General features: G+C 40.1%; 5 protein-coding genes and 2 pseudogenes across 6 annotated transcripts in view; 5 read left to right on the top strand and 2 right to left on the bottom strand.

The window, feature by feature from the left end:
- Nucleotides 1-16,886, top strand: part of LOC136875991 (toll-like receptor 6) — an 86,307-nt gene extending 69,421 nt beyond the window's left edge. The window contains exons 4-5 of the mRNA XM_067149605.2: nt 22-187; nt 15,753-16,886. Coding sequence (XP_067005706.2) covers nt 22-187; nt 15,753-16,010 — 424 coding nt within the window. The 3' untranslated portion in view covers nt 16,011-16,886. The remainder of the gene's footprint in view (nt 1-21; nt 188-15,752) is intronic.
- A 9,680-nt stretch (nt 16,887-26,566) lies between these two features.
- Nucleotides 26,567-27,909, top strand: LOC137501300 (uncharacterized). The gene is made up of 2 exons (XM_068228294.1): nt 26,567-27,349; nt 27,443-27,909. The coding sequence occupies exons 1-2, from the start codon at nt 26,567-26,569 to the stop codon at nt 27,842-27,844; spliced, it is 1,185 nt and encodes a 394-aa protein (XP_068084395.1). The 3' UTR covers nt 27,845-27,909.
- Nucleotides 27,910-187,737: 159,828 nt separating this feature from the next.
- Dhc93AB (Dynein heavy chain at 93AB) lies at nt 187,738-967,741 on the top strand. Its single transcript, XM_068228295.1, has 82 exons — nt 187,738-187,747; nt 206,173-206,327; nt 225,716-225,910; nt 352,248-352,444; nt 354,693-354,832; nt 379,742-379,894; nt 407,027-407,238; nt 413,341-413,438; nt 417,558-417,690; nt 421,264-421,548; nt 435,073-435,183; nt 439,338-439,492; nt 440,858-441,053; nt 527,516-527,652; nt 540,614-540,732; nt 544,555-544,750; nt 560,108-560,272; nt 563,916-564,138; nt 571,354-571,431; nt 573,421-573,606; nt 575,062-575,231; nt 582,052-582,274; nt 598,234-598,400; nt 611,185-611,350; nt 617,346-617,469; nt 621,144-621,292; nt 630,407-630,436; nt 639,052-639,148; nt 644,468-644,616; nt 647,277-647,501; nt 651,556-651,782; nt 662,274-662,418; nt 670,407-670,640; nt 673,078-673,256; nt 683,542-683,677; nt 692,405-692,539; nt 696,278-696,397; nt 704,768-704,910; nt 713,277-713,478; nt 714,543-714,767; nt 719,651-719,861; nt 719,951-720,078; nt 723,426-723,574; nt 723,659-723,861; nt 731,240-731,319; nt 748,846-749,019; nt 752,184-752,376; nt 758,233-758,345; nt 764,471-764,664; nt 767,358-767,577; nt 770,548-770,709; nt 778,834-779,033; nt 780,193-780,349; nt 789,812-790,000; nt 793,238-793,477; nt 807,635-807,868; nt 812,180-812,306; nt 820,510-820,643; nt 829,402-829,530; nt 832,599-832,752; nt 835,728-835,870; nt 842,855-843,024; nt 846,381-846,519; nt 846,607-846,771; nt 849,912-850,105; nt 858,295-858,499; nt 867,338-867,643; nt 875,937-876,107; nt 891,209-891,357; nt 891,440-891,607; nt 894,055-894,187; nt 901,474-901,617; nt 906,551-906,688; nt 910,354-910,579; nt 916,369-916,544; nt 921,620-921,698; nt 939,227-939,390; nt 950,538-950,720; nt 955,225-955,398; nt 956,778-956,926; nt 960,472-960,604; nt 967,580-967,741. The coding sequence occupies exons 1-82, from the start codon at nt 187,738-187,740 to the stop codon at nt 967,739-967,741; spliced, it is 13,452 nt and encodes a 4,483-aa protein (XP_068084396.1).
- LOC137501361 (5S ribosomal RNA) lies at nt 228,326-228,444 on the bottom strand (annotated as a pseudogene).
- LOC137501190 (myb/SANT-like DNA-binding domain-containing protein 3) lies at nt 472,334-475,631 on the top strand. Its single transcript, XM_068228052.1, has 3 exons — nt 472,334-472,854; nt 474,749-474,884; nt 475,018-475,631. Exons 1-3 carry the CDS (start codon nt 472,600-472,602, stop codon nt 475,629-475,631), a joined length of 1,005 nt encoding a protein of 334 aa, XP_068084153.1. The 5' UTR covers nt 472,334-472,599.
- Nucleotides 967,742-991,621: 23,880 nt separating the features above from the next.
- Nucleotides 991,622-1,098,773, top strand: LOC136876484 (uncharacterized). 2 transcript variants are annotated; one of them, XM_067150482.2, is made up of 2 exons: nt 991,622-991,912; nt 1,097,511-1,098,773. In XM_067150482.2, the coding sequence occupies exon 2, from the start codon at nt 1,097,511-1,097,513 to the stop codon at nt 1,098,732-1,098,734; it is 1,224 nt and encodes a 407-aa protein (XP_067006583.2). In that variant the 5' UTR covers nt 991,622-991,912; the 3' UTR covers nt 1,098,735-1,098,773. The 2 variants fall into 2 exon arrangements, with proteins under 2 accessions (XP_067006583.2, XP_067006582.2); XM_067150481.2 differs by lacking the exon at nt 991,622-991,912 and adding an exon at nt 1,085,183-1,085,340.
- Nucleotides 1,098,774-1,130,944: 32,171 nt separating this feature from the next.
- On the bottom strand, nt 1,130,945-1,138,876 carry LOC136876485 (tubulin beta-1 chain-like; annotated as a pseudogene).
- Nucleotides 1,138,877-1,153,433: the final 14,557 nt, after the last annotated feature.

A 1,153,433-nucleotide genomic window follows, 5' to 3' on the forward strand; every position in this document is an offset into this window, starting at 1 on the left:
TAAGCATCTGACTTGTTTCAGCCTGGAGGATACTGAGTGGGTCAATACTGTCCTACTTCCACGCCTGCAAAACTACAGGGTGCTAGTTGCCGACCCCAATGGCAATGATGAGGAAAGAATCAGTAATGACATCCAAAACAGCCGACATCTACTCTTTGTGGTAACTGACAAGTTCCCTCAATCTGAGGTAAGCTGTGCTATTCCTATATGATATCTCAATTTGAAAAAGATGTTTGGTCCCAAGAAAGCATAACGACAATGCATGCACCTTAACGATTTAGATAAAGGATATACCGGACGGATCGAATATCCCTATTTTTCTTGAACATATGCAACCTGCTAGAAATGAAAGGCCTTAGTCGAAGGAATCTTAAGCGATGTGTTAAAGCAGATTTGTGTACAATATGAGCTTCATAGTATAATACAAAAACCGTACAAGATTCAAAGAGTGAGCTTCATAGTAGTATAATAAGCGGGTTCTGCGGCACCTCCGCCGCCGCACGCCTCCGCCCGCCTCCTCCTCCGCCGCCGCCTCCGCCTCCGCCGCCGCCCGCGGGAAATTTGAATTTTGGCGGGAAATTTGAATTTTGGCGCGAGATTTGAATTTGTAAACAAAGCCACGTGCTTTTTGACAGCTGTCATCGACAACAACGCAACGCTAACCTCACTGCTGCCATCTTGACGGGCCTAAACCTCACTAGTGCCAACTTAACCTAACTAGCATGAGGTAAACAAAGCCACGTGTTTTTTGACAGCCACGTGCTTTTTGACAGACAACAACGCATCGCTAACCTCAGTACTGCCATCTTGACGGGCCTAACCTTAGTGGTACCAACTTAACCTCACTAGCATGAGGTAAACAAAGCCACGTGCTTTTTGACAGCCACGTGCTTTTCGACAGATTTGTAAACAAAGCCACGTGCTTTTTGACAGACAACAACGCATCGCTAACCTCAGTACTGCCATCTTGACGGGCCTAAACCGCAGTAGTACCAACTTAACCTAACTAGCGCGAGATAAACAAAGCCACGTGCTTTTTGACAGCCACGTGCTTTTTTGACAGCTGTCATCCGCCATCTTTAAACTACAGAGCACCGTGCTGCCCTCTTTCGTCACCTGTCATCGGCAGTGCTGCCATCTTGACGGGCCTAAACCTTAGTGCTACCAACTTAACCTCACTAGCTCGAGATAAACAAATCCACGTGCTTTTTGACAGCCACGTGCTTTTTTGATAGCTGTCATCCGCCATCTTTAATCTATAGAGCACAGTGCTGCCCTCTTTAGCTACTTACCTTTGAAATGTGGTGGCGGATAATTTGAAAAATGCTTTTCGACAAGCAGCCATCTTTAATCCAGAGAGAACAGTGCTGCCCTCTACGTGGTGGCGGTAAATTGAAAAATTCCACGTGCTCTTGTTTGAAAACAAACTCACGTGCTTTTTTCACAGCTGTCATCTGCCATCTTTAATCTATAGAGCACAGTGCTGCCCTCTTTAGTTTGAAATGTGGTGGTGGTAAATTCCACGTGCTCTTGTTTGGAAACAAAGCCATGTGCTTTTTTGACAGCTGTCATCCGCCATCTTTAATCAACAGAGCACTGTGCTACTATCATGCGGGCAATTTCATCACCTGTCATCCGCCATCTTTAATCCACAGAACACCATGCTGCCCTCTTTGTGGCTACTACCTTAAGCACGTAGTAGCGGGCAATTTGAAAAGTTCTGTTAGCTATCATCCGCCATCTTTAATCAAGAGAGCACTGTGCTGCCATCTTTAGCTAGATACCTTTGAAATGTGGTGGCGGCAAATTGAAAAATTCCACGTGCTCTTGTTTGGAAACAAACTCACGTGCTTTTTCGACAGCTACCATCCGCCATCTTTAATCAACAGAGCATAGTGCTACCCTCTTTAGTTTGAAATGTGATGGCGGCAAATTCCACGTGCTCTTGTTTGGTAAACATAGCCATGTGCTTTTTTGACAGCTGTCATCCGCCATCTTTAATACAGAGAGCACCGTGCTGCCCTCTTTATCGTAGTAGATGTAAATTCGTCACCTGTCATCCGCAGTGCTGCCATCTTTAGCTAGATACCTTTGAAAAGGGGTGGCGGATAATTTAAAAAGAAAAATTCTACAGCAGCCCTCTCTCGACGCTAATTGCATAAGATGGCGGCTATACATGACTCCTTAAGGGTGCTTACGCAAGATGGCTGCTATACACAGGTTCTTATGAGACGCCCTTGGGATGCTTGCGCAAGATGGCAGTTATACATGGCTCCTTATGAGATGCCCTAGGGATGCTTGCGCAAGATAGCGGCTGCTCTTATGGGACGGCTTAAGGGTCCTTGCACAAGATAGCTTGAGACGCCCTAAGGATGCTTGCGCAAGATGGCGGACACAAGATGGCGGCTATACACAACTCCTTATGAGACGCTTTAAGGGTGCTTGCGCAAGATGGTTGCTACTCTTAGCTTAGAGGCTAACGTGTCGTGATAGTTCGATTCATTAAATTTAGGGCTTAAATGCAAAATGTTAAATATATCGAAAACGGTGCACCGTAGAGCAAAACGGACAAAATTTTTCTGCCTAATACCTAGGTTCGCAGTATGAGGAACAAGAAAATCATAGTCTAATGATGGGATCAACGGTTCGGTTCCTACTTAGGCCCTTTGGCATTTGCTCTGTTTTAGCTTGTATTGAAGCGAGTCTTCGTAACATGATCAGGTCTAGCTATGGTAGAGAGTATAACGTACCGTGCAGGTTCGATTCATTAAATTTGGAGGCTTAAATGCAAAATGTTAAATATCTCGAAAACGATGCATCGTAGAGCAAAACGGACAAAATTTTCCCGCCTAATACGTAGGTTCGTAGTACCAGGAACAAGAAAAAACATAGTCTAATGATGAGATCAACGGTTCGATTCCTACTTAAGCCCTTTGCCATTCGCAGCTATCTATTTCTACAAGATGGTGGCTGCTCTTATGAGAAACAAGATGCCTTGAGACGTCCTAGGGATGCTTACGCAAGATGGCAGACACAAAATGGTGACTATACATAGCTCCTTATGAGACGGCCTAGGGGTGCTCGCACAAGATGGCGGCTACTCTTATGAAGAAAGCTAGCTTAGAGGCTACTGCGCAAGATAACAGCTGCTGTTATGCATGTGGTGGAGGGCAATTTGAAATTCTATGTGCTTAATCAACAGAGCACCCTGCTGCCCTCTTTAGCTGAAATGTGGTGGTGGATAATTTGAAAAATTCTTTTGACAGCTATCATCTTTAAACAAAGGCGACTATACATAGGCTGTTAAGGCCTTATCATTCTCCTCCCCCTCCTCCTCCTCCTCCTCCTCCTCCTCCCCTCCTCCTCCTCCTCCTTCTCTACCTCCTCCTCCGCCTCTTATGTCAAGGCATAGCTTTATATCGAACAAGTTTAAACCTGCATCGCGAAGGCAAGCGTGTGCAGCGATAACATTATTGTGCATGTTTAGACTTTCGAAACATAAGAAGAGTAGAATCAAACGCTGTACTCGATACGACATATGATCAGAACATTGATTGATGCGTTCAGAAAACAAAATAAGTGATCAAGACTAGAATCGAACAATGTACTCAATACATCATGTGTTTAGAATATGTCAGGGGATACGCTTGTTCTAAGAAGATCAGATTGAAACATAACAAGACTAGAATAGAACACTGTAATCGATGTTGTTAACTTCAACATGTGATCAGAACATTGATTGATGTGTTCAGAACACAAAATAAGTGATCATGACTAGAATCGAACACTGTACTCGATACAACATGTGATCAGAACATTGATCGATGTGTTCAGAACACGAAATAAGTGATCAAGACTAGAATCGAACACTGTACTCAATACAACATGTGTTTAGAACATGTTAGGGGGTACCCTTGTTCTAAGAAGATCAGAATGAAACATAACAAGACTAGAATCGAACACTGTAATCGATGTTGTTAACCTCAACATATGATCAGAACATTGTTTGATGTGTTCAGAGCAAAAGTACAATTTTGATGATTTGCGCAGCTAACTCGCTCGGTAAACGATATAGCCAAAGTATATCTTCAAATTATTTACCTTCCATCATTCGTCTTGTGTGTAAAAATCAGTCGAACAAGTTATCGCATAAACATGGCTGAAAAAAAAATCGTGATAGTGTATGGAACCCAGGGGTTACATCTTATCAGAAGGGCAAAAAGGATGAAAGGACTCTTCCTCCTCCTTACCGCACATTCCTTGGCTAAAGGGCTAATAGGCTAAAGGGCTAATGAGCTAAAGGGCTAAAGGGTTAAAGGGCTAAAGGGCTAAAGGTGCAACAACCTCATCGATCGCTATCAGCAAGAACGCTTGTACTTTGTTAAGTGTAGAAAATTAATCTTTATTGGTAAATGGTTTTATGTTCAGAACAAGGAATGGAACCTAGGGGTTACGTCTTACCTAATAAAATCCCCGAGGTGCGATGAGTTACGTTTTTCGAACTAGTGTTTGGAACACTGAACTTTTCAAGATGGCAAGAGTGAGGTTAGCAATGTTCTGTTGTTGGATTTTAAATTCCGCGCTACAACATGCATAAGGTGGCAGCCCTTGAGGTTTACTCCCGTAAAGATGGCAAGAGTGAGGTTAGCAATGTTCCGTTGTTGGATTTTTAAAATTCCCCGCTATAACATGCAAAAGGTGACAGCCTTGAGGTTTACCGCCGTAAAGATGGCAGCAGTGAGGTTAGCGACGCTCCATTGTCCTTCAAAGTGAGGTTAGGGTTCGTCAAGAAGACAGCTGTCAAAAAACACGTGGCTATGTTTACCAAACAAGAGCACGTGGTCGTGACGCCACGGTCACGTAGTATGCTGCCTCAGCATGCAAAGTTCAATGTCTACACCTACGTAGTTAACACTCTGCTATGTTCACAAGATTTTTATACATCACTATTCTTTATGCTTTAAGTTCATTCACATAGGCTATGCTAAGATAGCAGCACAAACACATGCGAACTTTGTACATTCTAATGGAATAAGTTTAGTACTGTGTGCGTCATGGATACATGATGTGTGCACGCATTTAATCTTGACTATACGTAATGCTGCTGCTTTGTTTACAAGATTTTTATACATTGCTATTCTTTATGCTTTAAGTTCGTGCACGCACAAGCGATACTCGTACGCTCTAGCAGGAGAAGTTTAGTACGATATTCGATACATACATTATCGATAGGTGATGTGTACACGCTTTAGAACATAGCTCATCTTTATGCTTTAAGTTCGTGCACATGGGTTAGGGATACACAAAAGCGATTGCTACATGCTCTAGCGGAAGAAGTCTAGTACGATAGTAGATGCATGTAAAATCGATAGGTTATGCTAAGATAGCAGCACACTTACATGATTTTAGCACAATCTAGTGGGAAAAGTTTAGTATGATAGTCGTTTCGTGCAAAATCATTAGGTAATGTGTAAACGCTTCGAAACAAGGCTATTCTTTGTACTTTAAGTTCATGCGTACAGGTTATGCTAAGATAGCGGCACAATCTAGCGCAAGAAGTTTAGTACGAGAGTCGATGTATGTAAAATCGATAAGTAATGAGTACACGCTTTAAAACATGGTTATTCTTCGTACTTTCAGTTCATGCATCTTAGTTATGCTAAGATAGCAGCACAATCTAGCGGAAGAAGTTTAGTACGATATTTGTTGCATGCAAATCGATAGGTGATGTGTACACACTTTGAAACATGGCTATTCTTTTTACTTTAAGGTCATGCGTATAGGTTATGCTAGGATAGCAGCACAATCTAGCGGGAGGAGATTAGTACGAGAGTCAATGCATGCAAAATCCATAGGTAATGTGTACATGCTTTGAAACATGGCTATTCTTTGTACTTTTAAGTTCATGTGTATAAGTTATGCTAAGATGCCAGCACAATCTAGCGGAAGAAGTTTAGTACGAGAGTCAATGCATGCAAAATCGATAGGTAATGTGTACACGCTTTGAAACATGGCTATTCTTTGTACCTTAAGGCCATGCGTATAGGTTATGCTAAGATACCAGCACAATCTAGCGGAAGAAGTTTAGTACGAGAGTCGATGCTTGTAAAATCGATAGGTAATGTGTACACACTTTGAAACATGGCTATTCTTTTTACTTTAAGGTCATGCGTATTGGTTATGCTAAGATAGCAGTACAATCTAGAGGAAGAAGTTTAATACGATATTTCTTGCATGCAAAATCAATAAGTAATGTGTACACGCTTTGAGACATAGCTATTCTCTGTACTTTAAGTTCATGCGTATAAGTTATGCTAAGATAGCAGCACAATCTACCTGCAGAAGTTTAGTACGAGAGTCGATACATGCAAAGTCGATAGGTAATGTGTACACGCTTTAAAACATGGTTATTCTTCGTACTTTCAGTTCATGCATCTTAGTCATGCTAAGATAGCAGCACAATCTAGCGGAAGAAGTTTAGTACGAGAGTCGATGCGTGCCAAATCGATAGGTAATGTGTACACGCTTTGAAACATGGCTATTCATTGTACTTTAAAGTCATGCTAAGATAGCAGCACGATCTAGCGGATGAAGTTTAGTTCGATGGTCGATGTATGTAAAATCGATAGGTGATGTGTACACGCTTTGAAACATAGCAATTCATACTGCTGCTCTGTTCCCAAGACTTTTAAGAATAGCTAATCCTAATGCTGCTCTTAGCGACGTCGAGCTAAGGATTGATTACGTGACCGTGACGTCACGATCACGTGCTCTTGTTTGGTAAACATAGCCACGTGCTTTTTCGACAGCTGTCTTCTTGACGAACCCTAACCTCACTTTGAAGGACAATGGAGCGTCGCTAACCTCACTGCTGCCATCTTTACGGCGGTAAACCTCAAGGCTGTCACCTTTTGCATGTTATAGCGGGGAATTTTAAAAATCCAACAACGGAACATTGCTAACCTCACTCTTGCCATCTTTACGGGAGTAAACCTCAAGGGCTGCCACCTTATGCATGTTGTAGCGCGGAATTTAAAATCCAACAACAGAACATTGCTAACCTCACTCTTGCCATCTTGAAAAGTTCAGAGTTCCAAACACTAGTTCGAAAAACGTAACTCATCGCACCTCGGGGATTTTATTAGGTAAGACGTAACCCCTAGGTTCCATTCCTTGTTCTGAACATAAAACCATTTACCAATAAAGATTAATTTTCTACACTTAACAAAGTACAAGCGTTCTTGCTGATAGCGATCGATGAGGTTGTTGCACCTTTAGCCCTTTAGCCCTTTAACCCTTTAGCCCTTTAGCTCATTAGCCCTTTAGCCTATTAGCCCTTTAGCCAAGGAATGTGCGGTAAGGAGGAGGAAGAGTCCTTTCATCCTTTTTGCCCTTCTGATAAGATGTAACCCCTGGGTTCCATACCCTATCACGATTTTTTTTTCAGCCATGTTTATGCGATAACTTGTTCGACTGATTTTTACACACAAGACGAATGATGGAAGGTAAATAATTTGAAGATATACTTTGGCTATATCGTTTACCGAGCGAGTTAGCTGCGCAAATCATCAAAATTGTACTTTTGCTCTGAACACATCAAACAATGTTCTGATCATATGTTGAGGTTAACAACATCGATTACAGTGTTCGATTCTAGTCTTGTTATGTTTCATTCTGATCTTCTTAGAACAAGGGTACCCCTAACATGTTCTAAACACATGTTGTATTGAGTACAGTGTTCGATTCTAGTCTTGATCACTTATTTCGTGTTCTGAACACATCGATCAATGTTCTGATCACATGTTGTATCGAGTACAGTGTTCGATTCTAGTCATGATCACTTATTTTGTGTTCTGAACACATCAATCAATGTTCTGATCACATGTTGAAGTTAACAACATCGATTACAGTGTTCTATTCTAGTCTTGTTATGTTTCAATCTGATCTTCTTAGAACAAGCGTATCCCCTGACATATTCTAAACACATGATGTATTGAGTACATTGTTCGATTCTAGTCTTGATCACTTATTTTGTTTTCTGAACGCATCAATCAATGTTCTGATCATATGTCGTATCGAGTACAGCGTTTGATTCTACTCTTCTTATGTTTCGAAAGTCTAAACATGCACAATAATGTTATCGCTGCACACGCTTGCCTTCGCGATGCAGGTTTAAACTTGTTCGATATAAAGCTATGCCTTGACATAAGAGGCGGAGGAGGAGGTAGAGAAGGAGGAGGAGGAGGAGGGGAGGAGGAGGAGGAGGAGGAGGAGGAGGGGGAGGAGAATGATAAGGCCTTAACAGCCTATGTATAGTCGCCTTTGTTTAAAGATGATAGCTGTCAAAAGAATTTTTCAAATTATCCACCACCACATTTCAGCTAAAGAGGGCAGCAGGGTGCTCTGTTGATTAAGCACATAGAATTTCAAATTGCCCTCCACCACATGCATAACAGCAGCTGTTATCTTGCGCAGTAGCCTCTAAGCTAGCTTTCTTCATAAGAGTAGCCGCCATCTTGTGCGAGCACCCCTAGGCCGTCTCATAAGGAGCTATGTATAGTCACCATTTTGTGTCTGCCATCTTGCGTAAGCATCCCTAGGACGTCTCAAGGCATCTTGTTTCTCATAAGAGCAGCCACCATCTTGTAGAAATAGATAGCTGCGAATGGCAAAGGGCTTAAGTAGGAATCGAACCGTTGATCTCATCATTAGACTATGTTTTTTCTTGTTCCTGGTACTACGAACCTACGTATTAGGCGGGAAAATTTTGTCCGTTTTGCTCTACGATGCATCGTTTTCGAGATATTTAACATTTTGCATTTAAGCCTCCAAATTTAATGAATCGAACCTGCACGGTACGTTATACTCTCTACCATAGCTAGACCTGATCATGTTACGAAGACTCGCTTCAATACAAGCTAAAACAGAGCAAATGCCAAAGGGCCTAAGTAGGAACCGAACCGTTGATCCCATCATTAGACTATGATTTTCTTGTTCCTCATACTGCGAACCTAGGTATTAGGCAGAAAAATTTTGTCCGTTTTGCTCTACGGTGCACCGTTTTCGATATATTTAACATTTTGCATTTAAGCCCTAAATTTAATGAATCGAACTATCACGACACGTTAGCCTCTAAGCTAAGAGTAGCAACCATCTTGCGCAAGCACCCTTAAAGCGTCTCATAAGGAGTTGTGTATAGCCGCCATCTTGTGTCCGCCATCTTGCGCAAGCATCCTTAGGGCGTCTCAAGCTATCTTGTGCAAGGACCCTTAAGCCGTCCCATAAGAGCAGCCGCTATCTTGCGCAAGCATCCCTAGGGCATCTCATAAGGAGCCATGTATAACTGCCATCTTGCGCAAGCATCCCAAGGGCGTCTCATAAGAACCTGTGTATAGCAGCCATCTTGCGTAAGCACCCTTAAGGAGTCATGTATAGCCGCCATCTTATGCAATTAGCGTCGAGAGAGGGCTGCTGTAGAATTTTTCTTTTTAAATTATCCGCCACCCCTTTTCAAAGGTATCTAGCTAAAGATGGCAGCACTGCGGATGACAGGTGACGAATTTACATCTACTACGATAAAGAGGGCAGCACGGTGCTCTCTGTATTAAAGATGGCGGATGACAGCTGTCAAAAAAGCACATGGCTATGTTTACCAAACAAGAGCACGTGGAATTTGCCGCCATCACATTTCAAACTAAAGAGGGTAGCACTATGCTCTGTTGATTAAAGATGGCGGATGGTAGCTGTCGAAAAAGCACGTGAGTTTGTTTCCAAACAAGAGCACGTGGAATTTTTCAATTTGCCGCCACCACATTTCAAAGGTATCTAGCTAAAGATGGCAGCACAGTGCTCTCTTGATTAAAGATGGCGGATGATAGCTAACAGAACTTTTCAAATTGCCCGCTACTACGTGCTTAAGGTAGTAGCCACAAAGAGGGCAGCATGGTGTTCTGTGGATTAAAGATGGCGGATGACAGGTGATGAAATTGCCCGCATGATAGTAGCACAGTGCTCTGTTGATTAAAGATGGCGGATGACAGCTGTCAAAAAAGCACATGGCTTTGTTTCCAAACAAGAGCACGTGGAATTTACCACCACCACATTTCAAACTAAAGAGGGCAGCACTGTGCTCTATAGATTAAAGATGGCAGATGACAGCTGTGAAAAAAGCACGTGAGTTTGTTTTCAAACAAGAGCACGTGGAATTTTTCAATTTACCGCCACCACGTAGAGGGCAGCACTGTTCTCTCTGGATTAAAGATGGCTGCTTGTCGAAAAGCATTTTTCAAATTATCCGCCACCACATTTCAAAGGTAAGTAGCTAAAGAGGGCAGCACTGTGCTCTATAGATTAAAGATGGCGGATGACAGCTATCAAAAAAGCACGTGGCTGTCAAAAAGCACGTGGATTTGTTTATCTCGAGCTAGTGAGGTTAAGTTGGTAGCACTAAGGTTTAGGCCCGTCAAGATGGCAGCACTGCCGATGACAGGTGACGAAAGAGGGCAGCACGGTGCTCTGTAGTTTAAAGATGGCGGATGACAGCTGTCAAAAAAGCACGTGGCTGTCAAAAAGCACGTGGCTTTGTTTCTCTCGCGCTAGTTAGGTTAAGTTGGTACTACTGCGGTTTAGGCCCGTCAAGATGGCAGTACTGAGGTTAGCGATGCGTTGTTGTCTGTCAAAAAGCACGTGGCTTTGTTTACAAATCTGTCGAAAAGCACGTGGCTGTCAAAAAGCACGTGGCTTTGTTTACCTCATGCTAGTGAGGTTAAGTTGGTACCACTAAGGTTAGGCCCGTCAAGATGGCAGTACTGAGGTTAGCGATGCGTTGTTGTCTGTCAAAAAGCACGCGGCTGTCAAAAAACACGTGGCTTTGTTTACCTCATGCTAGTTAGGTTAAGTTGGCACTAGTGAGGTTTAGGCCCGTCAAGATGGCAGCAGTGAGGTTAGCGTTGCGTTGTTGTCGATGACAGCTGTCAAAAAGCACGTGGCTTTGTTTACAAATTCAAATCTCGCGCCAAAATTCAAATTTCCCGCCAAAATTCAAATTTCCCGCGGGCGGCGGCGGCGGAGGCGGAGGCGGCGGCGGAGGAGGAGGCGGGCGGAGGCGTGCGGCGGCGGAGGTGCCGCAGAACCCGCTTATTATACTACTCTTCATCTTTATACATTGTACCCTTTTAGGTTAAAAAGGACCATCTAATCATGTTTATTAAATGTTACTGTACTGTACAAACTGTATCAACCCGGATAACTGTTGCTGAAGAATTGTGCATCTGATTGGTTTAAAGATGCTATTTTCGTTTCAGAGAAAATGGTGGATGTGGTGGTGGTGGTGGTGGTGGTGATGATTATTGTTTTAAGAGGAAGTACAACTAGGCAATTATCCTCTATATAACACTAATCAGAAAGAAAAAAAATGGAAGGGATCCGACACTTCGAAAAATGAAGGTATCGGCCACGAAGCACGAAAATGAAAGACTCCCTACGCCTCCATACGTAATACCGTCCGGGTCGGAAAAGAACAAGAGTTGACCAAGGAAGGTCGGATAGTATAGATGAAAGCGAGGAGCCTGGCACTCAGCTAAGGGCTCTGTGGTCGACAACCCACGCTCCAAAGTTCAGAGCCCCTGGGGCCCCCTTTAGTCGCCTCTTACGACAGAAAATAGTGTAGTGGTGACATAAAAGACGTGGTGACTTTTCATTATTTCTTAATCCGTTTATCTCGAGAATTGGTTTTTCCTGCGACTCAGCGAGAGATCACACCTCTACCGCCTCAATGGCGGTGTTGTGGAGCGTGAGGCGTTGGGTCGGGGATACAACTGTGGAGAAGGACCAGTAGCTCGCCCAGAGGGGCCCCCACCTGCGATGCTGAACAGGGGCCTTGGAGATAAATGGGAAGATTAGACGGGATAGACAAGGAAGAGGAACGTAAGCCGTGGCCATAAGTTAGGTACCATCCCGGCATTTGCCTGGAGGTGAAGTGGGAAAGAACGGAAAAACACTTCAAGGATGGCTGAAGTGGGAAACGAAACCCCCTTTACCCAGTTGACCTCCCGAAGCTGAATGGGCCCCGTTCCTATCCTCGTACCACTTTTAAATCTCGTGGCAGAGTCTGGAATCGAACCCGGGCTGCCGGGGCTGGCAGCTAATCACACTAACCACTACACTACAGTGGCGGATACGTGGTAACTTACGCCATGTAAATAGTACTGTCCTCTTAGCTTGCATTCGGGAGATAATGGGTTCGAACCCTGCTGTCGGCAGCCCTGAAATGGTATTCCGTGGTTTCACACCAGGCAAATGCTGGGACTGTAGTTTAATTAAGCCCAGTGCCGCTGCCTTCCCACTCCTAGCCCTATCCTATCGTCGCCATAAGACCTATCTGTGTCGGGGTGACGTAATGCCAGTTGTAAATAAATAAAGAGAGGAAAGTCAAGAACAGAAAAAAAGAAAGAAATACTGAGGAAACGTTCAGTAAAAGCTTCAAACGCACAAGCAAATTTTCAAAGTGATAACTTCAGTCTGCTAGTGAATACAGAGGTATAATGCGCCATCCTGTACGCTGCAAGTAGCTCTGTGGAATTGCGTAGCAATAGATACACAGCTTCTGAGAAAAGGAAGGGTTCATATTCTACTTCTGTCATGGCTTTCATTTAGGTATTATTTATGAAGCCATGACGTTGAATATATTAAATAAAGTATAGAAATAAAAATCACCACATAAACACCTGCTACGGATAAACGTGTTGTCTCTATACTGTATACGCATGCACAGAAATGGCGTCCCGACATAAACAATCAACACTGCCCCACTCCAGTACTGCAAGGAGGGGAGAGAGTGAAGGGGTAGTGTTGAAGGCCACTCTAGCACAGAAAAGGAGGGGAAGGGAGTGACCTGGTAGTGCTGAAGGCACAGGGTGTGTATTGCTATACTGTATATCCACCACTGTGCCCATTTTAGTCACAACAATCTTGTAGCGGGTTGTCTACCGGCAGCAATGCGTTAAGCGAGGAGGTGGGGGAAGCGCCATGCTTTGTTTACATTGGGACACCAGTTGTATGCATGCGTGCACCATTGCCAGCATTATGCCGGATCCATTCAGTCAAGTAATAGATACATACTCCTCTCATTGGAAATGGTTACAACTACCAGGGCTTAGGAGAGGAATGATTCAACACACTGTGGTCTTCTCCGTATGACCATTTATTATGCAGTCGAGTGGCGTCATTATTACCACTTCCCACATTTGACGTCGGCTGCGTGTGACCATGAAGAACGGTAACATGTTATAGCTGGTGCGGTGGGTGTATATAAGGTGTACAATAAGCCAAAAACGCGAATCAACCAAGGACCCTTAAACAAGCGGCATATAACAGTAGCGTAGCGAGAATCGACTGATTGTGGGGGGGTGGGGGTTATAGTTACAAAAATATGATAGAATATAATGAAGGTGCTTGTGAGTGTGTGGTGTGCGCATGCGTCTTTATAAGGACGCTGATACAACTGAATTATGTTGATATTCAAATTGCAGTACACTACTAAATCTAAAATATAGAACGAGGACGACATGATCAAGTGAACGGTTTTACGGAGAATGGTATGTTCAGTTTAGAATCTGAAATCCAACTTTCGAGGCTTCGTAGAAAAAACATTCAAGAGATTGTTGGTTTTACAATTGTGTTTCTGTGAATTTTCAAAAGAGCCAACCCACTGAGTCGACTTTCGCTTGTTTATTGCAAGTTTCCGTTTATTTTCTTTTGTAAACACTTTGGGGGGAGGGGGTCTCTAACTCACGTTGGCTACGCCTCTGGCATATAATAGCTACATTAATAGAATGCTAAGAATCCTCATGAGCAAAGAAAATAAATTGAAGAAAATCAAAATATGTTATAATTTTTAAAAATGCAAAATTTAATGGACACAGTCCAGGCATGGTAGACAGTATTATCTTCTTTCTTCTTCTTTCTTAATCTGTTTACTCTCCAGGGTTGGGTTTTCCGTCGGACTCAGCGAGGGATCCCACCTCTACCGCCTCAAGGGCAGTTTCCTGGAGCGTGAGACATTGGGTCTGGGGATACAACTGGGGAGAATGACTAGCACCTCGCCCAGGTGGCCTCACATGCTATGCTGAACAGGGGCCTTGTCGGGGGATGGGAAGATTAGAAGGAATAGACAATGAAGAGGGAAGGAAGCGGCCGTGGCCTTAAGTTAGATACCATCCCTGCATTTGCCAGGAGGAGAAGTGGGAAACCACGGAAAACCACTTCGAGGATGGCTGAGGTGGGAATCGAATCCCCTCTACTCAGTTGACCTCCTGAGGCTGAGTGGACCCCGTTCCAGTCCTCGTACCACTTTTCAAATTTCGTGGCAGAGCCGGCAATCGAACCCGGGCCTCCGGGGGTGGCAACTAATCACACTAACCACTACACCACAGAGGCGGACAGACAGTATTTTACGTAAAAGGGAAAAAGAAGTAAGGAAAAATAATGAAAACAAGACAGATTTTAGTACTGAGGCACTCTACAAATCATTCATTTCCGTCTATAACTGAGAACGTGAGTGAAAACACCGGAATTTTCGTTCCGCTTATGTGAAAACTGTTGGTAATTATATTATACTGTATATACCACCACAATGTTGAATAGGGGCTGCCTGGCCGAAGTGGTAAAGGCGTGCTCGGTTCACCCGGAAGGATGTGGGTTCGATTCCCCGTCAGAAAGTCGAAAAATTTAAGAAACTGGATTTTCACTTCCGGAGGAACACATAGCCCTGAGGTTCACTCAGCCTACAACAAATGATGAGTACCAGGTTAATTCATGGGGGCAAAACGGCCGGGCGTGGAGCTAACCACTCTACTCCATGAAGTGCCGAGTTTACGGATAGTGCAAGCCTTTACCTTACACCCCTCCAAAGGGCTTCGCGGCCTGTACGGAGATGACTTTGCTTTTACCACAATGTTGAAACACAGCCCCCTTGGTTCTGCGTACGGGTATCAAGACTTCGGGCCACCTAAAGACGACAGCGTGGTGTTTGCTTTTTCTCTCTCTCTCTCTCTCTCTTTTTTTTTTTTTGTTTTTTGCTATTTGCTTTACGTCGCACCGACACAGATATGTCTTATGGCGACGATGGGATGGGGAAGGCCTAGGAATTGGAAGGAAGCGGCCGTGGCCTTAATTAAGGTACAGCCCCGGCATTTGCCTGGTGTGAAAATGGGAAACCACGGAAAACCATCTTCAGGGCTGCCAGCAGTGGGGCTCGAACCCACTATCTCCCGATTACTGGATACTGGCCGCACTTAAGCGACTGCAGCTATCGAGCTCGGTTCTTGATGGTGGAGACGAGTTATTGCTTAGTTGGAGTTATGGTTTAACAGGAATTGCGTTTTTAACCTCGTGTTGTGTTTAGGCAGACATGCTTCTAAGCAGTCAACTGTTCAAGGTTGCAATCTCCATGTGCTTAGTGATAGGCAGTTGTTAAAAATGGTGGTTTGTTGATGTGCGTGTTTTGTTGTGACGACAGTTAATTAGGTTATATGCGTGTTTAATGTGTAATGTGTGAAAATAAGTTCCAAACAAATAAGTGTACCAAATGACAGCATTTTGTGTGCGTCTTTGTGGCTATATAAACTTAAAGTAACATTTATATAGTTGTTAAAATTTCACTTTCACTCACTGTATGAGGTTTTGGCTTCCGTCCTGTTCATAAAGACATCACAGTTACTCACCATTACAGTACTTTTTTTGTATTGTTTCAGTACTGCAAGCATCGACTAGGATTGTGTAACTTCGCCATTCTTAACGAAGAGGAGCATAACCTAATATTCCTGATGATTCATGGAGTAAACCGCCAGGCCTTCCCCACCAATCTGAAGTTTCTCTCCTCCACTTACGACTCCATCGACTGGCCAAAGGAAGGCAAGCCAGACGCGAAGGCCTTCAGGAAACTCATCTCTTACCTCGGGACCAGCACGAACCAGATGTGGAAGATAAACTTCAAAAAATTAAAGAATTAAGACTTAACCTTGACGTAACTTTATTATGGTTTTTATTATTATTATCGTATGGCATTTACAAGCATGATGTACAAAGATATTCAATGAACATATAAGTTAAAATAGAGAACGTCCAGCTTCGACAACCAGTCCACTGCATTTGGTGTCAATTCATGCAGAGCCCGTAAACCGTCCTTAAATGCTGACAGTGGACAGCTCTCAACAACATGAAGCAATGTCTGCTTCTCAGCACCACACTCACACGCACCACTTTCACAATATTCTCACTTTTTCATCATATATCGGCACCTGCCGTGGTTTGTTTCTAAACTGTTGAGTTTTGACCACTCGTGTTGAGGAAGATCGAAACCTGGCACTTTCTTTGTTGGGTCTTTAATCAGAAAGGCGTTGGTGGGTGGATTGTTCCCATCGCTGTCTGCATTCTGCTGTTACACTGAATTTTTCATGGGAGTTTAGATCAGTCCAGAGTGGTTTCCGGGATTTTAACCTCATCACAGGTGGATATCGTAAGGTACTGAACAAGAGCGAATTCCTGTGTGCTATGGTCTTCTTGAGCAACTGAACTTTCGCTGCTTTTCTCCACAAATCTGGAGGAGCAATGCTTGCTAAAACAGGCAGCCACTGAGCAGGAGTGGACTTCGCTGTACAAGTAACAACTCTCATGGTTTCATTGAGCTGTACATCAATCTTGCACGAATGAACGCTATTTTCCCACACATGAGAAAATAATACTAATCACTAGGGCTCGGATTCCTATGCAATTACATATGCTATTCCTTTACTTCTCGACAACTGAGAATGAAGAATTTCGGCGAATTGTGGTTCTGATATGGTCATTTTACATATTATTAATAATGTTACATATTTATACATATTTTATGTATAGAATATAGAATTTTTGTACATTTTAGGTAATTATTAAAAATGTAAAAATTGTGTCAGCTTCTTTACTTTTAACTAGTGGACCCGCAGCATTTCTTATACATAGATCAGGTAACTCGTCTTGATATGCCTGTCGCATATCAATATTTTTTAAAAGAATGAATACCGGTGATTAGTTTATAACAAGTCTTTCCATATAATATTAGCTGTGCTTCGACCATTCAGCCGTATCTTAATATTTTCCGAGGGAGTGCAACATACAATTGGGCGTGGCTGAATACTAGTTCGGGTAAGTGGACACCCACTTTTTCAAGAGTTTGTCCTTGCTCTTTATTACTGGTCCTACAGAAGACTTGATACCTTTCCGTCTGTGCGTACGTCGACTCTTTTCTCTTTGCAACATGTAAGTTATTAGAAATGTTCTGCCATCTGTTGGGTATATTCAGAAGCTGGAGAAAGTCAGAGAATCAAAGAGTATCTAGCAGAGAACAGTAATCTTCCATGATCAGAGGAAGTGTATACTCCCTGGCTTCACAGGTAGTAATCAAACAAGGCTGCATGCAATTACATTACTAAAGATGAAAATCACATATATCAGTCACTTAGCAACCTGCTGAGTACAGAATGTGTTGCGGGCTAGGGTAAATCCTTTGCCTGCAATTATTTGTTGATTATTTAATGATTTGATTTTATGATTACTTAAAGTTGGCTGAACTTAGAGACTTATCAATGTCTCATGATTCACCGGCAGATAATTCCGGAGGAAAAAAATGAAGCAGATTGGTCCAATAGAACGGGCGGACGAATTTACCAAGGCTGTTTATAGTAAACTATTTTAATCTATAGATTATGCCTTTAATTTTATTATTTATCACTGTCAAAATTAGACAACAGTAGACTATATTTTCATTTTACACAAATCTCTACTGAAAACTTGACGCAAGTGCAATAGACTAATATAACTTGCAAACAATATTCTTTTAACTCATGGGTAAATAATACAAATATTGATTATTATTATTATTATTATTGTTATTATGACTTGTGAGGTGTTATGACTTATGAAGTGTTTACATCCATTTATTAATATTAGTATTATTATTATTTACGTAGTTGTGTACGGACGATCTATTACTTGTGAGGTTATGTCATGAAACACCTACAGTATATATGTTAATATGAGTTTATTTAATGCAAGAACACATAATTAATAGTACATAATTTATTAATACCTGTATATTTGATGTATAATCCAATGTAACATTGTGCAACACACTGTAATATCCAGAATAACGTATCATTGGCACTAGATAATTGTAGACACTTCTTTACATTGTAATTTGGCAATTGGAGACTCTCAAATTTACGAGGAAAACATGTTATGTCATATCCTTCTAGAAGCCTGGCCAGGCAATATATATATATATATATAAAGAGGCAGTCTTGTGAGTGAGAGTTGGAGTTGTTTTGATGAGACTTGTGTTGAAGTCGTGTTAGCGGAGTATTTGAAGTCAAGTATGTGAATTGGTTTTGTTGTGTTGGTAGTTGACATGCAACTGTTGCAGTCTCTCGCTATCCACAGCATTTTGTGTGCGTCTTTGTGGGAACATCAAACTTCACAAGCCAAATGGTCAGGAGGGTTGACAGTTTCCTCCGTCGTTGGTGCGTAAAAGTAAGTGTTGGTGGTGATTATTGTTTTAAGAGGAATAACAGATTAGTAACCATCCTCTACTAACACTAATCAGAAGAAAAATGGAAGAGGTCCGATACTTCGAAACGTAATGGTATGGGCAAAAAAGGAAGGGAAAGACAACTAAGAGCGTGAAAATGAAAGACTCTCTAGGCCTCGCAAATCTGATACAGTCATTGCCATTATATTGCCACTGTTCATGTATGGATGTGAGACCTGGACGCTGAAACAGGCAGAAAAAAGGGAGATCGACGCTTTTGAACTCTGGTGTTGGCGAAGACTCTTACGAATAGCATGGACTGCAAGAATCACCAATAAGGCAATACGTTAACGTATCCACAAAGACGCACAAGAGATGCTGTCAGTTGGTACGATTATTCTGTTCACATCTATTATAAATTAAACACACCCATAACCTTAATCACTTCTGTCACAATCAAAACACTCACATCACAAAGACACCATTTAAAAAATGCCAATCGCTGCGCATGGAGATTGCAACCTTAACGCACAGTTGACACCTATTCTCTTTGGTTGAAACAGTTGACTGCTTAAAAGCATGTCGCAACACGTGGTCACAACTTTAACCTTGCTACATCATAACTCTACTAAACAACAACTCGTCGTAACCAATAACTCGTCAACCAATAACTCCCTGTCATCGTCAAGATCGTCTCCTTATATATGTCCTGGCCAGGCTTCCAGGAAGATACATTACAAAAAGATATCTTCGTGAAAATTCTAGAGTGCCTAATACATAGATTACAATGTACAGAATATTCTCCCCCGTTCTCGTCACCTATTACAATTCTGGAAGTTACAGTGTGTTACACAGTTATAGATTACAAATTATATATACAGGTAAGAATAAATTATATAATATTAATTTACAGGTATTACCGGGCGAGTTTGTCGTGCTGTGAGCTTGCATCCGGGAGATGGTGGGTTCGAATCCCACTATCGGCAGCCCTGAAGATGGTTTGCCGTGGTTTCCAGTTATCACACCAGGCAAATGCAGGGGCTGTACTTTAATTAAGGCCACGGCCGCTTCCTTCCAACTCCTAGCCTTTTCCTATCCAATCGTCGCCATAAGACCTATCCGTGTTGGTGCGACGTAAAGCCACTACCAAGAAAAAGGTTACAGTTATTTACATTAACTGAACTCATATGAATATTTATTACAGCACATGTATCATGACCTAACCTCACAAACAACGCGATTGTATCATAATAACAATACAAATACTAACTGGATGTAACACTTCAGAGCCATACATACAAATAATAATAATAATAATAATAATAATAATAATAATAATAATAATAATAATAATAATAATAATAATAATAATAATAATAATAATAATAATTCGAGCTTGATATTTTCACTAGTTACCCAGGGGTGAGAGAATATTGTTTACAAGTTAAATCTGTTTGTCGCAATTGCGTCAAAGTTTTGGAGCACATCAAGCCGGGCACGCCATTAGTTGGTATGATTATGAAGCTGAGACTAGCATACTTTCGCCACGATATGCGAACAGATGGATTGGTCAAAGCAATTATGCTAGGAATGATCAGCTGTACAAGAAGACCAGGTCGCCAGAGGACTCGTTAGTTAGACACCATTAAAACAGATACCACCCTCACCCTGGAACAGCTAAAGGAGACAGTGTGGAACAGGACGACTTGGAGAGTGCTAATTCATAGAATCGTCGGTGTTCATATTCGTCTGAACGGATGACTTCATCAGACTATACAAATTTACTATACTATTTAAAGCAATGGCGATGAATTTGTCATAAAATATGGAGGTATTTAAAACAATTGTTTGTCTCATATCATAATCATAATACAGAGAAGGAAAATAAAAATGAAAATCCACAGCCTGTTTTCAGTCATTCGACCGGGTCAGGAATGGAATGAATGAAGCGCCATCTAGCGGCGAGGATAGGAACTATGCCGGCTGCCGAAGCCTGTCGCACTCCTCTGGGGCAATGATTAATAATGACTGACAGATGAAATGAAATGATATTGGAGAGTGTTGCTGGAATGAAAGATGGCAGGGAAAACCGGAATACCCCGAGAAAAACCTGTCCCGCCTCCGCTTTGTCCAGCACAAGTCTCACATGGAGTGAGCGGGATTTGAACCACGGAACCCAGCTTAGGGAGGCCGGCGCGCTGCCGCCTGAGCCACCGAGGCTTCTAATACAGAGAATATACAATTAATTTTTGTAAATTTAATACATTAATATTATTACATATTTTATAGATATAACATATTTAATTATATATTTCACTAATATTTACCACATTTTAAGTATATATTTCGCACTTTAATATTAGATAAAAATCCGTGCTCTACTCATCACTATAGCATATTCACAAATACTGACATCGTGAAGAATGTCCTTCTTTAACCCATTGGCATCTGAATGCGAAGGCGAATCAAATATAAACGGGAATTTGAATATACCGCAGCTGTTAATAATAATAATCCTGAGGCGGGGCTCTGCCAGGATGTTGGTGGGGGTGTCTGGAGGTAGGGTTTTTGCGCGCGAACGACGGTGGACAGCTGCGCTGCTTTAGTACGCCATGGGTGAGCAAGAGGTGCAAATGTCTGTTGCGCAACGCATCATTATCAAATTACTCGCGCAAAGAGCATCAAACCTTCCGAAGTTTAGAGACGGCTCCGCGCACAGTTTGGGGAAGAAACATTTTCGCAGACTCGAGTGTATTCGTGGGCTAAAACATTAATTTGTGGCACGATGAGAAGCTGTGGAAAATGAACCTCATGAAAGGAAGCCGTGGAAAAGCATCACTCCAGACAGCATTGTTGTCAAGCGTGGCATTATTGGTGAAGATTGGCGAATAAACATTTCGCAAATTTTTTTAGCCGTAGGAATAAGTTACGGAAGTGTTGAAACCATCATCCGAGATGAACTCCACTTCAGAAAATTGTCTGCTAGGTGGGTTCCTCGTCTCCTTAACCAGGAACAAAAAACTTTACACTAGGAAGTTTATCAGAGACTCCTGCGTCACGACAAGGAGGAAGGAGAGGATTTCTTGCGTCGTATTGTGACTTGTAATGAAACTTACGTGCATCATTAAACGTCAGGGTCAAAGCAAGCATGGAGAAGAAGCAGGTACGGTCAAGGCCAAAACACGCCCATCCACTGGAAAGATGCTTGCGAACGTTTTCTGGGACTCCGCGGGTGTTCTGCTTTTCTTTATAATCAAAGCACAATTAATGCAACGTATTACTGTCACCTTTTGTATGAAGCAAAAACCTGTGTATCACAACAATCGACTCCGGCAAACGATCCGAAACGTCATTCTTCTCCATGACAATGCAAGGTTGGATACTGCAGTTTTAACGCGGGAAAAACTGGAGGAAATTCACAGTACACCTCTGGAACACTCTCCGTACAGTCCAGATTTATCGCCCTGCGACTACAATTTCATTTCATGATCAAAGTCACTCACAAGCCGCTCCAAAATATTTTTCTCCCTACCTCGAATGTTTATTTCCAAATTGAAGTACGTCACCAAACAATGCTGCATGGAACTTTCAGCAATATTTCCAGAACAAAGAAAAAATTCCTTTCTTGCATATGTGTTAACTGTAAACTTTAAAATATGTGAATGCAATCACCAGAAGCCGGAAGCTAGGCAAAATGCTTTTTTAAGTCTGGATTGATATATCGAAGCGTAACATAGAGACGAACATGTTTTAGAACGTTTAGGAAACGTAACACCGGTTATTATTTTGCGTTTTTTTTTGCCTATTTTACCTTCCGTAGCCTATATAAGATTGTAATGCCTTTTATTGGCTTTTGAAGTTGTTGTGGATGTTTTCTGCTGTTATTAATGTATTAAAATTAATCAATGGAAAGAAAAGCTGTGTAATTCCTATGTACTGTATTAATAATAAAGCAAAAAATCATTGTAACCTAATAGATAAAAAATAACAATTACACAAACGATATTTCAATTTTACGCAAATCTCTACTGAAATCTCCACAAGCCTAAAGGTCGAGAAGGTTGCCAGGTCCCGCTCTTGTTACGTAAAATTAAGTGCTGGTGAGGAAGTACAACTTGGTACTAACACTAACCAGAAAAAAATGGAAGAAATCCGATACTCCAAAAGGAAAGGAAGTACCAAGAAGAGCGTTTAAATGAAAGACTCTCTAGTCCTAACCCCTTCTCTTACCATTCCTTCGTTCATAGCGCGTTCTCCTTCACTTCACTAATCTGCATTTTCTGCAGTTAGAAAACGAATCACAGCGCGTTCTTCACACTCGGTGGGACCGTTAATTGTCAGAGGCATTTTCAATACTCACAGACAAACGTGAATACCGACGAATGCTTCCGTAATGGCGTTTATGTGGCTAGCCTACAGATGTACGTACTGAGCGCGCATGCTCTGAACGACGACCGAAGCGCTGCAGCGGCCATGTTTAGAAACGGTACTTACTTAAAACATGCCTCGTGTTTATTCGTTATGCAAATCTACTTGCCTCCACTGATCAGCACCAAAATTTGCACAAAGTGTGGCAGCACTTCCAATGAAGAAGGAATGCAATGCCAAGGAGTATAAAGACACATTCCACAGTGACAATTGGAGATCATTAGTGATTTTATTTTTGAATTTTCTTTTGTTTCTTCCTTGTCAGTTATTACAAAAGGAGTTTCTTTTTGCTAGAGGCTTTACGTCGCACCGACACAGATAGGTCTTATGGCTACGATGGGATAGGAAAGGCCTAGGAGTTGGAAGGAAACGACCGTGGCCTTAATTAATGTACAGCCCCAGCATTTGCCTGGTGTGAAAATGGGAAACCACAGAAAACCATTTTCAGGGCTGTCGATAGTGGGATTCGAACCTACTATCTCCCGGATGCAAGCTCACAGCCGCGCGCCTCTACGCGCACGGCCAACTCGCCCGGTACAAACGGAGTAAAGTACTGTACCTTGTCATCTCATATGAAGTTATTTACTAATAATAAAACCCAGATTATTCTAGTGTAGCCAAAGTGGTGACCCCCACATGATTTGAACAATACCACATACTTTTTCAGTAGTGATAGGCTAATAATTAAGCAATGTCGCAACCAGAAGTTCAACGCAAAGAAAAACAAGTTGCCAGGGTGACTGTTATAATTCCACCTTTCTGGAAAGTACTGTCCGCGAAACTTTAAGTGATACTTCGGCTCCCTAGTGCTGAATCGGTAGACCTCGAGTATCTTAGAGATTCTTATTGGCAACCTCTGATACAAAAAAATATGAATCGATTATGCATCGCCATGAGACATCTTGTGGTATAATTTCATCACTTTAAATACTGTTGTTATTTACACAACAATGTCAAAATGTAGGTTAAGCTTGAACATGAGTGAGTAAAATCAAAGTACATCACAGGAACAACCTAGACTCCTACACGGAGACGACAGTTTAGAAAATTCATATTGATCGATCATACTATCGATTCAATCCAGATTTCTTTCCATTCAGTTGGCAGTATTACCGAAACCATTGTAGCTCCCTCCTTACTCCTCACCCCCGTAAAACGAAGTGTCACTAAACGTTTCGCTGATAGTAGACTCAGCATAATGGTTCGCATAAATCGAATCACAATTTATAACTGCTAGAATTACTGCCAATTCTACCAAATATCATTAAGTTGTCGGCGTAATCGAAAGCGATGTACTCAGTGCAATCAGTGATGTTATTTTAAATCCACCAAGGTCAGAGATGTATGCTATACTAAACCATCGGTTGTTAAAATAATTTTCTGAAACTGAAGAGCAACGATTAAAGGAACTATTTATTGAAATGAACTTGGGTGATAAACGACCATCGCACTTCCTTCGCGAGATGAAGGCTTGACGGTGCGATGTTACGATCACTGTGGCTCCAATGCTTGTCATCACAAATGCAAGCAATATTGTCAGCGGCAGGAGATGATTTATCTACGCTGGTCATTACGGCAGACAAAATTCAACAAGTGCATTTAACCTCAAATACATACTCAGTGGCATCAGCCTAATCCAAGGATTCAAGCAAAACTACTTCTCAATTAGAACATCAGATAGCCAAGCTGACGGAACAGGTAAAAGCATTAAGAAAATCACTAATGATCTCCAATTGTCACTGTGTAATGTATCTTCATACTCCTTGACATTGCATTCTTTCTTCATTGGAAGTGCCGCCACAAGGGCTCACGAGGCACTCAGACGGATCGTAGAGGTAGAAAACACACTATAAACAACACTGGACACTTCCGTTTTCTCCCGTACTAAACTGAGAGACATATTGACAGTGGCGCACCTGGCGATCCGACCTTAAACATCAGGTGGCAAGATTGAAAGTACAAAAGTTGTATGTTAAAATTGATAGAATTAGTGAAACTAAATAATGACGTTTGCTTTGTTCTACTACGAAAGTTAAATGTTAATACTGATAGAAACAAGAAACTCAATAATTTCGTTTTGTTCGAATCCTTGGCTGAATGGTCAGCGTTGTGGCCTTCCACTCAGAAGGTTCTGGATTAGATTCCTGGATGGATCGGGAATTTTAATCTCGTCTAATTAATTCTTCTGGCTTGGGACTGTTTTCGTGTTTGTTCCAACACGTTTCTCTTCATATTCAAACAACACACTACACTTCCAACCGCCACAGCAAAATGCAGTAGTGATTACAGTACTCGACCTCGGACTTTTAGGGGTTTAAATGATTTTTGGCTGCTTAAAATAGGCTCTCAAGTAAATTCTGAAGTTTTTAGGCAGCTTCAATTTTACGTACCGTAATTTCCCCTAACTATGGTCCTTAAGCACAACTATGGTCCATTGTGGTTATAAATTCTCCACGTACTACCATTTATGGACAGCAGTGCTTTATCATCGTTTCTGAAGTGCTAAACTACTCTGCCATCTACTGGCATGGTCAGGAACTGCATGTTTCCGCATGGCAGTGCATAGTGAGAGCTGATTCATAACCACGAGGGTGAATACTTTGTTCTTTGGTGTTCTACTTTCCATCGTACTGAAAGGAAGGTAAGTGTTACCTCAAGTGTGTTTTCTTTATTTACATTGCTGCATATTAGGCACGCATTATCACATGTTTGAAGTAGATTTGTCGATTTAGTTTATGAGAAACGTGCAATATAATAAATTACTGTAACCTTGAACACAACTATGGTCCATTTCTGGGTGGACCATAGTTGTGTTCAGTGTGCTTGTCTGATGGTGCAAGCTTCTTCACGCGTATTTTTGCCATAAACGCAAACTAACAAGCCGCATGGATTTCTTGTTTACTTTTTTAGGCCTAGGCAGCAATGAGTGACAGCAAAGAAAAGAGACGGAAAATAGGAGGTCGCCCGTACAAACCTTATTCGGAGGACGTAATGCAACAGTGTTTGAAAGATGTAAAAGAGAAAAGATTATCATCCCGTAAGGCTGCTGAGACTTATAGAATTCCCCGTAGTTCTATAATACTTAAGATGAAGGCTGTAAGGGAAAATAACGAGGCATTGCCTGGGCGTTGCTGTGTCTTTACTTCTGAAGAGGAGGAATCATTTCTACAACATGCCATCAAACTGAGTGAATTCGGTTTTCCTATTTCAACATTTGACCTTCGCTGCATTGTAAAAATGTATTTGGACGCTTGCGGCCGCGAGGAACTGAGGTTTTCTGCAAATTTTCCTGGAAAACGTTGGGCTGAATCATTTGTTCAACGCCATCATGCTGCCTTATCACAAAGATTTGCCAGTAATATTAAGAGGAGTAGAGCTGCTGTGAATAAGGCCATAATAAATTCATACTTTGATAACATTCAGAAGGAACTGGAAGGTATTCCTCCTGAAAATCTGTATAATTACGACGAGACTAACCTGGTTGATGATCCCGGGAAGAAAAAGGTGTTAACAAAACGGGGATGTAAGTATCCTGAAGCCATAAAGAATTAATCCAAAGCATCAGTGTCTGTCATGATGTGTGGAAATGCAGCTGGCGAGATTTTACCCCCTTATGTTAATTATAAGGCGGAGAAAATGTGGGACACTTGGACTGAGGGTGGCCCTACGGGTGCCAGATATAACCGTACAAAAAGCGGATGGTTCGATGGAACTACTTTCGAAGATTGGTTTAACACTTTACTTTTACCTGAGCTAAAGAAAAAGGATGGGAGAAAGGTTATAATAGGGGACAATTTAAGTAGCCATATTAGCCCTAGAGTTATTGAGACGTGTGAACGCAATGATATTGCATTTGTTTGTTTACCTCCAAATGCTACACACCTGAGACAACCTCTGGATTTGTCTTATTTCCGCCCCATGAAGATCTACTGGCGGCAGATACTAGATGACTGGAAACGAACATCTTTCGGAAGGAAATACCCAACAATCCCAAAGGACACATTTCCTTCACTATTAAAGAAGTTGGTGGACAAATTAGCCAACAATGGACCATCAATTTTGAAGGCTGGGTTCGGAAAATCTGGACTGTATCCTATCAACAGGAAGGAAGTATTAGCCAGGCTCCCGAATGCTGAACTAGATTCGTCATTGCCATTAGTGAGTTCGTCCTTTATAACGCATCTAGAATCAGTCAGGGCACAGGAGACACTTGCCGGTACAAACAGAAGGAAAAGAAAACTCAATGCTGAACCAGGAAAGAGTGTACATGCTACAGATATCCCAGCTCTCTCAATCAACAGTGATCAACAAGATAAACAAGGATCTTCAGGAATTTCCCAAAAGAAAAAGAAATCTATGGTAAGTTTGGGTTACATTTACCTTCTTTAGATTACCTTGTACTGTTGAGATTAGAGCCATGATTTATTGATTTGATTCAACTTTCTTTTTCAGAATCCTAAGAAGATAGAAACTATCCGTAGTGATGACGACACTGTGTCATACAAATCTGACACAGATAATGACTTTGACCTGAGTCTATCAGAAAGTGAGGATGGACTGACACATCCTCTGGAAGAGACTGAAGCATATGTCCCTGAAGTAGATGATAATGTGATAGTTAAATATGAAGAAGAATACTGGCCTGGTGTTATAACAAAAGTGCACAAATCAGGCATCACAGTGAGTTGTATGGCAAGAAGTGGAAATTTTTGGAAATGGCCTTCTCAGGAGGATATATTAAGTTACAGTTTATCAGATATTCTTTGTAAAATCAAGCCACCTACAAAGGTATCATCTAAGAGGGAGCTATATAACGTCCCTGAACTGAAAGACAAATGGGGTATTGTGGAGTAGACTGTCAATTTTCTTTAACATTCGGCCACAATTAATGGTGTGCCCTGGTAAATGTTCAAAACCTATCGCCGTTTCAGTTGATTGTCAAAAAATACTTCTATGTTAATTATAAGTGTAACAAGTGTAAAATATATGGTTTAAAGTACTTACAACTATGGTCTAATATACAAAAACCTCAGTGGACTATAGTTGGGCACTTCAGCATACAACAATGTACCACTTTTTGCACATTTTTACACTTGCAGATAGAAATTTCTATGGTCAACTGTTATAGTAATCGACCTTCTTATATCCTATTCTACACATCTAAAATTATTCATCTGATTCGTGAATTATAGAACCAAGTTATGCACAGAAACATGTAAAAAGTGGTACATAGTTGTAGGAAATTACGGTATTTTAATGGGCATCAATTAAAATACCATGTTTATGTTGCTAAATTGATAATAACTCGTTAGGGAGAAATATAAAACAAGTTTCACTTACCTCTTTCTTGAAAACATCACAGAATATGATTTTACCATCCGATGTAAAATGGGGAAACTCCTGTAACTACATTTCAATTAAAGACGATTTGGAACCTGACACTTTCGGCATAATTCATAGTGTGTAGCGTACTGTTACACTCATTTTGAAGGCCGTCCCGCTAAGTGCGCTGGCAATAAAATAATGTTTTGCGATATCTCGCAAAGTGACACTTATTCTCTATAGTATATTTGGAGGTAGTTACATCGTCAATGATTTAATGAAATGAAATTGTTCATAGTATGTGATATACGAGGAGAAGAGTGTATGTGTTGACGCCGTTTTTAATATCAAAGCTCTTAATGAATAGACATGGAACTTAGAATACTAAGAAATAACAGGCTGAGCACACGAAAAGTATGGAACTTAAAATAACAAGGAACATGGTCAAACTTTATACAGTGGTACAGGAGTAAAATCTTTGTTGGCACTCTCCTGCATTTTGCTCTGTGACAAAATCTAGCGATTTATTCACTGTAAAATTAACCTGAATTCCATAAATGAGTACCGATATCAAATGACTGTTTATGTTCATCATATTTTCGTAATTTATGTCATCTATAAATTAACCGATTGCAACCAGATTACCTTCAAAATTGAATTCTGAACAGATGTAAGTAACTGTAGAAGCAATTCTACAATTATTTCTTCTTTACAATACACCATATTTTCCAGTGTCGACTTAGTGAAATGTAACTTAAAAACTTGCCAGTCTGTCAAACACACAATTTCAATATAAATTATAACATACTTGTAAGAAAATGCACACTATTAAACAAAGAATTACATGTTTCGTTCTACATGAACATCCTCAGATTCTATCAGATCACTTAAATCATGCGTACACGTGTACAGTATTGTTTACATAGCGTAATCTTGTCAATTACTAAACAGAATCTGAGAATGTTCAAAAGCAAAGCAAAGTCATCTCTGTTCAGGCCATGAAGGCCCTTGGACAACGCCTCCTACAATAGATATAAGGCGTCACAACCGCTCTGGGAATATACTGTAACGTCAGCATCGGGAGGCAAGTGGTGGTGGTGATTATTGTTTTAAGAGGAAGTACAACTGGGCAACCATCCTCTATATAACACTAATCAGAAGGAAAAAATGGAAGGGATCCGACACTTCGAAAAATGAAGATATCGGCCAAAGGAAGACAAGGGCCACGAAGGGCGTGAAAATGAAAGACTCCCTAGCCCTCGTAAACATAACAGCGTCAGGGTCGGAAAAAACAAGAGTTGACCAAGGGAGGTCGGATAGGATAGATGAAAGTGAGGAGCCTGGCACAAGTAAGTGGAAACAATGCCAGGACTCAGCTAAGGGCCCCGTGGTCGCCAACCCACTCTCCAAAGTTCAGAGCCCCTGGGGCCCCTTTTAGTCGCCTCTTACGACAGGCAGGGGATACCGTGGGTGTTATTCTACCGCCCCCACCCACAGGGGGATCGGGAGGCAAGCTTGCACATTTTCAGTTATAACACAGCAATGGGTTTGGCCATGTAACGCTGAAATTAGAAGAGTTTTAATTCGTTTAATGGTGCAAACTGCTAATACCGTTGTACATAATGGTACTGATGTGTTGCGTACTCAACTGTAAGGAGAAATGCGACAGTGATAACGAAGTGCAGGCATTAAGTTTCCGAAAGACGAGGTTATGCGGCAGATTTGTTTACGTGCAATTCCAAGACAAGACTACAGATTTACTAATAACTCTATGGTGACTAACTATTATTATTACATTTTCATACAATCATAATGAGCATGGGCCTATGACGTATTTAACTACACGCAACAGCTGGTGATATGTAGGCATATTTACTATTCAGTGATATAAGGTTATGTTAGCTCACAATCATGGAATACATTATTTCAACGGTATTATTTTTTTATTATTATTATACGCATTAAAACATACCACCTACAAGAGTTGCTGGTGTAGGCCGATTCACTCTGTAAATGCACGAATTTCACTCACGGTGATACATTATTTTACAGGTATGCCACAGACACTTCAAAATCGGTGATATTTATGGGAAGTAACTGGTACTGATCCTCAAGAAAAACTTTTAACTACTCCTCTTCCAAGACCATGACTGTCAAAGATTGCAGTGCCTTATATCTTTCTCAACTGCCCATCATATTTATCGTCACATTCTGGCAAGTGAAGAGAAGAACCAGGCAAAAATGTAGAATAGAAAGAGGAGCAATAAACAGAGCCATTGAAGATAGTACATATCTCATACACATAATTTCAATCCACAATCTCTCACAGCTGAAAAGTACAATAAACATGTTAACTGATGGTTGTTGTACTGTGATGAAGGGAACGTAAGTAATTTTTCTGTGTGTCGATTCATCAAGGCAACCATACTGCATAGCATATGCAATCATCTAATAGGACATGGCCTTTATTCTAAACGGGTTTTATTAAAGTATTTCTAATGTATATGTGGACAAAATTACTAATACAAATGCGGTATATTCTTTCGTTACAAAACATCAAAGCTGCATTACAAGGAATGAGTGTAACAATGTGTAGAAAGATTCAAGAAATAAGTTAATTCTAGTACTAGTTGGTGAGTTGAACACCGAGTATGATGTTCCCACAGTTAATTTAATAGTCACAGTTAAAACATTTCTTAGTTCTTAAAGGAACATGTGTATGATTTTCTTGTTATTTGTTCAACTTTCTGTCTGATATCTCCTCATGTTTACAAATTTATTGCCGACCCCGTGATGAAGGGATATAATGCCTGCCTCTTATCCGGAGGCGCCGGGTTCGATTCCCGCCCAAGTCAGGGATTTTTACCTAGATCTGAGGGCTGAATCGAGGTCCACTCAGCCTCAGCCTAAGTGATTACATGTGCAAGCTATCTGACGGTGAGATAGCGGTCCCGGTCTAGAAAGTCAAGAATAACGGCCGAGAGGATTCGTCGTGCCGAACACAAGACATCTCGTAATCTGCAGGCATTCGGGCTGAGCACGGCCAAGGCCAAGCCCTTCAGGGCTGTTACGCCGTACGATTTTTACAAATTTATGAGACATAGTAGCAATTTAATGTTGCCACATGTCAGTACTTTTGAAAGAGTAGGCTCCAGTCTGAACATTGTAGGCTCATGTGCAAATACTGCTAGTGATGCTACATCAGCTACGATGTTAGGCCATTGCTAATATTATACGTGCTAGTTTTCTTTCAAGATCATGTAATGCCTATTTAAATTGAAATATGTTTGCATCATCATGTTGTGCTGTTAGCAATTCGGCCTAAGTAAGTTAACATTGCAAAATGCTGTCGTGTTTTACAACTGTTTGCTGTTTATCTTTAAAGGCAGAGTCACTAAAATACGGTAATAACGACAGTATAATTCAATATCCTTTAAAATTTAAACGCTATTTGTTAGTAAATAAATTATTCCATTGGCAAAAATATTAAAATCATATCTATGTTTAACCATGTTCCGCGTTTCTCTGAATTGCCATCGCCTTCTCAGAGTGACGTCACCACGCTGTTGTTAGGTCTTATTATCTAGGAGGTGTTGCCTTGGAGGGGTGGAAGGTAAAGGCTTCCACCATTCGGAACCTCGGCACGCGATGGGGTAGAGTGGCCGTCTTTGCCCCCAGGAATTAACTTGGTACTCATTTTTGGTGTAGGCTAAGTGAACCTCAGGGCCATATGCACCTCCGGAAGTGGATATCTCGTTTCTTAAATTTTACGACGTCCTTCTGGGCGAACCGAGTACCCCTTTACCCCCTCGGCCAGGCAGCCCCTTCTGAGAATGTACACTTAGAACGAAACGTCATCCTTTGTTTAATAGTGTGTAATTTTTTACAGGTATGTTATAGTGTTATAATTGATATTGAAATTGTGTGTTTGATAGACTGCAAGCTTTTAAGTTACGTGTTGCCAATATCTTTACCACAGCCGTACATAGCAGCAATTGAAAAATCTGCTCTGAATCTATCGCCTTACGTCCATCAGGGGAAGTTATAGCTGGGATTAATTTGGAAACTCCGTGTTTTTCTAATAGTCAATTATATGCAGCTCGTTCCACCGTTAGGACTGCGAAGAATTTATACCTTTGCGTTCCCAATAGTGCGACACATGATGTTCTTTATCCTATGGCACTAGATTCATGATTTCAAATTTTTAAAAAAGGTATAAAATTACGGTCCGCTTCTGTGGTGTAGTGGTTAGTGTGATGAGCTGCCATCCCCGGAGGTCCAGGTTCGATTCTTGGCTCTGCTAGAAATTTGAAGAGTGGTACGAGGGCTGATACGGGGTCCACTAAGCCTCGGGAGGCCAACTGAGTAGAGGAGAGATGTGTAGGTTTCCTCCTCGAAGTGGTTTTCCGTTTTTTCCCACTTCGCTTCCAGGCAAATGCCGGGATGATACCTAATTTAAGGCCACGGCCGCGTTCTTTCCCGTTCCTTGTTTATCCCTTCTAACCTTCCAATCCCCCATAAGGCCCCTGTTCAGCATTGTAGGTGAAGCTGTCTGGGTGAGGTACTGGTCCTCCTCCCAAGTTGTATCTCCCGACCCACAGTCTCACTCTCCAAGACACTGCCCTTGAGGCGGTAGAGGTTGGATCCCTCGCTGAGTCCGAGGGAAAAAAACAACCTTGGAAGGGAAACAGTTTAAGAAAGGAAGAAAGAATGTTACTTCTACATTATGAAAAAAATACTGAGAGTCCGCCCAGTTTTCACTCCCGTACATAAAAGCCGGTCGAAAAATGGGGGAATGTAAGGATAGTTTCATTCTAGAAATCACTTCTTCCCTATCACTTTGATTCAGTTTCACTTACTACCCATCCTAAGTAGGCCTATTTTAAATAATCCACCTGTTCCAGTTTTGTGTACCCGACCTGACATTCGATCATCTTAGGTTTCTTCCCTCCTGTCATCACTTTCGTCTTGGAGAATGCTAATTTTCTTATCATACTCGACTGATCGTTTTTTTTTTGTTTTTTTTTCTAAAGCTATTGCAAGCTTTCAGCACAGTCTGCCATTCAGACCAAGTCATCGGTACAGACCAAATTGAGGACCAAAGATGGAAAAAGTTGAAAGTGCCAGAAACATATTTTTGAGTAAACGCCAATAATGTAGTTCCCGAGCATAACGGAGACCAGGAAATAATGATTACCTACGGCCTTTTTTGAAGTGTAAGTATTCTGCACCCAATGCATTTAATGTCCGACTCCATAGCTAAATGGTTAGCGTGCTGGAGTTTGGTTCAGGAGATCCCGGGTTTGATTCCCGGTCGGAGCGGAGATTTTAACCTTCATTGGTTAACTCCAATGGCTCGGGGGCTGGGTGAGTGTGTTCCTTCTTCATAGGTAATGTCCCATCCTCGCAGGCGCGCAGGTCACCCATGAGGCCACACGCCGTTAATTAATGAATACATTTTATTTAATTACATAATAGTAATTAGCTTCTATAAATTTCATTTCTTTAATTAAGTCGCTCAGAAATTAAACAGTACACGAGTGATAGCACACAGACAGAATGGACAGTGATGGTGGTGGTGATTATTGTTTAAGAGAAGTACAACTAGAGAGAAAAAATTGAAGGGATCTGACACTTTGAAAAATGTCGGTAACGGCCAAAGGCAGACAAGGGCCACAAAGGGCGTGAAAACGAAAGACTTCCTAGGCCTCGAGTGCTCTAATAACTTTGGGGTCGGAAAAGAACAAGACTTGACCAAGGGAGGTCGGATAGGATAGATGAAAGTGAGGAGCCTGGCACAAGTAAGTGGAAGCAATGCCAGGATTCAGCTAAGGGCCCTGTGGTCGCCAACCCACGCTCCAAAGTTGAGAGTCCCTGTGGACTCTTTAGTCCCCTCTTACGAGAGACAGGGGATACCGTGAGAGTTATTCTACCGCCTCCATCCACAGAGGGAACACAATGGACAGTACAGAAGTATTGCAACGCAGGACGCTGCCACATTCACCCTTCCCCACCAAACTCAGCTGTGCACATTGGACTGTGGCTCTACCTGTTGAACTTTCTACCAACTAAACTAATGACCTCAGGCACACGCACAAGTTACCGCCATATGCAGCATGGCTAACACATCCCCTTATTAAAAAAAGCGGGCGAGTTGGCCGTGCGGTTAGGACACGCAGCTGTGAGCTTACATTCGAGAGATAGCTGGTTCGAACCCGACTCGGCAGCCCTGAAGATTGTTTTCCGTGGTTTCCCATTTTCACACCAGACAAATGCTGGGACAGTACCATAATTAAGGCCACGGCCACTTCCTTCCCACTCCTAGTCTTTTCCTATCCTATCGTTACCATAATACCTACCTGTATCAGTGAGATGAAAAACAAATTGCAAAAAAAGAAGAATTATTACAAAAAACCCAAATTTTTCATATTTAGGCACTTTCAGCCTTTTCCATCTTTGGTCCTCAATTAATTTCATTTCTATCAGACCGAACCCCTCCCTCCCATTTTGTACCTTTGAGTAATTGATCCATGTATACTATGAACAACGAAGCCTCCGTGGCTCAGGCAGCAGCGCGCCGGCCTCTCACCGCTGGATACCGTGGTTCAAATCGCGGTTACTCCATGTGAAATTTGTGCTGGACAAATCGGAGGCAGGTCAGCTTTTTCTCCGGGTACTCCGGTTTGCCCTGTCATCTTTCATTCCAGCAACACTCTCCATTAACATTTAATTTCATCTGTCAGTCATTTATCATTGCCCCAGAGGAATGCGACAGGCTTCGGCAGTCGGCACATTTCCTATTCTCGCCGCTAGATCGGGGCTTCATTCATTACATTCCTGACCCGGTCGAATGACTGGAAACAGGCTGTGGATTATCATTTCTTACCGTGAACAACAAAGGTGACACTACAGTGTACGAGAAAATAGATTTAGAATTACAGTAGTTCGTCAGAACTTACTGTTGACGCCTCAGCAGTTCTCTTTTACGATTTTGGTACTGATAGTGGCAATTGCTTTACTTAAATTAATTCTTGTTTTGTTATCCAACACTTGTCCTATTTCTCTACGGGGTCGGATATGAAGTGAGATGAATCTTTGTAGCAAACTTTAACGACCGGATGCCCCTCCTGACGTCAACCTCATCAGAGGAGTTAATAAGATTTAATAAATGACGTGATGTATCCCTTTCAGACCTGAAAAAACTGGCGGTGGGAATTTTTGTTTATACGTCAAAAACTGACTAAAGTGCTCTTAAATACAAGTATTTTTAGTTTATTCCACAAAATAAAAGTTAACATCTGGAAAAAAGCACCCACACAATTGTGCGTGTCAGGACTTAATTCACTACTTACAATAAATAAAAACATTCAGCTCAGTACATGTGAATATACACATGCACATGATCAAATGTTCTATTTTACAATGTGGAACGATTTTAAACAATTAAAATCTTATACATTACATTTCTCACGTAGAGTACGATTTCTGCTTTCACAGTCCTTTTGGTGGCAGCACCCAACACTCCCGCATGCATTGCCTGTAAGGGAAACCTAGCCCGCACAGTTGTGCGTATCAACATTCGAAACCTCATGGTATTACGTACGATGTTGTAAGTTCACAATTTACTTTCGTTAAACAATTTACACACTTAATTGTTTATATTCTGATATTCAATAGTAGGAAGGGAGAGGGTGAAACCAGGTGCCGGTGCATAGCCTGCTCGTATTCAATAGCCCTAACCGGTCTCCTCAAGGCTTAACGTCCCCGTCTGACGGACGAATGAACAACAACGTCTTACGCCTTCACTCCATATGAATACTGCGGAGAGGTTTGGAATTGATTCAAGGATTTTGACACGCATTCTAGTGACTACAACACCAGCTCTCCTAGCCTGCAGGTCAAAATTTTGATGGTGAAAATTTCCTTCCACCAACGGGACTCACTCCGGCTAACCACGGTGCTAGACTTGGTCGTTTAACCATCATGGCTACCAGGCGGGCTACATTAATTCCTATTCACAATAGTTAAATCATCTGGCTCGCTGTAAGATTATTTCTTCTCTCATTTACCTCGTTAATTTTGACGTTATGATCTAGTTTCTTTGATAGAAGTGGACATTCGTGACGGTGAGGTGTGCTAAACCTTTCATGAGTGAGTTGGCCGTGCGGTTAGGGGCGCGCAGCTATGAGCTTGCATTCGGGAGATGACGGGTTCGAATCCCACTGTCGGCAGCCCTGAAGATGGTTTTCCGTGGTTTCCCATTTTCACACCAGACAAATGCTGCGGATGTACCTTAATTGAGGCCACAGCCGCTTCCTTCCCCTTCCTAGGCCTTTCCTATCCCATTGTCACCGTAAGACCTATTTGTGTCGGTGCGACGTAAGGCCAATTGTAAAAAAACAAAACAAGAAGACTTGCCAACTTTCCAACACACCCTTTACCGATCCGAGTATTGAAATCTTTTAAAAGGCTGTCTTCTTTAAGGTCATCACCTGGTGCTAATGTTGGAGCATATGTGCTGATTACAGTAGCACCTTCAAATATTACCGGTCTGAGCAAGGATCGAACCCGCTAACTTGAACTCAGAAGGCCAGAACTTTACTGTCTGAACTACTCAGCTCTGCTGATCTCACCATCTTGGTATCCAGAGGTTGGGACTCTTATCACCGATACACAAAGGAAGCTCTTTAACATAAAAAAAAAAAAAAGGCTTATGGCTTGAGTGTCCAAGTATATGTTCGGCTCAGCAGGTGCAGGTCTTTTTATTTGACGCCCGTAGGTGATCTGCGCGTTACAATGAGGATGGAGACGACACATAGTCCTAGCCCAAGAGCGAGCGAAATGAAGCAATGATGGTTAACATTCCCGACCCTGCCGGGAATCGAACCTGGGAGCCCTGTGACCAAAGGCCAGCACGCTAACGATTTACCCATGGAGCCGGACTGTTGAACATGTAAATATCTGTTATTGTTCTTCTACTGCTTTTCCCACACTGTGGGTCGCGCGTGCGAACTGTGTCGCGTATCACATGTGCATTTGCTCCTAATTTACGACCAACCCTATGAGGAGGGATGTAATCCCCATTGTGTTTCTTGGGTGGCTTGTAGTGTGGTGCGTTGAGTGAATATGAAAAGGAAAGTGTTGGGACAAGCACACACACCCAGTCTCCGAGCCAGAATAATTAATCACCGGGCGAGTTGACCGTGCGCGTAGAGGCGCGCGGCTGTGAGCTTGCATCCGGGAGATAGTAGGTTCGAATCCCACTATCGGCAGCCCTGAAAATGGTTTTCCGTGGTTTCCCATTTTCACACCAGGCAAATGCTGGGGCTGTACCTTAATTAAGGCCACGGCCGCTTCCTTCCAACTCCTAGGCCTTTCCTATCCCATCGTCGCCATAAGACCTATCTGTGTCGGCGCGACGTAAAGCCCCTAACAAAAAAAGAATAATTATCCAACTCGATTAAAATTTTAGACCCGGCCGAGAATCGATCCCGCGACCCTCTGAACCAAAGGCTTCAATGCTGACCATTCAGCCAAGGAGTCGGACGAGCTTCAACGTCTATTACACTACAATTTTTGCTTCACTTCTATTTCTGCCGGGCTGGGTGTCTCAGAGGTTTGAGGCTAGGGTTGGGCAGACTGGAACAGTCAGTTGTTCCGGAATATCAGGACCTTGAGGTGGAGTGTTTCGGTACAGTATGCCGGCACACGGCACACGGTACTGTAACTGCGCAGTAGAGAGAGTGAGGCAACATGACCGTGCTGCTGTACTGGACGTGCTGTGCATGAAGCTGCACGGAACGTGAAGGAACAGTCGGAATTCTGAAATTCGCGCCCAGTAATCACATTAAAGGTTGCTTTTAGGTTAATATTTTTCGGTCAATATGAAATACACATAACACGGTTACAATGGCAGTGCAAGTGTTTAAAAGTATCTAATCCAAGGATATTTTCACCAGTTGAATGTATCGGCCTGTATTGTGAGAAAATATGGCCAGGATAAAACTTCACGGTACTTGAAAAAGCAGTAGGAACTCTGAATGAAATACGCACCCAAAAATCATATCTACATGTTTTTAAGATAAGAATATTTTCATACATTCTGAAATACACCTGTCACAATTACACTGGCAGTACATGTGTTTAGAAATGTCACAGTGTTATTTTCACCAATTAATAAATATACTCCAACAGTCGAAGAAGCATTCGTTAGTACTCTATTTACGTATACAATATACAAGCGGAACACGAAAATAAAAATTAACCCATAGAAGCAAAACACGAAGATAAAATTTAAACACTATATACAAGCAGGACGGGAGATTAAAAATAAAACTATACAAGCGGAACACGAAAATAGAAACTGTGGGATGTTTAAATTTGAAATGTCTTGTCATTGTGCCGGTCGAAGATGCCTTTGCACACAAAATAGAAGAACATAAATTGCATTTCACTGTGTCCGGTTTTATTCTAGCAAAAATGTCCTGAACAAGATTCCGATGCGACTTTATGAAAAGATTACCGTCTTTCGTACGGTTATATTACTATGTTCCAATGAAAACACTCTTACAAAACAGAACACATTACGTTATTCGCATGTACCGAAGGCCAGTTGCCGGTGCAACGGAACTCACAGAACAAAGAGGATGTGACCATGTGACGGAACACTCCAGCACAGGGCGGCACACAGCCGGTATCAACAGTCAGCTAGTAGGCGAAGGGCAGTGCATAGTGGCGCTTCTGACGGGACAGCGAGTTTCGGTCTCGCGTGAGAATGTTTCGGAACAATTGACACTCATTGTTCCGGAACAGCGGAACATAACTGTGCACTGGCACATTGTGCCGAAAAAGGGGCATAGTGCCCAACCCTAGTTGAGGCGCTGGCCCACTGACCCCAACTTAGCAGGTTCGATCCTGGCTCAGTCCGGTGGTATTTGAAGGTGCTCAAATACGTCAGCCTCGTGTCGGTAGATTTGCTGGCACGTAAAAAGAACTCCCGTGGGACTAAATTCCGGCACCTCGGCGTCGCCTAAAACCGTAAAAGTAGTTAGTAAGACGTAAAGCAAATAACATGTTATTAACCAGTTCTATTTTCATGAATTTGTCATGCACGGATTTAGTTTTTCGTGGGACGACTCAGTTTATCAGAAGAGGAAGCGACGAGTGACTTCCACACTACAGCGGGGATTAACCTCCTCTCGTGTTGCGGTAAGAAAGTCGAGAATAGCGAGCTATAACACGTACTTCCGTCGAGGATGATGGTGGGGACTCCCTCGGCCGCAATCCTATCAGAGGATGTCCTTTGACCATAGGAAAGCGGAAAACAATGTATAAGGAACTTATAACACTTGTTTTTGAAATACTGCGTATGATAATTCCTCTTCGAAGAATGGCCTTGGGGCCGAAGACCTAAATGTTAGGCCCCTTTAAACAACAAGCATCAGGAATCGCAGTATTCTTTGGCAGATGGGTCAGTTCACGTCCTGATGTTCTACCACCAGAGGCGTATTTAGGCCCAGGCAGACAGGGCAGCTGCCTAGGATAGCGGTTTTTAAACACTTAATGTTTATTTCTTATTTTGATTTTTAACATTTTATTCAAAACTCTTGAAAAGAGAACGAGAACTTAACTAGGAATGAAATGGATATGAAGAACATTGGCAACAATCAGGTAGGGTTGTCAAATCCCCGGTTCGGCCGGGTGTCACCCAGTTTTCAATGCCCCTACTTTACTTCCCGGTTAAATATTTAGAAAATCTCTGGTTTATATGTATTTATAACCGTCATAGTCCGCTTCTGTGGTGTAGTGGTTAGTGTAATTAGCTGCCACCCCCGGAGGCCCGGGTTCGATTCCCGGCTCTGCCACGAAATTTGAAAAGTGGTACGAGGTCTGGAACGGGGTCCACTCAGCCTCGGGAGGTCAACTGAGTAGAGGTGGGTTTGATTCCCACCTCAGCCATCCTGGAAATGGTTTTCCATGGTTTCCCACTTCTCTTCCAGGCAAATGCCGGGATGGTACCAAACTTATGGCCACGGCCGCTTCCTTCCCTCTTCCTTGTCTATCCCTTCCAATCTTCCGATCCCCCACCCAGGCCCCTGTTCAGCATAGCAAGTGAAGCCGCCTGGGCGAGGTACTGGTCATCTTCCCCAGTTGTATCCCCGACCCAGAGTCTCAAGCTCCAGGTCACTGCCCTTGAGGCGGAAGACGTGGGATCCCTCGCAGAGTCCGAGGGAAAAACCGACCCTGGAGGGTAAACAGATTACGACACGATATAACCGTCATCTAACGCACAGAACTTTGGACTCGACTGTTTGGACTGGTGGCGATACAATAATCGATTTCAGAGTATATGATCGATACACGATCGATTACAACTTAGTCTTATTGGCGTGTTTGTTATTTTTATATTTATTTATTTATTGTTTGTTCTGTTGTGGTTTTAGTGATAACGCTGGAAGGTACACAAGGATAATTTTAAGAGTAAATGTAAAGAGAGTTACAAAACTCCGCCTCTGTGGTGTAGTGGTTAGTGTGATTAGTCGCTACTCCTGGAGGTCCGGGTTCGATTCGCGGCTCTGCCAGATTCTCTCCTCAGACATCATCGAAGTGCTTTTCCGTGGTTTCCCCACTTTTCCTCCAGGCAAATGTTGGGATGGTACCTAATCGAAGGCCACGGCCGCTTCCATCCCTCTTCCTTACCTATCCCTTCCAACCTTCCCCTCCCCGCACAAGCCCTTGTTCTGCATAGCAGGTGAGGCCACTTGTACGAGGTACTGGTCCCATTGCCCAGTTGTATTCCCGACCTAAAGTCTCACGCTCGAGGACACTGCCTTTGAGGCGCAGAGAAGGGATCCCTCTCTGTGTCGGAGGGAAAAATCAACCCTGAAGGGTGAAAACATTAAGAAAGGGAAAGAAAGGATTCTGTAATATCCTACGATTCAAAAACTGATAGAAAATTTCTAAGTCAGTAGTACCTCCAGCCAAGTTTGGGTGTCCTTTTTGCCTCGAAAGAGCCACAATATTGTGAGAGGTATGGTGGCGTGCTTGCTGGTCATTGTAGAGACATCTGCTGGGAACTTGTCATCTGCTTCACATTTAGCAAGAAGTTTTTAAAAAAAGAAATAAAGAGAGCAAATATTAGAGGAAATCATACATGCTCTCTGTAGATAAGTAATAATATTTACTCAGTACGAGCTGTTGCCAGAATAACATCACAAGATTGAAGGGATCCTCAACTTGATATCTATCCTGTAGCTCAGGATGGTTCCATCCTAAGGAGAACCCAGGTCCATGTCTGGTAATATTAAAGTTAAGTGTTTGTTAGATCGCTTCACAGGCAAAGAATAAATAGAATCGGGAGTAGAACGCTTAATGGACCAGTTGACGATGTACCAACTGATGATAAATCGCGAATGGATGCACTAGCTAAAATTACCAGCTGGTGAAATTAAATGCCGTATGGCTTTTAGTGCCGGGAGATCCCAGGACGGATTCGGCTCGCCAGGTGCAGGTCTTTTGATTTGATGCCCGTAGGCGACCTGCGCGTCGTGATGAGGATGAAATGATGATGACGAGAACACATGCATCCAGCCCCCGTGCCAGGGAAATTAACCAATTATGGTTAAAATTCCCGACCCTGCCGGGAATCGAACCCGGTACCCCTGTGACCAAAGGCCAGCACTCTAATAATTTAGCCATGGAGCCGGACAGCTGGTGATATTTCGTAAATATAATAAATCTAAACTGTGATTTGAAATTGATCTCTATTTTTTTTTCCATTTCCCGCGACAAAAGGGTAGATTTCTCAAATCATATCGATATGTTAGTCACAACTTAAAATACGCACTGTTCTTTTCCACTGTACCAACTGGACGACACATAATTTACTAATGTTGAAAATATTTCTTTAGCGGACAATATAGGGATCCCTATACTAAGAGAAACGTAAAATTAAGCTATTTCCTCAATTGCTGAAGAGCTAAAGGGTCCGGATAAATTTCAAATTGTGAGTCTTGGATTGCTCAATCAAACTTTAAAAAATTCGAAAATCACTTCCGGCCTAAGTGCAGTTCCGGAAAAATAGCCTAAAACCGCTGGTTTCTTTACTGCTTTTCTTTATGACTCAAATCCTAGCCATATTAAATTATTTACATAATTCTTTCTGTAATGTGTTCCATGGTTCAATACCCTCAGGCATATTTTAATTTTTTGAAATATTTCTACCCATTCATGCCCGGCCCAACTTTCACCTCTCTGCTCCAAAACATTTCCGTAACAAAAATGATGGGATAGGTTTGTAGTATCGTTTAGGCCCTCCTCTAGCTCGGCAATGAGCAGCAACTCATCGTAGCATAGATTCGACAAGTGGAAGAAATACCTGTGGACAGATTCTGGCTCATGTCATTTGGATAGGTACCCACAGTTTCCTGCTATTTGTAGGTACAAGCTATTTAATTTAAATGGAACTCACCACCTCGTCCCATAAATGCTCGACAGGGTTCATATCAGGTGTACGTGGTGGCTACAGCAGTCGTTGAAGCTCTCCAGAACGCTCCACCAACAATTCTGGACAGCTTGGCCTTGATGACACGATGCATTATCCTGTTGGAATATCTCATCGTTGTACGGGTACATGAAATATGTAAAGGGTTGTAGTGGTCACCAAGCAGTTCAACGTAGCAGTCACTGGTCAACGACCTGTTCAGCGGATCCAACCAATGCCACGTGAACACAACTTTCACCATTATGGAGCTGCCACCAGGCTGTATCCTTGTTGACAACTGAGCTCCATGTCTTCATGGGGCCTGTGCCATATCTGATCTCTACCATCAGCTGGAACACCTGGAACAGTGACTCATCGGACCAAGGTACATGTTGCCAGTCCTCCACGATCAAATTAGCAACGTTACGCCCCCTGGTGAGACGCTGTACCCGGTGTCGTGGTGTTAACAAGGACACTCTGGTAGATCTTCTGCTCCCATAATCCACTGACATTAAAAATGCTGCAATGACCTGCTCGATATGCATCTGGTACCTCTTGCACTGAACTTTGATGTGACTAGAGCCAGCGAGGCTTGTCATTTACGACGGACAATTCTAGTCAGACGCCTCTAATCGAGGTCATTAAAAATCCGTGGTTGGCCACTGAGCTGTTCACGGAGGGTGGTAATGCCTTGCGTGAGGTATTCCTGATTCACATGTGACACGATCGATTGAGGAATGTTAAATATCCACACAACTTTGACAAATGGAATGTTCCATCTGTTTGGCCCTCACTACCATGGCCAATTCAAAAGACGACAATTCATGTCGCCTTGCCACGACCAACACAGGTGGTGTTTACGTTCACTCTTAAGATGTCAGATAACCAAAACTTCACGGTACGGTGGTGCCACCGGCTATTACCATGTAATTACTGCTATCCCATAACTTTTGGCAGGTCAGTACATTTCTAACGCGCAACAGCCACGTGACGTAGCCTACTCTACGCCCCTGAAACCTGCAGTCGTGGCTCCGATACAACATCTGGTTATTTTTCATTCGATCATTGACTGTTGACTGTTCAAATTAATTAGGTGAATTGTCACTGAATGAAAGACTGGGGATACAAAGCTGAAACAGGTGGATAATTTCAAGTTCTTAGGATGTGAGTTCTCCCAGGATGGTAATATAGTAAGTGAGATTGAATATAGGCGCAGCATAGCTAATGCAGTGAGCTCGCAGTTGCGAACAACAGTATTCTGTAAGAGGGAAGTCAGCTCCCAGACGAAACTGTCTCTATTTTTGGTCTGTTTTCAAACCAACTTTGCTCTACGAGAGTGAAATCCATGTGGACTCAAGATATTCGTAAGTTAGAAGTAACAGACATGAAAGTAGCGAGAATAATTGCGGGGAAAACAAATGGGAACAATGGCAGGAGGTACTCGAAATGAGGAGACAAAGGATAAGTTAGTAATGAACTCGATGGATGAAGCTATACGCATAAACCGGCTTCGGTGGTGGAGTCATGTGAAGCGAATGGAGGGGGATAGGTTACCTAGGGGAAAATTGGACTCTCTTATGGAGGGTAAGAGAAGTGGAGGGAGACGAAGGCCACGATGTTTAGACTCAGTTTCTGACGATTTAAAGATAAGAGGTATAGAGCTGAACGAGACCACAAAACTAGTTATAAATAGAGGTTTGTGGCGGTGGTTAGCAACGCTGGGAGACACAAAGTCCATAACGAAGATGTATATATAAGACCTTCCTTTGGAAATCCTCCAGGTAACAGCGTAAGCCGCATAAAAATCCGTCCAGAGGTTCTCAAGTTATAACCGGACACAAATACATACGTGTATACAGAGTGTAACAATAAAGTACGTCGAACTTTTCAGAACACATTCCTCACACGTAGAAGAAGAAAATACCTTATACGGATATGAGTCCTGAAACGCTTTATTCTCATGTTAGAACATTTTAGAATTGACTCGAAATGATGAAATAGTGTGGAAAGGCAGTGTTGACATAGCTTTACACAATAATAGGATTAGCGTACAATAACAGTAGTAAATCTTCTGATTGGAGGAAGTGAGTAAATCTAACTATCTCTAAACAAGGAAACAGAAAGTATTAGATACAACTAGCGAGGTATTTCATTGATCAGTTATTTTTACAACTTGCTTTACGTCGCACCGACACACATAGGTCTTATGGCGACGATGGGATAGGAAAGGCCTAGGAGTGGGAAGGAACAGCCCCAGCATTTGCCTGGTGTGAAAATGGGAAACCACGGAAAACTATCTACAGGGCTGCCGACAGTGGGGCTCGAACCCACTATCTTAAAGGGAGATCAAGACAACGACGTTCAGACTCAGTGTTTGAAGATTTAATGACATGTATGTATGTATGTATGTATGTATGTATGTATGTATGTATGTATGTATGTATGTATGTATGTATGTATGTATGTATGTATGTATGTATGTATGTATGTATGTATGTATGTATGTATGTATGTTCAGTCTTCAGCCCTAGGCTGGTTGGATCTTCAACAGGTCTGCCATCAGCTGTCATAGGTGGCCTAGGCATCAGTGAAGTGGCGTACTAGGGAAATGAGGAGTGAGGTAGTTTCCCGTTGTTTTCCCCACCGAGCCATAACTTGCTATTACATATCAGTATGCCAAGCTCACTGAAATGCATGCACCGACCGACCCTATGAGCAATATTTCCATTCCATTCATAGCAGGGACTGGCTGCACAAGGAATGGCATTACTAGCATCGCTCATACCTCAGTCACTTTCATATTGTCAAAGCCAAGCATAAGACAGAGACAGATCAATGTAAGTAACAAAATTGCTCTAGCCCATACCAGAAGACATAGCGCACTGTAAACACTAGGTCCTGTCAGCAAACAAGAGTTGCAGAACTATACGAGGCCGCACATTTAGTTGCAAGTAATGGAATATGGAGAAGCTAAGCTAATTCACAGAGGCTTGCAGACTGAACGCTGGAAGACATAACATCTATATAATGGAGTTGAATGTATGTGTCGCTTCTGAGGTGCAATGATTAGCGTGATTAGCTGCCATCCCTGGAGGCTCAGGTTCGATTCCTGGCTCTGCCACGAAATTTGAAAAGTGGTACGAGGGCTGTATAACCGGGTCCACTCAGCCTCGGCAATTCAACTGAGTAGATGGATTTCGATTCCCACATCAGCCATCCTCGAAGTGGTTTTCCGTGGTTTCCCATTTCTCCTCCAGACAAGGGCTGGGATGTTACCTAACTTAAGGCCACGACCGCTTCCTTCCCTCTACTTTGTTTATCCCCTCCAATATTTCCATCCCACCACAAGGCCCCTGTTCAGCATAGCAGATCAGTCAGCCATGTCGGGGTGTTGATCCTCCTGCTCAATTGTATCCCCCGATCCGAAGTCTTACGCTCCAAGACACTGCCTTGGAGGTGGTAGTGGTGGGATCCCTCGCTGAGTCCGAGGGAAAATCTTACCCTGAAAGGTAAATGGATTAAGAAAGAAAGAAAGAAAGAAAGAAAGAATGTATGAAGACATGGAAGTTATAAATTGTGTGTACGTGTGCAATTTATTTATTTCGTAATTTTAGTTGAAATTAAAATTTATAATGCCATACGCAAAGAAAAGCAAAATCATCTCCGTACAGGCGATGGAGGCCCTTGGAGGGGTGGAAAGTAAAAGCTTCCCTTATCCGTAACCTCCGCACTTAATAGGTAGAGTGGTTAGCTGTACCACGGCCAACTTTGCTCGCAGGAATTGGGGCCGATTCCATCAAACTCCGTTAAGGATTTAATGTCCAGTTAAATTGCTTTAACGGAATCGTTAACAGAATGGTTGTTTCATCAACGTCCGTTAACGTTAACGCGCCGTTACTCTCGTCCCGTTAAGCTGCTTGACGTCGTGTTAAAATAGAGAAGGCTAGAAGAGATTTTGTGTTTCATGCTCAGTTGTTTTATTTATTAGGCTATTTTCACAATACTGGGAGACAAGAAGTTTACGGAGTGATAGGCGTATAGGATTTCGAAGTATGTCGTGAGAAAGGCATTTGAAGGGAAAAAAGAGAGGTTAGGGTACCTGCGGGAAGAAATTCATCTCTATCTCCAATGCAGCAATTGTTGATTGGACTGAGATATTATGTAACGGGGTCATTCGGATCATTATGGGAGATATTATTTATTTATTTATTTATTTATTTATTTATTTATTTATTTATTTATTAGTGCCTTGTTCAGTGGTGAAGTTAGGGCTCTAGGCTCTCTCTTACATTTGACCACATTTTAATTACAATCATCATCATCATCATCATCATCATCATCATCCTTTCATGTATTAGTCCTATAGAAGAACTGTCGCGGTCTATACAAAAGATTTGCGTTTTCACGCCATCTCTTCCTGGGGCGTCCCAGAGATCCCTTTCCACCGCGGTAGTAGTTTACGACTGCTTTGGGGATCCTGCTTCTGTCCATCCTGTTTAGGTGTTCTAGCCAATTTCTCTGGTATTCATAGATGTATTCCAATATAGGTCTGCTTTTAAGATCACTAAGCACTTCTTTATTCCTTTTGTGTTCCCACTTAGTTGTTCGCCGTACATATTTCATTTCAGCTGTAGTCATTTTTCTCTCATCGCATTTCCTCAGGGTCCACGCTTCACTTCCATAGCAAAGTACTGGTCTTGCCAAGGTTTTGTAGATTCTTGTACGGATGTGTTTTTGAACTAATAATGGTCTACAAACTTCATTCATGATTCCCAAACAACTGTTGATTTAGAGATTTTCTCACGTATGTCCAGTTCTTCAAAGAAAGACAGTTTGTAGCCGGGGTATTTAAAATCGTTTACTCTTTCCAAAATGTCATTTAAGCAAATCTTGCTTAAATAGTTTTCTCAGGGGATATTTCCATTGAGTACTTTTCTGAGACTAGGTTTAGGTTATACACTGAACGCTGTAAATCATATTCTGAGGTGGCGACCAACATTAAGTCATCTGCAAATAATATTGCATCCAGCTGCAGATTTCTGTCAATGTGGTTGGAATTATGTCTTGTTTCTCGAAATTCTCGCATGAGAGCATTCATATAGATTATGAACAGGAGATTACAATCTAAAATAAAATTAAATGTTCTAAATTGTAGTAGAGAGATAGGTTCATATACTGATATTCCATTAACTTGTTAACATGTAACAAACATTATATTTCGTATTTTGAAACATACATTGAAAGGAAGGGAGATTATAATCACATGTATCCTACACCATGTATAACACGGTAGGCCTAAATTCTAATATGAATGTGCTACTGTAGTTATTAATGATCTGTAAAATTAACAAAATTCAGCTTAAAAACCTCCGAATGGTAATACGGAAAAAATATCTCACAAAATAACAAGAATGCTTTAAAACTAGAGCATCGTTTCATATTACGTCATGTCTCATGATAAAGAAATAATGTTGGCTTGCCGTGATATTCCGCATCACAGACGACGTCATTACGAAGAGGCACAACTTCGTTGCCGATTAATGCAATAATCTACTTAACGGCTGGAATAAATGTACCACCTCCCGTCCTGAACCACTTCAACTTGTCCTTCTATTTTATTTATATTTTGCGCTTTTAATGTTGTCGTACGTGTATTTTGCTTTGCTGACCGCGCGGTCATTGATAATTGATAATCCACGAGCATATCTCAACAATGTTACTCAAAGAATACGGGTTATTAATTCTATTTAATGTTGAGGAAGGACGTCGGTTCGACTCCCCGTTAAGAAGTCTAAAATTTTAAAAAACAAGATTTCCACATCCGGAAGTGCACAAGGCCCTGAGATTCACTCAGTCTACACTAAAAATGAGTTAGCAGATTAAAGGCCAGTTCCACCAAGCACTGTTATAATTTCGAAAGGAAATTGACAAACTTTTTCTCCAATGAAGTAATTTTACTGCCCCGAAGACTTTTTCTGTCACCTTACATTATAATTATTTTTCTTCTGTGTATAGTCTTACTATCTCTTCCTATCATCAAGTAAATTCAATTATAAATGGAACCTCTTATCCTGCGCAAAAAGCGTATAGGCGAAAGGTGACAAATGAATAACATTATGATCGTCACCATTCAGAAGAGTGAAATAATGTTAATGCTACACACGGATGACTTAATCGTTAACACCACGTCAGTTAACGAGTTTGTTAAAGTGTTCGGTGAAATGCGATTTCAATAACGCCACGTTAAAATCTTGACAAGGTGTTAACTAACGCACCGTTAGAGAAATTTTAACAGTGGCTGATGGAGCTGGCCTTTAATCTGCTAACTCATTTTTAGTGTAGACTGAGTGCATCTCAGGGTCTTGGGCACTTCCGGAAGTGGAAATCTCGCTTTTTAAAATTTTAGACTTCTTAACGGGGAATCGAACCGACGTCCTTCCTCAACATTAAATATAATTAATAACCCATATTCTTTGAGTAACATTGTTGAGATATGCTTGTGGATTATCAAGGCTTTCCTTCATTTTGTAGAGCGTACTACAAGCAGGCTGCTTTTAGCGCCGCCTGATCGAGCATCTCTTGGGCATGTCGTGCAGCCGTGAGACAAATAACAAAGTTTACGTTTCGAAGCGCACGTAAAACATGTTATTTAATATCCACTGTCAGCGCGGAGTTCCACCCCTCCAGGCCTAGCTCGCCACATCAGCGAACCTGGTGAGCGAGTGGTCACAGTGCCTTCCCGACTTCTGCCGCCACAGCCACCTGGATTCGTGAGTACACTCCTAACAATGACGTGCACTTTTTCTTTGTGTCACAACTTGCAAAAATAGGAACTCATTGATAAATCGTGACATTCTTGGCGATAATAAGATTCAACAAGTATTTCCTTAAAAACTAAATATCGTAGGCAGTAAAGCGCAAATGTGTCTAATTCCTTGTTGTTCTGATTTATATTTCAAGAAGTTCAGAGCAGTTAGTCATCTCTACTGAAAAATATGTCGAAATTTAACATGAAGCAAATCATCAGAATTTAATGTAAGCATAACAATTATCCGCGTCATGGTATTTTTTGGATGTAGTATTTTTCATCGTCCGCCTCTGTGGCGTAGTGATTGGTGTGATTAGTTGCCACCTCCAGGTGCCCGGGTTCGATTCCCGGCTCTGCCACGAAATTCGAAAAGTGCTACGAGGGCTAGAACGGGGTCCACTCAGCCTCGGGAGGTCAACTGATAAGAGGTAAGTTCGATTCCCACCTCAGCCATCCTGGAAGTGGTTTTCCATGGTTTATCACTTCTCCTCCAAGCAAATGTTGGGATGGTACTTAACTTATGGCTACGGCCGCTTCCTGCCCTCTTCATTGTCTATCCCTTCCAAACTTCCCATCCCCCCACAAGGCCCCTGTTCAGCATAGAAGTTGAGGTTGTCTGGGCGAAGTACTGGCCATCCTCCACAGTTGTATCCCCCGAGCCAGAGTCCGAAGCTCCAGGACACTGCCTTTGAGGCGGTAGAGGTAGGATCCCTCGCTGAGTCCGAGGAAAACACCGACCCCAGAGGATAAACAGATAAAGAAGTATTTTTTATCTGTCTCTTGATACAGGCCAGAAAAATATAGCTTCTACTGAAGTCTGAGCGTCAGTTATAGCTGTGATAACATGGAAGCCGTTCAGGTGTGGGTCGTGCGGATTAATGGCATTTAAAAAACAGCAAGTGCGTTTGAATGTTATGAACGGCGTTACTCATAGCGTCAATCACCCTACAGTACTACTTTCTAGCCCACCTCGTGGCCATGGTCGTTAAGTCGTTAGTGATATAACACCGTGGTTAGCGGGTTCGAATTCCCTTGGTTGAAAACATTTTCACCATCAGAATGTTGGCCGTCAGGGTAGGAGAGATGGTGGTGTACAATTTCTCATCACTAGATTCAGTGCCAAAAGTTTGGATTCCAGACCTAGTCGCAGTGCCGTACTGATATGAAGTGAGGACATATAAGTCTTTTGTTGGTGATTCGTCCGTCGGATGGAGACGTGAAGCCATGAACAGAAGTCTTCGTATTATTCAGCAGGTGTAGGCTACGTGCCTCCCCCTACCTCCTTGTCAACTTCATCTCACGTCTGTGTGGAAGTGGCAACTTGCTTTACGTCGCACCGACACAGATAGGTCTTATGGCGACAATGGGAGAGGAAAGTTCCAGGAATGGGAAAGAAGCGGCCTTGGCTTTAATTGAAGTACAGCCCCAGCATTTGCCTGGTGTGAAAACAGGAAACCACCGAAAACCTTCAGGGCTGCCGAGAGTGGGGTTCGAACCCACTATCTCCCGAATACCACCTCACATCTAGTCGAGCAGGTAGCCCATGGGCATCAAATAGTATAGACCTTCACCAAGTAAGCTGAACATGTCTTCGGACACTCGCGGCACTCAAAGTAACACGTTAAATAGCCAATGATCACTTTCCAAACGGTAAAGAAAGGAATGGGAAACCACCTACCTCATTACGTCTAGAATGCCTCCTTCTGACGCAGCCTCCGGTTTTTGCAGTTTGTCTATGACCACAATATTTTCAGTTGTGCTATTTGAGGATCCAGCCAGCCTTCAGGCTGATAACCTAACATAAATAATAATAATAATAATAATAATAATAATAATAATAATAATAATAATAATAATAATAATAATAATCAAACCTCCTGGCTGCATACCCAGAATGTCAGCATGCCTTCTGTTCACAAGGTCCCAACTTTTATCCGGACCTATTTAATTCCTCATGCAGTCAATACGGTTGGCATCAGGAAAGAAATCGGGCTGTAAAAAGTGGACTTAATACACAGGCTATGAGGACCCCAACTAGCTGGAATATTGATTCAGGAAGTGGAAAAAATCCAAAGAAAAGATGCTCGATTTGTTCTGGGTGATTTTCGACAGAAGAGTTACAAAAATGTTGCAAAGTTTGGGCTGGGAAGACTTGGAAGAAAGGAGACGAGCTGCTCGACTAAGTGGTACGTTCCGAGCTGTCAGTGGAGAGATGGCGTGGAATGACATCAGTATACGAATAAGTTTGAGTGGTGTTTTTAAAAATAGGAAAGATCACAATATGAAGATAAAGTTGGAATTCAAGAGGACAAATTGGGGCAAATATTCGTATGTAGGAAGGGGAGTTAGGGAATATCTTACCAAGGGAGATGTTCAATAAATCACAAATTTCTTTGAAATCATTTAAGAAAAGGCTAGGAAAACAACAGGTAGGGAATCTGCCACCTGGGCGACTGCCCTAAATGTAGATCAGTAGTGACTGATTGTAATAATAATAATAATAATAATAATAATAATAATAATAATAATAATAATAATTCGATCGATTCAAGAAAGGAATGAATGAAGCCCCATTTAGTGGTGAGGATATGATCTGTGCTCGCTGCCGAAGCTTGTCGCACTTTCCTGGGGCAATGATTAATGACTGACAGATGAAATGAAAATAATTATATTGGAGAGTGTTGCTGGAACGAAAGATGACGGAGAAAACTGCCGTGCATGGAGAAAAACTTGTGCCGTCTTCGCTTTGTCCAGCACAAATTTCACATGGAGTGACCGGGATTTGAACCACGGAACCCTGCGATGAAAGGCTGACTCCTTGGCTGAAACATCAGCATACTAGGCTTCGGTTCAAGCAGTCCTGCGTTCAATTCCTGGCAGAGTCGGTGTTTTTAAACGTATGTGGCTAGTTTCTGTAATCTTAATACAAACTACACATATACAACCAACCAACCACCACAGAAACACAATAGTAAATGTATCTCTATATGTGGTTCGCATCAGGAGATTCATCAGGGCCTAAAATAGGGTTAAGCCAACATGTCCGAGACAGTTCGAACCCGCGACACCACGGCAGTGTGTAAAAATGACAGAAAACTTGATCGCTAAACCGGCAGTTTGTTGGGCAGCATGGAAGTAAATCGACGGTGTTTTTCTGACAGTTGTGTAATAGTCTGGTATGGACGTCGTTTCCTTTGCGTTACCCACCACCATTTTCCTAGGTCCCCTGCGAGGTATTCTTCCATCCACATACCCGTGTAGCAAGGTGCTGCACCTACTGTACTCTGAAGTGTCTGATAAAGTGGCTTACGATTTGGTTTCTTCTCTCCGCTATGTATTCCACAAGATGATAGTTTCTAGAATATTGCACAGGTCAATAAAATAATAATAATAATAATAATAATAATAATAATAATAATAATAATAATAATAATAATAATAATAATAATAATAATAATAATAATAATAATAATACACTGACTGACAGAGCAAATGCAACACCAAGAAGGAGTGGTTCGAAACAGAGACGGCACGGACGAATAATTGATGTTTATTTCAAACCGATATGCAGGTTACACAATGCGCACGTCATCGACTCAGTAGGATGTAGGACCACCGCGAGCGGCGATGCACGCAGAAACACGTCGAGGTACAGAGTCATTAAGAGTGCGGATGGTGTCCTGAGGGATGGTTCTCCATTCTCTGTCAACCATTTGCCACAGTTGGTCGTCCGTACGAGGCTGGGGCAGAGTTTGCAAACGGCGTCCAATGAGATCCCACACGTGTTCGATTGGTGAGAGATCCGGAGAGTACGCTGGCCACGGAAGCATCTGTACACCTCGTAGAGCCTGTTGGGAGATGCGAGCAGTGTGTGGGCGGGCATTATCCTGCTGAAACAGAGCATTGGGCAGCCCCTGAAGGTACGGGAGTGCCACCGGCCGCAGCACATGCTGCACGTAGCGGTGGGCATTTAACGTGCCTTGAATACGCACTAGAGGTGACGTGGAATCATACGCAATAGCGCCCCAAACCATGATGCCGCGTTGTCTAGCGGTAGGGCGCTCCACAGTTACTGGCGGATTTGACCTTTCTCCACGCCGACGCCACACTCGTCTGCGGTGACTATCACTGATAGAACAGAAGCGTGACTCATCGGAGAACACGACGTTCCGCCATTCCCTCATCCAAGTCGCTCTAGCCCGGCACCATGCCAGGCGTGCACGTCTATGCTGTGGAGTCAATGGTAGTCTTCTGAGCGGACGCCGGGACGGGAGTGCAGGCCTCCTTCAACCAATCGACGGGAAATTGTTCTGGTCGATATTGGAACAGCCAGGGTGTCTTGCACATGCTGAAGAATGGCGGTTGACGTGGCGTGCGGGGCTGCCACCGCTTGGCAGCGGATGCGCCGATCCTCGCGTCCTGACGTCACTCGGGCTGCGCCTGGACCCCTCGCACGTGCCACATGTCCCTGCGCGAACCATCTTCGCCACAGGCGCTGCACCGTGGACACATCCCTATGGGTATCGGCTGCGATTTGACGAAGCGACCAAGCTGCCCTTCTCAGCCCGATCACCATACCCCTCGTAAAGTCGTCTGTCTGCTGGAAATGCCTCCGTTGACGGCGGCCTGGCATTCTTAGCTATACACGTGTCCTGTGGTACACGACAACACGTTCTACAATGACTGTCGGCTGAGAAATCACGGTACGAAGTGGGCCATTCGCCAACGCCGTGTCCCATTTATCGTTCGCTACGTGCGCAGCACAGCGGCGCATTTCACATCATGAGCATACCTCAGTGACGTCAGTCTACCCTGCAATTGGCATAAAGTTCTGACCACTCCTTCTTGGTGTTGCATTTGCTCTGTCAGTCAGTGTAATAATAATAATAAAAGAATACAGGATCACTTGGAACAGGTATAATAAAAATTCAATATCTCGGAATTCAAAATTTAGACACTATAATACACGGATCAAACCTGAAGCGTTATATGCCTCAGACACCTTAATTATTGGTGGCGGATCTTTAACCAAAGGCATTGAGAAACAAGAAAGGAAAATTTTACGAAAATTTTTTGGTCCAGTTTGTATAGATGGAATATGGAGAAAGAATCATCCCAGGAGATATATTGTCATTCTGAAAAAATTCCCCACACTTTTAGGAAAAGACGATTGAAATTTTATAGACACATTATCAGAATAAACAGTAACAGGCTAACTAAAAAAATTCTCAACCTGGCCCTTTCATTAAAAACCAAGAACAGCTGGCTTCGTGAAATTGAAACAGATCTCCAGGAAATCAACATCTCAGAAGACGATGTACAGGACAGATGTAAATTCAGAACCAAAATCGACAATCACCACTTTGAAGACAAACCCAACACCAGAGCTACTATAACCTGGACAGAAGAACGAAGGAAGAAGCTCAGCGAGAGGATGAAGAAATATTGGGAGGAAAAGAAGGCCAACACATCAGCTAAGCAAGTTCAACCATGCTCCTGAGTAGGGCATAACGATGTAAAATAATAATAATAATAATAATAATAATAATAATAATAATAATAATAATAATAATAATAATAATACAGAACTGAGTGGCTCAGGTGTTAGAAAATCTGGCATTATGAGCCCAATTTTGTGGATTCCATCACGGCTCAGTCCGGTTATTCTCTATTTGAAGGTGCTCAATATGCCAGCCTCGTGTCGCTGGATCTACCGGCACGTACAACTATTGTGGGACAAATTTGCGGCACATTGGTGTCTTCGAAAACTGTTAAAGTTGCTAGTGAGACATGATTAATCACGATGCTAATATGTTTGTCTGGATATTACTTTCTACCAAAAAAAAAAATTGGAAAAACGAATGAGTGACGTTGTCCTACCAGTGTACTCAAATGAAACTCATTCTTGGACTTCAAGAACGTTCCAACGTCAAGGGAGTGAATTTTTATGCAACCCAAACAATCCTAATTATTCATAAAGTAACTGATAAAGGGCACTTACTTTTCTTGTGATATATATTACCTGACAGTAATTTACAGCAAAACACGTTTGAAATATGTTATTATATGCCTTAACTATGTTTAAAATTATTTGGTGGAGTCAGAACGTTCTTCAAATAGATGGGAGGAATATTTGAATAATTGATCGTTTGTTCAGAAGGCGCTGGCGATTTACATTTAAAATATAGATTCTCCCAAGTGTAAATGTACAGTTAGCCTTCATAGATCATTTATTGATTCGAAAGTAACAAAGAAAAATATGGTATTCTCTTCTTAAGTTGCTTTATATCAAACTTAATCAATGTCACTGTGCCCATCGATCCGTTTCTCATCCGTTATTAAGTTTCTTAGGTACTCTACAGTGTCAGGTGCTAATTATTTACATAGCTTAAATGTATGCTACTTTTTCAACTCTAACGGGGATCTGTCATAATAGCACCTTTGTGTATGTGATGGTAGAGTTGTAAGACATTGTATTTCGACAGAGAATACATGCTTAAAATTCCAAGATGAGACATGAACCTCCAGACATTGACTTCACACTTTTGATTCTCTGAATACTGAAAAGTGTTATGTTTACTGACGTTGAATATCTTCTTATTCTTTGTCACAGACTCTTTGAAGTAAAAGCGACTTTTCATGTTAAGAATTAAATCTATCATACCTATGTACTTCTATAAGCCCACAAATAAGATTCTTGTCTGGTTTTGTGCTAAGTATACCCATTAACCGATTAGCTGGCTGTAGTAATTCATTCGTTGTCTCAGCAATCCGCACCTGAAATTACCTACGTGCCGAAGTCAGGAGCCTGTAGAAAGTATAACACTTTAGAAACAATGCATGTTCAAAAATACAAAGCCTGCAGTATGATATACAGGGTGGTTGGAAATAACGTGAGCCGTGCACATGAGCGTTAGATGATTGGTCATACTGATGAGTGAGCTAACGTAAGGGTGTATTCTACCCGAAGCCAGGTCCGAACCTCCGCAGAAGTGTGCCTGAGCCGGAGTTTACGTACGGTACGGTGGCCAGTTCCTTTCCGCTCCTCCATTCCCTTACCCCCTCCCTCCAACAGCGCGTGGCAACCCATCCAAATCTTGACCACGCCCAATGTTGCTTAACTTCGGAGATCTCAAGGGATCTGGTGTTTCAACACGGCTATGGCCGTTGGCTACTAATGAATAATTTGGAAAAAATGTACGGCGATATCTCGCACCGCTGTCATTTTTATCACCTGCTGAAGTTAGCCAATCAGATCACTTCGCGGGCGAATTCAGATGGGCTTTGCGAGGCAGTGTTGCTAAATCTACACGTGCCTTACGACCGGCTTGAGAGCACCAATATAAGGAATACGAGGGCTGATCAACAAAGACTGAGACTGTTTTCCTTTTCACAGATGTTTATTACTCCATTTCAATGTCTACATGATCTCTTCCAAAGTAGTCCCCTCCTACTTCAATGCACTTTTTATAGCGTCTCTGCCAGTCCTTGAACACATGCTGCAGACCATTCTTTGTCAGGTCCTTGAGAATCGCCTCACCTTTCTTGAGCAGTGATTCAAAGTTCTCAAATCGAAAGCCCCTAAGCTTTGCTATTATTAGACGCAAGCGCGATAAACGGATATAACTTGAAAACAATATTCTCTCATCTGTGTGTAAATAATGCAAGAACGAATTCAAATTATTATTATTATTATTATTATTATTATTATTATTATTATTATTATTATTATTATTATTATTATTATTATTATTATTATTATTATTTATAGCTATGAAGTATTACATCCATTTAGTATTATTAATATTTACGTAGTCGAATGATCGTATTGTGTGTGAGGTTATATCATGAAACATGTGCTGTATATAAACATTTATATCAGTTCGATTAATGTAAGAATCTGTATATATAATTGGTAATACATAACTGTGAACTTCCAGAATGGTATAGGTAGACGAGAACGATGGAGAATATTCTGTAGGTACATTATAATCTATGTATTAGGCACTCTAGAATTTTCAGGAATTTAGTTTTTCTTCTAACGTATCTTTCTGGGAGTCTGGCTAGAATATATATAAGGAGACGATCTTGAGTGATGAGAGAGTCATTGGACAGAGAGTTATTGGTTAGAGAGTTATTGTTTAATAAAGTTATGGTGTAGCAAGGTTATACTTGTGACCACGTGTTTTGGCATGCTTTTGACCAGTCAACTGTGTGTTAAGGTTGCAATCTCCATGTGTAGCGATTGACATTTTTTAAATGGCGGCTTTGTCATGTGAGTGTTTTGTTTGTGACACCAGTGGTTAAGGCTATGTGCGTGTTTAATTTGTAAATAGATGTGAATAAATAATTATGCCAACTGACAGCATCTCGTGTGCGTCTTTGTGGAGACGTTATAGTGATGGGAGTAAGAAAATCACAGTTTGCAAGATCAGGGCTATAAGGTGGATGTGGTACACAGGTAATGTTGAATCGAGCCAGAAACTGCATGACTTGATTTACAACGTGAGGCCGTGCATTGTCATGACGAAGTCGCCACTCAGTCCGAGAAAGCTCAGGTGGTTTCTTTGCAATGTTCTCCCTGAGTGTAGCCAATACTGACGTGTAGTAACAGTAGTGTGAGGGGGAACTGCATGCTGGTAAATCATTCCACCTCCATTGTCCGGTATGCGAAATACACGTAGCGTCTACAAAATAGAGCATTACTACCAACTTAGCGATACGAGAGTGCTGCCTCCAACGGACATTATACATAAAAACCCGTTCGTTTCAAATATTTAGGTTACAGATAGGAAACTATCACGGAAGCTACAGGAAAGTGTCAGTCTTTGTTGATCAGCCTTCGTAAACTTCTCCAGGGGAGGGACTTGAACAAGGATAGGCTCTCCCCACAGCAAGCACGCTACGGTGGCATTTGCAGAAACCCACAGTGTGTTAGTATTTGGTGCTCATTTCTTGGAATGACTCTCAAGCCCGACCAAGCCACGCGCAGATTTAACAATACCGCCTTGTAAAGCCCATTTGAAGTCGTCCGCGAAGCGATCTGATTTGCTAACTTCACCAGCTGATGAAATGTAAACGGCGCAAGATATCGACGTATTTTTTCAAATTACTCATCAGTATGACCAACGCTCTAACGCTCATGTTGTTTTCGAACATCCTGTATAATACGTATAACAACTAACCAGTACATTAATATAAAACAGTTTTTAAACCTAATTTATATATTAAGATAAAATAGTTATGAAGATCATTGTGGTTATAGAACCTATTTGTACCGGGCGAGTTGGCCGTGCGTGTAGAGGCGCGCGGCTGTGAGCTTGCATCCGGGAGATAGTAGGTTCGAATCCCACTATCGGCAGCCCTGAAAATGGTTTTCGGTGGTTTCCCATTTTCACACCAGAAAAATGCTGGGGCTGTACCTTAATTAAGGCCACGGCCGCTTCCTTCCAACTCCTAGGCCTTTCCTATCCCATCGTCGCCATAAGACCTATCTGTGTCGGTGCGACGTAAAGCCCCTAGAAAAAAAAAGAACCTATTTCTAAGTAAAATAAATTATAATATGTCAAGTTTAGGTGAATGTATGGTCGGACAGAACATAGACTGAGTCCCGCCATGTAAAATAAATAAATAAATAAATAAATAAATAAATAAATAAATAAATAAATAAATAAATAAATAAAAGCAACTGCACAATGTCATCAACTAGGACCACAACTTAAAGGTATTGACATACAATGTCTACCGTTTGCTGATGATATGACTCTAATTGCCAAGTATATATCTGATGTACGGAAACAGATTGCTACATTGGAAGATCAAGCAGAAAAAATGGGACTTAAAATCTTATATCTAAAATCAAAATTTATGCTATTTGCTTTACGTCGCACCGACACAGATAGGTCTAATGGTGACGATGGGATAGGAAAGGCCTCGGAGCGGGAAGGAAGCTGCCGTGGCCTTAATTAAGGTACAGCTCCTGTATTTGCCTTGTGTGAAAATGGGAAACCACGGAAGAGCGTTTTCAGGACTACCGACAGTCGGGTTCGAACCCACTATCCCCCGGACGCAAGTTCACAGTTGCGCGACCCTAACCGCAGGCCAACTCGCCCGGTAAAAAAATGACAAATATCAAAAATGTTCCACCTCAACTTACCACTGGCATGGATAAAATTGCAATAAAAAAATATAAATTTAAGTACTTAGGTGAATGGATAATTAAACATGGCAATGAAAATAAATCAGTAGATTCAAGAATTCAGAGAATATAAATTGCTTTTCAACACATAAAGAATGTTTATAACAAAAACGCTTGTTCTGGAACAGTACAATTCGTCATTACTTAACAATGATCAAAACTGAAGCTCTTTATGCTTCAGAAACGCTCAACTTACATCATAAAAATTTAAAGGAACACTTAGAGTTTAAAGGAAGGTAAATCATTCGAAAAATCTTAGGTTCCAGAATTAAAAATTGATACAATACCCCAAACCCAACTTGGAAATACATTTCAAAATATCTAAACTTAGTGATACAATGAGACTGTGACGAATTCAATTTTTAAGCCATTTTGAAAGAATGAATAACATCAGACTTAATTATCGAACGCACAAATTGCTGAAAATCAGACATGCGAGATCAAAATTGTATAAGCCAGCGGAGAAAGAGCTCACTCGATTAGGATCATCAAATCTGCAGGATAGAAATGTAATCAGGAAATTTTTTCACGCATGGGAATTTGAGGAAGATGAGAAGAAACCAACACGACGCACCTGGTCAGAGGAACAGAAATTACAACAATTGATGAAAATGAAGAACTATTGGGCAAGGAGAAAAGTTCAACAAATATTGATTCCGCGTGGTCCTAAGTGACCCATTCGAGCAGAACACGACTAATAAATAAATAAATAAATAAATAAATAAATAAATAAATAAATAAATAAATAAATAAATAAATAAATAAATATCCACAGCCAGTTTAACTATTGTAAATTATCTTTCTGCTAACTGGATCTAGCCTTCTAATATTTAAATTTCCTCTACGTTACGCTTCATCGTTTCGAAGACAGCAAGTTTTTGACATAAGTTGTCAAAAAGTATCACGTCCATACGTGTGAAGACCTACAACTCCAGAGGTTGGCGTTCTTCGACTGTATATAATGTTCAGAGTACCATATCACATATAATTAAACGGAGTTGGATCATTATTTTTCAACAGTAGATGCACCTCAGCTAAACTTACAAATCTGAATATGGGCCTACAACACACTTTGACCAAAACGGAGCGTTGGGAAAGTTTTCAAGTTAGTGGTTCATCTACACTCGCTTAATTCTAAAACGTAAACGATAAAAATATGTTTTGGAACACGGACAATGAAGGAATTCATATTTTGTCACGCAGTGTACTGATTAGAAATTGCATTCCATCACCTCTCATACGCTGCCGGCCAGCATGTTGATGGAAATTTTTTTCGACCAATGGGACTCAAATCGGCTAACCACGGCGTCAGACAAGTAATACTTGACGCTTTCACGAACATGGCCACCAGGTAGACTTAAGAACTATTGCATATACATTAGTATCGAGCACCGAGCATCGGCGCCTTTTGACAGCAGAGTAGGCTACCTGTTAAACACAGTGGCCGAGAATAACGTCGAAAGACTGTGACATAGGCCACCAGCCACACAGATTGGCCCACATCGTTTGTACTCTTGAATGTATGAGCATTAGGAAGTGGATTTCTTACACAGTAACAAGTTACACTCCAGAAGCCGCCAACATTTCTATTTACAGAATTGCATAAATATTAAGGCCACTATTTTTTAATGTTGAGAACATATCTTACACACATAGTAGGGGTCCCCGTACTACGAAAACCATAAAAATAAGCAATTTCCTCAATTTTTCAGAAAGTTGTCAGGCTAATGGACCAGGAAAGGTTTCAAATGGCGAGTCTTGAATAGCTCTATCAAACTAAAAAGACAAATTTCGAAAATCACTTCCGGCCAAAATGCAGTTCCTGAAAAACATCCAAAATCGCTTGTTTATTTACTCGTTTTCTTTTCGATTCACATCCTAGTCAAATTAACATATTTGCGTAATTCTTTCTGTAATGTGTTCCTTGGTTCAATACCCTCAGCCAATTTTTTATTTTTTGAAAAATGTTCACCGAATGTATTTATAAGGGCTTAAGTTGAACTCTGCATTGACTCACTTTAGGGCATGTAGTGGTAGTAAAAGGCAAACCGCTAATCTAATAGACCGGATAACGATGATTGAGAAAAGGATTGTTTTTCCTGAAGCGGAACACGCTGCTCCTGAATATCTTTAGGAGAAATTTCCATTATTCGCAGATCTTTCTCAATTTCTGTGAACCATGCCCCTTTGGTTTTCTTATCTTGAAAGTACGTTAATATCCTGATTGGACTCGAATCGTGTCACTTATCTTTTCCACGTGCTTGTATAATTCGTGGTTGTGACGACTTCTGTACTCGCTGTTTTCTTTGATGGGACCCAGGATTTTTCTCAAATTCCTTCTTTTTTTAGCCTCTAGTTTCTCCATTAGGTCTTTCTTGTTCATTGTAAGAGTTTCTGCCGCATCCAGAGCCTCTGGTCGAAGAACAGAGCAATAATGTCTAATTTTGGTATTTAAAGATATCGATCTCTTATTGTAGATGTCTTTAGTTATTATTACTATTATGTCCGACTCGTTGGCTGAACGGTCAGCGTACTGGCCTTTGGTTCAGAGAGTTCCGCGTTCGATTCCTGGCCAGGTCGGGGATTTTAACCTTAATTGGTTAATTCCAGTTGTCTTCATCATCATTTCATCCCCATCATGACGCGCAGGTCACCTACGGGAGTCAAATAGAAAGACCTGCACCTGGCGAGCCGAACCTGTCCTGGGATATCCCGGCACTAAGAGCCCTACAACATTTCGTTACTATTATTATTAGAGACCGGAACTTCAGGCATTTGTTTTTCGTAAAATAGGCAGGGAAATAAACTGTGAAATAATTAAAATAGGTGTTAATAATGACAAAATTGGGCACTGAAACGATAAAGATGGTATAATGTAAGCTAAGTAACACACATCTACATCACGTTTTAGTACTGAAGCTTACATTCCGCTGGGGGGGGGGTATGATAGAATAACGTCAACGGTATCCCCTGTCTGTTGTGTGAGAAGGCGACTAGAAAGGGGACCAGGGCCTCTCAACTTGGGAGTGTGGGTTGGCGACTACGGTTCCCCTAGCTGAGTCTGGCGTTGTTTCCACTTACTTGTGTCAGGCTCCTCGCTCTTACGTTTCCTGTCTGACCTCTCTTGGTCAACTCTTGTCCTTTTACGACCCCGATGGTATTAGATTTGCGAGGCCTAGCGCTCTTCGTGCTCCCTCCCTTTCGTTTGCCGATACCTTTATTTTCGAAGTATCGGACCTCTTCTAGTAGAGGATAGTTACCAAGATGTTCTTCCTCTCAAAACAATAATCACCACCAGCAATTAATCTGACGTAGTAAGGACGGGATCTGGCAACCCTATCGACCATTTGGCTTGTGGAGTTTTCGGTAGAGATTTGTGTAATATGAAAATATCGTTTGCGTAAATATTATTTATCTGCCTCTGTGCTGTAGTGGTTAGTGTGATTAGCTGCCACCCCCGGAGGCCCGGGTTCGATTCCCGGCTCTGCCACGAAATTTGAAAAGTGCTACGAGGGCTGGAACGGGGTCCACTCAGCCTCGGGAGGTCAAGTGAGTGGAGGTAGGTTCGATTCAAACCTCAGCCATTCTGGAAGTGGTTTTCCATGGTTTCCCACTTCTCCTCCAGGCAAATGCCGGGATGGTACCTAACTTAAGGCCACGGCCGCTTCCTTCCCTCTTTCTTGTCTATCCCTTCCAATCTTCCCATCCCCCGCCAAGGCTCCTGTCCAGCATAGCAGGTGGGGCCGCCTGGGCTCGGTACTCGTCATCCTCCCCAATTGTATCCCCTGACCCAATGTCTCACATTCCAGGACACTGCCCTTGAGGTGGTAGAGGTGGGATCCCTCGCTGAGTCCGAGGAAAAACCAACCCTGGAGGGTAAGCAGGTTAAGAATATTAAGAATTTAATCATTTTTTCTTTATTATTAATGCAGTAGCCTCCGTGGCTCAGACGGCAGCGCGTCGGCCTCTCACCGCTGGATACCGTGGTTCAAATCCCGGTCACTCCATGTGAGATTTGTGCTGGACAAAGCGGAGGCGGGACAGGTTTTTCTCCGGGTACTGCGGTTTTCCCTGTCATCATTCATTCCAGCAACACTCTCCATTCTCATTTCATTGCATCTATCAGTCATTAATAAATCACTTTGGGAGTGGCGACCCCATTGTACTAATAGCCTATATCTGCTTCATTCATTCCATCCCTGACCCGGTCAATGACTGGAAAACAGGTTGTAGGTTTTCATTTTCATTTATTAATGCAGTACATTGGAATGATATTTTTCTATTTCCATTTATTAATTTTAATACGAGAGGTGGGTTCGATTCCCACCTCAGCCATCCTGGAAGTGGTTTTCCGTGGTTTCCCACTTCTCCTCCAGGCGAATGCCGGGATGGTACCTAACATAAGGCCACGGCCGCTTCCTTCCCTCTTCCTTGCCTATCCCTTCCACTCTTCCCATCCCTCCACAAGGCCCCTGTTCAGCATAGCAGGTGAGGCCGCCTGGGCGAGGTACTGGTCATTCTCCCCAGTTGTATCCCCGACCGAGAGTCTGAAGCTCCAGGACACTGCCCTTGAGGCGGTAGAGGTGGGATCCCTCGCTGTGTCCGAGGGAAAAGCCGACCCTGGAGGGTAAACAGATGATGATGATGATGATGAATTTTAATACGTAAATAACAGCAGAAAATTAATGAACGTAGGTTTTCGTGGCTCATTGTATTAAAATAAAGAAATTAATGAACTGGATTAAAGCCACTATATACATATATTTAATAATAAAGCCAAGCTTTCAGCCAAATTGCATTGGCCTTCATCAGGGCATGTGAAGTTTTGCCTCCGACAGTGAGCAAAGAAATTATCCGAAGGAACGTGTAAGTTATGCTCGTACTATCCACGGCCTACCCCACTAACTGGACTCAAGGATCGTGGCGCTGTTCTGTGGTGGTTGGGAGGAAAGTTACTGACTCACCGCCCTCTGTCGACAGTTTGAGTGCGTCCCGCTGTGCCATGGTGGTGTAATGCATGTATTTCTGCAGTACAGGTCTCCATGTATTTGATAACTTGAAGACGTCTTCCCTATTGATGTTATTTGGGCGCAGCTCTATCTCTATAGCTTCCCTCATAAGACGAACATAGAAGTCTTTTACAGGTGCGATGACCTTCGCCTGGTCAAAGAGGATTTCATGGTCTGTACTGTAGAAATGTTCTGCTATGGCAGACTTGCTTATAGCGTTCTTCGTGGAGGATAAAAGAGCCACATTCTTTACCGACCTGATGTGCTCTTTCACCCTGGTGCTAACAAGCCTTTTTGTCATGCCAACATATGAACAACCACAACCACATGGAGTTTCATATACGCCCGGTGTTTCAAGATGTGGTTTTTCTTTGACTGGTCTAAACAGGGATATGAGCTTCCGGTCTGCAGCGAAAACTGAAATTATATTGTACTTCTTAAGAATGCGCCCTATTCTGTCAGTTATACCTGCCACGTATGAAAGGAATACATTTTTCTTTTTGCTGTAGTTCTGGTTAGTAATATCCAAATTAGGCTCCTTGATCTTCATAGCTCGTGTTATGTCTCCTGATGCATAGTCGTTCTTCTTCATGGATGTTGTCAGTTCTCTCAATGCACTCGAGCGGTTATCGTCGTCTGCAACATTATTCATCCTAATATATAACGATCGAAGGAGAGCTGCGTTTTGGGAGGGGTGGTGATGTGAAGACTTATGAAGGTGTCTTTCAGAATGTGTAGGTTTCTTGTACATTGCATGGCCTAGTGTACCATCGTTCTTCTCGTATACTAACACATCAAGAAAAGGTAATTTACCTTCATTTTCTACTTCTAATGTGAACTTGATCTTACTGTTAATGGAGTTTAGGTGCTCTAAAAATTCATTTAATGTTTCCCTTCCATGTGCCCAGACCGAAAATATGTCATCCACGTAACGATAGAAGTAGGTTTCAATGGCGCTGTTGTTAATGCAGTAGACTCAAAGTGTTCCATAAAAATATTAGCAGCCACTGGTGACAAAGGTGAACCAATTGCTGCTCCTTCTGTCTGTTCGTAATAATCCCTTTTTGTAGCAGAAGTAAGTGGATTTTAAACAAACTGATTGGTCAAGTACTCAGACAGGTATTCTCCGATGTAAGCAAGTTTTTCTTCTACAGGTATATTAGTGAAAAGTGACGTAACATCAAAGCTTACCAGGATGTCACCTTCGTCTACCCGTAGTTCACGTAACTTCTGCAAGAAATATTTCGAATCTTTAATGTAATATGTTGTATGTCTGTCGCTCCCTTCTCGATCCGCCAGCCAGCTACACGCGTGCCAGTGTGTTATTCTTCGAGCCTCGACGCGCAGCTCTCAGTGCGCGTGCCTGGAACGTCGTGTGTGCTATAAAAAGGAGTTCCTAGTCTGTCCAGACGCCCACTGACCCCGGTGTCCAGCTCCAGAATACACCCTACGTCGAGCACGGAGGCTACTCCTCTTGAAAATGTGCTTCGGCCAGGTGGACTGAATTTCTGGCAGTAAGAGGTCTCACCTCGGGTCACCACTCCTCTTGCCTATTCCGCTGTCCATGCCCAGTCTTACCATTATATGCCAATATCATTCCCTAGCTAATGCGAGCTCCCATTATCAACTTAGTTTTGCTAAGTAGGAACTCTTCAGTCATTGAACTTACGTTAATGAACTCAGACACTTCAACAAGGAAGGACTCTCTGAGATATTTACGTCAGTGCTTCTGCTAGTTTTCTACTATCAAGAACTTTTCATGTCACAAGGACTATCTTTCCGAAATAGTAGTGAACGTGAATACTGCAACGTGTATATAGTGTACAAAGACAGTCTCTTTTTCCAAATTCATAGTTCATTTTGCTTCGAGATAACTTTCAGTTTTGTTAGTATAAATATTGTAATTTTACATGTGAAGTAAATAAAGAAGTTGTGTTTTTGTAAACCCAACCTTGTTTACAACACAATATCCTGTCTTCCCTGTTTCTGGCTGTAGCAGTGATGAAATATAGCGGGCTAACTCATGGGTCGCAGAACCAATGGCACTCACGATTGGTCTTAGTGGCACGTCATCCTTTTGTACTTTTGGGAGGCCATAAATGACTGGAGGTACCGGGTCTGAATTTAGTAAGGACTTCTGCAAGTATTCTGGAAGTGTTGAGCTCTTCACTAGTCGAGTGACTTGTATATTAATTTTCTTAGTGGGATTCCTAACTTTCTTATACGTTTCTTCTTCTAGTAGGTTGTTTATTTTTGCTTCGTAATCAGTTGTATTCATGATGACTGAAACATTACCTTTGTCAGCTGGAATTGCAATTATACTCTCGTCTTTCCGAAACACACTAGCTTCTTTAAGTTCACCTTTGGTCAGGTTTTGACGTGGTGGCTTCGCTTTTCTTTGCACGTAAGATATACCTTGACGAATTTCTTCCGCCTTATTTAACGGTAAATCTCTGATGGCACACTCTACCTCACAGACAATCTTCTCTACTGGGATTCTTCTCGGCGCCACAGCGAAGTTAAAACCTTTCTTTAGCGCTGATATTGAGTTCTGGTTCAGTACTTTATCAGAGAGATTTACTATGACCTTGTTATAATCTAATTCCGGTGGTTTGCGTTGGACCATTTTCTGAAATTTCCTTTCTTGATTGTCTCTACTATACTCTTTTACACGTTCGGCCTGCTCTTACGTTTTTTAAATTGACGGTTACTGTATCTTTGCATTACAAAAGGCTTTATGGATGCCTAACCTGGCCATTAACTTCAAAACAGAGAAGAACGTTGCAAATATGTCAACGCAGGATGGAACGTAAAATCCTCGACGTCACACTGAAAGGCGGACTAAGAAACGAGGAGATACGTGGAAGAACCGATATACGAGACACAGTCTACACAACGCACAGACGAATACTGTAGGACTCCAGTATTAGTAGAAGAAATGTAGGAATACAGAGTACCTGATGGGCTGTCTCGTTCAAGAAAATGGCTGGATCACAGTGAACAAGAATGGATCACCCTAGAAGAACTGTTTTTTTAAATGTAGAATTTTGGAAGTGCTTAGACATAAGAACAAGAGTACATAACATGGAAAGGTTGGAAATGTACGTATCACTAGTTATGTTTTTTATGTATCTTCAGACTCCTTACAACTGCTCACCAAACGAGTATAACGGAGCAAAGTCCCTGCCTAGGCAGGAGGCCATTGCCCTTGAGGGATTTTGAAGACAAGATTTAGATTTAGATTTAAGTTACAAAATTAAAACCTGTATAATTTTTATAAGGACACGCCTTATTTTACAATTTGTTTTTGGGCTGATGACCTTCGATGCTAGACCGCTTTAAACAACAAGCAAGTACAATGATTTGTTTTCATGTGGCATGAGAAGTGAAGTATCTGGACATATTGATTCACTGAATGAAGACGAATTACCTCTTTTAACATTATTTTCCAGTTCCTCAACATTCGTGCACGGACCTCGCCTCTACTGAATCATGCGTATCAGAATTTTTATCTTAATAGTTCGGCTGTATTGTATATTTCTTTTGACATAAATATGCCTTGTGCCCTGGGGTAATCTGAAAATTTCCGTGACGGAAGTGACACCGTAGCAATCGTTCAAGCTGTGATGTAAGGTACGGATGGATGGCCAGACAGTGTTATCTAGCAACCATGCAGGCTATGCCTTGTGGCTGGAGGTCGTCTAAAATTGGCAAACATTATTATTATTATTATTACTCTTATTATTATTATTATTGTTACCGTGTTTTTGTGGTAGGTAGAGGTAAAAGAAGGTGCGGGTGTGAACGGGTCTCAAACTACGAAATTGAAGTTAATGTAAAATTTAACAAGGTTATATTTTCTTAGCAAAAAACAAGAAATAACAGTAATGGCAGGTACAGAGTAGCAAAACCACGAATCGAGAATGTACAATTACAGGATTTGGGCTCCGAGAGCCAGACACACAATTCTGAGCAATTAGCCCAACTTTACGATATACAGAATTCAACAAAGGGGCAGAAGACCCCAATTAAGCCCAGGAGCACTTGCTCCAAATTACACAGTAAAGCCTCCTCGAGGCATACAACACTCAGTTTTCAAAAAAGAGCCACTCGCTCTCAACTTTAAGCCTATCAAAGGCCACACCAAACTCCACCTTCAAGTTGTCCTCTAAGGACATATACACAGCGGTAACATACCCAACCTACTGAGGTCTATTAAGTGAGAAAAGGTTAATTACTTGACCTCTAAAATAACAATTGAGAGGAGGCGATCTGCACTCCTAATACACTTGTTTAAAACCCTAATCTGGCACTAGGCCGCTAATGCAAAGGGCTAATCCCATACTAAAGAGGTGACTTAAGAAAGAAACAATTTACATTACTGTTACGGAAGAATCGGTTGAGAAAAATAAGTTCACCTCAGAACAATATGAGTGGGAGATCGAGAGGGTTAAGCACTCTCTATCCCAATATGTAGTTTTGAAAAAGAATAGAGGCTAAGAGTCTTTACATTTTAGGGAAAGTTACATGGTAGAGACGCTTCGGACCCGCCCCGAGAGTTAAACTGCTGAGCTAGCAAGAAAAGAAGTTATTAAAAGGCCATTACCTTGGTGTTGAACTGCTCCCCGAAGAAAGAGGCGCTTCCCGCCCCCTGCTATGTACTTTACACACTGAAAGATGGTACTGAAGTGGCCCCGAGACCCGAAAATCAGCAGTTTATATACTCTCGCGGAAAGTTCGAGGCGTTTTTGGAATGAGAACATCCTCCCACAAGGATTTTATTGGTTCACCAAGAAACCCCCTACACAATACGAAGAAGAAACATATTATTGGTTGAAAATTAATTCGAGAAATTCGGGATTGGCTAAATTCAAAACAAGGGGAAAGAAAGGGTTAATATTGCCAACTTAAACAATGACTGAAAGAAATTTAGCAAAGAACAAACTTTTGAAATTAAATTTTCTCAACAAAAACAGTTCTTTCACTTCGCACTAGGGTGCACCGTTGTAGTTCTTCAGTAGTGTCCTCTAGAAGAGAATGTTCACACTTCTTACTACAAGCAAAACAAAAATACATCGAAAACAACACAGTTCAGAAACTTCAAAATTTCCAAGTAGTGGCATCTTCAGGGTAACTTGAAAATTAACACATAAGACCAAGTTCAGACTTCTCCCAGTAGGGGAGTTTCAACTGGCGCAAGGTTTAAATAAGCGGCGTGGAGGTGTACCGCCCGGTACAGACCTCCCCCCCCCAAAAGTTCCTCCAAGGGGGTAACACAGGAGAACATAAACATTTGTTTGAAAACAAGGTCCAAGTTATGATGTTGCTATGGAGATTAATTGCAGAAGCATTTATCAAAATAGTGAAAATTTGATTTGATCCAGTTTCAAAAATTCTCGTAGTAACTGCTGAAGTAATGTCTTTATATTTGTAGAAGTTGAATTCAGAAGAAAAACTTTTAATACTTGAAAGTGAAGAAAAATTTTCAAAGTCCACCAAATATTGCTGTTGAATTCCCAAGTGTAGTAATTGCTGATAGTAAATGTCCATGTAGTTGATTAAATATTTCGATGTTGATTAAGTTGGGTGGCCAGACCGGCCGTTGCAGCTTGCGCCCAAAGGCGGCCGCTCGGACCCCTCAAGTACCCTGAGATACCGCTCGCCCGCACTATGAGGGGAGCAGTGGTGTTGAAGCACGCCGCGCCCGCGGTGAACATATACAGGCTGCGGGCAAGTAGCAGGTCGTGCGCCGCACATCAGCCTTGGCCGGGAGGAGGGCTCCGGCTCGCCGTACACCTGTCGTCCTCGCTGGAGTAGAGGGGGCCCTTCCTCTATCCCAGTCGCGGCACGGCGCCGCGCGGCTGCGGGGGCACTGAAACATTAAAGCTAGGCGGCAGAATTTTGTTGGACCATCATCTTTTTTTGAGGGCACAGGCTTTGTGGAGAGGTTGAGGGGCCAGCGGCGTGCAGATATCCATGGCATTTTATATAAGCAAGCCACAGTGTGTGGGGAGCAGGAGACGGGAGCGTGGTAATGGCCGTGGCAAGGACAGAATGGTAGTTTAACGGTTCGGGGAAGGTTTTACAAAAATGCTTACATATAAAACAAAATATTATAGAAGGGGCAGAAAGCCTTAAAGGAGAAAACCTCAAAAAAATATAACCTTCATATTTCTTTCAAAATAATATGAAGCAAGTTAACACAGAAATTACACCGGTTTCACCTGTGACAGGTGAACCCTAAATATCCTCTCGGTAGCTGGATTACTTAATAGCAACGTAACCGGCGTCAGGAAATCGACAATGACACACGGCCCATGAAATCTGGGGGCAAGCTTGCCCGCGGGAACAAAATTCTTGACCATCACCTGGTCACCTACCTTCAAATTGGTGGGTCTCCGTCCACGATCATATCTTTCCCTAACCTTTTCATGAGACACTTTAAGATTGGCTTTAGCCTTCTTCCAAAGATCTTTAATATTGTCCGGGTATATTGTCTCGGGTAGAATGTCACTCAGAGACCAGAGGTTAGAGAGCGGCGTGTTGGGAACAAACTTGAACATCAAAGACGCTGGAGTAAATTTATGTGATTCATGAACCGCCGAATTCAAAGCAAAAGCTAACCAATGCAGGGACGTGTCCCATCTAGAATGATCTTCATGATGATAGGCAATAAGCGCGGACCTGAGATTACGATTAACCCGTTCAGCCAGAGATGGTTGAGGGTAATACGCAGAAGTCGTCACATGAGATATGGATAGGTCAAAGCAGAATTTACGAAATAAATTAGATGTGAAAGCCTTAGCATTATCAGATACAATATATTGACACGGACCAAAAGAAGCAAAGATAGAATTTAGACAAGTAATGGTGGACTGAGCGGTAGCCAGCTTAGTCGGAAATAACCAGGAAAATCTTGTAAAACCATCTACGCATACAAAGATGAACTTGTTGGCATTTCCCTTCGACTGGGGGAAGGGTCCTACATAATCAATATACAGGCGTTCCATGGGGCGCGACGCTTGATGAGAAGACAAAAGGCCTACCTTGGTGGACGTGGTTGGTTTACTAAGCAAACAGGATTTACAAGCCTTTACTAGTTCACGGATTTCACCGTCCATACCCTTCCAGATGAACATTTCACGAATCTTCTCACGAGTTTTAAAGATGCCTAGATGCCCCCCTAATGGGGTCTCATGATAGTACTTGAAAATCATAGGTACAAGAACAGCTGGAACGACAACTTTCATCATCTTATCATGCCTCGATGGGCAACATAAAACACCATTCCTCAAAACATAAGGGACGACATGTTCCCCAGAAGAAAGGGTTTCCATTATCGGAGCCAGCGTCGGATATTCACGTTGGTATTTCTCGATATCCCTAAAGAGCATGGGAGTATCTGTTAAGATGGCATTAACATCAGATAGCATGGACTCGGGAGGAGATGAACTATCGACCGGTTCATGGTTCTCAACGTCGTTGGAAAACATACGGCTGAGTCCATCAGCGACAACATTTTCGGTACCTCTGATATGCCTGACATCGAATTGGAAGGCAGAGATTCGGATGGCCCAACGGGCTATACGGCCAGTACGACGCGGCCTACCTAAGACCCAGCTTAAGGCTTGATTATCTGTCTCCAGGTCGAATTTGACATGTTCCAGATAGAGACGGAACTTTTCTAAGGCAAATAAGGCTGCCAAACCTTCGAGCTCATATATGGAGTACTTTGCTTCTTGAGCCGATAGAGTCCTAGATGCATAGGCGATGGGTCGCCTCCCTAGTTCAGTCTCTTGAAGAAGGACTGCAGCTACTGCTGACGACGACGCGTCAGTTTGGACGATGAATTTCTTTGAGAAATCAGGCATAGCAAGGACAGGGGCATTACAGAGAGCTAATCTAAGATCTTCAAAAGCGGCTTGTTGAGAAGGTCCCCACTAGAATTTGATGCCTTTCCTACGAAGAAGGTTTAAGGGCGCCGCTCTATTAGCGAAGTTAGGAATAAACTTCCTGAAGAAATTCACCATACCAATGAACCTGGCGATACCTTTAATGTCCTTGGGAGGTTTAAAATCACGGATGGCCTGTGTTCTAGAATGATCGACGGCAACACCATCAGGTGACACAATATGCCCCAGGAATGACATAGAGGGCTTAGCAAATGCAACCTTGGACAACTTGACAGTTAACCCAGCCTTACGAAGGCGATTGAGAACTTCTCGCAGATGATCTAGATGTTCTTCAAAGGTCTCCGAAAATACGACGACATCATCCAAGTAGTGATACAAGTACTCAAATTTGATGTCGGAGAAGACCCTATCTAGCAGCCTAGTGAGTACAGCTGCTCCCGTGGGGAGCCCGAAAGGCACGCGGTTGTATTCATACAAATTCCAATCCGTGGCAAACGCTGTAAGATGTTTAGACTCTTCGGCCAGGGGAATTTGATTGTAGGCCTGATTCAAATCCAAGATGGTGAAGAATTTAGCTTTACGAAACCACGAAAAGCAAGAATGAAGGTCAGGAAGGGGCACAGATTGTAACACCACCTTCCCATTGAGAGCCCTATAATCAATGACAGGCCTGAAGCCACCTTGGGGTTTCGGGACTAGAAAAATAGGCGAAGAATACGCCGACTTAGAGGGCCTAATAATACCATCCTTCAACATCTGATCGATGATTTCCTTCAGAGCCTTCATTTTAGGTGGAGATAGCCTATAAGGTGGAAAACGGACCGGAATCGAATCCGTGACCTCAATTTTGTATTCAATAAGGTCAGTAACACCAAGAGTATCAGAGAACACCTCTGGAAACGACTGACACAATTTACGAATACTATCAGCCTGCTCCTCAGGTAGATGTCTAAGGTCTAATAACATCTCATCCTGGGTCGGCGAAATAGAGGAACATGATACAGAATTTTAACAAGGGGATTTTACAATTGGAAGCAAATTTGAATGTGCACGACTTACTCTGAAGATCGAGCACAAGACCCGTGTGAGAAATAAAGTCGGCTCCCAATATGATGGGGCAAGACAAGTGCTTAGCCACAAACAATTTGATTTTCCATGTAAATTTAAAAATACGAATTTTGACATTTACAGAACCGAGAATTTCTAATGGAGATGAATTAGCCGAAACATATTGATCAGGAGATGAACCATAGTCAGGTAGTTTACAAACCGATTTCAATTTTGAATACCATTGATCCGAAATAATTGAACAAACACTGCCTGAATCTAATAGAGCTGTTATAGGCTCATTATTTAACTCAATTTTAAGAAAAGGAACAGGTGCGGGGGTATCCGCCGCAATCCTAAGACACTCTTTGGGGCATTCAAAAGATGGATTTGCAGATTGAACGTTCCCTGAATTTTCGACCTGTTTACCAGGGGCTGAGCCTCGGGAAGAGGGATTAGTCGACTCAGCCGAAGCCGCTAGTCACTTATTATTAGTGACATTGGTGGAAGTTGCACCAGAAGTTGAGCAGGAGGGGGTGCTATTTGAATTTGGGCAATTTTTGGCGATATGTGAGAAAGCCCCACATTTAAAGCAGCCTTGTGATGAGCCAGCTCCATTATTTGCCCTACTAGATTTGATCAATGGACACTTGTTCCGAAGATGGTCAGGCGACCCGCAAGCGTAACATTTACGAGGTGTGACTGATCGGCGAGGTGCAGGCCGAGTATTACTAAAAGAAGGCGGGGGTTCTTTCGCGACACGCAAAGAATCGGCGTATCTAACTCCTTCCGCTGAGACGGCCAATGCTTCAAGTTTAGAGAAGGTTTGCGGGCACGCCGCGAAGCACAAATATGACCTATAGGATGGTGAAATTCCTTCTACAATAGCCTGTACAATCTGATCTTCAGGAAAATGAAGAGCAAAAACCCTAGTATAAAACTTAATGTCTTGTATGAAATCAGCCAGATTTTCATCCAATCTCTGTACTCGATAATAGTACTTCTGAATCAGAGATGACCTCGCGCGAGCAGGAATAAAATTTGCAAGCAAGTGTGCGTGAAAATCTTCAATAGATGACTGTTCAGCTATGGCTCTTACTATTTCGTCTGAGAGAATACCTATTGCATAGGGATAGATGATTTGCAAAATCTGACATGGAGAAAGAGAAAAAACAAGGGCATGATCCTGAAATTCAACTAAAAACCTTAAGAAAGAAATAACTTCATTGGTAGTGTTAACCGAAAACTTCGAGATACTTCTGAGCAACATTGCCAATGGATGAGGCAAGCTGCTGAACCCAGGTGACATAGTAGGTAAAGGTTTCAGTGGCAAAGAAGTTAATTCAGAACGTACATTATTCAACGATGCACGGCGTTCAGACTCGTTGCCCAATGGGGCAGAGATCGTTTGAGCTCCAACGGTTATCCTATTAACTTCTCCCTTAGGAGGCTCTTCCCCGCTACCTACATTCACCGTAGCGGGTAGATCAGTTTTGGGAGGAACTTCCCCAGTTAACAATTGAGTGACCTTACTAGATAATTCAGAAATATTTTCAAGCACCGTACTACCTTCCTTCCTCTGAACGTCATTCAACTTTAGAGACAACAGATCGTTAACTCTATTTGAAAAATGAAATAGCCTGGCTTGCACACGCTTAATCTGATTAGGAGAAGGATCATTTTCGTCAAAAAAACTAACTACAGATGCTAGCCCAGTAATATTCTCGATGATCGTGGAAAGAGAGTCGTCAATTTCTTTGTCTCCCAAAGTGGGGATGGAAATGGTAAAATCAAGGGACTCTCTAAGCTTGTTTGTGTCTACTGCAACCGTGCCTCCAGATTGCACATTTCTAATAGTTAATTCATAGATCAACTCCTCCTTGCGCAAATAGTTAAGATGGAGAACATCGCGAGGGCCGTGCATGATGACAGAACAATTTTGAAACAGAAAAACTCAAAAAATTCCAGCAACAGAGAAAATTGTTAGAGTTCGAATCAAAACAATGTTTAGCCGTCAAAAGGGGCTAAATTGAGACCCATTCAACCACGCTCTGCTACCACTTGTTACCGTGTTTTTGTGGTAGGTAGAGGTAAAAGAAGGTGCGGGTGTGAACGGGTCTCAAACTACGAAATTGAAGTTAATGTAAAATTTAACAAGGTTATATTTTCTTAGCAAAAAACAAGAAATAACAGTAATGGCAGGTACAGAGTAGCAAAACCACTAATCGAGAATGTACAATTACAGGATTTGGGCTCCGAGAGCCAGACACACAATTCTGAGCAATTAGCCCAACTTTACGATATACAGAATTCAACAAAGGGGCAGAAGACCCCAATTAAGCCCAGGAGCACTTGCTCCAAATTACACAGTAAAGCCTCCTCGAGGCATACAACACTCAGTTTTCAAAAAAGAGCCACTCGCTCTCAACTATAAGCCTATCAAAGGCCACACCAAACTCCACCTTCAAGTTGTCCTCTAAGGACATATACACAGGGGTAACATACCCAACCTACTGAGGTCTATTAAGTGAGAAAAGGTTAATTACTTGACCTCTAAAATAACAATTGAGAAGAGGCGATCTGCACTCCTAATACACTTGTTTAAAACCCTAATCTGGCACTAGGCCGCTAATGCAAGGGCTAATCCCATACTAAAGAGGTGACTTAAGAAAGAAACAATTTACATTACTGTTACGGAAGAATCGGTTGAGAAAAATAAGTTCACCTCAGAACAATATGAGTGGGAGATCGAGAGGGTTAAGCACTCTCTATCCCAATATGTAGTTTTGAAAAAGAATAGAGGCTAAGAGTCTTTACATTTTAGGGAAAGTTACATGGTAGAGACGCTTCGGACCCGCCCCGAGAGTTAAACTGCTGAGCTAGCAAGAAAAGAAGTTATTAAAAGGCCATTACCTTGGTGTTGAACTGCTCCCCGAAGAAAGAGGCGCTTCCCGCCCCCTGCTATGTACTTTACACACTGAAAGATGGTACTGAAGTGGCCCCGAGACCCGAAAATCAGCAGTTTATATACTCTCGCGGAAAGTTCGAGGCGTTTTTGGAATGAGAACATCCTCCCACAAGGATTTTATTGGTTCACCAAGAAACCCCCTACACAATACGAAGAAGAAACATATTATTGGTTGAAAATTAATTCGAGAAATTCGGGATTGGCTAAATTCAAAACAAGGGGAAAGAAAGGGTTAATATTGCCAACTTAAACAATGACTGAAAGAAATTTAGCAAAGAACAAACTTTTGAAATTAAATTTTCTCAACAAAAACAGTTCTTTCACTTCGCACTAGGGTGCACCGTTGTAGTTCTTCAGTAGTGTCCTCTAGAAGAGAATGTTCACACTTCTTACTACAAGCAAAACAAAAATACATCGAAAACAACACAGTTCAGAAACTTCAAAATTTCCAAGTAGTGGCATCTTCAGGGTAACTTGAAAATTAACACATAAGACCAAGTTCAGACTTCTCCCAGTAGGGGAGTTTCAACTGGCGCAAGGTTTAAATAAGCGGCGTGGAGGTGTACTGCCCGGTACAATTATTATTATTTATTGACTTGTTTTATATGGCGTGGCTCAGGCTATGAAGCCTGCTGTTATGCCAAACCATCTCAAATGTACTACATTGAACAAACTACAGAGTATTAAGATTTCTAGTTACATATAATTAATTATAAAATTAAACTTAAATAATAGTTATAAACAAAAGGTAAATTTCTGAGAGTCACTATTTAAAAAACATTAAATACTAATTTCTTAAGTCTATGTACCATTTATAACATATTTTTAAAAATACATTTCTACTATGTATGCCTCTAATTACAGCCGGAAGGGAATTCCAAGAGCGTATGGTTGCAGGTATGAATGAGTTGCCGTACCCGGTCGTGCGGTAAATTGGGAGCTCAGCAAGGAAGAGGTTTCTGACCTTGTAGGTATACTGTTTGGAGATGACAAGTATTTAAGATCCATTCTCAGATAACTTGGTGTGTCTGTACGGAGGATGTTGTGAACAAGCGAAACAGAGTGAAGGTTTCTTCTCTCCGCCAAATATAACCACGACAGCTGTTCATGACAAGGTGATATATGACAATACCTTGGCATATTTAATACAAAACGGATGCATGTATTATAAGCCCGCTGAAGTTTAGCCTTGAGCGTGGTGTTTAGGTTGTTGTATATTACGTCACCATAATCGAAGATGGGTAGAATTAAGCTTTGAACAAGCAACTTTCTCGTATTTAGTGGAAGGAGGTCCCGTAAACGTTTAAGAGAGTGCAAAGAAAAGAATACTCGTTGGCATATTTTCGTGGTGTGCTCCGTCCAGTTTAAGTACTTATCAAAAATGAGGCCAAGGTTTTTTACAGTTTCGTTTATTTGTATTGGTGTTGCGTGGAATAGGATTGGGGGAATTTTAACACTTTTCAGTTTGGTATGATTACTTTTGGATCCAATTATGATTGCTTGCGATTTGAATGGATTGACTTTAAGAGAATTATTTTTGGTCCAGTCTTTTATATTTTCCAGGTCATCGTTTAGTTTGTTAATGTCTAGTTGGATGTCGTTCGGGCTTGTTTGTATATAAAGTTGAATATCGTCTGCGTAGAAATGGTATTTACACGTTTTATATGTTCTGGTAGGTCATTTAAGTACAGTGAAAATAGCAGTGGCGCTAGAACACTGCCCTGAACTACGCCAACCTCAGTTTGTTGCCGGTGTGATACTTTCGTACCTGGTGAAACGCACTGCTGCCGCCCAATTAAATAAGAGTGCAGCCACGTCAGTGCGCTTGAAGAAACTTTTTGTGCTTGTATCTTAGCTAATAATATCTCCCTGTCCACACAGTCAAATGCTTTACTTAGGTCTAAAAGTACAAGGATAGTCATTTGTCCGTTGTCCATGCCTGCTTGAATGTCATTTGTAACTTTTAGTAGTGCTGTGGTTGTGCTGTGGTTAGGTCTAAATCCTGACTGGTATTTGTCGAGTAAATTGTGTTTGTTAAGGTAATTTGTTATCTGCTTGTGAACGACCTTTTCTAATATTTTACTAAGACAAGGAAGTATGCAAATTGGTCGAAAGTCTTCGGGTTTTGTTGGATTATCGATTTTTCTTATCGGTCGTATTATGTCACTTTTCCATATATTGGGAACGATTCCTGTCATGAGTGAGGTATTTATTATGTGTGTAATTGTTGGGAGAACAATTTCAGTGAGTCTTTTAATTAATGTCAAATTTATTCCGTCACATCCTGTAGCCTCTGACTTTATTTCATGAATTGGTTCTCTGGCGTCATTAAGAGTTACATGTGAAAAATAAAATTCTTCTCCATCGTGTTTTGTTTTCGTATGTAGTCTGTCGATTGTTTCCCTTTTAGTTCGTTCGTCTGTATGTGAAATTTGTGAGCAGAAAAATTTATTTAATTCGTCTAATGGCAAATCAGTGTTGTTTCGGTCGGTTTTATTTTTTGTCAAACCAATGTTCCGAAGAATTTTCCAAACATTGCCAGAATGTCTGATGGTCTGAGTTGTTGTGTTACGCAATCTTTTGTACTTTTCGAAATTGTCTGCGGTTGGATTTTTTCTATAATATTTGTAAGCTGCATTTCTTTCCTCCATTTTTAACCGTATGTCTTGCGTCAGCCAAGGTGATGGTTTTCGTTTCACTCGTGCTGTCCGTATGGGGGCGTGTTTGTCATACAGTCCTAAAAGTAGTTTGTTAAACAAGGTTATTTTGTCGTTAATGTCATGTACTAGCTGTATGTTGTGCCACGGTGTTTTGAGTGCGTCCTCAATGAACGCCTCTTCGTTTAGGCTTTTGAAGTCTCGATAGGAAATTAATTTAGGCTCATATTTGGGACATTTCAGTGAGTAAGTTGCGTAAATAAAGTCATGTTGGGAAAGTCCGGGAGCTGGCTGTTGTCCGTAAGTCTGCATTCTATCAGTATTGTTTGTAATAATTAAATCCAGTAGTGTATGGGAAGGAGCTGTGTGGTGTGTAGGATTTAGGGGAAGGATCGTCATATTGAGTGAGGTAAGCATGCTTTTGAGTTGTCTAGATTCAGCAGAGTCACATTTTATCATGTCAGGATTAAAGTCGCCCATTAAAATAGCAAGCTCATACCTGGGTAATAGGTCCTGTAGTGCTTCCTCCAGGTCTTCGATATATCTCGTCGTCGGTGCACGATACACAACACCCAGTAAACACTTAACACTGCGAATTTGTAATTCAATAAATAGGAACTCCGGCCCGTTGTGAAATTCACTTGGTGTTTTGCGTAATTCTTTGAATTTCATATCCTTGCGCAGATATATCCCTACGCCTCCCCCACCATTTCCTACTCTATCGTTTCTTATCAGCGTGTAACCCTCCATATGTACTAGTGAAGACGGGATACTTGGTTTCAACCACTACTCGGATATTAATATGGCATGGAAGTTGGAAGTTGTTGTTAGAGAATATGTCTGAGAATTCAGTGAAATGGGAAAGAAGGCTCTGTGTGTTCACGTGGCCCACCTACAGAGAGCTTGGAGGTACAGGAGGAATGTCGCTGGGGCAGCCAGCAGTGGTTTGGGAAGGGGTGGTTTTAGTTTGACCGGTCTGCGTTTGGGCAGGGGAAGTTTGCAGGCTGTAATTAGAGACATTTGTTTCCTTTAACCTAAGAAAAGCCAACTTGACAGTTTCTAAATGCTAACTGAACTAGTTTCCTGGAATTTAGTTAAGCCTAATCTAAGTTATCAATTAAATTTAACATATATTTACAAATCTAGGTATTTTCCTATTCAATTACAGCTATCGCTTAGTTTTAGCTTAGGCTCATGATTAACTAATGTTGTTTAGTTCTTGGCGATTTGTGACCCGAATTTTCCTATCACCTCGTTTCACTATCACTGTCCCGTCCTTCGACCACGTATTTTTTACACCGTACTTTGAAATTGCCTCCTGGAGAAGCTGTAGTCTCAGGGGAGTGAGATCTTCTCGGATAGTTTTGTTTGTGCCCTTCAGTTTTTTCTTATTTGTGAACACTGCATTCCTTTTCCGATAGGACACAAACTTCACTATTATTGGTCTCGGACGACCGCCTTCTCTTTTCCCTACCCTGTGTGACCTATCAATGTCTTCTAGACTGAGATCGACCCCAGTTTCCTCAGCGATATTTAAAATTATGTTGTCCGTGTTCTCATTTGCGGACTCTGCTACACCGAACACTCGCAAGCACTGGCGCCTCGTGTACTGTTCCAGATCGTCGGTCTTCTCCTGTAACTGGGACTCTAGTCTCTTTATGATTTTGTCCCTATCTTCGAGAGCACTCCGCAAGTCTTCAATTACCTTAGTATTGAAGTCTATAGACTCCTGCAATTGTTCTACCACTACCTATGTCACTTGCTCCTGTATTAGGTTGGCAAGCGTGCTCAAGATGTCCTTGCTATACAGCGCGTCCTGGACGGCTTGCTTCACCAAGTTCTCCATCGGCACTTGCTTTGCTTTACGCGGCATGATATTTTTGTCTGCTGGTAGATGTTGATCACACGTATCACGTCACTAATACTTCTGTATACGCACAACAATGGTAGGAAAAAGTATTAGCGTCACAAATCGTTTACACTGCGAAAGTACACCTTCAAACTTAACGTTAATCAGGAGCCTTGCCTTGTCCGACTATGCACTGTCCGTCATGTTCAGCATTATGGCCATGCCAGAGAGACATGTTTATTATAACTTCATTTTCGCAAAGGAAAAGTTGGTTTCATTATTTTTTTTCTTTTTTGCGATGGCAGTACCATACACCAATCTCAATCTTTTGCCCGTTTGTTGAGAGAGACATTTTTTCCAATCTATTTTAGGTGTTAAACTTCCTGTGCCTTTTCTTTTGCATCTGCTGGCTGTATCCATGTCCATATTGAAAAATTAAAAGTACTTGAAATCATAATTTAGTTCAGGTCAATCTTCGCAATGTCACGAAACTCAGCTGTGTAGCCGCAGCAGTATGCCCTTGGTACAAGTTGCCCTCTAAGGGCACGGATGTACTACAGCACTACCATTCACTGTATTCATACTTAAGGCTATTATAGTGTGTTGATAAAAGCTTGTCTTCGACAGCCGAAATCTACACCAATGTATAGAGACTGTGAGTTGGTTTGTATGTAAGGGGTAATATCCAAAATTACTGGATCAATTTTGGGATTTCTTCCACCATTTGAAAGATAATATCATTCGGGTGAACATAGGCTGTGATTGGAGGAAAAAATGGCAGCACTAATAAATTTAAATGTTAGTGTGATTGCCTGTCTGTGTTCTTTTCACGCAAAGCTACGTGACTGTTGAAGCTCAACCTTTGCAGTCTTATATCTGGTACTTTCGGTTAACGTATAGGCTACTCTACCACACTATCTTTTACGTGGGCCAAGTAGGAAAAGATAATTGGAAGCAATTCAGAGGAAAACGTACGCCTGGGACCCTTAAAATTAAACACGCTGCCCAAACGGTTAGTACTATCCAACAATAGAGCGCAAAAAGTTTATTTAACATTCTATTTCCCAGAAACGTTTTTTATACGAATTACCTTCGCATCTCTAATAGTTTTCGTGAAAAACATGTTTTTTTGTGTTTTGGTGTGAATGCTTTGTCCTTTCTCTCTTTGTTTTAGTTTCTTTCAAGTAAAAACCACTTTTGGTTAATATAGCATATATGCTACTTTTTGCAAGTTGCTTTACGCCGCACCGACACAGATAGGTCTTATGGCGACGATGGGATAGGAAAGGGCTAGGAATGGGAAGGGAGCGTCCGTGGCCTTAATTAAGGTACAGCCCCAGCATTTGCCTGGTGTGAAAATGGGAAACCACAGAAAACCATCTTTAGAGCTGCCGACAGTGGGGCTACTTACTATTACACTGGATGTTAAGGGAGTCGTTCAGCGAAATAAACTATGAAAGAAGTCGTAGGGAAATGTACGTCTGGGACCAATAAAAGAGAATATCCTGCCTAAACAATTAGTCATATTAAAAATGGAGTCAGCGAGTGCACTTTCGTGACTAGCAATAGACAAAGGCGCCTGCCATTGTAAAGAAAACTCCCCAAGTCGATTGTGACCGGCAGTCGGCAAGGGTCTCTGCGATTACAAAGAAAACTCCCCAACTCACGTGAGAAACGACGTATCACAACCTCCCCGGCGTCGTTTCTCGGATGATGCTAAGAGTCATGCAGTCGTTGCCAACGCCAGAAATGTGGAGATAATTCATTAACTTCACTGACAGAAGTTATGTCTTAGTAAGCAGTTGAAATGTGATGGACATCATATACCTGGTGCCAATTGCAGCTTTCCAAACCTTCCCAATTTTAAATTGTCACTTTGGAAAGGTACAGAACTCAGAATGCGTTGATGCCGAATGCCGAAGATGATACAATCACTTCGCTAAAAGAAACGTATCTTTCGTTAAAAAGTACAAACGTTGTGATCGCGAGAGTTCCATTGCGTTTGTTTTATAAAAGTGAAAGAACATCCTATATATAGCGCCATTTTCAGTTGTTGAAACGTTTTGGTAATCTCAATGTCGCTGTGAAAGACGAACGATCATAGGGTCTGTATAATTATATAGATATCCGGCACATTTTATTAATGAAATTATGGTCTTCCCTACAAAGAAGGTAACCCTCATTGTAATCAAGAACAAAATATTCAGGAATGATCTGATGTGATTCATTTTTACTGCATTTTATGTATATCTAATTTAATTTTACAATTTGCATTTAATATATTTCGGAACCTTTCTTTCTGATTCCTAATATTTATTTCAAATACTTCTTTGGTCTCCATCGGGTGGTGATTACTCCTAGATTCCAAGAAAGTGTTTTCTTCTCATTCTAACAATGCCGGCTCTGCGTGGATTCCATTCTAAGACCTGCCTGGTTGGGCACGCACAAGGCCAACGTTGATAGTCGTATTAATAGTATATTTCCGTTTGCTTTTTGTTTGTCGGCTGATCTGACAGCTTCCGTTCACCAGGCGTGTGTGTGCGGCTCACAGAGAACATTTCTATTCTTTAAGAAACCAAAGAGCGGTGCAATATGAACACTTTATGTCAAAGATACTAGGTGGTACAGTTATCTATACTTACATCATCAGCGCGTTAACAAGAGCACCATCTCTTTCCGGAATTTCTCTGTTTTACAGTTCAAAGGCTACTAAATATGTACAACTATTTACTTGAAGGCGGATATTGACTCAAGTCTCGACTCCAACAGGTAATGTAGCCATTACTAAAATGTCTCCCAAGCAGGAAGAAATCGGTTTTATTTTTTACTTTTTGCTTTACGTCCCACCGACACGGATAGGTATTATGACGACAATGGGATAGGTAAAGGCTAGGAGTAGAAAGGAAGCGAGCATTTTGTGAAAATGGGAAACTAAGGAAAACCATCTTCGGGGATTACGAAAGTAGGATTCGAACCCACTATCTCCCGAATAATTATTCATTTATTAGAGCCTATTTTCAGTGGCTAAGTTACGGCTTGAGGTTTTCTCTTACACTTAACCACTCGCTAATTAAAATCTAAAATAAAACGCTAAAGTAGTTAAAGTAGTAAAAACTATGTAAATTAATAGAATCCAAAATGAATTTAAATAAATTACTAACTACATCAATATTGAAACCAATTAATATTAAAAACTCTTAAAACTAGATAATCCTCGGGCACGCACACATTTATACTTCAGTTATTCAGTGAGCTGTCCTCAACAGGTAGTCTCGGCGGGCAACCTTAGATCTGACCTGAGCTGGCAGGGAATTCCATAATCTGGCGCCGGTCACCACAAATGATTTATTAATTTTGTGAGTGCCCTAGAATAGGAAAAATGAGGATCTCGAACGGGTATTGAGGTCATGAAATGATAAAATGGCGAATTTCGAAGAAATATGCAGCAGCTGATTTTCAGCTAATAATCTAAAGGCTTCACATTTTCTGAAGTGCCTTGCCTTATAAATTAGCACATATCTTGTCAAATTATATTGTACAGACTTCAAAGCTGTATGTCACAGGACCATGTGGGAGTAATTCTACTAGGAATTATCTAAGAGAGGGAAGAAGATACAAACAAGCTGAGGCTAGAAGTGGGAGAACACACAATAAAGCTCCTATTAATACATTAATGTGTATGACGAAGGAAAGTTAGTTAAATGAGCAGCATGAAGCTTAGATAGAACGCAGAAACACACTTGATAGTATTGCTGTAAACGAGACAGCTGCTGGCTTCTTCTACAAAGGCAATGAACTGCAACAACACACAATAAAGCTCCTGTATACAGGCTGGTTAAGCCTCCATGGCTCAGGCGGCAGCACGTCGGCCTCTCACCGCTGGGTTCGTGGCTCAAATCTCGGTCACTCCATGTCAGATTTGTGCTGGACAAAGCGGAGGCGGGACAGGTTTTTCTCCGGGTACTTCGGTTTTCCCTATCATCTTTCATTCCATCAACACTCTCCACTATAATTTCATTTCATCTGCCGATCATTAATCATTGCCCCCAGAGAAGTGCGACAGGCTTCGGCAGCCGGCACCATTCCTATCCCCGCCGCAAGATGGGGGCTTCATTCATTCCACCCCTAACCCAGTCCCTGACTGAAAAACAGGTTGTAGGTTTTCATTTCATCATATACAGGGTGACTGGAAACAACATGAACTGGGTATATGATTGTTAGAGGATTTGTTATACTGACAAATATTTTGAATAAAACAATACGATATCTCGCACCGTTGTCATTTTATCAGCTGCTGAAGTTAGCCAATCAGAGCGGTTCGCGGGCGAATTCAAATGGACTTTGAGCGGCGGTGTTGCTAAATCTGCACGCGGCTTAAAACCGGCTTGAGAGCCATGCCGATAAATCAGCATCAAACACAAATAGACCCTGGGTTTCAGCCAGTGTCACGGTAGCGTACTTGCTGTGGCGCGATCCTGTAAGCTCGGAATCCTTTCCCCGGCGAAGTTCTTTTCTTCGATTGACGCTTTCAAGCCGGTCTTAAGCCACGTGCAGATTTAGTAACACCGCCTTGCATAGCCCATTTGAATTCGCCCGTGAACTGGTCTTATTGCCTAACTTTAGCAGCTGATAGCCGATGGAGTTCTGCCCACTCTAGTACTGCATCTCCATTTGAATCATCTTGAGAATAGCCCCAAACAGTGCTATGACTATTGAAATTACCACATTGCAGGATGGGTGACGCCTACCGAAAGACTTCCTTCAGGCCACGAGGAAAGCTGGTCAACATGGAAGAAGTTCAACAGGTTGCGTTCAGGAGTTGGAAGAACAAGGACCAGCATGAGAAAGTGGGGTTTTGTCTGTGACTCCACTCTAAGCGAATGTGGTGAAGAACAGACAATGAGCCATCTTCTTGTTTGTAACTTGTATCCAACTACTTGCTCTCTCCAGAATGTGATCGATGCTACCAAGGAAGCATGTGAATTAGCCGCATATTGGTCACACAATATTTAATTAAATTTGTGTTTATGTAGAGCCTAATCACATCGTTACCTGCCATCATCAGAAATGATTAATGGTTATGGTACCAGATTTGTTATTGTTTTGATATTATTGTAATGCATATTTCTGACACTATTAAATAAATAAAGTAGCTGATAAAATGACTACGGTGCGAGATATCGAATTTTCTTTTCTAAATTATTTATCAGTATGACCAACCCTCTAACGCTTATATTCCTGATTCATGTTGTTTCCGAAGACTCTGTATACATTAATGAGCATTACTTCTACAGAAAGGAGGAATTTATACATTCTGTTGAAGTTTCTTTGGCTGCGATGATGTTTGATATAGCATGCTATTAGATATTACATGATGTTGACCATGGCCTAGGCTAAGATCAGGTTTTGTTGAGGATATTCCTTCTATTTCTCAGCCTTGTAAATAGTGAATTAAATACTTTGATGCTATTCAAAATCATTGAGCTAATACAAGTATGGAAATGTAGACCAAGAAACAATAAGAATCTTGGCAGACTAACGCTGTCTATGAGTCCTTCATATTTGGGCCTAAACAGAATCTCTTGCAAATAGCGAAAGCAACTATCATGATAAGAGTATGGAAATGTGGATCCAATAACCATAAGAATATCTCGGCAGATCACCTCCGTCTGTGAGTTTTAAAATACACTGCCGGACAAAAAAGTGGATCGATCACTTTGTAAAAACCTAATTCGCAATTGTTAAAAACCAATTATTAGATGGAATTCTTCCATTAATTATATCGTTACATTAAGGCAGTTTCTAATGTGTATTCTGCAGTTCTGGAGAAGGATATGAGGTTTAGAGATCATAAACAAACTTAAGGAGGCGCCTTCCACCTCTAAGTGCTAGGTCCTACTCAATTTTATTGCATCGACTAGCAATAAAACCTTAAGTTTCACGATACCGAGGATCATCAGTGTGTGGCACGATATCTGTCATAAAGGAACATTTTCCTTCAGTTTCTCTTTCACATTTGACAAGTTAAGATGCCTCTTAGCCCAGAAGACTTTGTAGGAGCAGTGGCGTTGGTGGACTCAGGATTTATTATGCGGCTGGTGACAGTGGTGCGTCATATGGAAGCGTCCAGCTTGTTCTAAGATGATTTAGTGAAACGAAATGTGGGCAGCACTACTCAACCACCAGGAAACGATCAAGGACCTTCTAGCTAGCGTGCCGCGAAGGATGGAGGCCGTAATCATCGCTAGGGGTGGTAAAACGCGATACGAAAGCATGATAAGTGTAGTGTGTCATCAATAAAACTTTCAGTGGTATGTTCATAAGTTTGCTCAGTGTAATGCAATGTTAATTTAAGGTGATGACATTTCCCTAAATTTTAGTATCTAAGAACAAACAATCAGTATGATGTATGCAGTGCACTGGTTAACTTCATTTTATAATAATATGCAACAGGAATGAAGAAAAATGAAAGGCTTAACATAAATAAATAAAGTGATCCACCTTTTTCTGTCCGCCAGTGTATTTAAACAGAATCTCTTGAAAATAGTCAAACAAAAAGTTGGTGCTTTTCAAAAATAATTAAACTGATAAGAGTATGGAAATGTGGATCCAGAAGCAATAAGTATCTTGCAGATTAACATTAGCTATTCGTTTAAAATGTTTAAACAGAATCTCTCCTTTGCCTTGCATATAGTCACGGACGTGCCTACTTGGAACACCAGGCCTTTATTCTAGAGTCCTTGAGCTGACGTTGCCTGGATTTCGTCTTCCAGGTTCTACAGCGGGGGAGTGTGGTGTCTATATCTCTAAACGGTTGGTTTTAGGGGCTTAAAAAGTGGTCTCGTCCGTCTCTGTGGTACAGTTGTTAGTGTTATTAGCTGCCACCCTATGGAGGCTCTGGTTCGATTCCCGGTCCTGCCACGAATTATGAAACGTGCTACGAGGATTGGAACTGGGTCCACTCAGCCTCGGGAGGTCAGCTGAGTAGACGTGAGTTCGATTCCCACCTCAGCCATCCTAGAAGTGGTTTCCCACTTCTCCTCCAAGAAAATATCGGGATGGTACCTGATTTGAGGCCACGTCCACTTCCTTCCCTCTTCCTTGTCTATCACTTCTAATCTTCCCATACCTCACAAGGTTCCTGTCCAGCATAGCAAGTGAGGCCGCCTGAGCCAGGTACTTGTCCTCCTCCCCATTTGTATCCCCGAACCAAAAGTCTCACGCTCCAGGTCACTGCCCTTGAGGCGGTAAAGATGGAATACCTCGCTGGGTCCGAGGGAAAAACCAACCCTTTAAGGGAAACGGACTAAGAAAGGAAGAAAACATGGTTCTGTAGGGACTTACGGGGTTTTGTAGCTCGCTTCGTGGGGCTAAACGTGAGATTTGGCTCATCCTTGGACGACTAATTCTATCCTTTGTCTTATTAGCCTATGATAATGTGCCAAAGGGCCCAAATCATGGTTCTCACGGGAAGCCTTTTATATTCTGCGATGATAACTTACATAGCCTATGTTACCCGGAATGATGATATCTTTCAAATGGTGAAAGAAGTTTCAAAATCGGTTTCTGAGATTACTTGTTATATAGACACTGACTCACGGTCCCTATATATTAGTATAGATGTAGATTATGGCCAGTCTTCTCGTTAGTACCCAGATGTCCTGGTCTCCTCTGCCTAAAGGTGTGGTTCTATCACCGCCGTGTGGATGACAGCGATCCTACGGACACATTCTCTTTAAGATATGAAGTTTATGCTGTGGTAACGAGTTGTAGGGGGAAGAAGAGAAGCAGCACGCGATTTGTGAACATCGTCGACTGAACACAAGCATTCCTGAATAAAATTACATCCATGTTTAACATGCCATTCGTATGAGAAACGCAAATGTGTAGCAAGTTAAAGCCATTTTAACTTTTGTTTGACGAGAACAGTGTTCCCACGGCAACGACGTTCTGGTTACTTTTCTTCGAGAGCATGCCTTTATTTAATGGCGTCTTTTTATCTCTAATTATTGAATTCTTACTCAATATTTCATATTTATCTCGGCCCGGCTCCTTGGTTGAATGGTCAGCATAATACTAGCCTTTGGTGTAAAGAGTCCCGGGTTCGATTCCCAGCCGGGCCGCGGATTTGAACTGCGTTAGGTTAACTTCTATGGCTTGGGTTCTGAGTGTTTTGTTAGTCTTAGCAGACTTATTTCATCTACACAAAACACACAACACTAATGCTATTTGCTGCTTTACGTCGCACCGACACGGATATGTCTTATGGCGACAATGGGATAGGAAGGGCTTAGGAATGGGAAGGAAGCGGCCGTGGCCTTAATTAAGGTACAGCCCCAGCATTTGCCTGGTGTGAAAGTGGGAAACCACGGAAAACCATCTTCAGGGCTGCCGACAGTGGGGTTCGAACCCACTATCTTCCGATTACTGGATACACACAACACTACCAACAACCACAGAAACACTCAGTAGTGAATACATCCCTCCACAGAGTGTTGGCGTTAGGAAGAGCACCCAGACGGAAAACTGGGACAAGTCCAAATCAAGCGGGGACCCCAGTAAAATGGGAAGAAAAAGGTCAAGAAGAATAAAGAAAGTCTGTGTATTTATCTCTGATTGGTCACAGCAAATCTGAGCACTTTCTTTCTTTCTTCCTTTATTTATTTCTTTCTTTCCTAACACTTTTATACTCCAGGGTTGGTTTTTCCCTCGGACTCAGCGAGGGATCCCACCTCCACCGCCTCAAAGGCAGTGTCCTGGAGCGTGAGACTTTGGGTTGGGGATCAAACTGCGAAGGAGGACCAGTACCTCGCCCAGGCGGCCTCACCTGCTATGATAAACAGGGGCCTTGTGGGAGAGGGATGGGAAGATCAGAAGGGATAGACAAGAAAAAGGGAAGGAAGCGGCCGTAACCTTACGTTAGGTACAATCCCGGCATTTGCCTGGAGGGGAAACCACTTCTAGGATGGCTGAGGTGGGAATCGAAACTCTATCTAGTCAGTTGACCTCCCGAGGCTCAGTGGATCCCATTCCAGCCCTCGTACCACTTCTGAAATTCCGTAGCAGAGGTGGGAATCTAACCAGGGCTTCCGGGGGTGGCAGCTAATCACAGTAACCCTTAAACCACAGAGGCGGAGAAATTTGAACACAATGATCAATTAATTACATTTTTGGCTGTTCTTCATGCATAGCATGGTAGATTTCAGACACAACTTTTCGAAACTACGTATTTATGTGGAGAAAAAAAAAGTGCACAGTTGTGTTCGGGTATATCGGAACTTATAAAATGCTGTAAGCAAGGATAGTCCTAAGATCTATGAATGGAATAGTTTGGAGTCGACGTATGTATGGAATGTACTCATTCGCACTACATACTGTACGATCCGAAACTCGGATATTGAATAATAGACAAAGGATGAATATTGAGTGAGTAGAAACTGATGGTTTGCGGCGTGGTGTGAGAGCTACGAACTTAGATCAACTCAAGAACTATTTGGGGTAAGAGGAGAAATAGATGCTGAGCAATCTATAAACAATATCGGTCAATCAATCAGCCATCAATGATCTGTCACCAGGTCGCAGATTCCCTATTAGTTGTTTACCTATTTCGAAGAACTTGGTAATTTACCGAACATTTCCCTTGATAAATTATTCCAATTCCAAATTCCTCTTCCTATAAATTAATATTTGCCCCAGTCTGTCGTTTTGAATTCTAAATTTAGTCTCATATTATGTCCTTTCCTACCTTAACCCTCGACTGGCGTTGTGAAAAATTAGGTAGGTAAATGGCGTTGTTGGGTCGAAAATGATACCATAGAAGGGATGACCTCAAACACCCTTTATTTAAGTTTCAAAAATAAATACATGTCAATTATATTTCCTTATACCTTTTGCATTACCTAAAACGAGAAATTAAGATATTTACTGTTTATAGATTATGAGATAATGCACAATTGTTTTACTGTTATTGATTTTAAAAGAAAATCGCACTCCCGTGAATTAAACTTAAATGAAAACAAATTTTAAATGTCCATTGCTCCAAAGCAAATTCAAAGGTACATTTAAATAGTATAATATACAAAACTCATAAAAGTATAATATACAAAACTCATAAAACTTTTGAATTTCACAGTCATTTACGTCATTTTCACAACAACTTAAGGGTTGGAAGTTTGACAATAATATTCTGACTTTGACATCTCACTTGCTTGTTCGGTTTGGCAGCTGACCACTTCTATCTGTTCCTACCAGAGAAAGATGACGGCTGGTTATGGACGTCTAGGTTGTCCGTAAAACTTCCCTCTTCGTCTTCCTCACCTTCTTCTTGTTCCGAATCCGTGTCGTGCTCGAAATTGTAATCTGGATCATTTTCATCTGAGAGATCGCTGTCATCACTTCCTTTGGGCATCTTCCTCTAAAACACTGCGATCCTAGGATCACACACTGACATGTCAGGGCAAGATGTGGAAGCCATAGCAAGGCTTACACGAAGAAAAAGTACCAAACACGCACTTCGAATGAAATATGAACACTTACAAAATTTTAAGTCATGACAAGCCTCGTAACACAAACGCCGTTGTGGGGTCGTAAACGGCACCACACAATATTTAAATCAAGTTCCTGCGAAAAGCAATATTTATTAAACGCTACAACTCCAGATAGCAGATACAGTGTAACAGCTACAGTGAACGTCGAGAGCCAGAACAGAATACGGAGGGAGCGCCAGGGTTGTACAAATTCCCTTGGTGTTTGTGTAGCTTCGAGTCTCCCATCGTACACTATGGTGGTTGCGTTTCTGTAGCTGTGTTGGTGTGGGAGATGTGTGGTTTGAAAGTGGCTGAATTCGTCATTGAATATATCAAAATGAATGAGGTTATACTGGAAGGATCTGAATGAGAATGTACTGTAGAAGACTGTGATGTGTACTTCTTGGTTTTACATACTACAGTATGTTTGATTCATCTGGCAGGAGTATGGTGATCTCAGAGGCATAACAGTTTGCTGCTTAAGTACATCTGACTATTTTCTGTCATTCTTATATATAAGCAGATACTTACTGAAACAGATTTTTAACACTATAATTGAAGCAGTAATCCTAACCTACAAAGAAAATGGAAAATCGATTTTCATATCAAGAATTCCACTGATCTCAAATGATTTATCATTTTGTTTCAAACGATTACATTTGCAGTGAGATTAGCTTGCAGTGTGACTATCAATAAAGCTCAGGGTCAATCGTTCCACAATTGCGGAGTTAATTTGAAGAATTCGTGCTTTTTACATGGTCAGCTCTACGTTGCTTTCTCACTTGTCGGATAAGCAGAAAATCTGTTTCTGATGCGCGAGACAACAAGACATCAAATGTAGTGTATAGGAATGTATTTTTATGAAATCACTTAGTATGTAAGATATGTACCCGGAAAAATAAGAGGAAACAGAAAAATGTGGTCTTTGAATGCACGCCTTCAGTAGTGTGTATAGAAAATCGCACGGATGTTCAGAAAACTCAGCGAAGCTGGTTGTCTCCAGATAGTCTATGGTGATAAAAGGAAGTGTTTGTCCGTGTGTGCGCGTTGCCCAGCCAAATGTACGGCACGCAGTGTTCTGATATTTTAACATAGATAGATGGAACGGGGTCCAAATGCACCTTTGAGGCTGGATTAGTCACTTTTACGTTCGTTGATGCGTTATGAACGTAAAACCGGCGGAAAACGTGCGTTGCGACGTGACCAGGATTAAACGCATAGATTCACCGTCGCTTGGCAACGTACATAAGATACTGTAGGTAATACAAGTCAAGGAGCCATTTTAAGTCCATGGTGTAGGAAGCCATTTTCGGTCCCCGATACGGGGAGCCACATTCAGTCCGTAATGTCCAGAAATGTTTGTCTATATGTATGTGTGCGATGCCCGGCCAAATTTACGGCGAAGCCAGCCATTTTCGTTCAGTCCGTGATATCCGGAAGTTTTTGTCTGTATGTATTTGTGCGATGCCCAACTAAATCTACGTCACGCAGAGGTCTGAAATTTACGGAACGCAGAGATCTGAAATGTTGTCATAGGTGGGCACAACATTACACCGACCATGCATGGCAGGGTCAAAGAGTAATTCTTGCTCCAAGAAAAATGAAGCTGTCAACGTCATCAACAAGCGACACATGTAATACAGACGACGCTGTCATCTACACGACAGACCTTTTGAACAATTTGGATCAGACGATTGAAACACCGATTATCCTTATCAGGAATATTGATCCTCCTTCCCTCTGCAACAGGACACGACTCTCTGTTAAGAAACTGATACCTGTAATATTATTGAAGTCACCATCATAACTGGACATGAGGCAGGCCAGTTTTCATTTCTTGGATTCAAATCATCCATTCGGATATACCGCTTCAGTTTAGACGACTGCAGTTCTCCGTTCGTTAGAGTTTCTCTATGAGCATCACCAAGGCAGAAGGGCAATCACTTTAAGATGTAGGACTCGATCTTCGCAAACCGTGCTTCTCCCATGGTTAACTGTACGTGGGTTATTCAAGAGTCGGAAATGCAAACACACTACATATCTTAGTTCCAAAAGGAGGGTCACTTAATATAGTTTATCCGGAAGCTCTGTAAGGAAAAAGTATTTTTTTTCTATATAATATGGTCCTTTATATTTTTTGATATTACTTCTCCCATTCACCAACCTGGACCTATCTTAGGCATTGAAGGAAACAACATACGAATAATTAAACATCAAATAATGTAATTCATGAAATTTATATAAAAAGCGATTAGTGTTAATAAAATGTTTTTTATTTTGCTTTTAAATAAATGGCTTAAAACACTTCTAACGGCAGAATTAATAAACGCGGGTACATGCTAGTTGGAAATATAATGTTTCTCTAGACTTTTCTTCTTAGAATTTGCTTTGCGCCGCAACGTTACAGATAGGTCTTATGACGACGATGGGATAGGAAAGGACTAGGAGTGGCGTTAATTAATGTAGAACCTGTTTGCCTGATCTGAAAATGGGAAATCACGGAAATCATTTTCAGGGCTGCCGACAGTGGGGTTCGAACCCACTCTCTCCCGGATGCAAGCTCACAGCTGCGCTCCCTTAACCGCACGGCCAACTCGCCCGGTATAGACTTTGGTAGCCTAATACCGTTAACATTGAGAAAATAAGAATTATCCAAAAGCGACCAGGTAGGAAAGATGAAAATGACTGGAAGAGCACAAAATTAGAAGATAGGGTCCTGCCATTGCCTCTCCACGCTGCCAGGTTCAGATCTCTATGGAGATTATTCGCTGAAGTCACCTCTAAGTCATAAAGCGGATACTATAGGTATGTTTTATGCTCCTCCCCAAGATTTGACTGGGTGTTCCCAAACGGTCACCCGTCCAAGTACTGACCACTCCCAATATTGCTTAACTGCGGTGATCGGACGCGAACCGATGTATTCAACATGGTATGGCCGTTGGTATTGACTGGATGAGACGAGCTTGTGAGATATTCATATACCACACCAATGACAAAAGGAGAGCGTAACTGAATGTTTCGGAAGAGGCTATTCCTTTTTGGGAAATTCCCATGGCGCTTGTTCTGAAGAGCTGGCTGGTGTGATGTTTACCGGAAGGAGAAAGTTATGTGCGATTCCTCAGCCATTTCAGTATTCAGTTAGGAAGTTACGTGTGGTAATTTCGCTGTAAACTTTAGTGATTAATTACGGTGAGAATGTTTACATACTTGTTGGGAAGAATACAGTGTCAGAGGCTCTTTCGCCTGCACGATGTACATTTCAGGAAGTATTGCATAAGCAGCGGTGGTATAGCTCTTTTGAACTTCAGAATATCGTTCATGTCAGTACTGTATTACAGAACGGTGGTGAAGGTTAAGAGGTACTAAGAGTGCTTTCAAGTTTATTATGAAGGGGAAGTCTAACTAAATTGCCATCCCGTACTTAGTCCTATTCAAAAGAGGAAACGGAAGAGCTCTGACACTTTTAAGAACCAAAATACCGGCAAAGGGGAGGGAAGACAAACAGCACGCTAAGGAAAATCTTCCTTTTCGCAAGGAAGTGACTACAAGGGATGGCCCTCAAGTAATCTCAATTTGGGAGCATTGGTTGACGACAACTGGGACTCTAGCTGAGCCTGGCATTGATTCCATTTATTTTTGACTGGCTGCTCACTACTATCATTCATCATATTTCTCCTTGACTACGGAGGCCTTAGAATGAACTCTGAGAGAGTCTTCCTGTTTCGAGTCTAGTTGTATTCTATTCCTGTTCATTAGATTCAGTGTTCCTAGCTCATGAAACGATTCTGGGGGCACGATGGAAATACATCAACTAATACCATTAAAACGAGACCCAATATCCACAACGTAATTATTACGTAAAATATTCATTTATTTACTTATTTACCTATTTAATATTATTGTTATTATGCGTGAATGGCCCCTTTCTGAACACACGAAGCTTTATTTATGATTTCATTTGCGGAGTATCCAGGATGCTTTCATCTGTTGACTAAAGATCCTCTTCCTTTCTTCCGTCCACTTGGTACCTGTTCTTTTTGGTACTTCATTCTCTGGAGTAACTTCCCACTTGTCAATTTTCTTTCTATTTATCTGTTTAATTGTTCATATATTTATTTATTTACTTACTTCATACAGACTACAACAGAGAAATGCTACAACTACAGTAAACTAATTAAAGAATACATTGAGTAAAAATTACAAAGTGACAAAATAAAAAGATAAAGAAAAAACTAATAGTAAAGATTAATTGTAGAGGCTGTTATACACACCAAATATATTAAGTCATAAGCTATATAATCTTGTGGTAACATGCACAATCATTTATACAGGATTATTAAATTAAGATCCAGTACTACATATATTTTCTTTAGCCCGCCTGGTGGCCATGATCGTTAAGGCGCTGAAGTCTAAAACGGTCTAACACCGAGGTTAGCCGGTTCGAGTCCCGTTGGTCGAAAAAATTTTCACCATCAGAATGTTGGCCGGCAGGGTAGGGGAGGTGGTGGTATACAATTTCTAATCACTAGATTGCGTGCCAAAAGCCTGGATTAAATTCCAAACCTCTCCGCAGTGCTCATATGGAGTGAGGGCATATGACGCTGTTGATGGTGATTCGTCCGTCGGATGGGGACGTTAAGCCTTGAGCAGACCCCTTGGTGCTATTCGACAGGAGTAGGCTATGTGCTGGCACCGGGTTTCACCCTCTCCCTACTATTATATATCACGTCATTCATTTCATCTCCCATTAACTCCTCTGATGAGGTTGACGTCATAAAAAACCGCCACGACAAATTCATCTCACCTCATACCCGACCCCGTAGGGAAACGGGACAAGGGTTGGACAAAACTACATATATTTTCTTTACAGCAATGACCAAAAGTAGAAACATCACTCTTGTGAATACAGTTACATACATGAAATGAAATAAATTCTACATATTGTGACATTCGGCTTTTCTACTCTGAACAGTTCTTTGATCAAAGCAAGAAATTTTGAAAATGTAATATTCAAGTCAATGTCAATGAATAATATAACCTACTTAAGTTTCTTCAAAGTGCTGACCATTCTTCACCTAGATATTAGAGAAAATATTGCCATACATTCTCAGCTAAGTTGATGTGGACGGACTCTAAAGACTTCATTTAAACGAAGAATATCTCTTTCATTTCATTAGTGAACTGAACCCCGCGTAGAATTTCGAGCTTCAAAAGCGAGTGTGTAGGAAGTTGAGCTTCATTGCTTTGTTTCCTTAGTATTTGCTTTACGTCGCACCGACACAGATAGGTCTTATGGCGACGATGGAACAGGATAGTTCTAGGAATGGGAAGGAAGCGGCCGTGGCCTTAATTAAGGTTCAGTCCCAGCATTTGCCTGGTATGAAAATGGGAAACGACGGAAAACCATCTTCAGGGTTGCCGATAGTGAGGCTCGAACCCACTATCTCCCAGATGCAAGATCACGACTGCGCGCCCCTAACCGCACGGCCAACTCACCCAGTCATCACTTTGCAACTAGAAATGATATATGAATAGCCACGGGAAGTGATCATTTACGTTACGAGTAAGATGTTAGCAATGTCGAATCGAGTTACTATGGGGCGCATGTTGTTGACCTAAAAATCACTGAAAATCACTTATTATTAGGGGGCGCATGTTATTGACCTAAAAATCACTGAAAATCACTTATTATTAGGGGGCGCATGTTGTTGACCTAAAACACACTGAAAATCACTTATTATTAGGGGGCGCGTGTTGTTGACCTAAAAATCACTGAAAATCACTTATTATTAGGGGGCGCATGTTGTTGACCTAAAAATCACTGAAAATCATTTATTACTAGGGGCGCATGTTGTTGACCTAAAAATCATTGAAAATCACTTATTATTAGGGGGCGAATGTTGTTGACCTAAAAATCACTGAAAATCACTTATTATTAGGGGGCGCATGTTGTTGACCTAAAAATCACTGAAAATCACTTATTATTAGGGGGCGCGTGTTGTTGACCTAAAAATCACTGAAAATCATTTATTACTAGGGGCGCATGTTGTTGACCTAAAAATCACTGAAAATCACTTATTATTAGGAGGCGCATGTTGTTGACCTAAAAATCACTGAAAATCACTTATTATTAGGGGGCACGTGTTGTTGACCTAAAAATCACTGAAAATCATTTATTACTAGGGGCGCATCTTGTTGACCTAAAAATCACTGAAAATCACTTATTATTAGGGGCGCATGTTGTTGACCTAAAAAGTCACTGACCGAGCTCGATAGCTGCAGTCGCTTAAGTGCGGCCAGTATCCAGTATTCGGGAGATAGTAGGTTCGAATCCCACTGTCGGCAGCTCTGAAAATGGTTTTCCGTGGTTTCCCATTTTCACACCAGGCGAATGCTGGGGCTGTACCTTAATTAAGGCCACGGCCGTTTCCTTCCCACTCCTAGCCATTTCTTGGCCCATCGTCGCCATAAGACCTATCTGTGTCGGTGCGACGTAAAGCAAGTAGCAAAAAAAAAAGGTCACTGAAAATCATTTATCACTTGGGGCGCATGTTGTTGACCAATAAGTCACCGAAAATGATCAATAAAATGCTCATAAATTTAGGGAAAAATGCTACGAAGTACTGAACTCTGGTGACTCTGTAACAAAGATTTTACAAGTGACACGCCCCTGTTCCACAATCACCGCTCAGCTCTTGCTCGATGTAGCATTTTGCCCCATCCCCGAAGAACGTAGGAACTCTTGATCTTCTCACTCGTTACAGCTTTCAGATGGTCTTTTCTTTTTTCGTTTAATGTGCTGTTGTACAACAAACTTCCTTTCCACACTCACTTTAACACCGCACAATTTACAAAATAAAACATACCCATCTCTTGTTGTAAACATGTCTTTTCCAAATTAATTCACTAGCTTAATTAAAAATACACTTTATGAAATGAAATGGCGTATGGCTTTTAGTGCCGGGAGTGTCCGAGGACAAGTTCGGCTCGCCAGGTGCAGGTCTTTTGAGTTGATGTCCGTAGGAAACCTGCGCGTCGTGATGAGGATGAAATGATGATGAAGACGACACATACACCCAGCCCTCATGCCCGCGAAATTAACCAATGATGGTTAAAATTCCCGACCCTACTGGAAATCGAACCCGGAACCCCTGTATTCAAAGGCCAGCACGCTAACCATTTAGCCATGGAACCGGGCTACACTTTATGATACCGAACAAGTAGCTGCGCGGTTTGCGTCACGTAGCTATCAGCTTGTATTCGGGAGGTAGTGGATTCGAACCCCACTATCGGCAGCCCTGAGTATAGTTTTCTGTGGTTTCCCATTTTCACACCATCTTAGTTAAGGCCACGGTCAATTTCTTCCCATTCCTAACCTTTTCCTATCCCATCGTCACCGTAAGGCCTCTCTGTGTCGGCAGGACACAAAGCAAATTTAAAAAATAATTAAAACACTTTGTGGTTTCACTTTTGGCATTCTTTTTTGCACAGAACTACTTGGAAGGATAATTCTGTACTGAAACATATGTAACTGTTGTTTCCAATCCCGTATCCATTTGTTCTTGGCTCGCGGGGGTGAACAACTGACTTCAGAGGCGGAGGCTTGAGACAAGTTACGTAAGAAATACTTTCTCCTAATTTTCATAGCTCTGTATTTCGTTCCTACACATATCTTGAGACCGCAAAACTCGCAAGAATCATTTTCTTACCCTTTCTTGGTCACCAAGAATTACTATCAGTTTGCTTGGTCATAAAGGATATTTAGCAAATTTAATCATTTGTAAGAAAAAATGTATGATTTTTAACCTCGTCATTTGTGTACTTTTATCATACACGCATACATTTAAAAACCATTTTAAAGTGATGCAAAGTATGGTACACATATACGAGGGCATCAGAAAATAAGTTGCACTTCCCAGTTATGGCCATTTATTACACCACCTGTACAACAGCAACACGACTATAACGACATACATTGTAACGTCACTTTTCCACATAGTTTCCAAGAGACTCCAAACATTTCTGCGGACGCACAACCAACTTGTCGATGCCGAATGCATAGAAATTTCCTCCAGCGTTCTGCAACCATTCGGAGACAGCGGCCTTCACCTCCTCATCGGTCTGGAAACGTCGACCACCAAGCTCCGTTTTGAGCTTACCGAACAGATAAAAGTCACATGGCGCTAGGTCGGGACTGTAGGGTGGATGTTGCCAGACCTCCCACTTGAAACGCTGCAGCAGTTCTCTCGTCTGCCGGGCCTTTGAGGTGTTGCGTTATCGTGCAACAAAATCACATCGGCGCTCAATTTCACCCGGCGCTTCTCTTTAATCGCTTTACGAAACCGGTGCAACGTTTGACAATACGACGCCGCGTTGATCGTCGTTCCTTTCGGCATGAATTCCACGTGCTGCGAACCCTCCATATCAAAGAACACTGTCGCCATAAGCTTACCGGCTGAAGGTTGAACCTTGCTCTTCTTTCGTTGTGGTGATGAGCGGTGCACCCATTCCATTGATGTTCGCTTCGTTTCGGGGGTGAAGTGGTGGACTCACGTTTCGTCACCTGTGACGATGCGGCATAACGTTGCAAAAATGCAAAGGAGGATTGGAAACGTTGTCCCTTGTGCTCATCGGTGAGAAGACGTGGGACCCATCTTTGTCACAGCTTACGATATCCAAGGTCCTCGTGAACAATGGCGAACACAGTGGCCATACGACACGTTCAGCTGCGTCGCGATTTCTCTCAGTTTAATGCGCCGGTTCTGTCTAATGATTGCATTCACACTGTTGATCTTTGCACGGGTCCTGGACGTTGCGGGCATGCCTTCGCGATGGTTGTCCGTGATATCCGTGCGTCCGGCTTCGAATTGCTGACACCACTTTACGATACTTGCCGGGAAATGGCCCGCTCCCCATACACAGCACTAATTTCACGATGAATGTCCGTGCAATTCTTCCTTTTGGCCCATAGGAATCGGATTGTCGCACGCACCTCATATTTGGAGTGAACGTCCAGTTGACGCGCCATTGCATTTAGCCGCTATTCACACAATTCTAGACGAGACACCACAGCGACCTGCCGAACAGACGTGTGGGCAGTGTCTGTCCCTTTCTCCGCTGTGCCCACGTTTGCGACACACAGCGCGCTGCTGCGGCGCGCTAGTGCAACTAACCTTTTGATCCACCTACGTACCATTTCCTACAGGTAAATATCGCATATATCACAGTATATCGTAAATTTCGTATTACCTTCATTAATCCAGGATCAAAGGATACTGGTAGCTTAGTGGACTGCTCACAGCTTCAAATAACATTAACTTTTATGGTATATATTGATTTAAAACTTTCTAGAAAGTCGAAATAGTGACGGTTAATCCCAAATCAGCAAAGAATGCGAAATAATGCAAAATAAACACGTGCTTGTTATATCGTAGAACGAACTTCTATACTACTGAGCAACGTCCTAATACAAAGGGAGAAAAGATGATATTTGAACAGCATCGTCACCTACTCATCACTATAGTGGCTGTTTCGTACAATATTTTATTTCATACGATGGTGAATTGTCCGCCTCTGTGGTGTAGTGGTTAGCGTGATTAGCTGCCACCCCCGGAGGCCCGGGTTCGATTCCCGGCTCTGCCACGAAATTTGAAAAGTGGTACGAGGGCTGGAACGGGGTTCACTCAGCCTAGGGAGGTCAACTGAGTAGAGGTGGGTTCGATTCCCACATCAACCATCCTGGAAGTGGTTTTCCGTGGTTTCCCACTTCTCCAGGCAAATGCCGGGATGGTACTTAAGGCCACGGCCGCTTCCTTCCCTCTCCCTTGTCTATCCCTTCCAGTCTTCCCATCCCCTCACAAGGCCCCTGTTCAGCATAGCAGGTGAGGCTGCCCGGGCGAGGTATTGGTCCACCTCCCCAGTTGTATCCCCCGATCGAATGTCTCACGCTCCAGGATACTGCCCTTGAGGCGGTAGAGGTGGGATCCCTCGCTGAGTCCGAGGGAAAAGCCAACCCTGGAGGGTAAACTGACTACGATACGATACGATGGTGAATTTATTTGTTTTAAATTAAATGAATTTAATTATACATAATTTTAATTTATGGCAACGCAAATCCTTCGTATCCATACCATTGATGTGTTCTTGTTTTTTCCTCGTGTCTTGTTTTTGAAGATATACGTAAGAGGTATGAATAAGGGGTTATGTGCTAATAAAACTTAAAATTACCGGGCGAGATGGCCGTGTGCGTAGAGGCGCGCGGCTGTGAGCTTGCATCCGGGAGATAGTAGGTTCGAATCCCACTATCGGCAGCCCTGAAGATAGTTTTCCGTGGTTTCCCATTTTCACACCAGGCAAATGCTGGGGCTGTACCTTAATTAAGGCCACGGCCGCTTCCTTCCAACTCCTAGGCCTTTCCTATCCCATCGTCCCCATAAGACCTATCTGTGTCGGTGGGACGTAAAGGCCCTAGCAAAAAAAAAACTTAAAATTAATTTATTTGAATCCGCGTACATGCCACTAAGCTACCAGCGTCCTTTGATCCTGGATTTAGGAAGGGAATACGAACTTTATGATATAGTGTGATACATGCGATATTTATCAGTTGGAAATGGATTAACATATATATTAGTCAATATAGTGATGACGACAGGTTACTTGAACTGGGAATGCAGAGACGCCATTTTATGTGCAGATGAGTACGAAGCCACGGTGCTGCAATCAGGCGGAGAAACGATTCAACAAAGTTAAGTATGGTGTTCGCTGAGTTATAATCTCTCTGACTATCCCTGTTTACATTATTGTGAAGTGAAGTTCAATCAATTGGGGATGATTTTTACTAACACCGTGTGCAAAGTAACTATTGTACGGTAAGGTGTAATTTTCCGTACTCTTTTTTGAGTACAGGAAGGAGGCAATTACGTCATAGTATGTCCTTTGTTATTCTATTGTATACTTCGTACAGTGCAAGCCTTAATCGAGTTGCCTTGTATGTGAGAGTGGATGACGCAACTGCCGCCTGAACTGTACAGCTCGTCTGCGATAAGCTTCCGTACGACGTGATTGCTTCTTTTACTGTAGTAACAGGTCAGTTCAGTGCATTTCATGACTTCTGAATTATATGTCGAACAGCGTATTTTCGTCACTGCCATTTTTTCGGAAGTGATCTCTGTCAAAGCCGTTTTTGGGTTAATTGTAGCATTTGAAGGTCTTATTTGGTGTTTCTAGCTAGTTGCTTTACGTCGCACCGACACAGATAGGTCTTATGGCGACGATGGTTCAGGAAAGGGCAAGGTGTGGGAAGGAAACGGCCGTGGCCTTAATTGGGGTAGAGCCCCAGAATTTGCCTGGTGTAAAAGTGGGGAAACCACGGAAAACCATTTTCAGGGCTGCCGACAGTGGGGTTCGAACCTACTTTCTCCCGAATACTGGATACTGGCCGCACTTAAGCGACTACAGCTATCGATCTCGGTATTTGGTGTTTCTAAAGAAAGACATCGTGGTTTAAAAATTTGAAAAAAAAGTGAAAGATCTTTTTTTGCTCAACCTGTTTAATGGTATTATTTTTAATATTGCTATGGAATAAAAGGGCAATAGAAGAGAAGAAGCGGCGGGTCCTAGACGACTGAACGAAAGACTACAAAAACTCTTCATATTTTCAATATATTCTCAAAATTATATTCTTTCCCTTTTTGTTTGTTTTAGTGATCAAACAACAACAGAAATTACTGAGTAATAACAATGAGAATAAATATATAGAAGGGATATTACAAAAGCTTTAGTGGTTGAACATTTAGGGTGGAGAATGAGGTCTAATTTTACAAGTCTTGCTACTCTTAAAAAACATCTGTGGTTTAGTCAGTGAATAAGAAGCTAGAGCTTCCAATAATGAATGTATTCCTAGAGAAATATACTTGACTTTCAACTTTGTTTTACAATGGCCTCTAAGGCCTAGAGTTCACATCCAGGTACCTTTACATTAAAAGCTTTTTAGCCTTTACACCACTTGACATTTGCTGCCCTTAATTCATAGGATAGTAACACACAACATATGGATGAAAAGAATCCAGAAAAACTGGAGCCGAAGCTTATACTAGACGACCAAGAAAGGAAAAAATAAAAGTTTTATAGAAAGGCCGAGAAAAAATAGAATGGGATGATGAACCCACTCAAGGAATCCCGTGACATGACTTGACATAAAAATTAGGACAGAAGGCCCGGTGACGCAGAGAATAAAACATACTAATTTGTTGACTAAGGCAGGGAAGAAATTATTTGTAAGTGCTGAATGTACCAGGTGTTTGGATAAGTTTTGCCGTTTTTTATGGTAAAGAAAGCACGTAATTTTCAAGGAAAATTAATTTTTTTTTACGTTCAAAATATTGGCCATCGGCTTATACACACTTCGCCCATCTGTCAGGTAATTTATGAATACCATGCCACAAAATTGCTTGTTTTTTGCGGCAAACCATTCGTCGAGCCATTTTCCAACTTCCCCGAAATTTCTGAAGTGCTGCTCTGCTAGTGCGTGCCCCATTGATGCGAAGAGGTGATAGTCAGATGGTGCCAGGTCGGGGCAGTACGGCTGGTGCGGAAGAATGTCCCATCCAAGCGATTTCAAGGTGTCTTTTACTGGTTTTGCTGTGTGGAACGGCGCATTGTCGTGTAACAAAATCACTGTGCCATGTCTTCTGGCCCATTCCGGTCGTCTTTTGATCAATGCGTGATTTAAATTAATCATTTGTTGGCGATAGCGTTGTGCATTAACGGTTTTGCCGGGATTGCTCGTCTTCGCACTTTTGTGGTCTACCAGAGCGCACTGTCTTTCACATTGAAATCACCACGTTTAAACTGTCGAAACCATGTCTCACATGTTCTAATCGTTGGAGCTTGTTCACCAGCAAACGATGGCTTTCCATAGCTTTTCCATGTTCTTTTTCAGGCACAAACGTCGACATGATCACTGAACGATACAACACAGACGCTAGTGTTTGGCGGACTCAACTTGTGTATGTGGGTAGGTTAATGTCAGACGAACAAACTGACGTATATAGCAAATTCATACGCTGCGTACTGTTCGTTGGCGCCATCTGTTAGCGAAACCGTAAAAGACTTATGTGTATACATGGTATGAAGATAAATTTAGAAAATTAGAAAATCTTAGTGGTCAAAAAGCAAAGAAAACAAGAGAAACGAGGGTCCACACTCGTACAACCTTAAGAATTAGATGACACCCGCTCGGGTGGTTACACTCTGTCCGCAGACAGCCTTGAAACCTAAAAATTACAAAACTAGCTGAATTTAAGAAAGCATGCATTTAAAATCGAGGTAAATGTGACTCACCTTAACCATCACATGCTAGGAGAAAACTCTGGTACCTCCTATTCGCCACACATAAGTAAGTTCACATGTTGGAGGAAAATTCTTGTCGCCTACTTTACATGCTGCTCCAGCTCGTCCGTAGCCTCGTGTGACGATAACCTGACTTGTCGCTGCACTCAGCATAATCCAGATAGCTCCATAAGTTCCAAGATTACCAGTATCTATAGGGACGAGCTGGGCGATGATAGGTTGCTTTAATTTGAATTAACAGTAGTGGCAACTTAGAAACAAAAGACGAAAGCTTTCCTGCGGCAAACCCTAAACAGTAGCAATTCTTTACGAAGACGTACAAAAATCAAGTCCCTTGATGGCGCTTCAAAATCGAAAGTAGTGACATCTGTCAAAACACTTGCAAATCAAGTAGTCTTCAAATAGTTCAGCAAATTTCCGTAAGAGTTAACCGCGCTCAGGCGTTTAAGGTGTTGCCTATTATTAGGGAGAGGCCATACTAATGGTACAACTGTTGTTATTATTATTGTTACTAATAGCAAATGCACCCGTGCTTCGCTACGGTATTTTACCTTGTAAACGGATTTCTACACAAATGACTGTACACGCAGTTAGTAAGATTAAACTGCATGTCTCTTGGCGCAATCTGAGATAAAAAACGAGGAGGACCCCACACGTTGTTCCCAATGTAAGGTGCGTGGATGGTTGTTTTGATGATATAATGGCAGGCCACATTTCCTACTGCCGTTAACAGACGAGTTCGGGAGTTTGTACTATAACGGGAGGCTCATTTGCCAGCTGCCATTCCTAATGCAATTCACAATCGAATTAGGGATTTGAATATAATCGAGCAATGCAGCTCTATCTAACGTGTAAAGAATCGAGATACGACAAAAGGTTATAGGACCAAAGTTGAAGATCTCTCCGAATTAAGCGCCGATTGTGTAATCTGTTTTGTTGTATGACTTACCGTCCAGCCAGCAGTTACTCTGAAACGAAAGTCTGCACCATAATTAAAATTGCCTCCATATTTCGATACAGCTGGGGCCAAAAGTTACACATTTGAACAGCGTGGACGTTTTCGTCAAAGGAAGAGTGTGCCAGATTTCGAGATTAGCACTCGCATACATACGGAGAAATTAAAGAAGGAAGTAATACAGTTAAGAAAGTTATCATTAATAGAAAATAGGATTATATCTGAGGACAGCCGGATAGCACAAATATGTAAATACTAAGTGGATGTGTTGAAAGATGAAATGTCCCTCACTAAATTGTGATGATATTAGTTACGGATTTAAGAAGGCGCTAACAGAAGAGATATTTAGGCGCAGGGAATCTTAGGTAAACAGATAAGAAGATGACTTATGGTGTTGTTACTTAAGATAAAGAGGAGAGCCAAAGGCAAGAAATTAAAACATAAAACGGAAGCAGAAGAGAAATTCATTAAAATTATAGCAAATACCAGAAATAACTTACGGTGTAAAATAAAGGGTTACAGTACTGGTCAAATATGAACAACCCCCTTTAGTGCAATTCAAAGACGATCGTAACCTCCAACAGCATTCCGCAAATATCCTGCAGAATGGCAGCTTGACGTCTCTCTCACTTTCGACCAAGGAACAACCACAAAATTACAGGAATCATGAAGAAAATGGCATTAAGTTCCTTCCCCGCTGGCAAGCAGCCAAAGACGTTGCCATGGCAACCGTGATGGTGAAAAAGACAAACAGACAAGGAAAGGTAAAAACCACTAATACGGTCATGAGTTGACCTAAAACAGACAAATATCTGAAAATTTGGAAAAAAACAACGAAATTACAGACAGCGGACCCCTATAAATTTATTTATACATATAAGCATGGGCATAAGTGCAGATCTTCATTTCGAGAGTTGCTGCTTTTAAACGGTACGACATATCAACAAACGCATTCCGCCATCAGATGTCTTCTTTAGTGTTCTACATGTGTGGACCTATGACATTTTCTTTTATCTCCTATATTTATGGGTTATATTGTGTTGAAAACATTGAATAGGGTGGAATTTGGGTACAGTTTTCACGTATTATTTTATTTTACGCGTATTAATTTGGCGGCTGGAATAATAAAATTTGGCTAATATATGGCCACTGGTCCTGTCAATGTGTGTGCCGAATTTAACGATTATATATCTTTCCTATATGTGTGCCAAACGATAACATATACCGGTACGTCTAGAAAGTACAAAATTAATTTAAAATCGAGAAAATCACCTCTATTTGACATATAAGGGACCGAGATACGACAAAAAGTCATCCGACCAAAGTTGTATATCTCACCAAATTGAACTGCGATGGTGCTATCTGTTTTATGATACGACTTACCGTTTAGCCACCAGTTACCTTCATTAAAATTGCCTCCATATTCCGACATTTTTTGAAGCCAATAAGTTATACATTTGAGAAGCTTGGAATTTTTCCTCAAAGGAAAGAGTGTTCAGGTTTCGGGATTAGCACTCACATACATTCGGAAAAGTTACGGAAGAAAATAATATAATTAAGAAAGTCAATACTAATTGAAAATAGAATAATAACTCAGGTCAGCCGGACAGGACAAATATATACCAAGTGAATGTATTGTAAAATGAAATGTCCTTCACTGTACTGGGATAATATGAGTTATGGATTTAAGAAAGCGCTAACAGAGGAGAAATTTAGGCGCAGGGATTCTTAGCTAAACAGATAAGAAGACGGCTTATGGTGTCATTACTTAAGCCTGAAGAGGCAAGGCATAGGGAGGGAAATAAAGCAAAAAACAGAAGTAGAAGAGAAATGCAGTAAAAATTAGAGCAAATGCCAGAAAACACCTTACGGTGTGAAATAATGGGCTAGACGCCACGGTACTTTTCAAATATTAACAGCCCCACTTAGTGCTATTCGAGGACGATTCTAACCTCAAACGGTAATCCGCAAATATCCCGCAGAATGGCAGCTTGACGTCTCTCCCGCCTTCTAGCCACGGGACAAAAACGAGTTTAGGAGAATCATGACGAAAATTGCCTTTGCGTTACTTCCCTGCTGGCAAGCAGGCAGAGACGTTGCCATGGTAACCGGTAGGTTCATTGTCGGTCTGTCGTTCACTCAGTGCAGAGCATGAAACCCTAGAAAATAGTAATTTTCTCCGTCATTTGAAGAGTAAGCGAAATTATATACGTAACACAAGTTGTTCAAAATGAAGGGACGTTTCACATGCAGTCCACGGATTTTATAGAAATCAATAGTATAAGAGAAAATTGAAGAAAACTCTTCTGGTTTTTCTATAAACGCCCAGTCTATTCAGTCAATTTTAAATCATATCCATGTTTAAACCTTACCCTGGATGAGTATACTCTAAATATGAAGTATGGCCTAGAGATACGCTGTTGTTTCGCTATGATGGTGGAACAGACGGACAAACAGGTACGAAAGCAAGAAACCTCTGATAAGGTCTTGAGTTGACCTAAAACGGATAAATATCTGAAAAATTGGCAAAATAAAACGAAATTAAAGAGAGCGGACCCCCTAAAATTCTATTTCTTTAGATTATTATTACTGTCGTTGTTATTATTATTTACAAAAGTCATTTAAAGAAAATTTTTGCGTACCTGACACTCATTAGGCATCCTGCAAATGCCGGGCTGGTACTTAACTTTTTAGGCCACGACCGCTTTCTTTCCTCATGAAACTATGTTTTATTTCTTATAAACCATTTGCGGAAAAATTAATTATTTGCAGCCAAATGGGACTTGGAGTATTTAGTTTGTGATGAAAATTATCTAAATAATTAAAATAATGAAATTAATCTTTTTCTGAACGGTTTTACTACTTAACGTGAAAACATGCCTCAGAAATCAAGATTTCTTCCTGTGCGGAGTAGTGGTTAGCGTGATAAGCTGCCACCCCCAGATGCACGGGTTCGATTCTCGGCTCTGCCACGAAGTTTGAAATGTGGTACGAGGATTGAAACGGGATCCACTCAGCATCGGGAGGTTAACTGAGTAGGAGGGTGTTCGATTCCTACCTCAGCCATCCTAAAAGTGGTCTCCCACTTCTCCTCCAGGCAAATGCCGGGATGGTACCTAACTTAAGGCCATGGCCGCTTTGTTCTCTCTTCCGTGACTATCCCTTCCAATCTTCTCATCCTCCCACAAGGCCCCAGTTCAGCGTAGCAGGTGAGACGCCTGGGCGAGGTACTGTTGCTCCTTCCCAGTTATATCTCCCGACTCAAAGTCTCACGCTCCAGGACAGCGCCCTTGAGGCGGTAGAGGTGGGATCCTCCGCTGAGTCCAAGAATAAAACAGACCCTGGAGGGAAAACAAATTTAGAAGGAAGAAGAACAAATTAGAATTCAAGATAGTCCTTTTACCGTTCCGATCTTTGATCAGAGATTTTTAAGAAACGAAGTATGTTGCAAAAATTTCAAGTGTACAAAGAAAATTATAATTTTATTTATAATTATACGAGGGTTGATTCGGAGGTCGTGGTAACTATTTTTCCTCTGTTTTAATTTTTTGAATTTCGTGTGGCTATTTCTAGCCGAGTGCAGCCCTTGTAAGGCAGACCCACCAATGAGGGTGGGCGGCATCTGCCACGTGTAGGTAACTGCGTGTTATTGTGGTGGAGGATGGTGTTATGTGTGATGTGTGAGTTGCAGGGATGTTAGGGACAGCACAAACACCCATCCCCCGAGTCACTGGAATTAACCAATTAAGGTTAAAATTCCCGACTCGGCAGGGAATCGAACTCGGGACCCTCTGAACCGAAGGCCAGTACGCTGACCATTCAGCCAAAAGCTCCAGTCCGCCTCTGTGGTGTAGTGGTTAGCGTGATTAGTTGCCACGGGTAGAGGCCAGGGTTCGTTCGATTCCCGGCTCTGACGCGAAATAAGAAAAGTGATACGAGGGCTGGAACGGGGTCCACTCAGCCTCGGGAGGTCAACTGAGTGTTCGATTCCCACGTCAGCCATCCTAAAAGTGGTTTTCCGTGGTTTCCCAATTCTCCAGGCAAATAACGGGATGGTACCTAACTTAAGGCCATGGCCGCTTCCTTCCCTCTTCCTTCTCTGTCCCTTTGAACTTTCCCATCCCCTCTCAAGGCTCCTGTTCAGAATAGCAGGTGAGGCCACATGGGCGTGTTATTGGTCCTCCTCCCCAGTTGTATCGCCTGACCGAAATTCTCACGCTCCAGGACACTGCCCTTGAGGCAGTAGAGGTGGGAGCCCCCACTCACACCGAGGGAAAAACCAACCCTGGAGGGTGAACAGATTAAGAAAAAAGAAAGAAAGTAAAAGCTCCAACACAGGAAAAGTACTAACTACATAGGAAATTGTACGACAATTAAATTTTAAAGGTGACACCACATAGGATAGTGCCGCAGGAATCTCTGGTAAGGTAAAAGGACAAACATAGTAGTTTGAAACCATTTATCCTGGTACAACCAGTATTTGTACGTATTGTACAAGCAGTTTAATATCCTTCAAAGTATCTCCTAGGTTGTATGTGGTACGTTACGGTTGATGAGGAAGTCGGGATGTACCATCGACAGTATGAAATTCGTTAATGTGTGCTACCTCACGTCAAAATACTCGTACGATGTTCTGTTTGTTGCCAAGCAATGACTTCTTCAATTTGGGAATAATATCGAAGTCACATGGACTAACAAGGAGAGGCCAGACCCTGCGTCCAACGATTTCAACGAGCTTCAATGTACCTCCTGTCCGATTCGTTGGCTGAATGGTCAGCGTACTGGCCTTCGGTTCAGAGGGTCCCGGTTTCTATTCCCGGCCGGGTCGGGGATTTTAACCTTCATTGGTTAATTCCAATGGCCCGGGGACAGGGTGTATGTGCCGTTTCCAACATCCATGCAACTCACACACCACACATAACTTTATCCTCCACCACAATAACACGCAGTTACCTGCACATGGCAGATGCCGCCCACCCTCATCGGAGGGTCTGCCTTACAAGGGCTGCACTCGGCTAGAAATAGCCACACGAAATTATTATTATTAATGTACCTCCTGGAGGAAACTCAGCAGTAAATCGTGTTGAAGGGTTTAGATATACGTAGATACGCTTTCTTTTTCGAATAAAATGAAGTCAAATGTCATAACGCAGGATCAGGAGGTGATAAAACACTAAAAGGCGAACGAATTTTACTTACACATGTCAAGTCCGCACCCTAATAATTTCCGAAAAATTGATGAATCCCCGATTTCAATGCAACGGATATATACACGGACGCTAACCAGAGTGGTGGCCGATTGGTCACAGAATTTGTCTACGGACTTCGAGTCTAATGTTGAATGTTCCCCAATAGGTAAATCAAAGCTCATTGAAATCGGTTGGACGCAGGGTCTGGCCTCTCCTAGTAAGATGTACGAACGCTGTTCGACTTCAGTAACTTCCATTACGTACCGTTGTCATGAGATATCGGAAATATGAAGCGTGATAACGACCAGACTGATGCATCCATACCCCATCTGCCGGCAGCATTACGAAGTACATGTAATGAACCTTCAAATGCATGTATTACACGTTTGGTGTTGCAACATTTTCGGGAAATTAAAAAAAAAAAAGAGTTGCCATGACTTCTAAATCAACCCTCGTATATTCTGTACTAAAAATGAAAAATATAGTAAAATAATGTGGGATTCGTCCGCCTCTGTGGTGTAGTGGTTAGCGTGATTAGCTTCCAACCCCGGAGGCTCGGGTTCGATTCGCACCTCAGCCATCCTCGAAGTGGTTTTCCGTGGTTTCCAACTCCTCCTCCAGGCAAATGTAGGGATGGTGTCTAACTTAAGGCTACGGGAGCTTGCTTCCTTCTTCCTTGTCTATCCTTTGCAATCTTCCTATCCCCCCCCCCTACAAGGTCGCTGGTCAGAATAGCAGGTGGGGCCGCTTGGGCGAGCTACTGATCCTCCTTCCCAGTTGTACACCCAGACCCAAAGTCCCACAATCCAGGACATTGCCCTTGAGGTGGTAGAGGTTGGATCCCTCACCGAGTCCGTGGTAAAAACCAAACCTGGAGGGTAAACAGATTAAGAAAGAAAGAAAGAAAGAAAGAAAGAAAGAAAGAAATTTGGGATGTAATGGGTTAATAAGATGAGAATAATATTTTGCTCACGCTTGGGTTAAAAGTACAATCCTCAAGGGAGAGAAGCTCCGTGTCGTGCTTATTTCTACTCGAAACACTCAATATAAAGGGGAAATTCCGTATCAACGACTAATCTAAATTGTATCCCTCCAACAACAATAACATATATTTCCATGTTTCAAATAAGATTGCTTGTAAGTACCTCTGATGATGTCGTTAGTTCGGCAGCACGCAACGACTACTTTAATGAGATTTCTGTGTAATTTCAAGGAATAATCGCAGTAATTCCATTTTCTGTAACGTTCAGACGATAGTTTGTGGTTAGTGAAAGTTCGCGACTCATGGAGTGCAGTTATCAAGACTGTCACATATAATGAGTTCCTACTCGGGATATAAGGCAATCAGGCGCCCAACCTGCTGCATAACCACAAAATAATCGTACAAAACTGATCAGAAACTGAAGACCACTATATAAAGTGACATAAATTCTATTTTTGTTCGTTTATACTATAAAAGACTAATTACATCCAACGTAATTGTGACATCAGTGAAAGTACTATTTTTTACAATTCGCTTTATGTCATACCGACACACAGGGGACTTACGGCAACGATGGGGTAGGAAAGGGCTAGGAATGGGAAGGAAACATCCGTGGCCTTAATTAAGGTACAGCCCCAGCTGGTGGGAAAATGGGAAAACACGGAAAACTATCTTCAGGGCTGCCGACAGTGGGGTTCGAACCCACTATCTGCCGGATGCAAGGTCACAGCCGCGCGCTCCTAACCGCACGGCGTGACCTTAATTTAAGTACCTAGTGTGAAAATAGAAAATCACCAAAAACCGGGAAATAGGGGTTTGGAGGCCCATTGTTGGCAGCCCTGAAGATGGTTTTCCGTTGTTACCCATTTTCACAGCAGGCAAATGCTGGGGCTGTACCTTAACTAAGGCAACGGCCACTTCCTTCACTATGAGACCTATCTGTGTCGGTGACACGTAAAGCAACTTGAAAAAATGAAACCACTACGAAGGCGGATAGCATCAAATGTAAGACACGCCAACCTACGTATTAGGAAACATCTGCCGAATTGTTGCTTTCTACATGTCTACCTACCGTGGCTGACGATGTCTGTACTCAATATGACCTAATATGCTGAAGGTTTCTTCCAAGTACAATTCAGTCGTGAAAATTAATTATTTATTTGTATAACTGTTTCTTCATTTATCATTTAGCCACGTCTAACGATGCGATGTACTTACCACTCGCTAAGCATCCTTCTTAAAATACTAAACACTTCACAACCCACCTACCTGAGCAACTCTTTCAGTCACCTCTCTTCACACCATGAAATGAAATGTCGTATGGCTTTTAGTGCCGGGATGTCCCAGAACGGGTTCGGCTCGCCAGGTGCAGGTCTTTCTATTTGACTCCCGTAGACAACCTGCGCGTCATGATGACGATGCAATGATGATGAAGACAACACACACACCCAGACCCAGTGCCATTGGAATTAACCAATTAAGGTTAAAATCCCCGACCCGGCCGGGAATCGAACCCGGGACCCTCTGAACCGAAGGCCAGTACGCTGATCGTTCAGCCAACCAGTCGGACTTCACACCATGATAGATACTGTACATCCGAGCACGTTACACCACCCTTCTGACACTGCCGACCCTCAGAACTACCACGTTTACCAACTCCTTCACAGTTTTCACATCTCATGAATGGGGCAAAATTCCTAAGAATATCAGGGCTATGTCCGCCTCTGTGGTGTAGTGGTTAGCGTGATTAGCTGCCACCCCCGGAGGCCCGGGTTCGATTCCCGGCTCTGCCACGAAATTTGAAAAGTGGTATGAGGGCTGGAACGGGGTCCACTCAGCCTCGGGAGGTCAACTGAGTAGAGGTGGGTTCGATTCCCACCTTAGCCATCCTGGAAGTGGTTTTCCGTGGTTTCCCACTTCTCCTCCAGGCGAATGCCGGGATGGTACCTAACATAAGGCCACGGCCGCTTCCTTCCCTCTTCCTTGCCTATCCCTTCCAATCTTCCCATCCCTCCACAAGGCCCCTGTTCAGCATAGCAGGTGAGGCCGCCTGGGCGAGGTACTAGTCATTCTCCCCAGTTGTATCCCCGACCAAGAGTCTGAAGCTCCAGGACACTGCCCTTGAGGTGGTAGAGGCTGGATCCCCCGCTAAGTCCGAGGGAAAAACCGAACCTGGAGGGTAAACAGATGATGATGATGATGATATCAGGGCTATAAAAAGTGGAAAAGCATTCAGAGCAGCTGTTTGGGAGTTCTTGTGTAACTGAGTGACTAATTATTAAACCATACTAATCAAAGTATTTCTCTTTTATATCCTCCTAACGTAACTCACCGACTCTTGTTAAATTCATGTATAATCAGTATTCAGATAAGTGTGTTTCTTTGTGTTATTCTTTTACTTCAGTAAGTTAAAAATAATTTAGTTGGTTGCTTACTTAATTGATTATTAATTATTACCATTCCTTCTTTACACCTATGCATATATATCTTTATAACTGTCAAATTAACCTCAAATAGCTTTATTTATTTTTTGTTACTTTCTTGTTTAGTTAGGAATAAATAATTTAATTATTAATTACTTCTTATCTTAATCTGTTTACCCTCCAGGGTTGGCTTTTCCCTCGGACCTCTACCGCCTCAAGGGCAGTATCCTGGAGTTTCAGACTTTGGGTCGGGGATACAACTGGGGAGAATGACCAGTACCTCGCCCAGGCGGCCTCACCTGCTATGCTGAACAGGGGCCTTGCGGAGGGATTGGAAGATTGGAAGGGATAGACAAGGAAGAGGGAAGGAAGCGGCCGTGGCCTTAAGTGAGGTACCATCCCGGCATTTGCCTGGAGGAGAAGTGGGAAACCACGGAAAACCACTTCCAGGATGGCTGAGGTGGGAATCGAGCCCACCTCTACTCAGTTGACCTCCCGAGGCTGAGTGGACCCCGTTCCAGCCCTCGTACCACATTTCAAATTTCGTGGCAGAGCCCGGAATCGAACCCGGACCTCCGGGGATGGCAGCTAATCACGCTAACCACTACACCACAGAGGCGGACATTAATTACTTACTCACCACAGAGGCGGACATTAATTACTTACTCAATAATTTCTTCCTTCCTTTCTTTCTTTCGTTCCTTCCTTCTTTCTTTCTTTCTTTCCTAGTCGGTTTACCATCAAGGGTTGGTTTTTCCCGTCGGAATCAGCGAGGGATTCCACCTCTACCGCATCAAGCTTGAGACTTTATTTCGAGGGGATACAACTGGAGAAGAGGACCAGTACCTCACCCACGTGGCCTCTCCTGCTATGCTGAACAAGGACCTTATGTGGGATTGGGGTATTGGAAGGGATAGACAAGGAACAGCGAAGGAAGCTTCCGTGGCCTTAAGTTATGCAGCATCCCGGCTTTCACCTGGAGGAGAAGTGGGAAACCACGAGAAACCACTTCGAGAATGGCTGAAGTGGGGATAGAACCACCCTCAATTCAGCTGACCTCCCGAGGCTGAGTGGACCCCGTTCCAGCCCTCGTACAAATTTTCACATTTCGTGTTAGAGCCGGGAATCGAACTCGAACCTCCGGAAGTGGCAGCTAATCACGCTAACCACTACACCATAGAGGCGGACTACTTACTTAATTGCTTATTAATGGGAAAACTGTTAAATTCATACTCAATTATAACTCAAACAGCTTTATTTTTTGTAACTTCTTTAGTTAGGTCGTGAAAATTCAATATTCATTGACTTGGCCCTCAACGGGCAACCTAAATGCACTCTACAGTGTGATGGTAGTAGTACCAGACCTGTAGCTCAGATCCTTTCCAACAGAACAAAGATGGTCTAGGCCACCATAGCTCAATTGGTAGAGCAACCGACGCGAAATCGGGAGGTTGTGGGCTCGGATCCCACTGGTGTCTGGTTGGCCATTTTTGTTCTGTACTTAACATCTCTTCAACACGTACTAAATGTACGTAACACGACCTAATAGGTTGAAAGTCGTTTTCGATTACAAATAATTTAGTTATTAATTACTTATTCGATATTGTAAATTACTATTTTGTTATGCATAATCATTTTAAATTGTTTAGCAAGTAAGACACGACATTCATGTCTATTTAAATATAAATCTTCTTTTAATAATTTCAGTTAACACATAATTTTTATGCAGGGATATGGTCGATAACATCTTGGCGTAAATTGTGCATTAAAATGGCAGATATGTCGCCTCTGTGGTGTAGTGATTAGCGTGATTAGCTGCCACCCCCGGAGGTCCGGGTTTGATTCCCGGCTCTGCCACGAAATTTGAAAAGTGGTATGAGGGCTGGAACGGGGTCCACTCAGCCTCGGGAGGTCAACTGAGTAGAGGTGGGTTCGATTCCCACCTCAGCCATCCTGGAAGTGGTTTTCCGTGGTTTCCCACTTCTCCTCCAGGCAAATGCCGGGATGGTACCTCACTTAAGGCCACGGCCGCTTCCTTCCCTCTTCCTTGCCTGTCCCATCCAATCTCCCCATCCCTCTACAAGGCCCCTGTTCAGCATAGCAGGTGAGGCCGCCTGGGCGAGGTACTGGTCATTCTCCCCAGTTGTATCCCCGACCCAAAGTCTGAATCTCCAGGACACTGCCCTTGAGGCGGTAGAGGTGGGATCCCTCGCTGAGTCCGAGGGAAATGCCAACCCTGGAGGGTACACAGATTAAGATAAGAAGAAGAAAATGGCAGATGCACGAGGCGGCGGGTAAATAAATAAATAAATAAATAAATAAATAAATAAATAAATAAATAAATAAATAAATCCGTCAGTCAATCATATCTTATAATTTATTTATTTTGCAACAGATGAAATATGAATGCCTCTCCCTGAATATAACATGTTCTTCTTGACCAGGACTCTAGAGAAAGTAGCGCTATATACTCGTGCAGCTGTTGACAGTGTAACCAACTTTCACCGCGATCAATACAAGTCGTGACTTGAGATGAGCAATTGCCTCTTGGAATATGTTATTTGCAATTTATGATATCTCTTCTCGACAGCCGAACGAAGAGGAATAAGTCATTGAAATACACAGCAGTTCATATTCCGTACCGCTCTCCGCCAGCTCTGCTGCAAGTCTCGTGGCTCTGCCTCGTCTTGCTGGATGGGGATTCCCCTCTTGACCTCTACACTGTTCGTGAGATTCCAAGACCATCGGGTTCTGTAGGAAAATATTGGAAGTATTAATATGGTCTCTGAAGAAATATCAGAAATATGTCCGCCTCCATGGTTAAATGGTTAGCGTGCTGGCGTTTGGCCACAGGTGGCCCGGGTTCGATTCCTGACAGGGTCGGGAATTTTAACGATGATTGGTTAATTCCGCTGGCATGGGGGCTGGGTGTATGTGTCGTCTTCATCATCCTTTCATCCTCATCACGACGCGCAGGTCTCCTAAGGGAGTCAAATCAAAATACCTGCACTTGGCGAGCCGAAGTCCTCGGACACATCCCGGCATTAAAAGCCATACGACATTTCATCAGAAAAATAAATTACAAAGCACAGAAATGAACATTATTTGAATATTTTAGGTGGGCGTAACTCATGTTTTCGGCCATTTTAATTTTCCCCCTCATTTCATATTTTATTTACGTCGGCTATGGAATGGTTTTAAAGGGGCATTCGTCATACTTCTTTGCGGATACGTAATACACTTTTGTTTGTTCTTTAATGGTCCCAATGAGATTTGTGTACATATATGTGTAGTTGTAGCAATGAAACTTAGCCTCTGTAATGTAATGGTTAGTGTGATTAGCCACCCCCGCTCATGCCCGGAGTTCCGGGTTCGATTCTCGGCTCTGCCACGAAATTTGAAAAGTGGTACGAGGGATGGAACGGGGTTTACTCAGCCTCGAGAGGTCAACTGAGTAGAGGCGGGTTCGATTCTCACCTCAGCTATCCTCGAAGTGGTTTTCTGTGGTTTTCCCATTCTCTTCCAGGCAAATGCCAGGATGGTACATAACTTAAAGCCACGGCCACTTCCTTCCCTTTTCCTAGCCTATCCCTTCCAATCTTCCCATCTCCACACAAGGCCCCTGTTCAGCATAGCAGACGAGGCCGCCTGGGCGAGGTACTGCATTTGCACCCCAGTTGTATCCCCCGACCCAATGTGTCACAGTCCTGTACACTGCTCTGGAGGCGGTAGAGGTGGGATCCATCGCTGAGTCCGAAGAAGAAACCAACCCTGGAGGGTAAACGGATTATGGAAGTAGTAAGCTTACCGGCCCAAAAATTAGTCACTCCTGGACAAATCATTACAAGCATCATTAATACCGTGTAACTCCGCTTCTGTACTTGATAACCGCCTGAATTCGGTTAGGGAGTTAGTCCACAAGGTTGTGCAGGTACATCGCATCCAGGTTAAGCCACTCGCTGAGGATTTGATTCCACCGAATTGAAGTGATGCTGACGTTGGCACTTTACCCGCTTTTCCAACATGTGCCACGATTTTCAATGGGGTTCAAGTCAGGTGATTTTGCAGGCCAATCGAGATGTACTGTGTGGAGATGAGAAGAATGCAAGCATGAGGAATGTGGCCTGCAAGCACTAACTTCCTGTTCTGTCCAGACAGATTGGCTCTTATCTGCTCTTATCTGCTGCACGAAAACATTGACTCACACTTTGCAGTTTGCTGGATTACAACTGACAAGAGCGAACAGCTGCCAGTAGAAAATAATATAAAGTCGCCTGGGTAGTAGTGGAGTTGCTATGGTAACCATTGCATCACTGACTCTGCTGGTGAAAATCCCTTCGCCCCGTGCCTCACCAGGCATGTGCATTCTTCTGGTCTCCCAACAATAATAAGGTGGGGTAGCGTTCATAAAACCAGCCACATATGCGTCCAGCCCGATGAACTTTTCTGTTGTTATCTTGAAAGTATGGGGTATCAATAGTTGACTCATCATGCAAATGTTATCTGAACCGCAACACCTGATCATCCAGAATGTTTAAATAAGCATGCTGGTTCATGTTAGTGGTCACCTCAGTGAGAGAGCATAAGCCAAGATACGAGAAACACCCCCAAAACATCACAAACCCACCACCGGCTTGAACCTGACCTTGCACACATCCGGGATGAAATGCTTCATATGGCCTTCGGTGCATTCCACGAATACATTGGAATACAGGGAAGAAGGTGATTCGTCAGACCACATTACGTTCCGTCAGTCAGCTACTGTCCACGTTCGGTGATTTCTAGCCCCATTTAAAACGCGCAGCAATGGTCTCTTGCGAGGTGACCGACTCCAAATGTTCACTGCATGTAGTTCCCATCGCAACGTTCTCTCGCTGACAGTTGGGACTGACCTTCATTCACTGACCCCACCAATTACTGTCGGGTTTGGGAGCGATTTTGATTCACAAGCTGTGAAACGCGTCTCCGGTCCCTCTCAGTCAGGATCTTACTCCGACCACAATTTTGATGTCGCGCTCCGTGGCCACGTGTAGTGTACCACTCCTTGTGGATACGTTGAACAGTCCTCTGCGAAACATCAACAAATCCAGCAGCTGCACGCAACGTATGGCCATGGGCACGGTCAAACACGACTGCAACTCTGTCAGATCCTTACATCTACCCATGTTGACGTACACGCATGCACATTAATGGTGTCCCGACATAAACAATCAACACTGCCCCACTCCAGTACTGAAAAGGAGGGGAAGGGAGTAAACAGGTAGTGCTGAATACACAGTGTGTGTATTCCGGCGTTATACTGCAACATTGTAATAAGATGGCTCCTATCCTATCACAGGTAAATCGAGGCCGTATTATTGGCATGTGGGAGGCTCACATGGTCCCAAGCAATAGCACAAGCAATACCATGCAGTCTTAAGACAGTTTGGAGATGGATAGAAATATGGCAAGAACGAGGTGAAGAAGGATTGGTAGACCCGATATAACGCAGCTCCAAAATATTCCTAACTAGCATAAAATACTTTCCGGTTAAAAACCGCTTTTACCTCTTAATACTGTAATTAACAGAGTAGGTTACTTTTTAATATTTTATGTTAAAATGCTATTTGTTCGGGGCGTCGAACTATAGAGTTCTTTTGCCCCTGCTTGCACAATATATGAACCTGCATGTAATTGGAATTGGGGAAGTGTTGAGTGTTGAATGTAAATGAAATGGCGTATGGCTTTTAGTGCCGGGAGTGTCCGAGGACATGTTCGGCTCGCCAGGTGCAGGTCTTTCGATTTGACATCCGTAGGTGACCTGCGCGTCGTGATGAGGATGAAATTATGATGAAGACGACACATACACCCAGCCCCAGTGCCAGTGAAATTAACCAATGATGGTTAAAATTCCCGGCCCTGCCGGGAATCGAACCCGGGACCCCTGTGACCAAAGGCCAGCACGCTAACCATTTAGCCATGGAGAGTGTTGAATGTGAGAAACGTTAACGACGACACAAATACGCAGTCCCCAGGCCAGGGATATAATCATTTACAATTAAATTCCCCTCACCCGACCGGGAATCGAACCCGGGGGGCCGGACGAGTAGGTAACCTAATGCTGTACTCTAATACATCCGCCATTGTGCCCATTTCGATTACAACGAAGTCTTGTAGCGGGCTGTCTGCATGCAGTCCATGCAGCAATGCGTTAAGCGAGAAGGTGAGTCATTGTGCCTTCGACACTACCCCTTCACTCCCTTCCCCCATGTTTTGTACTGGATTGGCCTTCAACACTACCCCTTCACTCTCTCCTCTTCTTTTCAGTACTGGAGTGGGGCAGTGTTGATTGTTTATGTCGGGACACCATTAATGTGCACGTCCGTACACCGTCCGCTTGAGACATCAATGTCGCACTGATCGCTACTGCCTTATGCTCACGTAGAAGCAGTGCGCGTGCGGTTGCGCACGCGACTTGTTCGCTGCACCGTCTGTACAGGCTTAATGATCCATCTCTAAGTGCTCACTAGGGTGACTAATTTCTTTTTGTCCGATGAACTTAGATACCTGTCCGCCTCGGTGCTGTAATGGTTAGTGTGATTAGTTGCCACCCCCGGGGATCCAGTTTCGATTCCCGGCTCTACCATAAAATTTGAAAAGTGGTACGAGGGCTGGAACGGGGTCCACTCAGTCTCGGAAGATCAACTGAGTAGAGGTGGGTTTGATTCCCCCCTCAGCCATCCTGGAAGTAGTTTTCCGTGGTTTCTCACTTCTCCTCCAGGCACATTACTCGATGGTCCCTAACTTAAGGCCAGGGCCGCTTCCTTCCCTCTTCCATGTCTATCCCTTCCAATCTTCCCATCCCCCACAAGGCCCCTGTTCAGCATACCAGGTGAGGCCGCCTGGGCGAGGTACTGGTCATTCTCCCCAGTTGTATCCTCCGACCCAATATTTCACACTCCAGGACACTGCCCGTGATGAGGTAGAGGTGGGATCCCTCGCTGAGTCTGAGGGGAAAACCAACCCTGGAGGGTAATCGGATTAAGAAGGAAAACTTAGATACATCTTTTAAAAATTATTCAATTACTGGGAAACTGGTGCAGTAACCCTCGCGGACAAAATAACGACCATTTTGGTCAGGGGGACCCCTTCAAGTTAGATCCCTACCAGACTAGCCGTAAGAGAACCGAATGCTTTGGATTGACATGTCATAAAGAGGCAGGACAGTGGTTCAAATCCCGGTCACTCCATATGAGATTTATGCTGAACAAAGCGGAGGCGGGACAGGTCTTTCTCCGGGTACTCCGGTTTTCCCTGTCATATTTCATTCCTGCTACACTCTCCGTTAACATTTCATCTATCAGTCATTTATCATTAACCCAGAGGAGTGCGACAGGCTTCGGCAGCCGGCACATTTCCTATCCTCGCCGCTAGATGGGAGCTTCATTTGTTTTATTCCTGACCCGGTCAAATGACTGGAAACATGCTGTGGATTTTAATTTTCAAAGCGGCAGGACAATATGTTTGGTTTTCATAGAGTAACATCTGGAAGAGGTAACGCCCTGATCACGTGGTCAGGAGTGATAAAAAGACTAAGGAAGACGCCCAAAGTGACCCAACTAGGACGAAGGGCTAGAGGCTGTGGACTAGGAGAGCCGATCCCGAGGCTAGGAAAATAATGATGGTGATGATTATGAATAAGTTATGCATTGCTTCAAGGTACCTGTACGTTATACTCTGAAAGTATACATTTTCCTAGATTTTGTCGGACACACTGGGGTGTTTAGGTCTACAAGAAATGATAGACGCGCTGTTTAGGGGAGACATGGCCGCAAGTTGTATGGTGTACAATACTTCCTTCTAACATAAATGATGACTTTTGTGTCATGAATATCTCTTATGGCTGGGGCCATCCGAGTGTAACTTGACGGAATAAACTGTGTAGCGAAAGTGAGGTCACATTGGTCGTTACCGAAGGCCTTGGTCGCCAAAGATGCTGGTGCTACAAGTTAAATTCCATCTCTGTGAAATGATGCAATTAAATCGTTCGTTATTAATATTTGAGTTTCATTTATTGAATGACATATTCATGATTATTGCTTTTCGCAAAGGGGAAAGTTTATTTTTCTTATAAAACACACTTCAGGAGCTCAGCACTTCAAAACAGGCATTCATTGGCGGACATAGTCAGATTTACCACCATCGTCTACCTTAATAAAAAACACTATAATCCTTCATGAAACTAGCTACTTGTTCCGAGGTCATCAGATGTAAAAATAAAATCTTGTTTTAAGTTAAGGGGGTGTTTTTACCCCCAAAGTAGTTTTTTAATCGCTCTTGACCACGTGATTAGAAGTCTATAGCTTCCAGATGCTACAATATTGATTGAATACCATTTTATTAGGAGCTTATATTGACCCCAGGAAATTGGGAAAACGTATGACGTATCCACAAAGACACACACGAGGTGCTGTCAGTTCACTATTATTTTATTTACATTTATCTACAAATTAACACACACACATAACCTTAATTAGAGTATCACAACACAAACACTTCACTTCGAGAATATCAACAAAGCCGCCATTATTAAAAACAACTGCCAACACTTCAATATGGAGGTTACAATTTTGAAACACGGTTGAAACAGATTATTACCGACTGCCTACCTCGGCATGTCAGCTAACACGTGGTCACAAGTATATTCTTGCTACACCATAACACGTCAGCCAATAACTTCCAACCAACAACTAACTTTTACCGTCAATATCGTCCCCTTATATATGTGCCTGGCCAGGCGTCTAGAAAGTTACTTTACAAAAATATATCGTCTCGAAAACTCGAGAGTGCATAATACACAGATTATAATGTACGGAATATTCTCAATCGTTCTCGTGTCTATACCATTCTGGAAGTTACAGCGTGTTTCAAAATTATGGATTAAAATTATATATACAGGTAAGAATAAATTATAATATTAATTCACAGGTATTTGCATTAATGGAACTGATATACAGTGATGGTCAAAATAATAGAGCCGCCTGGCAATGGTTTGGAATAAAGTGCAAATTTATTACTTTTTTTTTGCTATGGGTTTTACGTCGCACCGACACAGATAGGTCTTATGGCGACGATGGGATAGGAAAGGCCTAGGAGTTGGAAGGAAGCGGCCGTGGCCTTAATTAAGGTACAGCCCCAGCATTTGCCTAGTGTGAAAATGGGAAACCACGGAAAACCATTTTCAGGGCTGCCGACAGTGGGATTCGAACCTACTATCTCCCAGATGCAAGCTCACAGCCGCGCGCCTCTACGCGCACGGCCAACTCGCCCGGTAAATTTATTACTAGACATGTTTGTACTATGATGGAAACAAAATGTTACGTTGTACAGGAACCATTACAACAGAGTCACATTGTACCACAGTCAGTTATATAGATAACACAACTCAAACTAATCAATAATATTCAAAAGAATACCAGATCACAGGGTCAAAAAAATAGGGCCAATTGACACAAATGTTTTGTACTTGATCTCAGTCTTATGAAATTTACAGGAACAGTAGTTTTTCCATAAGAGTGCATTAGTACTTCGTGGGGTATCCCTTATTTTTGAGGATTGCCCTGCACCTCTTACCCATAGAGTCGACTAAACGCCTGCATTCGTCGCTACTGATCGCATACCAGGCTCTCTGGATTTCTTCCCAAGGTTTATCTGAAGATATAGCTTTTGAGCGGTCAATTCTCTTGTCTACGATCTCCCATAAGTTCTCAATGGGTGATGCGTCAGGGGATTGAGGTGGCCACTCTACTACTTCGATATGGTGATCTTGAAAAAACTGCCTGATGATCCTTACAGTATGCTTTGGATCTTTATCGTGCAGAAATGTCCACTTCAGCGGCATTTCCTCTTCAGCAAAAGGCAGCATCACATTTGCCAAGATGTCTTTGTACATTTCTGCGTTCATTATGCCGTTGATTCGGTGTATTGGACCAATGCCGTACCATGAAAAACTTCCCCATACCGTAACACTTCCGCCATCGTATTTCACAATTTTTAAAGTGTACTTGGAATTAAATTCCTGGTTTGGTGGACGGCGCACATAGACTTTTCCCTCTGAGGCAAACCTATTATACTTGGGTTCATCGGACCGAAGGATATTCCCCCACCAAATATTAGGTTTTTGTTCATTTCTCCAGGCGAAGGCCAACCTTTTCCGAACATTACCTTTTGAAAGATGTGGCATCTGTCTCACAATGCGCCCATTCAATTTTGCGGATCTCAGTCGTCTTTGAATCGTTGAGGTTGATGGTTGAACATCATTTTTGTCGCTAAAAAAATGGCTTTCAGTCGTGGTATTGACAAAAGTGGATCTTTCTTTACTTCCGTAGTGATGAGTGTCTACGCGAGGAGTAGTTACACGAGGTGGCCCCCTGTTCTCCACCAGCGGCTTTGTTTGTTTTGCCAGTCTAATGGCGTTCTGGACTCGTTTACGCGAAACATGTAAATCTTTGGCTATTTTATTCATGGACATCCCACTTTTGAACATCCGGAACATTACTATACGCTCATCATCACTTGTATCCTTTGCTCTGCCCATCTAGAAGAATGTAAAAAAAAACTAAACGTCAATTTACATACAAAATAATATTGAGTGGAGGTTTGTTGACAAATAATATCGCTAGCTCCCAAAACAACTGCAAAACATCTATTTGAACGGGACTTCTGTAAAACGGCTGTATTATTTTGACCCTAGTGCTGAATCGGTCGACCTCGGCAATCTTCGAGATTCGTACTGGCAACCTTTGAAACACAAACTATGAACCGCTTAAGCATCGTTGTGTGACATCTGGCGTACACTTTACGTACTAGTACTGTTGTTGTTTACACAGCAAAGCCAAACTATAGAATTTTGCTAGGAACAAGATTCGCATCGAGAAATGTTATATAATGTTATATAATGTGTATGTGACACAGTTATTGGCTTAAGATAATAACGGTTTAGAAACTTCATTTCGATTCAATTCAGATTTCATTTTCATTCACTTGGCAGCACTATCGAAACTGGGACAGCTCCCTCCTTACTCCTCACACCTGTACACAAATGCACCAAGATAAAGTGTGCCGATAATACCTTTATGCCTCTTTTCGCACGTCTAGCTAAAACGCTTCCTTTCGCACGACTACAGATAGCAGCGACGTCTTCCCTGATGTTGTCTAAAAGGGACAGACAACACGGCACTCGTGGAGATTTTGCGAACTAACAGATATCCTAGTTCTTAATCCCGTCAATAGAGGTGGCTCTATTATTGTGACCGCCACTCTACATGTTTATGTACATGACATAACCACACACACAATACGATCATTCAACTACGTAAATAATAATAATACTAATACTAAATGGATGTACATCACTTCATAGTCATACATACAAGTAATAATAATAATAATAATTCGAGATCGATATATGCATTAGTTACCCATGGGTGAGAAAATATTGTTTTCAAGTTATACTTGTTATCGCACTTCTGTTATCGCACTTGCGTCAAGGAAGGCAGAAAAATTAGAAGTATAAGAAGAAGAAATATACACTGACTGACAGAGCAAATGCAACACCAAGAAGGAGTGGTTCGAAAGGGATGAAAGTTGGGGAAAAAACAGAGACGGCACGGGCGAATAATTGATGTTTATTTCAAACCGATATGCAGGTTACACAATGCGCACGGCATCGACTCAGTAGGATGTAGGACCACCGCGAGCGGCGATGCACGCATAAACACGTCGAGGTACAGAGTCAATAAGTGTGCGGATGGTGTCCTGAGGTATGGTTCTCCATTCTCTGTCAACCATTTGCCACAGTTGGTCGTCCGTACGAGGCTGGGGCAGAGTTTGCAAACGGCGTCCAATGAGATCCCACACGTGTTCGATTGGTGAGAGATCCGGAGAGTACGCTGGCCACGGAAGCATCTGTACACCTCGTAGAGCCTGTTGGGAGATGCGAGCAGTGTGTGGGCGGGCATTATCCTGCTGAAACAGAGCATTGGGCAGCCCCTGAAGGTACGGGAGTGCCACCGGCCGCAGCACATGCTGCACGTAGCGGTGGGCATTTAACGTGCCTTGAATACGCACTAGAGGTGACGTGGAATCATACGCAATAGCGCCCCAAACCATGATGCCGCGTTGTCTAGCGGTAGGGCGCTCCACAGTTACTGCCGGATTTGAGCTTTCTCCACGCCGACGCCACACTCGTCTGCGGTGACTATCACTGACAGAACAGAAGCGTGACTCATCGGAGAACACGACGTTGCGCCATTCCCTCATCCAAGTCGCTCTAGCCCGGCACCATGCCAGGCGTGCACGTCTATGCTGTGGAGTCAATGGTAGTCTTCTGAGCGGACACCGGGAGTGCAGGCCTCCTTCAACCAATCGACGGGAAATTGTTCTGGTCGATATTGGAACAGCCAGGGTGTCTTGCACATGCTGAAGAATGGCGGTTGACGTGGCGTGCGGGGCTGCCACCGCTTGGCGGCGGATGCACCGATCCTCGCGTGCTGACGTCACTCGGGCTGCGCCTGGACCCCTCGCACGTGCCACATGTCCCTGCGCCAACCATCTTCGCCACAGGCGCTGCACCGTGGACACATCCCTATGGGTATCGGCTGCGATTTGACGAAGCGACCAACCTGCCCTTCTCAGCCCGATCACCATACCCCTCGTAAAGTCGTCTGTCTGCTGGAAATGCCTCCGTTGACGGCGGCCTGGCGTTCTTAGCTATACACGTGTCCTGTGGCACACGACAACACGTTCTACAATGACTGTCGGCTGAGAAATCACGGTACGAAGTGGGCCATTCGCCAACGCCGTGTCCCATTTATCGTTCACTACGTGCGCAGCACAGCGGCGCATTTCACATCATGAGCATACCTCAGTGACGTCAGTCTACCCTGCAATTGGCATAAAGTTCTGACCACTCCTTCTTGGTGTTGCATTTGCTCTGTCAGTCAGTGTATATTAATGGCAGCTTGTCAAATCCTGCCACACTCGGCCGTCCAAGGGCCTCTCCCACTCGGGCCTGGTCATCCTCCATGAGGAGCTGGTGGTCAGAGATGGTCTGCGAGAGGTCCCCAGTAATTATTTGGTCATCTACAGTGGACTCCCACTCCACAGCTTCCTCAGGCGTGATAGAAGTGATGGACAGCACGGAGGCATAGTTTCCGATTCATTCGCACCAAAGATATTTACCGGTAGATATTTTTGCAAAGCTCATTTCAACTTTTATTACTAAAACGTTTTCTTTCCGTCCCTGACGGGGACGGCGGGCCTCCTAGACGGGGACGGGGTGAGGGGCTTGGCGGCCGTGGACTGTACTATGATCTGTCCCCGCATTCGTCTTATTGTAGAACACTGGAGAACCACGCGAAACCACTCTCAGGACAGCCGACGGTGGGGGCCAGCTTCTCTCCGTCTCCCGAATGCAGAGACGTAAAGCCACGGCAGAGCGGCGGCCATCCGTCCTCTGCTCGGTTGGTCGGTCAATGTGCAGAGCCATCGAACCACGAACCAGCCGTGGCCACCGGTAGGCCTAAGCCCACCCTGCATCCTGATATTCCAACCAACCTAGTGATGGTGATCAGTTGCAGCTGGTTCTGCGAGAGTTCTGAGAGACAAATGTAACGATACCACTCACAGCACTCTGGCACCACGGAGTTCCCAGCTATACTAATGTTACAGCGTCGTGACAATCACAACTTCAATACGAAACGGCGGACGCCACCACAAGACATCATGGCGTTTTCAATAACCGAAATTAATTTCAAAGACTATTTCATCCTTCGCCTTTTTACCATATATTAATAATTTAGATTTCCGACTTCTTGGCTGAATGATCATCATTGCGGCCTTCGATTGAGAGGGTCCCGGGTTCGATTCCCGGTCGGGACAGGGATTATCCTTCGCGTCTGATTAATTCTTCTGGCTCGGACGATGAGTGTTTGTGTTTGTCCCAACACTCTCCTCTTCATATTCAGACAACGTATCACAATACCAACCACCATTGTGATTACATCCCTCGATAGGGTTGGCGTCAGGAAGGGCATATGACCGCAAAATAGGGCCAAATACACACATTTCGCACCCGCAACCCCACAGGTGTCGAAAAATCGGTAGAAGAAGAAGAAGAAGAAGAAGAAGAAGAAGCAAAAATTTTGATATAATTTATAGTTGTAAAGTTATGAAGCCGAATTTGCTATACATTCCCGTGTGATGCTCAAAATTCTTCGCGGAGGACAGCCCACGAATGAAACGAAAAATATATTCTACGTCCAAAGTAGAGTCATTCCACTTTTTTCAAGAGATGTAGATTAATTACCATACATACGTTTTCATTATAGATGCTTTCCAGAATTCAGTCTGCAAGCCTCAGTTCATTAACTGTCCGACTCGTTGGCTGAACGGTCAACGTACTGGCCTTCGGTTCAGAGGGTCCCGGGTTCGATTCCCGGCCGGGTCGGGGATTTTAACCTTAATTGGTTAATTCCAATGGCACGGGGGCTGGGTGTATGTGTTGTCTTCATCATCGTTTCATCCTCATCACGACGCGCAGGTCGCCTACGGGAGTCAAATATAAAGACCTGCACCTGGCGAGCCGAACCCGTCCTGGGATATCCCGGCACTAAAAACCATACGACATTTCATTTCATTTCTTTTCAGTTCATTAACTAATTTCCTCTAAAATCCCGTGGACTCGTTTAGTTCTAAATTTCCTATAATAATCTAAATAATAATTATAATGTAATAGAATACCCGTCCTCTAGTAGCGGATCACCTGAAGTTGGGGAAAGAGCGTTCCTTTATTGCAATTCATTTTTTATGCATCCATTTGATTTTGTCGGCCCCGTGATTTGGGGGTAGCGTGCTTGCCTCTTACCCGTAGGCCACAGGTTCGATTCCCGGCCAGGTCAGAGATTTTTACCTGGACCTGGGGGCTGGTTCGTGGTCCACTCAGCCTACGTGATTAGAATTGAGGAGCTATCTGACGGTGAGGTAGCGGCCCCGGTGTAGAAAGCCAAGAGTAACAGCCGAGAGGATGCTCATCACAGGACACCTCGTAATCAGCAGGCCTTCGGGCTGAACAGCGGTCGCTTGGTAGGCCAATGCCCTTCAAGGGCTGTAGTGCCATGGTTTTATTTGTGCATTTATGTTGCTTGTTACATATATGTTGTCTATAACAATAATTATTATTATTATTATTTAATCAGTTTAAACTCCAGGGTAATTTTTCCCTCAGACTCAACGAGGAATCCTACCTTTACCGGCGCAAGGGCATTGTCCTGGAGCGTGAGACATTTGGTCACGGATACTACTGGAGAGAAGGACCAGTACCTCGTCCAGGCGGCCTCAGCTGCTATGGTGAACAGGGACTAAAGACAGGGAGAGGCAAGAATGAGGGAAGAAAGCAGCCGCGGCCTTAAGTTAGGTACTATCCCGGCATTTGCCAGGAGGAGAAGTGGGAAACCACGGAAAACCACTTCGAGGATGGCTGAGGCGGGAACCGAACCCCTCTACTCAGTTGATCTCCTAAGGCTAAGTGCACACCGTTCCAGTCATCGTATCACTTTTCACATTTCGTGGCAGAGCCGGGAATCGTACCCCAGCCTGGGTTGACAGCTAATCACACTAACCACTACACCACGGAGATGGACAATAGGTGGCGGTGATTACTGTTTTAAGAGGATGTACCACTGGGTAATCTTCCTCTATATAACACTAATTAGAGAGAAAAAATGGCAGAGATCCGACACTTCGAAAAATGAGGGTATCGGACAAAGAAAGACGAGGGCCCCGAAGGGCGTGAAAATGAAAGACTCCCTAGACCTCGCAAACCTAATAACGTCGGAGTCAGAAAAGAACAAGGGTTGACCAAGGAAGGTCAGATAGTATAGATGAAAGTGAGGAGCCTGGCACAAGTAAGTGGAAGCAATGCCAGGACTCAGCTGACGGCCCCGTGGTTGCCAACCCACGCTCCAAAGTTCAGAGCCCATGGGGCCCCTTTTGGTCGCCTCTTACGGCAGGCAGGGAATACCGCGGGTGCTATTCTACCGCTCCCACCCACAGGGGGAAGGTGGACTATACTTAAATCTAATAGTTTATTACCTGAAGCCCCCGTGGCTCAGACGGCAGCGCGTCGGCCTCTCACCGCTGGGTTCCGTGGTTCAAATCCCCGTCATTCCATGTGAGACTTGTGCTGGAAAACGCGGAAGCGGGACAGGTTTTTCTCCGGGTACTCCGGTTTTCCCTGTCATCTTTCATTCCAGCAACACTCTCCAATATCATTTCATCTGTCAGTCATTAATCATTGCCCCAGAGGAAAGCGACAAGCCTCGGCAGCCGGCACAATTCTTATCCTCGCCGCAAGATGGGGCTTCATTCATTCCATCACTACCGAGCTCGATAGCTGCAGTCGCTTAAGTGCGGCCAGTATCCAGTATTCGGGAGATAGTAGGTTCGAACCCCACTGTCGGCAGCCCTGAAGATGGTTTTCCGTGGTTTCTAATTTTCACACCAGGCAAATGCTGGGGCTGTACCTTAATTAAGGCCACGGCCGCTTCATTCCCACTCCTAGTCCTCCCCTGTCCCGTCGTCGCCATAAGACCTATCTGTGTCTGTGCGACGTAAAGCAACTATCAAAAAAAAAAAAAAAAAAAAAAAAAATTCATTCCATCACTGACCCGGTCACTGACTGAAAAACAGGTTGTAGGTTTTCATTTCAGTATTTATTACCCGTTCTACAAATTATCACTATTTTTGTCTGTTATTTTATTTTGTCACATATTATTTTAAATACAGATAAAAAAATACTTTTTTTCTGGTGTAATTCATTCTTTACTTAACAACTGTGTGAAAATATTTCTCTTTTTTTTTTTTTTGCTTTATATTCGCTACCCAGATACGTACTATTAATGGAATTTCCCTGGATTTTAAGTCTGGAACAACGGCCGATTTCGAAAAGTTACAATTATTTGTTTATTTACTCAACGGTTTTGCAAAGTTGCCTCGAACTGTTTTTCAGGACGAAACAGTTCAGAATTTGATTGGGAATTTTATTCAGGTGGTAAGTCCTAGCGGTCTATTTTTAACACAGTAACTGACCTCGCGAATATAAGTGCTGAACAGCTGAAGCATGGCTCGACTCAGTGACTTCTTGTAGCAGGCACGAGTTCAATCAACGAGCATCCAATCTGGCTTGCAAATAATCATAATTTTGATGATAGAAGAAGGAATAGTATTTTCTGAAATAATCTGAGTAGAACACGCAAACTTTTTATATCAGCCACTGGAGTATGCATGACTAATAGCATTGTTTCTTGAACAGGTTCACGTCAACGACTTGCCTTATAGTGTGGTGGGTAGAGAGTAAAGTTAACCAGTTAACCAGGGGTTTGACTCCAAGTTTAGATGAAAATAAAGCTTCCTCCGTGGATCCGTGGCAGAGTGTCGGGAAAAAGCCCGTTCGATAGTCCTTGCCCGATAATGTTGGCAAATAAACGATCCTCGGTGATACGTTTGGTGTCTACCCGACAAAATTAGCTCAATATACATCCGGTAAACGCTGTCATCTGGTGGAGTAAAATAGAATGTCGAAATTGACGCAGAGGCATCCTAAATGGCGTTTATTTACAATACCTGCTCATGGCAGTTGAAAGCATTTCCTTTTCTTATAAGTTTTTTACGCCGCATCGACACAGATAGGTCTTACGGCGACGATGGGATAGGAAATGGCTAGGAGTGGGAAGGAAGCGGCCGTGGCGTTAATTAAGGTCCAGCCCCAGCATTTGTCTGGGGAAAAATCATATTTAGGGCTGCCGACGTGGGGTTCGAACCCACTATCTCCAGAATACTGGATACTGGCTGTACTTAAGCGACTACAGCTACCGAGCTCGGTATAGTTGAAGTTGAGGTCATACAGTGATTATTATTATTATTATTATTATTATTATTATTATTATTATTATTATTATTATTATTATTATTATTATTATTATTATTATTATTATTGTTGTTGTTGTTGTTGTTGTACCGCGAGGTACACCCGCCCCGTTCATTCCAATGAAGCGCCTTGAAGAATGCCCTCTGATATATGAAAGTCGCAACAACTAGCGCAAGAAGTTTGGACTTTTCTCTGCAGGTGCCTCTATCAGAAAAAAAGCTATGTTATGCCCTCTAGTGTGAAGAGGAACTACTAAAATTCTAAAGTTTTTTATTTTATTTTAAGGTTTACTGCACTGAGTTGATTATTCTTTGCTCTTGGTACGTTAAAGTTGTCAATACTTCGATCTCTTTCCCCAATAGGAAATTTTGTATGTGTATTTTTCCACTAATAACATACATTGTGTACCTATTTTATTACCCAATGGAAATTAGGGGTGTGTCGGGACTTAGCCAAGAGTTTTCTGGATCTTTCCTCCCGATTATAAAAGCTGGCACATTTTTCGACCAGGTTGGCTGATTCATCCCTCCAGTCTAGTGTGTGCTTGTGAGGGGAGGAGGGGGTTGCCACTTTCGTCGTCGAGATGTTCATCAGATCGAGGTAATGGCGGTGCACAGTTTTTGACAGCTAGCTCGAGAGGAATGTTTCAAAACTTAATAATGCAACTTCAATTTTCCTAAAATGTAAATTTCAAACACGCCTAAGAAACTTAACCGAAATTCGAGAATAGAGAGTGTGACACCCTCTCGCGTTCCTTATCAACTAGATTTTGAGCTGACTATGACTTTGTAACCGTTTTCTGTCCAAAACTTTTGAATCTTAAATTTTCTCCATCTAGTCAGCTCAGTAGTATAGTCTGAGCTTCTGTAACTTCGGGCCAGAAGCCCAAATAGGGTTTGAATCTTTTAATTGCAAATTTCAAGAAGTTCAAGTGTCCGCCTCCACATCATTTTGATTTTTGGGCCAGTAACTTTAACCTGTTTTCTTTACAACGGCCCGATAGATTGAGTATTCGATACCCCTGTGAAATACTATTTTGTGTAAACATGTTAGACGATGGTGCATCTAAGACAGTAAATACTATTGGAATTGTAAAATGTAGAATGTGCCTTTGAAAGGCCTGGACATTTTCTTGCAAATTTTATAGAACGAAGACGCTCTGGGTATTAATGTAAATGTTGAAGGATGCCTTTGGAAGGCTGTGATGGTGTGCGGAGAATAGACTCCTAGATTCCTAGATTATTTTGTGGAGCAGAAGGGTGCTCTTGAAACACTGTATATTTTGAAAAAACCCTGTAGAAGAAATTGGGAGTTTCGTCTCCTTGACTGATTTTTTTGAAGGAGCTGCAGCGCTCAGGGTGAATGTATAATTAGGGAGCTTCAAGCTTAAAGTTGCTGTTATTCGATATTCTAACATTGTTATGCTATCTTATGAACTTTTGTACCTGAATTATAAAGTATGTATTAGGAAAGAAAAGATAACCGAGAAAAAAAATATAACACTAATTTGAAAATTTTAGTTAATCTTTTAACTGTCTTAGATAGACCCATTCATGCCCTAGCCTTCTTTTACCTCTGTCCACCACGGTATTCCCGTAACTATTATAATTATTTCTCCGTCAGGCTCAACAAAGGAGCGCGACTAAACTTATTTAGCTCATGTCATTGCCTTTTTCTTCTCCTAAAATCTCTTCATCTTCTCGCTGTGGCTTTTCTTGCGATCTTCTGACCAGGTTTTGTCGCTGGTAGTACACGTGTGGTGTGTAAAGCGGTGATTGTCGACTAATTTCCTGAACTAATATAATATCATCAGTGATGCCTATTTCCTGAAGATCTTCTCCAACTTGGAGCAGCCAATTCCTTTTTATGTTTTTTTTTTTTAACTTTCATTGACAGGGTGAGGTTCATAATTATTTTGGTTAATCTCTAATTACTCATTCTGAGAATACGATCGTAAAATTTTAAACGTATTTTCCTAAATGTATCTGAGATTTTCTCTGAGTGTTGATACAGGTCATGAGATTTCCTTATCATCCAGATTACCCCTGTCCAGACTGATACCAAGAGTGTCCTTATTATATTTTATTATTATTATTATTATTATTATTATTATTATTATTATTATTATTATCATCATTATTATTATTATTATAAACCAAAATGTGTCATTCTTCGATCTCAAGTATAGAACGACATTCTTTCTTTCTTTCTTTCTTTCTTTCTTTCTTTCGTTTTTCTTTCTTTCTTAATCCGTTTACCGCGCACGGTTGAGCGAGGAATCCCACCTTTAGCGCCTCAGAGAAAAGAAGGACAGTGTCCAAGAGCTTGAGACATTGGATCGGGGAATACAACTGAGGAGGAAGACCAGTACCTCGCCCAGGCTTACTCACCTGCTATGCTGAACAGGGGCCTTGTGGGGGGGATGGGGATACTGGAAGGGATAGACAAGGAAGAGAAGAGGAAGAAGTTAGGTGGGGAAGTGGGAAAGCGCGAGAAACCACTTCCAGGATGGATGAGGTGGGAATCGAACCCGAGCCTCTGGAACTGGCAGCTAATCACCTAACCACTAAACCACAGCGGAGGACGGAATTACATTCTACTATTTAAAATTAAACACTTTTCTGCCATCAAACAGGTTGCTCTGTTCGGATATAATTTTCCTGTCCAGGTAACTTCATCTATGAAAAAAATGGGATCAGTGTTTAAACATCAGTCCACTTGAAGGAGTTTCCTTGTGTTAGGATGAACACTTGGTTCACTTCGGTGCAGCTAACTGCCAGTTAAACATAATGTTCTTGTTGTAAGGGGCAAGTAGTAGGCTGTATAACTGTGGAAATGTTATACATACAGTGACTTGACTGGTGGGAGCAGTTAATACCGAGACAGCAAGTGAACTGCATGCGAACTTCTTCCAATTAATTATAATAAACTCTGGAAGTAATGAATCAGTAAATATCCAGCCAGACACGCATGCCACATGTGTGTTGCGTGTTGCCTTATGGCAGGGGTGGTACTGTGCGAGTTCTCGGACGAACTACTGTTAATGAGTGACATTCTTCTGGCTTAAATAGAGAACATGTAACTACGAATGAGAATCAGGAGTTAGTGGATCTTTTCTAGGAGGAAAATAATGAGAGAAACTGTCCCTAAGAGAAGTGAAAAGTAATCTGTAAAATTATACTTACATAATGATAGTCTGAAGGAAATCACCGATTTGTTCTATTTCTTATATAAAAAATAAAAGAAACTTATTTGCATAGTTTACATTCCGCCTCATATTCACTTCTACCTCGTTTTATTGAAGGTAAATCTTTGGTGTATTCATCTTCAAATTTCGTTTTCCGTTTCTATACCATGCTTAAAAATGTTAAATATTCACTCAGTCAGAAAGACGCACTGAATTTAATCGATTCCTATAGAATCTTCTCCGAACATAGAATAAGATTCTTTCCAGTATTCTAATTGAAAACAATCTGTAACACCGGAAGTACATAGAAAGAAGCGATAATTCGATAGTTTACTTTGACTACTTCATGGACAAGATCGATACTTCTTGAGTCTCAACCATCCAATTTACTCAAGTTTGAAGAGATTGGGCAGGCGTTTAAATTGTATTTCCTCTGGGAGTAAAGGGATTACTTTTGAAAAATCCGGGACTTTAGATCAGCCGGACGGAACATTAGTTATATCACTCTAATCCGGAGCAATCCCGGTTTTCCGGGACGTATGGCAACACTAGTTTCACATAAACTATCTCAGTTTTTCATTTCAACAGGAATAAGGTCAAGATCAATGACATGATAGGATTTATTGGTTGATTGACTGATTTATTGATTCACTTATTTATTGATTGGCTTGTTTATAGATAGATAGATAGATAGATAGATAGATAGATAGATAGATAGATTGATTGATTGATTGATTGATTGATTGATTGGTTGGTTGGTTGATTGATTGATTGATTGATTGATTGATTGATTGATTGATTGATTGATTGATTGATTGATTGATTGATTGATTGATTGATTGATTGATTGATTGATTGATTGATTGATTGATTGATTGATTGATTGATTGATTGATTGATTGATTGATTGATTGATTGATTGGTAGGGGAGAAAGTGTAAGCTTGTTCCCTTAGTGTATTCGCTTACGTACCGAGTAATGTATACGCCGTGTGGTGCTGTAAACCTGCGCAACCGTCCTCTATTAACTCTAATCAGGGAGAAAATCAAAGAAGACCAACATTTCGAAGAAGAAAATGGAAAGGAAGTACCTTGAAGTGCGTGAAAACAAGACACCCCAGGTGTTGCAAAGCAATTAACGCCGATGTCAGCTACTGGGCCGTGGTCTCCAACCCACGCTTCCAAGTTCAGGGCCCCAGGATTCCCTTTCAGCCACCTCTACAACAGACAAGGATACTGTGAATGTGTAACTCTCACAGGGTGTACGTATACAATGCCGCTGGCTTTCCGAATCCAAGCTGGCAGGTTCGATCATGTCTCAGTAGATTTACAAGCACATAAAAGAACTCATGTGAGACGAAACTCCGACACCTCCGTGTCTTCGAAAACCGTAAAATTAGTTACATACTGGGATGTAAAACTAACTGGCCTGGATTGACACAACCATTGTTCTGGATTGTTATACCATTCGTGTGGATATAACCATTGGTATGGATTGATCAGACCACTGGTCTTGACGCAACCATTGTTCTGGATTGTTATACCATTAGCGTGGATAAAACCATTGGTATGGATTGATTAGACCACTGGTCTTGATACAACCATTGTTCTAGATTGTTATACCATTAGTGTGGATAAAACCATTGGTATGGATTGATCATACCACTGGTCTTGACAACCACTGTTCTGGATTGTTATACCATTAGTGTGGATAAAACCATTGGTATGGATTGATTAGACCACTGGTCTTGACACAACCATTGTTCTGGATTGTTATACCATTAGTGTGGATAAAACCATTGGTATGGATTGATTAGACCACTGGTCTTGACACAATCATTGTTCTAGATTGTTATACCACTAGTGTGGATAAAACCATTGGTATGGATTGATCATACCACTGGTCTTGACAACCACTGTTCTGGATTGTTATACCATTAGTGTGGATAAAACCATTGGTATGGATTGATTAGACCACTGGTCTTGACACAACCATTGTTCTGGATTGTTATACCATTAGTGTGGATAAAACCATTGGTATGGATTGATTAGACCACTGGTCTTGACACAATCATTGTTCTAGATTGTTATACCACTAGTGTGGATAAAACCATTGGTATGGATTGATCATACCACTGGTCTTGACAACCACTGTTCTGGATTGTTATACCATTAGTGTGGATAAAACCATTGGTATGGATTGATTAGACCACTGGTCTTGACACAACCATTGTTCTGGATTGTTATACCATTAGTGTGGATAAAACCATTGGTATGAATTGATTAGACCACTGATCTTGACAACCATTGTTCTGGATTGTTATACCATTAGTGTGGATAAAACCATTGGTATGGATTGATTAAACCACTGGTCTTGACACAACCATTGTTCTGGATTGTTATACCACTAGTGTGGATAAAACCATTGGTATGGATTGATTAGACCAATGGTCTTGACAAAACCATTTGTTCTGGATTGTTGAACCATTAATGTAGTAAAACCATTGGTATGGATTGACTGGTCTTGATAAAACCATTGTTCTATATTGGTTAGACAATTAGTGTGGAAAAAGCACATTTGGCGTGGATAAAACCATTGGTCTGGATTGATTAGACTATTAGTCTGGATAAAACCATTGATCTGGTTTGATTAGACCATTGGTCTGAATAAAAACATTCGTCTTGATTCGTTAGAGTATTGGTGTAAACAAAACTATTGGCCTTGTTTTGTTTAAACCATTGGTCTGGACAAAGGTGTATTTGTTGTATTTTATGTTTTATTGAATCATCTTTAATTTGGAAAATAACCTGTTGATGATAAATAAATCTATTCTATTCTATAAAGCCATTGATCTGGTTTCGTTAGACCATCGTTGAGGGCAAATCCACTGGTCTGGATTTAATTAGACCATAGTTCTGGAAAAACCATTTGTGTGGACAAAACCATTAGTCTAGACAAAAGCATTGGTCTGGATTGGTTGGACTAATAGTGTGGACAAAACCATTGCTCTGGATTTATTAGACCACTGGTCGTGATAAAACCATTGTTCTGGATTCGTTAGACCATTAGTGTGGACAAAACCACAGTTGGTGTGGATAAAACCATTGGTCTGAATAAAAACATTGGTCTGGATTTGATTAGACGATAGTTCTGGAAATACCATTGGTCTGGATTGATTAGATCATTCGTGTGGACAAAACCATTCATCTAGACAAAACCATTGGTCTGGGCAGACCACATTTCCACTACAAGCAAAGGGGGTCTGGGGCCATAAGTCCCACGGTTAGGCAACGAAGCGGCATACAGTGCTTTAGTATCTCCTGGAAGTAAACCTGTAACACAATTCGTTTAGGAGTTTTATTGTGCTCTGTTTGGCAATGGCATGCACCTGCGTAAGTATCTATACTAAATTATGTGAAAGACACCATAATGAACAATTTAGACAATAGCAGCATTCATCCGTTCGCCTTCTTTCCAAATGTTGTACTTTTTAAAGTAAAGTAACTATTTAGGGCTAGGTGGATGATCCCCAGCAGTGATAATGAACACTTCTACCTCTCCTACATGCTATACGACGTAATATGTATAAGATTAAATATCATACCTTTCAAAATAAGGGTCGGTAGATGCAGAGTGGGTCTCTGTTCTTAAGTGGCCCCGGCTGGTCCGTGGTCCGAGAGCTCTGCACTCTGACCGGCCAACCAAGCAGAGGAGGGATGGCCACGGCTCTACCGTGGCTCTACGCCTCAACATTCGGGAGACGGAACCGGGCTGGACCTCACGGCTGACCCCAACTGTCGGCTGTCCTGAGAATGGTTTTCCGTGGTTTTTTCATTCTCCTGCACTGCCGGGACAGTTCCTAGTATAGGCCACGGCCGCCAACCCTCTCATCTTCTCCGAAAATCTCTTTCACCGAACAAATTTACCGGCCTGAGAGACGGCGTCATCGTCTAAGGGGCCCGCCTACCCCTTCAGGGGAGGAATGAAAACATTTCAGTAGTAGTAGTTTCAAGACAAAGTGTTGGGATAGTGTTCCAGTTCTATCAGCGAACGCACCTACGGTAGGGCAAACATCCTTATCGTCCTTCAGAAGAGCTGAGATGAAGTTATAAGCAGTGGAAGCGTTTAGCTTCGGCTCCTCCAAGGAACTCCATGGCCTGTAAGAAGAAGGGCTTGCTTTTTTATTTACTTGTGCAGAGATCAAAAACATTCAGATGACCAGGCATTCAAAAGTACATGTTGATGATGATCGTGGTGTTTCAAGCAGTGGTTATAACTTTTCCATTTTATTTTTATAATTTGTTTTACGTCGCAACGACGCAGATAGGTCTTATGACGACGATGGGACAGGAAGGCACTAGGAGTGGGAAGGAAGCGGCTAAGGTACAGCCCGAGCATTTATCTGGTGTGAAAATGGGAAACCAACGAAAACCATTTTCAGGGCTGCCGGCTATGGAGTTTGAACCCGCCATCTCCCGACTGCTGGATACTGGCCGCACTTAAGTGACTACAGCTATCGAGCTCGGTTATACTTTTTCTCTCCCCTGTAGCTTGTTATTATCCATTCCCTCAGCTCATAGCCTGCTGCACACGAAGTTGTTTAGGAGTCATTAACATTTTGCTCATACACATACATATGCAATACTTTCCCAACGTAGAAATTGAGGCACAGTTGAGAACAACCACCTGACGCGAGAATCCGTATCATAGCAAATTCTAACAATGCATTCAAGATCTCTTACAGACCAGGCATAATATTCTCATCCAGCCGTGCAAGGTTTCAGTCACTAAATAAACAGTCACGTAAATATCTGCGTCTTCTTTATGCAGTAATTACAATAACCATCAAATATTCAATCCACCATCATAGTTAGGGATGTGTGGGATCTGGTAAATGCAGCACGGGTGAAGTTTAAGGAAGCGGAGATTGTTATCAGTGGAATACCGTTTACGAGGGATGCTGACTGGAAGGGGATTGGGGATTTAAATGAAACTATGGAGTGGGTATGTGGGAAGCTGGGAGTGAGATTTCAAGATCCTAATGGGTGGATAGCAGATAGGGATCTGCGCTCAGATGGCCTTCACTTAAACCGTAGTGGTACGTGTAAGATAGGAAATTTGTTTGGAAGGGTAATAGGGAGGTACATTCAGGGAAACGGGGTGACCTAGGGAGCGGTGATAAGGGAACAGGGAATTGGAAGTCAGGTAGGGATGACATAAAAATGTTAGTGTTTAACCGTGAAGTATTGTAACGGAAGGATTAGAATGGAGTAATATAATAGATATACATACTGTACTACCAGATATTGTAATAGGAGTTGAGACATGGCTGAGAAATGATATAATGGATGCAGAAATTTTCTCACGGAACTGGAGTGTGTATCGTAGAGATAGGATAGGAATGATAGCAGAGGGAGTATTCATTCTGGTGAAAGATAATTTGTAAGCTACGAATAAGTTAAAGATGACAAACATGAAATTCTAGGTGTAAGGTTCATCTCAAAAGATAATAGGAAACTTGATGTCTTTGGAGTGTACAGACCGGAAAAGGGTAGCGCTGACGCTGACTCGGAATCATTTGATAAGATAATTAAATATGTTGGAAACGATGTGGAAAGGAACGTAATTGTATCGGGTGATCTCAATTTACCAAATGCCAATTGGGAAGGTAATACGAATGACAGGAAGCATGACCAACAAATGGCAAATAAGTTTGTATGGGAAGGACAACTGATTCAGAAAGTGATGGAACCAACTAGAGGGAATAATATTCTGGACGTGGTGCTGGTGAAACCAGACGAGCTCTATACAGAAACCGAACTAATAGATGGTATTAGTGATCACGAAGCTGTTTTTGCCTTAAAAGTAGGACTATTAGGCAGTACCATACGGCTGATAAAACAGGCATCAGGGAGTTTTTAAAAAGTAACTATAATCGGTGGAAAACGGTAAATAAAATGTAAACAGACTCTGGGATGGGTTTTTAGGTAATTGTTGAAGATTGTGGAAAACAGGTTTGTACCTTTAAAGGTACTAACGAATGGTAAAAATACACTATATTATAAGAAGTAAAGAGACTAAGAAGGAGGTGTCGGTTGGAAATAAACAGAGCAAGGAATGGCTGTGGAAGTAAGGAAAAATTGAAGGAACTTACTAGGAAATTGAATCTAGCAAATAAGTCAGCTAAGGATAAAGTGATGACAAGCATAATTGGCAGTCAGACAAATTTTAGTGAAAAATGGAACGGTATGTATAGGTAGGCTACATTAATGCAGAAACGGGTTCCAAGGAGCATATTCAAGAAATCATTGATGAACAAGGGGTGTGTGTATGCGAGGATCTTCAAAAGGCAGAAGTATTCAGTTAGCAGTTTGTAAATATTGTTGGTTACAAGGATAATGTCCAGATAGAGGAAGTGACTAACGCTAAAGAAGTATTAAAATTTACCTACGGTAACAATGACATTTACAGTAAGTTACAAAATTTGAAAACTACAAAAGCAGCCGGATTTGAAAAGATTTCGGGGGATATACTAAAGACAATGGGTTGGGCCATATCTGAAGTACAGTACATATTTGATTATTGTTTGCATGAAGGAGCTATACCAAATGAATGGAGACTTGCTAGAAACAGTGTATAAAGGCAAGGAAGGTAGACATAAAGCTGAGAATTTCAGGCCAGCCAGTTTGACGTGAGTTGCATGTAAGCTTTGGGAAAGCATTCCTTCTGATTATATTACACATGTTTGCGAAATTAATAACTGGTTTGACAGCAGGCAGTTCCAGTTAACATCAACTGGTAGGATATCAGCAAGATATAGCAGATATCTTGGATTCAGGACGTCAAATGGTCTGTATCGCGACTGGCCTATCTAAGGCATTTGATAGGGTAGATCATGGGAGACTATTGGAAAACATGAGTGCAGTTGGACTAGACATAAGACTGACGGAATGGCTGGCTACTTTTTAGAAAATAGATACAGAGAATTAGGGTAGGCGAGGCTTTATCTGACCCTGTAATAATTAAGAGGGGAATTCCTCAAGGCAGTATTATTGGACCTTTATGTTTTCTTATATACAATATTATAAATGATATTAGTAAAGAACTGGAATCATAGATAAAGCTTTTTGTGGATGATGTTATTCTGCATAGAGTAATAAATAACTTACGAGATTGTGAGAAACTGCAAAATGAGATCGATAATGTTGTGAGATGGAGAACAGGCAATGATATAATGATAAATGAGGTTAAAAGTCAGATTGAGTGTTTCACACATTGGAAAAGTCCTCTCTGTTTTAATTACTGCGTTGATGGAGTGGAAGTTCCTTTTGGGGATCATTGTAAGTACCTATGAGTTAATATAAGGAAAGATATTTATTGAGGTAATCACATAAAACGGATTGTAAATAAAAGGTGCAGGTCTTTGCACATGATTATGAGGGCATTTAGGAGTTGTAGTAAGGATGTAAAGGAGAGCGAATGTAATTTTATGGTAAGACCCCAACTAGAGTATGGTTCCAGTGAATGGGACCCTCACCAGGATTACTTGATTCCAGAACTGGAAAAAATCCAAAGGAAAGCAGCTTGATATGTTCTGGGTGATTTCCGACAAAAGAGTAGTGTTACAAAAATGTTTCAAAGTTTGGGCTGGGAAGACTTGGGAGAAAGAAGACGAGCTGCTCGACTAAGTGGTATGTTCTGAGCTGTCAGTGGAGAGATGGTGTGGGAGGACATCAGTAGACGAATAAATTTGAGTGGTGTCTTTAAATGTAAGAAAGATCACAATATGAAGATAAAGTTGGAATTCAAGAAGACAAATTGGGGCATATACTCTTGTAGGAAGGGGTGTTAGGGATTGGAATAACTTACCATGGAAGATGTTCAATAAATTTCCAATTTCTTTGCAATCATTTAAGAAAAGGGTAGGAAAACAACGGATAGGGTATCTGGCACCTGGGAGACTGCCCCAAATGCAGATCAGTAATGATTGATTGACCAATCAGTTAATGAATCACCCCAAATATTCATTTGGGGCAGTCGCCCAGGTGCTCAAAGAAATTAATCCTGATAATTGTCCTATACACTGGAACCATGCTCTAATTGGGATTCTTTACATCCATACTACAACCGCTAAATACCCTCATAACCATATGAAGACATTTACAATCTCATTAATGTGTTTACCTCAGACGGTTGAGGCGCTGGCCTTCTGATCCCAACTTCCTAGGTTCGATCCTGACTCATTCCGGTGGTACTTGAAAGTGCTCAAATTGACCAGCCTTGTGTAGATTTACGGGCACGTAAAAGAACACCTGTAGGGCAAAATTCCGGCAGCTGGGAGTCTCCGAAAACCTAAAATGCAGTTCGTGGGACGTAAAAACAATAACATTATAATTATTTGATAATGTTTCGACAAGATCTCTTAATTCCCACTTGCACAGATAAACGGCGTTGAGATTTCGTCGGACTTCGTTACAGGCTTTCCTGTTTTCTGTTGATTGAACTCTCTTCGGATAGTTACGGTTTTTTTCGCTACAGATCCTGTTTCGCGCCACTTTGCCACTAAATTTTGCATTGCATAATTTTCTGAGTCCACCTCTGTGGTGTAGTGGTTAGTGTGATTAGCTGCCACCCCCAGAGGCCCAGGTTCGATTCCCGACTCTGCCACGAAATTTGAAGTAATGGTACGAGGGCTGGAACGGGGTCCACTCAGCCTCGGGAGGTCAACTGAGTAGAGATGGGTTCGATTCCCACCTCAGCCATCCTGGAAGTGGTTTTCCGCGGTTTCCCACTTCTCCTCCAGGCAAATGCCAGGATGGTCCGTAACTTAAGGCCACGGCCGCTTCCTTCCCTCTCCCTTGTCTATCCCTTCCAATCTTCCCATATTCCCCGCAAGGCCCCTGTTCAGTATAGCAGGTGAGGCCGCCTGCAGGAGGTACTGGTCGTCCTTCCCAGTTGTATCCCCCGACCCAGAGTCTGAAGTTCCAGGACACTGCCCTTGAGGCGGTAGAGGTGGGATCCCTCGCTGAGTCCGAGGGAAAAACCGACCCTGGACCGTAAGCAGAAGAAGAAGAAGAAGAATTTTCTGCAGGTTTTGCCAAACCACTTCTAATCTTAAACGTTTGCGAAAACAGTTCCGCACAGGTTTTCCACGAATTGTGCTTCGCATAACATTCGACAATGAACAAGCGCTGTTTTATCGTGAGCACCATTTTGTGTTGCATTCATCTGGTCACTAGGGAAGCCTCCGTGGCTCAGGCCGCAGCGCGGTCGGTCTCTCACCGCTGGGTTCCGTGGTTCAAATCCCGGTCACTCCATGAGAGATTTGTGCTGGACAAAGTGGAGGCGTGACAGGTTTTTGTCCGGGTACTCCGTTTTTCTCTGTCCTTCTCTCATTCCAGAGACCCTCTCCATTATCACTTCATTTCATCTGTCAGTTATTAATCATTGCCCCAGAGGAGTGCGACAGGCCTCAGTAGCAGGCACAATTCATTTTCTTGCCGGAAGATGGGGGCTTCATTGATTCCATCCCTGAGCGTTCAATGACTTGAAAACAGGTTGTAGGTTTTTTCAACTGACCACTAAACACGTCCGCTCTACTCACTCGCTCACACGTAATGTCACAGTGACGTACTGGAGAGATGCGCACGCGCAGACATCTGACAGTAACCGACTGATGCATCGAAATCACGGTTTCCAGCATTTCCTGTGTTGGGCAGTTCTCCTTTTCATTAACAAGAGTCAATTCCGCGTGAGACTTATAAATATTTTCCAGGCCAGTCTTATTTTGTCCACCCTGTACTTTCAAGTTTTCCTTCTTCTCCTTCTGATTCTTCTTCTCCTCCTCATTCTTCTTCTTCTTCTCCTTCTTTATTTGTTTACCCTCCAGGGTCGGTTTTTCACTCGGAGTCAGCGAAGGATTCCACCTCTACTGCCTCAAGGGCAGTGACCTGGAACTTCAGACTCTGGGTCGGGGATACAACTGGGGAGGATGACCAGTACCTCGCCCAGGCGGCCTCATCTGCTATGCTGAACAGGGGCCTTACGGGGAGATGCGAAGATTGGAAGGGATAGACAAGGGAGAAGGAAGGAAGAGGCCGTGACTTCAAGTTAGGGACCATCCCGGCATTTGCCTGGAGGAGAACTGGGAAACCACGGAAAACCACTTCAGGATGGCTGAGGTGGGAATCGAACCCACCTCTACTCACTTGACCTCACGAGGCTGAGTGAACCCCGTTCCAGCCCTCGTACCACTACTTCAAATTTCGTGGCAGAGCCGGGAATCGAACCCGGGCCTCCGGGGGTGGCAGCTAATCACACTAACCACTACCCCACAGAGGCGGACAATTAATTAGTTTACTTATTTAAATCTTAACATTAGCAGTCCCTAAAATTTATTTGTGTATTCCTTCTAATTTGAGACTGTCCGCCTCCACAGTGTATCGATTAACGCTATTAGCTCCTGTCCTCGGAGAACTAGGTTCGATTCCTGGTGCTACCTGTGATTTAAGATTGGTAGGAGCTCTGATGTCGGCCCCGTGGTGTAGGGGTAGCGTGCCTGCCTGTTACCCGAAGGCCCCGGGTTTGATTCCCGGCCAGGTGGACCCTGTCCAGACCTCGTACTCTTTACCTACCACTTTTTCCCATAGCTGTGGGGTCACGAGTGCGAACTGCGTCGCACATGTGGATATGGTCCTGTTTTACGGCCAGATGCCCTTCCTGATGCTAACCCTATATGGGGGGACGTAATCACTATTGCGTGTTTCAGTGGTGTCTGGTAGTGTGGCCCGGTCAGGATCTGAGGGCTGGTTCGAGGTCCACTCAGTCCACGTGATTAAAATTGAGGAGCTAACTCAGGGTGAAATAGGGTCCCGGTCTAAAAAGCTAAGAATAACGGCCGAGGAGATTCATCGTGCTGACCACACGACACCTCGTAATCTGCAGCACTTCAGGGCTTTAGTGCCATGGGGTTAGGTTATGCTGGGAGTTCTGGTATGTGGTTAGAACTGTACATGCAGCTCACCTCGATTCGGGGTGTGCCTGGAGAGGGCTTCACCCCCTCGAGGAATAAGAGGAACATTTATTTTTTATTTTAGATTATTACAATTATAGTACTATTATTAGTATTATGTTTTGAGCTTCAGTATCGCCTATATGAAGTAAGTGCCTTGAGACAAACTTTTTGCATGAGCTGTACTTTTTAATGTCCACTCGGCGGAGACTTACGTGCTCTGGTACGGCCTAATGCGGTTTTGTAGACATTTCCCTTAATATTTATGTTTTGTTCGAAGTTCTTTGGGAGTTTCTTCTTTCTGCGCGCGTGTGTCACAACATAATCGATCGCGATGTTGCCAGATCGCGTCACGCCATCTTCTTATAATGGGACATTAGCGTACCTAATCTCTTTCGAGCATGAAACACCAACAAACCCACTGTCTACGACTCTCATTACACACGCCTACAAATGCACAAAATTACATCTCATATTACTCATTATGAGAATCACATTCCAGGAATTAGTTTTCTCAGTTCCTAAACTACATGTTTTATTCCAATACTAGTTGTACCTGAAGTTCAGCCCGCTCCGAATTATATTTCGGATTTGAAAACAGTAGTGAAGTCCATTAATGACTCTAATCAACATCTCCGTCATATTTCATCCACCTCCTCAGCCTCTGCATCAATGGGCGTATGAATTTCCGTAGCCAGGGAACGGTACTCGCACTGCTAGGAGATAAGCAATGTATTTTCCTTTAATGGAAGTAAGGGTTGAAATTTTGAACTTCTACAATTTAACGACTTATCAAAACCAAATTTAAAACACAAACACGTATTAAGTATATACAGTCTCACACATGGTCGTAACAAGGGGGTAGATTAGGAGGGACCGAACCCCCACCGAAATAAAAGTAAATTTGAGAAATTTAAACAGCATATAGAGGTTTTGAAATAGTCTACAATAAATTAAAAATATTATAAAAAAGCATTTGCAAAATAAACAAGTGATTTTTAACCTACAAAATCTGCGCCGTCTTGAAATATCCTCCATGAGTTAAAATTAAAACCTACAACCTGTTTTCCAGTCAGGGATGGGACGAATGAAGCCCTGAAGTTGCGGCGAAGATAGGAATTGTGCCGGCTACCGAGGCCTGTCGCACTCCCCTGGGGCAATGATTAACGACTGACAGATGAAATGAAATGATAGTAGGGAGTGTTGCTGGAGTGAAAGATGACAGGCAGAAAACCGGAGTATCCGGAGAAAAGTCCGTCATTAGCTTGCAAATACATCGTAACCTTTCTCTTCTTCGAACGTCGTTCTATGATCACATAATCTTCCTTAATACGAGAACGGATTTCTTAAATGTGTTTTGAATCACATTGCCTTCAATTATTAAATCGATCTCTAGTGAAATCACTCGCGAGAATATCTAACACTAGTTATTTTTCTGACGACTTAAGCGGCACAACACCTAACCTCCAATTACATTAAGTCAAAATAATTATTATCTACTAAATATATGTGTTTTTATTAGAATCTTATCTTATTCCTGATGCTTGGGGACTGGCTCAGGTCTGCTCCTTCCGCTTCATCTCTCAGCGACGTCCGTGGTTGGTATCTGGCCCTGCTGTCATTAACGGGATGGGATCATCTTGGTTTGGCTCGGGTCATCTCGTGAAATCCGGTCTCTCATCCTTTTACTTACTCGCCATGATGCAGTATTTGGTCATAGAATCACAATGGGAATCAGCTGATATATCGAAAAACATCTTCAAAGCCTTCTAAGTGGATAATTCAATTTATTAATTAAATGCTTGGTTTGGTATCTATTCCATTGTTTGATTCTGCATGTATCTACTGTATTTACGGATCTTGTGATGGAAATTCTTTCATTTTAAAAGCTTTTGGCTATATTAATTGCAATTTGTGATCTATTTCTTCTCTTTAACCGTCTTGAATGTGGTGGCGTTTCGTGGCTAGTTGGTATTCCGATCTTTTTATTGATTTGCGTTAATGTTACACGCTTCTTAAATATCTTTCACGATATCTCGTGTGAAATTACTAATTCAACTCTGCTAACGTATTTTTTTAAGATCCTTCTTTTCTTGACGTTATTTTTATATTCGCTTGCTGCTTCCCTTCTGAACTTCCGTATCTCAAAATTTTTAGTCGATATTCCTAGTTTTTTGTGATAGCCCTCTCCAACAATTCGAATCTCTTACTTTTTTCATACACCGCCTTCATGATAACGTCTATTTCCGTACGGTATTAGCCTAGATTTATGAAGTTACTATGACATTTCAATCTGCTTAATTTCGTCGCGGATAATTTCTTTTACTCTCACTCGGCCGAAATATTATTTTTATGAATACTGCAATGGTACAATATAGTTGACAAATTTACTAAAAACAACAATGGAAATTTTGATGTTGGTGTGTTATACGGATTGTTTACTTTTTATGTTCTTAATACACTTTGAACCATAAAAATCTATTTCAATAAACATATAGAAATTTTTTCATGTTATCGAACCGCTAGAAGATTTTTAAAAAAGTTAATCAAGCCTCTAAATATTCTAATACTTAGAGTGAAATTTATTGTTACCTCCATTTTAAACAAATATTTGTGCCGAACTGCACTCACGTGTTAAAAACGTGTTCGGTCCTCCAGACCGCTATGAATTTACCTTTCTACATCACCCGTTGAGTTGTAAAAGGAACTGATCTAAAAATCAAACTTTTCTCTATGTAAAATCTACTTGAAAGTAAAAAATATTTGTTACTATAAGTTTTGTTTCCAGACCGCTCCCCTCAAATCCTAACCCCTCCGAAAAATATTCCCGGGTACGGCCTTTGTCCCACACAAAATTTGTAGTTGATCTGTTAATTGGTTGCAAAGTTATTGACAAATATTTTGTTTTATATGTTGAATGAAAAATGTTCCATGATCCACAGTCTTCATTTCATTGGGCAATAAATCGGTAGAATTGTAGAAAATACTCATATATTTAAGAACAACTATACATTTTCCCTCTTTTCCATTATTCATTCAATAGCCAAATATCTAGTGTCGTGCTATTTCAGGAGTTAAAATATGAAGGTAATATTCTACTGATATGGAAGTGCGGAAGTACTTTTAATTCCCGTACATAGAGGCGCGCGGCTGTGAGCTTGCATCCGGGAGATAGTAGGTTCGGATTCCACTATCGGCAGCCCTGAAAATGGTTTTCCGTGGTTTCCCATTTTCACACCAGGCAAATGCTGGGGCTGTACCTTAATTAAGGCCACGGCCACTTCCTTCCAACTCCTAGGTCTTTCCTATCCCATCGTCGCCATAAGACCTATCTGTGTCGGTGCGACGTAAAGCCCCTAGCAAAAAAAAAAAAAAAATTCCCGTACATATTCAAACATTCTCTGAAAATTTCAAATGAATCTGGTTACAACTTTGTCGCAAGGAGCATTTTATGCATGGCAAAGAGCTGAACAATTGTAAGATACAAAAAGTGCAATTGAAAGTTTTAAGAAACATACTTGCTTTAAAAATGGGCTGGACTGTAAATTACAACGTCAAATTGCTTTCTCCTCTTGGTTCGGTAGATGCAAAGTGGGTCTCGGCTCATAAGTGGCCACGGCTGATCCGTGGTCCAACAGCTCTACACCCTGACCGGTCAACCGAGCAGAGGAGGGGTGGCCACTGCTCTAGTGTGGCTCTACGCTTCTGCACTCGGGAGACGGGAATGGACTAGACTTTACGGCTGGCCCCAACCGTCGGCTATCCTGATACTGGTTTTCCGCAGTTTTCCATTCTCCTGCCTAAGGCGAATGCCGGGATAGTTCTTAGTATAGACCACGGCCACCAACCCCCTTACCTTCTCCGAACATCTCTTTGACCATAACAAATCTCCCGGCCTGTGAGACGGCGTCAGCGTCTAAAAGGCCCGCCTCCCCCTTCAGGGGAGCAATGAAATCATTTTAGTAGTAATAGTAGTTCTCCTCCTGCGCACGGCGTAGGCCTACTACATAGATGAATATATTTCTGCAGCGTTATTGAAATGGTAGTCCGAGAGAACTTATTTGAAGCTAATGATGTCTGACAGTGTGAGAGGAAGGGGAGTGTGCTCGCTCTATATACGTCGTGCCGCTGCCCTTTAAATCCGGCATTTAGAGCTTTTAAAAATGGTGGTAAGGAAAAACTGATAATGGATTGCGGGTTTTTAAGGCTAAAATTGAAAATTCGATTGTTTACTCAAAAATCGCAACGTTTTAATCACGACTACCCTTAAGGGTATCAGATGTATTCACCCTCCCATGGCACAACAGTGCTGAAGGGCCTTGGCCTACTAAGCGACCACTGCTCAGCCTGAAGGCCTCCAGGTTAATACGTGAGGCAGGGTCATTGCGACGAATCCTCCCGGTTATTATTCCTGGTTTTCTAGACCGGGGTTGTCCTCTCACCATCAATTGTAATCACATACGCTGAGTGGACCTCGAACCAACCCTCAGGTCGAGGTAAAAATATCCTTGAGCTGGCCTGGAATCGAATCCGGCACTTCAGGGTGAGAGGCAGGCACGCCACCCCCAGACCGCGGGGACGGGCACGGACGTATATTTGCTTTAGAAAACCTTCCCGCGAGTAAATTTTCTCCCCTACACGAAAAACCATACATTCATGGACATGTTTTTGAATTTATTAGATGAGGGAGCGTTCCCCTCCTAGTAGCCTCTTACGACATCCATCCTTTGACTCCTCTCACAAGGAAGATAAAGAGTTCTAATAAATCCAAAGAAAAAAGTGTGTATCGATAACAGAATAGTAAGGCTCTTTAATAGTGAGAAAATGAAATACATTCTACAGCCCCAGCATTTGCCTGGTGTGAAAATGGGAAACCATGGAAAACCATCTTCAGGGCTGCCGATAGTGGGATTCGAACCTACTATCTCCCGGATGCAAGCTCACAGCCGCGCGCCTCTACGCGCACGGCCAACTCACCCGGTTTATTATTATTATTATTATTATTATTATTATTATTATTATTATTATTATTATTATTATCCCCAGCCAACGGCCGTATCCGTGTTTAAACATCGGATCCCGTGAGATCTTCAAAGTTAAGCAACATTGGGCATGGTCAAGATTTGGATGGGTTGCCACGCGCTGTTGGTGGGTGGTAAGGGAATGGAGGAGCGGAAAGGAACTGGCAACCCTACCTTATGTAAACTCCGGCTCAGGCACACCTCTACGGAGGCTCGGACCTGCCTTCGGGCAGAATACACCCTCCCTTATTATCCCTAGCGACCGGGGGAGCTGGCCGTGCGCTTAGAGGCGCCTAGCGTTGCGCTTGTATCCGGGATATAGTGGGTTCGAACTCCACTGTCAGCAGCCCTGGAGATGGAATGGTTTTCCGTGGTTTTCCATTTACACACCAGACAAATTCTGGGACTGCACCTTAATCAAGGCTACGGCCGCTTCCTTCCCACTCATAGCCCTTTCCTGTCCCATCGTCGTCATAAGACCTACCTGTGTCGGTGTGACTTAAAGCCAATTGTATAAAATATATATATATAGGGTAAACCAACCTAACTTCGTGATATTAAGGATTGTAAGTAATATATCAGGGCAAATACTCGATCTAGGAATTTTATATTTTACATGCTGAGTACCAATACATTATTCTACAAACACATGATAAAGAACGTTCAAAAAATGCAAAACATTTGGAGTTATAACATGTAATAAGCGAAGTGGGCGTGCTACTTAATTTCGTGATAGCATACCTAATTCCGTGACACAGTATACTTAACTCCGTGATAACTTTTCTGAGCATTGTTACAGTTCACTTCACGCACTTTTCACTCATTTTTAGTATCGGTATCGTTGTCACTGACATATTCACAAATACTACACATAAATACAATAGCATCAGATGAACCACTTTAAGAAAAGTTCACTGTTAAACCATTCACTCTGTGACAGGACTACTGAGGCGTTAGGAAGGCACCATTCGTCAATGAATCTGACATTCTCACTCGTTTAAAAATGATTAGAAGTGGACCGAATTTACCTGCAGCATTTCCAGCTTGCACAATTTTTCACTTCACTGAATGGGAACTTTGTCATTGTTTGCATTCTGTTTTTTGTTTTTGTTTTTTTTGCCATAGCATACGCAACATGTCTTATTCGGTAAACGTTCAGACCGATCCCTATTTCCTGCATTTTAACTATGAAATTAACGAACTTAATCTCCAGTTCACTCGTAAGGGCAAACGGTCTACCCATTTTTCCAATAGTCATATTTTCTTTTAGAGTACTCCACGGAACGGTGAAATGTTTAGCAGCTTTGTGTATAGACCACCTTTCCTCCAAAACTTTCTGAAGCGCTTCCCGAAGGTCAACTGATGAATAGGTTTGTCTTCTTAGGTCACAAGACCCGTTTTTTTTTTTTAGCTTGTTGCTGTTTTCCTTCTTCACACATTTGCTTAACGCTGGAGCCATTATGTCTGAAATGGACACAAAACGTAAGAGTCGTAGTCATTTTCTTAAGCAATTATATCATTAATAACGCACTTAAATCCAACTCTGGCTACTGATATTATAAGTGTGTTCCTTAGAGAATATAAGTGCATATACTTGTCTGAATAATTACTTGACCAACTAACCTTAATAGCGTTTTACTACAGGTACAGACCAACAAGTAGCGTGTTTCCATCCACACAACATACAATCAACTGCCTGTCCTTCACCCAGCTGAAATTCCCGCTCAAAATAGTTTCCCGGTGTAAAAACACTCCTGCTATGTACTGAGGACTGTTGGAACTAAGTGTAAAACGCCTACCTTACTTCAGGATCAATAATATGTCGCGTATCACGAAATAAAGTATGTCACGAAATAAGGTAGGTTTACCCTATATCCTTAGGATGTTTTCAAGATTGAGTTGAGTGGATTTTTATTTTCTGTGCTCTGTCACGTGCCTTCTTTAGATCTACCAAACATAAGAGTAACTGCCTATTCATCTGGTGGTTTTCTTTCTTCTTCTCTTCCAGCCTATTTCAATCCACTGCTGGATATATGTCTCTTCCATATGCTTCCATCGTCTTCGGTCTTGAGCCACTTGAAACCAGTGTGTTTCAGCCAACAGCTTCATGTCATCGAGCCATCTCAATTTTTTTTTCTATTTGCTTTACGTCGCACCGACACAGGTAGGCCTTATGGCGACGATGGGACAGGAAAGGCCTAGGAATGGGAAGGCAGCGGCCGTGGCCTTAATTAAGGTACAGCCCGAGGATTTGCCTGGTGTGAAAATGGGGCACTATGGAAAACCATCTTCAGGGCTGCCAACACTGGGGTTCGAACCCACTATCTCTCGGATGCGAGCTCACAGCTGCGCGCTCCTAACCGCACGACCAAATCTCTTCTGGGGGTCTTCCAATGCCTCTCTTGTGTTTCTATGGTCTCCAATGAACAATCCCATTCTCCCACTCTAAGGCGAATACCGGGATAGTTCCTAGTATAGGCCACGGCCGCCAACCCCCTCACCTTCTTCGAGCATCTCCGTCACCATCACAAATTTCCCGCCCTGAGAGAGATGGCGTCACCGTCTAAGAAGACCCCTGCCCCTTCAGGGAAGCAATGAAGACATATTAGTCGATTAGATTAGCAGTTTGCCTTTTTTTCTACCACTACAAGTGCTAATGTGAGTCAAAGCAGAGTTTCACTTATGCCCTTATAACTACATTCGGTGTGGACATCTTGGAAGTGATTTCCGAAATTTGTTCTTAAGTTTGATAGAGCTACCAAAGACTCGCAGTTTGAAATATTTCCGCTCGTAGTATTTCCATAAAATAAAATACAATAACATAAAATAAACCTTGTTCCACACGCAAGCGAAGTACTGTGATGTCTGTAACAGAAAAGCATTCTAATCCTAAATAAGAATTCTACCCCTTTTCTACCTAATAGCTAAACCACGCACGGTTTGTAGACGGTACACTCCTGGGCACATGTTAGTACGGAATTTGTGTTGTTGTTGTTGTTGTTGTTGTTGTTGTTAGGGGGTGTACTATTCATTCCTCAAGTACTTCCCACATGCTTGTGAACATCCTGTATAATGGAAGTTGTAGAAAACTCCACAGGCAAACAACTCAATGTTGAAAACATCCTAGAGATATGAGCTATGAATTTTAGGTAAATAAAATATAATAAAGTATGAGAGATCCTCCGTGGCACAGACGACAGCGCGTCGGCCTCTCACCGCTGGATACCGTCGTTCAAATCCCGGTCACTCCATGTGAGATTTGTGCTGGACAAAGCGGAGGCGGGACAGGTTTATCTCCGGGTACTCCTGTCATCTTTCATTCCAGCAACACTCTCCATTCTCATTTCATAGCATCTATCAGTCATTAATAAAATCACAATGGGAGTGGCGAACCCATCGTACTAATAGCCTATATATGATTCATTCATTTCATTCCTGACCCGGCCAATGATTGGAAAACAGGTTGTAGGTTTTCATTTTCAAAATATGAGCAAATATTATCTATTTCTAAAAATTACAATTTTTTTAAATCTTCGATATCCGGTTGATTAGATTAGCAGTTTTCCTTTTTCTACCACTACAAATGCTAATGTGAGTCAAAGCAGAGTTTCACTCAAGCACCAATACGATCGCTAATGTGAGTCAAAACAGAGCTTCACTTAAGCACCACTACGATCGCTAATGTGAGTCAATGCATTGTTTCACTTAAGCACCACTACGATCGCTAATGTGAGTCAAAGCAGAGTTTCATCATCGCCCTCTACTATGACTGCGCTAATACGCCTTCCCAATACCACGGCCGACTTGATGCGTCGCTCTAGCTAGCTCCTTACCGGCCTTGACAATCGGGTCCACGCACTGTAATCGGAGTAGTTACACAGCTCGACACATGGCGCTGGCGGCCGACCTATTTGCGGTAGAAATGCATACTTCTTTATGGAAAAAATATTGACTTTGATTGCCGATTTATCGTAATTTAGGGAATAAAATAGTATGTTACATTGACTAATATTGTTAAATGATGAATCCTAAAGGCTAATTTCATTGATATGTGCCAAAATAACGTGAAATGAAACTGCGGACGATGGAGTAGTCCAACTGACGTTCCTTAATTGTGAGGAATAATAGTAATCGTTTTTATTATCATGGCATTTAGATACATAGCAGAACTTACCACAGTACTTTTATCTTCTGATGTTAATATTGAGATTAAGAGTCATTGTTCAACTAGAGTTTAACAATTCTTCATGCGCTGCTCTCAGGAAGGGGGCTGGACAAAACATAAACGTCTTACTTTTTCCATATTCGTTGTATGCATAAGATAAATATTTTGACTCAAACGTGTTTAAATTTTAATTTCAATATATATAGTTTCAGATTACATTTCATTCATACCTTTCACTAGAATATTAAATACCGCGTAAGTTGGCCGTATTAAATTCAGACAATAATTTTTACTTGAAATGCAGTAGGGTGGAACAAGTTGGCCACGCGGCGTGCAGCTGTGAGCTTGCATCCGGGAGATAGTGGGTTCGAACCCCACTGTCGGCAGCCCTGGAGATGGTTTTCCGTGGTTTCCCATTTTCACATCAGGCCGTACCTTAATTAAGGCCACGGCCGGTTCCTTCCCACTGCTAGCCCTTTCCTATTCCACTGGCGTCATAAGAACTATCATTTTCGGTGCGACGAAAAAAATAGCGAAAAAAGAAGAAGAATTTAAATAAAAATTCACTGAGAGAAAAGTATTTTGAGTAAATAAATTGTAAACTGTTCTCTGCTCAATGATGATGCTTGTTGTCTAAAGGGGCCTAACATGTAGGTCAATGGCCTAATTGCAAAGGTAACAACACTTCATACGTAGGCCTTACCGTCATAGCAGTAGTGATTCTTACTTGTCAATGTTTAAATGTTAAAGTTCAGATTATTTTGGATAAAAATGTGTTGTGTTGCTGTCATATGGCAAATACAACACCGCCTAAAGGATTATTCTATGAAAGAAAATTCATCGGTAAATATACCTGATTAGCGGGATTAGCTGCCACTCCCGGAGGCCCGGGTTCGATTCCTGGCCCTGCCATGAAATTTCAAAAGTGGTACGAAGGCTGGAACGGGGTCCACTCAGCCTTTGGAGGTCAACTGTTTGGAGGAGGGTATCGATTCCCACCTCAGACATCCTCGAAGTGGTTTTCCATAGTTTCCCACTTCTCCTCCAAGCAAATGCCGGGATGGTAACTAACTTAAGGCCACGGCTGCTTCGTTCACTCTTCCTTGTCTATGCCTTCCAATCTTCCCATCCCCAACACAAGGCCCCTGTTCAGCATATAAGTTGCGGCCGCCTGGGCGAGGTACTGGTAATCCTTCCCAGTTGTATCCCCCGACCCGCAGTCTCACGCTCCAGGACACTACCCTTGAGGTGGTAGAGGTGGGATCCCTCACTGAGTCCGAGAGAAAAGCCAATCCGAAGAGTAAACAGAGTAAGAAAGAAAGAACGAAGATAAGTACCCGAAATAGAAACGGAAAACTAAGATGAGAGTGCTATCTGCTTTTAGCCACTCCGTAGTTTTGTCCTGGTCTACAGAGTATTCGTGAAGTGATGGTGTCCCTTTGCTCTTTTTTTTCCCGTTCGGAATACAAAAAAGGCACACAGCAATATATATTCGAATATTTCCTAACACAGTTAAAGAAAAGCAAATCACCACACCATTAAAAAACGAATTAGCGCATAAATTAAAATCCTTGTTCAGGACGAAGGTACAGCGAGAAATCACTGTTCTTGTTTCCATAACATTTCTGCCTGAAGTGCCGTACGGAAAGGTGCACAAGAAGGTCACAAATTCCAAGATTTGTAAACAATTTAAAAAATATAATTACCACACTAGACTATAGAAAATAAACTCACTAGCACTTAACTATCAGATCTCAATATCAAGCCCACAAATACCTCATTACGAACACACCGCCAACATTTACGACAGCAAAACCATATAAATAAAAATGGAAATGCGGCAATTTGCGGTATACAGCTTCCTGTCAGTGGGTAGTAGGCCAGCGCTCCAGCGGCATTACGGTGAAACTTTCCAATTACAGCTTTATGCTGGGCTTCACAAGCGATTGTCAAGGCCGGTATAAGGAGCGCAGCGAGGGATCCAGTCGGCCGTGCCAATACAGCAATATGAGCGATATCATGGCCGACTGGATCTCTCGCTGCGCTAGCTAGAGCGACGCATCAAGTCGGCCGTGGCCATATGGGTCTAGTTCCCATTTCTACCACCGAGCGCTGCATGGCTGGCATTGAAACACGGTTGTTTATTACAGCACACGTTAAGTGTTTAGTATATTTCTGTTCTAATATATAGACAATCACTCAAGACACATATTTGAATCACACCTTACACCTTAATAAAGAAATTCAATGAAGAACGTACCCCTTCCGCAGCGGAAAAACTGTACAAAATAATGTTAACGGCAGGTAGTAAACACTGTACAAAATTATATTCGCATATCTGCCTGGGAGACTGATTACCTCGGATCGAGTAGGGCTATCTCAGTCGCCTTGACAAAGAATACTGCAATGTATTCGAAACGTCGGCAAACTGTACGTGATATGCGTACAAGCACAGCACGGTTCAACCCGGAAAATAAATTAAATAATTATATTCGCATACTTTTCTATTTAAGTGTTTCGCGTTCTCGCGTTCAAATCTTTCATAGATCTCTGTTATTTATGTGGCTATGTTATTTAAGAATACAGGAATAGCACACTCGCAAATAACTTCACTCAATAACAATGAATGTCCGATTTCAGGACAACTGAAGCGAAGAAAATTACGCAACACAGGCACTAAATAGTCACTCATAGATGCAACAGGACTTTTATGCACAAATGGTTGTGCTTTCAATACAAAATCATGAACGACTTTCAAAATACACAGTGGCAAATCTGATGGGTACTGCAGCCTCCTGTTTTAATCTCTTTTATAAATCAAGTCCGTTAGCACTGTTGAACCACCTTGGTCTTGTCAAAAGAATCAAGCATCTTGTCCGGCTGCAATATTGCTACATTCGTGCTACTGACACGTATTTTGAATCATTTTTTTTTATCGATAACTTGTATTTAACAGTGGTACCTGCATTAAAAATCGTGCATATCTGTATACGAAAGGTCTTTTAAATATTATAGGGTTGTTATTACTTCAGTCGCGAAAATATCTATCGCACGTAGCACATTCATTTTCTTAAACTTAGACGGCTCGATGTATTTGCATGTAAGAAAAATGAACCTTTTTCACAGTTTTATTTGATTGCATCTTATACAGTTTCTTGATAAAATCATCCTTTATTACCTGGGAACCATCAAACACAGATTCTTTTAGTAAGGAATTTCTTACTTTTAAGAATGTGCCATTTGTCGAAACAAGAAGAGGCATTTCACTATCAATAGGATAACATATCTTCGGTTTAACGTGTTTTGAAGAAAACATTCTTCTTATCCTGCTAACATTAGTCTTATGTTTGTCACTCACAATGCGCAACCGCAAGCTTCGAATTCCTTTATTGTTTAGAGTGTTCAAGTATGTAGGTAGCTCTGAACCTAAAAGCCTCTTAAACAAGAAAAATGCTGCTGTAACCTTTATTTTGTAGTCACAGCAGAAATTATAAAACAGAAAAGGTTAAGGTTATTGACTAGGGTAATTCGATTTCTACTTTCGCTTGTATGACAGTCATCTTGAGTAGTTTTTATTCGCTCAACATGAAATGAAGCGTCTTACTGTTGAAAGAAGGTGTCGAGTTTCTTGTCATATAACATCTGTTGTTCGATGGACTACCAAGAATCATGATCTCTGTTCTTCATTTAGGCACTGACTTTCTGCTAAGAGGCGCTCCTTTACTAAGAGTGTTATTCCAGTCTCGCAGTTTATATCTCCTACGTAGCGTGAAAGTGTGGATTTATTCGGTGAGGCAAACATATCATTTCGATGATTTTGAATTGAAATTCGATGAGAAATTCTGTTTTGAAGTAACATTTAGCTATTTATTACATTGTTACTCGTTGAAAGTAAATTCATGAAACGAAATCCCACTTGCCGATCTGCTTTTCATCTTACATGAAGGCACACAGTAGTAAACAATATTATGTACATAAACATTAAAACGGTTCACGACCAACGGCACAAGCCAAATAAGGTAAACACAGGCTCAAATTACACCAGCACTATTAGCAATGATCACTGAGCGTGTCTCGTCAAGCAGACTAATGCCAGCTTCTCAGCGCTCCAAGCGCCTAAACTGGTAACTACGCCGTGTTCGCTCGTTTACATGTGTGACTGCGCCAATGAGAAGGCGTATTAGCGCAGTCACAGTAGAGGCACGGCCGACTGGATACCTCGCTGCGCTCCTTATACCGGCCTTGACAATCGCTTGTGAAGCCCAGCATAAAGCTGTAATTGGAAAGTTTCACCATAATGCCGCTGGAGCGCTGGCCTACTACCCATTGACAGGATGCTGTATACCGCAAATTGCCGCATTTCCAGTTTTATTTTTTGGTTTTGCTGTCGTAAATGTTAGCAATGTGTTCGCAATGAGGTGCTTGTTGGCTTGATAATGAAATCTGATAGTTATGCGCTAGTGAGTTTATTTTTTATTGTGTAGTGTGGTGATTATATTTTTTAAAATTGTGTTTACAAATCTTGGAATTTGAGACATTCTTGTGCACCTTTTCGTACTTCGAGCAGAAATTTTATGGAAACAAGAACAAAGTGATTTCTCGCTGTAACTTCGTCCTGAACAAGGATTTTAATTTATGTGCTAATTCGTTTTTTAATGGTGTGTTGATTTGCTTTTCTTTAACTGTGTTAGGAAATATTCGAATATATATTGCTGTGTGCCTTTTTTGTATTCCGAACAGGAAAAAAAAAGCAAAGGGACACTATCATTTTACGAATTCTCTGTAGACCAGGACAAAACTACGTCTTAGTTTTCCTTTTCTATGTCGGGTATTTACCTTCGTTCTTTCTTTCTCTTTTCTTACTCTGTTTACCCCTCCAGCGTTGGCTTTTCTCTCGGACTCAGTGAGGGATCCCACCTCTACCACCTCAAGGGTAGTATCGTGGAGCGTGAGACTGCGGGTCGGGGGATACAACTGGGAAGGATGACCAGTACCTCGCCCAGGCGGCCGCAACTTCTATGCTGAACAGGGGCCTTGTGTCGGGGATGGGAAGATTGGAAGGCATATCCAAGGAAGAGGGAAGGCATCAGCCGTGGCCTTAAGTTAGTTACCATCCCGGCATTTGCTTGGAGGAGAAGTGGGAAACTATGGGAAACCACTTCGAGGATGTCTGAGGTGGGAATCGATACCATCCTCTACACAGTTGACCTCCCAAGGTTGAGTGGACCCCGTTCCAGCCTTCGTACCACTTTTGAAATTTCGTGGCAGGGCCAGGAATCGAACCCGGGCCTCCGTGAGTAGCCGCTAATCATTTTTACCCATGAATTTTCTTTCATAGAATAATCCTTTAGGCGGTGTCGTATTTGCCATATGACAGCAACACAACACATTTTTGTTCAAGATAATCTGAACTTTAACATTTAAACATTGACAAGTAAGAATCACTACTGCTATGACGGTAAGGCCAGCGTATGAAGTGTTGTTACCTGAGCAATGGGGCCGATGACCTAGATGTTAAGCCCTTTTAGACAACAAGCATCATCATCATCATCGTCGAGCAGAGAACAATTTACATTTTATTTACTCAAAATACTTTTCTCTCACTGAATTTTTATTTAAAATTCTTCTTCTTTCGCTATTTGTTTTACGTCGCACCGACACAGATAGGTCTTATGACGCCGGTGGAATAGGAAAGGGCTAGCAGTGGGAAGGAATCGGTCGTGGCCTTAATTGAGGTACAGCCTGATGTGAAAATGGGAAACCACGGAAAACCGTCTCCAGAGCTGCCGACAGTGGGGTTCGAACCCACTATCTCCCGGATGCAAGCTCACAGCTCCACGCCGCGCGGCCAACTTGTTCCAACCTACTGCATTTCAAGTAAAATTTATTTTCTGAATTTAGCATGGCCAGCTTGCCCGGTATTTAATATTCTAGTGAAAGGTATGAATGAAATATAATCTGAAACTATATATATTGAAATTAACATTTAAACATGTTTGAGTCAAAATATTTATGTTCTGCATACAACGAATATGGAAAAAGTAAGACTCTTATGTTTTGTCCAGCCCCCTTCCTGAGAGCAGCGCTTGAAGAATTTTAAAACTCTAATTGAACAATGACTCTTAATCTCGATATTAACATCAGAAGACAAAAGCATTGTGGTAAGTTCTGCTATGTATCTAAATGCCATGATAATAAAAACGATTACTATTATTCCTCACAATTAAGGAACGTCAGTTGGACTACTCCATCCTCCGCAGTTTCATTTCACGACGTTGTTTTGGCATATCAATGAAAGTAGCCTTTAGGATTAATCATTTTAACAATATTAGTCAATGTAACATACTATTTTATTCCCTAAATTAAGATACATCGGCAATCAGAGTCAATATCAGAACGTCAGCTGGACTAAGTCATCTCCCCGCAGTTTCATTTCACGACATCATTTTGGCAAATATCAACGAAAGTAACCTTTAAGATTAATCATTTTAACAGTATTAACCCATGTAATATTCTCCATAGCTCTAAATTACGATAAATCGGCAACCAAAGTCAATATATTTTCCATAAAGAAGTATGCATTTCTACCGCAAATAGGTCGGCCGCCAGCGCCACGTGTCGAGTTGTGTAACTACCCCGATTACAGTACGTGGACCCGATTGTCAAGGCCGGTAAGGAGCTAGCTAGAGCGACGCATCAAGTCGGCCGTGGTAGAGGGCGATGATTTCACTGAAGCACCACTACGATCGCTAATGTGAGTCAACGCATTGTTTCACTTAAGCACCACTACGAGCGCTAATGTGAGTCAACGCAGTGTTTCATTTAAGCAGCACTACGAGCGCTAATGTGAGTCAACGCAGTGTTTCACTTAAGCACCACTACGATCGCTAATGTGAGTCAACGCATTGTTTCACTTAAGCACCACTACGAGCGCTAATGTGAGTCAACGCACTGTTTCACTTAAGCACCACTACGATCGCTAGAGTCAAAGCAGAGTTTCACTTAAGCCCTTATAACTACATTCGGTGTGGACATCTTTCAAAAATCAAAAAATGCCTGAGGGTATTGAACCAAGGAACACATTACAGAAATAATTATGTAGACTAAATAAGTTAATTTGGCTAGGATTTGAATCCAAAAGAAAACTAATGAAGAGACAAGATATTTTTGGATGTGTTCCAAGAACTGCATTTAGCAGGAAGTGATTTTCGAAATTTGGTTTTTAGATTGATAGAGCTACCAAAGACTCGCAATATGAAATATTTCCGGGTCCTTTAGCCCTTCAACTTTCGGCACAATTGAGGAAATTGCTTAATTTTACATTTTTCGTGGTATGGGGACCCCTACTTTGACAAGAAATGTGTTCAACATTAATAAAATATCCCAGATTATTCAATAAAATTGATCTTACGACGAATAATAAGGGAATTATGTAAGATTTTTAAATTTTGTATTTTTTCCCGTGTTCTACCGAAGAATCCTTTGCAACAGAGGAGCAGTAAATTCTGATCAGCAATGCCTCGTATTACGTACGTTCCCGGTGTGTCCCAAAGTGGGTCATGTGTGGAAGCCAGCATGATGCGGAATCTAGGGGAGTTATCTCTCCGAGTGACACAACTTTTTCGAATATAGGCAGCGAGAAGCTGAAGAGTTAGACCACATTCTTTGTTAGCTTACCATTCCTCTGGTCCATACATGTTGTGATAGGTACAGTATTTGACACGCTGTTCTAATACAGTATTTGAGCTATTAAATCCGTACTATGGTGACACTGTTAGAAATGGGGACTTTATCCACTGAACAGAACACGGCTTTACCGCCGTCTCGCGCCAGCTCATTCCTGAACTGGAACAAGCGTAGAGAGTACTGCTCGTGAGTTGTTAGAATCTGTGTCGCTTTACATTTCAACGAACATTTCACATGAGAGCATTTCTTTTAAACGACAAACTCCGACTTAGTTATTTTCATCCTGATGGGGCACTTGTCTTTTATTTAATGTGACTCAGGACATTCCAGTTTTGCCAAATGACAGAGAATAGCACACAGTAAAATATTTGAGGAAATATGATTAATTTTTGAACAAATAAACCGGACCAATGCTAAAAATAATTCATGTTACAATTCACCATATTAAATGTTATTAATTGTTATTTCTTTACCATGTGTCGTGTAACTGCGAGTCGGTTGCAATAATACTAAAACTTATATTGCATGGAATTCGGACACCTTTAAGACAAACAAACTCACCAGACGAAAATTCGTCGAGAAATAAACAAATGAACATCAGGTTGATCAACTTGACAACTAAAAGGAAGGATGTGGAGCAGGCACGGGAACCCTTCCAGAGCCATGGGGCGATGTGGGTTGCGGATTTTAAAAGAAACCAACGGTGATCCCTTGATCCATTGATAAGTTTTTCATAACAAACATTACAAACTAAAATTCATCATTTTTTTTCTATTTGTTTAACGTCACACTAACACATCGAAGGTTTTCGGCGACGGAAGGGTGAAAGATTGGGAAGGTAGCGGCCGTGGCCTTCACTAAGGTACAGCTCCAGCATTTGCCTGGTGTGAAAATGGGAAACCACGGGAAACCATATTCAGGGCTGCCGACAGTGGAGTTCGAACCCACTATCTACCGAATGTAAGCTCACAGCTGCGCGACCCTAACCGCACGGCCACTTGCTCGGTGTTCATCAATTCAAAAATCAGGTTATCATACCTCAAAACCAAGGACCATTCCCTTGAGTCAAAGAGGCTAAGGGAAAGATGTACCTTAACATAATTCAACCTCCAGAATACAATGATTAAAGTAAATGTAACCACGTTATATTAAAAATACAATATTGAGTGAAATTTAGCTGCGCTTTCAAATAATCGCGCTACATATTGGAAACAAGAGGGAAATCAGAAATTATAATACTTGACGCAGAGGCCAGTTTAACTTACTCCCACACCAAAAACATTTCTGGTGCGGCGTAGAGGAAAAACTAGCGTACATCAAGCGACACATAGTGACTGGAGGCAAAGCCTGAGGGAAATAAAATTAATCTACTAATTACACCGTTCACAAAACCAAAAGAAAAGGGGAATTGCCTCCAAAATCAAACAGTGAGGCCCAGCTGAGAAGCTGAGGCATCATAATAATTCAGTGGCGAGTCTAGACGAAAAGAAAACCAAACATTGAATTAAAATTAAGTTGGCAATGAAACCAACAGCGCTTACCCCAAGGCAGGCCATCCCGGGAGGGAGGACCCCCGAAGTGCATCCGACTCGCTGGACAGGTGAGAAGCGAAAGACGTCGAAGGTTTTCCTCGCTCTCTCGAGGAGGGCGAAGCTGGCCTTGGACAGATCACCAGGTAACCAATCGGGCCACAGAAGCTTACCTCTCGCCTCCCATATTCACCAATCAAAACTCCTGTTATTTTCCCGAACGTTAATGTTTATCGAGAACCTTCCATCTTACGAAACTCGTAAACCACTAGAATATGCTTCTAGAATCGACAGGGCAGACACCCCCTGTCCTGAAAGTGCAAGTTACAAAGGTTTCACAATATTACAAAATATCACCCAACAATAACAACCCTTTACAATTTTCAATGTAATAAAATATCACCCAACAATAATGAAAACAACTCTTTACAACTTAGCCATATTCAATAATAGTTACATTTCCAAATGATTGTCTTCTTATAAGTCCACATGTTTTTCTTTTTCTTTCTCTACCAAACGGTCCAAATACAACATATTTTTCTCTTTTCTTTCCCTACAGAACCTGTCACATATTTAATTGAGCTAAATTAAACACAGTAACGAAAAACGTACTTGTAAAATACGTATTTCTAAGTCTGTAATATTACAAAAATTTTGTTTCTTTCAAAATATTGCGGCGAAAATTGCCACCCCCGAATTACGCCGATGTTTGATAGGGTAGATCATGAGAGACTACTGACAAAAATGAGGGCTATTGGACTAGACGAAGGAGTGATCGAATGGTAGCTAAATTTATAGAAGACAGGCCTCGGAGCAGGTAAAGCATTATGATTACGGTCGGAGCTGTAGGGATGATAGTGTAGATCAGAGGTGCCCAGTGCGGCCGAGCAGGCGTGACGTAGATGCGGGCATCATACGTCACAGTGAAGCGGGAGAGCGAACGCAATTTGCGGAAAGGGGACAGTGACGTTCGATTGTCATTAGGGAGCTCTCCTCCACTACTCGGCGAAATGCTAAATGGGGCACAGCATTTAAGAAGAAAACCGTAAGAAAACCGGCCTTTTCAATATATTCCGATTTGATTTATACTGCGCTCGTTGCAAATTGTCAGTTTCATTTTCTTATATTATACGTTCAGTGAAAACTAACACGTTACAATTTAAAGCGTACAAACTACGATTTACAATTCCTTGGATGGGAATGACAATATTTCCATTTCTTAAAAAGTAAAATTCCTCTTATTCATTCAGCAAAAAGTGGTATATTTACATAATTCAACTACTTTACTGCTTGATTTTGCACAGTGTTGTTGTGTTCTTTTTTTGCTAGTTGTTTTACGTCGCACCGACACAGATAGGTCTTACGGCGACGATGGGACAGGAAAGGGCTAGGAATGGGAAGGAAGTGGCCGTGGCCTTAATTAAGGTACAGCCCCAGCATTTGCCTGGTGTGAAAATGGGAAACCACGGAAAACCATTGTCAGGGCTGCCGACAGTAAGGTTCGAACCTATTATCTCCCGAATACTGGATACTGGCCGCACTTAAGCGACTGCAGCTATCGAGCTCGGTTGTTGTTGTGTTGTTTGAATTTCCCCGTTCACTGTATTTGAAAAATAGTATTTAACATTTATCAGGCGTCCGATGATAATAGCTAGCCTCTAAATGGCGAGGGAGTTTCATATCGAGTGTTCACATAGATATTTACTATACTTCTTCATCATCATCATCATCATCTTCATCTTTATCTGTTTACCCTCCAGGGTCGGTTTTTCCCTCGGACTCAGCGAGGGATCCCACCTCTACCGCATCAAGGGCAGTGTCCTGGAGCTTCAGACTCTGGGTCGGGGGATACAACTGGGGAGGATGACCAATGCCTCGCCCAGGCGGCTACACCTGCTATGCTGAACGGGGGCCTTGCGGGGAAATGGGAAGACTGGAAGGGATCGACAAGGAAGAGGGAAGGAATCGGCCGTGGCCTTAAGCCAGGTACCATCCCGGCATTTGCCTGGAGGAGAAACGGAAAACCACTTCCAGGATGGCTGAGGTGGGAATCGAACCCACTCTATTCAGTTGACCTCCCGAGGCTGAGTTGGACCCCGTTCCATCCCTCGTACCACTTTTCAAATTTCGTGGCAGAGCCTGGAATCGAACCCGGGCCTTCGGGGATGGCAGCTAATCACACTAACCACTACACCACAGAGACGGACTATTTACTATCCAAGATTTAAGAAAAACAGCAGTGTAAATGTATCTACCAAATAGATGTACTGTATGCCTTCAAATACATAACCTAACTGATGTTATTCCCGGTAAGCATGACTGGATTGTTGGTGAGTGGCAAGCAGAAGCCATAGCTTATCCACCTTAACTATGTTATATTAGAAATGCTTCTAAAGCACTTCTTAAAATATCTTCTTCTTAATATGGTTATCCTCCAGGTTCGGCTTTTCCCTCGGACTCGGCGAGGGATCCCACCTCCACCGCCTCAAGGGCAGTGTCCTGGAGCTTCAGACTCTGGGTCGGGATACAACTGGGGAGGATGACCAGTATCTCGCCAATGCGGCCTCACCTGCTATGCTGAACAGGGGCCTTGCGGGGGAATGGGAAGACTGGAAGGGATAGACAAGGAAGAGGCAAGGAATCGGCCGTGGCCTTAAGCTAGGTACCATCCCGGCATTTGCCTGGAGGAGAAGTGGGAAACCACGGAAAACCACTTCCAGGATGGCTTAGATGGGAATCGAACCCACCTCTACTCAGTTGACCTCCCGAGGCTGAGTTGGACCTCGTTCCAGCCCTCGTACCACTTTTCAAATTTCGTGGCAGAGCCGGGAATCGAACCCGCGTAATCACACTAACCACTGCACCACTGAGGCGAATTATTTACTATCCAAGATTTAAGAAAAACAACGGTGTAAATGTATCTACCAAATAGATGTACTGTATGCCTTCAAATACATAACCTAACTGATATTATTCCCGGTAAGCATGACTGGATTGTTGGTGATTGGCAAGCAGAAGCCATAGCTTATCCACCTTAACTGTGTTATATTAGAAATGCTTCTAAAGCACTTCTTAAAATATAACATTGAAAATTGTAATTCATTTCGTACATTACAAAAATATTTCAGGTTGTAGGCCTCTTTACTGTTGGGCTACTGTTCAGGAATACATTACATTTTAATTTTTTTTATAAATTCTTCCTCTGCCTAGCGGCTGCAGGAAGACAAAGAATACACAATACAGTGAATATCGATTTTAAAAATAAATAATTTGTAAATAACTCGCAAATTAAGAACGATTGTGAAACTGGATCAACAATTTTGAACAATTCTAAAAAATAAGTAGTGGAGTTAAAAGCTAAAAAAAAATTAACAATGCTATAAGAACAACTTGAGAAATAATTCGTACAAAACTTAAAACGCAGTATGATTCGGACTTGAGACCAGTTGATCCTATTCCTATGAGATGTCTCAAATTGAGGATAGACCCCTGAGAGGTTTTAGCTCTTCAGTCCACGAGATTATCAGTACTGATCCAGAAGACTCCCACAATGAACGACGAGCCAACTGCAAGTTTGTACTGCGTAAACATGCTATACTCAGCCAGGTGAAATGCTGTTACTTTGCCTGCGCCTTCACTTCACATATCGCCATCTAGTCTTCACAGCACGAACTATTAGAAGTCAGCTGCTCTAGGCTCCGCCCGCGCTCATGCTGTTAGCTCAAGAAGCAGGGCTCCCTCATTACCTACCTATGATCTAGATCAGAGGTTCTCAACCCATTATGGAATTGTACCCCTCACTCATGGCTAAAAGTTCAAAAATCGCTAAATGATAGGTTTAAAAATATGAGTACCTGGCTAATTATTAAGGCATTTTAATTGATTATAAGCCACTTTTAAATACACATCGTAAATAAGACGAGATTGTGAAATGAAATATATATTTTTATAACACATCACAAAAAATTTATGAGTTCGTGTCTGTATCACGTATAATACACTGACTGACAGAGCAAATGCAACACCAAGAAGGAGTGGTCAGAACTTTATGCCAATTGCAGGGTAGACTGACGTCACTGAGGTATGCTCATGATGTGAAATGCGCCGCTGTGCTGCGCACGTAGCGAACGATAAATGGGACACGGCGTTGGCGAATGGCCCACTTCGTACCGTGATTTCTCAGCCGACAGTCATTGTAGAACGTGTTGTCGTGTGCCACAGGACACGTGTATAGCTAAGAATGCCAGGCCGCCGTCAACGGAGGCATTTCCAGCAGACAGACGACTTTACGAGGGGTATGGTGATCGGGCTGAGAAGGGCAGGTTGGTCGCTTCGTCAAATCGCAGCCGATACCCATAGGGATGTGTCCACGGTGCAGCGCCTGTGGCGAAGATGGTTGGCGCAGGGACATGTGGCACGTGCGAGGGGTCCAGGCGCAGCCCGAGTGACGTCAGCACGCGAGGATCGGCGCATCCGCCGCCAAGCGGTGGCAGCCCCGCACGCCACGTCAACCGCCATTCTTCAGCATATGCAAGACACTCTGGCTGTTCCAATATCGACCAGAACAATTTCCCGTCGATTGGTTGAAGGAGGCCTGCACTCCCGGCGTCCGCTCAGAAGACTACCATTGACTCCACAGCATAGACGTGCACGCCTGGCATGGTGCCGGGCTAGAGCGACTTGGATGAGGGAATGGCGGAACGTCGTGTTCTCCGATTAGTCACGCTTCTGTTCTGTCAGTGATAGTCACCGCAGACGCGTGTGGCGTCGACGTGGAGAAAGGTCAAATCCGGCAGTAACTGTGGAGCGCCCTACCGCTAGACAACGCGGCATCATGGTTTGGGGCGCTATTGCGTATGATTCCACGTCACCTCTAGTGCGTATTCAAGGCACGTTAAATGCCCACCGCTACGTGCAGCATGTGCTGCGGCCGGTGGCACTCCCGTACCTTCAGGGGCTGCCCAATGCTCTGTTTCAGCAGGATAATGCCCGCCCACACACTGCTCGCATCTCCCAACAGGCTCTACGAGGTGTACAGATGCTTCCGTGGCCAGCGTACTCTCCGGATCTCTCACCAATCGAACACGTGTGGGATCTCATTGGACGCCGTTTGCAAACTCCGCCCCAGCCTCGTACGGACGACCAACTGTGGCAAATGGTTGACAGAGAATGGAGAACCATCCCTCAGGACACCATCCGCACTCTTATTGACTCTGTACCTCGACGTGTTTCTGCGTGCATCGCCGCTCGCGGTGGTCCTACATCCTACTGAGTCGATGCCGTGCGCATTGTGTAACCTGCATATCGGTTTGAAATAAACATCAATTATTCTTCCGTGCCGACTCTGTTTTTTTCCCCAACTTTCATCCCTTTCGAACCACTCCTCCTTGGTGTTGCATTTGCTCTGTCAGTGTATGATGACAATAAAGCAACATTTATTTGTATTAAAGTTTCATAAAACGGTAGATTTTAGCTTCAATATCAAATTAATAACGCCAGATCCGCGGTGTAGTGGTAGCGTGCTTGCCTCCTACCCGGAGGTCCCGGGTTCGATTCCCGGCCAGGTCAGGAATTTTTACCTGGATCTGAGGGCTGGTTTAGTATTCGGGAGATAGTAGGTTCGAACCCCACTGTTGGGAGCCCTGAAGATGGTTTTCCGTGGTTCCCCATTTTCACACCAGGCAAATGATGGGGCTGTACCTTAATTAAGGCCACGGCCGCTTCCTTCCCACCCCTAGCCCTTCCCTGTCCCATTGTCGCCATAAGACCTATCTGTGTCGGTGCGACGTAAAGCAACTAGCAACTAGAGGGCTGGTTCGAGGTCCACTCAGCCTACGTGATTACAATTGAGGAGCTATCTGACGGTGAGATGGTGGCCTCGGTCTAGAGAGCCAAGAATGCCGGCCGTGAGGATTCGTCGTGCTGACCACACGACACCTCGTAATCTGCAGGCCTTCAGGCTGAGCAGCGGTCGTTTGGTAGTCCAAGGCCCTTCAGGGCTGTTGCACCATGAAGTTTGGTTTGGTTTGGTTTGATCAAGTTAATAAATAAGGATGAAAATGCTCGACCTTAATTTTGGAATTCAAACATTGCGAACCATCAAAATTACAATGGAATGTGTGTGCCTGCATGGCATAACAAAGTTTTCTGTTGTGTTGTAATCCAGATGACACTTTCAAGCGCGAAGCGTGGCACATATATTTAATTTTATTCTTATTTATTTCCATATTTCAATTTTCCTTATCTTTCCCGTCAAGGCTGCAAGTGTACTCCACTAAAAGTCTAGTCTCAGACGCACCCGGACGGGTACTCATACCACTGTTTGAGAATCACTGGTCTAAATGGTTGGCTTCCTCACCATGGTGGCGCCAGTAACAGTCACCTCCGTCTCTTTCAATCGTTGAAGAAGCACATGCCGGGATGAGTGGCTCAGACGGTTGTATTCGCTGGCCTTCTGATTCCAACTTGGCAGGTTCGATCCTGACTCAGCCTGGTGGTATTTGAAGGTGCTCAAATACGACAGCCTCATGTCAGTATATTTATTTGCACGTAAAAGAACTCCTGCGGAACTAAATTCCGGCACCTCGGTGTCTGCGAAAACCGTAAAAGAAGTTAGCGGGACGTAAAGCCAAAAACATTATTATTGAAGAAGCACATGGGTAGTAAGCAATCAATTGACTATAAGACTGTTCAGCATGCTGTCATGACTATCCTCAGGAATTGGATGCAGCTTTCTTTCATACTGGCATTTGATGCACCGGCGGAACAAGTGCTTGGACAAGAATGGTGACTGTGTTGAAGCGTAATGCGGATCAGTGCCCCTGTTACTGTCTGTAAATAATGAAGTTTCTCCGTGAGAGCTTTTATCTTATGGCTAGGGATCACCCGAAATTTCGTGTAATGTTTCGCGATAACATTTGTGACGGAAGTGTAACCATAGCAACCGTGCAGGCAGTGACGTAAGGTATGGATGGATGGTCAGACAATGTTACCTAGCAACCGTGCAGGCAATAACGTAAGGTATGGATAGATGGTCAGACAATGTTACCTAGCAACCATGCAGGCAGTGATGTAAGGTATGGATGGATGGTCAGACAATGTTACCTAGCAACCGTGCAGGCAGTGATGTAAGGTATGGATGGATGGTCAGACAATGTTACTTAGCAACCGTGCAGGCAATAACGTAAGGTATGGATAGATGGTCAGACAATGTTACCTAGCAACCATGCAGGCAGTGATGTACGGTATGGATGGATGGTCAGACAATGTTACCTAGCAACCGTGCAGGCAGTGATGTACGGTATGGATGGATGGTCAGACAATGTTACCCAGCAACCGTGCAGGCAGTGATGTACGGTATGGATGGATGGTCAGACAATATTACGTAGCAACCGTGCAGGCAGTGATGTACGGTATGGATGGATAGTCAGACAATGTTACCTAGCAACCGTGCAGGCAGTGATGTAAGGTATGGATGGATGGTCAGACAATGTTACCTAGCAACCGTGCAGGCAGTGATGTACGGTATGGATGGATAGTCAGACAATGTTACCTAGCAACCGTGCTGACAGTCATGTAAGGTGTAGATGGGTGGTCAGACAATGTTACCTAGCAACCGTGCAGGCAGTGATGTACGGTATGGATGGATGGTCAGACAGTGTTACCTAGCAACCATGCAGGCAGTGATGTACGGTATGGATGGATGGTCAGACAATATTACCCAGCAACCGTGCTGGCAGTGATGTAAGATATGGATGGATGGTCAGACAATGTTACCCAGCAACCGTGCTGGCAGTGATGTAAGATATGGATGGATGGCCAGACAATGTTACCTAGCAACCGTGCTGGCAGTGATGTAAGATATGGATGGATGGCCAGACAATGTTACCTAGCAACCGTGCAGGCAGTGATGTACGGTATGGATGACTGGTCAGACAATGTTACCTAGCAACCGTGCTGGCAGTGATGTAAGATATGGATGGATGGCCAGACAATGTTACCTAGCAACCGTGCAGGCAGTGATGTACGGTATGGATGACTGGTCAGACAATGTTACCTAGCAACCGTGCAGGCTACGTCTGATAGCTTGTTGCCATCCGAAGTTAGCAGCCTTTGATGGATGGCCATGACCGGAAGACATACAGTATTTATGATCATTTGATTTTCACAAAAGAGAAAGTGGTTCCTTTTCTTGAAGTTACCTTGTACATTGCTGTAATGGTAGCTAACCTCACATTCCTTGCTCGGCTGATATCATGGAGAGTAGTGCAGCCAAACAAAAACAACCCCTTCTTCCTATAAAACTTTGAAGTCCGAGAACAGTCTGTCATAATGGAATATACAACCCAAGCTCTAGCTCTATATTTCTTTCTCGTTTAAAATATAAAAAGCACATGAAGTTTGGTTTACGACTTAAGTTTAAATAAGTCTGGTTATCGCTGGGTAGCATGCTATCGAGGAATATGTTTAAACCACCGATTGTGACAGCAGGATACTAACTTAGCAGTACTTAAATTTTGAATACATATTCACTTTGCTAATTAATTGGAGGTACAGTGTTTGATTCCGGGATCTACAACAAATTTATGTATAGTTGGAAAGTAAGATAATCAAAATCAGTTTTGGAGCTATGCGGCACTAAGTACCACACGATGGGTGAGAATGGGTAGACAGATGGCAGAGAACATGTCAGAGGAGATTTAAACGCTGCATTAGTTCAATGTGGTAAAATGTCAACTGGTTGCATTAATTTTTCCATCGATCAGAGTATGTCTCAAATCGAGATACGAAAACCATAGGCATTTTACAAAAGAGTTAACATACATACAGCCGGGCTGAGTGGCTCAGACGGTTGAGGCGCTGGCATTCTGACCCCAACTTGGCAGGTTCGATCCTGGCTCAATCCGGTGGTATTTGAAGGTGCTCAAATACGTCAGTCTCGTGTCGGTACATTTACTGGCACGAAAAAGAACTCCCGCGGGACTAAATTCCGGCACCATAAAAAGTAGTTAGTGGATCGTAAAGCAAATAACATTATTATTAAACATACATACACGGTCCATACGCGAGAACTATTATTCAATCAGAGAGTATTGGGTGAGGAATTCGATGTTTGTTAAGGGATAAAAAGAAAGAATCAATGAAAATACAAGGCTGGTTAAAATTGGCGTACGGAGACGTCAATATTTAAAATAATGGTTTAATTTCATAACAAAGAAAAAATTCTATCTGACCGATGATCACAAAATAAAGGTGGCCAAAGCTAGTACAGGATAACGTCGCAAACTAATGGGATGAGTTACGAAAATATTCGTAACTGTCCTAACTAATACATTTCATTTGAATACAACATTCGTTTACAATAACTATGTAATTGATTCTCATATTAATCCGGATTTGTTGAAGCGAGTTAAGTCCAGCGTAAAACATAAAATAAAAACAGTTAATTACTTGGCAAAAGCAATATAAAAGAAACCACTTTCCCTTTGCAAAAATCAAATGATCACAAATATCTCCCATCTAAATATCTTCCAATATTCAAACAATCACTAAGCAATAATACATCAACTGCACATCATTGTATCCATGATATATCAATTAATACTGTAGTACTGCTTTTAATAATTATTTCCAAAGTTTGGAATCAAAGTCCAACAGAAAGCTTAGGTCATCTGTCGGATGTCACATATGAGGATAAATTACACAATGTACCTGAACCGAAGAGCAGATTTAAACATTTTTCATTATTAGACTCAAATAAAAGAATTTGTATATTACACATATGTAGCCTCAGGAAAAAAGATAAAAACCTTGATTTTTCACAGTTCATCTATTATACCCCTATGATACTATATTCATATAATGGTAGAACTTCGGCTTCATAGAAGAATGCTTAGAGTCTCGTGGATTGGCCATGCCACCATTGAACAAGTACTACAGAGGGCAAAATGCCAAAAAGAACTGGTAACCACCTTCAAATGCAGAAAAATTTCAAGCCTAGTGCATGTTTTGCGTGGTGAAAAATGCGCAGTTTTACATGTAGTTTTGAAAGGCAAAATTGAAGGGCGCCGAGCAGTAGGCAAAAGGAGAATAACATGCCTTAAGTTTATTAAAGACTGGACAGGCATAAAAAGTACAGAAGAACTGTACCGTGATGCTGAAGATAGAAAAGCACTCTCCAGATTGATCGCCAACGTCCGGGAGACTGGGCAGGGCACATAGAGGAAGAAGAAGAAGAGATAGATTGTAAATTTGCACTAAAATGGACAAAATATTAAGAAAAACTAAAAAAAACAGAAAATATTCTGTCCTAACTCCTAACTTTAATCAAACTGGAGTAGTAAGTGCATGAAGCATATATAAGTAACCTTGAAAAGTTTCACTAAGGTGTATTAAGTTGTTCTTGAGAAAATGGGTCATGAAGTTAGCAGATATAACATTAGCGAGATAGGCCATTTATACTCCCCTTAGTGTCCATGTCCCTTTCATCCTTGAACCTACGGAGAATGCATAACAACCAGGCGTTGAATACCCCTTGAGAAATGAAAGTTAGAGCATCCCTCTATCTACAAGCTACAGGTTGTATAACTCAGTTTTATAGTCGGTGGCTGCTCTTCAAGGCGACTCCAGTTCAAATCCTGCCCAAAACATTTGGGATTTTAGAAATGGAAACGCTTTTCCCTATGGCTAGGATTCGACGTAAAACTAGAGGCGCCGGGCTGAGTGGCTCAGACGGTTGAGGCGCTGGCCTTCTGACCCCAACATGGCAGGTTCGATCCTGGCTCAGTCCGGTGGTATTTGAAGGGGCTCAAATACGTCAGTCTCGTGTCGGTAGATTTATTGGCACGAAAAAGAACTCCCGCGGGCATAAATTCCGGCACCTCGGCGTCTCCGAAAACCGTAATACAGTAGTTAGTGGGATGTAAAGCAAATAACATAATTATTAAAACTAGAGGCGTGCGGCAGTGAGCACCATCTCAACATTTCCATGGAAATTATAGACTTACTTGTTTTGCTATGATTATTTGAACCTTCTTAAAGGACCGTAGTAGTGGTTTTGGTGATGATTATGAGAGTGATGGTAACACTGATTTACAAGGGGTATATATATCCGACATGTAGTACGTTTACATGCAGGATTCAGATCGATCTGAGTACACTTCCCGTATTGAAAACGCCATGTAAACGGGGACTCAGTTCGAATTGAGTTCCATGTAAACGCGGATCGTACTGAGATCGTATTGAAAACGACTGCGCACACACTCCATGTTTGTTCTGACGAAATAACAAATATAATAAGCCAGTAAATATATTTACCTGTATAAATGTTAAGCAACTGCAATCATATCATAAGACGGCCAGCCCTTGCGATTAACAAAATCACAATAACTTCCTGTTGGGGGTAAAATTGGAATGTGCGTTCCATCTATTGCACCAATTACGTTTAGAATACCACATATACTTCCAAAACTGAAAGTTATCTTCTGGGTTTCTACTGCATTTGGCGTTTTTAAATTCTAAGAGGTGATAATGATTTTACTACAATTCTGCATCGTTCGTTTACGTCGATGTTGCCTGGCGCATTCAATACGATACTTAAACAGCCTACTGCATGTAAACGGGGATCGTATTCAATACGATAAGTGTACTCAAATCGGTCTCAATCCCCGTGTAAACGTACTACTTATGTTTACTGCTTCCGATGCTGTTCGACTCTGAAAACAGCTTTGCTCTATCATGTCAGATTTTGAATATGCCGGCAAAGTTTTATTTTTCATGGAACAGCGTTCATCGAGAATGTTTGCGAAGGTTTTAGTTATTGTTCATGCAAAGCTGAATATTTTCATTTGCTACTTTATTTCCAGTGACAGTGGGTATTATGGAGTCCAGAGGTTGTATATATGTCATGTAGTGCATTTGCTCTAATCTTAGATAAAGCCATGTTCATTAGTATTCCAAGTAGCAACTTCTGTCTGCGAGTTGGTTTCCTTGATAGAATGTTAATCAACATGTAAATGGTTGGTGTCATATATCTAAAGAACGGTGGTAGACAGAGGCAAATGGTTTGCATATTTTTAATCAACATGTAAATGGTTGGTGTCATATATCTAAAGAACGGTGGGCGACAAATGGTTTGCATATTTTTAATCAACATGTAAATGGTTGGTGTCATATATCTAAAGAACGGTGGGCGACAAATGGTTTGCATATTTTTAATCACATGTAAATGGTTGGTGTCATATATCTAAAGAACAGGGGTAGACAGAGACAAATGGTTTGCATATTTTTAATCAACATGTAAATGGCTGGTGTCATATATCTAAAGAACGGTGGGAGACAAATGGTTTGCATATTTTTAATCAACATGTAAATGGCTGGTGTCATATATCTAAAGAACGGTGGGAGACAAATGGTTTGCATATTTTTAATCAACATGTAAATGGCTGGTGTCATATATCTAAAGAACGGTGGGAGACAAATGGTTTGCATATTTTTAATCAACATGTAAATGGCTGGTGTCATATATCTAAAGAACGGTGGGAGACAAATGGTTTGCATATTTTTAATCAACATGTAAATGGCTGGTGTCATATATCTAAAGAACGGTGGGAGACAAATGGTTTGCATATTTTTAATCAACATGTAAATGGCTGGTGTCATATATCTAAAGAACGGTGGGAGACAAATGGTTTGCATATTTTTAATCAACATGTAAATGGCTGGTGTCATATATCTAAAGAACGGTGGGAGACAAATGGTTTGCATATTTTTTTTAATCAACATGTAAATGGCTGGTGTCATATATCTAAAGAACGGTGGGAGACAAATGGTTTGCATATTTTTTTTAATCAACATGTAAATGGCTGGTGTCATATATCTAAAGAACGGTGGGAGACAAATGGTTTGCATATTTTTAATCAACATGTAAATGGCTGGTGTCATATATCTAAAGAACGGTGGGAGACAAATGGTTTGCATATTTTTAATCAACATGTAAATGGCTGGTGTCATATATCTAAAGAACGGTGGGAGACAAATGGTTTGCATATTTTTAATCAACATGTAAATGGCTGGTGTCATATATCTAAAGAACGGTGGGAGACTGTGACAAACATTCTCGATGAACGCTGTTCCATGAAAAATAAAACTTTGCCGGCATATTCAAAATCTGACATGATAGAGCAAAACTATTTTCAGAGTTGAACTGCACCGGAAGCAGTAAACATAAGTAGTACGTTTACATGGGGATTGAGATCGATTTGAGTACACTTACCGCATTGAATACGATCCCCATTTACATGCAGTAGGCTCTAACTGCTACTACTAACAATGCCACTAATCCCAAAGAGTTGTTACGTGTGCTTGAAAGTGACTTCCGTGACTTTCGAGAATCGATTTCAGCGGAAATATCCGATTTGAAGAGAAGTATAAGTGAAATTGAACAGCGTCTTGAGATACAAGAAGCATTGTCAGATGAAGCGGCCCAATACAGCAGACGCAATTGTCTCCTGTTGCATGGTGTTATTGAGACTGCTGATGAAGATGTGTACAGCAAGGCCTTGGATACCATCAGAGATAAACTGCAGATTGACCTGAATATTGAGTGCATTGATCGATGTCACAGATTAGGGCGACAACAGAGATCGACTGCTGATGTGGTGACTTCAGGAAACAGGCCAATTATCATAAAATTTCTTAGATATCAGCAACGAGATAGAGTGTGGCGCGCTAAGCGGCTGCTAAAAGGCACTAAAGTTCTTATTACTGAATCTCTGACAGCTACAAGGAAGGAGATGTTCCGCAAGGCACGTGATATATTTGGAATGCGTAACACCTATACGCAAAATGGCACGATTATCGTTCTCACAGCCGATGGAAAGAAGATGCACTTAAACACTCCTGCAGAATTAAATTCTTTGATTAGACGGTTAGGCGAAATTAGCACTAGGAAATAATTATGATTGTGTTCTTGTTATTGCTAATGTGTCCGGCTCCATGGCTAAATGGTTAGCGTGCTGGCCTTTGGTCACAGGGGTCCTGGGTTCGATTGCCGGCAGGGTCGGGAATTTTAACCATAATTGGTTAATTTCGCTGGCACTGGGGCTGGGTGTATGTGTCGTCTTCATCATCATGTCATCCTCATCACCACGCGCAGGCCACCTACGGGTGTCAAATGAAAAGACCTGCACCTGGCGAGCCGAACATGTCCTCGGACACTCCCGGCACTAAAAGCCATACGCCATTTCATTTCATTGCTAATGTATACTAGGCCAATTCTATGTTTTAGGTTAGTTATGGTTAGTAAGTGTGTGTGTTTGTGTGAATCAGCTGGAAGTTATATTTTATGCGATGTCGAGGTAAGCCGCTATCTGTTTATTCTCAACTTCTGCCTGAGGATTTAAGTATAACAATGTCATTCACTTCTATTTCCAGCATAGACTTGGACACAGACACTACTCCTCCTTTCTCTTTGGCACCGATTTCTAGTTTTACTCCTCTTACCTCTCTCTCTTCCCAGATTCTCTCTTCAGATCTATCTGTTCGTAGTATTTTAGAAACGGAAGTGAAAGCATTTCCACGCGCTTTGTTGTGTGCTCATGTTAACAGCCAATCTATTGTAGCTCACCATGATGAACTGAAAGCTATATTTGAAAACAGTTTATTTCATATAATTGCTGTAAGTGAGAGTTGGCTATGTAGTTCAATTCCTTCCAGTAGGGTTGAAATACAAGGGTATCGTATTCATCGATTTGATAGGATGAGCAGGCGTGGAGGTGGTGTTGCATTGTTTTGTAAGCTTAATCTCAGGAGTACAGTGGTAAAAACTTCTACCACTACTACAAATCCTGTTCCTGAATTTATGTTTGTTGAAATTATTATAGACACTGTTAAAGTACTCATTGGGGTTGTATATAGGCCTCCAAATGCAGGGGGCATTGGTGAGTTAGAGGACGATTTAATGAGACTTTTACCATCTTATGAACACGTGATTATACTTGGCGACTTTAATACAAATTTGTTAACTCGGACTAGTGAAACAATACGTTTTCGAAATATTTTTCTCTTCTGCGACATGACAATATTGCCCTCGGAACCAACTAACCACGTTCATACTTCCACCGTCTCTTCCGATACACTGATAGATCTCATGATAACCAATAATCCACACAAGGTTCTTAAACACGGTCAAATACCCGTTCTTGAAATATCAACTCATGACCTTATATGCTTAGCGTATTCGCTAAGAGTTCCTAAATGTAGGTCGAAATACGTGACTTTTAGAGACTTTAAAAATATAGATTTCAATCACCTAAAAGAAGATGCATGCAAATGTCCTTGGCGTGACATAATACTAATGAATGACATAGATGAAAAACTGGAAAATATTAATTCTCATATTCATGGACTTTACAATAAGCATGCTCCTAAGCGCTGTGTGAAAGTAACACGGCCGCCCTGTCCGTGGCTGACAACTGAAATTAAATCTTTGATGGCTCAGCGTGATTCGTTATATAGACGTTACAAACGAAATTTATCAGCTGACACATTTGAACAATACCGTGTACTGCGAAATCGAATTAAACAAATTATCCGCAATAAGAAATTCGATTACTTCCGGCGTCTATCCAATAATATAAACGCTGGTAGTACTTGGCGACAACTTCGTTCATTAGGTATTGGAAGGCCTCCTGTGAACCATGCTAAACCAGAAATACCGGTTGACGAGATTAATAGACACTTTTCACCACATGTTTTTACTCCTGAACACGATATAGTGCAGGCCACCATAATACTATAATACCATAATACTATAATACAACAACAATCATCTGATCGCCCATATTTCTAATTTCGAACTGTTTCAGAGTCTGAAGTGAGACGAGTACTGATTTCAATTAAATCTCATGCAACAGGGGCTGATGAAATCCCTATTTTCTTTATTACTAACATTATGGATATAATATTGCCGGTTAATACTGACTTATTTAATGCATGCCTCTCCCGTAGTTATTTTTCGACAAAGTGGAAAGATGCACAAGTTGTCCCAGTTCCAAAAAGGTCGCCAGCTAATGTAGCATCCGAGTTTCGTCCTGTATGCATTCTTTCAGCACTGTCTAAAGCTCTAGAAAAAATTATCTATAGCCAACTTGAACAATATCTGGAAAAATATTCTCTGCGTGACCCCTTCCAATCTGGTTTCAAGAAAGGACATAGCACAGGGACGGCACTACTAAGAATTACAGACGACATTAGACGAGCTATAAATGAGCGGAAAGTGACTATACTTATTTTACTTGACTTCAGTAGTGCGTTTGACACAGTAAATATTGACATATTATTAGCGAAACTACAAAGATTTAATCTGAGTCCCTCTGCTATTCAGCTCTTTGCTTCGTACCTCTCCAATCGGCGACAACGTGTTGTCATAAACGGCATTACCACAGACTGGAAGACGAAGCAAACAGGTGTCCCACAGGGATCCGTGCATGGACCTCTTCTGTTTACTCTATATATCAATGATATATCTTCTCAGTTCAGTAACTGTAAGTATCATTTATATGCAGATGATCTACAAATATATTATCACTGTAAAGCTATTGATATTGAGTTTGGAATTCATCAGATGAATTCCATTTTAAATCTGATTAGCTCCTATTCTAATAAGAATTGTTTATTAATTAATCCTAAAAAGACACAAGCTATTATAATAGGGCAACAAAGGCAGTTAAATATCCTTAATAAGAAATTATTGCCTTCACTTTTGCTTTGTGGTGTAGCTATACCATTTCAGAAGTCGGTAAAAATCTTGGAATTATCATAAGTGACACACTAGATTGGAGTGAGCACATAACAAGCATCTGTAGGAAAATTCACTCGTCACTTCACCCTCTCAAAACTCGTCAATCACTTCTTCCACTAAGCTTGAAAATTAAACTTATCCAGACCCTCATATTTCCCATACTTAATTATTGTGATATTGTAATGATAGATGCCACCATGGAACAGACACTAAAATTACAGAGGGCAATGAACTCATGCATTAGGTTTATATTTTCAATTACATTTTCAACTCATATCTCCCCCTATTTTGAACTTCTCTCCTGGTTAAAAATCGATGAACTACGACATCTTCACGTTGCTACTCTCGTATTTCGTCTGCTGAATGAATCTAAACCCCAGTATTTATCCTCAAAGTTTAATTTACTCTCCTCCTCTCATGAACACAACACACGATCGACTACGACACTCTCAATTCCTGTGCATCGCTCATCTTCATTTAACCGCTCCTTTCAAGTGTCTGGTGCAAGGCTATGGAATTCCCTTCCAGTTAGTGTTAGGAATTGCACTTCCTTAGCTTCTTTCAAGCGGTCTTGCCGGGATTACCTATTAAATGTATAACCATCTTGTATGAATGGCAGTATGAATGGAAGAATGAATGAGGTTAGTATTTATATTTTGTTAAATTATTTCATTATTCTGTTTTATAAAGTTTATTAGATATGTGGTTAAGTGTAAGAGAGGGCCGTGAGCCTTAACTTCGCCACAAATGAAGGCATGAAATAAATAAATAAATAAATAAATAAATAAATAAATAAATAAATAAATAAATAAATAAATAAATAAATAAATAAATAAATGGTTGGTGTCATATATCTAAAGAACGGTGGGAGACAGAGACAAATGGTTTGCATATTTTTAATCAACATGTAAATGGTTGATGTCATATATCTAAAGAACGGTGGTAGACAGAGGCAAATGGTTTGCATATTTTTAATCAACATGTAAATGGTTGGTGTCATATATCTAAAGAACGGTGGGAGACAAATGGTTTGCATATTTTTAATCAACATGTAAATGGTTGATGTCATATATCTAAAGAACGGTGGTAGACAGAGGCAAATGGTTTGCATATTTTTAATCAACATGTAAATGGTTGATGTCATATATCTAAAGAACGGTGGTAGACAGAGGCAAATGGTTTGCATATTTTTAATCAACATGTAAATGGTTGGTGTCATATATCTAAAGAACGGTGGGAGACAAATGGTTTGCATATTTTTAATCAACATGTAAATGGTTGGTGTAATTTATCTAAAGAACGGTGGGAGACAGAGACAAATGGTTTGCATATTTTTAATCAACATGTAAATGGTTGATGTCATATATCTAAAGAACGGTGGGAGACAAATGGTTTGCATATTTTTAATCAACATGTAAATGGTTGGTGTAATTTATCTAAAGAACGGTGGTAGACAGAGGCAAATGGTTTGCATATTTTTAATCAACATGTAAATGGTTGGTGTCATATATCTAAAGAACGGTGGGAGACAAATGGTTTGCATATTTTTAATCATCATGTTTCATTTGTCTTAGAACACGTGTTGGATACCAAGATGTCCACCGAAAGTCATTTTTGTTGATGAGTGTAATCGGCGAAAGTGGAGGAGATTTGAACTCTTCAAGCAATGGAAGTATCGGAGAAAGGGAAACAAGATCTTCTTTGACTTCTCAAACCTAACACCGCTGGAGTCGGAAGGAATAAGAGTTGATAAAGTGAGATTCCAAAGTTAAGATGCTGTATGATAAAACTCAGTGCAAGTGTGCAAGTTGGTTGTGGCCTGCCCAAATGGTTTGAATCCAAGAGAGGAGTACAGCAAGGCAGTGCTTTGTCACCTGTCCTGTTTATCACCGTGATGGATGTTATAATAAAAGCACTAAACGGAAAGGAGCAGCAGGACTAGCAGACTTAACATGCTTACAGACGGTGACGTGGCGATCTGGGGTTAAACTGAAAATGATGTGGAGTAACGGCAAGACATAGAGTCGAGAGTTTAAGAGGCGTGATGTAAATATCAAGAAGGCTAAGACGGTGGTGATGAAGTTACAGAGAGGAGATGACCCACAAATCAGACTAAATGACACCAAACTGGTCAGTGTCCCAAAGTTTAGTACTTGGGTAGTATAATACCAAAAGACAACCTTGCAAAATTTAAGGTGGAGAATCGAATTAGCAAGGCAATTCCATTTTACTACCATGTAAGACAACTGCTTTGGGATAAAGTACCATTGAAAGCTAAGATGATATTATATAAATCCTATTATAGACCCATTCGCACGTATGGCTTGGAAACTACCACGTTAATGAGATAAGACAACCCAAAACTCCAAGCTGCAGAAATGAAGGTTCTACGCACCATGATACAGGAGACCAGGAAGGACAAGGTCAGGAACAAAGAAGTCCGAGAAAAGGTGGGAATAGGAGACTCCCTACTACAGAGAATCCAGAAAGCGAAACTGAAGTGGTTTGGCCATGTAAAAAGGACGAGTGCAAGCAGGACTGCAAGAAGGGAATATGAAAGGAAAGTAAAAGGAAAAAACCAGTGGGCAGACCCAGAGTAAAAATGGACCGATCTGGTGAAGAAAGATGTCGAGGAGAGAGGACGAGATTGCGAGAAGATTACGAGAGAACTGGTTCATGGACAGAAAAAGATAGAAAATACTCGTACACCACACCCGGCCAACTTGAGATGGTCAATGATGATGATGATGAAAGAAGCCTTGAAGAGGAAAGAAGCAAGTGAGGACTCAGGCAAAGTGGCTGTCATCCACTGCCTTCCATCGAGAGCCATTTCAGGGTCACCACGTTTTCCCCGTGAAAATCATTTATCTCCTCCCCCCCCCCCCCCAAATGAAAGTGAACATTGATATAGTGTGTGTGTTAATGGTAGGTGCCTGGACAGCATTGACTCGACTGTCTCAAAATGGAGTAGTAGTTCATAGTTCTTCTTCGGAGCCGGGGAAAATGGTGGACAACCCGGGTGATTTTAAATTGATTTACGGGAACATTATAGAACTTCATATTACGGCAAGATTTCCACGAATTTGCGAATCATTACCTCGATTGAAATTATTATTATTATTATTATTATTATTATTATTATTATTATTATTATTATTATTATTATTATTATTACAGCACGACGAATCTTCACGGTCGTTATTCTTGGCTCTCTAGACCGGGGACGCTATCTCACCGTCAGATAGCTCCTTAATTGTAATCACGTAGGCGGAGTGGACGCCGTACCAGCCCTCAGATACAGGTAAAAAGCTCTGATACGGCCGAGAATCGAATACAGTGCCTCCGGCTAAGAGGCAAGCGCACTGCCCCTACACCGTGTGGACAGCGTGATGATGATAATAATAGTAATAGTAATAGTATTAACAATACCGGGCGAGTTGGCCGTGCGGTTAGGGGCACGCGGCTGTGAGCTTGCATCCGGGAGATAGTGGGTTCGAATCCCACTGTCGGCAGCCCTGAAGATGGTTTTCCGTGGTTTCCCATTTTCACACCAGGCAAATGCTGGGACTGTACCTTAATTAAGGCCACGGCCGCTTCCTTCCAATTCCTAGGTCTTTCCTATCCCATCGTCGCCAGAAGACCTAACTGTGTTGGTGCGACGTAAAACCACAAGCAAAAAAAGTATTAACAATAATTTTTTTGGTTTTACGCCCCACCAGCTCCTTTTACTGCTTCTATAGATTCCGAGGTGACGGAATTTAGTCCCGCATGAAATCTTTTACGTCCCTGTATATCTATCGACGCGAGGCTGTCGTACTTGAGCACCTTCAAATACCATTGAACTAAGACTATGTTGGTGAGCCCGGCCTGGGCGAGGTACTGGTCATCCTTCTCAGTTCCATCCCCCCGACCCAATGTCTCACGCTCCAGGACACTGCCTTTGAGGCGGTGGAGGTGGGAACTCTCGCTGAGTCCCAGAGAATAAACAACCTTGGAGATTAAACGGATGAAGAAGGAAAATGTGTAATTTGCTTCAAATATCCTCATTCGTTAAATTATTATTATTATTATTATTATTATTATTATTATTATTATTATTATTATTTTGCATAGTTATGCCCTACTTAGGAGCTCGATTGAACCAGCTTAGCTGATGTGTTGGCCTTTTTCTCCTCCTAAAATCTCTTCATCCTCTCGCTGAGCTTCTTCCTTCGTTCTTCTGTCCAAGTTATAGTAGCTCTGGTGTTGGGTTTGTCTTCAAACTGGTGATTGTTGATTTTGGTTCTGAATATGCATCTGTCCTGTACAATGTCTTCCGAGATGTTGATTTCCTGGAGATCTGTTTCATTTACACGAAGACAGCAGTTATTCGTTTAAATAATAATAATAATAATAATAATAATAATAATAATAATAATAATAATAATAATAATAATAATAATAATAATAATAATAATAATAATAATAATAATAATAATAGAACAAATCCTTAATCTTAAAACTATCATACAAATACGCAAAACCAGACAAACTGTCATCATTTGTCCATTTAATATCGTGAAGCTCCATCCATGTATTGAGCTTTCTCATACGAGATTTGAAGTCACGTTTGGTGGCAATTTCATGAAATTTTTCAGTGGAATGAATTACTGCTTGCCTGTTATTGGAAAGGATTGCTATGTCATCCGCAAAGGCCAGCCAGTGCAAGTGAATTCTACCTTTAAGTAGTCTGCCAAGGGTTATTCCTTCAATTTACTTTTCCCAGGTCCTGATTACTTTCTCAAGTACGAGATTGAACAGTAACGGAGATATTCCGTCTCCTTGACGGACCTCGATGTTAAATAGTAAAAGGCTCAGATATTTCACCTAGGAATTTAACTTTTGAAGTAGTGTCAGTTAATTTTTGTGTGATTAATGCCCTTTTTATTGTTATCCCCTTGAAATTCTTCTAGAGTATTGAAAAGTGTTTGACGATCCATAGGGTCATATGCTTTTTTCTAATCTACAAAAGTAATGACAGTTTGTCTGGTTTTGCGTATTTGTATGATAGTTTTAAGATTAAGGATTTGTTCTGTTATTATTATTATTAGTATTATTAGTATTCTTATCCTTATTCTTATTATTTGATACGTAGATGGCGTGTGGTAAATTTATGTATATTACTACCTTCCTTAAGAAAGTAACAGCTTATGTGTTTCTTCTGAGGAGGAGAAGCAGTTAATCTCGTCGCACATGACACAAAAGCAATGAAAGAAGTTTCAAACATGTGAAATTGTCTTTTCATCAGCATTATCTTCCTGAATGTACACCAGATCGTCGTCAAAGATATCTGGGTTAATATGGAAGAATATTTTCTATTTATAGAAATCTGAAATGCAGACACGCAAACAGGTCCGTCAGGTACACAAACAATATTTTATCTTTTTAAAGTAATTGAATGAAGGTAAAATGTGGATGATGATAAGAATTACACTGAAAATCAATAACAGGGCCATGCTATGCTCGAGTTAGCTTCAAATGAAATTAAAAAGCGGTATTCTTTCAGATTATGTTCTGTCGAGCGCATCGACTGCACTGTGTCATTCGAGCCTTGCCTAAGGCAACCATTAGGTCGTGAGGTCTGCCTCATCCTCGACGTGCCATATATAGAGAGTTCTTGTTGTTCATGAAGTTGTGCATCGTGTTAATAGTTTGTTTTGGATACCATGTCTCGAGGTGAGTGCGAGGAAATGCGACTGTATTCAATGTTCTCTTCCACTAGATGTGAACTTTAAATGACAATTTATTGCAAACGTCTGGGTGACAAGTACAATTTCAGTTCACACCGTTATCATCACTATCATTTTTAATGGCGCGTGGCCTACGGAAATGTTTGGTGCAGATCTTCCGAGTTGACGCCTGATAGGGGGCTGACGCCTCTGTGAGAATGGGGCCCTACCTCTGCTGAATTCTAATGCTGAAGACCAACCAGTCACTCCTGATCTGCATTTAGCGCAATCACCCAGGTGGCGGAATTATATATTTCTTAAATAATTGCAAAGAATTTGGACATTTTTGAATAGCCTATCTTCTTTCTTTCTTTCTGTCTTTCTTTTTTCTTTCTTAATCCATTATCTCCCCCGAGGTGATTTTCCCCGCGGACTCAACGAGGGATCCCACCTCTACCGCCTAAAGGACAGTGTCCTGGAGCGTGAGAATTTGGGTCCGGGGATAAAACTGGGGAGGAGGACCAGTACTTCGCTAAGGAAGCATTACCTGCGCTACGCTGAACAAGGGCCTTGTAGGAGGATAGGAATATGGGAAGGGATGTACAAGAAAGAGGGAATGAAGCGGCCGTGGCCTTAAGTTAGGTACCACCCCAGCATTTACCTGGAGGAGAAATGGAAAACCACACCTAGGATGGCAGCTGAGGAGGGAATCGAATCCCGCTCTATTCAGTTGACCTCCCGATTCTGAATGGCATCGGTTCCAGCCCTCGTATCAATTTTCAACTTTCATGGGAGAGCCAGAAATTGAACCCGGGACTTCAGGAGTGGGAGCTAATCACACTAACCACTGCACCACAGAGGGGGACTATTGAATATCTCCTTTGTTAAATTATTCCAATCCTTAACTCCTCTTCCTATAAACGAATATTTGCCCCAATTTATCTTCTTGAATTCCAACCTTATCTTCATACTGTCATCTCTTCTACATTTAAAAACACCACTCAAACGTACTCGTCTACTAATGTCATTCCATGCCATCTCTCCACTGATAGATCGGAACACACCACTTAGTCGAGCAGCTCGTATCCTTTCTCTCATGTCTTTCTAGCCCAATCTTTGCAACATTTTCACAATGCTACTACAGTATTTTGACGGAAATCACCCAGATCAGATCGAACTTATTTGGATTTTTTCCAGTTCTCGAATCAAGTAATTCTGGGGAGGGTCCCATACACCGGAACCATACTCTAGCTGTGGCCTTACCAGAGACTTATACACCCTCTCCTTTTCACCCCTAAATAGCCTCATAACCATGCGGAGAGATGTGTACCTTTTATTTACAATCCCGCTTATGTGATTACCCCAATCAAGATCTCTTCTTACATTAACACTTACGTAATTACAATGATTTCCATAAGGAAATTTAACCCATCAACACAGTAATTAAACCTGTCAGGACTTTTCGTATTTGACTTTATATGACTTTTAACTCCGTTTATCATCATACCACTACCTGCTGTCCATCTCACAACATTTTCGATATCTTTTCTTTGCAGTTGCTCGGCACATACGCCCAGATCAATGAGGGCGGAAATCCCCGACCCGACTTGGAATCGAACCCGCGACTCCATGGACGAAGGGCCAGTACGCTAACCACTTAGCCATGGAGCCGAAAATAATTATCCCCCTTATACAGATACAATCGATTCTGGGCAACTATGGTTCCTCCCCATTTTTTAAATGTCATTTGTACGGGGCGTCGACCTAGAAAGATATTTTGCCCCTACTTGCACCATGTGTTATGAACCTGCATGTATTTGGAAATTGTGGAAGTGTAAAGTGTTGAATGTAAGGAAAGGAACGTAAAGGACAACACAAAAACCCAGTCCCCAGGCCAGGAATATTAATCATTTACAATTAAGAACCCCTGACTCGGCTGGGAATCGAACCCGGGGCAGCCGGGTGACAGGCGGACGCGTTGCCCCCTACACCGCGGGGCCGGACTTCTCCCTATTTTAACTCCACTTCTGATTCTTTATCCTTCTCCTGCTCCGATGTGTTATTCTGTTATCAGATCCATCAATGATAAATCGAATCCAATAGTCTTATCTGATACTAGCGAATGTACCGGTGCTTCGCTACGGTATTCTACATTGTATTCGAATATCGAAGTAAATAGTGTACATGCAGTAAATAAGATTGTTTTAAAATTGCATGTCTCTTAGCGTTATCCGAGAAAGAGCATGGGGAGGTCCCCGTACGTTGTTTCCAATGTAAAGTGTTTGTTATGGATTTGTGATATAACGGCAGGCTCACTTGCCTACTGCCATTCACAATCGAGTTGGGAAGTTTACATTATAATTGCAGGCCCCATTGCCTATTACGCGGACAGAATCGATTTGGGGAGTTTTCGTTAAAATGGCAGCCCCGTTTCCTACTTCCAGACAGATTACAGTTGAGGCGTTTTATTATAATGGCAGGCAATTACCCTACTATCACTCGAAATTGAGTTGTGCAGTTATCATTACAATGCCAGGCCCATTTTCCTACTTCCAGCCAGCTTACTGCCAGTCACACCAAGTTGGTGAGTTTCCATCGAAATAGCAGGCCACTATGCCTAATGCTAGTCACATTTTAGATGAGGACATTTCTTTATAATGGCGGGCGCCCTTGCCTACTGCCAAACACAATCGGGTAGGGGAATTTTAAACAAAACTGCATGCTCACTTGCCTTCTGCAAGTCAAATCGAGAAGAGAACTATTCATTACAATTGTAGGCCTTCCTTACTAATGACAGTTACACAGGAGTTGGAGAAGGAACCCTTTCATACTGCCAGTCAAAGTCGGTGTGGGGAGTACTGATTGCAATAGTAGACCCACCCTTTCTCGATCGCTACAAATCGACATCAGTGAATAAATATAGATCGACATACGAAAGTATATGCGTGTTTACAATATTGAAGACCTTCATTTACAGATTAACTGCTACTAAACGTACGTCATATCGACAAAGGATTATACCTAAGACACGCCGGATTTAGTGGCCTAAATGGCTCGTCCTATGATATCTCATCTATTCTTGCATCAGATTGAGTTAGAAACGTGGAACAGCGTAAAGTTTTTGTAAGATTATCTCACATTGCATTACTTTTCGGATAATTATGTGACAGCTACATGCATAGCATTTGGCTCACATATGGGTACTGGGTGGGCCAATTTTCGTGAAGAGTTTGATGATTCTGTATTTCATATAAGTAATCGAAAGTATGAATTATGCATGTGAAAATTCCAAATTGACTTATCATCGAGAAATAGAGAAAAATCAAACGTAAAAGGGATACAGATACGGCAAAAAGTCATAAGACCAAGGTTGTAGATCATTCCTAATGGAACGGAGATTGTGCAATGTTATCTGATAGGAATTTCCGAAGGTCTGCACCATAATTAAAATTGCATGCATATTTCGATATTCTTCGGGGATAAAAAGTGAAAAATTTAATGATCTTGGATGTTTTCCGTTCGTTACAGGCTAAAGCGTATAATTTTGTCAAATTTCAATTATCTTCTTTTCCTTCTGGCAGATTATGCCGCAATCTGGATTTTGGGCGAAGCGGGTAAAAATTAGGACTTTCAGGGAACTAAACCAAAAATTATGTAGATGTTCATTATTACCCCTTAAACGGAAAGCTGTACGAAAATTTCGCCAATTATTTAGAAATGCATTTATTTCTGCTTCCTCCATTCAGAGGCTGCCAAAAAGACAAAGCTTACATAAAAATTTTGATTAGTAATTGCAAGGGCCGTTTAAAATGTGTCTATAAATAGGTATACTACAGTAAAGCCTAAATAATAAAAATTGTATCAGTCAATAGTTATGAAATCAATGATAAATTCCTCATAGGACAAAGATATAGCTAGGAGTATAAATGATTTTTTACTATTGATAACGATCCTTTCAGGGCTGCTAACCCAATGTCCTTAATGAATTGGTTATGCAAATTAAATTTCTTGCAAAAGTTGTGAAATGTGTGAGTAATGGTGCCTCTTGCTCCTATCATCAATCCTAAAACATCTATGGAGTCCAGATGATATTTCTCGGCATAGTATGGAATTGTGGGTTCATATATATCACATTTCTCCTTGTGTACATCATGTGGTTGAGTGGATGATGCTTCGGTTCTAATTGTGGGGTCTATTATGAACCCTTTACTTGAGCCCGGTGATATAGCTATCATGTCAATCCGCCGGTTTGACCCTGTCTGAGACAATCCATGTACCTCCTCGTGCACTGTATAGTGCTTTTCTCTCAGGGCTTCAGCAATCATAGATCTTATTCGATGATGTCGTGAATTCCTCAGGGCGTCACTAAATGGACAGGAACCCAAGACGTGACCAAGTGTTTCAATCTCACTGTGGCAACGCCGACAGTGGTTATTGTCTTGGGACCTGCCAGGTAATGCACGAACTGGAACTACATTTGCTGTCAGTTTTATGGCATTTCTCCAGTCGCTGCTGGTTAGACCTTCGGGCTTTCTTACCCACTGATTTGCTGGAGTGTATTCCTTATACAGTATAACACCCTTACCTTTTTGTGGTAAGGCACACCAGGCATCGAATTCTTTTTCACGGAGTTGTTGTCGCAGGAGCGAGACTTTGACTGATTCGCGTTCAGTATTCAGGAGTAGGCCAAGTTTTTCGAAGCACTTCTTTGTTTCTGTATGGAGGTCTCTGGTATGATTGATGTGTATATTGTTGGATCGATGGAGAACTTGGCATGCATTTATGTGCTGTAGATAAGCCTCCCAACCACACTTGAAAAGACCGAGTCCTTTATACTTTTTGTCGGAGTATAACATGCTGTCTGGTGTATCTATTGGAAGTTGAAGAACTTCTTTCAAAGTGCTTTTGATAAGTTTGTCAGTATCAATTAGGAAACTTGCAGGTATACGATGTAAAGGTGTAGTGTGGAATTTGTAGATCAAAGATGGGCATATGTAGGTTGATAGCACATTAAATTTCTGGTGTGGTTGCAATAGTGGAGTTGATGCCAATGCGTCTAGTTTAGTCTTAAGTTTTTCCATCGTTAATTTAGCATCAAATATGGTAGCACTGTGATAGTTTACTCCAAGGTAGCGGATTGTCTCTGCAGGAGTTATAGATGCAATTTCATTGTAACCATCCAATGTTAGAGATTTGTAGTTAGGACTTCCTTTTACTATGGAAATGGATTTAGATTTGTTGACATTGATCGTTAGGCCAATTTCTTCGAATCTCTTGATAGCCATTTCGGTGATCTTTCTAGCTGAAGTCTCGTTTTTTGCTACAATCAACGTATCATCAGCGAAGCCTAGAATAGTTACGTTAGGAAGGCCCGGCATTATACAATATCCATGTTCTTCCTGGAACTCTGTTGATGAAAGTTCTTCTAAAATGTGGTCAGTTGCAATGTTGTAAAGTGCTGGCGATAAGGGAGAACCCAGTCAGTGTAGAGGCACACAGTCGTTACGATTTGATTTATATAGATAAGGAATCTGCTCCATGTAAAACACCTTTTGGGCTATGTCCGCTGGACTTAACCTGCAAAACTGACCATTCATGATATCTCCCTTATTAATCCTCCTGACGAAAAAATGCACATGAAAAAAAAAGGTTTAGAGGTGGAATTCCATCACGTTTGGTCGATTTCCAGTCAGGTTGGTCTTGTTCTGTTTATACTGTGAAAGAGTAAAATCACCATTTCGGTTCCCTATAAACCGCCAGTCCATTCCGGAACATGAAATGTTATTTACGTTTAAAACCTACCTTTGGACAGGTGGATGCTAAATATAAATTTTGGTTCGAATGTCTTCAGTAGTTTTCAAGTTGTAAGGAATACGCTTTACACGCACCCGCTCGTGAGTTAAGTCCGATGGGACTTGTACAGAAAAACGGTCCGTTAATGATATCTCCCTTATAAATCCTCGTATCGAAATGATGCACATGAGAAAAAAGGTTTAGAAATTAATTTCTACCAAGGCAGGTAGATTTAAATTAACGTTGGTTGTGTATATTTTGTGGAAGTGCAAAATCAGTGTTTCGGTTTCGTATAAACCCCCAGTCAGTCCACGGATTTAGAAACAATATTTGCCCTAAAACCTATCAAGGACAGGTGTATTCTAAATATGAGTCTTGGTAGAAATACATCCAGTAGTTTGTAGCACTCGCGTACATACGGCGTAATTATGGAAGAAAATAATACAGTTAAGAAAGTTGAAAGTAATAGAAAATGGATTATAACTGAGGACAGCCGGATAACGACAAATATGTAAATGCCAAGTTAATGTATTGGAAAATCAAATGCCCCTCAACAAATTATGCTAGTGTGAGTTATGGACATAATAAAGCGGTAACATAGGAGAAATTTAGGTCCAGTGATTCCTAGGTAAACAAATAATAAGAATATGATTAATGGTGTTATTACTTAATCTATTCGAGGGCGGTTATAACATCCAACGATATTCCGCCAATATCCCGCAGATAGGCCGATTGACGCCTCTCTTGCCTTCTACCTAAGGAACAACCACGAATTTAAAAGCATGATGAGGAAAATGGCAATACGTTACTTCCCTGCTGGCATGCAGTCAGAGACGTTGCCATGGTAACCTGTAAGTTCGTTGTCGGTCTGTCAGTCACTCAATGCAGAGCATGATACCAGCGGAAAATGGTAAATTTCTCCGTTATGTGAAGAGTAAGGTAAATTATGAACATAACGAAAGTTGTTTATAATGAAGAGACATTTTACGTACGGTAAACGAAGTTTACAGAAAATCAATAGTATAAGAGAAAATGGAGGAAAACCATTCTGGTTTTCCTATAAACCCCCGTCTGTTCAAATATTTTAAAATGATATGCATATTAAAACCTTCCCCAGGATGAGTATACTCTAAATATGAAGTTTGGTTGAGATCTATCCAGCCGTTTCGACGTGATGGTGAAAAAACCATTCTGGTTTTCCTATAAATCCCCGTGTATTCAAATATTTTATAATAATATGCATATCGAAACCTTCCCCGGGATGAGTATACTCTAAATATGAAGTTTGGTTGAGATCTATCCAGCCGTTTCGATATAATGGTGGAAAAACCATTCTGGTTTTCCTATAAACCCCCCGTGTATTCAAAGATTTTAAAATGATATGCATAACGAAATCTTCCCCGGGATGAGTATACTCTAAATATGAAGTTTGGTTGAGATCTATCCAGCCGTTTCGACGTGATGGTGGAACACACAAACAGACAGACAGACAGACAGACAGACAGACAGACAGACAGACAGACAGACAGACAGACAGACAAACAAACAAACAGACACGAAACGTAAAAACCATCGATTCGGTCTTGAGTTGACCTAAAACGGATAAATATCTGAAAAATTGGCAAAACAAAAGAAATTACAGACAGCGGACCCCCTACAATTTTATTTATATAGATTCTGTTGGACTTCTTTCTTTGCTGGTGGTTTAACGTCACACTGACACACTGTAGGTTTTCGGCGACGGAAGAATGGGAAAGGGTCAGGATTGAGAAGGCAGTGGCCATGGCCCTAATTAAGTTACCTCATGTGAAAATTGGAAACCGTGAAAAATCACTTTCAGGGCTGCCAATGGTGGTATTCCAACCCACCATCTCCCGAATGCAAGCTCACAACTAAGCACGGCCAACTCGATAGGTATTCACTGGTTCGTTCAATGCATTTGAAGAGTTTTATTACATAAACTAGCAAGACACCCGTGCTTCGCTACGGTATTATACTGAAATTTATAATTGAATGCTTATTGTTTTATATATATAATACGCCAAAATTCGCGATCTAATTGGTTTTTTTGAGAGAATCCGCCAAAATTCACGATCTGACTCGTTTTCTCATAGATTACGGCAAGTTTCCTCCCTTTCCAGCAATCGATTTCGTACTTCCCGGGCTAGGTCCAGGTATTCCACCCGGTCAGTTGGATCCCTACATTTTTGCCAGTTTTCCTATAAGCATTTTTAATATGGATCAAATCCTTAAGGAGATCCGGCGTGGTGTCGTCTTGGGTGCCTTGGCGGTACTGAACCCGCGGCCGGACTGCATTCTTAGTCATTTCCCATCCAGGACCCGTTTCCAGTGCGGTCCGCACATTTGACGACGGTCCAGAACATTATTATTATTATTATTATTATTATTATTATTATTATTATTATTATTATTATTATTATTATTTTAGATGTTATGGACCCCATAGCAAGATGCAAGACCGCTACTTGGCGGTAAATTACATCTGCTGCCATTGTCGTTGTTGACAATGTGACCAGCATCATTGTCGCGCGTAGGCAAGTGTGCGGGATTTCTGGTGATACGAATAACACACTTCCGTGCATTATTTCCCTTGCTATAGAGGTGAACAATTGGACGGCCAATCTCATTCCTATCGTTTATTTCAAAGGTGTTTAAATTTTTATTTATATGCCCGGAGAATCTACTGTAATCTAAGAACGTTCTCCGAAGAAAAAGATGGCTCTTGAAAACGAACCCAGGAAAGATTAAAAATGATCGGTTTATGATCAGAATAAGTACATCGAAAATCTACAGCCTGTTTCCAGTCATTCAACAGGATCAGGAATGGAAGGAATAAAGCCCCCATCTAACGGCGACAATAGGAATTGTGTCGGCTGCCGAAACCTGTCGCACTCCTCTGGGGCAATGGATAATGAATGACAACTGAAATGAAATGATATTGGACAGAGTTGCTGGAATGAATGATGACAGGGAAACCCGGAGTACCCGGAGAAAATCCTGTCCCGCTTCCGTTTTTTCCAGCACGAATGTCACATGGAGTGACCGGGATTTGAACCACGGAACCGAGCTGTGAGAGGTCCTTGTAAGTACATTATGAACAGTAAAATCAATTGGTCTCACCTCCTTTTAAACCCCACCGCCGTTAAGTATTGTAACCCCCTCCAAAAAATAATTAAAAGAAGGCGTGTTTCTTTATGTTTAAAGGAGATTCCAGACACCAATGTTCACGACTATTACCTTCAGTTTTGAGATATAAGTATCCCCATAAAAATAATTCCCTTTTTCACTTCCTTTCACACTCCCCCCCCCCCCCGCCCCCAAGTGAATTTTTCGGCAAAAATACTTGTTTCTTTAATAGTAAAGGATCTTCTAAATATCAATTATCACGAGTCTAACTTCTTCAGTTTTTTATTTATGAGTCCTCATTCAAGGAATTTAACTCCTTTCCACTCCCGCCCCCAAGATGATTTCCCCCCAAAGCGCGGTTTTCTTTGTTTTTAAAGGAGATCCAAATACCAATTTTCACGTCTGTAACAACTTAATTTTTTATTAAATGTAAGTATTTTCATACAATTAAGTCAATTAATTTTTCAATTCTTTCTCCTCCTCCGCCCCCCACCCCTCTCATTGGATTTTCAGAGAATACATGTTTCTTTACTTTTAAGACAGATTCCAAATATGAAATTTCACGTCTGTAACATCTTCATTTTTGAGATATCAGTAGCCTAATTAAAAGGATTTAACACCATTTTCAGTCATTTTTACCCCCCCCTCCACCCAAGTGGTATTTCTGAAAACTAAAAATACACGTTTCTTGATTTTTAATAGATAAAATACCATTTTTCACTTCTATAACATGTTAAGTTTTTTGAGATATACTGTAGGATTCTCATCTTAAACTTTCACCCCCTTTTTAGTTCCCCTTAAGTGGAGTTTCCAAAAACAATTCACCTATGTTTCTTTACATTTACAGGAGATTCCAAATACCACGTTTTACGTCTGTAACATTTTACGTTTCTCAGGTATTCTGTATATATAGTCTTTCAAAAAATTCACCCCGATTTGTCACTCCTGTTTAACCGCCATTAATTGGATTTTCCAAAAACAAAAAAATATGTGTTTCTTTATTTTTAAAGGAGATCCCATATACATATTTTCAGTTCTGTAATATCTTCAGTTTCTGAGATATATGTATCCTCATTAAATGCATTCAACCCATTATTTACCCTTTTACACCCCTCCTATTGGGATTTACAGAAAACAAAAAAATACGTGTTCCTTTATTTTTAAAGGAGATTCTAAATATCAATTTTTACATGTGCAAACTTTTAATGTTTTGAGATATAGATACACTCATTTTAAAAATCCACCCCCTTTTCACCCCCCACTATTTGGATTTTCCAAAAGCAAAAACAAAAAGTTTCTTTATTTTGAAAGGAGATCCCAAATACCAATTTTCAGGTCTGTAATATCTTCAGTTTTTGAGATCTAAGTATCCTCATTAAAGGCATTCAACCCCTTTATCACCTCTCCTATTGGGATTTACAGAAAACAAAAAAAAGTACGTGTTCCTCTATTTTTAAAGGAGATTCTAAATACCAACTTTTACATCTGTAAACTTTTGAAGTTTTAAGATGTAGATACACTCATTTTGAAAATTCACCCCCCTTTTCACCCCCATTATTCGGATTTTCCAAAAACGAAAAAATACCTGTTTCTTTATTTTAAAAGTAGATCCCAAATACCAATTTTCAGGTCTGTATTATCTTCAGGTTCTGAAATATAAGCAGCCTCATTAAAGGCATTCAAACCGGGCGAGTTGGCCGTGCGCGTAGAGGCGCGCGGCTGTGAGCTTGCATCCGGGAGATAGTAGGTTCGAATCCCACTATCGGCAGCCCTGAAGATGGTTTTCCGTGGTTTCCCATTTTCACACCAGGCAAATGCTGGGACTGTACCTTAATTAAGGCCACGGCCGCTTCCTTCCAACTCCTAGGCCTTTCCTATCCCATCGTCGCCATAAGACCTATCTGTGTCGGTGCGACGTAAAGCCCCTAGCAAAAAAAAGGCATTCAACCCATTTTTCACCGTTTTTCACCCTTCCTATTGGGATTTTCCGAAAACAAAAAAATACGTGTTTATTTTTAAAGGAGATTCTAAATACCCATTTTCATATCTATAAACTTTAAATGTTTTGTTATATGGATACACTCACTTTTAAAATTTCACCCCCCCCCCCCCAATTAATTGGATTTTCCAAGAACAAAAAGATACGTGTTTCTTATATTTAAAGGAGCTCCCAAACACCACTTTTCAGGTCTGTAATATCTTCAGTTTCTGAGATATAAGTATCCTTACTAAAGGCATTCAAACAATTTTTCACCCATTTTCACTCATCCCATTGGGATTTTCCGAAAACCAAAAAATAGCTGTTTCTTTAATTTTAATGAAGATTATAGATACCAATTTTTACATCTGTAAACTTTCAAAGTTTTGAGATATAGATACACTCATTTTAAAAATTCACCCCCCTTTTCACCCTCCCATTAATTGGATTTTCCAAAAACAACAAAATACGTGTTTCATTATTTTTAAAAGAGATCAAAAGTATCAATTTTCAGGTCTGTAATATGTAATATATAAGTACCGGTATCCTGATTAAAGGCATTCAAACCCTTTTTCACCCCTATTATTGAGATTTTCCGAAAACAAAAAGTACGTGTTTCCTTATTTTTAAAGAAGATTCTAAATACCAATTTTTACATCTGTAAACTTTTAAAGTTTTGAGATATAGATACACTTTTTTAAATTTCACCCCCCTTTTCACCTCCTTAGCGACGGAATATTCAAAAATCCTCTCTTAGCGAGCACCTACATCTTAATATGAATGTATCCCCTAAATTTTATTTCTTTATGTCCAGTAGTTGTCTCTCGGCGATGATGAATCAGTCAGTCAGTCAGTCAGGACAAGTTATTTTATATATAGATATTCCACCTTTTATCTTACTTTCTTTCTAGTTTTAAAATTACACCAGTTCAGACACATTTTCGGCGAGAATGGGATAGAAAAGGGCTACGCCTAGAAACGGCCTGGTCTTCATGAAGATCATCGCCAGTATTTGTTGCTCTGTGTGCGGGGGTGTTAGGATATCACCCACGGTATCGCCTGCCTGTCGTAAGAGGCGACTAAAAGGGGTCCCAAGGGCTCTGAACTTTGTAGCGTGGGCTGGCGACCACGGGGCCCTTAGCTGAGTCCTTGCATTGCTTCCACTTACTTGTGCCAGGCTCCTCACTTTCATTGCTCCTATCCGACCTCTCTTGGTCAACTCTTGTTCTTTTCCGACCCCGACGGTATTACTGTAGATTTGCGAATCCTAGGGAGTCTTTCATTTTCAAGCCCTTGTCTTCCTTTGGCCGATACCTTCATATTTCGAAGTGTCGGATTCCTTCCATTTTGTTCTCTTTGATTAGTGTTGTATAGAGGATGGTTGCCTAGTTTTACTTCCTCTTAAAACAATAATCCTCACCACCACTACCCCAGCGTTTGTCTGGTGTGAAAATAAAAACAAATAACACGGAAAACAAGAAAGTCTGTTAGTGGAGTTGGAACCTATCACCTCGAAAATGCATTCTTTCGTCCTATAAACTTTCATTTTCACACTACCTTATTTATTTATTTATTTTATTTAGTTATAGATGGCGAAGTTAAGGCTTTTGGCCGTCTCATATACAACCACATTCTTTATTACAATTTAGATCGGCTACTTTTAGAAATTAATTATAAGGTTAATAACGAGTTGCTCCTTTACGAGTCCTCAAAACGGCAGCAATACGGTAAGGCATCGACTCTACAAGGTGTTGGAGATATATTGACCCATGCATCTTAGACTGCTACCCACAATTGGTCTTGTGTAGTTGGTGCGGGGTTCATGGAGCGTACACCAGCATCGACAGCTTCCCATAAATGCTCGACTGGATTAAGATAGGGAGATCTTGAGGGGCAACCCATGGTCGTAACTTCACTGGAGTGCTCCTCGAACCACCTGCGCGCCACCACAGAGCGGTGACAAGGCACATTGTCCTGTTGAAACATGGCATCTCCATCAGGGTACTCTAGGGCCAGAAAGGGATGAAGATGGTCTGAAAGAATGTCCACATATCGTGCACCTGTCAGCGCTTCCTGCAGCCGGAAAATGGGGCCTAATTGCGACCATGAGAACACCGCCCAGACCAGAACTGAGCCACCTTCCACCTGGACACACCCTTGTTGACACGCAAGATCCATAGCTTCATGAGTTTTACGCCACCCTCTCACACACCCTTCAGCTCGATACAACTGTAGCCGGAATTCATCAGAACATACCACACGCTGCCACTGTTCCATGGTCCGTAACCGATGTTTGCGGGCCCTTGCACGCCGTTGATCTCTGTGTCGAGGTGTCAGCAAAGGGACACGAGTTGGTTATCGGCTGGTGAAGCATATGGGTGCAGTTGCCTCCTTACAGCCCTGATAGAAATGGGTTCCTGACTACCAACATTCAACTGGGCGGTGATCTGGTTCACACTAGCCCGTCGAGCGCCCAGTGCGGAGGCGACGTCATGTCCGTCCGTTAAACACCTGTGATCTTCCCGTGCGGCGGTTTACGCGGGTGGTAACACTCTCTCTGCGATATTAAAGGTCCACTCTCGACACTGCTGACCTCGAAGACCTGAATTCATGTGTAACCTCCGCAATGCTACAACCCATGTGCTGATGATCATCCGATGTTCAAAAACGAGTTAACTCGCAACGTGTTGCCATCTTCACGACACCGGTGTCTGTGACCGACTGCTCAGCTACGCCGCAGGTAGCAGCAACGCTCAGGGGCCACACACGGCAAAGTTTCTATTGGGACACCTCTTCCCGTGACTTTTGGCCACTCATTGTATATCTCCTTATATAAATTATGTACAGGAAAATCAATAAACATTACTTTTTAAAGAAGTGTTATTTATCTAATTCCAAATTTGCATTAACATCTCAATTAAAATTCATGAAATAATGGAATTAAAAATTTCAAAAATATTTGTTATATTTTGTTGAGAAAACTATTAATTGTATATGAAATAAATTTTCTTGACATCCTACTTTAATTTAGGTGACATTCTCACAAGATTTCGTTAAAATCCATGTATTAGGTAAAAATATATTTATCTTCACACTGTTCCCTTAAGAATACCCATATATACCGCAAGAAGAAAAACTAATTTTGAACAAAACTTTCTTTAGCTTATCCGAGTTATTTCTGGCGTCGCTGGAGCTGCCCAAGCTCATTTGGTCTCGGCCGAGTATTTAGGACCGGATGCCGTTCCCGAAGCCACGTGATTCTTGACATGGAAATCTCGTCCCAGGATGGACCGGGATTCGAACCTTAGCCGTCGAGGTAGGAAGCCAGCAAGTAAGCCACTGAACTAATCACCCCCCCCCCAGCTAAGAAATCAAAACAAAGAAATGAAATTTTACACCGCAGACAGTTTTGTTCAGCTCTGCTGTAAAATGTCCATTGCCGACTTAGGGTCTCCTTCCCCGTAATGGATCACGTATTATATGATCTTTCCTATTTGTAAAAGCACCACACGAACTTATTCGTCTACTAATGTCATTCCGCGTTCTCCACTGGAACATACCACTTAGTCGAACAACTCGTCTCCTTACTCTCAAATCTTCCCACCCAACGTTTACAACGTTTTCGTAACTCTACTATTTAGTCGGAAATAACCCCCACAAATCGCACTGTTTTCCTTTGGCTTTTCCAGTTCTAGTACCAAGCAATCCTGGCGCGGGTCCCATACGCTGGTGCCATACTCTAACTCGGACCTTATCAGAGAATTACACACTCTATATACGATACGGCCTCATGTTTTATTCATGATAACGTTACACGCCGAGTTTAGTGAAACAAAACACATGTATTCAATGTAACAAATGCAGTCGTAAGTAAATGAAACACAGTGTTCTCTCTGTATGGCTGCATCGCTGTGGCCGCACTGGACAAGCGAGGTGTGTCACAAGATGGCGGCGCGAGTGACGTCAGGTCAGCGTCGGACGTACTAAGGTCATCTTTTTCGATGCATATCTCTTGAATGCTTGGAAATATCTCGATGATTATTTTGCCATTATGCTTGGCTTCATGAGGTTGACCTACTTTCGATATTTCAGTGATATGTAAACAATAGTAAGGGAGACACAGGCCTCTTAGCCTCAAAATTCAAGAATCACGCGGAATTAGTGACAGAGTATTGGCACAAGTAATGTGTTAGCACCTCGTGTGGAGTGTATCTCAATTCAGCTTTGAAGTCATATTAACGGGCTAGTTGGCCGTGCGGTTAGGAGCGCGCAGCTGTGAGCTTGCATCTGGGAGATAGTGGGTTCGAACCCCACTGTCGAAAGCCCTGAAGATGGTTTTTTATGGTTTACCATTTTCACACCAGACAATTGCTGTGTCTGTACCCTAATTAAGACCACGGCCGTTTCCTTCCCACACCTAGGCTTTTCCTATCCCATCGTCACCGTAAAACCTATCTGTATCGGTGCGACGTAAAGCCAATTGCAAAAAAAAAAAAAATGAAGTCATATCTGAAACAAATCAAACAATTGGCAGCCGAGAGTCAAATGGTAGCCTAATGAGTGCGCGTTGGGATGCCACATCTCAAGCGCCGTGTTACTCTACACTTACCGGTAACGGGAGTGAATTAGCGTGTTTCAAACGATTGAGGCATAGTATCTACGTAATGAAACAATTGCTTAGTGTTTTATAGTCGCAGAGCAGTAAGCTGTTGTAGTGAGGTGCGTTTCTGTTGCACAAAGTTTCGTACATTCGTTGTCACTTCAAAAGGATGTAAAGGAGAGGACATAAAGTCTCTGGTAAGACCCTATCTAGAGTATGGTTTCACTGGATGGGACCCTCACCAGGATAACTTGATTCGGAAACCGGAAAAAGTCCAAAGAAAAGCAGCTCGAATTGTTCTGAGTGATTTCTGACAAAAGAGTAGCGTTACAAAAGAGGTTGCAAAGTTTGGGTTGGGAAGACTTGGGAGAAAGGAGACGAGCTGCTTGAATAAGCGGTTTGCTCCAAGCTCTCAGTGGAGAGATTGCATGAAATGACATTAGTAGACGAACAAGTTTGAGTGGTGTCTTTAAAAGTAAGAAAGATCACAATATGAAGATAAAGTTGGAATTCAAGAGGACAAATTGGGGCAAATATTCGTTTATAGGACGGGGAGTTAGGGGTTGGATTAACTTACCAAAGGAGATGTTCAATAAATTTCCAGTTTCTTTGCAATCATTAAGAAAAGGCTAGGAAAACAACAGATAGGGAATCTGCCACCTGGGGGACTGCCCTAAATGCAGATCAGTAGCGATCGATTGAAACATTGTAAGTTCCAATGTTCCAATCAGGCCAATCATTTCAAAAAACATTTGAAGAACCCTGATGCAGAGTGATTTACTAGAGACTTCTTATTGTTCTAGATAGAAAGATGGATAGATTTGCTTATCAAAAACGGTTTATTTGCCCAATTACGGATTATTCATTAAAACATTGTATAAGATATTAAACAAATTTTAAAAAGTAATTTTCTAAAATAATTACCAAGTTTATACTAAATCTAGAGACGTTTATATTCACATATTTCTTCTTCTCCATGTGAATCTGTATTGAGACAGGTATTAACTGGACATCCTGTCCTAAGCATCTTGCTTCTGTTGTTGATAGCTTCTACTTTACTAAACACCTGTTAACATTCCAAACCTTCCTCTTCTTCCATCTATTTTTCACTCCACCACCCTCTGTTAAAGACAATTTCTACGTAGTATTTGACTCAACCAGGATATTTTCCTCTTCCTTATCGCCCTCATCAGGTGTCTATTCTCTCCTACTCTTCTTAGTACTTCAGCATTTCTCACTTTATCTGTCCATTTCACTTTTTCAATTCTTCTGCACAACCATATTTCAACTCTTACAAATTACTTAGTATCTCTCTTTGTTAATGTCCATGCTTCCGCTCCATATGACACCACACTCCACACAAAACACTTTGCGAACCTCTTTCTTAAATTAATAAAAACGAATCATAAAATAATTACCATGCCTAAACTAAATCTAGAGACATTTATATATACATATTTATACAGAGAGAACCTTACATTCATGGGATCATTAGGGCACGTCTAATTTCAGACGGGGCTGAGTGAAAATGGTCCACTAATTCATCCACCTCATTCGGAGATTTTAGTGCTCTCAGTAGCCATGAGTTTGTCCGAGCCACAATTCGCACTTTAGGTGAATGGTAAATATGATTTTGCCTAGTATTGAGACGAGGAACATGTAATGGAATCAACTCCAACAATAATGATCAATCCACTCTAATCGTCAGAAAATTATAAAGAAAGAAGGCATTGGCACATCTGCGGCGCGAATGCAGTGTCCTCATACTCATAGTCTCACAAAACGACTAGTAATAGAACGATGAAAGAGGAACACCCAAACCTATGTAGCTGATCCATTTTGTGAACCTTATATACAGTAGAATTTTTCAAGTTTTGTACTAAACACAGCTAAGAAGGTAGCCACACTTCGTAAGAGTATTCTAAGGATGGCCTGATTACAGTGTACAACAAAGTTACCAGAGTTCCAGGAGAAACACATTCGGCGCAGTTTCTTTTCAGGAAGACAGGTAGTTTAAACACTTTCCTATAAATATTGTACTGTGTTGGTGAGTTTTTAATGTCGAAGATCAAGTGTTTGATTGTGTACCATAAAGGAATTCATGAACACTCCAGCTCAAACTGTTTAAAAGTGAAGCGTTAAATGTTAGAGACTTACATACATACATACATACATACATACATACATACATACATACATACATACATACATACATACATACATACATACATACATACCATCTGGCCAAAGAAGCTGCAAACAACCCGGACGTAAGAGTGGTTTACAATCGAACACCTACCTGTACAATCAAACAAGACCTGAGGGAGGAAACCATTTGATTGTCGGAGAGCGAGTGGGAAAACACTACAATCGGAAGCATAACTGAAGCATGCCTTCCTAATGTACGGAGCAGATTGAAAATTAAATTAAACCTGAGCCATAATATTACAGCAATGGCAACAGGCCACAGAAAATTTGGTGAATACTTCTTTAGGTTCAAAATAACAAATGACCCTCCATGTGTGTGCTGTGAAACAAATCACCAGACAGTTGACTATATTCTTCGGGAGTGTTAATTACTCAACTGCGAGAGAGATGAACTTTGTAGGAGTGTTAAAAAAGTCAGTGGGCCACTTGTCAGTGGAGAAATAAGAACTGGTGGAGAAACACCTGAAGGACTTTTATAAATTTGTAAATAAAATACATTTTGACATCCTACGACGAGATGGCAGTTAAGTGTAAAACTGACAAAAGCCATAAGTAAATAATTGTATATAGGGTATTAATTATTAGTGTCGTTGTGTATACATAAGCATGTAGTATTATATTCTGCAATGGAGCCTGCTGTTAATAAATGATTAAAAAGCACACATACATACATAATACTTGACACATTGTTGTTGTGTGTTTTCAGGAAAGATGGAGCAGCCGCCGGACCCCAGGGTGGAGTACCTGGGGAACTTCGTCCAGAAGACTCTGAAGCTGAAGCCTGAGAAGTGGGGCCGTGCGGTGCTCACTGAGGATAACAAGGAGCCACTGTTCCACTTTCTTAACAAACCTGAATCCATGGTAAGTCGGTCTCCAGCAAATGTACCCGTGCTTTGCTACGGTATTCTACATTGTATACGGATATCGAAGTAAATACTGTACGTGCAGTAAATAAGATTGTTTTAAAATTGCATGTCTCTTAGCCTTATCCGAGAAATACCATGGGGAGGTCCCCATACGTTGTTCCCAATGTAAAGTGTGGGTTGAGGAGTTGTGATGAAAATGGGGATTGTACCATAAGATGCAGTATTTAGCGGCCTAAATAGCTGGTCCTATGATATTTTCTCGCATCTCATCTATTTATGGGTCAGAATGAGTTAGAAACGTTGAATAGGGTGAAATTTGTGAAAGACTATCTTACATTGCATTACTTTTCGGATAATTATGTGAGATAGTATTTGGCTCACATAAGGGTACTGGGTGGGCTAATGTTCGTGAAGAGTTTGATGATTCTATCTTTCCTGTAAGTGATTAAAAGTATGAATTATGCATGTAAAATGTCCAAATTTACTTAAAGTCGAGAAATAGAGACGAATCTAACGTATAAGGGATACAGATACGAGAAAGTCAAAAGACCAAGGTTGAATATCACTCCAAATTGAACGGAGATTGTGCTATCCGTTATGTAATAGGACTTCCCGTTATCCCACGAAATACTTCGAACTTCGAAACGAAGGTCTGCACCATCATTAAAATTGCCTCCATAGTTCGATATTCTTCAAGGATAAAAAGTGAAAAATGTAAAGAACTTGGAAGTTTTTCGTCCGTTACAGGCTAAAAGGTATAATTTTGCCATAATTTCAATTTTCTTGCTCGTCTGGCAGATTATGCCGCAATCTGGATTTTGGGTGAGGGGGGTAAAAATTAGGACTTTCAAGAAACTACACCAAAAATATGCATATGGTAATTACTACCCCTCAAACGGGTAGCGGTACGAAAATTTCACCAAATTGTCAGTGTACAGGCACACACAGTCGTTACTATTTTATTTATGTAGATAGATAAGAAATCTGCTCCACGTACAACACCTTTTGGGCTATGTCCGCTGGACTTAACCTGTAAAACAAACCGTTCATGATATCTCGCTTATTAATCCTCCTGTCGAAAAATGCTCATGAGAGAAAAAAAGGTTTAGAAGTGGATTTCCATCAAGGATTATAGATTTCCATTAATTTCTGGTGTGCATATTTTGAGGGAGTGCAAAACACTGATTTCGGTTTCGGATAAATCCCCAGTAAATTTAAATATTCAGAAATAATATTGGTCCTAAAACCTACTTAAGGACAGGCGGATTCTAAATATCAAGTTTGGTAGAAATATATTCAGTAGTTTTCAAGTTATACGAACTCATACAATCAAACAGACAAACACCAAAGCCAAGCAATATGCAGATGGTCATTATTACACCTCAAACGGATAACTGTACGGAAATTCCGCCAAAATAGTCAATGTGCAGACACACGATCGTTACAACTATAGATGGCATATAAGCATGGGCACGTTTGTAAGTGCAAAACTTCATTTCGAGATTTACTGCTCCTAAACGGTACATCATACCAACAAACGGTTTGCACCCTCAGACGTCCCTTTTATCGCTCTAAATGTTTGGTCTTAAAATATTTTCTCGTATCTTCCATATTTATGGGTTCGATTGAGTTACGTTATTTGAATAGGGTGAAATTTGGGTACATTTTTAACATTTTATATTATTTTTCACATACTTATGTAGAAGCTAGAATCATGAAATTTGGTTCGCATATAGCCATTGGTCGTGTCAATGTGCGCGCCAAATTCGATGACTCTATCTTTCCTATAAGTGTGTCAAACTAAGTAACATTCGTGTAAAAAGCACAAAATTTACGAACAATCGAAATATACAGCCAAATCTACTCTATAAGGGAGAGAGAGAGAGACGACAAAATGTCACAGGACCAAGGTTGTAGATCACTCCAAATTGAACGGAGATTGTGCCATCCGTTTTGTGATAGGACTTACCATTTAGCCGCGAAATACCTAGAAAAGAAGGTCTGCACCATCATTAAATTGCCTCCATATTTCTATATTGTTCGGCATAAAAAGTGAAAAATTTAAAGATCTTAGAATTTTTCCGTAGGTTACCAGCTAAAGCGTATAATTTTGCTTAATTTCTATTTTCCAGCTCGTGTGGCAGATTGTGAGGCAATCTTGATTTTGGGCGAGGGGGGTAAAATTTAGGACTTTCAGGAAACTATAGCTAAAAATATGCAGATGGTCATTATTACCCCTTAAACCTAAAGCTGTACGAAAATTTCGCCAAAATTGTCAGTGCACAGACACACGGTCGTTACGATTTGTGTGATATAGATCGATAAGTAATCTGCTCCACGTATAACACATTTTGGACTATGTCCGCTGGACTTAGCCTGAGAAACCGACCTTTCATGGTACCTCCCTTACTAATCCTCCTGCTGAAAAATGCACATGAGAAAAAATGTTAGAATTGTATTTCCAACAAGTTTGGTCGATTTGCATTCAGGTTCGTCTTGTACTTTATATATTGTGGGAGAGTAAAATCACCATTTCGGTTCCCTATAAAACCCCAGTCCATTCCTGGAATTTGAAATGGTATTGCCCTTAAAACCTACTCTTGGACAGGTGGTTGCTAAATATAAAGTTTGATTCAAATATCTTCAGTAGTTTTCAAGTTGTAAGAAATACGCTTTACATGCACCCGCTCTTGCGTTAAGTCCAGCGGGACTTGTACCGAAAAACGGTCCGTTAATGATATCTCCGTTATTAATCCTCGTATCGAAATGATGCACATGAGAAAAAAAGGTTTAGAAATGAATTTCCATTTAGGCAGGTAGATTTCCATTAAGTTTGGTTGTGTATATTTTGAGGGAGTGCAAAATCACGGTTTCGGTTTCGTATAAACCCCCAGCCAGTTCCGGGATTTAGAAACAATATTTGCCCTAAATCCTATCCAAGGACAGGTGGATTCTAAATATGAATTTTAATGGAAATATATCCAGTAGTTTTCAAGTTATCGAAAGACCGACAAACAGACAATCAAACAGACAAACAAACAGACAAATAGACACCAAGACACCTACCCAAGGACAGGTGGATTCTAAATATGAAGTTTGGTGGAAATATATCCAGTAGTTTTCAAGTTATAGAAGGACAGACAAACAGGCACCAAAGCTAAAAATTATGCAGATGGTCATTATTACACCTGAAATAGATAACTGTACGGAAATTTCGCCAAAATAGTCAATGTACAGACACACGTTCGTTACGATTTTATTTATGTAGATAAATTAATGTTTGTTTGGAGCCCGCCTAGTGGACATGATCGTTAAGGCGTTGAAGTCTAAACTGTCTGACACCGAGGTTAGCCGGTTCGAGTCCTGTTAGTCGGAAAAAAAATTCACCATCAGAGTGTTGGCCGGCAGGGTAGGGGCGGTGGTGGTATACCATTTCTAATCATTAGATGGCATGCCAAAAGCCTGGATTAAATTTCAAACCTCTCCGCAGTACTCATATGGACTGAGGGCATATGACGCTATTGATGATCCTTCGGGTGGGGACGTTAAGCTTGAGCAGACTTTGGTGCTATTCGACAGGAGTAGGCTAGGTGCCGGCACTGGCTTTCACCCTTCCTAGTATCATATATCATCCCATTAACTCCTCTGATGAGGCTGGCGTCAGGGAGCGCATCCGGTCATAAAAACCCGCCACGACAGATTCATCTCACCTCAAACCCGACCCCGTAGGGAAACGGGACAGGGGTTGGACAAACAAACAATGGACTCAAAAACTACTGGATCAATTTCGCTGAAATTTTCGCTAAATTGCTCCTAGAAGGGTTTATTAAGTGGTTTGAGCGAAACCCGATGGGTAGTTATTTTATGATGAGTATTTTTATGTCATTAATTTTATTACTAAGCCGCACCAAGATTGGGTCGACTTGATGGACAGATTGTCGCTAGGGGACAACAGCTTGCGCTATATCACGATGGTCCGGTAAGAGATGCTGTATGTAGGATGATAGGAACATGCCACCATGTTTTATAAAGTATGTGTCTTGCTAGGAAATTCATGACAGTGCACGGAGGCTGGGTGTATGTGTCGTCTTCATCATCATTTCATCCTCATCACGACGCGCAGGTCGCCTACGGGAGTCAAATCAGAAGACCTGCACCTGGCGAGCCGAACTTTCCTCGGACACTCCCGGCACTAAAAGCCGTACCGGTACGCCATTTCATTTTATGGAACACTTATGACTTAGTATCAGAAGACAAACCGCGTGGGGACAAGACACCCCAAGCACCCTTAGGAGTGAGGGGCGAAAGAGTGAGATATAAAAATAACCAATAATAGTGTCGAATGCCAAACCTTTAGGGGTCGCTGAGATGAATAGTGACACTCCGGATTTTTAAAGTCCAATTTCAGCCCCATTTGTGGGGGGAGCGAGGGAGGAATGAGATATGAAAATAATCGAAAATAGTGCCGAATCCATAGTTTGGCGGACTGAGTGGCTCAGGCGGTTAAGGCGCTGGCCTTCTGACCCCAACACGGCCGGTTCGATCCTGGCTCAGTCCGGTGGTATTTGAAGGTGCTCAAATACGTCAGCCTCGTGTCGGTAGTTTTACTGGCACGTAAACTAACTCCTGCGGGACTGAATTTCGGCACCTCGACGTCTCCGAAAACAGAAAAAAAGTATTTAGTGCCACGTAAATACAGTAAATACAATAACATTATTATTATTATTATTATTATTATTATTATTATTATTATTATTATTATTATATAATTCGCTGGGGCCATGAAGGACCACGTTAAGTCTTGTTGCATTTGACACTGAACTTGGCCTTCTTTAGAGCCCAAATTTCCCTCATTCTTTCTGAGTGGGCCTGCTTGCGCTCCTCTGTCCAAGGGGCACCGTGTCTTCTCTTCGGTTGCTCGTCTCGGTTTAGCCCGTTCGTCAATATTTTCTTGCGGAAGAGATCTCTGTTAAGGGCGTCTTCAGCTGAGATATGTAGCATTTGCAGGTCTTCTTTGGTATTTCTAAACCAGGGAATTGTGGTTTTGGGGTTTGAATAAAAAAAAGTGAAAGATTTCTTTAGTTAACTTTCTTCCGTCCATTCTTTTCAGATGACCGTAAAATGGTGCCCGTCTTTTTCTGATTGTGTCGGTAATCTTCTCTATTTTGCTGTAGACTTCCTTGTTGGATCTCTTTTGATGGATTCCATTTCTGTACTTTGATCCCAAGATTCCTCTCATAATTTTGCGTTCTTTTTTCTCCAGTTCTTCAAGGAGTCATTTGTTGGCAGTTTTGGGAAAGGCATTTTTTGTTGTAGATTGTGCGGGATGTTTGGTAGGCTATTTCCAGTTTGCGTATTCGCTCCTGAAGTGCTTCTTTGTCCAGTCCATTTTTCATGATGATCTCACCCAGGTATTTCAATTTGTCTACTCGGGTGATGTCCCGGTATTTCGTATGGAGTTTTGGTGGAGCCTCTTTGATGTTAGTCATTACTTCCGTTTTCTCAAACGATATCTGCAAACTAGTTTGTTCGGCAATTTCCTTTAAAATTTCAACTTGAGCTCTAGCGGTTTCTATGTCGTTTGAGAGAACAGCAATATCATCGGCAAATGCTAAGCAGTCTGTTGCGATCCCCTTGGATTTGGTTTCTATTCTCAATGCACTGTAGTTGGTTTCCTGTAATCTCACCCGCCAGGTTCTGATGATCTTCTCAAGAACACAGTTGAAGAGTATCAGGGATAGCCCATCACCTTGTCGGACTCCTGTTTTGATGTCAAAGGAATGCGAGAGACATCCGTGGAACTTCACCTTGGATTTTGTATCGGTCAGGGTGGCTATAATTAAAGCCAGCAGTTTCAAATCAACTCCAAATTCATTTAAGATGTTTAGCAGGACTTCCCTGTCAATGGAGTCGTGCGCTTTCTTAAAGTCCACAAAGACAGACACATACTGCTTGGACCTTAGTGTACAATATCTGATGATCGTTTTGAGATTTTGGATCTGTTCGGCTGTTGAGCGACCTTTTCTGAACCCTCCTTGGTATTCACCTATTTGATGTTCGACTTGTGCTTCCAAACGCTCCAGGATGGCAAGTGATAGAATTTTGTAAGTCACGGGTAGCAAAGATATTCCTCTGTAGTTGTTGATGTTCTTCATGCTGCCTTTTTTGTGTAATAGATGGATCAAAGCTATTTTCTAATCTTCGGGTAGGGCCTCCTTGTTCCTAATTTCTTCTATTTGCTTTTGCAAGATATCAAGTGATTCCTCTGGGGCATATTTCCATAGTTCTGCTACTACTGATTCTTCCCCCGGCGCTTTGTTATTTTTGAGACGGGCAATGTGGCGCTTGATTTCATCTCTGTCGGGTGGTCTGGAATCTGGGTACCTGATTAAGGGTTCTTTGGTCTCAATGGGGCTTTGCGGTTACACATATGCTTACTTTACGGAAGAATTCTACGGGGGTAAGACACCCCTAGCACCACTAAGGGAGAGGGTAATATCTAAAAATAAACGACAGTGATCTAAATTCGTGCCGAATCCATAGTTTCTAGGGTCGCTGAGATAAACTGTGACGCTCTGTGTACCGTTTAAGTCCTTCTTAGGCTTCAATCGGAATGGGTGTTGAGAAAGGCCGAAAAATGATGTCCAAAATTACCACTATAATGGATTTATTTTTGTATATTCCAGCATAATTCTCAACTAAACATTGTGCGTATATGACTTACTATTTGGAAAAATATACTTTGGGGGTAAGACACCCCTTAGCAATCCTAGGAGAGGACGTGACATAAAAATAATCGAAAACGATCGATATTAATGTAGAATTCATATTTTTTGGGTTTGCTGAGATAAACGGCAATACACCGCATACCGTTTAAGTGTAATTTCACCCCCTACAGCATGGGGTGTAGAAAAATGTCAAAAAAGACCGATATTTTGGATGTATGCGTGGAATTTGTAGAACAGCTCCCACTCAAGCATGGTACACGTTCGACTTACTATCGGGAAAAATATACCGTGGAGCAAGAAACCACTAACACCCTGAAGGGAGGGGATAACATGTGAATATAACCAAAAAACAACCCATATTAGTGACGAATTCATAATTTACGGCGACACTTAGATGAATACTGACACTGCGGATGTTGTTTAAGTCAACGTTCAGCCCCCATCATTAGGGACGTTGAGAAGTGGTTAAGAAGAAAACGTCCAAACTGGCCAAGATTTGTCTTGAATCCACAGTTTTTGGGGTCGCAAGGCGGATTGGTGACAGTCTGAATGACAGTTGAAATCGTGTACATCATATCTATAGCAAAACTGGAAAATACATAGCCTATAGTTATCACTTATTATTTTTATGAAACGATCAGATACTCCCCAGTCAATTCGAGCTTCCACATGGACAAATTTTTACTCGAAAATTAAATAATCTACATAATCTTTTTTTTTCTTTACGTCGCACCGACACAGATATGTCTTATGGCGACGATGGGACGGGAAAGGCCTAGGAAGTGGAAGGAAGCGGCCGTGGTCTTAATTAGGCACAGCCCCGGCATTTGCCTGGTGTGAAAATGGGAAACCACGGAAAACCATCTTCAGGGCTGTCGACAGTGGGGCTCGAGCCCACGATCTCCCTATTACTGTATACTGGCCGCACTTAAGCGACTGCAGCTATCGAGCTCGGTAAAATCTATTATTATTATTATTATTATTATTATTGTTGTTGTTGTTGTTATATAATTTCGTGTGGCTATTTCTAGCCGTGTGCAGCCCTTGTAAGGCAACCCCTCCGATGAGGGTGGGCGGCATCTGCCATGTGTAGGTAACTGCGTGTTATTGTGGTGGAGGATAGTGTTATGTATGGTGTGTGAGTTGCAGGGATGTTGGGGATAGCACAAACACCCAGTCCCCGAGCCAGAGGAATTAACCATTTAGGGTTAAAATCTACGACCCGTCCGAGAATCGAACCCGGAACCCTGTGGACCAAAGGCCAGCACACTAACCGTTTAGCCATGGAGCCAGAAATTATTATTATTATTATTATTATTATTATTATTATTATTATTATTATTATTATTATTATTATTATTATTATTATATTAATTAATCGGTACAGTGGCAGAGACACAGGGCCGTGACATTTTTGTCTCGTCAACCGGTACTAGTCTTGAATGCTCTATCTTAATGCATTTATCCCATGACTGAATGGTTTCTGGTTGCGGGTTAGAATTGGGAACAGTCATTGCTGGCCAGCGTGTGGCCTAGCGCTAGGCGCTGTTCAGTTCAGGAGGATCCTGGGCCTTTTTATATTTAAGGCCTTGGGTCTCGTATTGACCTTGTGTGTTAATTAGTGGGTTACCCACTTGGGTTAAAGTGGCTGACGAAAGGTCAGTCCCCGTTCTAGGGTGACACCTAGTTACTTAGCACTTGAGGACCATCTAATTACTTCACCTAAGACGTGGCGTGGCACTTATTGACATTAATTTTGATTATCCACTTTTTGAGCCAGGGATCGAGAGTGGAGAGGCTTTCCGACTCTAGGTGCCTGCCTTGAGACCACAGAGAGAGAGTTGTGTCGTCAGCATATAGACAGCGCTTAGCCTTTGGAGGTATAGGCATGTCGGATATATCATTTTTGAATAAACTAGCTTCCCCGACTCCTTTTAAAGGCGTGGTTCTTGCCAGAAAGCTATGACATGGTCCAAATCAGGGTCTGGCCGCTTGATGGCCATATAGTGGGTGGTTACGGCCCTTTCTACCTCTGTGGTCAGTTCCTCTTGTTTTCTTCATTGGCGCAACTCCAGCTAAAGGGGTATAGATGGTGATAGGAGTAGGTTTGAGGCAGCCTGAAACAGGCCATACCGTTTGATTGACGGCTAAGTCAACCTGTTTTGCATGAAATGATTCACCCCAGGCAGGAGGTGGGTGCTGTGCTGCAAGAAAACAGAGTGCCAATGCTGATGTTCTGAGCAGAGACCAAATATGGAATAATTTAAGTTTGGATAGAATACCTGTACCCATATTATTACAGGTAAAATACGTCCAAACCGATATTTTCATATCGGCATGATTGGACCAAGCTATTTTAGATTCTGAAGGTGATCCGGATTGGATACCGACAACGAAGAATTATCTACAAACTATATAAAAAATCAGTCTACACTGATACGAAAGGATAGAAAGGAGTGAGATAAGGCTGCAGTTTTACCCCTCCTTTTCAGTGTTTGTATAGAACAGGTGGTAAAGGATATCAAGTAGGAATTTGGAAAGGGAGTCACAATCCAAGGGGAGGAAATCAAAACCCTGAGATTTGCCGATGATATTGTAATTTTGTCTAAGACTGCAGAAGATCTGGGGAAATCACTGAATGGTATGAACAGGTTCTTCATTATTATTATTATTATTATTATTATTATTATTATTATTATTATTATTATTATTATTATTATCAATTTTCTTTAAATTATACATGTAAAATTTAGAGGTGATAGGTGGAGAAATCCCCACACACACGGAAGTGTCTCCATCACCACATGTATGTGTAAATAAACTCTACAGAATATTTACATATGTGTAGACAATTTTAAATTTACACTGTACTCATAGAATAATAATTAACTTATCTTCATTTATGTTATACATATTAGAGTAAGAAGACCCAGTCATTTATATCCTTACTCATATCCCTGGATACGCACTCATTCACCACCACTCCGTCCGACTCGTTGGCTGAACGGTCAGCGTACTGGCCTTCGGTTCAGAGGGTCCCGGGTTCGATTCCCGGCCGGGTCGGGGATTTTAACCTTAATTGGTTAATTCCAATAGCACGGGGGCTGGGTGTATGTGCTGTCTTCATCATCATTTCATCCTCATCACGACGCGCAGGTCACCTACGGGTGTCGAATAGAAAGACCTGCACCTAGGGAGCCGAACATGTCTTCGGACACTCCCGGCACTAAAAGCCATACGCCATTTCTTTATTACCACCACTCCCACACGCGCACGCGCACGCATACATATTCGCCCACATTCAACTGTACTTGCTCACATCTTTCTTGCAATTCTAATTTATACAAATTATATACCCATACATCACACCAAACACAACACATATGGGTTTCTGTTTACATATACATTTTCTTTACTGCATGGAGGAAGTGAGGTAGAAGATGGGAGAAGTTTCCAGATACGAGCAGACCTTGCGTAAAATCCATTTAAATATGAGGTTGATTCTGGCGAGGAGAGGGACAAGAGTGGCTCGTTGGCCTCTCTTAACAGAGCAGTAGTTAAGCTGCAGGCGGTGGAAAGTAATGAACAAAAGTAATGGAGTGTAGTCGAACGTAGTCTGGTAATGCAGGAAATATTAGATTAGGAAATAAAGTCTTAAAGGAAGTAGATGAATATTGTCACTTCGGTAGTAGAATAACTAACGGTGGCAGAAGTAAAGAGGGACATAAATGCAGGGTGGCACAAGCAAGTGAGGCCATTCTTAAGAAAAGAAATTTGCTCACTTCGAACATTGATATAGGAATCAGAAAGATGTTTTTGAACACTTTCGTCTGGAGTTTGGCGTTGTATGGAAGTGAAACATGGACGATAACTAGCTCAGAAAGGGAACAGAAGCTTTTGGAATGTGGTGTTACAAAATAATGCTGAGAATGAGATGGATAGATCGAATCATGAATGAAGAGATGTTGAATCGAATTGGTGAGAGATCTATTTGGCTAAATTTGACGAGAAGAAGAGACGGAACGATAGAACACATCTTAAGACACCCAGGACTTGTTCAGTTGGTTTTTGAGGGATGTGTAGGCGGGAAGGACGGTGGGAGTAGACCAAGGTATGAATATGACAAGCAGATTGGAGCAGATGTAGGATCCAGCAGTTACGTAGAAATGAAAAGATTAACACAGGGTAGGGTGGCATGAAGCGATGCATCAAACCAGTCTACGTACTGATAACTCAAACAACATAATATACTGGTTAAATTACCGGTGAAAACTGTGGGCAAATATAATCGTAAAGAAATACGTTATCGGCAATTGAATTCATACATTAGAAATTACGGAGAGGGAGATTTAAGGGTAAAAGTTCACGAACATGTGTCACACTAGTGAGCCTAGCCGCATCGAGCCGAATTGAAAACAAAATACTAAAAACAGAAAAATATCCTGAATATCAAATAATGGAAATATATTTTATTTATAAATGGAAAGGCCTAGTGCCACCGTTTACAATTATTTTCGTGTGCCTTCACAACCACATCCACCGCGCGAGTTGGCTGTGCGGTTAGGGGCGCGCAGCTGTGGGCTTGCATCTGGGAGATAGTGGGTTCGACTGCACTGTCGGCAGCCTTGAAAATGAGTTTCCGTGGTTTCCCAATTTCACACCAGCAAATGCTGGGGCTGTACCTTTAGGCTACGGCCGCTTCCTTTCCACTCCTAGGCCTTTCCTATTCCCCGTCGCCATGAGACCTGTCTGTGTCGGTGCGACGTAAAGCCTATTCAAAAAAAAAAACATCGGGATGGGAGACTGAATGTTGTGTGCATGTAGTGAACTCTCATGTGTCTTCTGAAACATTACTTTTCCTACATGACAGCTTGAGCGTGAGATATCTGCAGGACCGCTTACAAACTCACCATCACTTGTTGATATATCATAAGGTGTTCAGGAACAAAAATCAGAGAGAGGCTTGTAGAGATTATCATTTATTGAATGAATCAAAAGAAATTGAAAACCACAATAAAGCTTGACAACAGTTAGCTAGTCTGGACGGCTTCTTAAGTTTGAAAGATTGTAGTTAGTCACGCCGGTTTTGTTTAGGAGGTATCAACTCAACTACCTGAAGGGTAACTTTAATTGAAAACTACTTTTATTATTCATGCTGGTTGAGAAATACATTTCTGGAAGTCCCTTCACTCGGTTTCCGTATAAGATCGCATGTAACATCATTGTGACTCGTGATACGAGCTCTGGACTCCTAACATAATTAAGGCCGTCCAATCGATGTATGCCACGCAAGATATTGATTACTCGGCATGGACTCTTAATTGAGTCGGCGTGACCTGCGACTATGTCATGGACCGATATCTGTCAATGCTTCGTTCAGAATGCAGGCCAGTGTGTCTGGTGGGCAAAGGAAAATAAACTAGTGTGCTGATGGCCCAAATTAGAGTCACTGAGGCTGATGGCCGGAAAGAGATCTAAGTTAATGTATCTGATGGCCAAACTGTCTATTTAATAATTCCCCCAACACTTTAGGTGCTGAACAAATTCAAACATCAAAAATGAAAACAACAAATACACGACCTCATATTTGGCAACAATGTTCATTTAAATCGAACAGATCCCCTTAATATTACGTTACTTAATTCCTTTCCCACAAACAAAAATCTAAGAATTCCAGAACAAACTTCAAGTTAATTACTGGGATTTATTTTAATATTCAAACTCGATTGTATTTAAGTCACTTAAACAATTACATTACTTAAATTCACCATCTATTAATTAAGAAACTATCTAATTTCGAAGAAATGGTTTCCCTAAAATCTGTTATCTTCTTCTAAGTTCTGTTACATGACTATGACATTTCTTGAGAATCACTAACAATTTAGTTACTTGTTAAATTTGTCATACTTCTGTGAAATTGCTGTTCTCCTTTTTTGGAATTCCTGAAATGTAAATACTACTGTGGAAGATTACCAATTACTAATTTCGCTTTGTCACTACTTCCTACTATTAAATCTAAATCACTAAGTAAAATACATCATCATCATCATCATCATCTGTTTACCCTCCAGGTTCGGTTTTTCCCTCGGACTTAGCGAGGGATCCCACCTCTACCGCCGCAAGGGCAGTGTCCTGGAGCTTCAGACTCTTGGTCGGGGGATACAACTGGGGAGTATGACCAGTACCTCGCCCAGGCGGCCGCATCTGCTATGCTGAACAGGGGCCTTGTGGAGGGATGGGAAGATTGGAAGGGATAGGCAAGGAAGAGGAAAGGAAGCGGCCGTGGCCTTAAGTTAGGTACCATCCCGGCATTCGCCTGGAGGAGAAGTGGGAAACCACGGAAAACCACTTCCAGGATGGCTGAGGTGGGAATCGAACCCACCCCTACTCAGTTGACCTCCCGAGGCTGAGTGGACCCCGTTCCAGCCCTCGTACCACTTTTCAAATTTCGTGACAGAGCCGGGAATCGAACCCGGGCCTCCGGGGGTGGCAGGTAATCACGCTAACCACTACACCACAGAGGCGGACCAGTAAAATACATTACAAATGAAATGATTAGAATGGGTAATCCCTAACCTAACGTCCTATCAAACTATCGCATGCAGAAAACTCTATACTCTACACGAATATATTAATCCATATCATTTATATACAACCATTCCGGTAATCCCTGGAATAGTCCGCAGAATTCACGTTCATGCAGTTTCAAAACGGAAAGGGTTAAGCTCTAAGATACACTTAATAAAAAATCTAGGGTGTGTGCACTTGCTGTATCACTCATCTCTGCGGTTACGACCCGCTACCATAATGAACCGACAACCTATAGCTAGCCCACGACAACAACCACAACACTTTAATAAATGTGAGTAACCGGGCGAGTTGGCCGTGCGCGTAGAGGCGTGCGGCTGTGAGCTTGCATCCGGGAGATAGTAGGTTCGAATCCCACTATCGGCAGCCCTGGAAATGGTTTTCCGTGGTTTCCCATTTTCACACCAGGCAAATGCTGGGGCTGTACCTTAATTAAGGCCACGGCCGCTTCCTTCCAACTCCTAGGCCTTTCCTATCCCATCGTCCATAAGACCTAACTGTGTCGGTGCGACGTAAAGCCCCTAGCAAATAAATAAATAAATAAATAAATGTGAGTAGAGCAAAATCACTTATATATCATTAATAAATATATATTTTGGACACCCCTCTATCATCAAATGAAACCACAAATGTAGCTCTCCTTGAACATCCCTTAAATAAACAACTGAAACAAAGCATCACTGTGTTATTCCAATAGAACGATTTCAATCGTATCCCATGCCTCAAACGTACTCCTAAATGTAATAAAGAACAGAATGAAATTTAAGATAGAGCAGGTCATAGATGATGATCAATTTGGTTTCAGACAAGGCAAAGGAACGACAGAAGCAATTCTTGCGTTAAGAATGATATTGGAAAAAAATATTAAAAATGAACAGAGAGGTGTTTATAGCCTTCATGGACTTGGAAAAAGCTTTTAACATTATAAACTGGGAGCTATTGTTTAAATGTATGAAGAAAGTATAGTGTATAGTCCCCGCCCGACGCATGCAGAGCACTGTTCCAATGGAGAACGCGCGGTAGCAGTGTTTCGCCTACAGGTTCGGGTGGTGAAGTGGTAGATACTGGCTTTTCTCAATTCTCTGTAACATGGGCACTATTTGAGTTAGAATCATGAACCTTTGCACACTCTTTTAAAATACATCGTTCTTAACTACAAACATAAATCATTTAATTTAGATAATTTTTTGAAAACACGATTTTTCAAAATTGAATTTTGGTCATATTGATGTACATCTTGCTCAGCAACGTTTAGGACCTGGACCTTGTACTATTTTTTAGTGATTTCTAAGACCTTGATGATTTAATGCCTGCAGGCGTTTTTAATTTCATGCCTGTTTGAAAAGTTCACCAAAAATACATACATACAATACCTAACAGAAGTTTAAGACCACCAGAGAAAAATTAGTTAATGAACACCTGAACATGCATTTACTGTACGAATTGGCCTACAAAATATTTTTTGGCTTATTCTTGTTATTCTTGTTATTCACGTTATGAAAAACAACCGTTGAACTGTTGAATGCAGTTTATGAGCTATAAATTTTCAAACATTCTGAGAACCTATAAAAAAATACCGTAGTTTTGGGTGTAAAGATCATCCTTTTCATTAAACTACAGAAGGTAAACATGGGATATTTTATTTTTTCTAAGTATGTATCCAGTAGACTGTATATTGGCATAAAAGATGAAATATTAAAGTATTATAGGAGTTTTTTCTGGGGGTGTTCTTTTTGAAATTTCTCATTTAAAGAATATATATTTTTACAATTTTTGTATACGTCGCACCGACACAGATAGGTCTTATGGCGACTATGGGATGGGAAAGGCCTTGGAGTGGGAAGGAAGCGGCCATGACCTTAATCAAGGTACAGCCCCGGCATTTGCCTGGTGTGAAAATGGGGAGCCACGGGAAACCGTCTTCAGGGTTGCCGGCAGTGGAATTCGAACCCACCACATCCTGGATACAAGCTCACAGCTGTGCGCTCCTAACTGCACGGCCCAATAATAAAAGACAAACGCCGTATTTAAAAATGGTTGAAGGAATCTTTGGAATGAGCTACCGTCACCGAAATTGCACTCCCGACGTAGTACAGGCTTCGCTCAACAGATTGCAGGAGTCGATACATGTTATAGATTAAGAATTATCGGCTGACTCGCGTCTTATCTTTGAGGTTACAGTCACCACCCGAACTGGGAAGTGAATGTCGTGAAAAATGCAGAAATAGGACCAGTGTTATTTTCATCTTTCGGCCTTTAAGGAAATGTGCATTTTATTTGATACCGTAGGTATTTAAGAAAATAAGTGGCCATAATACCTGCTGTGGTTTAGTGAACAGGATAGCCTCTACTCCCAAAACCTATTAAGGTTCTCAAAATGTTTGAAAAATTATAACCCATAAACCTCATTCGATATTTAAATGGTTCTTTTTCATGATGTATATCAACACGAATAAGCAAAAGCATATTTGCAGACCAATTCGTACCACAAACATAAGTTCATTACCTGATTTTCGTACTGGTCTTAAATTTTTGTTAGCTACTGTACTCATGGCCTGGGCATTACGGGCCTGGGACCAAGCCAGCAAATTTACGAGGAGAGAAAAATGAAAAGGTCTAATAGTTCGAAAACTATTTTTTAGAATGCGGAGACTTTCGTAATATTCAAAAGCGAAAACTGCCGACATGAATAACGGAATTTTGTTCCGCTTATGTGAAAACAGTCGGTAATAATATTATATGTAAATACCACCACCATGTTTAAACACAACTCCCTCGGTGCTGCATACATGTATCAAGATGACTTCGGGCTGTAGCTCATACCCCGCACGGTTTTACTTCTAAATTTATGTTTTAGCTGATTATGGCTCTGTCTGGTAGTTATGGGCTGAAACGTAGACATGCAACCAATCCCAAGCTGCCATCCATATCGACTTATTATCAACAGAGTGCGATCTCAAAACCTAGTTGCCAACTCTAATATTTACATTCACCACGTGGTTAACCATCTCGCTCAGCGTGCATGGTATTCGGTACTGTTCGCGATCTCTTGCATTGTTCATCAGTACCGTAATAATCAGTGTTTTCTGATTTATCTGTATTTATCTGTATCTGTATTTATCTGTCTAGTATAGTTCAATATAGTGTAGTTTACAGTTTAGCATAGCATAAATTAGTACAATACAGGACCAAAGTGTAGCTTCCGATTGAGATAGCTAAAAGTAAAATTCAGGAAACTCAATCGTCAAAAGTTACCAGTGTTTCGCCCAGAGTGCGGCATGGGCTCATCCGTTGGATACAGCACTTTTTCCAAGACACTGGCCGGCTAGCATGCCGGTAGCGACACCACTGCAAGCCATACTTAGCTATCTCAATCGGAAGCCACACTTTGGTCATGCTAGCCCGGGAGGGCAATACAGCAAATGGAGATGCAATTCTCCCCTAGTACGTCGGCACTGCATTGTGCTTTTCACATGTATGGCTTGCAGTGGTGTCGCTACCGGCGTGCTAGCCGACCAGTGTTTTGGAAAAGGTGCGGTATCCAACTGTTGAGCCCATGCCGCACTCTGGGCGAAACACTGGTAATTTTTGACGATTGAGTTTTCTGAATTTTATTTTTAGTACAATACAGGTTTAGTAGTTCAGTGTAGAAAAATAGCTGTAGTAGTATTTACGTCCGTGTATTGGTTAGTGCATTTAGTTCGTGCGTGTTTAGCATGTTTCAGTGTAGTTCGGAAAGGAGCAAGTGGCAAGAAAATTACTCTGAGATCAGTGGAGTGCTCACTTTGTAGACCATAACATCCTCCCTGTGCCAGGCATTAGCGGCGAGTGATGTGTTATTTCCTCATTCTCTTTTATTCTTAATAATGTATTATCTTTTTAGAGTCGGATGCTGTTAGTAAGTGTAGTTTTAGTGAATGTATTTTCAACCCCGATTCATTAGCTTTTGTGAGTACGGTATTACATTGTACGAGGGGTGTTTATCGCGGTCGTATTGCATCAGCTGTCCTCGCGGCGGTAGCGCGCTAGCAACAGAGGTAAGGCAATGCTCATTTGTTTTGCTGAACGTCAATTTAGAAGTAAAGCCGTGCATAGTCAAGCGGACGGTGAATCAACGCCACCTAGAGACAATTGCGTGGTATTTGAATCGAGAGAAGCCCGCTAATATCTCTAATATCAAGAAAGTAAAAGCCATTTTCATTCATTTTCTGAAAGTGGCGCAAATTACTGCAGATTAACAGAAGAGGAGGGAAAATTAATTCTTCTCTCGAACACCAAAATTGGACTTGTCTTTCCACAGGATCTAAACTATAACTCAAACAACTTCCTCTCATGCAATGACGAAATTAAGAATGATGGTACCGGCACAGAAAACTTTGATGAGTGTACGCCCACTTTTAGTTGCGTTTCCATTGCTCTGTTGTTGAAACTGTAAATGAAAATCGTGAAGACGATCTAGTACCAAGAGAACGTATTTTTAACCTAAACGATTACCATTATTTTTGGTTTATGAATAATGCCACTAGAGACTTCTATGCTAAAAGTGGAGTGAAGCAGAATCAGGACAATTTCCGTAATTCTATGCGGATGTATCCAGATAATTAGCAATTTCTGGCAAAAATGTTCTTTGAAAGAAATCTTTTAAATTGAGACATGATGAAACGTAAATATCTTATTTATACCTGCAGCCAACGATCTGTCTGTGTGTTTGACATTTTTCTCCTTGTAAAATGTTTGGAGGGACATTCCAATTTTCAACAATGGCTTCAGTCGTTGGAAGCACGGAAATAAGTCAGGTTGTGCGTTTCACAAGTAGGAAAAGTACTCTCAGTTTTAATTACAGCGTTGATGGGGTGAAAGTTCCTTTTGAGGATAATTGTAAGTACCCAGGTCTTATTATAAGGAAAGATCATTGGGATAATCACATAAATATGATGGTAAATAAAGGGTACAGATCTCTGCACATGGTATGGTTATGAGAGTATTGAGGGGTTGTAGTAAGGATGTAAAGGAGAGGGCATATAAGTATCTGGTAAGAGCTCAACTAGAGTATGGTTCCAGTGTGTGGGACACTCACCAGGATTACCTGATTCAAGAACTGGAAAATATCCAAAGAAAAGCATCTCGATTTGTTCTGGGTGATTTCCAACAAAACAGTAGCGTTACAAAAATGTTGCAATGTTTGAGGTGGGAAAACTTGGGAGAGAGGAGACGACCTGCTCGATTAAGTGGTATGTTCCGAGCTGTCAGCGGAGAGATGGCGTGGAATGACATCAGTAGACGAATACGTTTGAGTGATGTCTTTAAAAGTGGGAAGGATCACAATATGAAAATAAAGCTGGAATTCAAGAGGACAAATTGGGGCAAATATTCGTTTATAGGAAGGGGCTTAGGGATTGGAATAACTTGCCAAGGGAGATGTACAATCAATTTCCAATTTCTTTGCAATCATTTAAGAAAAGGCTAGAAAAACAACAGATAAGGAATCTGCCCCCTGGGTGACTTCCCTAAATGCAGATCACTAGTGACTGATTGAACGAAACATGAGAATATCAACTCTCATCGTGATTAACTTACGTGTCAATGTTTAACAGACGGGGTAATGAATTCTGCAGAGTTGACAGCCCTCTTCTCTCTCAGTTGGATTATTATTATTATTATTATTATTATTATTATTATTATTATTATTATTATTATTATTATTATTATTATTATTATTATTATTATTATTTAATGGTATTAATGTTTGATATTTTACCTTGGAGGTATTCTACTGTATTGATTTATTCATTATATCAAGATAACAGTAATTACAATTTTGTCTTATCAAGTTTAAGGAAGGAGGACGCAAAATTATTTGAGTCCAGAAGCGTCGCAATAGTTAGATTCGGCCGTGACTGTAAACATTAAGCTCTGAAGTCCACTAAATTAGATATTTTGTAATTCCCTTGCAGGTAAATGTGTGACAGTGTTTAGCCTCCGTGCTGTCCATCTCACGACACCGTCTTTTTGCAGGAGCTCACAATCTTGTAACATATTTATTACTCTACTTGGATGTCTGTTCCAGGTGCTGATCGTGCTCCAGAACAATGCTGCCCAGCTTTTCCTGGCCACCAGCTTCCCGGTCTCCATCAAGAGTAAGTCAGTGTACTTCATCAAGAAGTACCGTGGACCTGTACCCAAGGATAAGATGGCCGACTTCATCATCCAAGGAGACATGGCTACAAAGCCGATCGAACAACTTGCCTCCCTTGTCGATGAGGTAACATTCCAAAATAATCTTTAGCTATTTTTTATTCAGAATATGATTGCACTTGCGCGAGGTGGTGCTAGTGTTTGTATATGGCATTGGGTATGGGAAGAATATTTGCGGATGATGTTACTGTGTAGAGTAGTAAATGAGTTGCAGGATTGCGAGCGACTGCAGGGGGACTTCAACAATGGAGTGAGATGGACAGCAGACAAGGTATGAATGTAAATGGGATGAAAAGTCTAGTTGTAAGTTTCACCAATAGGAAAAATCCTCTCAGTTTTAATTATTGTGTTGATGGGGTGACAGTACCTCATGGGGAACACTGCAAGTACCTAGGTGTTAATATTACGAATTATCTTTGTACCAGGGTACACCTTCCCCGGCTAGTTAAACTGCGCTCCTTCTGTAACGCGATCTATGTCAAGAGACTTGAACTGGTGAACTTCCAGCAACTTTCGTCTTCTACAGTTAGATGTCTCTACCATCCCTCTTCTGGACTAAAGATTAACTACTGGATAGAGTACTATTTATTGTTCAAGTTTATAAACCTGGTTGTGAGGATTGTTTTGTTAATGTACCGAAGTTGTCAACTCTTCAGCTCCTTCCTCCTCGATTGTAATTAACCTATCAGCAACTTGGAAATATTTTCTCTAGCCGATCAAAATCGGGGGTGGGGTGTACATAGGAATCCAGCCTATCAGTAAAGAGTTCTGGAATCTTCTGCTTATGGTACTATAAAAGCAGGGCACTATAAGGCCTTAATATCTTAACTGCTCCAGTGTTCGGGGAGTGCGACATAACCCAGGGGCGAGGCCTGCGTGAGGAAGCTCAAGGTAATGGCAGATTTTACCTAGACATGTGATAGCTCCTGCGAGTAGCGTGAGGGGAAGGTTTCAACCTATTTTCATTTAATGTAATTTTATAATCTGGTGGTTTTAAATGTAGAATTTTTGCAAGTCTGAGGACTCTGATTCTACTCCCTACTGGGAAATATGTAATGTAAGGGAACAAAGAGTGATGACCCTCTGTCGTTTCCCATTCACCCTCACATAGGGTGACTAAAAAGTTCTTAAATCTTGTCTTGGCATTAATGTTTCCTCTTTAGCCACCCTGGCGTAGCATAGGATTAGCCTCTGTATCTCGAGCCACAGGTTCACTTAGGGTTTTAACACTTTCTTGAAGAAGTGCAGGTGTTTCGCATGCTTGCAATTTGTTTAATGGTTGGTTATGTGTAACTATTTCCTTTTGTCATTATGGCCATGTAGTATGGGCAATTATGCTCTTGTTTATTCGGTAACTGTTGCTGGTGTTAGTTCCCCTTGGAAACAGTGAATTATATAACTGATGAATAATAAATAAGCCCACATCGGGGCAACTGTGTACGAATACTTTAATGTGAAGACAACCAATAGGTTGCCAGGTGGAAATTGAGTGCGCCATAATGAACTGATGCCTCTGCGAAGCTGGAGGCTGGAGTGTGGTATTGTTGGGAGCTCAGACTCCCATGTAGTGTAAATGATCGGAGCAATTCGTGGTCTTGTAAATTTTGTACCTGTCAAGAGCAATAAGGCTCTTTCCTATGCAAAGTAATTGTCTGCTAACTATTTCAAGTTTTTGTATCTGATGTTCGGACTTCTAAGTCCCTTATATTGTTAGAGCTGACGAGCTGATTAATAACCTGTCATATTTATCTGCTATTCATTCAGATTTTCTATCTATCAATTTTAAACTAGAAGAAAGGAAAGAAATAACATTTCCAGATTTGTGTTAAGTTCTGCTCTAGTTAATTCCCTGTCCAGCCATTCAACCCTCACGCTTCTTATCCCTCTGTGAACCACGAAAACCCTTATTCATTGAGGTAATCATATTAAGGAGGTTGTTAAGAAAGATTACCGAGTATTTAGGAGTTGTAGTAAGGATATAAAGGAGGGGGCGTGTAAATCCCTGGTAAGATCGCAGTTAGAGTATGGCTCCAGTGAATGAGACCCCCACCCGGAACACTTGATACGAGAACTGGAAACAAATTCAAAGGAAATCAGCACGGTTTATCTATGTGATTTCCGACAAAGGAGTAGTGTTACTAAACTTTGGGCTGGGAAGACTTGGGAGTAAGGAGACGAGATGCTTGATTATATGATATGTTTCGAGCTGTCAATGGTGAGTTGGCGTAAGTAGAAGGATAAGAGTGAGTGGAGCTTTCAAAAGTAGGAAAGATTATCATATGAAGATAAAGTTGGAATTCAAGAGGATAAATTGGAGCAAACATTTACACATAGGAAGAGAAGTAAGGGACTAAAACAAATTATCAACGGAAATGTTCGATAAATTTTCAAGTTCGTTGAAAATATGCAAGAAAAAGCTGGTAAACAATCTATATTTATTTATTTACTTTATTGTGAACATAACAGGTCATGAAGGGAATTGAGTCAACGGCACGTGGTGTTCCGAAGCGGTCATCCATCCAAGTACTGACCACGCCCAATGTTGCTTAACTGCGGTGATCGGACAAGAACCGGTGTATTCAACAGAGTTTTGTTGTATATTGCAGAATTTAAAAAGAATTGTATTTCTATATCGGATGTGTCCACAGTAACAAGGAAATGCATTTTTTAATTTAATAAAAATCGGTATGCAAAGTCGGGGAATGAACCACTACAATCTAGACTATATATCATTTTTTCACGCTGAATGAAATGGTAGTTTAGGGTAAGGCCTATAATTTCATCTTAAAATATTTATGGTATTATTGGTCCTACCGATAAATACTACATACCTAAAGTTATCTAGAATTATATTTACGATCATTTATGTCTTATACATTTGTACCGTACCGCTATGATAACAGATATATTTATGAATTTGTATTTTTGTTACTAAGTCCATATCAAAGCGGAGCCACGAGAACATGGGTAAACAGAATTTAGTGAAAATTGGTACGTAGAGTCGGGGAATAAGAAACTACAGTCTAGGCTATAAATAAGTTTATTCACCCTGGATGAAATGGTAGTTTAGGGGAAGGCGCCTAAAATGTAATTTTTAAAATCTGTGTTATTGGTCCTATCAAAAAGCACTACATAACAAAAGTTAATGAGAATACAATTTCCGATCATTTATGTTTTATTCAGTTTAACCTACCGACTGTGATAAGAGTGGTATTTCAAAGCCGGTAGGAAACTACGTAAATGTGAAGGTCTACAATATCGAACGCTCATAAAATTGATCAACAATAACATTATATTGACCATTGTTTGTTGTGGTGTACTTTGTCTCATCTGTTGACATTCATCTCCGAGATATGGGATTACTGCTGCGTACCGAGTATAACAGCCTGCCTGAATATTGGCGGGAAATAGCTGGGGTGTCAAATAACTTTCTTCTTTAGCATGCCATTCGTCTGGTTCATTCTTTTTCCTGATACTGCTGGTACATAATACACTGATCCATCGTAGTAATCCAGCTATTCGATTTCTACTACTATGAGGCGCTGATTGGAATGAGCAGTGTGCATAATTAACGGAATAATGGCAGAGGAGTGTTCACGGCTGTCTGCGGCCTGGTCATTGCAGCTCTGGAGCTTTGCACTGTTATATCGGCAGCATTGGTCTTCAATGTGTGGTTTTTCATTTGATCGAGTATTTCATATGATAGCATTGCTTTTAATCGCGACACTTCTACTTACATCGTTGTAATGACCTATGTTGATTTCATTTCGGGAAACCACTAAGACAGTCTTTCTGAGGATGTGAAAAGGCAAGTTGAGAGTGAGTGTTTGCCATTGTAATGAAAACTCTCCAACTTGATTGTGACTAGTGGTAGGAAAGAAGGCCTGCCATTACAATTTAAATTCCTTCGTCCAGTCCGTCCGTTCTACTGGACCAATTTGCTTCATTTTTTTTTCTCTGCCGTAGAATCATGAGGCTGTACCTTGTTCTGTTTACTATCCAAACTCTTGAAACTGATGTACGGGTGTCAGAAGACCAAGCAGAATATAATATCAAGTAAAAATTCGATTAATACTGCACTTCACAAATTTCTAGTCAGTTGGATTAATATTTGACTCAAGGACGGGAGTTCCACTGTACAGATTAGAAGGACAAGTGAAGGCGAAAACTAAAACTATAGAAATTTTATTTTTTATCTTCTCCTGTGAGTTTAATAATTTTCACATCTCTGTGCTTTCCGTAGCGGGTTGCATACAGTTAAGACGTATGGTGACTTCCCCGTCACGTTTCTGGGGTAACGTTAAGAGCTATGCAAATTAATACAATCTTACAACGTGTACACTACTTTACATAGAATTATGTATAAAATGTAGAATTCCATAGCGAAGCACGGATATCTTTAGCGCCTTTTCGTTGTTGTTGTTGTTGTTGTTGTTACATGTGTCGTTAACCCTGGCCGCTCGCTGGTTGTTAGGGAGTTAAACTGATGTTGCACTGTAAATGGAAGAATTTTCTCCCAGGGGAGTGAATAAGTGACTTCAAAACACGGTAAATAACGTGAACAGGTCTAACTCACTTCGTAGCAAAATAGTGGTCTCCAAAAGGAACAGATGGCTTTATTTCAGTTTGCTTCTTGGAGGGGGTTAGACCATTGTTGCACTGACCACTTCAACTGCCGGTGTTTCCCTGTCGGTTTCACCATTGTTTTTACGTCCCCATTAATTTTCTATTCTTCATTGCCCTCGTCGTCTACGCCTTCCACGTCTATAATACCAGTTAGTCACATCTAATGTATTTCATAACATTTTCCTTTTGTAGCCTTTCAGTGTGTTTTACGTCGATTTCCCAGTCCTTCAGTGTCATATTGGCAATGTCTTTGTTAACAGACTTTACAGAGCGATGGCAGTGGTACCAGACCTGTAGCTCAGATCCTTTCCAACAGAACGAAGATGGCCTAGGCCACCATAGCTCAATTGGTAGAGCAACCGACGCGAAATCGGGAGGTTGTGGGTTCGGATCCCACTGGTGTCCGGGTGGCCATTTTTGTTCTGTACTTAACATCTCTTCAACACGTACTAGATGTACGTAACACGACCTAATAAGTTGAAAGTCGGTTTCGAAGACTTTACTTATATTTATATACCCGTGCTTTGCTACGGAATTCTACATCTTATATAGAATTCTATGTTAGGTGGTGTGGACGTTGTGAGTAAGATTGTATTAAATTGCTTAGCTCTTAACGCTACCCCAGAAACGCGACAAAAATATATATTTGTTACTATTCCATTGTGATCCCTCTTGGGATCCCACAGAACTGCTACGCTGTCGTAGGGATAGCGGGTCCTAACCGGCTTATCAGCGGATTCGAGCGAAATAAAATAGCTCTCGCGAACCAAACACATAATCCCCTGTTGGTGGGTGACGCAGGCGAACAATACACCCACGGGATCCGCTGCCTGTCGTAAGAGGTGACTAAAAGGGGCGAGGAAAGGATGCTGAATTTTGAACCATGAGATTACTTCTGATTAGTACCATCACGCGAGGAACACCATGAGTAGACTTCTCTTGCTATTAGTACGACTATGTGAGGAATACCGTCGCTCTGTGGGTGGATCGCTGTGGGTTTACAGTACCTGTGTATAATATCCGCCAACATGACGGAGGCTCCCCTCTGCCCAGGTTCGGCTGGCACACCCCAATGAGAAAAAAAGAGGCTATCCTGATTGGGGTGTTTCAGTATCTGGTCGAGGACATCATGAGTCTGCGCTTCGAGGAACACCATAGTCTGGGCATTGCCTGTGATTAGAACAACTATATGAGCGACGCCATGGGTATGCGTTGCCTGTGATTAGTACCCACTATGTTAGGAACACCACGGGTTTGCGTTGCTTATGAGTTGCGCCATTATGTGAGAAACACCAGAGGTTTGCGTTACCTGTGCGTAGAACGTAACCTGTGCGTAGTACCACAATATGAGGAACACCGTGAGTCTACGTTACTTATGATTAGTACCGCTAAATGAGAAATAGTATTGTTTTACTTTAATGGCGGTAAGTACCATTATGAGGGGTCACTGACCTGGAATTTGGACCCCTTTAGGCAATGAGCATTATCAATTCAGGATTGTGCTTTGGAAGCAGCCCCTTGGTCAGCATATACCATTGGTTTAAGTTAGTTTCGAGAAAGGCGAGGTATTTCGGTTCGGATCTACTGATTGTTTTAAGTTCATAATCATTGTTCATCGTCGTATTTTTGAATTCTAGTTAGTGGATTGATTTTGGAATTATTTTTAACTTTGAATATTGTGAGTTGGATCTGCTGATTATTTTACATTCCCATACATTCTTCATCATCTAGTTTTGAATTCTGGTCACTGGATGTATTTTTTAATTTTAAATTGTCATTACTTTTTTCACATTTCGTACCTTTGGGGTGCCGATGACCTAAATGTTTGGCGCCTTTAAATAACTACATCATCAACATCATCTTTTCATCTACAAAACATATTGTACTCATAGAGCTCTTCATTGTCTTGACACTATTGAATCTGTCCTGACAGCCCCTTTGTTGTTTGAAACATAGTTTATTTTACGTTTTCAGTAATATTACCGATTTTTCATCGGACTGTGTACCTTCTTTTCGTTGCTCGAAGAATCCTAAGTGCCAGAATTTTGACCCCCAAGAGTTATTTTACGTGATGGAAAAGATTGGCGTATTTGAGCAACTTTAAGTACAATTGAACAGAGCCGGGTTCGGACCCGTCAACTACTTGGTCTCAAAAAGCTAGCGCTCTGCTATCTCAGTCACTCAGCCCGCGTTATTCATATTGTTATAACCAATTTCCATTCCATTTCATGTTTCTAAACTTGTACTTGTGTGACGATGCAATATTTCGCCAGCCTGGAGTGGACCAGCGAATATCATAAAATTATGTTCTTCTTCTTCTTCTTTCGCTTTACCCTCTTTGGGGTACCTACGTTGAATCAATCATTTCTCTGTGTGTTGTTCTTTCTTCAGTGGCCAGTATTTCTTAATTATTTCTGATCTTCGTTTACTCTCATCTTCCGAGATAGTACAGTAGGTTTGGCTTTTAATGTAGATTCGTCTTGGAACCTTATTTATTCGTCTTGAATCATTACTTTATCTGTTCGATCAAATAATGGATTTTCTGTAAATGTTAAATCTACTAGGTCTTTTTTTCAGTTTCTATAAACTAGTTGGGTTTTGTTTTGCGGTTACGGAAGAAGTCAAAGATTTGTTTGGTTAATCTATTGCAGAGTGTTTCATTTTGATGCATGTTATCTCGTTATCCTGAAATGTTGGTCCAATGTTCTTTCTTAACAATGTCCTTTATTTTAGCCCGAGTTTCTCTATTTGGCCTTTGAAATTCATGCTTAGTGTTTCTGGTTTAATCACCGATTTTCTTTTAATATTTAATTGTGGACCCCTATGAAAGGGATTTCTGGTTGTATGTACCTTTTGTTAGTTGAAAGGCCAGTTCAAGTTATTTTCCCTGGATTCCATTGTTTTCCATTCCACAGCATTCCATTCTCCGAGATATTTGAGTTATTTTACTATTTCAGTCTTTTGTTCTTGGACTTTGAGGTATTTATGAGGATGTTTGTTGCTTGTTGTTTTCTCTAAGAAAATGTGGAGACCTATTTTAGCTGCTGGTTTCTCTATTTCAAGGATTTTCTCCCTTGTTTCTTCCACTGTTTCAGCAAACAAGGCGATATCATCTGTAAAAGCAATACAATTAATTTTAAGATTCCTCTTTTTAAAATCCAGTCTAATTTTCCCGTTATATTTTTCTTCTATTCTCTACTTTCTCAAGTGCACAGTTGAGCAACAACTGTGAGAGTCCACCACCCTGTCGTACTCCCGTCATTATTTCGAAGGAATCTGATAGTTCACCCGTGAATTTAACATTCGAAAACGTATTTGTGATAGAAGCTTTTATGATATTAGTTGTTTTCTAATCCAAACCTATTTCCTCAAGGACTGATAAAAGGGATTCTCTATCAACGGAATCATATTCCTTTTTAAATCATTGAAGGAGATTACGTACGTCTTTGCCCTTGATTGTACATCCATTGCTTCCTTTTTAACAATTTGTTTTATGTCACAAAGACAATAAATAGAACATCAAGCGGGAAAATATTAGGAAAGAGATCATTTATTTGATGTGGCATTTATAAACTTGGAATAATAAACATTGAACAGAGTGTTTGTGTGTTGAAGAGTTCCTGGAACTGATGAGAGACTATCATACTCCAGTGACTTCTTGGATCCATTTCCTGTAGGCGGCGATCCGAGTGAATATTGCGGGTTTGCGCAACCAGGAGCACGAGATGCCTCTGACCCACGTAAATAGACCCACCATTTTTCCCTTCACGAACAGTGGCGACCCGGCATCTCCCTGCGAAGAACAGAACCTGTTATTAAACACACAGCGTAGCAGCTTCACACGAGAATAGTTCATGTGGAGATGATTCCAAAGTTACAATATTGATACCTCTGTCTGTAAAGTCTTCATCGCGGAGGCGGTTTGAATCCTCAAACAGCTCTTCCAATGAATATATAGTTATAGGGAAACAGCGAAACCCGATCTCTAAGGTGAGGTGTACAAAGCATGATGGGAAGTATTATCGGCGGTTTTATTGAACCTTTATGTTTTCTTATATATACCAGGCTGCTCGGCAGCGCCGTACTTCCTACTTAGAATTGTCCCGCATGCACTAGTGATGCATGGGATGCCTGATCTCTTGTTCTCGAAGGAGTACTACAACGTGCTCTATTATGGATGTTGTGAAACGAATAGCAGTCATTTTACAGCACACGTTTCATAACAGGGTGCATTTGTAAATACGCCAAAGGTACAGGAAATAAAATTTAGTAACATTAATTTCTACACGTGTAGACATTCCACTCTATAAAATAGTTGTTTGTATGAAATAAAAACTAATCCTGTTCGGCGAAATACGTGTGTAGGATGCAGACGTCTCACAGTGCGTAATTTCAGGAATCTAGCCGGCCAAAAATCGTATCTCGGAAACTAACGGACTGATTTACATAAAACTTTGTATGTAACTGATATTATTGGAGATAATTAAGTGTGTGGTCAATCAAGTACAAGAAACAAATTACTACCCCAGGAATAGAATTAGTAACCTTTGTAATTTTAATAATTTTTCGTTATAGTTTTAAGAAATTAAATAGATGTTAATAGTGGGACATGCTGTTTAGAATGTTTAAAAAACAGGAATACATGTACTTGTCAAACAATTTATTCATTAGGTGCAGTTACATCAGAATCGCTAACGTCACTTTCATTATCTCCTTCGGCAGAACCAGATACAGGAGGCTCAGACAGTAAGTTGAGCACTTCTCGTGAAAGCGAAATCAACTTCCTCCTCCTTGATTTCCTTAAGCTGGTAATATAAGGATCAGATGATATAAGCAGCCCGTGGAAAAGGTCAGTATTTGTGTCCTTCTGGAAGGATTCCTATTATCTTTATTCCTGGTCTCCTGGGTTTTCTCGGAGACGTGTCGGATAGGTATAATACAGTCCCATGACCCAAGAGTTTGTGCAAAGTTACAGGCATGTAGTACGATTTGTATTTTTGTAAGTATAATTGTATAGTTTCCTTTGCGGACATGCCAATGCTACTTTATCAATGGCATACCCACACGAAAGAGTTTCTACGATGGCACGTAGATGGTTTATTAAATTTATACCTGCTCCAGTAATATCCGCAGAAGTGGAAGCCTCTCTGAAGAATCTTCTAGCGGTTTCCATCATTGGTATTGCCAACACTTTGCTTCGGATATCAACCAATAGACGCGTTTCCTCCCTGAATTTCTGTAGTGAAGTCATCTACAGTATTTATTTATTGCGTGTGTATTTTAGGCTTTAAATCAGTGCGTAAATGTGTTGTGTTGAATGAGAGTTATGCGATAAGCCTACATGTGTGATTTATTTCTTTAACATTAATACTGTGATCTTTTGTAGTCATCTGCAGTATTTACTCACTGCGTCTGTTTTCTAGCTTTTATTGTCTGGATAAATTTATTAAATGCAATTAAATACATCACCCGCCCCTAAAGTCCATAAAAATTATTTGTCTATTTTCTCTCGCACTTTGTCTTATATTTCAGTGGTGAGGTTTCTTATGTGCCGTAGTTTACCTCTGATTCTGTACGAACCGAAAGTGGCCCCTGTAAACCCCACGTCCCGTTCAGTTCATAAAAGTAATTTTTAGCTTAGATTCTTCGGCCTTTTTTCTTGAACTTACATACTGAATTTCACAAATATATGTGCCGCCGTTGTTCCGTGATGGCGTTGAGCGGAGCGTTCGATATGGCAACCCTGTTGTCATAAGAGCAAAATTGTTTTCTTAACATGGAATGAGCTATAGTAGGCTAATGGCAGGCTCGTGCTGACATTGTTGTGATGCACGTCCTTCTGCACGGCTCATTCTATGCTCCAACCAACTTTTATTGTACTTCAGCAATTTGTCCCTTTTTCTACCATATTTTGTCCAGCGTGATCGAATTTTAGCACACAAAATACTGACATATTTCATTATAGACTTGGATATATCCTCGGAATAATCCTCAAAGCCTAAATGTTCAATTACAACATTCGCAATATCAACGTTCCGCTTATTATTCCCTGCTGTTCCTCAACAGATCGAAAACCGACCTCCGGGTTACAGAGTACATGGCTTCTGAAAAAAATTAATTACTCTCATGGTCGCGCCTGGTCGCAGCAAAAATTCACAGTTTTCTATTCTTTGAAGTATAGATAACTCATCTAAAAGACTTTCATTGCGGAAATTAAAGGCAATCCATTTTGAAAGTCAGCTCAAATTTGTATAATTAGATAGTGCTTGGACACCGTATACCTGAATTTTAAGTGCATATTTCGGACAACAATATAGTAATTTTCAGAAAATGCTACATACTATATAAAAATAAATACCTTCATCTAATATAATCATATTGCAAGCTAAAGAAATATTTAGTTCTGACGTCTTTACTGAGCGCTCACATAATAATAACGTCACGCTCACCTCGCCAAAATATGATGCCCTAACGGAGGAGAGCCACTTTAGGCCTTCGGTGAGATTAGATAATCAGACAGCGCGACTTTTCAATACTTAATTATTGTACCCAAGAGTCTTATAAACACGAATCACAGGAAATGGGCCAAAGACAAGGGCTGAAAATATTATTTTTGGCCGGCTGGATGCTAGAAATTACCCACTGTGCGTCTGTTTGGACCTTCGGTTGCATTCTCATCAGATTCTCCACAGATTAAGTATGATGTCTGAACTTACTAGCCATTGCCGATATGCAGACAGCAAATGTAGTGCTGCTGTACACTACTACATACCACCCTGGTACTATGCAGTCGTAAAAGAGGTTTATTAATCCAAGGGGTTGCATTAGACGGGTAGCGCTGAGGAACATGCTGAGAGCGACCGTCCGGTTGTTATCTCTTCATATTCTGATTTAACCTGTCTAGTGCTCCTGTGAAAATCAGTTGGTAGACATCCCATTCATCACTTGTGCATGCGGGATATTTATAAGTAGAAAGTACGCCGCTCGCGAGCCACCTGGTATATATACAGGGTGGTCGAAAACAAAGTGAAACGAGTGTATGAGCATTGGAGGGTTGGTCATGCTGGTAAATAATATAAAAGAAACAATTCGATATCTCGCATAGTTGTCATTTTATCGATATGAGAGCACCAGTCGAAGAATAAAAATTCGCCGCGGGGAGAGGTATGAGTGCAACCCTCCGAGCTGAAAGGATCGGGCCAAAACAAGTACGCTACGGTGACACTTGTTGAAACCAACAGCGTTTTCCTGTTTGATGCTGATTTCTCGGCATGGATCTCAAGCCATTCTTAAATAACGAGCAGATTTAGCAACAGTGCAGCGCGAAGTCCATTTGATTCACCCGCGAAGCGATCTGATTAGCTAACTGCAGCAGCTGACTCGGAGTCAGAGTTGGAATGTGTGGGAGTCAGTGTTAGAGTGCGTGACAGTTGGGCTCCGGGATGGAGCTAGAGTCAGAGTTGGGCTCCGTGGAGGTGTCAGTGTGACACTCAGTGAGTTAGGGTTCGGTGACTGGGCTGAGGGCGGCAGAAGTGTTGGCTGTCGCTAGTGTTCCACCAAGGTCTGAACGAGGAACTGTTGTTGTACTGTGGAAGAGACCAGTGAGTGTGTAACTGGAAGCGACAGAACGAAAGATTGTGTACTGCCTTAGGAGTACTGTGTGTGTGTGTGTGTGTGTGTGTGTGTGTGTGTGTGTGTGTGTGTGTGTGTGTGTGTGTGTGTGTGTGTACTTGTGTGGATTGAGGACCGCCGTGAATCAGCGATTGAAGCAGCTATCGTGAGTATGACGATAATTGGACGTGTGTTAATATTCGCCGTTGTGAGTATCGTCCTGCTGTTGGATACGGTTGAGCTGTTGCTGATTGTTGTTCACTTCATGTGATTGTGTGAAGTACCGGACTATCATTGGAGTCGAACCGACGAAAAGTCGTCATGTGTTAATATTCGCCGTTGTGAGTATCGTCCTGCTGTTGGATACGGTTGAGCTGTTGCTGATTGTTGTTCACTTCATGTGATTGTGTGAAGTACCGGACTATCATTGGAGTCGAACCGACGAAAAGTCGTCATGTGCTGTACAGCCAGGGGCACTGTGTTCAAATCCAGCGTCTACGCACAGTGGCTGTACGAGGTGACTGGATTTGGGGAAAGTGAAAGTAAGGATTATAGACGTTCCCAGGTAGCGACCAGCCGGGACTCCTGGGTGTGTGTACAGAAGAGAGATTTGTAAATAGACTGGTAATTAGTGTGTGGCCAATCATACCAAACTAAACCCCATGGCACTACAGCCCTTGAAGGGCCTTGGCCTACCAAGCGACCGCTGCTCAGCCCGAAGGTCTGCAGATTACGAGGTGTCGTGTGGTCAGCACGACGAATCCTCTCGGCCGTTATTCTTGGCTTTCTAGACCGGGGCCGTTATCTCACCGTCAGATAGCTCCTCAATTCTAATCACGTAGGCTGAGTGGACCTCGAACCAGCCCTCAGGTCCAGGTAAAATCCCTGACATGGCCGGGAATCGAACCCGGAGCCTCCGGGTGAAAGGCAGGCACGCTACTCCTATACCACAGGGCCGGCGTGGCCAATCATAACTGGTTAGAATTGTTTAATTATATGTGTGTGCATTTATTAGGCCATCCTGAAACAAATTAGAGTAATCAAACAGATAGGGTTGTATTCGGTTTCCGACCATCCTAGGACTATATACTGTCAATGATATGAGTAAACAGCCCTGAAAATGGTTTTCCGTGCTTTCCCAATTTCACACCGGGTCAATGCTGGGGCTGTACCTTCATTAAGGCCACGACCGCTTCCTTCTAACTCCTAATCCTTTCCTATCCCATCGTCACCATAAGATATACTATCCGCGAAACTTTTAGTGACACTTTGTTTTACGGGGGTGAGAAGTAAGGAGGGAGCTACAATGGTTCCGGCAATACTACCGAATTGAAATTAAGTCTGAATTGAATCGATAGTATGATCGATCGACATGAATTTTCTAAACCGTCGTTTCCGTGTGGGAGTTCTAGGTTGTTCCTGTGATGTACTTTGATTTTCCTCATTCATGTTCAAGCTTAACCTACATTTTTACTTTGCTGTGTAAATAACAACAGTATTTAAGGTTTTGCAATTATACCGCCAGATGTCTCACGGCGCTGCATAATAGATTCATATTTTTTGTGTCAGAGGTTAGCAATGCGAATCTCGAAGATAACCGAGGTCTACCGATTCAGCACTAGGGAGCCGAAGTATCACTAAAAGTTTCGCAGATAGTATGTGTGTGTCTGTGAAGCAAATTTTTAAAAATGTGAATAAAGAACTAGAATCCGACATGAGGCATTTTGCGGATGATGTTTTACTGTAGAGAGCACTAAGTTACAAGAATGAAAGCAATTGCAAAAAGATTTCGACTGCAGGCAAACGTTTGATAATAAATGGGATTAAAATTCAGGTTGTGAGTTTCACTTATAGGAAAAGTCATCTCAGTTTTAATTACTGCATTAATGGGGTGATAGATCGTTATGGGAATCACTGTAAGTACCTAGGTATTAATATAAGGAAAGATCTTCATTGGGGTAATCACGTAAACAGGATTGTAAAAAAAAGTGTATAGACCTCTGCACTTGGTTATGAGGGTGTTTAGGGGCTGCAGTAAGAAAATAAAGGAAAGGGCATGTGAGTCTCTGGTGAGACCCCAACTAGAGTATGGTTCCATTGTATGGGACCCTCACCAAGATTACTTGATTCGAGAACTGGGAAGAATCCAAAGAAAAGCAGCTCGATTTGTTCTGGGTGATTTTCGACAATAGAGCTGCATTACGAAAATGTTGCAATGTTCGGGATGGGAAGACTTGGAAGAAAGGAGACGAGCTGCTCGACTAAGTGGTATGTTCCGAGCTGTCAGTGGAGAGATGGCGTAGAATGACATTACTAGACGAATGAGCTTGGATGGTCTTTCTAAAACTAAGAAAGATGAAAATATGAAGATTAAACTGGAATTCAAGAAGACAAATTGGGGCAAATGTTCGTCTACAGAAAGATGAGTTAGGGATTGGAATGACTTACCAAGGGAGATGTTCATTAAATTTGCAAATTCTTTGCAATTATTTAAGAAAAGGTTAAGAAAACAACAGATAGGGAATCTGCCACTTGGGCGATTGCTCTAAATGCAGATCAGTATTGACTGAATTGAGGTACTTTGCCATTGCTTTCCTCACCCGGCCAGGAAGTTCTACTGCAACACAACCGGCCCTTTGAGGAGCACCCTTCATAATATTCAGACGCACGAGTCGCGCTCTCAAAATCATAACTCAAACTTCAGCAGCCTCCATACTGTTATAAATGAGATTGGCACTTCTGTGGAAGCTGCAGAGTGTATGTGAATGATGATGATGACGGATGATGACGATGATGATGATGGTGATTTTTATTATTATTATTATTATTATTATTATTATTATTATTATTATTATTATTATTATTATTATTATTATTATTATTATTATTATTATTATTATTTGTACCGGGAGGTACACCTCTACGCCGCACATTTAAATCTTGCGCCAATAAAAGCTCCTCTACAGGAGAAGCACTGAACTTGAAACTAGACCTACTTAAACTTTTACTCAGAAGATGTCACCACCTTAATTTTGTGATTGTGAATTTGTTTACCATTTATCAGGAAGTTTGGACTTTCTGCAACAAATGTCACTACAAAAACTATAATCATGCGCCCTGGTGCGAAGTGAAGGAACTTTATTTGAAGAAATTTTGTATTCATAACTTTGTTTTTTACTAAATTATGTTCATTCATTTCTGAGGTTGGCAATATTGATCTTTTCTTTCCGCCAGTTTTGAATTCAGCGAATCCCTAATTTCTGTAATTAATTTTCGGCCTATCACAGGCTTCTTCTTCGATTTGGTGTGTAACTTTACGCTAGCCAGTAAAAGTAAGAGGGTGTGGCTTGATTATTCATGAAAGGTCTCGAACGTTCCCCGAGGGTTTATAAACTGCGGATTTTCACGGCTCTTGGCCATTTGATCGACATCTAAGCGTGTGTATGTGAAACAGGAGGCGGGAGGTGCCTTTTTCATCAGGCAGTAGTCCATACACCAACAAATGACAAAAACAATAATGATAGAGAAGGAGTTGAAAACTTTTAGGAGGAACTTGATTACATATTATCGAAGATCCCTGATGAGCATATAAAAATCTTACTTGAAGATTTAAATGCTAAAATAGGCAGAGAAAAGAAGTATCACACAGTTGTACGAAAATGGCTAGCTCATAAATTAAGGAACAAAAATGGCCAAAGATTAATTGAACTTTGTGCAGATCATGGACTCGTTTTGGAAACCACCAGATTCATGAGGCGACCACATAAACTTATGACATGGAAATGCCCTAACGTAAAATTGGGAGAGTTTCAGATTGATCATGTTGCTATGGATAAAGATTATCATAAAGAAATTTATAATGTCAAAGTCCTCCGTGGGGTAGACATTGACTCGGATCATTATATCTCAAAAATAAAAATCAAGTTAACACCAAAAAGGAAACACAAACGTAATCATCTCAAAGCAAGGAGAAATTATGATCCCAGTTACTTAATAAATAATAAAATATATTTATAGAGATCCAAAACACCTTTAAATGGCAAATTAGAGACGATGATCAACAAACTTAAAACCATAGCTGAAGAAATCGCTCCAATTAAAAGGAGAAAGAAACATGGTGGGACGGGAAATGTGACAAAGCAATTCAAGCAAGGCACAAGGCATGGTTAAATGATCAACAGAGGAAAACAGAAAAATCTCGAGAAGAACTAATTAATGTCAGAAGACAAACAGCTAAAGATATTAGGAGAATTAAAATAAATTATGAAAAGGAAATGCTTACCACTATAGAGGAAACATTCAATCAGCATAAAACAAGAGACTATTACAAAACATTCAAGCAATATCAATCTAAATTTACCTCTCCCACACTTATGTTAAGAAATAAAAATTGAAAAATGGCACATAATAATCAGGATAATGCTAACATCCTTGCAGAATACTTTAAAGAGTTACTTAATTGTGAGGATCCTGTGGTACATTTAGAATTTGACCCTAACTCAAAAAATAAAACTCCATTACAAAAGATTATACCACCAGTTTACAATGAAGTGAAAACAGAAATTAATGCACTTTAAAACTACAAAGCAGCAGGAGAGAATCAAATAGTAGGAAATATGGAAGAATGCTAATGATCAGACTATTCAAAACCTACATAAATACATCATTGATATTTGGAACACGGAGAAGCTTCCCGAGGAATGGAATACAGTGATAATCCACCCGCTGCATAAGAAAGGTGATCGCTCCAATCCAAATAATTATCGGGGGATATCCTTGCTTGATATTACATACAAGATTATATACACAAGAATCCTAGAACAACTCGACCAAGAACTTCGAGAATATCAGGGAGGATTTCGACCAGGTAGAAGCTGTCCAGATCAAATCATTTGTTTAAAATGGATAATGAAGCACCAAAGAGTTCGAAGTAAGGGTCTAGTCATCACGTTTGTAGATTTAAAAAAGCATACGACAGTATTTGTCGTGAATCATTATTAAAAAGCCGTAATGAATTTGACTTACACCAAAAACTTGCTAACCTCATTAGTATGACTTTTAAAAATACGAAGGCATAAGTTAAATTTAGAGGCGAATTATCAGAATCATTCACTATAAGAACTGGAATTCGACAAGGAGACGGACTTTCACCATTGTTATTTAACTGTGCATTGGAGAAGGTTATGCGTGAATGGAACAAGAAATGCTAACCAACTATCAAGATCTGTAGAAATATTAAACTCAACTGCCTTGCTTTTGCGGACGATTTAGCATTACTTGCAAATACAATAGAAGAGGCTAAATTTCAAATTGAACAACTAGAAATTATAGCTAAAAAATGGGATTAAAATTTCATTTGAAGAAACAGAAATGATGCCAACTTTTAAAGTTGATTTACCAGTTATTCAACTGAACAGTAATAAAGATATTAAAATTGTTCAGAAATTCAAATATCTTGGGGAAATAATTACATGGAATACAAATGAAAAAGAAGCAATAGAACACAGAACAACTATAAACAAGCACAAAGACTTACCTGGCCAACCTATAAACAAATCTCTTTCAATAAACGCTAAACTGAAACACTATAATTCCATAGTTAAACCAGAGGCAACGTATGCTAGTGAAACTTTATTCAAATGTAAAATCTACAATAGACAAATTACAGAAAACTGAGAGAAGGATTCTTAGAACAATTATTAATAAAAGACACCAAGTTAATGGACAGTGGAGATTGTTGCCTAACAACATTGTCTATCGTAAATGTGAATCAATAATATCTACAATGCGTAAAAGAAGAATTTCCTTTTTCTGTCACATATCAAGATTACCAGACACCAGGATATTGAAACAACTATTCGATTACTTTTTGAAAAATAAAATCAATAATAATTGGTTCAAAGAAGTTCAGGATGATTTGGAAGAATTGGGTATAACTCGGCAACAAATCAAAGAGGAGAGGATTTTGGGAAGAACAAAAGCATAAGTCTCAAACTAAAAATAGTTGAACGGAAACAATATACTATATCCAGGTCGGAGAGGATGAGAAAGTTCTGGGAGAAGAAAAAGAAGAAATTAACTCAAATGTATTGATTTCAGTTCTCCAGTGTGGGCGTAAAATATGTAAATAAATAAATAAATAAATAAATAAATAAATAAATAAATAAATAAAAGTGCCTCTGGGAGGCTCGATATTGTAAGTAGGAGGAAGTGCTCCATGCTTTAGGGGATTTCTGCCCTTTGAACAAATTAGTGTGTTGTAATGTCGAGCCAGGAGCTCAAAATTGTAAAACTAGGGGTTGGTAGCCCAAGAGTGTTAAAATTCTGAAATCTTGGATCCTTCTAAGTCTTGTTTCCAAATTGTTATTTCACTCAGTGATACGTTGTTATAATTTTGTAGTTTTTTCTGAAAATATAACCTTTGTTAAAATTTCTAAATTAACTTTGACCTTGTAGTTAGACCCATTCATCCCGGCACTTTCTTTCACCTCTGCGTTCCACAGATAACCCCGGAACAAGTGGTAGCAGAGCGTTGCCAATTAGTATCCCAACTTTGGGAGAGAAAGGTATTGATGAGGCTCTCTCCACGATCACGGACAACACTACTGAGCTAGCATCTGTAGTTAGTTTTCTTGAAGTAAGTGATCCATCGCCCAATCAACTTAAAAGAATGCAAGCTAGACTGTTCCATTTTTACCATAGAGTTAGCGATCTGTTGTCTCTTAAGTTGAACGAAGTTCAGGGTAAGGAGGCAAGTAATCTTGTTGAACACCTTTCTAATATGTCCAGTAAAGTTAGTCAATTGTTAACGGGGTCTGCTACCCCCAAGACCGATCAAGCCACTGTTGTAAACGTCGTAAGGGGAGAAGACCCGTCCAAGAATGTAGAAAGCGGAAAATCGGTAGCTACTCAACAAACTTCCGCTCCATTAGGAAATGAATCTGAGCGTCGTACATCCATTCCACCATTCTTTTTGAACAATGCTGTCTCTGAAACATCTTCACCTCCTAGGCCGTTACCTCCTATGTCACCCGGGTTCTGTAGTTTGCCTCTATCTTTGGCGATGTTGCTTAGGGGTATTGCTAAGATTTCCATTAATTCCACTAATGAAGTCATTGCATTCTTAAGGTTTTTAGTTGAATTCCAGGATCACGCTCTAGTGTTTTCTCTTTCCCCTTGTCAAATTCTTCAAATCATTTACCCTTACTCCATAGGTGTCCTATCGGACAAAATAGTCAGAGCAATTGCGGAACAATCATCTATTAAAGACTTCCACGCCCATCTGCTAGCTAATTTCATTCCCGCTCGAGCAATGTCTTCATTAATACAAAAGTATTATTACAGAGTACAGCGACTGGATGAAAATCTTGCCGACTTCATCCAAGACATTAAATTCTACACAAGGGTATTTGCTCTTCATTTCCCATAAGATCAAATTGTGCAGGCTATTGTGGAAGGTATTTCCCCACCCTAAAGATCATACTTGAGTTTTACGTCGCGCCCGCAAACGTTTGCTGAGTTAGAAGCTATGGCTGTCTCAGCCGAAGGAGTTAGATATGCCGACACATTACGTGTCGCTAAGGAGCCCCCTCCGTCTTCGAGTAATTTTTTCGGCCTCCATCTCGCCGAACTTCCACGATCCGCAAATGTTATGCTTGTGGGTCGGCAGATCATCTCCGGAACAATCGTCCTTCGATTAAATCCAGTGGGACAAAGAACGGAGCAGGGTCATCCCAAGGCTGTTTCAAGTGTGGCTCATTTAATCATATTGCCAAGAATTGCCCTAATGCCAATAGCACCACCTCCTGTTCAACTTCTGGTGCAACTTCCACCAGCGCAACTAATCGAAAGTGACTAGTGGCATCGGCTGAGTCAGTGTGTTCATCTTCTCAATGCTCAGCCCCGGTTAAAGCATGTGAAAGCTCGGAACAGGGTAGCAGTTCTTCTAACTTCGCATTGGAATGCCCCAAAGAATGTCTAAGGAATCCGGCGGAGACCCCTGCACTTGTACCTTTCCTCAAAATTGAGTTGAATAATGAACCGATTAAGGCTCTATTAGACTCTGGAATTGTGTGTTCCATTATTTCGACTGAATGGTATTCTAAATTAAAGTCTGTCTGCAAATTTTCTCATTATTGTTCGTCTTCGGTTCAATGCGTCTCGGCTAACTCTTCTCCATTAGAAATTTTAGGTTTCATCTTTGCCAAAATTCGAATTTCTAAATTTACTTGGAAAGTTAAACTGTCCATGGCTAAGCACTTGTCTTGCCCCATTATATTAGGAGCGGACTTCATTTCTCATACCGGTCTAGTGCTCGACTTTCAGAGCAAACCGTGCACTTTCAAATTTGCTAATAATTGTAAAATTCCTTTGTTAAAATGTAATTCTGTGTCATGTTCATCTGTTTCGCCTACCCAGGATGAGAGGTTGTTAGACCTAAGACATCTACCTGAGGAGCACGCTGAGAGTATTCGTAAGTTGTGTCAGTCGCTTCCAGATATTTTTTCTGATACTCTTGGTGTTACTGACCTTATCGAATACAAGATTGAGGTTACGGATTCGATCCCCGTTAGGTTTCCAACTTATAGGTTATCTCCGCCTAAAATGAAGGCTCTGAAGGAGATCATCGATCAAATGCTAAAAGATGGTATAATTCGACCCTCCAAGTCGGCGTACTCATCGCCTATTTTCCTAGTTCCGAAACCCCAAAGTGGCTTCAAGCCGGTGATTGACTATAGGGCTTTAACTCGGAAGGTGGTATTACGATCTGTGCCTCTTCCCGACCTTCACTCTTGTTTTTCTTTGTTTCGGAAAGCTAAGTTCTTCACCATCTTAGACCTTAATTAGGCGTATAATCAGATTCCCCTGGCCGAGGAATCCAAACATCTAACAGCTTTTGCAACGGATTGGAACTTGTATGAGTACAACCGCGTGCCTTTCGTGCTCCCCACGGGAACAGCTGTGCTAACGAGACTGCTAGATATGGTCTTCTCCGACATCAAATTTGAATACTTATACAATTATCTTGATGATGTCGTCGTATTTTCTGAGACCTTTGAAGAACATCTGGATCATCTAAAAGAGGTCCTTAATCGCCTTCGTAAGGCAGGGTTAACTGTAAAGTTATCTAAGGTCGCTTTTGCTAAGCCTTCCATGTCATTTCTAGGGCATGCTGTGTCGCCCAATGGTGCTTCCATTGATCATTCCAGAACACAGGCCATCCATGATTTCAAACCTCCTAAGGACATAAAAGGATTGCCAGATTCATAGGCATGGTGAATTTCTTCAGGAAATGTATTCCTAACTTCGCTAACAAAGTGGCGCCCTTGAACTTACTTCGTAGGAATGGCGTCAAATTTGAGTGGGGTCCTTCTCAACAAGCCGCTTTCGAAGATCTGAAATTAGCTCTTTGTAACGCCCCTGTCCTTGGTATGCCTGATTTTTAGAAGAAATTCATCGTTCAAACCGACGCGTCGTCGTCGGCGTTGGCTGCTGTGCTTCTTCAAGAAACTGAACTCGGAAGGCGACCCATCGCCTATGCTTCTAGGACACTATCGGCTCAAGAAGCGAAGTATTCCATCTATGAACTTGAAAGTTTGGCAGTTTTATTTGCATTAGAGAAGTTCCGCCTCTATCTGGAACATGTCAAGTTCGACCTAGAAACTGATAACCAAGCCTTAAGTTGGGTCTTAGCTAGGCCGCGTCGTACGGGTCGTATAGCCCGATGGGCCATCAGGATTTCGGTCTTCCAGTTTGATGTTAGGCATATAAGAGGATCTGAAAATGTTGTGGCGGACGGATTAAGCCGTATGTTTGCTAATGATGGGGAGATCTCTGAACTGGAAGATAGTTCTTCTATTCCCGAGCCTATACCTCCTGGTGTAAATGCCATTCTAACTGATGCCCCCATGGTATTTAGAGATATTGAAAAATATCAAAGTGAAGATCCTGTGCTGGGCCCTATTATGGAAACCCTTTCTTCTGGGGAACATGTCGTCCCTTATGTGTTGAGGAATGGAGTTTTATGTTACCCGTCGAGGCATGATCAAAAGATGAAAGTTGTTGTTCCAGCCGTTCTTGTTCCTATGATCTTCAAGTACTACCATGAGACCCCATTAGGGGGGCATTTAGGCATCTTCAAAATCCGAGAGAAAATCCGAGAGATGTTCATTTGTAAAGGTATGGACGGTGAAATTCGTCAATTGGTAAAAGCTTGTAAATCTTGTTGGCTTAGTAAACCCACAATGTCCACTAAGCTAGGGCTTCTCATCAAGCGTCGCGCCCCATGGAACGACTCTGCATTGACTACGTAGGGCCCTTCCCCCAATCAAAGGGGAATGCCAACAAATTCATTCTTGGGTGTGTAGATGGTTTCACCAGATTGTCTTGGTTATTTCCGACGAAGCTGGCTACCGCTCAGTCTACCATTGCTTGTTTAAATTCCATCTTTGCTTCTTTCGGTCCGTGTCAATGTTTAGTTTGTGATAATGCTAAAGCCTTTACTTCCCATCTCTTCCGTAAATTCTGTTTTGATTTGTCCATCTCTCATGTAACTACTTCGGCGTGTTATCCTCAACCATCTCTGGCGGAGCGGGTCAATCGTAATCTGAGATCGGCTCTAATTGACTATCATCATGAAGATCATTCCAGATGGGATACGTCCCTGCATTGGTTGGCCTTCGCTTTGAATTCGGCTGTTCATGAGTCCCACAAGTTCACTCCTGCTTCCTTGATGTTTAAATTTGTGCCTAACGCGCCGCTCTCTAACCTTTGGTCTCTTAGTGATATTCTACCTGAGACAATAGATCTGATAATGTTAGAAATCTTTGGAAGAAGGCTAAGGCCAATCTTAAAGTTTCTCATGAAAAGGTTAGGGAAAGATATGATCGTGGACGGAGGCCCACCAATTTAAAAGTAGGAGATCAAGTCATGGTAAAAAACTTCGTTCCCGCGGGCAAGCTTGCCCCAGGATTTCATAGGCCGTGCGTCATTCTAGATTTTCTGACTCTTGTTACATTATTGGTGAGCAATCCAGCAACCGAGAAGATCTTTAGGGTTCATATCTCCCAAGTAAAACGTGTATAATTCGTTTTTTGATCATAGCAGCTAAACTTTAGCAGGAGCTTAGAAGGTTATATTTTCTTTAAATCTAAGGCCTTCTGCACTTTGGTTGTATTGTCTTATCTGTAGGCATACTAAATGTACGATCTTTCCCTCCGGTGTTCATTCTGTTCATTCCTGAGTGGCCATTACCAACCCCCCCCCCCGCCTCCTGCAGATCCACACAGTGGCACGAAAAGCTTTCCACGTCGCCCAGTCCTCAGCATGACCAATTAAGATCGTACCCTCTGTTCTCAAGTCTCCAACAACACTTTTCTGTCGCCGAGATGTTACTGTTTCAGTGCCCCGCAGCCGTTCGTCGCCGTACCGTCACTGAGGTGGGGTATGGGCCCACTCCACTCCCGTAATGTCTTCCTGTGTACGGCGCGCCGGAGTCCATCTCCCGGCAAAAGCTGAAGTGCGACGCACCAACGGCCAACTCATCTGGGGACTGTTAATACACTTCTGATCTTCGGCGTCCTTCACGACGACTACCCCTCTCATAGTAGCGGGAGAGGTGTATCAGAGGGTACTTAAGGGGTCCGGGCGACCTCAACTGGATATCGGCAGCGGTGGCAGTACTTGCCGTCAAAAATATTCATATGTATTCCACATTCTAAAGCGACAAACACACTCTAAAGCTGGAGTTAATCTACCTTCCACCTGTCTACTTCAAAAACAAAAATTAGAAACCTTTTCTTTCTTCAAGTTAAATAATATTTCTTTTTAAATTCTTCTGTGTCACCCGTTGGAGGGTCATTTGTGGGGGGGGGGGAGGACTGTACCGGGAGGTACACTTCTACGCCGCACATTTAAATCTTTCGCCAATAAAACCTCCTCTACAGGAGAAGCACTGAACTTGAAACTAGACCTACTTAAACTTTTACTCAGAAGATGTCACCACCTTAATTTTGTGATTGTGAAGTTTCCAGTACTGTATGAAATTCTACGTGTTTTGTTTACCATTTATCAGGAAGTTTGGACTTTCTACAACAGATGTCACTACAAAAACTATGATCATGCACCCTGGTGCGAAGTGAAGGAACTTCATTTGAAGAAATTTTGTATTCATAAGTTTGTTCTTTACTAAATTATGTTCATTCATTTTTGAGGTTGGCAATATTGATCTTTTCTTTCCGCCAGTTTTGAATTCAGCCAATTCCTAATTTCTGTAAGTAATTTTACGCTAGCCAATAAAAGTAAGAGGGTGTGGCTTGACTTTTCATGAAAGGTCTCGAACTTTCCCCAAGGGTTTATAAACTGCGGATTTTCACGGTTCTTGGCCACTTGATCGACATCTAATTAAGTGTGTGTATGTGAAGCGGGAGGTGCCTTTTTCATCAGGCAGCAGTCCTTCAGCAAGGTAATGGCCGTTTAACATCTTTATTTCTTGCTCGCTCCGCAGTTTAACCCGAGGGATAGGTCCGAAACTTTAATATGTAACCTACTTCTCTAAAATGTAAGTTTCTGCCGGCTAATGTGAAAATTTTCTGAAATCTGCAATTGTAACTTGGGGATAGAGAGTGATTTACCCTCTCGAGATCCCCTTCATATTGGTTTGAGGTGACTACGTTTTATAACTGGTTTTCTTCCTTTCCGTAATTCTTAAATTATTCTGATACGAGTCACCTGCATAGTCTGGAAATAGCCCCTGTTTCATCGGCCTAGTGCCATTTAGGTTTTAGAATGCATATCTAGGAGTGCAAGTACTCGCCTCCATTCAATTTGGTGTTTAGAGCCATTTACTTAACCTGTTCTTTTTCTGCTAAGGCCCAGTAGGTTGGGTACAAGATACCTCTGTTTCGTTTCTGTAAGTTATACCTTGATGGTAAGTAATTGTAAGGTTCTGATATTGCCTTGAATAAGCTTGAAAAACTGAGAGCGGGTTAGCTCCTTTCTAGTGTTGTAAAAGTGCCTCTGGGAGGCTCGATATTGTAATTAGGAGCAAGTGCTCCATGTTTTAGGGGATTTCTACCCTTTGAACAAATTAGTGTGTTGTAATGTCGAGCTAGGAGCTCAAAATTGTAAAACTAGGGGTTGGTAGCCCAAGAGTGTAAAAATTCTGAAATCTTGGATCCTTCTAAGTCTTGTTTCCAAATTGTTATTTCACTCAGTGAAACGTTGTTATAATTTTGTTGTTTCTTCTGAAAATATAATCTTTGTTAAAATTTCTAAATTAACTTTGACCTTGTAGTTAGACCCATTCATCCCGGCACCTTCTTTCACCTCTGCGTTCCACAGATAACCCCGGAACATTATTATTATTATTATTATTATTATTATTATTATTATTATTATTATTATTATTATTATTATTATTATTGTTATTGTTATTATTATTATTATATGCCTTTGCTGGCGGGATGTAGTGTTTAAGTTCACTATGTCTTCTGGTATGGGCTAGAATAAATTTGTTACTTTCATTGACCTGTCTCAGTCTCATCCTTGGCTTTGACATTATGAAAGTGACTGAGGTATGAGCGATTCTGGTAATATCATTCCTTATGCAGCCAGTACCCGTTAGGATTGGTATGAAAATATCGCTCATAGTGTCATTTGGTGCATAAATTTCAGTGGGCTTGGCAGAGTGATATGTAATAGCAACTTCTGGTTCAGTGAGGAAAGTAACGGGAAACTACCTAACTTCTCATTTCCCTACTATGCCTTTTCAGTGACACCTAGGGTATCTATGACAGCTGTTCGTGGAACTGTAGAGGATCAAACCAGCCTTTTGGCTGAATACTCAAAATACATTATTATTATTATTAATATTATTATTATTATTATTATTATTATTATTATTATTATTATTATTATTATTATTATTATTATTATTATTATTATCTGCCTCTGTGGTGTAGTGGTTAGCGTGATTAACTGCCAACCCCGCAGGCACGAGTTCGTTTCCCGGCTCTGCCACGAAATTTGATGAGTGTTACGAGGGCTGGAACGGGGTCCACTCAGCCTCGGAGTGTCATCTGTGTAGAGCGGAGTTTAATTCCCTCCTCAGGCATCCTCGAAGTGGTTTTCCGTGGTTTCCCACTTCTCCAGGCAAATGCCGTGATGGTACCTAACTTAAGGCCACGGTCGCTTCCTTCCCTCTTCCTTGCCTATCCCTTCCAATCTTCCCATCCCCCACCAAGGCCTCTATTCAGCATAGCAGGTGATGTCGCCTGGGCGAGGTACTGGTCGTTGTCCCCAGTTGTAAGCCCCGACTCAAAGTCTCACCCCACAGGACACTGCCCTTGAGGCGGTAGAGGTGGGATCCCTCGCTGAGTCCGAGGGAGAACCAACCCTGGAGGGTAAAGAGATTAAGAAAGAAAAGTAATTTAATCCATTTACCCTCCGGGTTTGCTTTCCCCCCGGGATTCAGCGAGCAACCCCACCTCTACCTCAAGGAGCGTGAGATACTTCGTCGAGGATAAAACTGGGGAGGAGGACCAGTATCTCCCCAGGCAGTCTCACCTGCTGTACTGAACAACGGCTTCGTGGGGCGGCGGCGGGTGGCGGGAGATCGGAAAGGATAGACAAGGGAGAGGGAAGAAGGAAGGGACCGTGGCCTTAAGTTAGGTACCATCCAGACATTTGCCTGGAGAAGAAGTGGGAAACCAAGGGAAACCAATTCAAGGATGGCTGAGGTGGGAACCCCCCTCTACTCAGTTGACCTTCCGAGGCTGAGTGGAGCCCGGTCCAGTCCTCGTACCATTTTTCAAATTCGTGTCAAAGCCGGGAATCGAACCCGGGAATGATAACCAAGTCAACTTAGTGATCATGAGCTTAATGACAGCGTAGTCAACATGAATTAACACCAACTAACAAAAATAAAGCATTAAAAAGAGGACTTTCAAATCGTGGTTTCCTTCGTAGAGGAATCATAGGGATGCTTTTTGAACACCTACAGTACTTACAATTAATAAATATATGTTACAGAATGCAAAGTTACCAAATGAGTGCAGATATCCAATAAGTGTTCTTTACATTCTTTGTTGACCATCAGAGCCGGTGACAGAGCTGAAGGGGCAGAGGAGCCCGGGACTAAAAGATGAATTAAAAATAAAAATGTATTCAAATAATTATAAATGCCAATAGGATGAAAACTGTTTTCTAAGTGAATGATACACCAGAAATACAATAAATTTGCACGAAGATTATACCAATTTTGTACTATATTTGTGGGCGTGAATGCGAAACAATATGCACTGATTTTGCAGCAAAGTGGCACAAAGTTTACTCCACAAATGTACCAGAATGCTCGCTTCGAAAGATACAGCAAAAATACACCAACGTTCTAAGATTATACCAAATTTTAAACATTGTATATATGGGGACCGCCTCTGTGGCGTAGTGGTTACTGTGATTAGCTGCCACCCCCGGAGGCCCGGGTTCGATTCCTGGCTCTGCCACGAAATTTGAAAAGTGGTACGAGGGCTGGAACGGGGTCCACTCAGCCTCGGGAGGTCAACAGTGTAGAGGTGGGTTCGAATCCCACCTTAGCCATCCTGGAAGTGGTTTTCCCACTTCTCTTCCAGGCAAATGCGGGGTGGTACCTAACTTAAGGCCACGGCCGCTTCCTTCCCTCTTCCTTGCCTATCCTTTCCAATCTTTCCATCGCCCACCAAGGCCCCTGTTCAGCATAGCAGGTGAGGCCGCCTGGGTGAGGTACTGGTCATTCTCCCCAGTTGTATCCCCCGACCCAGAGTCTGAAGCTCCAGGACACTGCCCTTGAGGCGGCAGAGGTGGAATCCCTCTCAGCACCAAATTATCACTACAAATACACTGCATTTGCACCGATAAAATTTTTGCGCCAATTTTAAGCAATGTTTACACCAATTTTTGGTCCAAACTCCGTCACCAGGGGCTGATAATCGGGTAATAATAATAATAATAATAATAATAATAATAATAATAATAATAATAATAATAATATTCGTATGGCCTCAGGTAAGTCTTCGTTATAAGTTACAAGTTCGCAGTCATCATCAACATCATCATCTGTTTACCCTCCAGGGTCGGTTTTTCCCTCCGACTCAGCGAGGGATCCCACCTCTACCACCTCAAGGGCGGTGACCTGGAGCTTCAGACTCTGGGTCTGGGGATACAACTGGGGAGGATGACCAGTACCTCATCCAGGCGGCCTCACCTGCCATGCTGAACAGGGGCCTTGAGAGGGGATAGGAAGTTTGGAAGGGATAGACAAGGAAGAGGGAAGGAAGCGGCCGTGGCCTTAAGTTAGGTACCATCCCGGCATTTGCCTGGAGGAGAAGTGGGGAAACCACGGAAAACCACTTCCAGGATGGCTGAGGTGGGAATCGAACCCACCTCTACTCAGTTGACCTCCCGAGGCTGAGTGGACCCCGTTCCAGCCCTCGTACCACTTTTCAAATTTCGTGGCAGAGCCGGGAATCGAACCCGGACCTCCATAGGTGGCAGCTAATCACGCTAACCACTACACCACAGAGGCGGACCAAGTTCGCAGTTCTGGTTTAAATTAAGTGAGGGTGGGTGGTACCGGGATTTAGGGGCCTGAGAATCCTTTTACCGAGCCTGTTAACCATGTACAGACCCTTTTGACAGTGCAGGCGGAAGAACGAATCAGAATGTAAGCCGAACAGTGATAGCCTCAGTCTACAACAGAATCCAAATCAAGTTAGTGACAGGTGATCGCGATACAAATAACGGAAAACTGATTACGACGTAAGGGGCTGCCTGGCGGAGGTGGTAAAGGCGTGCCCAGTTCACCCGTAAGGACGTGGGTTCGATTCCCCGTCAGGAAATCGAAAAAATTTGAAACGAGATTTTCGCTACCGAAGGTGCATATGGCCTTGATGTCCACTCAGCCTACACCAAAAAAGAGTTTTTTAAATTTTGGCTTTCGGTCTTCACGACAATTTAGCCATCTATAATTTTGAATGTTCCTGATTTCTAATTACGTATGATTGACAATTTTTTGTATGTTTCTGATTGTTAATTATGAATCGACTTTGATGAATTGAACTTACACATTTAAGACAAACAAAAACACGCAACCCCCGAGCCAGAGAAATTAACCAGACGAAGTTGAAATACCCGACGCCGCTGGGAATCGAACCCAGGACGCCAGTGATCAAAGGCCAGCACGCTAACCATTTAGCCATGGAGCTGGGCGTAATACTAGTATAGCTAACAAAGATGATGCACCTGATAGTCCCCCTATTGTGGAATCTACGAGTATATGATCGGCATACTAATCAGTTCATCATCAACTTACCCTCCAGAGTCGGCATTTCCCTGGGACTCAGCGAGGGATCAAACCTCTACCGCCTCAAGGGCAGTCTCCTGGAGCTTCAGACTCTTGGTCGGGGATACAACTGGGTAGAATGACCAGTACCTCACCCAGGTGGCCTCACCTGCTATGCTGAATAGGGGTCTTGTGGAGGGATGGAAAGTTTGGAAGGGAGAGGTAAGGAAGAGGGAAGGTAGCGGCCGTGGCCTTAAGTAAGGTACCATCCCGGCATTTTCCTGGAGAAGAAGTGGGAAACCACGGAAAACCACCTCCAGGATAGCTGAGGTGGGAATCGATCCCACCTCTACTCAGTTGACCTCCCGAGGCTGAGTGCACCCCGTTCCAGCCCTCGTACCACTTTTCAAATTTCGTGGCAGAGGCGGGAATCGGACCCGGGCCTCCGGGGGTGGCAGCTAATCACGCTAACCACTACACCACAGAGGCGGACCTAATCAATTCATATGAACAATATTAATTTTATCTGTTGCTTAGATGTAAACGAGGTTTGAATTCATCATCATCATCATCATCATCATCATCATCATCTGTTTACCCTCCAGGTTCGGTTTTTCCCTCGGACTTAGCGAGGGATCCCACCTCTACCGCCTCAAGGGCAGTGTCCTGGAGCTTCAGACTCTTGGTCGGGGGATACAACTGGGGAGTATGACCAGTACCTCGCCCAGGCGGCCTCACCTGCTATGCTGAACAGGGGCCTTGTGGAGGGATGGGAAGATTGGAAGGGATAGGCAAGGAAGAGGGAAGGAAGCGGCCGTGGCCTTAAGTTAGGTACCATCCCGGCATTCGCCTGGAGGAGAAGTGGGAAACCACGGAAAACCACTTCCAGGATGGCTGAGGTGGGAATCGAACCCACCTCTACTCAGTTGACCTCCCGAGGCTGAGTGCACCCCGTTCCAGCCCTCGTACCACTTTTCAAATTTCGTGGCAGAAGCGGGAATCGGACCCGGGCCTCCGGGGGTGGCAGCTAATCACGCTAACCACTACACCACAGAGGCGGACCTAATCAATTCATATGAACAATATTAATTTTATCTGTTGCTTAGATGTAAACGAGGTTTGAATTATGACTCAAAATTGAAATTGTCAACCATCAGGTCAACTTTTCCTTTATGATTTTATTGAAAAAATGACCAAGGATGGAAAGGAAAATACCAAGTGAATTTGTTGGCGTCCCCCTCTGTGGTGTAGTGGTTAGTGTGATTAGTTGCCATCCCCGGAGGCCCGAGTTCGATTCCCGGCTCTGCCACGAAATTTGAAAAGCAGTACGAGTGCTGAAACGAGGTGCACTCAGCCTCGGGAGGTCAACTGAGTAGAGGTGGGTTCGATTCCCATCTCAGCCATTCTGGAAGTGGTTTTCCGTGGTTTCCCACTTCTCTTCCAGGCAAATGCCGGGATGGTACCTAACTTAAGGCCACGGCCGCCTCCTTTCCTCTTCCTTATCTATCCCTTCCAATCTTCCCATCCCCCCCCCCGCAAGACCGCTGCTCAGCATAGCAGGCGAGGCCGCCTGGGCGAGGTACGGATCTTCCTCTCCAGTTATATCCCCGGACCCAAAGTCTCACGCTCCAGGACACTACTCTTGAGACGGTAAAGGTGGGATCCCTCGCTGAGTCAGAGGGAAAGAGCCGACCCTGGAGGTAAACAGATTAAGAAAGAAAGAGAAAAGTATTTATGTTATTAATGGTCCTATCGATGCATACTACATAACTAAAGATATATAGAATTAAATTTCCGATCATTTATGTCATACATTTTTACCATACCGCCTATGATAACAGATATGCATGAATTAGTATTTTTGTTCGTTCGTTCGCAATCTGTTTACCCTCCAGGGTCGGTTTTTCCCTCGGACTCAGCGAGGGATCCCACCTCTACCGCCTCAAGGGCAGTGTCCTGGAGATTCAGACTTTTGGGTCGGGGATACAACTGGGGAGAATGACCAGTACCTCGCCCAGGCGGCCTCACCTGCTATGCTGAACAGGGGCCTTGTGGAGGGATGGGAAGATTGGATGGGACAAGCAAGGAAGAGGGAAGGAAGCGGCCGTGGCCTTAAGTTAGGTACCATCCCGGCATTTGCCTGGAGGAGAAGTGGGAAACCACGGAAAACCACTTCCAGGATGGCTGAGGTGGGAATCGAACCCACCTCTACTCAGTTGACCTCCCGAGGCTGAGTTGACCCCGTTCCAGCCCTCGTACCACTTTTCAAATTTCGTTGCAGAGCCGGGAATCGAACCCGGACCTCCGGGGGTGGCAGCTAATCACGCTAACCACTACACCACAGAGGCGGACAGTATTTTTGTTGCTAAGTCCATATCAACGCCGAGACACAAGAAAATGGGTAAACAGAATTTAATGAAAATCGGTATATAGAGTCGGGGAATAAGGAACCTATACACAATTTTGTTCACCCTGGATGAAATGGTAGTTTAGGGGAAGGCGCCTAAATTGTAACTTTTAAATACCTATGTTATTGGTACTCTCCTACAGTACTACCCAACAAAAGATATAGAGAATGCAATTTCCGATCATTTATGTTTTATGCTCTTTTACCGTACCGACAACGATAAGAGTGGTATTTCAGAGCCGAAAGGAAAATAAATGTGAAGGCCTACGATATCTAAAGCTCACAAAATTTATCAGCAATAACATTACGTTGACCATTGTTTGTTGTGATATTTCTTGTTTCTTGTGCTGCCACCCATCTCCGATACATGGGATTACTGCTGCTTTCTTCTTTAGCATGCATTTCCTCTGGTTCATAGATTTTCTGATAGTGCTGGTACGTAACACACTGGTTCATCATAGTATTCCAGCTATTCGATCCGTACTCTGAAGCGCTGATTGGAATGATTAGTGTGCACACTTAACGGAATAATGGGTGAGGCTCACTTATGACCTGGTCTAGAATTAGAGTACAATTTCGGCTTATTCCAAATTTTAGCACCACAAATCACGATACAACTCAAATTTCAACCCTGAAAAGAGCCGTTTCTTAAGAAAAGCTTCTTCTTCTTCACTTTTATTAAATTTTACATTCATTTCATTCCAAATTAGCAGCGAATAGGGGTTTTCTCGTGTGGCTTGGAGGAAAAATTTGCTTCCTGGTGAGATAGATTTTTCCCCCGCCAGTGTAGTAAATTGAGATTTTCAGACTCATCGGGTACTCCTAGTAAATACATAAGTAAAAAGGCATAGATTTTTCACTGGGACTCTACAATCTCCCTCCCCCCCTCCCCCCCCCCCAAAAAATTAAAGTGTGTTCACGGCTCACGGCTGTCAGCAGCCTGGTCATTCCAGCTCTGGGAATTTGGACTGTTTGATCGGCAGCGTAGTACTGTTCGTTACAAGTGAGAACATGTATGAAGTTTCATTTGATCGAATATTTCATATATAGCGTTCCTTTTAATCGCGACATTCCTACCGGCGTCATTATAATGACCTATGTTGACTTCAGTTAGGAAGTCCACTAAGGCAGTCTTTCTGAGGATATAAAAAGGCAGGTGGAAAGTGAGTGTCTGCCACTATAATGAAAACTCCCCAACCTGATTTTGACTGATGGTAGGCAAGAGGGCCTACCATTACAATGAAAATTTCCTAACCCAGTTTTCACATAATAAAAGACGTTTGGTGACATACCCGTCGCGTTTCTGGGGTAACGTTAAGATCTGTGCAATTTAATACAGTCTTACTCACGACGTGTACACTACCTAAATTGGAATTCTGTATAGGGGAGACCGGGGCATGTTGTTACAATTTTTTGTTTTCATTTTTTTTTAAATTTTAAGATGAATAGTAAATGAAATTTCAATTTTGCTGATAGAAGGAACAAACTTTTATCATAAGAATAGCAGTTGAAAAATTCTAGAACATGCACACATTTATCAATAAGATACATTATTATCAGATTAGGTATTCTGTAACAACATGCCCCACAGCGGGGCAGGTTGTTACATGCGAGGGGCACTTTGTTACATAGAGTAAAATGTCACTGAAAATATGATAAATATTTATAATGTTCATTTTAAATTCAAAATATGTTTAGCCCATTCATTAAATATAACATAATTATCTGTTCAGTCTTATCCTTGGCTTTGACAATATGAAAGTGACTTAGGTATGACCGATGCTAGTAATGTCATTCCTTATGCAGCCAGTCCCTGCTATGAATGGTGTGAAAATGTTGCTCATCAGGTCAGTTGGTGCATGCATTTCAGTGGGCTTGGCAGACTGATATGTTTGTGACTCCTGGCTCGGTGAGGAAAGCAACGGTAAACTACCTCACTCCTCATTTCCCTTGTACGCCTCTTCAGTGATGCCTAGGCCATGCATGACAGCTGATGGCGGAGTTGTTGAGGATCCAACCAGGCTTATGGCTGAGGACTGACCGTACATACACAATTAATATCATAGGTTATCACCTGCCCCTATGACCTAATTAACATCATTTTAAACCAATACTCTACTAGTTTATAATGGTCTGAGCTGAAGTTTATTCACGTAGCCTACAGTGAAGACTAAAAAAAAGAAATGAAAAAATGCCCCTCTAAAATTATTTATGTCGCAAACATGCCGTAATGCTGAATTTCCATCTTCTAATGTTTCTGGTAATTTGAGACTATCTGTGCTAATGGTAACTGTGGATATACTTGAGCCAGGCTTGTTCCACGAAGAATCGTTACATGTATCAACGTGCCCCGCGTGGTAAGTAACAACTAGCCCCAGTAGCCGCCATCTTATATTTTGTGTTACAGTTAATCACAGAGGAAAGATAGAATTATCTTACATTAGAAAACTAAGGCTTATGTCCGAGGGTTTAAATCACAAACAGAAAAAATCTGTTTACCTGTATATTTGATCACGTGGTTAAAGATCGGAAAGGTGCAAGACGCTGCCTAAACACACAGCGAAAATAAACTTTTCCATTTTAAAAATTTCACAGATCCACACGCAGCCTGAGACTCCCTTGGATTGTGAGGGACGGCAAGGTCAACACATTATATGGAGAGGGGTGCGCTGCTCCTATTATTTTTTTCAAAAAGATGTTTGTAACAACCTGCCCCTGTAACAACTAGCCCCGGTCTCCCCTACAATGCAGAATTCCATACCGAAGCACGGGTGCATCAGCTAATAATAATAATAATAATAATAATAATAATAATAATAATAATAATAATAATAATAATAATAATAATAATAATAAAGCACTACAACACAGTAGTGAAACCAGAATGCCTTTATGCCAGTGAATGTCTAGCACTGAACTACAAGCTTGATAAATTAGAAATATTAGATAGAAGAATTATAATGAAAATATTAGGTCCTCTAAGAATTGCAGAGTTTTGGAAATTAAGAAGTAACAATGAAATTTACCAGAACGTAGAAAACATATCAGAAACAATAAGAAAAAGGAGATTGCTATTTCTTGGACACATTTACAGAATGGATGACAATAGACTAACTAAACGAATCTTCAAGTACCTTTGGGAAAAGAAATCAACTACCACCTGGATTCAAGAAGTCAAGAAAGACCTGGAAAGGAACAACATACGAGAAGAAGAATTATTGGAAAGAAATATTTTTAGGAAGAAAGTCTTACAAATAGAAGGTTTCCAAGGGAGTAAGGAAAAGAAACCAGGCACAAAGTGGACTGAAGACAGGAAAAAGAAACATAGTGAAACAATGAAAGAATACTGGAAGAAAGGGAAAGAACAACTAAGGAGGAACAATTGAAATTGTAACGTGGTCCTTAGAAGGCCGGAACGCAAGAATAGTAATAATAATAATAATAATAATAATAATAATAATAATAATAATAATAATAATAATAATAATAATAATAATAATAATGATAATGATAATGATAAAGTGCCTTTGTTCAAACTTTGACCTTGGATATATTATTATTGTCCCATCTAGGCTATAGGTCACTGATCAGGCATCCTGAACCGAAGTCTACATGCGATAGGATAGGAATTTAATTTCCGCTCCTAAATGAAATCTTTTTGGCCTTTTCCGTGTGAAAGAAGTAATTTTTTGGAAATGTTTCGCGAAGACTGTGCTACGTGTCCTCAGAATAGTTGGAATTCAACAGCGCATAGTCGGCCATTAAGCGACCCGTCAATATTTGTGGTCGGATAAGAATAAGGATAATTTCAAAAATGATCATGTTTGGCTCAAAGGCATAAAACATAAACAAAAAGTGAGAAATGCCATAAATTGTCATGCATAGGGTGAGATTAAAACACCGGGTGGTCTTACCTTGCAAACACTTTGCAGCGCACTGCCAGCCTCCGCACAGTAAACTGTTTTGTAGTCGTCTATACCGTGAGACTCTTTGTATCTGCAAGTATCATCTGCCAGCACGGTCAGGTATAACTTCTGAAGTCTCTTGGTACTTAGTAGACTCGTGATCTAGAACAAACGCATGTTAACAGTTTGACGTGTTCGGATGGAATACACTTAGAATTTCAGACAATAATGGAAATATCATTAATTTTATAAACAATCAATCAATACTGATCTGCATTTAAGGCAGTCGCCTAGGTGGTAGATTCCCTATCTGTTTTCTTACCTACGCTCTTCTCAAATAATTCCTAAGAATATGGGTATTTATTGAACATCTCTTCAATCCCTAATTCCCCTTCCTATAAACGAACATTTGCCCCAGTTTGTCCTCTTGAATTTCAACTTTACCTTCATATTGTGATCTTTCCTACTTTTACAAACACCACTCAAACTTATTCGTCTACTAATGTCATTCCACGCCATCTCTCCACGGACAGTTCGGAACATACCACTTAGTCGAACAGCACGTCTCCTTTCTCCCAAGTCTTCCCAGCCCAAACCTGGCAACATTTTCGTAACGCTAACCTTTTCTCGGAAATCACCAAGAAAAAATCGAGCTGCTTTTCTTTGGATTTTTTCCAGATCTCGAATCAAGTAGTCATGGTGAGGGTCCCATACACTAGAACCATACTCTAGGTGGGGTCTTATCACAGACTTGTATGCCCCTTCCTTTACATCCGTACTACAACCCCTAAATACACTCATAACCATGTGCAGAGATCTGTACCCTTTATTTACAATACTGTTTATGTGATTACCCCAATGAAGATCTTTCCTTACCGTATATTAACACCTAGGTACTTACAGTGATCCCCATAAGGAACTTTGATCCCATCAACACAGTAATTAAAACTGAGAGGACTCACCCTATTAGTGAAACGCACAAGCTGCCTTTTAACCCCGTTTGTCATCATACCACTGCATACTGTCCATCCCACAACATTGTCGAGGTTTTTCTGCAGTTGTTCACAATCTTGTTACTTATATTGTTTTACACTTTATTTTTTGTACGTCCGGGTATGGTTCACATTTCACTTTTGAAGGTGGTGAGGTGTAACTAGAGTCTTGTTCCGCCGTTTGGTAGCAGCACACGCATAGGGGCCAAAGAAAGCACTCGTCATAGCCATTTCATACCAACACTGTCAGCGCAGAAGCAGATAACTTGGAAAGCAACCGTCAGGAACAGTGCTATAGGGCTTGTTTCCTACGGAAAGAAGGCGTGACTATTGCAGAAATTCATAGGCGCTTGGTGGTAGTCTGCGGAGAACATGCACCGTCACGGAAAACAGTTTATAACTGGATGGAAGGTTGGAAAACAGGGCGTACTTCGGCGGACAAGGGAACCAGTTCTGGAAGGAATGTGACAGTGTCAACACCAGCCATCATTGCTCAAGTCGAACAGGCCATCCAAGGACACAAATGCATCACATTTATGGAAAAAGGGGCAGCCAAGGGAATTAGCCGAAACACCCTGCAGCGGATCATGCACGGCCACTTACAGTTGGGAAAGGTGTCATCCAGGTGGGTGCCTAGACTCTTGTCTGCAGACGAAAAGCAGAGGTGTGTGGACGTGTGCAGAGAACGTTTGCGAGGCCATGTTCAAGATCCAGCCGACTTCATGGCTAGGCTTGTGACTGGTGATGAGACATGGCTCCATTATCATGAACCACAAACGAAACAACAATCGATGAAATGGAACCGTAGAGACAGTCCACCCCCAAAGAAATGTCGAACAGTGATTATCACGTGTTCGGGAACATGAAGAAACCTGTGCGTGGTCGCCGTTTTGCGGATTTTTCAGAACTGGACACAGCTGTCAAGGCATGGGTACGCAGCACTCCCAAAGAATGGTTGAAGGAAGGTCTGGAGAGACTGTCACATGTATGGCAAAAGTGCACAAAGTTACAAGGAGATCATGTTGAGAAGGTGGACGGAACAACTGATGTATGGTGTACTTCATTTGGTCAGAATAGTACTCCCTTCGTATTTATTAATCTACTAGCAAGATACCCGTGCTTCGCTACGGTATTATACTGAAATTTATAATTGAATGCTTATTGTTGTAGATATATAATCCGCCGAAATTCGCGATCTGACTCGTTTACTGCGAGAATCCACCAAAATTCCCGATCTATTATTTTACGGCACGTTTCCTCCCATATTTAAATCTTCCTTTCCAGCAATCGATTTCGTACTTCCCGGGTTAGGCTCAGGTATTCCTCCAGGTCAGTTGGGTCCGTAAATCTTTGCCATCTTTTCCTATAATATTTTTAATACGGATATAATCCTTCAGGAGATCCGGCGTGCTGTCATACTGGGTGCCTTGCATTCTTAGTCATTACCCGTCCAGGAGCCGTTTCCATCGCGGTCCGCAATTTGACGACGGTCCGGAATATTATTATTATTATTATTATTATTATTATTATTATGTGTTGCTGGAATGGCTGATGACAGGGAAAACCGGAGTATCCGGAGAAAAACCTGTCCTGCCTCCGTTTTGTCCAGCACGAATGCCACATGGAGTGACAGTGATTTGAACCACGGAACCCAGCTTTGAGAGGCCGGCGCGCTGCCGCCTGAGCAACGGAGGATCCTTATAAGTACATTAATAACAGTAAAATCAATTGGTCTCACCACCTTCTACACCGCACCGCCGTTAAGTTTATTTACAGCCCCCCCCCCCCCGAAAAAGAATTAAAAGGATGCTTGTTTCTTTATGTTCAAGGGAGATTCCAAACACCAATGTTCACGTCTATTACCTTCAGTTTTGAGATATAAGTATCCACATAAAAATAATTTACTTTTTTTCACTTCATTTCACAATAATCTCTCCTCCCCCTAAATGAATTTTCCCGCAAAAAATACTTGTTTCTTTAATAGTAAAGGATCTTCTAAATACCAATTATCACGACTCTAACTTCTTCAGTTTTTGATTTATGTGTCCTCATGAAAGGAATTCAACTCCTTTACACTCCCGCCCTCCAAGATGGTTTCCCCACCAAAACGCCTTTTTCTTTGTTTTTAAAGGAGATCCAAATACGAATTTTCACATCTGTAACAACTTTAGTATTACAGTAGATGTATGTATTCTCATACAATTAAGTCAACTAATGTTTCAATTCTTTCACCCCCCCCCCCCCCTTCATTGGATTTTCCGAGAATACGTGTTTCTTTACTTTTAAAGCAGATTGCAAATATCAAATTTCACGTTTGTAACATCTTCATTTTTGAGATATCAGTAGCCTAATTAAAAGAATTCATCACCATTTTCAGTCACTTTACCCCCCCCCCCCCCCCGCCCTCCACCCAAGCGGTATTTCCGAAAACTAAAAATACACTTTTCTTTATGTTTAATAGAGATAAAAAATACCATTTTTCACTTCTATAACATGTTAAGTTTTTTAGATATCCATAAAAATTCTCATTTTAAAATTTCACCCCTTTTGGGTTCCCCTTAAGTAGAGTTTCCAAAAACAAATAACCTATATTTCTTTACATTTACATGAGATTTACACCCACTTTTTACGTCTGTAACATTTTACGATTCCAAGATATTCTGTAGATATAGTCTTTCAAAAAATTCACCCCAATTTGTCACTCCTGTTTAACCGCCATTAATTGGCTTTTCCAAAAACTAAAAAATACGTGTTTCTTTATTTTTAAAGGAGATCCCATATGCGAATTATCAGTTCTGTAATATCTTTCGTTTCTGAGATATGTGTATCCTCATTAAAGGCATTCAACCCATTTTTCACCCTTTTACACCCCTCCTATTAGGACTTACTGGAAACAAAAAAATACGTGTTCCTTTATTTTTAGAGGAGATTCTAACCACCAATTTTTACATCTGTAAATTTTAAAGTTTTCAGATGTAGACACACTCATTTTTAAAAATTCACCCGCGTTTTCACCCCCCAATATTTGGATTTTCCAAAAACGAAAAAATACCTGTTTCTTTACTTTTAAAGTAGATCCAAAATACCAATTTCCAGGTCTGTAATATCTTCAGGTTCTGAAATATAAGTATCCTCATGAAAGGCATTCAACCCATTATTCACCCTTTTACACCCTTCCTATTGGGATTTTCCGAAAACAAAAGAATACGTGTTTCTTTATTTTTAAAGGAGATTCTAAATACCAATTTTTACATCTATAAACTTAAAAAGTTTTGAGATATAGATACACTCATTTTAAAAAATCACCCCCTTTTCACCCCCCCCCCCATTAATTGTATTTTCCACAAACAAAAAATACGTGTTTATTTATTTTTAAAGGAGATCCCAAACACCAGTTTTCAGGTCTGTAATACCTTCAGGTTCTGAAATATAAGTAGCTACATTAAAGGCATTCAACCCGTTTTTCACTCTTTTCCACCCTTCCTATTGGGATTTTCCGAAAACAAAAAAAATATGTGTTTCTTTATTTTTAAAGGAGATTCTAAATACCAATTTTTACATCTATAAGCTTTAAAAGATTTGAGATATAGATACACTCATTTTAAAATTTCACCCCCTTTTCAGCCCCACCATGAATTGTATTTTCCAAAAAACAAAAAATACGCGTTTCTTTATTTTTAAAGGAGATCCCAAACACCAATTTTCAGGTCTGTAATATCTTCAGTTTCTGAGATATAAGTATTCTCTTTAAAGGCATTCAACCCCTTTTTCACCTCTTGTCACCCCTCCTATTGGGATTTTCCGAAAACAAAGAAATACGTGCTTCTTTATTTTTAATGAACATTCTAAATACCAATTTTTACATCTGTAAACTTTAAAAATTTTGAGATATAGATGCACTCATTTCAAAAATTCACTCCCTTTTCACCCTCCCATTAATTGGATTTTCCAAAAACAAAAAAATACGTGCTTCTTAATTTTTAAAAGCGAACAAAAGTTCCAATTTTCAGGTCTGTAATGTCTGCGGTTTCTGAGATATAAGTACCGGTATCCTGATTAAAAGGCATTCAACCCATTTTTCACCCTCTTTCACCCATCCTATTGGGATTTTCTGAAAATAAAAAAATACGGGTTTCCTTATTTTTAAAGAAGATTCTAAATACCAATTTTCACATCTGTAAACTTTTAAAGTTTTGAGATATAGATACACTCATTTTAAAATTTCACACCCCCTTTTCACCTCCTTAGCGAGGGAATATCCAAAAATCCTCTCTTAGCGAGCACCTACATCTTAATATGAATATATCCTCAAAATTTCATTCATTTCTGTCCAGTAGTTTTGGCTCGGTGATGATGAATCAGTCAGTCAGTCAGTCAGTCAGTCAGGACAAGTTACTTTATATATATAGATATAGAATACCATCGTCCGCAAAAAGCCTTATCTCTGATTCCATTTCTTTACTCATATCCTTTATATATTTAAGAAAATTTAAAGGTCCAATAACACTGCCTTTAGGGATTCCCCTCTTAATGGTTACAGGATCAGATAATGCTTCGCCTACTCTAATTCTCTGAGTTCTATTTTCTAGAAATGTAGCCACCCATTCAGGCACCCTTTTGTCTAGACCAACAGCCCACATTTTTTCTAGTAGTCTCCCATGATCTACCCTTTCAAATTCCTTGGATAGGTAAATCGCGACACAGTCCATTTGGCCCCCCGAATCTAATATATCTTTCTGGAATCGTACAAATTGAGCTTCAGTGGAATAACCTTTCCTAAACCCCAACTACCCTCTATCGAACCAGTTATTAATTTCACAAACATGTATAATATAATCAGAAATAATGCTTTCCCAAAGCTTATGCCAAACCAACTAGCCTGTAATTTTCGGCTTTATGTCTATCACCCTTTCCTTTATACACATGGGTTACTATTGCAACTATCAATTCACTTGGTATAGTTTCCTTCATGCAAATAGTAATCAAATAAGTACATCAGATATGGTACTGTAGCCCAGTACACAGTAGAACCTCTGTTAACAGGAATAAAGGGAGGTAGAATGGTGGTTTCGGTTAACCAACATTTTTGATAATAATTAACATTACATTTTTGGTGGTTAAGAAAAGTGGGATTTTTTTACATTTTAGGAGAAAATACATATAGAATGTTTACAGAGTGTTTTCATAAACACGCACTACTGTATTCCTTTCTCTCCCTGTTGCTTGAACCATAAAACTTAGCCTCATTTGCTTTCAGATTTTGATATACTTTCATTGTTTTCTGTTTAGGCATTCTTGAAGCGTGCTCTTCAAACTTATTTTTCATTTTGACCCAATCAGAAACAGTAGAAACACCAACTCCAAAATCGGCTGCCACAGTAAGCAAAATCTCACCACAGTTATTTCTCTTAAATGTGACTAAATTTTATTCTATACTTATCAAAACCCGTTTCCGCTGTGTTGCGATGAATCACAATAAAACACGCGCAGAAAGTTACAATTACTAGTGCAGGGACAGTTATTAGCGCACTAATTAAGAAGCCGAAATAAACTGTATTGGCAACAGAGAAGGGAAGGAGGCAATCAAGATCCGAGTCTACGATTCCTTTACTGATCATCTTTTTCATAACACAACATAACATAACATAACATAACACAACACAACACAACACTACACAAAACAACAATTCTATTAATGAAAGATCAAAAATAAACTGAGCTGGAAATAGAGAAGGGAAGGAGGCAGTAAAGCTCAGATTCTACGCATTCCGTTATTCCAGGGCCTCTCAAACGCCGAAAATCTCACGCGTGCAGAGCGAGGCGCAAGAGCTCCGTGCACTGTGCATCGGTGCCGCTCGGTATAGCTCGGATCAACGCTTCGTCTCTAGGCTACTCGGCTAAGCTCGGCTCTACTCGGCTATACTCGGCTCAACTCAGCCCGGATATGGAGCGCTACGGCGCAAGTGGGGCAGAGGGAGACAGGCGGAGCGAGCGAGAGAGGCGTGAGGAAAGAGAGAGTAAGCGCTATTGCTCCAAATCGAGGAGTGGGGGGTCTGCACTCTGGTCAACCAGGCCAAGTCGTCTTTTGCACCGTGCACAGTGCATGCACCACGCGCATGCACCCTGAGAGGCCCTGCGTTATTCACTCCCTTTGTCATAACATAACGTAGCATGTTTCTTTAATTCATTTCAACCGAAAATCTTTTAGGTCATTTTGTTTAAACTGTATTTCGGTTAAAAGTGGTTCGGATAACGTACTATATGCTGATTTAATACTACCGAGCAGTTCAAAAGTTTGCACAGAAACAGAAGTAACCCATAGAAAGTTCGAAGAACATCAACTTTCGATTAGGAACGTCTACGCTTGGACGAAATCTTGTGCCAGGGCAAGCCTGGGAATTTCAGGAACTGCATAACTGATACATTGTTTTCAAAATGCTCTACATTCCTAAAGATGCAGAACTGACATTCAATGGAGTGATAGTTGTTTGAGCATTCAGATAAGCTGTACGCTGGACATTATGACCTTTATTAATATCTTACTGGGCTGAGTGGCTCTGACGGTTGAGGCGCTGGCCCTCTGCCCCCAACTTGGCAGGTTCGATCCTGGCTCAGTCTGGTGGTATTTGGAGGTGTTCAAATACGTCAGCCTCGTGTCGGTAGATTTACATAAAGGAATTCCTGCGGGACTATATTCCGGCATCTCGGCGTCTCCAAAAACCGTAAAAGTAGTTTGTGGGACGTAAAGCCAATAACATTAATATTGATTTTGAAGACCTCCACGGAATGTTTGAAATGTGAGATTTCTGATTAAATAGGATCTATCATCACGCCTCTATAATGTGGTGTCATCTTATGTCTTACATTTGAACTTCAGTACATCTTATACGATGTAAGGATGGAACAGTGCTTGTGTTCGTTCATGATCAGGTGTAATAGATCATTTAAATAAAAACCATTGTCGAAATCACATCTTCTCCTTCTTCTTAATCTGTTTACCCTCCAGGGTTGGTTTTTCCCTGGGACTCAGCGAGGGATCCCACCTCTACCGCCTCAAGGGCAGTGCCCTGGAGCGTGAAACTTTTGGGTCGGGGATTCAACTGGGGAGGATGGCCAGTACCTACTATGCTGAACAGGGGCCTTGCGGAGGGATGGGCAGATTGGAAGGCACAGACAAGGAAGAGGGAAGGAAGCGGCCGTGGACTTAAGTTAGGTACCATCCCGGCATTTGCCTGAGGGAGAAGTGGGAAACCACGGAAAACCACTTTCAGGATAGCTGAGGTGGAAATCGAACCCACCTCTACTCATCTGACCTCCGGAGGATGAGTGGACCCGGTTCCAGCCCTCATACCACTTTTCAAATTTCGTGGCAGAGCCGGGAATCGAACCCAGGCCTCCGGGGGTGGCAGCTAATAACATTAACCACTACACCACAGAGGCGGACGAAATTACATCTATATTTGGAAATTATTTCTTGCCATTTTTATTGTTATTGTCGTTAATTTTATTATTGCACTAATATTATTCGCTATAGATTGTGTTAGAATGGCATGTACAGGATTTCTCTTCTGTTATATATAAATGTCAGACATACTTGCAGTCCGGCTCGATGGCTAAATGGTTAGGGTGCTGGCTTTTGGTCACAGAGGTCCCGGGTTCGATTCCCGGGTGGGTCGGAGATTTTAACCTTAAATGGTTAATTCCAATGGCTCGGGGACTGGGTGTTTGTGTTGTCCCCAAGATCCTGCAACTCGCACACCACACCTAACACTATCCTCCACCACAATAACAAGCAGTTACCTACACATGGCAGATGCTGCCCACCCTCATCGGAGGGTCTGCCTTGTAAAGACTGCACTCGAATAGAAATAGCCACACGAAATTATTACTATAGACATACTTGCAGATCATTTTCCATTGTATCACTTCATACTTTATTTCTAAAACTTTAACTTATGATAGTGAAATATTGTTTTAACAGATGAGATAATTTGTACACTTGCACATATAATTATCTCTCCTGAAGCATTACTGATTTGTTGCTTACATCCTTATTCCGGGGAAGTCTTCATTTAGGTCCACCGGGCAAGTTGGCCGTGCGGTTTGGAGCGCGCAGCTGTGAGCTGGCATCCGGGAGATAGTGGGTTCGGCAGCCCTGAAGATGCTTTTCCGTGGTTTCCCATTTTCACACCTGGCAAATGCAGGGGTTGTACCTTAATTAAGGCCACGGCGGCTTCCTTCCCATTCCTAGGCCTTTCCTGTCCCATCGTCGCCATAAGACCTATCTGTGTCCGTGCGACGTAAAGCAGCTAGCAAAAATAAAGCATTAAGGTCCGTATTCATTAACGTCAGTTACTTTTATTGCTATCTTAGATTTCCAAACCTCGGATAATGTCATTATCTCGGATAACGCTCACTTCCGTATTCACCAGAGAATTATTACCTCGGTTTATCAAACCCAAGTTTTCGTTTCAATCTAACTCTGATCCGCAATTTTTTCATACTGACGCACGGAAAACAAATGCCTACGTGCTGCTACCACTATCGAAATGTATACATTTTTTAAATTCCGTTCGTGGTTTGCAAATGATTTGCATAACTTATGTCCGCTACTGACATAAACGAAGAAAGAAGCATGAGGTAAGGTGAGATGAATCTGTCATGGCGGATTTTTATGACCGGATGCCCTTCCTGACGTCAACCTCATCAGAGGAGTTAATGAGATGAAATGCATGACGTAAAATATGATAGTAGAAAGGAAGAGGGTTAAATCCGGTGCCGGCACGTAGCCTACTCTTGTCGAATAGCACCAAGGGGTCTGCTCAAGACTTAACGTCTCCATCCGACGGACGAATCAGCATCAAGAGCGTCAGATGCCCTCACTCCATATGAGCATTGCGGAGAGTATTGGAGTTTAATCCAGGCTCTTGGCACACAATCTAGTGAATAGAAATGGTATACCACTACCTCCCCTACACATTGTACAACCTGTGACAATAAAATTCGATGAATAGTCCTGTACTATCAACATAGATGAACAATGCAGGACAGTGTCCTTACTGTCCTTCGAAATAGTCCCCTCACATAGCTATGCACTGCTGAGATCGGCGATACATGTCCTGGAAACTTTGCAAGATGGCTTATTTTGGGATGGTGTTCAAGAGCCTCGTCACGTTTCGTTGGATGTCAGGAATATCGTCAAATCTCTTTCCTTTCAAAGCGACTTTAATGCGTGACTTTTCGGCTCTGACCTTTTTCCGACGAGGGGATCCCGGAGAACGCCATTCCATGCTTTGCCGTTTCGTTTCAGCGTCGTACCTGAGACAAAAGGTTTCATTCTCAGTGACGATACAGTTCAAGAAATTTGGTGTCACATCCGCCGTTTCGACACAATCCTGTGAAGCCTCTGAACGTGCCTCCTTCTGATCGTCAGTCAAGAGATGTGGCACAAGACGACAACACGTTTTCTTCTTCCCTAACTTCTGGGTAACGATTTGTCGCACGGATTCACGGTTAATCTACAGTTCATTCGCTATCATGCGCACAGTTAATCGCCGATCGTTCGTGATTAATGTCCTCACCTTCTCAATGTTTTCGTCACTGACAGCGGTCGCCGGTCTTCCGCTAAGGTGGTTGTCAGAAACACTTTCCCGGCCTCCTCGAAAACGGGCGAACCACTCGTACATAAACTTCAAGGTCAGTGCTTGATCTTCATAAACACGTACCAGCATCGCATGCGTTTCTTTCGGTGTCTTGCCAAGATTAAAACAAAACTGCACATAGATCTTTCGGTCGTTCATATTCCTGTTCGCAGTTCAAAACCAACGCACTAAACGCGCACTGTGTCAAACAGGTCTTACACGGCACACACACGATGCTTAACTGAGCAACGTTGGGAACAGGTGGTCATAACCTGCTGCTATGCAGGTGCAGCGTTGTGTGTCGCCAGCGTTGCTGGATCGACCGTTCTGACTTAATTCACGGAACTTTAATGTCACAGGTTGTATATTTCACTCAAAATATGACGAAGTATTCTTTAATTATTTAAAAGTCACCCAGTCGTGTAGAGTACAAGATATAAGCTATAATCGAGAATTCATTTAGGCCTACCTATGTCTTGTGAATTCCAGGTCATGTCCGATCATGGATAACACTTGGCAGTGTCGAATCTTTAGATAAACTAAAATGTGCCTGGAAATCAGTGTCATCGTAGTCCTCGAAATATGTCGCAAGTACTTTTATCCACCTAGGACGTTTATTAATAGCATAATCTTGATCTTATTACTCATCGCTGTGATTTTATATTTCAATGAGGTATTCTAGCCGTCTACGAGCTGCCATTATAGAAGGCTATTATCTTAGATTTCCCATTTTACCAGGCCAAACAATCTCCGGGAAAATTTTAAACCGAGATAATGTCACTGGTGAATACAAACTTAACTGCTATCTCGGTTTACGTAGCATTAAACTAAGATAAGAGCTTTTACTCGCATTGCTGAATACGGGCATTAGACATGGCAATCGAGAGCAAATATATCGGGAAGCCCAAGGAATTCTGGAAGTATTGCACAGGACATGACTCATAAGACTCTCGAAAAGAAGAAGCACACATCTTCCGCCACGCAGTTTAGAGAGAGTGATATCATGCTTCGACGTATCGGTCAACCGGACGAGTCAAGAGACGATTTGATATTCCATTTACCCCCTGCGGGTGGGGGACGCACATGTAGAATACACCCGCGGTATCCCCTGCCTGTCGTAAGAGGCGACTACAAGGGGCGACCAAGGGATGATTCAATTAGAACCATGAAACTACTCTTGATTCGTACCATCATGCGGGGAACACCATGGGTTGCATGTACTTGCGAGTAGTATCACTAAATTGGTACGATATAGGTTTGTGATTAGTTGCAGTAAAAAGCCTGGCCTGGTGGATTCCAGTACCCGTGCGTTGTACCCATGTGAGCAGCACCGCGGGTCTGGGCGTAGCCTGTGAGTTGTACCGCTATATGAGCGGCACCGTGGGTCAGCGTTGCCTGTGATTGGTGCCCACTGTGTGAGGAACACCAAGGGAATACCGGCGCCCGTGACTAGTACACCTAGGTGAGGAACCTTACCGGTTTGCGTTGGCTATGAGTGGCGCTATTGTGTGAGAAACACCATAGGTCTGCGTTCCCTGTACGAATCGCAATACTTGTGAGTAGTACCATCTTGTGTGGACCACCATGAGTCTTCACTACTTTTGATCAGTACCCCAAAATGACAAATATCATGGTTCTACTTTACTCGCGACATGTACCATTCTGTAGGGGCCTTAGACGTGAATTTAGCACCCCTTCAGACATCAAGCATCATTGTGCTTTATAAATGGTCCCTTGGTCAATAATACTCTAATTAACTACCTTCTTTTTGAGTCTGATCCACTGTTCTTGTTTGTTTGTTTGTTTTTTGTTTTTTTTTGTTTTTTTGTAGGGTTCATGTTCATCCATTCATTCTTCATGACATTTTTATTTTATTTTAGTCAGTGGATGAATTTGAATTCTTTGTTATTTCATTTCGTACCATTAGGGGCCGATGACCTCGATGTTAGGCCCCTTTAAACAACAAGCATCATCATCATCATCATCATCATGATCTTCCATTTACAGACAAAAACATTCACGTATTGTACGAAACAAGAAACTGACCGTTTTATTGAACTAATTTAACATAGGATGACCCAATCAATACACATAAAAATTATACTCGACAATGAATGACAATATTTCACAAATAGTGACTATTTACAAAATGATATTATCATCATTGCGGATCTTCGGTTGACAGTCTTTACCGGGAATGAACGATCCCCCGTAACCTTGACTGATATGTTTCATCTTTCACTTTCACTTCGCTGTACACGCGCCGCAGTAACTTCACACAATACTACCTGCAGTCCAGTTAGAACGCACGTCCATTGTTTATCACAACGCACCAACTGCTACACACTTGGCTCCACTCCACACGAGACTGGTAACTTCTCCGATCAACTCACGTGACTGCTTCACACACACACTTAACTCACAACTTGTAACTTACTATTTAACACTTAATACAGCACAGCAACATTTTCGAGGCGAGCCTGCTTTTAGAACTACATAGAATACTCCCAGCCCCCAGTTTCAGATCACCTGAATCATCCATACATTAAAAGAGTTCACAAGAAACAGCTTTGGCAAAGCCGTCCATCCGTTCTACTGGACCGATTTGTTCATTTCTGTTTTAATTCTCTCCGGAATTACCTGCCAATGAATTGTGACACACAGATAGGTCTCTAAGTTCAGCCAACTTCGAGTAATCATAAAATCAAATCATTAAATGATTACTCCAATAATTGCAGGCGCAGGCTTACCCTAACCCGCAAGACATTTTGTACTTACAAGGAGGCATTCTCTATTCGTCACCACCGATTTCTCTCAAATTTATAGAACATGAAGGGCTTGGCTAGAAATGAAAGTACCCGAAATGAGAACTCCAGATCGCCAAGCGTATAGAAAATAAAAATAAGAATGTTTACGCGACTCTCGCACCGCATAGGGTGCAGGCCGAGCAGTTGTTGACGGAGCGGTAAGAGCTCGGACTGGTAATTCGATGGTTGTGTGTTCGACTCCCTCTGTGGAGACTGTTTTTTTCTGTCAACTTTTATATTATTCATTTTCCAATTAAGCGAAGAGGTGAATAATTCATTTTATTTATTTATTTATTTATTTATTTATTTATTTATTTATTTATGTCCGCCTCTGTGGTGTAGTGGTTAACGTGATTAGCTGCCACCCCCAGAGGCCCGGGTTCGATTCCCGGCTCTGCCACGAAATTTGAAAAGTGGTACGAGGGCTGGAACGGGGTCCACTCAGCCTCGGGAGGTCAACTGAGTAGAGGTGGGTTCGATTCCCACCTCAGCCATACTGGATGTGGTTTTCCGTGGTTTCCCACTTCTCCTCCAGGCAAATGCCGGGATGGTACCTAACTTAAGGCCACGGCCGCTTCCTTCCCTCTTCCTTGCCTATCCCTTCCAATCTTCCCATCCCTCCACAAGGCCCCTGTTCAGCATAGCAGGTGAGGCCGCCTGGGCGAGGTACTGGTCATACTTCCCAGTTGTATCCCCCGACCCAGAGTCTGAAGCTCCAGGACACTGCCCTTGAGGCGGTAGAGGTGGGATCCCTCGCTACGTCCGAGGGAAGAACCGAACCTGGAGGGTAAACAGATGATGATTATGATTTATTTATTTATACGCAAAAGGTATTCATCATCATCATCATCATCTGTTTACCCTCCAGGTTCGGCTTTTCCCTCGGACTGAGCGAGGGATCACACCTCTACCGCCTCAAGGGCAGTGTCCTGGAGCTTCAGACTCTTGGTCGGGGGATACAACTGGGGAGTATGACCAGTACCTCGCCCAGGCGGCCTCACCTGTTATAGTGAACAGGGGCCTAGTAGGGGGATGGGAAGATTGGAAGGGATAGGCAAGGATGAGGGAAGGAAGCGGCCGTGGCCTTGAGATAGGTACCATCCCGGCATTTGCCTGGAGGTGAAGTGGGAAACCACGGAAAACCACTTCGAGGATGGCTGAGGTGGGAATCGAACCCGCCTCTACTCAGTTGACCTCCCGAGGCTGAGTGGACCCCGTTCCAGCCCTCGTACCACTTTTCAAATTTCGTGGCAGAGCCGGGAATCGAACCCGGACCTCCGGGGGTGGCAGCTAATCACGCTAACCACTACACCACAGAGGCGGCCCGCAAAAGGTATTGAAAAGGTAAAAAATTGGGATTTCATTGTCAGACCTTTTTGTACCCACGCAAACAACCTATTGTTCGTGTACAGCCGCGAGGAGCAACCTTCACTTGTCAGCTGGGAACGAATTCTACAGTGAAACGTCTTTTCACGTTTATGGCACATTCCCCAAGGAGGGGAGATAGCCAATAAAGGAGAAAACAGAAGAATTCCTGTTTGAACACGTCGGGAAAGTTCGCAACACCAAATTTTCTACAATTGTGCGCTCATTAAAAAATGACGTCCTATATGGCTGTTGCATATAAATAAATAAGTACAATAAATTAAAATAAATGAATAACATAAAATTGAAAAAAAAATTGTCTACACGGGGAGTCGAAGCCACGACCATTGAATTACTAGTCCAAGCTCTTACCGTTCGCCAACTACTGTTCAGCGTCCAGACTAACGTAAGTGGCTTATTCGGTGCGAGAGCCGCGTGAACATTTTTTAATTTTTTTTTAATTTTCTATACGCTTGGCCATCTGGAGTTCCCACTTTGGGTACTTTCATTTCTAGCCAAGCCCTGCACGTTCTATAAATTTGAGCGAAATCGGTGGTGACGAGTAGGGAATGCCCCCTTGTTAGTTGGTTGCTAAGCGACTAACACTTTCATGAATATTGTGATAAGTTGTATGTGATTTTCATCCTTAGTAATGTCATTGCCTCAAGACATATTCGATTACTATCTGTCAAACCAGAGAGTATACACTTCCTCTGATCACTTCCCCATCAGGAAGTCGTAAAATTTAAGAAACAAGATTTCCACTTCCGGAGGTGCACATGGCCCTGAGGTTCACTCAGCCTACACCAAAAATGAGTACCAGGTTAATTCTTGGGGGAAAAGGTGGCCAGGCGAAGAGCTAACCACTCTACCACACCAAGTGCCGAGGTTATGGATAACGGTAGCTTTTACCTTTCACCTCTCCAGAGGCCTTCATGGCCTACACGGAGATTGCTTTGCTTTGCTTTGATCACGGAAGAATACTTTTCCCTGCTACATACTCTTTGATTCTCTAGCATTTCCCAGCTTCCAAATATTCAACAGATAGGAGAGCTTTCCTAGTAACTTACATGCCGCTAACAAAAAAACGTCTGGGTACAAACAGGCCCCATCATGACATACGCCTTAGACATTATCATAGAACACCTATCGAAGGAAAACCTGGATACACTAGAAAGAGAGAAGATTCCCAAATGCAAATTCCCCTGAGAAAATATGTTGATATATTTTCCATGGACTGTATTTTTTCATTTATAGGGCCTACCTCCGAAACGTAACAAACTTCATTTCATTTAACCACATTATTATATAAAATAATACTTAAAATCGTCCATACTTAATAACTAGTACAAATTGTTCTGTAAAATTATGCTTGCTTTTGTCATTATTCTTTCCGTTTCATTTTACTTTATTTTGGAAACGATTACCAAGTGCTTCCAACAATTGCGAAGCGATCGGTTTGGCCTTGCTCTATGGGTAAAAGAGTTTCTCTCATTGGTTGGCCGGCAGGCTCGCCCTGCTTATCTGCCTCCCGTTGACTCATCACTTCCCGTTACACGGGAATGCCCGCACTTAAAGTTCAGGTCCGTGCTTAGAACGCGTTTTAAGTGAAGATCTGTTGCTCCAACTGTTCTCGAGTTGTGAATGTTACTTCGGGGTATAATTCTCGTAATGCCTCCACATGTGTGCACGGTAGAGGTAAGGGTATTTATGAACGATAATTATGTGAAAACAGAGTCTTGCAGGGAAGTCGTTAGGCAATTTGTAACACAGTTTCCAGGTTTAAGCTCTCCACATACAGAGACCGTGCAGAAACTCGTAAATAAATTGAAAGGAACTGGTTCTTTACTCGATAAGAAACGAACTATTAAAAAAGCGTATACTTAACGAGGAAAAAGTAAATAAAATCGCAGAAAGATTAGAACATACGCCTACAAAATCCCTAAGACAACTTGGACAAGAAGCAGGAGTTCCGAAGAGCTCAGCATGATGGGCTACGAAAATACTGTAATTGAAACAATATAAGGTAAGTATAGAACACGAACTACATCCACTTGATCATGATAAGCGGGCACGATTTTGTAATTGGATGTTGCGAAATGTTCATGATGAGATAATTGATCCACGCTTAATATTTTTCTCTGACGAAGCATGGTTCCAATTACACGGGTATTTTTGACGCAGAATAACGGATGTTGGAGTACAGAAAACCCCTACCGCAAATCAGAAATTCCTCTACATGACGAACAGATCGGAGTATGGTGCGCAGTGAATGGATACAGAATTATAGGACCTATCTTTTCTAGGGCACAATTAATGCACAAAGATACAGGGGTAATATCATCAAACCATTTCTTGACGAACTGACTGGCGCTGACTGCCTAAACGGATATTTTCAGCAAGACTCTGCCACCGCGCATACAGCTAATGACTAATTAAACTTAATTGAGGGCATTTTTGAGGACCGTATTATTAGTAAGGAATTATTTAAGTGTTTGTGACTTTTATTTATGGGGGAATTTAAAAAATAAGGCGTATGCAAGAAACTCTCACACGTTGGACTAACTGTAAGAACATATCCGGAGAGAATTACGGAAGACAAACTTATGCGTGTGAATCGGAGTTTCCTAAGACGATGCCAGAAATGTGTGTATGCAGGAGGAGAAAGAACATTTCCAACATCTCCTGTCTTAAAGTGCAAGCTTATTTTCTTAATTAACTACTTTCTTAATTCTTATTTTCTTAATTTTAATTTTTATCTCATTTCATGCACGGATAAGGTGAGCGAAGTGCTCTCCTTGTCGCCATGCCTCGGAGCGGGCAGTGATGAGTCAACGGGAGGCAGATAAGCTGGGCGCGCCTGTCGGCCAACAAATAAGAGAAACTCACTGTATATATCCTAATATCTGCAACAGCTGTAATAAGACTGCTGTTTGTGTACTCCTCACTCTATGTCAGATCAACACATGTAATACGATTGTACAGATACTCACCAGCCCACGAGGGGTCTTCCAGCTTGGGATGATGCCCTCCGAGTTTGCTGGCACCACCTCACCCTCAGAGGCCAGCGTCACAGGCTGCACGGAATCTTCGTTAAATCTGAAAGGGTCGCTCACCTTTGGACAGAAGGTGAACAGCGAAAATGAAGTCATTTTAATATCTTGTTACTTTATCAATCAATCAATACTGATCTGCATTTAGGGCAGTCGCCCAGGTGGCAGATTCCCTATCTGTTGCTTTCCTAGCCTTTTCCGAAATGATTTCAAAGAAATTGGAAATTTATTGAACATCTCCCTTGGTAAGTTATTCCAATCCCTAACTCCCCTTCCTATAAATGAATATTTGCCCCAGTTTGTCCTCTTGAATTCCAACTTTATCTACATATTGTGATCTTTCCTACTTTTATAGACGCCATTCAAACCTATTCGTCTACTAATGTCATTCCACGCCATCTCTCCGCTGACAGCTCGGAACATACCACTTAGTCGAGCAGCTCGTCTTCTTTCTCTCAATTCTTCCCAACCCAAACATTGCAACATTTTTGTAACGCTACTCTTTTGTCGGAAATCACCCAGAACAAATCGAGCTGCTTTTCTTTGGATTTTTTCCAGTTCTTGAATCAGGTAATCCTGGTGAGGGTCCCATACACTGGAACCATACTCTAGTTGGGGTCTTACCAGAGACTTATATGCACTCTCCTTTACATCCTTACTACAACCCCTAAACACCCTCATAACCATGTGCAGAGATCGGTACCCTTTATTTACAATCCCATTTATGTGATTACCCCAGTGAAGATCTTTCCTTATATTAACACCTAGATACTTACAATAATCCCCGAAAGGAACTTTCACCCCATCAACGCAGTAATTAAAACTGAGAGGACTTTTCCTATTTGTGAAACTCACAACCTGACTTTTAGCCCCGTTTATCAACATACCATTGTCTGCTGTCCATCTCACAATATTTTCGAGGTCACGTTGCAGTTGCTCACAATCTTGTAACTTATTTATCACTCTATAGAGAATAACATCATCCGCAAAAAGCCTTACATCCGATTCCACTCCTTTACTCATATCATTTATATATATAAGAAAACATAAAGGTCCGATAACACTGCCCTGAGGAACTCCCCTCTCAACTATTACAGGGTCAGACAAAGCTTCACCTACTCTAACTCTCTGAGATCTATTTTCTAGAAATATAGCAACCCATTCAGTCACTCTTTTGTCTAGTCCAATTGCACTCATTTTTGCCAGTAGTCTCCCATGATCCACCCTATCAAATGCTTTAGATATGTCAATGGCGATACAGTCCATTTGACCTCCAGAATCCAAGATATCTGCTATATCTTGCTGGAATCCTACAAGTTGAGCTTCAGTGGAATAACCTTTCCTAAAACCGAATTGCCTTCTATCGAACCAGTTATTAATTTCACAAACATGTCTAATATAATCAGAAAGAATGCCTTCCCAAAGCTTACATACAATGCATGTCAAACTTACTGGCCTGTAATTTTCAGCTTTATGTCTATCACCCTTTCCTTTATACACAGGGGCTACTATAGCAACTCTCCATTCATCTGGTATAGCTCCTTCGGCCAAACAATAATCAAATAAGTACTTCAGATATGGTACTATATCCCAACCCATTGTCTTTAGTATATCCCCAGAAATCTGATCAATTCCAGCCGCTTTTCTAGTTTTCAACTTTTGTATCTTATTGTAAATGTCATTGTTATCATATGTAAATTTTATTACTTCTTTGGCCTTAGTCTCTTCCTCCATCTCAACATTATCCTTGTAACCAACAATCCTTACATACTGCTGACTGAATACTTCTGCCTTTTGAAGATCCTGACATACACACTCCCCTTGTTCATTAATTATTCCTGGAATGTCCTTCTTGGAACCTGTTTCTGCCTTAAAATACCTATACATACCCTTCCATTTTTCACTAAAATTTGTATGACTGCCAATTATGCTTGCCATCATGTTATCCTTAGCTGCCTTCTTTGCTAGATTCAATTTTCTAGTAAGTTCCTTCAATTTCTCCTTACTTCCACAGCCATTTCTAACTCTATTTCTTTCCAGTCTGCACCTCCTTCTTAGTCTCTTTATTTCTCTATTATAATAAGGTGGGTCTTTACCATTCCTTACCACCGTTAAAGGTACAAACCTGTTTTCGCATTCCTCAACAATTTCTTTAAACCCATCCCAGAGTCTGTTTACATTTTTATTTACCGTTTTCCACCGATCATAGTTACTTTTTAGAAACTGCCTCATACCTGCTTTATCAGCCATATGGTACTGCCTAACAGTCCTACTTTTAAGACCTTCCTTTCTATCACATTTATTTTTAACTACCACAAAAACAGCTTTATGATCACTAATACCATCTATTACTTCAGTTTCCCTATAGAGCTCATCTGGTTTTATCAGCACCACATCCAAAATATTTTTCCCTCTGGTTGGTTCCATCACTTTCTGAATCAGCTGTCCTTCCCATATTAACTTATTTGCCATTTGTTGGTCATGCTTCCTGTCGTTCGCATTTCCTTCCCAATTGACATCTGGCAAATTCAGATCTCCTGCTACAATCACATTTCTTTCCATGTCGTTTCCCACATAGCTGACTATCCTATCAAATAATTCCGAATCCGCATCAGTGCTACCCTTTCCCGATCTGTACACTCCAAATATATCAAGTTGCCTATTATCTTTAGAAATGAGCCTTACACCTAGAATTTCATGTGTCTCATCTTTAACTTTTTCGTAGCTTACAAATTCTTCTTTCACCAGAATGAAAACTCCCCCTCCCACCTTTCCTATCCTATCTCTACGATACACACTCCAGTGCCGTGAGCAAATTTCTGCATCCATTATATCATTTCTCAGCCATGATTCAACTCCTATTACAATATCTGGTAAATATATATCTATTAAATTACTTAATTCTATTCCTTTCTTTACAATACTTCTACAGTTCAGCACTAACAATTTTATGTCATCCCTACTTGATTTCCAGTTCCCTGTTCCCTTATCACCGCTCCCTAGGCCATCCCGTTTCCCTGAATGTACCTGCCTATTACCCTTCCAAACATATTTCCTAACTTATACGTACCACTGCGGTTTAAATGAAGGCCATCCGAGCGCAGATCCCTATCTCCTACCCACCCATTAGGATCTAGAAATTTCACTCCCAGTGAAATTGAGTAATTGAAGATCCCGTCGCAAGGACAAGACAACTCCACTCTTCAGTCGAATTCGTCATTTTACTGTGAGTAGAGTTGCGACGATGTTTAAAACCAGTCAGGTGTATTTGGTAAAATACGACAACCTCGGTTTTAAACCGCTTAATACCAGGTACAATTGGTGTAATTGCTTAGATTGGCAATTTCAATGCGCGTAAAGAAAAATAACATCTCAAAACTACTACAATGGCTATTTTATTTCACTAATACATTCCGTAGTCCAAAATATAGAAATACATTATTATTCGATATGTAACTCAAAGTTGTGTGTAAACCATACTTTAAATATTAGGGACAGAAATTTCAATATAAGACTAGAAAGCTCATATACAGGCCGTATTTTCTGAAATGTTTCCCGCCAATATTCCGAACTCAGCATAGGTAGTAGAGCAGCTGAAGAATTATATAGTCCTAGAAAGAGCTTCGTCAATGTCACTATCAGTTGTTTGATAGGTATTCTTATGCCCGGATGAAGATGGTTGAGGTGAACTGTTGTAAATTGTTTACTGAGAGAAGAACCAGAGGGCATGGTGATAGCGTATATGAAGACGCTGTCCTTACTACTTCAGTATTCTGCAGCCCATTATTTTCTGACATATTTTTTTGTTTCTTTCTTTTTACTAACAATTCTTTTTCGTGAATTTACAATTGCTTCTGTCTTAAATTCAACTTGTCTTTTATCGAATAGATTCCACAACTTTGATCGAGGACGCTTTTCGCTAACTAAACTCAGTGGTAACATGTAAATATTGTAAAACCAAATTGTGCCGTGGGAAGTCTCCCGCGGCCCTTGGTATTTTACTCAGCCTGGCCAGGCTCTAATGCTATGTGTCACTTTATATTTGTAACTGTTTTCTAGTATATGTATATATGTTTATGTATTCATTTCCAGCCCGCCTTCCTTCCCTTAATAAAGTGTCATTCCTCGATTATTAAGTATGGCCCCAGAGGAAGTGGATATTTCCTACTCTGGAAGCGTCTCACCTCTTCTCATGCCTCCATGTCTTTGGGCTACTTTCCCTCCCCCTTTCGGAGGATCCAATCGTTGTTGACTCGCTCGACACGTCACCTCGCCCCTTGGGCAAGGTCATGGTTGACCGAACTGGGTGCTTGAAGGCGACACACATACGAGCCGGTGCCGTGTGGAGGTCGAACTAGGTTACACTGACATGGAGGTAGGAGCTGAAATTTCTATAGTTCTCCGAGGTCTTACCAAGTAAGAAAGGGTATGAGGTGGTTGGACCCCTTTTAGTATTGTAATGAAATTAAATCAAGGTGTTAGGTTTGCGCAAAACTTATTTGTAACTTTCATTTGTAAAAGTCTTGTTGGTGCGTGCGTTTACGTAGAGCTAATGCTCGTTATTTCTTGTACTATTTTTCCACTTCTGCCGTGGCAGTTTGTTTGATGAGGCAGGTCGTACCCCTTGCATGGGGAGCTTTAATTGTAAAGTCTTTCATTATGAGTTGTAAAGCCACGGGTAATGTTATTTGAGGTTCCTTATAATGAATTGGCAAGGATTTACGCACCTTCCTGTAATGCCAAGTAATGTGTAAGTCGCAACTGTTAGTAACCCGTAAAGTTTCTCTGCAGTTCTAAGAGCTGTTTAGATGTTATGGTAAACTCGTGCTTATCTAAAGTGTAATAGTTTTAGATTATTAACCACGTTATTTTCTAGAAGTATCTGTTGGTATTTCGCGATAATATGAAGTGGCATACCCTCCTCTTAAGCTTGTATTAACTGTATTTTTAAATTACCTGGGCTGGTTCCCTAGGTGACCTTCTGTCACGGTTGTAAATTATATATTGTACGAGAGTTTTCTTACTATATTTTGGATAAAGAGTCTAACAGAGTTTATGATTAAGGTGCGTAGCAAATGTTATCAAAACAAGGCAAATTTAAATCTGTTATATAATAAAGTTTTGGCACTATGATTCGAGTGCTTGTCTGTCCAGCCCCATACGCCCGCCACTTCCTTCTCATTGGCTACGCTTGCCATATGTTGGCACACAAATATCACAACGCCCTGCGTACGATAGCTCAGCTTTGAGTTAACGTAAACTGAGGCGTGTCAGCACTGTCTGGCTTTATTACATAGACCTGTAATCTTGTTTCTACACGTTCATAGATTCATTCCAGTCATTCCAGTATGATAGCCCCTGATGCTTATGCAGTACATGTTGCTGCAAGGTATTGCAAGTTGCGCGACAATCAGGATGAAAAGACCCAAACCTACCATTCTTACAGGGTTTTAAACGGTTTAAAACAACACGTTTATCAATTAAACAATATTTTAGATCTCTGCCTGTGAGATATAAAGAAAAATCGGGGTAAACATCAGGTCATTCGGCGTTATGCTGTTGCTGATCCTGAATAAATAAATAACTAAATAAAAATAAATAAATAAATAAATAAATAAATAAATAAATAAATAAATAAATAAATAAATAAATAAATAAATAAATAAATAAATAAATAAATAAATAAATAAATAAATAAATAAATAAATATGTCGGCGCGAGAACCAGACTGCTCCACTGATTTGGTGCGTAGTAGTAAAGGAAAAGTAGCAGCCCGGGTTTGGTTCACTGCTTCTACCTTCGTACGACTGTGGAAAGCTCCTACAGCTGAGAATGATGTGAATGAAATGGATGTTGATCCTGAATAATGTTGAACTTCTTGGGGACTTGTACTTTGCCCCAAAAATGATTGTTACATTGAACAGTATTGAGTCTCACAACAAGCCAGCTGTACAACAAGGTATGTTGCATAGATACATGTTGTAAATACATCCGATTATTACTTTCCTTTTTCCCTATTTTTAAGCAACTTTGCTGCATAAAACATGATAGCACCAGTGGGCATATACATAAAATTAGATAATTAAACTAGAACAAAATTTATATTTGCCACTTTAGTATGTGTGTTTCTACTGTTTCTAGTAACAGTATGCAGGTGAAATCTTACTGAGTCGAAATATAATCATGGTATTCAACGTCTTGTGTCTGCCGTACCGTAAACATTTTTATAATTTTGGGTTGTCTGGTTTCTGCACCGGGATCTTCAATTCAGGTTAACCAGGATACATATACTCACTTTGATGAGGGCGATGTCGTGCTGGTTGTGGATGTGATCATCAAATTGTGGGTGTTTGACAATAAATTCCACGTGATGCCTCTCTCCACCTTTATCAAGGAACGAAGAGCCGGCTATCAGAGTCAAGTCAGACTCCCTTCGAGCCCTAGAAGAAGACAAGGATAGTTGTACATATTGTTAAGATAAGGCCCATCTTAAGGTGGTACCTAGCCTCGCGACTGTCGGACCTCGTTTCCTTCCCTATCCTCTCATGTTCTGTTGAACTTATTGGTCCATTGTTGAGTGCGCCAGCGAGCGGTTGGCTATTCCAAGAGCTCTATATTATCTACATATATGAAATGAGAGTTTTGTCTGTACATTGCTCAGAATTTAAAAAGAATGGTATTTTTGTATCAGTCGTTTCCACAGTAACAAGGAAATGTACTTTCTTTATTTTCCGTAATTTCTCTCCGTCTGTATGTACACGCATCACGAGAAAACGGCTGAAGAGGATTTAATGAAAATCGGTGTAAAAAGTCGGGGCATAAGTCGCTACATTCTAGGCCATAAATAATTTTACTCACGCTGAGTAAAATGGTAGTTTAGGGGAAGGCCTACAATTTAATTCTCAAATATTTGTTATTAGTGATCGTATCTTAATGAAAATCGGTATGCAAAGTCAGGGAATAAGTCGCTATAATCTACGATATAAATAATTATGTTTACACTGAGTCAAATGGTAGTTTAGGGGAAGGACTATCATTTAAATCTCAAATGTTCATGTTTTTAGTGGTCGTATCTTAATAAAAATCGGTATGCACTATGAGGCAATAAGTCGCTATAATCTAGGTTATAAATAATTGTATTCACGCTGAGGAAAATGCTAATTTAGGGGAAGGTCTAAAATTTAATTCTCAAATATTTTTATTAGTGGTGTTATCTTAATGAAAATCGGTATGTAAAGTCGGGGAGTAAATCGCAATAATCTAGGCAATAAAAAATGTTATTCGCGCTTAGCGAAATGGTAGTTTAGGGGAAGGCCTTCACTTTAATTCTCAAATATTTATGTTATTAGTGGTCGTATCGATAAATACTACATAAATAAACTCATATAGTATTAAATTTCCGATCATTTATGTCTTATACATTGTTACAGTACCGGCTATGATCACAGAGATATTCATGAATTTAGATTTTTGTTACTAAGTCCGTATCAGAGCCAAGTCACGAGAAAATAGGTAAACAGAATTTAATGAAAATCGGTATGTAAAGTCGAAGAATAAGGAACTACAGTCTACCCTATAAATAATTTTATAAGACGCCCTAATATCGCAGAGTCAAAAAAACTCAGTGTGAAGGGTTACAATATAGAAAGCTCATAAAATTGATCAACAATAACATTACGTTGACCATAGTTTGTTCTGATGTGCATTGCGTCTTCTGTTGCCACTCATCTCTGACAGATAAGATTACTACTGCGTACAGAGTTTTTTTAATTTACTTACATTACACCGAAACAGATTGGTCATATGGCGACAATGGGATAGGAAAAGGCAAGGAGTGTGAAGGAAGCGGCCTTGGTCTTAGTTAAGGTACAGTCCCAGCATGTGTCTGCTGTGAAATTGGGAAACCACGGAATACGATATTCAGGGCTGCCGACAGTGGGGTTAAAATGCACTATCTCCCGGAAGCAAGGTCTCAGATGAGCGCCCGTAAGCACATGCCAACTCGTCCGATCGTACCGAGTATAACAGCCTGTCTGAATATTGGCGGGAAGTCCGATCGTACCGAGTATAACAGCCTGTCTGAATATTGGCGGGAAGTAGCTGGGGAGTTAGATAACTTTCTTCTTTAGCATGCCATTTCTCTGGTTTATAAATTTTCTGATACTGCTGGTACGTAACACACGGTTCAACATAGCACTCGAACTATTCAGTCCCTACTCTGAGGCACTGATTGGAATGAACAGTGTGCATATTTAACGGAATAATGGCAGAGGAGTGTCCACGGTTGTCTGCGGCCTGGACATTCCAACACTGGAACTTTGGACTGTTAGATCGGCACCGTAGTACTGTTCGTTAAAAGTGAGAAAATGTGCAGTTTTTCATTTAGTCGAGTATTTTATATGATAACATTGCTTTTAATCGCTACATTCCTACTGACGTTTTTGTAATGACCTATGTTGACCACAAAGTCGTTTTTCTGATAATCCCATAGTGAGGCACGGGTACATCAGCTAGTCTTAGTGATAAATTAGTTCGCTATATTACAAGTTATAGGTGAGGAATCCGTGAAAGAAAAAATACCATTTTTTAATCTATCTATCTATCTATCTATCTATCTATCTATCTATCTATCTATCTATCTATCTATCTATCTATAATTATAAAAGGAAGTATTTGTCTGTGTGTGCGCGATGCCCAGCAAAATCTACAGCACGCAGAGATCTGAAATGTTGAACATGGGTAGATAGAAGGGGGTCCGAATGCACCTCGAAGCCGGAATTTTCATTTTTGCTTTCGTTGGTGAGTTATGAACGAAAAACCATCGGAAAACGTGCGTTGGGATATGATAATACAACGTGCTGTCACCAAGATTAAATGCATAGAGTCGCTGTCGCTAGGCAACGTACATAAGATAGGTAGAAAACACAATATTCAAGGAGCCATTTTACGTCCAGGACGTAGGAAGCTGTGTTTGGTCTTATATGGTGTGAGGGCATATGACGGTGTTGATGACGATTCGTCCGTCGGATCAGGACGTTAAGTCTTGAGCTATTCGAGAGCAGTGGGCTATGTGCCGGCGGCGGATTTTATCATCTTCATTCTTGCTATCATATATCATGTCATTCATTTCTTTCACCAAGCAACTTTTACAATATTTACCCGATGTTCTACACAGTTACAAGTCTATCTCACTACATGGCAGAGCTTCGAAAGACTTGGAGTCACCTGGAGTACCCTCGAATATCTTAGAGCGGACGATTGTGGCACCAATTATCCTTCTTAAGAATAAGAATCCTGCCCTCTGCAATGAACGCGACTCTGAAACTGATCACTAACATTATTGAAGCCATTCTCATGATTGGGCATGCCGCGAGCGAAACAATATTCATTCCTCGGATTCGAATAATTTCTTCGGTTATACAGTTTAAGTTTAGATCTCTGCAGTGTTCAAAACAAAATTTCTCCATGTAATAATAAAACAAGCATAATCTTCTTCTTACTATATATAAAAATGGATGTATGCATGTATGTGTGTGTGTGTAAATGACACATCTCCTAAACTACTGGAGCAATTTCATCCAAACTTGGTACACTTATAATTTACTATCTGGAGACGAGCACTGTGGCGGTGAGCCATCCGTACCTCCCTTAGGGGTGGGGGGCCAGGGGGGGCAAGGTATAAAAATAATCGAAAAAATTGTCGAATCCACAGTTTTCGGGGTCGCTGAGATGAACAGTGACACTCCCGATTTTTCAAAAGTCAAAGTTCAGCTCCCTTTTGCATGGGGGCGAGGGGGAGTGATATATAAAATTAAATGAAAATAGTGTCGAATACATAGTTTTCAGGGTGGCCGAGGTGAATTCTACACTCCGGATTTTTAGTATCAGGAGACAAACCACGTGGGGGTAAGACAGCCCAGAACCCTTAGGGGCAGGGGGGGCGAGGGGGCTGAGATATAAAAATAATCGAAAATAGCATCGATTCCATACTTTTCGGGGCTGTTGAGATGAACAGTGACACTCCGGAATTTTTTAAAGTCCAAGTTCACCCCCCTTTGTGGTGGTGGGGGGCGATGGGAGAGTGATATATAGAAATAATAGAAAATAGTGTTGAATACATAGTTTTCGAGGTCGCTGAGATGAATAGTGACACTCCGAATTTTTAGTATCAGGAGACAAACCACATGGGGGTAAAACACCCCAGGAACCCTTAGTGTCGGAGGGGGGGAGGGCAAGGGGACTGAGATATACAAATCATCGAAAGTAGTGCCGAATCCATACTTTTCAGGGTCGCTGAGATGAATAGTAACATTCCGATTTTTTAAAACTCAAAGTTTAGCCCCCTTTAGGGTGGGGGAGGGGGGAGTGAGATATAATAATAATCGAATATACTGCCGATTCCATAGTTTTCCGGGTCGCTGACATGAATGCTAACGTTCCGGATTTTTAAAGTCTAACTTCAGCCCCCTTTGGCATAGGGGGTGAGAAAGGGTGAAAAAATAAATTGTCAGAAATGACCGAGATATGGACGTGTATGTTCCAGTATGACTTTCAAGTATAACTTACTACCTGGAAAACGTACTGTGGGAGGAAGACGCCCCTAGAACCACTAGGGAAGCGGGTGAAATATAATCCACACTAATAAATGGAAGTCTGTTTGGCGCGATCTATATATATATAAATTAAGGCATAAAAATGAAAACAGACGTGAATTAGTGAGACCATTCTAGGCATCTTAGAAATTTAAAACTTGGTACCAGACAAGCTGATGACTTCAGGATCCCTAGAAAAATTTCAAATTCTCAAACCTGCATAAGAACACAGTCGGTGATATTTATCCAGAACCTACAGGTTTTATGGACTTAAAAGTTTCCTGAATGTCCTGATTTTTTACCCATTCTCCCATATCAAGATCGCAGCACAATCTCCCAGACGAGTTAGAAAATTGAAATTTTGCAAAATTATAGCTTTTAGCATGTAACAGACGGACAATTTACGAGATGTTTAAAAATTTTTATCTTTTACCCCCGAAAAATATCGAAATATGGGGGCAATTTTAATGACGGTGGAGTCCTTCCTTTCGATGTATTTCGTGGCTAAACGGTAAGTTGTATCACAAAACGAGTGGCACAATCTCCGTTCAATTTGGAGTGATCTACAACTTCGGTCCTATGACCTTTTGTCGTATCTCTATCCCTTATACATTAATTTTTTCTCTAAATTTTGCACTTTGTACACATATAATTGATGGTTTGATTCACTTATAGGAAAGATGGGATCATCAAATTCTACACGAATATTGGCCCACCCAGTAGACATATGTGAGCCAAATTCTATGTTTGAAGCTGTCGCATAAGTATCTGAAAAGTAATTCACTGTGTGAAAATCTTACACAAATGTCACCCTATTCAACGTTTCTAAAACATAATGAATTGTGGTAGACAAGTGCACCTGTCGTTATCATCACAACTCCACAACTTGCACTTTACATTGGAAACATCGTCTGCGGACCTCCCTATGCTTTTTCTCGGATAACGCCAATTTACATGCAATTTAGAACTTATTATTCACTTCATGTACAGTAATTTACTTCGATATCCGTATACAATCTGGAATACCGTAGCGAAGCACGGGTACAATTGCTAGTATTATTATAATAATATCAGTAAGTTTGTTGATATAATACAAAGATGGGATATTAAAAAGAGTTGTAACTTACACAGTGGTTATATTAGTGCAGACAATAGACAGGGTATTTCAAACAGCGTTCAGCTGTTCCACTTATCACGAAGGTAAGACTTTAAATAACGCGATACTGTTGTAAATTTTGTTTAAAGAAAGGATTTCAACAGAATATACAGTACTTCGCTGGCGTAATAGCTACAGTTGTTGTATTGTTATCGATTGTTGTCGCTCTTCGTATTCAAATATTGCATTGTTGGCTACAATCGGGAACAAAGGTATAGTGTAGTAAAGGAAAAATTAATAAAATCAGCTGATCCATGTATTCTGATCATTTATAGTTCTAAGTCGATAGTTCAAGAGCCCGTAATTTATACTTCGCACTCTCAATCTTTCAGTACTTAAAAGCGGTTAGCTAATAATAATCAAATTCCTATAACCTAATAATTGCACTTCAAGTCCTCGGTGAGGTTTTGATAGAAGTTTTTTGAGAAATTATTGTAGAAAACTCTATTTTTTAGCATTTAAGGACTCTTTTATCCACCGTCCTACTGAGTAGGGAAAATAATAGTAATCAACCAGCTATACCAATCAAATAACCACATTTCAGTTGAGAATTGTAGTGCAGATACGGCGTGTGAGATAGTATCTTGCCTGCTACATTCGTGTGACCTTTGTGTATGGTAAAACTTTCGATATTTCTTTTATTTCTATTAGAGCATAGTGGGATAAAATACTGCTAATATTAATCTGTCTACGCATTTAACATCGTTGGCAATCCTTGAGTAGTTCTTGCGAATTTCAAACTTTAATTGCAATGCTAATTTCTGTTTGTGCTTAGTAATAATCTATTGTAATTAGATACGTCTGAAAGAAGTTTAAAAATTATTGTAGTGTGTTGTAATATCTTGTAAGAAATTAGCGTGCTTATTCCCTTATCGTAATTAGGATACGTCTGAACGTAGTTTAAAATTATTGCAGTATCTTATTAGAAATTAGCGTGCTTATTCTCTGTAATTAACGGCAGTTTTCATCCTGTAAGGGTGTTGTAGGATAAAAATATAGTACGAATAATTAGTATTGTACAGTAGTAGTCTATTCATTACCTTATTGTCGTGTGAACTTTGTGCACTAATATTTTCTGTTTTCTTTTCATTATTCCGAAAATAATGGCTAAGGACTGCAAGTGTAGGAACTGTGGGTGTGTCCAGGACTATGAGGGAGGAATTGGAGAGTTTTAGGGAGATAATTAGGATTCTCTCAGAGGACATGAAGGAAAGTAGACCTCCCTCAAACAATGTACAGGATACAGTAGGTGTAAAAGAGAATGGGAAGGAAATGGGGGAATTGTAGAAGACATATGGTCTAATGTTTTAAGAGGAAGCTCATTGCAAGCTAAGGGCTCCACTCAGGATCAGAATTCAGGACAGGTGTCTGTGAGAAACCGGTACGAGTCACTGTAGGTAGAACAACAGAGGGAAGGTAAGAAACAGGGAACTGTTGCTGAGAAGTGAAAGTACGAGGAAAGGGAAAGGTAGGAAAGGGAAATATAGAGTAGAGGATAGAAAAATACAGGTGGAACAGGGTCATTGGAGAGAGAAAAGGGGAGAGAAAGTAGCTTCTGCACGTGTCAGGAAAGATAGGGCTGACAAGGAGGGGAGGAGGATCAAATGAGGTGGGTAGGGTTGAGGCTCTGGTCATGGGGTATTCCATTGTTAGACATGTGGGGAAAGTCTGTGCAGGAAAGGGAACCAGGGTAATGAGTTAAGGCAGATGTTGATGAAAGTAGAAGAGAAGGAGTAGAGATAGGAGAAGGTACCCGTGTCTCACGTTGGTATCAGCAACATAAGGCAAGCAGGTATAAGTACCAACATAGTTAGCGATGTGTGGGATCTAGTAAACGCAGCTCAGGTGAAGTTTAAGGAAGTGGAGATTGTTAGCGGCGTAATACAGTTTAGGAGGAATACTGACTGGAAGGCGATTCGAGATTTAAATGAAACTATGGAGTGGGTATGTGAGAAACTGGGAGTGAGATTTCTAGATCCTAATGGGTGGGTAGAAGATAGGGATCTGCACTCAGATGGCTTACACTTAAACCGCAGTGGTACGTATAAGTTAGGAAATTCGTTTATAAGGGTTATAGTGAGGTAAATTCAGGGAAACGGGGTGGTCTGGGGAGCGGTAATAAGGATACAGGAATCTGGATGTTAAGCAGGGGGGAGGGCATAAAATTGTTAGTGTTGAACTGTACAACTATTGTAAAGAAAGGAATAAAATTAACTTAATACATACAGTATATACTTACCCGATATTGTAATAAGAGTTGAGTCGCGGCTGAGAAATGATAAAATGGATGCAGAGATTCTCTCACAGAACTGGAGGGTGTATCGTAGAGATAGGTAAGAATGGTAGGAGGGGGAGTATTAATTCTGGTGAAAGAAGAATTTGTAAGCTACGAAAAAATTAATGATGATAAACATGAAATTCTAGGTGTAAGGCTCATCTCTAAAGATAATAGGCAACTTGATGTCTTTGGAGTGTATAGGCCTGGAAAGAGTAAGGCTGACACTGATTCGGAAACGATATGGAAAGGGACTTGATCTCAATGTACAAAATGTCAATTGGGAAGGTAATGCGAATGACAGGATACAGGACAAAAAATGGCAAATAATTTAAAATGGGAAGGACAGCTGATTCAGAGAGTGACGGAATCAACTTGAGGGAAGAATATTCTGGACGTGGTGCAGGTAAAACTAATGAGCTCTATAGAGAAACCGAAGTGCTAGATGGTATTAGTGATCACGAAGCTGTTTTTGTCGCAGTTAAAATAAATGTGATAGAAAGGAAGGTCTTAAAAGTAGGACTATGAGGTAGTATCATACCGCTGATAAAATAGGAATGAGGGAGTTATTAAATGCAACCATGATCGGTGGAAAACGGTAAATAAAAATGTTATCATACTCTGGGATGGGTTTAAAGCAATTGTTGAAGAATGTGAAAACAGGTTTGTACCTTTAAAGGTGGTAAGGAATGGTAAATACCCACTTTATTATAACAGAGAATTAAGGAGACAGAGAAGGTGGTGTTGGTTGGAAATAAATAGAGTTAGGAATGGCCGTGAAAGTAAGGAGAAATTGAAGGAACTTACTAGGAAATGGAATCTTGCAAAGACGTCAGCGAAGGATAATATGATGGCAAGCATAACTGGCAGTCATAAAAAAATTAGTGAAAAACTGAAGTGTATGTATAGGTACTTTAAGGCAGAAACAGGTCCCAAGAAGGACATTCCAGCAATCATTGATGAACAAGGGGAGAGTGTATTCGAGGATCTTCAAAATGCAGAAGTATTCAGTTAGCAGTATGTAAAGATTGTTGGTTACAAGGACAATATCCAGATCAAGTAGGTGACTAATACTAAAGAAGTATTAAAATTTACCTATGAAAACAACGATATTTAAATTAAGATACAAATGTTGAAAACAAGGAAGCATCTGGAATTGATAAGATCACGGGGTATATACTAAAGTTATGATACAACATCCGAAGTACTTCCTTGGTTATTGTTTGCATGAAGGAGCTATACGAAATGAATGGAGAGTTGCTATAGTTGCCCCTGTGTATAAAGCAAAGGATGATAGAACTAAAGCTGAAAATTACAGGCCAGTCAGCTTGACATGCATTGCATGTAAGTTTTGGTAAAGCATTCTTTCTGATTATATTAGACATGATGTTTGCAAAATTAATAACTGGTTCGATAGAAGGCAGTTCGGGTTTAGGAAAGGTTATTCCACTGAAGCTCAACTTGTAGGATTCCAGCAAGATATAGCAGATATCTTGGATTAGGAAATCAAAAGACTGTACCGCCACTCACCTGTCTAAGGCATTGGATGGGATGGATCATGGAAGACTACTGGCAAAAATGAGTGCAATTGGACTGGACAAAAGAGTGACTGAATGGATTGCTATATTACTGGAAAAATTATCTCAGAGAAAGAGAGTAGGCGAAGCTTTATCTGACCCTATAAATTAAGAGGGGAATTCTTCAAGCCAGTATTATTGGACCTTAAAGTTTTCTTATATACAGTATATAAATGATATAAGTAAAGAAGTGGAATCAGAGATACGGCTTTTTGCGAATGATGTTATTCTGTATACAGTAACAGTAATAAATAAGTTACAAGATTGTGAGGAACTTCAAAATGGCCTCGATAAGTTGTGAGATGGGCAGTAGACAATGGTATGATGATAAACGGGGTTAACATTCAGGTTGTGAGTTTCACAAATAGGAAAAGTCCTCGCAGTTTTAATTACTGCGTTGATGGACTGAAAGTTCCTTCTGGAGATCACTGTAAGTACCTAGGTGTTAATATAAGGAAAGATCTTCATTGGGGTAATCACAAATTTAGGATTGTTAATAAAGGGCACATATCTCTGAACATGGTTATGAGGGTATTTAGGGGTTCTAGTAAGGATGTAAAAAGAGAGGGCATATAAGACCCCCAACTAGAATATGGTTTCAGTGTATGGGACCCTCACCAGGATTACTTGATTCAAGAACTGGGGAAAATCCAAAGAAAAGCAGCTCGATTTGTTCAGCTTGATTTGCGACAAAAGAATAGCGTTACGAAAATGTTGCAAAGTTTGGACGGGGAAGACTTGGAAGAAAGGAGACAGGCTGATCGACTAAGTGGTATGTTCCAAGCTGTCAGTGGAGAGATGGCTTTGAATGACATTAATAAACGAATAAGTTTGGGTAGTGGCTTTAAAGTAGGAAAGATCACAATATGAAGATAAAGTTGGAATTCAAGGGGAAAATTTAGGGTAAATGTTCATTTATACGTAGATAAAAATCACATGTGCATAAATCAGGCGAACGAAGGGCCCATAAGCCTTTACTGATGATCTGATCATCATCGAACACTTCCCGTAACCGTCGCATAGAGCTACGTGCCGTATGAGCCGTTGCACTATCCTGCTGGAAATAGCCGTACCTTTTCTCTTCTTCAGGTAGTTCAGCAAAAAATGGTTCCAGAATGTTGTGAATATAACGGTCAGAAGTAATCGTGTCCTGAAAAAATATCGGACCGATAATTCTTAGGGCACTGATAGCGCACCACACACCCACCTTCACATCGTACAGAGGTCTCAGCTGTTTTCTGTATCCCAAATTCTATTAGTCTGTGAATTGACATATCCACTCAAATGAAACCAGGCTTCGTCGCTCATAAAAAGAAAGTTCGGATCCACAATACCGTCGTGGAAACTATGCATTAGCCAATTTCAAAATCGTATTCTTGCATTGAAATGTGTAGGCAATATGTTATGGACTGAATGAGTCCGATAAGATCGTAAATGTAACAATTTTGTTGCATTACTTGCTGAAGAAGGTGAAATACCACTTTCCTGAGCTACTCTCCGAAGCGACTTATGTGAACTGACCTGGAGTCTTGCCTGTGTGTCTTCTAACATCTACCGTGTGAGAGCTGTTCTCCTTCGCTTCCTTTTCTCATTGATTACGGAACCAGTACTACGTCACTTGTAAACGAGCTGATGCACGTATCGTTTTGATGGTACGGTCGCACCAGGAAATTGTCTACGGAATTTTCGAAGGTACTTTTTAACTGGTTTCTTGTTCTTGTGCAAATAACACTCGACCAAAAATATTCTTTGCGCTATAGTGTATTTAACTATCGTGATAATAACCTCGTCCGTCTCTGTGGTGTAGTGGTTAGCGTGAATAGCTGCCACCCCCAGAGGCCCGGGTTCGATTCCCGGCTCTGCCACGAAATTTGAAAAGTGGTACGAGGGCTGGAACGGGGTCCACTCAGCCTCGGGAGGTCAACTGAGTAGAGATGGGTTCGATTCCCACCTCAGCCATCCTGGAAGTGGTTTTCCGTGGTTTCCCACTTCTCCTCCAGGCGAATGCCGGGATGGTACCTAACTTAAGGCCACGGCCGCTTTCTTCCCTCTTCCTTGCCTATCCCTTCCAATCTTCCCATCCCTCCACAAGGCCCCTGTTCAGCATAGCAGGTGAGGCCGCGTGGGCGAGGTACTGGTCATTCTCCCCAGTTGTATCCCCCGACCAAGAGTCTGAAGCTCCAGGCACTGCCCTTCAGGTGGTAGAGGTGGGATCCCTCGCTGAGTCCGAGGGAAAAAGCGAACGTGGAGAGTAAACAGATGATGATGATGATGATGATAACCTCACAATACGCCTTAAAAGTCCAATAGTTTCTAGCGAACTGAGGGATAGAGTGCTAAACAGCTGCGCGCTGGCAGTGAGCACATCTTATCTTACCAGTGTTGACACAAGCCATATGGCGATCGGTCGGGAATTCCTATGGCATGCGTGCAGAAGTCTGAACTCTTGAATTATTCTCCCTGTATCTGTTGAAAGCCGGCCCCGTGGTGTAGGGGTAGCATGCCTGCCTCTTACCCGGAGGCCCCGGTTTCGATTCCCGGCCAGGTCAGGGATTTTTACCTGGATCTGAGGGCTGGTTCGAGGTCCACTCAGCCTACTTGATTAGAATTGAGGAGCTATCTGACGGTGAGGTAGCGGCCCCGGTCTAACGGCCGAGAGGATTCGTCGTGCTGACCACACGACACCTCGTAATCTGCAGGCCTTCGGGCTGAGCAGCGGTCGCTTGGTAGGCCAAGGCCCTTCAAGGGCTGTAGTGCCATGGGGTTTGGTTTGGTTTGGTTTGGTTTGGTTTGGTTTGGTTTGGTTTGGTTTGGTATCTGTTGAAATCTAACTGCAGCTCTGAGTGCTATGATGTAATGTTTTTATTTCGATAATGCAGGAGAATATCCAACATATTTTGTCCAAAAATATTTAAAAACAAAACTCATGGTAAGCAGATAGTAGAAATGCGATTATAGAGTGGATAGTTTGCCAGAAGAAGGAAAATCATCGCTATCATTTGAAAATTACCAGAGCTACAATAATCTCACCGGACACGCTAGTGCACACGCACAGACGGATCGTTAAACCTGTACAGATAGCGCAGCGAACGAGTCCCGTGGGAGTAGTGAGACATTGACGTTTCAATCGGACGGTGTACATCAACATGGGTAGATGTAAGGATGTGACAGAGTGGCAAAAAGGGGCAATCGTATTTGACCATACGGTGCGTGAAGTTGCTGGATTTGTTGGTGTTTCGCATCGGACTGTTCAACGTGTCTACAACCAGTAGTGTACTACACGTGGCCACGAAACACATCAGAATTCTGGCCGCAAAAAGATCCTGACTGTGAGAGACCGGAGACGCTTTTCACGACTTTTGAATTAAAATCGCTTCGAAACCCAGCAGGAATTGCTGCAGTCAGTGAATGAAGGTCCATCCTAACCTGTTAGCGAGAGAACATTATGACGGTAACTGCACGCAGTGAACATTAAGGCTGATGACACACGGAGCGGTTTTTGCCGAGTCGGCAGCCGCGTCGGCCGCCGCCTGTGATTGATACACAGAGCGGTTTTTGCCGACTGTGACGAAACCACTGCCTGCTCAATCTGCATCTAAAATGACTGCTTATAAGCAGTCATCGGGTGCGTATCGAGCAGGCAGTGGACAAAACACATTAGTGAGCGTGATGTTAGGTGAGGAAGCTAGCTAAAATTACCGAAAAATAAAGGATTGTTCTTATTCTTATTCCAAAAGACTACTTACTCTATATGTCCTTTTACGTGTATATTATTGAATTTCAAAGATACTTCATGATATCTAATACAAGAATACCTACCAATGATGCAATCGCCACGTAAATTCAGCCACGCCCGACTAGAGCGAAGCATCAAGTCAGCCGTGATTCAGCTGAATGTAATAAATCTATGGCGCTAGAGCGCGCACAAAGTCTTCAAAACGCTCGCTGCACCGCCAGCTACACGACAGGCCGAGTCGGCAAATCTGCCGCCTGTCGGCGAGCACCGCTGTGTCTGTTTCATCCCATCTGATACAATAGAAACATGCGCCGACGCGGCTGCCGACTCGGCGAAAACCGCTCCGTGTGTCATCAGCCTTAGAGTCGGTCACCTCGCAAGAGTCCACAGCTCACACAGGCACATAAAGCTGCGAGTTTCAATGAGCTATAGCTCATTCCATGTCAAGAAAACAGTATTGCCCTTACGACAACACAGTTGCCGTATCGAACGGCTCTGCTCAACACCATCACGGGAAAACGGCGGAACATAAATTTGTGAAATTCAATATTCAAGTTCAGGACAAATGCGGAAGAAACTAAGTTACAAATTATTTTTATGAACTAAAGAGGACGAGGAGTTTACAGGGGCTATTTTTGGTTTGTTCAGAATCAGAGGTAAACTACGGCACATAAAAAACCTCAGCATTGAAGCGTAAGGCAAATTGGGGGAAGAAAATAGACAAATAATGTTTATGGGCTCGAGGGGTGAGGGATGCATTTAACTGCATTTAATAAATTTCTTCAGGCAATAGAGGCTACAAAACCGAAGCAACAAATACATATTGTGGCTGTCTCTACAGAAGATCTTAGTATTAATGTTAAAGAAAGAAATCACACACGTAGGCTTATTGCATAGCACTCACTCAACACAAGACAATTACGCACTGATTTAAAGCCCAAAAACACACACGCAAGAAATAAATACTGCCCATGATTTCTCTATACAAGTGAGCTGCCGGCGGTTCACAGACTGAGGGACTACACGAGGCTTGTACCAGAGCAACACAGAAGAAGGAAAATGAAGGAAGGCAACGAAGCGATGGCTGTTCCCACCATTGTGCCTCCCCCCTACAAATGTATTTATGAAAAATAAAATGTTATTTAGCTATTTTAATAATTCACGGGCAAAAGTGCCTCATCCATTTTATCTATATTTCATAATATATTACAAAGTACAGTATAATATCCTTCAATCACGAGGAATTATGGGTGTCCTGGGGGGGGGGGGTGTTCACTTCTTGTAGGTCCATAAGAGCAATACTTTTTTAATAACCTGGAATGAGCTATAGAAATTTTCGAACGTGGACAGTAGTTGATTGGCGGAACGTAATGTGGTCTGAAAAATCACATTTTTGCCTGTATTCCAATGACTCATGTCGCCGAGTGCACCGAAGGCCAAATGAAGCATTTCATCCTGGATGTATGCAAGGTCAGGTTCAAGCCGGAGGTGGGTCTGTGACGTTTTGGGGGTGTTTTTCGTATCATGGATTGGACCCGCTCACCGAGGTGACCAATGGCATGAACCAGCATAAACATTCTGAATGATCAGGCGTTGTCTTTCAGTCAATATCTGCATGATGAGTATACTGCTGATACCCCAATTTTTCAAGATGACAACAGCAAAATTCATTGAGCTGGACGCATATGTGACTGGGTTTACGAACATTCCCCCACCCCATTACACCTTAATTGGCCTGCAAAATCTCCTGACTTGAACCCTATTTAAAATACGTAGGTAAAACGCCGACATCAGCAACCCCTGCAATTTGGTGGAATTGCACGGTCATATCCTTAGCGAGTGACTTCATCTGGATGCGACCTACCTGCACAACCATGTGGACTCACTTTCTAACCGAATACAGCGGTTATCACGTCTTAAGGTGGAATTACACGGTATTATATTCAACCCTCTACCCTTCCTGCCTTTGAAATGTGGCGCCGGCTCGAGACATCCCAGGGTCGCTGACTGGGTACTACCCTCAGAGATATCTTCAGATATTATAAACTAACCTTAAATTAATCAAGCGGGAAGGATAAAAGAGAAGAAATAAAATAATTAAATAAAATTCGAATGAGAACATTTACGAATGCAAAATTTATTGAAAAAGGCTAAACTTTGGCAAAGCAAATATACTTCTATACAAACAATAAACTCTTCGGACCAAATATTGTTCACAACCTCTATCACCCTCGACTGTAAAATATCAACCTCATGACTCATAGATTTCAAATCCTTCTAAACACATTACTTCATCTTTATTACAATTCCCTTTCATCTTATTCATCAACTCTACTTCAGTACTTCAAAAATTTTAATCCAATTCCATTCCACTCATTTTTTTGGTACCACCATATTTCAAAATTTTCAATAATAAAATATTATAATAATCTATCATCATGACCTTTGTTAATTTGTCAAAGTACCTTTTAAAATGTTAATACAACCAAAACTTCTTCCGTTCCTTCTTTGAATAACAAATTCGTATTTGCTCTCCATACCTTTAAGTTATTTCCTCACCATATTATAAACCTTGTAGTTACCATTTACTAAATACCAAATTATTTATTTAAATACACTCTTCGAAATGAAATGTATGAGGCTGTGTAAATTCATTAAGCAACATCCGCCGTGTAATTCACAACTCATCTTTTAATTAATTAAATCCATTAAATTCATTATGATTTACAAATTCGCAGTTATCAATGTCGGTATAATTGTTACCTTGAAAATCATAAGTTTATCCAATTAAGTTTGTTAGATTTGGTAATTCAATCCAAAATTTTATATATCATAAAATTATTCATCACAAATTTTATATTAAAAAAAATAGTCCCTATTATGATTTGAGTCCGAAACTATTTAACTTATTCTTTCTCAATACCATCCTCCCTCATATAATGCTGATAATATGGAACGCACGCACGAAATCGAAAAGTAACCCTGACATAAATAAATTAAATTAATTTACCGATTCATTAAAATGATAAATATCTCACATATGCTTAATTAGCTGTTTTATCATATACAAAACATATGCCTACCCTGTAGCAAGAAACCCTATACTATAATATTAAATACATCTTAACCTACACTGATTCTACAGACAATGGGATGAACCTCATTGCCGCAAGTATAAACAACCACATGAACTGAATTCAACATCAAAAAAAAAATATTGCAACTGCAAAATCAAAATTTGCATTGCCCACATATTGAAGAACATATAACATAAACAAACACAACATAATTTCAATCATATAGTCACAGGGGAAATCATTATACACTGGCTCGGCCGGGCATCGAACTCCGACCCTCAACATGGCATCATTACAGTGACCTATCATTATGCTTGCCGCAATGATCTGTCACGAAGTCTAGCTATCATTATTTAATCTAATTGTGCTGTCCTGAGTTCCACAAACAGAATTTTTCTTACGGATGAATGCGATATTTTGTTACTTATAAGACCTTACTACAGCTGCCATAGCCTCTCTAATACACAACGCGCCGTCCTGGTCTGTAGCCTTATCGCACGCCCGACTCATTTCATTGACACGGCATTCTAACATGTTCGCACCCACTTAAATTCTCTCTCTCTCTACTCTAAATGAAGCCATATGTTCCTCCACAATATCATGCGCCTGTGCGAACAGTTACTAATTATATAATACTCTCAATATATTTTATTCATTTCATATTTCACGTATTATTCTACATTTCTCACTCCATTATCAGGAACACGTATATCATTATGCCGGTATTTACATATATATATGGCGCTACACAATCATTGGTTCGACTCTTGCGGTCGGCATTTTGTGTCTTAGAGGTCCCTATTTCAACACTAGCTAACTACTTCTCGGACATTTTTAGGATGACAATTATTCCCTTCAGCACAAAATTTCTCATTAATTAACGGTGCACGTTACTTACTGATGACATATATTTTCCAAAATCCCACTGTAATGTGCCAGACAGTCCGGGTTCGAAACTTGGGTCAGTGAAAATTTTCTTGACGAACTTTTCATGCGACATGCCAGGTTAATCTATCTATTCCCTCTAACTAATCCTTACTGATGCCTCCTACGTCATTAAATATTCACACACGCACACGCTAATATTTGCTAGAAGATCACGCACTGAAAAAAAAAAAAAACCATGTTTCACACCCGTAATGGAAAATCATTATTTACACACATTATTTTCACACTCGCGAAGACCATATTTTAACACACGCTAATATCACAATATGTACACCCCCCTAGGCATCAGCATAAAATAAAACCAAAAAAAAAAACCTAACTATCCTTGCTACAGTACTTAAAAAGGAAAATAAACGAATAATCATGCATTAACTTCTTTACAGTTAACAGCTAATCATGCACATGCTAGATAATGAATCAGGGTACTTATCGACTCGGCGACGCTCCATACTCAGCTCCACGGCCTCATGGTTTCAGGTCGGCCCCATGATGTACTTAAGCCATCATGCTAACGGCCTCAAAACCTGAACCCATACCATTCTCCACACCCATGGTCTTCACTCTTGTTGCTTTCATGAAATCACACGCTCATCGCTTCCTACTACACTAAAATACATATAAAAAACACAGATAAAGTTAAATTATTCTAGCACATACACTTCTTCACAATTGTAATATACACTTTGTCTCTGCTTTCCGCGAGTTTACACGTGGCACTGCGATGCGTCCTTGTTTGATCTCGCTCCGATCCTAATTTTTCAGTTAATGTTGTAAAAATTCACCTTCTTGAATTTACAAAAATTTCGGTCATTATTGAGTTAAATGCAAAGTCTATCGGACCCGTAGTATCTTCGACAGCTAGTTATTTGATAGGAAATGCTCTAGATTAGGGTTCTCGTGAACCACATACACGTACGTCCGACACGTTCAAATTTCCGTAGCAGAGTGCCTGTTCTCAGCGGCACGCGTCCCTTCATGCACGCCGGATCTTGGATAGTGAGCTCGGGGAACCCCATTAACAATGATGTAACGTCCCGTCACATATGCCTGCAATTATTTATTCCAATAAGTTGTTGCAAATACGCCGTCTTTAATTATTGTCCTCAAAATGGTTTAATCTTGTTTTCACCTTATCCCCTGGTGGATTTAATTATTTTAGAAGTCATTTATGCGGCACCCATCTTTAAATTACCCCCATCATTCCAAAACCTGCTCTGCTGCGATTCGCTGCCTGAAAATGTTGCCAACTTAAATCTGGTGACTTTTGTCATCACACCTCATGGAATATTCCAATGCTTTCCATTTCATCACAAGATGACCTTGACACGTGGAACTATCTTTAAACCTGGGCAAGCGAAATGGCGCCACACATCCGGCCTATAATGTAACTGCGGCTATTCCCTCATATGCCATTTTTTTAATTTCTAATATTTTTAAAGACAATGATATGAGCCAATTGGGCTCATCTTTCCCCCACTTTCTTTTTGGAAAAATTACTGACAAGGGATTTTTCCAACCACACATCTTCCAAATATATCATTGTCTTTCCATTATTTACTTAACAAATCCAGATTTTAGACTCAAATTTTCTTCCTTAAGACGAGTATTATTCATTGTTAACTTAGTAACCACCTTCTCCATCATTCCTCTTAATTCAATTAATTCTCCACAGGCACATTCTCCGCCAGAACTTTCGTTTTCATCCATTTCTCCTCTGGGCATCTCGTATGTAGTATCGTAGGTTAGCATGACATATCCTTCGTCTTCATCTTTCATTTGATTGTCTTCTCCATCATCTTCTTCTCCTTCATCTTCTTCAGGGTGTCCTTCAAGATCGTCTTCAACTACCAACAATGTGTTTTCTTCTTTACTCCTGTTCCTTCCAAGGAAAAACCCGGAGCATTTGGATTTAAGCCCCTGGCTTCCTCTCTCTGTGTCATGTCATGATTTTCCTCAATTTCTTCTCTACATCTCCTATCCGGATTCCCTTGTTGAATCGCACTCTTCCACTGGTCTGACGACACTCCTTTCGTGGCCAACTCCTCAACATATCTTCTAGACTCATTCCTGCGTTCTTGAAGATCCATTCTGTCATTTTCTTCTCTTCTTGGTCGACCTCTTGTATCACCTGGTCTATTATATGGTGGATATGGTCTTCTCATCTCTCCAAACCTTCCATATCTATATCGGTACCCTTGTCTTCTGTTTCCTCCATAATTCTGATTATAATTTGACTCATAACTTCTATCGTTGACTCGTCCTCTTCCAAAGGATTGAGCTTTCCAATTTCTTCCCTGGTATCCTCCTCGATACTCTCTGTTCTGATTATCATCGTTCTTATTGTTGTACGTGTTGGTTCCCTGGGTCTTCTTCTCTGATGAATTCTCTTCCTTGGTCAAATCAATAGTATGGACTGCTTCAATATTCCGATTCCTAGGATGATACAAGTTCGATGTTTGATCTAATTGCCTCAACAATACTTCGGCCTCTACAGCTGTTTTCACGTTCGCAGCTATCAATGTCCTTTGCACATCCACAGGTAACTGTCTTTCGATTGATGCGATTAACTCTTCTTCTGGAGGCGGACAGTCTAACTCCCTAAGCTTCAAAAGTTGCCCACTGAAAAAGTCTGCGTATCTCGTGGGTACTGTGCTCTGGTATTTTCGTGAATACAGTTCAAGTCTGAGTCCTTGTTGAACCTCCTGACCCCAGTATTTTTGTAAAAAGGCACGCTTGAAACCTTCGTAGTCATCCAAACAATATTTGAATGCTTTAAACCAGATCAATGGTTGTCCATCTAGAAATCGCTCTACAATCCTCAACTGTCTATCCGGATGAATTCTATTGTCCTGAATATATTCTGTCATCTCTCTAAGGAAATTTTTCGGTGTTATCTCGGGCCCGCCAGTAAATTTCCTTGGCTTTCCCTCTGATAATCTCATCAATTCAAAATATGGAATTGGTCCCATAATCTGTGGCGTTGAAGTTCGTTCTTCAAATGGTTGGTTGGTAGTTTCAGGTAAACGGGTCTGATCTACTCCATTTCCCAATCCTACACTACTAGAATGGCTTCCTGCTTGCTCTAAGACATTTTGTTCATTTATCATCGATCGCATGAGCAGTTCTCCCTTAGTCTCCTGTAATTTCAATATCTCGACATCTTCCTTAAGTCCCTTGATTTGTCCGATCTCCTCTTTCATTTCTTTCATTAATTCTTCGTGTATGTCCACCTTCACTTCCGTCTTATGGCATTTATGAGCCCATTCACTAATTTGCTTCGTTACTTCACAACCTTCAGCTCGAAGATCCGCTTGCACTCCATTTATTTCCTCCAAGAGTTCCTTCCTATTTTCAGCCATCTCTTCTTTCAGTTGGTCTTCTACCTTCTTAACTTCTCCATGGACATTATCTCTCAATTGCAACAACCGGTCATTGAATCCCTCGGCAGTCTTGACAAACGATTCATGTGTTTCTATTTGTAGCTTGGTGACTTTGGCGTCTGTCAATACGATCGCTTCCTCAATATCAACCATCTTATCCTTGATCGAATTTACAGCTTTCTGTTGACCCTCGACGTTTATTTCGACTTGACTCAGTTTCTCCGACAACCTGGCATCTACTTGCGATACTGTTAAAGCGACCTGATCTATCTTTTCTTCCACCTTGTCACTGCGGGTAACTGCTTCCATTCGGACCTCTTCTATCTGCTTCTCTAATCTTTGAGCATTCCTATCGCAGCCCTCTTTAACTATAGTTATCTCTGTCGATAGCTGATCTTTGATACTGACCATCTGGTCCCTAACTTCTTTAAATTGTTCATTTGCACTCTCCTTAACTTCTTTAAATTGTTCATTGACACCTTGAAATTGTTCATTTGCACTCTCCTTAACTTCTTTAAATTGTTCATTGACACCTTGAAATTGTTGGTTAACACCTTTAAATTGTTCATTTGCACTCTCCTTAACTTCCCTAAATTGTTCATTGGTGCTCTCCTTCGCTTCCCTAAATTGTTCATTCATGTCCTCCCTCAGTTCATTCATGAGTTCGGTCATAAGACCCTTCATCACCTCCACATCTACCATATTATCTTTCTGAGAAAACGGGCCTTCCCTCTAACCATGTGCCGTGGATATGAGAAAGAATAAGTTCAAATTTCCATAATTACTATTATATAATTTAATTCCAGCTTCTTTACTTTACGTTACGTGGATAATATCAATCAAAAATTTGGCCAAACATTGCCATCTAGAAGCTGTTCCTATTTCATCTACATTTTGCCAAAGTTTTATACAAAGAAAACAAAACCCGAAATAAATTCGCTAACAAATAATTAACACAGCCCCAAAGAAATTTAACATTGAACCACCGAATATCGCGATACTACCATTGGGCTTTCGAATTATTAGGTACTTCACATACAGTACATGCCAGTATACAAACACATGCCCTCAGCATTACGGCGGATATGACCGAAACAATGGCCCATATCGTCGTAAACTGACACCATAACATTTGTTACTGCCATTTTCCACAACTTGAGACCGAGGTCATCTCATCCTTCCACGAAAATCTACAATTTCTTAAACTATTGCCCCTGGCTGAATTTATTTGAAGAATAAACCAGACATTTTTAACCTCGTTTGGATTTAACACAATCCCTCTATTCTTTTGGGCATTTCTATTAAGTGACTGCCATGAGCCTATGTCCATAACAATGGTACTCACGATCTGTTCTCATTCAGTTTCGCAAAATAATCTACATTTACATGTCACTCATAAAATATCTAACAAAAATCGTGAAACCCGAAATTTAGGATTTTCCAAAAAATTTTCCAAAATTTCTATCATCACCATGATCAACTTGGTTCCACTTAATGGGTAAACACACAATCGTGCCCCACGTCACGGGCGACAACTCAACCCTCTACCCTTCCTGCCTTTGAAATGTGGCGCCGGCTCGAGACATCCCAGGGTCGCTGACTGGGTACTACCCTCAGAGATATCTTCAGATATTATAAACTAACCTTAAATTAATCAAGCGGGAAGGATAAAAGAGAAGAAATAAAATAATTAAATAAAATTCGAATGAGAACATTTACGAATGCAAAATTTATTGAAAAAGGCTAAACTTTGGCAAAGCAAATATACTTCTATACAAACAATAAACTCTTCGGACCAAATATTGTTCACAACCTCTATCACCCTCGACTGTAAAATATCAACCTCATGACTCATAGATTTCAAATCCTTCTAAACACATTACTTCATCTTTATTACAATTCCCTTTCATCTTATTCATCAACTCTACTTCAGTACTTCAAAAATTTTAATCCAATTCCATTCCACTCATTTTTTTGGTACCACCATATTTCAAAATTTTCAATAATAAAATATTATAATAATCTATCATCATGACCTTTGTTAATTTGTCAAAGTACCTTTTAAAATGTTAATACAACCAAAACTTCTTCCGTTCCTTCTTTGAATAACAAATTCGTATTTGCTCTCCATACCTTTAAGTTATTTCCTCACCATATTATAAACCTTGTAGTTACCATTTACTAAATACCAAATTATTTATTTAAATACACTCTTCGAAATGAAATGTATGAGGCTGTGTAAATTCATTAAGCAACATCCGCCGTGTAATTCACAACTCATCTTTTAATTAATTAAATCCATTAAATTCATTATGATTTACAAATTCGCAGTTATCAATGTCGGTATAATTGTTACCTTGAAAATCATAAGTTTATCCAATTAAGTTTGTTAGATTTGGTAATTCAATCCAAAATTTTATATATCATAAAATTATTCATCACAAATTTTATATAAAAAAAAATAGTCCCTATTATGATTTGAGTCCGAAACTATTTAACTTATTCTTTCTCAATACCATCCTCCCTCATATAATGCTGATAATATGGAACGCACGCACGAAATCGAAAAGTAACCCTGACATAAATAAATTAAATTAATTTACCGATTCATTAAAATGATAAATATCTCACATATGCTTAATTAGCTGTTTTATCATATACAAAACATATGCCTACCCTGTAGCAAGAAACCCTATACTATAATATTAAATACATCTTAACCTACACTGATTCTACAGACAATGGGATGAACCTCATTGCCGCAAGTATAAACAACCACATGAACTGAATTCAACATCAAAAAAAAAATATTGCAACTGCAAAATCAAAATTTGCATTGCCCACATATTGAAGAACATATAACATAAACAAACACAACATAATTTCAATCATATAGTCACAGGGGAAATCATTATACACTGGCTCGGCCGGGCATCGAACTCCGACCCTCAACATGGCATCATTACAGTGACCTATCATTATGCTTGCCGCAATGATCTGTCACGAAGTCTAGCTATCATTATTTAATCTAATTGTGCTGTCCTGAGTTCCACAAACAGAATTTTTCTTACGGATGAATGCGATATTTTGTTACTTATAAGACCTTACTACAGCTGCCATAGCCTCTCTAATACACAACGCGCCGTCCTGGTCTGTAGCCTTATCGCACGCCCGACTCATTTCATTGACACGGCATTCTAACATGTTCGCACCCACTTAAATTCTCTCTCTCTCTACTCTAAATGAAGCCATATGTTCCTCCACAATATCATGCGCCTGTGCGAACAGTTACTAATTATATAATACTCTCAATATATTTTATTCATTTCATATTTCACGTATTATTCTACATTTCTCACTCCATTATCAGGAACACGTATATCATTATGCCGGTATTTACATATATATATGGCGCTACACAATCATTGGTTCGACTCTTGCGGTCGGCATTTTGTGTCTTAGAGGTCCCTATTTCAACACTAGCTAACTACTTCTCGGACATTTTTAGGATGACAATTATTCCCTTCAGCACAAAATTTCTCATTAATTAACGGTGCACGTTACTTACTGATGACATATATTTTCCAAAATCCCACTGTAATGTGCCAGACAGTCCGGGTTCGAAACTTGGGTCAGTGAAAATTTTCTTGACGAACTTTTCATGCGACATGCCAGGTTAATCTATCTATTCCCTCTAACTAATCCTTACTGATGCCTCCTACGTCATTAAATATTCACACACGCACACGCTAATATTTGCTAGAAGATCACGCACTGAAAAAAAAAAAAACCATGTTTCACACCCGTAATGGAAAATCATTATTTACACACATTATTTTCACACTCGCGAAGACCATATTTTAACACACGCTAATATCACAATATGTACACCCCCCTAGGCATCAGCATAAAATAAAACCAAAAAAAAAAAAACCTAACTATCCTTGCTACAGTACTTAAAAAGGAAAATAAACGAATAATCATGCATTAACTTCTTTACAGTTAACAGCTAATCATGCACATGCTAGATAATGAATCAGGGTACTTATCGACTCGGCGACGCTCCATACTCAGCTCCACGGCCTCATGGTTTCAGGTCGGCCCCATGATGTACTTAAGCCATCATGCTAACGGCCTCAAAACCTGAACCCATACCATTCTCCACACCCATGGTCTTCACTCTTGTTGCTTTCATGAAATCACACGCTCATCGCTTCCTACTACACTAAAATACATATAAAAAACACAGATAAAGTTAAATTATTCTAGCACATACACTTCTTCACAATTGTAATATACACTTTGTCTCTGCTTTCCGCGAGTTTACACGTGGCACTGCGATGCGTCCTTGTTTGATCTCGCTCCGATCCTAATTTTTCAGTTAATGTTGTAAAAATTCACCTTCTTGAATTTACAAAAATTTCGGTCATTATTGAGTTAAATGCAAAGTCTATCGGACCCGTAGTATCTTCGACAGCTAGTTATTTGATAGGAAATGCTCTAGATTAGGGTTCTCGTGAACCACATACACGTACGTCCGACACGTTCAAATTTCCGTAGCAGAGTGCCTGTTCTCAGCGGCACGCGTCCCTTCATGCACGCCGGATCTTGGATAGTGAGCTCGGGGAACCCCATTAACAATGATGTAACGTCCCGTCACATATGCCTGCAATTATTTATTCCAATAAGTTGTTGCAAATACGCCGTCTTTAATTATTGTCCTCAAAATGGTTTAATCTTGTTTTCACCTTATCCCCTGGTGGATTTAATTATTTTAGAAGTCATTTATGCGGCACCCATCTTTAAATTACCCCCATCATTCCAAAACCTGCTCTGCTGCGATTCGCTGCCTGAAAATGTTGCCAACTTAAATCTGGTGACTTTTGTCATCACACCTCATGGAATATTCCAATGCTTTCCATTTCATCACAAGATGACCTTGACACGTGGAACTATCTTTAAACCTGGGCAAGCGAAATGGCGCCACACATCCGGCCTATAATGTAACTGCGGCTATTCCCTCATATGCCATTTTTTTAATTTCTAATATTTTTAAAGACAATGATATGAGCCAATTGGGCTCAATATGAGGCTTGTGATGATTTATCCAAGGATGAGGGATTTTCCTTACGGTGAGCCAGGTTTATCTATCCACTATTTAAGAATCTACTGTAATGAGCTATAACTTACTCCTCGACGCAATGAGCTGCTGTAATGGCCCATCTTTCACTCATAATGACAGCTCCACAGATATGTTCTCCACCATATTGCAGAGAGAGCTGGAAACAGAGAATAGCACCGGCTATATTTATTTATTTAATTTAGCGTATGGCCCATACAATCAAATTGAGTACAGAAACAAATTATATACATATTTACATACAAGAAAACAATGAACAAGAAAAGACTCCTTACAACTGAATGTCAAGATAATTGATCCACTGTATTGCTTCTGGAGTTGCCATAGGAAAATCCACTTTGCTGTCTGTGTGTGCCCGCGTTTCACACTCTCTGATAATATGGTGTACGGTTTGTCGTGCAGCTCCGCAGTCACACGCGGGTTTCGGCAACTTGTTCCATTTAAACAATATGTCTCTCCATCTGCCATGGCCTGTTCTTATTCTGTTCAGGGCAGACCATGTTTTACGTGGTAGCTGGAATCCATTTGGAAGTATGGCATTCGAGAAGATACTGTGCAGGTGGATCTCCGTTGTTGCTTCCCACCGTCTTTTCCACTCTGTAGTTGGGTTGTAGCCCCTATCAACCATGTCTAAGGCGTTACGTAAAGTTGGATGGCGGGAACGTAATCTGTTTTGTTTTATAGTTTGTAGATATTCATGTACAGGTAGGCTGGCGTTCCTTAGGATTTTATTAAATTCCTTGATGAGAGCGGTGGATCTGCGTAAATCAGGTGGCATTATTCCAGATAAAAGGGGGGTAGCAGCCTTTCGGAAGGTGCAAGGGCAGCAGTCTGGATGATTGATATGGCCTTGTAATAATACTCAACATGGCTTAGCTATGTTGATACTGCTACACGGCTGAAAGCAACGGGAAACTACAGCCGTAACTAACTCCTGAGGGCATGCAGATTTCTATGTATGAATGATGTACTGATGATGACTTCCTCCCGGGTAAAATATTTCGGAGGTAAACTAGTCCCCCATTCGGATCTCCGGATGCGGACTACACGAGAGGGTGCGATCATCAGGAAGATGGATACTGACATTCTGCGAGTCGCAGCGTGGAATGTTAGAAGTTTGAATCGTTGTGGTAGATTGGAGAATCTGAAAAGGGAGATGGATAGACTAAAGTTAGATATAGTTGGTATAAGGGAAGTACGTTGGCAGGAAGAGCAGGATTTCTGGTCAGGCGACTACCGAATTATCAACACAAAATCAAACAGAGGAAATGCAGGAGTTGGTTTAATAACGAATAAGAAAAGAGGGCAGCGGGTAAGCTACTATGACCAGCATAGTGAAAGAATTATTGTCGTCAAGATAGACGCCAAACCAATCCCCATCACAATACTAGCTCAGCGGATGATGGGGAAATCGAAAGAACATATGAAGAGATAGAAGATTTAGTACAATATGTAAAAGGTGACGAGAATCTAATTGTGATGGGAGACTGGAATGCAGTGGTGGGCCAAGGAAGAGAAGGTAATACAGTAGGAGAATTCGGATTGGGACAAAGGAACGAAAGAGGAAGTTGGCTGGTTGAATTCTGCACCTATCATAATTTAGTCCTTGCCAATACTTGGTTCAAACACCATAAACGACGGCTTTATACGTGGACGAGACCTGGGGACACTGGAAGGTATCAAATAGACTTCATTATGATTAGACAGAGATTCAGAAACCAGGTGTTGGATTGCAAAACTTTCCCAGGAGCAGACGTGGACTCTGACCAAAACTTGTTGGTCATGAAATGCCATCTGAAGTTGAAGAAATTGAAGAAAGGAAAGCATGCAAAAAGATGGGATCTAGACAAGTTGAAAGAAAAAAGTGTGACGGATTGTTTCAAGGAACATTTTGCGAAAGGACTAAATGAAAGGGCTGAAGGAAACACAATGGAGGAAGAGTGGACAGTCGTGAAAAATGAATTCAGCAGGGCTGCTGAAGAAATGTTGGGAAGAAAGGAAAGATCAACTAAGAATCAGTGGATAACTCAGGAGATACTAGACCTGATTGATGAACGACGAAAATACAAGAATGCTAAAAATGATGATGATGATGCTTGTTGTTTAAAGGGGCCTAACATCGAAGGTCATTGGCCCTGCTAGAAATGAAGATGTCAGAAAAGAATACACGCGATTAAAGAATGAAGTGGATAGAAAGTGCAAGGTAGCTAAGGAATACTGGTTGAAGGAGAAGTGCAAGGATGTCGAAGGTTGTATGGTCCTAGGAAAGGTAGATGCTGCATACAAGAAAATCAAGTAAACCTTTGGAGAAAGGAAATCTAGGTGTATGAATATTAAGAGCTCAGATGGAAAGCCACTCCTAGGGAAAGAAGATAAAGCAGAAAGATAGCAGAACATATACAACAGTTGTATCAAGGTGTAGATAATTTGGTTCTGGAACAAGAAGAGGCTGTTGATGCTGATGAAATGGGAGACCCAGTTTTGAAGTCAGAGTTTGACAGAGCTGTGAGCGACCTAAATAGGAACAAGACACCTGGAATTGATGACATTTCCCCTAAATTACTGACTGCCTTAGGAGATATTTTTGCTAGGGGCTTTACGTCGCACCGACACAGATAGGTCTTATGGCGACGATGGGATAGGAAAGGCCTAAGAGTTGGAAGGAAGCGGCCGTGGCCTTAATTAAGGTACAGCCCCAGCATTTGCCTGGTGTGAAAATGGGAAACCACGGAAAACCATTTTCAGGGCTGCCGATGGTGGGATTCGAAACTACTATCTCCCAGATGCAAGCTCACAGCCGCGCGCCTCTACGCGCACGGCCAACTCGCCCGGTTGCCTTAGGAGAAACCAGCATGGCAAGGTTATTCCATTTAGTGTGTAAGATGTATGAGACAGAAGAAGTCCCATCCGATTTTCGGCAGAATGTTGTTATACCTATTCCCAAGAAAGCCGATGCTGACAGGTGTAAAAACTATCGCACCATTAGTTTAGTATCTCATGCCTGCAAAATTTTAACACGTATTGTTTACAGAAGAATGGAGAAACAATTTGAAGCTGAGTTGGGAGAAGATCAATTTGGCTTGGGGTGGGGTGGGGTGGGGTGGGGTGGGGTGGGGTGGGGTGGGGTGGGGTGGGGTGGGGTGGGGTGGGGTGGGGTGGGGTGGCGTGGCTTGAATAATTTTTATGGGGATACTTATGTATACGTCAAAAACTGAAGATGTTACAGATGTGGGAATAGGTATTTGGAATCACCTTTAAAATAACGAAACATTAATTTATTTTTTCGACTTGAGAGAAGACTGTTACCCACATGTATTAATTTTATTTCATTTTATTTAATTTTATTTCATACCACCAACAGAGATATTTCTCCAATTACAGGTGGCTTAGTCATTATGCATTAATTATTAAAAATAACAATTGTTAGAAAGAACTTAATATCTAAAAATAAAAATATACAACATTATTAACAAGTAGAGTAGCAAACGGAATTTACAGCACATTAATACTTTTTCAAGTTTAAATATGCTTACTGTAATATCTAAAAATTAATTTAAAAAGTAGACTTTTTCAGGTTCGAAGTGGACTTATGACCTAAAATACTTAATATCTAAAAATGAATTAAAAATTAGAAAAACAGAAACATAAAATAAATTAGGAATTAGGATCTACAAAAGAAATAACTCCAATCTTAGACTGACACCAGTTAAAGAAACTGACATACAAAAAGAAAATCATAGAAAGTAACGCATGAAATATATGTGTTTGGTGAGAGATGAGTTGTAGCAATAGGTATGAACAGCACATTAAATCTTAAGTGCAAATAGACATTAGTAATGATAATTTGTTTGCAGTTTTCCCTACATTTTCTTCATCTATATTAAATTATATGAATTTAAATAAAATAAAACACAAAAATGAAACACAAATTAACCAAGAAATAAGTATAAATATAGTACATATATACACCTATAGGGTAAACCTTCAGAAATAGTGAACTGAACTCAAAGTGCCCAGCATAGTGTGACCATTACTTCAACTGTGTGCCTTCTTCAATAATTTTACATAATAATTGTATCTAACAGCAAAGTCTAGATCAAGATCAGGAAATTTTTGAACTGTGACGTTATAAGTAGTGCACATTCTGAACAGTGGTGAGCTTCTATAAAATACTGTTTTAGAAATCGGAAGAAACAAGAGATGTCTGTGTCTTAAACTTCCTTTCCGGGTATTGAACGAGAATTGTTGTAGAAAGTAATTGTTATCTACCACATTATTGATAACTCTATGGAGGTATTTTTGATCATTTATTATACGTCTGTTTAATAATGAAGTGAAGTTAAATTCTTTCAGGAGATCTTTATAGTGAATTATGCCGCTAGGAACAAACCTGTTATATTTTTTAAAGTAAAGATAACGTAAGAAACGTTTTTGAACTTTCTCCACATGGTTTTCATAAGATTTGTAAATGGGAGACCAAATTACCGACGCGTACTCAAGTTTGGACCTCACAAGTGTGTTGAACAAAAGTGTGAGGGCTTGGATATTATTCAGCTCTCTGGTGTGTCGGATTACAGTTCTATGTTGCATGGTCGTCTTAGCCCTAAAAGGTAATACAACAAACATGGTTTACAAATAATTTCCGGGGTAAATGAAACACAATTTTGGGTGAGTTTTTTACTTGGGAATTTTCAGATAAAGTCTTAGTAAAATGCCGAGGAACGATTACTTTGATCAAATTACGAAATCCACGCGAGCTAAGCCGCGGGTATTTGCTAGTTATATGCCAACACCGTATGATATGGAGTGTCGAATGAACTTCCTTCACCCTTCCAGAAACGGAATACCTTTAGCTGGTGTGAACGCGCGATGTTGGTATATAGATGCCGATGTTCTACTAGTGCACTCAGTACTGAAGTACCAAACTAAAAAAGGGCCCAAAAATTAAAAATATTCCAGAAGGTTTCAGAACTTTGTGTGACGTACTGAGCAGCTTTCAGATCCCAGTTTAATATCACATGCTTTGAATGTAGGAGTGCTTGTACCTGAGTGGTGGTGGTGGTGGTGGTGGTGGTGGTGGTGGTGGTGATTATTGTTTTAAGAAGAAGTACAACTAGGAAACCATCCTCTATATAACACTAATCAAAAAGAAAATATGGAAGGGATCCGACACTTCGAAAAATGAATGTATCGGCCAAAGGAAGACAAGGGCCACGAAGGGCGTGAAAACGAAAGACTCCCTAATACCGTCGGTGTCGCCAAGGAGCAAGAGTTGACCAAGGGAGGTCGAATAGCATATATTAAAGTGAGGAGCCTAAGTTGAAGCAATGCCAGGATTCATCTGAGTGCCCCGCGGTCGCCAACTTAAGCTCCCTAGTTGAGAGTCCCTGGGACCCCTTTCAGTCGCCTCTTGTGACGGGCAGGGGATACAGTGGGTGTTATTCTACCACCTCCACCCACAGAAGGTTTGTTCCTGAGTCCAATCTGATCTCCCCTGCATACTGATACCGAATTACGAGGAGTACAGAATCTTAGATTTCCTTGAATTCCAAAAACTTTTATTTTCATTACCTTCGGTAATCAATCAATCAATCAATCAATCAATCAATCGTCTGCATTTAGGGCTGTCCCCGAGATGGCAGATACCCTATCAGTTGTTTGCCTAGTCTTTTCTTAAAAGATTTCCAACAACATGGAAAATTATCGAACATTTTCCTTGATAAACTATTCCAATTCCTAATTCCTCTTTCTAAAATGAATATTTGCCCTAATTTGTCCTCTTGAATTCCAACTTTATCTTCATATCGAGATATTTTCTACCTTTAAAAGCTCCGTTCTAGCTTATTCTTCTACTAATGTCATTCACGTCATTTCTCCACTGACAGCTCGGTACATCCCACCTAGTCAAGCAGCTTGTATCCTTACGTCCAAGTCTTCCCAGCCCAAAGTCTCAAAATGTTCGTAAAACTACTTTTTTGTCGTAAATCACACAGAACAAGTCTTGCTGCTGCTTTCCTGTGGATCTTTTCCAGTTCTCTCAACAAGTAAACTTGGTTTGGGTCCGGTACACTGGAACCACATTCTAATTGAAGTCATACCAGAGACTTGTACGCCTCTCTTTTACATCATTATACACCGTATACATTACATTTTACATCTTCATTACCCCACCATAGTTACAAACCATCGGTATAAGGGAATAAAGGAAATATTACATGGTTAGACTAACTGCTTAACTACAACTAAATCTATAACTAATTTAATCTAAATCTTCTATGCCTAACTTCGCACTATTAATCTACTCTGTAGCATCCCACACATGCGCGGATCCCCAGCACTACATGTAAGATGCTACCTTCACTACAACTAAGTTGGTGACGTCCCGCAGGGGCGGGATACCAGACACCATGTAAGGCACCACCCCTAACTAAATCTACTGAGCTGCCTCCAACACGGGCGGATGACCGGACCACATGTTAGGGCACCCCCTACATCTACTCTAACGTTTTAACTAGTTATTCTACAGCCTACATCTAATTTTAAAGAACTGGCTGGTCGTGGTATCCCCTTGGTAAGGAAAATTGCCCGTCCAGCCCGTGATACCACTCCCAGCCACGCCGCGAGGATCAGATGTCTTCCCCCACCGACACCTAGCTGGCAATGTATTTTCCTCCCCTTCTTTGAGTGGCGGATCACATGAGGCGGAACCCAATCTATCATGTGACCCGTCGCGTTCTTATCTACTGTTCAGCCTGTCCTTACATCATTAGTACAACCCCTAAATACCCTCATATTCACATGAAGAGATCTGTAATCTTCACTTACGACCTCATTAATGTGATTACTCCAGTGAAATGTATGTACTCGTATGAAGGTAGGTCGCCTTTACATCATAACATACTGCACAGGACTTACCTATTTTTTTATTTTTATTTTTTTGCTTTTAATTGGAACGCTTCAAGACCTTGCGTGATCATCCGTGAATAAGAGCAATGCTAATCCTCTGTGCAATGTTCTGAACGTAATGAATGTGCCAGGGGACAGAGTTACAAGAAAGTGATCATGTGATTTGCTATTTAAAGGCTACGATCACCATTACAAAACTACGAAATCCTCTTACCATTCCCGGGAATTCTGATATGGATGCATCCTCTCCTCTCAAAATTCGATCACTTATTGCATCTGATGCTGTAAAAACAGAAGCAATAGATCAGTTAACAAAATCCATCAAGAATAACTAAAATGAAATATAAATTGCATCACATTTATGCAAATTTGAAAACTGGTATCAGTATCTAGAACAGTAGCGGTAACAAATTCTGGCAACCATCCCAGTTCCTTTGTATAGTTGAAATGTTACCAGTTCAGTGTCAGAACGCATACCGACAAGTTTTGCTCCATTTTCAACCGTACGCCACCCCCACCCCCATAAAAGACTTAAGTTTCAATATTTAATAAATTCCTTTTAGAATTTGACCTACATAGTAATACAGCATATTTCCTAGTTCTGAGCAGTCATGTCACTCCTTGCTATATTCCACTATTGACCTGGTTCGGTTTGGGCACGTGGTTATGTGGTAAGTTCCGCATGTGCTGTTACATAGTTCACACACACAATTTTCACCTGGATCATGAAACACTTTTCGGAAGCAAATCGTGTGGTGGAAACCATGAACTGCAAGCCTGATCACGACTTGCCTCATTTCACACAGTGGTTGCGTCCATCTTCTGTCTAGCATCGCATTTGTTGTTGTAACTTTCCGTAGTCGGTAGTAGTAGAGTCATCCGTAGATCCTCTATTAGGAACGTTTCTCTTGCAAGCTCGTACACCAGTCTCGATCTGGTTGTCTTTGATACACCAAGGGCTCTTTTGAGAAATCTGAATTTTGTCTTTTCTTCCTCTTCCAATTTTCTGTAGTTAAGGAATTCCCATATTAGCTCGAGTCTATATGTCAGAACGTGCAGCACCTTCGTTTGAAAAATTCCATTGCTGTTTCCAGTGAAGTTAGATTACTTTCGATATTTGAAAACTTGTGACAAAACTGTATGAAGCATGCGTGAACATACAGTCGAACCTTGATATCCTGAACCTCCGTTACTAGAATTTTCATTATCTCGAAGTAACTTAAATTTCCTGGCCATTTGTCCTCTTCTTCACATGTATTTATTTCTCTATTATTCGAAATTCAGTTACACGAATTTCTCGATTTCTCGAAGCAAACATTTTCTCCCTCGAAGCAAAACACTCTGTAACTCGAATTTTGTGCAACGTTAAGCGTGCAATACGGAACTTGTGATTTCTGAGGAACAGTTAACAAGTAAAGAAAGGGTTACAATGATGCTGGGAGCTAATATGACGGGAACCGAAAAACTAAAACTTGTAGGTGATCGGAACATCGGCGAAGCTGCGATGTTCAAATCAATCAATCAATCAATCAATCAATCAATCAATCAATCAATCAATCAATCAATCAATACTGATCTGCATTTAGGGCAGTCGCCCAGGAGCCATATTCCCTATCTGATGTTTTCCTAACCTTTTCCTAAATGATTTCAAAGGAATTGGAAATTTATTGAACGTCTCCCTTGGTAAGTTATTCCAATCCCTAACTCCCCTTCCTATAAATGAATATTTGCCCCAGTTTGTCCTCTTGAATTCCAACTTTATCTTCATATTGTGATCTTTCCTATTTTTATAAACGCCATTGAAACTTATTCGTCCACTAATGTCATTCCACGCCATCTCTCCACTGACAGCTCGGAACATACCACTTAGTCGAGCAGCTCTTCTTCTTTCTCTCAATTCTTCCCAATCCAGACATTGCAACATTTTTGTAACGCTACTCTTTTGTCGGAAATCACCCGAAACAAATCGAGCTGCTTTTCTTTGGATTTTTTCCAGTTCTTGAATCAGGTAATCCTGGTGAGAGTCCCATACACTCGAACCATACTCTAGTTGGGATCTTACCAGAGACTTATACGCCCTCTCCTTTACATCCTTACTACAACCCCTAAACACCCTCATAACCATGTGCAGAGATCTGTATCCTTTATTTACAATCCCATTTATGTGATTACCCCAATGAAAATCTTTCCTTATATTAACACCTAGATACTTACAATGATCCCCAAAAGGAACTTTCACCCCATCAACGCAGTAATTAAAACTGAGAGGACTGTTCCTTGGGTGTGAATTAATTACCCGTCAAGTACGAAAGCAACCCCCGAGATGACAAGCTCCATTTACGAATCATAGCTGCGTGGTACTGACGAGAAGTTTCAACTTGAAGGGAGGAAAGGTAAACAATAACAAATAGAAGAGACTAACGGATTATTTTCCAAAGGTCTTAACCGAGGTATGTTTCTTGTTTCACTCCTGTATAAACAGTATCCTGTCTTCCAAAATTTACAATAATAAGGGTTATAATTAGAGTCATACCGTAAAATAGAGTTTGTTTGTATATGTTTAAATACTGTTAAAAATAATGTATTCAGTATAGGCCTGTAGATGCATATGACTCAATTATGTGCTATACATGCTCAAAAACGGTATTCTTTAAATCTCGATATTTCGGTAACTCGAAATAAAATTTAGCTCTCGAGGTAATTCGAGATATCGACGTTCCACTGTATATACGTTTTATTGAGCAATCCCCTTGAAAAAAACACTGTGCGTAGAGAAATTCTCAAGGAGGTACTGGAAAGCCGTTTCAGCCAAAATTAAGCATTGTGATAGTTGCAGATTTATTCACACTAATTTTCTTATTGTTCAAAATGTCAATGTACCATCTCTGAAAATTAAAACGTTATGCGAAATTTCCTGTTTAAAATTCAGTTCCAATTCGAAGAATGTTGAAATTGGTTATTCAAAAAAGAAGTGGTTCATATTTCTGTTCACCTGAAGAACCTATTACAAACTAGACAATATCAGAGCCGGTTAATTAAAATTCTCCATCCCATTCCAGAATTAACTCCCAAATCTTTACGTATTTCACTGTCTCATCCACGAGTTAAATCTGATTTCAAATTTCGGGCTCACTTTCAGTCCCGAGTTTGGTCTGACGCTGCACTTTTGTTCAGCACGAGAGATATCATCCTACAACACCATCTAAACATAACAGTCGATTCGATACATCGCTTCATCGAGAACTATCTTTTGTCGATCAACATAGCTTCGCTCAGGTGTAAAGAGAACGCGATGGAATATGCCATTTTGGGATGTTCTAGAAAATAATGGTGAGTGCCACTTTGATGAAAATACTGAAGATCAATTACTTTGCAGTTGGAATCCGACTGCCGGCAGCCTTCGAGATGGTTTCCCATCGTCTCCAACTTCAGGAAAATGCTGGGGCTGAACCTTAATTAAGGTCACAACTACTTCATTCACAATCGTATCCCCAGTTGTACGCCCCAGGACACTGCCCTTGAGGCGGTAGAGGTGGAATACCTCGCTGAGTCCGAGGGAAAAACCAACCCTGGAAGGTAAACTGATTAAGAAGAAGAAGAAGAAGAATGTACTTCTTGAAATGAAATTGTACCGTTACATTATATCTACTGATATACATCGCACGAAAGCAGAAAATGTATCTTCACCATTTCTCGATGAGGTACTTTTAAAGACATTCCAACGATGTTCTTAAAAGTAAACACAGGCAGTGGCGGTGGGCTCTCAGGAGCCCATGAGCACGTGAACACCCAGTTCTAATGCATATTCAAGCATTCATGGATAATTCAACATTGTTTACTTTGTTTTTGTCTGTTTTCATCAATTGATCGAAAGTATTCGACTTATATCGAAGCTCCGTTACACTGACAGCTGTTCATTTCGATTGACAATGCAGGGAGCACACTGGAGATTTTGCTATACTATACGCATGCGCATGGGTATGACGTCATGGTTTATGCACATATATCTCCATAAGCGAGGAGCACGGTAAGGTATTGTTGGGTGATCAGAAGAATGCACATACCCGGTGAGGCACGGGGCGAAGGGTTTTTCACCAGCAGAGCCAGTGACGCGATGGTTACCATAGCAACTCCGCTACTACCCAGGCGACTTTATATTATCTTCTACTGGCAATTCTTCGCTCTTGTCAGTTGTAATCCAGCAAACTGCAAAGTGTGAGTCAATGTTTTCGTGTAGCAGATAAGCGCCGATCTGTCTGGGCAGAACAGGAAGTTCGTGCTTGCAGGCCACATTCCTCATTCTTGCATTCTTCTCATCTCTACACAGTATGTGCCTTTCTGTCAACAACTACCCTCAAACAAGTGATAGTATTACAGTTGACCACAAAGGTCCGCCACCTCCCCTGTTACTGTTGGCCACAGCTCCTGGAAATTACTATTGCATTACATCGCCGGAAGATTTCGCTAGTAGGTAATTCTGAACCACCGCCGTTCTGAACACACGGGAAGACGTTTGCTTTACAATGTGGGTGGAGAATCGTTTCAATTTGAGTACTGGTAAATGTGGTAATTGGACGCACTATTTTTATGCTTGTTGTCATACTTAGGTGAACTTCGTCCTATGTAAATCCAAGAATAGTGTTCCCATCTTTTAAGATTCGCTACAATACAGCACTGTAGCAAAGTTGCTGTGAATTTTACTTTTACCGAGCTAAGTATTGAACCTGCCAACTTGAGGTCAAGAATCCGTCTAAGCCACTCAGCCCGGGAGTCATAATTTTAGTTTTGTTGTACACTCACTGATTCATCTCGGAAAAATGCATCCTCGGTTATAGGGGTTGTGCCAAATTATGAGTGGAAAAGCAACCGTACAAGAAACTTTTAGTGAAATGATTTAAATAAGTTATTTTGTACTGACTTGCATTCCACTTTGGTATATTTCAGACGTGAACACAAATTTTGTTGTGAATCCCCTGAAAATATTGTCACGATCCGCCACTGAACACAGGTATTCCTGAAAATGACTCTGTAGGGTGTCTTTTCAGGAAATACAAAGATGTTCTTCCCCCTTTGAGACGTCGATGATTAGCAAAAATAATTTTAAGAACCAATTACTGTAATTTATTTGCAAATTAAATGGAAAATCAATTCAAACGCTAAGTCATCAACAAAAATACAAATTATGGTAAGAGTTCATTTCGACAATTCCAAGGTATTATGTTTAGTGTCCACCTCTGTGGCGTAGTAGTTAATGTAATGAACTGGAGGTCTGGGTTCGATTCCCGGCTCTGACACGAAATTTGAAAAAGTGGTATGAGGACTGGAAGGGGGTTCACTCAGCCTCGGGAGGGCAAGTGAGTAGATGGGAGAGGGGTTCGATTCCCGCCTTAGCCATCCTCGAAGTGGGTTTCCGTGGTTTTCTCGCTTCTCCTCCAGGCAAATGCCGGGATGGTACCTAACTTAGGGCCACGGCCGCTTCCATTCCTCTTCCTTGCCTATGCTTTCCCAAGTCCCTCTCCCACACAAGGCCTCTGATGAGCATAGCAGGTAAGGCCGCATCGGCGACGTACTTATCCTGCACCCCAGTTGTATCCCCGACCAAATGTCTCAGGCTTCAGGACACTGTCCTTGAGGCGGTAGAGGAGGGATCCCTCACTGAGTCCGAGGGAGGAAACAACCCTGGACGGTGAACTGATTAAATAATAATAATAATAATAATAATAATAATAATAATAATAATAATAATAATAATTTGTCTCACCTAGTAACGATAGACACTTAATGCCTCTATGCTATAAAACCACACAAAATGAAGTAATATATTCTTTTCCTTGCAAACTTTTCTCTCATTTCAGACCCAAGTGAAAAAATCAGTGATTTCCTTAAGGCTAATATTCTGTGAAGTAATTGCAATTGTAATTTGTTGATTACTTTTTGTAAAGTAGTTTGTAATCCTACTTGAGTAAAATATTTGTCAAGTAACTGTGATCGAGCCCAGTTAGGCCTACTTTTATCTTGTAATCTTCCCATGACTGGCCCTACTTAATATGAAGTGTAATGATAAAGAGGGCGCAAACACCCAGCCCACGAGACAGAGGAATTAACCAATGAAAGTTAAAATCCCCGCCCCGGTCTGGAATCAAACTCTGGACCCCTTGTCAACCATTTACTTGTGGAACTAGACTATTCTACGTAAACAGAGTTATTTTCAAAACCAGATGAGTTGGCTGTACGGTTAGGGGCGCGCAGCTGTGAGCTTGCATCCGAGAGATAGTGGGTTCGAACCACACTGTCGGCAGCCGTGAATATGGTTTTCCGTGGTTTCTCATTTTCACACTAGGAAAATACTGGGGTTGTATCTTAATTAAGGCCACTCCTAGGCCTGCCCCACCGTCACCGTAAGGTCTATCTGTGTCGGTGCAACGTAAACCAAATTGTTAAAGAGAAAGTTTCGTGGGCTTCTTACCTAAAACAATAGCTGGAGGCACAAGTAGCAAGAAAGTAATAAACATGGTGGTAGTGCACAGTGTGTGAAGTGCGGCTGTGGTATCAGTTGCCTTTATAAGTGAGCCTTATCGCGGGCTGAACGTTGATTTATATCAACATGTTCCTTAATGGACAATAAAATGTTATGAACGTGATGATTACTGACAGACCATGAGCAATAAGACTCCTCTGTCATCGTTACTCGGTTTACATATTTACATGTTCGAATCATTAATACTTCCATTTGATGCGTGCAGCCTTAGAACGGTATTCCCAGTCGTATTAAGTAGTGGCGCCTCCTGAAGTCAGGTGATGGGCCTTAACATATTTAATTTCAAAAATTTATAACATTCATCTACCGGGAACCCCCGTGGCTCAGGAGTCAGCGCGCCGGCCACTCATTGCTGGCTTCCGTGGTTCAAATCTCGGTCACTCCATGTGAGATTTGTGCCGGCCAAAGAGAAGGCGAGACACGTTTTTCTGCAGGTGCCAGGTACCCCTGTTTTCGCTGTCATCTTTCATTCCAGCAACACTCTCCGATGTCATTTCATTTCATCTGTCAGTCAGTAATCATTGCTTCAGAGGACAGGCTTCGGCAGACGGTACAATTCCTATCCTCTCCGGTAGATGGGGGCTTCATTCATTCCTTTCCTGACCCGGTCGAATGACTGGAAATAGGCTGTGCATTTTCATTTCCAATGTATCGAGCGAGCGGCTGCGTGGATTGGATCACATAGCTGTCAGCTTGCATTCGGAAGATGTGGGTTCGAACCCCACTGTCGGCAGTACTGAAGGTGGTTTTCCATGGTTTCCCATTTTCACGCCAATCACTTTAGTCAAAGCCATGGTCTTTTCCTTCCTGATTCTAGCGCTTTCATATCCCATCGTTCCATAAGACTTATCTGAGTCGGTGCCACGTAAACCAAATTGTTAAAAAAAAAGATATAACATTGTTCAGGACCACTAAGAAGCAAGAACGTGACTGTGGGTTCATGCATGTATCAATGCTAATGGAAGGGATTGTAAACATTTCATGTAAGATAGAGTTTGTTTGTTTGTTTGTTTGTTTGTTTGTTTGTTTGTTTTTGTTTTGTTTTTTTGTTTTTTGTTTTTTTGTTTTTATTGGTTTTTTTTGCTTTACGTCACGCCGACACAGATAGGTCTTATGGCGACGATGGGTCAGGAAAGGGCTAGGAGTGGGAAGGAAGCGGCCGTGGCCTTAATTAAGGTACAGCCCCAGCATTTGCCTGGTGTGAAAATGGGAAACCACGGAAAACCATCTTCAGGGCTGCCGACAGTGGGGTTCGAACCTACTATCTCCCGAATACTGGATACTGGCCGCACTTAAGCAACTGCAACTATCGAGCTCGGTAGATAGAGTTTCAAGAGGTATTCTGGTACATACTATTGCTGTGTGTTTCGCATGATTAATGTGCTATGCAGAGTTGTACCAAAAGAACACTAGTAGAATTTTGTGGAATTATTCAAAATATGTCAATAAGAAAAGAAAGACTCCCAAATAGAGAACTAAGATGTGTGGTGTGGTGGCTAATGGGGATATATAAAAATAAGGGACTGAGAGAGAACCATAATGAAAATCATTGTTTATTCTGTGGAGAAATAATGGAAAAGGCTCATCTATTGAGAACATGTAGGGGAACTAATGCACTGAGAACTAAATATTTTGGTGATAAATATAAATTAAAAGTAGAAAGAGAGAAGAAATTTTATACAATAGCTAAATTATTAAATAAAGAATGGAGCACCACAGTAAGAATAGCTAATTTTTTTTTAAAAAAAATTGTATTTTAAGAAGCATGTGGCAGAAAGAAGTGAAAAGAGATTAGAAGTAACTAAAAGTACTGGTACTGTTAGTATGTAGGGGAACTTATGTACTGAGAAATAAATATTTTGGTGATGAATATAAATTAAAAGTAGAATGTGGCAGGTGATGAAAGGAGATTAGCACCACTAGTAGATTTAATTAATATTAAATGTAGTAATATAGAAATTGTTGTATTAAATAAACTAAGGAACGCCGTTCCGGAAAATATTTTCCCGCTTTAGAATAACGTAACATTTTTACCTTCAGTAAGAAATTCTTATAATCTATACATAACGCTGAAACATCATGGGTGTACTCTAGCGGACTAATATCGAACTTTACGATTTTATGTTCATAAGATACGGTCACTGTTACTCCCCTGGGCGGTATTCTGGTTCTCTCAGGTTGGCTACACTGCTATTGGATTCGGAGAGCGGGAAGTGGGCACAACTTTCTTCCACTCGTTATGTTTGTGTGAATCCAAGTTTTATTTTATGTTTTACTCAATGTGTTGCTGTGAAGCAGATATTATGGAATCTCACTGCATTTAATGAACATCAGTAGCCCCGTAGTACCTTCCAAGTTTTCCAGCGGCTGTGAAAGTGAGTTGTGAGTGTGACCATGAGTTTACTGAAGTGGCTGGGTTCGAGAAAACGTGCTGGGGATGAAGATGAAGAACCAAAGAATACTAAAAAGATGGATGATGGCTCAAGTAAAAACGAAGAAAATCTAGGTTATGGTTCTGCACCTTCTACCATCGACTGTGAAATTCAAGGACCTAGCTACCGAAAACAAGATTTTCCAGACTGTTGGAACGAGTCTCAGTACCGTTATTTTTTGTCAGAGAACAAGTGGTTATTTGCAGAAAACAAAAATTTCGGCTGCAATATATGTAAAGAGGAAAGTAAATTAGGATTAGGAGTTTCTAAAGGGGTAGGACTTAAGCTAATGAATGTATGGGTAGAATGCGAGGTTCATCAAACGGAAATAATATTAATCAACAACAAACAAGCCTTCTCAAAAAATATTTGAACACAAAAATTCAGAATCTCACAAAAAGCTATGTTACAAAAATCATAATCTAATAAAAAGATATTGAAAGTTGCTTGGACACTATGAATGTCAAACACCTAGAAACCACTGTTCGAGTATTTCGAACAGCATGCTCAGTTAAGAAAAGAAATAGACCCTTCGTAGACCTACAGGCTTATGTTGAACTTCAGCAATTAAGTGGTTTACATATGGGACGAGTTCTTCATACAAATTTTATTTGTGCTAATATTATTGAACACATTTCACAGGAAATGAGAAATAAAATAGCAAAATATATAACAGAAAATAAGAGGAGAATCAGTATTATGACTGACGAATCAACAACAGTTAGTGTATAATTTGTTTTAGTATTATGTTTGAGATGTGCTCTTTCAGATAATTCTGAAGTCGTTTCCTTTTTCTGGGACTTGATAGAACTTGAATCAACTACAGCAGATGGTATTACTCGAGAGATATTGAAGAATTTTTCTTCATATGGGATGAACGAAAACTTTCTGGCAAAACATTTAGTTGGTCTAGCATGTGATGGAGCCGCTGTAATGTTAGGCAGAAGAAAAGGGAGTTAGAGCACAGTTTTAAAATTTATTTCCATATATAGTAATCTGGCACTGTTTAAACTATCGCTTGGAATTGGCCGTATCTGATAAAAGAAATGAGTTATAGGTGTTAACCATTTCCATTCTTTCTTTGACAAATTGTATTATTTATACAGCATGTCTCACAAAAATCAAAAGGAACTCAACATTCGTGCTGCTTCACTGGATCAAAGAGTTAAGAAGATTGGGAAAATATTTACAATAAGATGGGTAGCATCGAGCCAGAGAACTGTAAAAGCTGTCTGGGAAAACTATAGTGCACTAGTAAAACATTTTAGTGAGGCCAAAAATGACCACCAGAGAGACTCCAAAGAAAGGGCAAAATTCCAAGGTCTAGAAAATATGCTAACATGTGTAGAATTTCTAGAAAATATTGCAATTATGTATGATGCTGTTGTTGAGTTAGCTGAATCGTCATTAGAGTTGCAGAAAAGAGAGAGAAGTCTGACAGAGGTTCAAAATGCAATCAAGCGCACTATAAAAGTGTTTGGATGTATGTGTAACTCAGCTTCTGGAGAATACTGCAGAACAGTTCTTAAAGCAGCAGAAAACAAAATGTTTAGAAACATAGGATTACATTATTCTAAAAAGAGGAGAATCAGTATTATGACTGACGAATCAACAACAGTTAGTGTATAATTTGTTTTAGTATTATGTTTGAGATGTGCTCTTTCAGATAATTCTGAAGTCGTTTCCTTTTCAGAAATCTTGTGAACAGTTTAAATAACAGGCTTATTGAAAGTGTGTCCACATCATCTCTTCTTGATTCCAGTTCTGGTCAGCAGAGACATGAGAGAATGACAAAAGTTATCAGTGATTCAAAGGTACTATACAAAATTAATTGGCCCTCCACTTCTACTTTGGATATCTGCTATGGTGATGAGAGTATTGGCAACCTTTGTGACATTTTCCACATGTCAGACAAGAGAAGGTACATTAATGCTTTTATGAAATATGTCGAAAACATGGAAATTCCAGTGGAGCTGATGCCTTTAATCAAGACTGTACAGACCATTCCCATCTCTTCAGCAGAAGCCGAAAGAGCTTTCAGTACCATGAATGAGATCCACGCCGAAAAGAGAAATAGGCTGCTGGTTGCAAGATCAAGTGGAATTATTTTCGTAAGCAGCGTTGGACCTCCTGTGTATATATTTACCCCAACCATATGTCAAGTCATGGCTACGAAAGGGGAGACGTTTAGCTGATGAAACAACTTGTCGGAAACATAAGGTCGCTGATTTTGACATCCAATACGAGTCTATTTGGAAATTGCTGAATTAATAAGGTGAGTTTCTGTAAATATTTAGTTCCAACTAAATCACTGGGAATAAGGAACTACAGTGTAGGCTATAAATAATTGTATTCAGTCTGGATGAATTGTAGTTTAGGTGAAGACTCCTGAATTTAATTTTTAAATACCTATGTTGTTGGCCCTACAGACCAGTTAAGAGCTATGCAATTTAACACAATCTTACCTACAACGTGTACTCTACTTAACCTAGAATTCTGTGCACAGTGTACAATTCCGTAGCGAAGCACGGGTACCGGGTACCGACCCTGGAGGATAAACACATTGTCTCCTTCTGCGTGTGATATATGTCCCCTAAAAGTTTGACCCTACTCTGTAGAGAGAGCGTTTATTGGACACCTATTACTAAAACCTGGACGTTCAGGCATTTATTTTGGCTAAAATAGGCAGGCAAATAAGCACTTAAAATTGAGGAAATGGACAGTATAATAAATTTGGCATTTATAATAACATAAATGGGCCCTAAAATAATAAAATAATAATAATAATAATAATAATAATAATAATATAAAAAAAATAAAGATGGTTTAATGTAAGTCACTTAATGCACATCTGCATCCCATTTTACTACTTAATGTTACGTCCCGTCCGCCTCTGTGGTGTAGTGGTTATTGTGATTAGCTGCCACCCCCGGAGGCCCGGGTTCGATTCCCGGCTCTGCCACGAAATTTGACAAGTGGTACGAGGGCTGGAACGGGGTCCACTCAGCCTCGGGAAGTCAACTGAGTAGAGGTGGGTTCGATTCCCACCTCAGCCATCCTGGATGTGCTTTTCCGTGGTTTCCCACTTCTCCTCCAGGCAAATGCCGGGATGGTACCTAACATAAGGCTACGGCCGCTTCCTTCCCTCTTCCTTGTCTATCCCTTCCAATCCTCCCATCCCATACCAAGGCCCCTGTTCAGCATAGCAGGTGAGGCCGCCTGGGCGAGGTACTGGTCATCCTCCCCAGTTGTATCCTCCGACCCAGAGTCTGAAGCTCCAGGACACTGCCCTTGAGGCGGTAGAGGTGGGATCCCCTCGCTGAGTCCGAGGGAAAAACCGACCCTGGAGGATAAACAGATTAAGAAGAAGAAGAATGTTACGTCCCCCTGTGGGTGGGGGTGATAAAATAACATCATCCCCTGCCAGTCGTAAGAGGCGACTAAAAGGGTGTACAGGTCCTCTCAAATTGGGAGTGTGGGTTAGCGACCACGGTTCCCCTAGCTGAGTCTGGTGTTGCTTCCACTTATTTGTGTCAGTTTCCTCTCTATCTTTCATACCCGAAATCACTATTACAACTCTTGTTCTTTTCCGACCCCGACGGTTTTTAGTTTTTCGGACCTTTGGGACTTTATTATTTTCACGCTATCTCCCTTTCCTTCCGATTAGTGTTAATAGAAGATGGTTACAAAGTTGTTCTTTCTCTTAAAACAATAATCACCACCACCACTTAACGGGATCTGGCAACCCTCTCGACCATTTGGCTTGTGGAGTGAGTTTTCAACAAGGACTTGTGTAATATTAGAATATTGTTTATGTAAATGTATGAAATTGTCTTCTTTATTATTAACACAATACATTGGAATCATATTTTCTTTTCTTTCTATTGTTCAATTTGAATATTTAGATAACAGCAGAAAATATCCACAACTACTCAAAAGAGGAAGAAAAGGTACTAAACTATCAAACAGGCACCGGAAGTTAAAAAAAAAGACAAAATAGGCAAAATAAAAAATTTTCCTACCGTTCCCAAACGTACGAAAATATGTTTGTGTCTGTTTGACACTTCGATATAGACAATCAAATAAGAAAGGCATTTTGCCTAACTTACGGGCTCTACCTATTACTGTTAAAAAATAAACCTTTTTTCCCTTTCCCAGTCATGGTCATCCACCAACGGCTGCTATAAGACACTGCCAGCACGATTGCTAGGTAACATTGTCTGACCATCCATCTATATCTTACATTACTGCCTGCACGGTTGCTAGGTGACACTGTCTGACCATCCAACCATACCTTACATCACTGCCTGCACGGTTGCTAGGTAACACTGTCTGACCATCCATCCATACCGTACATCACTGCCTGCACGGTTGCTAAGTAACACTGTCTGACCATCCAACCATACCTTACATCACTGCCTGCACGGTTGCTAGGTAACACTGTCTGACCATCCATCCATACCATGCATCACTGCCTGCACGGTTGCTAGGTAACACTGTCTGACCATCCATCCATACCGTACATCACTGCCTGCATGGTTGCTAGGTAACATTGTCTGACCATCCATCCATACCGTACATCACTGCCTGCACGGTTGCTAGGTTATATTGTCTGACCATCCATCTATATCTTACATCACTGCCTGCACGGTTGCTGGGTAACATTGTCTGACCATCTATCTATATCTTACATCACTGCCTGCACGGTTGCTGGGTAACATTGTCTGACCATCTATCTATATCTTACATTACTGCCTGCTCTGTTGCTAGGTAACATTGTCTGACCATCCATCTATATCTTACATCACTGACCCACTGTGGGTGGGGGTGCTAGAATAACACTCACGGCATGCCCTGTCTTTCGTAAGAGGCGACTAAGAAAGACCCAGGGGCTCTTAACTTGGGAGCGTGGGTTGGCGACCACGGGGCCCTTAACTGAGTCCTGTCATTGCTTCCAATTACATGTGCCAGGTTCCTCATTTTCATATATCGTATCCGACCTCTTTTCGTCAATTCTTGTTCTTTTGTGACTCCGACGGTATTAAAACATTTGAGGTCCAGGGAAGCTTTCATTTTATTTTCACGCCCTTCGTGGCCCTTGCCTTTCTTTGGCCGATACCTTCAATTTTCGAAGTGTTGGACTCCTTCCAATGTTTCTCTCTGATTAGTGTTATATAGAGGATGGTTGCCTACTTGTACTTCCTCTTAAAACAATAATCACCACTACTTACATGACTGCCTGCACAGTTGCTATGGTTACGCCTCCGTCACACATTTTATAACGCCACGTTACACAAATTTTCGGATGAGCCCCAGCCATAAGACATACAGGGTGAGTAAAATGAAACTCGAAAATATTTATGAGACTGACGAGAAACAGGAGAACACCCCATCACAGGAAATGCTGGAAACCCTGATTTCGATGCACCAATCGATTGCTGTCACATGTCTGTGCGTGCGCCATCTCCCGAGAACGTCTCTGTGTCATTACTTGTGAGTGAGAGGAGCAGACGTGTTTAGAGACCAGTTAAATACAACACAAAATAGTTCTCAGGATAAAACAGCGCGTGTTCATTGTCGTGTGTTATGCGAAGCACGATTCGTGGAAAACGAGCGCGGATCTGTTTGCGCAGGAGTTTTCGAAGTGTTTTGGCAAAATCTCCAGTAAAGTCTGCAATGCAAAACTTATTGGTAAAATAGCGTGAAACGGGGTCTGCAGCGAATAAAAACCGTAGGCTAACTATCCTCAAACGTGATCGTGAACGGAGAGAAAGCTTTGAAATGTGGTGCTGGAGGAAAATGTTAAGGATTCCTTGGACAGCACATCGCACGAACACATCAATCCTGATCCAACTTCAGATAAAAGTTCGTCTATCATGTAAGGTCTCTCACCGGATCGTACGCTACTTTGGACATATAATGCGCCGAGATGGTAGTCTTCAAAAGCTGATTGTTGAGGGCAAAGTCCAGGGAACCAGACAACGAGGACGAGTACCAACGCGATGGATTGACATGGTGAACGGCCCCCTACAGAGTTCTCTCAGAGCAACCACATTGAAAGCTTTAGATAGGGAAGAATGGAGGAGTATGGTTCATCGGCTAGATGGCTGAATATTATGATAGTCACGACGCCTCAGTCATGAGGCAAAACGAAGAAGAAGAAGAAGAAGAGCTATCCGAAAGGAGATCGAACACCAGGAAACATTGCTCGATTGAAGGAAAGCCTGGAAGCAAGTCCGACGAAACCTCAACACCGTTTATCTGTGTCGTACATGCGTTAGAGCGTCCAGATGAACCTTCACGTGTTGAGTTCTGCCGGTGGTTTCTGAGTGAAGTTGAGTCAGAGCTTTTGGACCCTCAGTTTTTCATTTCTTCAGACGAGGCCATTTCCAGTATCTTCTGGAACAGGGCCTCTCAAACGCCCAAACTCTCACTCGTGCAAATCGAGGCGCAGAGACTCCGTGCTCTGTGCATCGGACCGACTCGGCTCAACTCGGCTCGACTCGGATGGTGCAGTGTGCTGAGAGCGACGAAGCGTTCGCTCATAGACGGCTTGTTTATCAGTGAAATAGATAAGCGCAACACAACAACGTAACAATTGAGCAACCTGTTTCGAAGAAAGCTAAGACTTTCGAAAGTCCATTTCAAACGAACTGGGAACTTTCATATTTTTTGTCATTCATGACGATAAAACCAAATGCTTAATCCGTGGGACAATAATTATGTGATGAGTTAATCAAAAAGATCTGTTTTCCAATACAAAGGCTTTGCTCAAATTCTACGAGAATTTGTCGAAGGAAGATTTTCCTAAGCTGCATCGAGAAGCAGATAAGATTATTTCTATGTTTGGCTCCACATGCATGTGAGAATTTTTTTTCCTGTTTTGACTTGTACGAAAACTAGACTGCTTGCGAGTAGGCCTATTTCTGATTGTAATTTAAAGAAGGCTCTCCGAATTGCTGTCAGCCGGTCCCTTGTTCCAGGCATGACTGGTATCATTGCAAAGATAAAGGAAAGGAAGAGCTAGAGAAGATAAATTGTCTGTGTTGTAACCAAGGTTGAAGTTTACAAAACACAACTTTTATTGCTTCACTTTATGATATTTACATAAATAACTGAAATTTATTTTGAAGCAAAAAGGAATATTGAATCTTGAGAAAAGTCTGTCTTTATACAATATGTACAGGTTTACAGTCTTTATACACACTTCTATCTTGAAAAGATAGTCTTTGTGAATTGACACGTTGATAGTCGAGAACTATCTGGCACACTAACATAAATGTCTTTGAGAGTCTTTGTTTGTTGAAGTGCCTGAATTCCTAAAAAGCAAGTTCAATTGATTGAAGAAATTCCACCTAGCGAAACTAAGGGAGCTTGCGTAAATTAGGTAATGAAAATGGCTTGTAAAAGAATTACGGAACATAGGCAGCGGAAACAGGTAAGGGAGCGGTGACCAGAGGTGAAACCTCGTACTGCCAGAAATTCAGTCCACCTGGTCGAAGCACATTTTCAAGAGGAGTAGCCTCCGTGCTCGACGTAGGGTGTATTCTGGAGCTGGACACCGGGGCGAGTGGGCGAGTGAGCAGACAGGGAGCTCCTATTTATAGTACACTCGATGGTCAGGCACGCGCACTGAGGGCTGCGCGTCGAAGCTAGCAGAATGATACACAGGCGCGCGTGCAGCTGGCTGGTGGAGCGAGAAGGGGAGCGCCGGACATACAACAGTCTGCTCAAACCAAATTGAAAGAAGAGTATTTTAACACCGGTTAGATTGTTCCATACAACAGTGGTCACCGCTCACCGCACATAAACATTTCGCAGTGAAGGGAGAATCAGCGGGGAAGGTGGAGACAGGTGTAGGGGAAGTGGTGTGGGAGTTTGCACTCTGGTCTCGTCTCCTGCACCTTGCGTCGTACATTGCACGGGCTCATGCACCCTGAGAGGCCCTCTTCTGGTATGTTCATTAACAAGGGTCAATCTCGTGCCAGTCTTATTGTAAATATTTTCCGAGCATTTTCAAAGGCATTTATGTTGACAATTGGGCTTCAGTGAGAATTGATGGTAGAATGAGTTCTTGGTTCAGGGTTCTTACAGGAGTTAGACAAGGCTGTAATCTTTCCCCTTTGCTGTTCGTAGTTTACATGGATCATCTGATGAAAGGTATAAAATGGCAGGGAGGGATTCAGTTAGGTGGAAATGTAGTAAGCAGTTTGGCCTATGCTGACGACTTGGTCTTAATGGCAGACTGTGCCGAAAGCCTGCAGTCTAATATCTTGGAACTTGAAAATAGGTGCATTGAGTATGGTATGAAAATTAGCCTCTCGAAGACTAAATTGATGTCAGTAGGTAAGAAATTCAACAGAATTGAATGTCAGATTGGTGATACAAAGCTAGAACAGGTTGATAATTTCAAGTATTTAGGTTGTGTGTTTTCCCAGGATGGTAATATTGTAAGTGAGATCGAATCAAGGTGTAGTAAAGCTAATGCAGTGAGCTCGCAGTTGCGATCAACAGTATTCTGTAAGAAGGAAGTCAGCTCCCAGACGAAACTATCTTTACATCGGTCTGTTTTCAGACCAACTTTGCTTCACGGGAGCGAAAGCTGGGTGGACTCAGGATATCTTATTCATAAGTTAGAAGTAACAGACATGAAAGTAGCAAGAATGATTGCTGGTACAAACAGGTGGGAACAATGGCAGGAGGGTACTCGGAATGAGGAGATAAAGGCTAATTTAGGAATGAACTCGATGGATGAAGCTGTACGCATAAACCGACTTCGGTGGTGGGGTCATGTGAGGCGAATGGACGAGGATAGGTTACCTAGGAGAATAATGGACTCTGTTATGGAGGGTAAGAGAAGTAGAGGGAGACCAAGACGACGATGGTTAGACTCGGTTTCTAACGATTTGAAGATAAGAGGTATAGAACTAAATGAGGCCACAACACTAATTGCAAATCGAGGATTGTGGCGACGTTTAGTAAATTCTCAGAGGCTTGCAGACTGAACGCTGAAAGGCATAACAGTCTATAATGATAATGTATGTATCTATGTATGTAATGTATGTAGTATTATTTTGCCCACCCGATATTTATGTCAAAATATGCCCTTATGGAGGAGAGAACACAAAAAGACAAAAAAAAACCTCCATCCTTCACAGAGTCACAAGAAACTGTCAATGTACCGCCATGCAAGAGCCACATTCGACATGTTCCTAAGAGGTCCAAAGGGCTCATGTCAAGTGGTGATGGTGATTACTGTTTAAAGAGGAATGTACAACTGGGCAACCATCCTCTATTAACGCTTATCAGACAGCAACGGATGAGGTCCGATACTTCAAAAATTGAAGGTATGGGCGAAAGAAGGGCAAGGGGCACCTTCGGGGTCGCAAAAGAACAATAGTTGGCCAAGAACGATCGGATAAGTTACATAAAAGTGACGAGCCTGGCACAAATAAGTGGAAACAATACTGTGTATTTTTTGCTAGTGGCTTTACGTGGCACCGACGTAAAATACGTTGTGACGTCATTCCTAGGAATTATGAGAATAACATTCTGTAACCAAACCCACACAATAAAAGCACAAGTAAAGGGGATGTGAAAAGGAAACAATCAACAATGAATCGTTTATTGGCGTGGACTTGTGACATTGAGAGACTGGCCTAAATGCAACTACTACTACTAAACGTTTCCATTCCAACCCTGAAGGGGGGGGGGGGCTCTTAGACGGTGACGCCGTCTCTCAGGCCGGGGGACTTACTACGGTGAAGGAGATGTGCGGAGAAGGTGAGGAGCTTGGCGGCCGTGGCCTATGCTACGAACTATCCCGGCATTCGCCTCTTAAGGGACGAAACCCACTCTGCATCTACCGACGCTAAATGCAAATCATTCGTGATTGATTGACCGAATAGACTGCACTCTCGAATTGAAAGTGCTATCTACCCAGAACTATGTGACATTTTGTCATTAGCCGCGCGTGTAACCAATCCACAGGAATGGCTTAGTAAATTCAGCTTTCTACCACTAGCCCACATAGAATGCGGTTCTATCTCCCTAGGAAGGAAACAAACGACTGTCACTCCGCGTTCAGATGTTTACGATACGAGTTGTGACACGTGGTACTAATGTGTGCGACAGTAAGTAAGGTAAGGGTGTATTTTGTCCGAAGACAGGCCGTAGTCGTGTTGAAACACCGGATCCCGTGAGATCTCCGAAATTAAGCAACAGTGGGCGTGGTCAAGATTTGGATGGGTTGCCACGCACTGTTGGTGGGGGGTAAGGGAATGGAGGAGCGGAAAGGAACTGGCCACTCTACCGCACGTAAACTCCAGCTCAGACACACCTCTGCAGAGGTTCGGACCTGTGTGCGACGGAACATAGTTTTAATGAATTTCAATCTTTGCTAGGTGACTAATTGGGTGAAGCTATTAGAGTTGATAATTGAAGTTTACTGCCGATGGTAGATCATATTTTCTCCGCATAATGTGCTTTAAATCAAATTATTTTATCACATCGTAAATTGCACTCTGTTTTATAGTATTTTTATGGCGAGTCGTATTGTATCGTATTTCCTTTATGGATTAGTAGGAGCTGCTGAAGTGACAAATTACACTCAGTCTCCTGCCATATATCAACCCTGAAATCAAATCAATTATCATAAATGAGACGGCTTTACAAGCAATCTGTTGGCATTTGCCATATTCTCAGCTGAAAGTCACCTCATAGGGAAGTCTGAGTTCATGTTTAAAGATAACATTGGCAATTTATGCACACAATATTAGAACAGGTCCGCCTCTGTGGTGTAATGGTTAGTGTGATTAGCTGCCACCCCCGGAGGCCCGGGTTCGATTCCTGGCTCTGCCACGAAATTTGAAAGGTGGTACGAGGGCTGGAACAGGCTCCACTCAGCCTCGGAGGTCAACTGAGTAGAGGGGGTTCGATTCCCACCTCACCGATCCTCGAAGTGGTTTTCCGTGGTTTCTCACTACCCCAGATAAATGCTGGGATCGTACATAACTTATGGCAACGGCCGCTTGCTTCCCCCTTCCTTATCTACTCCTTCCAATCTTCCCATCCTCGCACAAGGCCCCTGCTCAGCATAGTATGTGAGGCCGCCTGAGCTAGGTATTGGTCCTTATTCCCAGTTGTATCCCCGACCCAAAATCTCACGCTATAGGACACCACCCTTGAACGGTAGAGGTGAGATCCCTCGCTGAGTCCGAGGGAAAAACCAACCCTGGAAGTTAAAGGGACTTAAAAGAAAGAAAGAAAGAAAGAAAGAAAGAAATCTTAAGAACAGAACAAATAAAATGGCGTATGGTTTTCAGTACCGGGAATATCCAAGGACATGTTCGGCTCGCCAGGTGCAGGTCTTTTGATTTGACTCCCGTAGGCGACCTGCGCGTCGTGATGAGGATGAAATGATTATGAAGACGACACATACTCCCAACTACCGTGCCAGCGGAATTAAGCAATGATGGTTAAAATTCCAGACGCTGTCGGGAATCGATCTAGGGAACCCTGTGACCAAAAGCCAGCATGCTAACCATTTAGCCACGGAGCGAGTCCTTAAAATACACTAAATTAAGTACCCAGCTAGTTGGCCGTGCGTTTAGGGTCACGCAGCTGTGAGCTTGTATTCGGGAGGTAGTGGGTTCGAATCCTACCGTCAGCAGTCCTGAATATGGTTTTCCGTGGTTTCCCATTTTCACACCAGGTAAATATTCGGGCTGTATCTTAATTAATGCCACGGCCGGTTCCTTCCAAATCCTAGACATTTCTCATCCTTCCGTCGGCAAAATCCTTTGACGTGTTGATGCGATGTTAAACCACTAGCAAAGAAAAAATCTAAATTAAGTAAACATCACTTAGAATGTGTCTTCGTGTATCAAAACATGAGCTATACATTTCATCAGCACGCAAGGACTTCAACTTGAATATAGGCTGAATTAACCACAAGTCATTTAAGTTTTGTTTTGTCGTGCCAAGGTGAGATATGCATTTATACATTCCCTCAACACACAAAGATTACAGTCTTAGAATACAGGTTGACTTGATTAGAAACGTCATTAGATTTATGTTTATGGGTCAATGTTGCGGTATATTTTTCATCAACATACAAGGAACTCATCTTGATAGGAGACTGAACTAACCTCTACAAGTTATAAACTTGTGTCCTCGTGCTAAAGCCAAGGTCGCATTCAAAATCAACATATATGAAGCTATGATATACTGGTTCGAATCCCATTGTCGACAGCCCTGAAGATGGTTTGCGTGGTGTCCCATTTTCACACCAGACAAATGCTGGGATGAATTATTTATGTTCACTTGCCAATGCCGAGGTGTATTTAGCATGATTATGCAGTAACTCGCCCTAACTGCAGAATAAAAAACGGAAAACAACTCCAGATTTGTGTCACGGGCTAAATTTAGGTGTTCATTTCATTCATACATGAGGGGAATCATTTAACAGCAGGTTGAATTAACCAGAAACTACTTTAGATTTGTCTTCATGAGCCGATGATGAGGTGTTCTTTGCATCAACACGAAAGAACATATCTTCACAGCACGCTAAATTAACCAGAAACCATTTCAATGATTCAATTGATGGCGACAAAATCTACACACTTCCACGAACAGCCATGGTTACTAAATTATGAAAACAAATCAATTGCTGGTACAAACAGGTGGGAACAATGGCAGGAGGGTACTCGGAATGAGGATTAAAGGCTAATTTAGGATTGAACTCTATGGATGAAGCTGTACGCATAAACCGGCCTCGGTGGTGGGGTCATGTGAGGCGAATGGAGGAGGATATGTTACCTAGGAGAATAATGGACTCTGCTATGGAGGGTAAGAGAAGTAGAGGGAGACCAAGACGACGATGGTTAGGCTCGGTTTCTAACGATTTAAAGATAAGAGGTATAGAACTAAATGAGGCCACAACACTAGTTGAAAATCGAGGATTGTGGCGACGTTTAGTAAATTCTCAGAGGCTTGCAGACTGAACGCTGAAAAGCATAACAGTCTATAATGATAATGAATGAATGAATGAAGGATGAATGAATGAATGAATGAATGAATGAATGAATGAATGAATGAATCAAATTAAGGGACAACAACATCTATACAATTACCCGCCAACAGATAATACAAAGGGATTTAATCTAAGACAGATGAAACTATAGTCACTAGTACAAAATCACTAAAAAATAAAAGAATTACCTTCTGCACAGACGATAATTGCATACACTGGCGGAAAATGAAATCACAACGCCAAGCAGGAGTTGTAACTAGATACACAAATTTCGGGAGGTGTGTTTGCACATCTCAAACATGACATCTGCTCAAATTTGTGCGCTAGGTAATGAAGAGTTGTACTAGTAGCGCCAATATGACCTTTGCTTTAAATACGCGCTGCACACTTCATGAATGTTAGTCATCGTCCGGTGTTGACGTTCCGAGGTGGGTGTAAGTTAAACATGCCTTTAAGGAGGCGAAGAAGGCAGTATCAGCGGCTACTGAGTTTGAACGAGGTGGTGTATAGGGCTATCAGAAGGTGGGGACAAAGGTGGCGATATTGCAGAAAGACTTGGCAGGGATACATCCACAGTGCTACACAATATCTCAAGAAGACCAGGGTCCGGCCACACACGGGCCACTACGTGGAGAAAAGACCGCTGTATTCGCAGTATGGCTGTGATGGATCGTACTGCATCTGCAGCCACCATTAGAGTCTCAGTTGGCATCAGAGTGGCAGAGCGAACTGTAATAGATCGATTACTTGAGGAGACAGCTCCGAGCCAGACGTCATGTACCGTTCATGCCACTAACTCCGAATCGCTGCCATCTCCGACTTCAGTGGTGTCAAGCTAGAGCTCATTGGAGGTCGGAGTGGAGATCTGTTGTGTTCTCAGATGAGAGCCATTTCTGTCTAGGTGGCAGCCAGGGGGAGCTCTTCGAAAAACGCGTTCTGCTAGCGCCAAAATACTGAATCTACACCAGGAGTTATGTTCTCGAGAGCGATTTGCTTTGACAGCAAGAACACACTCGTCGTATTCTCAACAACCATGACAGCGGATTTGTACGTCAGACCGGTTGTGCTGCCATTCATTCGCAGTATTCAACAGCGTGTCGCCCAACGTGCTCTATAGAGTGTCGACTAGTTGCCTTGGCCTGCAAGATCACCAGACCTTTCCCCCATCGACCACGTATGGGACATTATTAAACAACAAATCCAGCGTCATCCAGTATCAGTATTAGCCTTTGGTGATTTAAATCACCACCTACAACAGGCGTGAACAAACGGACATACGGCACCTGCGTGATACAATATAAGCACGTTTGCATGCTTGCATTCAGAATCGTGGCGACTAACCATTTCATATGACTTCTCATGCATTCTTGAAACTGTGACCTGGAAATACTAATCAAATAAATGTGTTTCTAGTCAATTGCTTAGCCTAAATTGTTATTCTCTAAACTAATGTTTTCTTGGTGTTAGAATTTCATTTCCTGTCAGTGTATTCATTTCTTATTTTCATAGATGGTAAAAACTGTACCTACAAAGTGATCATATTGTTCTAGTAGGACGCACTGGTAACCCAGTTAAGCTACCTAAAACCTAATAAGAAACAAGCGAGTGGTCATTTTAGTCGCTCGCGCTAATCTGCCCTGATCTTTCATTCACAAACCAAAATATAGTAGAATAGGTTTCAGACCAGGACTGAAAATCAGACAACGATCTTGGATTTATTTTCAAGGCCTATTTAGCTTAAATTTGAGAAGGCGTTTGCTCTTATCACTGCCTTACCTACGTGAATGTATTTACCATATGGCAGCTATAGCCTACGTCAGTCATGGTAGATTGGACGGATTCACTATCACTTTACCTAAAGGAAAGCTTCAAAATGTGGTCGTGAAGAAGAGTGGAGAAAGTGCCATGGACAGATGGAATGATGAATGAGGATGTACTGAGGAGGGTACGAGACGAGAGGAACCTGGTAAGGGTGATAAAGAAGAATGTCCCGCGCCAAGAATATTATTACTATAGAGAATCATGGAAAAGATCATAGAAAATCATTACCGGCTCTGCCACGAAATTTGAAAAATGGTACGAGGGGTGATATCCGATTGAGAAATGAATAAAGAGCAACGCAGCGTGTGGGCAATTGAAGTCCTTAAATTGTAGTTCGTGTGGGTTTGCTTGAATTTAAGATGCAAGAATTTATTTATTTATTTATTTATTTATTTATTTATTTATTTATTTATTTATTTATTTATTTATTTATTTATTTATTTATTTATTTATTTATTTATTTATTTATTTATTGCTAGTTGCTTTACGTCGTACCGACGCAGATAGGTCTTATGGCGACGATGGGTCAGGAAAGAGCTAGGATTGGGAAGGAAGCGGCCGTGACCTTAATTAAGGTACAGCCCCAGCATTTGTCTGGTGTGAAAGTGGGAAACCACAGAAAACCATCTTCAGGGCTGCCGACAGTGGGGTTCGATCCCACTATCTCCCGAATACTGAATACTGGCCGCACTTAAGCGACTGCAGCTATCGAGCTCGGTGAGATGCAAGATTTGAAAACTTAACGAATTATTTAAATTATATAATATTACAGGAAGATCTATAAAGGTGCGTAAACGTAGGTCGTCTCCTGCTTTGAAAAATCTACGGTTCTAGCCGTTCAGGCAAGCAACTCAGTGTTGAAATCATCCTAGGGATATGAACTACGAATTTTACGTAAATAAAATATAATAAAGTATGAGAATATATTCTTTATTTGTTCCTAAAGAAAAAAACCTTTCCTTAATCATCATTACCCAGTCGATCAGATTAGCAGTTTGCCTTTTTCTATCGCTACGAGCGCTAATGTGAGTCAATGTAGAGTTTCACTTAAGCCCTTATAACTACATTCGGTGTGGAAGTTTATCAAGAAACCAAAAATCTCCTGAGGGTATTGAACCAAGGAACACATTACAGAAAAAAGTATGTATATTGTTACGTAACCTGGTTGTAGCAATTCTTTCACATTTGTTAGACTAGTGCCGACTTTGCTGATTAATGTTTATTTGTTTGACCTTTAGGTTACGTAACCTTCGGTCCACCCTTCTTATTTCACCGTGTACATGTTTGTTCAGTATTTATAACTTTATACCAGTTTTTGTTTTTTTGTTCAAGTACAGGGTCTAAGTTGGAGGTGAACTCTGTATAGACCATTTTTGAAATAAATAAGACGTACATGTCCGTCTTTGTCGTGTAGTGGTTAGTGTGATTAGCTACCACCCCCGGAGGTCAGGGTTTCTATTCCCGGTTCTGCCACAAAATTTGAAAAGTGGTTCGAGGGTTGGAACGGGGAGGTCACCTGAGTAGAGGAGGGTTCCGTTCCCACCTCAGCCATCCTGGAAGTGGTTTCCTGTGGTTTCCTACTTGTCCTCCACACAAATGCCGGAATGTTACCTAACTTAAGACCACGGCCGCTTCCTCCTGTCTTCCTTACCTATCCCTTCCAATCTTCGGATGCCCCGCCAAGATGCCCCTGTTCAGCATAGCAGGTGAGGCCGCCTGGGCGAGGTACTGGTCACCCTTCCCAGTTATATCCTCCACCCAAAGTCCCATCTCCAGGACACTGCCCTTGAGGCGGTAGAGGTTGGGTCCCTCGCTGCTTCCGAGGGAAAAGCCAACCCTGGAGGATAAATGGATTAAAGAAGAAAGAAATGAAAAACTACAACCTGTTTTCCAGTCAGTGACCGGGTCAGGGATGGAATGAATGAAGCACAAATCTCACATGGAGTGACCGGGATTTGAACCACGGAAGCCAGCGGTGTGAAGCCGACGTGCTGCCGCCTGAGCCATGGAGGCTCTAAAGAAAGAAATAGAGAAAGAAAGAAATAAATAATTATGTAAATAAGTACATTTGTCTAGGATTTGAATAAAAATGAAAACGAGTAAGTATACAAGCGATTTCAGACTGTTTTTCTGGAACTGCATTTGGGCCGGATGTGATTTTCGAAATTTGATATTTTAGTTTGATAGAGCTATCCAAGACTCACACTTTGAAACATTTCCGGGCCCTTTAGGCCTTTGTCTTTTTACGAAATTGCTTAATTTTACGTTTTAGGTAGTATGGGGTCCCCTAGTTTGTTGCTAAGAAATGCTTTCAACATTGAAAGAAAACTGTAGTTATTTCCAAAATACTTGTTATGTGAGAAAGAAGACAAATATATTTACTGCATATGTTAATAAAAATATAAATACTTAAGACAGTTACTATTGTATTCTCTTTATAACTGTTGTGAAATTAAGGCCCTAATATTCCTGTTAAGAAGTTTACTGTTGGAAAAATTTACCGTATTCAATATTTAAAATAATGAAGACTTCTGCAGAGGGAACGATGTGACGATCATGGCTCTCTCGTTCAGGAATACGTGGCATGTAGGAAGAGCAACAACCAAGCCCGTATTTACGCATGGGCGACATGGGACCAGGCTCAGGGCGGCAAATGTTTAAATAAATTGCCATACATCTTAAACTCAGGAGCTCTCGAATCATCTGGGTATTATTATAAGAGAAAATTCCTTACTGTATATTTTGAAAATGTGATTAGAGTGCTCTCTAGTACGAAAGCAACAAGAACATAATTTGCCTAAGAGAATTATGTGTTGTTGCAGTGATAAATTGGACTTGGAAGATTGATACCAATATAATGGCGTATTATTTGTATATGTATTACATTTGAAGATTTCTACCTTTATTTTATTTCGTAAGACCCTTGTAATATATATTATGTATCGAATTTTTATATTATGCTTACTGATTATACATTTGAAGGCAGGTACAAACAATAGAGAGTGTAGAATATGCTCGGGCCCCGGAGTACGAAATACTTTAATACGGGCCTGGTGGCGACCATTACGAGACTCGCCCTACAGCCTATTCGCAGCACTGTACAATCGCGATTACACGAACTCCGGGTGGAAAAGGAAACAGGTAACGTTTGGGTGAAGATTTTGGCCAACCCTGAGGATGAAGGAGACGTAACCAAGGCAACGTCACATATGTTCGTCTTCCACGGGGTGTGGCTTGTGACGTTGCGCACTCAGAGGCCACTCCCTACTCCACTTTCTCGGGAACAGAGTAAGATGTTTCTATGGTTAAATATTCTGGCTATACTACTTTTTTCTAATCAAGGAAAACAATTAATTAATTGTAATTTAATTGCGATGAAGTGTGCACGATGTAATCCCACCCCAATATATGGCATTTAATTGTTGGTTTTCCAAACGCCCTTGCGTCTCTGATAATCATAATTATTTAATGCCAAGTTACTTTACTTTGTTTTTTGAGGATAACAATTATTAGTAGTAATAGTAGTAGTATTAGTATTTAACAGGGCCTATATTGACGATTATAAGGGTCATTATTTCTTACAGTGGCTGAGCGCCATGCCATTAGATAATGAATTCACAGTCGAGACCGCTACCATTTCAGCCAGACCTCGCACACAAGAGTTGCAAAGAAACTGGAGAATTTGACCCTCAATGAGTTATTACGTCTGTTGCCTTGAAAGGGCCGCGTGGTTCCTCTCTTCATTCCCATATCCCTTCATTGTCGATCCAGTGGGATGTGTACACAGGCGGGGAAGCAAGTTTGTTTCGTTCATGCTAGATATCCTCGTACTTCTTTTTCTCCACCTGCCATCACTCTTCAGATGTGTGTATGTGTTAATGCGTCTAATTGATGTGACCAATGAGAGAGAGTGTGTAAGCAGGTACTAGGTGGTTCTAAGGGCTGTACTGATTTCTTGACTGAAATGAATAATTCTGGCCACGAGATACTAAAGATTTCGAGTGTACTTACGAGGCAAATTTTAGCATTTCATTCCTTCATTGGAAATAAAATGAACTGAAAAGGGTTAATTGCATCCTACTTTCATTACAACGTCCCATAGGTAGTTAAGAAAGGTTACAGATCTCTTCACATGTTTATGAGACTATTTAGGGGTTGTAGTAAGGATGTAAAGGAGAGGCGTGTGATTCCTTTCTTAATTCCCATAGCCCTTCATTGTCGATCTCCGGTAAGACCGCAGTTAGAGTATGGCTCCATTGTATGGGATCCTCACCAGGACTACTTGATACGAGAACTGGTAATAATTGTTAAGAAGGAAGCCATACTTTCGAGTGTCGACTTAGTAAAATGTAACATAAAAACTTTTCATTCTGTCAAACATACACCAATATAAATATAAAATTAAACACTATAAACATACCTGTAAAAAATACACACTCGAATGATATGTTTCGTTCTACAAGAACATCTTCAAATTCAATTAATTCACTTAAAACATGCGTACAGATTGTTTACGTTGCGTAAACTTGTCAATAATAAAGAGTTAGGTGATAATATGATCAAGTATTGACAAATAATGATTTACAAGTATTATCATAAAGGATAAAACTTCTGTACTTATCTAGACTGCCGATGCTAGTACTGTTTCAGAACTGTAGTCATGGACAGGCAACTGGAAAGTTTTGGGCATAGCATACTGTTAGCGGGATGAGGGGGGAGGGGAAGCGGGGAAGAGCGAGGGGAATGTTGTGGATCCTACCTATTGGATGTTATAATCTGGCATATTGTACCGTGAAGAGGGGAGGGGTAAGAAGGGTGGAGCGAGTGGAGCGTTCTGGAACCTTCCTTCATCACTGGAGAGGGGAGAGAAGGTTATTAACCTTCTCCATGTTATAATGTATTTTGTGTAATATGGATGAATGCAAGTTAATGACTGTAGGTTAAATGAAGAATGGAATAGAAATATTGAGTATCTATTAGATGTTACTTTTGTGATGAACCATACTCAAAGGCCGTTAAGTGTTAATTTAAAGAGTATGTGTTGTCCAGATATTATGTAAGTAGAGCAAAGAGGGGGTAATTTTTTAAATGTGTATGGTCATTGAGGTTGGTTACGTTAGCATTTTTTGCAATGTAAATTTCGATTGCCGCCTTTATATTCAAAGATTTACTTTTATTTTCGACGTGTAAAATTTTTAGATCTGTTTTGATATCTGTGAAATGGTGTGAACCGTCGTATGACTGCTCTCCGAAGGCTGAATGCCGATTATATCTCATCGCGTTTTCGAGTTCTTTGTATCTTGTGTATAGAAATTACGTTTTGTTTGGCCTATATATGTGGCATTGCAGTTAGGTTCTTGCCACTTGAGTTCATAGGCTCCTGACTTTGAGAAAGGGTCTTTATTGTTTAGGTTGCACTTGCTGATGTGTCTCTGTAGTGTGTTGTTTATTCTAAAGGCTACTTTTAGACTTTGTTTTTTGAAAATATTATCTACTTTTTATGTGTTCTTGGTAACGTAGTTGAGAACCACGTATTTTTCCCTGTCATGTGTGGTGATTTCCCGGGCTCTTTTTTCTGTTTATTTCACACTTTATCTACTGTTCCCGGAGGGAGGTTGTTTTCTTTCGCGATCAGTTTAATGATTTGTATTTCTTCATTGAAATCCGTTGTGCTCATTGGTATGGAAATAGCTCTGTGTATCACTGTATTCAGTCCTGCTATTTTGTGTGTGTATGGGCGGTTCGACTCGTTGTCGATAGTGTGCGACGTCTGAATGGGCTTTCTGTATACTTTGTAAGACAGGTTGTCATTATTCCTACTGATTGTGATGTCTAAATAGTTTATTTTCTTGTTAGTTTCTGGTTTCATTGCGAACCTGATGGACTTGTGTAAAGAATTTAGTGTGTTTAAAAACCGGTGTGCAGTATTGATGTCATTATCACATATGCATATTACGTCATCTACGTATCTGCTCAAGTGTAAGATTCCTTTTGAATGCTGACCTGTTAAGGAAATGTTTTCGAAGTTATTTAGAAAAATGTTTACTATTATGCCTGACAATGCTGAGCCCATTGCCAACCCTTCTTATTTACAATAGATTTTGTGGTTGAATGTAAAGCAATTTTGGTGTAACGTTGTTTTAAGGAGGCTAATCATTTATTTGGTTTCTTGAAGTGAAGTGTTTTCTTTAATAAGATTTTCTATAATTTTAATGGATGCATCTACTGGTATGTTGATGTACATGTAGGTGATGTCAAAGGATACCATACGCGTTCTCTGTTATTTTTAATTTATTTTGTTTTTTAATTTGTTCTAGGCTGTTTTTAATTGATCTGTCTTCTTTAAGTGAGATTTTCTCTTTTTAGAATTTGGTTAAAATGTTTGCTTGAATTTTAAGTTGGCGCATCTTTAAAATTTACTGTTGTTCTAACGGGGCACGAGTGTTTGTGTATTTTGGGAAGGGCTGTTAGTGAGGGGAGTTTGGGATTTTTGATGGTGAGGTTTTCTTTTTCTTGTCTTGTGAGATTAAAGTCTGTTTGTTGGATAGCTTGTTTTATTTCATTTTGAAATTTATTTGTTGGGTCGAGTTGTAGTTCTTCAATTCCGTTGTTTTTAATGAATTCTATTGTTTTTCTATATACTCGTCTTTCTTCATTATGATGTGACTGTTGTGTTCCCTTTATACGCTTTCGTGATGATTAGGTTGTTCTTCTTATTTTGTTCGTAACTGTTTTAATGCCAAGTAATGAGTGGAACAATTCAGTTGTTTGGTGGAATTTCCTTGGGCGATTATTTTAGGGCTTCGTTGGTGGCTACATTTTTTAATTATTTCCCTTTGTGGAGAGGGGATTTTGTCGCGAGCAATGTTTACATCAGTGATGAGCTGTTTTATGTTATTTTCGTTTGACGTTCCTGGCAATTGAATTTGCGTCCCTTTTTAGCAGGTTTATTACATTCTTCGAAAAGGTAGTGTGTGATCTGTAATGAACCTAGGGTGAAAATTAGCGAGTTAGTCGTGCGATCTTTAACGATTGCCTTAGAGATCGTGGGACTTAATACACATATTACCGATACACAGTACTCATCCTTTTGTGTGCGTTTGCGTAGAGATTATACAGTGCTATCAAGCAACTGAGAAAGAAACTACAGGAGTCAAGTTCTCAGAAGCAGCATTTAAACGTTATCGATCGGAGACTCAAACGTTAAGCAGTACAACCCCCGACAGTAAGCAACTGTATGACTGTCTACAGTCGCCTCTGCTGTGACCAATAGCAGATGGCTCTTGACCAAAAGTAGCATGCTTGCTTTGTCAGTGACAGTCCACGTGGAATACTTCAAAAGCGTGCCGGCCCTGGGACTGGTTCGACTGTCAGGTCTGCAGTGTTGCACAGCTGCACACAGTTATGCCCCGTCTCGCTGCTCGCTCTCAGTGGCTGTATAGTTAAAACGGAAAGTTGACAACGCTGTGTCTCGAATTGGGGGAATCCTAGCACCCCGCCAGCCAGCTAGGCTTCAAAAGCGTGCCGATCGTTAACGAGGAAATTACAAGAATTATAACTAACTCTATAGACTGAAAAGAGAGTTGTTATGGAGATCGGTCAGGCAAGTTTCATATGTTTTGCTCATCCACCAGTATTTTTTATTTTAACCTGATACCCGGCTTTCTGTTATACGTGAGGGAAGAGATCAATTCAAGATCAGAAAGAATACAAAAAATATGTATGTGCAAAAGGCCACAGAGAGCAAAAATGGCATTACATCACGGCAACCCTTGGACAGGGAGAGGCATGCCGACTAATGTGCCTCAAAATCTGGGGAACAGTGTGAGGGCTGAACAAAAATGTAATCATGTACATGCTAAGCCACTGTCCTGTCAACGATGGACCACCTTTTGAACAGACTAAACCGGAAGTAACGTCATTGCCTTGCTGCACTCGCCTTGGCTGCCAAATGAACCGACGCGCGATTGAAATTGTACTGCAGAACTACGATCCGGCGCAGTTCACCGATCGTAGCTTGAGCTGAGCATATTTAAAAATTAATGCATTAACGGACTCGCATTAGTGGAGTTGCATAGCGTCACTTAGCGTATACATCTTAAAATAATTATGTATTAACCACCATTTCCCGCTTGAGGCATTGCGAACGAATTCTTTTGCAATGCACAATAAAGATTACAAATATTGAGTTATTATTATTATCGTAATACGATGGTAGCCCAGAAAATAATCCACCAAATATTTTTCTTCAACAATTATTTATTGAACACAATGAAACTTATGCACAAGAAGGAATTATGTTTCTTCTACACTCTCCTTCCCATTGTATGGCCTTCCTCCAGCGAGACACAAGGGCATGTATGCCCTGTCGGTACCACTCCTTGTTCTGTTCAGAAGCCATTCCTTCACTATGCGAATGACCTCTTCGTCATCATGACCTTACTAGTGGAAGCAGTTGCTTTGATTTTTTTCTTCTGCGGAGAGTCAGGATGATGCCATTCCTTTGATTGAAGTTTTGTTGCGGGCTCAAAATGGTGAACCAAGGTTTCATCACCCATCACAATCTGGGACAAGAAGGCTTCCTTCCCCCTCAGCTTCAACACGTTGCAGCATCTCACAAGAAATGTTACTTTCTGAGAGTTCTGTGTTCCTCCTTCCCCCTCAGCTTCAACACGTTGCAGCATCTCACAAGAATTTCTTTCTTTCTGAGAGTTCTGTGTTCCTCCGTAAGACGGCGCAGAACCCATAGTCAACATTTTATTGCGTAATCAAGAGTACTGATGATTACACCTACACTTCTTTTACTGATTGACAGCTCCCACGCCAAATGCTGAGTCGTTCTGCGTTGGTCCTCACGAATAAGCACATCAGCACGCTGCATCTTGTCAGGTGTGACAGCCGTGGGTGTCCTTCCCGACCGCTGCAAATCTTGGAACTCCGCCGAACCGCTTTCAGATGGCCTCACTCTCTGTGCCAAGCGACTAACTGCACTTCTGTCGACTACTGATGCTCCGTGAACTGCAGATAAACGTTTGTGAATGTTTCCAACCGTTTCTTCCGCCGCAGTGAGAAATTCAATGACGGTATGGTCCTTGAACCATTGCTGCAAGTAAGCTATCTGTCGGAAGAAGCGGAAACTTTGTACGACCTCTCCGAAAACATCAAAGAAATCGTATCTGAAGCTTCGTATTGTACCGTTGTTGGGGGCTGAGAAAAAATGTTGGTTGCATTATTGTCTGGGCCACCCTCGTATATACTCGTATTAGGCTTATATTATTTTATTATTTAGCAATCCTGTCTAAATATACAGCCTGATTCCAGTCGAAGATAGGACCAGGATGCCCCACCTACACTCCAAGTATTTGAATCGCATCGGCTGGAGAGGTCTGTCAGTAGTAATCCGGCCAACAAGAGTTTTTGTTCGGAAATGCGTATAAACAGACCGAATCATTTCTCTGTCGCCGGACGTAAAATCTTGCTGTTTTCTCGTCTGATAACGATGTGGTGAGTTTTTGCTCGGGTCCATTTCACGAAGCCCTATATATACACAATAATATTCAGTAACGATAAAGAGTAAGAATAAACCAACAAACGTAAAAGGGGCTCGAAGATAATTAATAATATGCACATAAACGGTTTTTTGATAGCAAAGCACACTGATGAAATTCTCTCACTTACGTTTTAAACGGACTCTGAAGTAACTACATCCACGTGGTCAAGACATCTAAGGAGTAAGCACGGCAGCTCCACATTGGTGACACCATTGCCTTAACTCCTGCTGACAATAGGCGTGAACCCCCCCCCCCCTTGCCCGTCTCCCGTAGTGTGAAAACACCGTAACCGCAGCCCTTCTCAACCGCGTCTTACCCTAGCCAATACCTTCTCTTCCTCTTTAGGATGCTCAAAAGATGGCCCGGAGTTGTAGTAGATTGTCACTAATCGTTTGTTTGTTTGTTTGTTTGTTTGTTTGTTTGTTTGTTTGTTTGTTTGTTTGTTTGTTTGTTTGTTTGTTTGTTTGTTTGTTTGTTTGTTTGTTTGTTTGTTTGTTTGTTTGTTTGTTTGTTTATAGGTGTTTGTTCCTCTGCTGTCGAATCCAAATAACCACAAGGCTTGGCCTGCCGTGGTGGCTCAGGACATCTTGAAGCATGTCCACAGCCTCAAGAGTACGGTGTACCAGGTGAAGGGCCAGGTTACTGGACAGACGGTGCTGCCTATGCCAGTCGGAGTGGAGCGTGTCCATGAGGCGGAGAGAGAGCTCATAGAAAGGTGAGGATTAGAATGTAGTATTTTACGTCTTATTACTAGTGTAGAGATAGCGTGTCTACATCTTATGTGAAGACTCTCGATTCGATTCATGACTCGTCCAAGTACGTTTAACCTTCTACTAGGAACTGGTGAGAAAAACTGGGCTGCTGTCTGATATGAGATGTAGTGGAACTGGACAAGAAAACTGAGGATGTCGTCACAGTGACCATGAGATATTCCAAGATTCTTAATGAGTCGAATGAGACGCAGGCTTTGGTTTGGCATTTTATATCCTCTTCTATTTTTGTAAGATAAATAATAACAGGGCAATCAATATTTTAACAGTCGTACAGAAGTTGACTATCTAAGTTAGCATCTAATCTGTTTACTTGGGGTCGACCGGGCGAGTTGGCCGTGCGGTTAGAGGTGGGCAGCTATGAGGTTGCATCCGGGAGATAGACGGTTCGAACCCCACTGTCGGCAGCCCTGAATATGGTTTTCCGTGGTTTCCCATTTTCACGCCAGGCAAGTGCTGGGGCTGTACCTTATTTAACGACACGGCCGTTACCTACCCATTCCTAGGCCTTTCCTATCCTATCGTCGCCACAAGACCTATCTGTGTCAGTGCGACGTAAAGCAAATTGTAGAAAAAATGGAGTCGTAAGTCAGACATGACATGAACCACTGACCCACCACGGCAGTTATTTATAGAGATGAGAGAGGTCCGTCTGTAATCTTTGGTTATTAGAACAGTGACTCTCCATTTCATTCACCACTGATCTGCACTCACCGAGCTCGATAGGTGCAGTCGCTTAAGTGCGGCCAGTATCCAGTATTGGGAGATAGTAGGTTCAAACCCCACTATGGGCAGCCCTGAAGATGGTTTTCCGTGGTTTCCCATTTTCACACCAGGCAAATGCTGGGTCTGTACCTTAAGTGAGGCCACGGCCGCTTCCTTCCCACTCCTAGCCCCTTCCTGTCCCATCGTCGCCGTAAGACCTATCTGTGTCGGTGCGACGTAAAGCAACTAGCAAAAAAAAAAAAAAAAGATCTACACTCAGGGCTGTGGCGCAGGTGGCAGATTACCTATCAATTGTTTACCTAGCCTTATCTTAAATGATTTCCAAGAACTGATAAATCTATCGAACATTTCCCTTTATAAGTTATTCCAATCCATAACTCCCCTTCCTATGATTGAATATTTGCCCCATGTTGTTCCCTTGAATCCCAACTTTATCTTCATATTATGATCATTGTCCGCCTCTGTGGTGTGGTCGTTAGTGTGATTAGCTGCCATCACCGGAGGCCTTGGTTCGATTACCCGGCTCTGCCACGAAAAGTGGTACGAGGACGGGAACAGAGTTCACTCAGCCTCAGGAGGTCAAGTGAGTAGATGTGATTCCATTCCCGCCTCAGCCATCCTCGGAGTGGTTTTCCGTGGTTTCCCACTTATCCTACAGGCAAATGCTGGCATGATATCTAACTTATGGCCACGACCGCTTCCTTCCCTCTTCCTTGTCTACACCTTCCAGACTTCCCATCCCCAACAAGGCCCCGGCTCAGCATAGCAAGTGAGGTCGCGTGGGTAAGGTACTGGTCCTGTTCCTCAGCTATATCCCCAACCCAATGTCTCATGCTCCAGGACACTGTCATTGAAGTTGTAGAGGTGGGATCCCTCGCCGAGAGCGAAAGAAATACCAACTCTGGAGGGTAAACGGATTGAATAATAACAATAATAAAAATGTACTTTGTGTAAAAAGTAATGATTACAATAAAAAATTACTAAAATTAATACCGTTACAACTACACCTATTACTTTTACTAAATTACTTACAACTCTGGACGTAAATTCGTTATTGTGATGAAGCCGACAGCCAGCATAGTGAGGACAGGTGCCCATAGAGTTTAACTGCAAAAATTAAACAGTATATTTTTTGTTGAAAGTTTCCTTCTCTTACCCATGCATTTTATTTGTTTTCTATTCATGCACTTTTATTATAATTGTCTATTGAATGTTGTAGTTATTCACTAAATAGTCCATATAAATACACTTTGAGCTCCAGACTCTCTCGAGATTAATTCTATAGCTCTCGTTATATTAGACCTACTAACGATTACCCAGCTCTATCCTAAAAATAAGTCCGGGTGGCTTCAGCAACCTCAGAAATACTTGGGATGCGCTGAATATCCTCCTTTTTTTGCTATTCGGAAGTTCTTTGGTGTAAAATTACACTTTCTTCCTATTCTAATGAGGTGCTCCTCTCCCCAGTGACGGAGAAATCTGCGACTTGTACCTGAAGAGTGCCATAGAGGGTGTCGTCATCAAGTGGGCGACGCAGATCAATGACGTCATCAACGAGGATTCATCGCAAGCCTTCTCCGGCGGGCAGAACCCAAAACCATCCGCAGGTAAGTAACACGCATGTATTATTGTAATTTTAAATTAATGTCACCGTACTATAAGTGCAAGTCCGCTTCTGTGATGAAATGGTTAGGTTCGATTCCCGGCTCTGCCACGAAATTTGAAAAGTAGTGCGAGACTGGAACGGAGTCCACTCAGCTCCGGGAGGACAACTGAGTACACGGAAGTTCGATTCCCATATCAGCCATCATCGAAGTGGTTTTCTGTGGTTTCCCAGTTCTTCTCCAGGCAAATGTCGTGATGGTACCTAACTTCAGACCACGCCCGCTTCCTTCCGTCTGCCTTGTCTATCCATTCCAATCTTTCCATCCCCCTCACCCCAAGGCCCCTGTTCAGACTAGCAGGTGAAGCCAGCTGCGCAAGGTACTGATCCTCCTCCCCAGTTGTACCCCAACCAAATTTCTCACTCTCCAGGACACTGCCCTTGAGGCGGTCGAGATGCGATCTCTCGCTGAGTCCGGGGTAAAAACTCGGGAGTTAAAGGGATTAAATAAATAAAAATTATAATTAAAAATTAAAAATTAAAAATTAAAAATAATAATTAAAAGAGCATGACTGTCGTTAATCGAGTATGTGAATTCATGTTGTGATTGGTAGTACGTTGACATGCTATTGTGGCAGTATTATTATTATTCATAACAGTGTTTCGTTCAAGGGCATAGTAATCGAGTGTTCAAGATGGCAGTTTATTAGTGCATGTGTGTAGAATATGTATATATAATTTGTAAATAAAATACTGTACATAATTGACAACATTTCGTGTGAGCGTCTTTGTGGTAACATCAATATGACAGCAATATACTATACAATGACTCTGTCAGCAAATACTTTTCGGGCAGTGACACCGGAAAACCCAATTTGTGCCTTCTGCAGAATACAAATATTGTGACCAAATATATTGCGAGCTGGTCAATCATATAGCAATGAGCTTCTATAAATGCCAAAAATATATCTCAAGGGACAAGCCAATTCCACATGTTTGAAACCTGGTCCTTACAGGATCAATGAGGTTATAATGTTCTCGGTATGATCGAGTAAGGCCAAACAGAACTGATCGATCAATCACCACTGATCTACATTTAGGGCAGTCACCCAGGTGGCAGATTCCCTATCTGTTGTTTATCCAGTCTTTTCTTAAATAATTGCAAAGAATTTGGAAATTTATTGAACATCTCCCTTGGTAAATTATTCCAATACCTAACTCCCCTTCCTATAGACGAATATTTACAGCAATTTTTCCCCTTGAATTCCAACTTTTTCTTCGTACTGAGAACATTCCTATTTTTTAAAACACCACTCAAACGTATTCGTCTACTGATGTCATTCCACGCTATCTCTCCACTGACAACTCGGAACATTCCACTTAGTCGAGCAGCTCGTGTCCTTTCTTCCAAGTCTTCCCAGCCAAACCTTTGCAACATTTTCGTAACTCCACTCTTTTGTGATAACCCCAATGAAGATATTTCTTTATAGTAATCTCCATGAGCAACCTTCACCCCACCAACGCAGTAATTAAAACTGAGAGGACTTTTCCTAGTGGTGAAACTCACAACCTGACTTTTAACCCACCGAGCTCGATAGCTGCAGTCGCTTAAGTGCGGCCAGTATCCAGTATTCGGAAGATAGTGGATTCGAACGCCACTGTCGTCAGCCCTGGAAATGGTTTTCCGTGGTTTCCCATTTTAACACCTGCCAAATGCTGGGAATTTACCTTAATTAAGGTCACGGCCGCTTCCTTCCCACTCCTAGGCCTTTCTTATCCCATCGTCGCCATAAGACATATCTGTGTCGGTGTGACGTAAAGCAAATTGCAAAGCACTTGTTAAGAAACTTAACCCCGTTTATCATCATACCATTGCCCCCTGTCCATGGCACAACATTGTTGAGGTCTCTCAGCAGTTGCTCACAATCTTGTAACTTATTTATTACTCTACACAGTATAACATCATCCGCAACAGCCTTAACTTTGAATCCAGTTCTTTACCCACATCATTTATATACTGTATACAGGCTATATTGTACGAGAAAAAGTCAAAGAAAAAAGGGCATGAGACTTAACTAAGGGGGGTTCAGTTCTTAGAGCAGGTACAGAGAGTGGTATTCGTACAGCGAAGTAATAGGTGGCACTTTAAAATTTTAAGTTTATTCAACTTGTAGATAGCATGAATAATTCCTCTATTATTTCGAATTTGAAAGTATAAAAATTAAATATCTTCTGTTGAATTTAATGTTGCCCGACTCCAGCAATATCATAAATTTTCAATGAATGTTTGCAATAAATGAAATTCAAAATTAATAATTCCTTTCATCAAGTTCATATTGAATCATATGTATCCACCCGCTTGAATATATTATTTTTAACAGTATTTAAAAATATACAAACAAACTATTTTGCGGCATCACTTTAATTATAACCCTTAATATAGTACCTTTATAGGAGACAGGATACAGTACATACAGTAGTGAAACAAGAAACATGCCTCGGTTAACATCTTTGGAAAATATCCGTTAGTCTCTTCTGTTTATTACTGTTAAACTTTCCTCCCTTCACGTTGAAACTTCTCGTCAATACCACGCAGCCGATATTCGTAAATGGAACTTGTCATCCGCGACTTGGAGGATTGCTTTCGTACGTGAGCGGTAATTAATTCACACCCGAGAAACAGCAAGGACTCGCCGATTTTCCGATCACTAGAAGATTTAGTTTTTCGGTTGCCGTCATATTAGCTCCGAACATCACTGTACCCTTTTCTTTTCTTGTTAATTGTTCCTCACAAACCACAAATGCCGTATTGCACAGTTAATGTTGCACAAAACTCGACTTGCAGAGTATTTTTGCTTCAAGGGAGGAAATGTTTGCTTCGAGAAATCGAGAACAGGAATTTCGAGTAATAGAAACATAATATCAATTTACTTTGAGAATGAATAATCCTACAGTCTCTCTAAAATGTTATCATTTCAAAATTTCTACAGTTAACATTTGAGAATGCAACAGAACGTAAATTTAACATACTTGCAAAGTCTAGTGTTGTGTTCTATTTTATAAGTATTCTCCAACACTTGGAAAAATTATGTGAATTATGTGACTTCCAATCAGCAATGATAATTCGAAGAAAATGAAGAAATCACTGTCTTAAAGTTCAATCTTTGAGAAAAAGTTGATTCTGTTGTAAGATTGTTGTTAAAGGCACTTATATCACCTGAGTAGTCTTGAAACTGGAACTGGAAAATGCGGTTCAGCGAATAGCATTTGGAACTCCTTTGCAACCGATGTCGTGATGTCCACCATAGTATCACGTGCTATCTTCTGCGATGTACCACGTTAAGTCCCACGTTGACTTGAACTTCAGGTTGATACGGTGAAAAAGCCACTCTGTCAGTGTTTCTGGTGTCACTAATGAATTTCACGAACCGAGAAAGTTCAACTGACGGTGTGGGTTACTAGTGTCAAATTGGCACGATTTTACTAAGTGCAAAAATGTTAAGTCACTAGCAGAACGCAATTATTGCTTGACTAATTGGAAGCACAGTTCGAAACACAGTTTATCGTACACAGTTTATACTATTTACACAAGCGACCGGGCGAGTTGGCCGTGTGGTTAGAGTCGCGCAGCTATGAGCTTGCATCTGGGAGATAGTAGGTTCGTATCCCACTGTCTTGCCTGCTGCCATTTCTTGATGGATACAGTACTTTTGTATCCATCCCTTGGCACAGGCCAGAGTAAAGTGTAGCTTTCACCGAAGTCCCAGTCTCATCCATGGCTGTGACAATATGGAAGCTGCTGGGGTATGGGTGGTGCTGAGTATTGACATTCAGAGCACAACTAGTGCATCTGAGTGTTATGAAAGGTGTTGCTCATAAGGTCAGTCGTGCTGCAATAGCACTTTCTGACCCATTAAGGAAAGCAATGACAAACTACCTCACTCCTCGTCTTGCCTAGTACGCCTCATTTTGGTGCTGCCATTGGTTTTTGCGGTTTCCTTATAACCGCATAACCTTTGATTGTGTTACTTGAGGATCCAACCAGCCTCTGGGCTGATGACCTAACAGACATCCCACTGTCGGCAGCCCTGAAGATAGTTTTCCGTCGTTTCCCATTTTCACACCAGGCAAATTCCGGGACTGTACCTTAATTAAGGCCACGGCCGCTTCCTTCCCATTCCTAGGCCTTTCTTATCCCATCGCCGCCATAAGACCTATCTGTGTTGGTGCGACGTAAAGCAAATAGCAAAAACAGTATTTACACACGCAATTCAAAGTTTGTTCAATGTATGACAAATGTTTGGATTCTAATTGAATACGAGCTCAAATTACTATCATGCTGCAAAGTGTAAAATGTAGTTCACTCACGACACAAGTCTGGTTTAGTTCAAACTTTCCTAAATTTTCGTCGCATATGACTTAAAGAGATATTATGGATTATTTCCACTGAATAAAGTTAGTATTCAGCTAAATTATCGTAAAATAGCCTTAATGTTCACTCAGTTATTCACTATCACGTTAGAGTGTTAGCACAAGACTAAGTTAAGCGAAGTTATTCACTTTCTAGCACAAAAAAAAATACTAAGTTTATGAATCGCAGAAATATTATAAGTTCTTAAATAGCACCGTAAAACGTTTAAGTTCGTCCCGAAGCACTGGAATTCCAAAATACTGTACAATTTTTACAAGTACGACAAAGATTGTATCGAAGATAATACGCGACAAGATTACCGGGATCGACTCTTGCAGACCCGTACGCGGAGACCAGCATAACAGTCTGTCAGCTGTTAGTTGCAAGTTGTAACTGAATATGCATTGCTGGACCCTGTTCCTCTATACGGATTGTCGAGGTCAGCTGTTTCTCCTCGCGAAAAAAATGCGGTTTCTTTGTAACTGAATAACTCGAAAATCTCTGGACCGATTTTAATGAAATTATAGCATGTTAACATTCAGGCATGAGCTACACGATGATATATGTCAGTTTTTAATATCTCAAAGGGTTTAGAAGTTAGTAAAATCATTCTGGTATATTCTAGAGAGTCATGTGTTCACGTGATAGTTGCGTCATCCGCATACTTGCAGCTGGTGACGTATCTCGCTCGCTGCTCACAGCTCCGTGCCGTACCGTTACCTCGTGCACTCAACACATACGTTCAAGCCGTCCCGTTGCAAATATTCATGTAACCAAAACTATGTTCCAGACAATAGGCATTTCCTGGTACAAGATATATAAGAAAACATAATGGCCCAATCATACTGCCTTGAGGAATTCCCCTCTTAATTATCACGGGGCCAGATAATGCTTCATCCCCTCTGAGTTCTATTTTCTAGAAATATAGCCACCCATTCAATCACTATTTTGTCTACTCCAATTGCATTTAATTGCACCTATCAAACGCGGTTCTTCCTGAAGTAAGTACTTTCATTTCATCGTCATAAACCAAAAGTACTAGCCTTCTAGGCTCTTCCATCTCCAAGTTATACTGGTCACTTCATTTTCAAAGAAGTTCCTGCATTCATTTTTACAATTGGTTCATAGTTATCAAAGAATAAATTCGACTAAAATCCACTCTGGATACACGGTGATGCAAAGCTCTTCTATGTCAGTTGTGCTGTCCGTAATATTTTGTGCTAATAACATCAAGCGACTGTCATAATATTCTCCTGATGGTCAAGCTGCTAAAAGTCGAAGAAATAGTATCTCAAGTGCCTCATTCCCTTCGGTTCACTTAATGTTAAGACCCATTACTTCAAGCTGTATGTTAGTACTGAGACTGTTATGGTTTTATCAACTTTTACTACAGTTCAGGGTCTTCAGCAATGTTCTATTAATAGTATCAAACGTTTCTGGAACGTTAACTCAGCATACTTACGTCTTTAATGAGAAAGATAACATCACAAATAGTTAATGAAGATATCTTTCTCGATAATTTTCTCTAACAGGATCAGTTGCCTTAATAGTGAGGATTTTTCTCTTCTTTGTTGATATCTTCAGATCAAATGGCTTCGCTGTCTTATTCAAATAGAAAAGAAACCTGTGTTGGTTATTTTCAGGCCTTGTCGTCTGCGAATGAAAAGTGCTGGGATTATAGTCATTTATATAGCATGTTGTCAATACAGTTGGCCATCTTATCATTATTTCGTAAGTCTTCTTTCGCCACTTTATGCCACACCGTAGTGGGGTCATACATGGACTTAGCCCTGCTTGACGGTCGGATGTCCATTCGGACGACAAATTTACTATCGCGCCCTTCTCAGATGGATAGTTTTGCGCGGTATAGAATGTATAGGAAAAGGTCTATATTGAGGAAGACACTACCGGCTAGTCCTTGCCTCCGAAGAATTAGCAAGGCGCGCTAAAATCCTTGATCCTACCTGGGATCGAGCTCAGGACTCCCTGAACTTAAGGTTGGTATCTTGCCAGTTACATTCGTGTTTTTCTTCGTGTACGGCAATCCTTTCGATACTTAAGCATTTAACCAAATGCAGTGTAGTGTAGTGTAGATACATAGTAATATAGATACAGTGCATTTAGATAGTGCCGTATCTTGCCTGCTATATTCGCGTTATCTTTCGTGTGTATATATTAGACCGTAATACTAATAATAATTTGTCTAAGCATTTAGCTTCGTTGGTAATCTTTGAGTACAGTAGTTCTTGCAAATTTCATTTTTGTTTGTGCTTTGTAGTGATATACGGTACCGGTATCGTAATTAGGATACGTCTGAAAGTAGTTTAAAAATTACTGTAGTGTACTGTACTGTACAGTAGTATACGAGTAATATCCTATTAGAATTTAGTGTGCTTATTTTATTATTGTAAAATATTTGTGTAGTACTGGTGTACTAAAGGTATCCGTAGAAACTCGTACTAAAATACTGTTGTTGTAATTAGGATAGGCTTAATTGCAGTTTGGAATTGTGTAGTTCTTGTGTATTCAGTAATTAACAGCAGTTTTTATCCTATTAGGGGTTGTAGGATAAATAATAGAGTACGACTAAGTAGTATTGTAGTGTAGTCGTATACAAATTACCTTACAGTCGTGTGATCTTTGAGTACTATCCCAGACAATATATCCCTCCGTTCATTTATTCTTTTGCAAATAAGTTATTTTATTTTATTTTTTTCCGTAAAGAATGGCTAAGGAGCGCGAGTGTACGAACTGTGGGTGTGGCGAGGCATTGAGGGGTATGAGGGAGGAGTTGGAAAGTTTGAGGGAGATAATTAGGATTCTCACAGAAGACAAGAAGGAAGATAGGACTCCCTCAAACAATGTACAGGTTACAGTAGGTGTACAAGAGCGAGGGGAAGGAAACGGGGGAATTGTAGAAGACAGGTGGTCTAATGTTCTAAGGGGAAGGAGATTGCAGGCTAAGGGCTCCATTCAGGATCACAATTCAGGACAGGTGTCTGTGCGAAATCGGTACGCGTCACTCCAGGTAGAACAAGAGAGGGAAGATGAGGGACAGGGAACTGTTGGTGAGATGTGTGGAAGTAGGAGGAAGGGAAAAGGTAGGAAAGGGAAATGTAGAGTAGAGGATAATAAAAGACAGGTGGAACAGGGTCATGGGAAGGAGAAAAGGGAGGAGGAAGTAGCTTCTGCAGCTATCAGGAAAGATAGGGCTGATCAGGAGGGGAGCGGATCAAATGAGGTGGGTAGGGTTGAGGCTCTGGTCATGGGGGATTCCATCGTTAGACACGTGGGGAAAGTGTGTGGAGGATAGGTAACCAGGGTAGAGTGTTATCCAGGAGTTAGGTTGAGGCAGATGTTAAGGAAAGTAGAAGAGAGGGAGGAGGGGAAGGAGAAGGTGGTAGTGTTTCACGTTGGTACCAACAACGTAAGGCAAGCTGATATAAGTACCCACATAGTTGGAGATGTGTGGGATCTGGTAAATGCAGCACGGGTGAAGTTAAAGAAAGCGGAGATTCTTATTAGTGGAATACTGTGTAGAAGGGATACTGACGGGAAGGTGATTGGGGATTTAAATGAGACAATGGAGTGGGTATGTGGGAAACTGGGAGTGAAATTTCTAGATCCTAACGGGTGGGTACGAGATAGGGATCTGCGCTCAGATGGCCTTCGTTTAAACCGCAGTGGTACGTATGTTAGGAAATTTGTTTGGAAGGGTAATAGGGAGGTACATTCAGGGAAGCGGGATGGCCTAGGGAGCGGTGATAAGGGAACAGGGAACTGGAAATCAAGTAGGGATGACATAAAATTGTTAGTGTTGAACTGTAGAAGTATTGTAAAGAAAGGAATAGAATTAAGTAATTTAATAGATACATATTTACCAGACATTGTAATAGGAGTTGAATCATGGCTGAGAAATGATATCATGGATGCAGAAATTTTCTCATAACACTGGAGTGTGTATCGTAGAGATAGGATAGGAAGGGTGGGAGGGGGAGTGTTCATTCTGGTGAAAGAAGAATTTGTAAGGTACGAAAAAGTTAAAGATGAGACACATGAAATTCTAGGTGTAAGTCTGATTTCTAAAGATAATAGGCAACTTGATATATTTGGAGTGTACAGATCGGGAAAGGGTAGAACTGACGTGGATTCCGAATTACTTGATAGGATAGTCAGCCATGTGGGAAACGACATGGAAAGAAATGTGATTGTAGCGGGAGATCTGAATTTGCCAGATATCAATTGGGAAGGAAATGCGAATGACAGGAAGCATGACCAACAAATGGCAAATAAGTTAATATGGGAAGGACAGCTGATTCAGAAAGGAGGGAAAAATATCCTGGATGTGGTGCTGATAAAACCAGATGAGCTCTATAGGGAAACTGAAGCAATAGATGGTATCAGTGATCATGAAGCTGTTTTTGTCATAGTTAAAAATAAATGTGATAGAAAGGAAGGTCTTAAAAGTAGGACTATTAGGCAATACCATATGGCTGATAAAGCAGGCATGAGGCAGTTTCTAAAAAGTAACTATTATAGGTGGAAAACGGTAAATAAAAATATAAACAGACTCTGGGATGGGTTTAAAGAAATTGTTGAGGAATGCGAAAACAGGTTTGTACCTTTAAGTGTGGTAAGGAATGGTAAAGACCCACCTTCTTATAATAGAGAAATAAAGAGACTAAGAACGAGGTGCAGACTGGAAAGAAATAGAGTTAGAAATGGCTGTGGAAGTAAGGAGAAACTGAAGGAACTTACTAGAAAATTGAATCTAGCAAAGAAGGCAGCTAAGGATAACATGATGGCTAGCATAATTGGCAGTCATACAAATTTTAGTGAAAAATGGAAGGGTATGTTAAGTATTTTAAGGCAGAAACAGGTTCCAAGAAGGACATTCCAGGAATAATTAATGAACAAGGGGAGTGTGTATGTGAGGATCTTCAAAAGGCAGAAGTATTCAGTTAGCAGTATGTAAAGATTGTTGGTTACAAGGATAATGTCTAGATAGAGGAGGAGACTAAGCCCAAAGAAGTAATAAAATTTACATATGATAACAATGACATTTACAATAAAATATAAAAGTTAAAAACTAGAAAAGCGGCTGGAATTGATCAGATTTCTGGAGATATACTAAAGACAATGGGTTGGGATATAGTACCATATCTGAAGTGCTTATGTGATTATTGTTTGGTCGGAGGAGCTATACCAGATGAATGGAGAGTTACTATTGTAACCCCTGTGTATAAAGGAAAGGGTGATAGACATAAAGCTGAAAATTACAGGCCAGTAAGTTTGACATGCGTTGTATGTAAGCTTTGGGAAGGCATTCTTTCTGATTATATTAGACATGTTTGTGAAATTAATAATTGGTTCGATAGAAGGCAGTTCGGTTTTAGGAAAGGTTATTCCACTGAAGCTCAACTTGCAGGATTTCAGCAAGATATAGCAGATATCTTGGATTCTGGAGGTCAAATGGACTGTATCGCCATTGACCTGTCTAAAGCATTTGATAGAGTGGATTATGGGAGACTACTGTCAATAATGAGTGCAATTGGACTAGACAAAGGAGTGACTGAATGGGTTGCTATATTTCTAGAAAATAGATCTCAGAGAATTAGAGTAGGTGAAGCTTTATCTGACCCTGTAATAATTAAGAGGGGAATTCCTCAAGGCAGTATTATTGGACCTTTATGTTTTCTTATTTATATAAATGATATGAGTAAAGGAGTGGAATCGGAGGTTAGGCTTTTTGCGGATGATGTTATTCTCTATAGAGTGATAAATAAGTTACAAGATTCTGAGCAACTCCATAATGACCTCGGTAATGTTGTGAGATGGACAGCGGGCAATGGTATGTTGATAAACGGGGTTAAAAGTCAGGTTGTGAGATTCACAAATAGGAAAAGTCCTCTCGGCTTTAATTACTGAGTTGATGGGGTGAGAAAGTTCCTTTTGGGGATCATTGTAAGTATCTAGGTGTTAATATAATGAAAGATCTTCATTGGGGTAATCACATAAATGGGATTGTAACTAAAGGGTACAGATCTCTTCACATGGTTATGAGGGTGTTTAGGGGTTGTAGTAAGGATGTAAAGGAGAGGGCATATAAGTCTCTGGTAAGACCCCAACTAGAGTATGGTTCCAGTGTATGGAACCCTCACCAGGATTGCCTGATTCAAGAAGTGGAAAAAATCCAAAGAAAAGCAGCTCGATTTGTTCTGGGTGATTTCCGACAAAAGAGTAGCGTTACAAAAATGTTGCAAAGTTTGGGTTGGGAAGAATTGAGAGAAAGAAGAAGAGCTGCTCGACTCAGTGGTATGTTCCGAGATGTCAGCGGAGAGATGGCGTGGAATGACATTAGTGGACGAATAAGTTTGAGTGGCGTTTATAAAAGTAGGAAAGATCACAATATGAAGATAAAGTTGGAATTCAAGAGGACAAACTGGGGCAAATATTCATTTATAGGAAGGGGAGTTTGGGATTGGAAGAACTTACCAAGGGAGACGTTCAATAAATTTCCAATTTCTTTGAAATCATTTAGGAAAAGGCTAGGAAAGCAACAGATAGGGAATCTGCCACCTGGGTGACTGCCCTAAATGCAGATTAGTATTGATTGATTGATTGATGTATTGATTGATTGATTGATTGATTGATTGATTGATTGGTTGATTGATTGATTGATTGATTGATTGATTGATTGATTGATTGATTGATTGATTGATTGATTGATTGATTGATTGATTGATTGATTGATTGATTGATTGATTGATTGATTGATTGATTGATTGATTGATTGATTGATTGATCAATCAGCCAAGGAGTCGGATAATATATAAATTAAATAGATCTAAGCCTTCGTTTATTATTATTATTATTATTATTATTATTATTCCAGGCATATTTGTCGTCAGCAGAGGTGAGCAGGCGTAGGGGTGAATGGCTGGACAGTACACAAATGAGAGTACAAGTTACCCTAATAAAAGTAGAGAAATTATATTTCTTTCCTTTCTGATTGATTAAAATAATTCTTTAACCATAACTAACAACCAACAAAGAGCATAGGTGCGCAACAAAATTATAGTTAAAAATACAACTGGAGCTCGTAAGCTCTGAACAGGTACAATTATGAACGTACAGTTTCAAACAGGTGCAATAATAAGCGTAGGCCTATAGTTTCAAATCAGTACAACAATCAGGAAAGGAATTCCCATCTCTTTTTTACAAAAGCAACAACAACAATCGCTACTGATCTGCATTTAGGGCCGTCGCCCAAGTGGCAGATTCCCTATCTCTTGTTTTCCTAGGCTTTCCTTAAATGATTTCAAAGAAATTTGAAATATATTGAACATCTCCCATGGTAAGTTATTCTAATCCCTTCCTATGAACGAATATTTGTCCCAATTTGTCCTTTTGAATTCCAACTTTATCTTCATATTGTGATTTTTCTACTTTCAAAGACACCACTCAAACTTATTCGTCTACTAATGTCATTTCGCGCCATCTCTCCACTGACAGCTCGGAACATACCACTTAGTTAAGCAGTTCGTCTCCTTTCTCCCAAGTCATCGCAGCTTAACCTTCTCTTAATACTAGAAGAGCTTCTTAGCTCATTACTGATACAGTAAGCAGAGAACAAATTCGTATTTTCAAATAGGTTAATCACGATTTAAATGGAAATATTAGTGGGAAAAGGGAGATACAGCTTTCTAATGAATATTTTGGGATTACACGGCATAATCCCAAAATATGACATCATGAATAGTTACATGGGCAGTGAAAGTTTAAATGATAAGACAGTCTCTTGTTAAATCATTAATTGAACAATCACCGCCGGTGACATATACCAAAAAGTATGTCCACGTCGGGCAATATAAAATTTTCCTAGGAAAATATCACAAATAATTTAAGTTAAAGATTACCCTCAACATACAAGTACGTGCAGGGGCATATGCACAACACAGTACTACACGGCCAAGAAAAATGAAAAAAAAAAAGGAAACATTCACTAACGGCCGGATTCCAAAAGTTGAATTAAGGTGGAAAACAAGCACTCCTAGAAATATAATAGGGAGAAAAATCTAAGCGGGCGTAAGGCCGAAAGAAACAGGGGCCAATCCCATGCTACAGGGTGACTGAAAGGCCAAGAACGAGTTTCAAAATTTAGAAGTTAAGAAATTTTAGTCACCCGGTTCGAATAAAAGGGGACGATTCCGAGGGTAACCACATGTGCTGCCTTACATTTGACTAATTTCCCAAAGGGAATACATTTTTCAGTACAAAGACTAAGCAGTACCTCATACATTACTAGATAAGGAAAATTCTAACCATTACATTCTAAATAGGTCCGCCTCTGTGGTGTAGTGGTTAGCGTGATTAACTGCCACCCCCGGAGGTCCGGGTTCGATTCCCGGCTCTGCCACGAAATTTGAAAAGTGGTACGAGGGCTGGAACGGGGTCCACTCAGCCTCGGGAGGTCAACTGAGTAGAGGTGGGTTCGATTCCCACCTCAGCCATCCTCGAAGTGGTTTTCCGTGGTTTCCCACTTCACCTCCAGGCGAATGCCGGGATGGTACCTAACTTAAGGCCACGGCCGCTTCCTTCCCTCTTCCTTGTCTATCCCTTCCAATCTTCCCATCCCCCTCCAAGGCCCCTGTTCACCATAGCAGGTGAGGCCGCCTGGGCGAGGTACTGGTCATACTCCCCAGTTGTATCCCCCGACCAAGAGTCTGAAGCTCCAGGACACTGCCCTTGAGGCGGTAGAGGTGGGATTCCTCGCTGAGTCCGAGGGAAAAGCCGAACCTGGAGGGTAAACAGATGATGATGATGATGATGACATTCTAAATAAAAACCGCTTTAATCTTCCCCGCACTTTACACGCCGGAACACTTATTTAAACTTATTTTCTCGTACTATTTTAGTTCGTACATCCTTCAGGCCGTGACCCTCACTTCCTTAGCTCCCAATCCTCCTCCTTCAAGATGCACACACACTACCGCACTAGCCAGAGAAGACGTGGAGCCCAGTGATCGTTCCCTATATAAAGGATTGGGTGGCCATAAGTTATAAAACAGATCCATGGTTTATTTATTTATTTATTTATTTATTTATTTATTTATTTATTTATTTATTTATTTATTTATTTATTTATTTATTTATTTATTTATTTGCCATACACCTTTACAGTATTTATGGAAGTCCAGGGGAAAAGAACAGGCCCCCTACACTTAGTGCCTCCTGAACTTTTGAAATACCGTAATTACTTAAATCCTAAACTAAAACAGTCATATACACTATTTACAGGTAAAGTAAAAAACTTCTATGTATACATATATCTCATTAACACAGTCAAGAACAGGCCCCCTACACTTAGTGCCTCCTGAACTTTTGAAATACCGTAATTACTTAAATCCTAAACTAAAACAGTCATATACACTATTTACAGGTAAAGTAAAAAACTTCTATGTATACATATATCTCATTAACACAGTCTTTCACATCCTGGTTCATTCTTCCACATATTCACATACATTTTCTCACGCATGTGCTTCCTAACATAACATTTAACTGTAGTTACGTGTTTATATTTATTGTAGAAAACAGCTGCTCACAGGCATACGATGGATGACCCAAACAAAGTAAGGAGCGCTGTAGCTAGTTTTTTCATAGCCGAAAACATTTGTAGGAGGCTGTTGCACTGTTCAAGTATTAAGTTCTCCGGCTTCTGGAGAGAGAGTATTCACCATCAACAGCACACTCCATTTTCACCAATATACGAATTTGTTCTCCCATATACTGGTTTCTTGAAATTCATTCAACTCCACTTGTAAACTGTCAATTTCTAACAACACAAAAAAACTGACTTAATATCACTCAGTTATACAATTTGAGGTTTTGAAATGAAGTGCATAATTTCCTCCGAATCACGAAATTCGGATGATCTCTTGGCAACTATTTGTCTTTAAAAATTCAAAGCAATAAACAGTTACTCACTATGAACAATTACGCGCTGCTGGCAACCACACACAAGCCAAAGTTCACTAATTGACTGATGTGGGCTCTCGGGCCGCATTTGACATTTATCTCACTTGACTTCCGGACCTATCATTGTTGCCATAATGCACTTTCGAATGGAACTAGAATTTAGATTTTTGGTATTTATTTCTTAAACCTGAAACACTATGACTGTACGATGCACGAGATATGCATAGTCTATAATATAAGACGTAAAATGTGAATACGTGCATGTGGTGTGTCACCGAAATCGTGTTCGCGTGTCATCTAGTGACACGCGTGGCATAGGTTCGCCATCCCTGGCCTATACAAACTATGACGATTTAAAAAATCCTCTGCTGATTGAAAAAGACATATTTTCAAAGATGGCTGAGCTATTTGGCCGTGCGGTTAGGGTCGCGTAGCTATGAGCTTGCATTCGGGGGATGGTGGGTTCGAATCCTACTGTCGGCAGCCATTAAGATGGTTTTAACAGTTGTTTTATGTTAATTTGTAGGCTACTTATTGTAAACACAGATATTTTTTTACATTTGATTCTCTTAAATAGTGCAGTTGTTACTTTCTGAGAATTATGAAAAATCACACTTATGTATAGAAAATTTGAGTTGTGTCGATAATTATTTACGTACTTTTTGTACTGTGTCTTAGTGTAAGGAAGTATTAATATACCACATAGGTATTTTTCATGTATTTTATTTTAACTTATTTTTCTTATACACTGACTGACAGAGCAAATGCAACACCAAGAAGGAGTGGTCAGAACTTTATGCCAATTGCAGGGTAGACTGACGTCACTGAGGTATGCTCATGATGTGAAATGCGCCGCTGTGCTGCGCACGTAGCGAACGATAAATGGGACACGGCGTTGGCGAATGGCCCACTTCGTACCGTGATTTCTCAGCCGACAGTCATTGTAGAACGTGTTGTCGTGTGCCACAGGACACGTGTATAGCTAAGAATGCCAGGCCGCCGTCAACGGAGGCATTTCCAGCAGACAGACGACTTTACGAGGGGTATGGTGATCGGGCTGAGAAGGGCAGGTTGGTCACTTCGTCAAATCGCAGCCGATACCCATAGGGATGTGTCCACGGTGCAGCGCCTGTGGCGAAGATGGTTGGCGCAGGGACATGTGGCACGTGCGAGGGGTCCAGGCGCAGCCCGAGTGACGTCAGCACGCGAGGATCGGCGCATCCGCCGCCAAGCGGTGGCAGCCCCGCACGCCACGTCAACCGCCATTCTTCAGCGTGTGCAAGACACCCTGGCTGTTCCAATATCGACCAGAACAATTTCCCGTCGATTGGTTGAAGGAGGCCTGCACTCCCGGCGTCCGCTCAGAAGACTACCATTGACTCCACAGCATAGACGTGCACGCCTGGCATGGTGCCGGGCTAGAGCGACTTGGATGAGGGAATGGCGGAACGTCGTGTTCTCCGAAGAGTCACGCTTCTGTTCTGTCAGTGATAGTCACCGCAGACGAGTGTGGCGTCGGCGTGGAGAAAGGTCAAATCCGGCAGTAACTGTGGAGCGCCCTACCGCTAGACAACGCGGCATCATGGTTTGGGGCGCTATTGCGTATGATTCCACGTCACCTCTAGTGCGTATTCAAGGCACGTTAAATGCCCACCGCTACGTGCAGCATGTGCTGCGGCCGGTGGCACTCCCGTACCTTCAGGGGCTGCCCAATGCTCTGTTTCAGCAGGATAATGCCCGCCCACACACTGCTCGCATCTCCCAACAGGCTCTACAAGGTATACAGATGCTTCCGTGGCCAGCGTACTCTCCGGATCTCTCACCAATCGAACACGTGTGGGATCTCATTGGACGCCGTTTGCAAACTCTGCCCCAGCCTCGTACGGACGACCAACTGTGGCAAATGGTTGACAGACAATGGAGAACCATCCCTCAGGACACCATCCGCACTCTTATTGACTCTGTACCTCGACGTGTTTCTGCGTGCATCGCCGCTCGCGGTGGTCCTACATCCTACTGAGTCGATGCCGTGCGCATTGTGTAACCTGCATATCGGTTTGAAATAAACATCAATTATTCGTCCGTGCCGTCTCTGTTTTTTCCCGAACTTTCATCCCTTTCGAACCACTCCTTCTTGGTGTTGCATTTGCTCTGTCAGTCAGTGTATTAATACGCCTCAATCGACGGTGTTTTAACAATTTATCTCACTTTCAGTATCTCTTAATGCCTTCTTCCGCTCCTCCGGTAGACGCGTACTCCATCTCAAGGGTGCGTGACCCAAGTCCCAGAGAGTTTTGGACCATGCGGTTAAATTCATACTACGCCTTCCTGCGTCCAGGTAGGTCAACGTGAAATATTTCCCAACCAGCTTCTCAGGGGTTCTTGCAGTTGCGATGCATTCTTTAGCGTGGGATCCGAAGAAAACTTTGATGCGTCGGTACGAGGTTACTCATTTTCAACATAGTGCGTTGTTTATTCTTTTTACCTCCCCGATGGACGTCTCCATCCGACTCATCAGTAAGGACATTCAGTTAATAAAAGTCTTAACAACCGTACTATATCTTATTCTAACATGATATTTATAAATAAATTCACAAGTGAGGTTTTCTTAAACTAACATTATTTATTGACAAGTAAATATCTGTATAAATGAATAAACAAATAAATCCGAAGAGCAAAATAATGATACTATTTCCAAAATGCTTATTAGACGAGTACTTACTGTTGAATTGCTGATCCTACATTAATACATCAACATAACCCTTTTTACTATCATCTTCAATTCACGGTTAATTAAATTAGGCTCTTTACTCTTCTTACATCTCATAAATAATATCTTAGTACAGTCTACCCTTTAAAATACATCTCTCACTTGAAAAATAGAAATATTTCTTATCATATTTACACTGAATTCGAGTCATTCATGTTCCAATATAAGTTCGTTATAAATGATCTAAATTTTAAGTATCTAATTTTCTTAAGCTGGATTTCAACTATCATCCTTTCTTTAATATCAATCTGAATTTGAATCGGAACTTCATCATGGAGTTTTTAACTATTTAAGCTTCGGAATATGCGATAAGTTTCTTGTAACGTGCAGCTCAAATTTCGCTGCTATAAATCTGCTATACGTAATTTCAATATAATATCCACAATTCACATTTTTAACACATGTACAACGTTTACAAGATCAAATATGTCACATCTAGCTCACTTACTACCTGTGTGCCGTTAAAATGTAGTAAAGCTCTCAATATCTTAAGATATATTACATCACAAAATCGCATATTCTCTCTTGTGTGCCACTAACCTAAATTATTTCGTAGCTTTCAACCCTGACTTGGTTCATATTGAAGACTGTATCTCAATATAAAGTAACTAACCAACATCATAACCTAGTATTAAATCATTTGTTTAGAATATTGAGGATATCAGGTGACTGTACTCTAATATCTTAATTCTTATTTCAGCTTGAGTACGTTGAAATTGTGGTAGGATCCCTATTCTCTTAGACAATAACCTTCCTTTTACATTCATGGGCAAGTATGATCCTATTTGACCTGTATTACTATTTAACATATTCCATTTATTCTTTCTTATGGCGACATGTACATCTCCTTGTACTTCATTTTCCATATTTCACTTCATTCAATTTTTCTACCTTATAATTATTGCATTTCATATCACATCTCTTCTTATCAATACTACATTGCAGGAATATTCCCCTCGACGTATTACTTGCTTCTATTTCCATTCATAACAACATAGGATCCATCTCTTCTTAATATCTCATAACCTTTACCCTATCTGACAACGTTAAGTACTCTTCCATAAACATTCTTATTGAATACAACGTATAACCTCTATGATACTTCTTTACTGACATCTATATTAACCTTGGCTATGATTTGGGGTCTGCACACATTCTCGTAATGCTCTCTTACGGTATAAAATCTGTTGATAAGACTTGGATTCGTTTATACTACGTTCACTTCTTACTTCAATATACATGGATTGGCACATATGTTAATCGTGAGATCTAGGCATGTCAAAGAAGTTGATTTCGTCGATCACAACAGGTACAACGATTATTTCACACTTTAAAAAGAAAACACCTTGTATTCTATCAAAATAAATATCTTAAAATAACAAGAAACTTATCTCATTTCCTCCGCGATGTTGGGACGGACTGGTCTGCTTGAATACTGCCAGCGAATCTTGCGGCTAGCAGTGGCGCGGCTGTTGTCATCTGGGCTCTCGGCTGATAATCTTAGGTTGGATCTGGCAGCTCTGAGTAATCCATTTCCCCCATGCGGTTAAAACTTCTCCATGACGTTCAGCTCGTTCATGAAAATAAAACAGATGAATTGGATCAGACAATACGTGTTAATGTTCTCTAGCAATATTTTAATTGATTAAATGCTAGCCCTTGTATAATTTAATCTGGTTCCTAATTTCTTTGCATTGATTATCCTCTCAACTATTTCCATAATTGAATAACGTCAGCCTAGGTTTACTTTCTTTATATGGTCTACTTTATAGCTGATCTTTAATTTTGATCTTTTCTTCTTCGCGCGGCGATTGTGTAGGCGTAAAATGCTCCACTCTTCTCCCAGTTTTCCAAGTTGTACTTTTCGTGGAAAAACGAGTTCTTATTTCTTCTTTGCGAAAGGATATCGCTAATTTGGCAGGCTACACTTCTTAATACGATTCCAGATCAGTATTTCCTCTTCTTTTTGCAGTATTGTATATGCTTTAATTTTCTTGGCTGAATTACACCTGAATATTTGCATTGCTGATAAAATAGTCGTTCATTTCTTTTCTTCTACTGTTTTCCCGTCTTAATAATCCAAATCTCATTTCTTTGTCTGCTGCACGGCCAGGATGATTCTATGTATTGTGCTACTCTGATAATCTGGATTTCTATGACACTGTATGCTTATTTACTCTGTTTGATGCCACTGCCGGCCATTGTATTTATTCCGATCTCCTTAATATTTCTACTTTTGGGGATAGCGTCATGGTACAATACATATTATTGATTTTATTTTCTGGAATATCGATCATTCCCAGATATTTCTCTCATTTATTCTTCATATTCTTCGTATTATTATTATTATTATTATTATTATTATTATTATTATTATTATTATTACTATTATTTGCATCGATGTGGGCCCACTATGGACAACTTAGGTAACCGTTTATGGATTCAGTTTTCTTTGGAGCCAGTATTCCTTCATTATCTCACTTCTAGCATCTTTCATTTCATCCGTCCAATGTTGTTTATTCTTAGTTGCTGTTTCTGGCCCCTGTAAACCATTAAATATTTGTATCTTGTTTTTCAAGGTAGTCTTTCAGGGATATATTGGTTCATGATGTTTATAACTTGCAGTCTTTCTTGGTATTAATAAACCATTCTTAATTCAAGATAACTTTTTTAATGGACTTGTTAAAAATGTTGAATTTTAGTGAGTCTGTCATCTCTTATTCTCAAAATACACCCAAAGAATTTAGCCCTTCGTTTTCGAATGACGTCTGATATACTGCTGCATATCTTTTTCAATATACAATGCAGTATATGCATTATTACTCTTATGGATTTATTTTGCATTTTTATTACTTCAATAATCAATAAACACGTTTATCATATAAGTGCATGGTTTAAATGTATCTTATACCAGTAGTGAGCGGTGAACGCAATCGGTACCCCAGCTGCAAAATTTAAGCAATAACAGACCCAAACTATTTCCAAATGCCGTGTAATTGGTGACAGCTGACAGCTTATGTTCTGAGTCCGAGGATTTTACTTAGGATCTTTCTATTTTCTCCTCGATTTCTTCGGTGTCCTTTCTGGCTGTTAATTTTAGTCCTTCCGAATATATTATTATTATTATTATTATTATTATTATTATTATTATTATTATTATTATTATTATTATTATTATTATATAATTCGCTGGGGCCATCAAGGACCACGTTAAGTCTTGTTGCATTTGACACAGAACTTGGCCTTCTTTAGAGCCCAAATTTCCCTCATTCGTTGTGAGTGGGCCTGCTTACGCTCCTCTGTCCAAGGGGCACCGTGTCTTCTCTTCGGTTGCTCGTCTCGGTTTAGCCCGTTCGTCAATATTTTCTTGCGGAAGAGATCTCTGTTAAGGGCGTCTTCATCTGAGATATGTAGCATTTGCAGGTCTTCTTTGGTATTTCTAAACCAGGGAATTGTGGTTTTGGGGTTTGAATCAAAAAAGTGAAAGATTTCTTTAGTTAACTTTCTTCCGTCCATTCTTTTCAGATGACCGTAAAATCGTGCCCGTCTTCTTCTGATTGTGTCGGTAATTTTCTCTATTTTGCTGTAGACTTCCTTGTTGGATCTCTTTTGATGGATTCCATTTCTGTACTTTGATCCCAAGATTCCTCTCACAATTTTGCGTTCTTTTCTCCAGTTCTTCAAGGAGTCCTTTGTTGGCATTTAGAGACAGGGTTTCGGCTGCATATAGAACTACTGGCTTCAGAACTGTTTCATAGTGACGTATCTTGGTGTTTTGGGAAAGGCATTTTTGTTGTAGATTGTGCGAGATGTTTGGTAGGCTATTTCCAGTTTGCGTACTCGCTCCTGAAGTGCTTCTTTGTCCAGTCCATTTTTCATGATGATCTCACCCAGGTATTTGAATTTGTTTACTCGGGTGATGTCCCCGTATTTTGTATGGAGTTTTGGTGGAGCCTCTTTGATGTTAGTCATTACTTCTGTTTTCTCAAACGATATCTGCAAGCCAGTTTGTTCGGCAATTTCCTTTAAAATTTCAACTTGAGCTCTAGCGGTTTCTATGTCGTTTGAGAGAACAGCAATATCATCGGCAAATGCTAAGCAGTCTGTTGCGATCCCCTTGGATTTGGTTCCTATTCTCAATGGACTGTAGTTGGTTTCCTGTAATCTCACCCGCCAGGTTCTGATGATCTTCTCAAAAACACAGTTGAAGAGTATCGGGGATAGCCCACCACCTTGTCGGACTCCTGTTTTGATGTCAAAGGAATGCGAGAGACATCCGTGGAACTTCACCTTGGATTTTGTATCGGTCAGGGTGGCTCTAATTAATGCCAGCAGTTTCAAATCAACTCCAAATTCATTTAAGATGTTTAGCAGGAGTTCTCGGTCAATGGGGTCGTACGCTTTCTTAAAGTCCACAAAGAGAGACACATACTGCTTGGCCCTAAGTGTACAATATCTGATGATCGTTTTGAGATTTTGGATCTGTTCAGCTGTTGAGCGACCTTTTCTGAACCCTGCTTGGTATTCACCTATTTTATGTTCGACTTGTGCTTCCAAACGCTCCAGGATGGCAAGTGATAGAATTTTGTAAGTCACGGGTAGCAAAGATATTCCTCTGTAGTTGTTGATGTTCTTCATGCTGCCTTTTTTGTGTAGTGGATGGATCAACTATTTTCCAATCTTCGGGTAGGGTCTCCTTGTTCCAAATTTCTTCTATTTGCTTTTGCAAGATATCAAGTGATTCCTCTGAGGCATATTTCCATAGTTCTGCTACTACTGAGTCTTCCCCCGGCGCTTTGTTATTTTTGAGACGGGCAATGTGGAGCTTGATTTCATCTCTGTCAGGTGGTCTGGAATCTGGGTACCTGAGTAAGGGTTCCTTGGTCTCAATGGCGCTTTGCGGATTAGAGCAATTAAGTAAATTCTTGAAGTAATCTGCCAGAATGCTGCAATTTTCTTCGTTTGACGTCGCCAGTGTGCCGCCCTTTCGCTCAAAGCATAGAGATGGTGGTTTATAGCCAGTGAGTTTGCGTTTGAAGGCTCTGTAGTACTCTCTGCTTTCATTCTTCCTAAAGTTTTGTTCTATCTTTTCAATGAGAGATTTTTCGTATTTACGTTTCTCAGTTCTGAACACCCTAGCTGCTTGGGCACGTTGGGTTTTGTAGGTTTCCTAATCATTTTCTGATTTCGTAGAGTAGTATTGTTTCCATGCATTGAGTCTTTCTTGGAGGCCTAATTCGCAGGTACTATTCCACCAGGCATGCTTTTTGCTTCTCTTGATTTCTGCAACGTCTTTGGCAGCCTCAACAAGGAGACTTTTGGCGTTGTTAAAGTCACAGTCATTTGGTCTAGCCTTCTCCTGGAACTCCTCGACCCTTTGCCGAAGTTTTTCGTTGTCGAAGCGTGTGATCTGTTTGGTTGTCTTCCTTGTGTTTGAGGGAATTGGTTTGAATTTGATAAGAGACATATAATGATCTGAGGCCACATTGATGCCTTTCTTTACCTTCACATTCATAATCTCAGGGCTGTTTCTCCTGGAGATTGCAACGTGATCAATTTGGAACTCTCCGAGAGCTTGGACGGGAGAACGCCAAGTCATTTGCTTTCTGGGTAGATGGCGAAAGTGGGTCGACATGACTTGCAGGTTGTGATTTTCGCAAATGGACACCAGTCTTTTGCCGTTGGGATTGGTTCTTTTGTGAGCAGGGTAATTTCCTATAACTTTCTTGTACTTCTGTTCACGACCTAGTTGGGCATTGAAGTCACCCAAAAGAAGCTTGACATGGTGTTTGGGGATTTTGTTTAATTTTTCATCCAGTAGGTCCCAGAAATTATCAACTTCGTCTGGATCGGACTTTTTCTTATCGTTTGTAGGAGCATGTGCGTTAACTAGGGCGTAGGTTTTGTTCGCGCATTTAATTGTGAGTATAGACAATCTGTCATTCACAGGTTCGAAATTTGCAACCGATTTAAGGATCTTGGTTCTAACAGCAAACGCGGTTCCAAGCATCACAGCTCCATTGAGGATTCCTCTTTGCACTTTGCTCTTGAAAAATCGGTAGCCTTCGGATTCAAAAATCTCTTCATCTGGGTACCTTGTTTCCTGTAGGGCCATTATGGATATCTGATTTTCGTGAAGAGCTTTGGTGAGGGTTTTCAGCTTGCCAGTTTGTGTAAGTGAATTTATGTTGAAAGTTGCTAGAAAGGTTTTAGATTTTGGCCTGAGTTTTTGACTCTTCGGGGTACACCGAGACGCTCCGACTCGTCTCTTGCATGATGTCGAGACTCCCCCAGAATCCGAATGAGACTCGTGCGCCGTGGCATTCACCACGAGAGATTTATCCGAAGATTTACCTCCTGGGGTATGTTTCTTGAAATGTTGTGCCATCATGCTTTTTGACTTGACTTTGCTTTGGACGGGTACCCATCCTTTTACAACTAGGGTTGTTAGCCCTAGAGGTTGCCTCAAGATGTTTTCTGGCTTCTGGTCATTTACCAGTCTTCGCCGTTACCCTGGCAAGGGACCAGTTTTTTTCACGGTGTTATTTTATTTCCCTACTACCGTCTGACTCTGCTGGCGGCAGAGCCAGCGAGCTTCCCCAATTCCAATGGGACGCGCCCGATGGAGGTAACCGGTAAATCCCCACACGGGATTATTATTATTATTATTATTATTATTATTATTATCATTATTATTATTATTATTATTATTATTATTATTATTATTATTATTATTATTATTATTGCCTCCACAAACTAGGGGCCTGCGTCCTGGTGTGAATTCCTTGGCTTCCTGCGTTAAACTCCACGCTATCGCACGAATTAGTACGGTGCCTGCAATCTTGATTCCTAATGATAACGGTTAAATACTGTACTAGAAAAATGTATTTAGCCGCAGATACTAGCTTGAAGAACATGGAATATTTCTAAGGGGTGCTACATAAACATTGGAGAGGGTTACTAGTTCATTGAATTTATATTCTTTTGAAAATGTGGTTTTATTGTTCATTTGTAACAAATTCATATCACCTTTTACACAAGTTGAGTTGATGCGTTGTAGCAGGCTGGAACCTCCGGACTCCGGGATGATTACTGGGCTTGGTCTGGACAGGGATAACCCCTGTCACTGATGCGAAATTATCGACGTTCTAGAATTTCTGGAGGATCTGGAAGTTCTCGAATTTCCAGGTGCACACGTCACGGGGTTCGATCTCGTACTAGAATACTGACAAGGCGAGGCGTGACGAGCATACAAGTCTTCCGTATTGTATTCAACTCACTTGTATCACTGTCGAATAAATTATTTTTTGCTTTAAATACTGCATTAGTTTTGGACTCACACAACTCGTTGAATCACAGAGGTTCATAAAATTGACACTTGAAAAGAAAACAATTGAACTGAGGAACTGATCACACATTGCATGTCAGCCGAATTGATACTTGAGAAAATTATGTACAAATTTACAATGTCAACCTCGTGACGTAAATCCTCTGATATTGGCACGACAGTCTGATATATTATATTAGGTCACTAACTTGTATTATCACTGTTCCTAACTTCCGCTCTAGTAGCAGTGTTTCCGGTACAATACCTTATGTTTGATTTTTAAACGAATCTTCATTTGTGCTTAAGTATGATGTGATGGTAGGAAGATGTTAGATTCAGAGTTGTAAAATATTTCATCCCACGAAATTTGCAAATGAGCTCAATGAAATTGTCAACAGTAATCCTTAGTGTTACTATGTTACAGAGTTTAATTTCTGGAATTCTCGACTGAACAATCTGGAATATATTTACGAGCAGCTCCGAGACGAGAGAGTACGTAAGATGGCGGTCATCCTGGAGAAGACAGACAGTGCGTACTTCCCATGCTTCAAAACTCTCTTCAGGAACGTTGTAGCAGGTAAAATCTCACATCATGCTTATTTACTATCATTAATAATAATAGCCCATTTAGGACTATGAAAATTACTTAGAAGCATTTGTTTGCTTTTTTATCGTACAGGTCTATAATTTTTGTAGGATTCCCGAGCGCTTCAGTGCACCTACAATCGCAATCTGTTCTTTTAAAGGTTCATGAATAGGTGAAGCAATTTAATAGCATTTTTCAAATTAAAGGATCAAAACACATTCAATAAGATTTGTACAGCGTGCTTGCGATGCATACAGCACAGTAAGTTGAGTGGCCTAAAGTAACAGGAACTTTGGTGAAGTAGATTCTCAGGTCAAACTTCTGATGTCAGGATCTTCCGAGCTTAATAGGCTGAATGTATCTCAAGCACGAGCTATATGCATCATTTCTACTTTATGGATTTATTTTGCATTTTATTACTTCAACAGTCAATACGCACGCTTAACATCTAAGTGCATGGTTTAATGTACTTCATACCAGTGGCGTGCGGTGAACACAATCGCTACCCCAGCTGTAAAACTTTAAGCAAAAACAGCCCCACCAGATAACTATTTTCCAATTGGTAATCACGACACTATCATAACAGAAGCTATGGCAGATTTTAAGGAATGCACTTACAATTTTACCCGGTGACACTTCGTAATCGTGTTCATGGTTTTCACAGAAATATACTGGAGCTTACTTTAATGATTTCTACTTTAACGGGGAATTCTACGAACAGACAGAAGTGGCCGCGACGGAATCTCCGCTCTCTCCAATACTAGCAAACATCTATATGGAACACTTCGAACAGAAAGCCACTTCTACCCTGAAACCGAAATGTTTTCTCCGTTATGTGGATGACACGTTTCTTGATCTGGCCTCATGGGAGCAATAACCTACAGCTATCTCTCGGCCATCTCAACACAATTCACGTAAATATTCAGTTCACCATAGAAATCGAGGTAAACGGAACACTACCGTTCGATGTCTGGTAAAACGCAGCATCAATCGGACTTTGAATCACGCAGTATACAGGAAACCCAGCACACAGACAGGTACCTGCACGCCTCATCTAGTCACCACCCATCACAAAAACAGGCTGTTCTAACATCACTGATTAACGGGGCCATAGCGATATCGGACGCAGGACACCTCGAAGAAGAGAAAGACACCTCACGAGAACCCTCAGGACAAATGGCTACTCGCTCAATAACATCCGACGAGTCTTTAGAAAATCAGAAGACAAAGAAAAGGCCGCCGTAGAAGATAACAGCGGTAAAGAAGAACTGACCCACCCGAAAACAGCGATACTTCCATACATTAGAAACGCTACAGACAGGATCGGCAAGATACAGGATAAATATGATAAAAATCATCTATTACCCACACCAGAAGCCATCCCGTTATCTGCCACCAGTAAAAGACACAATAGAACTACAGGCTCCTGGAGAATACCACATTGAATGTCGCTGCAGAACTTGCTACGTCGGTGAAACAAAACTACTGAACTCTACCCGCCTAAAAGAACACATCCGTCGCACCAAGAACGAAAATACAGATATTTCAGCTGTAGCCAAGCATTCCTACGAAACAAGACACGGAATATAATTTTACAAAGCCAAAATCCTAGTAGCTATCCCTTGGAATCTGGAAAGGAAAATCGAAATTAAGAAACGCCCAAACAATTTGAATTTAGAAGTATATAAAATCAGCAATTCTTGGCCCCTGTCATACATAGATTAAGGCATACAGACCTCAACATAAACACGCAGGACGAACCTCTAATTACATAACAGCGCGGGCAAATCTCACTACTTGGCTGTAACACATAGTTTCCTGAATTCTCACGAGACAGCCAGGGGGCTTACGTCAGCCAGAAAGGGTAGATATTGTGACCGTTCACAACGTCACCTATAGTATGTCATGATACCCAGGAGATGATATATGCCGTTTTCCGCGTCATTCTACGGTAAAAGCTGTCCAAGATAGGATTTTCCCACCCGCTCCAGGATACGATTGGCAGTATGCTGACTCGCGCAACCCAACTCTAGTTGCTGGTAATTAGCAGTGAGGCATTGCAGGAGCGCTTGTACTTGAAGTTTTCTCACTCCAACCACGAGCGAGATGAAAAGAGACGCGTTGTCATGAGACAGAGAATCTAGGTCACTAGCAGAGCTCGTGGAGTACATTCAACGTAAGAACTAACATTATACCGTATTTCCCTCATTCATTCACCACTGACAACTCGCCGAATTCAATTGTTTTTCTCCAGATAATTAATATAAATCGCAAAATACTCAACGGAGAGTCACAAGCAAACACTCATTTGAATCAGGGAATTTTACACATAATTATGAAGCCGAGAAGTGTTCTATATAATTGAAAGAATGGCAGCCACGTCGTAACAAGGGCGCGTCTTAATGGTTACCCGATGCTAGGTCTCAACCGTGGCAACGAGCTCATGGATTCCCCTAGCGCTCGTCATCAGCCATCGACAGAGACAAAAGGACCCTTTTAAGATTGCTTGAGAATCCACGAAGCTATTTTAATAATATTCACTCAGTGAAAATGGGAGTACAGGAGCTACAATTTGATACCCCGTTCGTTACTCTACGTTACGTATTACCTGAGCACATTTTGAGAAGGGGGTGTGTTTTTCCCCCAGCGCCAGCTTCAGGGCTTCTTGCCTATATAGTACGGAGCTGGGGAACAGACACCACCAGTTCGTTTTCAGTTCGACGTCAGTTCGTTACCAGTTCGTCGTGATTTGTGTGTGAGTCCTTTATGAAGAAATCATTCTGTAGTGTGAACAGTGCAATACAGTGATTGATTAAAGTTTGTGAATGTGTGTGGAAATAACCACAATCTGAGTAAGCTGTTTGCGCGTACAGTGTGCCGCTAACAAGTATAATAGAAACGGTACGAAACCGTGATGATCGCCGACCGTGTGACGAAAAGGTCGTGCATCGAGCCTCATATATGCCTAAACTAATACGGCTCAATTAACATAAATAGGCACGTATTTAACTAAGTGCGTGGAGCGAGTGTATTCGATATGAATGTGATATATTAGGAAAGTGAATGAACGGCTCATTGTCGGCATGATTAAAGGCTATGCCACGTTAGATCAATCCCTAACGCAGTAAAAAGCTCGACTTACGTATGACCAAGTGACTGTGATGTGTAATATAAACTAACGCATTCACATGAAATAACTTCCCCTCATTTGCATAAGGAGTCTACAAGAACGTCGGAGTGAACGAGACATCTAGCTGCATGCCGGAATTTCGCCCTGTGTAGTAGAGAAAACGAGACAAGAGACATCTAGCTGCATGCCGGAATTTCGCCTGGTGTAGCAGAGATCGTCCAGAACTTCGCACGAGATCAAGCCATCATGTTCGTGATTCGGCAGTTGGTCACCAAAGGACTTCACATCGCTGAAGACATCATGCAGACCGAGTAAATACATGGGTGTGTCCTCCTGTAAACCTGTGTTCGTGGTTCCTGAAGGATGAGTGCATTTTCAATTTTTAGTATCTTTGAACATCGTATCCTAATGTAAATACAGAGTAAATTGCATGTATATGTTACGTAGATCGCCAATATGCTATTTCAGCGGGACAACAGCATTTTATTTGATGGGTTTTATAGAAAATATTTCTTCATGGTTGGGGCAACCATATTTCATTTCTGTTTATTTACAAGGGATTATAGTGCATGACGTAGATTTAAGAACCCTAGACTAACTAAGTGCGAAGTGTCGTAAAATAGTAGGGCGTAAATATTCTGTATAAATGACTCACTAGAAAACAGGAGTCATCACAACTTTCTCAATATGTTGATAGGACGCTTCGCATAATGATATAGGTAAACCCCATTTAGAATTTAAGACGTCGAAGACAACGAACGAGACATGAGAATGGAATATGCATTGTGTACCTATTTAGCTCGGAAGTGCTTGAAATAACTTGACCCATGTAGTAGAATCATCTGCAAGGTGGCTTGTTTTCAGCGTGTCGAGGGCTAAGAGACAGATTATTATCCAGGTTATAGTTCAGACTGGTATTGAGATATGTAAATGAAGCTCCTGTCGAGTAAAACTGATTAGCGCGAGGCATATGCCGCGCTGCAGATAAAATAATTAATGCCGGAAGCAGATACAAGGTGTAATACACTGACTGACAGAGCAAATGCAACACCAAGAAGGAGTGGTCAGAACTTTATGCCAATTGCAGGGTAGACTGACGTCACTGAGGTATGCTCATGATGTGAAATGCGCCGCTGTGCTGCGCACGTAGCGAACGATAAATGGGACACGGCGTTGGCGAATGGCCCACTTCGTACCGTGATTTCTCAGCCGACAGTCATTGTAGAACGTGTTGTCGTGTGCCACAGGACACGTGTATAGCTAAGAATGCCAGGCCGCCGTCAACGGAGGCATTTATAGCAGACAGACGACTTTACGAGGGGTAATGTGATCGGGCTGAGAAGGGCAGGTTGGTCGCTTCGTCAAATCGCAGCCGATACCCATAGGGATGTGTCCACGGTGCAGCGCCTGTGGCGAAGATGGTTGGCGCAGGGACATGTGGCACGTGCGAGGGGTCCAGGCGCAGCCCGAGTGACGTCAGCACGCGAGGATCGGCGCATCCGCCGCCAAGCGGTGGCAGCCCCGCACGCCACGTCAACCGCCATTCTTCAGCATGTGCAAGACACCCTGGCTGTTCCAATATCGACCAGAACAATTTCACGTCGATTGGTTGAAGGAGGCCTGCACTCCCGGCGTCCGCTCAGAAGACTACCAGTGACTCCACAGCATAGACGTGCACGCCTGGCATGGTGCCGGGCTAGAGCGACTTGGATGAGGGAATGGCGGAACGTCGTGTTCTCCGATGAGTCACGCTTCTGTTCTGTCAGTGATAGTCACCGCAGACGAGTGTGGCGTCGGCGTGGAGAAAGGTCAAATCCGGCAGTAACTGTGGAGCGCCCTACCGCTAGACAACGCGGCATCATGGTTTGGGGCGCTATTGCGTATGATTCCACGTCACCTCTAGTGCGTATTCAAGGCACGTTAAATGCCCACCGCTACGTGCAGCATGTGCTGCGGCCGGTGGCACTCCCGTACCTTCAGGGGCTGCCCAATGCTCTGTTTCAGCAGGATAATGCCCGCCCACACACTGCTCGCATCTCCCAACAGGCTCTACGAGGTGTACAGATGCTTCCGTGGCCAGCGTACTCTTCGGATCTCTCACCAATCGAACACGTGTGGGATCTCATTGGACGCCGTTTGCAAACTCTGCCCCAGCCTCGTACGGACGATCAACTGTGGCAAATGGTTGACAGAGAATGGAGAACCATCCCTCAGGACACCATCCGCACTCTTATTGACTCTGTACCTCGACGTGTTTCTGCGTGCATCGCCGCTCGCGGTGGTCCTACATCCTGCTGAGTCGATGCCGTGCGCATTGTGTAACCTGCATATCGGTTTGAAATAAACATCAAATATTCGTCCGTGCCGTCTCTGTATTTTCCCCAACTTTCATCCCTTTCGAACCACTCCTTCTTGGTGTTGCATTTGCTCTGTCAGTCAGTGTAAGTTGAGATAACCCACCAGGAAAAGAATAAGGTATTTCGCCGTGCGGAGACAGTTAGAGGGCCCAGAGAGGCGACCCTTTTTGTATGTGAAAGTGAACTAGGCCATAGTCAGCTTGATTTATGATACGCGGCGAAAGGACGAAGACAGGCCGACCGCTCGCCCTGTCTGTGAGGTTTAGAAGGAGCATTATCTGTCGTAATTTCCTCGAAACAAAGATTCCAAGCTACCATTTATTATTGACACCGTTGATTAAGCTGCAGTGTTCTGAGATGATCGATCCCCACTTTCTTCTTTACCTAATTAAAGCGTGTAGGGTTACAGATTAGCATATTCATGTCTCAGGAGACCCAGGTTCGCTCCTTGGATATAGTGAAAGTTTGTGTTCACTGTTACTACCGACAGATGGATTGAACCTCCTGCAATTTCATCTAGTGTATTTAAAGTGCATATGTTTTTATATATTTTATTACAGGAAGTGCCAATTACATATTCATGAGATATTGGATGTTGAAGGGGTCGTTCCATGTTTTTTTGTATATAGGGTTGCAACGATGTACATAATGTCATGTGGATATATTTGCTGGAATCCTAATGAAACAAGCTTGTGTATTACATTGCAGATTCAGCAATGATTAATTTAGGGAAATGACGTGATACGACTTTCAAATATTTGGAAATGTAGTCATAGGAACGTACGTTCACTTCAGTTCATAGGATATCGTAACTTGATATAACTTGAATATATTAATTCTCGACAGGTACACAGAATTATAGCAGGGTATTCCCATACTAATTAAATGTGTGTAATCGTGATAGGTAATGCGCAAAGTGATAAGTGTAAGTGCAGAGTGCAAATAATTCAAGAGGGAACGCCTCTTAAGCTTGAAATAATTGAACGTAAAATTAAGTGTAGAAAGAGACTACCGACGTTTATCACGTCAAGACCGCCCTAAAGATCATTTGTCAAGTGTATTGTATGCATATCCATGTGAATAAGATGTGTTTCACTAGTATAGTAAAGTTGTTATATAAGATACAGTTTCTCTTCTCATTAGTAGTGAACTAGTATTCCTCTCATAATTAATATTCCCCTACTATAGAGATTATTAGAAGATTATCGCCCCATCGGACGGTCCAGTCAGACTCGGAATGTTCTCCGGCTCAGCTAGCGAATCATTTTAGTAGGGGAAGATGAGACTTCGATACCCGGCTGAGTACAAAGCTCATCGGAGGTGCTCCATTCTAATATCATGTTCATGAACCACGGTAACTTGTTTATGTGTTGAAGCCTTGGACATGTACAATATATAAGGTCAAGGCCAGGAACCACTCTCGCAGTGTGATTGCTGCCTGGGAGACTGATGACCACGGATCGAGTAGGAGTATTTCAGTCAACCTGACAAAGAACACAGCAATATATTCGAAACGTCGGCAGACTGTACGGAATGTACAGAGAACAACAACACGGTTCAACCTGAAAAAAGAACTACACACCGTGTGGAAGCTTCACTTCTAAGAAACGCTAAGAAAATTACAATTCATCGTAAAACTGTAAATTCTCATCAGCAAGGAAGACTGTTAGGCAATATCAAACTTAGGTGAGTGACTTTTAAAGCGCAGTTGGCTGGTAAATGTTTTCAGGTTGAAGATAACACACGGTATCTCAAGGTTCTGTTCCAGGATATAGTGACGTTGAGGGGGAGGGGAGATGTAAGAGGGAAGCACGCTGATGGACGGTTTTGGAGGGACGAAGGGTGCGAGAAGACGCTTTAATTTCGTCAGAGTCCGTACGAGTAAAAGCATCTTCACAAACCCCTGTACGAGCATGCGTCAGCCATGGCTGCATATAGTGACATTAAATAATGATTCATGATCTTGTTTGCCCTACTTTTAATTATATTTGAAGACGAAAATAATAATGAATGGTATTGAAATGTAACATTTGAGACCAAGAATGTTGATTCAAATTGCAAAGGTGAAGTAACACAGCCCTCTGGCTTGCATCCCGCCTTTCGTGAGAGTTGGCAGCAGAGAGCGAGTTCGTTTTCACTAGGACCTCTGAAATCTGATTTAAATGTTACACAGGTTCAAAATCCTTGCAAAAGTAAAGCTGCCTATACCAGAAAATTCAACCGCACTTTATACAAGCATGCAGACTTCTTGTGTGGAAGTGAGATAAGACATGAGTGCGGTGATATTGGTCCGTAGAAGTACTGTACTCTTTGGTTGTAATCAGACCCGGTTACAGGATTTTAGGGCCCCTGGAAACTGAGGGGTCCGGGCCCCTAAATCCGGTGCAAACACCCCTCACTTAATTTAACCCACGATTGCTAGCTTGCAGGTTATTTTATAACCAAGAATTACCTGATTATCAGCCCCTGGCGACGGAGTTTGCACCAAAAAATTGTGTAAAATATGGATTGGTGCAAACATGGTGTATTTGTGGTGCTAATTTGGTGCAAAAGTAACAAGGGATGTACAGATTTAACACCAATGAAAAATGCAGCAAAACTGCACCATAATTAGACCCCATATTTTGTTCAAATTAAATTACACCATTTTTACACCAACAACGTTGGTGCAAGAAAAGTGACATTTTATACCATAGTTACGCCAAAAATGAAATACATTAATCAATACCATTTTTGCACGAAGTTCGCGCCAAAAATACACCGAAGATTTTCTTTCAACCCTCTTTATTATCAAAACCACTGTTGAACCAAATTTGCTTCAAAAATACTCTAGAGTTACACCAAAAATTTGGTAGCATATGTGGAATCACCTTGGTGTCATTTTAGTTCAAAATTTGTGCAGTATTATTCGTGTTCTTGTATTCTCATTGGCTTTCAAATTTATTTAAAATTTACATTTATATTTTTAATTAATTTGCCTTCCCATCCCCCTCTCTCCGCCTTGTCATCGGCCCTGCTTGTAATCTTTCTCGTCGCCATAAGACCTATCTGTGTCGGTGCGACGTAAAGCCCCTAGCAAAAAAAATGTAATCTTTCTTTATGTTCGTGCTTCGTGATGATTATTCTGTGCGCTATTAAGCTTTGAAAGTAGTGTGTGTTAATTTACCGGTGCGGTTGGGATTTGAAACCGCTTGTGGTGACAGTGATATCCCTCGTGATTTCATTATCTGTGGCTAATGATGATGATCATGATCATGATAATGATAATAATAATATTGCTGTTTTTATCTAGAGTTTAAACTTGTGAGGTGTACTCACAGTACTTATATCTGAAATATATTTCCTTGCTTACATCTTAGGGTGGTTAGTTATTCTTGCTATTAAAAATGAATTCTGTGGACACTATTTTCAAGAGCGGACGTCTTTCTTTTGACAATAGATTAGAACTGAAGAGGCTAGGACCTCTGAAACCTGATTTAAATGTAACACGGGTTCAAAATGCAGACTTCTCGTGTGGAAGTGAGATAAGACATGCATTCTTTATTTTGCTATACAGGTTTGGCTATGAATTCTCGTGATCGCGTAGACATTAACTGGTGTTACGGACCTAAAGCAATTGAATAAGTAAAAATAAAAAATAAAAGGAACATAAATCTAGTGAAAAGCATATAAACAATAGTATTCAATTCGCCATGTTTGGTAAGGTAGACATGAGGTGCCAGTTAGATAGTGCATATAGGTTGAAAATTAAACAGCTCAATGAGGACGTATCGAAAGACCGTTACATACTCAGCAAAAAGATTGACTGCATAAAGTTCTGTGGAAAATCTGAGTTCGCACTGTGAGGACACAACGAAACCGATACATCAGATAATCCTGGAAATTTTCGTGGGTTGAATAATTCCATGGTCGAGGTCTTTAAATGGGGACATTGAAAATAACTAACAGTCGTGATTTTCTGGAAAGTAGTATAATTGGATGGTTCTGCGGCCTCCTCCTCCTCCGGCTCTCGGGAGAGGCCTCCTCCTCCCGCGGGAAATTTGAATTTTGGCGGGAAATTTGAATTTTGGCGCGAGATTTGAATTTGTAAACAAAGCCACGTGCTTTTTGACAGCTGTCATCGACAACAACGCATCGCTAACCTCAGCACTGCCATCTTGACGGGAATAAACCTCAGTAGTGCCAACTTAACCTAACTAGCTCGAGATAAACAAAGCCACGTGCTTTTTGACAGCCACATGCTTTTTGACAGCTGCCATCCGCCATCTTTAAACTACAGAGCGCTGTGCTGCCCTCTTGCGTCACCTGTCATCGGCAGTGCTGCCATCTTGGCGGGCCTAAACCTTAGTGCTACCAACTTAACCTCACTAGCTCGAGATAAACAAATCCACGTGCTTTTTGACAGCCACGTGCTTTTTTGACAGCTGTCATCCACCATCTTTAATCCATAGAGCACAGTGCTGCCCTCTTTAGCTACTTACCTTTGAAATGTGGTGGCGGATAATTTGAAAAATGCTTTTTGACAGCAGCCATCTTGCATCGCAAACCTCAGTGCTGCCCTCTTTAGCTAGATACCTGTGGTAGCAGACAATTCCACGTGACAGCAGCCATCTTTAATCAAGAGAGCACCGTGCTGCCCTCTATGTGGTGGCGGCAAATTGAAAAATTCCACGTGCTCTTGTTTGGAAACAAACTCACGTGCTTTTTTGACAGCTACCATCCACCATCTTTAATCAACAGAGCACAGTGCTGTGCTGTACTCTTTAGCTAGATACCTTTGAAATGTGGTGGCGGCAATTTGAAAAATTCTATGTGCTCTTGTTGGGAAACAAAGCCACGTGCTTTTTTGACAGCTGTCATCCGCCATCTTTAATCAATAGAGCACCGTGCTGCTATCATGCGGGCAATTTCATCACCTATCACCCGCCATCTTTAATCTACAGAACACCGTGCTGCCCTCTTTATGGCTACTACCTTAAGCATGTAGTAGCGGGCAATTTGAAAAGTTCTGTTAGCTATCATCCGCCATCTTTAATCAAGAGAGCACCGTGCTGCCATCTTTAGCTAGATACCTTTGAAATGTGGTGGCGGCAAATTGAAAAATTCCACATGCTCTTGTTTGGAAACAAACTCACGTGCTTTTTGACAGCTACCATCCGCCATCTTTAATCAACAGAGCATAGTGCTGCCCTCTTTAGTTTGAAATGTGGTGGCGGCAAATTCCACATGCTCTTGTTTGGTAAACATAGCCACGTGCTTTTTTGACAGCTATCATCCGCCATCTTTAATCCAGAGAGCACCGTGCTGCCCTCTTTATCGCAGTAGATGTAAATTCGTCACCTGTCATACGCAGTGCTGCTATCTTTAGCTAGATACCTTTGAAATGTGGTGGTGGATAATTTAAAAAGAAAAATTCTACAGCAGTCCTCTCTCGACGCTAATTGCATAAGATGGCGGCTATACATGACTCCTTAAGGGTGCTTACGCAAGATGGCTGCTATACACAGGTTCTTATGAGACGCCCTTGGGATGCTTGCGCAAGATGGTGGTTATACAAGGCTCCTTATGAGACACCCGAGTGATGCTTGCGCAAGATGGCGGTTGCTCTTATGAGGCGGCTTAAGGGTCCTTGCACAAGATGGCTAGAGACGCCCTAAGGATTCTTGCGCAAGATGGCGGACACAAGATGGCGGCTTTACACGTCTCCTTATGAGACGCCTTAAGGGTGCTTGCGCAAGATGGCTGCTGCTCTTAGCTTAGAGGCTAACGTGTCGTGCTAGTTCGATTCATTAAATTTAGGGCTTAAATGCAAAATGTTAAATATCTCGAAAGCAGTGCACCGTAGAGCAAAACGGACAAAATTTTTCTGCCTAATACCTAGGTTCGCAGTATGAGGAACAAGAAAATCATAGTCTAATGATGGGATCAACGGTTCGGTTCCTACTTAGGCCCTTTGGCATTTGCTCTGTTTTAGCTTGTATTGAAGCGAGTCTTCGTAACATGATCAGGTTTAGCTATGGTAGAGAGTATAACGTGCCGTGCAGGTTCGATTCATTAAATTTGGAGGCTTAAATGCAAAATGTTAAATATCTCGAAAACGATGCATCGTAGAGCAAAGCGGACAAAATTTTTCCGCCTAATACGTAGGTTCGTAGTATCAGGAACAAGAAAAAACATAGTCTAATGATGAGATCAACGGTTCGATTCCTACTTAAGCCCTTTGCCATTCGCAGCTATCTATTTCTACAAGATGGCGGCTGCTCTTATGAGAAACAAGATGCCTTGAGACGTCCTAGGGATGCTTACGCAAGATGGCAGACACAAAATGGTGACTATACATAGCTCCTTATGAGACGGCCTAGGGGTGCTCGCACAAGATGGCGGCTACTCTTATGAAGAAAGCTAGCTTAGAGGCTACTGCGCAAGATAACAGCTGCTGTTATGCATGTGGTGGAGGGCAATTTGAAATTCTATGTGCTTAATCAACAGAGCACCCTGCTGCCCTCTTTAGCTGAAATGTGGTGGTGGATAATTTGAAAAATTCTTTTGACAGCTATCATCTTTAAACAAAGGCGACTATACATAGGCTGTTAAGGCCTTATCATTCTCCTCCTCCTCCTCCTCCTCCTCCTCCTCCTCCTTCTCTACCTCCTCCTCCGCCTCTTATGTCAAGGCATAGCTTTATATCGAACAAGTTTAAACCTGCATCGCGAAGGCAAGCGTGTGCAGCGATAACATTATTGTGCATGTTTAGACTTTCGAAACATAAGAATAGTAGAATCAAACGCTGTACTCGATACGACATGTGATCAGAACATTGATTGATGCGTTCAGAAAACAAAATAAGTGATCAAGACTAGAATCGAACAATGTACTCAATACATCATGTGTTTAGAATATGTCAGGGGATACGCTTGTTCTAAGAAGATCAGATTGAAACATAACAAGACTAGAATAGAACACTGTAATCGATGTTGTTAACTTCAACATGTGATCAGAACATTGATTGATGTGTTCAGAACACAAAATAAGTGATCATGACTAGAATCGAACACTGTACTCGATACAACATGTGATCAGAACATTGATCGATGTGTTCAGAACACGAAATAAGTGATCAAGACTAGAATCGAACACTGTACTCAATACAACATGTGTTTAGAACATGTTAGGGGGTACCCTCGTTCTAAGAAGATCAGAATGAAACATAACAAGACTAGAATCGAACACTGTAATCGATGTTGTTAACCTCAACATATGATCAGAACATTGTTTGATGTGTTCAGAGCAAAAGTACAATTTTGATGATTTGCGCAGCTAACTCGCTCGGTAAACGATATAGCCAAAGTATAACTTCAAATTATTTACCTTCCATCATTCGTCTTGTGTGTAAAAATCAGTCGAACAAGTTATCGCATAAACATGGCTGAAAAAAAATCGTGATAGGGTATGGAACCCAGGGGTTACATCTTATCTGAAGGGCAAAAAGGATGAAAGGACTCTTCCTCCTCCTTACCGCACATTCCTTGGCTAAAGGGCTAATGGGCTAAAGGGCTAATGGGCTAAAGGGCTAAAGGGCTAATGGGCTAAAGGGCTAAAGGGCTAAAGGTGCAACAACCTCATCGATCGCTATCAGCAAGAACGCTTGTACTTTGTTAAGTGTAGAAAATTAATCTTTATTGGTAAATGGTTTTATGTTCAGAACAAGGAATGGAACCTAGGGGTTACGTCTTACCTAATAAAATCCCCGAGGTGCGATGAGTTACGTTTTTCGAACTAGTGTTTGGAACACTGAACTTTTCAAGATGGCAAGAGTGAGGTTAGCAATGTTCTGTTGTTGGATTTTAAATTCCGCGCTACAACATGCATAAGGTGGCAGCCCTTGAGGTTTACTCCCGTAAAGATGGCAAGAGTGAGGTTAGCAATGTTCCGTTGTTGGATTTTTAAAATTCCCCGCTATAACATGCAAAAGGTGGCAGCCTTGAGGTTTACCGCCGTAAAGATGGCAGCAGTGAGGTTAGCGACGCTCCATTGTCCTTCAAAGTGAGGTTAGGGTTCGTCAAGAAGACAGCTGTCAAAAAAGCACGTGGCTATGTTTACCAAACAAGAGCACGTGGTCGTGACGTCACGGTCACGTAATCAATCCTTAGCTCGACGTCGCTAAGAGCAGCATTAGGATTAGCTATTCTTAAAAGTCTTGGGAACAGAGCAGCAGTATGAATTGCTATGTTTCAAAGCGTGTACACATCACCTATCGATTTTACATACATCGACCATCGAACTAAACTTCATCCGCTAGATCGTGCTGCTATCTTAGCATGACTTTAAAGTACAATGAATAGCCATGTTTCAAAGCGTGTACACATTACCTATCGATTTTGCACGCATCGACTCTCGTACTAAACTTCTTCCGCTAGATTGTGCTGCTATCTTAGCATGACTAAGATGCATGAACTGAAAGTACGAAAAATAACCATGTTTTAAAGCGTGTACACATTACCTATCGACTTTGCATGTATCGACTCTCGTACTAAACTTCTGCAGGTAGATTGTGCTGCTATCTTAGCATAACTTATACGCATGAACTTAAAGTACAGAGAATAGCTATGTCTCAAAGCGTGTACACATTACTTATTGATTTTGCATGCAACAAATATCGTACTAAACTTCTTCCTCTAGATTGTACTGCTATCTTAGCATAACTTATACACATGAACTTAAAAGTAGAAAGAATAGCCATGTTTCAAAGCGTGTACACATTACTTATTGATTTTGCATGCATCAAATATCGTACTAAACTCCTTCCGCTAGATTGTGCTGCTATCTTAACACAACCTATACGCATGACCTTAAAGTAAAAAGGTGTGTACACATCACCTATCGATTTTGCATGCATCGAATCTCGTACTGAACTTCGTCCGCTAGATTGTGCTGGTATCTTAGCATAACTTATACACATGAACTTAAAAGTACAAAGAATAGCCATGTTTCAAAGCGTGTACACATCAACTATCGAATTTGCATGTATTGACTCTCGTACTAAACTCCTTCCGCTAGATCGTGCTGCTATCTTAGCATAACCAATACGCATGACCTTAAAGTAAAAAAGAATAGCCATGTTTCAAAGTGTGTACACATTACCTATCGACTTTGCATGCAACAAATATTGTACTAAACTTCTTCCGCTAGGTTGTGCTGCTATCTTAGCATAACCTGTACGCATGTACTTAAAGTACAAAGAATAGCCATGTTTCAAAGCGTGTACACATTACTTATTGATTTTGCATGCATCAAATCTCGTACTAAATTTATTCCGCTAGATTGTGCTGCTATCTTAGCATAACCTATACCAATGAACTTAAAGTACAATGATTAGTCATGTTTCAAAGCGTGTACACATCAACTATCGAATTTGCATGTATCGACTCTCGTACTAAACTTCTGCAGGTAGATGGTGCTGCTATCTTAGCATAACTAAGATGCATGAACTGAAAGTACGAAGAATAACCATGTTTTAAAGCGTGTACTCATTACTTATCGATTTTACATACATCGACTCTCGTACTAAACTTCTTGCGCTAGATTGTGCCGCTATCTTAGCATAACCTGTACGCATGAACTTAAAGTACAAAGAATAGCCTTGTTTCGAAGCGTTTACACATTACCTAATGATTTTGCACGAAACGACTATCATACTAAACATTTCCCACTAGATCGTGCTAAAATCATGTAAGTGTGCTGCTATCTTAGCATAACCTATCGATTTTACATGCATCTACTATCGTACTAGACTTCTTCCGCTAGAGCATGTAGCAATCGCTTTTGAGTATCCCTAACCCATGTGCATGAACTTAAAGCATAAAGATGAGCTATGTTCTAAAGCGTGTACACATCACCTATCGATAATGTATGTATCGAATATCGTACTAAACTTCTCCTGCTAGAGCGTACGAGTATCGCTTGTGCGTGCACGAACTTAAAGCATAAAGAATAGCAATGTATAAAAATCTTGTAAACAAAGCAGCAGCATTACGTATAGTTAAGATTAAATGCGTGCACACATCATGTATCCATGACGCACACAGTACTAAACTTATTCCATTAGAATGTACAAAGTTCGCATGTGTTTGTGCTGCTATCTTAGCATAGCCTATGTGAATGAACTTAAAGCTTAAAGAATAGTGATGTATAAAAATCTTGTGAACATAGCAGAGTGTTAACTACGTAGGTGTAGACATTGAACTTTACATGCTGAGGCAGCATACTACGTGACCGTGACGTCACGACCACGTGCTCTTGTTTGGTAAACATAGCCACGTGCTTTTTTGACAGCTGTCTTCTTGACGAACCCTAACCTCACTTTGAAGGACAATGGAGCGTCGCTAACCTCACTGCTGCCATCTTTACGGCGGTAAACCTCAAGGCTGCCACCTTTTGCATGTTATAGCGGGGAATTTTAAAAATCCAACAACGGAACATTGCTAACCTCACTCTTGCCATCTTTACGGGAGTAAACCTCAAGGGCTGCCACCTTATGCATGTTGTAGCGCGGAATTTAAAATCCAACAACAGAACATTGCTAACCTCACTCTTGCCATCTTGAAAAGTTCAGTGTTCCAAACACTAGTTCGAAAAACGTAACTCATCGCACCTCGGGGATTTTATTAGGTAAGACGTAACCCCTAGGTTCCATTCCTTGTTCTGAACATAAAACCATTTACCAATAAAGATTAATTTTCTACACTTAACAAAGTACAAGCGTTCTTGCTGATAGCGATCGATGAGGTTGTTGCACCTTTAGCCCTTTAGCCCTTTAGCCCATTAGCCCTTTAGCCCTTTAGCCCATTAGCCCTTTAGCCCATTAGCCCTTTAGCCAAGGAATGTGCGGTAAGGAGGAGGAAGAGTCCTTTCATCCTTTTTGCCCTTCAGATAAGATGTAACCCCTGGGTTCCATACCCTATCACGATTTTTTTTCAGCCATGTTTATGCGATAACTTGTTCGACTGATTTTTACACACAAGACGAATGATGGAAGGTAAATAATTTGAAGTTATACTTTGGCTATATCGTTTACCGAGCGAGTTAGCTGCGCAAATCATCAAAATTGTACTTTTGCTCTGAACACATCAAACAATGTTCTGATCATATGTTGAGGTTAACAACATCGATTACAGTGTTCGATTCTAGTCTTGTTATGTTTCATTCTGATCTTCTTAGAACGAGGGTACCCCCTAACATGTTCTAAACACATGTTGTATTGAGTACAGTGTTCGATTCTAGTCTTGATCACTTATTTCGTGTTCTGAACACATCGATCAATGTTCTGATCACATGTTGTATCGAGTACAGTGTTCGATTCTAGTCATGATCACTTATTTTGTGTTCTGAACACATCAATCAATGTTCTGATCACATGTTGAAGTTAACAACATCGATTACAGTGTTCTATTCTAGTCTTGTTATGTTTCAATCTGATCTTCTTAGAACAAGCGTATCCCCTGACATATTCTAAACACATGATGTATTGAGTACATTGTTCGATTCTAGTCTTGATCACTTATTTTGTTTTCTGAACGCATCAATCAATGTTCTGATCACATGTCGTATCGAGTACAGCGTTTGATTCTACTATTCTTATGTTTCGAAAGTCTAAACATGCACAATAATGTTATCGCTGCACACGCTTGCCTTCGCGATGCAGGTTTAAACTTGTTCGATATAAAGCTATGCCTTGACATAAGAGGCGGAGGAGGAGGTAGAGAAGGAGGAGGAGGAGGAGGAGGAGGAGGAGGAGGAGAATGATAAGGCCTTAACAGCCTATGTATAGTCGCCTTTGTTTAAAGATGATAGCTGTCAAAAGAATTTTTCAAATTATCCACCACCACATTTCAGCTAAAGAGGGCAGCAGGGTGCTCTGTTGATTAAGCACATAGAATTTCAAATTGCCCTCCACCACATGCATAACAGCAGCTGTTATCTTGCGCAGTAGCCTCTAAGCTAGCTTTCTTCATAAGAGTAGCCGCCATCTTGTGCGAGCACCCCTAGGCCGTCTCATAAGGAGCTATGTATAGTCACCATTTTGTGTCTGCCATCTTGCGTAAGCATCCCTAGGACGTCTCAAGGCATCTTGTTTCTCATAAGAGCAGCCGCCATCTTGTAGAAATAGATAGCTGCGAATGGCAAAGGGCTTAAGTAGGAATCGAACCGTTGATCTCATCATTAGACTATGTTTTTTCTTGTTCCTGATACTACGAACCTACGTATTAGGCGGAAAAATTTTGTCCGCTTTGCTCTACGATGCATCGTTTTCGAGATATTTAACATTTTGCATTTAAGCCTCCAAATTTAATGAATCGAACCTGCACGGCACGTTATACTCTCTACCATAGCTAAACCTGATCATGTTACGAAGACTCGCTTCAATACAAGCTAAAACAGAGCAAATGCCAAAGGGCCTAAGTAGGAACCGAACCGTTGATCCCATCATTAGACTATGATTTTCTTGTTCCTCATACTGCGAACCTAGGTATTAGGCAGAAAAATTTTGTCCGTTTTGCTCTACGGTGCACTGCTTTCGAGATATTTAACATTTTGCATTTAAGCCCTAAATTTAATGAATCGAACTAGCACGACACGTTAGCCTCTAAGCTAAGAGCAGCAGCCATCTTGCGCAAGCACCCTTAAGGCGTCTCATAAGGAGACGTGTATAGCCGCCATCTTGTGTCCGCCATCTTGCGCAAGCATCCTTAGGGCGTCTCTAGCCATCTTGTATTGACTGGTAGATACTTCTTGATTGCAGCCTCCCCCAACGCTATTGACGTCGCCCAATACTGGGCAAGCATCATCTAGCTCTTGAATATTGTTGCTCTATCTGTGATTGTATAATAGACTTGTATATTTGTATAGTAGAAATGTAGATGTTGCTTTTTGTTAAATATCTATAAGTTGATACTTCTGACACGAATAAAGAAAGAAGCCATCTTGTGCAAGGCCCCTTAAGCCGCCTCATAAGAGCAACCGCCATCTTGCGCAAGCATCACTAGGGTGTCTCATAAGGAGCCTTGTATAACCACCATCTTGCGCAAGCATCCCAAGGGCGTCTCATAAGAACCTGTGTATAGCAGCCATCTTGCGTAAGCACCCTTAAGGAGTCATGTATAGCCGCCATCTTATGCAATTAGCGTCGAGAGAGGACTGCTGTAGAATTTTTCTTTTTAAATTATCCACCACCACATTTCAAAGGTATCTAGCTAAAGATAGCAGCACTGCGTATGACAGGTGACGAATTTACATCTACTGCGATAAAGAGGGCAGCACGGTGCTCTCTGGATTAAAGATGGCGGATGATAGCTGTCAAAAAAGCACGTGGCTATGTTTACCAAACAAGAGCATGTGGAATTTGCCGCCACCACATTTCAAACTAAAGAGGGCAGCACTATGCTCTGTTGATTAAAGATGGCGGATGGTAGCTGTCAAAAAGCACGTGAGTTTGTTTCCAAACAAGAGCATGTGGAATTTTTCAATTTGCCGCCACCACATTTCAAAGGTATCTAGCTAAAGATGGCAGCACGGTGCTCTCTTGATTAAAGATGGCGGATGATAGCTAACAGAACTTTTCAAATTGCCCGCTACTACATGCTTAAGGTAGTAGCCATAAAGAGGGCAGCACGGTGTTCTGTAGATTAAAGATGGCGGGTGATAGGTGATGAAATTGCCCGCATGATAGCAGCACGGTGCTCTATTGATTAAAGATGGCGGATGACAGCTGTCAAAAAAGCACGTGGCTTTGTTTCCCAACAAGAGCACATAGAATTTTTCAAATTGCCGCCACCACATTTCAAAGGTATCTAGCTAAAGAGTACAGCACAGCACTGTGCTCTGTTGATTAAAGATGGTGGATGGTAGCTGTCAAAAAAGCACGTGAGTTTGTTTCCAAACAAGAGCACGTGGAATTTTTCAATTTGCCGCCACCACATAGAGGGCAGCACGGTGCTCTCTTGATTAAAGATGGCTGCTGTCACGTGGAATTGTCTGCTACCACAGGTATCTAGCTAAAGAGGGCAGCACTGAGGTTTGCGATGCAAGATGGCTGCTGTCAAAAAGCATTTTTCAAATTATCCGCCACCACATTTCAAAGGTAAGTAGCTAAAGAGGGCAGCACTGTGCTCTATGGATTAAAGATGGTGGATGACAGCTGTCAAAAAAGCACGTGGCTGTCAAAAAGCACGTGGATTTGTTTATCTCGAGCTAGTGAGGTTAAGTTGGTAGCACTAAGGTTTAGGCCCGCCAAGATGGCAGCACTGCCGATGACAGGTGACGCAAGAGGGCAGCACAGCGCTCTGTAGTTTAAAGATGGCGGATGGCAGCTGTCAAAAAGCATGTGGCTGTCAAAAAGCACGTGGCTTTGTTTATCTCGAGCTAGTTAGGTTAAGTTGGCACTACTGAGGTTTATTCCCGTCAAGATGGCAGTACTGAGGTTAGCGATGCGTTGTTGTCGATGACAGCTGTCAAAAAGCACGTGGCTTTGTTTACAAATCTGTCAAAAAGCACGTGGCTGTCAAAAAACACGTGGCTTTGTTTACCTCATGCTAGTTAGGTTAAGTTGGCACTACTGGGGTTTAGGCCCGTCCAGATGGTAGTACTGAGGTTTGCGATGCGTTGTTGTCGATGACAGCTGTCAAAAAGCACGTGGCTTTGTTTACAAATCTGTCAAAAAGCACGTGGCTGTCAAAAAACACGTGGGTTTGTTTACCTCATGCTAGTTAGGTTAAGTTGGCACTAGTGAGGTTTAGGCCCGTCAAGATGGCAGTACTGAGGTTAGCGATGCGTTGTTGTCGATGACAGCTGTCAAAAAGCACGTGGCTTTGTTTACAAATTCAAATCTCGCGCCAAAATTCAAATTTCCCGCCAAAATTCAAATTTCCCGCGGGAGGAGGAGGCCTCTCCCGAGAGCCGGAGGAGGAGGAGGCCGCAGAACCATCCAATTATACTACTCTGGAACTATCTAAAACTACACGGAACAAGCTTTTAGACACAATCTATTTCGCGCGCTTTCAGTTGATATGTGACGAGATTTCTCGGAGACAACCAGAACAACCATTAGTCATCCAAAATATTTACTCAGTTCATTTTTGGAGACGAAAACAGTTCTTAAGCATCCTGTCCTAAAATCCACCTAATTGCGGATTTTTTTCTGGACACGTTTCTAAACGATCTCATTTACTGCAGCTGTCCGTTTGGAAGATGTGCAGAAAAACGTGCAAAATCCAAAGCTGCTATTTTAATAAAGCTTTCACTTGCTTGTTTTGCGTTGCACAGCGCTTCATAATCAGGTTCAATTGATGAGCGTAACAGTGAACAACGTTGTACACGGCCTTTAACCATTACAACAACGTATAGACAGCATTTTAATTTTGCCTTTGTTAATTATGCCTTTTTGCCTTGTGTTCATTTAATTGCTGCACTAACATGGCTATCGGTTCTCCAAGAGGGAGATATCCGAGGGCCAACTGGCAGCAGGTTCCGATTAATTCATTTAATGTTATTTTATTTATTTTATGGGAATCTATTCTATGTGTATGTTAGTATAATAGCCTGTCTAGGTTGGGCACTATTATTTTTCTCCATTAATGGATCAATGAGGTAGCAATACTGTAGATCTGGAGGATGATAAAGATGATAAAGATGATATAGACAGTCTTACTCCAGAATACGGAATCAATTCGGACGTGCCCTTCCTTAAAACGAGGGAATCAAATCGGATATGCTCTTCATTAGAAGAAAGGAATCAATCCAACCGTTAGGGAATCAATTTGGGTGCAACTGGGAAGATTTGGGAGTAAGTAGACGAGATGCTGTGCTAATTGCGGAATATTTCGGGACACGTTTCTAAACGATCTCATCTAGTGCGGCTGTACGTTTAGAATATTTGGAGAAAAACGTGCAAAATCCTTCTGTGTAGTTTTAGATAGTTCCAGAAAATCACGATTGTTAGTTATTTTCAATGTCCACATTTAAAGTTGAGTCTAGCTCGACCATTGAATTACCCAACCCACGAAAAATTCCAGGATTATCGGATGAATCGGTTTCATTATGCCCTCCCGCTCATCACATTCGAAACATCATAGCTCTGAGCTATTACTTTTCCAGGGGACTTATTTACCTCCAGTTATCTAATTCTGCAAATAAAGGTATTTCGTATATACCTCATTTCCACACCAGATCCTCAGTGCTGATATCCTTTAAATGTAATCATCATTGTATATCCGAATCGCAAAAACAGCTGATAAGGAGTAGCCTTAAGATCTCAATTTGATCTTCTCTTTTCTGTCAAAGTTGTCAAGAAAGAGGTGTGGGAAAAAGTACTGAGGCCGCTACTGATTCCTAACGGAGAGTAACACTGTTACGTTCACGAATAATGCCGTAGAACTCGCGAAAAATTCACATATAATACAAAAAGAACACTACAAAAATTTACAATCCCTACCACCATTACTGGCATTCCCACGCATCCACAACAACAAAATACAAAATTCTTGTGTTCCCCGTTTGGCTCTGTGTTCTTTCTTCTTGTTGTTTCCAAATTTGGCCGCCTATGGACCGCATTGAACTTAAGGCTTCTTCTTCTTTTCTTCTTCTTATTCTTATTCTTCTTATCCCCCCAGAACCTCTTCATCCTTTCACTTCTGATCTTCTTTTCTTTCTCAGATATGACCAGTTTGGGTCTATATTTTGGTGGTTTCTCCTGAAATGTTTTGATGCTGTCCTTTCGGCTTCTAAATTATTTTCTATTGTAAACCATATCCATTTTAATTCCACTTTCTATTGCATCTCTCTTTACCTCTTCTACCCACTTCGTCGAAGCTTTCAGTCCAGTGATGTACTTGAAAATTTTTTTAGCCGTTTCTCATCCATTCTTTCCAGATGCCCATAGAATTTTAGCCTTCGCTTTCGCATTCTGACAGTGATTTTTTCGGTGTATTTGAAGAGGTCATCATTATTTCTATTCCTTCACTCCCCATCAGCGTAGATCTTCTATATATGAGGATATTCGACGCAGCCCCATAACACATGATCTCATCCGCTTGGCACGGAACCGTGGGTGTTAGGCTCTGTGTTCATGCTGGGTAACTTAAATGTTTGCTCCAGTGTATTGAAAGAAATGCTCTACACTTCCCATCAATGGATATATCCCAATAATTTTATACATGCCGAAATCAAAACGTAAAATAAATACCTTTGTTACAATTGATTCCTTAAAATAGCTATGTTAACAAGACGATGTGCAAGTGGCTGTACTGTCTTTTCCTTGTAGTCTCTTATGTGCAGTGCTAAGCAGTTCCATTGTTAACATATTAGAGCTAACACGTGGCACGACTCTACATTACCCAAGCTAGCAGGTCTGTCGCCGTAAGACGCAGTGAATCTCCAGGCAGGCCCACACCCCGACTAGCCACGCAGGGTGGCTTAACCCTAGAACGGTAGCGTTCGCCTCCGTGACGAACACGTGATAACTTAAGCTTCCCCCAGTTCTTCCTTTTATTCTGTCCCCACATAAGTCTGGCAACACATAGCTAGCAGATAGACTGAACGGGAAGTTGAGGTAAGTGTTATTTAGGATCAGTTTCTAAAATCGTAGTCGTCGCCGATACGAAGCGGAACGTTTACTACTTCTTTCGTCTCCAAGACGAACTGCTACTAATGATCACCGTATAGTTTACATTTCTTCTTCTTCTTCTCCTTCCTTATCTCTTTACCCTCCAGGGTCGATTTTTCCTTCAGACTCAGCGAGGGATCTCAGCTCTACCGCCTCAAAGGGCAATGTCCTGGAGCTTCAGACTCTGGATCGGGGAATACAACTGAGGAGGATGACCAGTACCCCGCTCAGGTGGCCTCACCTATATGCTGAACAGGGGCTTTGCTTGGGGGGGGTGGGGGGAGATTGGAAAGGATAGAAAAGGAAGAGGGAAGGAAGCGGCCTTGGCTTTAAGTTAGGTACCATCCCGGCATTTACCTGGAGGAGAAGTGGGAAACCACGGAAAATCACTTCCAGGATGGCTGAGGTGGGAATCGAACCCAACTCTACTCAGTTGACCTCCCTAGGCTGAGTGGACCCCGTTCCTGCCCTCGTACCACTTTTCAAATTTCGTGGCAGAGGCGGGAATCGAACCCGGACCTCCAGAGGTGGCAGCTAATCACACTAACCACTACACCACAGAGGCGGCATAGTTTACATTTCATTACATAAGTGTAACATTTCACTTAGTAGTTGTGTGGAAATATACACCGGGACTCTGTATCTATATTTTTTTAGGTTTTTCGTATATAGTCAACAGTCTGAAATAGATCGAGACCTCATGGAAGAATAAATCCGGAATATTCTCGTTGAACTTTCCGATGACAAAGGAGAAATCGACTATGTTGAATAAAAAGGCGATTTTGAAGAAGAAGAAGAAGAATAAGAAGAAGAAGCGACCTGGATCCGGACTTTATACCCGATGAACAATAGTCTGGTACAGAGGAAGATGAAAACGAAATGGCGTATGGCTTTTAGTGCCGCGAGTGTAAGAGGACAAGTTCGGCTCGCCAGATGCAGCTCGTTTGATTTGACGCCCGTAAGCGACCTACAAAACTTGATGAGGATGAAATACAGCCAGACCCCGTGCCGGCGGAATTAACCAATTATAGTAAAATTCCCGATCCTGTCGGGAATCGAACCCGGGACCACTGTTACCAAAGGCCAGCACGTTAACCATTTAGCCACGGAGCCGGACACAGAGGAAGATGAAGATAACAAGATTGTGACCAACATTAGAATTCAATAGTGTGCCGTATACTATTTTCAATACCGAGCGAGTTGGCCGTGCGCGTAGAGGCGCGCGGCTGTGAGCTTGCATCCGGGAGATAGTGGGTTCGAATCCCACTGTCGGCAGCCCTGAAGATGGTTTTCCGTGGTTTCCCATTTTCACATCAGGCAAATGCTGGGGCTGTACCTTAATTAAGGCCACGGCCGCTTCCTTCCAATTCCTAGGCCTTTCCTATCACATCGTCGCCATAAGACCTATCTGTGTCGGTGCGACGTAAAGCCCCTAGCAAAAAAAAAAAAAAAGTATTTTCAATGCCTGTTATAAAATGTTTCGTGCAAATGTCATATCGCTCCTCCACTCCTACTCGTGTATCTCACTAAATCTGAGATGTGCTTGTAATTATAATTTAGTAATATCAAATGAAAAAAATAAAACATATCACTGATATTGCCATTACAATACGAACTTTAACAATTGTTTAAACCCTCTTAAATCGACAATGAAAAATTAACAATTTATAAAAACTAGCAAAAGTGTAAGAGTCGACGAATCGCTACAGATAACAACGTTGCGAGTAGCGCTACCGTTGTATGGGTATTGCGCTTACGTCAATTCAGCAACTTGAATTTGTTAAGGTAGCTCTCTTTGGCGCCCGCAAAGAAACCCAGCTCGATGGCGAGAACTGCACTACTGTAGAGTGAGCTGTTTAGCCTTCTTTAAAAACATCTTTCTTTCTTTCTTTCTTTCTTTCTTTCTTTCTTTCTTTCTTTCTTTCTTTCTTTCTTTCTTTCTTTTCTTTCTTTCTTTCGGACTCAGCGAGGGATCCCGCCTCTACCCCCTCAAGGGCAGTGTCCTGGAGCTTGAGACCTTGGGTCGGGGATACAGCTGGGAAGGAGGGCCAATACCTCTCCCAGGCGGCCTCACCTCTTATGCTGAACAGGGGCTTTGTGAGGGGATGAGAAGATTGGAAGGGATAGACAAGGAAGAGGGAAGGAAGCGGCCGTGGCTTTAAGTTCGGTACCATCCCGGCATTTGCCTGGAGGAGAAGTGGGAAACCACGGAAAACCACTTCGAGGATGGCTGAGGAGGGAATCGAACCCTTCTCTACTCATTTGACCTTCCGAGGCGGAGTGGACTCCGTTCCAGCCCTCGTACCACTTTTCAAATTTCGTGGTAGAGCCGGGAATCGAACCCGGGCCTCCGCGGGTGGCAGCTAATCACACTAACCACTACACCACAGAGGCGGACCTTTAGAAACATTCTAAGGAATAATTAAAAAATGTAATCAACAGTGCTGGAGTAGATGGGATTCAGTGCACGCCACTATCTTATAGCATACATCCTTTAATTAATTTTTCGTATCGAGGTGAAATGCAGTCTTTCCAGAATTGTCATTTACTTCCAAGATGTTCTCTGAGCTGTACATTGCTCACTCACTTGTCAGTATCTCCCACAGACGAGCAGATGTGCTTGTTCCTAGATAGCACCACACACGCACTTTGTGCTACATCGTTGCTCCCCACTTTTGGATGTTTGCCTTGCATCTTGAAATACCGATTCTTAGCCTTTTCTGAGATTTTCAGATGAATCCAGTACAGACCGTACTTCTTCCTTCTATTGGCTATGCCTTGCCAATACCTAAACATACAATCACAAAGATTGTTGTATATATTAATGTTAAAAGTACATGTTTCGAGGTCCTCCATTTCCCTTCATCATCTCACAAATTAAGAATCCTCTTAACATGTCCAGACCTTTAAAATTGCATAGCCATAAAGTGCACTTAATAATATAATCTAGAACTCTTGTTGTAAGGTCCTCGTGGTTCTTTCGCTTCACAAACACAATGAATCACAAATTTTATGAATGGAATGTGATGATCTTATAGAAAGTTATAAAAGTTATGATGTCTCATACATGTTTATATTAAAAAAATTTACTACCGGCACAAAGTATATCATTAGGCAAATTAGTCAGTACATTGCATCAGTTGACAGTCCGACTCGTTGGCTGAATGGCCTTTGGTTCAAAGTGTCTCGTGTTCGATTCCTGACTGGTCGGGGATTTTAATCGCTTCTAATTAAACACTCTCCTCATCCTATTAATACAACATACCACACTACCAACTACCACAGAAACACGCAATAGCGCTTACATCCCTCCATATAGGGTTGGCGTCAGGAAGGGCATCTGGTCGTAAAACAGGGCCAAATTCATATGTGAGGCCCATTTCGCACCCTCGATCCCAGAGGTGTGGGAAAAAGCGGTAGGAAAGGAAAAGATTGCATCAGATGACAACGGACCTTCGACGCACAAACGTGGATAGGATGGATATTTTTACACTACATCAGTAGACCTGATTGTTTATAATTGCAAAGCAAACCACAAATGGAACATGGACAACGAACAGAACTTTCCTGAAGACCATCACGTTGTATTTGCACATCAAACTGGTGATTCAATGTTTGTGAACAGACCTACCTCCGTTTTCTTTACACCTTTGTTTTTAACTCTATCCAACTCCTGCCTAAGCTTCTAAATTTCTTGCTCTTTTGACACAAGAGTTGATTCAGAGACAGTCGTTTAATCCAATCTGGGTTTCTTTATTGGCGAGAGACATTCCGAAATGGAGAATGTTCTTTTGAGACCTTACCATTCTTTCACCTCTGCTCGTGTTCATTTTTAAGCTTTAATAAAAAATACATAATCTGGTTATTATGAGTCAAATATGATAATGGCAGAAGTGGAATGTCGGGTGTTAAATTACTGCCCATTTAATAAAGTAATCCATCCTAAACATGAAATGACGAATGACTTGTCTTTCCAACAGCTCTCGCAGAAGCGAAGGATATCGTGCTTTACCTGAAACCCCTTCTGCGGCACTTTGCGCTCCTAGAGGAGACAGACTTCGCTGAAGTGGGCGTACATCTGAGCCCTCTGATGCACGTGGTGTGCCTCGTGTGGGCCAACTCCAGGTACTACTGCAATTCGGCCAAGATCATTGTCCTCCTCCGTCAAATCTGCAACCTCATTATATACCAGGTACGTAACTTCGTCGTCTTCTTATACTAGTTTTAAGTGCCATTAACTACTTTTACTCTTTTCAGGGACGCAGGAGTTTTGCTTCGGATGCCATTTCCCCATAGAAGGTTGTGGAATAATTATATCTATTTTGTGTTTTCCATACCGGAGTTGTCGTATCATGGACATTTACCCATTCTCTTACGAATAATATTCTCCGTCCACCTCCATTTTGCCCTACTACTACAACTACTAATATTACTATTCATAATCTTCTTTGAATTTCCCATTTCTGTGGAGTCTGTCTTCTTGCAATGTTTCCTCCACTTCAGTCGATCGATAGTGTTCCGAGGATTGAGTATTGTTAGCCGACTGCCATCCCTCACCCGGTCCAGCCAGCGCGCTTGAGGTCGCCCTCGATATTGGCGACCCTGCACATTCAGCTGAAGGGCGGTCTTTGCAGCTGAGGTTCCACTGCTAAGAAATACATGCCCATACCATCACAGGCGTTATTCACCCTTCTCGTTTTTTTATATTTTCTATTTGTCACACCGACACAGATAGTTCTTACGGCGACGATGGGATAGGAAAGGGCTAGGAGCGGGTAGGAAGTGTTCGTGGTCTCAATTAAAGTACAGCCCCTGAACTTACCTCGTTTGAAAATGGGATACACGGAAAAACCATCTTCAGGGCTGCCGACAGTGGAGTTCAAGTCCACTATCTCCCGAATGCAAGCTGATGGCCACGTGAACCATATCACGCATCCGTTCGCTCGGTATTCACGTATTTTCTGTGTGATTGGTGTAACCTTGAACTTCTTCCGCACATCATCGTTCCTGATATGGTCTAGTCGAGTCAAGCCATTGAACCATCGCAGCATCTTCACCTTCATCGCATGAAGTGCCTGTTCGTGCTTGGGTGATATAGGCCAGCATTCAGCTCCATAAACGCCCACCTGTCTGACCACTGTGTGGTAGACTTTATTTATTTATTTATTAGGTTCGTTACGACCCCTGAGGATCACGAGTGACTTGTTCGGTACGTCTTCTTTCTTCCCAATACCTCTTCATTCTCTCACTCCTCCTCTTTCTCTCGGCTTCCGTGATCTGAATCTGGATCCTGGTGTCTGTCCATCTGTGACCTTCCACGAGCTTTTTGTATTTGGACCTATCCTGTACTGTCATCAGTGGATATTTTTCCTTTATGCCAATAGTCTCCCAATCTTCTCTGACTTCCTGCATCCACTTATTTCCAGTTAAGCAGGTTGCATTTCATATCTTCTTCGTCAGCCTACTGTCATCCATCCTCATGAGAAGTCCAACAAATCCTAACCTTCTCTTTCTTATCACACTCGAGATTGGTTCTATACTCGCATATAGTTCCTGCCTTGATCTGTGTACTCAGATTTCACCTTGCTTTTTGGTGCCCCATATATGTCTCAAGATTCTTCTTTCCTCCTTCTCCAATTGCATGCAAGCTCTCTTGCCCAATATCAGCGTTTCAGTTGCATATAATGCAGCATTCCTGATGGTTATCATGTAGTGTCGCAGTCTGGCGTTCCTCGAGAGGTTCTTCTTTCCATATGTAGTCATGGCTGCATATCGTAGTTTCAGCAGAAGTTGAGCTCTGTCTGTGGTACTTTTGTTGCTTTGTACTTTACCCGTGATGTTCTCACCTAGGTACCGGAAGCTGTCGACTCTCTCTACCACTTGGCCTTTTACATTCCAATCGGTCTAGACTTTATATTTGAGATGCAATGAAATTTTCTTGTCGCACAGGATTCCAGTGACTTCGCACCGTTTCGTCCACGCGGCAATGACTTGTCTTTACGTCGGTAATCGCACTGCAGTCCTAGATTATGCATGAGTATAGCTATATATTTGTCCTATGAGGAATTCCTCATGGATTTCAAAATTATTGACTGATACAAAAAATTATTAAGTAGGCTTTACTATAGTATACCTATCATTTATGGACATATTTTGAACGAAACTTGTAACTATTAACCAAATTTTCATGTAAGCTTTGTCTTTTTGGCAGCCTCCAAATGGGAGAAGCAGAAATAAATACATTTCTCTCTCTCTATTAATCTGAAACCCTCACGCAATGATCATGTTATCCAGTTTAATCACCGCATCCCGGGTACTCCGCCTTCTTCAAATTTAATGACATCCAAAATTCTTCGAGACGCACTTCCACTCTTGTACTCGCTTTTCAAGGCCCTTACGTGTTTTTTTAAGTAGCATGATATCGTCAGCGTATAATAACTTCCACAGGTGCCTCACCTGATTGTCACTTGTGATGGCGTTCATGAACAATATGAAGAGCAATGGGGACAACATTGATTTGGAAGGTGCCAGATATTCCGGATGCATACCATACGGAACTCGTACACTTTCGGTACAGAAGTTTCACCCGTTTCACATAGGTTTCAGCTACATTGTGTAGACTCATTACCAGCCAAATTAGATCATGTGGTGCCCTGTCGAACACCTTTTCCAAATCAAGAAAGGCCAAGTGAACTCTCTTCCTTATATTATGGTGTCTTTCCATCATGCATGGATGGCGTCTCTTATTCCGTTGTGTTTAACAAATCCACAATGGTTAATGAGAGAGTGATGATGTTTAGTATTGTCGTATCGAAAACATGTTCGAAATTTTTCGTAGTGTAGGACAAGAGGCGGACTGGTCTATAATTGGAGCAATCATGTATGTATGTATGTATGTATTCATTTCATTTGCAAATTGGAATTGTGATACCTGTCTGAGAGATCTTGGGTACTGCGTTCTTCTTAATAATCTTGTTGAAAAGGCCAGTAAGCCCAACTACACCTTGTTCTTCAAGAAGATTCCATTCTTCGCCCGGGATATCATTTGCACCTGGTGCTTTCCCAGGCTTCGTTTTGTTGCTGGCAGTGGACACTTCTTTCGTAGTGATAATGGGCACTGGGCCATGAATGGGATCGACTGTAGGTAGAGGTGGACGAGGGACTCATTATTGCATGTATCCTCGAAATACTCCTTTCGGCGACGTAGTATGTCGTTTCCCTTTTGTAGCAGGAGCCCATTTTCCTATTTGATGTTGATAACATGACCTAGAACTTGTGTGGCGAGATCGCGAGCGCGGGAAGTTTGTAGATTCTGTTCGTGCTACCAGGCTTATCTAGCTCGTCGTAGATGAGTTTGTAATGTAGTGTTACTACTACCTAAAATGTTTTCGACTATGAAGAGGTAGATTATTTATTTATTTATCATAAGTCTGTACAGAGTTCTCCTCCATTTTCACAGACACTATACATGGGTGAACATAAATGCATGAATGAGTTTTTTTTTGAATGATTCCATGACCGAGTAATATTGTCATGCATGCATGAATAAATGAATGAACACTTCCCTCCCAGTCACGGATAGCCACCAACTGAGGAGAGAGCATTCGGTTCGCAGGATAAATGCATGGATGGGATTATGTATGACTACTGCCCGGTCGTGTTATCCACCCCTGGTGAGAAAAAAGGAGCCACCTTCCCAAGGATAACACGTCCGGCCCTTTCCCTTGAGGCCCAAACGGACTCTGAAGAGGTACAACGGAACACCTAAAGGGTTATGGCCTCTCTTAGGCCACGAAGATTTGTAGCAGAGATTTGAGGTGCGGCCGCGGCGTATAAAATGATCTATCCCAGCAGTTTTCTTAGTGCACGTGTGTCACATGTGAATTCTACAACAAGCTAATACTGGCCGCATGTATTTACTAGAGTCGTGCAGATGAAAATAGTGTATCCAGCTTCATATTACCTTGTATCGGGTGGGCGAAATAAGACTGGCCCTGAAAATACGAGGGGCGTACTATGTTGCTTTACCTTTTATTTTTCGTACGTCCGGGTATCGTTCACATTTCACTTTTGAAGGTGGTGACGTGTAACTAGTGTCTTGTTCCACCGCTTGGTAGCAGCACACGCACAGGGGCCAACGAAAGCACTCGTCATAGCCATTTCATAGCAACACTGTCAACGTAGGAACAGACAACATGGAAAGCAACCGTCAGGGACAGCGCTATATGACTTGGTTCCTACGGAAAAAAGGCGCGACCATTGCAGAAATTCATCGGCGCTTGGTGGCAGTCTGTGGAGAACATGCGCCGTCACGTAAAACAGGTTACGACTGGGTGGAAGGTTAGAAAACAGGGCACACAGGGGCAGACACGTGAACCAGTTCTGCAATTCTGGAAGGAATGTGACAGTGTCAACACCAGCCAACATTGCCCGGGTCGAACAGGCCATCCAAGGAAACAAATGCATCACATTTACGAAAATGGAAACAGCCACGGGAATTAAACGAAACGCCTTGCAGCGGTTCGTGCACGCCCACTTACCTTTGGAGAAGGTGTCATCCACATGGGTGCCTAGATTCTTATCTGCAGACGAAAAGCAGAGGTGTGTGGACGTGTGCAGAGAACTTTTGCAACGCCATGTTCAAGATCCAGCCGACTTCATGCCTAGGCTTGTGACTGGTGATGAGACATGGCTCCCTTACCATGAGCTACAAACGAAACAACAATCGATGCAATGGAATCATAGGGGCAGTCCACCGCCAAAGAAATGTCGAACAGTAATTATTACCTGTTTGGGAACATGAGGAAACCTCTGCGTGGTCACCATTTTGCGGATTTTGCAGAACTGGACATAGCTGTCAAGGTATGGATACGGAGCACTCCGAAAGAATGGTTTCAGGAAGGTCTGGAGAGACTGACACATCGATGGTAAAGGTACGGTAAGGGTTATTCTGCCTGAAGGCAGGTCCGAACCTCCGCAGAGGTATTCCTGAGCCGGAGTTTACGTGCGGTAGGGTGGCCAGTTCTTTTCCGCTCCTCCGTTCCCTTACCCCCTCCACCAACAGCGCGTGGCAACCCATCCAACTCCTGACCACGTCCAATGTTGCTTAACTTCGGAGATCTCACGGGATCCGGTGTTTCAACACGGCTACGGCCGTTGGCTCGATGGTAAAAGTGCATACAATTGTAAGGGAACTATGTTGAGAAGGTGGACGTAACAACTGATGTGTAATGTACCTCATTTGGGAAGAAAAAATGTTTAAAGCAATAGAGTTCGCCCTTCGTAATTACAGCAGGACTGACGCGGTATTGACCTTGCAATGGACATTACACAAGAGCTGGAAATGACCACCGTTGGCATCGATGCAGCGCTGTGCTCTGTGAGACACGCGCAGCAATACCTGTAGGATTATTGGATTACACCTGTTGCTCCGTCTGGCTGAAAATATCGATACAGCCGTTCATCTTCTGTGAGTTGATCCATATATATGGATTAAACTGTATCTGGACACACAATGGTTAGCATTAACAATTTGGTGAAAGAATCGTGTTACGATGTGGATACCAGACATTGCGCACCACACACCAAACTTGAGATTAGGCAACGATTCTTCGACGTACCGATGGCGATTTTCTGATGCATAATGGCGCGTGTTCTGTGAGTTCACATACCTTGGCAGCCGGAACCAGGCCTCATCTTAAGAAATGAAATACTGAGCATCCAAAAGTCCTGACTCCACTTCACTCAGAAACCACCGGCAGAACTCAACACGCGAAGGTTCGTCTGGGTTCTTTTATGCATACAGAACAGTAAATTTGTTAGGATACAGATGCAGGACCTTTTTGATAATGTTTCGGCACGACGATCTCTTAATTGCCACTTGCACAGATAAACGGCGTTGGGGTTTCGTCGGACTTCGTTCCAGGATTCCCTTTACTCGAGCAATGTTTTCTGATGTTCGAACTGGCAGACATGTGACAACAACCGATTGGTGCATCTAAATCATGGTTTCCAGCAGTTTTCCTGTTGATTCCGCGCCAGTCTTATAAATATTTCCCCGGCCATTTCTATTTTACTCATCCTGTATAATTTTGTTCCTTGGCAGCATTTGGCGACAGCGCATTTGAGCAACGCAGGACTTATAGCTTTTGACGCCGTGACTGACAAACACATCCAAACAAGTTTGAGCCTCTTAAGAATATGTTTATGTCTTGTCTTAATCATTATTATAATCTTAATTAAAATGCATTCGCGATGCACAAGAAACTTATAAACAATTCTTATTCTGTTTCAGGCAAAGAAATACCTGGATCCTTCTTCAATATTCCAATCTGATGTTGACGAATCCAAATTGAGAGTCCAGCAATGCATCGACATATTGACATATTTTAGGTAAGACAGTTTCATCTTTCAGATAGAGAAAAAGTGTATCTTAACGGAAGCATTATAGAGGAGGATCAATCCTGGTTAAGTCTGACAATTCAGCTCATAAGGATCGTTATTATCGACTCACTCATGATATATAAAATTATGGATTGTGATTGGAATTTTAAATTACTAACTTACCCATGTCTTCAAAACGCCATTTCGTTACCACAAGTTTCCAATTCTCCAAGCTCTTCAGGATTGTTAGCAATAGCAAGTTTCATAGTAGACTGGCTAAGCTGAGCTTTTCCGAAAGAAATGTTGTAAGAAAATACAACATTTTTATTTGAATTTAATATGCTACTGAAATTCGAAGCCTCCGGGGCTCAGGCGGCAGCGCTTGGGTTCCATGGTCCAAATCCCGGTCACTCCATGTAAGATTTGTGCTAGGCAAAGCAGAGGTGGGGTAGGTTTTCCTCCGGGTACTCCGGTTTTCCCTGTCATCTTTCATTCCAGCAACACTCTCCACTATCATTTCGTTTCATCCGTCAGTCATTAATCATTGCCCCAGGGGAGTGCGATAGGCTTCGGCAGCCGGCACAATTCCTATCCTCGCTATCTGAGCTATCTGACGGTGAGGTGGCGGCCCCGGTCTAGAAAGCCAAGAATAACGACCGAGAGGATCCGTCGTGCTGACCACAGGACACCTCGTAATCTGCAGGCCTTCGGGCTGAGCAGTGGACGCTCGGTATGCCCATGACCTTCGGGGCTGTTGAGCCGTAGGGTTTTGGGGAGGGAGGACTGTTCTGCGAGCGCGTGCCCCATTGATGCGAAGAGGTGGTTGTCAGATGGCGCCAGGTCGGGAGACTACGGCGGGTGTGGAAGGATGTCCAGTACAAGCAACTTCAAAGTGTGTTTCACTGGTTTTGCTGTGTGAGGCGGTGCATTGTTGTGTAACAAAATCACTTTGCCATGTCTTCTAACGCCTTCTGGTCGTGTTTGGAGCAATGCGTAATTTAAATTCATCATTTGTTGGCGATAGCGTTGTGCATTAACGGTTTCCACGAATGTCAAGAGTTCATAATACACAATACCGCTCTGGTGACACCAGACACAAAGCATGGTCTTCTTGCCGAAGCGATTTGGTCTTGGTGATGAAGGACCGGCTTCGCCAAGTGACAGCCACGACTATTTCCACTTCGGGTTTAAAAAGTAAATTCTTTCTTCGTCACCCGTCACAATTCGGTACAGAAGGGATTTTCTTTCGTGGTGTTGAAGCAGCATTTCACAAGTGACTTTGCGATTTTCCATTTTCCGTTTATTCAAATCGTGTGGAACTCATTTACCGAGTTTACTGATCTTCTCCATTGCTCGTCTGCTGAATGTTTCTTGTGACACATTTAATACTTGTGCCAATTACTCTTGAGTTTGAGTAGGATCATCATCCAGTTTTCACATTGAAATCACCACGTTTAAACTGTCGAAACCATGTCTCGCATGTTCTAATCGATGCAGCGTGTTCACCATGTGTTTCTACCAGCAAACGATGACTTTCCACAGCCTTTTTCTTTTGATTAAATAATAAAAACAATGCGTGCTGCAAATGTTCCTTTTCTGGCACAAAAGCTAACATGATCACTGAACGATACAACACAGACGCTTGTGTTTGGTGGACTCAACTTGTGTGTGTCGGCAAGTCAATGTCAAAAGAACAAACTGACGTATGTGTCAACTTCGTACGTTGGATACTGTTCGCTGGCGCCATCTCTTAGTAAAACCGGAAAAGAGTTATTCATACACCTGGTACGTAGAGTTGTGGAAAATGAGCAATGTATCCCGAGAGTTTGGTCGTGCCTTATTGTTATAACCTGTAAGGCCCGGTTTCATCAACGTGGGTTAAATATACTCTAACCATGGATTTGTTAACTTAAGGTTAATATTTTAACTAATTCTTGCGAGTCACGCGTTTCATGAAGCGATTTCGGCAGACCGTTTCAACTCTCGCCCACTGCCTTCGTGATATAGAGGTCGTACTGTAGCTCTGATGACGTCACGCTCTGGTTGGGACTTCGAGGCGATACGCATCCGCTCCGCTTGAATAACACACTCGTTTAAATTAGTTAAGAAACTGTTGACACCTTATAATACAAAAGAAATTATAAAACCATAAATACATGTTAGTTCTGACATACAATGAATATCCTTCACCGTACCGTTCTATTTCTCGCGTATACACGTTCGTTTTCGTGAATACAGACTAACACTTTGAAACATATTCTTGCGATTTCTATCCATTTTCTAGTCAACTGGAACATTCACATCATACACACTGATAGAAAACAAACAACCAATTACCAATACAGTATACTAAAAATGTAAATTATTTCTGTGCCACCAATTCAGTACCTACAAGAAAGATTACGAGTAAGCTAACCTCCAACAATAACAAAACATTTACTGTCACCTGTCATGAATTTAAGTTATTGTTTTTAAAATGTAGATTTTAAACAGCAAATAATGCCTATACAATTATTTTCATATTCAATTTTCACGGAATAACCCTATTCCATTGCCTATGATATGAAATTTGATGGGAAAAATCTCAGCAGTAATATTTCACAATGGATTTCTACCTAAAATGGTAAAATGCATAAATTGGACTTCAATTTTCAGGTACACCGAATTCAAATGAGCCGTAAGACTGACTACATAAAAACATAGCTAATGTTACTCACGCTTTTGACATAATAAGAAATTTTAACTCACCATCTGGACGAGACACTCTTATTTCCCTCAGGATTTAATCTTCAGGAAAGTGGTTGATACACACAACTGTATGGCGATTCACTATTAATTTCTCCCTAGGAATAGCCTTCTTCCATAACCCAACTCTTTCTTCATCAGAAGGAAACACAAATACTGGAGTGTACTCTCCTAGTTTATAATTTGGCTTTGCAGCCAGGCACACAGCAACTCTTAGCATGGCGATTCCTCTCACTGATAACCTTAATTCAATTCAGTGTGTACGTACACATCGCGATTGATAATAAAACATTTAATGCACTAACTCAATTCATGTTACACTATGAATATAACATTATACAAATAAACTACAAAATTAAACACTGCAGAGCGATATTCTCAACCTATAGCCTCACATGAATATACACTCATACTAAGTTGCCTTCACTATTTGAGGACTTTTCACTTAATAATGCAGTCGATAACGACTCAGTCTTATATATATATCTGAGTAAACATGGGGCCAACGTTAAAAATTTAACTAAAACGACGAAGAATTCACATGTAACATAAATAACTCACGTGCTAAACTTCCCCCCTAACGATCAGCTGATTGCTTTCCCGCGCTTGCTACAGTATGGCCTGTACTTCACGAAGGCAATGTCTTGCCGCAAACAGCTGCCGTACCGATCAAAGAGGCAGCGACTAAAAATCAGAAATTATGAACACACTTCTTGCGTGGGGAGTGGTGCTGGAATGAAAGATGACAGGGAAAATAGGAGTGCCCGGAGAGAAACCTACACCCTCCGCTTTGTCCAACACAAATCGCACACTGAGTGGCCAGGATTTGAACCACTGAACCCAGAGGTGAGAGGCCGGCGCGTTGCCGCCTGAGTCACGGAGGCTCTTCGCCCCACCAATGGCAAACAAAGGCCATGAAGTGTTCATTGTACATTTTGATAGTCATAAAGTAGACTGTGTGTAGTTCACCAAAATAACAGTCCGACTCGTTGGCTGAACGGTCAGCGTACTGGCCTTCGGTTCAGAGGGTCCCGGGTTCGATTCCCGGCCGGGTCGGGGATTTTAACCTTAATTGGTTAATTCCAATGGCACAGGGGCTGGGTGTATGTGCTGTCTTCATCATCATTTCATCCTCATCACGACGCGCAGGTCACCTACGGGTGTCGAATAGAAAGACCTGCACCTGGCGAGCCGAACTTGTCTTTGGACACTCCCGGCACTAAAAGCCATACGCCATTTCATTTTTTTACCAAAATAACAGCGGATAGAAACAAAATATTTTTACATCAGCTCTTTATCTGTTTGACATGAATTTAGAGATTCATTGGCTCATAATGATAAAGGATATCCTGAATAAACGTACGTAACTTTTCATTTCCACAGACAGATTTTCGACGACCGCCGAGATAACTTGGCATCCTACTTTAAAGACAGAGATCCGACCGTGTGGACGTTTCACCCCAAGATCGTGTTTGACCGCTTCCAGGCGTTCCTCAACCGCCTACACACTATACAGGTACCTGCATGCAATACATACATCAGTTATATTGTGACGTCTATAATTTAATTATTTCGTTTTCCTTCCGTGTTGAACGTGGTTGTTGTTGTTGTTGTTGTTGTTATTGTATGTACCTTACGTACAGAATAATTTAAGTTATTGGTGTAATTTTTGTATAAAGACAAACTGTACATTCCAGTCATTTTAAATGGCGGCCCCGTCACTTAACCACGAGAACGTTGGAATCAACACTGTCCTACCCCGATCAATCAATCAATTAATCAATCAATCAATAAATCAATCAATCAATCAATCAATCATCAATGATCTCTATTTACGGCTGTCTCGCTGGTGGCAAATTTCCTATCAATATTGTTTACCTAGGTCTTTCTTAAATATTTTCAACGAATTTGGAAATTTATCGAACATTTCCAAACCCCTACTCCTCGTCCTGTAAATGAATATATTCCCCCCTCTGTCGTCTTGTATTCTAACTCTATCTTCGCGTTGATCTTTCCTACTTTTCAAAGCTCCACTCAATTTTATTCTTCTACTTATGTCATTCCACGCTATCTCTCCACCGACAGCTCGAAGCATACCACAGAGCCGCGCATCACGTCTCCTCACTCCCAAGTCTTCCCCGCTGCAACCAAATTGATTCCCTTTTTGTTTTTTGCTAGTTGCTTTACGTCACACCGACACAGATAGGTCTTATGGCGGCGATGGGATAGGAAAGGCCTAGGAGTTGGAAGGAAGCGGCCGTAGCCTTAATTAGGGTACAGGTACAGCTACAGGTACAGACGTATTTTTACAGGTATGTTCATAGTGTTATACTTTATATTGAAATTGTTGTGTGTTTAAAGACTGGAAAGTTTTTTATGTTACATCCTCCAAGTGGTTTTCCGAGGTTTCCTACTTCTTCCGCCGGGCTGAGTGGCTCAGACGGTTAAGGCGCTGGCCTTCTAACCCCAACTTGGCAGGTTCGATCCTGGCTCAGTCCGGTGGTATTTGAAGGTGCTCAAATACGACAGCCCCGTGTCGGTAGATTTACTGGCACGTAAAAGAACTCCTGCGGGACTAAATTCCGGCACCTCGGCGTCTCCGAAGACCGTAAAAGTAGTTAGTGGGACGTAAAGCAAATAGCATTATTTATTATTATTATTATTATTACTACTTCTTCCCCAGGCAAATGCCGGGATGTTACATAACTTAAGGCCACGGCGCTTCCTTCCCTCTTCCTCGCCCATCCCTTCCAATCTCCCCACACCTCAGCAGCTCCTATTCAGCATAGCAGGTGAGACAACCTGGGCGAAGTACTGGTCCTCCTACCCAGTTGTATCCCCGACCAAATGTCTCACTCTCCAGGACACTTTCGTTGAGATGGTAGAGTTGGGATACCTCGCTCAATCTGGGGGAAAAGTCTGCCCTGGAAAGTAAACTGATTAAATGAATAATAATAATAATAATAATAATAATAATAATAATAATAATAATAATAATAATAATAATAATAATAATAACAATAATAATAATAATAATAATAATAACAGCTGGCAGGAACTAGTGTTTACAGTGCACTATATCTTCTCGTATGGGCTAGAGCAATTTTGTTACTTTCATAGATCTGTCTCTGTCTTATCCTTGGCTTTGACAATATGAAAGTGACTGAGGTATGAGGGATGCTAGTAATGCCATTCTTTCTGCAGCCAGTCCCTGTTATGAATGGTATAAAAATGCTCATAGGGTCAGTTGGTACATGCATTTCAGTGGGCTTGGCAGACTGATATGTAATAGCAACTACTGGCTCGGTGATGAAAGCAACGGGAAACTACTTCACTCCTCATTTCCCTAGAACGCCTCTTCAGTGATGCCTAGGCCATCTATGACAGCTGATGGCAGAGCTGTTGAGGATCCAACCAGCCTTCGGGCTGAGGACTGAACTTACATACATACATACATACACTGACTGACAGAGCAAATGCAACACCAAGAAGGAGTGGTTCGAAAGGGATGAAAGTTGGGGAAAAAACAGAGTCGGCACGGAAGAATAATTGATGTTTATTTCAAACCGATATGCAGGTTACACAATGCGCACGGCATCGACTCAGTAGGATGTATGACCACCGCGAGCGGTGATGCACGCAGAAACACGTCGAGGTACAGAGTCAATAAGAGTGCGGATGGTGTCCTGAGGGATGGTTCTCCATTCTCTGTCAACCATTTGCCACAGTTGGTCGTCCGTACGAGGCTGGGGCAGAGTTTGCAAACGGCGTCCAATGAGATCCCACACGTGTTCGATTGGTGAGAGATCCGGAGAGTACGCTGGCCACGGAAGCATCTGTACACCTCGTAGAGCCTGTTGGGAGATGCGAGCAGTGTGTGGGCGGGCATTATCCTGCTGAAACAGAGCATTGGGCAGCCCCTGAAGGTACGGGAGTGCCACCGGCCGCAGCACATGCTGCACGTAGCGGTGGGCATTTAACGTGCCTTGAATACGCACTAGAGGTGACGTGGAATCATACGCAATAGCGCCCCAAACCATGATGCCGCGTTGTCTAGCGGTAGGGCGCTCCACATTTACTGCCGGATTTGACCTTTCCCCACGCCGACGCCACACTCGTCTGCGGTGACTATCACTGACAGAACAGAAGCGTGACTCATCGGAGAACACGACGTTCCGCCATTCCCTCATCCACGTCACTCTAGCCCGGCACCATGCCAGGCGTGCACGTCTATGCTGTGGAGTCAATGGTAGTCTTCTGAGCGGACGCCGGGAGTGCAGGCCTCCTTCAACCAATCGACGGGAAATTGTTCTGGTCGATATTGGAACAGCCAGGGTGTCTTGCACATGCTGAAGAATGGCGATTGACGTGGCGTGCGGGGCTGCCACCGCTTGGCGGCGGATGCGCCGATCCTCGCGTGCTGCGCCTGGACCCCTCGCACGTGCCACATGTCCCTGCGCCAACCATCTTCGCCACAGGCGCTGCACCGTGGACACATCCCTATGGGTATCGGCTGCGATTTGACGAAGCGACCAACCTGCCCTTCTCAGCCCGATCACCATACCCCTCGTAAAGTCGTCTGTCTGCTGGAAATGCCTCCGTTGACGGCGGCCTGGCATTCTTAGCTATACACGTGTCCTGTGGCACACGACAACACGTTCTACAATGACTGTCGGCTGAGAAATCACGGTACGAAGTGGGCCATTCGCCAACGCCGTGTCCCATTTATCGTTCGCTACGTGCGCAGCACAGCGGCGCATTTCACATCATGAGCATACCTCAGTGACGTCAGTCTACCCTGCAATTGGCATAAAGTTCTGACCACTCCTTCTTGGTGTTGCATTTGCTCTGTCAGTCAGTGTACATACATACATACATACATATTATACAGTAATAATACAATAATAACAGTATAAAACTGAGATGGCCTAGGCTGAACACTCATAGAGAACTAGTGCCTACTATTACTATACCATTTCTCTCCATACACCTGCATGCTAATGTAGTACACCCATTCTCTCCCTTACAATGAATCTTGACAGAGTTAATACAGAGATCACATTTCTGTAACAAATGTTTCAATTTTCAGGGCTTCTTCGACACGGTGACGGAGTTCATGAAGCTGGAGAGGGTAGAAATTGGTGGTCTCCAGGGTCGTAAGTTGAGTGCACGAATCAGTGCGGTTTTCGCTGAGTTCAACGAACATCTCGCCGTCTTTGGTAGCAAAACTTACGATGTCCTCGACCCAGAAGACTTGTCCTTCGTGAAGGACTATGAGGCGTTCCAGGCAAGAATCAGAGATCTGGACCGGCGGCTAGCGTCCGTACTCTGTCTCGCCTTCGACGACTGCTTTAATCTGCACAGCGTCTTTAAGGTAAATTACCACAACATTCGGGGGCAACCAACCCACGTTGACTGAAAATTATTTTTCACTTTGTTTTCATATAACGCATGTTTTATTATTATTATTATTATTATTATTATTATTATTATTATTATTATTATTATTATTATTATTATTATTATTATATCTGTTAGGACCTCAGCCCAGAGGCTGGTTGGATCCTCAAATAGCACCACCAAAGGCTATGCGGTTATAGGGAAACCATTGGCAGAGCCCAAATGAGGAGTACTAGGCAAGATGAGGAGTGATGTAGTTTGCCATTGCTTTCCTCACTGGGCCACAATGTGCCGCTGCAGCACGACTGACACTATGAGCAACACCTTTCATAACACTCAGACACTATTTGTGCTCCGAGTGTCATTACTCAGCACCACCCATACCCCCAACAGCTTCCATGTTGTCACAGCCATGGATGAGACTGGGACTTCAGTGGAAGCTACACTTTGCTCTGGCCTGTGCCAAGATAAATAATAATAATAATAATAATAATAATAATAATAATAATAATACTCCGCCTTTGCGGTGTAGTGGTTAGTGTGATTAGCTGCCTCTCTCGGAGGTCCGGGTTCGATTCCCAGTTCTGCCACGAAATTTGAAAAGTGGGATGAGGGATGGAACGGGGTCCACTCACCCTTGGGAGGTGAACTGAGTAGAGGGGGTTTCGATTCCCATCTCAATTACCCTCGAAGTGGTTTTCCGTGGTTTCCCACTTCTCCCCCAGGCAAATGCCGGGATGGTTTCTAATTTAAGGCCACGGCCATTTACTTCCCTTTTACATGTGTATCCCTTCCGATCTATCCATCCCTCCACATGGCCCCTGTTCAGCATAGCAAGTGAGGCCGCCTGGTCGAGGTACTGGTCTTCCTCCACAAATGTATCCCACGATACAAAACCTCACGCTCCAGGACACTGCTCTTGAGGCGGTAGAGGTGGAATCCCTGGCTGAGTCCGAGGGAAAACCAACCTTGGAGAGTAAACGCATTCAGAAGGAAAGAAATAATAATAAGAAGAATATATTTACAGTTTGTTTCACGTCGCCCCGAAACAGATACGTCTTACGGCGACGATGGGATAGAAAAGGGCTAGGAATGGGAAGGAAGCGACCGTGGCCTTAAATAAGGTACAGACGACAGTGGGGTTCGAACCCACTATCTCCCGAATGCAAGCTAACAGTTGCGCGCCCCCAACCGCACGGCCAAATCGCTTGGTAGAATACTGTTCCGACATATTCCACACAGGTGTGTTATGTTCAGAAATGACCTCCTAGAAATAGATTAAATGTAAAATCTGTCTGAATCTTCTTCACACAAATTGCTCCAGTTATGTTAAAAATTGGGATCCCCCTCAATATCAATCAACCAATACTGATCTGCATTTAGGGCAGTCGCCCAGGTGGCAGATTCCCTATCTGTTGCTTTCCTAGCCTTTTCCGAAATGATTTCAAAGAAATTGGAAATTTATTGAACATCTCCCTTGGTAAGTTATTCCAATCCCTAACTCCCCTTCCTATAAATGAATATTTGCCCCAGTTTGTCCTCTTGAATTCCAACTTTATCTTCATATTGTGATCTTTCCTACTTTTATAGACGCCATTCAAACCTATTCGTCTACTAATGTCAATCCACGCCATCTCTCCGCTGACAGCTCGGAACATACCACTTAGTCGAGCAGCTCTTCTTCTTTCTCTCAATTCTACCCAACCCAAACATTGCAACATTTTAGTAACGCTACTCTTTTGTCGGAAATCACCCAGAACAAATCGAGCTGCTTTTCTTTGGATTTTTTCCAGTTCTTGAATCAGGTAATCCTGGTGAGGGTCCCATACACTGGAACCATACTCTAGTTGGGGTCTTACCAGAGGCTTATATGCACTCTCCTTTACATCCTTACTACAACCCCTAAACACCCTCATAACCATGTGCGGAGATCGGTACCCTTTATTTACAATCCCATTTATGTGATTACCCCAGTGAAGATCTTTCCTTATATTAACACCTAGATACTTACAATGATCCCCAAAAGGAACTTTCACCCCATCAACGCAGTAATTAAAACTGAGAGGACTTTTCCTATTTGTGAAACTCACAACCTGACTTTTAGCCCCGTTTATCAACATACCATTGCCTGCTGTCCATCTCACAATAGTTTCGAGGTCACGTTGCAGTTGCTCACAATCTTGTAACTTATTTATCACTCTATAGAGAATAACATCATCCGCAAAAAGCCTTACCTCCGATTCCACTCCTTTACTCATATCATTTATATATATAAGAAAACATAAAGGTCCGATAACACTGCCCTGAGGAACTCCCCTCTCAACTATTACAGGGTCAGACAAAGCTTCACCTACTCTGACTCTCTGAGATTTATTTTCTAGAAATATAGCAACCCATTCAGTCACTCTTTTGTCTAGTCCAATTGCACTCATTTTTGCCAGTAGTCTCCCATGATCCACCCTATCAAATGCTTTAAACATGTCAATCGCGATACAGTCCATTTGACCTCCAGAATCCAAGATATCTGCTATATCTTGCTGGTATCCTACAAGTTGAGCTTCAGTCGAATAACCTTTCCTAAAACCGAATTGCCTTCTATCAAACCAGTTATTAATTTCACAAACATGTCTAATATAATCAGAAAGAATGCCTTCCCAAAGCTTACATACAATGCATGTCAAACTTACTGGCCTGTAATTTTCAGCTTTATGTCTATCACCCATTCCTTTATACACAGGGGCTACTATAGCAACTCTCCATTCATCTGGTATAGCTCCTTTGGCCAAACAATAATCAAATAAGTACTTCAGATATGGTACTATATCCCAACCCATTGTCTTTAGTATATCCCCAGAAATCTGATCAATTCCAGCCGCTTTTCTAGTTTTCAACTTTTGTATCTTATTGTAAATGTCATTGTTATCATATGTAAATTTTATTACTTCTTTGGCCTTAGTCTCTTCCTCTATCTCGACATTATCCTTGTAACCAACAATCTTTACATACTGCTGACTGAATACTTCTGCCTTTTGAAGATCCCTACATACACACTCCCCTTTTTCATTAATTATTCCTGGAATGTCCTTCTTGGAACCTGTTTCTGCCTTAAAATAGCTATGCATACCCTTCCATTTTTCACTAAAATTTGTATGACTGCCAATAATGCTTGCCATCATGTTATCCTTAGCTGCCTTCTTTGCTAGATTCAATTTTCTAGTAAGTTCCTTCAATTTCTCCTTACTTCCACAGCCATTTCTAACTCTAATTCTTTCCAGTCTGCACCTCCTTCTTAGTCTCTTTATTTCTCTGTTATAATAAGGTGGGTCTTTAACATTCCTTACCACCCTTAAAGGTACAAACTTGTTTTCGCATTCCTCAACAATTTCCTTAAACCCATCCCAGAGTCTGTTTACATTTTTATTTACCGTTTTCCACCGATCATAGTTACTTTTTAGAAACTGCCTCATACCTGCTTTATCAGCCATATGGTACTGCCTAACAGTCCTACTTTTAAGACCTTCCTTTCTATCACATTTATTTTTAACTACCACAAAAACAGCTTCATGATCACTAATACCATCTATTACTTCAGTTTCCCTATAGAGCTCATCTGGTTTTATCAGCACCACATCCAAAATATTTTTCCCTCTGGTTGGTTCCATCACTTGCTGAATCAGCTGTCTTTCCCATATTTATTTGCCATTTGTTGGTCATGCTTCCTGTCGTTCGCATTTCCTTCCCAATTGACATCTGGCAAATTCAGATCTCCCGCTACAATCACATTTCTTTCCATGTCGTTTCCCACACAGCTGACTATCCTATCAAATAATTCCGAATCCGCATCAGTGCTACCCTTTCCCGATCTGTACACTCCAAATATATCAAGTTGCCTATTATCTTTAGAAATGAGCCTTACACCTAGAATTTCATGTGTCTCATCTTTAACTTTTTCGTAGCTTACAAATTCTTCTTTCATCAGAATGAAAACTCCCCCTCCCACCTTTCCTATCCTATCTCTACGATACACACTCCAGTGCCGTGAGAAAATTTCTGCATCCATTATATCATTTCTCAGCCATGATTCAACTCCTATTACAATATCTGGTAAATATATATCTATTAAATTACTTAATTCTATTCCTTTCTTCACAATACTTCTACAGTTCAAGACTAACAATTTTATGTCATCCCTACTTGATTTCCAGTTCCCTGTTCCCTTATCACCGCTCCCTTGGCCATCCCGTTTCCCTGAATGTACCTCCCTATTACACTTCCAAACAAATTTCCTACCTTATACGTACCACTGCGGTTTAAATGAAGGCCATCCGAGCGCAGATCCCTATCTCCTACCCACCCATTGGGATCTAGAAATTTCACTCCCAATTTCCCACATACCCACTCCATAGTCTCATTTAAATCCCCAATCACCCTCCAGTCAGTATCCCTCCTACACAGTATTCCACTAATAACAATCTCCGCTTTCTTAAACTTCACCCGTGCTGCATTTACCAGATCCCACACATCTCCAACTATGTGGGTACTTATATCAGCTTGCCTTACGTTGTTGGTACCAACGTGAAACACTACCACCTTCTCCTTCCCCTCCTCCCTCTCTTCTACTTTCCTCAACATCTGCCTCAACCTAATTCCTGAATAACATTCTACCCTGGTTCCCTTTCCTCCACACAATTTCCCCACGTGTCTAACGATGGAATCCCCCATGACCAGAGCCTCAACCCTACCCACCTCATTTGATCCCCTCCCCCCCTGGTCAGCCCTATCTTCCCTCATAGCTGCAGAAGCTACTTCCTCCTCCCTTTTCTCCTTCCCATGACCCTGTTCCACCTGTCTTTTCCTATCCTCTACTCTACATTTCCCTTTCCTACCTTTTCCCTTCCTCCTACTTCCACGCATCTCAGCAACAGTTCCCTGTCCCTCATCTTCCCTCTGTTGTTCTACCTGGAGTGACTCGTACCGATTTCGCACAGACACCTGTCCTGAATTCTGCTCCTGAATAGAGCCCTTGGCCTGCAATCTCCTTCCCCTTAGAACATTAGACCACCTGTCTTCTACAACTCCTCCCTTTCCTTCCCCTCCCTCTTGTACACCTACTGTAACCTGTACATTTTTTGAGGGAGTCCTATCTTCCTTCCTGTCTTCTGTGAGAATCCTAATTATCTCCCTCAAACTTTCCAACTCCTCCCTCATACCCCTCAATGCCTCACCACGCCCACAATAAGTACACTCGCGCTCCTTAGCCATTCTTTACGGGGGAAAAATTATAAATTAAAAAAAAAATAAAGTAACTTATTTGCAAAAAAATAAATGAACGGAGGGATATATTGTCTGGGATAGTACACAACAATAAGGTAATTAATATACGACTACACTACAATACTACTTAGTCGTGCTCTATTTTTTTATCCTACAACCCCTAACAGGATAAAAGCTGCTGTTAATTACTGAATATCGAAAGTAATACACAAGAACTACACAATTCCAAACTGCAATTAAGCCTATCCTAATTTGACCAATATTTTAGTAAGAGTTTCTACGGATACCTCTACTACACCAGTACTACAAAAATATTTTACAATAATAAAATAAGCACACTAAATTCTAATAGGATATTACTCGTATACTACTGTACAGTACACTACAGTAATTTTTAAACTTCTTTCAGACGTATCCTAATTACGATACCGGTACCGTACCGTATGTCACTACTAAGCACAACAGAAATGAAATTTGCAAGAACTACTGTACTCAAAGATTACCAACGAAGCTAAATGCTTAGACAAATTATTATTAGTATTACGGTCTAATAGATATACACGAAAGATAACACACGAATATAGCAGGCAAGATACGGCACTATCTAAATGTACTGTATCTATACTACAATGTATCTACCCTACACTACACTGCGTTTGGTTAAATGCTTAAGTATCAAAAGGATTGCCGTACACGAAGAAAAACACGAATTTAACTGGCAAGATACTATCTAATATATTATACCTTATCTTCACTACAATTCTACTGAAATGTGGTTATGTGATTATTACAGCTGGTGGATTACTATTATTTTCCCTACTCCACGGGACGGAGAAAAAAAAAGTGTCCTTAATTAGGCCTACTGAAAAATACGAGGTTGTCTACAATAATTTCTCAAATATTTCTATCAAAACTACTACTACTACTACTCCTCCAGGGACTCGAACTGCAATTACTGGGATATATGAACTTTATTATTATTAGCTAACCGCTCATAAATACTGAAAGATCAAGGCAGCGAAATATAAATTACGGATACTAACTACCTACTCAGAAGTACAAATGAATGGAATACAAGGTCAGCTGATTTTTATTTATATTTACTTGACTACACTACACCCTTTGTTCACGACTGTAGCCAACAATGCAATATTTGAATATGAGGAGCGACAATAATCAATAACAATACGACTGTTAACTATTACCGTGTAATCTCTTTAACTTCTTTTTAAATGGAAGTTTACAGGCGTATCGTGTTTTTTAATGTAGTAAATTATTACCTTCGCGATAGTTTGAACGTATATCTATACGAAATACCGGAGAAGTTGCTGCAGAAGTTACGGTACTATTCCTTATGATAATCTGCCTTTGTAAGTACAACCAACGAACCTACAGATATTTACAAATATTTTTAAAGTTAATATTGTTACCTAAAGTATTACCTAAACCTAAATTCGAAACAAGGTGCACCTAGCTAGCCTACTTAACCTAGAAAACGTAATTTACTGAAGACCAACTGAATTACTTGTTACAAATTTAAATAATTATTACTACTCCCAATTTCTACCAACAAGCACTAAACACCACTATATAAACAGCACTAAATGAATCAGATATACATAAAATTAAGCTATTTCAATAGGTTTTCACTACTTTATCACTACAATAATGTGGGTGGGGGTGGTAGAATACACGCTTAGGGTTACAACGTGTTATAACCCCTGTCATTTATGCAATACTCACTACACAGTCGTGAAGCGGGCAAGAGGATACTTGATAATCTTTTCCATTCTCATCCATTCCTGGATGAAATTCCTATCAATACAAATACCACACTTAAGGCAACCATACTCGTTGTAATAGTTACGATTTCTTCCATTTCGATTGCTTTTAACTATTTTGTTACACTACTCGTATCTCATTTTTTATTGTCAAAATTGTTCTTGTTTTAACGTACTTTCTTTATATTCTTCTTTTGTAATAATAATGATGTTGTTTGTTTTACGTCCCACTAACTACTCTTTTACGGTTTTCGGAGACGCGGAGGTGCCGGAATTTAGTCCCGCAGGAGTTCTTTTACGTGCCAGTAAATCTAGCGACGTGAGGCTGACGTATTTGAGCACCTTCAAATACCACCGGACTGAGCCAGGATCGAACCTGCCAAGTTGGGGTCAGAAGGCCAGCGCCTTAACCGTCTGAGCCACTCAGCCCGGCATTCTTCTTTTGTTATCGTGAATTCCCTTATTTCGATATCATTTATTATATTGTTATTTTATGGAATTGTTTGTTATACTTCTGTTGTAGTTGTTGTTGTTATCGTTGTCATGTAATTTATGTTTTAATTCTACTTCGTTTTCATACTACTGTAAGTAAGCATTGCCACCGGGCAATCCCCAAATGTCAATGCATTTGTTAATAATAATAATAATAATAATAATAATAATAATAATAATAATAATAATAATAATAATAATAATAATAATAAAATTGTATACCTAGGCATGACTGCTATAACTTGATAAACATTTAAAACTTATTCCTAGAATGCGTTTCTTAATAATTGAATCACCGATTTAATCAGGAAATTCCAAATTATTTTGTTGGATGAAATTCTAAAATATCACAATATTAGAATAAAATACTTCCATCCCCTAGTTCCCGATCGCCAGGAACTGAGGAAAGAAGAATCATTTATTACAATCAGAATTATTTTTGATACGTGATGATTTTCTTGTTACAATTAATTTATCTATTACTACATTAAACATTATAATTATACCTAATCACTATTTACACCCAATGCATACATTATAATACTTCTTATTTTTGTCCTGGACGTTAACAGTGTTAAATCTCGGACAACATGTATCTTACCCCTGTTAGTTTGTGTTAGTGCAGGTACGGTATTTATTTGTGTCACGAGTCTGAACAGAATTATCCTTAGCTTACAATAGGCATTACGAATTAATGAATGAATTACCTGATCTATTGTATTCATACATGCATGAATGCATAAACACTCACATTCGCGGCAATAAGAAGTTCGCCCCGCCCCGGCTCCCACCAGTTTTCCTGATAAGGAACGTTACAAGTTTATTTCGTGGTACAAGGTTGTATATTGTTACAATGCACAACAACGACGATACTAACTGTACCGGAGGTACACCTTCTCTGCGCGCCTTCTATAAGGCCATCTATGTTATAGAACTTGAATTAATGTAATGCAAGATACTTGGGTTTGCAACCGTTAGATGTCTCTACCGTCGGCCCAAGTGCCCCCTCTGGCGGGATTAAAGATAATCGGTTCCTAAGTTGGTGGTGGTGATTTTTGTTTTAAGAGAAAGTACAACTAGGCAACCATCCTCTATATAACACTAATCAGAGGGGAAAATGGAAGGGATCCGACACTTCGGAAAATGAAGGTATCGGCCAAAGGAAGACAAGGGCCACGAAGGGGGTGAAAATGAAAGACTCCCTAGCCCTCGCAAACCTAATAGCGTCGGGGTCGGAAAAGAACAAGAGTTGACCAAGGGAGGTCGGATAGGATAGATGTAAGTGAGGAGCCTGGCACAAGTAAGTGGAAGCAATGCCAGGACTCAGCTAAGGGCCCCGTGGTCGCCATCCCACGCTCCAAAGTTCAGAGCCCCTGGGGCCCCTTTTAGTCGCCTTTTACGACAGGCAGGGGACACCGTGGGTGTTATTCTACCGCCCCTACCCACAGCAGGAGGGTTCTTAAGGGAAAGTTAATTTTCAGATGTGGCTAACCTTAGTTTTGAGGATCGTTTTGTTCTTGTATCAAGATTGTCAACACTTCTGCTCCCTCCAACTCCTGTATCTACCAACCATCAAAACTTTTGGGAATATGTTCTCTAGCTAATTACAATTGGGGGTGTGTAGAAGCATTCAGCCTATCTGTAAAGAGTTCTGGAAACTTCCCCTCGAAATGCTATAAAATCTGGGCACTTTAGGACTGTGTCGTTATCTTCATCGCTCCAGTTGATTGTGTGCGGCGTGTACTGAAGTAAGGAGGCAGGGACCGCAGGTCGGCGTTTGGAAGGCCCAGCAACTCAAAGTAATAGCAAAATTTCATAGCTTCGGCAGATAGCTTGAGGAGAGGGTTTCAAACTTCTTTTATTCATGTAAAGTTCTAACTTCATGGTTCAAATGTAGATTTTCAGCCAGTCTGAGACCTCTGTTCAAATCCTTGCTGGGAAACATATAATATAACGGAACGAAGAGTGATTTTCCTCTGTTGATTCCCAGTCAACTTGGTATGGGGTGACTACACTTTCTAATCATCAGAAATTCTTAACACACTGTTGGAATTTAATGTTTTTCATTTAGTCACCCCGGCATAGACTTAGCCTCCGTGTCATTGGGCCATGAGCCAACTTAGGGTTTTAGAAACTTCTAGAATGAGTGCAAGGGTTTCACCTCCTAGCCTTTTGTTCATGGCCAATCATATTAAACCTTTCCTTTCTACATTAAGGCCATTTAGAATGAGCACTCATTGCACCTGTTGATTTTGTAATTGTGTATAGACCAGTGTGTAACAAACTGTCGAGCGATAAGTAGGCCCACATCAGGGAAAAGATGTGTAAATACTTTGGTTAAGAACAACCTACAGGTTGTCAGTGCGCTATTAAAAACTTATGCCTCTGAGAGGCTGGACTGTATTAATTTTGGAGCTCAGACTCCCAGGCTATGTAGGTTAGGGGAGCAAACATTCTCTTATAAATAGTGTACCTGTTTCAGAGCTTTAATGCTTATCCTTCGTGTATTATCACGTTGATAACTCTCTCTAGTTTTCTACCTGATTGTTGGATTTTAAGTCACTGTTATTGGAGCTGACAAACTGTTTATTCATATTTTCTATTTATCGAATTTTAAAGTAGGTAACAAAAAGAAAGGAAGTAAAGAAATAAAATTTCAAAGTTTAGTGCCGTGACCTATGCACTGGTCAATTCCTTGTCTGCCCATTCACCCCCGTACCTTCTTACACCTCTGTGATCCATGTTGTTCCCATACCAATAATAAGTTACACTATTTAGTTTTCAAATCCGGAGTAGTTAAAATAATGCACTTATATGGTACGAACACACACTCAGACGAAATGCATATTCCAAATATAGTTACCAAAACACGCTGACCGTCACAATATCAAGAAATAATCTCGTTCCTAAGGCCAAACAGTTTACAACTCAACCGACCATCGTACGCCTACTTAGCTACACTGACTGCCGAGAGTTATAAACAGGCTCGAAACTTCAGTATTTAGAGTTTGGGTAGGATGTCTTTGTTATCGCATCTTCGCTGACTACTGGGTTCTCAGAACTGGCAAATTACTTCAAAAGCCTTGTTGATTGTTGCGAGTGGCAGCAAGGGATGGTTATTATTGGAACAGGCTGGGAAACCCACATTCTTACAGAAATAACTGCCGTACTCCTATTGACGAAAGAAGCTCTGCACTACGACGGTCAAAGTTTGGAATAACCAGTAGCGGCTGGTGGTATCTGAAGCTGGGTGTTGCCCCAAAATTTTTAGTGTCATATTTGTATAGCTTTCAGAAATATTTAAGAAACTGTATTATCGTTAAGTAATGAACTACATTCCTACTAAAACTGAAATATATCTGGCAATTACAACCAGGGAAATAAGAGGCTAATTGTTCACTGTAACTACACTTATTCTTAATAATAATGTTATTGGCTTTACGTCCCACTAACGACTTTTTACGGTTTTCGGAGACACCGAGATGCCGGGATTTTGTCCCGCAGGAGTTATTTTACATGCCAGTAAATCTAGTGACACGAAGCTGACGTATTTGAGCACCTTCAAATACCACCGGACTGAACCCCGATCGAAGCTGATACGTTGGGGTCAGAAGGCCAGCGCCTTAACCATCTGAGCCTCTCCGCCTGGCGCAGTTACTTTTGCCTCACATAAACTGAAAATTTGACGTCCTGTTTTTCATTGAAGCAAGATGTCGGTAATATTCTGGGTGGTTTGGTATGACGTGGGAAATAAATTACCCAGCAAGTTGGTCGCGCGGTTAGCGTCGTGTAGCTATGACCTTGCATTTGGGGGATAGTGGGTTCGAACACCATTGTCAGAAGTCCTGAAGATGGTTTTCCGCTGTTTCCCATTTTCACACCAGACAAATGCTGTGGCTGTGCCTTAGTTAAAGCCACGGTCGCTTCCTTCCAACTCCTAGCCCTTTCCTATCCCATCGTCGCCGTAAACATATTTGCGTCGGTGCAATGTAAAGCAAAAATTGTAAATTAAAACAAGTGGAAATGAATTACTTCTGCGAGAGGAGAAAGGGTAGGTATGAACTGATCTCCGCAGAGTGGCGCAATCTTACGCGGACATTTGGAACTGTTTCTCGGTAGGGACTTTGTAGTCTCGTACAACTCCCTGAAACCGATACTGGCGAGCATGCTACAGGCTTAGGCTCTTCCCTGCTGAGGTACATTGCGCCGCGCTGTCCGCTAGGGAGTTGCCGTAGGAAAGCAAACCCCCTGAGTTAGATTCGAAGCCAGCAGCGTTTATTGGTCCATTACGAAGCATTAGTGCAGCGAACGACCACAGATGGTTGATTTTAACATGTTTTCGAATATATGTTAGCTTTATTAAACTAAAACATCAGAAGAAAAGACAACAAATGAAGTGCAAAATTATTGGGAGTTGTGCAACACTGCAACAATACCATTTCTTCTTCTTTCTTCAACTGTTTAACCTTCAGGGTTGGCTTTTCCCCCGGACTCAGAGAGGAATCCCACCTCTATCGCCTCGAGGGCAGTGTCCTGGAGCATGCGACATTGGGTCTAGGAATACAACTGGGATGGACGACCAGTACCTCGCCCAGGTTGCCTCATCTGCTATGCTTAACAGGGGCCTAGTGGGGAATGGGGAGATCGGAAGGGATAAACAAGGAAGAGGGAAAGAAGCGGCCGTGGCCTTAATTAATTACCATCCCGGCATTTGCCTCGAGGAGAAGTAGGAAACCACGGAAAACCACTTCAAGGATGGTTCAGGTGGGAATTGAATCCCGAGGCTGAGTGGACTCTGTTGTAGCCCTCGTACCTCTTTTCAAACTTCGTGGCAGAACCGGGTATCGAACCCGGGCTTCACACAAATCACTACACCACAGTCCGACTCGTTGGCTGAATGGTCAGCGTACTGGCCTTCGGTTCAGAGGGTCCCGGGTTCGATTCCCGGCCGGGTCGGGGATTTTAACCTTCATTGGTTAATTCCATTGGCCCGGGGGCTGGGTGTTTGTGCAGTCTCCAACATCCCTGCAACTCACACACCACACATAACACTATCCTCCACCACAATAACACGCAGTTACCTACACATGGCAGATGCCGCCCACCCTCATCGGAGGGTCTGCCTTTCAAGGGCTGCACTCGGCTAGAAATAGCCACAGGAAATTATTATATTACTACACCACAGATTCAGCCAGCATTTTCTTGCTGTGAAAATGTTAAAACACGGATAACCCTCTGTAATACAAATAATACTGCGTTGGGTGCTGTAGCTTCATCTATATGTAAAATCACTCTTCAGCTACTGAATTAAGAAACAGTCATGGGCCCCTTACAAGCCGTGGGCTCCCTGCCGCCACTGAACACTCCTTAGTCACGGATAGCCAACAACTGGGGAGAGAGCATTCGTTATTGAATGAAGAATGAATGAATGCTCTCAGCCTACATGTAAGGAACTTCAGCAGCTGAGGAAGCAACTTTCATCTATTACCAAAATATTACACTCTGGTATTCTAACTCCTCTTAAGGCATATAAGCTGAGATATGTGCAGTAACGTGGCTGAGTGGTCTTGGCCTTTGAGCTTCGGGGTGCCAGATTAAATTCCTGGCAGGATCGTGGGATTTTAATTGCAAGGGATGAATTCCTTTCGTTCCGGAACTGGGTGTGCGTAATGTCCAGTCACAGTACCATCCTTCGCCACAATAACACCCAGTTTCTCAATCACAGCAGACGCCGCTCGATCTCACCGGTTTCTGAGCTAAGTTGGTAGGTTCTCAGTCCAGTGGAATTTGAAAATATTGAAATACGAAAGCCTCATATCGGCAGATTTACTAGCACGGAAAGAACTCTTACAGGACAATATTTCGGCACCTCGGCATCTCCGAAAGCTTAAAAGTACTTAGCTTGTCCTACAACCAGACACATTAATAATATAATCCTTTTGTTGTTTCAGTTGATCGAGATTGTTGGGACGGTTCTGGACCGACCGCTCATCAAGGACCAGTTCACAGGCAAATACAAGTTCATAGTTGACATGTTGGACAAGGAGATGAAGGTGTCTGAGGTAGGTTTCTCAACTTGTATCAAACGATTCTGTCTGCATGTACTGTACCCTACAGGGCACAACAACACTGCAGGATCATACTTACCTGCTCACCTGTTATTACATACGGGCACCAGCTCAACTGCAGTCGGCAGAAAGGTCGTTTACTAGGTTCTTGTGACGAGAGAATTATGGGAAACAATACAATTACAGTAAACTACTACATGAGGAACACTTTCGCTACGATATGAATTTTGAGCATAAGTCAGTATATTAGAAAAATTAGGGTACTTACAATAATTGCACCTGTAGTGCCAAAATAAGTGCCTCAAGGGCTCACATCAACAATTTTAAAAGAAAAAGAAAATACATTTTGCGTGATGATGTTGTGCTGAAGTTGTAGATCTGTGAACCAGGGAAAAAACGGATGTGTCCCCTACATGGAAACAGCACCACTATGCCTACGGCATAAAGGACATGACGGTAGAATTAGGGATATTCCGCAGAAACTGGAGCTATTATTAGAGAGTCATCTCCCATTTTGGGAAATGTATATACACCTAAATAGCAGCACAAATAAGTATTTAAAAAACGCCTCAGATAACCTACTCTACAGCCATGGTTTGGATATATACCCGGACGTGAACCCACGTCCACCAGGCAAAATTTTGTGTCAACAGATGGACTATCATTACCAATTATATAGTGTCAAGATAACTTAAGTATAATACGCAACCATAAGAAATGCGAAACAAGCAAAAGAACAAAAAGGGAGGTAAAAAGTCAAAATAAATGAAACAACTGTGTCCGCAAACCGCTTCCCTGCCAAAAGAAGAATGACTTTCCTCCGGGCGATTTAAAGATGGCCGAGCCTACTCCCCACTGAGCAGGCCATACATCGACCCTGCTGTCTCGCCAAGGGCCTGGCCGACATCACCAAAAAAATTTGTAAACAAACTACCGCCTGACTTCGTACCCTATATCTGGCGCTCTTCCGGCTCCCCTTCACAAAGGGGTTTATACTTCTACACACAGCGAAGCAAAATGACCATAGAAATGAGTGAGGAAAATACCTCGCCCTCTACGTATCCAACCCCATTAACAGATAACCGCTGGTCTCAATTACATTATATAAAGTATTCAACAATACGACCCCGTAAAATCTTCATGGTCAATTATATCACGAGTATACAGTGACCTTGGGGTCAGAGGTTCAAGCCCGTGTTTGGCAGAGTAGCACCGGGCCAAATAGTGTTAATGTATCCGCCTATGTTAGATTATATTCATCAAAGTTGCATAGATAGAGCCATGCATATAATCAAATACAGTCAGCATGCACACCTACATTACGCAGATATGTCTGCCCTTCCCCAGAGAAATGAAATGATAATTACTCTAAGTGGCCCTAACATACAAGGGAAACGTATCCAACGACCGACACAAAGAAAAATATCTGGTCTATCGCTCTCAAACAGCTCATAACCAACTACGCACACTACATCTTGCAGTGTTATCAAGTTGCATCATTTTCTGCATTACATATAGAGAAAAAGAAAATCTATCTACCCTTACACTATAAATACATCAAAACAACCTTAGTACGCAGCCTGATAGGCTACAATCAAATCCTATGTTAATATTTACAAGTTTAATCCTTCCATTTCTGCGTAACTCCCCAATCCTACTGCATGCCTAGAAAATTATGGCCCACTTATCTATCATTTGATGACCTCCTCCTCTCCCCATCTGGGTAGGCTATAATGGTTTAGCCCATCATGGTAGTGGTCTCGTCCAGGGTCGATCCTTGGAGTCCGGTTTCCACGTACCACGGGTCCATGGTGCCGTCTTCTTGAGGGATGACTCGTTCAAGGTAGCGTCTTTTCGAAGCCACGTTCTGAAGATCTTGCACCCCTCAACCCTTGGAACACGTCTTGGCCTCTTACTACAATGAGATGCCTACTTCAATTACAACACATCATTCTGGGCTTTTATTTAAGGTTGGAGCTAGCATACAGTTCTAACACTCTGTAACATTACAACTCCTTGTCCTCTATTCTCGTATAACCGTATACTCACTAACTTGTGCACTATGTCACTATCTGTTTTCAGCCCTCGAACCTATCTAGTCACTTATCGTGTTTTCATGCCCGCCTAATTCGGATTCACAGGTCTATCTTAGAATGAATATAGACTTCCTTAGCCTATTATCCGCACTTCCTCTGCACCTCGCGAGCTTCGCCCTTACCGCTTCTTATTGACGTCTATAAGTATAGCGTTCTTTTGTTGCTAATGAATTTGCCACACGCGACCTCGCTGATAAGTATCTAAATATTGTCACACCTATGAATCTACCACATGTAACTTTATAGATCATTGATCCACTGAATCAAAGTTATCGCACTGCACTAATTACTCACTGCCTTTGTTCTGAACATAAAGGTTTCTGGCGTAATCTAGGCAGACGCGACGCACACGAGCAGCAATGTGATCGTTGAATGAATGCCCTCCTCCTCATCTCTCAGCTCTTATAGGAGGCACCAAACCAAACGATGCTAGGGAATTCCCCGAGAAACAACTTGAGTCTGGAATGTGGCCACTAAAGATCTTCCCGTGGTGTGGCGAACCTGTCTGCTCCCGCTTAAAATTTTGTTAGGGTGGTGCTGTGACTTCCCATAACAAAATCTTATCTCTCTTTCTCTCTTCCACATATATTCTTTCTCACTTGTACACAGCCACACCCTGCCTCGGGAATTACCTTCTGTATTCCCGCGCTCTGGATAGCATCACGCCCTCACAAGCGGCGTCCTATTGCGCAATATTTTTACTGCGTTAAATATCCATTCTCACGATTAAACAGAATGGTACAGTACAGCTCATGGAAAATATAACTAAATTTGTGACATTGCTTAAGGTTAGTTGCTCTAAAACTACAGCTGAAACATATAGACCGAATGGTTTTCTATATCTCGCAGATGAATACGTCTGTTTTCCAGTTAGTTCAAGAAAAGTGGATATGCAAATGAGAGGATAGCGTTACACAGTGTTCTAAAGCATTTCTAATCATTCCCGATGTAATTCACGGTTATTGAATGCTGCGTATTTCTCTAGCGCCTTGGCTGAGTGGTCAGCGGAGTGGCCTTCGGTTCAGAGGGTCCTAAGTTCGATTCCCGGTCAGAGCGAGGATTTTACCGCCTCTTCTTAATTCCTCTGGCTTGGGGGATTAGGTGGAATTTTTGCTACTTTCTCAACGTTTCATTAACACATCGAACATTTTTGGCTACAGAAGAACAGGAAAAGGCAAGAACTGGAAAGGTAACGACCGTATCCTTAATTAAGGTACAGGTCCAACATTTTCTTCTTCTTCTTTCTTAATCCGTTTAGCCTCCAGGGTTGGCTTTTCCCCCGGACTCAGAGAGAGATCCCACCTCTATCGCCTCAAGGGCAGTGTCCTGGAACCATGGGCTGTGAGACTTTGGGCGGTTTCTTGGCTGTTTGACGGTTGTCTGCAATAAGAACTACGTCGTCTGCGAAGGCGAGGCAGTCCAACATCATCGCATTTTTTTCACAACATATCTTTACCCCAATTTTTATTCCATTTTCAATCATTCTCAACCTCCATTCCCTAATAACTTTTTCTAAAATACAATTAAAGAGTAGTGGGAGAAAGGCGGTCTCCTTGCCTCAAACTCCTTATCTCAAACGGATTTGAGAGTTCGCCTATAAATTTTACTTGAGAAAATGTGTTTGTAAGAGATTGTCGAATTATGGCCAGAGATTTCTCATCCACTCCAATGCAGAACGTTCATGAGCACTCCACGATCTATGGAATCATATTCCTTTTTGAAATCAACGAAGGTTATGATTGTCCTATTCTGATTTCACATTGATCTTATTTTTATAAGTGATTATAGAATACAAATCTGCTCAGCACATGAACGCCCTTTCCTGAACCCGGCCTGGTATTCACCAATTTGTTTATCTAGATGTGTTTCAAGCCTCCGCTCCAATGCTTTGGATAGGATTTTGTATGCTATAGGAACAAGGGAGATACCTCTGTAGTTGATGACGTTAGTTTGGTCCCCTTTTTTGTGTAAGGGATGAATGAGTGCATTCTGCCTATCACTTGGTATTTCTATCTTTTTTCCCCAAATAAAATAATAATATTTTCATCTTAGGAGCTGTACGCCATCCAGATGCAGACTTTTGCTGAAACAGGAAGTATGCCAGTAGACAGAAATATGCCTCCAGTGGCGGGCGCACTGAGATGGGTGGATATGCTGCGGAACAGGATGGCCCGACCCATCAACCTCTTCAAGGCTCTAAAACACCCGTGAGTAGACTGACTTACCTCTGCACTGCACAGTGAGTGAAAATGTTTATGGAAGTTATTGTACCCAAGAAAAGTCGCCCTAGTGTATTTGAGAGTAGAAAAGGTCACAATATGAAGATTAAGTTGAAATTCAAGAGTACAAATTGGGGTAAATGTGAATTTATAGATTTTCGATAAATTTCCAACTTCTTTGAAATTATTTAAGAAAAGACCAGGTATACAACTGATAGGGTATCTGCCACCTGGGTGACTGCCCTAAAGGCAGATCAGTGGTGATTTATTTTGATTTGATATCTAGTAGGTTAGAACAGCGCCTTAGTTGCTGGACTTCATGAGAAACGAGCTTTCTAGTCCGGGTTCGCTATCTCACGGTCAGATAGCACCTCAATTGTAATCACGTAGGCTGATTGGACCTCGAACCAGCCCTCAGATCTAGATAATAACCCCTCATGACTGGGAATCAAACCCCTCACCAGCGGTTAAGTGGCAGGTACTCTTACACCTCGGGACCCACATGCCAATGTAAGGTTCAAAATATCACCTTTTTTAAGAAAAAATCTTGATGTAGTTTTTTAACCATATTAACTATATCCATGGCTAAATGGTTAGCGTGCTGGCCTTTGGCCACAGGGGTCGCGGGTTCAATTCCCGGCAGGGTCGGGAATTTTAACCTTAATTGGTTAATTTCCCTGGCACTGGTGCTGGGTGTATGTGTCGTCTTCATCATCATTTCATTCTCATCACGACGCGCAGGTCGCGTACGGGTGTCAAATCAAAAGACCTGCATCTGGCGAGCCGAACTTGTCCTCGGACACTCCCGGCACTAAAACTCTATCCACTGCACCAACTTCAACAGCACGACTAATATGTGTTGATAGAGGTAGTTACCCTACATGTGGTTACAGTGTTGCCAGATTGCCACGCTTCAACGTCCTTTTTCTCTCGGATATACTCGCAGGATGAACGTTTGTGAGAGATTTTTTTTTTTTTTTTTTTTGCTAGCATGTGAGGAGCCGCCTGAGTGCGCGAATTTCGCTTCACCTGTATAGAGCACACGAAGTAGTATGACGCAACATCTCTTTCACGGTATGAAAGTAATAAGTAGGCCTAAAGTGGAAGGCTGAGTCACCGATGATGACTTGCTTAGAACAAAACCACGAGCCAAGCTTGCCAGGAAATATATAGTTACACCATGTACAAGTTTGACATTGTCTCACAAACCAAATAACATTTCAAGAGAACATAATGATGCTTTTAGCACAGGGCTCTTTTATTTGCTATTCTATAGTATATGCTCCCTACATTGCTTTACCTTTATTGCTTTCTCTTCTCATAATACATGAAATATTTCGTTGTTTATTTCAGGATTGTTTCTTCCCCGATGGCAGAGGACATATACGCAAGATATGAAGCAATTTTAGACGACATGCGAAATTTTGAAGACAAACTGTTCAAAGACTGGGCCGCAGAAGTTCCGGAAAAATGTGAAGAGAAAGTTCAACTTCCTCTCCTTGTTCGAAAACGTTCGAATAATGATCTTTTGCTCAACTTCGACATAGACGTAAGTACGCTTCTTTTACTACGTTTCGTATTCTATGAGGAACCAAATTATAGAATTTAACTTCGTTCGTTCGTAATCTGTTTACCCTCCAGGGTTAGTTTTCCCCTCGTACTCAGCGAGGGAACACCTCTACCGCCTCAAGGGCGGTGTCCTGGAGCTTCAGACTTTGGGTCTGGGGATACAACTGGGGAAAATGACCAGTACCTCGCCAAGGCGGCCTCACCTGCCATGCTGAACAGGGGCCTTGAGGGGGATAGGAAGTTTGGAAGGGATAGACAAGGAAGAGGGAAGGAAGCGGCCGTGGCCTTAAGTTAGGTACCATCTCGGCATTTGCCTGGAGGAGAAGTGGAAAACCACGAAAAACCACTTCCAGGATGGTTGAGGAGGGAATCGAACCCCCCTCCACTCAGTTAACCTCCCGAGGCTGAGTGGACCCCGTTCCAGCCCTCATACCACTTTTCAAATTTCGTGGCAGAGCCGGGAAACGAACCCGGGCCTCTGGCGGTGGCAGCTAATCACACTAACCACTACACCACAGAGGCGGACATAGAATTTAACTCCTAATCAAAATCAATCACTATCAGTCACTACTGATCTGCATTTAGGGCAGTCGCCCAGGTGGCAGATACCCTATCTGTTGTTTACCTAGCCTTTTCTTAAATGATTGTAAAGAAATTAGAAATTTATTGAACATCTCCCTTCGTAAGTTATTCCAATCCCTAACTCCCCTTCCTATAAACAAATATTTGCCCCAATTCGTCCTCTTGAATTCCAACTTTATCTTCATATTGTGATCTTTCCTACTTTTAAAGACACCATCCAAACTTATTCGTCTACTGATGTCCTCCCACGCCATCTCTCCACTGACAGTTCGGAACATACCACTTAGTCAAGCGTACAAGAGTATTATAATAAAAACGTTGATTGATTATGGGTTTTTTTTTTTTTTTTTTTTTTTTTTTACAAGTTGCTAACAGAGCGAAACAAATAGTTGTTGAATCCAAAAAGAAGTCATGGGAAGATTTTGGTAATAACCTGGAAAGGCTAGGTCAAGCAGCAGGGAAACCTTTCTGGACAGTAATAAAGAATCTTAGGAAGGGAGGGAAAAAGGAAATGGACGGTGTTTTGAGTAATTCAGGTGCACTCATAATAGATCCCAGGGAATCACTGGAGAGGTGGAGGGCATATTTTGAACATCTTCTCAATGTAAAAGGAAATCATCATGGTGGTGTTGCAAACAGCCAAGCTCATGGGGAGGAGGAAAATTATGTCGGTGAAATTATGCTTGAGGAAGTGGAAAGGATAGTAAATAAACTCCATTGTCATAAAGCAGCAGGAATAGATGAAATTAGACCTGAAATGGTGAAGTATAGTGGGAAGGCAGGGATGAAATGGCTTCATAGAGTAGTAAAATTAGCGTGGAGTGTTGGTAAGGTACCTTCAGATTGGACAAAAGCAGTAATTGCACCTATCTATAAGCAAGGGAACAGGAAGGATTGCAACAACTATCGAGGTATCTCAATGATTAGTATACCACGCAAAGTATTCACTGGCATCTTGGAAGGGAGGGGGCGATCAGTCGTTGAGAGGAAGTTGGATGAAAACCAGTGTGGTTTCAGACCACAGAGAGGCTGTCAGGATCAGATTCTCAGTATGCGCCAGGTAGTTGAAAAATGCTACGAGAGGAATAGGCAGTTGTGTTTATGTTTCGTAGATCTAGAGAAAGCATATGACAGGGTACCGAGGGAAAAGATGTTCGCCATACTGGGGGACTATGGAATTAAAGGTAGGTAGATTATTAAAATAAATCAAAGGCATTTATGTTGACAATTGGGCTTCAGTGAGAATTGATGGTAGAATGAGTTCTTGGTACAAGGTACTTACAGGAGTTAGACAAGGCTGTAACCTTTCACCTTCCCTGTTCGTAGTTTACATGGATCATCTGCTGAAAGGTATAAAATGGCAGGGTGGGATTCAGTTAGGTGGAAATGTAGTAAGCAGTTTGGCCTATGCTGACGACTTGGTCTTAATGGCAGACTGTGCCGAAAGTCTGTAGTCTAATATCTTGGAACTTGAAAATAGGTGCAATGAGTATGGTATGAAAATTAGCCTCTCGAAGACTAAATTGATGTCAGTAGGTAAGAAATTCAATAGAATTGAATGTCAGATTGGTGATACAAAGCTAGAACAAGTCGATAATTTCAAGTATTTAGGTTGTGTGTTCTCCCAGGATGGTAATATAGTAAGTGAGATTGAATCAGGGTGTCGTAAAGCTAATGTAGTGAGCTCGCAGTTGCGATCAACAGTATTCTGTAAGAAGGAAGTCAGCCCCCAGACTAAACTATCGTTACGTCGGTCTGTTTTCAGACCAACCTTGCTTTACGGGAGTGAAAGCTGGGTGGACTCAGGATATCTTAATCATAAGTTAGAAGTAACAGACATGAAAGTAGCAAGAATGATTGCTGGTACAAACAGGTGGGAACAATCGCAGGAGGGTACTCGGAATGAGGAGATAAAGGCTATTTTAGGAATGAACTCGATGGATGAAGCTGTACGCATAAACCGGCTTCGGTGGTGGGGTCATGTGAGGCGAATGGAGGAGGATAGGTTACCTAGGAGAATAATGGACTCTGTTATGGAGGGTAAGAGAAGTAGAGGGAGACCAAGACGACGATGGTTAGACTCGGTTTCTAACGATTTAAAGATAAGAGGTATAGAACTAAATGAGGCCACAACACTAGTTGCAAATCGAGGATTGTGGCGACGTTTAGTAATTTCTCAGAGGCTTGCAGACTGAACGCTGGAAGGCATAACAGTCTATAATGCTAATGTATGTATGTATGTATGTAGTTGCTTTACGTTGCACGGACACAGATAGGTCTTATGCAGGCGATGGGACAGGAAAGACCTAGGAATGTGAGGGAAGCGACCGTGACCTTAATTAAGGTACAGCCCCAGCATTTACCTGGTGTGAAAATGGGAAACCATGTAAAACCATCTTGAGTGCAGCCGACAGTGGGGTTTGAACCCTTTATCTCCTGATTGCGAGCTCACAACACGGTCAACACCCTCGAGGGATTGATTGTGATATTCTTCATTATAGATTCATTCATAATTAAGGAAGGCCAGGTATTTTGGAGCCTGACTTCATCAGTTGTTTAATATTGCTGTCAGAAGAAATTGTTGGGAATCATTTTATACTCTTGGTGGGGATTTATAGAAATTGCGGAAACGTCACTATTTTGGAACTGGAGTATAAACTCAATATGAATGTTACTCTTCACTACCATAAATGCATAATTAACGTTAAAGGTACTTTGCATTCTGGTAAATGTGCGGTGTGATCAAGAAAAATTAAATACACTACAGTAAATATTACATTTCAGCGTTATTATTATTATTATTATTAATATTAGTATTATTATTATTATTATTATTAATGTCCGACTCATTGGATGAATGGTCAGCGTTGAGGTCTTCGGTTCAGAGGGTCCCGGGTTCGATTCCCGGCTGGGTCGGCGATTTTAATTGCGTTTGATTAATTCTTCTGGCCCGGGGAGTGGGTGTTTGTGTTTGTTCCAACACTTTCCTCTTCTTATTCAGACAACACACTACACTTCCAACCACCACAGGGACACGCACTAGTGATTATATCCCTCCATATAGGGTTGGCATCGGGAAAGGCATCCAGCCGTAAAACAGGGCCAAATCCATATGTGCTACACAGTTCGAATCCACGACCCACAGGTGTGGAGAAAGAGGTAGAAAAAGATTATTATTATTATTATTATTATTATTATTATTATTATTATTATTATTATTATTATTATTATTATTATTACGGGGATTCACTGGCTCACATAGCAATGGGAAGCGCCTGGGTTGACTGGGTATACAAAGTAAAAAATTAGAACCGAGGAATGAAGGTAAAATTTGGAAAACTTTGCATTTCCTTTCTTTTCAGCAGGTAACTTATTCACAATGATAATTACAATAAAAAATATAGTAGTTGAGCAAATAGCTCAGACACCAACCGTATAAATGGGAACACCCTATACCTGAATAAATTTTACACGAAAGACAAGCTCAATAGCTCTAAAGCCTTTACACCCAATGATCTCGGCAGGAGGTAATAAATTACCAACTAATAGGGGTGAAGCCTCAAGTACCATAAGCACACGGCCTTACACACAGCAGTACTTTAGACCAGCCTTTAAAATCATAAACAATTCTCAGTAGCACATATTTCACGAGTTGAAACGTAACCCAATAGTTCATCAGACTTAGGCGGTGATAGCATAGAAATGGGTATATACCCCCTTACATTACGGCAAGTACACTCGTTACTTCCAGGAAAAGGATCAAGAGACCCAAAATATAGGAGCGGAATGCCCATCCTACAAGACCGTAAACAGAAATGGAAAGCGAATAATTAAACTTAGGTCGAGACCGAAATGAAAGGAGGCTAGCACAAGAACTCCTGAAAAGATTTACAAAACGACCCTAACTGGGCAACAGTCCCGAAAACAGTGGCTAGTTCATACTACGTGGTGACCAACAAAAAAAAATACTTACATACCAAAAGAGATGAATAAATTTAAGGGTTAAGAGAAAAATTGGCCACCAACCTCAAGGAGCTAGTAAGTTAACGAGGTACTATCATTCGTGCTTCCCCATATTTTACAAAAGCCCATCGGGGCAACATGCCGAGTCCGAAGACGGAGAACAGAACCTACATGAATATAAAGTCACCAAAGAAAACCCTACGTTAATATTTTAGAAAGACGAGGACCTAACAGTTACATTCTAGAAGTGTCGTGGTAATCTTCCCAAAACAAACATGAAAGTTCATAACTTTAGTTTTCTACTGTACCTTTTGATTACTGCGACTGTACGCGATCAGTCCGCCATCTCCACCCACTCCCCGCCATACTTCTCCCGAAGGGAGAACTCCCAGCCGTAACACACCCAGCTGTGACATTTGAAGTGATTGTAAATAAGGAAAGACGGTCTGGTTTGTTAAGAGTATGTAGAAATTGGTAGGTGGTGGAGTGTGCTTGTTAATGGGTTTCGAAATGTATAGTGAATTTAATGGTTAAGGTGTGATTTTGAGGTGTGATTATAGCAAATACAGTAGAGACAATACGCGACACTCAGCGAGATATCGAGGGACAGGTAGTAGAGCTCTCTCTAGCGGATTGACCTGAGAACTACTGAATCTGTCATAAGAGTACGTGTATTTGTGTGTGAAGTTTTTGGTGTTATTTATGCGTTTTCAGTGAGTTGACATAATTAAATAGTAGCGTGTGTCATTCCTTGATATCTACTCTCAACACAAGGGGAAAGGTATGTGCTGTGTTTGGCTGCAGGAACTATGAAGTAGAGAAGAATGCGCGGTCTTTCTTCAGTTCCCCTCGTGACAAGAAAATATAAGTAATATTGTGTTTGCATATATATTCTTTCAGTGACAAAAATATTTTTATAGTACTTCATAATCTTCTGACCTGCTCGACCCATATTTTAACTGGCTTAAAATATAATACGCATATTTTATTGTATAGTGCAGCAGTTAACCTTCATTACCGATGTGTTGTTGTAGGTGTGATCTGTGGGTTTAATTTAATTCAAGAAAATACATATGCATATGTTTGTGGCTCGTTGTGTTCCAAGTTACCCCATTTGGAATGCCGAATATGTTGTCAAGCACTAAAGAAAATATGGGTGATGTAAGAAATGTACCGTACATATTTTGTTGAAACAACATGATGATGCAAATTTGCTTTACCCTAATGTAATGGCATTATGGCAAGTATTGCTTATAGGTAAAGTTTGAATTTTTTGAGGCTAAATTTATAGATTTTCTTTCTGTTAGTAGGCTACAAGTTAAAAGGAAAATTGTCCATCTCTTAAATGTAAATTCATTGAATCATATGTGTAAGGAATGTGCCGATATTTTTGTTGACAAGTGTTTTAATATGATGGTACAGTGCTTTTAAATGAGAAAAAAGAAAATCTAGCTGTGAATGTTCAGGTAGGAATTCTAAAGTTAAAAAAGTAATGCATAAATTAAATATCAAGCCCTTTCACAGCAGTCCATTTCACATCTTGATTAGGCCTATATGTCTAATTTCAGTCTTTAAATAATAACCTGTTAAATAATTCTTCATTCATTTATCCAGAATTGCTTTAGCAACTTTGAAGTTAATATCTTAGTAACACGTTCTTTCTAGACTAATATATTTATCCATTTCCGTATATTTATTTACACTGATATTTGAATTTACCACGAATTTTCAGGTCAAGCTACTAGGAGCGCCACTTGCGACTTGTCTCCCATTTTAACAAGGCTAAATCCGGAAGTGTCGCCTATTGTCTCTACTGTATTTGATTATAGTTAAGTAGATTTGAATTATAAGTATTAAATGTTTGAATGATAAGAGAGATAGTGAAGTTTAATTGATGGTTAAGAGTCAGGTATGGTAATTTAAGTTAATGGTGGATCTGTGGCTTTGGTAACTGTATGCCAAGTGTAGTAAATTGAAATTGAAATGTAAGTGAGCTTGATATGATATATGGTTAAGTAGATGGGTATGGTAAATCAAGTAAGTTATTATATGGCGGGTATATTGTTAGAAAGTAAAGTAATAGAGTGTAAAAAGGGAGAGGTGACAAGGCTGGTGGATGATGGTAAAATATGATGGCATAACTTAATATGTTGAGTGAATTAAGAGTGATGGTGATTATAATGGTTGGTAAAGAGTGTAATATTAGATTGTATTGGTGAATTTAGCTTGTAATTATTTAAATGGCAAGTAGTTAGATAATTATGTCAGAAGTAGAACAATATGCTAGGTAGACACATGAGAAAAATAGAGGACACAGATTCAGCAGATGTTTCAACGTTGGTCTGGCTCAGCAAGTTGTAATGGGTCGCGTGTTGACATGTAGGAGTTGAATATGACTCGCTGTGTCAGCCAGGAGATGAATTGGAGGACATTACCCCTCCATATGGATGGTCAAGAGCCATGTGCCGTGCTGCCGTTTAGGCTACTTTATTTTATTTTACCGTATTTTATGCCATGTATGCCTTTCTTTGTGTTCACACAGTTGTCGTATTCCCACGGATAGCGGACCTCCGAAAAGGAGTTGACCGCGGATCTTTTGGCAGTATCTGTCGATGATTCATGGAACTTTATTTTGGTTTGCCAGTTTGTTTGTTTATTTTTCAGCAAATGCAAATTGATGAACATAAGTTGATAAGGTTAGACATTGTTATTTTTCTCCGTTATAGATCATTAAGGTCATGTAGTGTAGATCTGGATGAAAATAAATATTATCTATTGCTAACACACCCAGCGCAACTCTTTTACAACTGTCATCTAGACCCGAGGGCAGTTCACAATTATTATGTTCGCTGTGCACTATCACAATCATACAGTTCACTGCTTGCGCACGCGAAACACAGTCTTACAATTCTGTATGTGCTTCACAGTCCGCACACTCACAGAAACAATACATAACTTAGAAAACACAAAATTAGTGACATCTTGTGCTACACCGGTAAATTAAGTGGTCATAGTCCAGTTCATGTTGTCTCCGTGAAGTTTCACTGTTAGCAGGTGTATGCCTAAACTCAGGGAAAGGCCGTACTACTACCACAATTATCATTACTTATTTTTCATTATTTTTCCTTGTAACGGATCAAACACCCGATATAGATAATTAAAACCAATTGCAAGCTGGGCGCCAGGCTTCGAAATTAAATTGAATTTGAAATCGAATTTAGATATAAAAAGTAATAAACATAATTTAATGAGACTATCTCGGTCGTGAGGTATGAGGATACTGACCATTAAATACCACATGGAAAAACAAAGGAAACCTACTAAAAAGTCAAATTATCTAACGATGTAAAAAGCAAAAGTTTTATTCTAAAAAATATGAAATTACGTAAAAACGAGTTTTTTAATCAAAATTAAAAAGTACTGACTGAGATTACAATTCAATACTACACTCGTGAACTTGCGATAACAGGGTTAACTCATGCTCACCGGAGTTGATCTTCTCGTAGTCTGCTTCCGTGGCTGATCGTTGTCGTCCCTCTTCCAACAGCATCATCCTTGTCATCTGCTTCATGGAATGGTTTCCACCCGGAATCTATCACTCCCTATTTTGCTGAGTACCAAAACCATAGTACCAGCCTCACAATGTGAAATTCCACATCGGAATTAATTGAATAGAGAGAACGGAAAACATCCAGTCCTTCTATATTATACGAACTTGTCTTTCTAAATAATCTGAGTAAGTCTCACAGAGCCGATAAGAAATGTTGAGTATAAGCACATCGTAAGCGGTGCACCCAAATAGCAGAGTCGAATACAAAATGAAGAGGAATGATCTTCACCACGCCGTGTAGATCTATATAAATCCTCTTCAGATTCCCACTTCCTCCCTTGGTGTCACATGACATCTCGTTCCAATGAGAACCGATATACGTCACTACCCTCTCGATATATAGATGAAGTGTCTGTCCTTGACAGAAAAAGCCCCCCTGATAGGAGCACGTGATATGGGGTAATTTAGCGTCGCAACAACGAAATTAGGTAGCTTCCTCTTGCTGTTGCGTACGTTTCCAAGAACCATCCAAAAATAACCTTCCTGGACTATTGCGAAACACCAAGTAGCCTGTTAGCGCAAGACCTGTTTTGACATTACCACGGAATATTCTAATATATTACAATTAAAAATGATATCTCGTTCTTACGTACAATTACATAAATGATGATGATGGACGTTAATAATGAATAAAATTACATATGATACATGATACATACATATATATACAATTAATTCGGGTGGGCAATCAAATTATGTAAATGTCGTGGCGACCACGATTATTACAGCCTTTCAATTTTTTAATTGAACTGTTTCTTTAACTTCAAGGATTGCCTGACAGACAAAGCATATTGTGACGGAGGCCGCATTTCATTGTAAGGACTTGAGAGGAGCAAGTTTGCCTGGCTCCAGCCGCGAGTGACTTCAAGTTAGGGCACCACCCGCTCACTACTGCAGCAACCAGTCAGGATCCAGCGAAGCGCGCAAAGCCAGCCCCTTTACCACCACTCCGTTTCCCACCTGCAAGCCTCCCTGGCGGCGCAAGATAGAACACGAACTCTGAGAACTCCAGGGTCTTCTACTCACGCCAAGTGTCTGGAAGGGCGGACGAGTTTCAACGGTTCAGTTCCGTTAGTCGTCGAGACAATCCAGTTCTGTCAGTGGATGAGTGCAGCTCTGGATCAGTCAGTGAAGACTGAATGCTGTTGGTGCTGCGTGTGTGAACTGACGGCGAGTGCTGGACAGAGCAGCTGAGAGACGAGGGACAGTGAACGAAGACAGCTGTGAGGGTACGGACTGTGACCACATACAGAATGTAATTCGCCTGCGCAAGCTGTGAACTGTATGATCGTGAGAGTGTACAGCGAGCGTAATTGTGAACTGCCCCAGTGTCTAGATGACAGTCGTAAAAGACTTGTAGTGCGATGCAGAAGGCAGCGGGAAACCGCTGCATTAAAGGTCCTGAAGGACATCCCTATAAATTCACATAATATGGCTCGGAAATTAGTATCCAGAGTTTCTATTCCACCAATCGGATCTCCGTGTGTGGGGGGGAATGCTGCGAACATAGTTGTGAAATATTGTGTACTTGACAGTGCTAGGAAAATCAAAATATATGACAAGAAATTACGAGTTGCTACTTGGAGTGTACGCAGTTTGTATATGAGTGGAAAACTAGCAAATGTGGAAGCAGAAGACGCAGATTGAGAGTAGACATCCTTGGATTAAGTGAGGTAAGATGGACTGGATCAGGAATTCAGAACACGAAGGAAGGATATATGTACTTCTCGGGAGGAACCGACACCAATCACAGATATGGAGTTGCTGTGCTTATTTTATCAATGATCGCAAGTTCAGTCCTAGATTTTGTACCACTTAGAGATAGAGTAATTTGCGGAGGTTACAAACATCACACCGGATCATGAACGTTATTCAGGTCCATTCACCAACTGCCGATAAAGATGATGAAATATAAGCATTCTATGACACCTTAGAAGAAGCTATGAAAATAACTAAGAATGGAGAAATAACACTGGTCATGGGTGGTTTTAACTCAAAAGTAGGAGCTGGCATTTTAGGCAATACTGTAGGCAGCCATGGTCTTGGTGAACGTAACATAAGAAAAGACAGACTTGTTCAGTTCTGTATGGAGCACAATCTGTTTCTCTATAACACATTCTTCAAACTTCCTCCTCGGCGGCTTTACACATGGATATTACCCGCCGATAACGACGAAAATATCGTAAGAAATCAAACTGGTTTCATTTTGGTAAAACAACAACTAAAGAAATATGTGAATCCGTGAAGACGTATCCCGGTGCTGATGTAAATAATGACCACAATCCAGTTGAAAAGGACTTTAAAATACTACGTTTCAGAAAAATTAAAATAAATGTTAAACCATCCAAGCATATAGATATTAGGAAACGATTGGGTCCCAAAATAAGAACTAATGTTGGAACTGCACTGGAAAAGAAGATGGAATTAATAAGAAACACTAAGTCATCAGAGGTAGAATACACATAAAACTCCATTAAAGATAGTGTGAATGAAATCCAGGAAACTGAAATTGAACACTGCAACAACATCAAAAGACAGAGCTGGATGGCAGATGAAATTCTAGAACTTATCGATGAAAGGAGAAAACACAAAACTACAGATCACATTCAATACAAAACCCTAAACAAAGCTGTACGCAGAAAGTGCAGAGAAGCCCGTGAATTATGGATGTCAGACATTTGTAAAGAAATTGAGGTCCTTCAAGAGAAGCACGACTATTTTAACTTGCGTAAGAAAGTGAAAGAACTTGGTGGTTTGCAACGGAGATGATATGGTCAAATTTTGAGAGATGCCAATAATGAAATCATCTTGGGTGTGGAAGGGAAACTCAAACGATGGGAGGAATATATAGAAAATCTCTTCGAAGATGACAGAAATGATCCTCCTTCACCTGACGAGAGAATAAATGAAAATAGGCATGAAATAACAAAAAGTGAAGTCGTACATGCTGTAAAACTGTAAAAGAATGGTAAAACAACTGGACCAGACGGTGTGTACGCTGAAGTTCTCAAAGTAATAACAGAAGAGGAATCTACCACCATCAGACTGGCTGAATAATAATAGTAATAATAATAATTAATAGTGATCTGCATTTAGGGCAGTCGCCCAGGTGGCAGATACCCTATCTGTTGTTTCCTAGCTTTTTATTAAATGATTTCAAAGAAACTGGAAATTTATTGAATATCTCCCTTGGTAAGTTATTCCAATACCTAACTCCCGTTCCTATAAACGAATATTTGCCTCAATTTGTCCTCTTGAATTCCAACTTTATCTTCATATTGTGATCTTTGCTACTTTTAAAGACACCACTCAAATTTATTCATCTACTAGTGTCATTCCACGCCATCTCTTCGCTGACAGCTCGGAACATACCACTTATAATAGCAATATAGTTGGTCCGTTATTGGTTTGTGAGTATCTAAACATTACTTACGACTCCAAACACAGTGATCTATTACCACAAATAGATGAGGAGAACTGATAAAAATGTTCTTTTCTAAATATTGTACTGTAATCAGTGTAATTTCCGCTTTCATTCTCATACTGTAGTGTAGTAAGTCAATTTTCCTATTGTTTTTATATACATTTCTTAATGCAATCATTTAAGAAAATCTCTTGTTATTCTCATGCCTTACATTCCTTCAAACCAATCTCTCCAAAATATCGTAAGCGCTACAAAAACTATTGTAAGAGGACCAGTTTATTAAACAATGCACTCGACAACAACCGACAAACAATCATAAGCGACATTAATAACTTTAAAATAAGTACTTTTTCAATCAATCAATCAATCAATCAATCAATCAATCAATCAATCAATCAATCAATCAATCAATCAATCAATTCTGATCTGCATTTAGGGCAGTCGCCCAGGTGGCAGATTCCCTATCTGTTGTTTTCCTAGCCTAAAGATTTCAAAGAAATTGGAAATTTATTGAACATCTCCCTTGGTAAGTTATTCCAATCCCTAACTCCCCTTCCTATAAATGAATATTTGCCCCAGTTTGTCCTCTTGAATTCCAACTTTATCATATTGTGATCTTTCCTACTTTTATAAACGCCATTCAAACTTATTCGTCTACTAAGGTCATTCCACGCCATCTCTCCGCTGACAGCTCGGAACATACCACTTAGTCGAGCAGCTCTTCTTCTTTCTCTCAATTCTTCCCAACCCAAACATTGCAACATTTTTGTAACGCTACTCTTTTGTCGGAAATCACCCAGAACAAATCGAGCTGCTTTTATTTGGATTTTTTCCAGTTCTTGAATCAGGTAAGCCTGGTGAGGGTCCCATACACTCGAACCATACTCTAGTTGGGGTCTTACCAGAGACTTATATGCACTCTCCTTTACATCCTTACTACAACCCCTAAACACCCTCATAACCATGTGCAGAGATCTGTACCCTTTATTTACAATCCCATTTATGTGATTACCCCAGTGAAGATCTTTCCTTATATTAACACCTAGATACTTACAATGATCCCTAAAAGGAACTTTCATCCCATCAACGCAGTAATTAAAACTGAGAGAACTTTTCCTATTTGTGAAACTCACAACCTGACTTTTAACCCCGTTTATCAACATACCATTGCCTGCTGTCCATCTCACAACATTTTCGAAATCACGTTGCAGTTGCTCACAATCTTGTAACTTATTTATCACTCTATAGAGAATAACATCATCCGCAAAAAGCCTTACCTCCGATTCCACTACTTTACTCATATCATTTATATATATAAGAAAACATAAAGGTCCGATAATATTGCCTTGAGGAATTCCCCTCTTAATTATTACAGGGTTAGATAAAGCTTCGCCTACTCTAATTCTCTGAGATCTATTTTCTAGAAATATAGCAACCCATTCAGTCACTCTTTTGTCTAGTCCAATTGCACTCATGTTTGCCAGTAGTCTCCCGTGATCCACCCTATCAAATGCTTTAGACAGGTCAATCGCGATACAGTCCATTTGACCTCCAGAATCCAAGATATCTGCTATATCTTGCTGGAATCCTACAAGTTGAGCTTCAGTCGAATAACCTTTCCTAAAACCGAATTGCCTTCTGTCGAACCAGTTATTAATTTCACAAACATGTCTAATATAATCAGAAAGAATGCCTTCCCAAAGCTTACATACAATGCATGTCAAACTTACTGGCCTGTAATTTTCAGCTTTATGTCTATCACCCTTTCCTTTATACACAGGGGCTACTATAGCAACCCTCCATTCATCTGGTATAGCTTCTCCGACTAAACAATAATCAAATAAGTACTTCAGATATGGTACTATATCCCAACCCATTGTCTTTAGTATATCCCCAGAAATCTGATCAATTCCAGCCGCTTTTCTAGTTTTCAACTTTTGTATTTTATTGTAAATGTCATTGTTATCATATGTAAATTTTATTACTTCTTTGGCCTTAGTCTCCTCCTCTATCTCGATATTATCCTTTTAACCAACAATCTTTACATACTGCTGACTGAATACTTCTGCCTTTTTAAGATCCTCACATACATACTCCCCTTGTTCATTAATTATTCCTGGAATGTCCTTCTTGGAACCTGTTTCTGCCTTAAAATACCTATACATACCCTTCCATTTTTCACGAAAATACGTATGACTGCCAATGATGCTTGCCATCATGTTATCCTTAGCTGCCTTCTTTGCTAGATTCAATTTTCTAGTAAGTTCCTTCAATTTCTCCTTACTTCCACAGCCATTTCTAACTCTATTTCTTTCCAGTCTGCACCTCCTTCTTAGTCTCTTTATTTCTCTATTATAATAAGGTGGGTCTTTACCATTCCTTACCACCCTTAATGGTACAAACCTGTTTTCACATTCCTCAATTTCTTTAAACCCATCCCAGAGTCTGTTTACATTTTTATTTACCGTTTTCCACCGATCAGAGTTACTTTTTAGAAACTGCCTCATGCCTGCTTTATCAGCCATTTGGTACTGCCTAACAGTCTTACTTTTAAGACCTTCCTTTCTATCACATTTATTTTTAACTACCACAAAAACAGCTTCATGATCACTAATACCATCTATTACTTTTCACTATGATCGAATAAATACGTAACATAATATATGATAATAAGGTGAAAAATTAATTTCTGGAGTAGAATAAGAAAAGAAACTGCCTAAACTGTAAGTATTCAACCCGCTAATCGTTTTTATCATCTCCTGTAAAATTCATATTTTGTCGCTTACGATACTTTGCCTTTCCAGGGACAATATGCACTGAAAATTTCAAAGTGTGTTTGTAAATATGCCCTACAAAATGCCCATATATGTACTGACAGTATATAAGTACCAGAAGACAGCCGCAAAAACGTCTGCTGAGGAACCAAATAGACTATATCCTAATTAGTAATAAGTTTTATTGCAGCCAATGACCAAAAAGGAATTTACATTAATAATAAAATCACATTATTCATCTTTGCAAAAGGCTGTTAGAGATTCATGCTGACAAGTACAATTCATAGCATGGTATCTTTCACAGATCTTGACACAACATTCACAAACACATAATCAACATAATCATCCATATGACAAAACTAATTAAATAAATCTTAATTCTATTATTCTGTCAATCCTGAATTATCTGAGTATATCGAACAGATTGTTTATAGATTATCTTTATTGGCTTCCTTACCCTTATTAGTAGGATTATTTAATGTGTATAGAATTTATGGTAATTTGGATTTAAGTTTGGAATATAATGAAGGTAAATAATTACATGATTTACTCTATCACAGTAAGTTGATGGAACTTCTTGGATTCACACAACTTACAATGAAAGCCATGTATGACGAAGCGTGAAACCAAGTGTCTGAGCTCGTATCCTCTTCCTTGCCAGTCTTTGTAGGTCACTGTGTCCGTCGAGTAAAATTCGCTCCATATGTCTCTCTGCTTTGCCCTTAATTTCTCTACAAACTGCAGATAAGTTGGTGTAGTTGGTAATGGCAGGTGATAACAAAGGCCCTTTACGTAGAAAGGTTCGCATCTTATGTCGTACACAAGCCTTGAAGTGTATGTTTCGAGACACATAGGCCTAGTGCTTGTTTTAGAAAAAATTGCTTTCACTTTTTCTAGTTGCTCTAACTGCTTCATTTTCAGATGTGGCCATACAATTTTCAGACGATACGTGAGCATGGGTGAGACTTCGAAATCAAATAATTTCAAGGCCGTTTAACAGACAGCTTATTCATATTCTTTATGTCGTTGATGTCTCTGATTGCTGTGTTTATCCTGTCAATACATTCTTCAGAGATCTCCTGTGTATGTAAAATTCTGATGCTTCTCCACCTTTCCTAAACACCATCGAGACTATCTTGTCCTCATTTAAATGAAGTCTGTTCTCTTGTGTCCTAATTAAAAACATATTCAGAAACTCTATGGTTTCAGTTAAAACCTCTCCAGGTACTGATGTTCCGTCTGATCACAACCCACTACTCTGCTAAATCCATGTCAAACTCAGAAAGCTTCCACTTAAACCATTCTGGAGGAAATGTGACTTATCAACTATTTAAGAAGGAAGTAGAAGATGAACTCAACCAGGAACTGCAAACAGTGCAACCATGATGACATGCAAATTGAGGAAGTTTGGGATGCCTTCAAAGTAGCAATAATCAGCATAAGTGATCGTTCCCTGAAGAAAGATCCTCCTGTGGGTGGGGGAGGTAGATTACATCCAAGATATAGCCTGCCTGTCGTTAAAGGTGACTAAATTGCAGGGGCTCTGAACTTTGGAGAATGGGTTGGCAACTACGGTTACCCTGGCTAAGTCTGGCATTACTTCCACTTACTTGTGTCAGTCTTCTTACTTTCATCTAACCTATCCGACCTCCGTTAGTCAACTATTGTCATTTTCCAACCCTGACAGTATTAGGTTTCCAAAGCCAAGGGAGTCCTTCAGTTTTCCGCCCTTCATGGCCAACACCTTCATTTTTCTAAGTGTCGGACCCCTTCCGTTTTCAGCTTATAAATCTCATATTTTGTCCCATATTGGCTCAACACAACTAAGGTTACCACTACCGAAGAAGCCTAACTCGTCTCAGTGCGATGATTATCGTATGATAAGATTGATGTCTCACGTGCTCAAAATATTCTTGCGAATCATTCACACTAAAATATACAAGAAATGTGGGGGGGGGGGGATTTTGTCCGTTTTGCTCTACGACGTACCGTTTTCGAGATATTTGACATTTTGCATTTAGGCCGCAAATTTGATTAATCAAACCGTTATGCATAGCACGTTATGACCTATGCCATGGCAAGAACAGATTAAGTTACGAAAGTTATTCCAGGACAAAGCATAACAGGCTAAAGCACACCAAATGTCAAAGGGCCTAAGTAGGAATCGAACCGTTGATACCTTCGTTAGGTCACTTTTTTCTTATGCTACCATGTTTCAGTTAGACGGTGCTGCGATATTAGGGGGGCTGACATTTTGTCCGTTTTGCTCTACGACGTACCGTGTTCGAGATATTTGACATTTTGCATTTAGGCCGCAAATTTGATGAATCGAACCGATGTGCATAGCACGTTATGACCTATACCATGGCAAGAGCAGATCAAGTTACGAAAGTTGATCCAGGACACAACATAACAGGCTAAATCAGACCAACTGTCAAAGGGATTAGGTAGGAACCGAACCGTTGATCCCATCATTAGATCACCTTTTTCTTATGTTATCATATTCCAAACAAACGGTCCGTCAGTAATAGGGGGCTAAAATTTTGTTCGTTTTGCTCTACGACGCACCGTTTTCGAGATATTTGATAGTTTGCATTTATGCCCCAAATTTGCTTTTTGACTTTTAACTGTTTTTCTTTAGTCATCGTGTTCTATACGGTAACCATTGTGTCCACGACATCTCGAATGTCAGGCCGATAAATCTAATAGGTCATAAGTTACAAGTTATGAACTCCTGAGGTAGCTCTCCATTTAGGTCTATACGAATAGAGCATAGCAGCCCCTGCCTCATTCTCGAATGTCAGGCTGATAAAACTAATAGGTCACAAGTTACAAGTTGTGAGCCCCTGAGGTAGCTCTCCATTTAGGTCTATACGAATAGAGCATAGCAGTCATCTTGCATAGCAGCCCCTGCCTCATTCTCGAATGTCAGGCTGATAAAACTAATAGGTCACAAGTTACAAGTTGTGAGCCCCTGAGAGAGCTCCCTTATTAAGTCTACACGAATAGAGTATAGCAGTTATCTTGCATAGCAGCCCCTGCCTCATTCTCGAATGTCAGACTGATAAAACTAATAGGTCACAAGTTACAAATCGTGAGCCCCTGAGGTAGCTCTCCATTTAGGTCTATACGAATAGAGCATAACAGTCATCTTGCATAGCAGCCCCTGCCTCATTATCGAATGTCAGGCTGATAAAACTAATAGGTCATAAGTTACAAGTTGTGAGCCCCTGAGGTACCTCTCCATTTAGGTCTATACGAATAGAGCATAGCGGTCATTTTGCATAGCAGCCCCTGCCTCATTATCGAATGTCAGGCTGATAAAACTAATAGGTCATAAGTTACAAGTTATGAGCTCCTGAGGTACCTCTCCATTTCGGTCTATATGAATAGAGCATAGCAGTCATCTTGCATTACAGCCCCTGCCTCATTCTCGAATGTCAGGCTGATAAATCTAATAGGTCACAAGTTACAAGTTGTGAGCCCCTGAGAGAGCTCCCTTATTAAGTCTACACGAATAGAGTATAGCAGTTATCTTGCATAGTAGCCCTTGCCTCAGTTCTCGAATGTTTCAAGTTACAAGTTGTGAGCCCCTGAGAGAGCTCCCTTATTAAGTCTACACGAATAGAGTATAGCAGTTATCTTGCATAGTAGCCCTTGCCTCAGTTCTCGAATGTTTCAAGTTACAAGTTGTGAGCCCCTGAGGCAGCTCTGTAGAGTTAGGCCTATAAGAACAATGTATCGCCATTAGCTCCTGGTCCATCTCCTTAAAGTTAGTATCATAACCAATGTATAGCAAACATCTTGGCTCGGGTGCCCTAGCACTAGGAAGTTGTACCGGTACGCGGCCGCCATCTTGCGCAATCGCCCCTAGGCCGTCTCCTTAAGTCCTATGTCTCCCCTGGGCCAGCTTCCTCCATAAGAGCCTATGTATAGCCGCCATTTTGCCTCGAGGACTCTAGCACCAGGAAGTTGCACATAGTCGCCATCTTGCGCAATCGCCCCTAGGCCGTCTCCTTAAGTCCTAGGACTCCCCTGGACCAGCTTTCTCCATAAGAGCCTATGTATAGCCACCATCTTGCACAGTAGCCCCTGCGCCAGCTCCCCAGATTTAGACCAGTAAGAGCCCGTGTATAGCCACCATCTTGCACATTAGCCCCTGCGCCAGTTCCGGTCTTATTACCCTACTCACAGACGTTACCACGCCAGACAACTCGTTATGAGGAGTTCCATGTGGCTCAACGTCGGTACACGTTGCGCCAAAGTGTGGAGGAAGCCTTTCGAATCATAATTCCTGGGATGCTCCGCAAGATGGCAATGAGGACTTGGAGACGGATATAACTCTGTGTAAGGCACAATGCTGCACATACAGATTCCCTGGATGCATAGTTTTTATATGTACGTAGGCTACTCCATTATACAATGTAATGTTTTGACGTAGGGGTAAGGGGTCTTCTCGAACACACTGTATATTTCCGTTACGGACCTATTTAGGATCCTTGGCTTTGTAATTTTACCTGAAAGCTTTATATTTATTTATTTATTTATTTATTTATTTATTTATTTATTTATTTATTTGAGATATTTGTGTAGGAATTCATGTTATGGTTGGGAATTGTCTGTTATGAAATGAGAAAGATTGCACTTGGTCTCAGGTTAGGCGTTGACTGTTTTATATTATGTCCCCTCGGATTTTTTGTTTATTGAGAAACAAGTTCCTGCATTTTGCATGCTTTATATTTAAACGATTTATAAGATTAGTTTTTATATCATAAAATATATTTATATAGGTACATAGTTAAATTGAAACGAAGGTTTAATCATTTTAATTGCTTTAAACACAATTTTACAATGGCACAAACAGACAATAAAAAGTAAACAAAACTATTACACGCAGAACAATTTGTATTTTGAAGAGCACCCGAAATTGTCAGTTTATTTGAATTAATATTGTATTACTGTTATTTATCCTCCAAGGAAGGTAGCCCTATTTTAACTAAAAGTATGCTAGAGCTATTGTTTATAACAATACAATATTAGAAGTTATTAACACATTCGTTGAACAAAATACTGCTTTAGAATATTACAAAGAGTTTATTATTATTATTATTATTATTATTATTATTATTATTATTATTATTATTATTATTATTATTATTATTATTATTATTATTATTATTATTTGCTTTAAGTCGCACCGACATAGATAGGTCTTTTGGCGACGATGTGATAGAAAAGGGTTAGGAGTGGGAAGGAAGCGGTCGAGGCCTTAATTAAGGTACAGCCCCAGCATTTGCCTGGTGTGAAAATGAGAAATCACAGAAAAACATATTCAGGGCTGCCGACAGTGCGGTTCGAACCCACTATCTCCCGGATGCAAGCTTACAGCTGCGCTCCCCCAACCGCACGCCCAACTTGTTCCGTTACAAAGAGTTTAAAACATTGTCTAAGAGACAGATAAAAGCTGAAGTGCAACACCTCTTCACAAATATATTAGAAACTGGCAGGTATACTAACAAATTATTTCTTTTGATAGCATGTAGTGGACAGTAGGGAAATTAAATGAGCTACTGTTTGTTCTGATTGGCAATTACAAAAGTATCCTTCTGTAGATGGTATTTTAATAAATATTTGACAAATGAAGGAATAAACGTAAAAACAAACTGAAATTATAGTTCCGTTTCAATGAGTTTCGACTTGTTGACAGTTAACCGGAGGTCAGGCCGTGGTGCCAAACTGTTACGACTACAAACAGCTGATCCATGACCAAAGACTGCTAAACATACTCGTTAATGCGCCTCTGGTTGAAGCACAGCGAACTAACTTTTGCCTGCAACTGTCATGGCGGCTGCCACTTCGTGGTCTTGACAGTTAGCCCTTATCAGTTCAATGAATTGATGAGATTATACGTCATTCCAAATTAAAGATATATTTAAGAATAAACACGACATTTTCGCTTAATGTTGCATTGATGTTATAATGAAATAAGCGCAGTGAATATGGTGAGCATTTGCTTGGTTAAAATGAGAATTACGTATGTAGAAGAATGATAATTCGGCTTCATGCACTGACAAAGACATTCACTACAGAAAGACATGTTATACGTATATCAGTTCATTGAGGAATTCACACGCGTAGAGAAAGATACCACTGCCTTTTCATGATATACCTTCCGTGTCATTCTGGTATAATATTTTAATTTTGCTTCTTTGTCTGGTTTGTTATGTTTTATGCTTTTTGCTACTTATGGCTACTTTCATAGAACTGTTGTGCGACATGCAGCACATACGTCCGTTGGTTGCGGTGCAGAATATCTCTACGGCGTCCTCTGCCTGTCGTAAGGGGGCACTAAATGGGGTAACCCAACACCACCTAGATAATAAGGCCCAACAACAGCGTGGTGACGTCACGCTACGGAGGCGATGCAATGCAGAGAAACGCGGAACATGATTAAACACAAACATGATTTTAAAATTTTTGCCAATGGAATAATTTATTTACTAACAAATAGCGTTTAAATTTTAAACTATACTGAATTATACTGTCGTTATTACCATATTTTAATGACTCTGCCATTAAAGATAAACAGCAAACAGTTGTAAAACACGACAGCATCTTGCAATGTTAACTTACTTAGGCCGAATTGCTAACAGCACAACAGGATGTTACAAATATATTTCAATTTAAATAGGCATTGCATGATCTTAAAAGAAAACTAGCACGCATAATATTAGCATAGGCCTAACAACTAAGCTGACGTAGCATCACTGGCAGTATTTGCACATGAGCCTACAACGTTTTCTCCCTTGAAGTTCATGTGTGGTTTAATGAGAATTTTACCTACCATCGATGTCACCAATTCGTCATTCAGTTCGAAACCTTGAACTTTATGTTTAATGTATTCCAGAAAGTATGTAAGTTTCTGTCCTAATATTGGACTTCCGTTCAGATCGGCGCCTACTCTTTTAAAAGTACTGACATGTGGAAACATTAAATTGCTACTATGTCTCATAAATTTGTAAAAATCGCACGGCGCAACAGCCCTGAAGGGCTTGGCCTTGGCCCTGCTCAGCCCGAAGGCCTGCAGATTACGAGGTGTTTTGTGTTCGGCAGGACGAATCCTCTCGGCCGTTTTTCTTGGCTTTCTAGACCAGGGCCGCTATCTCACCGTACGATAGCTCGCAAATGTAATCACGTAGGCTGAGTCGACATCGAACCAGGCCTCAGATCTAGGTAACAATCCCTGACTTGGCCGGGAATCGAACTCGGAGCCTCCGGGTAGGAGGTAGGCATTATATCCCTTCACCACGGGGTCGGCCGTAAATTTGTAAACATGAGGAGATATCAGGCAGAAGTTTGAACAAATAACAAGAAAATCATACACATACACCTTTATGAACAAAGAAATGCTTTAACTGCGACTATTAAATTAAATGTGGGGACATCATCCTCGGTGTTCAATTCGCCAACTAGGACTAGAATTAACTTATTTCTTGAATCTTTCTACACATTGTTACACTCATTCCTTGTAATTCAGCTATGATGTTTTGTAACTAAAGAATATACCGCATTTGTATTAGTAATTTTGTTCACATATACATTAGAAATATTTTATAGTTTAATAAAACCCAGAATAAAGGCCATGTCCTATTAGATGATTACATATGCTATGTAGTATGGTTGCCTTGATGTATCGACGTGCAGAAAAATTACGTGTTTATTGTACTTTTCAGCTGTGTAAGATTGTGGATTGAAATTCTATGTATGAGATATGTACTATCTTCACGGCTCTGTTTATTGCTTATCTTTCTGTTCTACCTTTTTGCCTGCTTCTTCTCTTCACCTGCCAGAATGTGACGATAAATATGATGGACAGTCATGGTCTTGGAAGAGGAGTAGTTAAAAGGTTTTCGTGACGATCAGTACCAGTTATTTCCCATAAAATATCACCGACTTTGAAATGTCTGTGGCATACCTTAAAATAATGTATCACCGTGAGCGAAATCCATGCATTTACGGAGTGAATCGGCCTACACTAGCAGCTCTTGTAGGTGGTATGTTTTAATGCGTATAATAATAATAATAATAATAATAATAATAATAATAATAATAATAAAATTATACCGTTGAAATAATGTATTCCATGATTGTGAGCTAACATAACCTTATATCATTGAAGAGTAAATATGCCTACTGTACATATCACCAGCTGTTGCGTGTAGTTAAATACGTCATAGGCCTATGCTCATTATGAATGTGTGAGAACATGGGCGCCCGCAAAGGGGGGCAAGGGGGGGCACTTGCCCCCCCTGGAATTCTAAAGATGTTGATGTTCAATTGTTTAATATCATACCAGATTATTTCATAAACTGAAATTACTGACAGTCATCTAGCATATGTTATAACTGGAAGTTTCTGTAAAGAATTTAATGTTGCTGATGTTATATTGGTTTTTATATTCAAGAAAATTGTTAATGTGCCCCCCCCCCCTGGAAAAGATCCTGCGGGCGCCCATGTGTGAGAATGTAATAATAATAGTTACTCACCACTGAGTTATTAGTAAATCTGTAGTCTTGTCTTGGAATTGCACGTAAACAAATCTGCCGCATAACCTCGTCTTTCGGAAACTTAATGCATGCACTTCGTTATCACTGTCGCATTTCTCCTTACAGTTGAGTACGCAACACATCAGTACCATTATGTACAACGGTATTAGCAAATGGCACCATTAAACGAATTAAAACTCTTCTAATTTCAGCGTTACATTGCCAAACTCATTGCTGTGTTATTACTAGACCTGGGATTTTAAGGCAAATGCCTATTTCGTTCCTTACGAAATAACATGATTTTTGTCAAATATGTTGACGTTTCATGATAAATCCCTTACATTAAAAGAGTTTTATAGTGCCCTAAAATGCCTATTTGGACCTTTAGAGCCTATTTTACTATTTTAGTGCCTAAAATGCCTATTTTCTATATTTAAAATAAAATTCAACTTCTGTAATTTTTACAATCACCCAATGGACATCCCTGGAATGAGCAGAACAGCAGAGGGTGGGTTTTTCGCAGAGATGTCGTTCTTCAATCAATCAATCAATCAATCAATACTGATCTGCATTTAGAGCAGTCGCCCAGGTGGCAGATTCCCTATCTGTTGCTTTCCTAGCCTTTTCCGAAATGATTTCAAAGAAATTGGAAATTTATTGAACATCTCCCTTGGTAAGTTATTCCAATCCCTAACTCCCCTTCCTATAAATGAATATTTGCCCCAGTTTGTCCTCTTGAATTCCAACTTTATCTTCATATTGTGATCTTTCCTACTTTTATAGACGCCATTCAAACCTATTCGTCTACTAATGTCATTCCACGCCATCTCTCCGCTGACAGCTCGGAACATACCACTTAGTCGAGGATCTCTTCTTCTTTCTCTCAATTCTTCCCAACCCAAACATTGCAACATTTTAGTAACGCTACTCTTTTGTCGGAAATCACCCAGAACAAATCGAGCTGCTTTTCTTTGGATTTTTTCCAGTTCTTGATTCAGGTAATCCTGGTGAGGGTCCCATACACTGGAACCATACTCTAGTTGGGGTCTTACCAGAGACTTATATGCACTCTCCTTTACATCCTTACTACAACCCCTCAACACCCTCATAACCATGTGCAGAGATCGGTACCCTTTATTTACAATCCCATTTATGTGATTACCCCAGTGAAGATCTTTCCTTATATTAACACCTAGATACTTACAATGATCCCCAAAAGGAACTTTCACCCCATCAACGCAGTAATTAAAACGGAGAGGACTTTTCCTATTTGTAAAACTCACAACCTGATTTTTAGCCCCGTTTATCAACATACCATTGCCTGCTGTCCATCTCACAATATTTTCGAGGTCACGTTGCAGTTGCTCACAATCTTGTAACTTATTTATCACTCTATAGAGAATAACATCATCCGCAAAAAGCCTTACCTCCGATTCCACTCCTTTACTCATATCATTTATATATATAAGAAAACATAAAGGTCCGATAACACTGCCTTGAGGAGCTCCCCTCTCAACTATTACAGGGTCAGACAAAGCTTCACCTACTCTAACTCTCTGAGATCTATTTTCTAGAAATATAGCAACCCATTCAGTCACTCTTTTGTCTAGTCCAATTGCACTCATTTTTGCCAGCAGTCTCCCATGATCCACCCTATCAAATGCTTTAGACATGTCAATCGCAATACAGTCCATTTGACCTCCAGAATCCAAGATATCTGCTATATCTTGCTGGAATCCTACAAGTTGAGCCTCTGTGGAATAACCTTTCCTAAAACCGAATTGCCTTCTATCGAACCAGTTATTAATTTCACAAACATGTCTAATACAATCAGAAAGAATGCCTTCCCAAAGCTTACATACAATGCATGTCAAACTTACTGGCCTGTAATTTTCAGCTCACCTTTTCTATTCATCATCTTAGTTTCTGATTGACATCACTTTATCGTGTTTTAGATTTCACATGAGAAAAAATGCCACCTTCAGCAGCATGCAGATACTGCCAGTCACAAAGCGAAAGCAGCCATGAAAAGTAACATTAGACAGACTCTGCTCACACAAACTATATCTCCTACAACCCATAATGGTTTCTATGCTGATATGTGTAGAGCCCTATTTGCAGCAAATATCCTCTGGAATGCTGTGCATAATCCTGTTTTCTGAGATTTTTTTACAGAAATACACCAAGCAGCACATCCCATCAGCATCTACATTAAAGAAAGCTACTTAGATATTTGTTACAATGGGGTCATTTTGTCAATCAGGGAGGATATTCAGGAGTCTTGCATATCGTTATGTGTGGACGAAACCACCGACTCTGAGGGCACGTACATTGCTAACCTTATAGTAGGAAAACTGGAACCCAATCAGGCATCTACCGCTCACCTCCTTTGCTCTAAACAGCTTGAAAAAGTCAATAGTCAAAGCATTGCATACTTCATCAACAAGGGGTTGCAATTATTGTATCCTGGGAATGTTGATGATTCTACAGTCCTTCTCCTTGTCTCCGACGCTGCTTCCTACATGATTGCCACTGCACCTCTCCTGAAAACTTTCTATCCTTCTTTAATTCATGTTACTTGCATGTCCCATGCCTTACATAGACTCGCAGAAACAGTTAGGGCCGACTTTCCTGCAGTAAATACTCTTATTTCAACAATGAAGAAAGTGTTCTGTAAGGCTCCATCAAGAATAGCCATCTTTCGAGAGAAACTCCCCTCTATTCCCCTTCCACCGCAGCCAATCATCACCCGTTGGGGTTCCTGGATGGAAGCTGCCCTGTATTATGCAGAACATCTTGAGGAAAACATGATTGTGATAGGCAAATTGCCTTCAACGGACAACTCTGCATGTGTGTCGTCTGTCGAAGAGCTGTTAAATGATCGTTCCAGTGTTCAGAGAGACATTGCGTATATTCAGACAAATTTTTCATTTCTTCCAGTCACCATTACAAAAATGGAGGAAAAGGGAAACAGTCTCAAACAGAAATTTTCTCTAATTGAGGAAGCTGAGAATAACAGACAAAGTGCTAGGGGCAAGGTAGGGGATAAAATAAGAGACAAGTGGTCTATTGTACTGCAGAAGAACCCAGGTTATTCAGTGCTGAAACGGGTACATCAGGTAATGGATGGGGAAAAGGTAGACTTAGCAAGTGAAATTGAATTGAAAAATGTAGGTAAATTTCCCTATGCCCCTCTAACATCTGTGAGTATGGAGCGCTCTTTTTCTGATTTCAAAATGATTTTAACAGACAAAAGATACCGCCTTACTGTGGAAAATTTGGAGAAGATTATTGTTATGTACTGTAAAGCAAACTACGAATGAAAGTACTGTAGGAATGTTCCTCACAAATACTAAACACATACTCCATTCGCGTTTACACCGTTATTGGATGCCTACAGTGCTGTAATTGTGTACAGTGATTTTAGTATTAAGGTTTTAGATCAGTACTGATAATGATATATCATATAATCCATAAGTTTTTTGACACATGACTTTTTTTATATTGTTTTTGATAAATGTCTTCTTCATTCTGTCCTAATTTTGCAGGTATTTCGGTTAAGAATAGGGATACCACGTTTGTTAAAGTAAAAGAGTATAACGTTACACTTTAAGTGTATATTGTAACATTTTAAAGTCTATTTCCTGCCTATCCACACATTTTAAAAACATATTTTAAGTGCCTATTTTCTCTTTTAAAAGCCTATTTACTTGTTTTAAAAGCCTATTTTAGGCGCCTAAAACTAATTTTTTTTAGAGCCTAAAATCCCAGGTCTAGTTATTACTGAAAAGGTTCAAGCTTGCCTGCCGATGCTGACGTCACAGTTTATTCCCAGAACGGTTGTGAGGCCTTATATCTAGGAGGTGTTGGGTAACCCCAGATTCCGAAGTTGAGAACACCTGACCCCTGGTTGAGTGTAGCATTCCTTCCACATACGGTATCCTACCAGCTTTACCACTTTAATATTTCTACCGGACCTCTCTTGGTCAAACCTCGCATGACTTCATTCTACTGAATTCATAGCCCCATCACACAATAACTTTTGCAGATCCTTTCTATGGCCGATTCAGAGGAAATAAGCATATGTTTTGCCTGCAAGTGTCATGGCTGCCAGTGGTTCAAGTAGCTTCAAAGATGACCATCAGATTAGCAGTCTATATTTTTAATGTCGTTGTCCATGACACACAACACGAACGGAAATGTATATACTCTAATATAAGTCCAGAATCAATTATTCTTTGTAGCAACACGCATACCTCACATAAGATGAACAATAACACATTACATATTTAGGACACGGCAATAAGATGAAAACAGATCAATGCTCGAACAGATAAAACGCAATTCTCGCGCCACGGAGCAGGCGGTTTATAGAGATTGAGACGGTGGTGTGTTGGTTATAGCACGGCCGACTTGATGCGTCGCTCTAGCTAGCTCCTTACCGGCCTTGACAATCGGGTCCACGCACTGTAATCGGAGTAGTTGCACAGCTCGACACGTGGCGCTGGCGGCCGACCTATTTGCGGTAGAAACGCATACTACTTTATGGAAAATATATTGACTTTGGTTGCCGATTTATCGTAATTTAGAGCTATGGAGAATGTTACATGGGTTAATACTGTTAAAATGATTAATCCTAAAGGTTATTTTCGTTGATATTTGCCAAAATGATGTCCTGAAATGAAACTGCGGGGAGATGACTTAGTCCAGCTGACGTTCTGATATTGACTTTCATTGCCGATGTATTTTAATTTAGGGAATAAAATAGTATGCTACATTGACTACTATTGTTAAAATTATTAATCCTAAAGGCTACTTTCATTTATATGTGCCAAAACAACGTCGTGAAATGAAACTGCGGAGGATGGAGGAGTCCAACTGACGTTCCTTAATTGTGAGGAATAATAGTAATCGTTTTTATTATCATGGCATTTAGATACATAGCAGAACTTACCACAATACTTTTGTCTTCTGATGTTAATATTGAGATTAAGAGTCACTGTTCAATTAGAGTTTTAAAATTCTTCAAGCGCTGCTCTCAGAAAGGGGGCTGGACAAAACATAAGAGTCTTACTTTTTCCGTATTCGTTGTATGCAGAACATAAATATTTTGACTCAAACATGTTTAAATGATAATTTCAATATATATAGTTTCAGATTACATTTCATTCATATTAAATACCGGGCAAGCTAGCCATGCTAAATTCAGAAAATAAATTTTACTTGACATGCAGTAGGGTGGAACAAGTTGGCCGCGCGGCGTGCAGCTGTGAGTTTGCATCCGGGAGATATTGGGTTCGAACCCCACTGTCGGCAGCTCTGGAGATGGTTTTCCGTGGTTTCCCATTTTCACATCAGGCTGTACCTCAATTAAGGCCACGGCCGATTCCTTCCCCCTGCTATCCCTTTCCTATTCCACCGGCGCCATAAGACCTATCTGTGTCGGTGCGACGTAAAACAAATAGCGAAAGAAGAAGAAGATTTTTAAATAAAAATTCAGTGAGAGAAAAGTATTTTGAGTAAATAGATTGTAAACTGTTCTCTGCTCGATGATGATGATGATGATGCTTGTTGTCTAAAGGGGTCTAACATCTAGGTCATCGGCTCCATTGCTCAGGTAACAACACTTCATACGTTGGCCTTACCGTCATAGCAGTAGTGATTCTTACTTGTCAATGTTTAAATGTTAAAGTTCAGATTATCTTGAACAAAAATGTGTTGTGTTGCTGTCATATGGCAAATGCGACACCGCCTAAAGGATTATTCTATGAAAGAAAATTCATGGGTAAAAATACCTGATTAGCGTGATTAGCGGCCACTCACGGAGGCCCGGGTTCGATTCCTGGCCCTGCCACGAAATTTCAAAAGTGGTACGAAGGCTGGAACGGGGTCCACTCAGCCTTGGGAGGTCAATTGTGTAGAGGGGGGTATCGATTTCCACCTCAGACATCCTCGAAGTCGTTTTCCATAGCTTCTCACTTCTCCTCCAAGCAAATGCCTGGATGGTAACTAACTTAAGGCCAAGGCTGCTTCCTTCCCTCTTCCTTGGCTATGCCTTCCAATCTTCCCATCCCAACACAAGGCCCCTGTTCAGCATAGAAGTTGCGGCCGCCTGGGCGTTGTACTGGTCATCCTTCCCAGTTGTATCCCCCGACCCGCAGTCTCACGCTCCAGGATACTACCCTTGAGGTGGTAGAGGTGGGATCCCTTACTGAGTCCGAGAGAAAAGCCAACGTTGGAGGGGTAAGCAGAGTAAGAAAAAAGAAAGTACGAAGGTAAATACCCGACATAGAAACGGAAAAATAAGACGAGAGTGTTACCTGCTTTTAGCCACTCCGTAGTTTTGTCGTGGTCTACAGAGAATTCGTGAAATGATAGTGTCCCTTTGCTTTTTTTTCCTGTTCGGAATACAAAAAAAGGCACACAGCAATATGTATTCGAATATTTCTTAACACAGTTAAAGAAAAGCAAATCAACACACCATTAAAAAACGAATTAGCACATAAATTAAAATCCTTGTTCAGGACGAAGTTACAGCGAGAAATCACTTTGTTCTTGTTTCCATAAAATTTGTGCTCGAAGTACGAAAAGGTGCACAAGAATGTCTTAAATTCCAAGATTTGTAAACACAATTTAAAAAATATAATCACCACACTACACAATAAAAAATCAACTCACTAGCGCATAACTATCAGATCTCATTATCAAGCCAACAAGTACCTCATTGCGAACACATTGCCAACATTTACGACAGAAAAACCAAAAAATAAAACTGGAAATGCGACAATTTGCTATATACAGCTTCCTGTCAGTGGGTAGTAGGCCAGCGCTCCAGCGGCATTATGGTGAAACTTTCCAATTACAGCTTCATACTGGGCTTCACAAGCGATTGTCAAGGCCGGTATAAGGAGCGCAGCGAGGTATCCAGTCGGCCGTGGTTATAGCATCGCCCTCTACTATGACTGCGCTAATACGCCTTCTCATTCGCCCAGTCACACATGTAAACGAGCGAACACGACGTAATTACCAGTTCAGGCGCTTGGAGCGCTGAGAAGTTGGCATTACTCTGCTTAACGAGGCACGCTCAGTGATCATTGCTAATAGTGCTGGAGTATTTTGAGCCTGTGTTTACCTTATTTAGCCTGTTTCGTTGGTCGTGAACCGTTTTAATGTTTATGTACATAATATTGTTTACTACTGTGTGCCTCAATGTAAGATGAAAAGCAGATCGGCATGTGGGATTTCGTTTCATGAATTTACTTTCAACGAGTAACAACGTCATAAATGGCTAAATGTTACTTCAAAACAGAATTTCCCGAAGAATTTCAATTCAAGATCATCGAAACGATATGTATGCCACACCGAACAAAATCCACACTTTCACGCTACGTAGGAGATATAAACTGCGAGAATGGAATAACACTCTTAGTAAAGAAGCGCCTCTTAGCAGAAAGTCAGTGCCTAAATGAAGAAGAGAGATTGTGATTGTTGGTAGTTCATCGAACAACAGATGTTATATGTCAAGAAACTCGACACCTTCTTTCAACAGTAAGACGCTTCATTCCATGTTAAGCGAATAAAAACTAGGTACTCAAGATGACTGTCATGCAAGCGAAAGTAGAAATCGAATTACCCCAGTCAATAACCTTTTCTGTTTTATAATTTCTGCTGTAACTACAAAATAAAGGTTGCAGCATCATTTTCTTGTTTAAGAGGCTTTTAGGTACAGAGCTACATACTTCAACACTCAAAACAATAAAGGAATTCGAAGCTTGCGGTTTTTTCGTGTTGCGCATTGTGAGTGACAATCGTAAGACTAATGTTAGCAAATTAAACCGAAGATCTGTTGACCTGTTGATAGTGAAATACCTCTTCTTGCTTTCGACATATAGCACATTCTGAAAAGTAAGAAATTCCTTACTAAAAAAAATGATTTTTTCAAGAAACTATATGAGAAGCAATCAAATGAAACGGTGAAACCGGTTCATTCTTCTTATATGCAAAAACATTGAGCCGCCTAAGTTTAAGAAAATGATTCTGCTGCGCGCGTAAGATATTTTGGCGACTGAAGAGATAACAGCCCTAGAATATTTAAAAAAAAAAGACTATTCGTGTACAGATATGCACGATTTTTTAATGCAGGCACCACTGTCAAATACAAGTTATCGATAAAAAAATTGATTCGACATACGTATCAGTAGCACAAATGTAGCAACATTGCAGCCGGACAAGATCCTTGATTTTTTTGACAAGACCAAGGTGTTCAACAGTGCTAATGGTCTTGACTTATAAAGGAGATTAATGCCCGGTTTCTGGAATGGTGAGATATCTATCCGACAGCTATTGATTTGTTACAGCTGTCGAATCGATAAATCTTCGCTGCGTTGCACAGCGTAATAGCAGCTAACTTATCGAACTGTCAACTATTGGCTCGTTGATCAAGTTTCGTAACTACTCACTAGATGCCTCCGCTAGTACTACCTTGTTTTTATGCATAATATGAGCAGAATCCAATAGGCAGTGATTCACAGTCTTGGCTATTATCCAGCTGTCCCAGTCATCATCACAAATACAGATACGGTACATTTCGCTGAATAATATTGCTAAATTCTGCAGAGGGTAACATCATGGATAGCAAAAGGGCAAAAAACTTCACTGAACAAGACAAAAATATATTGTTAGATATTGTAGAGCAGTTCATAAGTGTTATAGGGAACAAAAGGACTGATGCAACGAGTGTGAAAGAAAAGAATACAGCTTGGGAGGAGATAACCAAATTGTACAATGCTAATTGTCAATCAGGACCCAGGCTCCCGAAACAGCTGCACTATTTGTACGACACATTGAAGAGGAAGGCTCGGCAGCATATTGCAGATGATAAGGTAAGATTTTTCAATAAAAATATTTCTATCTATTCCTACTATATTGTAGGTTAGGCTATCCATATAAACCTTACAATAGAAATGCCTACAAGTGAGTTCGCTACGCGGTTTGTCACGTAGCTGCCAGCTTGCATTCGGGAGATAGTGGGTTTGAACCCAGCTGTCAGCAGCACTGATGATGGTTTCCCATTTTCACATCAGTTGCTTCCTTACCAGTCGTAGTTTTTTTATCCCATCATTGGCATAAGAATTATCTGGCACTGTGATGTAAAACAAATAGCAAAACAGGAAGATGAAGAAAGAAAGAAATTCCTAGGCTTAGGGCCATTTCCTCCAAATGAGTTTAAACGTGCATTTATTTGAAACTGCTGCAGTTTAGCATTTCTGGTTGGTGATTATTGTTTTAATAAGAGGAAGTACAGCTGGACAACCATCCTCCCAAAACTACTTAATTCTGAGTTTAAACTAAACCCATTTTCCCCCAGTTTGTATTAATGTATCTGGGAATTTCCTAGTAAAAAGGTTACCATAGATTTGAATAACAAGCTGCTGAACTATTTACTCAAACACTACACTTTTTAATACAGCTGAAAAACAGTAGGCCTATTGGCATTAGAAAATGAAATAATTAATTGAAATTATTGATGATAGACTGATATTGATGAAGATAGGCTAATGATTCAATGTACAAGTTAGGTTAAGAAAGCATATCTCCTGTTACTGATGACCAGTTTGAAGTCACTAACACACTGCACAATTTTCCTCAGGGAATTAACAATCTCCCAAATATGGCAGAAAATGATATCAAGCAAACTATCCTATCCACCAGTATTTTTATGATTTGTTGGTGAACCAATGAAGGAAAAAATTAAAGTTAACATAAAAGAAGCATCTGTTTTCGTACTTACCTGTTAATACCTCCAAATCCCTCTCTTAACTCATGACATGAGGTTTAGCAGTCCACTTGAGAATTTCAGCTGAATGTAGGGAGCTAACCAAGGCCACTTAATATTCCTGAAGGGTGTGAAGTGTGTTGACACAGATAAGAAGGTAACATAAACAACAGCTCTCAGCAAGATTTTTAATTAAAGAGGCCCAGATGTTTTATGTTTCTTGGGAGTCACATATTTCATTGAAACTATCAGCTGGTTGTTTCCAAGCTTGTTCTTTGTCTTTGAAAGATAAATGCTTCCTCTTAAAACAGTAATCACCACCACCACTTTGAAAGGTACACAGACTATTTTCTCAAATTCTAAAATAGCTTTCTTTGCACTAACTAAAGAAAACAATAAGTTAATTTCTATGTGATTAAAATCTTACTTCTGTTCCCTGGAGGAAATAATAATAATAATAATAATAATAATAATAATAAAAGATCTACTAATCTTATCATGCAGTCAAACTGATATTATTAAAAACAGTAACATGACAATAAGAAAATGAAATGCAAGTGCAGTGGTTTCATTTGAATAAGAGCTAGAACTTGTTTTGTCCAAATTTAGGCAACTATTCTTAAGATACATACAAGGTACTGAGTAGGCCTATATGTTTATGACACAGGAAGGTATGAAAACGTTTCATGGCAGCTAGTAATTGAATACTACAATAATTATCAGTTATGAATCTTTAATATTAATTATTGTTAATATACCAGTAATGAAATAATAATGCAACATGTGGATAACAACTGTAAATATTACATAATTAGGAATAGGTTAGTCTATATGCAAGGCTAGAATAAAATAATACCTCTCTTCCATTTTTATCCTCAGTGGTCTGTCTGTTGGATAGGAGGTTTGCTGGTTTGCTTAGCTATTATGTGAATTACTTTAGGATTCAATGAGATTTATTGCTTTATGATTATTCGTAAACATGCATGTATTTATTATTTCAGGTGGAGCATTACAAAACAGGAGGTGGAACATTTACTCCAAAAACAGACAATATAGATGAGAGATTCATTGCAATGGTGAAACCTCAGCTTGAGCCTCTGCGGAATTGTTACGATTCATGTGCTGAATATCTTGGAGGTATCTAATTTAATCTTCATCTGTTATCTTCCTTTCTGTCATATAATTTATTAATTTATTTTGTTAGAATGAGTACTATAACTTAACTATGACCTTTTTATTTTATATTAATAAATACTATTATATTTTTCAGATGTTGTACTAGATGTGATTAATCCATCAGATGATCATCTGCAAAAGGCACCAGAAGTGGTCACCCAAACAGCCCTTGAAGTTGAGATTCAAAAGTCACCAGGAGTCGTCCCCCAAACAGCCCCTATAGTCCATAAGGTACCAGAAGTTGTCACCCAGGCAGTCCCTGATGTCCATAGGGCACCAGAAGTGGTCACCCCAACGCCCACATGCAGTCGATCAGCTGCAATAAACAGTGACCAATGTAATGGTAATGGTAATGTTATAAGAAGGAAGAGGGCAGCAGAGTGCATGGCAGACAGAGTAATAAAAAGAAAAAATATTAAAGACAAATATGACCATGAAATTCATGAAAAAAAATTGAAAATAATGACTACTGAGGAGGCAGTAAAGGCAAGGGAGGAGGAAACCAGTATTTTAGTGTTGGACCATATGAAAAGATGCCATAAACTAATTGAAAATAAACTTGAAATAGAACTGGAGAGTGCAAGATTGGAACGACAAGTGAAATTAAACCAGTTAGAGAATATTCAGATAGAAAATGTACTTAAAACCTTAGAACTTATGATAAAGCAAGCACAGTATGATCAATTAAAGTGCAACATTGATATTTAGAAGCAGGGAAACAACGTAAAATATTTTTTTTTCTACTATTGTGTGTTATATTGTTCATTAAAATGTAGTGTTGTACAATTTCATTTATTAAATCATATTTCATTCTTACCTGAAGAAGGTGGTAACCAGTGTTCTTCTCACAGCATTTCCGGACCCATTGTCTGGCAGAGGTGGGTCAATGTTATTTTCTTCAGGAATAGCTTCAATGTCAAACTCTTGTCCATGTTCATCTATTGCTAGGTTATGTAAAACAGCAGTAGCCACAATTACAGCAAGTGCTGTTTCCAATTTAATCCTCAGGCCTAAAGATAAACAAGGAAATCTCCTTTTCCAGACACCAAATGTATGTTCCACTGATACTCTTGTTCTAATATGAGCATGATTATATCTCACTTCACCTTCAGTATTAGGATTGAGAAATGGGGTCATGAGATATGGACGACATGGGTAAGCACTGTCACCAAGTAAAGTGCCATCAAACTCCTGAGCTTCAAACCTAGCCCTGATATGGGAACTGTTGAAGACTGTACTGTCATGAACAGACCCAGGAAATCGTGCGACAATATCCCTAATCTTCAATAAATGGTCACAGACAACTTGGACATTAATGGAAAAGAATCCCTTTCTGTTTCTATAAAGTTCACCCATATCTTTGCTCGGTGATTGAACTGGAATGTGACTTCCATCAACACAGCCTAATACATTAGGGAATCCACTCATAGAAAAGAAGCCTTCCTTTACCCTTAACAGTTCGTTCCTTGATTCTGGCATTCGTACGTAATTAGGCCTCAAACTGGCAATCTCGTGAGTTACCTTCTTAATTACTCTACAAACTGTGCTTTTATGGACACGAATGCAATCACCGACAAGAATCTGATAAGAACCAGTAGCATAAAAACGTATTGTTATTAATATTTGTTCAAGAGGGGAAATTGAAAAACTTCTGTTTGACACAGGACGCAAATTATTGCCTATAACCTCAACCAAATGCATGACAGTATCCTTCTGTAATCTGAATCTGTCTTTGAATTCGCTTTCACTGTATATCGTCATAACATTAGGCCGACGATGATATAATCGTGGTCGTTCTAAAATGTTGACAGCTTCTATAATTTCTTCGTCGGAAGAAGATGAGAAAGCCATGTAAAACGTTAACACAATATTAGCTGCCGATACCTTCGCCGATATTGAAGTACTGCGCAACTGCCAACCAAGTTAACAAATAGATATCTCACGCTCAGGGCCCTCTAAGTTAGCAGGAGATTTATCGAATCGATAGATGTAGCTGACGTTCGTGCAACGCCAAAACACGAGTTATCCATTCGATACCGCTATAGGTTCGATATCTCACGTTCCAGAAACCGGGCATAAAATAGGCTGCAGAACCCATCTAATTTGTCACTGTGGATTTTGAAAATTATTCATGATTTGTATTTAAAGTATAAAAAATCTTGTCTATGAGTGACTATTTAGTGCCTGTGTTACGTGAGTTTCCTCACTTCAGTCGTCCTGAAATCGAACATTCATTGTTACTGAGTGAAGTTATTTGCGAGTGTGGTATTCCTGTATTCTTAAATAACATAGCCACATAAATAACAGAGATCTTTGAAAGATTTGAACGCGAGAACGCGAAACACTTAAATAGAAAATTGTGTGAATATAATTTTCTACAGTATTCACTACCTGCCGTTAATTTATTTTGTACAGTTTTTCCGCTGCGGAGGGGTACGTTCTTCACTGAATTTCTTTATTAAGGTGTAAGGTACGATTCAAATATGTTTTTTGAGTGATTGGCTATATATTTGAGCAGAAATATAGTAAACACTTGACGTGTGCTGTAATGAACAATCGCGTTTCAATGCCAGCGAAGCTGCGCTCGGTGGTAGAAATGGGAACTAGGCCCATATCGCTCATATTGCTGTATTGGGAAGGCGTATTAGCGCAGTCATAGTAGAGGGCGATGGTTATAGTAAACAACAGATCGACTACGCTGGTAACCGGAACGAAACTCGACACCTTCTTTCAACAGTAAGACGCTTCATTCCATGTTAAGCGACTAAAAACTAGGTACTCAAGATGACTGTCATGCAAGCGAAAGTAGAAATCGAATTACCCCAGTCAATAACCTTTTCTGTTTTATAATTTCTGCTGTGACTACAAAATAAAGGTTGCAGCATCATTTTCTTTTTTAAGAGGCTTTTAGGCACAGAGCTACACACTTCAACACTCAAAACAATAAAGGAATTCGAAGCTTGCGGTTTTTTCGTGTTGCGCATTGTGAGTGACAATCGTAAGACTAATGTTAGCAGAATAAGAAGAATGTCTTCTTCAAAACAAATTAAACCGAAGATCTGTTGACCTGTTGATAGTGAAATACCTCTTCTTGCTTTCGACATATGGCACATTCTGAAAAGTAAGAAATTCCTTACTAAAAAAAAAATGATTTTATCAAGAAACTAAATGAGAAGCAATCAAATGAAACGGTGAAACCGGTTCATTCTTCTTATATGCAAAAACATTGAGCCGCCTGAGTTTAAGAAAATGAATGTGCTGCGCGCGAAAGATATTTTGGCGACTGAAGTGATAACAGCCCTAGAATATTAAAAAAAAAGACCATTCGTGTACAGATATGCACGATTTTTTAATGCAGGCACCACTGTCAAATACAAGTTATCGATAAAAAAATTGATTCGACATACGTATCAGTAGCACGAATGTAGCAACATTGCAGCCGGACAAGATCCTTGATTTTTTTTGACAAGACCAAGGTGTTCAACAGTGCTAATGGTCTTGACTTATAAAGGAGATACTACAGGCTGCAGAACCCATCTAATTTGTCACTGTGGATTTTGAAAATTATTCATGATTTGTATTTAAAGCATAAAAAATCCTGTCTATGAGTGACTATTTAGAGCCTGTGTTACGTGAGTTTCCTCACTTCAGTCGTCCTGAAATCGAACATTCATTGTTACTGAGTGAAGTTATTTGCGAGTGTGGTATTCCTGTATTCTTAAATAACATAGCCACATAAATAACAGAGATCTTTGGAAGATTTGAACGCGAGAACGCGAAACACTTAAATAGAAAATTGTGTGAATATAATTTTCTACAGTATTTACTACCTGCCGTTAATTTATTTTGTACAGTTTTTCCGCTGCGGAGGGGTACGTTCTTCACTGAATTTCTTTATTAAGGTGTAAGGTATGATTCAAATATGTTTTTTGAGTGATTGGCTATATATTTGAGCAGAAATATAGTAAACACTTGACGTGTGCTGTAATGAACAATCGCGTTTCAATGCCAGCGAAGCAGCGCTCGGTGGTAGAAATGGGAACTAGGCCCATATCGCTCATATTGCTGTATTGGGAAGGCGTATTAGTGCAGTCATAGTAGAGGGCGATGGTTATAGTCACCGCCGTCTCGATTCTCCTATATTGCCTGCTCTATGCGAGCCTTTTTGCGACTACGCTGCGACAACATTTCTCCGCTAGATGGCAGACATAGACGCACAATGTTCTAAACTTATTCTAATGACGACAGCCTACAAAACAATATGCAGTATGGCCATATGTTCACTGAAGCTCGTAAATTACATCAATAATATTAAATATCGGCAATATTACATGTATGAAGTCGCAGTTGGCCTCTTCATGCACAATTTAAAGATTTGCCTGGACGAAGGCTTGGCGTGGTACCGAACTTTTTTGTGTTCTTGCCAACGTAATATCAAATAACAGAGGTCTTACGAACTTGGTTAGGATAATATCACTAACAGTTTGCTGATGTTATTTGACTTCACACTGTAACAAAACACATTCTGAAAGTTTTTTTTTTTTTTTTTTGCTATTTGTTTTACGTCGCATCGACACGGACAGGTATGACGTTGATGATGGGATAGAAAAGGCCTAGGAATTGGAAGGAAGCGGCCGTGGCCTTAATTAAGGTACAGCCCGAGCATTTGCCTGGTGTAAAAATGGGGTACCACGGAAAACCATCACCAGGGCTGCTGACAGTGGGGTTCGAACGCACTATCTCCAAGATGAAAACCCACAGCTGCGCGCTCCTAACCGCACGGCCAACTCACCCGGTATTCTGAAAGGGAAGACGTTGCAAGTCCTCGTATTACGCTCGTACGTTTGAAGGACTTCGACAATAGGGCACAGCAGCTTAAACGAACTCCTGCAGATGCTTCACCAGAGCAACAAAATAAAGTTTCGGGTATCGAATTCCTCCTCTGTCCTGATGCATAATCAGTTCCATTTAGCGGTGTAGAAGCTCTAGGTAGTGAGATGTTGCTGACACAAATGTCACAATCCATCCTCTCTTCAACAACATGAACCTAGTACCGGCAAATTAGGATTCGATTTCCTGTTTTTAGTTTGATTGGAATATTATCGTTTGGATATCTGAGGTTGCCCAAAATGTCTAAACATGAATACGTTTGTTTTGTGATTGTCCGTCACAGTTCTTATCACAAGGAATCCACTATCCTCCACGGCTTTAATCACTTTATGAAAAAAATCCGCAACCTCTTCTGTCATTCGACCGGGTCAGGAATGGAATGAATGAAGCCCCCATCTAGCAGCGAGGATAGGAATTGTGCCGGCTACCGAATCCTGTCGCACTCCTCCGGGAAAATGATTAATGAATGACAGATGAAATGAAATGATATTCGAGAGTGTTCCTGGAATTAATATGACAGGAAAAACCGGAGTATCCGGAGAAAAACCTGCCCCGCCTCCGCTTTGTCCAGCACAAATCTCACATGGAGTGATCGGGTTTGAACCACAGAACCCACCTGTGAGAGGCCGGCGCGCTGCCGCCTGAGCCGCGGAGGCTCCATCACCTTCTGAAATAAGGTGTAAAGGCACAGATACGAGCGTAATCTGAAGATATCCAATTACTTCCTTTATTAGGTCCTTGCCTGGATAAAGCCGAAAGCCGCTTTTCTCTTAATTCCCTTCTAGACGGTATTTCATTGAGTCTTATCTTTTCTGGCTGCGAACCACCTTGCCGAGATTGGCAAAATGGTACACAACAATTGAATATTTCGGGGAAAGAATCTGAAGTTTTAGTTCTGCGAAAAACATACCTTGCACAAACGGAAAGAAACAAGTACCAACACCTTAAAATCACTTTTGAAATGTCTATAAGCATAACCTGATTAATTCATTTAACAGTTCTATACAAAATATCTCTTGCACGAACGGAAGTGACCAGACACGTTTACATATTTTACGAAATAACTCAGGTTTTCACACACATTCATGCACCAATAACACAGTACTACACCCACACTGATAGCGAAGATTGTGCGTCTACTGCTGCACTCTTACGGCGACTTGGAGAAATATTGGTAGTCGCGCCTTCCTGTGTTAAACTAGTGGCATAGAACAGGCAGTATAGGAGGATCGAGACGGCGGTGGTTATAGTAAACAACAGATCGACTACGCTGGTAACCGGAACTAGAGTCTAAAGCGCTCTATCAGAGCGATCGGCTACTTATGACTGGCTGTTTATTGATTCACGTAGCCTCCACGAAAAGGCAGGGCTCAAATGTCAAGTCGAAACTCATAAAAAACTGAACTATAATTACGTGGACAAACTGTGGTTGATCATTTCCATCTACCACTAAACAAATGTCTACCTCAAGCTTTGTTGTTGCTAATCTCACAAAAGTTGAAAACTAGAAAAGCGGCTGGAATTGATCAGATTTCTGGGGATATACTAAAGACAATGGGTTGGGATATAGTACCATATCTGAAGTACTTATTTGATTATTGTTTGGCCGAAGGAGCTATACCAGATGAATGGAGAGTTGCTATAGTAGCCCCTGTGTATAAAGGAAAGGGTGATAGACATAAAGCTGAAAATTACAGGCCAGTAAGTTTGACATGCATTGTATGTAAGCTTTGGGAAGGCATTCTTTCTGATTATATTAGACATGTTTGTGAAATTAATAACTGGTTCGACAGAAGGCAATTCGGTTTTAGGAAAGGTTATTCCACTGAAGCTCAACTTGTAGGATTCCAGCAAGATATAGCAGATATCTTGGATTCTGGAGGTCAAATGGACTGTATCGCAATTGACCTGTCTAAAGCATTTGATAGGGTGGATCATGGGAGACTACTGGCAAAAATGAGTGCAATTGGACTAGACAAAAGAGTGACTGAATGGGTTGCTATATTTCTAGAAAATAGATCTCAAAGAATTAGAGTAGGTGAATTTATCTGACCCTGTAATAATTAAGAGGGGAATTCCTCAAGGCAGTATTATCAGACCTTTATGTTTTCTTATATATATAAATGATATGAGTAAACAATTGGAATCAGAGGTAAGGCTTTTTGCGGATGATGTTATTCTCTATAGAGTGATAAATAAGTTACAAGATTGTGAGCAACTGCAACGTGACCTCGAAAATATTGTGAGATGGACAGCAGGCAATGGTATGTTGATAAACGGGGCTAAAAGTCAGGTTGTGAGTTTCACAAATAGGAAAAGTCCTCTCAGTTTTAATTACTGCGTTGATGGGGTGAAAGTTCCTTTTGGGGATCATTGTAAGTATCTAGGTGTTAATATAAGGAAAGATCTTCACTGGGGTAATCACATAAATGGGATTGTAAATAAAGGGTACCGATCTCTGCACATGGTTATGAGGGTGTTTAGGGGTTGTAGTAAGGATGTAAAGGAGAGTGCATATAAGTCTCTGGTAAGACCCCAACTAGAGTATAGTTCCAGTGTATGGGACCCTCACCAGGATTACCTGATTCAAGAACTGGAAAAAATCCAAAGAAAAGCAGCTCGATTTGTTCTGGGTGATTTCCGACAAAAGAGTAGCGTTACAAAAATGTTGCAAAGTTTGGGTTGGGAAGAATTGAGAGAAAGAAGAAGAGCTGCTCGACTAAGTGGTATGTTCCGAGCTGTCAGCGGAGAGATGGCGTGGAATGACATTAGTAGACGAATAGGTTTGAATGGCGTCTATAAAAGTAGGAAAGATCACAATATGAAGATAAAGTTGGAATTCAAGAGGACAAACTGGGGCAAATATTCATTTATAGGAAGGAGAGTTAGGGATTGGAATAACTTACCAAGGGAGATGTTCAATAAATTTCCAATTTCTTTGAAATCATTTCGGAAAAGGCTAGGAAAGCAACAGATAGGGAATCTGCCACCTGGGCGACTGCCCTAAATGCAGATCAGTATTGATTGATTGATGATCTCGTAAGCTGGAACAAGGAAGAATCTGCAAGTCTACTTCTGTGTTGATTCTTAATTAATTTCATAGAAAGAGAAAACAACTTTCACATATGTACGTTCTCCCAAACATTGAAGTATATTTTTTATTATAAATTGTCTTAAGCTTGGATATTTTTCGCTTTTCTTGTGTGATTTTATATTGGTGTTACGGACGAACTCTCATTTTACCAAGATGTGCTCTGGGTGCGGTAAGTGCTGTCGTCATGGCGTGGTATAAACAGGAACTTTCTTCCAGACAACACTTCCTTGTGGAGAGAACATTGATACTCAGTTGCAAGAGCCTAAAATCCCTGCAAAGTACTTCTAAGAATACTTCCCTGAAAATGTTTTCGAAAATGCAGCACTATGTACCAGCTATTACTAACAAGAGAAGAATGAATGACTGAAGCCGCCTCCTACACCAATGGAAATGCAGCACTGTGTACCAGCTACTACCAACAAGGGAAGAATGAATGACTGAAGCCGCCTCCTACACCAATGGAAATGTAGCACTGTGTACCAGCTACTACCAACAAGAGAAGAATGAATGACTGAAGCCGCCTCCTACACCAGTGGAAATGTAGCACTGTGTACCAGCTACTACCAACAAGGGAAGAATGAATGACTGAAGCCGCCTCCTACACCAATGGAAATGTAGCACTGTGTACCAGCTACTACCACCAAGGGAAGAATGAATGACTGAAGCCGCCTCCTACACCAATGGAAATGTAGCACTGTGTACCAGCTACTACCAACAAGAGAAGAATGAATGACTGAAGCCGCCCCCTACACCAATGGAAATGTAGCACTGTGTACCAGCTACTACCAACAAGGGAAGAATGAATGACTGAAGCCGCCCCCTACACCAATGGAAATGTAGCACTGTGTACCAGCTACTACCAACAAGAGAAGAATGAATGACTGAAGCCGCCTCCTACACCGATGGAAATGTAGCACTGTGTACCAGCTACTACCAACAAGGGAAGAATGAATGACTGAAGCCGCCTTCTACACCAATGGAAATGTAGCACTGTGTACCAGCTACTACCAACAAGGGAAGAATGAATGACTGAACCGTCTCCTACACCAATGGAAATGCAGCACTGTGTACCAGCTACTACCAACAAGAGAAGAATGAATGACTGAAGCCGCCGCCTACACCAATGGAAATGTAGCACTATGTACCAGCTACTACCAACAAGAGAAGAATGAATGACTGAAGCCGCCTCCTACACCAATGGAAATGTAGCACTATGTACCAGCTACTACCAACAAGAGAAGAATGAATGACTGAAGCCGCCTCCTACACCAATGGAAATGCAGCACTATGTACCAGCTACTACCAACAAGAGAAGAATGAATGACTGAAGCCGCCGCCTACACCAATGGAAATGCAGCACTGTGTACCAGCTACTACCAACAAGGGAAGAATGAATGACTGAAGCCGCCGCCTACACCAATGGAAATGCAGCACTGTGTACCAGCTACTACCAACAAGGGAAGAATGAATGACTGAAACCCCCTCCTACACCAATGGAAATGCAAGTGTTTTTTGGTATCCACTGTATGCTATGTTGCAAAAATATTCCATGCCTGAGACTGGAATTCAAACCTGGAATGGATTCCATAGCCATCTGTATAAATGGTTAAGACCTATCACTGACATTTGAAAGGGTTAATTTTACCACATGTACAGGAGTTAAATTTGAAAATCAGTCAAATATACTCTAATCATATCAAGTGAATACATAAAAAAAGAAAAAAATATTAAAGAATGAATTAGTTCTCATCGGGTCTGTAATGGTATGAATTTTTTTTCAACGAGCTTTTTATTCGTTTTGTTGATTTTTCAAAACGCCTTCGTAGGCAGCAAAATGTGACCTCGCGCGCATCATCCGGCCCGCAGGCCTCCGGTTGTAAACCCCTGCTCTACGCTCTGCGTCAAAACTCACAACACCGTTGTAGCATTTGAGGAGTACCTTTGCAATTCGTATTATGTCCACCCATGGACAGACTTGAGACTGATGCCATTACGTGTATTTTTCCATGTGCTCCTTCGTATTGCAAATTTAGTATCAATAAATAAATCAGTTACTACTATACGCGAACCTTTTCTTCAGCCCTGAGCTCTCTAGTGCTGAATCGGTAGACCTCGGTTACCTTCGACTTCCATATTGGCAACCTTTGAAACACAAACTATAAATCGCTTATTCATCGCTGTGCGACATCTGGCGTACACTTTACGAACTAGTACTGTTGTAGTTTACACAGAAAAAACCAAACTATAACATTCATGCTAGTAATACGATTCGCATCGAGAAATGTCATATAATGTTAATAATGTATGTGTAACACAGTTGTTGACGTAAGATAATAAATGTTTAGAAAATTCCTATCGATCGATCATATTATCGATTCAATTCAGATTTCATTTCCATCCAGTTGGCAGTATAACCGCAACCGGCAGCGCTCCCTCCTTACTCCTCACCCCGTAAAAGTCGGGCTCAAGAAAAGGTTCGCGTATAGTACTGATCTGCATTTAGGGCAGTCGCCCAGGTGGCAGATTCCCTATCTGTTGTTTTCTTAGCCTTTTCTTAAATGATTTCAAAGAAATTGGGAATTTATTGAACATCTCCTTTGGTATGTTATTCCAATCCTTAACCCCCCCTCCTATAAATGAACATTTGCCACAATTTGTCCTCTTGACTTCCAGCTTTACTTCATATTGGATCTTTCTTAATTTTAAAGACACCACTCAAACGTATTCGTCTACTGATGTCATTCCACGCCATCTTTCCAGTGACAACTCGGAACATACCACTTAGTCGAGCAACTCATCTCCTTTCTCCCAAGTTTTCCCAGTCCTAACTTTGCAACATTTTTGTAACGCTGCTCTTTTGTCGGGAATCGCCCAGAACAGATCGAGCTGCTTTTCTTTGGACTTTTTCCAGTTATTGAATCAAGTAATCCTGATGAGGGTCCCATACACTGAAACCATACACTATCTGGGGTCTTACCAGGGACTAATATGCCCTCTCCGTTACATCCTTACTAAAACCCGTAAATACGAATAGTGTTGTGTTAGATCCAAGGGATCCTCCGTGGCTCAGACGGCAACGCGTCGGCCTCTCACCGCTAGATACTGTGGTTCAAATCCCGGTCACTCCATGTGAGATTTGTGCTGGACAAAGCGGAGGCGGGACAGGTTTTTCTCAGGGTACTCCGGTTTTCCCTGTTATCTTTCATTCCAGCAACACTCTCCATTCTCATTTCATAGCATCTATCAGCCATTGATAAATCACTTTGGGAGTGGCGACCCCATCGTGCTAAGAGCTAGGTTTTCATTTTCATTATGTTAGATCCTAGGGAATCACTGGAGAGGTGGAGAGAATATTTTGAACATCTTCCTGGTGGTGGTGCCAACAGCAAGCTCATGGGGAGGACGAAAATGATGTTGGTGAAATTACGCTTGAGGAAGTGGAAATGATGGTAAATAAACTCCATTGTCATAATGCAGAAGGAATAGATTAAATTAGACCTGAAATGGTGAAGTATAGTGGGAAGGCGGAGATGAAATGACTTCGCAGAGTAGTGAGATTAGTATGGAGTGTTGTGCACCTATCTATAGGCAAGGGAACAGGAAGGATTTCAACAACTATCGAGGTATCTCATTGATTAGTATACCAGGCAAAGTATTCACTGGCATCTTGGAAGGGAGGGTGCGATCAGTCGTTGAGAGGAAGTTGGGTGAAAACCAGTGTGGATTCAGACCCCAGAGAAGCTGTCAGGATCAGATTTTCAGTATGCGCCAGGTAATTGAAAAATGCTACGAGAGGAATAGGTAGTTGTGTTTATGTTTCTTAGATCTAGAGAAAGCATATAACAGGGTACCGAGGGAAAAGATGTTCGCCATACTGGGGTACTGTGGAATTAAAGGTAGATTATTAAAATCAATCAAAGGCAATCAAAGGCATTTATATTGACAATAGGGCTTCAGTGTGAATTTATGGTAGAATGAGTTCTTGGTTCAGGGTACTTACAGGGGTTAGACAAGGCTGTAATCTTTCAGTTAGGTGGAAATGTAGTAAGCAGTCTGGCCTATGCTGACGGCTTGGTCTTAATGGCATATTGTGCCGAAAGCCTGCAGTCTAATATCTTGGAACGTAAAAATAGGTGCAATGAGTACATACATACATACATACATACATTATCATTATAGACTGTTATGCCTTTCAGCGTTCAGTCTGCAAGCCTCTGAGAATTTACTAAACGTCGCCACAATCCTCGATTTGCAACTAGTGTTGTGGCTTCATTTAATTCTATACCTCTTATCTTTAAATCGTTAGAAACCGAGTCTAACCATCATCGTCTTGGTCTCCCTCTACTTCTCTTACCCTCCATAACAGAGTCCATTATTCTCCTAGGTAACCTATCCTCCTCCATTCGCCTCACATGACCCACCACCGAAGCCGGTTTATGCGTACAGCTTCATCCATCGAGTTCATTCCTAAATTAGCCTTTATCTCCTCATTCCGAGTACCCTCCTGCCATTGTTCCCACCTGTTTGTACCAACAATCATTCTTGCTACTTTCATGTCTGTTTCTTCTAACTTATGAATAAGATATCCTGAGTCCACCCAGCTTTCGCTCCCTTAAAGCAAAGTTGGTCTGAAAACAGACCGATGTAAAGATAGTTTCGTCTGGGAGCTGACTTCCTTCTTACAGAATACTGCTGATCGCCACTGCGAGCTCACTGCATTAGCTTTACTACACCTTGATTCAATCTCACTTACTATATTACCATCCTGGGAGAACGCACAACCTAAATACTTGAAATTATCGACCTGTTCTAGCTTTGTATCACCAATCTGACATTCAATTCTGTTGAATTTCCTACCCACTGACATCAATTTAGTCTTCGAGAGGCTAATTTTCATACCATACTCATTACACCTATTTTCAAGTTCCAAGATATTAGACTGCAGGCTTTCGGCACAGTCTGCCATTACGACCAAGTCGTCAGCATAGGCCAAACTGCTTACTACATTTCCACCTAACTGAATCCCTCCCTGCCATTTTATACCTTTCAGCAGATGATCCATGTAAACTACGAACTGCAAAGGTGACAGATTACGGCCTTGTCTAACTCCTGTAAGTACCCTGAACCAAGAACTCATTCTACCATCAATTCTCACTGAAGCCCAATTGTCAACATAAATGCCTTTGATTGATTTTAATAATCTACCTTTAATTCCATAGTCCCCCAGTATGGCAAACATCTTTTCCCTCGGTACCCTGTCATATGATTTCTCTAGATCTACGAAACATAAACACAACTGCCTATTCCTCTCGTAGCATTTTTCAATTACCTGGCGCATACTGAAAATCTGATCCTGACAGCCTCTCTGTGGTCTGAAACCACACTGGTTTTCATCCAACTTCCTCTCAACGACTGATCGCACCCTCCCTTCCAAGATGCCAGTGAATACTTTGCCTGGTACACTAACCAATGAGATACCTCGATAGTTGTTGCAATCCTTCCTGTTCCCTTGCTTATAGATAGGTGCAATTACTGCTTTTGTCCAATCTGAAGGTACCTTACCAACACTCCACGCTAATCTTACTACTCTATGAAGCCATTTCATCCCTGCTTTCCCACTATACTTCACCATTTCAGGTCTAATTTCATCTATTCCTGCTGCCTTATGACAATGGAGTTTATTTACTATCCTTTCCACTTCCTCAAGCATAATTTCACCAACATCATTTTCCTCCTCCTCATGAGCTTGGCTGTTTGCTACACCACCAGGATGATTTCCTTTCACATTGAGAAGATGTTCAAAATATTCCCTCCACCTCTCCAGTGATTCCCTGGGATCTATTATGAGTTCACCTGAATTACTCAAAACACTGTTCATTTCCTTTTTTCCCTCCCTTCCTAAGATTCTTTATTACTGTCCAGAAAGGTTTCCCTGCTGCTTGACCTAGCCTTTCCAGGTTATTACCAAAATCTTCCCATGACTTCTTTTTGGATTCAACAACTATTTGTTTCGCTCTGTTTCTTTCATCTACGTACAACTCCCTATCTGCCTCGGCCCTTGTTTGGAGCCATTTCTGATAAGCCTTCTTTTTACGTTTACACGCTGCTCTCACTTCATCATTCCACCAAGATGTTCGCCTTTTCCCATCTTTACACACAGTTGTTCCTAGGCATGCCCTTGCTGTTTCTACTACAGCATCCCTGTATGCCACCCATTCACTTTCTATATCCTGAACCTGCTTACTGTCTACTGTTCGAAACTTCTCACTAATCATATTCATGTACTTCTGTCTAATTTCCTCGTCCTGGAGATTTTCTACCCTTATTCGTTTGCAGACAGATTTCACTTTCTCTACCCTAGGCCTAGAGATACTTAGTTCACTACAGATCAGATAGTGGTCTGTATCATCGAAAAATCCGCGAAAAACTCGTACATTCCTAACAGATTTCCTGAATTCAAAGTCCGTTAAGATATAGTCTATTATGGATCTGGTACCCCTAGCCTCCCATGTGTAGCGGTGAATAGCCTTATGCTTGAAGAATGTATTCGTAACAGCTAAACCCATACTAGCACAGAAGTCCAGCAAACGCTTCCCATTCCCATTAGCTTCCCTATCTTCCCCACATTTACCAATCACCCTTTCGTATCCTTCAGTTCTATTCCCAACTCTCGCATTGAAATCGCCCATTAGCACTATTCTATCCTTGCTGTTCACCCTGACCACGATGTCACTCAATGCTTCATAAAACTTGTCAACTTCATCCTCATCTGCACCCTCACATGGTGAATACACGGACACAATTCTTGTCCTAATTCCTCCCACTGACAAATCTACCCACATCATTCGCTCATTTACGTGCCTAACAGAAACTATGTTGCGTGCAATGGTATTCCTGATAAAGAGCCCTACCCCAGACTCTGCCCTTCCCTTTCTAACACCCGTCAAGTACACTTTATAATCTCCTCTCTCTTCCTCATTATCTCCCCTTACCCGAATATCACTTACTCCTAGCACATCCAGATGTATCCTCTTTGCTGACTCAGCCAGTTCTACGTTCTTTCTTCCATAAGCCCCATTAATATTGATAGCTCCCCATCGAATTCCATTTCGTTCGCCAAGTTGTTTCTAAGGAGTCCCTCGCCTGTCAAATGGGAGAGAGACTCCATTACTCCCATAGGTCCGAGGCTTGCTTAAAGTGTTCTGAGCTCGGTTAATTCATGAAGCAGGATGCTGCCCTACTTGCACATAGTCCAAGTGAGGATCTCTCCTCTAACGGGTTATGGACCACCGGTGAATTGTATAGTCCTAGCCGCCTGAGCACAAGGAGGGCCACGACTCAGAATATGTCCGAGATGCCCACTCCTATTCCATAGCAACTGGTATCCCGACTCTCAGGACCACTTACTAGGCCACTAAGCCGTTGCCCATGGTTCACGAACTAGGACGTGACTACAGTAACCCACAAACATGAACCATGTGCAATTACCTAAGAGAATAATGGACTCTGTTATGGAGGGTAAGAGAAGTAGAGGTAGACCACGACGACTATGGTTAGACTCAGTTTCTAACGATTTAAAGATAAGAGGTATAGAACTAAATGAGGCCACAGCACTAGATGAAATGAAATGTCGTATGGCTTTTAGTGCCGGGACACCTCAGGGCGGGTTCGGCTCGCCAGGTGCAGGTCTTTCTATTTGACTCCAGTAGGCGACCTGCGCGTCGTAATGAGAATGAAATGATGATGAAGACAACACATACACCCAGCCCTCGTGCCATTGGAGTTAACCAATTAAGGTTAAAATCCCCGACCCGGCCGGGAATCGAACCCGGGACCCTCTGAACCGAAGGCCAGTGCGCTGACCGTTCAGCCAACGAGGCGGACACAGCACTAGATAAAAACAGAGGATTGTGGCAACATTTAGTAAATTCACAGAGGCTTGCAGACTGAACGCTGAAAGGCATAACAATCTATAATGATAATGTATGTATGTATGTATGTATGTATGTATGTATGTATGTATGTATGTATGGATGGATGTATGTATGTATGTATGTTGTTATTATTATTATTATTATTATTATTATTATTATTATTATTACGGTGGTGGGGGTGATTATTGTTTTAGGAGGGAGTAGAACTAGGTAACCATCCTCCATTAACACTGATCAGAGAGAAATAAACTGAAGGGGTCCGACATCTCAAAATATTACGGTGTTGGCCAAAGAAAGACAAAGACCCCGAAGGGCGTGAAAAGAAAAGGAAAGGAAAGTCTTCGAATGCTCTAAGAGCGTCGGGGTTGGAAAAGAACAAGAGTTGACCAAGGGAGGGCAAATAGGATAGATGAAAGTGAGGAGCCAGACACATGTAAGTGGAATCAATGCCAAGACTCAGCTAAGGAAACTCGTGGTCGCCAACCTACGGAGCCACTGGTGACCCCTATTCTACCGCACCCACCTACAGGGGGTGCCATATTCACTGGAATAAGAAAGGGGTTACTATTTCACTTAATTAACAAATAATAGAATTCTTTAACACACTTTCTATCTTTATGGCTGCACAAAGAATAAAAACTTTTGCGAGCTGCCAACGAACTTATTCAATTATGACAGAGACTTAGTCATACTTGTGTTACTTTCTTGTGAAACAGGTTATTCATAGGACGTTGTGAAAATCTTTTATGTTCTGTATTCTCTTTGGCTTGTTACAAATCTCTCCTTCAGAGTAATTTATATCTTGTGACTTCGCTTTGTTATCGGCAAATTTGGAAGAAATGTGCACTGCAATTTTACGTCTCGTATTAGAGGCGGGGGATATCCACGACCTGTAACACTTTAGTACATCTTCTTTCCCCAAATGACGAAGGATTGCTGGATTAATTTGCTCTCTATCGAAGTCGTAGTGTTCGCTCCGAATTTCTTCCCAGTATAACTTCGTAACTGCTTCCATATTGCAAAACTGAATCTCTCTAAACGTTGCAACAGAGTCCTTGCTAATTTTAAAATCTGTATCAGTCATATTGCATATATACTTTTCCATGGATGCCAAAAATGCCTCTACTTTCTCATCTACGAACTTGGGACACTTGTCGGATTGAATAATGATCATAAGTCCATGGTTTTCCTTGTATGTAACGGACCTGCAGGATATTGTGTATCCGAGTTGGGCTTTCATCCTTATCGCAGAGTGGAACGGTTGTCTCATAATCTGTTCCATTAGCACAATCATCATCTTAGACATTGATGTCTGTTCAGGACATTGGTAGTAGAGACATACTGCGAAATTGCGGCAGGTTTTAACTCTCACTTCTAATAAATAGTTGGAGCCGTTTGGTAATTTAGCCTCTTTGTTGACTTGTTTTGGGTTAGGTTTAATGGGAGACGATCCCGTCAGGATAATTAGGTTTTCTTCCACCAGATTTGCCATTTCCTTCGCCGTTTGCTTACTCACAGGGCCATGCAACAAGAATTCCATAAATATGTGAGATAAACTATTCTCTACAAATGACCTGAATTCGTGGAATTGTAGCGCTTCGGCGACGTCTGCTGCTTCTCGATAAGTGCATTGCCCGATCATTAGGAGATTATCCATATAGCAACGTGCCAACTCATGCGGCTGTTTATTCTCAAAATTACGCCACGATTTGATCAGCTTCTCCTTCAAGATTTTAAACACTTCAGGATTTATTTTCAACCGCCTCAGCGTTTCCAACAACATTTTAATAAAAGTCAAGACATCACTGTATATACCACTGAGTTCGAGAATTATTCCAGAATTCGTATTTTTCAGGGTATACTGAACTGCCGTTATTCTGGGATTCTGCTCAAAGTCATTAATATCTTTCTGAAGTAATGTTAGGAACATTGTGCGCATATTACAAGAGACGGGTTCCTGGTTTGTGTCAATCAACTTGAATTCTAGAACAAGGAAAGTGTGTCGTTTTATGGAAGAAAGTTCCTGTTTATACCACGCTATGACGACAGGCGAACGCTTTATAGGTACAGGGAATGAGACCTTAATTGTGTCCCTTGTTACGAAACAGGGTTGTGTAATGTTTATGATTGCACTCCTGCTTAATGTTAGGTCTTCGTGCAGACCGCTTTGCTTCCAGGCTGTTATTGTTTCCTCAGGAATCTTTTCCACCTTATATCTTGTTCCGTACCACGGGTCTTTACGGTCAGCTTTGCTTTCAAAGTGTTCAGAAGTAATGAACATTCTAATATTGTCAGCATTAATATAGTCCAACAGCATGTGTATGAGCTCAGGTCTCCAGACGTCTAAGTGGTAGCCTGCACTAAGCGCATCTTCCATAGGATAAAGATGAAGATTTGCGCATATCCTCTTCATATGCCGGAATTCTTCTGATTTCTTGATGACATACAAGGACTTTCTTCTTTTACTTAATACATCAAAAATCCACTCCTGAGTTCCTTCGGTTTTCAACATATTTACATACTGGAAGACTAGTTTAACTACAGTATCTATTTCATGCAATCCTTCCTCAGTGAGATCTAGATAAATTACGAAAAAGCCGAAGCCTCTAGCTATATTACTAGCATAGGCTTTTAAATCACTGCAAAAATGGTTCTTATGGAGAAGATGCCTTATGCTTCCTGGAACCCTGAGATTGAATAGGAAAGAAACGTAATGTTCAGGACTAGATTTATAAAAGGCACTAAGGTCAGGAATTGGAAATCTCATTTCTAGGCTCTGTGAAGATGAAACAGGAACTATATAGCACTTTATTGCCAACTGTTGGGGTCCATAGGGGTGTTCATACCAATGGGAGATGGCAGTATTAGAATTTTTAAGATCACCAAAAGACTTGACAACCATATCCTGTAAGTCATCCAAACTCTCCCTTCCCAGAACACAAAGGCTCATTAAATTGGAAGAGTACCAAGTTGCATGAAACTTACGTAGAGCCTTACAAACATCTATGTTCCTACCTTTAGGAACAATCTCCAGAGTCATCCTGTTACCTGTAACAAATTTACGAAGTGGATGGTTTGACTTGGATGCAAAATTGACCAAATTGGAGAGCCTGAAGTTTTCATTGAGTATGTTGCTCTCGTGTTCGTTGTTAATAGCGGTTATTTCAGCCATTACAAGGGACTCGGTGAATGTTGGATTCATAATAGCCTCAGACATCTTCTCCAAACATTTACTCAAATACTCCGGCACGATATCAAAGTAGAAAGTCGTCATGTCTAAAGTAGTGGAGCCGTTGGAGTGCCCTCCAGAATGAACTACGTAAGAACGCAAGTCATTCTCCGAAGATGCAGATGTTAGAACAACAATGTGTTCACACAAATGGGCAAGACCTTGTAATTCTGGAGGACTGTTCAGAAGGCCTGCACATACAGACAGTGTTGCTCCTGACATGTCTCTTCTTACATCACTTATCAGAACGACTTTCATTTCATTGTTCAATACTAAACCTCGATAAGTGCATTCATCTACCTCACATTTTGAAATGTAATCCACCCTATGTTTTATATTCCCCATTGATTTCCTGTCTGTACTAGAGATTTATAAGCGGAATTATATTTAGTTAATTGTGTCTAATAGGATGCTTTAAAGCCACGCCAGGAATGTAGAATTTAACATACTAAATGGGACTAAAACCCTGTTGTTTAGCAACATGCTTTCTATAGTTATCTGGTTGTAGATGGTAGTGGTGGTGATTGTTGTTTTAAGAGGAAGTACAACTGGGCAACCATCCTCTACTAACAATAATCAGAGGGAAAGAAACTGGCGGTAGGCTGTAATTATTATAACGGCCGCAGAGTTCTGAGCAGGAGCGGCCGTACCTTATGTTTTCCTTGTATGTAACGGACCTGCAGGATATTGTGTATCCGAGTTGGGCTTTCATCCTTATCGCAGAGTGGAACGGTTTTCTCATAATCTGTTCCATTAGCACAATCATCATCTTAGACATTGATGTCTGTTCAGGACATTGGTAATAGAGACATACTGCGAAATTGCGGCAGGTTTTAACTCTCACTTCTAATAAATAGTTGGAGCCGTTTGGTAATTTAGCTTTGAACTCGCCACTCGCTTTGAAGTCTTGGTTGTGTTGAGTTTGTGAATGATAAATAGTGAGGTCTATGTTATAAAATATAATTTATGTTATAAACACTTCGTTTCTCATTTAACAGGCGATTGGTTTCTTTAGTGTTCTACGTATTCAAGTAAAATGAGTAAAAATAGAACTGTGCCATTGCTCTGTGTAATAATATTGGTTACAAAACTAAGGACATAGTTTACCATCGATTCGCAAAGAATGAGGCACTCCAAAATACATGGGTAGCTCGGTGCAAGTGAATGGACAAGATAAATATTAATAATGCAAGAATATGTTCAGAACATTTTCTTCCGGATGATTATGAACGAGACTTGAAAAATGAATTACTGGGTCTCCCAATACGGAAGATATTGAAATCGGATGCTGTTCCTTCCCAGAAAATACCTAATTGGCATGGAAATAAAACTGAGGCAAGTGCAGTAAGTCGCATTCACTTTCCTTAATCTCGGCTTTTATTTTTATGTTTTTAAATTTAAAATTACATTTCAGACTTGAAATGCTTATTATTAATAGTAACACATCTTGGGCGAGTTGGTCGTGCGGTGAGGGCCGCGCAGTTGTGAGCTTGCATCCGGGAGATAGTGGGTTCGAATCCCACTGTCGGCAGCCCTGAAGAAGGTTTTCCGTAGTTTCCCATTTTCACACCAGGCAAATGCTGGGGCTGTACCTTAATTAAGGCCACGGCCATTTCCTCCCCACTCCTATCCCATCGGCACCATAGGTGCGACGTAAAGCCAATTTAAAAAATAGTAACATGCCCAGAAACCAACAATACCTTTCATTTCTCTTGACGTTATAACGGAGCGAGAGCACCGCAGTGACACGAGATTAATTTGTAAAAGGGCCGTAACAGCATTAGACTCTGTATCTCTGAAGAAACTAAAACTAGACCAGGCAACAAACACAGAACCCACTCCTCGCCAGGTATATTAATGAAAGGCCAGGAAATTTTGGAGCTAAAGAAATAATTAGTGATTCTGCGGAAGAAGAATACTCTCCTGGAGCAAAAAAACTTGATTGCTCTGAGGAAAGTTAAATGTAAGAAATACATGATATCTGCCAAGAGACCTATACCTTACAAAATGAGACGTGAAACTATAAGTAAATGGCTATTATGTCCCAGCGTTTTACACCAGGTCAAATACGACGTTTGCTGAAAAGGAAAAAACATGTCAGATGGAGCGCTGAAGATATTGCCAATGCACTCACTTTAAGAGCGCTTTCCCCCAAAGCGTTCGCTTAATTGAGGAAAAGGAAATACCCTTTACCCTGCCGGTCAACTCTTCAGGGGTGGACAAAAGAGTTTAAATGCAGACCGGGCATTTTGAAAGAAGTGTTAAATTTAATCAAATCTAGATCACAAATGCTTAAACTATTCGATGCAATGGCTGTTTTAAGCTTCGATGAAATTAATATCGACGGTCGCTTGAGTTATGATTCCTCCGATGATGTGATACTCGGGCGGCACAAAAATGTTCAGGTGGCGATGATTCACAGTTTATTTTCAAAATGGAAACAGCCTGTGTATTACGACTTCTATGATGACAAGCACATTGTTGCAAACAATCATCAAAGAGCTTGAAGGGGCTGGAGTGCGTGTCGTTGCTGTTACTTGCGACATGGGGGAAAATTCAAAAGTATGGAAAGAACTTGGGGTATTTACAAGCAAGACATATTTTTCCAACCCTGTGGACAGTAATCGGAAAGTCTGGGTGTTCTTCGACGTCCCTCCTTTGTTCAAACTATTACGTAATAATAAAGACTGTAATAGAAGATCTCCTAAGGCATCAGAAAAGTGACCTTTCAATCGTCCACCTTATATCAGAAGTTCACCTGAACGTTACTGGACGTCCTCTTCAAAATGTTAGAATGGCTGTACAGCTGTTTTCACGTCGAACTGCCCCAAGCAATTAAATATATTCTACACAAACATATTGAGGGGAATATTATTGAATTAATAAATGATAAATTCGATGTTTTGGACTCAAGGGTCCCTAACGACGAAAAAACTCCCCTTAGAAGTGGTTATGGCCTCAAACATCGAAATCAAGAAAACACTTTTAAAATATTTTTTGACATTTGCTCGAGTATGCGGCTGGGGAAAAGAAGCAATCTCCTTCCGTTAGAGAAAGGGTTTTTAATATCCATAAACTCCCTCATTGGACTCTTTGGAGATGTGAAAGGCATTGGGGCAATTTGACTTCCAGACTGAATCAAGACTGTCTCGAAAATTATTTTTCTAGACTTCGGCGTATCGGTATATTTCATAACAATCCCATTCCTTTCGAAGTGAAGAACAGAATGCGCCTCTTAATACTAACTGAGAACGCGAACGTCATGCCCCTATCTCGTGGAGCCTCTGTTGCTCAGGACATAAGTCAACTTTCTACATTTTCTGACCCCTTGGCATCTGACGAAGGAACTGAAGAAGAATTCCAGAATTTCCTTTCCAGCGAACTTTGCATCGAAGTGACTGACAACCCGTCCGATGTTTTGAGTTTTGATAGAAGTGAAGAAAACTTGCTACTGATCTAAGCAGTTTAACGATTCCCATTGAAGATGTAACAGACAATGCTTTAAAATACTTGGCAGGTTACGTCGCCTACAAGTGTAAAAACATTGACAGTTCGTTGGTAACAAAAACGGATATATGTCGTCTTGATGCGAAACTATCCACTGAACAGGACTGGATCACTATTATTTCTAAAGGTGGCCTCACTTCTCCTTCCCCTGAGTGGTTGGCTACGACAATGGAGTTTGAAGTTATTTTTGCTTCCTTCCACGGGCACAGTATTTCAAGGTGCTACAAAGTAATGGAAACATTAACATCAACTATACGCTCGAAATTTCCCGAAGTCGATAGGAAAATAATTGCCTTATATGTAAGGACAAGGACTTTCATTCGTATCAGACATTTGAACAAAAAGGCCAAATGGGAAGCAATGAAGAAGAATGTAGTAAAGAAGAACCTACTCTGGGTTGTATCTCCTTAACAGCCATAGATTACATTTCCTGCCTAAACATTAAAAAAGAAACTTTAGCCGGTTACAGTGTCGCTAACTTCACATTTTGAAGAATATTTAAAATATACCGTGGCAAAAACAGCCCACTGAGCGCCGTGGCCTGCTAAGTCGTGGTAGCCTGCAGATAGTGGAAGGATAGCCTTGCGAAATCCACATCGATCTTGTCTGATAAAGAAGAAGAATGTTAAAACAATTTTAAGAACTACCTATTCATTGTAATATGATTATTAAAAAAAACCATGCCTAACTAAGGCTTACGAGGCTGGCACATACATTATGCACTATAATTTGCCCTAAGATAACTATTTTCTATTTTTCTCTTATTCGTTAAACATATTCATGATTTAAATATATGTTCCAAGTCATGAAAGAAAAGCATTCCAATTTGAAAGCGCAAAAGAAACGATAAATATTACTTTGCATTCAGCATTTAATGCAAGAGAATAGTACAGACCGCAGATGTGTTCTTCCCGATGACGTCACAAGCCGCTGACCAATGGCAGCACACATGCCCGGAATGGCCTACCTGTTGAGTATTCTAAGTTCCTTGAGTCAACACAGCATTATCTCATAACTGAAATGTCGTATAGCTTTTAGTGCCGGGATATCCCAGGAAGGGTTCGGCTCGCCAGGTGCAGGTCTTTCTATTTGACTCCCGTAGGCGACCTGCGCGTCGTGATGAGGATGAAATGATGATGAAGACAACACATACACCCAGCCCCCGGACCATTGGAATTAACCAATTAAGGTTAAAATCCCCGACCCGGCCGGGAATCGAATCCGGGACCCTCTGAACCGAAGGCCAGTACGCTGACCGTTCAGCCAACGAGTCGGACATCTCATAACTAAAGTTGGGCCACGAGAGTTGAAGTCTGACATTTCAGCGGCGAAAGCAGTAACTACGAAGTACGCTGCGTTGTCATAGTTATATCAGTCTGCGACATATCACCCATTCATACAGACTGAATATTTCATCAGCTATGTAGGCATAATGCAATGCAATTCAATTAACTTTGACCCGTTCCTAAGCTCGTGTTGATAATCCCGGCATTTAAGACAGAACACGCCATTGAGGATAAGTATGAGACTTCATATTCACTAAACTGACAATAACCTCAACAAATGCACATGTTAAATAGAGAATAGACCTGTACAACTAGGCACTGATTAACTTACAAAAAAATAATCTAACAACGAAAATAATATTCAGGAGACAAACGCTTAAATTATTACTAGAGACGGGAATTTGCTTATTTGCCTATTTTATTCCTGTGTTCAGAAACGTAGACTTTTGAGATATAAATCCGTTTTAGGTTCCTTTAAACTAGATTTAGTTGGTTTTATTGTGTCTATAAATGCCTATTTCAGGGGTTTGTGCCTATTTGGAGTATGATTGCCTATTTGATGCCTTTTAAATCTATTTTAAAGAAGCCGATTTTCCTCCAGTAACTGGTAACTGATGTGCTCGACAGTATTATCTTCTCATTTCTCAAGATCTGTTTACCCCACGAACAAAAATGGGAATTCTTGGAAGTCACCAGAAATAGTTCTTGGGAAATTTCCGTCAGGAGAAACAAGGAACAATTTGACCTCGAAGCCTTTAACCCCTGCAACCTTCTAAGACATATGCGAGAACCAATCAACGTCGAACCCTTATACCTCCTTCTCGATGTGAACTGTTGTTCGCGTACGCTTTACCTTCAGAACGTGTTGTGATTTATTGTGAAGAAGAAGCGTGTCTGTGGCAATGCCCGAAGAAAAATCATCGGGCGAGTTGGATGTGCTCTTAGGGGCGCGCAGCTGTGACCTTGCATCCGGGAGATAGTGGGTTCGAGCCCCACTGTCGGCAGCCCTGAAGACGGTTTTCCGTGGTTTTCCCATTTTCACACCAGGCAAATGCTGGGGCTGTACCTTAATTAGGGCCACGGTCGTTTCCTTCCCACTCCTAGGCCTTTCCCATCCCATCGTCCCCATACGACCTATTTGTGTCGGTGTGACGTAAAAAATGTAATTGCAAAGAAAAATCGTCGAAGTCCTACTGGCTGAAGCGGTGGATCACAGGGGATCCCAATTTCACTACGGATGGAAAGATAGTCTTCTGCCAAGCTTGGTAAGTTCGTTTGTTCCTTTTATCTACTTTCGTGACTGAACTACGATCGCATTTCATTGTAGCATTTATAGGCCTATTAATTTACGTGTTGTGGAAAGTTATTTTGATGCAATGCTATATTAGTCGTGAACTTTCAATAATATATTGCTAAAATGTAAATAACCATTTTATTACTGAACGAGGAGTTAGAACGCCGATGGTCTCTTGTCACAGAGTGGATGAAAATTAAAAATCGACAAATTTGAACTCTGATTCAATTCGCGCGAAAATAGCGATTTACAACTGAAATATTTTATTTCTGTTTTTCTTTCTTTCTTTCTTAATCTGTTTACCCTGCAGGGTAGGTTTTTCCCTCGGACTCAGCGAAGGATCCCACCTCTACCGTGTCAAGGGCAGTGTCCTCGAGCGTGAGACTTTGGTTCGTGGAATACAACCGGGGAGGAGGACTAGTACCTTTTACAGACAGCCTCACCTTCTATGCTGAACAGGGGCCTTGTGAAGGCATGGGAAGATTGGAAGGGACAGGCAAAGAAGAGGGAAGGAAGTGGCCGCGTCTTTAAGTTTTCCTGAGGAGAAGTGGGCAACCACAGAAAACCACTTCGAGGATGGCTGAGGTGGGAATTTTTTTTTTATTGCTAGCGGCTATACGTCGCACCGACACAGACAGGTCTTATAGCGACGATGGGATAGGAAAGGTCTAGGAGTTGGAAGGAAGCGGCCGTGGCCTTAATTAAGGTACAGCCCCAGCATTTGCCTGGTGTGAAAATGGGAAACCACGGAAAACAATATTCAGGGCTGCCGACAGCGGGATTCGAACTCACTATCTCCCGGAGGCAAGCTCACAGCTGCGCGCCCCTAACCGCACGGCCAACTCGCGCGGTGATGTGGGAATCGAACCCACCTCTACTCAGTTGACCTCCCAAGGCTTAGTGGACCCCGTTCCAGCCCTCGAAGCACTTTTCAAATGTCGTGGCAGAGCCGGGAATCGAACCCCGGCCTACGTTGGTGGCGGCTAATCACGCTAACTACTACACCACAGGAGCGTACTACAACTGAATAGTAATTTTTAAATATCGTGAGTAACTTTCACCAGCGCTATGTGTAGGCTCTAGTGAACTCTGTTACGCTTCCGCTATGCCTTCGCGAAACATAGGTTGAAGATCGAATGTGGTGCAGTTAGGACGATGTCACAGAGGCTAGACGTACAAGATGGCACGGCTTGGACGATGTCACAGCGTGTTTAACAAGGCTACAAAGACTATCTTTACAAGACCAGGCCAGTGGAAAGACCGTTGGTCTGGAGTGGTGAGGTCTGGTTAGTACCCGTTGTGCTGGTGAAGGGGGGGGGGGGGGGAGGGGCAAGCCTATAGAGTCTGGGGTGCGTAAGCTCTAGCATCCCATCTAGAGATTTGCTAAATTGTGACAAAGGTAAGTTTGTGGGCGCATGCCACGACAATTTCAAATCACGCGGTTTTCTAATTTTTAACGAGGGTGGCAGCCTTGCGGACACACATGATGCAGGATCTATTGCAAGCAACAGAAAATAGCCTTCATGACAGGCGACCCGGCTGACCAAAGCAGGCGAATAGCAACGTATAAAATGTTCAAAAATCTGAGATTTATAGTGCCTCCGTTTTAATTCTTCTATATAAGTAAGAATTCTGCTAGAAGCAGCTTGGTGAGTTTCTGGCAAGCATATAGGAAGGATATCTCCTCTACGCTACTCAGGTATCGTTTCGCGTCATTTTTATGATTTTTTCATCCGGTGAACTCGACAGGAACTTGCCAGATATTAAATGAACATTTTTGATGACATATTTCCATGTAAATTACGAATTCTCTTGTTCCTACTTTAAATGTTGTACTTCTAGAAACATCACCTCTTATAGTCTTTCTCTTTTTTTAATGAAACAAATGCATGTTTTTACTGTCCGACTCGTTGGCTGAATGTCAGCGTACTGGCCTTCGGTTCACAGGCTCCCGTGTTCGATTCCCGGACGGGTCGGTGATTGTACCTTAATTGGTTAATTCCAATGGCTCTGGGGCTGGGTGTGTGTGGCGCTTTCAGCATTAGAAATCATCCTAGGTAGGGCCCTCATTTTCACAGACATGCAGGTCGCCTAATAGGCCGTCTACGAGAAAAAGACCCGCGCCAGGCCACGCCGGAGGCCATACGCCATTATTATGTTTATACTAAGCATTACTGCCAATTAGCCCAGCTGTAGGATTATAATAAAATTGTAATTTAAGTCAATTTTATTATTTTTCAGATCATATGTGAAAAAATACCATATAGATCAACATAGAAATACTGCAATGCATTTGACACGAATACAGAAAGCGTTGTCATCGCAGCTTTTCTACCAGTCCACTGTGAACAGCGACCAACAACAATTTTCTATAGACCTGTGCACTGCAATGATGGGAGCTAATATCCCCCTTGCATAAACTGGAGCATCTTCAGACTTCAAGAAGCTGCCGGGAGCAATCACCGAGTAAGAGACGAGTGGCTTTCCCCCGGTGGAGTCATTTAGGGTTGTGGAAGAAGTCAGAAGAAATTTTGACCGAACCTCTGGGAAGGTAGCCGCTGTCAGTAAAAAGTTCCATAAGAGTCCTGCAACAGAATCCATGATGGAAAACGACGGTAAAAGTAGCCAGGGTGCTACGAGGTGAGGTAGATGAAGCAGTTGAACCAAAACCAGATAAAGTGGCTTCATTGAAGTTTTGTCCAATCACTTTCTGTGGCGTTGAGAGATTTCTCTCAGAACAAAACATTCTGCCCGACAGGAGAACAAGATTGTTACCGGAAAACATTGAAACGTTGTTTCTTGTTGTAAATTTCTTTTATAGTAATTGAATTACAAGTATTTTTCATGCCTATTTTGTTGCCTATTTTACACGTTAGTGCCTATTTTGACTAATTTAAGAGCCTATATGCCTGCCTATTTTAACTGTTTTAGTGCCTATAATTCTCGTCTCTAATTATTACATAAACCAGCAGCAACTAACAGCTAACACAGTACTACTCCGAATAATATCACAAAAGCGATTGAGAGCAAGCAAATACAATAGAGACAACACTCGACACTCTGCGAGATATCGAGGGACAGCGATTAGAGCTCTGTCTAAGCGGAGTGACCTGGGAGTTACTGATTCTGTCATAAGAGCACGTGTATTTGTGTGTGAAGTTTTTGGCGTTATTTATGCGTTTGCATTAAGTTGACATAAGTAAATAGTAGCGTGTGTCATTCCTTCATATCTTCTCTCAATATGAGTGGAATGATATATGCTGTGTTTGGCTGCAATGACTATGAAGTGCAGAAGGATTCGCGGTCTTTCTTCCGTTTCCCTCGTGACAAGAAAATGTAAGTAAATATTGTGTTTGCATAGATATTCTTCCAGTTACAAAGATATTTGTATAGTACTTCCAACATTTCTGACCTGCGCGATCCATATTTTAACTGGTTTAAAACATAATCTTATTTTATTGCATAGTGCAGCAGTTAACCTTCAATACCGATGTGTTGTTGTAAGTGTGATCTGTGGGTTTTGATTTAATTCAAGAAAATGCATAAGCATATGTGTGTGGCTGGTGGTGTTCCAAGTTACCCCATTTGGAATGCCGTAATGCGTTGTCAAGCACTGAAGGAAATATGGGTGATTTAAGAAATGTACATATTTTGTTGAAACAAGATGATGATGCAAATTTGCTTTACCCTAATGTAATGCCAAGTATTGCTTATAGGGAAAATTTGAATGTTCTTGAGGATAAATTTATAGATTTTCTTTCTGTTAGTAGGCTTCAAGTTAAAAGGAAAATTGTCCAGCTCTGAGATATAAGTTCATTGAATCATGTGCGTAAGGAATGTGCCGATATTTTTATTGACAAGTGTCTTAATGTGACGATACAATGCTTTTTAATGAGAAAAAGACTAATCTAGCCGTGAATGTTCAGGTAGGAATACTAAAGCTAAAAAAGTAATGCGTAAATGAAAGATCAAGCCCTTTCACAGCAGTCAATTTCACATCTTGGTTATAGGTCTAATTTCAGTCTTTAAATAATAACCTGTTAAATAAATTTTCATTTATTTATCCAAAATTGCTTTAGCAACTTTGAAGTTAATTTATTTATCCATTTCCGTATATGCATTTCAGTCATATTTGAATTTAGCGCTAATTTTCAGGTCACGCCACTAGGAGCGCCACTTGCGAATTGTCTCCCATTTTCTTCTTCTTATTATTATTATTATTCTTCAAGTGCCATATCCGGTTGCCCAGACGTCGGCGATTACTCTGGAGAAAGTTTCTCTGTCTTCTGCCAGTCGGAAGGGTCTCTCGGTTGTCTCAGTACCGGTCCACTGCTTGATGTTGTGTAAGCATGTTATCTCTGGTTTGCCAAATCGCCGTTTGCCCTCTATTTTACCCTGGATAATGAGTTTTATGAGGCCATATTTGTTTCCTCTTAATATGTGGCCTAGATAAGCTATTTTGCGAACTTTTATAGTCGTTATTAGTTCTTGCTCTCCTTAGAACTTCATCGTTTGTTATCATTCTGTCCAGGGTATTCTAAGCATTCTTCTGTGCAACCACATTTCAAAGGCGGCAAGTCGTTTGATACTTGTTGCTTTTAAGGTCCATGTTTCTGCTTCATATAACAGTACTGACCAGATGTAGCACTTCATTAATCTCTGTCTGAGCTGCAGATTCAGATGATTATTACAGAACAAAGAGCTCATCCTGCGAAATGCTGATCTAGCCTTCTCAAGCCTGCATCTGATTTCCTTATCTGGATCCATACCGTCTGTTATTATGTTGCCGAGGTACTTGAACTGGTGGACTTGTTCTATTTTACGGTTGTTTAATGACAAGGTGACATTTGCATTACTATTTCTGCTAAATACCATTAACTTAGTTTTGGCTACATTTATATTGAGACCATACTGTAAACCTTTGACATGGATTCTGTTCAGGAGTTCTTGAAGGCCTTCTATAGTGTTGCACAGAATCAGAGTGTCATCTGCATATCTAATATTATTGATCAAAACACCATTTACTTTTACACCCAGTTCAACTTCATGCAAAGCTTCTTTAAAAATGATGTCAGAATAGATACTAAAAAGGAGCGGCGGGAGTATACAACCTTGGTGTACCCCCCTTCTGACTTTCACATCTGAATCCGGAAGCGTCCCGTATTGTCTCTACTGTATTTGGAACAAGCCAGCCCACCTGGCGGGTTGCTTCCTTAAATGTGGCATCTCTGCTATCGTTGCCATAGCAACAGACCATTTTTGAGCAGCGTTAGTCAACTTTTTCTCACCGGTGGCACTAAACGTCAGACTTCAAGCCCGGAAGTTCAGACTAGTGATGGGATAATCGAATAATTTTAATAATCGAATAACCTCCCTCCGATTATTTAGATAATCGAATAAATAATGGAATAAAATAATCGAATGAGTTTCATATATCATTCAGTTGTATCACATAGAATATTCGGATGCGTCATGAATCAAATCTTCAGCTTAGGTGTGTCGGATGGTTAATCGACTGAAATAAGCAAATAGAAAGATGAACTCTTGTGAAAAAAAAAGAAATACGCCTTTTTCCAAACGTATCTCCAAATGTTGAAACTAAATGAGTGAACTAACTATCTGAATAACATCACTTTTCATTCGGTTATTTCGAAAGCATTCACTATTCAATATTGCCTTATTCATTCGAATGCAGTTTTGAAAGAATAATCGAAAATATAATCGAATGGAAAAATTCACCATTCAAGTGCCTCGTTGATCCCAACGGATTTTCGGATGGATAATACAAAATAATCGAATGGAAAAAATATTCACTATTTTTTTTTTTTGCTAGGGGCTTTACGTCGCACCGACACAGATAGGTCTTATGGCGACGATGGGATAGGAAAGGCCTAGGAGTTGGAAGGAAGCGGCCGTGGCCTTAGTTAAGGTACAGCCCCAGCATTTGCCTGGTGTGAAAATGGGAAACCACGGAAAACCATTTTCAGGGCTGCCGATAGTGGGAATATTCACTATTCGATTGCCTGATTCAATCGAATGAATAATCGAAAAATAATCGGATGTAAAAATATTCACTATTCGATCGCCACAATCATTCGAATGAATAATCGAAAAAAATATTCGAATGGGAAACATAATAGAATAAAATGAAATTATCGATTAAGCGATTATTTTGTATTCAGTTATCCCATCACTAGTTCAGGCATTTAATTTTGCTAAAATAGGCAAGCAAATAAACACTTAACATTTAGAAAATAGACAGTAAAATAATTAAAATAGGCATTTACAGTATAGTGACAAAATTGGGCACTAAAATAATAAAGATGCTGTAATGTAAGCTACGTAACACACATCTGCATCACATTTTAGCACTAAATCTTACATCTCGCTGTGGGTGGGGATGACAGAATAACGTCAACGGTATCCCCTGTCTGTCTAAGAGGAGGCGACTAAAAGGGGGAACAGGGTCTCTCAACTTTGTGGGTTGGCGACCACGGTTCCTCTAGCTCAGTCTCGCGTTGCTTCCACTTACTTGTGCCAGGTTCCTTGCTCTTACGTGTCCTGCCTGATCTCTCTTGGTACACTCTTGTTCTTTTCCGACCCCGACAGTATTAGATTTGCGAGGCCTAGCTCTCTTCGTGGTCCTTCCCTTTCTTTTGCCGATACCTTCATTTTTCGAAGTATCGGACCTCCTCTAGTAGAGGATGGTTACCAATAAGACAATAATCAACACCATCACTTAATTTTACGTAGCAAGGACGTGACCTAGCAACCCTCATATCATTTATGTAAATGCTATTTTTTTCTATTAAACTAAAGTGAATTTTTCTTTGTTATTAATACAGTGCATTGGAATTATATAGTTTTTCTTTCCAACAATTATTTTTAATACATAAATAACAGCAGAAAATATCCACAACAACTTAGAAAAGGCAAAACGTCATTAAGCTACCAAATAGTCTACGGAAGGTAAAATGGGCCTAAAAGGCAAAATAATATCTGGTCCTACCGTTCCCAAACGTACGAAAACAAGTTTGTCTCTATTTTACACGTAACAAGCTTTAACTGCTTCATTTTAGATAATAATCCCGTATTGACTATAAAATCAAATAGGGGATGTTAAAGATTAACTTAACTATTATTATTTAAGTGGTCCGCCTATTCAATACATATATAATTTATTACATCAAGTACATGTTTCGTCCCCTAAGAGACATCACCAGCTATAATAAACTACCACAATATATCACAATACAAAAATTACGTATTTAAATTGGAAAGACACATTAAAAACATGTTTGTATTCTAGGATATTTAAAATAATATATTGGCAAACTTTGTTAAAGTTGCAACTCAACTGCAGTCTGGCTTGAGCAAGCGAGGAGCGAGGTTGCGTTGTACAGTACGTGCCGGGAACATGGTTGGTATCGAGCAGTACCGGGCCGCGATTGGGAGGTGGCAGCTGAAGCAGAGGAAGGAGGCCAAGAATGGACTGGCAATAAGAAAAGAGGAGGTAAAATGGGGTGAAATGGTGCTTGTAGCAGCAGTGTTAGTGTCATTGGGAGAGAGAGGGGGGGGGGGGATGAAACCCAGGCCCAAATACTAGTGGCAAATTCAGCAAGGAAGATTTGGCAACACTTAAGGTGGTAGTGAAGGAAGTGATACAAGAAAATTGTCAATGGGATAAGGTGCAAGATATAAAGGACATGATGGAAGAGCAGAAAAAGGAGATAGGAAACATGAAGAAATGGTTAGAAACGAAGACTGAGCAATCGAACAATAGAGCGTGCAACAATGAGAAAGAAATAGAGTTATTAAGAGGGAAGTTGAAACATCTGGAAGAGGAGGTGATGAAAGGTGAAGGGTGAAGTGGAGGAAGGAGTGGAGATCAACCCATGTGGAAGTGGACAATGCAGTGTGGATACAGAAGAACAGAGCAGTGAAGGGGTGAGTGACGGTGAGCCGTAAGAACCGGCGGGCGCAGTGTGTAGTGGTTCGTATCGACAAGGAAAAGTACGAAGATGATTATAAAAAGTGAGAAAAACCAAACAGGAACGATCGCTTGAAAAACAAGGAAAGAAGGAAGGAAGAAATGCCTTTTTTTTAAATATTAGATGTTCTTTTAATAACCCAGAGTAGGAATAAAACGGAATGTGAAGGCCTACAATATCGAAAGCTCGTGAATCTGATCAACAATAACATTATATTGACCATACTTGTGATATGATTTGTCTCTTCTGCAGCCACTCATCTCCGATAGATGGGAATACTCCTGCGTCCCGAGTAAAACAGCCTGCCTGAATGTTGGCGGAAAGTACCTAGGGAGTTAGATAACTGTGCACATTCTGTACAATTGTCCCATTAACGATGGGTACTGCAGTTCAGTTTAATTTTATTCTCACTTCTTCTACTTCTCAACATACACCTCCCGTCTTCCCTACTGTATACTGAGCTCTGTTCCTCTATTCTCGCGTTCCAATCTCCAAATAGCAGCATGTCCTCTTCTTCTGCAAACTTCTCTCTTATCATACTAATCTCCACCAATAGCTCTTCAAAAAGATGCTTATTGGTGTATACAGAACTGCTAGGATGGCAATATACGAAAGCTAGATTTATTCTCTTCATCCTACCCTCTACCATCCCATATTAAATCTCATCCATATAGCTTCTTGCATATCTGTCTCGATATCTTCTACTAGTTCACTAATTTATTCCTTAATTAGTACTACCATTCCTCCTGGGGCGCGTCCCTCATACCTCTCCTTTCTTCTATATTTATATTTAATCACAAACCCCTTCCATGAAATCTCTTTCCCTGTCTCTAACCACGTCTCCAAAAGTGCCACAACGTCAAAACTTTCTACTACTTCCCTAACCTTTTTATTTCCTATCTTGTTTCTTAGCCCCTCAATATTCACGCATCCTATTTTCCAATATAGTTATAACTTATCCTCCCTCCCTTCTAAATTTCCTCCCTTATTCTTACTCCTTGTAGCTCTCGTTCCCTCATTCCCTGTTTCAATTTCTCCTTTTCTTAACATTATTTGCCGTTCCATGCCCTCCGTATCCTCCACCCCCTTGCACGCTTTACCCCACAAGTCTTTTAGGCTCCTACTTCTTCCTCTGTTCATAACATCTATACCTTTTTGTCGATCACTCTTCTCATGTCCTTTCTTGCTCTCTAAACCACTACACACTACACCCGCCGGTTCTTACGGCTCGCCGTCACTCACCCCTTCACTGCTCTGTTCTTCTGTATCCACACTGCATTGTCCACTTCCACATGGGTTGATCTCCACTCCTTCAGGAGCATAGGGCTTCGATGAATTTTCGCCAGCGGACTCTGCTGCGGGCCATCCGACGTAGTTCTCCCCAGGTTTTTCCTGCCTCACTTGCCTCCTCCAATACGGATCTCTTCCAGGTCTGCCGTGGTCGACCCCGCTTTCGCTGTCCCTGCGGATTCCATTCCAGGGCTTGCTTCTCAACGGCCCCATCCAGCTTTCTCAACGTGTGTCCTATCCACCTCCACTTCCGCTGTTTGATCTGATTTCCAATGGGTGTTTCCCCAGTCACTTCCCATAGATCTTCGTTACTAGAGGCAAGAGAAGCAAGGTTTATTTTTATTTCATAATGCAATTTGCGTGAGGCATTAGGCCGGTCTTCACTGATTAACATTAAACACCAACATGTTAAATTTAACATGTTACAATTGACATGTATATTGTGATTGTGTCTTCCAATTGACTTTGCATGTTAACTCAGAATGTTGAGGTTAACACTTTTAACATGTTGGCGTGTTTTCCGCTCCAAGTGGAAAATATGTCAAGTCAATTCGTTGTTCGTAAGATGTTGGCACAGTTTCGGCAACTTCCTTGCCGTTTCCATGTCAACAGATAGCCAAACGATGCAAACGACGTGCTTCTCGTGAAGTAGGATTATAGTTACAACACTCCGCAACACTCATTGTCTTTGTTATAAGCTACAAATACAGTACTGGTACCGATACGCGCACGTGTGTCGTTCTCTCTGCACTATAATAAAATTTATAGTCAGAAATGGAGTGGAACAAGATTACTTTGGACTTAATTAAAGATATAATAGAAAGGCCTTGTTTGTGGGATGTCTCATCAAAGTAATGTAGGGATAAAGCGAAGAAAGCCGACATTTTCCAGGAACTCTAAATTATCTATAATTGTTCCCGCGAGTGCATCGAAGAAAAAACCTAGCGTCCCTAGGCTCCCAGTACAGTCGAGTATTGCAAAAAAGTCAGAAAAGTCGGGGGCGGGAGCCGACAAAATTTATACTTCAAAGTGGTTTGCTTTTGAAGCAATGAGCAGGATGAGGGGAGGAAATGTGTCTAACAGAACTGCATTTCTAAATCATAACAAGAAGCAACTATGGCAATAAAAAAGGCCAAATCCTCTTCATCTGAGTCCATTGTCCTTGTCTGAAAATACCAGACACCACCTAAATGTATTACCGCAAATTGATATGATGAACTAGCTATATATAAACAAAGAAAGTCAAGTTTAACATGTTTATTAAGTGTGGACACAATGTTAAATGAAACAGTATTTAACACTTAACATTTAACATGTTGATGGTGTCACCAGTTAATATTTAACATGTTGGTAAATGTTAATCAGTGGAGACCGGCCTATATGGGGACTTACAACATAAGTATACGATTCCGCTCTTGTGCAACGACTGTCAGTGGCAGTTTCTCACAGTTCAAAAAACTGAAAAAAACACCTGTGAGTGGGATTGCAAAATACAATGTTTCCAGGAATGTTGTAAACATTGTAGTTTCGTCATTCGGAAGGTAAAAACGAACTCATGATCCCCTCATGACAACACTTCTGCAGGTAGAGGGCTGTTACGAATATAAAGCAAAGTACAAATTATTATTATTATTATTATTATTATTATTATTATTATTATTATTATTATTATTATTATTATTATTATTATTATTATCGAATACGCTAAGGATCCTATTCCCATACCGTGTTAAGGCCCTTCCTGTTTTATTTACGGCCAGTGCTGAGCTGACACATCGACCTTTCGCTGGAGACTTGGATTTTCCGTGGAGTTTAAATTCCACGCGAGCGGCGTAAACACTGTACACAGAAACGCCGGTCAGCTGCGCGGTGTTTTTCACCACGTCTTCCACAGTCCACAGCGGATTCTCATCTCGTAGGCTACTGTAAACGTTTAAAACAATTTGGTTTAGATTTCCTACTTAATTTTTCTTCACTTTTGGTAGCTTTAATGTATTTCACAGGGGACTCAAGCGTCACAGCATCACACACGTCTTGCTCACAGCTGGCAGCCATTATGAATACTGGACGTACTGTTGCAGCCAGTATTGCCAACAGTTTTCTTGGATCCATCTTCAACGTCGCACATATTATGCGAACTTATCAGCAATGGAATGAACTCGAACAAAGCTTACTAAGTACAAAGTGCAATAAGATATCAATGTCATATTAAATAATTATTATTTTGCTACATACACCACTGAGGACAATAACTATTCATAGCCATCTACGTATGAAATATAAGAGTTGGTAACGAACCCGAAAAACATACAACCTGTAATATATTTTCCATACTTATACAGGGCAAAAATTTGCATTTCGTCAAGTCAGTTCAGTAGAATATCTAACCAAACTGAAGGAAGCTCCTGACGTCAGGAACAAGTGACAAACCTAGGGAACTATTTGGCGCTGCGGAAGCCTTTTCACCGACCGGAAGTCTGACTAACATCAAAGGGACCGCTAAGGTCTTGAGTTGACTCTGTATAGTTGATGTACTCATGCCTCGCTACTGAATTCTACACTGTATACACGCAGGCATCGTCAATCGAGAGCTAAATGCCTTCGGAGCCAGTTTGCTCCCCGTTTTCGAGGAACGAGAGCAGCTTAGCGAGCAAGTAGGGGAAGAAGTAGGGGAAGTTCATGACGTAATGCCTACTGAAGGCCTGTGGCGCAAAGGTATAGCACATCTTTCTTGACTGGTTAGATTCCGACACGATGCACGTGAACTCGTGTGAGGTGACATTCCGTATTATACGAACGTGCAGTGGTTAAGTAGAGGAAAAGTTTTACATCGCTTCTATGCTCTGAGGAAAGAAATAGCTCTCTTTATGGAAATGCACAGTGAACCACTAGGAGAACTGTACAATGGAGAATAGATAGGAGATGTGGCATTTCTAGTACTGTAGATTTCACCAGCCGCCTTAATGATCTTAATTCCTCCCTGCAAGGTAGAGATCTTATCATATTCACATCTTTGGTCGTGTTAAAGCTTTTAAGCGAAAAGTACTACTGTGGGGAAAGTCAGTTCGTGAATAAAGACAACGCATTTTCCCACTTTGACTGCAGAGTTGTGTCTAGCTCCAAACTATTCCGGTAAACATTAGAAGAATATAAAAAGGTTTTAATGTCACTATATGACGAATTTGAGAGTAGGTTTCACGATATTCAGGCATTAGAAAATGATCTGCAGGTTTCGCTATGCCCTTCTCAGTGGATGTGCAAACTGTTAGACCAGAACTGCAGCTAGAGCTGATTGACTTACAGTGCGGTATGACAATGAAATTGAAATAATAAATAAGGTAGTTCAACCTATTCAATACAAATAAATACGAAGTGTAGAGTTACATTCCTATTTAATTATAAGTGGAAGCGGTACCGGTTTCGACCCCAATCCGGGTCATCATCAGCCGAATAAAACGTAAAAAAACAATGCATAGGTAAGAAAGAAATTAAAGATCAAGTCCCCACAAAAACAGTTGAAGAAGCAAAATAAAACAACAGGGATAGGCACTGTAAAATTCAAAAGAAGTAGGAGGTAAGTCACTTAAAAGAAGCAAGGCGCAATCTTCTGAACAGCAGCATAGCACACGCTAACTTCGGCATTGTCTCATAATGTTTACGAGAAGCGGTACTCAAATGAAATGTAAGTTTGCAAACACAAACAGTTTGACTGAATTTTATGTTCGTTTTCCAGGGGAGATATTTCTTAGTTTGCACAAATTTAATGCACATATTTTAAGTATATTCGCATCAACTTATGTCAAAAGATATTTTCATTAATGCAGATTTTTAAATCTAGACACAGAAGTGACGTCAGTAGGAAGGTCGCCATTAAAAACAATGCCATCATATGAAATAGGACCTACTCGATCAAATGAAAAATCGCACATTTTCTCACTTTTAACGAACAGCACTACACTGCCGATCTAACAGTCCAAAGTTCCAGAGCTGAAATCACCAGGCCACAGACAGCCGTGAACACTCCCCTGCCATTGTTCTATTTAAGTGTTCACATTGCTCATTCCAATCAGTGCCTCGGAGTAGGTATGGAATAGCTGGAGTACTATGATGAACCAGTGTGTTACGTATCAGTAGTATCAGAAAATTTATCAAACAGAGGAATGGCATGCTAAAGAAAAGAGTTTTCTAACTCCCCAGCTACTTCTCGCCAATATTCAAGCAGGCTGTTATACTCGGTACGCCGCAGTAATCCCATCTATCGAAGATGAGTGGTAGCAGAAGACACAAAGTGGTGCACAAATCACATCACAAAAAACAATGATCAATCAATCAATCAATCAATCAATCAATACTGATCTGCATTTAGGGCAGTCGCCCAGGTGGCAGATTCCCTATCTGTTGTTTTCCTAGCCTTTTCTTAAATGATTTCAAAGAAATTGGAAATTTATTGAACATCTCCCTTGGTAAGTTACTCCAATCCCTAATTCCCCTTTCTATAAACGAATATTTTCCACAATTTGTCCTCTTGAATTCCAACTTTATCTTCATATTGTGATCTTTCCTACTTTTAAAGACATCACTCAAACTTATTCGTCTAGTAATGCCATTCCACGCCATATCTCTGCTGACAGCTCGGAACATACCACTTAGTCAATTTATGTTATTGTTGAGCAATTTTATGAGCTTTTTATATTATAGGCCTTCTTCATATTTAGTTTTCTTTCGACTCTGTGATATTACGGCATCTAATGTAAGGCTAGTCCTCCTTTTCTTTCGAAGTGTCGTGCCCCTTCCATTTTTTCTCTCTGATTAGTGTTACATAGAGGATGGTCGCCTAGTTGTACTGCCTCTTAAAACAATAATCACCACCATCAATAATCTTATTATAGTCGGTACGTTAAAACAGAATAATACATTATGACTTATGTAGTAGCCTACTTTTCGATAGGACCAATAGCATAGGTATTTCAAAATTAAATTTTAGGCGCCTTCCCCTAAACTACCTTTTCGACCAGGGTGGATAAAATTATTTATAGCGTAGACTGTAGTTCCTTATTTTCCGACTTTACATACCGATTTTAATTAAATTCTGCGTACCCATATTTTTCGCGGCTCGGCATTGTTGTTGACTTAGCAACAAAAATCGAAATTCATGAATATTTCTCATTATAGCCGGTACAGAAAAAATGTATAAGACATAAATGATCGGAAATTTAAAACTACCATTTTAGTGATGTAGTATTTATCGATAGGACCACTAGTAACATAAATATTTGAGAATTAAATTTTAGGCTTTCCCCTAAACTACCATTTCACTCGGCATGAATATAATTATTTATGGCCTAGACTGTGCGACTTATTCCCCGAATTTATATACTGATTTTCATTAAATTCTCTTCAGCCGTTTTCTCGTGATGCGTGTACATACATACAGACATACATACACAGAGGGTCAGACAGACAGAAATTACGGAAAATTATAAAGAACATTTCCTTATTACTGTGGACACGACCGATACAGAAATACCATTCTTTTTTGATTCTGAGCAATGTATAAACAAACATCTTATTTTAATGACGACATATACCAGGTGAGCAGAATATGAGTTATGCGAGCACGCGGGACGTCAAGTCCAGCTGTGATGTCGGCCAAGGCCATGGTCGGCAAATCACTAATTCTGAGCTTTGCGTGAACTGTGAGAGAATTTTAAATCTGACCTTAACAGCTACTGAAAGCACACGTGTACAGAAGTGCAAACAAAGTTGTGGCCGATAATAGGCCTATAAAAGTGTTCTATTCAAGAATGAGTGCATATTTAAGATTCGTGTGTGGATACTAAATGGTTCGTACTGTCAGGAGATAATTCTAAGAAAAATTATCTTGTGATCGAGCTCTAAGTCTGCGTTTATAGTGGAGCGGCGAGGATTGCGAAGAGAGGAGTGGAGAGCGGAGATTGTTTAGTGTAGAGCTTCTCAAACGTCCAAAATCTCACGCGTGTAAATCGAAGCGCAGAGGTCCTCTGCACCGTGCATCGGCCCGACTCGGCTGGTTTCGGACCAGCGTTTTGTCTCGGGGCGACTCGGCTAAGCTCGGCTCAACACTGCTGGGATGGTGGAGCGTTGGAGAACAAGTGAGGAAGGAGGAGACAGGCGTAGGGAAAGAGAGAGACAGCGCTATTGCTTAAAATCCAGGAGTGGGAGTTTGCATTCTGGTTAATATAGCGAAGTCGTCTTTTGCACCATGCGCCGCGCAATGCACCTGTGCATGTACTATGAGAGGCCCTGGTTTAGTGTTTACAGTAGAGCGGTGCTATGCACAAATGAGAAGGGAATGTCCAACGTAATAGAGTTTACTGAATCTAATCGCAACTTCTACAGTGTGTTGTCAAGATGTCCCTGTCGAAGTTTCGTAAATGGGCATGTCTTGAAAGTAGTAATGCAACTAAATATTATTATATATTCAGCCACAAATCCAAGGTGATGGAATGTTCATCCTATTAATATGGATAGGCCAGAAAACGGGGAATCCAGTCGTTTATACAAGAAGTTGGGTTTACATCCAGATAAATTTCGGCAAGTGGTGGTGATTATTGTTTAAATAGGAAGTAGAACTGGGCCACCATCCTCTATATAACACTAATCAGAGAGAAAAAGGAAGGGATCCAATACTTCGAAAAATGAAGGTATCGGCCAAAGAAAGGCAAGGGCCACGAAGGGCGTGAAAGTGAAAAACTTCCTAACCTTCAGAAACCTAATAGCGACGGGGTCGGAAAAGAAGAAGAGCTGACCAAGGAAGGTCCAATAGATTAGATGAAAGTGGAAGTAATGCTGGGACTCAGCTAAAGGCCTCGTGGTCGCCAACCCACGCTCCAAAGTTCAGAGCCCCTGGGGCTAAATTTCGGCAATATTTTAGAATGTCTATTCCAACATTTGATTATATCCAGCAGCTTGTCGGTCAGAGACTATATTTTAAAGAAGTGAACAAACACACGTGGTCTACGTAATACACAGGGTCTCTGAGGAAGAAAGCCGCGAATCCAAAGAAAACGACCGAGGGTTGCCGAACTTACCCGACAGCACTGGTCATTGCTATGTAGAACAAGTAATTTTGTTTCGCTCTCCACCGCTATTGTACACGTCCTTCCTCGCAGCTCTCCTCTCCACTATAATTCTACACATGCTGTTATATGATTTTGATTCCTATGCTCTCATCTTCTCCGCTCTCCTCTCCGCTCTCCTGGCCACTCTCCTACATTTTTTAAAAATCATATTTTTCTGATGTTCTCTTATTTTTCTCATTCTTTACTTACGTTTCTTTTTATGTTCTATTTAAGGACAACACACATACCCAATCCCTGAGTCAGTGGAAATAACCAATTAAGGATAAATTCCCCGACCCGGCCGGGGATCGAACCCGCGGCTCCTTGAACCAAATGCCAGCACGCTAATCATTTAGCCATGGAGCCAGACATTCGCACTTTTGTCGTACTGCGATTCACAAATAATTAGCAAATTTCGGAAAAAGCGGAATGTTCCAGGTAAGACTAGCGTATTCCAGGTAAAAGGTCTTATTTACATATTGCTTGCCTTGAATTTTTACTATATTTATGTGCATTGTACTCAGAGAAGTAGTTCTCGCTGAAACGGCGTCTTTCTCAGCAATCGGGTATGTCCTGCGGTTCACTACGAATGAAAGGAAATATTCCAACTTTTTTTTTTTTTTTTTTTTAATACTCTTAGCCAGTGACTCTAGTAATAAAGCACGGACTCAATTCTCACAGTTCTTTACTTCGTTTTACATTTTAAACCCTGTTATCTTTTACGTTTAAGACAACTTAGTAAATCAGTTTTTAAACTTATGAAAGCGGGTGTTTTGAAAACACGAGACACAAGTTTATATCTTCTATTAACTTTACTAAATTAAATACCCTAAATAATTAATGAAAATATTAGCAACCTCAACCCTAAAAATATGATATTCAGTGACAATTGCAAATAAGCCCTTCGTGCTAAGTACATCAACTTACCGTATCGAAACCGCGGTAAAGTTCCACGTGCTCAAACAGTTTCAAAACATCTCCTCCCAAAAGTTATACAAAGCAATATTCTTATAAATACAGTTCTACTGTATTCCGCTAAAAAATAAAATAAATTCTGCATTAAATTCCGAAACTAACTCTGATTTGCCTTCCGTGAAATCGAAAGGTGAACGATTATTCTGAGCTAAACAAGAAGAAAATCACGCCAGATAAGATGGAGGGTTAAAAACATAAACCAAACAGCCTTGAAAACTCATAAATCTCATAAGGCAATATTTATCAACCAAATAAATAAATCTCAATAGAATCAGCGCTTATCTTACCGCGTAAGAAATAGTTTGTGCCACCGCACGCAGATACCCTAATAAAGCACAACTTGAATCAGACGAGCATACAAGCTGCGCGGCCCATTCACCCCGCCACGCGCATGTGAAACTCATAATCTGCTCACCGGTATGTGGGCACTTCCCACCAAGAGGCAGTTTAAACACTACAGATAAAAGAACAATGCTCTTTACACTCTACGCTGGATATCTATGTCGAATGAAAATCTTAATTACATATTCCTCCCCCTTTTCCTATCTGAAGCCTTAACAGTACTGCATTGCTTCCTTTTGGATAATGTAGTGATTTTCATGTAAGGCTCCGTTCGTGGAAAAAATATCAGATTCTTCTGGAATTCTTTTATGTTTTCGACTCTCTTTGGTGTCATACAACGAACACTGACCGGTGAAATTGCAGTTTGTGAAATAAAACCGATATCAGCTTCACTGGAGATAATTAATACTGCCAGCTTGCGTCTTCGTTGGGAAGTGTGCGAGATCCACGATTTGTAGAAGTTTATTACATGTTTCAACTTCACCTGTTGGAGATCTGCTATTTCAAGTTTATGCCTGTCGAAGTTATATTGCCTGCTATGAATTTCTCTCCAGTATCGTTTAGTGGAGTCGTACAGACAGTTAGATTTAGCCAATTTCTGTGCTGCCACTGCCTCCTTATGATTTTCAAATTCCTTTTCGCTCATATTGCTTATATAGTCCTCCATACTAGCTAAGAATGTCTCCACCCTAGCGTCTACAAATCTGGGACATTTGTCAGTTTGGATTAGGACCATCAGTCCTTGACTTTCTAGATAGGTAAGTGGATTGCAGTGCACATAATAGCCGAGTTGTTCATTCATCCTCAGTGTTGTAAGTAAGGGTTGCTCCAAGATCTGTACCAGAAGCTGTAGCAATACGTTAGTCCTAGTAGTTTGCTGGGGACACTGGTAATAGAGACCCACTGCTGAGTTCGGGTGTGTAGTGATTTGCACCTCCAACACGTAACTGCTGCCTTCAGGTAACTCGTATTCTCTATTGCGTAACAACTGATTAGGCAGCACAGGAACGGCTCCTACTAGAGAACCAATTTTCTTCTCCACCAGATTAGCGAGCTTCATCGCCATCTGTCTATTGACATGACCGTGCAGGAAACACTCCACATACATCTTAGACAACATGTCTTGCACAAATGACTTGAATTCCTTGAACCGCAACTGTTTCGTGGCACGTTCCGCCTCATGGTAGGACCATTCCTTTTCCGCCAGAACGCACTCCAAATAATATTGTGCCAACATGTAAGGATCAATTTTCTCTAAATTTTTCCACATCTTTACTCGTCTTTCCTTCAGAACTTCAAATGCTGGAACCTTCAGCTTGAATTGCTTCAAAACATCCAACATCTTCTCTAACAGTGGGAAAAGTTCGTCGTTAAACCCTTTCAATACAAGTATCATCCCAGACTTCGTGTCTTGAAGCGTATAATCAATCTCCTTCATATCTGGACACTGATCTATTTCACGAAGCTGACATAGGAATAATTCTACAAACATGGAACACATATTAGAGGAACTGGGTCCCTTATTAGCCTGATTTAAAATGAATTCCAGAACTAGATCAGCTTTTGGTAGAGATTGATCAAGATCTTGCTTGTACCACACTCTCAACAGAGGTGTGTCTTTTACAACCACAGGATGTTCAAACTTGTACTTTTCCCTTGGCAATAAATGAAGATGTATATTGCTAGTGTCAACTTGCTGTGGTATTTTTAAATCTTCATTAACATTGCTTTGCTGCCAGTCCTTCATTATATCATCAGGTATTTTTTCAAGCCTATATTTAGTTCCATACCACGGGTCCTCCTGGTCTGCTTCCCCTTGAAATTCTTGAGAAGTTATAAATAGTCGAATATTCTGTACTTTTAGATTATTCAAAAGCATTTCTATTAGATCCGGCTTCCATTCTTCTAGGTAATAGAATCCTGAGAGCGCTTCCTCCATAGGGTATTGATGAAGATTAACGGATATACCCTCTACGTAGCGTACAGGGAAAGCTTCCTCTTCATAGGTAAAATTTTCCGCCTTTACCGCTCGTAATTTTTCGAACACCCATTCCTTGGGAATTTCTGCTTTTAGCATGTTTATATATTGGCAAACCATTTTTACGACAGTATCAATCTCATATAATCCTTCCTCGGTAAGATCGATACGAATAATAAAAAATCCAAATCCCCTAGCTATAGTTTTAGCCACAGCAGACAGACTAGTACATAATTGCTTCTTACGAAGAAGATGCTTTAAACTCCCTGGAGAATCGATTTCAAAAATAGACGATAGATACAGTCCAGGATCAGATTTGTAGTAGACGCTGAAATCAGCGATAGGAAAATGAATTTCAAGATATTGTGTAGGAATTATTGGAACCATGTAGCACTTCAATCCCAGTTCTTCAGGTCCACAAGGATGTTCTAGCCAAAGAGACAATACCGCATGTGTGTTTTTGATTTCACCGAATGACTTAATTACCATGTTTTGCAGATCATCTAGGCTCTCCCTTCCGAGAACGCACAGGCTCATTATATTAGATGAATACCAAGCCTTATGGAATTTTTCAAGGGCACTACACACGTCTATATTATCTCTCTTTGGAATACTATACAGAGTCCTCCTGCTACCAGTATCAAACTGGCGAAACGGATGGTATTGTTTACACGTAAGTTTGACTAAGTTGCATAATCTCATCCTGTCCTTGAGAATGTTCACTTCATGCTCGTTGTTGATGGCCATAACTTCGCAGTTGACCGCTGATTCTGTCAATGCCGGACTCTTGATACACTGGGATAACTTATGAAGACCTTTGTTGAGATGCTCTGGTAGGATGTCGAAATAATAACTCGTGTGATCCGTGTAAGTAGAACCATTATATTTTGCACCATACTGAGACATGAAATCGTTATGAATAGAGCCTCTGCCAGCACCCACCAGGACCACGTGCTCGCACAGGTGTGCCAACCCGGGTAATTCAGGAGGGTCATGCATGTTACCAACACACACATCCAAAGCTGCTGCAGCTGTGTCCGTCTCCTTGTCGCTTATAAGAATAACTTTCATTCCATTGCTCAACACTACACCTCGATAAAGACGTTTGTCTAAGTGAGATTTTATAATGGTACCTGCAGTGTGTTTTATATCTCCCATTTCGTTTTGCGTGGTCCGAGGAGGATACATGATAAACCTTGTAGAGTACTCAACGAAACATTTTCTTCAATAACTTCCTTATAACATCTTGTAAACCAACGAAAGTGATTTAGAATTTTGTACGAAAAGAAATCAAAAGTTATTGTCTAGCAACTATCTTTCACATTGTTAATAACAATGAAGTTTGATTCACACATTTACGTTATGTAACGGTGACATCCATGACGTGGCGCCATCCATCGAAAAAAATAAAATATGGTTACTTTGTAAACTTCCAACGATTGCATTCGCAGTCACGTTCAGTGCTTCTCCGTGGTCGTGCTGGCAAAACGCCTTCGCTAGGCAGCGATAATCCCTTCTTTACGTGGACGTGATTTCTCTTCTTGTCTTCCGACGTCTCTATTTTCTTCGGTGTGCTGTGGTTATCTGTGTACATTTGGCAGAATTTCGGTGGGAATTCAGCTCAGTAACATGATAGCTACTTTAACATCTAAGAACTTTCATGATTTCAATTACACTCTTCCCTGTTGTCCCAAATACAAAACAATTTCAAAATTTCCGTACCCTTTACGTTTACTTCCTTTCTGTTTTCTCCTCTTTCCTTTCTGAAAATACTGACCTTTGTACATCCAAATTACAATAAATACGTATAATGAACATGGATATTACTCTAGGGTGACCAGACGGCCCTTATTTTAAGGGATTGTACTTTATTTCTTTAAGGTGACCCGTTATCCCTGCAAAACATAGATGGGACGCATATTATTCCGCTTTTTGTGAACTGTTCCGTAAATTTTTAAAATATTTATTAAGCTGTTTTTACCATAAAACTCTGATATATATTTCTCATTTTGTAAAGTATATTCAATTTGTTTGTTTGGCAGTAAATGTAACAAGCCAGTGAGATAATGGTAGTGGTGGTGTGGTGGGATGGCGCCTGAGGTGCCAGCGATCACACCATAGTGCAACGGATTTAAAGGACGGGTTGGAGACGCTGGTTGATGATTTGGACGGATGGAAGTGGAGAGAGAATAACCGTGTCGTCTGCGAACTGTAGTAGATTAATGAGGTGGGGGAGGCTGGGGAGTGGCCACGACGAATAGAATGAATAGCACAGTGGACAGTGGAGAACCTTGGGGTACGCCAATACTCATATGGAAGGATCGAGAATGGTGGCCTTGGATGTGAATGGTTGCGGAGCAGTCGGTGAGGTATGACGAAAGGATACGGATGTAGAATTGGGGAAGAGAGAAATGGTGTAACTTGAAGATGATAGCGTCATGCCATACGGAGTAAAAAGCTAAATTAAAATCAAATGTGACCAGGAGTGTAGGACGGCCTTCATTATAGTTATTGGAGGTGTCCGACTCGTTGGCTGAACGGTCAGCGTACTGGCCTTCGGTTCAGAGGGTCCCGGGTTCGATTCCCGGCCGGGTCGGGGGATTTTAACCTTCATTGGTTAATTCCAATGGCCCGGGGGTTGGGTGTTTGTGCTGTCCCCAACATCCCTGCAACTCACACACCACACGTAACACTATCCTCCACCACAATAACACGCAGCTCCGTACACATGGCAGATGCCGCCCACCCTCATCGGAGGGTCTGCCTTACAAGGGCTGCACTCGGCTAGAAATAGCCACACGAAATTATAAATTATTATTGGAGGTGAACTAGATGAGACGGAAGAGTTAGTTGTGGGTGAATAAGCCAGGTCGGAAACCGCATTGGGGGCTTGGATGAGGTACATGGAGTGGATATAGTTATAGAGACGACGGACGAGGATTGTGTCAAGGATCTTGGTTATGATTATGATAAGGCAGATGGGATGATAGGGATTGAGATTAGTGGTCCCGGGTTTAAGGAAGAGCAGCGCCTGTTTCCAAAGGGAAGGGTAGCAATCGGAAATGAGAAGGAAGCTGAAGAATTAAGCTGGTAAGGATATAAAGACAGCCTGGGTTTCCTTGAGGTGGCGTGGCGGTACTGGAATTCGTTGGATCCTGGGACGATTCCATACTATAATATTTGTTGTGTGTATCCTCAGGGTTTGTATCTACATGGAAGGTGAATTATCTTTTGATAATAATACAAATTAAGCCTGATAACATATTAAATGCGGCAACATACAATATCAAGCATTCATTTCTCTTTTGAGCGAAACATCGGGAGTTAAAAACTGCTAATGTTATCTACTAGGAAATCTTACAAGACCCATCACTATAAATTCAAAATTACTTCTATGCCGGAGAGAATCGTTAGCTTTTTGTTATGCAGTGTGTTTCTGTCTGCAGTGATACGAATCGAGGGCTTTGCAAACGAAGCAGCAATCCAGAAAGGAGTGCGGCAAGGCTGCAGCTTGTCACTCTTTTCAATAGGTCCAAAATAAAAGTAATGGAGTGCAGTCGAACCAAGTGAGATAATGCAGGATATATTAGGTCAGGAAACGAAGTGTTAAAGTAGTTAAATATTGTTAATTGGGTGGTACAACAATAACTAACAATGACAGGTGTAAGGAATACATAAAATACAGACTAGCACAAGCAAGGAAACCTTTCTTAAGAAAATAAATTGGCTCACTTCGAAGATTGATATAGGAATTAGAAAGATGTTTTTTGAAGACTTTCGTCTGGAGCGTGGCATATTGTATAGAAGTGAAACATGGACGATAACGAGCTCAGAAAGAGAATAGAGGCTTTTGAAATGTGGTGTTACAGAAGAATGCTGAAGGTGAGATGGGTAGATAGAATCACGAATGAAAAGATACTGGATAGAAGTGGTACGAGGAGATCGATTTGGCTAAATTTGGCGAGAAGAAGAGGTAGAATGATAGGACACATGTTAAGACACCTAAGTCTTGTTCAGTTGGTTTTTGCTTTTTTTTTTTTTTTTTTTTTTTACGTCGCACCGACACAGACAGGTCTTATGGCGACGATGGGACAGGAAAAGGCTAGGACTGGGAGGGAAGCGGCCGTGGCCTTAATTAAGGTACAGCCCCAACATTTGCCTGGTGTGAAAATGGGAAACCACGGAAAACCATTTTCAGGGCTGCCGACAGTGGGGTTCGAACCTACTATCTCCCGAATACTGGATACTGGCCGCACTTAAACGACTGCAGCTATCGAACTCGGTAGTTGGTTTTCGAGGGAAGTGTAGGCGGTAAGAACGGTAGGGATAAGTCAAGGTATGAATATGACAAGCTGATTACAGCAGAGTAGTTACGGAGAAATGAAAAGGTTAGCATAAAACAGGATGGCATGGAGAGCTGCAACAAACCGGTCTACGAAATGATGACGCAAACAACAACACAATGTGTTTCTTGCGCTGTTACCAGTAAGATGTTTTCTGTTCTACCTGGAGGCTGTAAGATATCTTCTGTTCTGACTGGTGACTGAAAGATGTAAATCAATCAGTCAATCAATCAATCAATCACTACTGATCTGCATTTAGGGCCGCCGTCCAGGCTTCAGATTCCCTGTCTCTTGTTTTCCTAGCCTTTACTTAAATGATTTCAAGGAAATTGTCCGGCTCTACAGCTAAATGGTTAGCGTGCTGGCTTTTGGTCACAGGGGTCCCAGGTTCGATTCACGGCAGGGTCAGAAATTTTAACCATTATTGGTTAATTTCTCTGGAACGGGGAATGGGTGTACGTGTTGTCTTCATCATCATTTCATCCTCATTACGACGCGCAGGCCTCCTACGGGAGTCATATCGAAAGACCTACACCTGGCGAACCGAACATGTCCTCGGACACTCCCGACACTAAAAACCATACGCCATTTCATTTCAGTTCAAATGAATTGGAAATTTATTGAACATCTTCCTTGGTGAGTTATTCCAATCCCTAACTCCCCTTCCTATAAACGAAGATTTGCCCCGGTTTATCGTCTTGAATTCCAACTTTATCTTCATATTGTGATCTTTCCTACTTTTAAAGACACCACTCAAACTTATTCGTCTACTAATGTCATTCCACGCCATCTCTCCACTGACAGCTTGGAACATACCACTTAGTAGAGCAGATCGTCTTCTTTCTCCCAAGTCTTCCCACACTAAACTTCGCAACATTTTTGTAACGCTGCTCTTTTGTCGGAAATCACCCAGAACAAATTGAGCTGCTTTCCTTTGGTTTTTATCCAGTTCTTGAATCAAGTAAACCTGGTGAGGGTCCCATACATTGGAACCATACTCTATAGTTGGGGTCTTACTATAGAATGATATGTCCTCTCCTTCACACCCCTACTAAAACCCCCAAGTGGCCGTGCGGTTAGGAGCGCGCAGCCGTGGGCTCGCATCCGGAGGATAGTGGGTTCGAACCCCGCTGTCGACAGCCCTGAAGATGGTTTTCCGTGGTTTCCCATTTTCACACCAGGCAAATGCTGGGGCTGTACCTTAAGTAAGGCCACGGCCACTTCCTTCTCATTCCTAGGTCTTTCCTGTCCCATCGTCGCTATAAGACTTATCTGTGTCGGTGCGACGTAAAGCAACTAGCAAAAAAAAAAAACACCCTCATGACGATGTGCAGAGATCTGTACCCTTTATTTACAATCCCATTTACGTGATTTCCCCAATGAAGTCCTTTCCTTATATTAACACCTAGGTACTTACAACGAGAATGGTGTTACTGTATTCTATACAGAGTATACCATGGACAGAAAGAAGAACAAATGCCTCCATTATAGAAGAACTGAGCATCACAGAACATTTATCTTCCCACGTTAGTGAAAGTTACCTCCAGTTCCTGGGACACATTTTGAGGAGATAAGGAGACAATTTAGAAAAGACCATTCTGCAAGGCAAAATTGAAGGCACCAGACCAAGAGGCAGAACAACAAGTAGATGGTTAGACCAAGCAAAGAAGATCACCGGTCTACCTCTTCACAATATCTTAAGAAGAGCTGAAGTCCGCTCAGCATGGAAAAATCTCGTTAAGGATGCAGTTACTAACGAAGTGAAGAAATGAGGTCACGACGCTCAGCGATGAGTAAACCGACTGATGATGACTTACAACCATCCCCATAAGGAACTTTCACGCCATCAACGCAGTAATTAAAACTGAGAGGACATTTCCTAATTGTGAAACTCACAACATCACTTTTAATCCCGTTTATCATCATACCATTGCATGCTGTCCATCTCACAACATTATAGTGGTCATTTTGCAGTTGCTCACAATCTAGTACAGAATACAGTAACATCATCCGCTAAAAGCTTTATCTCTGATTCCACTTCTATACTCATATCATTGATATAAACAAGAAAACATAAAGGTCCAGGAATACTGCCTTGAGGAATCCCCCTCTTAATTATTACAGGGACAGGTACAGCTTCACCTACTCTAATTCTCCGAGTTCTATTTCCTAGAAACAGAGCCACCCGTTCAGTCACTCTTTGTCAAGTCCAATTGCACTCATTTTTGTCAGTAGCCTCCCATGATCTACCCTGTCAAATGCCTTAGATAGGTCAATCGCGATACAGTCATTTGACCTCCTGAATCCAGGAAATCTGCTTTATCTTGCTGGAATCCTACAAGCTGAGCTTCAGTGGAATAACCTTTCCTAAACCCAAACTACGTTCTATCAAACCAGTTATTTTCTCAAACATGTCTAATATAATCAGAAAGAATGCTTTCCCATAGCTTGCATGCAATACATGTCAAACTGACTTGCCTGTAATTTTCAGCTTTGTGTCTATCACCCTTTCCTTTATATACAAGGGCTACTATAGCAACTCTCCATTCATTTGGTATAGCTCCTTCATGTAAACAATAATCAAATAAGCACTTCAGATATGGTACTGTATCCCAACCCACTATCCTTAGTATATTCCCAGAAATGTTATCAATTCCAGCCACTTTTCTAGTTTTCAATTTTTGCATCTTATTGTTAATGTCATTGTTGTTATAGGTAAATTGTAATACTTACTTCTTTAGTATTAGTCACCTCCTTTATCTGGACATTATCCTTGTAACCAACAGTCTTTATATACCGCTGACTGAATACTTCTGCCTTTTGAAGATCCTCACATACACACTCCCCTTGCTCATTAATGATTCCTAGAATGTCCTTCTTGGATCCTGTTTCTGCCTTAAAGTACCAATACATACCCTTCCATTTTTCACTAAAATTTGTATGACTGCCAAGTACGCTTGCCATCATGTTATCCTTAGCTGACTTCTTTGCTAGATTCAAATTCCTAGTAACTTCTTTCAATTTCTTCTAACTTTCACAGCCATTTCTAGCTCTATTTCTTTCCAATATGCACCTCCTTCTTAGTCCCTTTATTTCTCTATTATAATAAATTGAGTCTGTACAATTCCTGATCACCTTTAAAGGTAAAAACCTGTTTTCACATTCATCAACAATTGCTTTAAACCCATCCCAGAGTCTGTTTGCATTTTTTTTTACCATTTTCCACCGATCATAATCACTTTTTTTAAATCCCTCATGCCTGCTTTATCTTCTTTTCTAGTTGGTGGCTTAAAGATGTATTGTATTCTAGCTGGAGATTGAAAGATTCTTGTGTTCTAGTTGGTGGCTATCATTCGGGAGGTACATTACTTGATGCTGATGGGCAGGACGAACATTCCTGAAGAAGCACTCAACATGTACGAGAAGGGCAAAATCTTCCGAAAATACACCAACAATCTCAACCAAACCATCATGTGGTGAGTATAAACACACATATCAGTATAACTAAGACCAGAGCCGTTTTAAGGGCCCCGCAGCATCCGCAGCTGCGGCAGGCCCCGAGATTTAAAGGCCTCGCCGTCCCCCTCCTGCAAATGTGTTTTTTTTGTTTGTTTATTCTTTAAAAAATTGTCATCTCTGCACACCATCTCGATTCCCGCTTACCACTTATGGATACATTTTACCACAATGGCACTCTTTAAGAAAACGCTAGATTTAGAGAACAGTCACTGACGTTGGCAACACTGAACGAAATTAACCCAACTCATTGCTGCTTGGTTGCGGTACTTCCCCTGACTTCATATATACGTCACTTCTCGTTGTAAACAATATTTTTGTCCTTTATTCTCAGTTTCCCAATCCTGCGTGGCCGGTGGCAGAGAAATCTTTAAATACGGCAGTAATATTGTGTTTATAGTATGTCTTCAGCTGCGTCGTTGTTTGTGTGCTCTTATACAGTATATGAAACCATGGGAAGTGAGTGAAGTGACAAACAGAAACATTTAACAAAAAAAAAGAAGAAGAAGAAGAAATAGGAAATATTAGTTAACTAATGCGACTTTTAAAGACTGGCTAGAACCTATTAAATACATCATATATAGGCCTAAAGTTTGTAGAAGCAATGTTTGTCGAACATACCGGTACAGTACGACAATTTTCGGCAAAATCTGTATACTGGTACCATAATTTCGTCTTCTGAAGTTGGCAAAGCTGTTACATAAAAATATGGTTTTCGGTCTCGTGGTTCGTGCAGTACTGTGGTAGACATTTGCTGCGACTTCTTGGTTACCGGTATCTGCAATTATAAAAGTGTGAAACTGAGAGAATTTCAGTTAACTTTTACATGCAATGTGGGCTAATTATGTTCTGTTTTCTTAGCGTGAGAAGAGCTTAGTGTTGATATACCGGTACTGGTATCGTAATGAGAATATCAGATATTCCCAAAGTACCGCACCTACTCAGTGAGTATTACTGTAGTGGTTCGAAGACGGCAAGTATGAACAATAATGGATTGTAATTGTAGACTTGAAAAGTACAGTAATTGGGCCTACATTTAACGGAATGCTAAACTAAGCCACCTGGATGTGGTACGGTACGGTACGTAGAACTTATTGTATCACATAGCAGAGTCTTTTAGCACTGTATTAACAGATAGATTGAAAAGAACATTGCCGTGCCGTAAATACTCGGCAAATTTGTGTACCGGTATGTTAGCTTCTGTGAATAGGCCTACACTTAGGCTACTAACCAATTGTGTTGTTTCGATGCAGTCTTACATGCTACACACCCTTATGCTGACCTCAGTACCGTATCTCTTCCTTATCCTATCCTACAGTATATCTACACTTAGGCCTACCGGTACGGTATTTGTTGGCTGTGAGCTTGCATCCGGGAGATAGTAGGTTCGAATCCCACTATCGGCAGCCCTGAAGATGGTTTTCCGTGGTTTCCCATTTTCACACCAGGCAAATGCTGGGGCTGTACCTTAATTAAGGCCACGGCCACTTCCTTCCAACTCCTAGGCCTTTCCTATCCCATCGTCGCCATAAGACCTATCTGTGTCGGTGCGACGTAAAGCCCCTAGCAAAAAAAAAAAAACGGTATTTGTTTGTCATATTCGTATCTTGGTCTCCTCATACCATTCTGAAACTCGCTGCACTTCACTTCGAAATTAAGCGTACAGGTAGAAATATAGAAAGAGACACGCAAGAATTATAACATAAAATGTTACTTTAAATGCTGCTATTCTCACCTGAAAATGATTGTGGAAGAGGGATGTGTTCAATACGCTAGATAGGAACCAACCCCTAGAAGTATATTTGCTTTTATAACCAAAAATATTGTTTTATTAATAGACGTCATACTCCATTGCTTATAACGGTGATTGGTTCACGTATGGAACAGGATGACGTCATTGACACCTAGGATGAGGCCGAGATTGTGTAACCAACCATTGCAGAAGAAAAAAATTATGAAGCGGCCAAGGAAGTTTAAAATGGCCTCGGTGCGAGATATAAAGATCATTTATTAGCTTTCAGGTATTTTTGCACCTCGAGGCCCATCTCTGTCATGAGAAGAGTGGCTCGAAGGGAGCCACACTCCCACTCCCTTCGAGAGGCTCTTAACTATGGCTGCGGCGCATACTGTCCGCACGGCAAGAAAAATGTCATATAGGGGTTTCTAAAGTACAAGCACAGGAGCTAGCTAGAGCGACGCATCAAGTCGGCCGTGGTACAAGAAATACAGTTGGCAGCATTGTCATTCCTCTCGGCGCTCCCTCTAAGCGCTTCCAGTGCGACAGTAAATTATTGGCTTTACATCCCACTAACTACTTTTTTTTACGGTTTTCGGAGTCGCCGAGGAGCCGGAATTTAGTCCTGCAGGAGTTCCTTTACGTGCCAGTAAATTACCGACACGAGGCTGACGTATTTGAGCACCTTCAAATTCCACCAGACTGAGCCAGGATCGAACCTGGCAAGTTGGGGTCAGAAGACCGGTGCCTCAACCTTCGAAGCCACTCAGCCCGGCGATTCAAAAATAAGAGCTCCATCTAAAATATCCTTCATACAGCATAATCACTTATTATTAAGATGTCTGATTGTTGGTCATCAGCCCAGAGACTGGTTGGATCCTCAAATAGCACCACCAAAGGTTATGCAGTTATGGGGAAACTGCAACAGCCAGTGATGGTGCCAAAGTGAGGCTTACTAGGCAAGATGAGAAGCGAGGTGGTTTGCTATTGCTTTCCTCACAGGGTCAGAAAGTGCTATTGCAGCACAACTGACATTATGAACCACACCTTTCATAACAAAGGACACACATTGGTCGTGCTCCAAATGCCATTACTCAGCACTACCCATATCCCAGCAGCTTCCATATTGTCACAGCCATGGATGAGACTGGGACTTCGGTGGAAGCTACATTTTGCTGTGGCCTATGCAAAGAGACAGATTAAGAAGTACTGTAGCATCCATCAAGAAAGGGCAGTAGGCTAGGTGTATTTTTAGGATGTCGGTCAAGAAATTTGATCAAAGCATCTCGTCTTAAGGATCACATGAGCATGTGAACATCCTGGTAATCCCAAACAGTTGAAATTTACATGTTATCATATGTCGAGAATGTATTTACGACGTTGTAAGTGCCATTTTACTTCCTGTTTTCATTTGAATCACGTGCCACGTCAACTGATCGCAACCCCGTTGTGAACTGCAAAGTTGGGTGTATTGGATTTAGCTAGAGCTTGAGGAGGCAGTACTGTGGCTTGGTGAATATGAGCACAATTCCTGTGTGAACATGGTCTGCTGACTCACTTCTCTGAGTTCTTCTCAAAGCCCAAAGATGGCAGCACGTATCGTGTAGTCCGTGGCAGTAGGTAAGGCACAGGGCTGCTACCTCATGGCTCTGTTCTTATCAGTCACAGATGTAGCATAATATTACTTGAACCAAAGAGGCTTTTAGCTAATTACTTGCTTACAGAATAGATATGTATTTTCAGCTTTTGTAGTTGAAAATATTAATTACAATTCCTACAACTATGTTAGCAGCCCTTCAGTAGGATAGGATGTAATCCTTGAAGTGGAGGGGAGGGTTTGTTTCACAGCAATACATCAGGTATTTTTAAATTTCACCTGTTACCTTTATATTCATGTTGGTTTATTCTATAATATTGTTGACAACACAATACAGACTAACTGGGCTCTCGTTAAGGTATTAACCGATTGAAGAGCAACGTATACAGTACATAGGTGTTTTTTTAAATTTACTGTCTGCTGTGTGTGCACACCCAAAAATTGCACCTGACACCCAATGGCGGCAATAAGAACCCTGCAGGGCGGGGGCCCATGACTGTTTCTTCACTCAGTAGCTGAAGAGTGATTTTACATATTGATAAAGGTACAGCACACAACACAGTATCATTTGTATTAAACTTACAGAGGGTTATTCCAAACTTAGGCCATCGTGGTGCAGAACTTCTTTTGTCAATAGGAGTACGGTAATTTTTTCTGAAAGAATGTGGGTTTCCCCACCTGTTCCAGTAATAACCATCCCTTGCTACCACTCACAACAATTAACAAGGCTTTTGAAGTAAATAGCCAGTTCTGAGAACCCAGCAGTCAGTGAACATGCGATAACAAAGACATCCTCCTTATCTAAACTCTAAATACTGAAGTTTTGAGCCTGTTTATAACTCTTGGTAGTCAGTGTAGCTAAGCAAATAGTAATAAATTATTTGATCCTCGGAACAAGATTATTTCTTAATATTGTGACGGTAGAGCCTCCGTGGCTCAGACAGCAGCACGTTGGCCTCTCACCACTGGATACCATGGTTCAAATCCCGGTCGTTCCATGTGAGATTTGTGCTGGACAAAGTGGAGGCGGGATAGGTTTTTCTCCGGGTACTCCGGTTTTCCCTGTTATCTTTCATTCCAGCAACACTCTCCATTCTCATTTCATAGCATCCATCAGTCATTAATAAAAAACTTTGGGAGTGGCAACCCCATCGTACTAAAATAGCCTATATCTGCTTCATTCATTACATCCCTGACCCGGTCAATAACTGGAAAACAGGTTGTAGTTTTCATTTTCATTGTGATGGTCAGCATTGCTGCTGTTCATTGTAATGATATACAACCTTGTACTAGGAAATAATCTTGTAACATTCCTTATCAGGAAACGAGGGGCCCATTTTCAATTATTGCATGGAGGGTGGGGGAGCTTCTTAGTGCCGCTACTGCTGACACCACTGGATCAAAGTACAAGTTAAGACATCAGATGTGCACTGTAAAAAAAGTCATAATATTTATTTTACTGTAAGAACAACAACCTTTTACTGTTGTGTGCCTCATTGTTCAGTATCATTGCATTGCAACCTGGGTACAAAGCAAAAGTTTCTATTCTCTTCCGCATCCTTCAAGCAGGTTATTGTCCTTGCCTCCACACTAGAGGATGAATATTCCTATGACTGTAACCTGCTTCTGTCTGGTGACGGGTGAAGGAACTGCAGATGATGCACGCTTCAGTCTATAATATGGCATAGAACTTGTAAGAGCAAACTCCTATATTGCCAAGTGAAGCAGAGATACTGCTAAAAAATGTGAGTAAACTTGAGCTTCAAACAACACAAAATAGCAATGTGAAGGACTTTTGAAACTCAATCACTGATCTCTATTTACCGGGTGAGTTAGCTGTGTGGTTAGGGGCGCTCGGCTGTGAGCTTGAATCAGAAAGATAGTGGGTTCGAACCCCACTGTTGGCAACCCTGAAGATGTTTTTCCATGGTTTCTCATTTTCACACCAGGAAAATGCTGGAGCTGTATCTTAACCAACCCCTTAACTGGGGAATAGTTTCATAACGTCAACCAGACAGTGGGTAATTATTCAGCGCAACGCGCACTTTTGCAATGGGTACAGTAGCGTGCAGCAGATGTAAATACGAAACAGAAAATATATTTTACTTCATTTATTTAAATTAATAGTGATATAGTAGAAATTCAATAGCATTATATTTTTACCGTTTTTATTGTAAACCCATAAATATATACATATATTCACAGTGTGTTCGTACAAAAGTGAATATAAAAAGGCTTCCTTTCATTATTATGATGAAATTTTTCAAGTTTTCATTTTTCCCACTTATTGTCATGACTTCTATTCTTCATTTTCCCAGCTTGAGTTTTTTCAATTGATTGAGTGGTATATAAATTTGTTTTATCAGCAATTAGAGTACATAGTTCGTCAGTAAAAAATAATTCAAAAATGTTTAGCAGATCACATTCCAATTCTATGTGTGTACCTGCATCTCCATTGAAAGGAAACCTAGACCAGGCTTACTTGGAATGTCAGTCCATACAGTGTCCCTTTCCACCACTTCTTCCTCTTCTTCTCCTTCCTTTCTTTGTTCTTCTTCAGGATCGTCGTTTTCTGTATCACTTTGCCCATCAGTGGACTCATCATTGTCAGTCTCAATTTCTTGTAATAAATGTTCCACTATTTCATCGTCACTGATATAATTTAATTTCTTTCCTAACCAAGCCATGTTCACGTCACACGGAACAGTTTACCACAATACAAAGACCAATTTACAAAAATTATCAGAACATGGACAATAGAGTTCGCAGAACAACTGTATCGTAACAACAACAACGACATAACCTCGCAAATTAAGTAATTTCAATGTACATATATACAAATAAATTCTTTACGAAGAATTTGATGCGGGCCGCACAAGACAACACGAGACAGCTGTCGGACTGCCGCCTAGGCACGAACTGCCCGACTGGCGTGAGACCGGATAAAAATGAATAGGACAGCAATAATCACATCTAATATCAATGGAATTAGCTTTAAATTACATAAGAACACATTTAGAATTACAAGAACGCCTAAAGGCGTCAAACCCAATGCTCGTGTGAAAGCTGTTGACGCCTAAACCCAGTTAAGGGGTTAATTAAGGCCACAGCTGCTTCCTTCCCAATCCTAGGCCCTTCCTATCCCTTCATTGCCATAAGACCTGTCTGTGTCAGTGCGATGTAAAGACAATTGCAAAAAAAAAAAAATCTCTGTTTAAGGCTGTCGCCAAAGTGGGAGATTCTGTACCAGTGGTTTGTTTACTGGGTCTTTTTTGAAATGATTTCAAAGAAATTGGAAACTTATTATTCCAATCTCTAATTCCTCTTCTTATAAACAAATATTTGCCCCAGTTTGTCCTCTTGAATTCCAACTTTATTTTCATATTAAGTTATGATCTTTCCTACTTTTAAAAACTCCATTCAGGCTTATTCATCTGCTAATGTCATTCCACGCCATCTCTCTCCCAACAACTCAACATACTCCTTAGTCGAGCTGTTCATCTCCCTACTCCTGTTTTGTCGGAAATCACCCAGAACCAGTTGCGCTGCTTTCCTTTGGATATTTTACAATTTTTGAATCAGTTAATCCTAGTCAAGTTCTCATACACTGGAGCCATACTCCATTAGAAATCTCACCAGTGACTTATATACCCTCTCCTTTACATCCTAACTGCGGTCCCTAAATAGCCTTATAACCATATGAGGAGATATGTAACCTTAATTTACAATCCCATTTATGTGTTTAATCCAGCGAAGATGTCCGACTGACCTTCAATTCAGAGGGTCCCGGGTTCAATTCCCAGTCGGGTCGGGGATTTTAACCTTCATTGGTTAATTCCAGTGGCCCGGGGGCTGGGTGTTTGTGCTGTCCCCAACATCCCTGCAACTCATACACCACATAACACTATCCTCCACCACAATAACACCCAGTTACCTATAAATGGCAGATGCAGCCCACCCTCATTGAAGGGTCTGCCTTACAAGGGCTGCACTCGGCTAGAAATAGCCACACAAAATTATTATATCCAGTGAAGATAATTTTACTACCGTACTGTTTAACTTATTGAAGCAGCGAGTGCTTCATTTGTTTTGGCTCAGTGCACGCCACTGCCTTTCACCAGCGTGATTCAACATCTCTTAATTTGTGACCCAGTCAACTCATTTATAATACCACATTTCAGTGGCTAATTTTTACTTTTAATTTTTTTTAGTAGGTATTTGCTTTATGTCACACCAACACAGACAGTTCTTACGGAGATGAGGAAAGGGCCTTAATTAAGGTTCAGCACCAGCATTTGCCTGGTGCAAAAATGGAAAACCATAAAAAACCATCTTCAGGCTGCTGACAGTGGGGTTCGAAACCACTATTTCCCAGATGCAAGCTAACAGAGGCTTGACCCTAACTGCATGGCCAACTTGCACAGTATAATAATATTTTTGTGCCTGTGTCCGGTTCCATGGCTAAATGGTTAGCATGCTGGCCTTTGGTTACAGGGGTCCCCGGTTCCATTCCTGGCAGGGTCGGGAATTTTAACCTTAATTGGTTAATATTGCTGGCACGGGGGCTGGGTGTATGTGTCGTCTTCATCATCATTTCATCCTCATCACGGCGTGCAGGTCGCCTATGGGTGTCAAATCAAAAGACCTGCACCTCGCAAGCCGAACTTGTCCTCAGACAATCCCGGCACTAAAAGCCACGTGCCATTTCATTTCATTTCTGTGCCTAAGTCTCTGGTAAGACCCCAACTAGTGTATGGTTCCAGTGTATGGGACCCTCACCAGGATTACCTGATTCAAGAACTGGAAAAAATCCAAAGAAAAGCAGCTCGATTTGTTCTGGGTGATTTCCGACAAAAGAGTAGCGTTACAAAAATGTTGCAATGTTTGGGTTGGGAAGACTTGGGAGAAAGAAGAAGAGCTGCTCGTCTAAGTGGTATGTTCCGAGCTGTCAGCGGAGAGATGGCGTGGAATAACATTAGTAGACGAATAAGTTTGAATGGCGTTTATAAAAGTAGGAAAGATCACAATATGAAGATAAAGTTGGAATTCAAGAGGACAAACAGGGGCAAATATTCATTTATAGGAAGGGGAGTTAGGGATTGGAATAACTTACCAAGGGAGACGTTCAATAAATTTCCAATTTCTTTGAAATCATTTAGGAAAAGGCTAGGAAAGCAACAGATAGGGAATCTGCCACCTGGGCGACTGCCCTAAATGCAGATCAGGATTGATTGATTGATTGATTGATTGATTGATTGATTGATTGATTGATTGATTGATTGATTGATTGATTGATTGATTGATTGATTGATTGATTGATTGTATTTTTTTCACTTCTGGACAGTGCTACACTTCACACGAATGACTTGAGAAACATCATTCTAATAGGTATATCTACATTGAGCTTTACATATTTATTTTCTCCCACATAACAATAATGGAAGGTATTCATCTACTTCTGTTGGTTTTATGTTGCACTGACTTATGGTGTCAGTGGGATAGGATGAAGCTAGTACTGGGGAAGAAGCAACCTTGGCCTTAACTATGGTACAACATCAGTATTTCCCCAGTGTGAAAATGGAAAATCATCATGAGGGCAGCTGACAGTGGAGATCGAACCAACCATCTCTTGAATGCAAGCCAAGAGCTACACAGCCCGAACTGTATGGCCAACTCCTTGAATTCAACTGACTTCAGTCTATTACTTATGTGTGTGTATGTATGTATGTATGTATGTATGTATGTATGTATGTGAACTGAGATGGATCTTTGTAGTGAGTATTTACAACTGGGTGCCCTTCCTGATGTCAACCTCATCAGAGAAGTTAGTGAGATGAAATGAATGATGTGATATATGATACGAAGGAAGGGGCACATGGTGCTGGCACATAGCCTACTCCTGTCGACTAACACCAGTGAATCTGCTCAAGGATTAAAGTTTCCATCCGTTGGACAAATCACATCAACAGCATAATATGCTATTACTCCATATGAATACTGTATAGAGGTTTAGGAATTGAATCCAAGCTTTTGGCATGCAATTTAGTGGTTATAAATTGTATATCACCAGCTCCCCTACCCTGTCGGCCAACATTCTGATGGTGACATTTCATCAACCAATGGGTAGAAGCACCTGTTTTTTGTAGACCACAAAATCATGAAAGTTTAGCAAAATTTTACAAATTTCACTCAGAGTGTGAACTATTTACCCTTAAGCAAAATCGCAAAGTTATTGACGAAATTATGTGGAATCAGTCTTTGATCCAAGAAGCATAATGAAAGGTGATATAGAAAATGAAGTGTCTCGTTTCATATAGTGAATTTCTATCGTACGAGAACTTTCAACATCAAAATATCTTTGAACCATACTATGTTTAGTGTTCTATTTTAGAGTTCTTATAGAGCAGGTGATAATATTGATGGGAATGCCATTCTTCTTTCTCTGAAATCACAATATGGGCACTTTGTGGAAGCTGCAGTGAAGGCTTTATGGATCCCAGGCAGTAACATTGATAGTGAGAGGTCATTTTCAGTGTATTGTAATGTACTGTCTGACAAGAGAAAAGCTCTGGCACCCAGTAATATGGAACTCATGGTATCTCTGTATTTTACAGACTGATGTGTAACTTATATACTAAGGCTAGACCCTACTTGTTAAAGTGGCAGAACAGAATTTTTCCAAACATCCATGCTTTGATATATGTAATATATGCTTTTAGCAGAAGCATAAATGTCATGTTTCTTGCACAAATATTTAAAAAACGAATATGATATTTTACTGAAATATGGTGTCTTTATTATTCACTTTTATTGCTGAAAAGTGGAAATAAAAGTTATCAAAATCATTGATGAAATAAAATATAAATATTTAAAAATACCAAAACAACTTTGAAAAAATGAAATTAGACAAACATTTTCACCCCAAACAGGTGCCTTTACAAATGGGACTCAACCAGCTAACCACGGTGTCGGATCATATAGACTTGATACCTTATTGATCATGGATACCAGGCGGGCTCAGTCTGTTACTTATGTCTTAGTTTTCATTTGTCACTTGTTTGTCCCTTTCCGTTACTTATATTGACGCCTTGATCAGTTGAGATAGATCTTTTTATACTTCTATGTTCTTAGTCTTTTACCAGCTGGATTCATCTTCGTCTTATGTCCTTTCCAGCTTTCGTCTTATTGTACACTTCCCACATCAAGAATGATGACCTGTCAGAATGGCTCCGCAATGATTGCCGAAGCCTGCCTCATAGTGAAACTAGAAGCAGAAATACATTTTTGGAGGGTTGAGAAGAAATATATTTTCAATGATGAGAAGAGAGCCAATCTGTTTGATTATTTGCTTATTATTTTGTGCTTTCATCCTATCTGGATCAGTGGTAAAGTGTCAGTCTTGGATCCCAAGATAGTGGGTTAAAACCTTGCAGAGCTAGTGGGATTTTTTAAGGGCAGAAAAAAGTCCATCTGACACTTCACATTGTATGATGTCTCTGATGATCTCTGGTGACTCATTTGGTGTTTACCCGACAAAATTAATTAAATCTCACTCATAGTTGCCCAAGAGTGATTTGGTTTACCCTGCCATCTAGTAGACTTACAGTGAAAACATATACTAAGATGTGAAAGGGTCCACCTAATTCAATAGACGTGTTCAGTCAATGACTACTGATCTGCATTTAGGGCAGTCGCCTAGGTGGCAGATTCCCTATCTGTTGTTTTCCTAGCCTGTTCTTAAATGATCACAAAGAAATTGGAAATTTATTGAACATCTCCCTTGGTAAGTTATTCCAATTCCTAACTCCCCTTCCTATAAACGAATATTTGCCCCAATTCGTCCTCTTGAATTCCAACTTTATCTTCATATTATGATCTTTCCTACGTTTAAAGACACTACTCAAACTTATTCTTCTACTGATGTCCTCCCACGCCATCTCTCCACTGACAGCTTGGAACATACCACTGAATCGAGCAGCTCATCTCTTTTCTCCCAAGTCTTCCCAGCCCAAACTTTGCAACATTTTTGTAACGCTACTCTTTTGTCAGAAACCAATGTAAGATGTAAGATATATTATCATGAAAACATCATAAGGACTAGTTTCGACCTTACATTATGATGTCATCCTCAGTCATTACATTAACCATAAATGTGCAAATTATTGAAAATGAACACTGAAACACAAAACATTCAAAATATGTAGTGAAACAAAATAGTTTAAATATCTAGAGTTCTTGATACTGCATGTTACTGGAGTCATAAGACACATTTGAAGCTGTGCAAGAGGGACATCTATTCTGACTTAATATATTTGATCCATATTGACAACCACACAAGCCTGTATTCTGAGCCACTTCAGTCTACAAATCCAGTGTTATAGATGTCCCCCTCAGCCAGCATAACAAGAATATCAAGCATTATATCCTACAAATAATAACTCATAAGTAGAGCCCAGATTTCCATGCACTAACAAATCTCAAAATATGCATTCATGCACTATCATATAGCAAAACATATACGATAAACTGTAAAATATGCACTATCAAAATTCAATTCCTTTTGAAACATTGTATGACAACTAATTTCTCCAAATTGTCTTGATTTAAGCTCATCTGTTTATTTGTCAGCACATTCTCAAGGACGTAAAATGATTTTTCTACGTCACAAGAAGTGACAGGTGCATACTTAAATGAAAAAAAATAGGGACAAAGTGAAGTCAAATTGTACCTTTTTTCATTTGCACCACAATACGTCTTATATAAGCTTGACATTAAGCCATAAAAGGAATATTTGCAAAGTTTGAGAGCTGTAACCTGCTTATTTAAAAACATGCATTTGCATGGAAATACAGGCTGTACTCATAAGATTAACATATAGTCAGATTGGACAACAAGAGACTGACCTCAAGGATCTTCAACACCATTTCTAGAAGGAAGAGGACAAAACTAAATGGATGAAACTGGTTCAAAAAGACCTAGAATTTTTAATGGGCCGATGACCTAGCTGTTAGGCCCCTTTAAACAACAAAAATAATCAGAATTTTAAAAAATTGATCCCGAGGATATGTTCAACAGGGATAAATTTAAAATTCTGATCAGAACTTCTGACACTCTCCAGTCACTGACAGCTAAAACATTGAATCCTGGGCTGGTAGTGAGGTAGACTCAGGAGAGGAAAGCAACCCACAGTGCAAAGATGAAGGAATACTGGGCTAAGAAGAAAGCTCACCTGGTCCAAGGGGCCTCAATGAAACAAGAAGAAGAACTTATAAGATAATGCATCAAGAATTGTATTCATTGAACTGCATGCTACACGTTGATTACTTTTTGTGTCAGGATATGTACTTTCTTGATACAGTTACAACAAAAGTTGGTAAATAACCTGTGTTCGATCATGGCCTACTACTTTAAAAATCATTATACCCTCGGTTGTTTGACTGAAGTAGTTAGAATAGTGGGTCAGTTTATTGTGGTGGTATCTCTTTGCCCTCTAATCATGTTGCCTTCTCTTGTACCCTTGCCAGAAATATTTTTATGTTCTATATTCCTTTTAAACAACTAAATTTAAGCTTTCATTTTTGTATGCTAGGTACAACAAAGTACGCAGAAGCAGTCGACTAGTCGAGTATGAGCTAGTGAAAGAACAGGTGGAAGAGATTGATGCACTCATTGAGCAGGGCCAGACCAGCCTCTGTTGGAATTCTCCAGGTGAGTGCAACACCTTGGATTGTATATTAATATTCAATGTTGTGTCTTCTTGTTTTCAGGTAAGGTGGGTTTCTTTGTTTATTTTCTTATGTAGATGGTGGTCAGCAAGTTGTAACTGATAGTAACCCAGCCATTGGCTTGTAAATGTCTCCAACATCAGTTCACCATCAAAGAGCTGAGCGTTGAGTCTCTTCCACACATTTCATACTTTGGTCATCACAGTGCAAGTGGGTGATTTTTTGTGTAGTTATACTTGATTGACCGAGTAAGTTGGCCATGCAGTTAGGGGTGCGCAGCTGTAAGCTTTCATTTGGGAGATAGTAGGTTTGAACCTCACTATCAGCAGCCCTGAAGATTGTTTTCTGTGGTTTCCCATGTTCACACCAAGCTACAGCTGCTTCCTTCCAGCTTTCCTATCCCATCGTCATCATAAGACCTATCTGTGTCGGTGCAATGTAAAGCCAACTGTTGTATACTTGTTTGAGAGGGATCATACTGTGGGCTTGCACACCAAGCACAGAGGCAGTGTCTAGGAAAGTAGAGAAGGGAAATGTTAGCAGTCTGGCTGCGTGATATCACAGTTATCTTGTCAGCTGGTTTGTTTTTGAAGAAATGTCAACACTTTGACAGGCTCAAGACTGACTTTGATTTATTATGAAACCTTTCTTGCTTTTGGCTGAAAATGTTCCCCATTAATTTCAACTTGCACTGTTAGATCTGAAGCTTAGAACCTGGTGCATGGACATATCTCTACAAATCCAAAATTTTCACATTTTTATGAAATACTTCCTGAACAACATCTTCACCTGCTCAGGCAAGCTGATAAAGTTCTTTGAATGGTTGGTTCGGTCTACGTATCATCTTTTCTGTGGCTATATGTGTGCCTGTAGTGTGGACACTCCTGAGTATCACAGCTCATCTGATCCACACAGTGTATACTCTGTTTCTGTATCCGGACAACATTCCTCAAGGTGGTTTCAGTTGTTCACCACTGTGTTACTCTTGGAGCTCGATACTGTGTGGAAGTGAAACATGAGCAATAATATTATTGCAGATAGTGGCCTTTGAAATGTGATGTTACAGGAGAATGTTGAAGGTGAGACAGCTTGATGAGATCATAAATGAAGAAGTTGACCTAACAAGTAGTTTGCTGCTGGTGTACTTCCGACGAACGGGACTGTTGGTGTGGGGTTCAGTGAGACACTTTATTGCACTGCTTGACAATAACCCCTCTTTCTAAGAATGAACACCCTGAACACCCCCTAGTACAATGCCACTGACCTCAGACATAAAGCAAGGGATGTGGGAAGAGGTACATGGCAGCCAAGGTCTCTTAAGTTTTAAAATAATCACAATCGAACAAAATAAATTTCTGCCAGGTCACCCCATGCCGCCACTCCCGGGTTAAGATACACATTCAACTATTCAAACTCTTTAGGCTTTTTCAATGGTGAGCTTGTCAGTTGGAATGCCACAGCTTTCCATGATGCTGGCAGTTAGTGTGCTTTATTTATTTAGCGTATGGCTTTACAGATACAACACACAATGATTTTGAAAAACAAACTATATATTTATATCCAGGTTATTTATATAGTTAGCTGTCTCTGGAAGTGCATGAGCAAAGTCACTGATATCACCACTGTACTTTCTTTTTGGACATTCGCTGATAATGTGCAGGATGGTCTGCTTAGAGGCACCACAGTCGCAGATAGGCATAGGAATTCTTTTCCACTTGTAGTGGAAATCTGCGCAGTTACCATGGCCCAATTGTATCCTGTTAAGAGTAGACCAGGTTGTCCGAGGAAGCTCAAATCCAGGTGGTAGTGACGAACCTATGTATGGCAAAGTTGACTCGGGCCTAGTACCTTGTCTTCCCTGCCATTCCTTAGTAATATTGAAGTTGGTATTCTTAAGTTCTATTTCAGTTCTTATTGGTGGATTTCGGGACCTTAGACGATTCAGATGAACATCAGCAATGTCGTTATGTATTGTTGATTGGGGATTATTTATTAATTTCTTAAATTCCCTGAGGAGAGCGTTTTTATGTCAAAGATCTGTTGGGGAGATATGGCTGAGAATAGGTAGACAATATGTGGGTGAAGACCTTATTGTGATAGTGATGAGACGCATAGTGGTGTTGAGCTGCGTATCTATGAGGTTGGTGTGAGGGCTATTCAGCCAAACAGGAGCGCAGTACTCAGCAGCCGAGAACACAAGTCCCAAAGCGGTGCATCGGAGTAAAGTTGCTGTTGAACCCCAAGTTGTACCACATTATTTTTGGATTATGTTGTCGCGAGTTCTTACTTTGGGTTGGACATTACGAAGGTGTTGTCTAAAGGAGAGTGTTCTATCTAAGGTAACTGCTAGGTATTTAGGGAATCTATTATGTCTCAATAACTGATTTCCATTGTACACCTGCAATTGTTTGTTAGCCATCTTGCTGTTTAGATGGAAGCAGCATACTTCTGTTTTATTGGCATTGTTGCTCACGTCCGTGGGTTTAACCTTAAAGTACCCTACACGTGATCCTCGGGTGGTGCTAAGTGAGCAACAGCGAACAGGCGACCAGACATATTTCTCTCCTGGTCAAGATACAACATTAATGAGTTAGTGTGCTGTTTAAACACCACTGCAAGCCTCATTCGTAGAACAATACAATGATGATGCACTAAGAGAGATACATACCTGCACTTGCCACCAGTGTCTTGGAAAGGTGCGGCAATCCAGTTGATGAATCCGCTGCCACACTGGGGTGAAACGCTGGTAATTTCACAATTGAAAAATCCTAAAGGGCTTGAATAGTTGAACTCCTTCGCTGTCTGCCTGAGTTCGTACTCAGGCTCCCCATTACCACCGCATGGTGTCAGCCCGAATACGTACTCAGGCTTGTGCAGCTTTGCCTTAATTCCTTTCACTGTAGCCAAAAATGCATGAAAATGCCACCTGTGCCACATCATTGGAATCATGAAGATATTCTCTTTGCTGTAGCACTGCTCTAATTATTAATCCTCTTTGCATGGCCGAACTAGAGACAAAAGAACGACACTAACTGCCGCTTGTTTACACTATAGATTCCGCATTGCGTGGTGTTTTGTGTTCTTTGCTAAATCATGACATTGAAAGAAAATTGTATCATGATTAGAATTTATTTATTAAAAGTGAGAGTTCAACTGAACCAAGTGATGATGAAAATATTAATCCTGGTGAAGACAACAGTGGTTTCTCAATAATGTTTTACCAGCAACAGGTGGTGGTGACGGGACTTCACACTGACGTAAATTGACCCAAACTTGTAGATTCTGTTCCTATTATCCCCAACAAATTACAATTTACTGGGCAAGCAGGTTTGAAAATATATATTCCTGAGTTCTTCAAATTAATTTTTTCAGTTGACTTTTATAGTTTTTAGGAAAATAAGTTTTCTGTCTATGTTTGTATTTCTTGTTTCTGTGCATGAATTTTTAGAACACTGTGGAGAAAGCAAGGCAGTCTGATTAAGACAGTGAAAGAGTTAATATTTGCAATCAGTGAAATGAAGTTTTGGTGCCATTCTGGGAACTTACCAGTAATTTTGTAGAGGTGGGGACATGACATGAATATGACAAAAAATTACAGCAGATGTAAGATGTAGTACTTATTTATGAATGTTGGGATTAGCTCGGGGTAGGGCGGCATGAAGAGCTACAACATACCACCACTATGTCCTTTTGTCTTATCAATTCTGCTTGTTCAAAATTATGTTCCTGGTTTTTACTTAAAACATCCCATCTCTCAAGTGTGTCTATAATATATGACATTTGTATGTTTTTAATGGACTTCAAGATCTTTGGGACTACATAGAGCGACTCCACCAGTTAGTTCACAGCCTAGAGACCCGAGTTCAGAAGACTCAAGATAATGTAGAGAAGATTCGAGTTCTGATGTCATCCTGGTACAAGGTGGCTGTGTTTGAGAGGAAGGATGGTAAGAAGGACACTCTTCTGCATGTAGAAGAGCGACAAGAACGCACGCAGAAAAGGTAAACTCAAAGTTCTTTTATAATGTTGATAATGAAAATACATGTTGTTTTGTGGAACATGGTGGTTTTACAGCAAAGAAGAATAAAATTACTGTGGTCAATTATTTTTAATGATTGTAAATAAGGAAGGACTAGGATTAACTCGGTGAGCATGACTACAGTTGAAAATGGGAAACCACTGAATCTCTTATTTGAGAGTGAAATAGGATTTAAAGATACAGTAAAAATTTCATAATGTTCCATATTTAACTGTATCAAAATTAAATTGAAATAAGAAATTAAGGGGTTCAACCTATTCAGTACAAGTAAATAAGAAATGTAGTTTTACATTCTTATTTGGTTAAAAGCAGTACCGGTTTCGACCACCAATCTGGGTCATCATCAGCCGATTAAAAATACAAAAACAATTCATCGGAAAACAAAGAATTAAAGGATAAGTCTTTCACAAAAGCAGTTCAAGAAGCAATATAAGACAATAGGGGTTAGCACTGCGCAATTTTAAATCATAAAATCCAGAAGAAGTCTAAGATCAGTCACTTATATATAGCAAGGCGCAAGTCCTCGAAGAGTAGCACAATTCTTCTGGATTTTATGATTTAAAATCGCACAGTGCTAACCCCTATTGTCTTATATTGCTTCTTGAACTGCTTTTGTGAAAGACTTATCCTTTAATTCTTTGTTTTCCTATGCATTGTTTTTGTATTTTTAATTGGCTGATGATGACCCAGATTGGTGGTCGAAACCGGTACCGTTTTTAACCAAATAAGAATGTAACACTACATTTCTTATTTACTTGTATTGAATAGGCTGAACCATTTAATTTCTTGTTTCAATTTAACAGTGAAATAGGAGTCAAATCTGAACCAGCCAGACATGTAGTTACTATATACCAACTAACAGACAAAAAGTAGTGGCCCATTAGAGGTTACTCTCAGTCTGTACTCATATGTGGTAAAACAGAAATAACTATGTTTTTGTAGAATTTAGATCTTGTCTGTGAAATTTAATTACCAGTGTGTGTTTTATTTCTTTAATATATAGGCTTCAAAGAGCAAGTGTTCCAGTTAAGGGCCAGTATATTCAGTTAACACCTTAACTCAGTTTGACATCTTTAGACATTTTCACATTGGGCTTCTATTGTGGGTATGACAGCATAAGTTCATAGCACAATTTATTGTGGATGTTACTGCATGTGATGTTGCCATGGAGTCTACGTTATTAGTTGATATGTTTTCAGTGGTGTGGTGGTGGTGATTATTGTTTTAAGAGGAAGTACAACTAGGCAACCATCCTCTATATCAGGGCCTCTCAAACTCCCAAAATCTCACGCGTGCAAACCGGGGCGCGAGGGCTCCGTCCACTGTGTAGCGGTCCGACGCGGGTTGACTCAGATGGTGTAGTGTGCTGAGAGCGACGAAGATTTCGGTGATAGCTGGCTTGTTTATCAGTGAAATAGATAAGCGCAAGACAACAACATAATCATGGAGCAACCTGTTTCGAAGGAAGCAAACACTTCCGAAAGTCTATTTCAATCGAACTGGGAACTTTTGTATTTTTTCTCATTTGTGACGGTAAAGCCAAATGCTTAATCTTTGGGACAGTAATTACGTGATCATCAAAAAGATCTATTTATCAATACAAAGGCTTTGCTCGAATTCTACGAAAATTTGTTGAAGGAAGATTTTCCGAAGCTGCATCAAGAATCAGCTAAGTTTATTTCTATGTTTGGTTCCACATGCATATGTCAAAGTTTTCTTTTTTTTTTTGTTTTGACTTGTACAAAAACTAGATTGCATGCGAGTATTTCTGATCATAATTAAAAGAACGCTCTCAGAATTGCTGTCAGCCGATTCCTTGTTCCAGATATTACTGATATAATTGCAAAGAAAAAGGAAAAGAAGAGCTAGAGAAGATAAATTGTCTGCTCAAACCATATTGAATGATGAGTTTTTAACGCTGGTAACATTGTCCCATACAACTGAGTGTCTCCGCTCACCGCACATAAACACTTCCCAGTGAGGGGAATATCAGTGGGGAAGGTGAAGAAGGCGGAGACAGGCCGAACGGGTGAGAGAGATGTAGGGAAAGAGGAGTGGGGGTTTGCACTCTGGTCAACCTAACGAAGTCGTCTCATGCACTTTGCGCTGTGAAGTGCAGGGCGCATGCACCCTGAGAGACCCTGCTCTATATAATACTAATCAGAGAGAAAAATGGAAGGGATCCAGTACTCTAAAAAATGGAGCTATCAGCCAAAGAAAGAAAGGGGCCATGAAGGGCATGAAAATGAAAGACTCCCTAGGCTTCGAATGCTCAAATATTGGTGTCAGAAAAGAACAAGAACTGACCAAGAGAGGTCGGTTAGAATAGAAGAAAGTGAGGAGCCTGGCATAAGTAAGCGGAAGCAATGCCAGGACTCAGCTTCGGGTCCCATGGTTGCCAACCCATGCTCCCAATTTCAGAGCCCCTGGGGCCCCTTTTAGTTGCCTCTTACAACAAGCAAGGGATACTGTGAGTGTTGTTCTACCACCTCGCCCCACACAGGGATGATATTTTTTCCATGAGATCGTGGTGTATATTGTTTTGTACAGGAGTCACAGCCTCCTAAAATGTATTTGCATGAAGTTCTCGCAGCTGTTTATGTCGAGGAGATGGCTTCGAAACATAAAGTAGATTGGTATGATTGTGTGGATGTTTCCGTCATCATAGTCTCTATCATCGCTGTCTTCTGACTCACCATTTTTTGAATCGTTGGTTTCCCATATTGCTTTATCATCTAATCCAATCCATCGAGTGCACTTGAAATTCCAGTTTTCTTGAAACTTTGCTCGCCAAATTGTGGCGTGAAAAGTCCCCAGGCTCAAATTATCCACTCATACATGGTTTCAGTAGACAGCTAAGCATCTTGGCATATCAAAATAAACCAGAATCTGACCAGCATTTATCTGTAATACTGGTGTTCTTCCTGCTGTCAAGACACAAACTAATGAAATGCTATTGCTTTGTTCATGTATTTTTCCAGCAAACACTGGCACAGTGACGTACTATGCATCCATAAACTAAGGTTGTTTCTTGTATAAAGCTCACGGTCCAATCTCTGCTTACAGTAAACTCATTTCCACTAATTGCTTTACTCTCTGTGATTTCACATGCCTTTATTTCTGGCATTTCATGAGACACATTGTTACCATCCTGGTTTCTTGCACCTACTCCAATACTTTCCTTATCATTCAGAATGCTGACCTGATTTTGGCCTATAGAAAGATTTGACATTCTTTTTCACAACCATTAGTTTTTATTTTGCCAATTTCTTATATTTGATTCATGGCTGGTGGCTCCCACACCATTATAATTAGCTAACATAAGTGCATTTAATTTAAAACCTGAAGAAAAACTTCTGTGTTTATTACTGGTAGCACACTTGGTAACACACAACTTATTTGATTGAAGGTTACTTTCCAAATGACCATTAGCAACCATGGTAACTGATAAGTTTATTAACAACGATAGCAGTGGAAGGAATGGCGTCAAGTCAGCGGCTAGGAATGCGGCATGGGACAGGGGAGTGAGCTTGTTTTACTATCAAGTGTTTCCTGAGCAGCTTGTTATATCATAATACATCAATGAAAGTCTACTGTCACGCACATAGTACAGCAACACCATTAGAGTACTATCACTACATTTTGCGGTAATTAATGCGGGCTACACGGGCCATTGAAATATCTGAATTATCAGCAGGTTTTCCTTTCAAACGATGTCTAGTAAAAGTTACTAAATAGTAGACCTACAAAACAAAATAAAGGGACTACAGACCTAATATATTTAATTTATAAGAATCCAATATGCCAGGTCATAAAGATTTTTTTTGACTCTTCAAAAAAACAAATGGGCGTAGTTTTTATATGCAATGGGTTCTTATTTGTGAATAAATATGGCAATACAGTAAAACCTTGCTAATTCGAAGTCATTGGGACGTAAAAATCGGACTTAGAATTATGTGATTTTGAATTAAAATCGGACTTAGAATTATGTGATTTTGAATTAACCGCCAACTCTTAATTCAGAAATGCCAACCCTTGCTGCATCAAAAAATATTCTAAGACCTGTACTGCATGCAATTAACCTTTATTCAAAGTTTAAACCTTCGAAATGCCATGGAAAAAAAACTATTTCCAAAATGTATCCAACAAGGTGCATTTACAGTATTCAGATTCACAATACAGTATTCACTTGGATAACATAACTTCACGCAACAAAAGAAAACAAAAGCATGATTCAAAGACGAGGAGAAATCTAAGCTGGCTCCACTGAGCAAGTCCTTTATTCATTGAATTACTGAGCTGAATGCATTTTAGTCCTGTTCTTGCACAGAAAGTATCCAATGCCCTTTTCTTTTAATGCTATTTATTCGAGGCATCGATGTAAGAAGATCTTTTACCCCTACTTTGTACCATATGTTGTGAACCTGTGTGTATTTGGAAATGGCAGAAAGTGTAAAGTATTGAATGTGAGGAAAGGAACATTAAGGACAACACAAACACCCAGTCCCCTGGATCCACACATAAAGTTTACGATAGAATCCGAGAACAACAATTCCCTTAATTATCTCGATTTAACTATTACTCGCAGTCAGAATAAAACCATTTCTCTTAATATTTACAGGAAGCCCACTCACACAATAAACACAATCCACCAAACTTCTCTACACCCAGGGACACAGAAGAAGACAGCTTACAATAGTATGATTTTCAGAGCTCTTAATGTTCCTTTATCCCATAAGAATTTTAGAAAGGAAATCAACACCATTTATGCAATAGCCGAAGGTAATGGTTTCAGTAAAGCTTTCGTGAATAAAATTCTCAATAAATTTAGAAATAAACCCAAGACCACCTTAGAAAAACAATCTCCCCATAAAGAGAAGTTCACCACATTTACCTTTAATAATAATAATATATATCCTATTTCAAACATCTTTAAAAAGCACAAGTTAAAAGTAGCTTTCAAGACCGTTCACACAAATACAAAAAAGTTTTTTAATTCTCATACTGTCAACAGCAAAAAATTTTCTAACTCTGGAATATACAAATTAAAATGCCAATCATGTCTTTCAACGTATATTGGACAAACAGGCCGCAGTTTCAATGTAAGATACTCTGAACAGCTTAATGCCCTAAAGTATAATCGCTACTCAGCCATGAGCGAACATTGTAGAGAGGAAAATCATAAATACACAACAATTGATCAAGACTTAAAGATCCTGCATTACAAACAGAAAGGTCCCTTACTTAATATACTAGAGAATATATATATAGATATCGACCAATATAACAATCCCGTCTATAACTTAAATGAAATCAACGAAAAGAAAAATATTTTATTGGAAACCTTTGTCCCGCTCATCTGCGAACAGTTCATTAATTAAAAAAGAGTTGCACTACCGACATTCTAGAACAAGACCCGCCCTTCCATCAACACCCTCCTTCCACGAATCACAACGTCCCTCCCTCCCCTCCCCCTCCATTACCCCTCCCAACCACATCGACACAGATACACAGTAAGCCACACACAGGCTTAGTTGTCAATGTGACTTGAGACCGACAAGGTCATCTCCATTCGAGACAACAACTTTTAGTTACAAGTAAGTCATATGAGTTTTCTTTTCGTACATCATTTTAACTTGTTTCTTCATCCACTCATATATTCCTTTTTTCTCATTACAGATGTTATACACGTTTTATTCGCAGTATTGACGGTCTCACTACACTCCTCAGCATAGTGTTTTTATTTAACAGTCAGCAAGATCTATTAGACGAGAGGACTTTGTACCTCAACGTGTTTTTAACTCACCAATCATGATCACTGTCACTTCACATCATTACGATTTTTAATTTGTTTGTATATTATGTAATCATTGTTTTTTACTACTGAAGATGGCCTTGAGATTAGGCTGAAACATGTATAGACTTTGCTTCATCTAACAGATGACTTGACTTGTATTGATAGGAGGATTTTATAAATAATTTCTTTTGTAAAATGATAACAGTCAATACGGAATGAGATTCATAACTTGCAATGGTAACGCCATCCAGGCTAGTAAGAAAGCAAACCTATATTGTAATTTGAAGATAAAGGTTGCCAAATTAGGTAAAGATTTATGTTTTTTAAGAAAATGCTTAACTAATGACGTCACACCTAATTTCTTAAAATTTACTAAGAAAACTCATAGAGACACGGCTAAAACCCGCGCGACTCAACGAAAAACGGATAAAATTTGGATAAGAGAGGAAATTAAATTCCTTCAAAAGAAAAAAGCTCTTCTTAACAATAATCTTTACGACACTCATTTAGAAGTTTCGACCTTATTATGTCCTCTCGAATGGACTTCTTTTCAGGCTCACGTCACCAATAGACTCGATAAGGTTTTATGGAAAAAACAAAGCACTCTTGACAAGAAGTGGAATAACTTAAGAAAAGCTACCCACAATACCACAAACACGCAGAATCAAGCGGAATTGAACGTTTTTCACCCGCCGGTAGTGAACCTCAGTCAAGTTGACCTTGATCCTAAGGACCTCAAGATATTAAATAAGGGACCAAAACACAACTGGGACACGTCCTTCAACCACGACGATTTAATCATTACGTTGGCTGAATCTGAATTAGCGGTTAATAGGTTACCTACAGATGTTCAAAATGAGGTTAGATATGAAGTTAAGCGAAAGTTACTTTCATCTTTTGATCAGAAACATACCGGTTCTGGCAAACCCAATAAAGAACAAGTCACCAACATACGCAATCTCAAAAAGAAAATTAAAGATAACGATTTAATAGTAACTAAAGCAGATGAAGGTAATGCTACTGTAGTTATGGAGAAAAGTGACTACGTAAATAAAGCACAATTCTTCTTTACTAACAATAACTTTAACGCAGTAAAAAAAGACCCTACTAATAGAATACAAAGAGAGCTGAAAGCTTTAATTAAAAACTTTTTATTTTTGTTTAATGACGTAGAAAAATCATCTTTCTATGTATAATATTCTTAATTTCTTTTATGTGTTTGTGGGCGTTTCGGCCCAAATGTTAGTAATCTTAACAAATTTGATATGTATGTTTAGGACCTTTGGGTCCCCTCCTATGGTGTTGTAAAGGTATAAATGTTTGTATTTTAATTATAATAAAGAAGCACTGGCAGGTCACTTTTCAAGGGCCTGTCGCTTTTACCCTCGCTGGTTCACGGGCTGCGCCCAGTGCTCTAAATACTACACGCGAACCCGCTCAGGCTATAAAAGCCGCCGGGTGTTGGAGCTCTGGGACAGTCATGAGCCAGGGAGGGTAGAGGCATTTGTTTCTACATTCGGCCCTGTTTTCATCTCCTCGTAAGATGTGTATTGTTTAATGTAACACCTTGTGTAAAAATTGGGTTAAATGAAGGAGTTATATCATGTTCATAATCATGCTTTCACGTCTCTGCACAATATTTAAAATGAAATTTACCGTTGGTCTTTATAGCTATTGTTGAAAGTGAAGGAGAATTTCCTGTTGTATATGTTTATCAGGAACTCAAGGGAGACTTCATTAGCTAGTCGGAACATAGAAAAAATGATGAACTCTTCTCAGAAGAACTCTTAAGGTTTCACTTTACTTTTTCCTGCCTGCTGGCTCTTCGGAATTGTATGCGCGTGTGTTTTGTATTCAGGAATCATTCAAGACGAATATTTTCACACTGCAAGATTTGTGGTTAAGACTATTTTTAATATGTATAACTTTCCCTGTTTTTATCTCCTTGTAAGATGTATATTGTTTAATTTCCTGTTGTGTATGTTTATCAGGAACTCAAAACGAGACTTCATTAGTTAGTCGGAACATTGAAAGTATGATGAACTCTTCTCAGAAGAACTCTTAAGGTTTCACCTTACTTTTTCCTGCCTGCTGGCTCTTTAGAAGTGTGTGCGCGTGCGTCTTTTATTCAAGAATCTTTCAAATTCAAATATTTTCGCACTGCAAGTTATGTGCTTAAGCTTATTTTTAATATGTACAACTTTTGCTCTCTCAACGGTGCATGTGTTTCTACATTCGTCCCTGTTTTTATCTCCTCGTGAGATATATTATTTAATGTAACACCTTGTGTTAAAAAATGGGTTAAATGAAAGGAGTTACATCACGTTCAAGATCATGCTTTCACGTCTTTGAAAAATGAAATTTACCGTTGGTCTTTATAGCTATTGTTGAGAGTAAAGGAGAATTTCCTGTTGTGTATGTTTATCAGGAACTCAAGGGAGACTTCATTATTTAATCGGAACATAGAAAAATGATGAACTCTTCTCAGAAGATCCCTTAAGGTTTCACTTTACTTTGTCCTGCCTGCTGGCTCTTCAGAAATGTGTGCGCGTGTGTTTTATACTCAGGAATCATTCAAGAAGAATATTTTCGCACTGCAAGATGTGTGGTTAAGGTTATTTTTTAACATGTATAACTTTTGCTTTCTCAACGATTCATTTGTTTTTATATTCATCCATGTTTTTATCTCCTTGCAAGATTTGTATTGTTTAATGTAACACCTTGTGTAATATGAATGCCTACACACTGGCCTATTTTCCCATTTTTTGGCTGATGATGACGCCAACACAGCGTCGAAACTAGTCCCAAGTGCAAATACATGTTATAAATAAACCTATAACATTTTTGTATTGAAAAGGTGGAACCTTTCTAGTTTTTCCTATCTTCCATTCTCAGTTCAATACGGACCAAAAATGAAACTCTTATGTTTAAAAAATCAAAACTGATCATCATGAACCTCAAGTTACCTACGGCGAAAGCGTTACCGAAGATTCACAAGGCGGATGTCCCCGTAAGGCCCGTTATTAACCTCAGAAGTAGTCCGACATACAAAATATCCCAATTTATTCACAATTTTCTTAAAACACATTATTTCTTTCAAGCTAACACGTCAGTTAAAAATTCCCTGGAATTCTGCAATAGATTAAAAAATCTCACGTTACCGAAACATTACACCCTTCACTCCTTTGACATAGTAAATATGTACGCGAATGTACCCGTCAATAAAACCATCGAAATAGTAAAAAACAATCTTTCCACATTCAGTAAATTGACTATAGGGGAAATAGAAGAGTTTATTCAGATTCTCAAGTTTACATTAAATAATGGCTTCTTTACTTTTAATAACATCATATACCAACAGAAGGGGCTTCCTATGGGGTCACCGGCCTCGGGAATCCTCGCTGATATTTACGTAGATTTCCTCGAATACACTCACATTATAGGTAAAATTAATGGGATCAAACATTGGACTCGGTATGTGGATGATACTTTTATTATCCTGGATTCTCACATTATTGACAGATACACTGTTCTCGAATTACTTAATAACCTGGATCCACACATAAAGTTTACGATAGAATCCGAGAACAACAATTCCCTTAATTATCTCGATTTAACTATTACTCGCAGTCAGAATAAAACCATTTCTCTTAATATTTACAGGAAGCCCACTCACACAATAAACACAATCCACCAAACTTCTCTACACCCAGGGACACAGAAGAAGACAGCTTACAATAGTATGATTTTCAGAGCTCTTAATGTTCCTTTATCCCGTAAGAATTTTAGAAAGGAAATCAACACCATTTATGCTATAGCCGAAGGTAATGGTTTCAGTAAAGCTTTCGTGAATAAAATTCTCAATAAATTTAGAAATAAACCCAAGACCACCTTAGAAAAACAATCTTCCCATAAAGAGAAGTTCACCACATTTACCTTTAATAATAATAATATATATCCTATTTCAAACATCTTTAAAAAGCACAAGTTAAAAGTAGCTTTCAAGACCGTTCACACAAATACAAAAAAGTTTTTTAATTCTCATACTGTCAACAGCAAAAAAATTTCTAACTCTGGAATATACAAATTAAAATGCCAATCATGTCTTTCAACGTATATTGGACAAACAGGCCACAGTTTCAATGTAAGATACTCTGAACAGCTTAATGCCCTAAAGTATAATCGCTACTCAGCCATGAGCGAACATTGTAGAGAGAAAAATCATAAATACACAACAATTGATCAAGACTTAAAGATCCTGCATTACGAACAGAAAGGTCCCTTACTTAATATACTAGAGAATATATATATAGATATCGACCAATATAACAATCCCGTCTATAACTTAAATGAAATCAACGAAAAGAAAAATATTTTATTGGAAACCTTTGTCCCGCTCATCTGCGAACAGTTCATTAATTAAAAAAGAGTTTCACTACCGACATTCTAGAACAAGACCCGCCCTTCCATCAACACCCTCCTTCCGCGAATCACAACGTCCCTCCCTCCCCTCCCCCTCCATTACCCCTCCCAACCACATCGACACAGATACACAGTAAGCCACACACAGGCTTAGTTGTCAATGTGACTTGAGACCGACAAGGTCATCTCCATTCGAGACAACAACTTTTAGTTACAAGTAAGTCATATGAGTTTTCTTTTCGTACATCATTTTAACTTGTTTCTTCATCCACTCATATATTGCTTTTTTCTCATTACAGATGTTATACACGTTTTATTCGCAGTATTGACGGTCTCACTACACTCCTCAGCATAGTGTTTTTATTTAACAGTCAGCAAGATCTATTAGATGAGAGGACTTTGTACCTCAACGTGTTTTTAACTCACCAATCATGATCACTGTCACTTCACATCATTTCGATTTTTAATTTGTTTGTATATTATGTAATCATTGTTTTTTACTACTGAAGATGGCCTTGAGATTAGGCTGAAACATGTATAGACTTTGCTTCATCTAACAGATGACTTGACTTGTATTGATAGGAGGATTTTATAAATAATTTCTTTTGTAAAGTTTAAATTACTCTGGAAAAAAAAAAAATTTTAAATATAAAGGCAGTTTGAATTAAAAATCTGAATTTCGGTAATGGGACCGACATTCTTCGAATTATGAATTATCCGTATTTCGAATTAAACAATTTAAATAACATGCAAAACAGTACCTCATGTTTCCGGGAATAAGAGCTTCTTCAAATTAGGCGGGACTTTGAATTAACCGATTTCGAATTATCGAGGTACTACTCTATTAATCATGTAGCTTCAGGTATGGGGTGCATTTTGATTGAATGCCACTTCAGTTGTATGTGTGTCAGTTTTAACCTTCTATTCTACTGTATCAGGTAGCAATTTGAACTCAGCTTTGTCAGTTAAAGACTGATATGTGACAGATATTTTTTATACTCTGACATTATACAACTGAAGTGTTGAATGTGGGTCATAGAGCAGGCCTAATTTGGAGTTTGACATCTGAAATAAACTAAAAATAGCATTACAGTACTACATTTTGCAGTAATTAATGCGTTTTATATGGACCTTAGAAATTCCTGAATTATCAACAGGTTTTCCATAATATGAAGATACAGTTGGAATTCAAGAGGACAAATTGGGGGAAATTTATAAGCACATTTAATTTATAAGTGCACAGTGACGTACCGTGAGTCACCATTTGCTGAATCGTTGGTTTCCCATGTTGCTTTATCATCTAATCCGATCCATCCAGTGCACTTGAAATCCCAGTTTTCTTGAAACTTCGTTTGACAATTTTTCCACAGTTCTGTGGTAGTCTGAATTATTCTTTTGTAATAGGCCTGAGAGAAGCGATCAAAACAATGAAAGAGGGTCACAAGAGAAAATGAAGCACAAATAAAATATTACAGAGTAATTCATTATAAGTCATTATAAAATGCAAGAAGACTGACAGTCTGAGATTAAAAGAAAAAGAGAACACATGGAAGGAAATTACAGTAAAACCTTGTTAATTCGAAGTTGTTGGGATGCAAAAATCGGACTTCGAATTACTTGCTTTTGAATTAACCGCCAACACATACTTCGGAAATGCCAGCCCTTGCGGCGTCACACTATACAGTATTCTAAGACCCGTTACTGCATGCAATTAACTTTGATTCACAGTTTAAAGCTCTCAAATGCCATGGAAAAAACTATTTCCAAAATGTATCCAAGAAGGTGCATTATGTACAGTATTCAAATAAAGCATTCAGATAACTCACCGGCAAACATAACCTCACGCAATGAAACTAAAAGAAAGAAAACATGATTCAAAGACGAGGAGAAATGTATGCTGGCTCCTCTGTGCAAGAACTTTATTCATTGGATTACTGTACTGTATGCATTTTAGATGCCTTTTGCTTGCACGGAATGTACCCGATGCCGTTAAAACATCGCGGCTTATCGAACTTTCCTATGACGAGGGGAGAAAGTCTCTCACCTCCGTCCACGTTACAACAACGGTACAGTGACAATACTTGTACAATTTTCCGCCTTGGCACTTCTAAGGCCCATTAATGCATACGATCATCTTGATTATCAGTTTAAACTTTTCAAATGCCATGGAAAACACTATTTCAGAAATTTATCCAACAAGGTGCATTTACATTATTCAAATAATGCTTTTGTGGAAAACAATGACAAACATAACCTCACGCAACGAAAGGAAAAAAAATACAATTCAAAGATGAGAAAAAATTATGCTGGTTCCCCTGTGCAAATTATCTTTTGGATTACTGTACTGTCTGCATTTTTAGATGCCTCGTACTGGCATGGAAAGTGCCTGACACCCTTAAAACATCGTGGCTTTTCGAACTTTCCTATGACAGTGGAAGGAAGTCTCTCGCTTCCGTGTGCAGTGTGCACTGCATAGCAACACAGTACATTTCCGGGCTCGCAATGCTCTCCTTTTAAACTATAAGTCCATTTGGCCTCGGCATTTAAAAAAAATAAAACAAACAAACAATGGAGTTTCATCAGCATTGACAATATAGTTTGGTGCATACGAATTGATTATAGGCTGTAAGCCAAGCTTTTTCGACAACTGTCGGCATCGCCAGTTTTCATGGATTCTACCTCTCCGCACACTGTCTCCTACGTGATATTGTGGCGTCCTAAAAACGCCCAATACAAAATAATTACGATTCTGCTCGAACACAGCAGATATGAAGCACACTGTAGACGTGACGAAGTAGGTGAAAGTGCGCAAAGTTACCCCTTCACGTTCCAGAAGACGCGTTCTTTCATGACGCAGAGAAATTTTGAATTTAAATTACTCTGTAAAATACTACTTTTTTTCCAAAATGTAAAGGCAGTTTCGAATTAAAAGTCTGAATTTCGCTATCGGAACCAACATTATTCTTCGAATTATGAATTAAACAATTTAAATAACATGCAAAACTGAACCTCATGTTTCCGGGAATGAGAGCTGCTTCGAATTAGACGAGATTTTGAATTAACCGATTTCGAATTATTGAGGTTCTACTGTACAGGGTAATTTAATAGAATTGTCCACCTGAGGGTGCGAACTAACAAACAACTTACATAGTTCTACAGAAATGTTAAGGTTATAGCTGCAAACAATTTTGAGACCCTTCTGCTGATGGAAGCTTTCAATACCCCAACATTGTCTCTGACCATTACCGTATATGAAACGACCCTATGGCATCAAATCTTATTGCAATCATTACCTGCAATATAGAAAAAAGAGGCTTGTTTCTGTTTGTTATGTATTCTAACCTCTAGCCAATTTCATCGACAACCTTACTGATTTTACAAGTAATCAGTCTCATTGTTGATCCGTTTTGAATTTCGTATAAGTCTTGAAAATCACAAATATTTATTCAAACAATCCACCTATTCAATACATGCAATGTTCTTATAGTTAAGACTTAATCCTTATTATAATCATCTAATTGGGACATGTTTCGTCCACTTGTTGGGCATCATCAGCCAACATCATACCTCATAGTCAATAATCAGGATCCTGATTATGTTTAAAAAAATTACTTAGTTTCTATATTGTACAGGCTTAAAAGTCTATTTGACAAGTTCTCGTTTTGATTGTAAAAAAGCAGCACTAGATTATAAAACACCTAAGAATAACTCCTTAGGTGTAATAATGGCACAACTGATTATGAGATCATTTAATTTAAAATAAAAATAATGGCAGATACGACAATTGAAATGATTAAATAATAATAATAATTATTAATGATATCGTCAACACACCGTTTTCTAAACAATCATAATCAGAGACATACTCCCAAAGGAGGACAATTATAAGGGACAGCAAATATCAACATATTGCATTACCAATGACATAAAAAAGTTTTAAGAAGACATAAGTGTTTTATTCATAACTATAAGGCAGGTCCGAACCTCCGCAGAGGTGTTCCTGAGCCGGAGTTTACATGCGGTAGGGTGGCCAGTTCCTTTCCGCTCCTCCATTCCCTTACTTACCACCAACAGCGTGTGGCAACCCATCCAACTCCTGACCACGCCCAATGTTGCTTAACTTCGGAGATCTCACGGGATCCGGTGTTTCAACATGGCTACGGCCGTTGGCTGATAACTATAAAGTAGGTCACAAAGTTTTTAACCAGATTTTCTATTTAGAAGTTAATGAAAATTTAACTATTTCCAGAAATTTTCATATATTAAAATTCAAGCTAGAACAAAGTTTTAGACATTTGACAATCAGACTAAGAAGAACCTAACAAGATTGTCAACATATTTTAATTTTTAATTAAATGATCTCATAATCAGTTGTGCCATTATTACACCTAAGCAGTTATTCTTAGATGTTTTCTAATCTATTTTTAAACAATCAAAACAAGAACTCATCAAATAGACTTTTAAGCCTCTACAATATAGAAACTAAGTAATATTTTTAAACGCAATCAGGATCCTGATTATTGACTATGAGGTGTGATGCTGGCTGATGATGCCCAGCAAGTGGGCGAAACATGTCCCAATTAGATGGTTATAATAAGGATTAAGCCCTAACTATAAGAACATTACATGTATTGAATAGGTGGATTGTTTGAATAAATATTTGTGATTTTTAAAACCTTACTGATGCCAGTTTTCAACAGTATATACCTCTTCAGAAATTGTTCCTTGGATAAATTTTGAAAATAGTTCCTCCTAATAGGTCCATTTTTGTCAAAAACACCATTTAACATAACCAAATAAAGCAACTCTGCAACCAGCACATGATTTACACCGGCCGTTTTGCTCTAAGGTTCGAGTTAACAGTTTAACCCAGGTGAAAGGTGTGGTTAACTTAATTCCAACCTTAACCTAGAGTTAAAACTGACCTTTCTTGATGAACCAGAATGAATAATCAAATTCAGAATTAAAACTGTGTAATCCAGCGTTAAAGTTTAATCCACATTGATGAAACCGGGCCTTAAAATTGTTAGCAGTTAAAGTGGTCATTTAACAAATAACATTATTACTATTGGTTAATGCCACTTTTTTCTCTTTCTGCAGGTATGCTGACATAAGCGCAGCAGCTGAAGACATTCACAACTTTCTTCAACAGAATCTAGAACTTTTTGGACTAACTGAGGAAGTTGATTCAACACGCTGGATGGACTATGTGGATTATGTGGACAGTATTGTGAGTGAATCAGTCTTGCGAACCGTTGGTTGCAGGTTTGTATTTTCATTAAGTACTCCTAAACAAGTTTAGCCACATACAGTAGAAGTGAGAACTCCTTTCTAATGACAGATATTTTCTGTCCCATAAAAATTCGTATATTAAACTGTGTATTATCATTCGGTTACAGCGAGAACCATATCACTGATGCATTCATTATTATGAGCAATTAAGCATGCCTTTTCATTTCTATAATCAATATTTATGCAGTCCAGCAATTACAATGAATGCGAACGATCATCTTCAGTATAGTTTTCATGCTATGTGCACTAGCGAGTTCTCTCACCATCATTCAAACTCGAAGGGAATGTCAGAGCCGATTAGCAATTCTCGACTGTTGTTCTGCAAACACAATTTGAAAATGAAAGAGAACATGTTTCCGTAATAAATGCGTAAATAAACCTGGCCGATAGTAGTAGTTAACTCATTAGAAATAAAGGCTGAAGTAAACGATGGAATAATTTTGTATTATGTACTGAAATGAAGTAAGAATGTGATACATCTCAAAATATGGCGCACTGGGCTGAATAGCTCAGACCTTGAGGTGCTGGCCTTCTGACCCCAACTTGGCTCAGTGCGGTGGTATTTGAAGGTGCTCTCAATGACAAATCTGTGAAAAGTACACTGAAAAAAAAAAACCTTCAATACCTTAGAGAAGCTGTGAAGAATCCCCTACTTAAGGCAAAATTAAGTGCTTTTAGAAGTATTTTGCCAGATGTTGAACCTTTCCTCAGAAGATTTCAAAGTCAAAAACGTATGGTGCCAATGACTGATTTGTCTTCAAATTTGAAAACGGTTTTGAATATTGACCTGGACTAATTGGGATTTGTTATATTTGCCTACATTAGAAACACAAGTTAATTACTTTTGATCTCAAGAGTGCTTTAAATCCATATGAAGGTATTAGATTTCTGTGGTAAAATAATTTAATTTTCATATTTGAATTAATTAATTAATTAATTAATTAGTTAGTTGTACTTTGTTCCTTGGAAATGATAAGATATATGTTAGGTCTACATGTTACCTTTAAACTATTTGTTTATATATATATATATATAAAGTGCCCGTGAATGTAATTGTTTTTCCATAAATAATTGAAAAAAGGAAGTGGAAATGGTGGAAGCTGGAATTTCCCTTTTTTTTGTTCCTTGTAAAACATGCTGTTCGGTGAATTAACTTGCCACTCAGTTTTCATGAGTCAGGAAAATTTATCTTAGTAGGTCAGGGAAAGTCAGGGAAACTTGAGAGAACATTTCTGTGAACACTATGAATTGTTTTAATGAGGAAATCCCTAACGAGGTTTCACTGTATTTTCTCACATCTGGTTAAATTTAGGGAAGGCTATTCCCAAATAAATTTATAGTGAAAAGGTTTTATCAATACTCTACTGGCGCTTGAAATATATTTTTATGATGCATATAAGGTTAAGTTAGGTTAGATAATGCTGTTTGAATAAGAAAACTGAAACGTTTGCCACAGAAGCCACTGGAATGGTACATCTACACTTTTTCAGAATGAAATTGAATATACACGTTCATGTTGTCTTGGAATTAGTAAAATAACTAATGAGTACTGTAGTATGGAAGTTGCAAAAATACAAGTTTTGAACAAACTGTTTGCTGTTTCATACTGATTGTAATGTGTGTGCCCCCCACTACCACCTAACTTTTTACGAAAAATCGGATATAACGGCAATCCACTATAGCAAGTAAATCTTTTGCCGTTATGATTTCTCGCTATAATGGACTTCTACTGTATTTTGATGTTGACATGGACACATTACACATACAATATCTTCACTTTATAAATTTTTGTAAAATATTTTACATACCGCTAATATCAAGCTACACTTATGCTACTGACACATCAATTAATTCATTCATTGCATAGTTTACTCAGTCAATTGTGGCAACCCGTAATTGTGGGAAGTCATTAATTCATTCAGTAAATAAATATATATACTGTATACGAAGGTTGGGGCAAAAGTCATGGCAACTAATTTTTTTTTTTTTCTTTCTTGAAGATACCAGTCCGGTTGGAAAATGTGACATATGCAGACAAAAGGACAAGGTATTAACTACATGTGTGGACAATGAATAGCACTGAAATATTGTAACACACTAATTTATTACGGTAGTATACGGGGCAATATGGCCTTCCTGGTGCAAAAGAATGACAACACAGTACACATAAAGTTGACGTGACAAACCTGGGCCTAAAGACCCTCAAAGTAGTCCCCTGCTACTGACACCACACTCTGCTAACGATGTGGGAGGTGCTGAATACCATCTGCCTCAGCATTTTCAGTACCATGTATGAATCGGGTCACCTCACACAGCATCAGCAATGTCCTCTCGTGTTGCAAACCACCTACCATGTAGTGGTTCCTTAATCTTTTGAATGAGATCAAAATCACAGGGTGAAATGTCGGGAGAGTACGGTGGGTGTTCCAATTCTTCCCATCCCCAACGTCGCAGTAGCTGCCCTACACACTCTGCTTTATGTGATTTTGCATTGTTGTGCAGGATTATTGCACTGTCCACAAGATCCAGACGTTTCTCCCCAACGCCATGTCGTACCTGTCGCACCAGGAAGTCCCTGTAGTACTGTGCGGTCACTGTTCTGCCATGTGGAACAAAGTGGCAAACAATGACACCCCTGATGTCATACGTAACGATCACCATCAGTTTGACTGGGGAAGGATTCTGACGGACCTTCTGCCTCCTTGGTGATCCAGCATGTCGCCACTCCGTGGACTGACGTTTCAGTTCTTGTTCGTATGCCCTGGCCCAAAATTCATCAATGGCGATTATTCGTGACAAGAATTGATCGCCGTCCTGTTGCCAGAGTGCAAGGTGGTCGGAGCATATTGCATAGCGCACCCACCTTTCAACTTCCCTCAGTATATGTGGTACCCACTGCGATGCGATTTTGTGCAGTTGCAGCTCATTACGCAATATCCTGTGGATGGTGTGTTTCTCAATGCCACTTACCCTCTCTAACTTCAGTAGCATCCATCGTGTGTCTTCATCCAGGAGCTGCTCGATGATGGCACGTGCCACGTCGGTCCGCACACTGACAGGTCATCCCGAACGTTGGTCATCACTGGTTGACACACGTCCTTGCTGAAACTTTCCTACCCACTGTGCTACTGTACAGTATGGAAGGGCATTATTCCCAAGGGCTTCCACTAATTCGCTGTGACATTCCATCGCATTTCTCCCTCGGAGAACAGCTATTTCGATGTAAGCGTGCTGCTCTCAACACGGGTTACTTCTATCTCGCATGACACTCACCAACTGACTGATTTCACGGCCTTCGCTGCACTACTACCAGCTATCACAGAGCCATCTGTTGTTCTACATACACACTATGCCTGCAGAACTTCCACACGACACACATACATTTGTGATCTGTTCACATATCTACAAGGGAAAAAAAGTAGTTGCCATGACTTTTGCCCCAATCTTTGTATATAATGTGATCTTTCATTCAGCAGCCCTAAAGATGTTTTTCTGATGTTTCTTATTTTCACAGCTGACATGTCTGAATCGCTGCGAGGTAAAATCTATAGTATTTTTCTTCTATGTACATAGATCTTATGTGATAAAAACCATATCTTCATCTCTGTTGTTTCAGTCTAAGCTACATTGCAGAGAATATGGATCCTGACAATAACTTGGCTCCATTATTTGAGGCCCAGTTAGAACTAAGGGAACCAGTTCTTGTGTTTGTTCCATCTTTGGATCCTGAAGATCCAGATGACTTTTTGAGTTTGATCGAAGGGCTAATTTCAGACATCATAAAAATGGCCAGCCTTGTGCCAAGGGTGTCACGCACAAAGAACTCTTCCAATTATGAGGTGAGTTCTAGCGTTCCTCTATTACTTTTCCACCTCCCAGCTGATTAGTTTGTGGCATTGACTTAAGTATGCTATGTGGTAGATCAAAAGATCAGTGTAATTGTAGTATAATACCATATTTATTCAAACGACAATAACTAAATTACAAAATTTGCACATTATAAGTAGAACTGTTGAATTATAGCAATAATTTTTTTACATTTGTAGCAAAAATATTGAAATAGCATTAATTGGCTATAACTAGAGTTCATGATTTATAGCATTTAAAAATCAGACATTTAGCATTTTGATGTTCAAATTTAACATTTTGTAGCATCTATACTTCTCAAATTTAGCGGTTTGTAGTTAATTAGATAAAAATAGGAATAATTTGTGTAATTGCACACAACAGTTAGCCAACGGCCGTAGCCGTGTTGAAACACCGGATCCCATGAGATCTCTGAAGTTAAGCAACATTGGGCGTGGTCAGGAGATGGATGGGTTGCCACGCGCTGTTGGTGGGGGGTAAGGGAATGGAGGAGCGGAAAGGAACTGGCCACCCTACCGCACGTAAACTCCGGCTCAGGAACACCTCTGCGGAGGTTCGGACCTGCCTTCGGGCAGAATAACCCTTACCTACACAACAGTTGGGAGTAAAATCATACTGTTTAATCACAAATTGCTCATCATGCAGTTTTGCATACACTATGGAACATAAAACAAACATCAGCATAAGATTGCAAGTAGTATTAACACACATACAAATACGCATATTTCCAAATTTACAAACACAATTTCAAAGTTAAAAATACTATTCTGAGCATATTAATTTATCACAGTACAGCAGACCTACAAGGAAGAGGAATTTCAATGATGATTGAAGTACAACACGCCAATTGTTTGAATGGTATCCTTCTTCCTTCGAACCGCCTATCAGTTGCAATAATGTTGTACTTGCTAAAAAAACCTCTCTACATCAACACTGTTCGTAGGGGCCCAAATGCACTGCAGTGCTGCCGAGGCAAAGGGAGGAAACTTTAACCTAAGTGCTATCAACATATGAAGAGTGTCAGTGTTTTTTTTTTTTTTTTATGATCTGCAGCATCTGTTGGTGATATGCCACGCAGCCCTCGACAAACTGATCAACAGTGACACTTCTAAAACATGGCAACTTATGCTTCAGAGACACAATTGATTTGGGTTGCAGAGCACTGTTTTGCCCTGCAACTGCAGGATTGAATAAAGTGCCCACTTCTTTTAAAAAGACATTGGTATCACTAACGCTCATGTGCTTCGAAAGTTTAGTTATGCATTTAAGTATACACTGCTTAAATTGCATCTTAATTTCCTCTTTCTTTGTATTGTTTCTGCAACTCTCCAGTAGGTCACTTGTTTCCAGTGGAAACCATCCATCAGCACACCTCTTCAATTCTCCACAAATGGTAAGATCACCCCACAGCTTACGAGCATATGGGTAACATGATCCCTCCAGTACTGTGAGTGTTGCATTAATTTTCACAGATATCTGTGAAACAAACTTTCTCTGAACTTTCAGCAATGGAAGCATATCCTGATCTCAAGCTGTATCCTACACTGAATGGCCACTGCTATTTAGAGAATTCTCATCAAGAGAGCTAAAGAACTCTACCACGGGTGTGAAGTACTTGTCAAGATACTGGACTGAGCGAAACCAAGAGTTCCATCTGGTGATGACAGGAGCTGGGAACAACAGTGCATTCGAATCAGGGAAATTATCTTGGAAAAAATTTAGATAGGAGTTCTTCAACTCCCTGCAGTGGAGAAAAGCTATCTTAAGTTTTGAAACCAAATTGTTCAACTGTGAGAGTTCCTTGAGATTAACATCCCCCATATGATGTAACTTACGTGCAAAGTACTGGAAGTGAAGAAGATGGTCTCCAATTATTGTATGTAATGCCTGGAAACATGTACCCATGTATCTGGCAGAGTCTGACACTAAACCCAGCACATTTTCATAATCAATATTATAGTCTTCAAGAGCATTAATGATGGCTCGGCTGCATGATGTCCCGTTGGCAGCATCCAAACATGAAAGGCTTGCCAAATAAACTTGTTGTTCTGCAGTTGGCATTATTGTCCTGAATAGAACAGCAAAGACACATCTGCCTCGGTTGTCCAACGTCTCATCTATGATTACTACAATGGGCTTCCCATCCAATGCAGCATTCACTTCCGCCCTTGCAGAATCTCCGCAACGTAGAACATAATATCTGCTAAGGATACTGACTTGAGGCAGATCTTCTGATCCTGTGACATACCTTTGGGGCCAATCAAATTTCGTGAAACATGCTAATAATAATAATAATAATAAAATTTAGAGGTAAGGACAAATACTTAAACATTTGGTGTAGTGCTGGCCTAGTGAATCACTGAATGAGTTTTAAAGCTTTTTCCTATATACTTCCATTTATATACATGAAAACAAGCAATTATTTTACATCCTAGATGGTTTACTAAATTGTAACATTTTAAAATAACGTCCATCCATGTTTGTTTGGTTAAATCGTCATATTAGGAAACGTGCATCTACGTGATTTTTGGTCGAAAGTTTACCTAACCTAAAATTCAACAAGGTCGTATAGCAACCGTAATACTTCAAAACAACCATCCACCTGGTTCATAGTTTGGTGGGGTTGAGGGAGATGAGGAATATAGGCTAGTTTATGAATATTTCACAGTGAGGTAGGCTATACCACTCAAGATGGTGTAAATTTATTTTAAAATTATGTCTGAAATCGACACTTACTTTTCAAGGTAGTCTCGCAAAGCAGGATGGTCCAGCTTGTGGATGGGGATATTAGTCTGCAGATTCCTTACTTGCACAACTCACAAATAAAAATCTTTCGATGTTTTTTAGAGTCCAGCACACTCAATGTGTGCCCACATTGCACACTTAGTACACTTTGGCCATGTCTCCCTTGGTTTAGAGTTACTGAATAATCATTACAATAGAGACATGGTACATCATTGTCATCATCAGCATCAATGTCCACATCTTCATCACTGTCAGCACCTAAAGAAAGCTTCTTTCTTGCCTGTTGAGCAGTGCATATTGATACTAACCTTCTTCTTCTTCTTCTCTGCAGCCTTATTTTTTATTTCATTTACGTATGGACTGCTAGTCAGGATTTCAGACCCTTCATATTTCCGTTTTCTTGAGACACAACCAGTTCTTGATGCAGAAGGAATTGGAGATATCTGATCTGGTCTGATATATGAGGACAGTGAACAGTCAGGAGATGTAGGCCTACTCTCAATTGGATAAGACCTAGAGGATGAGGGTGTTACACATGAGGAACTGGAGGGGATTATAGAGTCTTGAGGAGGTGAGAAGGATGCTGTTGCAACCTCCTCCAGTGATTCACCGCTTGTCTTATTTTGGGCTTCCTGATGTTGCTCGCATTGCATAGACCTTTCAGTAACTGCTGCTGTGCAGAAGACATGATCTGGAAACACACCACGATCTAAAGACCAGATGCCAGTTTTGGCAAACCTTCTGGTAGCATTGTGAATTGAAGCTGCTTTCCCATAGGCTATTGAAAACAAACCAGCCATTTGGTACTGGGTAACAACTCTTTCTGGGTGTGCTTTGAGCCATTTGGATACTTTCTGATTATGATATGTCCACAGTGGTCCAAAGAATGCAGCATCCAGAGGCTGAAACTGATGGGTCCAATGAGGAGGAAACGAGAGCATGATGATACCATTGTCCTTAGCATATGTTAGCACATCAACATGCTTATGACTAGCATGCCCATCGAGAAGGAGAAGCCCCTTCTGGTCTTTTGGTGAATTGACATGTTGTTGGAAGTATTTCAAACACTGAAGGAACAGTTCTCGTGTCATCCAGCCTGTTTCGTTTGTAAGAGCCAATGTTCCTGTAGGTGCTCCATCAAAAAGTTCGATTTCGAACTTCTTTCTTTCAAATATTATTGCAGGTGGAATAAAAATGCCAGCAGAGCTCGTACAGAATATCACTGTCACAATCTACCCTTAATTCCATAGTCCCCCAGTATGGCGAACATCTTTTCCCTCTGTACTCTGTCATATGCTTTCTCTAGATCTACGAAACATAAACACAACTCTCTATTCCTATCGTAACATTTTTCGATTACCTGGCGCATACTGAAAATCTGATCCTGACAGCTCCTCTGTGATCTGAAACCACACTGGTTTTCAACCAACTTTCTCTCAACCACTGATCCCACCCTTATAAGATGTCAGTGAATGCTTTGCCTGATATATTAATCAGTGAGATACCTCGATTGTTGTTGCAATTTTTCCTGTTCTCTTGCTTATAGATAGGTGCATTTCATGCTTTTTTCCAATCTGAAGGTACCTTACCAACACTCCATGCTAATTTTACTACTTTATGAAGCTATTTCATCCCTGCCTTGCCACTATACGTTAACGTAAGAAATTTCATCTTTTGTCCATATTGAACTGAGAATTACAATGAATAAACTTTTAATGTCCACCTATAATAATAATAAGAAGAAGAAGAAGAAGGAGAAGAAGGAGAAGAAGAAGAAGACGAAGAAGAAGAAGAAGAAGAAGAAAAAGAAGAAGAATATTATTTGATTGAATAGGTGGACATTAAAAGTTTATTCATTGTGATTCCCACTATACTTCACCATTTCAGGTCTTATTTCATCTATTCCTGCTGCTTTATGACAATGGAGTTTATTTGCCATCCTTTCCACTTCCTCAAGCATAATTTCACCAACAACCATTTTCTTCCTCCCCATGAGCTTGGTCGTCCGCGACACCACCAGGAAAGTGGTCCACCTGTCCAGTGATTCCCTGGGATCTATTATGAGTTCACGTGAATTGCCCAAAACATTGTTCATTTGCTTTTTCCCCTCTCTTCCTAAGATTCTTTATTACTGTCCAGAAAGGTTTCTCTGCTGCTTGACCTAGGCTTTCTAGGCTATTACCAAAATCTTCCTGTGACTTCTTTTTGGATTCAACAACTATTTGTTTTGCTCTGTTTCTTTCATTTACATACAATTCCCTGTCTGCATCAGCCCTTGTTTGGAGCCATTTCTGATAAGCCTTCTTTTTTGCGTTTACAAGCTGCTCTCACTTCATCATTCCACCAAGATGTTCAAGTTTTCCTATCTTTACACACAGTTGTTCCTGTTTCTACTACAGCATCCCTGTATGCCACCCATTCTCTTTCTATATCCTGAACCTGGTTACTGTCCACTGTTCGAAACTTCTCACTAATCATATCCATGTATTTCTGTCTAGTTTCCTTGTCCTGGAGATTTTCTACCCTTATTCATTTGCAGACAGATTTCACTTTCTCTATCCTAGGCCTGGAGATACTTAGTTCAATACAGATCAGATAGTGGTCTGTATCATCGAAAAATCTTCATAAAACCCATATACTCTTAACAGACTTCTTGAATTTGAAGTTGGTTAAGATATAGTCTATTATGGATCTGGTACCCCTAGCCTCCCATATGTAGCAGTTTATAGCCTTATGCTTGAAGAATGTATTCATAACTGCTAAACCCATACTAGCACAGAACTCCAGCAAACGCTTCAAATTTCCATTAGCTTCCATATCTTCCCCACATCTACCAATCACCTTTTCATATCGTTCAGTTCTATTTCCAACTCTCGCATTGAAATCGCCCATTAGCACTATCCTATCCTTGCTGTTGACCCTGACTATGATGTCACTCAATGCTTCATAAAACTTGTCAACTTCATCCTCATCTGCACCCTCACATGTTGAATACACTGAGACAGTTCTCATCCTAATTCCTCCAACTGCCAAATCTACCCATATTGTTCGCTCATTTACATGCCTAACAGAAACTATGTTGCATGCAATGGTATTCCTGATGAACAGCCCAATCCCACACTCTGCCTTTCCCTTTTTAACACCCGTCAAGTACACTTTATTATCTCCTATCTCTTCCTCAATATCTCCCCTTATACGATTAGCATTTACTCCTATCACCTTGAAATACATCCTCTTTGTTGACCCAGCCAGTTCTCCTTTCTTTCTTCCATAAGCCCCATTAATATTGATAGCTCCCCATCAAATTCCATTTCATTCACCAAGTTGTTTCCAAGGAGTCCCTCACCTGTCAAATGGGAGTGGGACTCTGTTACTCCCAGAGGTCCGAGGCTTGCTTAAAATGTTTTGAACTTGGTAAATTCATGAAGCAGAATGTTACCCTACTTACACATAGTCCAAGTGAGAATCTCTCCTCTAACAGGTTAGGGACCACCGCTGGATTGTATAGTCCTAGCCGCCCGAGCACAAGGATGGCCATGACTCAGAATATGTCCGAGATGTCCACTCCCGTTCCATAGCAACTGGTATCCCGACTCTCAGGACCACTTACTAGGCCACTCAGCCATTGCCCATGGTTCACGAATTAGGACGTGACTACAGTAACCCACACCATGAACCTAAGAGTGACCTTGATTATTTTCAGTTGTTCATGACTGATGGTTATTGATGGAAATTATGCGTGAACTTAACCAGTATGCCTATGTAAATATTCAGAAGATTATCCCGCTAAATGATCTAAATGGTCGTTCACACTTCATTTATTGTCATCCATAGAGGAGAAGGAAAGACTGCAGTTTTCAGCGACCAAGAAGTGAAGGGACAACATTGTGAGATAGTGTTTCTCTTTAATGCATGTACAAGAAAGCCTGGATTACATCTTGGTGAGTGATTTGAGAAGTTCCACACAAAGCACAATTAGTGATGAAAATGTGACTGCCTGAGATAATTTCAGGGTTAAATATGCTGAATATTGCATCTGAGTATTGTATTGTACTTGTATTATATTTATTTTGTATTTGTTTTATTTAAAAGTCATCTCTATACAGGCCATGAAGGCCCTTGGTGGGGTGGAAGGTAAAGACTTCCACTATCCGTAACCTCGGCACTTGATGGGGTACAGTGGTTAGCTCTACACCTGGCCGTCTTTGCCCCTTTTTATAAATATGTTGCCCATGTGTTTGTCCTTATCCATCTGTGAGCATATTTCTAAATGGAACTGGAGAGGCAAGCATTTGCAGAAAGAAATGGAGGGCTAAGGGTTAAGGACAATATTTAAGTTACTCTGCAAATCTAATTAGCCAATACCCTCATAGAAAGACAGCCCCTATGGTTAGAGGAATGCTACAGAAAATGGATTGATTATGTTCTTGTATGCATTGCAGGCAGAGATGGAAGAAAACGAAGATATCCGTGAAATGAAGCGTGAAATTTTGGGAGGTGTTAAGAAAGTCATCAGTGATGTAAGTTATTCTCCTATTTCTGTTGCTCCCTCTTCTCATACTGTCCTGACACTGCGTTCATCCTATTCTCTCTCTCTCTCTCTCTCTCTCTCAGTTGTTTTGTTCCTTTTCTATACTTATATTTTTTTTACAATCAGAATGTTGATGACTGGGGCTCTGAAGTTCAAGACCAATAAATTGCTACCTAAAAATATCCAAAAATGGACCTAAAATCTGGCAAGAAGGACATAAAAATGCGAGCCAAATGAATTCATAATTTTAGTTTTAATTACATATTTAACAAAGGAATATAATGTTTAAAAATACAAAATTCTGGTGGTATGCAACATATACAGTGAAACCTCGTTAAGGTGTTTCTGCAGGGGACAAGGAAAAAGAATGTGTTAAACGAGGAAATGTACTAATGAATATATGAATAAAAACTATCCAACAGAGATATGGAAACGCTAGATACGACTTTTTCCGATATGAAGGCATTTTACGTCGTGTATCCACGAGTACAGTGAAAACTATACACCTGTCTACCATTTCTAAAGAAGAGCAGAATGTATTAAAAGGTGTGAAAAACATGAGAGAACAAATATGAAAATCTTTTCCAGTAGAGATTATAAAATAACAAGTACACTGAAAGGTGTAAAAAACACCAGACAACAAATATGAAAATATGTGCACAGGGGCCAACAAATATACTGAAGTATTATTGCAGATCACACTCTGTAGTAGTTAGTAGAAGCCTTTCATTTTGGAACAGTGGGTTGTTAAACATTATTTTCTGGTCACACTCGTAGACAATGAATTGCAAAGAGTAGATGAATTGGAGGTTACATTCGACCCTGTGCAACTACCAGGAATGACTATGGCTACCATTTTGAATCAACCAAAACTTCAACCAACTTGAGCGATCGAGTCAAAACTTGAAGCTGCGAGTTTCAACATTTGCGACCTCTGCACGCTTACGCCAGTCCACTTTCTGACAGATTTTAATTTTGTCTTCATTATTAAGGAATTTCATGACATTTTCCTTATCCATATCTAGGCTATCACAAGACACATATGCACCACGCTAGTCAATTTCTCATGGTTAGTTTCTAATCCAGATATAGCCTACCATATCACACAAAAAATATTTGCTGCACTTCGCTGTACTACACAACACAAAATAAATTTCTACCTTCTGAGTGGAATGTGAAATACAAACAGGCTCACTGTGCTATTTAGCAATCTCGCTGCTAACCGACAAGGAAAACTAAACATTTCTGAGGCTATCAGCTTGCTCTCCAAAAGTGCAACTTATCCTGTGAAGTTCAGGAGGGCTGTTTCCCATAATCATGCAACTGTGATGATGGCTCTTACCCAAGTTGAAAATCACATCTCTTTCACAAGGGATAACAAATACAGTAACATTTTCGGGGCTATGAAAAAATGTGATTGTATTAAGCAGTAACAGCAGAAATTCATGACATGATAAGTGAGGTATTTTTATATAGATTTAATACAATGAGAATCGGAATTTTGAATTTACAATTTGCTAAGCAGGAAAAGGCTTCTACTGACATTTGTTTTAGAAAGAGTGTTATGTACAATAATACTTTATTTTTATTAGCCCCTGTGCACATGTTTTCATATTTGTTGTTTGGTGTTTTTCAGACCTTTTAATGCTTTCCTCTCATCTTTAGAAATGGTAGATATAGTTTTCACTGTACCCACGTTTACACGATGTAAAATGCCCTCATGTTGGAAAAAATCATATGTAGTGTTTCCATATACCTTTGGATAGTTTTTATTTGTATATTCAGTAGGAAGTTTTCTTGCTTAACATGTTCTTCTTTATTGTCCCCTGAAGAAATGTCTTAATGAGGTTTTAATGTATTATGTTGGGCCTCGTCTTCTGACGCTCGAGAAAAAAGGATTTTCCTCAACTTCCGAGCCCTATTGATGACATTCCAATGGAAATACGCTGCTGCCAGAAATGTTTACTTTCTGTTATAGGCAGTTGAGTTCAGTGAAGAATTTGAGACTTACTCATACTTGTGGTTGGATGATCGAGAGTCATACATGCAGCAGTTTTTGGAATATGGTAGGCAGCTGACACCTGATGAGATGGAAATGATCTCTCTTGAAGATGGTTATGCTCCTCCTCCCAATCCACCTCAAATGGAACATTTCAAAGAACAGGTAATTAAATTTAAAATATTGTAGAACCTCAAACATTCATTTGAATTGTTAGTGCCATAGTTCAGGCTTGGTTATGCAGCAAGCTGACTTTTATCATTTACGTACATTAATTTTTGTGTCTGGATTATGCAATATCCATCTAAAACATTGTTATGTTAACTGCCTTCTCATTTATAAAAATAATAATTCATAAAAGAACTTATAATTAAAACACCAGACTTGTCAACAAAATAAAATATTTAAAATGACATAATAACCAAATGAATTCATAAAATAAGAATCTTTTCTTCTTCTTTTCTTTGGTTTTTAGTTTATTAGTATTTTAAGAAAAAAAGATTCTTATTTTATGAAAAATGTTTAGTTCATATGTAATTTTAAATATTTTATATAATTGACAACTCCTGTATTTTAATTATAAATTTAGAGTAAGTCAATTTTAAATATTTGATCTAGATGACATTTATTGTATTTCCAATCAATACTCAATTCGAGTATATTGTGAAGAGGTTAGATATCAAGTCCAAACATTATTTGGTGGAATGTTTGGCTGTTGAGGAAGGGAACAAGAGGTTCTCAAAACATGTATGGCATTTTATTGATATAGATTAAATAACTTTTTAGTCCAGCTCCATGGCTAAGTGGTTAACGTGCTGGCCTTTGGTCACAGGGGTCCCAGGTTTGATTCCCAGTAGGGTCGGGAATTTTAACCATTATTGGTTAATTTTGCTCACACGGGGGCTGGGTGTATGTATTGTCTTCATCATCATTTAATCCTCATGATGATACCCAGGTCGCCTACGGGTGTCAAATCAAAAGACCTGTACCTGGTGAGCCGAACATTTCCTCGGACACTCCCGGCACTAAAAGCCATACGCTATTTCATTTTCAATAACTTTTTACACTACAAGGCGGACTTAGATTTTAACAGTGACTCTCAGGGTTTATTACTGTCCATCTGAGATGATGGCCAATGACGGTACTCTCTGTGCTTATAGTATGCACTTTCTCGAGAACTGCAAGGTTGGTAATATGGTCCCCCCATTTGATGTTCAAGATGGATCCAATCTTTTGCAGACGGAAGCGCTCTAGCTTTTTGATATTCTGACAGTGGAGGGTCAGAGTTTCACAACTGTAAGCAATGTCGATATGACAATAGAATGGTAAACTATGATCTTGGTATGCACTGTATATTTAGATTATATACATTGAAGCTGTACAGTGAATATTTCAGCCTTCCCACACTACTGTCTCTTATAAACAGAGAACTTGACTCATGACTATAAATCTCATTGTCATTTAATTTTCTATATACATCCATTTGGTTTGCTGTAAACACTTTCCTCTTCAAACCATTGCACATTGAATCATATTTCTTCTCTAGATTTATAAAAATGTTATTCCACCATTTTTCATCTACCTGTTGTGCAATTGATACTATCTTCATTTTGATGACAGATTGACAACTTTGAGAGCTTGTACACCGAGATTGAAGAGTTACCTCCTGTACAGATCTTCTGCGGCTGGTTCCAAGTGGATGTGCGTCCCTTCCAGCAAGCCCTACTCAACACTGTCCGTAAATGGGGGAACATGTTTAAACAGCACCTTGTAGATCATGTTACCAGCAGGTGAATGATTATACATCATTTTACTATAAATTTTTAATCAAAATACATCATCAGCTAAAGATGGATGCTTAGAAATATAGAGTTAATGTATTTCAAAAGCGGGGCACTGATCGAGGAGGGAGACTGGACCAACAAAGTATTTTGAATTTATTATTATGTACTGTACTCTCAAACTACCATAAGGTTCCAAAGGAGGTGGGGGTATTTCATAAAGAATTTTCAAGGATGCAAAGGAGAATAAAAGAACAGCCTTGTAGCTTAGCCTAGTTTTTCAATACAAGTCACAAAAATTCAAGATTTAAAAAGGATTTTCAAGAAACTATTTGCTGGCTTGCATTGTAGAGTCCCGAATAAGAATGTAATTGACAAACAGAAAAACCTCACATTAACTTGATGTAGATGGTCTTGCTTTGACTCTATCCTCTTGCTTACCTGCATAGCTATATTTCTCTTTATTGTGAAATTTTTCAAGCAAATTTCATTTTTTTAGACATATGATTATGTAGAAAACTTAGTATGAAGATTCATCATCATCATATTCTGACTCCTATTTCCTGGGTGTGGAGAACAAGTGCACACCATCTTTTCCTGTCTTCATACATCTTCTTTTCCAGGCCATCTTCCCATCTGAGAACTCTCACCTTCACATCTAATTTTACTGTCTCTATCCAGCATTTTCTTGGTCTTCCCCTTGGTCTTTTCCCGTGAACAATAAAGTCAAAGAATTTTCTGGCAGGTCTTTTGCTGTTCATTCTTGTGATGTGCCTATACCACTCAAGTCTACACTTCTTTATTACACTGGTAATAAGGGCCTGCATGTCAACTACCTTCCTATTTACTTAATTCCTGATTTTGTCCTATTGAGTAGTTTGATTCATGAATCTCATTTCTGTTGTCTGAATTCTGCTGTAGTCATTGTTTAGTACAGTATACAGGGTGGTCTGAAACAACGTGAACCAGGTATTTGAGCATTAGAGGGGAGGTAATACTAATAAATAATTAAATATCTCACACCATTGTCATTTTATCAGCTGCTGATGTTAAGCAGTTAGATCGCTTTGCGAAGTGGTGTTCCTAATTGCGCATGTGACTGAAGACCAGTTTGAGAGCACCAGTCAAAGGAACAAAATCTTTGCCATGGGAGGGATTTCAACATGGAGCTCTGAGCTGACAGGATCATGCCACAGCAAATACGCTATGGTGAGACCAGCTGGAACCTAGGGTGTTTTTTGTATTTGATGCTGATTTCTCAGTCTGGCTCTCAATCCGGTCTTCAGCCTCGCAAAGCCCATTTAAATTCACCTGCAGAGTAATCTGATTGGCTAACTTCAGTTGCTGGTAAAAAGACAATGGCATGAGGTATCAAATTACTTTTTTCAAATTATTGATCAGTATGACCAACTCTTGTATTACCAGGTACACATTGCTTCTGACCACCCTGTATAAGTATAAAGATAGGGTACAAGGATTTTCTATATATTAAAAGAGTTTACTAAATGCAACTTTGGCAAAAAAAGTCTGTCCATTCGACTGGACCAATTTGCTTCATTTCTGTTTTGTTCTCTCTGGAATTACCTGCCGGTGAATCATGAGACATTGATAGGTCTCTAAGTTCGGCCAACTTTGAGTAATCATAAAATCAGATTATTAAATTATCACTCCAGTAATTGCAGGCAAAGTTTTACCCTAACCTGCAATACATTCGTTACTTACCAGGTTGCCAAGCGGCTAACACTTTCATTAATATGCTGATATATGTCATTTTCATCCTTAGTAATGTCATTGCATGCAGCCATGTTCAATTACTACCTGTCAAGCCAGAGAGTATACACTTCCCTGATGATGGAGGAATGCTATTCTCTGCTAGGTACTCCTTGATTCTGTGACCTTCCCCAGCTTCTGAATATACTCATCAGATGGCAGAATGTTCCTAATAAGTTACATGCTGCTAAAAATCAATCGATGTACATACAGACAAGAGGGTATCAAGCCATCTGTATGACCATTAACAAAGCACAGGGACTAACACTTGAAAAAGTGGGTAGTCTACATACCCGAACCAGCATTGTCATGGCCAATTGTATGTTGCACTATCTCGGGCAAGATCGTTTGAAAATGTTAAGATCCAGATACGGCCGAATGGTCGAAGCACAGTCAATATTGTATGGAAAGAACTGTTACAAAATAAATTAGGAATGAATCAGTTATTATGTATTGGTATTAAATGCTCATAAAACTGTCGAAAAAGGCAGGCAAAACAATAAGACTGTGATAGGCATATCAAGACGAGTTATCTGAGATATGTATAAGGAATGCTGCGGAACAGCATGGGTCCACTAGTTGTTCATAAAGATTTCTTCAGGCTTCAGTGCTACCTATTTGTCATGTAGTCATACAGTATATAGAGAGAGGAACACATAATGGGACAAAGACAATGACAAGTCATTGTGTGTTTCTTCCTACTTCCTGTGTTTATCAGACTTTATTCTCGTCCTACATTTCCTGCATCAAGACTGAAAATTCTTTCAAGGTGGTCCCTCGGTGAATGTTGATGCCCACCCTCCTTGATGAAGCCAGTAATCAGAAACGAACGTGGGAGAGAGAGAGAGAGAGAGAGAGAGTGGGGGGGGGGGGGTTTGGATAGGGTAGATGATGGGAGACTTCATGCAAAAATGACTGCAGTTTGACTAGACAAAAGAGTGACTGAAAAGGTGGCTATATTCTAGAAAATACAACTCAGAGAAATGGAGTAGGTGAAACATTATCTGATCCTCTAATCATTAAGAGGGGAATTCCTTAACCCTTAAGTGCACTATTTCATATTGCATTCGAATAGGCCTATGATGATTTTTCATTCCAGAAGTAATACAGTTTTACCATAAAAGTATTTAAAAATTATTTGTCAAAATAAATATTTTTTAAAATTTATTTGGATCAGTCAGAATGTTAAAAGAGTTTTTAAATGTTTTACGTACCAGTATATGCAGAGCTGTACGATTCCTGTAGCTACTGACATACTTGAGTCTTATGAATGTCCTTGCTCACGAATTATCCAAGGTAACCTATATTTCATTTGTTTTACCTTAATTGTTTGAAGTTAACACTACATTCCAAGTGATTAGCAAGAAAAAAATATAAAATCGTTTTTTCATTTTTTAATACACTAGTGACACCTGTGAGTTCACCTGTAAGGTAGAAGTTAATACACACTTCTAAAATTGTAAAGCAGATATAAGAAGCAAGTAAATTCTCCTTTGCACATATGCAATGCTGTGCATTTAAGGGTTAAAGCAGTATTATTGGACTTTTACATTTTCTTATATATATAAATATGTGTAAAGACCTGGAATTGGTGATAAGGCTTTTTGTGGATGATGTTATTCTGTATAGAGTAATAAATAAGTTACAAGATCATGAGAAACTGCAAAAAGACCTCGACATTGTTACGAGATGGACAACAGGCAGTGGCATGGTGATAAAATGGGCTTAAAAGTCAGGTTGTAAGTTTCCCTAATAGGAAAAGTCCTCTCATTTTTAATTACCGGAGTGTAAGCTCCTTACGGGGAGCATTGTAACTACCTAGGTATTAAAATCAGGAAAGATCTTCATTGGGGTAATCACATCAATGGGATTGTAAATAAAGGGTACAGATCTCTACAGATGGTATTGAGGGTATTTAGGGGTTATAGTAAGGATGAAAAGGAGAGGGCATATAAGCGTGTGGTAAGACCCCAACTCGAGTATGGTTCCAGTGTATGAGAACTTCACCAAGATTACTTGATTCGAGAACTGGAAAAAATCTAAAGAAAAGCAGCTCCATTTGTTGTGGATGATTTTTGATACTAGAGTAGTGTTACAAAAATGTTGCAAAGTTTGGGCTGGGAAGACTTGGAAGAAAGGAGATGAGCTGCTTGACTAAGTGGTAAGTTTGGAGCTGTCAGTGGAGATACGGCATGGAATGACATTAGTAGACGAATAAGTTTGAGTGCTGTTTCTAAAAGTAGGAAAGATTGCAATATAAAGATGAAGTTGAATTCAAGAGGATAAATTGGAGCAAATATTCATTTATAGGAAGAGGAGTTAGGGTTTGGAATAATTTACCATGGGAGATGTTCAGTTAATTTCCAATTTCTTTGTAATTATTTAAGAAAAGACTAGGTAAACAACAGATAGAGAATCTGCCACCTGGGAGACTGCCCTAAATGCAGATCAATGGTGATTGATTGATTGATTGATTGATTGATTGATTGATTGATTGATTGATTGATTAACATATTATGTTTAATGGTGAATTGATATGGTAATGATCACAGATTGATGGATTGATTGATTGATTGATTGATTGATTGATTGATTGATTGATTGATTGATTGATTGATTGATTGATTGATTGATTGATTGATTGATTGATTGATTGATTGATTGATTGATTGATTGATTGATTGATTGATTGATTGACTTAAGATCAAGTATGTACCTTCAGGCCGTGAAAGAGGGCCAAGTCCGTATGTGTTACAGTTTACACCCATGACCTTATGAGGGTGTGGAAAATGTGTTAGAAGAAGAAGAAAATACATTAAGATGTTACCTGCAATGCTACATTTTGCACACACACACACGCACGCACGCACGCACGCACACACACACACACACACACACACACACCTCTGAAGCGCCATTTTGAATGAAATATAGTTTCTCCTTATTTCCTACTTTATTGTGCCTGTGTACTGATAATAAACCATAAATGAGGCAGAAATGTTAATATTCAGAGGCTCACAAGTACCATCCCAATCAGGCTGGCACATTTTCGTTTGGTCATTACAAGCACTTATAACATAACTGCCCACCCGATTGGGCGCTGGCCATTGTTTAGCCTTTCATGGGAGATTTGGCATGAGAACTTCAAGACATTTTGTTTGCTTACTTTCACTACGTCACAGTCTACTTATTGCGTGTTAGTTTCTGTGAAAATGAGTGATAGAGGTAACCAGGGAGCCGGTTGGCTGCAGACTTGAAACCGAACATCGTAGCCTGCCACCGCCGAGTGTGGTCTGCGGAGCACAGACTTGCTTTGCTCCGTTGGCCAGCTAAGACTGACCGCCAACTAGAATTTCTTATACCACCGAACACGGGCTCTTGCCTGGCTCCACAGGGAATGGGTCCCTTCACCATCCATCGTCACATCTCGCAACTGAAATACATTGTAATGTCAAATAATTTGTTTGAATTCTCAATTTCATCTTGGTTGTTACTACATAAAATCATATGTTGACCTGATCGGGCCAATAAGTAATGTCACATCTTTTGTCATTTTTTAAGTGTTCTACACTGCATAGCTGTCTGAATTGGGTGACAGTGTTATTATGTCTCTGGATTACCAAAGAGTCTCTTGTGATACCGTGGTTAATTTTTTCCATGCTAGAATGTGTGCAGTTAGTATAAGAATTTGTTTTCACATTACCTAGCAAACAACTGTTGCTGGATTGACATACTGTAGCTATTAATACAGTATAATCTCAAATACCACCCGCCACCGAATAAGACCCGCACCCTTATTTTGAAGGAACAAAATCTTTAAAAAAGTGAAGTCAAAATTATTTACAATCTTTACTAACACACATCAAATGATTATAAAATACAAATAAAACTAAACAAACATTTCCAGAATGATATCCAACGAGTACATTCATCATCATCAGTACCAACTTCAGAACTTTCATCACCATCACCTTCCCACAAAATGTTGTCATCGCTGGCATCCATAGCATTAGAAATGCTACATTTCCTGAAGCTCTTCCTATGAGGTGTCCAGGGATATGATTCCATGCCGTCAAAATCCACAAACACAGTAGCTGAACTTCTGGGCACTGAATGCGACCAGTTGGCGTCAGTGTGTGATTATTTTCAATTTCTGGAAACTGTACACTCAGTTCACAAAAAGCTCTACGTTCACCACTACTTGTTAATAGCACATTTTTCTTCTTTCTCCAATCGCAAATACACGATGCGTCAGAATTGTATTTCCTACCAGTGGCACGATTTCGAATAATTTCAGCTTCCTGAACTATCTTACGTTCCTATCTTACTTTCAGTTTCTTGCTCGCAGTAAAAGATCACTAACGCTTTGGGGAATTCATGTTGATACTCCGAGAATGTCCGTGAGACTGGCGCCATGCACAGAAGTAGCATATACTGAGAGCGGAGAGAGCATTGTTGCCAAGCCGTGATAGCAGTGATGTCCGATTTACACGTATTCAGAAAGATAAATTTCCCCAAATTTTAAATAAGACCCGCACCCAATTTTGGAAGCGATATTTTCGAAAAAGCAGTGCGGGTGGTATTAGAGATTATACGGTAAATACCTATACTGCCGCTCTGATCAGACACCCATGGCAGCTAACATGTTAAAACAACAATAACAACAACATTAATAATAATAATAATAATAATAATAATAATAATAATAATAATAATAATAATAATAATAATAATAATAATAATAATAATAATATTAATAAATTCCATCATTGTAATTATTGAAATATAAAACTTCATAGGAATAATTAGGGAAATGGAAACCAACATGTGTGTGACACTACAAATGAGGCATTTGTTTATGTTTTCTTTTCTGTAATAATGTTGCTTAGAACTTTGTGAATGTTTAGTGATTGAAATTGCAGAAGTTGACAGGATGTTTGCAAAGACAATGAACAATTGGCTTGAAGTTTTGAATGTCATAGTGAGAGACTATTCAGTAGTGGTGTTATGTGCTGTTGGTGAGAGGCACTAGTCTGGTGCCTTTGTGTGTGCATGCCAGCCTCCAGGATCTTGCGTCGTTCATTCGTGAGGCCGATGAGGGATTGCTGCAGCCAGTCGAAGAGGGTGACTATCAGCGCCTCGTCAATGTCATGGGCTACCTCTTAAACGTCAAGGACAGACAGAAGACCACAGATGAAATGTTTGAACCTCTTACAGCCACAATCGAACTTCTCAAATATTACGATCAAGAGTTGCCTGAGGAAATCAATGTCCTTCTCCAGGTAAGTTTCCATTTTATATGCATGTCTGTGTATAGGAAACAATCATCATCATCATCATCATCATCATCATTGTCTAGCACAGTTTCCAGTCACTGGCCAGGTCTGTTTGGAATATAAACCTCCCAATCATTTCCAATAATTCCATCAGCTCTCCACTAACAATACATTCCAATCTTCTCCTCTCTCCTCATCCATCTGTATCTCAATCTTCCCTTCAGCCTCTTGCTAGCCATCTCCACCACGGGCATTCTTCTGGATTCGGGAGATGATGGGTTTGAATCCCACCAGTTGCAGCCCTGAAGATGGTTTTCTGTGGTTTCTGATTTTCATATCAGGCATACCGAGCTCAGTAGCTGCAGTCGCTTAAGTGCGGCCAGTATCCAGTAATCGGGAGGTAGTGGGTTCGAGTCCCACTGTCGGCAGCCCTGAAGATGGTTTTCCGTGGTTTCCCATTTTCTTACTAGACAAATGCCGGGGCTGTACCTTAATTAAGGCCACGGCCGCTTCCTTCCAGTTCCTAGGCCTTTCCTATCCCATCGTCACCATAAGACATATCTGTGTCGGTGCGACGTAAAGCAAATAGAAAAAAGAAAAAAAAGCATATCAGGCATGTAGTGGACCTGTACCTTAATTAAGGCCATGGCTGCTACCTTCTCAATCCTAGCCCTTTCCCATACTTGCATCACCGAAAACCTTCGATGTATTAGTGCGACGTTAAACCACTAGCAAGCAAGACATTTTTCGGGATACCCTTGAGTCCCCCATTCATTTGATATGCACATAACATCCTAGTTGACACTACTCTAACCTCTCTCTCTCTCTCTCCTCATTCTTATTTTCTCATTTCTTACTCTGTCTTTTCTTGTAACTCCTATCGTGCTCCTCAGGAAGTTTATTTTGTTCGACTGTGCTGTACTAAAAATCTCTTTCTTCCATTACCCAAGTCTCTAATGCAAAGGCGAGCACAATTTGTCTCAGTGAGCAGCGCTCCACTTTAGGCAGGTAAAGGAACAGAGTATGCGTGGGCTCTGACGGAAGGTACAGCCTAGCAGCTGCTTGCACAGTTCTCCATTACAACCAGTAAAGGGGCACACATCTAAATGTTTAACAGTTTTATTCCTATTGTGTCATTTTACTCAGTGCATTAGAGAGAAAAATATGTTATTTTGTACACAAACGCTTTGTACTAAGTAAATACATTTAACTATATTCATTTCATTAGATTATGCGTAGGAAACAAAATTAATTATTTTGATATTTGATAACTAGAGCCTGAATTTCCATGCACTACCAAATCTCAAAATATGCATGCATTCATGCACTATCGTATGGCAAAACATGCTCAATAAACTGGAAAATATGTACTATCAAAATTCAATTCCGTTTGAACCTTTGTAGAAAAACTAATTTCTCCAAATTGACTTGATGTAAGCTCATCTGTTTATCTGTCTACACATTCTTAAGCACAGAAAATGACCTTTCTCTGTCACACGAGTGACAGGTGCATACTTAAATGAAGACATTTGAGAAAAGGTGAGGTCAAATTGTACGTATTTATATTCGCACCGCAATACGTCTTTTATAAACTTGACAAATTCAAAATCAGGATTTGGACAGATCATTTCGTTCAGCTGGTCTCTAGTTGCCACAGCTACTTCTCCGTGTGGTGATTGCAGATGATGATGTCTTCAATAACTGCTAAAGATTAAAGCTGCAGTAACAAAGATGTGTGACGAATGAGAGTTCTGGGTAGGAATTTCCAGGATTACAACGGAAGATTCAGTTAAAACCAAGGTTTCCAAGCTGCTATCTCAGTAATGCGGTGTCACAGAAGTGTGATAGAAGTTTTGTTTTGTTCGTCTAACATAGAAAAATGAACCGTCATTTGGTAATGCACAGTTTACGGTTCAAGTTATAGTAATTTGTAACTGGGAGGCCTTATTCCTAAGAATTACAGAGGTCAATGTGGGGCCCTCCGGCTTACGTCATGTTTACTCAAGCAACAGTAAGAAAGTGCTTGTTTAATTGGTTTATAGGATCTCAACCATATGTACCAACTTTGTTTGTCAGATAGGATGCCAGGAATACATTCTCTCCATCTCTCAGTAATAGACATACTGTACGTGGAAAAATGGTCCCAAATTCTGCAAATCAGCATTCATGGAAGGCACTATAATGCAAGTTAACATTATATATGCGTCGAAGTCAGAAGAAAAGTCATATTATGAAAAATAAGCATTCAAATTTTCACTACAAAATCCAAAATCTTCAAAATATGCATTATGCATGAATTTTCTCCTAATCAGGCCAAAACATGCAAACATGCAAGGGAAAAGAACTGTTATTTGGAATCATTAAGTCATAAAACAAATATTTGCAAAGTTTGAAAAGTGTAACCAGTGTATTTAAAAACATGCATTTGCATGGAAATCTGGGCTCTAGTGATAACTAAACACTCCTTTGACTACTACTTGTATTCATAGAAATACTGCAGGACAACATAAACACTTGTTTAGAAATAGAGCATAAACAATTGAATGACAAACGAACTGTACGATTATATTGCGTATACATAATACAACGTACATTCATACATAGCTGTAGCTTTGCTTGCGTCTTGGCTCTGCATATAGCCATCTTGTCCTTACAGCACAAACTACTAGAAGTCAGTTGCTGTCAGCTCTGCCCACACTCATGCCATTAGCTCAAGGAGCAGGGCTCTCTCATTAGTCCACCTATACTCTTAATGCATAGATTAGTATATATATGATATATACGTGAATAATCCTCACCATCCAATAATCCCTGCTCCCTAATTTTAGGAATTCTGTCTCATTGGCTGAATGGTCAACGTGCTGTCCTTCAATTCATAGGATCCCGGGTGCAATTCCCGGGCGGGTCAGATATTTTAATCTTCACTGGTTAATTCAAATGGCCCGGGGGCTGGGTGTTTGTGGTGTCCCCAACATCCTTGCAATTTACACACCACACATAACACTATCCTCCACCACAATAACACGCAGTTACCTACACATGGCAGATGCCACCTACCTCATCGGAGGGTCTGCCTTACAAGGGCTGCACCCGGCTAGAAATAGCCAAACAAAATTATTATTATTATTTTAGGAAGGGAGATTTTGAAGATATATATATTTGTATTTGTATAGCTTTTTATTTACATTGAAGGCAAGAACGTGATCAAGATATTTCTGGATATTGGAAAGGCATATGATAGTGTCACAGGAGAGAAAACCTGGCAGTGCTTGTGAAGGAGGAAAGTGCTCGAAAGACTTGTAGGGAAAGTCCAGATGTTGTATAATAACTGTACCAGCTGTGTGCAAGTTAAAGAGAGGCACTTACCATAGTTTACAACCACAAAGTAATGCCCAGGAGGGCAGTGCATTGTCCCTTCTGCTGTTTATCACTGTTACCGTGTTTTAGCGGTAGGTAGAGGCGTAAGAAGGTGCGGGCGTGAATGGGTTTCAAACTACGGAATCAAAGTTAATGTAAAAGTAATTTAAAATTTAACTAGGTTATATTTTCTTTTCAAAAACAAAGCAATAACAGACCTGGCAGGTACAATGTAGCAAAACAAGGGGAGATACAATATTTACAGGTTTTGGGCTTCACGCCCTGACTTCTGCGATCAGCTCAGTTTTACCACAAACACAAGTTTTAACAGAGGGGCAGAAAACCCCATTCATCCCTAGGAGCCCCTGGCTCCGAATTACACAGAAAAGCCTCCACGAGGCATATGACACTCCATTTTCAAAAGAGCGATCCGCTCTTAAAATTTAAGCCTCTCAAAGGCCAAACCAAACTCTACCTTCAAGCTGTCCTTTAAGGACGTATTCACAGGGGTAAAATACCCAACCTACAGAGGTCTATTACATGAAAAGAAGGTTGATTACATGACCTCTAAAATAACAATTTGAGAGGAGGCGATCTTGCACTCCTAATACACTTTGTTTTTTTTAAAACCTAATCTGGCTCTGGGCCGCTAACGCAAGGGCTAATCCCATACTACAGAGGTGACTTAGAGAAGAACACTTTACATTACATAAACGAAGAATAGTTTGAGAAAATAAGTTCACCTCAAAACAAATGTGAGTGGGAGCTCGAGAGGGTTAGCACTCTCTATCCCAATATGTAGCTTTACAAGAAAAAGATGAAAAGAGTAATTACATTTTAGGAAAAGGTTACATGATGGAAATGCTTCGAACCCGCCGCGAGTGTTAAACTGCCGACCTAGCAAGAAAAGAAGTTATTAATAGGCCATTACCTGGTGTTGAACGGCTGAAGAAGAAAGAGGCGCTTCCCGCCTCCTGCTATGTACTTAATACACTGAAAGATGGAACAGAAGTGGCCCGGAGACCCCAAAATCAGCAGTTTATATCCTCTCGCGGAAGATTCTAGGCGTTAGGGGAAATAAAACACCCTCCCTCAAAGTTTTTATTGGTTCGGGAAAAGAAACCCCTACATCGAGGAAAAAGAAACACATTATTGGTGGAAAATTAATTAAAGAAATTCGGGATTGGCTAGATCCAAACTAAGGGGAAAAAGAGGGGTATACAGCCAACTTAAACAATGACAGAAGGAAATTTAACAGAGAACAAACTCTTGAAATAAAAATTTCTCCAACAAAATAGTTCTTTAACTCCGCACTAGGTCGCACTATTGTTGATCTTCAGTAGTGTCCTCTAGAAGAGAAAGTTCACACTTCTTACTTCAAGCGAAACAAAAACACATCAAAAGTGACACAGTTCAAAAACTCAAAATTTTCCACGTGGTGACATCTTCTGAGAAAGTAGAGAATTAATAGAATAGATAAAGTTCAACCTTCCTCCAGAAGAGGAGTTTCAACTGGCGCAACTTTTAAATAAACAGAGTAGAGGTGTACCGCCCGGTACAGACCTCCCCCCCCAAAAGTTCCTCCAGGGGTGACACATGAAATCAGTTTGAAACAAAGTCCAAGTAATGATGTTGATATTAAGATTAATTGCGGAAGCATTTATAAGTAATTTGGTTGGTTTCAATTTCAAAATTTTGTTGTTGCAGGTGCAGTAAAGTCTTTCTGTTTGTAGTAGTTGAATTTCTGAAGATAAACCTTTAATGCTTAAAAGTGAAGAAAAGTTTTGCAATGTCCACCAAATATTGTTGTTAAATTCCCAAATGTAGTTATCTCTTATAGTAACTGTCCATGTAGTTGATGTTGATGAAGTTGGATGGCCGGACCGGCCGTTGCAGCTTGCGTCCAAAAGAAGGCCGCTCGGACCCCTTAAGTACCCTGAGATACCGCTCGCCCGCACTATGAGGGGAGCAGAGGTGTTGAAGTACGCCGCGCCCGCGGTGAACAGATACAGGCTGCGGGCATGTAGCAGGTCGTGCGCCGCACATCAGCCTTGGCCGGGGGGAGAGCTCCGGCTCGCCGTGCACATGTCGTCCTCGCTGGAGAGGAGGGGGCCCATCCCCCTCCCCAGTCGCTGCACGGCGCTGCGCGGCTGCGGGGGCGCTGAAACATTAAAGCTAGGCGGCAGAATTGTGTTGGACTATCATCTTCTTTGAGGGTACAGGCTTGTGGAGAGGTTGAGGGGCCAGCGGCGTGTAGATATCCATGGCATTTACTATTATGAAGCCACAGTGTAAGGTGAAGCAGGAGACGGGAGCGTGGTAATGGCCGTGGCAAGAACAGGATGGCAGTTTAACGGGTCGGGGCAGGTTTTATACAAGGCTTACATCTAAAACCAAAATATTACAGAAGGGGCAGAATGCCTTAAAAGTGAAACTCAAAAAAAAAAAAAAATATAACCTTCATATCCTTTCAAAATAATATGAAGCAAGTTAGCACAGAAATTACACCGGTTTCACCTGGGACAGGTGAACTCTAAATATCCTCTCGGTGGCTGGATTACTTAGCAATAAGGTAACCGGCGTAAGAAAATCGAGAATGATACAAGGCCCATGAAATCTGGGGGCAAGCTTGCCCGCGGGAACAAAATTTTTGACCATAACCTGGTCACCTACCTTCAAAGTGGTGGGTCTCCGTCCACGATCATACCTTTCCCTAACCTTTTCATGAGACACTTTAAGATTGGCTTTAGCCTTCTTCCAAAGATCTTTAATGTTATCCGGATCTATTGTCTCGGGTAGAATGTCATTCAAAGACCAGAGGTTAGAGAGCGGCGAGTTGGGAACAAACTTGAACATCAAGGAAGCTGGAGTAAACTTGTGAGATTCATGAACCGCCGAATTCAAAGCAAAAGCTATCCAATGCGGGGACGTGTCCCACCTGGAAGGATCTTCATGATGATAGGCAATGAGTGCGGACCTGAGATTACGGTTAACCCGTTCAGCCAGAGATGGTTGAGGATAATAAGCAGATGTAGTTACATGAGAGATGGACAAGTCAAAACAGAATTTACGAAATAAATTAGATGTAAAAGCCTTAGCATTATCAGATACAATATATTGACACGGACCAAAAGAAGCAAAAATAGAATTTAAGCAAGTAATGGTTGACTGAGCGGTAGCCAGCTTAGTCGGAAATAACCAGGAAAATCTTGTAAAACCATCTACACACACAAGGATGAACTTGTTGGCATTGCCCTTTGACTGGGGGAAGGGTCCCACATAATCAATATACAGGCGTTCCATGGGGCGCGACGCTTGATGAGAAGACAAAAGGCCTACTTTAGTGGACATGGTGGGTTTACTGAGCAAACAAGATTTACAAGCTTTTACAAGTTCACGGATTTCACCGTCCATACCTTTCCAGATGAACATTTCACGAATCTTTTCACGAGTTTTAAAGATACCCAGATGCCCCCCCAATGGGGTCTCATGATAGTATTTGAAGATCATAGGTACAAGAACCGCTGGAACAACAACTTTCATCAACTTATCATGCCTCGAAGGGCAACATAGAACACCATTCCTCAGAACATAAGGGACAGCATGTTCCCCAGAAGAAAGGGTTTCCATTATAGGAGCCAGCGTCGGATCTTCACGTTGGTATTTCTCAATATCCCTAAAAAGCATGGGAGCATCTGTTAGGATGGCATTAACCTCGGATAGTATGGACTCGGAAGGTGATGAACTGTCGACCGGTTCGTGGGTTTCGACGTCGTTGTGAAACATACGGCTGAGTCCATCAGCAACAACATTTTCGGTACCTCTGATATGTCGTACATCAAATTGGAAGGCAGAAATACGGATGGCCCAACGGGCTATACGACCAGTACGACGCGGCCTACCTAAGACCCAGCTTAAGGCTTAATTATCTGTCTCCAGGTCGAATTTGACATGTTCCAGATAGAGACGGAACTTTTCTAAGGCGAATAAGACTGCCAACCCTTCGAGCTCATAGATGGAATACTTGGCTTCTTGAGCCGATAGAGTCCTAGATGCATAGGCGATGGGACGCCTCCCTAGTTCAGTCTCTTGAAGAAGGACTGCAGCTACAGCTGACGACGACGCGTCCGTTTGGACGATGAATTTCTTCGAGAAATCAGGCATAGCAAGTACAGGGGCATTACAGAGAGCTAATTTCAGATCTTCAAAAGCGGCTTGTTGGGAAGGTCCCCACTCGAATTTGATGCCTTTCCTACGAAGAAGGTTTAAGGGCGCCGCTCTATTAGCAAAATTAGGAATGAACTTCCTGAAGAAATTCACCATACCAATGAATCTAGCGATACCTTTGATGTCCTTAGGAGGTTTAAAATCACGGATGGCCTGTGTTCTAGAATGATCGACAGCTACCCCATCGGGTGACACAATATGCCCTAGGAATGACATAGAGGGCTTAGCAAAGGCAACCTTGGACAACTTGACAGTTAACCCAGCCTTACGAAGGCGATTCAGAACTTCTCGCAGATGATCTAGATGTTCTTCAAAAGTCTCGGAAAATACGACGACATCATCCAAGTAGTGATATAAGTACTCAAATTTGATGTCGGAGAAGACCCTATCTAGTAGCCTAGTGAGCACAGCTGCCCCCGTGGGGAGCCCGAAAGGCACGCGGTTGTATTCGTATAAGTTCCAGTCCGTGGCAAACGCTGTAAGATGTTTAGACTCCTCTGCAAGGGGAATTTGATTATAGGCCTGATTCAAGTCCAAGATGGTGAAGAACTTGGCCTTACGAAACCATGAAAAACAAGAATGAAGGTCGGGAAGGGGCACAGATTGCAACACCACCTTCCGATTGAGAGCCCTGTAATCAATGACAGGCCTGAAGCCTCCTTGGGGTTTCGGGACTAGAAAAATAGGCGAAGAATACGCTGACTTAGAGGGCCTAATAATACCATCCTTCAACATCTGATCGATGATTTCTTTCAGAGCCTTCATTTTAGGTGGAGATAGCCTATACGGTGGAAAACGGACAGGAATTGAATCCGTGACCTCAATTTTGTATTCAATAAGGTCAGTAACACCAAGAGTATCAGAGAACACCTCGGGAAACGACTGACACAGTTTCCGAATACTATCAGCCTGCTCCTCAGGTAGATGTCTAAGGTCTAACAACATCTCATCCTGGGTAGGCGAAATAGATGAACATGATACAGGATTACACTTTAACAAGGGAATTCTACAATTGGACGCAAATTTGAATGTGCACGACCTACTCTGGAGATCGAGCACAAGACCAGTGTGAGAAATGAAGTCCGCTCCCAATATGATGGGGCAAGACAAACGCTTGGCCACAAACAATTTGATCTTCCATGTAAATTTAAAAACCCGAATTTTGACATGTAGGGAGCCTAGAATTTCTAATGGAGATGAATTAGCCGAAACATATTTAACAGGAGATGAGTCATAGTCAGGGAGTTTACAAACAGATTTCAATTTAGAATACCAATCAGCCGAAATAATGGAACAAACACTGCCTGAATCTAAGAGAGCTGTTATAGGCTCGTTATTTAACTCAATCTTAAGAAAAGGAACAGGTGCGGGGGTATCCGCCGCAATCCTAAGACACTCTTTAGGGCATTCAAAAGATGAATTTGAAGGCAGGTCGTTCTCTGCATTTACAACCTGTTTACTAGGGGCTGAGTCTCGGGAAGATGGATTAGTCGGCTCAGCCGACGCCACTAGTCACTTTTTATTATTGGCATAGCTGGAATTTGCACCAGAAGTTGAGCAGGAGGGGGTGCTATTTGAGTTTGGGCAATTCTTGGCGATATGTGAGAAGGCCCCACACTTAAAACAGCCTTGTGATGACCCTGCTCCATTCCTTGTCCCACTTGACTTGATCAGAGGACACTTATTCCGCAGATGGTCAGGTGACCCGCAAGCATAACATTTACGGGGATTGACTGGTCGGCGAGGTGGAGGCCGAGTGTTACTAAAGGAAGGCGGGGGTTCTTTCGCGACACGCAAAGAATCGGCGTATCTAACTCCTTCCGCTGAGACTGCCAATGCTTCAAGTTCCGAGAACGTTTGCGGGCACGCCGCGAAACACAAATATGACCTATAGGATGGTGAAATACCTTCCACAATAGCTTGTACAATTTGATCCTCAGGGAAGTGAAGAGCAAACACCCTAGTATAAAACTTAATATCTTGGATGAAGTCTGCCAGGTTTTCATCCAAGCGCTGTACCCGATAATAGTATTTCTGAATAAGGGAGGACCTGGCCCTAGCCGGGATGAAGTTAGCTAGCAAATGGGCATGGAAATCCTCAATAGAAGATTGCTCAGCGATGGCTCTAACTATTTTGTCAGATAGAACACCAATAGCATAAGGATAGATAATTTGCAAAATTTGACATGGGGAAAGAGAAAACACAAGGGCATGATCCTGAAATTCCACTAGAAATCTTAAAAATGAAATTACGTCACTGGTGGTGTTGACGGAAAACTTAGAGATACCTCTAAGCAACATTGCCAATGGATGAGGCAAGCTGCTGAACCCAGGTGACATAGTCGTTAAAGGTTTCAATGGCAAAGAAGTTAATTCAGAGCAGATGTTACTCAATGACGCACGGCGTTCAGATTCGTTGTTCGATGGGGCAGAGATAGTTTGAGCAGCAACGGTTATCCTATTGACTTCTCCCTGAGGAGGCTCTTCCTCGTTACCTACATTCACCGTGGCGGGTTGATCAGTTTTGGGAGGAGCTTCGCCGGTTAGCAATTGAGTGACCTTATTAGACAATTCAGAAATAGTTTCAAGGAGCGTATTAGCTTGCTTCCTCTGAACGTCATTCACCTTTAGAGACAACAGATCATTAACTCTATTTGCAAAGTGATACAGCCTGCCTTGCACACGCTTAATTTGATTAGGAGATGGATCGTTTTCATCAAAAAAGCTGACTACCGATGCAAGCCCAGTAATATTCTCGACAATCGTGGAAAGAGAGTCATCAATTTCTTTCTCTCCCAAATTGGGGATGGAAATGGGCAAATCAAGGGACTCTCTAAGCTTGTTAGTGTCTATTGCAACCGTGCCTCCAGATTGAACGTTTCTGATAGTTAATTCATATATCAACTCCTCTTTGCGCAAGTAGTTAAGGAGGAGAACATCGCGAGGGCCGGGCATGATGACAGAACAATTTTGAAAAACTCAAAAAATTCCAGCAACTGAGAAAATTGTTAGAGTTCGAATCAAAGCAATGTTTAGCCGTCAAAAGGGGCTAAATTGAGACCCATTCAACCACGCTCTGCTACCACTTGTTACCGTGTTTTAGCGGTAGGTAGAGGCGTAAGAAGGTGCGGGCGTGAATGGGTTTCAAACTACGGAATCAAAGTTAATGTAAAAGTAATTTAAAATTTAACTAGGTTATATTTTCTTTTCAAAAACAAAGCAATAACAGACCTGGCAGGTACAATGTAGCAAAACAAGGGGAGATACAATATTTACAGGTTTTGGGCTTCACGCCCTGACTTCTGCGATCAGCTCAGTTTTACCACAAACACAAGTTTTAACAGAGGGGCAGAAAACCCCATTCATCCCTAGGAGCCCCTGGCTCCGAATTACACAGAAAAGCCTCCACGAGGCATATGACACTCCATTTTCAAAAGAGCGATCCGCTCTTAAAATTTAAGCCTCTCAAAGGCCAAACCAAACTCTACCTTCAAGCTGTCCTTTAAGGACGTATTCACAGGGGTAAAATACCCAACCTACAGAGGTCTATTACATGAAAAGAAGGTTGATTACATGACCTCTAAAATAACAATTTGAGAGGAGGCGATCTTGCACTCCTAATACACTTTGTTTTTTTTAAAACCTAATCTGGCTCTGGGCCGCTAACGCAAGGGCTAATCCCATACTACAGAGGTGACTTAGAGAAGAACACTTTACATTACATAAACGAAGAATAGTTTGAGAAAATAAGTTCACCTCAAAACAAATGTGAGTGGGAGCTCGAGAGGGTTAGCACTCTCTATCCCAATATGTAGCTTTACAAGAAAAAGATGAAAAGAGTAATTACATTTTAGGAAAAGGTTACATGATGGAAATGCTTCGAACCCGCCGCGAGTGTTAAACTGCCGACCTAGCAAGAAAAGAAGTTATTAATAGGCCATTACCTGGTGTTGAACGGCTGAAGAAGAAAGAGGCGCTTCCCGCCTCCTGCTATGTACTTAATACACTGAAAGATGGAACAGAAGTGGCCCGGAGACCCCAAAATCAGCAGTTTATATCCTCTCGCGGAAGATTCTAGGCGTTAGGGGAAATAAAACACCCTCCCTCAAAGTTTTTATTGGTTCGGGAAAAGAAACCCCTACATCGAGGAAAAAGAAACACATTATTGGTGGAAAATTAATTAAAGAAATTCGGGATTGGCTAGATCCAAACTAAGGGGAAAAAGAGGGGTATACAGCCAACTTAAACAATGACAGAAGGAAATTTAACAGAGAACAAACTCTTGAAATAAAAATTTCTCCAACAAAATAGTTCTTTAACTCCGCACTAGGTCGCACTATTGTTGATCTTCAGTAGTGTCCTCTAGAAGAGAAAGTTCACACTTCTTACTTCAAGCGAAACAAAAACACATCAAAAGTGACACAGTTCAAAAACTCAAAATTTTCCACGTGGTGACATCTTCTGAGAAAGTAGAGAATTAATAGAATAGATAAAGTTCAACCTTCCTCCAGAAGAGGAGTTTCAACTGGCGCAACTTTTAAATAAACAGAGTAGAGGTGTACCGCCCGGTACAATCACAGTTGTTGTATGTTGGGTATTCAGCCCGAAGGCTGGTTTGATCCTCTACAATTCCACCAACAGCTGTCATAGATAGCCTCAGGGTCACTGAAGAGACGTGCTGGGGAAATGAGCAGTGAGGTAGTTTCCCATTGCTTTCCTTGCCGAGCCAGAATTTGCTATTACATATCAGTCTGCCAAGCCCACTGAAATGCATGCACCAACCGACCCTATGAGAGACATTTACACACCATTCATAACAGGGACTGGCTGCATGAGGAATGGCATTACTAGCAATCACACATACCTCAGTCACTTCCACATTGTCAAAGCCAAGGATGAGTCTGAGACAGGTCATTGAAAGTAACAAATTTATTCTAGCCCATATCAGAATACATAGTGCACTGTAAACACTACATTTCGCCACCAAAGGCATTAAATGGATAATAAAATGAAGAGCATTAACCCCTTCGCAATGGAGAATATTTGGGTGCCGCTTTACCCAGCAGATGGAGGTGATTCAGTTGTGAACATTGAGAAAATACAGGGATGTATTTAAAAACTCACTGTTACAACAGTTCAGTTCGCATTATTTTCAGACGTTTACAGTAGAGACTCAAAAGAATGTAGTTTACATTCATTGACTTTATAGTTACTTCATAGTCTACTAATGGAGAAGAGACCTTCCACATTTTATATGGAATGTAAGTGACGTTTTGTATTTGCATGGGTTGATTCACAAAGCAATGAAATGTAGGATGATAATTGCCTTGGAACATTAAGCGAAAGAACTGGGAACATTAGTTCAAAGATTCATTTAGCACACCTCCCTGATTAGTGGAACGATTAGTTCACGAGAAAAAGGGCGTGTTTTCTTGCCTGTTACTTGGTTGAACACACCATGCACTCCCATTCCTGATGTTATGTGTCCACTGTCACTTCACTCAATTCAGACTGGTTTAGTGCTGTTGTCATTTGATTTATAAAAACTTCATTAATTCTCTTTCATTCAAACTGCACCTTGCTATGCTTCTGCACCACACAATATTGTACTTCAAAGTGACAGCAAGTCAAGTAATTATGAGTCGTAAGAGGTTTCAAGATGTTGAAAGAATTATGAATCCTCACCAGATGATGTCAACATGCATATCGTTGAGAAAATGGTGATTTATACCAATAATCCACATAAGGAAATGTCATATAAAGATACATACATCCGCTAGAATGCAGCAGAAATTTAAGTCTATACGCTCTCAAGTGGAAAGAGGTCAGATTATTTCAAGCTCTTTAGAAAGAAAAAGGAAATGCTGATTCGGGCCAATCCACACATACAAGGAAGGCAGAGATCATCACCTTCAAAGATATACCATTTCCATCTCGACAACTTCAAAACTTTGCAAGCTACAGGGGTCTATTCCACACATGGAGGTTGGTGGCATTTGAAGAAAAGGAGGTCTGTACGACGTATGAAGGTCAACATCAGAGGGTTAAACAAATAAATTCAATGCAGTTGGCCAGGCTAAGTAGCATAAATGGTAGAGCGCTGGTCAAGTTGGCAGGTTCAATCCCAACTCAGTCCGGTGGTATTTGAAGGTGCTCATATATGTCAGCCTCATGTCAGTAGATTTACTGGCACATGAATGGTCTGCAGGACAACATTCCAGTACCTCACTATCTCTGAAGATTGCAAATGAAATTGCACATGGTGTCTGCATGTATATTTGCTCAGTTGATCCTGCTGGCCAAAGCTTTGTTAGGCTATTATGCACTAAGTCCAAGGTGACAACTTTGAAGCTGATATCCATACCTTGTCTTGAATTGTGTCCAGCACAAGTGGCAATTAGGCTTATGGATAAGGTGCAAAATTTGCTTGGCATTCCTCTTGACAAGACGTGCTATTGGAGTGACTCAATCATAGTCCTCAGCTGGTTGAAACTAGAACCACATGCAGTAAAAACATTTGTGAGTAGCCATTCATCAGAAATGCAGTCATTGACAAACCCGAATGATTGGCACCATGTTGTATCTCAGGAGAAGTCTGATCTGGAGTAAGGATTTACCCTCAGGAAAGCAAACAAATTATACCAACCATAACAAATAATCTCCATGTCCAACTCATTGGCTGAATGGTGAGCGTTGAGGCTTTTGATTCAGAGGGTCCCAGGTTTGATTCCCAACCAGGTCGAGGATTTTAATCTCGTGTAATTAATTCTTCTGGCCCGGGAACTGGATGTTTTTGTCTTTTACAACACTCTCCTCTTCATATTCAGAAAATACACTACACTACCAACCACCACAGAAACATGCAATAGTAATTAAATCCCTCCATATATGGTTGGTGTCAGGAAGGGAATCCAGCCGTAAAACAGCGCCAAATCCACATGTATGACGCAGTTCGCACCTGCAGCCCCACAGATGTGAGATAAGCGGTGGAAGAAGATAACAAATAATCTCCGCATATCTTTTTAAAAATTTGGCGGTGAAAAATTGTGGTACGGATATTATTTGTGTCCGAAAATGCATAAATTTCAACGAAACTGGGTGATGTATGGCAAACCATTGGCAAGGTATGTGCAATGCTTTTGCTGACAAAAGGTCACAAATGAATTTCTTCCAGGCACTGGTCAATCCGCTGGCGGAACGTCATCCATGATGATTTTTCAAGCCATAGCCTCTGAAGTACATGATGAAAGCAGAATCCAAGCATCAAACTGAAATGATATGGTCACAAGATGGGAATGGAAGAGGATAGAGTTCTGAAGTGAGTATTTACAGAGAAATTAGTTGGAGGAAGACAACAGGGAAGGCCCAGAAAGAGGTGGATAGATACGGTGAAGGAGAGTATAGAGAAGAGAGGAGTAAAAGTAGAAGAAATATTGGAGGAAAAAAAGGAGTGGTGGAGAGAGGGAGAGAGAGAATTATAGAGGTCCTTGATTCACAACCTAACCCAGAATATTGGAAAGAGGAAGTGAAAAAGAAGAAGAAAACTCTGAAGTTACATTTTGGAAGTGTATACAACTGGACTCAGCAACTCCAGTGAATCATATATGCAAGGTATAAGTGATAACATGGAGTACTTCATACATGAATCTAGATCCACTTTATTGCCAACGGTCATAAATCAAATCATCACTTACATTCAACAAAAATTGTCCCAGTCTCTTAACCACCTCATTTTTGCCCTTCAGAACAAAATGCATTTGTAGTCAAGAGCAAGACTGAAAGCAGTTGTGAGTTTAAATAAATAATCACTCCTTTGCAATCCTTTCTTCTAATGAGCGGTAGTGGGGGGTAAATAATAGTGCACCGACATTAGAAGATTGCTCAGGAGTTGCATTATGATAATGTATCAACTGTTAAGTCATTAAAATGAAGTGTTCTTTATTGGATATCATAAACATTCCATTAAATTATTAAGTGATTTTAAGAAAAATGTCTAAGACCATCCGATTACCACCAAAATATTTCTTAAACCCATCTGAATTCCTGCTAACCACTAACTACAAAAGAATCCTGTCAGACAGGCATCTAGAACAGCCAGATTTAGCAGAAAAACCATGCAGTTGGCAACAGTAGTATTACATTGTTTTACCAGAGCTTTCCTCTGAAATAATTTTGAAATATTTGTTTTATATAAGGAAATATCTGCTCATATTAACTGTGATGGAATTAAAAATGATCAGGTATCATATATCTTTTAATTCACAATGAAGTCTTAGCAATTAAGTTGAATTATAATACTTCCTTACTGAACATTTCACTGAATTGGTACATATGACTGTTCTAACAAGAAAGAAATTGAATTAAATTGATTTAAAATCCAGGAATTGCCTGAACAATGGAGCAACACCAAGAAGCTTGCCGTCACTGTAAAACAGCTGGTAGCTCCTCTTCAAGCAGCTGAAGTGTCATGTATCCGCAAAAGAATTGCTGACTTTGACTCGTACCAAGTGCAGTACCGGGACAAGTTCCGCAAGTACCCTTTCTTCAAGTAAGTAATTTCTATAAATAAGTACCTAAGTAATAGCAGTACCAAGGTGATTTCTATGCATGCTTTATAGACTGTAGATTCCTATATTTAATTAACTTGACCCATTTTTGTAGGTGAATTTATAAAGACATGATACATGAACCTCGTTAGTGCATTCCTCAATAACACATATTCCCGCTTAGCACGTTGTGAATTCAAAGTCCCAATTCTCATCATATTAAATCTATTTAAAAAATGCCTCACTTATCATGTCACGAATTTTCGCTTTTACCGCTTAGTACGATCACGTTTTTCCTAGGCCTGAAAATGTTATTTGTCATCCCTTGTGATTTCCTACTCGGGTAAGAACCCTCGCCGCAGTTGCTTGATAACTGGAAAAGGCCTTGAATTCTTGAACTTCACAGGATAAATTGCACCTTCGGGGTGCAAGCCATTAGCCTCGGAAATGCTTAGTTTTGCTTGTTTTTGCTTGCCTGTTAGCAGTGAAACTACAGAATAACACAATGAGCCTGTTTGTGCTTGTATTTCACATTCCATTTAGAAGTTAGAAATGTATTTCGTGTTTAGTTATACAGTGACGGGAAGCGAGTATTTGTTGCGCAATAACCTACATCTGGAACATAATCATGTGAAATTGACCAGTGTGGTGCATATTTGTCTTGTGATAACCTAATTATGGATACGGAAATATCATGAGATTCCTTACTAATGTAGACAAAATTAAAGTTTGTTGACAACTCGACTGGCATCTACATCTTTAAGCGTACAGAGTTGGCGGAATGTTGAAACTCGCACCCTCCAGTTTCAACTCGATCATTCGAATCGGTCTTGGTCGGTCAAAGTTTGGTTCGAGTGAGAATGGCGGCAAAAATCATTCTGTTGCAGTCACACATGGCTGTGTATAACCTCCAGTTCATTGTCTAAGTGTGTGACCAGAAAAATAATGTGTAATAACTCACTGGTCCGAAATAAAAGGCTTTCTCTGACATTTGTCTTAGAAGGAGTGTGATCTGCAATAATACTTCGATATTTTTATGGGCCCCGTTCAAATGCTTTCACATTTGTTGTCTCATGTTTTTATCACTTTTAAGTGCACTCTTGTTATGTTGTAAGTCTCAGCAGAATAAGTTCTCATATTTGTTGTCTCATGTTTTTTCACCTCTTTTAATACTCTCTTCTTATACAGTTTGACTGTACCCATGGATATACGACATAAAATCCCCATATGGATCATTTTTATTTGTGTATTCAGTAGTACGTTTTCTCGCATAACACATTCATTTTACTTGTCCCCTGCAGAAACGTCTTAACGAGGTTTCACTGTATACTATAGAGGTGGACTACACCCCAAATTAATAAACATGATAAAATTGACTCTCACCAATACCAAGTCAAAAGTGAAGTTTAGGGGTGAAACATCAGAGACATTTGAAATTAAAACTGGACTACGGCAGGGAGATGGGCTCTCACCACTATTATTTAACTGTGCTCTAGAAATGGTAATGAGGGAATGGTTTAGAAAATCTCCCCCCAAAATAAAGATTGGCCGAAAAATCAAAACAAATTGCCTGGGTTTTGCTGACGATTTAGCATTACTAGCAGTGGACATAAAAGAAGCAAAAACCCAGATATCAGAACTTCAAAACATTGCAAATAAAATTGGCCTCAAAATATCATTTGAAAAAACAGAAATTATGCCCCAAAAACCAACACAGCTAAAAGAAGTCACCATAAATGGTAATAAAATCAAAATAGTAACTCAGTTTAAATATCTTGGAGAAGTAATAACACATAACTTAAATGAAAAAATCTCAATCCAAGTAAGAACAAATAGATTAGCTAAAGCACAAAAATTAACATGGGATATCTACAAAAAGAAATGTCTATCAATAAATACAAAAATAAAACACTACAACACAGTTATAAAACCGGAAGCTACATATGCAGCAGAAACACTCTTTTACCTGAATAAACAATCAAAGACTGACAGACTTCAGAAAATTGAAAGGAGGATTGGAAGAACCTGTATCAACAAAAAATATCAGAAAGATGGACAGTGGTGGTTAATACCTAACAAAGTCGTGTACAAAGAGCTAGAACCCATTACAGATACTATGCGTAAGAGGAGACTGGGATTCTTTGGACATATCATGAGGATGCAGGACTCGAGACTTCTGAAACAACTAGTACAACACAATCTCGTCTCAAAAAATACCACAACAGGATGTAAATGGTTCAGAGAAGTAAGAGAGGATCTGAAGGAAATAGGCCTTACAACAGAAGACACCAAAAATAAGATAAAATTGAATACAAAACTCAAGAATACAAACCTCCGCTTTACCCTTACACAAAACAAACCAACAACACGCACATTTTCAACTGAGGAAAGGGCACGAAGATCGGAGCGTCTGAAGAAGTACTGGGAGGACCGCAAAGCCCGAACAATCCCTTCAAAGAGACCTGAACGACGGACTGACTAAAGTGATCCTATGTGGTCATAAAAGAAGAAGAAGAAGAAGAAGAGGTGGATGAATATTGGCTTCACCAGGCAAGTTGGCCATGCGGTTAGGGGCACGCGGCTGTGAGCTTGCATTCGAGAGATAGTGGCTTCGAATCCCACTGTCGGCAGCCCTGAAGATGGTTTTCCATGGTTTCTCATTTTCACACCACGCAAAATGCTGGGGTTGTACCTTAATTAAGGCAATGACCACTTCCTTCCAACTCCTAGGCCTTTCCTATCCCATGGTTGCCATAAGACCTATCTGTGTTGGTGCGATGGAAAGCCACTAGCAAAAAAGAAAAAAAAAGTATTGGCTTCTCTCAACCGTAGGTTACTTAACACATTCATCACTGGCCATTTTAATCTCCTGCTGGTGCTAGCAAGTTGCCCAATAGGCCTTGTGATTTCACTCTGCGCATTTAATTGGAAAACAATTCATATCTGGTCATTTTTAAGATATTTTTATGAAACTAAAATTACAGTGATTGTGAATCTTTCCTCTCTGTATGTAGAAAGTTACAAGACTCATTATCAGTATTGTAGGAATTATAGTTTTATATCAGAAATTTGTTTTCTTCCTCTTTCTTTTTAGGTTAGTTGCAAGAAAATGCCAACACTAGTTAAAAATTTGCGTTCAGATTGTACAATCTATGTGGCCAGACATTTGTGCTTGCCTGATGAAAGAAACCCATGTGGAATTCAATGTCAGCAATATCATTTCCTCATTCTCAATTAGATGTGCTGGCTAGCGTCTCGCTACGAATTACGAATGCAGGCAGATCCTGTCTGATGCATCTGCTTATCTCATACTAAAGATGCAGATCTATAAATGGCACATGAGATTATACAAATAATATACCTTGAATATTTATTGAATCCCTAGGACTCATAACTATAGCTTCAAGAAGTTGAGGCGATTGGAGTGGTTCACGACGTTTAGTTAGTGTCAGTTAACCAGAAATTATGGCAGACTTCATTGAAGATGTACTAGACAATGACAATAATATTGATTTCAGCTTTGGTGATAGTGAATTAGGAAACAATATTGGAGAAGCTGTTAGTCCAAGTGGTGAAAGTGAAAGAGATGAATATGTTTCTGTAGGCTCGAGGGAGGAGACAGATACGGAGATTGAGTCATAAGTCACGGCAACTTTTTTTTTCTCGTGAACAGGAGACAACACTGGAATATCTAAGGTATGCATTTGGAAACGTACGGTATGTACTTGCGCATGATGCCACCAGATGGTGTATGTAAACAACAGTGTGGGTCTAAGCATGCCCCCAAGTTCAGTGTGTGAGTGAGAGAATCACAAAATGGAAGTCAACAAGCAGGAGCACCGATCGTATATTAAAATAGCAGTTCTCCGCGACAGAAATGCACGCTAATGCCATGCAGAGCTGCGGGAAGCATTAGGTGTTTGACTATGATCTAATCCCCAAAGTCAAGAATCCATTGCATGGACAACGGTTTGCTAACAAAGAGGACATCGTAACAGAATTTCGGAGAGAGGTGTCACACGTTAGTGATACACATGCAGTGAATGGTATTCAGCGCCTGCCCCACCGCTGGCAATGCACAGTGGAAACCTTGGGTGATTATTTCGAAGGTCTGTAACCAGTGGAGACCTGTCCTTTGTACGTAGTCTTGTGTATTTACTGTCTGTACCATAATAAAACAATGTTTACCAATGGCCTGTGTTCTGTCACTTTCCTACGAGAATCTCCTGAAGTCAGAATTTGTCAATTTGTCTTCAGGCGCTATACATAAGTACATGCCCTATATTTCAATATTTCAAATGCATGTGATAGCTTTTCCGTGTTGTCTCCTGTTCGTTAGAAAAAAAAAAAAATAGTCGCCATGACTTATGACTTGACCCTCGTACGTGAAGCGCAGACAACAATGGCCCAAACATATAACCTCATTATTACACTGATGGAATAGCAGGTGTTCAAACACACACAGGGCTAACTGTTGACAGTACTCCTATCAAAATTTGTAAACATTTCTTTGATGATGAGCTAATCAGTTTTATAGTTACAGAAAATATATTTCAGGGGAAAGTGAGGGTAAAACTATGCTCAAAGGAAAAATTACCTCCAAAATGTAGGATACTCAAATAGGTAGATGTTGATGATAAGGACATTTATAGCTTTATATCACTAACTATATTGACAGGTATTGTAGCCCGCCTGGTGGCCATGATTGTTAAGGCATAAAGTCTATATGGTCTGAAACTGTGGTTAGCTAGTTTTGAGTCCTGTTGGTCACAAAAAAAGTGCCACTATCAGAATGTTGGCCAGCAGATTAGAGAGGTGGTGGTATACAATTTCTGATCACTAGATTGCACGTCGAAATGAAACCAGATGGATACCTTGATGACGAACTTTGGCCCAAAACGGAAAATGAGAATTGGTTGTTGGAATGTGAGAACTTTGATAGAAGAAGGTAAACTAAAGGAGGTTGAGAAAGAGATGCAAAATTATGGCTTGGAAATTCTTAGGTTAAGTGAAGTGAGGTGGTGCGATTTTGAAGAGATTATGATGCAAAATGGGAACACGTTTATTTATTTTGGACAATCTGGGGAGGATGCTGAATGGAGAAATGGAGTGGGTATGTTGCTAAGTAGGACATCCAAGAACAGTTCAATTGGAATGAGTCCCATCTCAGACAGAATGATGACAGTTAGATTTCAAGGTAAAATTTGAAATGTAACAATAGTAGTTTGTTATACACCAACAGATCTGATGCCGTCATGAAGGATCAATTTTATCAGCAGCTAATTGAAACTATGAAGAATATAAATAAAAGAGATATTGCTATTATTATGGGTGATATGAATGCAAAGATTGGATCAAATAATGAGGGACTAGAGCATGTGATTGGGAAACATGGATTATATGAAATGAATGATAATGGAGAGAAAGTTGAAAAATGTGTGTGCCATCCAGCAAATGGTGATTGGAGGGACATTCTTTCCTCAAAAAAGGTGTCATGAGGTTACATGGCTATCACCAGATCACAAAATAGACAATCAGATCAACCATGTAGCTATTAGTAAGAAATTTAGAAGATCATTGACAGATTTGAGGAACAGCAGAGGAGCTGATGTTCATAGTGATCATCATCTAGTAGTAGCTGAGTTTAAATTGAAAATAAAGGCTGCATCAAAGAAGTTTGCAACTAGACAAAAGAGGTTCAACATACAAAGCTTAAACAATGAAAAGAAGAGGAAAGAATTTAGTTTAGAGTTGAAAAATTGGTTTGAAGTCCTTTCAAATCTCGAAGAAGAGGAAGAATTGAGTGTGGAAAGAACTTGGCAAAATGTTAAGAATACTTGTATACAAACGTGTGGAAAAGTAATTGGTTATAGGAGCTATCAATGGAAAGTCTGGATGTCTGAGGAAACATGAGACTTGATTGAAAAATGAAAAGAGGCAAAAGCTTTAGTAAATCAAAGCAGAACAAGACAGCAGAAGTCAGAAACCCAAAGGAAATACAGTATTAGAAAATTTACAAAATGTCTAAAAGGATTGTGTGAAGCAATAAAAGAAGGTGGATTGACCAGCAGACACAAATTGCAGGGAAAGCTGAGAAGACGGGAAATATGAAACAAGTCTATAATATTACAAGGAAGTTGTCAAGAGGAGGTTATAGGAAGAGCAAACCAGTGAGAGATAAGTAAGTAAATGTGTTGTTATCACAAGAAGAACAATTGAGGAGATGGCAAGAGTATTTTTCAGAAATTTTAAACAAAGATGATGGAAATGAGCAGGAAATCAAGAAGTAGTAAATGAAGAATAAAGCTAGATCGCCTAACAAGGCATGAAGTTAGGTTAGCAATGAAACAATTAAAGAATGCTAAAGCAGCAGGTATAGATAATATAGATCCAGAAATACTAAGAGTGGATGAAGAGGCCGCCATTAATTTGCTCCTACCATTATTGGGGAAAATATGGAAAGAAGAGAGAATTCCATGTGATTGGAAAGAGGGCTTGATTGCAAAACTTCTGTCTGGCTCCATGGCTAAATGGTTAGCGTGCTGGCCTTTGGTCGCAGGGTCCCGGGTTCGATTCCCGGGAATTTTACCCATAAATTGTTAATTCCTCTGGCATGGGGACTAGGTGTATGTGTCGTCTTCATCATCATTTCATCCTCATCACGACGCGCAGGTCGCCTACGGGAGTCAAATCAAAAGACCTGCATCTGGCAAGCCGAACTTGTCCTTGGACACTCCCGGCACTAAAAGCCATATGCCATTTTTTTTTTTTTTTGAAACTTCCCAATAAAGGTGACGCCACATTGTGTAAGAATTGGAAAGGAATAACACTACTGAGCACACCAACTAAAATTCTCCCTAGAATTTTTTCTAAACAGAGTAAAGAACTCAGTTGAGCAGCGTCTTCGAAAACAACAAGCTGATTTCCGTAGACAGCGCAACTGTGTTGATCTAATAAATGTGCTAAGAATAATTCTAGAGCAAAGTAATAAATGGCAGGTTACATTGTACTTGACATTCATAGACTTTGAAAGAGCATTTGATTCAGTAAATAGGACCGTAATGTGGAAGACTTTGGTGAAATATGGAGTACCACATAAAATCGTGAATCTCATGAAGGAAATGTATGAAGAGTACAGATGCAAAGTAGTACATGAGGGAAAGCTCACAGATTATGTGAATGTCACAAGTGAAGTTTGCCAGGGATGCATTCTTTCACCAACAATCTTTTTAGTGGTGTTTAATAATGTCATGAGAAAAATGTTGGATAGAAGGAAAATAAAAATAAATGGGGAATGGGGGAAAGACTGGAAGATTTAGAATTTGCAGATGATATTTGTCTTTTGTCTTCAAGAATTAGTGATATGAAACACAAGTTAGAAGGATTACGGAAGAAAGCAGAGGCTGCAGGACTCAATATAAATGTTGTTTAGACCAAGGAAATGAGAGTAAATGCTAAAATTGATGAAAAATTGTTTGTGGCAGAAGAAGAGATGGAAGAGGTTAAAACATTTATCTACTTGGGAAGTGTAGTGACAAGAGGAGGGGTGGAAGAGGATGTGAGAGCCAGAATGAGGAAAGCAAATTGAGCCTTTATGGAGCTGTAGGCAGTGTGGAAGAATAACAACATTTCATGGGAGACGAAAATGAAAATGGTAGGTTACGCGAACTATCACTAATCTCTTGCAGACATTTAAAACCGTTGCTTATGACACATCATATACATCAGATGGCCTGAAATTATATCAAATGATGAGCTGGGAAACAACACACACAAGTTCCAGTAGCAGTGGAAATCAGGAGGAAGAAATTGGAATGGAATCCGGAAGGTGCACGGAGGAGAGGTCGTCCTAGGAAGACCTGGAGGAGGATTGTAGAGGAGGAGGCCCTTGAAGTAGGGAAGACTTGGAAGGAAGTTAACGTATTAGCAAGTCAACGACCACAATGGAGACATTTTATGGATGCCCTATGTTCCAGTGGGAACGAGAGGAATTAAGTCGAGTAAGATTAGAGTCACCGTGGCTCAGGCGGCAGCTCATCGGCCTCTCACCACTGGGTTCCGTGGTTCAAATCCTGGTCATTCCATGTGAGATTTGTGCAGGCCAAAGCGGAGGCGGGTAAAATTTTTCTCCGGGAGCTCCGATTTTCCCTGTCAACTTTCATTCCAGCAACACTCTCCAGTATCATTTCATTTCATTTGTCACTGCCCCAGGGGAGTGTGACAGGCTTCAGCAGCCAGTATAATTTCTATCCTTGCCGCTAGATGGGGCCTTCATTCACTCCATTCCTGACCCGGTCGAATGACTGGCTGTGGATTTTCATTTTCAAGTCAAGTAAGTTGTATGCCAAAATCCTGGATTAAATTCCAAACCTCTTTGCAGTGCTCATATGGAGTGAGGGCATATGACACTGTTGATGTTGATTCATCCATCAGATAGGGACATAATGCCATTGATGCTATTCGACAGAAGTAGGCTATGAGCTGGTACTGTGTTTCACCCTCTCCCTACCTACTGTCATATATCATGTCGTGCATTTCATCTCATTAATTCCACTGATGAAGTTGATGTCAGGAACAGCATCTGGTTGTAAAAACTCGCTAAGAAATGTACTGGTCAACTGATGAAATGCTTTCTAGACATTTCGTTGGAAACTGTATGTCAGAAAATAGGTTCTCTTCAATACTTCAATTTATCCACTTTATCAGTGTTGACACACCAAATGATGACAAACTGTATAAAATCCAACTTGTATTTACACAGCTCATAAATAAATTTAGAGAGAATTATCAGCCTGTTAAAAAAATCACCTTAGACAAAAGTCTAATGTTGTCGAAACGGTGACTGGAGTGAAAGCAGTTTATTAGGATGAAAAGGCCCTGTTTTGGAATCAAAAGTTTTGATTTAAGTGAGAGTGGGACTGGATACCTGGACAATTGGTACAGTTCTCCAAAACTGTTCATAGCTCTCCATAATAAAGGAACGAATGCATTTGGAACTGTCCAAACCAACAGGGAGGGGGTTACTGAAAATTGTTAACACCAAGAAACTACGGAGGGGAGAAATGGAAGTCGGGCAACAACCTCTTCTCATGTATGCGTTATAGCTTGATAGAAGACTAGTGTCTGTTTTATGTAGGGTGGGAATGGTGGATACACAGATGACCAATTCTATCACAAAATTAACAATTTTCAAACCCTACTTAATGGTTGATTATAATCAGGATATTGAGGGTGTAGATTTAGTAGATCAAGTGACTCATGAATACCCATCTATGAGGAAGACTGTGAAGTGGTACAAGAAATTGTTCCTTCACATGCTGGACATAGCTATTTACAAGAGCCTGGTCATTTGGAGAGCCTTAAATATGGGGAAGAGATTGACACTTCTCGATTTCTGTCTTGCGATAGTGAGTGGCTTGACAGAACAGCACCATGTGCCCTGTCCCATCTACACAGGGTTTTAAAAAAATCAGTAAAGCCTCCACCCTTTATACTGAAAGAGAGATATTTCATCTACAAGATTCCATCCACAGACATGAAAAAATATGCATACCGAGCTTGATAGCTGTAGTCGCTTAAGTGCAGCCAGTATCCAGTATTCGGGAGGTAGTGGGTTCGAACCCCACTGTCGGCAGCCCTGAATGTGGTTTTCTGTGGTTTCCCATTTTCACACGAGGCAAATGCTGGGTCTGTACCTTAATTAAGGCCATGGCTGCTTCCTTCCCACTCCTAGCCCTTTCCTGTCTCATCGTTGCCATAAAACCTATCTGTGTCGGTGCGACGTAAAGCAACTTGCAGGAAAAAAAAAAAAAAGAGCGAAAGTATGCATTGCCTGCAGAAATGTGTCCTTGTTCTTCAACTCCTGTTTTGAGACATTATACTAAATTCAATGTATAATGGTAAGATACAAATACATTTTAATAGTATTTTTAGAAACGTTTTTCTCCAGAACATTCAGTGAAATACAAGGCACATTTTATCAAAATAATTTGCAATAAATCAATGTCCAGAATGCATGATGGGCACTTTCTGCTCGAGAATAAGGTTAAAATCTCGCTCCTTGTCATCCTAGAAGTGGTTTTCTATAGCTTTTCACATTTTGGCAATGACTCCTTCCTTCTCAAACCATTCCTTACCCCATTATGGCCACTACAGTGGTTCCAGTTAGCTGGACCTAATTTTTTTCAGAACAATTTGCCTTGTGTTGATGGGTATCATACTTCCACTACCTTATTTTATCTAAATTAAAACCTGACCCCTTTTCACAAATTCCTTACTTGATTACGGGTAACATGATAGCCAACTGGAAAGAGCATTTTATTTTGGAACTCTAGCTTGGAAATACGGGGCATGGTTTTTAAGTAAGTACCGTTTTGATATAGAAAAAATGTAACGCTGTTTATAAACTTTTTTTACATGTAAGCCTAAACCATTAAATACTTCTTAACATAAGTTTCAAGCATTTTAAGGCACTTGTCATATCACAAAACCAACTTCTGAATTCCATCCTCATTGAAATTTGCCACCTCATGTGCCAGCCACTGCAGCTCAAATCATTTTTAGGTAATCGTCATCATTGTGGCGCTGACCAAAATGCTTTCTCAAGTGCTAGAACAAGGCGCTAGATCACGGCTATACGAAGGATGATCCAATTATTCCCAATCAAATGAAGCGACGAGTTCTCAGTTTCAGTTAGCCATTGTCATGAAACGAAAGAATCCCCCTTGTGAGCATGCCATACCGTTTGTTTTGGTTTGCACGATGCAGTTTACATAAGGTCTTGCAGTAAGTCTTGGCATTTATTGCATCACCCCAGTGCAAAAAATCCACAAGCAACACACCCTGCCTATCCCAAAACATGTGAGTTTGCAAGCTGAAATTGTTCGCTTGCACTTCCCTTTCTTGGGTAATGTTGAGTGTCTCCATTCCATAGACTGCTGTTTTGATTCTGGTATAATATAAGCCACCTATGTTTCATCACTGGTGACAATTTGGCTTAAGAACGCATCACCTTCATTTCTGTATCGCTGAAGGAAAGTCAAAGCACTGCCTACGTGCTTGATTTTGTGCACTTCCGTCAGCATCCTCGGTACCCAGCATGAGCACCACTTGTGTCCTGCCACAATTTCATAAAGATCACTCCTTGAAATTTTAGGCAACTCATAACTTAATAATAAATTTGTAAAGCATCTGTTTTCTCGAACCTTTGCATCAACTTTCTGCACCAAGTCCTCAGTAATGACAAATGGTCACCCACTACGTTTGTCATCGTGGACATTAGTGCGGTCTTCTTTAAATGCTCTAGCCCAGTTTCTTACCATTCCTTTGCTCGTAGTGTGTTTTCCATATACTTCACTAATGTGCCGATGAATTTCAACGGCTTTCACATCTTCTACATTTAGAAAACTAATCACAGCGTGTACTACACGCTCACGCTTAGCGAGACTGTTAATTGTCAGAGACATTTTCAGTATGTAAATACGGATGAATGCTTCCGTAATGGTGTTTATGGCCATGAACTTACTACACTGGTGTAGCAGGGGGAGAGGTGATACTCCCACATGGCGCATCACAGGTGGCGGATAGGAGGGTCCTAACAGACTTGCCGGCGGACTTGAGAGAAATAAAATACCTCTCGCGGACCAAACACACAATCCCCTGTGGGTGGGGGATGCAGATGACAAATACATTCACGGTATCCCCTACCTGTCATAAGAGGCGACTAAAAGGGGTGAACAAGGGATGATAAAATTAGAACCATGATACTATTTGTAATTAGTATCACCACGCAGGGAACACCATGGGTCGCTTTTACTTGCGTATAGTATCACTATGTTAGGTACACAATAGGTTTGTGATTAGTAGCGACAGTGTGTGCTCAGGATGCATTTTAGAGTACCTGTGATTCTTACCACTATATGAGCGACACCATGGTTCTGCCTTGCCTATGATTAGTACCCACTATGTGATGAACACCACGGGATAGTGCAAGTCCCTGTGGTTAGTCCACTTATGTAAAGAACACCATAGGTTTCTGTTGCCTGTAAATAGCGACACAGTGTGCGAAACACTATAGGTCTGTGTTACATGTGCGCATTACATTACCTGTACCATAATGTGTGGAATACCGCGAGTCTACACTACTTTTGATTAGTATCACAACATGACAAATACCATGGTTCTACTTTCCTAGCGATAAGTACCATTATGAGGGGCCAATGACCTGGATTTTGGACCCATTTAGACTACAAGCATCATCAATTCAGTATTGTGCTTTAGAAGCAGTCCCTTGGTTAGTAATACTATTGTTTAATGCTAGTTTCTGGGAATGTGGGGCATTGCTGGTCGGATCCACTGGTTGTTTTAACTTCATATCCATCCATTCATTCTTCGTCCTCACATTTTGAATTCTGGTCATTGGAGGATTATGGATTTTTAATTGTCCTTACATTTCGTCTCATTTTGTGCCATTAGGGGCCGATGACCTAGATGTTAGGCCCCTTTAAACAACAAGCATCATCATCATCATCATCATCATCATAAATGGGGTTTGTGGCTAGCCTGCACATGTTCATACTGAGCATGCATGTGCCGAACAATGACCAAAGCGCTGGTGTGGCCATATTTTTTTTAAATGGTACTTTTAAAAAAAGTATGCTTCATATTATAAAGAAGGTTAGAATTAACTTGAAAGATTATTAGAAAGTGTTTGCCCGTCTGTCACAATTAATGAATAATGTATTTAGTGAACTCTGTGTTATTGTAGTTTTTCCTTTTCTCTTCCAGGTATGACTGTAAAGATCCATATGATTTATTAGATAAGACAAATAAAGAGATAGGAACATTTGAAGATGAAATGGCAAAACTTCAAGACTCAGCTTCATTATTTGAAGTGAATGTTCCTGACTTCAAATACATCAAACAGTGTCGTAAAGAGCTCCGTATGTTGAAGGTAAATTTGACCTTACGATCTTTGTATGTGCATGTAATATGTGAAATAATATTTTGTAGACATGATGACATTTTGTGTTTATGCCATGTGAAAGTAGACAAACTATACAGAAAAAATTATAAAACAAATGAACATTAAAAAGTCCATGTTAAAGATGGGGGACTCATTTTTCTTCATCTCAATAATTCAAATCATATTGTCACAGTAATTCTAATGAAATCTACATAATAATAATCATGCTCATTGCCATTCAATCTACATCAATGCAACAATGACTCATGAATTCTTTGGAAAATTCCTGGCATTTCTCGGACTGATGTGCAGGAGTTGTGACGGACAGACGGAAGGACACAACGAAGACAAAAGGAAATTCACCTGGATAGCGCCTTAGCGAAAAGTGTGGCTCGAGTGCCTGGGAGGTAGGCAGGCAAAACTAATCCTGCAGACCTGTGGTTCCTATGTTCACAATACTTCTAATTGTGCCATCTAACATGCCTTTAATGAATCCATTAGTGCATAAAGTTATTTTTTGTGTTTTATTTCATTTTATCTACACATTTTTACTGTTAATAATTGCAGAAATACATTCCAACTATCAGAATGTTCATACAAGTATTAGTTTTATTTACACAGACCGTCCAATATATTGGATGCTATGCACTCATATCAGTACAACGACACTAGTTACTCAGCATTACATTGTACAATAATGTTGCAAGCTAGGCAGTATTTACTTCTCCAATTTACACTGTAAAGTGGACCTACAATTTCCACTACAGACTTATCACAATACTGTATTGTAACAGTAAATATGGTACTTTGATGAGCACGAGAAATGCAGGGCGTGTACCGTTCTCATTGAAGTGCATACAGAGGGAGAGGGTTTTTCTTTAAAAGAAATTTCTAAGTTTTTTTCTGAGTTTATTAATAAGTTCTAAATCATATCACCTCTGTACAGAAGAAAGAGTGAGAAGTGTTCTTTCCTCGTCCTAGGGCTGGCGATGTCCCAGAATTCCGGCTGCTCCGCTTCTCTTTGCACCATTGAACCACCCTTCCTCCCTCGATGGAAGTTCTTGAAGGTCTCGAATTTCTAGAAGATCCATGCGATGTCTAGAAGATCCATGCGGTGTAGAAGTAAGGGCGTTGAAACAGGCCACGTAAATGATAAACGTGAACAAACACCGTTAAGCCATGGATGTGTTAATGCGAAAAGCGACTTCTGCACAGATGAGAAAAAGATATAGCAATGGTTTTAACAAGGTTCAAGAGCTGTATAATTGAAGAATTATCACACGGTAGAATGTCACTGAAATCTATCCTGTGTTATGTCATTAATCATTTGAAATGAATTCTATGTGGCACAGTGTCACTAAGCTTGAATAAGCACATAAGTTTAACACTCGGAAATTAAACTCATAAAATGAATAACCACTTGAAACTAGTTGTCGAATGTCAATAAAGTGTCAATAAAGTAATAAATAGCCACGTACAGTTTGTGATACTTGGTATAATCTGAAGTTATTCCACACGACATATTTCTGAGTCTGAACACTGTTCAATGAAATCAATTGGATTGAAATGAAATAAGAATCTTTCATTTAAAATTAAAAACTTCATTATTGTTCCGTATTGAATAGAGAAATAAGATGTACAATATTATAGGTTAGGATCCACCTTTCAATACTCCGTAATAAGATGGTAAAAAGTAGTTACAACCTGTTTAATGGGACCGGTTTCAACACATTTTAAGTGTCATCATCAGCCAATAGGCTTTAGATTTTGCTTGGTAAGCGTTATCATTTAAAGTTAAAAACTTCATTATTGTTCCGTATTGAATAGAGAAATAAGATGTACAATATTATAGGTTAGGATCCACCTTTCAATACTCCGTAATAAGATGGTAAAAAGTAGTTACAACCTGTTTAATGGGACCGGTTTCAACACATTTTAAGTGTCATCATCAGCCAATAGGCTTTAGATTTTGCTTGGTAAGCGTTATCATTTAAAGTTAAAAACTTCATTATTGTTCCCATTAAACAGGTTGTAACTACTTTTTACCATCTTATTACGGAGTATTGAAAGGTGGATCCTAACCTATAATATTGTACATCTTATTTCTCTATTCAATACGGAACAATAATGAAGTTTTTAACTTTAAATGATAACGCTTACCAAGCAAAATCTAAAGCCTATTGGCTGATGATGACACTTAAAATGTGTTGAAACCGGTCCCATTAAACAGGTTGTAACTACTTTTTACCATCTTATTACGGAGTATTGAAAGGTGGATCCTAACCTATAATATTGTACATCTTATTTCTCTATTCAATACGGAACAATAATGAAGTTTTTAACTTTAAATGATAACGCTTATCAAGCAAAATCTAAAGCCTATTGGCTGATGATGACACTTAAAATGTGTTGAAACCGGTCCCATTAAACAGGTTGTAACTACTTTTTACCATCTTATTACGGAGTATTGAAAGGTGGATCCTAACCTATAATATTGTACATCTTAAGAATCTTTCACTCGTGAAGTTAATCTTGTTCACGCATGTTTAAAAAAAAGTGAAATTGATAATTCACCAACAGTCCTTAGTTCGGATGTTCGTAGAATTGGAAATGCAGAGTTCTTAGTTCGAATGTAGAATTAAAAATGCACAGTTCAAATACACAGTCCACAGCCCATCATCTACAATATATTTACACAGTTTATAGAATTATCTACACACGAAATTGTAAGTTAGTGACGTAGTCACTAAGTTCAAGGTAACTCTGTACTCAATCACTTGTTAATGTTTGCCACTTGAAGAATTCTAAGTTAAAGCACAGTCATGTTAGTGAAATTTCTCGAAATATTCAATCACTCTGTAAGGAGCAAAGACTGTTCCAAACCCTATCACTGTCCACAACATTAACTTTGAATTGTGAACACTTGGAAAAACAATCGCAAGTCTTAGACATTCATTCAGAATAAACAATCACTTGATAATATTAAGAGTTTGATGAAGCACAATTTCTATCACCCTCCGTTGGAGCAGAATTCTATCACTCACGATTTAAAGAAACTTGTATAAGTCCACACTCGACGCTACGGAGTTAAAGTCCAGGACTCGACGAAATATGACAATCACTACACGTCGTATCGCAGTCTCTGCGAGCCGACCACTCGCTGTTAGCAGCGTGAACTCCACTGCGAAACACACTGCTCTGTTAAGCGAAGCAACTCTCCATTTATACCTGATTTACGCCCAAAACATGCCTTCACATCTCGCTCCACAACTTCGTCGTCTCATGTTGGATTTTAATCAAACCTTGCAGGAATGCAGATAAGATACCGGGCTACATGATGATGTGGTTGATTTTGTCTAGTCATTATCGTAGGGAAAGTTATTATCCGAAGAAACTCAAGGAACATTCCATACTAGTCTTGGCTCACTCTGTGTTACGGTGAGGCAGGCTGTGGCGTCACTCCGCTCTACGTCACACACAGCTGTTGCTCGCTGTTCCTGTCTGTCTTGCGCTGCTGGGCTGGCGTGTAACGTGAAGTTTTAAATTTAATTACGGGGACTTAGTTTCGTACCGGCTGTTCCCGGTACAGTATATGCTATTTACGTTTATGTATCCACAGAAACATTTCGGGTGAAGTTCAAACTGGTCAAGCTGATCCACTCTTTGGATGCCACTATAGGAATTGAACAGCTTTTATTGCGGTACAGACCCTTTGCATATTTTTTTACGCTGGACCACCTTGATGCACCGCTTTACCTCCATCTGTTTGTAATTCGTACCAGCAGTGACAACACCGTTGTCATTCCAGCGCATCAGCGACGACAGCACAGTCGTCATTCCAGCGCACCAGCGACACACCACCAAAACTCCTGTAGTCATATGATCCCCTTCTTTTTCCTGTCTGCCTTTCTTTCAAGGGGGCACTTCTCTGTCTGGTTTTCTTGAAATGTACCTGTTGCACTCATTCCCTTTGAAGCCAGATGTCTTATCAGTTTAAGGGATGTAAAGTAGTTGTCAAAGAATATTGTATGCCCACTGTTTGATTCAGTTCCACCTGCATCAATGAGAAGTAAGGCTAGACTACACATCCACCAAGTCCAAATTCTTTCAGCCTTTCATTTTATATTGCTATATTCACTTGGAAATGTGGAAAGGTATCCCATAGCCACTGGCATAGAGAGAATTCTAGCGGAATTTCACAATTTTGCGCATCATCTGATGTGTTTGTGTGTGGAGGCAGAGGGGAGGGAAAGAGGGGCGGAGGAGACAGGAATACAGTCGGTCACTAAAAGAGTTGTAGATTGTGATGTTGTCCACCGTAGGGTTGCTTCTTGTCTGTTACAATTCGATCTACTAATGCTTTTGAATTTTCTATCAGGGATATCGGAAACAGAGATACTGGCCTATTCTTATGTATGACTCTCTTTATTTTCGTATGACAACTTCCTTTTGTATGGTTTTCTGGTTTTTCAGTTCCATCTCTAGAACTTACAGTAATATTTTGACTACCACAGGTGCTAGTCTACCCTTTTTCATATTCTGTTGGAGCAATTTGCTCTTCACATTCACTCAGAAGTAGGTTTCTACCAGTGTAATTCATATTACCCTCATACTCATTTCTCATTATCATCAACGATTTCACATCCATCATTAGGAGATTTGATGTGCTGCTTCTCTCCGAATGTCGGTTCTTCCTCCAAAATTTCCAATATTTCACTCACCATCGAACTAGTAAGGAAATACAAATGTTTGAGACATTTGCATAGCATCCGATTTTCAGGACAGCTATATTTACAACCCTCTGTCACATCAATAATGAGACATAATTGACATTTTTGTGTATTAATAGATTTATAGGAGTGTCAACAATATGATCCGTCACAAAGTATACGATTATTGGAAATATTTGTTAATTTTTTAATTAAAATCTTGCTTGTTGCACACAACTCTGTACTATTTTGCCGCCACGCTCGCAATAAGTGTGATTCAACAATGACTGGTAAGAATGAAGAATAATGTATACTTGGTTCTTGTTAGCTACAGCCTTTCTGAAGTATAAAGAAGTATCATGGGCTTAAAACCATGCATAAATATCACACATTTTATTTTTCTCCGACGTCCGATTTTTTGGACGCTATGCACTAATGGGTTAATGAAACAAAAGTTTTTCTGCATCTTGTAGATTAGAATACAAAACATATTTAGTTTTGAAGCTATTCACATGTCTCAAAAAAATGACTGTACTATGGGTGCACACAAAGAGATGGCCGTGCAGGCACTTGGGTGGGGAGAGGGACATGCTGGAGTGGCAGGGTTGAGCATGCACAGATCTGACATTGCTCCTAATGAACAAATGTTCAACCCAGGTGTTCTGTAGCTCTTGTGGGCTGACGTGTGAGTGGGAATTGATGTATTAATCAGTGCATTATAGGGAGTAATAGGTCGTCATTTGTGGGTGCTTTTTCTATTATTTGTATCTGCTAGTTCTTATTATAGACCATAGTGAACTAGGTCTAATATGCCCGTAATATGGCAGCAAAGAGACCGAGGGGTAAAACAATTCACAGTGAGGCTAGAAACATAATTGAAGGAATTATAAAGTTATGTGATGATGAAGGTCAGAATAAATGTCTCTCTGTGGCTTCAAAGTACTGTAATGTTTCAGAGCAAACATTGCGGCGTTGAAGAAATGAACTAAGTAATAATGATGCGGGCTGTATCTTGTTCAGGCCAGGCAAGAAACAGCCACGACCCAAGTTGCTGAAAGCAGAAATAGATGACTTTGACTGTCGGGTGATAAAAGATACAATTGAAAACATTTATTTACAGCAGAAGGTAAGCAGTCAGTGTTTTTAGTACTGATTAGTAGTTTACTGGCAGGAGCTCTTCTCTCCCCGGCTAAGTGCTGGCCCGCCCACCTCGCCGTGCGCCCATAGTTCATATATGACATTCTTTAATAAGGAGCTATTCTTTTTGTTTACAGCAACTCTGGGACTATGTGTACATTGTTCAGTCATGTGTAGATGACTGGAAAACCACTCCTTGGAGGAAGATTGATGTGGAGAATATGGATATTGAATGTAAAAAGTTTGCTAAAGAAATCAGAGGTTAGTACTTTATTGATACATATCCTAATGTCTTTAACCCAATGAAATCGGATGAGAAGGCATGCCCGCAAGTGTACAAGTGGCCTACAACTTGTATGATGACTTTGGCCTGCGCATTGTTGAGGTTTACATATCTTCTTACAGTGTACCAGTTTGTAACAGATAGCTCTTGCATTAAATTTTTCATATAATAGAAGTTTGAGGCAAGGGTATTTCAAAGTTTCCCCTCATTTGACCTTCACTGCATGTTCACAGGGTAACTTGGATATATTGCTAATACCATTCAAGCCAGTAACCATTATGGCTACTATAATGCAAGCTGACAGCTGTGTAGTCCTAACCGCATGGCCATCCTGCTCATTTTTCTGAGTTTTTGTTCTAGAAATATGTGGCCACAGCTCAAACAGAGCTCTCAGTCTTTTTAGAGTATATGAACCTGTTATTTTCTGTAATTGCTACAGAGACAAATACTGTACTTGATTCAAGAAATGGAAAAAATCCAAACAAAAGTAGCTCGATTTGTTCTGGGTAATTTTCGACAAAAGAGTAGCGTTAAGTGTTGCAGAGTTTGGGCTAGGAGGACTTGGGAGTAAGAAGATGAGCTGTCAGTGGAGAGATGGCATGGAATGACATTAGTAGATTAATAACTTCATGTGATGTTTTAAAAAATAGAAAAGATCAAAATATAAAAATAAATTTGTATCTAACAAGACAAATTGAGGCAAATATTTGTTTATCCCTTTCAGACCTGAAAGAAAACTGGAGGTGTGAATTTTTGTTTGTACGTCAAAAACTGACTAAAATGCTCTTAAATACATACATTTTATTTTACAAAAATATTGATTAACATTTGAAAAACAGCACCCACACAATTGTGCGTGTCAGAACTTAATTCACTGCTTATAAAATATTAAAAATTAAAAAATTCAGCACAGTGCATGTGAATATACACATGTACATGATCCAATGTTCTATTTTACAGTGTGGAACGATTTAAATCAGTTAAAATCTTATACATTACATTTCTCACATAGAGTATGAGTTTTGCTTTTACAGTCCTTTTGGTGGCAGCACCCAGCACTCCCGCATGCATTGCCTGTAGAGAAACCTAGCCCGCACAATTGTGCATATCAACATTCAAAACCTCGTAGTATTACGTACGATGTTGTAAGTTCACAATTTACGTTCGCTAAACAATTTACACACTTCAGCTAAACAATTTACACACTTCATTGATTAAATTCTGATATTCAGTAAAGCTTCTAGATTAATATGAATGCAATAAATAAATACTTAGGCATTACTGCTTCCTGCCATCTTGCCGATGAACTGTATTATTAAAGTCTTCTTCCTGCCCTCTGATGGTCAAGCGCTAAATAAAAACAACTGTACATGCTACGTGTCCCGCACAAACACTGCAGTCTGGTCTAGCGCCAAGAAAAGGTCAAATAAGCTCGGACATAAATAAATACAAACCCACACAATTGTGCATACATGGTCTGAGAGGGTTATAGGAAGGGGAGGTAAGGAAGAGGAATAACAATATGGCTTTAGACCGAATAGATCAACAATAGACTTGATATGTACAGTGCGAATGTTAATGGATAAACATCTGGAAAGGAACAAGGAAATCATCTACGTATTTTTGTATTTGGAAAAAGCTTATGATACAGTTAAGAGAAAACATGTATGGGAATGCTTATTGAAAAGAATGTACCAAAATAATTAATTAACAAGATAAAAATGTTATATCATGAGAGTAAAAGCAGTGTACAAGTGGGGAGTGGTGACTCTGGAACATTTTATACAAAAAAAGGTCCCAAGCAAGGAAGTGCACTGTCACCATTATTGTTTATTACATTGATGGATGAAATCATAAAACGTGTAAAACAGCGTAGCAGTAGTGATGAAGTGAATGCTTTGGTATTTGCAGATGATGTGATTTGCAGAAGGGGAGAAAAGGAAATACAATGGAGACTGGATGTTTGGAATAAAAATCTGAAGGAGTTTGGAATGGTAATTAATAAAAAGAAAACTGTAGTCATGCACTGTGGAAAAGAGAAAAAGAGAGAATCCAAGTGAACATAGACGGAGAATGGTTAGAGAATGTAGAGCAGTTTACACATTTGGGTAGCATTGCTAATGGAAGAAATGAAATCAACCCTGAAATTAATAACAGACTAAGTAAAGGTACAACGTTTTATCATCAAATCAGAGAGCTTGTATGGGATGACAGAGTACCCACGAGAACAAAATTAATATTATACAAACAGTATTTCATACCAATTGTAACATATGGACTAGAAACGCTGGTAACTAATAAGAGACAAGATAGTAAGATCCAAGCAGTAGGAATGAAATTTTTAAGAACATCGGTTAAAAAGACAAGAAGAGATAGAATTCAAAATATTAAAATCAGAGAAGAGCTAAATATAGAACCGTTAGTACAGAAGATACAGAAAGCAAGACTGAGATGGTTCGGACATGTAAAAGGAACGAGAAAGGAATGGGTAGCAAGAAGGCAATTGGAAAGAGAAGTTAAGGGAAAGAGACCAGTTGGAAGACCAAGACGAAGGTGGATGGATAAGATTTGGAAGGACATTACAGAAGCTGGATTGGATGTGGCGCAAGTAATGGAGCAGGAAAAGTGGAAGGACAGACTTGTTAACCACACCCAGGCGACTGGAGTGGGACATTGATGATGATGATGATGATGATGATGATGATGATGATGATGATGATGATGATGATGATGATGATGATGATGATGAGTTAAGGATTGGAATAATTTACTAAAGGAGGTGTTTGATAATTTTCCAAATTCTTTGCAATCATTTAAGAAAGTATTATTTAAACAACTGATAGGGAATTTGCCACCAGAACAACTGCCCTAAATGCAGATCAGTGGTGACACTCATTGGTTGATTGATTGATTTATTGATTGATCAATCGATCATTTTATCGATCAATCAACAGAACTTCATTGAGCATGTGTGTGTTGAGATGAAGAGGAAAGGTACTATTTGCCATTGGATTTTCTATGAACAGCAGACTCTGTGTATGGGGGAAAGTTGCTTCATGAATGAGGTTTGCAATAAGCAATTCATGGATTTAGGTTTACATTGGTTGTTTGATGTAGCAGATAAGAATTATTGACTAGATTCTATATCCACAGATCAATTAAATAGAGAATAACATATACAGTAAATATACATATAGGAAACAAGGCCAAGTGGATCCGATGGTAAAGTGCTGACTTTCTGGAGCCCAAGGTGGCAGGTGTTAGTTCAGTGTTATTTGAAGATGCTTAAATATGACATCCATGTGTCTGTAGATTTACTGGTACATAGAAATATCATATCCAAAAACTATAAAAATAATTAGAAGTATATAAAACAAATATTATTTATAATCATTATCCTGGGCCATGCTGTGCAATGTTGATGTCGCTTGACTCCCAGCTCCAGTAGGTCTTAAACCTTAGCCAAGTCCTACGTAGGGCCTGATTACTCTGCCAACCTCATTTGAATGTGGGAAGGTGATATAAGAAAGAGAAACATTATTTATTATGTTGGTGAAAGAAAGATATTTAATAACTAATAAAAATAATTAGTATTAATGAATTTACATTTTGAAATGTTATAATATTAATTATGGCTATATAATAATTACAGCATTGGACAAGGAAATGAGGATATGGGACACCTACACCACACTGGAGTCGACTGTCAAGAATATGATGACATCCATTAGAGCTGTGGGAGAACTGCAGAACAACGCAATCCGTGAGCGCCATTGGCAACAGCTGATGAAATCTACCAAGGTTCTGCTTGCTGTGTGGTGTTTCTTTCACCACAGGATTCAAACTTCCTTTCTTCACTATCTCTGTCATTCTTTCTCTTTGCATGTCTTCTTTTCATGTGGAATGCATTTCGAACAATCCTTCAGGATACATCAGTCAACAGGATTTCAGAGCTAAAAAGAACTGATGTTAAAAAGTTAATTGAATTTGTTTTATATTTTTAATTTTCTTTAGTTATTTGAAAGCTCACTGTTCTAAATTGTTTTGAAAACTTGGTTGAGAAAATTTAATCTGTTTCTGATTATTCTGTATGTTTCTATGAATCAGTTATGTTCAGCATAATCTGGACATATTAGAATGGGTACGGAGTGCCATCTTTATAGCCTTGTGTGCAGGGACTCAAACTCTGAATTGCCTAGAAAGTTGAAACTGAGTGAGTTTGAGTTTGTTTTTTGTTTTGAAATATACCACATGAAGTGAAGTTCTCTTACTTTTCCTTTCACTTTATGTTGCACTGCTGTTTCCTCTTCCTTACATTTCTGTCTCTAACTCACTATTTGTGTACAGTGTCTTTCTCTTCTCAGTCTGTCTTTGTTTCTTATATCCTTCTTTATTGCCGTGTTTCTTGTAAATATACTGTATTTCTGAGTTAACCATGTCTGCAATAAAACTCTGCTAAACTGTTTACGTATTAAATATTTTTAAATTTGAAATTTTCTCACTATTATCCTTCCAGCAGGATTTTGAAATGACGGATACATGTATTTCCTGTCCAAGAAAGTTTCATTAGTATAAATTCCAAAATTACTGTAAGAGATATTGAATAGATATGTGGGTGCCATGACTTTGGCTTGTATTGTATGTAAGTGTGCAATTTGTGATTTTACCAAAAGGGGTGTTAGACTTAGTGGATTTATAAGTTTATTAGGCTTTGCCAATAGTTCCTTAAAAAATTACTAACTGTCTGTTATAGCATGACAAATTCAAGTAAAACCCTGGAAACCAAGAGATACAAGTGCTCGTTTCATCAGCTGGTGTGACTGAGCAGGGTGAGTATGAGAGATTAGAAGTAAATATGCTGTTGTTATCTCTCTTCCATTACTATGAACAACTTTGATTTTTAACACTTGCCATTACTTAAGACACGGTGATAATATACTTCCGATTGGATAAGATATCATATGGTCAGTAGATGCAGAGCGGGTCCTGGCCCACAAGTGGCCACGGCTGGTCCGTGGTACAACAGCTCTGCACTCTGACCGGCCAACCAAGCAGAGGAGGAATGAAAACATTTTTAGTAGTAGGAGTACATCATATTCCAACAAAGAGATCAGCAAAAATCTCACATTCAGCGCAGTGCAACACTCAGCGTATGTGAGCCAGTAACACTGGCTATTTATTCCTGGATCCTGCCAGCACACATCTCGGGTGTTGTCAAGCCATACACAGTGACAAAGTATAGAGCTGGAGCACTTTAATGCTGGCTTATCAGAAACATCTCTCGTGAGAGTTAGGCAAGCACTGACCCTTTGTCACTATTCAGTAATATTGGGCAATCTTCACCTCGATTGGCTCATGAGAGGTTTCTCCCCGGTACATATTAGAAAATTATTGATCTTGCATGACTGGGACAGAAGAGCAGGATGATGGTTCATACTGACACTGCACAGTGAGGACAATTAATGAAATGTTTTATCAACACAGATCAAAATGATTTTAATGTGTGCTACAAATATGCTATAGAACAATTTTAAGTTATAAGAACATTTCACATCATTATTTTAACGAATCATGTGGCATTTAGGAATACATTAAGTGGAGTTTTAGAGACGCACATTGCAAGTCATATGAACATTAACAAACATTTTAGACTGAGAGAAAAACCCAGAACACATTTTAACACTACAATATTATTATTTGTATTATGTGACATTCATTATTGAATTCAGTGATGCTTTAAATTGTACATTATGTTAATATTAGGTTCAACGGGTGAGTTGGCTGTGCGGTTAGGAGCGCGCAGCTGTGAGCTCGCATTCGGGAGATAGTGGGTTCGAATCCCACTATCGGCAGCCCTGAAGATGGTTTTCCGTGGTTTCCCATTTTCATACCAGACAAATGTTGGAGCTGTACCTTAATTAAGGCCACGGCCGCTTCCTTCCCATTCCTAGGCCTTTCCTGTCCCATTGTCGCCATAAGACCTATCTGTGTCGGTGCGACGTAAAGCAAATAGCAAAAAAATAGCAAAAAATAATATTAGGTTCAACGATCAGCTGAAGATGACCTGAATAGGGTTCGAAACCGGTCCTGTATACTAATGTGATATAGATATGTTTTAGAAGCTATATATCAATAAAGTATTGATTTGTTGAAAGATTCCCATCTTTATAATTGTGTATACTAAGCTATCAATACGGACATGAAACTAATAGATTATAAAACTCCAAAATTCTTTATGCTACAACCGTAAATGCGAAGCCACATATAGAGATCGGTGGCTACAGAAGAAAAGAGGGTCTATACCACATATAGAGGTCAGTGCTGAGGGTTAAAAATACCCTTTCTGCTGAGCAACTAAGCCAGCAGGCACTGTTGGACTTCTTTTTGTATGTCCTCTATTCTCTCAAAAAGATGCTAAGCAAATGGTGCCGTATCGGGATTGTAAGAGAGGAATGCAACAGAATTTCCACCCTTATCATCATCATCATCATCATCATCATCATCATCATCATCATCATCATCATCAGTTTGCCCTTCCAGCGAGCCAGGTAGGGTGTTTGAAAATGAGCGTCTTGCAAAGTTGCCTATCTAAAAAGATTTTGTTGTCCATGACAGATTCCCAATTCCATTCTCTTCTCTTCACGTCTTCCCTCAGTTGGTCCATCCATCTTCTTCTTGGTCTTCCAGCTGGTCTTCTGCCTTTTATTCTCTTTTCCAAATAAGCACATAGCAACCTTGTGCTATTCATTCATTTAATATGCCCAAACCATTCAAGTCTAGATGACCTAAGTCTTCCTCCATCGATTCATTTAGACCTAAGTTAGATCGGATCTCATCATTTTTCAAGTGATCAAGTCGTGTCTTTTGGAGGGCAGTTCTAAGAAATTTCATTTCACAGGCTTGAATCCTACTACAATCCTTTGATGTTAGTGTGCAGGTTTCCAGAGAATATGTAAGGATGGGAATGAAATATGGCTTGTACAGGGTCATTTTTGTTCTTTGTGGGACCTTCTCATCCCTTTGGTTACTCTGTTATTTCTATCTCAGCTCTATTATTACTAGCCATTACACTTCCTAAATAACTGAATTGGTGTACTACTTCAACTTGGTGGTCCTGTATTTTTATGTTGCATTCTGTATTATGTCTGCTGATTTTCAATGCTACTGTTTTTGATGGGTTCAATTTCATTCTATAATCATCAGACTTCTTACACCATGCATTCAGATTATTTTGCACTCCCTCCTCTGTTTCATCCCATATTGCCACATCATCTGCAAATACCAGAGTTGGAGATCTTTATTACATTTTCCTCTTAGTTCCTTTAAAATGGTATCCATAACTGCTATGAATAGAATAGGTGAAAAGGCACTTCCCTGTTGTACTCCTTTGGTTGTATTCCATTCAGGGTGACCATCTCGAATTCTGACACAGCTTTTGCAATTAGTGTATAGCATTTGGATCTTCCTAATAAGGTACTCCGGTACACCAAGTTTTCTAAGACTTTTCCAAATAGTTGATCTAGGAACATTATCATATGGCTTTTCAAGGTCCATAAACACAATTATTAGGTCTTTTGCTCTTTTCCAGTGTTTCTCTCCAACATCCTCAAAGCAAATATCAGATCTGTTGTGCTTCTTACAGCCTTAAAGCCATGTTGTTCCTCTTTTACAATAGGCTCTTAGTATATTCCTTACTCTGGCTTCAATGATCTTCTCCATAATTTTAAGGCTGTGTGATAAGAGGGTAATGCCTCTGTAATTTTCACTTTTCCTTCTACTCCCTTTCTTAAAGATAGGAACTATCACCCCTTTTTTCCAATCTTCAGGCATTTCATTACCCTTCCATATTGTTCTGAGAACTCTATACAGCCACTGTATTCCTGGTGGACCAGCAGCTTTAATCATGTCAGCTGTAACTTCATCAGCTCCTACTGAACCACTTTTCATCCTATGGAGAGCTTACTCTACTTCTGTCCATGTAATTGGGATATCTTCCTCTATTGTTTTCTGTCCTACATCCTCAACAGAAATCTCATCAGGGCCATTTAGGAGCTTGTCAAAATACTGTCCCATTGTATCCGTGATATCTTTCATATTGCGAACTATATTCCCATCTGCTGTCTCCAGAGCTGTAATTGCAGTTCCTTTCAAAACTAAAAATTTCCACCCTATTTTTCTAATATCCTCGTTGTTGAACTGAGTTGATTGAGGGAATGCATTATTGTATTGTAGGATGATCCTTTCCTATGGTTAGGCTGCCTGGCTCAGACGGTTGAGGCACTGGCCCTCTGATCGCAACGTGGCAGGTTTGATGCTGGCTCTGTCTGATGATATTTGAAGGTGCTAAAATACGTCAGCCTTGTGTCGGTAGATTTACTGGCACATAAAAGATCTCCCATGGGACTAAATTCCAGCACCCTGGCATCTCCAAAAACCGTAAAAGTAGTTAGTGGAACATAAAGCAAATAGCATTATTATTATTTTCCTATGGAATTTGTGATGTCTCTGAATATAATGGCAAGCATTTTTGTTGTACCTAGGTTCAAGAAGTTCAACCAGAATGCACCCCTCTGCATCCCAGGAGATGTGTCTGTAATGTAACTTACTTAGCAAACTGCACTGTCTTTGCTTTCTTTTTTGTTTGTGAAATCTAATCATGCCATACCCTGCACTTCAAATTCTGTTCATTTTTTACTACAATCAGGTATTGATATGAGCTGACGGCCAGCTTTCTTTTTTTATGGGATGATGAATTCTTTTTAGCAGTTGTATGATTGTATGTAATTGATTTTAAATGGTTTTATAAAGCAGGAAATAAATGTAATTGTCATAATGTATTCCTTTGACAAATTAAAATTCAGATCATTTTAGAAAGAGAAATTTGTACCTGCAGGTTGTGTAGCTCAGATTGTAGAGCGCTGACCTTCAAAGCTCAGCTTGGCAGGTTCGATCCCACCTCTGCCTGGTGGTATTTGGAGGTGCTCAAATATTCAGTCTTGTGTTGGTAGATTTACTGATACATAAAATATATTCTGCCACACAAAATTCTGGCACTTGTCATCTCTGAATACTGTAAAAGGTAATTTTGTTGGACATAAAACCAATAACATCATTATTTAAATGTATGCTGTCTGGGTGTTGGTAAATATTCTAGCAGAGTTTTGTTGTGTTTCTGAGTGAAATGAATGTTGTGATACTTCTAGAAGGGAAAGAGGTTAACTTTCCTCAAAAGTGTACATTTGTAAATCTATTTGTCACAGTGTAAGTGCTGAGTGCTTATCTTTCTGCATAAACTGTTGTTTCTACATTGATGTTGTACAACACTGAGACAAGCAAAAATATTCAGGCAGTATACAAACAGCAGTATTCTCTTGATTTAACTGAATGTTGTGGGATAGTATATGGTTTCGTAGCATTGTTGTTGTTGTTGTTGTTATTATTATTATTATTATTATTATTATTATTATTATTATTATTATTATTATTATTATTATTATTATTATTATTCAATCAATCACTACTGATCTGCATTTAGGGCAGTCACCCTGGTGGCAGATTCACTATCTGTTGTTTTCCTAGCCTTTTCTTAAATGATCACAAAGAAAGTGGAAAATTATTGAACATTTCCCTTGGTAAGTTATTTCAATCCCTAACTCCCCTTCCTATAAATGAATATTTGCCCCAATTTGTCCTCTTCAATTCCAACTTTATGTTCATATTGTGATCTTTCCTACTTTTAGAGACACCACTCAAACTTATTCGTTTACTGATGTCCTCCCACGCCATCTCTCCACTGACAGCTCAGAATATACCACGTAATCAAGCAGCTTGTCTCCTTTCTACCAAGTCTTCCCAGCCCAAACTTTGCAACATTTTTGTAACGCTACTCTTTTGTCGGAAATCATCCAGAACAAATCGAGCTGCTTTTCTTTGGATTTTTTTCAGTTCTTGAATCAAGTAATCCTGGTGAGGGTCCCATACACTGGAACCATACTCTAGTTGGGGTCTTACCAGAGAGTTATATGCCCTCTCCTTTACATCTTTACTACAACCCCTAAACACCCTCATAACCATGTGCAGAGATCTGTACCCTTTATTAACAATCATATTTATGTGATTACCCCAATGAAGGTCTTTTCTTATATTAACACCTAGGCATGAAAATATCACAACCATTGTGCATGATCTTTGCACCCTTTTCACGTTTCTTTACACCTCATCATAATTGCACCTCTAGGTCAGTACCCTTATTGCAAGTGAATGCTGTCAGCAGATTTTGCGGTGTGTAAAACCAAAAACCAAACCCTGTGACACAACAGCCCCATAGGGCCATGGCCTACCAAGTGAACGCTGTTAAGCCTGAAGGCCTGCAGATTAAGAGGTGTTATGTGGTGAGCACGACAAATCTTTTCAGCTGTTATTCTTGGTTTTCTAGATCGGTGCCGCCATCTCACCATCAGATAGCTCCTCAATTGTAATCACATAGGCCGAATGGACCTCGAACCAGCCCTCAGATCCACGTAAAGATCCCTGACCTGGCTGGGAATCAAACCTAAGGTGTAGGCACGCTACCCCTACACCACAAGGTCGACGGTGATAAAATATATATTCAGCAAAATATGAACAATTTTGAAAAAATGTGGTATTTTGATGTACCTACAATTTTGGAGCTGTTACAAAAACATGAAAGTTTTAAAATCAGAATTCCTTGACAACACGTGCGACAACGGCATCCAATACATTATTGTAAAGAGAAAGAACAAGTGTATTCAGCAACAAGAGTCTGACCTCGCTATGACTTATACAGATAATGCAATTGTGCCGCCATGTTGTAATAAAATACCTGTTAGTTAGGGTAGCTATGGATTACAGCATGGTAGCATGGTACATGAGGTGCCGGTTGATTCATCTCGGTGAGTTATATGCATGTATGGCAAAAAAAGAATCAAATATTGAAGATTTGAGAAAATTGTGGTGCGAATAAATATGAAAAATGTCTTTGTTTCATGAAATGCCACAACACATGGTCTATAAATGGCTCCAAATTTATCAAAAATGCATTTGATAGAATAGAGCACCTTATCAGAATTCTAAAATGTCCAAGATAACCAATGCTGGGTGTCAAAATGTTTACAGTAGCCGTCCCAAATTTACATTATCTGAGTGTTGTGAAGTGACCTCTGCACTACTGGAGCTGCAGCTGAGCACATCTGCTGACTCAGTGGCAGAAAGATTTCAAACCCTTACTTATTTCAGTGTGCAGAGAGTACGTTGCTCCTGATAATGTGGTAAAGTGTGCCAGTCGTATCATCAGCTACTTAGAAGAGTCCACTGGAAAATGTTCAGAGCAAAAGAAATTACCAATTTTTTTCTCTAAACGGAACAGTTTAGTTACACTACAGTCAATATAAAATTCAGAATTTCTGACAAGGTAGGCCTAAGAAAAAAGTATACTTGCATAATTTCATTTTGTTTTGTGTATGTTCTGTTGAATAAAATTTCAATACAATGAAAATAATTTCATTGACCCCAGCATTTCATCACACCGATACTTGACTTGATACCAGGTATACAAGTTGCACCAAGCTACAACCTTTTTACTGGAGTAAAATGTTACAAAAACTTACTTTGTGACTTGCGCGCGTAGAACCTACATAAAATCTGTGGCATCATATTCTAATCTTAATTCACTTATAAATGAGAGCCATCCAGAAATTAAGTTCCCTATTTTTTTTTTAAATGACGACATAGTTACATGGAAAACTTTATTTTGACACCTGGTACAGCGATGTTGGAGCTATTTTTCAACAAAATCACCACCAGAATGAGACTCTTGTCATATCGTAGGATCAACTTTTGCATGCCGTTGTTGTAGAAGTCTGCCACCCGGGAATGGAACCTGCATGTGACATTCAATTTCAGTTATTCATCCATGTGAAAATGCTGACAGGAGGACAGGAATTTCTTGAGATGTAAGAAAAGATGAAAATCACTGGGAGCAAGATCATGATTGTACAGTGGATGATCAAACACCTCCCAGCCGAACTCGTGCAGAACAGTTGCTGAACGCTGTGCCGTACGTGGACAAGCATTGCCATGGATCAGCATAACACCAGCACTGAGCATTCCACGCCTCTTGTTTTGAATGACCTATCGCAATTTCTATAGGAACTTTATCACAGACCGAACCTCAGAGGTGGTGGGGGAAATAATACGAGCTGCCATTTCAAACCACTGCTGCTGCGCTCCTGTCACCAGGTAGGACTTGCCCGGCCGGTATATGATTGCTACATCATAAATCTGTTGCATGTGCTCATACTTCCTGGCTAAATACGTTTACAAGAAGAGAAATAGGGAAACTTAATTTCTGGGTGGCCTATGTATTTAGCACATTCAATATTTTGGAGATATATTTCTGCACTTAACAGTACCCAAAATAATTGTCATATCATCGTAATTTCCTTGAAGATAAAAGAACCCTGCTGAGTAGTACATTTGGTTTATTGCCTGTCATTGGATCTAATGGTATGTAGGATCCCTTTTTAGGGTGAACTCCTTATATTCAAACATTTCTTAAAATTTAAAGAAGTTGAAAAGTTTAACCTAAAGCAATATCAAAAGAGAGAATAAATTGTGATGTTTGTATACTGGTTTGATATCACTGGGACATGGGTAATTTATTGATAAGAATATTACCCTATTAACTTCAAGATGAAAATAAAATTATAAGTATTAATTTTAACTTATAGTTGGAAGTTAAAAGCTTTTTCCGAAGCATTCACAAAATACTTTCTTAATGCTATATTTTCATCTTGCTGAATGTTGCCCATGTGCCTTTGTACATGAACTCAACACTCATTCTCTTCTACAACTGTCTTCTTTTCTAATAACACTGGTGTTTGCACGCTGCTACAGAGCTTAGCCGCACTTCCTCCTGAAGTGACTGTAAGTACCATAGAATTAGTCTGCACACTCATCACTGATTGAGGAGTTATGAAATTTTGTACTATACCACAGGGATCCATTTTTATCACAAATTCTGTGAACCATACAGATAGCTTTAGTGGAAAAATTTCTCTTTTGGAATGAACTTAATTAAAATAGCTTGTTGAAAGTTCTCCACAAGAAAAGGCCAGAATTTAAGGAAAACTGTCTTTTTAATTAGATCTTCCATGCATATCAGGTAAATTTTGGAATTTTCAATGAATAATTTTGTTTAACCCATTCCGGTCTGGGCCAGAATACCCCTAACAAAGGTTCTGGAATGGGCATTTTCAAGGGTTTAAAAAAAAAAAAAAAGATTTCTGTACCTGTGGGAGACATGTGGGTGGGGGTTTTTTCTTTGTGCTTGTTTGAGCATCTATAAATGAAAAATGTTGTTTGTTTCATGTCAGCTAGCATTTGAGATTTTAAAATTGCTTATATATTATACCATGTTTTGTAATCATCAGATTTGTTTAAATACTGTACTCATTTACAGTTTTCTAAAATATTATTTTATTCATCCTATTTTGATCATGTAACATGTGCATTGCAATTACTACAACAATAATGAAAATGATATAAAAATAATATAATTGTTTAATAATAATAGTAATAAAAATAACAAAAATGGGAGTTCTTATAAAATTATATTTATATATTTTTAATAGTCGATAGTGGCTCGGAAGGCAATGTTAGCCGAAATACTAAGAGTAAATATGATATTGAAGGTATGTAATGTTAATTTTATGCACAAATGGAAATATTATTGAGATCCGAATATGAATTAATTTTAAAGCCTACCGCCATGTTTCTACGCATTTCATATTTGCGTGAATACATAAGAATGTCTGTTTATTAGTAAAATTTTCTGTTTCTACTAGATATGAGGGATTATGATTACATAAAATATCAAGAACATCACTTTCATCATGCACTTGTTTGTTGCAAGAAGCCATGATTTAGAACACATTGAGTGACAACATCTACTAATGCATACTTGTCCAAAATATCATAAATTCTCTGACTTAGATAATACTTCCATCTGTTGAAATATTCTTATAACTAATTCATGAATAAACATGATGTAGCCACCAGAATACGTGCATAGCTCGTTCCCGATTTTTAGTGAATTGTCGAACCTTACTATGGGCTACGCTCGCAGCATGATGTGAACGTCATTATGGCCGCTGTGAGTTATGCTCGTAGTTAGACTGGAATGAGTTAATAATGACTGGTGTTTGGTACATCCAAGGATAACAGCATATGATACATGAACTAAAATAAAGATCGATATTTTGTGCGTATTATAGACAAAGAATATCGTGTAATGTCATGGCTAACCATTGAATGACATTTTTTTTAATTTTCATTTAAGGCTGATACCTGTTTCAGTATACAATTGTGTGCAAAAAAAATATGATCCATCAATCACAAATGGCTTGCGGCATATAGGTACTGACCCTTGGAATTTGTGTCCAGAGTAAAATGGGGAAAGTAATGTAATGTTGTTTTAGATGAGGACTGCATCCCAAATATCTTTTGAAATGCGTAGAAATGAGCACTGATCACATCTTAAATCACTGTTAGGTTGTAAAACCCTTGTTTTCAGTGTCTAGGGGGTCATCAGGATCCACCAAAAAGCAAAGAACAAATTTTTCCATGAATTCAATTCTTCCTTCTCTCCTGCCATCATTCAAAAGTAAAAATGGAATTGAGTTTGAGCATAATGGCAACAGAGACTTTCACATGATAAACTTTGGTTGAAAAACTACAGTGTGTTATTTTTACCACATTTATTCTGAATGAAAATTGGAAGTTAGAGGTTTGGTTTCAATCATCATTTCAGTTGTCCTGATCAACTTATCATGGCCTGTGTTTATTGGACAACATTGTTTGTACATCCTGAATATTGGATAGTACTACAAAATTCACAATATACAAACTCCTATAATTTTTAGATGATACTGTATTTTGATTATGCACTGATGTAAAAAAAAAAAAGTATCTTTCTTCAAGTGATTAATTCACACTGTCTAGAGTCAGCAGTCTTAGTATACTAAACAAAGTATTTATGACTGCTTAGGATCAGAGAGATGTAACTACATTTTCAGCTTTTTGTAGATACTATCATGGTTTGATCCAGAAATGCATTTTTATCTTTGAATCATACCCCGTGATATGGAGTATTGTGGGTTGATGTAAGTTCTTCTGTTTCAGTTCCAAATGTGCATTTTCTGATCAAAATTATGATAGTATCTACAAAAAGCTAAAAATATAGTTACATCTATCTGATCCTAAGCAGCCAAGAGTAAATACACGGCATGAAAAATTTCAATCTCCTGAGATCAGTGATGTTGATAAAACTATGCTTATAAATGTTTGAGGTGTTATTGTCAGCTCATTGGCTTTGTTTTCTGTGAATTTCTTCCATCATTACATGTCAAACATTTTGTCTTTTCACACCCAGTTCAGGAAGAAATAAGCAGGTAGAAATAACTCAATTGTATAAGCCCCATTTGAGAATTATACAGAATTCTTCCTATAGCTAATGCCTTTCACAAAATCTGTGTTTATTGTGTAAGTTTGTGGTTTAATTTCTTAGGGTTATGTTTCAAGCATGTTAATTCTTTTCCTCCACAATGACAGGAAACAAACTCCTTAATATAGAGTCTCATCAAGTTTGATCTGAAGATTGAGACTTTTATTTTTACAATCATTAAGGGAAAATTATCAAATAATAACCAGTATAAATCTTGACTCTAGTTTTGTGGAAGCAGAATTTATGTATAAATTATTAAATGTATATGTTTTGCAGATTCCAATAATTCTCTCATGTGGTAAGACAGTTTTGATGTTTAGTTTAAAAAGCCTGATGAGGATGATCGTGGATCATATTAGTGTAGCAGTGATTAAATACGTATGTGGTCTCCAAGAGTGGTTACATCTGATCATCCAGGATTTTTTATCACACTGAAGAAGTTAACCTTCGATTTAGATGGAGAAAATGTCTATGATCGGTGCAGTGACTCATTCTTCAGTCACTGCTCATGGTACATTTTAAAAGTCTGCTACCAGGCGAGTTGGTCATGTAGTTAGGGGCGCACAGCTGTGAGTTTGCATCCGGGAGATAGTGGGTTTGAGTTCCACTGTCGGTAGCTCTGAAGATGGTTTTCCGTGGTTTCCCATTTTCACACCAGGCAAATGCTGGGGCTGTACCTTAATTAAGGCAATGACTGCTTCCTTCCCACTCCTAGGCCTTTCCTATCCCATCGTCGCCATAAGACCTATCTGTGTCAGTAAAACGTAAAACAAATTCTAAATTTAAAAGCCTGCTATGATCATTTTGTGAACTCTGACAATGACCACATTATGAAAGCAGCTGGTTGGCAAAAATAATTGAAATTCCAGAATTTAAATTTTCTCTAAATCAGTCATTCTACAATCCATTATCCTCTTCCTTCTTTGAGAGGCTGGTGTACAGTATACAATTCTTTTTTTCCTCCCAAACATTTAAGGTTTCCAGACTGAAAAAATAAATCGTACAATACAAATTCAGTAGTCTTAAGTACAATTCAGAATGAATGATAAACAATAATTCTAGTGATAAGGTAAAGAAGACAATCCTTAGTAACAAAGTACAAGAAACAAGGTAAAATATTAAAAGAAAAATACTTTTAATTATTTAATTAACCCTGGAACCGGCAAGCGGTTCACCTTCAAGCGGCAAGCATTTAGGCGAGTTTTGCAAGCAACGTTTTAAAAATTTATAAAAATGTTGTTTTTCAATTTATTTTCATGTATAACTTGTCATTTTATTCAGAAAAGGACTAAGATTACTATAGTAGGAAATTAAACTTACTAATTTAGTATCCTGAAGCAGTATGGGCGAAGTATTCAACCTACGCTAAGTATTACAAAATAATCCAAAAGTTCTGGGCAACGTATACGTAAAAAGTAACATTATATGAAGATTTTACTATATACAAAATTTGCACAATTTTATGCAGATTAAAAATATGTAGGAAGGTTTCACTACATTGAAGTATTGTAAAGTCAAATAGAACTGAAATAACACAAACACATCGCACCAAAACGTGAGTCTACTTAGTCAGATTCATCCTCGCTACCTGCGGGGCGGCTCCTGTTTCCTCCTGCTTTCATAGGCCTCCAAAATGTTTTAATTTATGGTAGTGCTGTTTATGGACACCACAATTACATCCTAGGCACCAGAAGTGGGAACGTGACTTTTCTCTGCAGTCGAACAGACATGGTACAACCGCAGTTTCTTCCCTGAGAGGCGTACCAGCTGATGTCCCATTTCTCCTGAAGGTCCAGGTGGAATGTTTTGAAGAGTTTCTTAATCTGCAAGACCTTCGACAATACTAACCATAAATTCCTCATGTTCAAGGGGTTTGTCGGTGTTCAAACTATAGAGTATATAGGCATCAAATATTACCATTACCAACAGGTTATAGAATATTTCTTTCCAGTCGAAACATTTTAGTGACATGACTTTAGAAAAATATGGAAATATTTTCGATTTTGACGTGCACCACTATTTTTCAATATTGTTATTAGGGTTCAGACCCATATTTATAACTAGAGAAATGTTATTTGATTTTTGATAGTGTAACGTCAACCCATCTTTGCAGACGGAATTCGTTTTATTTCGAATAATTTCCTGTGCGTATTTATTAGTTTCAGTCACTAAATGATTCCAGATTGCATTAGAGAAAAACAAATAGAAATATGTTAAAAGAGGACTGTTTCCCGGAGGGCAATTTCGTACACCCGCTTTTCGAATTTTTGAACTTCTCTTCCACTTTTATTTTTGGCTCTAGAAGATAAACTCTTGTCCAGTTCGGTTCTGTTTGGTCAACTGCATTACCGTAATTATGATTATCATCAGTGGCTGGTTCATTGTGTTCCACATCATCGTCAATATCAGTGTCGAAATCACTTAGCCTAGGCTCATACAACTCGCCACTACCTGACGAATTATTGTCAAAATCATCGTCAGTTCCTTCTAAAAATACGTCATTATCACCTTCGCCGTCCAGATCAAACAAACATTTACGAATTTCACTACTTCCTGACAATCCAATAATTTTTCGCCACGAAAGCTAATGCACATCGGACAACCACAGTAACCACAAGAGAATGACCACCTGCAAAGCGTTCTCGTTTTTCCACGTGTATACCGCACACTCTGTCATACTAAACTACTTCAGAATTGTGCTGTATTATAGAGTAGAGTTTTCTCTTCAACATGATGCAAGATATGTCATAAAGATGTTGAATGTCAAGGCGCTATCTCGAAATTAGTCAGCGCTGGCATAATGCATCTCGATAGCGACTCTGCCAGTTGAGTAACAGGGAAATGAGTCGCGATCGCGACGATTGCCGGTTCCAGGGTTAAGAGGGTGGTACATAGTTCATTCGCCCACATTCATTTGAACCTCATACGATTGACCGTATCTCGGTCGAGCAGTTTCGCTGGCAGCATGTAGTCTGAGGTAAGGCAGCTGGTGAGTTATCCAAGGAACAAGGAAATGCTATTTGGTCCTTGTTTCAATAACGGTGAAATCCTGACATTCACCTCCCTGAGGTAGAGAGGGGGCAACGACTGCATATAAAAATATTATTTTATATACAGGCGGCTAACGAATGAAGGGACTGATTATCTCCCAGTATAAGGAGATCCCCTATACCAAGTGCCAACAGTCTCTTTGAGAGTGGATGAGCGGGTATTGGTAAGGGCACTCTATTGTTCTGGGGACAAGAAATTGTTCCCAAAGGCGGAGGAACCGGTTTGGTCAACGGCATTAGGATGCAGAAGGCAACGGGAAACCACTGCATTAAAGATCCTGAGAGATATTCCAATAAATCCACAAGGCATGGCTGCAAGATCGGAGCTGGCCGTGTGGATCGTCTACCTCTGTTTGGAGACGACGTCTTAAGAAGAAGAAGAAGAAGTATTTGAATACTGTAAATGCACCTTGTTGGATACATTTTGGAAATAGTTTTCTTCCATGGCATTTGAGAGCTTTAAACTGTGAATCAAGATTAACTGCATGCAGTAACGGGTCTTAAAATATATTGTACCGAGCTCGATAGCTGCAGTCGCTTAAGTGCGGCCAGTATCCAGTATTCGGGAGATAGTAGGTTCGAACCCCACTGTCGGCAGCCCTGAAAATGGTTTTCCGTGGTTTCCCATTTTCACACCAGGCAAATGCTGGAGCTGTACCTTAATTAAGGCCACGGCCGCTTCCTTCCCACTCCTAGCCCTTTCCTGTCCCATCGTCGCCGTAAGACCTATCTGTGTCGGTGCGACGTAAAACAACTAGCAAAAAAAAAAAAAAAAAAAAAATATTGTGACGCCGCAAGGGTGGTCATTTCCGAAGTATGTGTTGGCGGTTAATTCAAAATCACATAATTCAAAGTCCGATTTTTGTGTCCCAACAACTTCGAATTAACGAGGTTTTACTGTAACCTGGTACTCATTTTTGGTGTAGGCTGAGTGAACCTCAGGGCCATGTGCACCTCTGGAAGTGGATATCTCGTTTCTTAAATTTGTCATTTTCTGATGCGGAATCAAACCCTCGTTTATGTGGGTGAACTGAGCATGCCTTTACCGCCTCAAACAGGCAGCCTCTTAAATACTTGTATTTGCATTTTTCTATTTCCTGGCACTAATCTTTACAACTAATGCTTTCCATCCTTTTCTGGGTCTGCCTCTCTCTCTTTCCTACAATCTTCTCATTGAAAATCTTTTTTGACTCTTTGATCATCCTCATCAAGTAACCAAAGAATTTCAGTTTGGATAAATCTATTTGACTATACAGTAAATCCAATTTTTTTCTATCTACTCCAACTCTTTTAAAATTATTTTAACTCTAAGTGCTTAACAAACAGTATGTTAATGGATACCTCACTTTTCGTTTCGGGATCACCTACCTTTACATTTACAATTTTTGGAGTTTAGTGAAATGTGAGTCTATCTGAAACCAGTATAAAAGAAAAGAGTACTGCCTAGATCAACAACAGGATGTGTGTGCTTGTTTTATTTATTTTAAAATTGCATTTGACAAGGTACAACTTCCAATACATAGAAGTCATGAAGTTTGCTGGAGTTGACAGCAAAGATATCTGCACAATCAAAAATATTTTCTGGAGAAAACAGGCCGGAGTCTGTATGGGCAGCAAGACAGGAAATGAGATAGCCATACAAAGAGGAGTTAGACAAGGTTGTGTTCTATTTCCATTGTCATTGAACTATTATTCAGACAAAGTTTTCAAAACGGCATTAGGAAATTTCCAGGGTGGCATAAAAGTAAATGGTACTGAAAATTAACATCATCACATATGTGGATGAGATGGTCATCTTATGTGATAATCTTTATGGTCTTCAACTCCTAAAAACCAAACCCCATTGTGCAACAACCATAAAGGGCCATGGTCTACCAAGTGACCACTGCTCAGATTATGAGGTGTCATGTGGTCAGCACAATGAATCCTCTCGGCCTTTATTCTTGGCTTTCTTGACGGGGGCCGCCATCTCATCATCAGATAGCTCCTCAGTTGTAATCACGTAGGCTGAGTGGACCTCGAACTAGCCCTCAGATCGAGATAAAAATCCCTGACCTGGCTGGGAATCGAATCTGAGGCCTCCGGTTAAGAGGTAGGCATGCTACCCCTACACCACGGGGGTTTTCAACTCCTGCTCCAGGTGACTACAGGGGACTAAAAATAAATGCAAACAAGGTCAAGTTTAAGATCTCCAGTAGACAAGCCAACCCTGAGGCTACCTTACAACTAAACAACTGACAAATTGAAATCATTACCACTGAATGACTTGACCCTGAAAAAGAAAGAGAAACAAAGGATAGCAATGACACAGAAAACATTTACAAAACTGATATTTCTTTTGTAATAACCACCTAAATTTATAACTTAGGCAAAGAATGGTCAAGTGCAATATAGGGCCAGTCTTCCTGTGTGGTGTTGATACATGGACCCTTAAAATACTACTTCCTGAACTTTCGCTATGTATATTTAAAAGTTTCAGAAGTGTACCAGTCGTAAAATTACATGACATTCCTGCTATTCTAATATCCTAAGAATCCCTCAAACTAGTTTATCTTTCAACCAATAGGCTTCACGCTTTTGACATTCACAAGACATGGCAGTGAAACACAAGGCCTCTTACTTAACACTCAGTGGGAGGTGCACGAATAGCTGGTAATCTACAGTTAATACATTTGCTTATGATGTCCTAGCCCCCACATGAAGCAACTAAAGAGGTTCCATACTGACTGTGGTGGTATTTGAAGGTGCTCAAATACAACAGTCTCATGTCAGTAGATTTACTGGCAGTAAAAGAACTCCTGCGGGACAAAATTCCAGCACTTCAGCGTCTCTGAAAACCAAAAAGTAGTTAGTAGGACGTAATGCCAATAACATTATTATTATTACTACTAAAGAGAAAATAAAAATTATCTTTATATAAAAACATTTTTAGTCAGTTATGAATGCTCATACATCTCTTACAAAACCAACGAAATTTTCCCATTCAGGTTCGCTTCGTTATGGACGAAGGCACGACTCTGTCAGACTTACTGGAACTAAACTTACATGAATGTGAAGAGGAAGTTAAGAATATAGTTGACAAAGGTAAGGTTCCATATCAATTTTGTTATGTACGCTATTTGTGTAATTAAAGTTTTCAGTCAGTGGCATCTCGGAGAAGTTTTATTTTAGTAACCTAAATGAAGATGAAGATAGGAAAAGCTGAGGGAGTGGATGAAGTGGCCATTGAAATAATCAAGGCTGCAGGACCAACGAGACTCCTGTGAACTAATAGAATACTCAAATATGCATGTTGAGTCTTGGTCTGATAATATCCTTCATGCAGGGTATAACATCTAGGATATTCACTTATTTTAGTCTTTTTTATTGATGAATCCATTTCAAATATTAACTGACCAAGATAAACTTAATTTTTAATAGTGAGAATCAAAATACTATATAATACAAACACACAAACAATATATTTCAATTCTTTAATAATAATAATAATAATAATAATAATAATAATAATAATAATACTTTATTAATGGTATTAGCATTTTATTGGTATATTAGAAAGCCTGGGTTACAACTAATGAGATTTAAAAATCACTTTTTGTTTAAGTGTTTGTTGTTTGCTTGTGGTGCTTCTTTATTCTTAAAGCAGTGGTCCTCAAAGTGGGGGGGCACAGAGAGTGATAAAGTGGGGGCACTGGCTCTGATTGAAATATTTATATTTAAAATTCTGTAAGAAATACTGCTATCCTCAGATTCTCACATCCATTGACCTAGGCAGGAAGCACTTCCTCTGCCATTCAAGACTAATAAACTCGTACTTTTGCTGTCTTATTTCTCAAGATCCTGCCCAGCATGTATTCTGAGAAAACGTGCGAGTAACATTTCCCCCACAGCACCCTTTCACCCGTCACCTGCAGCGGTATCACCTTACCAAACACACAACAACAACAACAACTAATTACAATAAACCGCTTGACAATGTGACCGCCACTTCCTTACATGATTAGATTCTTCTATTTCTGCCATTGTCAATTCAATTTCAGCCAGGCCTTTGCAGTCAGTTCAAAGACAATGAGTGAACACATGAATTCTAGTGCATGTTTAGTGGAAGTGATTAACCCAATTTACAATAAACTGTTACAAGTATCGCCATACCCACGGATAAGTGGCTTATTAGCAGTGGTAAAAAGAGACCCCATGGAAGTGATTTATCGAGTGTTTGCCCTTCTTCGAAAATATTCCGTCCTAATAAAGAACAAGATTCAAATATAATCAAAGTACATTGTTCTTCCACTTCTACTTCTGCTCCCATCAGCAATGTTAATTCTACTCCCAAAAGCAAAGTGCATAAATATCAAGATTATTATCTGTCATTAGACTTTACCAGCATTATTTTGAACAATCAGGAACAACCTCAATGCATTCTTTGTTTCGATATTTTAGCTGACAACAGTTTGAATCCTGTGAAACTTAAGAGACATTTGCAGACAAAACATCCAGATTGTGTAAGTAAACCTATAGAATATTTTAAGCGCCATGAGCAACATCTAAAGAGGAAATGTCACATTCCTTGTAAAGCACCTAACAGTTCCTAAAAAAAGTGCTGAGAGCATCCTTCGAGATATCCTATTTAATTGCAAAATCCAAATCACCACATACCATTGGTGAGAAATTACTTCTTCCTGCAGCCGTGAAGATGTGCGCGATCATGCATGGAGAAAAGTTTGGCGAGTGTCTGAAGTCTATACCGCTCTCAGATGACACAGTGGCTCATCGTATTGATGTAATAGCCTCTGACATTAAACATCACTTGCTACCGCATCTTCATAATAGTCCAAAATTTGCCCTGTAACTTGATGGCAGTATTGATATCATAAATAGTTCCCAGCTTGTTGATTTTGTACGCTACTGTCATGAAAATGAAATACACAAGGATTTTCTATTTTGTAAAGCTCTGGAAGGGAGAACTACAAGCAAAGATATTTTCTCTCTTGTGAATTCCTTTTTCATTGACAACAGTCTATCATGGACAAATTGTGTTGGTGTATGTACCAATGGGGCGGCAGCATTTACTGGAACTAAAAAGGGGTTCAGAGCAAGAGTGAGTGCTGTTACTAATTCTGTAAAATTCACACATTGCATGATACACAGGGAGGCATTGGCTTCGAAATTATTACAACCAGAAGTCAATAAGTGCTGAACGATGCAATCAGTGTTGTAAATTTTGTGAAAGCAAGAGCTTTAAACAGTAGACTATTTTCCATTTTTTGCGAGGAGATGGGATCCACACATTATTAGCTTCTATTGCACACAGAGGTACGTTGGTTGTCTCGTGGTCGAATCCTTCGTCGCATTGTGGAGCTGAAGAATGAACTTCTGTCTTTTCCTATTGGACACCAATCCTATACTCACAACTCCGTTTCTGGATGAAAAATGGCTTTTAATACTGTGCTACCTGGTTGATGTATTTGAGAAACTGACTAATCTTAATGTTACATGTTATAAACCTCATTTTAGGTCCGTATTGAAAATTTAACAGTTCAACAATGATAAAGGTGTTTTAATTTATTCCACCTATTCAATACTTATATTATATTATATTATATTATATTATATTATATTATATTATATTATATTATATTATATTATATTATATTATATTATATTATATTATATTATATTCAACAATGATAAAGGTGTTTTAATTTATTCCACCTATTCAATACTTATATTATATTATATTATATTATATTATATTATATTATATTATATTATATTATATTATATTATATTATACATGTAAGTATTGAATAGGTGGAATAAATTAAAACACCTTTATCATTGTTGAACTAATCTTAATGTGTCGCTTCAAGGATGAAATAGGTCTTTCTAAGTGAGAAAGTGCTTGCGTTTAAGGGAAAACTTGAACTTTGGAAAACCCAAATTGACAAAGGTAACTGTGAGATGTTTTCTTGTCTGAATGAATTCCTGGGGGAAAATAAGTTAGATTTTGGTAAAATTAGTGGAATTGCCGTGGCACACCTCGAAAATCTTCATTAGCAATTCGAGGATATATTTCCAGAACCTTCAGCTGAATATGACTGAATTTGTAGTCCACTCAATATCAACGTAACAGCCCACTTGTCAACGGTAGAACAGGAGGAGCTAATAGAACTCTCAAGTGACAGAACCCTTCAAAATGAATTTAAGTCGAAGTCTCTTGAAAATTTTTGGGTCCAGATTCGGAATAAATATCCCAATTTATCAAGAAAAGCAATGGACGCGTTATTACCCTTTGCTTCAACTTACTTGTGTGAGTCAATATTTTCCACAATGGCATCCATTAGATGAAGCATTGGTCTTAACTGCAGCTGGAAGGGGATCTGTGGGTTTCTGTTTCAAATATCCAGCTAAGGCTTACCAATCACTCTAACCCAGTAAGTGTCAGAGAATTACCGAATTCTGAACCATGTACCTTTTTATTCTTCTGTTTTACTTTTTTTGTGGTGAAGATTTAAAACATAAGATTTTTCAAATTCACAGTTAAATATTGAAAATTATGTATATTATTTCTACTGTCATTTATAAGTCATAAGCTTTCAAATATGAAAAGCATTCTAAATTAACTAAAGGCAACACAGGTGCCACAGCTAAAGAACTAATTAGTGAAATAAACAAAATCTGTTCAATTCCAGTAACTGCACATGCAACTGTTGTTTTTTATAAGTACGGTAAGTAGTAATAGTTAACTTTAAACACCTTGGACTAAAAAGCATGAAGTTTTTTTACAAAAAGTTGTCGAACTCTGATGTGCTCTAAGAATAGTAAATTGTGTTTTATATTATTATTGTTATTATTATTATTATAACTGGTAGGTGCAGTAATTAGACAGAAGCAAATACTGTAGATTTTGTGATCCGTTTTTGTGCAAAGCAGCCAATGAGAACTGCTAAGAAAGTAAAGAAGAATGGGAGGGCACTAGATGTTTCATGTTTCAGAAGGGGGGCGTGACAGAAAAAGTTTGAGAACCCCTGCTTAATGGCTTGAATAACCTTAAATATATTTTGGAAATAATTAACTCACTTGAACTCAGCTTTTTGCAATTTAGGAACACAGTTAAATTTAATGAATATTTAATTTATATGCCAAGGTGGATGTAAATCACAAACAGTTGAGGAGCACAGGTCCTCATTTCCTTGCTATTCCCACAATTCCTCCAAATTTCCACAATTGAAGATTTTGAAAACAAGGCTATGCAAACATTCACTGATGAAAGAATTGGGATGCTGATTTATTTTTAATTTTTTTTTCCCAAAGTAAGTTAAGGTAATGGACACCACTTTGAATGTTTATTTTGCACAATTTTTAATTTATATTTTCTAACTCCAAACAAATTTAAGGTCATGAGATGCCGCTGCTAAATATAGTGATTCTCACGTATAAGTTGGCTGGTCGGCACACCATGGCAGAGTGACAACTCTGTGCACCTTGCAACCTTGGCTTACTTTTTTCTTTCCTCAGTTTCACCAAAGTATGTGTCAAGTTCAGAAGTAATTTGAGGTGTTTGGATTGTGTATTATATGGTAATAATACCATTAGATCAGTACATATTACAGCAATGGATTTTTATGCATGATTCATATGAGGTTTCATCAATTCATGGGAAAGTTTAATGGCACTTTTTAACAGAATTTCAAGATGTACGACTCCAAGCAGAGAAGCCATGTGAAAACTTATAAATAAATTTAGGGAAACAGATTCGATCATCAATAAGAAATAAAGGGCAATGCAGCCCATGCTTAATGAGGAGAAAGTAGCTGGAGAATGTAGTTGGAGAATGATTGCAACTTTCTCCTCAAACATCTCTGTGACAGCTATCACAGGAAATTGCAATTTCAAGGAGTACGCATGGCAAGCTACAAAACTCTTAAAACTGAAATTTTGAGTAAAGGTAAAATGATGGACATTACTTTGAAATTGTATTTTGCACATAATTACTTTTTTTTTAACTAGCCCCAGACTGGTTGCGAGATGCCATTGTTGAATACAGTTATGCTTGTATTACATCATGTCCTTACTTTGAGGCTGTTGAGTTTTTGCAAAGAAAATATGCAATTACGCTGAGTATTATAAACCTTAGTAGACTATTAATTCAATCATGTTGTACAAAAAAAAAAGCACAAGAGTTATCATGTTTTCTTTTTCAGATAGTTTTTAAGTTTACTTATTATTCATAAATTAGTTTCAGCAGACCCTAACAGTTACAAATTGACTTAGTCGAAAATGAAAAGACATGGCTTCAAATATCACTGAAAAAATTAAAATGAACAGAAACACACATATACATTGCAATATCTTTTTCATGGAAAGTGAGTGATGTAATATGTTTACTTCCTGTTATTGCAGCTGTAAAGGAAATGTCTATGGAGAAGATCTTGAGGGAGCTACATGTCACTTGGTCAAAAATGGAGTTTGAACAGGAACTTCACGTCCGAACTGGTTGCACCCTTTTGCGTGCCAGTGAGGAGCTTATAGAAACTCTGGAAGACAACCAGGTTCTGAACTAACTCATCTTGAGTAAATTATTTTTTTAATGTATCTTTGAATATTGAATTTTCATGACCACATTGTAATCAAAATATTCATTGATTTGACCCACAGCGGGCAGCTTGCACGCACTCTCCAGTGTGATGGCAGTGGTGCCAGATCTGTAGCTTAGATCCTTTCGTAGGCCACCATAGCTCAATGGTAGAGCAACCGACACAAAATCAGGAGGTTGTGGGTTCGGATCCCACTGGTGTCCGGCTGGCCATTTTTATTCTATATTTAACATCTCTTCGACATATATTATATATACTGGACACGACCTAATAGGTTGAAAGTTTATTTCTATTACAATGCGCTCGTGAAAATTCAGTATTCATTGACTTGGCCCAAAACGGGCAACTTGCACGTACTCTACAGTGTCATAGCAGCAGTGCCAGACCTGTAGCTTGGATCCTTTCCAACAGAACAAATATGACGTAGGCCACCATAGCTCAATGGTAGAGCAACCGATGCAAAATCAGGAGGTTATGTGTTCGGATCCCATGGGTGTCCAGCCGACCATTTTTGTTCTATACATAACATCTCTTCGACATCTTCCATATGTTCTGCACACGACCTAATAGGTTGAAAGTTTATTAGGTTTAACAAAACTGTTAAATGTAGACAGATGTAGAAAGTTTAGTATCTAAGACAAGTTTCTGATTAAATTGCCATGTAGTATGAAGGTACTTTGATTTTAAATGTGCAAGTAATTTCATTATCATTACTATAACATACTCGCAGGAGTATTAATGTAGACCTCACAACTGTCTGTTGTCTGTAAAGGCGAGTGAGGGAAGGTCACTAAATTTTAACATTAACAGCCACTCCACTTGTCACATGACCGTAACGCAAAAATATGCACAGAACTCTAATTGAATCGATTATTTGAGAAACTGTCCATTTTCAGACAAAATAGGTTTAATGCATATATGTTAAAATTATATGTATTCCCATCTTTCAGAGAAAACCCGTACATGTCCGTCTCATTATAAGGGACTGGGACCTTGAAAATTTTCCCTAGCCTACTGTAAATAGGTAGGACATATCTGGGGAATGTGAATAATGAGCATGACAAGACATTCTTCTTGGTGTTATTTTTAACAAGGAGGATGTCTCTGAGTAACTGTAATAAGTGATATTGTTAAGACGGACAATGTTGTAAAATGTTCTGAATTTTGACTGCAGGCCTACTGTTGTTGCGTGAAGGGAAATTTAAAGATAAAATTTAATTATGTAATTAAAGTATGTAGTACGCTTAAATGTTTTTTAGCCTTAAATAACCTCATTTTATAATGTTTTTGCTAGCAAGAGTTTATTTATTTGAGAAATCACACATGTCCAGTAACTTTCAGTTCCCATATCCCTCCTTTTTAAACTTATTCTTTTTCCAAAAATGATCAACATTATTATAAAAGATCTGATAAATTATTGTTTTAAAAACCCAGACACAAATTCCAAACATTAGAAGCTCCAAGCAGTTTTTTTCTCTTTTCTCAAAACTAATAGTAGTGGACATATGTACTTTTTTTTTTCAAATAACTAATTCAGTTGGAGTGTGATGATATGATATGTATGTATGTTGGGTATACAGCCCGAAGGCTGGTTGGATCCTCAACAGTTTCACCATTACCTGTTATAGATGGTCTAGGTGTCACTGAAGAGGTGAACTAGGGAAATGAGGAGTGAGGTAGTTTCCCGTTGCTTTCCTCACTGAGCCAGAAGTTGCTATTGCACATCAGTCTGCCAAGCCCGCTGAAATGCGTGCACCAACCGACCCTATGAGCAGGGACTGGCTGCATAAGGAATGGCATTACTAGCGTCACTCATACCTCAGCCACTTTCATATTGTCAAAGCCAAGAATAAGACTGAGACAGGTCAATGATAATGAAGTTAAAAATATGTGCTCAGAGCTTACGGAATCACCAAGTGAGTTGGCTTCACAGTTTGGGTCACATAGCTGTGAGCTCACATTCAGGAGGTGGTGGGTTTGAACTCTACTGTCGGCAGTCCTGAAGATGGTTTTCCTGGTTTCCCATTTTCACATGAGGCAATGCTAGAGATGCTGTACCTTAATTAAGGTCACGGTTGTTTCCTTCCTGGTAACAGCCCTGTTTTGTTCTGTTGTCACAGTAAGACCTGTCTGTCTTGGTATGGCATAAAACAAATAGCCAAAAAAAAAAAAAAAAAAGGTTGTTGGATCTTGATGAAATTAATGCAAGTTATATAAACAGAAAGGATGTGTTAGCAATTTAGAAAGATTAAATAAATATAACACATGATTACAGGTGCAAATAAAACATAAAATATGTATATTATTGTTGTGTTAAAATTCATTCACATGGAGCTGTATATTGAAACACAGCTGCCTTGCAACTGCGCCACTCAGCTATCATGCTTTCTGAGTACTCATTAACTCTCGTATGTGCTGCTTTAAAGTATAGACCCTAACAATTGTTCTGAGAGTTTTCTGTTGCTTGATTATTATTTTTCCATATATTCTCTGAATGTGAAACCTTTTAAATTGTTGAATCTTGTTCTCTTAAATCATTCAATGTACTCTGTTATTTAAAATAGTCTATCATTTCATTCCTACAAACAATAAGAGAGTGTTGTTTATTTTTCTAGGTGCAGTTACAAAACCTGATAACTTCCAAGTTCATTGCTCATTTTCTTGGTGAAGTTTCGGCATGGCAGATGAAACTGTCTCAAGCAGACCAAGTTATCACCGTTTGGTTTGAGGTGCAACGCACATGGATGCACCTTGAATCCATTTTCATGAGCTCAGAAGATATTAGGAAACAACTGCCTGAAGATTCAGCTAGGTTTGATCGCATTGATACTGAATTCCGAGTAAGTGGGTCATAAATTATTATTAACTACAGCAGGATGCCTTTGATAGTATCAACAGGATTTACCATTCAAATCTATTGGGCAAGATATGGGAAGTTGTTGCCATATCATCGAGCAAATTGCCCATGCAGCCCAGGTTGGGTAGCTGAAGACTTACATTTGATTTGAACTGCACTGTTAGTTGCCCTGAAGGTGATTTCCCCACAGTTTCCCATTTTCACACCAAAAATACTGAGTCTGTTCCTGTCTGTACCCAAGTCTTCCATAAGAACATCCAGTATAGATTCACTGTCTAAATTTTGTACACTTAAATTAAACATGCTAAATATTCACAAGAATGACACAAACTAGCCTGCCTCTCAAACACACTCTCTTCCTGTCCGCATACACATACTTTCCTGCTCATTTCACAGCTGAGAGTGAACGATGACGCAGCCTCAGTTTATGTAGGAACACAGCTGTATTCTCAATGCCTTGAAAGAAGAGCTCTCGACTTACGCTCATAACCAGTATATTTTATGCTCATAGAAGCATTCAACAGTATTTTTGTGAGGCATAGCTCACTGAAACGGCTGCTACTGATTTTAGCTACATAGAAATCATGCATCCGTAGATTCTCCAAGTACCGTCAGCAGTAATGAAATAATGCGCCCACAGTTTCTATGGGTGACGTCTCCAGTGTGTTAAAAATGATAACAATCCTTAGCAGAATGGTCTGCATAGTCAGTTCAGAGGGTCCCATGTGCGATTTCTCACCTGATCAGGGATTTTGGTCATAGTTGATTAATTTCTCTGCCTCAGGAATATGATGTTTTGTGTGTCGTAATTCTCACCTCTACATACATACTATCATCCACCGTGGAAACTTGTAATGGTGAATACAGTCTTCCACATATGGTTGGCATCAGGAAGGGCACTGACCTGTAAAACAGGGCCAAATCCCACATGCAATGACTTTATATAATGTAACAAAAGCTTTTCACTCTGTCAAACACACATCAATTACAATATAAATTATAACACTATATACATACCTGTAAAATTACACACTATTGTACAAAGAATGACATGTCTCGTTCTACGAGAACATCCTCAGATGCTATCAAATCACTTAAAACATGCTTATATATGTACAGTATTGTTTACGTTGTCGATGATAGAGAGTTTAGTGATAACGTGAACCAGTAATGACAATAGTGTTTGATGACAATGGACTTAGCATCGGCAGTCTAGATAAGTACGCAAGTTTTTCATTATATTAATACTTTGTCATACGTACGACATTGTAACTGGTGTAAAACCTTCAAGTATTATGTTTAATATATTTTAATTATCTTTTATTACATGTTAAATATGACTAATACAGGGTTTCCCTGTAAATATGTATTATAAAATTTTTATAACCTCAAATATGTACTGTGTATAAGTTGAACCTCAAAATCTATATAGTCGAAAGCGGTAGAACTCTATAATGTTCGTATATTCAATTTATTCTACTATAATTTGGTATATACGAAGGGTTCTGGAAACTTACTGTCAGGTTTATTATCCAGATAATGTAGAGACATTAGGAATGTTGGAGAAAATTCCATGTGTATTGGTAAACAGTAAGGAAAGTTCTAGCTGGATCCATTACTGGAGTACTCCATTCAACTAGCTGGTCGATCGATGTTTCGAGTGTGTTCCATTAGAGTGTTGTAAGAACCCTTCCAGAAATCGATAATTCTAGACGGTCGGTCGAACACTATATATATCGAGCTGTCAGTCAGTGAGTTAGTCAGGTGATGGACTGCGAGTGACTGTTGGGCTCCGAGGTGGAGTTGGTGAGTTCAAGAGAGCGTATGTTATAGTGCACGAGTCAGTGTTGTTGATATCTGTATTTTTCAGAATCAACTTCAGGGTACTCCGCTATTAAGTGTTGTAGTGTCACATGCTACTGCATGTAATTGTGTGTTGTGACTTACAGTGACAATAAAGTAATTTACACAAGGAAGTGAACGTGTTGTCTTGTGGTATTTATTTCCATCAAATAAAATCACATTTGAAAACAATAACTTGTAAATATATTTATTTTTTGTCATTACTGGTTCATATTATCACTAAACTCTCTATCATTGACAACATACACAATTCTGTACATATATAAGCATGTTTTAAGTTATTTCATAGAATCTGAGGACGTTCTCGTAGAACGAGACATGTCATTCTTTGTACAATAGTGTGTATTTTTACAGGTATGTTTATAGTGTTATAATTTATATAGTAATTGTTGTGTGTTTGACAGGCTGAAAAGCTTTTGTTACAATTAACTAAGTAGACACTGAAAAATATGGCTTCATTCTTAAAAAATTATATAATTGGGAAAAGGCTAAAAAGAAGATGAGGAAAATAAATGATTATGCATGATAATAGAAACATCCTTCTTTCCCCTTATCCAGCTCTTGCCGGCCGGGGCATTAATGGCATTTCTCCACCTTCCTTTCTGCTTACATCATTCCTCTTCCATCATTTTGTCTCAGTCCATATTTCTTTTTCTTGCACTCCTCTTCATTGAAACAGTCCACCTTGTTCTAAGTCTACCGAGCGCGATAGATGCAGTCGCTTAAGTGCGGCCAGTATCCAGTGCTTGGGAGATAGTGGGTTTGAACCCCACTGTCGGCAGCCCTGAAGTCGGTTTTCTATGGTTTCCCTTTTTACACCAGGCAAATGCTGGGGCTGTACCTTAATTAAGGCCAGGGCTGCTTCCTCCATCCTCTTTACATGTCCAGACCATCTTAGTTTATTCCTATCAATTCTCTCATTTAGGTTTTCCATTCCAACTTCCTTTCTCACATCTTCATTACTCAGCCTGTCTTTCCTGTCAAAATTTTTGGGTATTTCCTTTCTCTGGCTTGAATTGTACTCTCCTCGTACTTGTCACTGTCCAGGTCTCAGCCGCATAAGTCATTATGGGTGCATGATACAGTTTGCATATTATCTCTCTACACTTCCTCGGTACTTCCTTATAATAATAGACTGTAGAGTAAAAATTAACTTCAATATACTATTATTAATTATTTACAATATACAGAGGAAAGCAACAGGAAAGTATCTCACTCCTCATTTCCCTAGTACGCCTCTTCAGTGATGCCTAGGCCATCTATGACAGCTGATGGTGGAGCTGTTGAGGATCCAACCAGCCTTAGGGCTGATGACTGAACATACATAGAATATACAAATAAATAATAACCTCATCGTCTAATTGCTTTATTCCATCTGTCAGTACCTTACTACATGCACACAAAGAGGAAAGTTTACTTAGAAGTAAATCATAAATTTAGGAATCAGGTGGAGAGAATCAAGATAAAAACTTTAATGATAGCACATTCATAAATTTATGTATCCACACAGATGCACACGAGATGATGTCAGTTGGTACAATTCATTTTATTCACATACATTCACAAATTAACACACATATAACCTTAATCACAGTATAAAAACACTTCACTTCGAGAATATCAACAAAGCTGCCATTATTAAAAACAACTGCCACGTGATGTAATCCTAATACCAAATGGACGTAACACTTCACAGCTGTGCATACAATAATAATAATTATTATTATTATTATTATTATTATTATTATTATTATTATTATTATTATTATTATTATTCAAGCTCAGTATCTGCATTAGTTACCCATGGGTGAGAGAATATTGTTTTCAAGTTATACCTGTTATTGCACTTCTGTTATCGCACTTGCATCAAAATGAATCTATGAGTAACACTTGTGGAAATTGTTCTTGTCTCTTTTTTTTTTTTTTTTTTTTTTTGTCTACTTCCTAATGGTCCCTCTACCTCTACTGACCAGTCATTATGTTTATCCTTGTGTGTATCTGCCTTCCTGGTTTCTTATCTTCAGATCTGTATTCATACACTGTTCTATTCTACATCAGCAATATACATTCCAATAAATGTTATTGAATAAAATGTGTAACATTGACGGTATTGAACCTATAAATTTGGATTGAAATAGAACTGGTCAGAAATATGAAGTACAATTTATTTCTAGGTGATGATGACAGAAATGGCCAAGACTCCAAATGTTGTTGATGCCACAAATAAAGAGGGGCTCAGTCAGCAACTTGACGCTTTACAGAAGGAGCTTACTTTGTGTGAGAAAGCTCTGGCAGAATATCTTGAAACTAAAAGGCTAGCATTTCCAAGATTCTACTTTGTTTCCTCTGCAGATTTGCTGGATATCCTATCCAATGGCAACTCTCCTCAGATAGTTGCAAGGTACTTATAAAGACTGAGTTACTATTCCATTGGATTTATTAAACTTTCTCTTTTAAATAATAATAGCTTGTAACTTCACAAGAGAATTCAACTGTTCAAGGGACTAATATATCGGACGTGCCACTGAAGAGGTTAAGCCAATCCAAAAGCACTGATCCATTCTCATTGAAGGAATACAGTATATAAACGTCACTTTTCAGCTATTTATTTATTTATTTATTTATTCATTCATTCATAAATTCATTCATTCATTTATTTATATTTATTTATTTATTTACCGAGCTTGATAACTGCAGTCGATTAAGTGAGGCCAGTATTCGGGAGATATGGGTTTGAACCCCACTGTCGGAAGCCCTTGGAGGTGGTTTTCTGTGGTTTCTCATTTTCACACCAGGCAAATGCTGGGGCTGTACCTTAATTAAGGCCAAGACTGCTCCCTTCCCACTCCTAACCCTATTAATGTACTGTCGTTGCCATAAGACCTATCTGTTTCGGTGTGGCATAAAGCAACTTGTAAAAATTAAAATTATTTATGTATTTATTCAAGCAAGTCAGTCGAGAGCTGGACTCCATAACCAGAGAACACAGGTGCACCCTTATTGCATCCAGCAACAACGTAAATTAAATTCTCCGACTTCTCACATATCTCTCAGGGTAAATTTTCTTGCATAGGCCAGTTTATCGTGAATTCCAGTGTGACCGTAATAATTCGCTATTCGATCTGTCAGATGAACGTCTTCATCCTTTTGCACCTTACTCAACACTTAAAATGTGAAAAATAGCAAAATCTCAACTTAACACTAAACTATTCTACAGTATCGGCCTACTAATAGTCACACATGTAAAATCTAAATTAATAAGTTTATTATCTTATCATAACGCCTAGGAAAGAGAAAGAAATTAATATAAATCTTTGTTCCATATTTTAGAAAATTAAATAAATATCATCCGTTGATTTTATGTACAACAGCGCTGGTTAAGAATGTTCATTTTCAATCTTGACATGAGCTAACTCCATATTTGCAATCATTATTTGACGTTTGAAAACTTCCCTTAGATCATCACATGTTCAAACAATAATTAATTTAAAATCATTAACATCACTGCTTAAAAACACATATTTCTCATATTTGAATCTTTAACTTTAAATCATGAACTCTAAATTATTTATCTGTCATTGCTGCATCAATATATTACCATCGAATGACGTGCTAACCTTACCAACACATACTGCCGTTCATAATCTTGGCACCTACCATCCTAAAATTACTCACTTGAAAATCATCATATATCTTGCTGAAAAAAAAAATCTAAAACTCATTTCCAACTATTATAGTTCTTAATTAATTCTTATTCCACATTTAACCCTGAATGAAATGTCATTTGCCTTGAAAAATTAAGTGACTTCTTTCAACTCAATATAATAGCTAAATTATTATCTCAGATGTCAATACTATTCATCACAGCAACGTATACATATCGCCTATTAACCTGTGCATTACCTCTATAAGATATTTGGAATGGGTATTTCTTAACAACACAACCTTATTTTAGATGTAGCAAGAATTATTTGCTGTGACATGTGCGTTTGGGTTAGCCATGCCTAGCTTGTATTACCATATTCCCTCGATGAGAACTCTATCCATGCATTTGTTTCAGGTACGTGATCCAGAAATTAAGTATTCGCATTCAGCATCCATCATTTGCAACTAATTTCATATCAGTTCACTTCAGTGCCTTGTCATTTCTCCATTACATCCTTCATATCATTCAACTCATTCATTACAACTTCATAACGTAACCATTTTCCTAATTATCATAATCTTTTCGTATAAAATATTCCCAACAAATTAATCTAAAAAGCCACCTAATCGATACTTTATTTCTTTTGCCTTTGGCAAACTTAAAAATACATTAACAAACACAGTACATGTTTCGACCACTTAGTGGTCATCTTCAGCTGTATATAAAAATCTTAGATGATAACATTTAAAAGCAAGCACATTGGATCTTAAAACTATATCCCATGGGAATCCAAAAACTATTGTTTTAGATGCTTTAAATGAAATGGAAGATGGGGGGGGGGGGGGGGGGTTGGGGGTAAGGAGATTTATGTGAATGATACTTAAATTACAGTATCGTTTACAATTGTGTTTAAAAAAAGAAAAAAAACTTAATTGATGAAAAACATATTTAAAATATTTAAAAGCGTCTATGGTAAAATTCTTTTTGATAACATTAGGTGGCGTGAATAAAAAGTTCGTGTTTGTAATAATCTTCAGGCATATGTGAGAAAAATAATAACTTAATTAAAATTCGCATCTGTGGTGATGTTAAACACTTTGTTTTTAATAAACATACTTTAAAATATTCTAAAGTGTCTATGGTAAAGCACTTATTCAAAAACACTTGTGCTTGAATGAAAGTTTAAGTCATATGCACCAGTCTTCAGGTATTTATTGTTTATATGTAATAACTTCCTTGAGTGATATTCTTGTGGTTAAAAGGCCGTTTAACTTCCGAGAATTGCTCTTCGGAATGTAATAAAAGAAATTGTGTTAGTCGTTTAACTTGCTAAAACCCTGTGGTGGCTTCTGTTATATAAAATGGCGATCTTATTCGGGTAGCTTGCCTCGCGATCTTATCTGGCAAATGTTTAATCCGCGTTGCCTTGGAGAACTGCCTTCGTGCACGAAGCATTCAAGCACAAGTGTTTTTGAATAAGTGCCTTACCATAGACACTTTAGAATATTTTAAAGTATGTTTATTAAAAACAAAGTGTTTAACATCACCACAGATGCAAATTTTAATTAAGTTATTATTTTTCTCACATATGCCTGAAGATTATTACAAACACGAACTTTTTATTCACGCCACCTAATGTTATCAAAAAGAATTTTTCCATAGACGCTTTTAAATATTTTAAATATGTTTTTCATCACTTAAGTTTTTTTTTGAAACACAATTGTAAACGATACTGTAATTTAAGTATCATTCACATAAATCTCCTTACCCCCAACCCCCCCTCCCATCTTCCATTTCATTTAAAGCATTTAGAACAATAGTTTTTGGATTCCCATGGGATATAGTTTTAAGATCCAATGTGCTTGCTTTTAAATGTTATCATCTAAGATTTTTATATACAGCTGAAGATGACCACTAAGTGGTCGAAACATGTACTGTGTTTGTTAATGTATTTTTAAGTTTGCCAAAGGCAAAAGAAATGAAGTATCGATTAATTTGTTGATTATACTCATCGATACAGCCATGAAGTGGACAGCTTGCAATAAAATATTCCCTGTGACATATTAAACTTCACTGAATCTATATTTGCTTCACTGGATCACATTTCATCTCTCAGAATAACATTTAACCATCTAGCATACTGTGATACTTCTTCACATTCAACATCGACAAGGAATAGTTCATATTATCTACATATCCTTTCCATATCATATCATTACGATAACCAACATGCATGTTCGGATTCCTAACCCATTTAAGAAATCCATCACTCATATATGCTTTCATTTTGCTGCGTTAAATCTATACTCATTCTTACAAATAATCATAAATTCCATAGCTATCATATTACACTCAATATGTATACGGTCACTTCTTCAAGATATATTGATTCTAATATAACTTAACCTTTAAAGCTCAATTCAGAACTTGCATTTCACTGAATCACTTGACATCTTAAATACACCACAATAACTACCAATTTCATGAGATTACTACATCCTAACTTAATTAAGAACTATAATTTAGTAAACTTAGCTTGTCATTCTCTGGCTTATGACAATTTTGTTGTCGTCTGAGCTACAACTGCTGTCCTTAGCCAGCTGGAACACATGGATCAGCTGGTGTCCACTCCTTCATCAGGTTGGTTGGTTGCCGGTGACATACTCATCTCCAGGTCGGTCCAGTGCGGATTTAGCAACACATATTCGTATTCTTCTTTCTTAAGCTAAATTCAATAGAATAAAATCCCGATGTGTAAAAGTTCATATCAACGTCTCCAGTAATCAAAAATATTTTGTCAGTGTTCTTCTTATATGCTTGCTTATTGAGCTGACTACTTTCAAAAAATTTAATACTGGGATCAGTGTATTTCCAGTAATAATTCTGCCTTAATTTTTGTATGGATTTCAGATAATAATTCTGTTCTCTGATGCTCTTGAATCTCTTAATTCTTTCTTCTTTTTGTCTCAGTTTAAGATATTACCAAAATTTATTAGGATCAACCTATTCAATACAATTCTTTTTGTCTGCCGATCTCTAATCTCAGTAGCCTTCGGCATTACGGTCCTTATCTGACAACTTATCTCGCTTATATTTAATTTAAATCATATTATTTTAAGCTGCAATTCAGTTCTTTTGAGCTGAACATATAATATTACGTTGAATCTTCCTCTCACAACAAGTATTTCTAGTATCCTTTACTTGAATCTGGCTAATTTCTTTCTGATTATACGGAGCTAATGTCTTCGGTGACCATCCAGTCTCACGGCAATTTAATTGTGTGTAATAATATAATAATTTTATCTTGTTTCTTTTAAACAATCCACTTGACATTTCAATGTTCTTTTCTTACACAGCCTTCATGATTATGCTCTCTTTCTCTGATTTCGGCCCCCTGTGAACTTTTGAATCATAGTTTGTTTTACATAATTCCGTCTTGCGTGGGCTATACATCTACTTTGATGCCATTTTATAATGTGACAGAAAATGCAATGGGCACACAGGTGATACGAGTGAGCTATGTAACGTAAGTTGATTTTCGTTCTTCATAACTTAATCTAAATGCTATTCATCTTAGTCACCATTTTTCAACCTAAATTCAATTTGTATTATCCATTTTACAGACTAAAATCATATGGTTCAACTTCAATAATGCTTGTGTATATCAGTCCAGATCGGTATACAAAAACTAAGCCAACAATATACAGATACCAGTTGAACCACACTAAAGAACAACAAAAAGCATTGAAACAGAAAGTCTTACAGCTCAAGACTGTTTTTAACGATCAAGATTTCAGTTTAAAAAAAAAACTTTTTAACTAAAATGTCATTTTGTGTTTTTCCTGTGTTTTTAATGCATCGTACCTGTCTTACTGAGGATGACCCAATGCCGGGTCAAAACATGCCTATTTATGTGTGAACTTTCGTCTTGTAAAAGCAACTGGTGTAAAAGTATGTAGTATTGGCTAGGAGGATTAAAATAATTTTCTACAATTTTGTAAGAAGTTCAACCGTCAATACGGATTCAACACTGAGATTCATAGTCTGTAATAAAGCAACTTGTAAAATTTAAAAAAATTAAAAATATTTATTTATTTATTTATTTATTTATTTATTTATTTATTTATTTATTTATTTATTTATTTATTTATTTATTCATTCATTCATTCATTCATTCATTCATTCATTCATTCATTCATTCTCTGGCCTTCTAAGGACCTTGTTACAATTTCAATTCTTCCTCCTTAGTTGTTATTTTCTTTTCTTCCAGTATTCTTTCATTGTTTCACTGTGCTTCTTTTTCTTGTCTTCAGTCCACTTTGTGCCTGTTTTCTTTTCCTTCCTCCCTTGGAATCCTTCTATTTGTAAGACTTCCTTTCTTAAAATCTTTCTTATTTATTTATTTATTTATTTATTTATTTATTTATTTATTTATTTATTTATTTATTTAACATATGGCTTTTAGTGCTGGGAGTGTCTGAGAACATGTTTGGCCTGCCTGACACAGGGCTTTCTCTTTGATGCTCATAGGCGTGAGATGATGAGGAGGCAGGAAGAAGCTGAAGCCTGATGTTGACACATAGCCTTCTCTTCTTGAATAATACCAAGGGGTCTGCTCAAGACTTAATCTCCTCACATCACATGACAAATCACTATCAACAGAGCTCTAATGGAAGATGAAGCTTTTTCTTGAGGGAGAGGAGAGATGGCGATGTCCTCAATCAATACTTCTTTTTTTCGTGGCTGGATCGAAGTGGTAACATGAAGAAGTTTCAAGGACTCTTTTTTTTTTTTTTTTTTAAGTGTTCCCCACTGCATAGTAACACAGCAGATGCTCCATGTTCTGGAAGTACTAGAGATGGTCAAATACCTGGGGAGTAAATTAATGGAGAATGCTCGACTGGATGCTGAGATTAGTAAGAGGATTCAAGCTGGAAGCTGTTTCTATCATAGTGTAAGAAACATGTTATGGGGCAAAGATGTGCCAATGGAAGCAAAGGAAACTATGTACAAGAAGTATTACATACCCATAACAACGTACAGAGCAGAAACTTGGACAATGACAAAGAAGGATGAGAGTCAAATACAGGCAGCCGAAATGAAGTTCTTGAGGATTATGATACAGTAGAGTAGAAGAGATAAAATAAGAAATGAGAAAATCCAGGAAGAAATTGGAGTGGAAAAAATGAATGATAGAATAGAGAAGAGCTGACTAAGATGGTTTAGGCACATAAAGTGAATGAGTGATGACAGAATGTCAAAAAAGGTAATGGAAATGCAAATGCAAGGAAGGAGAAGCTGTGGACGATCACGATTGAGATGCATAGACACAATCCAACACAGTATTATAGAAAGAAACCTGGACTGGGACACAGTCTTGTAGGAGAAGTGATGGAAAGACCGAAGAAAGTGGAGAGGAACCATATTTGCCCCTACCTGGCTGCAGCTGGATAAAGGGAAATGATGATGATGATGATGACATTAGCAATATTGCTCGCTTAGGAAGTGTAAATTTTTTTAGTATAGTGCAAAATGATGTAAACCGGTACAGTTTCTGATTAATTGTTGGAAACATCAGAAAGTGACAAAGAAATTGCACGTTGTGATGACCCAGCACATTCTTCCCTCAATTTGCAAATCATGTTTTCATGACATGATAAATTGATATTTTGTGAATTTGCTATAAAGTAGTTTGGCCAGTTTTTTTTGTTTTTTTGTTTTTTGACCTTTTAATATATTTTCAAAACTGATTTGCTTAGAGGAAATAAAAATTTTAGTTTTTGTTATTGGTAGATAAATGAATAATTATTGCTTGTTTAATGAATGGTGGTCAGAAAGTACCTTGCTTTATTTTGTGGATTTTCTCAGGAAAATAATTGGATAATGTAATTAGAAACTGTTATAATAATAATATACTGTAGTGATAATTTAAATGTGATTTATTAAAAGAAAAGCCATAAACAAACTCTTTGTCTTTTAACAGTTTTAAACACAGGGTCTGTCAGAGCCTGGTGTACCATAGTAAGGAGAGTAGGCGAGGTATACCAGGGAAAGGTTAAGAGCACTGTTTTAAGACATAATCTGAGTGCTCTGGCATCTCTTAACCCATTACATGCCAAACCCATATATATATACTGTACCGGGAACTGTTCCAGCCTTGTACATTGTTTTATTGTTGCCGAAACATATGAAAAAGGGACGGCAATAATATCTGTTCGTGCGTCTGACATCTTGCGCTAGCGCAAGGTGAAGCTCCTTGTAGCGAGCTGCACACGTCACGAGCAACGAGTCTGCAGGTAACGTCAATATCACATGTTACATGCCTCTCCATCGGAGGTGCTAGAAAGAAAAGGCCTAACTTTTCAGCCGCTTAAGTTTCGAACATGAGACATGTATCATCATGTAGCTCATGTTCCAAATGCAAACATATATTAATTTCAGTAAATTCCGTCAAGGCATTCAAAAGATATAAGCCAATTTCATCTCTGTGATGTAGCAAGCAGCCTTGAGCCGTACTGAATATAAGCAGAGAGCCAGGCCACAGCAATTCAGTTCACGTCAAGTTCACACCAAGTTCGCACCAATTTCACATCGAGTTCGCGTCAAGTCTACATTCTTTCACAGCTGGCTAGTATATCACGCTGCGTGCGTCGAACCAAGTATTCCTGCGAGCGGACCTCGCACTACTTAGAAAGTTTCGATGGCTAGTTGATACTTAGTCTCTACGATACCAGTGAGTAACCTGTACATTGTGGGACTTGTAATTCGTCTGATATTCAGACTTAGAAAATGAACGTGTGTAATTTCAAAGTCTTAAAGACTTGTAGTATTCAGCAACAGTGGTACTTGACACTTAGTAAATATCTCAGCTGACGTGTGAATAACCGTAACCAACTTGGGGTTAACATAAATACTTCGCATGGTAATGATCTTGGACTATTTGAACTTTGAATTTCATGAGTGTAGGTTATAACACTTTGATTGTCTTGGGAGCCTAGAACACTGTCATTAGTGTAGAAGAACTGTTCGCGCGTCATCATAACAGGCTGTGCTATTTAAAATTAATGCATGTGAACTAACTGTGTACCCAGTGTTATCGTGAAGTATAGGACTTATACTTGAATAATTGAGGTATTACAAGAGAGAGTCGCTTATTTATTTTGCTGTGAAGTTGAGCAATTACAAACTGTGTTCCAAATGTAAGTTAATTTAACCCTACGAACAGTGAGCAGTAAGTGGTTAGATGAACTGTGCCGTGAACGATATTTCTCATGATCGTGATAGACGATAAAAGACTCGCTACGACGGAGATCGACGTAGAACGGCGTAGAACGACGTAGAACGGCGGATATCGACGGAGATTTGGTACTACGCGGGAATGGTTCCAGGGGCGTGGTACCATGGAGCAGCTTGGGGCCTGCTGATAGCCGAATCCCAGATTGCTGTTCGCAGAGTGGTTTTCCACTGTTCGAGAAGGCGTATATCAGATGATGTCAGTGCTTTTCCATTAAATTCTGACTTTAAGCAGGACCTTTATGAACTAAGTCATTACGGACAAAGAACTTTAAAGAGTTTACTTAATTAATATTCTACTTGAACAGTATTAACGTTTTCCAAGTCAAGAAAGACTTTCAACAACAAAGTGCTCCTGTATACTCCCATTTATTAGAACTTTGAGGTATCAATTAAGTGCACTATTCGTGGTGAAAGTATAACATAAACTCCAAATTTGCCATATTTTTCATAACGTTTGCTCAGAACTTTAAAAGACTAGATTTGATTTCAAGTTTAACGTGTTCTCGAGAAGAAATTTGCTTTACTCAATTTATGTAGGAAGTGTAAATATGAAATCGCAAATACCCCTAGAGAGAGAGACTTTAGGATTTCTCATTTATTTACAACATTCTTGATTTATGACATGAAGAATATGATGGACATATCGAATTGGGAAATATTATTCAGTTAAATTTCATTTGAATTAATTTCAATGTTCTGTTGTTAAAAAAAAAAAAAGAATGAGGATTTATTTTCAATTAAATATTCATTATTTGGTGACACAATAGAAGGGCATTCCAAAGAATGAAATAAAGGAATGAAAGACGTAATATCTCTTATTTAGCCTTGCCATCCTCTCTCTGTACGATCTCCTAAGGACTCAGTACCCCTTAGAAAGACCTCATGCCATTAACAGTCGACTTTTCCTGGTACAATACGTTATTGAACACCATGCCTCGTCCACCAAACACGTTTTGCTACAGTGTGTACTTCACCAATCTCCTATATGAACGGAATATAGTGTCATGCTTTGAAATTTCATAGAAATTCTCAAAGAAGTTCTGTGTGGCAGATATACCACTTCATTCCACGTGTTTTGAAAGTGATCTGATACTATTTCAGCTTCTTTCCCACTAACGTGTAGCCATCATGGAGTCTTGAAGTATACATTCATCTCTTGTTGATGAAGAAATTGAATGTTTCATCATAAACAGTGATTCTGGAGAGCTATATTTTGATGATGAAGATGGAGAATATATAGGGGGCGATATGAACTACAAGAAAGGGCGAGGCAAATTAGTAATGATGAATCTCATGTAGGTATTGTCGCCCCACCTTGGATCAACAATTTTTTATTATATTTCAGTAATAATAGCACTGAGCGGAGTCACTGTGAGTCTTAACATGCTACGGCTCTGGAGCCAAGCTCTGCATTCGGCAGGCGAGTGGGTTCGAACCCCACCATCAGCTGTCCTGAGAATGTTTTATTTTTGTGTTTTCCCTTTTGCACTCCCAAATAAATGCCGGGACAGTTCCTATTTATAAGCCACACCTGATTCCTTCCATTTCCTTACCCAGTTTCGTTCACCATCATTCATTTCATATTCATTATCTTCTCAACTGAGGTTGACATCAGGAAGGGCATCCAGCCGTTAAAACATGCTCTAAAATATAATCTAACTTCATCCCCAACCCCGTATAGGGCTGTGAGGCTAAGGGGACGATGTGCATTTCATTAATATTATCAGTAAAAATGCTTCTTCCTTAAAAAAAAAAAAAAAAAAAAACTGCCCAGAGGGTTTGCCCGGTCATCAAAACTTGGCAGTGAAAAGGTTAAGTCAGTAGTAGTGTAAGAAATATATCATCAATTTTCCAGGGAAAATGCTACCAAGCAATTTTATTCTTTAAATTGCTCTCAGCTAATTTTTTTCCTATTTTCTTGAGGTTGACTAGTTGTTTCATGTTCTCCAGACATCTGACAAAACTGTTTGACTCAATGGCTCGCCTAAAGTTTGCTGTGGATGCTGACGGCAATGTAGAGAAGAGAGCTCTGGGAATGCATGCTAAGGATGGAGAGTATGTCGAGTTTAATCAAGACTGCGACTGCAGAGGACCAGTAAGTTACTTCTCTCTTTAGACACTAACCAAAAAGTATGTTTAAAAATCTTATTGATAATTTATATTGTGAGTTTTAACACAAAATCCCAGTGTCTTGGCATTATCACGAAGCAATTTTTTTCTCTAAATTGTACTTTTCTGCTTTTTATGCTTATATCTTGAATTTAATACTATTTTATGTACTTCTTTCTTTTGATAACCCATAGTGAAAATCATAATTTGAATTTTGAGCTATTCAAATGTAGTTGAGTTTCCAATTTAACTCTTTGAGGATCAAGTTTTGAACACTAGATCAGCTCTCCTGTAATGAGGTTTGCTTTTCTTTTCACATTTTGCTAAACTCAGTTTTATGTCCCCAAACATCTTACAATGAAAGGAACAATATCTATATTCTGCAAATGCACAAGGAAAGGGAAAGGGTATGTCAAATTTTTGTTTAGTTGGTTTAAACCTAGAGCAAATTCTGTCTTGAGCTGATGTTTAATTCAGCTCCGTTTTGGCTGAATAGCACTAGAAAAGTCTCTCTCATAGTCACTCTTACCATTGTCCAAAATTTCACTACTATTTGCTTGTAGAGAGTTACTTTCAAGTATATTATAATAATTTTCATCAATATCTGACTCAGCATTAGTAATCTACAGAGTCCACCAGAAAAATGTATACACTCTTTGTTAGACAGTATCCGGATATAGACATTGTCAACTGTTATCATTGTTTTTAAATGTTGTAGTATGGTCTTTCTCTCAACAGATGTCGGTACTTGCATCACGATAGTGGGAAAACAAAATGGCGGGGGCACACTTGATGTTCGAGCAATGAAAGTACATTCTGAAGTGGTTTATCAGGTTTGATAATGCCGTTGAAGTGCAACATCAGTGAAGGAGGAAGTTTGAAACAGAACCCCCAACACACCTAACAATTAAACGCATTACTGGGAAGTTTGAAATGCATGGAACGATTTGTAATATTCACAAAGGAAGATCGGGAAGAATGCGCACAGCTACCAGTCCTGCTTCATCGGCTCATGTGTTGGAAAGTTTTGCTAATTCTCCACACAAGTCTGCTACGTAATGTGCACGTGAAGTGGGGATTAGCAGTACAAGTGTACGACGAATTTTGAAAACAGTTAAGTGGAAAGTTTACATCCCACAATTACTGCATGCGCTTAATGAAGACAATCCCGATCATCGAATGCAATTTTGCGAATGGTATCAGCAAATGGTAACCCAAAATGAACAATTTCTGACAAAGTTAGTGTGGTTTGGTGAAGATCAGTTAAAACTTAATGGAACAGTGAATGGACATAACTGTGTCTACTGGGCTCTGGAAAATCCGCATGTTCATGTGGACAAGGCGGTCAATCTACCAGGGGTTAATGTCTAGTGTGGACTGTCATTGAGGGGCTTACTAGGACCCTTTTTCTGTGGTGGTACTGTCACTGGAGCAGTGTACTTGGGAATGTTACACACATTAATTTTACCAGCTATGTGCGCTTTATCGAGCCGATGATGAAGTCTTCTTCCAACAGGATGGGGCGCCACCACACTACCATATAGCAGTACGAGCTTTCCTGAATGACAATCTGCCGGGACACTGGATTGGACGACGAGGGCCCATTGAGTCCCGCCCCCGCCCCACGGTTGCCAGATCTTACCCCTATGGACTTTTACTTGTGGGGAAATTTGAAAAATCAAGTCTATCAACGTAAGCCACACACGCTGGAGGCCCTTCGCCAGGAGATTACAGCGGCATGTGCAGAGATCCCCATTCAAACAATGACGGACGTAGTTGCAGTGACCGCTCGTCATTCTGTTATGTGTCTGGCAGCCAACGGTGAACATTTTGAACATCTCATGTAACCATATGTTTAACTGAAGACAGTACTACATGTGTAACAAAATTTAAATGTAAAGAAAAACCACAACAAATAGTTTTTATTCCATAAATAATGTATACATTTTTCTGGTGGACCCTGTATATATATATATATATATATAGAATAACATGTCCTGACTGATTGATTCATCACCGCTGAGCCAAAACTGCTGACATAAAGAATGAAATTTTGAGGATACATTTATATGACAGTGTACTAAGGAAGGATTTTTGGATATTCTGTCACTTAGGGAGTGAATTTTTAAAATCAGTATATCTATATCTCAAAAACTTAACAGTTTAAAGACTTGAAAACTGGTATTTGGAATCTCCATTAAAAACAAAGAAACATGGATTTTTTTCAGATAATCCACACAAAGGGGCTGAAAAGAAGTGGAAATGGGGGTAAATTTTTAAAATGAGTATATCTCAAAACTTAACATATTACAGACATAAAAATTGGTATTTAGAACCTCCTTTAAAAATAAATAAACGTGCATCTTTTTGTTTTTGAAAAATGCACCTAAGGGGGTTAAAATAAGTAAAAATTGGGTGAATTTTTGAAATGTGTATAACTCAAAAACTTAACATGTTATAAACATTAAAATTGGTGATACTGTATAGGTTTTTGGGCTTGTGCCATGTCAAGAAAATAAGGTGAAGTTCTGTACATTTATACATTAAACGATGACTTTTTGAAATTCAGATGTTATAATAGAAGTGGAAATGGTACATTCATTCGTCACCAGATGGCTCCCCAGACGTGGCACAGCGCTAGTGTTCGAAGCGGAAGCTGACTGAACCATCAGAATCGGTCTAAGAGGGTCACATAACATGTATACGTAACATATGACACTGACAGGTGTGACACCTGTCACTGTCCGGGGAGCCATCTGATGACAAATGAACGTGCCATTTCCACTTCTATTATAATGCCAATATTTCAAAAAGTCATTGTTTAAGAAGCCTTTCTTGTGGACAGTCAAGATTTGCTTATGATGATGCAAAGCACAGTAAATAATTTCACCTTATTTTCTTGACATGAATAAAATCTTTGATAGACAACTAAAGAAATTCAACCCCCCCTGCATTAATGTTGAAAAGTGAAGATGGAAAAATGGCATTTAGTAATAAGGAAAATGCCGAAATTTTGGCAAAAGCATTCAGAAAACGTTTGAACTGTGAAGAGCCCAAAGAACTTTTAAAAATTACCACAAACACCACAGTAAAAACCAAACCTGAATACCTAAACCCCCCAATATTCCAAGAAGTGGAAACAGCAGTTGAGGAGATGAAAAACTACAAGGCATGCGGAGAAGATCAAGTTTTTGCAGAAATATGGAAATATACCAGTGACACAGTTCAAATCTCCCTACACATGGCTCTATCGAAAATATGGGCAACAGAACATTTTCCCGAACACTGGACAACAGCTATCATCCACCCGTTTCACAAAAAAGGAGATAAGAACAATCCAGATAACTATACAGTTATATCTCCCTTGGACTGTACATACAAAATATTTGCTAGAATCCTGTACAGCAGAATTAAAGAACAATTAGAGCAAGAATTAGGTGATTACCATGGAGGCTTCAGATCTTGGAGAAACTGTGCAGAACAAATCATCACATTAAAATTAGTTATGGCATATTACAGAAAACAAAACGAACCTCTCACAATAACGTTTGTAGACTTTAAGAAGGCGTATGATTGTATTCATAGACCTTCAATATTGAAAATATTGGGAAATTTTGGACTGCACCCGAAACTAATCAAACTGATTGAACTCCCCTTAACCAACACACAATCAAACGTCAAGTTCAGAGGGGAATTTTCTAATCCATTCCTCATAAAAACTGGTTCAATACAGGGAGATTGTTTGTCACTACTGCTATTCAACTGTGCTTCGGAATATATAATGAGGGAATGGTATAAGGATAACGCAAAAGACATCAAAATTGAAAGATCGAAAGACAACATAACCTTAAATTGTCTGGGATTTGCTGATGACCTTGCTCTCCTATCTAACAATGTTCAGGAAACTTGACAACAAATTAAATCACTACAGGAAATAGCACAAAAAATTGGCCTCAAAGTATCCTTTGTGAAAACAGAAATCATGTTAACCGACCCACCGCTCGCAAACAAAATTGAAGTAGGAGAACAAGAAATCAAAATCGTAGACAAATTTAAATACTTAGGTGAAATTATAACATACAACCTTAACGAAAAGCAGACATGGCATAATAGAATAAACAAATTAACCAAAGCTCAATATGTCACCAAGAACACATACAACAAAAAAGACCTCTCAATAGCCACAAAATTAAAGCATTATAAAACAGTCATACGACCAGAAATAACATACGCTGGTGAAACCATTTTCAAAACAACTAATACTGCAGCACTAGACAGGATACTCAAAATAGAAAGAAGAATGATCAAAACATGTATAAACAAAAAAATACTAAGAAAATGGACACTGGAGACTAGTTTCTAATGAAACAGTCTACAAAGAAATAGAACCGTTAATGAGCACTATCAGAAACAAAAATGAATCTCATCCTTTGGTCACCTGATTAGAACACCCGAAAATAGAATCAGCAGGATAATAAGAGAAATATTGTGGAACAGTAGGAGTAATATAAGTGGATTACAGAAATCAAAGAAGATATGAAGGAACTACAAATCACAGTGGAGGATGTAAGAAAAACAAGACCCACATAATCAAGACACTAAGAAACATAGACACCAGACTACAGACCAAGGTCAACAGACAATCCATGGGAAGAGTGATTTCAGACGAGAGAAAATCAAGATCTGAGAGAATGAAAAAGTACTGGGCTGATAGAAAATCGAAAAATCCATTGTATAATTAACTAAAATGGTCGAATGAAGGCCACAAAATGTAAAATAAATACAGTAACTACAAAAATTTATTTCTTTTGTGCAAGTGTGCAGATCACTCAGTAGAATCGTCGCTATCATCACTGCTTTTGTAGTCACATGGTTGGTCCAAATCCTCATTTTCACTCTCCCCTTCCCAGAGTAGATCACCTTCAGTTCCATGCACAACAGAATAAACTTTAAACTTTCCTTGACAATATTGGGAGTGGTTAGTCCCCACACACGATCAGTAGTGGTGATTACATTTTTATTTCATTTTGGCCGACTGAAATGAGGAATTATAGGAATGATTAAAAACAGCAATTTGTACAAGTCCTCTTGCCTTATCAGCTAATTCTTCCTTTATTTCCTTTAATTATTAACTCAATTATTAGCTGAAATACGCATAAAATACTGTTCGTCCCGTCTAACCGATTTGTATAGTACCACAGCAAGTAGTGGAGACTTTGCATGCGCTGTGAGGAAGGGTAGTAGGTGTATACATTCTTTGCCAAGGTCATGGACACTGAGGTATGGTTCACCCGCTTGCCGCACGCATTCGTCAGTCTGGCAGTCTCTTTAGTGCCAGTTAGTTTCTTAGTGTGTAGTCAAATACTAAATTATTTTAAATGTATAATCACACCGTACTTTTTAATATTGTAATAAATGTGTAATATTGTTCCTTTGATGAAAGTTTTATTGTATAGTATTGAATCAAAATCTCAAAAAGAAACTGTTATTATCGCACTTACATTGGTAAACTGTCAACCTTTACCTCTGTTGAAATTTGCTCAGAGAGCATAAAAAACCTTACCCATTTGAAGCTTTTCTTTTCGAGTTTTGAAGTATATCCTTTCCACCCCCCATCCGCTATATCCCACAAACCTGGGTACTGTTTTTGTCTATATTTTTTTTCCCACGCACTTTTAATTCCCAATTGCCACTACTGCACACGATCTACTCACAGATTGCGCTAAACGATGGTCACTGCATTTTGCTGCCTTTTATTACTTTATGCTTTTCATTTAAGATCCAATTTGCATAGAAGCTCCTAACTTGATCTTTGAATGGCTTATTTATGTCCACATTTTTATATTTTTCTTTTTTCACATTGTTTATTCTCTTATTTAGGTTTCCCATACCGACCTCCCTTCATTTCTCAATCAATCTTACCTTGTATTTTTTATCATACCTCTTAGGTATTTCATTTTGCTAGCTTGAATTCTACTCTCCTCTCTACTTGTCATTGTCCAAGTTTCAGCCGCATAACTTAATATGGGTCTATAATACATTTTGTACATTCTCTCTATACTTCCTTGGTATTTCCTTATTCCAGACAAGGTCTCTTATACTGTGGTAAAATGCATTGCCCTGTTGCATCCTCTTGCTAATCTCCATGTCCATCCTTGTATTCTGCATTAATTCACTCCCTGGGTATTTGAAACTGTCAACAATTTCAAGGCTTTGACCACCCTTGTCTTTCTCCTCTTGATATCACCAGGTTCTTCCTGTACACCACTTCCAAATGAAGAGAATATTATTGTACTGTATGGTGTAGTTAATTTTTAACCGAGCGAGTTAGCCATGCTGTTAGGAGGGTACGGCTGTGAGCTTTCATTCGGGAGAGAGTGGGTTTGAACCCCACTATCAGCAGCCCTGAATGTGGTTTTCTGTGTTTTCCCATTTTCACACCAGGCTGTACCTTAATTAAGACCATGGCTGCTTCCTTCCAACTCCTAGCCCTTTCCTTAACCATCATCGACATATTATATTGGTATTATAAATTTACTCATTCAGGACAAATATTTCAGATTCCCCATGGGAATCAACATCTATGTCATCTGATGGCCAAGCAGGCATCAATTTTTGATAATGAGACAAAGTCTCTTAGTGCATTGGCACTGCCGGTGGCTCCAGTTAGCCTACGCAGTGGCCTCCATGGTATGCACTAGCCAGCGTATTGGTAGGTGTGCTAGGTACCAACTGATGAGCCGACCCTAGCACACGAGGGCGAAACGCTGGCAACCAAGAATGAGTTAGCTGGAAAATTTATAATGTCCAATGACGGACCATTTATATTGGTATTATAAATTTACTCATTCAGGACAAATATTTCAGATTCCCCATGGGAATCAACATCTATGTCATCTGATGGCCAAGCAGGCATCAATTTTTGATAATGAGACAAAGTCTCTTAGTGCATTGGCACTGCCGGTGGCTCCAGTTAGCCTACGCAGTGGCCTCCACGGTATGCACTAGCCAGCGTATTGGTAGGTGTGCTAGGTACCAACTGATGAGCCCAGCCTAGCACATGAGGGCAAAACGCTGGCAACCAAGAATGAGTTAGCTGGAAAATTTATAATGTCCAATGATGGACCATTTATATTGGTATTATAAATTTACTCATTCAGGACAAATATTTCAGATTCCCCATGGGAATCAACATCTATGTCATCTGATGGCCAAGCAGGCATCAATTTTTGATAATGAGACAAAGTCTCTTAGTGCATTGGCACTGCCGGTGGCTCCAGTTAGCCTACGCAGTGGCCTCCATGGTATGCACTAGCCAGCGTATTGGTAGGTGTGCTAGGTACCAACTGATGAGCCCACCCTAGCACACGAGGGCGAAACGCTGGCAACCAAGAATGAGTTAGCTGGAAAATTTATAATGTCCAATGACGGACCATTTATATTGGTATTATAAATGTACTCATTCAGGACAAATATTTCAGATTCCCCATGGGAATCGACATCTATGTCATAAGACCTATCTGTGTCAGTGCAACGTAAAGCCAATTGTTAAAAAAAGTTAATTTTGATAATATTAGTATCTTTAAAAATAATCTTGCTTCTGGGTTAGACCATAATGTTTACTAACTGCTCTGTTTTGTAGGACTTGAAATTGTTGTAAGAGTTCCTTTTTTGTTCCAACCCCAAATTTTACATATGTATTGAAAATGAGAACAGGTCATTCATAGAATGGTAAATACATTCCTAGGGTGATGCAGAAATGGGATAATGTAACCTGTGCTTGCCAAAGAGATTTTCTTTATGATATAATTAATCTGAGCATCCTCTACCAACTGAGAGTCGATTGTCAATCCCAGGTATTTAAATTCATTGACCTCAGTATGTGGTATATTACGAAGTATTAAGTCTAGCTAGACAATAGTGATAAGTACAGCTTCTTAACGAATCTCGTTTACTTGGCATTTCTTTGTCCAGGTTGAGGTGTGGCTGAACCGCCTGCAGGCAACCATGAGAAGCACCATTTTGCACTACTTTGCCGAAGGTGTTGTGGCATATGAGGAGAAGCCAAGAGAGCAGTGGCTTTTCGATTATCCTGCTCAAGTGTCGCTCTGTGGTACCCAGATTTGGTGGTGCACTGAAGTCAATCTTGCACTCTCTCAACTAGAAGAAGGCTATGAAAACGCTGTGAAGGATTACTCCAAGAAACAGGTGCTGATATTTTGACATTATGATTTCTTCTACTTGCAACTCTGACATATAATTGTGTTTATCTTTGCACTAGCAACCCCACCCTCTCCCAACTTAGCACAGAGCAATTTTGAATTTTTGATGATAGGCCTTATAAGATTTCCTTGTAGTCGACATTAGTTCTTTTCCTCCCAATGTACTGTATGTACGTATCTCAGTGCTACATTTTGCTAAGACCTTTCCGACTCCCAGCCTGTTAGCTTGCTCCTTTCACTATGTAATGTTTAAACCATCCCTGCAATTTCACTAAAAGGTAACGTCTAATCCAGACGTGCAAATTATATATTGTAAAGAGTATTGTTGTCTCATTAAGATTATTGAGATAAATAAACAATTTATTTTGGTAAGGGTTATGTGATTAATCTTAAAATTGTGTATGATTTCTAATTTTAAGGTTGATAGTTAACTGCAGACTAAAGCATTAAAATGCTACATTTAATAGGTAGGCATATCATTGTAGAAATTTTTTAGAGCATTTTATACTCAACAATTCTTCCAGTTTCTTTTTTTTTTTTTTTTTTAGAACTTTTGATACTCTCCAATTCTTCTACATATCCTTGGGGCCTATCACTGGAGCTTTAGGCAGTGTAAAACAAGAACGCACTTGGGTGACTGTTTTTTCTTTGACTCTTCATAAAAATTGTCATTTCACATCAAAATCTAGTCAGGGATTATCCTACATAAACACAGACAGGCACTTACCCATGCCTTTACTTAATAATATATCAGAGATGCCAACTATGGATTTTTTTGTACTTTTTATGTTTTTTCACATATACTATGCCAATACAGAAGCAGGACTCTTATTAAGGATCTCAGAAAATCAAAGTGCTGTTCATTTCTACCACAAACATGAAAAAAAAATACTAGATAGAAAAATTTGTGTACAACCTTTAACAGTGAGCATTACATTGTTTGACGAATGCAAATTCCCAGCATGGGCTCAGTTTCTCTTCTGTTGCCTATAATTTAGTAATGAGTTGTCTGTACTGATTTTATTAATATCTGTAAGCTATGTATGTTTTAACTTCAATTTATTGAATACTTTTAAAGAATTTTATGTTTAACACTTTCAACGCTATGCCCGTACGGGATACGGGCACACTGCTTTTCTGGTTGTGAACGGCACCCGTATACCATTTGGGTGTGATATTCGCGCATGTTTATAGGCAGCTACACGTATCCCATACAGTTCCCTTCCCATGATTGGAGGTAGTAGTTTATCTAGTGTCCACTAGAATGCAGCAGTTATCAGAAAGTTCAAACTGAAATGATAAAAATGGGTAGTTTCTTCTTGCCGTGATCGCTACCAAAGCACTCTATGTACGGGGTGCTGAGTACACCAAATCTGTCGTGTCAGCTGTGTTATGTACAAACATGTCCTCACGCCGGCTCAGTGATAGTGATATCTTGGATATTTTATCCAGAGAAGCGGGTTCAGAAATAGATGACAGTGATGAATACTTCGCTTACGAACCAGGTAACATATCAAATGATAGTTCAGGGAAGATATTTATTTGTTATGTCACTTTTGAGTGCAAGGATTTTTAGCTATATTATTTTACTCAAAATACAAACAACAGAAATAATTCACCTCTCCAGACATTTGGGCTTATTTTTTTTTTGTTTAGACAAAGAGACGCAAACTGATGATTCACCTGTACCGCGAAAAGAAGGTAGATGGTTATGCAAGGTTGGACTGTGCATAGCCCAATGTTTTCAGGGCTACTATAACAAAACAAACATTTCCTAAATAAGTAAATTTTATATTTCAAATGTGTTTATTTGTGGCTTAACTAGCACATTAAATGATTCATTTTTTATTGTTTGAGCAGGCTTGTTGTATAACTTGAATGTAGAAGTTATTTTCTGTACATTTTTTATTGTTTTCATAAGATAAGTATAATTAAACTACTTTAGATATGTACTTCCGGATTAACATCTTCATTTTGGATGGCTGAGACCTTTATATGACAAAAATTAGGTATGTAATGTTTCGCTGTTGTGTAATAATATATTAAAATTCAGGAAAAAGACCCAGTTCACTGCGAGAGTCCATGTTAAAATATGGTAGTGTTGAAAGTGTTAATAAATGCTAATTTTATCCTCAGACACTCTTGGCACTAAAGGCCATACGCCATTTCATTTCAATGCTATTTTAAGGAACCTGATTGTTTTGCTCAAGATAACATCACCAAGTTATATTCCCGGAAGGTTGTTCTGCACTTTCCACATCGTGTTGTCCGTCTGTTCATTGTACCATTAGTGCTGCTTGGTTTATTATTATTTTTTGTTTATTTTTCCTTTATTGCTTTATTATTGTATTGTTTTAATATGTGTAATTACCATGTAGTGCGAACATCTTTACTGATATGCTATTACTGTTTATAATGTTTAGATATCTCAGCTGAGCACATTGATCCAGCTGCTGATTGGAGAACTGACCAAACAGGATCGTCAGAAGATCATGACTATCTGTACTATCGATGTGCATTCACGAGATGTAGTGTCGAAGCTGATCCAGTCTAAGGTTGAGTCTTCACAAGCTTTCCAGTGGCAATCTCAACTGAGACATAGGTACTGGCTCTCTTTAGCTCATGCTCTGTCATTTATGTACCAGAATGAAAGAAAATAACACATCTGTGTTGTGCATGATTGGTTGATTTCATTCTCAAAATATTATCTGCCCCCCCCCCGAGGCTGTATACTGTTGAACCTGCTCAGGACATCCCTCTCTAGCACATTTCCCTGGTTATTATGCCATTATTTCAAAGTCCCAGTGCATGTGCTATTAAATACATGCTAAAGAAACCTGGATCGCACTTTGATGTAACTCTTTAGTTTGCTCGTAACTCCTGCCATAAAGAATTCAAATTAACATTCTTGGCCACATTGCGTGCAGGACATGCCAGCAACAAATGGCCTGGGTAAGAATTTGATAGAGAACTTAATTTCACGGCCCTGGAGTACGTTGCGCGGTAGTGTGTCAGCTGACAGCTACAGGAAGCGTCAGTCCCAAGCCAGCCTTTGCTTGGTTGCTTGAATTGCGCAGCAGTAGCTCATCTGACATGTTGGTGCTTAATTTGTTCATAAGAGAATTGTGTATTGACGTACATAATTTAGATCTACTGTATTTACGTATACAGCCGACATGTTGGTGCTTAATTTGTTCATAAGAGAATTGTGTAACAACATACATAAATTAGGCCTACTGTAATTACGCATAGTGTTTTGCAGGACATTCAGTTATGGAGAAGAAGAAAGCTAGACAGTGTGCAAATGATGAAAAATTAAAGTTTATTGAGAAAGTGGACATTAATCCACATATGAAACATATGCAAATCGCCCAGATGTCCTATGACAACTTCAAATACAATTGTAAGCAATGTGTATAGTTTGTGTTTCTAAGAACATTTTTCATTACATTTTACTATGTTGGTTTTTCTTAAAATGTTCTATTTATTTATTTATTTATTTATTTCATTAATTATAATTGTAAAAACTTGTTTCTTTTTTTAATCACATTTATTTTTACATTCAAACATAACTTTAAATTTAATAGCGCAATTGTTTTTCTAATTTTTTTCTTTCTTTGTTCGTTTCCTCTTTACGACTTTTTTCTTATCTCCACAAAAAGACCTAACCAGTTTTGGCTGGACACTGCCATTTCACAGTGAGGAGAGAGCCCATATATTTATTCTTGTTACTCCTATTTATTGCCTCATCTGCTGACAGTAATCTGTCATTGTCAGATCACCTATGGAAAGATAGGAACAAGAACAGAAACACATAAGATAAATGAGAGGTCAGTATAGAAAAAAGAAGCAAGAAAAATCATGAAAAAGCAATTGGACCAGAATGATCTCCACATCTTCATACATTGTCAACTTCAAAAAGATAGGCTCTCTCTTTACCAACCTTGTCCTTCTAAATACAGTTTTCTGAGCCCCAATGAGCTTGTTTCAGCTTCTCAGTTTCAAAAGGAAGGTGAACTTCAAATTATTTTTTTTTACGTCGCACCGACGCAGATAGATCTTATAGCGACGATGAGGCAGGAAGGGACTAGGAGTGGGAAGTAAGCGGCCGTGGCCTTAATTAAGGTACAGCCCCAGCATTTGCCTGGTGTGAAAATGGGAAACTACCGAAAATCATCTTCAGGGCTGCCGACGGTGGGGTTTGAACCCACGATCTCCCGAATACTGGATACTGGCCGCAATTAAGCGACTGCAGCTATTAAGCTCAGTGAACTTCAAAATTAGTCAAAATGGTCCCTCTATGAGAATTGAAACGTGCACTCCTGATGAAACTGGGAGGTAGAAACAAGCTCACTAGAGAGGAACTGAGATTGACGAGGAGAGAGTCCCTCTATATGAAGACAGCAGTATCTGAAGTTATGGAGATTTTCTTTTATTTATTTAGGATCATTTCAACTTTCTATGGGTTACAATTACACAATTCCCTTCACTGTTGATGTTATTTCTGTTTACGCCAATACTCCTGCATTCTCTGGTTTGCTTTTGCTCGTTCCTCATCCGAGAACACCCTTCTTGTTCTCTTGGGTTTCTCTACAAAGAGATGTGTCACCTCTGCAATTTTCTTTCTGAACACTGTTCTGTTTGTAATATCTCCCTCCTCAATGCCACATTTTTTAAGATCCTGATGAACTTCTTTCAGCAATGGTACTTGGGTCTTTCTTCTTTCCTGGAAGATGCGGATCTTATTTGCTAGACGTTCCGGTCTCATTCTTCTCAGGTGTCCATAGAAAGTCAGTCACCTTTTTCTTATCAAGGTTAAAATGTTCTCACCTTTTTCATACAGATCTTGATTTGATCTCATATGGAAAGTAAACTAATTTCCTGTTGCTTTCTTGGGTCTCATAATTTTCCTCAGAAATTTACGCTCTTTCTTTTCTATTTTGGTAATCCCTTTTCTGGCAATTGTCTCTGCTGCATAGAGGCATGCAGGTTTCACCACGGTTTTATACTGTCTGAGTTTGGCTTGATAGGAAAGGGATTTGGACTTATAAGTTTCCTAGCATAGTCTGAATGCAATCTCCTTCTTCTTTGCTCTTTCCTCAATAGCTGGCTTCTGATTGTTGTTGGGAGTCAGAGTCTCCAGTGGATATTTGAATTTATGGACTCTTTATGTCATCATACTTGGCCTTCATTTTCCATGTTGGTTCTTTGGGATCTATGTTCATGGACTTAATTTTCTCAAAGGATATTTGCAGTGCTGCCTTTTCTGCTCTTTCTTGCAAAACCTCTGTCTGTGTAGTGGCAGTCTCTAGATTTTCAGGGAAGAACACTAAGTTGTCTGCAAATGCTAGAAATTCAAATTTAATTCCAGCCTTTTTTTGTCCTATCTTGATTCCATAATGCACCATCCCGCGTCCAGGTTGACTACACGAGTTTCCAGACTAGCTCTTGATAATACTTTCATCTGCCGAAAATTCTTGGGTTGTGAGTTCCGCGTGAGAAAGAACATCGACGGCCTACGGTAAATACCAACCTACGTAGATGAACGTCTTCAACACGCTATTAGTCGGTTACCGTATATTTTTTGATACCAAAATTTATCGCAAAAATCAGATTATCGTGGCTTGCCGAGAACACCCTACATGATATCATCATGATCGCAATGAAAATTAATCATTCCAAACTTATATCTAGTACTTATTCTAAGCAGACATTGAAAGAATTCAATATTACTCTACTCAGCTTTTATTTATAAATTGATTTATGGATGAATTGGAATAAACGTTGATTACCTTGAAAATCTTTTATACAGTATAGCAGGTTTCCTATTCAATCAGTTTCTCAATAATATATAGATGTTGTCTTGAAGAAATAGGTTTGGGAAAACCTCTGATAAATAAATAAATAAATGAACTTAGGCCTTATTCATCTGACTCATAATCTTAGCCTATCGAAAAATTGTATTCTAACTAAGTAGTTTCCAAGGGATTGAAATGAAAAGAAAAATAATTAAATTACATAATAAGTAAAATTACTCAACATAATTGAAAAAGTTGGACAATTGCAATAATTATAATTATTATAATGTTTGTAATGAAAGAATTATTTGGATGCATCCGAAAGCTCTAAGTAAAATAAACTATCTTCCTACTATATACAATTCAAATTAAAGTTCAATTGGAAAATGAGGAAAACGCAAAGAAATTGGCCAATAATTAATGACTCAATTAATTAATTAATTAATTAAGATCTGGAATCTCTGAATATTATACTAAGTTGCTTCTCGAAATCATCAAGATTCAATTGCCTGAATTAAATTCACATACAATTACAGAAATGTATATCACTCAGTTGAAAACAGTTCATCTCAATGTCCACGCACAATAGAAAAATCGTGTGAAAAGATTACTGTCTGATCCTTAGGTATTTACTCTATTCGAAGTTTCAATTTGTTCAATGTTTCATATTTTGTATCAATTAGCCTCCATATAAGCAAAACTAAGTCCACTTTAAGTCGTAAGCATTTTCAAATTATTTCCATCGTAAGGATTACATTGCTAAATTATTCAATTATTCCTTTAATTCATGGTTAAATTCCAGCTAAAGTGCGTATATGACTTACCATAACATTTCCAAGTACATTACGATTACTATTCCAACGAAATACCATGTGTGGAAAAACTGACACATAGGAAGACTCTATCCTCATCTAAAATCCACATATGAAAGTCTAAGTTACCAGTGATGACTAATATTGCTCCAAAAGAAAATAAATAAATCGTAAGCTGACTTGCCGTAAGTGAGAATATATATGAAAACAGTCGTAATTATGTCAGTGAAGGTCTAAATGTTTATGTAAGTGATCTCTTGGCTCTTCGAAGATCCTACTTATTCAATTAATTCTTTAGTGATGGCATTAAGATCGTATCCTAAACCGTATCATATATATATTAGGGAATAAAATAGCAATCAGAAACAGTACATTTCACTACCGACACCTTAGCATGTGCAACCCACACATACTACCATTTCTCGAAGAAATACTATGACCGACACCTTAAATAACAGTAACTATCACCATCAAAATACACTAGCAACTCATATGCTAACTATATTCATTATTTAACACTTCCATTATCGCGTAGCATTTATAATTGAAGCACTCATTCCATCAAAACACAACATATGTACTATCACCTGCACATATATATATATTCATTACCATTACTGTCATAGTATCAAATAAATAGTACACTGTAACCTTAAAATTGTGCCATCAAATTTCCTTGTAATACTCCCTAAATACGATCTTTACGCTTGCTATTAGTCAAAACCATCATGCATATAAATATTAGGTTCCTCATATTACTCTAATATTTCACTGACAACAAATTATGAACAATATCAATCACTTCTCCACTATCATATTGACAAACTTACGAACGGCATTTCACTGGTACTTTAACGCCTATGTTTGGAATTTACGGTAACTTTGGATGAATACCTATTTCCTTGTGAACACACACACGTATATTAATTACGCACACAAAATGTCACTACAAATATTATACATTAACCCAAAGAATAAGGTTTTCTACTTACGATACGACTTAAATGGGGACTTATCTTTGCTTATTGGATCTGGCTTCCATCTCGCTGTTGATCGTCATGGGATGGTAGGTCTTGCTCCCTGGTTCGGCTTAAGTAACAAGGAATCATCTCGTCATCACAGCTGACTACTATCCTCCTGGATCATTCATCTCGTCAAGCGTTACCATAGCCAGAGTAGTCCTCGCCTCAGCTTCTTAGAAGATCATGATGGCCTTCATTGCATCAAGGACAGAATAATACAAGGCATTAGTGGATTTATACATGGTAATCTGCTTAGTAATGCTAATGTGGTCAGTATATTTGTTTTCTGTTCCGCTTAATTTGCCTATAAGACTCTAAATATCATCTTGTTTCAAACTGCCTTGCTCGCCGAAACGTTGTGAATATTACGTGCTTTAAAGATTGCACTCTGTTCGGTTTACTTCAGCTCTCTTGATGTTATGCAGTATCGGGCAAATAAAATGTTCCGAGCCCAACCGTGACGTAGTGAAGCTCCAACTTGACGTTTCTTATCAGCTGGTCTTTTATCTCACGTATATGTCAATTACAGCTGGTGTTCGGCGGGTTATCGTGGACTTGATCTTATCTCTAACAGTAGACCTAAATCTCCAATTATTACTGGGTTTCTTTACGCGATTCCGTCTTTCTTGGTGTAGTGCTCAAATAAGAATCCTTTCTCTAATGGAAGACTTTTTTTTCAATAATCGATTTAAATAATCCGCTCTCGTCATTCTTTCGCACTGCCTTCTAAAAAAAGAATTCCTTCTGTGATTGCCGGTTGAATTTATCATCTCTTCAGTTCATACAGCTGTTAATTGTTTTTATTCTGACCCGCTAATAGCCGAAGCGCCATTTTTGTTCCAAATATAGTAACTATAGAACGGTGAAATGGCACAATAAGGTATATTTTTCTGACTCATTTCTTTTTGCCATTCCCTTATCACCTTCTCCAAGATGCAGTTGAAAAGGACTGGGGAGAGGCCATCTCCTTGCCTCACACCTATCTTGATTTCAATCTACATCAGAAGTGAGTACCATGACATTTTCTGGGGACAAATGGAACCAGGTATAGAGTTACCCACTCTTTCCAACTATTATCATAGGTTAGAAATAGTTACTTTCTATCTTGACTTACTGTGTTTTTCCTATTATGTGATCCTATTCATGTTCCTAATTTTCTATACATGACTTCTTTCTTCCTTTCCATTACTTATATTGACTTATCATTGTATCTTTACTGTATACAGTGAAACCTCGATTCTCTGTTTTTGGAGGGACCACCAGAAGAAAACATACAACACAGGAAAACAGAAAATCTGGGAACAAATTAACCATCAACAATTTGGCTAAACATCACAAAAATGAAATATGTGTACTTATAATCTTACAAACACCCCTAAACTAAACCAAACCAAACCAAACCAAACCAAACAAAACCAAACAAAACTACAGCCCCAATGGGCCTTCTGCCTATCAAGCGACTGCTGCTCAGTCCGAAGGCCTGTAGATTACGAGGTGACGTATCGTCAATGTGACGAATCCTCTCGGCCGTTATTCCTGGCTCTCTAGACCAGGGTCACCATCTCACCATTAAGTAGCTCCTCAATTAAAGGTAATCATAGAATGAGTGAACCTGGTACTAGCCCCCATATCCAGTTAAAAATGCCTGACCTGGCCGAGAATTGAACCTGGGCCCTCCGAGTGAGAAGCAGGCAAATTAATGACCGATACACGACTTAAAAATCTTGAAACTTTACGTTCAATTTTACTGGGGAAACTTCGTCAGTTTCCTCTGAAAACTTTCAGTTCAGCAACTTTGATCAGCGAAACTCTTCGAAAAATCTAATACCCATAACGTTAAGCCAAACAACGATCGAACACAAGTAGTTTTTAATTCTGTAATCTAATAAAATAAAGCACATTAGATACAAAAGCACCCAACATGAGAGCAAAATCCCATGTTTTAAAATCTTCCATTGTAATTTGGTCACCGGTATACTGTTCGTAGTCAGTATATGGAAATCTTGTACTACGTTAATTAAGCCTACAACGATTTTTAAAGGTTATATTGAACTCAAGAATATGGTTTCGAATGTAAGTATCGATTCTCAAGTTCTCGAGGGACTTCGAGGGCCCTGGGACCGCTACGGTAGCTGTGAAGGCCCTTCAGGAACTCTGAAAAGTGGTGGCAAAAGGGGCTCTGGTTAAGACGTAGCAGGTCGTTATGCTACTTAGGATCCAGAACGGGTAAAAAAAAAAAAAAAATAGTAAATAAATAAATGCAATGTAAATATTAATGTTATACCAGTTTTATAGTATCATTTGAAGCAATTTCACATACTGTATATCAGTTGACTATATTTGTAAGTAGTACAGGAGATATTATAATTAGAATTTTGTAAACAATATAAATTTATTAAGGATGAGCTGTGTGTTAATAGAAAACATTGTTAGCGTAAATTGTATAATATTGTATTATAGGAAAAATTTTCTTCTCTTGTTAATTTAATATTTAGTGCTTGACAATAATGTATTTTAGTGTACCATTTGCCACCGAGGTAGACACCTCATTTGCAAATAAAGAGATTTTGATTTGATTTGATTCTCGAATACATTATATTCAGTTCTGCCCGTCGCTAATCACAATCAAATTGGAAAGAGAAAAAATATCATTAACACTTCTGAAATTATGGTTATTCACGACCTTGAACTCAGCTGGAAAGCATGCTCGCTGTACATGTCAGTACGAGTGCAAAATAATACAAAGTTTTTTAATGTAATGTGCGCAAATAAAATGACTGCAGTTTTTTTAACATTTTAACACAAAAGCCTGAAATTTCCAGTCTTATATTAGGACCAAGAAAGCAATAAGCAATCCCAAAACCTCCCATGGCTTTATGCATGTAAAGTGCAACATCTGTTCTGGTCCCTATAATATAATCGTATACAATAATATTAAAATACTAAATTTGTGTTGCTTAAGAAGGAGCAGTTTCGATTCCTGCCTGAAAGCTCAGTGACTATACAGTGCCCTGAGAGAAGTGCCAGAAATCTGTTCAGTGATACATTCAAAAAGAGTAAAATAAAATAAAAATAAAAATAAAAAGCATCTAGCGCTGGACATAATATAGACGTTTCGCAAGTACGAACATTTGAAGAAACTCGTTCTGTCTTCAAGTACAGCTGTTGAAATGTGCTCTGTCTCCTTCCAATTCTTGTGGACACTTGCTGCTTTATGATTTCGAAGGATTCTCTAAACAATACCATCCGAATGCGATGCTAAGATGGTCCGTTATGCAAGTTCACTGCCGATTGCTTTTCCAGTACAGTACTTCCTCAAAGTACCACAACGACGGGACATTAACATCATGATCCGTAAGTATGCTGTAGCTGTCCTTTCATGAGATACAGTTTGTTGAAAAATGTATGATTGATGATTTAGCATTGATGGCACTGAAATTTCTGGACGGTTGATCCAGGATAATGCGGGATTTTTACAACATGATTTAATTAGGATGCTCGCGGGACCACGTAATTTTAACAAATAATATGGGAAAGTGTAGTTTCTGGGAGCGTATAATCAAGGTTCTACTGTGTTCCTATTTTCCTTCCTGGCCTTCTGTCTGATGTGTATCCATACCAAAAAAAAAATCAAGCAAACCCATTCCTATACCAATGGTTGAAGGTACTTACAGGGTCCGACTCGTTGGCTGAATGGTCAGCGTACTGGCCTTCGGTTCAGAGGGTCCCGGGTTCGATTCCCGGCCGGGTCGGGGATTTTAACCTTCATTGGTTAATTCCATTGGCCCGGGGACTGGGTGTTTGTGCTGTCCCCAACATCCCTGCAACTCACACACCACACATAACACTATCCTCCACCACAATAACACGCAGTTACCTACACATGGCAGATGCCGCTCACCCTCATCGGAGGGTCTGCCTTACAAGGGCTGCACTCGGCTAGAAATAGCCACATGAAAAAAAGAAAAAGAAAAAAAAAGGCACTTATAGGAATGAAAGTGAATGATTCCACTATTTCTAACCTCAGAGAATAGTTGGATAGAGGGGGAAACTAAATACCTGGCTCCCTTTGTCCCCAGGAATTATCATAGTACTCACTGCTGATGTAGATTGTGTGAACCACAGCCCCAGACTGCCCTCGATGTATATTCTTACACCATTCTGAAAATTCAAGATACTAAATAGAGGTAAGGTAAGGGTGTATTCTGCCCAAAAGGCGGGTCCGAACCTCCGCAGAGGTGTGCCTGAACCAGAGTTTACGTGCGGTAGGGTGGCCAGTTCCTTCCCACAACCCAACCAAATCTTGACCACGCCCAATGTTGCTTAACTTCGGATATCTCACGAGATCCAGTGTTTCAACAAGGCTACAGCCTTTGGCCTAAATAGAGGTAATACACAGAATTTCTGAGAATTTTCTCATGAGAACATGAATACTTATGTTAACACATAATTTCCTCTAACCTTCAGAATAGTCACACTGGACTTGAATATGTAATTCCAGCAATTTTTCCATGTTTGGAAGCACTCTCAGAAGTATTCTGGCTTCATTATGTTCAGCACCTCCTGTAATTCTGCTTGGTTCTCTTCACTGGAGTCAAAATTCTGCCCTTGACTTCAGATTTTCATTTTAGGGAAGAGGTAGAAGTTGTGCAGGGGGCCAGATCAGGCAAGTCGGAGAGTTGCAGAACTGTTGCTGGAAAGCTCCTCGTAATAAGCGAGGTGGGTGTGGGTGCATCGTTACAGTACAGTAGCCAATCCCCCATTGCTCCATGTTGGCTGTTTGCACCCACAATCTTCCTCAGTCATCTCAGAATGTCTGTTAAACTTTCACGATCGTTTCAGGAGTTGTGCATGACGACATTCAACCCGAATGTTTGTCATCCTCCACAAATTTCATTCTTTGTAATGTTTAAACCACTCAGATGTTCTTGCTTGGTTTAAAGCGTGATCATCAAAAGCCTCAATTAGCATTCAGTGAATTTCAGCTGCAGGTTTTTAAAACCCAAAGCAAATTTAATGCAGATTCATTTCTCCTTAATATTAGCCATTTTGAAGGAAAGCACTGGAACTCTGCAATACTTGTCCTTATGAAGATGCCAGACTAATAGTTGAAACATATGCCAAGAAGCACTACTACATGTTCATGCGGTATATTGAAGTTCTTTGAAATTCTGGGTAGCATATCATATATACTGTATATTGAAAATGACATAGACAATTTATGTGGTACTGTTATGTGTTTTGTTGCTTTATAGATGGGATGAAGTGAGACATGACTGCTTTGCTAACATCTGCGATGCTGAGTTCTCCTACTCCCATGAGTACCTTGGTAATACTCCAAGATTAGTCATCACTCCACTAACTGACCGCTGCTATATTACACTAACACAGGTGAGTTCTTAATAAGCTATTCCCTTAAAAAAATTTCCTTAATCTCTTAATAAGTGGCTCATTAGGATAACAATATGTGAATAAATGGTGGATTAATATCAAAATAGACTTTAATTCTTGGTGTGAGCAAGCATGTAAATGAGAACAAGCAGCTTGATTTACAGTCTATTAGCTTTAGTAGTTATACATTCATAACAGGATGTTTTAAAAAGATTTTTTGGGTGCATGCAGGCAAATACATTACTTGTCTGTTCAGTCATCATCTAGAAGACTGGTTGTATCCTTTAACGCCAAAGATTGCAGTAAAACCTGCGTGACAAAAAAATATTGAAAATATTGTACCCGCTCAAAACCTGAGTCCCAACCAGCATTTATCTCAGGGAGTGTTACGGTCCGAATCCATCGCAACTAATACTCAATAAAAAATATTTTGAGATATAAGATCTCAAACTAAATGTAAGGGCGCCATCCAATCAGTACTACAGGGTTGAACGGGACACTCTAATCTTTAACTTTAAGGCTCATCATAAAACACACAAATTATATATATTCAGATCAAAGGGAAATCATGAAGGCTGCGTCCTAGGAATGGGGACGGATATTTAAACGGTCACCAAGGGTTTACTATTCTACAAGAACAAGAACCTGGAACTGTTTCCTTGCAAATGCTAAAGGAGCATTTATTTAAGTAAACAAATGAAATTTTACACACAATCAAAATCTGTTGACCCTTGATTTGCCGGTAATTTGGCAAATTATTCCTGAAAATGATTACATAATATTTGTCACTTTTGACCACCCTTCCATTTTGGTGGTAGAACCGTTGATATCTGAAGGTATCAGATTTACCTTCGTTAACACCATGACCATATTTGATCATGGACCAAATACCTGTTGGCTAAGTAGGCGCGATCACATGGACCATGTTATCGCCTCCACTTTGATAGAGATGAGACCAACCCGGGAAACTACAAACTCTCCCCGGGTTCCTAACCAAGATATGCTAATCGTTAGTTGAAGGAATACGACAAAGGGACTCTAACCTAATGGTCCAGATGTAGGGATTTGCCTTCATTTTACACATATTAACTTAACTTATTATTTACAACCACTTGACATCATTACGTTAATTCACCAGCTGACTTCCCTAGTATCATCCATCATCAGCATCCGAAATAATAAGAAAAATAAATAAATAAAAAAATATTATTATTATTATTATTATTATTATTATTATTATTATTATTATTATTATTATTATTATTATTATTATTATTATTATTATTTGTGGAGATCATGATTATCGTAACCCGTAATCATCCTCGGACTAATATTTCAACTTTTCGTGATTTTATTTTATTTTCATCTGAAATAAATAAAAGTACCTTCGTTGATTATTCTTCTTCTCCTTCTTCAAATATTCTCATTTTTATTATTATTAGTTAAAAATCTCAAATTTTTCATTTCAACTCCCAACATCATTATTATGTCCAAAATATAAAAAAAAGTAAATTATTCTTCTTCAAAAAAAAAGTATTTTTTATTTATATTTATTATTATTAATTTCAAAAAATTTTATTTCGCCTGTTACACGGTAGTCCACCCTCAATATGTTTAACGCATAACCCCTTTTTCAATTCCGATTTATTTTGGCACTAATCAATCCAGATATGATTTACTTGGAATATTATTATTATTATTACTTCTTTCGAGAATCTTTATTTTTTTATTCCCCATCTTTATAATTTGGTCACATACGTTCTCTCCCAAACAGAAATTACCAAGATCCGAATTCACATCGGTCGGGACATACTAGTGTTCGACTCCGCCACCTTATTTTCGTACTGCCGTTAATTCATGGAGACCATATGCTCCTAAGACAATTCTCAAATCCCATAACACCTCGCAGTTGGGCAAATACCTCCAATCTCTGCAAGTGTTAAATTATTCCTTCCTTTTCCATTTTGAAGTCCATTTATCCATTGGAACTCTTCAAAACATTTCACAAATTAACCCTCGGTGTGTGGACTCTATTCTGCCACTCAATACACCGGTATATAAATACAACCTCTATGTGGGCCTTAAGATCCATCTATTTCTTCATCAACATCAGTACAATTCACTTTCATTTCGGGCCGGATTTCTGTCCCACAAAACTCCAAATCTCAACTTTTGGCTCAAATCCCTCTGGATCTCAAACATAGCGTGACCATATTATAAAAGTGCCTATCTCATTTCTACCAAAATTATTTATGATTATTATGGAGTCCAAAAACGTTAAATCAACAATTAGTGTTAAAACCGGATTCACTGCACAAATTATAATTATTCACGGCACATGTGATCTCCACATTTAAATTAATTTAATTTGCAATCATACTATCCAACTAGGCCCGTGCCTTTATTCTCAAAGATTATTATTAAACACGCCTTTACACATTACCAAATTTTAATGTACTACGACACTTGTACAGATTATTATTATTTTGTCCACTGGCGAACTTCGCGATATTTACAAACAAATCAATGGACTTCATTCCGTCCCACAACAATTTAAATCACTTGGCAATCCTACCTCTGGATTATCTTAACAACATGCCTTAATATCTATAAAAGTTCCGATAACGGAAAAACACTTTGGAAGCACTTCTAAATGAATATTAACATTATCTTTACGTGAAACGTGCTCCATATTATATCAAACAACTCAAGCACTTGAATGAACAACTCAACCCTACTATACTCTATTTAATAATCAACTTATGATGAGTGCTTGGTCTAATCTACATATTAATTTGTCCCTTTGTCTATCTATCTTTGAACTTATACGAGCCGTAACGGCTCGTTTCACAATCAAGTTACCATGATAAAATAATATGATTTCCTCCCCCTAACGATAGCAATCTATAAATATATTAAAATGTACTCAACTCTGCCATTGTAGTCTGCTAAAACCAGACGAGAAGCCATAGCCCCTCCGGTTTTTAGCAATGCATTTCACTGGTATTCATGCCAGCTTGAAGAATTAATCCTTGACCCTTTTCAACTTTACACATTTTGAATAAAAACAAATAAATTAGCTGTTGCACTTTGGAATAATTTCCACCCTAAATTCTATTCACAAATTTTACACTCTCGGCCTTGTATCTAGCCCACTTAATGTAGATTTACATTCTTCATTCCTTTCCCGGACACTAGGAACATGGGATACCTCGGGTTTCCCTTTACAACGGCCCGTACGCGCACTTGAATTTCCTGTCTCACGTTCGTGTAGCTGACCAGGTATCAGTTTAGAATGGACTGTTTACTAGGTGACATAAACACTCGTGACCGTTCTCATGTAACGCACTTCCTAATCTGTTGGTAGAATCTCACACTCCGTAAGTTATGATTTACTGAGTCCTGTCTATTTGAAACACTTCATACTAGTAGACTGCTCAAGACTGTAATATGAGCTACAACACGTCATGAATCACTGTACTATGTAACAATATAATACTTTGAACTCTACTCCACAAGTTAGTACACACTCGCACCCCTGGCGTAATCAGGGCTCGAACGCTTTGTCAAAAGTAGTTACGCACCACTGGCGTGGTATCCGCTCGAACACAATATCAGAAGTACTTGCGCACCCCTAGCGTGGTATCAGCTCGAACACACTGTCAAAAGTATTTGCACACCCCTAGCGTGGTATCAGCTCGAACACACTGTCAAAAGTACTTGCAAGTCCTAGTATACGACCTCATATTTATACTTGTATCCCCTCTCTTCCGAGTTCAACGGAGGTCATCTTGGAACGCATAGTCCCGATATCTTCATACGACAGTTTGCGGTTTGGCCCGTGGCTTAAATATATGATCCAATGATGTAATTATGTTCTCAAATGCTCTATACCAATTCTCAACTATTATCGTTCGCTGGTAATGGATATATTCGCGAATTTAGCTGCCGTATCCCGGCTCGGGATTTCGCGCTCTATTGTGGCGTCCTTTGCCTTCAGCCAATCAACGAATAGCGTCCATGAATTCTCAGAATTTCACCATGCAATCTCCCGTAATTATTAACTTTTTATAAGTTTTATGATATAGTAAGGCTCCTAAATTCCACTTTATTCTGAATTGATATTTCACTTCTTTCTATCAGTTTAATCCACGGAGTTAGCCTCGCTAGTGCTTCTTACAATACGAAGTTGTCACCTTGCTTTGGTCAAGTGAATTTTTCCATTGGTCCACCTTAACCACGTGACCGGGAAGGCTCATATTTTTTTCTTCCAGTGCCAACCCCGTTTTCAACTCCCGCGAGTTACATGGAGATACCTCGCCTTCATTTCTCAGAAATTTGCACCCGGCTCCCTGCGCTGTTGCTACTACCAAGACTGCCCGGGGCTATGAAAACTTTGGCAACAAGTTACCCTCTCTCTTTCCTTCGTTGTCCCAAGTTCTGAGAAACCTAATTCTGTCCCTCATTGTGTTTGTTAATCTCACTGGAGACAACATTCTGTGGTATGGTGAAACCTGCCATCTCGGCCTGGCCTGTTCTTACTGTATGTACAGTAAGATACTATTTATTCTGAACATGAAATATATATTCCTCAATAATTCATCATAATTACAATTGCATGACGCTTATCACACCCCCACCAGGGTGCATTATATAATTTGGTGTTGTATTCCCGACTCGAACCCAGATACTTCCGATCCTCAAAACAAATAGAGCAGAAATTTGAAGATAGATAATCATTCCCATTTTTTCTAGTCTAGAATAAAACAAAAATAAGAAGAAGCTAAAAAAGTTGGGTATACAGTACAGAGACTTACATAATAATAAAGAAGTCTAGGGTTCGCCAGTCTTAAAAGAGATTTACCCGCTCTTGCTGAATGTTTAGAACACACCTATCCATTATTTTCATTACTTTTTCCATAACTACAAAATGATAAACTGAAGCAACAAAACTCTTGTCAATCACCTGCTATCGGCAGAAAGGATTGGGATTGTAGTAAATTCCATTAGACAACTGGAAATAATTCAGAGGCAGTGTCTACAATCGCGAAAAGAATACAGTAATAAAATGTAGACGCAGCAAGAACTTTGAAACTGATGAGTTATGCACATTTGACAGGCCAGAAATTGGGTTAATTGGATCACCAAATCATCGCCGGCGGGCGCGTGAGGATAGATTCCGTTTCGTTTGCTTGTAAACAAATTTAGACTCTACAAAACTTGAACAAAGATAACTCCGCGACCGTACCGTACATGTACCTCATGACAATAATAAGCCTCGTTGACAATGCGATTAAAAAGTAACAATGAAGCAGCAATATAAGCTTCAGTTCCTGAAAAGCTGAAGTAGGACGTACGCAGCAATGAGGGATACGGGACAGTCGCTCATTGTCATTATTTGTCATCTGCATTGACTTTATTAGCTGTTCTGCAGCAACCAGATTACAGTACAGATTTCGAATTACGAGGGACCTGATGAGAACTTTGAATTATATATGAACAGTATTTCGAATTAACCGAATGAAGTAAGACTTGAAGCCCTATATTTGAATTCGGGGAATGGCCATTTACAGTACTTTGAAATATGCGTATTTTGAAGAAACCGACTTTGAATTAAAGAGTTTTCACTGTATGTGGTTTTAGGAAAAGCACAAAAACCAATGAGGACATCAAAATGAAGCGTACTAAGTAGAATGAGGAGTGAAGTAATTTGCCATTGTTTTCCTCACTGGACGAGGAAGTGCAGTTACTGCACAACTGATCATATGAATAACACTCAGATGCACTAGTCACACTCTGAATGTCATTACTCAGCACCGCTCGCACCTCAGCAGCTTTCATATGGTCACAGCCGTAAGTGAACCTGAGACTTAAGGGGAAGCTACATTTTTTTCTGGTCTGTGCCATGAGACAGATGTCAAAATACTGTATCCATCAAGAAATCGCAACAAGCGACATTACTTATATCAGGAGAAGAAATACAGTCTCTCTTATGATAGCAAGGCATACTGCAAGAACAATCCTGAAAATTACAAAACAGACGTCTAAAATGTGTGTGTAAAGCATATCCTGTAAAAGGTATTACATCTCATTTTTATAGACAGAAGTAACTTCTATAATTGTTGCTGGAAAATGTAGAAAGAGCCTGTTGGTTCTGAATTCAAGAACAATGGGGGATATCCAATCATGCAGTAATTGCAGAGACATGAAAATGATGAGCCATTCAATGAAAATCTGGGATAGAGTGACTGGGCAAGAGACTGTGAACTGAGGTTTGTGCCTGGCAGGGGAACGGTTGATGCTATTTCCTCTGCACCAGCTAATGGAAAAATACAGAGAGGGAAACAAAGAGCATTGTATGGTATTCACTGACCTGGAGAAAGCATCCTGTAGAATCCCAAGAGATGAATTATGGAGTTGTTTGAAGAAGAAGAAGAAGAAGAAGAAGAAGAAGAAGAAGAAGAAGACCCGAGCAGTGCACCTGTTAACCCGTTGGCTGCTGCCTGACACATGTGCATCATGTCATTCTCGCATTGCATGTAGTGGACGCGCATGTGCATCATTTTATATAATCTGGTTTTGCTTGTCTGTACTGGTCGGCACTGTGATTGGGCTTTGTTCTTCTGAAACGGCACTCAGATTGCAGTTTGAGTTACATCTCCGGGTTAATGGTTCATGACCAGTTGCTTTCAAATGTGGTGTAACAATGGATGAAAGTTGAAATGACAATTCTACTGGTCCTTATTTCAACATAAAAAGCAAAAACAAAAGGAATATCAATGAGAAATCTATGTAAATTGTGGCACGAAAAGTGGAAAAGAACTGACTCCATTTATTATTGTCCTCAGTTCCCTGAAAATCCTTCACTTTGCTTAGAGGCTTGTTTAGGATTTACCACTAGTGCTATATAGGATTTGAATGACTACAATAATATTCACTACTGCATAAAAAAATAGTTACTGAAGGTTATTCTTGGTGTGAACGATTATTACATAACAATGGAACATCTTTGGTACAATGCAATGTAAATATGCTGTATTAACACACACGTCAATGATGCAGATGTGTGACTATTGGGACCGAGGTTATTATATTGTTCTTCAGTGCCTGTGACGCACATGTGCATCATTGATAATTTTTCACGTGGATGTGTAAAAACGGCACTTGTAATGTTAGAACTACCATCTGCTACCTTCTAATTAATTAGGGGAAAAGAAGCATACTGGCTCCTGCGGCGATATATAGGTTTAATTAAAGCGGCAGTGAACATATTTAAGTAATCCAATATTTGTACAGAAAAATATAAAAGACACTAAAGGTGCAATAAGAATCACAGAGGCTGTATCAGGAAAGGTAGGAGTTTACCAAGGGTCAGCATTTTACAGCCCTTTACTGTTTGGTATTGTAATGGATGTGCTGACAGAGACTGAAGCAGAGAGCTCCCCCGAGGATTTGTTTGCCAATGTTTTATTTTTATGAAGTGGAACTGTTATTGGAGAAAAGCTCAGGAAATTGGTAGTGTGGGGTTGAGCAAAATTTTAAAAAAGTTTAAGAACAGTGTGAATCTTGACCTATATATAAAATTACAAGAAGTGAGGATACCAATAGTGAATTTTTTAAATATATTTTGAAAACCAAAAACAAAACAAACCCCAAGGCACTACAACCCTTGAAGGGCCTTCTGTCCTTTTTTCCATAACACTACCATGTAATCAGTCATCATTGGCCACATTCATGTGGTCTGCTATAATACATAATCAAACATTCTGGTTTTGGGAAATTTACAAGTAGGTACACCCCTGCTTGCAACTCTTGTAGTTTGTTAGTGGGCCTATCCCTGTCCTGGGGGTACGATGTAGCCTTTTTCCATTTCTTGTTTATTAGGTAGGCCTACTCTCACAGAAGTATCAACTGATCTGCAACGTACAGATGCATGTGTTTGTTTATGAGCGACGTGATAACTGCACTGTAGACATGTGCGTGAGAATGTAAGTTTTATTTTGTTTTTGGTGTGTTTGTAGAAATAGTTTGATTTTTTATAATACAATGATACTGAACAGTTACCGGAAGTAATTTGCATAGCAACACATTAACGTGTGAAGCATTTATTTGTGATCATGGGTAATTACAGAAATTATTCGGAGGTCTTTAAACTAAACAGTATTGAACAGTATTGAAACAAAACTGAGGGAAGAAAATTTTCCATACGTGAAAATATGGGACATAACTGGGTAACTGGTGAAAATTAATTGTCAAGCTAGAAAACACAAACTATTTTATACACGCATTCGTCAACCGGAGCAGCAGCTTCGTCTGACGTCACGTGATCGGAGCTGTTCAACATGGTGGGATTCCGGTCCTCTGAAATAGTCTCAGTTTGAGGAATAAAATTTGAACATATGGCGATTATACAATGAAATTTTAAAATCCAGTATTTTTATAGAAAATAACAGATGTGACTATTATGCGGTGGAAATGATTATGCCATGAAATACGTTATCTGTCTTCAATGGATACAGGTCCTTGGAAGCATAGTGTCATTGTAGCATTATCTCAGAATACCCCCTATGACTCGGTACCGATTCATTGTCGATGTAGGCACTGTAAATAAAATTGTTCAATGGCACAATCAGACTGGGTCATCTTTGTTCAAGCAATGTTAACCCTTCATTATCTGTAGCTGAAATATGGAATATTAAGCTTCTCTTTGTTTGATTTCCTCAACAGTCTCTCCATTTAATCATGGGTGGTGGCCCTGCAGGTCCAGCAGGAACAGGCAAGACAGAGACGACCAAGGATCTTGGACGAGCATTGGGCATTATGGTTTATGTATTCAACTGTTCTGAGCAAATGGACTACAAGGTATGGTATACATCAGCACAAATCAAAACTCTTGACACTACCATCTTCTTTGAAAGTGTCTGTAGAACATCTGTAGGTAAATAATAATGTGTTGTAACAATTGTAATAAAACTTTATTCTCAATTCCAGTATTGTATACTGTATTCTATAGTACCTAACTCTTAAAGTCTATAAAAATGAAGTTTATTATTTATTAATAGACTTCATTTAATAAGTTCACCATCTGACAGTCCAACTCGTTGGCTGAATTCCAATGGCCCAGGGGCTGGGTGTTTGTGCCGTCCCCAACATCCCTGCAACTCACACACCACACATAACACTATCCTCCACCACATTAATATGCAGTTACCTACACATGGCAGATGCCGCCCACCCTCATCGGAGGGTCTGCCTCACAAGGGCTGCACTCGGCTAGAAATAGCCACACGAAATTATTATATACCATCTGACAGCAGGAAAATTCATGAGCTTGCTTTCCCATGCATATTCCCTCTCACAGAAAAGAAAAATCATTTCTGAAAATTACATTGTTTTCTACATGAGTGGCATGAAAATGAGAGACTCCTTAGACCCTGCAAACTTAATAACATTGGGATCAGAAGAGAACATGAGTTGACAGAGAGAGGTCAGATAGGAATATTTGTGAAACACGAAATAAGCTCTTCAGGGATTTAAAAGTATTGACCTGGAGGTATTGGGGTGATCGGGGAAGACTCCATCTCTGAAGTAAAGAAATTTGTCCTTTTATATTTTCATACTTGGCCTTGTCTCTTCTTTATGTTGCTCTAGTATCCCATTCTAGCCGGTTATTTTGTTCTTGTTTGTTGCACTCATAATCCACAACGAATTACATGCAGTTACACCCAACTAGTAGAATAAAACCTTAAGAGGCACGCATCTTGCTGTTTTATTATTATTTGCAGTATTTTTATGGTTACCTAATGGATCCAGTTAAATTTAATTGCTTCTTCTAATCTTAAGATTTAATTTGAGGGCAAGCATCTCATTGGTGTTATTACTAACACATCAAGCAAGGTAAATCAAATTTTGTTTACAATCATTTTGAAAAATTATGGGTTTTATCATCTTAAATTAATTAAGTTAATTCTGTATTCAGAGTGCTATGAGATGTACTTCTTCCATCTGCACCTGAACCTCAATTGTGTATTCTTATTCTGCTATTGTTGATCATGATTGATCATTAATTGCTTTTTATTTCTTTGTGAGTTTCCCTTGCTTTGCTGCAGTGTTTATTTCTGTCATGGGAATTCCTTTAATTAATTAGGTAATTTTAGTTTATGTTAATCGTGTGATTGAAATGGCAGCTGCGATGGTCATCCTTTTATCATATTTTGGGTAGATCTTATGTTGCTCTCTTATGGCAATTTTAGTTTATTATTTTAATAATTTCTAAATTATTGATTTTAACAAAATTTTATTTTATTTCCCTTTTAATATGATGTATATTTTCAGTTATCTGCACCTCAGTTTTCTCCTACTGTTATTATTGTAATTGTTGTCCCAACCCTTTGTTTCTTCATTCGGGGCATCATTGTTTGTTGTTTTACTGTATCAGTAATTTTAAAAATAATTTATTTGGTATGGGATGATCCAATTGAGGTGCAGGTGGAATATGAGTGTGTTGTTCATGATTTCTTAGTTGTGGTATAGTAATTCTTTTGCCTTGATTTAATTATTCCTAGGGTTAATTCATTTTGTTGATCCAAGAATTATGTTGATTTTTTGTTGATCTCATTTACCTTTTCTATGAGTCATATTCTTGAATCCAGGTCTACTATGAATTTGCTGATTTTTAACATAAGGCACATCTATCCTCCCTTTCATTAATCCAGGTTTTTATGTTATGCTTTTCTTTACGTGAAGAATGAATTAATGAAAACCTACAATATGTTTTCCAGTCAGTGACTGGGTCAGGGATGTTGAATGTATCATATATAGGCTATTAGTACGATGGGATCACCACTCCCAAAGTGATTTATTAGTGACTGATAGATGCTATAAAATAAGAATGGAGAGTGTTGCTGGAATGAAAGATGACAGGGAAAACTGGAGTACCCGGAGAAAAACCTGTTTCGCCTCTGCTTTGTCCAGCACAAATCTCACAGGGAGTGACCGGGATTTGAACCATGTTATCCAGCGGTGAGAGGCCGACATGCTGCCGTCTGAGCCACGGAAGCTTCTTTACGTGAAGATTGAGCTTTAATGTTATTTATCTTTAATTGATTTTTCCATTAAATTTATTCAAGTATAGACTGGTGGTTCTTTTTTCTTCAGGTAGCTATAGCATTTTACCATGCCTTATGTTTTTTCCTTGGTAGTAGATCCTGTCCTCTTGGGCATAGCCATTGTAGCCTAAAACACACTCACTTAACTGAAATAAGTCAAATAGCACATTCATATTAAGATCACCAGAAGTAAATTGAAGTAATTATTATGATGTACTTGAGATTTTCACACTGAAGCTATTATGGGCATTAAACTGATAAGATAAAGTGTGCATGTGCATGTGCACGCACGCACGCACACATACACACACACTCTCTCCCCCTCTCCCTCTCTCTCTCTCTCTCTCTCACTCACTCACACATCATGTTAAATTCTCTCAAAATCACTCGCTGCACAAGGCACTTAACTTCGTTTAACCTGGGTTGACTGGAGTTCCCAAGATTGGATCAAGTCCTATAGCCAACATTCTGCCCCATCCCATATGCAGTCCATCTTGAAGAAAGGTCGCACTCGACCTAATGCTATGGTGAGCATGGCTTGGTTTTAACATAGAGCAAGTTGTGTGCTAGACGAAATTCACCACAGTGAACATGTGTTCCAACATTTAAATTAGGATAGTGAATAGTTATAATAGCACTTGCAATCAGTGTCATGAATTAAATCTTCATCAGATAGAGTTGAAATATCAAGTGGAGTGGCCACGCATGTTAATATGCTACGGCTGTGGAACCAAGCTCTGCATTTGGAAGATGCGTGGTTTCGAACCCCACCGTCGACTGTCATGAGAATAGTTTTCTGTCGTTTCCCATTTTTACTTCCAGACAAATGCTGGGATAGTTCCAATTCATAGCTTATACCTTCCTTCCATTCACAATCATTCATTCCATCTTCATTACCTCGTCATCTGAGGTTGGTGTCAGGAAGGGCATCCGGCCGTAAAAACATACCACAGAAATTCATCCCACTTCATCCCCGACCCAGCATCAAGAAAAGGGACTAAGGAGTAGACATGCAACAACAACAACAATTTAGGAGTGTGCAGCTGTGCACTTGCATTTGGGAGATAGTGGGTTCGAACCCCACTGTCGGCAGCCCTGAAAATGGTTTTCCATGGTTTCCAATTTTCACACCAGGCAAATGGTGGGACTGTATCTTAATTTAGATCACAGCTGATTCCTTCCCACTCCTAGCCCTTTCCTACCCCATCATCGCCATAAGATCTATCTGTGTCAGTGCAACGTAAAGCGACTTGAAAAAAGAAAAAAACAATTAGATTTGAAATAAATATTATTCATTGTAGAACAAATAATGTTATTAAGAGATACTAATTTCCATAGCTTTATGAAGTTTGTCCAAATAACATAAGTTCCTTTATACCATCACACTCTTTACCACTCTCTATTATATTCATGTTTGTATACTTGCTTGTTTTTCTGCTCTTATTTCATACTTTCTTTCTTAACCATGTCTTTATATTGAGTTCATTCACAGTCTTGTGGAAACATCTATAAGGGCCTGGCACAGACTGGAGCGTGGGGTTGTTTTGATGAATTCAACCGAATCACAGTTGAGGTCTTGTCTGTTGTTGCTGTTCAAGTAAAATCTGTGCTGGTAAGTATGACCTACTCTTTAATTTAAACGTATAGAAGAGAAGGGCTTGTATTGTTACAAAGTAAGCACAGTTCTATTTTATTACAATACTAAAGGAAAACATGAGCTGTTTATAAAATATTACTGTAAGAACTAACATTACTTCTTTCATTCCATTTATAAAGAATAATTTCTTCAGTACTGCAAAAATACCACACTGAAAACAAAACTTATTACAAATCTTTCATGGCATTCAAAATTGTTATGAAAAACCATACAACCATTCTTTAAAATATACAGATTGTTACAAGTAATACATCTCATTGTAGACCATATTGGACATTAAATTATGAACGTTAAAATAAGAATAAAAATTTACACCACCTTTCGAATACTTATTTTTCCTTATATTTAGGATATAAACATTACAACAGGCGTTGTAAGATGGGACATGTTTCGCTTAACTGTCGTAAACATCATCAGCCAAAATAAATCTTAGCCTAAAGTTAGGTCAGGGCCCCGAACCTAGTGTCCTTAAAATATATGATGCCTTAAGATTAAACATTTAGAATATAGAAAATCAAATAGGCTTAAAACTAATGCAGAAACAACATAGAATGTTCATCTTGGCTAAGAGGGGGAAAAAAAACACACACACACTCGTGTTGAACAGAGGTTAAAAACAAGAAGTATAGTACAGAGCTGGTAGTGAAATAATTAAAATCTTATAGGATACCATTGTTATATATAATATAATAACATAATATAATCATAATTTTTTGTTATGTATGAACATTCTTATTAATTGACTAGTAGCAATTATTTTGATTATTACACTACCAGCTCGATGTTGTACCTTATGTTTGTATCCTCTGGCAACACGATTGCGTGTTTTTTACTTAGCCATGATGTACAGTCTTATGTTTTCACACTTGTTTTATGCATGAACATTCTGATTGATTAACTGGTAACAATGATATCCTATAAGATTTTAATTATTTCACTACCAGCTCTGTACTACTTGTTTTTAACCTCTGTTCAACACGAGTGTGTGTGTGTGTGTGTGTGTGTGTGTGTTGTTTTTCTTAACCAAGATGAACATTCTATGTTTTTTTTTGCACTAGTTTTAAGCCTATTTGATTTTCTATATTGTAAATGTTTAATCTTAAGGTGCCATATATTTTAAGGACACTAGGTTCGGGGCCCTGACCTAACTTTAGGCTAAGATTTATTTCGGCTGATGATGCTTACGACAGTCAAGCGAAACATGTCCCATCTTACAATGCCTGTTGTAATGTTTATACCCTAAATATAAGGAAAGATAAGTATTCGAAAGGTGGTGTAAACTTTTATTCTTACTTTAACGTTCATAATATACAGATTGGTCGGAAACAACGTGAACCAGGTATGTGAGCATTAGAGGGTTGATAATGCTGATAAATAAATTGAAAGAAATATACATTGCACCATTGCCATTTAATCAGCTGCTGAAGTTAGCTAATCAGATCGCTTTGTGGGTGAATTCAAATGGGCCTTGCACGCCACTGCTGCTAAATCTGTCCGTGAATTAAGACCGGCTTGAGAGCCGTACTGAGAAATCAGCATCAATACAAACATATTGTTTGTTTCATTCAGTGTCACCGCAGCGTACTTGCTTTGGCACGATGCTGTCAGCTTGGAGGTCTGTATTCAAACCCCTTCCCTAGCATCTAGTCGGGAAAAAAAAACTTGATATGAAAATTCATCTCACTTCATACTCGACCCAGTAGAGAAAAGGGATACAGTTTTATTAATCATACTAAAGGACCTGACCTGCTCCACAGCATTCATTATATATAGGTGAGATAACTCATCTTTATACACATTGTTTTGTCTGCCCTTTTCAATGATTTTATGAACATTTAATAAGAAGCGCATTATGGTATCCTGCAGTTCGTAGTTAGAATTCATCCATCTGTTCGGTAAAAATCTACCCATATATTCGCTTTTTTATCATGCAGTTCTTGATTTGAAGCATGGTAGGTATTGTGTCGTAAAAGGCAATGTCCTTTTCAATTGCAATTTCTCTATATAGAATGGTTGCCTTGTGAGCTCATAGGTTAGTCTCGAAGGAGCGTATTTTCCCAGCCAGGCAGAGAACTTTTTTAAGATGCATGACCTTCACTCTTTCTAGTGTAGCTAGGTAATCCTTCGATAGGTGTTCCCAGATAATGTATAAGGCATATGTCATGATGGGGTCCATTTGTATGTAGACTTTTTTCTCTTAACAATATGTAATTAATTAGAAACGCTCTGCCATCTGTTGCTGGGAAAGGTTAGAGAATCAAAGAATATCTAGCAGGGAATAGTATTCTTCAATGATCAGAGGAAGTGTATACTGTCTGGCTTGATAGGGAGTAATCAAACATGGCTGCATGCAATGACATTACTAAGAATGAAAATCATATGTATCAGAATATTAAACAAAGTGTTAGTCGCTTAGCAACTAACTAAGTACAGAATGTATTGCAGGTTAGGGTAAGCCTTCTGCTGCAATTATTGGAGTGATCATTTAATGATTTTATTTTATGATTACTCAAAGTTGGCTAAACTTAGAGGTCTCTCAATGTCTCATGATTCACCGTCAGGTAATTCCGGAGAGAATAAAACAATATTGAAGCAAATCTATCCAGTAGAACGGATGGACTGAATTGCCAAAGCTGTTTTTAGTAAACTCTTTTAATATATAGATTACACAATAATAATACAAAAGAACTTACGGCCAGTCATTTCTCTCTGTCAGTTGAGCAGTAGGCCTATCACACGGTAAACCGAATCATTCTTTCATTTGAATTATCATTGTCTTGTGCTGCCAGTGTTGTCATCATCCCAAATGACGTCATTTTCACTGCCATTAAGAGCTTTCGAGATCCTGTTATTCCCGATTGTATAGTCCAAACAGTGAGGATCTATTCACAAATGGTTTCTGGAGATGGTCTCTGTTATTCCCAGTTGGTGTATGTGTAGCAGAAGCCACCCCTTATGAATAAAGCCATGCTGTAGAAAGCTTGCCAACCCAACAGCTGATAGTTAGGATATGTTATGAATTGTACTTCTGAATGTAATACATAGAGACTGGAATCATTCTTTGGATAACTGCAGCTGTTGAAAGCCAGATCTTTATTTTTAAGTATGTATATTTTATGCTTGTTCTGTATATTTATCACATCAGGATTTACCTAAACAGCTATAACTGAGATAGGAGAGACCAAATTGTTTATGTTTGATATGCTATCAAGTGCCCAGGTAGTGTCAGAAGTTCCACAATGAAAAAATAAAAGTAAATAATAGGAAAGATTGATATATTTATGGATATCAAAAGATGTGGAGGTAATGCATTTTATTACGATAATGTTCAATTTCATACATTCGTTGTTTCCATGTTTTTATTAATGCTTAGTGTGATTTGTTTGGCATCTCCAAAAATCGTAGAAGTAGATAGTGGGATGTAAAACCAATAACATTATTATTTGATAGGTACGTTGACGAGTAAAACAGTTGTTATGATTGCTTTGTTTTTATCATGTTTTAAACCTCCTTCTCCAAAAATTACCTTTATATTGGCCTGAGTTATGAAATATTAAACAATCACTTTGTTAATGATCTCACCTGCTATATGAATAGCAACAACAATGAATATTTATTTTTATTTATTTATTTATTTATTCATTCATTCATTCATTTATTCATTCATTCATTCAGGATCAGCAACACCATAATGCCGAATTACAAAAATCCGAGCTATGTACAATAGATATTAATCTAAAATGAAATATATATAAATATTTACAAAGGACACAAATATACACAATAAAAACTGTACAATCATATATAATACATATTTACATAAACAACGACCTTAACAAAGGAAAATACATTTACAGTACATACAGGAGCAGAACAAGAAGGAAAATTAAGTTATATGAGAAATATCATGACAGAAGGAAGGAAACGTTACGAAGATGTCTAGGTTCATGTTGATGGATAATGTATTAAACATTGCTGGAATACATACAGAAAGGGACCTTTGGGTGAGAGAAAGCCGGGAGTAAGGAATATGAAATAGGGTCTTCTTTCTGGTACTACGGATGGGACGTGGAGGGGGGAATAAGGAAACTAAATCTGAAGACCTAAATAGACCATTAGCTGCTTTGTATAGCAGCTTTAGGTCGGCTGCTTTCCTCCGAGCAGAAAGAGTCTTGAGGTTCAGTTTCCCAAGCACTTGGATAGTGCTTAAGTTGCGACATGCAGGGACCCTGGCTCTGATGATAGCACAGAAAAAAGATTGTACACAGTCAAGGTGGCTGAGATTTGAAGAAGCAGAAATGGACCAGACTGGAGAGACGTATTCAACAATAGGTAAGATGCAGGAAACGTAGAATGCTCTAAGGGCATTTACATCTGTAATATCAGAAAACCTGTAGAGTAAACCAAGGAGTGGCATAGCACGTGAGGTGACCCTGTTTATGTGCGCGACAAACAACAATTTACTGTCAGAATGCACTCCTAAGTCTTTTTGATTGTCAGCACGTGCAATCAGTTGGTTCAGTAGGTGATATTCTTCTAGAACGGGGGATTTACGAAGTGTGAACGAAATGGTAGAACACTTGAGGGATGAGGTTTAAAGACGCCATGCAGTACACCAACCGGACAGTGAATCAAGTGCATTTTGCAATTGGATTGTATCTGTGGGAGAATCGATCTGCTTGAAGATTTTACAATCTTAACTGAGGTACACTCGTGTCCTTACCCTAAGGTGGTGCAGCTCTTTTTAGGGGCATCCCCAATGTACCATTTTACCACATAGCAACATTCCTTCCATTCTTAAATCTCTGGCAGTACCAGGAATCGAACTTGGACCCCCAAGAATGGCAGCTAATTGTGCTAACCATTATACTGGCAGACATTCTTAACTTCAAAGCACAGATATATGTTTCCATTGCGCGGGTCAGATGGACAAAACTATTCACAAATTTGTGTGATGTCATTGGAGGTGCAGTACAACTTGTACCTTTTTCCAAGCGGAATTGTTGTTCTTCTGTGACAAATTATGTTGGGGGGATTTTGTATGCAAGCCTTATTTTTATTTATTTTGGCCAGGGAGTGTAATACTTGAGGAAATACAGTAATGGCCTTTTTTATGGACAAGATGTATAAGAAATTCCCCCTTGAATTTCACTTTGAGTTTGTTTGATGATGGAATGGGTCTTGTCTGCATCGATGTCCTTGAGGGTATAAATAAGATAATGTATACCACAATTTGTATTGAAAGGTTGAACTAATACATCTCTTAAAAAGCTAATATTGTTTTGGCCTCTTATGAACATGGTTAATATTTGTCACCATTTCTGTATTTCCAGCACTCCTTCACCTTTATGGAGAATGAAGTTCTTTGCTCTTCAGACTACTTTACACCAGGTTGTCTTCTCGTTCATTCTGGAATATCCCTTAACCCATGTACCTTGGTCTTGAACTTGCTGTACTTCTTTCTTGAACCAGTAGTTCAGAGACACCAACCAGATCCTCCTTCACTACAGTTGCCCATGGAATGGTACACTTCCAAGTCATGAGTAGATCAAAACTTCTTCGACATATTCTGGTGTTTGGCATTCGAGAAAGATGACCTCAAGACATAAAATGGCACTTCGTTATAAAAAAAGTGAGAGCTTTTCAAATTTTGAGTACAGCTCTACGTTTGACTTCAGCTGAAATTCGCTCTCTAAATTTTGACATTGACCAAGGATCTTCCTTAGGAATTTCCTCTCTTTCATTTGCATCCCCTCTATCTCACTGTGATGAGTGAGGGCAAAACCTTCAGCATCTTTTGAAGTTTCAGGATACCCTACTGTGGTTTAGTGGCAGTATTTGGCAAGGCATGAGATCGATCTGAACTCATAAGTGAGAATGCAGAGGTCTATCTTAGTTACTTATTTTATGAATTTTAGTGCTGGGAGTGTCCAAGGACATGTTTTGCTCGCCTGATGCAGGTCTTCCTATATGACACCCATGGGCGACTTGTGTGTGTGGATGTGGGATGATGACGATGCGATAGGGAGAGGGTGAAACCTGCTGTCAGTACGTAGCCTATTCCTGTTGAATAACACCAAGGGGTCTGCTCAAAGCTATCTGCTCTATCTCCATCCAATGGATGAATCACTATCGACAGCATCACATGCTCTCACTCCATATGGACACTGTGGAGAATTGTATCCAGGCTTTTGACACGCAATCTAGTGAATGTATACCACCACCTCTCCTACCCTGAAATTTTTTTTCGGGCAATGGGACTCGAACCAGCTAACTACTGTGTCAGACCATAAGACTTGACGCCTTAATGATCATGGCCACCAGGTGGCCTTATGCAGAGGTGAAAAGTTGTTTCCATGCTTTCAGGGTTTCTTTCTCCAAGATACTTAAATGAATGCAACATTTGATTTTTCCATGGAGAAATGTAGTGGTATTATGATGATTAACCCTCTCCCATGGACTATTTTTAACCCTCGAATTGGCAGTCATTTATCCTGTAGTGGCAGCGATATTTTACTGGTGTTGCAGACTCTTAGTATAAATTGTGTTAAAAATCGTTGACATGTTATACATACATAAACAGTACACCCTTTTATCCTCAAAAGTACAGGGAATAAGATGATAATGATACTAAAGCTTTTATTTATCATCCATAAAGTTTAAGACCAAAAATATATTGAATATGTTTATATTATTTACTTTTGCAAAAGTTTTGCTATATATAATATGTTTAGGTAATTTTAAAAAAATGATATATACAAAAGGAACACCCGTTCATAGTAAATAGTTGCGTACCAGTATGTAGTTTATAATACTGTTCTTAGCTGGAAAAATTATACTACAATGTATACAACAATTGTATGCTACCACTTGTACATTTTACTCAGAGTCACTTGGGTGGGTCTTTCTTTTTACTCCACGTTTGTCAGGTCTCCAGAAGTGCACTAGTTTATGATATCACCCCTGGTGAACACCACCATTTCATTCTAGTCAACAGAATTTAGACTACTTCTTCTTATTTACTTGCAAGCACACAACACATAGGCGATTGTTATTCTGTGGAAATTTTTCGAGAGCATGAGAGGGGCCTCCTGCATGACCTGTTCGCCTCACAACTGGAATTGGGAACTGTTCATTTAGCAATCCCCTAACTATACTGACCATGAAGTCTCATCTTGCTAAAGGCTTATCAGTGTTCTTTATGTACAGGATGTATGCGTCAAATAATGTTATATCTACAAGATTTGAAAAAATTTGCTTCCAGGACCTTCTGGTGGGTCTGGAACAAGTGACATGAAAAATGCACTTATCTTTATTATCTGCACCTCCCATGAAGGTATTGTACTTATGAATCAGTAGTGGTTTCAACCCTTCATTTCCCTTTCGACTCCTTACAATATTGTCCTCAGTGTGACATCCCGTTGTGAGACAATAAACTGGTTTCCGTGTTTACGTCTCTTTATAAGCAACCAGTAGAACGTCACCTTGCCTAAAGTAAACGATTTGCCTAGGTTCAAGTTTGGTACCTAAAACAATCTGAGACTGTCCCTTTGATTTATTCACTGTCCCTGTGAGGAAATGATTCAGTATTGCTGACATGAATGCTTATCAACACTTCAGATTGATATCAGAAGGAAAACTAGCAACTAAATATAGCTGGCTCAGCTGAGACATACGTGTGGCCTGCCGCTGAATATGTAGCAGCTAGCACAAGACAGCGGGATTATGATGCTACTTTGGCTATGATTTACACTAGATTAGTGCAAGATGCTATTATACAAACTAGTTCATGATTATGACTGAACATTTCTCCTTCAATTGATTCATAATTAGCACATTTCGATAAATAATAATTCGATTATCGAAATAAAATAAAGAGCCTGTCAAAACGCCTGATGTCAGGCGTTGCCACTGGGCAAACACATAAAACGCCTGATATCAGGCATTTGCCACTTGGAGGGTTAACTCACTGTCCAGTGAAACCTAGAGTAATAATTTTCTTGTAATCTGTAGTTGTGGAGTACCTTTACTAAATAATTTATTCTGTAAAAACCACTTAAGATATCAGTTTCAAATTTTGCAACAAGGGAAAATCCACTATACTTATTCTAAAATGATACAATGAGATCACCTAATTACTTGCAAGAACCCCCAAGCTCAAAACAATACATCAAGAAGCATCCAACATGGTGCAAGTTAATGTTAAATTGCTTGTTCTTAAAGTCAGTCTGAACTGCCTTCTCAGTATCTATAAATGTCATCACTAAATCTCTAAACCCTTCCAGTGATCTTATCACATAGAATTACTTTTCTCCTTTCCTGCAGGATGCCATTCGGGATGAGAAGAAGACGTTTAACTTTATGGGTGATATGATCAATTTGACCCCTACTGTTGGAATTTTTATAACCATGAATCCAGGATATGCTGGACGCACTGAGCTGCCAGAAAATTTAAAAGCTTTATTCAGGTAAGTTAATAGAACTGATGTAGATGTTAGTGCCATCCTAGAGAAAGCTGGTGACATTCAGATGAAAATGAGTTCTAAGTATTCATTAACTGTACTGAAGTAACATACGTACAGACAGACAGACAGACAGACAGACAGACAGACAGACGCATGGACACACACACACACACACATAGTACGCGCATCTGTTAGTGATACATGCACACCCTAGTGCTGAATCGGTCGATCTCGGTTATCTTCGAGATTCGTATTGGCAACATTTGGAACACAAACTATGAATCGCTTACGCATCGCTCTGCGACATCTGGCGTACACTTTACGCACTAGTACTGTTGTTGTTTACACAGCAAATCCAAACTATAGAACTATAGAATTCATGCTAGGAACAAGATTCACATCAAGAAATGTTATATAATGTTATATAATGTTATATAATGTTAAATAATGTATTTGTTGTATTTGTATAATGTTGTTGGCGTAAGATAATAAATGTTTAGAAAATTCATATTGATCAATCATATTATCAATTCAATTCAGATTTCATTTTCATTCAGTTGGCAGTATTGCCGGAACTGAGAGAGCTCCCTCCTTACTCCTCAACCCCGTACAAAGAAATATCACTTAAAGCTGCGCAGACTATACATACATACATACAGTAGCTCCTCGATAATTCAAAATCCGTTAATTCAAAATCTTGCCTAATTCAAAGAAGGTCTTGTTCCCGCAAACATGAGGTACAGTTTTGCATGTTATTTAAATTGTTAAATTGAAATACAGATAATTCACAATTCGAAGAACAATGTCCATCCATTACTGAAATTCAGATTTTTAATTCAAAACTGCTTTTACATTTTTAAAAATAGTATTTTACAGAGTAATTTAAATTCAAAATTTCTCTGCATCATGAAAGAACACATCTTCTGGAACGTGCAGAGGCAGCTTTCCGCACTTTCACTCACTTCTTTGTGTCTACAGTGTGCTTTGTATTTGCTAAATTCGAGTGAAATCATAGTTCTTTTGTATTCAGCGTTTTGAGGAACACCACAATATCACGTAGCAGGCAGTGTGCAGAGAAGCAGAATCCATGAACACTGGCGATGCTGAAAGTTGACAAAAAAAGTGGCTCATATAATTGATTCATACGCACCGAACAATATTGTCAATGCCAATGAAACTTCATTATTTTGTTTCTTGATGCCAAGCCCAAACGGACTTATGATTTTAAAGGAGAGAAGTGCCAGCAGGGAAGTGGTACAAACCGAGCTTGATAGCTGTAGTCTCTTAAATGCGGCCAGTATCCAGTATTCAGGAGGTAGTAGGTTCAAACCCCATGATCGGCAGCCCTGAAAATTGTTTTCCATGGTTTCCCATTTTCAAACCAGGCAAATGCTGGCGCTGTACCTTAATTAAGGCCACGGCCGCTTCCTTCCACTCCTAGCCATATCCTGTCCCATCGTCACGATAAGACCTATCTTTGTCGGTGCGACGTAAAGCAACTAGCAAAAAAAAAAAAAAAAAGTGTTACAAGGGTGGGGGTTACTGTAATGTGTTACAATGCACACAGAAGTGAGAGACTTCCTTCCTTCATCATATGTAAGTTCGATAAGCCGCGATGTTTTAAGGGGGTCGGGCATTTTCCGTGCAAGTACAAGGCATCTAAAAATGCAAACAGTACATTAATCCAAGAGATAAAGCATTTGCACAGGAGATCCAACGTAATTTTTCCTCATCTTTGAATCGTGGTTTTTTTTTTTTTTTTGCGTTAGATTATGTTTGCCAGTGTTTTATCCAAGTGCATTATTTGAGTACTGTAAATGAACCTTGTTAGATGGATATATTTTGGAAACGGGTTTTTTTTTTTTTTCATGGCATTTGAAAGCTTCTAATTGTGAAATAAGGTTAATTGCATGCAGTAATGGGTTTTAAAATATTTTATGAGGCCGCAAGGGTTGGCATTTCTGAATTGCAAGTTGGCAGTTAATTCAAAATCACGTAATTCGAAGTCCAATTTTTGTGTCCCTAACGACTTCAAATTAACAAGGTTTTACTGTACATACATATAAGGGTTGTTTCTTTATTAGCAGCAACTATTAATTAGAGCTGATACAAAAGAGTTATCTCTATGAAACTTCTACAGTCCCTCATTGTATAGAACTTGGCACATAAGGCTATACACTAAAAAGCAAATATTGCCACCCTAGTGTCTTATTTTTGAATGGCTCATCACTGCTGTCAACTTGACTAGTTGCATATTGAAATTACGAGGCATAACCATCAACAAACTAATCTCAATGTAAGTATCAATAATGGAGGTTCCTTTACCCAGGTAAATGATCAGTCAAGATATTCATAATTAAGTCGGTCTTCTAGCTCAGAGAAATTAAGGAAATACACCCTCTCTCTCTCACCCTCACTCAATTTAATGTAATATATATTTCTACATTTTGATATACGCATTACTATAACCGTATTCTTCGGTTTTTGCCTGGTGTAAATAATTCAGTTTCCTTTTTGAAATTTGCTATCTTGTTGGACTGAAGTGAAACCATGATGTAATAATACATACAAGCAAATATATTACATGTACATATGCCGTAACTCAATAAGAATACAAAAAGGTTGTCTGCAAACCATAAAAGTCATGACAAAAAAAGTTTAGGTTGATAATAGAATTTCTTTCCATTTCAACTGAATTGATTTCTAAAGAGGAGATAATGTTGCTTTCCTTTTTGGAGGAGTTCTTGAAGATTTTTCTTGCTTCTTATACATTGTAATTGAATTCTATACATACGAATTGGACAAAATAAGACCTCCTTAATAAAATGCTGCATTCGTCATTTAACACAAACTACGTTATTAAATGCAGTATTCGAACATGCCACAATTCTATTTACTTGGTATTACCCAAACAAATTTATAATACTACAGAAAAAGGAAATATGCTTTACTTATGTCCACAAATGTAACACTAGTGATTTTCATAATATGGCAGTGGCAGTACGTTTAATCTCGCACGTCACAAAAAAAATCATGACTGTATAATGCCAACCTGCCAGATTAACAGTAACTGTAAGACATCATATCGGCAAGAAGGGTCTCTAAACTGTATGGTTAGCAGCACTGAATCCAACCCAACAGTTAGAAAATAACTATAAATAACTACCTTTAGTATTAGCTGGGGAGAAAGAGTAAGGTTGTACTCTTAGTGTATGTGCATACATGGCAGAGACTGTAGTCCCCATCATTGTGCAGAACCTACTGCCAGCAATGTGGAAGCTGTAATATCCCTGTTCTCTGGATGGTGTAGATTGGGAACAGTTCTGAAATTGATGACACAAAGTGGTTCTTCATCTTTGTTATCAAATCAAAATCACAGGTGCTTAAATCCGGGCAGTATGGGGGATGGTAGAGCACTTCCCAACTCCATCGAGCATATAAATTGTTAGGGTATATCTTGAGACACCCGGAACTTGTTCACTTAGTTTTCAACAGAAGGGTAGGCGGTAAGAACAGAATGGGTAGTTTGTGGCATGAGTATGAATAGCAAATTAGAGTAGAGTATATTGTAGTTACATACAAAAGAGAAAGTTAGCACAGGATAAGGTCAAATGGAGTGCTGCATCAAACCAGGATAGTCAGCTATATGCTTGACTTTGTTAACCTGGGAATCAAACTGGCACTCCTTTTGTGTGTAGGCTGAGTAAACTTCAAGGCCATGAGCCTCTTCGGTAGTGGAAGTCTCATTTCTAAATATTTCAATTTCCTGACTGGGAATTGAACCCATGTCCTTCTGTGCAAACTGCAGAGGTCTTTGGTGCCTTGTCTAGCAGTCATTTTTTTATGTTACAACTAATTTATTTTCATGGTCATGGCCAATTCTATATTCAGGGGGGTTATTTATGTGCTACATATTTTGATTGAAGTTACTATTACCAAGCGAGTTGGCCAAACGGTTAGGGGCATGCAGCTGTGAGCTTGCATTCGGGAGATAGCCCTGAAAATGGTTTCTGTGGTTTCCCTTTTTCACATCTGGCAAATGCTGGGGCTATACCTTAATTAAAACCACAGTTTCTGCCTTCCCACTACTGGCCCTTTCCTATCCTATTGTCGCCATAAGACCTATCAGTGTCAGTGCGATGTAAAGTCAGTTGTAAAAAAAAAAAATTATGTTTTGTGTATTGTTGGGCAATCCTGTTAGTTTGGATATGTCTTCTTTCTGTGGGAGAACAAGAAAGTGCTCATCCACTGCACGGGCATATACCCCCAGTTCAAAGACTCAAGTCCATGAAAAGTTTCCTGCGAACGTCACAGGAACTAATTGGATCACCTGAAATGGCAAGACTACAGTTGTAGAAAACTAAGATCCCTAACATCCTGGGATAGGTGACAGTAGCAGAAGGTATACCACTTGGCTACATTGAATAAGACTCCCTGAACAGACTGAGGACAGGAACGGGCAAGTCCAAAGTCAAGTGTGTGAGATGAGGCTATACAGATGCTGACAACATCAAGTGCAAATGAGACAAAGAATAAACCATAAAACTCTTGCTTCATTGTCCGATATGTCCATCTTCTTGTACTGAAGGTGAACTGTTTCAGGCAATGCAAAATACACCTGAAATTGCTAAATATTGGTCACAATTCATGTAATATAGGTACCTTTGATTTTTCAAAGTAATATTTGTCTGTGTAGAAGATGTTTCTGACATTAGAATAAATAAATGAGAGGTTCATTTAATAATTGTCACAGTTGAACATGTAGTGGAAGTGTTTTTTCAAGACTTTATTTGTAAAGTATGATATAATGTTTTATTTGTAATGACCTAACCTGTACTGTGTAATATTTGTACCATATGTATTTGTAAATAGTAGTATTCAGTTCTATATTTACTGGAAGTATCCATAAACTTTTGTTACATAAATTTTTGAACAGGGTGTGTTGCCTTTTGTTGGTTTGGTATTCTAGAATGTATTTTCTGACCGTTCTGGAAATGGAAGGTTCACGATCGCGTATTCGAGAATGTAGGTTAAGTTCGCGACTAAAGTTGGAGTTGTGATTGGTGAATCTAGGGGGCAATAGGGGGGCTCATGCATTCAGATTGGCTACTCCAAGGCCAGGGGTTTCCTTTATAAAGAGCGCGAGGCAACTTTCGTGAGGGATTCTGTCGGTCTTGGTCTATCTGTCTGTCTGTGAGCAGCCTATCTGGTTGTCCAAAGTTTTGACGTCGCCTCGCTACCAGGATGGCCCATCTTTGGGTAAGCACTCTTCAATTCCGTTCCGGCTAAAATTTCCGTAATGTTCGGTTGCTATTTCATATAGGAGTCTGCCCTAGCCTAACCTAGATTCGCCAAATTAATTATTTATGATGCCTTAGCTTTTCAGCTGGGCTTGCCTGTTTGTTTTCGAGGCATTCCCATTTCTTATTTCACTAAATATGTAGATTGTAGTTTGATATATTTACCTTGGGATTTGCCTCTGGTAGTTCAATGTCACTTGATGTACGCTAGAGTTTTGGAGAGTACGTTTACTTCACTGTAAATTGCAATGTACAACTGGATTTGTAACTAGATGTATAGTTGGTTTGGAATTTTGTAACTTGTATGTAGGTATTATCAAAGAACCTCTAAGTTATGTGTATCACGGAGCTTATAGTTCGTAAGTTGCAAGTTTGTGGATTTGGTTTCGGAATGTATTTGTAAAATTTCACTTGTAAATAATATTTTTTTCAAATTTAAGGATCACGGCGAATTATTTCCGAATCTGCAATCTAAGCCATGTCCTTGGCCTCAGTAGGTCGTAGTTCCTTCCACCTTCCTGGTTTATTGTCCACTAGTTGGCCCTACTGATATTTACGTATGTTTTGGTCGGCGGAGATCCGCGCAATTTCAGTTAATGTTTCTGAGTGTGTAGTGGTTTCTAATGTTGTGTAGTTGCTCTTAACTTCCCCCTTTTATTGTGTTTAGTGCTTTGTTTTGTGTAACCACCGTAGTAAAGGTTACAATAATAATAATAATAATAATAATAATAATAATAATAATAATAAGAATAAGAATAATTTTTACAGTTTGTTGTGGATCACAGAAGGAAGTGAAGTGCATGGGTTGAATGGACAGACAGAGCACGTAAATAAAATTACAGATATTTTATATTTTCTTACTCTTTTCCTGTTAACATAAAAATTACAAACAGTTGGAAGAGCCATGGCTTATAATGAATAATCTCAACAGAAAACAATAGGGAAATATTCCAAAATGCTCCTAGAAAAGGAGCCTAACAACACTCTAAATATTTCACTTGAATTTAATGTAAATATTTACATAAGGCAGGGGTGAAGCCCCAGTACAACTTCTAAATGATCCCCTGATCATATTGACAGAATTCAAAATCTAGTCCGGCCTTTACAATAGAAGAGGAGCTTAAGCTTAATGAATTACCATCTTCTGAGCCACTAGGCTCATACTATTACCTAAGGGTAATAACCCATTACCTTAGCAAGAACTGGGTACACTCGTTATTCAGACAGAAAATAAATATGGATCAAAAAATCCAATGAAGCAGGAGCAGAAGGCCCATACTAGTATAGGAACAAACAGGAAAAGCCAACTAAGCAGCGAGAGTTGGAAGTTGCAACAGCACTCCTTACACGAGTAAAAAAGAAATCCTTAGGTGGGCAAAGCCCATAGAATCAGTGACTAATCCATACTACCGGGGAACTTACGAAAGCCAAAAGAAGGGGGAGAATGTGAAATTTAGAAAAGAAAATTTTAGTCATCCGAAACTCATTTAGAACGGAGGATGATGAGGGTACCACACTCATGCCTCCGACAATTTTAACAACCCATCAGGGTATAATTTGAAGATCTACCTAACTTTAAACATACATAATGGAAGCCCTAATCTTCCAGAACATATACTGAATTCTGAGTTTAATTATAAGGTTCCTAGCCATCTTCTTTATAACCCCAAGTTCGAAGACAACTTCTCAGAGTTAAAGTCCACAAATAGCTTCCCAAAGTTAAAGTTTAAAACAGCAGGTACTCTCCCTACCTTTTTGTAATGTCAGGTTTATTCAGCTTTGCCCCTTAGAATCCAGCTCCATATCGCTGAGTCTTGTCACTAAGATCCACAAGCTGCACTCCAATTCTCAGTCAAAATGTCTCCTCTTAAAAGGGCATGGTAGGAAAGTTCGAGACTAAGATGACGTTATCCTCAAGGCTGACTGGTTACTTCCATATAAGGAAAGGGGCAGCAACATGATGTCACTCCTTACAGTATTACCAATATACACTCAAGAAATTACGTACTACATAATAAACTTTCTCACATGAGAGAGACCTCTGTTATACAAATGTCAAAGTATCCACAAGTAGAGCAACTTCTTGATAAAAGTTCATAAACTTGCTGTTAACAGCACCACAGTAGAGTTGGCGGACAAATTAAATGTGCGGAGAGGCCAAACATCCGGCACAATAATAATGTAAATGGCATATGGATTAAAAGAACTACAGACCTGTACATAGCAACAGATAAGTTTACCAATGCCATACATAGGAGACACTTGAAATTCTATGACCACATCTGTAGAATGGACAATAATAGTTTTACCAAAAAGCTATAATCATTCAAAGAAGGTCAGGATCAACTGGTTGGATTTACAAGAAATAAACGCTACAGACAATACCATAAAAATCGTGAACTGTTTGGAATTCTGGTTGCAAATCACAAATTTGTGGAAAAAGCTAAGAAGGCCACTGGAAAACAGTGGACAGCAGAATGGAAAAAACAATACAATGAATTCGTGAAGAGATTTTATAAGAAGAAGAAGAAGAAGAAGAAGAAGAAGAAGAAGCTAACAGGTTCAAACACACTCCTTAATTGAGCATAGTGAAGAAAGAGAAAGAATTATTGTTGTTGTTGTTGTTGTTGTTGTTGTTGTTGTTTAACATCTCTTGAATTTCCAACATTCTTTTTAGACATAGGTTATGGTCTATTTGTACTTTAACAACAGAAGCCAACAACAGTTCTGAAACACTGACCTTAACCAGGATTTAATCTATTAATCTGGGAACAAAATATTTACAATTAACCAGCTGAACCACTAAGCTCTCCAAAAAGAAGCATCATCATCATCATCATCATCATCATCATATCATAATTCTTGCTTTGACTATAAAATAATAGAATATATAAAAATTTTTGTGATTTTATGTTCTTATTAAAAATTTCATCATGTTGTTGTTACATTTTTCATCATACAATAATCTGCTTACCAGAAGCAGTGATCGAAGTATTATTCACCCATATGACTTTCCTGATTTTCTTGTATTTCTACTTCATACATAATGAGATTTTAAATTTCTTTCAGACCTTGTGCTATGGTGGTGCCTGATTTTGAACTGATATGTGAAATCATGTTGGTAGCAGAGGGTTTCCAGGATGCTCGTATTTTGGCTCGGAAGTTTATCACACTGTATACACTGTGTAAGGAACTTTTGTCCAAACAAGACCATTATGACTGGGGCTTGAGAGCCATCAAGTCAGTACTGGTAGTCGCAGGATCCCTCAAAGTAAGTGTTGTTATCGTCTTGTGAAGGTAATACAATAATTTATCATATGATGGATAGAAAATTAAAGAGGGTGTTCAGAAATAGTGAAGTAATGAACAGCGGTAAAGTAAATGAAGGAACTACAGTTTTAAAGTTGAACTGACAAGGTAATTTAATGGGCCTATCTTGTAATGTATAGCTGTGTCTACAATATGTCATATATATTATATAACTTTATTTTGGAAGACATTTTCTATCAAAACTCTCTGTGTGTAAGTTTTTGTTTGTACACCCAGGCACTTAGAAAAGAGTCCATTAGCTACAATGATGGGTAATTTTCAATTATTATTTATTTGTAAACACTATCTTTGGTCAAGAAATTACTATCTTTGGGTTCAAAGCCCACTGTCGGCAGCCCTGAAGATGGTTTTCCGTGGTTTCCCATTTTCACACCAGGCAAATGCTGGAGCTGTACCTTAATTAAGGCCATGGATGTCTCCTTCTCCATCCTACCCCTTTCCTATCTCATCATCGCCATAAGACCTATCTGGGTTGCTGCGACATAAAGCAGATTGTAAAAAAACAAAATACCGTATTTACGCGAATAATCCCTGCCACCGAATAATCCCCGCACCCTAACTTTAAGTAAGCTTATTTTGAAAAAAAGAAATGCCAACTTTGACGCAAAAAAATGCATCCCAATTTCGTGCCTCAAATTTTTTTTTAATGTGCGGGTATTATTCGCGTAAATACGGGTATTTACGTGAATAATCCCCGCCACTGTATTTACGCAAATAATACCCGCCACCGAATAATCCTGCACTAAATTTAGGAAGGCTGATTTTGTAAAAAAAATGCCAACATTGACGCAAATAAAACCCGCACTCCAATTTCGTGCCCCAACATTTTTTTAAAAAAATGTGCGGGTATTATTCGCGTAAATACGGTGTTTGTTTCTACAAAATTCTCTTACAGAACAGACTCTGCATAATGAATTTTGAATGTACAATGGTAATGTAGTGTTTAAATAGTTAGAAATGGCTGTAGAGAATTTCTTCTCAATTGGTTGAATGTTATTTTACTAGCGTGGTGACCCTGGTCGTCCCGAAGAACAAGTACTGATGAGAGCCTTAAGAGATTTCAATGTTCCGAAGGTCGTAACTGACGATGTTCCAGTGTTCATGGGACTCATTGGAGACCTCTTTCCAGCTCTTGATGTGCCTAGGAAGCGAGATATGGACTTTGAACGAACAGTGAAACAAGCAGCAACTGACTTACAACTGCAGCCTGAAGATAACTTCATTCTTAAAGTAAGAACTACTTTATTTTATAATCAAGTCTGCTGTTGGATTTCTTCATGTGGTTTGAAGTAAAATTCTTTTGCTTTGTAATGTGACCATCTCACAATTGGGAATGTTGTCTTTAATTCAGACTCTAAATATCAAATTATCTTTTTTTCTGTACAACTGTACAAGATGGCTCATTGTTGGTTTTCATTCTGCGGACTGGCTGAGAGGTGCATATCTATGATTATGATGCAGGCTTAAACAGAATGTTACATAATATTTATATTACTTCAGATAAATGAATGAAACTTACTGAAGAAGCTTACCTTTGATTCTAGTAGAGGACGGTTTGAAAAGTTCTCGGAATCACCACTAGATGTCAGTGCTAGAGCAACAAGGTTGCCGCGCAATAATCACACATCCTTTGTGAGTGAACACGTGGCGCATCAGTGCTCTAGCTGCAGGAGTGTGGTAGTGACGACTCTTTGTCGTTGTTCCCGCGTAGTAATTTGTGACAATGGAAGAAACTGAGATTCGAGCAGTGATTAAATACTCTGTAATGAAAGGTATGAAAGCAAAGAAAATTCATGCTGACTTTCAGAACACACTGGAGGACTCTGCGCCTTCATTTTCAACTGTTGCCAAGTGGACCAGTGAGTTTAAATTTGGTCGGGAGAGCTTGGATGATGATCCACGTAGTGGACGGCCAAAAAGGGTTACGACCCCAGAATTTATCGCAAAAGTGCATAAAATGGTCATGGAGGATCGTCGACTGAAAGTGCAGGAGATTGCTGAAGCTGTAGGGACGTCTTCTGAATGGGTATATTATATATTAACCGAAGAATTGGGTATGAAAAAATTATCCGCAAGATGGGTGCCGCGGCTCTTGACATTGGACAATAAACGCACCAGATTGGAAATGTCCAAACAAAGTCTGGCCCATTTTCAGTGCAACCAACAAGATTTTTTGTGCCGGTTTGTGACTACAGATGAAACTTAGGTCCCCTACTACTATACCCCAGAGACAAAACAGCATTCAAAGCAGTGGAAACATGCTGATTCACCACCACCAATGAAAGCAAAGGCAGTGCGTTCGGCCGAAAAGGTCATGTCCTCAGTTTTCTGGGATGCAAAAGGCATTCTGCTGATGGATTATCTTCCTACTGGCCAAACAATTACGGGGCAATACTATGCAAACCTCCTAAACCAACTACAGGAAAAGATACGCGAAACAAGGCCTGGTTTGGCAAGGAAAAAGGTCATCTTTCATCAGGACAACGCTCCGCCGCACACAAGTGTTATTGCCATGGCAAAACTTCATGAACTGGGGTACGAATTGTTGCCACATCCACCTTATTCACCTGATTTACCATCAGACTTTCATCTATTCCCCAAGCTGAAAATTTTCCTCGGTGGACGGAGATTTTCTACAAGGGAAGAACTGACAGCCGAATTGGAAAGGTATTTTGCAGGCCTGGAGGAATCTCATTTTCGAGATGGGATCAAGGCATTGGAACATTGCTGGACCAAATGCGTTAGTCTACAGGGAGACTATGTTGAAAAATAAAAGCAGTTCCACCGAGGTAAGATACTTAATTCTAGTACATTCCGAGAACTTTTCAAAGCACCTACGTACTTCTTGGAGGTGTGGTACTTACGGATTCAGTAGGCTGTACAAGAATGTGAAGAAAATTGTCTCCAAGGAAATAGTCTACTACTTTGGGAATACTTATCCCATTATTTGCCAAATATGTAAGGCCAGTAATGATTCTCTGCAAATGTTGAAGTCCATCCATTATGAAGCAGCTGCTATAGCCTTGTCACTGAACGTGCAAAAATATTCGTGCTGAGTTTCCGCAGGGTAATTTATGCAATGGTACAGATACTTAAGGTCTTGAAATGCACTTGCAGACATCATTTTGTGTATAGCCCCATTGTTATAGCGGGGTCTCTAATTCTTGCCATACCAGTTCTTATCCTAGTAGGCATTCCCAATACTAGCCACGATTGTGAGGCATGAACTGGGGTCACCTCTGTTGACTTATGCTGCCAATACTGGTTTCTGAGATCACTTGGTATAGCTGTTGCAGACTGATGTTGATCATGAAACTCTTTCATGATCAGAGACATTGTCTTATTCCATGGTGGCCGTGCAGAGGGAGGCGACTGTCCTCCTCTTGTTTCAGTTTCAGCTGCCACTTGCTGTCAAACAGGGGGTGGTGCTATACCATAGGTCCGGTATGCCTTTTCAAAATTGGTTGGTGTGAGGCATCCAGAGATACGACATGTCTCATTTAAAGCAGTATCTACTTACTTGGAATGCACAGAGTTGACCTATACAGGACAAACATACTCAGCTGCAGAGAAAGAATTTGCTAAGGCTTTAGTTTGCATAGTTGCTGGATGTGTTCCCTGTGGAGACCCTGTTAACATCCTAACTAAGTCCCTTGCTCTAATCTTCAAGCTTTAGGGGCAGATGACCTTAGATGTAAGGCCCCTTTAAACAACAAGCATCATCATCAACATCATCATCATCTATCTTCAAGCTGACAGAATGACAGTGCCTTATAAATGTAAGTGATCTCTCAAGTTGAACTCTAAGGTGAAATGGCGTATGGCTTTTGGTGCCGGGAGTGTCTGAGGACATGATCGGCTCGCCAGGTGCGGGTGCATCCTGTGCGTCCGTGATGAGGATGAAATTATGATGAAGACAACACATACACCCAGCCTCCGTGCCAGTGAAATTAACCAAGGATGGTTAAAATTCCTGACACTGCCGGGAATCGAACCCGGGACCCCTGTGAAAAGCCAGCAGACTAACCATTTAGCCATGGAGCCGGACAACTCTAAGGTACTTGTCAGCCAGTATTATCGTGGAGGTGTTCTAGCCTTCTGTTATCACCTTTGTTTGTCCACCACCAGTTTCATTCTCTACATTTTTCTTCTTTTTCTTCTTCTTTTTCTTCTATATCTTTTCCCGCACCTTGTGGGGTCATGAGTCTAAACAGTGCCACACGTATGAATTTGGCCCTGCTTCATGGTGGGATGCCCTTCCTGACGTCAACGCTATGTGAAGGGAAGTAATCACTATTGCGTATTTCTCTGGTGGTTGGTAGTGTGGTATGTTGTCTGGATATGAAGAGGAAAGTATTGGGACAAACACAAACAACCAGTCCCCCAGCTAGAAGAATTAATCCCATGTGATTAAAATCCCCGACCCAGCCGGGAATCGAACCCAGGACCCTTTGAACCGAAGGTCTCAATGCTGACCATTTAGCCAAGGGGTAAGATAGTTTCATTCTCAACATTACCCTCAGTAAATGAAATTGAACAATAATGATTGCTTTTGAATTTATTTCTTCATATCTCTTATTGCTGAAGTAATGGTACAGAACTCTCATTTTTCGAGGAAACCTCTCATCAGTCTGCCACTGGCTGACTTCCCTGCAGTGTCTGAAGCCAGGTTTACAAAACATCCTAGCAGTTGCTTCTGAGAATTGTCACTTGCTTATGTGTACATGCTTATGTACTAAGTATTCAATTGGAAAAGGAAGTATACGTTGAACAGAAACATTTTTAGGTGGAATTTTACATGAAACTGATAACTATAGAAGATACTTTATGAGATTTTCTCTTAAATGTCCTACAAATTCTTACATTTGAAATTTGATGAAAAAGTAGCATACAACAGGTTCAGTTTGTGATATACAGAGAAGGTGGAATATCCCCAATTTTATCTTCAGTTAAAACATGTCTTTCCTGCTTCCTCTGCATATTACTAACTGAACCTATTTTACACCAGCCCCATGGTGTAGGGGCAGTAAGCCTGTCTCTTAACCCAGATGCCCTGGGTTCAATTCCTGGGCAGGCCAGGGATTTTTACCTCGATGTGAGGGCTGATTCGAAGTCCACTCAGCCTTCGTGATTGGAATTGAGGAGCTGTCTAATGGTGAGGTAGCGGCCCCAGTCTAGAGATCCAAGAATAACGGCCGAGAGGATTCGTCATGCTGGCCACACGTTGCCTCGTAATCTGCAGGCATTCGGGATGAGCAGCGATCACTTGGAAGGCCAAGGCTCTTCACGAGCTGTTGTATCATGAGGTTTGTTTGGTTGAATCTATTTTATGCTACTTTTTCATCAAATTCAAAATGCAAGATTTTGTAGGAATGCTAGAGTCAGAATATTTGTGAGCAAACTTCCTCTAACACATCTTCTATTGTTTTTTTTTTTTCATGTAAAATTCCACCTAATAAATTCATTGTTTAACGTATACTTCATTTTCCAATTGATTACTTAGTATATAAGCAACATACACAATAATACACAAACAACAGTGACAATTCTCAGAAATAACTAACTGCTGGATGTTTTGAACACCTGGCTTCCCATAATATGGGAAAGTCACCCAACAACAGAGTGATGCGAGGTTTCGTCATAAAATGAGAGCTTCTTCTACTGCTTTTCCCACGTCTGTGGGGTCATGGGTGCGAACTGTATCGCACATGTGGATTTGGCCCTGGTTTACAGCCGGATGTTCTTCCTGACGCCAACCTTATATGGAGGGATGTAATCACTATTCCGTGATTCTGTGGTGGTTGGTAGTGTAGTGCGTTGTCTGAATATGAAGATGAAAGTGTTGGGACAAACACAAAACACCCAGTCCCCGAGCTAGAAGAATTAATCACATGTGATTTAAATCCCCGACCTGGCCAGGAGTCGAACCTGGGACCCTTTAAACCGAAGGCTTTAATGCCGACTATTCAGCCAATGAGTCGGACTTCCTCATAAAATGAGTGCATTTTACTTTTATCTTTGCTTATGCCAAAACAAGATTGACTCAGGTATGTAAAATGGAGCTAAAATTCTTATTGCACAGTAGCTTATATTCTGTTCAAATATTTCTTTAGGTGGTGCAACTAGAAGAGCTGCTCGAAGTGCGACACTCAGTGTTTGTAGTTGGCTATGCAGGCACTGGGAAAACTGAAGTTTGGAAGACCCTTTTCAGAACGTATCAAAATATGAAACGCAAACCTGTATTCAATGATTTGAACCCAAAGGCTGTAACAAACGATGAGTTATTTGGGATCATAAACCCAAGTACTCGAGAATGGAAAGATGGTAGGTCTAAAAGATAGATATATTTCTCTATTTTTTTTTTTTATGATGATAATCGGTGAGTGCTGGAATAATTTCTATCTCTGTTTCAGGACTCTTTTCAGTTATAATGCGAGATCAAGCAAACCTTTCTGGTGACAACCCAAAGTGGATTGTTCTTGACGGTGACATTGATCCGATGTGGATTGAATCTCTTAATACTGTAATGGATGACAATAAGGTGCGTTACAACTCTTGAAATTGCAATTGACTTAGTGCCATACCTCAAAGTGTAAATATTTCAAACTGAGAATTTTTTATATCGTAGAGGTTTTAACATGTTTGCTGCTGCCTGACGCACATGTGCATCATTGTATATGAATGATCCAGTGTTGTTTGTTTTTACTGGTTGGCACCATGATTGGGCTTTCTTCTTCTGTAACGGCACTTAGATTGAGGTTCAGGTTACATGTTAGGGTTAGTGGTTCGTGACCTGTTGCTTTCAAACATGGTGTAATAACAGATGAAAGTGGCAATGACAGTTCTGCTGGTCCTTCAAATTTCAGCACAAAAGGTAAATGCCAAAGGCATGAGGTTTTCAATTTACAAAGGAAAAATTAAATGTATCCTCCTAATTCAATATAAAACATAATTCCATCATTAGATGGAGCAATAAATTTCAAACATGTTTCGACTCATTTGAGCCATCTTCAGTGAAAAGGAGAGGGTTAAAGTGATCTACAAAATACAAGCTAAAAATGTGTTAAAAAACATAATGAAGGATCAAAAGAAAAAAACAAGAGAAACATAACAGAAATAAAAACAATAACAACATACAATATTTACATCACTAGATGGAGCAATAAATAACTCGCTGAGACAAATTCAGTGAAAAAAGGGTTTAATATAAAACCTAATTGAATCCAAAAAGTGTGCTAAAACTAGGAAGAAAATAAAGTAAAATAAATGATACAGGCGGAAATGAAATAATAAGTGCTAATGGTGAGGTTGTGGATCTTTTAGTCTGAACATTTTAATTTCATAACAATCCAAAAATAAGACGAAATCACTGTGCTGAAAATTCAGGTTGACAGTCTTTGTAGAAATACCATCACCACGAATGGCTAGGAGGAGAGCGAAAAAGCTTGAGAAACCAAGTTTGAGAGGCGACAACATGCCAGGTGAAATGTGTGTGATAAGTGATGGAAAAACACAGATGAATTTAAAATTTTAGAATAGCAGCATTCTCAATTTCTTCTCAATTTAGTGGTCCTATTCTCAAAGATAGTTTCCAGTGTTGGCTAGGTGTATTTGCCTTATTTTAAATGGTTGGGTGGGCAGTGACAAAATTGAACTTGTATTGTGTAGATTACTTTAACCCCCCTTATTTCACTGAAGATGGCTCAAATGAGTCAAAACATGTTTGAATTTTATTGCTCCATCTAATGATGGAATTAGGTTTTGTATTGAATTAGGAGGATACATTTAATTTTTCCGTTTTAAAGTGAAAACCGTCAATACAGAATGATTCTAATATCTTGTAAAGGCATGAGGAAGTGATGTAAATTGTGCCATGAAAAGGGGAAAAGAAATGATTATTGCCCTCAGTTCCCTAAAATCCTACACTTTGCTTACTGTTATAACTTAGCAGTGGGTTTATTTATTGAGTCAAATCATACATACAATTCAGTTTGATTAACAAGCAAAGAATCTCTACAGTTTTTTTTAATCCTTCTCTTGGGAGTCCATAGTCATGGCCCTCTGGATAGTTTTCCCTGTTAAGGCTCCTATGGTCATCTTTGGCACTTACTTGAGGATTTACCGTTATTGCTGTTCATGTTGCAAATAACTAAAATTATTTTCATACTGCATCAAAAACCAGTTAATGAAGGATATTTTTTAGTGCGAAAGATTATTACATAACAATGTAACATCATTTGGTACAGTGCATTGTAAATATACTGTATTAATAACACACACATTGATGATGCACGTATGCGTCTACCACCACCTATCGTTCTCCAGTACTGCTGATGCACATGTGTACAGGTATTTTTTTACAAAATGGCTGCCAGTGATATTTTGTTTTGCAAGGCGTTATCATTGCATTCCTTGTTAAAGAGGAAATATCTGCTGAAATTCACAATAGACTTCAGTGTGCACTTGGAGGTGTGTACATAGTCACTAGCAATGTTACAAGATGGGTGGAACTCAAAAATAGAAACCCAAGCATGCAAAATCAGCCTTGTAGTGATCGACCTTGAACTGCTTCCACTGAACACAACATGGAAAGAGTTGACAACACCATTAAAAAAGATAGTTGTATCTCTGTGTATACAACTGCAGAAAATCTTACAATAGGCCATGATACAGTACAAGAAATGATTGTAAGCTTAAGTTATCAAAATGTTTGTAACTGCTGGGTCTCACAAATATTGAAGGAAAATCACAAAATTTAGAGAAAATCTGTAGCTCAAGGCCTCCTACAGGAATACTGAAATGAAATAATTGCTTTTGTGTCAAGTATCATAATAAGTGACGATAGCCAGCTCCATCATTAAGAACCTAGAAACAAAACTGCACAGCATAAAATGGCATAATTGGAATTCACCAGCAAAATGAAGAAAGGGGAAACAGTGTGGTCAATTGGGAAAGTTGTGAGCTTCATCTTCATGGTTGCAGCGGGGAGCATTCTGGTTGATTTTTTCTTGAACCTGAGGAAATGCTTCATAAGCTCCACGGTGCTCCATTGTGTGATATTTGCTTGAAAGGAAGAGATCTTTTTCAATATGATAATGTGCCTCCTCACTTTGCTCATTTCACCAAGGAAAAAATTGGAAAAATGAATTTGTGCCGCATTCTACCTACCATCTCGACCTGACACCCTCTTACTATCGTCTTTTTATTTTTGTGAAGGAACAGATGCTAGTTTACTATGATATATTAGAGAACATACAGAAATCAGTGCATCAGTATCTGTAGGCTGCTAGAACTGAGCTCTTTCACTCTAAGAGGTTTTTTTTTTTTTAATTTGCTGTTTACGTTGCACCGACACAGACAGGTCTTATGGCAACAATGGGGTAGAAAAGGGCTAAGAGTGGGAAGGAAGCGGCCATGGCCTTAATTAAGGTACAGCCCCAGCATTTGCCTGATGTGAAAATGGGAACCATGGGAAACCATCTTCAGGGCTGCCAACAGTGGGGTTCGAACCCACTATCTCCCGAATATAAGCTCACAGTTGTGCGATCTTGTCCATACAGCCACCTTGCTTGGTTCTAAGGGTTTTTTCAAACTTAACGAACAGTGGCAAATGTGCACAAAGAAATGGAGATTATGTTTAAAAGTTAAAAAAATCTGTAGACTAAAATGGTGTATGTGTTTTTTTCAATAATAAGAAATTCTATTTCATGAAAAATTATTGCTCCATAGTTTCAGTTTGCATGCTTTTATTTAGCAACAAGTACACACAATAGTTTGATATTGATAAAGTAAATGTTTGTATCACAGGATAAATGCTAATCAAGCTAAACCTATATTTTCAATGTATTGAACATACTAATCTATAATCATACATCACATATGTTACAGATCCTTACTCTTGCAAGCAATGAGAGGATTGCCCTCACACCAACCATGAGGTTACTCTTTGAAATATCAAACTTACGTACAGCAACACCCGCAACTGTCTCTAGAGCTGGTATCTTATACATCAACCCCCAAGATCTTGGTTGGAATCCGTAAGTTGTTATTGTTTACAGCCACTGGCTTTGAGTGATTTACTTGACCAATAGAGTTAAAACATGTAAATGTCTCATTTGTAGGTTTGTGACAACATGGTTGGAAACTCGCACAAATCTGTCAGAGAAATCCCACCTTGTAATACTCTTTGATAAGTACATTCCTCCTTGTCTCGAGAATATGAGAGTACGCTTCAAGAAGATTACACCAATTGCGGAAATTTCACACATTCAAATGCTGTGTCATTTACTGAATTGCCTGCTAATTCCCGCTCACACACCTCCAGGTAAGCTGTTCTTTAACACGAAGAAACTTATTCTTCCTAATGATATTAGATAATAGGAGATAATCATAACATAAAAATTGATCATCAGAAGTAGTCTTCATTGTCCTATTGAAGAAATATCATGTTTGCACATATGATGAAACCTTGATAGCACATTCCTCATTAAGACATTTTCTTGCTTAGCACGTCATAAATTCAAAGTCCTGATTCACATCGTATTAAACCTTTCTGCTCGTGTGTCGACCTGAGGTCGACAGCCGTCACTTAGCGTTATAGCTCGTGTGTCGACCCTGAGTCGACACAATGTTTCGCCGCTCATTGCTAGGTTACCTGGCAAGCCAGGACTTTTGTACTTCGTTTCGTAAGTCCTGGTCCCTTCTTGAAACCGAAAGAAACAAAATAGGAGTGTTTTAGTTTCTCTTTGCTTGGCAAAATTGCTCCGTTTCCTTGACAATGGAAAGCAGTCGCGTGAAGCAATATGGCGGCGCACAGTCTGACCGAAGCTGAGATTCTTGCATCTATTTCGGCTGATTTTGTTGATAGTGACCATGAAAGTGATGAAAATTTTGAATCTAGCGATGAAAGTGATATATCCATTAGTGATTCAAGTGATGATATCGATATCAGCTTCGCAAGAAATCATAGAGGAGGCGGTAGTATTATGACTCATCCCGGTCCCAGTCATACAGTGCTGACTTCAAATATACCTTGGAGATCGTGGAGAACTGGTGATGCAGGATTACCCTAATTTCCTTTCAGGTTAGTCAGTGGATTCATAACTTGTGGCAATAGACCTAAAGTAGAACTAGAGTACTGGCAGCTATTTTTTACTGATCAGTTGCTAACCTCTATTGTCCATGAGACGAACAAATTTGCCGAAATGAAAATACAACAAAATACTCCACTTCAGAAGAGATCTATCTGGTTTTCTTGGAAAGCTGTGACTGTAGAAGAGCTGAAGGCATTTTAGAAGAGCTGAAGGCATTTATTGGTGTAATTATCAACATGGGGATGAACAGCAAGGCAGAAATGCAGGATTATTTTAGTGAAGACTGGTTGGATAAGCAGGTGTTCTACAAAGATGTGTTCTCTAGAGACAGATTTCTACAGATATTCTGGAATCTCCATCTTTCTTCCCCTGATGCTGATAGGGCAGGTCCACAATCTAGAGGTTCGAAGGTCAGAAATATAGTGTCGTACCTGGACACAAAATTCAGGGAACACTTCATTCCAGGAAAGAATCTGAGTGTTGATGAAAGCACTGTAGGCTTCAAGGGTCGTCTCGTGTTCAAGTTTTACAATAAACAGAAACCAACAAAGTGGGGACTCCATATTTATGTACTGTCAGACTCGAGTACCGGATACGTATGTGCTATTGAACCATATTATGGTTCAATAACCACACAATCACTTGTTAGGCAAGATTTACCCTTCACTTGCAGGATAGTTATTCATTTGGTTACAAAAGTTTTGCAAGCCACCAACGAAACTGGGTTTCATATCTTTACGGACTGGTTCTATACCAGTTACGACCTTGCAGCTGAGCTACTGACACTAAAGGTCCATATTACAGGCACTGTAATGGTAAATAGGAGAGGTCTGCCATTACAAGTGAGAAAAGCTGCAGCAAAGAGAATGAAACAACATGACATTATTGCACTCCGAACAGATAACACTTCTTGCTTGGTTTGGAAGAACAAGCGAATTATTGCTATGCTGTCCACTTTCTATGACGATTCCACTCAGCCTGTGCAAAAAATAAGACGTCAAGGTGCTGAGGAAATTGTAGAGAAACCTACAGTCGTATGTGCTTATAATCAATATATGGGGGGCGTTGATCTTTCTGACCACTATGCTAGCTCATACCCATTCACACGTAAATCAGTGAAGTGGTGGAGAAAAATGTTCTTCTGGCTTCTGGAGATCACAATAGTGAATGCCTTCCTATTCTTCAAAGAAGGTAACAATGGAATCACCCATCTGAAGTTCAGGAAAAACTTGGTAAGACAACTTGTAGGAAATGTGTGAAATACACAGAGCAGGAAAAGGGGAAGACCTCCCTCAATGGATGAAGAAGTGAGGCTGAATGGCAAGCTACATCTGCTGTACCCCTATCCTGAAAGAAAAACTAAAGATTGCAAGGTTTGCAGTGACAGGAAAGTTGTTGGAGGTAGGAGAGAGACAGTCCATTTCTGTAAAACCTGTGAGAAGCAACCAGGGCTCCATCCAGGCATTTGCTTTGAACGTTTCCAAACACTCAAGGCATACCGTTAAGAAAGTGAAAAACATTATTTTGTGCATTGTAAATACCATAAATTAATTAATTTTGTAGTTCCTTCCTGTATATATTGTTACAACTAGTACTTAATACAAGTTTAAAAAATGAAGAATGCTGACAGAAATAAATACGAGTGGGGAGAAATCAAGACTTACAAATAATTCGAGTGGAAAGTGTTAAATCTGTATAAAAATACCTCACTTACCATGTCACAAATTTTTGCTATTACGGCTTAGTACAATCAAATTTTTCGTAGCTCTGAAAATGTTCTTTGTCATACCTTGTGAAAGGAATGTGATTTCCAACACAGACAGAGCCCTCGCCATAGAAGACAGTTCACAGAAATTTGCGCAAAAATGGGAAAAGTCCTTGAATTCCTGAACATTACAGGGTAAAGTACACCTTCGGAGAGCAAGCCGTTAGGTTCAGGACAGTTCCATTTTGCTTGCTGGTTTTCAGTGATGTTGCTGAATAACCCGGCAAGCCTGTTTGTGCTTGTATTTTGTATTCCATTCAGAAGTTAGAAATTAATTTAGTGATAAAGTGAAGGGCAGCTAATATTTGACGTGCAATAGCCTACTTATGGATAAGGAACATAATCGTGTGGAGTTGACTAGAGTGGTGCATATTTGTCATGTGGTAGCCCAGTTATGGATACTGAAAATGTCGTGAAATCCCCTACTAATGAAGACCAAATTAAAATCCAGGAAGTGGACAGGAATCCCCATCTTTCAGCGGTGGCAGATATATTGAAAGTTGAAATTCACACCTTCGAATTTTGACTCAAGTCGATCGAAGTGTTGTCATATTCAAGATGGCAGTCAAAGTACTTCTCTCACACATGGCGAAGGTTATCCTCCAAATAATTCATGGCCCAAGAGTGTGACCAGAAAACCATGCTTAATAATCCACTCATCTGAAATATAAGGCTTTAGCTAACATTTGTTTTAGAAAGAGTACAATCTACAGTAATATGTTGATACTTTTATGGGTCACAGTGGAAATGTTTTCATATTTGTACAATTGCCTTTATGTTCCACTGATTCACGTAGGCCTTATGCTGATAATGGGATAGAAAAAGGCCTATGTGTGGGAAGGAAGCGGCTGTGGCCTTAATTAAGACATAGCCCGAGCATCTGCCTGGTGTGAAAATGGGAAACCATGGAAAACTATCTTCAAGGCTGCCGACAGTGAGGTTTGAACCCACTATCTCCTGATTGCAAGCTCATAGCTGCATGCCCCTAACCACACAGCTAACTCACTTGGTGTTTCCATATTTGTCTGGTGTTTTAAACACCTTTTGTTACACTGTTATTTAATAAGCTCCACTGGAAAAATGTTCATATTTGTTTGTTCATCTTTTCTTAACCACTGTATTGCTCAGATGCTAACATCACACTAGGGGTCTCTGCAAAAAGTTTGAATCTTACAAAATTTTGGATACCAAGTCCACCTGATGCACTTTTCTGGATAAATGCCCCCCTCATCTGAGAAACATTAACAAAATCTGTTCTAGTCATGGCATGCAACCAAATAAATAAGCATTCTGCAAATTAAAATTTCCCATTTTCCATAATTTTCTCTGTATCATGTTCAGTAATGCAAACAAAACACTGAAGTTTACATTTACAGTCCAGGCCCAGTTTTGCAGCTTCAACGCGTCTGCCCTTACCCCTCCTATTTGAGTATAACTAATCTCTGTTTCTCCTCATCTGGCAAGCAGTTTGGGCACTCATGTTTGTTTTTCTCTTTCTTCCTCTTTTGGCAATGCCCTCATTATCGGCAAATGGTGCGACATTCTCTGTCTCATTGTCAGTGGTGTCTGCTTTATTGTCTGGAATACTTGGTGGAGGTGGAGCATAATTTCCATTGGAGAGGCAAGCCTTTAACAAAAACATCATGTTAATCTGTATAATTCAACATTCCATGCAAATAATAGTAACTGAAAAATGGCTTCATATAGATGTCTTAAGTTAACTAGTGAATAATAATTGCATTTGAAAATATATAAATACAAATTGCTCACACAATATTTCTACTAAACACAAAGTATTATTTTAGTTTTTTAAAAAATTGCTTTTCGCAATGGCAAGTACTGGGTGTTTGGTGTACACAATGGTAACTACTGCAGATACCGTTTATCTACATGCATAAGTTATTTTGAGATTATGCATTTTTCTTACCTTAGATTTCCTGTTTGTCAGCGGTAATTCAATATCCGCTGCATCTGGTTCATAGTCCGGATCTCTGTCCAAGTCATCAAATTCTGAATCACTATCTTGAAGCAACTGTTTTGGTATGATCTTGCTAGAAACAGCAATGCTTCTTTTCCGCAGCAAAATTCTCCCTGCTCTCACCTGTGGTATTCATCTCATTTGGGACCACCTTACTATGACCGACTTCAAAACCCTAGAAAGAGTAAAAGCCAGATTCCTGAAAAGAATACTGGGGATAGCAAAAACAGTGCCGTCAAGATTAGCGTATATGCTTGCAAAAGAACGCTTTTTCATAAAAGATATGAGGTACATCCTACAGCTACCATCTACACCACAAGCAGAAGAAGTCCTTAGGAAAAGAAAGGAAACACAAGAAGAAATATGGCCGGAATTTTTCACAACAGAAGCCATTCTAGACCGAAGATGGAGTGGACCAAACCAGGTTTTGCGTAGTGTCATTACTAGACTATCTGTACATGGATTTCTCCATAAATTGTGCGTGAAAACATACTTCCATGACCCAGATGAAGACTGCTTATGCAAACTATGCAACAAAGTGTGTGAGCGTTATCATTTTACAATTTGTACACAGAGACACAAGACTCTAAAGGAATACAGCAAAGAATAATGTATTTTGTATCTATTTGATCAGTGTGTACTAATTTTATGCACGTTTGTGCACTCTTTCCTTAATAATAATAGTATCATTTACGGGTGACTGTGGAAACAAGAACTTCCTTTGAGCAGCCATCTTGTAGTAGATAACATTATTTACGCGAAACAACTGCCAGGTACCATAACTTTGAATCACTATCTCTCTGCCATCCGTTGACCATTTCTGAAACCAGTTTTAATGTATGATCAGGCTGTATGTTGCTTTCGTATGGCCATGAAATCTCAGTTTCTCACTAAAGGTCAGGTACCATTATTTACACCTGAATGCCTTTTATAATAATTATAGCTTTTAAATAAGAGCTTTGAAGTTCTGCTGCTTTGAGGTGTCGAAAGATGGCCACTAATGGCTTTGTCAGTGAACCAACTCACAGTGTTTGAAATGTGGATGTATCACAGAATGTCAAGACCCCAAGGGCAGATCACATCACCAACGAGGAGGTACTCCGTTATGCTAGAAAATCGTGAATTCTTAACCCTTCAAGTTACAATAAATGGCCACATTGTTGACTGCAGAATGAGATTGAATTTGCCTGCCAGTATATTGAGTACACCTGTCACACAAAACCATGCATAGAATACCAGTGTTCTCCCCAGAAAGTTTCGTCAGCCGGGTGGCAGGATTGAGCAACTGGGCGGGGAATACAACGTTAAAGATGAATGTGATTAAATTGCAATGAACTTCCCTCAGGGCATTAATAATATCAGACAGGTAAATATTAACTCCAAAATTGGAACTATTTTAGTGTTATTAACACGAATAAGACATAACGATATAAATTGAATTTTTACTATTCTACTGCTCATTCATAATCATGTAACACCGGGCTTTACCACTCAGTTCCCTTGGAGTGCCATACGGGTTTGTGACGTCCTGGACACCGCTCGCACAGGACACTACGTCATAATCAAGCTAAACATTTACACTCCAATGTAATGGATGTAATTATGCTGACACTAATGGAAATTCGTTTAAATAAATAGTTTTACAGTATTTAAATTTAGGCCTAAATTTGGAACACCCAGTAACTTAAATATGTATTATTTATTACGCATACCTAGGTTTTGTTAACAGGGCGGTCTGTAAAACCGGCAGGGCGTTGTGCCCATTGAAAAGGTCCTAGGGAGAACACTGAATACTAACCGATGAAAATAATTCACTCATATTTTGCATTCATGTCATTGAAAGTTATGACTTACCGGTCTTAATTTCCTGAATGACTGCTGGGTGTGGTACATTTGTTTTATTTAAAATTTCAAATAGAGCAGTTCCATGTACTCTAAAACCATCGCATTTTTGGGTGGTGGATTGGACCCTAACTCTTCTTAAGTATTTCTGAAAGACCACTGTATCCACAAAATTGACGTATATTAAGATTATTGTCTTTATTCTCCTATTTTCAATTACTATGGTTCTTTTGCATCACAGACCATGCACGTTTGGAAGGACCTCGTGCAGCACTTTCTCATTTTCTTCAATGCTCTTCGCACTCTAGTAACTTTCTCTGTCGCTTTTACAACCCTCAAACGCAGATTTGTTTTCTGAAACATCATTGTTGTCATAACTGCGATCTAAAACACATTCAACAAGTGCTTTCAAAATTTCATAATCATTGCCATGATGCCAGTTCTACTGCATAATGAATACTGAATGCCGATGAAAATGAACTGTTGTTCAACAATCTTAGTGTCTCACAGGGTTACAAACAGCATTGCTTACCAACAGTACATGCCTTTAGTTTCATATCAATATGTATTGTGCCTGCTTATATTCCAAAGGGAATCTAATTTACAAAGATAAACGAGACATTGCATCACTACGAGCAAAGATCGTCATTTGATTCACGCGCCAAAACACAGCATGCACCTGCAGCTTGTCAAGTGATGTGAATGGGTTAAATAAACTGAAATTCACTTCTAAGCAGACTAATAACTATTGAAATCTCTAGACATGATATGGGCTTTTGGGCTTACGCCATGTCTAGAAAACAAGGTGAAACTCGTACAATTGTAGAAGACTTCCTCGGGAATAATCAAGATTTTCTTCGGATGACGCAGAGCAAAGTTCTCTGCGAAACGTAAAGAGTTTCACCTTGTATTCTTGACACGGAGTAAGCCCAAAAGCCCATATCATGTCTAAAAGTAAGGACTGTGAAGGTATCAATGTTAACATATTGAAATCTTGATAATAATTCTTTGTTTCTTCGTCTAGACTGTCCCAGGGAGTGGATTGACATGTATTTTGTCTTTGCTTGTGTTTGGGCATTTGGAGCAACTATGTTTCAAGATCAGGTATGTGAGCATTGCATAATTGTTCTCTTGTGAAAACTAGTAACTTGTTTAGAAAATAAACATTGATACAGTATTTGAACTTAGGTTCATATGTCTAATTTGATTGAGTTAAGTTGGATAATAATATAATATTTACCTGCTTTATATAACTGGATGCCGGGCTGAGTGGCTCAGACGGTTGAGGAGCTGGCCTTCTGACCCCAACATGGCAAGTTCGATCCTGGCTCAGTCCAGTGGTATTTGAAGGTGATCAAATACGCCAGCCTCATGTCGGTAGATTTACTGGCACATAAAAGAACTCCTGCAGGACTAAATTCCGGCACCTCGGCATCTCTGAAAACCATAAAAGAGTAGTTAGTGGGACGTAAAGCAAATAGCATTAATTATTATATAACTGGAGTCTGGCAGTTTCCTCAATATTCAGTGTATCAGTGTAATGTATCCTTATTAAATTCAGTGACCAAAAAATAATAAGCTCTCATTGGTCCAGTTTGGACATAACTTGGGTACACAGGCATACTATCAATGAGTGTGTAAATGAATCACATCACATTGATCTGTAACATCTACAACAGTTACCAGGAGACCACGTTTATTACAGCAATAATGTTATCAGGTATGTTCAAGACATCAAATAGGCAGTCAACACAGCAAGGGGATGTCACCAGACACAAGCCAGATTTTAAATTGACTGAATATTGAAGAAAACATCCATCACATATATGATTTTTATAATTTTCATTGTTATGTTGTGTTCTGCACAGACAAAGTGAGAGAATTGCCGTTCTTTGTTGCTATGCTGCGGAAAGGAGAGTAATGAGTCAATGACAGATAGATAGGCAGTTAATTGTGTCTAGGTTCTGCCTAGTCAAAACAGTTCAGAATGTATTATTATTTAAACTATCATTTACTTATATACACACTTCTGAAGAAGAGAATTTGTTTTCTTGAAACATGTACTTGTGTTTGTATAGAAGTGTGTATGTACATAACAGTTTAAATAATAATACATTCTGAATTGTATTGTCTAGGCAGAACCTAGACACAATTAACTGTTATAGTCAGTACTGACCATTGATGGCCATTATGGTCAAGTTAATAGATAGATAGGCAGACGGCATGTACCCGCTAGCCGACCGATGAGAGAAACTCACTGTGGTTTCATCATCTTAGATTACACTACCCAGCATGATTTTTGCGGCAAAGCATCTGATACATGATTTTAACCCCTCAGCGCCGACCTCTATACGTGGTATAGACCCCCTTTTCCTCCGTAGCCGCCGACCTCTATACGTGGTATAGACCCATACATGGTTTCGCATTTACGGCTATAGCGCGAAGAATTTTGGTGTTATGGATATGCAAATTGTTTTGTTTCCAAGAAGACATTTTCGGGTTTATCAGTGTTCTAAATAAGAATTGAAAATCGTTAAAGTGTAGTTGCTTTTGCAAGGATAAGTATTTGTCAATTATGTCTGAGCACCAATCCCTGCTTTTTTAATAGTCCGTTTGCTTCATTCCTACCCACAGAATAAAATAAAGAAATGATGATCTGAGAAGTTTGTCTTTTCGTGTGATGTTCTTTGCTCTAATTTTGTATTAAGAGTGCGGTTTATTTATTATATTTGTCTTTATTTCTCAGCTTGTAGTCTTTTTGTAACTCTCCACGAGTGCTCTGTGCAGGCATCAGTTAGTGCTGCTTTCTGTCATACGACACGAGAAGCACTTGTGCATGGTATATATCTCGTTTGAAAGACGATGTATCGACCTTTTAATCTGAAATATGTATCGAGTTGGTTTGATTCGTCATAAATGTTGTTCCCCTCATTCAGTTTCGTCCTGCCGCTTTCGGTACCGCTGCAGCTTCATCAGCTTGTGTGACGCACCGCGCTCAATGGCTGGCTCCTGCTGAGAGTAACATGCTTGAAATATAGTATAATTCAAATGAAAGTTTGGTCGGAAGTAGTAGTGGCAGTATTAGCAGTAGTGATAATGAAATAGATGATGTGGCTGTGGCCGATGCAGTGGTAAATAATGAGAGTGACGATGAGGAGGAACCAGTACTTGGAAATTTCGTGTAGGAGACTATAGATACGCATACATGTCAAAGGGAAGTTTTCAACAGTGAATTATGATTCCTAGATTCTCCAATAATATTTAGACAAGTCACAGGGACAAACATTCAGCAGTTATCTTATCAGTTTGAGCTGATGGAAGGTTTGTTTACGTAGTACAAAATACGCTTCTCGGGCGGGAAACGAAATATTCAAGGCCGGCGCGCATCAGATAATACAGTTCCAAGGTTGCAGGAAATACGTTTTATCAGGAAATTAGCACCTAAGAGTGAGAAATCCAAACCTCAGAGACGTTGTATCGCGTGTTCAAAACACGGTGAAAAGAAGACGTCGGTGTACTGCTGCCAGGAGTGTGCCTTGGGTCTCTGTCTCGAAGAGTGCTTCGAACTCTATCACACGGAACTAAATTACTAAGGAAATGTGAAACAATTATGTAATTATCTTCATGTACATAGTTCTACCATAAGGAATTCCAAATTTCGTGAATATCGGGCCACTCTGATACTAGTAGTAAAGCTTTAAGTGAATCAATGTATTTCAGTCGCGCGTAGTTGAAATCTCATCCGGCTGCGGGATAGGAAGCTCTTTAAACGGCTGCGACGCTGAGGGGTTAACTAAATAAGGTCTCCTGATTTCAGAAATGTCGTTGGTTCTATTGTATCATATCTAGTGTTTATGTTATTTGCCATTTACTGTCTGAAAATGTGTCATTGCGGCACAGTGCTGCTTTGTGATAACAGCGAATCTGCTGTTTATGGATTCCTGCAAGAGGAGCTTAAAGGCTGTACTAATTCATAACTGTAACATTCTAGCTTCGATTCCTGTGGCACATTCGGTTTCACTAAAAGAATTTTTACAGTATGTCACAATGCAAACTGTTTTAGATAAAATCAAGTATCATGAGTACCGGTGGGATGTGTGTAGTGACTTGAAGGTGTGTGGTATTGTATCAGGACAACAAGCAGGCTACACTAAATTGCCTTGTTATTTATGTGAATGGGACAACAGAGCTAGATGTCTACACCTTCCTGGACCAAGAGACAAGTTTTGACACTTGGTGTGAAAAATGTTACAAATGTTACAAATGCTTCATTAGTTGACCCACAAAAAAAAATTTTGCTACCGCTACACCTCAAACTGGGGAATCATGAAGCAGTTAGTTAAGGCCTTGGACAAAATTAGCCCCTGTTTCAAGTACAATGCAAGCAAATTTCCACATTTTTCTGATGCAAAAGTCAAGGAAGGCATTTTTAATGGACCACAAATTAGAAAGCTTCTGAAAGACAGAAACTTTAAAACAGACGATGAATGTCATGAAACTTGATGCATTGAATTCAATAACAGACGTCATAATGAAGTTCCTAGGAAATGTAAAGGATGAACAATACGAAACAATATTGAAAACGATGTTCGGTGATGGGAAAGAGTTGCGTAGAATGAGTCTGAAACTGCACTTCCTTCATTCTCATCTCGATCAATTTCTGGAAAATCTAGGGGCTGTTAATCAAGAGATGGGAGAGAGGTTCCATCAGGACATCAAGGAGGCAGAAAGAAGATACCAGGGGAGGTGGGATGAACCAATGATGGCCGACTACTGTTGGTGTTTGAAAAGAGAAGACAAACTTGATGCAGTCAGATGCTGGGGAACCAAGCGTTCATTCCAAACGGACATCTAGGACTGTCAATTTTGTTCACATTTATGAATTCATAACGATACGGAATAAAAGTTACATTGTTTGCTTGTAAATCACGTTTAAGTTTCAAAATAAAATGCTTTCATTGCCTCAGAGTTGTTTGTTTATGTGTTTTTGTGTAAATCAGTATTATATTACAATGAATGCTAAATATTTCATTGTAATTTTAAACTCAATAATTATTCATTGTATATAATAATTCAAGACAATATTCAACTATTTCATACAAAGAAATATAAATATTTCAAAAATTATCAACATTTTTCAGTACTTTTTAAATGCAATATTCAGGTCTATCTCTTGATTTGATATACCTATTGCGAGAAAACGTGACATGATACGTAGAAACGGACAACGGATTCGTGTTCAGTGACCCAAAATTAGTTAAGATCACCTATCACAACTCTTGCCGCAAGAAAAAAGTTTAAAAATGCTGGATTGTGTAATCAGTAAGAGGCACAAGCAGCATGGTTGCAATCAATCAATTAGTAATCAATGATCTGCATTTAGGACTCTAGCTCAGGTAGCAGATTTCCTATCAGTTGTTTATCTACCATTTTCTTAAATGTTTTCAAGAAACTTGGATATATATATCAAACATTTCCCGTGATAATTTATTCCAGTCCCTTACTCCTTTTTGTGATAATTTGCGTGTCGCAGAGCCTGAGAAGTCCCTTTATGCAACATCTACACTGCTGTTTGTGGAAAGTGTAACACCAAGACCAAGAGCTGTGATCACAATGCAATTTATTCCACATATTAGGGACATGACAAGACATAAATGATTACAATTACAGAACTGTACATGTATGGTGACCATATAAATTCAGTACAGCGTAGCGCCACCACGCGCTGCAATCAGAGCCGCCAGACATCGTGGCATGGAATCAAAGAGCCCCTGAATATGCTGCTGGGGAATACTCTGCCATGTGGTTTGTAGGTGCATCCATAAATCGCTTTTTTTTTTGCTAGTTGCTTTACGTCGCACCGACATAGATAGGTCTTATGGCGACGATGGGATAGGGAAGGGCTAGGAGTGGGAAGGAAGCAGCCGTGGCCTTAATTAAGGTACAGCCCCAGCATTTGCCTGGTGTGAAAATGGGAAACCACGGAAAACCATTTTCAGGGCTGCCGACAGTGGGATTCGAACCTACTATCTCCCGAATACTGAATACTGGCCGCACTTAAGTGACTGCAGCTATCGAGCTCGGTCATCCATAAATCATCAACAGTGGCTGCAGGAGGACCTGAACGAACTAGGTGCTGACCGACCATATTCCAGACATGTTTAATGGGTGACATATCCGACGAACGGGCAGGCCAGGAAAGCAGTGGTATCCATTGTTCTTCGAAGAAGGCGTGCACATTCCTCGCCACATGTGGCTGGACATTGTCCTGCTGGAATATGGGGTCTGGAACGGCCTGCAGGAGGGGCAGTGCCTCGGGCTGTAAAACCTCCCTGATGTAACAGTAGCTGTTCAGATTGCCCTCAAGACATAGGAGGTGAGATCGCATGTTATAGGTAATAGCGCCCCAAACCATCACACTTCGTGTTTGTCCGCTATGCTGCTCAACAATACAGCCTGCCCAATGGCGTTCACCACAGCGACGTCTAACGCGTATGCAGCCATCACTGTAGGACAAGTTGAAGCGGGACTCGTCCGAAAACACTACATTTTGCCACTCAGCACGCCAGTGTCGATGTTCACGTGCCCATTGCAGTCTACGGCATTGGTGGTTGCTGGTCAATGGAAGCCGGCGCAATGGCATGCGTGCCACCAGTCCGGCCCTCAGAAGACGGCGTCGAACCATTGATGCAGACATCTCCACACCCGTTGCAGTGCTCCAATGTCAAGCCAACACTGTGGACGAAGCTGTTCCGTCAGTTACGGCCATGCGGACAAGATGGCGGTCATCTCGCGCTGTGGTCACATTGTGTTGACCAGTACCCTGTCGGTGCTGTGTACAGTCCTCTTCTTTCCACTGGTTCCACACAAGCCTCACTGTTGAAACAGCATACCCTGTATGAGCTGTAATGTCACGGAATGACAGACCCATCTCCCGGAGCCCTATCGTTCTGCCCCATTCAAATGCACTCACCTGCTGATATTCCCTCCTGTGATGTCAGCGAGGCATAGTAGCACTTAGGTACATGTTTCCACTTCGTTTGATGGCTCCGCACTGACTAAGCATTGTGTAAAACTGTCCTGGCTGGTCACACACAGAAGGGCACTGCTGGGTCTACGTTCACGCCATCTCTTACTTCTTGATCTCTCTGCAATTCAAAACACTTATTATGGTTCCACTGTTCTACACGTCCTCTGATTTTAGCGTGTTTCAGACCATTGCTTCTGAGTGTTTCACTTTCTACAAACAGCAGTGTATATAAGGTAGGTGTTTTAAGCATGTACTGATAAAGGGGCTATGTTGAAAAGGGTGTATAGCAGAGTAAAATATGAAATTATCTTATTAGAACAAATGCTTCTTTTTTTTCATAAACAAAGGAAAAAAGTATGGCATCATGTGGCAGAAGTTTCACCATAATTGATTTGCCTTCTATATGTCCAATATCCTGACCATCAGTTATTTGTAGTGACTTTAAATTTAACATGGCAAATAAAACATTATAACACAGCAATATGATTCACTACTTACATTTTTGTAAGTTTGTATGTTTCTCAGGACTACAAATGCATGTAAGACAGCCACAAACCTTTACAGCTCTGAACTTCTTTACATATGCCTCTGTTTCTTTCCACTTCTGTTTTGGTTTCTCTTCACTTATATGTATCAAATAAAAATGCATGTATAAAGTAAATATTGTTCAGACTGAGCTCAATTGACTGCCTTTCACCATTTCACTTTTTTTGGTTGACAGTACTGCAGAAATGAATATTGAAGTGGTATTTTTCTTCCTCCCCTATTCCCAGTTCATCATAGAGCCAGCGTTCCACAAAACAAATGCACACAGTAATGACAGATGCACGCTGATATATTGACCATAGAAGATGAGATAGAAAAGTAATATAAATGTGGACAGAGATTTTTTCTAGGCTTGGAACTTCTAACAGCAGTTCGACTTCCATGATGGCAACTCTTATTCTTAAAGCACAAAATAGTAGCAATTACTCCATGATGGTGGGAAAGGGATGATATGGTATTGTGTAAGAAGGTGGTCCAAAGAGTGAAAGACATTGAGTGAAGTGACAAAAAGGTAGAATCTGCCCAGTAGAATCTAGTGCCTAGACTTTAAAAGACAAAGACATCTCCATACAGGCCATGAAGGCCCTTGAAGGAGGGGGAGGTAAAGGCTTCCACCACTGTTAACCGTGCCACGTGATGGGGTAGAGTGGTTAGCTCTACGCCCGGCCGCCTTTTCCCCCAGGAATTAACCTGGTACTCGTTTCTGGTGTATGCTGAGTGAACCTCAGGGCCATATGCACCTCCGGAAGTGGAAATCTCGTTTCTTAAATTTTACGACTTCCTGACGGGGATTCGAACCCACGTCCTTCCGGGCGAACCGAGCACGCCTTTACCACCTCGGACAGGCAGCCCCTTAGTGCCTAGACTTTGCGTCAACTAATTTTGAGGTGAATAAACAGAAGCTAAGTCTAGGTAGTTGTATCCTCTCTACCCGGAAAAGAAGTAAGATACATCTTAGTTTCCACTTGCGATATGTCAGTAACACTTCCCGTTCTCCCTCTCTTCTATCCCTGTGATCTGATCAGCACTGCTGGTAGTTGATAGTTCATATGGCTAGGATAACACACAACATGTAAATTCCAACTGCAGCATATCATCCATTAAAGGTGAAGATTGTTTTAAAAATTATAGAAATAATCAAACATTTGTTAAATTATTATCCAAATATATTTCTGTTCTTGAAAAGTCTAGATGCAACAGGTAAAACTGTTAGTGTTGCTCAGTTGGATAAATTATTCATAAATATGAAGAGCCAGATAAAGAAGACCATATTCAAGGCAACCAACTATAAACCAATTAAGGTAAAGGACTGGGAAAAAGACCTATTGTCATTGCTTTCCAAAGAAGAAAACCCTGTGTTCAACAAAGTGCCAGAAAGTGCTTCAGTAGGTGCCAAACATGATTCAGCAACCGGAATGATCAGCAACATGACGGTAATTTATCAGCGAATACAACCATATCAACATAAAAAACCACACATACCTGTATGGTAAACTCATATGATAGGTCTGGTGTAAAAAATCTGATGTCCAATGAAACTAACAAAACAAAAGATTTGTCACTGCCTCAGCTGCAAAGGCTTGTGTTACTTCAGCAGTTAAAATTGCAGGAAATTCAAATTAAAAAGGAGACAAAAGAGCTTGAGAACCTGAGTAAAACTATAGTGGACAGCTCAACTGAAACAGATGACCATTGCTATTCCTTATATCAATTGTAAATTGAACTGTATTTGATACTTGGATTGTATTATTCACCCCTATCCATGTCCATGTAAAATAAATTAAAAGTGGTTAAAATATAAGGTAAAATGAAAAATACAACTGAGCTCAATGCAGTACTATAGAAAGACGTGCACAAGGTGAGACACCTGTACGATATAATTGAGCAGGGCCTACCCAGCTGTCACACATAAGGCGGCATAGTACCTATTATGCGCCAGCAATTGTGCTGTCACATAACGTTTGTGCAACGTGAAATTGGAAGGACACCTTTTATAAGTCTAATTTTTATTTAATTTATAATTTTCCTTTATTTCAGCACATGAGTTTAATTTTAATTTTTGTTTATTGCACTTTTTCAGCTAAAAATTTAACATTTTATTTTCATTACTATTTATTTATAAACAGTTTATATTATTTATGCTATTTTCTTTAACTACCAAGGACTATATCAAAATGTAAAATATAACTACTGTACCAGGAAAAGTTGTGGGCAAAGGGCATGAGTAGGACCTCAGGGAGTGGAACTGGGTTTTGGAGCCGATACAGAGAAGGATAGTCTCGCAGAGCGAATAATAGATGGTAAATAATTTTTTTTCTTAAAACGATTTATTAATTTTTCACCCTGCGGTATGATTATTGACTCAAATTTTGCATAGAAATTAAATGTCGAAAATAATCTCCTTAAAAAAAATGGCATAAATATCATTGGTTTCAAAGTCTTTCATATGTGGGAATTTCCACCTAAAGTCTTTTTAAACCTAAGCACACTTTTATAATGAGAAATTATCAAAGTTTTCAGTTCTCAGTTCGTCAGTCTCGATATATAGCACACTTGAAAGCCTACAGTCTTTCTACTGAAATTAAATTTATCACTTTTGAGAAATTATGAAAATTGTTCACACGCGACACTGAAGTTTCACTGTTCAAAATAAATGAAAAGGTTTAGTCAGTTTGTTACTCACTTATGACAAGAACTGTTGCTACCAAATGTCGAAAGATGGACGTCTGGAATGTTCCATGTAGAATCAGGATTGGCGATGTTGACGTTCCCAATGAGGTGATGACGGCTGGAACTGGATCACGTTGAGTTGTAGCTTGTTCGGGTGATTTTCGCACACGAAAATGGCGTATGAAGAATCACAGTCCTTTCTGTACGAAATGCTATTTACAGTCGTTATTGAAACGTTCATAATCACACAGTTCACATAAAAAAAAAAAAAAGAAAGTAAGTCGATAAGCACAGTCTTTGAACACAGTCTGAAGTTGCTAGGGATTATTTTCTGCTACTCCTGTTACTATAATGTTATATTAACACAGAAAAGTTCTCACTTTTTCACTCAAATTACTACTGTGAGTCTTATGTTGGTGTGACGTGAATATGAGTTCTGGTAATTCTAAGTATTAGGCTCAGTAAAAGTTCAATGTTACTTGAAGTTACCTAAGTCCACACGTAATGAAATAGTTAATATTTGTACTCCAATAAGTTCACTCGCGTTACAGTCTTAAATGTCTTTAGGATTATATTGTAATCGCAACGCGGTATACTAACTACAGTGCGACGTCCTTTAATAATTCTATCGGTGATAGAATTTCGCGTTCCGGAGATACGACGGAAAGTACTTCTACCGTGACTGCGCGAACATACTGTACGCGGGCCGGTCTCTTCGCTATCTCACTCACACAGCTGTTTGCTTGTCCTTGTACTAGTTTGCGGGCTGTCTGGCCTTGACATATATAGATACCAGTGCAGGGAGGGGTGGCGGCTCTCTCGGCCTTGTGACCATGATTACGTAATTTCGTTGAGACTTTAAATTATTATAACTCAACAACCGTTTGATGAATTAATTTGAAATTTACAGGGATTACCTTTTATGATGTTTGCTATAATTCAGCGTTTGTCCCGTTGAAATTGGTTAAGGCGTTAAAAAGCTGTTAAAAGAAAATTTCTTTCGAGAAATATCTCTAGGGGAGGTGAGCTTCAAGCGACAGGTGACGTCACTTGACTCCGCCTAGCGCACTCGTAGGGTCTGGTACATACTGGAACATTCTTTACATGGATGTTCGTACGTCGGTCGGATCTTTAATGCTGGAAATAACATTTCTTTCAATTAACATGGACCAGGACCTAGGCCTTCCTGGTACATCTTCCCCTTGGTTGGACGAAAAGAAAATACGCAGGATTTTCTTTTCCAGGCTTTACTCTTCCTGTGGTACATATTGTTTTAAATTGGCCGTTAGGCTTACGTACTATGGCCAATGGATTCAAGTACTTAGTTACGCAAGGCGAAATTATCCCATCATCTGTCATTTTATGAATTAAGTTACGAACTTCTTCTCGATATTTCTCGGGTACGGGATATGGTTTCTTCTGATAAGGAGACAAGTCATTTACATCAAGATGATATTCGTAGTCAGCTATCTCTCCAGGCTTGTCATCGAATACACATGCAAATTTCTGTAGAACGTCATTTTTAGCCTCCTCCAATTTTAATTTAATTTCCGGGTCTTCAACCACACTGGCTATTGACATTATATAATCCGGACCTATAATGGAGTTCTCATTGAATAGGGACTCTGCGTCGTCCTCACTTTGGTCACCCTTTCTACTTTCTGCTACGGCTGGCGCAACCTCGCTTACAGCGGGCTTAATAATGTCACCACCGGCTTCTTCAAAACGGGCTCCCTTCTCTTGAACTTCCAGGTCACTTCGTCCTACCAGCTGTAGTTCTACGGAATTATTCTGTAATCTTACGAGGTTGGCATCATAGTCAATGGTTCCTTTGTATTTGATCATAAAATCTGATCCAAGTATTAAGTTGAAGTTAAGACGTGATACTACCAAAAATATGTGTTCGAACATCTGACTGTTAATTTCAAACTCTAAAAATGCCTGGGATTTGCATTTAACAATCTTATCAGGAACTATCCCTCTTACTTTAATCTGAGCTGCAGGTAATAACAAAACATGGTTCTGATCTTTCAGCGAGTCTACAAGCTTATCAGAAATTAAAGAAGCTTGCGCTCCAGAATCGATGAGCGTAATCACCTGTAGGTTGCCTGTGCGTACTGTTATGACAGGTAATGAACGTGTAATAATTGGCCTTAGTGTTTGTGCGTCTTCGAATAGTAATTCGGAATCGTCAATATGCCAGTAATTGATAACAGCAGTACAATAATTTGACGTTTCGACCTCATCGTGTTCGGTAGTCAATCTCCCTATTGCGAGATCGGCGTTTTTTTTTTATAGCGCCTGTTGGGTCAGGATCAGGTGATCTTTGTTCTCTTGGTCCGAATTGACATTGATATTCCAGGGATGTCGCTCCAGGTTCATCAGGATTACGGTTTCTCTCCCTGATGTATTCCCGTGTGTCCTTCCATCTACTTTCGAGTTCTCGCCGTCTGGCCTCACGATTTCCTTCAGGAGTGCTTTCGCGCTGTCTCCATGAATTCCTAGGTTGGTAAGGGTGTCTATCCTGATTCCTCTGACGTCTAAAATTCCGGAATCTGGTTGGGTTAGTAGGGCTTAATCTGCCTTCTTCACGTATCCTGGGTTCCTCTCTCTCCGGAGGTTTTATTTCCGCAGAATTCGTATTTATTTCTCGACTCCTGTTAGTTTTCGGACTAGATTGGGTATTAGCCGTATCTAACCTACGCAAAGTAGCGTCAAAATGCTCCAATGTTTTAATGTTGGCAGCGACTAGTATCTCTTGAACATGAGGCGGATATTGAAGTGTCAGGATCTGAATAAGTTCAATATCTGGCAAAGGTGGATCTAAAAACTGGAGTTTCTTTAATTGCATTAGACAGTAATCTGAATATCGGGAAGTATTGACTGAAGTATTGTATTTGCTAGAGTAGAGTTGCATCTTGACAAGGTGCTGTCTTTCTGAATCCCAAAAGCGTTTAAGAAGTGCCTGTTTAAAGTCATCATAGTTTTTAAAATTGCTCTTAAAAGCTATGAACCATGATAAGGCTCGTCCTTCTAGAAGTTTGGATACTACTCTAAGTTTCCTATCGTCCTCTACCCTGTCGACATTTAACAAAACTTCTCGAGCAGTGTACTCATCACGTCCTGAAAATTTGACTGGTTTGTCATCTGGTACTTTAATAAGGGTAGTTGAATTGTGTATTTCCCTCGACGAACCAGGAATTGTGACGTCAGTTGTATGTTCTTTAAGTTTAATTTGATTCATTTCTTCGGACAAATTTTTAATTTTAGAATTAATTGAGGTGTCTAAACTTTTTATTTCATTTCTCAAGTCAGTTTTAATGACTTGTACGTCTTTACAGAAAGCAGCTATCTGGGTATGCGTGCTATCTAGCTGTCCTGTAATACGCTTGTCGAGTTCTCCTTGCGTGCTCTTAATTAATCCTATCTCGCTTCGTAATTTACCCACGTCGCTCTTTAATGCATCTCGCAAGGTTTCCTGCACCTGAGCTAACTTTGCTTGAGTTTGTGAGATGTTACCATGGGATTCTTGAAATTCAGTCCGTAAATCTTTAAGTTCAGTGGAAAATGCTTGAACGGAAGGAAGAACATTTCTAAGATCTTTGTCTAAAGACTTGACGACCTCTGTCTTTATTTCTTCCTTAATAGACTCTAAATTTTCAACAAACTGATCCCGCATGTTTTTCAATGTAGCTTCGACTTGTGCACTAGAATCAGTAAGTTTCTTTTCGAGGCGAGTTCCAGCTTCACGGAATCGTTGCTCGATAAGGGCACTAGATTCAGTGAGTCTTTTATTAATGACTTTATCCGCTTCAGCAAACTTAGTGTCCAAGGTCCTGTCAATTTTAGAAGTTAAGTCTTCAACCTTACTATTTGACTCAGTTAACTGCGCTTGAAGTTGAGTATTTTGTGCCTGCATTTGTTGTTGAAGTTGAGCCTGTAGTTGGGAATTAGACTCGATCATTTGAGCCTGCAATTGGTTATTAGACTCTACCATGTGTGACTGTAGTTGTGTTATCTGGTTATTAGACCTATCAATCTTGGCATTCTGATCGTTAATGCTAAGCCTGAGAGCTTCGATTGCTGCAAGTAAGTTATCCATGTTTCCGGAATATTCGATAAGTCAAATACAACAAATTCTTCGTGTTCGTAATGATTGCAGTCGGATCCTGTGCGCAAAATACAATGACTTGAATCGAACCCTGAATATTGCGATTATTACGGGCGCATCATCTGTTATTATAGCACGGCTCCAAGTTGAACCCTTGAAGTTGCGACGTCATTTATTATTATAGCACGGCTCCAAAATCGAGCCCTTGAAGTTGCGGCGCCATCTATTATTTTACTATCCTCTCTGTACCAGGAAAAGTTGTGGGCAAAGGGCATGAGTAGGACCTCAGGGAGTGGAACTGGGTTTTGGAGCCGATACAGAGAAGGATAGTCTCGCAGAGCGAATAATAGATGGCAAATAATTTTTTTTCTTAAAACGATTTATTAATTTTTCACCCTGCGGTATGATTATTGACTCAAATTTTGCATAGAAATTAAATGTCGAAAATAATCTCCTTAAAAAAAATGGCATAAATATCATTGGTTTCAAAGTCTTTCATATGTGGGAATTTCCACCTAAAGTCTTTTTAAACCTAAGCACACTTTTATAATGAGAAATTATCAAAGTTTTCAGTTCTCAGTTCGTCAGTCTCGATATATAGCACACTTGAAAGCCTACAGTCTTTCTACTGAAATTAAATTTATCACTTTTGAGAAATTATGAAAATTGTTCACACGCGACACTGAAGTTTCACTGTTCAAAATAAATGAAAAGGTTTAGTCAGTTTGTTACTCACTTATGACAAGAACTGTTGCTACCAAATGTCGAAAGATGGACGTCTGGAATGTTCCATGTAGAATCAGGATTGGCGATGTTGACGTTCCCAATGAGGTGATGACGGCTGGAACTGGATCACGTTGAGTTGTAGCTTGTTCGGGTGATTTTCGCACACGAAAATGGCGTATGAAGAATCACAGTCCTTTCTGTACGAAATGCTATTTACAGTCGTTATTGAAACGTTCATAATCACACAGTTCACATAAAAAAAAAAAAAAAAGAAAGTAAGTCGATAAGCACAGTCTTTGAACACAGTCTGAAGTTGCTAGGGATTATTTTCTGCTACTCCTGTTACTATAATGTTATATTAACACAGAAAAGTTCTCACTTTTTCACTCAAATTACTACTGTGAGTCTTATGTTGGTGTGACGTGAATATGAGTTCTGGTAATTCTAAGTATTAGGCTCAGTAAAAGTTCAATGTTACTTGAAGTTACCTAAGTCCACACGTAATGAAATAGTTAATATTTGTACTCCAATAAGTTCACTCGCGTTACAGTCTTAAATGTCTTTAGGATTATATTGTAATCGCAACGCGGTATACTAACTACAGTGCGACGTCCTTTAATAATTCTATCGGTGATAGAATTTCGCGTTCCGGAGATATGACGGAAAGTACTTCTACCGTGACTGCGCGAACATACTGTACGCGGGCCGGTCTCTTCGCTATCTCACTCACACAGCTGTTTGCTTGTCCTTGTACTAGTTTGCGGGCTGTCTGGCCTTGACATATATAGATACCAGTGCAGGGAGGGGTGGCGGCTCTCTCGGCCTTGTGACCATGATTGCGTAATTTCGTTGAGACTTTAAACTATTATAACTCAACAACCGTTTGATGAATTAATTTGAAATTTACAGGGATTACCTTTTATGATGTTTGCTATAATTCAGCGTTTGTCCCGTTGAAATTGGTTAAGGCGTTAAAAAGCTGTTAAAAGAAAATTTCTTTCGAGAAATATCTCTAGGGGAGGTGAGCTTCAAGCGACAGGTGACGTCACTTGACTCCGCCTAGCGCACTCGTAGGGTCTGGTACATACTGGAACATTCTTTACATGGATGTTCGTACGTCGGTCGGATCTTTAATGCTGGAAATAACATTTCTTTCAATTAACATGGACCAGGACCTAGGCCTTCCTGGTACACTACATTACAAAAGACTATATAAAATCTAACATGTCCTGGTGCTTCTGTTCACCATGAACTTTAGTTGCGTTGTTCTCGTGTTGTCCACCTACAGGTTCTTCGAAATCTTCATCATGCTCATTCTCTGCTTTCCAAGTCATACTCAGATAGGTCATTCAAGTACTTAGCGATGTTGTGCAACATGGCACACATGACAGTTACTGTACTTTGGGGATTCTTTCCGGGGCAACTCGGATACAATTACCAATTACCAAGGATCGAAAACCGTTGTTTTAACTGACCAAAAGTTCTTCCCACTATTTCTCTCTCTGGCATGAGTAAAGTTGAAACGACATTGAATAGCATTTCCTGCTGGCTTAAATGAAGTGATAAGCCATGGAGATATTCCATAGCCTGAGTCGCCAAGTAAGCAAGCATTACCATCGAACTGAGAAATTATGTTCCTAATTGGGCTATGTCTTCATATCCTAGCATCGTGCATGCTACCAGGCCACTTTGGGCTTATCCTTGTAAATTTGTCATCAACATTGACATTAGCTTGCACATTGATACTAGCATACCCTTTCTCATTTATGTACTTATCGTCATGGACAAATGGTTTCTTTATTTCTATTTGTGTGCAGTTCAATGTGTCTGCGATGGTTGGCAGATGGAAAAGAATTTGCCAGTGTAACTTAGCATTATTCATTTCCTGCATTGTAGAAAGAAATGTTACCAGTATCCAATTGTTAGCTTTGTCATAAACATGATCCATAACAAAATGAACAGTTTTACATACTGATGTTCGATCAATTCCTAAGTCCTCTGCTACTTCACCCTGGAAGCCTCAATCACCTATACAATGAAGAAGTATCTCCATCCATTTTCTGGGAGACAAGAGCTCTCCCTCGCATTTCTTCAGTTACTGCCAAAAATTCCGATGTCAAAAAGTCTACATTTTTGATATTGAAATGTAACAGTTCCTTACATTTGCTCACATCTCTCCGTATACAGTATGTTTTCTCTTGTCTAACTGGCATGAACATCACCAAGATGAGAACTGACAAGCAGTGAGGAAAAAGCTAGCATGCTCCACCACACTTTATTCATACAAAAATGAAGATGTATCTAGCCTACCCGGAAAAAGCAAGATACATCTAAGTGTGGTTCTAGTCCTTTTATTCACATGAAACAGAGATACATCTCAAAAATGTTTAAGACTTAGCTTAACTAGTTTTTATTCACTTCACTCATTGAAAGACAACAATAATATCATAGCAAAAGAAGACTTCTTGAATTTTGTAAAATCAGGGAAAATATGGCAGTAAGGACAAATTTTTACAAAAAGGAAAATGAGAGGGATAATTTGAAGACTGATAGATAAAAAAAAAGCTCATCATCATCATCATCCTTTCTCCTTATCCAGCTCCTGCTGGGTCAGGGCATTTATGGCACTTCTCCACCTTCCTCCCTCCTTCCACCATTCCTCTTCCATCATTTTGTCTCAGTCCATGTTTCTTCTACTTCTTCTTCTATTTCTTCTTGCACTCCTTTTTTATTGAATAGATCCACCTTGTTCTTGGTCTCCTTTTTGCTCTCTTTCCATCGAACTTCATCTCCATCATCTGTTTTAATATTCTTTTCTCCTCCATCCTCTTTACAAGCCCAAAAAGCTATAATAAATCTATGACACAAGAAATGAGGAAATTTGATTAATTTTATGCAATACACTCTCGTTAAGTTATTACACTACCTTTTTATTGAATAGATCCACCTTGTTCTTGGTCTCCTTTCTGCTCCCTTTCTGTTGAACTTAATCTCCATCATCTCTTTTGGTATTCTTTTCTCCTCCATCCTCTTTACATGTCCAAAAAGCTATAATAAAGCTATAAGACAAAAAAATGAGGAAAATTGATGCATTTTATGCAATAAAGACTGAACTTTACACTCTTGTTAAGTTATTAAATAGAGAATGGAGGACACCAGGGAGAAAAGCAAAATTATGTAATTTTGGAAGATGAATGTGGGAAGAAAAATTTAAAGAGGATGAATACAGAGAAGATGTATGTAGTCAGTAGTAAGGATTTGTACTATTGTACATGGAGGTATCATTGACTCTATAATGTAGTAGTCTAGAAAGTGTCTCAAATGCTAAGTTTATATAATCATTGATTAGAGATACGTCCAAGTACTATTTATGGGAAATCCTGTATATTAGTAAGTATACTTACATAATTTTGTAATATTTTTGCTTAGTTGGATTGTCTTTAATATTGATGTTGATGTATTAGTCCTTACTATCCTTTTCTTGTTAGAGGAAGATTTTTTCATAGTTTTATGAAAATATTAATTTGAAAAATTACATCCATTTCAGGCTGTGGACTATCGAGTAGAATTTACAAAATGGTGGGTCAATGAATTCAAGAATGTTAAATTCCCCACCCAAGGGACTGTTTTTGACTACTTCATAGATACAAAAACAAAGACATTCTTACCTTGGACTGAGAAACTCTCAAAATTTGACCTTGATCCTGATATGCCTCTCCAGGTAAGTTGTAGTAATTCTGAAAGAGAATGCCAGATCATGAGGTAACTTGGTAAACACAATACAACCAGTCTTTTTAAATGTGAGCTGTGAAGTTTAGCAGCCATATTTGTGTGGTAAAATCCTGTACTTCAAAGCCAAGTTGGCAAGTTTGATCTCCGTAAAATCTGGTGATAATTGATGGTGCTCAAATACATCACACTTGTATGAGTAACCTTCAAATAGACCTGTCATCAGTTGTGGCTCTTCTACATCCATTATTTTCTCAGTCCCTGAAAAGCTTGTTTCTGCTTCCTAGCTTCATGAGGAAGACAGATCTCAACACTCACTGAGCGATCTTCAGTCTTGATGTAGGGTAAATGTAGGATGATAAATATACACAGTGGGACAGAGGTGGGATTGACCCTTATTAAAGAACATCACAGAAGATGCTGGAAATAGCCTGATCTGAAGAAATGGAAAACTGAGGATCCAAAAGTCCTGATTCCACTTCATTCAGAAACCACTGGCAGAACTCAACAGGTGAAGGTTCATCTGGATGGTTTAACACATGCACAACAGGAAATTTATGGGGATATAGATGCAGGCTCTTTTTGATAATGTTTTGACACAATGATCTCTTAATTCCCACTTGCACAGATAAACGGCATTGAGATTTTGTCGGACTTCATTCCAGGATTTCCTTCACTTGAACAATGTTTTCTGGAGTTCAAACTCGTTTTGGATAGTTACCGTTTTTCATTCGCTGCAGAGCCCATTTCATACCATTTTGCCACTAAGTTTTTGCATTACTGAATTTGCTGGAGGTTTTGCTAAAGCACTTCCAGCCTTAAACTCTTTCACAAGCAGTTCTGCACAAGTTTTCCACGAATCATGCTTCGCATAACGCTCAACAATGAACACACACTGTTTTATCATGAGCTCTATTTTGTATTGCATTCAACTGGTCACTAAACACGTCTGCTCCTTTCACTCACTCACTCACTCACTCACTCACTCACTCACATACCTGGGAGATGCGCACGTGTAAACATGTGACAGCAACCAATTAGTCCATCAAAATCACGGTTTTCAGCATTTTCTACTATGGGCAGTTCTCTTGTTTATTAACAAGGATCAGTTGTGCATCAATCTTATAAATATTTTTCAGACCAGCCTGTTTTCCCACCTTGTAGAAGAACTAGGACTGATGAGAAGAGAGCCTATCTTTATGAAGGTATGGGGATTGCCCTCTTCCTGTAATGTTTCTATGTTTATCCTTGTGTCCCCTTTCTTTTGCTCCCTCTTCCCTCACTGATCTGTCTGTATTCTGTTATCTGCTCTTTTTTGATACTCCACTATTTCTATACAGGATGGTCAGAAACAACATGAACCGGGTATATCAGCATTAGAGGGTTGGCCATACTGTTAAATAATATGAAAGAAATATTTCGATATCTTGCACTGTTGTCATTTCATCAGCTCCTGAAGTTAGCTGGTCAGATCACTTCGCGGGCAAATTCAAATGGGCTTTGGGTGGCACTGCTGCTAAATCTGTACATGGCTTAATACCAGCATGAGAGCACTGACAAAGAATAAACCTTCACCTGCAAAGGGGTTTGAATACAGACCTCTGTGCTTACAGGATCGCACCAAAGCAAGTATGCTACGATGACCCTGGCTGAAACCAACGGTGTGTTTGTATTTGATGCTGGTTTCTCGGCATATTTCTCAAGCCATTCTTAACACATTGACTAGAAGCTCCTCAGTGGGTGATTTAAACCTCCAGCCCAGCCTTTTTAAATCCCCTCATCTCTATAGTGCACTATATTACATTAAGTGTTACTGCACGAAAACTGGTCGCTGAACCTTTTGAGAAATGACCTAATTTTGTATAGCCTATCAGGGTCCCCCTCATAATGACCGTTCTCGTTAAAGTGCAAGAATGACAATATATTTTTGAACTGGGTTCGTGCCATGGTTTTCAAAAAATCAGCGAGACAAAAATAGTGTCCTCTGTACAGTACATTTCTAGATCTGGTTTTTGAATTATTCCGGTTACAAACATTAGTCCTTAAAACTTTTTCATCTCATTTATGTTGACTGGTTTCCACATTTGTAAAACAGAATAGGCCTATTTAGTGCATGGACGCGGTGCTGCACTAATAACTTGTTCCGTGTAAAGGTTCGTCTGATGCATACATATTCCAGGAAATTGTCATTTACAAATATATTGACGAAAGATATAATTTTGTTGCTATTTTCAATTTCAACATTTAATCCTACCCGGCCAGTAAACCTGATTGCAGGCGGGCAATAAGACGGAAGCGTATCCGTTATTTGAATGTGCTGAATTTCACTTGCCCAGAGTCTGCTATATCATCATCAGAATTGCTTTCGCTATCACTGAAATCAGGGATGAGTTCATCACCCGAATCATCGTTCAGTAGTATATCTTCAATTTCCTCACTTCGTATACTGTGTTTGTAAATCGTCATGTTATCGCAACACAATAACTCACTTCACTACACTCTCTCACAAGAATACCGTGACTGGCTTAGGTTCATGTTTACTAAAGAAAAAAGAAAGAAAGCATTGGAATGTACCCTCTGTTCAGGTAGTCAGGGTGAGGGAATGTTCAGTTATATGCTATCCATGGTTTTCAACATGAACTACGACTTTATACGAATTTAGCACTAAATTCAAAACAACGTTTATATCTCACGACCTTAAACGCCTTAACTCAGATACGCACCCGCATATAGGCTTCCCTTAAATGTGTTAAGGTGTCTACGGGAGTAAATGTGTTAAGTCACAAGCATACTTAGCAACAGTGCTGCGTGAAGCCAATTTGAATTTGCCTGCAAAGCGATCTGATTGGCTAACTTTAGCAGCTGATAAAATGACAGCGGTGCAAGATATCAAATTATTTCTTTCAAATTATTTATAAGCGTGGCCAACCCTCTAACGCCCATCTACCCCAGGTCACGTTGTTTCCGACCACCCTGCATATGACTTGACTTGTCACTTTTTTTTTTTTCAACTACTAATCTCAATATGGTATATTAACTATACTTTTACTTTAGCAGTCTGAAACAAACTGTCACTCTTAATCCTTTCCCATTATTAGCTGAAAATTAGATATTCCATCTAGAAGTGAATGACAATTTTGATTTCTTCTCCTTCAGGCTGTCCTTGTTCATACTGCAGAGTCCATACGTATTCGTTACTTTCTTGACCTTCTGATGGAACATCGCCACCCAGTGATGCTTGTGGGTGCTGGCGGCGTAGGCAAGACAGTGCTAGTGAGTGACAAGTTGTCCAACATGTCAGAGAACTATGCGATTGCTAATGTACCCTTCAACTTCTATACGTCATCAGGTAATCAAATTTATTTTCTAGTTACTGAATAATGATAAATATTTATAAAGAACATATCTTAAATCCAAAACCTGGTGTTAATGTGTAATGTGTAATGTGGAAAGAGGAATAATGAATAATGATTATAAGACATACAGGTACCACATAAAATAGGATACTGTACATTTTAGGGATGATTATGGCAAGGTGCCATATAGAAATCCAAATGATAATCGTCAGTATATCCAGGTAGGCATGGATTCTGTTTGTGAGGATGTGGAGGTTATTAGAGAGGGCATGCTGTATTGAAAAAGATGCGAATGTTTAGGGGTTAATGTCATGGCAATACAAAATGTTGAGAAGTGAAGAAATAGAGGAACTTTGTGGGATGCCAGGACAAAACCTGCTGCCAGCTTTGGTATCTTTAAATTCTCACACTTATGTTGCAGGGGCTCTGATGTCATAATGAGCAGATGTCATATATTTCTCATATTTACTGCTATCTATTAGCCAGTTTGTGAACCCCTCATTTTTAGCAGTTATATCTATGATTCTAGCAAGAAAGTATTTTTCTTTTCCACTTTTTTAAAAATATTTTTCTGACAACATCAAGGATGTAGGGAACATAAATATTGATCTATTATATGCACTTAACCTAATTCCCATAACAATATCCTTCATCATTGCCTGTTCGACTCATTGCTTAGAAATGTAGGTATGCAATTATACAGTATGAAGCCATATTATCAAAACTTTCTGTGTTGAAGGCTGGGAGGTTTATGAAGAAATGGTCAGGTTACTTGGCAATTCCCTCATACATCAAGGAAAAATATGAGGTTAACTTCATCACCATTTGTGGTTTGTTAATATACTAGAGGGGAACTCTGCCACACTTGATAATAGATATCTATTTGATAGTGGTCACACTAACACATCAAAGGTTTTTGGTGACGTAAGGATGGAAATGGGTGGGAAAATAGTGGTATGGTCTTAATTCAGGTACAGCCTCAGCATTTGCCTGATGTGAAAATAGGGTAAGGGTGTATTCTGCCCAAAGGCAGGTTCGAACCTCCGCAGAGGTGTGCCTGAACTGGAGTTTACATATGGTAGAGTAGCCAGTTCTTTTGCACTCCTCCATTCCCTTACCCATCACCAACAACGCGTGGCAACCCATTCAAATCTTGACCACGCCCAATAATGCTTAACTTCAGAGATCTCACAGGATACGGTGTTTCAACACAGCTACGGCCGGAAACCATGGAAAATCATCTTCAGGGCTGCCGACGCTGAGATTCAAACTCACTATCTCCCGAATGCAAGCTCACAGCTATGCAACCCTAGTCATAGACATTGGAAGAAAATTATGCTTTAAGGAGAGCTTTCTATCAACAATTACTGATATGGTATTAAAAGGGTCATCTTCACCTTGATAAATCACCTAAATACATTTGTTTCTCTGTACTGTGTGCTATGACAATTTTGTAGAGATAGAATTATGCATGATCTTCTTATTCTTCTTTCCTGACCTTTTTCTCATTTATCTGTGTTGGTAACTAATGTGGATTAAGCTAGTTTTAGAGACAGATGCCCTTCCTGATGCCAACCCTATGTGGGAGCGATGTACTGTATTCACTATTGTACAGTACGTTCCTGTTGTGGTTGATTGTATGTTATTTCGTGTGAGGATGACGATATTTATCAAGATTATCACAAAACACCCAGCCCCTGAGCTTGAGGAATTAACCAAATGTGGATAAAATTCTCAGCCACTCTTAATAAATATAAGAGTGTTTCAGTAATATCAAACTAAAGCCATCTCCACACAGGCCATGAAGGCCTTTAGAGAAGTGGAGGTAAAGGCCTCCACCATTCGTAACCAGGACTCTAAGTGGGATACAGTGGTTAGTTCTATGCCCAGTTGTCTTTGTCCCCACGATTTAACCTGGTACTAATTTTCTGTGTAGGTTGGGAGAATTTTAGGGTCATGGGATTCCCCAAAAGTGGAAATCTTGTTTCTAAAGTTTCGGACTTCCTGATAGAAAATCGAACTGACAGTCTTCTGGGTGAATTGATCACACCCTTACTGTCTCAGCTAAACAGCCCCTTTCAGTAAAGTCACCAAACATAATTAAATATTAGCTAGTTCCGTCTCATATAAAATGAGAGATCATTCCTTGATCTCTCAACATTTATGAAGGATAGAATTAAGTTGGATAAACATGTAATGTACCAGTATATATTTCAGTAATTTCATATACCAACATTAATCCAATAGCAACTCATGGAATTTTGCTATCTTTAACAATTTTTGGCAAATCCACAATCATCAGGCACAAGAAGGGGAATATAGAAAAATACTCTGAGCTTGTAGGCTGTGTATCACATAGACTATGACATGAGAGTGCAGAGAATTTCTCATTTATTCATCAGAACTACAGTTATGAAAGCTTAAGCTGTTTCAGTGCATTAAGTTAACTTACTGAACTCTCAGCAACTGGTATTTTAATGACTTTTGATAAACCAGTTGCTCCATTTGTTTGTTCCTTTCAAATTATGGTACCTACGTTTTATTCATTCTCGTCTCCATGTTGATAAAACATTGTAATTTCCATTTCCAATCCTTCCCATATTGCATTTCATATTCTAAACGATGGCCCTTTGGAAAAGTGTAAGTCAGTCAGTCAGTCAGTCAAGATTGGTCTACATTTAGGGCAATTGCCCAGGTGGCAGAGTCTTTATCTGTTGTTTACCTAATGTTTTCATAAATGATTTCCCTTGGTAAGTTATTTCAAGCCCTAATTTCTCTTTCTGTAAATGAACATTTGCCCCAGTTTGTCCTTCATGGAGGTATAATTATAGTTCATACAGAGCATAGACTGTACTGTTTGGGTGTTAGTGATTAACATTCTAGATAACAAGAAAACTAAATAGATTCTAGGTATTGGATAAAAATGACATAACCTAAAATTAGTTACGATACTAATTTTCTGATGAGTTTGTGACTGTTTGCATTTACTTCCAGGATCCTAAAATAATCCCAGAGCTCTTACTCCCATTATATAGTGCAGCTCTTCTTGAAAGGTACAAAGTCTGCTGTAACACAACTGTAGCTGTTGTAGAGTGGGTTGTATGATCAGTGGTACAGTTTTGGTGTGCACCTGTATTCCTCCATGTTACAAAATTTTTCATTCAGTATTGTGTATGTAAATTCACTTTTGATATGTATTGTAATTATTCTCATTGTATATTTTCTTTGCATGAATTTGAAGTTACCTTCTCATGTTATGTATACATGTACTATCCCTTGCAGTAGTTAATAAATTATGGAGATCAGCCGATATTGAGACATAAATATTGTTATAATCTGAGGTCAGTCATACTAATGAAAAGAGCTTAAAAAAACAAAAAACAAAACAGAATTCAGACACAACTGAAACACAGTATTTTAAACGTAAGTTATGTATATATGTATATATATACATACATATACGTACATATATTGAGCCTATATTTGGCTGTGAGCACACGTTGCTAACACATCACCTGTGAACTCCAGAACAATGGCGAAGTATTATGTGAGGTGGCAGTTCACACTACCCATCCTATGGCAACAATTTGGAACGGGCCCTGTTCATTTTCAACATGATAGTGCACCCATTCTTAAAGAGGAGGCCATAACCAAGAGGTTCATTGTTATGATAGTAAATGATATTGAATGGTTGTCCTAAAGCCCTGATCAAAACCCAACTGTGCATCTTTGTCTGGCACCATGGCTAAATGGTTAGCGTGCTGGCCTTTGGTCACAGGGGTCCCAGGTTCAATTCCTGGCAGGGTTGGGAATTTTAACCATCATTGGTTAATTTTGCTGGCACGGGGGCTGGGTGTATGTGTTGTCTTCATCATTTCGTCCTCACCACGACATGCAGATCACCTACAGGTGACGAATCAAAAAGACCTGCACCTGGCAAGCCAAACATGTCCTCGGATACTCCCGGCACTAAAAGCCATACGCCATTTCATTTTTGCATCTCTGGGATGTTACAGTGCTGGTTGATAGCCAGATCAAATCACCCAAAAATGGCTTCAGAACTGATCGCCATGTAACAGGAGGAATGGAAGAAAATACTTGCAGACAAACTTAATGGTAGGCCTTCCTAGAAGAACAGAAACAGTGATAGCGGCAAAGGGTGGACCTATGTCAGCTCCAGTTAAGCCAGTACCTACAGGTGTCTGGTCATTTATTACAATGTAGTGGACATATAGCTGGGCTGAGTATCTTGGACAGTAGAGTACCACCTCAGTCTGATGGCATTTGAAGGTACTCAGATACATCAGCCTAGTGTCAGTATATTTACTAGCATCTAAAAGAACTCCTGCAGGACAAATGTCTGGTACCTTGATGCCTCTGAAAACCATAAAAGTATTTTGAGCATATGGCCCAAAGCACTTACATGTTGAACGCGCACAGCTGGGTAGATTTTAGTGAAAATCGTTGCCCTATTCCAGGCCAGAAGATGCAGAGCAGGTCTCAGCCCACAAGTGGCCATGGTTGGTCCGTGGTCCAACAGCTCTGCACTCTGACCGACCAACCGAGCCGATGAGGGGTGGCCACGGCTCTACCGTGCTCTACGCCTCTGCATTCGCGAGACGGGACAGGGCTGGACCTCACGGCTGGCCACAACCATCGGCTGTCCTGAGAATGGTTCTCTGTGGTTTTCCGTTCTCCTGCACTAAGGTGAATGCTGGGACAGTCCCTAGTATAGGCAACAGCCGTCATCCCCCTCATCTTCTCTGAGTATCTCCTTCACCGTTACAAATTTCCTGGCCTAAGACGCCTGCCTGCCCCCTTCAGGGGAGGGATGAAAACATTTTAGTAGTGGTAGTTGTTGCCCTCTTCCAGAGTGCAGTTAAAGCAAGTTTGTTGTTTTATGTTCAAGGCCATGAGACCTACAGTTTTACATATAATCTGAACATCAAGGGTGTAATTTTCTATTTTAAATATTCCACATATATTGGCCAGGATTCAAACCATGATTGTGAACCTTCGTGACTCAGGGGGCAGCACGCTGGCCTCTCACCACTGGATTTCATGATGTTCAAATCCCAGTCGTGCCATGTGAGATTTGTGCTGGACAAAGCAGAGGCGGGACAGGTTTTTCTCTGGGTACTCCAGTTTTCCCTGTCATCTTTCATTCCAGCAATACTCTACAATATCATTTCATTTCATCTGTCAGTCATTAATCATTGTCTGAGAGGAGTACAACAGGCTTTTGCAGCCGGTGCAATTCCTATCCTCACTGCTCGATGGGGGCTTCATTCATTCCTTTCCTGACCTGGTCGAATGACTATAACAGGCTGTGGATTGTCATTTTTTAAACCATGATTGCCTTGGATGAAGTTGTCAGCTTTCATGCCCCTTCTTGAGAATAAAGCCTAAGAACACACATTAACTGAGCATTAAACTGTTTACAAGAAATGAAATTCAGAACCAAAAAGTATAGCAACTTGAACAACGTACCTATGGATGTAACACACAGAATTCAGGTGACTGAGTGTTTGCTGAACAATATTGGCCATCTTTCTCATATCATTACCAATAGTAACTCCTCTATTGAACTTGCTATCACTGCAGACCCTGTATTGTCTCACAGTGATTGACTTATTACCTGTATACAGTATGTGTTGTGAAGTATTGACTGTAATTTAGAAGTTGTTTGTAGACTAGATTATGCTGAAGTAAAGAAAAATAAGGTAGTTATACGTAATACACCAAATTATAGTATTTCTCAAATTGAGTAGTTGTTATGTATGATTTAGAACCAATCTATATTTTCCAGTTTTTATCATTATATTTACTTTAACTCTTATTTGTCACAGAAATGTTGCAGAAGATTTTGGAGAAGCCACTAGAAAAGAAGGCTGGAAGGAATTATGGACCTCCAGGCAGTAAAACTCTTGTATATTTCATTGACGACATGAATATGCCTGAGGTGAATATAATTACTTTGTGATGTACTTCACTGTGAGAATTTTGTCCATCCCAGTGTCCTGCTCCGCTTTTACCCTTCATTATTGTTTTCCTGACAGCACTCCCACAGTTTATTACTTAAATTATTGAACTTCTACTTAATTTTAAATACATGCATGACTCTAAAGACGAACATGTTTAATGGCTGATCGGAAGAAGGCTTCTGAGAGCCTTACCTCTGTTATCTATTGGCCACAGAGCTGATCTCGCACAGATCATGCCCTGTGATGCAACATCAGACGTCTGTAATATAACACACTGGCACGTTAGAGAACTGTGGGACAAAATTCTGGCACCTCAGCATCTCTGAAAACCATAAACATATAGTTAGTGGTAAATAAAATCAAGAACATTATTATGTAATGTAACATAACATGAGGTATCAGCAGCATTACTCAGTCAGTATAGTTTAAGCTGTTCTTAGAAAGGATCAATATATACGGAGTTGGGAAGTAATTAATCATCATCATCATCATCAATGTCCTGCTCCAGTCGCCTGGGTGCGGTTAACAAGCCTCCTCCACTCCTTTCTGTCCTTCCACTTTTTCCTGCTCCATTACTTTCGCCACATCCAATCCATCTTCTCTAATGTCCTCCCAAATCTGATCCACCCACCTTCTTCTCGGTCTTCCAACTGGTCTCTTTCCCTTAACTTCTCTTTCCAATTCCCTTCTTGCTACCCATTCCTTTCCCATTCGTTTTACATGTCCGAACCATCTCAGTCTTGCTTTTTCTATGTTCTGTACTAACGGTTCTGTATTTAGCTCTTCTCTGATTTTAATATTTTTGAATTCTCTCTCTTCTTGTCTTTTTAACTGATGTTCTTAAAAATTTCATTTCTACTGCTTGGATCTTACTATCTTGTCTCTTATTAGTTATCAGTGTTTCTAGTCCGTATGTTACAACTGGTATGAAATACTGTTTATATAATCTTAATTTCATTCTCTTGGGTAATTTGTTATCCCATAAAAGCTCTCTGACTTGGTGATAAAATGTTGTAATTGAATTAGTTTTAATTATTACTTTTTCAGTAATTTTTACTTCTAATAATTCTTTTCACAAAATTTAATTTTTACTGATATTTTACAACTTGAAATAAAATTGTAATCATTACATTCTAGAAATCGATATACATATTCCATAGAGAATTTGGCAACTTGGGAGCCCCACTAGCAAGGCGTCGTGCCAAAAGTACACATACTTATAGGTATATCACAAGTGCACAAGTTTTTTAAATGACCCTATTTTACTACAAAGAAATATTTTAAGACAATAACAGTAACATTAAATAACAGTGAACTGTGCTATTTTAGAACGATTATAATTATATATTTAGCTGAAGATGGCCCATTAAAAGACCAAAACTAGTACTGTAATATGACTTGAAATATAATGCATATTTTTATATATAATGCATTGATTATGTGATAACATCCCATCCTTAAATCTTGTGAAAAAAGTACACTACACAGAATCGTTCAGTTGCTCCCACCTTGTTATTACTGGTAGAAATTTAGATAATTGTGTTCAGCCTGGTTGAGAATCAATCTGGAATGAACATGTGATGGCAAAGGGATTAAGGAATTTTCATTCTCCTATCCGAATAAATATTTTTAGTTTGCCCTGAAAATAATTAAAACAAGAATGTGACATCTAAACTGTGACCTGGCGAGATGGCCGTGCGCTTAGGGCCGCGCAGTTGTGAGCATGCATCCGGGAGATAGTGGGTTCAAACTCCACTGTCAACAGCTCTGAAGATGGTTTTCCATGGTTTCCCATTTCTACACCAGGCAAATGCTGGGGCTGTACCTTAATTAAGGCCACGGCTGCTTTCCATCTCCTAGGATTTTCCTATCCCATTGTCGCCATGAAATCTATCTGTGTTAGTGCGATGTAAAGCAAATTGTAAAAAATATATATATATACTTTGCTTGGGAGCAATCATTTGAAAGTTTGTTTAGTCTCACTTAGTGAACACAGACAGTTAATTAAAGTCTCTTTGCTATAAAATAAAAGTATTGTAAAAATGGAGTAATGTCTTTGTCCTTGCAAACTTTGGTATCATTCCAGCCCCATGTGAAAAAAAGTCTGTTTTCCTAAAAATTTGTGTTATGTGAAGTAATTGTACTTTTACTGATTACTTGTTGAAAAAGTTTAAAAAAATAATAATCGTATGGCCTCAGCTACCGTGTGTAGACATTTCGATTTGACGCCATCTGGCTGTCTGCTCGTCAATTTCGACGTTCAGTTTTACTCTAGGTCTGCTAAATGGCAGACAGAGTAAACCAGATCTCTCTTGGGCATCTATGGCCGAGATTTAATTAATTTTGTCGGGTAAATACCAAATGCATCCCCAGAGATCTTTTACATGCCGACATCGTACGACATGGAGTGTCGAATGGACTTTTTTCCGCCCTTCAAAAACCCAACTATCTCTGCCGGGTTTGAACCCTCTATCTTGGGATTCAGAGGCCGACACTCTACCATGGATCCACAGAGGCAGCTGAAAAAGTAATTAGTAATTATAATTGAGTAAAATATTTCTCAAGTAACAAATTCAGCCCAGTTACTTTTATTTTGTTTTCACAAAATTGAATATATATACCAGGTGTATATATGTCTTTTCCGAATAGTATGCAGCATATGAATTTTACTCATACATCAGTTTGTTTGTCTGACATTAACCTATCAACCCACACAAGTTGAGTCCGCCAAACACTAGTGCATGTGTCGTATCGTTCAGTTATCACGTTGTCGTTTGTGCCTGAAAAAAACATTTGCAGCACGCATTGCTTTTTATTATTTAATCAAAAGAAAAAGGCTGTGGAAAGTCATTGTTTGCTGCTAGAAACATACAGTGAACACACTCCATCGATTAGAACATGTGAGGCATGGTTTCGACAATTTAAACGTGGTGATTTCAATGTGAAAGGCCATAAAAGTGTGAAGACGAGCAATTGCAGGCATTACTGGATGATGAACCAACTTAAACTCAACAGCAATTAGCACAAGCATTAAATGTGTCACAAGAAACTATCTATCAGCAGACATTTATGAGCAATGAGGAAGAGCAGTAAACTCGGTAAATTTGTCCCACATGATTTGAATGAACGGCAAATGGCAAAGTCACTTGTGAAATGCTGCTTCAGTGCCATGAAAGAAAATCATTTCTGTACCGAATTGTGACGGGTGATGAAAAATGGATTTATTTTGAAAACCCGAAGAGAAAAATTGTGGCTGTCACCTGGCGAAGCCAGTCCTTCAACACCAAGGCCAAATTACTTCGGCAGGAAGACCATGCTTTGTCTCTGGTGGGAGCAGAGCGGTATTGTGTGTTATGAACTCTTGAAGTCTGGCAAAACCGTTAATGCACAATGTTATCACCAAAAAATGATTAATTTAAATCACGCATTGATCAAAAGATGACCAGAATGGGCCAGAAGACATGGCAAAGTGATTTTGTTATATGACAATGCGCCGTCTCACACATCATAACCAGTGAAAGACACCTTGAAATTGCTTGGATGGGACATCCTTCTGCACCTGCCGTACTTCCCCGACCTGGTGCTATCTGACTATCACCTCTTCGCATCAATGGGGCATGCACTCACAGAGCAGCACTTCAAGAATTTAGAGGAAGTTGGAAAATGGCTCGATGAATGGTTTTTCTGGCATGGTATTTATGTATGTATGTTGGGCATTCAGCCTGAAGGCTGGTTTGATCCTGTGCAGCTCCGCCAACAGCTGTCATAAATAGCCTAGGCATCACTGAAGAGGCATACTAGGGAAATGCGGAGTGAGGTAGTTTCCTGTTGCTTTCCTCACCGAGCCAGCCGTTGCTATTACATATCAGTCTGCCAAGCCCACTGAAATGCATGCACCAACCGACCCTATGAGTGATATTTTCACACCATTCATAACAGGGACTGGCTACATAAGTAATGGTATTACTAGCATCACTCATACCTCAGTCACTTTCATATTGTCAAAGCCAAGGATGAGACTGAGACAGATCAATGAAAGTAACAAATTTGATGTAGCCCATACCAGTGCAATGTAAACACTACATCTTGCCAGCAAAGGCATATGGTATTCATAACTTCCCTGAAAGATGGGCGAAGTGTGTAGAAACCGATGGCCAATATTTTGAATAAACAAAAAATGAATTTCACTTGAAAATTATGTGTTTTCTTTACCACAAAAACCAGCAAAAACTTATGCATACACCTGTTATATAATTTGAACGTGTAACACAATATCGTGAGAAAATCACAATACTAACACCTATGTATTATACATCAAAAGAAAGATCTCCATCTCAGGATTACTAGAAAAATATTAGTAATTTCATTCAGTCCTTTTTTTTGCATGAAGTAGTCATTTATTCAAATAACACAATGCTTAGGTCGTTGCAGTTAACTTTATTTGCCGGTAGACAGCTCTGTGAAAGTTGTCTTTGCTGATCTTTCTATGGCAGCCCGATAGAGGGCTCTATGAAAGTGGTCTATGCAGTTTTTTGTACGTTAGTACAATGGATGGCTCTGTGAAATCAAGTTATCACCAGAATACCAGTTGTTGCTCCATGTAGGTTCTATTAAGTGAGAAACAGAAAGATATCCACCTCAGGATATTCTATATTTCAAGAAGTCCTTTATTATGCAACTTACATTGAATTGTTCAATGTAGGGTAATTAAATGAAATCTGCATGCACTGCCAAGCATGACATTTCACTGTAGAAATGGTAGATGGACACTGTAATACGTGTTGGTACAATGGTTTGGTTTATTGTCCACAACCTCAAGTAAACGACGTACTTAAAGGTATGATGCCACATGGCAATGATTTCATGAACCATGTATAATAGTACAATGTCCTTTGTATCCTTTTCTGCTAACCGTAGCCACATTCCAGGATTAGGTCCTTACTGTTTTAAGATTCAGGGGATGATTCATAGGTACATTTCAGACATACTGCCTGCTGAAAATTGCCGAGCATTATGCAGCCAGCTATGTGACAGATTTAAGTCTTATAGAGAAATGAATTTCATTTTATGGGTCCGTATTGAACTTTGATTAAACCAAATAAAATAATAAGTGAGACATTCCACCTTTTCAATACAAGTTAAATAGTTGTTTGTTAAGTAAACATTTAATAGGACTAGTTTTGACCTATTTAAAGGTCATCTTCAGCCACATCACGTGTAGAAACAGCTGTTTTAAAGATTGTCTTAAAACATATAAGTTTGACACTATGAAAAATTGTTTATAGAATTTCCTGAAAAACACTTTTTTGGTAAAAAATTAGTTCACTTAGCTGTAGGAATATATGAGAAGAAGAAGTCTTATAATATTCTATGTAGTATTCAAGAACGTAGATACAATTCAAAATTCACAGTCTTGATGAGATATGGAACTGGGCATATATGCATAGTGTTGTTGTGGTAGAGGAGAAGAAGTATTTTTTGATATTCTTTTTATAACTGCAAAGCATAGATACATTTTGAATCATTCATAATCTTGATGAGATGTAGAATTGATCATATATGCAAAGAATTGCCTTACTAAAATGTGAGTTGAACAAATATATTATTTATTTAATAAACAATTATTTAATTTGTATTGAAAAGGTGGAATAACTTACTCATTATTTTAGATTCAAGTCTTGCCAACAGAATTCATTATGAAAATTCTATATGTTGCAAAGGTTCAAAAATTCCATATGTATAGTCACAGGGGAAGTGGAAGTTTAAAGGAAAATAAATTTTCTTCTGGAGTTCAGTACATTTTCTGATTTTTAGCCTTTGTTCACAGCTATTGCTGCAACAGGCCACTAGTATTTTCAGTTTAAAGAACTAAGAAACAATAAAACATCAAATAGTCATAAAATTACTTTAAAATTGGAAAACAGCTTGAAAGGAGATCTACATCTTTTCCTGTACTAGAAGAAGCCACAACTGTTTGCACATATTTGGTTTTCAGCTAAAGAAAGAGCCAATAACTTTTTTTTTTCCTTTTTGCCTGGTGTTTTTTCCTCATGTAGCAAGCTTAATATTTTGAATAAATTATAAACGTTCACTGTATTTCTAGGTGGATGCTTATGGCACTGTTCAGCCGCATACTCTCATCAGGCAGCATCTGGATTATAGCCACTGGTACGATCGAACCAAGCTCTCACTCAAGGATATCCACAACTGTCAGTACGTTGCGTGCATGAACCCTACTGCTGGAAGTTTCACCATCAATCCCAGACTTCAAAGGCATTTCTGTGTTTTTGCTGTCAGGTTTGTGGTTCCTCTTCTCAAACTTTCACTCTGTCCTTTTATTGTGTGGTTTACTTTCTTCCTTTCAGCTAAACAGAAGAGAAAAGATAAAAGAATAAAAATACCAATGAGCAGAACATGGCGCTCCATAAAATGAACATCGATAAAGAAAGTCTTATCCCAATGGAAGAAAACTGTGAAAAATTATGAGAAATTGATCTTTTCAGTTTTAGAGTCATTTGCCTTATAAAGGGGGAGGAGTGGTTTTGTATGCCAATCACCCGAAAGCAAACTTCTGGATGTCTCGCAAGTCACCTTTGTCTTCATCCAAATACATAAATGCTATAAAAGTGTTGTGCAACCTGACTGCAGTAAGATCAGTTCCTGACAGAACCTTCAGCTCAACCCATTGCCGCCAAAACATTTGCAATGGGACGGAAATGCTTGGACATGTGCTGGGGTTCTGCAGGAACATCAAATTACTGTATAACAATCCTCACCCTAGAGTAAGGACATCAATTGCCTACCAGTAGTAGTAGTAGTAGTAGTAGTAGTAGTAGTAGTACTCTTCTCAAGGGATCTATGTTTCACAGTAACTAAATATGAGAAGAATATGATTTTCTGTCCTGAGATACTTAATTTTAAGACTTTGGAGATGGCCGTATTTGAGTCTGCTACCCTCCAAAAATTGCAAGATTTTTAATGGTTTTTGAAACTTTTTCAATGGTAGGGAAAGTAATGATTGTAATACATTTTTGAATATTTACAAAGATCACACATTCCTCTACATGAAAATGAGTTTTAATTAACATTATAGTGCAGCAATTTTTAAATATAAATTTATGAAGATAATTTAATCAAAAACAAGCTGCACCTATACATACTATGAAATAGTAGTCAGATTAGTATCAAATGAAAAAGTAAGTTAAGGAATTACCAAATTACTGTTATACAATAAATATGTGAAATTACATTTTCAGATCTGCAAAGTTAAAAAAGGCATTTATAAGTGCAATATTTACTAATTTACTGAGCAATTTGGGTGTCAAGAAGTATAAAGTAACCAAACGAGTTGGCTGAGTGATACCGGCTGTGCAGCTGTACTGTAAACGTAGATTTAGTGGGTTCAAATCCCACCACTGGCAGCCCTGAAGATGATTGTTACTGGTTTTTCACTTTCACACCAAGCAAATGCTGGGTACATAGTGAAATGGCCATACAGTTTGGGTTGCGTAGCTGTGAGCTTATATTAGAGAGATCATAGGTTTGAATCCTGGGGTTACCAGCCAAGAAGATGGCTTGCCATACTTTTCTCACTTTCAAACCAAACAAATACTGGGGTTGTATACCTCAGTGAAGGTTATAGCGACTTCCTTTCTGCTCCTACTCCTTTCTTATCCCATCAACATGGAAATCTTATCTGAGCTAGCGTGACATTAAACTATTACTAGACTAGCTGTCGTACCCGGCTCTGCTTGGATATTTTTCTGAATGTTTAGTTTTAGGATTTGTATTATCTGTTTGAAGTGAATATTTGTAGATTTCTTTATTGTGAAGTTGCTTGATATTTTACAAACTCATTTGTTGATTTAGAGTTATTCTTATATTTGTCGAGCCCTTGTCCCATTTCTCTACGGGGTCAGGTATGAGGTGAGATGAATCTATCGTGGTGGGTTTTTATAACAGGTTGCCGTTCTTGATGTCAACCTCATCAGAGGAGTTAATGAGATGAAATGAATGACATGATATATGATAGTAGGAAGGGAGAGGGTGAAACCCAGTGTTGACACATAGCCTACTCCTGTCGAATAGCACCAAGGGGTCTGCTCAAGTCTTAACGTCCCCATTCGATGGACGAATCACCACCATCAACAGCATCATATGCCCTCACTCCATATGAGCACTGTGGAGAGGTTTGAAATTTAATCCAGGCTTTTGGCATGCAATCTAGTGATTAGAAATTGAATACCTCCTCTATGCTGCTGGCCAACATTCTGAAGGTCAACATTTTTTTGACCAACGGGGCTCGAACCGGCTAACATTGGTGTCAGACCGTTTCGACTTCAACACCTTAACGATCATGGCCACCAGGCAGGCTTAGTGGTTGTTATGTGAGTCTTTAATTTTAAGGTTTTTTTTTTCTAGTTACTTTACGTCGCACCGACACAGATAGGTCTTATGGCGACGATGGAACAGGGAAGGGCTAGGAGAGGGAAGGAAGTGGCCATGGCCTTAATTAAAGTACAGCCCCAGCATTTGCCTGGTGTGAAAATGGGAAACCACGGAAAACTATCTTAAGGGCTGCCGACAGTAGGGTTCGAACCTACTATCTCCTGAATACTGGATATTGGCCGCACTTAAGCGACTGCAGTTATTGAGCTCAGTATTTTAAGTTTTAGTTTGACATCATTTAGTTTCACGTTAAACTTTGTCTGTGTAAAAACAGCTTGTTAAGTCATGTTTTCAGTGTACGTTTCATCTTCAGGGGGATTTTCCTAGAAATAATTTTGTTATGCTTAAATCTTAAGTAGCAACTCTCATAAACAATCTGTTTTAATTTGTAATTAAGTAACAAATATGTTTTTTGGAACAATCTATAATCATTCTCTTTATACCTGCTAAGTAATTTATTGGAAAATGAGGTATACGTTAAATGGTGGATTTATTAGGTGGAATTTTACATGAAATTAATTTCACTTCTTTGTTTGTTGCAGTTTTCCTGGGACCGAGTCATTGAACATGATATATCATTCCATCTTATCTCAACACCTGACCAATCTTGAGTACAGATTCCCTATGACTGTGTCCAAACTCTCCACTAATGTTGTAGCAGCATCTCTGGCATTCCACCACAAGGTTACTCAAGTATTTCTACCAACTGCCATCAAGTTTCATTATGTTTTCAACCTTAGAGATCTCTCTAATGTATTTCAAGTAAGTACCTTTTATATTTACTTATCTGAGCAGCTTCCTCTGCAAATCAGTTCAGAGTCACTATGAAAGGGTAGAGAAGGGTCCACCTATTCAATACCATTAGCTTGTATATTGTCTTATAAAACTGGGACTAGTTTTGACCCCATATGCATCGTCGCCATAAGACCTATCTGTGTCGGTGCGACGTAAAGCCCCTAGCAAAAAAAAAAAAAAAAAAAAAAAGAAAAAATTGACCCCATATATATTGGGTCATCTTCAGCCACGCTCCAACTGGAAGACATATGCACAGATATAACCAATAATAATTTAAACACTCTGATATGTCACAATTTACAGTATTAATTTAAAACATTGATGAAGTCTGAATAACATATCCAAACTTGAAACTAAATGACACATCAAAACTGCTGTGGTTGATGCCAAACTATTTTGTCGCTTCTACAGCAGCCAAATGTTCTTTAGTTGATCTGGGAGTTGGTATCCTTATCTGTGTAGGTGAGCAACTTGTTTCTTCAATAGTAATATGGGAAATGACTTTATGTAGCTTTAAGAGGAACATTTGTAATTTGAATAGGTATTCCTTTCCATCAGATGTAGTGATCTATTGTTTAATTTGTTTTGAAGTGAATGTGTATTGCAGACCCAAAGTCTCACACTCTTGGACACTGCCCTTGAGGCAGTAGAGGTGGGAACCCTCACTGAGTCCATGGGAGAAGCCAACACTGGTTAGTAAATAGATTAAGATGTAAGAAAAGAAAAAAAATATCTTCTTGATTCTTTTGATGTCCTGAGAAATATCTTGAGCCAAAAAGACAAGTTCCTTCTCCTGTGATAGCCACCACATAGTAAGAAATTGTTACCTCATAGATAGAAACACATTCTATAGGCATATTTTAAAAAAAATGTAACGTGTAGAATCCTTCACTTTCAACCAGTAGAACAAAATAAGAAGTAGATTTGCCAACTGCTTCATCTCAACACACAGTCTGCCTGCCATAACACAGAGTAAGCCTCAACAAGGAATATGAATGCTATCAAGTGACAAAAAAAAAAAAATTATTATTTTGACTACCAAGCAGTGTAAAACTTAACAGTAATAGAAGTCCACAACCTGTCACTCCATAAGATTGCCCATTTTTGTGTGATTTCACTGCAATACTTTTACTCCTCAAGGGTTGAATATTTAAAAAAGTTTCTTAGCTATTAATTGTGACTTAAGAGGAACCTCTACATCAAATATCACTCTCATCAATTAGTCATTTCCTGAAGTATCATGATTTGTGAGTGAGTACGCATTACAGAATTATGTCCATTAAAAATCCACCTTAGTCGATACACAAATGTTAATTAAAAACACAATTAGTGATACATGTTTTAGCTTTTTTGGGCCTTCTTCAGTTTTGAAAAGAATATCAAGTTTGTAGAAAAGGATCTAGAGGAAGCACCACATTCTTCTTCTTCTTAATGTGCCATCTTCTAGCGAAGGTTGGCAGTCAACGTGGCGATCTTGAAGTTGGATGCAGTGATACGGAACAGAGACATCGTGTCCAACCCATACCAGTCTACGAGGTTCTTCATCCATAGAGTTCGTTGTCTACCAGGACTCCTACGTCCTTCTATTTTTCATTTTATAACAAGCTGCAAGATTCTGTAGTTATCATTCTGCATTATATGGCTGAAGTATTCCAGCTTCTGCCTTTTAATGGTCAGCATGACTTCAGTCTTCTTTCCAAGTCGATCCAACACCTCAGAATTGCGTATTCTGTCTGTCCACGAAATGTGAAGCATCCGTCTGTTCATCCACATTTCGAATGCTTCCAATCTTTTGCAGAGGGCTTGAGTAAGTGTCCAGCCTTCCATTCCATAAAGTAACATGGGAAAGATGTAGGCACGGACCAGACGGAGCCTTAGGTTTAGTTGTAGGTTGCAGTTGTTGAGCAGCTTCTTCAACTGCATGAAGATGCTTCTCACTTGTATTTCGTGGCTGCAGTCCCATTTTTGGTTGAGGTAACATCCTAGATACTGGTATTGGTGAACCCCAGCGATGGGTTCATTGTCAAGAGCGAGTTGCACGGGACATCTTGCTGCTTACTGTCGACCATGAACTGAGTTTTCTTAATGTTTATCTTCAGTCTTCTGTTGTTGCAAGCACCATTCACTTTGTCTAATAATATTTCAAGGTCTTCTGCATTGTCTGCTAGCAATACTGTGTCATCAGCATAATGGAGGTTGTTTAGACGTTCCCCGTTGATAATGATGCTTATGGTAGATGGTTCTTCCACAGCTTCTGCAAGGATAGCCTCTGAGTAAATGTTGAAGAGTAGAGGTGACAATATGCATCCTTGTCAAATGCCAGAGTGGATGCCTATTTCTTCTGACAGGTTTTCCTCAGTCTTGACTGCTGCTTTCTGACCACAGTACAAGTTTGCAATAATCCGAATATCACGGTCGTGCCAAGCAGGTCAGCTGTTGAAAGCAGCAAGAGAGGGAGAAGATAAAGTTGTGGGAGGGAGAACTTACATGAAATGAGGGGAAGAGTTGTGACTTTATATTCTATTAAGAAGGAATAACAATATCTTGAAGAGAACGATAGCTTGTTCAGTAGTTTCATTTAAATTGAAAATAGGGTTAAAACCCTGATCGAAATGGATGAAAATGTTTTCATATGTGTTCAGTAACTTACTCTTATTTTCTCTGTGGAGAATTAATAGATTATCTTCAATGGATGTGAATTCATGTTGGAAATCTGACATATGTTCATTCATAGCTGAAAATCGATTGCGCTTTTTAGCATTAACATGTTCTAGATACTGGATAATGAAATTTCTGCCAGTTTGGCCAATGTAAGCAGAGAGAGAGAGAGAGAGTGTGTGTGTGTGTGTGTGTGTGTGTGTGTGCGCGCGCGCGCGCACGCGTGCGTGAGTGTCATCGTAATTCTTCCTCTTTTGTATTAAATTTTATTCTCTCCAGGGCCTGCTCTTCAGTCAAGGAGACTGCCTCACTCAATCCACTGATCTCGTGAGATTGTGGATGCATGAGACGCAGCGAGTGTATGGTGATAAACTGGTGGATGATAAGGATATAGAAGCCTTCAGTAAGATACAAATGGATGTAATCAAGAAGAGTTTTGAGGTAAGCTCCATGAAATGCTTACCAATTATATCCAAATTTTTTTATTTCTTTTACTCAATATTTTTTACTGCAAACATTTACTCTAGTAACAAATCAATATACTTGTGGCAAAACAACCCATTAGGGATTTGGCCTGCCAAGATGACTGCTGTCTATCTCGAGAGCCATGACAACATCTATAGCTGTATTGCTTGGCTCTCCTTAACTGGGTTCCCATAACCCAAGTCCATCAGTGAGGTGAATAATTCCTTCTGTAGTTACCAATTTTCCACCTACTACCCTTTCTGAAAGGAGCCTCCGCGGCTCAGGCGGCAGCATGCCAGCCTCTCACCGCTGGGTTCTGTGGTTCAAATCCTGGTCACTCCATGTGAGATTTGTGCAGGACAAAGCGGAGGCAGGACAGGTTTTTCTCCGGGTACTCCAGTTTTTCCTGTCATATTTCATTCCAGCAACACTCTCCAGTATCATTTCCTTTCATTAATCATTGCCCCAGAGGAGTGCGTTAGGCTTCGGCAGCTGGCACAATTCCTATTCTCGCTGCTAGATGAGGGCTTCATTCATGCCATTCCTGACTCGGTCGAATGACTGGAAACAGGCTGTGGACATTTTTACCCTTTCTGAAAAGGGGAACTGTGATGCCCTATGTTCAACCAACCAGAATTTTTCCTCCATTCCACCCATGAATGCTAGCAGCTTTCAGTCATGTTATGATGTATTTTTATTTATTTTTATTTACATATTTTACGCCCACATTGGAGCACTGAAATCAATACATTTGAGTTAATTTCTTCTTCTTCTTCTCCCAGAACTTTTTCATCCTCTCCGACCTGGAAGCCCTTTGTGTGTCCGATATAGTATATTGTTTCCGTTCAACTGCTTTTAGTTTGAGACTTATGCTTTTGTTCTTCAAAATCCTCTTCTCTTTTCTGTCTTTGATTTGTTGCCGAGTTATACCCAATTCTTCCAAATCGTCCTGAACTTCTTTGAACCAATTATTATTGATTTTATTCTTCAAAAAGTAATCGAATAGTTGTTTCAATATCCTGGTGTCTGCTAATCTTGATATGTGACAGAAAAAGGAAATTCTTCTTTTACGCATTGTAGATATTATTGATTCACATTCACGATAGACAATGTTGTTAGGCAACAATCTCCACTGTCCATCAACTTGGTGTTTTTTATTAATAATTGTTCTAAGAATTCTTCTCTCAGTTTTCTGTAATTTGTCTGTTGTAGATTTTACATTTAATTTGAATAAAGTTTCACTAGCATAGGTTGCCTCTGGTTTAACTATGGAATTATAGTGTTTCAGCTTAGCGTTTATCGAAAGAGATTTTTTTTTATAGGTTGGCCAGGTAAGTCTTTGTGCTTGTTTAAATTTAGTTGTTCTGTGTTCTATTGCTTCTTTTTCATTTGTGTTCCATGTTATTATTTCCCCAAGATATTTGAATTTCTGAACAATTTTAATCTCTTTATTACTGTTCAGCTGAATAACTGGTAAATCAACTTTAAAAGTTGGCATCATTTCTGTTTTTTCAAATGAAATTTGTAATCCCATTTTTTTAGCTATAATTTCTAGTTGTTCAATTTGAAATTTAGCCTCTTCTATTGTATTTGCAAGTAATGCTAAATCGTCCGCAAAAGCAAGGCAGTTGAGTTTAATATTTCTACCGATCTTGATAGTTGGTTGGCATTTCTTGTTCCATTCACGCATAACCTTCTCCAATGCACAATTAAATAACAATGGTGAAAGTCCGTCTCCTTGTCGAAGTCCAGTTCTTATAGTGAATGATTCTGATAATATGATGTATTATGTGTGAAACATCCATCATTTAGCATAAAATTAAAGCAGTACTGTTCTTTTTTCTGTCATTGAGATGGTACATTGATCGAATTGAGTAGGTGTTGAGCAATCTATGTATTAAAATGCGTACTAAAAAAGGCTTTGTCCAGTTCGTCCAGCCATTCTACTGGACCGGTTTGCTTCATTCTGTTTTTATTCTCTCCGGAATTACCTGCCAGTGAATCATCATATGTTGATAGGTCTCTAAGTTTAATCAACTTCGAGTAATCCTAAAATCAAAATCACTAAATGACTGCACTTAGCAGGTTGCACACAGTTAAGGAGCAATATCTTTACATAAAGATATCGGCGAAGCTAAACTATTAAAAAAGGCAGGTGTGTATATGCAAACCTGCCATTTCAATCAGTCTTCGTACACATATGACTTACTATCTGGAGAAAAATACTGTAGGAGGAAGACATCCCTATGGTTGGGGGTTGGGAGGGAATGACATGGAAAATCATCAGAAACAACCAATATTGGTGTCAAATCCATAGTTTTTGGTGTTGCCAAGATGAATTTTGACACTGGATGCCGTTTAAGTGTATGCGCATCATCCATATCGACACGGGGTCACAAAAGGTGAAAAGGAAAATGTCCAGATTGACCGAGGTTAGTGTTGAATCCACAATTTTCAAGTACGCTAGGGTGATTGGCGACAGTCTCAATGGCGGTTGAAATTGTGTACATCATACAGTGAAACTCTGTTAAGAAGTTTTTCAAGGGACTGCAAAAAAAAAAAACTTCTTAAGCAGGAAACTTCTTAAAAGGGGTAATGCCCAAAAACTTTTTCTGTACTTTGAAATACATGTGAAACACACAGCCAACAGATTTCCTTGTTTGTGAACAATACCGAAATAGGCCGATATATAAGAGCTGCTAACAGAAAGCCACAATATAAAAATTCGATTATCATGACAATATTTTTAGAGATAAAGTAAAATAATTAAACATACCGTATTATAAATATATTTGATAAGAGAAGGGAACATATTATATAAAAACATTGCAAGGTTTGCTTATTTTAGCAGACAGAACCATTTCCTTCCACGCTTCCCTTTCCTCCACACTTACACTCTCTGCTTTGCCACAAATTGTTTTGTAAACGATGCTGGCTCTATTTTTAAAGCGGTCCAGCCACCCATTCGATGCGGTAAAAGGTACCCTTAATTTGCATGCGGCTTTCTCCTTCACAATAGTCCCACTGAAAGGTATGTTTAAAATTCGCTGCTGTATAAACCATATTAGCAGAGCTTGTTCTCTTTCATCGTACTTTTCAGATTTAACTTCCTTGCAATTTGCTGAAGTATTCTCTGCAGAAGCAGAGATCTCTCCTTTCTTTGCTATAATGCCGTTCAAAGTAGACGGCGGCATCCCCAGCTCCTTTGCCAAAGCAACACGGGAAAGTGTAGAAGACTCCACTTTCCTTATAATCTCCACTTTGTCTTTTATTGTTAGTGCCTTTCACATGATCTCTTTCCTCAGAGTTCCACTCATTTTCACTTAAAAAGTTTGTACGTTGATATTACAAGTACAACTAACTTCCCCGACTCCTATTTATACTAATTACGACGCTACACTATGCTTAGCAATCCATAGCTTAGACTTACAAGACGCAAAGACAAGCCGTGTACTACAGTTTGTTAGCATGTGCTTTCTATCTTCCTCACACCCCCGACACCTGCTTCAAGGATAACGGCAGCAAATGGGAAATCTGGCAACTTATTCTTAGAGATTCTTAGAACCTAGGCCAAAATTGCCCCTGCATTTCTACTGGTTGTCACGGCAACGGGCGTGGTTTCTGGCTGTATAATGTAACTATTTAAAATAGTTTATTTGAATCCGCCTTGATCAATACACTCATTAAATGAAAGAAAAACTATTTATTAAACCAAACATGTTTCGTGAAATCTCAACCATTCCCTTCCTCAGTGGTCAGATCAAAGAACAAAACATTATTACACAATCTTTTGTTTTGTAAACCTATCATGGTTAAGTTTATTAACAGTTTCTGGCTGTTTCACAAGTACCGCATGGCCAAGCCAGTATTGAGTTTATTTTCCCGCTTCAATCCTCTTCATGCTATAGGTAATGAAGAAAAGAAACACAGGTTCAAAGTTGCAGAAATGAGTGCATGGAAAAGTATCTGGGGCAATAAAGGCGCAGTAGCAACGCTAGCACATCTAAACGTTAACAGTTTCTTTCCCCGCGAGAATTTTATTTCATGTCTCCTCATCCTTGTGCAACGTTCTAGTAATGCGATGTAATAATTACGAGTGACACGATAATACAATGTTTAGCTCGTATAAAGGTAAAATTAAAAATAACTTTCAATTTTATGCCAACACGTGGTAATGCAATGCCTCTGTGTGCCTCCCATCAATACCCAGTTGTCTATCAACATTCATTCAACCTCGTAAACGATCGGGATCTTTTGGCCGGCTTGTTTGGCGGCATGTGTATCAGCTGGCTGCTGGCAAGTCGGCTGTTTTCTACATAGAGTCAGAAAGTTGTTTTTATTCACCTCACTAATAATGGACACGGAAAATCTTATCAGTTTAGTTCAAAAACGTAATTTCCTCTACGGCAAGACCCATAAGTATTATTGCAACAACAACGTAAGAGAGAATGCCAGGAAGGAAATAAGCAAAGGAATGAAAAATCAAACAGGTTAGAATATTCAATTTTGTGGTAGATTAACAGTAATGTTGTGGACAAATACACTTTACGGTTTTTAATAAATATTTAGACCACCTCGATTAATGACTTCACCCTGTTGCGGCCCGCAAATTACTGCATTAAAGTTTTATCAAACCATGCATTGTGTGCTTTATGTTTCCCACGTAGAATCCCGTTTGATTCTATTCCGCTAGATGGAACGATGGAGTGGAAATTTCGACTGATGGGTTCGATTCGATTCCACAAGGTGAGAGTGAGCATCTGGTGTCTGTGTTGTCATAGCGTGACATCATATGGCCTTGGCAGGCCCGCACATGTTCCGTGACACCAGACACACACCGCGAGCGTGCGAACGTTCTAACACAGGGTGCAACTTGCGCGGAGACTGGAGGGTTCTAACCATGGGCTGCTTTGAGCGGACGTTTTCTATTTCAAGGGGCTCTAAAATCTGAACTGTTTAACCGGGAAATATATTTACAACAGAACACTTTACACGGGAAAAATATACATATATCTTAATGCAACTGATCAAGGGACCAAGAATATCACACTTCTTAGGTGGGAAAACTTCTTATGCGGGAACTTCTTAACCGAGTTTCACTGTATTCATGATGCAACGCGTAAATATGTACCGTACAATTATAACTTTTTATTATTTATGTGAAAAGATGAACTACTTCCCAGACACCACGGGCTGCACAAGGACAAACTATCTAAGATTAAAACTTTAAATTAAACGCACAACAATCATCATCATCATCATCATTTCCCAACTCCAGTTTCCCGGGTGTGGTGTACAAGTGCTCGCCATCTCCTTCTGTCTTCATACATCTTCTGATCCAGTACATCCTCCCATTTGTATCCTCTCTCCTCCACATCTGATCTTACAGTCTCTATCCATCGTTTTCTTGGTCTTCCCTGTGGTCTTCTTCCTACGAGATTAAGGTCGAAATATTTTCTGGCAGGTCTTTCCCTGTTCATTCTCATTATGTGCCCATACCACTGAAATCTGCGTTTCTTTATGACACTGATAATAGAAACCTCAATACCAGCTACTTTCCTATTCACTTCATTTCTGATCTTGTCCTTTCTGGTTGTTTCGTTCATGGTTCTAATGAATCTCATTTCATTTGCTTGGATTCTACTGAAGTCTTTGTTTAGTAGGGTACATGTCTCTAAACCATACGTGAGGATTGGTATGAAGTAAGTGTGGTACATGATTGTTTTTTCTTTCTGTGATATTTTGCAGTCCCAGAGGAGATTTCTGACTTGACTGTAGAAGTTCGATGCTTTCTGTGTCCTGCTGAGTATTTCCTGCCTAACAGTGTTGTCTTTTGAGATTGTGACACAACAATAACTCTGAAGAAAGAAACACAAAAAAAACCTAGAACCTGTTTTCCAGTCATTGACCTGGTCAGGGATGGAATGTATGAAGCCTCCATCTTGCGGTGAGGACAGGAATTGTGCCAGCTGCCGAAACCTATCGCACTCCTTTGGGGCAATGATTAACGAATGACAGATGAAATGAAATGATACTGGAGTGTGTTGCTGGAATGAAATATAACAGGGAAAACCAGAGAACCCGGAGGAAAACCTGTCCTGCCTCCACTTTGTCCAGCACAAATCTCACATGGAGTGACTGGGATTTGAACCAAGGAACCCAGTGGCGAGAGGCCGACATGCTGCCACCTGAGCCATGGAGGCTTCACAACAATAACTGTAAAGCTACAAAGTAGTTCATAAAATATCCATCATCACAGTAAAGAATCTAAATAAATTCACTTGACACATAATAAAGTAAACATTAAAAAATACCTGGGTGGTGCATGGAGCATTTTCATATCAAGACACATTATCTGAATGCTGTGGAGTGGCACGGGTCCTCTAGTATGCTATAAGCATATTATTAACCTTTTCACTCCCAAGTATCTTTCCTGCTTATGCATGCCTCATCCCGGGTTATTTTCAATAATTTCACACTAGCTGAAATAAGCTAATATTTATCTTATGTTTACAACTATTTACAAAGTTTTATGACCAAAAGTGAAATTAATACATTATCCCTTCACATTTTCATCGAAACTTCACTACTGTGTGGTAATTTTCCATGCAGGGGGTGTACACAAAGTGAAGCACTACACTTCACACATTCATATCTAGTTTCCTTCCTCTTATGGCTTGTCTTATTTGTCCTTTGTGAATAACGTTATGAATATTTTGTATTCGGTAGAATGTTCATTGAGGTTAAGTTCGTCCCTAATGACAGACTGGGTTGGGTCAAAATCATGTTTTATTGGTGTAAAATTAGCGTCATTTATCCAGGTTCTACGAGAAACTGTATTTGGTGGCACTAACCTCGGCCGTTTCCGCACCATGTGATCAGATTCAATTTCTAATTCCTCCTCCTCCCCACCTTCAGATAAATCACTCCTACTATCACTCTCCACAGAATCATTCACTAATATATCATCTTAACTATCCTCGTAATAGTCAGACTCGTCATCATTACGTAAAACATCTAAAATATCACTTTCCGTCAACCTTTGTTTACTAGTGCTTATGGATGCAGCCATGTTGGGTGACTCAAGACAGCTGTCGAAGAAGAGTGTAAGCGTCGATACTAAATATACGGTGCTTGCGATGTATCAAGATAGCTGTGTTCTTCTCTGAGCATTGTCAGATGATGCCATCTCACGTTCAGCGACAGAACTGGAACATACAAATAAATTCAGCACCGGTAGAGAGCGGGACATTTGAAATATGAGTTAACTTGTGGTTGTGACAGCGGAAGACACTCGGATGTCCGAGTTAACTCGGGCATGGAAGTGAAAAGGTTAATAGTTAATGCCATTGTGTTTCCTTGCTTATTACTGAGCAATTTGGCAGTGTAATATTGGTCACATAGCTAGCTATCTATCTATCTATCTATCTATCTATCTATCTATCTATCTATCTATCTATCTATCTATCAATCAATCAATCAATCAATCACTACTGATATGCATATAGGGTAGTCGCCCAGGTGGCAGATTCCCTATCTGTTGTTTTCCTTGTATTTTCTTAAATGATTGCAAAGAAATTGGAAATTTATTGAACATCTCCCTTGTTAAGTTACTCCAATCCCTAACTCCCCTCCCTATAAATGCCACTGGGATCTGAAGAGGAGTTATAGCTATAGGCTTGGATTCAGGAGCTGGTGGGTTCAAACTCAACTGCCAGTGTTCTTGAACATGGTTTTATTTGGCTTCCCGTTTTTCACACCAGACAAATGTTTGGGCTGCACCCTAATTAAGTCTGTAACTGCTTGCTTCCCAGACTTAGCCCTTCCTTATCCCACACTGCTAAAATCTGTGAGCATTAGTGTGACATTAAAGGGCTAGCATAAATAAATCTACTTATTATCCTCATCTTTCAGAAAATAAAAGTTTTTTGTTTTTTCAGTTATGCTCCAGATGACCTTGATTATGGTGCTCTTGAAACCTCTTAGATAATGTAACCTATTACTGTAGTACTGAGTGAAATTTTTATTTACCTTGTTGAAATCCAGAAATTTAACCTGAATTATAAGCATACTTTCTCTAGTTATTTCATTGTGATCTAGGAGCTGGATGAAGGTCTTGTGCTAGAGAAGCCCAACATTTACTGCCATTTTGCTCAAGGAATTGGTGAACCAAAGTACATGCCTGTCAAGGACTGGGACTCTCTCAGTGGCCTTCTGCAGGATGCACTGGTCAGTTATAATGACTTGGTGGCAGCTATGAATCTTGTGCTATTTGAAGATGCCATGATGCACATATGCAGGTAAATTTTACTTTTGATTTACATTTTTGTGTTAAGTAGAGAAGTAGATACTTCTTTTAACTTGAATATTATTTCCTGTTAACAAGCATGGTGCGTTAACCACTCAGACACTTCAGCTGGATAGGCACATCACATAATTACTCTTCTAACACTGAAGACTTTCTTTCCAAAAATCAACATTCACTAATAAAATACAAATATTAACATGTTATATAGAATGTACTTGAAATAAACTTTCAACATATTAGGTCGTTACATACCAAAGAGGTTGTGGGTTTGGATCCCACTGGTATCCAACTCTTGTTCTTTTCTGACCCTGACGGCATTAGAGCATTCAAGGCCTAAGAAGCCTTTCATTTTTACTCCCTTCATGGCTCTGTTTTTTCTTTGGTTGATATCTTCATTTTTCGAAGTGACAGACCCCTTTCATTTTTTCCTGTGATTAGTGTTAATAGAGGATGGTTGCCCAGTTTCACTTCCTCCTAAAACAGTAACCACCACCACTGCGTCCGGCTCCATGGCTAAATGGTTAGAGTGCTGGCCTATGGCCACAGGGGTCCCGGGTTCGATTCCCGGCTGGGTCGGAGATTTTAACCTTAAATGGTTAATTCCCTTGGCTCGGGGACCAGGTGTTTGTGCTGTCCCCAACATCCCTGCAACTCGCACACCACACATAACGCTGTCTTCCACCACAATAACAGTCCAACTCAGCTGAATGGTCAGCGTACTGGCCTTCGGTTCAGAGGGTCCTGGGTTCGATTCCCGGCCGTGTCAGGGATTTTAACCTTCATTGGTTAATTCCAATGACCCGGGGGCTGGGTGTATGTGCTGTCCCCAACATCCCTGCAACCCACACACCACACACAACACTACCCTCCACCACAATAACATGCAGTTACCTACACGTGGCAGATGCCGCCCACCCTCATCTGAGGGTCTGCCTTACAAGGGCTGCACTCGGCTAGAAATAGCCACACAAAATTATTATTACCACAATAACACACAGCTACCTACACATGGCAGATGCTGCCCACCCTCATCAGAGGGTCTGGCTTACAAGGGCTGCACCCAACTAGAAATAGCCACACGAAATTATAATTATTATACCACCACCGCTATCACAAATATATGCTACAGTGTGCTGTTTGGGTATGTACAGAATCAACCGCATTTTGGAAACTCCACGTGGCAGTGCACTTCTTGTGGGTGTTGGAGGTTCAGGGAAGCAATCTCTCTCAAGACTTGCTGCCTTCATATCAAGTCTGGAGGTGGCCCAGATCCAATTACGCAAAGGCTATGGTATCATAGATCTTAAGGTAAGGTGCTATTTAAGGCATAAATTGCTTTGCAGTCTTGTTGTATAAAAACTGTATGTTGTTTGGGCCATCAGTCTATAGACTGGTTTCATGCAGCTCTCCACGCCACCCTATCCTGTGCTAACCTTTTCATTTCTATGTAACTCCTACATCTACTCAAATATGTTTGTCATATTCATAACTTGGTCTACCACTATCATTCATACCGCCTACACTTCTCTCAAAAACTAACTTCACAAGACTTGGATGTCTTAAGATCTGTCCTATTGTTCTGTCTCTTCTTCTGGTCAAATTTCACAATCGTTCTCCTCTCACCAATTCTAATTCAGTATCTCTTCATTTGTGATTCAATATACCCATCTCATATTCAGCATTCTTCTGTAACACCACATTTCAAAAGCTTCTATTCTCTTCCTTTCTGAATTAATTATCGTCCATATTTCACTTCCATACAATGCCATGCTCCAGACAAAAGTCTTCAAAAACATCTTTCTAATTTCTAATAATAATAATAATAATAATACTTTATTAATGGAAATATCATTTTACATAACAGTAGAGAAGTATAGACATGACACAGTAAAAAGAAAGTTCAATGGAGTATAAGTAGAAAAATATGTACAGATATATACACAGGATATATTACAAGTAAGCACAGGAAAGTAATACAAATGTAATACAAAACACAGTTCAAGGGAGTATAAGTAGAAAAATATGTACAGATATATACACAGGTTATATTACAAGTAAGCACAGGAAAGTAATAGTCAGTTCTGGAGATTATGTAAGTAAGTTCTAAATTTTGACAATGAGCAGTTAAATATATCAATATCCACTTTGTTTAGAGATCTTGACATTCGTTCAATTGGCCCATTGAATGCATAGTTAGTTCTATGCCAATTTGTAGACAATGTATTCTTGAACCTTGTGCGTCTGTCTGGTACATGTATGTTAATTTTTGCAAGGAGTTGTGGACAATTCACCAAGGAATGAAGCAGTTTAAAAATGAAGAGTGTATCCAATAATTCACGGCGTTGTGACAGGCTATGCAGATTTAAGGACTGTTGTATGGATGTATAATCAACATTATCATATGAGAATCCTGCTCTAAAAGAATATAGACGAAGAAATTTATGTTGTACTGAATCTAATCTATGGATAGAGGTCTGATGAGAAGGGTTCCAAACAGGGGTACAGTATTCTAGTATAGGGCATACCATAGATACATACAACAATCGATAGGTAGCTAAGTTTGAAAATTCCCTAGAATATCTAGTAATGGAACCCAATCTTTGAAATGCATTCTTACAAATATTTTCAATATGTTCATTAAATGATAGGTTATAACTGAATAAAACACCAAGGTCATTAACTTGTGAAACAGGAGTTAGAATGTTGTTATTACTAAATTTGTATGGAAATGATATTTTCTTCTTGTTTTTAAAAAACTATATTATTTTACATTTCTCATGAATAAGTTTCAACCCATTTTGAATACAGTACTTTTCCAGATGATGTAAATCTTCTTGAAGTTTTAAACAATCAAGTGGACAATTAATTTGCATAAAAAATTTTGCATCGTCGGCAAACAAAAGCAATTCAGAATTCTTAAGTATATTTTGAATGTCATTTATGTAGAGAGTAAAGAGTAAGGGCTCAAGGTGAGACCCTTGAGGAACTCCACTGGTAACTATAATAGGCGCAGAAAAATGATTCCTTATTTTAACAATCTGCAGGCGATTTTTAAGATATGATTCAAACCATGAGAGGAGAGGCCCATTAATTCCATAGCCCGTTAGTTTTTGCAGCAAGATATCGTGATCGACAGTGTCAAAAGCTTTTGAGAAGTCTGTATAAATGCAGTCCACTTGGGAGTGGTTCTCTATTGCATCCAAGGGGAACTGATAGAATAAAAGAAGATTGCTACAGGTTGACCGTCCTGAAAAGAATCCATGCTGCTCATCAATGATGATGTTTCTAAAGAGAGGTGTGATTTTGTCAAGAATTATTGAGCCAAATATTTTGGAAATATGAGAAGAAATTATAACTGGTCTATATTGTTTTATGTCAGTTTTATCACCATTTTTGAAAACTGGACTAACAAATCCTTTCTTCCATTCCATTGGAAAAACACCTTGGTTTAATGATAAGTTGAACAGATAAAAGAGTGCTTCACATAAAATAAATGAGCAGTACTTGAGCAGGTAAGTTGAAACACCATCAGGTCCTACAGTTTTCTTTAATTCCAGAGATATCAGTTTGTTGTAAATTTCTGCCTTACTAATGTTTGAGGTGAGAAAGTTTCTTTTCTTAAGAAAAGTCTTCCTTGCTTCTCCTAGTCTGCATTTTAAGTCCTCCTTACTTCTGACATTGTTAGTTATGCTACTACGCATGTAACAATATTCATTTTCTTCTATTAAAACTTCATTTCCTAGTCTAATATTTCCTGGCACACATGGCATAGTACTGTATTGCAGTTTTGATTACACTCCACTTTTGTTTTGGATTTATTCATTTCATCTTGTACTCCTTACCCAAGACTGTGCCCATACCATTCAGCAATTTCTCCAGGTCTTCTACGAACTGTCCGACTCGTTGGCTGAACGGTCAGCGACCTGGCCTTCGGTTCAGAGGGTCCCAGGTTCGATTCCCGGCCGGGTCAGTGATTTTAACCTTAATTGGTTAATTCCAATGGCACGGGGGCTGGGTGTATGTGTTGTCTTCATCATTTCATCCTCATCACGACGTGCAGGTCGCCTACGGGCGTCAAATAGAAAGACCTGCACCTGGCAAACCGAACCCGTCCTGGGATATCCCGGCACTAAAAGCCATACGACATTTCATTTCGACAAACTCACGTAGATTTCCTTAAAAACTGTATACTAACACAAAATTCTATACAGCACAGATGGTAAGAAAGAAAGGGATTTATATGGAAATATATTGTATGAGAAAATTGTCTTAGACACTAAATACTAACATTTCTCAGTTTACTGTCATGTAGCATTCATACAAAGCATAGCGTATTATTTTACGGATTAAAAAGTTTGGCAGTATTCTACATTGTCCAGCTCCATGGCTGAGTAGTCAGTGTCTTGGTCTTGGATCCTCAGAGCCCCAGGTTTGAGTCCCAGCCAGGTTGAGGGGTTTTTAATCTTGAACAGTTAATACCCTTGGCTTGGGGACTGAAAACCAAACATCATGGTACAACAGCCCTAATGGGCCTTGATCTATCAAGCGACCACTGCTCAGCCCAAAGGCCTAATGAGTATAAGGTGGTGCATCTTCAGCACAACGAATCCTCTTGGCCATTATTCTCGAGTGTCTAGACCTGGGCTCCTACCTCACCATCGGTTAGTTCCTCAATTGTAATCACATAGGCTGAGTAGACCTTGAACTAGCCCTTAGATCCAGGTAAAAATCTCTGTCCTAGCTGGAAATCGAACCTGGATTTTCCATGTAAGAGGCAGGCATGCTACTCCTAGACCACAGGACCACCCAAAATTGCAAAATTATTATTTATATTCCCCACAGTATTTTAAAAATTAATAATAAAACCCAGGGTTGTGAACAACTTTGTCAGAGATCACAGTTATAAATTTTCTGACCTCTTAAAAACCTGCACTGACCATTCCTGGTATCTGGAAAAATGTCTCAGATAGTTCCATTCATTCCTAGTTTTCTTACAGAGAATAACAAAACATGTTATGTGTGGAAAGTTTGTACTGTTTAAATAATATAATTAAAGTTGTGTTGACACTAGAAATTTTATTATGGTATATTCTATTTCAAATTATAGATGATAATGTTTTCATATTACCATGAAGACAACATATTTACAAATTTGCAAGAATTTCATAATTGAAAAAGTCTAAGGAGCTAAATGCTTTTATAATATTGGTGTTAAATTATTCCTGCCTTGTGGGAAGTTAATTTTAAGATTATTTATAAGTAATGAAAATGTTCAATTCTTGAATGTTGTCTGTATTGCAGTGACAGTAAAACTGTGTAAGATTCAACTGCATATATTTTTTTTCTTTTTTGCACTACATTCTAACCTTTGAGAATCTGCACTGACCATTCCTGATATCTTTAACATTGTCTCCAGCAGATTTATTCTGTCCTGGTTTGGTTACTGAGGATAGAAAAACATTTTCTGTTTGCAAAATCTTAACATCAAGTGATTCTGCTCTTTGGAGCACTTTCTATGTACCGTGTATACATATGGTCATCTTCAGCAACCAACTATCTCGACAGTACTATCAAAAGTACTATGTTCATTACCAACATTAAACATCCAATACATTCAAGTGTTGTTCCTGTCTTTCAAATCAATTGCTAGGGTTCACCATACCCAGCAATGTACAGTGTACTCCTGATAATTTACTGTACTTAATCCATATACACTCAACTCTCAATTTACCGTAATGGGATCATATAGATGTTGATTCCCATAGGGAATCTGAAATATTTATCCCGAATGAGTAAATTTATAATACCAGTATAAATGGTCCATTATTGGACATTATAAATTTTCCAGCAAACTCATTCCTGGTTGCCAGCATTTCGCCCCCGTGTGCTAGGTTGGGCTCATCAGTTGGTACCTAGCACATCTACCAAGATGCATACCGAAGAGGCCACTGCGTAGGTTACTTGAAGCCACCGGCAGCGCCAATGCACTATGAGAGACCTTGTCTCACTACCAAAAATTGATGCCTGCTTGGCCATCAGATGATATAGATGTACCGTATTTACGTGAATAATCCCGTCCACCGAATAATCCCCCAACCCTAACTTTAGGATGGCTGATTTTGAAAAAATAATGCCAACATTGACGCAAAAAACTCACACCCCAATTTTGTGCCTCAAATTTTTTAAAATAAATGTGCGGGTATTATTCGCATAAATACGGGTATTTACGCAAATAATACCCGCCACCGAATAATCCCCGCATCCTAACTTTAAGAAGGCTGATTTTGAAAAACAATTGGCCAACATTGACGTAAATAAAACCCGCACCCCAATTTCGTGCCTCAAATGTTTACAAGAATGTGCGGGTATTATTTGCATAAATACGGTATATACATCTATATCATCTGATGGCCAAGCTGACATCAATTTTTGGTAGTGAGAGAAGGTCTCTCATAGTGCATTGGTGCTGCTGGTGGCTTCAAGTAGCATACACAGCGGCCTCCACGGTATGTGCTAGCCATGCGTCTTGGTAGGTGTACTAGGTACCAACTGACGAGCCCAACCTAGCACACGGGGGCGAAATGCTGGCAACCAGGAATGAGTTAGCTGGAAAATTTATAATGTCCAATAACGGACCATTTATATTGGTATTGTAATCGGATCAACCGCGTTACAGCTCAACCACGATATTTAAAAAAAACTAGAAATGTATGGCACAAAAGCAGAAAACCACAACTGATTATTTTCAGAAACAGTGAAGTTGGGAAGTCTGAATATTTTTCTTTGCCTCATTAGTTTCAATGAAAAGTGCTGTTTATTTTTCCGTTTATTAATTGTTCTAAGTGCTACTTTTACTGCAACATATTGGGTAAGTTAGTAAAAAATAATACAGTAGTATAATTTATTATAGGAGAGCCTCCATGGTTCAGGCAGCAGCGCGCCGGCCTCTCACTGCTGGATTCCGTGGTTCAAATCCCAGTCACTCCGTGTGAGATTTGGGCTGGACAAAGCAGAGGCAGGAGAGGTTTTTCTCTGGGTACTCTGGTTTCCCCTGTCATATTTCATTCCAGCAACACTTTCCAGTAACATTTCATCAATATCAGTCATTAATCATTGCCCCAGAGGAGTGCGACAGGCTTAGGCAGTCGGCACAATTCCTATCCTCGCCGCTAGATGGGGGCTTCATTCATTCCATTCCTGACCCGGTCAAATGACTGGAAACAGGCTATGGATTTTCAGTATCATTTATTATCATTTTAACTGTACTTTCAGATCGCCTGTTCTGTTTTTAATTTTTTGCGGGTTAACCACGATTTTACTTATCCGGGAAACGTTAATCGAGAGTTGAGTGTACTTCCATAGATGATCAAAAGTGCTAAATATTCACAATATATTTTCTTTCACTTACTGTCTAGGAAAAGGTAATCTCAACAATGCTGTTCTAGATAATCAGCAACAAATGTAATTATATACCTAATTCCACTACAGTTCAATACAATTTCAAAAATATGGTAGGTATAAAAATTAAAATAAAGAAAAGTTGCAGTACATTACCATTTCAAGTGTGCCATAAAATAAACACACACACACACACACACAAGGAAAAGGGATAAATAAAAGGACCACTAAAGGTAACGTAATTAGACAGACAACAGGATGTGGAAGATGCTGGACACCCCTCCCTGGAACATGATCTGGTTATGCTTAAATTCTTGAACTCAGGCAAGCATGTTCCTTAAAATACTGTTTATTAAATATAAAATGTCTATCCTTTGAAATTAGATCTACTGTTAAAAATACACTGATTCTTAAATGAACTATTTCACTATGGGAGCATGCACAGGCACTTAGGTTTGTAATTCTGACTGGGGTGATGTTTCATGCACCAAATAAACACTATCATGTTTAAAAGTGATATGAAAATAATTTAAAACTTTAAAACCAAATGTTAAACAGTAGCAACTTAGGAAATACAAGTAGCTAGCAAACATCAAGGAGATTCCTATAGTTCAGAAACAGGCAAACAAAGAAAAATACTTGAAACCGACTTTCAACTTATTAGGTCGTGTTACGTACATTCAGTACGTGTTGAAGAGATGTTAAGTATAGAACAAAAATGGCCATTGAAGTCTTGGAGTAGAACCACAACAGACAATAGTCACAGTAATGCAATAAGGTCCACAAGATTCTGTAGCAGCAGACAAAGGGATGCTTCTTCCATTCTATATCTCAAAAGAAACAAAATCAGATACTCAAATTTTGGATTGAAGCCCCTTTTCACCATAACTTACATTAAAACAATCAACTTCCAACGGAGAGTCTGGTCGCTACAAACAAGAATTAAATATGTCAATACCTCCTCTGATCAAATTGCCAAACTGCAGCAACAAGCCTCATCAAATCTAGAAGCCATTCTCCAACAAACCCAAGACTTCAATTCTAGATTATCATCATGACTCTAATCACACATGATGCAAAATTACGGTCTTTTTAAATAACATTATTTAGAGAGCACAATTCTTAACTAAAATTCTCGATACTGGAATATTACTGTATTCTAGAAACCAACGCACTTTAGAAACTATGGCTCCTATATATTAACATCCAATATTTATATTTATGACTCAAATTTTAATGCCAAATTATAGTTGAATCAATTTTATTTTAACATTGCAAACAATTTTTAGCAAAATTTTCAAATGGTAAAAACTGTGCTTTGGACGTCAATGTGTTTTAGAATTAAGAGTTGAAATTAGATTTACATTCAATGTAATGAAATTTGTAACAACAATCCAAATATGAAAAACCTTGAGACAATTGTATAGGCTGATGATGCTTGTAAATAAAGCGAAACATGTCCCAGTAAATTAGTGTTGTAACATTACGACCTAGCAACACAAACTAATCCGTATTGAAAAGGTGGATCAAAACAACCAACAAATTGTTAGTATATCACATACCACTTAGTCGAGCAGCTCTTCTTCTTTCTCTCAATTCCTCCCAACCCAAACTTTGCAAGATTTTTGTAACGCTACTCTTTTGTCGGAAATCACCCAGAACAAATCGAGCTGCTTTTCTTTGGATTTTTTCCAGTTCTTGAATCAGGTAATCCTGGTGAGGATTCCATACACTGGAACCATACTCTTGTTGGGGTCTTACCAGAGACTTATATGCCCTCGCCTTTATATCCTTACTACAACCCCTAAACACCCTCATCCCCATCAGGCCGGACTCCACTTTGGAGTGAGAGCTCAAACAAATGAGATCCACTCTGACTGAGAACCAAGGCGGTTTACTATTTTCACACCAGGCAAATGCTGGAGCTGTACCTTAACTAAAGCCACAACCGCTTCCTTCCCACTCGGAGGCCTTTCCTATCCCATCATCACAAAAAAAAAACCTATCTGTGTCGGTGCATGGTGTGATGTAAAACAGATTATTAAAAAAAAATTCACCTCAAAGATAATTTTATATGCATTTTATAAACTGGTACACCATGGTCAGCTTGGCCTAAAAATTCTGTCCTCAATTTATTTTTATTTAGTATTTATTCACTCTTCCTGATAATAAATTGGTATCTCCAAAAACCGAAAAAGTAGATAGTAGAGACGTAAAGCAAATAACATTATATTATTATTATGATAATAAATTGCAAACTGATTATGGAAACAGTGCAATAGAAATTAGTACAGTTTTCCTTGTAAGACAAAAGTGTGTCTACAGCAGGCTACAGCTTGGCTGTGTGTAACTTTCATCCACAAAATCATTCTCACAGTCTTCACAATCTCCTTTACCCTCTTCTCCACCTGTTATCCTTCTGACTTTCTTTGCTGTATGTTAGATCTTCTTTATCGACCTCTCACCATTCATTCACAGAACCTTTCTTCTATATCTTGACAGTCTTTGAGGTCTTTTAATAATTGTGGCAAGAATGATGCATGCTTTTTGAAATGTCATCATCTAACACTGACCTCCACAATCTATTAGTAGTTTCCAAGTATCCTTACCTCTTAACAAGAAAGGTAAGTCATGATTTTATTGTCCCAAGCATTAAAATTCCATTTCACTGCAAAATTATTATTTTAATTTTGATTATAGAAATTTTGCTGTTGAAATAGCAACTTCAGAAAAATGCACTGCAGTAAACCCATGCACTATCAGCTGACAAATTATATGGAGCCCATTGTAATTTATGCAACTTCTAGCATGGTTAATGAAACTCTTTTATAGTCTGTGTCAAATGGAAAGGCATTTTGACTTCGAAAGCCTATTCAGAATTGTCCAACTAAGTAGCTGCTATATTGTTGTATTATCCCAACCACTCAATGCATTGTGCTTTGTGGAAAATTTTACTGTGTTAAATACCACTTGCGTTGTGCCAAAATATTTTTACTTCCTAAAAAGGACCGCAGTGCAAACAGCTTCCCATTTGACACAGACTCTAATTGTTTATTAGCAGATTATTAATTTATTACAAATACAGCTATTATATTGTTGTTGTGCCTCAAAATACTGTTATGTGACAATGTTGACGGGGAAAATACTGACATGCAGAACATGTATCACTTAGAAGGAAAATATGTTGATATAGTTTGTACAATACTGAACCTTAGATGACAGAATCTTTCTGGTCAGAGTTCTAAGCTGAAATATTATCACATTGTGGTTTTTCTAGGCGCAATGACAATATATACCTTCTTACAACTCAGTTTTCATTACTATGATAGAAAGGTCTAAGAAGATCTTCAAAATATTTTTCTTCTTTACTAGATGGAGTTATCTGGCTTGTACATGAAGTCTGGTCTGAAGAACGTTGGCATCATGTTCCTGATGACAGATGCTCAAGTACCAAATGAACATTTCTTGGTCTTGATCAATGATATGCTGTCTTCAGGCGAGGTGCCAGACTTATTTCCTGATGATGAAGTGGAGAATATCATTGCTGGAGTTCGAAATGAGGTCTGTAATCATGAGCTCAGGAGACTTTTTTTTTTAAATCTCATATTTTGGAAAATATTTTATTTTACATCTGTTAGGTTCTTCAGTCTGCCAGAACTAATTTTTAGTAATAGATTTTATAAACTACTTGTGAAAGAAAACATATGGTAATGGTATTACGCTTGAAAAAGAAACAACTTAATTAAAATAGAATGATATGTGTCATTCTTACAAGAATATCATTAGATTCTATCAAATCACACTTAAATAATTAGAAATGTATAAAGGGCCATCATATAAAAACTGGACACCTGCCATAACACGCATTCCGCTCAAAAGGTTGCCCAGGTGGCAGATTCCATATCTGCTGCTTTCTTAGCCTTTTCTTAAATGATTGCAAATAATTTGGAAATTTATTGAACATTTCGTTTGGTAAATTTTTCCAATCCCTAACTCCCCTTTCTATAAATGAATATCTGCCCCAATTTGTCCTCTTGAATTCCAACTTTATCTTCCTATTGTGATCTTTCCTCCTTTTAAAAACCGCACTCAAACTTATTCATCTACTAATGTCATTCCATGCCATCTATCCACTGACAGCTCAGAAAGATCTCTGCACATGGTTATGAGGGTATTTAGGGGTTGTAGTAAGGATTTAAAGGAGAGGGCATATAAGTCTCTGGTAAGACCCCAGCTAGACTATGGTTCCAGTGTATGGGACCCTCACCATGATTACTTGATTGGAGAACTGGAAAGAATCCAAAGAAAAGCAGCTTTTTTTTTTTGCCATTTCCTTTATGTCGCACCGACACAGATAGGTCTTATTGTGACGATAGGATAGGAAAGGGCTAGGAGTGGGAAGGAAGCGGCCTTGGGCGTAATTAAGGTACAGTCCCAGCATTTGCCTGGTGTGAAAATGGGAAACAACGGAAAACCATCTTCAGGGCTGCCAACAGTGGGGTTCAAACCCACTATCTCCCAAATGCAACCTCATAGTGTGCGACCCTAACCGCACGGCCACTTGCTCAGTACTTCAATCTGTTCCGAGTGATTTCCGACAAAAGAGTGGCATTACAAAAATATTGCTTATCTCTAGTTTGTGCTTCTGAAAGAGAATCAAAATCAGCTGGTCATATATCGTAATTGTACAAGTGTACGGACACCAACATTTTACTAATATAAAGACTCTACTAATTAATTATTTGTGTATAAATTGTTGTAATTTTATTGGGCTAATTTATCATATCAGATGACAACATTTTGACCATGTTAAATTATTTAGAAAAAGGAATTTTGTATGAATATCATATAATTTTTTATAATATTATAGAATCTTTTATGTTAGTGAAAGTCTGTTGGAATTAGGCATTGCTCAAGATGCTGAAACTTGGAAAGTTCCGAGGTATATTTAAAAGAGCCATTGGCTAGGCTGTGTTTTTCATGTAGCGTGAGTCATCTCCCGTAGCAGTAACGAAAAACATTTTGAGAGTGAGGTTATAGATGTATACTCATCAATGTGACAAATGAATAGTGCCTTAGGCATTGGATGTTAGAATTGCTGGCAGCCAATCAGAGCTGTAGGATATTTGAATTTGGAACTTCACAAAATAAAGTGTAAGATGCTGGTAGTTCTGGAATGTAGTGAAGCTGTCCATCAGATAACCATACACTTGATGTACTTGCTTTATAAGGGCTAGCGTCGTGGCAAGGTGATTGTTCCATTCTCTTATTATTCTAACTCTGATTCTGATTGTGATACTACTGGGCAAATTGGCCAAGCAGTTAGGGGTGCGCAACTGTGAGCTCGCATTCGGGAGATAGTAGGTTCGAACCCTATTTGTATCGGTGCAATGTAAAGCAAATTCTAAAAGAAAATTTTAAAAAGTTATACTGTGACTCTGATGGTTATTCAGTGTGTGTTTGTTGTAATTTAGACTGATTTTTATTATGGGCAGAAAACATTGTCTACAGTGACTTTTACGTGTGATTTGTTTGCCACTGTGTTAGGGGCAGCTGGAAGGGTATGGGTTCCCCATATAAGGGGCAGCCTGAATAATTGCTGGCAGTAGCTCTAAAACGCCTTTGGGAGTGACGACCCCATCTTAACAATAGCCTAAAAATGAGTGATGGTATACCATGATGATGAACGATCAATAATTGATTGATTAAGTATGCCTCATCAAGGGTGATCTCCTCCGTTGTATCCAAAGTTATGCCCCACAAAGCATCATGCAAATGCAGGGGAAGGTGAGACCAGTGTTTCTTTATATGGCATTTCCACCTTCGCTATGCATGTGCAATGGGGTTTTAATCTGGAGCATGAAGGAGCCAATTGTGCAGTTTAAGAGAGTCGTACTCAGAAAACCCACCCTGAAAAAGACTGCTCGTGTGGATCATGGAGTGGTTTTACATGAACTATATGACCTCATCTGGATAGCACTGTTTCACACTCAGAACCATAATATTCATTAGAATGTCCAAATATTGGTCAAATGTGAAACAGTCATCTATCCAATGAAGCACTCCAGTCCCATCAGACGATACCCATCCCTAACATGACACAGACATGTGGCCACTGTGTTAACAGTCGGCTCTAAATACTTTGCAATTATTTAACACAAAACTAGGAAAACAACAGATAACCCTTTCAGACCTGAAAGAAAACTGGAGGTATGTATGTCAAAAACTGACTAAAATGCTCCTCAATACACATATTGATAGTTTATTTTACAAAGTAAAAACTAACATCCAAAAAAAAAGGACCTACACAATTGTGCATATCAAAATTCAAAACCTCGTTGTATCACATACGATGATGTATCTTCAAAATTTACGTTCATGAACCAATGTACACACTTTATTGAATATATTCCGGTGTTCAGTAAAGCTTTTAGATTAATATAAACGCAATAAATAAATACTTACTTTTGGCACTACTGCTGCTACCCACCATCTCGCCGATCAGCTCTGCTTTTTAAACTCTTCTTCCTTTGCCCTGGCGGTCAAGAGCATACTAAAAACAATTGAACTACACGCCACGTGTCCCGCACAATCACTGCAGTCCGGTCTAGTGCCGAAAAAACATCAAATACGGTCAGGGATAAAGAAAATACGAACCCGCACAATTGTGCGTACACGGTCTGAAAGGGATAAAGAATCTGCCACCTGGACGACTGCCCTAAATGCAGATCAGTTGTGGGTGGTTGGTTGGTTGGTTGGTTGGTCGGTTTATAACACTACATTTTTTCTTCATTTTAGGTGAAAGGTGCTGGTCAACTTGACACCCGTGAGAACTGCTGGAAGTTCTTCATTGACAGAGTGCGACGTCAGTTGAAAGTGGTTCTGTGTTTCTCACCTGTTGGTTCCACGTTACGTGTTCGTGCTCGCAAGTTCCCAGCTATAATCAACTCTACTGTTATCAATTGGTTTCATGAGTGGCCTCAAGAAGCTCTTATATCAGTAGCCACAAGGTTCTTGGAGGAGATTGACGTTCTACCGGTAGGAACTTTGTTATTATTAATTATGTTTAAGATACTAACATAACCAGATGGTCCATTTCATTCAATACTATATGATTTCTTATTAGGAAATACATTTGTAGCTGCTCATAGTTTAAACACAAGGATAAATTGTCCCCACATTACACCCTGGGATGTACAAAATTCCCTGTACTTGCGGCAAAGTATATATTGGCCAAACATACCAGTCCATTGGGACTGGCATTAAGAAACACCAAAGAAATATCCATTCAACCAGCCAAGCAAGTCAGCAAACGCTGAGCATGCCCTATCGTTGAGTCATGATGTCATGTTCCAAGATGTTTGAGCTCTACAAGTCTAGGATTATACGGGAAGCTGTGGAAATACACAAAAATCCTAATAATTTCAACAGGGACACTGGCTATCAATTAAGTAATATGTGGTTGCCAGCCATTAAAGATTTACATAGGTAGTTCTCTTCCCTGTCCTTTCTATATTGTTATTTCGTTTTAAAAAGGCATCTGCTTGACTGCTGAGTTCTACATTAATGCATATTAAAGAAATCATTATAGATCATTATGATCTAGAAAAAGCATTTGATTCTGTTCCTAGAGAAGCTATGTGGATGGTATTATGGTGCTTTGGCTGTCCTGACCATTTTGTAGGCTTAATCCAGGCTTTTCATAATGGAATGGTTGGACAAGGTCTTCACCAGAATGAGCTATCAGAAGAATTTCTTATCACAAATGGGCTTAAGCAAGGCTGCGTGCTTGCCCCCACTCTTTTTGCCCCGTACTTGGCAGCCAAGCTTCACGAGACTTCTACTATCGACCATGTGGGTGTGGAAATTTAGTTTCGTTATGATGGTGGACTGTTCAACCACACCAGGCTCTGTTCTCAGAGATTGACTCATAATACTCGGATAATGGAGCTTCAATATGCTGATGACAATGCAACACCTGCCAGTACACCTAAGGAGCTTCAAACATCCATCAACTGTTTTAAGGAAGCTTATGAATGATTTGGTCTGACCATCAACACGCATAAGACTAAAGTACTTGCGCAGCCAGCACCAGGTGATACTGTTCCTGAACTAAATGTCACCATAGCAGGAACACCTCTTGAACGAGTAGACCAATTCACCTACCTTGGTAGTATTCTAACTACACACTGCAACTCAGAAAAGGATGTGGGAAATAGAATACACTCTGTCCATGCAGCTTATGGCCACCTCTCACACCGAGTTTTCTTGAATAAGGATCTCAAATTGTGTACTAAATTAATGGTGTACCGAGCTGTAGTCATAACTATGAACAGCATAGAAGCCTTCATCATCACTCATCGGCTTAGATGGATTGGTCACATCCAGCGTATGAATGATAGCAGACTGCCTAAACAACTTCTCTACGGTGAGACTGGTCATGGCAAAAGGCCTCAAGGTGTTCCTTTTGTTATAAAGACCAGCTTATGAAGACTATGAATAGCACAACATAAATGCTAACAGCTGGGCAACAACTGCACAAAACCGTGTTCTCTGGCGGAAAACTACTGCAGAAGGCGTCTCACTTTTTGAGCAGGCAGGGCGCAGACAAGAAATTGAAACACATGAAAAGCGGAAACTACGTCAGATCTAACCACGTCCTCCACCCACCTTTAGATGTGACTTGTGTGGCCGCATATTTCATGCAAAGATTGGCTTGATCAGTCATCAGCGACATCTCCACAGAGCCAACAGACTTTAAGAGGAACTGCAGAAGAAAAATGTATTCTCAGAAACGAGTAGCGGCCGTTGACGATAGAAAAAAATATTTACAACAGGCATAACATCATTTTCCTAACTTTTTTTGATTTACACCTGTACATACATCAAATATTTTAGCTAATGGATGATAGAAAGGAGACTTGGGGTCATTGTTCCTGTCCAGATTACTATTCACCCTTCCAGTGCTTTTACTGTGCACACACATGTTTGCTATATGAAGCTATTAGGTTATCACCTGAATCGTTATTGTGTAAAATATCACATATTTCTTCTTCTGGAATCACTCTCATCATCATCATCATCATCATCATCATCATCATCATCATCATCATCATCATCAATGTCCCACTCCAGTCACCTAGGTGTGGTTAACAAGCCTCTTCCCCTCCTTTCTGTCCTTCCACTTTTCCTGCTCCATTACTTCCACCACATAAAATCCAGCTTCTCTATGTCCTTCAAAATCCCTCCACCTTCTTCTCGGTCTTCCAACTGGTCTCTTTCCCTTAACTTCTCCTTCCAATTCTCTACTTGCTACCCGTTCCTTTCCCATTCTTTTTACATGCCCAAACCATCTCAGTCTTGCTTTCTGTATGTTCTGTACTAACGGTTCTATATTTAGCTCTTCTCTGATTTTAGATTTTAATATTTTGAATTCTATCTCTTCTTGTCTTTTAACAATTGTTCTTAAAAATTTCATTTCTGCTGCTTGGATATTACTATCTTGTCTCTTATTAGTTACCAGCATTTCTAGTCTGTATGTTGCAATTGGTATGAAGTACTGTTTATATAATGTTAACTTTGTTCTCTTGGGTATTTTGTCATTCCATAAAAGCTCTCTGACTTGATGATAAAATGTTGTACCTTTACTTAGTCTGTTATTAATTTCAGAGTTGATTTCATTACTTCTATTAATAATGCTACCCAGATATATAAACTGTTCTATGTTCTCTAACTGTTCTCCATCTATGTTAACTTGGCTTATCTTTTTCTTTTTACTAATTACCATTCCAAACTCCTTCAGTCTCCTTTGTACTTCCTTTTCTCCCCTTCCCCAAATCACCACATCATCTGCAAATACCAAAGCATTCACTTCATCACTACTGATACTCTGTTTTACACATTTTATGATTCCATCCATCAATATAATAAACAATAATGGCAACAGTGCACTTCCTTGCTTGAGACTGTTTTTTACTAATGTTTCAGAGTTGCCACTCCCCACTTGTACACTGCATTTACTCTCATGATAATAGAATCACTCTATTACTATAAAGTTTACTCACGTTTGAAGCTTCGTCTGCTACACAACCACCGTCACTTGCTATTTCACTCGAGTTGAGAAGTGCCAAATTGGCTTGTAACCAGCAAGTAAAATAAAGGGAGGGTTTACAGTGTTGAGAAAAGAGGACACTCAAGTCATCTACTAGAAGAAAAACTAACTTAGAACTCTTCTGGTATCTGATAACACAACTATATCAGAGTGCACTATATAAACAAGCACTGAACAATCAAAACAGACTTTCAACGTATTAGGTCGTGTCACGTACATGTAGTACGTGTTGAAGAGATGTTAAGTACAGAACAAAAATGGCCTGCCGGACACCAGTGGGATCCGAACCCACAACCTCCCGATTTTGCGAAAGTCTGTTTCGATTACAATGCGGTTGTGAAAATTCAATATTCATCAAGCATTGAACAACTTCACTCGTCTACGGGCCACAGAAGATGGCACGCTTAAACAACCATACTCCTCTATGGGAGTGAAGGTGTTAAGTCATGTTCCATGTTAGATATGGGTGTTCTCAGAATAAGAATAAAATGACTTGGCAAACAAAACAAAACAAAAATCTTTTATAGAGAGATAGGGACCTGAAAAGGAACACATCATAAGATAAACATAATGATAGACCAAGCCATATATAGAAAGGTTAGGCTTAATTTGCACTTGTTTGTCCTTCCTGTTATTTACAGTGAATATCAGTGTGAGAAGAGGGAATAACTACTGAGATAGGAGACACAGACAAGCATGAAAACACAAAAAGAGACAAGGACTCTCTCCTCATCTTCATACACTGCCACTTGAAATGGATGGGCTCTTTAATCTAATAGGTTAAAAGAACACTTTCTTATGGCAAAGTGGAATGGTTGTTTTGCGAAAAAAGCAACTTTGTCTTTGAAAAAATTCGTTTCCAGCATTTGCCCAAAGCTGAACTGGAGGAACCATGCATAACCAGTTCAACGATGGCTGGCAATGAATCTGAATGCTTGTGTGATCTGATGAATACTGGTCACTTTGGATATTACTCCATGTTTGGCCACTCTGTAAACTTGTTGGGTAGCTACTTTCTCCATTTTCCACTCTTAATAGTATTATATTTAGGACCTTCAAAGAAATAATATACTGTATCTTTTCTGTTGCTAGAAATGAGTGTAGAAATATCTTGGGACAAATCTTACTTGAAATAAATACTCTCAGAACTGAATCTACTGAACATTACCTGCTTCCCTTCTTATTGTCCCCATGGTTCAAATCAAATGTTTCTTACAATATACAGACATTATTAGATTTATTCTCATATAGAAAACATGTGAAGACCATGTTAGGAGCGATGACATCAGAATGGAACTGCAAGTGGACCCCATTGAAGAGAAGCTAGGGACTTCGAGACTAACATGGTATGGACATGTAAAGTGAATGCCTGGCACAAGAACACTACATGCATGCCTAGAAAGAAGAGTTGAAGGAAGAAGGCCTGTAGGAAGAGATAGGAAGAGACAATGTGGAGCAAAGAGGAGGGAACTGAAAGTCAGTAGTTAGAGAGAAGACATTTCTGGACAGACAACGATGGTGAAGACTCGTTCAAAACCACCCTACCCGGCACACTGGAGGAGTTCTGTGATGATGATGATGATGATGATAGAAATAAACATAAATGTAATAATATCAGTGAGTCTCATCGCCTTCAATCATTTGATAAAAGCTACCTCAGTACAGAATTTACTGTCTATAATAGCACCACGATTTTCATTTTCTGAGCAGTATAAACATATTTTACTGTTTGAAGAAGGCCAAGGGCAATTTTCTTTTGATTTTTGAATTCTCGCTTCGTCTATATGTCTCCTAAGTAGAGTATCGCACTGAATCTTGAAATTTTCACTGTATGCTTCGCTTTCACTTGGACTTGTCCCTGCCACTGCTGGAATTTCTATATGATGAGAGAAAAGGCCAATTACTGGATGCTTAAGTCTTCCGTAAGTCGTCCAATTCTGTTACTTTATGCTTCTTTATCAGAAATGAATCTATTTTGAACATGGACAGACTGATTTTTATGTGATTTTCGCTATTGCCTTAAGGATCTGTCAAGGAATGGAAGGAATCCGAGCAGTAATGGTTTCTGAGAAACTGCTCAAGGAAAATGATACCATTCGAACATTAATTTCTATATTTTCAGAAATAAAAATTTATCATTTAGTGAAATATAAATAAATCAAGAACAGCTGCTTTTATTTAATATCAGTCAGCATTGGAATTATTACCTCCCAGAAGTTTGTCATCAGGTGTTTAAGCTGAACAGTTATGGACACAAGGCCTTGTAAAATGTTAGCAACATTATTTCTGTTGTTGCGTCTCAGTCCCATTGCTTGGGGCAGACAGTCTTGTTAGCCTACATTATTTAGAGTGCAGTGCAGAATCTCTTTATGCAGGCAATTCATTCAAGGGAAAAATGTATGTTTACACAGTTGCCATAATAAGTTAAGAAGTTCATGTTTTATCTGTATTGACATATATTCAGGAGAATAGGTAGGAGATTATTGAGGGAACAGGAAGTAATGCTTGCCATTAGCAAAATGAAAAATGGAAAAGCAACTGGTCCAGATGACTTACCAGCGGAAATCTGGAAAATGCTCGGAAAGCCTGCTTCAGAGTTCCTTGTCTCACTCTTCAACCGAATCATCGCCGAGAAACAGCTTCCACACACATGGACAACTAGCACAACAGTTCCAATCTGGAAGGGAAAAGGAGATGTGAGTGATTGCTCGACCTACCGCCCTATACGACTCCTCTGTCATACTTTCAAGATCTTTGAACGTGTACTTGACAGCAGACTCAGATGTATTGTCTCTGTAACACCAAACCAGTGTGGATTTATTAAGGGATGCAGTACCATCGATGCAATCCATGCCACACGCCTCTTGATGGAAAAGCACAGAGAGAGACAGAAGAGTGTACACATGGCATTTCTAGACCTAGAAAAGGCTTTTGACCGTATCCCACACGAACTTATTTGGCGAGCTCTTCGCTGTCATGGCGTCCCTGAAGAGTATGTAAGCTGGGTGCAACTTCTGTATCGCAATTCCACTAGTGTTGTCCGGAGTCCTGCTGGAATCTCTCCGCCTTTCGATATCACTGTGGGTGTTCATCAAGGTTCTGCCCTTTCACCATTGCTATTCATCCTCTGCATGGATACGGCAACAGCTGACATACAGACTTCACATCCCTGGACCCTTCTTTATGCCGATGATGTGGTACTTGCACAAGAAACCCGTCCTGAACTCCAGCATCAGGTTCAAACGTGGAAGGACAGACTGGCTGAAAATGGACTGCACCTCAATATCCAGAAGACAGAATACCTGGAATGTGGCCCCCAAACCAGAGGTACCATAAGTATCAGTGAGGAAGACCTGCAGAAGACCATGCAATTTAAGTACTTAGGATCCGTCGTCACCTCAAACTGTGACACCACTCCTGATACTCGGATGAGGGTAAATGCAGCTTGGCTCAAGTGGAGACAGGTCACTGGAGTCCTCTGTGATAAAAAGATGCCTCAATATCTAAAGGCAAAAGTTTATAAGAGTGTGGTACGGCCAGCAGCGATCTATGGGACTGAATGTCGCCCCATGACGAAACAACAGGAGCAAATGTTGACAACCATGGAGATGAAGATGCTTCGATGGTCCATGGGGCTGACCCGATGTGACCACATAAGGAACACGGACGTCCGGCAAAGGTTTGGTGTCGCGCCCATCATAGACAAAGTGAGGGAAGCCCGTCTCCGCTGGTACGGCCACGTCATGAGAAAACAGGACGACTCAGTTGCCAAAACAGCGCTCCACATCAACCCAGAGGGAACAAGACCACGAGGAAGACCGGCAAAGAGATGGACTGACAACATCAGGGCAGACATGCACAGTGTTGGCTTAACACCAGAAGATGTCAACGACAGACAGAAATGGAGGAGATGTAGCAAAGCAGCAGACCCTGCAAGTCGGGATTAATGCTAAGAAAGAGAGAGAGGTAGGAGATTATCCACCTTCTTCTTATGGTTTACCTTCACATTATTATAATTTTTAACATGTTTTTCTTTTCTCTCTTCCCTTGCAGTCATTGAAATATTTTCCTACATTGACACAGTCAGGAGGATATTCTTGAGCTTAATCCACTGGTTGGCCTACAAAAATTTTTTTTTAAGAAGCTTGGTCATACGATATTACCCATATATTATATGGTTTTAATTTGTAACTGCTGATGACTTCCAATCAACCACATAACTTTGGCCAACATTTTTAAACATAATTTAAGAAGATAAAGTGTCAGAATATATTCTGCTACCGTATGCGACAGTAGACGATACTACCTGTGACTGTCTGGCTGAGGGTCTGACGGCCGATACCAAACCAGAAAAACTAAGGGAAAACCAATAGCTGCAAGCAGAGGAGTTTTCCCTTAGAAGCTTGGATAAGATGAAACCTTTGTGTGGGAAATAACACATAAATTCATCAGCTGCTGCCTTGCAGTGAGGCAGGGGACTGCCAAAGGCTAAGGGAGACCACCTTGAAAGAAAATCCTCTATTACTGTAGGCCTAGCAAGTCAGTACAGAAGCACAATGCAGTTGCTTTCAAAATTAAAACAAGCCTTGAAAAGAAACATATTCTGAATGTCGACAATATTTCAAGTACTCTTGGAACTAATGACGTCGTGTCCGACGTTCATTCAAGATGCACGAGAAGAACCGATCATAGAAACAAGCTTCAGATTGGAACCTGAAATGTTATGACTCTAACAGGAAAATACCAATATAATGGTCCGTTATTGGACATTATAAATTTTCCAGCTAACTCATTCTTGGCTACCTGCGTTTCGCCCTCGTGTGCTAAGTTAGGCTCGTCAGTTGGGACTTAGCACACCACCCAAGATGCAAGGCTAGTGCATACCGTGGAGGCATCATCATCAAAACGTTGGTTCATTCCTCCCCAAAATGGGGAGGCGGGCCATCAGCTGAACTAAGCAGCTCTTCGGCCAAGAGAAAAAGAAGCATTTACAGAGAAACCTAACAATTGAGAAGTATGTGTAGTACATACATGTGGGAGAAAGTGTAGCAGGGGCGTAGGGGGCCGCGAGCAGATAAGGGGTCCCCCAGGGCGGGTCCACATCGCACCCTCCGGGGCCAACCCCCATTGGGATCACCTTTATTGAGGGCGGAGGGAGGTGTATCTCGGGCGCGCAAGTTGAAAGGACTATGTACAAGAGATTACAAGAGTATTGACATAAGAGCATTTACATAAGAGTAGATGGAACGATATGTGGGTTTGAGGTAGGAGGGAAGTAAAGAGAAGGTTGGTAGTATTGGGACAGGAGGTAATAAAGAGTGGTGGTGATGTTAGAGACGGAAGTGTAACTACTATTGTACATATTCACTGTAACAATCTCTTTCTGTAATGCGTGCCCGAGATACGTTACTCTTATTCAAATTCTCCTCTCCTTTCCCTCTTGTGTTCACGGGGGTTTGCCTGCGCGGGGTTCTTTGGGGGGCTTCGCCTTGGGTCCTGGCTTGTTGTGATGGTGCCCTTACGCCAGATTCCATAACTTTTTCATATTCTGGTGTGTACGACACACACCTAACTTTTAAAGTTTCTGCCCCTTCTATTTTTCTCGCTCTACGGCCTAAGAGCTCCTAAGTAGAGCTGATGGCCCGCCCCTCCTCGCTCGAGGAGAGGAATGAAATAACTTGTTTATGTTATGTTATGTTATGTTATGTTATGTTATGTTATGTTATGTTATGTTATGTTATGTTATGTTATGTTATGTTATGTTATGTTATGTTATGTTATGTTATGTTATGCCTCCATGGTATGCACTAGCCTTGCGTCTTGGGTGGTGTGCTAAGTCCCAACTGACGAGCCTAACTTAGCACACGAGGGCAAAACGCAGGCAGCCAAGAATGAGTTAGCTGGAAAATTTATAATGTCAAATAACGGACCATTATATTGGTATTATAAATTTACTCATTCAGGACAAATATTTTAGGTTCCCCATGGGAATCAATATCTACATCATTTGATGGCCAGGCAGGCATCTATTTTTTTTAAATGAGACATAGCTCTCATAGTGCATTGGCACTGCTGGTGGCTTCAAATAGCCTATGCAGTGGCCTCCACGGTGGTGGTCGTCGATCAACATATCCTTCACATGTCCACACTTTTTTCGGCTGGGTGGCCCTCTTCTCTGCGCACACTCAGTCGGCCCAAGCATAACTAAACGGGCAGACGCCTCGTTGGCTGTCGCCTCCCCTATTCACCATGACTTTTCATCTTATTCTTGGTGTGGACCCCGCTATCGACGAAAATCAGCTTTTCAACGTTCTTCCCATCCGTGCAGTCAGGAGGCTACATGATCGCACCACTAATGACATGTCAACGCAGATCGTGGTGCAATTCTTTGATCACGTCGACACGGCAGCCCTTCAAACCAGTGGAGTAAACATCAATGGACGGCTTTATAAGGTGGTTCCTACTCCCGAGTTCATCGTTCAACAGTTGCGCTCTGACCCCGGCGAACCTCCCAGCGTTTATCTATGTCCCCCTCGCACACTTCAGCATTTCCCACCGCTCCCCACCTCTGTAACGACCACCCTCACTACAACTACCACCTCCACCCATTCTGCACTTACCCTCCCGAGTACTTCCACTCTTCCTCCTACAATTAGTCACCCCTCTCCCATCATGTCCACCCCTGCCCTCACCCCATCCGTCACATTGCCCAGTCCCCAACAGCCCCCTACCACCACCACAGCTGCCACCGTCACTGCGCAGCCAGCTTCCCAAGGAGAGTCCGCCACTGCCGCAGTTCTTCACCGGCCTCCATCTTCGAGCTGCGTCCTTCGTGGCATCGACCCTACCATCACGGAACAGGACATATTGGGGGAACTCCACATGGTAGGCGTTCCGGCACTTCGAGTGTTCCGTATCTACAACAATGCTGGCCCAACGTTTATGGTACGCCTCCAACTCCCGTCAGATGAAGACGTCCACAAACTGATCACCTCTGGCGTCCGCATCCGTCGTCGGCACTACCGCGTGGAACATTCTCGCTCCCCACCCCGTACTGTGTGCTCCCCACCCATCAGTTCTCCTCGTCGCCCTCGACCGGACCCGCCACCCACCCCACCCCCGCAATCGGTTTACCTACCTGCTCCCCAACCCCCAACTTTCCTGTCGCCCCTTCCGATCCTCGACCTTCTTCGTCTTCTCGCTACCTCCATTACTAACATCACAACCACCCTCTACTACCTCCTATTACAACATTACCCTCCTACTCCTTACTAAACCTTTCAACCAAACCGCAAATTGTCCACTCATGTTTTGTTTTCCCGATGCTCCTGGGTGCGGTCCTGCTCCTCTTGTCCACCCTCGACGACCCGGCGCCACAAGCGCCCTCAATGATTGTTTTTACCAAGTGCAATAAAGTGTCCTTCACGTGCATTTCTTTCTTTCAGTGTTTATTACTCGCTACGTCTCTATGGTTTCTTTTGTGCGATTTTATCGCACTTGCTGCCGACGTACTCCGAAGGACAACTGAACACTCTCTTCTAATTTCCTCCTTTTTCGTTATGTCTAGAGTTAACATTGCAGCGTAAGAAGAGCTGCAGGCCAATTCTGTTTATTTTACGTTATAGTAGTGCAATGTAAGCAATGCTGCAGGACTTTCACAATTTTCTGTTTCAATTGTACCCTTCTACGCAGGGACATTCTACATATTATTTTACGTATGTGCATAACATACCCGCTAGATCTTGTTAATCTCACTCTCCCTTTCTCATTCGCAAGGCCCAAGAGCCGCTAGTTCGGCTGATGGCCCGCCCGCTGCACTCGCGGCGGGAATGAAATAACTTACGTTTCCTTTCCTTTTCCTCCACGGTATGCACTAGCCTTGCGTCTTGGGTGGTGTGCTAAGTCCCAACTGACGAGCCTAACTTAGCACACGAGGGCAAAACGCAGGCAGCCAAGAATGAGTTAGCTGGAAAATTTGTAATGTCCAATAACGGACCATTATATTGGTATTATAAATTTAGTCATTCAGGACAAATATTTTAGGTTCCCTATGGGAATCAATATCTACATCATCCAACAGGAAAATGCGAGAAAATCACAGATTTAACGAACTGTAGACATATTCACATCCTAGAGCTAAGTGGAACCAAATGGAAAGGTTGCAGCTCAAGAATGTTAGAGGATGGATATAAATTCTATTGGATTGGTAATCCTGCAGTGATGAGGAATGGAGTTGGTTTTATACTCTCATAAAGACATTGATAATATAACAGACATCTCATTCATCAGTGAGAGATTAATCAAAGCTAAAATATGCCTAAAAGGAGAAACCCAAACTGTGATCCAAGTTTATGCTCCTCTGCAGCGTTGTAGCGTTGACCAAAAGGCAAGCTTCCTAGAAAAACTAAAGGACATCATTGATGAAGAGAACATAGTGATAATTAGGGATTTTAATTCCCAGGTATGAACTAATAGGTCAGGTTATGAAGGAATGATTGGGCCATATGGATTTGATAATGGAAATGAGGAGGGTGAACTTCTGCTTGATCTATGTACACGAAACCGACTTCTGGTGAAGAACTCATGGTTTCAGAAATGGGATAGCCACAAGATAACAAGATACAGCTGGTTGGTAGCACAGATAAAATATGTGGAAAAACAAGCGGAAGTGTTAGAGAGAAAAGAACTTGGTGGAATGACGAAGTGAAAGAAGCCAGAATGAAAAGGAATAAAGCTAAGCTCTTGATGTGGCTAAGGATGACAGAAGAATCAACAGCGACTGAATAGACAACAATAAATTGGAAGAGATGGCAAAAGAATATAGATACAGGAAGTTGGAAGTTGAGAGAATTGTACGGGAAGAAAAAGAGAAAAGTTGGGAAGAATTTACAACTAAACTGGAAGAAGACAGTAAAAGGAACATGAAAATGATAAATGGATTAGTAAAAGGTAAAACATCAGATAAAGAAGCAATTACAGCTCTGGAGACAGCAGATGGTAATGTAATTTGCAGTATGAAAAATATCAGGGGTACAATGGGACGGTAGTTTGACAAGCTCCTAAGTGGCCCTAAAGAGATCTCCGTTGAGGATGTAGGACAGAAAACACCAGAGGAAGATACTCCAATTACATGGACAGAAGTAGAGCAAGCTCTCTAAGTGATAAGTCAGCAGGAGCTGATGAAGTTACAGCTGACATGATTAAAGCTGCTGGTCCACCAGGAATACAGTGGCTGTATAGAGTTCTCATAACAATATGGAAGGAAACGAAATACCTGAAGATTGGACAAAAGGGACTATAGTTCCTATCACATGGCCTTAAAATTACGGAGAAGATTATTGAAGCCAGGGTAAGGGATATACTAGAGCCTATCTTAGAAGAGGTAACAACATGGCTTTACAGATATAAGAAGCACAACAGATCTGATATTCTCTTTGAGGATGTTGGCAGAGAAACACAGGAAAAGAGGAAAAGACTTAATTATTGTGTTTATGGACCTTGAAAAGGCGTATGAAAATGTTCCTAGATCAACTATTTGGAAAAGTCTTAGAAAACTTGGTGTACCGGAGTACCTTATTAGGAAGATCCAAATGCTATGTACTGATTGCAAAAGCTGTGTCAGTATTGGAGATGGTCACTCTGAATGGTTCAATACATTCAATTTTAAAGGATCTAAAAAGAAAACGAAATAAAGATCTTCAGGCGTTTGCAGATGATGTGGCAATATGGGATGAAATGGAGGAGAGATTGCAAAATAATCTGAATGCATAGTGTAAGAAATTTGATGATTATGGAATGAAATTGAACCCATCATAAACAGTAGCATTGAAAATCAGCAGGCATAATACAGAATGCAACATAAATCTACAGGACTACCAAGTTGAAGCAGTACACCAATTCAGATATTTAGGAAGCGTAATGGCTAGTAATAATAGAACTGAGATAGAAATAACAAACAGAGTGTCCAAAGGCTCTAACCTTTACAGTATCGTTAGACACCTATTATGGGATGAGAAGGTCCCACAAAGAACAAAAATGATCCTGTACAAGCCATATTTCATTCCCATCCTTACATATTCTCTGGAAACCTGCACACTAACATCAAAGGATTGTAGTAGGATTCAAGCCTGCAAAATGAAATTTCTTAGAACTTCCCTCCAAAGGACCTGGCTAGGTCACATAAAAAATGATTAGATCCAGTCTAACCTAGGTCTAAATGAATCGATGGAGGAAAGACTTACATCATCTAGACTTAAATGGTTTGGGCATGGTAAATGAATAGCACAAGATTACCGAGTGCTTATTTGGAAAAGAGAATAACAGTAGAAGACCAGCTGGAAGACCAAGATGATGGATGGACCAACTGAGGGAAGACTTGGAGAGAAGAGGATGGAATTGGGAATCTGTCATGGACAACAAAATCTTTTTGAATAGGCAACTTTGGAACAAACTTGTTTTCAAAAACCCTACCTGGCTCGGTAGAAGTGCAAATCGATTATGATGATGATGACGATGAAAGTGGTAACATTGTGTTGTGTTAACTGGTACTATCAACAAATGGGACACACAAGGAATAAATGTGCACTGAGTGACATTTGAGACTTCCAGTCCAACAGAACTTGTTTAGAAGTGATCAGTTCACCAAACCTGTTATTTGAATTCCACATCTGGTGTGTCAAGTGTCTTTTATATTGTTGTTATATATTTTAATGTGTGTTTTATGTCTTGTGATAATGCATACTGTAAGGGATTTTAATGACTGTATATACATTGTATAATTTGCCGGTTTTTAGAATTATAAGGCTGGTTGGGTTGAAACCAGTCCCTTAAATTGTGAAATGATCTAAAGATCTCTTGGTCATTTTACTTGTAGTGTGGTGAAAGGCAGATAACCTTATACCTATTCTCCTCTTGCTATTCATAAAATGAGGTAAATAATTTTCCTGATGGAAGGAAATCTTTGAAGAGCCAGGGAAATTCTTTGGCGAGCAAGGAAAATTCCCTTGCATATCCCACCATTAATTTGAACCTTGGTGTACCTGTAAGTCCCAGTATACTTCTAAACAAAGTTTTATTCTTTCCAGAGTGCTTTGGGAGAATCTGTAGCACGTTTTATGTCCTTTGTGCATACATCAGTGAATGCTACGTCACGACTATATCTTCAGAATGAGAGACGCTACAATTACACTACACCTAAGTCTTACTTGGAGCAGATTAACCTGTATACAAAGCTATTGAAGCAGAAGAGTGCTGAACTGCATGGAAAAGTAGAACGTCTTGAAAATGGCTTGAAGAAACTAAAAAGTACAGCCGCACAGGTAAAGTGTTGTTTATAGACCAAACTTCTCCTACTCTGGCTCCTTGGCTGAATGGTCAACTTAATGGCATTTGGTTTAATGGGTACTGGGTTCTATTCTGAGCTAAGAATGGATATTTTTAACACGTTTGGTTAATTCCTTTAGTATGGGGCTAGATGTTTGTTATTATCTTCATATACATCTTCACTTAAATACAGTACATCATACTACAGATAGTCGTGTTACTATCTGAGTAAAAAGAGACCACGTGTGACAAGTGTTTTTGACGTCGAGTGTGACGAATTTGTAAGTCATTTAGGAGAGGATTCTAGTGATGCAAGAGACAACGAATCTTCTGATCTACAGGGAATCGAGCCTATTGCAAGTTGAGATTAATTAAATATCTATCACGTAAGGAAACGTGCTGTCTAATTTTCATGGCAAATATATTTCATAGCAGTGATAACGTATTTTTATCATCTCAACCAAAGCAGCTATATCCGTAAATTTACATGTTCATATTTGCATAAAGATCACGTGGACCTTTTGGAGTGATATGAAATGTTTATTTATGCCTACGTTACTCTTTCGATGGAAGGAAATTTTGTTAATTTAATTTTTTTTTTTCAAAATGATCCTTCCTAAACTTAGGGTGCGGGGATTATTTGCATAAATACGGTATATTAGGATAAATACGATGACAGGTCAGCATTGGAATAGGGAGCTACAGAAAGGAAAAGTAATGAATGAATGTGCAAACACTAAGTAATGTGCGGGAATGACGTCTGGAATAGCAAAAACTGGTTCCTATGGCTCCAAGACTCACTCTACAAGCCATGCCTGCTCTCATTATAGTGTCCTGGAGTTATATACTCTAATACGACTGTAATTTGATCAGAATATATGATTCCCTTGTTTCAGACTAAACAAATTGTATGGAAAGTCTTTAGACGTCCCTTCACTCACTCTATCTGGTACCAAAATTCCGTATGAAAGCTCGGAAAATAATCTAGGTGTTGTTATAAATGAAAACCTAAATTGGAATGAACATGTCACACGTATCTGTAACTGGGTATATGCCTCACTCCATCCTCTGAAATATCACCATATCATTTTACCGTTAAATATGAAAGTCAGGCTTATAAAAACATTAGTTCTACCTTTATTCTGCTATTGTGATGCTGTATTCATAGATGCTTCGAAAGAACAAATTAGAAAAATACGAAGCACCATGAATTCCTGCATCAGATTTATATTTTCATTACGCTACGACGCTCATGTCACACCTTATTACAAGCAACTTTCCCTCCTGATATTTGAAGAACTCAGAAATCTTCATGTAGCCCTGTTGGTGTACAGATCACTAACTGAGAGAACTCCCCTTTACCTGTCATCAAACTTTACATACCTTTCCTCTTTTCACCAGCATAATACACGCTCTGTTACTACACTTGCCATTCCCTTTAGCAGGTCAGCTGCCTATACTCGCTCATTTATTGCGACGGGAAGTAGATTATGGAACTCTGTTCCAAATAACATCCGAAGTAGTAACTCACTGGAGTCTTTCAAGTCTTCCTACAGAAGGTATCTCTGCATCTTGTTGGGTGAATGGTGATGTATGGATATGTGTATAATTTAGTTAATTTTTCTTTAAATTAATTTAAACTTATTTATCATTAAATTTCATTTAGTAGTTTGACAAATGATATGTTCATATTGGTATAATTATGATGTTGTATTCATTTTGAATTTATGATACAAATTAGTTTCTTTTAAAATATTTAATATTCTCTACAGTTTTTCTGTATAATGACATGGTTAAGTGTAAGAGAGGAACATGAGTCCTAACTTTTCCACTATTAAAGACAAATAAATAAATAAAATAAAAATAAATAAATAAATAAATAAATAAATAAATAAATTGCCACTAAATCAAAATTTGTGTGGGGACTATGACATAAGTTAATATAATACTACTATTTCAACCAAATACAATTGTACTAATGAGACAACTTAATCTAGTGTTAAGCAGTGTTGAAAACAAAAATAGTAATCGAAACAATATTCATCAAAAATAGTAATTCTAAGTTTCTCATAATAATATTGAGTAGTAGTATGAAATATCCAGTGCAAATTAAATGTAATGGAAGACAGGTAAGCTACCAAACTAGTTGTGTACTTATTAGAAATGTGACTAAATTTCATAGACTTTATACGTTTATACTAGTGATATTTGAAAACTACATTAGAAGCAGAATACGGTATAAGAACAAATAATAATGTTGATTGCTACAACCAGAGTCGAAAGGTGTAATGTTATTTCCAGACTACCAGATAAATTATTTCATTACTATGTGGCATAATGCATTCATAACAACCAATAAGACATTTAACTTAAATGGGTTGTATACAAGAGAAATAGTAAATATTGCACGTTCAAATTTGCCCCACTTATATATGGAAGACTCACTCTACTGGGCGACTGACTCTAACCAATAAATGGGCCACTGTTATGTGAGCGTGCGCAATCTTTCGCACGTTCAGGCATTAATTTTTGCTAAAATAGGCAGGCAAATAAGCACTTAACATTTAGGGAATAGGCAGTAAAATAATTAAAATAGGCATTTATATTGATAAAAATGGGCACTAAAATTATAAAGATGACTTAAGCTACATAACACATATCTACATCATGTTTTAGTACTGAATCTTACATCCCGCTGTGGGTGGGGATGATAGAATAACGTTAACAGTATCCCCTGTCTGTCGTAAGAGGAGGCAACTAAAAGGGGCACTAGGGCCTCTCAACTTGGAAGTGTGGGCTGGCGACCATGGTTCTCCTAGCTGAGCCTGGGGTTGCTTTCACTTACTTGTGTCAGTCTCCTCGCTCTTACCCCAACGGTATCAGGTTTCTGGACCTTGTATGTATGTATGTTGGGTATTCAGCCCGAAGGCTGGTTGGATCCTCAACAGGTTCACCATTAACTGTCATAGATAGCCTAGGTGTCACTGAAGAGGCGTACTAGGAAAATGAGGAGTGAGGTAGTTTCCCGTTGCTTTCCTCACTGAGCCAGAAGTTGCTATTGCACATCAGTCTGCCAAGCCCACTGAAATGCATGCACCAACCGACCCAATGAGTGACATTTTCACACTATTCACAGCAGGGACTGGCTGCATAAGGAATGGCATTACTAGCATCACTCATACCTCAGCCACTTTCATATTGTCAAAGCCAAGTATAAGACTGAGACAGGTCAACGAAAGTAACAATTTTATTCTAGCCCATACCAGCAGACATAGTGCACTGTAAACACTACATCTTGCCAGCAAAGACCTTAGGAAGTTGATTATTTTCGTGCCGTTCATGGCCCTTTCCTTTCTTTTGCCAATAACTTCATTATTCAAAGTGTCAGACCTCTACCATTTTCCTTATTATTAGTGTTAATAGAAGATGGTTACCAAGTTGTTCTTTCTCTTAAAACAATTAACACTACCACCACTTAATCTTACGTAGCAGAAACGGTACCTGGCAACCTTCTCGACCATTTGGCTTATGGAGTGAGTTTTCAGCAGGGACTTCTGTAATATTAAAATATCACTTATACAAATGTATTTTTTATTTAAGTTAAAATAAAATTGTCTTCTTTATTATTAACATAGTACATTGGAATCATATTGTCTTTTCTTTCCACGGTTTAACTTTAATATATAAATAACAGTAGAAAATATCAACAACAACTCAAAAGAGGCAAGGAAGAAAAAAAGCACTAAACTATCAAATAGGCACTGGAAGCTAAAACAGGCAAGAAAGGTGAAATAAAAACTGGTCCTTCCATTCCCAAATGTACGGAAGTATGTTTGTGTCTATTTGACACTTCGATATAAACACCAAAATAAAAGAGGTATTTTGCCTAACTTCCGAGCTCTAGTGATGAATTTTGACTTAAAAGATATGACAATGATGACATAAGTACAGATAAATGGCACATACCTTTAAATGACAGAATTTACTAAATTCTTAGGCATTGTTCTAGACAGACAAATGTCTTGGAAGATGTTAATTAAATATAAGAAAATCAGAATGTTTTTATTTTATTGTATATGAATTAGAATATATGTTTTTGTTGTGTATAGGGTATAGCATGATGACTTCTGATAACTGCAAAGTTCTGTGGACAATAAATAAAAATGTAATAGTCATCATGTTAATTCTTTGGGTTCTAAGCTCCATTCCAATCATCCTGTCTTTGAAGTCTACTGTGCACTTTGTTGTTTCTCTTCCTTTCTATGTATATACAGTACATGAATAAAATAATTTTTATTTACTTCCAGGTTGATGATCTGAAAGCTAAACTTGCTATCCAGGAAGTTGAATTAAAACAGAAGAATGAGGCAGCTGATGCTTTGATCGAGATTGTGGGTATTGAAACTGAGAAAGTTTCCAGAGAGAAAACACTCGGTAATGTACTGTCTTATTTGTATTAACAAATGGAATGTTTATGTTAATCATGTTTCTGGTTGGCTAGTTTGTGTTTCCCACATGAATTAGTTAAAAATTAAAATCTAGCCAATGCACAAGGGCTATAGTAATTTCAGATGAAATGAGAAAATTACAATCGGAACAAATGAAAAAGTACTGGTGTGGCTAGTAATGTTAATAATAATAATAATAATTAAATGATTAGAATTTAACTGCTTGTGGGATTCCCACTTCCATGTGACAGGCAGCGGCCTCCTCAAAAGTGAAAAGGGATATAGCAAATAAACTGGGATTTGATGGAACAATATCAGTGTGGGACATAGTCAGCGGCAGGGAACAGTTTGGGGGCGAAGGGAGGGTGGAACTTAGACCATCAGCCCTAGTGGGTATGAAAATTTGACAGGAGGAGGGGGTTTGGGGAAATCCCAAAATATAATTAATCTTACATTTTGAAAGTGCTAATGGTTGTAGACACCAGAAAGTAAATCAATTAATTAGTTAATCAGTATACTTTATTTACAAATGGAGGTATTAGCACAAGTAACAAATTTGAAGTAAATACAGTAAGCTTCATTAAGACGTTTCTGCACATTTGAACATGTTAAGCGAGAAAACGGACTACTGAATATACGAATAAAAACTATCCAACAGGGATATGGAAACACTAGATACGATTTTTTCTGACATACATTATACTGCCATATTGTGACACATCGCTATAACACTAGGTCGTGTACACGAAAACAGTCCGAAGGCGGTGGAGTATAAACACCATTCCAGAAAGGTCGTGAGGCAAGCTGCCCAAATCTGAGAATCGGCATTTCATGCAACTTAATAGAGAAGTCACCGTAGGACCATTGTAAATTAACATTTCAACACAACCTGTTACGAAAAATAAAAAGCAACTTTCAAGGAAGATAATCAATGCAACAGACAATCAATAAGAAACTTGAAGACTGTTATACACATCGATTTTAACATAAACAAGATCAAGCCACCTAGTGTTTATACAAAAAGTGCCTAATTACAGATGTTTTAAATTTGCTTTTAAATATGTTCAATTAGAAAATAAGTTTCTTAATATTACCATAGATGCAAATTGTAATTTAAGTACCTTTTTACACACCACATCACTAAAATCCTCCCCCTTATCCCCACCTTTGCCCCGCTACCCCCCAAATTTCAGGCACTTTAAGCAATAGCTTTAAGTTCCCATGGGAAAGAAATTTAAGATTTTAATGTACTTACTAATCAAATTGTTAATCTAAGGTATTTAAAGACAGCTGAAGGTGACGACTAAGTGGTCAAAATATGTCATATGACAATGTTTTTATAATTCTGCCAAAAGGCAAGAAATAAAGTATTGATTAGGTGGTGTTTTAAATTAATTTGTTTAATAATTTGTTGATGGCATTTTACATCGTGTATCCGCAGGTACGGTGCAAATTATATCTACAATTTCTAAAGATGAGAGGAAAGTATAAGGTGTGAAAAAACATGAGAGAACAAATATGGAAACCTTTTCCGCTGGCACTTATAAAATAACAAGTGTACTGAAAAGTGTAACAAACACCAGACAACACACATGAAAACACGTGCACCGGAGCCAATAAAAATATTGGAAGTATCATTGTAGATCACACTCTTTCTGAAACAAATGTTGTTAGAAGCCTTTTATTTTGGAGCAGTGGATTATTAAGCATTATTTTCTGGTCTCACTCTTACACAATGAATTGGAGGTTATGCTCGACCATGTGTGACTGTTTGGAATGACTTTCACTGCCATTTCGAAGTCGACAAAACTTCGACCAACTTGAGTGATCGAGACGAAACTTGACAGTGTGAGTTCAACATTCGTAACCTCTGCTCATTAAAGATGTGGACGCCAGTCCACTTTCCGAAAATGAAAGAGGATTTTAATCTTGTGTTCATTAGTAAGGAATTTTGCAACTTTTTCCATATCCATAACTAGGTAACTAGGTTATCACAAGACAAATGTGCACCACGCTACTCAGTTTCACATGATTATGTTCCTAATCCAGATATAGGCTACTATATCACGCGACAAATATTCGCTGCATTTCACTGCACCACTCAACCCCAAAAAAATTTCTAACTTCTGAATGGAATACGAAATACACACACAAACAGGGCTAACCGGCAAGTAAATCTGAACATTTCTGAGGCTAACAGCTTGCTCCCTGAAGGTGAAACTTATCCTGTGAAGTTCAGGAATTCAAGGTCTTTTCCTGTAATCATGCAACTGTGGCAATGGCTATTACCTGAGTTGGAAATTATGTTTCTTTCATGAGGGATGACAAATAACATTTTCAGAGCTAGGAAGAATGTGATCATACTAAGCGGTAATAACAAAAATTCTTGATGCAATACGCGAGTTATTTTTATATAGATCTAATATGATGAGAATTGGCACTTTGAATTTACAATGTGCTAAGCGGGAAAACATGTTAATGAGGAACGCAGTAACGAGGTTTCACTGTAATTAAAATAACCCGGTAGCAGCTAGGGACCCTCTTTGGAGGCAGCCCTGCTGAGGGAGTGGTACCCCTGCCTATGTGAGTCCCAGAGCACAGTGACCCAGTGTGTAACATCTGGTTAAGGTCTCAGCTCAGGATAATGAGTGAAGACCTCAACGGAATCTGCAGCGGGGAAGATGGACTTCAGAATGGTGGAGATTGCAGAAGAGGCAGCCCAGTACTTAGGGAATAGTATGAGTACACTATTCATCAGCAGCATTTGTTTCCCATGTTACGGGCGGCTGCAAGGGCACATGTATTCCCCATATAAGGGGCAGCCTGAGTAATTGCTGATAGTAGCTCTAAAATGCCTTTGGGAGTGACGACCCCGTCTTAACAATAGCCTAAAAATGAGTGATGGTATACCATGATGATGATGAGGGGAAATAATAATTGGATGGGCTAGCCGCCAGGCACCAGCATATTGAGATGATGCCATCTATTCTGCCTGCATGTCAGTTTCAACATTCCATTTTATTCTGCCAGATCACAATAGTGAATTAAAACTCTAGTGGCTAGCTGTAGCTGACATTTTAATGAATTTTGTCCAGTAGACAACAAATGTGCCACCTGAGAACTTTAACATGCCAGCATTGTAGGACATGGAGTGCTGAGGTTATTTTTGTAGCCGTCAGAAATCCAATGGTGCTCAATAAGTGTGAGAAATATACAAGGGCTACCTGCTCAAGGCTGGAGCAGGTTAAAGAAGCGAGGCCATATTACCCGATTTGTGACAGTCAACATTGGGACAATGTCTGGATGCAACCGCAAGTTAGCTGAATGACTCGAACTACGACGGGTAGACATTGCCTGTATGCAGTAGAAAAGTGGAAAGGTGTGAAACCCTGTGACGCTGGTGAAGGATACAAGCTCTTGTATTATGGCAGAATAATTTTCAAAAATCACGTGGCATTTGCCGTCACCAAGAGATTACGAGATATCACCATATAAACTACGGTATATATCTGATTGCTCGATTCGTATCAAAATTGTTGCTGGTTAAATGACAGTATGCACTGTCTCTTGCAATGCACCACAGGTATAATGCCCAGTAAGGGAACAAGATGGATTTTTGTCTGACCTGTTGTCATATATCCACTCTATTGAAGCTAGCAAACATTTGTTAATCGGTAGAGACATCAACAGCCATGTTGGCTACTCATGGGGTGGTTTCAAACATGTGCATGTGGATTCAGGTCTGGCATGCGTAACAAACCTGATGAACGCACCTTGGAGTGCAACTTGGCATTAGTAAATATATTTTTCAAGAAACGCCTATCCCACATTATCACATATAGCAAATTGCAAGTCACAAATTGATTACTGGATGCTAAAGAGGAGGGATCTGTGGCTAGTAATTGACTGTAAACTGATACCATCAGACAACATCCCTCCTCAGCATACGCTCCTGGTTCTTGAATGTCAGCTTCACTTTTGCCCACCTGTCCGAACTTATACCACCATAGAATGAATCAAGTGGTTAAAGCTTCATGACAAAGCAACAGTCCTAATGAACATCACCTGTTCTGTCCTTAATTCTGACCACTTTGTGAAGGATACAATGGGGTAAGATCGCTTCACAGATTCGATCGAGTGCGAAGGTAGAAGTAAGAAACCAGCAAAGCAGTTTGTGAACAAACAGGTCTGTCATTGGAATGATGAGGTTCGGCATGCAGTGTAGTCCAAGAACAAGAACTGACACCAATCTGGCCCACTGTAAGGAACTCATATCTGACACCAAACAAACAGCAACCATCAAAGACAATTACTTTCATGGCCTCTATGAATGATTAGATCAATCTGGAGGAGCCAGTCCTTTCTATAGGATCACCAGATCTCGTCATCATGTCACTGAAGATATTGGTCATGTCATCCTTCGAAATCCAGTGTTTAGTCACTGGCATGAACACCTGAATGTCATTTGTAATGAGGAGTTCCCACGTCCAACTATCCCCACAACCACTCCAGTGCAGAGTGCAATTCCACCCATCACACCTGCTGAGGTTGCAGTTGCAGTTGCCATCAGCGCAATGAAAAACAGCGAAGCAACTGGACCTGATGACATTGCTGTTGAAGTTTGAAAGGAGATGGGGCAATGTGGGACTGAATTTCTTGCAAAATTCTTCAACAAATACATTGTAGACAATGAGGTTTTTATTACAGAAGTACAGACTCCATATTCTCAATATTCCATGTTCAGTAAATTTCAAAGTTCCTTGAAAACTCTTAAGAAATGCTAGGTAAACAATTGATAGGGAATCTGCCACCTGGACAACAGCCCTAAGTGCAGATTGATTGATTGATTGATTGATTGATTGATTGATTGATTGATTGATTGATTGATTGATTGATTGATTCAACAATTCATTCATTCATTCATTCATTCATTCATTCATTCATTCATTCATTCATTCATTCATTCATTCATTCATTCATTCATTATATTGAAACCATGGACTCTATATTAAATTCTTTATAAATAATACAAATACTGTACTAAAGTGTGTCAAAAATAACCAAGAAACTTCCTATCTTCACCACTCGCTGATTAATAAATGTTCAGTTCCTCCCTTTAGATTATTTTCACTGTCCAATTTTCCTTTGTCATTACCTTGCATTGATGTCAAACTGCAGAAGGTATATCTAGCTTCTCTTTCATATTGTTCCTAGAGTTCCTTATGGCATCATTCTTTACTAGAGTAGTGCCAGATAGAATCCGAATTGGGCATTTCACTTTTGGATGAAATGGTTTTAAAAATGTCCATTTCTGACTGTGCTAGGCTGTTGAACCTAGAACATTATGGACCAGCTGTAATGTGATGTAATGTAGGATTCATTGAGACTAATCAATTGACACCTCATACACCGTGCTACCATGTTGGACTCAAGAACTACACTAATTGTTAGGTGCTCAGCAGGATGATTTTTCGTGAGTCCCAGAGAAGAATGACGTAAGTCCATATTTGGCAAAATTCAGATTATTATCTGGTTCAATTGGTTTTGATCATAACCACCTCTGTGGTGTAGTGGTTAGTGTGATTAGCTGCTACTCCCGGAGGCCTGGGTTCAATTCCCAGCTCTGTTACAAAATTCAAAAAGTGGTACAAGGAGTGGAACGGAATCCACTCAGCCTCGGTGGGGTAGCTGAGTAGAGGGGGTTCGATTCCCACCTCAGCCATCCTTGAAGTGGTTTTCCATAGTTTCTCACTTCTGCTCCAGGCAAATGCTGAGATGGTACCTAAATTACCGCTTCCTTCCCTATTCCTTCAAATCTTCCCATCCCCCTACCAGGTCCCTGCTCAGCATAGCCGGTAAAGCCGCCTAGGTGGGGCACTGGTCCTTGTCCCCAGTTCTCTCCAAGACACTGCCCTTGAGGCAGTAGAGATGGGATCCCTCATTGAGTCTGGGGTGGGGATGGAGTGGGGAACCAGCCCTGGAGGATAAATGGATAAATAAATAAAAATCAATTGGTTCATGTCATATCTTGCCATGGGAATAGTGATATAACTCAAGGTTAATATTAAGCATAGTGAAATATTCATAGGAAATTATGATACTGTATAAGTTATTTTATTGTGGTTTCAAATGGAGAAAAGAGGTATAACTAAACTTATGTCAGCAATCATCGGTAATGACTTATGTCACATTTCTCTGGAGATTTCATTTTTTAATAACTGAAGATGATGGCGCTGTTGTGTCACTCGATGACGTCATATTGTGGTCAGATATTGTTGCTAAGTATCTTGGTCCTACCTCTGTACAGTGAGATAATGAACACTGATGTTGCACATGTTGTCTAAAAAAAATTTTCAATTTTAAAACTTCCATGTTTCTATAATGCCCACCAGCCCAAGTACAGAGGTGTGGAAATTGTTGGACTCAAAGGAGAAGAAAAAAATAAATTGCCTCAAGGTTTGCCCTTATTTGTCTTCCTAATTTGTTCCATGGAACTCCCTATCTCTCAGTCAAATATTCATCCGACTTATATACTAAACTTTGTGAAATACTGTATTATTCGTACTTTTTAAAATATTATATTGAGATTAAATATTTCTGTTTGGTCTGTTGCTAATCCTACAACAGTAGTTTCCAAGAGTTTGGATTGTAAATAGTACAAAGCACAGCAAATTGCCAGTGCTGAAGTAAAGCAAAACATCACAGAACCACTTCATGTAATTCCATTTTATCTAATTACACTCAAAAAAGAAATTTAGAAAACTTCTTTGCAATTTAATATTGACTATAATATCATCACTGATGTAATTTTTTTAAAATGTAACTATGTAATGTAGCTATTTATGATTCTGAAGATGTTAGGGATCAGATACCGAGAACGAAGAATTATCTACAATCTGTATAAGAATCAGTCTGCAGTGATAAGAATCGAGGGCTTTGAAAAAGAAGCAGCAATCCAGAAAGGAGTGAGGCAAGGCTGCAGTTTGTCCCCTCTCCTTTTCAATGTTTACATAGAACAGGCAGTAAAGGAAATCAAAGAGAAATTTGGAAAGGGAATCACAGTCCAAGGAGAGGAAATCAAAACCTTGAGATTTGCCGATGATATTGTTATTTTATCTGAGACTGCAGAAGATCTTGAGAAGTTGCTGAATGGTATGGATGAAGTCTTGGGTAAGGAGTACAAGATGAAAATAAATAAGTCGAAAACAAAAGTAATGGACTGCAATCGAACGAAGGCAGGAGATGTAGAAAATATTAGATTAGGAAATGAAGTCTTAAAGGAAGTAGATGAATATTGTTACTTGGGTAGTAAAATAACTAATGATGGCAGAAGTAAGTAGGGCATAAAATGCAGACTAGCACAAGCAAGGTAGAGCTTTCTTAAGAAAAGAAATTTGCTCACTTCAAACATTGATATAGGAATTAGAAAGATGTTTTTGAAGACTTTTGTGCGGAGCGTGGCATTGTATGGAAGTGAAACATGGACGATAACTAGCTCAGAAAGAAAGAAAATAGAAGCTTTTGAAATGTGGTGTTACAGAAGAATGCTGAAGGTGAGATGGATAGATATAATCACGAATGAAGAGATACTGAATCAAATTGGTGAGAGGACATCGATTTGGCTAAATTTGACGAGAAGAAGAGATAGAATGATAGGACACATCTTAAGACACCCAGGACTGGTTCAGTTGGTTTCTGAAGGAAGTGTAAGTGGTAAGAACGGTAGGGGTAGACCAAGGTATGAATATGACAAGCAGATTAGAGCAGATGTAGGATGCAATAGTTATGTAGAAATGAAAAGGTTAGCACAGGATAGGGTGGCATGAGGAGCTGCATCAAGCCAGTCTATGGACTGATGACTCAAACAACAACAACAACAACAACAACTTGTCCTCTACAACAAGTAAAACGTAAAGGAGCTTCACTGCCGTACAAAAACATTTTTGTGGGCAGGCAAGTAATACGTAATGCAACATTGGAAATAAGAAATAATTGGTGTTGAGTCTAATAATTTTCACACCGCTGTATAGTTCTGAAACTATAGATGTATTCTTCATCACAGACAAGCTGTGCTGTTATAACTCCCTGTTTTTTTCTTTTTGTAGCTGCTACTCTTGAGGCTAGAAATATATTTTTAACTAATGAAAATTCCTTGAGCTAATTTACTTCATTGTATTATTACATGTTAGCTGATGAGGAGGAGGCTAAAGTGAGTATCATAGCCCAGGAAGTGTCGAAGAAGCAACAGGACTGTGAAGCAGATTTACTTAAAGCAGAACCTGCTCTTCAAGCAGCACAGGATGCCCTTAACACACTCAACAAGGTAAGTTCAGCCAGTTACTTGGCATTTCTTCTTTCAGGACATACAAATGAGCCAAAATTAACCAGTTGTATGAGATTATCAGAGTTGTTATCTAAGTGAAGAGTACTCCTTAGCATGTTTTAGACCCAGTGAGTTGGCTGTCCTGTCCAGTTAGGGGCGCGCAGCTATGAGCTTGTATTCGAGAGGTAGTGGGTTCAAACCCCACAGATGGCAGCCCTGAAGATGATTTTCTGTGGTTTCACATTTTCACACCAAGCAAATGCTGGGGCTGTACCTTAATTAAGGCCATGACCACTTCATTTCAAATCCTTGCCCTTTTCTATCCCATTGTCACGATAAGTCCTGTCTGTGCCAATGCGACGTAAAGCAACTTGTAAAAAAATAAAAACATATGTTTTAGTGAGGGTTGAAGAAAGTATATTTGCAATCATTGGCTCTCTCCTCATCGATCCCATGTCTGCTTTCCAACTTCATCATTAAATTCAACAAGCATTCCTAAAAATCTATGTCATCATCATCTTGAGCAGTTTCCAGCCTATGGCCGGGTCTATCGTTGATTCTTTGGTTCCAGTGTATGGGACCCTCACCAGGATTACTTGATTCAAGAACTGGAAATAATCCAAAGAAAAGCAGCTCGATTTGTTCTGGGTGATTTCTGACAAAAGAGTAGAGTTACAAAAATGTTGCAAAGTTTGGGTTGGGAAGACTTGGGAGAAAGGAGACAAGCTAAACGACTGAGTGGTAAGTTCCAAGCTGTCAGTGGAGAGATGGTGTGGAATGACAGTAGTGGACGAATATGAGTGGTATCTTTCAATATGAAGATAAAGTTGGAATTTAAGAGGTTAAATTGGGGCAAACATTTGTTTATAGAAAGGGGAGTTAGGGATTGGAATAATGTACCAAGGGAGATGTTCAATAAATTTGCAATTTCTTTGCAATCATTTAAGAAATGACTAGAAAAACAACAGATAGGGAATCTGCCACCTGGGCAACTGTCCTAAACGCAGATCAGTAGTGATAAATTGAGAAGGGCAAAGTTTTATGACTGCATGCCCTTACTGATGTCAAACCTCCATGGGATCTAAAAGAGTATTCCTAAAATGGAGAATAGATGCCTTTGTAGCTTGCCTCTAATGTGGGGTACAGTTGCTACCTGATGGGTTTTAGAGACATTTCCTCTGATGAACCATCACCCTCCAAAGAGGGCTCCTACACTCGAAGCCATTGGCCCTCTCAGGGTGTCAGATTAAATCCCATCGCACAACACTTTGCAGAGTTGCTGGCTGTGGGGTCCACTCCATTAGTATAGCAGAGTTACCTGGGCAGACCACAAATCTATACATTATATTGTGTGATGTTAAGGGAATCCTCCCAAATGGCAATATCTACCTATACAATTAAAACCTTACATCTATTAATGGGGGGCGACTTTGGACATTTTTTCACTTTACTTTACAGCTCACTGACACAGGTAGATGGCGACAATGGGATAGGAGTGGGAAGGAAGTGACCATGGCATTAATTAATGTACAGCTCCAGCATCTGTCTGTTGTGAAAATAAGGAAATGACAGAAAACCATCTTCAGGGCTGCTGACAGTGGGCCTCGAACCCACTATTTCCTAAGTGCAAGCTGACTGCAATGTGACTCAAACAACACAGCTACTTGCTCAGTGGGACAGTTTATGGACATTTATATGTTTGAAATAACAATAACAACATCTGTCCATTTTGTTGTACTTTCTGACTTTCTACTCTTACAGCTGGGCTGAGTAGCTCATACAGTAGAGTGCTGGCCTTCTGAGGGCAACTTTGCAGGATCGTTCCTGGCTTAGTCTGGTGATATTTGAAGGTGCTCAAGTAAATCAGCCTCGAGTCAGTAGATTTACTGACATGTAAAATAACTCCTGCGGGAAAAGAATCCCAGCACCTCGGCATCTCCAAAATTTGTAAAAGTAGTTAGTGGAGTGGGACATAAAATCAATAACACTATCATTATTTATTTCTTCTCTTATACTCTCCTTATGAAATATAAAAATCTCTCAGTGATGGCCCTCCAAAGTGAGGGTAGATACCCAGCCAGTGAAGGAAGCAAGGAGACAGAAACAAGCTTGCTGGGGCCTGAGACTTCTTATATCACAAGAACTGAAGTTGATGAGAATGGAGCCAATCTATAAGGCCTGTTGAGAAAATAACTGAACTTTGAAAATACCATTCAAATTCAAAGCCTTAGCAGTTTCCAGTAAGTGGTGCTGTGTAATGATATTGTTACAGGGTCATACGACTGTCAGCCTGTGGTATTTCCTGAAAGGATGAGTGAGTCATGCTGGAGAGCTCCCGGCCAATCTGAGAGCATATGATGGCCCGTACTTATATTGTACTTTTCGTATAGTGTCTCTGTGAATTTTCTGGAAGGCGAAACTAGAACACTCCTATCATGGCTGGACCTCAAAGATACTATAAGTTCATCAATAGGTATATAAATGCAGGTTCGTGGTGAAGAGGTGGCAGTTATTGAGTTCCTGTCATTGTGTTATTGTAATGAGTGTTGAGTAGCCAGTTACAAGTTGTGAGCTAAGAGTTCAGTATGAAGAGAGGTTACGTGAGTTGATTGTGCAAGTTACTGGTCTTGTCTGAAGTCGAGCCAAGTGTACAGTGATTGTGTGTTGTGATAATGAACGTCCATGCATTTGAACCTGGCTGCATAGAACTGCTATGTGAAGTGACTGCTGCGTGCAAAGTGAAGTGAAAGGTGAGACCTGTTGGTCAAGATTATGGAAGGATTGCCCATACCAGCTAAAGACTGCTAGTTGGAGACCCACTGTGAGGACAATAAAGGACTTGTAAATAGCCAGTAATAGCCTCTACTAAATTAGTTCAAAAAGACAGTCAGTGTTTTATTCGTAACAGTATCTTTCCTACTAACCAGCCATGTGGTGGTATTTATTGTTCTAAGAGGAAGTACAATTGGGCAACTATCCTCTATTAACACTAAGCAGGCAAGTATGGAAAGGGCCTGACACTTCAAAAAATGAAGGCATCGGCCAAAGTATAAAACGGGCTATGAAGGGCATGAAAGTGAAAGACTCCCAAGGCCTCGTGGCCTAATACCGTCAAGGTTGGAAAAGAATAAGAGTTGACCATGGGAGATCGGACAGGATAGATAAAAGTGAGGAGTCTGGCACATGCAAGCGGAAGCCATGCCAGAACTCAGCTAAGGGCCACGTGGTTACCAACCCACACTCCAAAGTTAAGAGCCCCTGGGGCCCCTTTTAGTCACCTCTTACCACAGGCAGAGGATACCATGGGTGTTATTTTACTGCTGCCACCCACAGGGGGATTACCAGCCATTTACCATGCATTTCTGAAACTATTGTTCAGCAGCTGTTAAGTTTACGAGTGTGTTGAGTACAGGGTGGTCAGAAACAACATGAACTGGATGTGTGTTGGTCATACTGATAAAGAATTTAATGTTTTGTGCCATTGTCATTTTATCAGCTGGCTGTACATTGCTGGTAAGAATAACAATATTGTTGATTGAATTTCTTCCGTGTTTAACATGTTGAATGTCCATACAAATAGCTTCTTAAAATTATTGTTGGGACACTCCCAACATCATATCACACTTAGTACCTTAATGTAATCAACAGACTTTTTTTTTTAATTTTTTTTAATTTTATTTATTTCAAAAGAGGCACCTGAGCCAAGGCTCATAATGGTGCAGTACAAATAATTACATTTGGCAACAAAGATGAGATTTGAGAACATCAGCTTCTAGGACAAAAATATAATATACTGTACAATTAATAATTATAATATTAATTACATTTGGCAACAAAGATGAGATTTTAGAACATCAGCTTCTAGGACAAAAGTATAATATACTGTACAATGAAGAATAATAAAAATAATATTAAGGTATCCTAGTGATAGAAACCAGATATGAACAGCAGTGATATAGTATACTAAATCGGTACTCTATAGGCTTGGCATTTTTACTTTTAGAAAATTAACAAGCTTGGTTTTAAAGATAGGTAAGTTAGCGGCTTCTCGAATATGCTCAGGAAGGCTATTGAAAAACTTTACAGAAAAATGCCATAAAGAATTAGTGCCATACTTAGTAGACTTCAATGATTTACAGTGAATTTTAGTAGATCCTCTTGTACTGTATGAATGTATGTCAGAATTCAAGTTGCAAAGTGTGTTCGAATGAGTTTGTCCATTTTTCAATTTATACAACATAATAGCTGAAGCTTTTTTACGAAGACCATCTAGTGACAGCACATTACAATACTGGTAGACCTGTATGGTTGGTGTTAAGGTGGGTAAGTTGAAGAGTATTTTCAGTGCTCTTTTCTGTAAGATACTGATCTTTTCAAATTGTTCTTTACTGCAACATGCCCAGATATGAATCATATAATTCAGGTGGCTTTCAATTAGTGCATGATAAATACTCTTCAACAGTCCACGAGAAACTTTGTATTTTAATCGGCTGAGTACACCAATAGCAGGAGTTATTCTATCACACAGCATTGTGATGTGATTCTCCCAAGTTAGCGACTCATCTATGCAAAGTCCTAGAAATTTGGTTGATTGAACACGAGGTACCACTTGGTCATAGAAACTCAAGTTGATGTCCAGAGGAAATGTACATAATGGTTTGTGAAATATGATATAATTAGTTTTATTATGATTAATTCTTAGTCGGTTGGTAGTAAGCCAGGTCTGAATTAAAGATATGTCATGTTGCATCTTTTCTTCAAGATTATATGTACAATTCCCTGTGTAGAAAATATTTGTGTCATCAGCAAATAATGACAACTTGCCGAACAGCGGCAAGTTACCAATATCATTGACAAATACAAGAAATAATATTGGTGCTAGAACAGAACCTTGAGGCACACCAGTTGTTATAGTCTGTAACGTGCTTTCTGCTCCCATACAACTAACGAACTGTACCCTGTCTCTGAGATAATCTGTAAACCAGTTAAGTGCTAAACCTCTAACCCCTGCTGCTTCCAACTTCAGTAATAAAATGTTATGGTCAACTGTGTCAAATGCTTTCTGAAGATCTATAAAAAGGCCTGATGCTACCATACATGAGTCTAAGGACTCCTGTAACTTAATAATAATGTCTTCCACAGCATTGTAGGTACTAGAGTTAGGCAAAAATCCGTACTGGTATGGATAAAAATAGTCATTACATTGTAGGTATTTTAATAGCCTATCTTTGACCACTATCTCTAGGATTTTTGACACAATGGGAAGGACTGATATAGGTCTGAAGTTATTAAGATCGAATTTATCAGACCCTTTATACACAGGAATGACCTTGGCAATTTTTAACTCACATGGAACAATACCTTCACTTAACGATTTGTTGATTAACTTCGTAATGCATGGAATTAAATGCACAGCTAGACTCTTAAGTAGGTTATTACTAACACCATACACATCACTACAGCTGCTATTTTTTAATTTTTTTATTATTTCCGCAACTTCAAGGTCATTAGTAGGTTTCAAAAACAATGAATTACTTGGCCCATTTCCAATATTAGGTGATTTGTGGGTAGGAGTATTGGTAGCTAATTTTTTTCCTATATTAATAAAGTGGTCATTGAATAATTTTGATATTTCTACTGGACAAGTCACAATATTATCTTGAACTTTGAGTTGGAAATTCCTGTTTTTGTTAAAATTTGATGTTAAGATTTCATTGACAATTTTCCAAGGATTGTTTTTGGCATTACTTAATCTATTTATGAAATATGCATTTTCCAACTGTCTTTTAAGCTTTGTTACCTGATTACATAATAGTTTATAGTCATTTATCAATTGCTGTGATGCATAATCACAGCCCATTTTTACTCTAAGTTGTTGTCTTTTTATTTTACCGTAAAGTTTATTCTTTTGATCAATGAGGCTGGAAAGTGTATCATTCATCCATGGGCAATATTGCCTACCTTTGAATGTCTTATTATTTGCTTTATAATTCTGATTTATAGGCCTACTGCTACTATTGGCTTCCTGCAGATAATTGTTAAGTTTATTTACTATCACATCACAACTATCACCTTCACTGATGATCAGAGGATTGGTAGACATATAAGCATTCATGTTCTTCACATTACATGTTTTTGGTTTCAAGTATGAAATTTCTGTTCTCACTTTCGATAACAAATTTATATCGCAGACTAATAAATTATGATCACTATAATCATTAATTATATTATACAGTTTGCACCTGTACAGCTTATTGACATAAACATGATCTAACAGACTAGCTGTACTGTTAGTAATCCTGGTGGGAAATCTGCTGTTACATGGATTTTGGTTATAGCATTCACATAACCGCTTAAGTTCAGACGCTAGTAGACTCGGCTGAAGTTTGTCAATATTGAAATCTCCTACAGTAAAACACATATAATTACTATATTTATTCCATATATCCTCAAGTACATTAAGAAACTCTTTGGAAAATTTCAAATGGGGATTATAACATCCCAAAATAAGAATATCCCTCTCCAGACCGCTGACTTTAACCAATAAAAAATTGTACGGAGTACCAGGAGTGTTAATCGAAACTAATATTTTAGCTTTATAGGGTTCTTTAATGTATATAGCAATCCCTCCCCCTCTATCTTTTGTTCTGGAACAAAAATAACATTCATAACCTTTCAGATTATAATATTTCTCATCTTGTGGGAATAACCATGTTTCTACTATAATAATGATTTCTGGTATCTGTACATCTACAATTAAACTAGTTAAGTTTAGCCATTTATTACGGATACTTTGCGAGTTAGCATAAAAAATTCTCAGATGGCAATCTCTGGTCTTAAGTTGTCTTAAGTTTGTTAACTGAGCCTCTACAATTTCCATGTCATAATTCAAGCTGATTCAAGATTAAGAACATCTTCGATATTTCGTATGCTTATCACATTAGAGTTATCATCCTTCCTAACAAAAATCTTACCTTCCCGTGTCCACACATACTTATAACCTTTCATTCTTAAATCCTTGGCCCTCTTAAGAAGACCTTAAGAAGACTTCTTCAAGTCCTGAATCAAGAATTTCATTGATCCACCAATACTGATTATTTTTAATGAAAAACTCACATAATTCAACTACATGAGGACTTATAACTTCTATTTTAACATTCACAATCTATCATTCAGTTTTAAATGTTATTGCTTTTATCTCATGATGCTTAGCTTGTGTCTCATCATTTTTATACATCTCATTTTTTTTTTGTATCTGGTGTATATGTATATTACTCCAGCTGTTGATGTCCCCTAGGGGACGAACCATGTACTAGTTTAAGGTATCAAGATGTATTGAACAGGCAGATCCTTACATAGAATATTTGAGTGTATTCTTAAGTATTTTCAACTTGATTTAAACATCCAGTAGGATACAGTGCAGTGAAGGAAACAATTGCAAGCTTATGCTACCAAAACTTTCTAACTGCCAGCTCCCATGTTTATTGATGGAAGATAAAAATCATTGCTCAGGACTTTCTTCAGGGAAATAAAGTGAAGGAGATGATTTATATTGACATGTAGTGAAAGCTAGTTTCATCATTATGGACCAGAAACAACAAAACAGCAGAATATGAAACAGCATAATCGTAATTCACGTACAAATGAGAAAGCAAAGACAGTACAGTCTGCTGGAAACGTTATGGGTACCATTTTCTGGGATGCAGAGGGGTGCATTCTGGTTGATTTTCTTGAACTTGGGGAAACCATAAATCCATAAATGCTGTGTTGCCTATTCTGCAATAAATGCCATGGAAAGTTAGAAAGTTGACCATCCTTCTGTACGATAATGTGAACCCTCGCTTTTCTCAGCTCACCAAGGAAGAAAATGGGTAAAATTGGTTGGAGATTTTCTGCTATACCCTGTGAACAATCCTAACATGGCACATCTATCACATTTTTGTTTTTTGAAGTAACTTTTTTTTGCTTTATGTCGCACCGACACAGAGAAGGTCTTATGGCGACGATGGGATAGAAAAGGCTTAGGAAGTGGAAGGAAGCGGCTGTGGCCTTAATTAAGGTACAGCCCCGCATTTGCCTGGTGTGAAAATGGGAAACCACGGAAAACCATCTTCAGGGTTGCCGACAGTGGGGCTCGAACCCACTATCTCCCGATTACTGGATACTGGCCGCACTTAAGCGACTGCAGCTATCAAGCTCGGTTTTTAAAGTAACAGATGTAAGGCCAACACTAAGATGTGACAGAGGATACAAAACTGTGTGTCGTATCTGCAAGTTACCAGAGTGGAGTTCTACCATAAGGTATCTTCAAACTTGCAGAATGGTGGGGAAAATGTGTTGAAAGAAATGGAAATTATGGAGTTAAGATGGTATATGCGGTTTTTCAATAATAATAATAATAATAATAATAATAATAATAATAATAATAATAATAATAATAATAATAATAATAATAGTAATAATAAATGCTAGATCATGAAAAATTGGTACTCATTAGGTCGATACAACCTTCATGCTTATTTAAATCTGAAATGATGTGTTTTAAAATAATTTAGTTCCAAACAAAATATGGAAAGTACTTTGATGAACTTTTCTGTGCATTTATATTATGAAAAATACTCTCTTAGGAAAGTTGTATGTGTTGTTTTTTTTTTTTTTTTACAAGTTGCTTTACATTGCACTGACACTGATAGGTCTTACGGCGACGATCTTAGGAAATTATGATATAGTATGTAATATTATGTTGCTCTATTTACAGGCCAACTTAACTGAGCTGAAGTCATTTGGTTCACCTCCTGGAGCTGTTACAAATGTCACTGCAGCTGTCATGGTGCTTCTTGCCCCGAATGGCAAAGTTCCCAAGGATAGGAGCTGGAAGGCTGCTAAGGTAAACTGAACACATTGCTGACTGAATGATCCACACACTGCACATCCCCTGTGCCCAGCTATTTTCTGTGCAACTTAATGCTAAAGCATTTGCATAGAATCAAATTAGCCTGGCTTCACTAACCTTGTACTGATTGTGATGAAATTTACTGGAGACCTTCTAAAGGAATTCCAATAATGTTTTCTGGTGTGGTAGGTTGTGTAGCAATGACCTCAGTGAAGAGGCACAGATTTCACATTGTTTTGAAGGGTGTAAATCTTCAGCATCATTACTCAGACTTTCCTCAGAAGAGATTTCAATATCGAACTTACATTATTTAGCATCACTTGGGCTTTCTGAATACTTATTCGCATACAGTTCATTAAACATTTTGTCCAGATCTAAACACGTAGTCAGTCTGGGAAGCGCGATATTACCCACCACATGTCTCTTGGAATGATGTACACAAGAGGTTGGAAAACTAAGAAAAAGAATCATAAAACAGAAGGAGAACATAGAGGAAAGGTACCGTATCATGGAATAAACAAAACCTTCAGCACTGAGAATCTATCAATCTTGACTGCCAGCTAGTTTTAGAAGTTTCAACAGATGTCACCGAATGTACTAATCTCATGAACATGAGTTAATTCGAGACCCATCAGCAATGTTCAGTCATCTGAAGACGAGTAGACTCGGGTCCTGTCGGCAATGTGTTAATTTTCTGTTCGCGATTCTTTTTTTTTTTAACAAGTTGCTTTATGTTGTACCAACACAGATAGGTCTTTTGGCAACCATGGGATAGGAAAGGGCTAGAAATGGAAAGGAAGCAACTGTGGCCTTGATTAAGGTACAGCCCCAGCATTTTTCTGGTGTGAAAATGGAAAACCATCTTCAGGGCTGCCAACAGTGGGGTTCAAACTCACTATGTCCCAAATGCAAGTTCACAGCTGCATGGCCCTAACTGCATGGCCAACTCACTCGGTCAGAACTTATTTAGTTTTATAGCCAAATGTAGATTATCAGTATTACATTGTAAGAATCCTATTCCTGTGGCTGATATTGAATATCATTAAGCAGATCTTCTCAATTTACTATGCCTCGCCCACCAGAACCGAGCCATAAATCTTGTCACACTTATCAAAGCATGGGAATCAACATCTATATCATCTGGTGGCCAGGCAGGCATCAATTTTTGAAAATGAGACAAAGTGTCTCATAGTGCATTGGCACTGCCGCTGGCTCCAAGTAGCCTACGCAGTGGCCTCCACGGTATGCACTAGCCATGCGTCTTGGTAGGTGTGCTATTTACCAACTGATGAGCCCAACTTAGCACACTGCGGCAAAATGCTGGTGACCAGGAATGAGTTAGCTGGAAATTTTATAATGTCCAATAGCGGATCAACTATATTGGTATTATAAATTTACTCATTCGGGACAAATATTTCAGGTTGTTCATCGGAATCAATATCTGTATCAACCATCACTACCGATGGAATCCTCACTACCGAAACAGCCAAGCATATCAGTAATGCATGGCAGAAGTGGCGGTCTGTGATGGGTGTGCTCTGTGATGAGAAAATTCCTGAGCAGTTAAATTCAAAAATATATCAGACTGTCATCCATCAAGTTGCACTACAGTATATTGTTGCTGAGTGCTGGCCTGCAACAAAGGAAGTGGAAATCAGAATGCTTCGCTGCGACATCGGGCCTGACACTCCACGATCATGTCACGAATGATGACGTCCATAGTAGATACGGAATATCACCAATCACAGACAAGATGCGGGAAAGTCGGCTAAAGTGGTATAGAGACATGCTTCAAGCAGACAGCTCATCTGTCGCAGGCAAAGATTTGACCATGGAAGTTGCCGGAAGACCAAAGCAGCGATGGCTCGACACCCTTCACAATCACCTGAAGATCGTAGGTCTACATCCCAACCAGGTATATGATCATGCCAAGTGGAGAAACAAAGCCTAAAATGTGGACCCCATAACACTGTGGGACAAATACTTAGGAGAAGGAGAAAGAAGATAATTTCAGGATTCAGGAGAGAGCAAGTGTAAACTTCTGTTATACCACACACAAAACACTGTTTTAACATGTTCAGGTAGTCAGACACCTTTTAAACAATCATCTTGATTTGCAAACTAAAAGTACAGAAACATTGTACATTATATGAAAAACATTTATTTACTAATATTTCCTTTCACTCTGAGGTTTATATAATCAGAAGAATGAACAACTTTTCAGGCATTGTCTGTAAGACTTTTGCCGTATCTTCTGTAACTCGCTTACTAGTGCAGGATCAGCCATGTATTATTCACACTCTGTAAACTGTTCAGGGCTTATATTAAAATAATAGTAGATTAACTGTGGAAAAATTCAGATTGTTGCTCTTTAAAAATCAAGCCATATTACTAAAACAAAACAAATTCAGGACTGTTTTAGATCATGGTCAATGTAAGTTGGATTAACTGATCTTTTCTTCGAACAAGTACGAAAAATATACTGTATACATTTTGAAACTTGATCACAAATAGTGTTAACTTAATAGATGTTAAAACATTTTAACTCCATAATACTTTGACGTTGCTGATTCTTTGTCACTGTAGTCATCGTCTCAGCTGTGCATTAGCTGTGGATTTCAGTTATCCACAAATTTTCAATCCCACTTAATGCTTATAATTTTCTGGCTCCTTGGATGGATGTTCAGTATTGTTGCTTTTGATTCCCTGGGTTCGATTCCCAGCTGGGATGGTGGTTATGTTACATCTTGTTAATTCCTCACACTCAGGATTTATTTGTGTTTGTCTCAATACATGTCTCTTCTTATACCCAGAACACATTACACTACAGATCATCACAGAGACATGCAACAGTGAATACATCCCTCCACATAAGGTTGGCTTTAGAAAGGACATGCAGCTGTAAAATAGGACCAAATCCACATGTGTAACACAGCTCACATCCATAGCTATATTGGGAACTGTATTTAGAGAATATTATTTTAGATTTAGTAAATCAGCTATTTGTATATATGTTTGCTTGAAATAATTCAGATGCTTTCAGTTCCACCTCTTTTCTGTAGATCGTAATGGCTAAAGTGGACAGCTTCTTGGATGCACTGATCAACTATGACAAGGAAAATATACATCCAGAGATCATAAAATCCATTCAGCCATACTTGAAGGACTCAGAATTTGAACCTGAGTTTGTGCGAAGCAAGTCAGCTGCAGCTGCAGGTGAGACCCAATTGCCAGCTTGTAGTTTTATTCTTGTTTTTAAACTAAAATTGATTTGTATATAAAATGACAGTGAAATATATTGTATACATACATGGTGGAATATGAAGAATGTTGTGCACTTTTATTTTGAGTACTGCCATTGTTGTAGGTCTGATATCCTAATTGTGGTAAAACCTTCAATAATTATATTTTATATAATAGATAAAATGATAGGAGTTATGATGATCTATAAATTGTGTTAATACAGTATATTAATGTTTTGTGTCCCCGGACGTTTAACGTCCATATACTTATCCTGCTTATATATTAGCATGCTCAGTTTACGATGAATAAGGTACCAGTGGACAGGATTTTTAAAGACTTGTAACATAGCAATGGACGTATTAACACACAAAGACTTCCAATATGGCGACAAGAAACATCGCCAATTGGTCATTGGTGTGAAACATGTATATATTCTTTGTAGATTCTTTTAAAAAAAGAGCCATTGTCCTTTACGGAATAAAAAAGGTAACGCAAGTGCGACAATAAAAAAGAGAACAATTGAAGAGAACAGCATTTACGGTATACGGTATATTGTAGTGAGAATAAAGTTGTTACACAAAGACGTAAATGTGTTCTCGTGTGATATTTTTCTTTCATAAATAAAAAAATTACATATTGAGAACAATACCATATTTATATAAATTTATTCAGAACTGCAAAAACAGTTGTTATCACTGTAGAACTTGTCAAAAGGTTAGAACCTTTCAGGTACTTAGGAAGTGTATTCTCCCAGGCTGGTTGTATAGTAAGTGAATTTGACCTGGGTGGATTCAGGATACCTTATTCACTAGTTAAAAGTAATAGACATAAAGATAGCGAGAATGAGTGGACACAGAATTCCTCCAAATAAATACTGTATTTATTTATGTGCACAAGTTTGAAACAGTAGTCAAGATTAAATTTCGTAGAGGTATACCTGAGTCACGAGATACCAGAAAACATAACTGATCTTCAGAAACATTTTGTGTTATTTTCAGGTCAAAATTATCATCTACTGATATATTAGGGAAGTGTATCTTCAATATAGTAGATCGCATGCATGATTTGCATGTCTAGCATCCCCATTCTGTTTATCATGTGCATGAATTTTGCTGCTTGATACTTGTTTGTTTATTATTTCTGTGTGCATTTCATTATATTATGTTGTGATTTTGTGTCTTCAGACAGCGTTGTATGTATTTATGTCTGGATTTGTCATTGTTGCTACTTACAAGTATGAAGGATTATAGTATTGTTGCTACTTGTCAAAACTGTCACTGGGTTTATTTTCTATAGTGATGACAAATCTCCTTTCAGATTCATCTAGCTTGTTTTTCTATTTATGCATTTTTTTAAAAATTTCATGTTATTGCTTGCTAAGAGGAATTAAATAAAAAATAACAAGACATTATCAATCATCATCAGAATTATGAAAAAGGGGAAAACTAGTATGTAAATAAGATGTCAGAGGATAATTCCAGAATGACTCTTACAGAATTAATGTAAATTATTAACTCTTTTAATGTCATTCATGTTGATGTTTAATATTTCTTCAGTAATCAGTTTGTTTTGGGAGATTGTTGTTGACATAACTGCCCACCCATTTTATCTTTGCTTACTAAGACAAAATAAACAGTTTTATAATCATCCTTTTCAGTACAGTCACAGTTGTTATCACTGTAGAACTTGTCAAACCTTATCCCGTGCTGTTATTATATATAAATGAATCCTGTCAAATATATTACATTGCATGAGATATTAGATATCTCAAGCCATTGACTTCATATGCCAGTAACTTGCTTCGGAATATGCCTGACACTGAGGAAGAGAAGAGGAGGAGGAATAGAAGAAGAAGAAGAAATGAGCACGCACTCACTGACTAGAGAGAGATAAATATTATATATCATGCCGAAGCACCCCGGTGTGTGTGCAGTGCATATGTATGTACTGTATGTTATAGCAGCATAAAATAAATTTCTTAATCTTAATTTTATTCGGCTGATGATGTCTACAAAATAGATGAAATATGTTCCAATTTTTAAATGTTAATTAAATTAATAACAAATTGTTTTAGCAGCTTCAAAAATATATTTCTCAGAAATAGATAAGCTATTTCCTCAAAATTTCCTGCACAGTATTTCCCTTGATGAGCACTACTCCTGGGAGGTTCTTCTTAATCTGTTTACCCTCCAGGGTTGGTTTTTCCCTCGGACTTAACAAGGGATCCCACCTCTACCACCACCACAAGGGCAGTGACCTGGAGAGTGGGACTTTAGGTCAGGGGATACAACTGGGGAGGAGGACCACTGCATTGCTCAGGCAGCCTCATCTCCTCACCTGCTATGCTGAACAGGGACCTTGTGCAGGGGTTGGGAAGATTGGAAAGGATAGACAAGGAAGATGGAAGGAAGCGGCCTTGGCATTAAGTTAGGTACCATCCCGGCATCTGCCTGGAGGAGAAGTGGGAAACCATGGAAAACCACTTTAATGTTGGCTGAGTTGGGAATCGAACACCCCTCTACTCAGTTTCACTTGACCTCCTGAGGCTGAGTGGACCCCGTTCCAACCCCCGTACCACTTTTTAAATTTCATGGCAGAGCCGGAAATCAAACCTGGGCCTCCGGGGGTAGCAGTTAATGATGCTAACCACTGCACCACAGAGGCGGGTCTTCAGAAGTATTTCTAGAAATTGTTTCTCAGTTCCTATTTTCTTTTTCTTTTTTTATCTTCTGAAGAGATTTGTTGTATACCATTGACTAGCTAATGTTCTTAGTCTTAAAATGAAAATAAATGCATAAAAGGATAGTCTCATGGAAGTTCCTTCTTTTATTGTGCTTCATACAATGTGGTTTTCATGGTCAAATAACGTTTACAAATATTTTTCAAAACTTTCTGTCATGCACAGTTTGGACACTAGTTCTGTAACATTAATATTCTATATTTTCTAGGTCTGTGTGCCTGGGTTATCAATATTATCAAGTTCTATGAGGTGTACTGTGATGTAGAGCCGAAAAGAAGAGCCCTTGCTCTGGCAAATGCAGAACTGGCAGCAGCTCAAGACAAGCTGGGTGGTATTAAGAGGAAAGTGGCTGTAAGTACAAGTATCTTGGTTGGCATCATCATCCTCCTCTTTTCCCCTTATGCAGCTCCTGCCAGGTCAGGGCATTTATGGTACTTCTCCACCTTCCTCTCTCCCTTCCACCATTCTTTTTCCATCATTTGTCCCAGTCTAGGTTTCTTCTCTTTGCACTCCTCTTTATCAAATCGATTCACCTCGTTCTAGGTCTCCCTCTTGTTCTCTTTCCCTTGAACTTCATCGTCTGTTTGGTCTTCTTTTCTCCTGCAGTCAAGTCAGGATCATCCTGCTACTGTATGTGACAATAAACAGTACTACCTGTGACTGTCTGGCTGAGGGTCAAGCGGCCATTGCCAAACTTGACACTCAGACCACCAGTTACGGGCGGAGGAGTCCTTCCTTTGGGGACCAGGGAAGCCGTTGTATAGTAAATTACATAATAAATTCACCAGAAAGGAGAAAAGAGTCAGTGGTTTAGACAGTGGAAGAGGACCCCAGTCCCATTGGTAGATAAAACAGAAGAACTTTCTCCTGTCAGCAACTGGTTTTCCCCTTTTTATCATTCTCAATGCAATTTTATTTCAGTGTAGATAAATATCATATGAGATACATTCACTTCCTTGCATAAAACCACGTTATTGCCGCTAAGCCTATTCCTTAACAACATACAGTCACACACAATTACACACAACACAACACTGTAAAGGGAAACACACTGAAGCAATTTGCTGTTGATTCTGTCAAGTACAGATATCGACAAGTCCTCACACTTATCATTCACTTCACCATCACACAGTCGATTCTGAAAAGTACAGAGATAACAACAAGTCCACACTCTGATTATTCACTTTACCATCACAAGATAAGACTGACTACCCTCTCACTCAAGTCGAACCTGACAAGTTCAGATATCAAACAATTCCTCGGCTCACTGTAGCACTTACTCTAACCCACTCTCTACACTCTCTCTAACTCTCACTCTCTCGCTTCTCAGCCTGTCAGCTCAATATATATACCGTTCGACAAACATTCTAGAAATATCGACTTCTGGAAATGTTCTTGCAACACTCTAAATGGAACCCATCCGAACATACAAGGAACAATACATTGACTGCTTTCTCGATTGGAGTAGATCAAACTCGAATGTTTGATTACATATACATAAACCACAGTGACAAAATTTACAAAATTCCCAATTTTTCTACATGCATCTGGATAATAAATCATTACAGTAAGTTTCCAGAAACCTCCAAATGTATCGGAATGATAGAGGATTATACCCAATATTCGAATATTACACAGTTTTCTACAGTGTTCGATTACACAGATTTTGAGGTCAGACGTATTCATAACACGTATTTGAGTTAATACAAATGTACAGTACATATTTATAGGGTATAATCGTATTTAGCATTTAACAAAAGATTATTAAAATATATTAAACATAATAACGAAAGTTGATGTGTCCACAAAGACGCACACGAAATGCTGTCAGTTAGTACACTTATTTATTTCACCTTAACTTCACAGGAATATACACACAACCTAGTCAACTGCTGTCACTAGCAAAGTACACACACCAACAAAGCTGCCATTTTAACAATTGCCTGTCACAGCAAATGGAGGTGACAACCTTAAGACACAGTTGAAACAGTTGACTGCTGTCTGTCACAGCATGTTGGTTCAACACAACACGAGGTCACAAATATATTCCTGTTAAACATAACTCTTCTAAACAATAACTCATCTCTATCATCAAGATCACCTCCTTATGTAGGTGGCTGTCCAGGCTTCTAGAAAGATGCATTACAAAAAATACCTCCCTGAAAATTCTCGAGTGCCTAACAACATGGTTATAATGTACAGAATATTCTACCTTCATCTCGTCTGATCTAGTGCCATTCAGTATGTTACAGTGTGTTTCACAATTCTGCAGTGGATTACAAATCATATATACAGGTAATAATAAATTATATACAGGTTCTTACATTAATTAACTCATATAAATGTCTGTATACAGTACATGTTTCATGATGTAATCTCACAAACACTGCGATCATAAACTACATAACTATTAATAATAATAATAATAATAATCATCATCATCATCATAATAATAATACAAGCTCGATACTTGCATTATTTACCCATGGCTGAGAGAATATTGTTTTCAAGCTGTATCAGTTTATCACACTTAGGTCAAGGTTTTACAAGCATTAATTTATGAGTAGGATGGTGTACATATGATATTTTTCATAACTCTTATGATGACTGATAAAGTCTGTTATTTTTCTCTTCATTCCTCTTTGCAAGTAGTAAAATGAAATAAGAAAATTATCTCATAAATAGCAAAAATAAGCTAGGTTATCAGAAAGGAGATTTGTCATCACTATAGTAAATAAACACAGTGACAGTTTTGACAAGTAGCTACAATGCCTCTGGGAGTGGCGACCCTACCATAATAATACCGTAAATATGACTATGGTACTTCTAAACTTGGTATGTATATCATCACTTAAGAATGGACACCTCATTTGTAGTAGAAATCTGATATTTTTTGCATCGCACTGATGTAGACACATCTTTCGGCGACGATAGGATAGAACAGGGCTGTGAATCGGAAGGAAGCGACCATATCCTCAATTAGGGTACAGTACCAGTATTTGCCAATTGGGAACCTCAGAAAACCATCTTCAAGGCTGCTGACAGTGGGGTTCACAGCTACGTGAACCAAACCACACAGCCAACTTGTTCGGTCATTTTCACTTAAATCCCATTCTAATTCACAATTCGAATCTCTATTTGCCAGCATTTTATTTATCTCTTCATCATGAAGCACACACTAGAAACACTTTGCCAGCGAGTTACTGGTTTCACTATCAGTTGGATAGCAGCAAGACACAAAAAATTCTCATAGCAGTAAATTGAGAGTCCAAACAACATGAAAATATTTCCACAAAAGGCCGAGGGTGTGCATTCACAAGGGAGTGTACACCAGGTGTGATCTAGTAACTTTATACAATTTGCTTTATGTCGTGTTGATGCAGATAGGTCTTATGGTGGAAAGGGTGGGAGTGGAAAGGAAGCATCTGTAGCCTTATGTAACGTACAACTCCTGCATTTGCCGGGTGTGAAAATGGAAAAAACCTTATTCAGGGCTGTGAATGGAGAATGCTCGACTGGATGCTGAGATTAGCAAGAGGATTCAAGCTGGAAGTTGTTTCTATCATAATGTAAGAAACATGTTATGGGTCAAAGATGTGCCAATGGAAGGAAAGGATACTATGTACAAGATGTATTATGTACCCATAACTACTTACGGGGCAGAAACTTGGACAATGACAAAGAAGGATGAGAGTCGAATACAGGCAGCTGAAATGAAGTTCTTGAGGAGTATGATACAGAAGAGTAGAAGAGACAAAATAAGGAATGAGAAAATCCGGGAAGAAATTGGAGTGGAAAAAATGAATGATAGAATAGAGAAGAGCCGACTAAGATGGTTTGGGCACATAAAGCGAATGAGTGACGAAAGAATGCCAAAAAAGGTGATGGAAATGCAAATGCAAGGCAGGAGAGGCCGTGGACGACCACGATTGAGATGGACAGACACAATCCAACGCAGTATTATAGGAAGAAACCTGGACTGGGACACAGTGTTGGAGGAGGAGTGGTGGAAAAACCGAAAATAGAGAGGAACCATATTTGCCCCTACTCGGCTACAGCTGAATAAAGGGAAATGATGATGATGACCAGGGCTGTTGACAGTGGACCTGGAACACGCTATCTCCCGACTGCAAGGTGACAAGCTACATGGTCCAAACCGTGCAGCTACTCAGTCAGTCATCTAGTGACTAGAGAATGAACTACAAAGGTAATTCTACATTGAGATATGAATATCCAGTCTTTATAATCCACTTTTAGGCTTCTTACAGTTTTGAACATAATGTTCCAGTAAACATTGTCAAAGGCTTTCTCTGCATTAGTGAAAGCACTCTTATAGCATTTTTTAATAGTTGTTCTAAGGTTTAGGATTATCCCCCTTGTTCCACTATTTGTTCTAAACCTGAATTCATCTTCTGACAGATTTTTCCTCTACTTTTCTTTCCATGTGATGGTATACAATTCATGTAAAGAAAAAAAAAAGGCATATGGCTTTTAGTGCTGTGAGTGTCCGAGGACATGTTCAGTTCACCGTGTGCAGGTCTTTTGATTTGACACCCGTAGGTGACCTGTATGTCATGATGAGGATGAAATTATGATCAAGACAACACATACACCCAGCCCCCGTGCCAGCAAAATTAACCAATGATAGTTAAAATTCCCGACTCTGCTGGGAATCGAACCCAGAACCTCTGTGACCAAAGACCAGCATGCAAACAATTTAGCCATGGAGCCGGACACAGTTCTTGTGATAATGTACCAGAAAATTCACATGTTGTGAATATTGTAAAGTACGTAGTGGAGGATACATATAAGTTATTATATCACCAACATCATCATTTTCTCTTATTCAGCTCCTGCCGGGTTGGGGTATTATTGGCACTTCTCCATCTTCCTATTTCCTTCCACCATTCCTCTTCCACGAGCTTGTCCCATTCTAAATTTCGTCTTCTTATGCCGCTCTTCACTGATTCAATCGACCTTGTTCTAGGTCTTCCTCTTACTCTCTTGCCCTCGCACTTTGCCTCCAGCATCTGTCTTGGAAGTCTATCCTCCTCCATGCTCTTTACATGTCCAAAGCACCTTAGTTTATTCTTTTCAACTCTCTCATTTAGCTTTCCTGTCCCAACTTCGTTCCTAACACCTTCGTTTCTCACTCTGTCTTTCCTTGTCTTTCCTTTCATACTTCTTAGGAATTTCATCCCACTGGATTGAATTCTACTCTCTTGTCTGCTAGTCAAAGTCCAAGTCTCAACTGCATAAGTCAGTATGGGTACATAGTACATTTTGTACATTATCTCTTTACTTTTCCTTGGTACTTCTTTGCTCCAAACAAGTTTTTTTACACTTTGGTAGAATGCATTACCCTGCTGTACCCTCCTGCTAATCTCCATGTCCACCCTAGCATTTTTCATGAATTCACTTCCTAGGTATTTAATGCTGTCCACACTTTCCAGACTCTGACTTCCAATTTTCACAGTGCCCTTTCCTTGCCTTTCCCCTCTTGACATCACCATAGTCTTGCTTTTCTCTGTACTGATTTTCATGCCATACTTCTAAATTTTTTCGTTCAATACATTTAGTTGTTGTTGCACTTCTTTGCTGTTCTTGCCCCAGATCACATCTTCTGCAAATAGCAGTCAGTATCTTCATCTCTTTATCTCCATAGCCTTCCTTTGTTTCCTTTACAATTTCATCCATGACCATAATAAACAAAAGAGGTCCCTCTCTTAGTCCAGTCTTATTCCTAAACCATTCTGTCTTTCCAACTGGGGTCAGTACTCTGCTAACACAGTTGTTGTACATTGCTTGCACCATTTCTAACATTTCTCTTCTGAGTCTCTTTTTAACCATGGTTTCCCAAACCTTCTCTCCAGGGACACTATCATATGCCTTTTCTATATCTATGAAAGTCATGACCAGATCCTTTCCATATTCCCAGTTCTTTTCCATCAGCTGTCTCATGCTAAAGATTGGGTCCACTGTAGATCTTCCACTCCTGAAGCCGTATTGTTCCCCTTGTAACTCTGCTTCAATCTTTCATCTCATTCTTCTTTCTAATATCCTTTCCAGTATTTTAACTACCTGCGATATAAGTGTGATTCCTCTATAGTTACCACAAACTTTCTTGTCCCCTTTCTTAAACACTGGTATTATTATCCCTTTTTTCCAGTCTTCTGGTACACATTTGTGTTTCCACATTCACTTAAGTAGTCAGTACAACCATTGCATACCAACAGGTCCAGCAGACTTTATCATTTCCACACTGATTTCATCCATCCCTGTTGCTTTCCCCATCTTCATCTTTTGTACCGCTAACTCCACCTCCAGCATTGTTATATCATCCTCTGTTGTTGAGCCCTCACACTGTATTTCTTCTATCTCCTCAGTACAGTTCTTCACATTCAACAGCGTATCAAAATACTCCTTCCATCTTCTCTTTATCTCTTGGGTGTGTTAACAATTCTCCATCTTCCTTTTTCACTAGCTTTGTGATAACTCTTTCTGTCCTCTTATTTCTTATAAGTCCATACAGCATCCTTTAACTGCCACTTATCACTTCCATTTTTTGTGTAAATTCTTCCCAACTCTTCTTCTTTTCCTCTCCTACCACCTTCTTACATCCATTTGCTGTTGAGATACTTCCTTTTGCTTTCTTCTGTTTGATCTTGGTTCCATTCTTGCCAGGCTCTCTTCTTTTCTTTCACCACTTTCCTCATTCCACCACGGTGTCTCCTTTTTTTCACTCTTGTAGATGTCCTGCCACAAGCACTCTCTGCTGCACTATCAAATGCCTTTTTAAAATTAGCCCACTCTGCTTCTACATTATCCACTTCAGTAACTGGGATTTGTTGCTTCAGTCTCTCCTGATAATTTTTCTGTACATTTTTTTCTTTCAACTGCCATACTTTTATTTTGCTTTCTCTTATCTCTTTTAGGTTTTCCATTTTTCCCAACCATAATTTTTCCACCACAACTCTATGGTCACCATCAAATGCTTCTCCTGGTAAAGCTGTCACATCCATCAACTTCCTGCAGTTTGTCCTTTCCACCAAAAAGTAGTCAGTTACTTATTTTGTTCTTCTGTCACCTCACCCATATCTCGTAAATTTCCTGCTTTTCTTTCAAAACCATGTATTCCCCACTATAAGCCCATAACTCATTTTATATATATATATAGGTTTTAAATATCTCAGTTACATGGTGAAAATGCCAGATGAAATGAAACTATAAGCAGACCACTGTGTTAAAGAAAATCAACAACATATACTGTAACTAGTACAATTATATTTTCACTTTTATTAAAATATTTTGAGATTGCTTGTTTGAATGTTTCAGTCCCTGGAAGAGCAATTAGCGAAGTTGACAGCTGACTTCGAGCAAGCTACTTCTGAGAAACTCCGATGTCAAGAAGAGGCAGATGCTACTAATCGTACCATTCAGTTAGCAAACCGCCTAGTTGGTGGCTTGGCCTCTGAGAACGTGCGGTGGGCAGAATCTGTAGCAAAGTAAGATTTTACATACCCTGTAGAGTACAGTAGATCCACTGTGATCCATTTTACTTGAATATGATGAGTGAGCTAATCAGGTTGCTGAGTTATACACACAATTAAAATAAAATTTGCAACATTCAAGGTAAGCAAGTCATCACACTGAAATGCTTTCTATCATGAATTAGATCATCCTCAACAGCAAACTTCCAGGACAGCACTTAAAGTATTTTGCTATAACATATGTCAGGGTTAGAAAAACATTTTTGTATGATGTGGTTGTATGGTGCATGCAGTTTAAATAGTGCCTGTAAAGAGAGAATGATAGTGCTGTAATTTGTACAAAGCATGTTCTAAACATAACAAAAATTTGAAAGCAACTCATTAGATGATGTATGTGCTCTCAACAACATTTCCACTGGTAGGCAATTTGAGGGATTGCACACAGTTTCACCTGAAATTCTGGTCTGATCTCTTCAGTTGACTGTAATGTTCATCCTTTCTGAGTGAAATTCAGCTTAGGGATTAGAGAAACGTCAGCTGGATCTAGGCCAGGTAAATAGGGTGGGTGGGGAAGCACAGTTGCATTCATTTCATATGTGCCTCTGTGTGTAACAATTGTTTGGATGATGCTATTTTATTCACTGACTAGAAAATGTAAATAACCCTTGAAAAAGTTTAATTTATAAAAATATTTTGAGTTGCACAGACTGCTCAAGACAACTTGAATGTTCAACCTTACATTCACACCACATTTGTAATCCACACAGAGCCTAACACTGCAGTTAGGTTTATGTATGATCACCAGAGAAGAACCCCCAATCCCTTGTGGCTAAAGGAATAATGATGAACATTTTTTTTTTTCTTTTTAAGTTTGCTTTACATCGCACCAACACAGATAGCTTCTATAGCATCAATGGGTTGCAAAAGGGCTAGGAGTGGAAAGGAAGCGGCTGTAGCCTTAATTAAGGTAAAGCCCCAGCATTTGCTTGGTATGAAAGTAGGAAACCATGGAAAACCATCTAAAGGGCTGCCAAGCTGACAGTGGAGTTTGAACCTACTATCTCCCGAATGCAAACCGACTTACATAACCCAAGCTCCTCAGCCATGATGATGCTTCAGTGCATCTACTTCCTTCTCGACACATTCTCTGAGTTAATACGCTACATCTTGTTCTCTTCTAAATACTGGCTATGCATCCTTCTGAAGCGTCAAAGATATTTGAAAATTTAGTACACATACAATCTGTTCTTGAAATACTGTCAGGAATTCTTGCATCTACTCTAAACACTAAGTCAGAGTCTAATTCAGAGACTATTTTCTGACTATCTCTTTTTATTCAAGACCAAGTTCTCTGACCCAATTACGGGCAACCAAAGAGTCATGGCCAAGTGGAACTACATGCAGTTTTGTGGCAAAGGATGTATGTTTGTAATCTACAATGGCATCAGCTTTATCTCTGTATGGAATAATATTGTTAGAAAATGCACAAAAATTGATGTTGGCTGAGTTCAAGTTGATACCAACATTCAGAGTAACAAACTGATCTTCTGGAGGGATTGAATATATTGCACCAGGGTCATAATTCCATTTTTTGTGATCTATCATTGATGGAAACATCAATCATGTGCTTATTGGAACCGAAGTTAACTTCAAACAAATCAACAATACCAGTGTTACATGGACGGTCGATATATGATTCGTCTTCTTCCACGTAATGATCTGAAGTATGACACTCTTTTACTATCAGTTTGCTTCGTGGAAAGAGTTGTGCAGTGGAGTAATGGCTCATCTGCTCAATAACATGGCATGCTCTACTCATCATAACAATAAAGAATTCCAAGAGTAAATTGTTCCATAATTTTATTTTATAACTTCCCTAATTATCGGGTTGCTACTAGGACAAAGTATATTTCATTTTTCAATACAAAACCTACCATCACTGTTTAACAGTTTATTAAAAAATATACTACGTAATAAATCATAAGCAAAAGTCAAAGCAAAGGAAAGTCACCTCTGTACAGGCCATGAAGGCCCTTGGAGGAGTGGAAGGTAAAGGCTTCCACCATTGTTAACCTCGGCACGTGATGGGGTAGAGTGGTTAGCTCTACGCCCGGCCGCCTTTGCCCCCAGAAATTAACCTGGTACTCATTTTTGGTGTAGGCTGAGTGAACCTCAGGGCCATATGCACCTCCGGAAGTGGAAATCTCATTTCTTAAATTTTACGACTTCCTGATGGGGATTCGAACCCACGTCCTTCCGGGTGAACCGAGCACGCCTTTACCGCCTCGGCCAGGCAGCCCCTAATAAATCATAAGAGCATGGAATATGAAGTGTCTTTCACATACGGTACAAAAAGGAATTAAGAAGCAAAAAGTATGCTAACGATGCTATTGACTGTATAAATGGTTTTTTAAAATGAATACTGAACTGTGGATGGCAGCTACTGCTATGTTTGTCGACAGATGTTTTTCTAAACCTAATGAAGTCCAAAACTGTGATAAGAATTTAGAAATTGTTCCCCGGGCTCCCACCATCAAGCCTGTGACTGATACATTTTGCAGTCCATACTTTTATTTATAATACAAGACTGTAAGGTCATAAACGCTCGTCTTCTCTAAATTCACTTCTTCCGCTTGACCAGAATCTGATCCAAATCGCATCATTGGGTCAATGATCATTCTGTACTTGTTTTCCGATTTAAAGGCTGGTGCTTCCATTTGCTGCCAATCCAGACACTTCCTCGTAGACCATATAGCCTGGTTCCTTGAGGGCGATCATGTGTCGTTCTTCAAGGTTATTCACAATAGGACCAGTCATTTCCTAGTGTTTACAGTGCACTATGTTTTCTGGTATGGGCTAGAGCAATTTTGGTACTTTCATTGATTTGTCTTAGTCTCATCCTTTGCTTTGACAATATGAAAGTGACCGAGGTATGAGCGATACTAGTAATGCCATTACTTATGCATCCAGTCCCTGCTATGAATGGTGTGAAAATGCTGCACATAAGATCAGCTGGTGTATGCAATAGCAACTCCTGGCTCAGTGAGGAAAGCAATGGGAAAATACCTCACTCGTCATTTCCCTAGTACGCCTCTTCAGCGATGCCTAGGCCATCTATGACAGCTAATGGTGGAGCTGTTGAGGATCCAACCAGTCTTCAGGCTGAGGACTAAATATACATTTATATTATCTGAATTTTCCATTTTTCCATGGTAGCATTGGTTCACTCTACATCAGTTAATGAAGGTTCTCTTGTAATTTTACTTCTTTTCATCTACATTAAGGGTATGTATTTATTACTTATGATGTATACATTAGATGAGTACAAGTTTAACTCAGAGTATTTCATTAGCTCTGTTGTTTGTTCCTAGTTTCTTAAAGCAAGGTGCAACACTTCCTGGAGATGTCTTGCTCATCACTGCTTTCATCTCATATGTCGGGTGCTTTACAAAACAGTTTCGTCTTGATCTCCTCCATAAGATGTGGCTTCCCAATCTCAAGACACTTGAAGTAAGTTTAACTTGTAGAGTAACATTATTTCACTTTGCTATTAGAAGTAGTGTCAGTTAGTGTAACACATTTTCTTTCTGTTTGTAGCCACCTGTACCCATCACAGAAGGGCTGGACCCCCTCAGTCTTCTAACAGATGATACCCAAATAGCTGTTTGGAATAATGAAGGTCTTCCCAGTGATCGGATGTCCATTGAGAATGCAACCATCCTCTCCAACTCTGTCCGTTGGCCTCTCATGATAGATCCTCAGGTAAAGTTAAAAAGTTGATCAGATTTCAGTGTAGCCACTTGTTGTGTAACAGTGTTCAATTCCATGCATTCCACTATCTTTAACCCTCTGCCATTCCCCATTTATGGGCAGCTGCCCTGCCGGAATACTATGTTTTCTGACAGGGGCATTTAAATCCCAATAGATGCAGCAGCATAAATGTCACCCTTTAACAACATAGAACTCAAACGAATAAAAGTATAAATGTAATTTCTTTTACATTTCATTTCTAAATGATCAGTGCATATATATTCATACTCCCCTTTATTTTTAATCTAAATATTGCCCAAGTTTCCTAACCAATTTCAGTGTCATTGCCAGCCTTACTGATGGGCACACGCTAAAGCCTCCTACGGAGTAATCGTCAATTTCAGGTAAAACAACCAAACTCATATAAATTAGAACACCACATACACCCTTATATCATCAGTGTAACGTTGTACCAGGTAGTATCAACAGTGTCAGTTTTTCTTTGTAAACCTTCAGCATCTGTTTTATTACAAGCTCATAAAATTCCCATTCCATAATTCATTTTAGAAAGAAAAATTCTGAGCTCCCGGAAAGTAAATCATGGTTTGACCAGCATTGATTTCCCATATTTCCAGTTATATTACCCGCACCTCATCTGTAAGAACACAGCAGTCGAGAGAGAAACTCCGCAATCAGCGGACGCATGAAGGTCAAGTGAGCAACAGAACATTCTAGTTATTGATGGTTCCTCTCATGAGAACACATCATCTGTAACTGAGACCTCCAACCTATTATAGAGATATCTGGACAGAAAATATTCCAGTTTTTACTCATGGACAAGAGGCTGAGCCTCGCAACATTGCAAATCAGAACACACATGATAACATGCCCATTTATACCTTCCATTTTACTTTATCACAAACTTCAAGGAATATTTTAATGTATATTCCATCATTTTAATCTTAATGTCATTTTAGTTCAAGGTATTTTTACTGAAGAAGACTTATAGTGAGTTGAAACATGTCTAATTAACACTTGTCTTATAAGATAATACAAATGCATTGACTTAGGAGAATAATAAATACAATATTTGTTCACGTTTTTATGATTCTCAGAATATTATTCTGACCCTCTACTAGAAAGTTTGTTAAGATGGAAGCCATACTATCCAGTGTCAACTCAGTTAAATGTTACACAAATTCAGTATAAATAAAATAGGTATTTTTATTCCTTATTTAATAGTGAGTTTCAGTTTAAATACTGATAATATTGTTTAACCCTCTTGGAGCCAAGAGCCAATCTGGTCGGCCGCTCCCCATCAGCTGGAAGAGGCCAGAGCTCCGCCTCCGCTCTACTACTGTAAAGTGCCAGGCCGTTTTAAGTGGAAATACATGTATTTTAAAATTCGCGTATATCTACCCGTGTATAGCAAATACCGGCATGAAATTTTCTACATATCGACTGCGTAGAATAAGAAACTGGTTTGGAGTGATATAAAGAGTCAAAGACGTTTTATTGTTGATTTATAGTTGTCGAAAACATTTATTTTTAGGAAGAGAAAAATATTTTTGCACTTTCTCTCTCAATGTCTACTTTGAAAAAATAATTTACGGTACAAAGGAATATACGTAATTATGTACAATGCATTTCTAAATACAATTCTATAGAATAACTAATATGAATGAGAAAAATAAAAACGTAAAAAATAAAAATTCAAACATATATCACTAGTAAAAACAAGACAATTTTACTCACCGACAAAATTCGCGTGTATGTATCGATGTTTGGCAAATACTGACAACGAATTTTCTACGTGCGTACAACACAGTATTAAAATAATTCTGAATTATTAAATAAGTAAAAAATAGTAGTTGATATTATAGTTTTTTGTTTTCAGAAAAAAATATTTTCTCGTTTTCGGTTGTAGTATATATTAGAAAAATAATTTTACAATACAACAGAATTTACAAAATTAAGAAATGTATGGCACTAAAGCCATGATTTGCTTTGACCTACTAAGCGACCGCTGCTCAGTTCGGTACCTGCAGTTTACGAGGTGAATCATGGTCAGTGAGACGGATCCTCTTAGTAATTATTCTTGATTTTCCTGACCGGGGTCGCCCTCTCACCCTCAGATATCTCCTCAGTTGCAATCATTTAGGGTCACTTAGATTGAGTAAACCTCGAACCAACCCTCAGGATCAGGCGAAAATTCTTGACCTGGGCGGGAATCGAACCCATGACCTCCGGGTGAGAGGCAGGCATGCTACACTTGGCCCGCGGAGACCGGCATTTAGGTAATGATAGAGGACTATATGTGACTATAAGGTTTATCAGAGAGTAAGTGAAAAGTAAATTGAAGTATGATATGGGCGGAGAATCAGACGGTAGGTCATGTTTATGTCCAAGAACTTCCTTGAAGGAGACAGTAGGTTGAGGAATGTTGTCGGGTTCATTGGGACAAATTTCCACAAAATGTTCTCCAGAGAAATCATCATCATCATATTCGTTATCACTAGTTTCATCTACCACCATATTCAGAGTAGCTTTAGTGCCGTTAGGCACATTTAAACGTCTCTTCTTTAGCTGCGGTGATTCCGCGGACGTGTCCGGTATAATTTCGTCGCTACTCTCTGAACTAAATTCCCTATCGCTATCCGATAAATCACCCGTGTTAACTTCGCACTGTTCCAAATACTGCATTAATTTATTGTCATCAATACCTGCTGAAAAAATATCACGTGAACAACATGCCATTTTCCTGTCACAAATCCACTCACTGCAAGGAACAATCTCTTACTGACCGGTTAGCGGTATTTAAACACAGGAAACAATTCTTGTGAAAGGTATAACAACCTCTTAGAACTGCCAAAGCAAGGCCAGGCACACAATAACGTGTAGCCCCTTTACTACAGGTTGTAACAAAAGTATGCACGTCACCATAGGTTTCCTCAAAATTATGTATATCACAGAATGTTAAGCCGGCCGATGTAATCGGCTTTGGCAACTTCCGACTGGATTGTTAAAGGCCGACCAGATCGGCTCTGGCAATTTAAAGGGTGGGTTCTCGCACTACCACCTGGCACTAAGAGAGTTAACTACTGATGGTATTGTTATTAGGCATCTTTCATTCTGTTCTACATGATTTACAGCTCCAAGGAGTGAAGTGGATCAAGCAGAAATATGGTGATGATCTGAAAGTGATTCGTCTGGGACAAAAAGGCTACCTAGATATTATTGAGAAGGCTTTATCTACTGGAGCCACCATGCTTTTTGAGAACATTGGAGAAAATATTGATCCTGTGTTAGATTCACTTCTTGGACGCAACCTCATCAAGAAAGGACGGTAAGAATTGCAATGACTGCATGGTTTATTCCTGCTGTTTAATAAAAAATGACCTCCCTTTCTCCACGCTGCTTCATGAATGTGTCTGAACCATTGTGTGTTCCTTTTTATGGTCCTGTCTTCCTATACATCATTTGAGTTTAACTTGTTTATACCTTTTCAATACTTAAGATGACCTGAGGCCTCTTTTCTCATTCTGTGTTTATCATATGTTCCTAATCTTTTACCACATGTATTCATCTTTATCTTTGTTTCTACTCTTTTCTTGTATATATCCAACTTTATCTTTATCCTACACCTCCCCCATCAAGACTGTCAAAAAAAGAACTGAGATTTATGAGAGAGCAGTCGCCCAGATGCCCTGTCTGTTGTTTACCTAGTCTTTTATTAAATAACTGCAAAGTATTTGGAAATTAATTGAACATCTCCCTTGGTAAATTATTTCAAACCCTAACTCCTCTTCCTATAAACAAATATTTGCCCCAATTTGTTCTCTTGAATTCCAATTACCAATTAGTGAAATTCACAATCTGACCTTTAACCCTATTTATCATCGTACCGTTCATTGCCTCCTGTCTATCGCACAACATTGTCAAGGTCTTTTTGCAGTTGCTCACAATCTTGTAATTTATTAATTACTCTGTACAGAATAACATCATCTACAAAAAGTCTTACCTCTGATTCCACTTCTTTACTCATATCATTTATATTTATAAGGAAACATAAAGGTCCAATAATACTGCGTTGAGGAATTTCCTCCTTAATGATTATAGGATCAGATAAAGCTTCGCCTACTCTAATTCTCCGAGTTCTATTTTCTAGAAATATAGCCACCTATTCAGTCACTCTTTTGTCTAGTCCAATAGCACTCATTTTTCCCAGTAGTCTTCCATGATCTACCCTATCAAATAACGTAGATAGGTCAATTGCAATACAGTCCTGAATCTAAGTTATCTTTTGGAATCCTACAAGTTGAGCTTCAGCAGAATAATCTTTCCTAAACCAGAACTGCCTACCAAATCAGTTATTAATTTTGCAAATATGTCTACTATGATAAGAAATAATACTTCCCCAAAGCTTATGAACAACACATGTCAAACTTCATTCATTCATATCCTAAAGGCAAGGCCTTGTCGCTGCAACCACATTTGTCTCTCATCTGCTGAGCATTTCAGATCAACATATTTTTTCAAATTCATCCTGTCCATCACAGAATCCAGATACTTCTTCCTCGGCCTTCCTCTTCCCTTCTTACCCAGAACTTTTCCTTCCAGCATAGTCGTGAGGAATGTGTTATGTCGAAGTGTGTGGCCAAGGAATTTGGTTTTCCTCTTTTCTACAGTGTTGATCAATTCCCTTGTTTCGTTTATTTCCTTAAGGACCCTATTGTTTGACTTTTTCTCTGTCCAACTAATTTTTAGCATCCTCCTCCATATCCACATTTCCATTGCTTCCAGGCGTTTTATATCCTGTTTTGCTAAGACCCATGTTTCACAGCCATACAACAAAACACTCCACACAAACATTTTGGCAAATTCTTTCCTAATTTTAATGTTAATGTTCCTGCTTGTCAAACTGACTGGCCTGTAATTTTTGGCTTTGTGTCTATCACCCTTATCTTTATTCACAGGGGCTACTATAGTAACTCTCCATTCATTTGGTATAGCTCCTTCATGCAAACAGTAATAAAATAACTACTTCAGATATGGTAGTATATCCCAACCCATTGTCTTTAGTATATCCCCAGAAATTTTATCAATTCCAGACGCTTTTCTAGTTTTTAACTTTTGTATCTAATTGTAAATGTTTGTGTTATCATAGGTAAATTTCAATACTTTGTTAGTATTAGTCACCTCCTCTACCTGGACGTTATCCTTGTAACCAACAATCTTTACATACTATGTGAATTGTCCTTGTTCTTTTCATTTTTTATCTTGTCTCCTCTTCCTGTTACTGCCTATTACAATTCTGACCTGTCACGGCATTTATCCTATTGTGTGTTCCTATTCATATTTCTGTCTTTTTTGTTTTCTTCTGGCAGATTTGGATTTAATCCAGTAATCTTCTGGTATACTAATAGAGCTTCATCTGTTTATTCTACTGTTGACAGGTGCAATTCAATTTTCGGCATATCAGAAGGCCCATTATCCTTTATAGAATTCTGCTGTTTGCTTATTGTAGAGGAACTACTATTAACAAAATGGTGCTTTGCTGCCCATGTGCTGAAACACAGCTTTGACCATTATTAAGATGAAAATTTGCATGGCTTCTTTCCTTGATTTACTTTTGTTGATTTCCCAGGTCCTTCAGGAACTCTGAAAAGTGATGGCAAAAGGGGCTGTGGTTAAGACGCAGCAGGTCGTTATGCTACTTAGGTTCCAAAATGGGTAAAAAATAAATAAGTAAAATGCAATGTTAATTTTAATCTTATACCAGTTGTATAGTATTATTAGAAGTAATTTCACATACTGTATATGAGTAGACTATGTTTGTAAGTACAGAAGATATTATAAGTAGAATTTTGTAAACAATCTAAATTTATTAAGGATGAGGTGTGTGTTTAATACAAAAAATTGTATAATATTGTATTCTAGGAAAATTTTCTTCTTCTCTTGGTAATTTAAAATTTAGTGCTTGATAATAATGTATTTTAGTGTACCATTTGCCACTGAGGTAGACACCTCATTTGCAAATAAAGAGATTTTGATTTTTGATCCTATATTTTGCCATTGTTTATGATTGGATAAGGCAATGCTGTCTTGACAGAATTCTTCTCGTATTTTGATGTTGACAGTTCTCTTGACCATCTCAAAGTTTGATGTGTTGATGTGATCTGAACTGTGGCTCCTTTATTTACAAGCTGTTTTATTTCCAATCAGTCATACAAAAATAGAAATCAGTATTTAATAGTGTGCCCAAATAATCCACAATACTGGCCCCTAAGTACGGGCGCCACTCTTATGTACCCTACAGGGCACATCAACACTCCAGGATCATACTTACCTGCTCACCTGTTCTTACATACGGGCACCAGCTCAGCTGCAGTCGGCAGAAATGGTCGACAACTGGGTTCTTATGACGAGTGGATCATGGGGAACTCATATAATAACATTAAACTACGAAATGAGGAACACTTTCGCTGCGACCAGAATGTTTGAGCATAAGTTTGTATTCACAACTCAAATTATTTACAATGATTGCACCTGGAGTGCCCAAATAAATGCCCCAAAGGCTCACATCTACAGTTTAAAAAGAAAACAAAGAGAATACAATCTGAATGATGACATTATGCTGAAGTTTGTCGATCTGTGGACCAGGAAAGAACGGATGTGTCCCCCACATGGAAACAGCATCACTATGCCTACGGCATAAAAATGACATGATGGTAGAATTAAGGATATCTGCAGAAATTAGCACTATTATGAAAGTTTCCTCCCATATCGGGATATTTATATACACAAAAATAGCAGCACAATAAGTATAAAAATAACCTCAGATAACCTACTCTACCGCCCTATATTACATATTTACATGGACGTGAACCCACGTCCACCAAGCAGAACTTTGTGTGAAGAGATGGGCTCTCAAAACAATTACATCATGCAGGATACCTTAAGAGTAATACACAACCATAAGAAAGCAGAAACAACAAAAAAAAGAAAGGAAAGGAGGTAAACGTTCAAATGAATGAAGCAACAGTGTCTCCAAAAAGCTTCTCTGCCAGAAGAAAGACGACCTTCCACCGGGCTATACAAAGATGGCCACGCCCACCCCAAGGTGCGGGCCATGCATTGACCTGTTTCGTCTAGCCATGAGAGGCTCGCCCTCGCCAAAAAAAAATTCATAAACACACCGACCGCCTGTGACCCAGTATCCTGGTTCTTGTGCTCCCAGAGCTAACTTCACAAAGGGGCTTTTATTTATCTACGCTTGACAAAGCAAATGGCCACATAAATAAGTGAGGAAATACATCTTACACTATGTATCCAATTTCACTAACAAACCATCACAGGCCCCATTTATATCATATAAAGTATTCTACCATACTACACCCCGATAAAATCAATATCGTCGATTTATACGACGGGTTCACAGTAACTTTAGGTCTGCGGTTCAGGCCCTGTTTGGCAGAGTTGCACAGAGTCAAATAACATTAATGTCTCCACCTGCGTTACAGATTACGTTCATCTAAGTTGCAAAAATAGAGCCATGCATATGATCGAAATACAATCAGCATGCACACCTAACATCACGCAGATACGTCTGCCCTTCCCCCTGGAATATAATGGTAATTACTCATAGTGATCCTAATCCTACAAGGAAAATGTATTCACCGACCGACCCAAAAGAAAATGTCTGGTCTATCGTACTCAAACAATATGTATCAACTAGGCACACTACCTCTTGCCGCGTTAACAAAATTACATCATTGTCTGCTTTACATAAAGAAAAGAGAATCTATCTACCCTTACCCTTTAGACATATCAAAACTATCTTAATATGCAGCCTGAAGGGCCACAATCAAATCCTATATTAATATTTACAAGTTTAATTCTACTATCTCTGCGTGACTCCCTAACTCTATTGCATATCTAGGAAATCATGGTCCACTTATCTCGTTATGATGACCTCCTCATCTCCCCCTCCGGGTAGGCTATAGTGATTTAGCCCATCATGGTAGAGGTCTCGTCCAGGGTCGATTCTTGGAGTCCGGTCTCCCTGTCCCGCTGGTCCATGGTGCTGTCTTCTACTTGAGGGATGCCTCGTTCAAGGTAGCGTCTTCGAAGCCACGTTCTGAAGTTCTTGAACCTCACTTCCCTCGGAATACGTCTCGACCTCTTACTTTTTTTTTTTGCTAGGGGCTTTACGTCGCACCGACACAGATAGGTCTTATGGCGACGATGGTATAGGAGAGGCCTAGGAGTTGGAAGGAAGCGGCCGTGACCTTAATTAAGGTACAGCCCCAGCATTTGCCTGGTGTGAAAATGGGAAACCACGGAAAACCATCTTCAGGGCTGCCGATAGTGGGATTCGAACCTACTATCTCCCGGATGCAAGCTCACTGCCACGCGCCTCTACGCGCACGGCCAACTCGCCTGGTCGACCTCTTACTACAATGAAATGTTCACTTTAAACACAACGCATCATTCTGGACTTTCATTTAGGTTGAGCTAGCATACAGCTCTAACACTTTGCAATATCACAACTCCTTGTCCTCAATTCTCGTATAACCGAATACTCACTAACTTGTGCACTATGCCATAAACTATTTTCAGCCCTAGAAAACTATCTACTCAGTTATTGTGTTTTCATGCCCGCTTAATTCGGATTCACAAGTCTATCCGAGGATGGATATAGACCTCCTTAGCCTATTGTCCACACTTCCTCGGCACCTCGGGAGCTTCGCCCCTACCGCTATTTATCGGAGTCTATAAGTACGGCGTTCCTTTGTTGCCGATACAATTAGACACATGCAACCTCACTGATAGGTATCTGAACATTGTCACATCTATGAATCTACCACCTGTAACTCTGTAGATCACCGATCCACTGGATCAAAGTTACCGCACTGCAATAATTACTGACTGTCTTTGTTCTGAACAAAAGGGTTTCTGGCGCAATCTAGGCAGACACGCGACGCGTACTGGCAGCAATATGATCGTCGACTGGATGCCCCTTTCCATAACTCTCAGCTCTTATAGGAGGCAACATACCAAGGGACGCCCGGGAATCCACCGAGAAACATCTTGAGTCTGGAATGCGGCCACTCCAGATCTTCCCATGGTGGTTCTGCTTGCTGCGTGTTTATTGATCTAATTATATATTATTAAACCTTGAGGTATCTATGGCTTCATATAATTCTGGCAATCATTTCCATCTTTTTATTTTCCTGAGAAACCTTCAATTATACAAATTAGGGCTCGATTCCCGTAGTGTGGTGACCCTGTCTGCTCTCGCTTAAAAATTCTGTTAGGTTGGCACTGGGACTTCCTATAACAAAATCTTATCTCTCTTTCTCTCTTCCACATATATTCTTCCTCACTCGTATACGACCACACTCTGCCTGGGGAATTACCTTCTCGATTCCCGCGCTCTGTATAGCATTACGCCCTCACAAGCGGCATCCTACTGCGCAATATTTTTACTGTGTTAAATATCCATTCTCGCGGTTAAATAGAATGGTACAATAGAAAATTATTAAAGAATAATTGAGGACAAAGAAATAATAATTTACTCTTATATTTCTGCTATGGAGGGTAAGAGAAGTAGAGGTAGACCAAGGCGACGATGGTTAGACTCAGTTTCTAACGATTTAAAGATAAGAGGTATAGAACTAAATGAGGCCACAACACTAGTTGTAAATCGAGGATTGTGGCGACGTTTAGTAGTAAATTCACAGCGGCTTGCAGACTGAACGCTGAAAGGCATAAAAGTCTATAATGATTATGTATGTATGTATGTATGTATGTATGTATGTATGTATGTATGTATTGAAACAGGAACGCCCGTACTTCAATTGTTCGGAGAGCATGGATGACGTCAAGGTGTGTACGGCCCATGCTTAGAGAGTATGAGAGAAGAGTAGTGCAATACATTTATGATTAATGGGGAACTTGCTGTCTATTCAAGAGATAAGCAAAGGAATTATATCACCTTTTACAGATGTATTGTGAGATTGCCCTTGAATGTGCGGAGGAGACGTTATTCTGCGGCGTCGGCGTCGTCCTTCGTTGCCGGTGTCGGCATCATTCGTGTTGTCTCAGCACTGGACGTTGATGACAACTTGGACCTGAGGCAGTTCGTGCAGCGTGAAACAGTTGTTAAGGTGTGGAGAAGTGAAGAACTCCCGCACAGAATGCCAAGGGGATCTGGTGCGACATTTTTCTACCGCACCGCGAATTAAGGCAAAGCACTTTTGAATAGTTTCCCCAGTAATAGTGTTGGATGCACTTTCGAAGATAAAATCAAAGTCACAGTAGACACTATCGTACTTGAAATAAACAATGAAAGCGATCTGGAACCTTCCGAGATGCAATGATTAAACACTTCGCTCAATCTCCAAAAAAAAAAATTCCTTGGATACAGTCTTTGCACTGTATACATAAGTACAGCACGCACATTCTCGTTGAAATAAACTAGAGCTTCGACGAAAATATAAAGAAATAGTTTATGACAGTCCAAGTCCTGTTACGTCGTAATTTTTCAGAGACAAGGTCATCACTGAGGTGCTATTTTTGACAGTTTCATGAGGGGATTTGACATAGTCTTCGAATGAAGTGAAGGTTGGCACAGTTTATGCTAGGAAATATTAACACTTTTCACACGGAGCGATAGATACAGTCTTTGAGAGAGAAAAAAAGTAGGCACTGTTCTTTATAAAATAACGTAACACTATTCGTAAAAGAACGGCTCAGTCGCTAGGACACAATTTTACAAGGTAGCTTAACACGGTAGAGGAAACAACTACAGCACAGTTTCAAACGTACAGTCTCTTTAAATTCACAGTCCACAAACGAAATACAAATGCACACATCTACAGACTGATAGAAACGAAATTAAGCTTTCGTTCAAGCGCAAAGTCCAAGTCCACGGAGAAGGCTTTCAACACTAACACTTTCGAACACAAGTACCCATCTGGACAGAGTGACGAACCGTATAGCAATGTGCTTGCTTGCATACACACACTGAGTGACACACGCACTCACCGCATACTGCACACTGCTTTACTCAAGGCTAGCGACTGCCTTTTATTGCCGAAGTGCCTTGGTAACTCGAGCTTGCATGTTGTCTCCCACAATACCTGCACGTTCGGCGCTCGTTTTGAATGCATACAGCCGGGTGTTAGTGAGTTCCTCTCAAGGAATGTATGAACGTGAATGCTCACAGGGCATTCCCGTTTCAGTATGTATGTATTTCAAGTGAAATGCAAAGAATAAGATCAATGAAATGGAGAAGATTCTTAAAATTGATCTGGTTGATGGTCAACTTCAACCGCCATGACAGATTGTGTTATGATTTTGAAATCCTCTTACTTTCCTTTTCCATATTACTATTTTTCTATATATAACTTTCTTTATCACTTGTTTATTCCTCTCCTTTACTTACATCCTTAGATATAGTAAGTAGACACTCTTTTCAGGCTTTTATTAAATTTGCTTACAAATGATATTTTTATTTTTATTTTACAGTGCTATCAAAATTGGGGACAAAGAAGTTGAATACAATCCTTCATTTCAGCTCATTTTACACACTAAATTAGCTAATCCACATTACAAGCCTGAGATGCAAGCCCAGACAACCCTCATAAACTTCACAGTAACAAGAGATGGTTTGGAGGACCAGCTGTTGGCTGAGGTAGTTAAGGCAGAGCGACCAGATCTGGAGGAACTGAAGGTAATTGTAAATAGGTTAATCTATTCATATTGATCTACATACCCAGATACAAGGCAGTGGTAGAAATGAAGAAAACCCACAAGACATTGCTTAGTGTTTAGATGGGAATAAATTGTGATACTGTAGTGATTGTGGTTATAATGCCTGAGACCTGCATCAGGAATAAAGGAGTTTTATAGCCCAACTTGCTCCTCCTCCGGGACACTGAAAGCTGCTGATAATGCTACCACTGTTACTGATAGTCAATAAATCCTAGAACGTTGGAAGGAACATTTCTCCACTCTTCTTAATCGGAGTTGAAATGCTGCTGAAGACTTTCTCGATGATGTGCCTCTACATCCCTGATAATCATGGATGGCTCTTCCACCAACATTCAAGGAATTTAATGCTGCTCTTAGTAAACTGAAATGTGGCAAGGATCTTGATCCAGATAACATTCCTCTGGCCTACCTCTAAAGACGAGACTTCGTACTCTTATCCTCTTAATACGGAAAACCTGCGAAGTACCTGGTGACCTTAAAAATGCCACTATCATTTCTTTTTTTTCAAAAAAGGTGATCATAGTATTTGTGGAAGCTATCACAGTACTGGTATATCATTGCTATCTATAGTAGGTAAAATTCTTGCTAGAATTTTGCTCAACCACCTGCAAATTATTTCCGGGAGGATCCTACCCGAGTCGGTGTAGTTTTCAAACGTCCAAAGACACAACAGATATGTTCTTCTGTGAAAGGCAAATACAGGAAAAATGCAAAGAGCAACAGGCTCCTTTATTTCTAGTGTTCTGTGATCTGGAAAATGGCTTTTGACTCAGTCCCGAGACCAGCTGTGTGGACAGTACTGAAACACTTTGGCTGTCCACAGCATTTTGTAGATCTAGTTAAGGCTCTTCATGACAACACATCTGGGTAAGTCGTTCATCAAAATATTATCTCTGATCCATTTCCAATCACTCGTGGATTGAAACAAGGATGTGTGCTTGCAGCAACACTCTTCGCTCTTTACCTAGCTACCATGCTATATGGAACATCTACGGACAACCAAGGTATAAAGGTCATATATCGCTTCAGTGGGGGACTGTTCAATCTGGCTAGACTTTGCTCCCATAAGCTTACTAAGATTTCCTCCATTATGGAATTGCAGTATGCAGATGATGCTGCAACACCTGCTCTCACACCTGAGGAGCTGCAACAATCAGTCGGTTGTTTTAAGAGTGCTTGCAATCATTTTGGTCTCTCCATTAATGTTCAGACAACCAAAGCACTCTCACAGCCTGCACCTGGATCGAACATCCCACCTTTCAATATCTCCATTGCAGATACGCAACTGGAGCAGATTGACCACTTTTTATATCTAGGAAATATCCTCCCAACAAAAGCTGACTGCTCACAAGATGTTGATAGGAGAATTTGTAACCGTTAAATGGCTGGTTACACAGTAAACATCATATAATAATAATAATAATAATAATAATAATAATAATAATAATAATAATAATAATAATAATAATAATAATAATTGTATGAATTTATGAACAAAGTAAAAACAGTAAAGTAAATTTAAGGTTCAACCGAAGTGATGTACAGTAAAACCAGTCTTAACGGACACCTCTCACCGGCGGACACCCCTCATTGGCGGACTATTTTCTAGGTCCGTAATTAAATGCCATGTTGTGTATGAGTAATTTACCCCTCTTACATGGACACCCTTTATTACGGACACGGACACACCATAGCCATGAGAAACTCCAATTAAACCTCTCCTAACGGACACTTTCTTTTTCAAAAAATTCTGTATTTGTGTCCTGTACAGTATGTATTCGCTTACTTTTTGCACAGCCGGTACTTCCAAGAATCACAGACACCGTAACTTTTGATCCTGGCTGTACACATTCTTGGAAGGCAACACTATGCTACGCTATCACTTCCGGAAGTTGTGTGATCTGACATGCTCGACAGCCCTGGAATTCGTACCTTCACTGTCAGGTTACTTTTCATTGACTCGAGGGCTTTTGATGTGTTCAATTTTACGTTAATAAGTGTGTGTAAACATGGCTCCGAGGAAGTTTTTAACTTTAAAAGAAAAGGTAGGCATAATAGACTATCATAAACGTGAGAAGTGTGGTGTGCGTAAACTGTCCGAAGTGTTTAAGTTTGGAAAGACATAGGCAGCTGAAATTGTGAAAAAGCAACAGGAACTAGTGAAAGAATGGCATTTAAATGGCAACGAACAGCGCATTAAACTGTTTCAAAGTGGTAGTGGAGCTCTCATTGACAAGGCAACGCTAGAGTGGTTCACTAAAATAAGATGTCAGAATGTCCCTGTCTCAGGACCAATGATACAAGCAAAAGCGTTAGAATTTGCGACAGAATTAGGTATTGGAGATTTCAAAGCCTCGAATGGCTGGCTAGAAAGATTCAGAAAGAGACATGGTATCAACTTCAGAGTGATTTGCGGAGAATCATCCAGTGTTAATATGGAGATTGTTGACAACTGGCAAGAAAAATTACCTTCAATCATAGACGGGTATGCTCCGGAAAATATTTTGAATGCCGATGAAACTGGATTATTTTTTCGTGCTTTACCCGACAAAACTTTGTGTTTCAAAGGAAATCGTTGTACTGGTGGAAAAGTTGCAAAAGAATGTCTTACTGTCTTGTTATGTGCAAGTATGAGTGAAGAACGGTAGGAGCCCTTTGTGATAGGAAAAGCTGCAAAACCAAGGTGTTTTAAAAATATGGACGTTACGAAGTTTGGCATTGAATGGAAAGCAAATAGGAAAGCATGGATGACCAGAGAAATAATGACAGAGTGGACAATTGGACAGAAAAATGATACGCCAGGGGCGAAAAGTGTTATTATTCCTCGATAATGCAGCATCGCATCCGGATACAATTAAGTTGCAAAATGTGAAGATCGTCTTTCTCCCACCAAATGTAACATCAGTTTCTCAGCCGCTTGACCAAGGAGTGATCCAGAACTTCAAGGTTATGTACAGACAGTTAGTGATGAAGCACATAGTATCAGAACTTAACGGGAATGAAGTAACCCTTCAAACACTGACAAAGGGGCTGAATGTTCTCCAAGCAATTTCATGGATAACCAATGCATGGAAAAACATCACGGCCTCAACAATTAGTAACTGCTTTCTGAAAGCTGGGTTTTCTGCTAGTGGTGGACATCCCGAAATAGAATCGGATACCATTCCTGACAGCATGGAAACAACACAAGAGTTGGTTAATGCAGCAGGTTACAGTGTACAAGTGAACACCTATATCGAAATTGATTCAGATATTCCAACAGAGTGTGAGAGTGGAGACACGAAAACGATTCTTCAGTCAATCCAAGGGAAGAGGGACGAAATTGAAGATTCTGACGAAAGCGGGAGTGAAGGTGATGCTAATGACGACTTTGAAGGAAATACGGAAATGAATGTGCTGCCAATAACCTCGTACAGTGAGGCTCTCAGCATTGTTAAGCGACTGAAAGAATTTTATTACAAACAAAACGATGAAAAAGGTGTAAATTTGACCCAGGATTTAATTGCACATAGTGAAACCATCATTGCTAAACCGAAATGGACAAAACAAACGAACATTAAGGATTTTTTCAAGTGCTAATGTTTTACTGTACTGTGCTAGATATTGCTACATCTACATACTGATTTGACGTTTCAAGAACTCATAAGCTCTTTTTAATTTTAACATGGTGAACGGTAATGGTGTACAGTGTGCTCAATAGAGGTTTCCATAGAAGTGTTTTTATCTGTTTAATACAGTGCATCGCAGCTGCAGAAGCCCATCTACAACTTTCTCGTGTGAGTACAGTGCAGTACATTCTACAATACTGTATACAGTATACAATTAAAGGTTCATTTGCGAGAATTGTTAACACATACTATATATGGGTTATTGTGTTCCAACTTATGCTTAATGGTACCGGTTTCATAACCTCTCCCGGGTGGACACCCCTTCATAACGGACATTTTTTTCGGTCCCGAAGGTGTCCGTTATAGGGAGGTTTTACTGTACTATAAAACATATACGACAGGTTGGGAAACATGACAACTACATAATGCATGTGGAAAGCAGCATGGGAACCCTGCAAGGTAAATGGAATGTATCCTTTGAGAAGGAAGAAATTGTAGATGGTAATTTCCCTTGTTTTTATTTATTTAAAGTAAACAAAACAAAATAATAAAAGACAAACAAAAGTCCAAAGATTTGTTATAGAACATTTAAGTGTTAATTGCACCTCCAGATATGCGCACTATACCTAAGAAATTTTACATGATGATTTTAATGAGGGCTAATCCCAATCTACACAAATTAGGAAAAAAATCCTAACATCCTAACACAGAGGCACAGAAAACATGTGTCAGTACCTAAAACACTTTCAGTATAGAGCATAGATTTTATGTGCATGTGTTAAGAGATACAGAACTGTGAGAGGCAAACCCGAGGAAATGTTAAATTATATGTTAGTTACAAGGTTAAAAACAGGAAATGGGAATTGCCTCCAAAAACAAAAGGATAAGATCTTAACTGAAAAGCTAAGGCATAGAATTCTAAGTTCCCAAGGAGGGAATTAGATATTTTTCCACCAACAGAGCATGTCAAGCCTTACATCTGATCTGTTTTTTAAGCTAAGTCATTTCGACAATCTGAGTGGTGAATGTGAATCTCGAGTATAAACTCCTGTGCAAGAAAAGAAATAATTACATTTAAATGAAGTTAATGTCCGAAATAAAAGAAGAAATAGTGCTTACCCGGAGACAGGTATTCCATGACGGGACCGATGCAGGACCGCGTGTGCTCTCTAGGATGGTCAAATATCAAAGATGCAGAGACAACTTCGCTCCCACGAAATAGCGAGTAAGATCAAGAAACAGGAAATGGTGCAATCACCAAAAGAACCATTCAGAATATGGACTTTATTCTCGACTTTCACATTCGCCAATTACATTTGATCTTATTTTTACCAATCAGAAGTCTCTTCTTTCTTGTTGATCCAGGAAAGTCTTTTACGCAACAGGAACTCTGCTTCTAAAACGGCATATGTAGATACACGCTGTTACACAAGTTAGATACACAAGAAAAGAATTCCAAAACAGAATTTTTCCAAGTTCAAAGGTCCAAACAAGATAATATCTTATACAACACCATAAACAATTTTTTTAAACAATAAATTAAGAAATTTCCATCGATTCTTCACTGCTGTCTTAATCCTGCCACAGAATTGGTGCTGCCCATTCAGCATTTGGACATTTATCGCATTGTGTCTTCATGAATAAGGACCTTACAATGCATACCAAGATCATGGTTTTCCATGCTGTTGTCTTATCAATACTGCTTTACAGTTGTGAAACTTGGAGACTCTACTGTCAGGATATCAAAAAGCTAGCGCGCTTCCATCTGCAAACATTTACATCCATCTTGAACATCAAATGGGAGGACTGGGTCACCAGCCTTGCAGTTCTTGAGAAAGCACATACCATAAGCATTAAGGCTACCATCATTGGCCACCATCTTACGCGTAACTTACGCTTAACTTTTGAACACTAGTGTACATTTCATCTCATTTTGTACCATTAGGGGCCGATGACCTAGATGTTAGACCTCTTTAAACAACAACAATCATCACCATCATCATCATCATTATCGAACTACTGACGAAATTTCCCGAGTAATGAGATCTTTCTTCTGCCTGGCTGCATCTTCCACATATCTCTCCCTGAAGAGTGAGATGAAGCAGATCGTACTTCTCAGGATGTTGCATTACATGACCAAAGCAGGTGAGTTTCTGGGTCTTAATGCTGATGATGATCTCCCACTCCTTTATCATTGTGTTGGAACATTTTTGTTTCATATCTGATCTACCCAGGTGATCTGGAGCATACGGTGTTAGAATCACATCTCGCATGCCTCAAGTTTTTTCAGAGGTTTGTGTCAGGCTATAAAGAAGTGCTGAAAAGACATAGCAATGGAGAAGATATACCCCTAGGTCCAGGTAGAGGTTGCAGCCTTAGAAGACATTTTGCTGCTTGAAGAGCATGTGTTTTCATCTCCTCAGTTTGGCACTAAAAACCCAAAATAAGTCCTTTTTCTGTGCTGAGGTCTTCCTGCCACTGGCATGCCTTGAACTGCTGCTGGCTGTTTGACCACTATCATAGATTGAGGATCTCAAAGATTCCCCATCACAACAGCTTAATAATTAGAAAGAGAAATTTTGCACATTATATCAAAGTTGGAAGAACAGTGGAAAATCCAGACAAGCCTGTGCTGGAGTGCTTTCTGGATACACACAGGAAATTTCCTGGCTTTGAACCTGCCAGAAGAAGCTGGGCTGCTTGATCAGGGTCAAAACCAGATAAGGGAGAATTGCAGATTTGCAAGATAACATCTCTGGAGTGAAACTATGAAGGATCTTGGCAGACTATTTTTCATGTAGACACAGAATGTCCTCATCAACCTGAGTTAACCAAGCAGTTAGGGTCGCACAGCTGTGAGCTTGCGTTCAGGAGATAGTAGGTTTTAATCCCACCATCGGCAGCCTTGAAGATAGTTTTCCATGGTTTCCCATTTTCACACCAGGCAAATGCTGGGGCTGTAGCTTAATTAAGGCCACATCTGCCACCTTGCCAGTCCTTGACCTTTCTTATTGTTGCCAAAAACCTTTGATGTGTTAGTGCGATGTTAAAGAAGTAGCAAAAAAGAAGTCCTTGATCGTACCCTAGAGATATTAAAGATTTCCACAGCATCAGTTCAGTGGATTAATGATTTGAATTGTGCATCGTAAGATTATTGTGTAGTAGCTATACGATAAATAACAATATTTTTTTAAGGATGAAGCCATTTTTTCTAGTGTAGACAGTTAATAGATGGGACATTTAAAGTTAATATGGAACTGGAATGAAGTTCATTACTTGCAGTTAATAGAATTTATAAGCTTCTTCATTCTGTCGAAACATTAAATCTAACACTTAGAACACTATTAAATAACTGTAAGATTTTAAAAAAATCCTTTAAGAATGCTATTTTTATATCTTCAAAAGTACAACAATGTTACTTTCTTTTAAATCATCCAAACGCTACAAAATCCCTTTGCTCTCCAAGTCATTTATTTTAATGGAAGACTAAGTAGACCTCCATCGGGATTAGTGACTGATGGTCAGACAGAAACATACAAGAGAAGAACCCAGCAAAAATAAGTGAAAGTAAAGTCAGAGCCAGTTGGGGCCTCATGATTGTCACATAAATTTTTCAAAATGCAAGAGTCACGTGTAGCCCAACAATTATTGTGCTTAAATACAAGGGATCTTTGTCAACCGATTTACTGCCACATGTGCAAGATCCTTTCTTTAGGGTAAATTTCTAGCTTCCTGACAATTTTGAAAATATATTGCAGTTAAAGGAATTTATTTGCATAACACTGTCATTATCATAATCAATTATGAGGTTGTGTAGTATGTAAATCAGAGTACATGCCATTTAGATAATACATACACTTCTGAAAGGGCGTGGTGCAACGTGAGACTGGAATTTTGCCTTGAAAAGGGTTACTTTGCCATTAAATCTGCTAAATGCCAACCGGGGTGCGCGGCTGTCAGCTTGCATCCAGGAGATAGTGGGTTCAAATCCCACTGTCGGCAGCCCTGAAGATGGTTTTCCGTGGTTTCCCATTTTCACACCAGGCAAATGCTGGGGCTGAACTTTAATTAAGGCCACGGCTGCTTCCTTCCCACTCCTCGGCCTTCCCTATCCAATCGTCGCCATAAGATGTAAAACAAGTAGTAAAAAAAAGAATGCCAACTAACTGCATGGAATTTTATCTAGCAACCTTTAGCATAAAGTGTAAGAACCTAACCATTACACTGCACAGCCAGTCTCTTCACAATTTCTCTCAATTGTATGAAATATTTCTGTTTTGATAAAATTCAAAACCTTTCATTAAATTTCTTCAGTCGTTGTTACTCAGAAACAAGGGAACGGAGCTTGCTGCAACTTGAGTATGTCCTAGTTTTTAGCCCATCAGTAGATGGTGCACAGGTGCACAAGACTTGGCACAAAGAGAATCACAAAATGGCAAAGGCACTGAATGAGTGGTCACAGGAATAGGTGTGAACAGATATCTGTATTCTGTTGGCGGAAGGTATGGAACTTGTCAACATTCAGAAGAGGATTATGTGTATACAGAGAGAACATGATGTCTGTCCAGTAAGTGTGGAAATGGTGCCATGAATTTGAAGAGGCTGAAACGATTGCCCACTATGCAGCCCAGACTAGGCAGTTTCAAACCTCCATCTGTTTGTAAGAATGAATGAACATCTATGGAAAGATGATTTTCTAGTAATAACAAAATAAAAAACAAAATAGCTCAGTAAGCTGGGCATTGCTGTTCCCAAGGAAATGGAAAGTCTTGATTTAATGGTATGGCAAATATCTGAATAACTTTGGCGATAAGGTCAAAACATTAAGGAGTGATGTCAAAATATAGCAGAGTTCTTATCTTTGTTCATCATTACATGTTCATCCATGAAAAGAATTTAGGGAAACTTACTTTTTGACTTACCCTCATAGTATCTGCCGAGAGAATGTTAAGCCAAGAGAGCAGAAATAGCAAGACCACTACAGCTCAGGTGGTAGATGATCAGTGGCAATAACCAAAGGCTCTTGGTGTGGGCCCCATTGGCATCTATCTGGCTGCTTTTTCAAAGCGCTTAGCATTCCTTTGGCATGTACCAATGTTATACTCAATAGCTGAAAACCTAATCTGATGTAATCTAAACTAAAATATTCAGTTGCAATCTTAATATTGTTTTCCTTTGTAAAAATCTAGGCAGAGCTGACAAAGCAACAGAATGACTTCAAGATTATGTTGAAAACTCTAGAGGATGACCTGCTGTCTCGCCTCTCATCTGCTGGAGGAGACATTCTGGGAGACACTGCCCTGGTGGAGAATCTCGAAACAACCAAACGCACTGCTGAAGAGATCTCTGTCAAGGTTTCAGAAGCTAAAGTCACATCAGCCAAGATAGACCAGGCCAGGGAATATTATCGACCAGCTGCTGCAAGAGCATCTCTACTGTACTTCATCTTGAATGATTTAAACACTATCAACCCCATTTATCAGTTCTCTCTCAAGGTGAGGTCCTTACAAAAATTTCATTTTTATTTTCTTTTTCCTTTAATTCAACTACTGATTATTCGATAGTTTCTTAAATACATTTTAGTTTCTTGTGAACCTTCCTCAAAGATAACAAATTGTAAATTGAATCCAAAGTGTTTTTTTATAGAATATTGCCATTGCAAAACATACAACTACAGTATAGATGAGGACTGAAAAGTGTGCTTTTCTTCACTTCCATAAAAAATTTGGGTTCATTTGAAAATTATTAACTCCCTGAACCAGTTTGACATGCAATAAACATTCAGTGCAGTGTGGTGTTTAAATTTCCATATCTTTCTAAGCAGTCATCATAAATATGCATTCCTGATGTCATTTAAATCTTCAGAGTTATCCGTTTTCTTGTCATCTATGAATCTCTGGAATGCTGGAAATCTGATCAATAACAATAATTGAATTTGATCAAAATCAAGTTGCATGAATGCTCAGGTTGAAACTTCCATTGCAGGGGTCTTCAAATGGTGGACTCCAGTCTCGATTACAAGTTAAAAACGTTCCGTATTGACTCCGATTATTGACTAGATACCTGGAACGCATTAGTGCGAAGAAGCACCAGAAATTCTCGGCAGTGATTGGATACATGAGTGAGGCTAATCATGCTTTTACATCTATTAAGCAAGACCTAACCATCCTTAGCAAAGCTACAAACAGTAGAATACTATCGAAAATTATATATTTTTCGGGACCAGTTTTACAATAGTAACTATAATTTAAATGAGATCCTTGAAAGTAAAAATTCTGTAATTGTCCAAATACCCTCTTTATTGGAAACACTAGATATTGTAAAAGCTCAAATCATTTAAGAAGGCCACACCGGTAATTCCATTTACAAATGCCTCCATCTTCCCCTTCTCTTCTGCCATTTACTGTTAGCCACACAGCTACCCCTCCCACTTCTGTACAGGATGTATTACATAGGTACAACAGTGGCTGCCAAACCTGGCCACATTACTTAGAAAGGGAGTCAGCTCTAAAGGAATAAAATAACGATAAGCACATTCCCTCTTCATTCATTTTTCACTAATTATTTTCAAAATCTTCCTCCACTTGGAGGCTGCCAAAGACAAAGAATACACAAACAATTTCGTTCAAAAATGGAATAAGTTAATTATGTTTCGATCTGGCGAGTCTCAGTCTGGTTAGTATAGGTGGTGTCTAAGTATCAAAAGAGAACCCCTGAGCGCTTTCAGCCCCCAGTCAATGAACTCCTTGGTACTGATGTTAAAGGTCTTCATCAGTTCTATCGTCTTCTTAGGGATTGTCCCTCTCGCACCGATCATGAGACCCCTCACTTCTATGTCGTCCAGTTCGTATTTGTTCTTATAATACGGCACTGTAGGCTGGTAGATAGACTTCTTTTCTTGGTCCACTTCGTCTGGTTGGTCAGACTGTGTTTCGAATCTTACTGTGGGGTCTAATATATATCTTTTCTTCCCTTTGATTGCGATTATATCAATCCTTCTCGTGCTGCCATTTACTCCGATGCCATGGACTTCCTCATGCACTTGATATCCTTTCTCACAGAGTGTCTGTGCTATGGATGACCTCATGTTGTGATGTCCAGTGTTTCGAAGAGCTTCACCAAAGGCACAGGGACCCAAGACGTGAAGTAATGTTTCAGTCTCACTACATCTTCTGTAGCGGTTACCATCAAGGGACCTTCCTGGTACAGCTCTTACAAGTGCAACGTTACATGCCATTTTCAGTGCATCTCTCCACTCCGTGCTAGAAAGGCCATCATGGTTTCTAACCCAGCATTTTGCAGGAGGGATCTCCTTGTACAGACACACTCCCTGACCTTTACTTCTCAACTGGCACCATTTTTCAAATTCAGATTCTTGTAGTTTGTTTCTGAGTTTCTTGGTGTCATAATTGGTTGTCACCATATTGGTTCAATTCTTTTCTTTTTCCAGATACATGTTTGTACTAGATTATTACAAATGAAAAGGTTCTACACAATTGAGTACAGCCGTGGGATTCAACCTTGAGGAGTATTTCCCTTTTCCATTAACACGTGCCGACAACAGAAGATTTTTAGCAAGTATTGCAGGAGAGGCAAATGTTTTAACTTCAAGAAGGATTTAAAATGGGGCTGTTTTAATTTTAAGAAACAACGTCTTTTGATTTTAGATTTTAATTTGGACTATGAACTTATTTTAAGATTCAAGTTGAATGTACTCGATACATACTGTGTATACAGTGTTTTTTATATGTTAGACCTTCTTTAAATGTTTATTATGTTTGTACACACCATCATGTTGACAATGTCTTATTTATGGCTATTTTAATTTAGACTATTGTAACAGCTAAAGATAGCTCTTAGGAGACGAAACATGTACTGTGTTTTTTTGTAAATTTAATTGATCACTAAGGGTGATTGTAAGGCTGTATTGATTTGGTGGATCTCCTCAACCATTATAATTTCAAACTCCAGTTTGGATCCAGGCCCCAGTGCCCATTTTTTCCTGGGCCTGCACAGTTTATATGAAGTCAAGAATATTAATAAAGAAGAAGAAGAATCAGGAAATAGAAAGGAGAAACAAGTGACAAATCAAGTTGTATATAGAAAGACAAGAACATGGAAAGGAACAAACAGACTTAAAAAGTATTGACATGGAAAGTGTAAGATAAGGAGAAAACTGAATAAAGGAAGGAAAAGGGGAGAGACCTAAGATAGAGAAGAGAGGGCTTAAAATACTAGGAACACAGGACTGTGGACCAAGTTAATTCTATTTCATCTACTTCTCGGCTTTGATGCGCGCCCTATACTTCCTCATTCTCTCACTGCATTCTTCTCCTTCCATCCATGGTGGTTGAGTCTAGGATCTTTCTTGGAAATTCTCATGATTCTAGACTTGCAGGCTTCCCTGTTGCTGATTTGTGTACCTTTTATTTCTACTTCTTCTAGATCCTTTTTCACCTCCTGATGCCAGCGAACCATAGTTCTCTTGGTCTCAAAGAACTTCACTGTCTGGTTGGTTAGTCTTCCTGGATCCATTCTATAAATGTGTCCAAAGAACATGGTTCTTCATTTTTGGGTGGTGTTTGAGATCTTTTCCATCGTGAGGCACAGTTTTTTTTATAGCTTTTCTATATGTATGATCTTCAAGGTCCCAGTATCTTGCATATTTAATTTTCACAACTGCACCATACTCTAAGTAAACTTCCATTGTATTAGATCATGTTCAGTACATATTGAAGAGATGTTAAATGCGGAAACAAAATGACAACCAATGCAAAAATCAGGATGTTGTGGGTTTGGATCCCACTGGTGCTCAGTTGGCCATTTTAATTCTGTTCTTAACATGTCTTCAATATGTACTGATTAGGACCTAATACATTGCGAGCTTATTTCGAGTTCCGACATCTTCCTCAGAATCTTTCTTTCCACTAGCTCCAGCTTTTTGATCAATCCTGATTTTGTCAGTTTCATGCATTTAGGTTCCATACAGATCACTGTCAGGTAATGTCTTATTTTTGTGTTGATCAAGGTCGTCATCTTGTTATAGGTGCTCATGGTTAGTTTGTATGCCAAGCTCATCTTGTAGATCCTCAATCCTTTTGCTGACAGGTTGTTTTCTATCCATTCTCCCAGGTATTTAAATCTCTCCACACCCTGGATTCTTTCCCCCTCTATGAACATCCATCTAGCTGCCTCTGTGGATTAGTGGTAGAGTGTCAGCCTCCGGATCCCAAGACTACCCAGCAGAGGTAGTTAGATTTTTGAAGGGCGGAAAAATGTCCATTTGACACTCCATGTCGTACGATGTCAGCATGTAAAAGATCTCTGATGACACATTTGGTGTTTACCCAACAAAATTTATTAAAATCTCAGCCATAGATGCCCAGGAGAGTTCAGGTTTACTCGATATACCATCTAGTAGGCCTAGAGCAAAACTAAATGTTGAAATTGACAAGTAGACAGCCAGATGGTGTCAGGTTGAAATGTCTGCACATGGTAATTGAAGCCATACGATTATTATTATTATTATTATTATTATTATTATTATTATTATTATTATTATTATTATTATTATTATTATTATTATTATTATTATTATCCATCTGGGTGCTGTTTTGATGTTGGTTATATACTGTGACTTCTTGAAAGAAATCCATAAGCCTGCCTTACTCGCTTGTTCCTGGAGCTGGGAAATCTGATCATGTACCTCCTCTAATGATTCTGATAGAACCCCAGTATCATCTGCAAAGGCTAGACAATCAGACAATTAAGTGTCAACTTCTTTGTTCTGGTATCCCATCCATATACTGCCTGTTCTATGCACTTTTTGGCCTCACCCTTCAATCACTTTCAAGTACAAAATTGAAGAGGAGGGTAGGAAGTACATTACCTTGTATGACCCCTCTTTTAATCACAAAGCTTCTGATAGTATCCCTCTGAACTTGACCTCTCTATTTGATCAACACTCTGGTCTTCTTATTTAGACCCATCTCCTCTAAGATTTGGAGCAGTGCTTCTCGATCTACTGAATCATAGGCCTTCTTAAAGTTCATGAATCTGAGCATATATTTCTTATTACTCTGCATTTGGTTGCGATGATTAGCTTCAGGATCTATTCCATGCATGAACTACCCTTTTCTTTTTTCTTTTTTTTTGCTAGTGGCTTTACGTCGCACTAACACAGATAGATCTTATGGCAACGATGTGATGGGAAAGGTCTAGGAGTTGGAAGGAAGTGGCCATGGCCTTAATATTAAGGTACTGCCCCAGCATTTACCTGGTGTGACAATGGGAAACCATGGAAAACCATCTTTAGGACTGCCAACAGTGGGATTCAAACCCATTATCTCCCAGGTGCAAGCTCACAGCCGCGCGCCCCTAACCGCATGGCCAACTCGCCCGGTCCTACCCTTTTTTAAAACCTCCTTGACATTTACCAGTTTCTGACTCCACTTGTTTTACTGCTCTGTATAGCAGTGCCTTTAAAAGTACCATATCTTGTATGTCTCTGGTATTAGCGATATTATCCTGTAATTGTTGACATCTGACTTGTCCCCTCTCTTGTGTTGGTGTATCAACACTTAAGTCCATTCATCTGGGACTTGTCCCCATCTCTTGTGAAGTGGGTGTATCAACACTGAAGTTCATTCATCTGGGAGCTTTTCTTCCTCCCAAGTTTTGCTCAAGAGTCATGTCAGCTCAACGATCACTCTGTTATCAGCGTAGTTCCTAAGTTCCACAGTGATCTCATTCTCTCCTGGTGCTGGTTGTTTTTCAAGGTCTTTATAATATTCCTGACTTCTTCTGCAGTCAGTGGTTCAAAGTTTGGATGTGGTTCCTTAAAAGTGTAGTCAAACTTCTAGAATGGTGGTGCACAATTGAGGAGTTGTACAAAGTTGTCTGCCAGGACTTGACTGTTCTCCGCATCACTGTGTGCTACTTTTCGTTCTTCTTGGTTTCTGAAACTGAGTTGTGGAAGTTGATATCTACTCAAGGTGGTCTTGAACATCCCATAAAACTCCTGTGTGTTGTTCTTTTGAAAGTTCTGCTCGATCTGTATCAGGCGTTCCTTTTCATACTTTCTCCTTTGTTGGCAATTCTTTTTGTTGCTTCCTTGAACTTCTCCTGGTCTTGACACATTTGATACAGATGTTGATTCCCATAGGAAACCTGAAATATTTGTCCTGAATGAGTAAATTTATAATACTGATATAAATGGTCCGTTATTGGACATTATAAATTTTCCAGCTCATTCCTGGTTGCCTGCATTTCACCCCAGTGTGTTAAGTTGGGCGAAACGCTGGCAACCAGGAATGAGTTAGCTGGAAAATTTATAATGTCCAATAATGGACCGTTTATACTTCACACACATTTTCTGAGAACACCAATCTACCCACACTGTATGATGTTCTTCAGTTGCCTCGTCTCCCCACCCATGTTTCCTCTTTTTCTCTAGACGAACTGTGACTATTGCAGTAGCAATCACTGCATCATTACTTGCATTCTGCAGAAAATGTATTTCCAATTAACTCATTGGCATTCTTTGCCACCTGCCAGGTGTCCGCGCGTACAGTGAGCATTGATATACAGACCCCTGGCAGGCAGTCTACTGAGAGGTAAGCTTTCTTTAACTAGTTTAAGCCTTCTGTCCATAGAGGCATGACAGGCATGACATGATGCAGTAGGCAATCACTCTCCAAGTAGGGTGATTACCCGCTTGATAATCAGCAGAAATTGTCGGCTCTAGTAAAAATTGTATTACAAGAAATAAAATTGAACAAATATTATGGGATAGTCAGAGCGAATTGGGCAGTGATGTAGTTTTATAAAATTAAACAATTTTCCTAGCAGTGAAAATTATAGAAGCATAACAAAAAAATTATGTGAGATTGATGACGCGTTTTAAAGTGACGATGGTAATGAAGTCCATCCTGGCTACCATAAAGACAAAGTAAGATGGCTGGGAATGGAATTAAACAGGTGTTAAACCATTCAAATATGATTTTATATGAAATTCTGGAATAAAACCCATCATAAACAGGACCCTGCCCCCAGATCTCTCCCCTCTACACATTTCTCAACATATGATTCACAACTCTTTATGGGATGAGATAGCTACTGAAAGAAACAGTTTTGCCGATCAGTTATTCACAGAAAAATATCCCAATTCACCATGTATGGGTTCACAGGGAACATTTCACAAGGTTGATAACCCTAAACCATGCCGTGACTGTTGAAAGCCAGACGAGCAGGAAAAGTGTAATGATAGACGACTGTGAAAGTATTTGGTGGCTTTGCATTTCCCAGAGGGTTCATTTTCACAAGAAATGAACATGCCACATTGTAGAACCATTAAACACAAATGTTGCTTTAAACTTTGCCTCTACTTCGTGGATACTTGTCTCAAACTGACCATGTTCTGAGCTATTACTACAAACACCAAACCATGCAGTGCTTACACAAATTGTTCTTCTGAGTGCTGCACTTCATCATATCAAACAAGGGTATGATTAAAATTCAGTATATTGAAAATTACACACACAAATCTTAGTAGTGTAAAACTGTATCTTATGCAACAAAAGATGGTATACATGCTCATGCTCAGTACATTAAAATTAGTATGTCAATGGGTTAATAAACCCATTCCAACTTCCAGAGGTTATTGCAATATATTTTGCCAAAATTGACCCGAGCCCAAGCTCTTTGTTTATTACAAAGACACCAAGTCATTCTTTGTGTGTCTGGCTCCTTGGCTGAATGGTCAGCATTGTCACCTTCGGTTCAGAGGGCCTGGGTTTGATTTCTGGCCGGGTCGGAGAATTTAACCTTAAATGGTTAATTCACTTTGCTTGGGGACTGGGTGTTTGTACTGTCCTCATCATCCCTCCATCTCATACACCACATCTAACGCTACCATCCATTACAAGAACATCCAATTTCCTATACACGGCAGATGTTGCCCACCCTCGTCAGAGGGTCTGCCTTACAAGGGCTGCACCAGTCCAGCAAGAGCCACACAAAATTATATTATATTCTTTGTGTTCTTGTTGTAATAATAAATGTTCAGCTGAAACCTAGACTAGTGTCTATTGGACAATATACACTATCATGAAAATGACAGCATACTGATGATAGTTGGAAAGAGTCTACAGATAATCACCCCTCTATTCATGCACCTTTCTCATTGATGGAAAAGTTTATCTGTACCCTCCATATTGAAGGACAAGGGTTGCTGGTCGAGCCACTCTTCCACAGCATTGCAAGCCACTTGAACAGTGGTGAAGTGTTTATTCTTCCAGGTTTTCTTCAGCAGACCAAAGACATGACTGCCATGCCAGAGAGATCCTGGCTATAAGGCAAGTGGTCCCAAGAGAAAACGGCACCATTTGTCCATAGTTGCATTGGCAGTATGTTGGTGTGTATTACCATAGTCCACAACAATACTTTTTGACAGTTTTCCTGGTCAAAGCACCTTCTATTCACAAGAAATGAATCGTGCCACATTGTACAACCATTAAACACAAATGTTGCTTCAACTTTTGCCTCTACTTCATGGATACTTGTCTCAAGCTGACCCTGTTTTGAGCTATTACTACAAACACCAAACCATGCAGTGTTGCCACCTCTTGGCTGTCCCATCAGTTATTTGTAGTGCTGCAAGCTCTGTCTATGTTTCAGTTGATGAACCCTTGTATTACTAGTATATTCTCCTTAATAAGAGTCTATTTTAGCTGTAAAAATGTAACAACCAGTGTTCTGATAACACATAAATCTGATTTTGTTGTATAGGCATTCAGCGTGGTGTTTCAAAAAGCCATTGAACGAGCTGTACCTGCTGAAGATGTCACTACCAGAGTCCTCAATTTGATTGACTGCATCTCGTACTCAGTCTTCATGTACACATCAAGAGGGCTCTTTGAATGTGATAAGTTAATATTCGCCTCTCAGATGGCGTTCCAGGTGAGTTTGCTTTAAGTCTTTTCCTCTAAATTGTGGAAGTACACTCAACAGATGAAATTCCAAACCATTGTCTTTGTATTGTACTAGCCTGTCTCAGAAAGTAAGTGCAGTTAAGAACTGTATTGTTGAAAATAATTAGATTCTACTGTGTCATATGCTGCCATGATATCAACAAAAGCTGAAGTTGTCCTTAGTTCTCTCTGAAATCCAGATTAATTTAGTGATATCAGAGTCAGAAAATGGGTTCGGAAGCAGGGTTCCTTCTACCAGTTAACCTGTGAATTATGCATGGGTAAGCAATAGGAAAGTAATACTAGTTGCTATTGGTTTTTTGTACAGCCTTCGTTGGTAAACCAGCAGTCAAGCAACAAGCAGAAAACTGTGAGTCTGGGTGGATAATACAAGTGAACAGCCTGCTAGTGAGTCAGGAATGTCCAACCACACTGCATTATTGTCCAGCCAGATAAGATTTTAGCATCAATTTTGGAGCCTTGCTGTGGAAACAGGCTTCTAATTTTTTCATCTGTTTTTTTTTTGTAGAGCATTTGTTATGTCATTAAGGATGTGACACTTCCCTTCTGAGGCAAGAATTAGTCAATGATATGATGGTTCGGTTCCTTCTTTGCCTGGCTTCAAAACAGCAATTGCTATGACAAATTCAACACATTGAGGTCTTGCTCACTTTCATACCTTTTAACACTCTGAACTGGCCATTTTCTACTAATTTATGATTTTAAAATTAAAAATTAGTTTTGAACTTAGATAACTGTTTATTTCACTATATTTGAGTTCATACTTTCTATATTATACCTGTAAAAACTGTAATACGATTGATAGATCCCTCATCATGGAAACAGTGGATTGAAATCAGTAGGTTTTCTTTTTCTTTTTAAGTTCAACATTTACCCTTAACTAGAAGCCTCCGTGGCTCAGATGGCAGCACATCAGCCTCTCACCGCTGGATACTGTGGTTCAAATCCTGGTCATTCCATGTGAGATTTGTGTGGACAAAGCGGAGGCAGGACAGGTTTTTCTCTGGGTACTCCGGTTTTCGCTATCATCTTTCATTCCAGCAACACTCTCCATTCTCATTTCATAGCATCTATCAGTCATTCATAAATCACTTTGTGAGTGGAAACCCCATCGTACTAATAGCCTACATATGATTCATTCATTACGGCCCCGACCCGGTCAGTACTGGAAAACAGGTTGTAGGTTTTCATTCATTTACCCGTAACTAATAAAATATGGCTGATATTGTTGATTGTATATTTTGTGTGTGCGTGCGTGCGTGTGTGTGTGTGAGAGAGAGAGAGAGAGAGATTGTCAATTGTAGCATCATATGGTAAATAAATAAATAATGGCTGATATTGAATTTATTCGGCTTTTAGCTGTTTGTACTAGAGATAAATCTGCTTAATAATCAATATCTATATATATAAAATAACTTGTCCTGACTGACTGACTGATTCATCATCGCCGAGCCAAAACTACTGGACATAAAGAAATTAAATTTTGGGGATACATTCATATTAACATGTAGGTGCTCGCTAAGAGAGGATTTTTGGATATTCCGTCGCTAAGGGGGTGAAAAGGGGGTTGAAATTTAAAAACGAGTGTATCTATATCTCAAAACTTTAAAAGTTTACAGATGTAAAAATTGGTATTTAGGATCTTCTTTAAAAATGAGGAAACACGTATTTTTTTGTTTTCAGAAAATCCCAATAGGAGGGGTGAAAAACGGTGAAAAAGGGGTTGAATGCCTTTAATCAGGATACCGGTACTTATATCTCAGAAACTGAAGATATTAAGGACCTGAAAATTGGTACACTTGATATCTTTTTAAAATAATGAAACACGTATTTTTTTGTTTTTGGAAAATCCAATTAATGGGAGGGGGAAAAGAGGGATGAATTATTAAAATGAGTGTATCAATATCTCAAAACTTTGAAAGTTTACAGATGTAAAAATTGGTATTTAGAATTTTCATTATAAATAAAGAAACACGTATTTTTTTGTTTTCGGAAAATCCCAATAGGAGGGGTGAAAAGGGGTGAAAAAAGGGTTGAATGCCTTTAATGACGATACTTATATCTCAGAAACTGAAAATATTACAGACCTGAAAATTGGTGTTTGGGATCTCCTTTAAAAATAAAGAAACATGTATTCTTTTGTTTTTGGAAAATCCAATTAATGGGTGGGTGAAAGGGGGGTGAATTTTTAAAATGAGTGTATCTATATCTCAAAAATTTTAAAGTTTAGAGATGTAAAAATTAGTATTTAGAATCTCCTTTAAAAATAAAGAAACACGTAATTTTTGTTTTCAGAAAATCCCAATAGGAAGGGTGGAAAACGGGTTGAATGCCTTTAATGAGACTACTTAAATTTCAGAACCTGAAGATATTGCAGACCTAAAAATTGGTATTTGGGATCTACTTTAAAGATAAAGAAACAGGTATTTTTTTGTTTTTGGAAAATCCAAATAATGGGGGGGGGGGGGTGAAAAGGGGGGTTAATTTTTTAAAATGTGTGTGTCTACATCTTAAAACTTTAAAAGTTTACAGATGTAAAAATTGGTATTTAGAATCTCCTTTAAAAATAAATAAACATGTATTTTTTGTTTTCGGAAAATCCTAATAGGAGGGGTGAAAAGGGGTTGAATGCCTTTAATGAGGATACTTATATCTCAGAAACTGAAGATATTACAAACCTGAAAAAAGGTATTTGGGATCTCCTTTAAAAATAAAGAAACATGTACTTTTTGTTTTTGGAAAATCCAAATAGTGGAGGGTTGAAAGGGGGGTGAATTTTTAAAATGAGTGTATCTATATCTCAAAACTTTCAAGTTTACAGATGTCAAAATTGGTATTTAGAATCTGCTTTCAAAATAAAGAAACACACATTTTTTTTGGAAAATCCCAATAGGAGGGGTGAAAAGGGGTGAAAAATAGTTTAATGCCTTTAATAAGGATCCTTATTTCTCAGAAACTGAAGATGTTACAGACCTGAAAATCGGTATTTGGGATCTCTTTTATACATAAAGAAACATATATTTTTTGTTTAAAAAATCCAAATATTTGGGGGGTGAAGGGGAGTGTATTTTAAAAATGAGTGTATCTATATCTCAAAACTTCGAAAGTTTGCAGATGTTAAAATTGATATTTAGAATCTCCTTTAAAAATAAAAGAACACGTATTTTTTTGTTTTTGGAAAAACCCAATAGGAGGGGTGAAAAGTGTGAATAAGGGGTTGAATGTCTTTAATGAGGATACTTATATCTCAGAAACTGAAGATATTACAGACCAGACAGTTAGTATGTGGAATCTCCTCTGAAAATACAGAAACATTTATTTTTTTGTTATTGGAAAATCAAATTAATGGGGGTTAAACAGGTGTGACAAATTGGGGTGAATTTTTAGAAAGACTATATCTACAGTATATCTCAGAAACGTAAAATGTTGCAGACTTAAAAATTGGTATTTGGAATCTCCTGTTAAAGTAAAGAAACTGGTATTCTCGAAAAATCCAATGAAGGTTGTGGGGGGGGGTGATAAATTGAAAAATTTATTGAATTAATTGTGTGAGGATACTTACATCTAATAAAAACTAAAATTGTTACAGACGTGAAAATTGGTATTTAGATCTTCTTTAAAAATAAAACGACGCATTTTGGGGAGGGGGCAGAGAATCATTTTTGGAGGCGAGTGTGAAAAGGAGTTGAATTCGTTTCATGAGGACACATATCTCAAAAACTGAAGATAATCGGTATTTAGAAGATCCTTTTCTATTAAAGAAACAAGTATTTTTTGCCGGAAAATTCACTTAAGGGGGGCGGGGAGTGTGAAAGTAAGTGAAAAATGTGCATTATTTTTATGGGAATACTTATATCTCAAAACTGAAGGTAACACACGTGAACATTGGTATTTGGAATCTCCTTTAAACATAAAGGAACACGGTTTTTTTTTGGGGGGGGGGGGAGGTTAATCAACTTAACCGCGGTGGGGTGAAAACGGAGGTGAGACCAATTGAGTTTACTGTTCCTAATGTACTTATAAGGAGCCTCCGTGGCTCAGGCGGCAGTGCGCTGGCTTCTCACCACTAGGTTTCGTGATTCAAATCCCGGTCACTCCACGTGAGATTTGTGCTGGACAAAGCGGAGGCGGGACAGGTTTTTCTCCGGGTACTCCGGTTTTCCCCGTCATCATTCATTCCAGCAACGCTCTCCAATATCATTTCATTTCATTTGTCATTCATTTAATCATTGCCCCAGTGGAGTGCGACAGGCTTCGGCAGGGTTTATTCATTCCATTCCTGACCCGGTTGAATGACTGGAAACAGGCTGTGGATTTTCAATGTACCGGTCATTTTTAATCTCTCCTGGATTCGTTTTCAAGAGCCATCTTTTCCTTTGGAGAACCTTCTTAGATTACAGTAGATTCTTCTGGCATATAAACAAAAAATTAAACATATTTGAAATAAACGATAGATATATGATTGACCGTGCAATTGTTCACCTCTGTAATAAGGTCAATAATGCACGGAAGTACTGTATGCCATTCGTATCGCCAGAAGTCCTGCGCACTTGCCTGCGGGCGACAATGGTGCTGGTCATACTGTCATCAATGACAACGGTAGCAGATGTAATTTACCACCAAGTAGAGGTTCAGTACCACCAAGGCACCCAAGACGACACCACGCCGGATCTCCACAAGGATTTGATCCACATTAAAAATGCTTATAGGAAAAGATGGCAAAGATTTAGGGACCCAACTGACCGGGTGGAATACCTGGACCTATCCCGGGAACTACGAAATCGATTGCTGGAGAGAAGATTGAAAAATGAGAGGAACGTTGCCGTAATCTCTCAGAAAACGAGTCAGATCGCGAATTTTGGCGAATTCTCTCAGAAAACGAGTCAGATCGCGAATATCGGTGGGTTATATATAAAACGATAAGCATTCAATTATAAATTTCAGTACAATACTGTAGCAAAGCACGGGTATCTTGCTAGTATATATATAAAATAACTTGTCCTGACTGACTGACTGACTGACTGATTCATCATTGCCAAGCCAAAACTACTGTACATAAAGACATGAAATTTTGGGTCTACATTCATATTAAGGTTTAGGTGCTCGGTAAGACAGGATTTTTGGATATTCCTTCTCTAAGGGGGTGAAAATGGGGGTGAAATTTTAAAATAAGTGTATCTATATCTCAAAATTTTAAAAGTTTACAGATGTAAAAATTGGTATTTGGAATCTCCTTTAAAAATAAGGAAACACGTATTTTTTTGTTTTGGGAAAATCCAAATAGGAAGGGTGAGAAAGGCTGAAAAAGGGGTTGAATGCCTTTTATGAGGATTCTTATATCTCAGAAACTGAAGATATTACAGATATGAAAATTGGTATTTGGGATCTCCTTTAAAAATAAAGAAACGTGTATTTTTGTTTTTGGAAAATCCAATTAATGGGGGTTAAACAGGAGTGACAAATAGGGGTGAATTTTTAGAAAGACTATATCTACAGCACATCTCAGAAACGTAAAATGTTACAGACATAAAAATTGGTATTTGGAATCTCCTGTAAAAGTAAAGAAACATAGGTGATTTGTTTTTGGAAACTCCACTTAAGGAGAACTAAAATGCGGGTGAAATTTTAAAATGAGCATTTCTACCGTATATCTCAAAAACATAACTTGTTACCGAAGTGAAAAATAGTATTTTTTTTAATCTCTATTAAAATAAAGAAACATGTATTTTTTGTTTTCTGAAAAACTACAAGGGTAGAGGGGTAAAAGTGACTAAAAATAGGGTTGAATTCTTTTAATTAGGATACTGATATCTCAAAAGCTGAAGATGATACACATGTGAAATTTGGTATTTGGAATCTCCTTTAAAAATAAAGAAAGACGTATTTTTTGTTTTTGGAAATCCACCTAAAGTGTGGGGGTTGGGGGGAATGAAAAATTAGTTGAATTTTTTGTATGAAGATATTATTACCTCAAAAACAAAAGATTTTGCAGATGTGGAAATTGGTATTTGGAATCTGCTTTAAAATTAAAGAAACGCGTATTCTCGGAAAGTCTAATAAAGGGGTGGGGGGAAGGTGAAACAATTGAAAAATTAATCGAATTAATTGTATGAGGATATTTACATCTAAAAACTAAAGTTGTTACAGACATGAAAATTGGTTTTGGATCTCCTTTAGAAACAAAGAAAAAAAGCGTTTTTGGGGGGAAATAATTTTGGGGGCGGGGGTGAAAAGGAGTTGAATTCCTTTTATGTGGACACATATCTCAAAAACTAAAGATGTTAGAGTCATGATAATTGGTATTTAGAAGATCCTTTACTATTAAAGAAACTAGTATATTTTGCCACAAAATACATTTAACGGGGGGGGGGGGGGCGGAGTGTGGAAGGAAGTGAAAAAAGTGAGTTCTTTTTATGGGGATACTTATATCTCAGAACTGAAGGTAACAGACATGAACATTTGTATTTGGAATCTCCTTAATACATAAAGAAACACGCTTTCTTTTTCGGGCGGTGGGGTGAAAAATGCGTTGGGAACAATTGATTTTACTGTTCATAATGTACTTATTCTGATCATGAACTGATCATTTTTAATCTTTCCTGGGTTCGTTTTCAAGAGCCATCTTTTCCTTTGGAGAACATAAAGTTAGATTACAGTAGATTCTCCTGGCATATAAATAAAAATTTAAACACATTTGAAATAAACGATAGGAATGATATTGACCGTGCAATTGTTCACCTCTATGATAAGGTCAATAATGCACGGAAGTATATCATTTGTGTCGCCAGAAATCTCGCGCACTTTCTTACACGCTGCAATGGTGCTGGTCACATTTTCAGCAATGACAGTGGTAGCAGATGTAATTTACCGTCAAGCAGCGGTCTTGCATCTTGCTGTGGGGTCCAGAACAACAACAACAACAACAATAATATTTATAATAATAATGTTCTAGACCGTCGTCCAAATGTGCGTACCGCGCTAGAAACAGGTCCTGGCCGGGTAATAACTTCGATTACAGTCCGGCCGCGGTTTCAGTACCACCAAGGCACCCAAGACGACACCACACCAGATATCCTCAGGGATTTGAACCATATTAAAAATTCTTATAGGAAAAGATAGCAAATGACCGAGTGGAATACCTGGAATTAGCCCGGGAAGTACGAAATCGATTGCTGGACAGAAAGATTGAAAAATGGATGGAACTTTGCCGTAATCTCTCAGAAAATGAGTCACATTGCAAATTTTGGCGGATCCTTTCAGAAAACGAGTCACATCGCGAATTTCGGCGGATTATATATAAAACGTTAAGCATTCAATTATAAATTTCATTATAATACCATGGCGAAGCACGGATATCTTGCTAATTAGTACATAAAATCAATATCACTGTCATCAATATCTGACCCTGAGTTCACTTTGCAGGTTTTGGGTTTTCTACCATATCTTTTCAAGAACTATATGAAGCAAATCTTATACTGCACTGCTGATCAATGCACACAGTACATTTGTTTCATAGTAGCAAGGATGAAAATCAGAGAACGTGCACTGTGCAGGCTTCATTCTCCACAATAAATGACACAGCCCATACAACCTTCGTCCTCATTATATTAAAAAACTTAGGTAACGGACTAGTTCACCAGATAGTACCATGCTTACTCACATATCAGCCCCATCCCTAATTTTTGACCGAATATTCGGTTCTGTACTATCTCGGATGACCATCGCCAGCAAGTATGGCAGCAACCTAGGGAGAGGTCCCATTCTTCCAATGTTTTGGAGAGAGGTGCAGAGGTGTTACTCCTGGCATCATGGTGTGTGGGAAGCCATTGGGTATGACTTCATGTCCCAGCTTGCAGTGATTGAGGGAACTCTGATGGCACAACAGTACATCACGGACATCATGCGTTCTCGCGTGTTACCTCTCATGCAGCAATATCGTGGTGCCACTTCTCAACAGGACAATGCTCATCCACACACGGCACGTGTCTCTAGTCTCTATCAACAGTCAGCATGAAGTAGAGGTACTCCCGTGGCCAGCAAGATCCCCAGATCTGTCCCCGATAGAACATGTGTGGGACCAGCTCCAACTCCGTCACAGTGCCAGTATCCAGAATATCAAGGACCAGTTACAACAGTTATGGGCTGGCTTGCCTCAGGAGAGGATACAACAGCTTTATGACACTCCCACCCAGCTATGCATCCAGGCCAGAGGGGGTGGAGCATCAGACTGATAATTGGGCTCACACTTCCAAGTTCTTTGTAAATTTGACTTGATTTTGTAATCATTGAAAGAACATTACATACCCTCTTAATACCTGAAGTATAGCTGCCTCTGTGGATCAGCGGTAGAGTGTCGGCCTCCGGATCCTAAGATAGCGGGTTCAAACCCGGCGGAGGTAGTCAGATTTTTGAAGGGCGGAATGAAGTCCATTCGACACTCCATGTTGTACGTTGTCAGCATGTAAAAGATCTCTGGTGACACATTTGCTGTTTACCCGACAAAATTAATTAAATCTCAGCCGTAGACACCCAGGAGAGTTTCAGTTTACTCGGTCTGCCATCTATCGGGCCTAGAGTAAAACAGAACGTTGAAATTGACAAGCAGACAGCCAGATGGCATCAAATTCAAATGTCTGCACATGGTAGCTGAGGTCGTACGATTATTATTATGATTATTATTATTATTATTATTATTATTATTATTATTATTATTATTATTATTATTATTATTATTATTATTATTATTATTATTATCTGAAGTATCATTTGGTTTCATTCTCCCCTTCTGAGTGAGTGCTTCAGTTCTTTTGTCAGGCAGTGTATTTGAAGCTGACAATAGTATGAAAATGTGGGGATTTTCCTTATCCTTTTGCATGTTCATGTTTGCCCTTGTCTCCTCTTTCTATTGCTCCCTCTTCCCACACTGACCATCATTGTGTTTATCCTATTGTGTGTCCCTTTCCATGTTCCTTTAAATTGTGAAAGAAAGTAATTTTGCCTGCCTTACATTCAAGACCTTCACGATAACACCTTTAATTGGATTACAACCTGAGAAATAGAATTTATTTATTCCTTCTTATCCTATTTAAAGTTAAGAACTTCATTTTGGTCCTATTGAATCTAGATTTACACTATAAATTGAGGATAATTATGTCCACCTTGTCAATACAAATACAATGTGACGTCATTAATATGTCACGAATTTATTACCTTTCAAAAGATTGGGACCGGTTTCGGCATTATTTGTATGCCATCATCAGCCATAGGAAACTTTGTGACAAGGCTTAAGTACAATATTAATATAACATACAACATAAATATTATATAAAAATTGACCATATTCTTACATAACTATTAAAAATTTTTAGTGTAGTCCTTAAAACTTAAGATTAAAATTGGTAGCATATTATATGCAACATATTATGACTTATTACTTCTATACAATTTTTGACTAAAGTTAAAGCTTTGTCAGGTTCTTTAAATATTACAAAATGCTGATTTAGCATCCAGTTAATTTTCAATCTTTGAAAATTCTTATCCGTCATGGTTATTTATGTCATTTTAGTCCCATGAGAGACTCTCTCTTCGAAACTGAATTCTTCCAGTTTTATTTTGCTACAAAGCAATTTGGAACATTTCACCTTTATTATTAAATCCAAATTAGATTGGAGCGCTCAATTAATACACTGAGAACCAGTCACATTCTAAAAAGGCTACAGACCAGCGTGAGAATTTCCAACGGGGCCAGCGGAGAGTAAGTTGTCACCTAACTTCCACATTTCTGTTTAGGTTCTTTCTCTTTAATCTTTAATCTAATTCTTATATTTTCTTTGCCTTTAGACCTCACACATTGTATGTATTACATGCAGTTGTCATTAGCAAGATCTCAGTATTTAAAAGGTTCAATGGTTCCCTCGTGAAGTTCACCACAACATAAAATAAGAATGATCCACGCTACAGGTGGATAACTACCAGACCCCCTCGAGCGGCTAATGTGACCAGTCAACGCTCCAACATAAGAGACTTCAGTTCACACACATTGCGTCTTATTTTCCCTGTATTTGATTTTGAACTCCCAGTAAAAATTAAGACACCTGTTTTCAGCTTTTACCATTATTTTAAATGAACTGGATATTGGCCTCTACCTATAAGCAGCTTCAGGCGTGATCAATCCTGTTTGAAGTGTTACTGCTTCATGTCAACTACAATATGTGATTTCTCGTATCCAACTCACATGTCTATGCAAGAATGAGATTTAATTAGTTAACAATTTTAATTACCTTCTTCATTCCAAAGAATATACTGTAATAACCATTTTTTTAAATGTATGACCATTCTTATTAACTGACTGGTAGCAATGAATTTAATTACTTCACTACCAGCTCTATGTTGTACTTTATGTTTTTAACCTCTAAACACAATTGTGTGCTTTTCTCCAAGCTGTGATGAACATTCTTGTATGTTTTCACTCTAGTTTTATGTATGAACATTCTTATTAACTGACTGGTAGCAATGATTTTAATTATTTCACTACCAGCTCTGTATTGTACTTTATGTTTTTAACCTCTGTCAACATGATTGTGTGTTTTTCTCTTAGCCATGATGAACATTCCTATATGTTTTCACACTAGTTTTAAGCCTATTTGATTTTCTATAATGTAAATGTCGAATCTTAGGGTACCATATATCTTAAGGGAATTGCACAGGGTAGTATAATCGGTCCGTTACTTTTCTTAATATACGCAAATGATTTAGGGAACAATATAACATCGAAAATAAGACTGTATGCAGATGACATAATTATTTATAGGGAAATAAATAACATTGAGGATTGCTCAGAATTACAAAGGGACCTTGAGAGTATCCAAGAATGGGTTGAAGAAAATAATATGAAGATTAATGGAGACAAATCAACTGTTACAACATTTACAAACAGGAGCTTTAAAACTGAATTTTAATATACTTTGGATGAGGTAGTTATCCCTAAAGATGGCAAGTGCAAATATTTAGTTGTGAGATTTGAAAGTAATTTGCACTGGAAGGGTCATGTAGATGACATTGTTGGTAAAGCATACAGATCGTTACATGTCATAATGAGGCTACTTAAAGGATGCAACAAAGAATTAAAAGAAAAAAGTTACTTAAGTATGGTTCGTCCATTATTGGAATATGCAAACAGTGTTTGGGATCCTCACCAAGAATACCTAATAAAATAACTAGATGGTGTGCAGAGGAAAGCAGCAAGGTTTGTAACAGGAGATTTGAGGAGAAAGAGTTGTGTATCAAAAATGTTAAAGGAACTTGGTTGGGAAACTTTAAAAGAGAAGGGAGAAAACTAGACTTATAAGATTATATAGAGCCTATACAGGAGAAGAAGCATGGAGAGATATCCGTGAGAGGCTTCAGTTGGAAAATAATTATATTGGTAGAACTGACCACAAGTACAAAATTAGAAGGAATTTTAGCAGAAGCGATTGGGGTAAATTTTCATTCATTGGGAAGGGCGTGAAGGAGTGGAACAGTTTACCAGGGGTAGTGTTTGATCCTTTTCAAAAATCTGTACAGATATTCAAGAAGAGAATAAACAACAACAGAGAAAATAAATGAAATGTTAGAGGGCATTCGATCAGTGCAGGCTATTGTAAATAAAAAATGTGTCTGATTAAATTAATTCCATCCCCTGGTCTATGGAGTTTGGACAGCCAAAGTAGGGGACTGCCTGTAGGGGTGAAGTACAGTGGGGACTTCGAGGGCCCTGGGACCGCTACGGTAGCTGTGAAGGCCCTTCAGGAACTCTGAAAAGTGGTGGCAAAAGGGGCTCTGGTTAAGACGCAGCAGGTCGTTATGTTACTTAGGTTCCAGAATGGGTAAAAAAAAAAAAAAAATAATAATAATAAATAAGTACATAAATGCAATGTAAATTTTAATCTTATACCAGTTATATACTATTATTAGAAGTAATTTCACATACTGTATATGAGTTGACTATGTTTGTAAGATATTATAAGTAGAATTTTGTGAACAATATAAATTTATTAAGGATGATGTGTGTGTTTAATAGAACAAATTATTAGCATAAATTGTATAATATTGTATTCTAGGAAAATTTTCTTCGTCTCTTGTTAATTTAAAATTTAGTGCTTGACAATAATGTATTTTAGTGTACCATTTGCCACCGAGGTAGACACCTCATTTGCAAATAAAGAGATTTTGATTTGATTTGACACTAGGTTCGGAGCGCTGACCTAACTTTAGGCTAAGATTTATTTCGGCTGATGATGCTTACGACAGTTAAGCAAAACATGTCCCTACTTACAACACCTGTTGTAATGTTTATATCCTAAATATAAGGAAAGATAAGTATTGGAAAGGTGGTATAAATTATTATTCTTAATATTCATAATACTAATGTCATTCCACGCCATCTCTCCACTGACAGCTCAGAAGGTTCCCTATGGGAATCAACATCTTGATCACATTCCACTTAGTCGAGCAGCTTGCCTCCTTTCTCCCAAGTCTTTCCAGCCCAAACTTTGCAAAATTTTTGTAACGCTAATTTTTTGTCGGAAATGGTCCAGAACGAATTTAGCTGCTTTTCTTTGGATTTTTTTCCAGTTCTTGAATATATATATATATAAAATAAGAGTTTTGTCTGTTCATTGCTCAGAATTTGAAAAGAATGGTATTTCTGTATCAGTCATGTCCACAGTAACAAGAAAATGCACTTTTAACTTTTCTGTAATTTCTGTATGTATGTATGTATGTATGTATGTATGTATGTATGTATGTATGTATGTATGTATGTATGTATGTAAACGCATCACTAAAAAATGGGTAAAGAGAACTTAATGAAAATCAGTATGCAAAGTCGGGGAATGAGTCGCTACAATCTAGGCCACAAATAATTTTATTCACGCTGATTGAAATGGTAGTTTAAGGGAATGCCTAAAATTTAATTTTCATATATTTATGTTATTAGTGCTCCTATCTCATTGAAAATTGGTATGCGAAGTTGGAGAATGAGCTGCTAAAATCTAGGCTGTAAATAATTTAATTCACGCTGAGTGAAATGGTAGTTTAGTGGAAGCCATAAAATTTAAATCTCAAATATTTATATTGTTAGTGGTCGTATCGATAAATACTACATAACCAAAGTTATATAGAATTAAATTTCCGACCATTTATGTCTTATACATTTTTACCGTACCAGCTATGATAACACAGATATTCATGAATTTGTATTTTTGTTGGTAAGTCCGTATCAACGCCGTGCCACGAGGAAATGGGTTAACAGAATTTAATAAAATTCGGTATATAGAGTCAGGGAATAAGAAACTACAGCCTAAGCTATAAACAATTTCATTAACCCTGGATGAAATTGTAGTTTAGGGGAAGGGCCTAAAATGTAATTTTTAAATACCTATGTTATTGGTCCTATCAAAAAGTACTACATAACAAAAGTTATAGAGGATACAATTTCCGGTCATTTATGTATTATTCAGTTTTAACGTACCGACTATGATAAGAGTGGTATTTCAGAGTCGGAAGGAAACTAAATGTGAAGACCTACAATATCGAAAGCGCATAACATTGATCAACAATAACATTACATTGACCATTGTTTGTTGTGATGTTCTTTGTCTCATATGCTGCCTCTCAACTCCGATAGATGGGATTACTGCTGCGTACCGAGTATAATAGCCTGACTGAATATTGGCAGGAAATAGCGGGGGGAATTAGAAAACTTTCTTCTTTAGTGTGCCATTCCTCTGGTTCATACATTTTCTGATACAGTTGGTACGTAATACACTGGTTCATCATAGTATTCCAGCTATTCGATCCCTACTCTGACGTGCTGTTTTGAATGATCAGTGGGCATACTTAAGGCAGATGCTCACTTAGTAGAGTAGTAGTAGTAATAATGCCTGGTCTAGAATAACAATTAAGGCTATTCCAAATTATAGCACCACAATTCACTAAATAACTCAAAATTCAACCCTGAAAAGAGCTGTTTCTTAAGAAAAGCTTCTTCCTCTTCATTTTTATTAAATTCTACATTCATTTTATTCCAAATTAGCAGTGAAGAGGGAGATTCTCCTCTGGCTTGGAGGAAAAATTTGCCTCAAAATCAGATTTTTCCGCCGCCAGTGTAGTGAATTGAGATTTTCCAACTCATCAGATACTCCTAGGAAACAGATTAGTAAAAAGGCATCGTTTTGGCCCTAGGAGTCACCACTGTTCGACCCCCTCCCCGCCGAAAAGGGACAAAGAGTGTTCACGGCTCACGGCAGTCTGCGGCTTGGTCATTCCAGCTCTGGAACTTTGGGCTGTTAGATCGGCAGCTTAGTCCTGTTCGTTAAAGGTGAGAAAATGTGTGGTTTTTCATTCGTTTGAGTATTTCATATGAAAGCATTGCTTTTAATCGCGCCATTCCTACTGACGTCATTGTAATGACTTATGTTCATTTCAGTTGGGAAAACCACTAAGACAGTAAGAGGATGTAAAAAGGCAGGTGGAGAGTGAGTGTCTACCATTAAAATGAAAGCTCCCCAACCTGATTGTGACTGATGGTATGCAAGCGTGTCTACCATTACAGTGAAAATTCCCGAACTCAGTCTTCATATGAGTAAAGATGTTTGGTGACTTCCCCGTCGCGTTTCTAGGGCAATGTTAAGAGCTGTGCAATTTCATACATACTTGCTCACAACGTGTACACCACCTAACCTAGAAATCTGTATAGAATGTAGAATTCCGTTGCGAAGCACAGGTACATCAGCTAGTTATATAATATAATGAAGATCTCACGAGGAGAAGAGTAACATAGGATGAAGTGGAGAGGAAATAACTATACCAGGACAGAATTCAGTGGAGGCATATCGTTCACAAAGTTCCTACCCGGCTTGCTGGAAGGAAATCCTGATGATGATGATGATTATATAATATATAAAATAATAAAATAAAATAAAAATACATAAAAAGAGTAGGACTAATACATAGTAAATACATTTATGTGTTCTCTCAGACTTATTTATTTTGTTTTCCTAATATTAATGATGTACTCCTTCCTAGATACTGCTGATGAAAGGTGAAATTCAACCTCTTGAGCTTGACTTTCTTCTCCGTTTCCCCATTGTGCCTCATGTTGTGAGCCCAGTGGATTTTCTGTCAAATACGAGTTGGGGTGGTATAAGAAGTCTGTCTATGAAGGATGAATACAGGTATGTTATTAGTAATGTGGCAAACCATTATTTGTTGGTGATCAACATATACTGTAATTTGTTTTATTTTTTCTTTTCTTAGAAATTTAGATCGAGATATTGAGACATCTTCCAAACGCTGGAAGAAATTTGTTGAATCAGATTGCCCAGAAAAGGAAAAGTTTCCACAAGAATGGAAGAACAAGACAGCATTACAGCGCTTAAGTATGATGAGAGCTCTTCGGCCAGACAGGATGACTTATGCTGTGGCGTAAGATTCTTAACCCTTAGCAACTGAATAAGTTTACCTTATTGTAATTATTTTTGTGGGAAAGTGTAGGTGTATACACATCCTTAAAAAATGTCTATATTTATTTGTATCTGAAATAAAATACTTTTACATAATTACACAAATATAGACTGCCTGGTGGCCATGGTGTTAAAGTATTAAGTCTGCCTGTGGTTAGCCAGTTTGAGTCGGTGGAAAACTTATCACCATCAGAATGTTGGCTGACAGGGTAGAAGAGGTGGTCATGTACAGTTTGTGATGGGTTACCACACCCGCCTTTTCTGCTGTACCTAAGCTTCACCTTCTCTGCCTAACATTTATGTCACTTTTTAAATTTATTATTTATTTATCGTATGGCATTTTGTACTGAGTGTGTCCGAGGACACTTTCAGCTTTGCCTGGTTCAGGTATTTCTATTTAACACCCATTCGTGACTCGTGCATGTGGGTGTGAGATGATAATGAGGTAGGGAGAGGGTGAAACCTGCTGTCAGCACATATCATACTCCTATAGAATAACACCAAGGGGTTTGCTAAAGGCTTAACGTCCTCATCCAATGCATGAATCACCTTCAACAGCGTCACATGCCTTCAGTCCATGTGAACACTGCCTGATAGAAGAGCAACCGACAGGCAAGGTTTGTAGAAGTTTATTGTTCTACAGGGGCTAACTCACAAGTAAGTACTGACAGGTGATTGCAAGACAAATCTTTATTTTAAAACTTCTTATGCAGATGCTTGGGTTTTTTCAAAAATTCATTACTTCTAACAGGATAAATATAGAACTATGATATTTCATATCAATAAAACTTAAAATCTGCTCTTTTTGAATAAATGGAGGAATCAGAAGGAATATTAACAACAGTTCCATAAATAAATGAAGTATGTAATAATAATTTATTGTTACAAAAAATATTTGTACATCATCAACGGCAGTGGCAGCTGCTACCCATTTCCAGATATACAAATTTTCCTGCTTAAAATTCACTAGCACTCCGTGCTGTTTGTGCTTGTACTTTTCTTGACTGTGCAGGCATGAAACATGTGTCTGCACAGATTGCACTCGATGGATGTGGGGGGACAAGGCTACATCTGGTGGAGTATCTTACAAAATTGTACAAAATTATGTTGGTATCCTCCTAGTCAATACTATAACATTTTATGTCCAATTAAGACTAAACTGGTGGAGTATGCGTACCTATCGTTTCAGATATGAAAACTGTTCAGAGACTCTCCAGATTGATAAAACCCGACAACAACAGAGTTTCTAATGGAAAGAACCATAGAAAGCATCCGATGCAGGTCAGACTTTGGCCATATGACCAAATTACCCACTCCATCTCACTCAGCATTAGGCTGAATCATGTTAATCCATTCTTTAGTTCAAACCTTCCTAACAAAACCTAATAACTTATGAAAGGAATTCCCCTGTAAGTAGGAGCATGGAATATGTCCTCAGTATCCCTAGCTTGCTATAACAAATGACTAAAGCCAGGATGAGTGGCTCAGACAGTTGAGGCACTGACCTTCTGACCCCCTACTAGGCAGGTTTAATCCTGGCTCAGTCTTGATGATGATGATGATGGTGATGATGATGATGATACTTCTGTTTAAAGGGGCCTAACATCTGAGGTCATCAGCCCCTAATGGCTCAGTCTGGTGGTATTTTAAGGTGGTTTCCCATTTTCACACCAGGCAAATGCTGGGGCTGTACTTTTATTAAGGCCACCGCCGCTCTCTTTCCCACTCCTAGGCCTTTCCCGTCCCATCGTCGCCATAAGACCTATCTGTGTCAGTGCGACGTAAAGCAACTATCAAAAAAAATGGCAAGTAAAAGAACTCCTGTGGGACTAAATTCCAGCACCTCGGCATCTCCGAAACCTTAAAAAGTAGTTGGTGGGACGTAAAACAAATAACATTTTTATTATTATTCAAATTACTAAAAACTAAGCCTCCCCAGCGACTCTCAACTTGGGAGCTTGAGCTTGGCAACCATGAGGCTCTTGGCTGTGTCTGATATTCTTTGAACTTGATTGCACCAGGCTCCTCACTTTCATCTTCCTTTCCTATTTGACCTCCCATGGTTAAATCTTGTTCCCATTCAACCCCAGTGATATTAGGTATATGAGGCCTAAGGAATCTGTGACCCTTCCCATTCTTTGGCCGATTCTTCAAAGGGTCGAAACTTTTTTTTTCACTTCAGGTTAGAGTTAAGGTTGAATGATTACCTACAGTAGTTTTACTTCCACTTAATACAATAAATACCACCAACACCAAAATTGGCTAGTAAGTTTGAATGATAATATCATACTGATGTTTGTATCATAATACTTGTATTAACAGTGTTAATTTAAGTTTGTTTATTTTACTTTTGTTTAAGAATATTCAATAAAATAAATAAATAAGAATGTCTTCCCTTTGTTTTGACAGTGCATTCATTGAAGAAAATTTAGGTGCTAAGTATGTTGAAGTGCGTGCAGTGGAATTTGCCAAATCATTTGAAGAAACTAGTCCTTCTACTCCTATATTCTTCATTCTATCTCCAGGAGTTGATCCTCTAAAGGTAAGAATAATGGATTTCCTTTTGCTTAACCTCTATGATGAATTCTCCTGAAGAAGAACTCCTGTGTCTCTCTATTAGACAATCTTTCTCATCGTCCCTCAACTCTAAGGATCATAATCTCAAACGAGGGTATCATACAATCTTCTACATCTCTTGTAGTCCTCTATAGGCATGCTGCACCAATGACGTTCAACCCAGTTACTTTCTTGATAGTGTTGGATGAATGAGTGAGAATTTGCCCACTATCTCTCTTCCTGCAAACATTTCCATAGATCTAAGCTGACCTTACCATGTTCCGTAGTGTGTCCAAAGAATTGTAAAACCCTTTGTTTACACATTGATGGTAATGTGATTCAGAGGTTGAGCCTTTTTAACAACAAACTCGTTGGTGCAAAATGCTGTCCAAAGTATGTGTAACATATCTTTATCAGCACTAGAATCAATTTTTCTTCAGGTCTGTAGCCTAAAGTGCTGAAGTCTCGACTTCATAAAGGAAAGCTCATCTTCAGTGATAATGAGGTGGAGCAATCCTTCCACATAAGGGACAAATACATCATTACAGTTTGCCTGTAGGAGTTTTTCTCTTAGCCTGAAGAGTTAAGTTACCAGAATTGGAAACAACTGAACCAAAAGACGATTTCCATTTCCTTGAAGATGTCTTCGCTCGAACAACAGTCATTGTTCTTATTTTTGCTCATCTACAGTCTCATCAAGCTCTCACATTTTTTTACCAAGATAATGGACGAAGTCATTTTTGTCTCATCAGTGAAGATGAGTGCAGTACCGTATTATCTGCATAACATAGAATGGATAACTTCTTACCACCAACAGGAAATCCGCCATACCATTCCTCAAGTGCAGCTCGTGGCACCAGTGATGGTATCTTGAAATTTCCAGACAGTTCATCATTTATTCTGACCCTGGCTGAGTTAACTTCTACAAATGTCTTATCAACCAAATTTGATGCCCAACAAGACTTTCCTCATTTTCTCCAAATGAACACCGTCAAAGACCTTCCTGATTTTCAGTCAAACATTCAAACAACAAATTACTAATATTTTACTACATGAATAAAATATGTTAAGAATTTTGGTAATTGATAAGTGTGTATTTCATATTCTTGGGTATATCGCTTATCATCCGATAAGAGGTGACCTTAACCTTCATTGGATAAGTTGAGGGAAGCAAAGTTTGGAAGGAAAAAGTTGAGAAAATTTTCATGGAGATGTTCTTTAATATTGATTCTGTTTTAAATTTCTATCTTTTAACTGTGCTGTTACATCTGATGCAAATTGCCATTTCTAATTAATGGATAACATTAATTCTTCTTCTTCTTCTTCTTCTTCTTCTTCTTCCCCTTGCTGGCCTTTTCCCAATTTTTTGGGCTAGATGCCTTTCCTGAGGCCAACCTTTTCTGGAGGGATGTATCTACCATTACAGTACGTGTTTCTGTAGTGGGTGGCATTGTAATCTGTTGTATGTAAATAAAGATATATTGCTCATGGGCTGCAATAGTGGCACAGCTCAAAAAATACAAGTTTGGAGTTAATGCACTCTCCAGCATTAGTCTGCCTTCTGGTAGCAACATCAGCATATCTTGTAGTTCAACATTCCATCAGAAAATGGCAGAAATGCCACTGTTGTATTTTCTGCAACATTGGCTGCAATACTGGTGCTTCTCAGTTTGCACCTGGAGCTCGGCAGTCGTGTAGCCCATTCTTTTCATCAATAGTGACACACTAAGTTGAGCCAGTGTTGCAGAAGAATTTAATTTTTCTCTGCAGTCCGTCCAAAAGTTTAAACTCGTTCATCTCAGAACTTTTTTCTTTTTGTTTTCTTTTTCTTTTCCTTTTTGAGTTGCAGCACTTCTGTAGCCCACAAGTGAGATATTAAAATGAACACAAACAGCCAATCCCAGATGGTTAAAATCCTTGGCCAAGATGGGAATGGATACTGGGACCCTCTGAACTGAAGGCCAGTACACTGACCATTCAGCGAAGGGAGATGGACTTGTTTTGATAAACTTAGATGTATGCTTGTTTCAGGGATACTAGATTGATTCTCTTGTAGACAAGCAATTTAACACATTGGCAATGAGATGGCTCATTGTTTGATCTTGTGCTGCATACTGGCTGAGATATCTAGCGGAAGATACAGGCTTGAGTAAAATGTAATAGCAATGTTTACACTTGAGATCAGTTAATGATACTTGCTGAAGGGTCTTTCTTCTGATACGAGTATTTCTTCTTGGAACATAAGAAAAAGTTGAGCAGTTTGTGAAATACAGTAAAACCTCATTAAGACATTTCTGCAAGGGACAAGGAAAGAGAACATGTTAAGCAAGAAATTATCCAACAAGGATATGTAAATATTTGATATGATTTTTCAACAAGCATCCATTTTACATCATATTACAGATACAGTGTAAAATATAGGCTATCTACTCTTTCTAAAGTTGAGAGTATTAAAAGAAGTGAAAAAGATGAGAGAAAAAATACGATAACCTTTTCCAGTGGAGCTTATTAAAAAACAGTGTATTAAGAGGTGTATAAAACACCAGGCAACAAATATGAAAATAATTGTACAGGGGCCCATAAAATATCAGCATATTATTGCAGATCATACACTTTCTAAAACAAATGTTATCTGATGCCTTATATTTTGGAACAAGGGGTGACTAAACATTGTTTTCTGGTCACACTCTTCGTCCATGAATTATTTTGAGATTAAACTTGGCCATGTGCGAGGGAATGACTTTGACCATCTTCTTGAATGCGACAACACTTCATTCGACTCGAGCATAGGCTATAACTCGAGTCGCAACTCATGTGCCACCACTGAAATTTGCAGATGCCTGTCCACTTCCTGGTTATTAATTTCATCTTAATTAGTAGGGGATTTCACAACCTTTTTTAGTATCCATAACTGGACTACCACAAGATAAATATGCACCACACTAATCAACTTTGCACGATTTTGTTCCTGATCTGTGGATATGCTATCACACAACAAATATTTGCTACCCTTCACTGTATGATTAAACGCTGGCCAGAATGAAATAATTTCTAACTTCTGAATTGAATGCAAAATACAAGTACAAGCAAGCTTACTGGGTTATTCAGCAATATCACTGAAGACCAGCAAGTATAAGTGAACTTTCCTGGGGCTCATGGCTTGTTCGCTGAAAGTGTAATTTGCCCTGTAAAGTTCAGGAATGAAAGAAGTGAATAGAAGAGTTCAGTCTGTGTTGTGTGATAAGAGGATGCCAACAAATCTCAAAAACAAACAAATTGTTCACTCCTCACTCATACATGCATCAGAAATAGTGCCTGTGAGCATAGCACTGAAAAGGAAACTAGAGGTTGTGGAAATGAGGCCAGTAAAATGGGTTCGAGGAGTGACAAAATACAGTGGACTGGGGAATGATTTGGTGAGGTATAAGAAGCATCAGTAAGAAGTCCGTGTCTCGATTATGATGATCTGATCACATAATGAGGAGAGTTGACAGTTACATAGGAAAATGATATGACATTTATGACTGGATGAAGTGAGTAAGACAAAATCCACATCAGCAACCATGCAACTCACAGGACTTTTTTTTTTTGCTAGTGGCTTTACGTCGCACCTACACAGATAGGTCTTATGGCGACGATGGGACAGGAAGGAGCTAGGAGTGGAAAGGAAGTGACCGTGGCCTTAATTAACGTACAGCCCCAGCATTTGCCTGGTGTGAAAATGGAAAACCACAGAAAACCATCTTCAGGGCTGCCGATGGTGGGGTTCAAACACACTTTCTCCTGAATATTGGACACTGGCCACAATTAAATGTCTGCAGCTATCAAACTTGGTACTCACAGGACTGATTAGACTGAAAAAGATGAAGAAGTATTCTGTTTGCAGAAATCTGGAGAGTAGAGGATGAGGATGTATGTTTGGAGCTCAAAAGCAATCACATTTTTATCTCTTGTTTCTCAGATACAATATACAGTACTGTAGTATTGCTCTACCATGTAGTTACTGATTTTTCTGCTAACTCATTCCTTAATATGAAGTCCTACCGGGCGAGATGGCCATACGGTTAGGGGCACGCATCTGTGAGCTTGCATCCAGAAGACAGTGGATTTGAACCGCTCTGTTGGCAGCCCTGAAGGTGGTTTTCTATGGTTTCCAATTTACACACCAGACAAATGCTGGGGCTGAACCTTAATTAAAGCCACGGCCACTTCCTTCCCACTTCTAGGCCTTTCCTATCCCATCGTCGCCATAAAACCTATCTGTGTCAGTGCGACATGAAGGAAATTGTAAACAAAACAAAAATATAAAGAACCTAATAGTTAGTTTGGCTCGTAACTCTTTTACAATCTTAAAAATAATTTCTCAATAAGTCTTTCCCTTTTCACCATTGTGATCTATGTACCTTACTATTTCTCCTTTAACACATGGGTGACGGACCCCGAGAAATCTCGGTTTTATTCACGACATTGTTTTCGGTCTTCCTGTGACATCTCTTGACCATATATTGAACTACTTCGAACTTGCACATTGAGTATAATAAATCGTAGATGTATATCTGCCACTTTTATTTTACTCACGGCCTCTTTTATTCTTTCATTTAGTTTCGAAACGTCGACTTATTTTCTGCCGGTTCAGTCAATGACAAGATGGAGCGCCCGCGGAATACGATGTTAGCTGACGACGATAAGAATTATATGCTGATGATCGTTCAAATGGATATAGTGATAATGAATTAGTGGAAACTGAATGTGAGAGTGATAGTGGAAGTGATATTCAAGCCTCTACACGCCATAATTTACCTAGTGTGCTTATTTATTTCAATGACTCTGACGACGACAAAGATGTAAACATTAATGATGTGTTGTTGAATTAACACACATTTGCTTCCTTATCTTAGATATGTTTAAGTACTACTTGGGGCATTGATGTGTACTCATACCAACTTTAAAGATAAAATCTTGACTGGTTTAATATTTATCTGCATTTTATAATCAAGTGCATCCTAGTATGCTTAGTAGAAAAATATCCGGTCCACAGGGTATGTGACAAGCTCAAGCATCCGGTCAGCAATGTGTTAATATTCATTGTCAGCAGAGAATGCAGTAGCTTTATCTGTGATGATGATAACAAATATAATACAAGAATCATGGCACAATAGCCCATTAAGACCTTGGCCTTCCAGGACAACTGCTGCTCAGCCAGATGGCCGGCAGACACTAGAATGCCATGTGCAAAGTAATGCAGCTCATGCCAGCTCAGTTCTGGTGAGCTAACTTGTCATCATGACACCTGTGAGACCTACAGTGTCACGTGCACCACATTGTGGCAAGCTGAATTGTAGCTTGCCAAGTTGGACTAGCCTGAATCCAAGGCTACAGCATGTGATATGACTATTAGACTATGTGGTAGCCATGCTGCCAGTGTCAAGCCATTTCAGTTGTGGTATGACAATAGACATTTCGACGAAACTGCCGAAGTTTGGCATGAGTTCTGCTGAAAGATTTTTTCAGCAAAACAAGACCAGTCATCACTGAAAAAAGAAGTGCAATTAGTCCTCAGGCTGAATGGATCCTGTTCCAGACCTCAGTTCAGAATTGAAATCCTTGGACTAGCTGGGAATCAAACCCAGGATCTTTGAGTATGAACCAGTGCACACACTTATTTTGAAAGGCTATTGAACCTCACTTTTGTACTGTGAATCATTAGTATGTCCCTGTGTTCTTATGTTACAGTGTTTACTCACATAGTTAACACACTGTCTAGAGTAAAAAATATAGGTGATAAATCCAGCATGCAATTCTGACAAAGAATTTAATTGCTAAGAAAGGAGATCAATTAAATATATGCATAATAATTAGAAAAATCATAAATTGATCATCATTTGGTGTAAAAATATCACATCAGTTTTCTTCTAAATGCTCAAGATCATAAGCTTACATCTTGCAAGTTGAACACACAGGTTTGAAGTATTCCTTGGGTGTGGGAAGAATTTTCTTCCCATTGCAAGCTGATAATAGCACCTGAAGCAAAATAAATACACATTAGCTAAAGTATCAATGGCATCTGTACACAATGGCATACCAGCAGTATGCTATTCATCATCGCTACTGCAGGAAGAACTGTTAATCTTATTACTATGGCATCTTTTCACAGCAAATTATCTTCACTCTCATCTAATATATTCAAGATTCCTGTTTTCTTCAAACTGTTTTCAATTACCTCAGAGGAATTCATTTCATGAGAAATGCCATATCCAGCATAATCCAACAACACTATGTATTCCAGAAATTTGGCTTCTACTTGTTGAAACTTGCCAGGCTAGTCAGCACATTAGCTCGCTGCTCTATTCCAGCTCACCGCTTGGTGGGATGGGCTGGATTAGCTCAGATGATATGACAATCCGCCAGCTCAACAGATACAAGTCAACTCATCAGAAGTGTGTAGGGATGAGCTTCAAAAGCATGATACATGCCTCTGGCCTCATCGTTAGTGTGCCATCCTCAGCCATATTAGATGGCTTTCTTGATTGGATCTACTGCCTCTCTTATCAGACAGCCCCTCAGTTGATCTCATGAGGCTTGAATGAACACTGTTCCAGGTCTCAGTTCAGAATTAAGATCCTTGGATGGCTGGAAATTGAATCTAGGACCTCCAAGTAAGAAGCCATCATGCTTACCTTACACCATGGGGCTGGCTATAACAACAACAACCAAGTGCTTTATCCAAACCTGACATTGGTTACATAGTCACCAAGCAAGTTGGCTTGCGGTTAGGAGTGTGCAGCTGTGAGCTTGCATTCGGGAGATAGTGGGTTCGAACCCCACTGTCGGCAGCCCTGAAGATGGTTTTCCCTGGTTTTCCCATTTTCACACCAGGCAAATGCTAGGGCTGTATCTTAATTTAGGCCATGGCCGCTTCCTTCCCACTTCTAGCCCTTTCCTATCCGATCGTTGCCATGAGACCTATCTGTGTCAGTGCAACGTAAAGTTTTTAAAAAAGTTACATAGTCATTGCTAACAGCTAATCCAGGGGCCACTGATAAGGCATCCTGAGCTGGAATTTACATGTGGGAGGGTCACCAGTTCCTTTCCACTCCCTCTCAAGCAAACAACACTCAGGCTACCGATCTGAGTAATAACCACATCTAGTGTTGCTAAAGTTTGGAGCTCTGACAAGACACAGTGATCCAACCTTTCTACATGATGAATTTATTTTCAACCCTTTTCACAATATTTATTAAAATTGTAATGCTCTTTTTGCAATTTTTGCAGGATGTTGAAGCATTGGGATTCAAGTTGGGCTTTACTATAGATGTTGGAAACTTCCACAATGTGTCCCTTGGGCAAGGGCAAGAAGTTGTAGCTGAGGAGGCAATGGATATTGGAGCAAAGAGTGGACACTGGGTTATATTACAGGTAAGCTGCAGTTCTATCTTTTTATATTATTTTATTGGTAAATTTCCAGGACCCCAGGGCTCTCAACTTGGGAGCATGGGTTGGCGACCATTGGACCCTTAGCAGAGTCCTGGCACTGCTTCCACTTACTTGTGCCAGGGTCCTCACTTTCATCTATTCTGTCCGACCTCCCTTGGTCAACTCTTGTTCATTTCTGACCCCAACGTTTTAGAGAATTCAAAGTCTAGTGAGTCTTTCAATTTCACACCCTTCGTGGCCCTTGCCTTTCTTCATCCATTAAATCATTTTTTGAAGTGACGGACCCCTTCTTTTTTCTTCTTTTTCTCTCTGTCTACCCCCTGGGGGTGGGGGACACAGACGAAAAATACACCCACAGTATCCCCTTCCTGTCGTAAGAGGCAACAAAAAGGGGGCAACAAAGGTATGATTGTATTAGAACCATCAAACTAGTACCATCACACAGGGAATACCATGGGTTGCCTTTACTTGCGAGTAGTACCACTATGTTAGGTACACAATAGACTTTTGATAAGTAGCAACAGAAGGTGAGTTTGTATGGGTTTTCCAGTACCCGTGATTAGTACCACTATATCAGCGACACCATGGGTCTGCATTGCCTATGATTAGTACCCACTTTATGAGAAACACCACGGGAATACTGGCACCCGTGATTAGTATAGCTAGGTGAGGAACACCATAGGTTTGCGTTGCCTATGAGTGGCGCCATTATGTGAGAAACACCATAGGTCTGCATTACCTGTGCGAAGTACAATACTTGTGAGTAGTACCATAATGTGTGGAACACCGTGAGTCTACGCTAGTTTTGATTAGTACTGCAACTTGACAAATACCATGGTTCTACTTTACTAGCGATAAGTACCATTATGAGGGGCCGTTGACCTGGATTTTGGACCCCTTGAGACAACAAGCATCCTCATTTCAGGATTGTGCTTTAAAAACAGTCCCTTGGTTAGTAATACTATTGTTTATGATAGTTTCTGGGTCGGATCCACTGATTGTTTTAAAACCATATCCATTCATTCACTCTACATCATCACTTTTTTTATTCTGGTCAGGGGATGATTTTGAACTTTTAAACTGTCATTACATTTTGTACGATTAGAGGCCAATGACATAGATGTTAGGCCCCTTGAATCAACAAGCATCATCATCATCATCATCATCATCATCATCAAATTTCCAGTAAGAGATGATGTTCATCATCAACATTTTCCCTTTATACATATGACCTAGTTGGGTCAAATATCTGTCCTCTTCATTTGATTCTTTCTTTGCCACTCTTGAAGCCAGGTTGAGAAGCTCAGATGTTAGAGTGCTGGCTGATCTGAGTCTAAGTTGGTGGGCTGCCATTTTTGATAGATAGGCTCTCCCCTTATTGATTCAGATTCTGTCCTATGTTCCTGGCCTTTTTTCCACCTATATTCTCTTTATCTTTTTGTTTGGCTCTTTACTTTTCCCAACTTTCTTCTTATCCTACACTTCCAAAAAGCAAAAGATTGGAATCGCAGGAAAGAAAGAGCTGGAGCAATGAATGGTGCTCTCTTACGATCCTCTGCTGTTAAAACTAGAATGTGCTATCACTGCTACAGAGTTTGTAGGTCTTGAACTGGACTGATCAGCCATTTGAGAAGATATATTTGATTCACAAACAACTTATTTATGTTCGTGTGATGAATAAATGCCTGTGATGAGATGATGATGTTGACACTTTCCAGATCAGGTGACCCCTCAAGGAATGTTGAAGCTTGCCCTGCTGACAAAGATGGAAAGAAGAAAGGAGCTCATTATGGGCTGAGGAGAAATGAATTAAGAAGAACTGGGATTACGAGTGGTGGTGGTGATTATTGTTTTAAGAGGAAGTACAACTAGGCAACCATCCTCTACATAACACTAATCAGAGAGAAAAAATGGAAGGGTTTCGACACTTCAAAAAATGAAGGTATCAGCCAAAGAAAGACAAGGGCCATGAAGGGCGTGAAAATGAGGGACTCCCTAGCCCTTGCAAGCTAATAGTGTCAGGGTCAGAAAAGAACAAGAGTTGACTTAGGGAGGTCAGATAGGATAGATGAAAATGAGGAGCCTGGCACGAGTAAGTGGAAGCATTGCCAGGACTCAGCTAAGGGCCCTGTGTTTGCCAAACTACTTCCCCAAATTACAAGCTCCTAGAGCCCCATTTAGTTGCCTCTTACGACAGGAGACTGAGTGAGTGTTATTCTACTGCCCCCACCCACCAGGGGACTTACATTCTTACACTACCCAGGCAAAAAAATTGGCTAGAACAGGGGTTTCCAATTAGTAAGGACTTAACACGTTCAATACCTGCTTCTGAGTGGGGCACTTGAATGCCTGGACCAGCCATTTTGATGCCCGGCCCTCTTGACGTGCATCACTTAATACAATTTACAATTACTCCTAAACTATAAATGTTAGAAAAATGTTACTTTGTGCTTACCTCTAGTAAATATTTAGGGTGTGATATCTGGTGTAATAGGTTTCAAAATATGTCTAATTTTACACAGCCTATCTGTACTGTCGGCATAATGATTACTGTCACCGAAGTGAAGAAATGAAAGAATATGAAGGAACCGTGTTCGGAACATCGTATTAGAAAATATCGGAGTATGAAAAACAGAGTCTTCGGTCCAGTACATATTTATATCAGGATTTTGGACTAATCGGTTTCCACGATTGCATGATCGAATTATTTGTGAAAGGCCGGAAGCGCCACACTTGACTCGCGTAGAGATTGGTCAGCTCACAAACATTCTGATAAAATTCGTCATTCAAGAAAGTACTCACGTAACTCATAATATCCTGCTCATTTTCTATTTGAACCTTTATACCTGAATTCTCTGTAAATGGTGGAACGGGTGGACAATAACTAGGATGATATGTATCAGGCACTTCACTTTTCTCTATAGGCCTATCGGATTCGGGAATCGGAATTTCCTCGTCACTCTCACTTTCACTATCTGAGTCTATTTCAGGAATAAGTTCATCACCAGAATATTCATTGTGAAAAATATTTAATAATTAATCTTCCGTAAGAAACTTTGTTTTATAAGCCAATATACTACACTTGGTAAGAACAACACGCACTGCATTGGAATCTCAAGTACCGTCTTGACGCGCGAGGCAATGCTGAGATATTCCCGCTAAAAAAGCTAAGATAAACATGAGCCCACTCAACACGAGGGTCAAACACATTCCTGCTACAACCAGTAACGCTGACTACGATGTAAGAATCCATAGATGACGAATATAAACAGCATTGCTTCGCGCGGAATATTAAACGTCTTACGCCATCCACGGCCTGCAGCATAGGAGCAAGCTTAAACGTCTTACGCCGTCCACAGTCCGCAATGAGTTAAGGGCCACATTGGAAATGGTAGGCAAGATCGTGGGCTGCACTTTAACAGTAGGCTAATTTTTGTAAAATTGCGCAAGAAAAACAGAGGTACCAGTATGATATAACATGCATAGTTCAAATGAAATGAAGGTTTAATGATTATAATTGCTTAAAACGTAATTGCATAAAAGAGTGAAATTAAACACTGTTATACCCAGGGCAATTGAATTTGAAAGAAGAACACCAAACAATGTCAGTTCATTTTAATTAATATTTGACAAATTGCAAAAAAGTAATAAAAAATAATATAAACAACGGGTGAGTTGGCCATGCAGTTAGGGGCGTGCGGCTGCGAGCTTGCATCCGGGAAATAGTGGGTTCGAGTCCCACTGTCAGCAGCCCTGGTTTTCCATGGTTTCTCCTTTTCACACCAGACAAATGCTGGGGCTGTACCTTAACTAAAGCCACGGCCGCTTCCTTCCAACTCCTAGGCCTTTCCTATCCCATCATCGCCATAAAACCTATCTGTGTCGGTGTGATGTAAAGCCACTAGAAAAAAAAAATAATAAAAAAAGATACCAAAAGACAAACTGAAATTAATAATGTAATCAAAACAAAACTTAAAGGAGGACAATTTAGTGGGAGTAGTGTGAAGGGAACAGCGATATACAGTTGTAAGAGCCAGGAGAACTTCCCTGAAAATTTCCTCAAGTGTGCATCCGTGTGTACCAGTCAGTACTGCCAATGAGAGAAGACCAAAGAATTGAAACCGCTTCTTACACCAACGGCAGTTAAAGTATTTCGTGGTGTTCATTGCATGTTACGTTGCATAAAATTTCCACAGCAAGGTTGGTGTGGAGTTCAAGAATTGGTATGGATCCAATAGCCATTTTTATAATGGTTAAGACCCAGCACTGGCATTTGTGAGGACTCATTTTCTGCCAAAGTTTGGATTAAAATTTTTTAAATAAAAAATAATCTATTCAGACCAAGTGAATAAATGAAAACAAGAAATAATGTTAAAGAATGAATTAGTTGTGACTTTGGTCTATAAAGGGCATTAACATTAATACATTTTTGAATGAGCTACGAAATATTTTTGTAAATTTTCTTCACATTTCTTAAAATATTTCTTTTAAAAACACTCACGGGTTGCCATTTGGAAACCCTCAGGCTAGACAGTAAGAGAAATGAAATTTAAGAATGTTAGAATAGAAATGAAGAAAATGGAGCACAGACACCTCTCAGGCAACTTGGGGGACACTTTGTTAGTCTGGCTCTACACCGAGACCAATTCAGCATGGATAATCCTGAGCTGGCTCAGCCCTCAAGAACAACAAACACATGAGCCCCCACACCAACATCCTTGGTGTCCCTAGAGGGGGTTGATGAGAGACCCTGTCTATTGGATGATGTGGAGACTGTCCTTGTCCTACTGTGTTTTAACTTCCTCTTCCAGTGCTGACTTCTCTTTGTATTTAATTTGTGTTTCTGTTGATGATGTTCCTATCCTTTAGTATAACTGTTGAATTAACATAGTTCATAAAATGTGTTATTTTCTAGAACATTCATCTTGTCAAGAAATGGCTGCCACAGCTAGAAAAGAAGTTAGAGCTTTATGGTACTGGGTCTCATCCTGATTACCGCATGTTTATGAGTGCTGAACCAGCAGCAACTCCTGCTGCACATATCATTCCTCAGGTATGACCTTTCTACTTGTATCATGTGCACCTTAAAAACCAAACTTATTGCCTCTTGAATGATGATGCTGTTTTTGTGGTGTACTCATTGTCAAACATAGGAGACAAATGATAGTCTCCATTTATACAGTTCTATTCTGCTTCAGAATGATCATTTTAAATGAAAAGTTTCTTATTCATTTTGTCAACATTTTGATTTTTCTGTCAATAAAACACTGTGTCCAAAGTAAGTAAGTATTTATTTATTTATTTATTTATTTATTTATTTATTTATTTATTTATTTATTTATTTATTTATTTATTTATTTATTTATTTATTTCCATGAGTAAATAGTCAGTGTCATGGCCTTCAGTTCAGAGATTCCCAGGTTCATTTCCCAGCTGAGTCAGTTTTAGCTACATCTCGTTAATTCCTCTAGCCTGGGGACTCTGTGTAAAATGTTTGTCTTCCCCATCACCCTCCAACCACTACAGACACACAAAGTAATGAATAAGCCTACATCATCCCTCCTGGCATCGGGAAGGGCATCCAGCTGTAAAACAGGACCAAGTGTACAGGTGTGACACAATTCACATCCACAACTCCTCAAGGTATTGGATAAACAAGAGAGAAAGAAGGAAATGCATTAATTCACTTACTTAGTCAATTGTGGTAGGGACAAGCAAGTTACATAAAAGTAAGTGGTATAGCAGTACAGGATGTAGTTAACATGAAATTTTGTACACTTAACATGAAAATAATTTAGGTGTGGAAGCATAGTGCTCTAGCCATTCATCTTCTGATGGTGTCCCATGTTTGAATCCTGGTGGCTTCTAGTGGGAATTTTGTGGGCTATACCATGTCTCAAGATTTCCCTCAGCATAGTTGTGAGGTACTTCTTTTTCCTCTTGTTTTACGTTGCACCAACACAGACAGCTCTTATAGTAACAATGAGATAGGACAGGGCTAGGACTGAGGAGGAAGTGACTGTAGCCTTAATTAAGGTATACAGACCAAGCATTTGCCTGGTGTGAAAAACGGGACACCACAGAAAGCCATCTTCAGGGCTGCCAACCTTGGGATACTTTGAAAGATAGAGGGTATTATCTGCATCCTCTCAAACAAATCCTATGGTGCAGTAGCCCAAAGGGGCCCTAGTAACTCCTCATTTGTTCTTATGTAGACTAAGTGGACTTCAAACCAGCTCTCAGATCCAGGTGAAAATCCATGATCCGGCTGGGAATTAAAGTTGGGAACTTCTGGTAAGAGGCTGGCTTGCTACCCTAGATCATGGGGCCGGCAATTTCTCACAAACTGCAGGAACTAGATGGTAACAACGAACATGAAATTACCAAAATTTCTCGTGCTGGTTGAGATGTGTAAACAAGAACATATGTGTGATATTCTGCTTTTATGAGAGATGAAAGCTTATACTGTATTTCCAGCACATGATTCAAGGCAATACCTTTATCTTTTTCATTTAATTCTGCTATCTTGAAAATGTAACAATATGCTGAAGAACATCTATTTCTTCTCAGCCTCACTTAAGCTCATCTCTGCTACCCAGCTTCATCAGGAATATTTTGAGAGCTTCATTCCTGATGTAGGAAATGTGTGATGAGTAAATAGACCAGACTTCATGGATTAGGTGGGACAGTCCCACTTTTAGGCATTTTGTCCTGCTGTCCATCAAAGAGCTCAGTGAATGTCTAACCCAGGGCCTCTCAGGGTGTATGCACCAGTGTATTGCGTAGTGCAAGGTGCAAAAAACAACTTCACTTGGTTGACCAGACTGCAGACCCCCACTCCTTGATTTGGAGCAATAACACTGTCACTCTCTTTCCCCGCGTCTGTCTCGCTCGCTCCGCCTGTCTCCCTCTTCCTCACTTGTTCGGTAGCGCTCCAAATCCGAGTTGAGCCAAACTTAGCAGAGTCGCCCCGAGACGAAGTGCTGGTCCGAGCCGAATGGGAACAATGCACTGTGCACAGGACCTCTGCACCTCAGTTTGCACGCATGAGATTTTGGGCGTTTGAGAGGCCCTGGTTTAACCCGTTCCCTGTTATGGACAATAAATTGTCATCAAACAGGAGATGCCTGCCACATGTTATGGATGTAGATTTATTGCAAATTATTTTGATCAAATGTGCATTGTATTTTACTGAATGTTTTGGAGAAATACTTTTCTTGAAATAAAAATAAAATGTATTTTTATCTTACCTTTTTAGTATGGTATGCCTCAAAACAGGGATTGAAGCACAAGGGCACATTTCTGCAGGCAGCACACATTGTTCTTACATCTTTCCTAACACCTATTTCCTGATACAAAACAAATCGCCAACTAGCATATTTTTTCTTGCCTGTGGATGGAATCTTGGAGATAAAATTTCTCTCTTTTAGCCTATCACCAAAGATGAAATCAATTTCATTGTCTAGTACATCTTCACCAAAATAATTTCTGCATCACTAACATTTACTATACGTCGCGAACCACTCGACTCAACATCTTTATCCATTTATCGTGCTGACTTGTCAAAGACACACTTACAAGTGATAGTGATCTGATTTAAATTTTCAAGGCATATTATTTGTATAATATCATGAGCTCATTATAGGTATGTATGTTTATTTTTGTAATCTCATATGCCATATTACAAGATAAGCAAGTGTGTCAGATAGCGTCTGTCTACACTTGAAATTCATAGTGAGAGCTAGCAAGCATATCTAATTCAGAATGAGGAAATGATATTGCTGACATTCAACTCCATATAGGTTTCTTCCATAAGGAAAACAGAAGTGTTTGGGCATGTAGATTATACAGCTGAACCCAAATTTTTAACTACTGTTAGTATTTTCTTGCATACAATTTCTCGAATAGAGAAAGATAGAAGACAGTGGAGAAACATACATTCTCAAAACATGTTCGAGTAATTATTATATATTAAATTTTTTTATTAGTATTTATTTATTTTATTTATTTATGACACATGTCTGTAACAGAGTTGCACTCCAATTACAACCGACATTACAAAATATAGTACAATAATATACATTGCAAAACAGAAAAAAGATCACAAAAAATTAACAACAGATTTTGAAAATTTATAATAAACAAATTTAAAAGAAAAAATGATAAAAGCAACAATAGGTTATATACAGATCAGGATTAGATATTGCTGTAATTACTGGCTCCTGACTGCATAAGTAGGAAGAGCTAAAACTTTATGTGCAAGCACACACATATGTGAACAGGTCAGGTGCATGATTAAGAGTGTAAAAATAATATCTTGGATTTTATAGACAAATAAATTCCATTTGGGTTATTGACAAAGAGATAGTGTAATGAATTCTATTTTCTTTTTGTAAGATGCCATTTGTTAAGATTTTTTAAGCATATTCACTAAAGAAAATCCAAGGTGGATAAGTGACAAGGTAGATTCTTTATCTCCTCTTCATCACTGCTGAAAACCGTTCAAGACGATAATGTTCATCATGTGGTTCTGTGTCCTCACAGAAAGTTGGCAAATGTCATGGATTAACTTTTCCTATTTTATGTTTACCATATCAGAGTTAATTGATGCTTAATCCATGCCAAATTTTAGGCATCAAAGTATTATGCAAACATTTTCAGGTTTTATGTCATTCTGAAGGTACCACTGCATATAATTAAGGTTTTGAATTTTTTCAGGGCATTTTAGAGTCTTCAATCAAGATAACAAATGAACCTCCTACAGGAATGCTAGCCAATGTGCATAAGGCTCTGGACAACTTCAACCAAGACACTCTTGAAATGTGTAGCAAGGAAGCTGAGTTTAAAGCAATCCTCTTCTCTCTCTGTTACTTCCATGCTGTTGTGGCAGAACGAAGAAAGTTTGGTCCACAAGGCTGGAACAAAGTTTATCCATTCAATGTTGGTGAGTAGTAGCTTGGTGCCTTCTACTGTATTGGAATTTGAATAAGAGTTGGAGTTCGACAGCAGACTGTGATCATCCAGCAACACACACAACTCGTCCTGTAATTCCTGATCATATAACATGCTGACTAGCCTTTTACTCTTTTTTACAGATTTGCTCTAAGTACACCATTGAGCAATGAGTGTTTGTGTTTGAAACACATGGATTATTATTATATTCACATAGCTGTCAGCTTGCATTCAGGAGATAGTGGGTTTAAGCCTCATTGTCAGCAGCCCTGAAGATGGTTTTCCATGGTTCACCATTTTCACACCAGGCAAATGCTAGCTATGCCTGTACCTTAATTAAGGCCATAGTTGCTTCCTTCCCTCTCCTAGCCCTTTCCTATCCCATTGTTGCCATAAGACCTATCTGTGTTGGTGTGACATAAAGCAAATTGTACTACTACTACATACTCTTAAGTTAACGGATAAACAAGAAAAACCTTTGCTCTTTAGTGGAAAATATTGTTGCCAACTCTGTAGCAAAGAGTTATTTTTCCTTCACCATTCAAATATTTCCTGGAAAACAGAATAATATTTTTAAATGTACAAATTGTACTTAGGTATGAAAGAAATTGAAAAAATGTAACAACATAATTTAGATATGTTTCCAAATGTTTATTTTCTTTGAAGCCCTATATAACTACATTCCTTTCACTACACATGAGAAAAATGTAATTTTAGATAATAGTGATGAAAAATATTGGAGAGAATAATAGAAAGGAGGGTTAGAGGAAGGGTGGAAAGAAATTTAGAAGAAGATCGGTATGGATTTTGACAGGGCGGTGTCAACAATAGACCCTATATTTACCATGAGATTACTGATGGAAAAACAGTGGGAAAAAGAAGATCTGGTGATGATATTCCTTGATCTAGAGAAGACATACGATAGTGTTAATAAAAAATAATTTTAAAAGGTGTGGGAAATCCTGGAAAGAAAAGGATGTTGAAGGCAATCAAGGGAACCAGTGAAAGCAATGTATAAGAATTGTTCCGGTTGTGTCTATACTCCATTGGGGAGAACAGATTGGTTTAGGAACCAAACTGGACTAAGACAGGGAAGTGTATTGTCTCCACTTATGTTTATAATGGTTATGGATGAAATTCTAAAGGAAACAAAAGCAAGATATGGAGGGGATATGAAAATATTGTTGTTTGCAGATGACATAGTTATCTGAGTTAACAATACAGAACAATACAACAATACAAATACAGTGTGAAAAATCAGTGTGGAGAAGAGCAAATCAGTGGTGATGACAAGAGAAAGAGAGGGAAAAGGAATCATTAGTATCAGTGGACAAAACCTTGAGGTTATCGAATACTTCAAATATTTAGGAAATTAAATAATGCAGGATGCAAGGTTGGATAAGGAGGTCAGCAGAAGTGTACAAGCAGGAAATACGTTCTACTAGATTATAAGAAACCTGGTATGGAACAGTAAAGTTCCCATGAAATGTAAAGAGATGATGTACAAGATGTATTATATACCTATATTAACGTATGCATCAGAGACTTGGACTTCGACCGCAAGAAATGAGAGTAAAATTCGGGCCAGTGAGATGAAGTTCCTGAGCAGTATGGTAGGGAAGACAAGGAGAGACAGAGTAAGAAATGTTGAGGTCAGAAAAGAGATAGGGGCAGGAAAACCGAGTGATAGAATGGAGAAGAATAAATTGAAATGGTTGGACATGTTATGAGGATGGAGGAGGGAAAGATACCAAAACAAGTGTTGGAGGATAAGATAGAAGGAAAGAGGGCAAGAGGGAGTTCCAGAGCAAGATGGATAGAGTCTGTCATGAGCAGTATAAGAAAAAGAATACTGGACTGGAATAGAATTACTGAAGAGGAGTAGTGGAAGGTGAGGCAACAGTGGAGAAGTGCCATCAACACCTCGACCTGGCAGGAGCTGGACAAGGGGAAATGAAAATTATGATGATGAGTGATGAAAAATAGTCAAGATAGGTAATATTTATAGTACATAGGGAGGACAAACGTTATTTTAATTTGTATGACCTAAGTACTACATTTATTTCAGCAATAATTATTGTTTTGACATGGACTTATTCTAATAGAACTGACAGACCTGTTAATAGTCTGTAGCATTGTGCAAGTAGTTATTGTAGGTGAAAATTGATTAGATGACTCATATCTATTAGAAGAAGCCAGGTGTTCAGGCATAATTATTTTAGCTGTAGTCCTTTCCTCGCCTTTGATATTTGGTGGGTAAAATATTGAAAATATGTGGTAAGTAATAATGAAATTTATCAGAACATAGATAACATATCTATAACAGTACGGAAGAGGAGACTGCTATTTTTTGGACATATTTACAGAATGGACGACAATAGACTAACCAAAAAGGTCTTCCCATATCTTTGGATGAAAAAGTCAACAACAACCTGGATTCAAGAGATCAAAAAAGACTTGGAAAGAAACAACATCAGAGAGGGAAGAAGTAATAGAAAGAGGAATTTTCAGGAAGAAAGCTCTAAAGATAAAAGGATTCCAAGGGAGGGAGGCAAAGAAAACTGGCACTAAGTGGTGTGAAGAAAGAAAAAAGAAACATAGTGAAACAATGAAGGAATATTGGAAGAAAAGGAAAGAACAACAACAAAAGATGAGAACTGAAATGGGAATGTGGTCCTAACGTAAGAAGAAGAAGAAGAAGAAGAAGAAGAAGAAGAAGAAGAAGTGTGGTTCGAGATGTGCTGCAAGTCTCTCTCCAAGGAGTGTGTTTCTGCTTGGGATTGGTAATACAGATCTTATCTGTAGTCTAGTGCCATGGCATGTACGTTCCTGATCCTGGAATCTGTGGTAGTTCTCTACAAAATGTCATCAAACTTTTGCGTATAACTGTCATATGCTGGGTTGAGTAGCTCAGGTGATAAAGCACGGCCTTCTGAACTCAAATTAGCAGGTTTGATCCCGGCTCTGACTGGTGGTATTTGAAGGTGCTCAAAGACGTCAGCTTCATGTCGGTGAATTTACTTTCACATTAAAGAAATCCTGCAGAACAAAATTCTGGCATCTCTGAGAGCCATAAAAGTACTTAATGGAATGTAAAACCAATAACAAGTACATAACTGTTGAATGTTTAAAACATGAACTAAATTGAAAAATTTATCAGAAGAAAAATATTTTCATTTCCTGTGCATAGTTCGTAGTATCTGTTTATGGGTGATGGAGAAAGGGATTATATAATTGTCTAGTGCCCCACCCCATCCTATAATACCGTATTGTAATACATAATTCACAAGTGTTTAGTAAATTATCTTAAGAGACAAAATTCGACTAAGCTGGTAGAAGATATATAGTAGAGTTAGTTCTCGTCTCTTCACGGGACGTATGATAATTCCATTTCACATAGTTGTGAATCATTATACCTAAGTTTTTAATGTGGGTTGTTTTCGGTACATTGTTGCAATTACAGTGATCATATCAACATTTGCTCTCATGGAGTTTGATTTTAAATGGTCTGGTGGTTGCAATCTTTTATTGTGAGAAAAGGTACCATAATAGGTCTTATTTACATTTAGAGTAAAAAATTTACTACTCAATCATTTGTTTATTGCTATTATATTTGGTAAGTCTGGTCCCAAGATGCTTTGTTAAAAACTATTACTTTGTCATCAACACATGAGAAAATTTTAGCACCTACCTGTATATCATAAAGGTAATTTCTGTACAGTAGGAAAAACACTAGTATAAATACTGTTCCTGTGGTACTTCTGTTTCAAGAAATTTTTTATTTACTTATTTTATACTGTATTTGAACTCTTTGCATTATATGCTGTAGAAAGCTGCTATGAGATGTTGTGGGATCTACTGAATACCTACCTCATCACACTCCTGTAACAATATTGTCATTAATGCTTTCACGGCCCGTACTTAAAGACATGATACTCTATAGGCTTTTGGGCTTATGCCCTGTCAAGAAAATAAGGTGAAATTCTTAACGTTCCGCAGGGAACTGTGCCCTGCATCCTCAGAAGAAATCTCGACTGTCCGCAAGAAAGGCTTCTTAAACAATGACACTTTAAATTTGGAACGTTATAATAGAAATAGAAAATGGTACATTCAATCACCACCAGGTGGCCCCCAGGACATAGCAACACTAGCGTTCAAAGCGGAAGCTGGCCGAACCATCACAATCAGTCCAAGCGGTTCACATAATGTGTTTGCGTAACACATGACGTTGGCAGGTGTATGGCATAGATACAAGCCTGGAATGAAACATCTGGCGACGAGGAATGTACAAATTTGGAAAACACCGAGACGAAATAACAATAGTGAAGGGACCGGGAAGGGAACTACCTACGTAAATTCTTAATGGCTGGCAACCAGGTTTTACTAAATTGATAGCCGGTGTCCCTGTTGAAATTGTTAGGATTTCTACATATTTCCACAGTTTCCCGTATAATCCTGGACCTGTAGTGTCTAGTGTGGGTAAGAGCTCAAGCATCTTGGAACATGACATCATGACCCGACGATAGAGCCTGTCAGCATCGAGAAGGAATTGGGTGTTTCACACTGAACAATTTCTAAAATTTGGAAGAACAGAGAGAAAATATGATCTCATTCCAAAGAAAATTCTTTAAAAATCAAGTGGACCATGTTATCTGAGCACCGAGATAATCAATGGACCTAACTCGTCAGGCAAAAGCCAACAAAATTCCTCACAGTCCCACTCCACTAATACTGTCCTGTAAAATACAGAACTTATTTCAGTTACCGGTATGTTTTTTGAAGTTTTAACTCAATTCTGTTAATTGTAAGTGTACAGCCTAAAATTTACAGATGTGACCCTCTCTCTCTACAGTCATCGGCCGTGAGGCTCGTTGCAGCAGCTCTCCATTCTTCACATTTCTCTGCTTTCCTTTTCAGTTCGTACTAGCAGTCACATCTCATGTCATCTAATATTTGTGTCATATACTCTAATCTTGGTCGTCCTCTATAATTTTTTTCCCTCTATGGAACCCTGTATTATTTTCTTCAATAACACATTATGTCTATGTATATGGCCTATTAGATGATCCTGCCATCTTTTTATTTGTGTCATAAAACATCTTCTCAATCCTGCTCTTCTAAATACCTCTTCATTCATGACCATTTCTCTCCAGCTAATTTTCAGTAATCTCCTATAGCACCAAGCTTCAAACAGTTTCATCCTCACATTGAGATTTACAGTTTTTGCTGCAAACAGGTTCATCTTCTTAGCATTCTTAGCTTGAGCAATCTTACTCAATATCTCATGACCAACTGTTTCCATCACTCATGTTTTTACTTCCTAAGTATGTAAATTCAGACACCTCCCGCAATGTTTCGTTTCACAATGTTATCTCTCTATGTTTTATTTTTCATCTACTGCATAATGCCTTCTCCAGATCAACAGATGCTATAAACGTTGGTTTATACTTTTTATTTTGTTTTTCTATCACTTGCCTCAATGCTAATATTGCTTCATGTGTTCCCATTCCTTTTCTGGGCTGATGACCTTAGATGTTAGGCCCCTTTAAACAATAAGCAACAAGTATTCCTTTTCTAAAACCAAATTGATCTTCAGATAATTACAGATATAACATGTTTAGCAAAATATAAAAAATCAGCTTGTGCGGCTATCGCCTTTAACCACCATTGATTGGCAGTCTGTTCAGGGTTGTTATGACCGATTTTGGCTGTAGTTACTGAATATAGCATCTATTTATTTATTTATTCATTCTTTTAAATAAATTGTTGTTCTTTCAACAGGTGACTTGACAATAAGTGTTAATGTGCTGTACAACTATCTGGAAGCTAACCCAAAAGTGCCTTGGGAAGACTTGCGCTATCTGTTTGGTGAGATAATGTATGGGGGCCACATCACTGATGACTGGGACAGAAAACTGTGCATAGCCTACCTCGAGGAGCTCATGCAGCCAGCTCTGGTGAGTAGCAAATACCTTGTGATTAAATCCGTGATCATTGGTACAAATATCTCTCTTATAAACAGCTGTAGGGGAGGCACGCGCGTTGTTCTTGACCTTGCAAGGAGCACGCACATGTTCGACCTAGCATCAATAGCCAGTCTGAATCTCAGCTGTTAACATGGTGATACAGTTATCATTGCAACACCATATTTTTGTATGTAAAAGTTATTTTAAGTACGAATCGGCTGGACGGATACACGATGCATTTGTTCAACAATTTCTGGAGAAGTGCCACCTTCATGAACACAGATTCATGTAATTGTAAAGAAATTTGGAACTACTGGCTCAGTGTTCAATAAAAAACGTGCGCTCACGAACAGTTTTAACAGAGGAAAAACTAGATGACATTGGTGCGCGTCTTGAATGGTCATCGAGAAAATCACTCACAAAATTAGCACAAGTACGGATTTTGATTTCTTCTGCACACAGAGCTACAAAGTTGTTACACATCAAACCGTACAGGTTTACATGGGCCCATTGTTTAAAACCTGCTGATCCATCCACAAGGCCGGCCCCTTGGTGTAGCGGTAGCATGCCTGCCTCTTACCCGGACGCCCCGGGTTCGATTCCTGGCCAGGTCAGGGATTTTTACCTGGACCTGAGGGCTGGTTCGAGGTCCACTCAGCCTACGTAATTAGAATTGAGGAGCTATCTGACGGTGAGATGGCGGCCCCGGTCTAGAAAGCCAAGAATAACGGCCGAGAGGATTCGTTGTGCTGACCACACGACACCTCGTAATCTGCAGGCCTTCGGGCTGAGCAGCGGTCGCTTGTTAGGCCATGGCCCTTCAAGGGCTGTGGTGCCATGGGGTTTGGTTTGGGTTTGGTTTTTGGATCCATCCACAAGAGTGAGATATTGTGAGTGGTATCTTGCATCATTGAATGATCGTTTATTCGACCCACAGCTTGTGTTCTTTCCGGATGAGGCCTGGTTTCATCTTAAGGTCGTGTGAACAGTCATAACTCTAATCCTAATGGTGTTTATAAAGTCCCTCATTATGAAGGATGACACTTCCAGCATCTTTTATAAGGTAAGATTTCATATAAGATTGTATACACGCTCAAAGCAGGGCGGCCACACGTGATGTAAGTTGGGCTGAGGCAGCTGCTGTAGCGCAGAGTACAAAAACAGTGTGCTCAGTCTGGGTTTATAAGAGAGACTCTGTACACCAGGCAGAAATCAAAGGTTTGAATTTTGGTTCTTCAGACTGCTAAATGATATTGGATATCATACTTTCTCTATTCAGAAGAAAGATCAGAAGGGAGATTCAAACAGCTCAAATGAGGATTATCAGGAGCATGGTTGGGAAAACAAGGTGAGATAAGATCTAGAACAGGGATTTCCAACTTGTAAGTGTTCATGGGCCACATTGGAAACCTTATGCATGAATACAGGCTGCACTTTAATAATAGGCCAATTTTTGTAAAACTCTGCAAATAGAGCAGTATGAAATAATATGCATACTTCAATTGAAACAAAGGTTTAATTATTTTGATTGCTTAAAACACTATTTTACAATTGCATAACAGAGTGAAATTAAAAATAATTACTAATATACCCAGAACAATTGAATTTCGAAGAAGAGCACTCAACAATGGCAGTTTATTTGAATTAATATTTGACAAATGGCAACAATGGAAAAAAATACCTAAAATTAAACTGAAAATTAAAAATATAGTTAAAACAAAACTTCAAAAAGGAGAATTTAGTGGGATGCAAAGTACTCCCCTGAAAATTATAATGGTTAAAACCAAGCACTGACATCTGTGAGGAGTCACTTTCCCTAAAATCTTGGGCTTAAATAGAAAAATCAAGCAAATATTCTCTATTTAGTTCAAGTAAGTACTTAAAAATAGGAAATAGTAGTAAAGAATGAATTAGTTCTCACTCCGGTTTGTATTGGGTATGAAAATGAATTAAAAATTGATGAACCATGAAATATTTTTTGTAGATTTTCTTTATATTATAAAAGGCTTTCTGGGACTACAAAATATGACCTTACAAGCCACCAATTGGAAACCACTTATCTAGAACATAGAGGCCTATATTGTCAAGGTACATAATAGAATATCTCAGAGACTTGAATGCTAGGAGGATATAAGACAAATGGAAGTGGGACGGAATCCTCTAATAAATGTATAACTTACATCTGAAAGACAAAAGAGTATGAAGAAAACCCTGACCAAGGTCCAGTGACAGTGACACAGCCAAAACTAGAAAGATGTCAAGGAAGAGGAGAAATATAAAGGCCACATTTGGTGGAAGCTGCCTTTGCTGGTATGACATATTGTTATAGGGCACTCTGTCTTTTTGTATGGACTTGAATAAATTTGGTACTTTCATTGACCAGTCTTAATCTCATCCTTGGCTTTGGTGGTGGTGGTGGTGATGGTGGTGGTGGTGATTATTGTTTTAAGAGGAAGTACAACTAGGCAACCATCCTCTATATAACACTAATCAGAGAGAAAAAAAGGAAGGGACCGACCCTTCGAAAAATGAAGATATCGGCCAAAGGAAGACAAGGGCCACGAAGGGCGTGAAAATGAAATACTCCCTAGCCCTTGCAAACCTAATAGCGTCAGGGTCAGAAAAGAACAAGAGTTGACCAAGGGAGGTCGGATAGGATATATGAAGGTGAGGAGCCTGGCACTAGTAAGTGGAAGCAATGCCAGGACTCAGCTAAGGGTCCCCTGGTTGCCAATCCACGCTCCAAAGTTCAGAGCCCCTGGGACCCCTTTTAGTCGTCTTTTACAACAGGCAGGTGATACCGTGGGTGTTATTCTACTCCCCCACCCACAGGGGGCCTTGGCTTTGGAAATATGAAAATGACCAAGGTATGAACAATGCTAGTAATGCCATTCCTTATGAAGCTAGTCCCTGTTATGAATGGTGTGAAAGTATTGCTTATAGGGTCGGTTGGTGCATGCATTTCAGTGGGCTTGGCAGACTGGTATGCCGGCCCCGCAATGTAGGAGTAACTTACCTGCCTCTTACCCAGTGGCCTCAGGTTTGATTTCCAGCCAGGTTGAGGATTTTTACGTGGATCTGAGGGCTGGTTCGAGATCTACTCAGCTTATGTGATTACAGTTGAGGAGCCATCTGATAGTGAGATGGCTGCCCCGCTTTAGAAAGCCAAGAATAACAGCTGAGATGATTCATTGTGCTGACCAAATGACTCCTCATAATCTGCTGGCCTTCTGGTTGAGCAGCGGTCGCTTGGTAGGCCATGGTCCTTCGGGGCTGTTGCACCATGGGATTTGGTTTGGTTTTGTTTTGGCAGACTGGTATGTAATAACAAGTTCTAGCAACTGGAAAATACTACCTTGCTGATATCCATAGTATGCCTCTTCAGTGATACCTAAGCCATCTATGATAGCCAATGGTGGAGCTGTTGGGAATCCAACAGCCTTTTGGCTGAGAACCCAACATACATACCTTGTGGAAGGTCCTTATTGTCTAGTCCATTGAATAGATGAAATGATATGTGGATAGATCAAGCATTTTCTTTTCGCACATGCATCTGGAACTGAAAACTAGAGAAGTTCCGAGCTCAATATAAAATGTTCTTTGTGTGAAATAGCAGCACTACTGCGAGAGTCAATCAGTTTGTCAAGCAGGCTGTAAGAAGTAGGAGTGGAGTATCTCATGGTGTATTAATCATTAGCCGACCCCGTGGTGTAGGGGTAGCATGCCTGCCTCTTACCCGGAGGCCCCGGGTTTGATTCCTGGCTAGGTCAGGGATTTTTACCTGGACCTGAGGGCTGGTTCGAGGTCCACTCAGCCTACGTGATTAGAATTGAGGAGCTATCTGACGGTGAGATAGCGGCCCCGGTCTCGAAAACCAAGAATAACGTCCGAGAGGATTCGTCATGCTGACCACATGACACCTCGCAATCTGTAGGCCTTCAGGCTGAGCAGCGGTCACTTGGTAGGCCAAGGCCCTTCAAGGGCTTTAGTGCCATGGGGGAAGGGGGGTATTAATCATTAAGTGTGTTTGCCAGTAGCGATACCACTGGAAGTTATCCTGTGATGAGCACAATGCAGTACCAACGTACTAGGGGAGAATTACATCTCCATTTGCTACTGTATATATGTCCTCCTGGGCTAGCATGACCAGCGTGCTAGCTAGCCGGTGTCTTGGGAAGGTGTGGTATCCAACTGATGAGCCCATGCCGACTGGGGTAAAAACTGGTAGTTTTTGACGATTTTATTTTCTGAATTTTATTTAATGGCCACCTTGGTGAGAAGCCAGCAATGAGATCACACATTTATCGTACTCATTGTTTTAATTAAGTGGAAGGTCTTCCTTCAAGTGGACTTTCCAAGCATCTTTGCTGCTCTCCAAGACCAATCCAAATTGTCAATATTAATATTTATTCAACTGATTTTTCTCTGTACCTGTGAGCTTTCAATCAAGGTAGATTTATGGCTTTTTCCACAAAGACCATGCCCTGTCAGTATCAGATTTTCAGTTGTTTGAGAAGCCCTTCAAAATAACACTGACAGCACCTTCAGCAATTGAAAACACTGTTGCCTAAGGAGTGTCAGCGATTTTATGATGATCTGCCTTTCATGAAGTAATTTGATGTGATGAAAGAAACATCAATTTTAATAAAATGTGTATGTGCATTATTTGTTTTCTTGAGATGGAAATATTGCATTCCATTTTGTTCTCGCAGTATACATATGTGTTCAGTGATAAGATAAAATAATTTTTTGAAGTTTACATTTTAATCAGTACTGCATAACCACAATCAAGACACCTTTTAATCAAAGGCATTACCATGTATATGCTCTAACACTCAAAGTATCTTCATTAAAGTTATTTGCGCTAGCACACAACATTCAGAAGACAAACATGAATGAAGTTTTGACCCTTTATTTATTTTATTTTTTTTTAAGCAGAGAAAAGTTGTTTACTGTTGCTGCTATTAAATGTGGGAAAGGTCACAAGTGTAGTATTGCTGTCACATCAACGATATATTGGTGTTGGAGTTGTACTTTATACTAACCCTCACATATTTTATTAACAGGTTGATGGTGAACTGTTTCTGGCCCCAGGATTTCCAGCACCCACCAGTACGGACTATGCTGGTTTTCACACCTATATTGGTGAGTGCCATATTATACAGCACATTCCTCGACAAGAGTTAAAGGTGGTGATGGTAATAATTAGAAATAGATTCTCAGCTGATTTGGTCATGTCAAGTAGTGACTTATAGTATGATAAGCTGGAAATCTATTTCAAGTGGAATGCAATCATGAAAGCTAAATGTTCAATAATAATAATAATAATAATAATAATAATAATAATAATAATAATAATAATAATAATAATAATAATAATAATAATAATAATAATAATAATAATAAATTTATTCAATTAGTTTTTAAGTCCATGTTACATCCAATGATTCTACGCATTTGTATACACACTTCTTGCACACCATTTACGGTACCAGGACCGCCTCCATCTGGTCCATCATTGTTTGCAAGTCCTCCGTCCACAACTCGTTATCCAAGCTGCCTCGTCTGAAATCGATTAGCACACTCTCGCATGTTCTTTTTAGTACAATGGTCTGTAGGTAGGCCTGTAGCTGTTTGCTCACTTCCAATTTGTCCATGTGCTTCTTGAACAAGTTGGTAACTAGCCCGTCCCATGTTATTACCACAGGGACCATCGTCACCTTGGCCCCATTGTACATAAGTGAGAGTTCGTTGGCTAGCATCTCGTACTTTCTTCCTTTAGTGGTTTCAGTCTGTTTTAGGATATTTTTGTTTGTGATTCCAACTTCAATTAATAGGATTTCATTCTTTACAAGGTCATGTATCATCAGATCCGGTTTATTGTGTTCAATGCGAAGCTCAGTCTGTATGATGACGTCTGACTTTATTCTAATTCGCTGATTGGATATGACATTTTCAACTTTATAGTTCTTTATTTTCTTAGAATTATTCACCCCATACTTTTTGGTGAACATGAAATGCAAGCATCTGACAACATCATTGTGGCGTTTCTTGTAGTCCAAATTAAGCATTCGTCCACATTGTGTTGCCAGGTGATCTAGTGTCTTATTGCCCTGGTTGCAGTGTGGGCACCTCTGGAATATACTCCCATGACTAAAGAAGATGTTTCTGTCTTGTATCTTACAGAACATTCCTTCTTCCTGTGGAGATATATTCCCCCTCATTAGCCATAACGATGACTGTTTTACGTCAACAAATTTCTCCTGTTGTTCACGGAACAATGTGGAATGCATTGACTTAGCCATGATTCGATCCATTCGCATCTGTTTTTGTTTCTGCTTAACTACTTTTACCGTGACATCGTTTCCTTCCTCAATTAGGTACTTCCGTTTCAAATGTTCTTCAATCAGTCCAAGATGGGTTGCATTTCTTCTTTCACTTTCTGCGATAAACTTCGTTCTTGTGTTTGTTGCCAAATATTTACATAGTTCTAGTAAAATCAATTCGGCCTTCTCAGAAATATTTTGTAGTCCTCTTCCTAACTCATGTCTTTTCAGGTACAGTCGTTCCATATTACCTGCTGTTCTGACGATATTATGCTCTCTCAAGATTCCTCTCACCTTCAGATCAATGTTGTTAAATTCTTCGTGCTCGTACGGGATCAGGCCAATATAATAGTTAATAGTTGATAACGCATACTCATTTATTGCTGCAAACAGGTTTCTCGCGTTCAACTTTGTTTGGCATACATTTGTTACCCGTGATTCGATCTTGTTGGCTATGATAACTTTATTCTCGGGTTTAATTACATTTCTCGAGTCTTCTAATATTCCTAGGTATTTGTATCCTTCCACGTCATTTACCTTCTCTCCAAAGATATGGTTCGAATTGATATTGTTCGCTGACTTTTGCTGATTGATTGTAAAACCCATGTTGTTGAGACATTGATTCGTCCACTGGCTCAGCTCGTTCAATGTCTGCACATCTTTGGCGAACAATTTAATGTCATCGATGAAAATGAGGTGGTTGCACTCAATTCTTCCATGTTCATCTGCTTGGATCTTCTCGCAGTTCTTATTTAAAATTCTGCTTAACGATTCCATAGCAATTACGAACAACTTGGGTGATAGAGCATCTCCTTGTAATATTCTTCTATTTATTTTCACGTCACCGACCACTTTATTTCCACATATTAATGTTATTCTCTGTTTGTCAAGTGTTCAATAATAATAATAATAATAATAGTCATAATAATAATAATCATCATCATCACCACCACCACCATTGTGCCTGTCAGCCCCTTCCAAGTCGCATCACCCACGGTCAAGCTTAGGTGCATAGCAGTGAAATTAAAACAAGACCCACGAGGAAGGGCCTTCCTTGTCTGGAGGTTTCTACGGGGTTCAAGTGACCAACATATCTCAAAGGGCCGCCCAGGTGTATATAAGTCAAGCATGACCTGCAAGGTTGGTTCAGTTCATGTTGCGAGTTCATTGTGAGCTAGTGGAGCAGAGACGGTGCGAAGAGGCAGTCAGTCTGAGTGTGAGTTACAGTCTGAGCTGAGTGTACTAGTCTGTTAGAGTGTCCGCCTGTAAAGCTGAAGATTTGTTCTGTTGCCTGTTATCATGGGTCGTATCTCTTGGACCAGCTGCTGTGAGAGGACAGAGTGGCCCTGTCACTGCTATGCACCAGTTATCGGCATGGGGCTGTGAACAGAGTTCTACCGGAGTGTGTGGACAACGAATACCATCCTGAGCTGTGAGACTGACATGTGCAGGCTGTGAACTGTGAATTGTGACAAAGGCAATGAAGTAACTGAGTGAGACTAATGCTAGTGACAAAAGTCTGAGTGAATTAGTGTGAATGAACAGTAAGAATAAGAGAGAGAGCATGAACCGTGTAATTGTATGTCCTGTATTATGAACGTAAGTTGTGATCTCGGCATGACTGTGTGTGTTAAACTGTAGACTAAGTAATTAGCTAATAAGCTTGGAAGTTAAGTGCTACCATTTTCTGTATTTATTTAGTACCTTGCCAACAGGTTACAATAATATATATTAACTAGCAAAACCCGACAGACGTTGTTCTGCATGTGTACATTTATATATGACACTAATGTTGGTCGTTTTTGGTTACTTTTACATTTCATCCTCTCCCCTTGGACTGGAAGGGGTGTCCTGCCCCCACACTATTTGATAAAAGCAGAAATAAGTTTTAAGGAACACATCATAATCTTCACATACTGTTGGGTAGGCAATCCGCTGATCGGACTTGTCTTGCGGTTTGCTTATCTTCCCCTATTTTATTTTTCACCCCTTAGTGCCGAACTACCAATCAGATTTCTTTCAAACCACTTCATAATCCCTCTCAGATGTAATAAGAACAGACTGTGAAAATTTCAGCAAAATCGGTCCAGTAGTTTTTGAGTCCATTAGCTTCAAACATACCAACATCCAATTATATATATATAGATATACAATGCACATATATCTGTCATGCATCCTTAACATGCTATTCTACAGCAGTGAGGCCTGGATAACATTTGCCAAGCATGAAAAGCTGCTAAACCGTTTTCATCTTTGTTATCTCGGGAGGATCAAATAGCTGGCTCATGCCAGAAGAATGGATAGCAGTCAGATCCCCCAGGGTGTTGTACAGGGAACTAACCGAAGGCTCAAGACTGTTAGGTAAACCTAAAGAGCATTTCAAGGATGTCTGTGAAAATGATAGAGGCAAGCTTCAGTTGATATCAATGAATGGCAATGCACTGCAAATGACAGTTATGCCTGGAAGATAGCAGTTTGGTGTCCAGACATCAAAGAAGATCCAAAATAATGCATTTTTTGCAAAAGGAACTAAGTGGAAGCTTAGAGCAGCTTCTGGTTGGCTCCCTCCTCCTTCACTGTCACTCCAGAATAGAACTTTTCAGTCATTCCTAATATTGTAAATGAAGCAGGGTACACCACCGTTGTACTTAGAGGTCATATGGCTGCCTACCATTCATGTGTAATATCCCTACATTATTTAATATGGACCTGGTGAGTTGGCTGTGCGGTTAGGAGTGCGCAGCTGCGAGCTTGCATCCAGGAGATAGTGGGTTCGAACCCCACTGTCGGCAGCCCTGAAGATGGTTTAGCATGGTTTCCCATTTTCACACCAGGGAAGTGCTGGGGCTGTACCTTAATTAAGGCCACAGCCGCTTCCTTCCCATTCCTGGGCCTTTCCTATCCCATCATCGCCATAAGACCTATCTTTGTCGGTGCGACGTAAAACAAATAGCATTTAATATGGAAAAGCATGCTTTCATGTACCAGAAAATCTACTATAATGAATCCTCATATTTAACCTGTTCCTCTATGATGTGAGCTTCAACTGTTATTAATGATGCATTATTTCTCGCATAGTGACGGATTCACGCATTCTTGTGTATTGAAATTGGGAGTGTATTTTTGCAACAACTCATTTCAGTTATGATTTTTTAGCAAATTACATTTTCAGGTAACATTAGTGTATCTAGAGTCCATGCCATTTATCTGTAGGCCATTTCTCCTTTCTATTATGTTGCATCTAAGTCATGTTGTTCATAGAGGAAATGCTAGTAACCAAAATGTCATACCATTATGAGGAAGAATAAAGATTTTAGTATTATCTTCTTGATGATGAACATGGTAAAGGATGAGAAATATGTGCTAACATACTGAGCAACCATAACAGTTCTAATGATATTCAAGTCAACATTTGAAATATCAGATATCTCCATGATCTTGAAGAAAGTTTCTCCTTTCTTCTGATCATCTATGTACAGAAGTCTTATCATTATATTAAAGGGGGAATGTGAGATACCTCCCAGTAGGGTGTACTTGCATGTGATATTGTTATACATCCGGGTGTCTCCTGGGCAACGGACTAGGACTCTTCCTAGATGGCTGATTCTCTTATACCAGAAGCAGAACTAATCAATCTTAAAATGTATTTTAAGAAACAGCTCTTTTCAGAGCCATCCATGACAATAATATCCATAGATATTGAAGGCTTGACAGCTGCCAAAGAGGAACTCTTGCAAAAACTATGCCAAGATCAGAAATGTGACGTCTCGTGCATTCAAGAAACGCATGGGGATGAACATCAGAAATGTCCAAAGATTTCAGGAATGATTTTAGTTGCAGAAAGGCCACATGCGAAATATGGCATTGCTGTATTTGTAAAGCCAGACCTCCAGATCAGCAGTACACATCATACTGAAGATAATGACATAGAAATAATCACCGTGGTGCTAAGCAACATGACCATTACATCTGTGTACAAGCCGCCAAATGAAAAGTTCTCTTTCTCACCACCTGCAAATTTTGGTAATCAAACAAAGTCAATAGTAATCAGTGACTTTAACAGCCGTAGTCACGTCTGGGGATATGCTCAAGAAGATGAGAATGGAGAGATCGTCATTTCATGGGCTGAAGCTCAGGAGCTTTCCTTTATTCACGACAGTAAGCTTCCCTCATCCTTCAACAGTGGAAGATGGCACTGAGGGTATAACCCAGATCTTCTCTTTGTAAGCAACTGCTTTGTGCAGCAATGTTCTAAAGAAATGGGTTCACCAATCCCAAGAACACAACACCGGCCACTAATATGTCACCTCTCTTCATCCATAAGACCAGTCCGACTCGTTGGCTGAATGGTCAGCATACCTGCCTTCGGTTCAGAGGGTCCCGGGTTCGATTCCCGGCCGGGTCGGGGATTTTAACCTTAATTGGTTAATTCCAACGGCACGGGGGCTGGGTGTATGTGTATGTGTTGTCTTCATCATCATTTCATCCTCATCACGACGCGCAGGTCGCCTACGGGAGTCAAATAGAAAGACCTGCACCTGGCGAGCCAAACCCGTCCTGGGATATCCCGGCACTAACAAAGCCATACGACATTTCATCCATACGACCACACGAAGTTCGGTTCAGATGGAGATATAACTTTCGGAAGGGTGACTGGAAAAGGTTTTCCAGTATGTTGGATGAGAGGTTAAAAACTGTCTCTCCTATACCCCAAGATTATGACAAATTCATTGATATCGTGAAATTCTGTTCACGGGCATCAATTCCCAGAGGCTGTAGGACACGTTACCTTCAAGGTATAACTCATGAAACAACTGCTCTGCTGCACGATTACTACAGGCTTCACGAAGAAGACCCATTTAGTGAGCAAACGATTTAAGCAGCACAAAGTGTTCTTTCCTCTATCTCCCAGGCAAAGAAAGAGACATGGATGAAGTTGAAGTCTGAATGTACAATATAACTATTTATAATAGTTTATTTAAATCCGCCTTGATCAATACACTCATTAAATGAAAGAAACATTATTTATTAAACCATACATGTTTCGGGAAATCTCAACCATTCCCTAAGTGTTCTTTCCTCTATCTCCCAGGCAAAGAAAGAGACATGGATGAAGTTGAAGTCTGAATGTACAATATAACTATTTATAATAGTTTATTTAAATCCGCCTTGATCAATACACTCATTAAATGAAAGAAACATTATTTATTAAACCATACATGTTTCGGGAAATCTCAACCATTCCCTTCATCAGTGGTTAGGGAATGGTTGAGATTTCCCGAAACATGTATGGTTTAATAAATAATGTTTCTTTCATTTAATGAGTGTATTGATCAAGGCGGATTTAAATAAACTATTATAAATAGTTATATTGTACATTCAGACCAGTCAATACGGACCAAACACAATATTAACCTATCATGGTTAAGTTTATTAACAATTGAAGTCTGAAGTCGATATGGGTAGGAGCAGTCAAGAAGCTTGGAGACTTTTAAAATGCTTGAGCAATGATCCTACGCAAGCTAACACACATGCCAATGTGAGTGCAGATCAAATAGCACACCAACTTTTGCTTAATGGAAAACCAAAACATTCCATGAAAGTAGGGAAGATTCCTATAGTCAGACAACCAGACGAGAGCAATGAGTTATCTAAGCATTTCACACTAACTGAACTGGAATTAGCTCTCAGTAAGTATAAGATTGGGAAGTCAGCAGGACTCGATGACCTTCGAATGGAACAAAATAAGAACTTTGGTCCTACTGCGAAGTGCTGGTTGGTAGAACTCATGAATAACTGCGTTCAGTCTTCCATGATACCTAAAATATGGAGGAAGGCTAGGGTCATAGCCATTCTAAAACCAGGCAAAGATAAAAATGACCCTAGGAGCTACAGACCAATCTCATTATGCCATCTTTTTAAGATTCTGGAGAGACTAATCCTCAATAGGTTGACTGATGCAATCGAGCCACTTCTGATTCCACAGCAAGCTGGTTTCTTCTTCTTCTTAAGCCGTCGTCTCCAAACGGAGGTAGACGATCCACACGGCCAGCTCCAATCTTGACGTTGCAGCCATGCCATGTGGATTTATTGGAATATCTCTCAGGATCTTTAATGCAGTGGTTTCCCGTTGCCTTCTGCATCCTAATGCCGTTGACCAAACTGGTTCCTCTGCCTTTGGGAACAATTTCTTGTCCCCAGGACAATAGAGTGCCCTTACCCATACCCGCTCATCCACTCTCAAAGAGACTGTTGGCACTTGGTATAGGGGATCTCCTTATACCGGGAGATAATCAGTCCGTTCATTCGTTAGCCGCCTGCATATAAAATATTATTTTTAATGCAGTCGTTGCCCCCTCTCTACCGTGGGGAGGTGAATGTCAGGATTTCACCGTCATTGAAACGGACCAAATGGCATTTCCTTGTTTCTCTGGTTCTTTAGAGAGGAAGCTGGTTTCAGGAGAGGGAAAGCTGCACATCGCAGGTGTTGAAATTAAGTCAACACATAGAAGATGGTTTTGAAAGCCGGAAAATCACAGGAGCTGCATTTATAGATCTCTCAGCAGCATATGATACTGTTAATCACCGAATTCTCCTAGGAAAGGTATATAGCATGACAAAGGACTTCCATCTGACTTGTGCCATTAGAAACCTACTTCAAAATCAAAGTTTCTTCATTGAGTTCCAGGGAAAAAGAAGCAGGTGGAGGATACAGAAGAACGGACTACCTTAGAGAAGCGTGTTGGCACCAATGCTTTTCAATATTTACACAAATGATCAGCCTCTTCCTGCTGGGACGAATAGTTTCATCTATGCTGATGATTGTGTCATCACTTCTCAGGGGGATAACTTTGAGGCGATAGAACAAACATTGTCCAAAGCTCTAGACACTCTTGCTGGCTATTACAAGAAGAATCAACTAACACCAAACCCAACTAAGATGCAAACCTGTGTTTTCCATCTAAACAACAGAGAAACTTCCCGAACTCTGAAGGTCAATTGGCAAGGCATAGCATTACAACACAATCTTACCCCGAAGTACCTCGGAGTCACTCTGGATCGTGCCTTAACCTACAGAAAACATTGTTTGAACATCAAGCAGAAAGTGGCTGCTAGAAACAATATTGTGCGGAAGCTAACTGGAACATCTTGGGGAGTACAACCAGACACAGTGAGGACATCTGCCCTTTCGCTCTGCTATTCCACAGCTGAATACGCATGCCCGGTGTGGTACAAATCTTGCCGTGCCAAAGCAGTTGATATAGCACTCAACGAAACCTGCCTCATTATTACTGGATGTTTGAGACCTACACCTTTGGAAAAAGTGTATTGCCTTGCAGGGATAGCAACTCCCGATATCCGCCGTGAAGTGGCAGCCAGGAAAGAAAAGAGAAAGGTGTTCACATCAGAAGCCCATCCTTTGTTTGGATATGAGCCACCACGCCAGCGGCTTAAGTCTAGGAAAAGCTTCTTGAGAGTAACTGAAACACTTGCAGAAACAGCGCAGCAAGGAAGAATTCGAGAATGGCGCGTCAGGAGTCAAGATACGAGGATCAGTCAATGGATGACCCCAAAAGAGGAACTTCCTCCTGGCCACGTCACAGATTGGATGAATTGGAAAGCACTGAATAGACTGCGCTCTGGTGTTACGCGGTGCAGGGCAAACCAGAAGAAATGGGGTTTCGAAGTGGACAGTACCTTGTGTGTATGTGGAGAAGAGCAGACCACTGCCCATTTGTTGCAATGTAGTTCATGTCCATTCAGCTGCACAACAGAAGACCTGGTTAAAGCGAAGCCAAATGCACTTGATGTTGCAAGGTTTTGGGCTCACATAGTTTAATGAGGCTCTTCGCCATTGAAGTATTTATATTATGTTTTATGTTTTTCATTATCTTTAATTTTAAACTTATGTATGCTTCTGACACGATATAAATAAAATAAAAATTATATTAAAACAACTTCAGTTAAAGGTAGGAATGTAAGATGTAAGATTATTTGCTGCAAACTACCATTTAGACATTTCTAACATTCATAACTTATAAACTGTAAAACACAATTCATTTCCAGGTGGTTTTTCAAGCAAAATAATAGTATGTCAAAGGGTGAAACACACTTAAATTCCATGTCAGGATTTCATTCCACATCTGAAGTGTGTCAACCAACACTGTATATGAAACAACTGGTTATAAGGGAGAACTATCACTAGCATGGATATTTGAGATACTCTTTCAGCTTACGATTAGGTCATGTTTTGAGTATATAGCACATGCCAAAGAGATATTAACCCACGAGGATTGGCATATGGGGTATTTGACCCGAGTCATTAAAATAACTTCCTACCTCCTATATGTACAAGTCTTCTCTCTTATAGCTTTCAGTACTTTCCTTATTGACCTTGAACTACACACTGCACTTGTTGGCAGATCAATTCTGCTTCCTGAGATGAAGTTATTTTGTTCTATTTCCTCCTGAGTCAAAAGTACGCACGGTGGCAGTGCTTGCATAACTTCTTCTTGGTGACAGGCGTTCTTATCTCCAGACTCTGTCGCAGGTGTTGCTTCAAGTGGTAATGAAGTTGAATTTGGAAGAGAGACAAGCACATATTAAAAGTATAATTGATCAAAGAGCAATCGGAAGAAGATATTGGCAATGTTGTTGGATGCATGAGCAGACATTGGTTGCTTACAGAATTTTATGCCATGCTAAATGTAACTGATATAAACTCCCTCATTGTCTATCAATTGAAAATCCCTCAGAAAGTAGACGAGCATTTCTGAAACAGTTGCCTGAGGAAATGATTCTCAATCCTATGAAACACTGAGCAGTTATGAACAGCCTTCCTCGTTCAGTTGAAAAAGACATTTCCTTGCCTGGACCTCCACGCAAAAAATTCTGAACAAGATGTGCAGACAGGAAAGTAAGAACTGAGTGTCACACATGTAAACTATGATCTGCAAATAATACAAGACTCCAATGTGTTCAACATGCTATTATAAATGACGAGTGACATAGTGAACTTCCTTTCTTGATCACTACTGTGAGTTTTAAATTACTGAGGTGTTTCTTCTGTTCTTATTCTTTATAAATATAGTGATGTTACCATGAAATATTGTCAACAAACTCTTAATTTTTTAGTTAAAACTTGTAGGTCTGTTTTTAGCCAAAAAGTTTTGATTACCTTTTTTTAGTGCTTGAAGGAGTTAACCCATGAGTGGTTGCTATAGATTTTCTCTCACATTATTTTTTATTGTAATATTACTTCACAGTGATGAAAGGGAGGTGACTTTTCCCTCTTCTAGCTGAGTTTATAACTGTCGTGAGTAGAGCGATTCACATTTGAAGGGTAAGCAATCCTTCCCCTAGTCAGAACAAAGGTTCCTATTTGTCCGTGCGTGCTGTGTGAGAGTTTTTCTCATCGCGCGACTAACGACATTGGTGTTATGTTAAAGTGGAGCGGGAAACTTACTCCTGTTGTACGCGTTAGTATTTGTATTATGAGCACTTCTTGTTTTTGAAAATGTTAGTGTGTTCAGAAACCTTGCTTTGTACGTAAATATTACTAGATATAATGCACGTGTGAGATTTTCTTTTTTACGTCAGGACGGAAGTTATTTTTATGTACATTGCATATGTTATTTTAAGTAGTAATCTGCGTCTTTAATAAACAGCTAATCTTTTCATTTTTATCTAAAATACATAAGGTAGAACTTGCGTTTTATTTCAGTAGTAAATTTCAGCCTTACGCCCCTCAAAACTGTGTCATATTTATTTTAATGTGAGAGAAAGTCTCACGCGCGCCTCTCACATTACGTTTCAGCTAGCGACCCCTCGCAGGTTAACAAATCATCAAAAACAATGTATTCTGACTGCAGATAGATTACTGAATAAAATGCAACCTTGATTCTTCAAATAAAAGTGTTCAAAATTTAGGAAAAGACAAAATTAAAAAATGGGTATCACATTATTCAGTTTTGCGCCAGCCTTCACGGGTTAAGTGCAGAACAAAAGTGCAACCAGATATCAGTAGAATATAAACCTGTACACTTCCAGTTTTGTGTCAGATGCTCTACAGTTGAGCTCTGGTGTCCTAGATTATATTTGTTATGTTGGAATAAAGCTGAGCTCAATGTCTGGAATAAGCGCGTACTTTAGTTGTACTGACAGTATTGCCAGTCCTGTTGCTCAGATCCTTTCCAACAGAACAATTATGATGCAGGCCACCATGACTCAACAGGTTGAGTATTCAAAGCAAAATCAGAAGGTTGTGGGGTCGGATTCCATCGATGTCCAGCTGGCCATTTTGGTCTGTACTTAACATCTCTTAGGAATGTCCTTTGTGTACAAAAAGTTATCCAGTAAGTTGAGGTGGTCATGAAAATGAAATATTCACCTGAAGTATGGATATTTTATTATACAACACCCCATAATAAAAGCTACCAGGTCACCTCATAACTGTTAACTGATATCAGATAACAAATACTGTAACATGTGATTTACCCTCTCCTGGGACTTAAGAGCATCTCATGGACCTTGCTTTTGTGCCACCTAGTGTAGCTCACTTGAACGAACAGCCAAGATAAATTTATGTCCTGGATTGGCAACTCTCCAGAAAAGTTAGCACTTTCAACACTACCATATTTTAACACGGGCCCTGGCAGAGAACTGGGTTCATTTTCCTGAATTTTAACACATTATTATGCAACAACTGAACATGGAGGGTCACCAACCTCGAGGGCGACCTCAAACACGCTGGCTGGTTAAGGTGAGAGATGACATGCGGCTCACCATACTTGGCCCTTAGGATGATATTGAAGTGGAGAAAACATTGCAAGAAGGCAGACCCCACATAAATGGGAAAACGGAAAGATGATGATGATTATGCAACAGCAAAACATATTACATAAGTAATTTTTGTATCATATGACTGTGTCAGCCATCCAGAATGGAGATATTAATCAGCAGATGCATATCTATATAATTTAATTCTACTAGTCTTATGAAGAACATAAAAACAATGGATGGAAAAAACTTTTACATTCAATATAAACATGCTCAAACAATAAAAGTGATTCATTTAATGTGTTTACTTAAGTCTAAAACGGTCTAACACCGAGGTTAGCCGGTTCGAGTCCCGTTGGTCGAAAAAATTTTCACCATCAGAATGTTGGCCGGCAGGGTAGGGGAGGTGGTGGTATACAATTTCTAATCACTAGATTGCGTGCCAAAAGCCTGGATTAAATTCCAAACCTCTCCGCAGTGCTCATATGGAGTGAGGGCATATGACGCTGTTGATGGTGATTCGTCCGTCGGATGGGGACGTTAAGCCTTGAGCAGACCCCTTGGTGCTATTCGACAGGAGTAGGCTATGTGCCGGCACCGGGTTTCACCCTCTCCCTACTATCATATATCACGTCATTCATTTCATCTCTCATTAACTCCTCTGATGAGGTTGACGTCAGGAAGGGCATCCGGTCATAAAAAACCGCCACGACAAATTCATCTCACCTCATACCCGACCCCGTAGGGAAACGGGACAAGGGCTGGACAAACAAACAATTGAAATAAAATACTACTTATTTAGAAATAGTCTGTTTTGGTATGGTATTCCTGAAAACATTCAGCTATACACAGTCCAACCTTGCACTCCTGGCACCACCGGGTGAGTTGGCCATGCGGTTAGAAACACGCGGCTGTGAGCTTGCATCCGGGAGATAGTGTGTTCGAATCCCACTGTCGGCAGCCCTGAAGATGGTTTTCTGTGGTTTGCAATTTTCACACCAGGCAAATGCTGGGGCTGTACTGGTACTTTAATTAAGGCCATGGCCGCTTCCTTCCGACTCCTAGGCCTTTCTTATCCCATCATCGCCATAAAACCTGTCTGTGACCTAGCAAAAGAAAAAAAAGAAAAAGGCACTCCTTTAACTACCATCTACTCTCTTTTCTGATGCTCATACCTCTTTCCTTCTTAGCTATTCCTGAACAAACCTTGCAATAATGCAAAACAGTAGCTTTTTTGAATGTTGGAGGAACCTATTCTGGAAAATGGTAAGCAAAAGTCCTGTCAACACTTAGAGAGGGAGTAGGTTTCAGCATTGAGATGTCTCCTTCTTTAGCTGATAACCTCAAACTGATCACTCTCATATAATCCACAAAGGACATCTTTGATCTTGATATATCTTTATACAGAATGAAGCCATTCTCTATCACTATCATTGAGCCAGCATGAAGACATGTTTTTACAGTAACACCACTAACACATCAGATTTGACATGCACAGCACACGGCACATAGAATGCTTCAGTAGAGGTCATGGTAAGGAGAAACTACCCTTTCAAACAATTCAGTTTGAACTTCCCGACAACTGCTGCATTCTAGTGGACACTAGGTAAACTACTGCCTTGAAGCAAGGGATGGGAAGCATATGGGATACATGCAGCTGCATGTAAACACAAAGGAAAATCATGCCCGTATCATACATGGGCACCGTCCACAATAACGAAAGATGGTGGTGTTGATTATTGTTTTAAGAGGAAGTACAACTAGGCAACCATCCTCTGTATAACACTAATCAGAGAGAAAAAATGGAAGGGGTCCGACACTTTATAAATGAAGGTATCGGCCAAAGAAAGACCAGGGCCATGAAGGGTGTGAAAATGAAAGACTCCTTAGCCCTCGGAAACCTAATAGCGTTGGAGTTGGAAAAGAACAAGAGTTGACCAAGGGAAAATGAGATGAAAGAGAGGAGCCTGGCACTCAGCTGAGGGCCCCGTGATCGCCCCAAGTTGAGAGCCTCTGGGGCCCCTTTTAGTCACCTCTTTTGATAGGCAGGGGATACCGTGGGTATTGTTCTACCTCCCCCACCTGCAGGGGGAACCAGGATAGCACATACCAGGCATAGTGTTGAAAGTGTTAGGGTGGTATTTATTGTGTCAGATCATAAGAACTTGCCAGTCAGCTATTCAGTACAGTGCTGTATGTCCTTCAGTATGTGGGAGCCTTCTTGCGGATTTTTTCTTGTGTGCATTGAGTGAGAAAAGGTTGCCAAGAATGGCTGGTGGGTGAAGAAGGCATTCCACTTCCTAATCCCTTACAACTGTCAGTAAAATTCATAGATACTCTTGAAAATGTGTACATCCTCATGCGCACGACACTCTTTGCCGTAGTAATCTGAACATGAATAATATTTGGCTTTTATTATCAGGTGTTTCCTTTTGTTGGTTGCTCTAATTCCTTACAGTATTTCTGTCATCTTGTGCAATGATACCCTCAAGCCCCAAATGTAGAAATCCAATTGGGATAGATCAGATGACTGAGGAGGTCAAGTTACTGGTAAGTGATCCTATTCATCGGTTGGAAAGCATCACATTCAGCAGATCAGTTACATGTTCTGCCATCCACCTCGATAGCATAACAGTTCGCACTATTAGTTGCCCTCAGGGGCCCGGGTTTGATTCCCAGTACTGCCAGAAATTTAAGAATGGCAAGTATATGGTTAAAATGGTGTGCAACTCACCTCCATTGAGGGTGAGCATGAAATGAGATGCACCACCTCAGGATGAGGACACGAGTTTACATTTTCATGTTCTGCTGTAAGTGGTGGAACTCTGTTGAGCTGCAATCTCTAGCTGCTGTTTGAGGACAGATGTATGAAGCCACATGTGCTTTCAGTCCACAAAGGGCTTGTCAGGATCAGATCTTCAGTATTTATATTTATTATCATCATTCCTAATGCAGTCAAGTTAGAGGAAATATGATTCCCTTATGCTGTTTTTAACCAGTTATTAGGCTTGATTTTCAGTCTCTAACAGGGGGTCTTTATCATCATATCCGTGATCTTGCTAATAGGAAACACCCAAAGAAATAAACTGATTATGACTATAGCTTTTTTTTTCATTTATTTCAGTTGCTTCATAATAATAATTATTATTACACATTGTACCACTGGAAGATCATGTTTGGATGATAAAATATAAATTTGTTTGCTTGTAAATAAAATTTGGTTAACATTTTTACAGTGGAAGTTGACTTACATATCTCTATCCTAGAAATGAAAGCTGTAGAATCTATAACCAAAGATTCAGATTCCTTGTGATGAATGTTTAGGATTGCAAGATGGTTTCAGCTTGTATAAGCTGGTGACATTAGGTAGGTTTTCAGTTTTCTCAGATTTGAAAATAACCTTTCTGCTGTGAAAGTTGATATAAGGATCATTTGTATGAGTCGAATGAACTTCAACAATTCAGGATGCATGGTCTTCAATTTACTTAATTGCCCAGTTTTGACGGGGACCTGGTCCTTCCCAAATATTTTGGTCCAGTGAGGGGGAGGGTCAGATTGACTTCAACCCCATAGACCCTGAAGTAGATCAGTTTCAGGTTAGTGTCAGTAGTCTACCTGTACAGTATACAAAAAGTATGTGTGACTCATTATTTTATTATTATTAACAACTTTATTGGCCATATTGGACCACTTGAGTCTTCCATGTATACTTTTTCTTTGCAGGTCGTACTGTTTGATTCTTATCTGCCCAGTACTTCTTCATTCATTCTGATTGCAGTATTCTTAATTTGTCTGAAATCTCACAGGCCTTCTGTGCATCATTTCAGTTGAAAATTTGTGATTTTTAAGAAGGGTGGTAATTTTATTTATGTATATGTACATCTGCAAAATAACGAGAAAATGTCCATATTGCAACCAGACATTCTTTGTCCAGAAGCAAGCCACTTCTAAGGCGTTCTTACTGAAAAGCATTAAATCCTGCTCAGAATGCTAAAATGGGCAAAGAAGGCATTGGCACTCATTGTTGGCTGTCTTCTCTTCACCGTAGTCATGCCTGCTATTCTTAATGAAACCCCATAGCTCAAGTGATGACTTAGACCTACCAACTCCAGTTCGTAGGCAGATGAGTGATCTCCACACATCCCAGTCCTCATTATGGCCAGCTGGAAGTTCTCTGATTGGCTCAATCCTTAGATTTCCACAAGGAAAGCTTATAGCTATATCTGGAGATTTTTCCAAGGACTGTAATGTCTGGAAGAAATTCTTCCTAGATATTTTACCCTGGACTGAGGCAAATGATAGACGTATAGAGGATGAGCTTGGATGTTCTCAGACTCAAGTCGTTCATGGTCATCTTCAACTTCACGACAAACTCTTACAGGTGCAATTCCATGAAGATAGTAAATCTTATCCACAGGAGTTTGTTTTAGGCATGGCATGTCAGTGTTCTCCCCAGAAATTTTCGTCAGCCTGGTGTCAGGAATGAGTAGCCGGCCGGAAAATAGGGTGTGAAAAATGGATATGATAAAGTTTCACTTTTTTCCCCTCAGGTAAACATTAACTGCAAAACTGAACTATTTTAGTGTTATCACAAACAAGACATAATGGAGTATTTTGAACTTCTAGTGTTCTACTGTTAATTCATAATTATGTAACAGGGGAGGACTTACCATTTCGTTGCTGTGGAGTGCCGTACGGGTTTGTGACGCTAATCCAGGCACCGCTCACGCATGACACTGTGTAGTAGTCAAGCTAAACACTTAAACTCTGATATAATTGATGCAATTATTCTGACGATAATGGAGATTTGTCATTAAATAAACAGTTTTATGGCATTTAAATTTAAACTTGGAACACCCAACAACTCATATATATATTAATGTTATGGAACTAGCACATATCTAGGTCATGCTAGCTGAGCGGTCTGTAAAAATGGCAGGGTGGTGTACCCATGAAAAAGGTTCTAAGGAGAACACTGTATGTTATGTTCAACTGACAATCCTCATGCAGAGCTGGGTAAACAGTTTTAGCATGGGATCAATCAATCAATCAATCAATCAATCAATCAATCAATCAATCAATCAATCAATCAATCAATCAATTACTACTGATCTGCATTTGGGGCAGTCGTCCAGGTGGCAGATTCCCTATCTGTTGTTTTTCTAGCCTTTTCTTAAATGACTGCAAAGAAATTGGAAATTCATTGAATTACTGAATGATTGGATGATTTATGCCACGCAGTCTCTAGCAGAGGTCTTTGTCATCTTATCTATAATCTTGCTAATATGAAGCACCCAAGGAAATAAACTAATTATGACTTCAGTTTTCTTCATTTCTCTGCAGCGGAATAAAAGGAAGCTTAGGTTGTGGTTCTGAGCATTTGTGGCTGTATGCATCAGCTTTTACCTCTTAATTTTTTTAAAATGTTCCTAGCACTGACCTTTTGCTGGACATTATAGTGTGTTCTGAAGGTTAGATAATGGTCCAACATGACTCCTATTGTTTAGGGTGGGAATAAACTTATGATGTATATTGTGTTTCATAAATCTTGAAAATTCTTGTTCCCAGATGAAATGATGCCACCTGAGTCACCATATCTCTACGGTCTTCACCCAAATGCAGAAATCGGTTTCCTCACAACAACTGCTGAGAATCTCTTTCGAACAGTGTTCGAGATGCAGCCTCGGGATGCTGGTGCTTCTGGAGGTGCAACAGTTACTAGGGAAGACAAGGTATGTATGTACAGTGAAACTCTGTTAAGAAGTTTTTCAAGGGAGTGCAAAAAAAAAAACTTCTTAAGCAGGAAACTTCTTAAAAGGGGTAATGCCCAAAAACTTATTCTGTACTTTGAAATACATGTGAAACACACAGCCAACAGATTTTCTTGTTTGTGAAAAATACCGAAATAGGCCGATATATAAGAGCTGCTAACAGAAAGCCACAATAAAAAAATTTGATTATCATGACAATATTTTTAGAGATAAAGTAAAATAATTGAACATACTGTATTATAAATATATTTGATAAGAGAAGGGAACATATTCAGTTATATAAAAACGTTGCAAGGTTTGATTATTTTAGCAGGCAGAACCATGTTCTTCCACAATTCCCTTTCCTCCGCACTTACACTCTCTGCTTCGCAACAAATTGTTTTGTAAACGATGCTGGCTCGATTTTTAAAGTGGTCCAGCCACCCGTTCGACACGGTAAAAGGTACCCTTAATTTGCATGCGGCTTTCTCCTGCACAATATTCCCACTGAAAGATATGTTTAAACTTCGCTGCTCTTTAAACCATATTAGCAGAGCTTATTGTATTTCATCGTACTTTTCAGATTTAACTTCCTTACAATTTGCTGAAGTATTCCATGCAGAAGCAGAGGGAAGCAGAGGTCTCTTCTTTCTTTGCTATAATACGGTTCAAAGTAGACGGCGGCATCCCCAGCTCCTTTGCCAAAGCAACACGGGAAAGTGTAGATGACTCTACTTTCCTTATAATCTCCACTTTGTCTTTTATTGGTAGTGCCTTTCGCTTGACCTCTTTCCTCTGAGTTCCGCTCATTTTCACTTAAAAAGCTTGTATGTTGATATTACAAGTACAACTAACTTCACCGACTCCTATTCATACTAATTACGACACTACACTATGCTTGGCAATCCGTAGCTTAGGCTTACAAGACGCAAACACAAGACGTGTACTACAGTTTGTTAGCGTGTGCTTCCTATCTTCCTCACCAAGGATAACGGCAGCAAATGGGAAATCTAGCAAGTTATTCTTAGAGATTCTTAGAACCTAGGCCTAAATTGCCCCTGCATTCCTACTGGTTGTCACGGCAACGGGCGTAGTTTCTGGCTGTTTCACAAGTACCACATGGCCAAGCCAGTATTGAGTTTATTTTCCCGCTTCAATCCTCTTCATGCTATAGGTAATGAAGAAAAGAAACACAGGTTCGAAGTTGCAGAAATGAGTGCATGGAAATGCATCTGGGGTATTACGTGGGAGTGATAAAGGCACAGTAGCAATGCTAGCACATCTGAACGTAAAGTTTCTTTCCCCACGAGAATTTTATTTTATATCTCCTCATCCTTGTGCTACGTTCTAATAATGCGGTGTAATAATTACAAGTGACATGATAATACAATGTTTAGCTCATATAAAGGTAAAATTAAAAATAACTTTCAATTTTATGCCAACACGTGGTATTGCAATGCCTCTGTGTGCCTCCCACCAACACCCAGTTGGCTATCAACATTCGTTCAACTTTGTAAACGATCGGGATCTTTCGGCCGGCTGTTTGGTGGCTTGTGTATCAGCTGGCTGCTGCCAAATCAGCTGTTTCCTGCATAGAGTCGGGAAGTTGTTTTTATTCACCTCACTAATAATGGACACGGAAAATCTTATCAATTTAGTTCAAAAACGTAATTTCCTCTACGGCAAGGCCCATAAGTATTATTGCAACAACTTAAGACAAAATGCCTGGAAGGAAATACGCAAGGGAATGAAAAATCAAACAGGTTAGAATATTCAATTTTGTGGTAGGTTAACAGTAATGTTGTGGACAAATGCACTTTATGGTTTTTAATTAATGTTTAGGCCACCTCGATTAATGACTTCACCCTGTCGCGGCCCGCAAATTACTGCATTAAAGTTTTATCAAATCATTCATTGCGTACTTTATGTTTCTCACGTAGAATCCCGTTCAATTCTAATCCGCTAGATGGAACGGTGGAGTGGAAATTTTGACTGATAGGTTCGATTCAATTCCACAAGGTGAGAGTGAGCATCTGCTGTCCGTATTGTCATAGCGTGACGTCATATGGCCTTGGCAGGCCCGCACATGTTTCGTGACACCAGACACACACTGCGAGCGCGCGAACGGTCTAACACAGGTGCAACTTGCGCGGAGACTGGAGGGTTCTAACCATGAGCTGCTTTGAGCGGACGTTTTCTATCTCAAGGGGCTCTAAAATCTGAACTGTTTAAGCGGGAAATATATTTACAACAGAACACTTTAAACGGGAAAAATATACGTATATCTTAATGAAACTGATCAAGGGACCAAGAATATCACACTTCTTAGGCGGGAAAACTTCTTATGCGGGAACTTCTTAACCGAGTTTCACTGTATGTATGTACGTACTGAAACGGGAACGCCCTACGAGCATTCACGTTTCATTCTTTTATTAAGAGGAGCTCACTAACACCCGGCCGTAAGCATTTAAAACTTGCGCCGAGCGCACAGGCATAGTGGGAACTGCAAGCAAGCTCGCGATGTTCTAGAACACCGGCCAAGGACAAGCGACGTCACGCAGAAGGTTCCTTCGTGTTCCATTGCATTGCTGCATGAACGAAATATAATCTCAATATTTCAATAACGTCACCTTGCAGGCAGGAATAATGAACGCTGCTAGCCGAAATTTCGTGTCAATCGGTGTGAAGATGGCCAAGATATAAAATTTTCTTGGGGCCCACATGTGTAGCCACGCCCACCGGCCTTCGGCAATATAAGCGAGTCGCCAGCCTGGGGTAAGGCAGAATGTGTGCAGTGTGCAGTAGGCAGAGAGTGAGGGAAGTCGGCAGTAAGCCGTGAGTTCAGTGAGTGTGTGCAAGTAAGCACGTCGCGACATAATTCGTCACTCGGTCCGGCTGTATACTTGAGTTCAGAACGTTCGTGTTAAAAGCTTTCTCCGTGGGCTTGATTTCATTTAAAGACTGTGTTCTCGCATAAACTGTGCCAGCCTTGATTTCATTTAACGACTGTGTTCTCGCATAAACTGTGCCAGCCTCAATTTCATTTAAAGACTGTGTTCTCGCATAAACTGTGCCAGCCTTGATTTCATTTAAAGACTGTGTTCTCGCATAAACTGTGCCAGCCTCAATTTCATTTAAAGACTGTGTTTCTAGCATAAACTGTGCCAACCTCAATTTCATTTAAAGACTGTGTTTCTAGCATAAACTGTGCCAACCTCAATTTTATTTAAAGACTGTGTGAAAACAGCGATAGTGTTTCTAGCCAGCCTTGATTTCATTTAAAGACTGTGTTTCTAGCATAAACTGTGCCAACCTCGATTTCATTTAAAGACTGTGTGAAAACAGCGATAGTGTTTCTAGCCAACTTTGATTTCATTTAAAGACTGTGTTAAAACAGCGACAGTGTTTCTAGCATAGACTGTGCCGACCTTCATTTCATTTAAAGACTGTGTCTATCCGTTGAACTGTGTTCATAATAAACTGTGCCAACATTCCCTCTTAAAGACAGTGGAATGCAGTATCGTGATTTCTTTCTGAGGAACCATGCCAATTCCCATCATAACCTGTTCAGAATCACGTATGATCTTAAGTGCCAGTGATAATCTTCTAAAAATTACAACGTAATAGAACTTGGACTGTCATTTATTTCAACAAGTGTATTGTGCTGATGGAGTACAGTGCAGAGACTGTACCCGGTAAATTTAATTTTCTTTATGAAGTGCTTAATCACTGCACCTCGGAAGGTCCTAGATTGTTTTCGTTTGTTTATTATTCCAAATACGATAATTCCTTCCATCTTATCCTCGTGGAACTGTGACTCTAACTTTATCCTTGCTGCTAAAGTGCGTTCAACATCATTGACTGTGGGAACTATTTCGGCGTGCTTCGCCTTAGGGAAGTGTCACACCAGTGTCCCATGACGTCCAATGTGGAAGCTCCACATTTCCCCGTTCCTGCCTCAGGTTCGAGTCATCAACACTAATACAGAGAAAACACCAACGAGGGAAGACAACGCCGACGCCGACCGCAAGACGACGCAGCCGCCGCAGGACGACGTCCTCTCCACGCCTTCAGGGACAACTCCACGATTCAGCTGTAAAAGGTGACATAATTCTTTGCATATCTATTGAATAAACTGAAGGATCCACTTAATCATGAAATTTTTTTTTCACTACCCTTCTCTCTCACTCTCTTAGCATGGGCCGTACACGCCTTGTCGTTCCTCATGCTCTCCGATAAACTGAAGTACGGGCGTTCCTGTTACAGTACGTACGAGGGGTGTAATGTATTGTTTTACACTTTATTTTTTGTACGTCCGGGTATGGTTCACATTTCACTTTTGATGGTGGTGATGTGTAACTAGTGTCGTGTTCCACTGTTTGGTAGCAGCACACCCACAGGTGCCAATGAATGCACTTGTCATAGCCATTTCATAACAACACGGTCAGCGTAGGAGCAGACAACATGGAAAGCAACCGTCAGGGACAGCGCTATACAACTTGGTTCCTATGGAAAGAAGGTGTGACCACTGCAGAAATTCATCAGCGCTTGGTGGCAGTCTGTGGAGAACGTGCACCATCACGGAAAACAGTTTACAACTGGGTGGAAGGTTGGAAAACAGCATGCACATTGGTGGACAAGGGAACCAGTTCTGGAAGGAATGTGTCAGTGTCAGCACCAGCCAACATTGCCCGGGTCGAACAGGTCATCAAAGGAAACAAATGCATCACATTTACGGAAATTTAGGCAGCCATGGAAATTAGCCGAAACACCCTGCAGCAGATCGTGCACAGCCACTTACAGTTGGGGAAGATGTCTTCCACATGGGTGCCTAGACTCTTGTCTGCAGACAAAATGCAGGGACATATGGGCGTGTGCAGAGAATTTTTGCAATGCCATGATCAAGATCCAGCCAACTTCATTGCTAGGCTTGTGACTGGTGATGAGACATGGCTCCATTACCATGAGCCACAAGCGAAACAACAATCGATGCAATGGAAGCATAAGGGCAGCCCACCGCCAAAGAAATGTCGAATAGTGCCATCAGTTGGCAAGCGAATGGCGACAGTGTTCTGGGACACAAAGGGCAATATCCTCATTGACTGGCTGGAATTTGGGGCCACGATTAACAGTGGAGCATATGTGGTGACCCTTAAGTGCTTACGTCGTGCCATTCAAACTAAGTGGCCAGGAAAATGGGCTAAAGGTGTGCTTCTGAAATGTGACAATACTCGGCCCCACACTAGCTGGAAGACCACTGCTGCTATTGATCAAATAGGATTCACGATGTTACCACACCCACCATACTCTCCTGACTTGGCACCAAGTGATTATCACCTGTTTGGGAACATGAAGAAATTCTCTGCGTGGTTGCCGTTTTGTGGATTTTACAGATCTGGACACAGCTGTCAAGGCATGGGTACGCAGCGCTCCGAAAGAATGGTTTGAGGAAGGTCTGAAGAGACTGACAAATCGATGGCAAAAGTGTATACAGTTACAAGGAGTTTATGTTGAGAAGGTGGACGTAACAACTGATGTGTAATGTACTTCGTTTGGGTAGAAAAATAAAGTGTAAAACAATATACAGTAGTACGCCCTTCGTATGTATGTACGTACACTTGTTGGCAAATTTATGCAATCATGAGGCAGTGTCTCTGTTCTCACTGCAAGTTATTTTGTGGAATTTAATTGAAAGTGGAAATTTTGTATATATAAAAAAATTAAGCACTTTATTAATAATTTATCATTAATCATGGTGCACAAAGAATATTGGTCATCTTTTAAGGAAATTAAAAAACACAATCAGAACACACAAAAAAGAAATGTAATGCTGAGTGGAAATGTCTATACTGAGAGTTAATCAAGGAAATATAGACCTTGTGTTGGCAGCAAACAGCTCAATGCCTTTCACATAAGGATTTTCTTTTACGCTCAAAGTTCAATTCTTAAAAAATGCTCAAAATGGATATAACTCTGGTAGTATGATTTTCTGCATTCTAAACTAGACGTGATGTGATCAGTGGCAGAAACTTCCAGACAAATTAACTTGCTATGAAGCAGGACAACACCTCATGACCAGATAAATTTGCCGGTGAGTGTACTTATATAATTATGTATGCATCATCAATGCAGACATAATTGATGCAGAAAATTTTTAATGAACTGTATCAGGTATCGTCATCCTTGGGTGAGGCAGTACAGCTACAACAAAAAGTGATGCAACTTGCTTAATTTTAAACATACCCATTCCTGCCAAAATGTGACTGTCAGTACACAACGCAACTGTCTGCCTATCAGAACAGCATAAAAGAATACAATGAAATGGATGAGAAACTGCCATGAATATGTGAAGTGAGGGACATGCCTGGCAAGTGAAGTTCAATGTGAAGCACTTCATGGCATGTCAGTGTTAGAGTAGAGGAGAGGTCCTTGGTTATTAATCAGGAGATCTGGGGTTTGAATACCTACTCTTTTGTGTAACTGCACCGTACTAACAGTCTTTGCAGTTCCACTCAGACTGCTTGCAATGAGCGCATACTTTATTATCACTCATCCCTCAAAGGCCTGTTATAGAAGTGTAAATATGCTACATGCCATACACAGAGTTGCCGTACAATATTAATCTTCTTCATGTGAATGCCAGTTAGCTCTAAGGAAGCGTTGCCGCCTGTCAAGATGAAAACCAGGGTATGTTGTACTCTATGCAAACAAAACCAAACCAAATCCCATGGTGCAACAGCCCCAAAGGGCCATGGCCTATCAAGCAACCGCTGCTCAGCCTGAAGGCCTGCAGATTATGAGGCGTCATGTGGTCAGCACAATGAATCCTCTCGGCTGTTATTCTTGACCTGGACCACTATCTCACCAACAGATAGCTCCTCAATTGTAATCATGTAGGCTGAGTGGACTTCGAACCAGTCCTCAAATGCAAGTAAAATTCCCTGACCTGGCCGGGAATCGAACCCGGACCTTCGGGTAAGAGGCACGAATGCTACCCCCACACTGCAGGGCTGGCCCTACTCTATGCAGTTCTGTCTCTTGAACTCTTAGAGTGTTTTTTATTTTATTTTATATTTAATATCTAAAGCCATCCTTTGTTCAGTTTCAACTCGGTTAATTTATAACTGTTAGGCTTCTCAGTTTGCCAAAACTAATTTTGAGTAATACATTTATAAACTACCTGAAAATAAATTGGGAACAGTATTATACTTGAAAATAAACAAATTAATTAAAATAGAATTCTGCATTCTAAACAAGATGTGATGTGATCAGAGGTACAAATTTCCAGACAAATTAGCATGCAATGAATAAGACATCACCTAAACTTCATCATCATCTAAAGAACTTATTTAAAATAGAATTCTGTTTTTAATTCATTTGTTTCTTTTTTGAGTATAATACTGTTACCATATGGTTTCTTTTTGAGGTAGTTTATAAATGTATTACTCAAAATTAGTTTTGGCAAACTGAAGAACCTAACAGTGATAAAAAATTAAACATATCTTAGGAGTATTGCATTGACCAAATACATATTGTTATGTGCCAGCCCTGTGGTAGCCCCTTTCAATACTTTCAGGAAGGGGCTAGAGACTCACACGACCTGGGATCTCCCAGCCGGCTTGTAGGGTGGGGCCGGCCTTTCTGTGTACTGTTCTCATCAGCCGGCTTACCTGTGAGTTTTTTGGAGATTCAATGAAAATTTTCTGCCTCTAGTCACCTCGCAAAAATTCTGGCTCAAATCAGCCGAGCTATAAAAAGGGAGGCTAGCCGCAGACAGTCAGTCATAGTTGGGCTCCGTGGTGGAGTCCGTGTGAGACTCAGTGTGTCGGGGTTTGGCGGCTGGGCTGAGGGCAACAGAGGTGTTGACTGTTACTAGTGTCCCAGCAAGGTCTGAACAAGGAGCTGTTGTTGTGGTGTCAGAGAGACCAGTGAGTAGATGGACTGGAATGGAAGACGTGTACTGCCTGAGAGTACTCTGTGCTTGTGTATATCTGGGGAATGAGGGTTGCCATGAGTCAGCGAGGAAACCCACTATTGTGAGTGCGAGGATAAATGGACCTGTGTTAATGTTTGCTGTTGTGAGTATTGTCCTGCTGTTGAAGACTGTTGAGCTGCTTAGCTGTTCGCTGTATATGACTCTGTGAATTACTGGACTGTCTATGGAGTCGAACCAATGAACAGTCATCGTGTGTCGAGTGGCCCGTAGCCCTGTGTTCAGATACAGCTGTCCACACACAGCTGCTGTATGAGGTGACTGGACTTGGGAAAGTGAAAGTAAGGATTAACAGTCCCCAGGTATAGCAACGGGCTGGACCACCTGCTGTGCCATAGGCAAGACCAATTTGTAAATAGACAGTAATTAGTAAGTGTTGCCATTCATAACTGGTTAGAATTTTGTGTGTGTGTGTGTGTGCGTGCGTGCGTGCGTGCGTGCGTGCGTGCGTGTGTGCGTGCGTGCGTGCGTGCGTGCGTGTGTGTGTGTGTGTGTGTGTGTGTGGGTGGGTGGTTTTTTTTTTATATGGTGCTTCCCACCTTGCTCCCACATGTTGAGTGGGTTCAAGTCTAAAGATAAAAGCAGCCATTTGAGCAGTTCAATGGAGTCCTGCTCAGAAAACCACCCCTGAGCACAACCACTCATTTGGATTTGGGAGTTGTCTTGCACAAACTGTACTACTTTATCTGGATAGCACTCTTGCAATCAAAACCATAATATTCTGCAGAAGGTCCAAATATTGGTAATATATCCACCCACCCACCCCCAACACTACACAGATATGCAACCACTGCATGAACACTCGGCTATATAACTTTTGTAGTATCAAGCTCCCGTGGCTGGTAAGCATGAATTGGTCCAACTTCCGCCAGATTTCATGTAGAATTTAATCACTACAAAATATAATTGTATTGAATAGGTGGACACAATAATTTTATTCTTGAAAGAATTTTACTTATTGTATCTTCAATATGGAACATAATGAGAATGGTTGCTTGTAAATTGAAACAAGTCTCATCAGAGAGATCACATGATCCCAATTACGATTTAACTCCATTTCTTCATCAGAGAGAGACTTTTTGGCAGCAGCTTTTCTGCAGTAGAGTCCAGCTTCCTGTAATAGTTTACGGACCGTGTATGGACATCTGGAAAATTGATCAGCTGCATGAACTCTGCTGATTTTAAGAATGGGTTCTCCTGTGAAGACTCAACTAACCTGTTGTCTTCTTAGTGGAAACCCACCTTAAACCAGTGCACGGTAGATGTCCCCTGACACATGCCACTTCTGTATCTGTCTCTGAGCAGCCCTAGGTGAAATGTCATATCAAATCCCTGCCTCACAAATGCTAAAATTGCCATGTTGGATGTGAGCCAACGCTTGCTCTCTTGATGTGTGCGAATAATGTGCCATGCCAGAATGGAGTGAAGCATTTAGCACCGAAGTTAGCTCGGCCAAACATGGTTTGTTCATTGCCTGATGTCATCATGGTGTATTCATTCGAGGGAACAAGAAAGGCATTCACTCCAGGTGACACATTGCGCTATGTGGGATTGTGTCGTCATAGGGTAGGTAAAGTCTAGGAAGTATCCCACATGCTAAGTTTATATAATCATTAATTAAAGATATTTTTGGGGGGGAATACTGCATAGTTGTAAGTATATAATTTTGTAATTATTTTCTTAGTTGGAATATCTTTAATATTGTGTATTCTAAAAAATAAAATGTGTGTATTAATTATGATTATTATGAATTAATACTCTCTCCCCAGTTAGAAGTCATCCATGGCTCATTCATTCATTCATTCATTCATCCATTCATTCATTCATTCATTCATTCATTCTTTCATTCATTCATTATAATGCCATAGTGCTGTATAAAAGTATTGTCACTAGGAGGAGAGAGAAGCGAGAGTGAGAACTGTAGGCTGTGTTGCAAAACGCATCCAGCTGATTGTATAAAACTGAACATAGTCGAAGTGGACTTTCTTATATTTCACATCTCAAGAGATGCAACATATTTTGATTGTTCATCTGTACAATATTCAAAAGCATAGATTCTTTCATACAGAATATAGTATTTTAATGCTTCTCTATGAATGTTATTTATAGCATTGGAAGCAACTAATGGAAATGTTCTGTAGATAGGCAGAAATGCCTGTTGAGCAAGAAATCAGTTAAATAAATAAAAGCATATATAAGTCTTATGCTTCACACATTAACACGTATTTCTAAGAGTTTTAGTGAGTTAATTGTAAGAATGTTTATGTTGTTCAAAAGCTCTCACTTAGTGGGTTGCAGTTAAGTCTTTTTTTTTTTTTTTTTTGCTATGGGCTTTACGTCGCACCGACACAGATAGGTCTCATGGCGACGATGGGATAGGAAAGGCCTAGGAGTTGGAAGGAAGCGGCCGTGGCCTTAATTAAGGTACAGCCCCAGCATTTGCCTGGTGTGAAAATGGGAAACCACGGAAAACCATCTTCAGGGCTGCCGATAGTGGGATTCGAACCTACTATCTCCCGGATGCAAGCTCACAGCCGCACGCCTCTATGCACATGGCCAACTCCCCAGTACAGTTAAGTCTTAAAGTAGTGATTTCTTCAGAAAAATCCTCTAAAAAACTACAAAAACTGCTAATTCTTTAACCATTAAAAGTATCAAGTATGTTAGGGCCCTTTTTCCGCAACCCATGAAAGGAGAGACGTGTTGTGAAAAAACATTAATTCCATAAACCTTACTACTATTAATTTCTTGAAGTATCTTGTGTTGGTAACGGCTGATTTGAAGAAAGGTGCTAAAAGCATTCCCTTTGTTTTCAGCTGGTAGCATCATGAAGACCAGTTTAAATATGGAAAAAGCTGAAAAGGGGATCCATATATTTTTCTGTGTTGGGTAAACCTACAACTACTTGCACACTTTCATTGTTCAGTTAAAGAAATCGTCAAGAACATTTTGTCCTAGAGCCTGATGTATTTTTTCATGCAATGGGCTTCTTTGCTTGAGTATGTATATTTTACATGTATTACTTCTGAACTAAGACTCTAGGAATCAACTGTATATTTTGGTGCCTGAGTAGTATTCAAATCATTTACAAGTTGCTTAGTGATGCTATTAGTTTAAAAAATCATTATTTTTGCAGGTCAAATTGATTGTTGATGAGATTCTGGAGAAATTACCTGAAGAATTCAACATGATTGAGATCATGGGTAAAGTTGAAGAACGTACTCCTTACGTGATTGTAGCCTTTCAAGAATGTGAACGTATGAACTACCTGACTAACGAGATGAAACGTACTCTTAAGGAATTGGATCTAGGATTGAAGGTGAGTAGGAAAGAATGTTACATTGTACAGGAACTAAAGCAGTAATATATGTCAAAGTCAGAAAAGTGGAAAGGATTATAGCAACTACGACTTCTGAGCACATTGGCTATGCATTTTGGGGCATGTACCTGTGAGCTTGGATTCAGGGCATGGAGGGTTTGAACCCCACTATCAGCAGCCCTGAAGATAGCTTTCCATGGTTTCCCATTTTCACACCAGGAAAATGCTGGAGCTGTACTTAATTAAAGCCATGGTGTCCGCCTCTGTAGCGTAACGGTTAGTGTGATTAGCTGCCGTCCTCTGAGGCCCGGGTTCGATTCCCGGTACTGCCAGAAATTTAAGAATGGCAGGAGGGCTGGTATGTGGTCGAAATGGTACATGCAGCTCACCTCCAATGCAGGTGTGCCTGAAAAGAGCTGCAGCACCTCGGGATGAGGACACGAGTTTACTTTACTTAAGGCCATGGTCACTTTCTTTCCAGTCCTAACCCTGTCGTATCACATCGTCACCATCTGACCTGTTGGTGTGATGAGAAACCAGTTGACCGAGCAAGTGGTTGTGCGGTTTGGGTCACTAGCTATCAGGTTGCATTTAGGAGATAGTGAGTTCAAACCCCACTGTCGGCAGCCCTGAAAATGGTTCCCCGTGGTTTTCCATTTTCACACCAGGCAAATGCTGGGGCTGCACTGAAAAATTAAGGCCACGATCGCTTCCTTCCCACTCCTAGCTCTTTTGTCTCCCATCACCACCATAAGACCTATCTTTGTTGGTCCAACGTAAAGCAGGTTGTAATCAAATAATAAAAAAAATTTTAAAAATATGATCCAAGGGTGGTGATAATCTGGTAATAAGCAGGTACTCGTAATTACCAGGCACCCATTCACTCAAAAAAGCTGATTCTTTGATTAACCTTATTCATTACAGTTCTCTGGTCTATAGTCATATGATAATGAAGAGGATAAATAAAAGCCAGTTACCATTATTTTGAATTTTCAAGTTAACTCAGAAAATAACAGAATAAAGTTTGTGTTGTAAAATAAATAGCACCTTATGTGATGGCTGCAACATATAAATGACATGTGAATACCGATGTAAAATGGTTTGTTTACATTTTTCTCCCACATATCCATTAGTTTGAAATGAAAGGATTCTCTTATGGGAAATAGGTTTCTTTTTTATAAATGACTTGATTTGTCACTTGTTTGTTGTTGCCTGGGGGCAGATTCCCTATCAGTTGTTTACCTAGCTTTTCCTTAAACATTTTCAAAGAAGTTGGAAATTTATCAAACGTTTCTCTTAATAATATATTCCAATCCCTTACTCCTCATCGTATAAATGAATATTTGCTCCAATTTGTCCTCTTGTATTCCAACTGTTATCATGATTTCATTATTATGATATATTTTCATTGTGATAATAATGTTTACAGTAACAACATTTGCAGTAAGTGGCCACGTTGAGTATGATCAAAGTATCCTTGATATTCTTGTGGAAATTTATATTTAAATTAAGGCTGTTTAGTGCATTCCTTCCAATTTTGCATCTGAAGCAGCAGCAGTGTGGGGTCTAGCATTATTGTGAAGAATTAGAATGCTGTGTATCATATTTCTACATCTTTTGTAATGATAGGTCTTTCTAAACCTGCCCAAGAGTTCACAATGGTATGAAGTATTGACAGTTTGTTATTCAAGTAGGAAATAAATGTACACAACAGTTTACGCATCCCAAAAGATGGTCATGAGAACTGTGCCAGCAAACAAATGGGTTTTTGCCTTCACCAGAACCCTTTTCCATGCTGCTCCATACTTGACCTCTTCCTTCCAAAGGTGAACGCATCTTTCATCACATGTCTGAATATGCACCAGAAATGATTCTCCTTTGGATTGGAAGCTACAATATCTAAAAGCCTCAGCTCTTACAACTTTCTCATTTGCATTCAACATTTTTTGGTACGCTCGTTCAGTGACTGCATAAACTCATCTCCTTTTTAATGACTGTCAGCACACTTCCATAATTTATGGTACTTGAAGCACTAATTTCATGAAAAATTTGTTTGCCATCATAAATGAGACCCTGAACTCTCACAAGATTTCTGTGATGTAAAACTGCTTCTGGTACAATCAGCATGAGTGAAATCAGAAGTTACTGCCCGTCCTTCACAAAAGAGCTCATGTTACTTATATACAGTGAGTTTACCTCATTGGTTGGCCGGCAGGCGCACCCAGCTTATCTGCCTCCTGTTGACTCTTCACTCCCCGCTCCACGGCGTAGCAACGAGGACAGCACTTCGTTCACTTGTTCCGTGCATGATATGAGATAACAATTAAAATTAAGAAAATAAGAATTAAGAAAATGAGCTCATACCTTATGACAGGAGATGTTGGAAATATTCTCCTCCTATATCCACACATTTCTGACATCGTCTTAGGAAACTCCGATTTACATGCATAAGTTTGTCTTTTGTAATTGAGGTTATTTCTCTTCGGATATATTCTTTCAGTTTGTGAGGGTGTCTTGCATACACTTTATTTTTTAAGCTCGCCCATAAATAGTAGTCACAAACAGTTAAATCTGGGGACCCTGACGCCCATAAGTCCATACTAGTTACTCAATTCAGTTTAAGTTTAAATTTTAACACTTTCGTAGCCTGCCATTCTGAGCTCTTTGAATCCCCAGCTTCTGTAGTCATCTTAGGAATTTTGTAGGCATATGTTCTAATCTTTCTGCAATTTCATTTACTTTTTCCTCGTTAAGTACATGTTTTTAGTACTCTGCTTCTTATCGAGTAAAAAACCAGTTCCTCTCAATTTCTTTATGAGTTTCCGCACAGTCTCTCTATGTGGAGGGTGTACAAATGGAAATTGTGTTACAAATCACCTAACGACTTCCCCGCAAGACTCTGTTTTCACATAATTATCGTACATAAATACCTTTTCCTCTACCGTGTACACATTTGAAAGCATTATGAGAATGATACCCGGAAGTAACACTTCACAACTCGAGAACAGCTGAAGTGACAGATCAACACTTACTACACATTCTAAGCATGGACCTGAACTGAGAAGAGCGGGCATTCCCATGCTGTTGATGTGCTGTGTAACAGAAAGGTGAACATCTTCACATGCTGAAAATTGAAAATGTATTGTGCAACTGACACATGCACATCGTGATTGATTATTGTGGTAATAATAGTAAGAGAAGCAACTGTAGAAATAAGGATCAGAGTAGTCCTATCAACTTTGCACTGTTATCATTAGTGAGTGTTGAAGTGTACTGTGAAATTTCAAAAGACTCGCTCATATCTGATCCACCTTTGTCATAATCCCCCTTTACCTTTATCCAGCTCTTTCCAGGTCGGGGTATGTATGGCACTTCTCCACCTTCTTTTCTCCTTCCACCCTTCCTCTTCCATTGTTTTGTCCCAGTTCAGGTTTCTTCTTCTTGCACTCCTCTTTATTAAATCAATCCACTTTGTTCTAGGTGTCCCTCTCACTCTCTTTCCCTTGAACTTCATCTCCATCATCTCGTTTGGTATTCTTTCCTTTGTAGTTTAAAGAAAACCATAGGTCTAGTTAAAGATACATAGTAGACTGTGACGCAAGTGTAATAGACTAATGTGACACAATATTTTTTAACCCATGGGTAAATAATGAAAATATTGATTATTATTATTATTATTATTATTATTATTATTATTATTATTATTATTATTATTATTATTATTATTATTGTTGTTGTTGTTGTTGTTGTTGTTGTTGTTGTTGTTGTTGTTGTTGTTGTTGTTGTTGTTGTTGTTGTTGTTACTACTTTTGAGGTGTGGCTATGAAGTGTTTACATCCATTTAGTGCTAGCATTATTATTATTTACGTAGTTGTGTACAAACTTTATTTGGTATAAACATGATCTATTATTTGTGAGGTTATGTCATGAAACATTTGCTGTATATATATTAATATGAGTTTATTTAATGTAAGAATACGTAATTAATAGTATACAAGTATAATTTATTATTACCTGTATATATGATGTATAACCCAATGTAACATTGTGCAACACACTGTAGTAAGTCCAGAACAATGTTATGTGCAACCAGAAATAGGTATGTACAAAGTTCCTTACATTGTAAGTAGGCTACTGGAGACTCGAATTTATGAGAAAACACGTTATGCCATGTTCTTCTAGAAGCCTGGCGAGGCAACGTATATAAAGAGGTAGTCTTGAGGCTAGAGTTGAGTTGTTTTGATGAGACTTGTGTTGAAGTCATGTTAGCTGAGTATTTGAAGTCAAGTATGTGAATTGGTTTTGTTGGGTTGACATGCATCTGTTGCAGTATTCGATTCTTCATAGTAGTGTTTTGTTTATGATGGCAACTTATTAGTGTGTGTATGTAGAAGATGTAGATATAATTTGTGAATGATATAGTGAACACAACCGACAGCATTTTGTGTGCGTCTTTGTGAATACATCAACTGTTAACATAAATTATCTGTTTTACTCTATTTAGGGGGAACTCACAATAACATCTGTGATGGAAGAATTGGAGAATGCCTTGTTCTTGGATCAGGTTCCAGAAATATGGACACAGAGAGCCTATCCCTCTCTGTTGGGTCTGACATCTTGGTTTGCAGACCTTGTTCTAAGACTGAGGGAACTTGATACTTGGGCTACAGACTTTGTGGTGAGTCACTATAAACAGTTATAATGAGAATTAGGAGAATAATGGAGACTAAATTGATTGTTAAACTGTAAGGATTATTCAGCTAAATAGTTTATCACGTACAATATCGTATCAAAAGACAGTAAGCTTGGAAAGAGGATAGAAAGTTCATCATAGGATAAATCCATGGCACCAGAAAAAAATGTTGGTGCAAAATTGAGTCATTATTGTGGTGCAGCTTCGTTGACTTCATTTGGGGAGTAAGTTAGCAAGTTCCAATCCCAAGCTGTAGAGCAGTGCTGGTCAAACAGCCGATTACAACGTCCTGTTGGGTATATCGTAACGTTTATTTCTGGAAAAAGAAAAATCAGATCCAAGTGTGTGTGAAAATAATTTCTGTTCGCTTCTTCAAGATCTGTGGATCTTTATTTGACAGTGTTTTCTGCTTCTAACTACATTTGCAATGCAGCCTTCTGCGGGACCAGCAGGGGAGTAAGTACTTCAATACTTCTTTCTTTTCCTTCCCTCTTCTCAATGTTACTCTTTCCTTTTTCTCTTCTTTGTTTCTAGACTACCTCTCTATAAAGTTTTTTTTTTTTTTTTTTTTTCATTGTTTCTCTTTATCTTCAAGTTTCCCATGCTGTTTGTGCTTCATTACTCCAATGTTTCCTTGAGATTTGCTTCAGTCTCAAACTAGAGAGGAGTTTCCCTGTTTTCAGCAAGCTTAAAAAATGATGGCAACACCTCATTGTTCAAACAGTTATTTTACTCATGTGTCACCTCAACTAAATTCACTTATTTTAATGACATTTTGCTCAATTTAATGAGTGTTTTCAACTCTACTCAACATTGCCTATTTAGCAATTAATGTTAACTCCTTTTGGACCAAGCATTCCAATGGAATTGGATCCAGTAATGGACACACAGTGTTCTTTAGTGTTTCCCAATGAGTTTATGCTTATTTTTATATTACCGAGCTCGATAGCTGCAGTCGCTTAAGTGCGGCCAGTAGCCAGTATTCGGGAGATAGTAGGTTCAAGCCACACCATCGGCAGCCCTGAAGATGGTTTTCCGTGTCTTCCCATTTTCACACCAGGCAAATGCTGGGTCTGTACCTTAATTAAGGCCACGGCTGCTTCCTTCCACTCCTAACCCTTTCCTGTCCCATCATCGCCATAAGACCTATCTGTGTCGGTGTGATGTAAAGCAACTTGTAAAAAAAAAATTTACATCGTTAGCCAATTTTTAATGTGTATCTTTAACTATTTGTATGTCTTGTAACTAATCTTCACACAGGTGAAGATACCCCTCACAGGGATGAAAGATGTACTGTAGATGATTTCGTTCTTTATATTCAGAGTTTATTAATCTTTTCTTATTTTGTTTTATTGGTACTATAGCTGCCAGCATCAGTCTGGCTATCTGGATTCTTCAACCCACAGTCTTTCCTAACGGCCATCATGCAGTCAACTGCTCGTCGAAATGAGCTTCCTCTGGACAAGATGTGTCTTCAGTGCGATGTCACTAAGAAGCACAAGGAGGAATCAACGTATGTTCAATTTAGCCCGTGGCATACTCGAGTATCTTGTTCTGTATTAATGATTTACATGCATGAGATGAACAATTTATAATTACAGCAAACTCTTGATTATCTGGGTTAATGCGTATCCGAGACTGCACGGATAATCCAAAATACAAGTGTTCTTATTGGAAAATGTGCATTTCCTGTATTTTAGAACATGCTACATACAGTATCACATTTGAAAGTCCACTGTATTACTTACGAATAGCTCGCTGGAAACTGAAAACTTGTTTACAAAATTACATTTTAAAATGCACTGTATTTTGTATGATTTGTTTTCAGGAAATAATCATCCTTTTTTTTTTTTTTTTTTTCTGTTTCTGTATTTGCATTTATCTGATGACAGTCTTCATTTTACGGAGAGTCAAAATATTGGTATAGTCAAACGAATGTTGTCTTGCTTACTCTAGTAACAGATCAACGCATTCCCAAATCCCGGTTCATAGGCTTTACTATTTAACCAATCACAGATAGTTAAAACAACACATTTGCATTTATCTGTCATCTTCCTAGGATATGAAAACGTCTGTAACTTCAGCAGTGACAAGCAATGTGGTACAGGTTAACGCTCATTGTCAGTCTTGTCAGTTATTCATTTTCAGGGCTATTATTGAGATCACCGGTGGCTAGCAAAGTACGATCAATAGTGCATTCCTCCTGGTGATGTTTAATTTATGATTTTACTTTGTACAAACACAGAGCAATTCTGAAACAAACTGTCCTAGAAGAAAACTTGAATTTTTGCCTTTTATTATCAGCTTTAAGGGCATTGGAAATTATCTACATTTAAGTCCTAGGGGAATGGTTTGGCGAAGATGTAGCAATGGACAGATTACGAGGTTATAGTCGCGTTCACTGGAAGATAAAGTGGGAAATAACGGAAGATATTTCAGGGATGAACGACGGTGGGAATGGTTCCCGTTGAATCTTCCGGCAGTAAAATGTGAGTCATATGCACAATAGTGCATTCTGAATGAAAATATCTGTTCTAATTATAACAGAATACAGTACTGCAGACTTTGTTTTGTCATAAATATGTGTTATGACTGAGGGTCATCCAAAAATTTGGGTAAAATGACTTGACAAAATGTGACAGAAGTGTAACCATAGCAACCATGCAGGCTATGTTATTCTTTAAAATAATATTGTCTTAGGATTTCGCCACAAATGATCTTTGCTCCAATACGGCTGATGATGACCCCTAGATGGGTCGAAACTAGTACCGTATAATTTTGTAATCTTGTGAATATATTGTATTGAAAAGGTGGAAACATTTAAGTTATTATTATTATTACTTATGTCTTGTGACTCGTTCCCATCTAAAATTAGCAGCCATTGATGGATGGTCATGACTGGGAGACATAATTTTGATTATTTGAATTTTGCAAAGGAAAAGTGGTTTCATTTATTATTTTTAAAGTCGGTGAACTATGCACAGATAATCTGCAAACCAGATAATACGCACCCAGATAATCAGGAGTTTGCTGTATATACTGTAGTATTTATTCATTAAAAGTTGTTGTTCCTGGCCCCGTGGTGTAGGGGGCAATACGTCCGCCTGTCATCCGGCGGCCCCAGGTTCGATTCCCGGCCGGGTCAGGGGTTTTTAATTGTAAATGTTTAATATCCCTGGCCTGGGGACTGGGTGTTTGTGTTGTCCTTAATGTTCCTTTCCTCACATTCAACACTTTACACTTCCGTCATTTCCATATACACGCAGTTTCACAACATATTGAGCAAAGTAGGGGCAAAAGATCTTCTTCGGTCGATGCCCCAAATAAATAGCTTTTTTAAAAATGTTGGAACTCATTATCAAATATTTTATAACTATATCCTCCTTCTCTGGTTTGGTGAATTATGTCAGCCTTCGGACCTCAGGATCACGGGTTCAGACCCTGTAGAGATGGTCGGATTTTTAAGGGCAGAAAAAAGTCCATTCAGCACCCCACGTCATACGATGTCATCACCATGTGAAAGTCTCTGATGTTTTCCCAACAAAATTAATACTGAGCCATAGAATGCCCAGCAGAATCTGGTTCACCCTGCTGCCTGGTAGAGCAAAACAGAACATCAAAATTCATGTGCAGGCAGCCTACATGGCATTTAACTTATGTGCCTGCAGACAATGGCTGAGACATTATTATTATTATTATTATTATTATTATTATTATTATTATTATTATTATTATTATTATTATTATTATTATTATTATTTAAAAATACCTACCCCACGTCCAGCTCCATGGCTAAATGGTTATCGTGCTGGCCTTTGGTCACAGGGGTCGCAGGTTCGATTCCCGGCAGGGTCGGGAATTTTAACCAACAATGGTTAATTTTGCTGGCACGGGGGCTGAGTGTATGTGTTGTCTTCATCATCATTTCATCCTCATCATGACGCGCAGGTAGCCTATGGGCATATAATCAAAAGACCTGCACCTGGCGAGCTAAACCTGTCCTCGGACACTTCCGGCACTGAAAGCCATACACCATTTCATTTTTACCTAGCCCATGGGGGCAGCGAATATAATACTTTGCTTTTAAAATATAAGTTAGTGGCTTAATCTCCAAGTCTGCTCAACTGTGTAGAGAGAGCATGTCTGACCAAACTCGATAGCTGCAGTCGCTTAAGTGCGGCCGGTATCCAGTATTTGGGAGATAGTAGGTTCGAACCCCACTGTCGGGAGCCCTGAAGATGGTTTTCCGTGGTTTCCCATTTTCACACCAGGCAAATGCTGGGGCTGTACCTTAATTAAGGCCACAGCCGCTTCCCTCCCCTTTCCTGTCTTGTCGTCATGAGACCTATCTGTGTCAGTGCGATGTAAACAACTAGCAAAAGGAAAAAAAGAGCATGTCTGCTTGTTACCCAGAGGCCCTGGACTGATTCTCTTTCGCATCCAAAGATTATAATCCTGGACCGAGAAAAGAAGGAGCTTCCGTGGCTCAGGTGGCAGTCCACTAGTCTCTCACCGCTGGGTTCCATGGTTCAAATCCCGGTGCCTCCATGTAAGATTTGTGCTGGACAAAGCGGTTTTTCTCCGGGTACTCCAGTTTTCCCTGTCCTCTTTCATTTCAGCGACACACTCCACTATTATTTCATTTCCATCTGTCATTCATTAATCATTGCCCCAGAGGAGTGCGACAGGCTTCGGCAGCCGGCGCAATTCCCATCCTCACCGCTATTCTTTCCATTCCTGACCTGGTCGCATGACTGGAAACAGGCTGTGGATTTTCATTTTCACTGAGAAAAGTAATGGAGTTTACTCAGGTTCATGAGACCAACTAAGAAACTGGGTGATATGACAGGCTGCGAATCTGGACCAAAAAAACTAAGCAGTATTATGTCATTACACTGACCATGTGGTATTCCCATTCTGCAGGCCATCTAGTTGGGCATCAGTCGTCTTGGCAAGCTGAGGTTCTTAATGAACTGCATCTACCACAAATTTATTAAAAGAATTTATAGCAGTGGCTCTGTTGTTAAATATTTATGTCAATATGCTCTACTTTTGTAGCTCTGCACCCCGGGAGGGGGCCTACGTCCATGGGCTGTTCATGGAAGGTGCTCGCTGGGACACTCAGCTCGGAGTCATAATGGACTCAAGACTGAAGGAACTGTTTCCACCTATGCCTGTTATCAACGTAAGGGTAAGTTTAATAACACCATAGTGTTTGGCAAGTAATTTCTCATATGAAAGCTGAAAATGTAGAAGGTTAAAACATTCATTGTTATTTGGGTAATGGAATAACTAACAGTGGCAGAAGTAAGGAAGACATAAAATACAGCCTAGCACAAGCAAGGAAGGCCTTTCTTAAGACAAGAAATTTTGCTCACTTCAAACATTGATATTGGAATTAGAAAGATGCTTTTGAAGACTTTTGTTTGGAGCATGGCATTGTTTGGAAGTGAAACATGAATAATAACTAGCTCAGAAAGAAAGAGACTAGAAACTTTTGAAATTGGTGTTACAGAAGAATGCTGAAGGTGAGATGGGTAGATCAAATAAGGAATGGAGAAATACTGAATCGAATTGGCAACAGGAGAACGATGTGGCTAAATTTGACCAGAAGAACAGACAGAATGATAGAACACATCTTAAGACACTCAGGACTTGTTCAGTTGATTTTTGAGGGAAGTGTAGGTGATAAGAATGGTAGAGGTAGACCAAGGTATGAATATGACAAGCAGATTAGAACAGATGTTGGATGTAACAGTCACATAGAAATGAAAAGATTAGCTCAGTATAGGGTAACTTGGAGAGTTGCATCAAACCGGTCCATGGACTGATGACACAAACAACAACAACAACAACAAAATATTCATTCCACGGTATAGTTGCACATTTTATTGATTGTTTGAAGATCTTCGTTACTGATTCGTTTGCTTTAAGTTACTAGGGATTATTGTGGGTGTGTCAAGTTTATTTTTCATGTATTTTAAAAAAATAATTGATAGCCTCAATATCGTCATAACAAGTGCATTATTGTTTGTTGTTATTATGCTCATTGTCATTTGTTGTCAGTTCGTAGTATCTTGCATATTATTTGTATATGCATGTTACTTTTCTTACATTCATTTTCTATGCGGATATTTTTGTTACTTTCCTTGCTAATCCTAGCTCTATGATGATGATGATGAATAAGTTGTCCAAGCTATCTTCATGCAAAGACTGATTTATAATCAATCAACTTCAATTACACACTACTATCCATGTTAGAAACTTGTCTACCCAGAAATTTTCAGTCAGCTGGGTGGCAGGAATGAGTATCCGAGTGCAGAATACTATGTAAGAAATTAATATGATAAAATTTCAATTCATTCCCCTCAGGCCATTGAAAATAATATCAGACAGGTAAACATTAAATGCGAAATTTAACTATTTTAGTGTTATCAACTCATCGCAAATCACGAGCAATACATCATCGAGTAATTTGAACTTCTAGTGTTCTACTGCTCCTTCATAATCATGTAACACGGAGACTTACCACTTGGTTGCTGTGGAAGGTCCTATGGATTTGCGACATAATGAGAAATCGAGTGCTCGCGTGCGATTCCACACTAATCCTGGCACTGCTTGTGCTTGACTCTGTGTGATAGTCAAGATAAACATTTAAACTCCGATGTCATCAATACTATTATGCTGACAATAATGATTTATCATTTAAATAAACAGTTTTACAGTACTTAAATTTGGAATACTCGATGACTCAAATACGGTATGTATTAATACTCATATTATGTGACTAGCTAGCACGTATCTAGGTTATGTTAGCCAGACGGTCTGTAAAAATGGCAGGGCAGTGCACCCATTACAAAGGTCCTAGGGAGAACATTGGAGAGAGAGAGAGAGAGAGAGAGAGAGAGAGAGGAACATGAAATAGGATGAGCACAATTGTGTGTTCCTTTTAATACTCCATCTGTCAGCCCTGCAGTCTGGGGGTAGAATGACTCCTCTTACCTGAAGGCCCCAGATTTGGTTCCCAGCCAGGTCAGAAATTTTTTCCTGGATCTGAGGGCTGGTTCAAGGTCCACTCAGCCTATGTGAGAACAGTTGAACAGCTCACAACGGGAAGAATACCTTACCACTACTTCAAACCTGTGTTGTGTTCAACTTGCCAGATGTAAGCTTATACTACTGACCATTCAGAAGAAAACTGACATGATACCTAATTTACACCAAATGACAATTACCTTTGTTATCTCTAATAGTTATATACAGTGAAACCTTGTTAGTGCGGTCCTCATTAAGACATTTTATCCTCAGCATGTCATAAATTCAAAGTTCCGATTCACGCCATATTAAATCGATATGAAATTACCTCATTTATAGTGTCACCAATTTTCACTTTACTGCTTAGTATGATCACATTCCAACCTGAAGAAATGGGGGATCCTTCCAGCAAACACAGACATCTCGTGCGAATGTGGTGCTGAACAAGACCCTAGCCACTTACTTATCTGTCCCCTCTTGGACAACCCATGCACATCAAAAGATGTTTCTAGAGGAAACAAAAAAGCTGTCAACATGGGCGCCCATATGACAGTTTGTAAGGGGGGGGCCTAGACCTGGGGGTATGTAGTATTTTAGTATTTTTAAAATTTTGGAAGTTGAATGGCGGTAGAATAACACACATGGTATCCCCTGCCTGTTGGTGGGGGGCAGTACTACCATTTCTATGTAATACCGACTTTTAAATAATTTTTTTGAAAGAAAAACACCTGACTAAATTAGATTTTTGACTTTCCCTGAGAGCTAGAGAGGGGCCGCAGCCCCCCCTTGCCCCCGGGCATGGGTGCCCTTGTGTCGCAATGCAGTTTTTTTGAAATGGTGACCGGACACGGAAATTAAATGAATGAACGGTTACATTTTTCATAGGCCTGAAAATGTTCTTTGTCATCCCTTGTGAAAGAAATGTGATTTTCAACACAGATAAGAGTCTTCACCACAGGAGGCAGGTTGGGGAAAGTTGCTCAAAAATGGGGAAAGGTCTTCAATTCTTGAACTTTACAGGGGAGCAAGCTGTTAATTTCAGGAAAGATCAGTTTTACTTGCAGGTTTTTTGTGATATTGCTGAATAACTCAGTAAGCCTGTTTGTGTTTGTACTTTGCATTCCATTTGCAAGTTAGAAATTAATTCTGATGAGCAGTACAGTGAAGGGTAGCGAATATTTGTCACGTGATAGCCTACCTATGGATTAGCGCAGTGCATATTTGTCTTCTGGTAGCCCAATTTATGGATACTGAAAAGGTTGTGCAATTGCTTACTAATGAAGACAAAATTAAAATCCATTAAGTGGACAGGCATCTGCATCTTTCAACAGTGGCACATGTATTGCAACTCGCACGTTCAAGTGTTCTTGCATTCAAAATGGCGGACAAAGTCATCTAGATCAAAAATTGGATGTATGGCTTTTCAGGCGTTTGCTCTATTAACCAGCATTTCGTCTTAGGTCTGATACTAGACTCGTCAGAGTGGGATGTGTCAGACCCTACCCACTGATGCTGGGGTGTATGCAGGTGAATTTATCAGAAGCCTCTTATGTGGCACAGTCTGATAACTGCATACGGGAGATAAAACTCCACAATGGAATTAATGCCCACCTAGCAATTCCAAATGGTAATACTAAATTCCCATGAAGGGAATTAGATATTTTTCCACCAATAGAGCATATCAAAAATCAGATCAAAAATTGGATGTATGGCTTTTCAGGCGTTTGCTCTATTAACCAGCATTTCGTCTTAGGTCTGATACTAGACTCGTCAGAGTGGGATGTGTCAGACCCTACCCACTGATGCTGGGGTGTATGCAGGTGAATTTATCAGAAGCCTCTTATGTGGCACAGTCTGATAACTGCATACGGGAGATAAAACTCCACAATGGAATTAATGCCCGCCTAGCAATTCCAAATGGTAATACTAAATTCCCATGAAGGGATATGCTCTATTGGTGGAAAAATATTTAATTCCCTTCATGGGAATTTAGTATTACCAAAGTCATCCACTCGCACACGGCTGAGTTTAACCTCCATATGATTCATGATCAAAGAAAACCATGTTCAAGAACCCACTGGTCCGAAATATAAGGTTTCAGTAAAAATTTGTTTCAGAAAGACTGTGATCTTCAGTAATATGATGATACTTTTATGAGCACCAGTGTAAATATTTTCATATTTGTTGTCTGGTGTTTTACACACCTTTTAATAGACTGTTGTTATTTAATATGCCCCAGTGGAAAAGGATATTCTGTTTTTGTTCTCTCATCTTTTCCTCGTCTTTTAATACTCTCATCTCATCTTTAGAAACGGTAGATAGCCTATATACTTCTCTGTACCCGTACATACATGACGTCAATATTATTTGACATTATTTTAAAAGAGGATAAAACAGTGTCTTCAAAACAGGACACTGGGCTTTAATGGGTTAATGTCATATCCTGTCACAATCGGTACCAGCTTTCCTTTCCATTTTATTTACTTAATATTAACACAATGTGGACAAGTCCCGAGAAGACTCGTGATAGCTGCAGAATGAACTTCAATTCTATCTTTTGGGTTATACAAGAACTATATGAAGGTCATGGGTGATAGAACTCTGTTGTGGTTAGTTTTGCACAGTCGATAATTGCATTTCTCTTTGATTATTCTTCATTTTATTGTTTTTCTTTGTATTTCCTGACAATATGTTTACAAAGTTTAGAGAGTAAGATTAATCAGCAAGATGGCAGCACCCAGGGATCAACAGGGATGAAATTATTTGTGAATTATATGCTGATACAGGTTCAGAATGTCCAAATGATTGTGAATATTTAGAGTTTGATGATGAATTACTTCTTGCAGAAATATTTCAAGTGATGACGAGGATACAGCCTTATCTTCTCAGCATGAAACTGCTGTGGTACAAAACAAATCTTGTGTTACTAGTGTAAATAGTGTAAATAATATAAATAATTGATTGTTTTCTGACAATTGGGTTGTGTATAATAGTGCATGCAGGCTAGAAGATTTTTAAGTTACTGTGTTCCTGTTAAAAAGGTATGGCCTAATGAACCTGAAAACATAGGTCAAATAGCAGGACCTCTGTTTGGTGAGGACTTTTTTTTAGTATGTAGCTGAGCAGACGAACTTATACTGTCAGCAGAATTCACCGTCACATTCTCATAATGTATCCCCTAAAACACTGAAATGGACTAATATCACTAGCAGGGAAATTAATTTTTTTTTTTTTTTTTTTTTTTTTGATGGGGCAGGTGAAGAAGTCATGTCTGAAAGATTACTGGTTAACCAATTCCCTACTATTTCTGCTATTCAGATTATCACACAAGGAAAGAGTTCTAGGACTGTTACGGAAGGCCTCCAAGAAGAAACACAGTAGTCCTTCAAAAGTTAATCAAAATGTGACAGTTTATCTGCATGCATGCAGTCCACTTTTGAGATAGTTAGAAAGTGGCCGGGAACTGGACTAGTGCATGGCATGAAGGGCACCCAGTCTGCAATGTGTTAAGCAGGGAGCCCTGACTTATTGTGCTGAAGGTTTCTGCTTGCAGGAAGTTATTAACTCATTGGGCCTGAGTCATAGAACCGTTCCGTGCTTCGTCTCAGTGGACTAAATGCCGGACCACGGAACTGTTCCTTGTCTCATTTTACTAAGTAATTCAACTTTTCCTCAAGATATGACAGAGTGAGTTTCATTTGTGATTTGTGTAGGGACTCTTTCTTTGCAATTTATATGCTCTTTGCTAATATATATTGATAGTGTGCTTGGTAATATTAGTTTGAAGTGGGCTATCTCTAGCTTTGAGATTCACTTGTAAACAAGATGGCTGCCAGTGTAGAACTGATATTTACTGATATATAACCCCTTTTAGGAAGTAATGATGATTAGGAATGTAATTTTTTCAGTGAAATTAGTAGTAATATTAGTACTAGTGTGAGCAACGCTCCTGAAGAACAAATAGATGTGGAATCGAAGAGGAAGTACAAAGAGAAGACTGTGTTACAGCTCAGCAGGCGGACTGAGTACAGTTCCGTGATGCTAATAAAATAAAATATTTTACAGTATTCCTTGTTCCGCAGTTTGTGGTATGAAAGCCTTTTGTTTTCATGTATATTTAAATCTTTAATGGTCTTGTAAGTAAGAAATTTCTCATGATATGAAGCGACACTATATATCCTCCAAAAGAATCCCAGCGCCAATGCAGTTTCAATCCAACAAATATGCAGGGCTCATTGGGTTAATACTGTGACAGTGTAAGCTGTTTTACGTGCCGTGAAACCTTGGTTATTCCTTACAACAGTTTACCTCCACTGTCTCAGCTTGGTCAAATATTCTGAAGTTAGGCATTGCAAAGCAAAATGTACTATATATGATATTACAGCATGAGTGAAAGCGGTGGCAAGAAAAAATTAAAAGAATAGTGTAAAGTTGCTGAGAAGCAATTAGAGCAAACATGTAGAGATACTCTTCCATTAAAACTGTGCTCATTTTTCTGATGATCGATGTCCAACTGTTGTCAGTGTCCTAATGTTGTTGCTTGTTGTTTGTCCAACCCTTGTCCCGTTTCTCTACGGGGTCAGGTATGAGGTGAGATGAATCTGTCGTGGCGGGTTTTTATGACCGGATGCCCTTCCTGACGTCAACCTCATCAGAAGAGTTCATGAGCTGAAATGAATGATGTGATATATGATAGTAGGAAGGGGGAGGGTGAAACCAGGTGCTGGCACATAGCCTACTCCTTTCGAATAGCACCAAGGGGTCTGCTCAAGACTTAACGTCCCCATCCGATGGATGAATCACTATCAACAGCGTCATATGCCCTCACCCCATATGAACACTGCAGAAAAGTTTGGAATTTAATCCAGGCTTTTGACATGCAATCTAGTGATTAGAAATTGTATACCACCACCTCTCCTACCCTGCCGGCCAACATTCTGATGGGAAATTTTTTTCGACCAACGGGGCTTGAACCGACTAACCACGGTGTCAGACCGTTTAGACTTCAATGCCTTAACCATCATGGCCACCAGGCAGTCTAGTCAATGTCCTGCTATTTACAATGAATTAAAAACCATTCTTATTTTCTAGTGTTATAAATTGTTAACAATTCAACTTTTATTTTTTCCAGGCCATTACACAGGATAAGCAAGACCTGAGGAACATATATGAATGTCCAGTTTACAAAACCAGGATGCGAGGACCAACATATGTCTGGACTTTCAATTTAAAAACAAGAGACAAGCCTCAAAAGTGGACTCTGGCTGGAGTGGCTCTCCTGCTACAGATCTAAAATATCATCTTCATTGCATGCTCAAGATTTAGAAATTAGACTGTTCAAACTAAGTTTACAAAAAAAATCATTCATGTTCAGTACCACATTTATTCCTGAACTGTGTGTGTATGTAACATGGACTATGTTGAATTTTTTAAAAACTGTAGGCCATATCACTATTCTTTTATAAATCTGTTAAGACTTTGCTGCAAAACTGCCCTGAGCCTTAGTAAATGTGTGAAGCCAAAGAACCTGCTTAGCAGCCCATAGAACTCCAAAATTCCTTCATATAATAATCTTTGTATAGACTATGAAGGACTGAGCAAGTCTGCCATTTGGTTAGGGTCGCACAGCTGTAAGCTTGCGTTCGGGGGATAGTGGGTTTGAACTTCACTGTCGGCAATTATAAAGATGTTTTTCCGTGGATTCCCATTTTTGCACCAGGCAAATGCTGTGGCTGTACCTTAATTAAGGCCACGACTACTTCCTTCCCACTCCTAGCCCTTTCCTATCCCATCATCGCCATAAGACCTATCTGTGTTGGTGCGACGCAAAGCAAATTCTAAAAAGACCGTGAAATGAGTAAAAGGGAAAGTCTTTCACTATCCACTAAGTAGGGCAGAGTGGTTGGCTGTATGGCTGGTCACCTTTGCCCCCAGGCATTAACCTGGTACTCAGTTCAGATAAAGGCTGAGTGAACCACTGAACCATGAGCCTTTCCACAAATAATAATAATTTTGTCAGGATACTGCTAGCCTGGTGTAGCCCTTATAAGGCAAACCCTCCAGCGATGAAGGTCTCCACCTATTCAATACTCATTTATTGTAACCTAGAAAAAGTTATATATATTTGAAACTAGTCTTACTAGAGACCATCATCAGTCAAAATCATAGTTAAGACAAGATATAAATTATAACAGATAAAATTTATTAAATAAGAGTGTGTTGATGAGATTTCTTTTTTAAGTCATCTCAATATTTTCCCATCAACATTACACTGTTCACACTTATTTCAACTGAACTGAATTCAAGAAGAGTCCCCAAGTGTTAATATTTTAAGTGTTTAATCTAATCTTTTAAGAAGGGCATTCTTCAAATTAGAAGAAAACATTGGGAATAATTCAAACTTACACTAGAAAAAATATGATCATAATGAGTGTTTATCATTCAAGTCTTTAACTGTCTTGCACCAAATGTCAACAATTCACTCTTATTTAATAAATTTTATCTATTAGAATTTATGTCTTGCCTTAACTATATGATTTTAACTGATGATGGTCTCTAGCAAGACTGAAACTAGTTTCAAATATATATAACGTTTTTATCAATCAATCAATCACTACTGATCTGCATTTAGGGTAGTTGCCCAGGTGGCAGATTGCCTATCTCTTGTTTTCCTAGCCTTTTCTTAAATGATTGCAAAAAACAAAATTGGAAATTTATCGTTCGATAAAGTTGGTAAGTTATTCCAGTTCCTAACTCCTCTTCCTATAAACAAATATTTGCCCCAGTTTGTATTCCAGTCCATTTTGCCTTCGAATTTTTTCCAGTTCAATCAATCAAACAATCAATTAATCAGTCAATCAATCAATAGGTTACAATAAACAGTATTGAATATGTGGAAGGAAACCTTTTAGCTCTTGTTTTACGTTAAAACAATAAAGCTGTTCTGATTTATTTTTCCATCTCCACTGATACTTTTGCCAACCCAGTACTACAGTATTACAGATATGGTAAGAATGGAAAATTCTGTCTCTTTGACCTCAAAGCCAGGACTTTTCAATGTTCTAAACATTGTATGCTACAGCGTTTGAAGATGCACTTCAAGAGCTCTTGCAGATCTGAGGTGCTACGGAATTCCAAGAGAATCTTTACTGCAAGCTCGTAGGATTATAATATTAATGGCATGCCCTCTGGAGAGGCCTGATGTAGGTCTTTGGAGTTGAGCTCATCAGCAACTTGTGGATCTGTGAGGATGGTGCCCTACCTAGAATGAAATCTTATGATGGAGACAGCACACACACTCAGTCCCCAAGCCAGAGGAATTAACTAATGAAGGTTAAAACCCCAACCCAGCCAGGAATCGAACCCAGGAGCATCTAACATATCTAACCAGTTTGCCTCTAACTAGACTAAGATTATAATAACAGTAGTAGATACTTGCTGTTTCAAATCCAACTTGGTCAATCATTCGTACATTCTAGAATTGTTCCACAACTATTGATTTACATTCTAGAAAAACTGTGCAGTGTGCCCATTGCTTTACGTCACACTGACACAAATAGGTCTTATGACGATGATGGGATAAGAAAGGGCTAGGAGTGGGAAGGAACCAGCTTGCTAGAAAAATGAGAAACCACAGAAAACCATCTTCAGGGCTGCCAACAGTGGGGTTCAAACCCACTATCTCCCGAATGCAAGCTCACAGCTCAAGACTAATTGCACAGCCATCTTGCTCAGACACATGTTACTCTTGTCGCTCCAGGAATGCTAAGTGTTCCCACGTCTGGGTGGTCATAATGCAATGTATCTCTCTGTGATAGTGCCTACAGATGTTACAGTCCTGGAACCTCCCCAGAATAGATCAAATGGCAGAGTCTTTGGCAGTCATTCTGATAGCCTTTCGCCATTCACTGGATGAAACTCCATCATGGTTTTGTAGCCAACTATTCACTGGAGTGTACTTCTTGAATAGTGTTACCCCCTTTCCATTTGTGAGTTAGAGTGCTCCACTTATCGAATTTGTAGTTTCTGAGTTCTGAGTAAACCTCTGTAGTGGCAAGAATGTTTGTCTTCTTATGTAACAGGTGTTCATCTTCTTCAGTATCAAGATCTGACAGACACGGCAAACTTTCTTTATTTTTTATAAGATATTTTGTTGATTGTGGATTACAAGTATTATTTTCCCTGAGATCTTGGGAAGATAAAATGTAGGGGTTACCAGAGATCTGTAGCTTTCTACAAATGTTAATATGTTGGAGCCAGGCTTCCCATGTTGAATGGAGAAAAAATGACAGTTGGCAGACAAGCAGAAGTCTAATACAAACTTTTCAAAACAAATTTAAATCTATATCAATGTCTCTTTATACTCAAATGTTTAATTGCATTGTATAGTGAATGTAGATATGATATTTTTAAGAACATCGGTTAAAAAAGACAAGAAGAGATATAATTCAAAATATTAAAATCAGAGAAGAGCTAAATATAGAACCGTTAGTACAGAACATACAGAAAGCAAGACTGAGATGGTTCGGACATGTAAAAAGAATGGGAAAGGAACTGGTAGCAAGAAGGGAATTGGAAAGAGAAGTTAAGGGAAAGAGACCAGTTGGAAGACTGAGAAGAAGGTAGATGGATCGGATTTGGAAGGACATTAGAGAAGCTGGATTGGATGTGGCAGAAGTAATGGAGCAGGAAAAGTGGAGGGACAGAAAGGAGTGAAGGAGGCTTGTTAACCACACCTGGGCGACTGGAGTGGGACATTGATGATGATGATGATGATGATGATGATGATGATGAGGATGAGGATGAGGATGAGGATGAGGACGAGGAGGAGGAGGATGATGAGTGAATGTAAATATAAACTGCATCAAAGGCAAGACATCTTGTAACCATTCATGATACTGTTCTTTTTCCTCTTTCCCTGTTAACCAGCATTCCCGCTAGTCTTGGCTTCTCACCAGCCTGTTTATGTCAGATGAGCCAGACTTTATTTTAAATATGAATGCTTAACAGAAGATTTCAGTCTTGCAAAGATGTTGAATGTTGATTATATCTATTAGAGATACCATATTTCCTCCTACTATATGCGTTTGATATATGATGTATGTAAAAGAATACGTGAGAGTTTATGCACATATTTCATGAGTAAATTTGGTAAGCAGAAAATATGTGATATGTGGGCTTGAATTCAGCCTTGCACTTTTTAGAAAAAGCACTTGTTACAAAGTTGTCTGTTGTTTACTTATATTCTAGATAAAGGACCATGATAATGGAAAATTTTTCCCTGAAGGAAATGCTGGCAAAGAGAAGGGAGAAGTTCTCATTGAGAATTTGCAAATATTGTATTTACTTGCATAGAGGATCCTTTTTTTTCTTCCTCTCAAGTTTTACTTCCGAAATTGGGGGAGGTTTCTATAGGTGTGAACTTCATAAAAATCAATTTTTATGGGAGGAGGGGTCAAAATAAACTAATTTATTTTGATGATACGTAATATGAGATATTTAAATAAAATAAACATAGTTTACATATTTTATCAACAATGCTTCACCACTAACATCCCACGCAGCAGTAAGTTCCATGAAGACCAAAGACGTTATCGTAATCTTGTGGATGGATGTGGCCAGTAAAAGGAAAGTGTGCAGCTTGAATACATGATGGCTACTTGTAAGACAAACATTCTAGTTTCTAATACTGGTGTATATTTATGCTTTACAAAAATATTTAGGCCTACGTAAGGGCAAATAAAAACAGCAATATAAAAATTAGGCCTACCTTTTTGTAGCTGGAATCACAGGCTCTCCTCAGCATTGTCTTCACTGGCGTTCTCATTGCTCAAGTCTGGGTCTTCATTTTCTTTGTGTTCTTTCCATAGAACATCATCTTCAGAATCACCTAATGCATGTATTCAAAGTTTTTTTACTCTTTTCAACAATTTCAGGAATGAGCAGTCCCCAAGCAACACAATCCAATCACAAATACTTTGAAGTGAAGGTCACTGATTTTTCCAGCTTTTGCTGTCTTGTGCACGTTGTCCACCATCCATTTGCTGTAAAACCCTCTCATACGGTCCTCAAAAGGCTTGTTTATGGAGATGTCTAATGGCTGCAAAACTAATATAACTACTCCTGGGATAATCACTAGGTAGGTTTTAGTTAGTGCCATTTGGATTTTTTTTACAGTCAACCAAGGGGCCGCAAAAAGTTTTGAGTACAAGCATTGGTTTTTCATTAAATAGGGCTCTTGGATGTCATTCCCATACAGTTCTTAGTTTGTCTTTCTCCAGATCTGCATCCATCCACTGTTTGTCCTGTACACAGAGTTGAATTCCTATTGAAAGTCTCTTTTTGGCAGAGTTTTTTGTCTGAAAATACAATAGGGTATGAGTTCCCTGCCATCTGCTGTCACAGTTACCTTAACTGTACATCATAGCTTCTCACTTTCTCAGGTTTTCACTAAAACACTTGATGCACATCATTGTTCTGTTGTCATGTAGAGGTAAATTGATAGCTGATCGTTCCCAGTTCTTCTCTGAGTCTTATCATGAAACAATTAAATTCTATTTCTTTATCAGTGTAGTCAGTCAATCAATCAATACTGATCTGCATTTAGGGCAGTCACCCAGGTGGCAGATTCCCTGTCTGTTGTTTTCCTAGCCTTTTCTTAAATGATTTCAAAGAAATTGGAAATTTATTGAACACCTCCCTTGGTAAGTTATTCCAATCCCTAACTCCCCTTCCTGTAAATAAATATTTGCCCCAATTTGTCCTCTTGAGTTCCAACTTTATCTTCATATTGTGATCTTTCCTACTTTTAAAGATGCCACTCAAACTTATTCGTCTACTAATGTCATTCCACGCCATTCCTCCGCTGACAGCTCAGAACATACCACTTAGTTGAGCAGCTCGTTTTCTTTCTCTCAGTTCCCAGCCCAAACTTTGCAACATTTTTGTAACGCTACTCTTTTGTCAGAAATCACCCAGAAAAAATTGAGCTGCTTTTCTTTGGATTTTTTCCAGTTCCTGAATCAAGTAATCCTGGTGAGGGTCCCATACACTGGAACCATACTCTAGTTGGGGTCTTACCAGAGACTTATATGCCCTCTCCTTTACATTCTTACTACAACCCCTAAACACCCTCATAACCATGTGCAGAGATCTGTACCCTTTATTTACAATCCCATTTATGTTATTACCCCAATCAATCATCAATCAGTCACTACTGATCTGCATTTAGGGCAGTCGCCCAGGTGGCAGATTCCCTATCTGTTGTTTTCCTAGTCTTTTCTAAAATGATCGCAAAGAAATTGGAAAATTATTTAACATCTCCCTTGGTAAGTTATTCCAATCCCTAACTCCCCTTCCTATAAACAAATATTTGCCCCAATTTGTCCTCTTGAATTCCAACTTTATCTTGTGATGTTTCCTACTTTTAAAGACACCACTCAAACTTATTCATGTACTGATGTCCTCCCACACCATGTCTCCACTGACAGCTCGGAACATACCACTTACATGTTATAATTCTCATGTTAGGTCCGTATTGAAATGTACGTAAATACAAAGTATGTTACAAGTGTTTATTTATATATCCACCTATTCAATACAAAGAGATCTTTTTAGAAATTAAATATTATTATAAAATGTTAAGGGACATGTTTCGCCCATATTAAGGGCATCATCAGCCTCAAATTCAAACCTGTATGGTGAAAAATCAGCCAGTTAAATAGACTATAGGCAGCTGAACAGCCATTTAAGAGATCTGTTGTCTTATCACAACATACGATATTGACATCTGTAACAGTGTATCAGCTTTGCCTTTTCTTATCATCTTCAAGGAGGCACATTTCTGTTTCATTATAAAGACTGAGCTGTTTACTGCCCTACCCCAACAAGTTTTTCAACGCTCCGGAAAGTATATTCATGTGAACTTATGACATGCAGCTTGATACTGCAATTTTAGCCAAGGACATTCTAATATTTTGTATGTTTAGACTGACACCTATAATGATATCCTCTTTTTATGGCTTGTAAGAGCAATCAGGATCCTGATTTTTCACCATACAGGTTTGAATTTGAGGCTGATGATGCCCTTAATATGGGCAAAACATGTCCCTTAACATTTTATAATAATACTGTATTTAATTTCTAAAAAGATCTCTTTGTATTGAATAGGTGGATATATAAATAAACACTTGTAATATACTTTGTATTTACATACCACTTAATCGAGCAGTTTGTCTCCTTTCTCCCAAGTCTTCCTAGCCCAAACTTTGGAACATTTTTGTAACGCTATTCTTTTGTCGGAAATCACCCAGAACAAATCGAGCTGCTTTTCTTTGGATTTTTTCCAGTTCTTGAATCAAGTAATTGTGGTGAGGGTCCCATACACTGGAACCATACTCTAGTTGGGGTCTTTCCTTATATTAACACTTAGATACTTACAATGATCCCCAAAAAGAACTTTCACCCCATGAATGCAGTAATTAAAACTGAGAGGACTTTTCCTGGAGGCCATTGACATAGTGAAGTTCTCCTCAAACTTAAATTTATTTGATGCATAAATAGTACAGCTCACCTTAATTCCAAAACTGAGATCCCCTGGGTTTTTTCTTTTTTTTTATCTTACACGCTTTGGATTGTCATGCATCCCAGCGTGATCACTATATCTTGTCACCACAATCCACTGTGAAAATTTCTGTTTGACTTCTTTATACTTTCCTTCCCATGTTCCATGAAAAGAAATACAGTCCTCCTTCATTAACTTTAGTTGGTCCTTCTGATTACACCAATATGCATCATTTTAGGTTGTATGTCAAATTTGCAAGATGCTGTTCTTTGCCATGCAGGCTCAACATCATTTAATTTTAAAGAGGCCATAAAACTCATTCTGCAATTACGGCTACTCATCTTCTAAGTCTTCACAGTACACATCTAAGATAAAGACTGGATGTGAGAAGGAATGTACCGTAGGAGCCAAGCAGCTAAACAAGTGGGTGGCTGTGGGGGAGGGGATTGTGAAGCAAGCCTGGTGCGAAGGCCACATTCCAGTGGACTCTAGCTGTGTTGGAGCCAGGAAGGGGTGGGTTTTACTGTTATTGCCACACCATGTGCTTCTAGACAGACAATGTTTGCCAGATTTAGCGGTACCATAGGGTAAGGAATTTGTCAGTTTCCAAGAATTTTGTATTTTGACTCTCAAAAAGAAAGTGGGGTTTTATAGGTGATGGGGTCCTATAGCTGAGTAAATTCAGTATCTCTTCAGAACTGTGTAGAATCTTTACATCTGGGAAGCATGTTTGTTTGATATTCATATGGAGTTATATATAACCAAAAATGTACAATAGAATTCCATGAACGGCACAAGGCTGTGAAAGACCTTACTACTTCTTCACATTCTTCTCTGGTTCCCTTTATCCAGTTCTCATTTGGGTAGGGCATTTCGGTCTGTTCTTCCACCATCCTCTCTGAACACTCCAGCACACCAAAAACTTTTCTTACTTTCTCTATCCATCTTCTTCTTGGCCTACCTCTTGGTCTCCTTCCATTCACCAACCATTAAAGCACTCCTCTTGGAATTCTTATTTCTTCCATCCTTTTATCATGGTCATACCATTTCAGTCATTTCTTTCTATTCAATCTTTTAGTTTCTCCATGCGTGGTTTATATGGTCCATTCCTTGTTTTTTGTAGTATGCTTGGCGAAAACATTTCGGTTCCCTGTATTTTGCTTTCATCTCCTCCAGCTGTAACCCCTGTTTCTACTCCATATGTCAAAACTGGGGCAAGATAGGTCCTATACAACACCTCTTTGCATCATTTTGGTACCTGTTCAATCCACACTAAGTCTCTCACACTCTGACAGAATCTTCTTTTAATTTGTACCTTGTTACTGACCACCTTAGTTATTGTCCATTATGCGACAGCACACTTCCCAGATATTTGAAAATCTCTGCCACTTCTAATGGCTTGTTATGTAATTTTATCAGTTTTCCTTGTCACCACCATCACCATTGCTTTACTCTTGCCCTTGCTTATTTTCATACACCATTCCTCGATAACTTCACTCCATGTATCTAACTGAGAAGGAGCTTAAATGCAGAACACTTTTGCGATGGCAAGTACCACTAGTGGTACACTCTTTCGTACCGAATTGTGTCTCTCTTCTTTCTCATCAGATTTAGCTGGGAATTCATACTTGTCACATAACTTCAGGAGCAATAATATGAGATGTACAATGACAAGAAATAACTCCTCAATCTGCTAGTAATGGCAGGAAGACTTGAGAAGTGTACAAATCTCTGCAGTTGTATCAACTATGTTTATGATTACCAGATGAATGAATGCTCCTAATGAGAATATTGGACCATCTTTCAAGGTAGACTTGATGTGAAAAAGAGACATCACCTGTGTACCACTGGCAGTACCTGACTGGCTTTCCTGTTGACCATCATGCTCCACCGGTTATAGACGTACACAGAAAATAGATGGAAAAGTAACAAAAATACACTGTCACTGGTATTAAAAAGGATGTCTCTTTCTTACATCTACCACAAAAATACAGAAGACTGAAAAATTCCTCTTACACCAGGGGTGGAGGAGAGGAAAAGTATATTGAACTCTGCCGTGAAAGTGTTAAAGTACAAAATCTGTTGAAGCTTCTTATGTGACTTATTGCATTAGACAATTATTATTTCTGAATACCGGGAGATAAAAGAAATACACCCCTCAGGTTCAAACCAAAAACTTTAATGAGAACTTCTACCCTTTTATTTAAAAAAGCATTAATTGTTGAAGATATATTTTACAGATTGATAAAAGTTCAAAAAGTATTTCTTAGTAGTACCTGTTATATTTGAGATATTGATTAAAATTGTTGAAATGTAAATCAGTTTATTTGCAGATGATGAAGTTATAGATTATAAGCAGAAGTTTAGATTGTAATACATGTAGATATTGAAAGAAATACACTAATTTTTATTGTTCATATTTTGTTGTGATTTATTATTGCCATACTGTAGAACTAATTTAATAAGCAAAATAAATATATTTTATGCATATTACACAAACCTGTTTCTTTAAAGTTGAACCTGATAACTTACTATTGTCTATCCTTATGAAGGAAATTTGTCATTAACAAAAACAAGCCATGGGATGAAGCTGACATGGCTTATCTATTATAGTTGTTGTTTTCTGTGTTATAACATGATGAATAAGCAAGAAATAGAAAGGTAGAGGGACATCTAAGGAAGAATGCAAAGGGCATAACACGATGGATGACAACATCACAAAGATGTATATATTTATTATACAGAATGTGCAGTATATTTGAGGACATGTATATATGCAGATTTAATACTGTACTTTTATCTTTCAGAACATCAGTCAGGCTATCAGCTAACACAGAGATGCTTGCGATGCATGTAAAGCTCAGCAACGTAGAGATTATGTGCTTTTTGAAAGTCACTAGGTCATTTGTGCACAAAGTTCAGCAGGTGTTGGACTCCGCTGCAGGGATGTGTCACTTATAACCATGCATAGACAGAATTTTTTTTTTCTATTGGCTTTACGTCGCACTGACACAGTAGGTCTTATGGCAACGATGGGACAGGAAAGGGCTGGAGTGGGAAGGAAGTGGTCATGACCTTAATTAAGGTACAGCCCCAGCATTTGCCTGGTGTGAAAATGGGAAACCATGGAAAACCATCTTCAGGGCTGCCGACAGTGGGGTTCGAACCCAGTATCTTCCGAATATACTGGATACTGGCCGCACTTAAGCGACTGCAGCTATCGAGCTCGGTGCATAGAAAGAATTAACAGCATTTGGGACTGTATGAAGACACTACCGTTCACTATTGATACAATAGGTGAAGATGAAATGAAATGTATGGCTTTTAGTGCCGGGATATCCCAGGACGGTTTCGGCTCGCCAGGTGTAGGTCTTTCTATTTGACTCCCGTAGGCGACCTGCACGTCGTGATGAGGATGAAATGATGATGAAGACAACATATACACCCAGCCCCCATGCCATTGGAATTAACTAATTAAGGTTAAAATCCCCAACCCAGCCGGGAATCGAACCCGGGACCCTCTGAGCCGAAGGCCAGTACGCTGACCGTTCAACCAATGAGTCGGAATAGGTGAAGATCATTATCTGTTAGAACCCCAGAACATGTCTATGAGGTCCATCGTCAGAGATCACCAAGTATCCGAGGGTACAATCTACACTATGGTGCACGAGGACATTCAATATACATTATACGTCATTAGAAAAGGGCAGACAATATTGACACACAAAAATTACTCTGAGCAAAGCAAACGCATTCAAACATTCAGAAGCTTTATTTCTGATGGCAAAAGTTTCTATCAGGATCAACAAATGAACTGAAGGAATTACGTCTGAGGCTTTGTTAAATGGCAGACTAATCAACATTCTCACAATATGACAGATTGCCTAAAAATGTATGGATCCTTCTGATGTCCTTCATACACTGACTGACAGAGCAAATGCAACACCAAGGAGGAGTGGTTCGAAAGGGATGAAAGTTGGGGAAAAAACAGAGACGGCACGGACGAATAAGTGATGTTTATTTCAAACCGATATGCAGGTTACACAATGCGCACGGCATCGACTCAGTAGGATGTAGGACCACCGCGAGCGGCGATGCACGCAGAAACACGTCGAGGTACAGAGTCAATAAGAGTGCGGATGGTGTCCTGAGGGATGGTTCTCCATTCTCTGTCAACCATTTGCCACAGTTGGTCGTCCGTACGAGGCTGGGGCAGAGTTTGCAAACGGCGTCCAATGAGATCCCACACGTGTTCGATTGGTGAGAGATCCGGAGAGTACGCTGGCCACGGAAGCATCTGTACACCTCGTAGAGCCTGTTGGGAGATGTGAGCAGTGTGTGGGCGGGCATTATCCTGCTGAAACAGAGCATTGGGCAGCCCCTGAAGGTACGGGAGTGCCACCGGCCGCAGCACATGCTGCACGTAGCGGTGGGCATTTAACGTGCCTTGAATACGCACTAGAGGTGACGTGGAATCATACGCAATAGCGCCCCAAACCATGATGCCGCGTTGTCTAGCGGTAGGGCGCTCCACAGTTACTGCCGGATTTGACCTTTCTCCACGCCGACGCCACACTCGTCTGCGGTGACTATCACTGACAGAACAGAAGCGTGACTCATCGGAGAACACGACGTTCCGCCATTCCCTCATCCAAGTCGCTCTAGCCCGGCACCATGCCAGGCGTGCACGTCTATGCTGTGGAGTCAATGGTAGTCTTCTGAGCGGACGCCGGGAGTGCAGGCCTCCTTCAACCAATCGACGGGAAATTGTTCTGGTCGATATTGGAACAGCCAGGGTGTCTTGCACATGCTGAAGAATGGCGGTTGACGTGGCGTGCGGGGCTGCCACCGCTTGGCGGCGGATGCGCCGATCCTCGCGTGCTGACGTCACTCGGACTGCGCCTGGACCCTTCGCACATGCCACTTGTCCCTGCGCCAACCATCTTCGCCACAGGTGCTGCACCGTGGACACATCCCTATGGGTATCGGCTGCGATTTGACGAAGCGACCAACCTGCCCTTCTCAGCCCGATCACCATACCCCTCGTAAAGTCGTCTGTCTGCTGGAAATGCCTCCGTTGATGGCGGCCTGGCATTCTTAGCTATACACGTGTCCTGTGGCACATGACAACACGTTCTACAATGACTGTCGGCTGAGAAATCACGGTACGAAGTGGGCCATTCGCCAACGCCGTGTCCCATTTATCGTTCGCTACGTGCGCAGCACAGCGGCGCATTTCACATCATGAGCATACCTCAGTGACGTCAGTCTACCCTGCAATTGGCATAAAGTTCTGACCACTCCTTTTTGGTGTTGCATTTGCTCTGTCAGTCAGTGTATTATGAACACAATGTTTCCCACAGCTGTGATGGTTTTAGGGATGGTGAGTCGATGTAGGGTTCGCGTCAGCAAGGGTATCCAGTCATAAAATGGGCTAGATCCACATATGCAACACTGTTCACACCTGCAACACTACTAGTGTACGAGAAGTGGTAGAAGAATAAGAAAAATCACGAAGGTCATATCATGCCATGCCACTTCTATCCTCAAGGTTCGCTGCTGTCTATATTGAGATTCTGGAGACGGCTGTGAGGACACAAGATTGGATGGCAAACAATTTGCATGACATCACATCAAATATTTGGTCATCTAACTCACCAGATGTGAATTATCTAGATTATTACATCTGAGGCTTTGTTAAATGGGAGACAAATCAACATTCTCACCATATGACAGATCGCCTAAAAGCTGCCATTACCTGAGTAGTGTCCAGCATCAATAAGGACCATGTAATTCATTCTTACCAATGCTTCCAGTCCCACGTTAATCTAATGGACGCTCACATGGAATGTCACATTGACCCAGATTTAAATCCCAGTGAAGGAGCTGTTCATGTAGCACAAGGGAAAATATATTGATATTAACCTGAAATTGGGCAATAGGTGACTGAATAAATGTTCTCACCTAAAATATATTTTTGTGTGGTATATCTCAAAAGTGTTTGGGATATGTAGCAGAATTTTGCGTTTCTTGCACTGTCACATCTCGCTTATTTCCTTCTGTTTTGAAAATACAAAACATCGCTTAGGGGGATTGTTCATTTTTTCAGTACTAGGGATGTATGTGGGAAAATGAACACAGTTTCTAGCTTGTAGGTGAAGAGGGGTTCACTAGGTGAAGGTGGTCACCTGACCTTGTAATCAGGTGGCTGCATGGTCGCAAGGAACTCTGTCACGGCAGCCACACAGAAGTCTGTGTAGTATGGTTTCCTGCACTCTGATTATGAGAAAGTGCTGTACACTATGAAAGAATCAAAAAGACAAGTGCCTATAAGATAGAAAAATATTTTTCTATACCCTTTGACTGTTTGCCTCAGATGGGAAAAAGGGCAGTGACCTGGTCTTGTAAATCTACTTTATCCCATCTTCGTACTCAAGAGCCAGTTTTGGTTTTTCAGTTTTTTTCATTGGCACTTGCCCGCACTTTCTCCTGAGTTTTCCCATTGGTGTGATATTTGCCATTTTGTGTTTCAAAGAAAGAAAATGAAGATCTTTGTTATCCTTCCATTTGAGGTACAAAATATTGTTGGAAGACCAAATTCGATATTCACCTCTTTCCAGTCCTTTGGGTGAGATATCAGATGGCATGATTTTTCTGTTGAGCTTGACAGTTTCTACACTATTAGATCCTTTTTCAGTAACCCTTTTACAAAGGCCTGGAGACTTGTACAGGTTTTCAAGTTATAAGGTGTGACCCTCGTTGAACAAAGGTTCACACATGCGTGTAAGAACATTAGGGCTCGCAGGCAGGGAAGGGTCAGTCTTGTCACTTCTTGCATGTACTGTATGCCAAATGTAGCCTGCTTACTGTGAGTACAATACATGTATGGCACCTTATGACAAAATTTCATGAGGGAAAGGAAAAGTAGGAAAGATAAAGTTGGAATTCAAGAGGACAAATTGGGGCAAATATTCGTTTATAGGAAGGGGAGTTAGGGATTTGAATAACTTACCAAGGGAGATGTTCAATAAATTTCCAATTTCTTTGCAATCATTCAAGAAAAGTCTAGGGAAACAACAGATAGGGAATCTGCCACCTGGGCGACTGCCCTAAGTGCAGATCAGTAGTGATTGATTGATTGATTGATTGATTGATTGATTGATTGATTGATTGATTGATTGATTGATTGATTGATTGATTGATTGATTGATTGATTGATTGATTGATACAACACAATTTTTATTTAATAAGCAAGATCATCACCCGATATAGGGCCTAAACTAGAAAAAGCTATATCACATCTAGGAAAAGTTTAAAAAAATAAGCCAGATATTTATAGCACTGTTCACCAGGTAGAAAATGAAATTGTTCTTTGTTCTGTTCAATTAGAAAACTACTATAAGCACAAAACGTGGTTATTTAATTATGTACACTGAGCTAGTCTTGGCTGGTGGAGGCAGTGGTGATTATTGTCTTAAGAGGAAGAGCAACTGGGCAACCATCTATATATATAAAATAGCTTGTCCTGGCTGACTGACTGACTGACTGACTGACTGACTGACTGACTGACTGACTGACTGACTGACTGATTCATCATCGCCGAGCCAAAACTACTAGACATAATGAAATGAAATTTTGAGGATACATTCATATTAAGATGTAGGTGCTCGCTAAGAGAGGATTTTTGGATATTCCGTCGCTAAGGGGGTGAAAAGGGGGGTTAAATTTTAAAATGAGTGAATCTATATCTCAAAACTTTAAAAGTTTACAAATGTAAAAATTGGTATTTAGAATCTTCTTTAAAAATAAGGAAATACGTATTTTTTTATTTTCAGAAAATCCCAATAGGAGGGGTGAAAAGGGTGAAAAAAGGGTTGAATGCCTTTAATCACGATACCGGTACTTATATCTCAGAAACGGAAGATATTACAGACCTGAACATTGGTACTTTTGATCTCTTTTAAAAATAAAGAAACACGTACAGTGGTCTGCCAAATTATTATACTCAGAACAAGTATTTGCCTTTTTGAACAGCAAAGCTGTAATATTTTCCATTGTTAGTTCTACAGCTTGTCCATTCATGAGTTATTTATTCTTTGGAGGCTGCTACATATATCAAGAAGTTGGGAAGTCCTGAAATAATTTCATGTCATTGTTGGTCAGCCTGGAATTTCAGCACTTCTGGCGCGCAAGTTGTGATAACTATTGTTTGTTGATGTCCGATGGTTATTGTGGTCTATCTTTTCCCTTTTAAGGTTTGTAATTACAAGTTACTTTTACAGTAAGGAGTGCGGAGTACTTAGTAATAAGAAGCCGTGTGGAACAATACATTAAATCCATTATTATTCTCCGTTTAGGGATTCTAACCTACAAATTGAGATGGGGAAGCGTTGTGACTTAAGCCCTCATAAGAAAGCCGTAATTTCTACGTTATTACCCCACTGTCAGTATAACAAATGGCAGATTGCATCAATCGTGGGGGTTTCACAGTCATCGGTGAGATATATCGCCAAAAAAAAATTAAAACAAGCACACCTCTGGACTGATGCCGCAGAGGTCAGTGTGGCATAAAGAGGATAACTTTGCCCAGAAATGACAGAATAATCCGCAATTATGCACCAAAAAATCGTCGTTACACCTGCTAAAGTGTTAAACAATAAACTTCGGTTGCTGGTATTGCTTTATCGCAAAGAAATTTAGAGCGGCATTTCAAAGAGATGGAATTGAAGTGCTGCCGCCCTTTAAAGAAATCTAAGTTGACAACTGCTATGAAACAAAAATGCTTCAATGGGCTAAGGATCACAAAAATTGGTCAGAGGAAGATTGGAATGAGGTTTGTAAAATTGTACATGCAATTTCTTGTGTTCTCATGATATAAGATAATATTGATTAATACTTTCTTACACTGACATTGTAGTTTTTAGGTTTGCTTCTCAGATGAATCTTCCATACAGATCCTTGATGATAAAACCGAGTTTGTTTGACGCTGCACCAATGATAAATTCAATGAAGGCTGTGTTGGAGACCGGGTGAAACATCCTCTCTGCATAATGATACGGTCTGTGATTATCAGTAAAGGTAATGGACCTCTGTATATTGGTCAAGGCACAGTGCGGAAGAAACAGTACGAGCTGGTGCTAAGGAACAAACTTTTGCCTCAAGTCTCAGAATGGCTCCCGAAAAATTATTATACCTCCATACATGATTCAGCATCATGTCACAAGGCTAAATCAGTAACAGAATTCCTACAGAATCAAACAATTAATGTATCGGACTGGCCAGTCAACTCGCCTGACATGAATCTAATAGAAAATATTTCGAAGGCACTGAAGAAAGAAATTACTAAACAAGGTGTCATTACAAGCAAGAATATGATGCTAGAAAGACTTAATGAGGTTTGGAACAGCCCATATATGGAGAAACAGGCAAGAAAATGCATTACACATATGCCAAGAAAGGTCTCTGCACTGATTACGGCTAAGGGTGGCTTCACAAAATTTTAAACGTTTGATCATTACAAAGACAATTGTGGTTAAGAAACCATTTTTTTCTGTGGAAAATGGTAAATAGAATATGTGAAACACAAATGAATTAAAGAAAATGCATGAAAAATTACCAGAAATATATTCATTTTGCCAAAATGTTGGCAGATCCATGTATTTTCAATCTGAGTATAATAATTTGGCAGACCACTGTATTTTTTTATTTTTGGAAAATCCAATTAATCGGAGGGTGAAAAGGTGCTGAATTTTTAAAATGAGTGAATCTATATCTCCAAACTTTTAAAGTTTGCAGATGTCAAAATTGGTATTTAGAATCTTCATTAAAAATAAAGAAATATGTATTTTTTGGTTTTTGGAAAATCGCAATAGGAGGAGTGAAAAGGGGTGAAAAAGGGGGTTGAATGCCTTTAATGAGGCCACTTATATATCAGAAACTGAAGATATTACAGACCTGAAAATTGGTGTTTGGGATCTCCTTTAAAAATAAAGAAACACCTAATTTTTTGTTTCTGGAACATCCAATTAAGGGGGGTGAAAAGGGGGTAAGATTTTAAAATGTGTGTATCTATATCTCAAAACTTTTAAAGGTTATAGATGTAAAAATTGGTATTTAGAATCTCCTTTAAAAATAAAGAAACACATATTTTTTTGTTTTCGGAAAATCCTAATAGGAAGGGTGTAAAAGGTTGAAAAGGGGTCGAATGCCTTTCATGAGTCTACTTATATTTCAGAACCTGAAGACATTACAGACCTGAAAATTGGTGTTTGGGATCTCCTTTAAAAATAAAGAAACACATATTTTTTGTTTTTGGAAAATCCAATTAATGGGGGGTGAAAAGGGGTGATATTTTAAAATGAGTGTATCTATATCTGAAAACTTTTAAAGTTTATAGATGTAAAAATTGGTATTTAGAATCTCCTTTAAAAATAAAGATACACGCATTCCTTTGTTTTCGGAAAATCCCAAGAGGAAGGGTGTAAAAGGGTGAATAATGGGTTGAATGCCTTTAATGAGGCTACTTATATTTCAGAACCTGAAGATATTACAGACCTGAAAATTGGTATTTGGGATCTACTTTAAAAGTAAAGAAACACGTATTTTTTCGTTTTTGGAAAATACAAATATTGGGGGGTGAAAAGGGGGGTGAATTTTTAAAATCAGTGTGTCTACATCTTAAAACTTTAAAAATTTACAGATGTAAAAATTGGTAGTTAGAATCTCCTCTAAAAATAAAGGAACACGTATTTTTTTGTTTCCTTTAAATCCCTATGGGAGGGTTTTAAAAGGGTGAAAATGGATTGAATGTCTTTAATGAGGATACATATATCTCAGAAACGAAAGATATTACAGAACTGAAAATTTGTATATGGGATCTCTTTTAAAAATAAAGAAACACATATTTTTTTAGTTTTTGGAAAATCCAATTAATGGCGGTTAAACAGGAGTGACAAATTGGGGTGAATTTTTTGAAAGACTATATCTACAGAATATCTTGGAAACGTAAAATGTTACAGACGTAAAAAGTGGGTTTTTGGAATCTCTTGTAAATGTAAAGAAACATAGGTGATTTGTTTTTGGAAACTCCACTTAAGGGGAACTCAAAAGGGGTGAAATTTTAAAATGAGAATTTTTACAGTATATCTAAAAAAATTTAACATGTTACAGAAGTGAAAAATGGTATTTTTTTATCTCTATTAAACATAAAGAAACGTGTATTTTTAGTTTTCGGAAATACCTCTTGGGTGGAAGGGGGGGGGTAAAAGTGACTAAAAACGGCGTTGAATTATTTTAATTAGGCTACTGATATCTCAAAACTGAAGATGTTACAGACGTGAAATTTGATATTTGCAATCTGCTTTAAAAGTAAAGAAACACGTATTCTCGGAAAATCCAATGAAGGGGGGGGGGGGGTGAAAGAATATAAAAATTAATTGACTTAATTGTATGAGAATACATACATCTAATAAAAACTAAAGTTGTTACAGACGTGAAAATTCGTATTTGGATCTCCTTTAAAAACAAAGAAAAACGCGTTGTGGGGAGGGGGGCATCTTGGAGGGCGGGAGTGTAAAGGAGTTGAATTCCTTTCATGAGGACACATAAATCAGAAACTGAAGAAGTTAGAGTCGTGATAATTGGTATTTAGAAGATCCTGTACTATTAAAGAAACAAGTATTTTTTGCGGGAAAATTCACTTGGGGGGAGGGGGAATAATGTGAAATGAAGTGAAAAAAGTAAATTATTTTTATGGGGATACTTATATCTCAAAACTGAAGGTAATAGACGTGAACATTGGTGTTTGGAATCTCCCTTAAACATAAAGAAACAAGCCTTCTTTTAATTTTTTTTTTGGGGGGGGAGGTGTGGCGGTAAATAAACTTAACGGCGGTGGGGTGTAGAAGGAGGTGAGACCAATTGATTTTACTGTTATTAATGTACTTATAAGGATCCTCCGTTGCTCATGCGGCAGCACGCCGGCCTCTCACAGCTGGGTTCCGTGGTTTAAATCCCGGTCACTATATGTGACATTCGTGCTGGACAAAACGGAGGCGGGACAGGTTTTTCTCCGGATACTCCGGTTTTCCCTGTCATCAGCCATTCCAGAAACACATAATAATAACCGTCGTCAAATGTGCGGACCGCGCTGGAAACGGCTCCTGGACGGGTAATGACTAAGAATGCAGTCCGGGCGCGGGTTCAGTGCCGCCAAGGCACCCAATATGACACCACGCTGGATCTCCTGAAGGATTTTATCCATATTAAAAATGATTATAGCAAAAGATGGCAAAGAATTACGGACCCAACTGATCGGGAGGAATACCTGAGCCTAGCCCGGGAAGTGCGAAATCGATTGCTGGAAAGGAAGATTGAAATATGGGAGGAAACGTGCCGTAAAATAATAGAAAACGAGTCAGATCGCGAATTTCGGCGGATTATATATCTAAAACAATAAGCATTCAATTATAAATGTCAGTATAATACCGTAGCGAAGCACGGGTATCTTGCTAGTTCTTTATAAAACACTAATCAGAGAGAAAAGGTGGAAAGGGTTCGACACTTTGAAAAATGAAGATATCGACCGAAGATATAGCCTACAAGGACCACGAAGGAAGTGAAAGACACCTAGGTTTCGTGACTTAATACCGTCGGGGTCGCAAAATTTGACCAAGGGAGGTTGGATAGCAGAGGCTGTGGGTGGTATTGTTGCAGTGTTGCACAACTCCCAATAATTTTGCACTTCATTTGTCGTCTTTTCTTCTAATGTTTCAGTTTAATAAACCTAACATATATTCGAAAACGTTAAAATCAACCATCTCTGGTCGTTCGCTGTACTAATGCTTCGTAACGGACCAATAAACGCTGCTGGCTTCGAATCAAACTAGGGGGTTTTCCTACGGCAACTCGCTAGTGGACAGCGTGGCGCAATGTATCTCACCAGGGACCTGTATAGCATCAGATAGCATGCTTGCCATTATCGGGACATCACAGCACAGCCTCAGCCATACCCAGCGCCAGCATTCCTAGTTTATGCTCTGAACAGGCAAGATCTGCAGAGGTCCCAGTCACCGAGCGTGCACCCCGTTTTGCCGCCAGGTCGCCCACGTCTCCGGTCAACTGCTGTTTCTGCGGTACGTTAGTACCGCACCCTGCCACTGATAGCGCTTCACCGGACTGCCTGCCAGCGCGAGCCCCGGCTCGCTCTCCGCCAGCTGCTCCAGAGTCGCCCGGCAACGGCCGCCATCTTTAAAATTTACAGGGCGGTCCGACTTCGTGGATATACTCTGGGAGGCCACCTTTCTGCGGTCTCTCATTTCCACACCAGCTACTCGACCGCCAACAAGTACCAGCTCAGCCGACTGGCCTTATTAGGCCATACTAAAGCAAATTTGTTTGCGCTCAGTGTGTACCTGTTCGTGCCTTGTCCCGGCGCGATCCGTTAAAACTACACCTGGCACGACTGGTACCCCCTGAGTGCACCCTGGTCCTCCTCGGAGTTTGACCCTAGTGCTAGTTCCTTACCCACCTCCCAGCCCCCCCCCCCACCCCATCTCTATTTCTATTAAATTTTCTTTTCTATTAATTTTCTTTTCTTTTCCTTCTCTTCTTTCTTCAACTTTTCTGCCTACTGATATGGACACCCCCGGTGGACCGAGTAGCTGGGGCCCATACCATGACTTTAATCTTCCTCTCATCATTGAATTTTCAGATGCACCCACCCGTCCGCATGATAATTATCTGGTCACCCCCCCCCCCCCCCTGAAGACATTTCTCCTGCCAAGATAATTCTACATAGAAGGCTTATTGCCTCTACTCTTCTTCCCCTCACCAAATTCATTCATCGGACATATGAGAATGACGACACTCATGTCATTTTCATCCTCCCGATAGTCCCTAAAGCCATCACCCCTCTATCTGACAAGCTCTCCAGCTGCAATATCCCTTTCTGCCCCGCCGACGAACTGCCTGGGTTTGACTGCGACGTAGTTGAAGAAATGGTGGAAGATGACACCGGCGAAGAGGATGAAGAAGAAGAAGCCGTCGAAGTCTTCGTCGAATCTGAAGAGTCTCCATTCGAACATCCCTTCCACTATGTTCATAAAAATTCACCTTTCCCAGTTGCACCCAAGAACAGTTTTCTCATCATCCCTCTCACCAACCCCGGCCCCATCCCCCTCACTCGTAAATCTGTCATCGAAGCAATAGAACCAGTTCTCAGCAAGCATATAGCCACCATAGAGGAAACTCACAATAACCATCTCATCCTCACCCCTCTCCACAATAAATCTATTCCCGTCATTCTCCGCAAACTTCAATATGCAGACATCCCCACCCCCATGCTCATCAATCCAGTAAGCAACACCTGCCAACCTGCCACTCTTGACCGATCCACTCAAGCCCCCTTCACAAAGCCTAAACTTACCCAGACCGACAGTATTTCATGCCAACCTCAAACCATCCAGACTGACCCCGTCCCACTTCAAACCCAGGAAGCTCAGACTGATGAATCAACTCCATCTCCCGAAACTATCCGGACTTCGACTCCCGACCCTAGCTCTATACCTATTCCAAATCTCACCACCAGCGCCACTCAGACCAGAAGAAGAAGAAGAAGAAGAAGGAAACGCCGGTCATCAGCGCCTCAGACTTCTTCAAGCACCGAACCAGCGCCAGCCCCACCCCCTCAACCCTCCCCTCCCCCTCACCCCTCCCTCGTCATCCAATGTTATAACTGCTTGCAGTTACATCACACAGCTGCGACGTGCACCAATTCCACCCGGTGCAATAGGTGTGGTGGTGATCATCACCACACTGCCTGTGAGGTACCTCGTACCCAGGCGAGGTGTGCGAACTGTGAGGGGAATCATGCGGCCTCTTTCCCTGGGTGCCCGTTCATGAAGAAGGCCATTCGGTCTCACTACAAGAATGCCAGGCACCTCCGCAAACCAAGTTCTCCACCACCACATTTCAATAGCTTCACTCCTCATCTTTCTCAACCAAGCAATAGTAACCCTGCTCTACTCTATCTTCTACTCAACCTTCTCTCTTCCCAACTTTCTCACCTCCCAGCCATGCCTCCCCGACAACTCATCGTACCCTAGTCCCCCCCCCCCCACCAAGACCAAGATAAATTCGCCTTGCCCTCACTACTTGCCTTCTTCTTCTTGCAATTTAAATTACATAACAACTTCCATCTCCTACCTTGCCAACTAGCACTAGCATACTTGACTTTTTAACAGCTCAGAGAAGAGGGGTTTTCAGCTCTGACATGGCGGACTTGCTCCGCCATAGACAGATAGATTTTGCCCCGCTAGCGCTACGCCGTGAAGCTGAACCAACGTCGCTGAAACAGATAAGTAGAGTGGCCGAAGTGCGCCACGGGACTTCCAGCTACTTGATATCAACAAAAAAAAAAAAAAAAAAAAAAAAAAAAAAAAAAAAAAAAAAAAAAAAAAAAATTGCCATTATCGGTGTCAAGGAGTTGCACGAGACTAGCAAGTCCCCTGTCGAGAAACAGTTCCAAATGTCCCCGTTAGATTGCGCCACTCTGCGGGAATTAATTCATTCCTACTTTCTCTCCTCTCGCAAATTTTATTCTTTTTTTTTTATGTACAATTTTTGCTGTACGTTGCACCGGTGTAAGATAGGTCTTACGGTGACGATGGGATAGGAAGGGGCTAGGAGTACGAAGGAAGCGATCGCGGCTTTAATTAAGGCACAACCGCGGAAAACCATCTTCAAGGCTTCTGACAGTGGTGTTCGAACCCACTATCGCCCGAATGTAAGCTCACAGCTACGCGACCCTAACCTCGTGGCCTACTTGCTCTGGGTAATTTCTTTTCCACGCCATACCAGACCACCCACAATATTACAGACATCTTGTTTCAATGAAAATCAGGTCAAATTTTCAATTCAAGTGAGGCAAATGAACTGTGCCAGGCTGAGAGGCTCAGATGGTTAAGACGCTGGCCTTGTGACCCCAACGTGGCAGGTTCGATCCTGGCTCAGTCCGGTGGTATTTGAAGGTGGTACGTCAGCCCCGTGTCAGTAGATTTACTGGCATGTAAAAGAACTCCTGCGGGACTAAATTCCGGCACTCCGGCGTCTCCGAAAACCGCGAAAAAGTCGGTAGTGGGGCATAAAGCTAATAACATTATTATTAAAAGTAATGTAGTTACAGTGTTTAATTAACCTCGTATTTCCTGTATTGTAATGGCGAGATATATTTCAGTTTTAATAGGAATGTAATTCATTACTTAATGATAAGAGAGTTTCTTGTTATTTCTGTTAGCTATTAAAATGTGACACTGACAATTTTGATGCAAGTGCAAATGAAGTGAGGTGCCTGGCACAAGCAAGGAGGTTTTATGAGGTCATCGGACGAAACTGAATTATAAGAAGGGATGTCATACCGGCACTATTACATCATAAAGGCATATTCCATGTTGCCGCTGTTCGTTCATACTGGGTGGGGCACTACACCACTTCCATGAGGTACGTTGAAGCAAATAAGCTGGATTTAGCGGGGGAAAAGTGAAGTTGGCAAAACTGCTTGGAGGGAAGGCGGACGCCAAAGGCTGCGGCTGCACGTTCTGGTTCCGGAAGCGGACCAACAAACTGGGTGGCACTGTACAGACGCTAACAAGGGACGCTAAAATGCTCTTTACATTTATACTTATCACTCAGCCACTCCTACTCGGTTGATAATGTGCAGTATCCACATTGTTCCGCGAGAAAGAGCTGTGCAGTTATTCGCAATCTGTTTTGGCTGTGGTGGTAGAGGCCTGTGGTTGGTTTATCTTCAGACTTACTGCATTGCATGGTGAACTGCGATATCCACAGCAGTCCGCGTCACACATTGTACTGATTCCGGAGAAGAATTACGGAAATATTATTCTTGTAAGTAAACTTATCGTCATGTACGTGATCTTTATGGTAATTACTCACATTCCATTTATGTGTTTTCTTTTTCTTTTGTGATATCTCAAGTCATCTCTATTCAGCTTCGACTCAGTTCACTTATAACTAATTGCTTTACGTCGCATCGACACAGACATGTCTTATGGCGACAGTAGGATAGGAACAGGGTGCTAAATCGCGGGGGGATGGTAGGGTCCCCCCCCCCTTCCCCGATGATTTTATCTCAAAGGTTCCCCCCACTAAAATTGCCCAGGGGGGATTCTTTCACTATAAAACGAGGAAAATAAAACACATATATTACTGAAATCAGTGTTTTTCACTCTGCATATTTTCATAAAAATATCAACAATGATATCCTATTATTTCTATCTTGTGTATGACTGCCTGGCATTGAACAATAAACCAATGTAGTGGTGGTAACTCCGCACATGCAGCCTGTTGTTCATGTTTCACTCTGGCAAGTCCACCTGAAACCCGGGAGTAATTTTCCATTGAACACCATTCTTGTTATAACAACAGAATTCAAACCAAAACATTTTAAATTTACATTTTTCAGGCGGACGGGGTAATTTAGTTGCAAGGGAATTATATACCCCTGCCCCGTCCGGGTACTGCATGAAATAAACCCTAGTAGTTAAGCCCTATAATCCTTCTCCCCCCATAATTATTTTCCGATTTCGCACCCTGGATAGGAAAGAACTTTAGCTATGAGTGGGAAGGAAGCGACCGTGACATTAATTAAGTTACAGCCCCAGCATTTGCCTAGTACGAAAATAGGAAACGAAATCACGGAAAAGGTGGTGATGGTCATTATTGTTTTAAGAGGAAGTATAACTAGGCAATCATCCTCTATATAACACTAATCAAAGAGAAAAAATGAAGGTATCGGCCAAAAGGAAGACAAGCGGGCCTCGAAGGGCGTGAAAATGAAAGACGAGGCCTCGAATGATCTAATACCGTCCGGGTCGGAAAAGAATAAGAATTGACCAAGGATAGATGAAGGTGAGGTGCCTGACACATGTAAGTGGAAGCAATTCCAGGACTAAGCTAAGGGCCCCGTGGTCGCCAACCCACACTCCCAAGTTGATAGCCACTGGGGCCCCTTTTAGTCGCCTCTTACGACAAGCAGGGTAGTCTATACTGTGGGTGTTATTCTACCGCCGTCACCCACAGGAGGAAACCACGGAAAACATCTTCAGGCTGCGACAGTGGGACTGCAACCCACATCCCCCAAACCACGCAGCCACTTGATCGGTCTTTCATATTTCTTCTTCATTGTTAATATATTACACACGTTGTTCAGTGGCACCCCAACCCATTTACTGGCTGTGTGTGTCTGTGGAGCAGTACAGTACACCACAGGCTCCACGGTAAGTAAGGGCTATTTAGTCTAGACAGCAGTAACGGGGATTAAGGGGAGCGAGGGGGGCACCCGCCCCCCCCCCCACTTTTTGGAGAAAATGTTACATTTTTATTACCTTTTAACCGGATGAAACTTGGAATTATAGGATTTTTTTTTTTTAAAAAAGCAATTTGTACGAGCCCTGTTGTCTTATCAGCTATTTATTTCCTTTATTTTCTTTAATTATTACCAAACCGGGCGAGCTGGCCGTGCGGTTAGGGTCGCGCAGCTGTAAGCTAGCATCCGGGAGATAGTGGGTTCGAACCCCACTGTCCGGAACCCTGAAGATGGTTTTCCGTGGTTTCCCATTTTCATACCAGGCAAATGCTGGGGCTGTAGCTTAATTAAGGCCACGGCCGCTTCTTTTCCATGCCTAGGCCTTTCCTATCCCACCGTTGCCATAAGACCTATCTGTGTCGGTGCGACGTAAAGCAAAAAAAAGAAAAAAAACAATTATCAAAAGTATTAGCGGAAATACACACAAAATACCGTTCGTCCCGGCTAACCGATTTCTGCAGCGCCACTGCGAGTAGTGGAGACTTTACATACGGTATGTAGTGAGGAAGGGTAATAGGGAATTTTGCTAAGGTCATGTAGCCTACACTGAGGTATGATTCACCCGCTTGCTGCGTGCATTCGTCAGTCTGGCAATCTCGTTAGTGTCTGTTCGTTTTTTTACTGTGTAGTCAAATACTAAATGATTTTAATTGTATAATCACACCGTACTTCTTTTTAATTGTAATAAATGTGTAATGTTGTTCCTTTGGTGAAAGTTTTATCGTATACTATTGAATCAAAATCTCAAAAAATATTATTACCGCACTTAAATTGGGAAACTGTCAACGTTTACCTCTCTGTCGAAATACTTTCAAGAGACCATGAACAAGCCTTTCTTACTTCAGTTTAGATTTATATAAAACCCCGTCCGCTATATCCCACAAACCCGGATGGTGTTTGCTATCTGTATATTTTTGCTCCCGCACTTTTAATTCCCAATCGCCGTTACTGCTAAACGGTGTTGACACAGCGCGGTTCTATTTGCAGCTAATTAATTTTATCAAGTTCTGAGTATCGGACTTACAACACGGTGGTGTGCTTGTGTTGATGTGCTGGTGTATGTGTAGTGTGTGTGAGTGGGAATGACCGGCCACACATCCATGACGTGACCACGACCAGTGTTGCTTACCTGTGGCATGATTGGTACCCTCTCACTGTTGTTATTTCTGTGGTCGCTCAGACGGGGGTTCTATCACAACTCCCGTGTAACGAAGCGGTCACCATTCAAAAGATGATCTCTAACGGATTCGTAGTAATGTTCTCAACAGTGTTTGAATTTTGAAAGTGTTACACCCGCTTCGGTTGCCGCTTAGTTCCAATGCGTCGGGATGAATCTCTTTACCAATTGTTGGGCCCCAGAGGAATTAACCATGAGCAGCTAAAATCCTTACTCCGGCAGGGAATTGAACCCGGAGTCGTCTGAACCGAAGACGCTAACACTGACCATTCAGCTAAGGAGCTGGATTTTAGTTCTCTTCAATAATGTAAAGTTTGATTCAACTACGTCCCTTGTGGCAATGTTGAACAACATCGGACTTTAAGGATCTCCCTGCAACACTCCCGTCGTCTGCTGGATTGCCTCTGATCTAGACAGGTTGTTGTTGATCTATATACAATTTCTCGATAAGAGTGAATGAATTATCTTGCATAGGCAGTGATCCTGAACTATGCAATTAAGACAATTTCTCTTTCCTATATGCACATTGTGCGCAATCCTCCTAATGTAAAGTTTACTACTGTAGTTGTATTGTTTCAGGTATAGGGGTTAGGATTCGCAAAGTAGCGGCCGTGGCCTTAATTGAGGTACAACCCCAGGATTTACAGGTTGTGAAAGTGGGAAACCACGAAAAACCACCCTCAGAGCTGTCGGCAGTGGGATTCGAACTCACGATCTCCCGAACGCAAGCTCACAGCTACGTGACCCTAACCACACAGCCAACTCGGTCGGTCTTAAATGAATTAATGAGCAGATGAATGGTGTGCAAAAACGAAAACAGAGCGATTGAAAAATCAGTTCAATCAATCACTACTGATCTGCATTTAGGGTAGTCTCCTAGGTGGCAGATTCCCTAACTGTTGTTTTCCTAGTCTTTTCTTAAATGATTGCAAGGAACTTGGAAACTTATTGAACACCTCCCTTGGTAAGTTATTCCAATCCCTAACTCCCCTTACTATAAACAAATATTTTCCCCAATTTGTACTCTTGAATTCCAGCTTTATCTTCATATTGTGATTTTTCCTACTTTTAAAGACACCACTCAGACTTATTCGTCTACTGATGTCCTCCCACGCCATCTCTCCACTGACAGCTCGGAACATACCACTTAGTCGAGCAGCTTGTCTCCTTTCTCCCAAGTCTTCCCAGCCAAAACATTGCAACATTTTTACAACGCTACTCATTTGTCGGAAATCACCCAAAACAAATCGAGCTGCTTTTCTTTGGATTTTTTTCCAGTTCATGAATCAAGTAATCCTGGTGAGGGTCCCATACACTGGTACCATACTCTAGTTGGAGTCTTACCAGAGACTTATATGCCCTCTCCTTTACATCTTTACTACAACCCCTGAACACCCTCATAACCATATGCAAAGATCTGTAGGCCTACCCTTTATTTACAATCCCGTTAATGTGATTATCCCAATGAAGGTCTTTTCTTATATTAACACCTAGGTACTTACAATGATCCCCAAAAGGAACTTTCACACCATCAACATGGTAATTAAAACTGAGAGGACTTTTCCTATTTGTGAAACTCACAATCTCCCCGTGGTTTTTCAAGCACAAGTTTCACTTTTTTATTTCTGTTACCGTGGTTTGGTGGATCAGCAGAGGTGAAAGAAGGTGCTGGGATGAATAGGTCTCAATCTACTAAATTAAAGTTAATTTAAAATTTTAACAAGGTTATATTTTCTTTTCAAGATCAAGAAATAACAAATATAACAGGTACTTAGTAGCCTAGCAACAAATCGAGAATGTACAATTACAGTGGTTACAGGATTTGGGCTCCGAGAGCCAGACACACAATTCTTGAGCTATAAGCCCAACTTTACCCATATACAAGATTCAACAAAGGGGCAGAAGACCCCAATCATGCCCAGGAGCTCTTGCTCCCCATTACACGGTAAAGCCTCCTCGAGGCACACAGAAACCAAATTTTAAGAAAGAGCAACTCGCTCTCAAAGTTCAAGCCCATCAAAGGCCACACCAAACTCCACATTCAAGCTGTCCTCCAAGTACAATAACACAGGGGTAAAAATACCCAACCTACTGAGGCCTATTCAGTGAAGAAACCGGACAATGACATGGCCCCAAAATACCAATTTGAGTGGAGGCGTACTTGCACTCCTAATACACTTTATTAAAACCTAATTTGGCCCTAGGCCGCTTATGCAAGGGCTAATCCCATTCTACGGAGGTGACACGATAGAAAACTTTATGACATTACGAGTAGAAGGGAAACTGTTATGAAAACGTAGTCACCTCAAAACAAAATGAATGGGAGCTCGAGAGGGTTAGGCACTCTCTATCCCAATTTGTAGTTTAAAGAGACATAATTTATACCAAGAGTCTTTTACATTTTAGAGGAAAGTTACATGGTAAAAGGTATCGAACCTGCCCCGAGAGTTAAAATGCTGAGCTAGCAAGAAAATAAGTTATTAAAAGGCCATTACCTTATTGATGAACTGCTGCCCGACGAAAGAGGCGCTTCCCGCCCCCTGCTACATAATTTACACAGTGATAGATGTTACTGAAGTGGCGAGGAGACCAGAAAATCAGCAGTTTATATACCCTCGCGGAAAATTCGAGACGTTTCATGAATGATTACTCCCACCCACAAGCTTTTTATTGGACGGCCAAAATATTACATATCAAAACTGGAGAAGAAAACCAGGATTGGTGGAAAATTAATTACAGAAATTTACGATCGGCCAATTTCAAAACTGGCGGAAAGAACGGATTAACATTGCCAACTTAAACAATGACAGAAAGAAATTTAACAAAGAGCAAACTTATGACTGCAAAATTTCTTCAAAGAAAAGTTCCTTCACTTTGCACTAGGGTGCACAATTGTAGTTCTTAAGTGGTGCCATCTAGAAGAGAATGTTCACACTTCTTGCTACAGAGAAAATAAATATAAATCGAAAAAGACACAGTTCAGAACACTTCAAAATTTATAGTAATGACATCTTCTGATAAACTTTAGAATTAACACGGTTGTTAGAGTTCAGGCTTCCTCCAGTAGAGGAGTTTCAACTGGCGCAAAGTTTGAATTAGCGGAGCGGAGGTGTACCGCCCGGTACAATTTCATTTCGTTTTCTCCCTCTTCATATATGCTTAAAATATTATTCATCATCATCGTCATCTGTTTACCCTCCAGGGTCGGCTTTTCCCTCGGACACAGCGAGGGATCCCACCTCTACCGCCTCAAGGGCAGTGTCCTGGAGCTTCAGACTCTTGGTCGGGGATACAACTGGGGAGAATGACCAGTACCTCGCCCAGGCGGCCTCACCTGCTATGCTGAACAGGGGTCTTATGGAGGGATGGGAAGATTGGAAGGGATAGGCAAGGAAGAGGGAAGGAAGCGGCCGTGGCCTTATGTTAGGTACCATCCCGACATTCGCCTGGAGGAGAAGTGGGAAACCACGGAAAACCACTTCCAGGATGGCTGAGGTGGGAATCGAACCCACCTCTACTCAGTTGACCTCCCGAGGCTGAGTGGACCCCGTTCCAGCCCTCATAGCACTTTTCAAATTTCGTGGCAGAGCCTGGAATCGAACCCGGGCCTCCGGGGGTGGCAGCTAATCACGCTAACCACTACACCACAGAGGCGGACTTAAAATATTATTTAGTAGAGAAAATCTGTTTAAGAGGTGATGAATGAACTAATGATGGTTCAAAATGAGAATGGGCAGTAAAAATAATAGTTGAAATAAGGACAAGTTGCGAAAAAAAAGGCCGTTAAAACCTTAAAAAGCTAAACAGCATCTTTAAGCCAAAAAGCGCCGAAAAAAGGTAAAAAAATACAAATAAAACTCACCTTTTTCTGGCCTACAACGTCCCACAATGAGCATATATAATGTTGGGCCCCATCTTCCAATATTCGAGAAAAAAAAGGATTTTAGAAAAAAAGGACTTAAAAAAGGATGTTCCAAATTATTAAAAGTACATTATTACTTTTCCGAAATATTAACCGAAAACCGTAATACCGATAACCTAAGCTCTAGAAAATCCGCTGTTTCTACATGAACAGTAAATTAAGTCCTGGTGGTGGTAGTAGACGCGAAGACCCATAGATAGACTTCTAAACGATGTTGTCGGCTGGTCAGAAATGAGTTCGTTAGTGAGAACGGTGCACAATGTTCTCCAATCAGAAATACAGAAACTTCAAGTTACTATCAGAAAGCAACTCGGAAGAAGGCAGGCTATGTTTTTTTTTTTAAATTTTCTTTATATACTTTGTTTACAAGTTGCTTAACGTCGCACCGACACAGAAAGGTCTTATGGCGACGATATGATAAGAACGGGCCATTTGCATGGTGTGAAAATGGGAAACAACGGAAAACGTCTTCAGGGCTGCCGACAGTAGGGTTCGAACCCACTATCTTTCGAATAGGCCCTACCGAATACTTGCCGCACTTTAAGCGACTGCAGCTATCGCGCTCGGTGGCAGAAAATGAAATACCTTCCTATATGTAGATCCCTGCGTGGAACAAAATAATATCCGCTCCGCATCCGCGAATGGATATCGGCAGATATTAGATATTTAACTAGAGTAGGCTATATTACACGCAAGGTATTGAAACGGATAGATATGTTAACATAATACAATAGGCCTCATACGTAGCATCAGAACCCCTATAGGCCTATGAAGGATTTTCACTTGCGACAACTACCGACGTCTTGACCATTGTTTCTTCCTTCCATTAAATGCGGGGAGGAACAAGTAAGACTTGGTCAGATTTACGGCTTTATGGTCTCAAAGCTCATTATATACCACCATTCTCCCATACCACTGTCAAGGGTCGCCTAACCACAAGCAAAAATAAAAGTATACCTGAGTGAAAATCAATAAACTTCATTATTTACAAATTATCAGCAAAATTATCCGCACTGCCATATAGTTTGTATCCGCCAAGACACTAACTTCGCGGATATCCGCATCCGTGCAGGGCTCTACCTATACAGAGTGAAGCGAAATTCGCGCACTCAGGCGTCGCAGCGCGACTCCTCATATGCCAGCAATAAAAAAAGTATCTCACAAAAGTTCGTTCTGTGAGTATATCCGGGAGAAAAAGGACATTGAAGAGTGGCAATCTGGCAACACTGTAACCACATGTAGGGTAACTACCCCTGTCAGAAAATATTGGTCGTGCTGTACAGTTGGAGCAGTGGATAGAGATTTGGGTTAGCATGTAGGAGGTCGAGGGGGTCGATACTGGTTTAAAGCGTATGTTTCTTTTTCGTAAATGTAGTCCAGGTGGTTGGTATCGGGCATCTTAATCGTCAACAGCGATTGCAGCGGGTCCTCTAGAAACCATTTGCACTTACATACTACGATCCTAGAAATGCACGAACATTCGTTTTCATTGGTTAGTTTTGAAAGATACCCTTTCCACGTCGTGGGCGTGAATTTATTCGCACCATTTCATTTACTAGATGCGTTACAACGTGTTCAGCGTTACTAAATTTTGTAAATGTAAGATACATGTGACCTAAGAAACGGTTTCTTACTGTATTATAGTATGTAATGTCCGATGGAAATTAGCAAATAAAAAAGTGCGCCTCAACCCAGGATCGAACCCTCGACCTCCTGCATGCTAACCCAAAACTCTATCCAGTGCACCAACTCTACAACTAGTACGTGCTGATAGAGGTAGTTACCCTACATGTGGTTACAGTGTTGTCAAATTGCCACTCTTCAACGTTCTTTTTTTGCCGGATATACTCGCAAGACGAACTTTTGTGCGAGACATTTTTTTTACATTTGACGTTAAATAAGACATTTTTTTATTGCTGGCATGTGAGGAGTCGCGCTGCGACGCCCGACTGCGCGAATTTCGCTTCATCCTGTATACTGCATTCGCAAATGACAAGAGGAGTACGACATAAAATATCAGCCGATTAGATTTTTCTAGAGGTCAGTCGACTGAACTTCACCGTAAACTGAAACAACAGCGGACAAAGCTGTGTTCAAAGCACAAAATTGTAAACCATTTCTTTCTTTCTTTCTTTCTTTCTTTCTTTCTTAGTCCGTTTACCCTCCAGGGTTGGTTTTTCCCTCGAACTCGGCGAGGGATCCCACCTTTACAGCCTCAAGGGTGGTGTCAGGGATAAAACTCGGAAGGAGGACCAGTACCTCGCCCAAGCGACCTCACCTGCTATGCTAAACAGGACTCTTGTCGGGAAAAGGAAAGATTGGAAGGAATTGATAAGGAAGAGGGAAGAAATGGCCGTGGCCTTAAGTTGTGTACCATCCCGGCATTTGCTTGGTGAAGAAGTGGAAAACCACAGAAAACCACTTCGAGGATGGCTGAAGTAGGAATCGAATCCCCCTCTAATCAGTTGACTTCCCGAGGCTGAGTGGACCCCGTTCCGATCCTCGTACCACTTTTCAAATTTCGTGGCAGAGCCGGGAATCGCACCCGGGCCTCTGGGGGTGGCAGCTAACACTAACCACTACACCACAGAAGCGGACTTAAACCATACCTACTGTTCAATATAACAAGCAAACGTACAGAATTTGTGGCCATAACTTCTCATTCCCGCCTCTGTGGTGTAGTGGTTAGCGTGATTAGCTGCCACCCCCGGAGGCCCGGGTTCGATTCCCGGCTCTGCCACGAAATTTGAAAAGTGGTATGAGGGCTGGAACGGGGTCCACTCAGCCTCGGGAGGTCAACTGAGTAGAGGTGGGTTCGATTCCCACCTCAGCCATCCTGGAAGTGGTTTTCCGTGGTTTCCCACTTCTCCTCCAGGCGAATGCCGGGATGGTACCTAACATAAGGCCACGGCCGCTTCCTTCCCTCTTCCTTGCCTATCCCTTCCAATCTTCCCATCCCTCCACAAGGCCCCTGTTCAGCATAGCAGGTGAGGCCGCCTGGGCGAGGTACTGGTCATTCTCCCCAGTTGTATCCCCGACCAAGAGTCTGAAGCTCCAGGACACTGCCCTTGAGGCGGTAGAGGTGGGATCCCTCGCTGTGTCCGAGGGAAAAGCCGACCCTGGAGGGTAAACAGATAATGATGATGATGATGATGAACTTCTCATTCTTTCGTCTGTGGCTAGCTGTAGACAACGTTGGAAGAAATATTTCATCGAGCAGAGCGGGCTTCGGAAACAGCGGCTAGTTCTAGCAGTGCATTTGGAAGGCGAAGGGACTGGACCCCACTCTCGACTGTCCTGAGAATGTCTTTCCGTGGTTTTACATGCTCCTGCGCAAAGCAAACAGTAGTGCCAACACAATTTTCATTTAATAAGCTAGATCATCGAGAGCCTCCGTGGCTCAGGTGGCAGCGCGTCGGCCTCTCACCGCTGGATACCGTGGTTCAAATCCCGGTCACTCCATGTGAGATTTGTGCTGGACAAAGCGGAGGCCGGACAGGTTTTTCTCCCGGTACTCCGGTTTTCCCTGTCATCTTTCATTCCAGCAACACTCTCCATTCTCATTTCATAGTATCTATCATTCATTAATAAAATCACTTTGGGAGTGGCGACCCCATCGTACTAATAGCCTATATCTGCTTCATTCATTACGTCCCTGACCCGGTCAATGACTGGAAAACAGGTTGTAGGTTTTCTTTTTCAAGCTAGATCATCATCCAAAATAAGCTAGGAAAACTAAATCAGAACTAGAAAAAGTTTAAAAAGTAAGCCAAATATTTATAGCACTGCCACTGCCTTCGTGATGTACAGGCCGTACTGTAGCTCTGATGACGTCACGCTTTGGGTGGGACTTCGAGGCAATATGCACTCGCTCCGCTTGAATAACACACTTGATTAAATTACTTAAGAAACTCTTAACACCTTATAAAACCAAAAAATTTCATCAATATTTTTAGTTAGTTCTGATATGCAATGCATATCCTTCCCCGTAACGTTCTATTTCTCGCGTACATCCGTTCGTTTCCCTGAGGAGGCTACAGGCTAACACTTTGAGACATATTCTTGCAATTTCCATTCATTTTCTAGTGAACTGGAACATTCACATCATACACACTGATAGAAAACAAGCAACCAATTACCAATACAATATACTACAAATGTAAATTATTTCTGTACCACCATTTCAGTAGGCCTACCTAAAATCAATCAATCAATCAATCAATCAATCAATCAATCAATCAATCAATCAATCAATCAATCAATCAATCAATCAATCAATCAATCAATCAATCATTGTCAATACTGATCTGCATTTAGGGCAGTCGCCCAGGTGGCAGATTCCCTATCTGTTGTTTTCCTAGCCTTTTCTTAAATGATTTCAAAGAGATTGGAAATTTGTTGAACATCACCCTTGGTAAGTTATTCCAATCCCTAATTCCCCTTCCTATAAATGAATATTTGCCTCAGTTTGTCCCCTTGAATTCCAACTTTATCTTCATATTGCGATCTTTCCTACTTTTAAAGACGCCACTCAAACGTATTCGTCTACTAATGTCATTCCACGCCATCTCTCCGCTGACAGCTCGGAACATACCGCTTAGTCGAGCAGCTCGTCTTCTTTCTCCCAATTCTTCCCAGCCCAATCTTTGCAACAATTTTGTAACGCTACTCTTTTGTCGGAAATCACCCAGAACAAATCGAGCTGCTATTCTTTGGATTTTTTCCAGTTCTTGAATCAGGTAATCCTGGTGATGGTCTCATACACTGGAACCATACTCTAGTTGGGTCTTACCAGAGATTTATATGACCGAGCTCGATAGCTGCAGTCGCTTAAGTGTGGCCAGTATCCAGTATTCGGGAGATAGTGGGTTCGAACCCCACTGTCGGCAGCCCCGAAGATGGTTTGCCGTGGTTCCCCATTTTCACACCAGGCAAACGCCGGGGCTACACCTTAATTAAGGCCACGGCCGCTTCCTTCCAATTCCTAGGCCTTCCCTATCCCATCGCCGCCATAAGACATATCTGATGTAAAGCAAAGAAAGAACTAGCAGAAATAAAACGCTGAATGCACTAACTCAATACATTTTACACTAGGGATATAACATTACAAAATAAAGTACAAAATTAAAACACGGCAGAGCGATATTCTTAACCTATAGTCTCACATGAATACACGCTCACACTAAGTTTTCTTCACTAATTGAAGACTTTTCACTTAATAATGCAATCGATAACGACTCAGTCTGGAATATATCTGAGTAAACACGCGGACATCGGCCATTGTCACCACTTGGATGGGTGACCTTAAGTTGAAATTGCTTCACCGACACACTTCATGACATCCTCGGGCCTACTCACCAGTGTTCCGAGGACTATTTGAGAAGCCGCCCCAAAGGGCGCAGGTCACACTCTGACCAGCCATGAATGAAGAGAAACACCGGGCCGCCAAACAAGTCAAGCCACGGAAATAAGATTTACATCGTCCAGCTTTAGCACTCAAAGCCCAAAATGAGGCTGATAGGCTAAAAACTCACGGTCGGTCCTACTGCGTTAAAGATTTCAATAAAACAGCGAACTCAACTAAGTCACGTGCTAAACTTTCCCCCTAACGATCAGCTGATTGCTTTCCCGCGCTTGCTACAGTACGGCCTGTACTTCACTGCTCACCGGGTAGAGAATGAAATTGTTTTTTGTTCTGTTCAGTTAGCATACTACTATAACAGTAAACTATGGGTATTTCATTATGTACACTGAGCTAGTCCTGTCAGGTGGAGGTCGTAGTGATAAGAGGAAATACAACTAGACAACCATCCTCTATAAAACACTAATCAGAGAGAAAATATAGAAGACATTCGACACTTCGAAAAATAAAGATATCGGCCAAAGAAAGAAAAGAACCTCGAAGGGCGTGAAAGTGAAAGACCCCGTAGACTTCGTGACCTAATTCCGCCGGGGTCGGAAAAGAACAAGAGTTGACCAAGGAAGGTCGGATATGATAGATGAAAGTGAGGAGCCTGGCACAAGTAAGGAAGTTTCGTGATGCCATCGGACGATAGTAAAACTGAAGTATGAGAAGGGATGTCATAATATTACATCATAAAGGCACATTCCATGCTCCCGCTAGACCAGTGGTGAGTCGCGTACCAGATCATAGCTATGTAGTTTCGCTGTTGCTACATCATACAAAGAGAGAGAGAGAGAGAGAGAGGGAGAGAGAGAGAGAGAGAGAGAGAGAGTGGGGAGAGGAGTGTGTGTTCGTTCATACTGGGGGAACCATAACGCCACATCACATGTGGCACGTTGAATGAAATAAGCTAGATATAGCAGGGGAACCGCTACAGCGGAAAGAATTGTTCTTTAGCCGCGAAACATTGGATTAAATAAGCTAGATTTAGCGGGAAAAAGCTAAGTTGGCAACATTGAAGACAAATGCCGGGACAGATCCTTTTATAGCCCACAACTCACTCACCTTCTCCGCACCTCAATCACCGCTTCTTATCTCGACCTTAGAGCGAATGGAAGCACTAGGAGGCCCGCTCTACACCATCAGGGAACGGAATTAAAATACTTATTTTTAGTAGTAGCCGAGCTGAGTAGCTCAGACGGTAGATCACTGGCCTTCTGAGGGCAACTTGGCAGGTTCGATCCTGGCTCAGTCCGGTGGTATTTGAAGGTGCTCAAATACATCGGCCTCGTGCCGGTAGATTTACTAGCACGTAAAGTAACTCCTGCAGGACGAAATTCCGGCACCTCGGCGTCTCCGATGAACATAAAAATGTAGTTAGTGTGACGTAAAACCAATAACATTATTATTATATAGTAGTAGTAGTAGTTGAAATGGCGTATAGCTTTTTTTTTTTTTGCTAGGGGCTTTACGTCGCACCGACACAGATAGGTCTTATGGCGACGATGGGATGGGAAAGGCCTAGGAGTTGGAAGGAAGCGGCCGTGGCCTTAATTAAGGTACAGCCCCAGCATTTGCCTGGTGTGAAAATGGTAAACCACGGAAAACCATCTTCAGGGCTGCCGATAGTGGGATTCGAACCTACTATCTCCCGGATGCAAGCTCACAGCCGCGCGCCTCTACGCGCACGGCCAACTCGCCCGGTCGTATAGCTTTTAGTGCCGGGAATGTCCGAGGACACGTTCGGCACGCCAGATGCAGGTCTTTTGAGTCTTTTGACTTGACTCCCGTAGGCGACCTGCGCATCGTAATGAGGATGAAATGATGATAAAGACGACACATACACCCAGCCCCCGTACCAGCCGGGAATCGAACCCGGGACCCCTGTGACCAAAGACCAGCACCTAACCATTTAGCCATGGAGCCAGACATTAGTAATAGTAGTAGTAGCAAATACTTTTAATGCTCTTTTCATGCTTTCCGTGGTGCGTTTACAGAGTATTTTCATCGTTATTTGATGCGCATTTGACTGTAAAACGCAACTGTCTGTTCCCTGCGCTTTCAATGTGCAGCGCAATAAACTGTTTATGTGCTGCGTGTGTTCGAGTGAGCGTTGTTTTGTTCTGTTTTTGCTGATTGCCGCCTTGATGGACTTTGCTTGATACGCGGCGTTTCAAAACATGTGAATTCCAGGAACTGGTCCAATAAGGTTGTTTACAGTACGATAGCGGCTGCTGAGGGGAACTGGCGGAGAGGCACTACGTTTTCACAAATTTACATTATTACTAAACACACACACACACACAAGTAAACAAATGCATATTCTATTTTTCTTAATCTGATCGTTGTGTTTGTATATCGATTGGTGATAGGCACTAGGCAGAATCCAGTTGAGTCCCCATACTCTTATATTCCCTGTTGGGAAGACCTTTCGCGTTGTTTAATTTTCTCTTACCGGGCGAGTTGGCCATGCGGTTAGAGGCGCGCGGCTGTGAGCTGGCATCCGGGAGATAGTGGGTTCGAATCCCACTGTCGGCAGCCATGAAGATGGTTTTCCGTGGTTTCCCATTTTCACACCAGGCAAATGCTGGGGCTGTACCTTGCTTAAGGCCACGGTCGCTTCCTTCCAACTCCTAGGCCTTTCCTACCCATCGTCAGCAAAAAAAAAAAAAAAAAAAAAATTCTTTCAAGTATTTGAGATCTGTCACCTACTCTAGCTTTCGTCCGAGCCAAGTGAAGTCCAAGTAACATGCACGGAAAATAGAAAAAGAACATTATTTGACTCACAGTCACACAAGCAGATACGACAGATTTAATCCTTGTCAACCGGATTACCTACGTTTATGTTTGTGAGCATAATTCATTTTTATTGCTAACACACACGAACACTCCGAAAATATAAGTAGTTAAGCATAGATTGGAGGTATCCATTTATTCTGGAAGAAACAAATACTCAGCTGCCTGTTTTTGTCTAAAACACTACAAAGTGTTTTTGACTAACGTCACTTGTAACGTAGCCAGGATAGTGGGGCGGGGGGTTATACGCAGGGCCTCTCAGAGTGCATGCACGGGTGCATTGCGCGGCGCAAGGAGCAAAAGACGACTTCACTAAGTTGATCCGAGTGCGGACCTCCACTCCTGAATTTTGAGCGATAGCGCTGCCTCTCTCGTCGCCCTGAGACTAAACGCTGGTGCGAACAGAGCCGAGTCGTCGGACCGATGCACTATGTACAGAACCTCTAAGCGTCGGTTTGCACCCGTGAAATTTTGGGCGTTTGAGAGGCCCTGGGTATTGATTGTGGAACATAATAAAGGTGCTTGTGCGTGAGTGGTGCGCGCATGCATGAGTGTCATTATAAGGACACTATACAAGTGAATTACATGATATTTGGAATCAATCAATCAATCAATCAATCAATCAATCAATCAATCAATACTGATCTGGATTTAGGGCAGTCCGCCAAGTGGCAGATTCCCTCTTAGTTGTTTTCCTAGCCTTTTATTAAATGATTTCAATGAGATTGGAAATTTATTGAATATCTGCTTGGTAAGTTATTCCAATCCCCTAACTCCCCTTCCTATAAATGAATATTTGCCCCAGTTTGTCCTCTTGAATTCCAACTTTATCTTCATACGAGTATTGTGATCTTTCCTACTTTTAAAGACGCCACTCAAACTTATTCGTCTACTAATGTCATTCCACACCATCTCTCCGCTGACAGCTCGGTACATACCACTCAGTCGAGCAGCTCGTCTTCTTTCTCCCAGTTCTTCCCAGCCAAAACTTGGCAACATTTTTTTAACGCTACTCTTTTGTCGGAAATCACCCAGAACAAATCGAGCGGCTTTTCTTTGGATTTTGTCCAGTTCTTGAATCAAGTAATCCTGGTGAGGGTCCCATATACTGGAACCATACTCTAGTTGGGGTCATGCCAGAAACTTATATGCCCTCTCCTTTACAATCCTTACTACAACCCCTAAACACACTCATAACCACGTGTACCCTTTATTTACAATCCCATTTACGTGATTACCCCAATTAAGATATTTCCTTATATTAACACCTAGGTACATACAATGATCCCCAAAAGGAACTTTCACCCCATCAACGCAGTAATTAAAACTGAGAGGACTTTTCCTATTTGTGAAACTCACAAGCTGACCTTTAACCCCGCTTATCATCATACCATTGCCTGCTGTCCATCTCACAACATTATCGAGGTCATGTTGCAGTTGCTCACAATCTTGTAACTTATTTATCACTCTATAGAGAATAACATCCGCAAAAAAGCCTTACCTCTCATTCCACTCCTTTACTCATATCACCTACTTTAATTCTCTGAGATCTATTTTCTAGAAATATAGCAACCCATTCAGTCACTCTTTTGTCTAGTCCAATTGCACTCATTTTTGCCAGTATTCTCCCATGATGCACCCTATCAAATGCTTTAGACTGGTTACTCGCGATACAGTCCATTTGACCTCCTGAATCCAAGATATCTGCTATATCGTGCTGGAATCCTACAAGCTGAGCTCAGTGGAATAACCTTTCCTAAAACCGAACTGCCTTCTATCGAACCAGTTATTAATTTCGCAAACATGTCTAATACAATAAGAAAGAATGCCTTCCCAAACCTTACATGCAATACATGTCAAAATTACTGGCCTGTAATTTTCAGCTTTATGTCTTCCACCCTTTCCTTTATACACATGGGCTACTATATATAGCAACTCTCCATTCATTTGGTATAGCTAATTCAACTAAACAGTAATCAAATAAGTACTTCAGATATGGTACTACATCCCAACCCATTGTCTTCTGCACATTGCCGATCTTCTGCACAATATGTTCATCTATTTCAAAAGATGATTTTGAAAGAACTTCTGGCACGGTCAACTTTTGTGTGGTTAAGTGTAAAGTGTAAAGATGGTCGATAAATCACAGCCTGTTACTTTGTCACCGATATTTTTCTGTCACCGGTATATGAGATACGCTGTCACGGAGGTATCCGTGACAACATATCGGTTAAGTTATGTACTTGAATCACGTTCACAGGGCTATGCCGAGAGGCGCTGGCTATGCTATCTGCTGTATCTCAAGGTTTACATCCGTTTTTCATTTACCAGTCACCTACGGCGATGTTAAAGGTGATAAGTCATACATTTTGTCATAGTGTATTTATGAGCATAGTAGAAAGAATACCTATCTAGCAACAATACATAGCGCCAATTGAACAGATCAGTCCTCAGCTGCCAAATGAGGCATGTTTGAAAACATAATATTTTTTCGAGAAGTACTTGTTCGATTTTCAAAATAATCACGGTGCTGAATTTTTAATGTTTGTAGGTTTAAGACTATGTGTACAAATTAGTGTGGTACCGTTTTTTAAAAAAAGCGAAGTTAGTACCATGATCTCAGAAAATATTAACGTCATGCATGACAGTACTTTAAGTCCGATTATTAGCCCTTTGGCACCATTACTGAAAGTGAAATTAAGTGTCACGAGTTATTTGAGATGGACAACTTTGCTGAATAACCCTGTATTCATTTTATTTTTAAACCTACCTGCATTAAGTACTGTAAATAATTGTTATCCCGGAGACACGACACGGGTAATCACATTCCGCTTGCTAATTTATTCCGCAGCTTGGTAACAATCTTTTCCCTATGCTTTATTAAAACTTTAAATTATAAACGTGAATATTATTTTTCCCACTTCTAATGTCTCGAATCTTCCGAAAAATACTACGCGACATTGTCTTCAGATCAACTATACGTCTTTTCACGAGAGTTTAATCCTGATGTAAACAAATAGGCGGAGCACCTTTCCTTTGCACTTGGACATGGACGTAGATGATTGGAAAAGCAACCGTCGCACTCACTCGACTGTGTGCGAGCTTGAAGGAAAGTAGTACTTGGTATTACTTTTATAGTTTATTACATTTAGAGAGTTTGGAAGAGTACGTAATCAAATGGTTGTCATATATACCCGTATATATATTTTTATATATAAAATAGTGATTAAATAACGAGACATGGAGCAAGAGGTAGGACCATCGCCTGTAGTGAAGCACAAAAGAGGAAAACCGCTCAGAAATGACCATAGTCAGTGCATTGTGAATGTGTTCAATAAACTGAGCGAACAGAATCCAGGTTTTGTCGTTTATTCAGAAGTTCGTATCTTCGCACTGTTGTCGTATGCGATGCGGAGCCCTGTACGTCCGAACACGAGACGTTGACGGGGTGGAGGTCGATACTACACGCTCAGCGAATCACAACTCTTTCTTTGCCGGAGGCGTGGATATGCATTGTTTACATCAGGATTAAACTCTCGTGAAAAGACATATAGAAGTATTTCCATACTGGCCGCCCGCGACGATAATCATATGCTCGTGCTTCCTGCGATGAATCACAGATAAAAATAAGATATTTTTGTGTCACAGATACGCCTGTCACCGATGTTCTGAAATATCGCTTAAGCTCATCTCTAGTTGAGTGTATCTGTTCCCCAAAGTCATTAATTGGAATTCATAACAAAGTCTATTCAGGGACTGGTTTGTAGCCATTTTTAAAATTATTTCCTGCGAATTTTTACTTCGTGTGTTTTGGTGCTCGTGTGTTTTGAGACGTTACCGCTTCATACAGCCTACCGTTTAGAAATATCATAATCCTATTATTCTCATCTGATCATATTCGAACGTATCAGTGACCTAGAATGGCATGTAGTCTATGGTCAGTTTCAGGCCTTCAGTTGATATTACAAAAGAAAGAAAGAAAGAAAACGCCGATTATCTCGTATTATAAATATTTCAGCAAAGAACTTGAAAACCTAATAAAACAATCACTTGTTTTTATAGTACCGGTACGTCTATACTTTTACTTTTTAAAACTGTTCCTTTATTATTTATTTTATTTATTTAATCCGTTTACTTTTGAAGGTCGGTCCCCCCCCCGCAGACTCAGCGTGGGACCCCACATCTACCACCTTTAGGGCAGAGTCCTGGAGCGTGAGACATTTGGTTGGTTATACAACGGGGGAGGAAAACTAGTACCTCGCCCAGGTAGCTTCGCCTGCTGTGCTGAACAGGGGCCTTGTGGGGGATGGGAATACTGGAAGAGATAGGCAAGGAAGAGAGAAGAAAGTGGCCGTAGCGTTAAATTAGATACCATCCCGGCATTTGCCTGGAGAAGAATTGGAATACCACTTCGAGGATGGCTGAAGCGGGAATCGAACCCTCTCTACGCATTTGACCTCCCGAGGCTGAGTGGACACCGTTTCAGTCCCCGTACCACTTTTCAAATTTCGTGGCAGAGCTGGGAGTCGAACCCGGACCTTCGGGACTGGCAGCTAATCACACTAACCTTTAACCACTACACTAAAGAGATGGAGAATTGTACCTTTAACGCCAGAAATTCGTTGATACCAGTAGGATTTTCATTCATGTATCTGGTAAGTTGGTACGGTAAAATAAAATCAGCTTTCGCAATTAATAACATATTGTTAAACAACATCTTGTCATTTTGCGTCAATATTAACGGACATAGGCTCCAGATACTCGCTTTAACATTCTGTCACATCAGTTTAAAACACGTTTCATTTTACCAGAATGAACTTCGAAACCTAAACAATTCTGCCGTCATCAGGGGAACCGAAACTGACGTAAACAAAGAACATCATAATATTGTATCCATCCGCGGTCGCCACGTTGTTTGGAGAATGACCGAGTACTTCTGAGCGCATGGAAAGAGCCACGTATGCTTGTCTAGGAATCAACTATATACCTTGTCTAGGAACTGTCATTACCTCGCCTGATTGCCGCTATTACATCAAACTGTTGCCGGATATCACTGATATCAACATGTAGAACGCTATGATAATATGGATTACGAAGCAAATTATATTCACTGTCCGCGGGTAATAAACAACAAGCGAATGATGTATCACACCTGGATATTTAGCATCCCAGAAAAGCAATAAATTACGGAAGGTTGATAGATTTGAATGTATGCCCAAAACGTTAACGTAGCCATGCAGACGCACAAGAGATGCTGTCAGTTGGTACAAATAATTTTATTCACATATATTCACAAATAAACTCACACATGACCTTGATCACAGTATCACAATAAACACTTCACTTCGAGAATATCAACAAAGCCGCCAATATTAAAAACAACTGCCAACACTTCAATATGGAGATTACAACAAATACAGTAGTGGCAATACGCGACACTCTGGGAGATATTTATTTATTTATTTATTTTTATTTATTTATTTATTTATTTATTTATTTATTTATTTATTTATTTATTTATTTATTTATTAGCTGAGGCACTTGAGCTAAAGCTCGCTGTGGTGCAGTACATTCTAATATTATGGCTTCAGAGTATTTATAAAGTAAATTAATACACTCCAGTAATACAAGTTTGATACATCAAATCAGTTAATAGTAATTTTGGTTACATGAATAGAGCTAAGTAATACATATCACACATAAGTTACGTTAGTTTCATAAAATATTAATATATCCTATAAAATAATCATATGTGCCGGTATATGTTTTGTTTTATATAATTGAATTGTTTCATAATGATACACTGTAAGAGTAAACAAGCAGTCACACCAACTACTAAATATACAATAAAGAAAATGTAAAAGTCAGTTTCAAAATTCGTTAAATTTACATTTTTCTGCTTAAGATAATTATTTAACTTTTTTTTTGAACATTTTTATTGAAGAGGCGTTCTTTATATCTTCCGGCAGTTTATTGTAGAGACTAACAGAATAATGCCATATGGAATTAATTCCATATTTATTTGAATGAATGACAGTGCAGTGGATATTATTAGCATTTCTTGTATTAAAATTGTGAATTACTGAATTTGTTTTAGATTATGTATTTGAGTGTGCCAAATTACGAATAATTTTATATATCATAACCCATGAAGATTTCTGTCGTAGGCTATCAAGTGAGAGAACATTACACAGTCTGTACAATTGTTCAGTAGGAGTTAACAGAGGCAATTTAAAAAGTATTTTCAATGCTCTTTTATGCAGCATAACAACTCTAGTGAATAATTCCTTAGTACAACATGCCCATACATGGATCATATAAATAATATGGCTCTCAATTAGCGCTTGGAAAACACTTTTCAATAAATCATGAGAAACTTTGTATTTCAGTCTATTTAAAATGCCAATAGCTGGGATCAGTTTGTCACAGATCGATTCAACATGATTCTTCCACGTTAGTGATTCCTCGATAATTAGTCCAAGAAATTTAGCAGCCTTTACTCTAGGCACTGATTGCCCAAAAACGTCAAGTGTAAATCTAAAAAATAATTACTTTTAGGTTTATGAAATAAAATATAATTGGTTTTTGTCAGATTGATTGTAAATCGATTTTTACAGAACCACGTTTCAATTAAATTTGCATCATGCTGCATATTTTGTTCAAGTTCTTGAATGTTATCACCGGTATAGAATATATTGGTGTCATCTGCAAAAAGTGATAATCTACCTCTGAGATGTAAGTTACCAATATCGTTAATAAAAATAAGAAAAAGTAACGGTCCTAACACTGAGCCCTCTGGGACTCCGACTGAGATAGTTTGGTAATTACTGTTGGTATTCATACAATTCACAAATTGTTCTCTATCTGTGAGATAGTCTATAAACCAGTCTAGCGCAACACCCCTTACGGGGGCCGATGACCTTCGATGTTAGGCCCCTTAAAACAACAAGCATCATCATCAGCAACACCCCTTACGCCAGCTGCTTCCAATTTATTGATTAAAATACCACAATCAACTGTATCAAAAGCTTTCTTGATATCTATAAATATGCCCGATGATAATTGATCTAAATCTACAGCTTCTTGTAATTTAATGACAATTTCTTCAACAGGATTGTAAGTGCTTGAATTTTGTAAGAATCCGTATTGATATTTATAAAAGAAATTATTATTATCTAGAAATTTCAATAATCACTCTTTAATTATATGCTCCAAAATGTTTAGCAGAATAGGAATGATAGAGATAGGCCTATAATTATTAAGTTCAGTTTTGTCCCCACCTTTATAGATAGGTAAGACCTTAGCTATTTTAAGTCTTTTAGGGACTTTACCCTCTTGTATAGATTTATTGATTAATTTAGTTATATGAGGAATTAAATGATATGCCAATTTCTTAATTGTATTGTTGCTAATACCATAGCAGTCTTCACTACGACTATTTTTTAATTTTTCTATTATATCAGCAACTTCCCTAAATTAGGAGGATCATTAAATTGGATATTGCTGGGCATATATTTCGCAATACTTGTAAAATATTCATTGAATGTTGTAGAAATTTATTTTGGATTTGTAACTATTTAATCATGTATTCTCAAATGAATATCCTTACTTTTGTTAGTATTTCCTGTCAATATCTCATTTATAACTTTCCACTGATTCCTTATGTTCCTTAAATTATTAATATAGTATGAGTTCTCTAATTCTCTCTTAAGTTTGGTAACCCTATTACACACCAATGTGTAATCTATCTTCAATTGTTGTGATACATAACCACATCCCATTTTTAATCTAACTTGTTGCCTCTTAATTTTACTGTACAATTTATTTTTCTGGTTAATAAGATCTAAAAGTTCAGGAGTTATCCATGGGCAAAAACGTCTTGTTCTTTTAATATTTTTCTGCCTATTGTTTTGATTTGTAGCCTCTGTACTAGCTTTTGTTACATACTCAACAATTTTGTTAACTATGGTATCACAACAATCGTCTTCGGTAATCGTTAATGGATTTTTGGACATATACTCATCCACTTTATTAATATTAGTTTTCTTAAATGTTATGAGTTTTCTAGTCATGTTAGTCTTCGGTAATATCTCTAAGTGACAACCCAACATGTTATGGTCACTAAAGTCATGGAAGATGTTATATAAATTACATTTACAAGGTTTATTTATATATGCATGGTCTATGAGAGATTTACAGTTATTGGTGATTCTAGTGGGAAAAATTGTATTACAAGCATTCTGATTAAAGCTGTCACAGAGGTTCTTTAGAGCTTTACTAAGCGGAGTCTGCTCTAATTTATCAATATTAAAATTACCCATAGTAATACATAGATGTTAGTTATGTTTATTCCAGACATCTTCTAATAGAGTTATGAAATCTTGAGAATATTGTACATGGGGGTTATAACATGCTAGAACTTTGAGACCAAGTACCGGTACTTCAAGTAATAGTAAGTTAAATGGAATATCAAGACTATTAATAGACAAGATTTCTATTGCTTTATAAGGCTCTTTGATATAAATAACTATTCCACCTCCTCTTTTGCGGATTCGAGAACAGAAATAAGCATCATATCCCTTTAAGTTGTAATATTTCTCTTCATCCGGAAATAACCATGTTTCAACAATTATTATGTCTGGAAATTGTAAATCATGAATTAATATAGAAAAATCACTCCATTTGTTACGAATACTTTGGGCATTTGCATAAAATATTCGTAAGTTATTTCCTCTTGCCACTAGCTCACGTAAACTTACTAACTGATGTTCAGTAGCTTCCATATTTTAATGAAAATTTGAACAGGCAACTGACATTTTTTTCTGCAGGGAGGTTAAACCTATGAAGACTCCAGTGCACATATATCATCCATACATCTGATAAGTACAACATTAGATGTGTCATCTTTCCTTACTAACATTTTTCCCTCTCTAGAACATACATACTTAAACCCTTTCATTCTTAAGTCCTTTGCTCGCTTCAGTAATCCTCTTACTCTTGGAGTCAGGTGATCGTTGATGTAGATTGTCTGGTTTGATGCATTGATGCCAATTGTTGAAGATGAAAGTACTCTAGCATTCTTCTTTCCTGCTATGAATAACTCTTTCTTCCATCTATTGACAAATTTTACAATTATAGGTCTTGGTTGGGACTTATTACTCGACGGAATTCTGTGAGCAATATCAATATCTCGTTTCTCTATTGTACATCCAACAGCTTCACCTATTTTCTCTAATATGTTGTAGACATGTTCTCCTTGCTCTTCCGGAACACCCTGTACTTCAACACTGTTCCGCCGTAGATACTGGTGTAGTTGTTCCGTCTCATTGTCAGACTTGTCTTCGGCATTTTTTAAACTCTTGTTGGAGTTCTTTGATGACATGATCACGTTTGGAGAGCTCCTCTCGTAAGTCACTAATAACAAGTGTATTACAATCAATGCTCTCCTTTAATTCACTGATTACTTTGTCCACAAGCCGATCTAACAGACTGTCCAAGAAAGCTGAGTTAGAGAGAACAGCGTTCACAGCAGTGGTGAGATCAGCGGTTATGCTGGTATCATTTTCCTCCGCTGGTTGCGCATAACTTCACTCCCGCTTATCTTTATATTCCTTGACTTATTGGCACCACCTTTCTTGTTGGTATTGGACTTCTGTGACATTCTAACCTTAATTGAGCCAGCTCAAGCAATTAAGTCTCAGTATTTTAATAAAGACGAGCTGTTTCAATATAAATAATAACTTATTTTCAACGATCACTTACCAATGTTTATGGGATCACACTATCTTGCCGCCAAAACTTTATCAGACACGCACTATATACTGAAAACTGTGGAAACACTTACATATCGTTCTTACTCTGCTGCTATATATCGAGGCACAGTGATTAGAGCTCTATCTAGCGAAGTGACCGGGAGTTACTGATTCTGTCATAAGAGCATGTGTATTTGTTTGTGAAGTTTTTGGCGTTATTTATACGTTTGCATTAAGTTGGCATAACTAAATAGTAGCGTGTGCCATTCCTTGATACCTCCTTTCAATATGAGTGGAAAGATGTGTGCTGTGCTTGGCTGCAATAACTATGAAGTGCAGGAGTAGTCGCGGTCTTTCTTCCGTTTCCCTCGTGACAAGAAAATGTAAGTAAATATTGTGTTTGCATATATATATTCTTCCAGCTACAAAGAGATTTTTATAGTACTTCCTAAACTTCTGACCTACGCGACCCATAAATAAACTGGCTTAAAATATAATAAACTTATTTTATTGTATAGTACAGCAGTTAACTTTCATTACCGATGCGTTGTTGTAGGTGTGATCTGAGCCTTTGATTTAATTAAGGAAAATGCAATGCATATGCATATGTGTGTGTGGCTGGTTGCGTTCCAAGTTACCCCATTTGGAATGCCGGTAATGCTCTGTCAAGCACTGAAGAAAATATGGATGATTTAAGAAATGTACATATTTTGTTGAAACAATATGATGATGCAAATTTTATTTACCCTAACGTAATGGCAAGTATTGCTTATAGGGAAAGTTTGACTGTTTTTGAGGCTAAATTTATAGATTTTCATTCTGTCAGTAGGCTTCAAGTTAAAAGGAAAATTGTCCAGCTCTTAAATATAAATTCATTGAATCACGTGTGTAAGGAATGTTGCCGATATTTTTATTGACAGTTGTTTTAATGTGATAATCCAATGCTTTTAAATGAGAAAAGAGACAAATCTAGCCGTGAAAGTTCAGGCAGGAATGCTAAAGCTAAAAAAGTAATGCATAAATGACAGATCAAGCCATTTCACAGCAGTCCATTTCACATCTCGATTATATGTCTAGTGTTAGTCTTTAAATAATAAAAGCCTCCGTGGCTCAGACGGCAGCGCGTTGGCCTCTCACCGCAGGGTTCCTTGGTTCAAACCCCGGCCACTCCATGTGAGATTTGTGCTGGACAAAGCGGAGCCGGGACAGCTTTTTCTCCGGGTACTCCGGCTTTTCCTGTCATCTTTCATTCCAGCAAAACTCTCCAGTATCATTTCATTTCAACTGTCAGCCATTGATCATTGCCCCAGAGGAGTGCGACAGGCCTCGGCAGCCGGCACAATTCCTATCCTCGCCGCAAGTTGGGGGCTTCATTCATTCCATCCCTGACCCGGTCAATGACTGGAAAATAGGTTGTAGGTTTTCATTTCAGTCTTTAAATAATAACCCGTTAAATCATTCTTCATTCATTTATCCAGAATTGCTTTAGCAACTTTGAAGTTAATATCTTAGTAACACTTTCTTTCTAGACGTAAATTATTTATCCATTTTTGTATATAAATTTCCATTGATATTATTGAATTTAGCTCGAATTTCCAGGTCACGCCACTAGGAGCGCCACTTGCGAATTGTCACCCATTTTAACAAGGCTAAATCCGGAAGTGTCACGTATTGTCTCTACTGTGTTTGGTTACAACTCTGAAACACAGTTGAAAACAGATGACTGCGTATTTCAATATGGAGACTGCAATTATTGCATGCCAGCCCGGGATATATACTTGCTACACCATAACTCTACTAAACAACAACTAACTTTTACCGTCAAGATCGTCCCCTTATATATGTGCCTGGCCAGGCCTCTAGAAAGTTGCATTACAAAATATATCTTCGTGAAAATTCTAGAGTGCGTAATACACAGTTTACAATGAATTGAATATTCTCAATCATTCTCGTCACCTATTACCATTCTGGAAGTTACAGTGTGTTTCACAATTATAGATTACAGTTTATATATACAGGTAAGAATACATTATAATATTAATTTACAGGTATTTACATTAACGGAACTGATATAAATGTCTATGTACAACACATGTTTCGTGACATAACCTCACACACAATACGATCATTACCGTGGATTGGTGGAACACAGGGGCGTATATAAGGGGGGGGGGCCAGGGGGCCTGGCCCCCCCCCCCCCCGAAAAAATGTATAAGCCTTGAAGAACCGGACCAAAATGATGGGAATTTTCGATCGTTTTTGAGATACCGAGCCAACAGTTAGCTGTTTATGTGCCATACCTGGACGATTTTTGTAACTAACTAAAAGAACGCTTTGAATCTCACAAGGAAATAGTTGCATCCTTACAAAACATCTTTCCACAATTGTGTATCGTAACAGATTTCGGTTCTCTGGAGGCTGCTTTTAGTTTCTACGAAGGAGATCTGTCACATAAAGAGATTGTGCAAAGTGAGTTTATGTTGTGGAAAGAAAAGTGGAGTCAGGAAAATCCTTCAAATCTTCCCAAAATGGCTGTAAGTTCTCTAGAAAAATGTGACAAGACTTTCTTCCCCGACATTTATACCCTTCTAAAATTACTCGCCCTGTTTCTATCGCAACCGTAGAAAGAACTTCCTCTAGCCTAAGGAGACTGAAGACTTACTTAAGGAACAGCACATCTGAAAGTAGGCTTAACGGGCTTGCTTTACTCTCTATCCACAGAGACATTATAGTTAGTGATGAAGAGGTTCTTGATAAGTTTGCAAGTGTACCAAGAAACCTGGACTTCGTTTTGTAACCATTGGTGTAATGTATGTATGTATCAATCTTGCCCCCCCCCCCAAAATATATTCTATATTCGCCACTGGTGGAACAGCAGAGGTGAAAGAAGGTGCGGGGATGAGTGGGTCTAACTATAAAGTCAAAGTTAATTTAAAATTTTATAAAAAGGTTATATTTTCTTTTCTTAAAAAAAGCAACAACAAATAACAATGTAACAGGTGCCAGTGTCAACAAATAGGTCGAGTCAAGATAAGATAGGTGGCATAAACTGATCTTGGGCTTCAAGCCCTTACTTTACAATTTTGAGCTCCTAGCTCACATTACAAACACAAATTCGTTCAAAGAGCAGAAATACCCTAATACGCGGAGCCCTTGCTCCTCATTACAATATTAAGCCTCCCAGAGGCATTCTTACAATACTAGAAAAGAGCTGCCCCGCTCTCATATTTCCAAGCCTCTTAAAGGCAATACCAGACTTTACAATTAATTGCCATCAAGGCACAACTTACAGCAATGACACGGGGGTATCTTGTACCCAATCTACTGGTCCTGAGCAGAAAAGAACAGGTTAAGTAAATGGCCCGAAATACAAAAATGAATGGAGGCGTGTACTTGCACTCCTAAATACTCATTTTAAAACCAAAAGGCACTAGGCCGATGAAACAGGGACTATTCCCAAACTATGGAGGTGACTCCTATAAGAATAATTTAAGACATTACAGAAAGCAAGAAATCCAGTTACCAAAACGCAGTCACCTCAGACCAATATGAAGGGGAGCTCGAGAGGGTAAATAACGCTCTATCCCCGAATTGCAGTTGGAGATTTTATGAAGTTTTTACATAAACCGGCAGAGAATTACATGTGTAGAAAAATAGGTTACATTGTAAGGTTTCGGACCTTTCCCGTGGGTTAAACTGCTGAGCTAGCAAGAAATAAAGATGTTAAACGGCCATTACCTTTCTGAAGACCTTCTGCCTGATGAAAGAGGCACCAACCCGCCTCCTGCTACACGTTCACACACTAGGTTAAATGTTGATCAAGTGGCCGAGGGACATTTTTCGGGGGGGGGGGGCAAATCCCGCTCTCCCCGCGTGACCATTGACTCAATCTACATGGCCTCCGACATGCTATTAGTTCTAAGAAGAGAAAAGATAGCAGGGAGGAGTGGAAGTGTGATACTACAGGAGTATCTGCCTGTCCCCATGCTCAGCATGCTACCAGGCCAGATGTGGTGGTGTAATCAGGTAGTAAGGGTCAAAACCACATAGGCGGAAATTGAAAGATGCCTACATGTAAAACCTGACATTTTGTAGATAGCATATGCAAGGATGTGGGCTGGACATTTCCAGGTTGTGTTAGTGAGGAGTATGTATCATGCACAAGTCATGTCCATTTTCCTGCCATATTGTTTGGTATGGGGGATCAGCCTTCTTGGCACTGCGGGATTCCATGCGCGGGTCCAATGGCATCTGGGCTTTGGGACACAGGAAAAGTCCCACTGTCCAGCCGCCACTGTTCCCTGGTGCCAAGCCTCCGTTTGCGGAGAAGGGATGAGCCAAGCCAGCTGTGTGGCTGGGGCTAACGTCTTCTTTAACGACGTATTCTTCTTCTCTCATCCATTGGGTGTGTCGCGGTATTGCGGTGGTATTCAGTCATGTCACTTCTAATATGAAAATAAACATAAACATACATTTTTACGGGGGGGGGGGGCCGTAGCCCGCTCCCCCGCCGTGACCATCGACTCAATCTACATGGCCTCCGACATGCTATTCATTTCTAAGTAGAAAGAGGTAGCAGGGAAGAGTGGGAAGTGATACAAGGAGTATCTGCCGGTTTCCGAGTTAGACTCGCTACCACGGCAAGAGTTTGTGTTTGGTAAGGTGGTGTTGAAGTATGGTATTGAAGGGTCAGGGAAAAACCACATAGGCAGAAAGAGAAAGAGCCTACGTGTAAAACCTGACAACTTTTGATAGCACATGCAAGGATGTGGGCTGGAAAGTCCAGAGGTTGTGTTAGTTAGGAAGATGTGTCATGCAATCATAACCATTTCCTTGCCATTGTTTGTTATTATGGGGATCAGTCTATCTTGTCACTGCCGGGATGGCTCGGGTCCACTAGCGTCTGGGCTCTGGGCCACAGGATCGTCCCTTTGCCCAGCAGCCAGTGGTCTCTGGTGCCAAGTCTCCGTTTGGAGAGGGGGTTGAGAGCCAAGCCTTACTTGGTGCAAGGGGCTGTATTCTTCTTCCGCCTGGCGATGTCCCTTTGTGCGGTGTTGTTGGAACACACTTGTCACTGCAGATCTGCAACTATGCTAGGGTTATTAGAACAATAAATATATATATACAGGTGCTCCTTGGAGTGCCGGCTTGCTTGCCTGCGCTCACGTCCAGTGCTCTACCTAAGTAATAGAAGAATGACACGAAAGAGTAACTATATTAGTACTGCTGTCTTCGTTATAGGGCGCGGGCTGATGTTCCACTCGCGTGTCTCTTTCGGGGGGCGGAGGTGGTTGATTCGTCCTTAGCCGTCTGGCTGAGTTGCCATCGTCTTCTTCTCGTGTTGTGTTGCTTATCAGTCTTTCCTCGCCTGGTCCCTGGGTTAAAGACAGCTGTAATCATGGGAGCATATTTACATATTTACATAGGTACATGTTGTGTGCAGTGTGTTGTTTTAAGTGGTGTCTAGGTGTCAGCTTGGGGAGGAGCCAGCTATCGGCCCCTCGTCCCCCCAACCCTGTGGCTGAACAGAATGTGTTTCGGTGTGGGGTACTTTTTGTAAAGATCGACGTCGGAGCGTCCGATCCCGCTTATTAACGGGTTGATCTTATTACCCCATGACTTTGTGTACATTCTTAGTATTTGTTTTCGTATGTGGCGCCTAATCGAGCTGACTTTAGCAATATCGCGTTGTTGGCGTATTGGTGTGTCGAATGGGAGTCTGGCCGCTGCTCGAATGCATTTATTTTGTATTCGTTCTAGCGTATCTAGGTTCGTCTTTGCAGTAAACCCCCATGCTGGGGCTGCGTACATGATTATTGGCCTAATTAAGGCCTTATACATATTTATGGCCACGTTTGTGTTTATACTGGACTTTTTGTTCAGTATAGGGTATAGCTGGCTGAGTCTAATCTGAGGTTTCCTTTGGATATTTTTGATGTGGTATAGCATGGTGAGCTTTCGGTCTAGGACTACTCCTAGGTATTTGGCTTTATCATGCCATGTTATATCCTGATTGTAAAGCTTTAGCGGTTTAATGTTGGCTGGTCTGCGTGTGCGTCTGTTCTTCCTAGTGAACAGCACAGCTTGGCACTTGTCAACATTGACCTTGATGCGCCATTTCGTTAGCCATGGCTCGAGAGTTCTTAGCGCTACTTGGAGCCTCTTCCGAGCGCACGCTAGTTGTGGGTGTTGGACTGTGATAGCAGTGTCATCAGCGTAGAGGTATGTGGTAGTGAGTTCCGTAGTGGGCATGTCATTTGTATATAGTACGAAGAGGATTGGGCCGATAAGTGACCCTTGGGCTACGCCCGCTCTAATCCTTCGCGTGCTTGACAGCGTATTGTGTACGTCTACTTGGAACTCTCGGCCCTCCAGATAGGATTTTATTAGCCTTATATAGCCTGGGTGTTCGAGGTCAATTAGCTTCGCTAGTAGGCCTTCGTGCCAGACTTTGTCAAATGCTTTCTGGATATCAAGGAAAACCGAACCTGTGTCCCTTCGTTTATTGAAACCTATGGTCGCTTTTTCTATGAATCGCGTGGGCAGTTGTGGGGCTGAATGTCCGTTCCTGAAGCCAAATTGCTCGTTGCGAATTATTCCTCTTTCCTTGATATGCCCTATTAACCTTTTTAGTAGTATTTTCTCAAATACTTTACTGAGGGCGTCTAGGAAGCTGATAAACCTATAATTATTTGGGTCTAACTTGTCTTTGCCTGGTTTTCCAAATACGAGTATTCTAGCCCTTTTCCATTGTTCAGGGTAGTATTGGAGTCTGAATATTGCATTGAAGATGCTGGTAAGTAGTGTTAGGGCTTTGTGTGTTAATTTCTTAATTATAATATTCTGTATCTCGTCTGGGCCAGGCGCCTTCTTGGGGTTAACATGACTTATAATCCATTTAATTTCGTGTATATTTGTCCTCTTAACCTCCGGCTTAGGTGCGTTTTCGAGGAACTCAGCTACCTTTGCCTCGGTTTGCCTGGTGAAGGCAGGGTCAGATGGTATTTCGTTCGGAGTGAATGCCGCTTCGATCGAATCCGCTATGACTTCCGCTTTATCACGGTTCTCATATACCGGGCCATTTGGTCCCTTAATAGTAGGGATGCTGTGTGTTTCACGAGTGAAGTGTCTCGCTAGGTTCCACACAGGCCTGGTGTTTGTGTCGAATAGACGGAGTTTATTGTTCCATTCTCGCGACCTACATTCCTGTAGTTTGGTTTGTATTTCGGTATTGAGTTCTAATTCTGTCGTAGCCTCTATGGTGTCGTGCCCAGTTGTGTCTGTGGTTGTTGCGCTTGCGTATTAATTCCTTAATGTGGGCTGGAATTTCGAATTGTGGGTATTCTTTGTGTTTGCTTTCTGGTATGCTCGTTGCTGCGGCTGCCTGGATTGCTTCTACTAGGGTTTTGACTGCTTCGTCAATTTGGGCTGTGCTGTCTAGTAGCATACCCTCACTTCCCTGTAGGAGTGTGTCTAGCTTGTGTTCGAATTTGCCCCACTTGGCTGCTTTATAGTTGAGCCTACGCTTGGGGTTGTTTTCATATTCCTCTGGGTTCGCATCTAGTGTAAATATCACTGGTTGGTGCCTCGACCCAAGGTCGTTCACTACCGTTATGCTATGCCTTTGAGGAATATGTCGCAGTAGGGCTATGTCTAATATAACGTCGACCTGATCGTTTGGCGCTAGGAACGTGGGTTCGCTGGGGGCTGTTACCACATAGTCCTGGGATAGCATGTGGTTGTACAGCTTTGTGCCTTCTGAGTTAGATTTCAGGCATCCCCAGCTGGCCTGTTTCGAATTTAGGTCTCCACCTAGGATCGTGTTTCGATTTAGCCTTAGTACTGCGTCTATGTCTCGTGTGTTCAGGCTTTTCGGTCTGGACTATGCCGCTATGACATTTATGAGTGTTCCTCGGACTGGCATGGCAATTCCACATGCCTCCAGTTCGACCAGTTCTGGTATGTCCACCTCCATATGTTTGATGTCCTTTCTTACCAGAACTGCCACCCCTCCAACTCCGTTGGCCTTATCGCTTCTGTGTATTTTTTAGCCTCTTATGTTGAACTTCTTCCCCGGTGGGAGAAACGTTTCTGTTAAGAGTGCTACGTGAATAGTGTTCGCAACTAGGAAGGGTTCGAGTTCGTATTTCCTAGACCTAACGCCCTGGCAGTTCCAAATTAGTACTCGAAGCCCTTGCGTGTTATTGTTATCGTTGTTATTATTGTTATTATTATTATTATTATTGTTACTATTCTCGTTGAGTTGTTCAGCCATCTTAGGTCAGGAGTCCGTATATTGCATTCGCCAGGTCCCTCAGCCAGGGGAAGGGCAGCAGGTTGGCTATCATAACTGCAGAGGTTATGATTGCAGTGAGGTTCAAGTTCGGGAAGATGGTTTTCAGGATTTCCTCTATCCTTTCCTTGAATGTTCTCCCTGCCGTGTCCCCTTCGGGCTGTTGTACCTGGTTTGGTGATTTGTGTGTATGTGGTGAGATGGGTCTGTTTGTTGTGGTGTTGGGGGCGGGCAATGGGGGCGGTGCCTCGGATGTTAGGTTTTTGTCGGCAGGTTGTCTGCGGGGGGTGGAGCTGGCCCGGGGGGCCCTGGGGCAGCTCTGGGGCAGCGTGCGTGGGCTTAACCTGCCTTGTAGTTATTGGGGTTAGGGCCTTCTTCTTTGAGTAGTTCCTGGAAGTCTTACTTTGGACGGAGGTGGGGGGTGCTTGGGATGAGGGCCCAGGGTTGTGTGTACCCTCCGTCCTTGGGGGTTGCAAGTTAATTTTGCCTCCACCTGAAGGGTGTAATTTGCCTGAGTGGCCTTGTTTACGGCCCTTTGTGCCTGAAGGGCCTGGAGGACATGAAGGGTCCTTTTTACCTGAGGGGCCTGTTTTCTGCTTGCGTGAAGCGCCTGTGCCTGACGGGCCTGCTTGGGCTTTAGGGTTGCCACGCTTGTCTCCCCCTTTGGCCCTTTGCCTTGGTAAGCGGCTTCGTAGTCCCTGCGGCTGGGACATTCTCTATAATTAGCCGCGTGTTTCCCCCCGCAGTTTGAGTACGCGGGGTCGCTGCCGTGGGGGCAGTCGCGAGACAGGTGGGAGGCGGCGCATCTGCGGCATCTGGGATCTAGCCGGCAGGCCGCTCCTGAGTGCCCATGCCTCTGACACACTCCACATTGGGGGCCAGTGGCCGGGGGGCGGTACGGCTCGACTGTCACCAGCACATTCGCCAGCATCCGCATTCTCCTCAGACTGTCTGCTCCTGGGGTGTCCGCCACGACAACTAGGAAGAGACAGCCTTTGGCTGGTCTGTTTCCTGTTCGCATCCGGTGCACTGTAAGAGCGTTGATACCCTGGGCTTGCATGGCTAGCCCGATATCTCCTGGCTCGTATGTGTTGTTGGGCGTTCTCACTACGAATCGTTTTACTGTAGCGTTGGGCAATATCTTTACAAATGTGATATTAAGCCTCCTCAGCACCTGTATAGCGATTTCATAGCTTTCGAAGCTAGACATGTGTAGCCGGACTGCTTCGTGCGCATTAAATCTCGGCTTAGAGAAATAGTAGTTTCTCTGCTCATGTTTCAGCTCTTTGTGAAGCTCCATTTCAATCTGCTTGATGTTGTTTGTGTATACCGTAAGGGGTGGGGGTTTAGACCCCTTACGGGTGGCTGGTTGAGGTGATTCCTGATATGTCTGCCTCGTGTTTGTGTTTGGTGGTGGCATAGACGTGTCGTTTGTAGTGTCCGTGGAGCTATCGGCCTGGGTTCTCGGGTTTCGACCCCCGCCTTTCTGAGCCTTGCGGCTCCAGGGCTGGGGTTCTTTCCCTTTCCCCTTCCCCCTCTTCCTCCCTTTGGCCTCCTTAAAACCGTCACCCTGATTTCCAGGCTGGGTGGCTGGGACCTCGGGTTCGGTCACCCCTAGTTCGCGCTGCTCCTCTCCCTCCGAACTTTCAGAGTCGGCCTCCTGGGATGAACTTGATAGGTCCATCACCAGTTTAGCCTCGTCCTAGTCGGAGTCTGAGTTTCTGGCTTGCTTGGGGGAGGGTTGGACTTTTGTTGGCGCCTTCCGCCGAGTCCGGTTCTTTTCCCCAACCTTCCTTCCCTGGGCGGCCGACTCTTCTCTCGGGTCTGCAGGACTGGGTCCCTCTTTCCCGGCGTCTGGCAGTGCGACCACAAGGTTAGGTAGGAGGGGGTGGATTGCATTGGGGGGAGAGGTGCTCTCCGTGTTGTGTTTAGCCCCCTGGGCCACCGGGCCGGTCGGCGCGCCGCCCCCAGGTTTCGCCAGGCCGGTCGCTGGCTCTGCTATATAGCGTTCCACGCGGGCCGTCGCTGGTTGGACTGGTAGGTGCGAGCTTAAGCTCCGGTTAGCTGTCAAGGGGGTGTTAGTGTTAGTGTCAGTGCTATGTATCCCTGTCATGTGTAGGATGTAGTGTTTCGTGAGTGAAACACTATCTGTCACGTTAATTCCCTGCTCTACGGGGTCAGTGTCCGGAGCGAGGGTCGTTTGTGACCGGTTGGGGCCGCGCGTGACAAGGCTACCTGTGCCAGCCTTAAGAAAGGCTGGCTTAGCATTCCTGCCAGCGGCCGTTGCTGTGGGGCTGCCCTCAAACTGTAACCACGGATATGTGGTGTTGAAGGTGAGGCGCTGTGAGTACAGCGTCGCCACAGTCGAGTAGAGACGTGGGGGGTTCACATTCTCCGCCGTAGGTTTGGAGCCAGCCGGTTGGTCAGAGCGCTGTGATAACAGCGTCTCTTCCCTCTCGGTCTCCTCTGGACGTTCTGGTTGCTCGGCGATTGTGTCTGTAATGGTCCCAGGCTCATCGACAATTTGCTCTTTCCGATGCGATTTATTGCTCTTTTGGGAATTACGAGCCTGGTTCCGTGTGTTTTGGTGTGGGGACATTCTAATACGAACTAGTGGACGCGGGATTATCCGTTGTTAAGCGGGTCCCTGGTCCAGATTCCCTATCTAACCCTAGGTACCGAGAAGCGGTAACCGGTTGGGGCAGGTAGTGTAGTCTTTCGAAGTCTGGAAGGTCTCGGTGAGAGGAGGGGGACAGCGGAGCGATAGGCACGTATGTCCTCTCGCTAGCGCAGTCGAACTCGTCCTCGCTATAAACATACAAGAACATACATGCTTGATATTATTATGATCACTGTACTTGTGTGATTGTTGTCCATGTACTCTTCTTGAGGGGCAGGTCTCCTGTTTACTCCTCACGTTGCTGAAACATACGAATATAGTAATACAAGGATGTTGAGACACATATTATGTACATTTTATATACAGATTTTTATTTTATTTTTAGAGTGATGTTTGAGTGGTGTTGGTATGTATATTTTAGTGATGTGGATGCCGTAGAAGGATTTGAGGGAGTCCCTTTATCTTCTATTCCTGTGGCTGAATAGTATTTGTTTTGGCGTGGGGTACTTTTTGTATTGGTCTCGGTCGTACCTTCCAATACTCCTGATTAAGGGATTGATCCTGTTGCCCCATGCCTTCGTGTACATTCGAAGTGCTTGCTTTCTTATGTGGTGTCTTATAGAGCGAGTGTTTGTTATGGTGCGTAGGTCCCTTGTTGCCGTTCCGTAAGGGAGTTTCGCCGCTGCTCGCAGGCATTTGTTTTGTATGCACTCGAGGCTGTTTATGTTGGTTTTGGTCGTGTATCCCCATGCTGGGGCAGCATACATGATGATTGGCCTGATCAAGGCTTTGTACATGTTTACTGCTACCTTTGTGTTTATGCTAGATTTGCTGTTTAGTATGGGGTACAGTTTGATGAGCCGTATGTCGACTTTTCGCCGTAAGTCTCTTACGTGGTGTAGCATCGTTAGCTTTTTGTCCAGGATTACCCCTAGATATTTAGCTCTTTCGTGCCAGTTTATTTGTTTGTTGAATAATGTCAGTGGTTTGATGTTGGCGGGTTTGTGTGTGCGCCTGTTTTTGCGTGTGAACATCACTACTTGGCACTTCTCTACGTTGACTTTTATGCGCCATTTAGTGAGCCACGGTTCCAGTGTGTGCAGCGCTACTTGGAGCCTCTTTCTTGTGCTCAAGAGCTGGGGGTGCTGGACGGTTATTGCTGTGTCGTCCGCATAGAGGTACGTGGTGGTGAGCTCTGCTGTCGGCATATCGTTTGTATACAGGACAAATGGGATCGGTCCTATTAGTGATCCCTGGGCTACGCCCGCTCTAATGTTTCGCGTACTAGATAGAGTGTTGTGTACGTCTACTTGAAATTTTCTGTCTGTTAGGTAGGACTTAATTAGCCTTACGTATCCAAGGTGGAACTCGTAGTCTATCAGCTTAGCCAGCAGGCCTTCATGCCATACTTTGTCTAAGACTACCGTGCCGGTATCCCTTCGCTTGTTAAACCCGATTGTGGCATGTTCTAGGAACCGTGTGAGGAGCTGAGTGGAGGAATGTCCGTTACGGAACCCGAATTGTTCGTTCCTTAGTATTCCTTTATCCTTGATGTGGTTTACGAGCCTTTTTAGCAGTATTTTCTCGAATACTTTGCTTATGGCTGTTAGTAGACTTATGTGGCCGAGAGACGAGAAGATCAACAGTTTACAAACCCTCGGGGAAAGTTCGAGACCTTTCATGAACAATTAAGCCACACCCTCTCGGTTTTATTGGTAGATGAAAGGTTACACACAAAATCGAAGAAGAAGCCCGTGATTGGTTAGAAATTAATTATAGAAATTCTGGATTGGCTAAATTCAAAACTGGCGGCAAGAAAGATAAATATTGCCAACCCACAACTGAATGAACGAAATTTAGTAAAGAACAAACTTATGAATACAAAATTTCTTCAAATAAAGTTACTTCACTTCGCACCAGGGTGCATGATCATAGTTTTCTTGGTAGAGACATCTATGAGTGTCCACACTTCTTGATGAACAGAAAACAAAACAAGTTGAAATTCACACTGTACTGGCAACTACATAATCACAAATTTAAGGTAGTGACATCTTGTGAGCAAAAGTTTAAGGTCGTCTAGTTTTAAGTTCAGAGTTTCTCCTGTAGGGGAGTTTTATTGGCGCAAGATTTAAACGTGCGACGTAGAGGTGTACCTCCCGGTACAGTAATAATAATAATAATAATAATAATAATAATAATAATAATAATAATAATAATAATAATAATAATAATAATAATAATGATAATAATAGTAAATGGATGTACATCACTTCATAGCCATACATACAAGTAATAATAATAACCATAGTCGTAAAATAATAATAATAATAATAATAATAATAATAATAATAATAATAATAATAATAATAATAATAATAATAATAATAATAATAATAATTCGTAAATAATAATCCGAGAAATATTTGCTTGAGGATTTAGAGAGGAAAGAAAGAAAGATCCTACACACCATATTTGGCCCAAACTACAAAAATGTCATCTACATTAAAAAATCTAGGCAAGAAGTATACTCTTAGATGGAGAAGATCACGGACACAATGCGTAAAGGCAGAGTTCGCTTCTACGGTCATATACGACGGATGATCGACTCTCAATGGACGAAAGTTATCTTCAGTATATTTGACACAAAACCATAAACGGCAATGCCATGGTACGTTAATGTCAAGAAAGAACTTAAAGAACTGGGCCTACAAGCAGAAGATGCACAAGACCGCAATCTTTCCAGAGCAGCTATCAAGACTTTTGGGACTTTCCGGGACGAAAAACGGGCAACTGGTGCTAAATGGACAGAAGAACGTCGTGCTAAACATAGTGAGCTAATGAAGACGATGTGGATCAAGCGAAAAATGAACAAATGCCAGAATGTAAAGTGAGGCTTATCGTGGTCCCTAGTTGGCCAATTAGCGAAGAATGAATAATAATAATAATAATAATATTAATAATAATAATAATAATAATAATAATAATAATAATAATAATCACGACCGTAAACTAATAATAATTCGAGCTCGATATCTGCATTAGTTACCCATGGGTGTGAGAACATTGTTTTCAAGATATACTTGGTATCGCACTTGCGTCAACGTAAATACGTAATAAATCATCCACAGCAAAAAAATCACACATTTAATATTTCAATCAAATTAAATTAATTCTAGAAGGGAAATATAGTTTTGAAAAGGCAATATTTAAGAAAATTGAAAAAGTACTTGACCTAATGAGAATCTGATAAAGACAAACTCATGTTTAAGCAGGACAGGTTTTCTCGATGACGGCAGTAAAGTAAAACACAGAAAGTGATCGGCTAAACATTCCGAAGCCGCAGAAAAAAGACACGACCGTGAGGGAGAAGCCGTTAAATATAGTCAAAAATCAAATACGCTTGTAGTTTGCATATCTCATCCTATCCTGTTCTATTTAATTCTGTCGCCGGCTCCGCGGTGTAGGGGTGGCGTGCCTGCCTCTTAGCCGGAGGCGTCGGGTTCGATTACCGACCAGGTGAGGGATTTTTACCTGAATCTGAAGGCTGGTTCGAGGTCCACTCAGCCACCGTAATTACAATCGAGGAGCCATCTGGCTGTGAGATAGCGGCACCAGATTAGAGAGCCAAGAATAACGGCCGAGAAGATTCGTCGTGCTGATCACGACACCTCATAATCTGCAGGCCTTCGGGCTGAGCAGCGATCGCTTGGTAGGCCATGGCACTTCTGTTCTGTTGCTCCATGGGGCTTGGTTTAACGCTTCACTAACACATCATCTAAGGTTTCCGGCCACGCAAGGATGGAAAAAAGCCAGGATTGGGAAGGCAGCAGCCATGGCCTTAATTAAGGTATAGTTCCAGCATATGCCTAGCGTGAAAATGGGAAACCATCTCACGAATCTCCGCTACGCGGCCCTAACCGCAAGGCCAGCTCGCTCGGTCAATAAATAGTTCTTGTCTCGCATTAAATATACCGTTCATTTATCCAATAAACGCCTTGCCAGTAAACGTGCATACAGTAGTTCTATCAGCCATATTGGGAAAGTGACAAGCGGCGTTGCGCACTCTTATTGACAAATAGTAGATAATCTGCGTACTCCTATCAACTAGCCTAAACGAGGACGTGACCGAGCTGTGTGGCTGCGTGGCACGGCCCGTGTATTGTAAGCTTACGTTGGAGGCATGGTGGGTTCGAACCCCACCATCGGTAGCCCTGATTTCTTCCCCCGCGCTTTCCCAATTTCACGCCAGAAAAATGCTGGGACTGTAACTCTGTTAAGGTCACGGCCGCTTCCTCCCCAGTTCTCACCCCCTGTGGGTTGGGGCGGTAGAATAATACCCACGGTATCCCCTGTCTGTCGTAAAAGGCGACTAAAAGGGGCCCCAAGGGCTCTGAACTTTGGAGCGTGGGTTGGCGACCACGGGGCCCTCAGCTGAGTCCTGGCATTGCTTCCACTTACTTTTACCAGGCTCCTCACTTTCATCTATCCTATCCGACCTCCTTTGGTCAACTCTTGTTCTTTTCCGACCCCGACAGTATTACGTATGGAAGCCTAGGTAGTCTTTCATTTTCATGCCCTCCGTGGCCCTTGTCTCTCTTTGGCCAATACCTTCCTTTTTCGAAGTGTCGGCCCCTTCCATTTTTCTCTCTGATTAGTGTTATATAGAGGATGGTTGCCTAGTTGTACTTCCTCTTAAAACAATAATCACCACCACCACCACTCCCCAGTTCTCACTCTTTTCAAACCCACAGTCGCAGAAAACATGTCTGAGTTTAGCATAAAAATAACCGAGGACATGATACTCGAGTTACACTATCACTAGCTGTAGTTCGACTAATGAACGTGAAGTATTTGAAATGAAAAGCAACGTCTCTGTGTTTCGGATTCCGGGTCAAACTGGAGGTCTCGTGACTATGATCGCAGTATCGATAGTCCCGTAAAACTACAAGCTGGCTTGCTTTTGCTTCTTACATACATCTTCATCTCGCCCTGTGGGTGCGGGCGGTAGAATAACGTCCACAATATCCCCTGCCTGTCGTGCGAGGCAACTGAAAGGGGCTCTTAACTTGTGAGCGTGGATTGATGACCACGGGCCTCCTAGCTGAGTCCTGGAACTGCTTCCACTTATTTTATGCAAGGTTCTTCACTTTCATCTAGCCTATCCGACATCCCTTGGTCAATTCTTGTTCTTTTCCGACCCCGACGGCATTATGTTTTTCGAGGCCTAGGGTTTTTTTCATATTTTTACGCCCTTCGTGGCCTTGGCTTTCTTTTGCCGCTACCTTCATTTTAAAAGTGTTACACCGCTTCAAACTTTCTCTCTGATTAATGTTAATAGAAGATGGTTGCCAAGTTGTACTTACACTTAAAACTATGACCACCGCCTGTTACAACTTGATGTTTGATGTTTGCATATTTTTTTGCCCCCGCACTTTTAATTTCCAATCGCCGCTACTGATTAGGCAAGGTTATTTTATTTTATTAATCTCTGAATGACACTTTGAAAGACATATACGGATTTCGTGTCGCAATTATCCGGGCGAATGGACGTATAAATTATAAGGGACTGGTGAAGCTGAATTATATTTTGTCATTTGATATCTCGAGGCTACCAATGTTAGCGACCCTCCCAATGCACGTGTGCTTTTTTTAAAAAAAATTACATCCTTGTGGTACAGATTTAACATATAATTGGTGGTTATGATTACGACGTCAACGGTCACGAAAAAGTATAAGTTTTGCTTTTCCTTGTCTCCTAATATTCTTGTCACAATGAGTTCTACCAAATACACTATTAAAGTACAGTCCCAGCATTTGCCTGGTGTGAAAATGGGAAACCACGGAAAACCATCTTCAGGGCTGCCGACAGTGGGGCTCGAACCCACTATCTCCTGATTAATGGATACTGGCCGCACTTAAGTGACTGCAGCTATCAAGCTCGGTATGAGGGTATTTAGGGGTTGTAGTAAGGAAGTAAAGGAGAGGGCATATAAGTCTCTGGTAAGACCCCAACTAGAGTATGGTTCCAGTGTATGGGGCCCTCTCCAGTATTACTTGATTCAAGAACTGGAAAAAATCCAAAGAAAAGCAGTTCGATTTGTTTTGGGTGATTTCTGACAAAAGAGTAGCATTACAGAAATGTTGCAAAGTTTGGGCTGGGAAGACTTGGGAGAAAGGAGAAGAGCTGCTCGACTAAGTGATATGTGATATACAGTAGATGTTGATTCCCATAGGGAACCTGAAATATTTCCAATAATGGATCATTTATATTGGTAAGTGGTATCTTCCGAGCTGTCAGTGGAGATATGGTGTGGAATGGCATCAGTAGATGAATAAGTTTGAGTGGTATCTTTAAAAGTAGGAAAGATCACAATATGAAGATAAAGCTGGAATTCAAGAGGACAAGTTGGGGCAAATATTCGTTTATAGGAATATCTTTGCGATCATTTAAGAAAAGGCCAGGAAAACAACAGATAGGGAATCTGCCTCCTGGGCGACTGCCCTAAATGCAGATCAGTTGTGATTGATATTGACTGAGATTATTGAAAATATGGAATAAAAATCAGAGTACGACAATTGTGTTGATTAGAGGAGAAAGGAAAGGGAAAGGAATTATAAAAATAAAGGGGCTAAACCTTGAAATTGTGGAAAGCTTCATGTAATTGCAATAATAATTATTAAATTAATGCTATATGGTCCACCCTTTTCAATACTATATTATACAATATTATTGAATTACATTGCTAAACTAGTGACTAGTTTCAGCCTTGGCTGGCCATCTTCAGTCTTAATGTAATACTTCTAATAACTAAACAAATGTAGAAACACACAATTGGCATGAAAACTAATGTACAAAACATTAACAGTTTTAATTACTGCGTTGATGGGGTGAAAGTTCCTTTTGGGGATCATTGTAAGTACCTAGGTGTTAATATAAGGAAATATATTTATTGAGGTAATCACATAAATGGGATTGTAAATAAAGGGTACAGATCTCTGCACATGGTTATGAGGGTATTTAGGGGTTGTAGTAAGGATTTAAAGGGTGTAATGTTAATTGTGTGTTTTGTACATTAGTTTTCATGTCAATTGTGTGTTTTTACATTTGTTTAGTTATTAGTTATTATATGTATTACATTAAGGCTGAAGATGGCCAGTCAAGGCTGAAACTAGTCCCTAGTTTAGTAACATAATTCAGTAATATTGCATAATATTGAAAAAGGTGAACCATACGACATTAATTTAATTATTATTGTGATCACAATTCAATACGGATCAAAACCATGAAGTTTATATCCTATGATTCAGGTAATTGGGAGTCAGTGATGCAGGATGCAGTGCTGGGCATGAAAATCAGTTAAAGAATTCAACAGGGAAATTCATTCCACCAGAGTTTCATCAAAAGAGACTGAAATTTAAGAACCTTATGCTTCATGATCAAGCAAATTACTGAAATTGACGTGTTTCCTTGCCGCAGTAGCTATCACTTTGGATGGATGCACTGTTCCAGTCCAAGGCTGAGCTAACTGCTCTGTATATTAATTAACAGTAACATAAATTACTTATTTTAAAAAGAAAGGAAATTTGAAATCCTTTATTAGTACAATAATCTGGCCACATACCAACCAAAAGGAGTATGGTAACAAATCATCAACATTGTTGTACGATCTCTTCTAAATTGTGTGACCAAATTTCAACTTCCAGAGCAATTTGTGCCAAGTTGACTTTAATGTGTATTGTGGAAATAAAATATATCTGTAGGTGCTGGTAACCACAAATGTCTAGTTTCTTAAGAAATGTTATTACTGTGTACATAACAGTTGTCAATTCAAGAGCTGGGCCCACGGTGTAGGGGTAGCATGCCTGACTCTTACTGGAGGCCCTGGGTTCAATTCGTGGTCAGGTCATGGATTTCTACCCGGATCTGATTGCTGGTTCGAAGTCCAGTTGGCAGAGAATTTCATCATAACTGATATTCACTTGCCAGTGAACTTAACCAGACCTGGCCCAAACAGATTACCTACATAGTGTCACCAATGATATTAGTGCCCTCATCAGGCTTTTCAAACCTTGAAAGTTACATCATCCACTATGGTAATTATATTAGCTGCTCTACCATACTTGAAGATTCCCTCTGACATCCATTATCTATTTCAATAAAAGGAAGAATATTGCTTGAAGGCCCACCTGTTCAGTACACCATATAATCTCACTTGATTACATATACATTTTTTTAAAAAATTTCTCCATGCATTACAACACACAGATACAACACTAAATGAGCAGCAATAGCCAGTAAGACAGGGCACATCACCTAAAGAGAGTTAGCTGCAAGAAAGAAAGTAAAGGGATGAGTCAGACAAATCTGTCTTCCCAACTGATATCTGTTTCCAAATTTTTACATTCCTCCATTTTACATTTCCTTCTTTTTCTTCTTCCAGACTTTTACACATTCTATCCTTGCAACAACAAACAAGGTCCAAGATTTTTGCTTCACAGATAGCCTTCAGAAGTCTCCTCTTCTGCATATATATATATAAAGTAGCTTGTCCTGACTGACTGATTCATCATCCCCGAGCCAAAACTACTGGACATAATGAAACGAAATTTTGGGGACACATTCATATTAAGATGTAGGTGATCGCTAAGAGAGGATTTTTGGATATTCCGTCGCTAAGGGGGTGAAAAGGGGGGTGAAATTTTAAAATGAGTGAGTCTATATCTCAAAACTTTAAAAGTTAACAAATGTGAAAATTGGTATTTAGAATCTTCTTTAAAAATAAGGAAACACGTATTTTTTTGTTTTCAGAAAATTCCAATAGGACGGGTGAAAAGGGGCGAAAAATGGTTGAATGCCTTTAATCAGGATATCGGTACTTATATCTCAGAAACTGAAGATATTACAGACCTGAAAATTGGTAATTTTGATCTCTTTTAAAAATAAAGAAACACATATTTTTTGTTTTTGGAAAATCAAATTAGTGGGAGGGTGAAAAGGGGGGTGAATTTTTAAAATGTGTGTATCTATATCTCAAAACTTGGAAAGTTTAGCCTACAAATGTAAAAATTGGTATTTAGAATCTTCATTAAAAATAAAGAAATATGTATTTTTTTGTTTTTGGAAAATCCCAATAGAAGGGGTGAAAAAGGGGTTGAATGCATTTAATGAGGATACTTATATCTCAGAAACTGAAGATATTACAGACCTGAAAATTGGTGTTTGGGATCTCCTTTAAAAATAAACAAACACGTATTTTTTTGTTCTGGAAACTCTAATTAATGGTGGGTGAAAAGGGAGTGAATTTTTAAAATGAGTGTATCTCACAAAACTTTTAAAGTTTGTAGATGTAAAAATTGGTATTTAGAATCTTCTTTAAAAACGAAGAAACATGAATTTTTTGTTTTCGGAAAATCCCAATAAGAGGGGTGAAAAAGGGGTTGAATGCCTTTAATGAGGATACTTAAATCTCAGAAACTGAAGATATTACAGACCTGAAAATTGGTATTTGGGATCTCCTTAAAAATAAAGAAACATTCTTTTTCTTTTTTTTTTTTTTTTTGCTTTTGGAAAGTCCAAATAGTGGGTGGGGGTGAAAAGGGGGGGGGATTTTTAAAATGAGTGTATCTATGTCTCAAAACTTTAAAAGTTTGCACATATAAAAATTGATATTTAGAATCTCCTTTAAAAACAAAGGAACAAGTATTTTTTGTTTTCTGTAAATCCGAGCAGGAGGGGTGTAAAAGGGTGAATAATGGCTTGAATGCCTTTAATGAGGATACATGTATCTCAGAAACTGAAGATATTACAAAACTGAAAATTTGTATATGGGATCTCCTTTAAAAATAAAGAAACACGTATTTTTTTGTTTTTGGAAAAACCAATAAATGGCGGTTAAACAGGAGTGACATATTGGGGTGAATTTTTTGAAAGACTATATCTACAGAATATCTGAGAAACGTAGAATGTTACAGACGTAAAAACTGGTATTTGGAATCTCCTGTAAATGTAAAGAAATATAGGTGATTTGTTTTTGGAAACTCCTCTTATGGGAACTAAAAAGGGGGTGAAATCTTAAAATGAGAATTTCTATAGTATATCTCAAAAACTTAACATGTCACAGAAGTGAAAAATGGTACTTTTAAAATGTGTATTTTTAGTTTTCGGAAATACCACTTGGGACGGAGGGGGGTAGAAGTGACTGAAAATGTTGAATTCTTTTAATTAGGCTAAAGTTATCTCAAAAATGAAGATGTTACAGACGTGAATGATATTTGGAATCTGCTTTAAAAGTAAAGAAACACGTATTCTCGGAAAATCCGATGAATGGGTGTGGGGGGGGGGGAAGGGAGAGGTGAAAGAATTGAAAAATTAATTGACTTAATTGTATGAGAATACTTACATCTAATAAAAACTGAAGTTTTTAGGGCCTACAGACGTAAAAATCGGTATTTGGATCTCCTTTAAAAACAAAAAACAGCCCGTTTGGGGGGTGGGGGTGGAATCATCTTGGGGGGCGGAAATGAAAAGGACTTGAATTCCTTTCATGAGGACACATAAATCAAGAACTGAAGAAGTTACAGTCGTGATAATTGGTATTTAGAAGATCCTTTACTATTAAAGAAACAAGTATTTTTTGCCGGAACTTTCACTTATGGGGAGGTTGGGGGGGGGGGAGTGTGAAAGTGAAAAAAGTGAATTATTTTAATCTCAAAACTGAAGGTAATTGACGTGAACATCGGTGTTTGCAATCTCTTTTAAACATAAAGAAACACGCCTTCCTTAAATTTTTTTGGGGGGGAGGGGTAAATAAACTTAACGGCGGTGGAGTGTAAAAGGAGGTGAGACCAATTGATTTAACTCTTCATAATGTACTTATAAGGAGCCTCCGTTGCTCAGGCGGCAGCGCGCCGGCCTCTCACAGCAGGGTTCCGTGGTTCAAATCCCTGTCGCTCCAAGTGACATTCGTGCTGGACAAAACGGAGGCGGGACAGGTTTTTCTCCGGATACTCCGGTTATCCCCGTCATCGTTCATTCCAGCAACACTGTCCAATATTTCATTTCATTTGTCATTCACCGATCATTGCCCCAGAGGAGTGCTTCGGCAGCCGGCACAATTCCTATTGTCGCCGCTAGATGGGGCTTTATTCATTCCATTCCTGACCCTGTCGAATGACTGGAAACAGGCTATAGATTTTTTATGTACTTATTCTAATCATAAACCGATCATTGTTAATCTTTCCTGGTTTCGTTTTTAAGAGCCATCTTTTCCTTCGGAGAACGTTCTTAGATTACAGAAGATTCTCCTGGCATATAAATAACAATTTAAACACATTTGAAATAAACGACAGGAATGAGATTGAACATTCAATTTTTCACCCCTACAATAAGTTCAATAATGCACGGAAGTATGTCATTCGTATGGCCAGTAATCCCGCACACTTGCCTACGCGCGACAGTGGTGCTGGTCACATTCTCAACAATGACATTGGCAGCAGATGTAATTTACCGCCAAGTAGCGCTCTTGCATCTTGCCGTGGGGTCCAGAACAGTTATAGTAGTAATAATAATAATAATAATAATAATAATAATAATAATAATAATAATAATAATAATAATAATAATAATAATAATAATAATAATAATAATGTTCTGGACCGTCGTCAAATGTGCGGACCGCGCTGGAAACGGGTCCTGGACGGGTAATGACTAAGAATGCAGTCCGGCCGCGGGTTCAGTATCGCCAAAGCACCCAATACGACACCACGCTGGATCTCCTGAAGGATTTGATCCATATTAAAAATGCTTATAGGAAAAGATGGCAAAGATTTAGGGACCGAACTGACCGCGTGGGATACCTGGACATAGCCCGGGAAGCACGAAATCGATTGCTGGAAAGAAAGATTGAAAAATGGGAGGAAACTTGCCGTAATCAATTAGAAAACGAGTCAGATCACGAATTTTGGCGGATTATATATAAAACAATAAGCATTCAATTCTAAATTTCAGTATAATACCGTAGCGAAGCACGGGTATCTTGCTAGTTATTAAATATAACAGAAGTAGCCCTACATCATTGCAAGGTTTTACAGAATAATAACTTGGCCTTTACCAAAATTTGAACATTTCATTCATTTTTGCAGACAACATACTAACTACATTAATAGAAACACATCAATATGGTACAGTTTTTATAGGTTAAATTCTATTATTTTATTTTGCAAATGCTTGATTTTATAATATTAGATTGAATGAGTTGAAATTTCGAAAACTCTTACGTGCTGTTTAAGAGTGTCAGGTACCGAGCTCGATAGCTGCAGTCGCTTAAGTGCGGCCAGTATCCAGTAATCGGGAGATAGTGGGTTCGAGCCCCACTGTCGGCAGGCCTGAAGATGGTTTTCCGTGGTTTCCCATTTTCACACCAGGCAAATACCGGGGCTGTACCTTAATTAAGGCCACGGCCGCTTCCTTCCACTTCCTAGGCCTTTCCTATCCCATCGTCGCAATAAGACCTATCTGTGTCGGTGCGACGTAAAGCAACTAGCTAAAAAAAGAAGTGTGTCAAGTTCTTTTTATTTGGAGGAGGGGATGGGTGGGTAAAACTCCCGTAAACCCTCCCCAGTGGGTACGGCCGTGGGTGCGACACTGCTCACTTTCATCTATCCTGTCCGACCTTTCTTCGTCAACTCTTCTTCTTTTCCGACTCCGACGGTATTAGAGCATTCGAGGCCTAGGAAGTTGCATTTTCTCACCCTTCGTGGCACGTGTCTTTCATTGGCCGATACCTTCGTTTTTCGAAGTGTCGGATCCCTTCCATTTTTTTTTCTCTCTCTCTGATTAATGTTATATGGAGGATGGTTGCCTAGTTGTACTTCCTCACCAACACCACCACCGCTGGAGAGATGAAGATCCCTTTCACAACTGAATGATGTAATCCTTCCAGTCCAGATGTGATGCTTGAGAGTCGTTTGTACACAACTAGTTCTGCCCTCCCTGTGCCTGACACTTCCGTACTGCTCAGGAGCTGTAGTTTAGCTTAGTGAGCACGAACGGAATAATAAACAAACCCCATGCTGCTCAGCCCGAAGGCCTACAAGATTGCAAGGAAGCTTGGGTCAAATTTGGCATACTGGGATACTGATGTACGTTCTTTCTTTCTTTCTTTCTTTCTTTCTTTCTTTCTTTCTCACTTTCTTTCTTAATCTGTTTACCCTCCAGGGTTGGTTGTACCCTCCTCTCTCGCCTGAAGGGCAGTGTCCTGGACTGTGAGACATTTGGCCGAGGGATACAACTGGGGAGTAGGACCAGTATTTCGCTCAGGTGGCCTCACCTGATATGTTGAACAGGGGATGGGAAGATTGGAAGAGATGGGCAAGGAACGGAGAAGGAAGTGACTGTGGTCTTAAGTTAGGTACCATCCCGGCATTTGCCTGGAGGAGATGTGGGAAACCACGCAAAACCACTTCGAGGATGGCGGAGGTGGGAATCGAGCCCTCCTCTACTGAGTTGACCTCACGAGGCTGAGTGGACCCCGTACCAGCCGTCGTATCACTTTCCAAATTTCGTGGCAGAACCAGGAATCGAACCCGGGGTTCTGGGGGTGGCAGACACTGATGTAGTTACATCAGTAGTTACCCACTTAACAGAAACGAACTTTTTGGCACCATGTGTGATGATGATGATGATTTGATGATCGCTGGTTTAGGAGGCCAGGTATCGAGAACATCGGACCCTGATGATGTGGATTGTAATGGATGACATATTGACAGTGATGATGATTATCGCTTTAACAGGGAGTACAACTGAGAACCATCCTCTTGGATGCAAAAATATTGCTCTCTGAATAGAATAAAACATGTTAGTGAAAATGTAATGATAAGCCTCCCATATCTTATTTTGATAAAAATTAAGATTAATATAAATTAATTACTCATAAAACTAATAAGTAAAGTTCGGATGTTAAGGAAAAGCCATATTTCTTTCCTGAGCTCATTTTACCCGAAATCTGAAAAAATAACTGAACGATGGGTGGGACTCCGAAACACAATCCAGTGAGGTACATGAGGAAAAGAAAACAGCATATCAACCAACCATCCCATTCTATCAACTAGAATACCATAGAATTAATGGTTGGCGCTAGAAGAACCATACCTCCCTTTTTCGTCCAGTTCTGCAAATTATTTAACCTCAATCAGGCATTAATAAAAGAAATTGCAGTGACTGCCTTGAAATATTCCATACACATCCTTTTTAATGAGCATACAGTATGTTAGATACGGCCTTGTAATAATACTCAACATGGCTTAGCTGTGTTGATACTGCTACACGGCTGAAAGCAACGGGAGACTACAGCCGTAACCACCTCCCGAGGACATGCAGCTCTCTCTGTATGAAAGATGTACTGATGATGGCTTCCTCCCGGGTAAAATATTCCGGAGGTAAACTAGTCCCCCATTCGGATCTCCGGGTGGGGACTACACGAGAGGGGGCGATCATCAGGAAGATGGATACTGACATTCTGCGAGTCGGAGCGTGGAATGTTAGGAGTTTGAATCGTTGTGGTAGGTTAGAGAATCTGAAAAGGGAGATGGATAGGCTAAAGTTAGATGTAGTTGGTATAAGTGAAGTACGTTGGCAGGAAGAACAGGATTTTTGGTCAGGCGACTACCGAATTATCAACACGAAATCAAACAGGGGTAATGCAGGAGTTGGTTTAATAATGAATAAAAAAATAGGGCAGCGGATAAGCTACTACGACCAGCATAGTGAAAGAATTATTGTCGCCAAGATAGACACCAAACCAATGCCCACCACAATAGTGCAGGTCTATATGCCTACTAGTTCAGCGGATGATGAAGAAATTGAAAGAATATATGAGGAGATAGAAGATTTAATACAATATGTCAAAGGTGACGAGAATCTAATTGTGATGGGAGACTGGAACGCAGTGGTAGGCCAAGGAAGAGAAGGTAGCACAGTAGGAGAATTCGGATTGGGACAAAGGAACGAAAGAGGAAGTCGGCTGGTTGAATTCTGCACTGACCATAACTTAGTCCTCGCCAATACTTGGTTCAAACACCACAAACGACGGCTGTATACGTGGACGAGACCTGGAGACACTGGAAGGTATCAAATAGACTTCATTATGATTAGGCAGAGATTCAGAAACCAGGTGTTGGATTGCAAAACTTTCCCAGGAGCAGACGTGGACTCTGACCACAACTTGTTGGTCATGAAATGCCATCTGAAGTTGAAGAAATTGAAGAAAGGAAAGAATGCAAAAAGATGGGATCTAGACAAGTTGAAAGAAAAGAGTGTGATGGATCGTTTCAAGGAACATGTTGCACAAGGACTAAATGAAAAGGCCGAAAGAAACACAGTAGAGGAAGAGTGGAGAGTCATGAAAAATGAAGTCAGTAGGGCTGCTGAAGAAATGTTAGGAAGGAAGAAAAGATCAACTAAGAATCAGTGGATAACTCAGGAGATACTAGACCTGATTGATGAACGACGAAAATACAAGAATGCTAGAAATGAAGAGGGCAGAAAAGAATACAGGCGATTAAAGAATGAAGTGGATAGAAAGTGCAAGGTAGCTAAGGAAGAATGGCTGAAGGAGAAGTGCAAGGATGTCGAAGGCTGTATGGTCCTGGGAAAGGTAGATGCTGCATACAGGAAAATCAAGGAAACCTTTGGAGAAAGGAAATCTAGGTGCATGAATATTAAGAGCTCAGATGGAAAGCCACTTCTAGGGAAAGAAGACAAAGCAGAAAGATGGCAGGAGCATATCCAACAGTTGTATCAAGGTAACGATGTAGATAATTTGGTTCTGGAACATGAAGAGGCTGTTGATGCTGATGAAATGGGAGACCCAATTTTGAGGTCAGAGTTTGACAGAGCTGTGAGTGACCTAAATAGGAACAAGGCACCTGGAATTGATGATATTCCCTCTGAGTTACTGACTGCCTTAGGAGAAACCAGCATGGTAAGGTTATTTCATTTAGTGTGCAAGATGTATGAGACAGGAGAAGTCCCATCCGATTTTCGGCAGAATGTTGTTATACCTATTCCCAAGAAAGCCGGTGCTGACAGGTGTGAAAACTACCGCACTATTAGTTTAGTATCTCATGCCTGCAAAATTTTAACACGTATTATTTACAGAAGAATGGAAAAACAAGTTGAAGCTGAGTTGGGGGAAGATCAATTTGGCTTCAGAAGAAATGTAGGAACACGTGAAGCAATCCTGACTTTACGTCTGATCTTAGAGGATCGAATCAAGAAGGACAAGCCCACGTACATGGCATTCGTAGATCTAGAAAAGGCATTCGATAATGTTGATTGGACCAGGCTGTTTATGATTCTGAAGATGATAGGGATCAAATACCGAGAACGAAGAATTATCTACAACCTGTATAAAAATCAGTCTGCAGTGATAAGAATCGAGGGCTTTGAAAAAGAAGCTGCAATCCAGAAAGGAGTGAGGCAAGGCTGCAGTTTGTCCCCTCTCCTTTTCAATGTTTACATAGAACAGGCAGTAAAGGAAATCAAAGAGAAATTTGGAAAGGGAATCACAGTCCAAGGAGAGGAAATCAAAACCTTGAGATTTGCCGATGATATTGTTATTTTATCTGAGACTGCAGAAGATCTCGAGAAGTTGCTGAATGGTATGGATGAAGTCTTAGGTAAGGAGTACAAGATGAAAATAAATAAATCCAAAACAAAAGTAATGGAGTGCAGTCGAACGAAGGCAGGTGATGTAGGAAATATTAGATTAGGAAACGAAGTCTTAAAGGAAGTAGATGAATATTGTTACTTGGGTAGTAAAATAACCAACGATGGCAGAAGTAAGGAGGACATAAAATGCAGACTAGCACAAGCAAGGAAGAGCTTTCTTAAGAAAAGAAATTTGCTCACTTCAAACATTGATATCGGAATTAGAAAGATGTTTTTGAAGACTTTTGTGTGGAGCGTGGCATTGTATGGAAGTGAAACATGGACGATAACTAGCTCAGAAAGAAAGAGAATAGAAGCTTTTGAAATGTGGTGTTATAGAAGAATGCTGAAGGTGAGATGGATAGATCGAATCACGAATGAAGAGATACTGAATCGAATTGGTGAGAGGAGAGCGATTTGGCTAAATTTGACGAGAAGAAGAGATAGAATGATAGGACACATCTTAAGACACCCAGGACTTGTTCAGTTGGTTTTTGAAGGAAGTGTAGGTGGCAAGAACGGTAGGGGTAGACCAAGGTATGAATATGACAAACAGATTAGAGCAGATGTAGGATGCAATAGTTACGTAGAAATGAAAAGGTTAGCACAGGATAGGGTGGCATGGAGGGCTGCATCAAACCAGTCTATGGACTGATGACTCAAACAACACACAGTATGTTAAATGTGCTAAACAACTCACAATTAGGCTACCTTTGATATTCATCTTGTCTTTTTGTACACTTTGTCCTCGGAGGCAATCTTCAGTTAAATAAATAAATACTTCGGCCATTTTTATTGTTTTGGTCATATGTTGCTCATAGGTCATACTTTGAGCACTTTTATTGAAATTAAGGCGTCGTTTTTAACAAGGTGCATGTTATCTGCGTCGAGTTTCAAACGCAGGATTTCAGAATACTATAGTAAGATCAGGGGCGTATTCTCCTTGAATGCAAGGCATTCATTGCATGCGTTATGATAACACAAAGAACTGTCTGATTTACGATTTTAGGTTGTTTCAGGTCAAATATTAACGATTTCATCTTTCAGAAGTTCAAAAGGTACGCGCAACTGTACTAGTTCCGTTGCTTGATTACGTGTGGTGCTGGTGTAGTCTCGCCGTCTACTCCACTCTCGGAAGAAAGAGACAGCAAATGTAGGAGTTACGGACGTAAGCAACGAGCTAGCTCGTTGGACGTAAGCACTGATCTCTATACCTGGATGGCTGGTAGCTTGGGTAGCAGTAAGCCGAATAGAAGATGCCTGGCGTCGTAAGATGGCAGCGAGCGCATGGTGCAATAGACCACGAGGAGCGCGCTTGCTTTGTTTATGCTTAGTTCAGTGACGCCAGGCCTCTTGATTGTAGTTTCACGAGTGTTCTGTGCTGTGTTATTGCAAAATAAATAGTAGTGTATTTTACGAATTTAGGTTCGTTGCCTTGTAGTATGCTTGTGAATTACAAGATTAAATTTAAATATGTATGTGTTTATCTGAAATATGAATGAAGAAACATTCTACGGGGTATTAACATACCGCAGTATTCAGCTTATGGATGTACAAACAGAACCGATCAGCAGAAGGAGAAATCATTTCATCGGGGAGTTTTAATAATAATATTATTTGCTTTACGTCCCACTAACTACTTTTTTAAGGTCTTCGGAGACGCCGAGGTGCCGGAATTTAGTCCCGCAGGAGTTCTTTTACGTGCCAGTAAATCTACCGACACGGGGCTGTCGTATTTGAGCACCTTCAAATACCACCGGACTGAGCCAGGATCGAACCTGCCAAGTTGGGGTTAGAAGGCCAGCGCCTTAACCCTCTGAGCCACTCAGCCCGGCTCGGGGAGTTTTATACTGTACATAAGAATCTTCCTAGGGTAGTGTTTTGAGTTTTAGGTTTATTGTATCTTATTTCGCATATTCCGGGAGCAAAATGGCAATTAATTTTTGTAGGTTTCCTTTCTCGAGACCCGAACATCTAAGATCATCGATTAGGAGTATCAGGTGGGAGAATTGGGAACCTTCTAAAACAGCTGTTCTCTGCTCGGATCACTTAGAGGAAGACTGTTTTGATAGAAATGGACAAACTGTACACCTTAGAAGTGATGTACAGCCAACTGTTTTCAATTTTGCTGAACATTAACTGCAAGTAAAGATTTACTTTTTTTTATTTCTCATAATTAAACTGACGGTTTCGATGAAATAATTGACGTGACCTTATAACAATCTTAGGAAATGAAGTCTGGAGGAATTCTAGACCTTATTTACATCAGTAATAATTATGGGTTTCAGACACTGGAGTGGTGGGTGTTTGGGGCTATTCCATTATACTATTCGTGGTATTTGGGACTCTTTTAACTGGTGTTACATATTTCTGATGATGACTATCAATATCGCTTTGCTAGCTGAATTTAATTAAAGAGGTCTGTAATAGTACATTAAGCTGCAGGTAATGTGATATATTGACTAGTTTTGAATATTTGCTGGTTTTATAAATGTGTACATTTGCTTCAATGATATTTTAATTTGATAATATGCGCGTTATTTCTTGGAAACAGGAAACAGAAATTCATTATCAAGCACCGATTACGATATGTCGAATCTAGGCCTGTATATTGAGCTACGTTTATAGGTACATCATTTTAAGAATGCATAATTTCGTGGCATACATGTATACAATTTACAGCAATGTTTCCAGAAACTGGTTTTCACTCGTATTGTGTTACCGATCGCTAATTGCATGTATTCAGCACCTAAGTTAATATTTGTAGCATCCCGTATTTATAACTCCGACGGTCCCACATTTCTGGTGAGACTCCAGCTGCCGACGCACGCCGACGTTCAGCGCCTCATCGATCAAGGAATCCACATCTATGGCCGCTATCATCGGGTTGAACCCTCCCATTCTTCTCCACTCCCTTCGCACCGTATGCCCACGCCTCGCGGCCGTCCCCGGCCCGTTCCATCACCCCAATCTCCTCGTCCTCATCTCACCACTCCACCACCTCTCAACTACTTTACGCCTCCCTTACCCAACCCGGACCTTTTCACCCTTATCCTCACTTCCCTTCTTAACTTCTCCTCTTTTTACAATCTTCTAGCCCTCCATCTTTTCCGTCACACCATCATGTAAAGCTCTGTATCTAATATATTGTATCTTTGTCAATAAAGCACAGCAAATGCAAATCTGCCAATAAAGCGCTAGAGAACCTACACTTCCTTTATCCCATCTCCTTTACTATTTCAAACCGCCTTTTCCCCATCTCCCTCTTTTTTCACTCCTTCTCAACCCCGTCATCTCTCCTGGCCAGAGAGAGGGCGACACCCTCTAGGTGGCCCGCCCCACCCCTTCAGGGTGGGGAATGAAAACATTGAAGCAAGCAAGTAATATTTGCCGGCCGTTATTATACACTCATTTTTATTGCTATCCCGGAGATTTACTGACCTCAGAATGACGTGTCAGTGATCCCAACGTCCTTATGCTTTGAGTGAACATGTCTCTATATTTTTAATTATTCCAATGCGCCATTAATTGCGACTTAAAATTGACTATATTATCATTGCTTCCCCATAAGGAGAGCTCGAGGTTGGGTACGCCAACATGGCGAACCGCGCGTTCAACTTGGCGTACTTTCTCCTGCAGCGGAGACCTGCCATCAGCGATCCATGTATAGAGATCAGTGGACGTCCCGACTCGTTGGCTGAACGGTCAGCGTACTGGCCTTCGGTTCAGAGGGTCCCGGGTTCGATTCCCGGCCGGGTCGGGGATTTTAACCTTAATTGGTTAATTCCAGTGGCACGGGGGCTGGGTGTATGTGTTGTCTTCATCATCATTTCATCCTCATCACGACGCGCAGGCCACCTACGGGTGTCAAATAGAAAGACCTGCAACTGGCGAGCCGAACCCGTCCTGGGACATCCCGGCACTAAAAGCCATACGACATTTCATTTCAGTGGACGTAAGGCATTCAATCTTAAAATTGCATTCAGTGGGCACCGCCGTCTCGATTCTCTTATAGGAGGATCGAGACGGCGGTGTCAGTGGCAGATGTAGTTCTGAAACCCTCCGAACGATTTCGCTGCAATTGAAACTTGGTCAGAATTTGTCACCCCATACCCGTGCTACCCTCTGCCATCTGTTAACAACTTGGAGAAGTCGACATGTTTACAGCAAACGGGACACACAGATTACCCCCCAGCGAGAACCCAACGTGACGAAACTGACCAATGCCACTGGGGTGACTTACCTCCAGTGCTTGAGTTGTGGCTAACTAGTGAGTTAATTCATTGTGTGTTTTGCTGATTAGTGAGTTCATTCTGTATGTGCTGTTCCTGTGCTATTCGTCGTTTTCGGTGTTTCATTATATTTTGCGCACATGTGGTATTAACGATGGATGAGTCTAAAACGGATATAATTGTAAATCGGTTTGAAAAGCCATTTATGGCCGTTCGTTTGATGAAAAGATGCAAATAGTTAAATCCGCGGGACCTCTACCTTCCCTCGTAAATTTCTTCTTCTTCTTCTTCTTCTTCTTCTTAATCTGCTTACCCTCCGGGGTTGGCTTTTCCCTCGGACTCAGCGAGGGATCCCTCCTCTACCGCCTCAAGGGCAGTGTCCTGGAGCTTCAGACTCTGGGTCGGGGGATACAACTGGGGAGGATGACCAGTACCTCGCCCAGGCTGTCACACCTGCTATGCTGAACAGGGGCCTTGCGGGGGATGGGAAGATTGGAAGGGATAGACAAGGAAGAGGGAAGGAAGCGGCCATGGCCTGAAGTTAGGTACCATCGTGGCATTTGCCTAGAGGAGAAGTGGGAAACCACGGAAAACCACTTCGAGGATGGCTGAGGTGGGAATCAAACCCACCTCTACTCAGTTGACCTCCCGAGGCTGAGTGGACCCCGTTCCAGCCCTCGTACCACTTTTCAAATGTCGTGGTGGAGCCGGGAAGCGAACCCGGGCCTCCGGAGGTGGCAGCTAATTACACTAACTACTACACCACAGAGGCGGACCCTCGTAAATTTAAAAACAGAAAACAAGAATTGTGTACGCACGTTCAATCCAGAAACTTACAGTAAAACTGTTTGGCTCGAGTTCACCTACATGTAATTAGGGTGAGTAGAATTGAAATTTACTTAATACATTGTGTTAACTGCATGCTTACTAGTTGCATGCCTCAGTGGAGATTCCAGGGTACGCCACTGAGTAAGATGTATTTTTATTTTTTTTTTACGACACAGATAGGTAACAGGTTTATAAGACATGATTGCGAGAAAGCTAGAGTATGTACGAACATATGCCGACAGATGTAAAAAAAAAAAAAAAAAAAAGAGGCGTGCTAATACTACGTGTCATTGGTTCTTTAGGAAAACAGAGTGAAAACTGTGCCTCATAGCTATGCTCCTGAATTAATGTATAAAGTTTTAACGTACCTACGGTAGCTCTGTCAGTCTGCATGATTAAAACCGAGCTCGATAGCTGCAGTCGCTTAAGTGCGACCAGTATCCAGTATTCGGGAGATAGTGGGTTCGAACCCCACTGTCAGCAGCCCTGAAGATGGTTTTGCGTGGTTTCCCATTTTCACACCAGGCAAATGCTTGGGCTGTACCTTAATTAAGGCCACGGCTGCTTCCTTTCCACTCTTTGCCCTTTCCTGTCCCATCGTCGCCGTAAGACCTACACTGGCGCCAAAAGTTTCCGGAGGAGCATTTAACTGTTAAAGAATGGGTCGAAATTAAAAGAAAACATACCTATGCAAGGAATTTACAAATATATATTCTAAAAGTAATATTTTACAATAGAACCACGTTTTTTCGTTACATCTGAGCAAAAAATAGACAGTATATACACTTTTACTCGCACGGATCACCAGAAAACATCAAACTCTCTTCACATCAAAGAAACCCCCTTTGTTGTACGTACACTTTTAACTATTCTCGGAACAAGTTTTTCTAACACTGATGCAGGTATACTTTGCCAGGCATTCTACAAAATATCCTACAGCTTTTCCCATAAAGAAACTCACACTTTTCGGACTTGCCGATCTAACTCCTCCCACAAAAGCTCAATTGGATTTAAGTCCGGGGACTGGGTGGGGGTGAGGGGGCATACCATAAAACAATTCCAAAGAGTTTTGTTTGTTTTGCAGATAATTCATGCAATAACGAGACGTGTGTTTGGGGTCGTTGTCATCTTAGAGGACAAACCCACATCCAATACGTTGCATAACGAGATAAGATGGAATGGTAGACGTTTTTGTCCAGTGTTTCTTGAATTCGGTGCATTTTACCAACTCCACTGAATCTGAAACAACCCCAAACCATCACAGAGCCCCCTCCATGTTTCACTGTAGGGTTGTACAGTCAGGATGCATTTCTTTCCGATGCTGAACGTCGAACATCAACTCGTCGCCGTTGGCCGAAAACCTTATAAACTTACGGTAAAACTCTTAATGCTTGCTACCAATCCCTAAAATGCTTAAGTCATATTTTACTTTTTTTTTTTCAAGTCATATTTAGCTAGATTTTATGGCATGTTTGCTTGCGTATTATGTATGTCGTTAGGTCATAAACTTTTGAATCCTAGTAATAAGAGAGGTGTATTGATAAATATTTATTAATTTTGCCTTTGCTGGTGAGACCTAGTGTTTACAGTATAATAATTTCATGTGTCTATTTCTAGCCGAGTGCAGCCTTTGTAAGGCAGACCCTCCGGTGAGGATGGGCGGCATCTGCCATTGTAGGTAACTGCGTGTTATTGTGGTGGAAGATAGTGTTATGTGTGGTTTGTGAGTTGCGGGGATGTTGGGGACAGCACAACAACCCAGCCCCCGGGTCATTGGAATTAACTATGAAGGTTAAAATCCCCGACCCGGCCGGGAATCGAACCCGGGACCCTCTGAAACGAAAGCCAGTACACTGACCATTCAGCCAACGAGTCGGATAGTGTTTACAGTGCCTCCTAGAGGGGCGCTGACAGTGCACTATCTCTTGTGGTATGGGATAGAACAAATTTGTTACTTTCACTGACCTATCTCATCCTTGATCCTCGACTTTGACGATATGGAAGTGACTGCGGTATGAGCGATAGTGTATGCAGTCAGTCCAGTACTCTGTTATGAATGGTGTGAAAATATTGCTCATAGGGTCGGTTAGTGCGTACATTTCAGTGGGCTTCGCAGAGTGATCAATCAATCAATCAATACTGATCTGCATTTAGGGCAGTCGCCCAGGTAGCAGATTCCTTATCTGTTGTTTTCCTAGCCTTTTCTTCAATGATTTCAATGACATTGGAAATTTATTGACACCTCCCTTGGTAAGTTATTCCAATTCCTAACTCCCCTTCCTATAAATGAATATTTGCCCCAATTTGTTCTCTTGAATTCCAACATTACCTTCATATTGTGATCTTTCCTACTTTTAAAGATGCAACTCAAACTTGTTCGTCTACTAACGTCATTCCACGCCATCTCTCCGCTGACAGCTCGGAACATAGTCGAGCAGCTCGTCTTCTTTCTCCCATTTCTTCCCAGCCCAAACTTTGCAACATTTTTGTAACGCTACTCTTTTGTCGGAAATCATCCAGAACAAATCGAGCTGCTTTTCTTTGGATTTTTTCCAGTTCTTGAATCAAGTAATCCTGGTGAGGGTCCCATACACTGTAACCATGCTCTAGTTGGGGTCTTACCAGGGACTTACATGCCCTCTTCTTTACATACTTACTACAACCCCTAAACACCCATAACCATGTGCAGAGATCTGTATCCTTTATTTACAATCCCATTTATGATTACCCCAATGAAGATCTTTCCTTATATTAACACCCAGATACTTACAATTATCCCCAAAAGGAGCTTTCACCCCATCAACGCAGTAATTAAAAGTGAGATGACTTTTCCTATTTGTGAAATTCACAACCTGGCTTTTAACCCCGGTTATCATCATGCCATTGCCTATCGTCCATCTCACAACATTATCGAGGTCATTTTGCAGTTGGTCACAATCTTGTAACTTATTATATGCAGTAGCAACTCCCAGTTCGGTGAAGAAAGCATTGGGAAACTATCCGCTCCTTATTTTCCTTGTAGACCTCTTCAGTGATGCCTAGGCAATCTATGACAGCTGATGGTGGAGCTATTGAGGATCCTGTCAGCCTTCGATTTGAGTACTCAACCTACATTTATTAATGATTAATCATCTCCTTCTCGGCCTTTTTCCCAGTCTGTTGGGGACGGTACTTGATGTGGATTTGTCCCAGTTTTACGCCCGAGTGCCCTTCTTGACGCCTTCCCTACAGAGAGGGAAGTATTCATTATTACACGTTTCTGTGGTGGTTGGCAGTGGGATGTGTAGCATGTAGATATGAAGAGAAATGTATTAAGATGAACTCGAAAAACCAGGTCCCGATCCAGAAGAATTAACCACATGCAGTCAAAATTCTCTACCCGGCTGGAAATTGATCACGAAATCTCTTGAACTGAATGTCAGTGCGCCGACTTACTTGTTATTAATCTTCTTCTTCTAACGCTTTCCCACACCTGTGGGTGCGGGTGCGACTGTGTTACATTTGGATTTGGCCCTATTTCACGGCCGGATGCCCTTCCTGGCGCCAACTCTGTATGAAGGGATGCAATCACTATTGCGTGTTTCTGTGGTAGTTGGTAGTGTAATGTGTTGTTTGAATATAAGGAGGAAAGTGTTGGGAAAACACAAACACCCAGTCCCCGAGTCAGAAGAATTAATGAGACGCGATTAAAATGCCCCACCTTGCCGGGAATCGAACCCGGGACCCTCTGAAGCGAAGGCCTCAACGCTGACGATTCAGCCAAGCAGTCGGGCTTGTTTATTATTAACATCTATCTGATAATTATTTATACTGGGGAATACTATTTTAAAACGCTTGTCGCAGAAATCAAGATATTCATTAAAGGTTTAATAATAAAATTAACATCGATAAAAAGTAATCAGTCGCCTCTGTGGTGTAGTGGTTAGTGTGATTAGCTGAAACCCCCGGAGGCCCGGGTTCGATTCCCGGCTCTGCCACGGAATTTGAAAAGTGGTACGAGGGCTGGAACGGGGTCCACTCAGCCTCAGGAGGTCACCTGAGTAGAGGTGGGTTCGATTTCCACCTCAGCCATCCTGGAGGTGTTTTTCTGTGGTTTTCCACTTCTCCTCCAGGCAAATGTCGGGATGGTACCTAACATAAGGCCACGGCCGCTTCCTTCCCTCTTCTTTGTCTATCCCTTCCAATCTTCCCATCCCCCACCAAGGCCCCTGTTCAGCATAGCAGGTGAGGCAGCCTGGGCGAGGTACTGGTCATCCTCCCTAGTTGTATCCCCTACCCAATGTCTCATGTTCCAGGACACTGCCCTTGAGGCAGTACAGGTGGGATCCCTCGCTGAGTCCGAGGGAAAAACCAACCCTGGGGAGTAAGCAGATTAAGAATAAGAAGAATAAGAAGAAGAAAAGTAATAGGTCTACTGACTGCTTGTTATCATGCAACGTTTGAGACATAGTCTTCGACAGCAACTCTGTGTATACTGTATTACTGATAGCAAAGAATCTAGCAGCCAGATATACGGTAGTTAATAACCCAGTTAAGAAAAACTGAAAGTCCACATCCTGTTTCCAGTCATTCGACGGGGTCAAGAATGGAATGAATGAAGCCCGCATCTAGCGGCGAGGATAGGAACTGTGCCGGCTGTCGAAACTTGTCGCACTCCTCTGGGGCAAAGATTAATGGATGACAGATGAAATGAAATGATAGTGGAGAGTGTTGCTAGAATGAAATATGACAGGGGAAACCGCTGTACCCCAAGAAAAACCTGTTCGCCTCTGCTTTGTCCAGCAGAAATCTCAGATGGAGTGACCGGAATTTGAACAACGGAACCCATCGGTAGGAGGCCGGCGCGCTCCCAGTGTGCCACCTGAGCCACGGGGGCTTGCAGTCCAGTTAAGAGGTTATGTTGAAATAAAAGTCTAGGAATTTGAATGCAAATCCAGCGTAGGCTTGCATTCAACTATTATAGCACATAATTTTAGCTAATCAAACTGTATATGCTCAGAAGGACAAGTTGGTGGGTTAAATCTGGTGGTGTTTGAAAGTGCTCAAATGTGTCAAGATCGTAAAAGTAGTTAGCGGGACGTAAGACCGTTATTATTGTTAATTTCTGTGCTATGTAGAAAACATTCTGCAACCATGTACCGGAATTCAAGATTTTTCACAAGTTAAAGCTATAATTAGGGCCCGGATCTTTACGCATTAAAATGCTTCAAATATGTATTCAGTCGTGCATCAAAATGTAGAAAATATGCATTTAAAACAGTGTGATTTTATTTTCGCACCTAGTAACATGGAGAAAATAACATCACTTTAGGTAACTAGGAATTATTCAATATTTTGTGGATATAAACTCGTCTGTTGTCAAAGTGATTTTGTAGTCTTAAAATGACCTTTCTTCGTCAAATGACGTGACTTAACAGCATTTATAAGATGGTACACCGAAAGCTCGACTTATTTGATTTATTCCGCGAATGCTGCTCCACACAAAACCCTTATAAAAGTTGGGTGGAAAGGTATCAACAGAGGACTTTGGTTGTACAGGTAAACTCCGTTATACGCGAATTCGTTATCCGCGATTTCGCATATACGCGATTCTAGTTTTAAGTCTAGTGCTGCCATCCCTTAACAGTACGTGGAAGCTGTAATGCGTTAAGACGGATACAGACATGCGTGCCGAACTCTGTAACGTACCGGTACACTACGTCGCGCGCCAAGGTTTAACGGGGCAAGGGCACCTCTACACGCATCTTCTGTCGTGTTTGTCGAAAAGTGAATCGTCAGTTCCGGTCAGTAGAGCTGTGAAGTTGCACTTAATAGGTTTCGTATTTAAAATGCGGTACGAAAGTCATATTTGTTAGAAACAAAAAAGTTTTGGATCGCTGTGAGAGAGGTGAGCGTATTGTTGACATTCAGCTTGCTTTTGGGACTTAGTGAATCCACTTTGAGAACTATTCGTGACAATGCGGAATCAATTCGAATAACTGCTCAATCTTCTACTAACTTAAGTGTGACTAGAATGACCAAATCTCACTCGGAAGCGATGGAAAAAATGAAAAAAATGCCAAGCTATTGGATTGAGCATCACACCCAACAACGCTTGCCTCTCTCTGGAACTGATATTCAGGCTAAAGCCAAGAGCTTGTATGTTTATTATTGTGTGTTCCGGTGTTAATTTTTTAAGTGTATACAGCTTGCATTAAAATACGTTTCAGAAACATGATATTTTTTTTAAAAAAATACTAAGAATCTCTACTATTTTAAACTTAATACGTGAGTAAACGGAAACCTAACCCTATATTTTACTTATAAAATGACTTGATTTACGCGAATTCGGTTTGCGCGGCAGTTCCGCGGAACGTAACTATCGCATATAACGAGGTGTACCTATACCTGCTTCAGAAGTTCTTGTTATTCTTCTTCTTCCCCCCTGCTGTAATTGTGCAGTCGTTCTTGAATGCTGATGAAGTTGAAATATCTTTTTACAAATGAGTACCTTTGAACAAAGTTGACATTTAAATGTCTCCTGCTGCTGGTTTGTTCAGCAAATGAACATATAAAAGTGAGACGAAGACTGCCTTACTAAAGAAAAAATAATATATTAACTACTATCTGCATCTGACGAGAAGTCGCGGCAGCTTGTAGGTACGGCACGATTAAGAGATATTATACACTAAGCTAAAAACATTAGTCGTGGTAGACAATGCGAGCTCTTTGAAACAGATGCATGTTCATTATTAAACTGTTCGTTATTTAGTACTTAGAATAAATGTGTAACTAAAGCACAATTGCCCCATCACTTTGAAACTTCACAACACCACCTCAGTTCGCAAAAAATCACCGCGGACGGAATCTGTGTTTATTGTCAGGCCTTGAGACTTGAGAATGGCGCATGCGTAACAGCACCCCTTACCCCGATTCCACAAGACTTCTCGTCACGTGACCATAGTAAAGACTGGCCGCATGGGGTGGTAAAAGAAATGCAGTCGCTGCCCAGACTACCTGCTTGTATTGTAAGTGGTAAAAATAATGTGACATTGTCGTTTCAGAGTTGAAAATAGTGTGATTTTCCTGCCGGCATGAGGAGTACGTAACAATGGGGGAAAAATCGAGATTAATGAAATCATTAATTTCAAACTTGAGCTAAAATATCCTTTTATATTTATACAGTAACGACAATAATTTTCAAAATATGCATTTGCATATACAGGTGGGTATGTACTTTCAAAACATCTGGGTCCTAGTTATGAATAAAACATAATTTTGTTTCATTTCAGGTCATGAACATGGGAGAATGTTCCCAGTTGTTGTTTGAAGAGTCTATGAACGAGGACTTCCTGGATATACTCAGATGTGTTGCCTGCCACGAGCTACTGGATCCGCCAATACAACAGTGTGTTCAAGGACATAGTATATGCCAGATTTGTAGAGAAAATATAGTTTCCTGTCCTGTATGTGGAGAAAAGTTGACTGGCACACGAAATTTCGTAGCAGAAGCACTGTCCCAGAAGATACCGCGCTCGTGCATCAACTCGCAAGCTGGCTGCCAAGAGAAACATCTAAGCTCTAACCTGTTACAACATGAGATGGCCTGCCCATATCGAGTTTACACGTGTCCGGTGGGTGAAGACAGATCATGCACGTGGAAAGGGCGTAGAAAGATGATTCTTCAGCATTGCAAGTTATATCACAAAGAGTTCATTCTTACTGAGGGAATCAAACGCCTCTTTTGGCATAATCCATCATTTGAGAGAAGACGATACAGATGTTTCATATTTTCATTAGATAATGAGTTATTTTGGTACTATTTCATTGTAGAACCTACCTCAAGGTCTGCATTTTTCTTTGTTCAGTTCATTGGACCAAAGGAGAAAGCACGTTCTTACCGATACAGATTGCAGTATGAGTCACAGGACAAAGTCCAGCAACTCACGTTTACCAATTGGACTCACAGTGATGACTTAGATATAAAGTTGATCATAGAGTCAAGGACATGTCTAGAACTGAGCCAAGGCTTTGCACAGTATTTTCTTCACTGTGGTCTCATCAACTCCACTTTAACAATAGAAAAAGTACAACCCAATGGCAGGTTTAGCATTCTTAAGTGAAAAGTCTGTTCGAATGAGTTTTTTAATGTTAGGTCAAATTCAGAATAACCCTTTCTATGGGTTATTCCATGTTAAGAAAGCAGTATAGCTCTTATGACAACAAGGCTCTGGTTAACAACAGCACGGGAAAATGGCGGCAGGCTTATTTGTGAAAGTCAGTAATTAAGTTCAAAATGAAAGGAAGAAGAAACTAAGCTGAAAATTATTTTTATGAACTGAAGGGGACAGGTGGTTTAGAGGGAGCTCAATTTGGTTTCTAGAGCATAATGGAAAAATGGTGCTGCATAAATTTGTGAAATCTGTTTTTAAGTTCAAGATAAAATGGGAAAGAAACTAAGCTGATTTTTTTCAAAATCTAGGGTACAGAAATAGACAACAGATATTTTTATAGACTGGGGGGAAGCAATTATTTGCATCTAATAAATATGGCCAGGCAACACAGGGTACTCGTATCGCCTCACGAAAAGAATGGTAAAAATGAAATGTGCTTGAGAAAAAATGTGGTAAAAGGTGTAAAACAATGCGCGGGCGATGACCAGAGCAACTCAGAAGGAAAATGAAGGAACGTAACAAAGCGATGGCTGTTCCCGCCATTGTGCTTCCTCCCTGCAAATGTATTTATGAAATAGAGAATGTTAAGTAGTTATTTTAATAACTCATGGGAACAAAAATGCCTTACCTTTTTTTCTTTCCTTCATAATACAATATAAATTACGTTATAATATTCCTTAAGCACGAGGAATTATGAATGTCTAAGAGGGGGTGTGTTGACTCATTGTAGGTGCATAAGAGCAATACTGTTTTCTTAACATGGAATGCTCTATAGCCTTTTACTCTTCTGGTACAGAGCAAGTGTATTTGTGGTAAGCCTTAATTGAGCACTGTATCTAGCTATATATGAAGTCGTTTTTCTCTCTGTGCTGCATTGGGTTTTATTCCTGACAGGACAAATAATGGCCTATGTTGGGTTCAGTTTTATCTTTACCCCACTGTCGGCAGCCCTGAAAATGGTTTTCCGTGGTTTCCCATTTTCACACCAGGCAAATGCCGGGGATGTACCTTAATTAAGGCCACGGCCGATTCCTTCCCACTCCTAGCCCTATCCTGTCCCCCCGTCGCCATAAGACCTATCTGTGTCGGTGCGACGTAAAGCAACTTAGCAACTTAGTATCTTTGCCTGTTTGTCTGTTACAGTATGAAAATGGATTGGTGAATTATCATGAAACTTTATATATGATCTTGTCTATGACTTTCTCTTTCCCGACCTTTATCCCAATTTATTGAGGTCGGCACTGGGTGCAGATTTGGACCAATTTTACGACTGGGTGCCTTCCTGACGCCAACCCTAAGTGAAGGGATGTGTTCACTGTTATATGTTACTGTGGTTGTTTGTAGTGTGGTGTGTTTTATGTTACAATAGATGAAGAAAAGTTTAATAAGCCGAACACAAACACTCAGTCCTCAAGCCAGAAGAATTAACATACCCAGTTAAAAATCCTCGGCCCGGCCAGCAATCGAACCGGGGACCTTCTGAACCGAACACCAGTACACAGTATTAGGGGGCGGATGAAGACGGGGGGGGGGGCGGTCGCTCCCTCCCCACTTTGTAGAGAAAACCTTACATTTTTATTCCATTTTGCCAGCTGGAACTAGGAATTATACGAATTATTAAAATAACAATTTGTACTGTACAAGCCCTGTTGTCTTATGGGGTAATCCTTTCGTTTAATTTCTTTAATAATTAACAAAACTATTAGCGGAAATACGCACAAAATATCTTTCGCCGTGGCTAACCGATCTGCATAGCACCTCAGCAAGTAGCGGAGACTCGGGCAGCAGCGTATAACATGTTCTGTGAGGAAGGGTAGCAGGGGTACATTTTTTTGCCAAGGTCATGAACACTGAGGTATGATTCACCCGCTTGCTGTGCGCATTCGTCAGTCTGGCGGTCTCTTTAGTGTCTGTTAGTCTTTTAGTGTGTAGTCAATTACTAAATGGTTTTTAATTGTATAATCTCGCCGTAAGTGTGTTTAATTGTAATACTTGTGTTAATACTGTTCCTTTAGTGAAAGTTTTACTGTATAGTAAAATCTAAAAATTAAAAAAAAAACTATTATTACCGCACTTAAGTTGGTAAACTGTCAGCCTTTACTTCTCTGTCGAAATTCTCTCAGAGAGCATTAAAACCTGACCATTTCGTACCTTTTTTTGTTTGTTTGTAAGTTTTGATGTAGACTACATACCCTCGCCCGCCCTCCCCCACCCCCTCGCAAACCCGGTTACTTGTTGTTGTTTGTAAACGTTTTGCCCCCACCCCCATCCACTTCTTGTTCCCAATCGCGTGGGCCGATGACCTCGATGTTAGGCCCCTTTAAACAACAAACATCAGTCAAACGTTCCCAATCGCCGCTACTGCCAGTACACTGACCATTCACCCAAGAAGGCGAGCATATGATCTTAGCAATATGCGTTTCAAAAAATAGTGTCAAATTTCCGTTTGGGAAAATAAAATTCTTCTTCTTCTTCTCTCGGTGCCTATCCGTTTCGGATGTTGGCGATCATGATGGCTATTTTCGTCTTATTTGTGGCAGCGCGGAACAGTTCAACTGATGACATATTGCACAAGCCTCTAAGGTTGTCAAGCCAAGATATTCTTCTTCTTCCAGGACCTCTTTTGCTATTGATTTTCCCCTGGATTATTTTTTGGAGTAGGTTGTATCTAGCTGTGTTGCGCATTATATGTCCTAGATACTGCAGCTTTCTGCATTTCACTATCTTGATCAACTGAGGTGGTGTGTTCATCCTTCTCATTACTTCCACGTTTGTAATTCTCTGGGTCTAAGATGTTCTCAGGATCCGCCTATAAAGCCATGTTTCAAAGGCCTCCAGCTTTCTTCTCTGTGTTTTTATTTAACGTCCATGTCTCTACACCATATAAAAGAACAGAAAATACATAACAGTGCAGAAGTCTGATTTTAGTCCCTAAAGTTAGATTGTGGCTTTTAAACACATTACTCATTTTCTGGAATACACTTCTTGCTTTTCCAATGCGTACCTTGACTTCTTGTGAGCAATCCCAGTCTTCATTTATGATGGTTCCAAGGTTTGAATATTGTTTTACCCTTTCTATACTCCTTTGATTTATAACCAAGTTTATTCCGGAGATATTTTCCTTACTTATAACCATGAGTTTTGTTTTTGTGGTGTTTATTTCAAGCCCGTATTGGCTGCTGACTCTTACAATTCTATCCATTAGTGATTGCAGCGCTTGGATAGTATTAGCAAATACAATTGTATCATCAGCATACCGGATGTTGTTTAGTAGTCTCACTCCATTTATCAAAATTCCTTCTTCTATATCTTCCAAGGCTTCTCTAAATATGTGTTCTGAATACAAATTAAATAGTATAGGTGACAAGATACATCCCTGCCTCACTCCTCTCAGGATTTTGACTGCTTCGGTGTGTTCTCCTTCAACACGCAACACCGCTGTTTGATTCCAGTACAGCGTCTTGATGATTCGCAGATCTCTTTCCTCCATTCCAATATTTCTCAAAATCTCCATCAATTTTTCATGTTTTACACAGTCAAAGGCTTTCTGGTAGTCTATTAAACAAGCAAATACATTCTTTTTTACATCTCTACATCTCTGAAAGAGGACCTGCACACTGAACAAAGCTTCTCTCGTACCTACTGCTTTAATAAACCCAAATTGATTAAGGGGCTATCTGATCTTCACACAGTCTGTATATTCTTCTGTGTATCTCTCTCAAGAACACTTTCAAGAGATGACTCATCAAGCTTATTCTGCGGTAATCTCCACATTGGTTTGCGTTTTGCTTTTTTGGCAAGGTGATGAACTCTGATTTGAGCCATTCCGATGGAATATTCCCGGATACATAAATTCGGTTGAAAATTTTGGTCAACCATTTTACATGATGTTCGTCCATCAGTTTTAAGAACTCTGCTTCTACTTTATCTGGTCCCACTGCCTTTCCGTCTTTCATCTGATTGATGGCTGTTTGAACTTCTTCTTATAATATATCTGTGCCACTTATTTCATTTGTATTTTGTGTAAAAGCACATCTAGTGTCATGAAATAAATCTTCTATATATTTTTTCCAGATCTTTTTCTTGTCTTCTAAATCCACCATCAAGTTCCCGGCTTCATCTATTAACTTTCCTCCAGTGCCATTCCTGTATTTCCCTGTTACTTCTCTTACTTTCCTGTGTACATTGAAGCTGTCATACCTACTTTGATATAGCTCAATCTCCTCACATTGCTCCACTTTTTCTTTTTTTGCCTCCCTGATCTTTCTTCTGATGTCTGCATTTATCTTTCTGTATTCTGCAGGTTTTCCTTTATTGACTCTTCTTTTCTCCATTAGGTTCAGTATTTCATCTGTCATCCATGACTCTCTTTTTCTCCTCTGGTTTCATGTACTTCTCTTTTATTTAATAATAATGTTATTTGCTTTACGTCCCACTAACTACTTTTTAAGGGCTTCGGAGACGCCGAGGTGCCGGAATTTAGTCCCGTAGGAGTTCTTTTACGTACCAGTAAATCTACCGACACGGGGCTGTCGTATTTGAGCACCTTCAAATACCACCGGACTGAGCCAGGATCGAACCTGCCAAGTTGGGGTTAGAAGGCCAGCGCCTTAACCGTCTGAGCCACTCAGCCCGGCTCTCTTTTATTTGCTGAACGGCGTTTTCTAGTTTAGTTAATTCTAATTTGACATTATTGCTGGTGATGTTTTCCCCTGTGATAATCTTCAAGTTAAGTTCTACTTGCATGTTCTGTTTCACTATTGGGTCTTTGATTTTCCTCAAATTGTAGTTTTACCATAAATAATTATTTCAATAAATGACACTCAAATTTATAACTAGTAATTTATTTGCATCATTTCACAAAGATGGGTATAAAGCCAGTAATAGCCATCCGTCAATACTTCACATCACATCCTGTACGGTTGCTAGGTAACATCGAGTCACACAATTTGTATCGCTAATTTAGTGGCAAATTTTCGGCTGATCCCCAACGATAAGACATATTTATGTAAAAAATTATCAGGAAGGGTTCTTCATACTTCAGAGAGAGAGACTAAAACTGGATGTAAAGCCTATTTATCTTACGAATGGTATTACAATAAAACTGCTCATGACACATCCATTTAGAATATTATTTACTAACTTTTTGTCCGAAAAGTGAAAAATAAAGGAAATATCAGTGATGGCCGCGTGAAAGCGGATAAAACAGCTAGCAGGCTGAAGGGAAACTCTTGAAGTCCAGTGACGAGGCGTGAATGTATCTGCTGAAATCGCTGTTGACACTTTACAAACTGAATACCTGCATTGTTATACGATTAATACATATTACAAACAAGCTGTTTAGCTTTTTTCATAATTGCAGAAAACTCTTTTTATCACCCCCTTCAGCAATAATATTATCAATATAATCGTGATTGACAGGTTTTAACTTTCACTTTCCTTCGCGCGCACCACAGTTACTTTACACGGCAGTTCCATATATTCGGGTTCGAACACACGACTGCTGACCATCACACGCACGACTTCTGTACACCTGTCTTTATAACTTGCACGTGACTGCTCCACCCACTGAACACTCAGTTCACTATAGCTCATGACTAGGGACTTGCGTTTTTCGTTTTATTTGTTGGCGGAAATAGGGGTTATATTTTAAGAATTTCGCGTTATTTTCATCATTTTATAGTCATATTTTGGAATTTTAAAGTCATAATACTAGACGTAACAGAATATAGAGAAAAAATAAGACTCTTAACTGATCAGCTTCTTAAGCAGAATGACGCACGCTCATGAGTTGATAGAGTGGGAGAAGTTGACTTTGTAAAACTGTGATGGATACGATAGTCTATTCCGGCGGTTGAAAAACCTTTATAAGAAAGCAAACACTGTGAATTCGCATAATTATGCATGCAAAATGTATAAAGTTTACATATTCGCGTTATTGCTCCGTTTCGTTTTATTTCGCGAAAGAAAGCTGTCTAATTTTCGAACTGTTAACAGCGTTAACTCTTTCCCAAGCATTTTAGGGAATATTTTTAAAAAGTTGGTGTTATCGCAAACGCAAAACACGCAGGTCCCTACTCATGACTCGTAACTGACTACGCAACACTCATTACCGCAACACAACGCCAACTACTCCCAAATAACGGCGATTGGGAATTAGACGCGCTGGGTGGGCAGTCAAGAAAATTTATAGACAACAAGAATGTACCGAGGTTCTGGGGGATATAGAGAGGAGTAGGCAACAAAATAGTAAAACAAATAGCTACAAAGTAAGTTTTTGATGCTTTCTGAGCGAATTTCGACGGAGAAGTAAAGGTTGACAGTTTACCCACTTAACGGTGGTAATACAGTAGTATATATTTTTGTAAGATATTGATTCCATTCTATACAATAAAACTTTCACCCAAGGAACAATTACACCTTTATTACAATTAAATTGAAGTAAGGCGTGATTATACCAAAAAAAAAAAAACCATTCAGTATTTGAATACGCACCAAGAAAGTATCAGATACCAGATAGAACTACACTGAGGAGTCTGCCAGAATAATGAATACGCGCGGCAAGTGGATGAGTCATACCTTATTGCTCATGATCTTGGCCAAAATATACCACTGCTTCCCTTCCTCACAACACATGCTAGAAATGCGGTTATTATCTGATGGCACAAACCTGCGCGAAGCCCCGAGCTTGGAGGGGAAGTAGGGGAATGAAGATAGTGTAGGGGAGGGGGTAACTACCGCTCAGCTATTGAAAACGAAATTAAGCCTCGCCACCCTAACTTAGTCGCAGGAGCAGACGTGAACACTTCTGTAGCAACTAGCGAAGTGAACCTTCCTCCCCTCTCAGCACATAGACTCGTCCGCATACAAAGGTTTTGTGCCATCAGATATTAATTGCGCTTCTACACGCTGCTGGGCGAGTCTCCACTATTTGCTGTAGTGCTGTACGAATCGGTTTGCAGCATCGAATGACATTTTCTGCGTATTTTCGCTAAGTATTTTTTTTTAATATTTAAAGAAACTAGCTCCGCCCGCAATGTATGGTGTTGTTCGTTACTATCTTCACGGATGTATTTGCAAAGTTTCGAGTTAATGAAATAAAGCACATGATCTGCTGTGGTAATAGAATGTAATATTATGTCAACAAAACACTTGAAATTGCATTACACAAAGAAATTGAATTAAACGTTCCTTGGAACAACACTACGCGCCGAACTGTTAAAAAGTCCTTCAAAGATCTTCGTCATGGAGACAAATGTACTGAAATTTTCTCAGAATCTACCAATTTATGTAGTTAATACATCAAAAGAAAGCGCTTGATCTACTGAGTGTTTTTAGACCAAAACGAACTGCGTACCTCGGCTACAACGAAAGATATGATTGCTTCAATGAGAAAAGATGTTGAAGAAATGAGATGTCAAATTGAATGTGCAATCATAACTTTCCTCATATTCAACCGATTTGAATAGTTAAGAGCTAAAATGAAAGAGCTTGATCCACTGAGTGTTCTTAGGCCAAAACAAACTCCGTACCTCAATTAGAACCAAAGATATAACTGCTTCAACGAGACAAAAAAATTGAAAAAATTAAATAATTTAAGGAAGGCGGAAGTTGGAAGTGATTTATAGTACCTGATGACAAATCTGTGCATGAATGCCTTTCAGTTAAAGAAAGAATGAAGGAAATCGACCGGATAGAATGGCCGGACTGACTGACTTTGGTTTTCATACATTTTTTAAATATATAGATTAAAGCAAGTTAGGTGAAATGACAACAGGTCTTTTGTACATCGTTTCATTTTATAATCCCTAGTTTTAGGTGGCTAAAATGGAATAAAAATTGAACTCTTTCTCAACAAAGTGGGGGGGGGGGCATTCTCTCTCCCCTCCCCCAAATCGTCGGGGGACAGCCTCTTTGGTATACCTGGTGATGAAGTTCCAGTGTCTTCGGGGCGCAGCCAGAACACGAGTGTTTTAGTTTCGCCTTCCAAAACATACGCAGAGACCACCAACAGAAGCAGAGGCTGTCACTTGCACCGCAGGCCGGCCGGTAGCTCTCCGGTCTGACTCAGTCATCTCTTTCAGGGACTACCGAAGGGGGCTTCTATAGAGCTAACGGTCGTATTAGCACGAAATCATACACTGAGTGCATTTGGATACAGTTTCCGGTGATCATCAGGTCTGTAAACAGTCGTACACAAAAGACCCCACGTGTGAAGCCGCGGGGAAAAGCTAGTTATAAATAATTTTGTAGGATGGAAATCCATAATGGCAAGTCAAGGCCCGCCAGGGCTGTAGCACCATTTTTGAATGTTCAAGATGAGAAAATTGGTTTTTCTTTTCTTTGTTTTTTCCAATCCCTTTGAGAATGGTGGCTGAAAAACGCCTAAGAAATGGCAAGGGCACTTACGTTAGCTTTCGTAGACTACCACGGAATAATATGATACAATATACCGGGTCTTTTCACATATAGACAAGGAAAATGTTTATATAAACATGGGTCCGGAAATGCATACTTTCTTAGCCTCTACGACCACCTTATCTAAACCCCTTGGACTTCTTTGTGTAGGGTTATGCGAAGTCCTTGGTGTACACGATTGTTGTGGAGGTTGAATCAACACTTCATGGCAGAAGTGTAAGGTCCTTTCAAACGATACATACCACGCCGGGTATATTCGAGGTCAGGAATGCAGTGGTGCCGAGACGCACCGGATCGGAGTCCGAAACGCAGTCTGAAACCCGTTTCCCTTTTACTTGGCTGAAGTTTATCTGTTTTTAATATGTTAATGTTTCAAACCTCCCGCATTATTTCAAAGGCCCATAGTGAAGAACTTCCGTATAGTAATTAATACTGCCAACTGTATTTTTACCTGCACTGCTTCATAAATCTCTGGAATGTGTGATACTAATTATTACTTCAAACATCCAAGTGTGACAGAACCTTTTATTTTTAAATTAACGGAAAAATTGAAAAAAAATCGTCATTCATGTTTTGCTATTATTATTATTATTAATGTTATTTCCTTTACGTCCTACAAACTATTTTAACGGTTTTTGGAGACGACGAACTACCGTAATTTAGTCCCGCAGGAGTTATTTTACGTGTCAGTAAATCTACTGACACGAGGCTGACGTATTTGAGCACCTTCAAATACCACCGGACTGAGCCAGGATCGAACCTGCCAAGTTGGGGTCAGAAGGCCAGCGCCTCAATCGTCTGAGAGACTCAGCCCGGCATCTATTATTATTATTATTATTATTATTATTATTATTATTATTATTATTATTATTATTATTATTATTATTATTATTATTATTATTTGCCAGATACTCTAGAAAATTATTAAGATGTATAATAACTAATTGATAGTGCTAGTGGTAAATATGTCTCAATATAGAAACTAGTTACAGTTTACAAAACTATTTTAAATAGGTGATCACTGACCACCCACTGAGTTAAGCTAACAAAGCACAATCTATTCTCATGTTTTGCTATAGCTGTGGTGTGGAGTTTACTTGCCCTTCTGATTCTGCATTTTCTTCAAATAAACTGAGGTATATTCATCATCATCATAGGTTGTTCTGCCATCCGGCAGGTCCAATCATGGCTATGACCTCCGTATCTCTCGATCTTGTGCCCTTTTCTTCACTTCTGCATAATCTTCCTTTCTTTTCCCAATGCTGTCTAATAACTGATATCGTCTCCTTCCTCTTCCTCGTTTTCCTTTTATCACAGGTATATTGAGAAATATAAGTAAAACTAACTTAACACATCATCTTCCTGTTTTAATTGGTCCAAAACCCTTCTGAGCAACCCGTTACACGGATGTTCATATTTAATTTTTATCATTTGACGAGTGAGTCTGAAACCTATTTGTTTCCATTACAATCCAGTTCGAGAGTGCCCGTAACTGCATGCGACGACGAGCACAACTCCGCAGAATGGCAGGATGAACGTCTCTTATAAAGGTATCGACTGGAGTACATCAGTATATGCCAGCTACCCCTCGACACCTGAGGTTCTATTCCACGAGAGTGCCAGTTATCTCGGAAAGTGCGCATTTCCGTACCCATGTTTATATAGACTTTTTCTCTTCGTTATACTCCTATCAGAGGAATCCAACCCTGAACTTATGCCATATATTTTTGAAACGCCCTGTATTGAATGCATTTGAATACAGTTTCCGGTGATCATCAGTTCTGTAAATAGTCAGAAAAAAGTATTCCCCGTGTGTGAAGCCGCGGGGGTGAAGTTTATTTATTTTCATTTATTTATTCCTGACTTACATTTGTGGCGAAGTTAGGGCTCACGGCCCTCTCTTACACTTAACCACTATAAACAGTAAAATTTAAAAATGTAAACATAAAAAGTAAGACATAGACATTCTAAAAGGAAATAAAAATACGGACAGATAATTCTAAGACTAAGTTAAGCCTACATATCAGTACGGCAATTAGTGTGGCAATAATAATAATAATAATAATAATAATAATAATAATAATAATAGTAATAATAATAATAATAATAATAAATGAAGAAAACCCATTCACACAACAAACACACAATGATTCACACAACTCAGTTTTATGTTCCCAGGAAAAACTTTCGGCAGGCAGATTTGAGTTTATGAGAGGAAGTAAGGTGCCGAATGTCCATTGGGAGTGTATTCCAGAGTCTCGATGCAGAAACTAAAAAGGAATGATTGTAGGAATTCGTTCGACTTAGTGGAATTTCAAGTAGAGAACCAGAACGGGTACTAATTTCATCGAATGAGGAAAGGAAACGAAAATTAGAAGAGAGGTAAGTAGGAGTGTTCGTCGAGAGCACTTGGTAAACAGGTGTCATTAGGTGAAAATTCCTTCGTTCATTTATGCGTAGCCATCCCAATGTTTTGAAATATAGTGTGACATGAGCGTCATGTCGCAGTTGGAAGGCATATCGTATGCATGAGTTTTGTGCTCGCTGAAGTTTCAAAGCTTCTTCAGCATTTAGATTGACTGGTACCGCATCACAGTAGTCTAAAATTGGGAATAGTAGTGCTTGGGTTAATTTTAATTTAAGTTTTTGAGGAAAAGAATTCTTGTGACGTTTCAGGAGATATAGAGCTGCATGAACCTTCCTACATACATTTGTTACGTGTTCATTCCAGGACAGATTCTCATTGATGGAGATTCCAAGATTAGTTACATTTTTAAGGTACGGTACAGCAATGTCATTGATTATGATTGGAGGAGGATTGATATTGCTTATTCCATGTAATAATTTAGAGTTTCCTATGATAATACTTTGTGTTTTACGAGGATTTAGGATTAAGTGGTTGTTTTTAGCATAGGCGGTAAGTCGTTCAATATCCGAATTAATGTGCTGAACTGTTTCATGTAAATTGTTTGTAGTGGTGTGTTTGTATATCTGTAGATCATCAGCATATAAGTGGTAGTTGCAATACTGAAGTGTGGAAGATATGTCATTAATATGCAAGACGAACAGTAAGGGTCCTAGAACAGACCCTTGAGGGACACCGGATGATTTTACAGCTCATTGGGATCTTTGATTGTTTACCACTACGCACTGGCGACGATTTGTAAGGTACGACTTAAAAAAAATGAAGGCTATCGGGCCGATGTGCAGAGAGCGTAGCTTGGATAATAGTATGTCTATATTTACTGCGTCGAACGCACTACTAAAGTCAAGGAGTGTCAGTATCGTCACCTGCCGTTTGTCCATTGCTAGTCTTAGTCATCTGTTACCCGAAGAAGTGCAGTCGTAGTACTGTGTCCCTTTCTGAAGCCAGATTGCAATGGGTCAAAAAGAGAATGCCTGGTTAAGAATTCTACTAGCTGCTCGTGTACAACTCGTTCAAGAACTTTCGAGAGAGGGGGAAGAATCGAAATAGGCCGGTAATCAGATGCTGCATTTGCAGTGGTACCGGTATGCTTTAATATTGGGGTGACTAGAGCATCCTTCCATGCAGTTGGAAACGTCCCTGTGGTGAGACAATGGTTTACAATGTGGGTAATAATTGGTAGGACCGCGCCAATAATGTTTTTATAAAGCCTATTGGGATGTTATCTGCTCCTTTACCTTGTGACTTAACTGAATTCAAAAATCGGCTCTACATCATTTACACTGACAGGGTGAAAAGAGAAATTATTTTCGTTTTCTGTAGGGTCACTGATTCTTTTATTTAGATTGATATGATTTTGAGGTTGAGTTTCCTATATTGGGTTAGTTACGAAGTGAGAGTTAAGTGTATCGAGAGATATAGTTAGGCTACAAATAATTTTGTAGGATAAAAATCCATAATGGTAAGACAAGGCCCGTTAGGGCTAGAGCGCCATTTTTAAAGCTAAAAATTAGAACATTGTTTCTTCTTTCCTTTATTTTCTCTTTGTTCCTACTCCTACAGGTGACCGAAAAACGGCTAAGAACTGGTAAAGACACTTACATCAGCCTTTGTAGATCTTGAAAAGACCTTTGATTAATACGATTGGAGTCGGTTATTACAAGTATTAAATGAAGCCGAGGTCAGATACAAAGATAGAAATACGGAATATGCATAATTAAGAAATGGCAGTGATGTGGAGACCATCAGCAAGAAGACAAACTGTGAGATAAGGATGCTCTCTTTTACACATATATCAGGCATCAAAGTGCAGGGTCAAAAGATCAGCATGACCTGGTTCCCTGATGACACTGATATCGTTGCATAGAGCAAGGAAGAGTTGATGGAAATACTGAAAGAGATTGAGACTACTCTCGAGACTCAGCAGAACATGACAATTTGTTGAAGGACTAATTCTACCCGAAATTAGTATTGACCAACGAAACTTTATTTCCAAGCCGATACACAACTCAACGAAAGAACATTTATTTTTTGCTTAATAGATTCAAAATTGCAACTGCTTGCTTCCCTTCCTTCAACTGTCTCAATACTAGGACCGCTACCAACTTGGCTTGTTGTTTGTCCAACCCTTGTCCAGTTTCTCTACGGGGTCGGGTATGAGATGAGAAGAATCTGTCGTGGCGTGTTTTCATGACCGGATGCCCTTCCTGACTTCAACCTCATCAGAGGAGTTAATGAGACGAAATGTATGACGTGATATATGACAGTAGGAAGGGAGAAGGTGAACCCTGGTACCAGGACATAGCCTACTCCTGTAGAATATCACCAGTGGGTCTGCTCGTGCTTAACGTCTCCGTCCGAGGACGAATCACCACCAACAGCGTCATATGCCCCCACTCAATATGAGCACTGCAGAGACGTTTGGAATTTAATCCAGGCTTATGGCGCGCAATCCAGTGATTAGAAATACCCTGCCGGCCAACATTCTGACGGTGAAATTTTTTTCGACCAACGAGACTCGAACCGGCTAACAACGGTGTCAGACCGTTTAGACTTCAACGCCTCAACGATCACGGCCACCAACTTAGACTATACAATGAAATTAACGACCCGCTGCCAGATAGCGTCATACAATTAAGAGCAAAACTGAAATGAACTGAAGTGATAAACAGAAAAAAGCTCACTGGCCTTAGCTTGTGAGGCGAGCTTCCAGAATGTGTGGATGTGTTCGTACATTTGGTAGTAGAACAATCTGATTGACGAAGTAAGGAGAAGTCTCATCCACCGAGAAAAATTGGACTACTTTCTGTTGAAAGGTCGCCTCTGCGGTGTAGTGGTTAGCGTGATTAGCTGCCACCCACGGAGGCGCGGCTTTGATTCCCGCCTCTGCCACGAAATTTTAAAAGCGGTACGAGGGCTGGAACGGGGTCCACTAAGCCTCGGGAGGTCAGCCATCCTCGAAGTGTTTTTTCCGTGGTTTCTCACTTCTCCTCCAGGGAAATTCCGGGATGGTACCTAACATAAGGCCATGGCCGCTCCCTTCCCTCATACTATCCCTATCCCTTCCAATCTCCCCATCCCCCCACAAGGCCCCTGTTCAGCATAGCAGGTGAGGCCACCTGGGCGAGGTACTAGTATTCTTTCCCAGTTGTATCCCCGACCCAATGTCTCATGCTCCAGGACACTGCCCTTGAGGCGGTCGAGGTGGGATCCCTCGCCGAGTCCGAGGGAAAAACCAACCCTGGAGAGTAAACGGATTAAGTAAGTTATGTGCCCGCCTCTGTGGTGTAGTGGTTAGTGTGATTAGCTGCCAGCCCCGGAGGCCCGGGTTCGATTCCCGGCTCTGCCACGAAATTTGAAAAGTGGTACGAGGGCTGGGACGGGGTCCACTCAGCCTCGGGAGGTCAACTGAGTAGAGGTGGGTTCGATTCCCACCTCAGCCATCCTGGAAGTGGTTTTCCGTAGTTTCCCACTTCTCCTCCAGGTAAATGCCGGGATGGTACCTAACTTAAGGCCAGGTACTGGTCATTCTCCCCAGTTGTCTCCCCCACCCGATGTCTGAAGCTCCAGGACACTGCCCTTGAGGCGGTAGAGTTGGGATCCCTCGCTGAGTCCGAGGGAATGCCTACCCTGGAGGGTAAGCAGATTAAGAAAGAGAAGAGAAAATGGAATTAAAAATGTCAAGAAAACGTACTTTAGAGATCCAATCATTTTATATCCGGAGTGTCACCTTAATATCATCCTTTTCCGCAATCCATTCAATCTTGATCTTACTGTTCCATATTTTTTCGATTATTCTTCTGATAATTCTGAAGTCAGGTGTTCTGATGATATGTCTATCAGACATATACGTTTTTTCCTGATCGTGTTCAATACTGATTCAATTTCCTTGTAAACTGTTTTATTTGATGCTATTCTCCATTGTCCATTAACTTGATATTGTTTATTTATGCATGTTCAAGTATTGTTCTTTCTGTCTTAAGTACTTGTGTCTACTTCAGCTGTAGGCTATTAGTATTTTAAAACAATGATTTCACTAGCATAAGTTATTTCTGGCTGTGTGACTGTTTTGTAATGTCTCACGTTGCTGCTATCGATAAGATTATTTTGTAATGTGTAGTCTCAGTAATATAATTTGTTTTGTTTAATGTATTTATTCTATTATGCCAAGCTGGTTTATCATTATTATTATAATACTTTAATTTATCAACAATTTTAATTTCTTGTACACCAATTGTTATTTGTAAGCATGATCTCTTTTCAAAGGATATTTTAAGACCTATTTTTCGTGCTATTTCTTGATATATTTTCGAGTATTTATCAGAATGAAGAAATATCCTTTGTATAATTGACTAGAATGGACCACTGTAGGCCATAAAATGCAAAATATATAAATAAATAAACAAATGTACTTTGCTGTGAAATATATTTTATTACAATTCCATGTTAAAAACACAGGACTTCGCTATAAAGAAATTACATACAATATCATGCAAAAAATTTGAATACTTTCATTTTTACTTACATTTTTAGAATTGGTTTAAAAAATCATTAAGCTTTTTCTTTTGTAATTGTCACCAGGAACGTTTTGTTTTAAGTTCCAACAATAATCTGCTAGCATGTTTCATGATGACTTTCCTATATAACTTTTCTCCATAACGGCTATATCCTGGTGAAAACTTTTGCCATGCTCATCAAGTCATCAGTAACAGTGCTCAGATTAGGAGGAAAGAAGCTCAAATGGGAGTGTAAAAAGTGGATTTTTAACGACATATTGCGTTTCATACGCTGATACGCCTTCAACAAGCTTCCAAAATGTTTTTTTATAGTTGCCGACTTTCACATTTCCAAGAAAATTAATGTCTGGATGCTAGCCAAGTGTTTCTGATGTTTTCTGTTAGCAGGTCAACAAACAAGTCATCAGGCATGATCGCAGATATTTTAACGTACTATCACTAAGTTTAGGAAAGGTTCTGAAATAAGCCAAACCCTAACGATGTTTGTCAAAAGCTTGAACAAAAATGTTCGATAGTCCTAACTTATATATAGCAGTGTTAAGACGATTCTGTCTTTCTCTACTAAAGCATGATTCTTGACTCTATTCTCGCGAGGAATGAAGTTTTGTCGTATTGGCTAGTCCACGAAATTATAATGTTTATATCCCTTGCTCAGCTCTTCCATTCGCAAAGGAAACAACAGCATTTTATAAAACCATACTGTATTTCTAAAAATAAACTGACCACTTTGTCTTCGCATACCTGCCACTCAAATTGTTCATACTTAATGGCTTTCAAGATAGCATCCATATTCTCATAGCGTTTTTTTTTTTCATATTAAATGAGTAGGCCAGAGGCACTGAAAGGTAAATATTACCATTATGCAATAATACTACTTAGTCCAGAGGCCTGCAGATTACGGGATGTTGCGCTGTCAGCTCGACGAATCCTCTCGGTCGTTATTCTTGGCTTTCTAGACCGGGTTCGCTATCTCACCGCTATGTAGCTGCTTTTATTGATCACGTAGTCTAAGTGGACAACGAAGCAGCCCTCAGATCCAGCCTTACTCCCCCACCCCGCCTTCTATTTTTGCCAGTGGTTTAACGTCCCACTAATACATTGAAGGTATTCGGCGACGCAAGGATGAGAAAGAGTTAGGATTGGGAAGGAAGTGGCCATTGCCTTAATTAAGGCACAGTCCTAGCATTTGCCTGGTGTGAAAATGGGTAAACCACGGAAAACCATCTTCAAGGATGCCGACCGTGGGATTCGAACCCACCATCTCCCGAATACAGACCACAGCTACACGATCCTAAACGCACGGCCTACTATCTTGGTCCGTATACCAATTATCTGTGAGAAAATTTCTCTGACCTGACTAGGAATCGAACCAGGGTCTTACGGGTGACAAGCAGGCACGCAACCCGTAGACCGCGGGGCCGGCACTTATATATTTTATATAACGTTTCATTACATTTGAGGGATGGGTGTGATTAGCTCAGTGGCTAAGCTGCTAGTTTCCTACCCAGCAGACTGATTGATGTTCTAATACCGGACGTTCCCGGGTTGAGATTTTCATCTCAAAAAGCAAGTGGCGTTAGGAAGGGCATCCGACCTTAAAACCCCTGCCAAAACCAGAATGAACCTGTGTGGCTCGAAAAAGTTTAGTTTTCAGTACATTTGATAATTTACAGAATTTCGTACACCATGTAACCGGTGCCCTATTACAAAACTGTGTACACCATATAACTTGTGCACTATAGTGGTTCCAAGCCTACCGCAATAGGGAACATGCATGATCCGGGGTTTTAATTAAAAATATGCTAATCTGTTTCAAAATTTCATGCAGAATTCAAAAATGTGATCAGAATGTAGGAATAATAACTCCAAACACGATAAAAATCTAAATTAAAGTACGAAAATGTCACGTCACGAAAGTACGCGATCTCATTGGTCTGACGTCATCGTACAGGTTAACTGAATTAGCAGACGAAATAACACATAGTGTGCTGTGAGAAGCAGGATACACTTTGCGTATTTCTACTTTATGTTAGTGTCTGGTATAGTTAAATTCGAAGTCTATACATTGGATAATAATCTGAGTGGTATATTTTAGACTTAAAATGAATCCTGCGCAAACAGTGAGGCAGAAAACTTATAAATGGTGTATAGTTCCGATGTGCAATAGCACATTGCATACCATTCCAAACAGATTGTTCATAAATGTTCCAAAGACGCTAAAACTAGGGAGAAATGGATTTTGGCGAGCCGGAGAAATGCTGATGATATATCGGAAAAGTCTACAGTTTATTTTTTTAAAGATCATTTTAATGTAAGTTGAATTTGTTTGAATTTTCAATCACTTTTCCATATCAGCTGTTCTAGTGGTAACACTTTGAATTTTAATGTATGATGCTTTAATTAAATGCTCCATTTATATCTTGGAATATGAAAGTAATAAACAGTGCATTAATTAATGCTGATTATTAAAGTATTCTCCAAACCTAACCTATGTTTTGGGTGATTCATGTCAAGGTAGTAAATCAAAGGGATTATGAACCATATTGACAGCTCTAACTACACCAATTTATCTTGGCATGCGACAGTTATTTATGTCTATATTGAAGAGCTTACATTTGTAAAGAAATTTAGGCTGCAGGTAAATACTCTATAATATAACAAAAAATAGGCGTGTACGTCATGAAAGAAAACAACGTGAAGTTAACAAATGTATATCTCTATACAAAACCAATGCTTGTCTGTTGGGGTCTTATAAGTTAACAATGCTCAATTATAATAATTATCATAATATTAGTGAAATAAATAGCATAATTGCACACAGGTGAAAATAGTAATGTTGGTGTTTAAAATATTATCCAACTTAGCCTACGTTTTAGGTTATACAAGCCAAGTCAATAAACCGAAGGGCGAGTTGGCCGTGCAGTTGCGGTTAGGAGCACGCAACTGTGAGCTCGCATCCGGGAGATAGTGGGTTCGAACCCCACTGTCGGCAGCCCAGAAGATGGTTTTCCGTGGTTTCCCATTTTCACACCAGGCAAATGCTAGGGCCACGGCCGCTTCCTTCCCATTCCTAGGCCTTTCCTGTCCCATCGTCGCCATAAGACCAATCTGTGACGGTGCGATGTAAAGCAAATAGCAAGAAAAAAAAAAAAAGAAAAGTAAAAGTCACAGTACCCAAAGACATTCCTGTATTAAACGTCTAAAAAGTCACCAAGACACTTTTCTTGTGTGATATGCTCAGCTTGTTAAAAGCCAAATGTAATTAATGTTATTGGCTTTACGCCCGCTAACTACTTCTACGGTTTTCGGAGACGCCGATGTGCAGGAATTTAGTCCTGCAGGAGTTCTTTTGTACCAGTAAATCTACCGACAGGAGGCTGACGTATTTGAGCACCCTCAACTACCACCGGACTGAACCAGGATCGAACCTGCCAAGTTGGGGTCAGAAGGCCAGCACCTCAACCGTCTGAACCACTCAGCCCGACTTGTAAAAACTAGATGAAGTCATATTTATCTTTATCATGTTTAACTTTTTTCCTACACCAAGATATTTAATGTTCCTCTTTCATGGGCCCCGGAAGTGGGTAGGCCAGTTGCCCCAACCATAAATATATTTTTTTTCGGGAATGATAGATTATAGACCTATAGTACTATGATCTTTCTTTCTTTCCGTCTTTCTTTCTTAATTAGTTTATCCTTCAGGTTTGGTTTTTCCTTCGCACTCAGCGAGGGATTTCACCTCTACCACTTCAAGGGCAGTGTCCTGGAGCGTCAGACTTTGGGTATGATACAACTGGTGAGGAGGGCCATTACCTCGCCCAGGCGGCCTCACCTGCTATGCTCAAAAGGGGCCTTGTTGGAGGATGGGAAAATCGGAAGGGATAGACAAGGAAGAGGGAAGGAAACGGCCGTGGCCTTAGGTGCCTGGAGGAGAAGTGGGAAAATACGATAAACCACTTCGAGAATGACTGAGGTGGGATTCGAAACCCCTCTACTCAGTTGACCTCCCGATGCTGAGTAGACCCCGTTCCAGCCCTCGTACTATTTGTTTTCAACTTTCATGGCAGAGCCTGGAATCGAAACCGGGCCTCCGGGGGTGGCAGCTAATCACATCAACCACTACACCACAGAGGCGGACTAATACTATAATGCTACCAATATGTTTATGTTAGTGCTGAAATCCGATTTCTTACTTTTCTAATGCTGAAAGCCCGAAAATGTAATGTTATTCTTTAATATGGGAATCAGTCTAGAAGGGAATGTTGAAAGTGATGTGATATCTATCCAGGTTCGTTGTTATCCTAATACTGTGAGTTACAGCACATTGCACGTATATAAAAGATGCCACTTACAAACTTGTTTTTTATCCACGAATTTCTGCGGCCACAAAAGTCACTATTTTTCAAGAATGATGACATCTACACATAGTAGATTGTCTGACTGTGCTTTTTTGAACCTTTCTTCTGTCATTTTGAAGTTATTCGCGATCACGAATAATAAACAATCGGCCTTTAGTAACGGCTGATGCACAATGGCTGGTAGAGCTGCTTGCTGTACTGGATCGTGACGTCACAGCGCGCCGCTTACGTCAGAGGCCGTTTCACTCGCCTTGCGGAAAGGGACTTTTTTAATGGTAGAAAACAAGGCAACTTACCACAGTGTAATACGTTTACGTACTATTTCATTGGTGTACTTTTCAAAAAAATGTGTGTTTGAGTCATCAGTCCATAGACTGGTTTGATGCAGCCCTCCATGCCACCCTATCCTGTGCTAACCTTTTCATTTCTACGTAACTATTGCATCCTACATCTGCTCTAATCTGTTTGTCATATTCATACCTTGGTCTACCCCTACCGTTCTTACCACCTACACTTCCTTCAAAAACCAACTGAACTAGTCCTGGGTGTCTTAAGATGTGTCCTATCATTCTATCTCTTCTTCTCGTCAAATTTAGCCAAATCGATCTCCTCTCACCAATTCGATTCAGTATCTCTTCATTCGTGATTCGATCTATCCATCTCACCTTCAACATTCTTCTGTAACACCACATTTCAAAAGCTTCTATTCTCTTTCTTTCTGAGCTAGTTGTCGTCCATGTTTCACTTCCATACAATGCCACGCTCCACACGAAAGTCTTCAAAAACATCTTTCTAATTCCGATATCAATGTTTGAAGTGAGCAAATTACTTTTCTTAAGAAAGCTCTTCCTTGCTTGTGCTAGTCTGCATTTTATGTCCTCTTTACTTCTGCCATCGTTAGTTACTTTACTACCCAAGTAACAATATTCATCTACTTCCTTTAAGACTTCGTTTCCTAATCTAATATTTCCTACATCACCTGCCTTCGTTCGACTGCATTCCATTACTTTGTTTTGGACTTATTTATTTTCATCTTGTACTCCTTACCCAAGACTTCATCCATACCATTCAGCAACTTCTCGAGATCTTCTGCAGTCTCAGATAAAATAACAATATCATCGGCAAATCTCAAGGTTTTGATTTCCTCTCCTTGGACTGTGATTCCCTTTCCAAATTTCTCTTTGATTTCCTTTACTGCCTGTTCTATGTAAACATTGAAAAGGAGAGGGGACAAACTGCAGCCTTGCCTCACTCCTTTCTGAATTGCTGCTTTTTTTTCAAAGCCCTCGATTCTTATCACTGCAGACTGATTTTTATACAGATTGTAGATAATTCTTCGTTCTCGGTATCTGATCCCTATCATCCTCAGAATCATAAATAGCTTGTTCCAATCAACATTATCGAATGCCTTTTCTAGATCTACGAATGCCATGTACATGGGCTTGTCCTTCTTGATTCGATCCTCTAAGATCAGACGTAAAGTCAGGATTGCTTCACGTGTTCATACATTTCTCCTGAAGCCAAATTGATCTTCTCCCAACTCAGCTTCAACTTGTTTTTCCATTCTTCTGTAAATAATACGTGTTAAAATTTTGCAGGCATGAGATACTAAACCAATGGTGCGGTAGTTTTCACACCTGTCAGCACCGGCTTTCTTGGGAATAGGTATAACAACATTCTGCCGAAAATCGGATGGGACTTCTCCTGTCTCATACATCCTGCACACTAAATGAAATAACCTTACCATGCTGGTTTCTCCTAAGGCAGTCAGTAGTTCAGAGGGAATATCATCAATTCCAGGTGCCTTGTTCCTATTGAGGTCACTCACAGCTCTGTCAAACTCTGACCTCAAAATTGGGACTCCCATTTCTTCAGCATCAACAGCCTCTTCATGTTCCAGAATCAAATTATCTACATCGTTACCTTGATACAACTGTTGGATATGCTCCTGCCATCTTTCTGCTTTGTCTTCTTTCCCTAGAAGTGGCTTTCCATCTGAGCTCTTAATGTTCATGCACCTAGATTTCCTTTCTCCAAAGGTTTCCTTGATTTTCCTGTATGCAGCATCTACCTTTCCCAAGACCATACAGTCTTTGACATCCTTGCACTTCTCCTTCAGCCATTCTTCTTTAGCTACCTTGCACTTTCTATCCACTTGATTCTTTAATCGCCTGTATTCTTTTCTGCCCTCTTCATTTCTAGCATTCTTGTATTTTCGTCGTTCATCAATCAGGTCTAGTATCTCCTGAGTTATCCACTGATTCTTAGTTGATCTTTTCTTCCTTCCTAACATTTCTTCAGGCGCCCTACTGACTTCATTTTTCATGACTCTCCACTCTTCCTCTATTGTGTTTCCTTCAGCCTTTTCATTTAGTCCTTGTGCAACATGTTCCTTGAAACAATCTCTCACACTCTTTTCTTTCAACTTGTCTAGATCCCATCTTTTTGCATTCTTTCCTTTCTTCAATTTCTTCAACTTCAGATGGCATTTCATGACCAACAAGTTGTGGTCAGAGTCCACGTCTGCTCCTGGGAAAGTTTTGCAATCCAACACATGGTTTCTGAATCTCTGTCTAATTATAATGAAGTCTATTTGATACCTTCCAGTGTCTCCAGGTCTCGTCCACGTATACAGCCGTCGTTTGTGGTGTTTGAACCAAGTATTGGCAAGGACTAAATTATGATCAGTGCAGAATTCAACCAGCCGACTTCCTCTTTCGTTCCTTTGTCCCAATCCGAATTCTCCTACTGTACTACCTTCTCTTCCTTGGCGTACCACTGCATTCCAGTCTCCCATCACAATTAGATTCTCGTCACCATTTACATATTGAATTAAATCGTCTATCTCCTCATATATTCTTTCGATTTCTTCATCATCCGCTGAACTAGTAGGCATATAGACCTGCACTATTGTGGTGGGCATTGGTTTGGTGTCTATCTTGACAACAATAATTCTTTCTCTATGCTGGTCGTAGTAGCTTATCCGCTGCCCTATTTTCTTATTCATTATTAAACCAATTCCTGCATTTCCCCTGTTTGATTTCGTGTTGATAATTCGGTAGTCGCCTGACCAAAAATCCTGTTCTTCCTGCCAACGTACTTCACTTATACCAACTACATCTAACTTTAGCCTATTCATCTCCCTTTTCAGATTCTCTAACCTACCACAACGATTGAAACTTCTAAAATCCCACGCTCCGACTCGCAGAATGTCAGTATCCTTCTTCCTGATGATCGCCCCCTCTCGTGTAGTCTCCACCCGGAGATCCGAATGGGGGACTAGTTTACCTCCGGAATATTTTACCCGGGAGGAAGCCATCATCAGTACATCATTCATACAGAGAGAGCTGCATGTCCTCGAGAGGTAGTTACGGCTGTAGTTTCCCGTTGCTTTCAGCCGTGTAGCAGTATCAACACAGCTAAGCCATGTTGAGTATTATTACAAGGCCGTATCAGTCAATCATCTAGACTGCCGCCCTTGCAACTACCGAAAGGCTGCTACCCCCCTTTCGATGAACCATTCGTTAGTCTGGTCTCTCAACAGATACCCATCCGATATGGTTGCACCTGCGGCTCGGCTATCTGCATCATTGGGACACGCAAGCCTCCCCACCGCGGCAAGGTCACATGGTTCGCAGATTTTTGAAAATTATGCATGTTCCCTATTGTACCGGTATCTTGGGCGTAGTATTGTCTATCCATTGATATACACATCATGGGCCAGAGTTAATATTCAGAAGACGATAAGAAGCAAATTAAGAAATTTTCAAATTTTCGACCCCGAATAACTTCGTCGCTAAGCCGTTGTTGTCCTTCTGTGGGTAGCGCCTTTCTTAAAGGCCCTCATACACGATCAAGCAATTTGCGCAACAATGGGTTTTGCACAAACATTTTGATGGTGTATGGCAGGGATTGACTAGTTGCACAACTGTTTGAAACAAATCGGGAGAGACCGAAATAATTTGTGCAACACTCTCTGCTTGACAAGCAATTTGAACGTCTATGGCAGTGTTTGACGACAGTTGGCTGTGTGAAGACCTGTCCTTTATCTACTGGAGTCCGGTTTAATATGGCGTCAACAAAAAATGATAATAAAGAATTCTGGCGAGAGTTCATCTCAGTTTATCGCGAGTTGTCTGAACTCTGGAAAGTTAAGAGTGAGGTGTATAGAAATAGGAGTATGAAGGATGCGGCGTATGAGAAACTGGTGGAGAAGATGAAGGAGATTGATGCCAAAGCAGATAGGGCCCTAGTGCGTACCGTAGGGAACTTAAGAAACTCAATAGCAGCAAAAAATCCGGTGCAGGAAGTGAAGATGTGTATGTACCCAATTTATAGTATTTCATCGATATAGATTTTCTGAGGGACTAGAAGATTCAAATGCAAATCCATACCTTTCTGTAATCTACTGCAGAACTTATTTATAGCTCTGGTACTAAACGGTCACTCCTCTTTATCAACCATTCCTTCATCCACATTCTCTGCTTTGTTTTTCGCTTTGTCACTTTCTTTTCCGTCAAGCAAGCAATAACTATCGCGGCTCAAGCAGCTTCAGTGTCGGATCGAGGTTTGCACAAACCACTGAAATTTGTATGTACCAAAGTTTGCGCAAACAGGACGTTGCACAAACCCTTTGTTGCGCAAATTGTTTCATCGTGTATGGGGACCTTGAGAGGTGAGGAAAAGGGCCCCCAGGGACTCTCAACTTGGGAGTGGGTTGGCGACCACGGGGCCCCTTAAGCATAGTTCTGGCATTGCTTCCACTTATTTGTGCCAGGCTCCTCACTTTCATCTGTGCTATCCGACCTTACTTGGTCAACACTTGTGCTTTTCCGATCCCGACGCTATTAGGTTCCGAGGGGTTGGGAGTCTTTCATTTTCACACCCTTCGGCATCCCTTGTCTTTCTTCGGCCGATACCTTCATTTTTCGAAGTGTCGGGTCCCTTCCATTTGTTTTCTCTTTGATTCGAGCTATATAGGGGATGGTTGCCCATTTGTACTTCCTCTTAACACAATGATCACCACCACAACCGTTATTGTACCATCATGTCGGGCTTAGAGGCAGCTTTCTAACGGTACCCCACAGTGGGATTGGAATTAATGTTTTCAATGGTCAAATCGCCGGATTTTGCTGGTAACCTGCAAAGAATTGTGGTTATAAAGTCATTATGTGTGTTTGTTGTTCATTGTATTAGTTGATGTTTTCACGCACAAATCGACATCAAAATTGCTTCAATCAGATGAACCATTTGGTCGCTGCAGCGGTTTGAAGCACACTGAACCCAGTGTTGCCAACATCTTCGTTTTCCCACTAAATCTAAGTTTTATGGAATATGATAGAGTATAATAAAGTAACAGACAAACTTTAAGTTCTTGACGTTCACAGTCGTGACGCCACCAAAGGGCAAGGCGGGGAAGACTTGAACTGCAGGCGGAGTTGAGGTGTAGGGGATTCCCTTGAAAATAAGAAAGCAAGGAACGCTTAGTGCGCCTGTCTTTCATTTTTTCATAGTGAAGTGTCACTTCTTCAAGTTTCAAATGCACTTAAGGTTGATACAGAGATGTTATTCCTCTTCTTGAATCATGTAACTTGGGTGCCGGAGTAAAAATTAATATATCGGTTGGAAAAAAATGTGTAAAATGTTCTCAAACCATGGACACCGTTAATTTCTTGAATGCATGTAGGCCCTAATACCAATCCATTTCAGGAGCTGGCAATATTTGCACTGCTGCTCCGAGTATTACCGAGGTCAAATGCCGAATTGTAGAGAATTTTTAATCCGTAAAGCTAAAAGTAGGATGAGTCCCGAAGCGATAAAATTTGCTTTTATCGAATTCGGGAAGAACTGAGTAGAAATAAACAATGCTGACATACAAGTTACCAAACGAAGTATTACAACAAATAGAGCCGGGCAGAGTGGCTCTGGCCTTCTGACCCCAACACGGCAGATTCGATCCTGGCTCAGTCCGGTATTTGAAGGTGCTCGTATACGTCAGCCTCGTGTCGGTAGATTTACTGGCACGTAAAAGTACTTCTGCGGGACAAAATCTTGGCACCTCGGCATCTTCTAAAACCGAAAAGAAGTTAGTGGGGTGATTATTATTATTATTATTATTATTATTATTATTATTATTATTATTATTATTATTATTATTATTATTGTTATTACAAGTAGGGATTTTTCTTTCTCCGTGCCTCCTATCGAAGTGTTAGAAAAATACATCAATTCAAGGATCCCGGACTATAGATAAGTTCATCTTGAAATATATTTCGAATACTTTTAACTTGTGATATTCTTAATTTTCGTGTTGATATATTATTTTTGTAACTCAACAAAACTTACGGAGGGGAAGGGGCGAGGGTTAGTGGTTTTTGATGGTTTTCAAGAAGCCGTTTAGCGGGTAGTCCTATTCCACTGTTGCTAACACTGACTGAACCATTCGAAATTAGAGGTTAGCGACGCAGGTCCTCCGAGGTCTGATGACATCAACGCGATAAGGTTATCTGTGCAGCATACAAGTCCAAGAACCGACTATTATGGAATGGTACATTTACACTAAAGTACTGGTTATTTTTGAAGTTAAATTGCCACGACCCCGAGAACATTTGAGAATATTTAATAAGCTGGAGCGGAGCTTTTATGGATAGGGTCAATATGAAGACAAAGTTGGAATTCAAGAGGACAAATTGGGGCAAATATTAATTTATAGGAAGAAGAATTAGGACATGGCTCAGACGCTTGAGGGGCTGGCCTTCTGACCCCAACTTGGCAGGTTCGAACCTGGCTCAGTCCGGTGGTATTTGAAAGTACTCAAATATGTCAGTCCCGTGTTGGTAGATTTACTGGCACGTAAAAGAACTCCTGAGGGACTAAATTCCGGCACCTCGGCGTCTCCGAAAACCGTAAAAGTAGCTAGTGGGACGTAAAGCAAATATTATTATTATTATTATTATTATTATTATTATTATTATTATTATTATTATTATTATTATCCTGGTATGAAAACTGAAAACCACAGAAACCATCTTCAGGACTGTCGGTGGTGGTATTCGAGCCCGCCATATCCTGAATGCAATCTCACAGCTACGCGACCCTAACCGTACGGCCAACTCACTCGGTAATGTCAGGAACGACAAAATGAATCTTCTATTTTTCCAAAATTCTCTATATTTGTAATCAATAAATAACTGACAATGAGCGAAGTGAAAGTCGTTTGTGGACACTGAGTTTATGCGCCAGAGTTCCCTATACCGATATGATGCCTGAAATGAATAAGGTGGGTGACAGTTTGTATAAACAGTGTCTAGATATTTTGTGCGTATTTCCGCTAAGTATTTGTCTTCATAATGAAAGAAAATATAGGAAGGAATTAGCTGAAAATCAATAGGGATTGTACACATTTCTTTTTTAAAATATAATTTCTAGTTTCTAATCGTTTAAATAACTCTTAGATTCTTCAGTCTGTCGACCTAAAAACGGCAGGTGTCTAAAATGGAATAAAATATTATTTTCCCCCATAAAGTGAGTAGAGGGACAGCCCCCTGGCCACCCATAATCGTCGCTACTGTCCGGCACCATGGCTAAATGGTTAGCGTGCTGGCCTTTGGTCACATGGGTCCCGGGTTCGATTCCTGGCATGTTCGGGAATTTTAACCATAATTGGTTAATTTCGCTGACATGGGGGCTGGGTGTATGTGCGCTGCATGATCGTCTTGGGTGTCTGCACGTATAATACTTTTGACTTCTCTCTGATGCCAAATAGGTTATTTATCGTGTGTGCATCTGCTTGAATTACCCTGGTAAGAAGATGAAGTTACATTATTTTGTTTAATATATACAGTTCGACGCGCAGGTTGCCTACGGGGGTCAAATCAAAAGACCTGTACCTGGCTAACCGAACTTGTCCTCGGACACTCCCGGCACTAAAAGCCATACGCCATTTATTTATTTATTTATTTATTTATTTTTTTAATCGCCGCTACTGGTCCAAAGTGCTGATATATTGCACCTTGACTGGTTGTAGCACAATGTGCAGTGCGGAGAGAGAGGGGATTAGAAGGAAGAAACTCTCCGGCTTCCCCCTCTCTGTATTTTCCTAGCTAACTCTGTGAAACAGCTACAACAAGCTGTCATAAACTGCAAGTGATGGCATTACGGCGCGTGGCTGCATGTTAGACTGTGGCTGCAGCATGACCTTGTAGCAAGCTGCATTTTTATTTCTACACTCTTCCGCTAGAGTGCGCTGCATGATCGTCTTGGGTGTCTGCACGTATAATACTTTTGACTTCTCTCTGATGTCAAATAGGTTATTTATCGTGTGTGCATCTTCTTGAATTACCCTGGTAAGAAGATGATGTTACATTATTTTGTTTAATATATACAGTAGACACTCTTTTGATCACAAAAAGTCAATGTTATAGTTTGTACGTTATCATTAAGGTTAGTATGTAGTTCGCAAGTATGCACATCATCTTTGATACCGTGTGTGCACTGACCAGGAAAATATTGCATTCAGTTTTGCCAACCGAGCTTGTGGAAAAAATCCTAGAGCAGCAGTGAAGTCACAAAACTATATCTGAGCAAGGAAAGGCTTACATTAATTTTTATCTGTAAAACTGTTTTAAGGTAGTTCTATTTATCGATTCCATTGATTACACTCAAGAGGGCATTCCGAAAGTACGGTTTCCTCATTTCGTCATTAAGCTTTACAGTGAGCGAGTCGTTGGTAATAATCACAGGTGATGTTATATGTCCGCCTGGTCAGTACTAATTAAAGAAAACATTTAATACATATCAGTTAATATGTCGTAAATGTTTCGAGAACACCATTACATCATCAGTGACAAAAAGTTCACAAAATATTCTTGCTTGCTTGTTGTTTAAAGGGGCCTAACGTCGAGGTCATCGGCCCCAAAATATTCTGCAGACGTGATCAAATTACATATTACCAAGGTACTATCGAATAAATTAAAAATAGAAACACAAGAATTGTCAAATATAGATGAAGATACAAAACACATCTCTCCTTCTTAAAATATTCTGAATATTCTATGTTGTTCTTTGAGTCATCAGTCCATAGACTAGTGTGGTGCAGCTTCCATGCCACCCTATGCTGACCTTTTCATTTCTACATAACTGCTGCATCCTACACCTGCTCCAATCTGCTTGTCATATTCATATCTTGGTCTACGTCTACCATTCTTACCACCTATACTTCCCTCTAAAACAAACTGAACAACAGTGGAGGTTCGTGCATGAAGGACTTTTGGGCGCCTTTTCAAAAACATTTAACGTTATTTCACTCTGTCATTGATTACATAAAGAGATGGACAAATGTAGTGAAGTCGAACTTGTGGTGTGATATTCAGATATACAATGTTATCTTTATTATTTCGGCTGTAAACATTTTGCTTTTCTATTTTTCAAGAAAATGGCAAATGGTTTCAGACCGTGGCTGCTGTCCAGCAAGCACGTTGTTTTCTCTTTAGCCGTGAGGCTTTTTTTTCTTTTTTACGGGAGGGCCCCGTAGCCCGCTCCCCCGTTGTGGCAATCGACTCAATCTACATTGCCTCCGACATGCTATTAGTTCTAAGTAGAAAGAGATAGCTGGGAAAAATGGGAAAGATACAAGGAGTATCTGCCTTTTTCAATGTTAGACACCTTACCAGGCGAGTTTGTATTGGTGGTGTGGTATCGAAGGGTCAGGGAAAAACCACATAGGCAGTTGAGAGCCTATATGTAAAACCTGACATCTTTTGATAGCACATGCAAGGATGTGGGCTGGAAAAGTCCAGAGGTTGTGTTAGTTAGGAGTATGTGTCATGCAATCATAACCATTTTCCTAGCTTTTGTCAGTTATTATGGGGAATCAGTCCTCTTATCACTGCCTGGTGCGGCTGGGTCCGCTGGCGTCTGGGCTTTGGGCCACAGGTTAGTCCCTTGGTCCAGCAGCCAGCGGTCCCTGTTGCCAAGTCTCCTTTAAGGAGAAGGGGAGTATAGCCAAGCCTTACTTGGGGTAAGGGGCTTCTTCTTCTCGCCTGTTGACGTCCCTTCTTTGCGGTGTTGGTGGCACACACTTGTCTCTGCAACTATATATACACATATACACATACATCGTTATCATATATGTATTTACACGTTTTTCGGTAGAGTGCGGGCCGCTCTTCCGCTCTCATGTCCTGTAAATTTAGTAAATTAAATCATTAAGTATTAGCTGCAGGGTGGTTTTCTGTCCACTCCCTTGTCACTGGCGGGAGGCGGGGGTGGATTGGGTCGTCTCTTATTAAGGCTGTGTTGCCTTCGTCGTTGTACTTCTTTTCTCAGTCCTCCCTCGCTTGATTACCTGTAACATAAGATGGGAGACATAGATAGACATGTACATGTATACAGGTATTTGCAGTGTGGTGTGCGTGCGTAGTATTAAGTGGAGCGTTTTAGTGAGTTGGTGTCAGCTTAGGAGAAGGGGGAGTTTTTGGACTCCCGGCCTCCTTACCCTGTGGCTGAACAGAATGTGCTTCGGCGTGGGGTATTTAGTGTATAGATCGACGTCGTAGCGTCCTATTCCACTGACTAGTGGGTTGATCTTATTACCCCATGATTTCGTGTACATTCGGAGTGTTTGTTTTCGTATGTATTTCCTTATCGAGCTGACTTTCGCAATTGTGCGTAGGTGGCGTATTGGTGTGACATACGGGAGTCTGGCCGCTGCTCGAATACATTTGTTTTGTATTAGTTCCAGCTTATTCAGGTTCGTCATAGCAGTGTAGCCCCAGGCGGGGGCTGCGTACGTTATTATTGGCCTAATTAGTGCCTTGTACATGTTGATTGCTGCTCTCTTGTTAATACTGGATCTTTTATTCAGTATAGGATAGAGCTGTGACAGTCGTGCGTGTGTTTTCCGCTGGATGTCTTTAATGTGATATAGCATGGTTAGTTTTCTATCTAGGACTAGTCCTAGATATTTGACCTTGTCGTGCCATGCTATATCTTGATTAAATAGTTTGAGCGGTTTGATATTGGCTGGCCTATGTGTGCGTCTGTTCTTCCTAGTGAACAGCACAGCTTGGCCTTTGTCAATGTTGACCTTGATACGCCATTTGGTTAGTCAGGGCTCGAGGGTTCGCAGTGCTACTTGTAGTCTCTTTCGGGTGCATGCTAGCTGAGGGTGCTGTACTGTGATAGCAGTGTCATCCGCGTAGAGGTGCGTGGTAGTGAGTTCCGCTGTCGGCATGCCATTCGTAAATAGGATGAACAGAATTGGGCCTATTAGTGACCCCTGGGCTACGCCCGCCCTGATCGGTCGCGTGCTTGACAGTGTGTTGTGAACATCTACTTGGAACTCTCGGCCTTCCAGGTATGACTTAATTAATCTTATGTACCCTGGGTGGAATTCGAGGTCTATTAATTTCGCTAAAAGTCCTTCGTGCCAGACTTTATCGAATACCTTCTGGATATCAAGGAATACCGTGCCTGTGTCCCTCCGCTTGTTTAGTCCGATGGTCGCTTGTTCTATGACCCGGGTAAGCAGTTGCGGGGCGGAGTGGCCGTTCCTAAAACCGAATTGTTCATTTCGAATGATGCCTTTTTCCTTAATATGTGCTATTAGCCTTTTCAGCAGTATTTTCTCGAATACTTTGCTGAGGGCGTCCAGGAGTCTGATGGGCCTGTAATTATTAGGGTTAGAATTGTCCTTGCCTTGTTTTCCGAATACAAGGATTCTCGCCTTTTTCCACTGTTCCGGGTAATACTGCAATTGTAACATTGCATTGTATATTTTAGTGAGTAGTGCGAGGGCTTTCGGAGTTAGCTTTTTGAGTGTTATGTTCTGAATCTCATCTGGGCCGTGTGCCTTCTTCGGGTTAAGGTGATCTATTATCCATTTAATTTCGTGAATATTAGTCTTCTTAACCTCGGGCTTAGGTGAGTTTGCTAGGAATTCCGCTACCTTGGCCTCTGTTTGTCTAATTAAGGCGGTATCTGACGGTTCATCATTGGGCGTAAAGGCCGCTTCCAGTGAGTCAGCTATCACCTCGGCTTTGTCTCGGTTTTCGTATACTGGTCCGTTAGGTCCCTTAATTGTTGAGATCACGTGTGGTTCTTGCGTGAAATATCTCGCTAAGTTCCACACCGGTCTGATATTTGTGTCGAACGTATTCAGTTTGTTATTCCAGATCCGCGACCTGTATTCCATTAGTTCGGTTTCGATTTCAGTTCTGAGTTCGTTTTTACGTATCCTGTCTTCATCGCGGTGGTATCGGGCCCAGTTGCGCTTGTGTTGGTTGCGTCTGCATATTAGATCTTTAATGTGGGCCGGTATTTCGATGTTAGTGTGTTGTTTAGGTTTGTGTACCGGGATGCTCGCTGTTGTGGCTGCCTGAATTGCATTTATGGGTGTTTTTAAGGATTCATCCGTTTGGGCTGGGTTTACTATTTGTATGTCCTCGGTCCCTTGTAGGAGTGAATCGAGTTTTCTTTCGAATTTACCCCATTTGGCTGCTTTATAGTTGAGTCGGCGCTTAGGGTTATTCTCGTATTCCTCTGGGTTCGCTTCCAGTGTAAATATCACTGGTTGATGCCTCGACCCCAGGTCGTTTATGACTTTTATGCTGTGTCTTTGAGGAATATGTCGCAGTAGGGCTATGTCTAGTATGTCATCGACCTGTTCGTTTGGCTCTAGGAACGTGGGTTCACTGGGGGCTGTTACCACATAGTCCTGGGATAGCATGTGGTTGTACAGCTTTGTGCCTTCTGAGTTAGCTCTGAGGCAGCCCCAGCTGGCGTGTTTCGAATTTAGGTCTCCTCCTAGAATCATCTTTCGATTTAACCTTAGTACCGTTTCAATGTCTTGAGTGTTAAGGCTTTTAGGTCTGGCGTATGCCGGACATTGATGAGTGTTCCTCGCACTGGCATGGCAATTCCGCATGCCTCCAGCTCGACCAGTTCTGGTAAGTCTAGTTCCATATGTTTAATGTCCTTCCTTACCAGAACTGCCACCCCTCCGACTCTATTAGCCTTGTCGCTTCTGTGTAATTTGTAGCCTTTTATGGTGAACTTCTTCCCCGGTGGGAGGAAGGTTTCTGTTAGGAGAGCTACGTGTATGGTATTCGCGGCTAGGAAGGCTTCGAGTTCGTATTTTCTTGACCTGACGCCCTGGCAGTTCCATGTTAGAATTCGAAGCTCTTGTGTGTTATTATTATTATTATTATTATTATTATTATTATTATTATTATTATTATTATTATTATTATTATTATTATTATTATTATTATTATCCTCGTTGGGTTGTTCAGCCATCCAGGGTTAGGAACTCAGAGATCGCGTTCGCCAGGTACCCTAGCCATGGGATTGATAGGGTCGTAGCCAGTAGTTTGGCTATCATAACTCCATTGGTTATGATTTCGGTTAGGTTCAGGTTCGGAAAGAGGTTTTTCAGAATTTCGTCTATCTTTCCCCTGAACACCCTTCCTGCCATGTTCCCTTGTGGCTGTTGCACCTGTGTTAGAGTTTCAGGTGTGGGTGGTGGAATGGTAGTGGTTGGTGTGGTGTTGGGGCGGGCGTTGGGGGCGGTGGTGCTGATGCCTGTTTACTAGCGGCAGGTTCTCTGCGGGGGTGGAGCTAGCCTGGGGCAGGCCTTGTGGCAGCTCGGGATGTGCTTGCGTGGGCTTGACCTGCCTTTGGTTCCTTGCATGGGGCTGGGCCTTCTTTTTATTATGGTTGGAGGTTTTGCTTTGGACGGTGGTGGGGGCTGTTTGGGCTGAGGGCCCGGGGTTGTGTTTACTCTCCGTCTGTGTAGGTTTAAAATTCAAGAGAACTCCGCCTGAAGGGCGCTGATTGCCCGAAGGGCCTTGTTTTTGGCCCTTTGTGTCTGAAGGGCCTGCAAGATCTGAAGGGTCCTTTTTGCCTGAGGGGCCTGTTTTCTGCTTGCGTGAAGCGCTTATGCCTGAAGGGCCAGGTTGAGCTTTAGGGTCGCCACGCTTGTCACCCTTTAGCCCTTTGCCTTGATGGGCGGCTTCGAAGTCCCTGCGGCTGGGACAGTCCTTGAAATTAGCCGCGTCTTCCGCCCCCCCTCCCCCCCGCAGTTAGCGCACTTAGAGTACGCGGAGTTGCTACCGTGGGGGCAGTCGCAGGACAAGTGGGAGGCGGCGCATCTGCGGCATCTGGGTTCCAGTCGGCACGCCGCCCCTGGATGGCCATGCCTCTGACACACTCTAGCCATGAGGCACTCGGACTGTGGCAGCAGAACCCTATGTAGGTCCCCAGACTTCCGTGGTGCGGCAGGAGCCTGGACTTGTCAGGGAAAGGAAGAGTGCAGGCGAGTGTAAGCGCTGAAGGGTGGAGCCTTCAGCAACATCGCCAACCACTTTACATTGTACCCAGGCTTTTCCCCCCCACAAAAAGCCAAAGCCCATGGTTCAACAGCCCCGAAGGGCCGTGGCCTACCAAGCGACCGCTGCTCAGCCCAAAGGCTTACAGATTACGAGGTATCGTGCGGTTAGCACGACGGATCCTCTCGGCCGTTATTCTTAGCTTTCTAGTACCGTCAGATAGTCTTCAATTGCAATCTTATAGGCTGAGTGGACCTCGAACCAGCCCTCAGATGCAGCTAAAATTCCCTGTCCTGGCTGGGAATGGACCCCGGGGCCTCTGGGTAAGAGGCAGGTACGCTACCCCTACACCGCCGAGCCGGGTCCCCCCCCCCCACGTCGTATATTAATTGTTGTTAGGGATTAATTCCAAAACATTTTACAAAACAACGAATTCCATTATACTATTTAAACAATTCAGTTCTATAAAGAAGCTAAAATATTCAACATGTAACCATAACGTGACGGCATTATTTGTGGGGTGCTAAAATTGTTAAATGCATTGCCATGCTTTGATATTTGACCAAGGAGAGAGAGATTCGGGAGTGAACTATTTATTTGTTTTCGTGAATTTTGTTTGCATTAGCTGTTTGCCTGTTACTGTGTGGGCCATACCACTATGGTTTTGTACAATGTAGTTTGAAACACCTAAACATGACCAAATTCTTATTTGAGCAGTATACTGTTGTTGCAAATTGGGAAAATGGGCATAGTAGGACGTGGGGAGTGGAAGTGGCGTGGTGAAGGAGCCGTGTAGCTTGGAGGACTCCTTACGTCAGAGTGCATGTCAAGAGGATCAGTGTACCTCGGTATGAGGTCATCGGGTGACGTAAGGGCACCGCCATCTTGAGGTACTGAATTCATCAGCTCGGGATTTCTGCGTGGTGTTGTTTTATTCGTCACACTTGTTTATAAAAGTTTACAGTGTAAAAACCAAACAGTGAATAATTTGAGAACATTGTGGTTCGAAAAAGTATGAAAAATTACTTTCTTCCGTAAAAAGTCGACCGCCAGCGTCTCAAAGTTACGGTGACCCAGCGAAACTGCAGTCCAAGTCGAGCACACATACGTCCAATGTGGTGGAAAAATATATCAAACCTGTACTGTACTGTCAAGAAAATTTATTTCAACAATACCTACCTGTGGTACGTATTCTATGACAAAACTTTTCGCTTTTGTTTGAGTCTGCTTCGAGGGGAGTCGTGACTGTACTTACGGTCATTTAAATCTTAACCCTGCACTGCGTGAATTTATTTACACCCACAAATATTTGACGTGAAAAAATGATTACAACGCATTGACAACAGATATGTTTTGTCCTTAGGTCATAATGGTGAGCAAAAAGGGAATAAAGTCAGGAGTGTGCAAAAACGCTACATCATGCATTGTAGAGTACTATTTTTGTAAAACTTCAATCATCAGTGAATCACCTGGAATTATACACTCATTTTCATTTTATAAAAAACAGAACACCTTGAGTATGTTCTGCAGAAACGATTAGCATTTTCGATCACCTAATTTCAACATGTGTCCTGTTGCTTAGTTGGCACTGGGTCCTCCATGGGCGCTCTTAACTTGTTCCATACGGGATGGCATCGATGCGTATAAGGTGGGATTATTGTCCTGGTATATAGCCGTCCATGCTGTATTCATCTCGTTCCACAGTTCATCATCTTTGGTTGGCATTGTGTCACAGCGCCGCACCCGTCACTTCATCACATCCTACATATTTTCGATTGGCAACAAGTCAGGTGATCGGGCGGGCCAGGGCAAGAGTCTGACATCCTGTGACAAGAACGCACTACTTAATCCTGCGGCTGTTCCACTAGTAGTTTATGGGACGTATCAATGAAAAATCACACTACTTACTGTAAAGCTGCGGCTGATCCACTAGTAGTTTGTGAGAAGTATCAACGAAAAATCACACTACTTAATGCTGCGGCTGTTCCACTAGTAGTTTATGGGACGTATCAATGAAAAATCACACTACTTAATGCTGCGGCTGATCCACTAGTAGTTTGTGAGAAGTATCAACGAAAAATCACACCACTTAATGCTGCGGCTGTTCCACTAGTAGTTTATGGGACGTATCAATGAAAAATCACACTACTGTAAAGCTGCGGCTGTTCCACTAGTAGTTTGTGAGAAGTATCAACAAAAATCACACTACTTAATGCTGCGGCTGTTCCACTAGTAGTTTATGGGACGTATCAATGAAAAATCACACTACTGTAAAGCTGCGGCTGTTCCACTAGTAGTTTGTGAGAAGTATCAACAAAAATCACACTACTTAATGCTGCGGCTGTTCCACTAGTAGTTTATGGGACGTATCAATGAAAAATCACACTACTTACTGTAAAGCTGCGGCTGTTCCACTAGTAGTTTGTGAGAAGCATCAACAAAAAATCACACTACTTAATGCTGCGGCTGTTCCACTAGTAGTTTATGGGACATATCAACAAAAAATCACACCACTTAATGCTGCGGCTGTTTCACTAGTAGTTTATGGGACGTATCAACGAAAAATTACACTACTTAATGCTGCGGCTGTTTCACTAGTAGTTTATGGGACGTATCAACAAAAAATCACACTACTTAATGCTGCGGCTGATCCAATAGTAGTTTGTGAGAAGTATCAACGAAAAATCATACCACTTAATGCTGCGGCTGTTCCACTAGTAGTTTATGGGACGTATCAATGAAAAATCACACTACTTACTGTAAAGCTGCGGCTGTTCCACTAGTAGTTTGTGAGAAGCATCAACAAAAAATCACACTACTTAATGCTGCGGCTGTTCCACTAGTAGTTTATGGGACGAATCAACAAAAAGTCACACCACTTAATGCTGCAGCTGATCCAATAGTAGTTTATGGGACGTATCAACAAAAATCACACCACTTAATGCTGCGGCTGTTCCACTAGTAGTTTATGGGACGTATCAACGAAAAATTACACTACTTACTGTAAAGCTGCGGCTGTTCCACTAGTAGTTTGTGAGAAGCATCAACAAAAAATCACACTACTTACTGTAAAGCTGCGTCTGTTCCACTAGTAGTTTGTGAGAAGCATCAACAAAAATCACACCACTTAATGCTGCGGCTGTTCCACTAGTAGTTTATGGGACGTATCAACGAAAAATTACACTACTTACTGTAAAGCTGCGGCTGTTCCACTAGTAGTTTGTGAGAAGTATCAACGAAAAATCACACCACTTAATGCTGCGGCTGTTCCACTAGTAGTTTATGGGACGTATCAATGAAAAATCACACTACTGTAAAGCTGCGGCTGTTTGCGGCTGTTTCACTAGTAGTTTGTGAGAAGCATCAACATAAAATCACACTACTTAATGCTGCGGCTGTTCCACTAGTAGTTTATGGGACGTATCAATGAAAAATCACACTACTGTAAAGCTGCGGCTGTTCCACTAGCAGTTTGTGAGAAGCATCAACAAAAAATCACACTACTTAATGCTGCGGCTGTTCCACTAGTAGTTTATGGGACGTATCAATGAAAAATCACACTACTGTAAAGCTGCGGCTGTTCCACTAGTAGTTTGTGAGAAGCATCAACAAAAAATCACACTACTTAATGCTGCGGCTGTTCCACTAGTAGTTTGTGAGAAGCATCAACAAAAAATCACACTACTTAATGCTGCGGCTGTTCCACTAGTAGTTTATGGGACGAATCAACAAAAAATCACACCACTTAATGCTGCAGCTGATCCAATAGTAGTTTATGGGACGTATCAACAAAAATCACACCACTTAATGCTGCGGCTGTTCCACTAGTAGTTTATGGGACGTATCAACGAAAAATTACACTACTTACTGTAAAGCTGCGGCTGTTCCACTAGTAGTTTGTGAGAAGCATCAACAAAAAATCACACTACTTACTGTAAAGCTGCGTCTGTTCCACTAGTAGTTTGTGAGAAGCATCAACAAAAATCACACCACTTAATGCTGCGGCTGTTCCACTAGTAGTTTATGGGACGTATCAACGAAAAATTACACTACTTACTGTAAAGCTGCGGCTGTTCCACTAGTAGTTTGTGAGAAGTATCAACGAAAAATCACACCACTTAATGCTGCGGCTGTTCCACTAGTAGTTTATGGGACGTATCAATGAAAAATCACACTACTGTAAAGCTGCGGCTGTTTGCGGCTGTTTCACTAGTAGTTTGTGAGAAGCATCAACAAAAAATCACACTACTTAATGCTGCGGCTGTTCCACTAGTAGTTTATGGGACGTATCAATGAAAAATCACACTACTGTAAAGCTGCGGCTGTTCCACTAGCAGTTTGTGAGAAGCATCAACAAAAAATCACACTACTTAATGCTGCGGCTGTTCCACTAGTAGTTTATGGGACGTATCAATGAAAAATCACACTACTGTAAAGCTGCGGCTGTTCCACTAGTAGTTTGTGAGAAGCATCAACAAAAAATCACACTACTTAATGCTGCGGCTGTTCCACTAGTAGTTTATGGGACGTATCAACGGAAAATCACACTACTTACTGTAAAGCTGAGGCTGTTCCACTAGTAGTTTATGAGAAGTATCAACGAAAAATCACACTACCTAATGCTGCGGCTGTTCCACTAGTAGTTTATGGGACGTATCAACGAAAAAACACACTACTTACTGTAAAGCTGCGGCTGTTCCACTAGTAATTTATGGGACGTATCAATGAAAAATCACACTACTTAATGCTGCGGCTGTTCCACTAGTAGTTTATGGGACGTATCAAAGAAAAATCACACTACTTACTGTAAAGCTGCGGCTGTTCCACTAGTAGTTTGTGAGAAGTATCAACAAAAAATCACACTACTTAATGCTGCGGCTGTTCCACTAGTAGTTTATGGGACGTATCAATGAAAAATCGCACTACTGTAAAGCTGCGGCTGTTCCACTAGTAGTTTGTGAGAAGCATCAACAAAAAATCACACTACTTAATGCTGCGGCTGTTCCATTAGTAGTTTATGGGACGTATCAACGAAAAATCACACTACTTAATGCTGCGGCTGTTCCACTAGTAGTTTATGGGACTATCAACGGAAAATCACACTACTTATTGTAAAGCTGCGGCTGTTCCACTAGTAGTTTATGAGAAGTATCAACGAAAAATCACACTACCTAATGCTGCGGCTGTTCCACTAGTAGTTTATGGGACGTATCAACGAAAAATCACACTACCTAATGCTGCGGCTGTTCCACTTATACAAGCAATCCGTGCGTAGTGTTCACTGATAAAACAATACGCACTCGCCTCCTAGCGTCCCAAATAATACACATCATATATTAGTTAGTATGGTTGTAATAAAACCTTGTAAAAAAGTACAAACGTGAAGAAACACACTTTAATACACATTCCTCTTTCATTTTACACTGCACACCCTACTTTCCTGTCCATAATTTGCTTTGCAGTACACTACAACAGTCTTCCCCAAGCTGTGTGTGTGTGTTAAAACTAGCTTAAATGCGCGAAATAATCTCTCTACATCTATGGATGTGACAGGACAGTACTTGAATTCGGGAGCGAGTGTAGGTATTAAAGCATTCTGATGGATCCAAACTATCAGTACCAGCCAAATATTTGTTTATAGCCTTCATTATATCATAGCTCGAATTTCGTTTGAAGACACCATGATATTTCGTTTAAGGACATATCCGAGCTTTCCTGGGATACCTTCCAGTTCACGCTTCACTTTCTCCGAGATGTCTAGCGAATCATCAAGACGGGACCCAGGTGTTCCCGATATCTTGATTGATTCTGGTATGATTTGGAAGTGTGTCTTTGAACGGTTTCACTGCTGAAAGAGTTCTCGGCATTAATCACTTTACATTTTCTGGAAGACTGCTTGTAAAACATGTTAAATATGCATAATAGAAGTCGAAGACATGCACACTAAATCCGACATGTGAAATGTATGCACTAATCTGAAATATATGCAATTATGCACTATTAAACTTAATGAACGTCCAATTTCACCTTCAAACGCACTTACTTGTCGGTTTTGGACGTGTACATATCAGCAAGAAAAAAATCCATTTGCATACACATCCGATGTCCAGTTACGACTTCCCTTAATTAAGAAGCTTAGTATTGTATTCGATAGCAACACTGTAAATTGTGATTTTATTCCTTTACAGATGGCGGGTGGAGAAACAAGACCAGCACCTCCAGCATGGGTGAATGAGGACTTCATCCAGAATGCTTTGCGGGAAGGTGATGGGGACCCTACTCTCAAAGTGTTTTCGTGTGAGGTCCGGTGGGCAAACACCGTAGGGGACAACTATGGTAGCGATATGTATCGTGCTGTGGCTACTCTCGAAAGTGGAGAGCGGCGCTCGATGATCGTCAAGTGTCATCCCCATGGCAACATTACAGAAGCTGTGATGAAGAAGTGGCAAGCTTTCGAAAAGGAAATTAACATGTTTACTCACACTTTACCAGCGATGCACAGTCTGCTAGAAGAGGTCGCCCCAGGTAAATTCAAACCCTTCTCGTCAAGATGCCTCCATATTGGTGAGTCTCCGGTGCCGTTTCTAGTCCTGGAAGATTTGAAAGAAGCTGGTTTTATAACTCTTCAGAAACAGAAAAGGCTTGATGTCAAACACAGTTTGTGCGCAGTTACTACTCTCGCGCGCTTCCATGCTACGTCATTGGTTCTGTATGATCAGGATCCAACCAGTTTAGAATACTATGATGAGGGTCTTTACCGCCCATCGATGCGAGAGGATATTGGGGGAATAATAGAGGGTTCAGTTAGGTCTCTTCAGGCTGAAGTAGCGAAGTGGCCAGGTTATGAAGAGTATGCTCAGAAATTGAAAAATCTCGAGAACACGTGTTTTGACCGGCTTGTGGAAGTGTGCCGGCGTAAAGATGGTGGATTCAATACTCTTATTCACGGAGATCCCTGGACGACTAACATGATGTTCAAGTATTCAGATAGTGAACTGATCGACTTCAGATTGGTAGACTTTCAAACAGCCCATTACTCGTCTCCGGCACTCGACCTGCAGTACTTCTTCCATACCTGTGTGTCTGACGAGGTGTACACAGATCACTTACAGGACCTCATACGGGAATACCACAGCACTTTCATTCGAGCTTTGGATGCACTCGGATGCACTAAATACCACATAACACTCAACGAAATTAAAAGAGAAATGGACAATCATATGTATTTTGCATTCTTTGCTGCCTCTACAGTCTTACCTGTCATTTTATCAGAACCCGAAGAAGGGTACAACGTTGAAGAATCCCTAAAGAACAAGGAAATGCATACTGGTGGTAAGATTTACTCAGGAGAGACCTATTGTAAAGCTATCAAAATATTTCTCCCCTTGTTTGTAAGCAAAGGAATACTGTAATCCAGAGATCAGAAATTCAGAACCAGTTTTATCAACTTACTTTAATTTCTGCAGGCTTTTTCCACTTTTGAGCAGTTGCCTGTTCTCAGATGAAACATATTCCTTTCCTGCCAGTCTTCTTCGAATTGACCTTTCCTTTCCATGGCTTTAGCAATCGTTCCCCTCCCTTGGTCTCCCACGACATAATAATGGGATAATCGAATACTTTTAATTCGAATAACCTCCGTCTGATTATTTAAATATTAGAAAAAATAATCGAATGAATTAATGGAATGAGTTTCAAATATCGTTCAGTTGTGTAGTACAGAATAACAGGATACGTCGTGAATGTCGTTTCCAGTTCAACTGTGTCGGATGGATAATCGATTGAAATAAGCGAATGGCTGAATTCTTACGGAAAATAGGAAAACGCCTTTAAAAAAAATGAATCTCCATATGTTGAAAGTAAATGAGTGAATTAAGTATCGTAATCTTTATTATATGTAAAATAAAGTTCCTTAAGTAAATGCCGCCTTCTGACAACATAGTGGAACAAATCCCCAGTACTACCAATTTCTTTTCACTTGCAGTAGACGATATAAAACCCCAAACCCCATGGCACTACAGCCCTTGAAGGGCCTTGGCCTACCAAGCGACCGCTGCTCAGCGCGAAGGCCTGCAGATTACGAGGTGTCGTGTGGTCAGCACGACGAATCCTCTCAGCCGTTATTCTTGGCTTTCAAGACCGGGATAGCTATCTCACCGTCAGATAGCTTCTCAATTCTAATCACGTAGGCTGAGTGGACCTCGAAACAGCCCTCAGGTCCAGGTAAAAATTCCTGACCTGGCCGGGAATCGAACCCGCGGCCTCCGGGTAAGAGGCAGGCACGCTACCCCTACACCACGGGGCCGGCTGTAGCAGACAATATACCTAATTTAATTGCATGTCAATGAGAAAAAAATAATATAAGCTTATTTTTTATATTTTCCAGTTGGCTTTGCATTTGCCAGGTGTGAAAAAGGGAACCACTGAAAACCATTTTCAAGGCTGCCGACAGTGGGGTTCGAACCCACTATCTCCCGGATGCGAGCTCACAGCCACGCGCCTCTAACCGCACGGCCAACTAACCCGTTTCGATGGGACAGGAGAGAGCTGGGAGTGGGAAGGAAGCGTCCGTGGCCTTAAGATACAGCCCCAGCATTTGCCTGGTATGAAAATGGGAAACCACGGAAAACCATCTTCAGGGCTGCCGACAGTGGGGTACGAACCACTATCTCCCGAATACTGTATACTAGCCGCACTTAAGCGACTGCAGCTATCGAGCTCGATATCATTATCATCATTATTATACAGATCTTCCTCTTTCAAGCATCGGTGACTCAAGTGGCAGCGCATCGGTCTCTCTCCGCTGGTTTCCGTGGTTCAAATCCCGGTCACTCCATGTGAGATTTGTGCTGGAAAAAGCGGAGGCGGGACAGGCTTTTCAGGGGGGTACTCCAGTTTTCCCTGTCATCTTTCATTCCAACAACACGCTCCAGTATCACTTCATTTCATCTGCGAGTCATTAATCATTGCCCCAGAGGAGTGCGACAGGCTTCGTCTGCCGGCACAATTCCTCTCCACGCCGCTAGATGGGGGGGGGGGGGAGAGTCCATTCATTCCATTCCTGACCCGGTCAAATGACTGGAAACAGGCTGCAGATTTTAATTTTTCTGCCTCGTTCATTTACCAACAATTATTTTTTCCTGTAGATAGAGACTGTACAGTAATGAAAACCTACAACCTGTTTTCCGTCAGTGACCGGGTCAGCGACGGAATGAATGTAGCCCCCAACTTGCAGCGAGGATAGGAATTGTGGCGGCAGACGAAGCCTGTCGCACTCCCCTGGGGCAATGATTAATGATTGACAGGTGAGATCAAATAATAGTGGAGAGTGTTGCTGTAATGAACGATGACAGGGAAAACCGGATTACCCGGAGAAAAACCTGTCCCGCCTCCACTTTGTCCAGTACAAATCTTACATGGAGTGACCGGGATTTGAACCACGGAACCCAGCGATGAGAGGCCGACGTGCTGCCGTCTGAGCCACGAAGCACGGTAGAACGATATCCACTGTAATCCCTACCTGTTGTAACAGGTGACTAAACGGGGCTCCAGGGGCTCAAATTAAGAAGGCACTATGTGTCCGCCTCTCTGGTGTAGTGGTTAGCGTGATATGCTGTCACTCCCGGAGATCCGGGTACGATTCCCGGCTCTGCCACGAAATTTGAAAAGTTGTACGAGGGCCGGCACACGGTCCACTCAGCCTCGCGAGGTCAACTGAGTAGAGATGGGTTCGATTCTCACCTCAGCCATCCTCGAAGTGGTTTTTCGTGGTTTCCGACTTCTCCTCCAGGCAAATGCCGGGATGGTACCTAAATTAAGGCCCTATTCTTGCTCTTCCAATCTTTCCATCCCTACACAAGGCCAGTGTTCAGCATAGCAGGTGAGGTCTCCTAGGCGAGGTACTGGTCCTCCTTCCCAGCTGTATCCCCCGACGCAAAAACTCACGTTCTAAGACACTACACTTGAGGCGGAAGAAGTGGGTTCCCTCGCTGAGTCGGAGGGAAAAACCGACCCTGGAGTGTAAGAAAGAAGAAACTAGGCGAGTAACGACTGCCTTCTTAATATACAGGACGTACTGTAGAAAGCGCGCTAAGTCCATCAGCTGATCGATTGAGGCAAGCTAAGCGAAGTTACAAATTGTACTTGTGAATGAAATTGGATAATTAAATGAATCCAATTAATTAATTGGACGATTGTGACTGTTGAAATATAAATTTATATTTAAGTATCTTGCATGTTTGTTCTTTAAATTTATCACATCAGGATTTATCTAAACAGATGTTATTAAGATAATGCGAACTCATAGTTTTGGTTAGGTATGGTATCTTCACGTGGTTAGTAATATAAATTCAAGGGACGTAATACTTTTCGTGAAATTAATTAATATAATTGTTATCGTATATCACGTTTTTGTGGAAATATCATGTATTGCAAATTTAAATAGAGTGTGTGAAAATTCGCAGTTGTCATATTGCTAAGAACTTGTGGGTACCGAGGTGGAAATATAACTATACATGTAAATATACATTCATATTTTCATTTTCGTATGAGGGCAAGTTACCTTTATGAAAAACGAAAATCCCAACCGAAAAAAATACCTGTTACGAAGAATAAAGGAGTATGTTTCACTCAGTTTCCAGAGCTGATGATGAGTTCTGATTTTGACTTTCTTGTTACAGATTTACAGTAGAACGTTTTATTGTTGATGCAGAACAAGCATAAAAGTGGACAGTAACCAACTGAACCTACTTGTCTTGGGTTAGTAATGTTGAGTACGCGCTGCCTTTTCTCCCCAAAATTAATGCGAGTAAAAAGAATTCCTCGGCAATTTCCGTTAATGTGGGAAGTAACTAAGAGATCTTACTGGTCGGAGCATAAATATTTGGGAAAACATAGGCTATTCCTAAACAATACAAAAGTTTGTGTGGAAGAAAGGGTCTCAAGAAAGTCTTCCAACGATAGTGCCAGAAGTGTCAAGAAAAACACAAGAAAGCTACTGTATTTATGGCCATCTAGAGGTATGGAGGTGAAGTCTGTCATTATTATTATTATTATTATTATTATTATTATTATTATTATTATTATTATTATTATTATTATTATTATTATTATTATTATTATTATTTGTTCTCTCCACATTTGTATTAATGTATAATTATTCGTTGGGTACATTCACGAGTAAAACACTCAAGCTTTGACCGCGTTAATCGCACTTCAAACCTACTTTTCCTAAAATTACATACACAGACATGACTTGAGTTATGACGCGATTACAAGCATTGGTGATCTCACCTGTAATATTAATACAACATTTGTAAATATTTCATAATTATAAGGTACAGACGTATCGCGTCCTTGCATTGCACGACTCGGACGAAGGAAACAGTTCATCGCTTTGTGTGACGCCATCTGAGCTACAGTACGGCCTGTATATCACGAAGGCAGTGGAGTATGGCTCCATGGCTAAATGGTTAGCGTGCTGGCCTTTGGTCACAGGACTCCCGGGTTCAATTCTCGGCAGGGTCGGGAATTTTAACCAACATTGGTTCATTTCGCTGACACGGGACCTGGGTGTATGTATCGTCTTCACCATCATTTCATCCTCATCATGACGCGCAGGTCGCCTACGGGAGTCAAATCAAAAGACCTGCACCAGGCGAGCTGAACATGTCCTCGGACACTCCCAGCACTAAAAGCCATACGCCATTTCATTTCACTGACAGGCAATCGGCCACCGCGGCGACTAGCCTAATTGCATGAGTGTTGATTGATTGATTGATTGATTGATTGATTGATTGATTGATTGATTGATTGATTGATTGATTGATTGATCAAGTGAGTGTGCGAGTTTGCGAGCGAGCATGGGTTGGCTTCTATTGTCACCTCACGTGAACTCACGCTGAGCGTAGAGGCGTGCATTATTCAAACTCGAGACGAGGCAAGATGCGCCTTACTACATATGCAACCGCCATTACCCATGAGTGAAATGTGTAATCTAAAATGCTTCAGTTTGCTCCAATTCTTTCAACAGGTAGGTATACATCGTTATCAGACCCCGCATTCAATAACATATGACCACTGCTTGTGTTTACCGATATTTAGGTGACGAAGGAAATAATTCCTTACAATGTTATAGAGTATTTGTGTCATAATTAGGTACTTTGATATATGACGGTGCCATGTGAAACTGTCTATAGTTGTACGCAACAACTTGAAGACGATGTCCGAAACGCAACGTAAGTCGTGGATGTCGGTTATTTTAAAGAGATGTCACATAGCACAGCCCACTGTGATTTTATTCAAAAGAAGTAAAATACATCGGCGGAAATGCTTCTGGGATGATCCGTCACTTACAAACGCATATCAATGAAGAGGAATCGTCACAGAACACCTCCGGCCCGGTCTGAATCACAAGCAACTACCCTGCTGACAACATCCTAACAACAATTAAAAAATTATACAGGTTATTTAACTAAGAAGTCCACCTGACATAACTCGTGAACAGTTTAAGATACTGGCATTCTGTATTCACTTTCGTTAATGGTATTATAGTTCAACATGCAGTGCTTTCCTAGGCTTTTGACATATATCATCACACACGTTTCCATATGAGAACTGCTGATGATAACTTTCAATATTACACTCTTAGTTACTGGGACGTCGCACAGCTCGCAGCACACGAGAATCGGTCTCGAGAGCGTTGCCCATCACACCTGCTGAAAGAATATTATTGGAGCAAAGTCGGGCATGTTAGATTACACGTTCCACTTATGTGTAATGGGGGTTGCATATGTAGCAAAGCACATCTTCCCCGTCTCAGGTTCGAATAATGCACGCCCCTAGTATCCAGGTAGGTGTACATCCTATCCACAGTTATTCACAAATTATGCATTGTTATTCACCTAAGATGTCCACCCCAAATAAGTCGTGAACAGTTTAAGGTACTGACATACTGTTTTCACTTTAGTTAAATGGTCTGAAGGTGTTCATAGTTGAACATGCTGTACTTTTTCTGGCCTTTGACAAAATGAATTGGCTCACACGTTTTCATATGAGAACGTTATTTCACGCAATAACTGTCAATGATATACTATCAAGTTTACAGTCGTAGTTACTGGTACGTCGCACAGCTTGCACCACGGGAGGATCGGTCTCGAGATCTGCGACGTCAGTCTCGAGCGAGAGCGTTGCCCATCACTAGTTCCACGGCCCCTCCCGCGGATCACTGCATCGCGTGTTTTCGCCTTTCACAGGGCTTAACCCAATCAGAGTTCGGAACGACTAATTTTAGTAGTATCGCAGGGCTGAGTGGCTCAGATTCACACGACATCTGCTAAACAGTAAAAAAGTCGTGACAAAGAAAATAATTTACTCTAAAAATTATCTTCGTTACTGCTAAATCCTACACGTAGAAAAAATATTTTCCTTAAATTAGTATACTTTATTATACTGTTGGGACAACGATTTTTTTGTTTATGAATTGTTTAACGAAACTTGTAAAAAATCATAAAATACAAGAATTCTTATCATGAAGTATAGTAAAATTTAATGGACATCTTGTAATGCTTTACACACACTTTTCCTACGTGTATAAGAAATGTAATATGACAACAAATGAAAATAAAATATTAAATCATCTGACAAATATGAATGTATGGCAAATTTAAAGAAAATAATTTTAATATTTTTATTTTATTTTCAAATTGTGTTGTGCATTTTCAGTCAGTATATCTACAATATGTGACTTTTCTATGATGGCTTACACCAAGTACAAATACCAAGCACGCCTAGTTATTGAAAGTGGTCTGAGGTGTGGAGTGTCAATTGCAGCGAGTGTAGAATCCTCCTTAATATGTTTACTGCCATTTGTTTTATTCTCTTGTATTACTATTTATGCTATTCACGACTTTCTTTGTAAAAAGATTGCATTATAATTATTAGTTAAAATTTGTAATATTATGCATTAAGCACTCCTATAATGATCATTATAAAACATTTGATATACACTGACTGACAGAGCAAATGCAACACCAAGAAGGAGTGGTCAGAACTTTATGCCAACTGCAGGGTAGACTGCCGTCACTGAGGTATGCTCATGATGTGAAATGCGCCGCTGTGCTGCGCACGTAGCGAACGATAAATGGGACACGGCGTTGGCGAATGGCCCACTTCGTACCGTGATTTCTCAGCCGACAGTCATTGTAGAACGTGTTGTCGTGTGCCACAGGACACGTGTATAGCTAAGAATGCCAGGCCGCCGTCAACGGAGGCATTTCCAGCAGACAGACGACTTTACGAGGGGTATGGTGATCGGGCTGAGAAGGGCAGGTTGGTCGCTTCGTCAAATCGCAGCCGATACCCATAGGGATGTGTCCACGGTGCAGCGCCTGTGGCGAAGATGGTTGGCGCAGGGACATGTGGCACGTGCGAGGGGTCCAGGCGCAGCCCGAGTGACGTCAGCACGCGAGGATCGGCGCATCCGCCGCCAAGCAGTGGCAGCCCCGCACGCCACGCCAACCGCCATTCTTCAGCATGTGCAAGACACCCTGGCTGTTCCAATATCGACCAGAACAATTTCCCGTCGATTGGTTGAAGGAGGCCTGCACTCCCGGCGTCCGCTCAGAAGACTACCATTGACTCCACAGCATAGACGTGCACGCCTGGCATGGTGCCGGGCTAGAGCGACTTGGATGAGGGAATGGCGGAACGTCGCGTTCTCCGATGAGTCACGCTTCTGTTCTGTCAGTGATAGTCACCGCAGACGAGTGTGGCGTCGGCGTGGAGAAAGGTAAAATCTGGCAGTAACTGTGGAGCGCCCTACCGCTAGACAACGCGGCATCATGGTTTGGGGCGCTATTGCGTATGATTCCACGTCACCTCTAGTGCGTATTCAAGGCACGTTAAATGCCCACCGCTACGTGCAGCATGTGCTGCGGCCGGTGGCACTCCCGTACCTTCAGGGGCTGCCCAATGCTCTGTTTCAGCAGGATAATGCCCGCCCACACACTGCTCGCATCTCCCAACAGGCTCTACGAGGTGTACAGATGCGTCCGTGGCCAGCGTACTCTCCGGATCTCTCACCAATCGAACACGTGTGGGATCTCATTGGACGCCGTTTGCAAACTCTGCCCCAGCCTCGTACGGACGACCAACTGTGGCAAATGGTTGACAGAGAATGGAGAACCATCCCTCAGGACACCATCCGCACTCTTATTGACTCTGTACCTCGACGTGTTTCTGCGTGCATCGCCGCTCGCGGTGTTCCTACATCCTACTGAGTCGATGCCGTGCGCATTGTGTAACCTGCATATCGGTTTGAAATAAACATCAATTATTCGTCCGTGCCGTCTCTGTTTTTTCCCCAACTTTCATCCCTTTCGAACCACTCCTTCTTGGTGTTGCATTTGCTCTGTCAGTCAGTGTATCAACAGAAAAGTAAAACTTTTGTAAATCAATAATTACGGGGCGTGAAATACGGATGCAAAGGGGCGCAGGCTCACAAATGTTGAGAACCACTGATCCATCAGTAAATCAATCAATCAATCAATCAATCAATCAATCAATCAATCAATCAATCAATCAATCAATCAATCAATCAATCAATCAATCAATCAATCAATCAATCAATCAATCAATCAATCAATACTTATCTGCATTTAGGGCAGTCGCCCAGGTGGCAGATACCCTATCTGTTGTTTTCCTAGCCTTTTCCTAAATGATTTCCAAGAAATTGGAAATTTATTGAACATCACCCTTGGTAAGTTATTCCAATCCCTAACTCCCCTTCCTATAAATGAATATTTGCCCCAGTTTGTCCTCTTGAATTCCAAATTTATCTTCATATTGTAATCTTTCCTACTTTTATAAACGCCACTCAAACTTATTCGTCTACTAATATCATTCCACGCCATCTCTCCGCTGACAGCTCGGAACATACCACTTAGTCGAGCAGCTCTCCTTTCTCTCAATTCTTCCCAGCCCAAGTTTTGCAACATTTTTGTAACGCTACTCTTTTGTCGGAAATCTCCCAGAACAAATCGAGCTGCTTTTCTTTGGATTTTTTCCAGTTCTTGAATCTGGTAATCCTGGTGAGGGTCCCATACACTGGAACCATACTCTAGTTGGGGTCTTACCAGAGACTTATATGCCCTCTCCTTTACATCCTTACTACAACCCCTAAACACCCTCATAACCATGTGCAGAGATCTGTACCCTTTATTTACAATCCTATTTATGTGATTACCCCAATGAAGATCTTTCCTTATATTAACACCCAGAAACTTAAAATGATCCCCAAAAGGAACTTTCACCCCATCAACGCAGTAATTAAAAGCGAGAGGACTTTTCCTACTTGAAACTCACAACCTGACTTTTAACCCCGTTTATCAACATACCAGTGCCTGCTGTCCGTCTCACAACATTTTCGAGGTCACGTTGCAGTTGCTCACAACCTTGTATCTTATGTATTACTCTAAAGAGAATAACATCATCCACTCCTTTACTCATATCATTTATATACATATAAGAAAACATAATTGTCCGATAATACTGCCTTGAGGAATTCCCCTCTTAATTATTACAGGGTCAGATAAAGCTTCACCTACTCTAATTCTCTGAGATCTATTTTCTAGAAATATAGCAACCCATTCAGTCACTTTTGTCTAGTCCAATTGCACAATGTCCAGTGCAATACATCGCCTACAGAAGAATCAACCAAGACTAATCAGGCTAGGATTCTCCTACAAGAATTGTAAGTTAAAATCCGTCTTTATACCGTGATATATCTGTAGGTTCAATCGTTTCTGAGAAAAGTGTACCTGGGAGGAACTTTACGCTATACCATGCCATCATTATTTACTTGAGCAACTGCTTGAAAAATTACCAGACACCTGCCATATCCTATCTCACTTATCACCTAACAAGTTTAATTAAAATTGTCAGCTAATGTCTAGGGTCCTGGACGCCCGATCTTCTTGCAAGTCGGACCAGACGAAAAGCGGTGGTTTTAGGTTTAAGATGTTTGGCGACAATGAAAACCTTAAGCTCGAGAGATGTAAAATAATAATAATAATAATAATAATAATAATAATAATAATAATAATAATAATAATAATAATAATAATAATAATAATAATAATAATAATAATTAATACAAGACGTTTGTTGCGAAAGTTGCATCCAAACCATATTTCATCTCCAACAAGGATATTCGATAATATAATGTTAACAGGCTAATGTTAATAACGAGAAACACTTTCCAAGTCATAATAAGCTTGGAATACGAAAAAATTACATCAGATTTAAATTTAACTTCTTTAGTTACAGGTATATTCAAAGGCAAGATTGAACAAAGTACACCCTGGGTAAATTGTCTGTTTCCCTTTTCTCGAGATACTTATCTATTCAACGTTCAAAATATCTTTACTATTCTCAAAATAGAGTGCATAAACGCTTACAGTTTTGTAGATTAACTAACTATCGGGCTATGTGAGTAGTAACATAACCACGGCACCACATGTTAGTTCAAGAATGGTTTATTGAACAGCCAACATCTCTGTATGCGTACACTGTTCTCTAACACATACTCCACAATGATACACATCCTACTATTTGTTACATACAGGCTAACATGTTGAGCTCAGTACAGTACAGTCACAATCAGCTCCTCCAGCTCCAACTATCTTGTCTTGTCTTGCGGATATTTATTTGGGAACCAATATATTCTTTCCCAGTCACGAGCCCAATGAAATTTTTCACTTGTATCACAACAGCGCACGTTTACATCATTAATAACCAGTTTTAGCACGATTACACTTAGATAGATAAACTGAAAGAAGCACTATGATATCGTGTATATGTAAGTTCATAAAAGTAGTAAACTATCTCCACTGGTCGAATACACAGATAACCTATTAATCTTGAGCAATAGAAACGTGTTGCACTGTACAAGATTGGAGAGCAATAAAACTCTTGGCGCGAGATCCACTCACCCGGAGCATATAGAAATGCCACTTCACCAACATGTCGGAAAAAACAACTGAAAATCTAGATCGTAATTACAATTTGATGTGAGTGTTATCAAGGTATTCGTTTAAGATAGCAATGATCTTAGGCGAAGGTTGATAAAACAAAGCTGAAAGTCGTGTAGGGAAAGGTACGTGGACATTAATTAATTTCTGCATTAAAATGGCCTGTTGGCGTGCATATTGGGGGCAATGAAAAATCAAATGGTCACTATCGCCCTGAGGTTCGCCACAGGAACAAGTTGGATCGTTCGTAATTTGAAATCAAGATAAATATACCGGGGTTAAGGCATGATTAAAACGTCTGATGATGTTAGTAATGTGACGTCGTGTATACGTACCATTTGCAAACCACGGAAGTGTGGGAATATTCGGTTGAATTTGATAGTAATAATGGCCTTTCGTACTAGCTGATAAACGCCATTTTGTGCACCATGTGTGTTTAGCTTCATTTTTGATATATGGAAAGAAGTCAGAAATCGGGATTTTGATTTGTAATAAGTTCGCGGTATCTGCACTGGCTTCTTTTGCTGCTATATCGGCCATATCGTTGCCTGCGTGTCGGTGATGCCCTTGAATCCATATTAATGTTATAACAAAACCGGATGTTTCGAGTTGTAAAATAAGGTGTTTAACTTCGTAGACATATGTATTTTGACTATGGGCGAAGGATTGGAGAGCTTGTAATACACTTTGAGAATCGCTGAATATATTTATTTTTTGGATTGTAACTGTTGGACATATAAAAGAGCTTGATATATGGCATATAATTCTGCGGTAAAGATAGTTAAATTATTAGGCAACGGATATTTAAAGATAGTTTGTGTTTGTGGATCATAAAATGCTGCTCCGACTCCAGTAGGTCGATTTTGACCCATCAGTAAAAAGGTGATAATCTGGTAAGGTTATTGAACTTTTAAATTTCTTAAGAGCGTATAATTTGGGATGAGGTGAATACATTGATTGTTTTAATGATTCAGAAGGTGCAATGATAATAGAAGGACGGAATGTTTGAATATCATAGTCATATGAATACAAATTTACGCGTGGTGTGCGAAGTATAGTCTCAGTAAGATGGTGGAGTTCAGCATACGCCATATATATGGCGGGGTACTGATGATGAGGTGGAGGACGCTGTTGATAATATTCATATAATAATTTTAATTTAGGGACGATAAGGGAGTTCGATCTGCTAATATGTTTAAGTAGGAATTTTTTTGAAATTTTTATCCTGCGAATATACAGTGGTTCTTCTGTAGTTTCTACTAGTAAAGCGTTAGTTGGTGTTGTTCGGAGGGCACCCACACTGATACGTAGTGCTGAAAATTGAAGACGATCCAAAGCTAGTAAACTGTGTTTAGCGGTTAAATCAATAATATGGGCGCTATAATCAAGTATGGACCGAATGGTTGCACGATATAGTTGTATTGCTGACAAGGGGTCAGCACCCCATGCACGTTTCGTTACCGTTCGTAAGTAATATAACGATCAGATTTCCGAATTAAATACTGTATTTGGGGTTGCCATGTAAGTCTTTGGTCGATATATATATGCCTAAATATAAGTGTTGTGGGACAAAGGGGATGCTATAGGTATCAAAGTTAATAGGGCTTTTATCAAAGGTTCGTTTATTTGTAAGGATCATCGCTGCACATTTAGCGATTGAAAGTGAAAGACCATGGGTTGTTAGCCACCGAAGGACTAAACTTAAAACGCGAGATATTGTGGCTCTACAATGGTCAATGTTGGAGTGAGAACAATAAATAACATAATCATCCGCGTAAGGTGGTGGTGGTGATTATTGTTTTAAGAGGAAGTACAACTAGGCAACCATCCTCTACATAACACTAATCAGAGGGAGAAATAGAAGGGATCCGACACTTCGAAAAATGAAGATATCGGTCAAAGAAAGACAAGGGCCACGAAGGGCGTGAAAATGAAAGACTCCCTAGCCCTCGCAAACCTAATAGCGTCGGAGTCGGAAAAGAACAAGAGTTGACCAAGAGAGGTCGGATAGGATAGATGAAGGTAAGGAGCCTGGCACAAGTAAGTGGAAGCAATGCCAGGACTCAGCTTAGGGCCTCGTGGACGCCAACCCACGCTCCAAAGCTCAGAGCCCCTGAGGCCTCATCCGCGTAAGCGAGAATTCGAGCGTGTGGAGTCACAATACATTCGAGATCTTTCATATAAAGGGCAAACAAAATTCCACTTAGTATCGAACCCTGTGGTAATCCATTTGATGTATAACGGCTTTCAATTGTGTGTTGAGTTGATTTAATGGTTAACCGGCGATTGATAAATAGTTGATTTAAAATAGAAAGGAATTTGATGGGAAATCCATAAATAAATAATTTCTCCCAGAGAATATGCAATAACACAGCATCATAAGCACCTTTAATAACCAAAAAGACTGCCACGGTAGATTGTTTCCGCCATTTTGCCAATAAGACGTCGAGTAGGAATGTTCCTCTGTACTATTACCACGTCTAAAAGCGAACTGATACTTAGGTAATAGCGAGTGATATTCCAATAACCACGCCATTCGTTTCATGAGGATTTTACAGAAGACTTTCCGTATACATGATCCCAAAACTATGCCACGAAAATTTTCCGGTTCGGTAGGTCGTTTTGTCGGTTTCAATATAGGAGTTATGAAAAAATCATTCCATGTTGTTGGTACGTGTAATGTCTCAAGAATACTATTATAATATTGTAGTAAATAAATTTGGGTGTGAGGGGGTAGGGCCCTGAGCATGAGATAAGTAATTGCATCAGGTCCTGGGGACGAGCTATTAACGGTACATAATACAGATTGTAGTACGTTATATGTAATTGGCTTTAATAACGAAGTAAAAGAACGAGAATTGTCCTGTGCGGTGGGTAGAAATGGCGGGTTTACTGATACTGGGGCGAGGGTATATAAAAAATCTTCTAAAACTTGTCGCGGATAGGAATAATAAGTTTGGTATTGGAATGTTCGCGTTATCATGCGGATCACGTTCCAAAGATTCGCTGCTGGTAATTGAGGAGTTAATGTAGAAATAAACGACTGCCAAGCTGTTCGTTTTTTTGTATTAAAGACGAGCTTTATTTCTGCAATATGCTTTCGCAATTGGAAATAATGCTGCTGAGTCATTGATTGGCGGTGTTGTTTAAATAATTTTTTTCGCTGTTGAATGAGATCATGACATTCTTTATCCCACCATTTTATTTCGTATTTCTGTGGGTGGGTCGTCACTTTAAGCGGTCGACACGGATGAAACATATTTAAATATTGGGTTAAATAAGGGAATACGGTTGAAAAGGTAATAGGTGACTCGTGTTCCTGCTGCAAGCTATGATTGAGATATGATTGATAGTTTGAAATATTGAAATTTTTATCAGATCGGACATTACGTATACATGAAGGTGTCTTAAACCGGGAAATTATTGGGCGATTACCATATGTTATGATGATGGGGAAGTGGTCACTGGTGTAGGTATCAGATAATGTGTGCCAGGTGGTGACAGGGACCATGGTTGGACGACATAATGTAAGGTCAACGGCACTGGGTGGAAATCCAGGCGGAGTTAAACGGGTCGGGGAACCATCGTTTAAAATAAACAGATTCTGATGATTTGAGGTAGCAAGTAAATTGGAGCCTTTGATTGTATCTATGATACACCCCCATTCATTGTGATGGCAATTGAAATCACCGAGAATGAAAAGGTGTTGGAATGTTGCAAATTGTTAGAAAAATTGCGTCCATTGATTCTGAGTAATGTAAATGTGGGGGGGGGGGGCAATAGATACACTGACTGACAGAGCAAATGCAACACCAAGAAGGAGTGGCCAGAACTTTATGCCAATTGCAGGGTAGACTGACGTCACTGAGGTATGCTCATGATGTGAAATGCGCCGCTGTGCTGCGCACGTAGCGAACGATAAATGGGACACGGCGTTGGCGAATAGCCCATTTCGTACCGTGATTTCTCAGCCGACAGTCATTGTAGAACGTGTTGTCGTGTGCCACAGGACACGTGTATAGCTAAGAATGCCAGGCCGCCGTCAACGGAGGCATTTCCAGCAGACAGACGACTTTACGAGGGGTATGGTGAACGGGCTGAGAAGGGCAGGTTGGTCGCTTCGTCAAATCGCAGCCGATACCCATAGGGATGTGTCCACGGTGCAGCGCCTGTGGCGAAGATGGTTGGCGCAGGGACATGTGGCACGTGCGAGGGGTCCAGGCGCAGCCCGAGTGACGTCAGCACGCGAGGATCGGCGCATCCGCCGCCAAGCGGTGGCAGCCCCGCACGCCACGTCAACCGCCATTCTTCAGCATGTGCAAGACACCCTGGCTGTTCCAATATCGACCAGAACAATTTCTCGTCGATTGGTTGAAGGAGGCCTGCACTCCCGGCGTCCGCTCAGAAGACTACCATTGACTCCACAGCATAGACGTGCACGCCTGGCATGGTGCCGGGCTAGAGCGACTTGGATGAGGGAATGGCGGAACGCCGTGTTCTCCGATGAGTCACGCTTCTGTTCTGTCAGTGATAGTCACCGCAGACGAGTGTGGCGTCGGCGTGGAGAAAGGTCAAATCCGGCAGTAACTGTGGAGCGCCCTACCGCTAGACAACGCGGCATCATGGTTTGGGGCGCTATTGCGTATGATTCCACGTCACCTCTAGTGCGTATTCAAGGCACGTTAAATGCCCACCGCTACGTGCAGCATGTGCTGCGGCCGGTGGCACTCCCGTACCTTCAGGGGCTGCCCAATGCTCTGTTTTAGCAGGATAATGCCCGCCCACACACTGCTCGCATCTCCCAACAGGCTCTACGAGGTGTACAGATGCTTCCGTGGCCAGCGTACTCTCCGGATCTCTCACCAATCGAACACGTGTGGGATCTCATTGGACGCCGTTTGCAAACTCTGCCCCAGCCTCGTACGGACGACCAACTGTGGCAAATGATTGACAGAGAATGGAGAACCATCCTCAGGACACCATCCGCACTCTTATTGACTCTGTACCTCGACGTGTTTCTGCGTGCATCGCCGCTCGCGGTGGTCCTACATCCTACTGAGACGATGCCGTGCGCATTGTGTAACCTGCATATCGGTTTGAAATAAACATCATTTATTCGTCCGTGCCGTCTCTGTTTTTTCCCCAACTTTCATCCCTTTCGAACCAGTCCTTCTTGGTGTTGCATTTGCTCTGTCAGTCAGTGTATTTAAAAACAAGTATTATGGTGTACTATCCCTACTGCATAAGTGTGTGGAATGAAATATTGCAAAGGGAATTGTGTAAAGGGTAATGAAGTTTGTACACATGTGGCGACTCCATCAAAACCGTTACCATCGTATCGGAATACTTGATAACCTCGTAATCTGAAAATGAAATGTGGTTGAAACCACGTTTCTTGTAAGCAAATAATATTAGCTTGCGTTTCGTTTATTAATATTTGTAATTCATGTCGTTTAGAGGTGGCACTTCAACAATTCCATTGGACTATTGTAATCATGCAAGGATGTTCATGATAGAATCTCGTAGTTTATATAATACATGATGAATCTGAGGCTTGTGGCTCATACTTTGGATTAACATTGCCAGCAATTGCTGGATTTCGAAGTCGTTCCTTGGTAGGAGGATAGCTTATGTCTTGGGGGGCTGCGGAAGGTTGCCGCCCATTAGATGGTGAAGAACTTGATGGGTATGATAAGTGCAGAGGTTGTTGCATGGCACTCGTTGACGGGAATGAATTTACTGGAACCGAAGGTTCATTTCACAGCATGGCCATGTATCCTTGCCGATCAAAGCCTGGCTCGGGTGTAGGAGGGGGAGATTGCATGATGACTTGAGTAAACTTACGTTTACGGGGTTTGGTGTCGGAGGAGATGAGGGATTCGATGGTAGTGGAGGGAACTGATGTTCTTGTTGTTCGGAATGGTAAATTGGAAGGGCAATGCGAGCATTAGCCTCAGGAAAAGACAGGTATTCAGTACTCATTAACCTTTTAATGTTAACTTGATACTTGTGTTTAGGACAAGTTGAGGAACCCGTAACATGTTTTTTCTTACAGTAGGCGCACTGCGTGAATTGTTCAGTACAAGCCTGGGTTTCATGTTGCTGCGAACATTTCCCACAACGGGCGTTTTTGCCTTGACATTGCCGAATTGTATGTCCATAGCGGTGGCATTTACGACAGCGAATAGGTGAAAAGATGTAAGGTTCAACGGCCATATACACCTTATATAAGGCTACATGGGATGGGAGCGGTTGAGCCCTGAAAACTATTTTTATAGAACCTGTAAGAAGGTATTGGGTTTCTCCATCTTGAATTGCACGACGATTAAGACGTTGCACGCTTTTAACCGGTGCCTCCGATTCCAGATACTGTAAAATTTCATCATTCGATAGGCCTTTTTCAACTCCACGAATAATTCCTACTCGTAACACTTGTGAAGATGGAATATAGGCTTTAATTTTGAGGGTTTCAAGCATGGGGTTACTCAAAAAGCCATTGGCTTGAGAAGCCGTATGAAAAGTGACTTGTAGTCTATTGCGTCCCTTACCTTGGATAGATTTGACGTTGAGCTTAGTTTCATAGAATCGGCGACCAAAAGCCATAGGGTGTAAGCTGCCTATGTTTTGATCGTTAATGGATTCAACGAATACAAAGAAGGGTCCATGATGAAAGCGATTATAATATTCCGGGAGAGAAGTTACTGGGGACACCTCGGATTGATTGTTAAGTTGTTCTGGATTAGAACGGTCTGCCACTTCCGTACTACGCCTCTGTTCAGTAGTATCAGATGCCTGAGAACCTTGCTGTTGTGTTGTATGACTATGTGAATCAGTTATGGATTCCTCATCCATGGGGACGACAATCTCACGCTCCACTCGTAGATTATGCCCGGCTACTTTCAACGTTCCGCCACTGTCAGTCTCCATGACTTCTCACTCCTTCACCACACTTAAGCAAAACACAATTGATTACCACTACCGCACACCACTGACTCGCACAACTAAGGTAGTGTACCGTACAACGATCACTGCGTGACTGAGCTCCAACTATAAAACACACATATTATAAAGCCACACAGCTGACCCATGGAGTCTACATTCTCTCAGGGAATAAATGCGTCATACAAAGACTACACAACCACAGAGTAAACACTGAGGGAACATTGACCTTCTACAAGTTTGACATACTTTTACACACTGTAATTGTAGGAATGAATAAGAATTTATTACATAGACAGGTCCAACAAAATAGATATATTTTACTGTAATCGGCTAATGACTTCTTTTAGTGCACTTGATTAGGTCATTCAACATTAAAGACTTAAAAACTTGATTAGGTGGTATTTGTAACATTCTCTGTTGCACACCATATATACTCTGGTAATAGGGCCTTCAATATTACGTTTACTAGAAAACATTGACTTTTACATGAAAATATTAGACTATCAAATCGGACGATAAAGTGTACAAAAAAACCCCAACTCTTCGCGACGGTAACCTTAATGTCCTGCATAGACAGCTCTGATGTTTAACAACACTCTACTAACGTCAATATATTATTTTAAACTCATCTCGATTCTTGCAAGAAAACAACATTTACACTCAGCCACTGAACTTTTTTTTTAAATTTGAGAGAAATTTGAGCCACAGACTGCCAGCTTACTTTAAAAATCTATTAATACGGTTCCCTTCCCTCGACTTCACTTCTTTATGCCTGGCTTCGCTCCTCACATCCCACGGCAGCCAGCAGTACCGTGCACTCACAGTTGCTGAACTCACACAACAGCTGTTCGATGCCATGAATATGATTGCTGCCTCTAATCCAGGACATGCCATGTACCTCACTGTGGCTGCAATTTTCAGAGGCTGTATTATTATTATTATTATTATTATTATTATTATTATTATTATTATTATTATTATTATTATTATTATTATTATCTAACCGTTCACCACCCTCTAGGTCCCCGGTACGACCTAGGGATGATGAGGTCAATAACCTTACCCACCAGGGTGAGAGTAGAAGAGAAGGGAAAAAGGACAGAGAGAGAGAGGAAGAGAGAGAGAGAGAGAGAGATAGATAGAGACCCTGGTGAGAAGGTTGCTAGCGTGTCCGCCCCAAATGGGAGTTATAGCGAACACGAGGGAGAATGATGAGCACAAGAAAAACGACAACAAAGGTCCAAGCACAATAAAAAACAAGAAACCATAGAAAAAACAAAGGATGAAGTTACCACACTTACCGGAAGCAGCGGAGGAAGACGACTTAAGGCCGTGGAAGTTAATGCACAAGAAATCGGTGACAGTGCTCCACCGAACGTGGCGAATGAAAACCAGCACTTAAATGAAGTTAAAGAACTTTAATTGAAGGGCAAATTGGAGGTAACAAACCAAATCATTAAGTTGATAAAACCTATGTTTATTTTAAGAAGTAAAGCCAAAATGTAAATAAATTCAACGTAGAGTTGAAAAGTGGAAAAGTAAATAACAATTAATAAAATAAATCAGAATATACCCAGGTATATTTTAAAAGAAAAATTAATTCATTAGTAATTAACAATTAAAGTAAATAAATACTCTTTAACAGATAATAAATTGAAATTATTATGAAAACAACAAAGAAAAGAAAAGGATGACCTCCGTACCTAATAAAATGTGATCTGAAAACAACGGAAAACCAATTGACTTCCTTACATAAATACTACCTTGAAATAAAAATGTGATCGATCACGGATAGTTAATTAATTAAAAATACCATACTCAGTTAACAAGGTTTTCAATAAAATGGATCTTCGACGCGGCCGCTTCTCATAATTACCAAAATTAAAACGTTCAGTCTCCACCAAGGACAGTTTCCAAGACATATAGAATTTTACGTAAAAATACACCACCACCCGGGGCAAGAAAATGGTAACACAACTTTAAAGGGTGGTCAAGAATATTAATTAACATTTAAAACAGTAAACGATACACTCAACTCGGAAATATATAATTCAAGATCTACACAGGCTCCATGCGCCAGACTACATTACCATCCCGACAACAATACACCCACAAAACCGTTGCCAAGGAAACCACAAAACAAAAGCAGCGCCTCTAAAAAACAAGGAGGAAAACAGGCTAGAGAAAATTTTAATTCACCAAAAACCCCAGAAGGGGGAGGGGAGAAGGAAACATACCAAACGGATTGGAAAACAAAACACAGGAAAGCAAACAGAAAGCCGAAGAAAGTAAAGCCCGCTACCTTGGAGACTGTACCTTGGTTCACAAGGAAAGTTACAATTTATAGTGCCAAAAAGAACTCATTTAAATTTTAAATTAAAAACCCCAATTCAGTTCACTGTGAACCTTCCACATTACTGTGATTAGTTGCCGAAACTGTTTTTCAGATTTTCACAACTGCACACGCCAAATAGGTACCAATTTAACGACGAAGTTCAAATCATTATTATTATTATTATTATTATTATTCCTGAAATCTTCAAAAATATCAAAATCCTCTTCTGGACGACGCTTAAAATGTTTCAAACACTGGTACATACCTTTGGTGGCGAAGAAAAGAGAGGAATTTAAACCTGACCATTGTTAACGGAGAATGCAGTCACGCGCCCAGCAACCAGACCTTGTTGGCAAGTATCCAGACGAAATATAGATCCAAAAATATGATCAGAGGAAATGGCAGGAGGTCTCCAACTAGTTCCACGGGGGCAAATCCCCGTTAATGCTGTAATTACGGAGGTTTTCTGGTAATCCACCACTCCATGACGCAGCACACAATTACACACGCGCTCATCATGGCTGACCCAAGCGAACTGGCTCTCGCGTCAGACGCGAGGAGGAAACAAGTCTCTTGGTAACCGGCAGGCGCATGCGCAGTACGCGCAACCACACGAAGGCAGGACAATGGCGCGCAGCCTACATTAGCTTAAAAAGGGTATTTTGGCGAACAGCCGATTGACACAGATATTCCAGGGCACAAGGCCAGTCCAAAAGGTTATAAAGGGGAGGCTCACACTATTTAATATTGTCTCAGCCCTCCCGCCCCGAAACGACGACAAAATCTCATGCATATGCCATCAATGATTTGGTGGTCACACATATACTAAATTTGGGCGAAGTAGTCCAACGGAAAACGACCACCAAGATTAACTAGTTTTAGTTAGGAGTTCACATGACCAGGTTAATAGTTTAAGCCACAGTTCCATATCACATTGTTTTTAGAAATAATTGGCGGAGTGCGATCAACATCAGTGTCCAGAAACGTTAACCGAGCACTCGGAAAATCACCAGAGTAATGTTTTTCATCAAATAGAGGGCACAATGACCAGAGTTCACCAAATATTCAGGTCCACCCGATACACTTTGGTTCAATGCATCACACAATGATATCGTTTTCGACACACGACCCAGTTCACCTTTGAGGTTTGGCAACTCTCACACTAATCACAGATATACTGCCCAAAATCAAACGAAAACCACATGATTATTAGTCCATGCATCTAGATTACTTTCTAAAGCACGGTGGTAAATTAATTTTAATGCACGAAAACCTTTACAAGTCTCCTTTGATATTAAGGGAATGCATGATCTCGAGTTGCAAGAAGGTGACAACAGGGGAAAGAAACGGACAACGGGATCAGGGGAGGACCAAAAGGAGGCGCAATTGGTGAGTGTAATCTTCAAAATAAGTGAACCGCAAAATCTAGATCAATACAGTTTTGTTACACTTGATTGAGTCATGCCCACGGTACACCACTCAGAACACAGTAGTAGGTAGTCAACAGGGTAAGCGCCAGCAGTACGCGGAGAATCCATGATACCGGAATGGAACGAGCAACCACACCCATCACCATAGCCAAACAAGACCTCAAACTTCAACACTCGGTACGGTCAGCAACCAAATACCCAGGATAGAAATTACCGCAAAAACAACAACCCATAATCAAGAGCATCAACCACAACATAAGGTGCTATAACCACAGTGCCAAATAGCAATTTTCCACAGGAGCCCAAATTAGATGCACAGAGTGAAACAACGCCTAGCCTACAAGTACCATCACGACAGTACAACGTCTTACCACCACTAACTAAACATAAATAAATATGACATAGGATAAGAAAGTTTTCATCTAGACAAAAGTCAATACACAGGCATACTCCAATGAAATCAGGTTAAGTCCAAGGTTTAGAATTTAGTAGATACAGGGCTACGACACAGTGAGGAATCAATCACTAACAGATTCCAAAATCCACTGACAAGGACATTAAAAAAATTTCAAATACAGGTTCAACTTCCCACATCAAAATACACCACCTAGTTGAATAAGAGTGAGGACAAGCAACCAAGACGCAATTGATAAATCTAGCTCCAAGGAGTCAGGGTTAGGATATAAAATATGGAAAATCCAAGGCTTAAAAGGGTAAACATGTTTAGAGCAAGGGAAAGATTGACTGGACCGTTTGGAGACTTCTTAAAATATCCAGATGGAGGGTTCGCGAATAGTCTGTCATCGACAACAGATCAGCCAAGCAACCGCACATATCATCAGTCACAAATAAGCGACATGGACTTAACGGAACAGAAATAGGGATAGACGAATCACAGGAGGGACACAGACTGGAATCAGTAACCAACCTACTACACAGAACCTTAAATACAATTAATTTCACAATGGCCAGCCCATCAAATTAAAAGGCAAAGTAAAACCTCAGATCGGAAGACCAAAATGGAAAATTTCGAGCAATGACGCACACAACGTACACCACCGGATACCCAATAGGGCCTCGGCATTACCCGGTCTATAAATACGTGACTTTCCCATCACACTGTCCCAATACGGCCACAGGTACTTTCTCCTATCTACCAGGAGAGCAAGCAAATAAAACATAAGTGGCGGAATACGAGGCGAGTCCATGGAAAATGCTCACAGTAGCGTGAAGAAGGCAGTACTCTACAAGTAGACCCCATAATCTACTCGCAGGAAGATTCCAGTTCCGACTAAGGGAGCACTACTCCGTCCCATACCAGAGTAGCAAACCCAGAGCACGGTAAGATGACAAACACCAATGTCAACAGACACTAAGAGATCCACTGCGAAAAATAATACACCATAGAGTGGCAGGTAAAATTAAAATGAGCTTTACAGTAGAAGAAATTACAGACACAACGACATCAGATCAATAGGAAATGCATGGAGACAGGGAAAGAAGAACCCGAGCATACCAAACAGACACATTACTGAAAACCAACAAGCTAATTCTGAGAGTAGTAGATTCATGTAGAAGAAATGGCCATATCCACAGAACACGGAGGTAAATCAAAGACAGACACGAACACTGCCCATACCAAGGTGCCAACATCACCAAATAATACAACACAACAAGAATAACCCAAACCATGACAAACCACACCGGACATGTGTCAGCCCCACAAAGGGATTAAAGGAACACAAACCATCCTCAACAACATGCCGTGAAGTTCTCATGCCACCCCAAAATAAATCCCTAAAAACAATCCACGGTACCGTCGCAACACAACCACCTTACATATGTCCAAAGCCATCCCAATCAAGGTTCAAAAGGGCATATACCACCCCTCAGGCAGAGGATCATCAACAACACAACACAAGACCCAACAAGCAGATATGGTAAGGAATACTTGAACCCACAACTCAAAGGAATTAGATAAGTACCAATAGGTTAACAAAATTTTGACAACACATATTCCAGGTACATAATTACCACGGCAGTGCACGATACCAACATGGAGAGAATAACCAGGCATAAGGAACACCAAATTACCAAGTAACGTTTACACCAGGATGAAATCCAAAGCAGTAGTACAGAAAAGGTCAGTTAGATTAATTAACACACAGCAAGACAAGTCACGAGTAGGAAAACTAAAAGTGGCCCAGGCACCAGATAAATGTACTTCAACTAGTAGATAGGTTACACGAGGAAGATGGTTCACGACACACCAGAAATAGTGAAACACGCTCGACCAATAATCAGGAAGGGAAAAACCAGTTAAAACTATAACAGCTCAGGCACAAGGCCATCTAGTTATCCCAACCTAATACCGGCCAACATGACCCGACCATAACTGATAACTGCCTCACTAACAGTTGACCAAAAGGATAACTCCAATCACAAACCAAGACCAGACATACATACACATTCACGGATGGGATGATGAAATGAAAGGACACTCATGCCGACAACACACAGCACTCAGCCCCAAGCACAAACACACAAAGCTCGGTAAAGATTGAGGCACATCATATAGGCAGATTCAATATACCAAATTCCACACAAGGATGGGAACACGTCTCTAGTAACAGGTCAAATAAACCAGACATGAACTCACAAGGGTGCATATTTAACGGCACACTAAAAGCCAACTACACTTCAGATAACAGTAACTCAAACCAAATTTAAAGAAATAACAAAAGAAAAGTGAGGATAAGCAATTTCCAAATTAAACACCAACCAAAGTGCACAGAAACATCACAGGCTAGATTAATTTCAAGATATCATGATGTTGCCCACTAGATTATCACATATTAACAGCCAAGAACGGTTACTGGCATGAAAACAACAGAGGTTAGCCATAAGTTAGTAGGGCCAAATAACTTTACCCACACAGCACCAATTAAATGAGAAGCGCATACAACCATCAACGCCAAAACACCAGGTCACAGTTCAAAACCATGAAAGGACATAACACATCACCGTACACTTCAGCACATAACCGTTTACACATATAATTAGGCATAATTGGACATGCTTAGAGGCAAGGTCAAATTATAGATCAAAATCACACGCCAAAGCTAACGCAGTAGAAAGAATTAAATTTAGAAGATAAATAAACAGCATGTTCACCACCGAGGTACCATAGAGGAAATATGCTAGAGATGATAATAACGACATTAAGTCTCGGAGCCCAAAGCAAGGCAAAAACAGATAACGCAATAAAATGATCCCAAGACCCACAGTGTCACTCTCGCAAAGCAACCGAGCAACCATCACATAACATAATGATCAGAAAAGCACTCGAAGATAGAACCAGATTAATCCACACCGAAATCGCAACCACAGTATGCAGGTAGGCAGCAAAAATACAAGGTTGACAGCCGGTACTCATAATACAGGACATGTACTAGACGGTAGTACACCAGTAGCCCTGAGTCAACCAAGTCATACTCCATTACAAGTTGTTCAATTATTACAACTTCCACCGACCCAGAATAATTAATTGCATGCAGTCACTCACCAAATCCGCCGGGAAAAAGGAAGAAAATTTACAGGTCACCTCGAAACAGCAAGGCAGAAGCAGAATTCACAGCACAGGTACCCATAGGGTTTCAAAATCATAATCAGCAAGTAGGTAAGTCCATACAGCTCAGCATAAACACAGTTGAAAGCAACAGGGAACTCCAAACCACAGGTACATGAAACAAATAACATAGGGAATTACACGAGATCCTTGCATTTCCTTTTACAATAGTTATTGACAATAACACCTTTAGTTTCTTAGTCTTTGATTTCCATTAACCAACATTCACTACAGCACTGCACCAAGCAAGGGTAGAAGGGGAGGAAAATTAGGCTGCAGAAGGCAGAAACAACTGAGATTAGGCAGCAGAGCAACAACAACAACAGGTCTGCTACAACACTCACCGGGTTCAGAACAACAGTGGAACAACAAACAACCACGCTCTGCTACCACTCTAACCGTTCACCACCCTCTAGGTCCCCGGTACGACCTAGGGATGATGAGGTCAATAACCTTACCCACCAGGGTGAGAGTAGAAGAGAAGGGAAAAAGGACAGAGAGAGAGAGGAAGAGAGAGAGAGAGAGAGATAGATAGAGACCCTGGTGAGAAGGTTGCTAGCGTGTCCGCCCCAAATGGGAGTTATAGCGAACACGAGGGAGAATGATGGGCACAAGAAAAACGACAACAAAGGTCCAAGCACAATAAAAAAACAAGAAACCATAGAAAAAACAAAGGATGAAGTTACCACACTTACCGGAAGCAGCGGAGGAAGACGACTTAAGGCCGTGGAAGTTAATGCACAAGAAATCGGTGACAGTGCTCCACCGAACGTGGCGAATGAAAACCAGCACTTAAATGAAGTTAAAGAACTTTAATTGAAGGGCAAATTGGAGGTAACAAACCAAATCATTAAGTTGATAAAACCTATGTTTATTTTAAGAAGTAAAGCCAAAATGTAAATAAATTCAACGTAGAGTTGAAAAGTGGAAAAGTAAATAACAATTAATAAAATAAATCAGAATATACCCAGGTATAGTTAAAAAAAATTAATTCATTAGTAATTAACAATTAAAGTAAATAAATACTCTTTAACAGATAATAAATTGAAATTATTATGAAAACAACAAAGAAAAGAAAAGGATGACCTCCGTACCTAATAAAATGTGATCTGAAAACAACGGAAAACCAATTGACTTCCTTACATAAATACTACCTTGAAATAAAAATGTGATCGATCACGGATAGTTAATTAATTAAAAATACCATACTCAGTTAACAAGGTTTTCAATAAAATGGATCTTCGACGCGGCCGCTTCTCATAATTACCAAAATTAAAACGTTCAGTCTCCACCAAGGACAGTTTACAAGACATATAGAATTTTACGTAAAAATACACCACCACCCGGGGCAAGAAAATGGTAACACAACTTTAAAGGGTGGTCAAGAATATTAATTAACATTTAAAACAGTAAACGATACACTCATCTCGGAAATATATAATTCAAGATCCACACAGGCTCCATGCGCCAGACTACATTACCATCCCGACAACAATACACCCACAAAACCGTTGCCAAGGAAACCACAAAACAAAAGCAATGCCTCCAAAAAACAAGGAGGAAAACAGGCTAGAGAAAATTTTAATTCACCAAAAACCCCAGAAGGGGGAGGGGAGAAGGAAACATACCAAACGGATTGGAAAACAAAACACAGGAAAGCAAACAGAAAGCCGAAGAAAGTAAAGCCCGCTACCTTGGAGACTGTACCTTGGTTCACAAGGAAAGTTACAATTTATAGTGCCAAAAAGAACTCATTTAAATTTTAAATTAAAAACCCCAATTCAGTTCACTGTGAACCTTCCACATTACTGTGATTAGTTGCCGAAACTGTTTTTCAGATTTTCACAACTGCACACGCCAAATAGGTACCAATTTAACGACGAAGTTCAAATCATTATTATTATTATTATTATTATTATTATTATTATTATTATTATTATTATTCCTGAAATCTTCAAAAATATCAAAATCCTCTTCTGGACGACGCTTAAAATGTTTCAAACACTGGTACATACCTTTGGTGGCGAAGAAAAGAGAGGAATTTAAACCTGACCATTGTTAACGGAGAATGCAGTCACGCGCCCAGCAACCAGACCTTGTTGGCAAGTATCCAGACGAAATATAGATCCAAAAATATGATCAGAGGAAATGGCAGGAGGTCTCCAACTAGTTCCACGGGGGCAAATCCCCGTTAATGCTGTAATTACGGAGGTTTTCTGGTAATCCACCACTCCATGACGCAGCACACAATTACACACGCGCTCATCATGGCTGACCCAAGCGAACTGGCTCTCGCGTCAGACGCGAGGAGGAAACAAGTCTCTTGGTAACCGGCAGGCGCATGCGCAGTACGCGCAACCACACGAAGGCAGGACAATGGCGCGCAGCCTACATTAGCTTAAAAAGGGTATTTTGGCGAACAGCCGATTGACACAGATATTCCAGGGCACAAGGCCAGTCCAAAACGTTATAAAGGGGAGGCTCACACTATTTAATATTGTCTCAATTATTATTATTATTATTATTATTATTATTATTATTATTATTATTATTATTATTATTATTATTATTATTATTAGCGTATGGCAAGGATATTATATATATAATATACAATATATACACAATAACAAGAAACATTGATTCACTTCAGGCATTAGTGTTATCTGTTATATCTGAATGTCCAACTTTTCAATCCATTCTAGTGCTTCCGCTGTTGGTGATAGCAGGTCTTTCAATCTAGCTGGATAAGCCCGAAGTTGACACTCGCTTACAATGAGGGGAATAGTCTGGCGAGGAGCTCCACAGTCACATTCTGGAGATGGTATAAAGTTCCACTTGTAGAGAGAATCCCTGCACCTTCCGTGACCTGTCCTGATCCTCTTTAGTCTGGACCATGTTGCGCGTGGCATTGGGATCCATTTGCAATTTTTCCCCCTATGAAGATGTTATGCAGGGGCAAGTCAGGAAAATTATTCCAGTGGCCTTTCCACTCCTCCAAAGCATTGAAGTTGGTGGACGTCTTCAGAGCAGCATCACAAAGGGGTGGTTGTCGTGATTTCAGTCTTTGGAGACTAAGAGCTGGTATGTCATTTAGAACAGGTAGCAGAGGATTCTTTCAGATCTTGTTGTACTCACAAACAAAAGCACTGGATCTTCGGAAGTCAGATGGCATTATTCCAGACAACAGTGGGAGCCCGTGAACCGGAGTTGAACTGATGGTGCCAGATATAAGACGCATGCTGGAATTCAATTGTGGGTCAATATACTTTGTATTAAGGGCTATTAATCCAGACTGGAGCACAGTAGTCAGCAGCAGAAAAAACGAGTGCTAAGGCTGAAGAGCGCAGGATGTTTTCAGTAGATCCCCAAGTAGTACCAGTTAGCTTCTGAATAATATTGTTGCGGGTTTTCAGTTTCTTCGACAAGTTCAAAAAGATGTTGCTTGAATGATATAAAGTCCTGCCCAAAGTAACACCGAGATATTTTGGATACTTATTGTGATTAAGTACTCGATTGGAGTAGGTAATATTTAATTTTAAGTTAGCAAGCTGGTTGCTCAAATGGAAGCAAGAAACCTCCGTCTTGGCTGTACTGGGTCTGAGTCTCCATTTCCTGAAATATTCTGCCAATGTGGATGAGACCTGAGTCAAAATGTCTTCCGTTTTCTCAAAGATCTTGTGTTGTGTGGCCAGAGACAAGTCATCAGCATAGCAGAACTTTCTGGATATTGTTTCTGGAAGACCAGAGATGTACAGATTAAACAGTAATGGCAAACCATTATGCAGTTTTCTCACTGAGCTTTTCTTTTCACCTAAACAGACCTGGAATTTCCTATCGCTGATCATATTGTTAAGCTGTGCAATCGTTCTGCAGGGTATATCTCTGAGTAATTTATAAATCAATCCTTCCTTCCTACGGTGTCAAAGGCAGCAGTGAGTTCCACAAAGGCAGCAGGTGTTCTGAGCTTTTGCTGGTATCCGGCCTCAATGCAAGATGTTAATGAAAGTACTTGACCGCAGCAGTTTCGGTTAGGTCTGAAGCCTGCCTGATCCACAGGAATGAGTTCTAAAATGGTTAATCCAATTCTGTTGTAGATAAGCCTTTCAATGAGTTTGTAGCAACAACTAAGGAGGGCTATTAGTCTGAAACTTTCAGGTCTATTTTCAGGTTTTCCAGGCTGCAATATGGAAATAATTTTAGCTTTCTTGAAGTCATGTGGGATTTGTACAGTCTGGAGAATGTCCGTGTAGGACTGTGCAATCCATCTCTGCATTGTCCCCCATATGTGTGTGAGGAATTCTGGATGAATTTCACCGAATCCAGGTGCCTTACCGGGTTTTAGTTCTTTGAGGGCCTCTTGAACATCAAGGGCTGTAAAGGGACGTTAATAGCTAGATATGCGAGGTGCTGATGATTTCAGAGCACGAAGCTGGCATCTAAAATGCTTTGTATGCTTATCAGCAGGAGCTCGGGAAGTTGTTACAATATGGGAAGCTATTTGGTCAGGTGTCGCCTAAGGTTGACCCTTCACTACTGGTGCACCTTCTCCTAGCCTTCTAAGAAGGCCCGATGCTTTTCTACTAGAATGAGCAAAATCTAAGCTTTCGACAGTTTCAACCCATTTTTGTCTTTGGCGATCATCCAAGCTAGCCAGAAGTTTGTTAGCACTTTCTGCGTCTGTTTTGTTTGAAATTCTTAAATAATTCCTCATTCTCGGCATTCCAGCCAATAGCCCCTGGGCATACATTTCTTAGCAGTAGATATAACTGCGCCAACAAGTCGTTGATAACTTTGATGATTTGGGGGAATACAACGGATGCATTTATCTAGTTCTACAGAGAATGCAGACCAATCGGATTTCTGGAAATTTCATCGGGGACGTGGCGTTGAACGTATAATGGGAATTGTGACACCAAATTCGAGTATTGCTGGGTATGAGGGAAATCTCCCATCACTTTGCGTGTAGTGTGCAAGGGATTTCCATTTATATTGGAGCTGACAAAGCATAAATCTGGATTTGAATCTCTACCCCATGCAGCTGATCGTAAAGTTCCTTGATCTTAAGCGTCAAATACTACATGGAGGTTGTTACTTTCGCACCAGTCCATTAATTTAAATCCACAAACATCTGTTTTAGAATACTTCCAGAGTTCATGGTGACTATTGAAATCTCGCACATAAATCGCAGGAACTTCTGCAGTATGTACAACATACCGAGGCCATAAAATGGATGGTGGTTTGTAGATCAATCACTACTGATCAGTATTGATATTGATGAGACATTCAGTCGGATGGCAACCTGATGAACGTTTTCTTCTGTGCTTTGAGATAGCTCAGCTTCTTTGATGTTATTACGGACATATGTGGCCACTCCATATGCTTCATGGTAAGTTGCTCCTAGTGCCGTGTTACCCAGCAATACGACCTCTAGTAAAGAGTTTTTCTTCGTTAGCAACATGCGTCTCTTGAAGGACATCATCATGTATGTTCTCTCTGAGTACTTTTGAGACAATCACACTTTGCTCTGCTGATACTTCCTATATTGGGTTGGAAAATACGAATAGTGGGACCGATGTTTCTTGTTAAAGAGCTCTGAGAAGAGCTGTTTCGATATGGTGTCTGACATCATTTGATAGCCGGGAGATCCTAGGATAGACTGGCTGCCTATTGCTGTTGCTCGATTAGCACCACCCGGGGGACACGTGCACGGCAATGAGAAGGTGAATCCTACGGACGTGAGCAACGTTCATCCCCCAGAGGCCGTATGTCCGTGAAGGAAGTTGACGAGCAGATGGTCGAACATGCAGAACGGAAACAGCAGTTACTTTGTTGAATATTTTCCTAACAATGTGAAGACTGCACTCTGCGACATACCACCTCGAGGTCTCAAAATGTGCGCCACATTTATAGGAAATTCCACTGCCATCTATTTTTCAAAACTTGCAATGCACCAAAATATCTACCCTATCTGCTGGCAGATTTAGCCCAGCCTCTAAACAGGAGGCCACATAGGAATGCCGACAGTCTAATTACTCAAGAGCAGTTGTCTGCGCTTGCTATAGGAGGTACACCGCGAGCTATAGAAAATGAAAGGTGTCATTTCTGCTGGCGTCCTTTATGGATATTCTAATGTCAAGCAAGTACAGAACATGAACTCCATTGCACAAATTACACTAATCTCGCACACTCAATTAGGTTCCTTGAAAGAGAACTCGACGTTTCCATTACCTCGAATAATATGTGAAATTATACTTGAAAGGCACAGTATAAAATGACAGAATGGAAGAGGAACAAATCATTTCAAATGATCATGCAACTTTAACAAGATATGCCATATTTTCAGCTTCGTTCTTACCTTAAATCACAATTCATCCAGAGGAAGATTTCGTACAATAACAAAAGAAATCTTAAGCTTTCAATTTATGCAACAGAGAATGATCAATAACACTTTTTATGTCAATCTCTAACTAAAGAACTGTGAAAAGTACAATTTCAAGAAAATCTAGGCTCACATAGTCTTGAAAGTATGATGTACAGTGTTACCTTAACCTGAGAGTAAGATGGCATTAACTGACAATATTGCAACAAATTACTTTTAACTGTTAAAGTGCACAGAATGCCAATCAAGTCCTGCTTATATAACATGTTTGTGTAAAGGGTTCTATATGACAAAACCGCTTCTCAATTTATACATAGTACTTTTCTTTTTGAATGCCAGAGCATGACAATCTCGAAACATGAACATTACGTAATATTTTAATAGTCAGCTCCTATATTTTCAAGTATCAATGAAAACTCATTTACAGGGAATATTAAAAATAAGGTTCCTAGAAGGAAACTAGAATTAAATTTCATCGGTTGCTTATTCCCTTTAGGCTACTTCAATCGAGAAATTATAAGAGAATTAATAGTTAAGGAATTGGTAGACGAGGAGAACGACCGGGATAATAGGAAGCAAGACAGAATTAAGTGAAACATAACCTTAAGCTTCATTTGATAGGAATCCATAAATCATAAATGGAATAATTTAGAGAATAATGTTCTTAAACAGAAAATAATTTTGAACAAAATATCAAGTAAGTGACGAGCAAAACATTTTTTCCTCTTTAGCCAAATATGAATAAGTCGTCTTATAGTACTTCTTGCACTTGGGAATGTATGAGAATCTAAAAAAGGATAATACATAGAAAAATGAAAGCGTAAAATACTGCAGAAAGAATCGACAATTTTGTTGGGAAAAAAATATTTCGTCGGTCCAGATCTAGTATTCTTCTTCAAATTCGGCTTCCTGCTCTTCATCCAGCTCTACATATTCATCTGCAGCGGCTTCTTGATATTGCTGGTATTCTGATACAAGATCATTCATGTCAGACTCCGCTTCAGTGAACTCCATCTCGTCCATGCCCTCACCAGTGTACCAATGCAAGAAAGCCTTGAGCCTGTATTTTAAAGCAATTGGTGGACAGAGAGGGTAGCGTTGTATGGTTCAACAACAGTGTCTGATACTTTGGGAGAAGGTACTACCGAGTAATTCTGTCGGGGTATTCCTCGCAGATCTTCGAGGTAAGGAGAGTTCCCATGCCTGATCCAGTACCACCTCCCAGTGAATGTGCAAGTTGGAATCCCTGCAAGCAGTCGCAGCTTTCAACCTCTTTCCTGACTACATCTAGAATGGAATCTACCAATTCGGCTCCTTCCGTGTAGTAGCCCTTTGCAAAGTTGTTGCCAGTGCCGCTCTGACCAAAGACGAAATTATCTGGACGGAAAATATGGCCGAAATGCCCTGAACGAACCGACTCCATGGTGCCAGGTTCAAGATCCACAAGAATGGCACGTGGCACATATTTGCTGAGATTGAAAATGCCCTTAAACAACTAAGGAATAAAAAATCCCCTGGGGAGGATAAAATAACGAATGAAATGCTGAAATTAGGTGGAACAGATCTGCTAGAAGCCGTGAGAATACTCATGAACAAGTGTATTAACTCTGGAAGAATACCAGAAAATTGGAAAAATGCTGAAGTGATACTTCTCTTCAAGAAAGGTGATAAGGAAAATTTAGAGAACTATCGTCCTGTGAGTTTGTTATCACACCTTTACAAGCTCCTGACTAAAATTTTAACCAACCGCCTCACAAGAGAACTGGATTTTTATCAACCTGCCGAGCAAGCGGGATTTCGTAAAGGTTTCTCAACTGTTGAACACATCCAGACTATTCGTCTTCTTCTTGAGAAAACCACTGAGTACAACATCAAGATTCATCTGGCCTTCATTGATTATAAAAAAGCTTTTGACTCAGTGGAGATCTGGGCAATCATGAAGGCACTTCAAAATGCCATGATAAACTCAAGGTATATAAAGCTTCTGGAAAAGATTTATGATCAAGCAACAATGGTAGTCAGAGTGGACGAAGACCTCATCACCAATAAAATCCCAGTTGGCAAAGGAGTTCGACAAGGTGTCACAATCTCTCCAAAGCTGTTTACCCTTGCCTTGGAAGATGTATACAAAACCCTTCATTGGGATAATAAAGGAATAAAAATAAGCGGGTTATATTTGAACCACCTGCGTTTTGCCGATGACATTGTGCTCATAAGTGAAAATCTAGATGAGCTAGAAAGCATGATCCAAGAATTAAAAACTGCTTCTGCTAAGATTGGTTTGGAAATGAACATTAATAAAACGAAAATACTAAGCCCAGAGAGTCGACCACTTAAAATGGGAAACCAATATATAGAAGCTGTCGATGAGTACATCTATCTTGGACACAAGATAAAACTTGGAAAAGACAACCAACGTGCAGAAATTCCTCGCAGAATAGGTATGAGTTGGACTGCATTCCGAAAACTAAGATTCATCCTCACCAACAAGGATGTTCCAATTAACCTGAAGACCAAGGTTTATAATACGTGCGTGCTGCCAGTTACAACTTACGGTCTGGAAACGATGACTCTGACGAAGGAAAGTGCTCGCAAGCTTCAGCGAACACAACGAGCCATGGAGCGACAGATGCTAGGGATCAGCCTTAGGGATAAGGTCCGTTCAGAGGACATCAGGAGAAGAACTAATGTAACAGACATCCTAGAGATAGTAGCAAGACTAAAATGGCAATGGGTAGGACACGTAGCTCGACAAGACTACAACAGGTGGACCTCTAGGATTGTTCACTGGAGACCATGGGGACACAAGAGAGGCATTGGAAGACCCCTGAAGAGATGGCTCGACGACATAAAGCTGTTGGCTGGAACACGCTGGTTCCAAGTGGCTCAAGACCGAAGACGATGGAAGCACATGGAAGAGGCCTATATCCAGCAGTGGATTGAAATAGGCTAGAAAAGAAGAAAGAAGAAGAAGAAGAAGAAGAGGCTTCATTGTAGTACACGTTGATTCTTTCCAACTGGACGTCAGAGTCTCCGTGTTAGGTTCCAGTTGGGTCGACTCCGTGCCCGTCAGAGATGACTTCCCAGAACTGGAAAGAAATTAAAGAGAATTATCTACTGCAGAAATTATATCAAGTACATCGAATTAGTGACAGAAAATCCTCTCAAACATTAATATAGCATATTGCTCATATCTTAAAAATATGTATCAGACGAAATTATATTTATTAATGATGGCCGATATATAATTACTCCGTTTCCTGTCACTCTCGTAATAGGAAAGACTAATACAATCCACTTTCAAACCATGAGTAGCTTAAGGAGAAAGTTGGTTCCCATATATCACACCCAGCGATATCGTTCCCATGAGGATCCAAGCGTAATTTTTCGGACTCCTAGTACATGAAAAGAAGCAGTAAGTTGAACAGATTGAAATTATAACATTTAATTTCCAAAAATCAAAGGGGAGGAACGCAATAGTGCAGGGATACGCCGTGGTGGTTTGATTTGTGATATGTTTCTTGGTGTAAAACAATTTGTACGGTATATGTAAATTATTATAACTGTGTGATTTTATATTGCGGCTCTTATTGCTTCAATGCAGATGTTTTAAAGAAGCGAATATTATGTTGTTTAATAGTTGTTTGTAATAACGATGTTAAAGAAAAGTGTTACCGTAGTGATGATATGTTAATATGAGTCTGATGCCTTATTATGAAGGAAGTAAAGGATATAGAGATTGGTATGAAAAGCTATATTGTGTAGGGAAGATAAAAGATTATGTTTGGATAGAAAGGAAAATACTTTGAAGTTTAATTATTAAAGATTCAAAAGAAGATTAAGAAGTAATACTACCATAGAGAATTTAAGAGAAACTGAAGATGAACTAGAAGAGCCGGGTCAGTTACGAGATTTACATTTGAAAATAAATATTCAAGGAAGGTATTCTCATAAATGATCATTTCTCCTTTCTTTACAATTTGTCCTGAAAGACTGGCGAGGATTCAAAATCTATTTAGTAAAAGAGATTCAAAACTGAATTAAACTCCCCAAGAAACTGGCTAGAACAATGAGCGATTCAAAGGAAAAAGGCATCTCTAATGTAAGTTTTGTTTCAATCCAGGGACGTTTCCTGGTGCCGCAACATTTATAACTTATAAAAACAAGCCCTATCCACGCAATATGCAACTGTTCACAATTTAGTTCCTTCAGATAACACAGAAGCATAAGCATTTCTCTAAGTCAATCCAATCAAATCAAATCAAAATCACTATTTGAAAATGAGGTGTCTACATTGGTGGCAAATTGTACATCAAAGTACACTGACTGACAGAGCAAATGCAACACCAAGAAGGAGTGGTCAGAACTTTATGCCAATTGCAGGGTAGACTGACGTCACTGAGGTATGCTCATGATGTGAAATGCGCCGCTGTGCTGCGCACGTAGCGAACGATAAATGGGACACGGCGTTGGCGAATGGCCCACTTCGTACCGTGATTTCTCAGCCGACAGTCATTGTAGAACGTGTTGTCGTGTGCCACAGGACACGTGTATAGCTAAGAATGCCAGGCCGCCGTCAACGGAGGCATTTCCAGCAGACAGACGACTTTACGAGGGGTATGGTGAACGGGCTGAGAAGGGCAGGTTGGTCACTTCGTCAAATCGCAGCCGATACCCATAGGGATGTGTCCACGGTGCAGCGCCTGTGGCGAAGATGGTTGGCGCAGGGACATGTGGCACGTGCGAGGGGTCCAGGCGCAGCCCGAGTGACGTCAGCACGCGAGGATCGGCGCATCCGCCGCCAAACGGTGGCAGCCCCGCACGCCACGTCAACCGCCATTCTTCAGCATGTGCAAGACACCCTGGCTGTTCCAATATCGACCAGAACAATTTCCCGTCGATTGGTTGAAGGAGGCCTGCACTTCCGGCGTCCGCTCAGAAGACTACCATTGACTCCACAGCATAGACGTGCACGCCTGGCATGGTGCCGGGCTAGAGCGACTTGGATGAGGGAATGGCGGAACGTCGTGTTCTCCGATGAGTCACGCTTCTGTTCTGTCAGTGATAATCACCGCAGACGAGTGTGGCGTCGGCGTGGAGAAAGGTCAAATCCGGCAGTAACTGTGGAGCGCCCTACCGCTAGACAACGCAGCATCATGGTTTGGGGCGCTATTGCGTATGATTCCACGTCACCTCTAGTGCGTATTCAAGGCACGTTAAATGCCCACCGCTACGTGCAGCATGTGCAGCATGTGCTGCGGCCGGTGGCACTCCCGTACCTTCAGGGGCTGCCCAATGCTCTGTTTCAGCAGGATAATGCCCGCCCACACACTGCTCGCATCTCCCAACAGGCTCTACGAGGTGTACAGATGCTTCCGTGGCCAGCGTACTCTCCGGATCTCTCACCAATCGAACACGTGTGGGATCTCATTGGACGCCGTTTGCAAATTCTGCCCCAGCCTCGTACGGACGACCAACTGTGGCAAATGGTTGACAGAGAATGGAGAACCATCCCTCAGGACACCATCCGCACTCTTATTGACTCTGTACCTCAACGTGTTTCTGCGTGCTTCGCCGCTCGCGGTGGTCCTACATCCTACTGAGTCGATGCCGTGCGCATTGTGTAACCTGCATATCGGTTTGAAATAAACATCAATTATTATTCCGTGCCGACTCTGTTTTTCCCCAACTTTCATCCCTTTCGAACCACTCCTCCTTGGTGTTGCATTTGCTCTGTCAGTTAGTGTACATTATTATCATTAAGCACTAAATTTTATAATGGAGAGGAAGGACATTTTCCTCAAATATAATATTATACAATTTACACTAACAATTGTTCTATTAAACACACAGCTCATCCTCAATAAATTTATATTATTTACAAAATTCTGCTCTATCTTCAGTACTTATACACATAATCAACTCATATATAGTGTGTGTGGAATTAGTTCATATAATATTATACAACTGCTGTAAGATTTACCTTTTCACTGCATTTTTGGTTTTTATTTATTTTTATCCATTTTGGTACATAACATGCAAAACAACTTGCTGCATCTTAACCGGAGCCCCTTTTCCCCCCACTTTTCAGAGTTCGTAAAGGGCCTTCAACTACCACAGAGGTCCCAGCGCCATCGAAGGCCACAATGTATTTCACCCTTACAGGCAGTGCCCTACTTCGGCTGTCTACTCTCGATAGAAAAAGGGGATAGAATTCATTTCCACACAAAAATTATTTATTTATTTATTTATTTACTTATTTATTTATTTATTTATTTATTTATTTACTTATTTATTTATTTATTTATTTATTTATTTATTTATTTATTTATTTATTTATTTATTTATTTATTTACAATAACCTGCACAAGTCGAATGCCATCTAACATTTCATGTCTCTGTTGCTGTTTATATACTTTCCTGTAAGATCTGTACAGATTTTGAAAAAGGATCAAACATTTCCACATGTAAACTATTCCACTCGTTCACGCCTTTCCCAGTTAATGAAAATTTACCTCAACCACTTCCGCTAAATTTCCCTATAATTTATACTTTCCGTCAGCCCTGCTGATGTAATTTTTGTCCCACTGAAGGCTCTCACGGATTCCCCCCATGCTTCCAATCAATCAATCAATCAATCAATCAATCAATCAACCAATCAATCAATCAATCAATCAATCAATCAATCAAATACTGATCCGCATTTAGGGCGTCGTCCAGGTGGCAGATTCCCCTATCTGTCTTCCTAGCCTTTTCTTAAATCATTTCAAAGAAATAGGAAATTTACTTAACATTTCCCTTGGTAACTCTCCTTCCTATAAACGAATATTTGCCCCAATTTATGGTCTTGAATTCCAACTTTATCTTCATATCATGATCTTTCCTACTTTTTTTTTTGCTAGGGGCTTTACGTTGCGCCGACACGGATAGGCCTTATGGCGACGATGTGATAGGAAAGGCCTAGGAGTTGGAAGGAAGCGGCCGTGGCCTTAATTAAGGTACAGCCCCAGCATTTGCCTGGTGTGAAAATGGGAAACCACGGAAAACCATTTTCACGGCTGCCGATAGTGGGATTCGAACCTACTATCTCCCGGATGCAAGCTCACAGCCGCGCGCCTCTACGCGCACGGCCAACTCGCCCGGTTTTCCTACTTTTAAAGATGCCACTCAAACTTACTCGTCTACTAATGTCATTCCACGCCATCTGCTCGCTGACAGCTCGGAACATACCATTTCACCGAGCAGCTCGTCTTCTTTCTCCCAGTTCTTCCCAGCCCAAATTAGCAACATTTTTGTAACGCTACTCTTATCGGAAATCACCCAGAACAAATCGAGCTGCTTTTCCTTGGATTTTTCCCAGTTCTTGAATCAAGTAATCCTGGTGAGGGTCCCATACACTGGAACCATACTCTAGTTGGGGTTTTACCAGAGACATATGCCTTTTCCTTTACATCCTTACAACAACCCCTAAACACCCTCAACCATGTGCAGAGATCTCTACCCTTTCGAAACCAACTTTCAACCTATTAGGTCGTGTTACGTACATTCAGTACGCGTTGAAGAGATGTTATGTACAGAACAAAAATGGCCAACCAGACACCAGTGGGATCCGAACCCACAACCTCCCACCATAGCTCAATTGGTAGAGCAACCGACGCGAAATCGGGAGGTTGTGGGTTCGGATCCCACTGGTGTCTGGTTGGCCAGTTTTGTTCTGTACTTCAACGCGTACTTCAACGCGTACTGAATGTACGTAACACGACCTAATAGGTTGAAAGTCGGTTTCGATTACAATGCGGTCGTGAAAATTTAATATTCATCTCTACCCTTTATTTACAGTCCCATTTATGTGATTACCCCAATGAAGATCTTTCCTTGTATTAAAACCAGGATACTTACACTGATCCCCAAAAGAAACTTTCACCCCATCAACGCAGTAATTAAAACTGAGAGGACTTTTCATATTAACCCCGTATATCATCATACCACTGCATGCTATCCATCTCACATTATCGAGGTCATGCTGCAATTGCCACAATCTTTTAACTTATGTATTACTCTCTACAGAATAATATCTGCAAAAAACCTTACCTCTGATTCCACTTATTTACTCATATCATTTACAGATATAAGAAAACACAGGACGAATAATACTGCCTTGAGGAACTCTCCTCTTAATTATTACAAAGTCACAGAGCTTCGCCTACTCTAATTATATGAGATCTATTTTCTAGAAATATAGCAACCCATTCGGTCACTTTTGTCTAGTCCAATTTCGCTCAATTTTTGCAGTAGTCTCCCATGATCCACCCTATCAAATGCTTTAGACAGGTCAATCGCAATATCCTCTGGTGAAGACACCTCCAAGGAAAAAAATCGTTCAATAAGTTTGATGATCTCTCTTCCTGCGACTCTAACTTTCACTACTCTCACGTGATCATTTTGTCCTGGGATTACCTATACCACTCTAGCAACAGGCCATTCCAGTCTTCTTTCATCATCGGAACCAACCAGAACTATATCACCGACCTTCAAATGTTCCTTGTGTACCTTCCCAGTCTGCTGCTGCACCAAAACACTCAGATACTCCTCCCGAAACTTTCTCCTCAGCTGCTCCCGCAGGTGTTGGACGTACTTTGCTCTCTTCCTGATATCGATAGCATCCAGGTGGTCAAGATCTGCCACCCCAACTGAAATACTGTCCTGCAGGAACATTGCAGGGGTCAGTGGTGCCAAGTCATCTGGGTCTTCGGACAGGTAGGTCAGGGGTCTGGCGTTAGCCACACTCTCTACGTCGCACAAGACTGTAGACATCTCTTCATAGTTCAAAGAAGCCCTTCCAAGTGCCCTCCTTAATAATTTATCATCTACACCACCCTCTCCCACCATCCACCCCACCATGCCGCAGTGGATGGGATGAATTTCCACTGGATTCTCTGAATGGTTGCAACCTCCTTTAGCTTGCTCCAGTCTAGTGAGGCCATCAAGACGTTTGCTCCGGTGAAATTTGTGTCATTATCGCTATAAATTACACGAGGCCTTCCTCTTCTTGCGATAAACCACCTCAAACCCTGGAGGAATGCATCTGTCGAGAGACTCAGAACCAACTCCAAATGTACAGCACGATAGACAGCGCAGGTGAACAGCACGATCCATGCCTTCTCACCACTCTTCAGGTAAAGCGGACCGGCGAGGTCCACTCCAGTTACTTCAAAAACCAAAGCATCATTTACCCTGTCCTTTGGCAGCGGTGCAGGCTCAGCCATTGTCTTGTTTGACTCAAATCTTCTGCAGGTAACATTTGGATATTACTCCACGAACTGTTTTCCTGCCGCTCAAAATCCAATATTTTTATCTTAGCCCTCCCAACTACATATGAACTCCAGCGTGTTAATGTTTCACATGGCACTCTTCTATCAGAAGTTGTGTGATTCTGTGTTTAGAAGGTAATATAATAGGGTATCTGCAGTTTTCATCGTCCTCCCTTCGAGTAATTTTTGTTTTCAGCCTTAAAAGGCCATCCCGATCAATGAAGGTGCAAAGTGATTTCATACTGTCACTTTGTCCCTTTCCTAGTGCTTCTGTCTGGACGAGCTTCAGAGGACTTCTTTCAGCCTCTTCTATTTCATCAACTGTGAGGTCATCGCTTTAACACCTTATCTGTTTCAGCGTTCTGGCAACGAAGCGTAGTATCCAAGCTACAAGCCTGACGATCTGAGTAAATTTGGAAAACCGTCGTAGATACCATGCTGCGTCTTGGTGCGAAGTAGTAACCAAGCATGGAGACTACTTTTTCCTTCTCTTGTCGAATTTCGTCTTCGTGTGCATTAATACATGATAGGAACCAGTCCTTTTCTTCCAGCTTTAACCAACCTGGCCCCTCCCACCATCGGGAGTCAGAGATCGCGCAGAAGATCCTCGCGATGGAAGGTCGGCAGGATTCAGGTCACCGGCTATGTGTCTACAGTCTTGTTGTCTCGTCAGTGTTCTAATCTCTTTCACACGGTTATTGACAAATGGACCCCACGAATCATTTGTCTTGATCCTGTGCAATGCTGTAGAAGAGTCAGCCCAGAAATACTCTGGGGTGATTTTACCTAGAGTCTCCCTCACACTGGCTGCCAAACGGCTCCCTGTACGACAAGACAGAAACTCCAACCTGGGCATTGATAAAGTCTTCAGAGGCGTAATTCTCGACTACGTCATGACAAGTTGCACCAGAACTGATCCTTCCAGTCCACTTCTCAGGAAAATAACTGCGGCATAGGCATTTTTGCTGGCATCACAGAAGGTGTGGAGGCTCCAGGTATCTTCAGAGTCACAAGCACGTATGCGTCTTGGTACCCTCAACTCAGAAAGCTGCGGAATTTCTTTCTCCCACCTTTTGAATTTCTTTTGCATCTCTGCAGGCAACGGATCATCTTGAGGTTCCAACTACTCTGTATAAGAAGTTTCTGGATCAAAGTAAACGGATATGAAAACCCAACAGGGTCAAAAGTCCTTTGGGCCATAGACAGGATCTTTCATCTGGTGATTGTCCCAGTTTCAGTCATCATTCGAACGTCACAGAACAGTTCATCATTCTCTTTATCCCATAGCAGGCCAAGAACTGGATTAACACTTTGCAGTCCTATAGTCCTTTCCAAGCAGTTACTTTCCCAGCCTCGAAGTTCGAATTACTGGGGAGGTATTAAAGACAATGGGGTGGTACATAGTGCCTTATTTAAAATTTCTCTTTGACTATGTCATAAATAATAGTGTAATACCAAAAGAATGGAAGGAATCCATAATAATACCAATTTATAAAGGAAAGGGTGATAAAAGGAAACCAGAGAACTACAGACCAATTAGCCTGACCAGTATAGTTTGTAAAATACTGGAGAGTTTAATAGCAAAGTACATCAGAGGGATATGTGATGATAACAATTGGTTCATGAGGAGCCAGTATGGATTTAGAAAGAAATTTTCTTGTGAGGCACAACTGGTGGGATTTCAGCAGGACTTATCAGATCAGTTGGATTCAGGAGGCCAGTTAGATTGCATAGCCATAGATCTTTCCAAAGCCTTTGATAAAGTAGAACATGGAATATTATTAAAGAAATTGGAGGGAATAGGATTGGACGTAAGGGTTATACGTTGGATAAGAACATTTCTAAATTCAAGGGTTCAGAAAGTCAAAGTAGGAAATAATATATCACAGGAAGAGAAAGTTTGGAAGGGAATTGCACAGGGTAGTATAATCGGTCCGTTACTTTTCTTAATATATGCAAATGATTTAGGGAACAATATAACATCGAAAATAAGATTGTATGCAGATGACATCATTGTTTATAGGAAAATAAATATAATTGAGGATTGTTCAGAATTACAAAGGAACCTTGCGAGTATCCAACAATGGGTTGAAGAAAATAATATGAAGGTTAATGGAGGCAAATCAACTGTTACAACATTTACAAACAGGAGCTTTAAAACTGAATTTGAATATACTTTGGATGAGGTAGTTATCCCAAAAGATGGCAAGTGCAAATACTTAGGTGTGAGATTTGAAAGTAATTTGCACTGGAAGGGTCATGTTGACATTGTTGGGAAAGCATACAGATCGTTACATGCCATAATGAGCCTACTTAAAGGATGCAACAAAGAATTAAAAGAAAAAAGTTACTTAAGTATGGTTCGTCCATTATTGGAATATGCAAACAGTGTTTGGGATCCTCATCAAGAATACCTAATAAAAGAACTAGATGGTGTGCAGAGGAAAGCAGCAAGATTTGTAACAGGGGATTTCAGGAGAAAGAGTAGTGTATCAGAAATGTTAAAGGAACTTGGGTGGGAAACTAAGTAAGAGAAGGGAGAAAACTAGACTTATAGGATTATATAGAGCCTATACAGGAGAAGCAGCATGGAGAGAAATCCGTGAGAGGCTTCGGTTGGAAAATAATTATATTGGCAGAACTGACCACAAGTACAAAATTAGAAGGAATTTTAGCCGAAGCGATTGGGGTAAGTTTTCATTCATTTGGAAGGGCGTGAAGGAGTGGAACAGTTTACCAGGGGTAGTGTTTGATCCTTTTCCAAAATCTGTACAGATATTCAAGAAGAGAATGAACAGCAACAGAGAAAATAAATGAAATGTTAGAGGGCATTCGACCAGCGCAGGATATTGTAAATAAAAAATCCCCTGGTCTATGGACTTTGGGCAGCTTTCGATAAGGTTAATCATGATTGCTTAATAAATAAATTTTCTTCCTTTGGATTTTCTACTACATTACCAAACTTACTGATATCGTATTTAATGGATAGAACTCAGGTTGTAGGTTACAAAGGTCATATATCTTCCAAATTTGATGTGAATTCGGGAGTTCCACAAGGTTCTAACTTGGGGCCTTTGCTATTTCTAATCTTTGTTAATGACATACCGGAAACTATAACATCTTCTGAAATTCTTATTTTTGCTGATGACATTAAAATATACCAATCTATTAAAACTATCTGATTGTCAACTACTTCAAAACGATTTAGATTCTCTTATAGACTGGAGCAAACAGAATAAGTTAAATTTTAATATAGATAAATGTGTAGCCATGACATTTACTCGGAAGAAACAGAAGATTAAATTTAACTATGCAATGGATACTGACATATTAACTCGTGTCAAGACAAAAATGGATTTAGGAATAACATTCAATGAAGATTTAAGATTCAACGACCATATTCAAAAAATTACCAATAATGCTCTTCAAATGTTAGGCTTTATTATACGGAATTCATTATCATTTCGTCCCAAGACACTAGTAACCTTGTTTAATTCATTTGTAAGGTCCAGACTTGAGTATGGCTCAGTTGTTTGGAACGCAATGACCACAAAAAATATCAATCTTATCGAGAGTACTCAAAACAAGTTTTTAAAATTCATGACTTATAAAATCACAGGAAATTACCCAACCTTCATAAATCATTCAGGTATGCTGAAGGAATATGGTGTGAATAGCTTGCGCTACAGACGAAGTTGCAAAGATTTGACTTTCCTGTATAAAATAATTAATTCTGTAACTGATGACTCAAACATATTGGAATCAATAACATTTTATGTGCCACATAAATTAAGTCGTCCTAGAAATATATTCTTTCTATCAAAGGCTAAGACCGAAATACATCAGAACTCCCCAATTAACAGAGCAATGAGGCTCTGCAGTAATATTCATCCTTATGTTGATATTTTTAGTATGGCTGAAACTACATTCATTTCGACATGTAACACTGTACCGGTACTTCTGAACATAATTTAATAGATTATGAAGATTAAAAAAATAGTATAAACTAGTATAAATGTTGTAAACCCTGTTTTAAATGTATTACATTCCAAGTGGAAATCCTGTTAAAATAATTGTTTTAAATATTACACTGATTGTAATTCGAATGTATTAGTAATGCAATATTAGTTATATTAACCATAATTAATTTTTTTGTGTGTTTTTTTTTGGAATGTGACTTGTGTGTCAGAGTAATTAATTTTTGGGATTACTCTAACTAGGTAGTGGTTTTTGTTCTTAATATGTATTTTTAACATGTGAGTAACAATTGTCGTGAACATTGTAATTGGGACTAATGACCTGTTATGTTCACAGTAAATAAATAAATAAATAAATAAATAAATAAATAAATAAATAAATAAATAAATAAATAAATAAATAAATAAATAAATAGGGGACTGCCTGTAGGGGTGAAGTACAGTGGGGACTTCGAGGGCCCTGGGACCGCAACGGTAGCTGTGAAAGCCATTCAGGAACTCTGAAAAGTGGTGGCAAAAGGGGTTCTGGTTAAGACGCAGCAGGTGTTATGCTACTTAGGTTCCAAAATTGGTAAAATATAAATATGTAAATAAATACAATGTTAATTTTAATCTTATACCAGTTGTATAGTATTATTAGAAGTAATTTCACATACTGTATATGAGTTGACTATGTTTGTAAGTTCAGGAGATATTATAAGTAGAATTTTTTAAACAATATAAATTTATTAAGGATGATGTGTGTGTTTAATAGAAAAAATTATTAGTGTAAGTTGTATAATATTGTATTCTAGGAAATTTTTCTTCGTCTCTTGTTAATTTAAAATTTACTGCTTGATAATAATGTATTTTAGTGTACCATTTGCCACCGAGGTAGACACCTCATTTTCAAATAGAGAGATTTGATTTGATTTGAAATATCGGCACATTCCTTACACACATGACGCAATGAATTAACATTTAAAAGCTGGACAATTTTCCTCTTAACATGAAGCCTACTAACAGAAAGAAAATCTATAAAATCCCGGCTTTAATCCGAGAAGAGGGATAAAAGGAAGAAAAGTATGAAAATGTTGTCGATAGTGATGCTTTAAGGAATATTTAGGTACAATTAGAGTAAAAATGTAAAATACCCTTGGCTGTATAGTCGAGGATTTCTAAAGTCGCTGGCCTGGAAATGATCTGAACAGATCTTATAATTCTTATATAAACGTAACGACCCTTCTTTCTTGTACACCTTATCCAAATTACTTTTGTGATATTTCAAAACCCACAGATCACACCTACAACAACACATCGGTATTGAAGGTTAACTGCTGCACTATACAATAAAATATCCGTATGATATTTTAAGCCAGTTAAAATATGGGTCGAGCAGGTCAGAAAACTATTAAGTACTAAAAATCTCTGTCACTGGAAGAATATATATACAAACACAATATTACTTACATTTTCTTGTCACGACGGAAGCGAAAGAAAGACCGCGCATTCTTCTCTACTTCATAGTTACTGCAGCCAAACACAGCACCTACCATTCCCCTCATGTTGAGAGGAGATATCAAGGAATGACACACGCTATTATTTAATTATGTCAACTCACTGAAAACCCATAAATAACACCAAAAACTTCACACACAAATACACGTGCTCTTATGTCAGAATCAATAGTTCTCAGGTCAATCTGCTAGAGAGCTCTAATAGCTGTCCCTCGATATCTCGCTGAGTGTGGCGTATTGTCTACTGTATTTGCTATCAGCTTGTATTCGGGAGATAGTGGTTCGAACCCCACTGTCGGCAGCCTTGAAGATGGTTTTCCGTGGTTTCCCATTTTCACAACAGGCAAATGCTGGGGCTGTACCTTAAGGCCATGGCCGCTTACCTCCCACTCCTATCTCTTCCCTATCCCATCGTCGCCATAAGACCTTTCTGTGTCTGTGCAACCTAAAGCAAAATTGTATTGTTTCTCTTAATATTTACTAGCAGTTTCCTGCTGGCTCCGCCCGCAATGTACAAAGTATGGTGTTGTTCGTTACTATCCTCACGGATGTATTTGCAAAGTTTCGAGTTAATGAAATAAAGCACATGATCTGCTGTGGTAATAGAATGTAATATTATGTCAACAAAACACTTGAAAATACATCACATAAAGAAAATGAATTAAACATCCTTGGAACAACACTACGCGCCGAACTGTTAAAAAGTCCTTCAAAGATCTTCGTCATGGAGACAAATGTACTCATAACGTTTCTCAGAATCTACCAATGTAAGTAGTTATTACCTCAAAAGAAAGCGCTTGATCCATTGAGTGTTTTTAGACCAAAACGAACTGCATACCTCAATTAGAATGAAAGATATGATTGGTTCAATGAGAAAAAAATGTTGAAGAAATGAGACGTCAAATTGAATGTGCACTCATAACTTTCCTCAGAATCAACCAATTTGAATATTTAAGAGCTGAAATTAAAGAGCCTGATCCACTGAGTGTTCTTAGGTCAAAACGAACCCCGTACCTCAATTAGAATCAAAGATATTGCTTCAAAGAGACAAAAAAATGAAAAATCAAATAATTTGAGGAAGACGGAAGTTAAGTGATTTATAGTACCTGATGACAAATCTGTGCATGAATACCTTTCAGTTAAAGGAAGAATGAAGGAAATCGACCGGATAGAATGGCCGGACTGACTGACTTTGGTTTTCAAAAATATTTTTAATATATAGATTTAAGCTTTTATTTTGCATTCATTTGCCGCATATTATTTTAATTGTTGTAATTGCCGTATTGTTAAAATATCAAGTTAGTATTCAACACTTGCCTCAGCTTTTTTCTAAATAGTTTTTTATCTGTGCCTTTTACATTAATTTTACAGTACAGTTCTGTTATTAAGTACGATTTCTTTTTTTTTTGGTAGTTTCGTTCTTTTTTAAAACGATCGACTTAATATATTTCTTCATGGATGTCTGTTGTACAATAGAGATAGAGAAAATAGTACGTAACAGAAAATTACGAAGCTTAACTTGCCCTACTTGCGTCTACCTTGGACACGTTACAGACAGGAAGCGTTATTTCCATGAACATTGTGGCTGGTAAATAACTTAAGGATCTTTTACCAGTACGCGCTTGGGGCTTGTAACGATTACATTTATTGAAATAACAGCGGCTCGGCAATACTCTTGTGTACTCGGTTAACGAAGCCAGTGCACGGCCGAAGTCGTTACTAGTAACTGCTTCCTGTAACCAGTATTTTTACTAACTAGTATTATAATACTGAAATAACAGCGACTCGGCAATACTCACGTGTACTCTTAACGAGAGCACCGCGCGGTCCTGCACGCTACCAGGGCAAAGCCGCGCGGCCGTACTCGTTACTAGTTAGCATCACAGTAATCAGAATTTATGCAAGTTATTTCAGCTTGTAATTAACATTATTCTTAAATGATGATGGATTAAATGTTTTGTTGTACTCCTTGTTCATGCTCCTGTTAAACACTTGCCGTGGCTTTTCTATAAAGTTATTTAAGCATGTTTTTACATTCATTTACAGTATCCTTCTGTTATTTGGAGGTAATTTTTCGTCATTCGTAAACTGATCGACTTCATGTACTTTTCGGTGGGTGTAGTGGTATTTACATAAAAGGGAATTATGACCTAACTTTCGCTCCTTACGTCAACCTTGCAGTTGGTACACACACTATACTTCCCAATGCTTCCTGCTTCGAAGGGCATTTGGTCTACTAAGCGACCGCTCCTCACCCCGAATGCCTGCAGATTATGAGATGACGCGTGGTCAGCGTAACGAATCCCCCCGGTCATTATTCTCAGCTTTCTTGACCGAAGCCGTCATCACCGTTATATAGCTTCTCAAGTGTATAAACTCGTGGACCTCTCGAAGCATCCCTCAGATGCAGTTGAAAATCGCTGACCAGGCCGGCACGCTACCCCGAGACTATCAGGCTGGCACCATATTTCCTTTGTGCAGCGAATATTAGGTACCCCCTCTTGTACTAGAGGTTATAATAATAAGAATAAGACTTATTGACTTTACGTCCCACTAATTACTTTTACCGTTTTCGAAGAAGACGAGGTGTCGTAAATTAGTCCCGCAGGAGTTCTTTTACGTGCTAGTAAATCTACCGACACGAAGCCGACGTATTCAAATACCACCGGATTGAGCCAGGATCAAACCAGCTAAGCTGGGGTCAGAAGGCCAGCGCCTTAACCGTCTCGGCCACTCATTTCGGTACTGGGTTATTTTTAACCGTTAACGTTAACGAGTATTTTTGGGTAACCACTCAAGTTATAACCGTTAATTAAAAATAACTGCTAAGCCCATCCCTAAAAATAAAAATGAATCGCTAAACGTGTTGCTAAGCGCAAAACTCGGGAACGGCTGGAACAATTCGGCTTATTCTTTTTTCAAATATTCGCCGAAGTCCGAGTAAGGTTTTTACGAAGAGAAAAATTGGAAAAAAATGCCAGGAAAATCGTAAAAGCCCCATTTCTCTTTTTCCATTCGAACTGTTCGTCTCTCTTTCCTTCTCCCACGTTTGCGCTTAGCGCTGTCCTCCCCTAATCCAGCGCGTTTGCCAAATGTCCGTAAATCTCAATGTCACCGGTTAAAATGGGTGAATATCGGATTATGTACAAAATTTATAGCCGCATTTGATGCCGTAAACAAAAAAAAAGTTTATAGAATAATTGACTGTAAAAATGTTAATATAATGGAATGTTACCTCAAATGCAAAATCTTCATTACATAGAACTCCTATTTTACATTCACTATATTTGTAATTTTTTCACTGCTCGTAAAGGAACATTTCAGCTCGACGTAGATAAGTTTGTTTCTAAATTTAAATGATAAGAACATGCACTATTTGTGTTTCTTTTCAGTCATGTTCAGAGATTATGTGCAGGCACGAAAAAGTCAGTCGCTGGCCAACTTCTTTGTTATTGAACTTGCATGGGGGATCAGAGCGAGGCAAATGGTCTTCAGATATGGAAGTTATTTTTAAAACAAACCCCAAGTTCTTATCTCGCTTAGTTTTCAGTTTGTGACAGGAAGAATATCTCCTTGGGCTTTGGTTTCGCGCGTGACTACGCTGCCTGGCTGCCTCGACTGCCGGTACGGATCTCCCAAATATACGCTCTCCAGACACCGAGCTCGATAGCTGCAGTCGCTTAAGTGCGGCCAGTATCCAGTATTCGGGAGATAGTAGGTTCGAACCCCACTGTCGGCAGCCCTGAAAATGGTTTTCCGTGGTTTCCCATTTTCACACCAGGCAAATGCTGGGGCTGTACCTTAATTAAGGCCACGGCCGCTTCCTTCCCACTCCTAGCCCTTTCCTATTCCATCGTCGCCATAAGACCTATCTGTGTCGGTGCGACGTAAAGCAACTAGCAAAAAAAAAAAAAAAAAAGCTCTCCAGACAGTCGCATATATTGTCGTGTTTTGTTATAGTTTGAGACCTTTGTCTACCCTGAATGTTTTTAAATCTTCACTTCTCAACAAACAAGTTCATCGATTTCTTTGGATGATTGGTTTATTTTTTGTGTGCTTCCATATACAGTAGACTATACTCATTTCAAGATTCATGCCGCCTATAAGACGCGGGCGGAGCAACTTCGGTCGAAGAACTCTAAATGCTGCAAGCCAAGCTAATTTTCAGTCTAATCGGACTGCACAACAACGTGAAGAGCGAAATGAAACTGAAAGGATTCAGATATCACAAACCCGTGCAGCGCGTCGTTCAGCTAATAATCTTCCAAGTTTGAATCGAGCTGCTTTCAGTTACAATGTTGACATTGACTACAGAGCCTACGAACGCGTTGCTATTGGATCTATGAACTCAGTTTGCCAAAATTCTAAGGCATTGAAGTACAAAATTGAAGCCGCTGGATTATGTTGCGCAAATGGCAAAGAGAAATTAGTGCCATTGATTCCACCACCAGATCCATTGTACTCATTGGTTCCAAGAGCAGGAACAGATTCCATACATTTCCTTATAAATATCCAAAAAATATAACAACTGCTTTCAAATGACTTCATTTGGGGCATGCAATGTACTTTGGGACAATTTCATACCAACTTTCAAGGTAACATAACAGACTTATCCCCCACATTGCTTTGTTTACGTTATTCGATAGTTTGTGACAAAAATAATAAACCTGTCCTTCATTTACAGATACAAGGCCAAATATATCACAGAGCAGGTTCACTGTTGCCGGTCTTAGATGGCGACTACAAATTCCTGCAAATTTATTTCATGAGCAATTCAATACAAGAAATTGATCTGCGTTATGCACATAACAGTTCAGTGAAGAGGTCTATTGTAGAACAATTATAAACTTTCTTTCATCAACACAATCAGTTGATTACATTGTTCAAAACGGCACTGGATCTCATGCCATTTGATAATCACCCAATTGTAATCAGAGCTGATAAAACTCCTGTGGGCCAACATGCAAGACGTTTCGATGCCGTTGTTATAGTTGGAGAAAACTCGGAAGCCCGCGATATTGTTTTACATAGCCAGAATGATCAGTTACAGCGTGTGTATGAAACACACGGCTCATACTGTACGCTGCAATATCCCATCATATTTTGGCAAGGTTAAGATGGTTATCACTTCTCGATCAAGATGATAAATCCCCTTACAGGTAATTATAAATTTGGATATTTTGTATCAGCTACTACATGTATTATATGCAAGTTCAGTCATTAAAACAATCATTTATTTACAGGTGCCGAAAACAACAAAAAATGTCAGTTCAATGAAGTATTGTTCACACCGCCTTATGGTTCGTGAAAATGAAAACAATCACATATTAAAATGAGGGCGATTATATTCACCAATATGCTGTTAATATGTACGTCAAAACTGAAACAGAGCGTTTGACATTCATCAAGTTGAACCAGAGCAAATTCCGTTCTGAAGAGTATTCACCTTCGAGATCCGATTAAGAGTGATGGAAATGCAGAGGATGTCGGCCGGATGACCATTCTTCCAGCAACATATATTTGAATTCCTCCACATATGCATGAATATGCTCAAGATGCCATGCCGTATGTTCGTAATCATGGCACAGCATATTTATCACATTCACGTGCAATCCGCAGTGGATAGAAAGCAAACAAGTTATTCCCTGGCCAATCAACCATTGATCGCCATGACATTACCGCTAGAGTCTTCCAACAAAAGGTTAAATCTTTAATGGATTTCATTGTGAAACATGGCGTGTTTGGCGAGACGCGCTGCTGGATGTATTCTGTTGAGTGGCAGAAACGTGGATTGCCTCACGCACATATTCTGATTTGGTTTGTTGAGAATATAAGACCAAATGAAGTTGATAAAGTGATATCAGCTGAAATCCCTGATGTACAAATAGATCCAAGCTTGCATGAGGTAGTCATTAAAAACATGATTCATGGTCCCTGTGGAACGCTTAAACAAAATTCACCGCGTATGGTGGATGGAAAATGTTCGAAGCGTTATCCACGGGCATTAGTAACAGAAACAATTACCGGAAATGAAGGTTATCCACTGTATCGTCGCCGGTCGGCTGCATGTAACGAAAAATCAACATAGTCAAAGTGAATCAACAATACATTGAAACTGATAATCGTTGGATTGTTCCATATTCACCGATCCTATCAAAGAATTTCGAGGGGCACATCAATGTTGAATCTTGCCATTCCGTCAAATCTAACAAATACATTTGTAAATATGTAACCAAAGGAAGTGACATGGCTGTGATTGGAGTGAGAGCAGAGAATTCCAATGATGAAGTTACCCAATACCAAATGGACAGCTACGTTAGCAGTAATGAAGCAATTTCGCGCATTTTTTTCTTTTCCCGTTCATGAAAGACACCCCACTGTTTTTCACTTAGCCATACACTTAGAAAATGGTCAAGTAGTATAATTTCACGGCTAGGAACGCATTACAACGAGCTGTTGAACCACCATCTACAACCTTGACCAGTTTTTTGAGTTGTTTCAGAATGATTATTTCGCCCAAACACTGCTATACTCCGAAATGCCTAAATATTATACTTGGAATCAATCCTCGTAGTTTCAACGACGGAAACAAGGAAAACCAATTCCAGGTTACCTAAATGTATGTTCCACCGATGCAATAGGTCGAATTTATTCAGTCCATCCAAACAACGGTGAGCGTTTTTATTTGCGATTGCTATTAGTCATTGTTCGAAGCCCAACATCATTCCATCATTTACGAACGGTTAATGGTGAATTGTGTGGCTCTTACAGAGAAGCCTGCCTACGTTTGTAACTGTTAGAAAATGACGCTCATTGGGATCAAACTCTCAATGATGCTGTAATTTCTTCATAACCTCATAAAATACGAACAATATTTTCTATAATTATATCAACACGCTGCCCATCAAAACCAATTGATTTGTAGATCAAATACAAAGATGATGTGTGTGATGATATCTTGCATCGAATGCGCATCACAACAGGAAATCGAAATTTACACATTAGTGAAGAAATATACAATGAGGCGTTGATATCAATTGAGAACATTTGCTTGATGTCAAACTAAGCATTATCTCAATTAGGCATGGCCGCGCCCAATCGCCCGATGTGCAACGTGTTTAATCAAGAGTTGCAACGCGAAAAACTGTAAGATCTCGATGCTTTAAGAGAATCAGTTCGAATAAATCTTCCGCTGTTGAACCAACAACAAAAGTATGCATTTGATACTCTAATGAAAATCGTAAATGATGGAACTAGAGGGACACGCTCCCGGGGGTACAGGAAAAACTTTAAATTTCATCGATTTTAGCAACAAATCGTTCACACAATGAAATTGCACTCGCACTTGCTTCATCAGGCATTGCAGCTACATTGTTGGAAGGCGGTCGAACAGCCCCATTCAGCGCTAAAATTGCCGTTGAATATGCAAAGCAACGAAACTCCGGCCTGCAACATATCGAAGAACTCTGCAGTGGCAAAGGTTTTGCAGCAATGTAAATTGATAGTGTGGGATGAATACACCATGGCACACAAGTCTTTGGAGGCATTAAACCGAACCATGCAAGATCTGCGGAACAATCGAAACCGATTTGTGGAACGATGATTTTGTTAGATTTTCGTCAAACATTGCCAGCGATTCCACGGTCAACGCCAACTGATGAACTTAATGCATGTTTAAAGTCATCAGTTTTGTGGAAACACGTCAAGATACTAAATTTAAGCTAGAATATGCGTGTCAAGTTGCAAAATGGTCCATCTGGAGAGATATTTTCAAAACAACTACAGTAATTGACATTGGTAATGGCATATTCCCTTCAGACCTTCTGACTGGCTGCATTACTTTTCCTGACAATTTTTATTAGTTTACTGAATCCAAAACAGAACTCATTCAAGACGTGTTTCCAATCATTGCTCAAAATTACAGAGATCATATTTGCTTGAGCGAACGATCTATATTGGCTGCCAAAAACATGGATGTAAATGAATTAAATTTCAAAATTCAAAATGAAATTGCTGGTGAATTGGGGACATACAAATCAGTTGATTCCGCTACTAACCAGAATGATGTCAACTATCCACCCGAATTTTTGAACTCGCTGGATTTTCCAGGATTGCCGCCTCACATTCTTCAATTAAAGGTCGGTTCAGTGGTCATAGTGTTGCGAAATATCAATCAAACGCGTCTTTTTAATGGCACACGGCTAACGGTGAAAACATTACTGAACGACGTGATGGAAGCAACCATTCTAACGGGGAAGTATAAATGAGAAGACGTTTTGATACCACGCATCCCTATGATTCCGACTGACATACCATTTGAATTTAAAGGACTGCAGTTTCCAGTAAAGCTTGCTTTTGCTATGACCATAAATAAATCTCAGGGGCAGTCATTGAGTGTATGCGGCATTAATTTTGAAAACCCATGTTTCTCGCATGGCCAATTGTACGTTGCCTGTTCCCGTGTTGAAAAACATCAACTTTGTTTGCTTACGCGCCAGGTAATCAAACAAAAAAACTATCGTGTACCTTAGAGCTTTACAATGAAAAATATCTTCATAGTGTTGATTGGAATCAGTGTTTTCTATGA

This window comes from Anabrus simplex, chromosome 6 (genome assembly GCF_040414725.1).
Source record: "Anabrus simplex isolate iqAnaSimp1 chromosome 6, ASM4041472v1, whole genome shotgun sequence".
In the NCBI taxonomy this organism is placed as follows: Eukaryota; Metazoa; Arthropoda; class Insecta; order Orthoptera; family Tettigoniidae; genus Anabrus; species Anabrus simplex.

Bases quoted from the DNA above. Each gene is read 5' to 3' on its own strand.
- LOC137501190 (XM_068228052.1), top strand. From the start codon at position 472,600: ATGGATAGCAAAAGGGCAAAAAACTTCACTGAACAAGACAAAAATATA. The intron at 472,855-474,748 runs GTAAGATTTTTC...TTATTATTTCAG, and splicing joins AGCATATTGCAGATGATAAG to GTGGAGCATTACAAAACAGG. The intron at 474,885-475,017 runs GTATCTAATTTA...TATATTTTTCAG, and splicing joins ATGTGCTGAATATCTTGGAG to ATGTTGTACTAGATGTGATT.
- LOC136876484 (XM_067150482.2), top strand. From the start codon at position 1,097,511: ATGGCGGGTGGAGAAACAAGACCAGCACCTCCAGCATGGGTGAATGAG.
- LOC137501300 (XM_068228294.1), top strand. From the start codon at position 26,567: ATGTGTGGAAATGCAGCTGGCGAGATTTTACCCCCTTATGTTAATTAT. The intron at 27,350-27,442 runs GTAAGTTTGGGT...TTTCTTTTTCAG, and splicing joins AAAAGAAAAAGAAATCTATG to AATCCTAAGAAGATAGAAAC.
- Dhc93AB (XM_068228295.1), top strand. The intron at 780,350-789,811 runs GTAAGGTGCTAT...CTTCTTTACTAG, and splicing joins ATGGTATCATAGATCTTAAG to ATGGAGTTATCTGGCTTGTA. The intron at 867,644-875,936 runs GTGAGGTCCTTA...TTTGTTGTATAG, and splicing joins TTTATCAGTTCTCTCTCAAG to GCATTCAGCGTGGTGTTTCA.